Source organism: Panthera onca, chromosome X (assembly GCF_046562875.1).
Source record: "Panthera onca isolate mPanOnc1 chromosome X, mPanOnc1 haplotype 2, whole genome shotgun sequence".
Taxonomy (NCBI): Eukaryota; Metazoa; Chordata; class Mammalia; order Carnivora; family Felidae; genus Panthera; species Panthera onca.
Genome location: NC_138357.1, coordinates 40,227,372 through 41,368,804, shown reverse-complemented (window position 1 = coordinate 41,368,804; position 1,141,433 = coordinate 40,227,372). Strand labels below are relative to the sequence as shown.

General features: G+C 40.6%; 12 protein-coding genes, 1 non-coding gene and 2 pseudogenes across 29 annotated transcripts; 8 read left to right on the top strand and 7 right to left on the bottom strand.

The window, feature by feature from the left end:
- Positions 1-12,276: 12,276 nt before the first annotated feature.
- Positions 12,277-34,014, top strand: PRPS1 (phosphoribosyl pyrophosphate synthetase 1). The gene is made up of 7 exons (XM_081794002.1): positions 12,277-12,557; positions 22,216-22,399; positions 23,505-23,603; positions 25,228-25,352; positions 28,480-28,653; positions 31,597-31,756; positions 32,903-34,014. The coding sequence occupies exons 1-7, from the start codon at positions 12,436-12,438 to the stop codon at positions 32,993-32,995; spliced, it is 957 nt and encodes a 318-aa protein (XP_081650128.1). The 5' UTR covers positions 12,277-12,435; the 3' UTR covers positions 32,996-34,014.
- A 68,637-nt stretch (positions 34,015-102,651) lies between these two features.
- Positions 102,652-164,895, bottom strand: TSC22D3 (TSC22 domain family member 3). Of its 2 annotated transcripts, XM_081792456.1 has the most exons (4): positions 164,741-164,895; positions 164,041-164,466; positions 105,348-105,399; positions 102,652-104,229 (listed from the first exon to the last, which is right to left on the bottom strand). In XM_081792456.1, exons 2-4 carry the CDS (start codon positions 164,358-164,360, stop codon positions 103,999-104,001), a joined length of 603 nt encoding a protein of 200 aa, XP_081648582.1. In that variant the 5' UTR covers positions 164,361-164,466; positions 164,741-164,895; the 3' UTR covers positions 102,652-103,998. The 2 variants fall into 2 exon arrangements, with proteins under 2 accessions (XP_081648582.1, XP_081648581.1); XM_081792455.1 differs by lacking the exons at positions 164,041-164,466; positions 164,741-164,895 and adding an exon at positions 106,106-106,460.
- Positions 164,896-183,714: 18,819 nt separating this feature from the next.
- Positions 183,715-185,026, top strand: NCBP2L (nuclear cap binding protein subunit 2 like). Its single transcript, XM_081792983.1, has one exon. The coding sequence runs from the start codon at positions 184,150-184,152 to the stop codon at positions 184,666-184,668; it is 519 nt and encodes a 172-aa protein (XP_081649109.1). The 5' UTR covers positions 183,715-184,149; the 3' UTR covers positions 184,669-185,026.
- Positions 185,027-220,655: 35,629 nt separating this feature from the next.
- Positions 220,656-322,512, top strand: MID2 (midline 2). 5 transcript variants are annotated; one of them, XM_081792977.1, is made up of 10 exons: positions 220,656-220,736; positions 234,375-235,090; positions 249,039-249,134; positions 293,604-293,711; positions 295,355-295,503; positions 306,209-306,336; positions 307,442-307,675; positions 315,279-315,440; positions 316,858-317,065; positions 317,693-322,512. In XM_081792977.1, exons 2-10 carry the CDS (start codon positions 234,431-234,433, stop codon positions 318,093-318,095), a joined length of 2,148 nt encoding a protein of 715 aa, XP_081649103.1. In that variant the 5' UTR covers positions 220,656-220,736; positions 234,375-234,430; the 3' UTR covers positions 318,096-322,512. The 5 variants fall into 5 exon arrangements, with proteins under 5 accessions (XP_081649103.1, XP_081649102.1, XP_081649105.1 ...); XM_081792976.1 differs by lacking the exon at positions 220,656-220,736 and adding an exon at positions 221,033-221,370; XM_081792979.1 differs by lacking the exon at positions 220,656-220,736 and adding an exon at positions 221,034-221,370 and having other exon boundaries at positions 307,442-307,585.
- Positions 322,513-350,717: 28,205 nt separating this feature from the next.
- Positions 350,718-377,463, top strand: LOC145714320 (ribonuclease inhibitor-like). Of its 5 annotated transcripts, XM_081793740.1 has the most exons (11): positions 350,718-350,737; positions 351,571-355,610; positions 358,216-358,305; positions 366,146-366,305; positions 366,421-366,591; positions 368,772-368,940; positions 369,619-369,789; positions 369,887-370,057; positions 370,362-370,525; positions 370,646-370,816; positions 375,381-377,463. In XM_081793740.1, the coding sequence occupies exon 2, from the start codon at positions 354,121-354,123 to the stop codon at positions 355,171-355,173; it is 1,053 nt and encodes a 350-aa protein (XP_081649866.1). In that variant the 5' UTR covers positions 350,718-350,737; positions 351,571-354,120; the 3' UTR covers positions 355,174-355,610; positions 358,216-358,305; positions 366,146-366,305; positions 366,421-366,591; positions 368,772-368,940; positions 369,619-369,789; positions 369,887-370,057; positions 370,362-370,525; positions 370,646-370,816; positions 375,381-377,463. The 5 variants fall into 5 exon arrangements, with proteins under 5 accessions (XP_081649866.1, XP_081649868.1, XP_081649867.1 ...); XM_081793742.1 differs by lacking the exon at positions 366,146-366,305 and having other exon boundaries at positions 355,399-355,610; XM_081793741.1 differs by lacking the exon at positions 366,146-366,305.
- Positions 361,583-363,504, bottom strand: TEX13B (testis expressed 13B). The gene is made up of 3 exons (XM_081792438.1): positions 363,449-363,504; positions 362,410-362,897; positions 361,583-362,308 (listed from the first exon to the last, which is right to left on the bottom strand). The coding sequence occupies exons 2-3, from the start codon at positions 362,863-362,865 to the stop codon at positions 361,616-361,618; spliced, it is 1,149 nt and encodes a 382-aa protein (XP_081648564.1). The 5' UTR covers positions 362,866-362,897; positions 363,449-363,504; the 3' UTR covers positions 361,583-361,615.
- Positions 377,464-396,140: 18,677 nt separating the features above from the next.
- LOC145714812 (U4 spliceosomal RNA) lies at positions 396,141-396,265 on the bottom strand (annotated as a pseudogene).
- A 21,617-nt stretch (positions 396,266-417,882) lies between these two features.
- VSIG1 (V-set and immunoglobulin domain containing 1) lies at positions 417,883-457,029 on the top strand. 2 transcript variants are annotated; one of them, XM_081793439.1, is made up of 8 exons: positions 417,883-418,175; positions 433,561-433,724; positions 437,244-437,351; positions 444,393-444,591; positions 449,456-449,611; positions 450,239-450,358; positions 454,628-454,781; positions 455,596-457,029. In XM_081793439.1, exons 1-8 carry the CDS (start codon positions 418,127-418,129, stop codon positions 455,915-455,917), a joined length of 1,272 nt encoding a protein of 423 aa, XP_081649565.1. In that variant the 5' UTR covers positions 417,883-418,126; the 3' UTR covers positions 455,918-457,029. The 2 variants fall into 2 exon arrangements, with proteins under 2 accessions (XP_081649565.1, XP_081649566.1); XM_081793440.1 differs by lacking the exon at positions 437,244-437,351 and having other exon boundaries at positions 417,900-418,175.
- Positions 457,030-463,277: 6,248 nt separating this feature from the next.
- PSMD10 (proteasome 26S subunit, non-ATPase 10) lies at positions 463,278-471,221 on the bottom strand. 2 transcript variants are annotated; one of them, XM_081793441.1, is made up of 5 exons: positions 471,040-471,221; positions 468,293-468,391; positions 467,336-467,482; positions 467,075-467,241; positions 463,278-464,231 (listed from the first exon to the last, which is right to left on the bottom strand). In XM_081793441.1, exons 1-5 carry the CDS (start codon positions 471,151-471,153, stop codon positions 464,078-464,080), a joined length of 681 nt encoding a protein of 226 aa, XP_081649567.1. In that variant the 5' UTR covers positions 471,154-471,221; the 3' UTR covers positions 463,278-464,077. The 2 variants fall into 2 exon arrangements, with proteins under 2 accessions (XP_081649567.1, XP_081649568.1); XM_081793442.1 differs by having other exon boundaries at positions 464,114-464,231; positions 467,154-467,241.
- A 117-nt stretch (positions 471,222-471,338) lies between these two features.
- Positions 471,339-533,827, top strand: ATG4A (autophagy related 4A cysteine peptidase). Its single transcript, XM_081793127.1, has 13 exons — positions 471,339-471,464; positions 512,018-512,128; positions 514,639-514,710; positions 517,297-517,395; positions 520,080-520,181; positions 520,358-520,430; positions 523,500-523,579; positions 524,286-524,473; positions 524,595-524,673; positions 529,427-529,572; positions 530,669-530,725; positions 532,389-532,497; positions 533,286-533,827. The coding sequence occupies exons 1-13, from the start codon at positions 471,455-471,457 to the stop codon at positions 533,354-533,356; spliced, it is 1,197 nt and encodes a 398-aa protein (XP_081649253.1). The 5' UTR covers positions 471,339-471,454; the 3' UTR covers positions 533,357-533,827.
- A 1,334-nt stretch (positions 533,828-535,161) lies between these two features.
- On the bottom strand, positions 535,162-820,065 carry COL4A6 (collagen type IV alpha 6 chain). 5 transcript variants are annotated; one of them, XM_081793122.1, is made up of 46 exons: positions 819,809-820,065; positions 819,564-819,615; positions 693,573-693,656; positions 607,217-607,351; positions 606,035-606,079; positions 593,421-593,537; positions 589,922-589,990; positions 588,184-588,219; positions 585,048-585,110; positions 583,938-583,973; positions 583,717-583,758; positions 582,610-582,702; positions 581,254-581,307; positions 575,781-575,840; positions 574,697-574,741; positions 574,156-574,209; positions 572,840-572,909; positions 571,770-571,877; positions 570,478-570,618; positions 569,518-569,622; positions 567,589-567,749; positions 566,908-567,087; positions 566,166-566,349; positions 563,662-563,715; positions 560,837-560,908; positions 560,455-560,562; positions 558,649-558,870; positions 558,093-558,254; positions 556,274-556,444; positions 555,403-555,546; positions 554,594-554,719; positions 553,978-554,159; positions 551,813-551,876; positions 551,147-551,221; positions 550,540-550,647; positions 550,339-550,446; positions 549,691-549,762; positions 549,247-549,372; positions 545,103-545,219; positions 544,614-544,775; positions 544,323-544,421; positions 542,377-542,523; positions 541,550-541,666; positions 540,454-540,645; positions 539,061-539,347; positions 535,162-536,790 (listed from the first exon to the last, which is right to left on the bottom strand). In XM_081793122.1, exons 1-46 carry the CDS (start codon positions 819,817-819,819, stop codon positions 536,530-536,532), a joined length of 5,121 nt encoding a protein of 1,706 aa, XP_081649248.1. In that variant the 5' UTR covers positions 819,820-820,065; the 3' UTR covers positions 535,162-536,529. The 5 variants fall into 5 exon arrangements, with proteins under 5 accessions (XP_081649248.1, XP_081649252.1, XP_081649250.1 ...); XM_081793126.1 differs by lacking the exon at positions 545,103-545,219; XM_081793124.1 differs by lacking the exon at positions 563,662-563,715.
- A 1,446-nt stretch (positions 820,066-821,511) lies between these two features.
- COL4A5 (collagen type IV alpha 5 chain) lies at positions 821,512-1,064,995 on the top strand. 2 transcript variants are annotated; one of them, XM_081793057.1, is made up of 51 exons: positions 821,513-821,933; positions 920,995-921,054; positions 940,800-940,889; positions 948,139-948,183; positions 952,844-952,888; positions 952,977-953,039; positions 955,361-955,414; positions 955,752-955,778; positions 957,882-957,962; positions 960,324-960,386; positions 962,040-962,075; positions 962,165-962,206; positions 962,366-962,458; positions 963,639-963,692; positions 963,789-963,845; positions 964,109-964,153; positions 965,671-965,724; positions 967,855-967,896; positions 970,656-970,788; positions 975,733-975,906; positions 976,203-976,286; positions 982,117-982,209; positions 983,829-983,899; positions 984,199-984,390; positions 985,091-985,259; positions 987,987-988,079; positions 988,172-988,276; positions 989,286-989,383; positions 990,624-990,774; positions 1,002,491-1,002,604; positions 1,007,660-1,007,827; positions 1,008,769-1,008,858; positions 1,009,591-1,009,740; positions 1,011,519-1,011,617; positions 1,012,994-1,013,083; positions 1,013,505-1,013,644; positions 1,033,522-1,033,648; positions 1,036,650-1,036,730; positions 1,037,370-1,037,468; positions 1,038,276-1,038,326; positions 1,039,756-1,039,941; positions 1,049,453-1,049,586; positions 1,051,978-1,052,050; positions 1,052,186-1,052,257; positions 1,053,043-1,053,171; positions 1,054,228-1,054,326; positions 1,056,734-1,056,946; positions 1,060,159-1,060,336; positions 1,062,253-1,062,367; positions 1,062,752-1,062,924; positions 1,063,731-1,064,995. In XM_081793057.1, the coding sequence occupies exons 1-51, from the start codon at positions 821,853-821,855 to the stop codon at positions 1,063,810-1,063,812; spliced, it is 5,058 nt and encodes a 1,685-aa protein (XP_081649183.1). In that variant the 5' UTR covers positions 821,513-821,852; the 3' UTR covers positions 1,063,813-1,064,995. The 2 variants fall into 2 exon arrangements, with proteins under 2 accessions (XP_081649184.1, XP_081649183.1); XM_081793058.1 differs by lacking the exon at positions 1,056,734-1,056,946 and having other exon boundaries at positions 821,512-821,933.
- On the top strand, positions 864,275-864,642 carry LOC145713645 (protein BEX4-like; annotated as a pseudogene).
- An 18,757-nt stretch (positions 1,064,996-1,083,752) lies between the features above and the next one.
- On the bottom strand, positions 1,083,753-1,083,859 carry LOC145714721 (U6 spliceosomal RNA). The gene has a single exon (XR_014136939.1). It is a non-coding gene; the product is annotated as a U6 spliceosomal RNA (small nuclear RNA).
- Positions 1,083,860-1,093,797: 9,938 nt separating this feature from the next.
- On the bottom strand, positions 1,093,798-1,109,262 carry IRS4 (insulin receptor substrate 4). The gene is made up of 2 exons (XM_081792429.1): positions 1,105,506-1,109,262; positions 1,093,798-1,093,876 (listed from the first exon to the last, which is right to left on the bottom strand). The coding sequence occupies exon 1, from the start codon at positions 1,109,260-1,109,262 to the stop codon at positions 1,105,507-1,105,509; it is 3,756 nt and encodes a 1,251-aa protein (XP_081648555.1). The 3' UTR covers positions 1,093,798-1,093,876; position 1,105,506.
- Between the last annotated feature and the right edge of the window lie 32,171 nt (positions 1,109,263-1,141,433).

Here is a 1,141,433-nt window from a genome sequence, read left to right as displayed (position 1 = left end):
CTACCTGAGCCCCAGTGAGCGATGAGAGCTTAGGACCTTGCTTAGAAGCCTCCTGTCGGTGGTCACTGGAATTGAAATACTGTGTACTCGTTTCTCTTGACCCTGGCCATGACCTCAGAGATGAAGGAGGCAGGGGGTGGGGTTGGGGGGGGGGCGCAGAAACACAGTGCACTCTGTGCATAGTACACCTGGGAGTATGCCTGGGAGTTAAGGAACAGACAGAAGGGTTTCTGGCCAGCTCTCAGGGTGGAACTGGGAAATAGGGCCTCTTCCTCTGAAATGTGTCCAGTTGCCTCAGAGTATAGCTTGACCGCCTTATTATTGCTGTGAATCCCTTGTGATGCCCACTGGCAATTTATCATAGGGGTGGAGGTGTTTCAAAAGGATAGGAGCAACAGGACCCTAACCAGGGCTGGCCTCTCTGGCTTTTCAGAGGGTTACCTGATGGAGAGAAATGATTTTGCTTCTTCTGCTCTCTTACTTTCTTCTGGTAATCACAGGTCCCCACTAGCCTATGAGGCACGTTTGTGCCAACTAGATAAATGTTTGCCCTGCCATACACACCCCCATGTTGAATTAGAAAGAAAATCATCCTCTGGGTGATGCTAGCCCTGTGGGCACATGGCTTCATCATCTCAGCTCCATCCAGCCCCACTGGCCTTGTTGGCCGGGTACACAAATGATACAACTGTGTACTGCGGCCCTGAATAATCACTTCCAAAGACTAGACACAGGCCCTCTTCTCACGTCTGCACAGGTCATGGCCCAAGTGATTTGGGAGTGGAGCACAGAGGAAAAGCCAGAAAAAATGCAGCGAGAGCTCCCCTCTGCATTCAGGAGGCCCTAGGGGGGACAGGCCTAGCCCCGGTGACAGAGCTCCTCTGGGAGTTCCCCACCAGGGATAGTATCCCACAACCCCAAGGCCGGGACTCAGTGGAAGGCAGTGCCAATGTAAAGTGAGACTCACTACTACTTAAAATTACCTAACTTGACAGTCCAGAAATTTGGGGTCCCCCTCACCCTGCACCACACTGGTAGCTCCTTCTGGTTCTATACCCTGGGAACCCATCTACATAGTACCCTGCATGTAGGGCTTCAATAATGATTTGCAGAATGAGTGAGTGTTGCATGAGATGACCGTCACGAGAGAGACTTCCTGACCTCTGTACCTCGTGAAAAGGGCCCTCTGCCCCTGGAAATAGCTAATCCAGACCAGTGCAGCTGGATGAGGCTGGACAGCCTGGCCTCCTATCAAAGAAGACATCAGGTCAGTCATCCAGTGTCCCATTAATTCAGTGGACTTTCACAAACTACTTTCCGGAAGCTTTGGAAACTCTCCTGAGGTGACCAGTGGTCTCCTTTTCTGTGGACCCAGGACCTCTGTGCAGTATCCGGAAGCACTGGGGGAGGCCATCTTTCCACCAGGGTCTACTTGCCATCTTTGGTCTGAGCCAGAGCCTGATGCTGGTGCTCTTCAGCCACCCCCTACCAGACCTGAGTCCCCAGAGCCCAACTCCTGTTTTCTGGCTTCAGCCAGTTAAAGGAAAATGGGGGTGCCTGGGTGGCTCAGTCGGTTATGTGTCTGAATCTTGATTTTGCTCAGGTTACACATGATCTTAACAGTTCGTGGGATCAATCCCCGCATGAGGCTCTGTGCTGACAGCATGGAGCTTGCTTGGGATACTCTCTCTCCCTCTCCCTCTCTGCCCCTTCCCAGTTCATGCTCACACATGCACACTCTCTTTCTAAATAATTTTTTTTATAAAAAGGAAAATAGGTTCATGCTGTTGCCATGGACCCAGGATGCCCATGGTCTTGGCAGAGACACATTTTTTTCAAGCTGTTGTCAAAGCACTATGGATAATAGGCAGTTTCATCAGAAATGAATTGAAAGCTCTCTCTCTCTCTCTCTCTCAAAATAAATTTAAAAAGGTGGGGGGGGGGTGTTGTGCCTGGGTGGCTCAGTTAAGTTGAGCAACCAACTCTTGATTTTGGCTCAGGTCATGATCTCACAGTTCATGAGATCAAGCTCCACAATGGGCTCTGTACTGACAGTGTGGAGCCTGCTTGGGATTCTCTCTCTCTCCCTCTTTCTCTGCCTCTCCCTTGCTCACTCACTCACATGCTGTCTCTCGCTCTCTCTGTCAAAATCAATTTAAAAACTTAAAAACAAAAGAAATTAATTGAAAGGACCTGCCTCAACCAGAACTCCTTCTGCCAAAGGGGCATGGGGAGATCAGCCACCAGCGGTGGGAAAAAGCATCAGTGTATATCTTAGGCTCAAATTCCTGCAAACAGCAGCTAGGATGAGAGGAAGAATTACATCCCATTCCCCATCCTGTAGGCTGGACGCCAGACTGTGGGTGTGCATCTGGAGCAAGGAGGAGGTCCTCCATGGAGTCAGAGGAGGAAATAAACCACCAAGGGTTCAGTTCTGGGCCCTAGAAAAAAGGGTTGAATTCCAGGCAGGTCTCTTCCAACAACCTGACCTGCTGCAAGCCACTGTTAGGAGAATTATGGAGGCCAGTCTTCTCACCCATGTCATCAAGTCTTTGCGTGTTTCCCATACTCCCAATATTACGGGGGCATGCTCTGACATTTCCAGCTGTAGGTTCTGGACCCACCACGTAGGAAGGAGCTTAGTTTTAGCTCCCCAGCCCTCCTATCTGTGATGTCTGTCTTTCCCTCTGGGTGTTGACCCCTCATTCTTGTTTTCATGGCTTCAGCTAAAAGGAATAGGAGTCTGCACTATGTGGAGAGCCTTCTACAACACCGAAAAGATGATCCCTGCCCTTAAATATGCAAAAACAACTGTGTGATCACTTGCCATATGCCAGGCACTGTGCTAAGTACTTTACATGCATGATCTCATTTAATTTCCCTAGCAATCCTTTGAGAGAGGGACTATGAGGGGCAGCTGGCTGACTCAGTTGATGGAGCATGCGACTTTTGATCTCAGGGCCGTGAGTTCACCCCGAGGACAGTGTAGAGCTTACTTAAAAATATACATATATTTTTAAAAAGCTTAAAAGACAGAGACTATGATCATATTCATTTCTCAGAGGAGAAAGCCAAGGCCTACAGAGGTTAAATCACGAGCCCGAGGTCACAGAGCTGGTAAGTGGTGAGCCGGTCAGTGTTCAAACCTACTCAGGCTTTCAACTGCTACCCTATAGAACTCAGCTCAGCCCCATCTTTGGGGCAGTTCCCCTGAAAACAGAGGCACAGATGCAGCCGCACTCATCAAACGATGGCCTGTAAAAATGCTGTTCAGCACCCAGGCAGCATGTGGGTAACAAACAGGTCATTGGTAACTTTCAGGAGTGAGGTGTGGGGTACCACAAGCCCACCTGCTCCCCTCACCTCTCTTTGCCAGGCTTCCCTAGTGTCCCATGCCTCTCAGAACCTGAGGGTTGGAGTGGTATTTATGCATAGAAATTTGTGGGTAGAGCAGTGTGTCCAAAAAACTACCATCAAAATTATGGAACACCCCCCCCACCACCATTCTCCTCAAACTACAATCTGATTCTCCCAGGGATTTGGCCCATATTCCATATGCATGTGCATTTTTCTCAAAGATTCCAGAGGAAAATATCATTTGGAGCACCTGGGTGGCTCAGTCAGTTAAGCATCCAACTCTTGATCTGGGCTCAGGTCATGATCTCATGGTTGGTGAGATTGAGTCCTGTGCCAGACTCTGGTCTGACAGCGTGGAGCCTGCTTGGGATTCTCTCTCTCCCTCTCTCTGCCCTTCCCCTGTTAGTGCTTTATCTCTCTCCCTCTCTCAAAATAAATAAATAAACTTTAAAAAAAAATATGGAGAGGAATGCAAAAGTTGCATGCCTTGTAAAGAAAACATATTTCAGAGACACTGGAGACTTGTGTCTGAAACTTCTGGCTACATTCCCGTGCCTACCTACACAGTGTTCACTATCCTCTACCACTAGACATGCTTTGGTGGAAATGTTGGACACACTCAAGGCCCATCAGGTGAGCTAACTGCTGGCATGGGCCCTGAGGGTAGGACATCCAGGACTGGCCTCTGTGAATCTGGGCACACAGGTAGGGATCAGGCACTTTTTCAGGAATAGGAGACCTGGCATGACACGGTGCCAGGATGGGATGCCAGGACAAAGTGGGGTCAGCCTCCCTCCCTCCTAGCCCCTGCCTCCAATGTTGCCTGTTATACCCTTTAGCAGAGGGTCAGCCCCAAAAATAGACAGGGGAGCCAGATTGCCTACAAGCCTGAGATTTTGGCACCTGCAATGAGCAAGGAATTCAGGGAGGCTGTGTGGGCTAAGTGGAGTGGTTCCCCAGAATAAGGACTCAGTGCTATTTTCAGCACGGCCGCTGACTTGCCATATGATGGGGTCCAAGTCATTTTACCTCTTTGTGCCTCTTCTCTAAAATGAAGATGACTGAGTCTTCAGCCTCTCTCTACGGCTTGGAGGACTAATGAGGTGGTGCTGAAAAACCAGCTATAAAAATCCTGCATCCTAGCTGTATGAGCTTAATGAGAGCAAATGGAACTGCCCCCTTTGCAACTGATCCGGAAACTAAGCTTGCACCAAGAGCCTGGAACCAGAAGCCCGGTTGCCTGTTTCAAATCGTGGTTTTTCTTGGTCAAAGCCATCTGCTGGTCAGTCCCCATCAAAAGGGATATGCAGGAGCCCCATCTCCCTTGGACCTTTGTTTTGAAATTGGGAAGCCCACCTGCTACTTCAGTGCGGAAGCCCTGTCCTGCAGGGACACGGTCAGGTGGACCCAAGGCTGTTCTTGGCCTTTGGCCAATTCCCTGATTCATTTCTCTGACATCCTCCTATCCCGTCTTTGTTCTCCTCCTTGCTAGAAGCAGCTATAATTGAAGGAGGCTTGAACTTCTGATTTTTCTTCAACATTGAGGCTTAGCTCATAGGAAAGGGCTTTCAACTCCAAACTCTTAGCCAGCTACCCAGTGGCAGCTTGGAGTTCTATCTGCTGTGCCCAGTGTTTAGTTCCTGTGTGTCCCACTTCTGCCCTAGCTGTGTGCCAACCTATGGCATCATGCCGACAGCAACAAGAGAAATGAATTTCAAAGACTCCCAGGGGAGGGGGATGGTTCAGCTACCAGGATCATGGAAAAATGGCTTAGGAGGCAAAGTTGGCCTTACTTCTCACCCCTTGGTGGCCCTCCCTACCCCTTTCTCACCAGGACATCCTGGGTCCTCATGTGTTCCTCTGGCTTCTCAATGCTCTACTTGCTGACAACCCACTAGGCCTACCCTCCCTTCAAAATGACCTCTTCCCTCACTCCCTCTCCCCAAGCAAAAACCATTATTATGAGCGTATGTTAGGTTGTAAGCCATCTGATTAACAAATACAGCAATTTGTGTTATGCCTAAGGGTTTCCTGCAATGTTACATATAGTCATATCCAATAGGGATGCAATGAATCTGATCTTTTAGTTGGTATGCATGCTGTGTGACCTTGGTAACATGGCTGTTGGAAATCCCTTCTCTCAATTATGGGATTATGACAGTGGGGAGTGGCCAAGCCATTGAGGTAACACCGTTCTCTTTGCCTTCTCTAGAACCCAAATCACTCAATTCCTCAGCTTGCCCACTTGTAAACAAAGGAGGCCATCTGCCCCTCCCTGAGGATAAATCTGCAGTATGGGCTAGCTGGTTTGCAGTTTCTTAGGAGTGGCTATTAATTCCTGCTTTCTAGTATGATTTATAGGCAAAAAGAAATGTTCTATGACAGTTGCAGGACTCTTGGCCACCAAGGACAGAGGAATTGGTAGGAAAGTGAGAGCAAGGACCAACATTCTTGACCCTTTCTGAACCTGGCATGGCAGGAATGAATATTTGTACAATGACCCCAGGGACCTGAAAAAAATTCAAAGAACCAAGTAGAAAATTGACTGACGTTACCCCTGCTGAACACCAGAAACTAAGACTTTGATTTGACTTGCAGTTTTCACAGCCCCAAGCCCATGCTTCCTGGTCTGTCACAGAGCTGCAAGCAAGAGCCGTACACCAGGAGCCAGAAGACTTTGGTTCTACTGGAAGCTCTTCCAAGAACTAGCTGTGTGACCTTGGGCATTCACTTCCTCTGAGTATCAGGTTCCTGCTAAGTAAATCGAGTGGGTTGAACTAGAGGGCCCATTAGCTTTTCAAAAGCACATTTTTTCTACATTCTTTTATGTAAGCATTTCTTTTAAAAAACAAAGGCAAGTGTTTCTAGCATCACCCAAACATTTCCCAAATCAGTAATTAAACCGGGAGGACGTCGAAGCTCATAGCAGTTAAACACCAGGGCAAACCACGAGCCCACTTGCCCCTGCCTGTTTTTATCCAGTGCCATTCTGCCAAGGGATGGTTGCGGGGGGCGAGGGGTGCTAACGTCTCCCATCTCTTAAATCTGTAGATGATTCTAGCTTCCAGGGATGCTGACTTTGAACAATCAAGGCAGCATTAGCAGGAAACCTTTAAAGGTGACCTTTAAAGCCCTCTTCTGTGTTTATAAATGAGACACCCACCTGCCATGAGAACCCTAGCAGAAAATGCATTTAAAGGGTCCAACCAAATCCTACTTAAGGTGAAACAGCAGACTTTGCTTTATGAGATAAATCTTCTGAAACAGGACTAGTTTTAAGACAGACTTTTGTTGGGGCACCTAGGTGGCTCAGTGGGTTAAGCAGCTGACTCTTGATCTCGGCTCAAGTCATGATCTCACGGTTTGTGAGTTTGAGCCCCACATCAGGCTCACTGCTGTCAGCGCAGAGCCCACTTCAGATCTTCTGTCTCCTCTCCCCCCCCACCCCCATCTCTCTGCCCCTTCTCCACTTGCACTCTCTTTCTCTCAAAAATGAATAAAACTTAGGGGTGGCTGTGTGGCTCAATCAGTTAAGCGTCCCACTTTGGCTCAGGTCATGATCTTGCAGTTCGTGGGTTCAAGCCCTGTGTCAGGCTCTGTACTGACAGCTCAGAGCCTGGAGCCTGCTTCAAATTCTGTGTGTGTGTCTCTCTGCTCCTCCCCTGCTTGCTCTCTGCCTCTCTCTCTCTCTCAAAAATAAACATTAAAAAAATTTTTTTAATGAATAAATCTTAAAAACAGGTAGACTTTTGTAATAAAATCATGATTTACATATATATCCTTTCCTCATTCAAAGTACTCGTACATTAAATCCTTTTGAAAAGCCATGAATACTCACCTCCTAATTGATCTTCAGTGCCAATCCAGATCTTCAGTTCAAGTCCTTGAGTGTTTAAAATGCACCCACTCCAGGGCACCTGGGTGGATCAGCCGGTTAAGTGTCCGACTTCGACTCTGGTCATGATCTCACAGTTTGTGAGTTTGAGCCCCATATCGGGCTCTGTGCTGACAGCTCAGAGCCTGGAACCTGCTTCAGATTCTGTGTCTCCCTCTCTTTCTGCCCCTCTCCCACTTGCACTCTGTGTCTCTCTCTCAAAAATAAATAAACACTAAAAAATATCTCAAAAATAAATAAATAAAATAAAATGCATCCACTCCAAGGGTCTATGCTAGGGGCTATGGGATATACATGGTCTCTGCCCTCAAAGAGCTTACATGCTCACTGAAGACACAGAGAATGTGAGTCCAGGAGTTCAGGACCCAATGGAAGGGCCAACTGGTGAACTGAGTGGGGCTACAGCACACTGGGAATTCTCTACAGATGTGATGTGCTTTACAGTGGCCTTTAAAGCCCTCTGCTATGCTTATAAGTGAGACACCCACCTGCCATCACTTTGGCATTGAATGAGGAGTTGGCTGAAAAAGTGAAGGTGGGGTATGAACGATGAGGACGGGTCACACTAGCCTCCCAAGGGAAAACTCAGAACATAGGCCAGAGACAGAAAAGAGAAAAATCTTTTGAAAGAACTGCTAATGCCTAGCAACAGCAGGAAAGGTTGCTTGAAGAAGACAAGGAAGCTCGTCGAAACTGAGGCAGGAAATCCCACGTGCTGGGATTGAAGTGGCAGGCCCTGGAAAGGAAGGTTTTGTTGCCACTGTTTTCTTGAAGTCCTGCAGGGTTTGGGAGGAGGGAATGAAGTCTTCTTTCTCTGTCTGCTACTCAGGTAGTCATTTTTAAGTCTTTAAAACTCTATGAGGAGAAGTGCTGTGCTTTATTCATTTCTGTAATCCAAAGGCTGAGTGCTGTAGTTTGCCCATAGTTGCTGCACAAGAAAAATGCCTGTAGAAGAAATGACTGAGCAAACATATGGATGAATTTAGATTCTCCTATAATGGCTAGGGGTCTCAGAAGGAGGCAAAACCAGACCTGCCCTACAGGGTGGGAGAGGGAGGGGGCTCTTTCGGTGAGGAGGGTGTTTGAGCTTTAATCTAATGGGTCCAGAGTTATGGTCTTTTATCTGGAGAGAGGATCCCTAGTGTTCATAAAATTCTTGAAGGGGCCCGTGATCTCCAAAAGGTTGAGATTCACAACGTTTCTCCCAACCCTCTTGTTAAACCCTATAACTAGTGGCCCAATTGAGGACATTCCTAACTTACCCTCCCAACCTCCTTTGCCTGCCTCCAATCTCTTCCCTATTATTCATCCTATACAGATAAATTTACTTAAAGTACAATTATGATCATGTCATTCCCTTAATCCCGAAAGATAGCTCCCCCATCACTTGCAGAATAAAGTCTCAATATAGTACCTCAACAATAAAGTCTCAACAAGCAGGGGAGGGGCAGAGAGCGAAGGTGACAGGGAATCCCAAGCAGGCTCCACAGCCATCAGAGCAGCCTGATGTGGGGCTCAAACTCATGAACCATGAGATCATGACCTGAGCCAGAGTCGATGCTCAACCGACTGAGCCACCCACATGCCCCTACTTCCCTTTCCTTAAAACCTTTCTCTGCTTCCTCACTTGTGCTTCAAGCCTGGAGAGCCTCTTCCCAAAACCCTCCCCATTCCTCAGCCTAACTCATGTACTTCCACCATGCAGCAGTGATACCGTTTACCACTGAGTCCACGTATCACTTTGTTTGGATCTTATGGCTGATGTCTAGTTATACCTCCAAAATCCATTTTCCTCTTCTGCCTAGGTGCAAAGCCACCTAACAAGATATTTCCTAGTCTTTCTTGCAGTTAGGTGTGACTTGCAACTAAGCTCTTGCCATGTGACAAAGCTCTTGTCAAAAGGATATGACAGAAAGTGAAAAGGACAAATTCCAACTGACTTGCTTAAAAGGAAATCCCTTCCCTGGACCTCTTTATTCCTTCACATGAGCTGGAATGTGGATGTGCTTATGACCTTGCATGGAGCATAACTCTCCCACTGGCCTAGAGTGGCCAGCATGTGATGTAAGAGAGAAGTTATCCTTCTTATTTGAACCACTGCATTTTAGGCACCCCTTAAGTACCCCTAAGCCACAGCAGAGGCTTCTCTATGGTAGTGTATTAAATTGTACTGTGGCTTATAGTTATTTATATAAATGTCTCATTTTCTCTACTAAGAAACCAACCCCTTGTTGGTTTCCCTGCTTCCTATCTTTCTCCCTACACTCTATTCTCAGCTAAGGTGATTTATTGATTTATTTATTTATTTAAAGTTTTTATTCATTTATTTTTCAAAAGACAGAGGTAGCATGAGCAGGAGAGAGGCAGAGAGAAAGGGAGACAGAGAATCCCAAGCAGGCTCCATGCTGCCAGTACAGAGCCCAGTGCAGGGCTCGAACTCACGAAACCATGAGATCATGACCTGATCTGAAACCAAGGGTCAGATGTTTAACCATCTGAGCCACCCAGGCGCCCCTGGGGTGATCCTTTTAAAGGGGAAGTCAGATCATGTCAAAACACACATACACACACACACACACACACACACACACACAAAACAAAAACAAAAACACCTTACTCAGTAAATGCAGAAATCTTTAAAATGGCCTACAAGTTCCTACAAGGTCCATGATCAGCAGCCCCTCACTAATCGCCCTTATCTCACAGGCCTTATTTTCCATATTTTCTCTTACAGGTGTGCCCCACTCCCACCGACCCAACAGTCACCTTGCACCAGACACACCAACCATTTTACTATTCCACAAACAAGTTAGACACTCTCCTGCCTTGGGGTCCTTGCACCTGCTTTTCACTCAGCTTGTCCCAGATATCAACATGGCTCATTCCTTTATCCCCTTCAGGTTTTGCTTCAAATGTTATCTTCCCAGATAGGCCTTCTCTGACTATCCCACTTAAAATTATACTCTCCCTCTCCCTTACCACCATCCTGGCACATTATCCCACTTCCTTGCCTGATTTTCCTATACAGCACTTATCACCATTTGACATATTATGCATTGTCTTTATTTACACATTTATTGTTCAAGAACGTAAGCTCCATGAAAGCAGGATTTATTTAAAAAGTTTTTAATGTTTATTTATTTTTGAAAGAGAGTCAGAGGATGAGCAGGGGAGGAGCAGAGAGAGAAGGAGACACAGAATCCGAAGCAGGCTCCAGGTTCTGAGCTGTCATCACAGAGCTCGATGTGGGGCTCGAACCCATGAACCATGAGATCATGACCTGAGCTGAAGTCAGACACTTAACCAACTGAACCACCCAGGAACCCCAAGAGCAGGGATTTTTGATTGCTTACTGCCATATTCTCAGTGCCCAGGACAGTATTAAAAGTATTCAATTGGGGCACCTGGGTGGCTCAGTCGGTTCGGCATCTGACTTTGGCTCAAGACATGATATCAAGGTTCATGAGTTCGAGCCCTGTATTGGGTCCTGTCCCCCACTCTCTCTGCCTCTCCCCCACTCGCATGCATGCGCATACACCTTCAAAAATAAACATTAAATTTTTTTTAAGTATTCAATATGTATTGAATGGATGAATTCCTTGGGCCCTAATACCTTCTAGTCCCCTCAATGCCTAGCACAGTGCTTTGCATGCAATAAAGCACTCAGTAAATATTTGATGAATGAACTATGATGGAAGACTACTAATATTCTGCCTTGAAGTTTGCTTCCTTCTCCAAGTACCCCTATACACCTGGGCCTACATTAAATTCCTGAACTCTTAAAAGTATGACACAGGGTCAGTAGGAGAGGTCCTCCATGGACACTGCTGAAAATGGCAATAACAAAGCTAGGATGCTGCTTTGAGTATTTTCTGCCTTTGCCACTTGGACAAATCCCTTTGCATCTCTGGGTCTTAGTTTCACCATATGTAGGATGAAGCTAGGAGACTAGATGATTTCTGAAGTCCGTTCTATTTTTACAGCTTGTAGTTATGGTGCTCATAACTAAAATTGTATGATTCTAAAATTGTATGATTTTTCTCTTCCAACCTGTGATTGGAATATGCTTACTGAAAATGTGGTGTCAGAATAAAGGCTCTCTTTGGTCCAATTAGCAAGCATCATCATAAAAATAATAAAACGTGGTGTAAAAGGCCATATTAGCAACATGCAGACATGACAGTGAGGCTCCCATGAGGCAGATAAGACCAAAAACTAGGTTTTCTGATTCCTTCAGGGTTCTTTATCTCAAGTCCCATACATATATTTAATTTCCTCTCCTTTCCAAGGGTTAGATAAATCGGATCTTTATCAGCAAGATATTTTGGAAGATCCACACTCCTTTACTTGTTTGAACACACTTGGTCTCAGCATCCGAGACAAAACACAACTTTCTCTTGCCATGTCTCTGTATGATTGAGGTGACATGCCCTCAGTCACTTTCCCCTTGGGACTTGTCTTCCAGGCAAAGGCAACACAGTACAGTTGCAAAAGGTAAGCATGCCCTTGTAATGCACCTGTGGTACGGGTGTTTTTCTGTGATGTAAACGTGCTTTAATTCAGCCCTATCCTTATAAGGAGATAAAAATCACGTTCAGAAATATGCAAACTCTTGTTCAGAAACCTCCCCTTCATTCTGACAAACTGGCTGCCATCCTGATAAACAGATTTTCTTAAAAGGAACTGTAAACCAGAGCCAGACTTAATTTCTGGCACTGAAGGAAAAAAAAAAAAAAAAGCGTGTCTGATTTCCCGCTTGCGAGAAAGATCTGGCACTATGCGTCACCAGCATCCCTGCACTCCCCAATCAAACGTGGTTTGCTTTGGCGCTCCTGAGCCAGCTCTCACCCACTGCCTGGCTACAGGGGGCGGGGCTATACCTTAGCCTCACCCCTTTCGTGGCCTCCAGCCAATACCTGAGACAACTGGAGGCAGGCAAGAGCCACAGTGAGGACCCGCCCCTCGCTCCCGTTCAGCTAATCAGGGCGGGCGGGGTGTGGATTTCTTTGCTGACCCCGCCTTCCTGGCGCTGGGCAATTTAGAGCCGCACGCCCGGCGGGAATGTAAGATGGCGGAGTAGCAACGCGAAGCGGTTAGGACTTGAGTCTGTGGGCCGACTTCGGTTCCGGTCTCGGCAGCAACAGTGATCGCTGAGCAGAGAGTGCCTAGGGTGGTTGGCCAAGATGCCGAATATTAAAATCTTCAGCGGCAGTTCCCACCAAGACTTATCCCAGAAAATTGCTGACCGCCTGGGCCTGGAGCTAGGCAAGGTGGTGACTAAGAAATTCAGCAACCAAGAGACCTGGTAAGGGCGAAGTTGGGACCCCAACCCGGGGCGGCAGGGACCCCGCTTGGGTGGCAGAGGGTAGGGGGAATGGGGCCGCCGCGTGAGTTCTGAGGGACCGCGGGGAGGGGGGGAAGGGGAAGGTGCAGCTCTGTGGCAAGCGTGCCCCACGGGCTGTTTCCGTTATTTTACCTCTCGCGGGAGGGTCACGTTCATTCTCACCGTGAGGTGGGGTGGAGTCAAGATGGAGCATGAGGCGAAGCTGTCGGGTTTGAAGTCAAGGGCTGGAGGACCCAAGGCGGGGTAGTGGCTGCTGAAAGAGCTGCCTAGAGCGACGGGAAGGGAAAGACGCTTAGCCTCGGCCAAGGGGACACGTGGCTTTGTCGCTTCGCTGTTGAGCTATCCAGACTGGACTGGGTTCACTTTAACTCTTGGACCGGCTTGCTTGGGAGAACCTTAACTGCGTAATAAGCCCTCCTGGTGTTTCCTTTAGAGTCTAAGAAGCAGCTTTTCAATTCGAAATGGTGTCGGTCGGGTTTCGTTTTGAAGGAAATTGACATATGTACTGAGGGCGCCAAAATGATTACTAAGGACTTCCCTTGGATTGGCAAGCGTTGGCTTTTCACATCTTTAGAATCGGAGCCACACTTAAGTTAAATCTAGTTGATCAAATAAAGTGATGCATTAACTCTGCATCCTGATTGCCAGCATCTCAGCTTGAGCCATCCAAAAATTTTGGGGAACCTTAGTTCTGGAATCCTTGACCTTTCCCAGTGCGGATACTGGTACAGATGATACAGAAACGCATTTTTCAGTAGCAAAGTCTCTCCTGAACTCGTCCACTCCTCTTAGCGCTGTTGTGGGGATTTTAGGAAACAGTTTTCATCGCAGAGTGTTAAGATAATGGAGGAAAGATAATACAGTGGAAAACCGGAATTTCATAGTACATTGCAGCTGGAATTTTTTTCATTGCCTTGCTAATTAAACGTGCTCCCTCCCCCCACTCCCAACCTCCTCCTGCACCTTGGGGCCATCTTAAAAGATAACTTAGTTATTTCATCCTTTCAATGCGCCTTCCACCTAAACGTAGAATCTTCCGGTTCTGATAGGTATACTTTGTGTTTTGTGATCCTGTTGATCAAATCAGAGCTGTGCCCACAGTCTTACGGATGCAGTCAACTAGTAAGGGGAAAGTTTACACCAAGTCTAATGGTCAGTTTAATTAGTTAAGGTTACTTTCAACATTTTTTCCTAAATGCTTTTTTTCCCTTTTGTTTCTTTCTTTAAACTTACTATGGAAGTGTAACTCCCCTATCCTATTTAGATCTGCTTATAAAAGCATTCATCTGTAGTGGACAGCTTCCTTCTGGATACTTGATTGTTGTACCGCTGGTTGTGATGCAGATGATAGTGTAAACACTGACACCATCTGTAACTAGGCAATACCTTAGAAGAGGCTGGCCAAGCTGCTGTCTTTAGCTTTGACCACACCATTATGACACCCTAGTAATGAAACCATACAGGACCAGACTTTGCATGTGGCAATACAGGTGGGGACAAGAATGATTTTCATTTAGAGGGGTTTTTTGCCCCCCTTAGAGAACTATGGTTATTAAATCCTCTTCCTAGACTTCTAGGTAAAATCCAAAGACCTTATTTTTCTTTGTGTTAACCCTTCACCCTCTGTCATAATGCAATACTCTAGAACCTGAAACTATATTGGGAGAGGGGGAGGACGAGAACAATTCAGTGTTCTGACCGATCTGGATTCATCAGCAATCCCCATCTACTTCTGAAATCAGGCTGGTTTCATTTTTAAACAGCTGGACAGAGGCATGCTTGGAAACATTGGTTAAGATTAAGCCCAATGTGGAAAATGGCTGACTGGTTTGGTTTCCTCATTTCAGGCTTAATAGCTTTTTGGTTTCCTAGGTGTTCTGAAATCTTCATTGAACATAATTGAGTATGTTGCCTGTGGAGCTTCCCCCTTGCATCTCCCACCCCCACCTTTGGCTCTTCTGCACTGTAGAAATGGTAACTACTGCCCTGTGTGACTCTTGGGCTCTGAAGGCACAGACAGAGCAGCTCAGTGGGTACTCTGGGTCATCAGATGGAGAACTGCAGAGCCCATCCTCAAATGAGACAGTTTTGCTATTTGGCAGAATCACAGGGGTTGCTGCTCTCTCAAGCAGAGTGGCATTACTTGTCGACTCAGGAGCCTCCCTTGCTGTCCAGTTACACAGGAAACATACATATAGGTGGGTGTATTGCACACAAATAGATAAGAGAGATTAGAAGCTCAGGCTCTGGAATCAGAGAACCTGCATTTGAAATCTTAGCTTTTCTTTGCCTCACCTGTAAAGTAATAGCTACCCATAGAATTATTGTGCAGATTAAATGAGATAAATTAGAACATTGTCCAACCCAATAAATGCACAGTGGATGTTGGTAAGCAGTTGTGGTGATGGTATTGCAGAAACTACAGAAGAGGACAAAGGGGAAAAAAGACCTCCCAGCTAGTGCCACCACCACCCAAGATCAGCTCTTCACATTTTGATTATGACCTTCCAGATATTTTGTGTGTTTATGTACTTTTCCAAAAATGTAAGGTATCTATGGCTTTCATCACTTAGCAATATATTTTGAATAATTTATCCCCTTAATATTTAGTCTACATGGTTTTAAATAGCTGTTCTAGTCTTCTTACAGTTTTACCATAATTTTAGATAACTGAGTCCCTTCTAGTAGATATTTCCCGTTGTTGACTAATGCTTTTACATGAAAACCTTTGAACACAAATCTTTGTCCATTTCCTTAGGACAAATCCCTAGAAGGGGAGTTACCAAGTTAAGGGGTAGATGCCATTTTTCAGGCAACTGATAACAGTGTTACCAAATTGCCCTCTAGAAAAGTTGACCCAATTTCTGCTCTCATCAGCAATAATCAAATTAATAGTAATTAATGTATAATGAGTGCTTAAGAGGTGCTAGTTCCTATGCTAAGTACTTTATACATTTCTAATCCCCTCTACCCTGCTGAGAAGTTACTATCCCCATTTTATGGATGAAGGAACTAAGATTCAGAGGTTAAGTAACTTGCCCAATACTGGGTACTATTGCTTACTATTTTTGTTGACGGAATATCTCATCTGGCTTTTAAAACTTATGAATAAATTAAATTTTTTGATGTTTTTTTGATTCTCTTCAATATCAAGAAATAGCTTTGGTTTATTTGGTTACTGTGGATAGGCTCAGAGGGGGGAGGACTTTACTTTGATTGTCTAGGATTTTCTTAAGAACCACATCCTTTGGTTAGTTAATCCCTTGCATTTTGCACATGCCAACGTCTCCATCTAAATTCTTGAGATTTTCTTAAGAAGACTATCTGCCTTTTAGATTTCGCTCTATTTCCTATTGTGTTTCTTAGCGTTCCATGCTGGTTGGATGCACTGATGCTAAAGTAAAGATAAAGGAGAAGCTGTTTTTCTCATTGGATGGACATAGCCAGCCTGGCCTTGCCAGAAGATTGGGGGAATGATTGGCCCAAAGCCATTTGGAGAACACACCGTTAGTAGCTAGAGGGAGAGAACACCGAGTGTTACCCTTTAAATTGCTAAACTAGGTCTTTCCTAGTTTAGGATAAATTACATTACAAGCAAAGATAAATTATATTTAAAAGCAAGATTTTTTTAATTTAATTTAAAAGATACAAGATAAATTACATTAAAAGCAAACAGGTTTTAGTCACAGCTGTTCTACCATCAATCACTGCCTAATTTATCATTTCTTAGACTTAGAGGAAACCATAGAAATAATACTAAGATTTTTTGAGGACTCACTGAACTATTGATTGACCAAGCTGTATAATAGGAGTGTAGTTTGCAGGTATTTGAAGGCTTTCTGAAAGTCTGTACCTTATAATACTACTGGAGGGGCAAGATTGATCTTGATTAGTGAGATTAGAATACACAGTAAAATAAGGCAGTGTCCTAGTTTTACTTACACTGCTTTATTTTGCATATAGTTAAATAAATAAAATTTTCAAGTTGCTAGATACATGTCTGGTCATAACACCTTTCTATGCTTCAGGATTTAGTCCTAAATTTGGTTTTGGGAAATGGCTGAACTGTTGGTTGACTATAATTGGGTAATATGATAACACAAAAGTGTTACTAGCAATTGTGTTGGGTGGTGAGCTGGTCCTTTTATAAAAATTATTATTCAAACCTTATATGATGTTAGAGTATGATTTTTAAAGGCATACCTCTGCTAAATCTATGTATGTAACAAATGGTCTCTCATGTTTAACTTGGCAGTGATAACTTAATTTTATAATTAATACTTTAGCTGCTTTCAAGAAAGGATTTGAAGTGTGTTTCATGATAGTCACACGATTTGTTAAATAGATGCTTCAGAAGCTTTCCAGAACAAAGGCCTATCATAATTGTGCCAAGAATTTGGCACAAGGTAGTTACTGCAGTCTAGTGTTACTTTAACTGCATCCCTTGGCTTCCTGGTAGCCAAAGGGATAAAGCCACTTGCAGTGGATTATGTAGTTTTTCTTTTCTTTTTTTTTTTTTTTGAGAGAGAGACAGAACAGCATGAGCAGGGGAGGGGCAGAGGGAGTGGGAGACCGGGAATCTTAAGCAGGCTCCACACCCAGCAAGGGGCTGGATCTCACCGGTTGGATCTCACATGGTGAGATCGTGACCTGAGCCAAAATCAAGAGTCAGATGCTTAACCAACTGAGTATCATGAAACTCTTTAGATACCTCCAGGCACAAAATTCTGGGAATTTCATGGGTGGGATCCTTAAATAATGATATTGAGTAACATAAGGAACAATGTAAGCAATTATTATGGGTATTTTTAATATTACTTATGATAGTTTAGGCATTTGTAAAGAGAGGTAAGCCATCATGTGTTGTTTTCTGGTCTTACTTGAAAACAAAGCTTTGGAATAGATAATTAGCCCTTCTCTTAGCCTCTTGGATCTTTTGTTTAAATTCCTAATCAACACCACCTGGTTCTGGGTTGAGTGTATGTCTGGACCACAGATGATATTCTGTGTTCTTGACTGGAATAAGAGCCATAGGCCTTCCATATCACATGTAGAGGATAGAGGTGACTTTCCTGGAAATCAGTGTGCCTGACCTTTGTTCTCCCCCAGGGAAATGGAGATCTTCCTCAAGGAGGTGAGGTATGGGGCTCACCCCACACCTGTGGGCGGGATTAAATTTTTCTTGAGTTTTGAAGTTGCTCAGGTATTTGAAATACTTGGTCCAGACCCCGGAATTGTGCACCATAAAACATAGAAGGGACTCTTGTGGACTGGAACTTCTTAAAGGGTGGGCAGTGTTAGTGAAGGAGATCTGAGAAGTCCCTTAAACACCGCTGTCTCTTGTTTGGGCCTACCACAATGAGTAACCTGCAGAGCGCGTTCTCCTCCAGGAGGTGTGACTTAGCCTTGTCCATTGTGTTTTTTACATTTTTAGTATATTTTACTTATCCCAGTATATCCAAAAATATGATAATTTCAGCACATAAGCAACTTTGAAATTGAGATACGTTTTCCTTTTATTTCTCCCACCTTCACAATGAATAGAGTGTGTATTGTATGCTTGTAGCACATCTCCATTCGGTTCCTCTGTCACTAGTGACATTTTAGGCACTCCATAACCACACAAATCCAGTGACTCCCAGATTGGTCAGTGCCATTCTAGGACCTGCCCTTTGGAAAACATGGAATTTACTCTCACACAAAGTACTCCCTGGCTCCCTCCTGCTTGTCCATTTGAATTTTGAAGAATGTCTTCAGAATGTAATTTTGGCATTGGCGTAGTTAAGGTTGCCGACAGACTCCATTGTTTTTTTTTTTTTAATGTTTATTTATTTTTGAGAGAAGGAGAACACAAGCAGGGGAGGGGCAGAGAGAGAAGGAGACACAGAATCCCAAGCAGGCTCCAGACTCTGAGCCGTCGGCATGGAGCCCGACACGGGGCTCAAACTCATGAACCCTGAGGTTGTGACCTGAGCCAAAGTTTGGACGCTTAACTGACTAAGCCACCCAGGCTCCCCCAGAGTCCATTGTTTTTTAAGGCTGACCTTGGTGATTAACAGATGTCAACTTGGCTAAGCCGGGGTCCACAAAATTGCTATATCATTTATTCTGTTGCCTCGGTATCAGTATTTCAGGATCCTGCTGCAAAATTCTTCATAGCTGTTGTATTTTGGTGCTCCCAACAGGTTGTATGTAGTTCCACCCAAAATGAAATCTCTGCCAGCTGTGTATCTGTGAAGAGGGTATGAACAGATTTATCAAAATCTTTTAAAGAAACATGTTGGACCCATTGCCTCCAGTGTGAAGTGAGTTACTTTGTGAGGAACAATAGAAGTCCGTCTCCTAAATTTTCTCAATAGTAACACCTGCAGAAGGTTCACAGTATCTTGAGTGGATACCGAGAGGCATCCTAGTCCTGCCGGATATTCATTCATTCATCGTTTGTGCCCTAGAGGCACTGGCTGGCTGGGGATACAGAAGAGTGCAACAGATCTGGTCCCTGCCTTTGCGGAGCTTATGTTCTAGTGAAAGAGACAGGCAGTAAAACAAGTGTTTACAAAATAAAGTGATAACAAGTTATGATAGGTGTTTTTGAAGATAATAACTGAGGTGGTGAGGGAATGACTGGGGAGGGTCACTTTATTATGAAACATTTCAAACACGCAGAAGTAGAAGACTATAGTGGTTTCCCCCAAGGTACCCATCACCCAGTTCAGCAGTTCTCAATTCCTGGTTTAATCTTGTTTTCATCTGTTATTCCCCCTTCCATGCACACCCACAATTACTTTGAAACAAGCCTAGATAGTATATTGCCCTTGTGCATTTTAGTAACCACAGTCCCATTTTCTTGCCTCAAAATGTTAACAGCAATCTCTTAATATCAAATACACAGTGTTCACATTTCCCTGCCTCATAATTGTGGGTGCCTTTCTTCTCTGTTTGCTCGAATTGGTTTGCAGACAAGGTCCATATATATATTTTAATTGGTTGATTATTTTTAAGTCACTTTTGATCTTTTGCTTCTCAGAGAAGTCATTTTTTTTGGTAAGAGGGTCAGAGGAGATACTTTGATTGAAGTCCTGAGAAATAAACCAGCTAGTTGTAGGAAGAGCATCCCAGATAAGTGGGAAGAAGTGCAAGGCAATGATGTGAGCAGGGAATGTTAAGGAAGGCCATGTGACTGATACATAGTAAGCTATGGAGAAAATCTTTTGAGATGAGCTATCTCACAAATCAAAAAGCCCAGAGTTTTCCAGATTCCCTCACAGTATTACACAGTTTCTCAGAACATTATACAACTGGACTAGGTTCTTTGACTTAATGCAGAAATGCTTGTTTTTAGCTACATTTCTGTGACTTCAGCTTTCACTGAGGGCCACAGTTAATGCTTTATTTACTCAAGTATGCACAAAGCATGATAATGTGCTTCTGTGTTCAAATCAAATTTTGAGATAGTTGTAGATCCACAGGTAATTGTGAGATATGATGCCAAGACACTCTGTGTAACCCTTACCCAGTTTTCCCAAAGCTCCCAGCCATAGTCATTCCAAACTAGAGTTTTCTTGCAAAACTGTAGTGTGACACAAGAAGCAGGATATGGACATTGATGCAGTCAAAATACAAAACCATCCTGTCACCACAAGGCTCCATCCTGTCATAACCACATCCACCTCTCTTCTCCCTCTCTGTATTTTCCTTATGTTGCCTTTGTCTGGTTTTGGTGGCTCACTACTACTGGCCTTGTAAAATGCATTGGAAAGTATTCCCTCCTCATCTGCGTTCTAGAAAAGATGGTGCACAATTCGTGTGAATTCTTCAGATGTTTGGTAGAACTCTCCAGTGAAGCTGTTTTTGGTCAGTCTTAGAGACATCCATTTTTTTAATTTTTTTTAAAAAGTTTATTTATTTAAGCAATCTCTGCACCCAATGTGGGGCTCGAACTCAGGACCCTGAGATTAAGAGCCGCATGCTCATCTGACTGGGCTAGCCAGGTGCCCCAAGGCTTAACCAGTTTTTTAAATTCCCCTTCCCCCAAGAATCAGCTTTGTGTTTCATTGGTTTTTCTCTATTGTTTTTGGTTTCATTGATTTCTGCTGTTATGGTTAATTTTCTTCTGCTTACTTCAGGTTTATTTTGCCCATTTTCTACTTTATTGATATTAATTATTGAGCAAATCATGCACTTTTAACATAAGGATCCCCAGTATAAAATATGTCTTTAATTCAGTGCCTGAAGAAGGTTTATCTCCAGATATCCCAAACTAATGGGTTTTCTTCTTTGTTCTGGCTACCAGGAATCTCAGCTTCCCTGTTCTAATTGGTTTCTGGTTTGATTTTTACCATTTGCTTTTATTTGTCTTGCTTTACAATGTAAACTAACCCCATTCTTTTTATTTTTTATTTTTATTTTTTTAATGTTTATTTTTAAGAGAGAGAGACAGAGTGCAAGTGGGGGTGGGGCAGAGAGAGACAGAGACCTATTTTCTGAAGCAGGCTCCAGGCTTCCAGCTGTCATCACAGAGCCTGATGCAGGGCTCAAACTCACCGATGGGGAGATCATGACCTGAGCCAAAGTCGGATACTTAACCAACTGAGCCACCCATGCACCCAACCTCATTCTTTTTAAAATTAATTGTTACTTGAATTGGAAAAGAATAAATATAACTGTCTCCCTATATTAGCTGCTTCTGGCAATGGAATTCTCTCCTGTTGAAGTTTTTCTCTTGATCAGTAGGAGTTATCCACAATTCTAACCTACTCCTGGTTGATACACGCTACGTAACACACACACACACACACACACACACACACACGCACAAATACCCCCACCTCACCTACAGGATTAATTGGGGGAAATGGTGATGCTCTGAGGTGTCACGAAGGTTATGATTTTTTAATTATAAGTTATTCTTGGTAACAATCCAAGCATGGATATTAAAACTTTCATTTTATGGTAAAGTGTAGCCCTACTCCATAATTAACTTCCTGTGGAATATTTTTTAAACAAGACATACTAATTGGAAAGAATACAGTTCGCATAAAATGGAGGCAAGGACCACATCTGTTTTATTCTCCATGTGTCCCTGGCACTTAGCACAGTGACTGGCATATGAACATTTACTGTTTGTTGAGTGAAGTGCCAATATGGTAGATGTGGTACTGGCTTCCATAGAAGGCATCGTTATAGAACAGTAGCGTGATTCATTCCTCACATGATCTTTCTACTTTTGTTATACGTGGATTGTGACAGTCACAGGCTCTGTATCCAATTTGCATGCACATGTCCTATTCCTGTACGTAATGAGACACAGGCAGCTCGCTGAAATTATGGTCCGGTTACTTGTAAGTTCTTTAGCCAGTCTTTTTCATGCCATGTCTCATGTAACAGTAGGTAATATTTGTATAGTACACTGGCGTAAACTGAGGCAGTAAACTGCTTCTGGAACAGGGGCTCCTCCTGGGGATCTCCCAAAGTCTGAGGGGATCAGTGACCATGTGCAGCTAGAACTCATTAACAGCATACTAGCAGGGAAGTTATACTTTTTAGGCCGTACTGTCTGTAGAAGTGTAGTATGGTGCTTTAAAATCTGTTTTTTGTTTTCGTTCCTTTCTCGTTGTAGTGTGGAAATTGGCGAAAGTGTACGTGGAGAGGATGTCTACATTGTTCAGAGTGGTTGTGGTGAAATAAATGACAATCTAATGGAGCTTTTGATCATGATTAACGCCTGCAAGATCGCTTCAGCCAGCCGGGTTACTGCAGTCATCCCATGCTTTCCGTATGCCCGGCAGGACAAGAAGGATAAGGTGGGAGCAGAATCTACTTTATAAAAATTTTTTGTTTGTTTTAATCAGAAGAAGCACATGCCCAGAGTCACAAAAAAATTTCCTTAATTCTTAGATACATATTTAGAGGATATTGTTGTTTTTTTTAATCACATTCTCTTAGGTATTACCCAATGTTCAAAACAATTGACATGTGATTGGTTTATATAAATCAACATCTTTGTAGTCTGTATTTCTTCATCATACATCTGTGACTCTCAGCTCACTGTGACTTTTTAATTGTATCAAGAGGACTAAGCACCAGCTACCGTGGAGTAGAATATTTTTTAAACTGGTAGATCCTCTGGGACCCTCGTCATAAAACTTGAAGTCAGTTACATGAATACCTGGTCTCATTATACACATGCATATCTCCCCTTATTTATCTGGTATAGTAGAGGTTAAGGTACATGTATAAAACTTTGCAGGTCTGTTCTAACAGTCAGTGCCCAAATTTTACGTACAGTGTCTGGGAGAAGGCCAGACATTTTTATTCTGAAACTATAGTGCTCCTACAGAGTATAAAGGGCATGGGCTTTGCTAGTTTATCGTGCAGCAGGTGTGTTTATCTGTCATTTAAGGAGGTTGAAGTTGCTGGAATATTGACCTCAAGATGAGTAAGCAGGTGGTGTAATTTGCACAATAAACTAGAATTTCCATTCTGTGATCTGTCTTTTAAGTTTTGACATGTCAGATGCAATACAGGTTTGCGTATGTATGTGTCAAAAGAGATTTTAATAATTCTTGTGAAGAAGATTTTTTAAGTCAGCCTAGTTTGAATAATTGAGCATTAAAACCCTTAAATAGGCTGAAAATTTGTACATTAAGAAAACAAAAGGTAGGAAGGTATTTTTCTTCTCTGAAATATGTATCCTGATTTGGAAAAGTGATATTCCACTTAATATTTGTACTAGATTGCAATTTACTCATATAGTCAATGGCCATGGCACGTGCTATGAATTTCCTGGTAGCATGGTGCCGTAAACATAGTAGGTGCACAGTAAGCAAATGTTTCTTGAGCAAATGAATTGTTTCTCAAAATGGCTTTTTGGTTTTTTGTCCTTCTTCTTTCGTCCCCTCCATTTAGAGCCGGGCTCCAATCTCAGCCAAGCTTGTTGCAAACATGCTCTCTGTAGCAGGCGCAGATCATATTATCACCATGGACCTGCATGCCTCTCAGATTCAGGTATCTGGAAGCTAAATATTCAGCATTAGAAAGCAGGGGGTGTGGGGAGGAGAGAGCTTATAATGCTAAGAGTGCACAGAAGCAAAAACCTGCCCAAAGACAGCTCAAATAAACTAGACATCGACACCATTTTAAACATCCTCACCTTGGGGCGCCTGGGTGGCTCAGTCGGTTGAGCGTCCGACTTCGGCTCAGGTCACGATCTCGCGGTCCATGAGTTCGAGCCCCGCGTCAGGCTCTGGGCTGATGGCTCAGAGCCTGGAGCCTGCTTCCGATTCTGTGTCTCCCTCTCTCTCTGCCCCTCCCCCTTTCATGCTCTGTCTCTCTCTGTCTCAAAAATAAATAAATGTTAAAAAAAATAAATAAATAAACATCCTCACCTTAAGCATTGTTTACGATCTCAGTCATTTGGAGTGGTTGGATAAGGGAGGTGGTCTGGTATTCTGAGAAGAACATGGACTTTGGGTTCAGACCTAGTTTGAATATTGGCTGACACTTACCGGCTTTGTAACCTTGCACAGGTTATTTAACTACTCTGAACACACACTGCATTGTTATTGTGAGTATTAAATTTATGGTATAAATGCCTGGCCCAGGATAGGTGTTCAGTAATTGGGAACTGTTGTTGTCATCATTAAATTTAGAGCCACAGATATCAGAATCTACTTTCTAGCATAAACACAGAGTAAGGGGAACACAGCATTCCTTTTGTATTATATTATTTTGTATTATATATTAAATAATAATAATTTAAATTAAATACAAAATAAAAATATATATTTTGTATTATAGTATTTTGGACTATTTAAAGGGACTTTCAAATCATCATTGGAGGCTTATGGCAATCCAGTGAGGTACACAGGGTAGGTGGTTATGCCCATTTTTTAAACGTGTTTTTATTATTTATTTTTGAGAGAGAGAGAATGTGCGTGCACGTGAGTAGAGGGACAGAGGATCCAAAGCGGGGTCTGCACTGACTGCAGAGAGTCCAATGTAGGGGCTCAAACCCACGAACCGTGAGATCATGACCTGAGCCAAAGTCATACACTTAACTGACTGCGCCACCCAGGTGCCCCTGATTATATCCATTTTATCGAAGAGGAACAGATTTGTTGAGAAATGGAACTAATCTGTAGCAACTAGTATTAGAACAGAGATCTTTTACCAGTTAGTTACTCTCTGTGACCATTTATTATAAATACATTCCACTAAGTTTACGTATCAAAGCGTCTTCTAACTGGTTTAGCAGTTAGCTTTTGTTCCCTAACAGACCAGCCCAACATTTGATAGAATAAGGCAATAAGTATTACCTCATGGGTCTCCACATTGACTGGGCAGTTGCGGTATTGGCTGAACTTGGCCGTTCTTCCCAAGGGCTCTTTCATGGTCCTGCAGTCAATTGTGGGTTAACTGAAGTCAGGCCTTGCCCCTCTTGGCCGGGATTCTCTTGGCCAGCCCAGGTTTGAGAAGCCATTTTTAATCTGCTACACTGAGCATGCCTTCTAATCAGTTTGAATGTCACAGGAAGGTATTCTTTGGACCAGTTATTATCCTCTTTGTATTAGTCATTTATAAATCGAAGAGCACAAAAAGAGAGCAAAAGTGACTCAGCTTCTTTCTACAGGGCTTTTTTGATATCCCAGTGGACAATTTGTACGCGGAGCCAGCTGTCCTGAAATGGATCAGGGAAAACATCTCCGAGTGGAGGAACTGCACTATTGTCTCCCCCGATGCTGGTGGAGCTAAGAGGTACGACCAAAATGTGCATTGTTCTCACAGTACTGGGGATATCTTTCAGACAGCGATGTCAGAAAGTTGACATTTTTCTAGCAAGTGACAGTTTTTAAGTTCAGTTGACCCTTGAACAGCATGGGGATTAGGGGCATCGACCTCCCCACCCCCTGCCCCATGAACTCCAAAATCCGCATATAACTTTTGACCACCTCAGAACTTAACTACTAATAGCCAGCCGTTGACCAGAAGTGTCACCAAAAACATAAACAGTCAATTAACACAATTTGTATTTTACGTGTGTTATAGATAGTATTACAACAAAGCAAGCTAAAGAAAAGACACTGTTGTTGAGAGAATACATTTACAGCATGGTACTGCATCAAGAAAAATCTATTTATAAGTGGACCTGCACAGTTGAAACCCATGTTTTTCAAGGGTCATGTATACTTCAGAATGGGTGTATCAGTAGCTGGGACATGAGCTGGACATAGTTTTACTGGCCTGAGTCACTGCCAGAAAGTGACAGAAAGACAAGGCAGCCTAGAGGGGGTCCTTAAGTAGTTGCAGTATTGTAGGCTTGACTAAAACCCATTAGTAACTTGGCACCACAGAGCTAGCAAGCAACACCACTGTGAACCCATCCAGAAGGCTGGGAAATTGGGGTTTCCAGTGAATGGCACCAGCTATCGAACCACGTGCTATTATTGGACAAATAGGCTTTTACACCCCTCATGATGCTGTTCGTTTGACCCGTGTTAATCCTGGCATTGAGACATTAAGCAGGAGGGAAAATAAAATGTGGTAACTTTATATTTAAAACCAAGACCTTAACATTTTAAACAAACTGATTGCCAGGCATTGCCAGTTTCAGTGCTTCACAGCTCACATGGTGCCAACTAAGAGCTCTTGATTTCCTTAGTGGATCACTCATTAGTAATGCATTCAAAAGTCTGACACATGTTCTTCTTGTTGTGGAAATAGAATGAAGAGGCTACAAAACACAGATGATTGGGGAAAGCTAATTCCAGTCTTTCTAAAGGCCATTCAAATCTTCAATGACTGTTTCTCCACAACCTCTTTATTTCAGTAACTCCAACAGAACTGATAAGCTGAGCACTTGAGTTCCGTTATCCAGCCAGATGTGTGGCTCTGTGAGTCTCATGTAATCGCTCGTTATCATCTGTAAAAGCGACAGAGCCGAAAAAACATCCCCCTAATGGCAGTTGTCAAACTTGTCTTAACTTGTTGGGCATTATTTTCACATCTTGCCATGTGACTTAGAAAATAGTTGTGTTTGAAACAAATAAGCCAAGATCTTCTTTCCAAAGTTGGGTATAGGAAAACTGCCTTTAGTAGGTGACTTATTGCCACATGACCACTCTGTGTGTGTGTGTTTATAATTCTCTTTCCATAGTGGAGGATTTGCTGAGTGAGTAGCTATCAGTTTGGTCTTGGCAGGGTTTTGGGAGTAGGTAGAGGTCCTTGTGTGATTGTGGTTTGCACAGAGTTTTCCCCTCCATGGTGTAGGGAGTGACTTTTTCCAGCCCTTCCTGCTTTGTCAGTCACTGATTTTTTTTTAATGTTTATTTTTGAGAGAATGTGATAACGCGAGCAGGGGAGGGGCAGAGAAAGAGGGAGACACAAAATCCAAAGCAGGCTCTAGGCTCTGCCCTGTCAGCACAGAGCCTGATGCAGGGCTAGAACCCACGAACTGTGGGACCATGACCTGAGCCGAAGTCAGAAGCTTAACTGACTGAGCCACTCAGGTGTCCCCTGTCAGTCTTTGATTTTGTTGGCCATGGAGTATGGGCAGTCTGGGATGCTTGAGCTAATTGAGCATGCATTTGTCTTGGATGAGTAAACATTCCAAGGAGATTGGTTATTCTTTATGTTCTATGCCCACACAGTTCTAGTAATGGGGAACACAAGGTATGGTTTATTTAGATCAGGATACATAAGCTGTTCAGGTTGTGGTTTGGATCTTGCACGTTCTCTATTGTATGGTCACAGGCTCTCCCCTGTCCAGCACAAACTCCGTTATGTGACCATAGACACAATGGAAATCAGACATAATGCTCTGGTTGTATCTGTGCTGCATTAAAAAACAAGACCCAGGGCGCCTGGGTAGCTCAATCACTTGAGTGTCCGACTGTTGATTTTGGCTCAGATCATGATCCCAGGGTTGTAGGATCAAGCCCTGCGTGGGGCTCTGTACTGAGCCTGGAGCCTGCTTAAGATTCTCTCTCTCTCTGAAATGAAAAAATAAAAACAAGACCCAAAGCACAGGCTTCTTCACGCACGATGATGGCACAGAGGAGCATGGACCTACATGTTACTGGAACAGAGTGCTGTCATTTACATGGGATGGATTTCTGTCTGAGTGAATTCTGTGGTACTCTGTCACCAAAGATTTGTCTTCTGTGTCACTTTCTAGTTTGGTTTATGTTATTTTGTAATATAAAAATAAGACACTTTGATTTGTTGGCGATCCTTCAGGCTGTCCAAGCAAGATGTCCCATTTTCCTGATTAATTGGTACAATGTTCTTTCTAGCGCTCCTAAAAGGAACTTCCAAGCTCAGTGCGCATGTACAGTTGACACTGACAGTTGGTGGATCACTGGGGGTAAGCGCGGTGAGCTGAGCGCACAGGCACTGGAATGGGCTGGGGACTTACTCCTCTCCTGTCAGAGGCTCAGGTTCACTTCTCATCACATCTGTGCATCTAGTTGGGACAGTCTGTGCACCCCCGGCATTAGCTAAAGGAAGTCTTCTCTCTCTCCCCTTCTGCTGCCAGTCTATTAAATGAATGTGCCTTAGCATCCTGCTGCTTCCCAGGACTGGTGAGGCATCTGGCTCTCCCCTGCTATAAACCGGAATTAATTATAATTGAAGTCTGACTAATCCCAGGATACAGATGCATTAGTCTCTAAAACCTGCTTTGTGACGTTTGCCTTTGAGAAGCCAGTCAAGTAGAGTTGTTTTCTTCCAGCCCCAGGAACAGTTTGGTTTCAAAGAGCGGTCTCCCTGAAAAACAAACCCACTGTTTAGTCCCTGTGTTGGCATCTTTAGGAGACACACACACACACACACACACACACACACACACACACACACTGTTTGTGAATGCGCCGCTGTCTTGCAGAGTGACCTCCATCGCAGACCGGTTGAATGTGGACTTCGCTCTGATTCACAAAGAACGGAAGAAGGCCAATGAAGTAGACCGCATGGTGCTGGTGGGAGATGTGAAGGATCGGGTGGCCATCCTGGTAGATGACATGGCCGACACCTGTGGCACGATCTGCCATGCGGCTGACAAGTGAGTGCCGAGAGGTGGTGGGGCCAGTGGTTAGAAGTGAAAAGCTAACTGCTTGCTATCTGCAGGTGAATTGAGGGGGATGAGAACTATCTTTGGGAGTTTTTATTACCCTAGGCTTGAATTGCAATATGCATCATTGATGAATATTTTATTTTTCCCCAAGATTCACTTATTTTTTTCTTACTGTGCTCAACTATATAAAAGATAAATTTGCCACTTTGACCATTAAGTGTACAATTCAGTGGCGTTAGATACATTCGCAGTATGTGCAACTATCACCGCTGTATTCCCAAAATGTTCTTATCACTCTGAATACTCTACTTTTGATAGTTGTTTTTTAAAAATTTTTTAATGTTTTATTTATATTTGAGAGAGAGAGAGACAGAATCTGAAGCAAGCTCCAGGCTCTGAGCTATCAGCACAGAGCCCGACGCAGGGCTCAAACTCACGAACCGCGAGATCATGATGTGAGCCCAAGTCGGATGCTTAACTAACTGAGCCACCCAGGCACCCCCTTGATAGTTTTTTTTTTAATTTTTTTTAACGTTTATTTATTTTTGAGACAGAGACAGAGCATGAATGGGGGAGGGTCAGAGAGAGAGGGAGACACAGAATCTGAAACAGGCTCCAGGCTCTGAGCTGTTAGCACAGAGCCTGACTCAGGGCTCAAACTCACAGACCACAAGATCATGACCTGAGCCGAAGTCAGATGCTTAACCGACTGAGCCACCCAGGTGCCCCGATAGTTTTTTTTTTAAGAAACAAATTAAGGTAGAAATGTATAGGCCTGAACAGACAGGACTATACAGTTGGCCCTTGAACACAGATTTGAACTGTGTGAGTCCACTTATTGTGCTTTTTTTTTTTTTTTTTTTGATAAATACAGTAGAGGACTATAAATGTATTTTCTCTTCCTTATGATTTTCTTAATAACATTTTCTTTTCTCTAGCCTATTTTATTGTAAAAATACAGCATATGGGGCGCCTGTTGGGTAAGTGTCTGACTTTGGCTCAGGTCATGATCTCATGGTTCATGAGTCTAAGCCTTGCGTCAGGCTCTGTGCTGACTGTGTGGAGCTTGCTTGGGATTCTCTCTCCCTCTCTCTCTGCCCCTCCCCCACTTGTGCACTTGCTCTCTAAATAAATAAATAAATAAAACTAAATAAAATAAAAATAGAGTATATACTATAACATGCAGAATATGTCTGAATGGACTTTATGTTATCGATGAGGCTTCTGGTCAGCAGTAGGGTATTAGTTACGATTTGGGTGAGTCAAAAGTTGTGCTCAGATTTTCAACTGTGGGGGTGGGTGGTTGACACCCCTAACCCCCATGTTGTTCCAGGGTATACTGTATTTTCCTATTTATATTTTACCTAAGCCAGAAACCCTGGTCCTACCTCTTGACTGTCCATTTTAGTTGCTACCACCTTCATTCATATTATTTCTCCTCTCTTGCCTGCACTGTTCTAAACTGCCTTCACTCTGTTCTCTCTGCTGCTGGTAATCAATCTCTTACCTCCCCAGTCTGTCTTCTCTCACACTGCCTCCCCTCTTGCGAATCTGTCTAAAACTAAGGCTAGATACCATCACTCCTCTCCTTTAAAACCTTAAGTGGCTCCCCATTGTTTATAATCCACATTACTGTGGACAGCATAGTTTTTCATGATTTTTCCTTAACCTCTGGGTGTCTGTGCCAGGCACAGGCCCTGGCATATAATAGGGGCTAAGAAAATATTTGTGTGCTGAATGATTGCTGATTTGGATCCTGGACTATACATTTATAAAACTCATTTTGTCCTTGTATTATTAAGGTAATGCTAAATGCTGTAACAGATCAACTCCCTGAAATGTCAGTTGGTTAATGTGATAGTTCTTGTTTGTGGTTTAACTCCAGTGCAAGTATTCCTCTTTTGGTTTTGTAGTGCTGCATCTTTAACATAAGGCTTCCAAGATTACCTTGGAAGACATTTCCATTTTGGCCAGCCAGAAAGGGAGAAAAGAGCATGGAGAATCACCCGTGGAAGATTTTTTTAAAAATCTTTTTTTAATTCTTATTTATTTTTGAGAGAGAGAAAGAGCGCATGAGTGGGGGAGGGCCAGAGAGAGGGAGACACAGAATCTGAAGCAGGCTCCAGGCTCTGAGCTGTCAGCACAGGGCCCGATGTGGGGCTCGAACCATGAGATCATGACCTGAGCTGAAGTTGGATGCTTAACCGACTGAGCCACCCAGGCACCCCACCCATGGAAGATTTTTATAAGCCCAACCAGTCGTGTATGTTGTATCTGCCCACATACTGATAGCTAGAATTAAGACATATGGTCACTCCTAACTATGCAAGAGATGCTGGGAAAGGTAGTCCAGCCGTGTGCCCAGGAAAAAAAGGAGATGGATTTCCTTGAGCATAGCAGTCTGTGCCAGTCTCACTATGTTAATCCAAACCTATTCAGATCAGTTCTTAGTCCATATATTTGTCTTTGCTGTGAACCGAATTGTGTCCCTCCTAAAATTCATATGTTGAGGTTCTAGGCCCCCCCCAGTGCGATGATATTTGGAGATGGGGCCTTCGGGAGGTCACTAGGTTTAGATGAGGTCACGAGGGTGGGACCATCATGATGGGAATAGTGCCCTTGTGAGCAGAGACACCAGAGAGCTGATTACCCCATGCATATGTGCACACAGAGGTCACATGAGTGCACAGTGAGACAACGGCTGCCAACAAGCCACGGGGAGAGGCCTCAGGATGAAGGTCACCCTGTCACCATATTAATCTTAGGGTTCCCGGCCTCCAGGACTGTGAAATAAAGTTCTGTTTTTGAAGGCACACAGTCTGTGGTATTTTGCTATGGCAGCCCAAGCTGACTAATGCACTCCTCTCCATGAACTCAGGTCCTATGGTGACAGGTGAGATTAATCCAAAGCATCTCTGCTTCTTCCTCTAGACTTCTCTCAGCTGGAGCCACCAGAGTTTATGCGATCTTGACTCATGGAATCTTTTCTGGCCCTGCCATTTCCCGCATTAACAATGCATGCTTTGAAGCAGTAGTCGTCACCAATACCATACCTCAGGAGGATAAGATGAAGCATTGCTCCAAAATACAGGTAAGGATGCGATTCTTACAAAATACTCTGCTAAGTATTTATTTAGGAGGTGGTTCATACATTGAATTGGGTGTCTACGTTCTGAAGCCTCCCCGCTTTGCTCTTAAGGGCTCAGTCTGTCATCAGGATCTGTGGTCCAAAAGTAAGAAAACAAAATCAGGTTTAAAAGATTCAAGTTGCTAGATGCACCTCTGGAGGATGGAGCGCCAGGGATGCTACATTTCAACAGACTGTCTCAGTGATCGTGATATCCGCTCACATTTACAAGTCCTTGCTCTCCAGTATGTGTGTGTCGCTATTAACCATTGGCCCCTGCAGACATAACGTGAAACCTTTGAACCAGTGGTACACCCCTTAGGACGGCAGCGTTTCTCAAAGCATGCTCTGGAAACAAAGTTCATTACCTACGGTCCTTGTTAAAATGTGGATTCCTTTGCTCCATCTGAGATGTGCACAACCAAGAGGTTCTGGGACCACTGTTTTAATTCCCCAAGGAATTAGACACTAAAGTTCGAGTGCTGTTGTATCAAAAGAACAAGGCCTTGCTTAATTAAAGTGTACAGTAGTCCTTTCGCTTTCTGAAATTAATATGTAGAATTGGAGCATCCATGTCCTTAAGGATTTTTTTTTTTCAGCTTAAATGGGTTTTTTTTTTTCATTCATAAGAATTTGTAAATGTCAACCCACCGCCACCTTGGTGAGTCTGAGTGAGGGGTTTTCCTCCATTAGCACTTTGACTCTTTCCTAAGTGGTGATACTAAAAATACAACGCAGAGGAGCACCTGGGCAGCTGTCAGTTAAGCGTCTGACTCTTGATTTCAGCTCAGGTCATGATCTCATGGGTTTGTGAGTTTGAGCCCCGAGTCGGGCTCTCTGCTGTCAGCAGAGCCTGCTTCACGTCCTCTGTCTCCTTCTCTCTCTGCCCCTCCCTGACTCATGCTTGCTCTCCCTCTCTCTCTCAAAAAATAAACGTAAAAAAAAAAAAAAAAAAGGCTGCAGAATGGCTGGGTGTGGCTCCCGAAGGGAAATAGCACAGTGCAGCTGTTTTAAGGGGAAGGACCCTCACAGGTCTGCTCCTCAGTATCTACAAAAGGGTGGGTCCTCTGTCTGGGTGTTCCTAACCTGCCGATTTTCTCACTTTCCTAGGTGATTGACATCTCAATGATCCTCGCAGAAGCCATCAGGAGAACTCACAACGGGGAGTCCGTTTCCTACCTGTTCAGCCATGTCCCTTTATAATAGAATTACTGCTGAGGCTTTTTACAAATAAAGTGAACCCCGCCCCTTGTTCTCCCTTGGTATTTGATGAAAAATCCAGCAGAAAACCCAGCTTGCTCCAGTGTAGCTTTCCACACCCCACATCAGGTATATTAGCATTTCTCCTAAATTAGAGAAAGACGGATTGAGACTCACTGCTGGGATTTCCTGCCTCTGTTGTCTCATTCCAGCTTGGATTCTGTGAGCCTCGCAGCTTTGCAGCTTTAACCACAGCTGAACTGCTGCAAGATTGCAGGCTTGAGAGGGTGTTGTGTTGTAGGGGTGTTTGAGGTTGTAGAGGGAAGCTCAGACTACTTTGCATGTGAATACTTCAGGGTTTCCTTGGTTCCAAACCACTGGTGACAAAGCCAACCCAGTTCCCATCCCCCAACCCCCAACCTGTGAAAAGCTCTCAAAAGTCTATGCTAAATTACAGCAGGAACCCTAGGCAGCCCCAACCCAGCTCTGGTTGGTGAGTCCTGTAAAGCAGGAGCCAGCAGGCAGCTCTCTGGTGGTGGTGGGGGGTGGGGCCTGAGGGGTGGCAGCACACAGGGCAGTGAATGCTTCTTGGGAGGAAATAGCCTGATCCTTCACCCCCTGCTTGGGGACTGTGTCCCTTGGATTCTCCTTTGTACCTGTTCCTTTCCATTTGACTTGACCTTCAGCCATCTTGCCCTTTCCCTGGCCAGATAACCCTCTCAGGCCCAAATGTTCCTTGTACTACAGTCTTCTGGAAAGCAAACTTACCCCCTGCTACGTGATCTCTAACATTTACATGGGATTGTTTCTGCCGTAGCTTAATCTTCCTGAGCCCGCTACCACCCTGGTAGTAGGTTTTAGGTGGGGTCGTAGTGCCTTTTGATTAATTTAAATATCTCATTCTCATCTTCCTCCCATTGATTTGGCCTCTCCAGTGACCTGAGATTTCTGTTAAAAAGGTTGATGTTACTGTTTACTGTCTCTTGTAGAGGAAACTAATAAAGTGTCTTTGTGTGATTGTGGATCTGTATCATATCTGTACCGGTCTTTCTGCCAAAGGTTTGGTCTAGGTGTCTTACCGCCCAGTGATCATTCTTCTGTGCTTCCAGACTGTTAGTTGCATTGTTAAGCCAAAAGAAGACCTTGGCCGCAGTTTTATCCAACCTTCAGACCTTAAGATGTCTGGGGTGTGCTAAGAACTAGATACAATGTGATTCTGTGCATTGTATCTGAATTACAGCGCCTGTGAGGCCTGCTGGATCTCTTGTTCTTATTCCTGGGGAATAGGAATCCAAGTACTTTCTCAGAGGAAGAGCGTAGTCTCTATAATTTATTCATTTTGGAACCAATTTTGCTAAATGTAACATTTCCCTCCATCAGTAGTTGATACACGTGTGGCATTTAATTTCAGGCCTTGTAATTAAACACTGGGGAAGGTAAATGTGTACAATTGAATGAATGCTAACGCATTCCAGAAGGTGAAGGGATTTTTTTTGGTGCATCATCAAATCAGGATGCTCTTTAACTTCGGGAGAAGCCACATGCTTCTTGCTTTTGTTTGCTTTGGTTGTGCTTTATGTTGAATACTGGGATGTTGACTTTACCATGAGTGTTCTGAAAAAAAAAGTGATTCAAAAGGGGACTGAGATGAGCTATGGAGTGTGTACCTCCGGCCCAATAGCCTTCTTTCACTGCAAGTGCTCTGGGAGAAGCTGATGTGGAGAACCAAGTGCCCTATCCTGCCGGTCACACAACTTCCTGAAGCATTGGACCCATTGATCAGGGCTTGCTGCGCTATAACTTTTGGACTCTATTGCGGGCCCCTTCGGGTAATCCAGTTCCTAGAATGAGGTTTTAAGGTCATTCAAGAAAGGCCTTCAGTCCCCAACTGTGGCCCCTGTGCCTGGGGGAGGGTCAGTATTCAGTTCCCCGTGACACTCAGCAGAGTTCCATAAACACCTCCACTGCCATTCTTTTTGGGAGAAACCCAAGGGTCCTGAATGGTAAGTGACTCCCAACTGGGGAATAGCAGCAGGAACAGACCTGGTGGGGTGTTAAGGAGGAGATACCGGAGCTGAACAGAGTTGCAGCCCGATCACAGTTGGAGCTGTACCTGTAATAGGTGTAGGACCGCTTCAGAGCAAAAGGCATCACCAGGTTCTCTACATCCCTCACCTCCCACCCTCAGAACCAGAGGAAGGGAGGTTACTTGGAACAAGGCTAATCTCATTGAGTCCCCAAGCTAAAGATTCAGTTCATCTCAAACTGGGGACTGCTGGTCTCCTTGCCAGATTTGGAAATAGAAGCATTTTCTGCTAGAGTTCATCTTTTTTTAGGTTTTTGAAAATGTTTACTTTTGGGAGAGAGAGCGCAAGCACAAGCAGGGGGAGGGGCAGAGAAAGAGGGAGACACAGAATCTGAAGTGGGCTCAGAATCTGAAGACAGCTCCAGTGAGCTGTCAGCACAGAGCCCAATGCGGGGCTTGAACTCACGCAGCACGAGATCATGACCTGAGCCAAAGTCAGATGCTTAACTGACAGCCACCCAGGTCCCCCCCTGCTAGAGTTCATTTAATTTTTTTTAATGTTTATTTTTTGAGAGAGACACAGAATGTGAGTGGGGGAGGGGCAGAGAAAGAGGGAGACACGATCTGAAACAGGCTCCAGGCTCTGAGCTGTCAGCACAGAGCCCGATGTGGGACTCGAACATGGGAACGCGAGATCATGACCTGAGCCAAAGTTGGATACTTAACTGACTGAGCCACCCAGGCGCCCCTGCTAGAGTTTATTTAATTTGACTATTAATAACATGTAGCCCTTGACCTGAAGGTTATTAGGATCATACAAAAAGCCTGAAATTAAGAAAAACTGCCCCTCTTAGTGATCTTGCCTCCTGCCATCTCCCTCTTACTAGCTCTTGGTGGAGGAGTGGGGAGGGGAAAAGGCTTCTGGAAAGGAATCTGGTTATTGGTGGCACCTCCCCCACAAAGAACTCTAGAAGTGAGGGTGAAGGAAGAAAGTTCTGCACTGTTGGTGGGCCCACCACTCAAGACTAGGGACCACTGAAGGAGTAAAGGTCCTGTTTGTGAAAATAGCCATTACGTTTGGTGAGGAGATGGAGTCAGCCTCCTACCTTTCAGTCTGCACCCCTAGTCTCCAGCCAGATGCCTCTTCAGTTGAAGGGCTCCTGGAGCCCTGAGCCCCAGCTTCCTCTGCCTCTGGTCTCCTCTCGCCCTGCCTTTGCTGGGCATTTTGTCTTTGTTGCCCTTGATGATGCCTCTTGCCACCAGTGCATACACAATATGACCAAAAGAGGTTTGGCTGGAGGAGCACCATGCATCTTGGGAGCCCTCTAGGGATGCCAGAGCACCGCTCCCCCATCACATAACTGGGGTCGCCAGTCATACATTACTGCCCGCTCAATGGCTGCCAGTGGGAGAAGAGGATTAGAGTTAACACAACCATGGGGGCAGGAACATACTGGAAGTCAATTCACACCTCATTTTCAGGCCAAGGATTGACCTTGTGCCTGTTAGTCATTTGCTGCCTTTTGCCAACTGCTGGCTCCCCCAGAAGGCTGTTCTTACCAGCTCATCCTTTTACAAGTGATTATCCCAAAGAATACACCATGATATCTCTACCCTCCCGCACACACACACCAGTCATTGGCCCCTTGACACAGCTGCTCCGAACAGGTGGCTCCTGTCAGGTCATGGTTTAAAGGTAAGAATGCTACAGCTAGACTCCCCCACCCCTTGTGCTTTACTCCTGCCATGTTTCAAGGTCTGCTTCTCTCTTGAAGATCTTTTTTCTACTAGTCTGAGACTCCTTGTTGAAGAAGAAAGCAAATTCTGTCCCGAATCCTGATGGATAAAATTCGGTGCTCCATAAACTCTTCGATAAAACCGTTTCCTCTAAGTCCCATGTTTCACAGCATAGTTATTTATAACTGTAGGGGAGCTAAGAGAGTGACAGGCATATTCAGACCCGGACAGCCTGTGGTAATGATTGTCTAGTTCTCTCCATGGCCCTGAAGATCGCCAAGGGAAAGGGCTTGTGGGGCTGGACAGATTCCCCCCACCCTGCCCTTCTTGAGACCACTCTTCTAAGCACAAGGGGCTACGAGAAAGAAGACACTCCTTCCCAACCACCATCCCCTCGCTGCCTCTCTCTCCTTCCTGGGAAGGCCTGGATGCCCTTAGCCACCGATGTTACTTTTTTTTTTTCAAGTGAGCTATACACCCGATGTGGGGCTCAAACTCATGACCCCGAGACCAAGAGTCATACGCTCTACTGACTGAAGCAGCCAGGCACCTCAGCCTTTGATGTTGCTAAGTAGTCTTGCCATGAAGCTTCTTAGGCCTGCTGTTCTTTTGGAGGATGTTCCCTTGGTTTTTCATTCACAGAATGAAGGGGAAGAAGAGACAAAGGGGCAGGGTAGCTCTCTCCAGCCCAGCCCTTGCTCACCTCCCCAGCCCCAGAGACCCTGAAACCTGGCTGGCTCCTTGCTGCAGCTTCAGTCCATGTGGGTGTGATCCTCTTTGTTTCTGGCCTATTGTATGCCCCTTGGTGACAGCCTACTGTCCCTGCCCATGCCCTAAGCCACCAGAGTGAGACTCTTCTCCATCTTTCCCTTTCCTGAGCTCTTTTCCCCCAAGATAGGCCTCCAGTAGCTCAGCTACCAACTATAAAATTACAAAGAGGGGGAAGGGAAAGCTGATTTGAAAGCAAAATCAAACTGTGCAGTGTGGCAATAGGACTTAATCTCATTTCCCTCCACCTAGCTTTGTGTTTTCAACTGGCTCGCGTCTTTTATTTTCCAAGTCTCCACTGCCATACTCCGCGTGTCCGTTCACTGCTACAGCTGGCTCTAGTTGTTTCATCCATATAGTTGCCATGAACCCACTCACATCTTGTGGTTCTGATCCAGGCTTTGAATATAAGACAAAAGAGGACAGCCAGGCTTGACCAATCCATTTTGCCTGGGCAACACACGGAGCAGAGTTTTTCTGCCTCTGTCATGGAAATCAGCCTGGAGTCACACTACCCAAATTTACTCCTCACCTTCCAAGTTCTTGGGGTAGGGCCTCCGGTGACAAGGTGGATGAGACTCTGTGGTGCTGCAGGGGCTACAGCCAGGCAGGGGAGGAGCACCATGAGGAGAGGGCCACCCAGTAGAGGTTGAAGCCTGGCTCGAAGACACTGCCTTCTCTGGTCCCTTTCCTGCAGCTATCACCTGGCCCTCGGGCCCTGTCACAGTGACAAACTGCCACTAGGGGGAGCCAAGCAGAGGCTGGAGAGAACGGACACCTGGGAAAAATGGCTCAGGGCTTGAGACTCCTAAGCCCCTACTGGTCCTCCAGGTCCCCTCTTCCCCTTAATGTCCCCAGCAGCCAGGGGACAACACGGTGCCAAATTCATTCAGCACACAAGTTGCACAAAGTATAAGTACATAGCTCCGTGTCTTTTCATGAACCAAGCGCTGTGCCAGATGCTAGGAACACAGAATCTGACAAGGTCCCCCACCTGGAGGCACTATGGTCTAGGGAGGGAAACAGGGCATTGGTGTGATAAGGGCAACGATGAGGCAAGAGCAAGGTTCAATGGGAGCACAAGAGGTGAGCAACTCAGTCAGTGTTGGGAGTCAGGAAGACATCCTGGAGAAAATTATTTTGACTTTTGAAGCAGTTGATTAGAAATTGGCCAAAGGGGGAATGGGGAGAAGGATGTTTCAGGCAGACAGAATAGCATGTGCTTACCTGGGCACCCAAAAGAATGTGGCAGGTGTGTATGTGCGTGCACACGTGTGTGTTTGAGAGTAGGATGGGGAACTGTGACCAGGGATGGGGCTGGTGAGACCAGACCACAAAGGATCTTTTTTTTAAGTTTATTTATTTATTTTGAGAGAGAAAGAGACCATGTGAGCAGTGGAGGGGCAGAGAAAGAGAGAGAGAATCCCAGGCAGGCTCCATGCAGTCAGCACAGAGCCCGACATGGGGTGCCACCTCATGAACCATGAGTCAAGATCAAGAGTCAGATGATTAAACCACTGAGCCACCCAGGTGCTCCCAGGAAGGATCTTATAAGTAGCGCAACCACACACCTATGGTCCCGGTGTATTTATTGATAGCACCCTCTTTCACTCTCAAAAGTGCCCTGGTTTGGATAACAATGCAAGCCTATAATATGGTAACCCTACTTGTAAGACATGCTAAAGTGTTTGAACTTTATCCTGGGAGCAAAGAGGAGCCACCCAGGGGTTTCAGCAGGGTGCTGACTGGATCAGAGTCACTCAGTTAAAACAGAATGACAGTGAGGTGAAGAGTGGATAGGGGGTGGGTGGCAAGCGTGAAAGAGGAAGCACAGGTAGGAAGCCGTGCAGTTGTCCGAGGGGAGGATGAGGGCAGCCGAGGTGACAGAAGTGCTGGTGGAGAGAAGACCAATTTACAGTAGGTCCGGGAGGAAAGTGCCACAGAACTGGGTGACATTTTGTTTTAATGTCGTGATTGAGAGAGAAGGAGTCCAGTACAACTTCCATTCTTCTGGCTGAGTGCACGGTGGTCACTGGTACTGTGGACTATGGGGATGATGCTGAAGTCTGGTTGTGGAATTGCTCAGTTTAAGGTACCTGGGGCACCTCACCAGGAGGACTCAACGGGCAGCCATGGCAGCCAGCAGAGAAGTGGCCATCAATACATTTTTGCCCAGATGCCATCTCCAGACAGTCATGAAGCGGTGGGGCTGGAGACCAGCCTTGAGTACTCTGGGTGTGTGAATCCAAAGGACAAGGAGAAGTAGGGGAGGTTATGGAACCAAAAGAAAGGTGGGAGAACAATGGAGAAAGGTAAAAAGGGTTTTAAATGTACAAGATAAAAATCTGGGCTATAGGTTACTTAAAGGAGGAAAATAAATAGAAGCCAACAGAAGGTTCTAAAAGAAACTAGTGGAGGTCTGTTGAAAATTATAGACAGCCTAGGGCAGCATTACAGACAATTTGGGAAACATGCCTGTGAAAAGCCTTCACTCATAATATGTCACTTCATCACAATGGCAATTATTTCAGTATATTCAGGAGGCATGCAAAAGTGAAGCAAGAGCAGAAGTAGCAGATTAACTAAATATTAAGATCTACAGTAACCGTTTTAACAGGTCCAAGGCCAGTCTTGGCAGCCTACATCAGCAACCCAGATAGGGAATAGCAATCAGAGGCTCATCTAAAGGGGGACAAAGGCTTCAGAGCCCTGCATCCATGTGAACAGACTCCCTATGCTTTATTAAATATCAAAATATTTTGAGATAATTGTAGATCCACATGTAGTTATGAAAAATAATAGAGATACCACACGCCCTTCACCCAATTTGTCCTAATGTAGGTAACATCTTGCAGAACTGTAGTATAACATACAAACTGGAAGTGATTCACTGATACAAACAAGATATAAACAGCACGATTCATCACCACAAGGAGCCCTTCATTGCCTTGAAGAGCCACAGCCACTTCCCTTGAACACCAGCACCCTCATTAATCCCTGGCAATTAACTCATCTATGCTCCATTTCCAACATCTTATCATTTCAAGAATGTTGTATAAATAGAATCATACAACATGTAATCTTTTGGCTTTTTCTTTAAACTCAACCTGATTCTCTGGAGATTCACCCAAGTTGCATTTCAATAGTTTGTTCCTTTTTAGTGCCAAGTAGAATTCCATGGTATACATGTACCAGTTTGTTCAACCATTTATCCATTGAAGGGTATTTGTGTTTCCGAGTTTTGGCTATGGAGAATAAAACCATCATTGACACTCATGTACTGGTTTTGTGTGAGCCTAAGTTTTTAATTCTCTAGGATAAATGCCCAGAAATGCAGTGGCTGAGTCATATGGTAGTGGCACGTTAAGTTGTTTGTTTTTTTAAGACACTGCCAAACTGGTTTCCAGAGTGGTTGGACCATTTCACATTCCTGCCATCAATGTGTGAGTGGTCTGGCTTCGAAACCTCTATAGAAACGTAAAGATGAATGGAAATTAAGATGGATACACGAGCGCTTCAGCAAGGCTTGACATTGAACTGAACAAGTTTTTCTCCTCATTCTTGAAGCCTCTCCTCTCCTCTTCACTTGTTTTTCTGTAGAATCCTTTGTTTCAGGAGCTTGATATGGATATTGACATCTCCCTGACCTCAGTGTATACTTAGTAATGAGACTGGGATGGCCGGCACCTGCGCTAGTCTAGTCGTGAGACTACCTCGAAGACATGATGAACGTAGCTGGCAGCACAACAGCACGTATCAGATTCCTATGAAAACTGCCCAGATCCTGTATTTTCCTATAAAACCCCTCAGCCTCTTCCCCCACCCCAGGTGGGTCTACAGTTTTGAAGGCATCGGCCTTCTGCAGACTCATTGCCTGGCAAAGTAATAAAACTATTGTTCCTCTTTATCCCCAAACTCCGTCTTTGTGTTATATTATGTCTCCAGAGCACAAAGGTCAGTTTTCTGCAAGAAAACAAAAGTTTCTCTGCATCCTCACCAGCATTCAGTGTTGTCACTATTCTTTTTTTAAATTTTAGCTATTCTGATAGGTATATAGTGATGTCTCACTGTGGTTTTCGTTTTCATTTCCCTAGTGGCTCATGATGTTGAACATCTTTTCGTGTGCTTATTTGCTATCCTTATATCCTCTTTGCTGAAGTGTCTGATCCAACCTTTCAAAGCTCTCTGTTTTAGCTGGTTCCCTCTGACACTGCTCCAGCGCTGGAAGGGGGAATCGGCATCACCGTTGGGGTTTGAAGTACAGGTCCCACTCAGCCTCTGTTGATAAGACCAAGTAGGGACCCTCCAAGTTACTGCTGGATTGGGACTTCCGGCTTCCACTAGGTCTCTGCTGATACCTCCTGGCCAGGAAGGGTAGGAGTTCCTTGTAACTGCTTCCCCCACTCCCTATGACCTCTTGTGAACTCCTCCCCCCACTCCCCATGACCTCTCATGACACCACACGGTTGGAGGAATGTGGTCTCCTTACTGCTGGGTGATGGTGAAAATCTTAAACTCTCCACTTGATCTGACACTACCCAGCCAGGAAGGATAGTCATTATAGCCTAGTGGGAATGGAAGTCCGGGGGTCCCCACGTGGTCTCCACTGATACCGCAGGAAGAGGGAATCTCATTATCATTCAGCCAGATGAAAGTCCCACCTCTCTACTCAGCCTCCTCTGAACCCTCTTGACAGGGGGTGCAGGCAAGGGCTTGGGGTGCTCATTATAGCCTGAAGTCGAAGTCTCTGCTCTCCATGTGTCCCTTGTTGGCAAGGGTGGGGCCACAGTTTTTCCTGTGCTGTTTGGCTACAGTAGAGAGATCAAGATCTAAAATTTTCTGTTTTCTTAGGCTGCCTTTTTCATAAACAGAGATGACTTTTGCCGGGGTTCTTCTGCCTGCACCTATTGGTGTTTCCCAGTTATCAGCTTCTTCAGCTCCAAGTCTGGAACATATGAGGCAAAAAAGAAAACCCAGGAAACTCCCGATCATGTTGTTCCTTGAGTCAGAACCCCCTAGCTGCTCTGCCTTCTCTCCCTCTTTCAGAGTCTTCCATGGTTGTTTTATATATAATGTCCAGAGTTTTCAGCTCAGGTATTCAGAAGGAATAGGCAAAAGTAAGTCCACTTGATCTTTCTAGAAATTCATATGTCTTTGAAGAAACCAAAACTTGTTGTCATATAAACACATAGGGAAGGGCACAGCTCACTAAATTTTCACAAACTGAACATACCTAGCAACTGGATCAAAAACCAGAACATGACCAGCACCCCTTTCAGTCACTACTGTCCACACTACAGTAGCTACTACCTCTGTGGTTCTTACCTGGCTGGCCTGGCAGAAGGGCATCAACAGCTGGAGACTCACTCTGACTGGCTTAAAGGCTCTCCAGTGCGTGCATGCATGTTCATGCGTGCATGCGTGTTCATGTGTGCATGTGCACATGCCCTCTTGTGTATAAGCCCGTGGGTTTTGGCACCCAGCTTTTATCAATGTGACTTCCTTGCCAGACCCGTAGGTTTGAAAGTTCTTCACAGACAGGGGTTCAAATTTGAGTTCCATTATTAACCAGAAGTTCAGTGTACTAAGAGCATGGGCTTAGCACCTGAGTTCAAATCCTCTCTCTACCACTCCTCAGCTGTGTAGTGAAGAAAAGGGCAATAACAGTGCAGACCTTTTGGTGGTGGTGTGAGGATTAAATGCAACAACTTATGCTTAGAACAGTGCTTGACCCATAAGCCCATCCTCAACCACTGGCAAGTATTACCATTATTAGTATTAGGGCTGCGGTGAATATTGAGTGATCTAAGTTATGTCAAGTACCTGATAGAGTTGCTGGCATTCAGCAAGCAGGAATTCTCCTTCCTCCCTGCAGGGGATGATAAAGAGTCAAGTACCATCTGTAACTTTGTTCCCATGGGCTGGAGGGAGGGAAAAGCTTCAATGGGGAGAGTAGCCATGATGTGGCATCCTTCTCGGGGCCTCCTGAGAATATGCAACATGCTCCCTTTTGACAGACTTCCTTCCCTGCTCAACAACAAAGTCAACTCCCACTGCCTCCCTTCATGCCCCTACTCAGGGCTCCATCAGCAAAGGTCTGGATGGAGTAGAAAGCAATGCTGAAGGGAAAGCCAGCCTGTTTCTGTAGATTGAGGTCTGCCTGCCTCCTTAGCTCTAACACTATTTGACTTCCCTCTTAGTCTGGCAAAGGCCCTGGAAGTTTCCAGGCTACCACAACTCCATATCCCAGCCTAGCCTCTGTGAGTCTCTTCCTCTCTGTGGCAAACGGTGTGGGCTGCCATGCCCAGGCCTGCCTTGGTGAAGCCCCAAGATGGCTTCCAGTACCTCACTTTGTACATGAAGGGGAGAGTTTGTCACTAAATGTCCAAAATGCATTTTGACATAACCTCCATTTTTAAACTGTGTCACTACACATTTCTGTGAGGAGAGAAAGAGAGAGTATGTGGAAGTTAAACAGAGCTAAAGCATTCTAGCTCCCCAAAGTGTGGGGATCGGCTACGCTAATAATTGAATGTAATTTATGAACTCCCTACCCACCTTGTTCCACTGCAGAGAAATCTCTAGATTTATGGCATTGCCCTTCTCTCTGCAGACAGCAGAGGGCCTCATTAGCACAAACTCAATGTCACTGGCAAATATATGGGAAAGAAGTTTGCCAAGGTTCTAGAAGCACAGTAAAACTTTGGTTAACAGAAATGTGCAAGAAAATTGGCTGCTCAGCTGAATTCTCTCCTCTCTCTCTCTCTCTCAAAAAAAAAAGACTTTTATAAGTAAGGGTTGAGAAAACCTTATTGTTCCTCCCCTTGTGGTTGAAAATTCATTCAAAATTCTCACATCGTCTTGCCTCAACCAGTAATAGGGATCCTGGGTAGGGTCTCCAGATTTACAAAATAAAAATACAGGATGTCAAATACAGGACATTATGTACTTTAAAAAATAAGCCTCTGAAAGATGGAGAGAGGACGGCAGAGGAGCTAGGGTCCCAACAACCTGAGAAACAGCATAGTGGTAAGTTTCCTGGATTTTCTTGCCCTGTATATCCTAGACTGGGCACTGGAGCAACGGGCAATCCAGAAATGTCAATGGGCACGGACAAAAGAAGCCTTAACAAAATCCAGCTCTTTCTAGGCAAAGGAACAGGAATGAGACAGCCTAACAAGACAGAAAACTTACAGACATTCACTGTGCCAGGGCAACCAGAGACCACAGCTCTATCTGCCCCAGGCCAGCAAAGGTCCAGTGGGAAGCCAAGATTTCCACACTCACTAGGCTGTAAGGAGGTGTCCCCAAGGTCTCACAAGGGTGGTTTCAGAAAATGCCTACCATGGGCCTGGGGCTTTCGCTTTTGCCACCTGACCATAACAAGACCCCTCACCCCATAGTGCCAGTGGGGGCACTCCCGCCCCTCAAAGTGGGGGCCTACCAGGGATCCTGAACTCTCATTCCTGTTCAGCCTCTGGGTGTCACTGGAACCCCAATGGGAACCCTGGACTTCTAACTCTCCTGGCTTATCATGAGACCATGTCTTTCTTCCCTCACCAGCGTGGTGTCCGAGGAAGCTTGCTGAAATAGAAGCTTTAAATAAGACCCAGAGTCTCATTATACCCCAAATGTCCAAGTTGCAGTAACAAATGACTCGGATTTCCAAGAACCAGGAGGATCTCAGCCTCACTGAAGAAAGGCAATCAATAGGTGCCAACACCATGATGACAGAGATGTTAGAATTATCTGACAAAGATCTTAAAGCAGCCATCATAAAAATGCTTCAATGAACAAATATGAACATGCTTGAAACTACTAAAAATTAATAGGCTCAGCAAAGAAATAGAGATATAAAGGGACAACTGGAGATTTTAGAGTTGAAGAAAAAAAAAAAAAACAATGGCTAGACTCAACAGCACAACAGAGGGGCCAGAGGAAAGTGTCAGGGAGTGAACTCGAAGATACAACAACAGGCATGACTCATTCTGAACACCAGAGAGAAAATAGATTTGAAGGAAAAAGAAACAACAGAAACTTGGGGACTTTGTATGACTATAAAAAAAATCTAACAGGGGGGCCCGGGTGGCTCAGTTGGTTAAACGTCTGACTTTGAGTCGGGTCATGATCTCACAGCTCGTGAGTTCGAGCCCCACATCAGGCTCTGTGCTGACAGCTCAGAGCCTGGAACCTACTTCGGATTCTGTGTCTCCCTCTGTCTCTCTGTCCCTCCCCTGCGTGCGCTCTCTCTCTCTCTCTCTTTCTCAAAAATAAGTAAACATTAAAAAAACCTAACATTCATGACATCAGAGTTCGAGAAGGAGAGGAGAAAGAGGATGGGGCTACAAAGGTACAAGAAGAAATAATGGTTGAAAACTTCCTAAATTTGGCAAAAGACATAAACCAACAGATTGAACAAGCTGAGTGAGCCCCAAACAGGATAAAATCAAATATAATCCACACTGAAACACATCATGGTCACACTTCTAAAAACCAAAGACAAAAGGGGCGCCTGGTTGGCTCAGTTGGTTAAGTGTCCAACTTCAGCTCAGGTCGTGATCTCGCGATTTGTGGGTTTGAGCCCCACATCAGGCTCTCTGCTGTCAGCCCTCTGGATCCTCTGGATCCCACTCTGGATCCTCTGTCTCCCTCTCTCTGCCCCTCCTCTGTCTTGCACATGCTCTCTCTCTCTCTCTCAAAAATAAATAAATATTAAAAAAATTTAAAAACCAAAGACAAAGAAGAAAATCCCAAAAGTAGGGAAAGAGAAATGATACCTTACCTATAGGGAAATGGAAATTCAAATGATAGCAGATTTCTCATCAGAAACTTCCTTCTCATCAGAAGGAAGTGCTGACAGAAAACTGTCAACCCAGAATCTAATGAAAATACCCTTCAGGAACAAAGGGAAAGAATCAAGGCATTCTTAGATAAAGGAAAACGAAGGACAGTGTGTCATCAGCAGACCTACTCTGAATTGACAAAAGAAGGAATCGAATCTTGGAACATCATGAAAGAGGAAAGAACTCAGTAAGCCAAAATATGGGTAAATACCATAGAAATACTTCTCTTGAGTTTTCTAAATTATGTTTGATGGTTGAAGCAAAATTTACAATCCTGCCTGATGTGGTTCTCAATGTATGTAGAATATTTAAGACAATTATATGCTTGTCAATTATACTTCAATAGAGCTAGAAAAAAATTAAGGAATAGGGTAAAAGACAATTATGAATGGGAGAGGGTAAAGGGACATAAAAGGGAGATAAGGTTTCCAGGCTTCACTCAAAATGATAAAATGTCAACACCAGTAGGCTGTGATAAATTACGTATATTTTATTTTATTTTTTATTTTTATTTTTTGAGAAAAATTTTAATGTTTATTTTTGAGAGGCAGAGAGAGACAGAGTGTGAGTGGGGGAGGGGCAGAGAGAGAGGGAGACACAGAATCCGAAGCAGGCTCCAGGCTCTGAGCTGTCAGCACAGAGCCTGATGAGGAGCTTGAACCCATGGACTGCAAAATGATGACCTGAGCCAAAGTCAGACGCTCAACTGACTGAGCCACACAGGTACCTGATGTATATTTTATATAATGCCTAGAGCAATCACAAAAAAGTTATACAAAGACACGCACCCCAAAGCACTAAAGACACAGGCATACTTCATTTCATTGTGCTTTGCAGATATCGAAGGTTTGTGGAAACTCTACATGGAGCAAGTGTATTGGAGCCATTTTTCCAACAGCAATTTGGCCATTTCGTGTCTGTGTGGCATATTTTGGTAATTCTTGCAATATTTCAAACTTTTTCATTGTTATTATATGCTACGATGGTTTGTAATCAGTGATTATGACTCACTGAAAGCTCAGGTGATGGTTAGTATCTTTTAGCAATAAAATATTTTTAAATTAAGGTATGTGCTTTTTTTAGACATAATGCTATTTCACACTTAATAGACTACAATATATTGTAAACATAACTTTTATATGCACTGGGAAACCAAAAAATTCATTTGACTCGCTTTATTGTGATATTCGCTTAATTTGCAGTGGTCTGGAACTGAACACACAATATCTCTGACATATGCCTGTAATGAAAATAGAATCCTAAAAATGGTAAAGGCAGCACATGGGAAGTTAGGGAAAAGAAACAACAACAAAAACAGAACAAACAGGAAAAGAACAATAAAATGGTGGTCTTGCTCTCCAGCATATCTAGCAAATAATTACATTTGGTGTATAGTGTTGAAATACACCAATGAAAAGCCTTAGATTGGCATAGTGGATTTAAAAAACATGAAAATACTTTTACTTTAAAATATATTTACTTTAAAAAATCTAAAAATTCTTTTAAACATGGAAGAATATACCACATTGATATTAACTAGACTTACTCTGGTGACCATTTTTGCAGTACACAACATGTATTGAACCATTATGTTGTGCAACTGAAACTAGCAGAATGTTAGAGGTCAATTTTATGTCAATTTTGTAAAAGTTAAAAAAAAATTCTGGACGCCCAGCTCAGTTTGAATTTCAGATAAACAATGAATAATCTTACAGTGTAAGTGTGTCCTGTGCAACAGCTATCTTAAATTCCCCATAGCGCTGTTTTCTCCCCAGTTTTGTTTTGTTTTTCATCTCTCCTACAAATCAATAGCAGGAAGAAAAATAAGCAGTTTAACTCCTGTGTCCTCTCCAAGGAAACAGAGTTGATTGTCCATGAGGTAGATTTCTCACCCAGGATTATTGTGTGGATTAAATGAGCTAATGGAAATGAAAGCCCTGGGCACCCAGGAGTTGCTCAATAAACATTACTTTCCTTCTCTCCTGAAACATCAAGAACTTTCGGGCATCCTCAGCCTGGCTGTGGCTCTGAGATAAAATGCAGATGACCCTCTGCCTGCTGAATGTCATTTTTATTTTAGGAACTAAAATAGTAACTAAATTTTATTGAAAGGATAAGACATGGTTAACAAAAATCCGGACAGTACAAAATGGTATAGGACGAAAAGGAAATCTCTCCCCATCACAGTCCACAGTCCTCCACTTCCTCTCCCTAGAGGCAACCGCTGTTACCAGTTTATCCCTTCCAGAAGAGTTCTATGCATATGTATGCCTATATATAACCCTCTTTTTTCCCACCAGTGTGAACATACTAGATGTACTGTTCTGCACCTTTGCATGCTATTTTTAGCTTCTAATTGCCTGGCTGCAGTGGGATACAGGCAGTAGATCCTGAGGGTCCTTATGAAAAACAGCCCTTTGAAACTCGTTGCTACCGCTATTGTAAGGATGTTGTCAAGGATGTCGTTCATTGTATCCCACAGCATCCTGTCTGAGGACCCCCAAGAGGAATTCCTGTCTGATCTGGGTACTAAGAACAGCCGCCCTTCTGAGCAATGAGTTTGTTTTTATCTCCTGGACATTGTGAATTGTGCAACAACAAGGTTTCCCCTTTCCTGTTGGCTGCTAGAAAGCTTATAGCCAGCTTTTGGGCCCACCCCTCGTGGGAGCAGAGGCTTTTATGGTATATATTTCTACCCTTATTCTTGGCTCCGCTTTCTGCCCACCCTTGTTTTTCTATCTTTAATTTATGCTGCCCTGGCCTACCTTGTGTGTCCTTTCAAACCGACTGAAATCCTTTCTGAGGAAAGGTGAATTTGGAATAATTAATAACCTCCTGGCGTAGCTCACTCTCTCTAGTCGCCACCTACTCCCTCCCTTATCCCCCATCATATTCTTTCAGCAGCTTCCTAGCGCTCCTCTCCTGTCTCCTTAGCAATTCCTCTCCCCTCCAGCCTTATGTCCCAGCCAGCCTTCATTGCTCTTAGGCCTTGATGGGGGCTCTCTGGCTTGTCATTGCCCCCACCCCCACCTCTTGTGAGGGTCTTCACCTCTGTATGCATTGTGGGTAGCCTTTCTTTTTTTTTTTTTTAACGTTTATTTATTTTTGAGACAGAGAGAGACAGAGCATGAATGGGGGAGGGTCAGAGAGAGGGAGACACAGAATCCGAAACAGGCTCCAGGCTCTGAGCTGTCAGCACAGAGCCCGGCCCCGGGCCTGAACTCACCGACCGCGAGATCATGACCTGAGCCGAAGTCGGCGGCTTAACCGACTGAGCCACCCAGGCGCCCCTGTGAGTAGCCTTTCAATGCTTGATTTGATCATTCTAGAACTGAAGACTCTGGCACCCGGCCACACATTAGAATCATTCTCCATCCATCCAAGTTTCCAGCTGGCGTCCCTAGCAGCCAGGCCTGCCATTCGGTAATGTCAGTGGTGTGTGCTGTAAGAACAGGACCATCACAGGCTCGCATTACCTCTCTGGACCAAGGGGGGATTCCATGGAAGAGATGAATTGTTTTTGAAGGGAGCTGCATCCCAGCTAACCTTGTTTCCCAGGTTGGAAGGGCCAGGAAGGCAGAGTGATCTCTGGAAAAAAGCATGTAGACTGTACAGAAAAGTTGGGAACCCCTTGTTCTGTTCCCTGCCACTGAGTGGTCAATGTTAGACAAGTCCTGTCCCCTCCCGGGACCCTAGTTTTTGAATCCCTAAAGATAGAAAGATTAGAGAATCTTTCAGGGACCTGCCAACTTGGGCGGCTCTGTGAGCCAGTCAACAGATGTTGGCAGATAACCTGCTAGAGGATGCACTCATCCCTTCCGGCTGCAAGTCTGTCTGTGCTGGGCTCATTAATAAGACACTTCTAGTCCTCGGCCATAGAAGTGAGGTTCCTGCGATTACCAATCTTCTAAACTGGCAGAGATGCCCCTACAGGCTGTGGTAGTCTGAATTTAAATTTAATATACTAAGAAGTTCAAGAGAGGGGTGCCTGGGTGGCTCAATTGGTTAAGCATCCAACTTCAGCTCAGGTCATGATCTCTCGGTTCGTGAGTTCAAGCCCCGTGTGGGGTTCCGTGCTGACAGCTTGGAGCCTGGAGCCTGCTTTGCGTTCTCTCTCTCTGCCCTTCCCCTGCTCACACTCTGTCTCTCTCTCTCAAAAATAATTTACATTAAAAAAATTTAAAAAAAGAAGTTCAAGGGAAACCCAGCTAGAAGGTCTGATAGGTCCACTGCTTAGCTAGTTGATTTTCCCTTTTTTTTTTAAGTTTATTTACTTATTTTGAGAGACAGCAAAAGCAGGGGAGGGGCAGAGACAGGGAGAGAGGGAATCCCAAGCAGGCTACATAATCAGTGCAGAGCCAGACACGGAGCTTGAACTCATGAACTGTGAGATCATGACCTGAGCCAAAGGCAGACGCTTAACAGACCGAGCCACCCAGGTGCCCCAACAATAGCTGATTCTAATACTTTCTATTTGAGTGCAGTAAGGAATCAGTCCTATTCAAAATACCTTCCATGAATTAACTCATTCTTCATAAAAACCCAGTGAAGTTGGGACCATTACAATGAACACCTTATGCAGCCATGAGTCAGAGTTAATATTCATTTTTTGCCATTTTTACCTTCAATCCTTAAAAAAAAATTAAAACATTGCAGAAACAGCCAACACTTCCCATCCCATGCCTCTTCTGTCTTCCCCATTGGGAACCATTGTTCTAAAGTTGGCAGTTGGTGAGGGTGTGTCGTATTTATGTTTTTGTACTTTCACTACATAGTGTATATCCATAAACATTATGTAACATAGATGTCTGTTTTTAATTTTACATAAACGGTGTCAGAATGTAAATTTGCTTTTGAATAAATGGTGTCAGAATGTACATTTGCTTTCGAAATTGGAGTGGTTAATTCAGTACCTTGCTAGAGTGGATGGCCTTTGTTCATACCGTTTTCAGATGATAAAATGTCAACAATTAGTGCCCATTTAGACTTACTTTGACCATAGGATTCCTTGGTCTGTGAGGTCTTCAAGATGTCTTCCTATCCGTCTTCCATGTACCAGCTTTTTGTCTCTTAAAACAGAACCAAGCTAACTACCTATTAGGCCACCAGCCAGGAATTTCCTCAATTTCCGACCTGCTCCTGACCAAATTATTTGTAGCTTTATGCACCACCTTAACCCTCTTCCTTCCAGTTTCATCAGTCCCTCTAGCTTCAAAAATTACCTGTTGAATGCGTTGACAAACAAATCTGTAGCTACAGCCAGAATTTCCTCCTTATCTCCAGACCTGTACATCTTTGCCCTAACTGGACACCCTTTATCTGGATGCCTTAAAGGTACTTTGGATTCAACTTGCCTCAGACTGAACTCATTGCCACCTTCCTCTCCAAAACAAAACACAACTTAAAGAATTGTCTATACACACCATTTCAATGTCTCACTTCCCATGCACTCCTGTTTTTTGAATGTATGTTCATTCCTCAACTCATTCCCATCTACGTTCCATTCTCACCTCTTCACCAAAACTATTTTGTAACACTTTTTTTCAAAATTGAAGAATAATTGACATGCAACATTAGTTCCAGGTATACAACATGGTGATTCAATATTCATTTATTTATTTATTTATTTATTTATTTATTTATTTAAGTTTGTGTGTGTGTATATATGTATTTGTTTATTTATTTTTAATGTTTATTTGTTTTTTAGAGAGTGCAAGCAGAGGAGCAGCAGAGAGAGAGGAGGACAGAGGATCCAAAGCGGGCTCTACGCTGACAGTATCGAGTGGATGTGGGACTTGAACTCATGAACTGGAGATCATGACCTGAGCTGAAGTCAGAGCTCAACCAACTGAGTCACCCAGGTGCCCTTTATTTATTTATTTTTAATGTTTATTTATTTTTAAGAGAAAGAGAGAGTGTGTGAGCTGGGAAGGGGCAGAGAGAGACAGAGACAGGGAATCCAAAGCAGGTTCTACACTGATAGCGCAGAGCCTGATTGCGGGGCGGGGGGTTTGAGCTCGTGAACCGCGAGATCATGACCTGAGCCGAAGCCAGACACTTAACCAACTGAGCCACCCAGGCGCCTCTAGTGATTCAATATTTATATACATTATGCAATGGTCACCACAATAAGTCTGGTTCCATCTGTCACTATACAAAGTTGTTAAGATATCATTGACTACATTCCCCATGCTGTACATTACATCCCCACGTCTTATTTATTTTATAACTGGAAGACTGTACCTCTTAATCCTCTTCACCAATTTTGTCTCTCCTTCCACCCCCTTCTTCTCCGGCAATCACCAGTTTGTTCTCTGTATCTGTGATTGTGTTTCTGTTTTGTTCATTTGCTTTGTTTTTTATATTCCACATAGAAGGGAAACCATATGGTATTTGTCTTTCTCTGATTTATTTCACTTAGCATAATACCCACTAGGTCTTCTGTGTTGTCACAGACAGCAAGATTTTGCCTTTTATGGCTAATATTCCCTTCTGTATATTTACCACATCCTCTTTATCCTTCTATCTGTCAGTGGACATTTAGGTTGCTTCTGTATCTTGGCTATTGTAAAGAATGCTGTGCTGAACATAGGAATGCACATAATTTTTTCAAATTGGTGTCTTTCTTTTCTTTTTTTAATTTTTTTTAACGTTTAATTATTTTTTGACAGAGAGTGAGTGGGGGAGGGGCAGAGAGAGAGGGAGACACAGAATCAGAAGCAGGTTCCAGGCTCTGAGCTGTCACCACAGAGCCCGACGCGGGGCTCAAACTCACAAACTGCAAGTTCATGACCTGAGCTGAAGTCGGACGCTTAGACTGAGCCACCCAGGCACCCTGGTATCTTTGTTTTCTTGAGATAAATAATTAAAAATGGAATTGCTGAATCTTATTGGAAGAACCTTCATAGTATTTTCCAGAATAGCTGCACCAATTTACATTCCCATCAACACTGCATAAGGGTGCCTTTTTCTTCACATCCTCACCAGCACTTGTTTCTTGTCTTTTTGATCAATAGCCATTTCAGGGGCACCTGGGTGCCTCAGTCAGTTAAGTGTCCAACTTCGGCTCGGGTCATGATCTCATAGTCTGTAAGTTCAAGCCCTGCATCGGGCTCTGTGCTGACAACTCAGAGCCTGGAGCCTGCCTCAGATTCTGTGTCTCCCTCTCTCTCTGCCCCTCCCCCTCCCCCGCTCACGCTCTGTCTCTCTCCTTTTCAAAAATAAATAAACATTAAAAAGTTGTAAAAAATCATATGACTTCACTCATACGAGGGCTTTAAGAGACAAAACAGATGAACATAAGGGAAGGGAAACAAAAATAATATAAAAACAGGGAGGGGGACAAAACAGAAGAGACTCATAAATATGGAGAAAAAACTGAGGGTACTGGAGGGGTTGTGGGAGGGGGGATGGGATAAATGGGTAAGGGGCACTAAGGAATCTACTGAAATCATTGTTGCACTATATGCTAACTAATTTGGATGTAAATTTTTAAAAATGAAAAATAAAATTTAAAAAAATTTTTAAAAATAAAGATAATAGCCATTTCAATGTGTAAGGTGTTATCTCGTGATTTTGATTTGCATTTCCTTGATGATGAGTGATGTTGAGCTTTTTTTCATGTGTCTGTTGGCCATCTGGATGTCTTCTTTGGAAAACTATTAAAATCCTCTGTCCATTTTTTTAATTGGCTGTTTGTTTTTTTTGATATTGAGTTGGATGAGTTCTATATATAGTTTGGATGTTAACCCCTTATCAAATATATCATTTGCAAATATATTCTCTCATTCAGTACATTGCCTTTTCATTTTATTAATGGTTTCCTTCACTATGCAAAAGCTTTTTGATTTGATTTAGTCTCATTTTTTTATTTTTGCTTGTGTTGTCCTTGCCTGAGGAGACAAATCCAAAAAAATATATCACTGACACCAACATCAAAGAGCTTACTGCCTATGTTTTCTTCTAGGGTTTTTATGGTTTCAGGTCTCACATTTAGGTCTTTAGTCTATTTTGAGTTTATTTTTAGGTATGGTGTAAGAAAACAGTCCAATTTCATTCTTTTGGGTGTTGCTGTTCAGTTTTCCCAACACTATTTATTAAGGAGACTGTATTTTCTCCATTATATATTCTTGCCCCTTTTGTCATAGACTGGCCATGTAAGTGTGGATTTATTTCTGGGCTTTCTATTCTGTTCCATTGACCTATATGTCTGTTTTTGTGCCAGTACCATAATGTTTTGATTACTATAGCTTTGTAGTATAGTTTGAAATCTGACAGCACGATATGTCCAGCTTCGTTTTTCTTTCTCAAGATTGCTTTGGCTATTCAAGGTCTTTTGTGGTTTCATACAGAGTTTAGGATTATTTGTTCTAGTTCTGGAAAGAATGTCATTGGTATTTTGATAGGGATTGCTTTGAATCTGTAGATTGCTTTGAGTATGGGCATTTTAACAATATTAATTCTTCCAATCTATGAGCATGGGATATCTTCCCATTTATTCTGTTGTCTTCAATTTATTTCATCAATGTCATAGTTTTCAGAGTGTAGGTCTTTCACCTCCTTGGTTAAATTTATTCCTAGGAATTTTATTCTTTTTGATGCAATTGTAAATGGCAATTGTAATTTCTCTTTCTGCTACTTCATTATTAGTATATAAAAATGCATCAGGTTTCTGTGTATTGGTTTTGTATCTTGAAAATTTATTGTATTTATTTATTAATTCTAATAGCTTTTTTTGAGGCCTTAGGGTTTTCTATATATAGTATCATGTCATCTGCAAATAGTGGCAATTTTACTTATTACTTTCCAAATTGGACGCCTTTTATTTCTTTTCCTTGCTTTACTTGCCGTGGCCAGGACTTCCAATACTATGTTGAATAGAAATGGCAAGGCTGGGTATCCTTGTCTTGTTCCCAATTATAGAGGAAAAGCTTTGAGCTTTTCATCATTGAGTATGATGTTTGTTGTGGGTTTGTCATATAAGGTTTTTATTATGTTGAGGTATGTTCCCCGTATAACCATTTTGTTGAGGGTTGTTATCATGCATCAATGTTGGATTTTGTCAAATGCTTTTTCTGCATCTAGTGAGATGATCATGATGTTTATTCTTTGTTGCATCAATGTGGTGTATCATGTTGATTGATTTGTGGATATCAAGTCATCTTTGCATCCCTGGAATAAATCCCCCTTGATTGTTGTGAACAATCTTTTTAACGTATTGTTAGAATACAGCTTGCTAATATTTTGTTAAGATTTTTACATCTATGTTAATCACATATATTGGCCTATAATTTCCTTCCTTCCTTCCCTCTTTCCTTCCTTCCTCTCTCTCTCTCCTTCTTTCTTAATTTCTCTTCTTCCTTCCTTCCTTCCTTCCTTCCTTCATTCCTTCCTTCCTTCTTTCCTTTCGTCTCTTACAGTGTCTTTCTCTGGTTTCAGTATCAGAGTAATCCTGGCCTCATAGAATGAGTTTGGAAGCATGCCTTCCTCTTAAATTTTTTGCCATACTTTGACAAGGACAGGTATTAACTCTTCTTTAAATGTTTGGTAGAATATACTTGTGAAGCTGTCTGGTCCTGGACTTTTGTTTGTTGGGAGTTTTTTTTATTACTGATTCCATTTCATTGCTAGTAATCTATCTGTTCAGATTTTCCACTTCTTCCTGATTCAGTTTTGTAAGATTGTATGTTTCTAGGAATTTATCCATTTCTTCTAGGTTGTCCAATTTGTTGGCCTATAATTTTTTATCTCTTATGATCCTTTGAATTTCTGGGGTATTGGTTATAATTTTTCCTCTTTCATTTCTGATTAATTTATTTGGGCTCTCTCTCTTTTTCTCATGATGAGTCTGGCTAAAGGCTTATCAATTTCATTTATCTTTTCAAAAAACCAGCTCTTAGTTTTATTGGACTTTTCTATTTTTTCTCCATTTCACTTGTTTCCAATCTGGTCTTTATTATTTCCTTTCTACTATTGACTTTGGATTTCATTTTTAGTTTTTCAGTTCCTTTAGGTATAAGGTTAGGTTGTTTACTTGAGATTCTTCTTGTTTCTTGGGGTGAGCCTGTATTGCTATAAACTTCCTTCTGAGAACTGCTTTTGTTGTGTCTTAAAGATTTTAGGGGGTGCCTGGGTGGCTTAGTCAGTTAAGTGTCTGACTCAGCTCAGGTCATTATCTCATGGTTTGTGAGTTCAAGCACTGCATGGGGCTCTGTGCTGATAGCATGAAGCCTGCATAGAATCTGTCTCTCCCTCTCTCTGTTCCTTCCCTGTTCACTCTCTCTCTCTCTCAAAATAAATAAATAAATTAAAAAAAAAGATTTTAGAGTGTTGTGTTTATTTTCATTAGTTTCAAGGTATTTTATTTCCTCTTTAATTTCTTCATTGACCCTTTGGTCGTTTAAAAGCATGTTGTTGAGTCTCCACATTTTGTGTTTTTTCCAGTTTTTATTCTTGTAATTAATTTCTAGTTTCATAATGTTGTGGTCAGAAAAGATGCTTGATATGATTTCAGTCTTCTTAAATTTATTGAGACTTGTTTTGTTGCCTAACTTGTGATTTATCCTGGAGAATGTTCCATGTGCACTTGAGAAGAATGTGTATTCTGCCGTTTTTTAAAATTAACTATTTAAAAAATCTTATAGTTAACACACTGTTATATTAGTTTCAGGTATACAATATAGTGATTCAACAATTCTATACAATACTCAGTGCTCATCAGGATAAGTGTACTCTTAATCCCCTTCACCTGTTTCGCCCATCCCCCCCACCTACCTCTCCTCTGTCAACCATCGATTTGTTCTCTATAGTTAAGAGTCTGTTTCTTGGTTTGTCTCTTTTTTTCTTTGTTGGTTTGTTTTGTTTCTTAAATTCCACATATAAGTGAAATAATACATACTTTGCTGTTTTTAAAATTTTTTTTAACATTTATTCATTTCTGACAGAGAAAGAGCGCAAGCAAAGGTTGGGGCAGAGGAGAGGGAAACACAGAATCTGAAGCAGGCTCCAGGCTCTGAGCTGTCAGCACAGAGCCCGACACAGAGCTTGAACTCACAAATAGCGAGATCATGACCTGAGCTTAAGTCAGTTGCTTAACTGACTGAGCCACTCAGGTGCCCCAATACTCTGCTGTTTTTAAATGAAATGTTCTGTATATATCTATTAAGTCCATCTGGTCTAGTTTATTGTTTAAAGCCAATGTTTCCTTATTAATTTTCTGTCTGGATGATCTATCTATTGATGTAAGTGGGGTATTAAATTCTCCTACTGTTATTATATTACTGTCCATTTCTCCCTTTGTGTCTGTTAATATTTGTTTTCTATGTTTAGGTGCTCTTATGTTGGGTGCATTAATATTTACAAGTGTTATATCTTCTTGTTGGATTGATCCCTTTATTATTATGTAATGCCCTTCTTTTTGTCTAGGGGCACCTGGGTATTTCAGTTGGTTAAGTGTCCAACTTGATTTCAGCTCAGGTCATGATCTCACAGTGAGATCGAGTCCGCTCCAGAGTTGGGCCCTGTGCTGACAGTGGAGAGCCTGCTTGGGATTGTCTCTCTCCCTCTCTCTTTGCCCCACCCCTGCTCGTACTTTCTCTATCAAAATAAATACATATTTAAAAAATAAAAATACATATAATCATTTTGTCTGATGTAACTACTGCTACTTCAGCTTTCTTTTTGTGTCCATCTGCATGGATTGCTTTTTCCATCTCTTCACTTTCAGTCTATGTGTCTTAGATTTGAAATGAGCCTCTTGTAAGCAGCATATAGATGGATCTTTTTTTTTTAATCCATTCAGCCACCCTATGTCTTTTGATTGGAGCATTCAATCCATTTACAATTAAAATAATTATTGAGGTATGCAGGCACCTGGGTGGCTCAGTCAGTTGCACATCTGACTTTGGCTCAGTTTTGTGATCTCACAGGTTGTGGGTTTGAGCCCTGAGTCAGGCTCTGTGCTGACAGCCCAGAGCTTGGAGCTGTTTCATATTCTGTGTCTCCCTCTCTGTGCCCTTCCTCCATTCACAATCAGTCTCTCTCAAAAATAAACATTAAAAAAATTAAAATTAAATAAAATAATTATTGAGGTATGTAATTATTGGCGTTTTATTCATTGTTTTCTGGTTGTTTTTATAGTTCTTCTCTTGCTCTCTTCCCTTGCAATTTGATGACTTTCTTTAATGTTATCTTTGGATTCCTTTCTCTTTATTTTTTGTGTATCTATTATATATTTTTGGTTTGTGGTTCTTATGAAGTCCGTGTATAACAACCTATGTATATAACAGTCTGCTTAAAGTTGGTGGTCATTTAAGTTTGAACACATTCTAAAAGCACTACGCTTTTACTTCCCTTCCCCATGTTGTATGTTTTTGATGTCATATTTTACATCGTTTTGTATGTGTGCATCTCTTAACAGATTATTGTAGATATGGTTGATTTCGTGACTTTTGTCTTTTAACCTTCGTATTAGCTTTATAAGTGGTTGATATACTACCTTTACTATATGTCTGCCTCTACCAATGAGGTTTTTTTCTTTGATATATGTTCTTATTTCTGGTTATGGCCTTTTCTTTTGTCGTTAAAGAAGTCCCTTTAATATTTCTTATAAATCTGGCTTAGTGGTGATGACCTCCTTTAGATTTGTCTGTCTGGGAAACTCTTTATCTCCCCTTCAACTGTGACTGATAACCTTGCCAGGTAGAGTATTCTTTTTAAAAAAAAAAATTTTAATGTTTATTTACTTTTGAGAGAGAGAGAAAGAGAGAGCATGAATGGGGGAGTGACAGAGAGAGAGAAAGAGAGAGACAGACAGACAGAATCTGAAACAGGTTCCAGGCTCTGAATTGTCAGCACAGAGCCCAATGCGGGGCTCCAATCCATGAACTGTGAGATCATGACCTGAGCCCAAGTCGGATGCTTAACTGACTGAGCCACCCAGGCGCCCATGCCAGGTAGAGTATTCTTGATTGTAAGTTTTTTTCCTTTCAGCACTTTGAACATATCATGCCACTCCCTTCTGGCTTACAAAATTTCTGCTGAGAAATCTGCGAAAGTCTTATGGGGTTCCCTTATGTGTAACTAATTGCTTTTTCTTGCAGCTTTTAAGATTCTCTCTTTATCTTTAATTTTTGACATTTTAATTATAATATGTTTTTGTGTGGATCTCTTTGGGTTCTTCTTGTTCAGGACTTTCTGTGCTTCCTGGACCTGGATGTCTGTTTTTTTCTCCATGTTAGGGAAGTTTTCCAGAGTTATTTCTTCAAATAATTCTTCTGCCCCCTTTCTCTGTCTCTTCTCCTTTGGGACCCTTTTAATGTAAATGTTAATATGCTTGATGTCCCAGGAGTCCCTTAAACTATCCTCATTTTAAACATTTTTTTTGTTTGCTTTTCAGTTTGATTGATCTCTACTCCCCTGTCTTCCACATTGCAGATCCATTCTTCTGTATCATCTAATCTGCTATTTATTCACTCTAGTGTATTTTTTTTATTTCTGTTGTTGTATTCTTTAGCTCTCATCAGTGCTTTCTTGGTTAAAGTTTTCACTGTGTGTACCCATTCTCCTGAGCTCTCATCAACTTTACGACCATTACTTTGAACTTTTTTTTTTTAACTTTATTTATTTATATCTAGAGAGAGAGAGCACGAGCAGGGGAGGCTCAAGAGAAAGAATCTCAAGCAGGCCTAGCGTGGAGACTGGTATGGGGGGAGGGGCTCGAACCCACTAACTGTGACATCATGACCTGAGCCTAAATCTAGAGTCAGACACTTAACCGACTGAGCCACCCAGGTGTCCCATTACTTTGAACCCTTAATCAGGTAGATTGCTCATTTTGGTTTCATTTAGTTCTTTTTCTGAAGTTTTATTCTTTCTTTTGGAACATATTCATCTGTCTCTTCAACTTGCTTGACCCTCTGTGTTGTTTTTACATATTAAGTAGTTCAGCTAGATCTCCTACTCCTTTTTAAAAATGTTTAAATAATGTTTATTTATTTTTGAGAGAGAGACAGAGTGCAAGTGAGGGAGGGGCTGAGAAAGAGGGAGACACATAATCTGAACCAGGCTCCAGGCTCTGAGCTGTCAGCACAGAGCCCGACGGAGAGCTCAAGCTCACAGACTGTGATATCATGACCTGAGCCGAAGTTGGACGTTCAACTGACTGAGCCACCCACGTGCTCCTAGATCTCCTACTCTTGAAGGAGGGGCCTTAGGTAGGAGATGTTGTTTGGGGGCTCAGAAGCACAATACTCCCCTGGACATCACAGCCAGAGGCTCCAGGGTCATCCCCTCTGTGGGCTGCATCCAGTTTCCTTCTTGGGCAGGGCTGTGCTTGCTGTAAGTACACTGGGGGGAGGCACTGGCCTTTGGCCTGGCTGGCTGCAAGGCCCAGCCAAAACTGCTGCAAGTGTGCTTTTGAGCGAGGGTGGCCCCCAGGGGCCAGGCTGCAACTCACCAAACTTGTTCTTGTCAAGGTCCCCAGTTTCCTCCAAGTTACCAAGTCCAATGGCCAGTTGTCTGTTCTTAATGCACTAGGCCTGTCAGCACCAGTTGTTGCATTGATCACTCACTCCTTGAAACTCTTCACTTCTTTTTTGGGACCCCTCTACACTTGCTTGGTTCTTCCTACCGCACCAGTTGCTCCTTCTCAGCTTTGCAAGGTCCTTCTCATCTTTGTGATCTTTAAACAGTGGAGTGCTCAAGGCTTAGATATGTGATAAATCAAATATATATAGGAAACATGAAAAATATATAGGATGAATATATCAACTCCCTTATTCCAAATCTGTTGATATCTGCCCATTGCCCACAGCAGTTTTCAAACTTGTTTGTAGGTGGTCTTTTTTTTTTTTTAATGTTTGTTTATTTTTGAGAGAGAGAGAGTGAGCACATGAGCAGGGGAGGGCCAGAGAGGTGGCGGGGAACAGAGGATCCAAAGCAGGCTCTGTGCTGACAGCAGAGAGCCTGATGTAGGGTTTGAACTAAGGAACCATGACATCACGACCTGAACTGAAGTCAGATGCTTAACCGACTGAGCTACCCACACGCCCCTGTGGGTGATATTAAAACAAACAAACAAACAAACGAAACAGTGGCATTTTAAAAAAAGACACTTTGTGAGGGGCGCCTGGGTGGCTTTCGGTTGGGTGTCCGACTTTGGCACAGGTCATAATCTCGCAGTTGGTAGGTTTGAGCCCCAGGTTGGGCTCTGTGCTGGCAGCTCAGAGCTTGGAGGTTGCTTCAGATTCTGCATCTCCCTCTCTCTCTGGCCCTCCCCTGCTCACTCTCTGTCTCTTGCTCTCTCTCAAAAATAAATAAACACTAAAAAAATGCTTTTTGAAACAAACGAAGCTTTTTAACACAAGTAAATGTGGAGCTACTCTAGCTGGAGAGCCATGGAGATCCTATAGCACCATCCACCCAACATCCTCCTCATACCTGCCTCCTTTCTCACTGCTGGCAGCTACTGGAATAGCCCCTTGGAGGCCTCTCTGTGGAACCTTCATACTCCAGGAAACACAGTTGGAAACCCTGTAATATAAAGCCCAAACTCTTACAAAACAAAGAAAATGTCAACAATAAGAAAGTTGTTCTCCATGCTCTGGGCCCTGCTCCCTTGCCCATGTCCTGGCTTCCCACCCTATCTGCTCTTCACACTTTGGCCACAGCCAACCAGTGGCAGGTCCCTCAGTGAGTCTCAGCCCTCAGCAGCAGTTTTGGCCCTCAGTACACACATGTTACATACCCTTGGAGAATGCGCTATCCTCCCTGCCATGCCTCTCAGTCTGACAAACTTAGTTTTCAAGAGCCAAGACAAAATCTGTAAATTCTTGCCTGGCTCCTCCAGGAGGATTTAGGGAGTCCTTCTTCACAGTCCCTTGGAGAAGTCTGAGAGTTACGTTTTCTTGGTCTGGGTGCCTCAAAGGGCAGGGATCTTACTCTGCTTATCTCTGGATGCCGTAGCACCTGGTTTGTCACAGACGCTCAATGTTTGGAAAACGGCCCAGGAGACTACAGTGATGGTTTTGACTCTATTAATAGGCCCTATTGATATGTCGCTTTAACCAACAGGACTAACTAGAGAGGGCTATCTTTACTGATAAGCACGAAATCAACTGCGCCTGGTGGCTTAGTTTCTTCTCTCCCAGCCTGGAAGTCATAAACAATGTGTTCCCTCTGTCACAGGTTCCGGAGGGGGAAGAGAGGTTTCTTAGAGCCAGCTGAGGTTGGCAGCTTTCCTGAGCCATATCTGGCCTGAGCGGGAGCCCCACAGGACCTCCAGGTTATCAACCACACAATGGCTACAATGTGCTGGGCTGCAGGAGCGAAGAGAACAATTTCTATAGCCCCTATATTGTTTACATGAACTTCACAAAAGCATTTCACAACAGTGGAGGGGTGCCAGTCTTAGCTAACTATCAACACAGGGAAAGGGGTGGGGGATGGTGGAGAGGGAAGTCTATAAATTCAACACCAACTCACCCTGGAAAACACACTGAGGTGAGTCCCACTAGCTCCTTGAGTGTTTTGTTTTGATTAGTTTTTCAAAGAGGTAGTGAGGGGGATAAAGGGGACTTAATAGTAACAGCTCCTATTTATTTAGCATTTACTGGGTACCAGAGATTGTACTGATGATTCTGTGTATATGATTCATCATAATCTCTTGAGATGGATACTACTATTACTGTTCCCACTTTACAGATGGAGAAACTGAGGTATGGTGAGGCCAAGTAGCTTGCCTGAGGTTCACAGGAGCAAGCCAGGATTCAAACTCCTGCAGTCTTGTTTCAGAGCCCAAGCCTTTAACCAACTGCACTTCACTGTCCCCCATTGGTTGTACCAAGGCCACTGAAGCTGTGGTCCCACTCCTCGGAAAGCTGACGAAGATGGTAACCAAAGACTGACACGTCCTCAAGGAGAGAGAATATGGCCATAACTACACGGGGCAGAAATAAAAAATGAAGCCCAGAGAGGTTTGCCAGAGTTGCTGCTGAGGATTGTGGGCAACAGAGTGGGGGCAAGTGAGGAACTTTTCCCAAAGGTGCTGAAACAGATTCTTGTACACCCATATTCACAGCATTCAGCACTGTTCACAATACCAAAAGGTGGAAATCCAAATGTCTCTCAAAGGACAAGTGGATAAACAAAATGTGGTTTACACATACATTGAATTTCACTCAGCCTTAAAAAAAAAAAAGAATGAAATTCCTGGGCGCCTGTTTGGCTCGGTTGAGCGTCTGACTCTTGATTTCAGCTCAGGTCATGATCTCATGGTTCATGGGTTCAAGCCCTGCATCAGGCTCTGTACTGCCAGCGGAGCAGCACAGGGCCTGCTTGGGATTCTCTCTCTGTCTCCCCCTCTCTCTCTGCCCCTCCGAGGCTCACTCTCTCTCTCAAAATAAATAAATAAACTTTTTAAAAAACTTTTTTTAAATGAAATTCCAATCCATGCTACAACATGGATGAACTCTGATGACATTATGCTCAGTGAACGCAGCCAGACACAGAAGGACAAATACTGTCCATTTATATAAGGTCCCTAGAATAGTGAAATTCTAGAGACAGAAAGTAGTGTTGTGCTTACCAGGGGCTGAGGGGGGTCAAGAATGGGGAGTGACTGTTTACTGGGTACAGAGTCTCAGTTTGGCAGGATGGGAAAGTTCTAGAGATGGACAGTGGCAAGCAGTGGCTGTGGAACAACGTGAATGTTAGGTACTTCACGCCACTGTTGTACGCGTAAGAACGGTTAAAATGGAAACAAGATACAATAGAATGAAATAAAAACAGACTTAGCAGCAACCTGGCCCACGGAGCTTGCAGCCCATAGGGAATGGTGGTGGGTTTTGAGGTCCCCAAACAGAGGGTCAGATGGCAGAATTTGGTCACTCTGGGAGGAGCAGCAGTGAGCGTGTGTGGCCTGAAGAGGGTGCCAGAGAGCTCCGGAATGGTTTCTTCCAGTCACCTCCTCCCTCCCACCCCTCCCCCCGACGCTGACTCCCAAGTGCGTGAGAGCGCCTGCACACACACGCGCACACACACACACACACCTACCCCACTCCAGAGCTGACACCGCCAACACAAGCAGCAGCTGGGTGTGGCCTGACTCCCAGGGAGTCCTGGGGAATCCCTCCAACTGAGCAAAGGTCGAGTCTGCCTCTCCCAGCTTCTCCTGGAAACACTCCCTCCCGTTTGTGGCGGCGCGAGCTAGTGTATCCTCCAGTGAAAACATTTTTAAGAGGTGCTACCTGTCCAGGCCTCGGAATTGTCCTGGGGGGCGGGGCGGTAAGGAGGCAGGCCAGTCCAGTGGAACAGTCACGGACACTCAAGTGCCACAGACGTGGGTTCGAATCCCGATTGGACCCTTTGTCCCAGTATTTGACCTCTTTGTGCCTCAGTTCCCTTATCTGTTAAATGTAATCAAGAACAGCACAGGGACATACTTTACAGTTGTTGCCAGGATTAAATAAGATGTGTCAAGTGCTTGCAACACTGCCTGCATGTGGTGAGTGCGAAATAGGTTGTCAGCTACTATTATTCCCTCACAAAGTGGCTGTGATGAAAGCCTGCAAAGGGTGAAAGCACCCAATACCACATGGGCCTGTGAGTGGTGCTAGCTAATAATAGTAGCAGGAACAGTAGTAGTGGTGGTGGTAATAATAATAATACCAGAGACCCGGGGTCGTCGGCAGTCAGAGAAATGGCCAGAGGAATGTGGAGACGCAGAACAATGCTGGGGGAAGGAAAGCCACAGTGTGGGGGTCTCTGGGGAAGCCAGTGACAGCCAGTCCCCAGAGAGCACTGCCCTCAAGCAGCCATTCAATAAGGCATGGGGAGGGAAGGGAAGAACGGGCAGTAGAGAAGCAGGGACACTGCTGGCCTTCCACGAGTGGAACACCTTCAGGGAAGGGGGAAGGAGGCAGGCCTGCCTCCGAGTCTCCAGGGACCAGCTATACAGTACCAGCCTCTGTTTCAATTCCTCCCCTCTTGGTGTCTCAGCTTTGTTTTTGTAGCTGGAGAGGAAAGGCCTGGGCGGGGCTCTGCTGCACAGCACCAGGAACCACAGACCCAGCCGCCCCCGGATTGAGGGTACAGAATGTACCCAGACTGCAAACCACACCCTTGTAGCCCAGGGAGGCCCCTGGGGCGGCTGGGGGAACTGTCACACTACATTGTTTGAGAGCCCTGTGCCTAGCAACCAGCCTGGGGTTCCACAGCCCTCAGACTGTGGGATGAACGTGGGATGTCCCAACAGGTCAGGACTGAATTAAAGAACTTCTTGCCAAAGGGTCTCCCAGGACTGAGGGTCCCTCTGATCTGCAGAGAGGTCCACAGACCCCTCCTGTTGCTAGAGTAGGTCTGGAGCTGGCATAGGATAGAGCTTCCAGCCTAAGGCCACCATAAGGGGACACTCCCAGCCACAGCCAACTGCCCCCCCCCCACCCCCAACCAATTTAGGGGAATGGTGTCTGCCTCCCTCCACCTGTCTGCACCATCCTGCTACAATGCACCTAACTAGAATTTCCAGAGCAGTGAAGAGAGAGACAGATGGGACATTCGGGGAAGGTGGAGACAGTTTCCTGAAGCCTGAAGTGACTAGAAAATGAAAACAGATTGGGAGGGGGCCAAGCCCACAGCAGATGGGGGAAGGACTTCCAGGTGGGTAGGCTGGAGGAAGAAGGCCCTGTGAAACCGGGATGAAATTCAGCAAGGGGACAAGTGCAAGCGGTTTGTTAGCGACAAAATCTAACAACATAATTTAGCTCAACACAAACAAGAAAAACACCAAGAGAAGGAGGGAGTTGACCACAAGTTGAATATGAATCAGCCTCAAAATAGAGCATGGCTCACTTAACGTTGGCCACATTTTCCAAACCAAAGATCAGGGCGCATATTTGACAAGAATGAGTGTACTTACAGGGAAACAAGCCTGAGTGTTTGGAACTGAGGCTCTCCCCAACAAGCCTAGGTGGTAGGCTCACTGAGACCATGCCTCTGACAATCTAGTCTGTCATCAGAGGGCTGTGTCCAGAATCTGGGGGAAACGGAGAAGGTTCAGAAGAGAACAAAAGATATGAAAAATGTGGCAAATATTCATAAAGTAGAAGCCGTGTGAGGAGGTGGACAGGACTCAGGTACAAATGTCCAGCAGCTGGACCCTTGGGGGCTGTGCAACCTCAGGAAAGTTACTTAACCTCTCTGAGCTCCAGTCTCCTGGTCTTTAAAACTGGGATCATAATATCTGCCATAAAGACTGTTGTAAAGATTTAAGTGATAAAAAAAATGCAAAGCACCAAACATATAGTAGGTCCTTGATAAATGCATAGCTATGGGTTTGGAAAAGGGAAGGAAAACATGTGAGAAGATTTTATGAGGAGGGTACTAAGTAGATGTTCCCTCACATCCATGGAAACTGTAACAAGGAGAAAGGGACTATGGCCAGAGCAGGACTATGGGTGGGAGTGGGTAAGAACCTGGTGACCATTACAAGTCGCAAAGTGGCAGCTGACAGGCTGAATCCAGCCCTCAGGCGTGTTTGGTTTGGCCCCAACAGTGTTTTCCAAAGTTTTGAGTTAATCGCCAACCTTTTTAAAAGTGGACGATTTCATATAAAAGTCCAGAGTTCTGGATTTTCTTGAAAAAGCAGAAAATCTAGCAACTCTGGACCCGCATGTCTGCATGACAAGTGTGGGAGGGGAGCGAGGGCTGTTTCTTTTAGGTCTCACACTGGTGCTCCTCCGACTGTGACAGGCATAGGCATTCTGTTAAATGCAGATGCTAATATCCTGAATGGGCAAATCCATGGGGACAGAAGGGCAAATCCATGGGGACAGAACGTAGTGATTGCCGATGGCTGCAGGGAGGAGGGGGTGCAGACTCATATTGCTAACAGGTATGGGGTTTCTTCTGGGGATGATGGAAATGAAACCAGGTAGACAGAGGTGGTAGTTGCACAAAATGGTAAAAACCACTGAATCGTGCACCTTAAAAGAGAGTATTTTGTGGCATGTGAATCATATCTTAGTAAAGCTGTTACTTTAAAAATGCAGATTCTGGGAGCGCCTGGGTGGCTCAGTGGGTTAAGCATCGGACTAAGGCTTAGGTCATGATCTCAAGGTTGGTGAGGGCGGTTGGTGGGACTCTGTGCTGACAGCTCGGAGCCTGGAGCCTGCTTCCGATTCTGTGTCTCCCTCTCTCTCTGCCCCTCCCTCGCTTGTGCTCCGTCTCTCGCTCAAAAATAAGGAAATAAACATTAACAAAACAAGGCAGATGCTGATTCAGTAGGACTGAGGTGGGGGTGGAGACTCTGCCTTTCTAAGGAGCTCCCTGGCATGCTCCAGACTGCAGGTCCTTGGGACCAGCTCTGTGCAACTCTTGTAACCGCTGGTTTTTAGCTGCTACTGCACACTGGTACCACCTGGGGAGTTTTTAAAACTACTCAGGCCTGGATCCCACCCCCCCCCCCCAGGGATTCTCATAACATTAATCTGGGATGAGCACATTAATTTGGGATGAGGCCCTGGGCATCAGGATTTTTGGAAGCCCCCCACCGTGATTCTACTTTGCAGCCAAAATGGAGAACCACTGTCTCACATCCTGGCTAGGGTCCCCTTTCCCCTGCCCTGGTGTGCCCCAGGCATTTGACCCCAGGCTGGGCTCCAAACCCCGGAAGCTCAGCTTCCGGGCCTCTGCCAAGCCCGCCTGGCCCTGCCCACCGCCTTAATCCCACCCTAGTTGTTAAGTTTCTGAAGCCAAACATTGCCTCCCCGACCCGTGTCCAAGTCCCTTGCTGGTGGATACTGTTCTGTTTCCTTGGGCGAGTTTGGGCTAGGGCATTTGTCAGAGGCTTTGGGAAAGTCCGATCCTCCCCGGGTGCCTCCGGTAAGTAAGGCCGGGACTCCCCGGGAGCCCAGGCAGGGTAGCCCCGCCGCCGCCGCCCCGGCCACCCTCCCCGCCACGCCCTTGTCTGGCAGCCGCAGGGCAGCCCACACGCCCGCCCGCTTCCCAGCTTCCCGCTTCCCGGGGCGGCGGCGCGTGGGAAGACATGTGCTCACAGGGGAGGGTGAGGCGAGGCGAGTGCCGCCGATCTGCCCGGGCTTGGAAGTCGCCCGGGAGCCAACCGCCGCGACTCTTTCAGTGGGCAGAGGCCAGGGGGAGGGGAAGACAGTGGGCGGGTGCGGGGCGGAGACCTGCCCACGGGGCTCAGTGGGTAATTCATTATTGCGTGCAAGCCTCTCTCAGAGGCGAGGCCCCGAGCAAGGTCCAGACATGGGCAAGTCATTCCAAGTGAAAAGAGGTTATAACCACGAAAAGAACATTTCGTTCTAACTGAGTGGGAGGAAGACAGCTGGGCAAGGCCAATGGAAAGGCCCCCCAGCCAGCCTCGTAGTTAAGGGACTGATACCACTTCCCAGATGTTTGAAGCCGAACATCTCTATCCGCCCCCTCCCCCGACCCTGCCCTCTGACTACTTATTTTCTCCGTGCAGTTGGCTTGAATGTAGCTATTTGTGTCCTCTTTTTCTCAAGCGCTTGCTTGCCTTTATTTTTTCCTAGAGATTGGAAATAATTTAATGAGATTCTACCTAGAAGGTGCAGAAAAAGCTGGGGAAAAGCTGGTGTTAAGGGCTTGATTGCTGAGGCTATCCTAATAGATTCAGCACTGGGGACATTTTCACTCTTGCTTTTTATAATTCCTAGGAGGCCACAGGGTCACGGAAGCCTCTCTGGGGGCCTGTTGTAATTTGGAGAACAAACACAGGCCTCTGGTGGTGGTTGCTGCTTGGCTCTCCAGGTCCCCTTCTCTTTTCAGACTAGCTTTGTCCCCTTGGGTTTTTGGTGTGTGGTATGAATCGAGGCACAGGGGTGCCTGAAAGACAGCAATGGAAGATGATAGCAGGCAACCCCCTGCCCCCTGCAGGAAGGGCCCAGGAGGAGGTGAGCTTTTGAGCTCTTTGAGCTTCTCAGCTCCTTCCTTCCACCCAAGAGACCAGAGAAACTGCTAGAGAGGGGGCTGTGGCTCCAGGGCAGGCCCGCTTTGGACTGGAGCAGGGTTGGGCATTCTCAGAAAACTCAGTCCCTTGTTGTGGGCTGCCTCCCCACACTGAAAAAGCACTGACAACACAAATTCTCAGCATCTCCTCTGCCCCACCAGGCCTAGCCAGCCTGCTCTCTGCCCCTGCCCTTTGCCCTCTGTACCTGGCTCCTTCTCCAACAATGACACAAGAGATAAAAGGCAAAATGCTGAGGTATACAGGGCAAGTGGCTCTGAATTAGGATGAGAGGCCCTCAGAGAACCACCATCTGTGGAGCAAGGACTGAGTTCCTCAGAGAAGGATCTTGGGGGAGGGGGGGGTTCTGTCACCAGGCAATGGTGGCCTGAAGGGATGGTCCCTAGATGTGACCTTGGGGAAGAGAATCTGATGAGGGGTGAGGGAGAACAGAGAGGGCATAAGATTAAAGGAGCACAATTCTACTAGCTAACATGTATTAAATGGTTTCTAAGTGTCAGAACAAGGCTAAGTGCTTCACATGGATAATCTCATTTAGTCCTCTGAAGCGCCCTAATTACCACCATTTTGCACCTTGGTAGTGGAAATCTAGGCGTAGAGAATGTTGAGTAACTTGTCCAAGGTCCACAGCTATTAAGGGGAGAGTGAGGCTGAGAACTCAGCTCCATCTGAGTTTAGAGCTGCCGCCCTTAACTAGACAGCCTCCCCACTGATAGCATAAAGGCCTCAGAGGTTACCAAGGAGGGTTCTGGCCACTCCACCCCAGGCCCTGAGGGACAACTGCATCCTATAGATCCTGGGAAAGACAGCAGGGATCATAGGGAAATTCTCACCCCATCCTCTGTGCCCAACTTTGCAGCATGTGGAGAAGAGCCCTTCTCTGCTGTCAGCCTCTGGTCCCTGCCTGAGCCATGTGTGGATCCGTGTGCAGCCACGAGGCTCAGGGGATAGGGGTGGGACTTAATGTTGGCACAAGTGTCTGGGCCAGAGTGGAACAAATCAGCACGCAGAGAAGCAGGCTCTGCCTTCTTGGCTCTTGCATCCCCAAGGAGTGCTAGGCTTCAGCTAGGAAAGTGTTCTAGATGTCCCTCCCAGCCAGTAGGGCTAAGACGAGGCCATCTCTTTCATCAGCTGTGCTAAAAATCACCCCCAGAAAAGGCAGCACTGTTTAGACACCTGTTGTTTTCCCCAGTGGGAACCTTTCAGTAAGGGTTTGCACAGGGGGCCCTTTGAAATGTTCTTAGGGGTTGCCTGATCCTTGCCCCAGCAGGCAGGCCCTTCTAGCCAGGGACAGTGAATCACCCAGACCAGAATCCATGCATCTGTTTGGGAGAACACTGTGTGCTCTGGACTGGCGCTGGAACCCAAGGGGAAAGGGAAATGTGCAAAACTGACCCACCAAGGGAGAGACTGGGAGAGGTTTCTTCTATGGCATCTGGTCAAGCTCTTCCAGCTAAGCTCACCAGTGTGTGCCTCACTTTCCTCCTCTATGCTCACCGCCTCTGCCATGACTCAGGCCTTCCTTGGTCCTCTGTCCCCTGAATTGCTGTCACAGCCTCTAGCTGCCCCATCTCCCTCCCCCCATCCTCTCTCCTTGCCACAACCTGAGCCATCTTTCCAAAAGAAATATCTGATTATGTCAGTCCTCAAGTTAAAACCCTTCAGTGGCTCCTCATTACTCTCAGGGCAGAGAGGGTAAACCTTTTGGCATGACATTCAAGGCCTTTAGTGGTTTGGCTCAAACATGCTCTCTACCAGTGTAGGGATACCGGAGAAAATGTGGAGAGGCCCAGGTAAATGTAAATTTCAGATATCCAGCAAATAATATTTTAGTTTAAGTATGTCTCTTGCACTGGGTCCTATATTTTTATTTGCAAACTCAGGAAAACCCTACTCCAGTGGTGTATCCATCATTCCTGATAATAGCTGTACATGAGGTCCTTCTCATCTCCTGGAAGGAGTCACCAGCATCCAAACTGATTCCTTTGCCCCTGGGCCCTCCCTCTTCTAGAACATCCACCCCCTGCCCCAAGATGTTGCCTAGGTCATTCTCTCACTGCCATCCAATAATGCTATTTACATTTCTCACCCCTGTTCTAATCCCTCTCTTCTGGGGTCTTGTTGCATCCCACTGTCCCACCTAACATTTGGCTGTGTCATGTTTTGCATTACGACCTGCTGATCTGTGGAGAGCGTTTCTTGACTGGCCCCACAAGGCCTCGTCCTTTTCATTCCCTCCTTCCTCCTATCACTGGGTAGTGGGGCCTCGGTAAATGTAGGTTGACTGATCAATGGTTGATTTACTCCCTCACAAGACTGTGAGCTCCTAAAGGGCAGTTTCTGGACCAAACGTCACATAGTTCTGTTTGGTTGGCACCCATGCTGAGCCAGGATCTGTTTCCAATGTGAGGATCTAGAGATGAATAGCATAATGCTTCCGCCCTCACAGAACTCACAGTCTAGCCAGGGAGTTCCAGTGTGTATGGGTACTTACACAGGAACATGAGTTGTGCAGTGAACAAAGCACATACAGGGTGCAAAGTGCTTACAGAGGTGGAAGGGATGAACAGAATTTGGGAAATGGGATGTTGGATAAATTATAGCAGAGGTTATGTCTCCTTAGGGGAGGGTAAGGGCATTCCTGGCAGGGGAACCACAGGCACGCATGCAGGGAGGCAGGAAAGCCCATGGTGTGTGTTCAGGAACCATAGGAAGTTCAAAAGCAGGGTCAGGCATGAAGGACCTTGAACAGTAACATGAGATGTTTGGATGGTGGATGATGGGGAACTGTTCAAAAGGGTTGAAGAATAGGGGCTCCTGGGTGGCTCAGTCAGTTAAGCGGCCAACTTTGGTTCAGGTCATGATCTCGTGGGTTCAAGCCCCATGTTGGGCTCTGTGCTGAGAGATCAGAATGTGGAGCCTGCTTCAGGTTCTGTGTCTCCCTCTCTCTGCCCCTCCCCTGCTCATGCTCTCTCTCTCTCTCTCTCTCTCTCTCAAAAATAAACATTAAAAGGGGCGCCTGGGTGGCTCAGTCGGTTAAGCGTCCGACTTCGGCTCGGGTCATGATCTCGCGGTCCGTGGGTTCGAGCTCCGCATCGGGCTGTGATGACAGCTCAGAGCCTGGAGCCTGTTTCAGATTCTGTGTCTCCCTCTTTCTCTGAACCTCCCCTGTTCATGCTCTCTCTCTGTCTCAAAAATAAATAAATGTTAAAAAAATTAAAATAAAATAAAATAAATAAACATTAAAAACATTTTTAAAGGGTTGAAGTATAACCTTGACATATAACATTGTGTGCATTCAAGGTGTACAACGTGATGATTTGATATACATATATACTGTGGAATGATGACAATAGTAAGGTTAGTTAACACATCCATTGTCTAGTTAACATTTCATTCAAGTGCTTTAACTGAGCAGACTTCTGTACGCCTTCTGTTGAGAGGCGATCAAAGCCCAACACAAAAGACCATACATTGCATTATTCCATTTATATGAAATGCCCAGAAAAGGCAAATCCATAGAGACCAAAAGTAGATTAGTGGTTGTCTGAGGCTGTGAGGGTGGGAACAGGAAGTGACTGCTAATGGGCACGAGGGACATTTTCAGGGTGATGGAAAGGTTCTAAAATTGGATTGTGGTAATGGTTACACAACTCGGTGAATATTCAAAAATCATGGAGTTGCACACTGAAAACAGGTGAATTTTATGTTACGTAAACTATACCATGATGAAGCAGTTTAAAAATAAGAGACCATCAGTCTGGCCACACTGTGGGAAATGGATTGGAGTGAGGCAAGCCTAGGTGTGGCCAGAGCAGTGAAGAAACTTCTGCAAAGGTCTGGGCAAGAATTAGTGAGCTCTGGCGCTAAGGCAATGGCAGAGAGGCCTGGAGGGAGGGTTGGAGTCAACAGACATTTAGGAGGTCCAATCAATGAGGTTCGGTAAACAGATTGCCTGGAGGGGATAAGTAAGACAGAAGAGTCTAGGATGACACTCTGGTTTCTGGCTTTGACAGGTGGGCAGATGGCACCAGCAAACCTCACAGCGCTTAGTACAGGGCCTGACCCTTAGCACATGTTGGTGGAATGCATAAATGATTGAATGAATGAAGTGCCTTCATGTCATCTCCTCTCCTGTTGCTCCCTCTCACCCGTAGGCTAGTCCTCTGGCCCCCAGTGTGCTTATTTCCAGCACTGCCCACTCGGAGGCATGGAGCTGCCCAGGGATTCTGCTGTTCCTGGATTCACCTGCTAAGAAACACTCATCTGGTTTCTTCTCTGTGACCCAGAAACCGTCAGGGCACACAAGAGACCTCTGGTCTGGGGTGAGGAGGGGAGCAGTTGGGAATGGATGGCCACCAAAGCCCTGAGGACTCTTGTCATGGCCTCAGGACTCCTCTCTCATGCGGTTAACCCCCACCCTTACCTGGACTCTGCCACTCACCTACAACCCCCTCCCTATCAATCACTGCTGCATCCCGAGTCCTCAGGATGCCCTGCCGTCCTAGGCTTTCACTTAAGTTCCCACTTGCATCAGTCACCTGTCAGTCCATGGACCAGTGTCCATCTGAGTGTTCTCTTTGGAACGCCTGCCTCAGAATGACGTGGGGGGTGTTTAGTAAGACACAAATGGCCAGCCCGGCACCTGACCCACTCAATCAGAATCTACAGGGCTGCGTAGGAGGAAGGAAGTTCTGCCCTGTTTCAGAAGTTTCCTCCGGTGGCTGGGAGGCGCAAGAATGTGAGAGCCACTGTAGGGGAAAGCATGAACATGGATTAGGAGTGCTTGTAAGCCAGGGCACCTGGGTGGCTCAGTCCGTTAAGTATCTGTCTTCGGCTCAGGTCATGATCTTGCAGTTCGTGGGTTCAAGCCCCATGTTGGGCTCTGTGCTGACAGCTCAGAGCCTATATCCTGCTTTGGATTCTGTGTCTTCCTCTCTCTCTCTCAGCCCCTCCCCCACTTGTGCTCTGTCTGTCTCTCTCTCTCTCAAAAATAAATATTTACAAAAATTTTTAAAAAAAGGAGTGCTTGTAAGCCTGCCACACCGGCATGCAGCCCCTGGTGACCACTTAATGGACAGAGAGCCCTCCCCAAAAAGCTCCCCACAACATGGGCAGCCTTCCCTCACATTCATCCCTCCATCAGGAAAGGCACTCCAGCACGACCGCTAATCGGATTACCCTCTTGCACAATCTTCTCCCTCTCCTCTCTCCCCCACTAAATTTCCACAAGACAGTCAGTGCTCAATTGCTCTTTCCTCTGTCCTCCCAAGCACTTAGGACAGGCTGACATGCATGAGAATTGGTTGTTTACATGAGAGCTCTTGAAGAGCCCAGACCAAGTTTGGGAAGACGAATGCCTTTGGAGTAGCAACGTCTAGGACAGAGCCAGGCATACAGTAGGTGCCCAGTAGATACTTGAGGGTACTGAGTCACCAAAGAAAGGAGCAAGAGGCATGAATAACATAAATGAAAGTCGTGCATCTGGCTATACAGAGTGACCACATTCCGAGTGTACCAGAGACAGACTTGCCCTCCTGGCTTGCTTAACAGTGAGGTCAATAGGTCAACACCACTGTGTTAGAACCCTGGAGAGGGTGGGAACACAGTGACCAGGCTAAAGAGCTGCAAGGCTGGCAGGGACCTTTATTCATTCATTCATTCATTCATTCATTCTTCAACCAACCAATTTTTTTAAAGTAGCCTTGACACCCATCTTGGGCCCAAACTCACCACCCCAAGACCAAGACGGGAGGTGAGATCAGGAGCTGGATGCTTGACTGACTGAGCCACCCAGGAGCCCCTCCACCAACCAGTTTTTCATGAGCTCTTCCCATGTGCCAGGCACTGCACAGGTATCAAAAGTAAAATGGTGAACAGGACAGACAAGGCTTCTGCCCTCACAGAGCTTACAGTTTAGTGGGGGAAGACAGACATTAGATAATTATAGTTGTGAGAAGTGCTATGGAAGAAAAGAACAGTGTCCAGTGAAAGTGTATATAACAGCAGAACTTGAATTAGCAGGGCAGGAATGGGTGGGGGATGCTGTTTAAGGACGGTTTATACCCAAGGAAGTGACCTTGAGCCAAGACCACAAGCATGACCAGAAGTTAAACAGGCAAAACCTGAGGGAAAGCATCTCAGGCAGGAGGTACTGCTGTGTGGGGACCTGAGGCAGTCACAAGCTTGGCATGTTTGTGGAATATGCAAGAAAGCTGGTGTGGCAGGAGAGGGAGTGAGGGGTGGGGAGGCAGGAGCTGAGACTAGGCAACAGGTAGGGGCCTTTTGAATCACAATAAGAGGCTTGGATTTCATTTATTTATTTATTTATTTACTTGCTTATTTATTTTATTTTTTTAAGAGAAGAGTGTGCATGTGCATGCAAGCGGGGGAGGGGCAGAGGGAGAGAGAGAATCTTAAGCAGGCTCCTTGGTGCAGAGGGGAACACTGGGCTTGATCTCGTGACTGTGAGATCATGACCTGAGCTGAAATCACAAGTCAGATGTTTAACTGACTGAGCCACCCAGGTGCCCTTTGATTTTTATTTCGAGTAGGATGGGAGGGTTTCAGGCCAAGGAGTGGTGCAAGATCTGATTTGTGTTTTGGAGTCCCCTGGTTGCTGCGTTGGTAATGGATTGAAGGAAGACAGGAGTGGAAACAGAGGGACACATCAGGGAGTTATGATGGTGAGCTGGTCTAGGGTGGCAGCTGTGGAGACTGCAGCGGATGAGTTCGTTCAGCCCACACATTTTACAGATTAGGAAACTGAGGAAGGGGAAAGACTTTCCCAAGGTCACTTGGCTTCCTGGTCCTGTTTTCCCACAAAAGGTAGGTTAATTGAAAACCAAGCAGGGAAGGCTAAGTGGATCCTGGCTGGCTAAATTCACTGATGCCTCGTGGCACATCTGGGGTTCTGGAAGCCCATGCAGATGCTCAGAGTGGGATGGAAATGGAGGGACCCTGGTACCCATTAAGGCAGCACTCTGTAGTTCCACTGCCTGGGAGTGTAGCGAAGCCAGCATCAGCCTTCAGTTGCATATCTCAGCTCTGTTTAGTCTGGCCGTGGCTCAGCCAGGAGCTAAGTACTTACTGGCCAGTTCCTTCCTGCTTCCACAGTATAACGAAGTGCTGAGCTGGGCAGAACTCCCAGTGCGCGCCTCTCAGAGCAGGCAAGTAGCAACCTCATGCGGGGCCACGTGAGGTCGGGCGCTGGGGGGGGGGGGGGGGGGCAGCACGCCTGAGCTCGCATGGAATTGGCTGCTCTTGGACACACCACTTCCGCGGAAGGCCAATCACAAGAGCCACAGCACCCTTGCTCTTACCCCGCCCCACCCTCTGCACTTGTCCTTGTGAAAGCCACAGAACTTCCCGCCGCAAAGTGAGCTGGGGGAGAGAAGTTCTTTCCCTCCCCTGTCCCACACCCGGCCCAAAAAGCCCTGGGGAGAGGCGCCTGGCTCACCGTCCAAGGAAGATGAATGGGCTGCTTGCCAAAGAGAAACGTTTGCTTTTTGGAGAGAGCGTTGTTGAAGACCAATTAGGGAGAAATGACCCCAAAGGGATGGTCAACCAAGGCTTTGTTGAAATGGCCTTGGGTGTAGATAATCATGAAAATAATCATAGGCTGGAAAAAAATCTCACAAGTCCTACCTTGCTAGCCGGCATCGATGTCCACTTCCGTGGCAACACCCCAAGTGGCATTTGCCATCTTACACCAGGTCTCCCTCCAACCTACTCATGTGCTTTGGGAGTGCCATTCTTAGGGCAAGAGAGGCAACAGGTGAATTGAAAACGCTCAGGGAAACTTTTCTAGTCTTGGTTCTTTCATTAATGAGTTGGATAACCTCCCTCTAGGTCCGTTCCTTCACCTAGAAAATAAGGAGTCTGAGTAAATGCTCCTTAAAAGCACTTTTAGATGTGACATGTTGGGAGTCTAAGAGTTGTTATGCACCAGATACCAGGCTAAGCGTTTTACTTTCATCTCATTTAATCCGCACAACTCCTGTGAGGTAGATACTGTCATGTGTCTCTTCCACACTTGACAGGTAAGGAAAAGGAGGCTTGGAGATGTTAAGTGACTTACCCAAGGACACACAGCTAGCAAAGGGCAGAGCCACTACACTCCTGCTTCCTTAAACAGCAAGTTTACTGGCTGTACACTGTCCAAATTGTCCTTGAAGTCCTGACAAGCTAGGAATGCCTAGGAGAGAAAATGACTTTGCCTCCTCATTTTACATGTTGAATTCCAAACTGACATGTCGGTAGAAACAGGTGGACACTTTGCTGCTGGGAGCTGAGGAATCAAGAGAAGGTCTCTTTTGGGGTGCCTGGGTAGCTCACTTGTTTAAGTGACCGACTTCGGCTCAGGTCATGATCCCACGGTTTGTGAGTTTGAGCCCCACATCAGGCTGGCTGTTGTCAGCACAGAGCCTGGAGCCTGCTTCAGATTCTGTGTCTCCCTCTCTCTCGGCTCCTCCCCACTCGCACTCTGTTTCTCTCTCTCTCTCTCTCTCTGTTTCTCTCTCTCTCTGTTTCTCTCTCTCTCAAAAATAAATAAACATTAAAAAAGAGAGAGAAAAGGGCTCTTTCAATTTTTTCCTGGCAGCGGTGCCATGATGGGGGGTCCTGGGCACTCAGGGAGAAACAGGAGGGCACTGCCAGCTGGGAAAGTTGGCAGGAGAAATGCCTCATGAGGGCATCACCTGCTTTATAGAGTCGGATCCCTCCCTTGGGTTCTGGGATGTCTGACAAATACTGGACAGGTTTGCAGGTCTATACTCTAATGATATTAATGAGGGCAGGGGAGCCTAGTGAAAATTTAATAGACAAGTATAAAAAGTTTCACAGACTCTGTCTGCAGAAGTTCCTTTGAAGGTCTACACAAAGCCGCAAGGGCTGCTTGGAACTCTCTGTCCAAGGAAATTATTAACCTTCCTCATTTCTGGAGAACGATGCGATCTGTTTATTAAATGCCTAAATTAAAGGGAAAGGATACAGTGCAGTTGGGGGTTTTCCACCATAATTCATCTGAGGCTCTCAGTCAGGGAAATTCGAGCCCGGGGCTGACTAGGCTTCCTGACCACTTCCTACTCCCAGACTTCCTCCAACCCTATGCCTTTAATAAGTTCAGGTTGTTCAGAGTTCAGCTCTCATTAACCCTTTGAAGTCTGGGTGGATAAATGACAGTTAAAGTCCACAGACCACTTGATGTACATCAAAGATTGGCCAAGGAAACGATTGTTCCAGTGTGGAAGTTTCTATTGTAAGGATCAAATGAGATAATGTGTGTGTGTGAGTGTGTGCGCACGCATGCACCTGTGTGTGAAAGCACTTTCTGATCCTTAAAGCACAGTAAAATACTTTTATTATTATTTTTCTCAATAGGATGTCTTATTTTTTTGCAAGATGGATGCCTGTCCTCATTAAGTGCCTTTGGACCAACCCAGCTGGTACTTGTTGAGCCTGGGAAAGTACTACCTCTTGTGTTCCTCAAGCTGATTAATACTTGATTAAGAACCTTCTGATAGGCCTGTTGCTTTGTGCACTTGGAACCAATGTAATATGTGTATTGTTTCTCCTCAACAAAACTGTGAAAGGCAGAAGATGAAGAAGGAGCATTTCCAGCAATACGGGGGCTTGGGTTTGTCCATTGCTTCACCTAAGAAGGTCGGGGGGGGGGTGTCTCAGGAACACAAGGGATTCTCTTGTGTGCTGAGTAGCTGAGGTACCTTCATGCACATTGGAATGGATCAGTCACAAACACAGGTCAGCTGAGAAATGGAGCGCATGTCCTGAGAAAACTCTCTTCCAAAAATGCCTGCGGTGACTCTCACATTAATGGTGGAAAAGAAAATTGGTAAAGCCCTTTGGAAGGGAATTTGATAATATCTCACAAAATTATATATGTCTTTACCTTTTGACTCACCAATTGCCCTTTTGGGAATTTATCCCAAGGATATGCCTCTAACAATATGGAAATGCATATGCATGAGGTTATTCATTACAGCATTGTTTATAATTGCAAAATATTTGAAACTTACCTAAGTGTCCATAACTAAGAGAGTGGCTGAGTAGGCTTTTTGGTACAGCCACAGAGGCACCTGGGTGGCTCAATCGATTAAGTGTTCAACTTTGGCTCAGGTCATGATCTCATGGTTCATGAGTTCCAGCCCCACATTGGGCTCCCAGATGATGGTGTGGAGCCTGCTTGAGATTCTCTCTCTCCCTCTCTCTCTCTCTCTCTCTGCCCCTTCCATGCTCTCTCTCTCTCTCCATCAAAAATAAATAAATAAAATTTTTAAAAATGAGGATACTCTCTATGAACTGATATGGAGTGATTTCTAGGATATGTTGATGGAGGTGGAAAAAAGCAAAATGAAAAAAATGTATCTGTAGTATGCTTCCTTCTGAATAAGAAAAAGGGGAAGTAAGAAAATGCAGACACATCTGTTCACACATACAGAAAGAAACACAAGAAGAATAAATCAGAAGCTAATAGAATTTGTTACCTATGGGAGTGGGTGGGAACAGCATATAATAGGAGCTTCATAGGCCTTTTCTGACAATGACTTACAGGTGCTATGAAGGACACAGTGGAAGGAATGGTAGAGTCAATCTGGAGTACCAAGAAAGGTTTCTGTTGTCTTGAAGGATAAGTACGTGGTCACCAGGTTGGCTGCTGAGATTGGCTGGGAGATTGTCCCAGAGAGAGGGAACAGTTATGAGCAAAGGTGCAAAGATCCAGAAAGGGGAGACAGCCAGGTATATAAAGTGGTTGGGACATTGAGGGAGAGGGTGACAACCAGGAGAGAAGGCTGGAAAAGGCAGTCAGGAACCAGAACATGGACTTCCTTTTATGCAATGGTAGGGAGTTGGAATTTTATTCCAAGTGACAAGAAGCTGTTGGAATATTTTGAGCAGAGGAAATGATATGAGCCAGTTGATGCTGCAGCAATCTCTCTGGCTACAGTGTAGGGGGTGGGCTGATGGGGAGAGAGTGGAAGCAGGGAGGCCAGTAGTAATACTTATGGAAAGGACTGGTCCTGCTCTGGAGATATTTTGAAGGTACAGCGGGTGGGACAAATTGGTAGATTGGGAGTGGGGGAGGATGAAGGAAAAAGAGGAGTCTGGAATAATTCCCAGATTTCTGGCTTGAGTGATGGGGTGTCTGATGGAGCCGTTTAGCAAGATGAGGAATGCAGGAGAAGGAGCAAAACTTGTGGGAAAAGGTGGTAAGTTTTCTTGGATGTATCAAGTGTGGGGTGTCGGTGGGACACCTAGAAGTTGGATGTATGGGTGTGGGGCTCAAGGGAAAGGTCCTGGCCTGGACCATAGGTGCGGGACCATATACACAGAGATTGAAAGGATGAGGCCAAAGCGGGAGAGTGTATGTACTATAGTGAGAAGAGAAGAAGTTCAGGGACCGAGTTCCAGGGAACACTAACATGAAATAGTGGCATAAGATGAAGACCCAGTAGAGGGAAACTTTTAAAATGAGTGTTAATAGAAATAGGAGAACAATTCAGAAGAGCAGAGGGCCACAGAGACCCAGGGGAAGACATTTGCAAGAGGAATGCAATCAATGACTGCAAAGTGGCCATTGGGGTATTCACTTCTGATCTTTGAGCCTGATGGTTGGGGCTGGAGGAGCCAAACCTCAGGCACTAGGGAGTGTGGGGGAAGTGAGGAAGTGCAGTCAGGGAGGGGAACTCTTCTTCAAGACCTTTGACTGTGGAGGGAAAGAGTAAGGTTGGTTGGCAGCTGATGAAGGGTTGGAGGAGAACAGGCAAGTGAGACCATTTGAGCTACAAAGAGTTACTGGACACACAAGGCTGAAAACCCAGAAAAGAAAGGTATTAACCAGTGGAGTCAGGTAGGGTGGGAGGGTCGGGTGGGGGCCTACATGGCCCGGAGAGCCCCAGGAGAGGGGTTAGGGTTGATTAGGAGAAGGGAGACCTCTCCGTCTGAAGGGTGACTTCTCATGAAATCATTTTTAATACAAAGGAAGCAGCAAAGATCAAATTATCCACCCTTGAATTGGGGCTCTTTGCAGACTTGCAGAGTGTGGGCATAATCCTATGTTGGTTCAGATAGGGCCCTGGGGTTTGGTCACAGGCATCTGGAGAGGAGGGTGCAGACAGGGGCGCTGGTTGCGCGCTGTGAACTGCAGACAGTACACACTTGGGACGTGTTTGTACAGACTCAGACACAGTTTCATGTATGCATGGGAGCCATGATAAATCATTGAGGTAAAAATCTCCCTTATAACAAATTATGAGACTTTACAATGAATGCATGGGACCTAATTAATAGGTTTGCCGATTGTTCTTTCCTGCTCTGGACTTCCGCCAAAAGCTGGAGGGCTGAGAACAGGACAGGGAAAAGGGCCCCAGGCTCCCTTCCTGGTTCTCAGCTCTGAGGTCGCCCCTGGCCCTGAAGGCTCAGCAGAACTTGGGGCAGAAGCGAGACCTGGGTTTGGCAGCAGTGCTGATCTTTTACGAAGCAGAGGCTCATTGGTCATAGTTTGTGCCAAGGGCAAAGGATGCAGGGCTAAGACATTCTGTCCCTTTGCAGACAATAGAGCCTGTAAGCTGCTTCGGAAGAGCTCATGCAAGTCATTGTCTAACTGAAAAAACAATGTGCTGACCCTTGCGTGATATATATTGGACAGAGAAACAAAATATTTGGTTTTGGCCCAGGTTCTGGCTGCAAGCTTGCTGTGTGACTTTAGGCAAGTACCTTCTGCTCTCAGGGCTTCAGCTGTTCCATATGCCAAATAAGTGGAGTGAACAGATGATCTTGAAGGCAACTGCCACCCCAACATTCTATCTTTTTTTAATTAATAGACTTTCTTTTTTAGAGCACTTTTAGGCTTGTGGCAAAATTGAGCAGAAAGTACAGAGTGTTCCCATATATCCCCTTTCCCTCCACATGCACAACCCCCTCCCCTATGGACATCCTCCACCAGTGGGACATTTGTTATAATTGATGAAACTACACTGACACGTCATAATCACCCAAAGTCCACTGGGTGGTACATTTTATGGGTTTTGACAGTATATAATTATGTGTGTCCACCATCACAGTATGATACAGAATAGTTTCACTAGCCTAAAAATCCTCTTTGCTCCACTGACTCATCCCTCCCTCCCCTCAGATCCTAGCAACCACTGATCATTTTACTGTCTGCATAGTTTTGCCTTTTCCATAATATTGTATAATTGGAATCATACAGTATGTAGCCTTTTCACATTGGCTTCTTTCACTTACTAATATGCATTTAAGATTCCTCTATGTCTTTGTGTGGCTCGATAGCACCTTTCTTTTTAGTGCTGAATAATAAATATCCCATTGCCTGGATCTACCACAGTTTATTTTTCCACTCATCTGGTGAAGGACATCTTGGCTGCTTCCAACTTTTGGCGGTTATGAATAAAGCTGCTGTAAACATCTGGGTGCAAATTTTTATGTGGACATAAGTATTCATCTCATTTGGGGCAATACCATGAAGCGTGATTGCTGGATTGTATGCTAAGTGTATGTTTTGTTTTGTACGAAACTGCCAAACTATTTTCTGAAGTGGCTGTACCATCTTGCATTCCCACCAGCAATGAATGGGAGTTCCTCTTGCTCCACATCATCACCAGCATTTGGTGTTATCAGTGTTTTCAACGTTGGCCATTCTTTTTTTTTTTTTATTTTTTTTAACGTTTATTTATTTTTGAGAAGAAAGAGACAGAGCATGAGTGGGGGGTGGCAGAGAGAGAGGAAGACACAGAATCAGAAGTAGGCTCCAGGCTCTGAGCTGTCAGTCAGCACAGAGCCCGATGCAGGGCTGGAACTCACGGACCACGAGATCATGACCTGAGCTGAAGTTGGACACTTAACCGACTGAGCCACCCAGGCACCCCTCAACGTTGGCCATTCTAATAGATATGTAGAGGTATCTCACTGTTGTTTTAATTTGCATTTCCCTGATGACATACCTGATGTTGAACGTTTTTTTCATATGCTCACATACCAACTGTATGTTGTCTGTTCAGGTCTTTTGCCCATTTAAATTTTTTTTTCATGTTTATTTTTGAGAGAGAGAGAGAGAGAGAGAGGCAGAAAGAGAGGAGACAGAATCCCACGAACCCTGAGGTCATGACCTGGGCTGAAGCTGGTTGCTCAACCAACTGAGCCACCCGGACAACCCTTCTTTGCCCATTTTCAAATCGGGTTGTTCATTTTCTTATTGTTGAGTTTTAAGAGGGATTTGCAGATTTGGGATAACTATCCTTTATCAGATGTGTCTTTTGTAATTATCTTCTCTCAATTTGTGGCTTATCTTCTCATCTTGACAGTGTCTTTCATAGAAACTTTTTTTCAGAAATTTTAAATTTTAATGAAGTTCAGTTTATCAATTATTTCTTTCATGAACTGTGCCTTTGGTGTGGTATCTAAAAAAGTAATTGCCTAAGGTCATCTACATTTTCTCCTATGTTATCTTTTAGAACTCGATATTGTTGCTTTTAGGTTTTACATTTAGGTAAATGATCTGTTTTGGATTATTTTTTAAAAATTGTTTTATGTTCATTAATTTTTTAAGAGAGACAGAGCATGAATGGAGGAGGGGCAGAGAGAGAGGGAGACACAGAATCCAAAGCAGGCTCCAGGCTCCAAGCTTTCAGCACAGAGCCTGATGCGGGGCTCAAGCTCACGAACCATGAATCATGACCTGAGCCGAAGTCAGATGCTTAACTGACTAAGCCACCCAGGCGCCCTGTATTTTGAATTAATTTTTGTGTAGAGTGTATGGTCTATGCTTAGATTCATTATCTTTTGTACATGAGTGTCTAGTTGTCCCAGGACCATTTGTTGAAAAGGCTACGTTTGCTCTATTGTATTGCCTTTCCTTCTTTGTCAGATATCAGTTGAATATATTTATTTGTGTCAGTTTATGGGCTGTCTGTTATGTTCCATTGGTCTCTTTGTGCATTCTTTCACCAATACCATACTGTCTTCATTACTATAGCTTTATAGTAAGTCCTGTAGTCAGGTAGTGTGAGTCCTCCGACTTTATTCTTCCCCTTCAATATTGAGTTAGCAATTCAGAGTCATTTGCCTCTCCATATAAACTTTAGAATCAGTTTGCCGATATCCACAAGATAGTTTGCTGGCATTTTGTTTGTGAATATGTTGCATCTATGTATCTAGTTAGAAGGAACTACATCTTGACAATATTGAGTCTTCATATCCATGTACTATCTCCTTATTTATTTACTCCTTTTTTGATATCTTTCATCAGAGTTATATGGTTTTCCTCATATAGATCTTGTACATATATTGTTAGATTTATACTTACACATGTCATTTTGCGGGGTGCTAATGTAAATGATAATATGTTTTTAATTTCAAATACCACTTGTTCATCGCTGATATATTGAAAAGTTATGGACTTTTGTATATTAATTGTGTATCCTACAACCTTGCTATAATCAATAGTTTCAGGGTGGTTTTTTTTTGTCAATTCATTCAGATTTTCTACATAGACAATCATGTCCTCTATGAACAAAGATTGTATTGTTTCTTCCTTTCCAATCCGTGTGTCTTTTCTTTTATTGTCTTATTGCATTAGCTAGGACCTCCAGTATGATGTTGAAAGGGAGTGGTAAGAGGGGACATCTATACCTTGTTCCTGATCTTTGTATGAAAGCTTCTATTTTTTCACCATTAAGTATGCTCTTAGCTGTAGGTTTTTTGTTTTTGTTTTTGTTTTTTTTGATAGATATTCTTTATCAAGTTGGGGAAGTCTCCCTTTATTCCTAGTTTTCTGGGAGTTTTTTTTTTTTTTTTTTTTTTTTTTAATTTTTTTTTTTTTTCAACTTTTTTTAATTTATTTTTGGGACAGAGAGAGACAGAGCATGAACCGGGGAGGGGCAGAGAGAGAGGGAGACACAGAATCGGAAACAGGCTCCAGGCTCCGAGCCATCAGCCCAGAGCCCGACGCGGGGCTCGAACTCACGGACTGCGAGATCGTGACCTGGCTGAAGTCGGACGCTTAACCGACTGCGCCACCCAGGCGCCCAAGGGAGTTTTTATCATAAATGGATGTTGGATTTGCCAAATACTTTTTCTGTATCCATTAATATAATCATGTGATTTTCTTCTTCAGCTTATTGATGTGATAGCTTATGTTAATTGATTAAAAATTTTTTTTACATTTTTATTTTTGAGAGACAGAGACAGAGTGAGATGGGGGAGGGGCAGAGAGAGGAGACACAGAATCTGAAGTAGGCTCCAGGCGCAGAGCCAACTGTCAGCACAGAGGCCGATGTGGGGCTCAAACCCACAAACTGTGAGATCCTGACCTGAGCCGAAGTCGGACACTCAACCAACTGAGCCACCCAGGTGCCCCCATTAATTGATTTTTTTGAATGTTGAACCAGCCCTGCATACATAGGACAAATTCCACTTTGGTTATGGTGTGTAATTCTTTTTATACATGTTGGATTTAATTTGCTAATAGAGGATTTTTGCATCTGTGTTAATGAGAAATATTGGTCTGAAGTTTTCTCATTAAAGCCTTTGTCTGGTTTTGGTATTATGATACTATTGGCCTCAAAGAATTAGTTAGAAAGCATTTCCTTTACTTCTACCTTCTGGAAAAGATTGTAGAATATTGGTATAAGTTCTTAAATGTCCTATAGAATTCACCAGTGAGCCCATTTGGGCCTGGTGCTTTCTGATTTGGAAGGTTGTTAATTATTGATTCAATTTCTTTAATAGATATATACTTATTCAGATTGTCTATTTCATTTTGTGTGAATTTTGGAAGATTGTCTTTTAAGGAATTGGTCCATTTCTAGTTCATCAAATTTGGGGCACAAAATTGTTCATAACATCCCTATATTATCCTTGTAATGTCCATGGGATCTGTACTTGTGGTCCCTCTTTCATTTTTGATATTAGTAATTTATGTCTTCTTTTTTTCTTAGCCTGGTTAGAGACTTAGAAATTTTAATGATCTTTCCAAGAAACCAGCTTTTGGTTTTGTTGATTATCTTTGTTAATGTCCTGTTTTCAATGTCCTTAATTTCCCCTCTATTTTTTTATTTTTTTTAATTTAAATTTTAGTTAACATACAGTGCAATATTGGTTTCATGAATAGAATTCAGTGATTCATCACTTACATACAACACCCAGTGTTCATCACAAGTGCCCTCCTTAATATCCATCATCTATGTAGCTCTCAAACCAATTTCTTCCATCAGGTCTCAGTTTGTTCTCTTTCTTCTTCTTTTTTTTTTCTTAAAAGATTTATTTAGTTTTGAGAGAGGGAGAGAACACAAGGGAAGAAGGAGCAGAGAGAGAGGGGAACAGAAGATCCAAAGTGGGCTCTGTGCTGACAGCAGTGAGCCAGATGCGGGGCTCGAACCCATGCATTTTGAGATCATGACCTGAGTTGAAAAAGTTAGACGCTCAACCGACTGAGCCACCCAGGTGCCCCTGCTCTCTTTCTAAAGAGTCTCTTGTGGTTTGTTTCCCTCTCTTCTCTTCCCCCCCTTCTCATATGTTCATCTATTTTGTTTTTTATATTTCACATGAGTGAAATCATATGGTGTTGACTTATTTCACTTAGCATAATACATTCTAGCTCCATCCATGTTGTTGCAAATGGCAAGATTTCATTCTTTTTGATGGCTGGCTGAATAATACTCCATTGTATATATAGACCACATCTTCTTTATCCATTCATCAGTTAATGGACATTTGGGCTCTCTCCATAGTTTGGTTATTACTGATAATGTTGCTATAAACACTGGGGTGCATGTAACCCTTCAAATCTGTATTCTTATATCCTTTGGGTAAATATCTAATAGCACAATTGCTGGATGTTAAGGTAGTTCTGTTTTTAGTTTCTTGAGGAACCTCCATACTGTTCTCCGTACTGTTCTCCAGAGTGGCTACACCAGTTTATATTCCCACCAAGTGAAAGAGGGTTCCCTTTTCTTCACATCCTCACCAACACCTGTTTTTTGTTAATTTTAGCCATTCTGACAGGTATGATGTAGTCTCTTATCATGGTTTTGATTTGTATTTCCCTGATGATGACTGATGTTGAGCATCTTTTCACATGTCTGTTAGTCACCTGGATGTCTTTTTGGGAAAAGTGTCTATTCATGTCTTCTGCCCGTTTCTTAACTGGGTTATTTGCTTTTTGGGTGTTGAGTTCAGTAAGTTCTATATAGATTTTGGATACTAACCCTTTATCAGATATGTCATTTGCAAATATCTTCTCCAATTCTGTAGGCTGCCTTTTAGTTTTGTTGATTGTTTCCTTTGCTGTGCAAAAGCTTTTTATCTTGATGAAGTCCCAATAGTTCATGTTTGCTTTTATTTCCTTTGTCCTCAGTGATGTGTCTAGTAAGAAGTTGCTCCAGCCGAGGTCAGAGGGGTTGCTACCTGTTTTCTCCTGTCAGATTTTGATGGTTTCCTGTCTCATATTTAGGTCTTTAATCTATTTTAAATTTGTTGGGGCGCCTGGGTGGCGCAGTCGGTTAAGCGTCCGACTTCAGCCAGGTCACGATCTCGCGGTCCGTGAGTTCGAGCCCCGCGTCGGGCTCTGGGCTGATGGCTCGGAGCCTGGAGCCTGTTTCCGATTCTGTGTCTCCCTCTCTCTCTGCCCCTCCCCCGTTCATGCTCTGTCTCTCTCTGTCCCAAAAATAAATAAAATTTGTTAAAAAAAAAAATAAATAAATAAATAAATAAATAAATAAATTTGTTTTTGTGTATGGTGTAAGAAAGTGGTCCAGTTTCATTCTTCTGCATGTCTTCATCCAGTTTTCCCAGCACCATTTATTAAGAGACTGTCTTTTTTTCCATTGGATATTCTTTGCTGCTTTGTCAAAGATTAGTTGGCCATATAGCTGTGGGTCCATTTCTGGGTTTGTTCTGTTCTGTTCCATTGATCTGTGTGTCTGTTTTTGTACCAGTACCATACTGTCTTCATGACTACAGCTTTTAATATAGCTTGAAATCTGGAATCGTGATGCCTTTAGTTTTGTTTATCTTTTTCAGGATTGCTTTGGCTAATTGGGGTCTTTTGTGGTTCTGTACAAATTTTAGGAGTGTTTATTCTTGCTCTGTGAAAAATGCGGGTGGTATTTTGATAGGGATTGCATTAAATGTGTAAATTGCTTTGGGTAATATAGACATTTTAACAATGTTTGGTCTTCCAATCCATGAGCATGGAATACTTTTCCATTTCTTCGTGTCCTCTTCAATTTCTTTCATGAGTGTTCTATAGTTTTCAGAGTATAGAACTTTTACCTCTTTAGTTAGGTTTACTTAGGTATCATATTGTTTTTGGTGAGTTGCAAATGGAATCAATTCCTTGATTTCTTTTTCTGCTGTTTTGTTATTGCTGTATAGAAATGCAACAGATTTCTGCACGTTGATTTTGTATCTTGTGACTTTGCTGAATTTGTGTATTAGTTCTAGCACTTTTTTGGTGGAGTCTTTTGGGTTGTCTACATAAAGTATCATGTTGTCTGTAAATAGTGAAAGCTTGGCTTCTTCCTTTCCAATTTGTATGCTTTCATTTCTTTTTGTTGTCTGATTGCTGAGGCTAAGACTTTCAGTACTACGTTAAATAGTAATGGTGAGAGTGGACATCCTTGTCTTGTTCATGACCATTGGGAAAGGCTCTTGGTTTTTCCTCATTGAGGATGATGTTAGCTGTGGGTCTATCATATTTGGCCTTTATGATATTGAGGTATGTTCCATCTATCCCCACCTTGTTGAGGGTTATTATCAAGAATGGATGCTGTATTTTGTCAAATGCTTTTTCTGCATCTATTGATAGGAGCACATGGTTCTTATCCTTTCTTATATTAATGTGGTGTATCACGTTGATTGATTTGCAAATATTGCTATCTCCTTGTCAGTCTCTCCAATTTTGGAGTGAGAAGTTTGCCCTATGACCTCACTTCTCTCTCTTTTTTTTTTAGTATTTATTTATTTTGGGGAGAGTGCAAGTGGGGGAGGGGCAGAAAGAGGGAGCAGAAAGAGCTTGCACTGACAGGCTGACAGTAGTGAGCCTGATGTGGGGCCTGATCTCATGAACTGCGAGATCATGACCTAAGCCGAAGTCAGACGCTCAACCGACTAAGCCACCCAGATGCCCCTGACCCCCCTGACCTCACTTCTCTCATGGATCTAAGCTTTTTACTTGTTATTTGATGGAGCGGTGACTTCTAAGCTTTTTACATGCTGTAATGGAAACCAGAAATGTCTATGGTCTTTCTCTGTGTGTTTATGTTTTTTCTCCCTCTGGACAGGAACCTTGTCTGTCTTATTCATCTTATATCTTCAATGCCTAGCACTGTGCCTGGCACATGGTAGGTGCTCAGTGCTGAATGTATGATGAAAAAAACGAGGGACAAGGAGTCAGAAGACCCGGGCTGTGTGATCTTGGGCAAGTTCCTTCCTCTCTCCCAGTCTCAGCTTCCTCTGTGATGTTGTTGTTTGTTCCTTTACTGCCTCCCTCCCTCCCTCCTCCAGAATGTAGACTCCATGAGATCAGGAACTTTGTTTGTCAGAGAGCCCAGCACGCAACGTGTTCTTTTTTTTTTTTTAAGTTTATTTATTTATTTTGAGAGAGAGAGAGAGAACGCGAGCAGGGGAGGGGCAGAGAGAGAGAAAGAGAGAGAGGGAGAGAGAGAATCCCAAGCAAGCTCCACACTGTCAGCTCAGAACCTGATGTGGAACTCAAACTCACCAACTGTGAGACCATGACCTGAGCTGAAACCAAGGGTCAGTCACTTAACTGACTGAGCTACCCAGGAGCCCTGCAACAGGTTCTTTATTAATATTTGTTGAATGAGGGCACCTGGGTGGTTCAGTTGGTTAAACAACCAACTCTTGGTTTTGGCTCAGGTCATGATCTCACAGTTCGCGGGTTCAAGCCCCGCCTCGGGCTTTGTGCTGACAGCTCAGAGCCTGGAGCCTGCTTCAGAATCTGTGTCTCCCTCTCTCTCTCTGCCCCTTCCCCACTCTCTCTCCCTCTCTCTCAAAAATAAAAAAATAAATAAAATAAATATTTGTTGAATGAACAAATGGATGACTGAATGACTGAATCTACAAAAAAAGGGTTTTGCCCTGGTACTTTGATGGCAAGGATTTCTGGGAACTTTCCCCTTCCCATACCCTAATGGGGTGCCTGTCTGAGCTAGTTTTATGTGCTCCTAAGAGAGCTTGATTCTTCTCTAGGAGAGAAACGCAAATAGGTCACATGGGTTAAGATGGTCCAGAGTGTATGGAAAAACAAGTAGCCAAAGTTGGGACACAGTGGCTTCCCTTCGTGTCACCCAGGAGAACCCAGGCTGTGCTCCAATATGTGTGTCTGACTGCAGTTTGAAGCTTGAGGCTGAGCCCTTCAAAGCCACATAGACTTAAGTAATGTGACCCAGTTCTTTGGTTTTGCAAAGAAGGGAGCGTGCAACTGGGAGAAGAGAATGCAGTTATGTACCAGTTTCTTCCTAAGGGCAAAAAACAGAACGTTCAGCATTTGTGGGAGGGGCAGGAGTTGTGTTCCGCCTGAGGAATTCTTGCTCACTGGATGGGCAGGGTCAGGTGACACACTTCCATAGCTCGGCCTGGCACCAGAATGGGCCCTGCCCAGGGTCGGAAAAAAAATGTTTTAAGTCTTAGCTTCCCCAGCAGCTTTGCAGCAGGGCCCTGCTGTCCCATTTCACAGACGTGGTGGGGCATATTGAAGGATCTTCAAAGGAAACTCTTGTTGAAGAATTCAGTTGGGAGCCCCTCGGGCCAAAGTTCTAAAGGGCCCCTTGCCTTTTGCCAAGAGAAACCCATTCCTTGACCCTTTGCAAGGCCGAAGTTGCTGAGATGATATGGATGCCTTTGGAGTGAGAACAGGGGACTCACAGGGAGCAATCTATCTTTCGGGGACACTTAGTCGTCTATGTCTTTCTTCCTAAGGTGAGCAACTGCTCTTCAGCAAGTTTGAATCAGGCTGTTGAAACAGATCCTGTATTCCTAAGTTTGGAGAACTGAGCATTATTGGGCAATTTTTCCCCACAAAGGTCTTTCAGCTCTGCAAAAAACTCTGTTCCCATAGAAAATAATCCCCTCGAGTTAACATCTTCTCAACGCAGCCTGTATGTCTTGGGTGTGAGATGGAAGGGTGGAAGACAGTGGGGACTGGTGGGATGAGGCCGGACTGGATGGCTTGTAAAGCCTCTTGCAGCCCCAGGATTTGACAATTTACCGTCACCAAAATCTAACAGGGTCTTCTCTGAAATTTTGCCTTTGGGTATCAGAGCCCCAGATTTTGACCTGAGGCTGCTTATTTTAGGGATCACTCTCCTTTTTACCTCCATAAAGACATTTAAGAGGATAGGCCGGGCTCCCAGTTTCTGGAATCTGTCTGGTGAGAGGCCTCTTGGGTCACCTCCTGAGGCCTTCTTGGATGAGCAATTCTGGGAAAACAGTTCAGCAGCAGAGACCCCACCCCACCCCAATCAGGGGTCTATTCTGCTTGCTGTGTTCCCAAGGCATATGGCCACACCTGCCAGCCAGCTCTGGCCCCTGCAGTAAGCACATTCCCCTATGTGGAAGTCAGTAGTCACAGACCCTTTCTTTTCTGATGCATTTTTTGATGCTCTCTTCCCCTTTTCTTCTCCCTCCTTCTCAATCTCTCAATACATCCAAACTCCTAGAGAAGAGACTGCTGGACATGCATTCTTCTCTTCCCTAAAAACAGAAACTTAGGTTTGTTTGGGGATGGCAGTGAACCTAGGTAAAGAAAGCCTCCCTTAGGAGGAGTGACCAGGCCAAATTTTGGCCAAAGAGATGTAAGAAGTGCTGTGCAGTATTTCTCAGAAGCTTCCTCAAAAGGAAGGTGTGATTTTTCTTTTCCTTCCTCGTTTCTGTTGTGTGGACTGTGGGTACAATGCCTGGAGCTTGAGCAGCCATTATGGGCAATGAGGCAACATGCTGAATAAGGTGGAACAGGAGCTTGGAAGAAGTTTAGGTCTCTGGTGACTTTATCAAGTCACTGTCAATCCTGGACTGCCTGCCTTCAGGCTTCTCTTATGGGGGACACAGACTTCTATCTTTTTAAAGCAAATGTTATTATTTTTTCTATTATTGCAACTAGAGTTAATCCTACCTAACACCATACCCACTCCATAAAATGAGACTGTAACTTGATAAGTAGCTCCAGATAATGGGGTGGAGTTTGGGGGTTAAAATATGGACATGGAGAAAAGTGAGCATGATTGTGGGACTTTCCCTAGTCCAGAGGCAGAGAAACGCCACTGGGCTGAATGCAGTTTCCCTTCACAATAAGCCCTGTGAGAAGCCACATCACATCTCTCAGATTTGCCACAGTGCTTAGCTCAGTGCCTGACACATAGGACAGATTCAGTTAAAACATTATTACAAGAATAACCAATTCATTGCTTTCACAATTGATATACTCAACAGGGCATTTTCTTGTATGATTTCAAAGACATTGGGAGTGCTCCCCCCACTAGTCCCCCTCCAAAAATTTCTTCCCCAACTCACCATCCCCTGCCACAATATCTGAAACTCATATATATTTATTTATTAATCAGTTTGTGTCCGGTACTGTGTTTGACTCCAGGGTTGTAGCGGTGAGCCAAACAGGTATAGGTCCTGCCCTTGGGGAGCTTCCAGTGCAGTGGGGTAGAAGCAATAAATAAAAATATGTGAACTAGTCATTACAATCTGGGATAAATGCAGGGCACCTGGGTGGCTGAGTTGGTTAAGCCGCCGACTCTTGATTTCAGCTCAGGTCGTGATCTCATGCTTCACAGGTTCGAGCCCCACATCAGGTTCTCTGCTGACAGTGCAGAGCCTACTTGGGATTTTCTCTCTACCCCTCTCTCTCTGCTCCTCCCCTGCTCTTGCCATCTATCTCAAAATAAATAAATTTAACAAAACCAATCTCAGATAAATGCAATGAAAGGAACAGTACAGAGCGAAACTTCTTTAGACAGGCTTATAGGCAAAAGCCTCTCAGAGGAAGGGAGACGTCCGAAGGATAGGAACAAACAGTCATGCAAAGAGCGGGGTGGCTGGCCATGCTGGCAAGAGCATTCTGGACTGCAGGAACCCCATGCACAAAGGCTCTGAGGTGTGTTTAAAGAATGAAACGAGCTCAGTGGGTCCAGGGCATGGCAAGATCAGGGGAGTGACACTCGAAAAGGCTGGAGAGGTCAGCAGAGGCCAGATCATGCTGGCCATGGGAGGGAGTTTGGACTTTATCCTAAGTGCAATGATAAGCCTTTGATAAGCTTCAAGCAAGAAAACACCAAGATTTGATTTTGCATTAAGAAAGCCAGTCTGGCTGCTGTGTGGAATTGGACAAGGTCCAGTGGGCAAGCAGGGAGACCAGTGTAAGACTTTTGCCTCCCTGTGAGAGAAGAAAGTGGTTTGGACCAGGTAGTGGCAACGGGGCTAGAGAGAAGCAGACGGATTCGGGGTGCGTGTTGAAGGTCGAGTGGACCAAATGGGCAATGAACTGGATGTGGGAGCTGAGTGATCAAGGGTTCTGCTTTGAACAGTTGTGTAGATGGTGGGAGTTAGATGGTTTTGATCAGGTAGATATTGATAGACTTGTGAAACATACAAGTGGAGCTGGAGAAACATACAGATGGAGCTGTGGGGGGGGTGTGGTGAGGGGCAGTTGGATTTTAGAGGCTGGAGCCCATGGGAATGCTTAGGACTGGAGGTGTAAATTTGGGAGTCATTAGCGTGGCAATGTTTCTTAAGACCTTGGGAATGGATGGGACCCACCAGAGAGTCCTGAGGGGGCAGAGCTGAGCCCAGAAGCACTCCAACAGATAGAGGAGCAGAAGCAGGCAGAGGTGGTTGAGAAGGGGTGAGAGGATTATTTGTAGGCTGCCTGTCATCCCCAACAGAATGTTTTAGAGTTTGAGAAGGCTGGTAGATAGCACCTCTTCCCTTCTGCTTGAAGTCAGAATCAATCGAGAGAGACACACACGGAAGTCAGGAGAGAAGAATATCGCCTTTACTAAGCATAAAGTAGCCGTCTCCATACGGAAACATGAAATGATCTCTAGTGGGCACAGAGTCAATGTCTGACCTGGTCTGTGCCTAGCAGAGCACCTGGCACACAGTAGGTACCAATGTTTGTCGAATAAAGGATTCCAGATGGCAAGATTGAAACAACCTTCACAGGCCATCCGAGCATCACCTGGGGAGCTTTAAACTGCCCATGCACACGTTTTAATCCCAGATCAATTTTATCAACACTTCTGGGAATGCGGTTGAGGCATCAGGTCTCATGAAACTTGCCAGTTGACTCAGTGTGCAGCCAAGAGTAAGAACTGTTGCTCTGGTCCAATTCCTCATTTTACATATGGGAACACTGAGACTTGGAGCAAAAGGGTCATCTGTAACATTAGGGGACTCATTCTGGCCCTGGTGCTGACCTTGTGAGTAGCTGGGACAAGCCAGTTTCTCTCTATGGGCTTGTGGGCCCTCCTCTGGGAGTGAGGTTAGGACAGCCCCATCCAGCCCTAATGGCATATTAATCTATTCTCTTATCCCACGTGTGACAGAATTCACTGGGACATGGCTTGTGCCTTGAGATGCTTTGACATGATGATTAAGTTAGTGTCGTGCTTGAAAAGACTGGTTTCTGGATTGGGATATACAGCAAAGAAGAGATGTTGGGGACAGTTCAGGAGCCACAGAGCCAGTCTTTGGTAAAGAATTTGTTATGTTTCCTCTTAGGTGGTGGCAGAAGGAAGCTCACCAGTGGACCAAGAGCAAAATAGCAGAGGAACCCAGCTGAGGAAGGTCCGTCCAATGGGCGGGGGCCACCCTTTTTTTTTCACATTCCTCCTCTTCCAGTTCTTGTCTTCCTTTGCCCAACCCCCTCTGACTTATCTCTTTTTCATTCCCTTCCTGCTCTCTCCAGTTATCTGCATCAGACACAAATCTTTCCAAGGTGAACCTATTCTCTCTGCCTATCCATGCAACCCACCCACCTCTCTCCCAGTTCAGTTTGATGACTCAGAGCTTGTAAGTGTGTTGTTCATGAAACAAGAAAGACTAGGAAATAAGGCCGTAGGTGATTCCTGGCTTTACAAAATTACATGGGGGTGCTGTGGTGCTGAACCATGGATTGACTTTTATAAGTTTTTAAAAGTAGGCTCTATGCTCAACGTGGGGCTTGAACTCACAACCCTGAGATTAAGAGTTACATGCTTTACCAACTGAAGCAGCCCGGCACCATGCCATGCTTTTTAAAGGTGGATATTTCTTGGGGTGTCTGGGTGGCTCAGTTGGTTAAGTATCTGACTCGATTTCAGCTCATGTCATGATCTCGTGGTTCGTGAGATTGAACCCTGAGGTGGGCTCTGTGCTGACAGTGCAGAATCTTCTTGGGATTCTCTCTCTCCCTCTCTCTTTGTCTATTTCCCTCCACCCCTCCATCTCAAAATAAATAAATAATTAAAAAAAATAAAGGTGGATATTTCTTCAGCAACTTGATAAGGACTCAATATGAGTATGAATAGAATCTGGGGACTGGAAGAGAAACTGAGGCCTAGTGCAACGAGGCAATATATGAAAGTCTCATGGCTAGAGGGCCCTTCTTGGTCTGGGTACTTACTAAGCCCTGGGCTTAGAAATGATCCTGGATAATCATTTTGTTTTGAAAGTGGGAAAACAGGTCTGACAATGCCAATAACTTGCCCAATGTCACACAGTTTGTTAAACAAAGACTAGGATTATGCCCTAGGACTCCTGACTCTTCTTCTTAGAACACCTCAGCCACCTTGGTCTTCCCCAAAGAGACCTTTAGGGACTAGTTATATACACATATATACGTGTGTGTGTGTGTGTGTGTGTGTGTGTGTGTGTGTGTGTTTAAAAGTTTAATGGGGTGCCTGGGTGGCTCAGGTGGTTAAGCATCCAACTTCAGTTTAGGTCATGGTCTTACCATTCATGAGTTCAGGCCCCACGTTGGGCTCTATGCTGACAGCTCAGAGCCTGGAGCCTGCTTCGAATTCTGTGTCTCCCTCTCTCTCTGTCTCTCTCTGCTCATGCTCTGTCTCTCTCTCTCAAAAATAAATAAACTTTAAAAAATATTTTTTTAAAAAGTTTATTTATTTTTGAGAGAGAGAGCACACACAATAAGGGGCAGAGAGAGAGAGAGAGAGAGAGAGAATTCCAAGCAGGCTCTGTACCCTCTGTACCATCAGCACAGAGCCAGACGTGGGGCTCGAACCCACGAACCATGAGATCATGACCTGAGCTGAAAGCAAGAGCTGGAGGCTCAACCGACTGAACCACCCAGGTGCCCCTAGTTTATTTTTATAGATGGCGGGGCTGTGGTGAGGACTCTGAAGAGGAAATGTCAAAAAGAATAGACTAAAAGATAAAAGCAGAGAGATCACAAACCTCAGTGTTCCTTGGCGATTTTCCTTTCTGTCACACCTCCCCAGCTGGCCATTCCTCCTCCCTCACATGGCCTTTCTGTGGGCAGCCTCTAGAGTGTGGCTCTGGGCCTCTGGTTGGCCTCCTCTGCCCCCATCCTCCTGGGGCACATGTTTGCTCGCATCGCTTCAGCTCCCTAGACGCAGACAACACCCGCATCTGGTGCTCTAGCCTTGAACTTCACACTGCTTTCCACAGCTGGTTTTGGGATATTTCCACATGTAAATATGTTGAGCTCAGCTGGAAAGCAAATTTGGAATTCATCTTCCCTCTGAAAATCTGGGGCCTGTTCCTACACCCGTTTCCTTGGGCACGTCCATAGTCTCCCAGTCCTACGGACTCAAAGCTATCCTGTCACCAGAGGCTGTGAGGGGGGGAGGCGGAAGTGGGGGACTCATTGTTCAATGGGTCCAGAGTTTCAGTCCGGCATGATGAGAAAGTTCTGGAAATGGACAGCAGTGATGGTTGCACAACAATATGAACGTACTTAATGCTGCTGCACTGTGCATGTAAAAATGGTTGCAATGTTAAATTTTAGGTTATATGTATTTCACCACAATTAAAAACAACAGAAAAAAACAAAAATCTTTCTTCTAAAAATTTTTTTTTCAATTTTATTTGTTTATTTTGGGAGAGACAGAGAGAGTGAGAAGGGGAGGGGCAGAGAGAGAGGGAGAGAGAGAATCCCAAGCAGGCTCCACGCCCAGCAGAGATGTGGGGCTCAAACCCATGAACTGTGAGATTGTGACCTGAGCTGAAATCAAGAGTTGGACACTCAACCGACTGAGCCATCCAGGCGCCCCAAAACAAAAATCTTTTAAGCCCTTCTTGCTAATTTTTCACTCTGCGGAGGTTCTGCAAACTTTCATATCCTCCAGCATCAACAGGAGTGACCAATTCCCAAACCCCACTCCCTTCTTTAGTCTGGGAGTGGGGTCTGGAATCTGCCTTTAAACAAACTTCCCCACACAGCTCATGGGGATGGGCTGCAGACCGCACTCGGACAAACACTCCCTTGCAGTGTCTTTTGTCTCCTTTCCATGACCCCTGTCCCTGCCCCGGCTGGCCCTCATCACCTCACACCTGGATTACAGCAACAGCTGGCCTGCCTTTGGCTAGCCTTTCTCTGCTTCAGCCTCCCCAGCTGCCAGCACCCATCTTCTGCAAATATCTTTGGCATCACATCACTTCCCTGCTTAGAAGCCTACCATGGCTCCCTCAGCCTGATTAGATCCTATCTCAATTCATCTGACTGGGAGCCAGCCAAGTTGCCCTCCCATCCCCCCTCTTTCCTCCTTCCCTGTTCACTCCCATCCCTGCAAGCTCCTTGATCATTTTTAATCTAATGTGAGCCTCTTCTGCTAGTTTGGGGTGGTATCCTTTCTACCCACCCCGAAAACTTCTGCTTACACAAGAGGAATTAGAAAAGCTGTAGAGATTCGGGGCACCTGGGTGACTCAGTCCATTAAGCGTCTGGCTCTTAGTTTCAGCTCAGGTCATGATCTGAGAGTTCGTGAGTTTGAGCCCTGGATCGGGCTCTGTGCTGACAGTGCGGAGCCTACTTGGGATTCTCTCTCTTTCTCTCTTTCTGCCCCTCCCCTGCTTGTGCTCATTTTTTCTCTCTCTCTCTCTCAAAATAAATTTTTAAAAACTTAAAAAACGGCACCTGGGTGGCTCAGTCGGTTAAGGGTCTGACTTGGGCTCAGGTCATGATCTCATGGTTCGTATGTTCGAGCCCCATGTCGGGCTCTGTGTTGATAGGTTGGAGCCTGGAGCCTGCTTTGGATTCTGTGTCTCCCTCTCTCTCTGCCCTTCTCCCACTTGTGCTCTCTCTGTCTCTCAAAAATAAATAAACATAAAAAAAACTTAAATGCAAACTGGTGCAGCTGCTCTGGAAAACAGTGTGGAGGTTCCTCAAAAAATTAAAAATAGATCTACCTATGACCCAGAAATAGCACTGTTAGGAATTTACCCAAGGGATACAGGAGTGCTGATGCATAGGGGCACTTGTACCCCGATGTTTACAGCAGCACTTTCAACAATAAGCAAATTATGGAAAGAGCCCAAATGTCCATCTACTGACAAATGGATAAAGAAGATGTGATTTATATATACAATGGAATACTACTTGGCATGAGAAAGAATGAAATCATGCCATTTGCAGCAACGTGGATGGAACTGGAGGGTATTATGCTAAGTGAAATAAGTCAGTCAGAGACAGACAGATACCATATGTTTTCACTCATATGTGGATCTTGAGAAACTTAACAGAAGACCATGGGGGAAGGGAAGGGGAAAAAATAGTTACAAACAGAGAGGGAGGAAGGCAAACCATAACAGACTCTTAAATACTGAGAACAAACTGAGGGCTGATGGGGGGTGGGAGAGGGGGGAAAGTGGGTGATGGGCATTGAGGAGGGCATTTGTTGGGATGAGCACTGGCTGTTGTATGGAAACCAATTTGATAAATTATATTTTTAAAAAAACCTTAAACCTGTCTTGATCCTCTGTCCCGTTTCTCAGTGTGTCTGTCTCCCCTCCCCACCAGTGCTGGCCCTGCCATTCACTAGCTACGTGACACGTGGCAAGCCGTTTCACCTTTCCATGCCTTAACTTCATTTTCTCATCTGCAGAATGGGGATCTTAGCCCATTCTCATAGGTTTGTGGAAAGGATTAAAAGAGGTCATGGATGTAAAAGGGCTTACAGCAGTGTCTGGCACAAAGTAAATGCCATGTAAGTGTTAGCTATTATTACTAATTATTCTTATGATGACCCTTCCAGCCAGCTTCTCCCTGGAAACCACTTTTGCTTGGAAGAGCTAACTGAGAGAGTTCTCTGTCAAACCCTGCCCAATCTAGCAGAGGTGATCCGCAGAGCTTCTCTGCCTGAGACAACCTGAGGAACTGGGCTGTCTACCAAGCTCTAATTATGTTCATTAATTTCTAACCAACTAGGAGGAGAGGGAGTGAGATTTGAAAGCAAGAGTGTTCCAGAATATGTACGATGATGTTAGGACAACTTCAAAATACCCTAAAAGGACGGTGGGTTGGGTGCCTTCTTTCCGATGATCTTTCTAGAATCCTTCTGTCTATACTTCAGGTCCTTCCTGATCTGCTTGCTCCCTGGGTTCCTTCTGGGAGGCCAACTGGGAAAGCCTGTCTCAGTGGTAGTTCCCAGCCTGAGAGCTTTGCACCTTGTACCCCAGTAGTCCTTGTCTGTAAATAATCTACTGCCCACATTTCAGTTCTACTTTTCAAATCCCCCTCAGTGTTTTTGTGGTAAATACAATGAATTCCTTTAAAAGCACTACTGAATCCACAGTCACTATCATTAAGTGTTCTCTCTCTCTGTCTCTCAATGAATACTAAAAGTTCAACTACTATTGGGTTGAGGGGAGTCTGAGAATATTTCTGACATTTTATTTATTTAGTTTTAATTTGTTTTCAGTTTATTTATTTTTAGCAGGAGCGTGCACGCGCACAAGAGAGAGAGAGTGCGCGCGAGAGAGTGCACAACTGGGGGAGGGGCAGAGAGAGAGGGAGAGAGTTGAGAATCCCAAGCAGGCTCCACACCATCTGTGTAGAGCCTGAGCAGGGCCCAAACCCATGAACCATGAGATCATGACCTGAGCCAAAATCAAGAGTTGGTCGCTCAGCTGACTGAGCCACCCAGGCACCCCTGACATTTTAAAAGAGCCACTTCTTCTCACAAAGGCTGGGAACCACTGCCCCATGGGGTACGTGGAAGCCGTGGGGAGTAGCACCAAGCCCTCTGGCTGTCAGTTTTCCTGTCAAATGGAGGTAACTCATAACTACCCCTTTTTCTAAGATCAAGAAACAGAATGTTCTGCATTCATGAGGAGGGGCACAGAGCCGTGTACTTGTGATTCTCATCAACGTATGGGGAGGATCAGATGAGATAAGAGATAAGAGGGTTCTGGGAGAGGAGGCATGTTCAGGCAGGGGAGCATTAATGCTGCTGTTCCTCTTGTTCTTTTCCTTGTTCTGGGTCCAGCTGGACCAGCTGAGCCCAGAGCCCCAAAGCCCGTGAAGGTCTTTCCGGGACTAGTGTGTTCTTTTGTCCCTCCACACCCCTACTTGGTTTTCTGTGGAGCAACAACAAAGAACTCCTGTATGTGACTAACAGCCGCAAAGTTCCTCTTATCTAGTCTAGCAACCGATGTGGCCTCAGAAGTTGTAGTGTTTGTCTCTGTTTAGTTGGGGTTCCCTAGGAAACAAAGTTGTTCTCTCTTTCCCACTCTGTGACCGTGGGCCAGTTTTTTCCCCCCCTTTTCTTGTAGGGAAAGGCTGGATGACTGGGGAGGGCCGTGTGTTTGCTGAGCCATCTTCTGGGTTTCTCTTTTGCATCTGTGGGTTCTTGTTTGGCTGGAGAGTGGGTGTGGGAAGTCTACAGATGAACCGAAGAGTCAAAAAGTCCCTGAGGGCCTCTTGAAAGGGGGAGGGGCTTGGGACCTAGTGGGAGCTGGGAAGAGCAGTATTTGGGTCAGGGTGGATGCCTGGTCCAAAGTTTGTTCCTGCAGCTGTGTGAAGTGTGTGCGCTGTGATCAAATTGGCCGGTGTACACAACGAACTTGGCATTAGGAGCAGAGAGGTTAGGAGCAGGTGGGGAAATTGGGATTTGAGAGGCCAGCCAGGCAGAGGTTAAGTTCTGAAGAAGAGTTTTGGCAATTGGAAAAGAAGAGGCCAGCACATATGACTGCTACAGTGAAAGAAGCCTGGCATTTTGAATATATTTGGACAGTGATTGGCACAAGGGACAGGGGCCAAGACCTCTTGGTCCTTGAGGTTTGTGGTTCAGGAAAATCAGGGGGTTCTGTTAAATTTCAAGTGGCAAAGGGATAGGCATAGATGTTAGAGGAAGTTGAGAGTGAATGGGATCACTTCCCTGGGAATAAGGTGGGGCTTAGTACACAGCTCAGGGTCTATGGTGGCTCCAGAGTTGGGTGTGGCTAAGGAGACATGGAATAACTCGTGGACAGAATCAGAGAAATGGCAGGACTCTGGATGCCAGAGACCTGGGGTCAGGGAAAGAGTGATGGATGAGAATGGACCCCACAGAGAGCCAGAGGAAGGAAGCAGAGTCAGGATCCTTCGACCTGGCCATGCGTGCACAGCTGGTGGGTTTTGTGAGCCAACTTTCAGCGGCGACAAGTGCAAGGGCAGGGATCCTGAGCATCTTTCCTTGGGGGAGGGGGATCCTGTTTGGGCACCATATACATTCTGTGCCCTTTTCTCACGAGGGTCCTCTGAACTCCTTTGCCAAGGTCAAGGGTATCACGTGGATTGGTATTAAGGAGAATGCGCGAAGTGATACCAATGATGTTTTCAGAAGAGGGAAGAGGCCCACTCGCGTTTATTTTGTTCCCTCCCTTTTCTTTTGGGTCCTTTTCTTGGGGTATCCTTCCTCCCAATCAGCCCCTTAAGTTGAGGTTGTGTGTTAGCGGTCACTTAGCCACTTGCTCTGGAGCCGTCTTATGAAAGCAGGGAGCAGGCCAATGGGGTAGATGTGGGGTTGAGTCCCCCAATTTGCCATAATAGCTGTGTGACTTTCGGCAAGTCACTTGCAATGGCTGAGCCTCAGCCTCCTCACCCGTACAATGCGGGTGTTTTGAGAGTTCTGCAAGATCACGGATGTGGCACTGGCCTGCCACTTAGAGGGTGCTCATGAATATTCAGTGCATCAGAGAAACAGGGCCCCCAACTACACCAGGGGCCCCCCCTAATACCCACTCCATTTACACTCAGACACCAGGTTTATTTTTAGAAAAAAAAAGAGCAAAGTTTATTGAAATTTCAAGCTACATTTGAAAAATCAAAATCCAAATCCTGGAGACATACATCAGGATAAGGTGTCAGAAAGTGGAAAATGTTCACTGCCACAGAACCCCCTAGACACAAGCTCCCTGAGTACATCACCCAGGCACCGTCGGGTCAAAGCCATCCCCTCGTCCATCCCTTGTCCACAAGGGGACACCAGCAAGCCAATCATGCAGTTCACTTGCAAGTTTTCCACAAACACCAAAACAAAAGTTTCTCAATGACAATGTGAAGTCCCAGCTGCTCTTCTCTGAACCCCATTCTATGTAGTCAGCACCAGTGAATGGTGGGTTTGGCATTTGAATGAGGACCTCACGCATCTTTGGGCCGGGGCACACATGGGGCAAGGCTGCAGCAGCAAGGCATCTGTGGCCGCATTCAGAGGCTTGGCCCTCCTCCCTGCCTTTTCTCTTTAGTCTTACTTAACCTAAAGGACACACTGGATCAACTTGGTAAATGAACACAGTCAAAGAATTAGCCTTAAGAGATAAGGGACCAGTTGATACTCCCAAAGCCGGTTAGGCCCTTCAACACATAGGTGTGTGTGTGTGTGTGTGTGCATAGGTGTGTGTGTGTGTGTGTGTGTGTGTGTGTGTGTATACATTGCTACACTAAGATATAGATCTAGCCCTATGGGTATATATACGCATGTATGGCTATATAGAAAAACTATGCCAATACTAACCAAACAGAACTTTGTAAGCGGTCATCCCAAAGCCGTAATCCCACACTGGGCTGTGCGCAAAGCCATGCATTAGACCATATGAACCAACAGAAGACTGACTTGGCTCAATCTCTCCTATCTGTGGCCCTGCCTTGGTGAGACAGGGGAGAAGAGAGAGGTTGCCTCTGCTCAAAACATGAGTGGCTTCTTCATAGGAACAGTCGTTGTCAGGTGAAGCTGCTGAAGATGGCCATGGAAATGAAAAACAGACCCCTTATGCTTTCTGGAGTAAACTGGCATCACATCTCACACTACCTTTCTCCTTTGCCAGTTGCGGCCAAGTTGCTCAGACCCTGGGAGCCCCCAGGACACGGTGGCATTAGAGGCTCACTGGCTGGGGGTGATGTGGCCCCACGCAACTCAGCCTCCAGAGACCTGCTCTTTGTCAGGGGTCTGTCACTGGAGTGGACCCAAGTGGCCATGTCCTTAGGACATCTCTTGGCACCAGCTATGCTAGGTGTAAAGTTCTCCACGTGAGATGACGCTTGGGGAACCAAAAACAAACTGGAAAGAACTAGGTAGAACAAGTTTAGTGGCTCTGCCCACCCTGAGGACAGAGCCACTTACACCGCAGAACCACCGGGGGCCTCAGGTGCGTGTGGGGTTTCTGGAACTGGCTCTTCGGGGCTCAGGCGGGACTGGAACTTCTCCAGCTGCTCTGGGCTTGCCAGGGTCTTCAGGAGGGTGTTCTCACGCTCCAGCTGGGAGTTCTTCTCCACCAGCTCCCGGATCTGCTCCTTCAGGATCTCCACCTCCTCTCTGACTGCATACATCAGATGATTCTTCACCAGATCCTGCCACAGAGGGGAATCACAACAAAGCCATCCAGGAGCCATCACGGCCCCTCTGCAGCACCTTCACCCTGCCGTCGGGGCACCTGTGCTGTCCCTCGTGCCACTGGCCTTCCCCCCAACCTCCCCTATCAGCATCCTGGCCTTGCAGCCCTATTCCTCCCTTCTCCAAAGCACTTAGAACCACTCAAGAGAGCTGCCCGGCTGGACAATGCCTGAGCTGGGAGCCCAGCTTTGAACTACACAGGATGCCTTCTGCAAGTTTCTACTGACTTTCAGAGCTGGCCACTTAGGAGCCACTTCTGTTGGTTGCTGGTGGTCGGCTCTATACCCGTTTCTACATAAGGTCCTGTTGCTGGCTGACCACCTCTCAGGGAGGACCTGCTAAGCACCCCCATAAAGTTTGTCTGCTGTACACATCTTCCCCAGAACAAAATTGGCTCTTTTGGAGACTCCTCCTCTTCAAATGACCCAGCACACCGGTTGCATCTGTGGTGCAACCAGACAGGACACTGGTGGCCCTGGGGGAAGGTGCCGGGATTGCTGCATCCTCTCTGAACCTGATGATTGCACTGGGGGTAGGGAACTGTGTCACTGGGCACTGGGGGCACAGTGAAGTGGTTGCTGACTCTGGAGGCCCCAGCACCCTGCAGTCATTTTGACTGCTCCCTGGAGTATGACCTCTACCTAGTAAGGAGAGGGAGATGGGGAGGGGTGCTCTGCTTCTTGGTTCCTCCCAACTCCTGACCCTAGCCCAGGCTCTGCGGAGGCACTGCAGTGCAGTTGCATCCAATGAGCTCCCGCCCCTGCCAAATGCGGGGATGCAGACAAATTCAAGAGTCTGAGCTCCCTGCCCTGCAACCTCCCCAGGAGGGAGCTACAGGCTGCTGCAAAGAGAGGGAGGAGGAAAGGAGGGGGTCCAGCAAAGGCAGACTGCAAATGCCCTAAAAGGTGCTGCTCTGTTGGGATGCTACTTAGGGGCTCCAAGAGCATAGGAAGCAGGCCGTTGGCTTCCTCAGGCTCTTGCCTAATGGCTTTTGCACCCACCCCCTCAGTCCTGCCCGAGTTACATAAGCGGCAGCTAGGTCTGGGGACAGGAATGACGCAGTGATGCCACTCACCATGGCCTGCTCGATCTTGTTGTCTATGGCCACCACGCTGGCTCCAGAGGCACTGCCAAAACAAAAAGCAAAGCGACCGCGTTACCCACTTGGTTCCACTCTGAGTACCTGGCAGCTGCAGCCAAAGTCCTCCATCTGCCCCAGCTCTTCCTCTCTCCCGCCTCCCTGGCCCAGAGTCCCGGGCACTTTGTTCCCAGGCCCTGCAGGAAGCTGCACCTCCCCACCCGGGCCGGCTCCCCGCCGCGTGGAGCAACGCGCGGGTCCCGGGGCGCACCGGCTAGCGTGGTCTGCTCAGCCGGCCCGGGCGACAGGCAAACAATGGGGGCGCGCGGCCCGGGGAGTACCCCCGCCGCCAGCCCATTCCAGCGCCGGCCCAGAAGGTCCCGGGTGAACCTACCGCGCTCCGAAGCTAGCTAGGAATTCCTTCTCGGCTCGGAAGCTTCCGGCCTGCTCCCCAGCGACGCACGGCGCGTGGCCAGCCCTCTGCCCGGCCTGGCCCTGCCCGGCCCGGCCCCGCCGCCCCTCTGCCTCCCGCTGTCTCCACCTCGGGCTGCAGCAGTTCGTTATCACGGCGCATCGGCCGCAGGGACGCTCCGACGGCGGATCCCAGCGCGGCGGTGACCCCCCTCCCTGCGTCCCCTACCCCCGCCCCTTCCCAGGATGCTGCACCGCGGGGAACGGGGACCGGCGGTGCACGGCTAGCTTGGTGACCCAGCCCCCGCCGGCGCCTCGGCTCGGGAGCTGCGGCCAGTGGTTACCTGTTATCCAGCTTAACGGAAACCACATCCCCTCCAAGCAAGGAAGAGAAGAAGGAGATGTTGAAATTGTGCAGCTGATAGACCGCCACCTCCATGGGGGTCTGATACATTTCGGCGTTCATAGCTCGGGCTGCTTGGGCGGGCTGGGCTGCTGGCGGCTGCTGGAGCGCTGCACGGGGCTGGGCTCTGCGAGTCGGGCCCAGGGGCTAGGAGGGGGGCGAAGGCTGCCGATGGGACCCAAAGCCAGGCAGGCACTTCAGAGTTGAAGGGAAGTGACTCGAGGGGTGTCACCTAGTGTGTCACAAACTCCACAGCCTCCAGTCCAACCCAGACTCGGAGATATTTCGGCTCCTGCTTCTTTTTATAGGAGGAGCTGGCTGCGTCACATGGCGTCAGGGGCCATGCAAATGAGTCCTGTACCGGGCTTTGTGGTCCAGTTAAACCACATCCCCTCCCTGAACCTTAAGCTAGGACTGTAAACAGTTCAGCACTTTCTTGTGCCAACTGGCATCTGCAGAGAGGGCTCTGGAGATTGGTAAAAATCAAACTGGAGCTGATTCTTGAAGAAAGAAGTCCAAATGCCCTAACAAGAGCAGAAAGCATTCAGTAAAGGGTGGCGCTGGTTTTCAAAGCTCTTCTTAAGGTGTCAGCCGGCACACCCCCATGGCTTTGCAATGCCATCACACACCATGCTCCCTGGGTACCCACCCTCACCGTCAGGAGCCTCACCTTCTTCCTGCCGCCTGCCTTCTCAGCCGCTCTTCTGCACACACACTTTGTCATCTGTATGTCCCCTCACCCAGCCCGCTGGCCTGCACCCAGTCCCAGCCCCTGTACACTCACCTCCTCCTCCTTTGGATGTAGCCTCTGTGTACTGACACATGCACAGATCTGTGACATGCTCAGGATGCAGCTGAACTAATCTGCGCCTCAGTGTGCATGTAAGGAGAGGAGAGTGTCCAAGAACTCCAGTGAGCCGGGGGAACATGTACCATGGGGAGGCTGGGGGCCATGTGGGTGACAGAGGAGGTGGGGGAGGAGATGGTAGGGGAACGAGTGCTGGAGTGACCACAAGACAGGGCCCTTTTCCTTTGATCTCCATACCCTACTCTGCAGAGAAAATACCTTCCACATTATCCAGGATTTCATATCCCTATTTTTAAAAACAATATTTCCTTACTTTCCTATAAACAGCAAACTACAAACCAAGGCTATATATAAATTATCCTAGGAAAATACCTGCCCTGTGATTCGCCCAGCCACAGGTAAGAAAGGCTACTTCACTTCGGGAACAGATTCCAAGTTACAAGGAAAATGAGGTGGTTGTTGCCTACCAAGAGTTACATATGTTTCCATGAAAATTTGTTTTCATTCTTTTCAGTCTCAAGCTTAAACTAAATAAAAGTCTGCAGTGGCTAGAGGTCCTTTTCTCCTGCTGTTTCCTAAGCGAGGCCACCTGGTGGACAGAGGCGGAATTGCAGCCAGAAGGAGCAATCTAGACAGAACAAGGGACAGGTGATGACCCAACGGCAAGGATTATTGACATGGACTCAGGGCCGTGAGGAGAACATCGGGTTCCACCACATACACAATAGTTTGGATGAAGTTGGGGCCAGTACCCATGAAACAGTTTGTGATTCAGGCAGTGGTCCAAAGAAATACCCTAATGCAATCATGCTCCTGGAAAAGTACTGGGGCCTCTTATCAGCGAAGAAGGTAATTACTATTTGCCTGAGGCTATTTCTCCTAACCAGGTGCCTGGCACTGACACCCTGGCCAAGGCCCCAGTTAAGCCCAGTCTTAAGGCCTTGATTTTCTCCAGGCGGCAAGTGCTGTTGTGCCACCGAACAGCCAACATTTTTGCCACTACGAAATGGGGCTCCCACTGGATCCCACAAGTGGTAACACACGCACAAGGGGCCGTTCTACTTGCAAAGAGCTGACAATAGAACTGAGAGAACCTACTGTGCACAGGCCCAGGATAGTGTATGTCTTCACCCTAGTTTAGGTGGGAGATAATCCCAGTCTCTGGATATTATGTTACCTTTAGGGCATAAATTCTCCCAATTTTGCACTCAACTGTGTGTAGTTGGCAGAACAAAGCACAGACTATATTTGTAGGTCATCGAGAACACTAGCTGAGGAAAAAAAATACTTTTCTTAAATCAGAAGCTTAATTGATACTGGAATTCCCTGATAGAGTAATCTGCCCTCTGTGCCACAGGGAGCTTTCTTGGCCCCAGGAAAGAGTCGAGGAGGTTTCATTGGCTTGCAAATCTTTCCTAAGCTAACTATTGCTACCCACCCCCAAAATTCCAAGTGAAATGATGAAAAGAAAGAGGGAGAGATAAATAAGCTGGGTTGGCAGAGAAAAAACACCACCAGGGAGACGAGGCATAGGACAGAAGAAAAAATAGCTCCTTCCATGGGGACTCCCTTATATGGAGTCAGAGGCAAGGAAACCAAGGTGGTTCGGGAAGGGAAAGGAAGAGAAGCTTGCTAGCAAAGTTGCGTTTGAATTGTACATTAATTATGCTTTGATTAAAAATAAGCTGAGTTTGGGGCGCCTGGGTGGCTCAGTCTGTTGAATGTCTGACTTCGGCTCAGGTCATGATGTCGCGGTTCGTGGGTTCGGGGCCCCACATCAGGCTCACTGCTGTCAGCGAGGAGCAGGCTTCTGATCCTCTGTCTCCCCTCTCACTGCCCCTCCCCTGCTCATGCCCTCTGTCTCTAAAAAAGAATAAACATTCAAAAGAAAAGAAGACTGTCTTAAAAAAAACAACAACTGAGTTTGAGACCTACTGACCATAATGTCTACCATTAAGTGAGCACCAGCTATGGGCCAGACATTTGTGCCAGCTGCTCCACAAAACCTGTGGTGTAGGCACTGTCACCATCATTTCACAGATGAAGAAACCAACAGTCTGAGAGGCTACCTTGCCCAAGGTAGCACAGCTAGTAAATTACAGAGCTGGGACTCCAATCTAGGTCTTCCTGACCCAGAGACCAAGTTCGTTCCTACTGCATTTAGGAGTGGGGTAGGGGGTAGGTGTGTTGAATAAGTGAATCAATGCAGTTGGGGGGCTGGGTTGGAGGTGCCCAAAAAGCAGTAAGGAAGAAGAAAGGATGAGGGGCAGGACATATGCCTCTAGGATGCCAGCAGCAGTACTGTTAGAGAATGGACTTTGAGCTCCGTCAGCACAGCTGGCTTTTCTGACGCTCATGGCAGGGGACAGCAGCATCGGGGACCAGAAGAATATCCAAAGTGTCCGTGTGAAATTTATAGTGGGCTGGGCTCACCCACATCATTTCAAAAGGCAGCCACACAGTCCTCAAAGAAAGCTCACTCTGTCTAAGGAAATAGGAAATATTAATCCAGCCTGGTGGCTCCTGCAATGACAAATATGTAGTCGGGGTATACGATACCCCAAATAAAGTAACCAGTCTGAGAATAATCACAGTACAGGCAAACCTCCACTTCCTAGGGCCCCACTAACTAGCATCCTTAATTAACTTTTTGTTGTTGTTGTTTCATATTCCTGCTATGCTCAGCTTTTAGGAGAATGAAGCCAGGCACAAGAAAACAAGCTCCTACCAAGGATTTAGTTTTACAAAACAACTTCGAAAGGATGTCCCACGTTCAGCCCACTCAGCCCACGCTCAGCCAATCTCTCATCCCCTCTATACCTCTAGTTTTGCCCACTGCCAGCCAAGTGAGAAGTGATCACCTTGAGGCCTTAGGGTCCACCATTAGCAAACAATGAAACAATGGCTGGATCCCAGGATCTCAGAGTTCGCTAAGGCAAGACAATGGACATAAAGGTCCCTGTAGAGAGATTTTTTTCAAACAAAGGCAGGTAAGAGGGGGAGAAGAGAAGAAGCAGGAGGACTCCAGAAGGTTTTCTGCTTAACCCCTGGCACACTAGAAAATTCCTCTGCCCAGAATATCTGCAAGAAACCTCACAGTGAGTGGAGGCTTGTGCTGTATGAAGTATCTATGACCTTATCTAACTTTTCTGAGAAAGTGCTGATCCGAGGGGCTCTCTGCATCCCTATGTCCTACGGAGGTGGGCCCCAGGTAGGAAACCGTGGGCTAGGGATTCACTAGCCCAGCGACCTGTGTGCATATATCCAAATTCCCTTTCTTCTGACCTACACTTGACAGGCTGGGCTGGACCCAGAGCCAGCACAGCAACAGGGGCTGGCTGATGAGCCAGGTCCTTTGCTGACTCACAGTCTAGCCCCAGTGGCCACGGGATTCGGCAATTAAACAGACACAGCTGCCCCCTCCCTCTCTCAGGGGTGACTTGTAGATGCAGGGTGGCATACAGGAGGACAGAGCCAACTCCCTCCATTTTAGGAGGGCCTGGAAGCTGACTTGTTGAGCTGGAAGAAGTGTCTCAGCATTCCCACCGATATGTTCCACTTCAAAAGCCAGACTCTCTAGGACAAGAGAGCTTCCTACTTGGGGTTCCCACGGGACGGCGGGACAGAGACTGGGTAGTCTGGGCCACAGAAGGCGTGGGCCAGATTTCAGCACACTGATGAGGGGTGGGGAGCTGACTTGGGGTGGGTGTGGTAGGGTTGGGGGTGGCGATGAGGGGGAACATCTCACTTCCCTTTTTGTCACACTTGAAGCATTGTGTACCATGTAGCCCAAAGGAAACTATTTATAGGCAAGTCTTCCTTATTTTCTACAGGGAATGTTCCACCCAAAGATTCGGCAATGGTGCCAGCAAAACACAGGGTCCTGTGTCAGGAGAAGCGGAAAAAGACACGACGTGAGAGGTGCAGGACAAGCCACAAAGCAAACACAGGGTTAGGAGCTGGAAAAGGAAATCAAAAAGGATATTGAGCACTGGAGCATTAGCACAGTTAATGGGGCGGCTGCAAAACAGCCCTCCCCTCTTATTCCTCCACCCCGGCCCCCTTCCGGCTGAAGCTCTGGCTACTACTAATTACTTACTTGTCCCTTTTTCTGAAGAGGCTGGGGGAATAAGGAGGCTGAAATGCCATCGTTTAATTTGTCCTTGCTTCTGTCTTATCTTCTCTCTTCCCCTCTGCTTCCCCCTCCAGTGTGGAAGACCATAGACAGGAAGGCCACTGCAACTTACATCGTTACTTTGGCTTCATGGAAAATCCCCAAAGTCCAGAAGGAGGGAAGCAAGAAGGAAAGACAGGGACAGGGAGAGCGCCTTGTCCTCTGTGGGTCATGTGAACTGCCCTGCATGGCCAAGGCCCAGAACCCTGACTCTCGGGGGGGGGGGGGGCAGGAAAATGGTGGGGGAAGATGCGAACACAGATGCAGAAGGCGATGGTAGGAGGGACCCCAAGGAGAGTCCTGGTGGAGATGGATACTCTCTTGGAGAAGCAGTTCTAACCACTGATTTGGGCCAAGCCCTGACACCAAATGACGACAGAGGCAAATGAATCGTGCCTTTCAGCTCCCTCCGGGACAGGGTCCCATGTGAGCCTCACAAACAATCTCTGAGTGACACTAGGGATGACAGGCAGAACCAAACCCCATTCTGACAGGGTGGGCCTCCCCGCTCACCCTCATTCAGAGAAGTTCAAAAAGCGCTCTTGTCGAATCATCTTGGTCACCCCAACTTTGGTGGCTAACTCTGAGGGGAGGCAGTTCCTCCCAGTGTTTCGGCCAGACTGGAAGTATTGGCAACGTTAGCCAAGAACGCTGTTTAGCTCAGTGGATCTTAAATCTTATGAACCTTGTGTCAATATTTATGCCTGTCTCCTTTCCCCTTATGCCTTGCAGCTGGGAAAATTGACCTCCATCATTTTTCTGAGCCCTATTCTCATTTTCCACCCTCCCCATTACCCATCTCCTAGCATGAAATAGATGTTCCTGAAAAAGAGACGGCAAAATTAACCTCAGTCAATAGAATCTCCTCCCCCTCCTCCTCCTCCTCCTCCTTTTCCCTCTCCTTGTTGCCATTATCATTCAATTCAAGTCAGTTCAACTCAATTCAATTCTAAATTGACTGAATGCCTATTTAAAGCCTAAGGCCCTTTGTGGGGGGGGATTTAAACAACCAAACAAACAAATTTTTGACCAGTCAAAAATTGTGCTTCCTTCCAGAATATCCTGGGCCTGCAGCAAATTCGGGAGTCTCCCTACTTGGTGGTTATATCTTAGTGAAATGTCTGCTTCAGGAAAAAGCCCAGGACTTGAGGGTGTCTGGAAGGGTAGCTTGGGGTTCAGGAGGGCCACAACCACTGCCATCCCCAGGCATCACTTCATTCCTCAGAATTGGCTGTGCTTTTTTTTCTCCTCACCCTGACCGTTGGGCCATGCCCATCTAGACGGGGATAACACAGCTGCCGCAGAGCTTGGACTTTAGGACCTACGTAGCTGCTCTGACCTTGTAGCCTAAGTGCCAGTGCCTTTCACTCAGATTCTCTTCCTTAACCCTCAACATTTGTAAACTAAGGGGTTTGTAAACCTTGTTTGTAAACAAAGCATAGATATTTGCTCTCTGAGTTACCACTGCCTTCCTTCCAAGAAGGGTGTCCATGTTTAGTGTGGGGATCACCTCTACCTGTCCACTTCTCGGTCTTCCTTCTTTGGCCAGCTCCCCTTGGTCTTAACCTTGGTTAAGGTTAACCTTGGGAGGCTCACCCTCCCAAGCCTGCACCATCTTCAGGCAGGCGGAAGGCCTCCCCTCCCCCAGTCACAGCCCACCCTCTGGAAGTCCTAGCCCACTGCTCCCAGCCTGCTCAGGAGCTGGGAGAGAAAGCGGCAAGAACATGGCCGCCCTTCACGTTTGCACCAGCCCTCCACCAGCCAACCCGAGCCAGGGAGACCCTGGCAGGGCCTCTCCCTGTCCCTTCTGCTCTGTGGAGCAGCCCCAAGAGCTAAAATTCCAAGCCATTTTTTCTTGGAATGGGGTTGCCAGGGTTACTTTGAGTGGTGTGTGAAGGACTCAGGGCTACTGGTAATGCGTGGAAGACAAGAACCAGGAGGATCTCGCTGGGGATGTGGAGCCGGCCGACAAGAAGCTAATGAAGAGGCCAGGGCCTCCAAGGTGGAGCACCTGGCTCCATTGTGGGCCCTGCTATAGAATGGGTGACCTTTGAAGTGGTACAGGTTTCCTGGGGAACAAAACGCCAGTAATAATGCCAGCCTCTTTAGGTGCTTGGGCTCCTGGGCCACGATGGGCAAGCATTATGAGCCTCCCAAGGCTCTTGCGTTGTATGCCCCAGGCCCATGCTTACCTCATAGCAGAGCTATTCACCAAGGGCTCACTTGAGGTAGCTCCTTGATCCTCTGTGGTGGGATTCTCTGAGTTGTGAAGAGGGGCTCTGCAGATTGCAAAGGGCCTCCCCACTCTCCAGCTACCCCCAGAAGCCTCAGAGGTTCCTGGATGGAAAGGAGGCAGCCTAGCTTCGGTGAGGCCAGTGGCAGGAGGGGGCAGGGGACACGCTACTCGCACCAGAGAAAGGAAGGAGAGATACAAGGCAAAGCTCCTCCCTGGGCAGCCCCCACCCTGGCCATGGGAACAGTGCCCGGGAGCTCAAAAGAGTGTTTGTTGGGAGGGTTAAGGAAGGCCTCCCGGCTCGGTTTGAGAATTGCTGACAAGGAATATACATACCTTATCAGGAAGAAAGAGAAGCACAGAGGCACACACATCCATGCAAACATTTCTCTGAGCCTTTCACCAAGTCTAATTCACAGAGATAGGCAGGAGAAGGACATCATGCATATCTTCTGTCTCTGTCTCTGTCTCTCTCTTGGCTATTGCCAGCTTCCTCCTGACCCCAAATAAGTAGTAAGACAACAGGACATGGCAAGATGGCAAGGCAGGACACTCTAGACCAAGCCAGCGTATCAAAAGACACAGCCTTGGGGGCTCCTGGGTGGCTCAGTCAGTTGTGTCTGACTCTTGATTCTGGCTCAGGTCATGATTTCATGGTTTCTGAGTTCAATCCCCGCATCGGGCTCTTCACTGACAGTGCAGAGCCTGCTTTGGATTCTCTCTCTCTCACTCACTCTCTCTCTGGCCTTCCCCTGCACTCTCTCTCAAAAATAAATAAATAAACATTAAAAAAAAGACACAGCATTGGCTCTCCCTGACATCCAGGGCCGGCTGCATGCTGTGCAGAGTCATAGGTGATAGGGTTCTTGGGAGAAGCATGGAGAGGCAGTCAGATGGGTACAGGGGGAACCAGTTGAAGCCTCCCACTGTACACCAGGAACAGGAAGCCCTCGTGCTGCCAGGTGCACAGGTTTCAAAGATGTCGATCACACATTAAATTAAAAGAAAAATAAAAGCAAGCACTGCTTGCATGCAATCATATGAACACCAAAGAAAGGATCCTCACAGGCTCCTAGAAGAAGACCGTTCTAACTACAGCCGGTCCTGGCACAGATGCTATGTGACTGGTTACCTGAGAAATGTGATTTAAAGGGCACTGAGAAAAAATCCTCTCAGTACAAGATGTCTGCCTGACCTAGCTGCTGTACTGCCTAACGACATCACCATCTGAGTCATACTCTTGGGTTCTAATGATCATTCCTGGACTTCTTTATAATTTGAGGAATTAAGAAAGGTGTTTTTTTTTTTTTATCTTCATGAAAAAGCCCTGGGAAAGTGCCACATTCTGCCACGATCGGTTATGCATACTTAAGTATGAACTCATTTTTCATATTACTTTCAACAGAGTGGTCAGGGGCAGATCAGCACTGGAAGACAACTGGACACATAGCAGGTAAACCTTGCTTGGTGGGCTGCAGAGGGAAAGAAATGGATCCTTATGAGGTTTTTAATTTTTTTTTTAATTTTTTAGTGATTATTTATTTTTAAGAGAGAGAGAGACAGAGAAACAGAGAGACAGAGCACGAGCAGGGGAGGGGCAGAGAAAGAGAGGGACATAGAATCTGAAGCAGGTTCCAGACTCCTAGCTGACAACAGCAAGCCCGACGCGGGGCTCAAACTCACAAGCCGTGGGATCATGACCTGAGCCGAAGTCGGACACTTAACTGACTGAGCCACCCAGGTGCCCCAAGGTTCTTATTTTTGTGTTTATTTATTTTTGATAGAGGGAGACAGAGGATCCGAAGTGGGCTCTGCACTGACAGCAGTAAGCCGGACGTGGGGCTCAAACTCATGAGATCATGAGATTAAACCATGAGATCATGACTTGAGCCGAAGTTGGACGCTCAACTGACTGAGCCACCCAGGCACCCCCGCTTATGAGGTTCTTAATATCAGGATCAGCCTGGGGGGGAGCTTGTGAAGAATATGAATGTCCTGGGCTCCATCCAGCCCTAGAAAATCCGGTGGAATAGTGTGTGACTTGGGAAGGGTATTTTCAGATGGTTTGGATGCAGCTTTTCTGGTCCCAGTCCATGGAACTGCCTTTGGGAATCACTGGCCTAAAGGTGACAGCCAAGACAGGGTCTACTCAAAGAGTCCCCAGAGGGTCAGGGTCACCAAGACTTACTTTGTGTGATACACCATGATGGGGTTCAGAATATTCTGGGCCTAAGGTCTGTCTGCCCTTCACTCGCTTTCCCTTGCCTTGTCAACTCCTGAAAATTTGATCAGAACATGAATGAGCACTGCTAAAAGAAGGATAACCCAAACCTGCTCTAATTTATAAACCAGTCTCTGACAAATTTCACCTGTTATGAGGAACAGATTGCTTCTAAGACACTTCACAGCTGTCGGTGGGAACTCTGCCTGAGAGGCTGGGGACGCAGAGGGTGGGCATCACAGGGTGGGAAGGGAGAAGAACCCGGGGAGAGGGAGAGAACAGGGAAGAGCTGAGTTTTCTCCAACAGCACAGTTTGGTCAATTAACCAGCCCTGCCTCCCTTCTACAAAAGTCAGCTCTTCGCCAGCCCTGTGCCTGTCACCACCTGGTCAAATGTGGGTCTGTCAGAGGTAGGCTAGAGGGGTGTGACTCATTCCCTCCTCAGGAGCCTGCTGGGGCTGACTACAAAGAGTTACTAGGATCTCTGCAACCATGCTCATCTCCAAGGGAGGGCAGAAGGGGAATTAGATGCTCTCTCTCTGTGGTATGCATCCGGCCTGTGTTTTGGTATTTTATTTTATTTTTATGTTTAATTTATACTGCCTGCTAGGTTTGGGGCTTAAATAAACAAAGGCTATGCTTCCCCCAAGGCTTGAACTTCCTGGTTGCCTGTCAGCAACAGAGTGACCCTTTTATCCTCTTCTCTTGCTCCTTGAGACAGGCAGTGCAGGGGGTGGGATTGGAAGAGAAAAAGATATTTTGGATCCAAAGCCTGGAAATTCTTGGTGCCAGCTTAAAATACCATCCTCACCCCCGCCCTTCTCGACAACATGTATGTTAAGTTCCAAAGCCACCTTACCAAGCACAGACTTGTTTTAAAGGCCACAGCAGAACCCACAAAAATGGGAAATTCAAAGTATTTATTGATTTTTTAAAAAATCTACTTCCGGACAACTTTGTACCACCAAGCAAAGACAGAAGGGTCCCAGGTCTTTGTGGGCAGAGCAGGCTTAAAGGCCTATAGACTGAGTAGAGTACGGTGGGCCTGCCTACCTAAGGAAGGCTCCCTGCCAAAGCTCATACACCTTAAAAAATAAGATGAACACTGGCTCCTATGTCCTAGGATAGAACTCTAACAGCAAAGTAATGAATCCTGGTTTGACATCCTGTTATTTGCTAAAACTAATAATACCATGGAGTTTGTTGACAGACTTTCAGGAGAGCTAAAGTAAATATGGAAACTGAGGAATGGCCAAGTATAGACAGTTACTAGCTCAGCAGAGGAGAAGAAAGGAGTTTCACAGTTATTCCTTGGGCATCTTGGGGCACTGGGGCCTGAGCACAGTGGGGAGGTAATCTGGAGGCATCTGTCACATCACCGGATGATTTCTCTCCAACAATAGGCTGTTGCAATAATGGGCTTGGCCCACAGAGCTGGGTCCTGAGCCCTTAGAGAATAATGGTAAGAATCGAGAGGGACTGCCCTAATACACATGCCAAGGGAGGTGCTCCCTCAGAAACACAGCTTTCTACATGAACTTGGTCAAGTAGGAAGAGAATATGTCAAGAGGCCAGAGTTCTTTTTCCACTTTGGCCACTAGCCAGCTGGGGGACTGCTTGGAAGGTTCTAAACCCCCTGTACTGCCAGCTCCTCATTTATGAAATGGGAACGATGCTTCCCTCCCCAACATATACACCATACAAGGTGGATAGGTTTATAGACACCTCAAAGTCTGGAAACAGATAACATCATTGTATTATTTTTGCAGACTGACAATGTCTTGACAGTAATATATATACATATTTGCCCAGGTTTCCTGACTTGGTGGCTATCCTGTCAGTGACATAGCTGTATTCTTCGGAAAGTCAGAAGGGCCACATGATCACTCCATAAGTAAGGGTCCCGGGCCCCAAACACTGCTGGCAAAATGGCTCACTGGGTAAGCAGCCCTATCAATGCAATTTCAAAGCCTGGCATTGCTACCTTTGTGCCCAGTTTCAATTTTTGTTTCCAAGGTTTCATAAGTTATTGGTACTGCTTATGGGGAGGGGCTAGCATGAGGGACAAGAGGCTAACTCATTCGCTTGGAGGTCTTTGGCAATCTGTCCCTGTACACAGGACTTGTCACTTGCATAACATTTTGGCCTCGAGAGTCTCTTCGATGGCACAAGCAGTCAGTAGTCGGCAGGACCTCTTGTCTTTCAAACAGGACTAAAGGCACAGCCAGATAAGACCATGACCGGAAGTGGGCACTGTACCCTCAGAGTCTGGACAGTACCTGGCACACAGTCTCAATATGGTAAATATGTACTTAATAACTAACTAAAAGGTTTGAATAAGTGTTAGAACTTTGTTAATGGCTCCCGCAGGGAGGAACTATAGGCCAATTCATGAATTTGCTTTCTGTTAATGCTTTAATTTGGGGACAATCACTGTCTGAGAGCGATTCTGCAGTTAAAAACATGAAAGACTAGTGAAAATCAAACATACTTGGGAAACCCAACCCAAACACAATTTAATTGAGTAAGTGGCCACTAATGACCTGGAACCGAGGCCTGACCTCTTCAGTAAAAAGGGATAATTCACCCCCGTGTGTACTCCTGGTTCTCCACTAACGCTAGGACTCTGGTCAGTTTCCATCTTTAGCTGGAGGGGCTGGGTCAGTTGGGAACAGAGCACCCACAGGGAGCAGTGGAGGGTGATGAAGCCCAAGAGCAGGGCAGCCAAGTCTCAGCTGGCAGTAACATCAAAGAGGGATTTGGGGCAAGCAGGCCTCATTCTGAGCCAGTGACAGCCATTTAACTGGAAAGATGTGGGTGGGGTGGGTGGGGGCGAATGGGGGCAGACACACACACACACACACACACACACACACACACACACACACAAACCTGTCCTGATCAAAAATACCCTGATACCCGCCAAGATTAAGGAAATTCTCACTGTTAATGTCACCATTGGGTTTGAAGTCTTGAGGATCCCTGTTAAAATGAAAAGTCTTTCTCAGAAGGGGAAATGTTCAGTTTTTTTCAGGGAAGGAACATGACGGCCTGCCTGGTGTGGTTCTGAATAGTGGGGGGCTTCTGGGAGAACTGACTCAGGCTGGCTAAGTATAGACAGGTGGGGTGCTGCCTGGGAAGGGGCCTCACAATGGGTCCTGGCTGACTAGTGGCCTTGGGCTTTCAGGGGCCAGGCAGATGTACCCCCATATTCCTGGACTCACTGTCAAGAAACCAAACTGCTTGAGTGGGCAAACTCTAAGAGCAGTGGAGTTTATGACAAAGGAGATGGTTTTCTCCTGCACTCCTTGGGAAAACGGTTCTGAAGAATCTGTGAGGAGCAGGGATATGCCTGAGCCTTATTGGGGACATTTAACTTCCATGTTCCCTTTCCAGGGGATTTTGTTTGCTTGCTTGTCAAGGCATCCTCCCTGGACACACCCTCCTCAAGTTCGACTTACTCATTAATAAGCTGGCACGAGTGACAAACTGACCCCCAGGAAGGCTCCATTGGCTGATAAGGGGTTGATGGGTTCTCCCTCCCATGGGGTAATTTCTTTTTCCCAAGAGCCTCCTATTAACCCAAAGGAATGAAATCTAGTGGGGGAAATGCCAGGCAGAAAGGCAGGTTGCTGGGGGAGCTGTCTTTGGCCATTTTCTGCCACTCTCTGTTGGCAGTCGCCTTCTCTGCCTGTGCACCAGGCGGCCCTGGCAGCAGACACAACACTCACACCAGAGCTAGCCAGGCCAGCCCTTGCCCCTCCGCACCCCTCCTTCATACTCTTGTAAAAGCCTGGCAGAACCTCCTCCCTGAAACCCATTCTGGTCTGACCAGGTGATGGCCAACCGCCTAACACCAGGCAGAGCCAGGTCAATGGAGGGGGGCAGGGTGGGGGGACAGCCCCCCACTCCTCCCTGTGGCCCTGTTGTGAGGCGCTGGCAGCTGGGAGAGGACCTGAAACCAGTTAGCCTGGGGCTCCCAGCCAGCAGTGTATTTTCATCTTGTTTTGACTGGGACTGTCCTCCCCTGTGTAAACACATCCATGACAGGGGGAAGGCAATGTAGAACAGCTTAAAATCGGTGGGTGGAATACATCCCACCCATGAATCACCAGCACGGGGAATGCCCTGCAGGTGGGCCTTGCTTTAAGCAAACCTGACATATGAAAACCTTGATTCAATAAGCAGGTGGGGATGGACAGCTGTTAGGTCTTGACCTATCACTGGGAGCTCTCAAAGCCACATCTGGTCCAAATAATAATATCAGTGGCTCCTGTGTACTGCTAGCTTAGCAGGCACTGTGCTAGAGTAATTATATACATTAGCCTTTTGAACCTTATCAGCAGTTGGAGGATCGACAGTAGGGGGATGGGTATCATATTATCATTAGGCCCAATTGGTGGATGGGGAAACAGAGGCTCAGAAGGGTTAAGTGACTTGCCTAGGGTCCCCAGGCTAGTAAGTGGGGCTAGTAAGTGGCAGAGGCCAAATACGATCCCCTGGTGTGTGATTCTAAAGTTCCAGGCTGTCTCTGGCTAGGCGTTTTGCTTTGTTTTAAGGAGATTTCCAGGCATCTGAGGCACGAATGTCCCTTCCCACTGAACCCTCTGCATCACAACTGCAGGGGAACTGGGAACCTCTCAGGGTCAGGGTGGGGAAGCCCTTGGGGTCAGGGCTGGTTCTTTCCATTGATTAAAGGATTCCCATCTCAGTCCCCTGGATCGGGGCGGGGGGGGGGGGTGGGGGAGCTTAGCATGTCAGAATGGGATGGATCTGCATTTCAACTCAGGGACTGGCTGACTGTTTAATGGCAACTGCTTGACCAGACTCTGGGAAGGCCCCTCAAGTAACTGCAAATAAGTCCAAATTACTCACACACCAGGCCAGGGAAGGGACAAAAGACTCAGTATAATAATCTAGTATAAGGAAAGACCAAATGTAAACATGTATTTTGAAACAAAATGTCACCAATCATGCTGTTGGTGCAGGGCTGGCCCCCAGGGCTAAACTGTGAAGTAGGAGTCTGTCTTCAGAACCTTCCTGCTTCCTTTACAGGTACCTTCCTCCTGCCTGTTCCCTCAGGCGACCTGTGCCCTCCTGCTGCTGGGAGTTCCATGGGGCCCCTTACTACTATGTTGGGTGCCCTGCCCTCCCTAGCAGTGCCCACTTCAGGGGAGACTCTGTCTCCCTCCTCCAAATCAAACGTACCTGGTTTGAGGGCCAATCCTAAAGGACAAATTAGAGAAATGTATTTGTGTCAATGGCAGGTAATGACTTAACTTGTTTTGCTCCACCAGATCACAGGGGCTTTAACCCACAGATTTTGGTCAGTGGTATTTCAGGCATGGGTGGGGCATGGGATTGGGGAGGAAACAAGGTTGGGGGAGAGAACGACAGTGGGAGTGGGTAGGTTGTTTTTCAGTGATCTTCAAAACTGGCCAAGTAGGCCACATGCTACTCTGACTATAGGTAAGTCTGGATAGACAGAGAGGGATAAATACTGTGTCCTTATACTTGTGCTGTATTCTTTCCAGAACATGGTGGAAAGAGCACTGGAATAGTAATCAGGAGACCTGGGTTCTGGCCTGGTTTTGCCCCTGGCTACCAGAACAACCTTGGAAAAGTCCTGTAACCATTCTGGACCCCAGTTTTCCCCAAACATAAAACAAGAGAATCAGGGATGCAAATTTATATTTACTTGGGTGCTTATTTGATGAATGATTCCCCTATTTAGATGGGGAGCTCCATGAAGCCATATGCCAAGGGTCTAGAACAGTGTGTGGCACATAGCAGCACTCAACAAATGGAATACTAGAATGAATGAGTGAATGACCTGAATGAATGAATGGCAAGGCAACTTCTGACTGTGCTGCCCGTTCTAATAGTCTCAGCCTCGACCTCGTCAGATGCAGCTGTGCCTAGAGTGGAGGGACCCAGGCCAAGGGCTGGGTGAAGCCCTCAGGCCTTTGTGCTCAGGATCATCAGGTGCAGGGGCAGCCTCTAGGACCTTAGGTAGCAGGCAAGAGCTTCTGTGAGGCCCAGGATGCCTGCAGGATGCTGGATGGGAGGGCAGTTAAGGGCTGTAGGAAGGGCAGGGTCGGTCAGGAGGAGTCAGGAGAGTAACTTTTACACAGTTTTCTGTAAAACGGGAAGCCGAGATAACAGAGAAACTGATGAGTGTCTGGGCTGAGGTAGGAAAAGTGCCGAGTTGCGTGGTGACTCAAGGTCAGGAGCTGGAATGGGGCCCGGAGCTCTCAAGCCTCCACTCACCCCCTTGGGGCTGCCCCTGGCTCCAGGCCAGCTCCCTGAATAGCTCCCCCACCCAGCCTCCAGCCTGCTGCCCTCCCCCAAGGCCACAAGGAATCCTACTCCGCCCCCCACCCGCCTCCCTTCAAGGACTCCAGTGCAGTCACCCATCAGAGCTCTCAGAGGCCCACCTCTGGGCAAGCCTGCCCCCCTTCTCAGTGTCTGCCCTGCCCGCATTCACGCTCTGACGCAACTCCTCCCCTTCTTACGCAAAAGAGGGGAGGTTGGCCAGCACAGCCTCCCCTCCCCCTCCTAACACACCCCCTGCTTCCCCTCCTCCACTCCATGGCTAGGGCCCTCTCCTAGAAACGCTCTCAGGCATTATTCTGAGGCACTGAGATTTTCTCCCATGGCCCCACTCTTTTCTCCAGCACCCTTCCCATTTTAACACGGGCCACAGTTTCAGTCCAAAATGATGAACCTTTTAAGAGTGAAATTTCAGGTATTAGTGAGTGGAGTGAAAGATTATTTATGGGGCAGGGGCCCTTCCCAGAATTCTTGAGATAATGTTTGGGAGGTGGTTACCTCCATACTCTGCTCTGAGTGTTCATTAGGCCAATTCTGGCCTTTGCTGCCCCAGGAGTTGGGAGACCAAAGTTCTGGTTCCTGCACTGCCATTAAACTTGTCTGTGTGACTTTGAGCAGATCAGTTAATCCCTCTGAGTCTCAGTTTCTTCATCTGTCAAATGGGAGTAATTACCCCATGCCCCACCCACCCTGATGGAGCTGTTAAAAGTAAAGGAGTGTGTGTGAGTTTGTGAGTGTGTGTGTGTGTGTGTGTGTGTGTCTGAGAGCTTGAAAGCAAGAGCCAGTGTGTGTGAGAGTGTGAGTGTGAGTGTGAGTGTGAGTGTGTGTGTGTGTGTGTGTGTGTGTGTGTGTGTGTGTCTGAGAGAGTGCGAAAGCAAGAGCCAGAGAAAGAGAAAGAGCTTTCTAAATGGCAAGGTCCCGGACAAATACCAGGAATTATTATGTCTCCCTTCTGCTGTGCTTGAAGGACCTATTCAGGTTGCATGGCAGTGCCCTCCTTTTATGAAAAATGTCAGCGTGCCCCAGAACCTTTCCTCTTTCTCATTCTGTCTCTCCTCCAGGGTTTGGCCCTTAGCCAGATTTGGTCTCCTACGCACCTCTGCTTTGCTTTAAGAACATCTCTTGCTCTGCCCCTGTCCCCTTCACCACCCATCTTGTCACCCACAAGCTTTCCTTTACTATCCAAGGGCCTCCAGCCATTCTCTCTCCCTCTCTGGCCATGACCATGGCCATGGGTGTGCCCAATGCTCTTTCAGCCCTGAACTCAGCCCACCCCCACCAAATCTTTTAAGAGGAAGGATTTGGTCGGCGGGGGGGTCGGGGGGTGGTAATGATTGAACCTGACAATTTGCTATCGAGGCTGAACACAGTGCAGAACACCCAGCATGTGCTCAAGAAACATACCATTGTTTGGTTACAGATGTGTGTGTGTGTGGGGGGGGGCGGTAGATTTGGGAGTGGAGTCTGCTTTGGGGCCCCTGAAATCCTGCCAGATAGGTAATTGCCTGCTCCACCTCTAGATTCACCAGGCCCTGTACCAGCCTGCTCTTCCCACCCATCTTCCCCTTCACCTCTCAACCCTGAGAATGGGCTGGGCTCTTTCATCTGCAGGACCTGCATGTGATCTCGGGCCTCCCTGGCCTAGTGCCACAGTTTCTCTGGTGACCCCACCTTTGCCCCAGGGACGAAAGGCTGGGAGCAGTTTGGGGCACCCTCTGAATTTCCCAGCATAAGCAATCAGCTCCCTCTGAAGGACCGCACCCAAGAGTCTTTCTACCTGAGGAAACTTGGGTTTCCTCCCCAGAATCAGAGGCCCCTGAGCCTTTTCCCAGAGGCTGGAGAGTGATGCCTACCACAGTTCCACACAGATATTGTAGCTGTGCTCCTACATTAGGGGCCATGGCAGTCCCTTGGCCTGGCAAATACTGGAGAGAAAGTTTCTCCCAGATTGCGGGGGGGCGGGGGGGAGGCAAAGCCATCGCTTGCCTCTGAATGCTCCCTCAGGGCTTCATTTCAACCCTCTCCTCCCCAAAGGAGGAAATTAGAAGCAAAAGGTGACCTTGGCAGGCCTTGCCAGGGACCCGTGACGGGGCAGCAATGCATGGCCTCGTTTTGTTGGCCCCCGCCCACCTGCCTCCCTCCCTCTGCCTGCTGCTGGGCCCCCATGTTGGCAGGCAGGTCTGGGGGAGAGGTGAGACTCTGGAGGCCACTGAGAAAGCTGGTCCCATAACAGAGATGGTGAAGGCAGTCTCAGGGGCCCAAAGTTTAAGCAGTCGGAGGGAGCAGTGGTAGGACTCTGAGGTAAGTGAGGGAAGAAGGAAATCAATAGGACAGAGTCTAGGTCTTCGATGGAGGCTGGACATTGGTAAGAAAGATCACAAACTCTCATATTTGTTAAACCAGTAATGGAAAGAGTAATGATAATAATAATAGCTACTACTTATTGAGAGTTTATTATGTACCATTGTGTCCAGCGCTTTTCATGCATTATTTCATTTATTCCTCACAACAACCCTATGTAATTTTTTTTTTACACATGACACATGAGGAAATAGAAGCTCAGGGAGGTTGTGACCAGTCCAATGTCACAAGCCTAGAGCTGAGATTTGAGGACCTTGTTGACTCTGGAACCCATATTCTTCACCCCTAACCCAGCCCTCACTGCTCCTGTCCCAAGCATGGGCCCTGTGGCCAAAGGGCCCACCAGGTACCCTCCAGCATGGTTTTGGCTCCCAATTCCCTGAGAGCCTCAGTTACCTGGAATTGACTTTTCTTCATCCTGCTTTTTTCCCCTAAGAAGCCAACAATTGCAATCAAGGATTCGTTTAAGAGCATCCAGTGGATGGAACAGGGGTCACACAAGAGACACATGAATCAGGAAAGAGACCAACTTTTGTTCTTGGCTCTGCCATGAAATTATCATGTGACCCCAGGCAGGTTGAATCCTCTTTTAGGACCTCAGTTTCCACACCTTCCCAGACATTCTCTCTGGTCCCAGGCAGGGATCAGTAATGTATAAAATCTAAGAGTATCAAATTCCTAGTGATGGGCCACTGACCACCCTCTCCTCCATGGAAGAAGGCCTGCCAATTTGAAAGTGCTCCCACTCCCCACTCCGGGCTTACCCTTTGGTTAGTCTGCTATAACACTCACCACCACCCTCAGCATCTAGTCTGGGATCCACTCAAGACCTCTGGGCCAGGAGGTAGCTCCTTATCAACCAAGCCTTCTCTCCCTGAACATGCATCAATATGCCTTCCAGTCACTACTTTGAGATGACCTTGATTTGCCCTTTCCTCCCCTTCTTCCTCTCCTTTTCCCCTGTCCACTATTGCTCTGGGAACACCATTCTTCTTTTCTTCTGGCAAACATGTCTGACGCACACCAGCTGGCTTCCTCCTTGAACGCGCAATTCTCCCCTTTGGCCTACTTGGCATCTTCTGGCCTCTTTGGGTTGTGTTTTGTTTTCCCACATATTCAGAGACATGGAAGGAGCCTTGAGGATCAATTAGTTCAATTCCCTCCTTTTATGAGTGAGGAAAGAGAAATTTGGATAGAGTAAATGACTTGCCCAGGGTGATACTGCTAGGCAGGGGCTTCATCCAGGTCTGTCTGATTTGGGGGCTGCTGCAAGGCAGCAAGGCCTTAGTCCATCAGCCACCATTTCCCTCCCCTTCTCCAAATGCACCTCTTGTCCATGTCACCCCACTTGGCACGGATTCTATTCCCTGATTGCTTTCCATGTGTATATACCTAGGTTTCCCAACAAAAAAGTAGTCCCTAGGGGCAGGGAGCCAACTAATTCCTCCTACCTGAGGGAGGTAAAAAGCAGGGGAAATGACCTGCCTAAGGTCATACAGCTCATTAGTGAAAGAACTGGGAACAGGATATGGGCCTCCTAGTCTCCATTCGGGGCCACTTCTACTACATTGCGATGCAGGGCACCTCTGTTGCTCTCCCATTCCCCCCGTTCTGTACTCTACTGAAATGTTTCCTTCTTGCCCCTTCCTCCCTTTTTTATCTTCTCCTCCTTCCTAACTTCTGCCTTTTTCACAAACCTGCTGGATTTCAGAGCCAGAAGGGACCTCAGGGATCATTTGATTCTACCTATCACTTAACAGAAGAGAAAACTGAGACCAGGAGATGGGAAGTCATTGGCTTAAAATCAGCCAGCTAATTAGTGGCCCAGCTGGGACTCAAGGCCGGGTCCCCAACTCCCGTTGGGGGAGTGAACCCCAAGTTCCGTGCTCTTTCAACCACCCTCTTCCCATCTGAGCTTTATGTATAGAGTCCTTCTTACTTGAAAATCCCCCCTCACCTGCCATCCAGGTCCAGCAAGATCTGAGAGCGCTTGCGCCCAGGGTCATAAACGCCCCTGGGGAAAGGTAGAAGGAATAGAGAGGCTGGTAACCACTCACATCCTCCCACATCCCACCCCAGGAGGCCCCAGCCTGGCCTTGTCGAGAGTGGTGACTATCAAGTATGTGTTGAGATAAAGCCATAGCCTCTCGTATTCTCAGTTCATGGCCTAGACAGTGGCGTCAAAGCCTGAGCTGGCTGCAAAACGAGGTCAGTTCACTGTCCTTCCAATGGAAAAATCTTGTAAAATCAATAGCACTTATAATGTCAACAGACCCGGAGACCTTTCCTCTGTTTGTTTTTTCCTCCTGAGCTGCTCTTTCTCACCCACCCTACTGTGAAGGCATAGACAACACAGGAATCTGGCAAGTGAAGCCAGGAATCTGCAAAGGCCAGCCCCCAGGTCCCAGAGCCCCTGAATCTAAGGCAGAGAGGGGGCATGTTGAGGTATGAATGGCTCGTGAAGACCCCTGCCATGGCCCTCCTGCATCTCTCAGGCAAATGCTAATCAAATCCCTCCCTGGCAACTGGCTCCTGGTTGCAAATAACCAGAAGCTGCTCAGAGCTCCAGTAGAGATCCTGGAGGCTGAGCCCTACCCTAGCTTTACCTCACTGGGCCTTTGCTAAGGAAGAGAACAACTAGAAAGCCAATTAGAAGACACCATGGGGCCTTCCTGCACTGGGAAGCGTCTGAGGCCCTCAGACTGGAGTGGATGTTGGCCCTTTTCCCAGACATCCTTCCCCCACCTCCAGTGGGTGTGTCCTACCTTCTCTCCATGCACACAGAGGATGGCTGTTCCTATGCTGTTATTTGCATGGTCACAAACAGGCTTCTTCCTCCTGTCCCTAAACCGGTCGCACCACAGAGCCTGAAATTTCTACTATTAAATGCAGTTCTTTATATGAAAGTGTTGTCAATTTATTCTAGCCTGGATTCATTCAACAAATATTCATTGACCACCTACTCTGTGTCAGACACTGATAGCTTCTATCAACTGTATTTTATGCTATTTTCCAAGAGTAAGTGTGTGCCAGGGTGTGGGTCTCTGGACACTGGGGGCATCGAGGAATGGGGCATGAAGCAGGAGATGCCTTTTCCATACACACTCGTAGGACCAGGGACAAACATCACACCCCAGAGGAGTTGTCCTGGGTGACTGCAAGAGGCAGACATAAGGACAATCACAAGGCCTTCCATGGCTAAGGCACAACTGTGCCCTCTGCCCTCTCTCTCCATGGCAGGGTTCCTTGCCCATTGGCAAGGCAAAGGGCAAGACATTTGGGAAGAAGTGGTTCCCTCTTTTCTGATATGTCCTCTGGGCACTAAGTTTGGTTCCTTTGCTGGTCAGGATATATCCAAGGCACTGAAAGGCAACTAGGTAGCTCTTCAGTGGAAAATTTTCCTGATTAAACATCCTACCCCCAATGCCCAAATGCATGAACTGGATTTCACAGATCATCTTCTCCTAGGCAAGGCCTTGGCCCTGGGCATGTTCCCCCAACTCTGCCCCCTGGGCGATCTTGCTCAAGGATGCCAAAGGAGTTGGTGGCAGGGGCTGGGAGCAGAGCCCAGGTTTCCTGGATTCTGGCCTGGCACTTTTGCCACCAGACCCTGCTACCTCTCCCTCTCATCTCTTGCCCTTTGTGCTGCTCTTGTCTGTACCCTCTGGAGGCATGTGCTCCACACATGACTAACATTCACTGGGTGAGATGTCTCTGCCCAACACCACTCAGTGGTTCAGCCATATGGGGCATAGGGAATCTGGCGGTCTGCTGCCCATGGGGCCAGGCCTGGTGGGGAGGGGAGGGCAGGCCACTCTGCTGGTCTGAGATCTGCAGAGTTGGGTCCCTAAGCCTGTCATTTTGTTTTCATGGGGGACCCTAAGTGCAGTCCCTAAACTTGGCAACCCTAGAGCCAGGACTGGGTCCCATGGGACCCCCCACTCCCAGGCTTGTTGCTATGACACATGGTTCTACAAGTGCTGAGCGGCATTGTAGGGGCCGGATGCAAATGGCACGCAGCGGGGTCTAGCTGTGAGCCAGTTGGCCAGCTGACATTTCAGGGTCCAAAGAGCTTGTGTGTACTGGACAAGCTGTTTATTGTGGTCTTGGCACTGCCCGGCCCTTCAGACAGCAACAAATGCTCCCAAACTGGGAAAGGAGAGGAAATAAGGAATCAGCCGTAGCCAAAGAAGACCTGGAATCTCTTCCCTCACACCATTTGCTCCCTGCAGCTGACGTGCTGCTGCTGCCAACCATCGGAAGTGCCCCTATGAGGGAACTGGAGGGGGCAAGCCCCACAAGCCTCTATTCGTGAAGACCTAGATACCAAAATCATATACATGCCCACATCAGTATCCTTCTGCCTGCCTGGCTCCCAGAGGCTGCTGCCAAAGGAAGGTCAGGCAGTCAGTATTTGGACTAGGAATGAGAAATCTTGATACCACAAGGTCTAAATGTGCAGAGGAACTGGTATGCCAAGTCTGCAAGCTACACACACACACACACACACACACACACACACACACACACACTGCATCAGTTAACATTCACTGAGTGCCTACTTTGCACCATAGTTCAAATCACTTCATATACAGTATACAAGTATACATGTTATCTCAATTAACCCTCTCCAATCCCTAGAGGGTCGGTATCATTTGAATCATTCTCAATTTACAGAGGGGGAATCTGAGGCTCTGGCAGGTGAAACAACTTACTCAAAGTCCCACCAGGTAGAGTGAGTGGCTGCAGAAGATTCAATGCAAGGTCTCTCTGGCTCCAAAGCCTGTGCTCATTACACTACAGGGACCTTATGACTAAGCCTATTCATTCCTTTGTACAAAAAAAACCTTGGGGAAGGAAAGAAGGGAAGGGTAAGAGGGAAGATCCAAGAGCTTGGCCTTGGGAAAAGAACCACAATGATGGGAGGGATGGCAGATGAGGGTATGAAAGAGGGAGGATGGGCAGTGGAATGCCTACCAGACACCCCAGCTAAGATTATCTATGTCTGCAGCTTGTCTCTTGGTAACCCCCCTTACCCCCAGCGTGGTGCCTGTCATGACACTGGCACTCACTCAGTAAAACCGCTAAAGAACAAATAAGCCCAACATGGCGACCTTGGGGAATACACACAGACCAAGGTGTTGCCTCCCACTTGTTAAGACCCAAGCTTTAAAGTGGCTTCCCCAGAGACTGGGTCACCAGACATTACTTAATCCCCTACCCCTGGCACGTGGCAGGCATTGTGAATAAAGAGACAAACCCAATAGGGTCCCTAGCCTTGAGACGTGGCCAGATTGACAGGGGAGATGTTAGATTTGCCCTGAGCCACCCCAAGGGGTCAACTGAGGCAAGGGGTGCAGGCTGTGCTCAGTCAGGGAACAGAACTAAGCCCCTGGGCCTCCCCAGGGATGGGGCTGCTGCCTTTCAGCTCCACTCTTGGAGTTGGGCAGCCCCACTGGAACCATTCTTCATTCAGTTGCTTCTACAAACGCAGCTCAGAGCAGTCTCTTAGGATAGTGCTGGCCGCTTTAACTGGCAAAGCTAGAGCCTGAAATGGGTGAGGGCTAGGAGAAGAGGTGAGACCACAGGAGCTTACCCTTGCCTTCTCTCTCCTTAACATCTGCCAGTGGACCCTCCACCACCAGGAAGGGGAGAACACCCTTCTTCAGAGCTCTCCCCCACTGGCACATTGTCTCCTCCCTCCCCAGGAAGCCCAAGGCTTAGAGAAATGAATCCAAGTAATTAACTAATTAATGAATATGGATGGCAAAGTTGCTGAGGTTGCTGGAAAACACCCTGTTGCCACCAACACACACAGCCCAGCCAGGCACCCGCCTCCCTCTGTAGGCGAAGAGGAGGCTACAGAGGGACTACTTGACTGTGTCTCCCCAAGGCTCCAGCTGCAGCAGAAATGCCCGCCACCAATGCCAGGAGACCTATTTCTGGGCAGCACAGCCCTACTGCAAAGATGGCCCCTCCAGCTGGGGCTGCATTCTGTTCGGTTACTCAACATCAAGGGTACCCTGTGGTCCAAGGAAGTCCGTCTGTAGGCTCTCCCAATGCAAAGTGCAAGGCTGCGGGAGACGGATGGATGGAGATAGGAGAAGGGGAGAGAAAAGGAGAAGGGGAGAGAAAAGGAGAAGGAGAGACGGAGAGCCACACACAGCTGGCAGGAGCCCATCTCCAGCTGTTGGGCGGGCTGTTTCCTTTGATAAAGCACTTGGCAGTACTCCCAGTTCTGTAGTTTCTGGCCTGCGAAAGCACACCCGGAGCACGAGCCTGCCTGTGGGAGGACTTCAGCCTTACTTTGTTTTCTTTCTGTCTTTTTTTTAAGCTCTGGAAAATGCCCCTCCCCTTCCAAGGAACCTTGCTCCTCCCTGCACCCTGCCAAATTGAAGTTGTACCAACAGGTGATGTGGGCTGGGCCACCTGTGTGTCTTCACAGAAAGACAGAGTGGCAGAGGGCCTGAGACGGGTGTGCAGTGAGGCCTAGGCATGTGTGCGTGTGTGTGTGCGTGTGTGTGTGCGTGTGTGTGTGTGTGTGTGTGTGTGTGTAGACGGGGGTGGAGACTGTGTGTGTTTGTGTTTGTCTGAGAGGCTGTGCTTGTTTGTTGTGGCTGACGCTGCCTTCTGTGTGGCACATCATCACTATTCTCCCTGCCTAGGCTCCTTCCAGCTCACTAATGTTTCCCTGGAAAGGACTGGGAAATAGGGGAAGTCCCAGGGTCATGTGATCACACAGACCAGCAAGCCCTCCCTCCAATCCCTGGTCCTGTGGCTCCATGGAAGCCTGTCTCCTTCCTCCTTTGTGAAGTGAGGAACCGGGCTTGAAGGCCTCTGGGGCTCCCTCAGGAACCGGAGCGTGGAGTGTCACAGATCCCCCTGTCCCCTCCCATCCTCCAGGCTCATTTATGGCCTAATGACAAAATGCCCCCACTCCAACCAGCTCCCAGAGGGCCTCCACCAGTCCCCAGCTTCCCAGATTCCTGAGGGGAACTTGATCTGGCCCAGGGGCCCACACCGGCTCTTCACATCGTCCCTGGAAGTCCCTGCTCCTTGGGAGCCCCCAGCACAGAGCTCACTCCCATACCCAGCCAGCCCCACAGAGGCACAGGAGGCCGGGTTTCTGAGGGAACCTCTCAGGATCAGCTGCAAGGGTGCCGCACAGGTGAGGGGGCCCTGCCGAAGCCAGCAGGAGTGACAGAACTTCCTCCCCAGCCCAAGGGGGAGGTGGCCACTCCACCTGAAGCAGCTCAGGGTGACCATAAACCACTGACCGCTGCCCCACTGTGCCCATGGCCCAAACCAGAGTGGCCCTTGGCCCTTTGCAATGGGAGAAACGAAAACAAACACAGCTTGGGAACTTTGGACCAGCTTCCAAACTGAAGGTCCTCAAGTGTCCCTTGTCCCTCATCCCCCACAAAAAGCATTTGCCTCATGAAAAAAGGGAAGACATGTAGACTCTCAGGACATCAGAGCCAGTCGTCACTTTAGGAATCATCTAGTCAAACCATTTCATCTTACATATGGGGAAACTGAGGTCCAGACTGAGGCAGAGACTTCTGCTGGTTAGCAGAACAACTGGCATCAGAAGTCAGGGCACTATCCCAAAGACTTCTGGGTCCTGGCCATGGTTGAAAGAAGATACACCAACCTGAAGCCCAAGAAGGTGCTTTGGGACCCAGAAGCTATAGACCCAGCTCTAAGTGGGCAGTGTAGCCTGATGAGCTGAGGCCATGAGGGTGGTGTGGGGCTGTGAGCACTCTAGACCCCTTTCGCCTGCCAATAGTTATGTCTGCTGACACTGCTGGGCCAGGTGGGCATCATACCTGGGGCTCAATGTCAAGCCTGAATTGGGTTCAGAACCCCTGCTCTTCCCCACCTTCACCCTTTCTAGAATATTCTTTATACTGAGGTTTCAAGGTCTGTAATGGGGAGGAAGCCCAGCCCTAATTTTCCCCCTGGTGGGGTGGATGGGGGACAAACCCAGGTATTTGGCCCTTACCACTCCTTTGGGATTCAAAGCCCACCTGCTTCTTCCCAACTCAGACCTAATACCCCAGTTGTGAACACAGAGGATGTGGGTGGATGGGAGTGCAAACCAGCTCTGAGAAGGTGATAAGCCATGGACAGCTTTCCCAACTGGGAGCAAACTCTGGGGCCAGATTGTAGGCAGATGTCAAAGTCCACCAGGCTGACTGTGGCATACTTAGGCCAAAATTAAATTGATTGAGTCTGTGCTCAAGCCATGGTCTGGGGCTGAAGCTGAGTTGGCCCTTCCCTCTCTGACATGGCCAGCCCTGCAATACTAGAAGCTGCCAACCCTTTACTATGGCTGGTGTGGAAACAGCACATGCTGTTTTCTGAGACAGGGTGACCTGGATATCTGGGAGAAGCTCCATTAAAATAAAGAGCTCAGCATGGAAGATGATCATGCCCACTAAATCAGTTCATTTTGTTCTTGCTCAGGCCTGTGGTATACAAGCATCAGTTAGAACAAGGTCTTTCTTGACTTTCCACTCAAGGAGTTCTGCACCAAGATTCCAGACAGTTGCAATTGGCATTTACTTAATTCCACCCATGTTTTTATGGAGCCCACCATTTTATAAGACATTTTGGCATGTGCTCTTCTGCATATGTGGAGATATATTTTTATAATTGTTCTTGAGTGATTTCTCTGCATGTGTTCCACCCCCGAACTTGACCCAAAACTCCTGAAGGGTGAGAAGCATGCTTTTGGTGTTTTTTTTCTCCCTTCCTCCCTCCTCCTGTGGCATTCAGACAGTGATATGGCCAAGAGGACAGTCTCAATAGTGCTTGTTCAACTCAGTAGCAACAATTGAGGAGGCCAGTATAATTTCTGAATTCATCTGCAAGTGTATTCAGTGATGATGAAAATCTGCAGCTGGATGTATCTGTTGTGGCAAAGAAAGAGCTATTCTTGAAGGGAGGGCCACCCAAAGCCAACATGTCAGTTGATTTAACCACCCCTCCCCATCCCATCTTCATGATATAACAAATAAGCAGTTGGGAGAAGGGTGGGGTGCCTCACACCAAGCAGTCATTAAGCCCAGAAGCTGGACATTCCATTTCCCAGCATCCTCTACTCTGTTTTGTCCATCTCTTTGGCAACAAGGGTGTCAGGATGCTTTCTAGGTTCATTTTCAGAAGTGGCGGTCTTCCTGAATCTAGTTGCATGACTACATCGGATCCAGAGTGAGTTATTGATAGGAAACTGGTGAAATTAGAGAACATGTTTGCTCATTTGTGGGTATTAACATACACCTTGCTATGGGTTTGCCTAGGAGAAAATATGAGGGGACTGGTTTTAATGGTGGGAACACTTTTATAGATAGGAACCCTGGGTATTTAGGAACACTTTTCTTAAAATGCTCTTTCCAATCAGAACTGTCTCTTGGTTTTCCTTCTCTCCTATTACACAAGTGGCCTCACAGACTGAGGAGCTAGAAATCTCTCATGGCTAATAGGAAGAATACAAAGGTTGTCTAGTGACCTATGTTATAGCTAAGACTGAGAATTTAGCTAATATCCCTAAAGAGTGAACTACTTACTATTAACCAAGTTGTTAATTAGGGTCATGTTTGCACTTCAATTGTCAGCCCCAAACATCTGTTTCTTTAAACCATGTCACTTTAGTTTATTACAGTTATAGCCACTGGTGAGATAATCTGCTTAGATTTCACAAGTATGTGTGAATTGCCTACCTCAGCCCTTATTTTCACAGAATAAGAGTCCTCTTGAAGGCACAGGGTCAGACTAAAGATAATAAATGATTTTTCTTCTCAACAGAACTAAAAACAAGGCTTTAATTAATTCACCCAATTCTAGGATTGAATATCTATATTACATTTCTTAATGATGTTAATCTGTCCAAGGGTGACCCACAGGATTCCCATTGATCCAAGAACAACCTTTAGGCAGACATTTCATTGGCTCAGAGATTGTTTCCCCATCATTAAATGCTGCCCTTCTCAACTGTGGAGTCACCCCCATTTTGTTGGTAGAAACTGCAGGTGGCCAGGGAGAGGGGACAGCAAAGGGGGGCAGTGCTAGAGATCGTGAAGCAGAGAGGTGGGGGGATTCATGGTAGAAAATACCTTCCTAAGGAGGAAGAAGCAGAGGCAGAGAATTCCAGGAGGTCTGGGGTACAGAATGGGGAATAGAGGCCTAGATGGTTCTCCCAGGCAAGCCTAAGACTTGAGGATAGTCCAGACATATACACCCTCACAAACCCTCACACCACACACACACACACACACACACACACACACACACACACAAGCACACAGACCTCTTTTACATACACTTCCTCGCCATGACTCTCAAGTTCCAAATACAGGAATAGACTCAGATGGATTTACACACATATGTCATACACACGAGAACACCATCCCTCCCAGATGCTATCCTTCCAGCTGCCCCTTCACAAACACAGGTATCTCCCAACCCACATAAATGTAGTCACCGTACATTTTTTCATACATTTTTTTGCATATTTAAACCAGTTTTTTAAAATGTATATCCACATTACTACCCCAATCCCCTCCACACACTCAAGTCCCGACTCAGGTACACAGTGACACATAGACACACACTCACATACATTCTCCTTCCCAACAAAGGCAAAAGGAGTCCACACTCAGTAAAACCTAGTGCTCTGTTCCTTGGTGGAGGGGATCTGAAGGAGTGACTGGATAGTTAGGGGAACTTGCAAAGTACTTTTTCTAATGGCTCTTAGTATGGTGGAAAAGTCCATCAAGGACATTTGAAATCCCTCACAGAGTTCACTCCCTTGGCCTATAGACAAGACACCAGCAGTAACCTTTAGCGACTGCCAAAAGCTTCTAAGACTCTCTTAGTCCTGCTATGCTAGCTGACCTTTGCAAGGAATCCTGGGTATTTTGAACTAGGGACATTTAGTATAAGATATAAAACAAAACAAAACAAAAACAAAATCTTTCCCTGACATTTAAGAACAATACTAAAGCATCTGTCCAATTCACCTGGCAGGCCTGGCCTGTGGCAAGATGGTAAAGAAGGAAAAGTTCATTTTAAAGCCCACCTGCCCTGGGTCCTCATCTTGTCCTCTGCCAGGCTTACTCTGTTCTGGCCAACTAAGACTAGAACTTGGAAAAGGCTTTTGGATTTGACTAGAAGGAGGTCATGGGCAAACTTAGAGGGAGTCTATTAGGTCTGAGATCCAAGTGGTGGGCACTGTGATCTAAGCAGTGCCATCTGCATAGGAAATCTAGGGTCCAGTGAGTTTTGATCCAAGTCCTGCCAGTCTGCACATTAAAAAGTTCAAATGTGGCTCGGCTGAAAAGCAATCAGATCTGTTATTGACACTGTTTCATTCCGAATAGCACAGAGGACTAAAGGCTTTCTTTACTTAGTTCATTAGTTAGCTAACAAGCATTTTCCAAACACCTACTGTGCATGTAGCACTGTCCCAGACACTCAGCTCTTGCTGTCTCTGCTCCTGCTATTGAATTTCTGAATACAGGCTGTTGCCAGACATCCAATTTTCTGAGTGCTTGCTCTGACAGGGAACAATGACTAATGAACCAAACATCAGGGAGGGCCTTCTGATCTCCAGCACAGAACATGCCCATAAAGGCAGAGTCTAATTTGTTCAGCAAGCAGCTGCCAATTCTTTTGGGATTTTAATTACCTGGAGCAGTTTATATGGGTGAATCCCCTTGGGAGAGAAACCCTAAACCCTGTGTTTCTCACACCCTATCATACCCCAGGTCCCATAAATGGCTTTAACCCCCAGCCATTGCACATGGGTACAAAGTCCAGGCCACAGAAGTTCACCAGACAGGCATTCAGGCACTGCACACAGCCTTCCTTCACACCACACGCACGTGCACACACACACACACACACACACACACACACACACACGCACACATGCAGAGGCAGCCATGGGTGATGGAAAGCACTCTAGACCACAAGTCAGGAGATCTTAGTGTCAACCAATTCTGCCTCTGCTTTTTTGTGTGACCTTGGGCAACACTTTTTCTGTCTCTGGGCTTCTGCCTCCATGCTTATAAAATGAGGGTGGGACTAGTTCTCTATGGCCTTTCTGGTTCTGGGACTTGACATTCTGCTTCCTGAGCCCCAAAGGATCTGGGTGATCAGGTCAGGTTTGTAAAATGGGAATGAGACTAGGACAATGGCTGGCTCAGGAGCCTGAACAGTCACCATGACAGAGAAGGGGAAATATCTCTGCCTCCTGGGGTCAGCCCTTCCCAAAGTTCCATACTACTTCCCAAACTGTTCACAAACTGGGCTGGTGGGTTGAAGGCAGCGCAGGCTCTACTGTTCCCTTTTGCCTCATCTCCCTCTCCCGTCATTCCTTGTATAAACCACTGTTCCAACACTCGTTCATTTGAACCAGCCCTTTAGCTCAGACCGACTAGTTTCCTTTAGCAATGATTAAATGGTCTCGAGAGTCTCCCAAGTCTGTAAAATGTAAATAACAGCCCCTGCCCTGGCGGCCTTCACAGGCTTTCCAAAGGATCAAATAAGATAAAGTCTGTGAAAGTGCTTTAGAAATTGTCAAGTGCTATGCAAATTTGAGAGATTATTATTAACGATGGGTGGGAGGCAGTCACGTGATGCCAGAAGCTGAGTGCCAACTTGCCTGCTCTCCTTACCATCTTCCCTGGGTGAAGGCACTGGCATTGCCAGCCAGCCTGTGGCCAGCTAACATATCAGGAGGGATGGTTTTTTGATTAGCACTCCATTTTCCCTTAGCGGAGTGTAGGACCAGAGGAAAGAGGTCAAGGAAGGAGTAGGTCAATTTGGGCATGGTGAGAGAAACGTCTAGAGTAGTGATTTAAAATTTTTATCAAACAGAGTCTCAAGGGAAAACCCAATTTATAAAACAAAACAAAACAAAACAAGCATAGCTACCATAATAGTTAAGTAGTTGAGGCTGGGGTGAGGGGCATGAGGCCCCAGTGGATGGGCCCTCTGCTTGCCCTTAAGATCACTCTGATGGCTCTGTAGGGCTCCAAAGCAACACACTGGAAAACTGGCAGTGTAGAGCAGGAGCTCATGCCTGGCACCTAGTGCTCTAAGCATCCAGAGGACAGCCAGCCACAGCCTGGGCACTGTAGGGACAAGGGTATGGGGCACAGAGAACGGGGGGGAGAAAATGCTATAGAAAGGCAGACAGAGTTGGGTGCAACACTTTTTGCCTACTCAGCAGCCTTGTCTAGGGCCCCAGGCCTGCATTCTTGGATAACGCCAGAATGGGGTTGCAGCACTGGCAATCAGTGCTGGAAGGCCCATGCAAAACGTGGGTCCAGCAATGGGTGAAACCAAGGCCCAGGCTAGATGAATGTGAACAGTACTCTTGCTTTCTCATTTAGCTTAAGGGAGAAGGAGTTGCTCCCCAGGGCGAATCCACTGAAGTCCTTCTAACGTGTGGCCCCACCATGAATGAGCATCCCTGGCATGGTGAGGAGGAAAAGGCCAGAAGGAACTGGCTGGACATCCTCAGGTGAGGTCAGTGGCCAGGCAGACAGATACCTGCCACCAGCCCAGGAGCTGAGCAGAAGAGGAGCTTTGAAAGTGCTGGCGGGTACAACTGAGGACCCAGCAATCCAGGCAAAGCATATTGAGCCTGGTCAAGATTGGAGCCCAGAAGCGGAGTCAAAGAACAAGGAGAGAGAGCTGGGGAGCCAGGGGGTCTGGGAAAACTGAGAACAGTTCCCTGCTGGAGCCCTTGCTCCATTTTTCCCACTCTCCCCACCCAAACAGGCTCAGCAACAACGCACAGCTGACTAGGCAGAAACCAATCAGATACTGCAGGTACCAGATGAAGGATCCAGGCCGATAGGGGTTATATGTGCCCAGGACTTTCACACAGGCAGGCCATGGGTAGTTGCTGACTCCGAGGCTGATGGAACAGTGTCAGGGATTTCATAAAAGTTGCTGCAATGGGGAGGATATCGTAATAATAAAAAAATCACCTTAGAGTAAATGATGCTGGCATCCTAGAAATAGCCGGTGCTGGTATTTCTATATTATGCAGGCCCTTTGCGAAAAGCCCAGCATCTTTCTCTAGGAGATTCTTATTCCACATGTGTCTTCCCCTGATTCCTTCTCCACATGTGGTGGCCTAGAGCTCCTTCTCAAATTACCCTGAGGTAGCTGCTACAGAGACACGTTTGCTGTGCCAGGGCTGGGCAGGAAATGGGTAACCCAGAGCAGAGGATCAGCAGCAAAAGCCATTTGTGCTTGAAGGAAACGCGAACATTTGGAATTCCGGTGTGCTTGGGCGGAGGGGAAGAGGTCATTACATCGGTCCAGACGGTCTTTGTCCCTGCTCTTCTGGAAGGGAGCAGTGGGACCGTCTCGGAAAATGTGTTGGATGAGAGAATCACTTGGCTAGGGGTTACTTCCCCTGCATAAGCCTGTGTGAGTGCAGACACGGGGAAGGAGGTGGAGAGGGGGGCTCCTGAGGGGCCTGGAGAGGGACAGAACTCAAGAAGGAAAGAAGAGCAAATGAGCCAAAAATAGCTTTGCAACAGACCCCTCCTGAAGGACTATAACCCTTGCTCCATAAGTGGTTAGCACTCCTCCCTTCAAGCAAGAATGGTTTTGCTATTACAAGCAATTGCCTCACGCCTGCTTTCTGAGATATTTAAAAAGTCAAGTGATTCAGGTACACATGAGGGGGTTTTCCAGATTCTTCCCTGCATCTTCCAAAAGTGCGGGCCTGGCTGGGTTGGGGGAGGGCACAGAGGCTCAGGCCCAATTCAGCTCCCTGATCCTTAGGCTAAGCCGGAGCCTTCATCCTGATACTCAGTGCCTTGTGTCTGGGCTTCAGTGTGGGTGGAGTTGGGGCACAGCCAGGAGTCTTCCAGTTACCTCTGTGAAAGGTAACCACATCCCCAAGGGATGGCCTTATACATAGGTGGAGAAGGTGGCTGCCTGCTTTGTATGATTTGAGGGGCTAGAGGTCAGAACAAATTTTCCCAAAAAGGTCAGTTCCATCAGCCCACAGCTAAGCTTGCAGTTCTCACTTTGCTTACTCCATTGGAAGGTCCAGGTTTTTTTTTTTTCTATTTGAGAGAGAGAGAGAGAGGGAGGAAGGGAGGGAGAGAGAGAGAGAGAGAGCACAAACAGGGGAGAGGGGCAGAGGGGGAGGGAGAGAGAGAGAGAGAGAGAGAGAGAGAGAGAGAGAGAGAGAGGATCCTAAGCAGGCTCCACACTCAGTGTGGTGCCTGACACGGGGCTCAATCCCACGACCCTGGGATCATGACCTGAGCTGAAATCAAGATTTGGACGCTCAACCAACTAAGCCACCTAGGCGCTCTGTGGAAGATCCAGGTTTAAACAGAATCGTGACTTGGGAAGGGAAAGCACATTCAGCTACTACCAACTGTTTATACCTTAGCAGGATTCATTTCATCACATTAGCAGTAGCAGAAAGCAGGTCTCCCCTAGGGGGATAGATGGCTCAGAGGTCAGGAGGTTGGAAAGTTCTGACAGCCCTCAGCAGCTGAGGATAGTTTGAGGGAGCCTGTGCTAGAAGGGGGATTGGGGAAGACAAGACAGTGTCAAAGACCAATCCTACCCAGTTTGCTGTCTTCTGAAAGATGTGTCTGCTTCCTCTGTCCCAGTCGAAAATGTTTCTGATTTGACAACTAGGTTTACAACAAGGGAGACACAATCTCCTCTCCAGACTGAGGCCCTTCCCCAGAATTCATACCCATCTCTGCCCACTTAATGCAGGGACCATGTGCTGGTGAGGTCTGGAGCCAAGATGCCATTCACCTTCCCTACTGGGCTCCAAGGCCTGGCAGGACCCACCCCTTGCTTCCTGGGGAGCATGAAAACAGTCATTAGTTCTTTGTCTGTGGTGGGGTGGGAGTGGGAGGGGATATGTGCTCCCTTGGCCAAGCCCCAGCCCTGGAGACAAAGAATAAGGAAGGAATGCACAAAGCACTGCACCTGGAGGCCAGGAGTCTGTCTCCACTAGTGCCACAGACCTGAGTGGAATGGGTGCTCTGAAAGACAGCTGGGTTGGAATTTACTGTGGTCCCTTTGCACTGGAGAGGTTAGAAGCCATCTGGACAACTAGAGCTCTAAAGATGGAGTGCTGCCGCCCAGCTGAGATTCTCCAGAGACACACGGGAGCCTAATGAGGTTGCCAAGGGAGCCGTCTGGCAGCCTCACATCAGGGGAAGGGATATGGAGCAAAGACACAGAACCAGGCTCCAACAGAGGGCCCATAGCCAAGATAGGCATGGCAGGCAAAAATGCAAAGATCATTCACAAAGACAGCAAGTATGAAGTCTAGCTATAGCCCGACAGAGTGAGCCACTGTGCACCCCCTGCCTCTCGTGGGCGGTAGAGACTGGGGCAGCCGCATTCACCCAGATTGCCACAGGGCCAGCCATGGCAACATGGCTGTTGCGGCTGGTTCCAGGGTCTCAGCCTAACTGCCTTGCAAAAAGCAGCATGAGCCTCTCTGCCCTTCACCTACAGCTTGGCCCCTGGCAGGGTACACCTGGCCAGCTCTGATATTTTCTTAAGTGTGTGCTGAGCCAGAGAGGAGCAAGGGAGGGAGGAGGATGGACTCGAGGAAGGGAGGAAGGGCCAGGATGCCAGCCTCCTGAGGTAGATTCCGAATGAATACACTACTGACGGTGAAAGGTAGCAGCACAGCCTCTTCCAATTCTAGCACGTCTGGGAGTCATTTTTCAGCTCACACTTCCCTCCTGTGACAGATACATAAATCCTTGGCTGAAGAGGTTGCCGTGCCCCTTCCTGTCTCAGACACGATTTCCTCAGATGAATTGCACCACCTCCCTCAGACTTGCATGGGTCAGATGACCCGACCAGGCACAGTGACATAGCCATCAGGCTGCAATGAAGAGGGAGAAGGGAACTATGATTTCCTATCAGCAACCTGGCCCTGTCTCTCCCCGAGTCAAACCAGGTGCCAGTGGACAGGCCCCTTAGAACTTCCTGGACGAGTCCATGGCATAAACAACCATAAGACAGGTTCCAAAGACACCCAGAAATGACATCTGTGTGACTGAAAGCCAACTCCCAAGCATTTCTGGGTGTCTTTTTCCACTTTGTGAAATGTCCACGGCAGTGCTTGGTCTCAGCTCACCTTCTCCTTACACTCACATTCTCCTTCTAGTTCCTATATACCTACAGGGACACAAGCTCACTTTTATTTCAACCCAAATAATGAGGAAGGAAGAACTACTGGGGGAAAAAATTAGACCCATAGCACAGTTTCAAAGCTGGCTATACATGATTTAAAAAAAAAAAAGATTACCCTTTTTTTTGGATTATCCACTGCCATGTCCGAGGTTACCCCCGCCATGTGAAATTCAACCATGATTGTATTTGGAATACATTTACAAGCGGATAATTTATTTTTGCAAGAATCTTCCTTGTTTATGCTCAATTCAGACTGGTGTCAAAGAGACCCTGCATTCTTGAGTTCCCAGAGACTAGCTAGAAGGTGGAGGGCGGGCAATGTGGGATTCAGTGACTGCTGCGGATATTCCACAAAATGCATAATGAATATAGGAGTAAATCAAAATGTGACTCTACCCAGATCAAAGAATGTGGCTACGTGGGTATGGCAGCTAAAGACAGAGGTGGCAATGAATCGTTAGCACACAATTTAATATCATTAAGAAACAAGCATCCTGGATGCTCTAAATAGGAAAGAAACAGGTAGGAACTATGAGGTCATCTCCCTTTTCTACTCTATGGCCATCAGGCACTAATGAAACCCTACACTGCTCCAGTCTCCTGTTGGACAGCTAGCTCAAGGGGTTAGGGCAGGCAGTTGGGTCCTCTGTAGTCCAGTTAATTCTGCTCCTTTCCTATCTTGCCATCTTCCAAATGTGTGTCACTGGTCGGAGGAGAGATGGGGGGGGGTTGGCTAAAGGCAAAGGTGTGCCTGTTACATTCTCAACTGTTACAGAGGACAGAATGAAATCTAAGTGGAGAATTTGGAGATGGTCTAAAGGATAGAGAAATACAAGGTGGTTCAAAGTCTTTGAAAAAATAGATATCGCTAACTTGGAAAAGAGGGCTGACAAGGTGCAGAATAACTACCATTAAAGCATATTAAGTGGTGTATAAAAAAGCTGGAGGTCGGGGACGTCTGGGTGGCTCAGTTGGTTAAGCGTCCGACTCTTGATTTAGGCTCAGGTCATGATCTCAAGGTTCCTGAGATGGGTCCCGCATCAGGCTCTGCGCTTGACAGCACAGGGAACCTGCTTGAGATTCTCCCTCTTTCTCTGTCCCTCCCCACTCTTGCTCTCTCTGTCTCTCTCAAAATAAATAAATAAACTTAAAAAAAAAGAAAAGAAAGATGGAGGTCAGAATTTAGGAGGAACAGTCTCAGAAAGCAAAGGTTGTTTAACAGCAGATTTACCACCAAAGGATATTGATGGTATTTCCTCTCTTGGAGGTATTGGCTGCTCAGCTGTCTCTACTTGGCCCTTTTGCTAAAGACAGTTCCAGAGACCAAACAACACAGGAAAGAGATGTAAGGCTCCTGAGGTGCATCCTAGCTTGATGGCAGGAGACCACCTTTCTGCTTCTCTTCCAGGGCTCATCCCCATTATCTGCAAGGTGAGCCCTGGGAGGAAACAGGGCATGTTCCCTGTCTCAGGGCAAGGGAAGGAGGAAGTGGGCCAAACTTATTTACCCAGAGCCCATCACAAACTCCCAGCAGAAACAGGAACCCTCTTCTACAGTTTGATTTTATACAAATTTCCCACCAAATCTTGTCCGAATCTGTCCAGAAATCAGCACAAGTCCATGTCGCTTGCCACAGTCACTTATTTCCTGTCCTGCTGTGGCTTTGTGCATTCTGAGAAAGACTGTAACCTCCTTGACTTGCTTCCTGGAAATACCTCCTTACATTTGAGTTGAATTTGCCCGCGAACAATGCTGAGAAGAAATCGCTGGAAGGTGGTGAGGACAGCCCCACCAACTTTCCAGCGGCATTCTCCCCACCCTGTGTGTGGGGGTGTGGTAGAGACAGTGCCCTGGAGCAAGGCGAAGGCCTGCTGGTAATCTGGAGTGTTGAGTGTCATGGGGCAGCGCAGGACACTGGGGGTATAAAAATAGCAGGGTGTTCTTACACTTGGAATAGGGCTGTCACAGGAGGCCTTCAAGCTAGGTGTACATGGATGAGATGATCTCAAACCATACAGTATGGCTCTCATTATCCTCCTCCTCCTCTTTCCCGCCTCTGCTAACACAGTGTGGTAGTAGGGTCCCAAATGCAGTGATTTGCTTACCACTGTCAAGATATTAGCCACATGCGGGGCACCTGGGTGGCTCAGTCGGTTAAGTGTCTGACTTTGGCTCAGGTCACGATCTCACGGTCATGAGTTCGAGCCCCGTTATTGGGCTCTGTGCCGTCAGCGTGGAGCCCACTTCAGATCCTCTGTCTCCCTCTCTCTCTGCCCTTCCCTAGCTTGTTTTCTCCCTATTTCATAAACAAATAAACATTAAAAAAATATTAGCCACATCTGAGTACTGCTAGTATAGTCATTTATTTAATATTTTCTCTAAAATAAGCAGATTCACTTGTGAAAAATGCTTTCACCTCAGGAACATTTTTGAGATCAAACAGTGTATGTGTTAGACACATCCCCTCCCCCACAACATGTCAAATAAATAAATAGCTATACAAATAGAAAAACAAAGTAGTCCATGTAACACCTAAAATCATTTTGCTTACCACCAGCATACATTTACCATGCTTGGGGAAACAGTACTCTCTGTATAGTGCCCGCAGATGGTCCCCACCGCCAACAGGCAAGGCTTTATCCTCCTCCAATGTAAAGCAGGCAGGGCTTTAGAATTCCCGCCTGGCCCGGAATACCTTTCCTGAGCCTGCCTCCCTTGTGCCTTCCTCTTAGGGCTAGGGCCCAGGCCTTTTATTAGTTTTCCCCTTTCAGGGGCCAGCCCCAGCCAAGGTTCCAGTTTTCGAGTTTGCGAAAGAACACAGGGCCCTTATTCTCAATCAAGTGCTCCTTCCCTCGAGCTATTTCCCCTGCTGAGAATTCCACACTAGACCTCACTTACCTCGGACAGTGCCCTCCCTGGAGTGGACTTCTTCAGCCTTGGCCCCAGGGGCTGCATTGGCGGAGTGCCCCAAGCCCACATCAGTAGCCTGCCAGTGCGGCCTGGTGCTCACACATGCCCCAGCAACCTCTGGCTGGGAGCTGGGGACACGTGGTGCCCCTAGCTCGGAAGCCAGCCACCGGCCCTCTGCTCCTCGGGTGGTCGTTGGGAGATAGAAGGAGGCCTGGAGCAGGGACACGAAAGGAGGGGCCAAAGCCTGCTGCGGGCCAGAAAGATGTGCGCCCATATTGGCTAAACCCCAGGACTTTCTAAAAATCAGGGCTGAGATTCCTTCAAGCCCAGGCAGGGTGTCGACCCCTTGGGGATGCTTTACTAGAGATTCCTGTTTCTGCTGGAGTGTTACAACTTTTGTTGTTGTTATTAAACAGATAATAATCCCCCCCCCGCCCCGTCCCTCACCACCCCCTACCCCCAATCTAACCTGGACACTCTCAGGGTCTCTGGATACAAAGCCCTTAGAGCAGCAAAACTGCTCCTAGGCTGGAAGCCCCGCCCACTCGGCTCCTGGCTCCTGGCGGCTCCCGGGGCGCCCAGAGCCTCTTAACTTCCACCACCCAAGGGGAGACGCCTTCCAGTTCAGAGGAGCTGAGTTTGAAAACCCTGTGGTGAGGAAAAGCAAGCCAGGTGAGGACCCAAACCCTACAACTTGAAAGGATACCGGTAGATTCTTATTTGTGACCTTGTTTCTTTGGAGGGGTTAATTAACCTCTACTTGGTCTGGGGATGGCACAATCTACCTCCCCTCTTTCTTTCTGTCCTCTAAACTCTCTCCTCCTCCCCTTCCCTCCCTCAAATTCACCTTCTACCCTCTACCTGGCCTCTCCTCCTTTCTCCTCAGACCTCTCCTCCCTTTCTTCCTCTCTCCTTCCAGCAGCCCCTAAGGTACCAAGGAAGACCATAGAGCCTATACTGCAGCACTGTTTCTTGTAGGAATTCCAATATGCCTTCCGATCTCAGGGATCTATGACTGACTGAGTGGCAAGAAATGATTGTTGAAGGTACTGAGCCAAGAAGAATGAGGACTAATAGCAAGGGAGCAGGGCGTGTGCTGGTGAGGATGAGGGCACTAGGGCAGTGAGCAGGTGTCTGGACAGGTGTGTGTGTGGGGGTGTTTCTCTTCTACTCAATCTCCCCATTGCAGCTTCCCAGCAGTGGAGATGCTGGTGGGAACATGGTTGGCAGAGGACATCGGAGATGACCTGCCACATAGGGAGAGAGCCCTGTGCTCTCATGCCTGGCCTTGCTAGGAGCTCTCTGGTTAGTGAGATGTCACCTACTATGACTTATAGACTCTCACCACACAACCCGGGGAGGGATGACCAACTTTGAAAGACTCTGAATGCAGTGCAATGTACCAAACACTAATACTCACCAAGCAGATTGGTTTTATGGTAGCTCATCTGTGCATTAGTGGGGGGAGAGTAGCTATATATAATGTTTGTCAAATTCTCAAAGGGCCCTGCCTGAGTCATGCAGCTGTAGGTCTGGTGAAATTGGGGGATTTACCAAGAAAGCAGGTTTCTAAGACAAGGGGTCATTCTAGTCTCTCTTCTTAGGCTTTTTTTTAGATCTAGATGTGAACATCCAAGACCTGAAAATACCCCTGATTCAATTGAGAATCTTCACAAAGACACACACGAAGAACTAAAAAAATGCATTCTGGATTGAGTACCTGAGTTTTGGGGCTTAAGGGGCCACTGGGAGATATTTAGCAGAGAGGCTTGTTAGCAACAGTACATTGACCACACCCCCTAACATCCTAGTTCTCCTTACTAACTCATTCCAAGCCCATCATCCTTTGAGTTTTGAAAATCAACCCTAATGTTCTACTAATCTGGACTCCCTCTTAAGGTCATGACTCTTTACACACTTACCACCTTCTCCTTCCCTCTTCTTGTTCCCGTGAACTCCTTCTCCCCAACCACACCATTCTAACATTCAGGGGTCCAATGACTTAGTCAAGTGTCTGTATATCCCATCCATGCACATCAGGAGTTTAGAGGCGTTTTCCTGAATATCTGAGTGGAAGAGGCTCTCCCCTCCCCCATTTTGTCAGTAGGGAAAGTAGCAGCCCCCAGGAGGGCAGGGAGTTACTTACTCGAGCTCAAGCATCAGATTGGTGGCAAAGTCGGGACTGGAACCCAGATCTTCTGGATCTAAATCTGACCCACTTTCCACCACCTCGAGCTGTAGCTCCTCCAGGAACTGTGCCTCCTCCACGAGTTCAGGGTCCTCCCCAAGCTGGGGCTCCTCCACGAGCTGGGGCTCCTCTAGCCTTTCCCCTTTCATCTCACTGCTGCCCAGGAAAGCCTCGATTGCCTGGCAGGGGTTGGTTCCCTTTCTCTGTCTCTGTCTCTGTCTCTCTCCCCTTCCTCCCTCCCTTCCTTCCTCCCTCTCTCCCTTTCTCCTTCTGTGTCTCTCTCAATTGCTCTCTCCTTCTCTAGCTCCCTCTGTCACTGCTGGGCTAGGGTGGGAGCAACTGGAAGCTCTTTCCCAGCTCAAAAGAAAAGTGCTCTGGGAGCCTCAGGGCCAGCCTGAGCTGGCTGGGCTGTGGAGGCAGGAGGAAGTTCCTGGCCCTGAGTGCCTTGGGGGCTCCTAGGCTCTGAGGGAAGGCTGGAGCTCCTGGGGTGAGCCCTGCCCTCTGGATCTTCTGCGAAGGCCGAAGGCCGGGCCAGCTTCCTAAACTAACTCCCAGACTGAAGGGGAGGGCCGGATCCTCCGGGGGGAGCCCAGACGGCGGCTCTGCCAGCCAGCCCCTGTGGTTGGAACTTTGAAAAAGACCAATGTTTCAGCAACTGATTTCTTTTCCAACATGAACAGCAGGCCTTTCTGTCCCCCTTGCATGACTGTGGCTGTGGCAAGCAGCCCCAACCTGAGCAGAAGCAGGATTCCAGGGCTGGGGCTCCATAACACCCAAACCACTGGTCGATTCTATTAAATAAAATCAAATAAAAAAACACCTTTTTTGGCATCAGGTGGACCCAAAGCTGGTCTCCTGGCATGGAGATGTTGTGTACCTACTGGGATGGGATGTGCACGGCCGTCTAGAGACGAGAAGTCGGAAGACCATTGGGTCAGAGAATCAGGAGACATGGTTTCTCTTTTCAGCTGGTCACTAATTGGCTGTTTGTTTTGGGGCAGGTACGCAGCCTATTCTGGGCCTCAGTTTCCTCATCTGTAATGGGAGGGGATCAGACCAAATGGCTGCGAAAGCCCTACTAGTTTTGAGCCTCTGAGTCTGTGTCTAAGATGTATGTGGAGGCAGAAGGTGCTGGCCCCCAACTCTGGGAAGGGGGAGGCTCAAGGTCTTGAAGAGGTAGTCCATCCCCATCTTCACTGCCCTCTGAAACCCTTTTTCATTTGTTAGCAATGCCAGTAGAGTGTTCTCATGCTTCTGTGGGTTTTGATCTCTGGTAAAAATCTCAAAAGCTTGCCCTGCGTACTGCCACCCTCCCAGGAAGGAAGAAAGCCAAAAGCCTTCTCAGTCATTTATACCTGAGTGTGAATGAAGAAGGTTCAGAGAGCAAGCCTTGACAGGGAGAAAGCTTGCCAGACTGGGTTGCAGGTGTTACCTGGCTCTGGGCAGGAGAGGGTGTGTGATTGATGGAGTGAGGGGAGGGGTCAGTGAGTGGACTGGTGAGAGAGGAAGGCAAATCAGAGAAGGTTTTGTTCTGGTTCCACAGAAGATTTGCCTAATGTAATGAACTGAATGCTTCCTGGGAGCACCCTCTCACTTAACCTTTCCAACCACACTCCCCCATTCTTTAGATGAGGAAACTGAGGTCCAGGGAAGTCACTTGCCAAGGTTGCAGAATCTGCCAACGGTAGTTTATCAGATGTGAAGCCCCTGTGCTTCATGAGCACATGGTGGCTAATGTTCTCTGCTTCTTGGTGTCCCCTTCAGGGTCTTTCGAGGGTGGAGAAGCCCATCCCAGCTCCCCTACAATGGCCAGCACCTCCCACTCTTCTGGTAGAGGGACAGGGAAAAGCAGAGTAGGATCCTGATTCTCTAGGATCCTGACTCCCCAGGACTCAACAGCCCTGGGTACGCTTCGCAGCTACTACTAGAATATGATATAATATGTCTCCTACGTTTGAATAGGAGAGTAAAAACACAGCATTTTGGAGACATGGCCATTTCTGGGGGCCAATTTCAAGTATAATTTTCAGTGTGTTAATTCTTTATTTGTTTCACTGACCTTCATCCTGTTCATCTGGCAAGTGAGCTCTTCAAAGTCTTCCTGATCCTGATTTTCGGCTGATAGACTATTACAGCCTTTAGAGAATCACTCTGCCTAAATCAAGACTGCTTGATCTTGGCAATGAGAAAATGTCCTTGGGGTTTGCTTCTATATGAAGGCTTCAGTGAGCCAGAGGAACTTCAAAATCCATGTCTTAGGGCATCGTAGTGACTGGGTTCATTTTGCCTTTCCTCGCTAATGATTTGGGGCAAGAATTGCTCATAGAGGGGTACATGCAGTGCTCAAAGTTTTAACAAGGTGACTTCTTTTTTCAGACTTTCTAATCCTAGAGGAAGCCCCCTTAGCTTGTGTTCTTGTAGCTTCCTGCACCTTTCCTTCATTATGACCAATTGTATGATACATTTATTTGTGTAATTATTATTTAATGTCTGTCTCTACCACTAGATTGTAAGTTTCCTGCCACAAGGATTCTGCCTGGTTTGTTGGCTGCCACTGTGTCCCTTGTGTCTAATCTTCTTTGTGTGAGAGGAAGAAGAAATCCTCTTCTTCCACCTGGGGTGGGCAGTCTTATACCAATGCTCCCAGCACAGGGGTGCTCCCCAAAACTGTAAGATGGTGGAAAATGGGTGCCCCCCCCCACTGAAGCTAATTTGACTAAGAGATGAGAAGGAGGCATGGGGAAAGGTGCCCTAACCGCTCTTGAGTCCATACCCCCACGCCATTCCAGGCCTGGGAGGTATGTGCTAGGTTTAATGACTGGCCTCCAATGGAAATTTCATAGACATTTTTATTATGCAAGTATTTTCATGCAAACACTTTTTTTCATATGCCACACATGCACTTTGCTTTTCCTTCTGAGTACCTGCTTCTGACTCCTTTGCCTGTCTGTCCCCTTCTGTCCATGGTCCTTATAAACCAGCTCCTCTTACACCTTTACCCAGTTCTTTATTTCTACCGTCACCACCTTCCCCACATTTACAAAGTATTATAACATCCCATGGTACTTTCATTTAGCTTCTCTGAATGCTTGTAGTCAGGAAGTTCTTCCTATTATCTAATCTCAATTCTTCATGCTACAGTAGAGGCCTGTTTCCTCTTGTTCTGTTCCTAGTGTGGCTTGGAAGCAGCTAGTCACCATCTCTGAGTTGTGACTTTTCTTATATTTGAAGATCAACCACTCTTCTCTCTCTTCACCACCCTCCCCTCCACCCTCAAACTCCTCTTAGATCAATCATCATCTTAGTTCCTATAGCTCTGCCCCACCGCTCCTTGAAGTACCAAGTTTACCTCCCATTGGCTAAATAAGTCTCAGTGGCCTTATCTGGACCCTTCACAATTAGATTCCCTTGGATCGTGCCAAGCTCTTGACTGTTACCTGCCTTGCCATTATGGTGGGACCACCTCTCTCCAGTGAAAGCTCCTTGGAGCCCCTTGATCAATGTCTTTGCCCCTCTCCAAGGTGCAGCCCCCCTTCCCCTCTGTTTTCAAGTTGTTTTTCAGCCTGGACAAATATCTGACATTTGCAGCCCAGAAAATTTACACCTCAGGCTCCAGAAAGGAGTACAGCCTGAAGCTCTGTGCCCCACTGCCTCTGTACAATGAGGAGCATTCATAACTCAGAAGGAAGCCCACAAAGAGAAAAGAAAACCCAGATAACCCTCCCCTTTCTCTTTTCTTTATAGTAAATAATTTACAAAACCAAATTTTCCTCCCCACAGGCTATACTCACTTTATCACAGGTCCCCAGGGCCAGCCTTTACACATTTCCATACTGTCATGGACTATTTTTAGCAAAGGATGACATTAAGTACTAGTTGCCCCGTGTGCTTCAAACTCATCTCTTCCTCTTGTCAGAATATTAGTCCTCCTCTTTTGGACCTGCCAGCTACTCATGGCTTAGAGATATTTCCAAGGGTGTGAGCAGCTACCTAGTGGTATGACTTCAGTGGGTCTTTACTAAGTCCTCTGTTTTAAAATGTCTCATTTGGGGGCACCTGGGTGGCTCAGTCAGTTAAGCATCTGACTTCGGCTCAGGTAATGATCTCACAGTCTGTGAGTTTGAGCCCTCCGTTGGGCTCTGTGCTGACAGCTCAGAGCCTGGAGCCTGCTTCAGATTCTGTGTCTCCCTCTCTTTCTGCCCCTCCCCTGTTCATGATCCGTCTCTCTCTGTCTCAAAAATAAACATTAAAAAAATTTTAAAAATTAAAAAAAAAATAGGGGCGCCTGGGTGGCGCAGTCGGTTAAGCGTCCGACTTCAGCCAGGTCACGATCTCGCGGTCCGTGAGTTCGAGCCCCGCGTCAGGCTCTGGGCTGATGGCTCGGAGCCTGGAGCCTGTTTCCGATTCTGTGTCTCCCTCTCTCTCTCTGCCCCTCCCCCGTTCATGCTCTGTCTCTCTCTGTCCCAAAAATAAATAAAAAAAAAAAAAAATTAAAAAAAAATAAATAAAAATGTCTCATTTGGCCCGGATCTGCTCATTAGAATTAGACTGGGTCTGATGATTTCAGTATTAGAGATTCATTTCTTTAACTCAGTATCACTTCCTCAGGAAGCCTTGTCTGCTCCGTTGTTATATTCTCTGTCAAAAGCTCGTTCCTTTTCCCTCTTGGCACTTACTTAGTTTGTAAATACACATCCATTAATGTGACTGTTTGGTTGTTGTCTATCTCTCCTACTCTGCTGATTATTCTATGATGGCTGTGACCATGTCTCTTGTTGTGAGTTTCCCATTCTATTCCCAGTGCCTAACAGTGAGCCTGGCACATGGAAGGTGTACAGAAAATACTTGTTGCTGACCAAACATGCTCATAAATTTAAATGTGAGTTCTCCAGGGCACTGGTGGGAAAGGGTGTGAGCACGAGTGCCCAGCATACTAGTTGGGGGAGAGGGTCCCAGAAAGCAAGGGCAGAGTGCTGACCATAAGTAGCACTCTCCTTCCCCAGGTGACTTGAAGCTGGTTCCCTTTGCTATCCCTTTCCTATCAGCTTGAGGCTTCCCTCCTTTCTCAGCTTTACCCCAGGACCTTCTTTGGTAGGGCATCCGGGAAAGAAGGATTTGACCAAGGTGCATATAAGGCTAAAACTAGCAACTTTTTAAGGCTAGCAACTTTTTTCCAAAGACACTTGGGCAAACTGTGTATATATTCTCATGGCAGCACCTTGACATGTCCCTGGTTCTGTTACCCACCTCAGAAGGGGATTGGTGGAGATCAAGGCCAGGGGTGCTGAGATATGAAGCCGCACACCCCCCTGGGTCCTCTGGTGCTCACCTTCGACTGTACTCCCAAGCTCAACCCACCTGGTCCCAGTGAGCTTTCTTCAGGCCCTAGAGGCCCTAACCTACCAGGGCTAGCCCAGGTCCCTGAGGAGAGAGTGCTAGGGACCAGCTCACCTAGAGTCAAGAGGAGCAAGGAGAGGAGGGCCAGAGTTGGCCTTCCTCTAGTTCCTGAAGCTTGGAGACTCTGGGTTTCAGTGTAGGAAGAATGGAAAGTGTTCTTGGCTGCTGTCCCCACTCCAGGCCAGCCCCTTCCTACCCACGATCCCCACTGGACTGGCAAGGCTCCCCTCCCCTGTCCCAACCAGGGAGCACTGTAGCTGCTTCCCATCATGCCAAAGCCAAACCATTCTTAAGGCCCTGCTGGAAGCCACCACCATACAGAGACTCTCCCTTCCTAGTTTGCTTCGGCACCACCCAAGTTCCAGACCTGCAGAACCAGGGCGCAGCAAGTTTAAGGCCTTTCCGTCAAGGAGCAGGAGTCCCTGCTGGGCCTGAGTTGCTCTAGTGGAACTGCTTTGTTCCCCTGAAGGCCTTCGGGACAGCTACTCTACTCCTCTACTCTTAGCTCCCCAGGCCCCATCCTAGCCTCTTCCTCCTTCCAGCTCTTCTTCAGTGCTAGGCAGGGTAAGCACTCAATAAATCCACAGTGGGTGCTCGGTAAAAGTGGGCCCTTGGTCAGTAAATGATGAACTGATTGACTGAGATGCTTGGTCACTCAGTCCAAGGCCGAATGAGGTGCTGCCATCATTCATTTCTCTGTGTACCTGGGCCGGCCAAGTATGTTGCCTTAAAACAGAGCAGGGCTTTTCTTATTCTTTCCTTGTTGTTGTTTTCGTCTTTGTTATGTTTTGTTTTGTTTGGCTTTGTTTTTACTGCAATGGACTCTAAACTGGAAGGGCAGGGGGATAGGGACAAGCAAAGGGCTCAAAGCCTGGGAGGGCTCTCAAGAAAAAGAAATTCTGCACCTCAACCTCACACTCCCCAACATTGACTAGATTCTGGCCGTGATCTGGGAAACTTCAGGGAGCTCTCCTGAGCCCTGAGATGATGGTCTTGAGTTTGTCTGAGGATTCATGAATCTGAGCTTTGGATATAACATGTCTACTGGTAATTCCCACACCACTTTTCTTTTTACATTGTTTCTCCATTTCTTCCTCTTTTTCTCTAACCAGAGAGCAGTGTCCCCAACTACTCTCAGCCTGTGAGCCACTTACCGGCTGGCAGCACAGTGGGGCGGGCTCAGGCAAACACTGGGGAAGAGCAGAAGAGGAACTATTGGTTTAGTCACAAACTTTGAGCCAATGGAATTTTAGATTGATTGGGCTATTCTGTGTTGTAGATAGTCAAATGAGCTTATTAAAGAAATATGTCAGCGAATCTGGTAAGCCTGATTTCGCTGGGGGCTCAGTTGCAGCAAGCTGGTAATGTAATTTTCTGAATAGACCAGGAAGAAAGCTAAGAATCATTGTGAATTCAGGCCAGCCTGGGGACTCTAAGGCTTCATGAAGACTATACTGGGAATTGGCCTTCTTTTAAACAGCTCCTCCAGCTTATAGTAAACCCTTTTCTGCATGGGGTCCCAGAGCAGCCCCTGAACCAACAAGCAGATACAAAAGGAAGAGGGACTTCTAAGACCTGTTCTGGGGCCCCTCCAGATGCACCAGGCTGTCTCTTAAGCAGCATAGGATCAGGTAATAGAAGAAGTTGCCCTCCTTGCCCCCCTCCTGCCCCCACCGCCGAATGCCCCAAACCACACTAAGCCCACAGCAGCTCACCTGCCTGCTTACATTTGCTGCTGAGTGCGGGGACTCAGGCTGGATCACCTTTGCAACCTGGTTGCCTCTGAGAAGACTGCTTGCCTGACACTACAGGGAGAGTAGGCTTTTCCCCTGGAAATATGATTGAGCTCTGTAGACCCCCAGCAGGCTTCTGAATGCCTGGCCTCAGGGAAGCCTGCCACTGAGCAAGCAGAAGCTTGATGCCTCAGTAACCTGGTTCTGTTACATAAGGCACTATGGGAGATATGAGTCAGGGCCCTCAGGCTGGCCTAGGCCCAACTTAGTCTGGGAGTGAGGCTATGCGAGGTGAGGGAGGGTGGTCGAGGGGTGGTGTGTATATGTGGAGGAAGCCAGCAAGGAGCCATTGGAACCACTTCTCTTCTTATCACTTCTCACCCCCTTCTTCCTCAGGGATAGCAGGCATGGCCAATCAATGGCCTAGACAGCTCTGACAGAAATCCTGGCCAGACCCCTAAGCTGTGAGCAGCTGCTCTACATCTCCCCTGAAGAGAAGACAAGAGGAAGTGGGTTGAATACCCAAGCCTATTTTGTGACTAAATTCTTCCTTCGAGAAAGGATGAGGAAGGTCCCTGTGGGGCTTTGTCCACAGGCAGGGCCCTGATTTTAAGCTGGGCCTATCTGAGGAAAGCGGCTCCCAGGAGAGGAAGGCTGATAGCGTAGCCTGGGGCATCACTGATCAAGCCTGCTTCCAGCTCTTGTTTCTCCTTGGGCTAGTGTCTGCACCATGGGAAGCTTCCCATTCGGTCTCCTATACTGGCTGGCTAGGATCTCACACCTGTTCCCGAAAGGGCAATAGTTACTTTAAGGCAGGGATCTCCAGCTAGAAGGTACAAGTGAATTCGACTTGCCCACTGATAAGATTCCCTGCTGCCTGGATTAGCATTTGGAAAAGTCTGCTTTCTACTCTCACAGACCCCTGTCTTATGCCCACTCTGATTCCTTAGCCCAGATGAATTTCGGCACGGTCGATAGGGGCCTCCATAAGCCCCTGCCAAGACTCCTCATCAAACCTTTTTTTGAGGCTAAGATCTAGCCTTCTGGACTTCATGGGGCTTCCATTAGCCCACAGGGTTCTATGGAGGGCCTGCTCTGCCAAAAGCTGTGGTCTTGCAGCAAAGGCCTAATCCTTGTCCCATTATTGCAGGCACTGGGATGGCACAGCATGTCCCGGGCTGTTACTGTGGCTTCATCTAAAAGGGAAATTTTGTCTTTTTGACCCCTGTGGTCATGGAATGCCTTCCCTTGAGTGCACTGAGCACACAGAGTGCCCCACCAAATGTGCCCAAACTTTAGTCCCACTTGGCATGTTGGCTTCTCTGGAGCTCAAGAGTCTATTTTGCATGACACCGACCAATTTATTATGTAAACTCAACCACCCATGACAAATTTTGGCTTTGTAGTTATCTTGAGGGATGCCTTAAATAAGAGGAGAAAGTTCAGGTAGGAGCAGCATCGTGATGAGCAAACACAGTGCAACGGCCACCGCCAGGTGCAGACAAGGCTGGCCTCACTCCTCTCACCCGGCCCCACAAGGTCGGGGGCAAGTACTGGCCAGGCGCATCCATCTCCATTTATCCAGACTCCCTGGCCTTCAGGACCTGTTATGGAAAGGAGCCAACACTCTACCTGGAATCGAGAGCTTGTTAGTTTATCTGGATGTGCAAATATAAGCAGGAGTATTAACCTTCTCTTCAGGCAGGGAGGGAAAATAAGGTCACCCTGGAAGAGTTATTTTCTGAGGGGTGGGCTCACTCACATGGGTCCATTCCTGGCAAACTGGAGGCGTAGGTGAAATTTGTGCTCTGTTCTTACTATTTGTCTTTATGAGCACAAACCTTCCACCTTCACCTCTTCAGCTCTCATGCTACCCAGAGCCCTGGGCTGCAGCAAACCTTCTGTGGATTCCAGCCTTGTCTCCCTACCTCTCTTCTCCAAACTTGGCTTTCCCATGCTTCATTCCCATAGAGCCTTCCTTCCAGTCAGTTGCCTCCCTCAAAGAAGGTCTGGTAAATAAATCCACACAAAGAAGTCAATGATAATTAATGATGTCACATGTGACTCTTTTAAAAGGTATGGTAGACCCTGGACATTTATGAAAGGGACTCACTAATTCATGAGCATCCCAAGACCATATCATTTTCCCTATAAAGCTTCTATGTCCATCACTTCATTAAACTTTTTTTAAAGAATTTTTTTTATTTTTGTTAATATGGAAGAAATGTTAACAGTAAAACTGGTGAACCTAGGGTACATGTACTGAATTACTGGAGGCTTTTTTCATTTTATTTTCTTGCTAAATACACTTAAATTAAGCTTTACTGAGGGATAATAAAGTACAAGGGTTACTTTGAAGTGATTCTCTAACCCATTTTGTTTGCTAATGTATGTGGAAGTAGCTTAGTCGGCCCTGGTGCTATAATATAATACTATAGACTGGGTGGCCTCAACCATAGGCAGTGATTTCTCATAGTTAAAAGTTGGAGGTCCAAATTCAAGATACTAGCCAGCTGGATCCTGGTGAGAGCTCTCTTCTGCTGATAGCCACTTTTTCACTGTGTCTTCATCTAGTCAAGAGAGAACTGTGGAGTCTCTTCCTTTCCTTAGAAGGACCTTGATGCCATTGGGAGAGCCCCACTCTCATGAAGCCACTTTTAGCTAAACCTATCTTGCAGAGGCCACATCTCTAACCACTGTCACATTGGGAGTTAAATTTGGGAGGACACAATACAGGCCATAGCAGTCAGGTCTCAAATCGTTAGTCTTCTGTAATTCATTTTGTGCTTATAGGCTTGAATACAGAAAAAAGAAAAAACTTGAACTTTTCCATACTCCTTTCTTTAGAAACGATAAGAAGCTGCTGAAGCCTTGCCCACTCTTCTCTTTCTTTTTTTTCTTTTTTTTTTTCTGGATGTCCATTTGGTGACAGGATTTGGACATGAGTACGTATCGGCCAGAGGACCCATCAAGGTGGGAAATGGCTGTGTTTTTCTTTTTCTTTTTTACTTTTCTTTTTTTATTTCTTTAATTTAATTTTTTATTTTTTTTAAATTTACATCCAAATTAGTTAGCATATAGTGTAACAATGATTTCAGGAGTAGATTCCTTAGTGCCCCTTACCCATTTATCCCATACCCCCTCCCACAACCCCTTCCGTAACCCTCAGTTTGTTCTCCATATTTATGAGTCTCTTCTGTTTTGTCCCCCTCCCTGTTTTTATATTATTTTTGTTTCCCTTCCTTTATGTTCATCTGTTTTGTCTCTTAAAGTCCTCATATGAATGAAGTCATATGATTTTTGTCTTTCTCTGACTGACTAATTTCACTTAGCATAATACCCTCCAGTTCCATCCACATAGTTGCAAATGGCAAGATTTCATTCTTTTTGATTGCCGAGAAATACTCCATTGTGTGTATATATATATATATACACAATATACAATATATATGTATATATGATATATATTTGTGTGTGTGTATATATATATATATATATATATATATATATATATGATATATCCACATCTTCTTTATCCATTCATCCATCTATGGACATTTGGGCTCTTTCCATACTTTGGCTATTGTTGATAGTGCGCTATAAACATGGGGGTGCATGTGTCCCTTTGAAACAGCACACCTGTATCCCTTGGATAAATGCCTAGTAGTGCAATTGCTGGGTCACAGAGTAGTTCTATTTTTAGTTTTTTGAGCAACTTCCATACTGTTTTCCAGAGTGGCTGCACCAGGTTGCATTCCCAACTTCATTAAACTTTTTAGCTTTCTTTTCATGGTGTTCACTAGCAGCTGACTCAGGAAGGGGGTGTTGTCCTCAAAGAAACAGATGTTTCCTCATTTCATAGAATCACTACATTTGTCTGGACTCTGAGGAGAGGACCTGGGCAATCCCACTTCTATGTGTCTAGACCCCAAAGAATTGAAAAAAGGGACTCAAAAAGATACCCATAGGGGCACCTGGATGGGTCAGTCGGTTAAGCTTCTGACTCTTCATTTCGGCTCAGGTCATGATCTCACTGTCATGAGATCCAGTCCCATGTCAGGCTCTGTGCTGGGCGTGGAACTTGCTTAAGATTCTCTCTCTCCCTCTCTCTCTCTGCCCCTCCCCCATGTGTGTGTACTCTCTCTCTCTCTAAAAAAAAAAAAGAAAAAAAAAAGAAAAAAAGATACCTGCCTACCCATGTTACTAGCAGCATATTTCACCATAGCCAACAGGTGGAGACAATCCAAATGTCTGTGGACAGATGAATGGTTAAACGAAATGTAGTTTACCCACACAATGGAATATTATTCAGTCATTAAGAAGGAATGAAGTACTGTTACATGCCACCACATGGGTGAACCTTGAAAACATTATGCTAAGTGAAAGAAGCTGGACACAAAAAGCCACATGTTGTATGAGTCCACTTATGTAAAATATCTAGAGCAGGCAAATTCATAGAGACAGAAAGTAGAATAGAAGTGACCAGGGGCTGACGGGAGGAGAGAATGGGGAGTTATTGTTTAATAGGTATGGAGTTTCTGTTTGGGATGATCACAAAATTCAGGAAATGGATAGCAGTGATGGTTGCACAACATTGTGAATGCCTTTAATGCCACTGAATTGTATACTTAAAAATGGTTCTAATGTCACTGAATTGTATACTTAAAATGCTTAAAATGGCAAATGTTATGTTACATACATCTTACTGTAATATATGTATATACTACTTATATACTTTATATGCATACATAAAATACACACACATCATATATACATATGACATACGCATGTCATATACATATACCGGCGAAAGCCTCTTAGCACATGGAATTCACATCTGTGCTTCAAGAAAAAGACAATTACTTACATGTTGAGATTTTCATGAGGCATCCAAACCATAAATGTTAAGTTTGCAAATGCATTTGCATTTTTAACAGGGAATGTTCCTTAATCCAATAGTGCCTATTCTTTGTCAGACCACTAGGCACTCAGGAAATAGTTATTTTACTTTATTTTTTTTAACGTTTATTTATTTTTGAGACAGAGAGAGACGTAGCATGAATGGGGGAGGGTCAGAGAGAGGGAGACACAGAATCGGAAATAGGCTCCAGGCTCCCAGCTGTCAGCACAGAGCCCGACACGGGGCTCGAACTCATGGACCGCGAGATCATGACCTGAGCCGAAGTTGGCCGCTTAACCAACTGAGCCACCCAGGCGCCCCAAGAAATAGTTATTTTAAATAACCTTGGGCTAGGGAAGGACTTTCGAAGCTTGATACCAAAGGCAAAAAATCACAAAGGCAAAGAATGACAGGCTTAACCACAGGGAAACCCAAAACCTCTCCATAGCAAAAACAAAAAAACAAAACAAAACAAAACAAAAAAAACAAAAAAACCAAAAAAAACAAAAAAAAACAAAAAACCCACCAAAACCAAAAAACCTCCATCCTCAAAATCAAATGGCAAATTAGTTGACAAAGGTTGCAATCTCTAATTCAGGGTTTCTCACGGTGTGGTTCTGCATACCACTGGTGCCACGGGAGAGGGGTTCGGTTTTAGATGGTACACAGTCATAGAACTGAATTTTAGAGTATGAATTTGGACATGACAGCAGACAGGCAGGGGAGTCATTTTGCCCCTCAAATCACACCATGTAAGTGGCTACGCCCTCAGAAGTCAAATCCAGGAATATACACTTATGAAATCATTAGTACTAAGACCTACTTAGAGAAGCACAAATAATTTTTATGCAAATTTTTCTTGGAAACCTGCTCTCTGAATCTCCATCTTTCCCCTTACTGCTATATATCAACTCAATAGGGAAAGTGAAATAAATTAGCACACACAAAGCCATTCAACATTTTTGCTCTTTATTACTTTCTAAGCATCTGAGTGTGGGAACTAGTTGTTGCCAGCTAGAAGCTTAAAGGTAGACTCCTAGGACTTTTAGATCTGGAAGCAAACTCAGATTCAGAGTGTCTCAGACCACAATGGGCAAGTGTGCTTGGGGACCAAAGGCAGAACAGTCGATTAAGAAGTTTTGAATAAATTCTTAGAAATAAAATTTGAGGTTATAACAACAGCAATAATAGACTATGGCAAAAGCTCTCACACCAGCTTGCCACACCTTACCAATCAGTTAAGGCCCCTCGAATTTCAACTTTGCAAGGTTTTTTTCATAGGCTACATTTATTTTATTTTGTTTTATTTACAATTTTTTTAATGTTTATTTATTTTTGAGAGAGAGACACACACACAGAGTGTGAGCAGGGGAGGGGCAAAGAGAGAGGGAGACACAGAATCCTAAGCAGGTTCAGGCTCCAAACTGTCAGCACAGAGCCCAACTCAGGACTTGAACTCATGAACTGTGAGATCATGACCTGAGCCGAAGTCAGATGTTCAACTTACTGAGCCACCCAGGCGCCCCTATTTACATTTTTTTTTTTACTTACATTTTTTTTAAAGTAGGCTCCACGCCCCAACAACGTAAGGCTTGAACTCATGACCCTGAGATCAAGAGTCACCTCTACGGATTGAGCCAGCCAGGCATCCCTCATAGGCTATATTTAAATTGGAAATTTTAGCTGCTTATCCAGTATGTTCTATCTGCCTCCTTAGTTTTCCAGTCTTAGAAGTATATTCAAATGGTAAGGCAGAGTCCCTTAATAAAAGGGTGACCGACCATCCCAGTTTCCCTGGGACTATCCCAGTTTGAGCGTTGAAAGTCTTGTTTCCTCACATTGGAGGGTTTGTCACCCTACCTAGTAAGGACATTTTAACCACTTGATTAGTTTCTGGGCTAATATTTACCTCTGCTTAACAATTCTTTCTTTGCAGACAATTCTTTAGTGTCTGATTGATCTTAGGTGGAGTTTTGGCTTTGCTCTTTGTTGTGAGGCATCAGGCAAGTTTCTTAATTTTCCCAAGCCTCAATTTCCTTTATTAAAAATCAAAAAGGGTGATAACAGTACCCATTTCATTGGGTTGGTATAAGTATCAAATGAGATTAGTATATATTGTTGTAAATGCTCCATCAATGTTAGCTATTAATCTATTATAATTGTTAGTTACCTAACACAAGATTGAAGGGATGGTATTTAAAACACATCTTCCCTCACTCAATATTTTTTTCAAGTTTATTTATTTATCTTGAGAGAGACAGCACGAGTCAGGGAGGGGCAGAGAGAGAGGGAGACAGAGAATCCCAAGCAGGCTCTGCTCTGCCAGTACAGAGCCTGACCCGGCGCTCAAACTCATGAACCATGAGATCATGACCTGAGCTGAAATTCAGTCAGATACTTAACCAACTGAGCCATCCAGGCACCCCCCCCAATATTTTAGAGGCAACTTCACATACCAACAAGCTGCATGCCTGTTACCACTCATTCGTAGGTATATACACAGCACGGTCCACTGGAACTACCAGGCTATGAGAGTTAATGCATGTGGCTCAAATAACAACAGAAATCCCACTTAAATATTAGTAAGTATTTTTCCAAAGACTAGGTTAAAATTGTAAAATCTTTACATAAGACCACACCAATAATTAAGCAGTCATTTGACAAAAAAACAACAGCAACATAACAACACAATGGTTATGAGCACTGGCTATATAACAGGAAGCCAAGGGAAAACCAAGTGAGTGTAAAACGAATCCCTGCCCTCATATTGCTTACACCCTTGTGTTCCAAGGATACCAAGAGCTAAGCCCAGGAGCCAGGGACAGATCAAAGCAGACAAACCAGATAGAAATGAAGAATGTGCCCTGCCCTACCTCCCTAGAATATAGGGGCCCTTGCAGTAGGAGAGTAGGCTGCAGAAGAGGCAGGAGAGTCTCTCTCCCAGGAGAAGAGGCAGGCTTGAAAGTAGACAAATTAAAAGAAAAAAGACACCCAAGCAGGAATTTGAAATATCAAATAATTAAATGGAATAGAAGTAAAAATGATGGCACTTGAAACATCAAATCATTAAATGGAACAGAAGTAAAAAGTATGGCTGAGTTTTGAAGACAGAAACCCTGGAATAAATGAAGTAAGAAAAGACAAAATTTTCACTTTGGAGAAGGCTGGCCAGCTCAGATACAGGAGAAGTCCCACGACCGACAGTAATGGTCTCCTACTCTGCTAAGGAGCATGTCATTCTGGGCAAAAGCTAAACCAAACTCAGAATCTCCAATTTCTGAGGTCCCAGGAAAGGTCAAGGAAGATGAGATAATGCTTTGTCCTGCTGGAACTATAGGGCTATTACCATAGGACCAGGTCACTCCCCAGCCTCACCGAAGCCAGAGGGCTTGCTGGTTTGCTACTCAGCTGTTTGGGACACTGAGTTGCTCTGATTCCAGGAGGCAGGGTACTCAGGTACACCTTCTTAACAATTCGCCCTGCTCCCTCCACCCATACCCCCAACCCATAGTATTTCCAGGCTTTGCCAAGAACCAAGAGTCAACAGACAGGTGTCAATGGAGTAGGTGACAAAGGAGGTTTTTCCATTCAAGAAACCCAGGTAACCAGAAAGCATCCCAAGGTATGGCACAAGCCAACATTTTGATCTCAGGCTCTCAGCCTCATACCTCATGCACATAGGTCTGACCTCTTAGGCCCTGAACCTAGGAACAAGAGCTGAGGAAGCTTTCCCTCTTATACTTCAGCAATGCCATTTTGGGGCAGTTTCTCTCCCAGTTGAAATAGTACAAATGCTACAGGCCCTCTTTCCAGGTGTTTCTGCCACCCCTCCCCCACCACCAATTTCCTACAGAGCGGAGGGCTTTAGCTCGCAGGGATGCAGAGTCTGTCTGTGGTGTGAATACACTTGAAGTAATCTTTGGCCAGAAATGGAAGATTCCCTCGAAACCTGTTCCACATGTGGCCTGGTTTCTTCAAGACAATGAGATAAATTGATGCATAATGTGAAACAATAAATAAGAAAGTGAATTGAAGGCATGGAAAATGCCTGAGAAATACAACTTGTTATGATAATGCTTAGCGAAGTCAGCAGCCCTGCTTGTCCCCTCCTGGAATTTCTGGGCCGAAGAGGCAAACCTGGTCCTTAGCATCAAGTGAGGGCAGTTCCTACCAATCTTAATTGCTTATAAAATTTCCTATGTGTGCTTCATTGAAAAGCCGCCCAATGATTCAAATATTCTGTGGATGCTCAAAATTGCTTATTACCTGGCCTCAACATACCACCTGCCCATGACCTGGAATCTCAGAACTACAAGGAACCTTAAGAGGCCAGAGTGATCAGGGAACTTGCCCAGGTTCACACACTGAAGTAGAGCCACAATTTGTACCATAACCCAGGTCTATCTCAGCGGGGTTCTCTTTCTCTTAATATAACCTTTGTTGTTGAGAGAATAAGATCCACCCCTATACACACGCACTAACACACACACACACACACACACACACACACACACACACACTAGTGTCCCATCCCAATGGTTCTAAGAACACCAGGCCTAAGGCTGGGTTTCCTGCTTCCCCTGACTCAAAATTGCCTCAGTTGTCTCCCCGCTAAAGACTGACTCTTACCAGAGTGTCTCAGACTGGATGGAGGGCAGAAGCCACGTTATATCTTCCTATTATGTTTCTCCCCTCTCCCTCTTTCCTTGCCCTTCAGCAGGGTTTCTAGAAAGTATGACCCACACTCCTACACAGGCCTGGGAAGATATGGGTTCATCCACCCACCGGTCCTAGGATGCTCTCTGGGGCTGCTTTTGCCCATCATTGGAAATTGAAGTCTGTAATCCATGGAGGAGGTGGGGGTACCCCCATCCAGAGTCTCAAAAAATTCTCACACATCTCTAATTTTTCTTGTTCTCCACCCTCTCCCCACACCAGCAGAGGGCTTAATTTGTCTTGACATTTTGCTTACCCTCGCGGTCAGCCAGGGCCACTTGGTAATTTAAAAGCCCTTGCAATTTCAATCTGAGTTTGCATATTTTGAGAAGGGTAGAACTCAGATCCCAAGAGCATTCTGCGACAGAATCTCCAAAGTGGCAGTGGAAATGTATGCATTTGAGGATGGGTGCTGCCAGCTACCCCCAACCTATCTGGGGCTCTGTCCACCTTCTGGACTCCAGCATTTCCCTGGGAAAGTCTCCTGCGCGCACCTTTCAAGATCGGGCTCCCACCTGCAGGGCCTTCCCTCAGCCCCACGGGACTCCAGGTAGCATCAGCAACGAGTCTTATCGCCCCGCCCCTTGTGAACTTCCCGGTAGTGCCTTCTGTCAGAGGTGAGGGTCCGGCAGAGGCTGGCGCTGGCCCGGCCCGCGTGCCCATCTGTATGCCCAGTCACCCACCTGTGGAAGAAGAGCAGGATGGACAGCATGGTCTGGTCGATGTTGCGGTTGCAGATGCCCTCGTTGATCAGGTAGCAGGGGTCCCGCAGCACGGGCTCTAGCGAATCCTGCCGCATTATGCTGTTGAGCTTGTCGGTGTTGAGGTTCTCGAAGATCAGCTTCTCCTGCAGCTGCCGAAAGTTGTTCACGGTAGGGCTGCCCGGGTTGTTGTTCTCTCCGCTGCTGTCGCTCTGGAGCCCGCTCCTGTGGGCCAGGTCCAGGCAGCAGTTACAGCAGTCGAGACCGACAGGTGAGCGGCAGTCGGTCTTGGACTGGGCCATCTTCTCAGACTCAGGGGCCGCTTGGCCTGCGAGGTCAGGGTCGGCTGGCAGGTGCGCGCCCGCCGGGCTGGCCTGAGGGGACTCCAGGGTGTATGGAAAACACGAGCTGCGAGAAGAGTTGGAAATTAGCACCTAAAGCCAGCCACCCTCGGCTCGGCCACCTCCTGGCTGTGCTGCTCCGGGTGCGAAAAGAAACAGCTGGACAAACAGCTCTGAGCGGATCCTTGGGCTCACTTCCTCCTCTTCCTCCTCCTCCTCCTCCTCCTCCTCCTCCTCCTCCTCCTCCTCCTCTTCCCCTCCCCCTCTGCCCTCCCCCTAGGTGCCACCCGCGGCCCTAGCACAGTCCCAAGTTTCCCAAGTGTGAGCGGGGCTCGGCGGACCTGTGGCAGCAGGAAGGGCGGGCGGCAGGGCAGAGGGAGAGCTGGGGCGCGCCCTCGCTCCCTCCCTCCTTCGCTCCCTCCCTCCCCGGCTCGCTGGCTCTCCCGCTCACGGGCTCCCCTGGGCTGTGCCGGCTGAGCGGTGGCAGGAGCCGAGAGCGAGTGACCCAGTGAGCCGGTGAGCCTCATGCCCAGGAGTCAGCACGGGGCTGTGATAGCATGTAAATTACCCCGCGGGGCGGGGGGTTGGGGGGCGGTGGAAAACGCTCGGCCGCCGCGGCCGGCTGGCTTCTGCCCCCAATCCCCCGCCCCCCCCCCCCCCGCACCCTAGGGCCCTCGCACCCTCGCACTCACACGGCCGCCCGCACCCTCGCCCGCGCTGCCGGGAGCCGGGTCCGGCTCTCCCCACCCCGTCCGCGCGCCCGGTGCCTGGGCTCGAGCTCTCTCGCCGCTCAGGGCGCATCCTCCGTTAATAAATCTACTAGCGATCTCTGGTCTCGAGAGCTCCGCGGGAGGGCAGACGTTCCGCGTCCCACCGAGGACGGGTCCCCCTGCAGGAGAGACGCCGCCGCTCCCCGCGAGCCTGCCTCGTGGCCGCCTTCAACCGCCGCCCCCCACAAGCCTGTTTCTGGCGGGGGTGGGTGGGGGCTGCAAAGAGAGCGATTGCCCCCACAGAGTCCGAAGTGCCAGGCACGCTCTACCGAGTGCCCAGTGAAAGCCTTGAACGAAACTCACAGAAGCGCGCTCAAACTCGCCTCGGTTTCTGTCCCCTTCTTCTCACTTCTCTTCCCCTCTTTCCCCCACTGGCTCTCTCCTCTTTTCCCTGAACCCCATTTGAGGCGATCTCTGCCCGGGCTTCCGGGAATACCCGGCTCCCCGGCAGGCTTCCCGCTGCCTTGCCCCCTCACCCTCTCTGGGCTCGCGTCTCAATTTGCCTTTCCGTCTCTCAGCGCTTTTTCTCCACTCTCTTCACTTTCTCTCATTTTTTTTCTTTTCCGTTTTTCTTTCTTTACCCATTTCCGCCCCCTCTTCCTTCTCTTTCTTGCCCCCTTTCTTTCCTTATTTTTCTCCGTTTCTGTATTTCCTCATTCCCCCCCTCTTCTCCCCCATTCCTTTTTCTCTCCTCATTTTTTCTTCCCCCTTCATTTCCCCCGTTGTGTTTTCTCCGCGCGTCCTTCGCCTCGGCACCCCCCCTTTCTCCTCCGTTCTGTTCTTTTCTCCTCACTTCAGTATCTTCCCATACTTTTCCAAGCTTACTCCCCGCACCCTTTTTTGATCTCCACCTGCCACTTTAGTTTCGTCTCTGCCCTCACCCTTTCAAGAGCTGCGGTGAGGGAAAGCTCACCGGCACTGGGGCCGTGTCGAATGAAACTGCGGGCTGTGGCATTCTCAGTTCTGAGGAGAATGTGATTCTGGGGCCACGGAAAGGTTAAAGGTCAAATCCGTGGAGAGCAAGGCAGGCTGGTTCCTTGGGTCATACCCCAGGCTTGCGGGATGTAGGGATGTGATGGGTGGGCAAGTGGTAGACTTTCAGGGTGTCTCAGGATTGGAGAATTGGAATACGTCGAATGTGGAGGATTCCCTAATTATTGGCTCACGAAAAAAATTCAAAATATTCATGATCAGTTTTCACACAGAACTCCAATAGATTTCAGTTTCAGTCAGCACTTCCCACCCCCCTTCCGCTCGCTTTTTTTCACAAGCCCGCGGCCCTGGCCATACAGCAGTATATACCGCCATCTTGTGTTTAAGACGTGGAACAACATTCGGTGCCTCGCGGTCAGAGTTCAATCTTTAGGAGCCGGCAGGGATGCCTCCTAGTGGAATCCACAGGGCATTACTTCTGAGAACAGGAGGGAAAACTAGGCGGAGCCTTTACACTAAAAGCCCGCCCCTCCACCCCCCATGACCTAGCTGTACCCGCGGACGCCAGTCTGGGCCAGAGCCACCCTGTCTCTGGTGGAGCTTCGCTTGCCTCAGTCCCTGTAGACCGGGCTTCCATACACTTGAAATTCTCTCTAGGTGCTACAAGCATCAGCCCTGTGATTAGCAGCAAAGGGAGGCCAAATAACTCCTGTTCCCAATGCCCTCTGGGTCTTTTTTTTTTAATTAATTTTTTAAAAGTTTGTTTATCCTGAGAGAGAAACAGCGCGAGTGGGGGAGGGGCAGAGAGAGCGGGAGGGAGAGGGAGAATCCCAAGCAGGGTCCAGTCTGTGGGCCCAGAGCCCCAGGTAGGACTCAAACTCTCGTGAGAAATCGTGAGATCGTGACCTGGCCGAAAACCAACAGTGTGAGACTCAGCCTACTGAGCGTCCTGGGCGCCCCGGCCCTATAGGTCTTATATGGGGCCCCACATCTTTAGGAAATGGAGGGAGGGAAGTACTCTCTGCTGTAGGGGCCAGAAAACCAGAAATGACCTGTATCCATAGCTCCCGACAAGGTCCCAAGATCAGAGATGAAAGAGGCATTTGGAGGTCAGTGAGCAGACCTGCAGAACTGAGAGCATGGTCCCTATGCTCTCACAGACTGCTGAGGATTCAGTTTGGGAAAGGCAATCCTTTAGATGCAATAGTTTCCCTTTTTCTTCTTCTTCCTGGTCTTTTTTTTTTTTTAATGTACTTGGGTAAAAGCCAGAGGAGGTAGTAGAATATGAAATTTCATATGGTTGTGCAGACTTATAGCCTACTGAATTGTTTTTTAATTACAGTGGTTATGATTTTCCCTCTTGTTTATAATTATTTTATAGTAAACATTATAACAAACTGTATTAGCTACATAAATGTTTACTTAAGTTGTGTTTTGAGAACTGCTGGGGCCTTTTGCTTCTATACATGCCTGAGTCCTCTTATCTTTGTGCATAACCTTGGGACAAGGCCCTGGTGGAAGTATTTCCTTCTTGGCATTTGGCACCATTAAACCCAAGATTTTGTCCCCTTGACATTTCCCTTGTACTCCTTGCTCTCATCAGTGTTGTTAATAATTCAGTGCAGCTTTGCATACTATATCCAGGCTGATCAGGAGCAAATATAACCTAGGTATAGAAAAATCTAGATAGTTCAGTGATAGAGTTCAGAAAGCTGCTGTGTGTCTGCATACAAGTCCAGCTTGTATTGATATATAGTATACCTCCATAGGGAAGGCTGACTGGGCAGGGCCCCCTTGGCTTCTCTCTGTGAAGCCTTGCTTTGCCTACATATATTGTGTTGGGTGGAGACGCTACAAGCAGCAAAATGCTCTTGCATAAGCCCAGTGAGCAGAAGGGGGCCCCACTTCAAGACAGAGCTGGTGGCTCTCCGGGTGGAGCAGAAAGCGAGTATAAGGGGCATCTCCTTCTCAGATGGGGTCATTCAAGGGTCACTTATTCTGCACTTGCCCTGTGCCAAGTATGGTGTTAGTGGAGATTCAGAGGTAAATGAGACACAGCTCAGGCCCTCAAAGAAGGTATGGTCTAGCCAACAAACCAGATACATCAAGAGACAAAAACAGTACAAATGAGCGGTGATGAGGGAGGCCTGGTGTGTGGTGGGAGCAGGTGCTGTGGAGTGTGGAGAAGATGTCAGCTCTGGAAGGAAGAAGGGCAATCTAGGTGGAGAGAGTAGAGAACAGAGACCTGGTGGTGAGGACAAAGTGTATGCTGGGGCCCGGGTGGGGGGGATTACAAAGCAGGTCGGTGTTGTGGGAGAACAAGATGAGAGATGGAATAGTGTGAGTCGAGGCTGGAAAAGGATGAGGGACCAGGTCTTAGAGGGGCTTGTGTGAAACATGAAGGGGATCTCGACACACAAGGCTGCTGTGCATTTGGAAACTGTTAAGAAAAAGGATAGGGGCTCCTGGGTGACTCAGTTGGTTGAGCATCCAGCTCTCAATTTCAGCTCGTCATGATCCCAGAGGTTGTGGGGTCAAGCCCCAAGTTGGGCTCCGTGCTGAGCAGATTCTCTGTCTCTCTCCCTCCCTCCCTCTGCCCCTCCCCACTCCTCTCATGCTCTCTCTCTAAAATAAAATAAAATAAAATAAAATAAAATAAAATAAAATAAAATAAAATAAAGAAAAAGGATAGATACCATTTATTAAGTCCCTGCTATGTGCCAAGCACTTTACATATATTATCGCATATAATCCTCACAACAACCCTGTGAAATAGGTATTGTAGTTCCAGTGATGAAATGGGTTTAGGGAAGTTAAAGAAGCTCTCAGGTTACATAAGTAGTAAGTTAGGCATTTGAATTTGAACACAGAGCTTTCAGACCTGGAAGCTTGTGCCTTTAACAATTAGGTGACTTTTTGTAAAGTTTATTTATTCATTTTGATCGAGAGAGAGAAAGAGTGGGGGAGGGACAGAGAGAGAGAGAGAGAGAGAGAGAGAGAGAGAGAATCCCAAGCAGGCTCCGTGCTGTCAGCGCAGAGCCTGATGCAGACGGGGCTCGAACTCACAAACCTGAGCTGAGCTGAAATCCATAGTTGGACACTTAACCGACTGAGCCACCCAGGCACCCCAACAATTAGGTGACTTTTTAATGATGGGTTTATCAAACATTTATAAAGCATAACGGCTGTTTAAAGAAGATCACATACTCAAAATAAAAAGGTGCAATCAACGATTTACTAATATATTAAAAGATTTTTATTTGTAAGGAAATTGGCAAATCTGGTATAATAATTAATACTAGAATATCTGAGTTTTGGATCACCTACCATGTGTCAGGCACCGTTCTAAGTGCTTGACATGGCATCATCCAGTTTAATTTATCACCACAATCCTGCGAATTAGCTCCTACCATCACCCTCACTTAAGAGATGGGAAAACTGAGGCACAGAGAGATTATCTGGCCTATCTAAAGAATAGGTAGCTGCCCTCTAAGCCCTTACAATCCAGCTATGTTCAAGTAAGGCACACAAACAGTGATCTTCAGGCAATCCCTTTTCCCTACCATTGAAATTCAATTTTGTTAACATTTCTTAACTGGGGAAAGCAGATTATACTTCCGGAAACTTTTCTCAATTGTCCATCACAGATTTATAGATTGTTATAGCCTGGCAAGGATTTAAAATCTGGATCAGGGGATCTTATTTGTGCCAAGGACCCCTTTGAAAGTATAGTGAAGTTTAGAACAATGTTTTCAGATACATAAAATCAAATATGTAGAATTACAAAGGAAATCAACTATATTGTTATGCTGTTATCAAAAGATTAAAAATAGAAGGTTGTGATATAGGTATATAAGTGCTTGTTATTAATGTAGTAAATGACAAGATCTAGAAGCAGCTATGATAACTTCAAAGTAATGATGAGTGTAAAAGTATTTAAAGACACCTGTAATAACAGTAATGTGACAAAATACTGATTTCCACCAGTGATGAAGTCACGGGTACTGCTAATCCTACTGTGATCTGTTCTTTCTATTTGTAATGGAAGGAAATCTAAATTTCAGTTAGAGGTTGGGGAAAATAAAGACATTTTTCCATTGAAATTTATTTATCCTCTGAATTTTTAAGAATCTTTGTTCTAGACCCACCATTTATAATATTAAAATAATAGTTAACATGAATGAGCCTTTACTACATGCAAGCTACTGTTCTGGATCTTTACAACAATTTTTCATTTATCCCTCATAGTAAGCTTATGAGGTAGCCTTGTTTTATGGCTCTGAAAGAGATGGAATTAATTTTCCAAGGTTACACAGCTGGCAAGTGGAAGAGAATGACAAATGTATTTTCTCACAGTTCTGGAGGCTAGAAGTCTGAGATCAAGGTGTTGTAAGGGTTGGTTTTCACTGAGGCCTCTCTCCTTGCCTTCTACATGGCCATCTTCTCCCTGTGTCTTCGCATGGTCTTTCCTCTGTATACGTCTGTGTCCACATTTCCTTGTCTTATAAGGACATCTGTCATATTGGATTAGGATTCACCTTAATGACCTCATTAACCCTTTTAACTTAATTACCTTTTTAAAGACCCCCATCTCCAAATACAGTCACATTCTGAGGTACTGGGGGTTAGGATTTCAACATACTGGATTGGGGGGCGGGAGGTGAACAATATAGCCCATTACAGACCCCAGCCACAAAGATTCAGATTCAGTAGGTTTGGGGTAGGGAACAGAGATTTATCATTTTAATAGGTCCCTAGGTGATTCTTATAGGCAGGCAGGTTTGGGAACTATTATGTTCCCAACTACAAACTTTCTTAGCACAGTGCTTGGTCATGGTTGGTGCTCAATAAATATTTGTTGTTTGACCAAGAAGAAATAGAATATGGAGATGAGCACGTGGGGGACATTTTCAAGAGTCCTTAAGGATCATCAGGTAGAAGTTAAATAGTTAGGTCTCAAATAGACACCTCTGCAGATAGGGAGCTGGACCCGATGAATTCAATGTCCCATCCTTCTTCCTTTTAGTTTTTTTATACGCAAAAAGAAGAAGGTGCAAATTTATAAGCAAGTGTTAAGAGAACATGAACTAAGAACTGATTTGAAAGGGATAGCATTAATAAGGAAACAAAAATAAGATCCTATATATGTAGGATATTTGTGTCTGTGATTGTGTATTTACTTCTATGTGGAGCTTTGCCTGTGGATATTGGATGTGTGTGGGCGATGTTGGAATATGGAGATATACGAGCAAAGAGGATTTGTATAGAGGGGTGTGTGAATGGGCACTTGTGTCAGGTGTCTTGATCTCATTTGAGGGCCATTTTACATAGAGCTCAAGAAATGGTTACCATTTTAATAATTAAATTTTTTTAACAGTTTTATTTATTGTTGAGAGAAAGAGAGACAGACAGTGAGTGGGGGAGGGGCAGAGAGAGAGGGAGACACAGAATCCGAAGCAGGCTCAAGCCCCGCTTGAACCCACGAACCTCAAGATCATGACCTGAGCCGAAATCGGATGCTTAACCGACTGAACCACTCAGGTGCCCCTTAATAATTTTTTAAAAATAGTAGTAGTTGTTGTAGTAATATAAGGCTGTGGTACTCAAAGAATCTGTAGTTTTTTTAGATATTCTTTAAACACTGGTTTGTTTTACTATAGTTTGGTTTTCTATCCCTCTATTACAACTGGGATTTGCTTTACTCAGATTTGACATATTTTTCTCTTGGTGAAATTAAAATATATCCCCCCTATAGAAGAATTTTAGATGGAGTACTGACAGTGGTTACTTCTAACGAAGGGGTGGGGTTAGGGAGGGTGAAAGGAGTAAAGGCAAGGGACTTTCTAGTTTTATGTGCCAAAAAATTAGTATGTTTTACTATATAAATTAAATAATTTTATTACTAAAGTAACACAAGATTATTTTTTGTAATTTAAAATCTTTTTTTAAAGTTTATTCATTTTGGGAGAGAGAGAGAGAGAGAGAGAGAGAGAGAGAAAGCATGCACAAGCAGGGGAGGGGCAGAGAGAAAGGGAGAGAGAGAGAGAGAGAGAGAGAGAGAGAGAGAGAGAGAGAGAATCCCAAGCAGGCTCCCCACTGTCAGCACAGCCCTGATGCGGGGCTCAAACTCACAAACCATGAGATCATGACCTGAGCCAAAATCAAGAGTTGACATCAGTGCCTGGTTAAGCATCTGACTTTGGCTCAGGTCATGATCTCACGGTTCATGAGCTGGAATCTGCATCAGGCTCTCTGCTTGAATGCAGAGCTCACTTCTGGATCCTCTGTCTCCCTCTCTCTCTGCTCCTCCCCTGCTTGTGCTCGCTCTCTCTCTCTTTCTCTCTCTCTCTCTCAAAAATAGATAAATAAAAAGAGTCAGACACTTAACCAACTGAGCCACCCAGGTGCCCCAATACAAGGTTATTTTAGAAAACAGCTGGTGTGGGATGGTGTGAAGAAGCCTCCAAATTCACTCACAATTCTGCCAGCCAAGAGCAACTTTTATCTTACTTAGCCTCCCTCTTTACAGAACTGTGTCATGGAGGTCATATGTTATCACATCCTAATATCCACAGCGCATTGTCTTCTGGAGCTCAAGGTCTCGTGAGAGAAAGAGAAAGAGAGAGAGAGAGAGAGAGAGGAAGAGTGGCTTCCCAGAAGAGGTGATGTCTGGATTGAGCCTTAAAGATGACTTGCGAAGGCTGAGCCCATTTTCTAGTGCCTAGTAAGCATTTGCATAATGCGATGGTGGATATAAAACACTTAGTGGCTAGCACATAGTAAGAGCTAGACCTTATTATTACCTGACCCTTTCAAACAGATTTGAATGGCAACTTGTGTTCGCTATGAGGAGTAATTGAGATAATGCATGTAAAGTACTAAAGATAGTGCCTGGCATCTAATATGTACACGGTACATGGCAGCAGTTTATAGCGTTGTTTGTTGGTAGTGGTTTTATTATTTTGGGATTCTACTGGATTGAGATGGAATCTTCTGTCTCTGATCTTCTGTTGTTTGACTCTGGAGTTTGTCCTGTTACATTATTTTCTTTATTTTTTGATTTAAAAATTTAAAAATATTTTGTTTTTGAGAGAGAGACAGACAGAGCTCGAGTGGAGGAGGGGCAGAGGGAGAGCAAGACACAGAATCTGAAGCAGGCTCCAGGCTCTGAGCTGTCAGCACAGAGCCCGACGTGGGGCCTGAACCCAGGAACCACTGTGGGATCATAACCTGAGCTGAAATTGGATGCTTAACCGACTGAGCCACCCAGGTGCCCCTGTTCTGTTACATTAAGATATGATGTCTCCAAGTATGCTTATGTTCGGAGCTCTTTTCCTCACAACAACCACTGGCTAACCACCATTGCCACTATCACCAGCCACGTGGTGTGCTCCTGTTGTAATCTCCAAAAGCATACAGAACCTATTGGAGCTTGATGGTAGAAGTGGAGCAGACCCCTGGTTTGCCTTAGAAAATATTTTTTGTATACTAAAGAGATGGTTTCTGGGTTTCTGATTAGTACAGCTCCTGTATTGCTGAAGACAGCTGGTAGAAGTGAATCAAAAGCTTTCCCCATCTTTTGGGGCACTTTCATTATTCTGGACCAGAGGGTAGAGCGTACATAGGCTGCAAGTGTGCTCCTCAGTCCAACCACATCTCCCCACAAAAGCCAAGAGCAACTCCTTCCTCACCAGCAGCTGGTGGTCACTTTTTCCCAGGGTCCCTAGTTAGTGCAACTCTTAGGGTTTTTGCAGAGCTTTGCGGGTATTCTAATGGGAATTTGTAATGTTTATTTATTTATTTTGAGACGGAGAGAGGGAGAGAGAGAGAGAGAGAGAGAACAAGTGAAGGAGGAGCAGAGAGAGAAGGAGAGAGCGAGAATCCCAAGCAGGCTGTGCTCCACCAGTGCAGAGACTGATGCGGGGCTTGAACCTACAAACGATGAGATCATGACCTGAGCTGAAACCAAGAGTCAGACTCTTAACCAACTGAGCCACACAGTTGCCCCTCTAATGGGCATTTGTAAATGGTGGGTATCAGAGATTGCTAGAGATTGCCACCCTATTAACCCAGAGTGCCCTGAATATAATCAATCTTCTTACTAAAGACTTCAGTAAGAAGGCACAGAAGACCTTTGTTTTTTCCATGGTCCTTTGTGAACTAGCTTTCCACACCTCCATCCTGATGATCCTGTTTTCGGGAGTCATCTCCTTTCACCCAATACAGGAGTCCTCTGCCTTTTTGTAAGGAAAAACTGTGCTGAACTTTCCTGAAGCTTTGATCTCCTCTGGCAAGAGGGAGGTTAAGGGTAGAAGGAAGCTGAATGAACCTAGGGGCTGTCCGTCAGGGTGTGGGAGTGAGGAGGGTTGTGGGGTAGGGACACTGTTTTCTGTCTTCCCCTCTGAGCTGCTAACCCAGGCACATTACAGAGAGCAGGGAAGGAGGAAGGTGACTACCTTGAAGAGGTAACTTGTAAGGCTTCCACGTTGCTTGTAGATCCCAAGCTACTGATTAGGGACCCCTGACCTAATATAGCAGAAAAATGGTTTGTGTTGTTGTTGCTGCTGGTTTTTAATATCCTTCCCAATGTGTATGTCCCTTCCTGTATTAGCTTTCTGAATCTTGATACTGTGCACTCAGATTGATCTCTTAGCCCTACTTTCCACTCCTTGGGCCATTTTCATTTACGTTTCAGCCACCTCTGGAATTCTGGACCTGGTTTATCTAGTCCTTTGTCACCACTCCATATGTGGACATAAAGGCAGCCTCCAACTCATACATAGGCTAAGATCTCAAAGTTCATTCTGAAGTCGGTTGTTTGGAAGGAGACATGCATTTTTCTATAGAAGAAAAAAAGAAAAAATGTTATAAATATTAGTTACAGTTTCAGACCAGCCCACTATATATATATATATACATATATATATATATACATTAGCCCACTATATATATTAGAAGTGTGTATAATATATATATTATAGTATATTATATATATAGTATATATATATAGTATATATAGTATATATATATATATATATATATAGTATAATATATTATAGTGTGTGTATAGAAGTGTGTATAGTATAATATAATATTATATATATATATATATATATATATATATATATATATATATATATACATTAGCCCACTATATATATTAGAAGTGTGGGCCTGGGGTGCCTGGGTTGTTCAGTCGGTTAAGTGTCCGACTTTGGCTCAGGTCACGATCTCACAGTTCATGGGTTCGAGCCCCACATCAGGCTCTGTGCTGACAGCACAGAGCCTGGAGCCTGCTTCAGATCCTCTGTCTCCCTCTCTCTTTCCCCCTCCCCCGCTCACACTCTGTCTGTCTGTCTGCCTCTCTCTCAAAAGTAAATTAAAAAAATTAAAATTAAAAAAAAATGTGGGCCATTTTCAAGGAAAAGTTAGAAAATCTTGGTCATCCAGCTAAAACAGGAAGAGAATCCAAGGGAATAAGAAATGCTTTAGCCTTATTGCTGGCTGGAGCTGGAGCCAAGGAAGTTGAATTGGATGAGGTAGATGAAGCTTTCATGGAGGCTCTCTATGGGACTTTTGACGACTTTGCAAGGTTGCAGAGGGTCACAACACTAGTTCTTTATTATTTCTAATTTCACTTCAAAACTGATGGCTTTCAGGGTGCCTGGATGAGTCAGTCTTGGTTTTGGCTCAGGTCTCACAGTTCATGAGTTCAAGCCCCACATGGTGGCACAGAGCCTGCTTGGGATTCTCTCTCTCTCTCTCTCTCTCTCTCTCTTTCTCTCTGTCCTTCCCTCACTTGTGTGCTCTCTCTCTCAAAATAAATAAATAAACATTTTTAAAAAACTGATGGCTTTCAGGTGTGGCTGGCTGGCTCAGTTGGGGGAGCACTCAACCCTTGATCTCACGATCCTGAGTTCGAGCCCCATGTTGGAGGTGGAGCCTATTAAAAAAAACAAAACTGATGGCTTTCAGTAATCATAACCACCAAATACTGGGCTCCTACTGTGTGACAATTCACATACCTGCTCCTCATTTGATCCTCACAGTAGCACTCTAAGGTAAGTACTATAATGACCTTTATTTTACAGACCAGGAGACTGGGTTTCAGAAAGGTCAGTGAGCTTGATGAAGGTTATTAGGTACAATTGAAAAGAAAGCCAGTGGTCTCCCATTCCCCAACCCCATGCTTTTACGGTGTGTACCCAGCCACCCTTTTCTTTCCCTTGTCAGGAGGTACGTTATGAGCATTACTCCTAAGTTTATCAGCCATGATTAGAGTTGTTTGTTAGCTCATAAAGGAAACGAAGAACGAAGAAGTCAAGAGAGGTGAAGGGAGGGAGGAAAGGATGGAGGAAGGGAAAGGTTTTAGCTAGGGAGAAGCTCAATGAAGAACCCCAGATACAGAAGTGCTTCTCAAACTGTACTGTGCATATAAATCACCTGATGCCAGCAGTGCAGATTATTCTTCAGCAGGTCTGGGGAGGGGCCTGAGATTCCTGCTTTCCTAACAGGCTCTGGGGTGCCCCTGCTCCTGTTGGTCCAGGGCAACACTTTGAATAGCAAGGCTGTATAGTGTAAATGATAAACAAAAAAAATCAGACATCATTAACATCCCTTTCTTAATTTTTTTTCAGTGTTTATTTATTTTTGAGGGGGGTGGAGAGAGAGAGAGAGAGAGAGAGAGAGAGAGAGAGAGAGAATCTGAAGCAGGCTCCAGGCTCTGAGCTGTCAGCACGGAGCTGGACATGGGGCTCGAACTCACAAAACATGAGAGCATGACCTGAGCCGAAGTCCGTCACTTCACTGACTGAGCCAGCCAGGTGCCCCATTACCCCGTTCTTAATTTAATCAGGATCAGCTTGTACACTGAACAGTCACTTTGTTATTCTCTTTTCTCCTGTAGGCTGTCCCAGGCCACTGTCTCTGCTTCGGGTCTGCCTGTCTGTTTCAGCTTATGCCCACCTGCTCTTTTAAATCCAGGTGTTAAAGACATATAAGCATCTTCTGCCACTCTGAGCTCTAAGCAGCCTTAATCAGGCATTAGTTTCTCTTGGCACTGGCTAGATCTCTGGCCATGGGGTTCCAGGTCTCAACAGCTGCTCCCAGCTATCTTTCTACCACTAGGAACAGGCTTTATAAAGGTAAAGCGTGTAACACTACTGTTCCAGCTCTTTCTAATTTCCTTTCTCAGAGCTGCTGCCTTCATCTGCAGCCAGAAACAACCTGGCTTATTTCTTTGGCAGAGTTGAAATAATACCACGCATTAGTCTAAGGCAGCCATTGGAAAGGCTCTTCACAGAGTCTTCCCGCCAATTCCAAAAGGCCAGTAAAATTTTTTTCCTGGAAGCTTATTTGCCTTACCTTGCCACTGTCTCTCTTCCCTCCCCCCAGGATTTTGATCGTGATCCTTTTAAGCCATTCTTCAAATTTTTCTTCTATTTTTAGAGTCTCTGACTCATTCTTCCCCCATAGCAAAAGTCAGGGAGGGCCTTCTGTTCTAGCCAAGCTCTCCTTTTTAAAGTTGGAAATAGTCTTTCACAGTGTCTACAAATCAATTTGATGATTGGTGGTGCACAATGACTGGATTGCTTTTCCATCTTCTCTCTCTCTGTGTCCTTTCTAATTCCCCTCGTAGGTAGTGTTTGTCCAGCCTCCACTTGAGTACACTAGATAAGTTCACATTTCATGATTGGATAAATGAAAAGCCGTACTGAAAAGGACTTGCAATCTTTCCTTTGTAACTTCTATCCATTAATCTTACTTTTACCATATGGAGCAGAAAGAATCCTTCAAATGTTTCATGACGGCTGTCATATTTTCTTTTAACCATCTCTTAGCCCAGTTCCTAATCAGTCCTCAGTAGTTTCTTGACCCTTATCTAGATACACTTTAAAATAAGGCACCTAGAAATGGATATACCGCTCCATACTCATTGGTGCTGAGTACATTTGAACCGTTCCTTCCTGTGACCTTCTAATACAATTTTACGATTATGTTGGCTTAAAAAAAAGTCATCTTGGGGCACCTGGGTGGCTCAGTGCATTAAGCGTCTGACTTCAGCTCAGGTCATGACCTTGCAATTCATGAGTTGGAGCCCCACATCAGGCTCTGTGCTGACAGTTTGGAGCCTGGAGCCTGCTTCAGATTCTGTGTCTCCTCTCTCTCTGCCACTTCCTGCACTCGCACTCTGCCTCTCTCTCTCTCAAAAATAAATAAACATTTAAAAAAAAAGTCATCTCTTCACATATATTGAGCATCTACCTTGGGTCAGATACAGTACCTAACATCTACTAAGCAACCTCTCCAAAGGTTCAGTGGTAGAGGGTCTCTGTTCTCTCTTACCCCATCGGGCCAGGAGACGGCATATAGCTAACCTCTTCCAATACTTCTTCCTGTTGTCTACCACCCTCCAGGTCTCTCACTTATTGACGACCTCAGCACCTCACTTATCATCTCCCCAACTCTGGTTACCATCCTGAGTGACTTTAATGACTCATCTAAAGCTTCATCCTTTCTTCCTTTTTTGTTTTTTAAAGTTTACTTATTTAAGCAATCTCTACACCCAATGTGGGGCTCGAACCCACAATCCCAAGATCAAGAGCTGCATGCTCTACGGACTGAGCCAGCCAGGTGCCCTCAAGCTTCATCCTTTCAATCATTTTCACCTCCAATCCACTTCACCAACCAATTCCCATGATCTACTTTATTTTCAGCAGAGGACCTCACCACTTATTTCATTATGCAAATCAAAGCCATCAGATGCTCACTTTTATTTTCCTGCCCTGACCCCACCCTGCCATATAGTTGCCTCTCTACACATCCTAATCTCCTTCTCTTTTTTCTTTCTTTTCTTTCTAATTTTTTATTTTTCCTTTTTTATTTTATTTATTTATTTATTTATTTATTTATTTATTTATTTTTGCCTTGCAGGAATAGGCCTAGCTTGTCCAGTTCAAGGCTAAGCCATGTATTTATGCTTCAGAGCCCGTTCTTTCCCATCTCCTTGGAGACTTTTCTCCATTGGCTATCCCTTTTCTCATCTGTATCCTCAACCACTCTTTCTCTTTTTACTGGCTGCTTCCCATTGGCATTTAGATATGCTTGACTTTCTCACATTCAAAGGAAAAAAAAAAAACAAGCAAAATTCTTCTTCAACTCTGTTCCCAACTGGTGCTCACCCTATTTCTTTCCTTCCGTGATCACGGAAGCTTTTCAAACATAGCAGTCTACACTTGGTGTCTCCATTTCCTCACCTTCCATTCCAAACTCAGCCCTGCCTTTTCCCCCAAAGTCTGGCTTTTCTGACCCCAGAACACCACTCTTACTGCTCTTGTTGAGGAAACCAATGACATCCCGATTGCCAAACCCAGCAAACAATTTTAAGTCTTTATTTTCCTGGAGCTCTCTCTGCTGCATTTAACATAAATGATTGCTCTCACTCCACTTCCGTCCTCATGCCTCTCTTGAAAGTGCCTACACTTTGACTCTGGTCATGCTGTTCCTCTCCTGATTCTCCTCGTTCCTCTTGGTTATTCCTTCCTGTTTTCCTTTCTGGACTCTTCCTCTGCCACCCCTTCAATGCTGCTCTTTCCCAGGATTCTTCTCATTCTATACCTTTCCTTGGGTCATCTTATCCATCCCCATGGTTTTACCTACTTTGCTGTTCACTCCCTGATCTATATTTATAGCCTCAGATCTCTCTCATGAGCTCCAAACCTGAATATTCAATTGTGACTAAACATATAGGACATGGTATGTTCCACAGGTACCTCAAAACTAAGCTCAGTATGTCACAAATTCATCTTCCTTACTCACATCTGCCCCCCCCCCATCCATCCCACTACCACCATTTTGGTGATGCAGACTCTTATCCACACAGTTGTCCTGACCTGAAACTTAGGAGTCACCCAAGACTCTTCATTCAACCAGTTGCCAAGAGTTGTTAAAGTCTATCTTCTTTTCTTTTCTTTTTGTTACTACAAAAAGTGTGTCTTTTCTTTATGTTACTACAAGCATACTAGTCCAGACTTTCCATCACCTTTCTTTAAACTATTTAAATAGCTTCTCAACTGGTCTCCTGCCTCTTGACCTACTCCCCTTTATTTTTTAAACATTTTTAATGTTTATTTATTTATTTTGAGAGAGAGAGAAAACACAAGTGGGGGAGGGGCAAAGAGGAGAGACAGAATCGCAAGCGGCTCTGCACCATCAGCACAGAGCCTGATGTGGGGCTCAAACTCACGAACCATGAGATCATGACCTGAGCTGAGATCAAGAGTCAGAGGCTTAACAAACTGAGCCACCCAGGCTCCCTGGCCTATTCCCCATCTAATCTGCTCTCCATATTGGTGCTAGAATTAGTTTTCTGTAATGCAAATCAGATCACATCACTCCTCTGCTTCAGGCCTTAGAAAGACTCCCCACTATTTACTGGTAGTGTCCAAGCTGCTCTATATGCCTTTACAAGGCCTTTCATAACCTGGCCCTGCCTACCCTTCCAGTCTTATCTCCTATAATATTTTCCTTGTCCTCCTACCCAAATAATACCAAACTGAACACCCCATTTAGCTTTCATGCCTTTGTACACATGGTTCTGCCGAGAATGACCCCTTGTCTTCCAGCCAAACTTATTCAAGTTTCAAAATTGAGCTTGGAGTATGTCAAGATAGTTACACAAGAAACTAACAGTAATTTGCCTCTGCAGAGAAGTGGGTGGCTGGGGCAAAGGGGTAGGAGACCAACTTCAGACTCCCTCCCGTTTCTCATTCTTTTCTACATTTCCTATTTTGCACCAGAAATGTGAATTGCCTACTTGAAACATAAATACAATGTGATCCTTTTTTTAAGGAGACTTAGGGATCCTATCTTCTAGAAAGTGGTCTCCCTCTCATCCTTTCCCTTCTGTGATTTTACCTCCTTTCTTTGTGTTACTTCTGGGTCTAGTACATGATCATGTAAGTGAACTAATCACATTTGTTGTAATTGATCTTTTACATCATCTGTCTCTCCAGACTGTGAGCTCCTTGAGGGCAGAAGCTGTCTGTGGTTATTTCCCAAGAATCTGGCATGGTGCTCCATAAATGTTTATTAAGCCAAAGAAGAAATGAAGAAATGAAATACGGGATGCCCCAATTGTAAAACAGGGCTCCCAAGCCTGTGTCTTTCCAAATCTCCCTCACTTTGTTCTTTTGCCTTGTGTTGAATCTAAAAGTAATAATTTACATATATTAAGTATTATCCATCACCTTGTCAGTTTGGATTTAGCATCATCCAAGGCTGCCCAGATCCATTCAAAATCCCTCCTACCTTGAATCATTGGAAGATTTGATCGGTATTTATATGTCTTATTCTGGGTTACTGAATTACAGAATGGAATACTTTGTCCAACACATGCTGTTTATTGAACACCTACAATGTGTTAAGCATTGTGCCAGGTGCTTTTTACACTTGACACTGTCACAGCATTTGCTGAGAGGTAGATATTTTGATCCCCGGTTTACAGATGTGGAAATTGACATTAGTATGGTTAAGCACTTTGCCCAAGGTTACATTTCTAGCAAGTGGTGAAGCTGGGATTTTAACTGAGGTCTTTTGACTTCAAAATTTTGACTTCAAAAATCAATTTGACTTCAAAATTGATTCATAACACTACACTGACAGAAAGGGGCCTCCCCACTGCCTGACCATTCTGCAAGGGGTTCTTCAACGTTGGCTTGAAGCTCTTGGTGCCTAGTGCTCACTGCTCACCAAGGCAGTCCCTTCCATCTCAGGCAGTTTTGACCATTTTAAAAGTTCTTGTTTGTAGAAAGCCAAAATTATAAATGAGCTGAAAAAGACACAGCCAAGAATAGAGCCTTTTGGCTCCCTGCTAGAACTTCCCTTTTGGTCTGACACCAAGCCATTAGTTTACTCAACTAGTTACAGACTCATCCCAACAAACAGCTGGAGCACCCAGCCTACATTTTGCCATCTCGTCTACAAGAAAATTATGGGAAACTTTGTCCAATGCCTGGATAAAATGCAACCCACTATAGCTATCACATTCTCTGATCTGCCAATCTAGTAACCAGATTAAAAAAAAAAAAAAGGAAGAAATGAAGCCTGGGAGGGATATTTGTTTTTAACAGCGCAATTTGTCAATGACTCAAAGTAATGAGTTTCTAGCTGCAGACTTTCAGACATCATTGAGAGGCTGTCAGGAAGATGGTTTTTGGGCAGTGGGCTTCCCACTGCTCTTCAAATGACATCTAAATAGGCAGGGCCCGCCATTTTCATTGCTTTGAATTGTACAGCACTGTCGTTTGCACCTGGTTTTTATTTAGGCTTCTATTTAAGTTTTCGATTTTATTTTTCTTTGACTGTGTTCTGCCCTTGCACATGTTTTCTCTGTCTGGTTCATTCCCGAAATTTCTACATCCTCCTTCCAAACACATACACATACACACACACACACACACACACACACACTCACTCACTCACCCTCCTTGTCTGTTGAGAGTCAGTGCATATGCAGCTCCCCCCCTCTGGAAGCCTTCTCTGATGCCCCCACGCTGGGTAACTGCTTCTCCTCTGTGACGTAGTAGAAAGTGCACAAGGTGACCATCACAGAGCAGATCCCCAGGAAATGTTAGTTCACTTCTCCCTTTCGCCTTTATATATTTCTACAACAGTGTTGATCACACCGTATTGTATTTTCTTGTTTACTTGTCTGGTTTCATCCCTCAATTTTGAACTTACAAGTTCGTTCATTTGACAGATATTTATTGCATGTCTACTGTGTGTGCAGATCGTTGCTCATGCTTAGTGCTGGGGGTACAATAATTTCTGAAAATCATAAGTTCACCATGTCTTTTTCATTGTTGTATTCATAGCACCTAGCATAGTACATGGCAAATAAAGAGTGTTCATTAAGTGTTTAAGAGAAAGCATTTCCTCAGCAGAGTTCCTCCAAGTGTGGTCCTTGCACTACTTGCGTCTGGAGGGGTGCAGTTTAGATGTTAAATGTCAGTTCCTGGATCTTGCTCTGGATCTACTGAGTCAGAGCTTTGTGGCAGTATCAGTATCATAGCCAATGAAATTTATCTGAGGCGTGATTATTGATAATAGATCTACCAAGTCAGAATCTCTGAAGGTTGGGCTGCAAGAATCTACATTTCCATCTAGTACTGTGGGTGTTTCTTGCGCATTAAAATTTGGGAACTGTTGCAAAATAGAGGGGTGTGGAGCTAACGGCTATTTTTGGAAAGTGTAGCTAAAACCGATTGAATCATTCTTAATGCCTCTGACTGCGGTAGGAAAATTTAGTAAAGGGGGAAAAGGGCATTAGTTAAAATTCTCTGGGGAGGTTTTTTAAATAGATGGACTAGTCTAAGATGAAAAGTAGAATTATTGCTAATAAAATCTAATCTTAATTTAAGTCAAATTTATGATGCCAGAATGTTTTCATTTTTATAGAGCTACATGTATACTTGATAGTGTATATAGATAGATAGATAGATAGATAGATAGACTTTTGTCTAACTTAAAAATACCATATATTGATTTCCATATTATAGACTTGAATCATAAATTTGTTATTTTAAACTATGACAGGGTATATTACAATTGTATTTGTGCTTTGGCCCTAATTGTATATATGATTTACCTGATGCCTAGTCCTTGATCAGGAATGATAGTAGTGCTCATTCTCCATGAAACTTTGATCCGTTTTACTGTTTTGTGCCATATTTTTCCATAGCATTCTGTTATTAAATTGTTCTTTGGTAATAGATTAGGTATGTAAGATCTGAGTTAATCAAAGGCACCATAACATCCCTTTCAAGAAGACTTGCAAAGTTGCATTTTATGACCTTGCTCCTGGGGCCTGGAACTTTCTATTTTAAGTTTGCCTTGACATGAGCCTCATAGTCAAGAGCTGAGGTGTCTATGCGTCAGGGCACAAACCTCTTAAATATACCAGGTTTGTGTTTCTGCTTCCTTCCTTGTAACTTTACTTTTTTAACAATTTAATTTAGGGTTTTGTTAGCGGTGTCACTGCTGCCAAGATGGACCACAAGCCCCTGCCCTCAGGGCGCCCATTAGGCACCATGTCCAATGACCTGAGACTTCTGCGCAGCGATCCCTCCTTGGAGCTGAGCGAGTACCGGGACCAGCAGTTCGGTGGCAATAATGATGAGCAGGAGAAATTACCGAAAGAAAGCTTCACACTTTATGTGGGGAATCTTTCCTTTTATACTACGGAAGAGCAAATATATGAGCTCTTTAGTAGATGTGGTGATGTCAAGAATATGTTTATGGGCCTGGATAAAATTAAGAAAATGGCATGTGGTTTCTGTTTTGTAGAATACCATAATAGATTTGAGGCCGAAAATGCCATGTGGTGCCTAAACGGGACCCGCCTAGATGATCGTATTATCCACACAGATTGGGATCTAGGCTTTAGACAGGGCAGACAGTATGGCCGTCCCCGACGTGGGGGCCAGGTAAGAGATGAGTTTCATGAAGATTTTAATGCTGGTAGAGGAGGCTTTAGAGAAGCCTGTGATAGGAGAGAAATCCACTAATGACAAACCTGCAGCTCTGGCCCCTAGAAAAGTCTATTAAGGAGCACCACCAGGTCAGCACATAACCCATTTTGTAACAAGTTTAAATTACTTGCTGAGCAGAGACCCTTTTGATGCATTTTTTTCTCTCTGAAATGTTATTAAATGGCACAAACCAAAACATTCTCTTGTTCTTGTCTTAATTTTGAAGCTGGCTGTCAGATTACCAATTTGTCCATCTGGTGGTCAAAAGTGAAGTGTTCTTTAGGAATAAATGAGGTATGTAAGATCTGAGTCAACCAAACTTCCATTTCAGGAAGACTTCAGTTGGATTTTATAGTCATGTTTCCAGGGCCTGAAATGATTTTTTAAAGATATTTGACAAGTAAAGTCAAATAAATGGAAAATTAACAAATATATATCAAAGGAATAAAAGCACATTACTTTAAAACATAAGAAAAAGGCAAGAACTGTGTCTAGTTTATTTCTGTATACCCAGCACTTTGCACAGTAGAGCCACTCAGTAAATGTTGAATAAATGGGGTGCCTGGATGGCTCAGTCGGTTGAGTGTCTGACTTCAGCTCAGGTCATGATCTCATGGTTTGTAGGTTCAAGCCCTGCATCGGGCTCTGCGCTGACAGTTCAGAGCCTAGACCCTCCTTCGGATTCTGTGTCTCCTTCTCTCTCTGCCCCTCTCCTGCTAGTGATCTGTCTCTCAAGAATAAATAAATGTTAAAAAAATTTTAGAAAAATATGGAAGAGTTTATAATGAAACAAAAATCCTCTTTCTCCACCTATTCCTATCCCAGGCATATTCCCTGGGCAATAACTTTTAATTTTTTTTTTAAAGATTTTGTTTTTAAGTAACCTCTGCACCCAATGTGGGGCTCGAACTCACAACTATGGGATCAAGAGTCGCATGCTCTACCAACTGAGCCAGCCAGGAGACCTTAATTTTTTTTAGCAAGTTTTTTGGTTGTTGTCATTTCTTTCCTGGTAGTTTCTTCCATATTTCTAAAACACCATGACTATATATACTATTTATTTTCATTTTAAACATCATCTATTGACTTCTTGCTTTCATAGATGAGTGTTTAGTTCACTTACACTCACATTTGAACTTTTCTCCATCTTCTTAATATAGTTTACACTTTATTTACTTTTTTTTTAATTTTTTAAATGTTTATTTATTTATGAGAGAGAGACAGACAGAGTGTGAGTGGGGGAGGGGCAGAGAGAGAGGGAGACACAGAATCTGAAACAGGCTCCAGGCTCGGAGCTGTCAGCACAGAGCCCGATGCGGGGCTTGAACTCATGAACCGTGAGATCATGACCTGAGCTGAAGTCAGACGCTTAACCGACTGAGCCACCCAGGCACCCCAACACTTTATTTACTTTTTCTATTGTTACATGACATAGGTCAGGTTATACTGCAGTAACAAGTAATCTAAAAAACCTTAGTGGCTTAAAATCACTAAAGTTTGTTCCTCACACTACATTTCCATTGCCAGTTGCCTGGAGGTTCTGCTCCACACTGCAGTGATCATCCTCCTTCTGGGGCCCAGAAGGCCTAGACACTGTCATTAGTATGAATTAGTTGTCGCAATTCCTTCCCTCTTGCTGGTGATTGGTTTAGGAATCCCGGCTTAAGCCGACCAGAGGTTGACAAACCCTGTGATGATCATTATTTATAAATTCAGGAATGGACGATGATCAATGGGGACCCCAGTAAAAGTGAAATGAAGCATTTTTAGTTTATGCATGAAGGAGAGATTGTCTCTGTCATTCCCACTGGATGTGAATAAGTATGTATAGAAGGATTGCTACAAGCAGCCTTATAATCACAGCAGAAACTAGCCCCAGGAAGAACTGGACACTTTAAATGGTAAAAGGAGGGACCGAAGAAACTGCATCCTTCACGAAATTATTCAGCTTCTGAAATCAACTAATCTTGCAGCGCGCACTGTGTCTCAATGTCCTATTGTGTGAGATAAGACATTATTTTATTGTGTAAGCCAGCTTGTTAACAGGCAGCTGAAAGCACTCTGGTACCAAATACTTTTTCTTGATTCTATTCTTGTGTAAATGATTTAAGTTTCTCCCTTGAGAGCTCAAGCATCTATCTCCTGGGTTCATGACCTTACATCTGGAAAGTTAGTAAAAATCAGTTTCTTACTCCTGATTCCTTCACCCTGTGACCTGAGGTACTCCTCTCTGGTCAACAAAATTCTTGCCTGAATAAAAGAGGAAAGGGAATGTCAATTCTTTATAGAATGACTATTATGCACTGGGCGCTTTGGGTGAGGCTTTAAAACACAGTCCCATTTATTCACAACAACCCTGTGCCTGTTACATAAGTGAGGAAACTGAAGATTGGAGAAGTAAGGTCACCAACTAGCAGGCGGCAGAGCTGGGGTTCAAGGCAAGCGATTCTATGTCAAAGCTGGTGCCCTTCATCAGGGTACTCCATTGTCTCCTGCCCTTGCTTACCTTCAGTCAGGCCATTAGGTCTAAACCTCTCTTTGACGTTCCTTTTTCTCTGGAAATTATCCCACTGACTACATCGTATCTGAGCTCTCTCTCCTCCAAGCAAGCACCTTGAATGTGTTGTCCTTTCTGCCTTGATATCCAGTATCACTCAGGCTCAACACGAATACCATCCAGCCATATTTATCTTGACTTCATGGGAGAAAAAGGAGCATCTGACATGGATTTCTGGCCAACATAATTTACTCTGCATACAGTAATGGAGTTTACCAAAATTTTATGATCTCCCTTTTACAACTTCCTTGAAATGGAAAAAGAGATTTTGAAAGTCATGGGATCCAAAATTTGTTTTTAATTACATAATGTTTCTAGAGGAATATCTTGGCGTATCTCTCAACCCCTCCTCCTAGTGGCCCCACTTGTATTGCTCCCAAGATGTCTTTTCCTAGGCTCAGAGAAAGCATTTAGCAATGTCTTGTGAAGCATACTTTTGGTTAAGTAAAGGAATGTTCATACTGTATGGCTAGAAGACTCCTCCAGTAGTTTTTACAATACACCAAGTTCTTCAAAATCATGCTGAATACATCAATAGAATAAAGGATAAAAGTCACATGATCATCTCAATAGGCACAGAAAAAGCTTTTGAAAAAATTCAATACCCTTTTCATGATAAAAATGCTCAAAAACTAAGAATAGAACAGAGCTTCCTCACTCTGATCAAGGGCATCTATAGGGGCTTCTGGGTGGCTCAGTCGGTTAAGCATCCAACTTCAGCTCAGGTCATGATCGTATTACGGTTGGTGGGTTTGAGCCTTGCATAGGGCTCTGTGCTGACAGTTCAGAGCCTGGAGTCTGCTTCATATTCTATGTCTCCTTCTCTCTCTGCCCCTCCCCCGCTCACACTCTGTCTCTGTCTCTCTCAAAAATAAACATTAAAAAAATGTAAAAAGGGCACCTATGAAAACCCCACAGCTAACATACTCAGTGTTGAAAGACTGAAAGCTTTACCCCTAAGATCAGGAACAAGACACTTTTATTCAATATTGTACTAGAGGTTTTAAGCTAGGACAATTAGGCAAGAAAATAAAATCAAGGACACCTACATTGGAGAAGAATATGTGTAAATATTCTTATTTTCAGGTGACATGATCTTATATAAAGAAACTCAGGGGGCACCTGAGTGGCTTAGTTGGTTAAGCGTATGACTTCGGCTCAGGTCATGATCTCGCGGTTCGTGGGCTCCCACATTGGGCTCTGTGCTGACAGCTCAGAGCCTGGAGCCTGCTTCAGATTCTGTCTCCCTCACTCTTTGCCCCTCCCGTGCTCACGCTCTCTCTCTGTCTCTATCTCTCAAAAATAAATAAACATTAAAAATTTTTTTAAAAAAGAAAAAGAAAAAAAAGAAAAGAAACCCAGGAGTCCACAAAAAATAACTATTAGAGCTAATAGTTTAGCAAAGTTGCAGGATACAAAATCAATATACAAAAATCAATTGCACTTCTATGAACTATCAATAAAAAATCCAAAATGAAATTAAAAAAGCAATTTCATGTATAAGAAAATAAAAAATAATAAAATATTTAGGGAAAAATATAACAAAAAATGCTAAATGTATACTTTGAAAACTACAAAATATTGTTGAAAGAAATTAAAGAAATAATTGAAATTAATGGAAATAAATTGAAAAATATCCTATGGTTCATGGATTGGAAGACTTTTTAATATTGCTAACAGACAATAACTCCTAAAGTGATCTATAGATTCAATGCAATTCCTATCAAAATCCCAGCTGATTTTGTAGAAATCAATGAGCTGACCCCCAAATTCATATGGAAATGTAATAGAATGACCAAAACAATCATAAAGAGAAGAAGTTGGAAAACTCACACTTCATGATTTCAAAACTTACTACAAAGCTATGTAGTAAACAAGACTGTTGTACTGGCATAAGGATAGACATACATCAATGGAATAGAATTGAGAGTACAGAAGTAGATTTACAGTCAAATTATTTTTGACAAGGAACTACAACAATTCAATGGGGGAAAGAATAGCATTTTATTTTTTTTATAAGTTTTTATTTAGGGGCACCTGGGCGGCTTAGTCGGTTAAACGTCCAACTTCAGCTCAGGTCATGATCTGGCAGTTCTTGAGCTCGAGCCTCGCATCAGGCTCTGTGCTGATAGCTCAGAGCCTGGAGCCTGCTTAGGTTTCTGTGTGTGTGTCTCTCTCTCACTCTGCCCCTCCCCGACTCATGCTCTGTCTCTCTCTCTCTCTCTCTCTCAAAAATAAAGAAACATTAAAAATTTTTTAAAAAATACAAGTTTTTATTTAAATTCCAGTTAGTTAACATAACAGTGTAATATTAGTTTCAGGTGTACAATATAGTGATTCAACATTTCCATGCAATACCTTATGCTCATCACAAGTGCCCTCCTTAATCCCTATCACTTATTTCACCTATCCCCCACCCACTTCCCCTCAGGTAACCATCCGTTTGTTTCACTACTAGATATTTACCCAAAGAATACAAAAATAAAAATTCAAAGGGATACATGCACGCCAATGTTTATAGCAGCATTATCTACAATAGTCAAATTATGGAAACAGCCCAAGTGTCCATCGACTGATGAATAGATAAAGAAGCTGTGGTATATATGTACAATGGGATATTACTCAACCATAAAAATGAATGAAATCTTGCCATTTGCAAAGACGTGGATGGAGCTACAGAGTATTACACTAAGTGAAATAAGTCAGAGAAAGACCAATGCCATGTGATTTCACTCATATGTGGAATTTAAGAAACAAAAAGAATGAGCAAAGGGGAAAAAAAGAGAAGCAAACCAAGAAACAGACTCTTAACTATACAGAACAAACTGTTGGTTACCAGGGGGGAGGTGGGTGGGGGGAAGAAGACATCCAGATGGCCAGCAGACACATGAAAAGATGCTCAACATCACTGACCATCAGAGAAATACAAGTCAAAACTACAATAAAATATCATTCACACCTGTCAGAATGGCTAAAATCAATACAAGAAACAACAGGTGCTGGCAAGGATGTGGAGCTAGGGGAGCCCTCTTGCACTGTTGGTGGGAATGCAAACTGGTGCAGCCACTGTGGAAAACACTATGAAGTTTCCTCAGAAAGTGAAAAATAGAACTACCCTACGATCCAGCCATTGCACCAGTAGGTATTTACCCAAAGAATAGCCTTTTAAACAAATGGTGCTGGGACAACTGGATATCCATATGCAAAAGAATAAAGTTGGACCCTACCACACACCATGTACAAAAATCAACTCCAAATGGATCAAAGACTTAAAAAGCTAAAGCTATAAACATGTTAGAAGAAAACATAGACATAAATCTTCAAGACCTTGGGTTAGGCAATAGCTTCTTAGATATGATGCCAAAAGCACAAATAGCCAAAGGGAAAATAGATAATTTGGATATTATCAAAATTAAAGACTTTTGTGTTTCAAAGGACACCAACAAGGAAGTAGAAAGACAATCCAAATAATAGGAGAAAGATTTTGCTACTTACGTATCTAATAAGGGACTTGTATCTAGAATATATAAAAAAGTCTTATAATTAACAATAAAAAACAAATAACTCAACTTACAAATGGACAAAGGATGTAAATATATATTTCTCCAAAGAAGAAATACACATAGTCAATAAGCATATGAAAATATGCTCAGCATCAGTAGCCATCAGGGAAATGCTCTCAAAACCACAATGGGATGCTAGCTTGCAAACACTAGGACAGCTATAACCAAAAAGTCCAATAATAACAAGCGTTGGTAAGAATGTAGAGAAATTGAAACCTTTGTATGTTGCTGATAGGAATATAAAGTTGTGTGGCTGCTTTGAAAATAGTCTGCGAGTTCCTTGAAATGTTAACATAAAATTGCCATATGACCCAGCAATTCTACTCTTGAGTGTATACCTAAAAGAAATGAAAACATGTCCACACAAAAACTTGTACATGAGAGCTCATAGTACCATAAATTATAATAACCAAAACGTGGAAACAACCCATAGTCCATCTACGGATGAATGGACAAATGTGATATATCCATATGAAGGAATATTATTTGGCTGTAAAAAGGAATGAAGAACTGATACATGCTTCAATATGAACGAACTTTGAAAACATTATGCTAAAGTGAAAGAAAACCAGTCAAAAAGGATCACAGATTATATGATTTCACTTATATAAAATGTTCACAGTAGGCCAATCCATAAAAGACAGAAAGTAGATGAATGCCAGGATTTGGGGGAAAGTGGAAAACGTGATTGCTAATGCATATGAAGTTGCATTTTGGGGTGGTGAAAATGTTTTAAAATTGATTGTAGTAATGGTTGCACAGGTCTGTGAATATACCAAAAGCTTTAAATGGATGAATTGTATGATATGTGACATAGCTCAATAAAAGCTGTTACAAAATCATGCTGGGGGTGCCTGAGTGGCTTAGTCAGTTAGGTGTCTGACTTCAGCTCCAGTCATGATCCCATGGTTCATCAGTTCTAGCCTCACATCGGGCTCTCTGCTGTCAGTGTGGAGCCTGCTTTGGATCCTCTGCTCCCCCCTCTCAATGCAACTTCCCTGCTTGCACGCTCTCTCATAAATAAATAAATAAACATTAAAAAAATAAAACAAAATAAAAAAAATCATGCTGAATAGGGGTGCTTGTGTGGCTCAGCCTGTTAAGTGTCTGACTCTTGATTTTGACTCAGGTCACGATCTCATGTTTTGTGAGTCGGGCTCTGTGCTGACAGAGCAGAATCTGCTTGGGATTCTCTCTCTGCCCCTCTCCCATTTGCATGCATACCCTCTCTCTCAAAATAAATAAACATTAAAAGATCATGATGAATAAAAAGCTTGTTGGAGGTGGACAGAGAAAGGGGGGCAGGCTATTTTATCTGTGTCTCTTCTAGTAATATCGAAGGCTTTGCTCGATTAAACACTTCTTACCTAAGACTTGCCTTCCCTACAACCCTTTCAACTTCAGCCCATTTTCTTTTGATTTGTGTTCCTTGATGGGTTTTTCTATGGTGCTAGTGCCACAAACACCTTCCTTTGTGGGGTGAGGGGATGTATATTAAGTCCGATATTTGGATTCTTTGCTGTATTCTGTCCTAGAGGAACTATCTGCTTGTCTGGGTAAGGATAGAACACTGGAACAATTTCTGATCTAAATCCAGGGATAGCTGGAATGGATATATAATGCAACATTTAAATCATCTCCTCTCTGAAAGATAGTTTTGCTAACCACTTGATGCTTTTGGATTTCTTTGTGTATCTGGCCAATGAAATCTTCATCTTTACCGATTTTCCAGATTAAAAAACCAGTTCCCTTGGAACTTTAACTGGCTATCCCCAGAGAGGCAGAGAGAGAGGGAGAGAGACAATCCCAAGCAGGCTCCATGCTATCAGCACAGAGTTTGATGCAGGGCTCAAACCCACAAACCACGAGATCATGACCTGAGTGGAAATCAAGAGTCAGACACTCAATGGACTGAACCACTCAGTCGCCCCTGATTTTTACTATTTTAAAACTCATATTCATTAAATAAATAATTATTGAGTCCCTACTATGTGCCAGCCACTCTATAGGTTTTGAGAATACAGCAATGAGCAAAATGGACAAAGATTCCTGCCTTCATGGAACTTGTGTTTTTGAAGGAGAGGGCAGAAAAGAAATAAGTAAAATAAGTAGGTTGGATGGTGATAAGCTCTGAAGTGTTCAAATAAATCAAAGAAGAGATATAAGGACTACACATGGTTGGACTGCAATGGAATATAGAATGCTCAGTAGGTCTCACTTGAGCAAAAATCTTTAAGAGGTGAAGGAGTAAGCCATTTGGATACTGAGTGTGATAGATTTTGTGACTGTAATAATTCCTCTCATCCAGTATGTTCTTTTTGTAATGTGACTTTGCTACACTTCCAATCAAGAGGTAGAGTTGCCCCCTCTCTTTTCCAATCTGGGCTGGTCTTGTCATTTGCTTTAACTAACAGAATGGGATAAGAATTATTTGTAAAACCATCAATGCTAGGGCTTAAGAGATTTCACAGCTTTTGTTTTAGCAGTTAACCTCTTAGTACATGGTTGCTATTTAGAGAAGTCTAAATTCTCCAGCTGGAAAAAAAGACCATGAGGAAAAGAATTAAGGTGTCCCATTCAGCAGCCAGTGCCAAGGCTCCAGTCATGTGAGTGGTGCCATCTTGGATACTCCAGATCCAGTCAAGCTGCCCAATCTGACACCATGTGGAGCAGAGATGAGCCTTCCCTACTGAATTCTGCCCAAAGGACACAGACAAAAAAAGTAAATCTATAGAATAATTATAAATCATGTTAGATTCTACAAAGGAAGCAAACAAGAGGATAAGAAGAGTAACATAGGGGACCTACTTTAGAGGCACTAGCCTGGGATGTCATCTCTAAGGGGTTGACATTTGAGTTCACACTTAAAAGACACAAAGGAATGGTGGTAAGAGTGTACAAGGCAGAAGAAACATCAAGTTCAAAGACTTTGACTCAAAGAGGGAACTTAAGTGTGTTCCAAACACTTAAAGAAAACCAAGGAAGCTAAAACAAGGAAGATGAGGCCAGAGAGGCAGAGACTAGATTGCACAAGGTCTAGCCAGGTGGTCAAGAATTTTTATTTCTTTTTCCCCAGGTGCACCGAAGGTTTTTAAACAATGTAGTGGTGTGACCTTTCATTTTGAAAGGGTCACTTTTGCTGTTGTGGGAGAAAGGATTAGAGGGGGAGAAATGAAAGTGGAGAAATTCAGTCATATTGCAATCTAGGCTAGCCGTGAAAGTAGCCAGGTTACAGTGGTGACAACGAAGATGGAGAAGTGTGGCTAACTTTCAGATACGTTTTGAAGAAACAGCCTGCCGATGAGTGAGACATGAAGCACAGGATAAGAGAAAAGGAAGAATCAAAGATGACATAGATTTCTGGTTTAGGCAAAGGAGTGATGGTGGTGCTCTTTGCTGAATGTAAGGAAATGATTAGGAGAATCCAGTCTTCTGTTTTGGATATGTAAAATGTGGTATATTTGCATGATATCTGTATATAGGCATCAAGTGGACAACAGGAACCCATAGGAGAACTCCTAACTGGGAGATTTATTTGGGGGTTGCCAGGAAAAAGGGCACTTAGATTTAGGGGAATGGCTGAGATTACCCAGTGAAAGAACATAGCATGAAATGGGAAGAAGGTATAAGACAGATCACCGAAGAATATCAATATTTAAAAATTAACTAAAGGAAGAGCAGATAGCAAAACATAGTGAATGGTGGCCAAGAAGTTAGGAGGAAAACCACAAGACTGTGGTGTCGAGAAAGGCAAGAGAGAAATGTATTTCAAGTGGAAGGAGTGGCCAACAGTGCTAAATGTTGCTGACAGCATGAGTAAAATGAGGACAGGTAAGTGCCTATTATATTTGGCAATATCTAGGTCATTGGTGACAAGAGCTGTTTTGGTAGAATGGTAGAGGTGGAGGTCTGATTGCAATGGATTGAGGATTGAATGGGAAGGCAAGAAGTGGAGACAGCATATGTAGAGAGCTGTATATATGAAAAGTTGGCTCTCAACAGGAATAGATAAACGGGGTGGGAGTTGGATATATGGACAAGGGAGAATGTATATTCTTAAGATCAGCAGTATTAGAGCACACTTGATCTTTGATGGAAATGATCCTAAGGAGAGGTAAGGATTGATGTTGCAGAAGAGGAAGGAGATAACTGAAGAAGATTCCTTGAGGTAAAGAAAAGGGACAGGATTCAGAGCACAATGGATGGACTTGAGTGCCCTTTCAAAGTTTAAGTCTGCAAACTTAAAGCAAAACTGATCAACTTAGTCATGTGATACCCCCCTGCACTATTCAGCTGCCTGCTTGGGTGAAGTCTCCAAGAAGGCAAATCACAGAGGTCATTCGGGATTGGAGTTTGGCCAGAAAGAGAGTTTCAACAGAGGGAGAGATGACCAAGGGAATTGACTGTATTTGCAAGGATGAAACATGGATTCAGGACTGGCTAAGGAATGAAATAAAGTCAGAATGGAGGCTGATGGATATTGTGAAGAGTGATGGCCAACAGATAGGAGGTCTTGGAGAGGGTGTGTGTGTGTGTGTGTGTGTGTGTGTGTGTGTGTGTATTGGTGGTAAGGATGGTTGGCAGAGGAGTGTGACATTTCAAATAAAAATGGCAGAGGTGGTAGGATGTTGGTGATGATAATGTCCAGGGGTAGCTATAGGAATAGGTGGCTGAGTTGGAGTGAAGGAAAAAAAAAGCATGGGAGATGGCTAGGTCAAGAAACTGAGAATCTGGTGGTTCATCCATGTGAATGCTGAAGCACTAACTTTGTGGAGTAGGAGGACAACATCATCTACAGAGTGTGAGTCAATCAGTGTGTTTGCTCTTTTCCAAAGAAGCTGGTTTTTGTGTTTGGACTCTAACTGCTCTGAACCTCAGCTGGACCCTCTGCGATACTGGGTAATTCACCATTTCCCTAATTAGCTCCCTCTCTCATTCCTCAGAACAGTTATTTTGGCTATATACTACTTTCTGAAGTAAGTACCTCTCTCCTCACGCTTTATGCATGACTTTGCTTCCTACCATCAAAGACCATCGGCTATCAGGAGGGCAATCTCTCACACCAGCTCCCTACATACAAACTTACTTATATATGCACAATACCACCGTTTCTTCCTTAAGTGGGATCTAATCTGTTCTCCTAAGACTAATGCACCATCAATGTGGAGCTCCACAAATGTGCCCCATGCCGGCAACATCCCCTCTCTTCTGTATCTTTACCCTATTTCTACTCAATGTTTCCCCTGAGGCTCTGAACTGGCACACATCTGTCCCATCTGTATAACAGCAGTGACTGCAACCATTACCACCACTGTCCTTCATCTGGGCTTGTCCACACGGGCAAACTCATTGAAAGTAAAGTAAAACTAGTGGAGAAGGCATTGCTGTCTCCACTTCTTCATCTCAGAATCACTTCTTTATTTCTCTTTTAATTCTTTATCATCTTGATATAATTTCAAACTTACAGAAAACTTGCAATGAGACTTAAAGAAAAACTCATTTTGCCTTTTACCCAGATTCCCCAAGTGTTAACATCTTACCACATTTCTTCATCCTTTTCTCTCACCCCCAGCTCCTCCTCCTTCATTCCCCCCTCCCTCCCCCCTCTGTTTCTCTCTCTGTCTCTCTCTTTCACACACACACACACACACACACACACACACACACACACACACTCTTTTATTCTGAACCACTTGAGAGTAAGTTGCAGGCATGATGCTATTTACCTTTGATACTTCAGAATATATTTTCTAATAATAAGGACATTGTCTTACACAACCGAGGCATGATGATCAAAATCAGGAATTTACTAAGCTACAGACCTAATTCCTAAATCAGTTTTCGCTGAATGTGTTGACTCAGTGATGTCCTCTATAGCAAGAAATTTCGGTTCATGAGTAGCACTCAGCTTTCATGTCTCTTTTAATCTGAAATAGTTCTACAGTCCTGTGTTTCCTGACATTGTCCATTTTGCAGAGTATGCACCAGCTATTTTATGGAGTGTCCTTCCATGTGAGAGTATCTGCATTTTCCTCATGATTAGATTCAGATTATGCACTTGTGGAAGGAACGTCACAGAAGTGCTATCTCCTCAGGATGTTGATTTGTCCTGTTGCTGGTCACGTTAACTTTGATCACTTGGTTAAGATCCCATTTGCTGGGTTTCTCCATTATAAAGTTACTATATTTTTTCCTATTCTACTAATAGATATCTAGTAGGGAGACACTTCAAAACTATATATAAATATCTTTACTCCTCAAACTTTCTTCTGCTAGTTTTGGAATACACTGATGACTCCAAACAAGTGGTGGCCAAATGCTCTCCGCCCCCCCCTAATTTTTACCAGTTCTCCTACATTTTTTGAAAAATGTTTTTATTTATTTTTGAGACTGAGCATGAGCAGGGGAGGGGCAGAAAGAGAGGGAGACACAGAATCTGAAGCAGGCTCCAGGCTCTGAGCTGTCAGTACAGAGCCTGGCACGGGGCTCGAACCCACAAACTGTGAGATCATGACCTGAGCTGAAGTCAGACGCTTAACCGACTGAGCCACCCGGGGGGCCCCTCCTACATTTATTATTATTGTAAAGATGACCTTTCTCTTCTCTTCCATTTGTTTATTTCTATCTGTGTGAACTTAAAGATTCCTATATTTTGCAAAGGCTTATCATCTTTTATTATGATACTTTATTTTAATGCTCAAATTTTTCCAGATTTGACCAGCAGAAGTCTCTTCATGCTGGCTATAGTATCAATTTGACATGCTCCTATCACTCCTTGAGTAGTTTGTTACTTTTTTTCACAAACCAGATAGTCCCAGCTCATTTTACTCCTTATCCTAGTTCTGAAATTAGTCACATTTCCAAGGAATCTTGTTCCTTTTGGTGAAGAATGTCATTTAGGAATGAAGATCTGGGTGTTTATTGTGCTCATTGCCTGTAGAGCATCACAGAACTATAATAGATGTATGTATATATACCTACACACATATGTATATGCATATAATGTGCATAAATGAATACCTGCATTGCAGCTAGATCTATTTCTGTATCTATCTATATTAAAAACCATAAAAACACACTGCTGGTTCAATTCCAATTCAATACCACAGAATTCATTCTGTCCTTCTCCTTTTCCATATTTTAATTTTCTTCACCAACAGTAAGATAATCTGACTCCCATTATCCACAATATATTATAATCACTTCTTTCGTACTATACTTTGGCTTTGGTTCTACCAATTTGCCAAAATTATTCTTGCCAAGGACACAAATTTTTGTAATTGCTAAATCCAAAGCTTACTCTGGTCCTGATCTTCCTTGATCTCTCCTGTGTGTCTGACTGTGTTGAAACTGTTCCTTTTTTTTTTTTTTTCTGGGCTGTGCAATTTGATTTCTTCTATTTTTTGATAGAATATATATCTAGAACATATAAGTGTAGATTCTTATCCCTTCTTCCATAGAGCCAATGTACATATTCTTAAATATTAGACAGCCTGCAGAATTGGGGAAAGGTTACGAACCACTCGAATTTGCTAGTAATTCTGATAATCCTGAGTATGAAGTCAGTCTCCAGTATTTGGAAGTATAGAAAACCCCAAGATAGTAGTTGTGTTTATAGTATTGGTTTAAGAAGGTACATATTGGGGTAAATATTCCAGAACCCCAGGAGCCCATAGTCCATGTTGTGGGAATCTCAGCTCATGGGCATCCCCTTACCTTCGAGTCTCAAGGCTTCAGGGTTATGTCAGGACTAGGCCAGAACTCAGGAGACTTTTGTGGTTTGAAGTGTTGCTGAGTCTCCTCTCAGTTTTAAGCTAGAAGTTTCCTGGAGGAAGTTGGTTGGCATGGGGCCTGTTTGCTTGAGAGTTGTCATCCTATGTGGGCCCGAGTGTCTGCTGAGCTGGCGAGTGTGTTGAATCATCAAAACCAAAGCCCTTAATGATAAGTGATGATGAGCATCTTTTCATGTGTCTGTGGACCATCTGTTTGTCTTCTTTGCAGAAATGTCTGTTCATGTCTTCTGCCCATTTTTAATTGGATTATTTGTTTTTTGAGTGTTGAGTAAAAAGTTAAAAATAGAACTATCTTATGATCCAGCAATCACACTACTGGATATTTCCCCAAAGAATATAAGAAAACTAATTCAAAGGGATACATGCACCCCTATGTTACAGCAGCATTATTTACTCTCTCTCATATATATATATATATATACATACACACACACACACACACACACACACACACATCACACCATCACACCATCACACCATCACACCATCACACCATCACACCATGGAATATTATCCAGCCATAAAAAGGAATGAAATCTTGCCATTTGCAATGACATGGATGGAGCTATAACAGAATGCTAAGCAAGATAAGTCAGTTAGAGAAAGACAAATACCACATAATTTCACTCATATGTGGAATTTAAGAAATAAAAAAAAACAAGCAAAGGGAAAAAATAAGAGTGAGACAAAGCAAGAAAAAGACTCTTTTTTAAATTTAATTAATTTATTTTTAAGAGAGAGAGAGAGAGTGAGAGGGAGCAGGGGAGGGGCAGAGAGAGGGAAAGACAGAATCCCAAACAGGCTATGTGCTGTCAGCATAAAGCCTGATGCGGGGCTCAAACTCACAAACTGTGAGATCATGTCCTGAGCCAAAATCAAGAGTCGGACACTCAACCAACTGAGCCACCCAGGTGCCCCAAGAAACAGACTCTTAACTATAGAGAACAAACTGATGGTTACCAAAGGGGAGGTGGGTGGGAGGATGGGTTAAACAGGTGATGGGGATTAAGGAGTGCAATTGTAGGAATGAACATAGGGTGTTATATGAAAGTGTTGAACACTATATTGTACACCTGGAACTAATACAACACTCTGAGCTCAAACAAACAAACAAACAAACAAACAAAAAAACCAAAACCAAAGTCCTCAAGTTACTGTACTTCCCACAGGGGCATAATATCTGACAAGACTCCTCAGTATTTTCACTCTGGCCCTGATCTTCCTTGACCTCTCCTCTGTGTATGACTCTGCTGAAACTCCTCCTTGAAAGTCACCACTTCCTTAGTGCAGTAGGTAAAATAATGCCCCCCACAAAGATGTTCAAGTTCTAATTCCTAGAAATTACGAATATATTGCCTAATATGGAAAAAAGGACTTTGCAGATATGATTGAGTTAAGGATCTTGAGATGGGGAGGTTATCCTAGATTGTTTGGATAGACCCAATGTAATCAGAAAGTTCTTTATAAGAAAGAAGAAGGAGAGCAGTCAGAAAAGATGATGTGATGACAGAGGCAGAGATAGTGAAGGAGACAATACTATGCTGCTCGCTTTGAAGATGGAGGAAGTGATCATGAGCCAAGGAATGTAGGTGGTCTCTCAAAGCTGGCAAAGGCAAGCAAATGGATTGTTCCCTAGAGCCTCTAGAAAGAACCGGCCCCATTAACATCTTAGCTTTAGCCTAGTGGAATTGATTTTATTTTTTTAATTTTTTAAAAATGATTTATTTTTGAGAGCGAGAGTGTGCATGAGTGGGGGAGGGGCAGAGAGAGAGGGAGACACAGAATCTTGAGCAGGCTCTGGGCCTTAGCACCAAGCCTTATGATGCGGGACTTGATCCCACAAACTGAGTTCATGACCTAAGCCAAAATCAAGAGTCGGAGGTTTAACCAACTGAGCCACCCAGGCACCCCAAGACTGATTTGAGATTTCTGACCTCCAGGGATATAAGGTAATAAATGTGTTGTTTGAAGGCACTGAGTTTGTGGCAGTTTGATAACTAACAGAATAAAAATGGAAATCCCCTCCTTATGTGCAGGGGATATATTCAAAGAGCCCCAGTGGATGCCTAAAGCCACAGATAGTACTAAATCTTACATATACTGATTTTGCCTATACCTACATACCTAGGATAAAGTTTAATTTATAAATGAAGTACAGTGAGAGTAACAACAGTAACTATTAAGAAAACAGAACAATTACAGCAACATACTATAATAAAAGTTATGTGAATGTGGTCTCTCTCTCAAAATATTTTATTGTTCTGTACTCACCCTTCTTCCTGTGATGATGTGAGATGATAACATGCCTATGTGATGAGATGGAGTGAGGTGAATGAAGTAGGCTTTGTGACATAGCATTAAGCAACTATTGACTTTCTTTCTGACTGTATGTCAGAAGAGGGAACATATGCTTCTGGACTGTGGTTGAAATAGCAGAAAGCAAAACCACAGATTGGGGGGGCTACTATACAATACAATAACAATAGAAAATGAATACACTTAGCTCCATGACACTACACTATCCTTTTTTTTTACCACTCAGGCTGCTCCTCTTCCCTCCTTCCTGGGCTCCTTCCCTGGCACCTCTTCCTCTGCCATTCCTTAAATGTTGATGTTCCTCAGGGCTCTGTCTCCAGCCCATCTCTTCCTGGGTGGACTTATCTGCTCCCATAATTTCAACGTTCATGCTCATGATTTCCACACCCATGTCTTCAATCCTTATCTGAGCTCCTCATCTGCCCAGCCATTTGTCTACTCAATTATTCTGCCTTGTTATTCCACAGACTCCTCCAACTCAGCATGTCCCAAACTGATCTTATTATTCTCCCCCAACATTTCCCCATCTACATTTTTCCCCAAAGTCTGATCCTCTTTCTGTATTCCCTCCCCAGATAGTGACACCACCATCCCCCAGGTACCCAGTCAGACTGACCTGACTCGCCCTTCTTCTTTATTTATTTTGTCACAAAGTTCTACTCAAAGTTCTAAATCTCTTTTATATCTGTGTTCTTTTTATCCTCTTTATCTTTCCTTTTTTTAAGTTTGTTTGTTTATTTATTTTGAGAGAGAGTGAGCAGGGGAAGACCAGAGAGAGAGAGAGAGGGAGAGAGAGAATCCCAAGCAGCCTCCACACTATTAGCACAGAGCCTGATGCGGGGCTTGAATTCATGAACTCTGAATTCATAACCTGAGCCAAGATCAAGAGCGGACGCTCAACCAACTGAGCCACCCAGGCACCCCTCCTCTTTATTTTTCTTAATACATTTTAGTTGTTTCCAACAGCTGTTCTGCTTCAGTCTCAACCCCTTTGGGTCCACCCCTCTCATAGCTACCTGAGTAACTTTTCTAAAATGCAAATTTCATCGTGGTGGTCCCCTATCAAAAACCATTCAGAGGTTGCCCACAGCTTCTGGGTAATGTCCATATATTCCTTGGAATGTTGCATAGAGTCCTTTGTGATCTACTTTCAGACTATCTCATCAGCCTCTTCTCTTTATTCTACTCTACACCCAACCTATCTGCCTACGATATTATCCATTCATTGCAGTTACCATATTCTCTTTGCCATCTTTCTGAAATGCCCTTTTTCCACTGAATAATGTCTACACTGCTTTCAAGACTCATCTTCCCTTGACTGCCCTCCTCTCACTTCCACTGCCTATTAGGAACCCATCCTACATGCTTTATAGCAGCTTGTAGTTCTCATATTTCAGTACTTTGTCACACGTTATTGTAATTGTCTGTTCACTTGTATTTCCCCTACTAGACTGTGGACTCTTTGAGGACAAGGACTCAGTATACATCAAAAAACAAAAACAAAAACAAAAACAAACTCTCATCCATAAAAGAAATGAAATTCTGCCATTTGGAACAACATGGATGGACCTAGAGGGCATTATGCTAAGTGAAGTAAATCAGAGAGAAAAAGGCAAATATCACATGATTTCACTTACATATGGAATCTAAAAAAACAAGACAAATGAACAAACCAACAAACCAAACAGACCCTGAAATACAGAGAACAAACTGGTGGTTGCCAGAGGGGAAGTAGGTAGGGGGATGGTGGAAATAGATGAAGGGGATTAAGAAGTAAAACCTTCCAGTTATAACATAAATAAGTCATGGAGATTAAAGGTACAGCATAGGGAAAGAGTCAATAATATTGTAGCAATGTTGCATGGTGACAGGTGGTGACTACGCTTACCATGGTGACCACCAAGTAATATATAGAATTAACACATTGTAATTAATACAATGTAATTAATACATTGTATGCTTGAAAGTAACATAACATTGCATGTCAATAATATTTCAAAAATAAAGAAAAAGAAAAAACATAGACTCTGGTATAATGAATATGATTTACATATGACAGTAGTGAAAAACAATTAAATTGGTTTAATTGTTTTTGTGACCTTTGTAGTCACAGGTATGTATCTTATTTTATTGTGTGTGTCTATATATACACACAATGACAATTCCTTGAAATAAAATGTAAGATTTATATATCAACCATCCATGTATTTTTATATATTTGCTAATCCTCTCATTCTGTCCATGTGGACTTCATTTTCATTCCTCAAAGATTCTATTTCCTCAGAAGAAAACTTACAGTCCCTTCTATTTTTTTAAGTTTATTTATTTATTTGGAGAGAGAGAGAGACAGAGACAGAGACAGAGACAGAGACAGAGAACAAGCAGGTGAGGGGCAGAGAGAAGGAGAGACAGAATCCAAAGCAGGCTCCACACCATCAATGCAGAGCCTGATGTGGGGCTTGAACCCACAAACTGTGAGATCACAGCCTGAGCTGAGATCAAGAGTCAGACACCCAACTGACTGCTCCACCCAGGCACCCCTTAAAGTCCCTTCTAAATGACTATCTTCAATGAACAGGCAAGTAATTTTCCACAGATGCACATACCTGAGTTCTTCATCCTCTCCTTTGAACTTATCAGGAATTAGAGAATCTGAGAGTTGAAAAAGATTTTTATAGGTTTCATTTTCCAGTACTTCCCATCTCTAGTAGCTCATCCAAGGGAGCCTGTACATATACAGACTTGCAGGTCCACCCTAGAGGTACAATGCAGTATAATCGGAGATCAGTTTAGAAACTTTGATGGGGTCTAGTCATCCTGCCAGTGCCTAAATACCCTGGATGGCAGTATAGGATATACAATTCTTCTTAAACTTTAATGTAGAATTTTACTCAGTCTGGGTAGGGGTCCTGAAGTTCTGCATTTCTAGGAAACTCTCCTATAATACTATGCTGCTGGTCCTCGGCCCACACTTTGAACATCAAGGGCCTTAAAAGGACAGAGCAGTGGAGGGGCTCCTGGGTGTCTCAGTGTGTTAAGGACCTCATTGGGCTGTGGTGGAGATTTTTTTAGGTATACAAATTGACACAGATAGATTCTTTTGAAAATTCGAGCAATCCAAACAAATTGAACTTTCTCCTCATCTTGATTTTGAAGACTAATTCAAAGAGAACATCTTTTAACAGTACTGTGCCTTCTCATACAAGAATATGTCACTTTTTATTTGTCTTTTTTTATGTGTTATGAGACATTAAATGAGATAATGCTTTAAAAGCACTTAGCATGGTTCCTGGATGTTGTAGTCCTCAGTACTTAGTAGCTGGTAGCTTCTCTCTCTCTCTCTCTCTCTCTCTCTCTCTCTCTTAAAGATTTGCTTATGGAGGGGTGCCTGGGTGGCTCAATCAGTTAAGCATCTGACTCTTGATTTTGGCTCAGGTCATGATCTCACCGTTCTTGAGTTCGAGGCCCACGTCAGGATCTGCCCTGACAGAGTGGAGTATGCTTGGGATTCTCTCTCTTTCTCTCTCTGCTCCTCCCCTGCTTGCTCTCTTTCTCAAAACAAACAAACAAACAAACATAAAAAGATTTGCTTATGGAAAATTTCAAACACATACAAAGTAGAGAGGATAGTATAAGTGAACCTCCATGTATCCATCTCCCAGTTCCAACAATTATCAACAAATGGCCAATCATGTTCCATGTGTACACCAACTCATTTCTCCCTCCTCTGGATTATTTTATTTTATATAAAATTTTTTTAAATGTTTATCTTTCAGAGAGAAAGAGAGAGAGAGAGAGAAAGCAAGCAAGGGAGAGGCAGACAGAAAGGGAGACACAGAATCCGAAGCAGGCACCAGGCTCTGCGACATCAGCACAGAGCCTGACACGAGGCTCGAACTCACAAACCATGATATCATTACCTTAGCTGAAGTCAGATGCTTAACTGACTGAGCCACTCAGGCACCCCGTGGGTTATTTTAAAGGAAATACTAAACACCCATATCATTTCCTCCATAAATACTTCAGTGTGTATTACTAAAAGATAAGACCTCTCTCTCTCATTGTGACCATTATGCCATTATTCTCACCTAAAACTTTAACACAAAATCTTTAATATAATCAAATGCCCAATCATCATTCAAATATCTCCAGTGATCTCATAAGCATCTTTTTGGTTTTTTTTAAATTTTTAAAAATGTTTATTTATTTTTGAGAGAGAAAGATAATGTGAGCAGTGGAGAGACAGACAGAGAGAGAGGGAGAGAGAATCTGAAGCAGGCTCAAGGCTCTAGCTGTCAGCACAGAGCCTGATGCAGGGCTTGAACCCACGAACTGTGAGATCATGACCTGAGTTGAAGTCAGATGCTCAATCAACTGAGCCACCCAGGTGCCCCACATAAACATCTTTTTGAAGTTGGCTTGTTAAAATCAGGATATGAATGGAAGTTGTATTATTAATAGTATTATTACTATTATTATTTCTGTCTCACAAATATCAAGGCTGGACCTTCAGTGACGGGGAGCTTATCAGCTCCCACAGCAGCTCATTTTACCTTTGGATAGCACGACTACATAAAAAAGTACTTCTGTCTCTCTGTTCTTTCCACTGGGTCTTTACACAGGACAAATCTACTCCCTCTGCTCCATGACAGCCTGTATTAGTGTCCTGTGGCTGCTGTGACAAAGTACCACAAACCAGGTAGCTTTAAACAACAGAAACTTATATCTCAGTTCTGGAGACTAGACATCTGAAATCAAGGTCCTTGCAGGGCTGTTTTCTTTGAAGGCTCTAGGGTAGAATTCCTCCTTGTCTCTTCCAGATTCTGGGGGCTCCTGTTCTTTGGCTTGTGGAAGTGCAACTCCAATCTTGAGCTCTGTCTGCACACGGCTGTCTTTCCTCTGTGTCTGGGGCCAGATTTCCCTCTTCTTATAAGGACATTGGTCATATTGGATTAAGCAGCCCCCTCATGCTAATATGACCTCATCTGAACTAGTTGCATCTGCAAAGACTCCATTAAAAACTAAGGCCATGGGCGCCTGGGTGGCTCAGTTGGCTGAGCATCCAACTGCGTCTCAGGTCATGATCTTGCAGTTCATGGGTTTGAGCCCTATGTTGGGCTCTCTGCTGTCAGCACGGAGCCTGCTTTGGATCCTCTATCCGGCACCCCCCCCCCCCCCGCAACTCTCTCTGCACCTCCCCCTACTCATGCTCTCTGTCTCTAAAAAATAAAACAAAACAAAACAAAACAAAAAAAACTAAGGCCACATTCTGACATTCCAGGGGTTAGGACTTCAACATATGTTTTGGGGGGACACAATTCAACCCATGACAGACCGCTTCAAATATTTGAAGTAAACCATCAAATCCCTTATAGTCTTCCTTTATCTGGGTTAAATCTTCCCTGTTCTTTCAGTCATTCCTGAGGTTCAGCTTTATTCTTTCCAAACTGCTGGCATTTATTGAATAATACGATTTGACTCACTGATTGAAATGTTGTTTGAGCAGTTTGACCGTGCAGAATAGACCCACACTATTTCCTCCCTGGTTCCACATACTTGATTTCTATTCCTGTAGCCTAGGTTTGAATTAGTACATTCCCTCCCCTCCCCTCCCCGCCTCATCTCAGGCCATGTTATGTGTTCCCCTTCTGTTCTTTTGGTTTACCTCTACCATTGCACTTACCACACTATGTGACAATTATTTGTGTGAGAAAGTGTTAAGGGTGTTGTAAGTCAACTCAATGAGCTAACAGCATGTTATGGCCATAAAATAGCTGACTCATCAAACATTCATTGAAATTTTACTATGGGCCAGGCACAGTAATGGTGCAGTGGATACAATTTTGAATAAAGCAGAACCTTTGCCCTCAGGAAGCTCGCAGTCTAAGGAGGGATACAAGCTATGAACAGACAAGAAAGACATGGCAGGATAAGTGTTGCGAGAGAGGCAAGTTCAGGATGCTTTGGAAGCATAGAGGAGAGATATCTAATCCAGCCCAGGATAGGGCATGTTAGGGGAATGCTTCCTTGAGGACATAATGCCCTGGGCCAAGTCTGAGAGGATGACAAGAAATGTGCCAAGCAAAGGAAGAGTGAGCAACAGAGGAAATGAGCATCAAAGGAGAGGCTGCCTTGTGGGCAAAGACATAGAAATGTTTTGGGAACTTCAAGGTTGCAAGCTGTTTGGTATTGCTGAAACGTTAGCTATGCATGAGACATGGTGGGGGATAGAGCTGGCAGGTTCCAGGAGATTCACCTGATCCTGAGGTAGCTCGGAATCTATCTTGTAGGCAATGGGGTATTACATGATCATATTTGCATTTTAAGAAGCTAATTCTGGTGGCTGTGTGGATAATTGGATACAGTTAAAACCTGAGGCAGGGAGACTAGCTACTTACTAGGTGTGTGATGAGTTGAGAAATATTTGAGAAATTCAACTCTCAAGATTGGGTCAGGGTTTCGCTTTCAGGGTAGTGAGAGAGAATGAGGAGACAGAAATGACTTTCAGTTTTCTGGTATGGCAGTGATGGGGTGATGCCATCATTTGAGACAGGGAATATAAAACATTGAATAGGGAGGTGCCTAGGTGGCTTAGTCGGTTGAACATTCGACTCTTACTTTCGACTTGGGTCATGGACTCAAGTTAGTGGGTCCAAGTCATGCATTGGGCTCTGTGTTGATGGCCTGGAGCCTGCTTGGGAGTCTATCTCTCCTTCTCTCTGCCCCTCATCTGCTTGTTCTCTCTCTCTCTCTCTCTCTCTCTCTCTCTCTCTCTCAAAATAAATAAATATCCTTTAAAAAATGAAAAGAAAACATTGAATAGGTTTGAGGAGGAGATACTGAGTTTGGTTTTGAACATGTAAAACTTGAGGTACCTGTGGAATTTTTCAAGACTTGGGGTAAAGTTCTGGCCTGGAAATATAGATTTGGGTGTTATCAGAATGAAGGTAAAATGGAAACAATGGGAATGGATGGGGCCATCATGGAGAATTTGGAAAGTGGGGAGAACCAAGGACCGAGGATGAGATACTGGTCAACACCTACATGTTGGTGGAGGAGGAGGATCATGCGAAGGACAAAGCAAGAATAGTTATAGAGGTGTGAAGGGAACTAGGAAAGTGTGGTGTCATGGAAACCAAAAAAAGAAAGAAAAGAGTAGCAGTGTTAAATGACACCAGAAGATCTAGTAAAATAAGGGTTCCAGGAAAGACCTTGTTTAATGCTTTTCTAAAAGCCAAAGAAATTCAAAATTCTCTTCCCATTTCCCTTTTCTCTGTACTGATTAGCCTCAACGAAGAAGAAAATCAGGTTCAATTGACTATTTGTAATGAAAACTACCTCCCTTTAATAATCTGAGAATTCCAGAACTTTTATTAAGCAAATATTTATCGAGCACTTACTGTACACCAGGCATTATTCTAGACTTTGTTCTAGGTTTATCATTAGTAAACCAGACAGACAAAAATCCCTGCTCTCATGGAGCTTATAACTGAGATGCACTATAGCTATGATTCTGAGTCCAATTCCAACGTGTGGCAGGATATTTTCCCCCACACCACCAAGCGATTCTTGGTACACCATCAGCTGAGTATCCTATAATTCAACTCAATTCTGACACTATCTACCTAGATGTAGTGTTAGAATCCACTGGTTAGGGGCTCAGTCCTACAAGACTGCCCCCCGCCACCCATTTCAGATGCCAATCACAAGGCCAGATTCTCCCATGTGCTTCAGATCCACCGGCTATAGATGGAGGTTCCAATAACCCTCTTCTTCGGTTCAATTAATTTGCTCAGAACTCAGAGAAACATTTTACTTACTAGATTACCAGTTTATTATAAAAAGATATAATTTAGGAACAGCTAGATGGAAGTGATGCCTAGGGCAAAGTATGTGGAAAGGGGTGCAGAAATTCTGTGCCCTCTCCCATATCCCAATCTCCCAGCATCTACATGTGATCACCAACCTGGAAGCTCTCCAAACCCAGTCCTTTTGGCTTCATTACATAGCCATGATCCATTAAATCACTGGCCATTGGCAATTGATTCAACCTCCAGCCCTTCCCCTCCCTGGACATCAGGGGTGTGGGGGAAGAGAAACTGAAAGTTACAACCCTCTAATCATGTGGTTCTTTCTCCTGGCAAGCAGTCCTTATCCTTAGGTGTGGTCCAAAAGTCACCTCATTAACATAACAAAAGACATATTTTTCTGCTTTCATCACTTAGGAAATTCCAAAGAGTTTTATGAACTTCGTGCCAGAAATAGGGACAAAGATCAAATTCATATTACTTTTTAAAAAATGTTTATTTATTTTTGAGAGAGAGAGAGAGAGAGAGAGAGCACAAGCAGGGGAGAGGCAGAGAGAGAGAGGGAGACACAGAATCCAAAGCAAGCTCCAGGCTCTGAGCTGTCAGTGCAGAGCCCCACTCAGGACTTGAATCCACAAACCATGAGATCATGATCTGAGCCCAAGTCGGTTTCTTAACCCACTGAGCATCCCAGGTGCCTCCCCGCCACTTTTTTTTTTTTTTAAAGAAAAACAATAGCTACTTTTATTTTATTATTATTATTTACTTATTTTTGAGAGAGAGAGAGAGAAAGAAAGAGAGGAAGACACAGAAACCAAAGCAAGCTCCAAGCCTTGATCTGTCAGTGCAGAGCCTGATGTGGGGCTCGAACTCAAGAACTGTGAGATCATGACCTCAGCCAAAGTCAGACACTTAACCAACTGAGCCACCCAGGTGGCCCCCAAATATGTATATCTTATAAATCACAATATCACAATAACATAATGCTTATGAGCTGGGTCTAAATCATGGAATCACTCTCTGCTAACTATGTGACCACATGGATATACTACTTAATCTCACCCTTAGTTTCTTTATCTATAAAATAGGGAGATGAAGAATTATTGCCTGGAGGTTATTATTAAGATTAAAAGAACTAATGCCTGTAAAATGCTTTGAACAGTGTCAGGCAGATAATAAGAGCTCAAAAAATGTTAGTTATTATTCTGGTGTGGAGGGGGCATGGAGACAAGTCAATACACAACAAAATACAAGTTAGTGGTAAGTGCAATGGAAAGAAAGAAAATCAGAAGATTTTGTAACTTGTAGTTACTTTAGTTTGAAAGGTTTACTGTGAGAATATGATGTTTGAGCTAAATTCTGAACAAAAAGAAATTAGCTATGTAACAATCCTGGCAAAGTGCACTCCAGGTTGACCAATTATAGTCCTTGGGCCAAATCCGGTCCACAGCCTGTTTTTGTAAATAAAGCTTTACTGTTTATGCACTGTCTATGGCTGCCTTTGCTGGGAGCTGAGTAGTTGTGTCAGAGACCATATGGCTCACAAAGCCTAAAACATTTACTGTTGGCTCGATACAGAAAAAGTTTGCCCACCCCTGCAGATACAAAGGCCCTATGCTGGGCTGAGCTTGAAGAGTTCAAGGAACAGAAAAAAGTACTGATATAGGTAGTAGGAGTAGTATTAATCTTGCCTCCAATCAATATTAAGCCCACTGGTCTGTAGTTTGAAAAATCCACCTTCTTTCCCTGTTTGAAACAGTTCATCTCTAGTCCTGGAGGATCTGATACCGGTGCTTCTCCCAGGTGTATGATTTCTCAATGACAGTAGTTCATCAATCTTATCTGCGCGTTTTATTTGCACATTCTAAGTAGCCTAGGGAGTGATTAATTCAGGCCTTATTTAATTTTTTTAATGTTTTTATTTATTTTTGAAGGAGAGAGAGAGAGAGAGACAGAGCATGAGCGGGTTTGGAGCAGAGAGAGAGTGAGACACAGAATTCGAAGCAGGCTCCAGGTTCTAAGCTGTCAGCACAGAGCCCGATGCGGGGCTTGAACTCACCAACTGTGAGATCATGACCCGAGCCGAAGTCTGAGGCTTAACTGACTGAGCCACCCAGGTGCCCCAGGCCTTATTTAAAATTTGAATCTCGACCTCATTTCACTGATACCTTTGAATTGGAATTTATTGTCTTGGATATTAAGTTAATTCTTGTTAAAGTCTCTTAAAATTTTTTTTGAGGTTTATTTATTTTTGAGAGAGAGAGAGAGAGAGAGAGAGAGAGACAAAGCACGAACGGGGGAGGGGCAGAGAGAGAGGGAGACACAGAATCTGAAGCAGGCTCCAGGCTCTGAGCTGTCAGCACAGAGCCCGACGTGGGGCTCGAACTCACGGACTGCGAGATCATGACCTGGGACGCTTAACCAACTGAGCCACCCAGGCACCCCTGTTAATCTCTTATACAGGTATCACTGCTTTTTGGAAGTTCACATTACACCATTTTGTATTCACAAAAGACTTCTGTTAGTATCTGTTTTCACTAATGAAAAAAAGAAAATCTGAAGAGGATTCTCTTTTTTACAAAAAGAGATGAAAATCGAAAACAGCGTTTAGTGTTTTCAAGTGAGCTCTTATAGAGGCAGGAAGCATCCTGAGCAGCAAGAGAGACGCTGCCTAACTAGCTCCTTCCCCTGGAACCACACTCAGTATCTCAGCATCAAGTTGCCATAGCTTTGAACTGGGTTTGTGAGTTTCTGTGCTTCATCTTGACTTATTTTTAAAAAATTTTTTTTTTTTTTTTGAGAGAGAGAGCCAGTGGGGAGGGGCAGAGAGATGGTGGGACAGAAGATCTGAAGCAGCCTCCACGCTGACAGCAGAGAGTCCAATGTTGGGCTTGAACTCAAGCCAAAGTCGGACAATTGACTGAGCCACCCAGGCACCCCTATTGTGACTTATTTTGTGCATCTGTTAGCAAGATCCGTTATCTTTTCTAAGGTATCAGAAAAGCCTAAGAGAGGTTATTTTGGGGGTCTCAAAAAATTTCCCTATAATTTAGTGCTAATTGCTTCTTTGCTACTGCCATTTGTTTGAAATTGTCATTTCAGCTTAAGAGAGGTTTCACAGGAACATTGTACCTTCAGATAGCAGGGGAGCCCTGTATATATATAACAACCTACATATCTATATCTATATATCTACATCAACACCATTTTCAACGTTTTTTTTTTTTTTTTTTTTTTTTTTGGGACAGAGAGAGACAGAGCATGAACGGGGGAGGGGCAGAGAGAGAGGGAGACACAGAATCGGAAACAGGCTCCAGGCTCCAAGCCATCAGCCCAGAGCCTGACGCGGGGCTCGAACTCACGGACCGCGAGATCGTGACCTGGCTGAAGTCGGACGCTTAACCGACTGTGCCACCCAGGCGCCCCTCAACACCATTTTCAAAACTGTATTTTGAGAGATGCTAGTGTCCTATGACATATTAGTAAGTGAGAAGAATATAAAAGTTCCATGGTCAAACATATTTGGGAAATGTGAAATAAAGCTAAAATAGGTTTTATGTCTGGTAGGACTTCTTATTGATATGCTAATGTGTGCTGTGCCTCTGAAAAGGAGATTCAGGGCACAGCATTTCCTAAATTTATTTGATCACATTCTTTTTTTTCTCAGAACACCAGTTAATATCTTGAGGGGCTCTAGTGTTTCTTGAGTCAGTTTGAAAATTGCTGGCATGTAGGCAGTCGAGGCCCTGAGTAATGTGTCTGGCCTCCTGGCATGAATCTGCTACAAATGTCCTAGTTTCTGCCAAGAGTTTCTTTCCATGTGTGATATTTTCATTTCAGACTGAAGATTGGGGTAATTCTGTGATTCTGTAACAAAGATCATCTCTGGAGCACACTCTTTCCTGCTTATTGCCATTCATTCAGGAAATATTAGCACCTGCCATGAACTGGGTAGTGTTCTAAGCGTTGGAGATATGCCAGTGATGGAGATAGACAAGGTTCTTGCTCTTGTGGAATGTATATGCTAGTGTGTATGAATATGGAGGAAGGCATATAATAAACACATATGGTAATTTTAGCTAGTGATAAGTAACCTGAAGGAAATAAATAGGGTGTTGTATTAGAGAATAATGTGAAGGGGTTACTTTAGATAAGGTAGTCAGGGAGGGCTTCCCTGAGTAGGTGATATGTAACTTAAGAGAAGGAATTAGACAACCATGTGTTGAGTAGAAGGAAGAGTATCCAGCTGAGGGAAGAGAACATGCAAAGCTCCTGCGGTAGCCAAGAGCTTGTGGTTCAAGGCATGTCAGAGTGCCAGTGTGTTTGGACTACAGTAAGAACGAGAGTGGAATAGGATAAGGTTGGAGAGGTAGGCAGGGGTCAGCTAATGCCAAGTTTGATAGATCACAGTAAGCAATTTGAATTTTACTCTAATGGCAGTGAGGGGAGGGAGTAAAATATTGGATTTCCATTTTAAAAAGATCACTCTAAGGGCACCTGGGTGGCTCAGTCGGTTAAGAGTCAGACTTTTGGTTTCGGCTCAGGTCATGATTTTGCAGCTTTGTGGGTTCGAGCCCCTCATCAGGCTCTGCATTGGCAGCTCAGAGCCTGCTTGAGATTCTCTCTCTCCCCTCTCTCTCTGCTCCTGCCCCACTCAAGCTGTCTCTGTCTTTCTCAAAATAAATAAATAAACTTAAAAAAGAAGATCATTCTCGGGGTGCCTGGGTGGCTCAGTTGGTTAAGTTTCAGACTTTGGCTCAGGTCAGGATCTCATGGTTCATGGGTTTGAGCCCCTTGTCGGGCTCTGTGCTGACCGCTCAGAGCCTGGGGCCTGCTTTGAATTCTGTGTCTCCCACTCTCTCTCTGCCCCTCCCCTGCTCACATTCTGTCTCTCTGTTTCTCAAAAATGAATAAACGTTAAAAAAAAAAAAACAAAACAAGATCATTCTGGCCACAGTATTGATTGCAAGGAGTCAAAAGTGGAAGTGGGGAGACCAAAACAAGACTTGATGGATTGAATGCTGGGTGTTGGGGAGAGGAGAGGGTGGCAAGGGTAACATCCCAGGGTCTGGTGTTAAACAGCTGAGTGATGCCATTTACTGAAATGGGGAGGAGTAGAAACCAAGAGTTCTCCTTCAGTTACATTCAGTTACGAAGCATCCACATGGAGATGTAAAATAGCCAGGTGGCTAAGCAAGTCTGGACTCAAGGGAGAGGTATGAGCTAGAGAGATAAAATGGGGATTGTACTGAAAACCATGGGATTAGGGGGGAGGTCACCAAGGGGGTGAGTGCAGAGTAAGAATAGGACCAAGGACGGAGCCTTGGGACAAACCAACCTTTGGAGACAGAAGACCAGGAGGAGGAGGAAACGACAGAGCTTGAGGAACAGGCAGCAAGATGGGGGAAAAACCAGGAGACTGTGGTGTCAGAAGTCAGACTCTAAGTGACCTGGTGTGGTGGTTAGGAAGGCATGGTCAGTGAGAACGTTTGGGCTAGGGCATGAAGACCCAGGAAAGACTCCAGGAAAATACTTGGTGATGTAATGTGTATATCAAAGATGTGCGTTTCTTGTAACAAACATCAATTTGGAGGAATTACAAAATTAAGAAAAAACAATACCAAATTATAGATCAAAGGAGTAAGAAGTATCAGGAACATGCCATTTCTGCATGCTGGAAACCTAGTTATTTTTTTTTAATTTTTTTTTAATGTTTATTTATTTTTGAGACAGAGAGAGACAGAGCATGAACGGGGGAGGGTCAGAGAGAGAGGGAGACACAGAATCTGAAGCAGGCTCCAGGCTCTGCGCTGTCAGCACAGAGCCCGATGTGGGGCTCGAACCCATGAACCGTGAGATCATGACCTGAGCCGAAGTCGGACGCCCAACCGACTGAGCCACCCAGGCCCCCCCCTAGTTATTTTTAATCACTGTTTCTTAAGCCATGAAATGCCCGGTTCACAACTAGTTTTAGAACAATGTCCTATTGATGGGCCTTTGCCAAAGTACCTTTCTTCTCACCATCCTGTTAAGAGCTCCCTAGTTAGAAAAGCCTTTGGTAAACCTCTGGATTTCAGACAACTAGCTGCTTCTTTTGAGAGCAGTATGAAGGTTCCCTTCTGCAGAAGCAACAATTCTCTGGTGCAACAAAATCTCCGTTCTCTGTTTTTTTCCTTCTGAAACAGACCGGGCTCTGTGCTTCTCTCTGTAGAAAGTATCTGGAGCCATTCTGCCTCTCCCCCTCGCCAATTCTTAGCTGAAAAAAAAAGAGCCCATGAACTGTCCCTTTCATACTCTAGGACTGTGGTGTGGTGAGTCAGCTTCAGATTGATTCAATTAAACACCTCAAGCTGAATCTGTCAAACGTCTTTCCCCCCCCCCCATGGGCCTGATTTATTTTGGTAATAGGATCAATGCATGTTATATACAAAGGTAACCATTAAATAATTATAAACAAATAATTTCATCACATACTCACAGCCCATTTTGCATCTCCTGCCAGATACAAAACATGTACTTTAATACATTTACAGTGATAATTTGCATAAAACCACTGAACGTGGGGATATTTCCAAAGCAGCTGCTTATGTGATGTGATTAGCAAAATCTCCCCCACCCCCTCATACCCACCCACACACACTATTAGTCATTCCTTTGAGTTAATACATTGAAGGCCTCTGTTAAAATTAAAACATTATCTAGTCATAGAGAGACAAACGAAGCTATTAACATTTAGCTCAAATTAGTCGATTGAAATCCTTAATCAGTAAGATCTTTGGTGAAAGGGACCCAGAAGCTGTTTTCAGTTTTGACTAGGGAAAGGAAAGGTCCCGAATATGGGCCGCTGTCTGGGGAGGGAAGATAGGGTTCCAGCACTCTGTATAGAGCTCTGGTCAGTCAGAGGGACTAGCTTGAAAGCACTGGATACTCAGGTGGAGGGGAGACTGGTAAAAAGTGAAGGAGACAGCAGCCTCTGAAGAATGGTAAAGGTCTTTATTGAAAGCAATTGTTCTCTTGGGGTGCCTGGGTGGCTCAGTCGGTTAAATGTCTGACTTTGGCTCAGGTCATGATCCTGTGGTTCATGTGCTCGAGTCCTGAGTCGGGCTCTGTGCTGATAGCTCAGAGCCTAGAACCTAGAGCATGCTTCAGATTCTGTGTGTGTCTCTCTCTCCTCTCTCTGCCCCTCCCCAACTCACCCTCTCTCTCAAAAATAAATTAAAGATTAAAAAAATAAAAAAAAAAATAAAAGCAAATGTCCTCTTTAAAGCTATTTATTTATTTTGATAGAGACAGAACGAATGGGGGAGGAGCAGAGAGAGAGGGAGAGAGAGAATCCCAAGCAGGCTCCGTGCTGTCAGCACAGAGCCTAATGCAGGGCTTGAACTCATGAACCCTGAGATCATGACCTGAGCCAAAACCAAGAGTCAGATGCTTAACCGACTGAGCCACCCAGGTGCCCCAAAAGCAAATGTCCTCTTAATGACAGTCCTGGCAAGAGCTAGCTGGTTTGGTTCTGGGGTCTGCGACAAAGTAGTCACTTTGTGTTTTAGAAAATTCTCTAGCTCTCTGCAGAGATCATCCAGTGAGGTTAAAGAATTCTAAGGGATTGATTGACTTCTGACTCAACCTGGGGTTTTTGTGAGACATAACCTAAAAAAAATTTTCACTACACGGGCGCCTGGGTAGCTCAGTTGGTTAAGCGTCCAGCTTTGGCTCAGGTCATGATCTCACAGTTTGTGAGTTCAAGCCCTGCCCCAGGCTCTGTGCTGATAGCTCAGAGCCTGGAGCATGCTTCGTATTCTGTGTCTCCCTCTCTCTCTGTCCCTCCCCCACTCGTGCTCTCTCTCTCTCTCAAAAATAAACATTAAAAAAATTAAAAAATTCTTTCACTATAAAAGAAATGCTCATTGTAGGATATTTAAGCAATTAAAACATACATAGAATCAAACCTGAAAAATCCTCTCAATACCCCCTATAATTCCAGGCTTATGCTATTTGTAGCATGCTCTCAAGTTCTCTTCTACGCATTTACCCAGAATGTACATAGGTTGGCCCTTGGACAACATAGAAGTTAGAAGCACAGAGTCCTGTGCAGTTGTAGATCCGTGTATAATTTTGACTCCCCCGAAATTTAACTAATAGTCTACTGTCAACTGGAAGCCTTACTGATAACATAAACCACCGATTAATGTATATTTTGTATGTTATTAGCGTTATATACTGTATTCTTTTTTTGTTCAACATTTTTTTTATTAAGTTTTTCTTTTAATTCCAGTATAGTTAACATACAGTGTTATATGAGTTTCGGGTGTACAATATAGCTGTATTCTTTTTTTTTTTTTTTTTTTTTTGAGAGAGAGAGACAGACAGTGTGCATGTGTGGGGGAGGGGCAGAGGGAAAGAGAGAATCCTAAGCAGACTCCATGCCCAGTGCCAAGCCCAAGTCAGGGCTCCATCTCATGAACAGTGAGATCATGACCTGAATGGAAATCAAGAGTCAGACACTTAACCAACTGAGCCAACCAGGTGCCCCAGCTGTATTCTTAAAATAAAGTAAACTAAAGAAAAGAAAATATAATTAAGAAAATAGTAAGGAAAATACATTAAAGTACTATACTGTAAAGAAATCTGTGTATAAGTGGACCCATGTAGTTCAAGGTCAACTGTATATTTTCTTACACAAATACAACCATCTCTACCTGTTCTATATACCTCCTTGTTCTTCTAATTCAAAAAATTGTTTACTGTGGTAACATGTATAACATAAAAGTTGCCATTTTAGCCATTTTTGGGTGTACAGTTCAGTGGCAGTTAGTACATTCACAATGCTGTATAAGCCCCGCCACTATCTAGTTCCAGCACTTTCTCCTTATTCCAAATAGAAACTGTGTAACCATTAAACAGTAACTCCCTATTCTCCCTTTCCTTCAGTCCCTGGTAACCTCTATTCTCTATTCTGTCTCTATGCAACTTGTTCCTTTAAAGTTGTTTCCAAAAAGGTAATACATGGACATTATTAAAAAAAAATTCAAACACTACAAAAGGGCATATACAATGTTAAGTACTTCCTCCTATGCTTGACCCCCAGGAAATCAGTGTAATCAATTTTTTAGGTATCTTTCTGCAGAGTCTATGCATATATAAGCATGCTTAGACATATACCCTCCCACTTTTTTTACACAGGAATAGCAAACCATACATCACTTGCTTTTTTCATTTAACAATATTTGAGAGAGATAAATATATGAGATATACATTCTTGGGCACCTGGATGGCTCAATTGGTTGAGTGTCTGTTGATTTCGGCTCAGGTCATGATCTCATGGTTCATGGGTTTGAGCCCCACATTGGGCTCTGCGCTGGCACCGCAGAGCCTGCTAGGGATTCTCTCTCTTCTCTCTCTGCCTCTCCACTGCTCACTTGTGCATGCTCTCTCTCTCAAAATAAATAAGCTGTAAGAATAAAAAAAAAATTCTTATTTATTCCCTCCTCCATTAGGCTAGGATCAGTTTACTTCTGACTCAGCTTTTGAAAAAATAAATGTTTCATTGTGGCAAAAAACACAGAACATAGAATTCACCCTCTCAACAATTTCTTAGGGTACAGTACAATATTGTCAACCACGTGCACATTGTTGTGCAACAGATTCCCCAGAACCCTCCGGAACCCCGAATCCTGCATGATTGAAACTCTACATCCATAGAACAACAACCTCCTCACCGCACCCACTGTGCTACTTTCAGTTTCTATGAGTTTATTTTAGATACCTCCTATAAGAGGAATCATGCAGTTTTTGTCCTTCTGTGACTGACTTGTTTCACTTAGCACATTATCCTCAAGATTCATCCATGTCTCAGCATGTGATGGGATTTCCTTCTTTTTTCAGGCTGACTTGTATATGCCATATTCTTTTTTTTATTTAAAAAATGTTTAAAATTTATTTATTTATTTTTGAGGGATAGAAAGACAGATAGAGTGTGTGTGTATGCATGTGGGGGAGGGGCAGAGAGAGAGAGAGGATCCCAAGCAGGCTCCACATGATCAGTGCAGAGCCAGATGCAGGGCTCAAACTCAGGAACTGTGAGATCATGACCTGAGCTGAAATCAAAGTCAGATGTTTAACCGACTGAGCCACCCAGGAGCCCTTACATACCACATTCTACTGTACATATATGCCACATTTTCTTTATCCTTTAATCTGTCCATGGACATTTAGGTTGCTTCTATCTCTTGTTTACTGTTAATAGTGCTGCAATGAATGTGAGGGTGCAAATACCTCTTTGAGATTTTGCTTTCAAGTCTTTTGGATATATTTCCAGAGATGGGATTGCTAATGCATATGGTAGCTCTTTTTAATTTTTTGAGGAACTCCTATACTGTTTTCCATAGTGGCTGCGCCATTTTACATTCCCACCAACAGTGTACAAAGGTTCCAATTTCTCCAGATCCTCAGCAACACTTATTATTTTCTGTTCAGTTGCTTATTTTTAAATAACAACCATACTATCCAGTGTGAGGTGATACTTCATTGCATTTGCATTTTTTCTGATGATTACTGATATTAAGTATCTTTTCATATGCTTGGTCATTTGTCTATCTTCTTTGAAGAAATGCCTATTCAAGTGCTTTGCCCGTTTTAAAAATTTTTTGTGTTTATTATTTATTTTTTGAGAGAGAGACAGAGTGTGAGTGGGGGAGGAGCAGAGAGAGAGGGAGACACAGAAACCAAAGCAAGTTCCAGGCTCTGAGCTGTCAGCACAGAGCCCGACCTGGGGCTCGGGCTCACGAACTGCGAGATCAAGACCAGAGCCTAAGTCAGCCACTCAACTGACTGAGCTACCCAGGCACCCCTGCCAATTTTTTAGTTGGGTTATTTGTTTTGTTATTGGGTTGTGGGAGTTCTTCGTATATTTTGGATACTAACCCCTTATCAGATGTATGGTTTGCCAAATTTGCTCTCCATTTGTGTTCTTTTGCTGTGCAGAACTTTTTAAGTCTGATGTAGTCCCACCTGTCTCTTTTTGCTTTCGTTGCTTGTGCTTTCGGTGTGACTCATTAACTTTTATTTCTCTTAGGGTCAGACTTTCATCAGGATAGCCTGGTTGTGATTTTTGCCTTTGTTTCCACCTCAGTGATCTCTAGCACATTGTTTAACAGGGGTGTTGGCTAATTGCTATTGGTTCCCTGATGGGATACACCCAGAACTACCTTAATTTTTCTGGACTCCTTTCCGTGCGCCTTAATGGGAGGCCTATGTGAGAGGGGGGTGTTTCCTCCCATTTTCTGTCTTCTTGCCCCTTAATCTCCTCTTTTACCTCATGCTAGGTACAGAATCTTCTCTAGGGCCTCCTCCTTCTTCACTCTCCCATCCTCCTTTTGCGTGGGGTGGTGGTCTCCCAGCCAATGACAGGTCAGCCAACACACTGGCTCCAGACTAATGAGGCTTCCGGTTCCAGATGAACCCATTAGCTTATTAGCGACATTGTACCTGGGTAGCTGGCATCTGTCCCATTGTCCTCTTTAATGACTCTCTGGTTTTGCCCATCAAAGATTTGAATGTGCAAATGAAACCGTACTTTCTTTTGTTTTGCTTTGTTTTGTTTTTAAATTTTTGTGGCTTTAATCCATCCCCACAACTTCTGCCCAGGGCCAATAAAACCTAGCCATTCTCCCTTTGTAAAAAGAAAGAGGGGTTGGGTTTCCTTCAATTGTCTGCCTTTTTCTGTCTCCTCCACTATTTTTGTTTTACTCTGTAGTTAACTTTGCATCCAGCAGCTTCATCTGAGGACCTGTGCGGTGGACCTAGGCACTCTCTTCTTGCGGTTGCAGCAGCCTTTTCGATGCTCTAACCCGGTGGTTTGTGGGACCAGGGGTTTGGCGGGTGGGAGAAGAGTTTGGCCATAGTCTTCCAATCCTGCATTTCACACACATTCTGCGCTCGCTCGCTCTCGCCCTCTCTCTCTCTCTCTCTCTCTCTCTCGCACACACACACGCCCGCCCGGGCCCGTCTCCGTGTGTCTTCCTTCAAGATGACAGGGCGCTGGAGAAAAGGCTGCTGGAATCAGCTGGTAGGTACAGTAGTAACCCGAACCCCACCCACTCGCTGTCTTTGCTTGCTCAGGTTTCTCCGGTCACTCCTGCCAGGGGAGAAAACATGTAGATGCGCCTCCACAGGAGGGGCTGGGGGAGCTGGGAGCGGCGGGGGCGGCGGAAGGTGAGCCGGAGAAGGTGGCCGAGCACCCCTGCTGCCGGGGCCCTTCCCAGTGCTCCCTCAGGGCGTCAGCCCCAGCCCTGTAACCCTGTTTGCCCCCCACCCCCCTTTTCGTAGGGATTGCCTTTTTTTTTTTTTTTTTTTCCCTCTGCGGCGGCGGAAATGACAGTGTGGTGCCGCCGTGGTGTCATGGTGCTGCCCCTGGACTGAGGGGCGAAAACTCTTAAGTTTGGCTCGGGAGAGCCAGCCACGGTAGCGTCGCGGCCGCCGCGCTGTCCCTGGCGGGCCGCGCGGGCGGGCGGATCCAGGCTGCTGCGCGGCGGCGGCGGCGGCGGCGGCAGCGAAGGCGGGCGGCGGCCTAGAGCGGCGGCGGCGGCGGCGGCGGTCGGGGAGCTCGCGCCGGAGCCCGAGCCAGCTCCCAGCGGAGGCAGGCGAGAGCCCGGCGCCCTCGGGCGCGCCAAGGAGATGGCTGGCACCCGGGAACGCTATGGGTAAAACGCGCCCACTCACCGCGGCCCCGGGAGCCGAGCGCCACCGCCCGCGTTGGGCTCGGCCCGGGCTCCGGCTCCCGCTCCGGCCGCCTCTCAGGTGCCGCTGGGGCCCGGCGCGGGCCGAGGACTCTGGGGCTCGGCGGGGCGGGGTGACGGGGCCCGCGGGGCTGGAGGTGGCGGCGGCCGCGACGGCGGCGGCCCCCGGCCTGGCCGGGGCGCCCGTCGCTGCCCTCTTGGGAAGGAGTTTGCACTCCGGGGTGCGGGGCCGGGGCTGCCCGAGGCCTCCAGCGCACCGGCCGGCCCGGCGCGGGCGGTCGAGCGGCTCCCCGGCGCCTGGGCGCGAGTCTGGGAAAGGGCACCGCCGCCTTCCCACGCTCCCGCGGCCCGCAGCCTCCTCGGCCCGGGCGGCGCCCCTCGGCCGGCCATCCGCCCGGCGGTGGCTGCCGCAGCAGCCCGAGATGCTGCGGACACCCTGCCGGCGGGGAGGCCCCGTGAAACTTAATCCCTTTTCTGCCAGGGCAGCGATCCTCCGGTCTCCGTCTGGGTGGTTCCTTATTTCTGGCCTAGCTGCGAAACCGGCTCAGTGGGAGAGGGAAAACTTAACATTTGTCCAGAGGACAGACTGCCACCGAACCGGGGAGAGGTGGGGTTTTTCCATTCCTGGCTCGTAAGAATTAAGTAAATAACGGCGGAGTCGATTTTCAGAAACATTTTTGGTGATGATAAGGTTTAGGTTACTTAGTACTGTGTGTATAGCACATTATTTCTTGGAGGGCTCGCCCCCCACCCCCCAACCCCGCAGAGAAGGACATTGGGATCCTGGGGTCTTTGGTTTCTCCACTTTCTCTCTTCCACACTTCCCTACCCACCTTCACGTTCAATTGCCTTCTTCCTGCCTCCTCACACATCTACCTGCCCACCCAAATCTCCCACCAGAACCCACCCATTCCCCAGAGTGCCCCCCATCAACCCGTGTGCTCTGCCTCCCAGCTCTGCAGCCTCTTGCTTCTCAACCAGTTTGCCTTTTTGAGGATTTCTGAGTGTGGGGTGAGTGGATAGTGATGATTGTGTGTTTGTGAGCAGGAGCCCTTATGCAGGAATATAGTGGAGACTGTGTAAATAGACATGTAATGTGTGTGGGTTGATTCCTTGGATTCTCAAGTTGGGCCATAAGGGCTGCCTTTAACCCTATTCTGTTCCCTCCCAGTATTCTCTCTCATCACTTCTCTGGCAATGTTCCAATAGAAGGGGAATGCTGAATGGGGAGATTCCCTCCCCTCTGTCTGGCTTAACCCCAGCTGATTACCCCAACCCTCACATCCCGCTTTTCACCCCTCTCCACTCATCACTGCCCCCAGGGGGAAACAGTCTTTGCTATTTATATATATTCCTGCCCAATCAATTAACATAATACAGATACATGATGTGAATTATATTTTTCCTGATTGTTCCTCATGACTTGATTTGTGTGGTGGAAGTACAGGTCTAGGAGTCAGGAAGATCAGAGAGTTTACCCCAAATCTGATGTTACTTTGGCTTTTTGGCCTTAGGACATTCCTATGACCTTTCTTTCATAGTTGATGCACTTGTGTAAAAGGCATAATATTGTGTGCTGGGTATTGTGAGTCTCGGCTTGGTCCTTTGAAGATGAAAGGGTTCTATAAACACTCAGCATTATACTTTTCAAATAAAGTACTTCATTTACCTTTTATTGGGATAATGGATTTGACTGGGTGTAAGTAGGAACCCCAGTTTACTAGAAACCTTCATTTGCCATTATTAGCCCCCCTGGGAGCCAAATCTATCAGCATACTTAGGTCCCATGTCTCTTTTGTTTTGTTTTGTTTTTGTTCCTAATGCATCTACGACTGAATGAAAACATGCATAACACTAGGCATACAGAGTAAGAGTGATTATTTTAAGTCAAGGCTTAAATCATATCTAATGTACTCCAACCCAACAATCTGAGTCAGACTCCCTTTGAAAACATAACCTCACCCATTTTTAGCCTGTATGGGGGCAGTTAATTTCTACTGAAAAGTGGCAGAAATCATTTCAGGCATGGCAATATAAGCATGATTAGCATCTACCAGCGGTGAGTCAACTGTATTTATTAAGCACCTACAATGTGAAGAGTCCTCTGCTGGCTGGGCTGAGGCCCCAGTCTTGGCCTGGTATTTTGTCCTGCTTATTTGAGGCCTGCCTCCATACTTGCAGCTCCAGGAGCAGGACAGGGAGGAGTGAGGCAGGGGTAGAGGCTTAGGGACATGAAGGGGGTAATTTTCCCCCTCCCTCTCTCATGACTGCTAGACTTCTCCTTGAGCATGTTGTACCTTGCAGGGCCACCCCTGGGAAGCCCTGCCACAAATCAGAGTGACTTGGTTGCTTCATGAACAGTATCATCTGAACAGTGCAAATTGATTTAGCTGAAATTGGTTTAGTTAATCCCTCCTCTAAGAGCAGGGCAACTTGCTCCAACTTGCAGATCCTAAAGCAGTGCCAGTGGAGTCTCATAATTGCATCCAAAAATTGCTCTGGGTAGTGAGCCCGTCCATTCCCTCATCCCTCCTCCCATAAAATCTGCTGGCACCATGACAGTTGAGAAGGAAACAGCAGAAGGAGTATGTCTTTGCTACTCAGCAAACCCCACTGGCGTGGTGAAGAGGGGGAGAATGCCCTCTTTTCTGTCTGTCTCTTAGCACTCAGGTTCTCTCTTTCCCACCAGGGACACAGAGCCCCCCAAAAGAGGCAAAGGCAGGGCTGAGGCATGAGTGTGTCTCGAATGGGTGTTCCCAGAGGTACCTGATTGGCCTCTTGTGTGTCTGTCATTCAATCTTTAGGGATCTTGGTAACTCCCTAGCTGTGGGGCCATGTGATTTAGCTGCTAGTGGAGGCCAGGGGGTGCTCCATTTCTGTTTCGCATTTTTCATCTTCTTTTGCGTGCAAAGGGGAAGACAGGGCACTGTGTTTGAGAAACGCCTCCTCACTTGAGCTGGGGGTCTTGACTTAGGGCATGGCATTGTCAGATTATGACGTGTAACATGTTGTTGCTGGATACACAGCAGTTCAAAAGGGTCTCCCGTGGTTCACTTTTTGAGGAATGTAGTGTTGGTACCCAGATGGTATTGCGGGAATCTCTGTATTTCGGGTCTCTTGAAAAATGTTGTGTTCATCACTGAGCAGTGTAGGGAAGAGACTAGAGAAGTTTCTCAACCAGCATATTGGATCATGCTAATGAATGGGAAGACCAGATCAGTGGTGTTGGGACCAGAAACTCCAACTCCCAATTAGCCCCCTGTGCAAACTACTAGCCCCCTCTTTATTTCCCCTCTCTTCCAAGGATCAGTATGTTTTCCTATTTTCCATCAATGAAAGCTCTCCTAAAAGTCTTCCACAGGCACTAGAGGTCTGTGGCTCCTCCTACTATTTCTCCTTTTCCATCTTCCCCTTCTCCATTGACCATAGATGGACATAATTTTTTCAGTAATCGATCGCCCAGTTCCTGCATTTCCCTTAGAAATCCTATGAGCTTCTAACACTGCTAGATGGTTAAAGTATGAGTGGTGGAGGGGTTTGGAGCAATGTACCAACATCCCACCACTCCCTGCTCCATGTAGGGCTCACCTGAGTGCACACAAGGGTGTGGGTTCGGTTTAAGTGGGTTAGCAAAATATCCTTAGTAAGACTTAGCCTACTTGGGTTCTTGTCTCCTTGCAGAGCTATGACTGCTTGACCTTGGGCTTTGTCTCATACTCTTTCCTGCAGGTCAGACTCCACTGGTTGATGAACAGCATCCCCAGGCTTTGGATCTTTTCTCTTACAGAGACCAAATGATCTGATAACAAACCCATTATACAAACGAAAATCCTCCTGAAAAGGAAAATTTCAGCATTTACAGTTTTTCCAGTTAGGAACATAATGTCCAGGCATGGTAGACAACACTAATGTAAGACAGTGACGTGTCTGAATGTATACGGCCCAGAGATAGCAAAATGGTTTACGGTCCGAATCCTCAATTGCTTTGTCTATAGCCCTTTGTTCAGTGTTGCTAGGATCCATGTGATTCCCCAGGGAGTAGAAGCTTGATTTCAAATAGGCTTCTGTTCTCTGTCCCTTGTTTCTGACCTGAACTTGGGGTGCTCTCAGCCTAACATTCAACAGTATGCCCTACATACATATATTGCCAATTTTATCCTGTAGAAGTAGAGAGGACTTCCCATCCAGGTGTGTCGCTGAGCATTTAAAGATTTGCAAATATTTCACTGGGTTAGATAGGTTGGGAAAAGCAGTCCTAGATGGAAACCTGTACTCGTAGCAGAAGGTAGATTAAGTTTGTTCTCCAACCTTGCAACTGCCAGTGTATTTCGCATTAAGATAAAGGTGTTATGAACTATACTTAGGATTCCTGTCAATTATCATGTGTCACCTTGGCAAATCCTTTCCTTGGTTCCCTACATTAATCTCCCGCATTTGTAGTAAATTTAGGACTTTTTTGTTCTGCTATTGTGATATTCATTTTTTTATTAAAAATGTTTTTAATGTCTATTTATTTTTGAGAGAGAGAGAGAGCCAAGGAGGTACAGAGAGCCAGGGAGAAACACAAACCAAAGCAGGTTCCAGGCTCTGAGCTGTCAGCACAGAGCCCAATGCAGGGCTCGAACCCATGAACCACAAATTCATGACCTGAGCCGAAGTCAGATGCTTAACTGACAGAGCCACCCAGGCGCCCCTTGTGATATTCATTTTAATGTTTATGATGACCATATTATATGAAATGGCCAATGGTTGGATTTAGGAGCTAATCATTGTAAAGAAAACATCATTAAATCCACATGCTATAAAATATTAATTAGGCTTTAATCTTTTAGACAGGAACTGACTCTGGTGCTGTCAGTCGGTAATCAACCTCTAGTCCTGAGCATGATAAAAGCTGAAAGGAAGGAGAGAAACAGTTCTTCCCTTGTTGGGGGGGGGGGAGCTCCATTCTAACAGGGGAGACATATGAACATAAGAAATACCATAATCAGACACATGGTCCTCCAGAAAACTCGCGGGGGAGTGTGACTGTTCTCCATCATGCCAACCATGTGTTTGGACGATTTTCCAAACATTTGCTGCTTTCCTCAATAACTTGTTTTGTATCTGTCATCTGTGAACGTATGATGAGAATATCTGTATTTGTAAAGCCAGTTAATAATTTTATTTTATCCACATGTGATCTTCATAAGAGCCTGTGAGCTGGGTAGGGCAGGTAGTTTTCAATCCACAGATGAGGAGGCTGTGGCCCAGATAGTTTAAATGTCTCACCTAGGATCACTCAGCTAATTCAGTTTAGAGCCAGGACTCTAAGGAGGCTCTATTATGAGGATCAAATGAGATAATGGCTTTGGAACCATTTTGAAAGTATAAAATGGTATGCAAATGTGAGATGGCTGTTATTATTAGTTATGCTTACTGACCACCTAGCCTCTTTTTTTCTGGGTTTCTGTTTGCAGTCTGTGCCCCTTTAGGGTGAGAATTCTATGCCTTGGTTGCCTTTTAGGTTCCCAAATGATCTTTTCAGCTTCAAGGGGTCCTTTCCTACTAATTGCATTCCGGGATAAGGTTGTCTTCCTTTTCAGTTTCAAAAGGTGTTCTCATTGGTTTGTCCTCCCATGGGACTCCTCTCCCCTTTCCTTGTCCTCTAGGAGCACCCATTATATCTTCCTTGAGGTGTATACACCAGGCAAATCTAGCCACTGTCATTCAGCATCTTGCCTTAGCCAAAGTAATGCATTTTGTTCCTTTCATGATGATGCCCTTCACTGGTCAGCCTTTCTAGTCACACTAATAAATAAGATTTGTGTTTTGAGGAGCTAGTTTTCAATAAGCCATGGTGTCTTTCCTATGTGGGAACAGATAGCAAGAGCTCTGTAATAATAGGATGTCAGAGCTGGAAAGCATCTTAAAGAGATCGTCCGGTGATTCTAGTCCAACTTGAACGACACTTTATAGTTAAGGAAACATCAGACTAAAGCCGGGACTCATTCTCTCCTCCCCTAAGGCAGGGTTTGTAGTGTTTTAAAGGAAAAGCTCATGGGACATTCACGCTAATATCCTGGAGAATGTTTATTTTACATTAATTTCTTTTTTAAACAAGTCCTACAGCTCAGCTCAATCCTCATTCTACAGCCCAGAGGTCAGGCTTGGTTTCACACTCACAGTTTCTCTGTGAAGAAGGGGGGACCATGGCTTCTCAGGGAGGTAATGAGAGCCCTGGGCCATGCTCTGCAGACCTAGAAGATGAAAACTGGATGGAATATAACTGCTGAAATAAGGGGACATTTAATTATGTTCAAATCACATTTGAAGTAATAGAATTCTGCCAAGTGCAGATCATGCTGAAATCAATCTTTCATTTCATAAGCATAGAATGCATTATTTTTATCTTAATCACCTGTACCAAAGCTCCTCTTTTTGTATTTCTACTTACTCACACAACCTTATGATACCTTCTTACTTTTTTTTTTTTTCTCATAGACTTCTGTTTTTCAGGGCTCTCAGCCTGAAGGAGGTTCAGGGTGAAGAAAGAGCAGACAGAAACAGTTTTATAATAGAGCAAGGGCAAATACGTAAATGTACATATTTGACTACATGGCAGTAACTAAATGAACAAATCAGTGTATGTACATGTGGGCATTTGTTTCTTAACATGGCACTTGGTAGACCAGCCTGCCCAGCCATTTCATCAGTGCATTTTTATGACAAACTCTTGTGTTTCCTGGCTAAAGCTTCATGATTACCTGTTATCAGTTCACACTCTATCAGGTTCACATCCTGTCTTTATCTTTTAGTGCACTCTCTAATTCTGCATAGATTAGTGATTCACAGACTTTTTGAAGTTGCAATACTTTGCCGTTGTTTCATTTCTGCCATACTGTTTCCCCCTGTCCTTTCTGAAAGTATTTTGTGATGTAGGAGTCAAGTATTTTTGTTAGGAGTCTTGTATTATGTAAACGAATAAAAGTTGGGAGCTGAGAGCTTTCTGACATCCACTGATCATTAGAGGTGTTCCAGGGGATTGCCAAACCCTGACCTAGAAAAACAATTGGCAGGAGTAAGCAATCCAGTAGGATTTAGAATGACTACATAGTTGCATAGATGGCAGTGTAGTACAGTGGTGAACTGTTCATACTCCAGGGTCAGACCTGGGTTTGAATCTTTTTTGTTTGTTTGTTTTAAATTCAGATGTAATTCATGTGTCATAATATCTTCACTGTTTGACAGCATACAATCTGGTGGATTTAACTATATTCACAAAGTCATGCAACCATCACCACTAATTCCTGAACGTTATCATCATCCCCCAAAGAGACTCTGTACCCATTAGCAGTCACACACACCCCCCATCCTTTTCTCTCCCCAGCCCTTGGCATCCACTAATCTACCTTCGTTCTTATGGATTTGCCTATTCTGGCATCGCATATAAAAAGAATCATATGATTTTTAGCATAATGCTTTTAAAGCTCATCTATGTTGTAGTATGTGTCAGTACTTTATTACTTGTTCTTGATGAATAATATTCCATTGTATGGACATACCACATTTGTTTATCCGTTCATCAGTTGATGGACATTTGGACTATTTCTACCACTTGGCTATTATGAATGATGCTGCTATGAACATTTGTGTGCAAGTTTTTGAGTGATCACATCTTCAGTTCTTCTAGCTTATATGCTAACTCTACATTTAACCATTGGAAGAATTGCCAGACTATTTCCTAAAGCAGCTGCACCATCTTACATTTCCACCAGCAATGTATGAAGGTTGCAGTATTTCCAAATCCTGGCTGACAGCTGCTGTTTTTTAAAATTATAGTCATCCTGGTGGGTATGAAGTAGTAATATAGGCATCCCAATGAGTATGAAGTGGTGTTTCAGTGTGGTTTTTATTTGCATATCCCTGATGGCTTATGATGTTGAGTATCTTTTCATATGCTTACTAATCATTTATTTGTAAATCATCTTTGGAGAAATATCAATTCAGATCCTTTGCCCACTTTCTTGGTCTTTTTATTGTTGCGTTTTAAGAGTTCTGTATATTTCTAGATACTAGACCTGTGTCACATCTATGACCTGCAAGTATTTTTTCCCATTCTGTGAGCTGTCTTTTCACCTTCTTGATGGTTTGCAACACAGAAGTTTTAAATTTTGATGAAGTCAGATTTATCTATTTTTTTCTTTGGTTGCTTGTACATTTGGTATCATGTAAGAAACCCTTGCTTAATTTAATTTCACAAAGATTTACACCTATGTTTCCTTCCAAGAGTTTTATAGCTTCTACACTTTCATTTAGGTTGTTGATTTGTTTTTAGTTAATTTTTTTATATGGTGTGAGGTAGGGCTCTAACTTCATCATCTTGCATGTGGATATGGAGTTGCCCCAATACCATTTGTTGAAAAGATTATTCTTTCCTCACTGAGTGGACTTGGAATCCTCATCAAAAGTCACTTGCCTGTAAATATAGGAATATATCAGGTTATTTCTGGATTCTCAGTTTTATTCTAGGTTTGAATCTTAGTTCTGCTACTTGCAAATAAGTGTGGTCTGGGAGAAGTTACTTTTTTTGATAATAATACTACCTACCTTTTAGAGGATTGTTGTGAAAATTAAATGAGATAAGGCATATAAAGGGTATTATTTAGTGTCTGGCACATAGTAAATGCCAGATAAATTTTACGGGGAAATGTGGTTAGATAATCAGGAAGGTAGTGAAAATGGGCATAGTTGAAAGGATGCTGAAATATTAGGAGTGACCAGAACAAGGTGGCCTCATGAATGAGAGATGAGATGAACAGATGTTTGAAGAAGTTGAGAAAAAAATTCAGTTCCACAGTCTCAGCTGAAGCAATTGTGACTTGAAGATAAAACAGAATAGAAGCAGTATAGAAAAATTCCTTACCATAAGCAACAAATTGTAACCATCCTCTATTATTCTTTGTAGAGCTGAAAATCATTAAGGTGGGTTATTTTAGAGCACTAGTGTTTGACTTTCTCTGTCAATTACTCTTTTTTCTTGCTTTTTAAAAATGTTTTTTCCATTTTTTATTTGAGAGAGAGCATGAGTGGGGGAGAGGGGAAGAGGGAGAGGGAGGGAGAGAGAGAATCCCAAGCAGGCTCCACACTCAGCATGGAGCCCAATGTAGGACTTCATCCAACGACCCTGGGATCATGACCTGAGCTGAAATAAGAGTCAGATGCTCAACTGATGCCCCTTTTCTTGCTTTTTAAAAATGCTTATTTATTTATTTAGAGAGAAAGGGAGAGAGTGAGTGCAAGTGGGAGAAAGGCAGAGAGAGAGAGAGGGAGAAAGCGAATCCCAAGTAGGCTCCTCACTGTCAGCACAGAGCCTGATGCTGCTCGAACCCATGAACTGTGAGATCATGACCAGAGCTCAAATCAAGGGTTGGTCACGAAACCAACTGAACCACCCAAGCGCCCCTGTCAAGGAATCTTTTGAGAACATTTTGAATGCTGTGGACAACCCTCTCCCCATGAGAATGCAGATATGACAAACACACAACATTCTTTAAACTGTTCTAGGAAGTTCAGAAATCCCTGGTTAAAAATCCTATTTTGACCTTATTCAAGGCAATGCTGACCCATAGCATACTTTCCCAAGCTTAATTTCATAGTGAGGTTCAAGTGTCACACTTACTCAGGAGCAGTATTTATGGTTTCAGGGAAATTCGAAGAGCTTTTTGGCTTGTAGAGAAGGGTTTGTATGGCACCCTCCTAAGTAAGACTTAGAGGAGTACCACAAGTACTCTAATTGTTTTTGTATAGCTTTGAATGAATAGACATCTTTAGCAATGCTTCTGACCAACTGTCAATTTTTAAAAAAAAAAATTTAATGTTTATTTTTGAGAGAGAGAGAGAGAGAGAGAGAGAGAGAGAGAGCGCTTGAGTGGGAGAGGGACAGAGAGAGAGGGAGATACAGAATCCGAACCATGGTCCAGGCTCTGAGCTGTCAGCACAGAGCTTGATGCGGGGCTCGAACTCATGAACCGTGAGATCATGACCTAAGCCAAAGTCGGACTTAACCAAATGAGCCACCCAGATGCCCCTGACCAACTGTCATTTTGGAGGGAGGCTTACTCAATTCTCCCAGGTAGCTTTCAATGCAGATGTTAAAGAATGCAGACATCCAGTTCTGGAAGAGGTAGTAATAGAAATGCAGTGTGAAGTGGCATTGGGCCTAGAAGAAAAAGATATGATTCTGGAGGGGACTTGGAATGAGAGGAAGAATCAGAGAAACTGGGAGGGACACAGAGAGACAAAAATAGAAGTGGAAACATGCTGTTTAGAAACACTCTTGTAAATAGTCAAGATAAACTTCAGTGAGGGAGGTGGGATGATTGAAATAAAGGTGTAGGGGAAAGAGCACAGGCGCTGGCATTAGACTGACCCAATGCTGTGGGTATGTATAATTCCTGGTTGATTTACTTAACAATGCTGAGCCCCAATTTCCTAACTATAATAGGGGCATGGTAGTACCTTCCTTACAGGATTCTCTCTCTCTCTTTTTTTAAAGTTTTATTTATTTATTTTGAGAGAGAGAGAGCGAGCGAGCAGGGGAGGAGCAAAGGGAGGGAGGGAGAGAGAGAGAACCCCGAGCATGCACTGCATTCAGTGGGGAGCCAGATGTGGGGCTCGATCTCACAAACCATGAGATCATGACCTGAGCTGAAATCCAGAGTCAGACGCTTAACCAACTGAGCCACCTAAATGCCCCTCCTCACAGGCTTCTTGATAGAATTTAATGAAATAATGTGTGTAAAGTGCTTAACAGTACTCAGAATACAAGAGGTGCTCAATAAATGCTAGGTCCTTTCTTCCAACTTGTACTTTAAGGGATCTTTCATTTAACAATTATTGAATACCTAGCATGTATGAGGCACCATGCTATGAATAAAAATATGAAATAGTCGATGCCCTCAAGGAGCAGAGAGAGTTAGCTGGAGACAGATATGTAAATGAAATAAAACAGAATGTTCTGGAAGCCACCAGTGGTTGTGGTGATAACCATGTCATTATCATTTACATGATAACCATGTAAATGAAAAGACCCCTAGGTTTCCAGGCTTGGATAGTGATATTCATCCCATAGGGAAAATTGGAAGAAGAGCAGGTGTTTTGGGTTTTTTTTTGGGGGGGGGGTTGGGGGAGAATAAAAAATTCACTTATGGACATGTTGAATTTGATCAGTGGGGCTATCAAAGGCAGTATTCCTGCCTGGAACAAAAGTTGGAATCCATCATCTCTAACTAAAGTCTCTTCCAATTTTAAGGTTCTGTGATATATGCACATTGTAATTGGTTTACTTTTTCATCTCTATAGGTGAAAGCTGATAGATAATATAAGCTACATATTGCCAGCCAACAATTTGAAGCACCTGTGAATTATAAAATAAGAATATCACATGTCTCACGGTTTAAGAAAGCGGTTATCCAAACATCTGAACATTCCAGACCAACTGAGAATGGCTATTTTACAAAAAGACTCTACTTCTACAGCCCAGTTTCCTTTAGATTTCCCTTAAATAGCTAGTTATCTTCATGCACGTAAAAGGTTTGATTTAGAAACAGCTTTTAGGGATGCATCTACTGTACTTATTCACAAGGTATAATTGTACTCAGTGTTTAAGTATCCTGTGAGAAGGCTAGGCAGAGGTCACTGATTGACAAAATCTGAACAAATATCAGTGGCAGAATCAAAATTTTCAAGCCCTGGTGAGGGTATCCAGTGCTAGTAAGATGATGACAAAAGTTATTCAAAAGCAAATGATGTTTTTCTTTTTCTATAAATAGGATTAACATTTTTTGTCAGATAGTTTTGTCCTTAGTTAAGGCTAGGTTAGAACATTTCTCTGTGTTGGTTTTATTTAACAGAAGACCCGTGGCAGTATCTGTATGTTCAGCTCAGAAATATCTGTGGCAGAAGAGATAGGTTGGCCAAGAGATTAGTTTCATGTTAATTGGATGACTTCTTTTACTCTCCAAAACATGTACCAGAATGAAGACTACCAGGTCTGAAAATTTCTGGCTCCTCACCTTGCTAATTTATATCTGGATGTTGATTTGCATCTTGTTACATTTTAAGACACATGGGGAGGTGAGTTCCATAGTAGGTTTGTGCTAATTCAGTGGGTGTCTTATAATAAAATCCAGCTGAAACCACAAGGTGATATGTTGTCAGTATTGATCAGCAACTATTGCTGAGTAAGTTGAATGGTTGAAATCATTTCTCATGGAGCTTGATGAGATGAGGGGTTTTCTGGAGGTGGGGGAAGGAAGTGGATACTAGCATCATTTGTTTCTAGTAACTCAGTTTACTAGAAATGGGATAGAACAGGAATTTCCATGAGTGGTAACAGGAAGTAATTAAAGTTCACACTCTGAAGAACTTATTATTCTGCACCGAGAAGTTACATTCTTCTGCAGCTCACTCTTGTTTTTTACACAGGCTCTCAGAATGGAATCACTTCAAAAGCCAGAGAGTTAGCTTGAAATATGGCCTGATTTTCCTTCCACTAGAGGTGAAATAGGTGCAGCCCCTATATTTTACCTTGAAGTAAAATACAGACCAATATTGGAGAATGGAGATTGAGAATTTTGCACAGCCTCAGGCTCATCATAGTCCAGGACAAGAGATTTCAGTGGATAATATGTGACTGGCATGGGCCAGTATTATGAGCTGGAATAGTAATGTCGACCAGTAAACCAGGACTCCGAGGTGGTCACTTGGTTCTCCTTATTAGTGCAGGAAAATAAACTCAAGCATTTGTCAACCACAAGGTGTGAAGGGGAGAAAGGCTTTTTGATTAATGCCCAGATCGCATTGCTATTGCTCCAGCATCGCTGAGGAATCTAGCATGTAAAGCCTCCATTGGTTAGTGTATAATTATGCTGCAACCACTTTTCCTTTGGAAATGCTTAGTGACTCTTGCTTTGTATTCCTTGCAGGTGAAAGCCCAGCCTCTGCGGTTCTTAATGCCTCAGCAGGATTATTTTCACTAAAGATGGAAACACTGGAGTCTGAATTGACCTGTCCAATCTGCCTAGAGTTGTTTGAAGACCCCCTTCTTCTCCCTTGTGCTCATAGCCTCTGCTTCAGCTGTGCGCATCGAATCTTGGTCTCGAGCTGTGGCTCTGGTGAATCCATTGAACCCATTACCGCTTTTCAGTGTCCAACGTGCAGGTATGTTATCTCACTGAACCACCGGGGCCTGGACGGCCTCAAGAGGAATGTGACTCTGCAGAACATTATCGATCGCTTTCAGAAGGCTTCCGTCAGTGGGCCCAATTCCCCAAGTGAGAGCCGCCGGGAGAGGACTTACAGGCCCAGCACTGCCATGTCTAGTGAGCGAATTGCTTGCCAATTCTGTGAGCAGGACCCGCCAAGGGATGCAGTGAAAACATGCATCACCTGTGAGGTCTCCTACTGTGACCGTTGCCTGCGGGCCACACACCCTAACAAGAAACCTTTTACCAGCCACCGCCTGGTGGAACCAGTGCCAGACACACATCTTCGAGGGATCACCTGCCTGGACCATGAAAATGAGAAAGTGAACATGTATTGTGTATCTGATGACCAATTGATCTGTGCCTTATGCAAACTGGTGGGACGTCACCGAGACCATCAGGTCGCGTCCCTGAATGACCGATTTGAGAAACTCAAGGTAAGGGATCTGGGACATATCCCTTACCCAACTTGGTCTCTTTACACACAGTTGTACAGTTAGCAAGCTCCCTAATAAAGCTAGGTCCATTTTTCCTATATGACAAATAAGTTCACTCCAAGTTGTTCTCATGAGGTATAGCCTCTGCTCACTTGCAAGCTCTCACTGGAACCTGTTTCGTCTGTTGTGTAAACCTCCTTGCATTTATTCACCTCTGGCCAGTTCTGGAAGGGTTAGCCCCTGGCCTGCCACACCAGTAGTCTGTCCAGAGACACAATGCCCTCTCTCCTCTGTCAGTGACATATTGCACACTACATATCTTTGTCATGATCTTTCCACCTCTTCTTTTAAGTATGTGAGTACCTATGTAGGTGTGCTGTAATTAGCATACGTGCCGATATGCATGTGTATGGGTCTAGCAGCGGGAAGGTTGGGTGTGTGTCTGTGGAGGTGTGGGTGGAGGTGTCTGAGTGTATTTATATGGAGGCGAGAGATTTTTGTGGATGACAGCTGTGTATGTGTTTGCACGCTCAGTACAGTAAAGCAACAAATGTTTGGCATCGGCCGCTTGCAACAAATTGCCATCAAGCCCTTAACAGGGGGCTAATTCTAAGCCTGCCTTAAAAAAATCCAAAACAAAACACACAAACGGACAAAAAGGAACCTCAGTTTACCACGAAATCAGGAGGGATAATCAAGTATCGGACCTAAAAATTTAAGCCGAAGGCAATAAATATTTAACCCAGTACCAGATTTTGTGCCAATGTTCATTTTTGTGGGTTGCAGACTGAAGCACTTGGTTGCATTCCCCGCCTTGGAAGTTCCTAGTCTTTCATTTGCATTCAGTGGACAGAGTTTTCCGAAGTGGTTGTGCCACATGATATTTATGTGCAGGTCTCAGTGCCTATTTTGTAAAACCTTACTACTTCACATTGATGTTAACAAATGTCAGCTCTGGCCAATTGTCTTTTTAAAAAATTTTTTAATGTTTATTTATTTTTGAGAGAGAGCAAGTGGGAGAGGGGCAGAGAGAGAGGGAGATACAGAATCTGAAGCAGGCTCCAGGCTCTGAACTGTCAGCACAGAGTCCCACATGGGGCTCAAACTCATGAACCATGAGGTCATTACCTGAGCTGAAGTCGGACACTTAACCAACTGAGCGACCCAGGTGCACCACCCCCCCAACCCCGGCCAATTGTCTTATTCCCATTACCTGCCTGCTGTGTGGTTTAACTTCTCTTAAGAAGGGAGCTATTTAGCAGAAATTCCAGAAAAGCAAAATGTTTAAATGACTGATAAAATTACTACCCCAAAATAGAGACTGGATATATAAGCCAGTTTGGAAGGAAGACCCAGATAGGATGGAAGGAGGGCAAGAAGGAAGCAGAGATTTTCCTCTTGTGATGCTCTGAAAAAGTCAGGGTAACTTGACTTCATAAAAACTTCATAAAAAGTTTATGAAGGGGGGCACCTGAGTGGCTCAGTTGGTTAAGAGTCCGACTCTTGATTTCACCTCAGGTCATGGTCTCTGGTTCATGAGTTCGAGCCCTGCTGTCAGCACAGAGCCCACTTGGGATTCTGTCTCTGCCCCACCCTCTCACTCTCTTTCTCTTTCTCAAAATAAATAAATAAACTTAAAAAAATTGGTACAAATTTTATGAAGTTGGTGAAAGTAGCAATACTCAGAACAGGATATCTTTTCCCTTCTGTAATTTGTTGCAGGTAATATCGAGAGTAGTCACTTTGACAATGGTTTGTGCCTTTTTTGATTTTTATTTATATCTAATATTTACAAATTTGTACAAAGCTCAATGTTTGTCTGTTGATTTCACTCAATGAGAATGATATTCTCATTCCTATCAAAGCTGCAGAGAGGAATAATCTCATTGATTTCAGTTCTTAGAGTCCTAAGATGCTAGGCCTTGCTCTTGGTCTAGCTGAAGCCTTCCACTTTAATGTGGTGTAAACTAAGACTTTGATAGACTAAGTGATTTGGTCAAAGTCACAGAATTGGAACTGGAACTCAGCTTCTAGACTCTGACCTAAGTATCCTTTCTACTGTGGCATGCTGCCTTTGTTTTGGACCTAAGTTTTGCCCATGAAATGTGATTTGAAACTTACCTTTATGCTCTGGCAATTGCACACTTCATGGGTCACAGATAAATGATTAACAGCATTGGGGGACGGGGAGGGACATACTGTATAAGCTTACAGCCTCATAATGGTAAGAGATGGGGGTGGGGTTGCAGGAAGAGTGGAGGATATGGATGGAACAGTCTCTGCCAAATATTTGCAGGTGTTGGAACTATAATAAGGCATTGGCCTTGAGAAATACTCCAAACAGAAAAATCTGTATCCATATGTACGGTTGAGATAACAAAAGACTGGAGAGAATAAGCCTGTATCTGCAGAACCCCAGCTTTTTGAAAACATCCGAAAACATGAAAACATTGGCTGACTGATTAGATACTTGGCACCATGCAGCTACGGCGCTAAGTCTCCAGGCTGGGATGGAGCACAAAAGTATTTTACCAAAAAGATACTTTAGTCTGTAACTAATCGGAAAGTTTTGGAGAAAGAATGGCCAGATTTTGAATTGTTCCCCTTTAATTTTTTTAGGAAATGTGCAGAAAATTCTGATTATAAATTAAGTGGAAACTTCTTTTGCTCATGTTTGGACCGAGAGTGGAAACATATGAATCATTCCCAACCGTGTGGTTTGTTATGTTGTCTGGAACATCTTGGACTTTGGGGTGGGAGAGGTGGTATGTGCGTGTGTGCGTGTGTGTGTGCACGCGCGCGCGCGCATGTGTGTGTGTGTGTGTGTGTGTGTGTGTGTGTGTTGGATGTGTGGGGATCACTCTGGTTTGGTGTCCAAGTATAAAAGGCTATTAGTTCCCCACATTAAGCAGAGAGGAAGCCTGACTTTTAGTGTCACACATACTCACTTCATTAGGTTCATTTTAAGTTAGAAAAGCATTTAGGATTATCCCCTTAATCTGCTGGATTCTTCCCCAAGGAGAAAGGAGAAAGCTGGTTGTCAGAAGCTATGGGGGAGATGGGCTTGGGCATACTCTGCTGACCCTGAGGGGAGCACGAGAGTCCTACAGGAGAAGTAGAAGGATGATAGTATATATATCTAGGGGATTTACGTTCTGGCCAGTAAGTGAATTGCTATTTATTTGTTTTTTTCTTTAACGTTTATTCATTTTTGAGAGACAGAGAAAGACAGAGCACAAGTGGGGGATGGGCAGAGAGAGAGGGAGACACAGATTCCGCAGCAGGTTCCAGGCTCTGAGATGTCAGCACAGAGCCTGACGCAGGGCTTGAGCTCAAGAACTGCCAGATCATGACCTGAGCCAAAGTCAGATGCTTAACTGACTGAGCCACCCAGGCACCCATAATTGCTCTTTATTTGTACTTTTTGGTTCTGGAGCTTCATTTTTGGCCTTTATAACCACCGTTTTTTGTACTAACCTCCCCGAGTTGGATTAGTGGTCTCTAGTGTTTATTTGTTTGATAAAGAATAAACAAACTGTTATGTTATAAGATGAAAGGTCAGAATAGCCAGAGGCCAGCCTGTCTTCTTAACATGTACTCAAAATGAATTAGAGGGTTTGGGATACTTACTCTGGTTTATTATCCATATTTAGTTGTCCATTCTAACTATGTATCCTTCAGAAGGCTACTTACTAGTGGTTCAATTAAATTCTTCAATTTCAAAGAATAATTTTGTTTGTGGCAGTTATTACAATAGTAAGGGCTATCAGAGTAATTATTTTCTCCATTACTTCTTTTCATTTACTATAAAAATGCTTCACGTATTAGAGTTTTCATTGTCACGAGTTTCTCCCCTTAGAAAAGATCAATGTTATTGCATTAGTAAGTGTTGGCTTTCTAAAAAGAGGTCAGGTTTTAGTGGCTCTGTATTGATGACAGATCTCAATTGCTTATTCGAAGTCTTGTACCACTCGGTTCCTGTGCTGCCCATCTATCTTTCCCTGCTACCACTCTCAGACATGCTACATTTTTCTGCCCAGACTAGCCTCCTAACAGTCTGTTAGACATACCACTCATTCTCTTTTCTAACTCTTAACTTTGACTCATGCTCTTCTCTTGACCTGCTGAGGAATCCTACCTACTCTGTAGTTCTCAACTGAACCCCTACAAGGCCACTCCAATACACCCCAACAATACCATATGTTCTTTGAGGCCAGACATAATGTCTTTTACTTCTTCAGTATTCTTGCTGTCTTGCACACATAGTAAGTATATGCTCAAGAAATCCAAATGAATTAAATCTTTAAAATGGATCCACAGGAAGTATACCAGCGACTCTAGCTTGCTTTAGATCTCATCTTGTAAGATGGAAATCTGTCTTGCCATTATGACTACTTTGGAAGTCTGAAAAGAATCGCCTGTGCACTACTGATAATATTCAAAGCCAGAGTGTTAGTAAAAGTATGGCATGTCCTTAATTTTAAGTTCCTATTCATTTGAATTGCTGGATTTTCCAACTGCCTAACCCTATGGTGACATCTGTATAAATCAGATGTGATTATTCTAATTCTCTTTGAGAGTGATGTCTTCACATTTCCATGCCAACAGCCTGCCAAAAATATAGCTGATGAAAACCAGGGGGGAATAGAGGAATTTCCTGAAAGGAATAAACAAGCACATTTTCTTTTTCTCATTACATTTCCACAAATTCATTACTACAAATAATTCTTAAATGCAGTTACATTTACATATCAGGGATCTTGTTATAAAATATGACCTGGCACTAGAGTAAGCTTTTTGTCATGGGAAAGTAAAACACACACACACACACACACACACACACACACACACACGAAAAGAGAGGCTGAGACAGAGAGAACTAAAGATTGCTAGACAAAGAGAAGGGAGATATGAGACTTGGGGAGTGTTCAAAGGAAACCCACAACGAGAGTTAAAAAGTTGGTAAATATGATATTCTAGAATCTTATCAGAGTTGATTACTTGCTCTTCTTCCTACTCCATCGTTCTGTCATCCACCCACCCATTCTCACTCAGCCACCGCCTTTTCCCAGTCATTTTTCTGCTCACCCACTTGACACCCACTTCTGTCTGCCAAGACAGATGCCCTCTCAACTTATCTACCAATGGACATTTGACAGTTTCAGAACCAGCATGCTGATTCATATAAGAGAAAGAAAGAAATATCTTTATGAAAGCCTGGGTTGAGAGAGGGTGTATTTGCATACATATGTATGTGTCACCATACAGGAATGTATGTATTTCTGCATGGTTGAGTGGCTGAGAATGACTGTGTTTGTATTTCTATGTATATCTATAAATGTGTTGTCTCTGTGTGTGAGGCGGAGAGAGCGTCTGTGTTAATCTTCTGTGGGCATATCTGTGGATAAGTTGGGTATAAGGGAGCCATAAGTGTAAGGTCATGAGTATGTTCCCCCTAAGAAGGGGTATGGCCTCAGTAGAACCTATCCTGAGACTAAGGATCTCCCTGATAAATAAGCCATATCATAAGTCCTCATGATTAGAAAAATCTTCAGTGAGGCCAGATTGGGTTACCATAGGTGAGGGAAAAAGTTTTTCCTCAATTTCACTCACTTAGGTACTGAGCCACTGTAGTGAAATATAATATGAGCAAAGCATTTGAGTCCAGATTCACACTCTCTTAACATATGGTGGTGGACATGTATGTATGGGGGTAAGGGTAATATCTGTCATGGGGTTTCTAAACCAGCTAAACTAGCTTTCAACTGACAATCATAAAATCATTCTTGCTTATAGATCTGGCTTCTCTGTGGTCTCTTAATTGTCCAAGACTTGCTCCCCATTACTATACTATATACAAATCTCTCTCTGTGTGTTTTGTGTGTGGCAGGGGGATAAAAATGCATTTATTCCATCTCTACTCAAACTGTGTGCTAACACACTCATCTGAATTCCTGTTCTTTTCCCTCCAATAGTTATATTGATTACCTGGCTCTGTTCTCATAGAACATTTCTGTGTTGGAAGATGTTTTCTGTTGTTTTTCTATGGGTTTGAGAGCAAGCTTAGCAAGTGGATACTCCTATTATCTGTGCTGTTATCTCTCTGTTTTTGTTGTTTCTTTTGTCCCAAGTCTTCTCCTACCCAACATCTGCAAGGAGCTAACAACAATCATTAGTCTGAGCACAATTTACAAGATGTTGACTCAGAGACCAATTCCTGGGCAGATGAAAATCCTGTCTATTCTTATTGGGCAAAGGAACATATTACAGAAATATAAAATAGGTGAGGAAAGAATTATTAAACCCAAAGAAGTGAGTTTGAAAGGGGAAAATGTGATACTGACATACAAGTTCTTGAAGGTTGATATAATGAGGTAATGTCTTGTTCTTTATCTCCCCCGAAGACAGACCAGATAATAACTTAAACTGTAGCACCAGTGATCGAGGCCAGGGATTCATTCATTCATTTAACAAACAATCCATGAACACTCATTTTGTTTACTGAACACTTACAGTGTTCAAGTCATTGTGGTCAGAGCTGGGGACACAGGAAATGAGGCACAGTCCCTGCCCTGGGGAGCTCTGAACTTAGTAAGAGAGACAAAGAAGTACATCAGAAATTCCAAGGCAGGGGCGCCTGGGTGGCGCAGTCGGTTGAGCGTCCGACTTCAGCCAGGTCACGATCTCGCGGTCCGTGAGTTCGAGCCCCGCGTCAGGCTCTGGGCTGATGGCTCGGAGCCTGGAGCCTGTTTCCGATTCTGTGTCTCCCTCTCTCTCTGCCCCTCCCCCGTTCATGCTCTGTCTCTCTCTGTCCCAAAAATAAATTAAAAAAAACGTTGAAAAAAAAAATTAAAAAAAAAAGAAATTCCAAGGCAGCCTGATAAGTGCCATGACAGAGGTTTGCACAGGATGCTCTGAAGCAAAGAGGAAGAATCAGGGAAAGGAAGTCACTGAGCTCAAAACGGGGAACCAGGAATGAGTTTGTCAGAAAAGAGGGTCAGAATGGAGAGAGACTGAAGAACGAATTGACGGGACTTGGCCAATGACTGTGGTTACAGACGATGGAGAGAAAGAAGTAAAAAATGATTTTGGAGTAGGAGATGTCTTGAAGAACAGTGGGTCGGGGATAGAAATGGGGAAATTAGGGAGGGGCTGGCAGTTTGGGTGGGATGATTTGGCTTCAGATTTGAGTTTGATACGATCGTGGGTCATCCAACATGCATTCACTCATCCAACATTTCCTGAACACCTATTACATGCCAAGTACCAGAAGGGATGTTGGGGTTATAGTGATAAAGAAAGAACATTCCCAGCCCTGGTGGAGCTTTCAGCTTACTGTGGTGAGACAGATAGTTAAGGACACAGTTACAAGACAGTGTGGTGAGTTCTGTGACAGTGGAAGCACAAGGGATTGAGAGAGAGCACAGGAGGGACATCAAAAGAGACTTTGGGTAGATTTTTGGATGCCCAGTTGGGGGACAGGGATGGAGTAAGGAGCCTCTGCTCCAGCAGAGAGAAAATAACTTGCTCAATATCTGGAGGAGAGAAATCACGGGATACTCTCAGAACCAAAAGGGCAAGTGTTGTAGAAGGAGTTGAAATTCAGGCCTTTGTGGTGGTGGAACGATCAGGGCTAGAGACATTAGATTGAATGCTTTTAGCATGGAGGTAGAGGCATGCAGTAGTGAGCTGAGTGAAGGCCCAGGACTGTGCCTTGAAGCACACTCAAGGTCTAGAAGGTAGACCTGAAAGAAGAGCAGGTGAAGGAGAAAGAGGAAGATGTACATGACAGGCAGGAACTGAAGAGGAACTGCTCAAGTGGAATGCAATATTGAGGATTCCAGGAAAGCAGAGTTGGCTCTGGCTCACTATTCTGTTGCCAAAGTAAACACTGGATTTAGTGTTTCCTTTTAGAAGGACCAAATAACAATATACGCTTTAACGCTAGAGATTTAACCATGCTGTGCACCTGAAAAGAGGGGGAAGAAACAAAATGCAGAATGGTCCATGTAACATTCCTGATAAGGGCTCTATGGGAGACATGGGTCTTTAATGAATGACTTCAGAACATTCTGGAAAAAAGAGGGATGGCTACCTGGTTCACCTGGCTTGAGGACCAGTCTGGTCATTCTCTAACAAACCTCAAGTAGTAGACCTTGTACATCCAGTATATCACCTGGATCCCATTCTGGGACATAGCCCCATGCCTGTATAACAGCAAATACATGTTTGGGGATGGAAGACACTCCAGCATAAGGGTGTGGGCTTCAGTTGGTGGACCAGATGGTGTGTTCTGCTGTTGAAAGGCCATATGTAATTGATACATAAAGTGACAGACTGAAGCGAAAGCAAAGTAAGTATTTTAAGACAAGCAGTTAAAAAAAGAAAGCAGAATGTGACCCCAAAAATGTGCTAAGATTTTTGGCTACTGGCTTTTGGAATATCTGGGAACATCAGTGAGCAGACAGGATGTCAGAAAAAGAGCATGTCGATAAATAGTAATGGGGTCACTGGCTCAGATCATCTTTTTTTTTTTTAATCACAGCAGGATTCTTTTATTTTTTTTTTAACGTTTATTTATTATTGAAAGACAGAGAGAGTCAGAGCGTGAGCAGAGGAGGGGCAGAGGGAGAGGGAGACACAGAACCTGAAGCAGGCTCCAGGCTCTGAGCTGTCAGCACAGAGCCCGACGCGGGGCTCGAACTCACTGACCACGAGATCATGACCTGAGCCGAAGTCGGCCACCCAACCTACTGAGCCACCCAGGTGCCCCATCAGATCATTTTTAAAGATGACGTTGTCTTTTGCGGATTGGGGAAGGCTCCAGTTTGGGGTACATTGGCCTTTATTCCTTTCCCTCCTCCCCCTGCCTCTCCCAAAGTTCAATTCCCACATCAAAACTGTTGGGATCTTACATAGACTTTAAATAATGTTCACCTGGTACCTTTTAGAAAGCCAAAGACTCTACAGGCATTTGGTGGCAATACTATATGTTTAAATAGAACACACAGAAAGCCTCACCCCCTTTTTAAGCTTTGAGACTTGCTGTGGCAGGTAGGTGTGTGTAAGTGTGCTCATGTATGTGTGAGCACGTATGCCTTCACAGAGCATGACAGGTGGTGATCGTGGTCGAGAGTGTGTGCCACCAGGGGAATCTCTGGCTTTCATGAAGAGGCAGTGTTTTGCCTCTTGGTTTCTTGAGGGAGCCAATGGGAAAGTTAATCTGAAACAACCTGTGTCTCAAGAAATGAAAAAAAAATCCCAGCAATTATCCCATTTCTTTTTATGGGATGCTGTCTGCAAGAATAGCCTGAGTCTGGTTTCTCAGAATCGGGAAACATTTTCCTCTTTGTGAAGGGTATAACAGAACACAAAGAGGTCAAGTGTATATGATACAAATGAAGTGAAAACTGGATAAAAATGGAATCGGTGTTGACCGCCAGTTTAGCTAACTCGGGCCTTTTAAAACCTCAATTATGCAAATCAGCCAAATATTCCCCTCACGTTGCGCCATTGAGACGCATGTACAGTTTTGTGAAAGCTGTAATGATGGAGTCATCCGGAGGTGAAGAGGATCTCAGTTTCATAGTGCAAATGGCTTCTCTAACTCTCACACAGGGGAAGCATGGAAGGACCCAGAGGTAACCTCCTGCAGCAGGAAATGGGAGCTTCATCCTGCTCCCCTGCCAACCTCCCATCCCCATTTCCTCCCAGCAGATATCTCCATTCCAACCTCCCCTGCCACTTTGGCTCTCTCTTTTGTCATGGTTCAACTGTTCTAGAAAGCCACACTAAACTAGGCCTAGACACAGGGAGCCCAGCCCAGTGATTAACTGGACGACACAAGAGAAGAGCAAAACAAACCAATTTTTAAAAGCCAAACACAACACAACCACAAAGAGTCATGTTTAGTTTTACATATAGAGACTATATAATCTCACACACACACACACACACACACACACACACACACACACATGCACGCACACACACGCACACACACACACAGAGGCACATGCATGCCCACACAAACACATACATACGTGTACTCTCTTGGTCTGCCCCACCAGAGGATAGGCAAGATAATTACTTGGCTAAATCAATGAACTGACTCAAGCCTAAAGTGGCCCAGAATTTCTAGTTCTAAGTGATTTGTCAGTGCTAGGCATGATAAGGAAGGGTGAGGAAATAGACTGCATAATTGTATCAATTCTCTGCTTCCCTTTGCATATGTTCATTATTGAGAATCAATTTCAGTTTGAGAGGAGGCTTTAATTCCTTGTAAATGAATAGGAAGTGAGTAAATAAATGTTCAGGGTTTTCCTCAAATTATGTCTTGTAATGTAAGAAAACAGTGGCAAAAAGCCATCAACAGATGGTGTTTTCATTAGCCAGAGATTTATTTTTTCAAAGCATTTTCATATTAATGAAGTAAGGTTGAAATTAGAGTCATCTTGTCAGTTCTAGTTCTGCGTTGTTAAAATGTGCTGGTGTTCTACAAATTGCTAGGAGGCCAGATCAAAATAACCATTTGCCACAATTTTGTGACAGTAACCCAAGGTTCATAGTCTAACCAGACCCCAAATTATGCTTTCAGCCCTAATTTTTATTTTCAGTGGCTTCACAGAAACTGTGAGTCTCCATTCTGGGCCATAAATGAGGAACACACGGATCTTAGTCCTGCTCTGTACTATGAATTATTTATAGGATGTTTGTTTCATGACAAGTGTTGCAACAGGTTGCATGTACTTGTTAGAAAACATTTTCCCCATGGAATCCTAAGTTTGAATGGAAACACAATACAGTTTGAAACATGACTTTCTAATACTGTGTCTGCTCCGACTTCATCAATCTACATTACATTTACCTAATATGTCAATCTAGTCGATGGTGATACATGGGTTTTCCATTGATCTAGGAATCGGGACCACTGTGCTAGTGGAAGTCATAAACTGATCGAGCCCATTACCAATGCCCACTCTCTAACCTAAGCTGGACCCTTTCATCAGACCGTAGCTCTATCTTATTCACACTCAGCCAAATTTTTGAAGAGGAGTCCAGACTGGTAGCCTCCACATCGTCACTGCTGACGTACTCCCTAACTCTGCGTTTTGGCATTTGCTTCCAACACTCTACTGAAACTCCTTTTTCAGAGGTCACCTGTGGCTTCTAATTACCATATCCAACTGCCTTTTACTAGTCCTCATATTTCTTGCACTCTCTGCATGTTTGACAGTGACAGATCCCTTCTTGAAACATGTTTCTCTCGATTATCCTCTCAGCTTGGCCCAGACTTGCATTACCAACTGCCTTGAATATTGCAGCATCCTCTTAACCAGCGTCCCTGGCCTTAGTTTCAGTCTGCCCCACATATTGCTGATATGTTGATCTCATAAACACGGCCCAGATTATGTCATTGTCTTACTCAAAAGCCTTTGGGAAGTCCCCACTGCTAAAAAATAAAAGGAGGTACAAATTCCTTACCTAGGCATTCAAGACCTTCAAAACAGGACCTCCACCTCCATTTCTGACCTTGTCCCCCACTACTCTCTTGTACCCTCTCTTCTAGCCCAAGTCAACTTCTCTTCCCTGAACATGTCCTTATACTTTATTCTCTTTTACTCATGTTATTCCTTGTGCCTGGAACACCCTGTCCCCCTCCATCTCTGTTTGTTAGAATCCTACTTATCCTTCAAGACCCACCTTAATGTCACCTTCTCTTTCTCTTTGAATTTACTGCACCTTCAACAGAGTAGGTACTCATTACTTTTTGTTGTATTAAATCTCTGAACTACTGCCATTTCTTTTTTTTTCTTGTGATATCTACTTATCTTAGAGATCATGCCCAAACCAACAATTGCTGCCCTTCTTTTTCCCTTCTCCATTCTCTTTGCCCTTGCTAAGGAGAAGGCCACGGATTGAGATGGTTGTGGAGTTAAAGAGGGCCAGGGGAGAAACCATGCACAAGCCAAGAACAATGGAATAAATGGGGAAAAATCACTTCCATGGGAATAAAGCCAAAGAAACTAATAGAAATCTGGCAAGAGGGAAGCGAAGATTAAGCTGGTTCTCATAATCCGGTCTGAGAACAACTGAGATCAGACTGCCCATCATAGAAATACATATATCCATGGGAATACATTCTCTGGGATGGACTCCTGGGACAGTGCCAAGAATACTAAGGAGCCACAGCTACTTAGACAAGAAAGGGGCCAAGTACATGAGTCCTCTCCCCCTTCCCCCACTTCCCTTTGCTTCTCCCTCCATTCCCTTGTATCGAAAACATGAACTTTGAACAATTACAAACCAAAGGAGCCATGGAGACCATGATGAAGCAATGTACACAACCAAGGGAAGGAATGTTAGCAGAGGAAGGGCCAAGAAGTTGGGGTATTTGGAACAGACTTTGTGGGGGTGTTGGGATGGTGAGTGAGAGAGGAGTGGATTTTGGGACTAGTCCTAGAGGAGAAGCAGCCACCAAAGCTGAAGACTTGGGAATAGGAAGGAATATAAAAGCCCATTATCAACCAAGAGTAAAGAACATTCTGTTTTTTTCACATAAGGAATGGGAGGGAGCAGCCTGCTCAACTGAAAATGTGCTAAGAGTTCTGAGTGCTGTTGTAATTTTGTTATATTCAACAGATTTGCACAGTGGTTCTAATGCACACCTAAGAAGATCTATATACCAGTAAGCAATGATAAGCAATGGATGTCCTATCTTGATATGGCCAGGAGTTGTCACTTTGAAGTCTACTGTCTCCATGGGCTAGTCCTTAGGGCCAAAGAAGAGGAGCTATGAGATACAATGCTTGATTTTTTTTAATTAAAAAAATATGTAAAATGTTTATTTTTGAGAGAGTGAGAGAGAGAGAGAGAACATGGGCAAATGATAGGGCAGAGAGAGAGGGAGACACAGAATCCCAAGCAGGCTCCAGGCTTTGAACTGTCAGCACAGAGCCCGGCGTGGGACTCAAACTCACAAACCGTGAGATCATGACCTGAGCTGAAGTCAGATGCTTAACTGACTGAGTCACCCAGGCACCCCTAAATTTTTTTAATGTTTATTTATTTTTGAGAGAGAGAGAGAGAATGGGGGAGTGACAGAGACAGAGGGAGACACAAAATCTGAAGCAGGCTCCAGGCTCTGAGCTGTAAGCACAGAGCCCAGTGCGAGGCTCGAACTGAGCCTAAGTCGGAAGCTTAACCGACTGAGCCACCAAGGTGCCCCATACAATGCTTGATCTTGATGAATCTCACACTTAATTAAAGTACAGTCTTTTTTTCCCCTGAAGGAACCTACTGATAAATCTAAAATGGTTTCAATAAAAAGACAAAAAAAATCACAAATACTTGGAAAAAGCTGTGGCTGAGGCAAGAGACCTGGGTTCTAGTCCCAGTTTTGTCACATACTAATTATAGAACTATGAAAAATGTAAAATGCTGACATCTGTAAAATGCTGATATATCCTACCTCATGGATTGTTATGGTTATTAAATGGTATATATGAAATCGCCTAGCATAATGTCTGGCAAGTACTGATTGTTCAATAAATTATAGTTCCCTTTGTCTACTCATCTGTAAAAGAGAGAATAATACCTAGTCTTATTGCACACTGTTACTATGAAGGCAAATTCTATGAATACTTTAAAAAGTTAAAAATATTATAGAAAACATAAAGTTGCCTTAATATCATGAAATTCTACATCCATGAAGTCATGAATGTCATCTTTTTTCCAATAATGAGACCCTGGAGCAAAAAAGGTACAGTGTAGTTAATTAGCACCTAGAACAATGCTTGGCCCATAGCAAGTGCTCAGTGAATCTTTGAATGTTTGTCAATTGACCAAATGACCTCCACATAATGTTGGTTCTCCAGCTCATTGAACATTTCTTATTTTTTCCCCTCTTCCCTGTTTCCCTCTGGCTTCATACTCTCTGCGATGACAGCAAACTCTGGAGATGAACCTCACCAACCTGGTTAAGCGCAACAGTGAACTAGAAAATCAAATGGCCAAACTAATACAGATCTGCCAGCAAGTGGAGGTACGTAACAGAAACATTTGCATTTCCTTCAGAGGACCTGGATCAGGTGGTCAGTTGGGGGGCACTTGAGTTCTGTCAGAGTGTAGCTCAGCCATTTGGAGTGAAAGACTGAATGGCAGTTCTGGGGAAGTCTCATTCTTTTAGGATGCTTCTTCCAAGAAAAGGGGCAGATAGATATTATTTACACAAAAATAGATACTTGGTGGTGATGGATTGGGGAGACAGAACTTCTTTCCAAGTGGCAGGCAATAGGAGAATCCAACATGAGGTGTGTTTCTTCTTTCATCAATTCTGGACATCTTAGCCCCCTAAAGAGATCTCTGGGGTGTCACAGGGGATCTGGGAATCCTGGGTCCTCAGTATAGGGTGAGGTTTGTTCTGTGCAATATCGTGTCTGCGACAGTATTATCAAGACTGCTCCTCCTCTTCCTAGCCTCTCCTCCCTTTGTCCCCACACACCTCATTTGGTCCTCACTCATCGCCTTGCCACTTACTCTTGTCATCAACAAATAAGATCTATGTTCAAGTTTTCTGTGAATTATAAAGTGTCATACAAGTATAAGGTTTTCAAAACTTGTTACCTACGTGATACCTACATCAATAGAGCAGAGCTTACAAGAGGAGTCTTTTCATAAGTGGATGTAATAAAAGAAAGATGTTATTTCTCCCTCTTTCTCAAGAGCATGGAACTTCAGCTGTAGCATTTGGTTTTGTGTTGATTTTGTTAAAGAGGCAATGGTAGGGCTTAAAGTCTAAACAGGGTTGGGTAAAATGTTATAGGACCCCTTCTGGGCAGTGACAAGATAAAAATATTTCTAATTCTATTTACAACCTGATAGTCTAGTTCTAATCTTACTCATGTGACAGATAAATGTAATGGTTTAAGTTAAATCCCACCTAGGGATTTATATTTAAGAGAGTATGAGACTCTTGTTGCAAGAAGAATCTTATATGAGTAACCACTCTTGATTGTTTGGATTTCTTAAAGTATTGCATTTCTTAAAAAAACTTTTTTTAATATTGGGGCACCTGGGTGGCTCAGTCGGTTGAGCCTCTGACTCTTGACTTTGGCTCAGGTCATGATCTCACAGTTCATGGGTTCCAGCCCCATGTCAGGCTCTGCACTGACAGCGTGGAGCCTGCTTGGGTTTCTGTCTCCCTCTTTCTTTTCCTCTTCCCTGCTTGCTATCTCTCTCTCAAAAAATAAATAAAAATACAAAAAAAAATTAAAAACAGTTTTTTAACGTTTATTTTTGAGAGACAGAGCATGAGCAGGGGAGGGGCAGAGAGAGAGGGAGACACAGAATCCGAAGCAGATTGCAGGCTCTGAGCTGTCAGCACAGAGCCTGATGTGGGACTCAAACTCACAAACTGTGAGATCATGACCCAAGCTGAAGTCGGACACTTAACCAACTGAGCCACCCAGGCACCCCTAAAGGACTGCATTTCTTAAAGTGGGGTGTATTTGGATGATGAGCATACCATGGCAATTTAATCCCTGCTGGGCACTCCCATTTGTGGAAGAGAGTGGTGCTATGTGGAGGGTACATAGGATACCAGGTGCGAGATTGTGGAATATTGTGGGAAATTTAGGGAGAAGCCCAAGGAATGGAAAGAAAGAATCGAACGTAAGTTGCAAAGCTGGCTTCTAGACTTGACTCTGCCGTTAACTGATAGTATGAATTTGAGTAAATCATTTAGCTTCTCAGCTTCAGTGTTCTTACCTGCAAAATAAGAGCTTGAACTGACTACATGACCTTTGATGTGTCTTCCAGACTTCACAGGTCATGATTCTGTGAATGGTTACTTTCTTTATACTCTTCTTTTGCTCTTTGATTTCATCCTTTACAAGTGGGGAGAAACAAAACAGAAGGCATTTCAGAGTGCTTTTCAGCTAGTCAGAATCCCTCTGTGTTCCACTCAATCAAAGCTCCTGATTATGCTGCTAGATTACAGTATGAGAAACCCACACTGGTGGAGAGACAAGGAATCATTGTAAGCAGGAGACAAGATAAGGAATCCCTTGGCTTAGAATTTTCAATGATTGAGGGCAGGGTAATGGCTAATAGTGAATAAAATGTGGTTAGAAATTATAATTATCACCTTCCCCATTCTCATCAAAAAGACTATTAAGTATAGTGTCTGAGTTGTAGTCAAATTAGGCAGGTAAGCAGTTTATTCTCATTGCTTATTCATCCTAAGACCTCTCTAACATCTTATCATCCCACCCCTGGGAAGTATATCACTCTGACCAGCCTCACCCAAACATAGTCCTGTTGTGGCCTTTCCCAGCCCACTTCATCCATCAAACCTCTGTATGCAGGGCCCCACTCTTTTCAAGTAGCAAGGAGCTAGTCTCATAAAACAACGCATCATTGTGTTAATAGAGAACTACTCATTCTGGCCCCTCTAGGTAAAAGTGATGTTTTAACAGTGCCTTGTTTGAGCCTTCAGGAGATGACACGAGAGCTGCCAAATGGGAGGGAAGAGCAGCCCCATGATGAAACAGCAGAGGAGGTGATTAAGAAGCTCCCTTAGGGATGCTTGTTAAATCCATTGTATAGGCCTCTGTCTGTTCTGGCACACGAAAGGTCACCTTTTACTAATATGTATTTATGCACAGCATTGTGCTGGGTACAAAGAAAAGAGCACAGGCACAGTGTCTGCCCTCGGAAGGCTTACACGCTGCACACATCCACCCTGATACAGATATACATGTGCAGGAAATATAGATAATGGAATAAAAGGTCAACTGACAGTTGGCAAAGAACCATGACATACTGCATTGTATGTCGAGGGTGAGAGTGTATGTCGGGACTTGACTCCATTGGCTCTCCAGTTTTAGGATTCTGTCTTTGACAGGAACCATTCAGGATGGTTTATGGAAGAGTGCGGCTGGGCTCTGACATCATCCCTTCTGAAAGGTTAGGGATGTGCCCTAAACTTGCTCCTAATAATAGGGTGAATCCAGGGTACTCATTATACTCATTCAGCACAGAGCCTGTGTGTCCAGGAGGCTTTGGAACAAGGCCTGGGATTAGAAATGCAGTTAAAGAAGGGACTTGAGACTCCATAAATGCTTGTAAATAGTTTCCAAAATGAAATAAATAGTAGGATACCGTCTGCCATGAGAACTGGACACTAAAGGGTGATTTGAGTTTTTTGCATCTTATCTAATACAGATTTATCTATAGGGAATGACTATATTCACAGAGCAAAGCAGACCTTTCACTTAGGGTGGGGATGGACGATACCAGCTAAGGCACTTCTGAGAAAACTGGAAGAGGCTATTTTCCTGCCAAACCTGTTCCTCTTCCTTATTGTCTGCAAATATTTTTGTCACAGACTGACTTTTCATAAAGGGGCCATAAATACTGCCTCTCTCTCTCAGTTCTCTCTCCTTGTTCACTATTCTCCTCAAAAGTAAACAAAGCTGCACTCTTCCTATTATTACAGAAACAGAGATTAGGATCACCGCAGATTTGTTCGCTGAATTCTTCAGCAATTCAGCTTGTTCCCGTCACAGCCCAGCCTTCAGAATTCAGGGGATAGGCAGTTGGAAAATATTTTTTATTTTGGTTGGGACTGGAGAGCCCCGGAAGGAGTAGAAGCAGAAAGAAGACTCCTTTAATCTGGTTAAGGGAGGGCATGCTTCGACTTTGTTCCTCTGGCCACTTGATCTCTATATATAGTTCTTTGTCCTGTCTCATCAAGCATCCTTTGTTGACATTGCCAAAGGAAATCTCTGTTTAATGCATAGCCAAGGGAAAATGTATACCAACAGATGAATATTTCCTCTTGGCTTCCAAGACTGCACCGTTTTGTGAATAACAAGCATTCCTGAAAACATCGAGGGGAAGAAAAATAGTTAAATACTTAGTAATCAATCAGTCAACAACAAAGTGTTTCTGCAGCAGATACTGTGTACTCAGTGTGGTGGGCAATTTGGGAACTATAAAAGAAACATATGCTGTTGATGGCCTTCAGGAACTTTGGAGTCCAGCTAGGGAAAACACTGTGTCTCTCAAGCAAGCGACATGTGTATGGGGAGTACAAATGAATGCAATGTAGGCTTTCCAATTTTACTTATTTAGTCTTGTTGGTAACTTCTGGGCACTGAGCATATGAAAGCACTTTCCTGGAGATTTTGTGTGCGCCCTGTTTTCCTTCCCTCTGGAACTGCTGCAGCACAACGGGTTAGTACATCCCAGGAGCTCCATGGGCAGATTGATTTCTTTCTGGCCCTTCCCAAGCCTTTTCAAGGAGCTGGGGGACTTTCCTTAGTTGAGGGGAATTTCAGCTTTCTGTCTTGCCCCCAGCTCTTAGCTTCAGTACCTTTCAGAAGACTTACTGTGGGTGGCTTGGGTGGCTTGGTTACTTGGGTGGCTTACTGTTTGTACTGTGCACTGGAAGGACATTTGGTTTGGGAAGGGCAAGAATAAATGCCTGACTGCTTTTCCAAGCATAAAAACAGGTGTTTTTTTTTCCCCCAGGAATTGATTTTTAAGAACCCCACTTCTATGGATTTCAGTAGATGGTCCTTTAGTGTTTTAGAGTGGTCGAGCTAGAAGAGAGAATCAAATCTAAATCATTAAAGCACAAATCTGTTGTTGGAAGACTCTTCTCCAAGCCCCAAGGCCATGACAAAATTAAGCAGTGAGTAGAGTGAACTAAGTGTAATCAGGGGAAATTTCATAGAGAAAATGCATTTTAGCCGAAGATTTAAGGAGGGAAAATAAAGTACTCCCTCTGCTGAGACAGTGTTTCATATGGGCAAAATGGTCTGCTATGCTCTGAGTGTATGCTGGGTAGATAGAGATAAATAGGAAATGGTCCCTGCCCTCAACTCAGGGAACTGACCTGGCAGGTCAATTGTCAAATATAGTGTCAAGTGATAATTATTGTAATGAAAGCAAAGTGCAAGATGACAAGCTAGCCTAGAGAAAGAAACACCTAAGTCTGCCCGAGGGACTTAGGAAAGAAAATAGGGTGAAATAAAAATGGAGTTCTCTTGAAATAGGAGGAGAATTTTCCCAACAAAAATGAGGTGAGGTAGTGAAGGGGACCACGGGCAAGAACACAGAAGGGTAAAGAGCACAGAGATGTGCAGGGCACCATTACAAGTTTGCTTCAGCCAGAATGTGTGATGTGAGAACCATCACAAGAGATGAGTGTGGAGAAGTAGCTAGGGCCTAGATAATGAAGGACCTTGTAGGCCATGCATAGGTATTTGGACTTTATCCTGAAGACTCTGGGGAGCCATGTAAGGATTTAAAGCAGATGAATAACTGGATAAGGCCAGCACTTCAGGATTTCTCTGACTGTAGTATGGTGGATAGAGCAAGGGTCAAGGGTCAAAAGTGAAGGCAAAGAGACCAACCAGTTAGGTGGCTTTTACTGATACAGGGAGAGACAAAGACCCAACCTAAGGCAGTGGTAGTAGGGTTAGGGAGGAGGGGATACATTCAAAACATTTGTGGGAGGTAGAATCAATATTACTTGGTGATCAGTTAGATGCAATGGGTGAAGGGGTGAGAAAATAGTAGGATGATCCCCACATTTCTGGCTTGGGTCACTGAATGGGTGTGTCGCCTTTTAACTAAGTTATGGAGTACAGATGGAGTTAATTTTCTTTTTCTTTAAAATTTTTTTTAACATTTATTTATTTTTGAGAGACACAGAGAGACAGACTATGAGTAGGGGAGGGGCAGAGAAGAGAGGAACACATAGAATCCAAAGCAGGTTCCAGGCTCTGAGCTGTCAGCACGGAGCCCAACATGGGGCTCGAACTCACAGACCTTGAGATCATGACCTGAGCTGAAGTTGGACGCTTAACCTGAGCCACCCAGGTGCCCCTCTTTTAATTTTTTTAAGGTTTTATTTTAAAGTAATCTCCATACCCAACGTGGGGCTCAAACTCACAACGCCAAAATCAAGAGTCTCACACTCTACCAACTGAGCCAGCCAGGCACCCCGAGATGGAGTTCTTTTTAGACATGAGAGGTTTATTGCGCTGTGGGTCAGACAGGCAGGTAAGTAAGTGGGCAGCTGGCTTGCTGGATCTGGAGGTCAGGAGAGAGGTCTGGGAAAGTGATAAAGACCTAGGACTCGTGAGCACCGAAGTGGCACATAAAGCCATGCAGAATGTGTAGAACGAGAAGACCCAGGACAGATCAGCCCGATTGTCACTCAGAATACAACAACAGACTCATTTTCCCAAAATAAATGGAAAGAGCACAGACCTTTTTATGAGATTACAGAGGGATGGTATGCCTTTAAAAATTTAAATATCAGCAGTAAACAATTCATTTGTGGCAATGATCAACATTTTACAATATGCCTTCATAAAGACTATAATAAGTGAACACTTAATGAAGATTTCCTAAATTCTGAGTATTTTATATATGTTAACTCATTCCATACTTTAAAAACGTTTTTTAATGTTTGTTTATTTTTGAGAGAGAGAGAGAGAGAGAGAAAGAGAACAGTGGAGGGGCAGAGAGAGAGGGAGACCAAATCCCAGGCAGGCTCCAGGCGCTGAGCTGTCAGCACAGAGCCTGACTTGGGGCTTGAACTCAGGAGCCGTGAGATCATGACCTGAACTGCAGTCAGATGCCTAACCAACTGAGCCACCCAGGTGCCCCTGTTAACTCATTTCATCCTTACAACTCAATGAGGTAAACACTATTATTCCTCCTGCTTTACGGATAAAACATTGAGGTGTGGGGGGATTGAAGTGATTTACCAAGGTTGTGCTGCTAGTCGGTAACAGAGGCCAGGTACTTCAGCCCCAGAGCCTGTGCTCCTAACCACCCCATCATGCTTCCTATGTCAAAGCCAAGGTACACACCCTTTGGATGTCTCTTGTCCATCACCAGTGGTTCCTGTCCCATTGTGAGGATGATTTGGAGTGAGTAAGGGGTATGACAGAGGGACATGAGTGCTGGGGGAGAGGAAAAGAGAAGCAAAAAACGGGAGGGAGGAGAAACACTGGCAAAGCAGAGGATCAAAATCGCAAAGGACCAGAGGCCTTCAAGGTGTGGAAGGTTTGATAGAGTCCACTGGAGTAGCCCCATCATACAGGAAGATCTCATTAGTGACCTTTGAGAGCGAAGGTTCAGTGGAAAGGTGAAGATGGAAGACAGATTCAGAGAGGTCAAGGAGAAAGTTAAGATGTAAGGAAATGCAGACTGCTAAGACATTTGATGGTGAAGGTGAATGGAGAAATAGAGTGGTAGTTATTCACCTTTTGAAGTGCAGAACGATCAGACTCACAAACACACACAAAGAAACTCTAGCTGTTTTTATTCTGTTACTGGGTGGCTAGTAATAGGAGTCAGTAGGTCCATTCGTTCCCTTCCTCACATGGCTTCCAGCCACCTTTCCAACCCAGGGCCCGCTTGCCAGCTCCAAAGCCTCCGTGTCTACAATTTCATCCTCCTAGAAATGGTACGCAGGCTCTGGGATGCAGTGTGCTCTGGTAGGTTTGGAGCTGGGAAGACAGGAATCATGCTAGCTTTTGTAACCTTGGACACAGAACAGCTCTAAGCCTCGGTTTCATCATCTGTAAAGCTCAGACTAATCATACCTTGAAGGGAAAGGTAGTATACACAAAGCACTTGCTACTGTACCTGGGATAGTCAAGGCCCAATGAGTGGCCCAATGAGTCAAGGCCCAATGGTTGTTGTTGTAGTGATAGGAGTAGGAGTAATAGTGGAAGCAATTGTTAGTAGTAGTAGTACTTAGTAATATTTCTGGGCACCACACCTTTGTCAGAGATGCCTATCCCTGACCTCAGGACTTCTAGAGGTATTTATCTTTATTTCCAAGGGCGAGGAGGAAAGTGGTTCCCAAACGTTTACAATCAATTTCAAATGTAACACGTGAACTAGAACTTTCGTTATGGCACTGAAAATGTTGGGAATCTCAGCCATATGACCCCATTCAATAACCCGTCAACAACTCTGCGAAGGTGGTACACTAAAAAGGGTTCTTGTGCTCAATAAGCTGCTGGTTTTCAGTTCCTGAATTAAATTTTCTCTCGTGGGGAAAAAGCTCACTGCCCTTCTGCAAGAATATCTAAGGGAGTCTTTAAGTTGATACCTCCATAAACTTGCCTGTTATCCTGCCCAAATTCCTCTTGATTACTGCCTCTAAGCAAAGGCAAAAAAAAAAAAAAAAGTTTTAGGGAGGGACACATACTTTCATTTCTAGTGGTTTTAAAAAGAGAGAGTTCTTTGGGATTGTTTGAATGTGTATTAGTCAAAATGTTCTGTATTTTTGTGAGAGACGAAAGAACAAGGGGAGTAGACTTAATAGCTCCTGAGGAAGATTTGGGCTGCTAGCACCTGGTGAGAATAAAATAGCTATTTTGAAACCAATGTGGAATTATAGGTGGAGAAAATAGTTTTCATGAACAATGGGAAAGAGGTGCATAGTGACGTAATTGGTCTTTTCATTTACACCATTGAAATGATTAATTCAAAGTATTACATTCAATCCTATTAAGTATATAGCAATTGACATTTAATATAGATGAAAAACATAAATTAACTGTGGAATCTGAAGCGTGGGCAGAGCCCATTTTGATACTAGGAAAGCAAATGCTTTATCATTTTTCAGTCATCTAACATGCTCGGTTCTTTCTCAAACACACTTTTTGGCAATTCTTGCTATATTCCAGTGAAATAAGAAATTGGAAGGCATGAATTACTGCATTTGAAACATTCGAAGGGTATGGACACATGGCAGGGTTGTAAAGGATGAAATGAGTTAGGGTTAATATTGGTTTTCCTCTCCTCCTCCCCCACATCTGTAGCACATACAAGTTTTCTGGTAGTCATGTTTTCATAGTCAAAACAGTTTGGATTGGCACCCGGCACTCTCTCTCGTTCTATGTCTGCACTTTCTTTGGCACAATGAAGCTCATATTATAGCCCTGTTTTCCCATCTGCTGCCTTCCTCCTCCAGTTCCCGTTCCTCAGTGTCCAAATTCCAGGTTACTCACCAAATGACCAGAACACCCGCCTAATTTTGGACCCCCTCCTTGCTCTGCAATTTGCACAACCCACCCAGGTTCCCCATTTCCAACTTGGAAAGTTGGTGGAATCTAGTAATTCAAGCTAAAGTCCTATTAAGCCTACTCCAATCTCTCTTGCTTCAATCCAACCTAAAAACCCAAACCAAACCAAAGACCGAAAGAAAGCCCCCGGAAAACTAAAACAACCACCAGCACTCTAACAGACACACACACAGCCATTGTAATGCCCTTTCTGCCCCTGCCTGTCTAGAGAAGTCCAGCAGTGTGATATGGTGAGCAGGGATGGGGAGTGTGAAAGAATCCTATTTGAATCCCATGGTGCTGGGCACTGTGCTAGAGGCATTCTTGTTCCTAATCCCACTTAGTGTTTGTGACAACCCCATGAGACCCTTGGTGGTATTCACATTTTACAAATGACAAGCCCGAGAATGAGAGAAGTTAGATGTTTTCTTTTCCCTTCATTAAACAGCCCTGGAGGAACAGGTAGTCTGTTTGCAGGCTTGGCGCTCTCAGCTCCATGGCAAGCCTCGTGATTACCTATCTTTGAGAGCCCAGAGCAGCTCCGTCCTAACAGCCCTTCATGGGGTAGGGAGCAGAAGGAGGATTATCGCCAGGGTTGGCAGAGGGAAGCCGTAGTGCCCACTATGAAGGCATTTGTACTTGCTCGATTATTTTTGTGCCATGAGACCCAAGTGAGGGGTGAAAAGAGAGTATGCAGCTCAGGTTACCAAACCCCAGTCACACAGTCGATTTACTGTGGGACCTGCACTTCCTTCCTGAGACTGCTTTGTGGGGTGCTCCTTCTAGGGCTGTTGTCAGGGAGAAGTAGTATCCATGCCACATGCATTTCTCTTGATTGTTACAAAAGAGACAGTAAAGATTTACTCTCAAAAGTGTACTTAATGTTATCACATTTAAACAGATTATCAGGGGCGCCTGGGTGGCTCAGTCCATTAAGCATCCAACTCTGGGTTTCAGCTCAGGTCATGATCTCATGGTTTGTGAGTTCGAGCCCTGTGTTGGGCTCTGAGCTGACAGCTCGGAGCTGCTTAGGATTCTGTGTCTCCCTCTCTCTCGGCCCCTCCCCTGCTCTCTCTCTCTCTCTCTCTCTCTCTCTCTCTCTCAAAATAAATAAACTTAAAAAGTAACAGACTGTGAATAAATACCATGTACCAATGACTGCAAATACCTAGATTTCCTCAGGGAGAGTGGGTACATTGTTAATATTAATGGTGGACCCGTGTCCTTTGGTGGGGATTACTGAGAAGTGTGTGTATGCCCAGGGAATCTCTTTACTCCATCAGGACAGAAAGAGAATTTCACACCTCAGCCCATGACCACTACTTCTCTCACCTATATTGTATCCTCAGTCCAAGCTTACCCCTTCTCAGGCAGTTCTAGAAACTCTCATTACTGCCAAGAGCTTTGTGTGCGTTAGCTCATTTAATCCTCACAACTTTAGGGGGTAAGTACTATTATTATTCTCATTTTATAGATGGGGAAATGGGGGCACAGAGCAGGTAACTAATTTGTACAAAGTCACAAATAAGTGGCAGAGTGAGACTTTGCTCTTAACCACATGCTGTATTAAAAGTGAAGGGCAGGGACACCTGGGTGGCTCAGTCGGTTAAGCGTCCGACTTTGTCTTGGGTCATATTCTCACGGTAAGTGAGTTCGAACCCTGCGTTGGGCTCTGTGCTGACAGCTCAGAGCCTGGAGCCTGCTTGGGATTCTGTGTCTCCCTCTCTCTCTGCCCCTCCCCCGCTTGCACTCTGTTTCTCTCTTTCAAAAATAAGTAAACATAAAAAAAAGTGAAGGGCAAAGCTGACAAGATTCATCAATCGATGGCTTTATGTACTGTGTTTTGCAAGTTGCATATTATTGTTGCCTGTGGTCTGGGTGAGGACAGATGTCCATCTATGTTGTGCAAGTGTGTGTCCATGTGGGAATGGCATGGTGTGTATCTAGAATGGTATTTGCACATGCCTTTCTTTGTGGTGATAAGCTTTCCATAGAGCACACACATGCTCTTACGTGCCTTTGCACATGCTATGTATTGGTCTGTTTCATAGGTGGCTGCCTGGGTGTTCATCTCGTGTGTGTGTATGCGTGTGTGTGTGTCTGTGTGTGTGTGTGTGTGTGTGTGTGTGTGTGTGTAGAGGAGATATTGTGAAGAGGGTATATGTGGAAAGAAGAATGTATGTCTAGAGAGAGAACTGGTGTTTAAAGTGGGTCGTGAGGACATCTTTGACCTCTGTATGTGCCCTCAGAGGGTTCTTTTCGAGCCTGTGGTATTTTCTCCATACAGGAGAAACCGGGATGTAACTGGAGGAGATTGCCCCGTTTCCAATCAGAAGTGTTGTCTCTTGTGTTTAGAGCAGGTTTCCCCTGTCTTCTCCTCTATTTCCCAGGCCTGTTCTGGCTTCTCCTTAGCAACATCAAAGGCACAAGCCAATCACTGGCTTTGGAATAATTTCTAAATTAATCAAACATTAGCTACAAAAAAATTGCATTTTATCAATGGGAGTCCATGTCGTATAAGAGCACAAAATTGCACCTTTAGCTCCTCCACTCCCCCACTGCATCTGAGTAATTGTGCTCCTGCACAAATCAGCAGGCGCCTGGAGTGCACAAAGATGTCTTCTTAGAAACATGTCAGATGGAGGGGCAATCACAGGGCATGAGGAGGATTGGAGAAGGTGAGAGGACAAGGCAGGAAAGGAGTCCAATGGTAGATGGTGAGAGGGTATGTGAAAAAGAAAGGGAAAACAATCCCAATGTGCCAGTTTACTCTTGAAGTGCACACACAACAGAGTTCTTGCCAAATTTGTGGGGGTGTTCTAGCATCTGAAGAGCTCTGAATTTTCTGGCCTCCTGGGGCTATTCTGGGGTTCTGATTGCCACCCAGTCATCAGCCCAGAAACCTGAACTATTTCAGGATTCCATTGGCTTTCGAATGAAATGGAATTTATGTTCTATTGGTAGTGCAGAAAGAACATTTACATTGAAGGAGTAAAACACAAAAATCTGATCTCACACATGAGTAGGCAAATTATATATTGTCTGCATGCCAGGGAGTAGAATTAAACATCTTCATGCTTTCACACTCCATTTCTGTCAAAAACAGGTTATTGGCAGCAAACCGTCTGAAGAAAACCACTGACCTACAGTGAGCACTGCCGAGTCCCATGCTTAATGCTAACCTACCGTACAGCTGCAAATGCAGTGACACACCATTAGTCCAGTAGGCAAAAGCAAATGGTATTCCCAGGTTTTGCTGTTCATTATTTATGTTTTTTTTTAATGTTTATTTATATTTGAGAGAGAGACATAGCATGAGTGGGGGAGGGGCAGAGAGATGGAGACAGAATCTGAAGCAGGCTCCAGGCTCCAAGCTGTCAGCATAAAGCCCAACTCAGGGCTCGAACCCACAGGCAGTGAAATCATGACCTGAGCCGAATTTGGATGCTTAACCCACTGAGCCACCCAGGCGCCCCCTTTTTAAAATTTTTTTAATGTTTATTAATTTTTGAGAGACAGAGCATGAGCAGGGGAGGGGCAGAGAGAGAAGGAGACACAGAATCCAAAGCAGGCTCCAGGCTCCGAACTGTCAGCACAGAGCCCGACACGGGGCTCAAACTCATGAGTCATGAGATCATGACCTGAGCCGAAGTCAGATGCTTAACTGACTGAACCACCTAGGCACCCCATCCCCTTTTATTTATGGTCATTTGAACAATAGAGAGTCAGTAAAACCTATGTCCCTTTTTCCTTTGTGAACCTTTATCAGAAAGTATTTATTAAACTCCACTGTGTGCTTAGCATTGTTTGAAGTGCTCCAGGAACTAGAGGAGGTATGTATGTCACTATCTTTGTCTTCAAGGACATTGTAGTCTAGGTGGAAAGCATAACTAACAGTATGAAGCAGCAGTAAGCAATACAAAAGAAAATGGTTGAGTGCCAAATTGTGTGAGACCAACTTGAAGTGCTGTAAGAGTTCAGAGGAGCAGGAGGTTGAAGAAAGCTAACGTTGTCATCACTGTCCTCGATAGCTGACATTTACTGACACTTCATATGTGCTAGCCATTGTGCTATGCACTTCACATGCATTATCTCATTTAATCCTCTCAGCTACCTCTGAGATAGGCACTGTTGTTATCCATGTTTTTTTTCAGATGAGGAAATTCAGATAACTAAGTGACTTATCCAAGGGATGTGATGAGACCCGAGATTTAGAGAGGCAAGGAGGGACCTGATCCCTAAAGACCTGAAGAGTCACGTTAAGAAGTTTGGAATTCATCCCCAGGTCAGAGGGTAGCCAATTAAAAGTCAGCATGAAGCCATTTTTAAGTATGGGAATAGTGTGTTTTTAAAGAGATTTTGCTGTCTGGCTGCTGAATTAAGAACACACTCAGAAGATTTAAGACCAAAGAGACAGGGACCAGTTAGGTGACTATTGTAGCACAGTGGCTGGTATACAGTAGGCACTCAATGCACATTTGTTGGGTGGATGGATAGTTAGATGGGTGGATGGGTGGATTTTTAAGGAACAAATTCTGGTGGACAGAACTAGTGAAGTAATAATAAAGGATAGAAAGGGATAGATTTGAGTTATAGTTAGGAAGTTATAGTTATAGTTAGGAAATAAAATGTATGGGATTTGATGATTAATTGGATATAGGGGATGAGAAAGAGAAGTTAGAATGATGCCCAGGATTTCTGAGGGGCCAGTGGTGCCATTCATTCATTCAGGGAACACCAGAGAAGAATCAGGTCTAAAGGAAAAGGATATGGGAAGGAGATGTGTTCGGTTTTGGAAACACTGAGTTCATGGTGCCTGTGGTTATGCAAATGAAGATGTCACTGAGCAGTTAGATATGTGGGTCTAAATTTCAGGATAGGGGTTTGGGATGGAAGTAAGGATAAGCAAGGCAAATGAAGATCTTTTTGGGGTGATGGAATTATTCTAAAGTTGGATTGTGGTAATGATTACACAGTTTCATAATTTACCAATAATCATTGAATCATCCCCTTAAAACAGATGCACTTTATGGTATGTTAATTATATCTCAACAAGCATTTTAAAAATTAAAAAAAAAGATAAGCAAGGCACTGCCATATAGGTGGTATTGGGACCTTAGAAATGGATGAGATCACCTGAGAAAGTTCACGTGTTAGAACTCTCTAAATATACTGGCATTTAAGGCAAAAATGTTGGAGTGATCAGAAGGATAACCAGAAGAATTTGTGTCATGGAACCCGAGGGAAGAGAGTGTAGTATTTACAGAAGATTTAAATGGATGATCTCTTTCATTTTAATGATAGGAGAGACATAAATATCTTTACTTGCCAACAGGAAGGAGCCATTTGACAGGGAGAAGTTGAATGAAGGAAAGAGAGGGGAAGATGAATCAAGCGAGGACCCCAAGAGAATGGGACACAGTGCACAGGTAGAGGGATGAACTTTCTAGAGGAAGAGAGATATCATTCATTTCCTTGTAACAGGAGGGAAAGATGGTTGGTTGAGGATACAGGTATGTTTGTTTACTGGTTTGTTGTGAGAATTTGAGGGAATTCTGTAGGGTGAATTCTATTTTCTTTGTGAAGAAGGAAGCAAAATCATTTGCCATGTTTTTCCTATGAGTGAGAGAGGAGGTGATGAGGTTGGAACTTGGAGGACTGTAAGATTTGAATTCACTGCGTAGATGTGGAGAGAGTTAAGAGAAATATAGGATCGGTAGGAAACATTGGGAACCCACTTGAAGCTGGACACTACGAATTTAAAGGGGAGTCAGTCTATGCTTATGTGATCAGCATATAAGTCACACCTAAAACCATGAGAATGAAAACACACAGGGAGAGTATGTTGGCTAGGTAAGAGGAGGGATGGAGATTGTCTATCTATCCATCATCTATTTATCTAATGTATTGTTATATTAGTTATCTAAACATTTTATCTGTCACATGTGTTGTATTTTTTTTTTGTTTCAGTTTGCCATTTATCTTTATTTTCTTATGGCTTTTGGTTTTTTCTGGATTGTGGAGGAAGGTCTCCACTCCTTAAACTTTCTTTTCATATTTTTAGTGACTTTCTTTTTTTGTATCTTAAGTCTTTAATAGACCTGCAATTTATTTTAGGATATGAGGCTTTACAGCTTATTTTAGGATATGAAGTTTTGTTTTCTTCCAGATGAATAGCTACAATGCCAAGACCATTTATTCTCACAAGAGTCCTTTTCCCATTGAATGGATCTGTCACCATTGGCATATATTGGGTTTCCATATGCACTTGGACCTATTCCAGACTACTCTGTTCCACTGATTTAATTTTCTGTTCATATGCCAATACCTGACTATTTTTGTTCTAGTGGATTTATGGTAACTTTTAATATCTGGCAATATCTATTATTTCTTTGTCATAATTTTCTTGCTATTCTTGGATATTTTATTGTCACTCTCTACATGAACCTTAAAATAATTTTATCCCATTACAAAATATACTCAATTTGGATTGTGATTATCATTGCATTAGAGTTATATATTAATTTTAGGGAGAAATGATGATAAATTTTCCTAGAGTTATAGTATTATCTCTGCATTTTTTAAGTTTTATTTTTGGGACCTCCTCTTTAATATTTTATTGTTTTCTTCAAATAGGTATAGTAGCTTTCTTGCTAAATTGATCCTTAGGTATTTTATGGTCTTGTCCCTGTTGTGAATGGGTTGCTTTTCTATTTCGATTTAAAACAGCATACGTAGAAAAGCTCTTGGTTTTATATATTTTCTTGTATATAATAGTCTTACCAAATTAAGTCTCTTAACTAAAAAAAAAGCTAGAGTCTCTTAGGTTTATCTGAAGTACCTCTGTTTCTTTTAAACCAATATTTATACCATTTATTTAATTTTCTCATTTTCTTTTGCCTCAGCTAAAACATTAAAAATACTGCTGAATGGGGCACCTGGGTGGCTCAGTCAGTTAAGCATCTGACTTTGGCTCAGGTCATGATCTCACGGTTTGTGGGTTCGAGCCCCGCATTGGGCTCTGGGCTAACAGCTCAGAGCCTGGAGCCTGTTTCAGATTCTGTGTTTCCCTCTCTCTCTCTCAGCCCCTCACCAGCTTATGCTCTCTCTCTCAAAAATAAACATTAAAAAAATTTAAAAACACTGCTGAATAATGGTGGTAATACCAGACATCCTTGCCTTGTTCATGATCTGGGAAACACTTCAGCATTTTCACCACTTTGTGTGATGTTTGTTATTTGTTTTTTAGTGTATTTAAAAATTATCATTTACTTAGAGTTTATATCTGGATTGACTGCTGAGTTTTTTTTAAAAACCTTTTAGAGGGGCACCTGGGTGGCTCAATCTATTAAGCATCCAACTTCGGCTCAGGTCATGATCTCACGGTTTGTGGGTTCGGGCCCCACATTGAGCTTGGTGCTGATGGCTCTGAGCCTGGAGCCTGCTTCAGATCCTGTGTCCCCCTCTCTCTCTTCCCCTTCTCCCCCCCTCTCAAAAATAAACATTAAAAAATAAATAAAATAAATAAAAAATAAAAACCTTTTGGAATGTATTAATATAACCCTATATGTTGATATATTTTCTAATGTTGAATCATTCTTTTATTTCTGGAATAAACCCTGTTTGCTTATAGTATTTTATTCTTTCATTGCCCTTTTGGATTTCATTTTCTATTTTATTGAGAATTTTTCTGTGTATATTCAGAAGTGAAATCAATGTGTAGTCTTACTATTTCCAGTATCTTTTTTAGGTTTCTTGTATTGTGGTTATACTAGATTGACCAAATGGATTTGGGAACTTTTTATCTTCCTCTGTGGTCTTTAGTAGCTTAAACAGCATGGGAACAATCTGTTCTCTGAAACATTTATGGAACTTAGCCTCAAAACCATTGGAACATGGGGTCTTTAAAAAAACTACACATCTTTTTTTTTTTTTTTTTTTTTTTTTTTTACAAAGCAAAACAAAACAACACAATACTAACAATGGAAAGGGGATATACTCATAGACAATGGTGTGCTGGTAAACATTTAATAATTGGCCCTCAAAAAAGCCATTTTTAAAAATGAAATCCTCTGTTATGATTTATCTCTCTCTTTTAGTTAGTTAGTTTATTTATTAATTTAGAGGGAGGTGGCAGAAAGAGAGAGAGAATCTTAAGCAGGCTCCATGCTCAGCTTGGAACCTGATGTGGGGAGCAGTCACGGGAGCCTAGGATCACGGCCCTAGCCAAAAATCAAGGGTCGATGTTCAGCTGAGTCACCCAGGCATCCCCCTTTTATTTTATTTTATTGTCCTTTTCAAGTTTCTCTTAAGTTGAAAAGTTAATTCATTTATTTTCAATGTTTATACATTTTCCCGAGTAGATCTTTAACTGTATCCTATAGTTTTTAAATTGTGTTTTTCCATTTTTTTTCTATAAAATGAAGAATTTTAGTTTTGATTTCCTCTTTGATTCTAAAATTAGGGGTGTGTGTCTTAATTTCAGTGATTGAGGATTTAGGGGTTTATATTTTTGTTATTCTTATTTTACAGGTTTATGATAAGGGAAGGTAGACTATAAAATCTCTACTTTTTCAAATATATCTGTATTCTATTCTTTGTGGCTAAGTACATGATCAATAGTCAATGTTCCATGAATAGAAGAGAATAAGGTGCATTTTCTGTAGAGTACAAAGTTCTATACATAGCTATTACATTGTTTTACTGATAGATTAAAGTAAATCCTCTATATCCTTGCTTATTTTTTTAGAGTGAAACCTTACTTCAGCTGTCAGTTTCACATATATCTTTTTGTCTTATCAATTTATCTATTTTTAAATGTTTATTTCTTTAGAGAGAGAGCGTGTGCTTGTGGGTGTGCGAGTGGGGGAGGGACAAAGACAGAGGGAGAGAGAGAATCTTAAGCAGGCTCTGAGCTGTCAGCACAGAGCCCAACTCTGGGCTTGATTCCACAAACCGTGAGATCATTACCTGAGCTGAAATCAAGAGATGGAGGCTTAATGGACTGAGCCACCCAGGTGCCCCTCTCCATCTATTTTTAAGAGTATTTGTTTCCTAGAAGTACAACTGATAGTTTAAAGCAAACGCACATTTTTAAAGTTATTAATACATATTGTCATCAATCTCTGTTCACCAAAGCAATTTATACTCCCACCAGAAATGTACAAGAAAGCAGATGGGGCTTTCCTAAGTTTTCCTCTACCACGCTGTTTTGGAATGCTATTGAGTTCAGTCACTTACATTTGCCTTTTTTTGGTCTTTAAAAGAAAAATTCTTGGATGCCAGGCAGTAGTCAAAAACAGGAGCTCCCACTGGTTTGGGCTTAGGGTCATCAAAACGGACAGATGTCATCTAGTAGGACTAGTATTCCCACTGCAGATAAAACCATTGAGTCTTTAGGGTTTGGGTTGCCTCAGTACAGAGAGAGGTCAGAGAGATCAAGTGATTTTGATTAAGCAATTAAATATCCCCAGGTTGGCTCTTAAATAGCTCTCTCTACAATTCCTGCTGCCCCCATGCCTGAATCCCCAAGACTCTCACTGTCTTTGTTCTGTCCAATAATTGACTTTTTCTTCTCTCTAATATGTCTGTCAGTTTCTTGAAATTCATGAATGAAGGAAAACTGCTATACAGAGATCTGAATTTTCATAAAGGACATCCATTTCTGAAGATATAATTTTAAGGGTCAATAATTAGAGTGGAGGCAGTGCATAGTACTGATAGCATCTTCTTTTTTTCCCCTACCATATAACAGTAGTATTTAAGGATTCATTAGAAATACACATGCCCTTTGAAAACCCAGTATTAAATTCCTCTTCACAAAGTAATCTGAGTCAAAAAAGTCAACTATAAAAGTACATTTTTAAATAGAATTCAGAAAATGAATATGAAGCAATCATTAGATGAATGTTATTAAGGAATTATTTGTTCACTGTGATTATGCAACAAAATATCCTTTTATTTCTGAGATGTGATCTGAAATATTTAGGGTGAAATGGTGCAGTCTTTTGGATTTGTTTTAAAACACTCCAGGGGCGCCTGGGTGGCTCAGTTGGTTAAGCAGCCAATTTCGGCTCATATCATGATCTCTCAATTCATGAGTTCGAGCCCCGCATCAGGCTCCGTGCTGACAGCTCGGAACCTGGAACCTGCTTCGGATTCTGTGTTTCCGACTCTCTCTGCCCCTCCCCTGCTCACGCATTCTCTCTCTCTCTGTCAAAAATATAAAAAAAAAAAACATTTAAAAAATTTAAAAAAACCATTCCAGCAAAAGGGAGGGAAATAGATCAAACAAGTATAGCAAACTGTTGATAGCTATTAAAGCGGGGGGCGGGGGGGGGGTACAAGGCATTTCATCATATTGTCAAGTTTTAAATATGCTTAGAACATTTCGTAATAAAAATGTTTAAAATGATAACAATTACATAATTGCAACCAGTAAAACCATGCTAAAATGTATAAAGAAAACATTTTAAACTTTTTCCTACCCCTCTCTCCATCGAAATCTTCTACAGCCTGGCTTATTTTTTGCCTACCAACTCCTTTTCCCTTAAAGTCACATTGTTTGAAGCTCCTCCGTGAGGAAAATGTGATGACAGGGAAAGATCCAGGTGTGAGAACTAAACCACACTACTGTCCAAAGACAGTGCACAGGAAATTGGCTGCTAGTCAATGCATCCTTCCTTAGAAAATGCATTTGGAAGCTGGTGCTGGCAATGTGAGATCTGAACTCCAAGAGATCATAAACCTGAGTTCCTGCAGTATGATCATATTCAGAACAAGGTCAATGAAATCAGCCCACTATTCAAATGAGGCCAACACAGCCCTTTCTTTAGGTTCCAGATGAGATTAACAAGAATGATTTATAGAATATAAATACCTTTTGAGCAATAACTTAAGCCTTTCCATGATTTATTTAAAAAAAATTTTTTTAATGTTTATTTATTTTTGAGAGAGAGGCACAGACTGTGAGTGGGGGAGGGGCAGAGAGAGAGGGAGACACAGAATCCGAAGCAGGCTCCAGGCTCCGTGCTGTCAGCACAGAGTTTGACATGGGGCTCAAACTCACAAACTGTGAGATCATGACCCGAGCCAAAGTCACACACTCAATTGACTGAGACACCCAGGCACCCCAAGCCTTTACATGATTTAGAAACACATTTGTGTGTGCACACATACACACTTACAAGTCATAAGTACCCAGACTATCTCAATTAACCAATGAAAAATTATGGAAATTTCAGCTGATAAATCATCAAGAGTTGAAATGTCAGCCAACTGATTTTATGCTAAGACAAGTAAGTGTCCACATAAATCAAAGCCTGACTTTCAGTTTTCTGGGAAAGAGGTACTGCATATTTCCAGACTAGCCTAGCAACTGGAGGTGGTGGAGGAGTGGGTAAGGGCATTTGTATTATTTAACTACTACTATATTCCAGGTTCTGTGCTAAGACCTTTATTTCTATTTTCTCGTTTGATTCTTCCAGCAACCTGTGAGATAGGGTGATGTTGTTTCTGTTTTACTCATCAGAAAGATGGGCTCAGAGGTGTTGATTGACTTGTTTGAGTTCACTCAGCCTGTAAGTGTCAAAGCTGGAATTCAGACTCAGGCCTGCTTGACTTCAAATCCAGAGCTCTTTCCACTCTACTTTGTTGCCTCCTGGGAGGAAAAGGTGCTGAGAAGAAATGAAAACTTAGCACACAAAAGTCCTCAAAAAGAAAAAAAAAAGGAATGCGGGGTTTTTTTGCTCAAAAAGAAAAAAAGTTATAGCTACAAAGAGAGTGATCAAAGGGCAGGATAACTTTTATGGTTAAAGTGAAACAGGGAATCTGAAGGAGCCCTGGCCTTGGGATTAGAAAGCTTAGTTTGGGTTGTAACTTCATCACTTGCTAGCTTATATGACTTTGATAATTCACTTTTACCTCGCTAGAGATTGGTTTCCTCATTCATAAAATTCAATAATGCCTGTCCTATCTATTTCATGAGGTTGTTATAGAGATCAAATATAGAGACCAAATCTATCTGAAAGCTCTCTCTAGTCTACACCACAACAACTATAGAGCTATAACAGCTACACGACTGTAGTTAATGATTTCTTTGATTAACAGTAGCAGTGTGTTAAGATGATCACCCCTTTGGAATTTCCCAGAAAATTGAGATTCCTTGTCCTTTATTTTATATTTTCTCTAGAAGCTACTGTATCTCCCAAAGTGAGGAATGGAGCCCTGAGCCCTAGGCAGAAAGCAAAGACCCAAAGTAAATTGCACTCTGTGCCCCCTCATATCCTCACTGATTGTATATAGGTGAATCGTATTAAGAGGGACATCAAAGGCAGACCTGTAAGGGAAAAGAAGCTCCAAAAAGGTAGCCTTTTGTCTGAGCAAGTGTGATGATGGACACACAAGACCCACCTGCTTTTTCCTGGAGGCGGTGAAGAGAGATTATGGCTTACAGGCATTATGTACCTGGAAACATACACGAACACACACTCACATGTATGTGAACCTCGGGACTTCTCACCTTAAGGCAGCATCCATCAGGATAGGGTCCCTGGATGAACCAGTGTAACCTAGAGCCATCTCTGGTTCCAGTAATACTTTCATAATACCACACTCTGTTCATATTTTTGACAGCTGCCTCTCATCCTTCCTCATCAATACCACAGGCAGGCTGACTGGTAGATTCCCAGCTCTGTAGCACAGGGATTGAATGTGGGAGGGTGCAGACTCATCAATGCATTAACAAGTATTTTAATGAGCCTCCAAAGTATAGAGCTCTACTCTGCTTGGAGCTGAGAGTGCAGGACAGATGGGTTCCTCTCCCTCAGGGAGCACTGCAGAGGAAGCTAAAATGGAATGTAATTACGGTACTATATTCTAATACATGAGGGAATGTGCTAGGTAGCTTTCTTGATCACATACCTGTTTCTTCGAGACTCAACCTAATATTTTGGGGGCTCTGAGTCTGGGGGATTGTGTGGATTATGGGGGAACCCAGAGCAGAAAAACAGAGAGTAACAAGCTGGGGCCAGCCGAATTTCTTCCCAGCCAAGGATGTGAAATGTAATTGGCGTTTTTAGCAGAAATCAGCAGCTGACCTCCCTCTTGGCATCAGCTTCCTGCTCTGAATGGAGGGAGTAGGTGATAGTTGGCTCCAGGTAGGAAGAGAGGCCATCTTACCTGCAGAGACAGGGCAAACCCTTTTCAGTAGTATGGAGGTAACTGCATTTGGGAATGAGGTCTAGGTACTTAAGGTGTGAGGAGAAGAAGAGTAAGAAAAAGAGACATGGCAATCTCTGAGACAAGCAAATAGTGACCCAGTATTTCCAGAAAGGGAAAGCAGATAGAGGAATGGAATAAAAATAAAGCAGATGGTGGAACAGTGCTCACTTGTTTGTTCTGCAGAAAAACCCAGAAGATATAGTGGTTACAATAGTAGTAATCATGGTCACTGTCATCACGATAGTAGTTGTAGTAAAGACAAAACAAAACAGAAACAACTATTCGACTACCTATCATGATTCAGAAAATGTATTGGGTGCTTTATTTCTGTTATTTAATTTAGTAAGCATGTGCAAAACCCTTTGAGGCCAGATGTCAGTATTATCCTCATTTACAGAAAAGGAAACTTACTTAGTCCAGTCACCCAAGACCAAACAGGTGGTTGGGAAGCAGCAGAACCAAGAGGCTAATGTGAGGCTGTCTGACTTCAAAGCCCATTATTTTAATGAGTTCCATTTTTAATTTTGGTTTTTGGTTCAGTAATGGGGAACCCCTACCCCAGGATTCCCAGGGACCCTTCCCAGAGAGCCCCTGCACACCTCCTCTCTCCTTCTCATTGTCTTTCTCTCTCTCCCCATCCCCACCAAGATAACCTGACTAAGGGCTCTCCTTGGAACCCACTAGCCCCCTTAGGCTTTTCACTGTACAAAACCCTTAGCTCTAGTCTCTGTCCTCACTCATGAGGTACTTGGGGCTGCTGGAAATATGTTCTCAAAACATCTTTGTTACTTAGTCATGGAGTTGAGTATTGTTCAGAAGCCTCCCTGCTCACTGATGTGCTCATATAGAATTCTTCAAGCCCTTGTCCTGGGGCTCTTTCCTGGAATTCTCCATCTTCTTTCCCTATCCCCCACTCTTCTACCCCACTCCACCCTTTCAGCTTGGAAGCAATATAGGCCTTTCTTAAGCTATTTTTTTTTAACATTTATTTATTTTTGAGAGAGAGAGAGAGAGAGAGAGAGCGAGCGAGCATGAGGGAGGGAGGAGAAGAATCCAAAAGCAGAATCCAAAGCAGTTTCCAGGCTCTGAGCTGTCAGCACAGAGCCTGACACGGGGCTTGAACTCACACACCGTGAAATCATGACCCGAGCCAAAGTCGGATGCTTAATCCACTGAGCCACCCAGGCGCCCCTTCTTCAGCTATTTTTACACTTCCACTGGGCCCTTGCTTCTTCTAGCGACCATCTGCCTTTTCTGAACATGGAACCAGGTTTCTTTTTTCTCTGTTGTCATCCAAAGTCCCCTGTCTCAGAAAGAATGACTTCTTTCTCAGAATATGCCCGCTTTGACCTTAGCTAGAATGTCCCTGGCCCTCCCAGTAGTGATTCTTGGCTCTGTGTATATATAGGGAATATCAGGGTACTGAAGCCATCTCTCAGAAACAAAGGTCTTGGGAAGGGATGCTTATGACAGACTTGAGTACAAAGAGGGGCTAAATGCTCCCCCACAGTCTAGTCGGTGACTAGAGAAGGCATAATCTTTCAGTGGCCTGCCCTGCTCTCCTTCCCTTCCATAATTCTATGGTCGTGAAAGGCAGTGAAAAGGACGGCTTGGGGAAAAGCCCTGGACTAGAAATCAGGAAACCTGAGTTCTGATACTGACTCTGCCATCCAGTAGCTGCATGAACTTGGGCCAAAGAGCCTGTACATACCTCTGTCACACTGCCTGCTCTGCTGGATTAGAACTACCTGATTACATCTTGTTTCCTTTGTTGGACTATCCGCTTCTTAAAGGCAATGGCCATGACCATGCCACATTCATCTCAGAAACTGCAGGTCCTAACTAGTCTCTCTGACTCATTCTCTACCCCTCAAATCCATTTTCCACATTGCTGTGGGAATGAGCCTTTTAAACTGCAAAGCCCGCATGTCACTCCTCTAGCACAAACCCTTCCATTGTTCCTCATCACCATTAAGGTAAAGGTTTATAAGACCCACAATGATCTAGATCCTGCCTGTATCTCTAGCATGCCCTTTTACTACTTGCACTTTATACTGTGCTCATTCCACAAATATGTAAGCATGTTTCTGCCTTGGTCCAGGCATTGGGAATGCAATGTGAACATGGCATCTGCCTTCACAGGACTTAGATTCCTCTTTTCTGCTGACTGACTGCTGCTTGTCCTTTAAGACTCAACTCGGGCACCATCTCCTTCAGGGACATCACCCATGCTCTATACCTTTCTCCCCATCTTCCTAGTCTGGTTCCCCATGTGTATATGGAGTGCCCTATGCATACTTCCATCATAGCACTTCTGTGTACCAATTTGTCTCCCCACCAGGCTGTAATCTCTGAGAGTGGGAACTGTGTCCTATCCACTTTTTTATACCCAGCACATGACTTGGTACACAATAGATATCGAGGAAGGATAATTGAATAAACAGTACCCTCTGGTGGCTAGCTCTTGTAAGTACAATCTTTTATGCATTGTAGAAGGGAGGAAAGCGTAGGCAATTACCCAGGAGAGGTAAAATTTTCTTTCTTTTAATATTGGGTAAGGAACCATTTCAGAATGTGTGGTCTCCTAGAAGCTATGTCGTTGTCCCAACAAGTCTTTCATAATGCAGCAAATAATATGTAAATGACAGAACAGAATTACCATTTTGAGTAATTGTGTAAAAAGAAAACCTAAGGGAAATTCATCCCATGCAACAAGGAAATGTAACCTACTATACAATTTTTTATTATACCTTTATTTCAGGGCCAACACACTCATATTCACTTATTCATTCAACAAATATTTGTTGAATACCTGTAGTGTGCCAGGCACTACTCTAGGTGTTGGGGATAAAGTAGTGAATGAAATAAAATCTTTAACATTAAGTTTACATTCTAGTTGGGGGAGATATACAGTAAACAAATGTATTTTTATTAAGGGTTTAAGTGCTATGGATAAAAAAAAAATTAGGGGAGAGTGACGTCACCAAGATGGCAACCTAGGTTGCTCCTGACTTTGTTTCCCCTCACAAGAAGAACAACTAACATCAAATCAAGAACGAGACACAGCTGAGAGGATCCTAGTATATGGGGGTGAGGCTGAAGTACCCTTCTGCTCCACAGAGACCCAGACAGACTGCATTAGGAGGGTGAGAAGTGGCTATGCATTGCTCCTGCTTCAGTCTAGTGCAGCACTATGCAGAGAGGTCTCCCGTGAGCCTTCAGTTCCTCCCATGGGGAAAGAGAACCCACTGGGGACAATTATCACCCCCCCTACATTGGGGCTCACTTTGTGAGAATCCCTACTCTGATCTCACACCACGGGGATTTCAGGGGAATCTGTGGGGCTCAACCACTGGGAATCTGACTATGGTGGAGGAGGGGGAATGGATTGAAACATCTAGTGTAGGGATCTTGGCCCAAAGGGTAATCCCAATGGCAGCTTTGCTTACCCACAGAATCAAGTTGGGGGAACACTTTAACTAAAGTACTTTGTGGAGTGCAGACCTAGATGTGGATCCTCAAACAAGGACGTTTGCCAACCCTTGAGCCTAGTTTGCCCAGGCCCAAGCAAGGAGCTGCATCACAGTCCCACCCACTTTGGGGAGTGTCTTCCAGCCCTATCTGACCAGAAGGGCTGGTGACAACTTCCAGAAGCAGTGCAGCCCAGTGGCACTTGAGCAGAGAGACCAGCAGGCAGAGCTGATCACCCCTAGGGCAAAGCCAGTTGTGGTGAAGCCTTCTGTATATAAAGGCAGGGAGATTGATTTCTAGCTAAGGCTGAGGGTAGCTCCTGTCTCATCCAAACCAGAGAGACCAAGAAATTGACAGTGGCCTAGAGCAGTCTCTCCCCATCCCACCCAGGCAAGGGAGCTAAGACATAGCCCCACCCACTGTGAAGACTGTCTTCTGGCCCCATCTAACTGGAAGGTCTGGAAACAACTCCTGAAAGCTGTGCAGTCCAGCGGCACTCAAGCCGAAAGGCAAGTGGGCAGAACTGAGAGTTTTCAGAATAAAGCCAGCGGCCCTGTTCGGTCAGGGAACTTGGGGTGTGGGTTGGCTTGAGTTAAGACAACAAAGAGCTTTACTGGCTTTAGAGCTGCTTCTCCTGCTGTGCCCAGTCAGGAAATCTGATTCATAGCCCTGCTCATCACTGAATAAAATCTTCAGATTGTCTAACCAGGGAACCTAACCAGAGGATATGGGAAGCTGCATAGTCCATTCAACAGCCCTGTGTATAGTGGCACTTAAATAGAGAGCACAGCCTGTGGGTCCCCCCTTCTGAAGAGCAAAACTGGTGGCCTCACCTGGCAAGTGAATTAAGTGCACACTCAGGCCTGATTCTGGCCCCCAAACAACAAGCTGTATGGACTCTGGGCCCTGGCTGGCTTCCTTGGCAGGGCAGGGAAACCAATTCATAGCCCCATCCACTAGTGAATAATGTAGTATCCAGTTCCAACCATCTACTAGTTATGATCAGAGAATCCAGGCAACAGTGGAGCCCATCCTGCAGCCTCACTTGGGTAGGGAACCAAGCCAGCAGTCCTAGCCAACTGTTCTCAGCCAGTAGCACACCCCCCATTCCTGTCTTCAGAGTTCAAACTATTGCCTCATCCAAAAATAGATCATAATACCAGTCATCTCTGCCCAAGGACATTACCAGCAGATGCCCAGAAAACCCAAACTGAGCTGACTGGTGAAGAGTTGTTTCTGCCAAAGCAAATCTGTAAAGTTTGGAAGAGGTGCTCAATTACTTAAATGCATGGATACAAATGTAAGAAATCAAGGATCCTGAAAAAGCAGGTAAATATGACACCATCAAAGGAAATTGATAAAACCATGATTACTGACCCTAAAAAAATGGGGATCTATAATTGTCAGTGCATTTGGAATAATCCTATTAAGGAAGTTTAGTGAACTACAAGAAAACACAGACAGCTAAATGAAATTAGGAAAACAATGCATGACCAAAATGAGAATTTTGATGAGGAAATAGCAACCATCAATAAAACACAAACAGATGGGATGCCTGGGTGGTTCAGTCGGTTAAGTGTCCGACTTCAGCTCAGGTCATGATCTCACAGCTCATGAGTTCGAGCACTGCATCAGACTCTGTGCTGACAGCTCAGAGCCTGGAGCCCACTTCAGATTCTGTGTCTCCCTATCTCTCTCTCCCTCCTCTGCTCATGCTCTATCTCCTTCTCTCTCTCTTAAAAATAAATAAACATTAAAAAAAATTTAAAAAAAGCACAAACAGGGGCACCTGGGTGGCTCAGTTGGTTAAGCATCTGACTTCAGCTCAGATCACGATCTCATGGTTTGTGAGTTCAAGCCCTTCATCGGACTCTCTGCTGTTAGTGTGGAGCCTGCTTCAGATCCTCTGTCTCCCCCTCTCTCTGCTCCTCCCCTACTTGGGCTCACATTCTCTCTCTCTCTCTCTCTCTCTCTCTCTCTCTTTCTCTCTCTCTCTCTCTCTCTCTCTCTCTCTCTCTCTCTCTCTCTCTCAACAATAAGCATTAAAAAACACAAACAAACAGAAATTTTAAAATTGAAAAATACCATAACTGAACTGAAGAATACAATAGAGAGTTTCAAAAGTAGGCTTGACCATGTAGAAGAAAGAATCAGGTGACCTGGAGGATAGGACATTGCAAATTACCCAGTCAGAGGAGAAAAGAAAGAAGAATGAAAAAGTGAGGAAAGCCTGTGGGAATTATGGGACAAAATGAAAAGAAAATATTCACATTATGGGAATTCCAGAAGGAGAAAAGAAAGAGAAAAGTATATTTAAAGCAATAATGAAAATGTCCCAAACCTGGGGAGATAAATGGACATCCCCTATGAGGCCCAAAGGATCCCAAACAGGTTGAATCCAAGACATATAATTAAATTGTCAAAAGTCGAAAGAAAGAATTTTAAAAGCAGCAAGAGAAAAGAGAGATGCTACATACAAGGGAACCCCCAAAAGATTGGTGGATTTCTCAACAGAAATTTTCAGGCTAGGAGAGAATGGGATGACATATTTAAAATATTGGAAAAAATAACTCAACCACAAATTCTATACCCAGCAAAGCTGTTCTTCAGAAACAAAGAAGGGATAAAGACTTTCTCAAACAAACAAAAGCTGAGGGAGTTCATTACCACCAGACCTGCCTTACATGAAATGCTAACAGGAATTCTTTGACTGGAAGTAAAACTATGATAATTAATATCATAAAAACATAAAAAGGTAGTATAAATCTCACTGGTAATGGTAGATATATAGTCATAGATTCTGCAATATGGTACTAGTAGTGTATAATATACTTACAACTCTAGTTTAGAAGTTAGAAGAAAGAACATAGGAAAAATAACCATAAATACATTAATCTGTTATTAGTTACATGATCTCAAAAACATGTAAATTGTGGGGCACCTGGGTGGCTCAGTCGGTTGAGTGTGTGACTCTTTATTTTGGCTCAGGTGATGATCTCACAGTTTCGTGAGTTTGAGTCCCCTGTCGGGCTCTGCACTGACAGAGTGGAGCCTGCTTGAGATTCTCCCTCTCTCTGCCCCTCCCCTGCTAACCCTCTCTCTGTCTCTCTCAAAAAAAGTAAATAAACTTAAAAAAATACACGTAAATGCTAACAGCAGTAACCTAAAATGTGAGGGGGAGGAGAAGGAAAAGTGTAAAGTTTATGAATTTTATTGAAGTTAAATTTTTATCATTTTAATATAAGGAATTACAAATTTAAGGTATTTTATGTAAACCTCATGTTAACCACAAGGGAAAATCTCATAGTAATTACACAAGAGAACACTGTAAAGAGGCCAGAGAATGCTGATATTAAAATACACCAAATACAACAACAAAAAAGTGCAGGATAAGAAACAAAGAAAAAGAGATCTGTGAAACAACCAGAAAACAATTTTTAAAATGGCAATAATAAGTCCTTATCTATCTATACTTATTTGAAATGTAAATGGATTATTCAGTTAAAAGACAAAAAATGGCTGAATGGATTTAAAAAAAACATTGAAAACTATGCTGACTACAAGAGACTCACTTTAGCCTTAAAGACACACATAGACTGAGAGTGAAGGGATGGAAAAAGACATTTCAAAAAAAAAAAAAGCAAGAGTAGCTATAATTATATCAGACAAAATAGACTTTAAACTAAAAATGGTAAAAAGAGACAAAGAAGGTCATTATGTAATGATAAAGGGATCCATACATCAAGAAGACATAACACTTATAAATATTTGTCTGTCCAACACTAGAGCCCATAAATATATAAACCAAAACTAACAGAGCTAAAAGAAGAAATTAACAGAAATACAATAATAGTTGGGGACTCTAATACCCCACTTTCAACAATGGATACATCATTCAGAGAATCAATAAGGAAACTGCAGATTTGAACAACACTATAGACCAAATGGACCTAATAGACATATACAGAACATTCTATTCAACAACAGCAGAATACATATTCTTCTCAAGTGCACATGGAACATTTTTTGGATAGACCATATATATGTTAGGCCACAAAACAATTCTTAGAAAATTCAAGAACATTGAAATACCGGATATCTTCCCTAACCATGATGGCATGAAACTAGAAATCAATAAAAAGAAGAAAACTGGAAAATTCATGAACACATGAAAATTAAACAACACTCTCCTGAACAACCAATGGGTCAAAGAAGAAATTAAAGGGGAAATAAAAAATTTCTTGAGACAAACAAAAATGGAAATAAAACATACCAAAACTTATAGGATGTAGTAAAAACAGTTCTAAGAGGGATGTTCATAGCAATAAATGCCTACATTTAAAAAGCGAGAACAATCCCAAATAATGAACCTGACTCTACACCTTGAAGAACTAGAAAATGAAGAACAAACTGAGCACAAAGTTAGCAGAAGAAAGGAAATAATAAAGATAAAAGCATAAGTCAATGAAATAGAGAACAGACCAACAATAGAAAAGGTTAACCAAACTAAGAGTTTGTTCTTGGAAAAGAGATACAAAATCAACAAATCTTTAGCTAGACTAACCAAGGAAAAAAGAGAAAGGACCCAAATCATCAAGATTATAAATGAAAAAAAGAGACATTACCTAACTGACACTACAGAAATTCAAAGGATCCTAAGAGCCTAGTATGAACAATTATATGCCAACAAATTGGATAACTTAGAAGAGATGAAGAAAATTTTAGAAACAATTCACCAAGACTGAATCAGGAAGAAATGGAAAATCTGATAGACCAATTACTAGTAATGAGATTGAAACAATAATTTAAAATCTAACAAAGGACCAGATGACTTCACTGGTGAATTTTACCAAATACTTAAAGGATTAATACCTATTTTCAAATTCTTCCAAAAGTTTCAAGAGGAGAGAACACTCCCAAACTCTTTATGAGGCCAGCATTATACCAAAACCAGAAAAGGGCACTACCAGAAAAGAAAACTACAAGCAAATATCCCTGATTAATATAGATGCAAAATTCTTTTTTTAAATTTTTTTTTAGCATTTATTTATTTTTTGAGAGAGAGTGAGTGGGGAAGGGGCAGAGAGAGGGAGTCACAGAATCCAAAGCAGGCTCCAGGCTCTGAGCTGTCAGCACAGAGCCCAATGCAGGGCTTGAACTCACAAACCGCAAGATCATGTCCTGAGCTGAAGTCAGATGCTTAACTGACTGAGCCACCCAGGTGCCCCTAGATGCAAAATTCTTGATAAAATACTATCAAACCAAATTCAGCAGCACATGAAAGGGGTCATACACCATGATCAAGTGGTATTTACCCGTGAGATGTAAGGATAGTTCAACATTTGCAAAGTAATCAATGTGATGCATCACATTAATAGAATGAAAGAAAGGAATTTCATGATCATCTCAATAGATGCAGAAAAAGCATTTGACAGAATTGAACTTCCATTCATTATAAAAACTCTTAACAAATTAGGCATAGAAGGAACATATCTCAGCCTAATAAAGGCTATATATAACAAGACCACAGCTAACATCATACCCAGTGATGAAAGTTTGAAAGCTTTTCCTTTAAGATCAGGACCAAGACAAGGGTGCCCACTCTCAGCACTCTTATGCAACATAGTACTAGAACTCCTAGATGGAGCAATCAGGCAAGAAAAAGAAAAGATATAAGAATTGGAAAAGAAGTAAAATTGAAATAACATGAGTTTATATATAGAAAATCCTAAAGTCTTAACCAAAAAACTGTTAGATCTAATCAATGAATTCGGTAAAGTTGCAGGATACAAAATTAACATAAATACCAGTGGCATTTCTATACATTAACAATGAATTTTCTAAAAAAGAAATAAATTGATGCCTTTTACAATAGCATCAAGAACAAGAAAATGCTTAGGAACAAATTTAAGGAAGAAGATCTCTACTCGGAAAACTACAAGACAGTAATGAAAGAAATGGAAGAAAACAAATGAATTAAAAAGTATCCCATGTTTGTGGATTAGAAGAATTAATATTGTTAAATTGTCAATACTACCAAAAGCCATGTATATATTCAATGCAATTTCTATCAAGATTCCAATGGCATTTTTTTTACCAAAGTAGGAAAAACACAAGAGACCCTGAATAGCCAAAGAAATTCCGAGAAAGAAAAAGAAAATAGGAGGCATCACACATTCTGATTTGAAGCTATACTATAAAGTCATAGTCATCAAAACAGTATGGTACTAGCATAAAAACACGCAATGGAACAGAATTGAGAGCCCAGATATAAATCCAAGTATATACAGTTAACTAATATGTGACAAAAGAACCAAGAATACCCAATGGAAAAAAAGACTGTGTTTTCAACAAACGGTGCTGAGATAATTGGCTATTCACATGTAAAAGAATGGAACTGGACCCTATCTTATACCACTCACAAAAATTAACTCCAAATAGATTAAAGACTTAAATGTAAATCCTGAAAGCATGAAACTCCTAGAAGAAAACATAGGAATAAAGTTCCTTGATAGGTGTATTTATGACTTGTTTTGGGATATGACACCTAAAGCACAAGCAACAAAATAAAAAATAAACAAGTGGGACTGCATCAAACTAAAAAGGTCTACACAGCAAAACAAACCATCAACAAAGTGAAAAAACAGCCTACAGAATGAAAAAAAAAATATTTGCAAACCATGTATCTTATGAGGCGTTAACATCCAAAATACATAAAGAACTCCTATAACCCCATAGCAGAACTCCTATAACCCCAAATAGCCCAATTAGAAAATGGGCAAAGGACCTGAATAGACATTCCTCCAAAGAAGATATATAAAAGGTCAGCAGGTACGTGAAAAGATGCTCAGCATCATTAGTAATTAGGGAAATATACATTAAGACCACAGTGAGATATCACTTCATGACTATTAGAAAAACCACCATCAAAAAGGTAACAAATGCTGGCATGGATGTGGAGTAGAGGGGAGCCTTTGTGTATAGCCCTTGTGTATAATCCCAATAGGTGGGATTATAAATTGGTGCAGCCACTATGCAAAACAGTATGGAGGATCCTCAAAAAATTAAAAGTAGAACTACCATATGATCCAGATGTATTCGGGAAATAGGGGAATGAAAACCCTAACTCAAAAAGATAATCTGCACCCCTATGTTCATAGCAGCATTATTTCCAATAGCCAAGACATGGAAACAACCTAAGTGCCCATCAATGTATGAATGGATAAAGAAGTTGTGGTATATAATACAATAGAATATTATTCAGCCATAAAAACCAAGGAAATCCTGCCATTTGTGACAACACAGATGGACCTTGAAGGCATTATGCTAGTGAAATAAGTCAGAGAAAAACAAACACTATATAATCTCACAAATGGAATCTAAAAAAAAACCCAAAATGGAGCATCTGGGTGGCTCAGTCAATTAAGCCTCCTACTTCAGCTCAGGTCATGATCTCACGGTTTGTGGGTTCGAGCCCTGTGTTGGGCTCTGTGCTGACAGTTTGGAGACTGCTTGGGATTCTCTCCCTCTCCCTTAGCCCCTCCCCCATTAGTGTTTTCTTTCTCTCTAAAAATAAATAAACTTAAAATAAAACCCCAAACTTACAGAAAAAGAGATCAGAATTGTGGTTACCAGAGACAGGGGGTGAGGGCAGTGGAAATTGGAGGAAGGTGGTCAAAATGTACACGCTTCCAGTTATAAATAAGTACTAAGAATGTGATGTACAACATGATGACTAGAGCTAACACTGCTGTATGATGTATAGGAAAGTAAAGAGAGTAAATCCTATGAGTTTTCATTACAAGAAGACAATTTTTTTCCTTTTCTTGTTATTCTATCTAAATGAAAACATGGATGTTAGCTGAACCTATTGGGATAATTACATATATTTTACAATATATGTAAATCAAAACATCGTGCTGGTATGCCTTAAACTTCTACAGTGATGTATGTCAATTATTTATTAATAAAATTGGAAAAAGTAGACTAGGGTATAGAGTGGGGTGTGAAATGAGATGCCACTTGAGCATCTGGATACATATTAGTTATAACTCCGAAAAATACATAGATGTTGGTTCATCAGGCCTGCTTAAAACATAGTTATAACTTCAGAAAACCATATAAATGTTGGTTCATCAGATCTGTCTAAAACATTATGGGACTTCTAGAGTTTTCTTTCTTTCTTTTATTTTAAATTTTGAAATAAGTTTTAACTTCACATAGAAGTTGCTAAAATAATATGGAGAGTTCCCACAAAGGATTCACCTACTCTTTCCCATTGTTAACATTTACATAATCGCATAACTACCATAACCAGGAAAGGATCACTGGTGTAATATTCTACCAAGCAAACTACAGACCTCATTCAAATTTCACCTGGGTTTACATGCCCTCAACCTTGTGGCGGCAGGGGAGGGCTCATAATGCTGTGAACTTTATCACATGTATAGATTTGTGTAATCACCATCATACTTAGACCAACAGTTTCATCACCCCCAAGAAACTAATTGTGCTACCTTTTTATAGTCACATTTGCCCCCGTGGAAACCCCTGATCTGTTCTTCTTCACTATAATTTCTGGAATGTTATGTACATGGAAACATGAAGTGTATAACATACTATGATCCGCTTATGTCCCTAATCAAAATGCCCCTGAGATCCATTCAAGTTGTTGTGTGTATCAATAGTTTTTCAATTTTTTTTTATTGCCAGTGTTCTACAATTTGTTTATACATGCTCCCACTGAAGAGCATTTCAGCTTTTTCCAGTTTTTGGCTCATACTTATAAAGGTGTTATTGGGATACCTGGGTGGCTCATTTGGTTAAGCATCTGACTCTATCTCAGCCCAGGTCTTGATCTCAGGGTCGTGAGTTCAAGCCCGCACTGGGTTCCATGCTGGGTGTGAAGCTTACTTAAAAACTAAAAACAAATAATAATAAAATAAGGTGTTAATGAACTTTCATGTACTTTTTTCTGTAGACATAAATGTTCATATTTCTATGGTGGAATCTAGAGTTTTAGGTCTTCAGAGTAGTTTAGAAGCAAGTGCTGTGCTTCACAGAGTGAAAAGAACATGAAAGATATGGCTTCAGCCTTGCTCTGTCATTGATCGGTAGAATGATATTAGGTAAGCCCTTCTTTCTAGGACTCAAATTTCTATATGTAGAGTGAGGGGCTAGGAACCTATGATTTCTTCAGTCTTTTCCATATCTAACAATTCTGTGGTTCTGAAGAGATAAAAAGGAGGTTTCTACCTTATTTCATAGAGGACTTCTAGCTTCTAGCTGTACAAGTAGCATACCAGCTACAAGCCTAGATTATTCCTCTCTCACTTGTTTCCTTGCATGTTCTAAACAGTTCCCTTGTGTGGAAAGAGAATATGGGTTTGAAAGTAACTAATCTTAGAAGTTATTTTAATATTTATTTTTGATAGAGAGAGAGTGTGTGTGAGTGGGGTAGAGGCAGAGCAAGAGAGAGCAAGAGAGAGTGAGAGTGAGTGAGAGAGAGAGAGAGAGAAACAGAATCTGAAGCAGTCTCCAGGTTCCAAGCTGTCAGCACAGAGCCTGACGTGGCGCTCTAACTCAAGAACCGTGAGATCATGACCTGAGCTGAAGTCAGATGCTTAACCGACTGAGCCACCCAGGTGCTGCAGAAAGTAACTAATCTTAATGCTACAAAGGCTTGGAGGTCTGATACCTGAGGAGAAAGGCCTTTAAAACTAACACAGAATTGCCACATGGCACAGGGTCCTTCCTATGTCATGTATATGGAACGAACTCCTTCTGTTGCTAGTATTGTTGTTAGTTACACTCAGAGTAAAATAAACACGGAATTTGTGCGTGTGTGTCCATATGTATGTGTGTGCATGATGCATATTTTCTAAATGTTTCATTGTATACATTTTTATCCTATATATTTTTTCAAAAGTCAGGAAGTAATTCTACAAAATATTTACAATGCTTACGTCTAAGGAATGCGATTATCTTGGGAGCCAATTCTGAGATGAAAAGAACTATGTGAGCATAGTCTCTCTGTCTCTGCCTCTCTCTCTCTCTCTCTCTCTCTCTCTCTCATATACATATGGACACACACACACACACACACACACACACAATGGTTAGATCGTGGACAAGAGCCAGACTGCCTGGGTGTAAATCCTGGCTCTGCCATGTGCTAGTTATATGATCTTGGGCAAGTCACATAACCTCTACATCTCGCACTTTCTTCTGTAGAATGGCAATGATAATAATGCCAACTTCAGAGGGTTAATAGGATACATAAATGAGTTAAAATATATGAAACAATTTGAAAAGTGCTTGTTGCATTGCAGGAAATGTGTCTGCCAGTCACTGTCTGTCTGTCAAGAGGCCTCCCACAGCATGGATCCCTGAGTGCAACATATTAGGACTCTTACACTTCTGGAAATGGCCTGGCTGCCACCTCCCCACAATGTACACTCCGTTTCTAACTTCAATAGTCCCACCCCCCACCCACCTTTACCGCTATAAACCCCTCACCCACTCCTCTGCCAAAAAAATTAACTTGGGCACTGAGGCAGAAGTTTGCTTAACTCTGCCTCAGTAATTTTTTTTCCTCCTAAGCTGTAGCTACTCCAGCAAGGGGGCCTAAAAATCCTATTAATAATTTTGCATATCCACCAGAACTTTAAGTGATCACCCTCCCCCCAAACCTAAAGAAACAGATAAAATCCATTTGAAAAACAGACCTATTTCATTTACCTATTTTTATGTAAAGCTGTCAGGACCATCTTTGAAATACTGTGTTGTTTTGCTTTAGAAAACAAGAAAAGATGGTCTTGTCTTCTTTTTCCTTTTATACTTTTGAACCTTCCTGATACAAGGGCTCTGGGGTGGTGGTGGTGGTGGTTGTGTGTGTGTGTGTGTGTGTGTGTGTGTGTGTGTGCATGCGCGTGTGTGAGTGTGTGTGATATTGACCTAGTGTGATCTGGATTAATAGCTTAGGGTGCCTGGGTAGCTCAGTCTGTTAAGCGTCCAACTCTTGGTTTTGGTGCAGGTCATGATCTCAGTTTCATGAGTTAAAGCCCTATGTCTGACTCTGAGCTGGCAGTGTGGAGCCTGCTTGGGATTCTCTCTCTCTCTCTCTCTCTCTCTCTCTCTCTCTCTCTCCCTCTCTCCCTCTCTCTCTGCCCCATTCCCACTTATGCTGTCTCTGTCTCTCTCAAAAGTAAATAAATCAATTTTAAAAGGCACCTTAGCTTAGATGCTGCCATCGTAGGTGCCATATCTGCTTCATAAACATTGTGGCCTCTTATTTTTTCCCATGTTTATTGAGATGTAATTGACATATAATATTGCGAAAATTTAAGGTGTATGATGTGATGATTTGATATACATGTAGATTACAAAATGATTACCACAATAAAGTTAGTTAACACATTCACCACCTCTCACAGTTGTCTTTTAGTCTGTGTGGTGAGAGCATTAAGGATCTATTCTCTTAGCAGTTTTCAAGCATGCAATACAGTCTTGTTAACTATAATCAGGGAATCTAATAAACCTGAACTCCTAGAAACAGAGAACATTGCATTTTCTTGAATGCATCATTTTAAGAGAGTAATGAATTCTTTGCAGCACAGTAAGGTGACAAAGCTGTTCATAACAACTCCTTGATAATCCATTAGACGGCCAATGTACCTCTCACTCTTCCTTCTCATTTCCTTTGCACAGAACGTGACTTTGCAGACTGAAGGCAGCCCACCTCAGCCACTTTTCTCTGATGTTGTGGAGTCTGAGAAGGTGGGGTTGGTGGTCACCTGACCTGCCCTGGGCGATAATGGGGAGTGAGAAATTTGCTGTGCCTTCCCACTTCCTTGAGTACTGTGCCTGCCTTTCCTCTCCACCTTGTTCTCAATTAGTGTGTTAGCTAACGATGGTTAAGATGTTGCTACAGTCTTAAGATCCTGAAATTTTATCCAGGTACACCTGAAGGCTCAGAATGACAGCGCAGCTCTCCATAATATATCTGCAACCTCCGTTTCTAGCCTTATTTCCCTCCCTTGCACCTGTCAGGATGATCTGCTTTATCCAAACATCCTCTACGTTCCCGCCTATGCTTTTGTTCATGCTATTCATATCCTTCTCTTGGCCTAGAATTCTCTCTTTAAACCTCATTTCTGTGCGTCCAAGTCTTGCTCATCCTTCAGGACCAGCTCAGCTACATGAAACCTCTAATCCCCTGATTGTCCTTTGCCATAGGCAAACTTTGTTTTCTCTTTTCTGTGCCCTTGAAGAGCTTTGTTTGTATTCTGCTATATTGCTTGTTCTGCTCTTCCTTGAATTGTAATTAGTTTGATTCGCACTCATCTTCTCCACTAGACTGTAAGTACCTTGAAGGCAGAAGCTGAAGTCTTTTGCATCATTCTGTCCCACACGGGAACCCACATAGTGCCTTGTACACAGTGTGGGCCCTCAATAAATGTTTGCTGATAAAAACTTCCCCCAACGATCTTATTGCTGGCATTTCAAAATCTTCTTGTGGGGAGATCTATTTGGGCAGAAGATTTCAGGGAATGAACTAGGATGGCATTGACTGTAGAGTGGAGGACCCTGAGATGAAGATGCCAACCTGGTGTGCTATTACCACATAAATGAATTTCACCTGAGTCTGGGTATAGGGCTCATCCACTACTTCATACATGCTGTTCCACCTGAACAGGAAATCCCAGCTCCTTCTGAACTCTTGTGCAGTCGTCCGCATGACTGATGGATGTGACTGAGCTGAGGAGAGTGTGTGAGTGAGGAAGTTTCTCATGGGGATGGGTGGAGGGAAGGCTGATGCACTTTGAACCCAAGAATAAAAGACCTATAGAACAAGCGTGTGGGAGTTGGCCCAAGAAAACTATCAAATAAGCTCGCTGAAAGAAGCTCAGGGTAAAAAGGTTTAGTCCATTTACATTTCAATACAGAATAGAAACAATTGCCAAAATAACTTTTTGTGCCCTCTTTTAAGCCTTTGCAACGTGTGGCTTTTGTGAACTCCCATATACTTATTTCCTTGTAGTGACCAGCATTAGAGTCCTTCTAATGGGATGTGTGTGTTTGTGTCAGGGAAGGGTGGGGATTAGGGAAGACTAGGTCTGACTGTGGGTTTAATCTGTTGGCTGGGAAGTAGGAAGGAACTTTGGGAAACAGTAGATGGGCAGTTGGATAAAAACGTGCAAGTCAAATTCTTGCTGCCTTTTGGAAGAAAGAAAAGAGCACAGAGCAGGAAGCGGACCTGGTGACCTAATAGGGAGGCCTGTGTTCCCTAGGGCTTGGGCCTTAGAAGACTCCTGCTGAGAGTCAGTCTTAAACATCAAAAATTCCTCCATGTCCCCGCAAAAATTGCCCTTTTTGGGGGGTGGAGAGATTTATACAAGCAGGTTACCAAGATTACTCTAATGGTGTTTTCAGGGAGGATAGATTTTTCCACAGATGAAAAGCCTGTCAAACCCACTAACCCAAACCAAAGAGCAAAGGCCAAATAAAGATGTGGAATCTCCCACCAGCAGACCAACCTGCCTGTCCACCAACCAACCAAAAGTGCTTATTAAGATAAGCCTGGTTGTTTTCAACTAAGGGTTAATAAACAAGTGAAATATGTCAGTGCATTTTCAAGGAAAACTGCAGACAGGGAAAATACCAGGGCTTTCAAGTACCTTCCAAGCAATTTGAGATGTTTTATTCACATCATGAAGACAGTTTTACCCTGGAGTATTTCCTGTTCGGAAAACATTCAAGGAAACTACTCTTTTGGGCTGCTTCTTGACATGGAAAAATTTTAATATCACTGCTTTACCTTTCATTTGGGATTTTGCCTCTTCAGCCAAATTTCTGCTACCTGTGCCTGGCTGTTTTATTTTGCCCACTGCAACTGTCCAAACCGCACCCTAGCTCCCTCACTTCAATCTACATTTTCTGTACAAAATGTGTTTACCATAGTACATTTTCTAATGTTTGTCATTCTTATTCTGATTTTTCATTTACTAAGTCAATCAGTAAATGTTGTGTGTAAGGCATTGTGCCTGTTACAGCAGGAGAAACAAAGTGACATAAAAACTTTCCTCAAGGAACTTGCTGTCTAATTGAAGTTTTGCAAGCGAGGGAGTGCTTCTCATATTTGACCTTTCCTTTTGATTCCTGTTACCCTCTTTGGCTAGACCCTGTTCACATCAAAATCATTTCCTAAATTGCTTCCCCAGCTTACCATTACCCCCAATCAAATCAATCCCAGGTCATCTTTTTTAAGAAAAAGTTAACTTGATGGTTGCCAGAGGAGGGGATGGGGGGTATAGACAAAATGGGTGAAAGGGAGTGCCGGGGGGGTACAGGCTTCCAGTTATGGAATGGATAAGTCACAGAGGATGAAAGGTACAGCATAGGGAATATAGTCAATGATATCGTAATAGTGTTGAATGGTGATGGACAGTAGCAACACTTATGGTGAGCACAGCATGACATATAGAGTTGTTGCATCACTGTGTTGTACACCTGAAACTAATGTAACATTGTGTGCCCACTATACTTCAATTTAAAAATGTGTATTTTTTTATTTTTATTTTTTTAAGTTTATTTTGAGAGGGAGAGAGGGAGAGAGTTTGTGTACATGCATGTGGGAGAGGGGCAAAGAGAGAGGGAGAGAGAATCCCAAGCAGGCTCTGCACTGTCAACACAGTGCCTGATGCAGGGCTCAATCCCATGAACCAGGAGATCATGACCTGAGCTGAAATCAAGTGTCAGACACTTAACCCACTGAGCCACCCAGGCACTCCCCCCAAAATATACGTATTTTAAAAAGTCATTCTCTCACCATCCTACCCTCCTCCCCCAAAAAATATTTTTCAAAGATACCATGTTGTCTAATGAATAAGGTTCAATTTTGTTATCTTGGCTCAAGATTTCTCTCCTTTTTACCTTTAAAATCTAAGTCCTATCCATCTTTAAGTCTCAAGTCCCACTGCATTCAGGCATCTTTTCTACACTTCCCCCCTGAGAGCAATCTCTCCCTTCAATTTCTGTAGATTATATTCTACATCACTCATTGGTACGCTACCTTGACTTGTTTGTTTTATATGCATGCGGCTTTTCCCTGTTCAGATTGCAAATTTATTGGGCCACCTGGGTGGCTCAATCAGTTGAATGTCCAATTTCAGCTCATGGCCTTAATCTCACAGTTTGTGAGTTCAAGCCCTGCATCAGGCTTGCTGCTGTCACCCTGTCAGTGCACAGCCCGCTTCATATCCTCTGTCTCCCTCTCTCTCTGCCCCTTCCCCACTTGCACTCTCTCTCTCAGAAAAAAAAACAACAACATTAAATATTACAAGTTTATTGAACGCAGGGCCTGAATGTAATGTATTACACACAAAAGATGCTTCATACATGTTTGATGATGAAGATGGTGATGATTTTTCCTGATTTCAGGGTATGTATAGGATGGGTTATGAGGGTGGGTGGCAAAGGAAAGATCCTGAAGGTGGGGAATGAATTAATAAAGCTTTTACAGTAACAGTCCAAAAGGGTGATAAGGGCTTCAGCTTATTGATTCCTTGGCTCAGAGCCTCATTGTATTGCCAGAATAAATTCAGTGAGTTTGAAAAGAAAAGAAAGAGTAGGACTTTGGTACTGTTGTGAATTTATGTGGGGGCTGAGAGAGAAGTAGAAGTCAGAAGTAAGCCAACCTGAGTAACTCCAGTAATGATAATAGCATTAGCAAAAATGAAAGAAAGAAAAAGAAAGAGAAAGAAAGAAAGAAAGAAAGAAAGAAAGAAAGAAAGAAAGAAAGAAAAAAATAAATCAGAGGTGGAAGCCAGATGTAGAGGGAAGATGATGAGTTTGTTTTTAGACATACTGAATTTAAGGTAACTTAAGTAACCAAGTAGACATGTCTAGCAAGCAGTGAGCTACTCCCTACCCCCATTTGATTCAATACAACAAATATTTACTGGACATCTACTGTATGCTGTCACTATGTTAGAGATGCAGTCAAATAAGACACTATCCCTGGCCTCCAGAACTTATGTTTGAGTGGGGACGACAGACTAACAAATTCCTACAGTATAAGGTAGTAAATGGTATAATTGAATTATATATACAGTGCTATGATAGCATAAATAGGGGATGCATTTGGTCCAAGCAGATGAGAAAAAGTTACAGAAGTGATGATTTTGGAGCAAGGCCTGGAAATATCGGTGGATGTTTGTTCAATAAACTAATAGGGAAATGAATTTCCAAGTGAATGAAGTCTCAAGGAAAGGCACAGGGTGTGTGGCACCCCAGGGGAACAACAAGTGACCTGGAGTGACTAAAGAGAATGGGATAACAGAATAAAGATGGGGGCACCTGCGTGGCTCAGTTGGTTAAGCGTCCGACTTTAGCACAGGTCATGATCTCGTAGCTTGTGGGTTCGAGCCCCTCATCAGGCTCTGTGTGGACAGCTCAGAGCCGGGAGCCTGCTTCAGATTCTGTGTCTCCCTCTCTCTCTGCCCTTCCCCTGCTCTCTCTCTCTCTCTCTGTCTCTCTGTCTCTCTCTGTCTCTCAAAAACAAATAAACTTTAAAATATTTTTTTTAAAGATGGATGGAGCAAAAGAGGTGATGGTTGTCAGAAACTGGACAGGAATTTTGTTACATTAGCCTGGGGAGGCAGTCTAGTGTGATGGTTTGAAAGGTATGGACTATAGTGTCAGACTGCCTGGGTCCAAATCCCATCTCCACCACTTACTAGGTGTGTGGCCTGGAGTGAGTCACTGAGTATCTCTGTTCTCAGTTTTCCCATCTATGAAATGTGGCTGCTGGTACCTGCCTCAGAGGATTGTTTTGATGATTGAGAGAGCAAGTGTATGTAAACTGATTGAGGTAGTGCCTAGCATATATTGAGTGTTATGTTGGCCCAAGGGCTAAATTATAAAGAAACAAGGCACTACACCATTGTGTCCTACATCATCAGCAGGTTCAAAAGGAAATTATAAATGGGAACTAAAGTTGACAGATACTCTAAGCACGGATCCAGGGCGCACTAGATGAATCTCCTGTTCTCACATGAGTGGGAGTTTCTTGCAAGGGTGACATATCTGCCTTGGAAATGTAGATCCAATTTAGGGAAGGGGTGAGGAGTCTGAGAAAAAAAAATTACATTGGCCGGAGTGGGACTGTTTATTCCCAATACATGGAAGCTCTCATTATGGCATTCCCTCTGGAAAGTGGAAATAAACTGAAATAAGGTTGAAATACCACCAGCGTATTTTATTTCAGTTAAATAAGCAACCAAAAATTGGCCAGCGGGGACCTTCGAGGGCAAGAGAGGAGGCAGCAGGGTCCAGTGACAGGCATTTTGCCAGGTTTGGAGTAGGTAAAGGATCCTTGAGTAGACTCTTGGAATGATTGTGTTTCCCTGTGTGACTGCTCTGTGTGCTGCTCACATGGAACTGAGCCTCGTCCACCCACCCAGCCAGGCCAGGGGTTTCACTTGACAGAACTCAGTCTGAATTCTGGTGTTACCAATGACTAGCAAGTTACTCACGTTGTCCAAGCTTCAGTTTCTCCATCTGTGGAATGGGAATAAAGGTGGCTCCTATATTATAAAGTGCTTATGATAATTACACGAAATAATGCATCTATAAAGCATTGGAACATTAAGTGCTTAAATGACATAAGTCAGTTCCCCTTCCTTTGCTTTTCCACTTGGGCAACCCAGAGATGCCCACTCTCAGTTCAGTCCTGCTGGGCACTTCCTATCATCTAATGTCAATAGTAGTAGAGATGGGAGAAAGGAGAAATCAGGATACAGAAAGACAATGAAAAACGGTGGCTTTTCTTTTTTACAACCCCACTCTGACTTTGCAGTGGAGATATTTTGATGTAGCCAGTATTCCAAAATAGAAGAGGTATTCAGATACTGGACAGCCTAAGGTGAGAGGTATCTACTAACGCATGATGGCAAAAATGTGAAAATATAGCTACACATGCATTTCTCTAATGTGAAGTTATAGCTGCACGTTCATATGTTTTAAATTTTTTTCTTTTTAATGTTTATTTATTTTTGAAGGAGAGACAGAGCAAGAGCAGAGGAGGGGCAGAGAGAGAGGGAGACACAGAACCTGAAGCATGCTCCTGGCTCTGAGTTGTCAGCATAGAGCTTGATGCAGGGCTCGAACCCACGAACCGTGAGATCGTGACCTGAACCAAAGCTGAACACTTAACCGACTGAGCCACCCAGGCATCCCTCGTTCATACATTTTAGAATTAGAAGGGAACAAGGAAAATCGAAACCATTGTTTTAGGATGGTAGAAATCAATTGTTGGCGATGTTATCTCAATATTACTGTGCCTGTGGAGAGGGATCCTCTTTTCCTAACATACTTAAATCTCCTTACCGTCTTTTCAAAAGAACAGCAGGAGAACAGGGTGCTGGGGTAAAGGGAGTTGCACAGTGGGAATAACATGCCCCCATCTCATCTGTCCTTCTGCCCAGCCTTCCATTAACCATCATGATCTACCAGAGGCCGGAGAGTTTCCTATCTGTGGTGCTTCAATGCCCTTGCATCATTAATATCATCATCTCTACCCTTCTTCTAGGAGTGGATCTTATGAGGGAGGTATGGAAGAAGTTGTGCATGCTTAGCTGTCAATCCGAACCTTTGAGAGGCAGCAGGGGACAAAGGCAGCAATCACTGTGTAATATTCTGGACTTTCTTGGCAGGTGAATACTGCTATGCATGAGGCAAAACTTATGGAAGAATGTGACGAGTTGGTAGAGATCATCCAGCAGAGGAAGCAAATGATTGCTGTCAAAATCAAAGAGACCAAGGTAATTCACAGCCGCTTCAGTGAGACCAAGGCAGAGTTGACTTTACAAATGTCAGAGTTTCCTCCTGATGATTCCAGGGTGAACATGGATCGTGAAAATAAGAAGAAAGGAGGTGGTAGGGAGGGAGGCAAAGAAGAAGCAATGTTTGACCTTGTGCGATGAATCCAGTAAAAATGATGGCAGTTCTGGGGTGTTGGAAATGTTCTATATCTTGGCCAGGTTGGTGGTTACATGGGTGTTTGTATATACAAAAAAAAAATCATTGAGTTTTACACTTCAGAGGTGGGTGCTTTACTGAATGTGTTATAAGTCAACCTGAAAAGAAAAAAGAAAAAAAGTAATGGTGGAAATGAGGGTCAGAATTATGGAAGGACCAGGTATGCTAATATTAAGGACTTTGGGCTTAATCTAAAAGGCATTGGGAAACCATTTTAGTTTCTTAGGAAGGGAGAAGACTGATCAATATGGCAGAGGTATGCAGGATAGATCAGAACAGGATGATACTGAAGTAAGAGAAGCAAGTTAAGAGGCTTATGGAGTGTTTCTTTTTTAACTTCTTAATGTTTATTTGTTTTTGAGACAGAGTGTGAGTGGGGGAGGGGCAGAGAGAGAGGGAGACACAGAATCCGAAGCAGGCTCCTGGCTCTGAGCTGTCAGTGCAGAGCCTGACATGGGGCTTGAACTCATAGACTGTGAGATCATGACCTGAGCTGCAGTCAGATGCTTAACCAACTGAGCCACCCAGGCACCCCATGGAATGGTTTTTGGTATGAGTTGATGAAGACCTAAACCAGGGAAGCACCAGCACAAATGGAAAGGAAGAACATAACAGGCACTACTAGAAAGGAAATGATGAGAATCATTAACTGATTAGCTACAAAGATGAAGGGGAAAGAGAAGACGTTCAGGTTTTTAGCTTGGGAATTGAAGAAGCACAGTCAAGGTCAGGTGTGAGCCTCCGTGCGTCTCTATGGTTTTAGGCTTATTGGTCTGCCGGTCAGTGTAGTGATTATAATAAGTTCATGTTGTGTATACAATGTGAGGAGTTATGAGAGTCTGGAGTGATAATCAATACTTTGTGCCATGCTGGATGGTTGGGTCCAGCTAACACAGGAGTTGAAATTTCTGTGACCCCAGGCCTGTGAACACACAGGTATGCATACAGATACATAGATAAATATATACACAGAAATGTAGCTACTCATAAAGAACAAAGAGTTACTTTTTATTAAACTTGTATGTGAAAAGCTATTGACAATAAAATGTAAACAGTGGTGATCTCTGGGTGCTGGGGTTTCTTTTTATACTTTTATTATTTTCAAAATATTCTATGGTGATATTCTATGCATTGCTTTTATAATCAGAAAAATTAATGTTACCAATAAAAAGGAGGAGGCCAATGATCTACAGTATATGACTGGGTGTATATGCAATGTGGGTAAGTGGGCTGGAGGTGGGAGGAGGGGCTGGCAAGACAGATGTAGAGGGTAGGGTGAGGAGGTGAGTGGTAAGTATGGGGACCTTGGGACATCAATAGGCCTTATTTTTAGAATCACTGCAGCAAATCTCCTTCATGTTGTTTTATAGTTTTTAATTAAGCCCTGGATATTTAATCTCATTTTTCTTTGGCTCATTCCTTGAAGGTAATGAAGCTGAGAAAGTTGGCACAGCAGGTTGCTAATTGCCGCCAGTGTCTTGAACGGTCAACAGTCCTCATCAACCAAGCTGAACATATCCTGAAAGAAAATGACCAGGCACGGTTTCTTCAGTCTGCAAAAAATATCGCTGAGAGGTGAGTTCCGTCTCTTTTTATGCGCCTGCTCTTATGAACAGGGGGCAGCTTGAAGTCCCTTAATTCCGTTCAGGCATGTATGTATGTAGCAGCCACCACCAGATAGGTACGAAGCCTCAGTGGTTCATTGCCCTGTGGATTTCTGGCACCCTTTTCTCTGTGTAGCTCATCTGTTCCTCTAGTGTCCAGCCAGTCATGGCCCCTAGCTGTGCCCTAGCTCTTCGTGGCCCACTCCGTGCTAGAGCTTTCTATGTTGATGTTAGCGTAGGGCCAGAGAAATATTTGGCCACAGAGATAGGTGTGTGCTCTTCCTAAATCTTTGTGCGATTCTCATTGCTTTCATTTAGTTATCCATCACACAGATCCTTTAGAGCAGTAATTCTTAGGCTTTTATTTTAATCAATGGCTCCTTCGACAGAGTGATGAATGTCATGAGCCCTCTACCTGAGGAAAAAAATGCATAGTAGATATATACACACAGAATCTTGCATACAATTTCAGAAAACTCATGAATACTTAGCAGGCCATCTATACACCATTTGCAAAGAATCTGAAGATGAAAGTGAAACATTGCTCAGTACAATCACCAAGGCTTCGAGGGGCTGCAGGGGCTCATTAGGCAAATCTGACTTCCTCCTATCTCTCTCTCTCATTTACTGGAGACTTTGGCTCTGGGTTCACAGTATTCCTTTCTGTTGCTTCTGCCATTGTTCTGGGTGCCATTGGCGGCATCCACATCTAATGCCAGCTGACATTGGCAGCTGACCACATCTAATACTCTAGCCATCTAATCTCCTGGCTCCTTGCCATCCCATCCTCCAGTGACCCTCACCTCTGCTCCCCTTCATCCACCTACTTCCATGGCTCACATGCTGAACCTCACCATCACTCAGAATAAACTAAAAGATCCCACCTTCTAACTATAACCTCTGTACTTACGGTTGTTTGTTTTTCTTCCAGTACATCCATTCTTCAACTTCATTGGGACCTCTAAGGCCTGACTCCTATCTACCAGCTACCTATTGTCTTCACTTCTTTCTTTGGCCTATTTAGGGTATATGATTTCTCATTTCAGCTATTTACTCTCTTTTCTGTGTACCCAGTTCCCTTGCCCCACTGTCTTTTTATCCCACCAACCTGGTAAGACCCCCAACCATGAAGCAGCCCAGCTCTTCTCACCTTTTCCATGCCTATGTTTGAGTTGCAGAACCCTGGGGGAGAAAACTCAATAATCAAAGAGGTTGGTACTGCTGCATCGCAAATTTATGGCTTCTAATCTCCCCTGGGCCCTCGGTACTGACCTGAAATCCTTCTGTGTTGCTTTGGTCAGCTTTCTTTCTGCTTTGTCTCCATAATGGCCATTTCAAATTTTCTGTGTTCAACTCAAAGTTCCGACCCTGCCACCTTCCTGCTCATGCTCAGCAGATGACTTTACATCCTATTTTTATAGAGAGAGCGGTAGGTAAGAAATGACAAATTCCTCAGCTTCTCAAGCCAAGCTGGGGGGCATATCTACATCCACATCCATGAGTTCCCCCTCCCTTTTGATTATAATAGAAGACATGTGCTTTGTGCCACATGCTTCCTTTTTACCATAGTTTCAATTTCTACCTTTCTCTAGTTGACTTCACATGGACTTTTAAAAATCCATTCATGTCTCTCCTATCTAAAACATTCCTCTACCTCCTACCTACTCTAGCCGTTGCCATATCTCTCTCTTTCCCTCATGGCAAACTCCTTTTTTAATGTTTATTTTTGAGAGAAAGCGGGAGAGAGAGAGAGAGACAGAGAGAGAGAGAGAGAGAGAGAGAGAGAGAGAGAGAGGGAGGGAGAGAGACATCAGGTACACAAGACAGGGAGGGGCAGAGAGAGGGAAGGACAGAGGATATGAAGTGGGCTCTGCATTGATATCAATGAGCCTGATGTGGGGCTCAAACTCACAAACTGTGAGATCATGACCTGAGCCAAGGTTGGACACTCAACCGACTGAGCCACCCAGGTGCCCCCTTTATGGAAAAATTCTTGAAGGTCTTTCCATTTCCTCACCTCTGATTTATGCTTCTTAAACATTTATTTATGTACTTATTTACTTTTTAATGTTTATTTATTTTTAGGAGAGAGAGAGAGTGTGATCAGGGAAGGGGAAGATAGACAGGGAGACACAGAATCCGAAGCAGACTCCAGGCTCCGATCTGTCAGCACAGAGCCCAACGCAGGGCTCAAACCCATGAGCCGCGAGATCATGACCTGAGCCAAAGTTGGACGCTTAACCAACTGAGCCATCCAGGCATCCCTCTTCTTAAACATTTAAAAGTTATTTATATTCAAGTAATACTTGCACATAGTTAAAAAGTCAAATATTATTAACATTCATATTGCAAAAAAATAACAATCTTCTCCTCACTCCCAATTTCTGCTCTCCAATAATAACAATATTTAACATTTACTTTGTGTTGGGCATTATTCTAAGGCCTTATAAGTATTAACTCATCTAATCCTTATAAAAACCTCATGAGATAAACACTATTATTATACACATTTTAGGAGTGAGAGAATGAGGCTCAGAGAGGTTATGTGACTTGCCTAAAATCACCCAGCTATTAAGGGATAGAGGCAGGATTAAAACCCAGGAAGTCTACACTTCTCCAACAAAGGCAAGCAATTTCAACTCTATTAGGTATTTCTTTTTTTTTAAAGTTTATTTATTTTGAGAGAAAGAGAGAGAGAGCAAGCAGGGGAGGAGCAGAGAGTGAGGGAGAAAGAGAATCCCAAGCAGCCTTGGTGCTGCTAGGTCAGAGCTCGATGTGGGGCTCGATCTCATGAATGATGAGATCATGACGTGAGCCAAAATCAAGAGTCAGATGCTTAACCAACTGAGCCACCTAGGCACCCTTCCATTAGGTATTTCTGTTGGCATTACCTTTACATTTCTGAATAGCATCGTTATATTGCTATTTTCTTCAAATTTAGACATTAACAATTGAGTTCTACAAATCTGGAAATTTTTCAGCCATCATTTCTTCAAGTATTTTTTTATGTTGCCTTCTTCTCTTATGCAGATTCCAATTACATGTATATTAGGCTGCTTGAAGTAGTTATCAGCTCACTGATGTGTTGTTCATATTTTAGCCATTTTTTTTCTCTGTGTATTTCATTTATTTCTAATGATATGTCTTAGAATTCACTAACCTTTTCTTCTGTAATGCCTAATCTGCCATTTATCTCTCTAGTGTATTTTTCATCTCAGATATTATTGTTTTCATCTGCAGAAGTTCGGTTTGGGTCTTTGTTTATCATCCATATCTCTACTTAACATATTCAGCCTTTCCTCTAGCTTTTGAACATATGGAACAACACTAATTCAAAAAGATATATGCACCCCTATGTTTATTGCATTATTTACAATAGCCAAGCTATAGAAGCAACCTGACTGTCCATTGATAGATGAACGGATGAAGATGTGGTATACACACACACACACACACACACACACACACACACACACACACACACACACGATAGAATATTACACAGCCATAGAAAGGATGAGATCTTGCCATTTGTGACAACATGGATGGACCTCGAGGGTTTAATGCTAAGTGAAATAATTCAGACTGAGAAAGACAAATACCATGTGATTTCACTCATATATGGAATCTAAAAAAACAAAACAAATGAATAAACAAACAAAAAGCAGAATGAAACCTATAAATATGGAGAACAAACTGATGGTTGCCAAGGGAAAGTGGGTGGGAGATGGACAAAATGAGTGAGGGGAAATAGGAGATACAGGCTTCCAGTTATGGAATGAATGATTCATAAGAATAAAAGGCACAGTATAGGGCATATAAGTCAAAGATATTGTAATAGGGTTGAATGGTGACAGATGGTAGCGACACTTGTGGTGAGCACAGCATAACGTATAGACTTGTCAAATCACTATGTTGTATACCTCAGACTAATGTAATGTTTTGTATCAGCTGTACTCAAAATCACCAAATCAAAATCATTAAAATCAAAACATGGACAAAACATGGAATACAGTTATCATAACCGTTACAATATCTAGTTCTAACATCTGTGTCAGGTCTAGGTCAGTTTCAATTGATTGCTTTGTCTCCTCATTATGGGTTGTATTTTCTTCCTTCTTTTCCTATCTGATAATTTTTGACTGGATGTCAGACATTATGAATTTTATTAGGTGCCATATATTATACTTCTATAAATATTCTTTTTTAATTTTTAAAAATCTTTTAATGTTTATTTATTTTTGAGAGAGACAGAGACAGAGAGTGAGCAGGGGAGGGGCAGAGACAGGGAGACACAGAATCCAAAGGAGGCTCCAGGCTCTGAAATGTCAGCACAGAGCCCAATGCGGGGCTCAAACCTACGAACTGTGAGATCATGACCTGAGCCAAAGTCGGATGCTTTACCGACCGAGCCACCCAGGCGCCCCTCTATAAATGTTCTTAAGCTTTGTTCTAGGACACAGTTAAGTCACTTGAAAATATCTTGATCCCTTGGGTCTTGCTTTTAAGATTTGTTCATTGGAATCAGAGCAGTGTTTAGTCTAAGGGGAATTTTTCCACACTAGTGAGGCAAGATGTTTCTGAGTACTCTGACGAGTGCACCATGCATCATGAGATTTTCCAGCCTGGCTGTTGGGAACAGACACCATTCCTGGCCTGTTGTAAGCACCAGGGATTGTTCCCTTTCATCTTTTTTTTTTTTTTTTTTTTTTTTTGGTGCTGTTTCCTTGGCCTTGGGCAGTTTCCTCATGTGCATGTGTCAATTAGTATTTTGTTGAATACTTAAAGGGGAACCTTCAGAAGGTCTCCAGAATTCTCTCTGTGCAGTATTTTCCTCTCTGGTACTCTGCCCTTTAAACTCCAGCTAACTTAGTCTCCCGAACTCCCTGTGTTCTTTTTTTTTTTTTTTTTTTAATTTTTTTAACATTTATTTTCAAGAGAGAGAGACAGAGAAAGAGAGAGACAGAGAGGCACACACACAATCCAAAGCAGGCTGTAGGCTCTGAGCTGTCAGCAGAGAGCCCAACACGGGGCTTGAACCAGTGAACCATGAGATCATGACCTAAGCCAAAGTTGGACACTTAACCGGCAGAGCCACACAGGCACCCCTCAGTGTTCTTAACTAGGGATTCCATTAAGCTCTTCTGGATTTCCCCTTCATGTACCATTTTACCCTCTTAATATTGTTGGAACAATTTTTTTCCCATAGTTTTCTAAGAAAGAGTACATGGGATGTAAATTTTTGAGAACTTTTTGTTTCAAAAATATTTAAAATTTATTATCACACTTTATAGGCTGGAAATAAGTTTCCCTTATAATTTTGAAGCCATAGCTCTGTTGTATCCTAATTTCCAGTGTTGGGTTGAGAAGTTCACTGCTATTTTGATTCCTGACCTTTAAATATGATTTATATTTTAAAATCTGAAGCTTTTAAGGTCTTATCTTTAACCCAGTTTTTCTGAAATTTCTCCAGGATATGCCTTGGTGTTGGTCTTTTATCCATCACTTTTGTTGGACATGAAGTACTCTTTCCAATCTGAAGACTAGTGACTTTTCATTCTGGGAGATTTTCTTATATTACTCACTAATAATTTCCTCCCATTTATTTTCTCTCTTCTCTGTTTCTGGGACTCTAATTAGTCAGGTGTTGGACACCCTAGATTTTCTGTTTTAAAATCTTTTCTATTTTTAAAAAATGTTAATTTATTTATTTGAGAGAGAGAGCGAGAGAGAGAGCGAGAGAGAGCACACATGCATAAGTTGGGGAGGGGCAGAGAGAGTGGGAGACACAGAATTTGAAGCAGGCTCCAGGCTCCGGGCTCCAAGCTATCAGCGCAGAGCCTGATGTGGGGCTTGAGTGCATAAACTGTGAGACCTTGACCTGAGCCAAAGTCAGACACTTAACCGACTGTGCCACCCAGGTGCCCCTTTTCTTTACTATTTTTTACAACATTGTCTTCTTGTTCTATTATCTAAGATGTTTCCTTAATTTTTCATCCAATTCTTCTGTTAAAATTTTAATTTCAGGGGTGCCTGGGTGGCTCAGTAGGTTAAGCATCCGACTTTGGCTCAGGTCATGATCTTGAGGTTGCTGTTTGAGCCCCACGTTGGGCTCTGTGTAGACAGCTCAGAGCCTGGAGCTTGGTTTGGATTCTGTGTCTCTGTCTCTGCCTTTCCCCTGCTCATGCTTTGTCTCTCTCTCTCTCTGTCTCTCTCTCTCCCAAAAATAAACATAAAAAAAATAAAATTTTAATTTCAGCCTTCCTATTTTCATTTATAAGTGCTCTTTCTTCATCTTGTTTCCTTTTCTTTTCTTTCTTTTCTTTTTTCTTTTCTTTTTTTTTTTTTTTTTTTGCATTCTGTCCTTGCTTTGTGTTGCAAGTTTCTTGTTTATCTTCCTGGAGATATGAGTGAACATTTAAAAAGCTTCTTCTAAATTCTGCATTGTTTTGGGTCCTCCAAGTGCCTTTTCTCTATTAGTTTGTTTCACTTTCTGACTTTCCCTAAATGTCTGATAATCTTTTGCCTTCCTGTTTGAATTTAAGCACTAGAAGATGACTAGAAGATCCGAGGGGATGGGAACAGTCTGTTGCTTGGTGAATTTCACTCTAGAATAATAAGGTGGCATGCCAGATTTTGACTGAGGGGACCCAAGTGTTAGGTCTGTAGGTGTTTTGTCTTCAGTGGGTCAGTTTTCCCTGGAAGTAATCCACCAATCTCCTGCTTCTGGTGGGAGATGAGGGAGGGGCCTAACTAAGCCTGGCTGCTACCATTCTAGGAGCCAAGCAGGGAAAGGTTGCTAGGGGTTTTAAGACTGCTTTTAGTACAGCGGAAAGTAAACCTCACATTTCCTGCCAGGATGAGGGAGGAGTAGTCTCTGATTCAGTGGATCCAGGGTCTAGCTGCTCTTCATACAAACTTCCAACTGTCTGTGGCACAACATCAGCTTGCTGTTGTTGGCTTCCTGACCCAGCTTTCTCTGGTCTGTTGTTGGGTACCACTCACCCATCCCTTTCTAGCTTCCCAACATTTGTTGACAGTCTTTTACTTGCTGGCATGTCTTTTTCCATTCTTATTGTTTTTGTGGGTTTATGACATTTTATTCTTTGACTGTCATCTCAGTGGTATTTCATGAGAGCCGAGATGAACATAAATTTAAACCACTGTATTTAATCATCCTTGCTCACCCTTCAATTCTCCGAAATATCTTCTGCCATTACCACACTATTGTAAGTGTTCTTTTCCAGGTCACCAAATGAATACCTTGCTGCTAAATATAATAGACATTCCTTTGTCTTCCCATACTGTTTCATCTTACTTAATCACGCAGTAGCACTTGTCCCTACTGACGATTTTTACTTAAATTTCTCTGCCCTTAGCTTCCATAAACACTCCTGGTTTCCTCCCTACCTATGTGGTTTCTTTTGCCTTTGTGAGCAGATCTCCTTTGACCTATTCCTTTAATGCTAGTGTTCTTTATGATTCTTGTTTTAGGCCATTCTCTTCTCTCTTGAGAATTATCTGCCCAGCCTAAATATCTTCATCGATGGTTTCTCATAGGGTCTGAAATTCTTCCTCACCAATAATAATTGTAATATATTAAGGACCAAGATTTCAGTTAAAGTCAAATTTTAGCTGGGAGAGTATTCCTTCTCCCTTACAAATGACACTTATTATATTGTCCTTAATGGAGGTCAGAGCCTTGAGAGACAGGTAACGTTGTTTTGCTTAAAGTATTAAACATAGAAACACAAACAGACACACACTTACATATACCCCAATGCCATTTTTACTCACCCTTCCAGCCACTGTTAATATTTGGGAGTATAGTATCCCAATATTTATCTTTAATATGTATTTCACAAACATAAGGTCATGTTGTATATACTTCATTATACCCTACATTTGAAACTTAACAATATATCATGAACTTGTCCCTGTCATTGGATTGATTTATTTACTTATTTATTTATTTATTCATTTATTTTGAGAGAGAGCATGCAAGTGAGGGAAAGGGCAGAGAGAGAGGGAGAGAGAGAATCCCAAGCAGGCTCTGCACCATCAGCGTGAAGCCCGATGCCAGGCTCAAACTCACGAACTGTGAGATCGTGACCTGAGCCGAAGTCAGACGCTCAACTGAGGCAGCCAGGTGTCCCCTTGTCATTGGATAGTATCATATAACCTGATTTTCAGTGACCTCATAGTATTTCATCTTTTGATGTGTAACACATTACTTAGTTCAGTCCCCATGGTTAGACAATTAGGTTACATATAGTGTATTGCGTGCCCTTAAACAGTTGTATCTTTGCATACACCTCAATTATTTCCTTAGTAAAAACTTTATGAAGTAAAACTGGTGTCAGAGAATATTTGCATTTTAAACTATTTGGGTATTTAATGCTAAATTGATCTTCAAAATTTGTTGTCAATTTCAGTCCTGGTAAAATATGGAGGCATTACCTAATATAGGCATAAAAAGCTCCTATATTGTCATTAGTTATAATCTTAAATGCTATCTCATTTTATCTTACATTTATTTGATTCCTCAAGTAGTTGGGCTTTTAAATATATTTGTTGGCTACTTATTTTCATGTTGTATGAATTGATTTTCTGTTTTATTTGTCTACACTCTTGTCACTACTTTCCTTTCTGATCACCTTAAAATCTGCTCTGCCTCCAATTTTGACCCCTTCCAGTCCATTACTGCAGCCAGAGTACTCTACCTGAAACATACATTTGAGCATCACTCTGCCTAAAAAGGCTTCAGTGGCCCACATTGCTCTCCGGGTAAAGTGTAAAGTTTGTAACATGACCTACAAGGCTCTGCGTGACTTTGCTAATTCTCCAGCCTTCGGGCAAGAGAGAACACACACACACATCCATGTAGTCTTGCTTACCTAACTCCTACTCATCGTGTAGGTCATTGCTTACCATAAACTTCCTCTGGGGAGAGTTCCCTTAGTGCCCAAGTCCTTGTCAGGTGGATCTTGTGTATGTTACACTCCCTTTGTAGCAGCACTTCTATTGCCTATTTAATGTCTTTCTCCTCCATGAACTATGAACTTTGTGAAGGCAAGGACCACAGCTGTGTATCTCCAGTGCCTAACACAGTGCCTGGAACATTAGTTGTGCTCAGTAAGTATTGCATGGATGGATGGATGGATGGATGGATGGATGGATGGAAGAAAGAAGATTGGGGAGGTCAGGAATAAATTTCATGAGCCAATTTTCTACCTTAACTCTTGCCCTAAAGAGGTTGTTTTCTTCTTACTCATCAAATCCTGGAAGAATAGCCTAAAGAGTGAGACTTTAAGATTATACTGGGTTAGCCTTTCATTTGTTTATGCTGGCCTGCAGTTTATTCCTAAAACATCTATTTCACAAACAACCAAGAGCTATTGTTGGCAGAAGTATAGCAAGGTACACATGCATGAGGATATATATTTGTTTAACTCCTCAACCCCTTACAACTAATTCATCATAAAAGTTTCCTCTCTGGTCTTTTTACATCCAGTGCCTCTTCCCTTCATTCTACCTGCGTATTGTTGCCAAGTTCATGTTTCTTTCCATTGTGTCATTTGCGTGCTCAAGAATCTTCATTGGCTCCAATTCAGAAGGTCTGTCACAGAGCCTCAACATGTATGTTTTGGTCAAAACTCCCCCAAGATAATTCTGATGTGTAATCATGGTTAAGAATTGCTGAAGCACATAAAAATTTACCTTAATTTAAAAAAAACGGTCTAAATTGGTTCAGGGTATAGAGTTTAGAATCTGATGAACATGGATTAAGTTATATTTCTTTTTTCCTGACTTTTCCTGGTTGTGTGACCTTGGGCAAGTTACTTAACCTTTCTATGTGTCATTTCTTACTTAAACTACATGTCCTTTTCATGTACAAAATGGAAATAACATTTACTACACAGGATTATAGTAAGAAGTAAATTAACCAATGTATGTAAAGTACATGCATGGTCTCTTCTACCTACTAAATGCTCAATAAATGTTAGAAGCTGTGTTGCTGTTAGTCATTCCACTATTCGCTCAACAATTATTTATTTGCTATGTGTCCAATACTCTGTTATAAACTGTGGAAGATATAAGAGGTACAAAATACCTGCTCTTGAGATGCATCAAACTAGCTGGGGAGTTAAAGCTAGCATAGCATTATATAATAATAATAAATAATAATAAAATTAAACATAGATGTTATAAAAGATCAAATAATGTACAGTATTTAAGTGAAAGCTGTAATTCAGCCCCAGCATGCTGGCTTGTTGATTAGCATAAAAAAATAAAAAAATAGAGGGGGAGGAAAAAAAAAATCTCTCAAACTGCTCTTACCAAGCCTTCAGAGGTCTAGTTTTGATGCTGCCTGCCAGATGGAAAATGATGCAGAGGGGGAAAAATCCTGTATTTACTTCTCAAAATTAAGACAGGATGGGGGAGTGTGTTTGAGGGGTGAACATATGTGAATAAATATGGTATAACCCTTAATTGGTTCCTGATGATTAAAATGTAAATGGTTCCCACTGGAAAAGCATAGATACGATATTTTTCACTTAATGAATCAAGCCCTACTAGTCCTTTATTTTCTTCTTGTTCAACCAGAAATCAAACATTGGATAAGGGTTGCACACCTATTTTGATGTATATTGATGTACTTTTCTCTTTTCCAGGGTCGCTATGGCAACAGCATCTTCTCAAGTTCTGATTCCAGACATCAATTTTAACGATGCCTTTGAAAACTTTGCTTTAGATTTTTCCAGAGAAAAGAAACTGCTGGAGGGGCTAGATTATTTAACAGGTGTGAAAATACTGTGGTTTCGTTCCTGTTTAAATGCTTTTCTTTTGGTGTTCTCTTACTTTAAGATAATCGGAAAAGAGCAATATTTATAATGACAATGCTTTTATAAACTTTAGGGCAATTCATGTATCTTTTTAGACAGAATAAACTTTAGTTCACGTAACAGAAAAGGAGATGATGTGTGAAATATTTCTGGGGACAGATGGGTATACCATTATACTTAGAGGTAAAGAAAAAACAAGACGTTGCTGATGGATTTCTCCTTACGAGCCTATCAGTAATATATTGTTGCTTGTTATTGAGGGAGTTAGAACTCAAGTGGCAATTATGGAATATTAAAGAATCTCCTGCATAGCGATAGGTACCATTCAAATGGTTTTAAGGAAATTTAGAAACTAGCAGATTAGGAAGAAAAATGTAAGAAATATCTGGCTTGCACACAATTCTAGGAAATGAGGGGTGCATCCAGCCTATGAAAAATGTTGGATACCTTCAGGATTAACGAATGACCATTTCATGAGAAAAATATACACATAAAATAGCCTTGCATTTGTCATTATTTTGGCTAATATATTAAAGTAACTGTCATTTACTGAACATCTCCTTTACGCCAGACACTGTATATTAATTTTATATTATAAATACGTACAACCAATCTATGAGGTAATTATCATCCCTTATTTTACAGATGAAGCAACTAATATTAATTTGCACTTGGCTATACTGCCAACAGTCTATAATAAAACTTATTTGAAAATAAAAAGCAATAGGCCAAAGGTCATGCAGTAAGAAAACCATTTGACCACTTTGCTCTAATATCTACATATGTGTTGGTACAGGCAGAGTAGACATCCGGGCAATCAGTTCAATACCTTAGGCTTATATCTTTGCCTAAAATGTCTCTGTCACTGAAGCAAAAGCGGTTTGGGGAAATTTGAAGTCTTAGCACTTGGCTTCAGGTTGTTCAGGATATGCTATCTAAAGCTTCTTATTAAGACAGCCTCTTCTCTATGAGGTGTAGAGTTGGGCAGCGAGGGTAACAATTGTTAAACTTGTAGAACGGAGAGTGTGCTTTCCTTTACCTTTTTTCCACCTTTCCTTACAGCCCCAAACCCACCATCTATCCGAGAGGAACTCTGTACTGCCTCCCATGACACCATTACAGTCCACTGGATCTCGGATGATGAGTTCAGCATCAGCTCCTATGAGCTTCAGTACACCATATTCACTGGCCAGGCTAACTTCATCAGTAAGTCATGGTGTAGTTGGGGCCTGTGGCCAGAGATAAGGAAATGTAAGGAAGCAGTAAGCTGCTCAAGATTGGCCGGGGCGCCACGAGGCAAGTGTTTGTAAGACATGTTAGGTTGTTTAGCACAGTGTTTCGTAGACAGTGCAAACTCCCCCAGTGCATTGCAAAGACCTTATTGATGGGTGACAAGCAAGTTGTGTATTTCCTTGCTGGGCAGTCACTGGGGCCACTCCCATTTGTTTATGTAATCCTTAAGCCTTTCCTCAGTTACTCCATGTCACTCCACTCTCCCCGAGTCAGAACACAGCTCAGAATTCATTCCTGGGTAGCTAAACCACCATCATTGCTGATCCTCTGTGTGTGAACATCTCTCTCCTTGACTCTTCTTCCACTTCATTATCATGGTAAAATATGCTATGTTCAAAGACTACTACTTCCTTTAACGCACCTATTTGTATCGGCGACTGTAGCGACAAGCCTCCTGCCTCTGTCACTGTACCCCTTGTCCCTTTCCTTCAAGAATTACACCAAATACAAAAATGTGTCAGCAGGCCGCAAGATGAAAGATGGTCAAAAAGCAGTCATTGGGCTCCCATTCTATGGTTTCTCCTCCTGATGAATTGGAGCAAGACGCGGCAGAGTAGAAACCTGACGCATCGATTGCCAGACTGGAGGGGGCCAGCTGCAAGTTCCTCTCCATGTGCTGGGGAGAACTGGAAAGCAGAATTAAAACTGGATTCCAGGCTGGAACGGATTCCCACCCTAAGGTTGCATCCACACAGCTGCAAATTAGTATTTCCTTTGACCTCTGTGCTTGTGCTTCTGTGTCTGACTTCACAGGGAGAGGAGTTTTTCCAATGAAACCCTCCCAATAGGTTTCCCTTTTTGGTTGTGTGACAGTTCTGGGCCACATGCTGGGGTGGGGAGATGAGAACACATTGGGGGTCAAATTTCTAAAAACACTTGCCTCGTGCAGCTCCAACCTAAGCCACTTGGCCTGGGTAGCTGTATTCCTAGGTATTTTTTCCAGGTGGTGGAGACACAAACTCTAAGGCCTCCCTGACATGCTTTTCTGCACTTGTCTCTGCTGCTCTGGAATGGCTTACAGACAGCAACTGTGCTCCTCCTTCCTGAGATGGGGAGACTGGTGGTCTCCTGGGAGTTGAGAAATAAGTCTAAGAAGTGACAAAGATCCAAAGGCTGTCCTCCCTATTTTCAAAGATATATCGTCCTCCATGAAGAAGAGCTTAACGGACAATTCTTAATAACAATAGGATCATAGCACCTTAGAATTGGAAGGAAACTTAGATGTCATTTAAGCTAATCTTCCATTTTACCAGTCACCCAGTAGATGATTGTCCTGTCTCTACTCGAACATTTCCGGTGATGAGTAGCTCACTTCTAACAAAATAACTCATTCAGTTGTTGTGCAGCTATGAATAATTGTCAGTGCATCCCTAGAAAACCCAACTCTCCCACCTAGTAACTAATAATGACAATGATAATGTGTACATGCATTATGCTTTGTCATTTACAAACACTCCCACTTAGTCCTCATGAGTTCTTCCTTAGCCATATGAAAGAGTTGATATTAATTCTGTTTTGTAGATGAAGAAGCTGAGGTTCAAGATAAATGAGTTGCCCAAGGTCACAGAGCTACAAACTGATGGAGTCAAGATTTGAACCCAAGCCTGTCAGACTTTAATCTTAATGTTTTCTTGAATTAAACCCACAGCTACCAATTTGTCCTAGTCTTGCCCTTTTATGCCTCACTAGTAAACCTAATCCATCTCTCACATGACAGTTCTTCAGATCATTTTACATAGCTCTCATATATGTCCCTTCTAAATTTTCTCTTTTCCAGGCTTAAATATCCTCAGGTCTTTGAATCGCTCCTCATGTGACCTGGTTTCAGACCCTTTACCATCATGGTATCCTTTTTAGGAATACATCCATGTTTGTCAGAGTGTTTTATACAACATGCTGTCAAAAAAGTGAAAACAGTACTCCAGAAGTGGTCTGACCACCACGGAGGATAGCTGGATTATTTGTCTTATACATTAGCTGATGACCCCCACCCCAAACCTTTTTATTCCAGTAGTCACATTGCCTGTGTTGACTCCTGAGCATGTAGTCAGCTGAAATCTCTAGGTATTTCAAAATCTTGTTCCTATATAGTTGATTGTCTAAACTGAAATACAAGACCTTGAGTACATCCCTATTACGTTTTGTCTGGTTAGCTGTGACTCCACATTCAAACCTGCCAAAATCCTTTTAAATCCAGTTTCTGCCTTCCCAGCCTGCCTTCTATGTCTTCTTCCAATCATAAATAGAAAAATGGGATAGGGCAGGGACAAGTGCAGAGCCCTGAGCAAAATTTTGTCTGGCAATGGGCAGATAAGATGAAACAATTTTACTGGGAATACATATTCAGGAAGATTCAAGGTCTCGGTCCTATCTGTTGGTCTGGCCTGCCCCTGTTCTGCTGCTGTTGATTGAACTTGGACTCTGAGAGATGCTTTCCCCTTGAGGTTTTTCCACATTTTCTCTTTTCTTAGACCACTTTATTTACATGTAGTCAACATACAAAAAAGTTGTCCATCAACAGATCAATGGATAAAGAAAATGTGATATATCCATACAATAAAATGTAATTCAGCCTTAAAAAAGAAGGAGATTCTGCCATGTGTGACAACATGCATGAACCCGGAGGGCATTGTGCTAAGTGAAATAAGCCAGACACAGAAGGACAAATACTACATGATACCATTTATATGAGGAATCTTAAAATAGTCCAACTCCACATTTTCTTTAACCAGAAATGTCTTCCTTGTTGGTTAGTATTTTGTCTGGAGAAATAGTCCCCTTATTTTTTTTTTCAGCTTTCTCCCTTCATTTCTAACTATCTCCCCACCTCATCTAAGATTTGGGATGGTCACAAGCCAATGATGTTTCAGATGATGCTGTTAGCTGAATTCAAACAGATGTTTAGCTGACTGTATTCCCCATTACTGTATATCTTTTCTCCTTTTCAGTTTCGTGATTTGCATTATGAAAGCACTGGCTATACTCTGTCTGGCCAGGCAGTCTGTAACAAACTGCCACAAAGATAAAACTTCTATTTCCTCTCCTTTTCATTTCCATGCAAATGTTCTCCACTACACATTTACACTTGGCTTCATGGATTTCCATATTGTGGTCTTTCCCTTTGGAACAAGGTGTATATTTCCATTACCATAATTCAGTCATAAACCCTATCTCACCAAGTCTCGGTAATACCCAGAGAATCCTATATTTACCTTTTTAAAATGTAGAACTGGTTTTGAAATTACAGAAAAGTTGTAAGAGTAGCACAAAGAATGCCTGTAAACTCTTTACCCAGATTCATCCACTTGTCAACGTCTACTTGTCAACATGTTATTTCATTTCCTTTATCATTTGCTAGCATTCCCTATCTCTCTCTATTTATTTCTGAACCATTTGAGAGTAAATTGCATACATCATGACCTTTTACCCCTAAATTCTTCAGTGTAGGTTTTGTAAGAATAGGGAAACTCTTACCTAACCACAGTACAGTTATCAACTTTAAGAGATTTGATACAGTACTTTTCCTGATCCACTATTCATATTCCAATTTTGACAGTTGACCCAATAATATCCTTTATAATGTGAAGGACCCAATATTGTCCTTTAGAGTCAAGGATCAGGTATTGCATTTAATGTCATATCTGTAGCCTCCTTTATTTTTTTTAATTTTATTAAAATTTTTTTAAAGTTTATTTTTGAGAGAGAGACAGAACATGATTTGGGGAGGGGCAGAGAGAGAGGGAGACACAGGATCTGAAGCAGGCTCCAGGCTCTGAGCTGTCAGCACGGAGCCTGATGCAGGATTCTAACTCACAAACCATGAGACTATGACCTGAGCCGAAGTCAGACATTTAACTGACTGAGCCACCCAGGCTCCCCTAAATTTTATTTTTAAGTAATCTGTACACCCAACGTGGGGCTCAAACTCACAACCCTGAGACTTAGTCACACACTCCACCATTTGAGCCAGCCAGGCACCCCTCTGTAGCCTCCTTTAATCTGGAACACTTAGTTTGTCAGTCTTTCTCTGTCTTTAACGACATTGACAGATTTTTTTTAAATGTCCTTTTATTTCTTTATTATACTATCCCTTATTTTGGGTTTCTCTGAAGTTTCCTCATGATTTATATTCAGACTATGAATTCATTGCTGGAATACCACATGGGACGGGTGTCCTCCTTAGGACATCACATCTCGAGGCACATCATGTCCACTCACCCTTCGTTGGTGATGCTAATTTTGTTCAGCAAGTCAAAGGTGTTGCCTGATTTCTTCATCCTGTAGTTACTGCTTTTCCTTTTGCAACTAATGAGCAATCTGTGTGGTGATAACTTTGAATCAAGGAAACTGTCTTGCTTCCTCATCAAACCTATCTCACCCCCACTCCTGTTTTAGCACCAATCAAAACTCCTTGCCTGGTCCAGTCTTTGCTCTGATGATTACAAAATTATAATTTTCCAAAGGAGGATCCCCTCCCAGTTTTACAAGTTGGCCTTCTACATTCTACTGTAAGCCAAAGCCCCACCCTCTGTCTTTTTATCTACTTATCAGTATGGCCTCATGAATTCTCTTTTCAATGGTTTATAATTCTTCACTTCCCTTGCTTATTTGGATGCTCAGGTTGTCCAGGTTTAGCCAGTAAGACTTTGAAGCTTACTCCTGGGTTCTTATATTCTGCCATAATTTTCTTGAATACTTCTTTACTTTCTAGCATAACAAAAGATTCTAAGGTCGTATTCACCTTATCCTGCCCCAGCCTTGAAATCAGCCATTTCTCTAAGGAACCTTGGTTCCTTTTAATTGGAGAATGTTATTATAGAATAAGATCTGGATAATAGAAATACATACATATGCCCATGCACATATGCATGTGCACACACATAATGTACATACGCATGTACTTAACATATGTGCACATATGGATGCCCATATACACGCACATATATAGAAATCATGAGTTCATACCAATGCCTCCAATTCCAGTCCATGTCCACACATTCTTTGTTGCCTTCCCCCATTTGATATTTGTATATTCCTACTTCCACAATGAGAACCTTGGCTCCCAACAACATCAACACATGTACTCATTTGCTTAATCCCATAATAGATCTAACAGTTCCAGAAGTGCTTTGTCCACACCACTACAAAAACAAACAATAGTTCAGGATTTGTTTTCAGTTCTCCTCCTGCCCCCATCCTTTTGGTGTGGTTATTTTTCATTTGAAATGCATTTGGGTTCATTTGCTTCAGTTTGCCTTCAGTTTTGGTCCCTGCTCTTCCCATTCATATTGATTTAATTTTAATTTTCTGAATTTGTGAAACAGCAGTGTGTTTCCAAAAGGGAAACTGATACAAGAAAAAAGTGAATTCAAAGGAGTGTCATTCTCGGGTCACCTGGGTGGCTCAGTCGGTTAAGCATCTGACTTCGGTTCAGGGCATGATCTCACAGTCTCATGTTTCGTGAGTTCAAACCCTGTGTCGGGCTCTGTGCTGACAGCTTGGAGCCTGAAACCTGCTTTGAGTTCTGTGTCTCCCTCTCTTTCTGCCCCTCCCCTGCTTGCACTCTGTCTCTCTCTCTCTCACAAAAATAAACATTAAAAAAAAAAGTGTCATTTTCACCCCTATCTTTTTAATCCCCTGCCCTCCCCCCATCCCTTGTAGCTAGCCAACTACAATATTTTCTGGGTTTTCCTTCCTATTGTTATTGGTGTTTTGTAAACAAGCAGATATATGTATGCTCCCTTATTTGCCCTTCTTCCTTGGAAAAAAAGTGTTGTACTATGCATGCATGCTCTTTTGCAATTTGCTTTTTTCAGTTAACAGTAAACCATGGAAATCACTCCATATCAGTTAAAAGAGTTCTTCTTCACTCTTTTTTTAAGCTTATTTAATTAATTAATTTATTTATTCATTTAGATCAGGGGAGGGGCAGAGAGAGAGAGGGAGAGAAAGAATCCCAAGCAGGCCCCATGCTGTCATCATGGAGCCCGATGTGAGGCTCGTTCTTACAAACCATGAGATCATGACATGAGCTGAAATTGAGTCGGAAGCTTAACTGACTGAGCCACCCAGGCACCCCACTCTTCAGTCTTTTTTCATAGCTACATAATACTTAATTGTGGCATTTGTTTTTTGTTTTGTATTGTTAGAAGTATATCTGGAAGACCATTTATTTCCCTTTTTGTATTAAAGTCTAGTGTGCAGTTTATGATTCATATTGTGAATTGGTACATAGCTAACCAGGCCCTCAAACATGATTCCTGGCCCTTATCCTTATTGTCTTTTCCTGAGCATAACTGAGCATCTTCACCAGTTATTCTTTTTCTAACATATGTGTTTTCCCTCCTTCATGCTTCTTTTTCAGTTTTATTTTAGACTTTTTCAACCATCCACCAAATTAATTATAAAACCCTCATGATCATATCTCTTTCAAACCACTCATGATTACTTTTCATTTTCAACCTCACTAAATCCTTCACTAGGGCTGCATAGAAGTGACTACATTCGCTGTTCATTTTCCTTGCCCATTCCTGTCCATGCTTTGTTAGAATTGTGGTTAAAAAGCAATAAACTGATTGAAAGACAGGTAACAGAAGAGAGAAGCCTAGATAATTCACAAACCAGAACGTCAACCCCTCTTCTACTAACAGTTAGCCAAATACATGTTTTTAATTATGTGCATTTTTCTTGGTTTAAGTCAATGTTTATGGTCTAAAGAGTTTCGAAAGCAGAAACCTAGATCTCTGAGCTTGGGAGGGAAGAAGGTTCCAGGCAACAATGTGTTCCTGGACCACCCAACTTCGAATGAATATTGGAACCAGGAAGGAGCAAAAGATGGGTAGTGCCAAGTGGGGAGATGGCAATTTTGCTTTGGTTATCATGCCATCTCCTTGGCTTCCCTATGATACCTCAGAGTCTGGTTAGATTGGGAAGTGAGGGTGAGGATGGGGAAGGTGAGATGAGCCATAAGCCCTGAAAGCTTCACTACCTTGCAGAGACCAAGGAACATTGCTGTCTACCCCATGAGTTGTGACGTAGCCGAGAGAACACTGGCCTAGGGTTAAAGAAACCAGCGTTACACTCTCAGCACCATCACCATCTTTCTGTGGCCTTGGGCAAGTCACCTTCTCTCAATCTTAGCTTCCCATTTGTAAAAGGACAGAAACATGGCATGTAGGTGTCCTTTTGGCTCTGAGATTCCATGTTCCTGTGCTGTGCACAGGACTGCTCCACCCATATGAGGCTAGACTCAGCTCTCAGGGGATTGGACCTTTGGCGTAAAGATCCAGAGACTCCATAAAAGTGGTGATTCAGTGATTTTTTTTTTTTTTTGTATAGTGGCCTTTCCTATATTATTGGGCAGAAAATTGAAGCAACCTAAACTTCACTAGTGGTGACATTCAATTGCCTGGCATAAGCCTAGCTCCATGGGAGAAACGAAACAGAAGATATTTATCTCACTCTGTATCCTAGGACTCAAAAGAAAACAAAGTGAAATTGACCTTTCTTTGGTGGTGGGGGGAGGCTTTTGATGAATTTGCAGTGTGCTTCTCATCCTATCTCTACTACCTGCTGGTTAATGTCCTTGTCTTTCCCCACCTTACAGGCCTGTATAATTCAGTGGATAGCTGGATGATTGTGCCCAACATTAAACAGAACCACTACACAGTGCATGGACTTCAGAGCGGGACGCGCTACATCTTCATCGTTAAAGCCATAAACCAAGCAGGCAGCCGGAACAGTGAACCTACCCGACTAAAAACAAATAGTATGTTATGGTGTTCCCAAAAGGAGAGATCCATTTTCCCCTCCGTGCCAGGGAGTACATTTAGCCTGAGTAGGCACCCACAGCAGTGCGAGAGAGCAGAGGCACTGGGTAGAGGAGTTTACCATTTTAGTTGATGCTTTGGGCACGGGCTCCATTGGTGCCCCTGGGGGATACGTGAGTACAAAGATATACACAAAGTATATGTAGTAGTAGCTGGTGTTTGGGGAGGATGTTAGTCAAGACTTTTTCTCTGCACCCCATCCCATGCGTGGGGAACAGTTGTGTCAAACGGTACTAATTTGCAATGATCTGGTAGAACCCTTCTGCAGAGAAGCCATACCTCTTAGGAATGCTTCTGGATGCAGGTGACTGAAAATCCAACTAACTTAGCTTAACACATAGTATTTTTTTTCTCTTTCTCACATAGCAAGAAGTTGGAACGTAGGCAGTTCAGGACTAGTGTGGCAGCTCGTTCTGTGATGTCGTGAAAGATCCAAACTCCTCCCTTTGTGTACTGGCTTATTGTCACATGATCACAGTATGGCCATTTCAGCCTCCAGATGTCTTATTTCCTTTTAAGAGAGGAAGAGGGGGAAGGGGTTGGTACACATGATGGCTATCCCTTTTACTGGGAAAACGGGCACATTGCAGAAGTGTCTCCAAGCTTGTCTGACTTCTGTTTCCCTCTGCTTCCACCTTGTTAGCCACCCCTAGCAGCAAGAGAGGCTAGGAGCTTGAATATTTAGCTTTTTTGGCCTCTATAGTGAAAGTGGGTCACAGAGAAAAAGTAGGGAATGGGTGTTGTGTTCGCCAGCAGTGTCAGCCGCAGACCCATGTTGTATAATACAGCTCTTGCCATATCCAGCAATTGGCTCCTAGTAACTTGTTTTGTCATATGGTTATAAGGAATCCTCTGTTGCGAGTGATCCTACATGACAAATGTTTTCTCTGATTGTTGATGATGATGCAACACTCTGACAAAGTTACCTAATCATATGTTATTTACATCCCAATTGTAAGAGGGTAAAAAGATTGTCATTACTGAGTTGTTTTTGTTTTTTTGTTCTGCCAGCAGCCACCTCATCAGTTCCCCTCACTTTGCCTCACCTCAAATGCTCCTTCTCCTAAAAACCACTCAAATCCCAAATCACCCACTGAAATAAAGCAGAGTAAAAAACACATTTGAGAACATGAGACCCTTTTAATTTGATAACATACGAAGTGGGGGGCAGCTTATTCTTATTTTATTGAAAAGGGTGGCTTCAGGCCTACTTCCTTAACATAATCCAAATAGCACCAACTTGCACTGGCCCACGAATGGGCATGATATCAAGAATCTCCTGGTAGTGATAGCCCTGAAGGACGAAGATGGAATTCTTAAGTATTTTCTTATGCATTTTTTTTCTACTTTTTTCAGGCCAACCCTTTAAACTAGATCCCAAAATGACTCACAAGAAGTTGAAGATCTCCAATGATGGATTGCAGATGGAGAAGGATGAAAGCTCTCTGAAGAAGAGCCATACCCCAGAGAGGTTTAGTGGCACAGGGTGCTATGGGGCAGCAGGAAATATATTCATTGACAGTGGCTGCCACTACTGGGAGGTGGTCATGGGTTCCTCAACATGGTGAGTGGATCCCACTTGTAGTTTTTTTCTTCTCCTTTCTCCTGCTGTCAGGTTCCTAGGAGATTCAGTTCCACAGCACAAACGTAGTACCAGTATGTCAAGGTTAAAAAGCATGTGATGAAAACCACTCCTAGAAAAATTGGCCAGCTTTAAACAAAAAAATCATGGGAAATATACTGGGATCACAGTTGGAAATTACTACAGCATTCTAATTGCTGACTTTGTAAAGCTCTAGTGCTATCAACATTATGGATCTAAATGTAAACTATTTAGTAAAGGAAGAAGTTAAGGATATCTGCTTCTATGGGATATTCTTATATATCCCATATGGTGTCTAGCATAACTCAGATCATTTAAAAAATTTTTTTTAGTGTTTATTTATTTTTGAGAGAGAGAGAGACAGAGCGTGAGCAGGGGAGGAGCAGAGAGAGAGGGAGACACAGAATCCAAAGCAGGGTCCAGGCCCTGAGCTGCCACCACAGAGCCCGACGCAGGGCTCGAACCCACAAACTGTGAGATCATGACCTGAGCCAAAGTCGGACGCTTAACCGACTGAGCCACCCAGGCGCCCCTAACTCAGATCAAATAATGAATGTTTATTTCTTTCTCCTTTCCACTGTCTCACAGGTATGCAATTGGCATTGCCTACAAATCTGCTCCCAAGAATGAATGGATTGGCAAGAATGCCTCCTCATGGGTCTTCTCTCGATGCAATAGTAACTTTGTAGTGAGACATAACAACAAAGAAATGCTGGTGGATGTGCCCCCACAGTTGAAGCGTCTGGGTGTCCTTCTGGATTATGACAACAACATGCTGTCTTTCTATGACCCAGCTAACTCTCTCCATCTTCATACTTTTGATGTGACCTTCATTCTTCCAGTTTGTCCAACATTTACAATCTGGAACAAATCCCTAATGATCTTGTCTGGCTTGCCTGCCCCAGATTTTATTGATTACCCTGAGCGGCAGGAATGCAACTGTAGGCCTCAAGAATCCCCTTATGTTTCTGGGATGAAAGCTTGCCATTAAGTTTCAGGAGAGCATAGAATTCACTGGGTCTACAGTTCAGCAGTTCTTCCCCTCCTAAACCTCAGTTAGTGTCCAATATACAAGATAAAAAATAAAGTTCATCTGAAGCATCCAAAATAACTAGGTATTATAGATTTAATATTTCTGCACTAAAGCTTGTATCTGAATTAATGTATTGAGTTTCTCTGAGCAAATTTTCCAAGTAGTCTGGGGTCAAGCCATTGGAGGAGAAATCTAGAGAATACTTCTCATCAGTGGAGAATTCAAAATTCCTGGTGATTTAGGAGTGTAAATGATACTGGAAGGAATTAGGATAATTCTAAGTAAATAATGTAGAAAGATGCTCTGAACGAGGGGCTAGCCAGCAGGAAAGGCGTGTGTGGGGTGTCAGCCTCTCTAGTACTGGTCAATTTGGCCAAGTAGAATTTTGAAGGATCGGCTGATCACATATGTAGTTTTTGATAAAAACCTACCATCAAGGATTTATTGTAAAGTAAAAACACAAATGTGTATATATAATATACATAAAATGAATAAATATGTATTATATATTCATTTTATAATTATATATACATAATTTTTTTATTTGCTCATTTGAGTGAGAAATATACTGGAAGGGAAAAGAAATTATATCGTCCATTTTTGTCCCCTAAAGGGAACATCGAAATCAGGCAACAATTCCTCCCTCCCTCCGTTCATCCCTCCCATTCTCCTTCGTGTCACACACACATGCAATGACATAGATGGTGGGAAGAGCTCTAAACTGGAGTAGGAAAGATTGGGGGACAAGATTGCACAATAGCCACTAGCGCTGGGTAGAAAATTGATCCAATACAAGCATTATGTGTAGTGCAGTTTCACTGAGGCTGCCTAATGGAAGAGGGTCATCTGAATTGTTAAAAGTTCTTCACAGAATATCTCAAAGAAATATAGCTTTATTACTCTCAAGTACATACAGTTACTAGAATTAGGCTAAAAAAAGAGTTGCATAATAATGGATGTTCTTTAGGAACTTTATTTACTTAATCTGTGAGAATGGAGTGTTCTAGCTGCAACAACTATTTGCATATAAAGGCACTTGTATTTTCGGATAAAACACTTCCGAAGTGCTTCAGAATGCCTGCGAACAGTCTGTTTTCTTAAACAGGTTAAATAATCATTCCTCTTGCAATCTTGTTTACACTATCCATCTGCTTAGCCAACCCTTCATGGCAAATGCAGTTTGTCATCACTATTGTTGAGGGGCATCAAGTTTATGGTCTGTGCTTTTGTCACTTCCACTGCGGGGATTGGGGATGTCAGAACCAGAGCTTTCTCCTTCCCAGGAGAAGAGTCTCCAGGCTTCAAGGAGTCTACTTCTTCGGAGCTGTGAAAAGACTACTTTTGTACAAAATGGTAGCTGTAACAAGCCACCAGATTGGAGCCTTGAAACAATGCCAAAACTCCCTTCTTCCTTTCCACTATCTTGGTGGATGTTCATTCATTAATTCATTCAACAAACTACCACATGCTGGGTACCGCTCTGCTGCTGATATATTGATAAAACACAGTCCCTTGCTGTCAAATGCCTTACTATTCTGTAGGAGAGACAAATAATCTATATAACCCCCCTAAATAACAGCTTTGTATTGTTTTTTTCACCTAACATGGAAAGCAACACTGATGCAGGTACAGATGGCAGGCTCAAACATAGGCATCTGGTAGCAAAGTCCGCTTTTTTTGTTTTAAAAAACTGTATGTAATTTCTGCTGATCAGGATATGAGCAACCTCAGTAAGATCCAGCAGTGCTGGGAAATAGCACTTTGGACTAAAATAATCCTAGTTCTTCTGCCATTTACTAGCGGTGGGACTAGGGTAAATTACTTCGCTTCTCTGAGCCTCTGTTTCCTCTTCCGTAAAATAATACCTACCTCACAAGGCTGTTGCAAAGATTTAAAAAGATAGCACATGTAAACTGCCTAGCACAGCACCTGGCATTTAGTGAAGTGCACAAGGAATATTAACCTCCTCTTCCCAGCCCCAGCCCCATTACACTGTAGTGGTGCTTTACAATGTATGCCTTTCATCTCTAAGTTACTCTGGTCTCTCCTCTAGGGCTTATCCCCCAGTTTTTAAACACAAGTTATTCCCCACACCCCTTCCTAAAACCTCTCACTGGCTCCCATAGCATTCAGTAGAAGGTCCCATTTACATGGGGTTTGGCTTTTCAGGTCCCTGTTGGCTTTCCTAGCTTCACCTTTTGCCATTTCCCTCCTTACAGTCGTTACTCTGGACAAGGTCAATTACTCACATGGGTTGTTCTCTGGGCCTGGAATGGAGACATTATTGACAGTTTTGATGCCCAGAGTAAACAGGAATTGTTCTTAAATTAAGGGAATAGTGTGAAGATGCTATAAATGCAGAGCACTCCACCTCCGCCTGGACCAATTTCCTCTACCTGATCCTCAGCTCTCCCAAGCTATTCATTTGGTTTTTTTGTGCCCTTTAGGTTTTGGTGGCCTGGGACAAAGCTTCAACTTCCCCCACCTTATTTTTGACCTTAGCCTAGACTACTTTTCCCCACCCTGACCCCTCTCAACCAAATTAACTCCTGACACCCTTGCCTGGGGCATGTTCTCTTCTGAGCTTCCGTGGCACCTTTGAGTGTTCCTCCCTTCTCAGCAATAATCACACTGTATAGCAGTGTTTTTCAGTTTGGTCCTCAGACCACCTGTTAGAGCCACTTTTGGTGTTTGTTAAAACAGTTGATTCCTAGACCCCACTCCTGATCTACTTAATTAGACTATCTGGGCACATAAGTGGAATTTGACATTTTTAACAAGTTCCCAGGTGATTCTGATGCACACAAAAGTCTAATGTATAATGATCATCTTCCCTACTAGCCTGTGAATACCTTGAGGGCAGGGACTGTGTCTTTTGTTGTTGTATTTTTAATACTTGGCATGGTGTGTGGAACAGAGTAGCTGCCTAATGTTTATTGAATGAATGTATGAATGAACGAATGAATTATCAAAAGTTTCCCTGTTGTAGTCTGATATCCATACTGGTGTTTGTTATTTCCTGGGCAGAAAAGCTTGGTTACTTTTCCATTTGGGCTATATTGATATTATTTTGCAAAAGCCCCGGGACTTAGGCATATAAATGAGTGTTGTCTGCCTCAAAAGCCCTTTGGAAGTTAACTTGGGGAAATGTCTAGAGCATGTGGCACCATTCTTTGCAAAAACTTTTTAGTCTTTTTGAACTTCATTCTTTGAAGATGGATTTAAGTTTTGGTTATAGCCCCAAATCACTCAGAGGTTAGCCTACTGAATAATGTAGGAAATTAAACTGGGCTTGAGGTAAGCAATGAAGTTTCTGAGACAAATAATGGAAAGTGCTTTTCAAGAAACAACATGGTGGCATTCAGTGGGGGTGTGGTGAGTCCCAGATACTTCAAGGCTTTCCTAGATAATGGCAATGCTAGGGACCATAAGAGAAGTCATTGACTACCTCTAGCTGAACCCAGTCGGACAAAGGGAATAGGACCTGTATTTAACATCTTCAAGGAAGGTGACTTCTTCAGTTTTCATTGTTGTTGCCCTACTCAACCTATTCTCCTACAATCCTTTCTGCTAGCAAATTATTCTTTCTGTCTGCAACTTATGCTTATTTCCACTTTTTATATTGTCTTACTGAAGAAAGCACAAAAATAATCAAAATAAAGTTAAACCTGTTTTGAGAATATGAAAGAAATTTTAATGCCACATTGGAGTTGTGACTACTTGTAAGTAAGGATTCCTGCATCTGTATGTGTTTTTATCATGTAATCACATTGTGTAACTTTGGATGCAGTGAAATTCAGATTTCAACAAAACCACTTATATGTTCTTTTCAGCTAAAAATACACTAGGTGAATTTTCTAAGCTTCCATGGTTTACATATTTATATATGACTAACTGGATGGAGCAATCCATGGATGGACTTTTTGATAAGCTCAAATATTTGATACCCTTTCCTCTACAGAATGGAGAATGTGAGGCTGACAGATAAGAACCACTCCCATGCTTATTTCAATTCCTGAAGCCAATTGCAGCCTCAGAGACATTGGCTGTATTTGGCCGTGTTATTACAGGTTGGCCAGTTGACTGCCATCAGGTCAGGTAAAACTGCCTTTTATGGTCTGGTCGGCCATCTCCAGACATATTCTCTGTTGTTGTTGTTGTTGGCTAGAATATTTATTAGACTAATGTCGGACTATTTTTTATCAAATATTTTAACCCAGGCTTGTTTGTACTGGGAGCTCTGGACCAATAGCGTCTCTTCTAGTGACAGAAATCTGAGCATCTGCAGATTATTACACAGCCTCATCCCTCTAAAATATCCCAGCCCATCCAAAATGCTATATTATGAATTAAATAAATATATATGTATTCATGAGTTCTTGATTGTCTCTCACTGGAGTTTAAATTGGGGGGAACATTGAAATGAAGATGGCCATGGGCTACTGGAATTATCTAAATGACTTGGGGGAAATCAATTATCATATACTAGGTAGAGATTTGGGCAGAGAAGACCCAGGGTGGGGGGGTCTAGAAATTGAGATCCAGTCATGCAGACTGGTTTGAAGAGCAGACAACAGTCAGGAAGACTAAATAAATGAAGGTCTAAGGCCCAAGGAGACATGCACATTAAGTTTCAGGGATTGAAGCAGAAAGTGGGAATTTAGGGAGAATAAAGAAAATCCCAGTGCTGGAACTTATTGGTTAAGGTCAGAGTAGGGTCAGAAGTGACTTGAAACAGTTTGTCAGACCATGGACCTATAGAAACTATGGCCCCAAAGCAAGATTAAAATATAAAAGAGGCAAGAATTTGGAGTACCAGGGGCTTAGTGGTCTTACTGGAGAGCAGTCTAGGCGAAGGGCAAATATGGGGCTATTACCCACAGCTAGGATTGCATATGTTTTTTGGGGATGTAAAGTTTGGAAGTCTGTTTTATACGTTAGGCCAGAGAAGATAGGGAGCCCTTTATGTTCGCCTACCTAGGAATAGGGTTGGTCCTGGAGTCCCAGTGAAACTGAGCCTGCAGTTGGAGGTGAGGTGGTATATTATAAAGATTAGGAGTAACAGAGGACAAGTAGGTTGTTACATGGACGTTGGAAATGTATATAGCATAACAGTTGATGAGAATGACTCTCCTCCACTGTGAATTTCCAGGGGTGGAGGATCAAGGTGGCCTTCCTATAACTGTTGGGCACGATATACAAATTCCAATTGTGACTGGCCTGGACTGGTCATTCAAGAGGCATTCACTCTGTTCCCAGTATTCTTCTCATTTCTATGGGGGCATACTAAGATGAAAGAGTATTCCTAACATTTATAATCTAGTGGGGTACCCAATTCAATTGGTCTTCCCAAATAGTTTTTAACCTATAAATGCAAATTGCTCATGGTATCTGAGAAAGGAAGGCATTGGAAGACACGGGTGAGAGTGGCAGCTCTTACCAGACTTGTACATGGGACATACATAGTAAATGCTGACTGAATAGAAGTAGAACCTGATGAGCAGAACGACAAGCAGGCCACCTTGTACACTGTGAAGTTTGTCTTAAGTGAACTTTACACCACCCTCTCAGGCACATAGCTCTGGTCCAGCATTCCCACAACTGCCTCTTTGTAACAGGCAATTTGTTCTATAAGGCCAGTCTTCAAAGAGAACAATTAGGAGAATTAATAAATTAGCCATCAGTAATGGGCTAGTGGAGGAGTATGGGGAAAATTCATATCCCTTCCAGCTTCTCACTCTACCTCTTCCTTCCTTCTCAGAAAACAAGAAAATGTTAACAAGAACCTTCTGGAGACAATGCTCTTGTTGTCCAACCTGGGGGTGACAAGGTGGGGAGGGTTTGAAAAGGTCAGCCAGCCATGTTCTGGTAGCCTTGCAGGGGACATATTTGGGGCCAAGAGGCATCTTTCAAATAATGGAATATAGATGCCAACTCTACTTCCTGTCGGCTTAGCCTCGTACACAGAACACAGGGGATCTGCTACTCCTCCAGCCAGACTGAAGTCCCAGAACATGGTATTTGGGCTGGTGTTCTCTTTGATGCACAGTGGCAGGAAAAAGGCATTATGATCTACATATCTTTTTGTCCAGCTTAACTCCCCTGGTGATAATGGAGGGTATTGTGATATGCCAGAAATGGGAAATTCACAGCAAGCAGCTGTCAATCACACAAGTCCAAGGCCCGCCTGATTCAGCAGGTAAAGTACAACGAATCATTTTTAGATTCAGTTTATTATTTATACAATGAAAGAAACAGCAGTCAAAGGTTCCTGCTCCTAGTGAAAGGAAGACACCGTAAAAGGGGCCAGAGGACTGCAACAGTAGTCATTGGACATCCCCTTGCTAAGAAGCCAATTTTAGACTTCAGCTAAGTGGCTTTATAGTATGTAGCTCTATTCTGAGAGGGATGAGTCAGGAAGACTCTTATCTCATCAGATCCCAGGAGGTGGGAAGGGATGAAAAATTCTCTTGACAGCCCTCCAGGGGAGTGGGGGGGATAAGGAGGCAGTGGGAAGTAAGTAGCAGTGGCCTTGAAGCACTTCCTTGCAGACCTCCCATCCTCTAGCGTTCTGGGAATATAACAGGTGTTCTGCCAAGACTCAGATTAGCTATGGTTTAAGCCTTTACCTGCGGGACCTATGTGGAGAGTGTGAGGCTGCCATGGTGGAGCTGTTCCTCTCTAGCAGCTAGCTGAACACCCAGGTACCTTCCTTGGTGGGAAGCAAAAGGAATCAAAGTCAGAGTCTGTTGAGGAACTCTCTCCCTCCCTTCTCCTGACCTTCCATTCATGTCCTTTCATTCTCCTCTGTGTCTTTGGGGTTGGGATAGGGTATGGGTAAAAAATTAAAGGAATAACGGGACACACAACGAATTCAGACCCTGCAGAATTCAGTACCAAGGCCAGAGAATCCCCAAACCCAAGTCCTTTGCTATCTCTGGCTCTTTGTTTTTCAACCACAAATTGAAATGTATGAGTAATTTCTACAGTCGCTTTTAGTTCTAACACTATGCATTTCCACAAACGCAAATTTACTGAATGTAGTGGTAGGAACCTAATCTGCATACCTACCCCAAGAATGTTGGGACATCAGGGCAGATCATCAGGAACCCTATGACTAGAACAGAAAGGTGGATAACATTACAGTTACTTTGGGACCGCCAACAGACTCTTTTGAGAGGACTATACTCCTCTTTACACACTTCTGTTCACTCAGAGATCCCATGCCAATCTCCCCCACTTACATTTGCCACCATTATTTTTTAATTTTCCACTTCAGCCCTCTTCTCTTGATTTGTTCACTAACTGTACAAAATACAGATACTGCTCTAGCTAGTCAGGTCTCAGTTTCAAATTTCAGGTCAGCTGCCTGATAGATTTCCATATGTCCAGGTAGGAAGTTGCCAAAGACATTACATTTTCCAAGGGCAGAATAGTTCATTTGATACATAAACCAACAGGGGTCCTATGTGTCACCAATCACAGCCTTTCTTCCTCAAACTTCCACAAATACACTCCTTACATGGAAGAGAGAGGGTCTTGGCATTTATCATGCAATTACTCATTTATTCATTCATTCGACAAATAATTTACTGATAGACTCTTTGTCAGGTGTTGGAGTTCAGTGATGACTGTAACACATAGTCTGTGCCCTCATAAAACTCATTATCTAGAGGGGTGACAGACCACCGATGAATGAATCTTGTAATAGGAGCTATCACTGACTGCTTACAGTGTCCTTGACACTATTCTAAGCACTTGAAATGTAGTAACTAATTTAATCCTTCCAGCAATCCTAAGAGGTAAAGACTATTATTGGCTCCATAGAACATGAAGAGTTAATCCCTGTGCCCTTGCCCAGACCCATAGATTCGGTGGTGCCTCGTGAGCTGCTAGCACGGGTCTTGGCCTTAGCTACCTTGGGCACGGGGTAAAACGAGTTTAATGCCCAGCACCTCAGAAATGATCCCGCCCAGTGGCTCCAGGATTTGGGGTTGACCAGGAAGTAGTCCCAGGACTATGCCACGGTTTTCCCTTTCTTTTTTCATCCCCTTTCCCTCCCGCCCCCTGGTGCCCCCCCCAATCCCCATTTCCAGGACAGCCCCTCCCTCTGAGCCGCCTCTTCTCTGACTCATTTCCCCTTCCCCGCCCCAAAGACCTTGGCTTTCTCTCCGTGTCCCTTCCCTCTGGCAGGAAATAGAGGAAGGGCTAACTGGCTTTGGGAACCAGGTGAGCGCTTTTCCCAGGGGATGAGAAACGCTCCCTCCCCTCCCCCTACTTTCAGAGGGACAGGAAATCTAGGAGGTTCCTGCAGCCTGAGCGGCCGGCTTTCCAGTCATCTGAAGGCCCCGGTGGCCCAGCGTGGGAGGTGCCACACCCCGCACAGTGTCTCCTGGGATGTGAGGAGGGAAGTGGCGGCCCAGACAAGCTGGCAGGGCTATCGCGGGCTGAGTGGAGCTCCCGGGTGGGGAACTCGCTGCGTGCTGCCCTAGATGCTGAGCGGGGTGGCCCACGTGTGGCGGTGTGTGCGGGGGTGCATCTGTGGGGAGGCGCCTGCGTGCGGCCGTGAGTGGGTGGGGAGGGGCGTGGGAGACGCGCGCGTTTGGCGACCTGCAAGGGTGTGTGTGAGGTGTGCCTGGAGAAGGGCAGCGCGTACGCGGGGCGCGTGCGTATGGGGGTACGTGCGTGTGAGGTGCTTGCGTGTAGGCGTGCGTCAGGGGGCGGGGTGAACGGAAAGGACAGCTGACTGACGACTGGGGTGGGACGGACACTGCGTGCGTGCGGGACCGAGGTAAAGATGTCGGAGAAGCTCGGGCTCACGGAGCCGAAAGTCCTGACTCTTAACTTTTATTTTTTTGAGGCGGGGAGGGAGGGAGACATGACCTCTTTGAAAATCCGTGAAAACTATTGACCATCTCGAAAGAAAGAAGGAAGGAGGGAGGGGGAGGGGGAGGGGGAGGGGGAGGGGAAGGGGAAGGGGAAGACACGGTTTGCATGTAGGCATAGAGGGCTCCTGGGCCCACGGATGGCCATCCGTGGCCCCCAGATTATGGCTTCAAGCGGGGAGAAACCCCAGAATGGCCACTTAGGGATTGGCCATCGGGTCTTCGGATTGTGTGAGAGGAGGAAGGGAACAGGTGACGGAGCTGTTGCCTGCTCTCCCTTCGGGACCGCCCCGGGCTCCGTGTAGCTTAGAGGCCGGGTTTGCTGTGCCTCTGGGACCCGGTGGCCCTCAGAGACAGGCGACGGGGCGGGGTCACCCCTCTCTTCATGAACGACTGCAGGAGGGGATCTCGTGTCTGTCCCCTGAAGCCCGGGCGCGCGGGGCGATCTCAGTAGCCTCACACCTGTTGGCCTGTGCTTTGCTAAAGTTGCCACGCAGGGATTAGGATCGCACCCTTGCTTGATTCCCACCCAAGGGTCTCTCCACAGCCAGTGTGGAGTGTGGGAGGGTGACCCCCAAGTTGGCGCTTTTGGGGGAAAATGACTAGAAGGAGAGCAGTGGGCTTGGGTTCTGATACCATTTTTGTCATGAACTAACCTTGGGACCTGAAGCAATTGTCCTCATCTTCCTGGGTGTCACTTTCCTCACTTACAAAACGGGATAGTAGCTCACGGGGTTGTTGCAAGTGTAATTAAGATTACAGTAAATTCCCAGCACACGGAAGCATTTAGTAAACGGCAGCATAAGTAGAAATATATATATGTTAAAGTAAACATTAAAGTAAACATTTTATTCTAGAAGAGTGTATTAAACTGATGATTTCTTTTTGGTCTCTTCTAGGCACACCTAGTTGTGCCATCTTCATACAAAGCCCACCAAGCACCATCCTATAAAGTCACACGCCTGAAGTAAGTGGGACTTTAATTTGAATTCTTTGCAACATTGAAGTAGATCATGATTACCCACCATCAACTCTCACCTGGATTGTTGCATTGGTCTTCAACCCTTGACACTTGCCCTCTTCCCTCATATGGTTTATTCTCCATGTCTTTCCCTCTGAGTGACAAAATAACCTACTGGTTCAGAGCATTGGCCTCGAGGTTTGACAGATCTTGTTCACATTCCAGCTCCACCCTACTCCACCACTTTCTGGTCGTGTGACCTTGGACAAGTTCTTTCCCCTCTTTAAGAATCCTTCCACCACGCCAAAAAAAAAAAAAATCCTTTTCCTTATCAGTAAGAGTGGAAAATGATAGTCTTTACCTCATACATAGGAGTTGCGACAAGTTACAGAGATAATGCATGCGGAGTGGGCCATAGTAACTTTTCAGTAAATGGTAGCTTAAAAATGGTAAGGACAGTGAGGCTGCTAACAAGAGAGTGGTTGCAGTGGTGTACCATAGCGTCTAGACTGGCTACAGAGTAAAGCAATGAGGTGGTAATGAGCTGGAGAATGGAAGAAGTCAAAGAATGGGAGATCTTGATGAGAATGAGGAGTAGGTACTCTTCTGAGAACCAAGAAGTAATAAGGGTGGGAGGTTGTAGCCAGAGACTGACAGAGTGGAGCCCAGGAATTCTCAAGTGGAACAGTCGCATGTTTAGCAGGTAGTCTGGAACTCTAATGGCTAGAAATTGCATGTGAAATGATGTGATCAGAGATTGTAGAAAAAGAGATCAAGGGGCAGTGAGGCTGAAGCTTTGGGTGAGTCATCCATAGTCATGATGAATGGCATGGGTTGGAATGAAGAGGAAAATGGAGCTAGTGCCAAAGCCAAGGTCTACCCTGATTAACAGGGGACTATCATCTATTTTACAGATATTTACTGAACCCTTGTTAGATGCCAGGATATAACAAGACAGACAAAAATCCTGCTGTCATGGAGCTTCCAGTCTAGTAGGAGTGGTAATTGGCATTAATAATTCCACCCTATAAATAGACGAAGGCAAACTGTGAGAAAAGCTATGAAGGAAAAAGAAGGGTTCTCTAAGGACTTATAGCAGGAGGACCTGACCAAAAGATTGGGGAAGGCTTCTCTGAAGAGGTGATGAGAACTGAAGGATCAATTGGGGTAGATGGAGGTGGATGAGGGGTGCATGGAGGAAGTGTCCCAGGTAGAGGAAATAAATAGTATGTGCGGAGATCTGAAGCTAGAACATGTATAAGGGACTTGAAGAACTGGAAAGCATCTCCTATGACTAGAGCATATTAAGGAAGGGAGAGAGTATTGTGAGCTGAGGCTGAATGGCATTCCTACTTAATTATTTTAGGCTTTATTCTAGGAGCAAAGTGAATACTTTATTAAAGGGTGTTGATTAGGTGAATGACATAATCAGATTTCTCTGTATTTGTATGTTAATTCTCCCTGCCCCAGTTTTATTGAGATATGATTGATATATAACATTGGGGAAATTTAAGGTGTATAACATAATAATTTGATATATGTTTATATTGCAAAATTATTATAGCATTTCTTAAGTAATGCATAACTATATGCTCGTTGATTATAAAAAATAAACACGGAAGTATGTAAATTGTGAAAGTCTAGTTTGTATTTTTGTGTGTGTACATTAGAATTTATGTATGTATATACACACATATGTATACATTATTGTAGTACATATAGTATAATACTACAGTATATATAGTATATATAATATATAGTATACTATATATAATATATAATATATAACTATATTATATATAAATACACACACATATATATTATATCTTTCTTTTTTTCTTTCTTTCTTTCTTTCTTTCATTTTTAATGATTTTTTAAGTTTATTTATTTATTTTGAAAGAGACAGACAGCAAGAGTGGGGGAGGGACAGAGAGGGAGGGAGACACAGAATCTAAAGCAGGCTCCAGGCTGTCAGCCCTCAGCACAGAACCTGACGCAGGGCTCGAACTAACGAGCTGTGAGATCATGACCTGAGCTGAAGTCAGATGCCTAACCGACCAAGCCACCCAGATGCCCCTCCATGTGTTTATTTTTTAATTCCTCAATAATATATATTTTCATGGTAAAAGATCAGAACAATATACAGGTATATAGAAAGTAAATCTTGAAACTTGCCTTTCCTGTTCCCTCTCTACTTGCCATCCCATTAAAAAACAAAACCAAACCAAACCATCAACAGTTTGGTAAGTATCCTTACAGTATCTTTTCCATGCATTTATATTAAAAAATAAGTACTTATACACATACAGAATTTTTCACATAACTGGACTCATTCATATTGTTATGCAGCTTTTAAATTTTTTATTTAGTGACTTAACTTATTGACTTAATTCACATATGACACATGAATTCATATATTTTTCTTTTTTAAGTTTATTTATTTATTTTGAGAGAGACAGAGCATGAACAGGAGAGGGGCAGAGAGAGAGGGAGAGAGAGATTCCCAAACAGGCTCCGTTTGGAGCCCGATGCGGGGCTTGATCCCATGAACCATGAAATCATGACCTGAGCCAAAATTAAGAGTCAACTGACTAAGCCACCCAGGTGCCCCTATTGTTTTTCTTTCAAAGGATTAGAATGTTACGGGGAAGGCTAAAAAACCTTCTGTCATAATTGATTTCCTCCCTGCCTCTCCCCTTCCCTACTCACTATTTGACTTAATTTCTCATAGACCTTTTTCTATTCATTTCTATTCATTCTCTCTCCCTCTCCCCCACACCCCCACACAGAATATATAGTATTATTTAGTGTTATTAAAAAATATAAATTATATCATGCTTATATGTATTGCTCTGCTATTTGCTACTTTCACCCAACATATGTCTGAGAATTTTTCATATTAGTACATATAAATCCAACTTGTTCTTTTTCACTATTGAATAGTGTTCTACAGAATAGATAGGCTGTGAGTTGTGTAGCAATTTCCCTATTGATACGGTTATTTCCAACTTATTACTCATACAAAGTGTGCTGCAATGTATCCTTATGCATGCCTCTCTCCTTTCTCTGCTGACTTCTTTTTTTTTATTTTTTTTAATGTTTATTTCTGAGACACAGAAAGACAGAGCATGAGTGGGGGAGGGGCAGAGAGAGAGGGAGACACAGAATCAGAAGCAGGCTCCAGGCTCTGAACTGTCAGTACAGAGCCTGATGTGGGGCTTGAACCCACAATCCGTGAGGTCATGACCTGAGCTGAAGTCAGTCGCTCAACTGACTGAGCCACCCAGGCGCCCCTCTTTGCTGACTTCTAAATGTTGTCTTTAATCAATACCAGATTTTTATGCATATTTAGGTTTATTTCAGGATTCTCTATTGGGTTCTACAGATCCATTTATTTATGCCTGCATTCACACCACATTTTTAATTTCTATAGTTTTATAATGTTTGATATCTGGCTTTTTTCTTCACATTTTTTATTCTTGCATATTTACTGTTATATGGATATTAGAATGAGATCATCATAAGCATATAGAATCTTATTGGCATTTTTGTTGATATTGCATTGAGTTTACAGATTTTACAGGGAGAAGTTACATCTTTACCTTGAGTCTTCCTTTATATGAATAAACATAGTGTGGCTCTCCATTTATTCAAATTTTTATGTTCTTTAGTAACGTTTTATAATTTTCTCCATAAATATCTTGAACATATCTCAAGGGTCATTTCTTTTTTTTTTTCTTTTTATCTTTCACAAAAGGAATTTATTATGCAATTTCCAAAAGCATAAAACTTGAACTCGTTTGGGTCATTTCTAGATACTTTATCGTTTTTGTTGCTGCTGTTAATAGGATTTTTTTTCTTTAATTTTATAATTATTATGGGTGTATAAGAAAACTATTTGCTTTTGTATTAAATCATGTTTGTGTCCAACAACTTTACTGAATTTTATTTTATTTCTAAAAATTTTTTTTAATATGAAATTTATTGTTAAACTGGTTTCCATACAACACCCAGTGCTCATCCCAAGAGGTGTCCTCCTCAGTACCCATCACCCACCCACTCCCCCTCCCGCCCCTCTATAAACCCTCAGTTTGTTCTCAGTTTTTAAGAGTCTCTTATGTTTTGGCTCTCTCCCTCTCTAACCATTTTTTTTCCTTCCCCTCCCCCATGGTCTTCTGTTAAATTTCTCAGGATCCACATAGTAGTGAAAACATATGGAATATGTCCTTCTCTGTATGGCTTATTTCACTTAGCATCACACTCTCCAGTTCCATCCACGTTGCTACAAAAGGCCATATTTCATTCTTTCTCATTGCCACGTAGTACTCCATTGTGTATATAAACCAAAATTTCTTTATCCATTTGTCAGTTGATGGACATTTAGGCTCTTTGCGTAATTTGGCTGTTGTTGAGAGTGCTGCTATAAACATTGGGGTACAAGTGCCCCTATGCATCAGTAATCCTGTATCCCTTGGGTAAATTCCTAGCAGTGCTATTGTTGGGTCATAGGGTAGGTCTATTTTTAATTTTTTTGAGGAACCTCCACACTGTTTTCCAGACGGGCTGCACCAGTTTGCATTCTCACCAACAGTGCAAGAGGGTTCCCGTTTTTCCACATCCTCGCCAGCATCTATAGTCTCCTGATTTGTTCATTTTAGCCACTCTGACTGGTGTGAGGTGATATCTGAGTGTGGTTTTGATTTGTATTTCCCTGATGAGGAGCAACGTTGAGCATCTTTTCATGTGCCTGTTGGCCATCTGGATGTCTTCTTTAGAGAAGTGCCTATTCATGTTTTCTGCTCATTTCTTCACTGGATTATCTGTTTTCTGGGTGTGAAGTTTGGTGAGCTCTTTATAGATTTTGGATAATAGCCCTTTGTCCGATATGTCATTTGCAAATATCTTTTCCCATTCTGTTGGCTGCCTTTTAGTTTTGTTGGTTGTTACCTTTGCTGTGCAGAAGCTTTTAATCTTCATGAGGTCCCAATAGTTCATTTTTGCTTTTAATTCCCTTGCCTTTGGAGATGTGTCAAGTAAGAAATTGCTGTGGCTGAGGTCAGAGAGGTCTTTTCCTGCTTTCTCCTCTAGGGTTTTGATGGTTTCCTGTCTCACATTCAGGTCCTTTATCCATTTTGAGTTTGCTTTTGTGAATGGTGTGAGAAAGTGGTCTAGTTTCAATCTTCTGCATGTTGCTGTCCAGTTCTCCCAGAACCATTTGTTAAAGAGACTGTTTTTTTTCCATTGGATATTCTTTCCTGCTTTGTCAAAGATAAGTTGGCCATACTTTTGTGGGTGTAGTTCTGGGGTTTCTATTCTATTCCATTGGTCTATGTGTCTGTTTTTGTGCCAATACCATGCTGTCTTGATGATGACAGCTTTATAGTAGAGGCTAAAGTCTGGGATTGTGGTGCCTCCTGCTTTGGTCTTCTTCTTCAAAATTACTTTGGCTATTCGGGGCCTTTTGTGGTTCCATACAAATTTTAGGGTTGCTTGTTCTAGCTTCGAGAAGAATGCTGGTGCAATTTTGATTGGGATTGTATTGAATGTGTAGATAGCTTTGGGTACTATTGACATTTTAACAATATTTATTCTTCCAGTCCATGAGCACAGAATGTTTTTCCATTTCTTTATATCTTCTTCAATTTCCTTCATAAGCTTTCTATAGTTTTCAGCATACAGATCTTTTACATCTTTGCTTAGATTTATTCCTAGGTATTTTATGCTTCTTGGTACAGTTGCGAATGGGATCAGTTTCTTTATTTGTCTTTCTGTTGCTTCATTATTAGTATATAAGAATGCAACTGCTTTCTGTACATTGATTTTGTATCCTGCAACTTTGCTGAATGCATGTATCAGTTCTAGCAGACTTTTGGTGGAGTCTATCGGATTTTCCATGTATAACATCATGTCATCTGCAAAAAGTGAAAGCTTAACTTCATCTTTGCCAATTTTGATGACTTAGGTTTCCTTTTGTTGTCTGATTGCTGATGCTAGAACTTCCAACACTATGTTAAACAACGGTGAGAGTGGACATCCCTGTCTTTTTCCTGATCAGGGAGAAAGCTCTGTTTTTCCCCATTAAGGATGATATTAGCTGTGGGCTTTTCATAAATGGCTTTTATGATGTTTAAGTATGTTCCTTCTATCCTGACGTTCTCGAGGGTTTTTATTACAAAAGGGTGCTGAATTTTGTCAAATGCTTTTTCTGCATCGATTGACAGGATCATATGGTTCTTATCTTTTCTTTTATTAATGTGATGTATCACATTGTTTGCTTTGCGAGTGTTGAACCAGCCCTGCATCCCAGGAATGAATCCCAGTTGATCATGGTGAACAATTCTTTTTATATGCTGTTGAATTTGATTTGGCAGTATCTTATTGAGATTTTTGCATCCATATTCATCAGGGATATTGGCCTGTAGTTCTCTTTTTTTACTGGGTCTCTGTCTGGTTTAGGAATCAAAGAAATGCTGGCTTCATAGAATGAGTCTGGAAGTTTTCCTTCCCTTTCAATTTTTTGGAATAGCTTGAGAAGGATAGGTATTATCTCTGCTTTAAATGTCTGGTAGAACTCCCCTGGGAAGCCATCTGGTCCTGGACTCTTATTTGTTGGGAGATTTTTGATGACTGATTCAATTTCTTCGCTGGTTATGGGTCTGTTCAAGCTTTCTATTTCTTCCTGTTTGAGTTTTGGAAGCATGTGGGTGTTTAGGAATTTGTCCATTTCTTCCAGGTTGTGCAGTTTGTTGGCGTATAATTTTTCATAGTATTCCCTGATAATTGCTTGTATTTCTGAGGGATTGGTTGTCATAATTCCATTTTCATTCATGATGTTATCTATTTGGGTCATCTCCCTTTTCTTTTTGAGAAGCCTGGCTAGAGGTTTGTCAATTTTGTTTGTTTTTTTCAAAAAACCAACTCTTGGTTTCATTGATCTGCTCTACAGTTTTTTTAGATTCTATATTGTTTATTTCTGCTCTGATCTTTATTTTTCTCTTCTTCTGCTGGGTTTGGGGTGGCTTTGCTGTTCTGCTTCTATTTCCTTTAGGTGTGCTGTTAGATTTTGTATTTGGGATTTTTCTTGTTTCTTGAGATAGGCCTGGATTGCAATGTGTTTTCCTCTCAGGACTGCCTTCTCTGCATCCCAAAGTGTTTGGATTGTTGTATTTTCATTTTCGTTTGTTTCCATATATTTTTTAAATTTCTTCTCTAATTGCCTGGTTGACCCATTCATTCTTTAGTAGGGTGTTCTTTAACCTCCATGCTTTTGGAGGTTTTCCAGACTTTTTCTTGTGGTTGATTTCAAGCTTCATAGCATTGTGGTCTGAAAGTATGCATGGTATGATCTCAATTCTTGTATACTTATGAAGGGCTGTTTTGTGACCCAGTATGTGATCTATCTTGGAGAAGGTTCCATGTCCACTCGAGATGAAAGTATATTCTGTTGCTTTGGGATGCAGAGTTCTAAATATGCAGAGTTCTAAATATATCTGTCAAGTCCATCTGATCCAGTGTATCATTCAGGGCCCTTGTTTGTTTATTGACCATGTGTCTAGATGATCTGTCCATTGTTGTAAGTGGAGTATTAAAGTCCCCTGCAATTACCACATTCTTATCAATAAGGTTTCTTAGTTTGTGAGTAATTATTTTATATATTTGGGGGCTCCCGTATTTGGCGCATAGACATTTATAATTGTTAGCTCTTCCTGATGGATAGACACTGTAATTATTATATAATGCCCTTCTTCATCTCTTGTTACAGCCTTTAATAAAGTCTAGTTTGTCTGATATAAGTATGGCTACTCCAGCTTGCTTTTGACTTCCAGTAGCATGATAGATAGTTCTCCATCCCCTCACTTCAATCTGATGGTGTCCTCAGGTCTAAAATGAGTCTCTTGTAGACAGCAAATAGATGGGTCTTGTTTTTTTATCCATTCTGATACCCTATGTCTATTGGTTGGAGCATTTAGACCATTTACATTCAGTGTTATTATTGAAAGATACGGGTTTAGAGTCATTGTGATGTCTGTATGTTTTATGCTTGTAGTGATGTCTCTGGTACTTTGTCTCACAGGATTCCCCTTAGGATCTCTTGTAGGGCTGGTTTAGTGGTGAGGAATTCCTTCAGTTTTTGTTTGTTTGGGAAGACCTTTATTTCTCCTTCTATTCTAAATGACAGACTTGCTGGATAAAGGATTCTCGGCTGCATTTTTTTCCTGTTCATCACACTGAAGATTTCCTGCCATTCCTTTCTGGCCTGCCAAGTTTCAGTAGACACATCCGTCATGAGTCTTATTGGTCTCCCTTTATATGTTAGAGCATGTTTATCCCTAGCTGCTTTCAGAATTCTCTCTTTATCCTTGTATTTTGCCAGTTTGACTATGATATGTCGTGCAGAAGATCAATTCAAGTTAGTTGAGTTCTGAAGGGAGTTCTCTGTGCCTCTTGGATTTCAATGCATTTTTCCTTCCCCAGTTCAGGGAAGTCATCATCTATTATTTCTTCAAGTATACCTTCAGCACCTTTCCCTCTCTCTTCCTCCTCTGGAATACCAATTATGCATATATTATTTTGTTTAATTATGTCACTTAGTTCTCTAAGGCTCCCCTAATACTCCTGGATTTTTTTATCTCTCTTTTTCTCAGCTTCCTCTTTTTCCATAATTTTATCTTCTAATTCACCTATTCCCTCCTCGGCCTCTTCAATCTGAGCTGTGGTCGCCTCCATTTTATTTTGCAGCTCATTTATAGCATTTTTAAGCTCCTCCTGACTGTTTCTTAGTCCCTTGATCTCTGTAGTAATAGATTCTCTGCTGTCCTCTATACTTTTTTCAAGCCCAGCAATTAATTTTATGACTATTATTTTAAATTCATTTTCTGCTATATTGCTTAAATCGTTTTTGATCAGTTCGTTAGCTGTCACTTCTTCCTGGAGTTTCTGTTGAGGAAAATTCTTCCATTTCATCATTTTGGATAGTCCCTGGAGTGGCACGGAACTGCAGGGCTCTTCCCCTGTGCTGTCTGGAGTAACTTGTGTTGGTGGGCGGGGCTGCAGTTCAACCTATTGTCTGCCCCCAGCCCACCGCTGGGGCCACAGCCAGACTGGTGTGTACCTTCTCTTCCCCTCTCCCAGGGGCAGGTCTCAGTATGGAGTGGTGTGGCCCCTGTCTGGGCTACTTGCACACTGCCAGGCTTGTGGTGCTGATTCAATGGGATCTGGCACAGTAGCCAGGGTGGATCCGTAAAGTGCATAGGGTCGGGAGGGGTAGGCTCAGCCCCCTTTGCCTTAGGTGGTCTGCTTTGGGAGGGGCCCTGCAACACCGGGACGGAGGCAGACCCATCAGAGGTATGGATCCACAGAAGCCCAGCGTTGGGTGTTTGCACAGTGCAAGGAAGTTCGTGATGGGAACTGGTTCCCTTTGGGATTTTGGCTGGGGGATGAGCGAGGGAGATGGTGCTTCCTAGCACCTTTGTTCCCCGCCAAGCTGAGCTCTGTCCTCCGGGGCTCAACAACTCTCCCTCCCATTGTGCTTTAGCCCTCCCATTCTCTGAGCAGAGCTGTTGACTTATAACATTCCAGATGTTAAGTCCTGCTGGCTGTCAGAACACATTCCATCTGGCCCCTTGGCTTTTGCAAGCCAGACTCAGGGGCTCTGCCTTGCGGGGTGGGCTGGCTGCCCTTGCACTGCCCTGGCTCCCTCCCGCCAGTCCGTGTAGTGCACACTGCCTCTCCGCCCTTCCTACCCTCTTCCGTGGGCCTCTTGTCTGTGCTTTTAACTCCGGAGAGTCCGTTCTGCTAGTCTTCTGGCGGTTTTCTGGGTAAATTAGGCAGATGTTGGTGGAATCTAAGTGATCAGCAGGATGCGGTGAGCCCAGCGTCCTCCTACACCGCCATCTTCCTCAGGACCTCCTTACGAAAAAAAAAATTTTTTTAACATTTATTTATTTTTGAGAGACAGAGTGTGAGTGGGGGAGGGGCAGAGAAAGGGAGATACAGAATCCAAAGCAGGCTCCAGGCTCTGAGCTATCAGCACAGAGCCCGAAGCGGGGCTCAAAGCCACCAGTTGTGAGATCATGACTGGAACCAACGTCAGATGCTCAACCGACTGAGCCACGCAAGCACCCCTATTTTATTTGTAATAGTTTGTTCATTGATTCTATTGGATTTTCTAGGTACGCAAACAGATTATGTGCAAATATTGATAGTTTTGTTTCTTTGTCTTCAACCTGTATTCTGTGTGCATTTTTTGTACACCCATGCATTGGCTAGGACACCCATTTAAGATTGAATAGTGTCAATGATATCAGACATCCTTATTTTATCACTCCCTTTAGTAGGAATGCTTCTAAAATTTCACCAAGTATGATGCTCACTATGGGTCTCTGGCAGTTGCTTTTTATTAAATTAAGTAGGCTTTCATTAATGTTTACTTTTTTGAGGCTTACCTTTTAAAGCAAGAATAGGTATGAAATTTTATCATTTGCTTTTTTACCTATAAGTTGGACATATAGGTCTGTCTCCTTTAAATGGTTAATGCATTGAACTGCATTGGTAGTGTTTTAAAAACTTCCTGTTTTGGAATTTTCCAAACAAAATGACAGTAGAGAATAAAATAAACCCCATGTACCCATTATTCAATTTCAGTAGCCATAAACATTTGCCATACTTGGATCAGCTATCCCCCTCCCCTCTTTTGTGCTAGGATGTTTTAGGTTAATCATGAATGTCATATGACTTCACTCCTAAATATTTCAGTATGCATCACAAAAAATTATGGCACAAAGGACATCTTCTCATATAATCATAATGCCATTATCACACTAATACCCAATACATATGCAGATTTTTCCAGTTGTCTAAAAATATTTTTAACCATTAGGTTTTTTCCAGTCAAGATTGAACCAAGGTTAACTTGTTGTATTAGATTATATCTCTTAAGTTTCTTTCAAGTTTTGAAAAGCCAAAATAGGGCAATACCTCCTCTTTTTTATTTGCGTGCCATTGGTTTGTTGAAGACACCTGACATTTGTCCTGTAGACTCTCCCACAATATGGATTTGGCTGATTACTTCCTTGAGGTACTATTTTACTTATTTTTGTATTGCCTACCTGTATTTCCTATGGACTGGAAGTTAGATCTAAACATTTTATTAGATTCAGGTTCTTTATTTTTGGTGAGACTATTTCATGGTTGACACTATATACTTCCATTTGCATAGTCTGCTAATCTTACTTTTAATAGTACTGAAAAAGAATTGAGATGGTGATAGTCTTATCCCTTTGCTGTAATGTTCTCCATCATCTTTTCATCTAATGGCTTTACCATCCATTTGATAACTGTTATCTGAATCAATAATTTCATTAAGGGTTTCATAGTAATGATTCTAATTCCATAATTCTTTCATCATTTATTAGCTAGCATACCACTCTTTAAGAACTATCCCTCCTCGATTCTTGAGGAAGATGGCGGCGTAGGAGGACGCTGGGCTCACTGCGTCCTGCTGGTCACTTAGATTTCACCGACACCTGCCTAAATAACCCAGAAAACTGCCAGAAGACTAGCAGAATGGACTCTCCGGAGCCAAGCGCAGACGAGAGGCCCACGGAAGAGGGTAGGAAGGGCGGCGAGGCGGTGCACGCTCCACGGACTGGCGGGAGGGAGCCGGGGCAGAAGGGCAGCCTGCCGGCCAAGCAGAGACCCCGAGTCTGGCTTGCAAAAGCGGAGGGGCTGGACGGAGTGTGTTCTGACAGCAAGCGCAACTTAGCATCTGGGAGGTCATAAGTTAACAGCTCTGCTCAGAAAGCGGGAAGGCTGGAGGACAACGGGAGGGAGAGTTGCTGAGCCTCGGGAAGACAGAGCTCAGTTTGGTGGGGAACAAAGGCGCTCGCCAGCGCCATCTCCCTCGCCAATCCCGCAGCCAAAATCCCAAAGGGAACCAGTTCCTGCCAGGGAACTTGCTTGCTCCGCGCAAACACCCAACGTTGTGCTTCTGCGGAGCCAAACCTCCGGCAGCGGGTCTGACTCCCTCCCGCTGCCACAGGGCCCCTCCTGAAGTGGATCACCGAAGGAGAAGCGAGCTGAGCCTGCCCCTCCTGCCCCTGTGCACCTTGCCTACCCACCCCAGCTAATACGCCAGATCCCCAGCACCACGAGCCTGGCAGTGTGCAAGTAGCCCAGATGGGCCACGCCACCCCACAGTGAATCCCGCCCCTAGGAGAGGGGAAGAGAAGGTACACACCAGTCTGACTGTGGCCCCAGGGTGGGCTGGGGGCAGACATCAGGTCTGACTGTGGCCCCGCCCACCAACTCCAGTTATTCAAGACAGCACAGGAGAAGTGCCCTGCAGGTCTGCATCACTCTAGGGACTATCCAAAATGAACAAACAGAAGAATTCCCCTCAAAAGAATCTCCAGGAAATAACAACAGCTAACAAACTGATCAAAAATGATTTAAAGAATATAACAGAAAGTGAATTTAGAATAATAGTGATAAAATTAATCGCTGGGCTTGAAAACAGTATAGAGGACAGCAGAGAATCTATTGCTACAGAGATCAAGGGACTAAGGCATAGTCAGAAGGAGCTAAAAAATTCTATAAACGAGCTGCAAAATAAAATGGAAACGACCATGGCTTGGATTGAAGAGGCAAAGGAGAGAATAGGTGAATTAGAAGATAAAATTATGGAAAAAGAGGAAGCTGAGAAAAAGATAAAAAAATCCAGGAGTATGAGGGGAAAATTAAGAACTAAGTGATGCACTAAAGAGAAATAATATATGCATAATTGGTATTCCAGAGGAGGAAGAGAGAGGGAAAGGTGCTGAAAGTGTACTTGAAGAAATAATAGCTGAGAACTTCCCGGATCTGGGGAAGGAAAAAGCATTGAAATCCAAGAGGCACAGAGAACTCCCTTCAGACATAACTTGAATCGATCTTCTGCACAACATATCATAGTGAAACTGGCAAAATACAAGGACAAAGAGAAAATTTTGAAAGCAGCAAGGGATAAACGTGCCCTAACATATAAAGGGAGACCTATAAGTCTCGTGACTGATCTCTCTTCTGAAACTTGGCAGGCCAGAAAGGAATGGCAGGAGATCTTCAATGTGATGAACAGAAAAAATATGCAGCCAAGAATCCTTTATCCAGCAAGTCTGTCATTTAGAATAGAAGGAGAAATAAAGGTCTTCCCAAACAAACAAAAACTGAAGGAATTCGTCACCACTAAACCAGCCCTACAAGAGATCCTAAGGGGAATCCCGTGAGACAAAGTACCAGAGATATCGCTACCAGCATAAAACATACAGACATCACAATGACGCTAAACCCATATCTTTCTATAATAACACTGAATGTAAGTGGTCTAAATGCACCAACCAAAATACATAGGGTATCAGAATGGATAAAAAAACAAGACCCATCTATTTGCTGTCTACAAAGACTCATTTTAGACCTGAGGACACCTTCAGATTGAGAGTGAGGGGATGGAGAACTATTTATCATGCTACTGGAAGTCAAAAAAAAGCTGGAGTAGCCATACTTATATCAGACAAACTAGACTTTAAATTAAAGGCTGGAACAAGAGATGAAGAAAGGCATTATATAATACTTACAGTGTCTATCCATCAGGAAGAGCTAACAATTATAAATGTCTATGCGCCGAATACCGGAGCATCCAAATATATAAAACAATTACTCATAAACATAAGCAACCTTATTGATAAGAATGTGGTAATTGCACGGGACTTTAACACTCCACTTACAGAAATGGATAGATCATCTAGACACATGGTCAATAAAGAAACAAGGGCCCTGAATGATACATTGGATCAGATGGACTTGACAGATATATTTAGAACTCTGCATCCCAAAGCAACAGAATATACTTTCATCTCGAGTGCACATGGAACCTTCTCCAAGATAGATCACATACTAGGTCACAAAACAGCCCTTCATAAGTATACAAGAATTGAAATCATACCATGCATACTTTCAGACCACAATGCTATGAAGCTTGAAATCAACCACAGGAAAAAGTCTGGAAAACCTCCAAAAGCATGGAGGTTAAAGAACACCCTACTAAAGAATGAGTGGGTCACCCAGGCAATTAGAGAAGAAATTTAAAACTATGTGGAAACAAGCGAAAATGAAAATAGAACAATCCAAACGCTTTGGGATGCAGTGAAGGCAGTCCTGAGAGGAAAATACATTGCAATCCAGTCCTATCTCGAGAAACAAAAAAATCCCAAATACAAAATGTGACAGCACACATAAAGGAAATAGAAGCAGAACAGCAAAGACCCCCAAACCCAGCAGAAGAAGAGAAATAAGAAAGATCAGAGCATAAATAAACAATGTAGAATCTAAAAAAAACTGTAGAGCAGATCAATGAAACCAAGAGTTGGTTTTTTGAAAAAATAAACAAAATTGACAAACCTCTTGCCAGGCTTCTCAAAAAGAAAAGGGAGATGACCCAAATAGATAACATCATGAATGAAAATGGAATTATGACAACCAATCACTCAGAGATACAAGCAATTATCAGGGAATACTATGAAAAATTATATGCCAACAAACTGCACAACCTGGAAGAAATGGACAAATTCCTAAACACCCACATGCTTCCAAAACTCAAACAGGAAGAAATAGAAAGCTTGAACAGACCCATAACCAGTGAAGAAATTGAATCAGTCATCAAAAATCTCCCAACAAATAAGAGTCCAGGACCAGATGGCTTCCCAGGGGAGTTCTACCAGACATTTAAAGCAGAGATAATACCTATCCTTCTCAAGCTATTCCAAAAAATTGAAAGGGAAAGAAAACTTCCAGACTCATTCTATGAAGCCAGCATTTCTTTGATTCCTAAACCAGACAGAGACCCAGTAAAAAAAGAGAACTACAGGCCAATATCCCTGATGAATATGGATGCAGAAATTCTCAGTAAGATACTAGCAAATCGAATTCAACAGCATATAAAAAGAATTATTCACCATGATCAAGTGGGATTCATTCCTGGGATGCAGGGCTGGTTCAACATTCGCAAATCAATCAATGTGATACATCACATTAATAAAAGAAAAGATAAGAACCATATGATTCTGTCAATCGATGCTGAAAAGGCCTTTGACAAAATTCAGCACCCTTTTGTAATAAAAACCCTTGAGAAAGTCGGGATAGAAGGAACATACTTAAACATCATAAAAGCCATTTATGAAAAACCCACAGCTAACATCATCCTCAATGGGGAAAAACTGAGAGATTTTTCCCTGAGATCAGGAACACGACAGGGATGCCCACTCTCACCGCTGTTGTTTAACATAGTGTTGGAAGTTCTAGCATCAGCAATCAGACAACAAAAGGAAATCTAAGGCATCAAAATTGGCAAAGATGAAGTCAAGCTTTCACTTTTTGCAGATGACATGATATTATACATGGAAAATCCGATAGACTCCACCAAAAGTCTGCTAGAACTGATACATGCATTCAGCAAAGTTGCAGGATACAAAATCAATGTACAGAAAGCAGTTGCATTCTTATACACTAATAATGAAGCAACAGAAAGACAAATAAAGAAACTGATCCCATTCACAACTGCACCAAGAAGCATAAAATACCTAGAGATAAATCTAACCAAAGACGTAAAAGATCTGTATGCTGAAAACTGTAGAAAGCTTATGAAGGAAATTGAAGAAGATATAAAGAAATGGAAAAACATTCCGTGCTCATGGATTGGAAGAATAAATATTGTCAAAATGTCAATAGTACCCAAAGCTATCTATACATTCAATGCAATCCCAATCAAAATTGCACCAGCATTCTTCTCGAAACTAGAACAAGCCATCCTAAAATTCATATGGAACCACAAAAGGCCCTGAATAGCCAAAGTAATTTTGAAGAAGAAGACCAAAGCAGGAGGCATCGCAATCCCAGACTTTAGCCTCTGCTACAAAGCTGTAATCATCAAGACAGCATGGTATTGGCACAAAAACAGACACATAGACCAATGGAGTAGAATAGAAACCCCAGAACTACACCCACAAACGTATGGCCAACTAATCTTTGACAAAGCAGGAAAGAATATCCAATGGAAAAAAGACAGTCTCTTTAACAAATGGTTCTGGGAGAACTGGACAGCAACATGCAGAAGATTGAAACTAGACCACTTTCTCACACCATTCACAAAAGCAAACTCAAAATGGATAAAGGACCTGAATGTGAGACAGGAAACTATCAAAACCCTAGAGGAGAAAGCAGGAAAAGACCTCTCTGACCTCAGCCGTAGCAATCTCTTACTTGACACATCCCCAAAGGCAAGGGAATTAAAAGCAAAAATGAACTACTGGGACCTCATGAAGATTAAAAGCTTCTGCACAGCAAAGGAAACAACCAACAAAACTAAAAGGCAACCAACGGAATGGGAAAAGATATTTGCAAATGACATATCGGACAAAAGGCTAGTATCCAAAATCTATAAAGAGCTCACCAAACTCCACACCCAAAAAACAAATAACCCAGTGAAGAAATGGGCAGAAAACATGAATAGACAATTCTCTAAAGAAGACATCCGGTTGGGGCGCCTGGGTGGCGCAGTCGGTTAAGCGTCCGACTTAAGCCAGGTCACGATCTCGCGGTCCGTGAGTTCGAGCCCCGCGTCAGGCTCTGGGCTGATGGCTCGGAGCCTGGAGCCTGTTTCCGATTCTGTGTCTCCCTCTCTCTCTGCCCCTCCCCTGTTCATGCTCTGTCTCTCTCTGTCCCAAAAATAAATAAAAAACGTTGGAAAAAAAATTAAAAAAAAAAAAAAAAAAGAAGACATCCAGACGGCCAACAGACACATGAAAGATGCTCAACGTCACTCCTCATCAGGGAAATACAAATCAAAACCACCCTCAGATATAGTGGCCAAAATGAACAAATCAGGAGACTATAGATGCTGGCGAGGATGTGGAGAAACGGGAACACTCTTGCACTGTTGGTGGGAGTGCAAATTGGTGCAGCCCGTCTGGAAAACAGTGTGGAGGTTCCTCAAAAAATTAAAAATAGACGTACCCTATGACCCAGCAATAGCACTGCTAGGAATTTACCCAAGGGATACAGGAGTACTGATGCATAGGGGCACTTGTACCCCAATGTTTATAGAAGCACTCTCAACAGTAGCCAAATTATGGAAAGAGCGTAAATGTCCATCAACTGATGAATGGATAAAGAAATTGTGGTTTATATACACAATGGAGTACTATGTGACAATGAGAAAGAATTTTTAAGTATACAGTTCAGTGGCATTAAGTACATTCACATTGTTATGCAACCATCATTACTATCCATCTCTACGACTTTTTCATCTTCCCAAACTGAAGCCCTATATTCATTAAGCAATTCCCTATTGCCCTTTCCTCTCAGCCCCTGGTAACCACAATTCTACTTTGTGACTCTATAAATTTGACTGTTGTCAAATTTAAGTGGAATCATACAAGATTTGTTCTTTTGTGTCAGGCTTATTTCACTTAGCATAGGATCTTCAAGGTTCATCCATGTAGCATGTTTCAGACTTTTCCTTTTAAAGGCTAAATAATATTTCATAGTATGTGTATCACATTTTATTTATCCATTTATCCATTGATGGATATTTGGGTTGTTTCTACTTTCCTATTTTCTTTTATAGTTGTATTTTATATTAATTTTTTTCTACTTTTACAATTGATTATTTTTGTTAATTAAGATAAAATTGACATAACATTGTATTAGTTTTAGGTGTACAACATAATGATTTGATATATGTATATATTGCAAAATGATTGCCACAATAAGTTTGGTTTATTGATTTTATTTAATTGATATTGATTTTATTTACATACTATAAAATCCACCCTTTTAAAGTGTATAATTTAGTGATTTCTAGTATATTTACAATGCTGTGTAACCATCACCACTATCTAATTCGAGAATATTTCCAACACCCCAAATAGAAGTCCTGTAACCATTAGGGGTTACTACCAATTCCTCCTTTCTCCCAATTCCTAACGACCACTAAATGTACTTTCTGTGTCTATGAATTTGCCTTTCATTTCATATAAATGGAATCATGTAATATGTGCCTTTTGTGTCTGGCTTCTTTCACTTAGCATAATGTTTTCAAGGTTCATCCATGTTGTAGCATATATCAATATTTTGTTCCTTTTTATGGCTGAATACTATTTCATCGTAAGTATATATCATATTTTGTTTATTGGTTCATCAGTTGATGGATACTGGGGTTGTTTCAACCTTTCTGTTATTGTATATAGTGCTGCTATGAATATCCGTGTGCAAATTTTTTTTAAATACCTGTTTTCAATTCTTCTGGATATATACCTGGGAGTGGAATTGCTGGATCATATGGTAGTTCTATGTGTAACTTATTGAGGTACTGCCAAATTTTTCCACAGTGGCTGTACTATTTTATATTCCAATGAGCAATATATGAGGGTTACAATTTCTCCACATCTTTACCATTTTCCATTTTAAAAACTATAGCCATCCTAGTGAATGTGGATTATTATATGGATGAACCTTGAAAACATTATGCTAAGTTGAAGAAGCCAGACACAAGAGACCATTGTTGTATGATTCTATTTATATGAAATATCCAGAATAGGCAAATCCTTAGAGACAGAAAGTAGAATTGTGGTTGCTAGGGGATGTGGGGTGGGGAGAATGGGGAGTATTTGTTTAATGGGCACAGCATTTCTTTTTGGGGTGATGAAAATGTTCCAGAATTAGATAGTCATGGTTGCAAAACTTTGTGAAGATACTACAAAATCATTATATTGTGCATTTTAAAAGGGTGAGTTTTATGATATGTGAATTATATCTCAGCAAAAAAAAAAAATCACAGAGTCTCATTTTAGGCCTGCAGGTAAGATTTGATGTTTAAATCTGTAGCATTTCTCTCTTATTTTTGGCAGCATGCATACCATGTAGAGTCACCATGAAAAGTTGTGTAGTTTGTTGACTGAAAAGGCACACAGCCAAGGGTCTGAATGGGGGCTGAAATTAGCCCATATCCTGCTCTCTAACTTGTGTCCCCAAGCTTGGTGCTGCCCCAGCCCAGGGAAGGAATCACCATTTTACCATTTTGTAATTCAGGGGCCCAGAGGAGACATCTTACTTTGATTTGTCTTCTTGGAGAGGGCATAATTTACTACACTGCATAAAGATTGAATATGTTCTAGTGGAGATCCTAGTATGATGGATACTGCTTTCCTGTCCTGGAATTTGAACCATCTCACAGCCTTTTACTCAGTCTAATAACCAGTTATAAAATACCCCTATAATTTTTCTAAAGGTCTGTTGACTGTAACTTACTCTCTGGTATAATTTCTATGTCAGGGTTTTTTAGCTGCAGGCAACAGAACTTGGTTCTGAGTAACTTAAGCAAAAATAGGGATTTTTGGAAGACTACTGGAGTTGATCAAAATCAAAGGAAGTGCTGAAAAACAAGGCCTCAAGGAGGTCAGGAACTAAGGAAGCTTGGAGCGTTTGGGTAGCAGAACCTCAGTGCTTGTAGTCTCCACTCAGGCTTTTAAATTCAGTCACAGAAAATTTGATTATTCCACTAAGACGGATAGTGTTTCTTATCAGAACACAGATCAGGAAAGAATGCTGGACAAACCAAATAAAAGCTACCAACGGAGGTAAGAAAAAGATGGATGCCAACATCCAAGTGGAGATGTTGAGTAAGCCTTTAGATGTATAAATGTAGGTCTCAGAGTAGAGGGCTAGACTGGGATAAACAATAAGAGGTTGTAAGGATGATCAAAACAATGGGCATGTTTGAAATTTCCCAGGAAGAGAGTAGGTGGCCATACATCTCTCCAGCATCATTACCTGAGGGCAGGAACTCTTACTGTAACTGGAGAATTGTTTCTATGTTTTGGAGGACATGATATCCCTACTAACTGGGAAAAGTGTCCAGGGCATGGGAATATAACACTGTGCTGGGAACATTCCATCTCCTAAGAATGAGGTTGTTATGTGGAGATTTTAATGGAATGTAACTTCTTTCTGTCAGTTATAAGAAATGCCAGCTTATTTTTCCTCTCATAATTATTTATATTGCATTTTGTCCTGTGCTAAATGTTTTATGTATGTTGTCTTATTTAATCCTCACAACAAATTAGTAAAATCATTATTATCACCGTAATTTACAGATGGGTTACTGTAGTCTCAGAGTTTAAGCAATTTCCTCAAGGTCATATTGCTAGACAGCAGTGGAAATGGAATTTAAGTAAGGTCTATGTGAGTTCAAAGACATTTCTACCCCATATCAAATGATAAAGCAATGCCAATATTAGCTATAGTTTAGGATTATTGAGCCTTTGCTGTGTACCATGTAGTGTACTGAATACTTTATATGCATTATTTCATTTAATCTTCATAATAACCTTATAAGGAAAGTACTGTTGTTATCTCTACTTAACAGTTGAGGAATCTGAGGCTTAGAGATGTTAATTCAATCGTTGTCACAGCATAAGTGGTAGAGTCAGGGCTTGAACCCTTCTGTTTGATTTTAAAGTCTGTGTGCTTCACCAATATACTCTCCCCTATCAAAAATAACTAAATGTTAGAATCATGGCACTCTTCTCTGGCTGTATATTAGAATCAATCACCTGGGGAACCTAAAAAAATCGATGCCAAACCTATCATCAAAGATTCTGATTTTTAAAAAAAAGATTCTGATTTAATTTATCAGGAATGTAGACCAGGCCTGGGATTTTTTTTTGCAAAAAGCTTTTATTCATTCATTCAATTTATTTAATAAACATTTAATGTCTTTTGTATGCCAAATACTTTCTAGGCATTTACTTCCTAAGCAAGATATATCAGTTAGCTGTCACCACAATGATGCATAACAATGACTATAAAATCTTGGTGGCATGAAAAACTAAGAACTGATTAAGTGCTTATTCTCACACTTCTGGAGGCCAGCTGGGATTCAGCTGATTAGTCAGGGCTTTTTTGGACAACTCTGATTTAGGTTAGAGTGACTACTTGCTTCAGGACTATGAGTAAACTCATGTGGCTCTGCTTCATGCATTTCTCCCCAAACCATTGGACTAGCTGGCACTTGTGTCTCTCATGGCTCATCTCACACCAGTGGTAGAATCACAAGAAGGGACGTGTCCAACTATGCAAGTATATTTCAAACTCCTAATTGAGTAACATCTGTGTACACTTCATTAGCCAAAGCAAGTGTCAAGGCTGAGCTCAAAGACAAGAGGTGGAAAAATAAGCCCCATTTCTGTTGTGTGGACTTGCAAAGTTCATGGCATAGGCTGAGAATTGGGACCAGTAAATAAACTTAAGTGGGAAAGAATGAAACTGAACACTGAGCATTATACATAAGAAAACTTTCAAATGTATTAGAAAGTGGTAAGTAATATTGCAAACAAAATTCTGGAGGGTGGTATGAAGGTGATTTTAATGTGCAGCTAGGGCTGAGAACCACTGATCTTACAGTGTTCAACCTGGAAAGAAACCTGTGCTAACAGTCCCTCAACCATTTTGAAAATAATAAGACAGACCCAGAAAGTAGAAGAATCTTACTCAAGGTCCATAGGTCGATAGTTACAGAAATGGAACTAGGGCTTCCATGTTTCCTAACGCTGTGGACTGTTTCTCTCGTACCACAGTATTCCGATCTATGGTCTTAGAATTCTTCCTTTATTAGTGGCACCAAAAATATGTTGTGGAAAGACACACTCATTCTTTTTTTATCTTGACCCTAGACATTAGAGCTTGTACTCTCTAAATCCTGTGCTCCCTTAGTAACCCAATTCAGGGCCCAATTTCACATTTCTTATATTTGTACTGTCCAAAAGTTTACAGACATTCTATCCTCTTTTAGTTTTTTTGCCTCTTCAAGTTGAAGACTGTTGGTTTTGATCTATCTTTGTGTGATCCCATAGTCCCACCCTAACAACCTACTTGGTTTATTGGGCCTTCTCTCTTCCCCAACTCTGTAATGCCTTAAGTAGTGTTCCTTGAGTTCCTTTTTACTCTGGGCTTCCACTAGGCCTTTCAGTCATCATTTCTGTTTTGGATTACAGTCTTCTTGATTTGCCAGGATGAACAGTCAAAAGAAAAGAAAAGATATGGAACCTGCTCGTACTTGGAGTTTATTGTCTGAACAGAAAGGTGAGTAACTGAATGAGGTTAGAAGAGGGTACAATCTAGGTAATCCTGTTCATTCTCTTTCTCCTACTTCTCCTCATGGACTTTGGGATTTTTTTTTTCCGAATCTTTAACGTTGTGTTGCCCGTGTATAGGTGTGTGTATATTGAGATATTACATGGATACAGTATTTGCCTATTAATAATCTCTTTAATATGTCTCCATATTTTTTATGTTTTCCAAAATGAGGAAAAAGAAAGAAAAGAGAAGAGGCAACTGTGGTTTCTACTGTTTTCCATGATTCCAAAAGCATTTATAATCCTAAAAGACTCTTAAGTCTCTCCCTTTACTGTAACCACAGATTTTCACAGGAGACAGCACAAAAGAGCAAAGAGTGAAGATTGCTGGAGTCCTTCCCCTTGTGGCTGATTCCTGAGCTCCAAGGAATATTTAGTTATGGGGAATAGAAACTGATTATCTTCAACAGACTACTCACTTGCCTGCCCATTTCTGTGACATTCTAATATCTGCCTCTCCAGACTCTGCTTCCTCCCATCCATCTAGTCATACCTTCTCCCAAGTATAAGTCTCACTCTTGCTTTTAAAAGGTGTGCGAGTACTAAAAACCTATAGGAATGTGGAGGCTGTGTGTGTATGTGTATGTGCGTGTGCATGTGCACACATTCACATGTGCCTTCATTTGTGTATTTCTACCTATAAACCTATATATGTAAGTGTTTGGAATGAATGTATGTGTATATGTATTCAAATTGTAGATCATTGTATGTATCTGTCACACTAACATCAGCAATGCCTTATTCTTTCTCATTAACAAGTTAAGTTCTTTTTTTTTAATTTTTTTTAACGTTTATTTATTTTTGAGACAGAGAGAGACAGAGCATGAATGGGGGAGGGTCAGAGAGAGGGAGACACAGAATCTGAAACAGGCTCCAGGCTCTGGGCTGTCAGCACAGAGCCCGACGCGGGGCTCGAACTCATGGACCGTGAGATCATGACCTGAGCCGAAGTCCGCCGCTTAACCGACTGAGCCACCCAGGCGCCCCACAAGTTAAGTTCAACAGAAGCTCCAACAGAGGCAATAGGCTAATGTTCAACGGAAAGCAAAATACCTAAAACAGTCACTTCAGATAATGTATGAGCCTTTAAGTTAATGCCTAAATTTTCCTTACAGAGCATATAAATGTAAATGTTTATACCCTCAATATATATCTGAGAAGGTCTTACATTTTACTTTACATTGGACATTAGTTATAACTTTGTGGGTGAGTTAGAATAGATGTGAGATGATTTTCTTCCTTGTATTTCTGTCTGGGGAACAGCATGAATAGCTGTAGCAGTGTGGGTAAATTTTTGTATATTTCGTGTTTTGATGTGAAGGTGTATTTGTGCTTCTGTTAATCTCAACTCTTTCCTCCCACAGCTGCTTCAAATTCTCAGGCTTCATTGTCATGGAAGGAGCTCATAGGTAGATGTCTTCTCTCTTTCACTCTTTTTGTTTTGTGAAAAGTGCCTCCTATGAACCGGGCTTCTCATCCCTATTCCACTCCTATTCTTGCCCTATATTCATTGGGCAGCAGCCATTTTTTTTTTTTTTTTTGGTAGTATCTATGAAGCTCCAAACTGTTATAACAAATAGGAATTTTGTATCAGATAGAATAGGTAATGGAATACCAGGAGGACCTCTGATGGTGGTCAGGCACCAGATGTACAGAATTTTAGATGTACAGGCTAGAATAGACCTATCCAATTCTGGAGTGATCTAAATTGAGGCCATTACGATAGTGGGCCAAATCAAGCCAGGGGCCTGATTTATAAATAAAGTTTTAGTAGAACCAGCCATGCCCATTCATTTACATATTATCTATGGCTACCTTCAAGCTAAGATGACAGAATTGAGTAGCTGAAACAGAGACCCAAAAGCCTAAACTATTTACGGATTTTACAGAAGAAATTTGCTAACAGTTATCTAGATCAGCATTCCCCAAAGCAGTTCTACAGAGCACTATTGTCCAGGAGATAATAATTTTGCTTTTGGGAAAGGGTTATATAGTCATTTGAGACCAGAAAATGCTGGATTAAACCAAGTTAAACAGCTTTTTTTTTTCTTTTTTTACTATAGGTCATTTCAGATCCTTTCACATGCTACATGCATTGAGAAACTCTAAAAGGAGATAGAGGGTGTATTCCCTTTAACTTATTTGACCACTGGACTTCTTTTCCACAGCTCTCTTACTAATACCTTGCAAAATCGTGTTCAAAGGAACACTTATTGAGAAATGCTAACTTAGACATTCACTTGACAGAAGTTTGAACTTGATAACTGACTCCTTGGATTATTTTTTCTAGTTGCATAAAGTGAAAAACTATGTAATATAGTATTTAAGCATATGGACTATGACTTTAGACAAACCTTAATCTTAAGTAAGTCTCTATCACTTACTAGCTGTTGAACTTTGGACAAATTATCTAATGTGATAAGCAGGACTGACTACATAATTGATGGGCTATGCTACAAAATGAAAACACAGGACCCTTTGTTCAAAAAATATTAAATCCAAGATAGTGACAGCAGAGCATTATACCAATGGGCCCTTCTGAGCACAAGACCTGTGTGCAGATTGTATACCCATGAATTTATAACCCTGGTAACAAATTTCAGTTTCCTCAACTATAAAATGTGGATAATACCTACTTCATGGGATTATTGCAAGAATTCAATCAGAAATATATATAAAGAGCCTAGTAAAATATCTGGCACAGAATAGGCAGTAATAAATGACTTGTTTTTAATTCAAAAGTATTTATTGCCATATTCAATAACCTATTTATTGAGTGTCTACTATGTGCCAGGCACCACACTAGGTACTTAGGATATTATGGTGAAGAATACAAATAAGGTCCCTGTCTTCATGTAGATTATTGTTTAGTGGGAAAGACAGATAAATAAACAACTGTTAATTATGATAAGAGCTATAAAGTGAAAACAAGGTGCTGGGAAAGGAAATAATAGAGAGGATCTGCTTTAAATTGGGTGGTCAAGCAAGTCCTCTTCTAGGAAGTAATGTTTAAGTTGAGATCTGAAGGATAAAAAAAAAAACAACTCTCCATGGAAAGAGCAGAAAGGGTGTTCCAGGCAGAGAGAAAAGCTAATGGAAAGGCCCTGAGGTGGGAAAGAACATGGCATTTGTGAGAAACTAAAAGTAAGCTAGTGTGTCTTCAGGGACTGAGAAGGAGAGTGATTTGTGACACACCTTGTATGGTAAGGTTTTGGATTTTATACGAAGTGCAATGAAAAGCTTTTGAAAGGTTTCAGGTATGGTAGTCACATGATGAAATTGATATTTTTAGAAGATCATGTTGGCTGCTGTGTGGAGAGGAGCCATAGATAAGCTAGAGTAGATGAATAGTAGGAGTCTATTTCTTTCTTTCTCCAGGAAAGAGTTAGTAGTACCTTGTATTTGGTTGGTATTTGAGAATGTAGTGATAAATAAGTGGATTGAAAGCTTATGATAGGCCTTGTTAATTGATTGGATGTGGAGGATTCAAGGGGAAAAAAGAAATAAAGAATGGCTCCTAATATTTTTCTGGGCAACTGGGTGACATCATTTAATTGAGATGACATGCCTGCGGAGGGTTTTTTTTTGGGGGGGGGGGGAGGGCACCCACACAGAAATCCAGAGCTCAGGTTTAGACATGTAAAATAAGATGTCCAAGTGGAGATGGTGATATTAGTTATAGCTGTTGTTTTGTATTGTTGTCTAGGATTCCGTGATTACTAACTCTTGGTGTCACCTCATTAGATTCCTGGGAAATATTTAGAAAACATCTGAAAGAAAAATACCTAAACATAGGAGTCCATAAATGTTATCATCATGGCAATCATATAGAGTCACGGCTGCTTCTTATAAAAGAACATGGTATATCAGAAAAGACACCGTGTGGGATTCCTCAACAAGATAATTTTATTGATATGGGACATGTATTTGATCCTGACGAAGAGGGCTGCAGCTCATCCCAAACTGTAGTGCTTCAGGGATGTGCTGGGATTGAGAAAACAGCTGTGGTGCACAAGTTCATGTTTGACTGGGCAGCAGGAATGTTTACTCCAGGAAGGTTTGACTATCTCATCTATGTAAACTGCAGAGAAATAAGCCATATTGCTAACCTTAGTGCTGCTGACTTGATCACTAACACTTTTCAAGATATAGATGGACCAATTCTGGACATTATTCTTGTGTATCCAGAGAAGCTTCTTTTCATACTTGATGGATTTCCTGAGCTCCAGCATCCTGTAGGTAACCTGGAAGAGGATCTTAGTGCTAACCCCCAGGAGCAGAAACCAGTAGAGACCCTCTTACGTAGTTTTGTGAGGAAAAAACTGTTCCCTGAATCCTCCCTGCTGATAACTGCCCGGCCTGCAACCATGAAGAAGCTCTACTCTCTGTTAAAACAACCTATCCAGGCCAAGATCATTTGGTTTACAAATGCTGAAAAGAGAGCATATTTCTTGAGTCAGTTTTCAGGTGCTAATGCAGCAATGAGAGTCTTTTATGAGCTGCGACAAAATCAAAGCCTTGACATTATGTCCTCTCTTTCCATCATCTCCTGGATGATCTGCAGTGTCCTGCAGTCACAGGAAGATGGTGACAGGAGTCTTATGAGGTCACTTCAGACCATGACTGATGTGTATCTGTTTTACTTTTCCAAGTGCCTCAAAACCATTACAGTTATCTCAGTGTGGAAGGGACAAAGTTGTCTGTGGGGCCTTTGCTCTTTGGCTGCAGAGGGACTACAGAACCAACAGGTCCTATTTGAAGTCCATGACCTTAGGAGACATGGGATAGGGGTATATGATATCAATTGCACTTTTCTAAATTACTTTTTGAAAAAATCTGAAGGAAGTGTCAATGTCTACACTTTCCTTCACTTCAGTTTCCAAGAGTTCTTGACTGCTGTGTTCTATGCCCTAAAGAATGACGGCAGCTGGATGTTTTTTGATCAAGTGGGGAAAACATGGCAATAAATATTCCAACAATATGGGAAAGGGTTTTCATCATTAACGATACAGTTCTTGTTTGGCCTCTTACGTAAAGGAAAGGGAAAGGCTGTGGAAACTACTTTTGGAAGAAAAGTCTCCCCAGGACTTCGAGAGGAATTATTGAAATGGACTGAGAAAGAAATAAAGGATAAATATTCTATGTTACAGATTGAGCCAATGGACTTATTTCATTGTTTGTATGAGATTCAGGAAGAAGAATATGCAGAAAAGATAATTGGTGATTTACAATCAATTATATTGCTTCAACCTACCTACACAAAAATGGACATTCTGGCTATGTCATTCTGTGTAAAAAGCAGTCACAGTCATCTGTCAGTGTCTCTGAAGTGTCAGCACCTAATTGGATTTGAGGAGGAAGAGCAAGTCTCTGCATTCATGACACCAGTCTTTACACTTAATCAGTGAGTATATTAATGTATTTTCTCCAATGTTTTGGCCTTCAGAAATCATGGGCTTTCTTGTTTATTTCAAGTATTCAGGCACATGATCATTTCTGGTATTGTCAATAAATAAAATGAATCATCTCCACTTTCCATATTTTATGTCAATCAACCCAGTAAGGATTTATTCAATATATATCACATATTGGACACTAGACTAGGTAGACACTAAGGGAAGGTTAACAATTCTGAGCACTTATTATGTATTAGGCACTGTGCTAGCCACTGTGTGTGTGTATGTGTGTGTATATATATATTAGTCTTCACTGTTACCTTGTGAATGTACTTTATAATTATAAAAGTGTTATGAGCATGTAAGTCATCAAGATTATCATTGAGGATTCTACTATTTTGGTGTTGATGACTGCTATTCTGGAAAAGGTGGTAAACTTAACATTGAATTGGTTATCACTCTCCTCTACATATACTTCATCACTGAGGCCTCAGAGAGCCTCAGGTTAGTAAGGGGAAGAATTGTACTCCTGCATATATTGCTGTGAATCCTGGGCTTTTTCTACCAGGCTTCCACCTTCACAAAGGGTTCAAAGAGGCTTAGGTAAACCTAAGCCTTATTTCATACAGATTCTATATATTGCAAAATACAGTTCTATTGACTTATTGACCTGTGTTATCTAGAAAATGCCACTGGTCATAAGTCCGTTCTCAATACTTGGGTTAAGATGGGCATTGCCACTCCTTTAGCTGTACGACCAGCTGAGAGGTAGGGGACCTTGAGAAGAAGAGAGTGGGCAGAAGGCTCTACTTAGGAAGTGTTAACCCGAGTCTTTTCTCTGATAGTTATATTTCCTCAGTGGGAGTAGCATAGAGGTAGAAATGAGTATGGGGTAGGTGTGTTTGAGGGGAAGTGGGGAGGGGAAGGGAAGTGCAGCAAGGGTGTTTGGGACTAGAGTGGAAGGAGTAGGAGAGGTTACATGGACTTGGAATTACCAAGGACCTTGGCTACAATGTCTTGATAAATTCAAGACCACTTCAACTGTATATTATAAAGTAAAATGATGGATAAATGCATTGAGAACTTTTAAACACTGATGGAAACAAAAAGAGGCTTCTGGTTCATTCTAGATTTCCAGAAAATCAGCCTTAAATGGAGTCCCTACCCCAGCCCTATTGCCTTTATCAGGGGGCTTAAACTTTCACAAGCATGTTGACAGAGAGTTCACTATTGTACTGTTTTAGGTTTATTTTGTTGTTCAAGTGTAATTAACATACAGTGTTGTATTAATTTCAGGTGTACTATATAGTGATTCAGTGATACTGTACATTTCTCAGTGCTTGTCAAGATAAGTGTGCTCTTCATCCCCTGTATTTATTTCACACATCTCCACCCACCTCCCCTCTGGCAACCACCAATTTGTTCTCTGTATTTAAGAGTCTGTTTATTTTTTGTCTCTCTTTTTTTTGTTCATTTGTTTTGTTTCTTTTTTTTTCTTTTTTTTTTAAATCTTTTTTTAACGTTTATTTATTTTTGAGGCAGAGAGACAGAGCATGAACAGGGGAGGGGCAGAGAGAGAGGGAGACACAGAATCTGAAACAGGCTCCAGGCTCGGAGCTGTCAGCACAGAGCCCCACGCGGGGCTCGAACTCACGGACCGTGAGATCATGACCTGAGCTGAAGTCGGACACTTAACTGACCGAGCCACCCAGGCGCCCCTGTTTTGTTTCTTAAATTCCACATATGAGTGAAATCATGTGATATTTGTCTTTCTTGGACTAATTTCTTTCACTTAGCATTATACCTTCTAGATCCATCTATGTTGTTGCAAAAGGCAAGATTTTATTCTTTTTTTATGATGGAGTAATATTCCATTGTGTATGTATGTATATATATACATACATATATATATGTATTGTTTGTGTATATATAAATACACATACACACACATACATACACACACACACCACATCTTTATCCATTCATCTATTGATCTACACTTGAGTTGCTTTCATAATATGTCCATTGTAAATAATGCTGCAATAACCATAGGGGTGCATATATATTACCAAATTAGTGTTTTTGTTTTCTTTGGGTATTCCTCAAAAAATTAAACATAGAATTATGTTTAACATATGAACATTTGAACTTTTCTAGTTCAAAACATATGAACTTTTCTAGTTTTTAATGATTAATTATTCTATTAGTACTGACAACCAAAATATAGTTATAGTGTAGATAGCTTGGGCAACTCACTTGACTTCTCTGAGCCATCTGCAAAACGATGATTATGATATCCATCATTGTGTTAGGGACCAGATAAGATAATTTTATATGTAAAGTGCTTACCTTGGTGCCTGGCACACAGTAACATGGCTTGGGCTTTGAAGTCAGACAGATCTGAGTGCTGACCTCCATTCTATTCCTACCTATGTGACCTGAGGCAAATATCTTAACTTTTTTGTGCCTTAACTTCCTTATCTGCAAAATGGGACTTTGGAAGAAGTAAATGAATACTAGTATGGTAATCAGAAGCCAAAGTAAGCCTTTTACTTAAAATTTTGTTCTTCACTGTCTTGTTTTAAATTATTTTTGCTTTCTTATCTTTTTTAGGTCCTTCAAGCTATGCAATTTGCCAGTGTCTCGGCTACACTTGCTCTGCCAAGCACTACGTAATCCATGCTGTAAAATCAAAGACCTGAAGTAAGTTGAACTTTGCTTTAAACACTTAGGTATTTGTAAGGTAGAAACTGGATTGCTAGAAATTGTACCCCCAGCTGATGGGACCTGCAAACAAAATATAACTAGTGCTCAGCTTCTCCATAGCAGAACAGCAAATGATAAGATATGCTACAAACCTAGAAGGGGTAGAGAGTCAGGCACAGATCCCCGTCAGCCCCTCCAGCCTCTGTCCCTTTTGTATATGCTATTTTTGCTGCAGGGAGTGGATGGAAGTCTATAACATCTAAGAGATCTGTGTCTGTGCCCCTCCTGGACCTACCCTCTTCTCCTTCCAGATCCAGCTGTCCTCTTCCTTGGTTTTCTTTCAGTTGGGTCCTGTCCCACTCCATGCAGCTCAGTGATCTTTTTCTCTCCCTCCATGCCTCACCTCCATCCCCTGCTGTTATTCCCCAAAGTGCCATTGCTCAGAAACTCCCCACCCACCACGCTGACTTCCATTCCGTGCTCACTCTCAGGTATCTTGTCTCCTTTAGTCCACATCTCAAGCACACAGGCACGAGCTCCCTTGTTTCTAAACCCCTCACCACACAGATCAGTGTCTGTTTTCCTTCCTTCCCTCCTGTCCTAGAGGAAGAGGTGGCCTTTCCAAACCTCCCCAAGCAAGTAAATTCACTTTTTAATTTTTAATTTTTAAGCATTTAATTATTTCACTTTACACAACACAGAAGTATATAAAGATATAAAAGCCCTCCCCCCCTACTGTCCCATACCCCACCCCACCTTATACCCCAACATCCCCACTCCTGCTTACCATGCCCTGACCATACCTCCCTAGGTAACACCTTGTTTGCTAAATATCTTTCCAGACCTTTTTTCTATGCCTTTTCAAACATCAATGTGTAACATAAGGCACAAATAAACCTATAATATATATATATCCTGCACATGCAGTTACAGAGCTTGGAGGGTTTTGTTTCACACACACAAAAAAAACTGGCCGTCATATTTTATTTTTTATTGAATAGTACAATGAACATGCCTCCCAATGTGGTAAGCAGGGTCTCTCTCTTGTGTGTTGTATGTTTTCAAGCTTTCTTCAGTTGTCTCCTTCCCCGTGGTTCAAGTTTCTCCCATATTAAAAGGAACCCTCTCTCAACCATGTACCCCACTCCTTCCCTTTACTGCTAGGAGTTCTTGAAGAGCCCCCCTTCCTCAATTCCCATTTACTCCTCAGTCCTTGTGGTTTGGGTTCTACCCCTCCCTGGCCCAGATCTGTTCAAAGATCGAAATAATACCAAATCCAATGAATACTTTTCAGTTCCTACTTTAGGGCATCCCCTGCAGCCCTGGGCACGCTGAGAATGCCCTCCTTGCATCTCTCTTCCCACTGTCATGACTACTCCTAAGGACCTTGTCGCCTCTATGGTTCCCAGCCAGTGGCAGTTTCACCCTCCAGTGGATGTGTGGCAATACCTGGAGACATTTTTGCTTGTCACAACTTGGGGAGTGGGTGCTACTGACCTCTAATGTGTAGAGGCCAGGGATTCTGTCAAACATCCCGCAGTGTACTAGACAGCCCCCTGCAACAAATAATTATTCAACCTCAAGTGTGAGGAGTGCTGAGGCTGGAAAACTCTGTCCTAGAAGAATATAAACAAGCCCAAAGATATTCCTGAAAATGCAGGTTAGGGATGTTGCCCCCAATCCTGATGGTTGTCCACACCTGCCCCAATAGGAGACAGCCCAAAGTCCTATCCAGGAGCTATGGTGATGAACCAGGGCCATTATAGCTTCAGGCTCTATGTCTGTAGTCCCTGGGTGATGTCCAGGGCTCCTCCAGTTTTCTTACTCTGGTCCAGGTGTGACACCTCACGATCCTTCTACCTGTGGGCTAATCCATACATTTAGTCTCCCTCAACACCACTTAGAATCAGAATCATGAGAAAGGAAACACAAACCATCCTCTCCCCTTCTCTTTTCCCAGCTTACCCCCTCCCTCTAGACATTGATTTCCCATTGGGATATGTTTTATTTCATTTATGAATTCACTGAGACCTTTGTAACCAGATCCCCCCTCCCACTATTATTCTGGCAGTGGGTTTGGGGAGAGAATTGCTCAGGATAGCACCACACTTTGGTCCATAAACTAGACCAGCAAACCCTCTGGGCACTATCATTTGCTGACTCACCTCCTTAGAAGTGGTAGGGGTTCCCTGTTCAGATCTGTCTGTCCCCAGTTCTGCCACTGAGGACTGGGGAAGATTCTCATGTTTCGGGGCTATACAGCCATAGCAGTTGTCTGCATCTGGTGCTGGTGTCCTCTGTATGCAGTCCTGAGGGATTTCATCTTAGGGGTGGCAAATCTCTGCTGTGTTGTAAGCCCAGGGTTAACCCCAGGCCTTTTTTGATGGTTTCTCATGATATAACTTGATCAGAACATGAACAAGCTTCCTGTCCAGTTCATTCCGGGAGACTCTTGGGATATAGGAATCCTCACTACCTGTAGCTCTCTGATACTCCTCCCCAGCCAGTGTTGACATTTTTCTTGGATGATCTGTGGCTTGTGACTGCTCTTCTTGGTGCCAATTTCTGACTTGGAAATAATCTGGTTACCCAGATCAGGAACCCACTCAACTTAACTTAAAGAAAAGGGTATCTGTGTGGATTGGATTTTCATGCAGCATAACTGTAGAAAGATCACCACTGTCTCCATCTCTAGGGTTACAGGATCAACTCCTGTGCTTTCTCTATGCCTTATCTGCTCCCTGGGACCTCATTCTAGTATCCTCTAAGACACTTGGCTTCTATAAAGCACACAGTTCTTCTGACAGCCGGGGCCAGTCCTTGGCTGTGGCCTCGGCATTCATGACTCTGACCTTGGCCCCGACTCCAAATAACCCACTGCTTCCTTGCCCAACACCACTCTATGAAATCTGCCTCTCTGTTCGAGAACCTGTTTGGCTAAGGATGGGTCAGATGTCCACTCCTCCCATCATATACAGCCTAGGTGGGGAGATGGGTGGATTGTCATATACATGGCTGCTCATGTCCACTAGATACTAGGGCTTAGGAGGAAGAACAAAAGCTACGGTGCTTCTGGGGTATGGAACACTAATGCTCTGGAACACAAAGGGGGTCATCAAAACATGTCTCTCCCTGTCAATCTACACCTTCTCCACTTCCCACCCCACCTCCCTCCCATTCCCTTAGCCCCATTCTCCCACTTATCCCCTTCCCCACTCCACTGAGTCCCCTCCCTCACCTTTCCCCCATCCCTCAAAAATTGATTTTCCACTGGTATAGGTTTCTGTTCTATTTGACATTTCTTAATTTACTGAGGGCTTTGCAGCCAGATTCCCCTCCCACAGCGGAAGCAAATTTCCCTCCTTGAAAAATTCACAGCTTTACACCAAGGGCAGTCCCAATCCCCAGGTCTGCGAAATATGGGAGGTCTTCTATGATGATAGGGATCAGAGTCTCTCCTGTCTCTTTGGGATTCTTGAGGGTCTTTTCCCTGGGACCCCACATTAGACCTCACACTAACCTCAGAGGGCCTCCAGTGGGGAGATGTCTGAACTGGAGTTCCTACGGTGAATGGTGTTGCTGGTGGGACTGGTGTGGGCGCAGGTGGGAAGGGGGAAAAGGGACAGGCGTAAGAGTATGTGAATGAGGCAGGGAGCTGGACAGGAAGGGGTGATGGTGTGACTGTGGCCCTAGGCTTGATGGTCCCAGAGAAATAAAACATGGCTGTTTCCACTGACTTAATATCTCCCTTCCTCTGCCCACTGGTGGTGTAATTTTTCCGCTCCACAGCTCCAAGCAGGTGCATGAGGCCTCCACCTGGCTCCTTTGCAGCTTCTGCCCCTTCTGCATTCTTCTGTCCTCTTCTTCCTCTTCCTGCAGTGCCAGTAGAAGCAGTAGAAGTGGCAGCAACTCCCGCCTCCTCTACCTTACCTGCTCCTTCTGTCCTAGTGGCCAGGCCTGGCTCCTCTGAGACCTGGACCTGCTTCTGCAGAGACTGCAGCTGTTGGAGAAAAGTAGGCAGTGTTGAGACCCATTCTGGGGCTGGTGAGGGGATGGGGCAGGGAGATAGGGCAGGGATCAAGCAGAGATAATCTTTAAGACCTGGAGGAGCTTCCACTTCAGGAAATCCCGTTCTGTCTGCACCTCTTCCAGGTTGGCCTGGGCCATCTGTAGCTGGAAGGCTGCCTCTTTGTGTTCCATCTCCTCCTGTGTAGTGAACTCCTTTAGGTCTGAGGCCAAGGTCTGTGCAGCGGTCTTATGCAGTTTGGCGAAGTCATGCAGCCAGTGTACCCTGTGCTTGTGTAACTGGCCCTGCCTGCGGGCAAAGCGCACACCTAGGGCCAGGCTGCTCCAGGCACAGGCCTCTTTGGCCTCACTGGACACTGTGCTGTCTTCCAGGATGGCCCTGAGTTTGTCCTCCACCTCCTCCCAGGGCAAGGATGTATTCTCCAGGTAGAACTCCGGGCCTTTTGTGTGCCCAGCCATCTTCTCATTGATGAAGGTTACCACTTTGCTGTGCTGGAACCCACCACTGGGGTCGTCGGGTTTCAAGGCCATGATGACTGAGAACCTTAGGGGTTTGGCTGGCCCTGCAGAAACGAGCAAACCAGTTGTCCCGTAGACCCCCCTTGCCCCTCTCCCCTTGTCCCCCTTCCCCTCCCTCTTTATCCCCCTTCCTCTCCTCCCGTCTGGCCTTGCCCCCCTCCTCCCCCCGTCCTGCCCTCTTGCCCCCCCCCGCCCCTACACCCCCCCCCCCCGCCTCCTCTGTCCCACCCCCTCATCCTACCCGCTCCCCTGACCCGCCACCTCGTCCCTACCCCACCCCACTTCCCCATCCCGCCGCCCCCCCCCCGTCCTGCCCCCTTATCCCCCCTGCCCCTGTCCCACCCCCTCCCCTATCCTGCCACATTGTCCCCACACACCCACTGCACCTCCGCCTCCCTCGTCTGGTCCCCTTGTCCCCCTTTCTCCAGTCCTGCCCTCTTGTCCCCTCCCCCACCCAGCGTTTCCAACCATCTGTTTGCCCTGCCCCTCCTCCCTCAGACCCTCTGAAAGGTCCACTGACTGGTTTGCCCCACCCTAGTACACCTCCAGCCGGGGCCAGATGGGGTGCAGACTAACCATACCTAACCATACCTACCTAATAAGCCCAAGCAAGAGGGTACTTTTCCCTCCAAGGGCTTGAGAAAAAGGAAGTCTTAGGGCCAATTCTGGAATCTTTTACTCTGGGACTGTTCCATCTTCCAGTGATAGTGGGGGTGGGAGGGAATGTGAGAGGAAGGTTCTGTCCCAACTCCAGGACATAAGAGGACCTGCTATATTGTTGAAAGTCCTTGAAAGCCGGAAATAGCAGGAGTGGTCAGAAAAGACTTAGAATCAAGAACATAAAGGACTTGTAATCAAATACAAGAAGTTATGCGCACCCCACCATAATGCTTTGTCCCACACCAGGGGGCCCGTCCCTCCTAGAGATGGAATTTTCTAGAACAAGAGGCAGCCCCAATCCCCCATGGGCCTCCTGAATGCCTTGGAGGAAGAAGGTGGAGCTAGTGAACAGCTTCATTGCCCATTGGCCCAGCACTGAATATTGTAGTGACCCTAAATGGACATAAATCTTGGCCACTTCACCCCCAAACCATGTCTTGAATCTGTCCACCTTTGCTGCCCCCACCATCCTAGGTCAGCTACCCCTACCCTATTTCTTCCCTGGACTGCAGCCCTCTGATATCTGGTCTGTCTCCTGCTTTCTGGCATTAGAGGGATATGACCATCTCACTTTAAATCTCCACTGACTTTCCGAAGCCTTCTGGATAAATCAGACAGACTTCAGGTTTAGTCCTACTTTGCCACTTACTATACGACTTTCTGCTGTAAATGAATCTTAATTTCTATCAATGGGCCTACTGCAAGGACAAATGACAGAGTACATTGTAAACTTGATGTAATTTCTTCTATGATCACATTTTTGTAAAATAAAATCTGTGTGTGTGTCTGTATGTTTCTATGATCTTGGAGAAAGGAGTGAGAGGGTATATACCAGACTCTTAACATTGGTTATCTCTGGGAGGTGGAATTGGAGAGGAGGTTTGGAAAAAGTTTTTATCTTCTTAAAAAAATTTTTTTAACGTTTATTCATTTTTGAGAGAAAGGCAGTGTGAGCAGAGGAGGGGCCAAGAGAGAGGGAGACACAGAATCAAAGCAGGCTCCAGGCTCTGAGCTGTCAGCACAGAGCCTGATGTGGGGCTTGGACCCATGAACCGGGAGATCATGACCTGAGCCAAAGTCGGATGCTTAACTGACTGAGCCACCCAGGTGCCCCAAAAAAGTTTTTATCTTTTTAAAATACATCTTCCTATGATTTCACTTGTTACAAAGAACATATGTATGCATACATTAAAAATCTGGAAATTCGTGTGCCAAAATTTTAACAGTGGTTATTTTGGGGTGATAGTAATATAGTACTTAAAAAAACTTTATTCTTTACGTTTTTCTCTATTATAGAAATTGTTTATAGTAAGCATATATTATGTTTTTAAATTTTTAACTACTCTTTGATAACTTATGATCATTGTAAATACATTTTAAATACCTATAAAGTAAATGTCTCCCTGTAATCTCACCCTTTCCCAACCTAGAAGATAACCACTGTTAATAATTTGATATATATGTGTGTGTGCATATATATATATATATATATATATATATATATATACATACATATATGTCCTTCTAGTCTTTTATTTTTCTAATGTTTATTTACTTTTGAGAGAGAGACAGAGTGTGAGTGGGGGAGGAGCAGAGAGAGAGGGAGACACAGAATCTGAAGCAGGCTCTAGGCTCTGAGCTGTCAGCACAGAGCCCGATACGGGGCTTGAACCCACCAACTGTGAGATCATGACCTGAGCTGAAATTGGACACTTACCGACTGAGCCACCCAGGCGCCCCTGTCCTTCTAGTCTTTTAAAATAGGCCATAGCAAATACAATTGACCCTTGAACAACAGGGAGTTTGAACTGTGGAGGTCCACTTATATGTGGATTTTTTTAAAAAATAAATTCAGAGCGGTACTATAAATGTATTTTCTCTTATGATTTTCTTAGTAACATTTTATTTTATCTAGTTTACTTTATTGTAAGAATATAGTATGTAATATACATAACATACAAATACATGTTAATTGATTATTGTTAAGGTTTCTGGTCAATAGTAGGCTATTAGTAGTTAAGTTTTGGGGGAGTCAAAAGTTGTAGGTGGATTTTCAACTCTGTGGAGGTTGAAGCCCCTAATCCCCTGAGTTGCTCAAGGGTCAGCTGTAATTGGAAGTTTCTCAAACAAAACATCCTCTGTCTTGTCTCTGGCCTTTCCATCTCTTGGCCTTTGCACTGGCTGCTCCATGAGTGAATTGTCCCTCAGCTCCTCCACTTCCTCCTGCTTCCATTCTCTTCATCCAGCTGTTCAATTTCTCTTCCCCTTTCACAACAGCACTCAAGTATTTATTTTTTTATAAATATTTCTTGATCCTCCAAGCCCCACCCCAAGCTAGGTTGAATTGTACTACCTTTCTGTGTCCCCATGATACCTTACACATACCACTTGAAGTACTTTTCACACTGTATCCATGATTTTCTAATTTTTTTTTCCCCATTAACTGGACATCCTTGAAGGCCAAGTTGGGGTCTTAATTATTTTTGTGCTTTTAGCATTTGGCACAGTGGTAAGCACCCAATAAATTGTTGAGTGGATTGAAAAAATTCATTACATCAGTAAGGTACAAACAGGTACCTTTAAGGGGAGTCCTATTTTCTTTCTTCTCTGAAATGTCTTTTTCTCCACACAGACTGATTTTCTGCCACCTCACAGCTTCTTGTGATAGGGACCTCTCTTTAGTATTTGAAACTAACCAGTATTTGACAGATTTGGAATTTGTAAAAAATACCCTGGAAGATTCAGGAATGTGAATGATTAAAGCAGCCAAACTGTGTCTTACAGACATTGAGGTAACTGACAGCAGGAGATTTTGTTTTCTCTGTTCATGTCATTTTTTGTCAATTTCTGTTTGCATGTGGGGAGAGCATGAACAAGATGATGAGGTCATTCTTCTTTTCTCTGAAGGTTGTACGGATGCCTTATATCTCCTGCTTCTTGTGGGGCACTAGCAGCTGTTCTCAGCACCAGTCAGTGGCTCACTGATCTGGAATTTAGGGAAACAAAACTGGAAGCTTCAGCTCTGAAATTGCTCTGTGAAGGCTTAAAAGATCCAAATTGCAAATTACAGAAGCTCAAGTAAGTTGTAACTGTTAGTTTCCTTACTGCAAGAAAAAAAATTTAAATATGCAACTCAAAATGGACATTTTGTGATCAAAACATTTCAAAGAGCCATGGAGAGGAAGAATAAAAAGTGACAGTCCCTAAAATTGTTTCTATGCAACAAGTTTAGGAAGAGAATTTTCATTGTAAGTAACAATAACATCAATGACTATAATAATAACCCACACTTATTAAACAGTTACTTTGTGCTAACCATTGGGCTGAGTGCTTTGTATCCATTATTTCCTTTAATTATTATCCCCATTTTAGCAGATGAGGAACTGGAGACCTAAGATCATAAGACTAAATAACATGGTAAAGGCACAATTCAAAACCGACATGTGTTTGACTTCAAAGTCCATGGTAATGATTTTAATATATAATTTATCATATACATGTTAGGGTTCTCTAGAGAAACAGAACAAATAAGATATATACAAAATATGCAGTTGACTCTTGAACAATATGGAGGTTTGGGGGGCCACTCCTACCCCCGCCAGTTGAAAATCCACATAGAACTTTTGACCTTCCAAAAACTTAACTACAAATAGCCTACGGTTGACTGGAAGCCTTATTGATAACATGAACAGCCAACTAACACATTCTGTATATATTTATTATATGCTGTATTAAAATAAAGTAAGCTAGAGGAGAGAAAATGTTAAGAAAATCATAAGAGAAAAATACGTTTACAGTACTATACTGTATTTATCAAAAAGTCATGTTTAAGTGAACTTGTGCAGTTCAAACCTGTGTTGTTCAAGGGTCAACTGTATAGAGAGATTTATTCTAAGGAATTGGCTCATGTGGATTATGGTGGCTGTCAAGTTCAATATCTGCAAAGTAGGTCAGTAGGCTAGAGATACAAGGAAGAGCCAATGTTGCAGCTTAAGTCTGAAGGCATTCTCCTGGGAGAATTCTGTCTTCTTCTCAAGGAGGTCAGTCTTTTTCTAGAAAACCTTTCAACTGATTAGATGAGGCCCATCCAAATTATGGAGGGTAAATTACTTTACTCAAAGTATACTGATTTCAATATTAATCTCATATAAAAAGGACCTTTCCAAATACATCTAGAATAATGTTTGACCAAATGTCTGGACATATGACCCAGCCAACTTGAGGCATAAAATTAACTATCATAATATATATGTGGGTTTTTTAAGGCAAAACCTCTTTAGCATTGAAGCTTTAAAAAATCCACTTTAAAGCTTTTTTTTTTTTTCTGGCAGAATTCCTCTATTTAAAATTTCTAAATTGGGGAGATACAGACATGTGTACTTATAAGCCCTCCTTCAAAGCTAAGGTTGGAGCCTGGTAACTCAAGAGAAAATTGAGGACTCAAAAATTGTAGTGCATATCATAGAAATTTTTTTAATTGATGGAAGAAAAAGTTGATGGGAAATAGTTCAAGAAATTGAACTACTTAATATGGAGAAACAAAGATTTAGAAGACAGGAAGGTTGGTAAAAACCACTCTTCATCCCAAACAAGGAATATCATGTAGAGGATGATGGGCTGGGTCTCTGTAAGGATGGAAAATTAATTAATAATGGATTTAAAATTTTTTTATGTTTCTTTATTTTTGAGAGAGAGAGAGAGACAGAATGTGAGCAGGGGAGAGGCAAAGAGAGAAGGAGACACAGAATCCAAAGCAGGCTCCAGGGCCCCAGCTGTCAGCACAGAGCCTGACACAGGACTTGAACCCACGAGCCATGAAATCATGACCTGAGCCAATGTTGGATGCTTAACTGACTGAGCCACTCGGGCACCCCGATAATGGACTTTTAGATAAGAGGGAAGATCTTTTGACTATGAAGCTTATTAAGGATATTATAGTACTTCCCCCTGGGATTTGAGAGAAACTATAAGATAGAATTATAAATTCATGCAGGGAGTTAAAATAAGATTAGGTTGCCTTGATATTTCCTCCCAATACTTTTTTTGAGGGGCAGTCAACACTTACTGAATTCCTACTGGGGACACAGTATTGTGGGAGCAATGTATAACTCTTTCCTCTGGAGGTTGTGACATACTCAAGGTTGGCAGTCTTGTATGGGTGGGCGTTTATTTTCTCTGCTCATGAGGTATTGTGGCAGGGGGTGAGTAGGATGGTAAAGCAGCCAATTTTATCTCTGTTCATCTTTCTTTCTCTCAAGGTTGTGTGCTAGCTTTCTCCCTGAAAGCTCAGAGGTTGTTTGCAACTATCTTGCCTCTGTTCTCATTTGCAATCCAAACCTCACTGAGTGAAAATCCCCTGGGGGATACAGGGGTGAAGTATCTTTGTGAAGGTCTCAGACATTCCAACTGTAAAGTGGAGAAACTAGAGTAAATTTCTTAGAACTGTCTGGTAGCATCTTATGACTATTGAATTTGTCAAGTGCCTGCTGTGTGCCAAGATCTATGCTTGGTGCTTGGCAGAAGTTATTTCATCTAATTCACTCTTTCCAATAACCTTAAAAAATGGATTTTTATCTCCATTGTACAGATGAGGAAATTGAAGATCACAGGGAAAAGTGACTTGTCCAAAGTCACAGCACTCGAAAGTGGTATAGTCAGGATGTGACTCCAAAATCTGTCTCCAAATCTCATGCTCTTTCCATTATATTACCATCTTGCATGCTTACAGGAATGCCACTACTTAAATATTAATTCTATAAAGAACACCTACTATGCACCCAACACTGGACTAGATGTAGGTAGTTTTGTCAGAAGGACAAGTGACAAGGCTGCCCTTAAGGGCACACAGATATGAAACAATTGGAGAACAACACAGTTCATTCAATATGTAATGAAGTGCCCAACACTGTGGAATCATTTAGAAATGCTAGATGAGCCCACGGAAAGGTAGGAGGTCCCTATGAGCTGGAGACTTCAGGAGGAGTCTTTGTGAAGGAGCTGCACTAGGAGCTGGAACTTGAAGGATGGCTAGAACTTAGTTAAATGGGGAGGCTAGGAAAAGCTAAATGCAGCAGTGGCTGATTTTTCTTCTTTTTCTCTTGGTAGCTTGAGCACATGTTACCTAACAGATGCTAGCTGTATGGAGCTCTCTTCTTTCTTGCAAGTGAGTCAGACTTTAAAAGAGTTGTTTGTGTTCGCCAATACCCTAGGGGACATAGGAGTACAGCATCTCTGTGAAGGTCTGCAGCATGCACAGGGTATAATCGAGAGTCTTGTGTAAGTGTCTACTTATCCTTGTTCTCATGGGCCTTGGCATTTGAAGTTCAGTGGGACTCTATGGTTAACAGCCACCTTGGTATCCCCATTCCTCCAGGCTTTCCCAGTGTTCCCTTTCTGCGGCTTGTTGTGAGTCCCTCGCCCAAGTCCTGAGCTCCATCCGGAGCCTGACAAGGCTGCTTCTAATTAATAACAAAATTGAAGATTTGGGACTGAAATGGCTGTGCGAAGGATTAAAACAGCCTGACTGTCAGTTAAAGGATCTGGCGTAAGTATCATGGACTATAGCCACAGGCTGAGTTTCCTGATGTTTCAGCAACTCTTAAAATTAAGTGAGTATTTTTTGGCCTGGTGATTGAATCTCCAAGGAAGCAATAATTGAAGATCCAAATAATTCAGGGGGAATAAATGTTCCTCTACTCCACAATCTCTGCTTGGACCTGGCCCAGGGGATTTTTTTTTACAAGACACTCTGAGTTTCTAATGTGTTTTTCCAGTGGGCAAATAGAATTTCTAAAGTGACTCAGTGCAGATGAAATGATGCCAGCCTTCTCTACCTTACTTCCCGGCAGACTGTGGACCTGCCACCTGACTGGAGAGTGTTGTCAGGATTTGTGCAATGCACTCTACACCAATGAGTACCTGAGAGACCTTGACCTCAGTGATAATGCCTTAGGGGATGAGGGTATGCAGGTGCTGTGCTGAAACACCCCTCCTGTAAACTACAGACCTTGTGGTAAGTGCACAGGGACCCTTTATTCACCAGGCTCTTGTTCCAGGCTATATATGAAATGGAGGGTCTTTTTGGAACTTGGGGTAAAACTGATTTCTTCCTCGAATCCCTAATCCTCCTTAGGCTAGCAGAATGTCATCTCACAGATGCGTGCTGTGGAGCCCTTGCCTCTGTCCTCAACAGAAATGAGAACCTAACACTGCTAGACCTAAGTGGAAATGACCTCAAGGATTTTGGAGTGCAAATGCTGTGTGATGCACTGATTTAGCCATTATGTAAACTACAGACATTCTAGTAAGTTAATGTGGTGGGAGAAGTGGGAGGGAGGGGGTCAAGGCAGACATGTTCGGTTTGATCATAGGCTACTGCAGTGGGGAAAGAAGAACTGAGAGCAAGCCATGCCGAGGCAAAATATCAAAGGAAGTGAAATTACCAGTAGGCCTCCTCCTTGGACACGGGGCCAAAGAGAGAGGCAGAGAACAGGCAGCACTGGATCTCACTGCTAAGAAAAGCAGCATGGTGTAGGAAAAAGAGTATCAGATCTAGATTCTTTTAGGTCTGGCTTAAATACTAGGTTTAGCATCTACTAGCATACCCATGGTTACTTAACCTCCCTGCACTTAAGTATCCTTGTCTGTAAAATGGAGCTAGTACTAGTACTTGACTATCTGGTGTTGACATGGGGATTGAATGAAGTGAAACATTAATTATAAATGGACCCAGTACAACCTTTGGCACATAGATGGTGCTCCATAAATGTTAGATTCTTTCCCTTTTCTCTTCTAATACTTGCTAGAGGTCTTAATGTTTACATTTGAGAGTCTTCAAGACTCAAGGAAATGAAGCTATAATGATGCAATGATAGGAAGTAGAGGTCTTGACCCTTTCTGGTCAGTGTCCATCTGCCAGCTCATCAGGCTGGCATTGACACACAAAGTCATTCTTAATTAGGATACAGCTATGCTGTGTTGGCAGCTAACCAGTTACCAAACGGCCATTCATTTCTGGAATTCAGAACTGGAACACATAATGGAAAATAAAGGCCGAGTGCAAAAATTCCACATTCAAGGCCAATTTGATGGATTGAAGTATAAATGCAAACAACATAAAGGCCTGATTACAAGTATGGCTGAAACAGAAGCTGGTTCTCTACTAGCAAAGTGAAGTATGTTAGTTTCAAAGGCTTGAAAGTGTGGTGATTACTGCCCAGAAAGGGGGAGCTACTCACAACATGATAAGCATCAGGGATTTAGGGACCTTCATGGTGTCTTTCTCAAAAGAAATAACTGTAGCCTATATTGTTAGCAGGTTGGAATAAGCTTAATGACCAATCCTAATGTTTCTTTAAATATTGAGTAATTTAATGTGGTAGCATTCTATATTGTGTATGCTTCAGCAATGATCCTAAGTGACAGCAAGGAGAATTTTTTTTTGTTGTGATGGCATGCTATTATTTGCTTTTTTATTGTAAATTGTTATGCTGTTTCCTGTATCTCTTGCTCTTTGCCTTTTAACCAATGTGCTTCCATTGTGTTTTCAGGCCAGGCTTCAAACCTTTATAACTTGTCAATCAAGAAGTTGATAACAGTGTGCAATAATAGCTCAGAATACAAAACAAAGGACACACACACACACACACACACAGAATAGACACCATTCACTGACCTCAAATCAGTTTTGAATGTTAGAGTATATATAAAACAAACAACACTGAAATTAATAGAAATATATAGTTATCCACGTAAGGTGAGAGGAAACTATGGATGATTTAATGCTGTGGTAGGATAGAGATGGAGTAAATCCAGGAGAGCCTTCTAAAAGGGGGAAATTCCGCTGGAAATTGCAAAGGCTGGAGGAAAAAGGTTATTTTCTAAGAGCTGCTTGAGTGTGAGGCTGAATCTTATTCCTCATTGTATTCTCCCCCTGCCCCAATAAAAAGTTGCTGGCTCATTGCTTTGCATATAGTAAATACATACAGAAGATCAATTAGTAATTTAGAGCACCTAGAGGCAAAGAGACAGTTAATGATATATCCAATAAAGACTATGTGTCTAGACATTCAAAAGGTCAAGGAATAAAAGAGATTGTGGCCTCAGAGGACAGAGCTCACCTTCATTCATTCTACCAGTACTTGCTGAATATGTGCCATGTACTAGGCAAGTGTGCCAGGTGCTAGGAGACAAGAGTGAATAAGACAGGAGACATGATCTGTGCTCTTCAGGGGCCAGTGGGCTTAGTGGTAGAGACAGGCACATAAACTGAATAATGCAATAAGGGGATCGTAAGGTCTTGAGGGAGTCATGGCAGGAGACAACCCACCCAGTCCAAGACGGGCAGGGAAAACTTCTTGGAGGAAGGACCACCTGAGTTAAGTTTCAGGACTATTGCCAAGAGAAATAGTGGTAAGGATGGAGAAGGGTAGTCCAAGCTCAGGAGATGCATGAGCAAGGTAGCCAGACAATAAACAGTACAGTTTATGGTACTTGATAGGGAAATGGGTGGGAAATATCCAAGGAGTTTGCTATTTCTGGAGCATAAAGTACAAAGCAGAATGTGTCAAGAAGTGAGACTGAGGGGGTAGGTAAGGCCTGTATGCCATATGTGATTAGTAAGACCTGTTAGCAGAATTCTGGGTACAAATTCAGCCCTTGCTCTCTCTCTCTCTCTCTCTCTCTCTCTCTCTCTCCCTATCTCTGATACTCTAGCAGTGGTACATTTTGAGGCCTCTCCTCATGTTTCCAAAATTGGTCCCCAAAGTAGAGCTAGTTTTGCTTCCAAAGTTGGTTGAAGAATCAGTCCACTGCTGCTGCTGTTTCTCACTGCCACAGGGGGCTGATCCTAAGAACTGAATCTAACCAGTCCCATAGAAGTTTGGTTACTAGACTGTGATGCCCTGGCTGGTCTGGATCCCTGCTAGCCATGCAGTGCCATTATACTTGGGCTTTAAGGCTACAGATATATTAGTTCACACCCAAACATACAGCCATTGTTCTCTAAAGTACTGTATATGTCAGGGTGGTTGGGTCTAGAGGAGCTCCTGGAATCAGCCACAGATACAGATATATATATATAGATATAGATAGATATGGATAGATATAGATATAGATATAGATATATAGATATATATAGATATAGATATAGATATAGATATAGATATAGATATAGATAGATATATATATACACACACACACATACATTATATATATATATATATATATATATATATATATATATATATATGAAACCTGCCCTTGCCCCACAAAGACATAGGCCCCTGAGTTGAGTCAGGGGACCCACTTAAACCTTCTTTCTTCAAGATAATCTTATTTTATGGGCTGTGGTGCCTTTCACTGGCACTGGGTCTTGGATAAAGGCCCCTAGCTCACCCTGGTATGTGTTCCTAATTCTAAATTTGGAAAGAAGGGGTAGATAATAACTGGTCTCTTAACTCCCAGAAGACCTCTGGGCTTCCTAAGCATATTGGCCTACCTCTTGCCCAACAGTGAGCTCTATACATCAAGAGGTAAGGCAACTTTTGCTAAGTCAGTAAAAAAAAAAATTCGGAAGGTCTTGTTACACTTCTGTGGCATTAAATATCTACTTACTATACAATCTCATAATTAGCATGGTTACTCATTTCACTTTGCTAAAGATTAGCTTCTATCCATTAAAACTGAAATCTTTACCTCACTACACACTTGAAAGAGCTGTGCCTTCTTTTGTAGTCAATGGGTTTTAATCAGGGACACACATATGGAGTTTGCACTGTGGGAAGTTTTCTAGTAGGTAGGCAGTTGGATATAGGAGTGTGCCTTGGAGATGATAGATGAAGCCATGGCAATGGATGAGATCCTCTGGGGAGAGTGAGAAGAGAAGAACCTCTGAGGAACACCTCTGGGGAATTAGCCCTGGGAAATACCAACTTTTTAAGAAGTGGGTATGGGAAAGAAAACCCATGGAGTAAACCAGGAGAGAAATGGTGTCCTGGAAGCTATGGGAAAAGTGAATTTCAAGGAAGAAGTGCTCAACAGTATCAAATGCATCAGAGAGGTTCAAGAGGACGAGTACTGAAACATATATCCATTGGATTTAGTAATTTGGAGGCCAGAGGCGACTTTCTCAAGGGCTGGTTTAGTGGCATGGTGGGGCCAGAAACCAGACTGCAGTGACTTGAGGATAGGAAGTAAGGAGGGGAGAAGGAGCAGAGACTAATCTTTCAAGAAGTTTGTGAAAAGGAGGGGCACCTGGGTGGCTTAGTTAAGTGTCCAACTTTGGCTCACGTCATGATCTCACAGTCTGTGGGTTCAAGCCCTGTGTTGGACTCTGTGCTGATAGCTTGAAGCCTGGAGCCTGCTTCGGATTCTGTGTCTCCCTCTCTCTCTGCCCCTCCCCGAACTTGTGCTCTCTCTCTCTCAAAAAAATAAACATTAAAAAATTTTTTAAAAAGTTTGTGAAAAGGAGAAGAGATGTAGGGCTATAGCTGGGAGGACTGGTGGAACTGCAGGGAGGAGGGAGAGAGTTGGCCTTTTCCTTTTCTGGCTCGTTGAGGATAGGCAATTCTGTAGTCTGAGTGAAAGGAGCCCATAGAGAGGGAGAGGTTCCATATACAGGAGCAGGAACTAATGGACTCATGCAATGGGGCCTTGGACAAAGTCAGAGAGGGACAAGAGTGAGGGTCCAAGAGGAAGTTTTCTCAAGGAAAGGAGATAAGGCTAAGGGAAGCAGTTGGTGTGGGTGAAGTAACTCAGTGGTGGTGCTATGGAACAAGTGGAATGGGAATCTTACCTTTGCGGATAGGAAAGCTACTGAAGGCATCTGCTGGCTTGACTTGACACAAGATTCTTTTCATTTTTCATAGCGTTGACATGGATCATTTACATGAAGAAACGTTCAGAAAGATGGAAGCTTTAAAAATGAGCAAGCCTGGAATCACCTGGTAGTTTCCAAGGAAAGCCCCTGAATCAGCTGCATATAGACTCCCTTGATCTGCCACCATCTTTAACAGTTGTGCAATATTCTTGTTCTAAACCTGTTAACCATTGCCAAGGACCCGAATGTGAAACAAACAGCAGTGATTTCTATTTCTTACACAGAATCATCCACGAAGTAGGTGTGAAAGGCAGAGGCACTTTAGTTCAAATGTCTTCAGCAATAATACCTTACATTCATATGTTGTATTATAATGTTTACTATGTTCTCACAGAAACCCTCAAAAGTGGGAAGATGAGGCTCAGATAGGCTGTGACTAGCTCTAGGTCACACAGCTCATTAGTGAGAGAATTGGGACTGGAATCTAGCCAGGTTTTACAATACCCAGACCAGACAGAGAAACAATAGAAAAAGAATGTGAAGGAGTCAACTTAAAGAAACAAGATACTTGAAATGATTAAAGAGCAAGAGAGTATACAAACATATATCTTATGGTGCTGATTTTAAGTAAAACTAATTCACAAAGGAAAGAGAGGAATGAGTTCCATTAATAGGGAAAGGCTTCATGGAGATGCAACTTGATGTGGGCCTTGAGAATGAGCAGGATTGAGATGGGGGGCAGATACATAGGCCAGTGGCTGTAAGACTGCAGGCAACAGGGCTGTGTTTGTGAGCTGCTCGCCAAAAGCGCCTAGGGAGAAAAAAATGTTTGCATTAGAGTTTCCTGAGCTGTGGCAGTATCTACATTCTAGCTGAGGGTGTTCTCTAGTTTCCAGGCTCAACTCCTCTTCTGAACTTCTAATACCCCATGTGTTTGTTCTTATTCATGGACTCCTATGGCTGACTCACTCCTCATCCGTGACAACAAATTGCATGGCCTAGCATGGGTCCTACACAACCCCATGTTTCTCTCTGCCTAGCTTCTACAAAACACCAGATGAGACAAGTGGAGGAAGGGAATGCCAGGCAAAGAAAATAGCACAAAGTCCATGATATAGGAGTTAATGTGGTATGGGATGAGCAGAAAAGTAGGCTGACCCAATTAAGATACACAGGTGTCTCTGGAAGCTACTTGACTAGCTGTGTGACCCTGAACAAGTCAACTTGGATTCTAACAGTTTCTAGTTTCTCATCTGTAAAATGGGGATAACTTCACATTAACCTTATATGGCTGTTGTTCCTGACATGGTGCTGACCCACAGTAGGTACTATAATGGTAGCTATTTGTATGAGTGTGTAAATGTGATGATACAACTCAGCTTGTAGTCTTTGAGCTCCCAGATTTTCCTGCTGTGTAGTCAGTGTTAACTGTGCATTTGAACTAAATGTGTGTGCTGGAGACAGTAAATCTAGTGGGGGAAGAGACACATAGTGGGAAGTTACTGCCCGCTAGAGGTCTAGCTGCTCCATGTCCTCGTCCATCATCATATATTGTTCCTTGCTGCCCTGGGAGATGGTAACTTTCGGTCTGGAGACCACATCTGGCCTAAGATGGTCAAAACAGCACTTTGTTTCCAGTTTTCTTAAGTTCTTTCCTTTTAGTTATTTAAGACTTATTTATTGACAATTATTATGTGCCAGGTTTTGTGCTAAGTATTGGCTTTATAGAGATGAATATGCCTTTCCCTGTGCACATCCCCCTCCATCTTCTCTGACTTCCCTGGTCCCTCTGTCAGTCTGGTAAAAATCTGATAAAACTCAGTCACAGTAAGAACTCAGAGATATAATGTTGAATGAAAGATTGCAGAACTCTGTGTGTGGGTCTTTGTGTGTGTGTCCCATTTGTGTATAAAAGGATAAATACACATGTGTGTGTATGTGTCCAGAATATGTGTGGAAGAATATATACAGGAAATTGCCAATAGGAGTTATCTCTGTTAAGAGGAATTTGGCAAAGAGGGGCCATTTTTATCTATAGCCCTTTGTTCTACTTGATGTTTTTACCATGTGCATGTATTAATTTTATAATTAATAAACTTGATGTTAAAAATAAAACTCATTTATACTGAGGAGTTATTTTTCTTCTTTTAAACATGACAGTTGAGAAGAAAATATAGGGCAGACATTTATAAGCATGATAAAAACCTAAAGGAAAAGAATGAAAGATTTGATAAAATTGAAATTAAAAATACTTTTATGAGAAAAATACATAAATAAAAGACCAGTGATAAACTGCAAGAACCTATTTGGCATATTATAAAGACAAGGCTAATGTCCATAATATAAATAACAAATCAGCATGAAAAACAAAATGTGAAGGACTCCTACTTCCAGCAATGCTGAAGTAACAATGAATGGACTCATCTTCCCACATTAACAACTCAAAAAATGGGCAAAATATATGAAATAGCAGTTTTCAAACATTGGTGGAGTTGAGAAAAATAAAAAACAAATAACTAGGTGGTAGTTTTAAACAGAACCATATCAATAAATACATTAATGGTCTCACAGCAACCCAATTAAAAGACTGAGATTGGTAGAATAGAAAATTAGAAAAAAACCTCAACTATATGTTGCCTATAGGAAACCCACTTTAAGTATAAAAACACAAGTAGGTTAAACATAAAAGACAGGAAAATACACCATGTTAACATTGATTTTAAAAAAGCTGGCGTGAGTATATTATTAGAGAAAGCAGATTGCAAAACAACGAATATTACCAGAAATTCAGAGGGCTATTTTATAATAATAACGTAGTTAATTCATCATAAGGGCATAACAGTCCTAAAAATACTTGCACCTAAACAACACATTCAAAATACATGAAACAAAAACTGAGCAAGGAGAAATAGACAAATCCACAATTTTAGTCAGAGACTTCAACATCCTTCTCAATAACTGATAAACCAAGGAGATAGAAAATAAGCAAGAATATATAGATGATTTGAACAACACAAATAATAAATATGACCTAGTTGACACCTAAGCAACACTCAACCCAACAACAGAAAATGTGTTCTTTACAAATGCACATTGACTATTTACCAAGATAGACCAGATCTCGGTCATACAACAAGTCTCAATAAAGTTAAAGGATTCAAGACATACAAAATATGTTCTCTGACCACAATGGAGGTAAATTAAAAATCAGTAAAAGAAAGATATATAGAAAATTCTCTGAATGTTTGGAAAATAAATAACGCACTTCTCAATAATCTATGGCTCAAGAGTAAGTCTCAAGGAAAATTAAGTATTTTAAACAGTGAAATGAAAACAGGAGACAAATTTGTGGGAAATAGCACAGTGCTTAGAGGGACATTTATAGCACTAAACAGCTATATTAGAAAAGAAAGATCTTAAATCAATGACCTCAGCTTTCACAGTAAGAAACTAGAAAAAGATCAAGTTTAATTCAAAGCAAGCAGAATAAAGGAAAACAGATACTTACTGTATTATCCCATTTTAATAAAATTCTAGAAAATTCAAAGTATTCTATAATAGCAGATTAGTAGTTACCTAGCAACGATTTGGAGAGAGGAAGGGATGCATTATAAAGGGGCACAAAAATATTTGGGGGTGATGGATATGCTCATTATCTTGTTTGTGGTGGTGATTTTAATCAAAATTCATCAAATTATACTTTTTAAATATGTCTAGCTCATTGTATGTGAATTCTACCTGGCTATAACTGTAAACACACGTGTACACACACACACACATGTACACAGACACACACACAAGCATATCTGAAAGATTCATTTAAGAACACCTGTTGTCTAACCTCCTTATTGTACAGGTAAGGAACCAAGAGTCCAAACAGGTCAAGATCACACAGCCAATTCATAAGACTGGGATTAGAATTTAAGTATCCTTATTCCTAGCCTGGCTCTTCTTAGTATATCAAAGAGCTCAGATTAAGGGAATAAATTAAATGGTGGGTTTTCAGTGTTTTGTGGCATACCAGTGGGAAAGAGACATGTGCATGAAAAGGAGTGACTTTCCCAGGATTCTTTCAGTGATGTGCTAGAACTACCCAGTAGTGGCATTACTTGATAGTATGGTATTTCTATTTCTAATATTTTGAGCAACCTCCATACTGTTTCCAAAGTGGCTACACCAATTTACATTCCCCAACAGGGCACGAGGGTTCCTTTTTATCCACATCCTTCCCAACACTTGTTATTTCTTTTTTTGATCCTAGCCATTCTGACAGGTGTAAGTTGGTATCTTGTGATTTTGATTTGCATTGCCCTGATGATGAGTGATTTTGAGCATATATTCATGTGTCTGTTGGCCATCTGCATGTCTTCTTTGGAAAAATGTCTATTAAGGTTCTCTGCCCATTTTTAATCAGATAATTTGTTTTTTTGTGTGTTCAGTTGTATAAGTTCTTTATATATTTTGGACATTAACTCCTTAACAGATATATCATTTGCAAATATCTTCTCCCATACAGTAGGTTGCCATTTAGTTTGGTGATACTTTCCTTCACTGTGCAATGCTTTTTATTTCAGTGTAGTCCAATAGTTTATTTTTTGCTTTTGTTTCCCTTGCTTGAGATATATCTAGAAAAATGTTGCTAAGGCTGATGTCAAATAGATTACTATCTATGTTTTCTTCTATGATTTTTATGGTTTCATGTCTCAACATTTAGGTCCTTAATCTATTTTGAGTTTATTTAGGTCCTTAATCTATTTTGAGTTTATTTTTGTGTATGGTGTGAGACAATGGTCCAGTTTCATTCTTTTGCATATAACTGCCCAGTTTTCCCAACACCATTTATTGAAGAGACTTTTTTTCCATTGTATATTTTTGACTCCTTTATCATAGATTAATTGACACATATAGGCATGAGCTTATTTCTGGCCTATTTTGTTCCATTGATCTACATGTCTATTTTTGTGCCAGTACCATACTGTTTTGATTACTACAGCTTTTTATTATAGTTTGATATCTGGGATTGTGATGCTTCCAGCTTTATTCTTCTTCCTCATGATTGCTTTGGATATTTAGAGTCTTTTGCGGTTTCATACAAATTTTAATATTATTTGTTTCAGTTCTGTGGAAAATACTGGTGGTATTTTAATAAGGATTGCCTTGAATCTGTAGATTACTTTGGGTAGTGTGGACATTTTAACAATATTAATTCTTCCAATCCATGAGCATGGTATGTTTTTCCATTTGTGTTGTCTCCAATTTCTTTCATCAATGTTTAGAGATTCAGAGTACATGTCTTTAACCTTCTTGGTTAAGTTTATTCCTGGGTAGTTTATTATTTTTGGTGCAATTATAGATTGAATTATTTTCTTAATTACTCCTACTACTTTGATATTAGTATGGAAATGCAACAGATTTCTATATATTAAGTTTGTATCCTACAACTTTACTGAATTCATTTGTTACTTCTAGTAGTTTTCTAGTGGAATATTTAGGGTTTTTTATGTATTATATTTTCTTGTTTAATTCTATGAAGTAGATTTTTTTTTCATGTTATATGTGAGATACAGAATGTGAAGTAATCTGCCAAAGTTCCCATAGGTAGTAAGTGGCAGAGCCAAAATTCAAACCTGTCTGCCCCAAAATCTGTGTTGTTAACAATCATACTCTGTCTAGGGTTGGACAAAGAAGGAAGCAGATGTGAAAGAATAATTATTATTTCATTCAACAAATGTATATGCACTTCCTGTTATTTGCTGGACCAATGGGGTATAAAAAATGAATATGTACAGTCCTTGCTCTTAACATGATTATAATTGAACAGAGAGGACACATCCACTGTTCTAATAGATCTAATAGAAGGCATAGTTGAATCTGGATGATAATATAATGATAATAGCTATTGATTATTGAGAGCATACTATATGTCAGGGACTATGCTAATACATTCTTTTTTTTTTCAATATATGAAGATTATTGTCAAATTGGTTTCCATACAACACCCAGTGCTCATCCCAAAAGGTGCCCTCCTCAATACCCATCACCCACCCTCCCCTCCCTCCCACCCCCCATCAACCCTCAGTTTGTTCCAGTTTTTAACAGTCTCTTATGCTTTGGCTCTCTCCCACTCTAACCTCTTTTTTTTTTCCCTTCCCCTCCCCCATGGGTTTCTGTTAAGTTTCTCAGGATCCACATAAGAGTGAAACCATATGGTATCTGTCTTTCTCTGTATGGCTTATTTCACTTAGCATCACACTCTCCAGTTCCATCCACGTTACTACAAAAGGCCATATTTCATTCTTTCTCATTGCCACGTAGTATTCCATTGTGTATATAAACCACAATTTCTTTATCCATTCATCAGTTGATGGACATTTAGGCTCTTTCCATAATTTGGCTATTGTTGAGAGTGCTGCTATAAACATTGGAGTACAAGTGCCCCTATGCATCAGTACTCCTGTATCCCTTGGGTAAATTCCTAGCAGTGCTATTGCTGGGTCATAGGCTAGGTCTATTTTTAATTTTCTGAGGAACCTCCACACTGCTTTCCAGAGCGGCTGCACCAATTTGCATTCCCACCAACAGTGCAAGAGGGTTCCCGTTTCTCCACATCCTCTCCAGCATCTATAGTCTCCTGATTTGTTCATTTTGGCCACTCTGACTGGCGTGAGGTGATATCTGAGTGTGGTTTTGATTTGTATTTCCCTGATAAGGAGCGACGTTGAGCATCTTTTCATGTGCCTGTTGCCCATCCGGATGTCTTCTTTAGAGGAGTGTCTATTCATGTTTTCTGCCCATTTCTTCACTGGGTTATTTGTTTTTCGGGTGTGGAGTTTGGTGAGTTCTTTATAGATTTTGGATACTAGCCCTTTGTCCGATATGTCATTTGCAAATATCTTTTCCCATTCCGTTGGTTGCCTTTTAGTTTTGTTGGTTGTTTCCTTTGCTGTGCAGAAGCTTTTTATCTTCATAAGGTCCCAGTAATTCACTTTTGCTTTTAATTCCCTTGCCTTTGGGGATGTGTCGAGTAAGAGATTGCTACGGCTGAGGTCAGAGAGGTCTTTTCCTGCTTTCTCCTCTAAGGTTTTGATGGTTTCCTGTCTCACATTCAGGTCCTTTATCCATTTTGAGTTTATTTTTGTGAATGGTGTGAGAAAGTGGTCTAGTTTCAACCTTCTGCATGTTGCTGTCCAGTTCTCCCAGCACCATTTGTTAAAGAGACTCTTTTTTCCATTGGATGTCCTTTCCTGCTTTGTCAAAGATGAGTTGGCCATACGTTTGTGGGTCTAGTTCTGCGGTTTCTATTCTATTCCATTGGTCTCTGTGTCTGTTTTTGTGCCAATACCATGCTGTCTTGAGGATTACAGCTTTGTAGTAGAGGCTAAAGTCTGGGATTGTGATGCCTCCTGCTTTGGTCTTCTTCTTCAAAATGACTTTGGCTATTCGGGGCCTTTTGTGGTTCCATATGAATTTTAGGATGGCTTGTTCTAGTTTCGAGAAGAATGCTGGTGCAATTTTGATTGGGATTGCATTGAATGTGTAGATAGCTTTGGGTAGTATTGACATTTTGACAATATTTATTCTTCCAATCCATGAGCAGGGAATGTCTTTCCATTTCTTTATATCTTCTTCAATTACCTTCATAAGCTTTCTATAGTTTTCAGCGTACAGGTCTTTTACATCTTTGGTTAGATTTATTCCTAGGTATTTTATGCTTCTTGGTGCAATTGTGAATGGGATCAGTTTCTTTATTTGTCTTTCTGTTGCTTCATTGTTAGTGTATAGGAATGCAACTGATTTCTGTACATTGATTTTGTATCCTGCAACTTTGCTGAATTCATGTATCGGTTCTAGCAGACTTTTGGTGGAGTCTATCGGATTTTCCATGTATAATATCATGTCATCTGCAAAAAGTGAAAGCTTGACTTCCTCTTTGCCAATTTTGATGCCTTTGATTTCCTTTTGTTGTCTGATTGCTGATGCTAGAACTTCCAGCACTATATTAAACAACAGCGGTGAGAGTGGGCATCCCTGTCGTGTTCCTGATCTCAGGGAAAAAGCTCTCAGTTTTTCCCCATTGAGGATGATGTTAGCTGTGGGCTTTTCATAAATGGCTTTTATGATCTTTAAGTATGTTCCTTCTATCCAGGATTTCTCAAGGGTTTTTATTAAGAAAGGGTGCTGAATTTTGTCAAAGGCCTTTTCTGCATCGATTGACAGGATCATATGGTTCTTCTCTTTTTTTTTTATTAATGTGATGTATCACGTTGATTGATTTGCAAATGTTGAACCAGCCCTGCATCCCAGGAATGAATCCCACTTGATCATGGTGAATAATTCTTTTTATATGCTGTTGAATTCGATTTGCTAGTATCTTATTGAGAATTTTTGCATCCATATTCATCAGGGATATTGGCCTGTAGTTCTCTTTTTTTACTGGGTCTCTGTCTGGTTTAGGAACCAAAGTAATACTGGCTTCCTAGAATGAGTCTGGAAGTTTTCCTTCCCATTCTATTTCTTGGAATAGCTTGAGAAGGATAGGTATTATCTCTGCTTTGAACGTCTGGTAGAACTCCCCTGGGAAGCCATCTGGTCCTGGACTCTTATTTGTTGGGAGATTTTTGATAACCGATTCAATTTCTTCGCTGGTTATGGGTCTGTTCAAGCTTTCTATTTCCTCCTGATTGAGTTTTGGAAGAGTGTGGGTGTTTAGGAATTTGTCCATTTCTTCCAGGTTGTCCAATTTGTTGGCATATAATTTTTCATAGTATTCCCTGATAATTGTTTGTATCTCTGAGGGATTGGTTGTAATAATCCCATTTTCATTTATGATTTTATCTATTTGGGTCATCTCCCTTTTCTTTTTGAGAAGCCTGGCTAGAGGTTTGTCAATTTTGTTTATTTTTCCAAAAAACCAACTCTTGGTTTCGTTGATCTGCTCTACAGTTTTTTAAGATTCTATATTGTTTATTTCTGCTCTGATCTTTATTATTTATCTTCTTCTGCTGGGTTTAGGCTGCCTTTGCTGTTCTGCTTCTATCTCCTTTAGGTGTGCTGTTAGATTTTGTATTTGGGATTTTTCTTGTTTCTTGAGATAGGCCTGGATTGCAATGTATTTTCCTCTCAGGACTGCCTTCGCTGCGTCCCAAAGCATTTGGATTGTTGTATTTTCATTTTCGTTTGTTTCCATATATTTTTTTAATTTCTTCTCTAATTGCCGGGTTGACCCACTCATTCTTTAGTAGGGTGTTCTTTAACCTCCACGCTTTGGGAGGTTTTCCAGACTTTTTCCTGTGGTTGATTTCAAGCTTCATAGCATTGTGGTCTGAAAGTATGCATGGTATAATTTCAATTCTTGTAAACTTATGAAGGGCTGTTTTGTGACCCAGTATATGATCTATCTTGGAGAATGTTCCATGTGCACTCGAGATGAAAGTATATTCTGTTGCTTTGGGATGCAGAGTTCTAAATATATCTGTCAAGTCCATCTGATCCAATGTATCATTCAGGGCCCTTGTTTCTTTATTGACCGTGTGTCTAGATGATCTATCCGTTTCTGTAAGTGGGGTGTTAAAGTCCCCTGCAATTACCACATTCTTATCAATAAGGTTGCTTATGTTTATGAGTAATTGTTTTATATATTTGGATGCTCCCGTATTCGGCGCATAGACATTTATAATTGTTAGCTCTTCCTGATGGATAGACCCTGTAATTATTATATAATGCCCTTCTTCATCTCTTGTTCCAGCCTTTAATTTAAAGTCTAGTTTGTCTGATATAACTATGGCTACTCCAGCTTTCTTTTGGCTTCCAGTAGCATGATAAATAGTTCTCCATCCCCTCACTCTCAATCTGAAGGTGTCCTCAGGTCTAAAATGAGTCTCTTGTAGACAGCAAGTAGATGGGTCTCGTTTTTTTTATCCATTCTGATAGCCCATGTCTTTTGGTTGGCGCATTTAATCCATTTACATTCAGTGTTATTATAGAAATATACGGGTTTAGAGTCATTGTGATGTCTGTATGTTTTATGCTTGTAGTGATGTCTGTGGTACTTTGTCTCACAGGATTCCCCTTAGGATCTCTTGTAGGGCTGGTTTCGTGGTGACAAATTCCTTCAGTTTTTGTTTGTTTGGGAAGACCTTTATCTCTCCTTCTATTCTAAATGACAGACTTGCTGGATAAAGGATTCTCGGCTGCATATTTTTTTCTGTTTAGCACACTGAAGATCTCGTGCCAATCCTTTCTGGCCTGCCAAGTTTCAAAAGAGAGATCAGTCACGAGTCTTATAGGTCTCCCTTTATATGTTAGGGCACATTTATCCCTTGCTGCTTTCAGAATTTTCTCTTTATCCTTGTATTTTGCCAGTTTCACTATGATATGTCGTGCAGAAGATCGATTCAAGTGACGTCTGAAGGGAGTTCTCTGTGCCTCTTGGATTTCAATGCCTTTTTCCTTCCCCAGTTCAGGGAAGTTCTCAGCTATTATTTCTTCAAGTACCCCTTCAGCACCTTTCCTTCTCTCTTCCTCCTCTGGGATACCAATTATGCGTATATTATTTCTTTTCAGTGTATCACTTAGTTCTCTAATTTTCCCCTCATACTCCTGAATTTTTTTATCTCTCTCTCAGCTTCCTATTTTTCCATAACTTTATCTTCTAGTTCACCTATTCTCTCCTCTGCCTCTTCAATCCGAGCCGTCGTCGTTTCCATTTTGTTCTGCATTTCGTTTAAAGCGCTTTTCAGCTCCTCGTGACTGTTCCTTAGTCCCTTGATCTCTGTGGCAAGAGATTCTCTGCTGTCCTCTATACTGTTTTCAAGCCCAGCGATTAATTTTATGACTATTATTCTAAATTCACTTTCTGTTATATTATTTAAATCCTTTTTGATCAGTTCATTAGCTGTTGTTATTTCCTGGAGATTCTTCTGAGGGGAATTCTTCCGTTTGGTCATTTTGGATAGTCCCTGGAGTGGTGAGGACCTGCAGGGCACTTCCCCTGTGCTGTGGTGTATAACTGGAGTTGATGGGCGGGGCCTCAGTCAGTCCTGATGTCTGCCCCCATCCCACAGCTGGGGCACAGTCAGACTGGTGTGTGCCTTCTCTTCCCCTGTCCTAGGGGCGGGATTCACTGTGGGCTGCACTAGCCACATTTTGACTGCTCCAAAGCCACATATGTGCAGTGGCTACTATAGTAGATAATGCAGATAGAAAAAAATTTTGTCATTGGAGAAAGTTCTATTAGAAAGCATAGATCATAACATTGTTCTCAACCAGAGCTGCTCCACCCCCAAAATATTAAAAAATGTGTTGTGTATCTGTAATTTGCTAGGCTCTGTTCAAGGAGCTGAGGATACAATGGTGAACAAAACAGGCATCATTTGTTAAGGTTTACTACAAAGCTATAATAATGAAGACAGTGTGGCATTGGAAGAGGGATAGACACATAGATCATTAAAACAGAATAGAGAACTTAGAAATAAACCCACACAAATATGCCCGACTTTTTTTTTCGTTTGTTTTACATAGCAGTTCAATGGAGGAAGGATAGCCTCTACAACAAATAGTGTCGGAGCAATTTGATATTCACAGGCACACACACACAAGAAAATATGAGGCTCAGCGTAAACTTCACACCTTACACAAAAATTAAAATGAATTGCAGATGTAAAAATAAAGTATAAAAGTATAGAACTTTAGAAAACATAGGAGAAAATCTTCTGGATCTAGGGCTACATAAAACTTAAAAATGAATTAAAAACATTTTCTCTGCAGAAGACTCTGTTAAGAGGATGAAAAGACAAGCTACAAACCAGGAGAAAATGTTTACAAACCACATGGCCAACAAAGAACTCATTTTCCACAGTGGTACAGCCACTGTGGAAAACAGGTTGTCAGTTTCTTATGAAACTAAACATACAACTACTGTATGACCCAGTAATTATACTCCTGGACATTTGTCGCAGAGAAATAAAAATTTATGTTCACAAAAAAACCTACACATGAAAGTTCATCGGCATTTTATTCATAATAGCTCCAAACTGGAAACAACCCAAATGTCCTTCAAGAGATAAACAGAGAACAGGTAAATGGGTTAAAAAAATATGAACATCCATACCCTGGAATACTACTCAGCAATAAAAAGAAATATTGATTGATACATGTGATGACCTGGATGAATCTTCAGAGGATTATGCTGAGTGAAAAAAGGCCAATCTCAAAAGACTACATACTTTAGGATACCATTTATATAACATTCTTGAAATGATAAAATTTAGAAATGGAGGACATATTAGTTTTAAAGGGCAGGAATGAGGGGAGAGCAAGGATCTGGGAGCCCTTAGAAGGGTCTGGGTAAGGGTCTAGTGGATTTAGCCTCAGATATCTTGTAGGAGAGTGAAAACCAAGCCTAATGGCTAGAGTTCCCTGGGCCTAGCATCTATAATCTCTGCCTATTTGGACTAACATGGTGGTAAACCCAGAGGTTATAGTTTCTGTGTTGGCATGACCTGGAGTGGAACTGGTCCCAGAAGATGTGGCTTTGGTCTCAATCCTTGTGCCCTGGAGTTGTGGCATCCCTGGTGGCTAAAATTCCACTTTTCTGACCAGCACCTTCTATCTCTCTAGTCTTTATGTTTTTATTGTCACTAAAGTTACTCTTCTAACTCATTTAGCCTTTTAGTCCTTTGGACCTTTCATTATTTCCCAAGCAATCTATCAGCTCTCTCTTCTTTGTTTCTGTCCCTGACAACTATCTCACTAATATTTTCAAACTGCCTTGCCACTGGTCCACCCACTGTACTTTTATAATAGCAGAACCCTGAACCTAGGTCAAACCAAAATGTCTACCTCCTATGCATGGGGACTGGCTTCAGTCTCAGATGGGCTTTCCTCACTGCCATGGATCCTTTGTATGCCCTTCATCAGCATTCTCTCCCATTCACCTAAGAAGCCAGTTCAGCTCTTCCTCAGTTTTCTTAAGTCCCCTTCCTCCTGTCTCTCAGCAGATAACCCATACTCCCACTTTATCATAAATGCAGAGGCCAAAAATAACCTCAACTTCCTGCCACCCAACCTGATACGAACCTCACAGACTTTCAGGCATCTGTCTATGGTTAAGTATGACATCTAGGTTCTGTATCCTCCTTCCTTCTTAGGAACTTTGATCCATTGTTTGAAAACCCTCCCTTCCAGTCTCTCAGGTGTATCTTCAACCTCTCCTTCTCTACTATCTTGTCTTTGTCACACACACACACCATACGCACATACACTGCTGGGTATAAACAGCTCAAGTATCATTAATCTTAAAAAAAAATCTCTTGTCAAAAAGGTATTTCTTTGATATTTTATTCAAAATTAAATCTATTTTGACTGAATTGATTACATTTCTGCTACACAAAAGTTTGTGTGGAGGGTGGTGGAAGGGAAGAGAATAGAAGGAAAAGGAAAGGAAGGGAAGTGATGGGAAGGGAAGACAAGACAAGAAAACACAAGAGGAGACAAGAGAGAAGAGAAGAGAAGAGAAGAGAAGAGAAGAGAAGAGAAGAGAAGAGAAGAGGAGAGGAGAGGAGAGGAGAGGAGAGGAGAAGAGAGAGAAGGACGTTGACAGTGTAAGATATGTTTCAATATAGCCTGTAGGAATATCAAGCAGCTCCTGGAATGATTCTTACACAGCGCATTTATTCCCATGGCAAAGTGTTTACAATGTATTTTAGTTTAAAAGCAAGTTACAGAACAATACGAATGGTTTGATAATGTTTTTGTAAAAATGTAGGTGTCTGTATTTTGTATAGGACACTGATGGGCCAGGGAGATAATTGCCAAAATGCTACCCATAATTTTTTCTGGTTTGTGGTATACCTTTGATTCACCAATATTTTCTAAATCTATATTAAACATGTAATTTTTGTAATAAGTGCCTCCCTAGACACTACGTCATTCCCTCCCTGTAGCTACGCCTTATCTATGCTCTTTTCTTCAAATCTAAACTTTTTGAATTGTCTCCACTCACTGTTTCCATTTCTTTTGTCCAGTCTCTCAATTGTTTGCAATATGGCCTGGGTTCCCACAGCCTACTGAAATCATCCTCACCAAGGTCACCCATGACATCCTTGTTGTTAATCTACTGGATGATTTCTGTACTTATCTGGCCTTCCCAAGTTGCTGGACTGGTTGATACTATGTTATGGGTTACTCTGTTCTTTCTTTTACTCCTTTATCTCTTGGGTCCCAGGACCAAACTGTTTCAGGCTTCCTGGCAGCAAGAGTGTGAACTGAAAAGGCAGCCAAATCTGGGTTTAAATCCTGGCTCTGCCACTGACTTAGTAGCATAAACTTGGACATAAGGTCGCTGAGCCTCAGTTTCCTTCTAGGGGAATGATAACACCTACTACATAAAGTTTTGTTCTGGATTAAATGAGCTAATGCTGGTGAAACACTTAGCAGTCAGTGGCACATGGAAAGTGGTAGTAAATGACAGTCATAGCATTAGTAGAACTATTGTTATTCTTCTCTGAATTTTCTTCTTAGGTTCCCCTTTAAATGTCAGTGCTCTCTAAGGTTCTGTCCTGGGTCTTGTTCTGATGACATACCCTGGTCTTGGGTGATCTCATCCATGCCCATGGCTTCAACTACCACCATATGCTGATAAATTGTCAAATCTGTACCCTCATCCAGACTTTTCTCTTGAGTTCTAGACCCTGCTAACCATCTGCCTAAGGTTCACCACTTGAATGTCTCCTACCAGAATTTCAGATATGAGAAGATTGTGTAGATCAGTGGTTATCAACTGAAGACCATTGTGTCTGGAGTCATTTTTGGTGGTCATGGCTGGTGGCCTTGTTGGGGGAAGGGGGGCTGTGTCCTGTTGAAATCAAGTGGGTAGAGGCCAAGGATGCTACTAAACATCTTACAATACATGGGACAGCCCCTCACAAAAATTAATTTTCTGGCCCCAAATGTCAATAGCGTCAAGGTTAAGATTCCCTGGCATAAACAGTCTTGGAGTGCCTGGGTGGCTCAGTCAGTTAAGCCTCCAACTTCAGCTCAGGTCATGATCTCATGGATTGTGGGTTCAAGCCCTGCATCAGGCTCTGTGCTGACAGCTCAGAGCCTGGAACCTGTTTCAGATTCTGTGTCTCCCTCCCTCTCTGTCCCTCCCTGTTTGCACTTTGTCTCTCTCTCAAAAATAAATAAAACATTAAAAAAAATTTTTAAAAATAGTCTCTAAAGGCTCAGCTCCAACACTCAGTTGGGAACAGTCAAGTGATGATGAACAGGGACTAGAGAAGGAGGTGGAATGATTAAGATCACAGGGGGGTTTAGTGACAGAGCGGCCGTTGATCCCATTCTCCTCACTACTTGTTTGCCTTCTACTCCTCTTGCTGATCTTCCTCTGCTTCCTTTGGAAATTCTCCTTCCTGTATCTATTCCTTAAACAGCTGTCCCTTCAGTCTTCTGTCCTCATCTCTGCCCCTCTCAACATCTCTCACTAGTTCCATGATCTCATCTAATACCATGGCTTCAGCTTCAACCTGTACACCGATGACTTCCAGGTCTATGTTTCCAGGCCAGACTTTGATTTCTCAAGGTCCGGATTCATAGAGCTACATAGCTACCTACTTACTATTATTCAGAAAACCTTCTGAACATAATAATTTCTATTCCCATATCCAAGGCTTGAGGATTTTGAAGGACTATATACATGCTATGATATTCCCTGTGCCCTCTGCTTTATTCACTTAACTGAGTAGTCTCATGTTCCAGACCAATTTTTCACTTTTCTATCAAAATTTACCCTTCTAGCATCCCATTCCCTGGAATCCTGGCAGGTGGCAAATGCTAGTCTTATGTATTAATTCATACTTGTATTTACCAAATGACTTAGTATGTTTGAGACATAGGACTGTTTTGGGGGAATTAATATAAGGCTATTTTAGAAGACATAAATGATTAAAAAAAAAAAAAAGAAGACATAAATGATTAAGCTTTATCCTGGTTCTGTAATTAACTGACTATGTAGCTTTGGGTATTTTAGTTTTATTTTATTGGCCTCAGTTTCCCCATCTGCAAGTTGAGATGGTTAGATGAGAACAGTTTCCATAATATGCCTGATTATAACAATTACCAGAACTACTTGTTAAAAATAAAAATTTCCAGGTACTTCTCCCAAGTAGGATTCAGTATAGGTTATTATGTCATGGATTTCACCAGGTAAAATCCCCTGTATCAACCTTACCTACAACAGACAAACTCAAGTGCAAAAATCTCCATCTGTAAAACTCAAGATTCTCCCTCCAGTCCAGTTCTGTCCCATTACAGAGGACCCAACACACTTCTGCAATCCCAGCATTAATGTCTCCCCATTTCCCCCCACCACTCCATAACTGAAGGAGAGACCAAAGGACAGTGTTGGTATCTCTATAGCCTGATTGTAGGAACATCCAGAACTCTCTCACTATCATTTTTTTTTTCACAGTCTGATTCTTTAACTGAAATTTGCTCAAGGTTTCATAGAAGTAATCTGGAATAATCAGATAATCTTTAATTTGCTGAGCCAATTGAGCTTGGGTAAGAGTACCCTGTTTAGCATACTGGTCAGTAAAGGCATTTCTTTTTGCTTCATGGGTTTGTTCCTTAGTTTCAACTTTAATTACAGCCACTTCCATGGAGTGTAGCAAGGCATCTAGTAAAGCTTGAACATGCTCACACTGCTTATTGGAAGTATCAGCAGCTGTTAGAAAACCCTGTTGTTTGTATAGCATGCCAAAATAACAAACCACACCAAAGGCATATCTGCTTTCTGTGTATATGTTAGCCCTTTGATTCCTTGCTATTGGTAGGCTAGAGTCAAGTTAACTTGACTTCAGGAAGGGAGTTATATTCAACAAACTGGTAGGAAGACCGCATACCCAACTTGAGAATATTAGGTTAGTCTCAAGATATGACTCATCTACAAAGAATTCTTAGCCTTATTTTTAAGTAGAGATTGTTCAAGGAAACAAGATGGAGACAGGCAAAATTCTTAGGTTAAATTTAAACAATCATGAGGTTTTCCCTTCTTTGGAAGATGAAGTAAAAAGCTGAATTAAGATATAATTTCAAAATATACAAATGTCTAATAAACACATGAAGACACTCAACAACATCAGTCATCAGGGAAATTCAAATCAAAGCCACACTGAGATACTACTTCACACCCACAAAGATGGCAATAATAAAAAAACACAAATGTTCTGAGGATATGGAAATGGAAACCCTACACATTGCTGGTAGGAATGTAAAATGGGCATTGTCACTGTGGAATAGTTTGGTAGTTTCTTAAAAGGTTAAATGTAGAGTTATCATCTGATCTAGCAATTCCAATCCTAAGGATATACCCAGGAGAATTAAAAACATATGTCTACACCAAAACCTGTGCATGAATGTTTATAGTAACCATATTCATAGTAGCCAAGAAGTGGAAACAACCTAAACCTCCATCAACTTATGAATGGCTAAACAAAATGTGGTATATGCATACAATGGTATATTATTTAGCAAGAAAAAGTAATGAAGTACTGATGCATGCTACAACATGAATGACCCTTAAAGCATAGCAGGTGAAAAAAGTAAGACACAAAAGCCCATATTGCTTGATTCTATTGACATGAAATGTCCAGGATATACAAATCCATAGATATAGAAGGTACAATAATGGTTTCCCATGGTTGGGAGGAAAAGGGACTGAGAAGTGACTGCTAGTGGGTATGGCTTTGCTTTTGGGGATGATGAAAATCTTTGGGAATTAGATAGTGGTGACGGTTGCACAACTTTGTGAATATGCTAAAACCCACTGAATTGTACACTGAAAAAGGATACATTTTATGATATGAAAATTGTATCTCAAATTTTAAAAAGAGTATGACTCCTATAGATGGTAATATACACTGAGGGTGGAAGCAGCATTAACAGGAAGTGAATCTGAAAGCAGAGAAATGTTGAGTGCTTTGGTAAAAAGAGTTTGGATTGCTTGAGGTACCATTAGGTGGACAGGTGACCTCAAGATTAAATGTAGTTGTTGCTACTGCCCTCAGACAAAGGAGATTATGTTTAACTACTGGGTAGAGAGAAAGGTTGTAATACCCAATGAATCACTGATTTTCATTGTATTTCTGAGATAAAACTGTAAGAACATAACCATTTCTTTTATGTATAAACAGAAAAATAATACTTAGTATAATTTTGGGGTGACTCAGAATGGCAGGGCTGTGGATAGTAACTTTGAGTTGGTCAAAGGCTAACTCTGCAGTGACTTCTGAAGGCAGAGGTTCAGGGATGTCAATTTTAGTCATGTCATAGAAAGCGGCAGTTAATTCAGAAAATTTGGGAATCTACCAACTGCCCTATTCTCTAAATCTTCCAAATCCACTAAGTTGTCTTTTGGAATAGGATGAGGGCAGTTTTGAATGGCTATGCTTCTATCTACTCAGAGGTATTTGCCTTCCTAGGATATATCAGGGCTTAGATGGTGAATCTGGGTCCAACAAAATTGTAATTTATCTTTACAATCTGTATATTCTTTTATAGCCAAAGTTTCTGGGAGATAAAGAGAGCCCTGTTGAGAAAAGTTTAGATCATGTGGATATAAGAGCAACTCACCTGCATGTTGGATTAAGGTAGAGGAGCAGAGAAATTGTAAGTCTTGGAGATTGTGATTGAGAACCTAAGATAAGTATGAAGGGGCTTCAACTGAGGTATTGTGGCATCAGAGTCCAGGTGTATTGCTGTTTTTCCCATGTTAAGGTGAAAAGGTATTGGAAATTAGGATGTAAGGGAACACTAAAGAAGGCTGAGCAGACATCTACTACTCTGAAGTGTGTTGAATTTGGAAGTATAGAAAACAGGATAGTGTTTGGGTTGGGGACTATAGGGAAATGTGGGCAATACTATATGATTCATAGCCCTTATGTCTTGTACAAAGTAGTGCCTATGTCCATCAGTCTGGTTTTACTGGAAGGACAGGAGTTTTGCAGCCACTAGTACAAAGAATGATTAAACCTTTATCTATGAAATCTGCCACAATTGGTCATACTCCCTCTAGTGATTTCAGGTTTTAGGGGATACTGGCCAATTTAGGCAGAGGCGTTGTGGGCTCAATACAGACTTATAAAGGTTCTATGTCCTTCATTTTTCCCTTGTCTGTAGATGGAGCCCAAAGGACATTGGGTACTGAAGAAATTAATTCAGAAAACTGAAGTAATTTTAAGGGGACTCAGGAGTAATCTATAGGTGGTACTCAAGTAGTTGAGGGAAGTTATCAGTAAGATGGCATACTGGGTTATCAGAGTCTAGGAGATCAAGAAACAGCCTTTGAGTACATACCTTATAGTAGCTCTCCATTTTGCTCAAAGGTCCATTCTGAATAGGTTAGGGAGTGTGGAAGGACTGCAGTTAAAGGCATATTGAGAAGTTAAGGGTCCCTAAGAGATAGGCATATGGTTAAAAGAGAAGGAGAAAATGTGTTCAATTGGTAGGTCCCACCTGAGATGTTTTATTAACCTGACAGAGAGTGGTAGGAAACTAGAAGCAATTAAAAGTATTGAGTGTGACTCTAATGTCTACTAAGAATGAGATTGAACAATCATTTATGAATACATATAGCTATTTCTCCTTGCTGATCCAAAGGCAGTTGGGAAAACTGGAGGATTCCTTTCTTTGGAGAGGAGAATCACTTTGTTTCTTTTTAAAAGAATTAAAATTTTTTTATGTTTATTTATTTTTGAGAACAAGAAAGAGCACAAGCGGGGGAGGGACAGAGAGAGGGAGACACAGAATCGGAAGCAGGCTCCAGGCTCTGAGCTGTCAGCACAGAGCCCAACACGGGGCTTGAAGCCACAGACCACGAGATCATGACCTGAGCTGAAGTTGCACGCTTAACCGACCGAGCCACCCAGGCGCCCCTCTTTTTAAAAATGTTTAATTTTGATTTTACTTTAATTACACTATAGCTAACATACAATGTTTAATTAGTTTCAGGTGTACAATATAGTGATTCAACAATTCCATTTATTACTCAGTGCTCATCAAGATAAGTGTATTCTTAATCCCCTTCACTTATTTCACGCATCTCACCTGCCACCTACCCTCTGCTAACCAGCAGTTTGTTCTCTATAGTTAAGAGTCTCTCCTTTGGTTTGTTTCTTTTTTCCCCTTGTTCATTTGTATTGCTTCTTAAATAGCACATATGAGTGAAATCATATCGTATTTGTCTTTCTCTGACTTATGTCACTTAGCATTGAAGTCTCTAGATCCATCCATGTTGTTGCAAGTGGCAAGATTTCATTCTTTTTTGTGGCTGAATAATGTGTATGCATGCGCGCGCATGTGTGTGTGTGTGTGTGTGTGTGTGTGTGTGTTTGTGTGTGTTTGCGTGTGTATCACTTTTTTATCTATCCATCTACCAATGGACACTTAAGCTGCTTGCATAATTTGGCTATTGTAAATAATGCTACGTAGTGGTGCATATATCCTTTCAAGTTAGTGTTTACATATTCTTTGGGTAAATACTGAGTAGTGCGATTACTGGATCATATGATAATTCTATTTTTAGTTTTTTTGAAGAACCTCCATACTATTTTCCACAGTGACTGCATCAGTTTGCATTTCCACCAGCAATGCATGAGGATTCCTTTTTTCCCACATTCTTGCCAACACTTGTCATTTCTTGAGTTTTTTGTTTTATCCATTCTGACAGGTGTGAGGTGACATCTCATTGTGGTTTCGACTTGCATTTCCCTGATGATGAGTGATGTTGAGCACCTTTTCATGGGTCTGTTGGTCATCTGTATGTCTTTGGATATATGTATATTCATGTCTTCTGCCCATTTGGGAAAAGTTTTCAATTAGCAATAATCGCGCCTTGGATAAACCTCATTGGCTACGATACTGCCGCTGTGAAAAGCTTCTTCTGCCCATTTTTAAATTGGATTATTTGTAGGGTTTTTTTTTTTCGGTGTTGAGTTTTATAAGTTCTTTATATATTTTGGATAGCTTTATCAGATATGTCAATTGCAAATATCTTCTCCCCTTCAGTAGGTTGCCTTTTAGTTGTGTTTATTGTTTCCTTTGCTGTGCAGAAGCTTTTTATTTTGATGTACTCCCAATAGTTTATTTTTGCTTTTGTTTCCTTTGCCTTAGGAAACATATTTAGAAAAATCTTGTTAGAACTGATGTCAGGGAAAATACTGCTTGTGCTCTCTTCTAGGATTTTTATGGTTTCAGGTCTCACATTTAGGTCCTTAATCCATTTTAAAAAATTTAATTTCAGTGTAGATAACATACAATGTTATATTAGTTTCAGGTGTACAATACAGTGGTTCAACAATTTCATACATCACCCAGTGCTCATCATGACAAGATTTCTTAATCCATTTTGAATTTATTTCAGTGTATGGTGTAAGAAAAAATCCAGTGTCCTTCTTTTTTATGTAGCTTTCCACTTTTCCCAACACCATTTGTTGAATAGACTTTTTCCCATTGTGTATTCTTGCCTCCTTTACTGAAGATGAATTGACCATATATAATCATGGGTTTATTTCTGGGCTCTCTATTCTGTTATATTGATCTATGTGTCCACGTTTGTGCAAGTACCATACTGTTTTGAATACTAGAGCTTTGTAATACAACTTTAAGTCTACAATTGTGACATGCCCAGCTTTGTTTTTCTTTTTCAAGATTGCTTTGGCTACTCAAGTTCTTTTGTGGTTCCATACAAATTTGGGGATTGTTTGTTTTAGTTATGTGAAAAATGCTTTTGGTATTTTGATGGGAATTGCATTAAATCTGTGGATTGCTTTGGGTTGTATGGACATTTTAACAATATTTGTTCTTCCAATCCATGAGCATGGAATGTCTTTCCAATTGTTTGTGTCATCAATGAATTCTATTTTTCAGGGTACAGGCCTTCTCACCTCTTTAGTTAAGTTTATTTCTAGGTATTTTATTATTTTTGATGCAACTGTAAATGGGATTATTGGCTTAATATTTATTTATTCTGCTTCATTATTGATGTATAAAAATGCAACAGATTTATGTGCATTGATTTTGTATCCTACAACTTTACTGAACTCATTTATCAGTTCTAGTAGTTTTTTTGGTGGGGTATTTAGTGTTTTCTATATATAATATCATGTCGTCTGCAAATAGTGAAAGTTTTAAATTTCCCTTATCAGTTTGAAGGCCCTTTATTCCTTTTAGTTGTCGGATTGCTACGGTTAGGATTTCCAGAACTATGTTGAATAAAAGTGGTGAGAGTGGACATCCTTGTCTTGTTCCTGTTTTTAGGTTGCAAGCTCTCAGTTTTTCCCCATTGAGTATAATGGTAGTTTTGGGTTTTTCATATATGGCCTGCATTATGTTGAGGTAGTTCCCTTTAAGCCTACTTTGCTGAGAGTTTTTATCATGAATGCATGTTGTACTTTGTCAAATGCTTTTTCTGCATCTGCTGAAATGATCGTATAGTTTTTATCCTTTCTTTAATTGATGTGATGTGTCACATTGATTTGTGAACACTGAATCACCCTTGCATCTCAGGAATGAATCCCATTTATCTGTTGTGAACGGTTTTTTAAATGTATTGTTGGATTCAGTTTGGTAATATTTTGTTGAGAATTTTGCATCATGTTCATCAGAGATATTGGCCTGTAGTTCTCTTTTTGTAGTATCTTTATCTGGTTTTGTTATCAGGGTAATTATGGCCTCATCAAATGAATTTGGAAGTTTTCCTTCTTCAATTTCTTGGAATAATAGTTTGAGAAAACTAGGTATTAACTCTTCTTTAAATGTTCAGTAGAAATCACCTGTGAAGCTGTTTCATCCTCGACGTTTTTTTGTTGGAAGTTTTTTGATTATTGATTCAACTTCATTCCTGGTAATAGGTCTGTTCAAATTTTCTTCCTGGTAATAGGTCTGTTCAAGTTTTCTATTTCTTTCTGATTCAGTTTTGGGAGGTTATATGTTTCTAGGAATTTATCCATTTCTTGTAGGTTGTCCAACTTGTTGGCATATAATTTTTCATAGTATTCTCTTATAATCTTTGGTATTTCTGTGGTGTTGGTTTTTCTTTCTTCTCTTTCACTTCTAAGTTTGTTTGAGTCCTCTCTCTCTCTCTCTCTGTCTCTCAATGAGACTGGATAAAGGTTTACCATTTTTTTTTTCTTGATCCTTTCACAGAATCAGCTCCTGGTTTCATTGTTCTATTGTTTTTTTGTTCTTGTTTCTATTTCATTTATTTCTGCTCTAATCTTTGTTATTTCTTTCCTTCTACTGGTTTTGTTTTGTTTTTTTCTAGTTCCATGTATTGCTCTAAACTTACCACTTAGAATAGCTTTTGCTGCATCCCAAAGATTTTGGACTGTTCTGTTTTATTTTTATTTGTCTCCATGTATATTTTGATTTCCTCTTTGATTCCTTGGTTGACACATTCATTGTTTACTAGCATGTTATTTAACCTCCATGTATTTGTGCTTTCCAGATTTTTTTCTTTTGGTTGATATCTAGCTTCATAGAACCGAAGTCAGAAACGGTGCATGGCTCAACTTTGATCTTTTTGGATTTGTTGAAACTTGTTTTGTGGCTAATATGTGATCTATTCTGGAGAATGTTCCATGTGCACTTGAAAAGAATGTGTATTCTGCTGTTTTAGGATGGAATGTTCTGAATATATCCGTTAAATCCATCTGGTCCAATGTGTCTTTCACAGCCAGCGTTTCCTTGTTAATTTTCTGTTTGGATGATTTGTCCATTGATATAAGTGGAGTGTTAAATTCCCTGCTATTATTGTATTACTATCAATAAATTCCCTTATGTTTGTTATTAACTGTTTTATGTATTTTGGTACTCTCATGTTGGGTGCATAAATATTTACAATTGTTATATCTTCTTGCTGGATTGTTCCCTTTTTGATTAGAGTGTCCTTCTCTGTGTCTTCTAACAGTCTTTGTTTTCAAGTATGTTTCATAGGATGTAAGTATTGCTACCCCAGCTTTTTTTTCAAATCCATTTGCATGATAAATACTTCTCCATCCTTTCACTTTCAATCTGCATATTTCTTTAGGTCTGAAATAAGTCTCTTGTATGCGGCATATAGATGGGTCTTTTTCTTTTTAAAAATTTTTTAATGTTTATTTATGTTTGAGAGACAGAGCACGAGTGGGGGTGGGGGTGGGGAGAAAGACAGGAAGATACAGAATCCAAAGCAGGCTCCAGGCTCTGAGCTGTCAGCATAGAGCCTGATGTGAGGCTTGAACCCATGGACCGTGAGATCATTAACTGAGCAAAAGTTGGATGCTTAACCGACTGAGCCACCCAGGCACCCCTAGATGGGTCTTTTTCTTAAAATCCATTCCATCACCCTATGTATTTTGATTTGAGCATTTAGTGCATTTACAAAGTAATTATTGATAGGTATGTATTTATTGCCATTTTGTTACTTGTTTTATGGTTGTTTTGTATTTCTTCTCTGTTCCTTCCTTCCCTTGCTCTCTTCTCTTAGGACTAGTTGGCTTTCTTTAGTGATATACTTGGATTCCTTCCTCTTTAGTTTTTGCATATCTATTATTCATTTTTGATTTGTGGTTGCTGTTCAAGTTATAATGACATAAATTTGTGGTGTGTGGATTTTTTCTTTGCTTATTATGCTCCCTGCAAAATGCTGAACTAAAAAGCACTGGATTCAAAGTGTTATAACTCATGAATGGGCGTGGTCTGCCAGACAATTTAAGCTTCTGAATGCCATCTGATATTTCAGGCTCAAGGCAATTAACAAAAAATATGCAGATTGCTGTTGGGGTGTTAGCTTTGATGCTTTAAATTTGGTTTGTAATGGGTCCCTAAAATTAGAGACAGATTGATCACACCCTTATTGATAGGTTTGGATTATTCCTCAGTCAGTGAAAGAGGGACAACCTTCAGGGATTGTGTAGAAAGTTTTTCCCTCTGTCTCTGCTCAGGCAGATCCTGTCCCATTTTTCAAAGCCTAGCTCAGATACCACCTCCTCCATGCAGCCTTCTATCTCTATGGCTTTTGCATGTCTAGAGAGTTCTGAAGGTGGGGATTTAGAAGTTAGAGGGAGCTGAGAAAGAGAAAAAGGAGGAGAAAGAGGTCAGAGCAAAGGACAGAGAACGGAGAGGTAGAAATCCAGGAGGGGTTTGGGTTATCAGGGGAAGACACAGAGTTAGAAAGAAGGAATTCTTTAGGGAGGGAGAAGGCTGAGGTTGTTTTAAACAAAGAATCAAGAGATTGGAATCTTTCTGATCTTATTCTTTTCTCAGCATCACCTTACCAGTTAAAGAAAGCTGCTTGTTGTTAGCCATTTTATTTATTTGTTTGTTTGTTTGTTTATGTGTTTGTTTTTTGTTCTAAGGCAGAAGTCTTTATGTGTCCCAAGAATCCCAAATGAACCCTTGCCATTCAAAATTGTCTTCCTCAAAGTTATTCCACTTAGGTCATAATAAAAGTTCCATCATAGAAGAAGAAAGAAAGGCATTCTACCTTAGGATCATCACCTCATTCTCTGATCCCAGAGAACATAGACGGCCAGAGAACTCACAGAGACAAAAAAAAAAAAAAAATAGAGACAGTGACTTCATTCAGACAATAGGTTAACTCTCTCAAAGAATCAAAGCCTGCAACTTTCATGCTACAAAGAACTAGAGCACATGAGTGGGAACAGGACATCACATGTGACCCGATAGGGGCCTCTAAGAATGGAGGGAGAGATGCCTTGACTTGTGTTCTTGCCTGAAATCTTAGTAGGTTCAAGGGCTTATCCAGACCCAACTGGAGTCATTGCACCAGACTGTCACATACAAAATAGTTAAAGTGATTGAAATAGAGGTTACAGGCTTTATTCAGTTCAGGCACATCTGGGAATGCCTGACATCAGATAACTCCCTGAGCCAAAGTAGTGTTGGGGTTTTCATAGGATGAGAAAAGAGGAGTATAGAACTGTGGTCTTGCACCAGGATGCAGTATTGTTCTAGCTAGGATGCTAGAATCTAGGATACTAGATTGTTCTAGCTCTCGGGATTGTTGGTGCAATCTCATTTTGGCTGCTGTCAGAGCAGCTCTTCTGAAAGTGATCTTTGTTAGCCTGTGGGTTGTCTATTAACAGTCTAATGCCAGTTGAGGTACAGAAACAGAGAGCTAGAAAAGAAAGAGAACAAGAAGAAGAAATAAAAAGAAAGGTGACAACATTCCAAGCAAGGAAAAACTGGGGTTTGTTTTAATTCTTTTTTTTTTTACTTTTTTTTAACTTTATTTTTTATGTTTTAAAATTTACATCCAAATTAGTTAGCATATCGTGCAACAATGATTTCAGGAGTAGATTCCTTAATGCCCCTTACCCATTTAGCCCATCCCCCCTCCCACTACCCCTCCAGTAACCCTCAGTTTGTTCTCCATATTTATGAGTCTCTTCTGTTTTGTCTTCCTCCCTGTTTTTATATTATTTTTGTTTCCCTTCCCTTATGTTCATCTGTTTTGTCTCTTAAAGTTCTCATATGAGTGGTCATATGATTTTTGTCTTTCTCTGACTGACTAATTTCACTTAGCATAATACCCTCCAGTTCCATCCACGTAGTTGCAAATGGCACGATTTCATTGTTTCTGATTGCCAAGTAATACTCCATTGTGTGTGTGTGTGTGTATGTGTATATATATATATATATATACACAGGCTTTGAAAAATGGGACAGGATCTGCCTGAGCAGAGACAGAGGGAAAAACTTTCTACACAATCCCTGAAGGTTGTCCCTCTTTCACTGACTGAGGAATAATCCAAACTATGTGCTGCTATAAACATGGGGTCCACGTGTCCCTTCGAAACAGCACACCTGTATCCCTTGGATAAATGCTTAGTAGTGCAATTGCTGGGTCGTAGGGTAGTTCTATTTTTAGTTTTTTGAGGAACCTCCATACTGTTTTCCAGAGTGGCTGCACCAGCTTGCATTCCCACCAACAATGCAAAAGAGATCCTCTTTCTCCACATCCTCGCCAATAACTGTTGTTGCCTGAGTTGTTAATGTTAGCTATTCTGACAGGTGTAAGGTGGTATCTTATTGTGGTTTTGATTTGTATTTCCCTGATGATGAGTGATGTTGAGCATTTTTTCATGTGTCGGTTGGCCATCTGGATGTCTTCTTTGGAGAAGTGTCTATTCATGTCTTTTGTCCATTTCTTCACTAGATTATTTGTTTTTTGGGTGTTGAGTTTGATAAGTTCTTTGTAGATTTTGGATACTAACCCTTTATCTGATATGTCATTTGCAAATATCTTCTCCCATTCTGTCGGTTGCCTTTTAGTTTTGCTGATTGTTTCCTTCGCTGTGCAGAAGCTTTTTATTTTGATGAGGTCCCAGTAGTTCTTTTACAGTTGCCTCAGCTTTCACCAATTCTATGCACCCTTCACTCAGGTACACCAATTCTCAAGTTCAAACCTCAAATTTCCCCCTCCCCCTGCGGCTTAGTTCTATACATTCCACTGCTCCCCCTAATACTCCCCTGCACTCCAGTTTTGTTGCCTTTGTATCCTCTGCCCCATAGTTACAGGAAAGGTCACATCTTGTTGGGTGTGGAGACTGAAATCAGGGAGAAGAATCATGGAGAAGGCTGTATCTGAGTTAGGCCTTGAGACGGGACAAGATCTGCCTGGGTAGAGGCAGAGGGAAAGAACTTCCAGAAGCATACAATGGTATGAGTTTGTTAATTCTTCAAATAGAATATTATGGAGGACTTTCTTTGTGTCAGGCATTAATTGTGTTCTGGGTAAGAGTGTGGGTTTTGAGGACAAAGACTCAAACCCCAAGGCTTGCCACTTCCTGGCCATACGAGGGGTTGTGATCAGCCATAACATAATCAATGAAGCAGGCTGGGTGGAGGTTGACAAATTAGAGAGCAAAAGTCCTGTTTAACAAGGACAACTCCTGCTCAGATGCTGGCAGTCATAGCCATGTGGTCTAGTTGGGTGTGAAATTCTGATAGTTCAAGAAAACTGAAATTCTGGATTTTTATGTGAAATATTTTTATTTTTAAAATACTGGTCATTAAATTTAAAAAGATAAATTTACAAGTTAAACTGCACATATCTGTAGGCTGGTTCTCTTCATGGATGGCAAGTTGGCCCACTCTGACTTAAACGCTTAACTCTTGGGGGTGCCTGGGTGGCTCAGTTGGTTAAGCGGTTGACTTCAGCTCAGGTCATGATCTCACAGCTTGTGAGTTTGAGCCCCTCATCAGGCCTTGTGGTGACAGCTCAGAGCCTGAAGCCTGCTTCAGATTCTGTCTCCCTCTCTCTCTGCCTTTTCCCCACTTATTCTCTGTCTCTCTCTCTCTCTCTCTCTCTCAAAAATAAATAAACATTTAAAAAATTAAAGGCTTAACTCTGTACTTAGTAGAACAAACAAGGCCCTCCAATAAGCACTTCTGCTTCATTTCCAGCCTTGTTTTCCCCTACATCTCTCCTTCTCTGCCACTCTGTGGCCCCACATAGTAAAATTCTTGCCCAGATGAGCCTCTGTGTTCACGTAGAGGTCATTGAAGAGCTTTTCTCCATCTGCCCACTTCAATTTTCTTCTCTGGACTAACATCTCCTATTCTTCAAGAGCCATCTCCTTTCAGAAGCCTTCACTAACTCCTTCCCCATGCTTCCAAAACCCATGGACACTATTAGCTGCATCCTATGGCCATTCCTTGTCTACTTGCCTTTCTTTTCCACGAGTTTAAGTATATTATGTATGGGACATAAGAGCATGCAGTAGATATGTGTTTGGTAAAAGAATGAATGGAATAAATGTATGTTTCCAATGTCACTTACTATATGTAAATATGCACCAAGAAGAATATATAAGTACCTTTCTGTATCCACTCATCCATTTTTCCAGCAAATACTTATTGAACACTTATTTTATGCCAGGGACTGTTCTAAGTGATGGAGATACAAGAATGAACATGCCAGACAAAGTCCCTGCCTTCACATATCTCATATTTTAGTGTGGGAAGACACTAAAGAAAATATTTAATCTAATGGAAGATGGGGATAAATGCTATGAGAAGAAAATAAAGGCAGAGAAAGGGCTTAGAGGGTGACAGGTATACTTTCTGACAGGGATCTCTGGGAAGGTGACATTTGAGAAAAGGCTTGTGGGAAGGGCAGGAGCAAACCATACAAATAGACAGAAAAGAACATGCAGGCAGAAGGAACAGTAAGTACAAAGACCCTGGGGTAGGACCATGATTAGCATATTTGAGGAATAGCAAGGAGGCCAGAGTGGCTACAGAGGAGTGAGCAAGGGGGAGAGTGGTGAGAGTTGAGGTCAGAGAGGCAATGGAGGGCTAGACTGTCTTATCATCACACCTCTCAGTCATTCATTGAACACAAACCTTGCTGAATAATGGAGTAAGGAATATGAGTCTTGGTGGAATGTGTGGTGGCAGTGCCAGGGAGATATGCATAGGTCAAAAACAGTTCTCCTCACAGATACATGCTTTGCGTAGCGCCTTCTCTACCCAAAGTCTTTACCACATGGCTCTCAGATGCAGGTCCCACCTGAGACCAGGCACTGTTTGCCTTGGGAGGGTCATGAAATGGTGGAGATTGGCCAAAGTTATTTCCTGCTAGTTGGGGTTGGGACCAGGCTGTGCACCTCCACCCAGTTGGAAAGGGCTCTAGAGTCGTTATTCATCAGATACGTTACTGTTTAGAAAAAGTCCCGAGTTTCCCACTTCTACACCTTTTCCTCTCCCAGAAAGCCATACCAAAAGAGAAGACCTATGTTCTACTTCCTGCTTGACCTCCACAATGGGTTGTGAGAGCCAGGACAGGTCTGGTGCTCTGTGCAATGAAGGATCAAGACTTGATGGTCTAATGCTATATGTCACATCTGTGCCTTGACCCTTTCTGCCTGATGGGCCACTTGATTTCTAACTTTGGAAGTGGGCCTTCTATAGCTATCTTCTGGTAGCTGCACCCAGGTGGGAATATAGCTATACTACCTATTCAAAAGCAGTGGTAGTGGTGAGGTTGGACTGAAGCCTCAAGGTCCTTGCCTTTCCTGCATGCCCTGACATTCTTACCATTAATCCTTCTTCACAAGCAAAGGTGCGAGGCCATCTCCAGGGATGACACCTGGGTGCCAGAAGGCTTGTAAACCCACCCTGCCCAAGTGGGACTCCATCATCTTCCTGGGGTGCAGAATGAAAGAGCATCTCCTCTGAGGGAGAGACACAAGGTTCCATCCAGGACTGTCAGAAAACCACTAGGAAAGGCTCAGGCCAGGCTTCCTGCTGAGTGGCCCTGAGCAGATCCACAATATGAGGAATAAGGGACCACAGGAATGTCAGTGTCTGGGAATGCTGTAATGGATGGTAGTTCTGAAGAAAGACTTGGTCATCCTTGTAGCTTGGTCTGGGGCTACTTGCTGCATAAATTCTTCCTGAGCTGTGGCATTTTCATACTTTGAGGCACAGTTTAACCCCCTAAATGAGCGCAAGGAGGAGGACACAATTTGTCAAGGGCTGGTAACTCAGAGGAAGCTTGCCCATTCCAGCTTTGCTGATTTCAGCTCTGTGCTTCCCCCAGAGTTGCTGTTGCAAAGGATTGTGGGAACCCTAAGTCTTCCTACTCATCAGAAGTACAGAACTGTCTAGTACTTCTAGTACAGGAAGGCTTGAAGCAATAGAGGAGGCTATGAGGATAGGGGAGCTGCTGTACCCCAGTGGCCCAACCCCCCGGGAAGAGGGAGGGACCCCAGCTAGGGAAGGAGGACAGATACTTCCCTTAGACTCTAAAGGTTAGAGCATGCTGTGAGCTCAGACAGGCCTGGATTCCTGGCCCAAACTGTTTCTTTTATGAGCTCTCCTTGTAAATTTAGGGGCATATTAGGAACCTGGACATCCCTTCACTTTAAACTAGGAGCCACAAGGGGCGCCTGGATGGCTCAGTCGGTTGAGCCTCTGACTGAGGCTCAGGTCATGATCTCACCGTTTGTGAGTTCGAGGCCCGAGTTGTGTTCAGTGCTGACAGCTCAGAGCCTGGAGCCTGCTTCAGATTCTGTGTCTCCCTCTCTCTGCCCCTCCCCAGCTCATTCTCTCTCTCTCTCTCTCTCTCTCTCTCTCTTTCTCAAAAATAAATAAACATTAAATAAATAAATAAACAAGATCACATGAAGTGAGCCAGGTACAAGCAGTTGGTGGTGGGGACTGAGTGAGCCCCATCTGAAGGCAGCAGCCACTCCTGAGGTCCTCTCAGTTGCCATGCTGAAATCTGCCTGGATGGCTCTCCCTACCAGTTGTTTTAAGTTTATTTTTATTTATTTTGAGCAAGAGAGAAAGAGGGAGAAAACAAGCGGGGAGGGGCAGCGAGAGAGGGAGACAGAATCCCAAGCAGGCTCCACACTGCCGGTGCAGAGCCTGATGTGGGGCTCAAACTCATGAACCGTGAGATCATGATCTGAGCCAAAACCAAGAGTCAGATACCCAACTGACTGAGCCACCCAGGTGGCCCTCTACCAGTTGTTTCCAAGAAAAAGAGCTTCACACAATGATTTTAGAAACTGCCCACATGTTTCAATGTTGATAAGGAATTGCATTCGTATTTATACAGCAAGCACATCTAATACTGCTTACTATATGCAGACACTGTTCTAAGCATGCGGCAAATAATAACTCAGACAATTCTTAGGACAATAACAACCTCATGAGGTAGATCTTCCTTTACCTCATTTATTGATGAGAAAAATGAGGCACAAAAAATTAAGTAATTTGCTCCCAGTCCTTCCTCAGCTGGTAAGTGGCAGAGCCGGGCTTAAAGCCAAGCAGCCTGACTGTAGTCCATGCTCTCTGACGCTATGTTCTGCTGCCTCATTAAAACTAGCAAATGAGCAAACACAAAACAGCAAAAACAAAACACCGTGCAGGACAAAAAGCAAGCAGACGAGCAGATGCAAAAACAAGCCCTTCATTTGCCTCCTCTGCTTGAAACCTGATCCGGCACAATTGGACACCTTTGCTGTTTTCCTCTGCTTTTGTCATCCGTCTTCTTTGTCAGTTTCTTCATGCCCAACCCCCATCTTAACAACACTCTTTCTTAGATATTCCCAACGCTGATTTGTTTTCAGCCCTTTCATAAAGCAACCTGGCCTCTCGGCCTTGTCATGTTTGCTCTCTGAAATGCTACCTCTCACTTTTCATGGTTCATTCTCGATCTTTCCCTTCAAAAATTCTACTCAAATCCTCCCAGAATCCCTGTCTCCTGCCAGGCGGATGCCCAGGGACTTATTTTGCAATGAGTATTTGGGGGCTCACAGCCACCCCTTGTAATGGCCCACATTTCTCTTTCTATACTGGTATTATTTGCTGTGTCGCAAAATGCAGTCTTTATAGACATGTACTTCTTAGTATCAATCCCTGTTTTGTGTGTATTTGTCTTATCTTTCCAGCAAGAGTGGAAGCCAGGAAAGCAGGGGCTGTTTTGTATTCTACTGTCCCTTTTGCAGTGCCAGGAAGTCACATCACATAATCGGCAAAGGCATGAGCTTTGGAGAAGTAGCACTTGGACCCAAGCCTTGACTTTGCCACTTACAAACTCTGTGACCAATGAAAACTCACTTGACCTCTCTGAATCTCCTTCATAGGATTATTTTGAGACATAATGCATACAGAATGCTTAACTTGGGGCCTGACTATCATCTGGGAAGCCTTAGCACTTGACAACTCTTATTACCATGTCCCAGGTACCTTGAATCAGCTTGGGCAGCGGCAGAAGGCTTCAATCACTGGGCTCTAAACAGATCTCTAGTCCGTAGGGTTAACTTCACTCAGGTATATGGCATTTTTAGGAAATGTTGAATAGGACTGGCTGGGGAAAAAAAAAAAAAACACAACAACCCAAGGCTCTACAATTATACGATTAGAATGTAATTTTTTTTTGGTTCAAGTCAAGTTTGACCTCTGCTAATTGGAAGGAATTGGAAGGAAATGAGAAGATCTAACATCTCTTTGGGTTGAATAGGTGGGTACATGTGTGTGCACACGTGTGCAAGCTTGCTCCTGCACATACATGTGATTTTTCTCAAAGCAGAGCCTACGACATGTGTTTGTACAGTGTGTCAACACAAATTGCCTAGGAGTAGGCTTCCCCAGATACTTTAATGTACACAGCAGGTTGAGTCACACTATCAGGTAACACAGAGTTCCTGGTACTAACCCCTTCCAGACTCCCTACTATCGCTAGGTAAGCAATCCTAGGCTACTCAACACAAGCTGACTCATACTTACTGTTAAAACATGACTTGCCAAAGGAGAACTTTCTGCATGATTCTTCCATCCAGGAAAGGAAACAAAGATTTCCCAAATCTAAGAGTAGAGAACTTCCATGATCCTACCTACATACACTCCTGTTTCACAGTCTTATTGGAGGTCACTTTTGGAAGTTCTCTGGAGGACTTCCAGGAAGGTGTCCAGAGAGCACATTTAGGGACTGTGTATTCACACCAGGTTGTTTGTTGAGAGAAATTCCAGTCCTTACACACAGGGATGGAAAGGAGAAGAGAAACTCACTGCTTAACACCATCACAGAATTCACATGAGAACCCATAGTCTGGGACTCCCAGCCTCCTGGTTTGGAGAATTGTAAAATTATGTGCCACCTCTTCTTTTTACTGTTTTCAAGACAAGTAGGTGTTAACCTGGAATAAGGAAGTTGTTGTTAATGAGAATGATGTTATTCTAGGTTTGTTTTTCAACAAATACACCAGGATCATGCACATCCAAGTGAGTGATACCCTTTCAAATAGTCACTTTGACATATCACAAACTTGGAAAAGTGAATTCACCAAACATAACTATGCCCAATCCTTCAAGTCACAGTATACCATAAGTTCTGAGCACATATTCTGGAGTCAGCTGACTTGAGGTGAGGTCCTGACTCTGGCGTTTATCTGATCTTCAAAAAAAATTCTCTCTGAGCCTCATTTTTATCGATAAGATGGTTACCAGGGGCTGAAGCTTTGGCCAGCAACAGCCCTATCTGTGAGGAGGATGACTGGCAGCCATTTCACAACAGCAGACTGGTAAAGGAAGGTTAAAATAGCTGCTCACTAGATGTGTGTCCTAAAGGATGGGGAGGGGGAGCAGGAGCCAAAAGGTACCGCCCAGCAAAGAGAACACAAAACTACCCAATACATGTGTAATAAGATGTGGGTTATATAACAGGAATAGTTGAGGTCAGTTGAGAGAGGTGAGAATATGAGTCCTGAGTCTATTTGTTGCTGTACATGAGATTTATGTAAATTGCTTCATTTCCCTAAACTTCTATTTCTTCACCTTTAAAATGGGGATAATAATCCTACTTACCTCATAAGACTGTGAAGAAGATTAAGTGAGATATTGCATATAAAGCACTTAGCACAATGCCTGGCCAATGTGTGCATGCATGTGTGTGTGCGTGTGTGTGTGTGTGTAAAATCACCTAAACATGGTCCTTATCCTCATTGGGAGCTTGCATTCTTAGAGGTATGAAGAGGACCAGTACATGAATAGTTGTGATATCCACTAAGTGCTGTGCAAAAGGTATTAATTAATGCTATAACAGTGAGATCACATCATGTGGGAATCAGGAGACAATCTATGGAGGAGTTAACATTTGTGATGAGGCTCACAGGATGAGTAGATTTCTGATAATTCAACTTGGCGAGGTGGCAGATCAGGAAGGAAGGAATAGGCTTGCAGAGGCACAGGGATGGAAAAGTAAGGCATGTGTTCAGGGAAAAGAAAGTATTCAGTTTTGTTTGGAGACCACTTGTAAGGTCTTGGCCAGCCCTGACATTCTTTGGTGCTACAAATTGCAGAACATAGTCAGGAGGGGTAGGTTGGACACCTATTAAACGCTGGATAATGTTTATGCCTTGGAAAAAAGGTTATGGGGAGTCATGGAAGATTTTTGAGTATGAGAATGACCCGTTTAGATTGAACTTTAGGAAAACCTATCTGGCAAGATTATATAGGATGGATTTGAGACAGAGGAAAATTGGAGGCCAGGAGACGGGCCAGGAGGTAACCACAATTATCTAAATGAGAGCTAACAAGGACCAAACTAGAGGATGACAGGACTCATATTCTCACCTCTCTCAATCGACCTCAACGATTCCTGTTATGTATTTCACAGGTAGTTTTGTGTTCTCTTCACTGGGCAGTACCTATTGGCTCCTGCTCCCCCTCCCCATCCTTTAGGACACACATCTAGTGAGCAGCCATTTTAACCTTCCTTTACCAGTTCACTGTTTTGAAATGGCTGCTAGTCATCCTCCTCACAGATAAGGCTGTTGTTGGTCAAAGCCTCAGGAGATGGAAAAGAGAAGATAGGCTGAAGAGCTCTCAGTAGGATTTGGTACTCCTGGAATGGCAAAATGATTAAAGTAGGAGTCAAATAAGAGTTAATGGGGTGCCAGCCACAGCGGCTGGGAAGTAGCACATGTTTGGAGACCAGAGGATGATCTGTGTGAAGTAAATGTTGAAGTGTCAGTGGGCCATGTAAGTGGAGTTGCCTAGCAGGGAGTTAGAAAAAGCAATGAAGACTCAATAGTGCTGTGATTACACAAGGAATTTTTGAAACACTCACTTCGGAACCATTCCAACAGGAATGAATTAAAGCCTTTAAGCACTGACCAGATTCTGCCCTTCTAGATGGCATTTAGAATTAAAAGAATCCTACAAAACTATAAAAATATGTAGAAGGAAGTCCAATAAATTTTAGTTTTCCTGTGATGACTACTTCAAGGATCAAAAAATATGTATGAAAATCTTTACTCCTAAATCTGTCTCTCTGTTTCTATCTCATGCTGGTGCCATAAGTAAGAATGGCTTCAGTCTGTCTTTTGGGAACCCAAGACAGCCTTCTGAGCCTGTTCCCAAGCCACACAAGTACAACAGGCTTATTACTTTATTATTATGTCCTGTTTTGTGAGCACAAAACAGCATCACTGAACTTGATCATCTACCTTATTTGTTAAAATTAATCTCAAATGACAAAGCTATTTCCAAAGACCAAATTCTTTCAAAAGGCAATGATTTGCTTTGATTTAGGACATTAGGACATCTAAAAAAAAAAAAAACAAAACCATTTCTCCCTATCTCACACAATACACAAAGATCGATTCCAAATGGATTAAATACAGATTCCCAAATCCATTCATTTAACAAATACTGATTGAGTACCTACTATGGGCAAGGTGCTCTGTTCTAGACGCTTGGAATAAATAGTAAATGAAACAGAGAGAAATCCCTGCCCTCTTGAAACTTACATTTTAGCTGGGTGGAAAAGTTAACAATAAGTAAACTGCATAGTGTGTTAGAAGGTAATGACTGCTACCTAAAAAGGAAAAAGCAGTGAGGAATTGGGAGGGCTGCAGTGGAAAAATCTGCAGTTTTACGTTGTGGGAGCAAGGGAGGTGTGGTTGAAAACTGAAATTTGGGTGAAGACCTAAAGAAGATGAGAGAGTTGGCCCTGCTTATACCTGGGGTTAAAGGGTCACAAACAGAGGAAACTGCCAGGGCAAATGCCCAGAAAAATGGGAACATGCCTGGCTTCTTCAAGGGTCAACAAGAACAGTGTGACTGGAGCAGGGTGAGCAGGGAGGAATGCTAGGAGCTGAGGTGGAGGGGGTGAGGTGGATCATTTTATATCATCTTCTCAGCTACTTTAAAGACTTCAGCTTGTACTCAGAGAAATCGGGAACTATAGGAGGATCTTGAGCAAAAGTGAGATGTGATCTGACTTACATGTGAAAGGATCATTCTGGCTGCTGTGATGAAAATAGAATGTAAGGAGACAAGGAAGAAGCAAGGAGATCAGTTAGGACGCCATTGCAGTGAGCCAGGCAATTGATGCTGGTGGCTCACACCAGGGTGGTAGCAGTGAAGTTGGGCAAAGTCATCAGAGTCCGGGTATATTTTGAGCATGGATTCAAAAGGATTTGTAAACAATTTGATGTGGTACATGAGGGAAGAGAAGCAAAGATGATGCAAAGGCTTTGGCCTGAGCAACTGAGAGGATAGAGCTGCCATAACTGAAAGGCGGAACAAAATTATAGAAGCATTAAGAGAAAATATATATTAATATTGTATAATAATACATAATAAAATTTCTATAGTCTTGGATTGGGGAAGGCTTTCTTTTTTTAATGTTTATTTTTGAGAAAGAGAGAGAGCAAGAAAGGGAGGGGCAAAGAGAGAGACACACAGAATCTGAAGCAGATTCCAGGCTCCAAGCTGTCAGCACAGAGCCTGACATGGGGCTTGAACTCATGAACCATAAGATCATGACCTGAGCTAAAATCAGATGCTTAAGCGACTAAGGCACCCAGGTGCCCTTAATTAGGGAAGGCTTTCTTAAGGAAGACATGAAACTCACAAGCTGTGAAGAAAAAAATTCCCAGATTAACTACAACAGAAGACATGAAATTTTAAAAAAAGACAAAATGCAAACCTTCTTTATGGGAGAAGATGTGAAATTAAAAAAAAAAGTGACAGACTGGAAGAAAATATTGATAATATATATACCAAACTTAATTCCTCTTAAATTAGTTATTAATTATCAATCAATTAATTAATCTTTAATTAAAGGATATGAATTAAGATTCCTAAGGTATAAAGAACACTTCTATGATATTAAAAGACAGATAATTCAATGGAAAGTGTCCTAAGGTCATAAACAGGCAATTCACAGGGAAAGGAATACCAACTAGGCCAGTAAACCTATGAAAAAAGGCTCAGCCTCATTACAGAAATAAATATTAAAACAGCAACGTAATACCAGCTTTCGCCCACGTTACCAGTAAAATATATGACCAATAATTTTCATTGTTGACAAGGCTGTGGGAAACAGGCACTCTCTTTTTTTTCTTTACAAATTTTTTATTCAAATTCTGGTTAGTTGGGGCACCTGGGTGGCTCAGTCTGTTGAGCATCCATCTCTTGATTTGGCTCAGGTCATGATCTCACAGTGAGATCGAGCCTCGTGTCTGGCTCTGCACTGGACATTGAGCCTGCTTAAGATTCTCTCTTGCTCTGCCCCTCCTCTGTGCTCTCTCTCTCTCTCTCTCTCTCTGAAATAAATGAACAAATAAATTCTAGTGCAAATACTGGTTTTAGTAGAATTCAGTGATTCATCACTTACATACAACACCCAGTGCTCATCACAAGTGCCCTCCTTAATACCCATCACCCTTCTAGCCCATCCCCCACCCACCTCCCTCCATTAACCCTCAGTTTGTTCTTGATTGTTAAGAGTCTTTCATGGTTTGTTTCCCTCTCCCCCGCCTTCATCTGCTTTGTTTCTTAAATTCCACATATGCACTCTTAGTGAAGGTGTAGATTTGTAAAGAATTTCTGGTGGATAATATTGCAACATCTACCAAAATTTAAAGCGTTCATATCCTTTGGCCCAGTAGTTCAATTTCTAGGTACCTAATCTACAGAAATAATCACACAAGCAGGCGGAGATGTAGGCAAAGGGATGTACATTTCACCATTGTTAATAATAGTGAAAAAATATTAGGCATAAGAATTGGCCAACAAGAGAATGGCTAAGTAAGTTGTGGTACATCCGTACTGTGAAATATCATCCAGCCTTCAGACATATAAGGCAGCTGTATAGATGTAGTTGGACATGCTGACCTAAAGAGACAATAAAAATGCTTTTTCAAGGGAGGAAACAAACTATAGAACAGTATGCGTAGTATGATGACCTTTGTGATTTAAAAAATAGCCACCATGCATGTGTGTGTGTGTGTGTGTGTGTGTGTAAATTCATAGACGCTCTGAGAAAAATGTGAAAATCCTATTGAGTGTGAGCGTGGCATGGGCTTACACATGTGGGTGAGAGAATAGAGACTTTCTTCTTATTCTCTGTATACTCCTTTGTTCTTTGAAACCCCTTTACAATCAAAATGTGTTATTTTTGTAATTTTTAAGTTAAAAAAATGAGAAATATGTCAGATACTGCAGATTTCTGAAAGTTCCCAAAGAAGAATCCTGGAAGCGGTAACATGTTTGTTACGTTAAATTCACATTGTGCCACTGTGACAGGAAGAACAGCATCTAATGCGTGCTATGTGGCCTTGGGAAGGACACAATGTTTCTGAGCCTCTGTTTTTTGTTTTTTTTTTTTTATGGAGAATGTAGATAATACCTGCGCTGTGTGTTTTCATCAGTTGCAAAGATAAAATGGAAAAGCCATTGAAAAATTATAAAGCCTTGTAAAAATATGAAACATACTTAATAATACTTCATGTGCTAGTTCTTTGTCAATAACATCAAAATTTAATACCAAGAAGAGAATTTAGATGATCTCTTTGAATTGGTTTTAACAGAATTCTTCCTGTCCTGATTAGGTCTTACCTATACAAGCAATGTAGGCATTGTACGTCAATGTTCTAGAGAGTTATGTGTATGAGACGTTCTGGTGCAGATGGGTTTGGGCAATAGCCTTACGTCATACTCTTCATGCCAACCATTTCAGGGCCAGCTAGCTTGGTCATAGTGAATTAATTAGAAAGCTTTTACTTAGCACCGGCTTTGTGCTTAACATTCCACTGTAAGCAGGTAGCCAGATATCCAAGTTTGCCTGGGACTGTTAGGTTTTACACTGTCCCATTCCGTAATGGCTAATAGCAGCCTATTCACTCTCAAAAGTGTCCTGTCAACTATGGGGCATGGAAGAAAACACAGGAAGCCCCTGGCTTCAAACACCAGTCTTAGAAATTTCTTTCCCATTCCCAGCTTTTCACCACTGGAAAATCCAGTATTACTTTCATGGATCTTTTGGAGACTTAATGGACTCAGAACCAAGGCTGAGAAGAGCTGCTGTGGACCTCCAGAGGGCTGCCCCACAAGTTGCCCTCCTCTGCAAAACCTCCTCCCTCAGACCATTTCTCTTTATTGCATTGCCTCATACTCCTGGCCAGAGATTTATTTGGGGTGGGAGGGGGGAGCAAGCATTCCATTTTCGATAGTGTAAACAGGTTGGGGAACGTTTATGGCAATTGATTTTTTCCCCTCCTAACATGGAGCTGATTGATGGTCTGCTTCTATGGAGGAAGGGGACTGGAGGAATAAGGTTAGAAAGGAAAAGGTAATCTTGGAGCATGAGTTATGGCTGGTGAATTAGACCCTCCCTCAGGGCAACCAAGGAAATCAAGAGGCCAGGGGGCCATGAAAGTTGGGAGCAGAAAGGAAGGTGGGTGTCAAAAATACGCAATAGTTATTTGGGGAAAAATGTTGTTTTGTGCTCAGCCCATGTCTTAAGAAGGGAAAGGAATGTTCTTACTTGGCCACCTACTGCTCCTTCTCCTCTTCCCCTGCTCTATATGGCCCAGCACCCAGAATTCACACCAATGGCAGACTATGTGCCACATGAGTCTGGGAATGAGACTTCCATTTAAAGCATCCTGCTTTGACAGGAATGTGTTCTTGGATTCAGTCAATGGGCTTACCAATACATTTTTGTATATGCCCTTTCTTTCCTTTTTTATCTTTTTAAGTTTATTTATTTATTTTCAGAGAGAGAGAGAGAGAAAGAGAGCGCAAGTGGGGAAGGGGGGAGAAAGAGAGAGAGAGAGAGAGACAGAGACAGAGACAGAGAGACAGAGAGAATTCCAAGCAGGCTCCACACTGTCAGTGTGGAGCTCAATGCAGGGCTCAAACTCATGAACCGTGAGAACATGACCTGAGCTGAAGTTGGATCCTTAACCAACTGAGCCACCCAGGCGCCCTAGTATATGCCCTTTCTTAATTTGGGACCTGCCTGTATAAGACCTTGTCTCTGCCCTTGAGTGGCTCAGCTATTAGATTTAGGGGAGACCCAGTTAATAAATAGGAAACTACTGGAGAGCAATCAAGTGCCAACCATAGGGTATTGGCTCTAAGTACAGTGCAAATCTTTCCAAGGTGGGGCCCAGACAGGGGTTGTATGCACGTTCATCAAAATTTTCACATAAGACGTCATTACTGATCTGCCCTAAGAATATGCATAGACAGCAAGAGGATGGAGGAGAAAATTCTAAGTAATGCCGGAATTCACCTGGAGCCAAGGTTTGGCACCAGCCATGAGCATGGACAAGAAAGGCTGTGGGAAGGAATCAGGCCTGATGGAAGCAGTGGGAAATTGGCCTGGCTCTGCTGAGTTGGGCTCAAACATTCCCTGTAAATTAAAGTTCACAGAACATATCAGTGCAGTGCATACATGTTTCAGAGTGAGTGAGGCAATAAATCGTGGCAGCGTGTTTCAGGTGGGTGATTTAACATGACTAAAGTTCAGAGGAGGTGAGGGTCAGATCTTGGAAAGTTAGGGAATCCAGATGAAGGACTTTGGTCTTGTTGGAAGGCATCCATAATGGTGTTAATTGAAGATGCTTAGTCAGGGTTGGAACATCAGGATGTGGCTGGTACACAGGATGAAGGAGGAGGGAGTCAGGGAGACCATTTAGGAAGTTGCCACAGTAGGCCAGGGGTAAAGAGCTAAGTGCCTGGCCCAGGGTGGAAGCAGCAAATTTGTGAAAGGACAAATCTGAGAGCCATTGCACAGGTAAAAACAAAAGGACTTAGTATTGTGAAAGAAGAGCCAGAGGAGGCCTTCCTGCATCTGAATTTAAACACAAGAGGAACACTGTTATGAAGGCTTCTCACCTATGCAGCCTGTCATGCCCTCCTAGGGAACCCCCTTTCCCAAGAAACCCTATTGCACCTACACAGTAACCTAATTCTGCAAAAATTCAGATTTATCCGATGAAGGTCTTTATTATTTTTATTATTATTTAAGTCTATTTATTTATTTTTGAGAGAGAGTGAGCATGAGTGGGGGAGGGGCAGAGAGAGAGAGAGATTGGGAATGAGAGAATCCCAAGCAGGCTCTACACATTCAGCACAGAGCCAGGTGTGGGGTTTGAACTCTTGAACCATGAGATCATGTGGGGCTTGAACTCTTGAACTGTGAGGTTGTGACCTGAGCTGAAATCTAGAGTTGGATGCTTAACCCACCAAGCAACCCAGGAGCCCCTCCAATGGAAGTCTTGAAGCGTTTATTCACTCACCTTTTACAAAGTTAGGTGGGTTGATAAATGCTACAGGGTTTCTGACCAGGGAGGCCAAAGCATACTATTCATTCCACTGCCGAGGTAGTGAGAACCACCAGGTCTTCAAAAAAAAGTGTGATGTGTCCACAGTTGGTTCACACAAGAAATGAATACTTTTTGCTTCATAACCTCTGTGTCCTTCCTGTGAACCCTGTCTCCTGAGAAAATCTCAGAGCACGAATTTACTAACTTAATTTGTAAAAGGAGGTTAGTGGATCCATACTGTAAGACTTTTATGGAAATATTTGAAATTAATTAGCCTTGTCAGCTTTTATTTGCATAGGTTCACTTCCAACTGTATAGTCCCCCCCAAATTTAACTTTTTAATAAGTATGATTTTAAACAATAAAACTTAGAGAATCTGTATACAAAGAGCTTGAAGAATTTAAATACATGGGTTTATTATTAACACAGTAGCAAATATATCAAGAAACACGCCCCATGAAAAGTGTTTCAAAGAAACACACATCTGCTGTGAGAAAGGAGTATACCCAATAAGTAAGCCCGAAGAAGCTGTTTGCTTCGTGATACCGGCAGATAAGCCTGGCAAACCTCGGTGTGATTGAAGAAGCCAGTTTGACACTCAGCCTAGCCCAGGCAAGCTACCGGGCCTCGCCTGAGCTCAAGGAACCTCGACACAATGGTGTTCGCATTTTGGAAGGTCTGTCTGATCCTAAGCTGCTTTGCAGGTAAGGGAAGTGTCTCCAAACCATCAAAGATGATTGGGAACGGTTTTCTTTTAAACTCAAATCATGAATTTTTACATGTGTTCTTCTCTTGCACTTCAAGGGAATTATGATTCGTTTGCAGAATAAAATAAATGTTAGAACTCTAGCTTAGCAAATATAGGCCATGTTGTAAATGTAATTGTTTTATGTAGCATCTGAATTAAAAAAAATTTCTCTGAAAAATCACAGTAGCTTTCCTTTTCTTGATTGGGAAGGTGAACAGCTTAATTTACTCAGAAGCTGAAGTTTGCACTACGGATAGTTGTGTTTTTTTCTGTTTCAGTTTAGTGTTTCCTTTAAGGGAACTCACTGTGATCAACTTGCGTTGTTACAACAGGCAGAGCTGGGCTTGGAGGGCCTACTATGCTTCACTCTCTAACATTTCTTTAGGTGTTGCTGTTTTCCAAGCCTAAGACTGTATTTTGGAAAATCCGTGAGTGATTTATTGTACATGGCATGGGTGTTTTTAGGGATCTGAGCAAAACAAAATAATTTTTAAATTATTTTGATGTTGGTTAAATTATTTGATGTTGGTTAGACCCAGGAGAGATCACTAATTCAGAAAATCTCTTGGCTCATTTTCTCAAGTACCAGATACATTTGAATCTGTTTTTATGATGTTAGCTAGGTACAATAATATTGTTTACAGTCATGCTGATATTGTTAAGCCATTGGCAGTATTAGGCAGTCATTAGGATGAGGTTTACTAAGCATATTTAATGACATAAGAAAATGTCCAGGATAAAATATTAAGTGAAAGAGCAGATCCACACATTTGACTAGAATAAATTGCTAGAAGGTTATATACCAAAGTGCTCATGGTGATTACCTCTGGCTGATGGGACTATAGATGATTTTCATGTATTCCCCAGCATTTCCATATTTTCCGGGGGTTTCTACAAAGAATATTATACTAGTTGTATAATTAAAAGTGCTACTTTTCGAAACTATATGGTAGTTAGTAATAGTTCTCTAGATGTTCTTTACTAAATGTTTAAACACATGTGTTCTATGGATCACCAGAAGGCAATATTGCATTTATCCTGTGATCTAACCAGGACTCAGAGCTGGAACAGCTAGAACACCTTTCTCAGCTTCTGTGCTAATGGGACTATGTCATGTCACAATTTTCCCTTCCCCCAGGAATATTCATTTTAAACCTTAACTTTAGACAGTGAAAGTCTTTGTTCCTTCTTAAAGAGCTTCCAGTCATTAGCTAATTTGGTTATCCCTGGGTCTTCTGCACCAGGCCCCTAAAATCACACATGTAGTCAATAGCTATTTCCTTGTGCGAGGCCTTATGCAGGCCTACACTAGACAGCAGTTTTGGAATAGTTACAAGAATGGTTTTTACTGTAACTAACTAACTAATAGTAGTTAATTAGTTAGCTAGTTTATATATGTAATATATATATTATATATATAATTTAATAGTATATATATATATATATATATATATATATAAAATTTACTGATTACAAGTGTAGTGTATGGTCATTGTGGAAAGGTTGAAACTATGAAAACATATAAATAAGAAAATAAAAATCACCAACAATTCTACCACTCAAAGATTTGGTTGAATTTCTTATATATATATATTTCCTTTGCAAGTATATATATCACATTACAAAATTGGGTTTATACCTTGTATACAATTTCCCATTGTTTAAAAAATAACTTGGATGATATTAAGGTTTTATTTGATTGTGACTTTTAGAACAAGGCCCAAACAGAGTGACCAATAAATACTTCAGAGCCTTTGTTCTTAAATGACTACATAACTGGTTTTGCTGGCATATAGTGTATACTGCATATCTGTACACAGATAATCTAGCTGGCCCATAGCAAAATATGATGGTGTCAGTCTAGCAGATGGAATGGAAATATGGTATAATATATTGCTTCCTGTGCTTACATACGTATAGAAGTCTGAGAGAGGGAGATTTCAGTAATCTGTACTTGTCATTGGTAGCGTCCCTGAGTTGATCCAGATGTGGCTGTGAAATGATTGATACTGTTTTTATCAATGTGAAATTTGATGTGCTATCTGGACTTATTTCTTGGGCAGAAAGAATGTCCCATTTTTTGGTGTCAAGCCTGGTGCCTGGCACATAGTGGGCTCATAGTAAACGTTTGTTGGAAGAATGAATCATCTGAAATGCCGCCATTTGGAACAACATGGATGGACCTTGAGAGCATTCTGCTAAGTGAAATAAGTCAGACAAAGACAAATACTGCAGAGTATCACTTATAAGTGGAATCTACAAAATCCAAACTCATAGAAACAGAGTAGAATGATGGCTACCAGGAGCTGGGGGGTGTTTGTCAAAGGTTACAAATTTCCAGTTAGAAGATGAATAAGTTCTGGGGGATCTAATGTACAGCGTGGTGACTCAAGTTAATAATACTGGATATATACTTGAGACTTGCTAAGAGAACAGATCTTAAATGTTCTCACCACAAAAAAAGAAATGGTAATTATGTGATGTGATGGAGGTGTTAGGTAACACTATGCTGGTAATCATTTCACAATATAGAAGTGTATCAAATCAACACATTGTACACCTTACACTTACACATTATTATATGTCAATTATATATCAGTAAAGCTGGAAAAATAAAAGAATGAATTAACTTCTCAAACCTCAAGCATTCAGAAATAATTTTCACATACATATTTAAAATCAGTTTTCTGTAAAACTAAGCAAGACAGATTTTAATCAGAATCTTTCTGTATAATGTTATATGTCAATTACACTCCATTAAAATTTGATTTAATCAAAAATCTTTCTTATGACTTCTTAGGAAGTCTTAGGTTAAATTCCATTGCAGGAAAATCATTTTCATAAAAAACGTCTTCTGAAAAAAGTTCACCCATATCATTTTAGATACTTGTAATATATATTAGTCACCTTTTAAGAAGATATGTTAATGTTTTCATTTTCTGGAGGTATGTGCTATGCGTTTTACAGCAGTAATATAATTTAACTTCGGTTTCACAGTCAAATCCAAAAAGTAAGTGATCATTTGGTTATATTATAAGTCAAAAATGAAGAAATTATATGTGAAGTTGTTGGAAATTAAATCACTGCAAATGCCTCATGTTGAATATGGTTATTTAAAAGAATATTTTTGCTGTGGTATATTAAAAGAATAATTCCCTATAAGCAAAGTGCCTGCCATGTTGTAAGGCATTAAGTACTGGAGTGAAAAACCACGACAAAACATGAGGCACTAAAAAAATCTCTTAAAAACATTGGTTAATTTAAGTAAAAAGCATACACTTTGGATTAGCTTTTTTTAATAATAAGCACTGATTTTTAACAGCCATTACACATATTTCAACCACATATGTGTTTCTTGTTTTGATTTTTATTTATTTATTAAAAATGTTTATTCATTTTGAGAGAGAGAGAACCCCAAGAAGGCTCTGTGCTGTCAGTGTAGGGCCTGACGTGGGACTTGAACTCACCAACCGTGAGATCACGACCTGAGCCGAAATCAAGAGTTGGCGTCCCTTGTTTTGCTTTTTAATCCAACCAGGGTAGTGAGGGGAATTGCAGTTCTGAGTTTTGTTTAAATCAGGTACTAATCTTCATGTTGCTATTTATTCACAGTCTTGTTAATATAGAGATTTTTTCCCCGACTTTTTCAGTTTTAAAATAATTTCCAAAGTAGAGTAAATTTATCCAAAGGAAGGGAACTTTTATTTTTATCTGCTTCTTACAGAATCACTTTCAGTTTACAGGAAATTCTATTGAATGGGCTAGAGAATGATCTCAAAGGTTTAAGTAATGTATGGTAATGGAAACATGTGACATATCTTGTACATATATATTTTTTAATTTTTTTGAAAGAGAGAGAGAGAGAAAACATGAGTAGGGGAGGGGCAGAGGGAGAGAGAGAAAATCTTGAGCAAGCTCCATGGAGCATGACTTGGGGCTCCAAGACCCTGGGATCGTGACCTGAGCTGAAATCAAGAGTGGGACACTCAACCGACTGAACCACGCAGACTCATGGCACATGTTTTTTTAAGTTCATCTGTAAATATGTAGCTTTTGGCTCTGAAGTGTATTGTTGCTGTATTAGGGATGGACAATTTTTGAGCACCATCTTTTCTTTACAATTTAAGGATTGATTATGGTGCTGAGTATTGGGAATCTGGGCAATAAAATGGTCTGGAAGTATTGTCTTGACAACTGTTACTTATTTACAGGACACTGTGTGGTAGTCCTAGAAAATACTGTCTCACACTAGATTTGGAGGTTGCCATTCTTATTCTAAGGTGATATTGTTGAGCTTCTACAGATCTCAACTTCTTTGGGCATTTATATGTCTCCTATTTTAGAAAATGTTGAAAATGTTTAAATCACGTTTATAGTTCCCCAATGCTTGATTTTCATTTGTCCTCATTCTGGTCTGTGCTCAAAATGACTTCCCACTGTGTTGATAGGGAAGGCAGAGATTGTGTCTGTCTTGTTCATTATTGCTTCCCCAGTGGTTAGCACTATATGTGGCACAAAATAGGCTCTATTTGTGTATTTGTTGGTAGGCACCATGGCCTCTTCCATGGCTTGCCTTGTGTGAGAATTAATGCTTACTCTGCCTTCAAGCACTTATACTGAGAGCAGCCTTTAAAAGGTTTGGGGCGGGGGTGGGGGGGAGGGGGCGGGAGCAGCGTGCTTACGTTGTCATAAGCTCCCACCATGAGCCCATCCCATAACAGATATTGAGACCCAAACTAGAAGACAAAAATGATGGCCAAAATGATGGCCAAATAAAACCTGAAAAATCTCTGTTTGGGGGGAAAAGTTTCTGGGAACTTTAACAGCCACCAAATCCCCATGTTGTCCTTTTTATTTTGAACACTTTAAAGACATTTGGAAGTCATCATTTAAGCATAGCCAGAGATGTGTCTAACTTCCAGGAGAAATGAAATGGGGTCTTTGAGGGCAGGAGAGAGCCACTTAGCCTTCCCCAATAAAGTTTCCATTGGAAAGAGTAGCTTTTTTGTATGCAAATTTTAATTTTTGGAAAAGCATGACCAGAACCCGGAGAGCATGGATATACAGCACTGGGAAGAAGGAAACTGCATTGAGTTAGAAGGTGCTGCATTGTGTCTATCCTAAATCACGTATCTCAATTTATCACGGTATCAATTGCCCTCTCTAAACAGCCAACCTCTGGCACAGAAGCAGCTGGACCAGGTGGCCTGGCTGTGACAGAGAACTTGGCTATTGAGTACAGAAAACCAGGGGTCTCAGGACAATGGTGTGCTTTTTCTTCTAATTTTTCAAAATGTTTGTCAATTCCCTGATTCCTTTTGCCTGTCATTAAGTATGAAAAATAAAATGAAAGAAGTATTTGGGTGTGCAGAATTAGGAAGGGGGCCAGGATTTGGCTTTCTGTACTATTTCTTCTGATCTTCCCATGATCTCTGTATTTTCATTCTACTCCTACTCCTTGTCTGTAACCCTGCAAGCAGCTAGAACTCTCACTCTAGTTCCCCTGCAGCATGAAGAACATCTCTTAAACTTGACCTTTTCTTCTAATACTTATCTGACAGTCTTCTGTTCCATCCTGGAGAACATCTATACTCTCTGACTTTGCAATGGGTAATAACCAGTTAATCGAGTGAGTCAATGCCTCTATAGTATTCCCCAAAGTATTGTCCCTTATCATAGACCTTTGGAAGATGCTTGTATAGTACCAAGAATTTCAAGTACGGTGGTGGGCTGGGTTTTTGGGTAGGGGGATCTTGCATGGTCCTCCAAATAATAGGGGCATCTCACTGTTTTGGAAGGCCAACCGTTTTCAAACTTTGTGGTATGAGGACCTTTTTACACTCTTAAAACTTGAGGGACCCCCAAAACGAAGACTGTATATTAGCCAATTTGACAATAAATTATATTTTTAAAAAAACTTGAGGGAAATTTCTGGTCTGGATAAAAGGGCATAGATCATGCTTCTCCTTGCTTCTTTCTGCTAAACACAAGTGTAAACCCTCCCTGGAAATAATGTAAGAGAAAACCAAGGGAGAACTCTGAAAGACAGTAAGAAGAAAGCAAAATGATGTGGAGCCCTGGAAATAACACAGTGGCAAGGTGTTTTATGTCTTTCTACCCAACAGAAGAAGGGTAGCCAGTTCTGGCATTTCCAGATCCCAACCTAGCCACAGAGGGCAGCCCAGGGAGGATTATTCTTCCACCAGATCTAATGAAAGTCCCTTTGACATCATGTGAGCCCAACACCACTGAGTGAGTCATCAGAAGCCACACTAACAATCGTAGACAAAGGAAGCATTTTCTTTCCTCACTGGCCTGAGAACTCACTTTCATCTAGGGATATTGAGGTGGGAGAGTAGAACAGACAAAAGGAATGAAGTCACAGCAAATGTTCAGTTCTGGAAAGCTCTTTGTGTGTGTCTGAGACTCCCCCTGCCCCCAGAGACACAAGAGCAGTCACGGGTACCAGTAGGAGTGTCCTACCATATCAATCCCCCACTGAGAGACACCCAGCAGCCTGACCTAGAGAAACACTTCCACCCTCTCAGGCAATAGGATGAGGGACAAACAGAAGCCCTAGTGACAGCAGATAAACCAAAGAGACCAAAACAACACTGCAGAGATTCTAAAAATTAAACTAGCATTAGAACCACAGCTCACAAAAGTAGGCTGAGACCTGTGTGTAAAACATAAATAAAACAAAATAAAAGAGACTGTCTGCTAAAATGACAGATTTAAATAGGAGTTCCCTAATAAAATAGACAAAATTTCTATGGGTTTGGACAAATGTATAATGGCATGTATGTGCTATTATATTATCACATAGAGTATATTCACTGCCCTAAAAATCCTCTGTGCTCCACCTATTTATGCTTTCCTCACTACTCACCCCTTGAATCCAATGATCTTTATATTGTTTCCATAGTTTTGCCTTTTCCAGAATATGAAAATTGAAATCATATAGGATATAGACTTTGCAGATTGGTTTTTTCATCTAGTAATAAACATTTAATGTCCCTCCATATCTCTTCATTGCTTAATAGCTCTTCTTTTTAGCACTGAATAATATTCCATTGTTTGTATATACCACAGTTTATTGATCCATTCACCTACTGAAGGGTATCTTGATTGCTTCAAAGTTTGGGCAATTATAAATAAGGTTGCTATAAAAAATTCACATGCAGATTTTTGCATGGGTATAAATTTTAAACTTTTGGGGGGTAAATACCAAGAAGCATAATTGCTGGATAATGTGGTGGGATTGTGTTTAGTTTTGTAAAAAAAAACACCAAACTTGTCTTCCAAAGTGCCTGTAATATTTTGCATTCCCACCATTAATGAATGAGAGTTCCTGTTGCTCCACATCTTCACCAGCATTTGGTGTTGTCAGTGCTCTGGATTTTGGCCATTCCGATATGTGTGAGGTAGTATCTCATTGTTTTAACTTGCATCCCCCTGATGACATATGATGTGAAGCATCTTTTCATATGCTTATTTGCCATCTATATATCATCTTTGGTGAGATGTCTGTTAAGGTCTTTAATCCGGATATATTTTTTAATGTTTTTATTTATTTTTGAGAGAGAGCAAGACAGAGCTCAAGCAGGGGAGGGGCAGAGAGAGAGGGAGACCCAGAATATGAAGCAGGCTCCAGGCTCTGGGCTGTCAGCACAAAGCCCGATGCGGGGCTTGAACTCACAAACTGTGAGATCATGACCTGAGCCAAAGTTGGACAGTTAACTGACTGAGCCACCCAGGCACCCCTAATGCAGATATTTTTTATCGAGTTGTTTGTTTTATTATTGAGTTTTAAGAGTTCTTTGTATATTTTAGATAGCAGACCATTATCAGACATGTCTTTTGCAAATGGTTTCTTTTAGTCTGTAGCTTGTTTTCTCATTCTCTTGACAGTGTCTTTTGCAGAGCAGAATATTTTAGTTTTAATAAAGTCTAGATTATCAATTATTTCTTTCATGGATTGTGCCTTTGGTGTTGTATCTAAAAAATTCATTACTATACTTAAGGTCATCTAGAGTTTCTCATATTATGTTTTAGAATTTTTATATTTTGCTTTTTTCATTTCTATCTATGATCCATTTTGAGATTATTTTTGTGAAGGGTATAAAATCTGAGTCTCGATTCATTTTTTTGTACGTAGGCAGCCAGTTATTCCAGCACCATTTGTTGAAAAGATCATCTTTGCTCCACTGTACTGCCTTTGCTCCTTTGTCAAAGATCAGTTGGGGGCACCTGGGTGGCTCAGTAGGTTAAATGTCTGACTCTTGGTTTCTGCTCAGGTCATGATCTCATGGTTCATGAGTTCGAGCCCTGCGTCCTGCTCCGTGCTGGCAGTGGAGAGCCTGCTTGGGATCTCTATCTCTCCCTCTCTCTGCCTTTCTCTCTCGTTGCCTGTCTCTCTCAAAATAAATAAATAAATTTTAAAAAAAAGATCAGTTGACTCTTTTATATGCAGGTGGGTCTATTTCAGGGCTCTCTATTCTGTTCCATTGATCTATTTGTCTATTTGTTTTCACCAATACTATACAGTCTTGATTACTATGGCTTTATAGGAAGTCTTGAAATTTGTTTTTCCAAATTTGGAAGTCAGTCTTTCAAATTTGTTCTTCTCCCTCAGTATTGTGTTGGCTATTCCGGGTCTTTTGCTTTTCCATACAAACTTTAGAATAACTTTGTCAATATCCACAAAATAACTTGCTGGGATTTAGAAAAAAATTTTTTAATGTTTATTTATTTTTGGGAGAGAGAGACAGAGAAAAAGTGCGAGGAGGGGGAGGGGCCGAAAGAGAGGGAGACACAGAATCTGAAGCAGGCTCCAGGCTGTCAGCACAGAGCCCGACACAAGGCTGGAACCCACGAACCACAAGATCATGACCTGAGCCGAAGTCGGGCACCTAACCAACTGAGCCAGGCACACCTAACTTGCTGGGATTTTGAATGGAATAACACTGACTCTATAGATCGAGTTGAGAGGAACTGACATCTTGAAATTATTGAGCCTTCCTATTCTATTGAGACATAGAATATCTCTCCATTTATTTTTTTTTTATTTTTCATCAGAGTTTTCTAGTTTTCCTCCTACAGCTCTTGTACAGATTTTGTTACATTTATACTCAAAGTATTTCATTGGGGGGGGGTTGCTAATATAAATGGTATTGTGTTTTTAATTTCAAATTCCACTTGTTCATTGTTGGTATGTAGGAAAGCAACGTACTTTTGTGCATTAACCTTGCATCCTGAAACCTTGCTTTAATCCCTGTTAGTTCCAGGTTTTTTTGTTGATTCTTTTGGATTTTCTACATAGGCAATCATGTCATTTGTCATTTCCTTCACAATCTGTATACTTTTTGTTTCCTTTTTGTATATTATTGCATTAGCTATAACTTCCAGAATAAGGTTGAAAAGGAGTAATGACAGGGAACATCCTTGTCTTGCTCCTGATCTTAGTAGGAAAGCATCTAGTTTCTCATCATTAAGGATGATGTTAGCTGCAGGTTTTTTGTAGATGTTCTTTATCAAGTTGAGGAAGTTCCCCTATATTCCTGGAGTTTTTTTTTTTTTTTATCACAAATGGACGTTGGACTTTGTCTACTTCTTCTGCATATGCTGATATGGTCATGTGATTTTAAGAAACCTGTTGATGTGATAGATTGCATTAATTCATTTTCAAATTTTGAGCCAGTTTTGCATACCTGAGATAAATTCCACTTGGCCATGGTGTGGAATTCTTTTTATACATTGTTGGAGTTGATTTACTAGCATTTTGTTGGGATTTTTGCATCTATTTTCATGAGAAATATTGGTCTATAGTTTTTTTTTTCTTGTAATGTCTTTGTCTGATTTTAATATTGGGGTGATGTTGACATCATAGGATGAGTTAGGAAATATTCTCTCTGTTCTATCTTCTGAAAGAGATTGTAGAGAATTGGTAAAATTTCTTCCTTAAATGTTTGGTAGAATTTACCAGTGAACTCATCTAGGCCTGGTGCTTTCTGTCTTGGAAGGTTTTTAAATATTGATTCAATTTCTTTAGTAGATATATAGTAGATATAGGGTTGCCAAAATTGTCTACTTCTTCTTGTGTGAGTTTTAGCAGATTGTGTCTTTCTAGGAATTGGTCCATTTTATCCAGGTTATCAACTTTGTGGGCAGAGAGTTATTCCTAATATTTTTTATTATCCTTTTGATGTCCATGGTATCTATAGTCATGACCCTCTTTCTTTTCTGATACTAGTAATTTGTGTTCTTTTTATTTTGTTCTTAATTAGATAAATTAGAGTCTTACCAATTTTATCGATCTTTTCCAATAGCCAGTTTTGATTTCATTGGTTTTCTGTATTGAATTCCTGTTTCCAATTCCATTGATTTCTGCTCTAATTTTCCTTTTCTTCTCCTTACTTTGGATTTAATTTGTTATTCTTTTTCTAGTTTCCTAAGGTGCAAGCTTACATGATTGATTTTAAATCTTTTCTTGTTTTCTAATATATGCATTCAATGCTGCAAATTTCCCTCTAAGCACTGCTTCTGTTGCATACCACAAATTTTTACAAGTTGTTTTCATTTCCATTAGTTAAAATATTTTAAAATTTCTCTTGAGCTTTCCTCTTTGACCCATGTGTTATTTAAAAGTGTGTTGTTTAGGGGCACCTGGGTGGCTCAGTTGTTTGAGCATTCTACTTTGGCTCAGGTCATGATCTCATGGTCCGTGGTTTCAAGCCCCGCGTCAGGTTCTGTGCTGACAGCTCAGAGCCTGGAGCCTGCTTTGATTTTGTGTCTCCATCTCTCTCTGCCCGTCCCCCACTCACACTCTGTCTTTCTCTGTCAAAAATAAATAAACATTAAAAAAATTAAACGTGTGTTGTTTAAAAAAATAAAAAATGTATTGTTTAATCTCCATGTATTTTGGGACTTTCCAATAATCTTTTTGTTAATTTATTTCTACTTTAATTCCATTGTTGTCTGGGAGCATACATTGTGTGATTTCTCTTCTTCTAAATATGTTAAGATGTGTTTTAAGGCTCATAATACAGTCTACCTTAGTGAGTATTTATAGTGTTTTAAAGTATGTCTCTTTGTATATAACACCACCCAACAATAGCAGAATGCACTTGTTTCCCCCCAGGCACCTGAAGAATATTACCAAGATAGAATATATGCTTGGCCATAAAACAAATCTCCACAAATGTAAAAGAATTGAAATCATGCAGAGCCTGTTCTCTGAGCACAATGGAATCAAACTAGAAATCAAGAACAGGAAGACAAGAACGTCTCTAAATACTTGAGAATTATACAACACACTTCTAAATGATCTATGGACCAAAAAGGAAATCTCAAAGGAAATTTACAGGCTATAGATAGAACTGAATTAAAATGAAATATAACATATGGAAATATGTAACATGCAACTAAAGCAGTGCTGAGAGAGAAAATTTTAACACTAAATGCTTCCATTTGAAATTAAGAAAAGTGTCAAGTCAATAACTGGAGTTTCCACATCAAGGAACTAGAAGAAGAAGAGTAAAATAAGCCCAGAGCAAATAGAAGAAAGGAAATAATAAAGAGCTGAGTAAATGAAATTGAAATAGGAAAATTGTTAAATGAAATAAAAATCTGGTTCTTTGAAAAAAACTGATAAATAATATTTACAAACCTCTATCAAGACTGGTAAAAATAAAAAAGAGATAAGACATAAATCACCAATGTCATAAATGAAATATGGGATATCACCACATATCCTGTAGTAATTAAAAATGTAATAATGAGATACAATGAACAAATTTACCTTCATGTATTTGACAACTTAGAAGAAATGAACCAATTCCCTCAAAACAGCAGACTACCAAAACTCACCCAATATAAAATGGATAATCTGAATATCCCTATAACCCTTAAAGAAATTGAATTCATAAGTTAAAAAGGTGCTGAAAAAGAAATATCCAAGCCTAGATACTTTTACTGGATAGTTCTACTAAACATTTAAAAGATAATTAACAACAATTTTACACAATCTCTTCCAAAACATAGAAAAGGAGGGAGCACTTCAAACTCATTTTGAGGCTAATATTACCCTGATACCAAAACCAGACAAAGATAGTACATAGACTATCATACATAGAAACCATAGACCAAATTCTTTCATGAACTTAGACTCAAAATTCTCAACCAGATACTAGGAGATTGAATCCTACTATGTTCAAGAAGAATTCTACACCATGGCCAAGTGGGATTTATTTCAGGTATGCAAGGCTAGTCCAACACCCAGAGTCATTCAGTGTAATCTATCATATCAACAGGCTAAAGAAAAAAAGCAAATGATCATATCAATTGATACAGAAATAGCATCTGACAAAATTCAGTACTCATTCATGATAAAGACTCTTAGCAAGTTAAACAATAAAAGATGCATTTGTTTCCAAGAGCTCCTGTAGCAAACTGCCAGAAACTGGGTGGCTTAAAATGAAATTTAGAAGGGTCTGGGTGGCTCAGTTGGCTAAGCATCCAACTTCAGCTCAGGTCATGATCTCACAGTTCATGGGTTTAGCCCAGCGTTGGGCTCTGTGTTGTCAGCTTGGAGCCTGGAGCCTCCTTTGGATTCTGTGTCTCCCTCTCTCTCTGCCCCTCCCCCACTCTCTCTCTTTCTCTCTGCCTCTCAAAAATAAATAAACATTTAAAAAAACAAACAACGAGAAATTTATTCTTTCAGAGTTCTGGAGGTCGAAAGTCTGAAAATAAAGCTTTGGCAATATTGGTTCTCTCTAGAAGCTCTGAAGGAGAATCAGTGCCATGCCATTCTGCTACCTGGCTGGTAGAAGTTCTTGGTGTTCCTTTGTTTGTATATACAATTCTTTATTTTTTTTAATTTTTAACATTTATTTATTTTTGAGAGAAAGAGACAGAGCATGAGCAGGAGAGAGGCAGAGAGAATGGGAGACACACAATCGGAAGCATGCTCCAGGCTCTGATCTGTCAGCACAGAGCCCGATGAGGGGCTTGAACTCACAAACTGTGAGATCATGACCTGAGCTGAAGTTGGAAACCCAACCGACTGAGCCACCCAGGCACTGCTACAATGCTCCTATTTCTGATTTTATCTTCATATGGCCTTTCTTTTTGTGTATTGGTGACAAATCTCCCTCTTTTTTCTCATGGGGACAACAGTCATTGGATTTAAGGCCCACCCTAAATCCAGAATCACCTCATCCCAAGATCCTTAACTACAGTGCAAAGACCCTATTTCCAAATAAGGTCACATTCACAAAAACCTGGAATTAAAACTTGTACATATCTTTTGGTGGGACACAATTCAACCCACGACAAAGGAGAATTACCTCAACTTAATAAAAAGCATCTACAAATAACCTAGAAAAAACATATTTTGTATTATGTTATGTACAAGTTGTACATGTAAAGTACCGGAAGTTATGGTGATTGCAATAAGGTCATAAAAATAAATTAAAAGCCTATACGTTGGAAAGGAAGAAATAAAACTGTCTCGACTAGAATCTAGATTATATGGAGAACTCTCAAAATTCAACAGTTGAAAATTAAACAGTACAATTAGAAAATGGGCTAGAGATGTGAATAGACCTTTCACATACCATTTGATATGCAAATGGTAAATTATCACAAGAAATTGTTTAGCATCATTAATTTGCATTAAGGAAATGGAAATTCAAATTACAGTGATATATTACTACACACTTATACAATGGCTGAAGTAGAAAATAGTGACAACACCAAAGGCTGAGGAGGATGTGGAGAAACTGGATCACTCATATGTTATTGGGGGGGAATGTATATTGGGATAGCCACTCTGGAAAACAGTGTGGCCGATTTTCGTTTTTGTTTTTAATAAAACTAAACACGTAACTATCATCTGACCCAGAAATTGCACTCTTCGGAATTTAGCCCAGGGAAATGGAAATTTATATTCACACAAAAATCTGTACATGAATGTTCATTGGCATTTTATTCAATAGCCCAAACTTGGAAACAACCCAAATGTTCCTAAATGGGTGAATTGTTCAACAAATTGAATGCTGCTAATCAAAGGCAATGAATTACAGATACATACAACAACTTGGGTTCACTGCTAGGTAATTATGATGAATGAAAAAAAGCCCATCCCAAGAGGTTACCATGCTTCCATCTATATAACATGTGCAAAACAACAAAATTTTAGAAATCGAAGACAGATTGATTAGTGGTTACCAATGCTTAGAATCAGGGATGGGGTGCAGGAGGGAAGTGAGGGTGATTATAAAAGGGCAATATCAGGGATCAGTGTACTGTTCAGTATCCTCATTGCGATGGTAGATACATAAAGCCACCCATGTGATAAAATTGTATAACACTAAATGCATACACACACACACGAGTACAAGTAGAACTGGAGAAATACAATACAGTCAGTGGATTGTCTCAATGCCAGTGTCCTAATTGTGATATTATAGTACAGTTTTATAAAATTCTACCATTGTGGGGGGCTGGGTAAATTGTACATGGAATATCTGTGTGATTTCTTAGAACTGTATGTGAATGAATCTACCATTATCTCAATAAAATTTTCAATTAAAAATTATTGAGGACTTCCAAAGAGTTTTTGCTATGTCAGTTATTGCCATCTATATTCACTGAATCAAAAATTAAAACTAAAAATTATTTGAACAAAAATCCACAAGCACACATTTCATTAGGTGCCAAAGCAATGATGTCACCTGCCATGTAGCTAGTGGAACACTCCACTGTACATTCATGAGAGGATGAGAGTGAAAAAGAAAAATAACATCTTGGCATTATTATGAATATCATTTTGATCTTGAAGCCTCTCAAAATTGTCTTAGGGGTAGGGTGACCAACTTATCCTGGTTTTCCTGGGATTTTCCTGGTTTAAGCACTGAAAGCCCTAGCAAAACCAGTATGGTTTGCCTGAGACTTACCTGATTTTAAAACTGAAAAGTTCCACATCCAAGGAATATGTTAGTCCTGGGCAAACTGGATGGGTTGTTCTCCATACTTATGGACCTTTTTGTGTCCCTGGACAACATTTTAAGAACCTCTGTGTAAGGCCATTCTTATACAGAAGCAATTCACAGTTTGGTGTTATTATCTCATAGTATTTGAGTATTGTCACATTGTAATTTGTTAGATGCTCCCCTACCCCCATGCCCATTGCTTGCTCAGTTTTGCCATACAGCCCATTGTACCTTCTCCTCCTTGCCTTGGATTCCTCAAATAAGATGTCATTGAAAGTGCTTTGTAATGAAAGAGTGTCATCAGAATGTGAGTATGTACCATTTTCTTTTTGATGATTATCTTTTCAGATCAAGGTAGTATGGTGCAGGTGACCATCCCAGACAGCGTCATGAACGTGACTGTTGGATCTGATGTCACGCTTGTCTGTACCTACACCAGCACTGTGGTCTCCCGGGACAAGCTTTCCATCCAGTGGTCATTCTTTCATAAGAAGGACTTACCACCAACTTCCGTAAGGACGTTTTTCCTCAACTATTCCCCTTTGGTAGTTCTGACATAAACTGTTGGGGTCGGTATGTGAAGGAGTGGTAAGCCAGTGACAACAGTGGCAGAACCTCAGATAGAAAGAGCTTAAAGACAACTGTTTAGGGAAGACCATCATCTATGTGACTTGGCCTTTGTCCTCTCTTCATATTCAGTTATAGCCTATTATCTCAAATCTGAGTAGGTCAACATTGAATATATTGTGTTTTCTAGAGTAGACAGGAATGGTCCTTCTTATGGGTAAAATGAGCAGTAGTTCTGAAAGGTTCTCATTCCCCTCAGATAATCTCTCTATTATTTCTAGAAGACCCCAGTTCAAGTACATGTCCTACCTGATCTGCAGATCTCTGGCAGATGTAGTATCTGGGATCTGCCTGTCAAGTGAGCTAAGTCATTGTGCCTGACTGAGTCCTGATGGAATGAGACTCCCAGATGGGTAGACAAGGGCCAAAGTAGTGATGAACCATGGGTAATCAAGGGCACCAGGAAGCTAGAGGATACAGGATAGGGAAAGTAGGCTAAGGTCTGGGCTAAGAGGTTGCTAGAAGAGGGTGCATGAAAGTCAAAGGAGAGTCATTCTACCTGTAAGCTGCCTAGTCTCAGGTTTTCTTCATCTGGCCTTAAAGATAATTCCTTTTTAAATTATCCCAAGGACTAAAATTGTATATTCAAAAGTGTGTGTGTACGTGTGTGTGTGTGTGTGTGTGTGTGAGAGAGAGAGAGAGAGAGAGAGGAGAGAAAGAGAGAGCATATGTAACAATCTGCATGAGTGTGCAACATGTCTGCCAATACATAACTCTTGAGAGAAAAGGCCTATAGCTTTCATCAGATTTTCAAAAAGGATGTATGGTCCAAAACAAGGATTTCACAGAAGAAACTAATCAGTATAGTTTGGAATAGTCGGATGTAGTTGAATTGGGCCTTGAAAAAAAGGAAGGGTTTTGATTAGTAGAAAAATGGAGGGCGAGTTGAGTGGGCTAGAGGAGTTTTAAGGGCAGAGGTAGAGAAGAAGGAGGGTGCTAGCTGGGAGGAGCCACACCTTGGCCCTTGTCACTTCAGCCATATCTGGTCCTTTGGAGGTGCTAAGTTCTCTCTTCAACAGAGGGCCTGGACTTTTGTAGCAGGAGACACAGTTCAACATGTGATTTCATTAATGCCACTTTCCAATCAACTTTCAACATTTTTGCCCAGTACTGGTTACCTCAGACAAGTGTCTGAATCACTCTGTGCCTCTCTTCAAAATGTGGTGGAGCACTAACTTCTGCAATTTCATGGGGAATCTGCTAACATAATGCATGTGAAAATGCTTGGAAAAAATATAAAGTCCTGTAAGTTTTCTCCCTTGTAAACAGCTTTATCTCCTTAATTAGCAGTAGCAGCAACAACAGTAATTTTACCACTTTTTGTCACCCAAATGCCCTGACCCAAGACCTCATATATTGCAATCAACTGAGAAAACATCCCTTTCCTTTGCAGGTTGCTCTCTCAGATTGTGGATGGTAATAATAATGTGAAATTTCTTCCTTTTGAAAATTCAGTTTCCTAAATAGTCTTTTCAATACATTCTTTATCTGCAGGCTTGAAGGCTTTCCCATTTTGCCAGTAGAGGCCGAATTTAGGGAGGCCTTGCCACTATATTTTGAGTTTTTTTTTTTTTTAATGCTTGGTACTCAAATCCAGATGTCCTCAACTGCCTGGAAGTGAGGCCAGGGCCAATCTGAGGTCAAAAATACAAATCGTTCTTTACGCCTCTTCTGACACTGGAATTTACAAGGCCGCCTCTTGGTTGAACTATGTAGTTATGTGTTGGGAGCCGCAGGCAGGAGGATCTTGTGACCAGCAGTGAGTTTTTTGTAGGCCTGGAGATACACAAAAGGTGCAGGTGATTGAACTGAACATGGCTTGAACTCAGGGCATCTCTTCGGGGCACTTTGGAAAGAAACTATTAAAACATTATTTGTTGAGTGGATTATTTCCTTGCCATTTGCCTCCTTCTTCAAAATGACAAGTACAGGCAAGGCAAGGAATTTAAGGTATCTAGTGTTTTTGGATGTCCAAATCAAAGGAGGTCCTCTGAGCTGAGCCACTGATTCAGTGAGAATATGTTTCTTGATCTTAAAACATTAAAAAAAATGTTTTAATGTTTATGTTTGAAGAGAGAGAAAGAAAGAGAGAGAGACTGTGGGCAGGGAAGGGGCAGAGAGAGGGGGAGACACAGAATCCAAAGCAGGCTTCAGGTTCTGAGCCATCAGCACAGAGCCTGATGAGGGGTACGGATTCGTGGACTGGAAGATCATGACCTGAACCAAAGTCAGATGCTCAACCAACTGAGCCACCCAGGTGCCCCATTGATCTTAAAACATTTTAGATGCTTCTCCAAGTGCATGAGACCTGTGCTATGCCTGTGCCTCAGCTGCATAGAAGACAGGGTAGAGTAGGTCTAACACTTGGCTTAGAGACAGTGAAAAACACCTCTATAAAGTCAAGGTTTCACTTCTTTCTCTTTTTCCATCTTGCTTCAGCTTATTCCAGTGATATCCACATTTCAACCATCCTTGGGGGTCGACTTCCAGAGAACTGGAGTCCCTCCCCTCTTTTCCCATCCTGGCAAGCATGTGCTTCTCTCTGCTTTTCCACATGAGTAATTTTGGAGCACCAGTGGAAACCTCCTGATGGATATTGGTTCTACTCCTTGCTTTGCTCTACTACTTGCTGGCTGGGTGACCTTAGGCAATTCAGTTGACCCTTCAGAGGGTCAGTTTTCCCATCTGTGTAATGGTGCTACTTACCTACCTCATAGGTTTACTGTGAAGATTAAATGAGATGATGCTTGTAAAGCACTGAGAAGCCTTCCATGTAGTAGCCGTTCAATGAATGTGTAGTAATTGAATGTGTAATTCAATGAATTCAATTCAAAGTGTATCATTACTTACAAAATGGTGATTTTGCAAAATCCCCATCCCATCAATACCCTCTGAATCATGGGCACTAGGGAATACAGCCCTACAAGAGACATTTAGTATAGCTTAACAGCTGGGGCAAAGCTCTTGGGGGAATCCTGGCCCAGGATTAGTTTCCTGTTCCATTGACTGCCAGGTCCCTGTGTCTAAAGACAAGGGTCAGGCTTCTCTGCCTGCTCCTATTGCTGAACAGAAAGTCTGCTCAACAATGAAGTTGTAGACCTCTTCAGGTGAGATGGAATTTTTCAAAATGGGATTTGGCCTCTATTTCAAATTCATTTCTTCTGTGAGTACGTCCATGCATCCAGAATTCAGTAAAGCATGTTGTATGTTAATCTAGGAAGGGCTGGTGAACATTTGGGGGATGATAAAAAGAGACAGCTGTGCCATTAGACAATTCTATGATTTATGGGCGTAAGATGTTGCCAGACTGATTACTGAGTGATTCAATTCAACTCCTGGGTTGATGTGGCAGTTTACCATGTAGCATTCGGCTCTCAGATCCACCCATTTCTGCTCAAACACAGCACAGCCCGTGCCTCAATACTGAGGGTATGGAGGAAAAGGCAGTCAGTCAGTGTCTAAATATGGCGCATGCAAGAGACGCTCGGGGAAGATGTAGCTGGACCTCTCAGGTAAGAACACCTATTGGTGTACTACTGGACCCCTTCATCGTTTGGAATATCTAGGGCAATGACACCAGCCTTTAGGAGTGGGATGGTATGGTCCAAATTTGATAATGGTCCAAATCAGCACAAGCTCTTGGCAAAACTGGGATAGTCTTGAGTTTGTCTTCTCGTGCCCATGTCTGGAATTCTTTTTAGTCTTCTCCAAAAGGCTCAGGGATATACTGCTGCCTTGAACACGGAAGTGGCCAACTCTTGCCATAGGCTCATATTCTTCTCCTACCCCAACATCATTGTGTTAAAGAATCAGTTGACTCCAAGATATAGTGTTTCTCAGCACCCAGGGGAGGGTGTTATCTCTTACTGACTATCCCCTCCAAGGGGTTCCTTTGGTGAATGGGGACTGCAAAGGTATCCCATAAGTCTTCCGACCAGGAGGGCCAGGATATTTATTAGCAAGTCCCTCCTTTTAGAGAAGCCTTCCTCTTGGAAGACATGGACAGTTTTAGATGATCAATCCTTCATCAAGGACACTTAGTTGAAGACTCTAGGCCCTGGAACAGGCAAGCTAGCATGGAAATCTGGGGTGGTTTTGTGCCGCTCTGATCACACCAATTTCCTCCTCTTCCACCCAGACACTAACTGGTAAAACTAAAGAGATCTCACCTGCCCATGAACAGAACAGGCATTGATCCTACTTAGCATAGGTCTCACAGACAGTACTAACTCTTCTATAACATCCATACTGGATGGAACCCTTTGCCATTTTCATCTCCCCAGCATACATTTAATGTGGACCACTTCCTTCCAGAACCTAATGTCATCATATTCTGTGGATGTTCAGATTCTCCCCACCTGGCCTCTCCTTTACAAATACCATTATATCAAATACTTTTTAAATGTTGGCAGGGTGGGGGTGTATCATTTCCTCACATGCACTTGAAAATGAGGGCGGTGTTGGTTTAATTGTTATAAATGAGATTTATAACTGGCAGTTAGTAGGTGGTGGCTAGAGATATTGACTATCTTGCTGTATGTAGGATAAACCCACGTGAGAAAGAATTGTCTGCCCAAAATACCAGTGTAACTCCCATTGAGAAACACTCCAAGTTCTTCCCTTCCCACCACCCCTCCAATCAAAGTTTATCTATTCTATATCTCATTGTCTCGTTGTATATTCTTCCTAAATCTGATCAATTAACCTAATGCTAAGGTGTTAGGGACTGGTGATATTTTATTAGTTTATTATTTTTTATTTAAAAAATTGTTAGTATTTATTTATTTTTGAGAGACAGAGACAGAGCATGAGTGGCAGAGGGGGAGAGAGAGAGGGAGACACAAAATTCATAGCAGGCTCCAGGCTCTGAACTGTCAGCACAGAGCCCGACGTGGAGCTCAAACCCATGTACTATGAGATCATGACCTGAGCTGAAGTTAGATGCTTAGCCACTGAGCCAAGCACCCCTACTGATATTTAATTTTGTTCTCTTCCAAAGAAAATCGTGTAAGCATAGACTTTCTGCGCCTTCACCCAGAGGAAGCCATTCAAATGGTGGGATATAGGGCAACTGGCAGGCTGGGCAAGTAGTAGTTTGAATACAGGGATATCTTTCTATTGGTGTTCTTTCCCTCCCCTGTGCAACCTGTCCACAAGGACAGTCCAGAAAAAGTGCTGGGCTTGAGGCCATTGCCACTCCACACTCCTCCCTTCCCAAGGCTAGCCCCTTTATGAGTCATGCAGGAAAGCAAGAAGCTGAAGGGAAAGAAAGGGTTGCTTGCTGTGGACTTCCACACCCTCCACATTTCCAAAAGGAACCCACAAAAGCAGCTCTGGAGGCTAAATGCATTTATGAATTCCAACTCAGCCTCAAACAGAAAGCAGACTGAATTCTTTCAACCCTTCTTGTTTATACTCTAGCCTCTAGTTAGAGAACAATATCACAAAGCTGAGGGAAAAAAAAATCTTTTTGGACAAATCTGGCTCCCAGCTGCATGGTGTCATGTGAATAGGAACTTGGCACAGTAGGAGGGGAAAGGCTGTTATTGCAGCTGGCAGATGTCTAAGGCATCAGGTGGCGAGACCGCTCAGCATGGGAAGCATCGTGCCAGTGAATAGCAGCAATTGGCAGGAAAAGGGTCGGGCTGGAGTAAGGGATGGAATGTCCCCAAAAGGGAAAGATTACCTAAGAATCATCTTCCTCGCCTAAGGCAGGACTATGAGTGCCATTTTCACGTATTCAGGGAGAGTCAGGAGGTCCAGATTCCAGATCTGCTTATAAATTGGGTGATCTTGGAAAAATCACTTTCTCTTTTGGAGCCTCCAGTGTCCTTTTCTGTTATAGAAGAAGATGAATCAGAGGTTGCAAATTGGAGGCCTCTGGGCCCAATTTGGCCAGTGGATGCATGTTCTTGACCGGCCCGGGATTGTGTGTGTTTGTTTCCACGGTTTGAAAGCCTTGTGTGCATTGGCTCCCCAGTTCACCACATTCCCCACTCTCCTCTATGATCTTACCAGTAGCCACCATCCCCTCTCAGCTGTTTCCCATAACCCCATAACCCCAATATCCATCTGGCTCCTGAAGGGTCATCAACCTTAGAAACCATAAACGAAGTGATCTCTAAAGGGGTCTTATAACTAATGTGTCTCCATATCAGCCTCGAACATCACAAGGAGCAGAGAGGACCTTGGGAGAAAAGCAGGGCATCCATGAAGCACAAGTAGGCCAAAAACTAACAAGTACCACTTAAGGGAACACTTGGGTAGGTGTGATTTTCTTTAAGCAGATTTTCTCTCCCCTACCTCCCAAAGGATATGGCCTGTTGAACATCCATGGCTTTTCCTGCACCTCAGTTGCTTTGATCTCTAAACTGACAATATACTTTCTTTGAAAAGGTACAAGCTTCACAGGATCATGGGCTGGGTCTTGGCCATTGTTCAGCTTTGATTTTTTTTTTTATTTTTTAATATATGAAATTTACTGTCAAATTGGTTTCCATACAACACCCAGTGCTCATCCCAAAAGGTGCCCTCCTCAATACCCATCACCCACCCTGCCCTCCCTCCCACCCCCCATCAACCCTCAGTTTGTTCTCAGTTTTTAACAGTCTCTTATGCTTTGGCTCTCTCCCACTCTAACCTCTTTTTTTTTTTTTTTTTTTTTTTTTTTTCCCTTCCCCTCCCCCATGGGTTTCTGTTATGTTTCTCAGGATCCACATAAGAGTGAAACCATATGGTATCTGTCTTTCTCTGTATGGCTTATTTCACTTAGCATCACACTCTCCAGTTCCATCCATGTTGCTACAAAAGGCCATATTTCATTTTTTCTCATTGCCACGTAGTATTCCATTGTGTATATAAACCACAATTTCTTTATCCATTCATCAGTTGATGGACATTTAGGCTCTTTCCATAATTTGGCTATTGTTGAGAGTGCCGCTATAAACATTGGGGTACAGGTGCCCCTATGCATCAGTACTCCTGTATCCCTTGGATAAATTCCTAGCAGTGCTATTGCTGGGTCATAGGCTAGGTCTATTTTTAATTTTCTGAGGAACCTCCACACTGCTTTCCAGAGCGGCTGCACCAATTTGCATTCCCACCAACAGTGCAAGAGGGTTCCTGTTGCTCCACATCCTCTCCAGCATCTATAGTCTCCTGATTTGTTCATTTTGGCCACTCTGACTGGCGTGAGGTGGTATCTGAGTGTGGTTTTGATTTGTATTTCCCTGATAAGGAGCGACGTTGAACATCTTTTCATGTGCCTGTTGGCCATCCGGATGTCTTCTTTAGAGAAGTGTCTATTCATGTTTTCTGCCCATTTCTTCACTGGGTTATTTGTTTTTCGGGTGTGGAGTTTGATGAGCTCTTTATAGATTTTGGATACTAGCCCTTTGTCCGATGTGTCATTTGCAAATATCTTTTCCCATTCCGTTGGTTGCCTTTTAGTTTTGTTGGTTGTTTCCTTTTCAGCTTTGATTTTTAAAAGAGTTATTCTTTTGTGGCAAATGGAACCACGTTTCAGTACTTCCTGTGTGATTAGATAAGCAGTTTCAGGAAAACATTCCTTTTTTTTTTTCTTTACAAGGACAGTGTGACAGCATGGACTTACCCTAACAGAAAAGCCCCTCCATCTCTGTGTCTGGCCACTGGCTAGCCCTGGGGACTTTCCTTCTCAGGCCAAGGCCTTTCCCTTTTAGGTGCCCATTGTTATCCCTCCTCACCTCCGTTCCTATCCCTGACACCTTTTAGTATTATTTGTGAAAGGGCAAGATATATATATGAGGTTACAGTGTGAGGAGCTTGGGTAAAAGCGTTGGTGAAGGTCCTTTTTTAAAAAAAAAATGTTTAACGTTTTATTTTATTATTGAGAGACAGAGGGAGACAGAGCACGAGCATGGGAGGGGCAGAGAGAGGAGGAGACACAGAATCTGAAGCAGGCTCCAGTCTCTGAGCCATCAGCACAAAGCCCAACGCGGGGCCTGAACTCACAAACTGCAAGATCATGACCTGAGCAGAAGTTGGACATCTAACCGACTGAGCCACCAGGCGCTCCAGTGAAGGTCCTTTTTACAGGGAAGTTACAAGTCCAGGGCCTCATGACTTACCTGCTCATTTCACCTTGCTTCATAACCAACACTGTGACTTTTACAGTGGCTTCTTTGAATGTTCTAGTCCTGGCTTAAAACATGCTTTCTTGGGTCCCTGCTCTCTGCAGAAACCAGATATTTTCTCCTTACCCTCTGGCACTGGCTGAGGGCTGCAGGCAGGACTGATGTATCTTGTTGTGATGTCGCCAGGCCACAGCATAAGACAGGCTGACTCACCCCTCCCCCAGTCTTCCCAGGAGCAGGGGTAGCAGCCAGATGTCTAAGGTGTAGAAGGGCTTCCTTGATGGACCGCAGGATGTGTTCCAGGTAAAAGTCCACAGGACCTCAAATTGTTGACTAGAAAGTAAATAAGCCCAATGCTGGCTAGTGAAATGGAAAGTCGGATAGCTTGGGTGTTAACCCAGATTAAGGTAATAGACCTTTGATGAGCTGAACCTCCTCCTGGACCACTGGGATACCTTGTGTTAATGTTGACTTTCCAGTTTTAAGTCCAACAAGACTCCTTTGGGACAAAAGTTTGTGATTTCAGTAGGTGTGAGTGGACAAATTGAATTATAAATGGCTCATTTGTAGCAGGAAAAAAAGCTAGTTGATATTAGAGAACTCGGGGAGAGAGACAGGTTTTTTTCTCCTTCAATATGCTCTTTGAATTTTCCCTCAGAATCTACCTTTCTGCTTTAGTTTAAAAATATATTGGCTTTCTATTTGAAGGGGAATATATCTGAATTTATCTTGATAATATTTTTTGGTTTGCGGATTGCCTTCCCTCCCTCATCCTATTAAGGTAAATAGCACTGGACAAGGAATTAGAAGAACTGGGTGCTAGACCTTTCCCCGCTGTTAACTTTGTGTGTGTCTTTTTTTTTCCCCCTCTCTGGGCTTCAGTTTCTTCTAAAAGGTTAGAAGAATGAATTCAATGAATAAGGCTTTTTAAGTACATTTTATGAAAACATTAATTAGTTCCACTGGACTAGCGCAATACCAGTTTATTAAATAATAAACAATCACTTAAACACACATTTATATAAAACTAACAAAGTGTGTGCATAGACTGTGTACAATGAAGAAATCTTAGGGATCACCTAGTCCCGTGATACCCAAGCTTCAACCCCTTATGTCTTTATGATTTTTGTCATAATTGTGCGCCCCCAGCAGTATTATTTAATGTCATTTTCTATATTGACTTGGTTTCTTCAAATTTTAAAAATATCTTAGTGTCACCCTAAGCAATAATATCCATGAAGTCACAGACTTGATGTGCTAGATATGTATCCTTGTAATAAGTTTTCATTTATGTGCCACCTAAAATCAACTTATGTGCCTAGACTTGGGGAATACATCTCATAATTTGGACGATCTTGCTTGGGCTCCTCGTTCAGATGTGGAAACTCAAGGTTGGAAAGATGATTAAATAACAGAGTTTCTTATCACAAAGTTTCTTATCACAGGTTGCCATGGAGGCATAACCAGAGGCCACCTTCCCTGACTATGTCACAGTCAGAGGCAGAGCTGTGGCTAAAGCCCAGACCATCTGATTTCTAGATCAGGCCTCTTTCCACCTCACCATCTGCTCCCATGGTTGCCATTATGATCTAACTATTCATATCTCTACTAGAGATGAGACTAGAATCCAGGTCTTCCTTGACTGTGGTAAATTATAATAATAATAAATGAATCCTGTGACTTCGGGGGAGCCATTTAATCTTTCTGGATTTGAGTGCCCTTATTTGTCTAAATGAAAGAATAACTCCAGTTCTGCCTCCTTCCACGTGAGGAGAATGGTACTAGCTGCCATTGACGAAGCACTTCCTGGCCACTATAAGGGGATGGGACCAGATGATTTCTCAGGGGCCTCTTCCTCTATGAAATGTTTTTCTTCTAACGAACAGGATAAACCCAAGTTTGCTTCTCCAAAAGAGTATGTGTGTATGAAAGGAGTATGAATACTCTAACTTTAGGAAAACCAGATATTCCTGCAGTCCCACTGAGTAAAGTAAACTCAAATCAAACAAAGTCTATAAAGTCGGGGGCGGGGGGAAATGATGGTTTTGGTTTCCCATCAGGCATTTGTGTTTTAGGCAATGAGTTTCCTCCAGGTAGGGTCATCAGGTGAGCATCTTGATCTAGCCAAAGCGTAGGAGTTGAATCCTGTCAGCTCCAGCTGTTTATCATCTGTCAGATGGGCACGCATCACTGCTCTGATGACATCACAGAACTGCTTTGTGCACAAGTGAGGAGGTGGCTGTGCACACCTGTGAGAAAGCTAAAGCACCCCACTGGCTTGGGCAACTTTTGCCGTGGGATCTGTTCCCTGTGGGAGAGGATGGGTGGGGATGTTGCCTCTTACCAACAAAGGTGACATCAGATAGAGGGTGCTTCTGGGTAGCTTACCTTAGCCTTGGCCACTCTCCAATTCTCATTTCTGTCATTTTTATGTCCTAGATTTACTATTCTGAAGGTGGACAAGCTACAGCCATCGGGCAATTTAAAGGTCGGATTGTAGGGTCCAACGACCCAGATAACGCATCTATCACTATTTCACATATGCAACCAACAGATAGTGGTGTCTACGTCTGTGATGTTAACAACCCCCCTGACTTTGTTGGAAAAAATCAAGGCATCCTCAAAGTCAATGTGTTAGGTATGGGCAATTTTTTTTTTCTGTTTGTTTTTTTCTCTTCTTGGAACAACTAAGACCTTAAATGAGCAGTGAGTTATGGTGCTAATTAAGTCCCAGGGGGTAAATATCCTCCCGGCTCCTTTTATTAGCAGGGAAAGAGAAACACACCACCATCCCAACCTTCACAATAACACTGAGAAATCACTCACAAAACATGTTGAAACCGTGTTGCCAAAATGGCAGAAAGCAGAAGATAATCCAACCTCCGGGATCCGTATCTCTGATGGGTAGAATGGGAACAGAGGGACAATGCATAGTCGCCACTAAATGATCACTAGCGGCTCCTCCAGAGGGAACCTCCAATTGGAGCCAGTCCTACCTGGGGGAGAGAACTGTCATTTTATTATCTCTCCTAAGCCAGGCACAATTCCCACCATTAAACCATTCTTTTGAATAAAGGTGGGAGGGTCCCTTTTAAAATGGGGGGCGGGGGAGAGGGGAAAATGGGTGATGGGCATTGAGGAGGGCACTTGTTGGGACGAGCACTGGGTGTTGTATGTAAGCAGTGAATCATGGGATTCCACTCTCGAAACCAAGAGCACAATGTATATACACTGTATGTTAGCTAACTTGACACTAAATTATATTAAAAAAAAAAAAAGCACTATTTGGAGAAAGGACCACATGTTAAGCCATAGTGAGAATTTATTTATATACAGATATTCATTATGTGGCATTCAGCAAGTCATATCTGCTTTTCAAATGCATTTGGAGTGGTTCATTTATACAGTATTTATTGAGTGCCCATTTTGTGCCAGGACCCATGAGGTTTACAGTGATGGAGGCATAGTTTCTGCTCTTGGAGAGTTCACAATTTTTGGTGGTTTCTAGCACTCCTTCCAGTCTCTAAAAGGACAATGAGAGTTTTGCTCCTGTCTGAGGGCCTGTGGAAGTACTGAAGGGAAAAACGAAAGGGCTGTCAAACCTCACCAATCAACCATTTGAGCTAAGGGATCTCCCATTTCTAAGTAATCCTAAATGGAGCTGATCCAGTCATTGTTCCTCTTGAGCTGTGTACATCCATCACAGGAAAGAAGGAACTAGATCCAACCAGTGACTTGATAATTGACTAGCTTGGAAAAGCAGTAGTTGGTAACAAGGTGCACATCCAGGAGAACCATCCAGAATCATCTGAGCTTGCCTCCCAGGTGATGCCCAAAATGAATTGTGAGGTTTGCCCACATCTACCCAACTGGAAAAGAGGGAAAGGTCATCAGGAGCTGATTTTTAAGAGTGGGGTAGCTCAGTCATGCTTTTATTTTGCTGAGCACCATGTTAGGCATTGGGGTACAGGGGGAAAACAAGAGAATTACAAGCCCTTTCCTGGGAGAGTTGATGCTCCAGTTTGGAAGACTAGTCATGTACATGGGAACTAAACAGTGTGGTATATATGCTGGGGGTCAGAAGGCTTAGGTTCTGGCTCATACTCCACTACTCAGTAGCCTCAGGCAAGTCAGTCCACTTTTCTCTGGCCATTTGGAGATGGGGTTGTAATCTCTGCCCTGTATTTACAGGTTTGAGGATCAAATGATATACTGGAGATTCAACTTTCAAAGAATTTGGGGGAATTAGCCCTCTAAAGGTTTTCTGCTGCTCCCTGGCTCTGGGTTGTCCTTCTGACCAGAAACAACCTAAAGAAGCCAAGCCTCTGTCTGAGGAGTTGGGCATGGTGGGGGCCGTGGGGAGTAAGGAGGCCAACTGTGGGGAGAGGTGTTGATATTTCCTTAGAGATCACTCTTCCTAGCAATGAATTTCCCAGAGACATTCCATTACCCAGTGATGGACGTAGATCCCATGCTTTTGCTCATTCATGCATAAATTCATTCAACAAATCCTGAACACGTGTTCAGTTACTGTGTTACACAATGGTGATGCAAAGATAGAAAAGACAGGGTTTCAGCCCTCCAAAAGTTTAGAAAATAGGGGCTGGGGTGGCAGGACACAGTTTAGGTAAAGGAAACAGCAGTGAGCAAAGGCGCAGGTGGTTTGGACTACCATTCATTTGAGAGATATCCATTAGGTATGACAGCCTTGGAAAATGAAGCTTTGAAAAATACCCAGATAGAAGTTTGAATAATTATTTTGTATACATTTGGAATAAGCACCCTATTCCTTCTGTGATTTGGCACATAAAAAGAAAACGATGAATTTAGAGAAGGCTTGAGAACACAATGAAGCATTTTCATTTACTTTGTGAGGTAAGCCTCTTCCTCCCAACCCGGTTCTGTTGAAAGCAATAATGCTAAATGGTAGATCAATGGCTATGCCAGTAAAACATCCAAGTTCTACTGGGGATGTTAACTGGTTGAAATGGCAATCCCATCCTGATTCAGTAGTTTTAGAAAATATATAGGTTTGGGATGTGGTTCAAAGTGATTCACTAAGTGTTTTGCTAATAAAAAAAATAAAATGAGAGAAATGTGTCCAGCGGGGGGAAAAAAAGCCTATCTGGGTTTGATTCTGGGCTCTAGAAACACTCCCCATTTAATTTTATGCTCATAATGCTCTATTCTGCTGTAAAGGCGATCCGATCAAATCATCATGGTGATAATCAGACAGTTGCCATCAGACAATCAGACGGTTGCCATGGGGTAAGGAAAAGAGAATAAAGAGCTAAGTGGAAGAAAAATACTTTAATTTAAAAAACACCTGTTTAAACAATGGGGCTAGTGAAGGGTGTCAAAGAGCTACAGCTGCATCCGTCTTCTCACTCATGTGTAGAGTGGGTTAGAGCCCGAGACTGGAAGCTTAACTTCAGTAGCAGGCCACAAAATGTAGGAGCCCATGCCCAACAGCAAGTCCATGTGCAAGGCATTATAGGCATTACTTTACTTACATAAATTCAATATATTTGGATTAGTCGGAGATAAAGTCAATATATTAGGATATATAGTATCCAATATGTTTGGATGGTTTGGATTACAGATGAGTCAGCTGAGGGGTGGTTATGTTAGGTTACTTGCCTAAACACCGTCTAGAGTAAAACTGCAGAGCGAGCAGTCTATGCAGATCCAGAACTGTGCTCTTAACTGCTGCCTCCAAACTGATAGCTGGAGAGCCGGGGGAGTCCAGAGCATTCAAGGTATAACTGGCCTGAGCTAGAGAAGCTGTGTCTTTGGAGGGTTTCAGGCCTAGGTGAAGAGAAGGAAGGTGAGTTGGTAAGTATTGGAATTTAGATTATTATCTACATGTAACACGAGGCTTCGAATAAGCTGTGAGCAGCAAGATGAATGAGGAAATTCAGATTCTCACTTTCCCATGGGACTTCTCCACGGAGACGTTTTCATAAACAGCTAGAACTCAGTATGTCCCAAACTGACCTTATTGTCACCCCTTCCTCCTCTGCCCTCCTTCCCTGAAAACCTGCTCCTTTTGTATTCTTTATCTCAGGATGACAAACTCATGTACCCAGCTGTCCAAATCAGAAACCTAGGAATCATCATTGCCTACACTTTCTTCTTCATGCCCCCTATTCGTCTGGTCACCATGTCCTGTCGATTCTACTTCCTTGATACCTTGTGACGATTTTCCCTCCTCACACCCCCAGAGAGCAAGCAAACCATCTAAAGCATTAAAAATGACCATTGTCCTTCCCCTATTTAAATTCCTTCCATGATGGGGCGCCTGGGTAGCTCAGTTGGTTGAGCTTCCGACTCCGGCTCAGGTCATGATCTCACAGTCTATGAGTTCAAGCCCTGCGTCGGGCTCTGTGCTGTCAGCTCAGAGCCTGGAGCCTGCTTCAGATTCTGTGTCTCCCTCTCTGATCCTCCCCCATTCATGCTCTGTCTCTCTCTGTCTCAGAAATAAACATTAAAAAAATTAAAAAATAATCCTTCCATGATGCTCCTGCTCTCTGTATAAAACACATGAGGGGCACCTGGGTGGCTCAGTCGGTTAAGTGTCCGACTTTGGCTCAGGTCATGATCTCATGGTTCGTGGGTTGGAGCCCTGTGTCGGGCTCTACGCTGACAGTGTGGACCCTACTTGGGATTCTCTCCCTGCCCCTCCCCCACTTGTGCTTTCTCTCTCTCAAAATAAATAAATAAACTTAAGACAAATACACGAAATGCAAAGCTCTCCAAGCTATGGCCTCTGCTGCTCTCTGGCCTCATCTCTCACTACTCCCCCCACCCCACTTCAGAAGTGTTTCAGGGTTACTCTTGAATTTTTGGTGCCTTGTCCAGTGTCAGGCACATAGAAGGCAAACAAGTAAATGCACGTGGAGTGAAAGATAAAGATCTCAGCTTCACGTAACACATCCTCTCAAAATGGGCTTCCCCTACCGATGAGGGATACAGGCAAATTCAAACCCTCCAATAGTTTTGTGTCACCCATCCCCAGAGAAATTAATGTCAAAAAAGACTTATAAAGGAAAGGAAAAATATAGCATTAGTAAAACAAATTTTGTAAAAAGAATAAATAACAACTTATTGCAACGTATTTAAGGGTCCTATTTTCCTTTAAAACTGTGCTTCAAAAGTGTAAACTCTGTCCTTAGTCATTTAGTGTTTGCTTACATTTGGCAGTTTTAATAAAGGCATATTTTAAGACAATGCGGATATGCATGGTTATGAATCTGGGGAGGAGGCTGACAGAAGAGATGCTGTTAGAATCTTAATGGCCTGGTGACTGGAAGGCCCTTGAACCTGAAGTGCTCTACCCCCACCTGGTGGTACAATCAGAAAACTGTCAAACTAACGTTTCAAAGCTTTAAAAATGAAATGGAGCGCGCACATTCTACAAAATGACAGTGAGGAGGTGACTGCAGTTGTTACAGAGTGCAATTCCCTCCTCAGGATGTTTACTCTTTGTCGTTGCCTTACAGTCAAACCTTCTAAGCCCCTTTGCAGCATCCAAGGATTACCGGAAACTGGCCATCCTATATCTCTTTCTTGCCTCTCGGTCCTTGGGACACCTTCCCCTGTGTACTACTGGTATAAAGTTGAAGGAGGAGACATCGTCCCAGTGAAAGAAAACTTCAGTAAGTACAGCCCTCTGTGGACCCTGGGTGGCTTAGTCAGTTAAGCTTCTGACTCTTGGTTTCAGCTCAGGTCATGATGTCACAGTTTCATGAGTTTGAGTCCCGGGTCAGGCTCTGTGCTGGCAGCACGGAGCCTGATTGGAATTCTCTGTCTCCCTCCCTCTCTGCCCCTCCCTCACTCACGCTGTCTCTTTCTCTCTCTCAGGATAAATAAATAAACTTTAAAAAAAAGTACCGTCTTCCACAGCCCCTGGCAAGGTGTGGTGTGTGTGGTTGGCTGACAGTATGTGTGTGGGGCTGGTTGCTCATCTTTAGAACTCAGTCTTCAATTTTTCTGGAAATGGGATGTCAAAAGATCTCCTAACAAGATGACTATGGTCTGGTCTTATCCCCAGCCTGTAGAAGTCAAGCCTGTTTTTGGCTCGGAGGTGGTGGGTATGGAGAGAATAGGGATGGTTCCAGATGGGCTACCTTTGGAATAGTCCCACGGGGTCTAGTTGGACCCAGAACATCTCCGGGAAGGGAGGCCAATGTGGGGATGTGGGTGGAAATTGGGCAATTCTGCTACATTGTTATGATCTGTAGCCACATAAGAGATTTCAAAAGTCTGTTTCCTGTTTCTGACAGACCCAGCCACCGGGATTTTGGTTATTGGAAATCTGACCAATTTTGAACAAGGTTATTACCTGTGCACTGCTATCAACAACCTTGGCAATAGTTCCTGCGAAATTGATCTAACTTCTTCACGTGAGTTAATCATCCAGCTTCAATAGTTTCTCCTTAGGTCAAGTATCCTGGGCCTGCCAACCCAGTAAATGAATTAGGATCCCTGGTTAGTCCTTTCTGCCTTTCTGGAGATTTTGGTGGTTTATTTATAGGTTGATATGATGAATTACTATCCTAAAATCTAATAACTTAATATGTGCTGTAATCTGCCCTAAGTCATTTACAAAAATTTTGTTTAGCCCTCATAACATTTCTAGAAAGTAGGTATTACTATTTAGTAAATAAAACAACAGCCCCATTGATATTACCAGACCGAATTTTCTTTGTGATGCTGTTGGTGAATCCTGGTGAAACTAGCAATCTGTGTCACATACGGAGCTCACAAACTTTCCAGTTCATCAGTAATTTGTTAAGATCTGTCTCTAATAATAATAGCAATAATAGCACTTGTACCTACAGCTAATATTTGTGGAGCACAAATGGTGTGCCAGATACATGGCCGGGTGTGGTGAGCGTTATCTCACTCAATCCTCCAACCACCCTGCTGAGGAGGCACAATGTACTGTTAGCCTCATTTTACTGAAAAGGAGATTGAAACTCAAGGAGGTAAGTGACTTGCCCAAGGTCATCCAGTTAGTGACTGGCACAGCCAGGATGCCTTTAAACCACAACCTTTCAGGGGCGCCTGGGTGGCTCAGTCTGTTCAGCTTCCGACTCCTGATTTTGGCTCAGGTTATGACCTCACAGTCGTGAGATCCAGCCCTCCACTGGGCTCTGTCCTGGTCGTGGAACCTGCTTGGGATTCTCAATCTCTCTCTGTCTCTCTCTCTCTCTCTCTCTCTCTCTCTCTGCCCCTCCCCCGCTTATAGGTGCACGTCCACATGCTCTCTTTCTATCAAAACAAAACAAAACACCCAAAACAAACACAACCTTCCAGTTCAAAGGTGCTTAGTTACTAAGCAGAGTTGAGGGCCCGGAGTTGTAAAATTGGGCCAATCGGGGGCAAGCTGTCACAAGGGCTATCTTGCCACACCTTTGAATGGTCACTTAATAACACTTAGGATCATGTCACCTATTCATTATTTCTAACTCACTTTGAATCTGTGACTTAAGCATATACCGTATCCAGGTGGCCAGTTCCCTTGGACCATTGCTCTCCTGTGAAGCTAAGGTTTCTTCCTTCCACGTGTCCTGAATCAAACACTTTCTCTCTGCCCCTCCCCCCACTCTCTCTCAAAATAAATAAATAAACTTGAAAACAAAGAGGTGAGAGTTTTACAAGGGTGTCTGGGGGGCCGAGTCCCTTAAGCATCTGACTCTTAATTTCGGTTCAGGTCATGATCTCACGGTTCTTGAGTTTGAGCCCTGTGTTGGGCTCTGCGCTGACAGTGCAGAGCCTACTTGGGATTCTCTCTCTCTCTCTCTCTCTCTCTCTTTCTCTATTCCTTCCTTGCCTGTGCTCTCTCTCTCTAAAAATAAATAAATAAACTTAAAAAAAACAAAAACATTTTGCAATTCCAGGTTGCTTCTTCATTCAGCTAATTTCTATTCAAAGGTGAAGGGACATCTTTTTGGTCTTTGTCTGTGTTCTCATTCTACCACAGTCCCTTGATCATGTCTTATGTGTGTCTCTATATCTTTCCCAATCCTGTTTTGCTTTTCCAAGGGTACAGTTATACTGCACATGTAGAGACTCAGCAGTTGTACTTGAACTTGCTTCCACTCAAATACTTTTTTAAATGATTTTGGCATTTGACTGCCTGCTCACTTCCCCTTCCCTTCCCTTCCCTTCCCTTCCCTTCCCTTCCCTTCCCTTCCCTTCCCATTTTACTGCCTTTCTGGAGATTTCCTTTCCTTCCCTTCCCTTCCCTTCCCTTCCCTTCCCTTCCCTTCTCTTCCCTCCCTGCTTCCCTATCTTCCTCCCTCAAACATTAATTGGATATCTACTATTTGCCAGGAACTATCATAGGTGATAGAGATACAGAGGTTAGTAAGATACATGTCTTACACTCAAGAACTCACAGCAGTTGTACTTGAACCTTGCTTCCACTCAAATACTTTTTTAAATGATTTTGGCATTTGACTGCCTGCTCACTTCCCCTTCCCTTCCCTTCCCTTCCCTTCCCTTCCCTTCCCTTCCCTTTCCTTCCCTTCCCTTCTCTTCCCTCCCTGCTTCCCTATCTTCCTCCCTCAAACATTAATTGGATATCTACTATTTGCCAGGAACTATCATAGGTGATAGAGATACAGAGGTTAGTAAGATACATGTCTTACACTCAAGAACTCACGGTTTAGCTAGAAGGACACAGTAAAATGTCTTAAATGCTATAATAGTGGTCTGTACAGGGTCTCTAGGACACCAAAGAAGGAACAATTAATTATGCTTATAGAACCCAGGTGACTCTACCAAAAAAAAGTGCTACTTGAGCTGGATCTTGAAAGAACTTGCAAAACCTGTTTCTTTATCTAGAAAATAGGGATGAAGGTGAAAGGCAGGGGAGGGATGACAGTACAGCAGCAGGCTTAGGAGAGCGAACAGTCCATGCTGGGGAGGAGGATGGAGGGCTCCAGAAGGGACGTCTCCAAGGGGGAAAAAACATAAGAAACCAATAAAGGCCACCTGGGTGGCTCAGTTAGTTAAGCATCTGACTTTGACTCAGGTCATGATCTCATGCTTCGTGAGTTCAAGCCCCGCTTCAGGTAAACATGAGCCCTGCTTCGGGTGAGCCCCGCTTCTCTCTCTTTCTGCAACCCCCCCCCCACAACAAAAAAGAAACCGATAGATTATCTGACCTGTTTAAATCTAAGGAAAGGACTTTTAATAGTTTTGGTGGAAATTTGGGGGGTTAGTAGTAATACATTAAAAAAAAATCCCCAAATGAGGTAATAATGAACTTCAATGAAAAATTGTAAATGTACCAGAATCATAGTATATATATATATATATATATATATATATATATATATATACTAAGTTCCACAGCTGTGAACATTTGCATACTGCAAACTTTGATATAACAACAACTTTTGCTATAGCTATTATCAGGAGAATGTGGGTGGGGGGTGGGTATAAGAATACAATCTTCACCTTCCAGGGTAGGAAGTCATCAAAAAAGGACAAAAATTGGAGAATTAGAACAAGCATAATAGAAACATGGGGGCAAATATCAAGATGATTTAAAAAAGAGAGAGAGAGAGATGAGTGGTTGCCTCTAGTGAATGGGACACAGAGATGGGGAGAGGAGAAGGAAGGGACTGCTGTTTCTTTGCTAGAAGTCTAGTTGAATCATTTCACTTTGCAATTTACACGCATGGATTCCTTTAATCATAAAAAGTCGAAATAATGATCAACGAACTCAACTAGCCTCTTATCTCAAAGTATAAGATGTTCAGTCTTGTTTGAAGGGAGGCAGATGGGGACGGGCCCCCTGGAGCTCAGACAGGGTCCCCCAGGGACAGAACTTTAGTGCTGGAAGGTCTGGTGCTCAGCTGGGTCATCTCACATTTGTTGGGTTGTTCCATAGACTGATCTAATAAACCAGATGCCTGTTCATGGAAAGGGGCACATCTTTTTCCAGTGGTCGGAATGCACGAGGCTCCTTGGTGAGCATGGAATCTGTGGGAGAGGTTTTTAGGGAACTACTTCACCTATGCTCTGAATAAGCCTGGTGAAACGTCCCTGCCTGTAACAGAGGTCATTTCTCTGGTTACCAGATTGTAGCTCCACAGGTTTTCATTGGTCAAGAAGATGCCCATTGATGGGGTGCCTGGGTGGTTCAGTTGGTTGAGTGTCTGACTCTTGGTTTTGGCTCAGGTCATGATCCCAGGGTTGGGGGATCAAGTCCCACATTGGTCTCCATGCTGAGTGTGGAACCTGCTTGGGATTCTCTCTTTCTGTCTCTCTCTGCCCCTCCCCTGTGTGTGTGTGTGCATGTGCATGCGCATGTGCCCATGCACGCTCTCTCTCTAAATAAACATTTTAAAAAAGCAAAAACAAGAGAAGATGCCCATTGAAAACCCACTTCTCTAAGCCCCATTTTGAAAGTGACCCTCCCCCCCACCGTAGGCATGTCTTCTTATGTGTATCAATGGGAATGGGTAAGCAACATAGTCAAGCCAGTCATCTTTCTTCTCCCCCTATGAGTCTGGCCGAGTTCTTGGGGTTTCTGGGTTCTACAAGTCATTTTCCCACTGTATGAATGCTCTAGATATTCTGCACTGGTCACAAATGCACATGTAAAAGGCAGACAGTACATTCCACTTTACCAACCAGCAGCTTATATCTTCCAGATCCAGAAGTTGGAATCATTTTGGGGGCATTGGTGGGCACCGTAGTAGGTGCCACCATTATCATCTCTGTTGTGTGCTTCGCAAAGAGCAAGGCAAAGGTGAAGGCAAAGGGGAAAGGAAGGAAGAGAAATTCGAAAACCACCACAGAACTTGAGTAAGATCTTATTTTGTTGCCTTTACTTGACAGCCAGCTCTTCCTAAGTGCTCTTTTTAGCTTAACATGTCGGGGGTATCTTTCTGCTCATTCTCACTGCTTCTATGGAAGAACGATGATGGCCACCATTTCTTGAGATCTGTGTGCCAGACTCTGTTCTAAGCGCTTTATGTGTATCAACTCATTGAACCACCGCAACAACCCTTTTAGGTCTAAGAAAATGTGTTAATATATCATGCTGATATACTCGTCTTTCTACCAACACGGTCATAAAAAAATAATTTTTCATATTTTTCCTGGAACAAGAGGACCATGAAGGCAAGAGTGCCTGTGGCCCATGGAAATCGGCATGCGGCTCTGCCCACAGCCCACTCTCTTGACCACTCTGCTATTTCTTCTTGAATGTGTATCACACTCGTTCCTTTGTTTCTGTCTCCATTTCTATGCTTCCACAACTATGTATTGTATTGTGCACAACTATGTATGTATTGTGCTAGATAGAGTGAGAGCTAGCAGTGGCTCAGAGCCATGGATTTGGCCCTCAAACACATTATTTAGACCCTTTCGTCCTGACATTAGTTTTCCTACCTTTTGAATACTGGCTTTTCTCTCTTGAACTCTCTTTATATTGTTGAGATCTATCCTTTCTGGTCAGGAGACAAAATGAACTCATGGTCTGACAATGAGTCAGAATATCAGAAATCACAGAGGTCTTGAACAGATTGGAACCCATGGTCACTGAAGCGACACAACCTGTGGTTCCATGTGAAATGGCATACCCTAACTCCTTCTTCCTTGGGCCTTCTTCCTGCAGACCAATGACAAAGATAAAACAAAGTACAGAGTGCGAGGTCATACCAGCTGAAGACGTTACCCACCTAGAAGCGCGTCTGCCACCTTCCATCCATGAAAATGAACCTGATACCATCCTGGGACCAGATTGTGAGCCTAACCCCAAGCCTGAGCCTGTCCAGGAGCCTGCCCCACAGCCTGCCTCAGGTCCTGAGCCTGTTCTGGTGCCGGAGGTTGAGATAGAGCAGGAGCAGGAGCTGGAGCCTGAGCCTGAGCCTGAGCCTGAGCCCGGGATTGGCATCCAGCCCTTGAGTGGCAAGGAAAAGGGAGTGAATAAGCCATAGGCCAGTAGCCTAAGTAGTGTTCATCACTAAGGAACCCATAATTGGCATTTGGAATTCAGCTGACATAACCAATCTCCCACCACCTCCCTCCATTCTAACCAACCCTCTTCTAACAAGGTGCTCCCACCATCAATCCTAAATAAACAGGTCAAGATAACTACTAAATAAGCACAAGGGTTCCTGCATTATTACCATTTTACTAACATGTAAGCGTAACTAAGGATAAGGCATGTGATTTCTAATTCAGTTGTAAGTGTTTTGCAGCAACACCTACGTTGTATTTCAGAAAACCATATTTCTCTATTTTTAGCTACACTTTGTTACATTCCACATGCACACATGACAAGGTGGCATTAACTGGGGTCCATATTATTTCTATGATCAGCCGTCCAGGCTTCCCTATTCATTTTCACATTTCACATTGGCCCCAAAGACAAGAGTTTACCAGCATTCTGTCATAGATTAGAAAAAACAATCCTCAAAAATTCTGGAGGAGAATAAGTAAAGGGTAAATCTTAATTGGTACATAGCATTTAAAACTAGGTCTTGAAATCAGTGTTTCATTTATCACATTAGATTTCCCAAGGACCCACCCTGCTATACAGTATCTTGAGCATAGCAACATTTTTAAATAACCTAAATTTTAAATTGAAAATAATGTACAGGTAGTACATTCCAGGTAGTAGACAATTCCAAATAGTATTTTCCTTTGGTGAATACACATCATAGGGGATGTACAATTTCACTTTTAATGAGATATTACGTTACTACTGTGTCCGATGCTATCTACTTTGGAAGGGCCAGAAATGGGAAACTGTTGTAAATGAACACCTAAGATCTATTTTAGATAATCTGAACTAATTATTTGATCTTTTTCACTGTTGGGATATTCCACGTGAATAGATACTATTCTCGTATAAATGCTAAATATTAACTAAAGTGCATTGATGTCACCTCTTCTCCACCTGTTAAAATATCTTTTCCATTGATCATATTTTACCCACGTCCTACCTTGAAGAAATTTATAGGTAGACTTTTTCATCTGTAATCAGAGTTTCTATCTTATTTTGAAGTTCAATAAATAATACTAATAAAATCTTACTTTAATGATCTTCAGGTGAATGTTTTATTAACATTATTGACATATACTTTACATACAATAAACCACACCTATTTCCAGTGTATAATTTGATGAGTTTTGACAGATGTAGATACACCCATGAAACCACAATTTAAATAGGGAATTTCCAGGGGCATCTGGGTGGCTTAGTTGGTTAGGTGTCCGACTTCAGCTCAGGTCATGATCTCACCTTTTGTGAGTTCGGGCCCCACATCAGGCTCTGTGCTGACAGCTCGGAGCCTGGAGCCTGCTTCAGATTCTGTGTCTCCCTCTCTCTGCCCCTCCCCTGCTCACAACACTCTCTCTTTCAAAAATAAACAAAAATAATAATAAATAGTACATTTCCATCAATCCAAAATGTTTCCTATACCATTTTGTGCAATCCCCCCATCACACTGGACCTAGGCAACCACTGATTTGCTTTTGATCATTAGAGATTAGCTTTGCCTTTTCTTGACCTTTGTATAAATTGGATCATACAGTATGTACTTTTTTTGTATCTGACTTCTTTCCAAGGTGAATCGTTTTTAAATGAAGTAATGAATCTCTAACTTACCACATCCAGATTTTCATGTAGAGAATTTTCTTAAGCTGTGAAGCCCTTTACTTACTTAAAAAAATTTTTCTTTAATGTTTATTTATTTTTGAGAAAGAGAGAGAGCATGAGTGGGGAAGGGGCTAATAGAGAGGGGGACACGGAATCTGAAACAGTCTCCAGGCCCTGAGCTGTCAGCATGGAGCTCGACACAGGGCTTGAACCCAGGAACCGTGAGATCATGACCTGAGCCAAATTTGGAGGCTTAACCAACTGAGCCACCCAGGCGCCCCTGTCAAGCCCTTTATGTAGAGATCATACTTGTATGTTAATTCATGTAGAGTCTTGTTTTAAGGTAGGTTGAACTTAAAATTAACATTACACATGTCCAGAGCCATGGAGAGAAATAACAGCTTTTACTTAGGTGTTTTCTTTAATGTGTCAATTTTCAGCTATCCCCACTCGCATGTGCACTCTTGCTCTCTCAAAAATAAATAACATTCAAAAAAATTTTTTAAAAGGGGTGCCTGTGTGGCTCAGTCAGTTAAGCATCTGACTTCAGCTCAGGTCATGACCTCACAGTCAGTGGGTTTGAGTCCCACATCAGGCTCTGTGCTGACAGCGCGGAGCCTGCCTGGGATTCTCTCTCTTTTCCTCTCTCTCTGCCCCTTCTGTGTGCTCTCTTTCAAAACAAATTAAAATAAACTTAAAAATATATATATAATTCCATTTGTATTAAATATAATATTATGATATACAGTGTCTGATGGGTCCAGGAAGCAAAATAATGAAGGTTTTAAGAATGATCTAATATTTAAAGATTAAAAACTAAAACACCAGCTGTGTGTAAAAATCTCAATGACCAGAACACCAAGGTAGCTGTAATTCACCTATCTCTTCCACTTTTATAATAGAGGCAAATCAGAAGAAAAAAGACTAATACATAATAGTTAATTACTACACCCCCAAATTCCTGATGGATCAGTGCTGAGCAGGAAAGAAGTCACTCTTGGTGGTCTTTTAGAGCTCTTTCCTTAATAACACTGTTCTGTTCAAAATACTGATGAATAGTTCGATCAGTGGTTTTCAACTTTTTTTGAGGTCACGGATCACCTCAACAATCTGCTGAAAATTCTGGACCCCTCTCCATAGAAAAACATTTATATACACAAAGTGTCATGTACAGTTTTAGATGAATTAAGACTCCCTGGATCCAAGATTAAGAGCTAGTAACTTAGGTAAAAACACAAAAGGCACACTTAATAAATCTGTGGATGCCTTCCTCCTGTGGGGGAATGGTTATGATGCTGTGTGACTCAAAATGATCTCCATAGCCTGGAAGCTGAGTTGAAATCAACAAGAATGCAGGGGAAAGACTGGATTTGAAAATATAGAGTACAGGGGTGCCTGGGTAGCTCAGTTAAGCTTCTGACTCTTGATTTGGGCTCAGGTCATGATCTCATGGTTTGTGAGTTTGAGCCTCACGTCTCGCCCTGCGCTGATGGTGCGAAGCCTGCTTGGGTTTCTCTCTCTCTCTCTGCCCTTCCCCTGCTCATGTCCTCTCTCTCTCTCTCTCTCTCTCTCTCTCTCAAAATAAATAAACTTTAAAAAAATATAGAGACTGCATGTTGTCCATGCAGAAACCTTAGCTGGGCAAAGTTGGGATGTAGGTGAGGTTAATTTGAAGTGGTATCTTTGGATCTCTCCTTTCAGTACCCTTCCTAGCCATCTGGTGTCTTATTTTCCAAACGCCCAGGACTCTCATGCAACTACTAGCTCAGTGACCCACTCAGTTTTGCATCCCTCAGGCAGAATTAATTGCTCAGGACCTACCTCTACCCTTGATACCATTTTAAAAAAAAGCAGCTGTTTGTTCTGTGACCTGTTCTTGTCTAGTGAACATGATCTTTTATCACCCAGTGATGTCACTTGGAATGATAATGAGTTAGCTCTCTTTTGAGTATTTACCTTTTAGAAGGAGATTCTTGAATACAGATAATTACTTAATCCAAAGAGTCTAAATGGTGGGGCCCTTGGGTGGCTCAGTCGGTTGAGTGTTGGACTCTTGGTTTCAGCTCAGGTCATGATCTCGCGGTTTCATGGGTTTGAGCCCCACATCAGGCTCTGCACTGGTAGCGTGGAGCCTGCTTGGGATTCTCTCTCTCCCCCTCTCTCTCTGCCCCTCCCCACTGCTCTGTCTCTGTGTCTCTCAAAATAAATAAATAAGCTTAAAAAAAGAGTCTAAATGGTGGGAAAAGAGTCTAAATGGTGGAATTTCACGCACTGGAACAATCCAGAGGGGAGAGACTTCCGGGAAAAGGACCCTTCTCAGCTCTTCTCACATTAAACCATATGGGTTAACCATCTACACTACCTATGCACAAGGCCACTCTGGATAAGTGCAACTTTCATTTCAGTGTCCTTAATCTCCTATTACCATTTCCATAACACACCATGTATTTGTTTGTGATCAGTCCTGAGACCCTATAAAATATTAAATCACAACAAAATTTTCACTAAATTTTACTTGGGCAGGAAAATGGGCTCATGTTGAAGAGCTTTCCAATAAGGGAAAAGAACAAAAGTGAATCAGAAAATAAGTAATGGAATAGATCATTACCCAAACATTCTGATTACATGTCAGCCTAATTCTCAGAGAGGGTACTACCAGATTTATTTTGCTGTAGGTTGTTAAAATTTAAGTGGGTGGTCCCAATCAAATCCCAAAGCAGCCTTGGGTTTCATAATCATTCACTTTGCACTACCCAAAAAGACTTCCGGGGTCTTCTCTCCTCTGTTTCTGTATTTAGCAACTAGGATACGCTCAAGTAAACAGAAAAGCTTTTTGGTTATAGGCCCTTATTCTCCTCGAATTCATGTTTATTCAGTCATCTACTGGATATTTATTGAATGACTACTATGAACCAGATATGGTGATGGGTGATACAACGGTGAGCAGAAGCAGAGCAAGCTCTTGTCCCCGAGGAATTACAGCTTGGCTAACTATGACAAATCCTGCATATGATCAACAGTAGTGTGCTGACTGCAGGCGAGGAAGCCTGGGCTTTGGTGTTGCACTGGGGAGGGCCTCCAAATCACAGTGGTCTATGAAAAAGGGACTAAAACATAGTAATTCTTGCCCAAATGGCTAAGGAATCATGTATGGATATCTTCAATGTCCTTCAGAGTACCAGGTGAAATTTACCTCCAATATTGTATGCTGAGAAGTTAATATTTGCAGCTCTTTTTAAAAAATTTTTAAATGTTTATTTATTTTGAGAGAGAGCAAGCAGGGGAGGGGCAGAGAGAGAGGGAGACACAGAATCTGAAGCAGGCTCCAGGCTCTGCGACATCAGCACAGAGCCCGACCCGGGGCTCCAATTCATGAACCACGAGATCATGACCTGAGCTGAAGTCAGACATTTAACCTAACGAGCCACCAAGGCGCCCCGATATTTGCAGCTCTTACACTGGCCACTGTGTAACTCAAGTTTGATGAACTTTCAGTAAGGAAAGGTGGAAGAGCTAGAAGGGAGCTTTGAGGTAATAGCACTTGACCTTTTTCAACTGCAGCACCTCTGAGGGTAATAACACACACCATGTGTGTTATTGTGATGGCCTATTATGGGGTAGAGGTGGGAGATAATACAGAATTACCTTCTTAGTTGGGGAGGCAGGAAGGGGTAAATGTAGTTTTAAAAAGCTGGATCATTCTGGGACGCCTGGGTGGCTCAGTCGGTTAAGCCTCCGACTTCTCACGGTTCGTGAGATCATGACCTGAGCGGAAGTCGGACGCCTATATGACTGAGCCACCCAGGCGTCCCCAAACCGTAAGTTTTAGTAATGAAAAGATCATTTTACAATGTCTATGTGCGGGAAAACAAGTTAGAGGGTCTTATGAAAGGTTTAAATCAATCAATAGTCAATAATCTTGTCTTTGGAATTTTGGTTTCAAAACAAGGCAAAACAAAGAATTAGAGATGTTAATGTTAGGGTTCCAGGAAACCAAAAACAAACCACCAACATAACTAAAAGCAAAGCACGGGGGCGGGGGAGCAGGGGGGAGGTGTTACAACTAACAGGTTATCAAAATGTCATAGTACTTTCCATTTGGTCCATTTTTTGAATAGAGGTCAAAAGAAAATGGACCAGGATCGAGGAAAGCTAGATTCCTCTAGCTCTGGGTATCTTCTCAACTATACAGTGGAGATGATTTTTGCTTTCTTAAAGGCTGCAGTGGAGAAGGGATTATAAATATTTATAAACTATATAGTGTGGTAGAACTATACTGTTGTAGAAACCACCTCCCCTGATAACTGACCCAATATTTTTTTTTCTCTTGACTGGGTACTCTTAACCTTTTGTCACAGATCCCTTCGAGGATCTGATGAAAGCTACAGAGCCCTTTTTGCAGAGAAATGCACATACAAATTTTTGCAGAACTGTGAGCCTGGAGCCATAGAACCCAAAACAAGGAGCCCCCATTCTGTATCAGATTTGCTCACAGATTGACCTGGGGGCTCTATAGTGTTAATAGGACACAGAAACAGAAAGCAGCAGGCACAGCCATGTAATGAATTCATTGCAGTCGGTATAGTTAAGAAACTGGGAAATCAAAACACAGGGGTCATACATTTACATTGCTGTGTCTAAAATTATGAAGTAAAATGCTGATTTACCCTGAATATCATAAAACTCAAATTGCAGGTTCCGTCCAAGATACTTAGAATTTTTTCCACTGTTCCTATTTACTCACATCTTTCAACTTCTTTCCAGTTAAGCTTTGCAATTAAAATTCTTTTTCTTCAGTTCATTTGGAAGTGACTATAAAACCTGCTGACATTAAATCAGCTTCATCTCTATTGGGTTTCCTTTATGAACAGATAACAATCTGATCAATATCCAGTGCCCCTAACAACCTTAGTTTATACAAATCAGTGATTTATTGTTAACAAACCACTTCACTGAAAATGCCAATAGCCCACAACTTAACTGAGGCTTGGTTCCATCTGTTTCTTATTAAAGAACGAAGATCAGTTTTTTTTCACACCCACAAAGCCTATTACCTCAGACTAATAAAGTCAGCATTTACGAAGAGTAAACGCCTTCAGACCGGACAGGCCCAATTAGACACAACTCTCTGATCACGCTAAAAAGGATTGGAAAGAAATGATTTCCCCTGTCATCATTTTTAACCCTGGCATTCAATAAACAGAAGTTTAATTCCTTAAGAAGATGCCTCCCTGATTAATATTTGTAAAGATCAGCGCTCACAATATTTATGTGAGTTTTGCCTATCAACGACATGGTTCACGTTTACAAAACTCATTTTAGCTACTGGGTTGTTAAGTCTCTGACCCCAAATTAATCCAAGTTTGTGGGCTCACCTGGATCACTTACTTTAAGCAATATTTGCAGCATAAGATTTAAATTAAAAAAATAATTTGAAGAGCCACTTGGGAGTCCATTAGAGTTTACGACTGGTAACCATTTGAGTTGTTTCCCTAAATTGAACTCAAGGTTCCACTTACTTTCTTTTGCTCCACATTTAATTAGCAATTCAGAAGATGAGTACTTTTAAAGATTTTAGTGGCAGTTCAAGCTTCATGAATTTTATGGACTTTGGAGTCGGCAAAAGTGAGAAATGTCTTTATGAAGGATTTTAAGGCTTGCATGAGTTTCTAACAGATTTGAAAGAAAAACTGGAAGATTCTAACAACATTTTATTTTTGGTTTTTGAAATACAAATCAGAACTCATTTTTGTTACATGTAACAAGCTTGACATTTCTTTGCAGTACAGGACGGTGACTTAATATAGGTACTTTGAAACTCCCTTTTTAAAAACAACACATTTTATTTTGGAAGAAAAGGGCTTATTAAAAAGATGCATGGGTACACAGGCTGTTATTTTTCATTATATTTTAGTGTTTATGAATTCCGAACTTGGGTAGCATGCCCTCCAACGGAAAATTTGGTCCTTTAAAATATATACGTATTCCTCCTGTAACAAAAATAAAGTTGCAGTGTACTGTTGAGAAAAACAAATATTTGGTATAGGCTTCTGAGTGAGCTTGAGAGACAAGTCAGGATGTGTTTTGACCAGACAGAGGGAACATTCGAAAACCTCCCTAGGAACTCGTGGTGGGACAAATGGCCTGGTGCTACTGGGGTTGTTCTGCCTCACAGGGGACTTGAGGGTACGCGGGAGGGTGCCAAAGACTCACAACAGCCACAGAATTGCTTACTCAAAATTAACCAAGATTCAGTACATAATCATATGCAACAAGAGTAAAACAATCTCAACAATTAATCTATGCCTGGAAAGCAAGTTGCAAGCTTGGACCAAACACCTCAGCAGGAACGATACTCGACAGATTTATAGGACACTGAAGATGAGAGAAGACCTCCATCATCTGCAGATGGTGCCTTGGGCACGAGTACATTAGCTTCCAGGGCACTGGGGACAAGCACAAGACGCACACAGGAAGAATGAATCTGAGCTGCTTAACTTTCCACCATCCTCTTGAGTATTAAACCCAGGCCACCTTTGGCCACTTGCAGTGGTGTCTTTTCTTCTTTATTCTCAATGTAAATACTTGCTCCTTGGGACACCAGCAGTTTTGCTTCTTCCACTCTCTCTTCATCACAGGCTAAGTGTCTGGAATTGAAGACCACAAAGACTGATTACTCCCTACCAACTCCATGTAACGATGAGGATTTCCTGATACATGGTCTGAACTGCACATTATTAGGGAGTATAGTACCAGGGTATTTAATCAGGAAAGGAAAATCAATTTGCCTGGGAAGGACCGCTCGTAAATTAAAATTCAGTGGAATGGCCTTGTAATACCTGATCATAAATCATAATTCTGGACACATTACAGGACAAGAAGGGATTGAAATGCCAGCCTAAGAGCAACTTCCATGTTTTATGGAGATTAGGGTGTTTTTTAATTTTCTAATCTTTGAATTTTTATTTATTTTTTTCATGTTTTAAAAGTTTTATTCATTTTTCAGAGACAGAGAGCGAGCACAAGCGGGGGAGGTACCGAGACAGAGGGAGACACAGAATCCGAAGCAGGCTCCAAGCTGTCAGCACAGAGCCCCATGTGGGGCTCAAACCCACAGACTCATGAGATTATGACCTGAGCCGAAGTCAGACGCTTAACTGACTGAGCCACACAGGCGCCCCTGAGATTAGGGTGGTTTACACTGAATGCACACAATAATTCAGGGCTAGAATTTAGAAAAGCCCCAATCTGTATAACAGGCTAATAGCAAGTTGTGTAGTTTAAATTTTTCAAAGAACCATTTAAAAGATTTTACCTCATTTGATCCTTATATCCACCTTGTAAGTCAGCACAGTACTATTATCACCATTTTACAGTTGAAACTGTGACAGAAGTTAGAGTCCTTGCCTGTGATGACACAGCTGAGCAGTAACTGAGGGAGAAACTTTGGCAGGCACTTACAGTTTATCAGGCAGGGTGTTAGGCACATCTCATGTTATTTTATTTAAGCCTCAAAACAATGTAGTGGGGAAGGAATTATTCTTCTCATATTACAGATGAGGAAAGTAAGACTCAGGAAGGTTAATTTACTTCTCCAAGTTACCTAATGTAAGTATTTGATATAGTTGGTTAGGTGGCTAAGCTTGAATTGAGTAAACAGTCTCCAGCTATCCCTCAATCCTAGCCTCTTCCCAGGACCCTTTCCTGCCTGACTCTTCGGGTTCCTCCTTGTTATGGAGAAAAGAGCTAGAAATTGCAAGTCTTTCTAAACAGAGTCACTCAGGACTAAAGAAAAGATTTTTATTTATGTATTTATTTTTTTAATGTTATTTATTTTGAGAGAGAGAGATAGAGATGAAGACCGAATCCCAAGCAGGCTCTGCACCATCAGCACAGAGCCCCATGTGGGGCTCGAACCCATGAATCGTGAGATCATGACCTGAGTTGAAAGCAAGAATCGGACACTTAACTGACTGAGCCACCCAGGTGCCCTGAGAAAAGACTTTTAAAACTGAGAGTGCAGTGGTGCCTGGGTGGCTCAGATGGTTGAACATCTGATTTTGGCTCAGGTCATAATTTCACCGTTCATGAGTTCGAGCCCAGCATCGGGCTGTGTGCTGTCAGCAAGGAGCCTGCTTCAGATCTTCTGTGTTCCCCCCCACCCTGCCCCTCCCCTGCTCTCTCAAAAATAAACAAACATTTAAAAAACTTAAAAAAAACTAAGAGTTAAGAAAACGGTACTTAAAAAAACTGAATCTCACTTTAGACTAAAAAGGAGATTCATAGAATTTCTGGTTCAAAAAAGTCACCACCCAATAAGGAAGAAAAGTAGCTAAGTAATGCAGAAAAAAATACCAAGGCAGAGGACGGCCTCAGGTCACACATGTAAAGCAATTCCAGATGGATTTGACAGTAACAGTAACTGTCAACCAAAACCAATGCAATGTTAAAAAATAAAAGCCTATAATAAAATATAGTTAAGTATTTAACTAACTTCAGGGTGAGAAAGGAATTTCTATTCCTGAGGGAAGATGACTAGGTTTGACTGCTTAGAAGTTGAAAAACTTCTGTTCTTTAAAACAATAATGAACATGGACAAACTGGGAAAAAAACAGTTTCAAGTAACACAGCAGGTTAACATTTTTAGTATGTCAATCGAGGGAGCTTAAAAAAATCACTAAAAATAATTTAATTCCCCAAAAGCAAACAGATAAAGGAACCCAAAAAGGTACAAGTTAGAGAAGAAATCTAATTAGTTGAAGGCATTAAAAAACGTTTAACCTCCCTGAAAATGAAAAAATATAAATGATAACTACGAGGCACCATGTCTGATAGAACAAAAGGATAGTTCTAGTGTTGGTGAGGGGGCAACAGGCACCCTCAAACTGTTGCTGGGAGGGTATAATGATACAATTCCTCTGGAAGCAACCTGGCAATACCTAGCAATACTCTTAAAATGTGTGTATTTGTTGACTCAGCAATCCTACTTCTAAGAGTCTATTCTAAGGTAATTATAAGCAAGAGGGCCAGAGATTTTTGTATGAACTTGGTCAATGTGGCATTATTTATACTCGTGGAAAACCCAAAAAAGCTTAAATGTGCAGGAAGAGGAGTGATTAAATTTTGGCACATCCATAAAATGGAACTGCATACGGCCATTCAAAAACATTTTAAAAATAGCAACATTGGAAATGCTCATGATATACTAGGTTAAAAAAACAAGATATAATTACGTACATAGCATTATCCCAATTTTGCAAACAAATTTTTTTAAATATACACATTTGTGTACAAAAGAATGGGAGGAAATATATAAAAATGACATAGGGAATTTTAATTTTCATCTTCACACATCTGTGTACTTTACCTTTTTTTTTGGTCATACACATGTATTACATTTCCAAGCAGAATAAAAAAAGAAAACGATGTGTAATTAGTGCAAGAGGGCTAATGTCAAGGAGAATACAAATGACTGCTACTTGTCACTTACAGAGGAGTGTTACCCTCAGTGTCTTGGATATTTGTGGATGCTTTGTAGTACAGAAGGATATGAATCATCTTCAAGTTACCCTTGGCTGCCGCCCGGTGCATTGCTGTAGCCTCGTAATGGTCCTTCGCATCTGGATTAGCCCCGCCTTCCAGTAACATGACAGCAATCTGGACCGATGGAGGAGAAAACAACGCAGGTATCAGTTTGTGGCCATCGACAGCTTTAAAACTCAAAAACGGCAGCCAAGGAATGGAACCCTACCTCATGTCTGTTTTTGGAAGCTGCATAATGTAGGGGAGTACAGCCATTTTGGTTGACTGCATTCACCTGGGCACCTTTACCCAGAAGAGCTTTTACGATCTCATCCCGGCCAGCAGACGCAGCAATATGAAGTGGAGACCAACCTGCCTGTGAAAGAGGTAGGCAGCACAAAAACGGGGGGGCGGGGGAGGGTGGTAGAGGAAAGGCACAGGGATTAATACTAGCATGCAGGTAAGGTTTACACAAAGCTGTGTATATATATATACACACACACACACACACACACACACAATGTGTTCTCAAATTGGGATGGCAGGATATAAAGTTCTGTGAGTTTGCATTTCCCACAATGTCCACTTATCGTTTTGTTGTTATTCTTTGGATTTTTATGTTTATTGCTTGCATATTACTTTATTGTAGAGATATTCATACTGTATTCAACCATTCCTGCATTAAATTGTTTTTATTTCTTGGCTATTATAAGTATTATTTCAGTGAGTATCCTTGAAGAGGAATCTTTGCCTACAAAAAATTCCATCCTTATTCTTCACAAGTTTTATCTTAATAGAGCCAATATCATTACAATAAATCTCTCTATAACAACAAAAGGATATCCAAGCCCTAAGTATTCAGGTCGTATTCACCAAAAACAAAACAAAACAAAAACAAAAAACAACAACAACCCCCCCCCCAACTTCCCAACATAATAAAAAGGATTTGTAGTATTATAGCCTTAATCTGCGTGTTAACCTTAACCTCCAGGGTATGAATGGCAGAATGAACATTCTAAAATAAGGCAACCTCTAGTCCTGTGCCTGGTCACCAGGGCCCCTTGCTGTGACTGCCTAGTCATAAAGGTTTCAATTTTGTTTGTGAGCTTAATACTCAGTTTTCAGTGAACACTAGACTAGAGGCTACAGATAACTTGGGCATTTATCAACTCTGCCTGGTCCTCACATCGTCTTTATCGTTCACAGGCACTCCAAGCTGCAGCAAGAATTCAACAATTTCGGTATGTCCGGCTGAGCAGGCCCAATGCAATGCGGTTCTGCTGTCCTGCACGGGAAACAGAGAAGTGAGAAGATCAACATTCTTGAGATGAAATAGAAGGTAAGAAAGCATAAAAAATTAATATTGAGGCCAGCAAACCTACAGTTTGGAAACAAGAAGTAGAGAGCCCTGGACCCTCAGGTCCTTAAACTATATTACTTATTGCTGTAAGAGACACCAAGGTTTTAGTAACATGGAGGAGAATCCACTGACAGGTGTAATTCTGTGCAGAATACAGCCATGAAAATGGCAGAGCAAGAAACTGATTTCAAGGCTTGGCAGAAATAGAGCTTTGGCTATTTACTGTTATATTATTTATGTTCTTTTAAAATTTTTTTTAACGTTTTTTTAATTTATTTTTGAGACAGAGAGAGACAGAGCATGAACGGGGGAGGGGCAGAGAGAGAGGGAGACACAGAATCGGAAGCAGGCTCCAGGCTCTGAGCCATCAGCCCAGAGCCCAACGCGGGGCTCGAACTCACAGACCGTGAGATCGTGACCTGAGCTGAAGTCGGACGCTTAACCGACTGAGCCACCCAGGCGCCCCTATTTATGTTCTTTTATACCAGGCACTGCACTAGGAGTTTTGCAAGCATCATGTCATTTAATCTCCATGTTCCTGTACAGTGGACATGAGCCCCATTTTACAGATGAGGAAACTAAGAATCCTCAGGGTAAGCAATTCGTCCAAGGTCACATAGCTATTAAATGGTGAAGTTGGGACACAAACCCCTGTCTGACACAAAATTTCTAGATACTCTGGTAAAAAAAAAAAACAAATCTTAAAAAAAATTTTTTTAATGTTTATTTATTTTTTTGAGAGAGAGAGAGCACAAGAGCAGGGGAGGGGCATTGAGAGAGGGAGACACAAAATCTGAAGCAGGCTCTAGGCTCTGAGCTGTCAGCACAGAACCCGATGCAGGGGTGGAACTCGCAAGCTGTGAGATCATGACCTGAGCTGAACTCAGACGCTTAACCAACTGAGCCATTCAGGCCGCCCAAGAACAAATGAATCTTATGGGAAAGAAATGTCTATACAACTAGTTGAGATTATCCACATAATCATTTAAAAATCATGCTACCCACAAAATTAGACAGCAACGTTGCTTTTAAAAAATAATAAGCTAGGAGTTAGTCATTTCTCTCAAAGGGAATTTCCTTTTTGCAGTGACAGCTGTATTTCTTAGCTCTATGGAAAAGAATGTGGTATTTCAAACTTTATTACAAAATAATTTCAAACACATAAAAATAGAGGGAATATAATAAAACCCATATGCTTATCACCTAGATTTAGTATTTTGTCATATTTGCCTCACTTAGTTTCCTCCATGACATTTAAAAAAAACAAATCCTAAATATTATGACTTTTCATCCCTAAACATTTCAGTATCTAAAGAAGGATGCTGTCTAAAATAGCTATGAGACCATTATTACACCTATCAAAATTAACACTAACTCCTTTATAACATCCAAAGCTCAGTCTGTATTCAGATTTCCCCAGTAGTCCCCCAAATGTTTTTTTAACAGTTGCTTTGTTTCCATGAGGCTCCTTACAAGGCCCATAATTTGCATAGGATTGTTGGTTCTTAAGTCTCTTGATCTTAAATAGCTTCCCTCTTTTTTATGCCACTGACTTGATGAATAGATTAAAACTTCATTTGACATTATTAAGTTAAATTAAAAGTATTAAAAACGATCAGACCATAATGAAAGTAAACTAAATAAAGATAAGGCCATTTTCAGGTTAAGCAATAAAGGAAAGTTCCAGAGTAAAGTCTCCTGACTTCTACTCTTCTCAAAGACACAAAATGGGGATTCACAAGTATGTGACGCTGTCTGGCTAGTGCTTAGCAGGGTGCCTGTCATGTAGAATGCAATCTATAAATATTTGTTGGCTTGTTGAGGTCACAGTGAATCTCTCTAGAAACGCAGGGTGAAAAGCATGGGGGTCCCTTGAGCCGAAGAGCAGATTTCCCAAAGTCCATTCACTTTTGTTCGGCCTCCGCCTAAGAATGCCCCTTCACCCTCTAAGAAAATCTCACTCACCCTTCAAGGTTTAACCAACCTTCTCTCCTTTGCAAAACCTTTCCAAGTCTCAGGGAGACTGAATCAGGTCCTGCCATTCTATGTTCTGAAAGCCCCATGTAAACTTCTCTCCTGAGTATTCGTAGGACAATGCTACTGGACGCATGATCCAGGGTTACTTTAACAACGTCTGCTTCTTCCACTCGACTTATCCCCAGCTCCTACTAAACTGCCCGCCAGAGAATTGGCTTTCGGTTACATATGTTTCATTGTATACATTTACTAGAAAAAGTAAACAAACACATTAAAAAAAAAAAAAAAAAGCCTTCCATCTCCTCCTCACGGGTATCTCAAAGAGTAGGCATTTCTGAGAAACGCGGTAAACGTTCTAGAAATATCCAAAATTTAGCGTGCTTAGTATGGGCCTCCTCTTCCCCCAAATATTTGAGGTTTACGGGGCTAGCTCCTACCGCCCGATCCCGAGTCCTGAGGTGACCCCGGGGAAGGATAGGGCGGCGGGGGCGGGGATCTGGCCCTCACGGAACCGGCCTCCGTCTGGGCCAGGCCAGGCGGCCACGTTGGGCCTTGTCGACACGGCAGCCTGCGGAGAGGCCCCAGCACTCCTTTACCTGGTCCGTTCTAGTAGCCAGGGATTTATCAGCCAGGATCCTCTCCTTCAACTCCTCCAGCTTCCCGCTGTAGGCCAGGTTGCAGACCATTAGGTTAGATACACACCCCTCCATTTCGCCTTTCCAGGATCTCCGTGCAACACCGGACCAACGACCGCCTCACGTCTCCAGCCTTGACTGCCAATCAAAAGAGCCGACAGAGTTCCACCAATCACTGATCTTTCTCGTGCCTTTGCCCCTTTCCCACCGCGGGGCGCCTCTGGGAGTTGTAGTTCGAGAGCAATTCCGGGAGGGGAGGCTCCTTTGAGGCGGTCGCCGGCTCTGCCCCTAGCAGCGCGGAACTACAAGTCCCAGGGTCCTTGCGGCCGCCGTAGTCAAGTGGCCGGTGGAATTGGCCCAGGATGACAGCTGGAGAATGGAGTCAGGTACGGGGAGCGGCTTCGTGTGGAACCGGGGTGGGTGGTCACTGTTGGGCCATTGAGTCGGCCACGAGAAACGGGTACAGGGTCCTGGCAAGAGAGTTATGGGAGCCTGAAGGTCCTGTCCCACGGGGGCCCTGTGACTTGCAGTGGCAGGCGGAAGGGACAACAGTAGGAGCTGAGGACTACCTCCTGAGCTTGTGTGGATGGCTGTGGCTACCCTCCCCCTCTCTGCCGCCGCCAAAGGAGTGGAAAGAAGTAGGGGTTAATTATTCTGACATATTGGCGGAGCGGCATCAGGGCAGAATTCTGTAACAGCAGTGATAGCATATGCCTCCATAGTAAGGTGATGTGCCAGGGTGATGCCAAAGGCAGGGTGTGAGGCCGTAAGAGCCACTTGATATCTAATTGACCTCGGTGAGTCCATGGCCTGGTGACATCACAACTCGACGAGAGTCTTGATATTGTGGTATGGTGTTGGCCCTTTAGTGTCATGATAACAACGATGGCCTGGAGGCTTTGCTAGAAATATTAAGCTAATAGTGTTTCTATTTATGGAAATCCCAAATAGTGCCATAGCAGAAGAGATGCAAGGCTTATCCTTTATAGGCATATTCAGGAGGGCGTTATGCCAAAACTAGGTAATGATAAGAATACACTCAAGAAAGAGACTGATAATGTTTGTATGTATCCTGTTATAGTGTAGAGCAGGGCTTGGCAAACTTTATGTGAAGGACCAGATAGTAAATATTTTAGGTGTTGCAGGCCAAAAAGCAAAATTGAGGATAATTTGTAGGCACGTATATAAAAAGACAGAAAACAAATTTCAACAAATGTTTATTGATGGAATCCAAAAATAAAATAATAGTTGAGTACTTGTTTTGTAATACAGGACTACTAATAAGAATAATGGAATTCTTTTTTTGGGGGATAACATTTGGTTTAATTGGGGATTACAGTCAGTGTTCCCCATCGTAAGAATCATGTCAAATGTTCATCTGTTAATGCTGATCCGTAATGAGATTTTTTATTTCATCTTTGTAAATGTCTCTTCGCATTGATAGGTACTGCCAAATACTGATATCAACCGACAAACATACCCTTGTTAACTTTTATTTGACTTTTTAAATTTCAGCATAGCTTTAGTTTTATAGAAAAGTTGCAAAGATAGAGCAGAATTCCTGTGTACCCTTCACCCAGTTTCCCTTACTGTTGCTTTCCTATTTTTAACAGCTTTATTGAAATATTTTTTTACATTGAATAAAATTCACTCACTTCAAGTGTACAATCAAATGATTTTTAGTAACTTTACTTAGTAGTGCAGCCATCCCCATAATCTGTTTTAGAACATTTTCGCTCTCCCAATAAGATTGCCCTCATGCTTATTTATAGTTAATTCTTATTCCCACTCCCAGCCCCAGGTAACCACTGATCTACTTTCTGTCTCTATAAATTTGCCCTTTTTTGAGATTTAATTTAAATAAAATCATACAATATGTGGTCTTTCATGCCTGGCTTCTTTCACTGAGCATAATATTATTAAGGTTCATCCATATTGTAGAATGTATCGATACTTCATTGCTTTTTATTGCCAAACAGTATTCTACTTTATAGCTATGACACATTTTGTCTGTCTACTTACTAGTTAATAGTTTGTTTCCAGTTGTTGGCTATTATGACTAATGCTGCTAAGAACATTTGTGTGCAGGTCTCCCTGTAGACATATGTTTTCATTTCTTATTGGTAGATACCTAAGGGTGGAATTACTATAACATATGGCAAATTTACGTGTAACTTTTTAAGAAGCTGCAAAACTGTTTTCCAAAGCAGCAGCACTATTTTGTTTTTCCCCCAGCAATGGATGAGGGTTTTTGTTTCTCCAGATCCTCACCAACATTTGTTATTGTCTGTCTTTTTACTATAGCCATTCTAAATGGATATGAAATGATAACTCATCTGGTTATAATTTGTATTTCCTTAACGACTAATGATGATGAACATAATTTTATGTGCTTATGAGTCAGTTGTGTATCTTCTTTGGTGAAGTGTCTGTTCATATATTTTTTCCACTTTTGAATTGAGTTATGATCTTTATTACCTTTTTATTGTTGAGTTGTAAGAATTGTTGATGTATTCTAAATACAAGTCCCTGCCAGATGGATGATACGTGGATATTTTCTTCTTGTCTATTGCTTGTCTTTTCATTTTCTTAATGGTGTCTTTTGAAGTGCAAAAGTTTTGAATTTTGGTGAGGTCCAATTTATAATTTTTTCTTTTGTAGGCCATGCTTTTGATGTTATGCATTTTTAAAAAATGTACAATTTGATTATTATTAATGTAATTTAGAGTTGTGTTACCCTCACTGCAGTCTTAGTTAAAAGATTTCCATCCCCCCAGAAGGAAACTTCGTGCTCATTTTCAGTCACTCCCCATTTCTACCTCCTGCCTTAGGCAACCAATACTTTCTTTTTCTACAGATTTTCTTTTTCTGGGTTTTCACATGAACAGAATGACACAATATGTGGTCTTTTGTGTCGGCCTTCTTTCACATAGCATGTTTTTGACATTTATCCAAATTTTAGTATTTATCAGTAACTTTGTTCCTTTTTGTGGCTGAATAATATTCCATTGTATGGTTTTACGACATTTTATTTATCGGTTCATCAGTTGATGAGAATTTGGGTGGTTTCTACCTTTTGTTTATTATGAATAATGCTTCCCTATGAACATTCGTGTGCAAGTTTCTGTGCAGACATGTTTTCATTTCTCTTGATACATAACTACTTGTAGAATTGCTGGGCCACAAGGCAACTCTATTTAACTTTGTGAGGAACTGCCAAACTGTTTTCTACCACCTCGGCACCATTTTACATTCCCACCAGCAATGCATGAGGCTTTCAGTTTCTCTGTATCTTTACCAACGCTTGTTAATGTCTACCTTTTTTATTATAGCCATTCTAGTGGGAGTGAAGTGGTATCTCACTGTGACTTTGTTGTTTTGACTTGTGAGAGCATGGGAAGTGGATAAAGCATGTGGACATTGCTTTTGACTCAAACAATGTTAGTTGTTGAAATGACTTTCCTGCAGTGTAACTTTCACAAAGAAGGCTGTTTGCCTTGTTATTTTAGATTGGATTGATTAAGGAACATTATCAAGTCTTCAGCAAAAGCTAATTTCCAGAGCCATTCAGTGTTTGATAATAGTGGTTGAGGGCAGTTTTCCCAGCAGTTAAAAAATGTAAAAATCATTACTACCTTGTTTACCATAGAAAAAAACACAAGTGGACTTCATTTGGCCTGCCAGATGCTAGTTTGCTGATGGGCTGATGTAGAGTAAAAGTGTCCTGTATGTAGTAGGTGTTCAGTAAATGTTTATCTTGTTGATTACAGAGATACAGCAGGCTTGTTGTATGGTATTCACACAGGAGTGAATATAGTAACATTTTACCTTAATAATACATCAAGGAATTGGATTTGATTGCTAAAAACAGCTGGAAAAACAACTCGAAGTACCTCTCCTACTCAGTGACTTGTTTGGGTAATCTTCTTTTATAGATGATGTGCTGTACTTTTATTTTATTTATTTTTATTTATTTTTTTTATTTTGATACAACATGGCAGTTAACTTTCAATTCTGAGTCCCTTAAGGCTAAGGGTAAGGTACCCCTTGGCTTTTTGAAAGCTGAAAGATAAACAGATGTATAAGGGAGAAGGTCCCTTTTGTCTCTGGCCCCAAGTTATGAAGGAACAATGTGGTTACTGTTTATCTATCAAGAGTCAAAGAGGCCCCTGTTGGGACTGACTCCCTTGCTGCTCTTATGATTGAATGTTTCCTATTGGCTTTTCTACTGGTCACCTAGACTGTAGGTCCTAAAACATGCCAAGTTCATCTTCTGGACTTAATAATGTTAAGGATAACTAACATTTATAGATCACCTGTGTCAGTTATTGGTCTTATCTCATTTAATCCTTCACAACAACCTTATGAGGTAGGTACTATTGTCCCTCCAGTCCCTGCCTATTTAAAACTGAGAATGCTGGTTCAGAGAATTGAGGTAATCTAACATGCCTAAGGCCACACAATTTAGTAAAAGTTGGAGCTAAAGTTGAAATCCAGGACTATTCTACTCCAAAGCCCTAGCACTTAACCACTACAACATACTGCTCAGTATTGCTAAAGATGAAATTATGTATTAATGAAAACCTCAGATGATGCAATACTAATTCCTGTAGCTCTTTGGGCTGTAACTCTACCTCTGTAGGGAAATGACATGTTTTTCACACTCTAGAGCAACGCTGTTGTATAGAACTGTTTGTGATGATGGAAAAGTTCTGTATCTATGCTTTTCTAGTTTGGTAGTGTTAACTTTAAAAGTGGCAGTGATTTTATTTTTATTTTTTTTTTTTTAATTTATTTTTGGGACAGAGAGAGACAGAGCATGAACGGGGGAGGGGCAGAGAGAGAGGGAGACACAGAATCGGAAACAGGCTCCAGGCTCCAAGCCATCAGCCCAGAGCCTGACGTGGGGCTCGAACTCACGGACCGCGAGATCGTGACCTGGCTGAAGTCGGACGCTTAACCGACTGCGCCACCCAGGCGCCCCAAAAGTGGCAGTGATTTTAACAGCAAAAATAGGTTTATTAAGGAATAGCAGAGAATCAAAATTCAAGACATGTAAGCTACCGCAAAACCATAGGCAAGTCTGGAGAACAAAGGAGAGGAAGGCTCTTTTTGAAAAGGGGGGAGTTGGTAGGAGCTGTTCTAAGCAAAAAGTCCATTGGGGTAACCTGGGAGTTTGAAGTGTAGTGGCTTTTTACTGGTTGAATTGTGAGTCTCTCATTGGCTGGTCTGGTTCCACCCAAGGAGAAAATCGTTCTTCCTCCTGCTGGGATGGTAGCGTATAGGCTTCTTTCTGATGGGAATACAAGATAGGTCTCTTCCTGTTGGGGGTCTGTGATTGACAAACCTCCCTTTCTAGCCTCTTGATTCCATTTTATTGATGTTTCCATTTATTAATTTTCACAATCGCCACTATTCACATTGAACACTTGAAATGTGTCTAGGAACTAAAATTTAAACTTTATTTAATTTTAATTATTTTAAATTTAAACAGCTTCATGTGGCTAGTGGTTATCATTTTGGACAGTGCAGAGAGAGCTAATTTCCCCCCAGGTGCTCCTTTCTAATTAGAAAGGTGATAAGTATCACAAAATATTTTACTCAGTGCAAATATTCTTTTCATAGCATAACTGGAAATGAAAATATTCTATAGTGAAGCAAACCTGAGGATACCTTACACAGGGTGAATGTGAATCAATTAACCATATAATAGTCTCAGGGATATATTCTGGGTTAACCAGAATGAAACTCCTCCATCCCTACCACTTACTGGATAAAGTTTGAACAACTGGCATGAAGGTACTTTGCAATTCATTTTTCATTGTTTAAAGATGTAATCCGTTTATGTGGCTTATTGCAAACATAATTGACAGTTGCCTGATTTAAGAGGAGACGTTTTAATCTGTGGCTCTAATATTAAAAAAAAATAATGTTTATTTTTAAGAGATAAAGAGAGAGTGTGAGTGGGGCAGGGGCAGAGAGAGAGGGAGACACAGAATCCGAAGCAGGCTCCAGGCTCTGAGCTGACAGCACAGAGCCTGATGTGGGGCTCGAACCCACAGACTAGCAAAGTCATGACCTAGGCTGAAGTAGGACGTTTAACTGACTGAGCCACCCAGGTACCCCTAATATTTTTTAAACACATGTTTTGATCTTACAGATAAATGTCTTTGGTGTTGCATGTCGCTGGCCTATATAAACCTTCCCCATTTAAAATCTATCCCTTCATAAAACTGGCTGTTATAATAAAACATTTTATTTATTTGTTCCTTGGGTTTCAGCTTCCACTTTCTTCTTTCTGAGTGATTTGCCTTCTAAGTGGTTTCTTTAAACTTTTTATTATCAATAACAAAAGACTCACAAGTTGTAAAAATAGTACAAAAAGTCTCCATATATTCTTCCTCCAGTTTACCCCAGACATTTTATATAATCATAATACAATATGAAAAGCAGGAAATTGACACTGGAATGATGTGTGTGCACAGTCTTGTGTTACTTTATCACATGAGTGGATTTGCGTAACCATCACAGCAATCAAGATACAGAACTATTCCATCACTAGAAAGCTGCCCTTTTATGGTCACACCTACCACTAACTGCCATTGTCTGTACCCCTGACAAATATTAATTTGTTCTCCTTCTCTATAATTTTGTCATTTTGTGAATTTTATACAAATGAAATCATAAAATATGTAACTTTTCCAATTTTTTTTTACTTCATAAAAATGACCTTCAGATCCACCCAAGTTGATAGGTGTATCTATAGTTTGTTTTTTTATTGTTGAGAAGTACTCCATGCTTTGGATATACCAAAATTAGGGTTAGGTTGAACCCTTCTACTATTGAGGGACATTTTGGTTTCCAGTTTGGGGCTACTGTAAATAAAATTGTTATGAACACTTGAGTATAGGATTTTTTTTGGACCTAAATTTTCATTTCTGTGATATAAATGCCCAGCAGAGCAATTGCTGGGTCATATGGTAAGTATATGTTTAGTTTTTAAAGAAACTGACAGACTTTTTCCAGAGTGGCTATACCATTTTGCATTCCTATCAGTAGCGTATGAGAGTTCCAGTTTCTCTGTATCCTTGCCAGTACTGGTATTGTCATTGTTTTATTTGAGCCATTCTGATAGGTGCATAGTGCTTGATACCTTATGATTTTATTTGAATGTTTCTAATGGCTAATGATAGTGAACATTTTTTGTGTGTTTATTTGCCATCCCTGTATCTTCTTCCATGAAATGTTTCTTCATGTACTTTGCCCATTTTCTAAAATGCATTGTTTGTTTTTTTTAACTGTTGAGTTTTGAGAGTTCTTTATATAGTTTAGATACAAGTGCTTGGTCATATGTGTAATTTGCAAGTAGCAGTCTGTGGCTTGTCTTTTCATCTTATGAATAGGATTTTTCACAGAGCAAGAACGTAATTGTGGTGAAGTCCAATTCATCGATTTTTTTTCTTTTATGGATTATGCTTTTGTTGTTGTGTATAACTCTTAATTAAGCCCTGGATCTCAAAGATTTTCTCCTAGATTTTTTCTAAAAGATTTATGGTTACATTTTACATTTGAAGTCCATGATCCATTTTTTTGTAATTTTTGTATATAGTGTGAGGTTTGAGTTGAGATTAAATTTTTTTTAATGTTTATTTTTGAGAGAGAGAGCACGCACACGCGAGCAAGGGAGGGCAGAGAAAGACGGAGACCAAGGATTTAAAGTGGGCTCTGTGCTGACAGCAGAGAGCCCAATGTGGGGCTTGAGCTCACAACCACAAGATCATGACTTGAATTGAAGTTGGATACTTAACCGACTGGGCCACCCAGGTGCCCCGAGATTAATATTTTAAACTATGGCTATCCGATTGTTTCAGTTTCACTGAATCGCTTTTGTACCATGGTAAAAAAAAAAAATGAGTATGCTGAATTCGAATAGGCCTATTTCTGGGTTTTCTGTTCTGATTCATGTGTCTGTCTACGTGTCTGTCACTCTGCCGTACCCCAAAGTCTTCATTACTATAGCTCTATAATAAATTTAAAAGTAGGGTAGAGTGATTCCTCCTCCTTTATTATTTTTTCAATATTGTTTGTTTCTTTTCCTGTTCCTATACATTTTGGAATAATCTCGCCTATATCTAAAAAATATTTTTGCTAGGATGTTGACAGGAATTATATTCGACCTGTATATCAGTTTGGGGAGAATTGACATCTTTACTATGTTGACCCTTCCAATCCGTGAATGGTGAATATCTCTCCATTTATTTATATTTTCTTTCATTTCTTTTATCAGCATTGTATCATTTTTAGCATTGTGTAGTTTTCAGCATACAAGTCCTGTACATAGTTTTTGAGAATTATTACTATTTCATTTATTTGAGTGACTCCTAATGGTATTGTATTTTTAATTTTGGTTTCCATGTGTCCATTGCTAGTAATGCAAATGATTTTTGTATGACGAGCTTGTACCCTGCATTGTTGCTGAATTTCCTGACTACATTCTAGGAGGTTGTTTTTATTTATTTATTTGTTTTGGTAGATTTCTTAGGATTTTCTTTGTAGACTATCTTGTCATCTGCAAATAGGGACAATGATGTTTCTTCCGTTTTACTCTATAGGCGTTTTATTTATTTATTTTTTTTCCCATATTGTTCTGTCTAGGACTTCCAGTATTGTGTTGAATAGCAGTGGTGAGCGCTTGCCTTGTTTCCAGTCTTAAGGAAGGAGTGGTTAGTCTCTCAGCATTAAGTATGATGTTAGCCGTAGGGTTTTTGTTTTTGTTTTTGTTTTTTTGGCAGATATTCTTTTTAAAGTTGAGGCAATTCCTTTTCAGTTACTAGTTTTCTGAGGATTTTTATCATGAATGAGTGTTGAATTTTGTTAAACAGCCTCTTCTGTATCAGTTGATATGACCATATTATTTTTCTTATTTAGTCTTAATATGGTGGATTACACGGATTGATTTTCAAATACTGAACGAGCTTTGTATCCCTAGAATAAACCCACGTGGTCATATAGTGTATAAATTTGTTTATATAGTGCTGAATTCTATTTGCCAATACTTTGTTAAGGATTTGTGTGTATGTATTCATGAATGATATTGGCTTGTTATTTAATTTTTTGTGCTGTCTTTGTCTGATTTTAGTACCAATGAAATGTTGGCCTTATAAGAGTTGGGAAGCATTCACTCTTCTATTTTCTGGAAGAGATTGTGTAATATCAGTATTAATTCTCCTCTAAGTGGTTGGTGGAATTCTTCAGTGTAACCATTTGGACCCAGAGATTTCTTTTCTTGGAGTTTTAAAAGTGCAGATTCAATTTCCGTAATAGTTATAGGGCTACTCAAATGATCTATTTCATATTGGGTGAGTATGTGTTTACACTTTTCAAGAAATTGGTCCCGTCTACCTAAATTGTAAAATTTATATGTGTGAATTTGTTTGTAGTATTCCCTTATTATCTTTTTGGAGTTTGCAGAGTCTCCAGTGATATCCCCTGTCTCATTCTGATATGAATTTGTGTCTTCTTTCTTTTTTAATTTATCACTCTTGCTAGGAGTTTATTTTATTGATCTTTTCAAAGAATCAGCTCTTTTATTTCATTGATTTTCTGTACTGATTTCTAAATTTTTTTAACATTTATTTATTTTTGAGAGACAGAGACAGAGCATGAGCGGGGGAGGGGCAGAGAGAGAGAAGGAGACACAGAATCTGAAGCAGGCTGCAGGCTCAGAGCAAGCTGTCCGCACAGAGCCTGATGCGGGGCTCGAACCCACAAACTGTGAGATCATGACTTGAGCTGAAGTCAGATGCTCAACCGACTAAGCCACCCAGGCGCCCCTGTACTGATTTCTAGTTTTAAATCTTATCGATTTCTGCTTTTATCTATTATTTCCTTTTACTTCCGTTGGGTTTATTTTGCACTTCTTTTTGAGGTAGGAAATTATATTTTTTAATTTGAGGCTTTTCCTCCTTTCTAAGGCAAACATTTAGTGCTATAAATTTCCCACTCAGCAGTGGTTTTAGCTGCACGTCACATATTTTTATTGTGGTAAAAAATACATAATATGAGATCCACCCTCTTAACAAATTTTTAAGTGTACATTACAATATTGTTAACTATAGGCATGATGTTGTATGGAAGATCTTTAGAACTTTTTAATCTTGCATGACTGAAACTCTATACCCATTGAACAGCACCCCCCCCCCCTCACCGTTTCCCCCTTTGCCCAACCCCTGGAAACCACTGTTCTAACTTTCTGTTTCTTTGAGTTTGACTACTTTAGGTACCGTATGTAAATGGAATGAGGCAGTGTTTGATGATCTTCTGTGACTGGTTTATTTTACTTAGCATATTATCCTCAAGGTTCATCCAAGTTGTAGCATGTGACAGGATTTCTGTTTATATAGTAGACTAATATTCTCTTGTATGTATATACCACATTTAAAAAAAAATCCATTCATCCGTTGAAGGACATTTAGGTTATTTCTACCTCTTGGCTATTGTGGATAATGCTTCAATGAACATGGCAGTGCAAATGTCTTTTCAAGATTCTGATCTTAGTTCTTTTGGATAAATACCCGGAAATGGGATTGCTGGATCATATGGTAGTTCCATTTTTAATTTTTTGAGGAACTGCCATAGGGCTTTACATAATGGCCATTCCATTTGTTCATTCCCACCAACAGTGCACAAGGCTTCCAGTTTCTCCACATTTTCACCACTACTAGTTATTTTTTATTTTTTTTATAATAGTCATCCTAATAAGTATGAGGTGATTTTGCATTGTAGTTTTGATTTGCATTTCCCTGACAATTAGCAATGTGGTTTTGATTTGCATTTTGCTGACAATTAGCAATGTAGAGTATCTTTTCATATGCCTGTTAGCTATTTGTATGTCTTCTATGGAAAAAAGTCTATCCAAATCCTTTGCTTAATGTTAAATAAAGTTATTTGGGTGTTTTTGTTTTTGCTATTGAGTTGTAGCCGTTCCTTACATATTTTGGATATTAACCACTTATCAGATACATGGTTTGAATATATTTTCTCCTATCCCATAGATTGCCTTTTCATTCTGCTGATTTTTTTTTCTGAATAGAAGCTTTTAAGTTTGGTGTAGTCCCACCCGTCTGTTTTTGTGTTGGTTAACTGTGCCTTTTTTTTTTTTTTAGTGTCATATTCAAGAAGTTATTGCCAAGACTAATGCCATGAAGCTTTTGCCCTACTTTCTTTGAGGCATTTTATAGTTTTAGACCTTATGTTGAAGTCTTTAATTTTGAGTTGATTTTTGTGTATGGTGTAAGATAAGGGCCTGATTTTTCTTTTGCATATGAATGTTGTTTTCCCAACATTGTTTGTTGAAGAGACTATCCTTTCTTCATTGTGTACTCTTGGCATGCTTGTCAAAGAACATTTGGCCATATATGTGTGAGTTTATTTCCGGGCACTATGTTCTATTTCATTGGTCTATGTGTCTATCTTTATGCTGGTACGATACTGTTTTGATTGCTGTAAACTTTAACTTTAAATTAGGAAATGTGTGGCCTGTAGCTTTGTTTTTCTTTCTCAAGTGTCTTTTGTCTATTGAGGTCCTTTGTGGTTTCAAATGAATTTTAGCATTATTTTTTCTATTTCTGTAAAAATGCCACCGGGATTTTGATAGGGATCACATTCAATGTGTAGATTGATTTGGATAGTGTGGACATTTGCACAGTATTGTCTTCTAATCCATGAACATGGGATGTCTTGCAATTTACTTGTGTCTTTAAATTCCTTTCAGCAGTGTTTTGTCATTTACAGTGTACATGTCTGTCACCTCCTTGGTTAAATATATTCCTAAGTATTTTATTATTTTTGATGCTATGTTAATGGAAACATTTTCTAAATTTTTTTCCAGATAGTTCATTATTATTATATGGAAATGTAACTGATTTTGTGTATGTTCATTTTGTATCCTGAAAAAAACCTAAATTTAGAGTATATGCTAAATTCACTTATTAGTTCTAACAATTTTTGTGGAGTCTTTAGGATTTTTACATGTAAGGTTATGTCATGTACAAGCAAAGCTAATTTTATTTCTTCCTTTCTGATTTAAATGTCTTTTTATTTATTTATTTATTTGTCTAATTGCTCTGGCCAGGACTTCTAGTACCAGAGTGAGTAAAAGTGGTGACAGTGGGAATCCTTATTTTGTTCCTGATCTTAGGAGAAAAACTTTCAGTTTTTCACCATTGGTATGATGTTATCTATGGACTTTCTATATATGACCTTTATTATTTTGAGGTAATGGCCTTTTATCCTTAGTTTTTTAAATTTAGAATACTCAACGTTTCACCATGAAAGGGTATTGAATTTTGTCAAATGCTTTTTCTGAATCTGTTGAGATAATCATGTGATCTCCCCCTTCATTCTGTGGATGCGGTGTATCACACTGATTGATTTGCATATGTTGAGTCATCCTTGCATCCCAGGACAAATCCTACTTGGTTGTGGTGTATGATTTTTTTATGTTTTTTTTTTTTATTTTATTTTTGAGAGAGAGAGAGACAAAGTATGAGCAGGGGAGGGGCAGGGGGAGAGGGTGGGACACAGAATCCGAAGCATGCTCCAGGCTCTGAGTTGTCAACACAGAGCCCAACGCAGGGCTCAAACTCACATACTGTGAGATCATGACCTGAACTGAAGTTGGACGCTTAACTGACTGAGCCACCCAGGCACCCCGGTGTATGATTTTTTTAATATGCTGTTGAATTTAGTTTGCTCATATTTTTGAAGTTTTTGCATCTATATTCATTAGGGATGTTGGCCTGCAATTTTCATTTCTTCTAGTGTCTTTTTCTGGTTTTGGCATCAGGGTAGGGCCAGCCTCACAAAATGAGTTTGGAAGTATTCCCTCCTTTTCAGTCTTTTGGAAGAGTTTAAGAAAAATTGGCTTCTGAAATTACTTTTAAAAAGAATAAAGTTAATTAAAAGAATGAACTTAAAGTTAATTCTTTAAAAGAAGTTAATTCTTTTTAAAATGTTTGATAGAATTCACCAGTGATTCCATCTGGACCTAGACTTTTTTGTTGTTGTTGGGAGTTTTTTTTTTTTTTTTTTTTTTTGATTACTGATTCAATCTCCTTACTAGTTATACTTCTGTTCAGATTTTCTGTTTCTTCACGATTCACTATTGATAAGTCATATGTATTGAGGAATTTAACCATTTCTTCTAGTTTGTCCATTTTGTTGGCTTATAATTGTTCATAGTAGTTTCTTATAGACCTTTTAATTTCTGTGCCATTGGTTGTGATATCTCCTCTTTCATATCTGATTTTATTTAGCTGGGTATTCTCTTTTCTTACCTATTGTAGCTAAAGATATGTCAATTTTGTTGGTCTTTTTATTTTATTTATTTCTTTTTAAAATTTTATTCATTTATTTTGAGAGACAGCAGCATGAGTGGGGGAGGGCTAGAGAGAGGGAGAAAGAGAATCCCAAGCAGGTTTGGTGATGTCAGCATATGGAGCCTGATGTGGGCCTCAGATCTCACGAACTGTGAGATAATGACCTGAGCCAAAATCAAAAGTCAGATGCTTAACCGAGCCACCCAGGTGCCCCTTGTTGATCTTTTTTAAAAAACCACCTATTAGTAATTAATAAACATCTAGCCAGACTCACCAAAAAATAAAAAATAAATAAAATAAGGGAGGGAGGGAGGGAGGGAGGGGGAGAGAGAGAGAGAGAGAGAGAGAGAGAGAGAGAGAGAGAAAGGACTCAAACAAAATCACAAACCAAAGAGGAGAAATAGCAACCAACACCACAGAAACACAAACAATATTAAGAGAATGTTATGAAAAACAATATGCCAACAATTTAGGCAGCCTAGAAAAATGGATGAATTCCTAGAAACATGTAACCTAAAAAAACTGAAGCAGGAAGAAATAGAAAATTTGAACAGATTGATTACCAGCAAGGAGATTGAATCAGGAATCAAAAAACTCCCAACAAACAGAAGTCTAGGTCCAGACAGCTTCACAGGCAAATTCTACCAAACATTTAAAGAAGAGTTAATACCTATACTTCTCAAACTATTCTAAAAAATAAAAGAAGAAGGAAAACTTCCAAATTCATTCTATGAGGACAGTATCACTCTGATACCAAAACCAGATAAAAATACCACACACACACGAAAAGAGAGAACTATAGGCCAATATCTCTGATGAACATAGATGCAAAAATCCTCAACAAGATACTAGCAAACTGAATCCAACAATACATTAAAAAAAATCATTCACTATGATCAAGTGGGATTTATTCCTGGGATAGAAGTGCAGTTCAGTATTCACAAATCAATCGACGGGATACATCACATGAATAAGAGAAAGGATAAAAACCATATGATTATTTCAGTAGATGCAGAAAAAGCATTGCACAAAGTACAATGTATACTCATGTCTAAAAGCCAAAACAAGCTTGAAAAAGAAAAGCAAAGCTGGAGGCATCACAATTCTGGACTTCAAGTTATATTACACAAAGCTGTATCCATCAAGACAGTATGGAATTGGCACAAAATAGACACATAGATCAATGGAACAGAATTAAAAAAAACAGAAATAAACCCACAATTATATGATCAATTAATCTTTGACAAAGCAGGAAAGAACATCCAATGGGAAAAAGATACTTTCTTCAATAAATGGTATTGGGAAACCTGGTCTGCTACATGCAAAAGAATGAAAATAGATCACTTTCTTACAACATACACAAAAATAAACTCAAAATGGATTGAAGACCTAAATTTGAGACCTGAAACCACAAAAGTCATAGAAGAGAGCACAGGCAGTAATGTCTCTGACATCAGCCATAATAACATTTTTCTAGATATGTCTCCTGAGGCAAGGGAAATAAAAGTAAAAATAAATTTTGGGGACTACATCAGAATAAAATGCTTCTGCACAGCAAAAGAAACAATAAACAAAACTAGAAGGCAACCTACTGAATGGGAGAAGATTATTTGCAAATGACACATCCAATAAAGGGTTAGTATACAAAAAAATTAAGAACTTATACGACTCAACACTCCCCAAATAATCCAATTAAAAAAGAGAAGACACGAACAGAAATTTCTCCAAATAAGATCTACAGATGGCCAACAGACACATGAAAAATGTTCAGCATTGCTTGTCATCAGGGAAATGCAGATCGAAACCATGATGAGGGGTGTCTGGGTGGCTCAGTCGGTTAAGTGTCTGACTTCAGCTCAGGTCATGATCTCACAGCCTGGGGATTCTAGCCCCGCGTTGGACTCTGTGCTGACAGCTCAGAGCCTGACTCCTGATTCAGATTCTGTCTCTCTCTCTCCCTCTCTCTCTCTCTCTCTGCCCTTCATCTGGTCACACTCTGTCTCTCCCTCAAAAATAAATGAAGATTAAAAGTTAAAAAAAGAAAACATAATGAGATATCACCTCACACCTGTCAGAATGGTTAAAATCAAAAGCACAAGAAACAACAAGTGTTGGTGAGGATGCAAAGAAAGGGGAACCCTTGTGCACTGTCGGTGGGAATGCAAACTGGTGCAGCCACTCTGGAAAGAGTATGCAGTTTCCTCAAAAAGTTAAAAATAGAACTACCCTATGATCCAGTAATTAACTACTGTGTATTTACCCAAAAAATACAAAAACACTAATTCAAAGAGATATACGCACCCTTCTGTGTCTAGCAACATTATTTATAATAGCCAAGATATCGAAGCAGCCCAAGCGTCCATCAGTAGATGAATGGATAAAGAAGTGATGCGCACGCACACACACACACACACACACACACACACACACACACACACACACTGGAATATTCAGCCATAAAAAAGAATGAAATCTTGCCATTTGCAGCATCATGGATGGAGCTAGAGAGTATAATGTGAAATAAGTCAAAAAGACAAATACTATATGATTTCATTCATATGTGGAATTTAAGAAACAAAGCAAAGGAGCAATGGGAGAAAAAAAGAGAGAGAGACACAAACCAAAAAATAGACTCTTAACTCTAGAGAACACACTGATGGTTACCAGAGAGGAAGTGGGTGGGTGGATAGGTGAAACAGGTAATGGGAATCAAAGAGGGCACTTGTGATGAGTACTGGATGATGTATGGAATTGTTGAATCACTATATTGTACAATTGAAACTAATAAACTAATATAACACTATGTGTTAACTGTACTGGAATTAAAATAAAAACTTAATAAAATTTTTTTTCTTGGGTGATTTAATTAAATGTATTATCTCACTGTTGGTTTCTGTTGATGGTCTTTTCTCACTCAAGTTGAGATGTTCCTGACTTTTTGTATGATGAGTGATTTTCTGTTGTATACTGGACATTTCAAGTATTATGTTATGAGACTCTGGATCTTATTTCAATCTTCTGTTTTAGGAGGTCTCTTCTGAGACTGCTCTGATGAGGGAATGGGGGCATGACTTCATTATTGCCAGATGGGAGTGGGAGTCAAAGTTTCCCACTTACCATTCATTGATACTGGGGTAGGAATAGGGGCATCTCATTATTACTGGGCAGGGGTAGAATTTCAGGCTCTCCCTAGGCTTCTGCTGACAGAACCCTGGCTTGGAGAGAGAAGAACATCTTGCTATTGCTTATGGGCTCTTTTACCGTCATGTTCTGGGGGCTTCGTTACTGGCTGGCAGGGATGAAAGTTCCAGATACCCACTAAGCCTTTTCTGAAACCACCTCAGAGAGAGGGGGAGGAGGGTGTGTGACTCTTTACTGCCAGATGAAGGTGGGAGTCTAGGCTCTGCACTTGGTCTTTGCTGATAGGTGTGGAGTAGGGCCACGGTTTTTCCTGTGGCATTTGGCTAAAGTACAGAAGTTACTGTCTAAAAGATTTCTGTCTTGCTAGGCTACCACTTTCTGTTCCTTTGGCTAGAGCTTTTCTGGGGTCTATTTTTGTCTGCAGCCATTGGTATTTCTGGGTTGCTGGCTTCTCCATCACTGGGTCCAGGATGTATTACTCAAAAACAAAACCCAGGGAACTTACTTAGGTCTTGAGGTCCCTAGCCAGACTGTCTTCTCTCTACCTTTCAGAGTTATATAATATACAAAACATTATATGATATAAATACATGTATATCTATAATAATGTCCACTGTTTTTGTATATTATATATACACATATATAAAACGTGCAGTGTTTTTTTTTCCAGCCATATTTATTGGAAAAAGTAAAAAAAAGTATGTTTATTCTATCTTTTTTGGAATCAGAAGATGTATAAGTGGTTACTTAAAGAAACCATGAATACTGTTAGTGATAGCCTTTTTCCCTGTAAAAATCTAGTTAAGAATGGATAAAATTTCTCTGACTCCTACCCCCATGGTATACTACTTTTTAATTTTAGCTATTTTTACACTATGGTAAAGAGCACATGACACAAATATTACTATCTTGACTAATTTTAAGTGTATAGTTTAGAAGTGTTAAATATACTCACATTATCATGAAATAGACCTCTAGAACTTTTTCATGTTGAAAATCTGAAGCTCTATACCTACTAAACAGCAACTTCCTTTTTTTTTCTAGTCCCTGGAAATCACCATTCTACTTTCTGTTTCTATAAATTTGACTAGTTTAGATATCTTATATAAACTGGAATGATACAGTATCATTGTATCATTTGTCCTTCTTTGACTGGCTCTGAACATTCATCCACAACATGAATGAATTTTACTCGTCCTCAACATTCATCCATTTTGTAGCATATGTCATATTTCCTTCCTTTTTAAGGCAGAATAACATTTTATTGTGTGTGTGTGTGTGTGTGTGTGTGTGCACGCGTGTGTGTGTGCGCGCGTGTGTGTGTGTTTATTTCTTCATCCTCTGATGGACATTTGGATTGCTTCTACCTTTTGGCTACTGAGAATAATGCCGCTATGGAAATGGGTGTTCAAATGTCTCTTCAAGACCCTGATTTCAATTCTTTTAAATATATATTCAGAAATGGAATTTCTGGATCATAAGGCAGTTCTATTTTTAATTTTTTGAGGAACCTTCAATATTGCTTTCCAATGTGGTTGCACCATTTTACAATCCTACCAACAATGTACAAGGCTTCCAGTTTTTCTATATCCTTGATAACACTTGTTATTTTCTGTAGCCATCCTAATGGGTATGAGGTGATAGCTCATTGAAGTTTTGCTTTACACTTCTCTGATGATTAGCGATGTTGAACATTTTTGATATGCTTGTTGGTCATTTATGTATCATCTGTCTATTCAAGTCCTTTGTCCATTTAAAAAAAATAAGATCATTTGATTTTTGTCTTTGAATTGTAAGAGTTCGTGATATGTTCTAGATATGAATCCCTTAACGGATGTATTATTTGCAAATATTTTCTCTCATTCCATAGGTTGCCTTTTCAATGTGATGTACTTTTAATGCACAAAAGTTTTGAAGTTTGCTGCAGTCGCGTTCATCTATTTTTGCTTTTCTTACTTGTCCTTTTGGTGTCATATCCAAGAAATCATTGCCACGTCCAATGTCATGAACCTTTTCCTCTATGGTTTCTTCTAGGCATTTTATACTTTTAGATCTTGTGTTTAGGTTTTTAATTCATTTTAAATTAATTTCTGTATATGGTGTACGATAAGGGTCCAACTTCATTCTTTTGCATGTGGATGCCCAGTTTTCCCAATACCATTTGTTGAAGAGACTGTCTTTTTCTCATTGAGTTGTCTTGTCACCCTTGTCCAAGACCATTTGACCATATATATACACAACGGTTTATTTCCCAGCTCTCTAGTCTATTCTGTTAGTCTATTTGTTTGTCTTGATGCCAGTATCATACTGTTTTGATTACTGTAGCTTTGAAATATATTTTGAAAGTGTGAGTCTTCCAACTTTGTTTTCTTAAAAAATTGTTTTGGCTATTTAGACTTCCTTGAGATTCCTTATGAATTTATCTAGTTCTGAAAAAAAATCCATTGGGATTTTGAGGGATTGTGTTGACTCTGTAAATTGTTTTGGGTAGTATGGATATCTTAACAACATTAAGTCTTTCCATCCGAGAATGCAGGTGTCTTTCCATTTATTTGTGCCATCTTTAATTTCTTTCAGTAATGTTTTGTAGTTTCCCATTGGCACACTCTGTTTACTAAATAAAAGTAGGCTATCAAGTAAAATACTTTGATAAACCCTGCTTTTCCAGTAATTTCAAAGTGCAGAACTATGGATGGGGTGCCATCCATTGTTCCCACAAATTATTTGCTGCTTGGCAGAATTGCTGCCTATACCGGGAACTCTGCTTATTCAGACATGGAAGCCTTAGTTTGTATGTACCTATGGTGCAATAGAAAGGGGGACAGGATCTGCATCCCATCTTTGTCTTTATTCACTATCATTATATTTCCCTTTAAACTAGTCCTGTTTAGTGACTCTAAACTGGAGGCCCTGGCACAATTGCTTAAGGGTGGCAATAGAGAAAGCTAGAACCAGGCTTTGGATGGAGAGAGACTTCAAAGCAAACCCAACCCTGAGCCCTGCCTCCTCCATGAAGCCTTGTTTAATTATGCTATCGCATGCTTATCTCCTTTCTCTGACGTCCCAATAACACTTGTGTCTATTACACAACCAGCCTTCATCCCATCTTACTGAGTAGAGTAAGACCTCAGTTACCTAACTCTTTCTGGGGAAAAGGCATTTTTAGTAACCTGTTTTCAAAAATGGCTCATGATTTCCTCTGTTTGAGCACCATAAGCTTTTAACATTCTGTCATGAATAGAATTCTCCAAAAAGAAAAAAAAAACCCAACCTAGAGACAATTTAGTCCTCTGATTTCTTATACAGCATTTATAGGCATAATTTAATTAATTAAGGATCATTGTTATGACTATCAGTTATTGCTTGCTATAATACAGTGGTATTCTAAGGCCTATTGAAATGTGATTTAATGTTTGTTCCCCACATTTAATGGTCCAAGGCCATTTAGTCTGTGTGTGTGTGTGTTAATCTGTATTAGTTTTTTATTATATTCTGTCTGTGTTCTTGTCAGTTGGCCCTTCTTGTTGCTGTCAATCTACTTTTGTAAAATCAGGTTTTATTCCCTAGCTCAGAAGGCTCAAGAAAAATTTCTTAACTGGGACTTGATGCCTGAAGGGAGTGCTTTTCAAGGATCTTGAAAGTTTCCAGATTTACCTTCTATAGTCTGTTTTGTTTGTTTATTGGTAGGTTTGTTCTAGTTTGGAGAACTTAACTGTGGGACTAAGAACAAAATCTCCAGGAACAGGAACCACTGGGGTCCTTGAAACCAAAATCACCCTAATTTTTCCTTCTGTCAAGCCTCTCTCGCTCACACTGCATGACTCTCCAGACATTTCCTGCTGGATCAGCTGGAAAGAATAGTTGGTGACAGGAAGCATTTTGAGGAAACTCTGGCCTATATCACTTCCTGTCATCAGAGAAACAAACTTCAAAAGGTGACACTTAAGAAAAGGCACTTTCTATTTGGGGGTCTGTGACAAGGAGTACTCCAAGTTCTGACAAAGAATTCAGAGTGGGGAATATTTATTTTAATTTTTTTAATGTTTATTTATTTTTGAGAGACAGGGAGAAAGCGTGAGCAGGCGAGGAACAGAGAGAGAGGTTGACACAGAATCCAAAGCAGACTCCAGGCTTTGAGCTGTCAGCACAGAGTCCCACACGGGGCTTGAACTCGTGAACCGTGAGATCATGACCTGAGCAGAAGTCAGATGTTCAACCGACTGAACCACCCAGGCGCCCCTAGAGTAGGGAGTGTTTTTTAAGTTTTGCTACCATAGTCTCAGTAGATGGAAGAAAGTAGAAATGGGAACCGCCTTTAGGGGAAGTTATTGTGAAGTTCATGATGGAGAGGGGGAGCTATGGCATGGGTGTTGTAGAATCAGTTCAAAGTTCTAGAAGTGTGAACTGAATATAATGGATATTACATAGCTAGAAATACACCAAAAAGTCATAGTTGGGAAAAGCAAGGCAGACAGTTATTCACTGTACTTCCTTGTACACATCTATTTTCAGTATTCATTATTGTGGAATTGTTTCAACTTTTCAGAGATGTTAGAATGTGAGTGCAGTTGCTGATCCTAATTCTCTGGTGAAATGTAAGACAGGTGAGACTGAGGTTACAAGCTTTGAAATTTAAGTAAATTTTCTATTAGCCACAACCAGGCACAAGTTCTAATGAAACACTTAGCTTTGGGATATTGACACTTATTTAAAGTGTACAAAGCACTTTGACAGTCATTCTCTCATTTGATCCTCACCATAGCCCAGGGGGGTGGGGTGGGGTGGGGTGGGAAGGTATTATCTACATTTTATGGATAAGGAAAGGGAATCTTAGTTTAAAAGAATAGCCCAAGGTGACTTGCATAGTAAAAGGCAGAGCAGAAATAGAACCTAGCTCTTCTAATTCATAGGCCAGTGTTTTCTTAAGTCTACAATGCTTTCTTTCACTAAGATTTGGGGGGAAATTCAATATATATTTCTCTTATGAAGACAAGCTAATGCTATAGTAGAAAAGAATAATTAATAAATTTTTGAATTTCTAATCAAAGTGGACCTGAAAAGTAGATAGCATTTTGGAATGTTGTAAGTTGAAAAATCCAGTAAGTTAGCCTTACATCTAAATAATATCTGAAGCCCCAAACTGCTTTCACTGGGATTCGATGTGTGTGTGTTCAGAGACGTGCGACAAATTTAGAACTCTATCTCTACTCCTGATAACAGAAGAATATTTTGTTATTAGCATAATATTGATCTAATCGCCAATAATCTATACCAGAAATAAATCCAGTATGGAGACTTAACTTTTTCTTTTTGCTTGAATTGAAGTATTCTTTACACACAGTTAAGTGCACAAATCTTAAGTGTACAGCTCAGTTAAATGTTATATATGTGCACCCTCCACCCAGATTAAGATCAAGAGCATTTCTTCCTTCCACCCCACCCCGAAGTTTCCCTCTTGCCTCCCAGCCAACATCACCTCCCAAAGGTAACAACAGAATCCAAAGCAGCCTCCAGGCTCTTAAGCTGTCAGCACAGAGCCTGATGTGGGGCTCAAATTCACGAATGCCAGATCATGACCTGAGCCGAAGTTGGATGCTAATTGACTGAGCCACCCAGGTACCCTTGTAACAACTCTTCTGACCATTATTATCATAGATTAGTTTTGCCTGATTTCAGACTTTATATAAACAGAATAATATTCTAGGTATTATTTTGTGCCTGGCTTCCTTTGCTTTAACATGTCCATGTGATTCATCTATGTTTTATACATAATATTAGTTCTTTTTTGTTGCTATATACCATTCCCATGTATGATCCACCACAATTTATCCATTTCCCACGTCTTAGTCTATTCAGGCTGCTGTAACAAAATTTCGTACACCAGATGGCTTAAACAACAAACATTTATTTCTCACAGTTCTGGAGGCTGGGAAATCCAAGTTCATGGCACCAGCAGGTTTGATATCTGGTGAGGTCTCTTTTTCTGGCTTGCAGATGGCCACCTTGTTGTGTCCTCACATGATGGAGAAAGATCATCTCTCTGGTGTCTCTTCTTACTAGGGGACTAATCCCACTCATTGGGATTCTATCCTCATGACCTAATTACCACCCAAAGGCACACCTCCAAATACCATCACATTGGGGATTAGGGCTTCAACATAGGAATTTTGGGAGAACACGAACACTGTGTTGGTAGCGCCACATTGATGGACATTTGGATTGTTTCTAAGTTTTGGATATTATGAATAAAGCTTCTATGAACATTTTTGGCCATATCTGTTGGTGGACAAAAGCAATCATTTTTCTTGGGTATAAACCTAGGAGTGGAGTCACTAGGGTAGGTGCAATAAAAGACATTTTTAACTTAGAATAAGGTAATTTAGTATTAATGAAAGAACTGATGGCTGAGCATTTTATAAGAAAACCCACTTCATTAAGAGCCACTTTCAGAGTTAAAAAATGGATCTGTGTTTTGTTTAGCAGATCAAGATTCTCTGCTTGTCCAATATTAGAGAGTATTTTTTGCTGTGGTTGGTGGGTTGGGTCTTTCATGCTCTTGGGTAGATAGGTATGTATTTTCCTGGTATCTGGAACATAGAGTGCACGTCAGGGATGAGGAACCATTTTATTGCAAGCTGTATCTTTTTTAGATGGGGTAAAATTTGTCTTTTTTGGGGCAACATGGCTCAAATAATTATAAAATAATGTTGGAAAATCAAGTTCACTTTACAGAAATTTGCTTTAGGATTAACTTGGAATACATCTTTTGTTCTGAAAGTGAAGGTACATGTATAATTTTATGTAATCCCAAAACTTAACTCTGGCAGTATAATTTTACATTACATCAAAGGTAAAGAATTTTTAAACATCATATGTCTGCTGGCAACATTTACTAATGAAGTGTAATGTTGAAAGGGTATGGGGAAAATTCCCGTGGTCTGGGAAGCGAGTGAGGTGATGGTAAACAGAGGAGAAAACTGGGAAAGTACTCTAAATGAAGAGTCCTGTTCCTGGAAAGGACTCAAGAGCCTCTCCCATTGTGCTGTACCACTAAGCATGTCACAAGACAGAGACCAGACCCACCTTAACCCCTTCCTTGACAAAGATGGTCACTTCAGGTTTTGGTGTGTGTGTGTGTGTGTGTGTGTGTGTGTGTGTGTGTGTGTGTGTGTGTGTGTTTTAACAATTTAATTTGATAATGAATGTTAAAAAAAAACATCAACTAGGATTTGCATTTCAGGTGATTACTTGTTGCACTGTTTCTATTCTGCTAATGTATGAGATACCCAGAGTTCCTCCTCGGTGTATTTGAATGTGTTCAGGGGCTCCATGAAGCCTAGGTTGAGTCCAGAACCCTTACTAAGGCTTCCAAGGCCAACATCTCCTAGGCTTGTTTGCCTCTCCAGCTTCAACCCCTGACAGTTTCCATATGGAATCGCTGTTCCACAGTCTCTCAGTCTTTGGTGTTTTGGTCCAAGCTTCTCCTCTGCCTGGAATATCCTTCTCTTGCCATATTTGCTTAACTCTCATCATTTAAGGCTAAGCCCTGTCATCACCTCTCTTCCCAAAGCCTTCTCTGTACTCTAGGCTGGCTTAGATGATCCTCTGCTGTGCTTCCTTAGCCCCCTGTACAGACACAGACCGTATCATATAAAAATGAATTCTCTTTCTATCTTCCCATTAGACTTGGAATTGCTTAACATGTGTTACTCTCCCCAGGGCCTAGCACAATGCCAGTCATATGGTAGGTACTCTGCAAAGGATTATTAAATTGCATTTGCATAAACATATAAACCAGCATTTGGACTTTTATCACTGTGTTCATTCATTCAGTAAACATTTGAGAGACCTTGGGGGACAACTTATTGCAAGGCACTATGATTGGAGCTTTAGGGGATATGGAGATAAACACAGTGTGTCCTAGGATGAGAGTTCATTCCAATGGCAGAGAGCTGACAAGCCTGCGAATAACACTAACCTAGAGAGCAAAGTGCCCAGTGCCATAAAAGAAGTTAAAATAAGGGACTTTAGAAGCTTAGAAGAAGGAAAAAGTATTTCTTGGTGGCAAAATTGAGGAAGAAGGGTTCACAGAGAAAGTAGCATTTGAGGTAGGACTTAAGTGTTTAACTAGGACATGAATGAGCCAGGAGCCTCCAATGTATCATGTGGTTTATTTTTGGCTAAAAAGAGTACATATCTTGAAGGAGTAATGAGCAGTGGGGAACAAATACAAATAAATGTAGGAGGTGGTCATATTGGAGAGGGCCTTAAATGCCAGGCTGATGAGTTTGTATTTGATTCCTATCAGTTGGAGCAATCTTGGAAGCCCATGGAAGTTTCTGAGCAGCTCAGTGACACAACTGAAGAGATCCTTTATGATTAGTCTGGTAATGGCGTCTTTTAGTATTTCCTTAGTAAATATTAACTAATTAATTACCAATAATTACTTTTACTAAATAGTGTGGAAAAACTTCAAGGCCTGTAGCTCCTTGACCTTTTTGCATGAGTCCTTTCTCATTGGAAATCTAGATGAGGTAAGAAGTCATATGACCAATTAGTTCTGAGAAATGAACACTGAAATTGACAGAGGAAGGAAACACTTGCAAGACAGAAATGGCTCATAAAAATGCATAGACGTATAAAGAGTTGTTTGCTTAGGAACTGTGTCCAAAACATTGCCTTCAGCCATCTGGAAAAATCCGAACACACTATATGAATTATATTGTTAATATTTATTCCTTTGGGGTAGTTTAGATCATTTCCAGTTAAAAATAATTATAGTGTTCTAACCTCAGACTGGCTACTCTTACTCTCTCTTATAAACAGTGGGTACTGCATTGTCAGTTTGTTGTATAGTATGTTATATAACCAGAACATCTGATTTGTTGCCACCTTAGGCCAGGCCTTTAACACTTGATGCCTGGATTATTACAACAACTTTCGCGTTGGTGTCCCATCTCCAATGCCTCGGATCCAGCTTTTATCCTAACAGCAAGCTACTCTCCATCCAGTATAGTGGGAAGTATAGTGGGGAGTATACTGGATCAAGAGTTAGATTAACTTGAATCCTTGTTCTACTTCGCACTAGCTATATGACTCTGAACAAGTTTTATCACTTCTCGGAGTCTCAGTTCTTTCAACTCCAAACTGTAAGTAATGATCTCTGCCCTATCTCAAGGGCTGTCTCAAGGATCATGTGAAAGAACTCTGAAAACTGTCAATGGCTTTACTCTACTGGCTGGCTTTCCACCCTCTACAATCCAGTCCCAAGCCACCTCTCTAATCTCATTGCTCTCTATTCTCCAGAATTTACCCTGTCTCTAATACATACATATTTAATAGTACTCCTCTGATCTGGAATATTCTCCTATCTTATCTCTGCTCATCCTAATGGAAGCAATAATTTAAGGACCAGTTAAAATGCTATACCCTCTTTGAAATCTTGATGGCTCCAATGCTCATTTGATTTCCCCCTTTTCTGAATTTTTATAGAATTCAGTTATTATCAATACTTGCTTATGTATTGCCTTTTATTATTAGATCTTTCATTTACATAAGGCTCATATCTTTAGATATTATGCTTTTCTGATGCCTTAGGTTGCTCATTTATTTATTTATTTATTTTAATATATGAAATTTATTGTCAAATTGGTTTCCATACAACACCCAGTGCTCATCCCAAAAGGTGCCCTCCTCAATACCCATCACCCACCCTCCCCTCCCTCCCACCCCCCATCAACCCTCAGTTTGTTCTCAGTTTTTAACAGTCTCTCATGCTTTGGATCTCTCCCACTCTAACCTCTTTTTTTTTTTTTTCCTTCCCCTCCCCCATGGGTTTCTGTTAAGTTTCTCAGGATCCACATAAGAGTGAAACCATATGGTATCTGTCTTTCTCTGTATGGCTTATTTCACTTAGCATCACACTCTCCAGTTCCATCCACGTTGCTACCAAAGGCCATATTTCATCCTTTCTCATTGCCACGTAGTATTCCATTGTGTATATAAACCACAATTTCTTTATCCATTCATCAGTTGATGGACATTTAGGCTCTTTCCATAATTTGGCTATTGTTGAGAATGCTGCTATAAACATTGGGGTACAAGTGCCCCTATGCATCAGTACTCCTGTATCCCTTGGATAAATTCCTAGCAGTGCTATTGCTGGGTCATAGGCTAGGTCTATTTTTAATTTTCTGAGGAACCTCCACACTGCTTTCCAGAGCGGCTGCACCAATTTGCATTCCCACCAACAGTGCAAGAGGGTTCCCGTTTCTCCACATCCTCTCCAGCATCTATAGTCTCCTGATTTGTTCATTTTGGCCACTCTGACTGGCGTGAGGTGATATCTGAATGTGGTTTTGATTTGTATTTCCCTGATAAGGAGCGACGTTGAACATCTTTTCATGTGCCTGTTGGCCATCCGGATGTCTTCTTTAGAGAAGTGTCTATTCATGTTTTCTGCCCATTTCTTCACTGGGTTATTTGTTTTTCAGGTGTGGAGTTTGGTGAGCTTTTTATAGATTTTGGATACTAGCCCTTTGTCCGATATGTCATTTGCAAATATCTTTTCCCATTCCACTGGTTGCCTTTTAGTTTTGTTGGTTGTTTCCTTTGCTGTGCAGAAGCTTTTTATCTTCATAAGGTCCCAGTAATTCACTTATGCTTTTAATTCCCTTGCCTTTGGGGATGTGTCGAGTAAGAGATTGCTACGGCTGAGGTCAGAGAGGTCTTTTCCTGCTTTCTCCTCTAAGGTTTTGATGGTTTCCTGTCTCACATTCAGGTCCTTTATCCATTTTGAGTTTGTTTTTGTGAATGGTGTGAGAAAGTGGTCTAGTTTCAACCTTCTGCATGTTGCTGTCCAGTTCTCCCAGCACCATTTGTTAAAGAGACTCTTTTTTCCATTGGATGTCCTTTCCTGCTTTGTCAAAGATGAGTTGGCCATACGTTTGTGGGTCTAGTTCTGGGGTTTCTATTCTATTCCATTGGTCTATGTGTCTGTTTTTGTGCCGATACCATGCTGTCTTGATGATGACAGCTTTGTAGTAGAGGCTAAAGTCTGGGATTGCGATGCCTCCTGCTTTGGTCTTCTTCTTCAAAACTACTTTGGCTATTCAGGGCCTTTTGTGGTTCCATATGAATTTTGGGATTGCTTGTTCTAGCTTCGAGAAGAATGCTGGTGTAATTTTGATTGGGATTGCATTGAATGTGTAGATAGCTTTGGGTAGTATTGACATTTTGACAATATTTATTCTTCTAATCCATGAGCGGGGAATGTCTTTCCATTTCGTTAAATCTTCTTCAATTACCTTCATAAGCTTTCTATAGTTTTCAGCATACAGATCTTGTACATCTTTGGTTAGATTTATCCCTAGGTATTTTATGCTTCTTGGTGCAATTGTGAATGGGATCAGTTTCTTTATTTGTCTTTCTGTTGCTTCATTGTTAGTGTATAAGAATGCAACTGATTTCTGTACATTGATTTTGTATCCTGCAACTTTGCTGAATGCATGTATCAGTTCTAGCAGACTTTTGGTGGAGTCTATCGGATTTTTCATGTATAATATCATGTCACCTGCAAAAAGCGAAAGATTGACTTCATCTCTGCCAATTTTGATGCCTTTGATTTCCTTTTGTTGTCTGATTGCTGATGCTAGAACTTCCAGCACTATGTTAAACAACAGCGGTGAAAGTGGGCATCCCTGTCGTGTTCCTGATCTCAAGGAAAAAGCTCTCAGTTTTTCCCCGTTGAGGATGATGTTAGCTGTGGGCTTTTCATAAATGGCTTTTATGATCTTTAAGTATGTTCCTTCTATCCCGACTTTCTCAAGGGTTTTTATTAAGAAAGGGTGCTGGATTTTGTCAAAGGCCTTTTCTGCATCGATTGACAGGATCATATGGTTCTTCTCTTTTTTTTTGTTAATGTGATGTATCACGTTGATTGATTTGCAAATGTTGAACCAGCCCTGCATCCCAGGAATGAATCCCACTTGATCATGGTGAATAATTCTTTTTATATGCCATTGAATTCGATTTGCTAGTATCTTATTGAGAATTTTTGCATCCATATTCATCAGGGATATTGGCCTGTAGTTCTCTTTTTTTACTGGGTCTCTGTCTGGTTTAGGAATCAAAGTAATACTGGCTTCCTAGAATGAGTCTGGAAGTTTTTCTTCCCTTTCTATTTCTTGGAATAGCTTGAGAAGGATAGGTATTATCTCTGCTTTGAACGTCTGGTAGAACTCCCCTGGGAAGCCATCTGGTCCTGGACTCTTATTTGTTGGGAGATTTTTGATAACCGATTCAATTTCTTCGCTGGTTAGGGGTCTGTTCAAGCTTTCCATTTCCTCCTGATTGAGTTTTGGAAGAGCGTGGGTGTTTAGGAATTTGTCCATTTCTTCCAGGTTGTCCAATTTGTTGGCATATAATTTTTCATAGTATTCCCTGATAATTGTTTGTATCTCTGAGGGATTGGTTGTAATCATTCCATTTTCATTCATGATTTTATCTATTTGGGTCATCTCCCTTTTCTTTTTGAGAAGCCTGGCTAGAGGTTTGTCAATTTTGTTTATTTTTTCAAAAAACCAACTCTTGGTTTCGTTGATCTGCTCTACAGTTTTTTTAGATTCAATATTGTTTATTTCTGCTCTGATCTTTATTATTTATCTTCTTCTGCTGGGTTTAGGCTGCCTTTGCTGTTCTGCTTCTATCTCCTTTAGGTGTGCTGTTAGATTTTGTATTTGGGATTTTTCTTGTATCTTGAGATAGGCCTGGATTGCAATGTATTTTCCTCTCAGGACTGCCTTCGCTGCATCCCAAAGCGTTTGGATTGTTGTATTTTCATTTTCTTTTGTTTCCATATATTTTTTAATTTCTTCTCTAATTGCCTGGTTGACCCACTCATTCTTTAGTAGGGTGTTCTTTAACCTCCACGCTTTGGGAGGTTTTCCAGACTTTTTCCTGTGGTTGATTTCAAGCTTCATAGCATTGTGGTCTGAAAGTATGCATGGTATAATTTCAATTCTTGTAAACTTATGAAGGGCTGTTTTGTGACCCAGTATATGATCTATCTCGGAGAATGTTCCATGTGCACTCGAGATGAAAGTATATTCTGTTGCTTTGGGATGCAGAGTTCTAAATAGATCTGTCAAGTCCATCTGATCCAATGTATCATTCAGGGCCCTTGTTTCTTTATTGACCGTGTGTCTAGATGATCTATCCATTTCTGTAAGTGGGGTGTTAAAGTCCCCTGCAATTACCACATTCTTATCAATAAGGTTGCTTATGTTTATGAGTAATTGTTTTATATATTTGGGGGCTCCGGTATTCGGCGCATAGACATTTATAATTGTTAGCTGTTCCTGATGGATAGACCCTGTAATTATTATATAATGCCCTTGTTCATCTCTTGTTCCAGCCTTTAATTTAAAGTCTAGTTTGTCTGATATAAGTATGGCTACTACAGCTTTCTTTTGGCTTCCAGTTGCATGATAAATAGTTCTCCATCCCCTCACTCTCAATCTAAAGGTGTCCTCAGGTCTAAAATGAGTCTCTTGTAGACAGCAAATAGATGGGTCTTGTTTTTTTATCCATTCTGATAGCCTATGTCTTTTGGTTGGCGCATTTAATCCATTTACATTCAGTGTTATTATAGAAAGATACAGGTTTAGAGTCATTGTGATGTCTGTATGTTTTATGCTTGTAGTGATGTCTCTGGTACTTTGTCTCACAGGATCCCCCTTAGGATCTCTTGTAGGGCTGGTTTAGTGGTGACAAATTCCTTCAGTTTTTGTTTGTTTGGGAAGACCTTTATCTCTCCTTCTATTCTAAATGACAGACTTGCTGGATAAAGGATTCTCGGCTGCATATTTTTTCTGTTTAGCACACTGAAGATATCGTGCCAATCCTTTCTGGCCTGCCAAGTTTCAAAAGAGAGATCAGTCACGAGTCTTATAGGTCTCCCTTTATATGGGAGGGCACATTTATCCCTTGCTGCTTTTAGAATTTTCTCTTTATCCTTGTATTTTGCCAGTTTCACTATGATATGTCGTGCAGAAGATCGATTCAAGTTACGTCTGAAGGGAGTTCTCTGTGCCTCTTGGATTTCAATGCCTTTTTCCTTCCCCAGTTCAGGGAAGTTCTCAGCTATAGTTTCTTCAAGTACCCCTTCAGCACCTTTCCCTCTCTCTTCCTCCTCTGGGATACCAATTATGCGTATATTATTTCTTTTTAGTGTATCACTTAGTTCTCTAATTTTCCCCTCATACTCCTGGATTTTTTTATCTCTCTCTCAACTTCCTCTTTTTCCATAACTTTATCTTCTAGTTCACCTATTCTCTCCTCTGCCTCTTCAATCCGAGCCGTCGTCGTTTCCATTTTGTTCTGCATTTCGTTTAAAGCGCTTTTCAGCTCCTCGTGACTGTTCCTTAGTCCCTTGATCTCTGTGGCAAGAGATTCTCTGCTGTCCTCTATACTGTTTTCAAGCCCAGCGATTAATTTTATGACTATTATTCTAAATTCACTTTCTGTTATATTATTTAAATCCTTTTTGATCAGTTCATTAGCTGTTGTTATTTCCTGGAGATTCTTCTGAGGGGAATTCTTCCGTTTGGTCATTTTGGATAGTCCCTGGCGTGGTGAGGACCTGCAGGGCACTTCCCCTGTGCTGTGGTGTATAACTGGAGTTGGTGGGCGGGCCGCAGTCCGACCTGATGTCTGCCCCCAGCCCACTGCTGGGGCCACAGTCAGACTGGTGTGTGCCTTCTCTTCCCCTGTCCTAGGGGCGGGATTCACTGTGGGGTGGCGTGGCCCGTCTGGGCTACTTGCACACTGCCAGGCTTGTGGTGCTGGGGATCTGGCGTATTAGCTGGGGTGGGTAGGCAAGGTGCACGGGGGCAGGAGGGGCAGGCTTAGCTCGCTTCTCCTTAGGTGATCCACTTCAGGAGGGGCCCTGTGGCAACGGGAGGGAGTCAGATCCGCTGCCGGAGGTTTGGCTCCGCAGAAGCACAGAGTTGGGTGTTTGCGCTAAGCGAGCAAGTTCCCTGGAAGGAACTGGTTCCCTTTGGGATTTTGGCTGGGGGATGGGCGAGGGAGATGGCGCTGGCAAGCGCTTTTGTTCCCCACCAAACTGAGCTCTGTTGTCCGGGGGCTCAGCAGCTCTCCCTCCTTCTGTCCTCCAGCCTTCCCGCTTTCTGAGCAGAGCTGTTAACTTATGACCTCCCAGACGCTAAGTCGCGCTTGCTGTCGGAACACACTCCGTCCGGCCCCTCCGCTTTTGCCAGCCAGACTCAGGGGCTCTGCTTGGCCGGCGAGCCGCCCCTCCGCCCCGGCTCCCTCCTGCCAGTCCGTGGAGCGCACACCGCCTCGCCGCCCTTCCTACCCTCTTCCGTGGGCCTCTCGTCTGGGCTTGGCTCCGGAGACTCCGTTCTGCTAATCCTCTAGCGGTTTTCTGGGTTATTTAGGCAGGTGTAGGTGGAATCTAAGTGATCAGCAGGACGCGCGGTGAGCCCAGCGTCCTCCTACGCCGCCATCTTCCCTCTCTCTCCCTTAGGTTGCTCATTTAACATATAGTGAATATTTATGAGGATATTTCCTCTGTATCCATCACAGAACCAAGTACAGAACTTAAATAAATAATTGTTGGCTCATTTATTTAGAAATTCACATACAGACTCTCTTGACAAGTGAATCCATCTTCTCTTCCCAGAGCTTAAAGTACTCCTCCTAACAACCCACCCTACCTCTACCTCCTACAGAACCATAAATAGGTTGTTAAGATAGGTCTGCCCAATAGAACTTGCTGTGATGATCCTATAGCTGTGCTGTCCAGTATGGTAGCCAGTAGCCACATGTGGCTGTTGAGTGCTTGAAATGTGGCTAGTGCAACTGAGTAACTTAAATTTTAGTTGTATGTAATTTGAATACATTTAAATGTAAACAGATGCATGTAGCTAGTGGCTACTGTATGGACAATATAGGTTAGACCACTGGCTTTCAAGCTTTTTTGATCCAACAATACAATGGGAAATACATTTTATATTTCAACCTAATTTATATACACACAAGTTTTGTGAAATGATATTAATCCTTATTATGTATGATATATTGTAATATTTTCTATTCTATTTAATTTCATTTTTTAAAGCTTATTTATTTATTTTGAGAGAATGAGCAGGGGAGGGGCAGGGAGAGAGGGAGAGAGAGAGAGAGAAAGAGAGAGAATCCCAAGCAGGCAACTTGCTGACAGCACAGAGCCCGATGCAGGGCTTGAACTCACAAGCTGTGAGATAATGACTTGAGCTGAAACCAAGAATCGGATGTTTAACTGAATGAGCCACCCAAATGCCCCTATTTAAAATTTCTTTAAATGTTTATTTAGTTTTGAGTGAGAGAGAGACTGAGTGTGAGTGGGGGAGGGGCAGAGAGAGAGGGAGACACAGAATTCGAAGCAGGCTCCAGGCTCTGAGCTATCAGTACAGAGCCCGATGTGGGGTTCGAACTCAAGAACTGCCAGCTCATGACCTGAGCCAAAGTCGAACGCTCAACCGACTGAGCCACCCAGGCACCCCTCAAGTGCCCCTATTTGATTTCATTTTTTAAATATGCTGATTTCAACCCACTATATAGATTTCAAAGCCCACTGATAAGTTATGATGTGCTGTTTGAAAAACACACTGCTCATTTTATAGATGGAGAATCTAAGGCCCAAAGAAGTGCAGTAAGTTCTCAAAGGTCCCATAGCTAGTTAGTGGCAGGATAGGATTAGAAACTACATTTTAGGTTTCCTAGGCTAGGGCTGTTTTTAAGAGGGGTGAAGAGTGATCCCTCCTTCTCTTCATCTGCCAAAAAACCCCCACATTTTTTATGTCGAGCAAAATTATTTGATACACTCTTCATTTTGGCTAAATACTGTCATGATATCATGCTCCCTACATGAATCATGAGCTCTATATTTGAGTATTCCTTCTCTTTTAGCTTGGGTACTATCCAAAATCAAAGATACAATGCCACAGGGGCTTTTTTGGGCCCACTGTATGATGTGGCAGTGGCACTAATGTGCATCTGTACTCCTGGTGAATACAACCACACTTCCCACTTAACAGTTTGATTCTTAACAACAAAACCTGTTGATAAATAATCAAGGTGATTCTTACCTCAGCTTGTGGGATAGTTACCACAAGTCTTGAATTATAAAACCAGTAAAATGTTTTTATCCATCCATCCATCCATCCATCCATCCATCCATCCATCCATCCAATGTCCTACCTTCTTTGTATGTCTTATAAACAAAGATAAGCTTTATAAAAGTGACATCTTGGGGCACCTGGGTGGCTCAGTCAGTTGAGTGTCCAACTTCGGCTCCGGTCATGATCTTGCAGTCTGTGAGTTTGAGCCCCGCATCGGGCTCTGTGCTGACAGCTCCGAGCCTGGAGCCTGCTTTGGATTCTGTGTCTCCCTTGCTCTGTGCCCCTCCCCCGCTCATGCTCTCTCTCTCTCTCTCTCTCTGTCAAAAATAAATAAACATTAAAAAAAAATTTTTTTTTTAAAGTGACATCCTTTTCTTCTGAAAAAATGCATCTCTCCAAAAAGAGCAGAGTTACCTTATCAAAAGCAAAATGAGGCAGCAATTTAGAGGTGATGTATGTGTAAGGTAGATCCTGCCTTCCTCACCAGTTTGTGCATGGGATCCCATTTCTTCATGGATATCTCTTTTTTTTAAGTTTATTTATTTATTTTAAGAGAGATAAGGAGAGCTGTGAAGGGGAAGAGAGAGGGAGAGAGAGAGAGAGAGAGAGAGAATCCCAAGCAGGCTCTGCACTCAAACCCACAAACCATGAGATCATGACCTGAACTGAAACCAAGAGCTGGGCGCTTAACCCACTGAGCCACCCAGGTGCCCCTCCTCATGGATATTTCTGAATGCATTTCAGTCAGCAGATAGCAGACAATAATTTATCCTTAAGTGAGAACAACAACAAAAATATACTTAAAAGGGCAATAAGTTTTTCAAAAGAATCACTTTAAAGGAAAACCAAAGAGTCCAATTTTGCCTTATGTTTGATTCTTGCCATCATTGTGTCAGTAAGATGAAGTGACTGAATTCTGTAAGATATGTTGTGTTTTGTGGGGCCAAGCTATCAATGGCCTGGTTGATTTTTCTAGCTGAAAAGTAAGGAGTACTTTCATTTAACACTCATTTACCAATAGTCCCTTGCCAAACAGACTGGTTATCCCTTTGCTGACTTGCCCTACAGTGGGTCAGGTGCAGCCTCCTATGCTACACCACCACCAGTACTAGTCAGTTAAATAGAATCTTAGAAAGTCATAAAGTCTAGCTGAATGATAACCCTTCGGCTAAGAATCTATATGGTAAGTCTAAAATGATAAAGGGCATCAAATTTTTTACTGGTCTGTAGAGAAAGGATGCATGTCTTTCACATTATTTGACCACCCAGCATTGCTAGAATTTGACTTGCTGAATACATTCAAGAAAACTTTCAGTTTGGGACATGAAAATCCCCCATGGAAATAATGAGAAATGATGTCCAGTTCTCTATTTTTAAAGCTCTTCATTGTCAGAAAAGCAGGGCACTGGGAGGAAGAGAAATGAAGATGGGGTGGGGTCCATGCATGGGTGGGCAGAGGCTGGAAAGGCAAGAACACTAAGTGGACCCAGGAGGAAGGAGGTGAAGGCACATTTTAGGCTGAGCTTTGTTGTTCTGAATTCCTCCTGCCTTCCTAGGTTCTGCTTATCTACCTGCCATCTACCATGCCCCTCTTCACTTTTTTTTTTAAACCCTTCCTTTGTCAACCAAACCCATGAGACCAAACTTTATCTCCCTATCTCCTTTATCTCTCTCTGTCAAAAATAAATAAACATTAAAAAAAATTTTTTTTAAAAAAGTGACATCCTTTTCTTCTGAAAAAGATGAAGAAGAAATGTTGTGGCTAGACCAAACTTTATCTCCCTACACTGCACCATGTTTTTCTGCTACCATTTATTTCATCACTCACACTTACAAACTGGAAGGTATTTTTAACTCTGACTCTCTCTCTCTCCCCCCAGCCCCACCCCACACTCAGTTGCTTGCCAAATCCTTTTAGTGAATTTCTCCCTTCCCCCTTTCCACTTATATCTTATTTCTATCAAGGCTCAGCTCTGATACCACCTTTTCTAGGTTGTGCAAGGCCCATTCACCCCCAGTTGGAATTAATCGTTTCTTGCCTTCCACATTGCTTTCTTTAAAATTTTTTTTTAATCTTTATTTATTTTTGAGAGACAGAGAGAGACAGGATGTGAGTGGGGGAGGAACAGAGATAGAGGGAGACAGAGAATATGAAGCAGGCTCCAGGCTCTGAGCTATCAGTACAGAGTATGTCGCAGGGCTCAAACTCACGAACTGCAAGTTCATGACCTGAGCCAAAGTTGGATACTTAACCAACTGAGCCACTCAGGTGCCCCTCACATCGCTTTCTTTTTAAAACTGAACTAGAATTGACATACAATAATATATTAGTTTCAGGTATACAACATAGTATTTTGACATTTTTATATGTTATGAAATAATCACCTTTGTAGGGCTAGTTACCATCTGTCATTATACAAAATTATTACAGTATTATTGACAACATTCCCTATGTTGTACAACTGCTTTCCCTTATTATAATACTTATTGCTATTAGTTGTTTTCAGACCTGTCCTCTCCACTAGATTAAAAGCTTTTGGAGGATGGATGCTACGTCTCAGTGATGTTTTATCCATTGTGTGCATAGTAGGTACTCAGTAAAAGTTTATGGGATGAATATGTTAATGAATATTCGACCCTTACCATACCTGTTTTCCATGGATATTTTCTTGTTTTTGAAGCTGTTACTTGATACTATGTTAAATGTGCATGTATTGCTGAGAAGGCTGTTCTGGAATCAGCAGTATCCTGGCATGCCTTTAGAATCAGGTGGCCTACAAGGAAGACATGCTGTGGTATCTCAGGCCCCTTCTAGCCCTGAGATTCTGTGACAGATTTCACTTAAGAGAATTTGTGTTGTTTGTGGGACACAAGCCTCACAGAATCTGGGAACCTTCAGGTACAAGTGTCTCTGTTAAGCCCCATCAGAAAATGTGTTGTTCAAAGCCATTTTTTCATTTGCTTGCAATTTTATAAAAACCAACCTTTAAAAATACAGTCAATGACTGGAAAAAAATATTAAAGTAAGATATCGCAGAAATGGCAGAGTGAGAACCTCTGAAAATTCTATTTATAAGAGCAATGAAAAACACTGGCAGAAATGGTCATAGTCAACCTTTTCAGAACCGTGGAAGTTAGCCACAGAAAGCCTTTCCCCGGAGGCTTTTATGGAAAACTGTTAGAGGTGCAGCCACTAGGAAAAACAGTATGAAGGTTCCTCACAAAATTAAAAATAGAAATATCATATGATCCAGTAATACCACTTCTGGGTATTTACCTGAAGAAAACACAGTGTTTAGAAAGATATATGCACCCCTATGTTTATTATAGCACTATTTACAGTAGCCAAGATATGGAAGCAACCTAGCTGACCATCAATAGATGAAAAGGTAAAGAAGATGTGAGATACACTCTCTCTCTCTCTCTCTCTCTCTCTCTCTCTCTCTCTCTCTCTCACACACACACATACACACACACACACACACACACACACACACACTGGAATATTACTCAGCCATAAAAATGAATAAAATCTTACCACTTGTGACAACATGGAGGGATCTAGAGGGTATTATTTTTTTAATGTTTATTTTTGAGAGAGAGAGAGAGAGACAGACAGACAGAGCATGAGCAGGGGAGGGGCAGAGAGAGAGGGAGACACAGAATTCGAAGCAGGTTCCAGGCTCTGAGCTGTCAGCACAGAGCCCAGTGCAGGGCTCGAACTCATGGACTGCGAGATCAATGACCTCAGCTGAAGTCAGATGATCAACTGATTGAGCCACCCAGGCACCCCTAGAAGGTATTATGTTAAGTGAAGTAAGTCATCCAGAAAAAGACAGATACCATATGATTTCACTTATATGTGGAGTCTAAAAAACAAAACAAGTGAACAAATCAGAAACAGACTTAAAAATACAGAGAACAAACTGGTGGTTGCCAGAGGGGAAAAGGGTGAGGGATGGGCAAAATAGGTGAAGGGGATTAAGAAGGTACAAACTTCCACCTATAAAATAAATAAGTCATGGGGACTGAAAGTACAGCATAGGGAATGTAGTTAATAATATTGTAATAATTTTATATGGTGCCAGATGGTGACTACGCTGATTGTAGTGACCATTGAGTAACATATAAGTTGTCAAATCGCTATGTTGTACACCTAGAACTAAGATAATATTGTATGTCAGCTATACTTCAATTAAAAATAAAAAAATTTAAAAAAAGAAAACCATTAGAGGCAACTAACTTCATAGATGCCTGATGCAGTAGATCAGGCCTGATCATAGATGCCTGATGCAGAAAGCTTAAAAGAAAAACCTAGTGAGTAACATGTCCATTGGAGCTTGAAAAGTTCGGGCATATCCCTGGGAATCTAGAAGACTATATGCATGCTCAGGACTGTGTGCATTCCCAGTGTTGTGTGCATGCTCAGGAAAGAGCTGACAGGGTTCTAAGCTTTTGCTCTGGCTGATCTCAAGCTCTGCACAAGGGAAGACTAAGGCAGAGTTATCAGCCACCTGGCTGAGTGTTGAAGGCATGTCCCAACATGTACACATAACCTCTTGGCCAAGACTGGGAGACTTGCTGGTTCCAAGAGTTTAAGGAAGTCTTTGTTCAGTTATTAGCTGACCACTAAGCCAACCTAGCAGAGACTTCAGTGCAATAATTATTATTAAAGTAAAATGGAACAGAGTGAAGCCTGTTGTTCATCAGACCTTGTAGAAGCTAATTCTTGGTCTGCCCAGCTGTGGTCTTTGTAGCTCTGCCTGTATAGCTCCTATCTCTTTAAACAGGATGAAAGGGGCAGTAAACTCATATGGGGCTGATGTTTGTTCATTTTAAGGCAAGATAAAAGTAGTTTATGAATTTTTTTAAAGGATTGTGTTAGTCAGAAGTGATTCTGTTGGAAATGCGATTTCACTTTTGCACCTTAATGATGCCCCAGTTTGCTTCTTCATGACTCTGAGTTCTCCTTGTGGAAGACCTTATTCCTCTTTCCTCCCTGGATCCTCTTGTATACACTCTCCCCATGTTATTGCTCTTCACGTCTGTTCTGGCTTCATTTGTTTCATCCATGTAGCTTCAACTGGGGCTGGCTGTAGCCCTGCATTCTTGAAGTCCATTTTCTAAGAGGAGAATTGGGAAGAACAGAGACCATCTTGACCTTCTTGCTGGCCTGAGAAGGGCTGAAGAGCAAGAGGAAAATTCTTTGGCTACCATTTTGGTCAGGGCCATCCCAAATGAAGCAGTGGAGTTCTCACAGGCTTTAAGGGGCTGTACTAATTTGACCAGCTGGCCAGGGTTGGCGATAGAGAAATGGTTTTTCTTGGCCAGTACTAAAAAAAAGACCCAAAGCTTATATGCATACATGCTGTACATTCACCCAATGCACCCTTCCTCACCCCTATCAGGGGAATGCCAGACAGGCTGCCCCTTTCCCACGCCCCTCTCAAGCCCCTCATTTTCTGACTCTGTTTCTAGGCTCCACTGGATGTTCATTTTAACCTGATTTCTTCTGCGTGTGAGGGGTAGAGAGTAGGGTGGGAAGGTACACAGTGTGATTTACACCACCTCAGTCCACCACCTCCTGGGGATGGCCTGACCTGGGTGGTCATTTTTAGCCTGGTATTTCCTGGGCTTAGGCCAGGGGCTGAGGCCAGTGACAGAGAAGCTAAGAGGGCACAGGTTCTCTGGCAGATCTAGCAGTGATGAGCTTTCACCGGGGAACAAAATGGCTGTCTCATTTCTAACCTCTTTAGGTTTGAAAGACTGCCGAGTCTATAACCTTAATGATTAAAACATTCTGAGGAGAAAAGCTACTTAAATCCCTGAAATATTGGACTTCTGTAATACATCTCAAGAAATGCAGTATTTCTTGAACTACTGGGTAGCTCTGTTTCTAAAATTATAACTTCACACAAATTATAACTTCAGTTTATACAAATGATACACGGCATAATGTCAACCTCCAACCAAGCAGTGAGAGCAGGTTAACCTGTTTTCATGATCAAAGAGGACTCATTTATATTTAGGAACATTTATTTCTATGAAAACAGCATGCTCTTGCCTTAGAAAACAAAGCCAAAAGAAAACAATTTGTCCTTTCAAGTGAGTTAAACATATCTCACAATGCCATTTTTACAGGAAAATCATTCCCTTAGGGCTTTCAGGCACTGCTGTGGGAGAGTCCCTGCAGGTGCTTGTACTTACTCTCTCTGAGCTCCCTTCCCCATAGGGGCTGGGGAGCCTCCAAGAGCTCAGGTGAGAAGGCATGTGTTGGATGTGTTAGCTTTGAACTTGAAGTGTGTTTTCTCATAGACACAGCACCATATACACGATGAAATATACCATCAATTTTATTTCCTGGTTGCAGGTTAAAATAGGTTTTTGTGGGAAACTTGTTTACCACTTATGATATTATTTCTCTCAGGAAGGCACTTAAAGAGAACTTTTGAGATTAGGACCCTCTCATAAGTCAGTCTTAACTCTTTGAGCAGACTCTTTCCCCACAAGTGGTACAAAAGTGAATTTTACCTCATCTCACATTACATGGTTCTAAGTTCTGAGAGTCTGGCCTGTGAACTTACAAGGTTTAATTATATGTTATTCAGTTACTTTATCTTGAGAGATAAGCATGGTCATTTGTGAATCCCAAGAACAAGTTATAGTTATCGTCAGCTTCAAGATTCTTCTTTGCAGAAGTCATATGTGAATAAGATGGCAAACAAAAGTACTGTTAAAACCGCTGGTCTTCCAGCTAAAATACTACATTTTCACAGTTTTGTAATCTTTGGAGTTTGTCACAGCCCATTCCAATGCCTCCAGCCACTAGAAACCTCATAATATTCCCTGTAATGTGGGCATGAGTTGGATATGCAAGTATTAGGTATTATTGTATCACCTTGATCCACTTTTGCTTGGAGAAGCTAGATAAGTGGCTGTTTACAAAGAATACCCCATGATGAAAAGGTTTTGAAATGACCCTGAACTAAATATTTGGAGATGGTGCCAAATGGGACCATGAGAAAAGGAAGGTGAAAATAGGTGGTCAAAAGTAAATCCCTCTACTAAAGGATTTGAGGCTTTGTGAGTATCTTTGTTCCTCCAAGACAAGGATTTGCCTCCATTCGATTCAAGCCAATGATCTTTCACCTTCAGGACAAAGGTAATAACCAGTAAAACCACAGAAGCAAATCCCCTCTGTTACATTTTGCTTAAGTTTCTTTCCTTTTCTTTCAGTTTTATCCAAATATGAAAACCAGATTACTATTTTTGCTGACTACCTAGAAGAATTTCCAGATACGGATGAGCTGGTATGGATCTTGGGGAAACAGCATCTCCTTAAAACGGGTAAGGTTTGGTAGCATTTGTCTGTGAGAACCTAAATGAGGTGGGTGCCTGAGGTTAAGGTCCTATCCATTTTTCCTTGTGGGGTTGGTGGAGTGTGACTTTGGTAACTGTTCATGCCACTTGTAAACGGACATACCTTGCAGCCAGAGGAGGTCAAGCCACAGACTCCTTGCTTGCACAGGTCCCTTCCGAGGCCCTGAGAGTCCTTAGCAGCATGTTCACATGATCATAGGTGTTTGTGCAATTTGAAAGGGTCATATATATATTTATTCTTTTCTTTAAAGGAGCACCCCTGAATTCCATAAGCCTTGACTTTCAAAAACCATGGACCCACTCGTGGTATCACTAACCAGTTTTAGACTGTAATGCCTGGGCTACATACTTCTCATTCCCCTTGTGTCCTTTTCTATCTAGATGAAAGACGCTGCCACCCAGGGGACCTCTAATCAGCCCAGGGCTGTCAGAAACCACGTCAGACACTAAGAAGTTTTGTAGGTGTAGATCTTTTGCTGACTGTAGCACCTTCTCAGTTTATTCTGATTTTGTATAGAACTTTTAGCCACAGCAGCTAGATGGAAAAGAGGCTTGAATATTTCTTCCTTACCCTTATATACTTACAGATTGGGGAAGACCTTTTATTTTTTATTTAAAAAGTTTTTTAATGTTTATTTATTTTTGAGAGAGAGACAGAACATGAGTGGAAGAGGGGCAGAGAGAGAGGGAGGAACAGAATCCAAAGTAGGCTCCAGGCTCTGAGCTGCCAGCACAGATCCTGACACGAGGCTCGAACTCAAGAACCACAAGATCATGACCTGAGGTGAAGTCGGACGCTCAATCGACTGAGCCACCCAGACACCCCAGGGAAGATCTTTTAACCTAAAACTGCCAACAGCCCAGCACCCTGATAAAGCCTGAGCTTGGAGAGAGTCAGCTGTCTGTCTGTCTGTCTGAGGAGAGATGCTCTTTGAAGGCCCTAGCATAGAGGAAGAAATAGGAAGGAGCTGATCACAAGGCAGGAGGGGAAGTTAGCATCTTCTGGCTCCACCCTGTGTCTGGTTTCATCCTCTGGATTGGAGAATCCTGAAGAGTGGAGAGAGTTGAGGGTTAACAGTTCGGAGACCTTTTGTATACAGACTCTTCCCCTACCTTAGATAAGTCACTTTCTCTTTCTGGATCTTAACTTCCTTCACAGGTACTTAAAATGAGGAATACTGGAAGGGATCTCTTCTAGTTCTGTATTCCATGATAACAGGAATCCCCAGCTTGTCAAATATGGCCATATCCAAATGTTAAGTTGGGAAATACCTTTCAAAGTGCACTTATGGTTAAAGTGTCCATACAACTACCCCCAGCCTTTCTAGCATAGAGGAAAGCTGAAAGGCCTAGAGAATATCAGAAGAAGGAGTGAGTGGTGTGAACATTTGAGAGGGGAAGTATATAAAAACAGCTAACATGTATCACAGGCTTACCGCATACTGTACCATCTAAACACTTTCCATGCATTATCTTGCAGAATATTCACAACTCTATGATGTAGGTGCTCTTATTCTCCCTATTTTAAGGATAAGAAAACTGAAGCTCAGAGAGATTATGTGACAAGGCCACACAGTTGGCAAGGAACAGAGTCAGGGCTCCAACCCAGGCAGAATATGACTCCAGAAGTTTTACTCTTAACCAGTGTACATCTGCTGCCCATAATGTGGTAGGCACTGGGGACGTGAAGGGCAGGGAGAATTCAGACCACTCAACTTTCTGGTTTGTTCAAAGGAAAGGCAGGAGAGAAAACAGAAATTATTGGCTAAAATCAAATTTTCTTTTCTTCTCTTAAAGTGCAATGGCTCTAACTTCTATACAGATGGACCCGTGAAAGCCGCCGTATATGTGGTCATTGAAGTAAATTTATGTCATAAAATGCACAAAATGCTTTGAATAAAGACACCAAAGTGTTTGTGTCTAATTTATCCATTAGATTACAAATGCCAGCTGCACTGGGTGGTGTTGTATATTTTTACACACTTAATTTACTTATTGTGGATCTTCCTTTTTAGTTAAACATACATGCATGTACACGTGTACACCCCCCCACACACACCCCCACACATACACACCCCTAGTTTTAGATAATGGACACTGGGTACTGATGAGAGATCCAACCAACTATCATCGTTTCAGGCAGGGGCTGGTTGCCTTGTTAGTGGGTTATCCTTGCTTTTCTTATCCCTTGTCTTTTGGCCACTGACCCCAGTGTTAGTACCTGTCAGGGCCATGGAGCTCAGTGAGTAGGAGACAGGAACCACCTGGCCAGTAGTACTGGTCAAAACATAGGTGAAAGGGAATGCTGAAATTACTTGGCTAAGGTGATATTGGGTTTCCTATGAACTTCCCTAGCCCCATAACAATGGAATTGACTGGTTTATTTGAAAATGAGTTTCCTGCTGGCTCAGAAATCAAAGGCAGATATCTTTAGATGGGATGTGGTGATTTAATTTTAATTTCACATTTAATTTCAGAAAAATCTAAGCTGTTGTCTGATATAAGTGCTCGTCTGTGGTTTACATACAGAAGGAAATTTTCACCAATTGGTAGGTATATCATTTGTTGTACTTTGCTTTCTTCCTTGTTGATAGCTTGCCTGAGGTGATCAGTGACATCCAAGAAACCTCAGAATTAACAGCTCACTGTGGTGAAGAATTTGCTTTAGGGGAATACTTAAATCATATACTTTATTCAAAAGTTTCATTGCCCAAGTACTGCATCATGTATGGTTCCTTGGTGTGAATATGTAATTGCCAGGATATTTATGAGTCCACCTCCAAGTGTTCAGGCACCAGGTAGTATTAGTTGTTTTCCAGGAGCAAGGAGAAAGTCAAACTTCTAGTCTGGGTAATATTTATTAACTCATAATCCACTGCTTTGTGGAGTTACTTGATTATTAAAGACAGTTATGCCTTGAATGAAAGAAAATAATTCCTATGATTTCCACCCCCTATGATATTAAAGCACCATACCACTGGAAGATGAACTATGATAGATTTCCTTGGAACTAATTATCAGCTGTTAGGTTACCACCTGCTGTCTAGGAAAAAAAAAGGTCAATAAGCTAAGTGAATTGTCTCCCTTTAGAGAAAATCTGTAAAATGTTTGCAAGTAAGGTGGCCTATTCCTAGTATCATGGCCCTGTAGGAAAAAGAATGTCAAATCCAAGTGGTGGAAGCTATTCTCCTAAGAGAAAACCTGTCTGATTGATTTTGATGCAGGACTGGACATAATAACTGGAATGAAATCCTACTTTCTGATCAGTGCCCAAAACAAAGTCCACATGGACATTTTTTGCTTTCCACAGGAAGTACCCAAGCAGTAAAATGCCCAAAGGAAAAATCTTTAGTACCCAGTGATTTTATTTATTTATTTATTTAAGTAATTAATTATATTTTAGAGAGAGAGTACATGCACCAGCTGGGAAGAGGAGGAGGAGGAGAGAGAGAGAGAGAGAGAGAGAGAGAGAGAGAGAGAGAGAAACTTAAGCAGGCTCCACACTCAGCACAGAGCCCGACACAGGGCTTGATCCCATGACCCTGGGATTATGACCTGAGCCGAAATCAAGAGTTGGATGCCCAATGGACTGAGCCACCCAGGCACCCCTAGTACCCAGTGATTTTAAACTGTTAACTTTCTCTAGGTGAAGAGATCTTTACAAGGCTTAAAAACATTTGCAATTCAACTCTGACAGTTTTTTTTTTTTTTAAGTTTTAAGTAGGCTAAATGCCCAATGGGGGGCTTGAACTCATGACCTTAAGATCAAGAGTTGCATGTTCTACTGACTGAGCCGGCCATGCACCCCAATTCTGACAATGTTTTGGCAATAGATGATCTCTTCTTTATCTAGTCTTCATTGCATCTCTCCTGTACTAAGCCGGCCATGCACCCCAATTCTGACAATGTTTTGGCAATAGATGATCTCTTCTTTATCTAGTCTTCATTGCATCTCTCCTGTACTAATGTGTCCTATAATTCTACCATTAGCAAGAGCCAAAGGACTCTCCTTCCAGTTTATGAGTTGGCTCAACCGTCCCCATCTTTCTGTAGCAACTCTCCTTCAGTCCCCACAACCAAAGGAAAAGGGTGGCCACTGTGGCCCATTTGTCTTACATGGCTGATGACCCTCCTTAGAGTTAGTCTTGTGAGATCATGCTTATAAGCATAGTTTTCCACTCCCATGTTGAGGACAGAGAGCAATGAAAGCAGAATGTCTCCTCTGCCATCCAAGTTATCTGATTTCACTGGTACCTTGAAAAAGGATATTGAGCTCACCCTGGCCACATACGTGGGATTTTCGTTACATCAAGTGTTCTTAAAGTGGAACCTGTTGTCTTCTTTCATTTATTAACTGGTTTTATGCCTTTTAAAGATGTAGCACATTTCTAATTTATTAGTAGCATTTTCAATTATGGCCATGCTCATAACACCAGATATTTACATCATCCTGAGTGAGTTTGTAGAACACTTGCACAGATATTTTTTCATCTAGTTCTTATAATATCCACTAACAGGCAGGGTGCGTGCTGTTGTTCCCAGTCTATAGTTGAGTCTTGGATCAGGTAACTAGAGACCATTCTTCTGATGCCTAATCTGGGACTCTTTCCTCTATTTTACATTGTCCTTCTTGCTGTTGAGATCTTCATAATGTATATTTAGAACAGTCAAGAGCCTCCCAGATCTCTTTGACCATGTTGATGATTGCCTTTGGTAGCATTTATTCCTTAACTAAGGTAAGACTGGCTTCCCTGAGAAGTGAGCTGTGCAAAAAGCCAGGTTTGGTTAGGCAGATAATGACATGGCATGGGCCCAGTGTTGGTAGTCATACCTGGAAGTCATCTACAAAAAAAAAAATTGCATGCATACCTAGAAGTCCCCAAGGAGAAAACCTAAGGGGCAGGTTTTGTTCATTTGCTTGTTTTGTCTTTGGTCATAGAAACTGTTTTGGCTAACTCAGTGTTATCTCTGCAAGTTCCATCCTATAACAAGCCCTGTTTGATATTCAGCTGTATCTCTTGTCTCTTTTCAGAGTCTGTGTTTCTGTCTGTCTTGTATGATTCCCACATTTGCCAATGTTTCAGGAAAGGGCAATCCAAGGAACACATAGTCATTCCCATCCATTTTGCCAACAGGGGGAACTGGCCCTTCATCAGATGCCGGCTGGGGATGCATGCTCCGCTGTGGACAGATGATGCTGGCTCAAGCTCTTATCTGCAGACACTTGGGCAGGGGTGAGTTAAATTCGTTCTGCCTCAGAGACCTCTGCAGTAGCACTTCCTGCTGGTACTTTAGCATTGGTGCCGAGCTTCAGGAGCATTCAGTAACAGAGCCGAAGGTCCTAAAGTGCTATCTGCCAGCTCAAGTGATGGGGCCGAAAAGTCAATAAAGCCTCCCAGGAGAAGGAAACAGCTGGCATTTCCTTGTGATTCACGAAGCCAGAGAGTTATTTTCCTGGGACAGAACTGAACATTGAGGCAGGTGTGTCATTAGAGTTTCCATCTTCGCTATTATTCGAGTGAGTCCTTAAACAGGTCAGATAACAAAGGGAGCAGGAAGAAGGGTGTGGTGGTAAATCTGTTTCTTGACCTCATTGAAAAAGTCTGCCTGGTGAGGATGTAAGTGACCTAAAGGAAGTGCCTAATGAGGGAGCTGGTGCTATTTTGGTTTGGGTTCACTGAGAATATCCACTTGACAATGAAGGAATCCTTAATTTAGCTTTCTTAGGAAGCCAATTCATTAAGAAACTTCTGGTATGCTTGGAACCCTTGAGTCTCCTGCTTTCTTAAGGTATGTGCGTGCTTCCCTGTGGGCATCTGTAGGATGACCTTGGCTGGATGCCAGTTCAGGCACTTGGGTGAAGGCCTGGTTTAACATGGAGATGAGGGAGGGAAAGGACACCTTGGATGAGATTGGCCTGCTGAATTCATTGGCTGCACGAATTCATTGGCTGAATTCATTGTTGCTTCTTGAGATTCAGAGGTATGAAAACATCACTCCTTTCCCCCTGTTCTGGCAGCCTCACACACCCTGCTGCAGTTACCAGAGAGGATTGCAGAAAGGCCTGGGGAGGTTTTAGGGCTTAATGCCTTATTTTCAGAGTTTAGAGGAGCCTAAACCCACTTTTCCTAGGTAGTATCATAATTCCAGTTTTACAGATGAGGAAATTGAGGCTCAGGAAGTACGAGGACTTACCCAGAGTCAAACAGCAAGAAAGCATGGATTTGGGAATAGAAGAAGGCAGGTCTTCTGACTCATTGTCCAGTGATTTCTCTACGGTACACATACTTCTTGGAGCAGATCCATTCTATTTAATTTCTCATTTATAAAACACAGCAAGATGATCTTCCTGGAAGTGAATTCTGTGGGAAGCAAACGAGGAAAACATAAAATCCCAAAGTCAGTAGCCTCAGTCGTTTTAATATAAAAGCAAATAGCAGGAAGAATTTGAAATAGCTCTTGTAGCTAAGATATATTCAAAGATGTAATTTTGGTATTTTTTTAATGTTTATTTTTATTTTTAGAGAGAGAGAGAGAGAGAGAGAGAGAGAGCGGGGGGGAGCAGAGAGAAAGGGAGACACAGAATCCAAAGCAGGCTCCAGGCTCTGAGCTGTCAGCAGAGAGTCCGATGCAGAGCTCAAACCCATGGACTACAAGATGATGACCTGAGCCAAAGTCGGACGTTCAACCGACTGAACCTCCCAGGCGCCCCTTGAAGATGTAGTTTCGTAAAGAAGTATTTTGGAGTGCTTCCTATTCAGTTACTCTATAATTAAGTATTCACCTACTCATCGCTATCATCAGTCAACATTTAGCGGTACTTAGCAGCCAGCTACTCAGGATTTCCCCAGACTTGGACAATTCAGTAGCAAATGAAAAAAAAAAAATCAACCTGGATGTGGTTCACCCTCTGAAGACTATGCTGGCCACAAAGTTTAAAAGTTTGATTTCAGATCCACTGGAAGCAAAGAGAACAGAAGACTCTGGAGGTAATGGCCTTTGGCTTCAAGTATACTTCAGCTGTGAGGTTAAAATCTCTCTCGAACTTTTGGGAGAGAAATTTGTGTCTTGGAAGCAAACGGAGCCCCGGAGGTCTGTCCCGTTACACAGAGTTCCTAAAGCTGAGGGAAGGGGAGAAGCGCATCCCCTCCACAGTGGCGATTATGGAGAATTTTTATGGGTGTCCTTTGGGAGGGATAAATAGCCCCTGCAGCATTTGGGGGCGCCATGCCTAAGGTACAGATAGGATTCTTAGAGATGTCGTTATTTTGGCTTTGGTCATAAAGAAACCTTGAACGCTTGATAGCAAAGGTATGTGTTTTTCCAAAGGTCAGTGTGGACGTTTTCAAGGTTGTGTAAAAATGGCAGCATGCAATTGTTTTTTAAACCCCTTAGTTGTAAGTTGTGTATATTCCCCTGTGCACTGTCATGTGTGAGAAGAGCAGTACCCCCCACTCTTTTGGCAGTTGAGACTCTTTTGGCAATGTGGCCAAAATATAGGGACCAAAGCTGTTGCTGTCTGTGTAGAGATGAGACACTGTGGCATCAGAGTGATCTAAGGGTATACTGCTGGGTTTTCGGTGAGCTCCTTCTCGCTGAGTAGCTGACCAGAAAGGCCTTTCCTGACATTGTTGTCATGTAATATTTATCTATCTCAAGCCCTTGGGCTAAGTCAATTCCTTGGTTAAAGTCTTGTTTTGCTTTTACTTTACACCCACTGAGACTTTGAAAGTAATGTCTCCAGATGCCGTTGTTGTCAATATTGGAGTTCCTTAGGAATGTTCTAACTTGATCATTCCTGCCTTCCAGATGCAACTCGTGTGTTTTCCCTCTAACCCCATGGTTACAGTAAGAGTGCAGAGAGGTAAATAAACAGTTATTTTAAATGATTTTAACTCATTTTTTTTTTCTTAAAAAGACTGGAACTGGGAGAAACAAAAAGAACAACCCAAAGAATACCAACGGATCCTACAGTGCTTCTTAGATAGAAAGGATTGTTGCTACTCTATCCATCAAATGGGTAAGGTTACATCAGTAGTTTTATGGCAATGTCTGTACCTACTGCTTTCACCCCCTGCCTTATATGTGGCTCTGCTAAGTTGTCCATCTGCTTAATTATTTATGAAAAAAAAATAGGAGTTTGTGGTATGCTAGAAGAACTTTTGCTAACATCTTTTTTTTTCCACATAAAAACAGCACAAATGGGTGTAGGAGAAGGGAAATCAATTGGCGAATGGTTTGGACCAAATACAGTTGCACAGGTGTTAAAGTAAGTAAAAGAGTCTGGCATCTGCCTTATCGTACTCTCTCCTATGCCTCCTTCTTCTGCCAACTCAGTGTCCCATCAATCTAACTATTCCTGCCATCCCACTAAGCCACCAGACATCTGCACTATTTTGCCCAGACAGTTCTTTGAAGTGTGCCGGATCTTCACTCAGATGAAGACATCTGTGTTCATATTTCAGAGTCGTAGTCACTGGTGCCGGTATAGAGGGAGGCATCTCAGGACTCATTCAGTATCTGTTCCCTCTGCAGGTTGGTGTTCACCTTCCAGGGAACCATCAGCCTGAGGGTCACTTTGAAGCCAAAAGGCTAAATAGTAAGTGGCGGAGGCTGAGCTAGCTTAGGAAAGACAAGGACTCCCACTCTGTATAGTATAAAAAAACCTCATTCATTCATTCATTCATTCAAGATGTAAAATTTTTTAATGTTTATTTACTTTTGAGACAGAGACAGAGACAGAGAGACAGAGCACAAGCGGGAGAGGGGCAGAGAGAGGGGGAGACACAGAGTCAGAAGCAGTCTCCAGGCCCTGAGCTGTCTGCACAGAGCCTGATGCAGGGCTTGAACCCACAAACCGTGAGATCACGACCTGAGCCAAAGTCAGATGCTAAACCAACTGAGCCAGCCAGGCGCCCCATCCATTCAACATTTACTGAGTGGCTGTGCTGTGCAAAGTGCTGGGTATACAGAAATAAACTAGACACAGTTCTTGCCTCAAGGAACTCAACACCTGTGGGAGGAGACAAACCCCAAGGGAGTCTTGGGATCAGTTTGTCGTGTCTTGGCAGACTCCAGGTACCCCAGCATGGTACTTGTGCAGTTGCTCTGTTAAATCGCAGAATTTACTGCCGATACCAAGAGGCAAGGTGGAGAATCTAAGATGAACATTTTAGAAGTGAATGGGATGGGTGGCATCAGCACCTATACATGTAGGCCACCTCACCTGTTGTCACTCTCCTTCCTGACAGCCTGTCACTGAATGAAAACTCCGCAAGGGCAGAGATTACATTTGTCTTGTTCACTACAGTAACACCAGCACATAAAACTGCCTGGCACACATAAGTGCTCAGTAGATACTTGACGGGTGAATGGAGATGCCATCCAGAATCTGAAGCTGGATTTAGGCATCAGAAGATTGAAACCATCTGGAATCCTTTGGCGTAGCTTGCTTCTTCAATTCCCAGGCTCTCTGGAGGATGATGGCAGGACCTGCTCCATGAAAAGTACAGAGGGGGCACTGTTTCAATTATTAGCCAGTCTTCGTGAACCAGAATGCTCTGGAAATGTGCTCACGCGGGGAGTAGTCTGGATTTCCTGGGGACCCAAGCAAAATCTGTATTTTGGCGTTATTCCTTGCTAATGCTGCAAACCCCCTGTGACCACTTCCTTGCCTTAGTCCATAGTCCCTTTGCGGGGCATCATTGATTCTGCTGAGTGAAGATCTGGCAGTATTTCAGGAAGCACCGTAGGAACCCAGGGTCGAAGGTGTAGAAGATGGATGAGAATGGCTGTGCCGAGCCCCAAACCCAGCCTGAAATGTTTAGTTTTTACATGATGTCCTTCAGAATCTGCTTCTTTCTTCTAAATTTTGAAGTTCTCAACAATAAGCAAATGGAAACATACCTTTTATAAAGAATTTAAGTGGCTTGTTTTTGGTGGGGGAGGGGCAGAGAGAGAGAGGGAGGGAGGGAGGGAGGGAGGGAGGGAGGGAGGAAGAGAATCTTAAGCAGGATGCATGCTTAGTGCGGAGTCTGACACAGGGCTTGATCCCACGACCCAGGGATCATTATGTGCGCTGAAATCAAGAGTCAGACGCTCAATCGACTAAGCCACCCAGGCACCCCTAAGTGGGTTTTGAGTCACTGTGATTGTTATCATTAATAACAGAGTATTAGTGTATCAGGGAAAGGTAATACATTACAAGGAATGAAATTAAAGTGTAATGGTAATTAACCTCTTCCTGGGAGCTACTTTGGTTAGGAAAATCATATATATATATTTTGTTTTATCCAGTGAGGCTGTGATTTACTCAAGAATTCCAGAAGTAGCCAGGTTAAATACACCTTCTTTCAGACTGGTAAGAGGGAAACATAAGAGAGAAATGGCCATGGTGCTTTATTTTTTATTTTTTTTAATCTTTTTTTTACTTTTTCTTTTTTTTTTTAAATGTTTTTATTTATTTTTGAGAAAGAGTGTGTGAGTAAGGGAAGGGCAGAGACAGAGGGAGAGAGACACAGAATCTGAAGCAGGTTCCAGGCTGTGAGCTGTCAGCACAGAGCCCAACACAGGGTTTGAACTCATGAATGGTGAGATCATGACCTGAGCCAAAGTCGGATGCTTAACCAACTGAGCCACCCAGGTGCCCCGGCAATGGTGCTTTACTCAGACCTCAGATAATCCTTGTGTTGAAGGGGTTTTCTTTCTAACCTCCTCCAAAGTTATACAATTCAGCATGCTCTCTCTCTGTTCAGCTGTTGACCAGAGAGGCCCCACACCAAGGCCATATGCAGCCCACGTCTCTTGAACAGCATTTGCACTGCACATGGGGAGGGGTGTAAGAGATATTTCTCTCTCTCTCTCTCTCTGCATTTTCCTTAGCCTTATCCTCAACATTATCTGTGCTCCCAAACATATGTATGTATTTATATTTTATATTTTATATTTATATTTATAACTTCATGACAGTTACCTTTTTTTGAAAAAAGCAGTAAGTCAGAATGTGTTTTGTTTAAGAAAACAAAATCTCTGGGAGCAGATACGTTGACATCTTTTCTCTTTTGCCTGACAGGAGTCACTTTGTGAGGTAGACTTTTCCATTTTGTAAAGCAGGACTTTTTTTTCGGCGTTCTAAAACAGTGACTCTGTGGCATTCTCAAGGTCCCTGGACATGGAATGTTCCAGAGCTCTCGGTCAGGGGAGCCAGAGCTGACCTGAACCCTAACTTCTCTGTGGCTCAGCATTTGGTGACTTTAGGAACAGTGGGCATATATTGTACTGCTTCCTGCTATTGTTGCCATCTTCCCCCATTTTTACTTCATTGTGTGTTACTTTGCAGAAAACTTGCTTTATTTGACGAATGGAATTCCTTGGCTGTTTATGTTTCAATGGATAACACAGTGGTCATTGAAGATATCAGTGAGTCCCTAGCCTGTCTACCTTCCCAGGTGGTGGGTGGTTGAGGTCCTTCCTCAACATTCAGAAAGTGTGGGGGTGGGTGGGGGAGAGGGAGAGAGAGGGACAACAGACAGACAGACTGACAGACAGGCACTGACTCTCTGGCCTGCTCCACTAAAGCAGGGAAGCTTGCGGGGAGGGCACAGGACTCTGGTTAATCATTCGCTATGCCTTTTCTTCTCTTTCCTTTCAGCTTTCTGAAAGGAAGAAAACAATGAGGGTCTTTTCTGACCCTAAGTGAGCTATCAGACCCTTTCCCTGCAGGATACTCAAAGTATAGATAATCAGTTAAACCCAACAGCTCTTCTGTGGAGGTCCCCATTTGCCCCAGCCCTGTGCTTTCTGCCATGGGGTTAGAGAAACCAAAGATACAGTCCCTGTCTCAAAGGCAGAAAAACTAGTCTAGAAATCAGATTTTTTTTTCAATGAGCCCCTAATATCTGGCAGGAGGTAAGTGAGTGCCTGGTTGCCAGAAGGAAGAGGAGTAAGGTCTGGAGAAGTGGTCTGGGCTTCCTGTGGGGCAAGGCAGGGCAAGCTGGGCCTCAGTGGCAGATGGGAGGGCTTCCCAGGCAGATGTCATGTGAGGTTGCCCTTAGTTTTGCCCTTGGTGTATCTCATATGACCGGATACCCCTTACTCACCCAGCTCTCTTGTCTTCCGCTTCCAGAAAAAATGTGCTGCGTCCTTCCCTCAAGTGCTGACACAGTTGGTGAGAGCCCCCCTGGCACTCTGAATGCTTCGAATCAGAGTAGGGGCACCTTTGCCTGCTGCCCAGCCTGGAAACCCCTGCTGCTTATTGTGCCCCTTCGCCTGGGCATAAACCAAATCAATCCTGTCTATGTCGATGCGTTCAAAGTAAGTCACCCCGTTTCCCAGGCCCAGTGCCGCCCGCCCATCACACCGCCATGTAAGCACAGAGATCCGTGAGCAGCAGTCCACAAGTGAGTTGAGAATCTTGCACTCTCTTTCCCTCTAGGAGTGTTTTAAGATGCCCCAGTCTTTAGGGGCCTTAGGAGGAAAACCAAATAACGCCTATTATTTCATAGGATTCTTAGGTAAGAAAAGAGGAATCACAAGTAAGTCGTTATGGGCCAGGGGAGGGTGGGCAGAATGTTTGCACGTGAGACCAGGCAATTCCAGTTAGGGGGCCCTCTTCTAGCCCAGACATGCTGTGGCCTCTGGCCAGCTCATTCTGTCTCTGGCCTGATCTGTGGAGAGTAACACTTCTCTGTGTCTGCTGGAGAGTGGATCCCCTCCTTCAGTGTCCCACTTCCTTGCCTCTTGATAAGATGGTTCTATAGCTGCTTTCCCACTGGACCACCCCAAGGTCACAGCATTATCTCAGCATCTCTGTCTCCTTTCTATGGGGTCCAGGGTGGCAGGGTTTCACTCCCCTGGCATTGTCGATCCCCCTCTTTTAGGGACTTGGGCATTCGTGCTAGGAGCCACCTTCTGACTTCCTTGCAGCTGGGCCTGCTGCCTCCTTGTTCAGAGCCATGACTGGGTAGACGTGAGAGGAGGCAAAGACAGAGCTATCCTGTTTCTGATAACAGGGGCTAAGCCTTAAAACCACTAACTTCCTAATGCAGATGCTAGCAAGCAGCCCAGGATCCCCTGCCTAGGTCGATGCCTCTGGAAATCTAGCTGCCTTACTCACTAGCTGTGGTCAGAGTCATTTAAGGCCCATGGCACACAAGGTGAGCTAGCCCAGTTCTTCTCAAACTTTAATGTGCATGCAAATCACCCTGAGAGCCTATTTAAATTTTTTTAATGTTTATTTATTTTAGAGAGAGAGAGAGACAGAGCATGAACGGGGGAGCGTCAGAGAGAGAGGGAAACACAGAATCTGAAGCAGGCTCCAGGCTCTGAGCTGTCAGCATAGAGCCTGATGCAGGGCTCGAACTCACGGACCGTGAGATCATGACCTGAGCCGAAGTCAGACACTTAACCGAATGAGCCACCCAGGCGCCCCCTGAGAGCCTATTTAAAATGCACGTTCAGCAGGTCCAGGGTGGGCCCTGAGAGTCTACATTTCTAACTAGGTGGTCCTGTGGCTGCTGGTGTACACACTGCACGTTGAGTACCAAGGGCCTAGACCCCTGGTTAGTGCTGAAGGGCACAGGGAAGGGGGCGATGTGGCATGAAACTGGGCTTCGAGGAACATGAGCTTAGATTACAAGGGAGAGCCTTAGTTAGGCAAGAGCGAGCCAGAGCAGACCTGGGGAAAGGCACAAGGGATGTGCAGAGGAGAGGGTGAAATGGGCTTGGCCACCCTCCCCCCCCAACTCCTTGGAGATTCAGGGAGGTGAGGAGGGGGTGGAAACAGACATACCTGGCCTCATATGCAGTCTCCCAGTTATCAGCTGTGTGACAGCAGGAAACAAATATCGACTCTTCAGTCTCAGTTTCCTCTAATGGAAAATAAGGCTGGGGCCCCTGGCTGGCTCAGTCGGTAGAGCATGTGACTCTTGATCTCAGGGTTGTGAGTTCGAGCCCCATGTTGGGCGTAGAACTTACTTTAAAAAACAAAAAAGAGGGGTGCCTGGGTGGCTTAGTCGGTTGAGCATCCGACTTCAGCTCAGGTCATGATCTCACAAGTCATGAGTTCGAGTCCTGAGTCGGGCTCTGTGCTGACAGCTCAGAGCCTAGAGCCTGCTTTGGATTCTGTGTCTCCCTCTCTCTCTCTCTCTGTCCCTCCTCCACTCGCACTTAGTCTCTCTGTCTCTCATAAATAAAACAGCAAAAAAAAAATTTTTTTAAGAAAAACAAAAAAGAAAATAGGCCTACTCCTTAACTCTCCGTGTTGTCACTTCACAGGGGAGCACTCAGCAAATAGCCAAGCATGCAGTATGCACTCAGTAAAAGATAGCCCCACCCTTCCTGACCCCCAACTGGTCTGGTCTTTGCTTACTCTTTCTTCTCTTTGAGGCTGTCTACACAGTTGCCTGAGCTCTCTATTGCTGCCATCTATTGGTTGAGCCCCAAAACTACAGCTTGATGGAAAATTTGCAAACCATGGAGGCATTTCATTTCTTTCTCCAAGTACAAAATCCAGTATTTGGAGTTATATAAATTTAGACAGCCTCTGCTTCTAAATTTTTGGGATCCTGTCAAATACAATGTTGTAAAAAAGTCAATTTCCTGTATTTTGGTACTTGAGCACAAGGCTGAAACAGATGCGAAATAATTTTGGAGGGGGCTCAATGGAGAGTGTATGGGATTCCCAGGTACCCTGGCCTCGCTTTCCTCAAGTTACCCAGAGAGAATTTGCCAAGCTGGCATATCCCTTTTGTTTCATAAGCCCACTGGGTCAGGGTGACTTGTGAGGGTTGACTACTCGTGAAAGGGGTGACGGCAATCTTTAGTTCCCCAGAGAGAGGTTTACATAGTACCCATTTGCCCATTGGCTTTCATAAACTCTTTGCTTCACCTTCATTGGAGGCTCCAAAGTCCCCCTAAATCCCCTTTTCTGCCTTATCCCCTTACTGTATTCGGTTGGGGTTCCAGATTGTAAAATGCCTGAAAGGAGGGAACAGATGAGACCTGCCATTTTCTAAACAGCTGTCTTGTGTCAGAGACCCCGCCAAGTACCACTCCCCATGTAGGTAGGAAGGTAGGTAGGTAGGTAGGTAGGTAGATAGGTAGGTAGGTAGATAGATAGAGAACATATACATATATAGTCCTATATAGAGATGTATAGATATAGATAGTCCTATATAGAGATGTATAGATATAGATAGCATAATACCCCTGTGAGTTAGAGCTTGTTATTATAGTGAGACTAAGAGTCAGAGGGATTGTTTCCTCAAGGCCACCCAGCTAGAAAGTAGCAAAGCCAGGATATAATCCCGATTTGGCCATCCCTGTTTACCATGCCACATTGCTTCCTGAGGGCCCTCTTTCTTGGTGGGAAGCTGGGGAAAGCTCTCAATGTGGACACTAAGGCCAGGATGAGACTCTGGCTTTCCAATTTTGCCTGCTTAGACAGGAGATGTTTGTCCCCTGTACTTGGGTAAAGAAAGGTTGTCACCTGAGATGCATAGTGTGAGCCCTGTGTCTGCAGATGGTTGACCAGACTGCCTCTTACACTTGAGCCTCTTTAGAGACCTTGATTTAGTCCCCACATCACTTCTAGGGCTTCTTAGATATTCTCCTGTATCTCTTTTAAGCACTCTAAGGAACAGTGCAGCCTGCCAAGCTCCATCACACACACACACACACACACACACACACGCACACACACAAGGCCAGAATCAGAGAGGATGCTCTTATTATTCCCAGCATCTTAACTTGAAACGCCCTGGTAGGATGCTTGATTCTAACCATGCTCTGGATCTCTATTTTATTGTGCAGAACTTCCTTTTCTTCTTACTTTTCTGTTGTCATAAGTAGGCTTCCTTCTAAACATTCTGGTTGTTGCTTTTCTTTGTGACTTCATGCTTTTTTGATATAACTAATCCCACCCACCTGTGGTCTAGGGGGCATATGTATGTACCTTGACTTTCATAAAACAAGTCATATGGGGGCATTGATTTTCATGTACTCTTAAACATGTATTTGCAGGGAAATACTTTTGAGTCAAAGCGAGATACTTCAGTGGCCACCTTGTATTTGTATTGTGTTTTAAGCATTTCACAGAAAAGAAACCTTCTGGTTCTTATAATGCCCTGTGAGGTAACTGGAACAGGCCTAGTAACCCCAGTTTAAAAACAAGAGAATTTAAGACCAATTGAATTGAATGGTTTGCCCTTGGTCTGTGACACAGACAAGTTAAGCTACTCATCAGACATCAGAAACACATTCTTTGCCAACAGAAGTACTTAGATGGGGCCCAACACAGCCCTGGGTGCCATTCCAGGGAGATTCTTTGGGGCATCTCTCCCTACCATGCCCTCCAGCCTCAGGTAGATCTCTCTCTGGTTGCCTAACCCAGTCTATTACACAGAAGCCCACATGGCCCTGAGGCCTGGACAGTGAGGTTGGGGTTCCACCTTAGGAACTTTTGGCAGCTCAGCCTGCCTCTGATGAGCATTAGAGGGACTCTCAGCCCCTTGAATATCAAAGTAGAGCTTTTATTATCTCAGACTCCTCCAGGGTCATCATTGGACTAGGCCTTTTCAATTTGACAAAATGTAGCTTTCCTCTCATTTGTAAAGATTGAACATGTTGAAGTGAATTCTCCCAGGGAGGCGTATGTGTACTGATGTTAAGGAGCCCAAGGCAGTACTTTCCAACAGGAATTACTAACTTGCTAACGTTGACTAATTTGCTAGCTAAATCAAGACCAGAAGTCAGAGCCCTGGTATCCTATCCATTGCAGAGTCCGCATTCCCATTTCTTTTGAAGGCCAAGGCCTTTTTTCTTACCAGATGGGCTCTCTGACTGGAGGTCTGAGCACTGATGGTGTGGAGTGAGATGCTTTTCCATGTTGAAAGAGGCAGGAAGCTCCCCCTAATGGCACCTGGGCTCATGCCCTGGTGATCCTACCTACTGCCTCTTTGCTACTGCTGCTCACAGAGCCTGCCATGTCATCTGTGGTCTCTCATTCCTCAAACCATTTCTCAAACCTGTCACTCTCCATTTCCAGTCTTTGACCTTAAGGAGATACAAATGCTAGGGCAAGTCTTCTCATCAAATGATTGGACTTGGCTTCCTTCAAGCATGATCACCCACGTTCGGGCTTTCTGTCACCTCATTCTCATTGTCACCAAGGGACGGGTTTAGAAAACCAGAGTGCCTCTCCCAAGGGCAGCAGTGAGGCCAGGGCCAGTGGTTCTTTCTAGATTAAGCATATCTCATTCTAAACAGGTGATGAGCTCATTTTCTTGGACCCTCACACAACCCAGACTTTTGTTAACACCGAGGAAAATGGAACAGTTGATGACCAGACTTTCCATTGCCTGCAATCCCCTCAGCGAATGAACATCTTGAACTTGGATCCTTCCGTAGCATTGGTGGGTATATGAAGGTTAGGCGGGCCAAGAGATACAACAGCACCCTATTACAGATTGGTTCCTTGAGGGTCATCCATGTTGCTAGGTAGGGTGGCAAGAGTGTGTTCAGTCACCAACCCCTACAAGGGGTAGCATAGTATTGTGGGGAGGGGGTGGACCTTGAAGACAACTACTCGAGTTGGAATCCAGGCCCTGCCACTTACTAGCTATGGACTTAGTGGGAGTCCCTTAACTTTTCTAAGCCTCAGTCTTCTCATCCCTAAAATGAGCAAAACAATAGTTCCTTCACCATAGGGTCGTATGACGTATACTGTGCATTAGGCACTCAGTGCAGTGGCGGGCACATTGTAAGCATTCTGTAAATAGTTATTATTAGTGTTACAGTCATTCCCCTTTTACTTCTTGCCGTCTAATTATTGCCACACAGGCACAGGGAATAAGGTAGGACATACAGAGGGAGGGAGGGATAAGAGGGCACCCAGGGGCACTTCTGGGTGCCTAGTGCTGATTTCTCTGGACACACAATCCAGGAAGTTGCAGGGTTTCCCCCCTGGAAGGATGGCTCTGAGGATGGGGAAGGAGATTCATGGTCCCCTTTGTTCTAATAGATAATTTCCTTAAGGTGAAAGCCATCTTATTAAGTACTGCCTCTAGCTAAAAGTACTCTTTGGCTTATCTGTTGGTTTAGTTGACTGTTCTTTATGGATGTGTCTGTGCACTGAATGTGATGGAATTAACCCCATGCTCTGGAGATTGGCCTTCAAGTTACTGTGTCTCATAGTATGAGGGGAGATGGATGGGGAAGGCCAAGGACAGGGAAAGAGGGAGAGGGAGGGAGAGAGTGAGGGAGGGAGAGAAAGAGATAAAGATGGAGAGGGAGAGATGGAATGAACAAGTCAATGTGTGTGTCCAGGTGAGGCAATGACCTAGGAGAGAGAGAAATTCTGCCAGTATTTTTCATTATTGCCAGAAGACACATCTATAGAGAGTGGCCCATATCACAGCTTTGGGCCAGTGGCTCCATCTTGCAGTGCATAGGGCCTGACTTAGTGCACCTGCCCAGTTCTAAGTTGTGTTCTCTTGCTTTCCCCCCAAGGGATTTTTCTGCAAAGAAGAAAAAGACTTTGATAACTGGTGTAGCCTTGTTCAGAAGGTATGTATGTTTTTCTTAGTGTTAAAAACAAAATTGTTCAATAGGATTCCTTTTCAAGACCGTTTCTCATAGTAACCTAAATCTAGCCTGCTAGGACTTTATTTCAAGAGAGAAACTGAGATGTGGGGGGTTATGCAGAACCTTGGGGGAACCAAAGAAAAACTTTGGGTTGAAATATGCTTAGTATGTCAAGTGAGTGATATTTTTAGCTAAGTAATGTTTCATCTCATTATGCCTACGAGTTATATGAAATAGTCATGAAATAGTCCATGAATATTCTACCAGTTTAACTTAAAAATGCTGATTTCATAGAGTTCAGCCTAAATTCTTCCTTATTCCATTCATAAGGCTGAAATGGTTGAAGGAACTAAACTAAAGTTTTTTATTTGTTTAGTGGTCTGTTTACAGTTTCATATAGTCAATTATGGTTTAGGAAGCTTGTCTTTCAACTGTCTCATTTCTATAAAATACAGGCATGCTGCCATTAAAGGAAACACAATTTTCAGAAATATGTAAATACCAAAGCAAGATATTCTTTCTTCTTGGTATTTTGTGTAAAAGGGTATTGATCGTGTTTTGCTAGCTCACCAATCGTTCTATCTGCCCACCTCATCCTCACTTCTAACACATGCCAAATATGTGGGTGACATTGATAAATGCGTATGGAAAGAATGGAGATCACAGGGAGAAGTTTAAAATGCCCTGGATGGGGTGGCAGGAGACATGATGTTCTCCTATTTGGAAAAAAAAAAGTTGACAAGATGGGAGTCCAGAGCCTCTTGCAAGTGTAAGAGCAGATTTATCTTCGCAAGAGAACAAATAATTTACACTAATGTCCCGAGCTGAATCTCAAACCCCAGTTAATAATTGGCTGAAACATAATGGAAAATCATTTTCTAAAGGCAATGCTTAACATTTCAGAATGCAGAAAAACTGTATTTATACCACATTTAAAGTTCAAATGAAGGGCGCCTGGGTGGCTCAGTCAGTTAAGCGTCCAACTTTACTCAGGTCATGATCTCTCATGGTTCGTGGGTTGGAGCCCCACATCGGGCTCTGTGCTGACAAACAGCTCAGAGCCTGGAGTCTGCTTTGGATTCTATGTCTCCCTCTTTCTCTGTTTCTCCTTCCCCACTCATGCTGTGTCTCTCAAAAATAAAATAAATGTTAAAAAACATTTTTTAAAAAAGTTCAAATAAAAGTCTCTTGTGAGACTATGCCATCTAAATTAGGATGTACACCATAAGTGTTGGGCTAAAACCAAACCAAACTAAACCAAAACCATGTATTCTCTTGGGGCAGATTTAATGTAATTAACACACATTTCTTTGGAGCCAACACTTCAGGAACTTGTCAGCCCCATATTGAGTTAGGCCCGTGCAACTGGCATATGACCTGAACCTCCTGATGGACTGTGGGCAGTGAGTACTGACCTTCCATCAGATACTCCCTCCATGGTCCTTCCTTCCTGGCCAACAGTATCTAGAGTTGAAGAGGGCTGGGTCTTCGGATGGGTCAAGTAGAGGATGGGTATGCTGGCTACAGCTTTGTTTTCACCTTTCAACAACCAGGTCCCTCTCATAGGGTTTGGGATCACAAATGGACAATTGGGCAGAAATGTAGTAAGTCTGAAGTGTTTACAACTGTTGCTGTGTTTCCTCAGGAAATTCTAAAGGAAAATTTAAGGATGTTTGAATTAGTTCAGAAACACCCATCGCACTGGCCTCCCTTTGTTCCTCCAGCCAAGCCAGAAGTGACAACTTCTGGGGCAGGTAAGCCATTGGTCCGGGGCTCTTGGGCCAGCAGACCTAGGCGTAGCAGTTGTTTTATGAGACAGAAGCAATGGTGGCCCATGTTTCCATGGAATGTACAATTTCCACTCAGCTGGTCTGATCAAGGAATGATGATTTTAATCTACTGAGGAACTGATACTTATCAATTTCCAAGAGGGGCAGTGGAAGAAAATGAGCTCGATGCAAAAGTTCCTTGCAAAGTGAAAATGCCTAGAACTTTCATGGTCTGTTCAAAAAACAAACCAGAGGCCATGGGTGATTCGAAAGGTACCTCAAAGATTACAGAGTCTCATCCTCATCACTGTGAATAAGACTAGGTAACAAGTTCCATTATTTAGCTTCTTTAGAAAGAATTTCTAGCACTCGTCAGTGGCCCCACCTGTGGGTCTCCTCTACGCATGCTTTTCTGCAGCAAAATTATTAAAACGTGCACAGTCTTGGGGCATCTGGGGGGGCTCAGTTGGTTGAGCATCCAACTTTGGTTCAGGTCATGATCTCACAGTTTGTGAGTTTGAGCCCCACATCAGGCTTTGTGCTGATAGTACAAAGCCTGCTTGGAATTCTCTCTGTCTCTCTCCCTCTGTCCCTCCCCGACTTGTGTTTGTTCTCTCTCTCTCTCTCTCTGTCTCTCTCTGTCTCTCTTAAAATAAATAAATAAATAACTTAAAAAAAATTAAAACATGCCCAGTCTTAACTACTGAGTACCATATGGACCACTCCAACCTAAGTGTCAAGCTTTCTTCTTTTTCATTTCCATATCCTGATAGAATTCATCGACTCTACTGAGCAACTAGAGGAGTCTGACCTGGAGGAAGATTTCGAAATTCTGAGTGTATAGAATAATGGAACCTCATCTTGGTGATCTGTCTTCCACCTGGCACCAGAAGAACACGAAGCCCTTACATAACACTTTTCTAGTCAGCAAGTGCCTGATATGCCAACAGCATACAAACTTGATAGCAATCATGACTGAGCCAATCACCATTTCTCAGAAAACAAACAACAGCAACCCTTCCCCAGAATGAACTAGAACAATCATGGAATGTAGGAGCAGAAAGAATTAGGAGCTGTCCCTTGCTTCCCAGCTTGTCTTACCTGGCCACCGCAAGTCTTCAGCTACTGAAACGAGAAGGTGGAGGTCAGACAGCAGCTCCCATCTTGCTTCCAGCACCAGCAGAGGAGAGATGGTTACCCTGTGCTTCTTCACCCTTTCAGGTGTGACCTCTTTGGAGCTAAATACTAAGAAGCAATCTATTCTCTTTCTCTAATAATAAAGTGATTGCATCAGGGAGAGAAAGTTCTTGTTAAATTATTTGAATATGTATTTTAAATAATTATAATTTACATCAAAAATGTGTCAAAGAAACTATATCAAATGTGCACTCATTGGCCTCCTTCCTATTTGAGGGAACCTCACCATTTGATGGGTTACTGTCACCGTCCTTACTGATGTTTTTGTCAGATGTCACCCTATCCTTAAATCAAATCATGATCGCTTAAATCAGGGGTTGGCAAACTTTCTGTGAAGGGCCAAATAGTAAACATTTTGGGCTTTGCAGGCCACGTGGCCTCTGTCACAGCTACTCAGCTCTGCTGTTGAGGTGCAAAAGTAGCCATAGACAGCGTGCACACAAATGAACCTGGCTGTAAGCCAATAAAACTTTATTTACAAAAACAGGTGGCGAGCTGGATTTGGCCTGCAAGCTGTATAGTTTGCCAGTCACTGACTTAAATGTTGATTTGGGGGAAATAAAAAATTGTGTCTGAATTAGACTCCACTTTGGTTGGCAGTCATAATTAGAAAAAAATTATTCATGTGGTGACATTTAATCTTAAGTACATCAGATGCCATTCCAAACCACTTCAGGATGAGCAACAGAGTAAATCTTAAAATCTTTTCGTCAAATTGGCTTTGCTAAACACTCTTTTGTGTGGATATACCTCAAGTCCAAGTGGTGTCTTCCCATTTTCCTCTCCTTACCTGTTAACTTGTGTGCATTTCACCTCCCTCCTCCACCAAGTCCCCAAGGAAGGCCAGCAACACAGCTTGAAAGCTCGCACAAAACCCAAGTTTGCTTTGTTTTGCTTGTATATTTAGGAACATTAGAACATTTGTCTCCTTAAATTCCATTTTATTCTTTTTTTTCCCAGTAGGCAGTATATTACAGTGGTTCAAAATTCAAAAGGTGCAAAATGGTTTGCAGTGAAATGTCTGTGTCTCCCACAGGTTGGTTCCCTTCCTGAATGCTCCCAGTGTCGTTACTTTCTTGTTTATTGGTCCAGAATATCTATATTCTGCATATACAAATATATGCATATATGTCTTATATTTGGTTTCAACAATCTTGTTTCTCTACTTTTGATTTGTCTATAAAGGATCCTGTAGACCCAGAGTATAAAAACCCATTTCTTGAACTCTAGCCTGGATAGGGCTAAAAACAGTTATAGGCATATTTTGAAACAAGTTGTAGATTGGTTGCCTTCTGCCATTTGACTTTAATTGTATTTTTCCTGCCTCAGTGTTTTCTTGTAAAGCTCAGCTTGCATTAATAGGCTCAGGGCGGTGCGGGGGTGGGGTTCACAAATTGTAGTGAGACGGACTTTAGAAAAGTTTTCATCAAAGAATGTCAAAAGAGTCAAATGTTGATATTTAATTCCTTTTATTTGCAATGTACAAGGCTGGCACCATGCTTATTACTGAGATAGGAGGTGAAAGTAACAATAACACAGATTATACTGATTATGCTTGGTCTGTGTTGGCACAGTTTACATAATATTTAAGGAAACAGAATCAGCTGGAAGGAATCACCTCATGTCAACATAGCTAAGTATTCTGGGAAAGTGATAGAGGAAATGGTGAAAACACATCCCCTGAATAGAATACAATACACTTTATAGTCAACTCAGGTTTTCTTCAGGTCTGCCAACTGCTAAAGAGAGGAGTGTGCTAGATTTTTATGAGGTTTAAAACCGTATTAAAATTGTTTAACAGGCTACCTGTGAAAGAGCAGTTGGATGGACATTTTAATGGAAAGTCTCTAACAACAGCCTCAAAGCGCAAAGGACCCAACACACCGGATCTTCGATCTGCCACATTGCACACATCTGGATGGCATTTGAAATAAACAGGGACTTCTGAGCAATTGGGCCAAGGGATTTGCCTTTTTGTTCCTGGAGTCAAAAGCAAAATTCACACCTCCTTACCCATCTACCTCTCTAACCCCAGCCTGGGAGAAAGGGCTGTGGTTCTCATTTCCCTTGATGGGCCTGGCTGCATTTGGGGCATCCTCTGCTCTACTCTGGACCAGGCCAAGTCCTAGGTCTCTGGCCAGGGAGGGAGCCAGCAAGGAGGAAGTGATTTGTCTAGGACCCTATGAAGTTAATGAGCTCCCCTTCTAAGCATTGTGGGGCCCAGTTGTGCTCACTCTCCAAGGAGGCAAAGCTCACCCCAGGCTACTGGCTGGCACCCCATTCCAGGTCTGCTGCCTGCCTAGACACAGTGCATGTCCTTGAAGAGTGAGAGCTTGCCCCATGCAGGCTTGAGCCATCCATGAACATTCAGCCAGAGGATTCTTGTTTTTAATGTGGAAACACTGTGTTCTGGTTTAAGCCAAATAATGCATGGTGCTCTCTGGACATAAAGAAATGACTTACCAGCTATTACAAAGACCTTTCTGATCAAGGCAGTGAGGAAAGCCAGTGGTCTAAGGAAGCAGTAGCCCAGTGGGTCTTTCTGAGGTAGCCATGAATAATCACACAAACATCGGAATCAAACGGTAGCACCAGGTTGACTGAAATGGGACAGCAGATCTCAGTAGGGTGAGCTCACCCATTGGGCCTGAGGGTTGGGGCGACCAGTGTCCAGTACAGCCCAAAAGAGACTCCAACGTACAACTTGACAGTGGGCAATAGGGCTTGGGCCTTCCTTCTTCAGATCGTTGGGGTTTGTGAGGTGACCGTTGTGTGGGGGAGGGGAGGGCAAGGGGCAGGGTTGCAGGTGCCCCCCCCCCCTTACAGGCTTTTCATACACACCTGGCAGCGGCTGACCCTTGTATGGAGCTGCCCAGCCTTCAGTGTTTCAGATACAGGTTCCTCCCTAAACTGCTGCCTCTCTTCCACTGTTGTCAGCCAGAAACTGTACTTGTTGGCAAAGTAGTGGCAGGTGCCCCGGGCCCCACTGCATTCGATGAAAGGAGTGGCACGAAAATCCTCCAGGCAGGAGCCGGGTGAGACCAGGGACTGGCCCCCGCCCTCGGCGCCAGCAGCAGTGTGCTGAAACAGACAGGGTCAAGTGTGTGAGCTGCACCTGCCATGGGAGGTGTGGGCCCTTCTGAAACGCTGGGCTCTTGGCTCGGCCCCAGCATCAGGAAAGCTGTGTTATAGTACCAGTGTCCGCTTATCCCTCCTTTGTAGCTCCTCAGAGCCAGGAGCGGCCCCTAGTGCCCTTCTAACCCACTGCATTTGGGCACTGGGTACATCTCAGCCAGCGTCTCCCAAACTGCCGCCGTCCCACTGAGTTTCAAGGTGTGTTCGCTGCCTCTCCGCAAATCTCCACAGACAAGTCTGAGAAAGGCTGGATTAAGGAAGATGCAATAGATTTTGGAAAGCAGGTCTTCTCAGGGCCCTTGTCAACTCCCAGCCCTTGGTGGTGTACTCCAAGAGAGAGAGCGCACAATGCTCCACAAAGTGGTAAAACCACACGCCCCTCCCCTAGCCTATCAATAGTGCTTACTCTGAGGTTACCTTTGTTAGAACTTCTTATGTTTTCAGTCTGCACCACCCCTTTCAGGGCAACATGCAGTGTGTTTTGCTTGCTGAGTACTAGTGGGCATCGCATTTGGCCTAACGTCCTGGCCCTCACTTCAGGGCTCCCTCCGCATACAAGGTCAGGATTTCCCCATTAGTGCCACTCAGCCGATAGTCTCCAGTCACTGTACCCACAGACAGCAGTCCCTGTGTCTCCACTCCCCATCCCCCCTCCTCCCTTCATGTCAGCTGGATTATTATCTGGACCACAAGAGGTGAGGAAGAGGCTTCATACACAGCCGGGTCAGCAAACAGCCAATGGGACAGATGGCCAAATAGGACGCTCAGAGATGGCATACTTTACAACTCTTTGGGACAGTTGGTCTCCATCTAAGTGACCTTTCCTGATAAATGCAGCATCAGAGTTTTCCTCGCTTTGATCCTCAGAAAACTTTCTAAAACAAACAACATGCTTCCCTGCCTTACTAAATGGCAGACACTGTGTATTTTACATTTTGTACATGACACAGGCTTATTGCCGTGAATGTTGGTTTTTGTGTTGGGCAATTGTGGAGGGGCCCCACACCAAGGGACACAGCTTGTGAAGTCCTTAGGCCACCTCTGAATCCTTTTCTCCCTCATTTCTTGTCTTTAGTAGGCATGTCTTATTGCTTCAAGATGCCATACTAGGCAGTCCAAATTCGCACCCTTATAGGTCTTCAGGAAAATATAGATATTCTAGTATGATAGAATTATGTGTAAAGTAAAAGCAAAGAGATTCTGAATAAGATCTTAAGAGTGCTCCCATAAGCAAAACAGGTAAGATATTGTAAAGTTTTTGTAGCATTCCTTGTGGAAGTTCAGGGGCCTTTCCAACGTATTTCCCGGTCTGGGTGGTGGATAGGACAGAATGATAGGTGAGGTGATTCTATATTCCTTTGGGATAAGCTGCCCAATTCACATAGAGCAAAATGACAAAGGGCCTCATCTCAGGTACGTGCACCAATGTGAGGAAGCCTAAGGCTTTGGTGACTCTTCAAAGACACTTTCTCATCATGTCACCCCTGGCAATTTAGTAAAGAAGTTCTGGTGAGGCAGAGTACTTTGGTGGGTGCCACACTGGTTTTACCTGTGAGTTATTCTGGCCCTAAACCTGACCTTTTGCTCATTTAATGTCCCCCGATATTCACGGAATGTCGTGGGAGGGACCTGATGCCTCCTTGGGCTTACAGACATTCTCAGCTCTTAGGAACACAACAGCCTTCCCACTGAGATGGAGAAGCAGCAAAAATCCCACCAAGGAGGTACAAACACAGCGTGCCCTCATCTGAGTCTTTCATTAGGAGATGACAGTGGCCAGAGGGGCCTAGGAGAGGGGGCAGAAGAGGAGAAATGTCCGTGCCCAGCCTGAGCAATGAGAGTGTATCCCAGCCTTCAGTGGGGACAGCCTCTCCCTCACTGTCCACCGGGATCGGGAGTTTCCTCCTTCCCTTGCTTGTGGCATAACTGAAGCAGGCATAGAGATGTTAGGGCCTTTGCTGGTGATTCATAGAAATTCTCATCCCTGGACCACTGAGTGCAAACTGCTCGATTCTATTCATAGAATTACCCATCATTTGTGCAGAGCTGAGCCTGCTTGGTCTTTAGTCAAGGCCAGACCAAGCATGTTCCTTCTTTTCAAATTCTGTGGTTTCTATCTCATGCCACTTGAGCCTGAGGACCAGCTTGAGGCACCCTCCCAGGGCTCCCTGCGGTCCATCTCTACACTGGGGAAAGAGGGCAGTGCAGGGCCTTACCATGAGGAAGGAGTACCCAATCCAGAGGCTGCGCCAGCCCAGGGGGCACTGCGGGATGGTGATGTCCTGGCTGTGCACAGCAATGGCTTGTGAGGGTGCCTCACACACAGAACAGCGGCTGATGTACTGGGGAATCTGGGTCTGGCCGACGGGCATCATGGGAATGGGGGCGGTGGTGGACAGCCAGTAGGATTTATCATTGCGCCCAGCATAGTGGCACACTTCGTTGATGTTGCAATAGATGAAAGGCATGGTACTGAAGCGGGGCAGGCAGGAGCCAGCAAATCCTGGGAGGAGAGAAGGTGGGCAGGGGCAGGTAAGGTCTGGCTGAGATTATCCCCAGAGCCATTAGGACTGGACTAAATGGGTTTACGTGAAACTGCCTGGACTGGAGCAGGGGTGCCTCTCCTTACAATCCTGGCACACTGTACATACACTCAAGTCTGTGGGTCAAATCCTATTCTCAATGCACCAGGGAAGTTTGATAATGAAAAGAATCTTTTTTTTAAGTTTGTTTATTTTAAGAGAGAGAGAGACAGACAGACACAAGCAGGCTCTGCACTGTCAGAGAGGATGGAGCTTGAAGCCAGGCTTGAACTCATGAACCATGAAATCATGACCTGAGACTAAATCAGATGCGTAACTGACTGAGCCACTCAGGCACCCTGAAAAGAATGCTTTTATAAGCCACGTAACGACTCCCTAATTAACCTGCTTTGTAGAACTAGCATTTAATAGACTGAGTCTGCTGTTCACAGTCTGCACACCTGTAGACAACACAATTAATTCTTGGGTAATCACTGTTGCCCCACAGGTCATCTCATTATTACTACTACTAATCGCTAATGTTTAATGGATACCTAATATGCCAAACATTGTTCTAAGCAGTTTACATTGGGTGATTCATGCAACTCTTACACCACCCTATGAGATAGGCTCTAGAACTAGCTTGGTTTCCACTAAGGGGGAAGTGGAAGCTCAGAGAGGTTGAATAACTTGTCCAGGGTACCCAGCTAGTAAGTGGTAGAGTCAGGGTTTAAAAACATTTCTTAAATGTTTTTATTTATTTTTCAGAGAGAGCACACACAAGTGAGCAGGGGAGGGGCAAAGAAAGAGAATCCCAAGCAGGCTCTGCACTGCCTGACATGGGGCTCAAACCCATGAACTTTGAGATCACAGCCTGAGCCAAGATCAAGAGTCAGACGCTAAACCCACTGAGCCACCCAGGCACCCCAGAGCCAGGGTTTAAACCTAGGTGTGCCTGATGCAACAGCTGGTGCTTGTTACCCACCACCAAACAGTGGGCCCACCTAGGGCTGGGAGGACTGAAAAGGGTGGCTCTAGGTCCTTGTGGGGATGGATGGCCATGGCTGGTGTCAGAGCCGGTACTTACCCAGGTCCTGGTTGTGGGCTTTCTCCTGCCCCTCCACGAACAGCAAGCTGTAACCCACCCACAGCTGGCTCATCCCGACGGGACACAGGGGCACCTGTTCCGACTGGCTGTGCTTCACCAACGTGTAACCCACTCTCGAGCTCTGCCCAGGCATTCCAGCCGTCCCGAAGGGACCCTTCTTCCCTGGAGCTCCTGAGAGGGAGAGAGCAGAAAAGGGGCGAGCCAGTCATAACAGCAGCTACTGACGTTGTGCTGAGCATTGAGCAGGGCACATTGTATACACACACGTGTTAGCTCACCGGATACCCTTATCACTCCAGTTTGTAGATAAGGAAACAGGCTCAGAAGTCCCACAGCTGGTAAGCGGTAGAGCTGGAATGCCAACTCAGAGGAATCCAGCTACGGAGTCCCCTGTTTGAAAAAGCATGCTATCCAGCTTCCCTCCCATGGTCACCTGGCCTTGGGTCCTCTACAAGGGGCTGAGGGGGCTGAGAGGGCTACTTCTTGGACCCTGCAGGCTCTCACAGGACATAACTAAGTATACCTGCTGAATCTGAGGCAGCAATAGCAGAATTAGGGTTGGCAGGACAAAATCACACCCTCTCTCCCGCCCATGCAACGTGGCTAGTTAATCACACCATTTTCCCACTGAGCCTCGGAACTGTTCTCTACTCAGGACAACTGGTTTGCCATCTCCGATATAAACTGGGAGCTAAGTAGTGGCCATACGTTATCTCAAATTTTCTCGTCCCTTGAATCATCCCCTGCCCATCCATGTCAGGATCTGTGGGCAGAATATGGGCAGTGAGAGGCAGGGGTGAGGCATACTAGAGTACAGTCACAGCTCTCAAGAGCTGGAAGAGAACCCAGAAAAGGATTTGAAAGAGTCCTTTGCCTTACAGAATGTAGGGCTCTAATCCTTCACAGGCTCAGAGGTGGGTGGGAGCGAATGGAATACAGTTCGGTTTTCCAGCCTCCTCGTAGTGCCAAACTTTACTGCCAGGTTTCCTGTTTCTCAGCTGTGAGATTCTGGCTCACCCCAAGGCCTCATACCCTCACAGAAACCCTCTGCTCCCTAGTGCTGACATCACCAGACCTTCGAGTCCTGGAGGGCCTTGCAGTCCAGGGAGACCAGGATCACCAAGAGGCCCAGGTGGGCCAATGAGTCCGTTGAGACCATCTTTTCCAGGGATGCCAGGTAATCCTTTGGAGCCTGCAAGGAGAGAAGGCCCACAGCAGCGTACTCAATGGGGGAGATCCAGAAGAGCCACCCCAGAGGAAAAGGACTCAGGTGTCATGCCCATGACTCACCAGGAGAGGGCGCACTGGCCATCATCTTAGAGCCCTCAGAGCTGAGCCTTCCGGGGCTAGTCCTTAGTTCTAGTCTGGACATCTGTCCTGGGACCACCACTCTGAATTTAGCCTTTCTGAGCCGCCTCACACCTATTTCTTCCTTCTTTCCTCTCCTCCTCCCAGCGACGCATACAATGCACAGAACCTGCCAGCGTCCCTTGTCAGAAACGAGGACCCCTAGGCCCAGAGAGACTACTAACTTACCTCAGTTGGTGCAAAGCTGGGATTGGAAGCTGGGTTTCCTGTCCCCCCAGCCCTGGGCTTTCTCCATTGCTCTTTATCCCCCACCACACTCTCACCTTCCCTCAGCAGCACATGAGAGAGGGACAAGCCAGCTGGAGTAGTTGCTATGCTCTGCCCACACATTCTCTAAAGCCAAGTAGAACTGCTGACCCAGCTGGCCCCCCTTCCTGGCAAGAAGCTTGGGAGCTTTGTGAAGGACCAGAGGAGATGCTTGATGCGGGTGCCCCCTTGGGGCTGGAGTTCCCAGCCAGTAGCTTCAGCTTCTCAGCCAAGGCTATCTTAGCTCCCTGAGAAGTCCCCTTTCTCTGGTGCTGGTGCCCTCCTTACCTTGTAGGCCTACAGGGCCTTGAACCCCAGGGTCTCCTGTGAGGCCAGGGATGCCATCCATGCCCGGTTGACCCATGGGTCCAGGAGGAACCTGAACAGCTTCTGCAATTGGTGTTTGTCCAGGAGCACCCCGGGGTCCGGAAAAGCCTGCGGGCAAGCAGGGGACATGGAAATAGCAGGTAGAGGCAGAGGAGGCATGGGTCCCCAGAAGCCTTCCTTTCCACCTCACAATCACCAGCTTTCCACTTTTCCTGTCCCCCCTGCCCCGCCCCACAGTGCCCATTGGATACCTCTGGGGTGACTGCCACCACGCTTTACACAATGTCCCCCTTGCGGATCTATCTCCCCAGTGAACTGGGAGATTCTTGAAGGCAGGGAATGGGTTATATTCATCTTGTTTCCTCAGGACCCAGCACAGAGACTGGTACATGGTAGGCAATTCAGGAAATGTTTGTTGCAAATAAGGTGGGCTGAGCTTTGGCTCGGGGCTGGGATGGTTGGTTTATTCACTTACTGGTCAGAGAACAGGGCCAAGGAGGCCAAGGGGATGCATCCAACCTCAGAGATTCAGTTGGCATCACAGCCTAGGACCCTGAGCCTTAGCCTGTTGGTTTACTAAGAGAAGCCAAACAAGCCAATTCGCTTACTAATTCATTGAACAAATATCTCAAGTGCCTACTATGTGCCACACCCTGGTAGATTAAGGGATGGAGGAGTGAATAAGACAGACCCGTTATGGGGATTATGGTCTGGTGATAAAGATGAAAAATGCATAACCTGACAAATGCCATTAGTCTTACTGCAAGTTGTGAGAAGTGCTACAAAGGAAATGAACAGTGCAGTGACAGCGACAGGGAGCAGAGGGCGCTATGGGGCAGAGAACCTGCTTTAGAAAGAGTGACAAGTGGCCCCTTACAAGCAGTGACATTTAAGCTGAGGCCATTAAGGAATAGAAGGAGTGGGGCGCCTGGGTGGCTCAGTCGGTTAAGCATAGGACTTTGGCTCAGGTCATGATCTCACAGTTCATGATTTCAAGCCCCACATCGGGCTCTGTGCTGACAGCTCAGAGCCTGCAGCCTGCTTCAGATTCTGTGTCTCCCTCTCTGTCCCTTTCCTGCTCGCTCTCTGTCTCTCTCAAAAACAAACATTAAAAAATTAAAAAAAAAAGAAGGACCTGGGGGGCAGAGGGGCAAGAGTATTCCAGGAAATAGAACTAGCATGTGCAAAGGCCCTGCAGTCAGCCCTGCAGAAAGAGGCTTGTGTGGCAAGAACAGGAACACAAAAGAGGAAGGGCTGATGATGAGGATGAAGAGGGAGGTATCACATAGGACTTTGTGAGCCATAGTTTATTCCTATGCTGTGGGAGGCCAGGGGGTGATTTATGTTTTATAAGATCCCTCTGACCACTTCGTGAAGAAATAATTGTTGGGGGAGATGCACAACAGAAGAGGAAACAGAGAGATCAGGTAGTAAGTCACTGCAGTGATTCTCATGTGAAATGTCAGTGCCTTGGACCTGGGTGGCAGCAATGGAGGTGCTGAGAGGTGAGCAGATGCAAGGCACAATTAGGAGACGTGACCCTCAGGGCTTGCTAATGGATTGGGTGCAAGCGAGGGGGGTGGTGGTAAAGGATGGAGAGTGTCGTTCTTCCTTTCTGGATTGAGGAAATGGGTGAGTGGTGATGAGTGCAAACCCAATGCTTGCCGATGCAGAAAGAATGTAGAGGGGAGATCAGTGGGCTGGACCCATGGTGGCAATGGTCTTCAGTCCTGGGAGCTGATGGAGGCAGAGATATCCTCAAGGTGGAGAAATAGCCTCCAGGGAGGAGCTTCATCCAGCTGCCCCAGACATCCAGGCTTTCTTAGCGTGAGTCCTATAGGACAATTACCCTCAGACCCATCCCTCGAGGGAGCTCGGGATCAGCTGGGTACATGTTCTTAACTCACCTCTTGGCCCTGCCTTCCCCTTCATCCCGGGAAGTCCTGGGTCTCCAGGTGGCCCAACCTTGCCTGGAATCCCCATGAAGCCAGGCTCACCTCTCATGCCTGGTAAAGTCCAAAGGAAAGCAAGTCAGGGCCTGGCATGGTGGTGCTGGTGGGGGTTGGAGGGGTTGAGATTAGACAGATTTGAGGGAAAGAAGAGCATTCTTAGCTGGCCTATCTTCACAGGGCTGCAGGACGGAGCTGTCTCTAACTGCAGACTGGGTAAGGGCCCAACAGCCAGCCAAGCAGCCATACCTTTCAGTCCTAGCTCTCCAGGAAGGCCAGAGAAACCTGGAATTCCTTGGTCTCCCTTGAGCCCTTGACGGCCAGGAATTCCAGGGAAGCCAGGGTCTCCAGGGTCACCTTGATCAGAGGATGGCCCAGGGGGCCCTGGGGGCCCTGGAGGGCCTGGGCGGCCTAGAGATAAGATCAGAGAGGAATGAAGGCAGGTGAGAAGGAGGTGGCCACCACTGAAGGCCTCGGGGCTAATATCAAGCCAAAGCCTGTTCCCAGGGCAGAGAACATTCCTTTGCTGCATCTGGGGTCCCAGTGCCTGGACCTTCCCAAACCCTTTTTGCAAATACAGCCCTTTGCAGTCCCCCGTGTCCCTGTTGGGGGAGGGACATGAGGCCATGCAGGCCCATGCACATCCAGCAGTAGGAATGGGGCTGGACTGTATTAGGATCTCCCCAAACTGCGGACAGAAGGCAAAGGCCAAACCTCTTTTGGGTTTCCTGTCTTTACCTCGCTCTCCATCTAGGCCTGGTCGCCCGGGGTCGCCAGGCTGTCCTCCTATGACTGAAGGCAAGGAGAGGCCTGCGGCACCGGGCAGACCAGCAGGTCCCTGGAAGCCTGGGAAACCTGCAAATAATAAATAAAAGGGGCTGCATGGGCTTCGTGTGGCCAAGCTCTCAGAGAAAATGGAAATTCAAGCGGAAAAAGTGGAAGCGGCTAGATAGGGGGCCAGACCGGCGAACACCAGCAGAGGGCGCTCTCCCTTCAGTCTCCCTTTGCAGCCGGTAGAGGAACACGGGTCTCGCACACGCTGACACACAGGGTCTCAGCGACTCCGGGTTTCCCGTGCCCCGTCCCCCGCGGACAGCAGGCGCCGTAGTTTATGGGGATGGAGCTTTGGAAAGTTCTAGCTCCCAGCGTCGCTGGAAATGGAAATATTTTAGACAGATTTCCCTCAAACCGGGAAGAAAAGAAAGCATGACTGCAGCACCTGGAACTGAAGTCGTACATTTTCATTAAATTAGCCAGTTATGTCTGATGGTGCCCAGAGAAGGTTACAAACTGAGGTGAGGCACTGGCTCCAGCGAGTCCGAACAGACACCTGCTGGGTCAGAAATGGAGGTTGCAAGGACGCTGTGACTCCCAGTGTCTTCTAGGGCTAATTTCTGGGTCTTCTAGGCAAACTCAAAAATGCTTTTATAGGTAATTCATGATACCAGCTGAGTGCTTGCTTAATTGCCAATAGAACAAATTTGTCTACACTAAATCCCTTCCCCCTTTTTGGTCAAAGAAAAAAGCCATTTATTAGAGTAGATACAAGAATACTTGTTTGCTCACGTTTTAATACTGCGTGTTTTATGTTTGTGGAGCGATGTCTACTATAATGTTCAAAACCAAAAAATTTCAACTGCTTAGGGAAGATTTATTTCACATTCACACGTCAACTACATACATGGAAACTATATGGGAAAACACATCGAAGCCATAGATACAAATGTAGAAGTCCATATTATACTTCTAGTATGAAAGAGATGTATTTATTAGTTTGGTATCTTCTAGAAGAAATTCAAATGAAGAGAAATAGATTCACACTGGTTGATAAAGTATTCTGGGGGTTGAGATGATTTTTGTTTGTGTGTTTGTAACAATAAAATCCAAAAAGATTAGTGTGGAGTTATATTTTTCCAACAAGGAAAGCCAAAAATATTAATGTTGAGTTTCTCATATTTAAGTAAAGAAATGGCAAATCCATAAAAACGTGTAAAGAAAGATGGCAGATTGGTTAATTCAGGTGTTTTTTTTTTACAGCTCACTTGTTAACTGAAAGTTGAGGAAATATAAAGAATAAAAAAAGAAATTTCAAGAAAAGTCTCCAATTATTATAGATCTGGAAAAGAAACAAAAGGAAAACAAAAAGAAAAACTAGCTTCAAAGTCACATGGTGCTACTTTTAGTATGGTCAGTTATGTCTCGATGAACCTTTGAAGTATTTTTCTTTTTCACAAGGGTAAAAATCTGAAAAGAAAGACATATTGGTTTTTTTTCCTGAAAATATACCTTTATATATAATACATATCTATGCTGAAATTAAGTGAAAACCAATAAACAAGACATCATATAGTAGTGTGGGCAGCACACAGATTGTTAGAAGCTCCCATAGCAGTTTTTGGAGCTGCCTTCTCTTTTTACCTGTTTCTTGATTTTAGAATTACACCAATATATCATTAAACCTGAAACAGAGGTACTTCTGATCTCAAGTAGTAAAAAAAAAAAAAAAAAAAAAAAAAAAGAAATAGAAAGAAAGAAAGAAAGAAAGAAAAGAAAAGAGAAAAAAAAAGCTCGCATATTTAAGATGAGACACTTTAAATGAGCACATGAAAATGCACAATGGCATGTTTTTCAAACTCATTTCAGTGTCAGAGACTTAAAATAATCCCTAGGGGCACTTGGGTGGCTCAGTTGGTTAAGTGTCCAACTTCGGCTCAGGTCATGATCTCATGGTTTGTGAGATGGAACCCCGCATCGGGCTCTGCTCTGACAGCTCGGGGCCTGGAGCCTGCTTCCGATTTTGTGTCTCCCTCTCTCTCTGCCCCTTCTCCTCTAATACTGTCTCTCAAAAATAAACATTTAAAAATTCATAAAAAGACAGAAAACCCTAAATACACAAATGCAGCTTCTAAATATTTAGTGCAAATATGAAAATGAATGGCATAATTCAGAATTATTTAGATAAAGGTATTACAGGGACAAGGATTGCTTTTGGAAGTTTGCTTAGGGGTAAATCTTCATTTTACACTGATTTCTATGATCATGTCAGAGATAGGTTCCTATGGGGGGGGGTATGATATTTGCTGTATACTTTTAAAACATTGTTTTAATTAGATACCGAGAAGAGCAGAAGAATATTTATAAATCATAAGTAAAAAATAACCCAGATACAATGAATACCTCTGTTCCAATGACCCAATTTAAGAAAAAGAAGATAACATTACCTTTGAATTTCTTTGCATGCCCTTTACAGATCCTACCCTCTTCCTTGACTCTCGGGGGCAACCACTCCTGAATTTTGTGTTCAGCACCCCCACGCTTTGCCCATGTATATCTGTATCCCTAAACAATATATTGGTTGTTCGCATTTATTTATAAACTTTTAACAGTGGGATCATACCCAACGTATTTCTCTGTGACTTGCTTTTTTTTTTTAATCAACATTATGTTCCTAAAACGTATCCATCTTGACATGTGCTATTTACTGAATTTGTAATTGTGATTTTTATTACCTCAGACAGCGAAAGGAAATGGATAATTTAAAGGCCAGGCATTCATAGTCAGGATTTGAAAACATCTGGGTTTTGCTTCTATCTGAGTCCCCTCTTTGCTACCTCCTGTGAAAGAAGCCACACGATTTCCCTACAGGCTCAGGCCATGTTTGAGCTTTCCCTCTGGAGAAGCTGCTGGCTTTCAGAAAAGAACAGGTTGGTCCAGACCAAAGGAAAGAGTAAATGCAGAGAGAGCAGATGCACCAATATAAAATTCAGCAGAAAATGAATTAATGTAGGAATTAGTTCCTGGAAAACATACACACATTATACAACCATGCACATAAACAAATAAAATGTGGTAGGACCTCAAGCCCTAGAACTATAACAGAGAAACAGCATTTTTCAAACATGATTTCCCCAGGTACCACGTAATGATATACTGGGCAACATTTCTTGAGTACTTACAACGTGCCAGGTGCTGCGCTAAGTGCTTTTATACATATTACCTCACTCCTCATTGATTCTCCACCAAACCTGTGCAGTAGATTCCCTTATTATGCCCATTTTACAGAAAAGGAACATTAAGAGTTCACTGGGAATTGAGGGACAAGTAACTTCCTTGTTCAAGGTCATACAGCTAGTGAGACGTAGAGCTGGAATTTGAATCCAATGGTCTGATTTCAGAGCCCATACTCCTAGCTGTGATGCTACATTGAATTCATTTCCTGTTTTACATTGAGTGCAATGTATATGGGTCTTCAGAACATTCCTGAGGAGAGTTAAAGAATCAGAATTAATTCTATTTGTGAGGTGGGCAGAGGGAGGCTCAGAAAGAGACTTCAGAGGATATGATGAGTCAGGGGCCAAAATTAGGGCAAAACCTGTTTGCTAGTAACCTATGAATCCTAATTGAGTGCTTGTGTGTGCCTGTCCCAGGGAGGCATTTATCCTCTTAGTCTTGGGCTCCTTCTAGCAGCCGCACTGTCTTCTCAGGGCCTTGGGAGGGCCATCCACGCTGGACATTGAGGAACTTCTGGCAAATCTCTTGCTAAGAGGACAAGCCCTGTCCCTTGGGGCCATTAATCTCAGGCTTTGGCCAAGTGGGCAAGACAGACCCTGAGGTTGATAAGGGAGAGCAGGAGGGAACTCACTAGACTATTCCTTGACACTCCTTCCAGGAAAGCCCTAGCATTGTAGCATGGCCTCCCTTCTCTTTCTCAGAAGTCAGTTCCACTGGGTTCTGAGATCCCCAGAAGTGTGAAGACATGCACAATCCCCAGTGAACTCTTAACTCTCAACCCTGTAAGCCACATGGTCCTGATGAGCCCCAGCCTTGGCTCCCTAGCCAGGCCTTACTCAACTTCTATAAGGCCTGACTTGGGCCCACTTACCTCGGCCACCTCTCTGTCCTTTCACTCCTGGCTTCCCTGGGGCTCCGATGCCAATTCCTGGAGAACCTTTTTCCCCTTTGGGACCAGGCAGGCCAGCTGGCCCAGGAACACCGGTTATACTGGGTCCTAGGAGGAGAAGCAGAAAGAGGAGGAGAGAACTCAATGCAGGTGAGGCCTTCATGCCTCGCTCACTTGCTGGAGGCCTGCCTGACATACACGAGAAGCTGAATACTGACAAAACAGGAAGGAGAGCTCATTCTGGATAGAAGGACAGACTCTTTCTTCCTTTCTCCACAAATCAAGGCACCTCGAATTGGGGGCTGGCAAGGAGATCCATGAGTTTAAGTATATAGGATACACCACAGTTGAGAACTCATGGCCAGTCCTTGCCAGCCTTCTGGAAGAACTGGCACTCTCCCGCTTGCCCTTTAGGATCTTCCTAACCTGGAGTTCCATGGGTTCCCTTGGTTCCTGGAAGCCCATTCAGTCCATGTAAACCAGGAAGTCCAGGGAAACCTGAGGGGAGAGAAGATCAGAAATGGCTCCAGCAACTCTGAATCAGGAAGGGTCCGCAAAACGTCTTGCCCCCAAGGGCACTGCAAAGATTGCGGTCTTCCTGGAGGCATAACTTAAGGCCCTCAGGGAGACCGAACCACCCCTAACCTCCACTCTCCACCTTTGCTTTTCCTGACTCTCAGTAGAAACCAATACAGCTTTAAGAGCAGGGTGGTAGATAATTACATATCTTCAAGAATGCCAAGTGGCAATGCCAAGGTCTTGAGTTGCCAGCTCCCAGAGCCTCACTGCCCAATCTTGAAGTCAGGGAAAGGCTATATATACCAGGACAACAACTTTCCTCGCTAACTCTTCTCTCCATGGATTCCATGTTCTCCTCTTCCCATTCTTGCTTGCCCTCCATTCCTCCTCCTCCTCCTTCCCCCTTCCCATTATCTATCACATGGCCCCATCAATGACTCCCCTGGATGTGGCTTGCCCCAGATAGTGTCTCGCAATATAAAGTAGTTGCTGCTCTTTTTTTTTGGTGGGGGGGAGCAGAAACCCTCTCCCCACTTCCTCCTCTAAAATACATACCTTTGGTTCCTATTAGGCCGGGGGCTCCCAGGGGCCCAGAGGCCCCTGGATGGCCTGCAGAACCCGGTAGCCCTGGATTTCCTCTCATGCCTGCAATCCCAGGGAGTCCTGAAAATGAAAGCAAGGTAGCGGGTCAGAAAGGGTCATGGCTTAAAGCTAACCCTTACTTTATCAGAGTAAAGTCGTCCTGTTGCACAATACCTGGGGAGCCAGGAAGGCCAACATCTCCAGAAATACCAACTTTGCCATCTTCACCTTTGCTTCCTGGGAAACCCACATCACCAGCTAGTCCATCTTTTCCTTTCACACCTACAAAATCAAGAAAGATGCTGAGTGATTAGGCCACATTTTGGGCAATGTATTTCTCCAAGGGAGGGAGGGAGTGAGCAGGAAGGTGAAGCCATTTGACCTGCCAAGAGAGCTAGGTCCAGTGAAACGACTCTGAAAATGATGGGGGCAGCTGTAACTTCCCATTTGAAAGGTGCTGCCCGCTAAGGATAGTAAACTTGTTCTCGAGTGCCCCCAGAAGTAGGAGCAATGGGTAGAAATGTTCAAGAAACTGTTTAGATAACAATAAACTAAGGAGGTGGATGCCATCATCTCAAAGGTCTTATTAGACTTATCTCCATGGGTCTTGAAGGAGGAGCAGGCTAGTTTGCTTGGGGAAGCTGTGGACTGCCAGTCAGGTAGGAATTTTTCTGCATTGGATAGAACTTGCAGAACTTGGGGTTGACCTCCCAAGTTCCTCCTGATCCTCAGTGTGGAGGAATCTGTGAAACACATGAGGTCAAAAGTACAGTGGCCTTACCTTTAAACCCAGATTCCCCAGGTTGTCCCTTGAGTCCCAGGCTACCGGAAATTCCAAGGGTCTGGCCTTGATCTCCTGGGGATATAAAGATATTGTTGAAGTGGTCAGGAGAAGCTATAGCTCATTTTGTAGCAGAGATCTTTTGATGGCAAAACCTTTTCAGATTCCATGTAGACAGAGGAGATCTTTGACAAAAGTATGCAGTGGGTAGAAGGTAACCAATCGCCAAAAAAAAGGTGGGATGCTCTCAGCCTACTGGCAAGAAATGCTGCTACAGGAAGCATATCTCCACTGGGAAGACATTGCTAGTTTCAGTATGGGCAGGGAAGATGATAGAAGGAGGGGCACCAGAACATCACCAGAATGGAACAATGATGGCAGCAAGGATGGGAATTTTTCCTGCCCAGTGGGCTGGGTTCAACAGGGGAAAAGACCGTCTAGAGCCGAGGTTCTCCTCTGCTGCTGAGTCTGGAAGGCACGTGGGTCAAACCACTGTTTGTCACATGTCTATGAGGAGCAGAGACTGCAAAGGGGGTTTGGCCAAAGGGGAAATGTAAATCAATTCACTTTCCTTTAAACACAGAGCTTCCTTCCAGAAGAGCCCTGCACCTGCTAGAAATTCACCTTGCTCTGGAAAAACATATTAAAAGAGAAAATGCTTCTCACCTTTTGAACCTGGGAGACCAGATGCTCCTGGGAGTCCGGGAGCTCCATTGAGACCCTGTGAACCCTTTGAAGCAATATGTAAATCATTATTTCTGCCCACTGTTCAGGGCCTCCCATGCTCTCACCCTCCCCTCTCCCTGAACTGCTGCCTGTATGCTGTGGCAGGGGTGAAGTGGGTTGCCGGGGGGGGGGGGGACATCCTCCAGAAGGGAAGGTGATGAGCAAAGGGTAGAAATGCATACTCAGATGTTTTAGGGGAGGGATTCTTTCTGCAGATGAATCCTGGTCTCATCATTCATCACTTCCCAATGCCTATCCAAATTGGAATCTTGGGAAATCAGGTGTGGCTGTTCTGGCAAGTCTCTTAGAAAACACAGGATGTGACAGTCAGGCCGGATACTGCAGGTGCATTCTGCAGATAGTTGGCTAGAGCCAGAACTCTGGAGCCATTATGCACAAGAAGAAGTATTGCTTCACCATGCAGAGCTACAGCCCTCAGCCACAGATTCTGTAAGCTGCGGCTTCCTGCAAGGAACCAATTAGCAGGCTGTATGTGCGTATACTGGAATCTGAATTTGGGCTAATGTTACCATTTTCACAGGATAAACTGACTTTATGACTAATGTCCAACACACTATCGGAGTCTGGGAAGTGGGCATGTCAGCTGTTATCAGTATAACTATTCCTCTGCTATCTGGTATAGTTTTGATTTGTTGTGATGTCCCTACTAAAGACATACGCTACCTAGTGCCTTGGGTGGGAGTCTAAGCTCTGGACCAGGTCACTGTGCTCACTGACCCACTACCTAGGATACCTCCTACATCTGCCTTACTTTTTCTGCACATTGGGATATCTGCTAATTCTGAGCCTTTGCTCATGTTGGGACCCCTCCCACTTTGACTCCATTCCTCTTAGTGCATGAGTAGCAAGGACCATCCAGCTGAGAATGATTTCTTTTGCAGTTGCTTCAGGGGTGTGTGTTTGTGTGTGTGTGCTCTCTCCATCAGATGGACTGACACTTTTAAAGGACAGGGACTTTGGGGCACCTTGGAGGCTCAGTTGGTTAAGCATCTGACTCTTGATTTCAGCTCAGGTCATGATCACATGGTTTGTGAATTCAAGCCCCACATCGGGCTCTGCACTGACAGTGTGGAGCCTGCTTGGGATTCTCTCTCTTCTTCTCTGCCCTCCCCAGCTTGTGCATGCTCTATCTCTCAAAATAAATAAATAAACTTAAAAAGATAAATAAAGGACAAGGACTTTGCCTGTAAGGAGCACAGGTGTTCTGTGACCTAGTCCATTCAGTCCCTTCAATACTGCTACAAGTATTGCTACTACTTATTTAGAGCCCACTATTTGCCAGATACTGTGCTAATTGCTTTACACATATCATCTCCTTTAATCCTCACTGCTGTCTGAAGGAAGTTTGAATATTGTTCCCATTTTGTGCATATGAGGAAAGTGAGGCTCAGGCAAGTTAAGCCATATGCAAAGAATCATAGAGCTAATGAGCCATGGAGCTGAGACTCAAACCCAAATGCATCTCATTGCTACCCCTACTCTACCATCCTGCCTTTTAAGAACCCAGACAAGCTGGTTTGATTATTTGCCAATCGTTGCCTTGCACAGAAGCAGCAATGACCTTCCTGAAATCAAAAAAATATCCAGAGGCCTGTACCAAATCCTTATGATGTGCCAGGCTCAATGAGTGATACTGACAGAGAGGTGCAAACAAAAGAGTAGGTAAGGCAGTTCTTGTTCTCAAGTCCTAATGACCTCATTGAGGAAATCAGACCCATGCAGAACTGACTGGGATTCATATAAGCAGTGAGAAATGCAGCATGCCAGCAGGGAGGAAGCTCAGGGACTCCTGGAGGAATGGGTGCCTGGGCTGGGGCCCAGAGCATGGGTAGGCATTGGGCAGTTAGCTGCAGAGTAGCAGACTCTGGCACACAGGAGAGACAACATGAACAAAGGCCCAGAGGCAGGGACATTCAGGAGAGAGTGGGAAGACCTGTCAGGCTCAATGAGAGGACTCTGTCCAGGATGAGCTGGGGGAGGGGTCTGGGAAGTGGGCTGGGGCCAGAAAGATGGGCAATAGGGGCATGTCCCCCTGCTATGGAGGCCCTTCCCTGGTGGAGAGACAAAGATCTGGGCACACTTACACTTGCTCCTGGTATTCCTGGGAAACCTGTGATTCCAGGGGACCCTTTAAGGCCGGGTAAGCCCCGTAATCCAATGGAGCCAGGGGGGCCTGGTTTCCCATTAAGTCCCTTGATGATACTGGGGAGGCCGGGAACTCCAGGCAAGCCTGGTAGCCCTGGGGGGCCAGTCTCTCCTTTGTCACCTGGGAAAGACACAAAGAAGCTTAGAAAAAGGACTCTGGGCAAGAAAAAACCTGCTCCCCCAAGGTGCAGGTACCCTGGATCACAGCTAACCTTGGGGACGGTTAGCTCGGGGGTGAAGGTGTGGGTGGGGGAGGTGCCTTCAGCCTTAGGGGGCACCAGTCAAGGCCACCCCAGCTCTAGCACTGCTAGTGCCCATGCCCCATCATCCACCAGGCTCCTCCAGGGGTACGACAGCCTCTGGCTCAAAACCTCAGTTTCCTGCAGTGGCAGTGAAAACTGGCAGCCTCAAAGTCCAGCACCCTTCAGGCCCAGAGAAGGCAGACTCCTTGGAACCCTGGTTGCCACCCATACTGCCAGTCTAGGGGGTCTTGCCCTTTCTCAGGAGGGAGGTTAAATTTGAGCATTTCTCTTGCCCCATTGCCTGCCCCAGCACCTCTGGGCCCAGGAAATCCGTCAGATCCAGCTGAGCCTCTAGAGCCTTTGTCTCCTTTCAGCTGCAGGTTCAGGATTGGAGGTCGTGGACTGGGGATTCCAGCTGGCCCCGGGTCACCTCTGTCTCCTGCAGGGGTGGAGATTGCGAGACCCTCGTGAAAGGAAGCTTACACACGGAGTCAAGCATGAGCTGACCTTTCATCTCAGCTCTTCCCCTCTCTGTCCCCCCTCCCACCCCAGGCTTCCTTTCTGGGCCCTTTCTTGGCCCTGTTTCCCCAACTTTGCATCAGTGTGCATGCCCTCTCCTTTGACAAGCCCAAGGTCCATCAGCAACTTTGGCCCCACTCAAAAGACTCCTCCACTGAGTATCTGGGAATGTATGATGGGGCCTCTAATATGCAGTGATAACTCAGAAGTGATTAGATCTCTTGGTTTAAAAGGACTTCATTCAGGGGGGCACCTGGGTGGCTCAGTCAGTTAAGTGTCTGACTCTTGGTTTCAGCTCAGGTCATGATCTCACGGTTCCTGAGTTCAAGCTTCACGCCCAGCTCTGTGCTGACCTTGCAGAGCCTGCTTGGGATTCTCTCTTTCCCTCTCTCTCTGCCCCTCCTCTGCTCATGCACTTGCATTCTCTCTCTCACACACAATAAATAAAAACTCTAAAAAAAATAAAAAAGACCTCATTCAGAAGCCCCAAATCTTATTATCTAACACAAGACTGTTATAAGCCACACCAGCAACAAACTTGACACACAAAATGTACATTGGGAAGCATGGCCAGCAAGTTCAGAATTCAGTGCTCCAGCTTACCTTTTTTACCAGCACTACCAGCCCGTCCAGATGGTCCCACCTTTCCGGCTGACCCAGAAATGCCCTTTAATCCACTTGCACCAGGAATACCAGGGAGACCTGGTATCCCTGGAAAACCTACCAGCCCAGCAGATCCCTTCTCACCTGTTGAGAAAAAAGAACTTCGATTATGATCCCTCTTTTACATACAGGGAAATGGAAGCACAGAGAGGCTTACCCCAAATGGAAGTACTTACCCCAAATCACACAGCTAGGAAGTTGTAGAGAAGGGATTCAAACCCAGGTTTCTCTAACTCCAAAGCCCAAGCTGTCAGTCCTTACACATTATACTACTTCCCTGAACAGGGGCATGACACTAAGCAACAGAAGGGAGAGAAGAGGTGGGCACCTCTCTTATGGTTTGCCAAGTTAGAGCTCATGAGTGGCACAGAGCAAAAAAAAAAAAAAAGCCTAGGACCAGTTGTGTGACCTTGGACCAGTCATCTACCCCTGTAGAAAATGGAGATGCCTCCCATCCAACCTCTGGTGTCTAGCAGGACAATCACAGAAACTGAGAGCAATCGGGCTCCATGGTAGGGGGATCATGCAAATGAATAAACCCAGTGTGACAGTTACTGTCCTGTGCTTTATTGACAATGCTATTCAGCCCAGCGTTCCACCTGGCCAGCAGTGAGGGTGATTCACCGTGGCTGGAGTCTTCCCTTAGTGCTAGCTTTGTCCAGCCATCTTACCACAAAAAGTCCCACCCACCTCCCTCCCTCCCCCCCTCTCAGCCCCATTCCCCCTTCCGAGGCAGAGAAGGGGGGCAAGCTGGGCAGCATGGATGATCCTTTGAGGCACCCACTAGTGCCTTTCTGAGCACTTCACTTACCCTTCGGACCCGGCAGGCCTGGCAACCCAGTGCTCCCTGGCAAGCCTGAGTTCCCCAAGAAGCCAATCAGCCCTGGAGATCCTGGAAGGCCTTTCAACCCAGGCAGGCCTCTCTTTCCAGCTGATGCAGGGGGACCTGTCTCGCCTCTTAAACCTTTCTTTCCAGGATGTCCTGAATCAGCACAGGAGAGAACATGGGACAGCCGTCAAGCAAGGCTGTGTCCAGATCTGGGCCACTGCCCATTCCCATGGCTTCTGGCTGGCTGGCTGGCTGGGTTTTGGAAATGGTCCTGTAACCATGGCCTCTGCAGGCTGCTAACTGGCAGAATTCTCTGTTAGCTGAAGCATTAGCTCTTACCACCCAGAGCACCACGCCAGCAGCTGTTACTCTCAGCATGGCAGGGCCAGCAAACCCCCTTCTGATTAGAACTTCTTCCTCCTTTATGAATGTGGTGACACATTTTAGCCTCTGAATGGAGCTCTGGGAAGCCAAGGTGGCATCTGGACTCCAGTTTCCTGGTACTTCCAGTCTGAATTGCACTACAATGGCTGTTTCCTGAGCCAATCGGTGAAGTAGAGGTTAAAGCTGAGCCATTGTTTCAGCCTCCCAGGGAGCCATGGATACAGGGCTGCCCTTTTAATCCCTCATGCAAGCAGTTAAGTCAGCCAGTTCCTTGGCATTAAGGTTGAAAGGCCCCCTAGTGCCAAGTACTGTAGAAATCCCCAAGGCCCATTTGGTCTCCTAGGTTGTCTGAGACTTCTTTCACCAGGCTTTAAGTTGGTCAATGGGATTAACCTCCTGAGCTGCTGCCAGAGTGGAATGTTCAGGTACAAAGCAAGGAAATTAAAAAACCAAAGGATTAAATCATTGACGACAGAGGTATTTGGGCCCCCAAGGACCTAATTGAATGGCTGACTTGGCTTTCTATGAATTGAAAAGCATCAAGCAGCTGCAAGCCCCAGGATTCTAATGGGGGGCTGTGAAGGGGACTCCACAACAAGGGAAGGAAATTCAATGGGGGCCAGCTCCACAGCATGGGCTTGGGGACCCCTGGCCTTGCCAAGGTTAGAGTGTATAGTCAGATAATTCCCTGAGCAGGAAAGCCGGCGGGGGAGTCAGTCTGTGGGCTTGTGTGCTGTTTTCTCACCTGGACGGCCTATGGGAAGACCCCAGAAACACATAAGGATAAAAGGGATTAAAAAGGATTTTAGTGGCTCTGCAAAAACTCAATATCAGTCACGTGGCCTGCAGTAAGGGGGGTTGATGTAGTCACTGAGGCAGGGGAGAGGAGGGCGGTGCAAGAAAAAGGCAAGCTTCAAACACTAGGCCAGATGCAGGGGGTGTCAGCCCCGAGGCCCAGTGAAGGCCACTTTGGCCACAGGCCCTCAGAGGCAGGCTCATCAGAGAGGCAGGCCACCGCATAGTCATCCTCCTCTCGAGCTTCTCCCCCCAAGACCAAGCAGGCTCCCCTCGGTCCCAGCCAAAGTGGTGGACATGGCTAGACCCACCTCCACAACCAGGGCAGCTTCTCTAACTGGGAAAGGCAGGGGGGAGGCTGAAGCACATAGTTGAGGGGGAGTGAGGCCGTGGGGGAGGGGTGGGGAATGATCTGTGGTAACATTTTGGAAGCCAAACTACAGAAATCCATTCTGCTCAGCACTGCAAGGGTCACTTGAGATTGGAAACATGAGGGGTCGGGAATGTCAAATGTCCTTCTAAACCCTGCGCAGGTCTCAGGGCTGCTATGGCTCTCAGGGCACCAGGGCCCAGGGCCCAGCTTAAGTCTGTCAAGCTGGGACCCCTCCTCCAAAGGACCTACCTGAAGGGCCTGGAAAGCCTGGTGCTCCTGGGAGCCCGGGTTTGCCCTTGATGTCGAATCGGCCATCAGGCCCTGGGGACCCTGGCTGTCCCACATGGCCTGGTGTTCCAGGCCTGCCCCGTTCACCTTTGGGGCCCAGCAAGCCTGACTTCCCAGGCAGACCTAATGAAAGCAAGGGGCAGATGGTCACAGTCTGGATCAATAGCAGGGACTGGTCACCACACCAACTTGCAGTGCAGAAGCCTGGTCCAGGGTACACCCCAGATGCCATTGTCTTCTCGGCGCCAGCCTTGCTGCTGTTCCCAGCAGCAAAATCACAGGCTTTACGAGAAATATGACTATTCCTTGTGGTCACTTCTGGATTTAGTAAGAAAGGAGAATAGACTCAGGTGATTTAAGAAAAAGTTCCCAACAGGGAGAGACAGAACAAAATGACTTTTATTTTTAACCCGCTAGTTAATTCACCAGCCCAGGCTCATGCATATATTCATGCAAGTGTACCCGCCACGGGAAGACTTTCTGTAGATTGTTAAATATGTGAGTCAAAAAGAGTCACCCTTGGGTCCTGGAAGGCCAGGGTCTCCAGGAAATCCTCGGTCCCCTGGCAATCCCTGTAGGCCTTGCTCCCCCGGAGCACCATTTTCAGCACCATAGATGTCACCAGAGGCTCCCTTGGAACCTGGTAAACCTGGACTGCCAATTTTCCCAGGCAAGCCATCTTTTCCAGGGAGCCCAGGAAACCCAGGCAAGCCCTTCTCCCCACGAGGTCCAGGAAATCCTAAATGTAAAGAGGCAAAAATAAAAGACCATGGAGGTTTAGAAGTAACAGGTCTGGGTAGAGATCTCTGACACAGATTTTCTTTATCTATTATAAAAGCTAACTAGGGGCACCTGAGTAGCTCAGTCAGTTAAACATCTGACTTTGGCTCAGGTCATGATCTCATGGTTTGTGGGTTCGAGCCCCATGTCGGGCTCTGTGCTGACAGCTCAGAGCCTGGAGCCTGCTTTGGATTCTGTGTCTCCCTCTCTCTCTGCCCCTTCCTTGCTGGAGTGCTCTCTCTCTCTCTCTCTCTCTCTCTCTCAGAAATAAACATTTTTTAAAAAGCTAACTAACATATTAATAATGTGTGTCACTTCTCTTGAAAGTCAGGAGCGTCCTGGTCCTGGGAGAACTTGCCAGAAGAAAGGACTGTGCCATGTGAACCGGAGAAGGTTCTAGCTCAGTGAGGCCAGGCCTTCAGCTGAGCTTAGCAACCCACTCTTGGGGCTGATCCACTGGCCAAAGTGCATAGATTACATCCAGGACTTCCTGTTAAAGGCCCAATTCTTCTGAAGTCATCTAACGCCTGCTGTCTTGCCTCCTTCTTCCTCGGGGGTGGAGGAAATTGAAGCACCAAGAAACCATAGATTGTCTGGCCCAAGATGAGCCCTGTATTGTAGAGCAGGGTTGTTCTCAAATTGAGTGTGGGTCAGAACCACCTGGAGGAGAGGGTGCTTGGTAAAATCCAGATTGCTGGGCACCGCCCCCCTAGAGCTTCTGATTAGTAACTCTGCCAAGGGGCTCCAAATCTGCCTTGTTAACAAATTCCCAGATGATGCTGGTGCTGCAGGGAACACAGTTTGAGAACCACTGGTGCAGCATAGAACAAGGTTGCAAGAGGGTGTGAGCAAAGGGATAGATATGAACCACTTCTTTCTGACTCATCTGGATCTCTTTCTCTGAGCTAGAGGGAGTTGATCCAAGAAATTGCCAGAGGTACTCGGCAGTCAGATAACCTGGTAGAGTACTAGTTCTGTCACTAGTGGTTTTGTGACCTCAAGCAAGTCACTTTCCATCTGAGCCTCAATTTCCTCATCTGAATGTGAAGGGTTGTTCCAGCTGATGGCCCTTATTGCTCTGATATACTGTCACTCTCTATCTTGAAGCTCTGCCTTGCCTGAGTATGAAGTCAAAGCCATCCCACTCAGGGATGCCTGGGTGGCTCAGTCAGTTAAGCCTCTGGCTTAGGCTCATGTCATGATCTCGAGGTTCATGAGTTCAAGCCTCACATCAGGCTCTGTGCTAACAGTTCAAAGCCTGGAGCCTGCTTCAGATTCTGCATTTCCCTCTCTCTCTGCCCTTCCCCTACTTGTACTCTCCCTCTCTCTCAAAAATAAATACAACATTAAAAAAAAACCCATCCCCCCTCCCCTACTTGTACTCTCTCTCTCAAAAATAAGTAAAAAAAAAAATTAAAAAAAAATCCATCCCACCCACACCAGAGTGAGAACCTAACTTCCTATAATCAGTGGATGGCTACCACAATATAAACTCACACTCACACAAAAGGAGAAGCAGGCAAGGAAAAGCTTCTTTCCTTACCTGGCAGTTCAGGAAGGTGAACTAATCCTGGACTTCCAGCCTTTCCTTTATTTCCACGCAATCCAGGCTGGCCTGCAATCCCAGGGAGGCCACGGGCCCCTTTAGGACCTGCAAACCCAAACATGAATCAAGAGGGGAAAGGAAAGTCAGTGTGGCTGGTTTCATTTGTAATGTCCACTCAAGAATCCTAGTCTCTTGGAGGGCCTCTTACTCTTACCTCCCCACACAGACCTCTCCAGGAGCCATTCTATTGCCTCAATCCTCAAGGCTGCCCTCTCAGGAAGAATGTGGATCCCCAAATGCTACCAGGCTATGCCCTGCTTCCTTCAGCCCACAGCCCTTACAAGTGTGTTCAATGGCTTTCTCTGGCCTCATTCCATACCTGGGAATCCGGGAGCTCCTGGAAAGCCTGATGGACCGTATGATCCGGGAATTATACACGGCAAGGTGACCCCTGTAAATGGTAACATGTAAGCATCTTGTGAGCCCACTAAGTTGGGTGGGCTCTCCTAGCATGCTCCTTTCCTCCAGTTTTGTTGGATGAGCCAACCAAGCTCTTCCTACCCAGCAGCTGGGAGCCCATGCAGAAGAATTGTGGCATCAGAAGCTCTCGGGAGTTACCCCCTAGTGCAACTGCTTACAGATAAGAGTACTCCTAGTGTCCAAGTGCCAGAATGTCACCTCCTACACCATCAATATCCAGTGGGCAGGCATCTACCTATGCATCTACCTATGCAGTAGATGTTACCTAACAAGATTTCCTAGAGGTAGCCTATGTAGGAGCAGCAGCAAATGGCAATGACCTCCTCACCCTACCCTCATATGAAGCCTCTCCCTAGGATAGGTGCTTGGGGATAGGCCTGAGTATCCATTATGGCCATGTGACTAGACTGGAGGGTTTGAAGTCAAGACCCCTCAAGTTCACATGTCTGCCCTTTTCTTGGAATGAAAACAAACTATTGGGTTCTTTTCCTAAACCATCGGGTTCTTTTGACCCACATCACTTGGGATCTACAGAAGTCTATTAATGATTACTGTGGGTGAGAGGTAGCTGTATTTCTGTACCAGACAAACACTGAAGGCCACTCTCTTGGCCATGGCAGACAAACAATGACCATTCCCTCAGCTCTTCCTTTGAAAATGTCAACTCTGGTACTCAGGGAGATGCAGTAGTCAATTTCAGTGTTCAAGACTTTGAAATTGCATGCATAGCCTTCCTCTAGCAAATTCTTCCTTGCTCATTCATAATGCAAATAAAAAGAGTCTACACAAGATCACAGAGGGGAGGTTTAATAAAATACCGATGAAAAAATTTGTGTAGGCTCCCTCAAGTGCCATTTACAAATAATTGCTATGCTAATTAAAATTAGTCTTGCCTATTCATTAAAACAATCCCCCAAGGCCTGCTTTAAGCCACAAAGCCAACAGTTCTAGTAAACTGCTATAGTTTTTGCCTGTACCTAAAATAAATCACAAATTGCCTTTCTTAAAGATATGTTTACAACCTATGATTTAGACTGCTTACTCAACCAGATGGCATACCTTCTGCACTTGCTCTATTCACAAAGAAACATGGGGAATTGAATATAGTGTATTGGTTAAGAGGTGGGGGCTCTTAACCAATACACTATAGACACCGAGCCAGACAGACCTGAGCTTGTATAATAGTTCTGCTATTAACCAGCTGTTTGGACAAGATACTTAACCTCTCTGAGCCTCAAGTATAAAACTGGAGCTACTTTTCTCATGTGGCGCTTGTGAGGATTATATGAAATAATGCTAACGGCATTCTGCACAGTGTCTGGCAACTTGGCAGTTGCTCAGCAAACAGTAGTTTTTTATTATCTTATTTAAGGAGGAGCATTCAGAAGAGCTCCTCCAAGACCAGCCCCTGGTTTCTACCTTAGTCAGGTTAGTGATGCTACTTTGTAGCCTGGGCAGCAACTTTCTGCCTTGTAGACCTCAGGTTCCCATAGCCACACTTCTACAGGTGGAGATAGCCATAGGCCTGATCTTGCCCCATTAGTGGTCACACCCATCTCCATCCTGCCAGACATTGAAATGATGGCGCTATTTTTCAGGGCTATTTCCCTACTGTGGAACTATAACCTATGGACAAGCACCTTATGATGAGATGCCTCACTGGGAGAGGACTGCCAGTCCTGTGTTCAGCTTGGGCCTCAGTCCCTTGGACTAGGCTGAAGAACTGCCTCCCTAGATGGTATCACGAAAGGGATCCCGCAGAAGATTCTCCTGCCCCAAATATTTCAATAGCCCATTGACTCCAATGTATCAAACACTGCAGTTCCATTGCTTTCAACCTTACAACAAACAGTAAAACACAAATATCTCTGCACTGGTCCAAACATGAACCATCCATCCTCACTAAATCATCAGATAAGTTTCATAAATTCTCTTTGCCTGTGACAGCCAGATTAAAAACAAACGTTTAGAGCATGGGGCCAAGGTCAGGCATCAGAAATGTTCCAGGACAGGACAAATAATGACAAAAGGGAAGATGGAAATCAAGGGCATGTTTCCCTTTTGCCTCAGACCAGGCCTGTACACCACAGCACCCTTGTGTATGTAGGTGGAGGGTCAAAATGCTGAGAAGGTAAGACCTTCAAGTCATCCTGGTATCTGGCTCTTTCACATTACATCTCTGTCTTCTACTTCTTATCTGTGAATTCAGAGCCTTCTCTTCAACAAAGCAGAAATCAGCTCTATCCATGTTCTGTTCTATAACACACAATCTAATTAGTCAGGATTTCCTCCATAAATGCCCAAATTCATCGTCAAAATAAAAAGCACCTCTGTTTATCAAGATTCTATCATTTCAGTTTACTCTGGGTCCAGTGAATAAACATCAGACATGTGTTCATCTTCCAGCTACCTCCCAAGGCAAGTTATGACCCCAGCTAAGTTCATAAAATGAAGGTGCTCAAGGCAGACATCAGCAAAGCCATCAACATGCATGGTGAAGGAAATCAGTCCCTGTCAGAGACTGCATGCCCATTTACTCCTGTATCCCCTCCCAAAAATCAGGAGTGACAGTGTCAGTGTCAGCCTTCATGCACCCCTCCCCAGCCAAAGGCTCTAGCATGGTGCTCAGGCCATCATGAGTGTTTGAGAGAAAGGTGAACAAAAAGGAAGGGACATTTTGGCAACATCAGTGTTTGAGAACCTCGAGACTGAGCCAGCTCTCACCTCCCTCTGTGTCTAAGCCTCCTTTACCAATGCTCTCCCTGCAACAACAGTCACCTAGACCAATCCAGTAAAGAAGAAAATTAAACCCAGAGAGAAGTTCCTTGAGGCCCAAGGGAAGTCTTGTCTGCAGCCTGGGTATGCCCACTAATCAAATTCCCTATCCAGATCGAATGGAGAGAGCTGGCACCCACACAGGATCAAGGACACAGATGCTGTTTCAATAATAACCAGGGTGATTGATTACTGTGACCATCTGGATCAGAGCCTCTTTGGAAACAGCCAGTTGTCTGCTCGTCCAAGGTTTGTAATGACTCACACCACTAGGTTGAAAAGCTTCTAGTGACTACATCCCTATCCATGCAGCTGCTCTAGCCTGGGCCACCACTGGTTGGAGTGAACACATTTAAAGAACAGCATCCTTTGATTTTCATGGCAACAATAATGGCCATGATGCAAATGTCAGGGGCTCCCAAGTTATGTCTTTTTAAAATTGTGTGGAAAAAAAAGATAGGTTTGAGGAGTTATATGTGGTTGCCACGGAAAGAAAAAGAAAGCTAATGCTCTTATTGGAAGTAATTTTTTGGAAAGTCTTGGTACTGCAACAAGAACATTTTCTGCATGGGGTATCTCTCAGGCTAGAGCTTACTATATCACTATATTCCTAAGAACTTTTTGTGTCTGGGGCCTAGTGAAGTTTAGGATACAAATGGTCCCTTGGGCCTCCTTCTGTTGACTCAGCCTGTTTTCAAGCAGTCAGAATGTTGATAATAGCCAGATTTGAGTGTAAGTATATAGGTAACTCAGTTTATAACTCAGTTTAAAACCCAGTTGCCTACAGAAATGGTTGGCCTAGAATAAAGACCCAATTGGCACAGGGGTAGTGGAATGACCATGAATAATATCTCCGGGAACAGAGATGGAGGCAAAGCTAGGACTTCCAAAGGTACAATGCTTTAGTTTGATAAAATTCCTCACAGCCTTCACAGGGTTTTGTAAACTGAAATACAACTTGGTTTTAAGAATCTTGAATCATCAATTTTTAACATATACCATCATCCTTGGTATGCCAACACATACAAGTAGATTTTAAAGTCAATAGACATGACAAGACCTGGTTTCTATCTTCTTTTTTGGTAATTCTTCAAGGTGACAAGGTAGAATGAGAAGAAATAGGTCTAAGAAATAGCCCCTTGGTTATTGAGAAGCCCCTTTCTTCTGTGAGTGTATATTAGTCTCTTATGGAGCATTACACTATACTAGGCAAATTGAGAAATGCTAAAAAGAATTGCCTTCTTTAGTATCCAGACACTTACAAAGCAATTGGGAAAACTAAAAGCATTAATGGAAGAAAATGTGTAATTTAAGAGGCAATGGCATATGTTGTGGAGGTCAAGAGAAGGTTTAGTGGAGAAGTAGGTGTGTACCCTGAAAGACAGATAAAATCTGACTGCACAGAAAAAAAGAGGAAGAGCATTCCAGAAAAAGGCAACCGCTTGTGGCTTTGGACTAGGGGCAAGACGTGACAATATCAGTGCTTTACAAATAGTGAATTGGCAGTAGTGTTCATAGCAGAACTGAGTGGGGAAAGTCTGGAGGTAGGAGATGAGAAACTGTTTGGAAGCTGTTTGTCATTCACTCACTCATCCATCCATCCATCCATCCACTCATCCTTCCTTCCAACTGTCCGTCCATTTATTCTGAAAAGCATGTAGGTATTTGATAAGCTTAGGTGTGAGACAATGAGAACTTAGTAGCAAGAAGAGGAGGGAAAGAATATAAGAAGCACTGCAAATGAAGAATAAGAAATGAATTTCAAGTTTTCAAACTTCAGATAACAATAAGGATGGTACTGCTAATGGAAACAGAAGTTGGGATGGAGGGCTATTCCGGCTGTATGCAAGAAGGTGAGTTATTAACATAGCATCGTCACAATCTACAAGCAGGACTGTCACTCCCTACAATTCCTGAAATGCTGATAGAAAAAGAAGATATACAAATGCGAGGGGTTTAAGGTATGAAATAAAGATTAGACTAGATACAAGTAGAGTCTCTTCTCAATCTGAGATCTCATGAATTAAGGAAAGGTTCCTCTCTGGTGATGATAGTACCATATAACTTAAGAGGACACCTATCCAATCTCTCACTCATTACTTCGATGATACTTGTAGCAAATGGCCATCCAGCATCTGCTTGAAATTTCCAGGGATTATGAGCTCACAACCTCCCAAGACAGCTGTTACATTTTCAGACTGCTGTTAGGAAGTCTTTTTTGTTTTGTTTTGTTTTTACTAAGTAGAACTGAAGTCTAGATTTCTCTGTATAAGTGTACCACAATTATGTACAATTATGATCTTTTTTCCTCATGAAAAACCTTAAAAAATTGCAAGAAGTGATTATAACCAGCCAAGACTCTTCTTATGACACATTTCATGTACCTGGGTCATATCTATACTCTACAAGGGGTCAGTTTTTCAAGTCCATGGCCATCTGATTCCATGACTCACCTGGAAGCCCAGGGAGGCCTTGCTTCCCTGGTAATCCATTTATTCCTTGATCTCCAGGAAGCCCACGAGGTCCGGGAGATCCCGGCAGTCCATTTCCTGGGGGACCAGCTGGACCACTGCGGCCCTTTTCACCAGGAAGTCCTGGTAACCCCTTCTCACCTGGGAAGCCCTGTCCACCATCACCCTAGAGAACACATAAGAAAGAATGCAATCCCAACTTAAAGATTTATCCTGACTCGTTTGACCATAGGAAAGAGGTAGCCAGTGTGACCGATGTTTGGTTTTTTGTTAAAATTCTCCGTCACTCTAGTTTATCAATCAGTTCCTCTGATTTAGTTCATTTGGTTCATGGAAATGAAGTTTGTCAATTCTTGATGATCTGATAATACAAAATATTCTGGATCAGTGGTGGGGAGGGGGCAGGAAACTGGAGCAGGGTAACAGTCCCTGGCAGGGGTTGGGTCACAGAAAGCAGCTGGATTACCTGCAAGGGAAAGCTACTGAGAAGCTAAAGCATTTTCAGTGATATGGTCAATGGGTACTAGCATTTCTCAAATAAGGCAATGACCCATTTTGAGAAAAAGATTTCCATTTTACAGAAAAGAAAAGCACAGAGCAGAGAGTGTCAGCAGAGGTGGGAGGAGATGTTCTACCCTGTCTCATGGTCTAGTGGCCATCAGGACCCCCACTAAGTCAGATGTGAGGATTTATAGAGCTTATCACTCAGGAACTATCAACTTACTGGGAGGCCTGGCAGACCTGGTAAACCTGGTACTCCATCCTTCCCTGGGGTTCCTGTTTTACCAGGGAGCCCCTGGGGGCCAGGATCACCCCGCTCCCCTGGCATCCTTGATCTTGAACTGAGACTTGGCTCCCCTTTCTCTCCTTTGTGGCCTGCAGGACCCCGAGGTCCAAATAAACCCTGCAAAAGAGACAAAAGGGAACAATCAGGAGATGTATACATTATAGGACTCTGGCACCTAGCATAGGTCTGACTTAAAGCAGAACCTTGGGCACATTTTGGCACTGTTCAGGGCACTTGATAATGTCCTCATCTGGGATTACGACTGCCCATTTATTTTCTTATCCTTTCTAAATTTTTGAAATTTTTGAGGACGGTAACACTGTCTTAATTCAATTTCATCTTCAGGGCCCAGCGCAGTGTTAGGCAAATACAAATAATTTTGTGGAAGGAAGAGAGGGATTAAGGAAGGGGGGGAAGGGAGGGAACATAGGTAGGTCAAAGCAGAAAGGGACTTCGGAGATCAGCTAGTCTGACTTTTTCATATTACAGATCAAAACCCTGAAGCTTTGTTTTATTCCCATCTGTCTTTCCTGTGTTTTAGGAACATGACTGGGGAGGAGTACGGGGCACTGGAAAGCTCCTATTGTTCCCTCAGGGCCAAAGTTTGGTGAGACTTACTGGAGTCCCTGATGGGCCCTGTGTACCCCCAGAGCCTGGATCTCCTCTGGTTCCTTTAAGGCCTGGAAGGCCAATGAGACCTTGTGACCCAGGCAGGCCTGGCTCCCCAGGTGGTCCAATGTTAGGGACACCGCCATCACAAGCACAAAACCCTGAGTCCCCTGGAGGAGAAAAAGACAACATTAAACAAAATAGACCATCTTTCTAAGAAAAAGGATGATACAATAGCAGTAATTTGTGACTTGAACAACCCCATGGAGGGAATCAGAATGTCCACAGAGAACAAACTCACATGAACTAGGTTTATGAACCAAATCTACTCTCTATCAAAGTACATCTGTACCAGTGATTTGATTTCATTAGTCTCAGGGGAGACAACCCAGTGATCAGTGAGTCTAATTAATGTACAGCCAGAGTTAAGAACCACTGCCCTATGCTAACCACTTGGATCTGGAATCTAAGCCACTCAAAAATTCTCTTCATCATAATGTCTTTTCCCTTGTGTTCTGTAAACAGAGACAAATGTCCAATAAATGTATGACAGGGATTTCGGCAAAGCACCTTTGAAGTGGTATCAAGGAATCACTAACACTATAGCTCAGCCACCTATACCTTCCATGCTTATGGTGTGGAAAATGAGAATTTAGGCCAATGTAGGTGACTCTGAACATCCTGAAGGGCCTCTTTTTACTTTCAGAAAATTGATAATCCCTGAAACTCGGAAAGAACAGTCTGTAGAATTTCTCAAGTGTGATCAATGGATCACAGTCAGTTATGTTGCCTGTTCATAAGGCAGCTTGCTGGGCCTCACCCCAATTCTAATAAAGCAGACTCTCAGGAGGCCAGAACCAAGAATCTAATTTTGAGTAATCTCCCTTAGGTGATTCTCATGTACAATGAAGCTTGAGAATCACCATCACTATTCCAGACTTAGGGAAAACCTTCTGGTCCCATGGGAATATAGAATAGGGAGCATTAGAGTTATGTCTTTTCAGGAGTGAGAATGGTATCCGGAAGTACACTAGCTCTGTAGTGAGTCACACAAAGGCAAAGGTTAACATCCTAAGTCAAAACTTGCAATTCCATCTCCTTTCTCTCCAAATAGTCCTCCTTGCATCTGAACAACAGAGATGGAACTTTTAAAAACTTCTCAACTAGCTCCTATATTTAAGTAGTGACATTTTATGATTCAGTAATAAGAAAGGGGAAGAGTAAGTTAGGACCTCTCTGCTTGAGGCTGAGAAGAGCTGTTAACTCTGCGAGAGAAGGGAAAAGATCTCAGATAACTTGAACCCCCTAGGCCATCCCCAAACCTCTCTGGAGCCCAGAGTTTCACCTCTTCCTCCACTTAGGCCTGGACTGCAACTAAAATGAATTGATTTATTTGAGCTTTAAGCATCTGCATCTCTAGAGTATGAAACAGAGGAATGACCCAAAGACAGCAAGAAGATGGACAGAGCAGTGTGGCCAAAGGCTGGGGTAATCAGTTAGCCCTTCAACATCGGGGGGTGGGGAGGGAGATGCAGTTATTTTTCTGGAGCCAGTTGGCTGTTTCAGAGTGCCAACTCTTGACCTGTTCAGAGTCCTATCCTTCAGACTGAAGGTAATGATAAGTGGCATCCAGCCTTGGCCTTGCAAGCTGATGTTGCCGCATGTACTGGTTAACAACCAGGGTTAATGGCAACAGCTTCTGCAGGTGGACACAATAGGACGAGCAGCCTGCAAGCCACTTTGTTCTATGTGACCTCAACTTCCAGCCTCAGTCTCAGAGCCCTAAACATAGCCCTTCCAACAATCTTAAAATCAAATCCCCGATCAAGATCGCAAATTGCTTTTGTTCACATTCCCAAGGCCGTTAGTTTGCTCATTCCCCGGAAAGCTTTCTGCAAGGAGTGTGGGGAACAAAGAAACCCAAGGGGACAAAATTACCTTTTATTCCTTTGAGGCCTGGGTTTCCTTTTGGACCTCGTTCTCCTCGGAGACCAGGGAACCCTGGCTCTGTGTTCTGTAGTGTTCCAGTCTCAAATGTTCGACCTTCAGGACAAAGGAAGCATGAAGGATTGGCATCTCACACGAGCCTAGACTTACATGACTCAGCACAGCAGCTCAGTCACTAAGGACTAAGTATCCTTGAGGCTAAACAACCAAAGCAGACACAGGGACCCAAAGTCTACAGCAAGTCTTATCCCTTATTGACTCTATTCATTCTACTACTGCTTACAGAAGGTCTACTATGGTCCAGGCACTGGACTAGACACTGAGGGTACAGGAATGACCCAGATAGCTTCAGTAAGCTAACAGGCCCAATGTCTACCCCAGAAAGTTTGAGGGAATGGGTGCAAGCTGCAGAAGTCATGGGGTTTAGATTACAAACAAGCATGCTGGGCATATCTCTAGCCTTTCTCTTAGAATCTAGAATTCCATACTCAGGTAGGAGATTTAGGGAAAATAAGCCTTGTAGAGGCTTTTAGCAACCATCTTGAGGATCCAGGCTTGGCTTTCCATTTCTCAGGCTCTCAGCCCACCCCACTGGAGCTTGAAGGAGCCAATATTGCTTCATCATGAGCTGCAAGACCAGAGGCCAAGGGGCTGAGAACAGTGGAGGGTGGAATGAAATGAGTACAGAAATTGGAAGGAATTAGTGTTTGGTTATTGAGATGGCCTTAGCTTGCTTTTTCCTTGATGAGCACTCTGAGTGATGTGGTTGTTTACCTGTAGAAGAAGGCTCTGACTCAGAGAGGACAAGGCCTTTGTCACTGCCCCTCTGCCAGTCATCGTGTATCCTGGCTATTTCTCCTGTGAAATGCTCTCTCCCTCAAAAATCATGAGTGTTCTGCTATCTGGGTCACACCTGAGTCTCAACACCAAAGAGAAAAATGAATGACTTACCGGGTGGGCCTGCTAGGCCTGGTAAGCCTGGCAAACCGCCTCTGCCAGGGGGGCCAGCTGCCCCAACTGTGGTGCGGCCTGGGTTTCCTTTGTCCCCCTTGAGACCTGGAACTCCTTGGTGCCCTAGGGCACCTGGGACACCTGGAAGAATAAGCCCACACAATAATGCTGCTCATGTCACCCTACTCTTCAGGAGCATTGCAATCAGTGGCATACATTGGAAACTAACTCCAAGGGAAGAATTTGGAAAAGCATTTGCCCTTCTCTTGCATCAGAGTTAGAGGGGTCATTAGGAATCATCTAGCCTAACTCCTCAGTAAGTTGAGACCCAAAGTCATGAGGAAACATGGTCAAGGGTGCAAAGCTTTTTAGTGGCAAACCTGAGAGGGAAACCTGGTCTCCAGCCTCGTACTTTGTGATTGTTCAACCTTGGTAGTGGGATCATCTGTACTTCCTCCAGTGGCTGCTTTAAAAGCACAGGTATCCTGGGGCGCCTGGGTGGCTCAGTCGGTTAAGCGTCTGACTTCGGCTCAGGTCATGATCTCACAGTCCGTGAGTTCGAGCCCCGCATTGGGCTCTGTGCTGACAGCTCAGAGCCTGGAGCCTGCTTCAGATTCTGTGTCTCCCTCTCTCTCTGACCCTCCCCCGTTCATGCTCTGTCTCTCTCTGTCTCAAAAATAAACATTAAAAAAAAATTAAAAAAATAAAAAATAAAAATAAAAGCACAGGTATCCTTACAGATGCCCATCTCCAAGGAACTTAGAAACTGATGCCTTTAAAAGCAATGTCTGAAGCTTTGTATTTGGGTCACCATGGCCTCTCAGAATCTGGCATGCCCTTTCTCTATTTACTACTATAGAATGATAGACAGGTATGCTCCTCCAATTGTTTCAAGGGGGTCATCCATAGGATCCTGGGCCATTTAGTGCCTCAGTTAAGCACAGAGTGAGGATCTGGGTACAAACTCTCCTCTGGGCTTTTGTTGGCCCTTTCTGGCAAGCATCAGCTGGGATGGCACATCCACAGAAGGGTGACAGGGTTCTAGCAGGCCAACACTGGCCCCCTCTGGTTACCACAAACCTCAGTAGAGTTGCCTGTTTAGCAATGCTACATTATTCAGGCCAAAGGAAAGCTGCTCACCCAGGTCCTATCTTCATATACATTAGCTTTGGGACAGTGGTAGGGAGCTTAGTGACTACCATTTACCTTTCCTTTGACTTTGGCTAGGTACATACCCAGACCAGAATGGATAGAGGACAGATCTGTGCAGGGGGTGGATTAGTTTGCTTCACCTGGTAAAGCTGGCAAGCCAGGGAGGCCGGAAGGGCCAGGCAGGCCCTGAATGCCTTCATCTCCTTTAAGTCCTGGGAGGCCTGGCACACCGGGGTCTCCAGGGTAACCTGGCATTGTGATGAAAGAAAAAAGCCATAAGCAAACCCAGAGAAGGCCCACTAATGCCACAAAATGTCTAAGAGGAGTTGCAAGGAGATGTCCTCATGGGGGACATGCCTTTCTTGTACTTCATAGATCTCTCAGATGCTAATGGCCTCACGTGATAATGGGCCCACTTGAGCTAAGGCTCCATTAATGTCCAGAACCAGTCTGGCCAGGGTTTACCTTCCATGGTAAGATCTGGTAAGTACTAGGAACGTTTTTCTACTACTACCAACCTGCTGTCATGCATCAAATGTCTACTATTTGTGTTACGGTGTTGAAGTCTACCATTCATATTATACACATAGGTTCCCTGGAAGTGGAACATAAGAAGCCACTGTTGATCATTAACACCTTGGCTTCAATGAATTTACTGGTTAGGGCATGGGCCAGAGAGGATGAGAGAGGAGAAATAATTTAGGACACTCAGGTAGAAGAGGTACAATAGTAGAAGCCTTTGCTCAAGCAAGGAGTAGTTAGAGATACTGGGCATATGGATGTTTGGAGAAGGCAATGGAGACAGTTGGATACTTCACCTCCTATGAAATCGTCAAACCCAAGCATGAATGGGATCATGTAGATGAGACACCAAGTGTCTCATGGTATGAGGCTGGTCAGCCTGGCTGCGGAGGATACCAATCCTTCCCTAAGCATCTTTACGAGAACAATTTTCAGCAAGTTCAGGCCCAGTCTGACCCAAATCCTAGTCTTAGTGGACCCAACACCAACATGAAGCATAGGGCTTGGCTTCTTTGCCCAAAGACATTGGAGTTCAATTTTCTAAGTACAGGACTCATGAGGGGCCCTTGAGGGTGTTGGGTTTAGCAGCAATCCAGTGGCTGACAAAGTACCCTTTTCACAATCGCAGGGAATATAGAATTTAAGTCCTGGTCCTTTCTTTTTCACTCAAATCAATGAAAAGTTGCACCTGAGATCACAGCACCATCCGTATCGATGTAAGCATCTGGGCCTGGCAAGCCAATGCCACCCTTTTCGCCCTGTAAAGATTCAATGCGTTAAATGCAAATATTTCTGTGACCTCATCACTCAAGATCTATGTGCCCTCAAAACCACTCTTCAGGAAAATTAAAGGTTTCTCCTACTGCAACCCCTGATTCCCAGGGCCAACTAGTCCATAGGTTAATTCCAGAGCTCAATAAATTTCAGATGAAGGCAACATAAGGCAGGTCAGAGGTCTTACACTCAATTGCAAACCTGTCAAAAACAAGGGATCTCAATTTTATTTTGCAACCTGACTCAAGGATAATCTGCTTCTGGACCCGAGGAACATGTCACAAGAATAGACAACATTGCTGCACCAAAGAGGTGCAAAGGAAGGAGCAGTTGCAAAATTTTCCCCACACTTAGCAGGCCTAGGACTCTGCTACCATCACTGGCCTTGTTAGTGGATGATATCAGGCAGAGGAAGTCAAAGGACTTTCCAAAAGGGTGACTCAGTCCCCAAAAGGGGGACTCGGGTATCAGAATCAGATACAATGGCATATCCAGGTATGGTGGTGGGAGCTGCCTGTCCTAGGTACAGGCATTGAGGGGATGCATGGTCTGTAGAGAATTTAATAACAATACCCTCCCCCCCAAATTTGGCAATTCTAAACCATGTCAGTAGTAGAATATTCTTCCTTGTAGAGATGGATTTGCTTTCACAGCCTCCGGCCTTTTAGTCTGCCATTGATCAAGTGGAATCTAAGGAATGCTCAATGGCTTTGTGTGTTAAAAGTAGTTCACGCACTGAAGTGCATATGAAAAGAGTAACCTTTAAAATGTTAAAAAATACTTCATCTCATCTGTAGGCATTTGTTAAGGTCCAAGAGTTTGTGTCCCCCTTCCCCCTGCCCCGCCCTCAATTCATTTTGAAAACTTAATGCCCAAGGTGATGGTATTAGGATGTGGCATCTTTGGGAAGTGATCAGGCCATAAGGGTGGAGCTAATGCCCTTAAGAGGACTAATGCCCTTATAAGAAAAGGCCAAGAAAGCTAGCTTGCCCCTTCCACCAAGTGAGGACACAGTGAGAAGTCAGTGACATGGAAGAGGACCCTCACCCAACTGTTCTGGCACCATGATCTCAGGCTTCTCAAAACTGTGAGAAATAATTTTCTGTTGTTTATAAGTCACCCAGTCTGTGATATTTTCTTATAGCAGCCAAATGGACTAAACAGCATTTATGGAAATTTTTCACTCTTCCACCTCCCCAATCCAGGATTTTCACTTTCCAACAACATTACCTTAATTCCTGGAAATCCGTTAAACCCAGGGAAACCTGAAGACCCTTTCTTGCCCTGCGACAGAAACATAGTTACAACTAAGTCAAATGTCTAAGAGCATACGGGGGACTGGTCTTTGGACGAGGCCAGGGAAAATGGCACAGGGACGTTGGCTGGCATGCCAGAGTATTCCAGGAGTCTACCTGACTCTGGAGGGTGTAAAAGGTTCCAGAAGGCAATATGGACAAGGTAGCCACCTTGCATCTTAGGAGGTATAAGGGCCACCGGCTAGAGATGAATACAAGCAGGCTGGCCTTGCTAGACCCTGATAACGTAATAAATAAGTATGACCATGGCACAGCACTGGATTGGTAACACTGGAGACTCCGCTTCTTGGGTCAAGATAAAAGAAGAAAGTGGCTGAGATTATACTAATCAAAGAGAGGTAGATACTTTGTATTATAAGCAGTGATTCCCTTTGGACTGATGGCCACATTAAGTAAAGCAAGAGGGCCTTTTAATTATGACTTTACATGTGGGCTTTTAATATTAACCAAAATACCTGACTCCCTGGGGGCCCTCGGAGTCCTTCTAAACCCATGGGACCCTGTAAAGAGAATGGAGGCACCTTAGAAAGATTAATAGCCCACCCTAGAAAAAGCCAATAGACTTACATGACAAAGCTATCCAACTGAGTTCAGGATTTAGCCTATCCTAAAATCAGGTAAGAGAATGTTCCTAGACCTGGCTTAATGACTTTTCTTCTAAGCACTAATCCATCAGGCTGAATAACCACAGAGAGCATTTTTAAAGACCTAAACAAATGGAAACAGTTTAAGTACTAGGTGGAATTTGGTAGAAGGGATGGGTGGTATTATACTTAGTGTGCATTAGTTCCAAGTCATGAGACTTTTTAAATAGATTGTGGGAGGGCCTCTTGTCTCTCACCCCAAATGCATTCTTGGTTGGTGATTATGTGTTTTTCAAGACAAGAGAGTAAAGTAGAGGAAGAAATGGTGGGATAATGGGTGAACATTGCTGAATACTCAAAATACTCTTAACAAGTTTTATGATCACACTAAAATCATAATTTTCTAAAATGTGACTTCTTTAGGGCTAAATGTTGGCCAATTGCTTACAGCCCAACATCTAAGTGACTGAAACACTTAAAATCACTGAGGCTAACAATTATTTCTTCACTTGAATTGAGCTTATTATCAGAAATTGTTGATTGCAAACATCACTATGTTCTAGAACATCCCAGGCTTGTTTCTGTCCTATAAAGACTGTACTTGGCCCTCTTTCTTCCATTCCTGCAACACCCACACTCTTGCCCACATTCCCTCAGGATAAAATGTAATTAAAACAAGACAACACTCACACCATTTTTAGCCCAGAAGATAATTATGTACGACAACAAAGAGAGTAAGTAGGCTGAGGAGCCATTCCTTATTCAAAGGAGCCACTAAGTCAAGGAAATGGGGCAAAGTGAAAAGGAGGAGATCATAGAGACAGAGGGCTAAGGAAGAGAAACAAGAGAAGCTTTGGTGGCCATCAGGTTACATAACATAAAGATGCAAACAGGACAAAAAAATATGGACTGGGTGACATGACAGACTTAGGCAAGCAACATTCCAGGTTCATACCCTAGGTCCTGGCAAACCAGGGATTCCCTTTTCACCCTTTTCTCCAGCAGTTCCAAATCCCTAAAGGAAAAAAGAAACCACAAGTTATAACATCCATTTCTTCATAGGTCTCCTGTCTCCATCCAAAGCAGGGAAGTAACTTTAAATCAGTGCCACTGACCTACTGGGGAGGCTCACCATGATGAGTCTCTTGTCACTGCCTGAGAAACACATGGGTCCTGAATATAATTTGGACCACTGATTCAAGTTTCCCTCTTGGTTTTAGAAGTAATATCAAGTTCCCCTGAACACTAGTATTTATAGCATGTATTTATAGAAACATGGACTGACAGCATAGAAATGATTAAATATCTAACCTCATTGGTTTTACAGATGGTAATACTAACATTGAGAAGGGTTAAGCATATCATATGGGTTACAGAATCAATGAGATGGCCAGGTCTTCAAATTTCCATTCCAGGGCCCTTTCCATGAGAATAGGCTATCTTCCATCACCTAGGAACTCATTTCTTTGACCCACAGATGGAGAATTTTGCTAATTGTTGGGGGTCGATACTAGAGGGAAGAGCTTTTGCCCTCTGGAAACATGATGACTGTGTCATTCTCTTCAGTGGGAAGGATTATTTCTTTCTAGGTGTGGTCTAGAACCCTGCAGACCCTAGCAGTACTCTAAAGGGCACTATGAGATGGTCTTCAATCCCTCTTGCCCTGCTCAAAGACTGTGAAGACTTTCAGTCATAGACCTGACTTGGGGACAAGCAGAAATCCAAAGAGCAGACTGAGTGAGAAAAGCTTCCTTCCCTCTGGGTCCAAGGCAAGCATATTCTGGGCCCTTGAGATACAGAAAAGTTCATTATTAAAGTGGATAGAGTCTTTCACGGCAAACCTCATCAAGGCCATTTTGTTGTTACTGTTTAAAATTGGACTTTCTGGAGCATAGATTTTGGCAAACAACATTCATGCCTATTGTAAGAGTAAAGGAAGCAGTGATTCTTTCTCAAATGTAAGCTTGTAAAAGATGGTAAATGTTGTGGCATGTCTCCTGTTGTCCTCTTGATGTGACCTGGCTCAGCTGGTTATGCAGGCTCTGCTCTAATCCCACTTAGAGTTTTTCCTTCCTCTTACATACTCAGAGCACTCCCATCGGTACTGAAATCTGGCTGAATAAACCTTAGCTTTGTAGGCCCAAGTTGTGTTTGTTTTGTTTTTTAATGTGTTTTGTGTGTGTGTGTGTGTGTGTGTGTGTGTGTGTGTGTGTCTTTTTTATTGTGGGGTCGAGTGTGCATCTGTGAAGGGTCTAGTTCAAAGCAAGCTTTGGTTCCTTCTTGCCTTTCTTTTTTCTACATCAATAGTTGTGTGTCAAATGGCTCAGACCTCATGCTGAATAGGATTTCTATTTGAAAGGCCTATGTGTCAAATGAACTCAAACTTACTTGAAATCTGTTCTGCATCTCAAATGGGAAACCAAGGCATGCTGCCACCTGGTGGAATCTGTCTATGGGTCTCTGAAGCCAAACATCATGCAGCTTTCCCTGGTCTGGCCATGGAAGCTATAGCAGCCCACACTGCCCCAGACTCTTACAGCACTGAGATGACTTAAATGTATGAAAGTTTGTAAGCAGGAGGTCTATATCACACTCACTTCCATCTCCTCCAAGACATGTTACTCTGCAGGCTGAACACATACAAGGTGGTTACATACACACTTGTTGAATTAAGAAGAATGACCCGGAGACCAAAACTGTGGCAAAAAGTGAAGCATGTCCTAGAACTGTCCAGGAACTGTCTCACATTCTCCACCTATCTTGCCTGTAGTTGGAAAGACAATGGGACTTTGTCCTCCTTCTTCAGAAAGCAGAAAGTGTATCAGGACTCTTGCTTTCTCAGAGAGCTTGTGCTACCATGTGAACAAAAATAAATACCCAAAAAGTTTAAAAAGGACAAAATCAAAGAAACTTACTTGTGTGTGTGTGTGTGTGTGTGTGTGTGTGTGTGTGTGTGTGGCGGGGGTGGTGGTGGTTAAAGCCAATAAAACATACATGACTTGGCAAGATATTGGGATGTAGGCTCAGCTTGTCTCCCAGTACAGGAGGTACCATACAGAGCCCTGCTGAACAAGCTGTTCTAGAAAGATGTCCTGGGCCCCAACCCTGTCATAGTCAGTCCTTGTCATAAGCTGTCCTGCATCCACTGCTCCCATACCTCTTCTTACCCATGTCCAGGAAAACCTCACTAGAGCACTGGCTTAGCTGTTCATTTTTGGTTCAAGGTTGTTAGTGGCTCTGCAAAAACTCAATATCAGTCACGTGGCCTGCAGTAAGGGGGGTTGATGTAGTCACTGAGGCAGGGGAGAGGAGGGCGGTGCAAGAAAAAGGCAAGCTTCAAACACTAGGCCAGATGCAGGGGGTGTCAGCCCCGAGGCCCAGTGAAGGCCATTTTGGCCACAGGCCCTCAGAGGCAGGCTCATCAGAGAGGCAGGCCACCGCATAGTCATCCTCCTCTCGAGCTTCTCCCCCCAAGACCAAGCAGGCTCCCCTCGGTCCCAGCCAAAGTGGTGGACATGGCTAGACCCACCTCCACAACCAGGGCAGCTTCTCTAACTGGGAAAGGCAGGGGGGAGGCTGAAGCACATAGTTGAGGGGGAGTGAGGCCGTGGGGGAGGGGTGGGGAATGATCTGTGGTAACATTTTGGAAGCCAAACTACAGAAATCCATTCTGCTCAGCACTGCAAGGGTCACTTGAGATTGGAAACATGAGGGGTCGGGAATGTCAAATGTCCTTCTAAACCCTGCGCAGGTCTCAGGGCTGCTATGGCTCTCAGGGCACCAGGGCCCAGGGCCCAGCTTAGGTCTGTCAAGCTGGGACCCCTCCTCCAAAGGACCTACCTGAAGGGCCTGGAAAGCCTGGTGCTCAGTTGAAGGAGCACCCCACGTGCACAATAGTTGCCTCAGATCTACTCAATAGGTTCCTCAGGATTTGACAGTTTCCTCTTTTCTTCCCCTCCACCCCCCGCTTATCTCTTCCATTCTGCCTTACCCTGTGTTTGCTGGTCCCCTGGACACAGGGCACACAGATATAAGATTCTCTCTGATGCTCTCCATGAGAGTACCTGTGCCCACAACTGCTGGGGACAACATGGTAAAATGTGTGAAGATGGGGCCGAGCCAGAAAATCAGGGATGTTTGATCCTGCCAGAGGGGACAAGACAAAGAAGGTGACACATACATTTGTCAGGTTGGCCATTTGTCAGCAGCTCTTGCAAAGATTTGGGTTTGGATGGAAAGGAAACAAATGCTTAAAGAAAACATTTTTGAATTCCCTAGAGATTTGCATCCTCAGTGCTGCCATGTTTCTCAGTGACTGTAGATAATTGAAAGCTGATGTGCAGGCTTTGGGTTTGAGAAGTGTGTTTCCTCTGGAAAGCCTAGAGCATCTCAAACATGTTACCATCTTTCTTCTTACAACCATTCTGTCAGAAGGCACATAAGGTGCCTGTGAATGTTCCCATTAGGCAGACAGAGATATTAGGAGAAGAAAGAATGATTTGCCCAGGGTCTTACATCAAATCCATGCCAAAGTGGGCTGAGAACTCTGGGTTCTTGACTTCCACTCTCTGAAAATATTCTGTGCCACATGAAGGGAGGTATTTTCCAGCTTGGATGTCTTTACAGTCAACTGGGGTTTCTATTTTGCAGTCTACACAGTGAAACCCCAGAAATGCTGAGATTGAAATGGTATTGCAGTTTATCACTGTGCATTCTTGTCAGTCAGTCTCCCTTTCTTTTACGGAACAAAAGGGAATGAGGTGAAACTGTAGTAGAGGCAGTCCTCTGAGGCACAACAGGAATGGGAGGGAATTGGAGGGAGGGAGCATGAGCCAGAGAACCCAATAACACCAGATATCATAAAATCCACCACCACCATGAGAAATACGAACTAGACTGTAGGGAGCAGTATGATAAAGGCAGTATGAATTGGCTAGCTTTTGAGAAACTTGGATTCCAGTCTTAACTCTGCTAATGACTTGCTGTGTGACTCTGGACATGCGTCTTCATCCATTCAAGCCATGGTTTCCTTTTCATTACAGGGAGATAAGCCCATCTCACCTTGCTTACCTCTTGGGGATGATGTGAGGTGATTAGAGTCTATGTACAATGCTCACAAAGGAAAGTACAAACCTTGTTTCCCAACCCACTTGCAAAGTATTTTGTATTTGTGCTATCCAATAGAAATATGTGAGCTACTGGGGCACCTGGGTGGCTCAGTCAGTTAACCGTCCAACTTTGGCTCAGGTCATGATCTCGCGGTCCGTGAGTTCGAGCCCCACGTCAGGCTCTGTGCTGACCGCTCAGGGCCTGGAGCCTGTTTCGGATTCTGTGTCTCCCTCTCTCTCTGCCCCTCCCCTGTTCATACTCTGTCTCTCTCTGTCTCAAAAATAAATAAACATTGAAAAAAAAATTTTAAATGTAAGTCAGAGCCTTCTGATGGCTTCCTATTACATTTAACACAAAAGCCACATTCAACCTACAAAGGGTCTGGCTCTTGCCTATCTCCCTGGTTCTTGCCTTTGCTGACTCTGTTCCACATACTCACTTTCTTGCTGTTCCTCACAAGCAGTAAAGTTTTGCCAACCTCAGGGTCTTGGCACTTACCAAAAACACTCTTGCTGATCTTCATGTGACTCACTTCTCCATAATGTTCACTTCCTCAGAAAGGCCCTTTGTGACCACTCTGCCCAAAGTAGCCCACTCCTTTCTCAATCCACATTCTATCACTTTACCCTTTTTTATTTTCTATGTATCACTTGCTACTATATGAACTTGTCCTTAATACATTTGTTTACTTGTTTAGTGTCTGTATCCTCCCTCACTCCCCCATTAGAATGTACTCTCCTCAAGGACAAGGATTTTTACTTATTTGACTGTTATTTACTGTTGTCTAGCAGAATGCCTGGAACATAGGGCCTCTCAAAAGGTATAAGTTGAGTGAAAGACTCTAAGGTACAAGGCAGATAGTGGAGTGAAGATAGGGCTACTAAGATTAACTACCATTTACTGAACAATTGATATATGCCAGGCAGGTACTAAGTCCTTTTCTCACATAATCCTTATAACCACACCATTATCATCCCCCCCCCCCCTGTTTTTTGAGGGAAACTAGAACTCAGATAAGTTAAGAAAATTGTCCAAGTTCACAAAGGTAGAAATTAGTGAGACCATAAGTCAAGCCTAGGTCTGTTTTAATTCTAGAGCTTAGGCTAATAACCGTTAAGATCTATGGCTTCATGAAGAACCATGCTAATGTCTCCATAGTTTTGAGAAACAAGAATATTTCCTTAAATGCCTTCTAATAATGAAGATGATAGAATTGTCTACAATAACCACAGGAAGAGGTCTTCCTGTTAGCCTTCTATTGCTATAGTTCTTGTCCAATCAGGTCCTTAAATGCATGTTGACCAAACAGGGAGACTTACCGGGAGACCTGGAGGGCCACTTATTCCTGGTAAACCCGGAAGCCCTGGTTCACCCTGAAAAATCAACCAAAGATTAGTGAGTAACAGCAGGAAACAGTGAACGCAAAGGACATGGCTCCCTTGAGCTGCATGGGCTGAGCAGTGGGGAACCAATGGGGTATCAGGTGGTGTAAATTCCCCAGGATTCCTAACTAATAACTGCGGCAGGATATCAGCTTAGGGAGCCCTTGTGGTGTGGGAAGGACCAAGGCCTACGGCAGGGAATGGAAACTGTCTAAAACAGAATCTCAAATGTTGAGGCTAATTGGGAGACAGAAGACAGTCATCTGTGATCTTCCTAGTGGAAGAGCTGTTCAGTGTGATTTCCTGTTACAAATTATAGGTTGCAAAGAAATCAATGGTTTGGAGAAAAAAGTAACAACTACAGTTTGGATAGGGACCCATAACACTCTAATATGTCTTTCCCTGATGTGCTAGTTTACTTATTTGTGCCATGAAAGGGCTCCCTAAGGTTTGGGAATGATCAAGGAGGCAGGTGATCTTTCATATATTCCCAAAGTGTTCCCAAATTAATTATTACTTTCTGTAAACCTGAAGAGGGCCTGGAGCTGTTGCTTTCTCAAAGACAAAATTAAAGACATGGAAGTAAGCACCTTCCCCTCACTGGGCCCCTTGACCACAGGAACAGAGTCACAAAACTTAAGGGAACCCCAGGAAGGAAGGAAGGAAGGAAATGCAGGTTACTGAAAGATACCTGCATACCTTAACAGCATATAGGCATTCAAATACACACCCACTCACATCGAAATAGAGATTATAACATATCTCAGCTAAACAGGTCTAACAGCTTTAGCCTTGGTAGTTCAGATCAGGTGAATTAAGGCATCTACTGCCTCTTGGTGACAGTATATTCTATTTGTAAGGTCAGGTTTTGAGGGCAAATAACTTCTTTAAAAAGATAACTTAAAAGCAACCATTTATACCCTATGTGTTCTGTCATAGTGCTTTGGGGACAACATAAGTATTGAGAGGGTTGGGAGTTAGGACAAAAAAACCCAATTATTTAATGTTTGTTTTAAGTTATTCAGCATCTTGATAATTGAATTTGAAAAAGCGAAACATAGAAAATAGGACTTAAATACTCAGGAGCCCAGGCCCACTCATAGCCACACACCAACACACAGACATTTTACAGAGCTTTTTGTAAGGGACAAAACAAAGAAGGCTTTACCCTCACTTCCAAACAAAAAAGCATTACCCAGAATATCTTTCCAATATAGTCTCGTTACTAGAGTTGAACTTTGGTATTAATAGGAAAAGGATTATTAACATTTCCTGGGCCTAAATATTCACTACCTTGGATCCTTTCTTCCCTTTGGGAAATCCCATAAATTCCAGTTCTCCAGTAGATGGTGGGGGTCCCGCAGGGCCTGGGAGGCCAACATCCCCCTGTAAGATCAAAGGGGATGTTAAGCAAAGCAGAAACCACACAAACCACTTCAGAGGCTAGGTTTGTCCTCTGGTTGTAATTCACAAATAAACTCTCCATTACTTTGGCCTCTTTACCCTCAGCCTTGCATCAGTGAGGCAACAAAACTATCAGTGCCAAGGGGTGGGAAGAAGTATAAGCCTGAACAAATGCATTTTGTACCAGCACTGCAGAGGGAAGAAGCAAGATGAATGAAAGGAAACCACAAGTTCATGGTTGCCATGGTCATGCATCAAAGGGTGTTTAGAAGAGAGCAAGAAAGGGTTTTGAGCCAGGTGAATGGCCACCTCTCGGCAATGGTGATTGGACTATAACTGGTCTAGTCCTTGCCAACAGCACAAGCAGAGGCAGTCTGTGTTGGAACACTGGAGGCTGGATTTGCTCCTTGAAGGCAGTGCAATCTACAAGAGGCAGCCATGAAGGGTGGAGAGGACAAGCTCCCAGTCTCCCTTGAGGCTCCCAAATCACTGTCCAGTTTGTGCAGAAGGAAACAGGAGAATAAGGGAAGGGGGATAGAAGAGAGTGGTGAAAGAGAGGTTAAGGAGGAGAGACAGAGGGGATAGAAAGGCAGACAGGAGGAGAAGGAAGAGGAAGAGGAAGGATGGAGGGAAGAGGGGAAGCAAAGGAAAGGAAAGAGAAGGTGAGACAATATACAAAATACCAGGGAAATACCCAGGTGGAAGGAAGATGGAATCTATTTCAAGAGAGTATGTTTGTAAGATATACACACTTCACAAGTAGGAAGCAGGAAGACTACAATATTTTGAAGGAAAAAGACCACAGGAACCTATGTGTGTCATGTGCACATGCAGCCCTCCACAGATCCCACCAGAGGATCCACGTGGAGTGGGAAATGCTCATTTCCCAAGGCAAAGGTCCAAATCCCCTTAAAACACAAGCAGGCACATGTGTGCAGCCAGAGATGTTTCTTGGAGCATATGGAATGCACATTGTATTTTCCAAAATCTATTTACCTTGACTCCTTTCTCTCCTTGGAAACCTAACCCCATATTCCCCTGGGGCACAGGGTTGCAGGGAGGAAAAACAAAATCAATTACTAAACAAGCTCTAGGAACTTAAATTGGAATGCATTCTTTTTTACCAGAAAGTGTGTTTAACCAAACCAGAATATCTCTGGGGAAACTAGAGTACTTAGTGGTAGGAGGCCAAATGCCCCAAGACAAAGTATACTTACATCAGGACCAGGGAAACCGGGAGGGCCTGGAGGACCCTATATTAAAAAATGGAAGGAAAGAGCACTTGTTAGTTTCAGGCAAAAAGAGTGTGAGCATGTTGAGAGTCACTAGAGATGAGGCCCCCACAGTATATTCTTTTTTTTTTATGTTTATTTATATTAGAGAGAGAGAAAGAGAATGTGCAACCAGGGGTGGTGCAGACAGAGGTGGAAACAGAATTTGAAGGAGGGTCCGGGCTCTAAGCTGTCAGCACAGAGCCTGGTGCAGGGCTTGAACTCACAAGCTGCGAGATCATGGCCTGAGCCGAAGTTGGAGGCTTAACCGACTGAGCCACCCAGGTGCCCCTGCTCCTCACAGTATATTCTGGCTTTAGTGTAGCAGATTCTAGCTCCTTCTCCCATGGTTCTTTCGTTTTTTAATCTCCTTTGAAATCTCCCAAATTGGCCTGATAATCACATTTATGCTAAGGTGGTAAAGACTCATGCATCATTCTTCCCAAATGGCCAGAAATTTAAAAATAATGGCTTTTGGTGAAGCTAAACCAAAGTAATCAGTGGTGAGATTTCATGCACCGGGGAGAAAGAACAATCTGGGGATGGGCCTTTCCCAGAACCACATGGATAACTGGCTATATGCTTTTTCTATACCAGTGAGGGCAAACAGGTTTGGTATCAGAAAGACAGGTAAGTAGGTAGCACTGTCCAAGCTGCAGTGTGGAGAAGGATTTTGAAGCTTCTTTTGTGACCAGGGTGAGTGATGGTGGTGATCATGTGATTAATTGGCAAGGTCTGTCATGAGTGAGGGGAGTGGAAACGGGCAACAGATGTGCCAGTTACGCCCCTGGGCCGTACTTCAGGTTCAGCTAGAGTAGGAGGCTTTGGAAGCACACAGTGGATAGGCAGAAAGACCCTGATAGAGACAACAAATAGCTCCTTACAGAAGCATGCTTCACATTAATCCTCCAAGAATGGAAGGAGGAGGAGAGCCTATATAGGCTGGAGAATTTCCACTAGGAGAGCCTATATAGGCTTCTATTTAATCCATGGCCTTGGCGGGGAAGCATCCCTGTGAATACTGTGATCACATGGGTAGATTTAGGTTGGTCTTACTTGCAATCCTGGTGGTCCCATGGGTCCTACAGCTCCTGGAGATCCGGGTGCTCCTTGTGGGCCCTGAAGACACAAGTTTTTACCCCAAGGTCAAAAAGAGGACAGTTTCTCGAGAAAATTGGAAATATGTGTCCACAAGAATTGCACAAGAATGTTCACGGGAACTTTATTCATAGTAAAAAAAAAAATTGGAAATGTCCCAGGTGTCCATTGATACAAGGACTGATAAATAACTGTGATGCATCTATACAGTGGAATAAATATTCACCATAAAAAGCAATAACCTACTGATATATGATACAATGTGGATAAATATCAAAAGCATTGTGCTAAGTGAAAGAAGCCCAGACTCCCAAAGCCTATATATTATATCATTCCCTTTATATAAAGTTCTAGAATGGGAAAAACTGAACTATGATGGAGAGAAATCAAAACAGTGGTTTCCTTTGGGTGGAGGCAGGAATTGACTGGGAAGGAGCAGAAGGAAACTTTCTGAGGTGATGACAATGTTTTATACCTTAAGATGGCTTTGGGTTACATAGGAGTATATATTTGTCAGAACTCAGCAAGTATACATTTAAGATTTGTGTATTTCATTGTATGTAACTTTTACATAAAAAGAAAAGATGCAAACACATTTTGAAGCCTAGGTAATGATAGGCATGCTGTAGCATTTAGGGGTAAGAGTACTATTGTCTGCAATTTACTTTGAAATGCATCGACAATAAGATGGATTGATGGATGGATAAGGATGGATAGATGGATTGACGTGGGATAAAGCAAGTATAGTAAAATATTAATGGTATGGGTGTTCACTGCAAAATTCATTCAGCTTTGCTCAATATTTGTCAATTTTTATATTAAAGTGATGTAAAAAAACTTAGAAAGAACATGAAAACAGTTATGTTAATATAAAATAAAGTAGACTTCGGGACAAAGAATATTACCAGAGGTAAAGAGGGGGCATTTTGCAATGGTAAACTAGGTCAACTGATCAAGAACACATAATAATCTTAGATGTATATGCATCTAATAGCACAGCTTCAAAAGGCATGTAGCAAAATCTGACAGAACTGCATGGAGAAATAAACAAATCTGCAAAGAGCTGGAGGATTTTAACATCCCTTCCTCAGTAATAAACAGAACTAGAGACCAAACCAAACCAACCAAACAAACAAACAAACAAACAAAAAAATCCAATAAGGACCCAGTAGATTGAAATAGCGTTGTCAGCTACCTTGACCTAATGGACATTTTTTAGATTGCTAAACCCCAAAACAGCTTGAACACATACTCTAAGTGCATATGGCACATTCACCAAGATTGTTTCATATGCTGAGCCATGAAACAAATGTCAACAGATTTAAAAGTATTGAAATCATATGAAGTGTTCACTCTAAGTGCAATGACACCAAACTAGAAATCAGCCATGTAAAGATAGCTGGGAAGTTGCCAAATACTGAGAAATTAAACAACGCACATTTCCGTGGGTCAAAGAAAAAAACAGAAGAGAAACAAGAAAATACGTGGAACTGAATTGATAACAACAATATTACAAGCCAGACAACAAAATCTGAAGAGAAAGATGGCATGGGGCAAAGTATGGCTCAATTAAAGCTGGGGATGGTAATAAGGTGATATGTAAGGGATGGAGGGGCTAAGTGAAGTCAAGAGAAAGTAGGGGTTCAGAGGTTCCCCAGGAAATAGAACATCGCCTCGACAAAATTAATAATCTGTGGTCTCCTTACTGACCACAAATCTCTTATTCAGCCACCAAACCATCCTCCCCAAATCTAAGTGGATGTATTTATCATGCCTGTGTATGTAAGCGAACACTTTACCTTTGTGGGCAGAGAAATGAATTCCTAAGAAGACCTATGCAGCTACCACAGTGGATGTGATTGTACAAATGTAGTTAACACACCATCTAAGCCAGTGCTGTTTGGCACTAGGGGATCTGTGTGTGCTTGATCTTTACTTCACCTCTGTTTTGCATGTGTGCTTGCACTGCATTTCGTTTCCTGCCTACCTACCTCTTCTCACACTGCTCTCTCTGTTTACGAAGCTTCCTCCCATTGCCAGCCAGCCTAAACATTACCCACACTTCTATGAGGCTACCTTCTTTGTCTTAGATATGAAGATATGAAGTCTCCCATGATGTATCTTTAGGTGGACAGCATCTCTTTCTCAAAGCTGTTGTGGAATTCTTATGCCCCAGTCCTACTAGTTTTTCACATCTGGGTGTGTGGGGGGTGGGGTGGGTTGGGCATGGGCAAAGATCATGTCTACACTGTCTCAGGGATCACTCCTAGCACTTTGCTGCTAGTGGGAGCTCAATACCTGTTCTCGAATGAAAAGAAGAAAGGAAGGAACCCTCATATAGGAAAGAAGGAAGAAAGATGTGGCTTTTCTTAAGCCACTTCAAAGGAAAGCAATGACAATGTGGCAATTCAAGGAAGTAGAAAGCTCTTATTAATACAACTCATGGCTCCTCATGGACTCCCTATTTTATTAAAAGTCCCTGAAAGGAATTTCTATATGGAATAGCTTCTAAATTTTTTAAAATGTTTATTTAGTTTGGAGAGAGAGAGAGAGAGCATGAGTAGGGTGGGGGGACAGAGAGAAAGGGAGACACAGAATCTGAAGCAGCCTCCAGGCTCTAGGCTGTCAGCATGGAGCCTGATGCGGGACTCAAACTCGTGAACCCCAAGAACATGACCTGAGCCGAAGTCAGATGCTTAACTGACTGAGCCACCCAGGCACCCCTATATGGAATAGCTTCTAAAGAAGAGTGTTCTATTTGTTTTGTTTTACCCACAACAATTGACACACACAGAAAACAGTAAACAGTTGCTGAATGAAAGGCAAATTCTTTCCTAATACATCTCAGGGAGTTTGCAGGTCCCTGGCCTAAAGGGTTGAAAGCTTGCCTGTCATGTTAACTTGAGGGGGATGGTCTACTCTCTCAGAATGTTCTCACCTGGAAAATGTCAACAGTGTGATCCGCTCTACCTCAACTGTCTGGATTTTCCTTGAGAATGTCTCCAAAGACCTTTGAATACCATAAAGAATGCAAAGGGACCAGCAGTAGCTATTGACTCAACATTGAGAGCTCCACACATATATAACAACTTACAGTGATTCCATCCAGTCCAGGCAGTCCAGGCTCCCCCTGAAAAACAGACAAAGGCAGGACACTGAAGAGATCCATTAAAGCTGTGGTATTATTTCATAGATACTAACCCACACTTCATGGGCAGAAACACAACACTGCTGATGCTTGGGCCTCCTCTGTCAAGGTCTTGTGTTTTAAATAATGCATGAATTGGGCATATTCAGCCACTTACTTTTTTTTTCCTAAGAAAAATCCAGACTCTAGATTTGTCTAGAAGACAAATATTATAGCCTTGGTTGAACAGGGTTTAATATTTTACTTGGATTAATTAATTTTCACCTTTGCTAGGAACTTATCAATTAGAAACGGCTTCTGTGGGCTGGTGATTTTCCTGCTCTTTCTGGAAGAAAGCAAAACTACCTTCCTGTGTGCCTTCATCCCCAGAGAATCTGTGCCCATATGTATACAATGCAAATCAGACATTTCAAGGGAGAATCAACAGAGCATACAGTCTCTGATTACATTTTAATTACTTTGAAGCATCTTAAGTCACTGTATGAATCTGTAATATAACCATCTTGTGGAAATTGCTGTATTCCACTGGGTCCAGGGTCTCTTTGATTTTTGGCAAAACCATTTAATCAGTGCTTGCTATGACAATGGCCATATTTTGACACCTGCTAGTCTTACCCCATTTGGCGTACAGTCAAAAATCAGCTCTCTGCAACACAGAAAGAGCACTGCCTGGGTTTTAGCTCTTCGGTAAACTAGCTATGTGAGTCTGAGGAAGTCACACAGCCTCAGTGTACCTCAGTTTTTCTATCTGTAAAATGATCAACATGAATCCAACAATCATGAGGTCCTTTACAAGTCTACCATTCTATCTTCTGCTGTGGAACCTAAACCAAGAGCCCAAACCCTGTGCCTTCTCCAGTTCTCGGCCACCCACCCCAATCACTGCCTTCCAAAATGATGTCTAATGTTCCTGGTTCTGTGCATGGATGGAAGACAGGAAGGTGCCATCCTCAGCTGAATGAACATGTGTGCATCTTCCCTTCATATGTTGGGCACATAGATACCCATCTGCTACCAGGGAAATGATGAGCTCACCTCCTACTCTGCAAGGGAATAGGGTCAATCATTTGGCACCAGAGTTTACTGAGGGGCCCACAGGATACCAGGTAGCATACATCAAGAGTACAGTCACAAGAATACAGAAGGTTCTTGTCAATTCTAGGAAGAGATGAAAATTTTCCAGCCAGCTGAAGAGTTGATGGGCAATTTTTGCAGACAGCCAGGGGCCCAGCTAGGGCAATGGGTTGGTGTGCAGGTACAGAAAAGGGCGGGGCCAGGATCCTGGGCTGGTGGGCATGCTGAGATGGGCAGAGATATGCATGGCTTCATACCAAGGCATGCAGACATCAAGGATTGTAGAGTAGACAAAAAGTATCTGTCTCCAGGAAATGTCTTGGCTTGTCAAAGAAAATGATACCCATGCAAACCGTTTGTTTGCTGATCTATCTCCTATTTTTGGTCTAGATCTTACAAAGCAAATCTCTTTGACGGTATGGTTGCAAACATTTCTGTCAGTGTTTCCACCACAAAAAGCTCCGGATCCCTTTTAAATCTAGCTTGGTCTGCTCCTTAAATAGAGACACAGATGCTAGTTTTGGAAATGTTTTTATTGGAGGTGGGGCCCAATCCCAGGAAGCTCAGCTTATAGCCAGCCTAGTTAGCTGTCTGCCTTAGAGGCTCTTACCTTTATTCCTTTGAAACTACCTTGGGCAAGGACAGGTTCACCTTTAGAGCCTTTCTGGCCAGGAAGCCCCTGAGTAAAATAAGAAAAACTTGTGAGGAAATGCACACACACACAGCTTTGTTAACGATATGACCTGATCACCTAGGGGATGCAACGGCAACAGTGTAAAATTATGTCGTTTATTCTATGGCTGTGCTAAGGAACAAAAAGTGCATCCCCCAAACAGGTGTTGTGTCTCAAAGCTGTATACCTGCTTCCCCAAATCCTGAGTCCAAAGTCTATAAAGGGATTAGAAAGTAAGACACTTTGACTCTATTCAGAACACTGATCTGAAAGTCCACATATAATGCGCATGTCATTCATAAGCTTATAGCTCATCTGCTCCACCCCTCACAGATATGTCTCTGACAGGGCCTTTGTCTAGGACAGGGGTTGAAGAACTTCTGTAAAGAGCCAGAGAGTAAGTAATTTGGACTGTGTGGGCTGTATCTGGGCTCTGCCTTATATGCTTCTTCTCTTTTTTCTGCACACACTTTTAAAACTGTAAAACCAAGCCACAGGCCAAGGGTCACATGGGCCAGTTTGCAGCCCTCTGGTTTAAGAAATATCTACAAAATCATCTCTATCCTGTGCTTCTACCATAAGACCTCAGCTTCAACACCCATCTAAGAGTCTGGTGTGCCTCACTATTAACATGGAAAACAGTTCAAAGTATACCCAACTTGTCTGTCAACCAGGCTTTTTACAGTCTCACTGGCAGATGCTGGCTAATGTCTGCTAAATGTTGCCCTCCTGGGGAAAATCAATATCCCTATAGCTAAGGGGAAGTCATGGGATTTCCCAGTTAGTATTGGGAGTAGGACTAAGCTCTGGGGACTGAAGAATTGCCTGAATTATGGATCCCTTGAGCTCAAGGATCATAGGTATGTTAGAAAAACAAATGGTCTCAGAAAAACAAACCAGCTTCCTTCCTAACATTTCCTGTTCCCTTTATTCTTATGGAAACTACTTTTATCAAAGAAACTTGAAAGAATAGCCACTGGAGTTTCAGCATGGTTATTAATGTTCAGCTTAGTAAAATATAAGCCCAAATTCCTATTTAGGCTTAAGGGGAAGCTTAGGGACAGGATTAGGTTTTAACCTTGTCCTTTTGGCTGTCAGGGGATGTTTATTATCTAAATATTTCTTTTCTCCCTCTTGGGGGCAGCATTTACTTACTTTGCTGGATTTCCATTCTCTTAACATAGATGTGATTTGTTCTCTTCTGTTGCCATGGCAGTGTTTGGAGGCCTTTGTGACTCAAACAGCTGGTACTATGTTGGTAATACATCTTTCTCCATTCCCCACCCGCACTGCATATTGGTTTGGTCTTTAGATGTCAAGGTCCTTTATGCCAATCTGAGGCTTGTGCTTTGTCTATCTCACTTTCTTACATGTATACCCACACCAACAACTTGGTCACTGAAGGCAATGGTGCTGCTTTTCCAATAAAATGCTAGTTACACAAAGCTTCAATGAACATTGGGTGCATATACCTTTTTGAATTAGTGTTTTTCTTTTCTTGGTATAAATACCCAGGTATGGAAATAACCTAAGTGTCCAACAATGGATGAAGGGATAAAGAAGATGTGATACACACACACACACACACACACACACACACACACACTGGAATACTATTCAGCCATAAAAGAATGAAATTTTGCCATTTGCAACAACATGGATTGACCTTGAGGATATTATGCTAAGTGAAATAAGTCAGACAGAGAAAGACAAATACCATATGATTTCACTTATTTGTAGACTCAAAAACAAAAACAAAACAAACAAAACAAAACAAATCTCAGATACAAAGAATAGATTGGTGGTTGCAGAGGGGCGATTGGTAAGGGGATAGGCAAAATGGGTGAAGGGTATCAATAGACACAAACTTCCAGTTACAAAATAAGTAAGTCACGGGGATGTCATGTACAGCATGGTGACTATAGTAAATAATTTTTTAAAACATTTTATTTTATTATCATTATTATTATTTTAAAAGTATATTTATTTATTTTGAGAAAGAGAGTATGTGCACAAGTGGGGAATGGGCAGAGAGAGAGGGAGAGAGACAATTCCAAGCAGGCTCTGAACTCTCAGCACAGAGCCCAATGCAGGGCTCAATCTCGTGAATGATGAGATCATGACCTGAGCCAAAATCAAGAGTTGGATGCTTAACCAACTGAGTCAGCCAGGTGCCCCTAAAGATTTTATTTTTAAGTAATCTCTACATCCAATGTGAGGCTTGAACTTACAACCCCAAGATCAAGAGTCTCATGTTGCACTTACTAAGCCAGCCAGGTGCTCCTATAATAAATAATATTTTACTGCATACCTGAAAGTTGCTGAGAGAGTAGACCTTGAAGGTTCTCATCATAAGAAAAAAAAATTTGTCACTCTGTATGGTGACAGCTGGTAACTAGACTTACTGTAGTGATCATTTTGTAATGTGTACAAATATCATGTCATTATGTTGTACAACTGAAACTAATATGATATTATACATCAATTATACTTTAATAACAAAAAAGTACATGAGATAGCATTGGAATAAGACATACTGAAAAAAAATGCCAATTAATTCATGTAGCTATGGAATCTGTTTAATAGCATGATTTCTAGCTAGATATATCACATCAGTACCCTTGGTTGCTTAGATTATTTCAAGTAAGGTTGATGATGGGCTTGAATGTGTTATTTTTCTCTTTCCAGTCACTTATAAAAGTAGCTTTACAAGGGCATGGCACCTATTAGAGATCATTTAGATCCAAAAACTGGGCTCTATCTTATGAATAAAATTAAATAAAAGTGGTGACCTCAGGGTGTAATAAATACCATATCAATCCCAGAACGAAGGGTTATGAGAGTGTGGGGGGAGGGGGAAAACTGTGCCAGTGTAGAGTAGAATTTCTCAATTATTTCTCACTATTGACTGTGACAGACGATTCCTTGATGTTAGGAGTAGCTTCCCTGTGCTAGTAGAATACTCCCAGTTGTGACAACCAAAAATGCCAATAATAACTGGAAAATGCCCCTTGGTGTGGGGAATCACCCCTGGTTAAGAATCACTGGTCTAGACCAAGCTTGCCAAACCCTTTGGGTCATTATTAGAGCTTCCATGATCCCATGTAAGCCCTCCAAGTATGTGATGTGGGAACATGTCAAATAGCCCAAGTGTGTACTTTCCTCTGAAATTTACTAGTCTTTTAGCAATCTTGCCAACTCTAAAAGGATAGTTAAAAAAAAAAACTCTAAGTAGTGGAGCATGTGTACACCCCCTGCAACTGATATTCTTCTTTACACTTTTTAATGTGCTGCCAGCATAGACTCCTGCATTGAACAAGGGGTTGCAGTGGTTGCCCTACAGATGCTTAATGACATCTCTGTAAAAGCAGAAAAGGGGCACACTTGGAGGCAAAGAAAGCCATTTGAAATAAAGTTCAAAGATCTGACAACGTACGGGTGGTCCGAGAAGCCCAGGATAGCCATCAGGGCCTGGATATCCAACATCTCCTTGAGTTCCATTACAGCCATCCAGGCCAGGTGGGCCTCTGGGCCCTGGCTGTCCTGGGTGGCCCTGTTCAAAGAGAAAAGAATGAATCAAGTCAGCCATAGGACTCTTAGCTACTCTGACAAGCTCCACAGTAAGAGAAACCAAGTATGCTGCCAAAACTCTGGATCCTTGTCCACTCCCTTATCTCTGTGAGAGCTACACTCTTACAGCTTTCCTTTATACTCAGGTATATGTAGCTAAGTGTTACCCCTTCCCAAAGGATCGATGCTCTAATGGGACCCATGCTGAAACCAAAGAAGTCAAGCCTGAAGAGATGAGATACTCAGGATGCTACAACTTCATCTTTCCTGGGTACAAAGATTTACTAAGATAGGGCTCAGCTGGCTGGCAGCTGAAGTGCTACCATCAGGGAATCATGCCAGGCCTTGGGACTCCTCAAAACAGACTGGAGCCTGGGAAGCTTGGCATGGCTTTCTGTATTGGAAAAGCCTGGGGCTTTTATATGTCTCTGCCTAGGAAATGATGCTGGCTTTTGGTCAACAGAGTAGAAGCAGTTTCCATGGCACCATCTCTCTTAAAAGCTATTTGATCAAAAATAAGCAAGTCTCAGAGGCTTCTGGGAAGACGGCGGCATAGGAGGATGCTGGGCTCACCGCGTCCTGAGGGTCACTTAGATTCCACCCACAGCTGCCTAAATAACCCAGAAAAATGCCAGAAGGCTAGCAGAACGGATTCTCCAGAGCCAAGCGTAGATGAGAGGCCCATGGAAGAGGGTAGGAATGGCGGAGAGGCAGTGCGTGCTACACGGACTGGCGGGAGGGAGCCAGGGCGGAGGCGCGGCCCGCTGGCCAAGCAGAGGCCCTGAGTCTGGCTTGCAAAAGCGGAGGGGCTGGACAGAATGTGTTTGGACAGCAAGCAGGACTTAACATCTGGAAAGTTATAAGTTAACAGATCTGCTCGGAGAGCGGGAGGGCTGGAGAACAACGGGAGGGAGAGTTGCTGAGCCCCAGACGACAGAGCTCAGCTTGGTGGGGAACAAAGGCGCTCGCCAGCGCCATCTCCCTTGACCATCCCCCAGCCAAAATCCCAAAGGGAACCAGTTCCCATCATGGAACTTGCTTGCACCACGCAAACACCCAACGCTGTGCTTCTGTGGATCCATCCCTCCGGCAGTTCTGACTCACTCCAGGTGCTGCAGGGCCCCTCCCGAAGCGGATCTCCGAAGGAAAAACCAGCTGAGCCTACCCCTCCTGCCCCTGTGCACCTTGCCGATCCACCCCAGCTAATACACCAGATCCCTAGCACCATAAGCCTGGCAGTGTGCAAGTAGCCCAGACGGGCCACGCCACCCCACAGCGAATCCCACCCCTAGTAGAGGGAAAGAGAAGGCAAACACCAGTTTGACTGTGGCCCCAGCGGTGGGCTGGAGGCAGACATCAGGTCTGACTGCAGCCCCGCCCACCAATGCAAGTTATTCAAGACAGCACAGGGGAAGTGCCCCGCAGTTCCACAACACTCCAGGGACTATCCAAAATGATGAAACGGAAGAATTCCCCTCAAAAAAACCTCCAGGAAATAATGACAGCTAACAAACTGATCAAAAATGATTTAAACAATATAACAGGAAGTGAATTTAGAATAATAGTCATAAAGTTAATCACTGGGCTTGAAAACAGTATAGAGGACAGCACAGAATCTCTTGCTACAGAGATCAAGGGACTCAGGAACGGCCAGGAGGAGTTAAAAAATGCTATTAATGAGCTGCAAAATAAAATGGAAATGACCACAGCTTGGCAGAGGAGAGAATAGGTGAACTAGAAGATAAAATTATGGAAAAAGAAGAAGCTGAGAGAAAGAGAGATAAAAAAATCCAGGAGTATGAGGGGAAAATTAGAGAACTAAGTGATGCACTAAAGAGAAATAATCTACGTATAACTGGTATTGCAGAGGAGGAAGAGAGAGGGAAAGGTGCTGAAGGTGTGCTTGAAGAAATAATAGCTGAGAACTTCCCAGATCTGGGGAAGGAAAAAGGCATTGAAATCCAAGAGGCACAAAGAACTCCCTTCAGATGTAACTTGAATCGATCTTCTGCATGACATATCATAGTGAAACTGGCAAAATACAAGGATAAAGAGAAAATTCTGAAAGCAGCTAGGGATCAACGTGCTCTAACATATAAAGGGAGACCGATAAGACTCGTGACAGATCTGTCTACTGAAACTTGGCAGGCCAGAAAGGAATGGCAGGAGATCTTCAATGTAACGACCAGAAAAAAATATGCAGCCGAGAATCCTCTATCCAGCAAATCTGTCATTTAGAATAGAAGGATAGATAAAGGTCTTCCCAAACAAACAAAAACTGAAGGAATTCATCACCACTAAACCAGCCCTACAAGAGGTCCTAAGGGGGATCCTGTGAGACAAAGTACCAGAGACATCGCTACAAGCATGAAACCTACAGACATCACAATGATGCTAAACCCATATCTTTCTATAATAACACTGAATGTAAATGGTCTAAATGCTCCAACCAAAAGACATAGGGTATCAGAATGGATAAAAAAACAAGACCCATCTATTTGTTGTCTACAGGAGACTCATTTTAGACCTGAGGACATTTTCAGATTGAGAGTGAGGGGATGGAGAACTATTTATCATGCTACTGGAAGCCAAAAGAAAGCTGGAGTAGCCATACTTATATCAGACAAACTAGACTTTAAATTAAAGGCTGGAACAAGAGATGAAGAAGGGCATTATATAACAATTACAGGGTCTATCCATCAGGAAGAGCTAACAATTATAAATGTCTATGTGCCGAATACAGGAGCCCCCAAATATATAAAACAATTACTCACAAACATAAGCAACCTTATTGACAAGAATGTGGTAATTGCAGGGGACTTTAATACTCCACTTACAACAACGGATAGATCATCTAGACACATGGTCAATAAAGAAACAAGGGCCCTGAAGGATACATTGGATCAGATGGACTTGACAGATATATTTAGAACTCTGCATCCCAAAGCAACAGAATATACTTTCTTCTCGAGTGCACATGGAACATTCTCCAAGATGGATCACATACTGGGTCACAAAACAGCCCTTCATAAGTATACAAGAATTGAGATCATACCATGCATACTTTTGGACCACAATACGATGAAGCTTGAAATCAAACACAGGAAAAAGTCTGGAAAACCTCCAAAAGCATGGAGGTTAAAGAACACCCTACTAAAGAATGAATAGGTCAACCAGGCAATTAGAGAAGAAATTTAAAAATATATGGAAACAAACGAAAATGAAAATAAAACAATCCAAACTCTTTGGGATGCAGCTAAGGCAGTCCTTAGAGGAAAATACATTGCAATCCAGGCCTATCTCAAGAAACAAGAAAAATCCCAAATACAAAATCTAACAGCACACCTAAAGGAAATAGAAGCGGAACAGCAAAGACAGCCTAAACCCAGCAGAAGAAGAGAAATAAGAAAGATCAGAGCAGAAATAAACAATATTGAATCTAAAAAAACTGTAGAGCAGATCAACGAAACCAAGAGTTGGTTTTTTGAAAAAATAAACAAAATTGATACACCTCTAGCCAGGCTTCTCAAAAAGAAAAGGGAGATGACCCAAATAGATAAAATCATGAATGAAAATGGAATGATTACAACCAATCCCTCAGAGATACAAGCAATTATCAGGGAATACTATGAAAAATTATATGCCAACAAACTGGACAACCTGGAAGAAATGGACAAATGCCTAAACACACACACACTTCCAAAACTCAAACAGGAGGAAATAGAAAGCTTGAACAGACCCACAACCAGCGAAGAAATTGAATCAGTTATCAAAAATCTCCCAACAAATAAGAGTCCAGGACCAGATGGCTTCCCTGGGGAATTCTACCAGACATTTAAAGCAGAGATAATACCTATCCTTCTCAAGCTATTCCAAAAAATAGAAAGGGAAGGAAAACTTCCAGACTCATTCTATGAAGCCAGTATTACTTTGATTCCTAAACCAGACAGAGACCCAATAAAAAAAGAGAACTACAGGCCAATATCCCTGTTGAATATGGATGCAAAAATTCTCAATAAGTTACTAGCAAATCGAATTCAACAGCTTATAAAAAGAATTATTCACCATGATCAAGTGGGATTCATTCCTGGGATGCAGGGCTGGTTCAACATTTGCAAATCAATCAACGTGATACATCACATTAATAAAAGAAAAGATAAGAACCATATGATCCTGTCAATCGATGCAGAAAAATCATTTGACAAAATTCAGCATCCTTTCTTAATAAAAACCCTCGAGAAAGTTGGGATAGAAGGAACATACTTAAACATCATAAAAGCCATTTATGAAAAGCCCATAGCTAATATCATCCTCAATGGGGAAAAACTGAGAGCTTTCCCCCTGAGATCAGGAACAAGACAGGGATGTCCACTCTCACCGCTGTTGTTTAACATAATGTTGGAAGTTCTAGCATCAGCAATCAGACAACAAAAGGAAATCAAAGGCATCAAAATTGGCAAAGATGAAGTCAAGCTTTCACTTTTTGCAGATGACATGATACTATACATGGAGAACCCGATAGACTCCACCAAAAGTCTGCTAGAACTGATACATGCATTCAGCAAAGTCGCAGGATACAAAATCAATGTACAGAAATCAGTTGCATTCTTATACACTAACAATGAAGCAACAGAAAGACAAATAAAGAAACTGATCCCATTCACAATTGCACCAAGAAGCATAAAATACCTAGGGATAAATCTAACCAAAGATGTACAAGATCTGTATGCTGAAAACTATAGAAAGCTTATGAAGGAAATTGAAGAAGATATAAAGAAATGGAAAAACATTCCATGCTCATGGGTTGGAAGAATAAATATTGTTAAAATGTCAATACTGCCCAAAGCTATCTACACATTCAATGCAATCCCAATCAAAATTGCACCAGCATTCTTCTCGAAGCTAGAACAAGCAATCCTAAAATTCATATGGAACCACAAAAGGCCCCGAATAGCCAAAGTAATTTTGAAGAAGAAGACCAAAGCAGGAGGCATCACAATCCCAGACTTTAGCCTCTACTACAAAGCTGTCATCATCAAGACAGCATGGGATTGGCACAAAAACAGACACATAGACCAATGGAATAGAATAGAAACCCCAGAACTAGACCCACAAACGTATGGCCAACTCATCTTTGACAAAGCAGGAAAGAATATCCAATGGAAAAAAGACAGTCTCTTTAAAAATGGTGCTGGGAGAGCTGGACAGTAACATGCAGAAGAATGACCACTTTCTTACACCATTCACAAAAATAAACTCAAAATGGATAAAGGACCTGAATGTGAGACAGGAAACCATCCAAACCCTAGAGGAGAAAGCAGGAAAAGACCTCTCTGACCTCAGGCACAGCAATTTCTTACTTGACACATCCCCAAAGGCAAGGGAATTAAAAGCAAAAATGAACTATTGGGACCTCATGAAGATAAAAAGCTTCTGCACAGCAAAGGAAACAATCAACAAAACTAAAAGGCAACCAACAGAATGGGAAAAGATATTTGCAAATGACATATCGGGCAAAGGGCTAGTATCCAAAATCTGTAACGAGCTCACCAAACTCCACACCCAAAAAAGAAATAACCCAGTGAAGAAATGGGCAGAAAACATGAATAGACACTTCTCTAAAGAAGACATCCAGATGGCCAACAGGCACATGAAAAAATGCTCAACGCCACTCCTCATCAGGAAAATACAACTCAAAACCACACTCAGATATCACCTCACACCAGTCAGAGTGGCTAAAATGAACAAATCAGGAGACTATAGATGCTGGAGAGGATGTGGAGAAACGGGAACCCTCTTGCACTGTTGGTGAGAATGCAAACTGGTACAGCCACTCTGGAAAACAGTGTGGAGGTTCCTCAAAAAATTAAAAATAGACCTACGCTATGACACAGCAGTAGCACGGCTAGGAATTTACCCAAGGGATACAGGAGTACTGATGAATAGGGGCACTTGTACTCCAATGTTTATAGCAGCACTCTCAACAATAGCCAAATTATGGAAAGAGCCTAAATGTCCATCAACTGATGAATGGATAAAGAAATTGTGGTTTATATACACAATGGAGTACTACGTGGCAATGAGAAAGAATGAAATATGGCCCTTTGTAGCAACGTGGATGGAAATGGAGAGTATGATGCTAAGTGAAATAAGCCATACAGAGAAAGACAGATACCATATGTCTTCACTCTTATGTGGATCCTGAGGAACTTAACAGAAACCCATGGGGGAAGGGAAGGAAAAAAAATGAGGTTAGAGTGGGAGAGAGGCAAAGCATAAGAGACTCTTAAAAACTGAGAACAAACTGAAGGTTGATGGGGGGGTGGGAGGGAGGGAAGGGTAAGTGATGGGCATTGAAGAGGGCATCTTTTGGGATGAGCGCTGGGTGTTGTATGGAAACCAATTTGACAATAAATTTCTTATATTAAAAAAATAAAGAAAGAAATATATTCTATATAGTTGCTAAAAAAAATAAGCAAGTCTCTGAAGAACTACACTTCCAATCTTATTTTGTCATTATCATACGTCAGGCTATTGCTCCAGTTAGGGAACTGTATGTATCTTCTCCTCTTCTCCATGCTTGCTACTGAGGCTGTTGTTTTGTTGGGGAATTAGCAATCACATAATTGATCAGAATTCAATAATTTTCTACAGTGGAGCTTACAAGGTGCATAGAGTCTGCTTTTGTAGAGAATCTATCTTTTTGAATCTATCAAAAGTGGAATGTTTGCTGGGTATGGAGCAAAGAGATGACATGAAACAACAGAAATCTAGATGGGTCAATAAAAGGTAGACTCCTACCCTCCCACATGCAGTTTTTAACGCCAAGTATGTATATTTAATAATTTGACGAAAACATGCCATGTATTCAAAAATCAACTTTTCAAATTATTAGAGGAAATGAGCTTTTGTCAAATTCTTATTGAGAAAATATCCCACAGAATTTTGATGCATTTTCATTGTTATTATAGTTGTCAGAGATAGACCATCTGTTGATACAAAAAGTATGAGTCTAGACTTCTGGATTTATAGGATGCTAAGAACAGAAGAATGGGCAATAAATTTATCTTTGCAATAAACTTGCTGTTATCTGTGCCTGCCCAGACTCAGGTGATGCTTTTTAGCTGCACTGGGTGAGACAGCTTACTAAGTCATCAACATTTTATTACCAAATGAAATGGATATTCTTATTTGCCCTGAAGATCTACACTCCACCTTCCCCAGATCTGTGCCTTGGGAAGCTGACCTTTATGAACAGTACCACCTAGACTCCCTTGCCCTCTGCCTCCCAGTTGTATTTATTTGGCCACTGGGAGACACAAGCAGAAGGTCAAAGAACAGGAAGAGAAAGAGCACAGGTCATTTATTTCCCCCATGCCCTCCCTGGCCATATTTTTGGAAATGGCCACATTTCTCTACAAGTCTTAGCTCTTGTTGAGAAGCCACTATTCCATGGGTCTTGAGAGGGTTCTTAGTATTACCATTCTTTCTTTCCCCCTTGGGCCAAGGGGTGGCAAAAGTGATATTAGTTACTTTACAATCCATTGTTGTTCCCCTGAATCAAGTCTACATCCCTTCATGCAACTCTCTTCAATTAATCCTGTCAGGTGGATTGTCTATTTCTTCCTGCAATCCTGATCACCACTTTAAAATGTCCCAGCCAGAATGCAAACTTGTGCAGCCACTCTGGAGAACAGTATGGAGGTTCCTCAAAAAGTTAAAAATAGAACTACGCTACGATTCAGCAATTGCACTACTAGGTATTTATCTAAAGGATAAAGATAATACAGATTCAAAGGGGTACATGTACCCCTTTGCATTATCAACAGCAGCCAAACTATGGAAAGAACCCAAATGTCCATCGACTGATCACTGGATAAAGAATATGGGGTATATAATGGAATATTACTCAGCCATCAAAAAGAATGAAATCTTGCCATTTGCAACAATGTGGATGGAACTAGAATGTATTATGCTAAGGGAAATAAGTCAGTCAGAGAAGGATAAATAACATATATTTCACTCATATGTGAAATTTAAGGAGCAAAACAAATGTGGGAAGGAGGGAAAAAAAAGGGAAATAAACCGTAAGAGACTCTGTATGATAGAGAACAAACTGAGAGTTGATGGAGGGAGGCTCAGGGGGGAGGGACTAAATGAGTGATGGATATTAAGGAGGGCACTTGTCATGTTGAGCATTGGGTGCTATAGGTAAATGATGAATCACTAAATTCTACTCCCCAAAACAATATTACACTATATGTTAACTAAGAACAAATTAAATAAAAATTTGAAGAAAAAAAAATGTCCCAGCCCAACTTGCTAGAGGTTATCTCTCAGCTGGGTAACAGGGATGAGTTAAGGCAAGACAACAGGCTGGCTCAGTATTGGGGACCATTTTTACTCCTGGGGCCTTGGTTCTGTTTGACACCAAAACCTTTGCCTGGCTTCTTATCCCTTGGTATCCACAGTATTTTTACTGGGGCCCCAATATTCCTGTAGTTTTCTTGCCTGAATTCTTAGTATCTTCCACCTGTAGGATTCCAGGGGTACTTGCTCACTCTTTCCTACCTTAGCTGAATTCTCTGGAATTCACCTCTGACATTTGACTTTGACCTGTCAGCCCCTTCCTGTCCAGGTGATACCATGAAATGATAGCTAAAGAATGTTTTGAGTCAGTTTTGAATTTTGAGTTTGTGTTCCAATCCCAGCTTTGCCACTGCCCAACTTGAGTCTCAGTTTCACAATCTGTGAAATGGAGATGAATAATACTACCTCATAGGGTTGTTGCCAACATTAAAATGAAATACACGGTTACTTTTCAATTCTCAGTAGAACCACAGCATTTCTGGCACTTTGCCTTTTCTAGTGTTAGCTAATGCTTTTATATACATGTGTGCCAGCTTTCTAAGAGAATGTAGCTCTTTGAGGGAGGAAACCATGTTTCTATATAAACGCAAGGGACTGAATGCACAGAATAAGAAGATGCACTGTAATCCAGAAAAACCATGTTCCTCAGAACCCAGACTTTAAAGGGAAAATTTCCATTTGTTGAGTAGTATGTGTTCACTTTGAGGGTATAAATCTGATGTGTTCATTTACTAGTCTTTAGGAAGGAAAATGTTTGAGATTAACTTCATGAGAAAAGCTAAACATAAATTGCAAAGGACAACTTGAAAATTTCTGCTCCAGACTTATTTGAAATGAAAACATTTGATGTTTATTTATTTATTTTTGAGAGACAGAGAGAGAGTGAGCAGGAGAGGGGCAGGGAGAGAGGGAGAGAGAGAATCCCAATCAGGCTCCATGCTGTTAGCACAGAGCCCGATGTGGGGCTTGAACCCATGAACCACAAGATCATGACCTGAGCCAAAATCAAGAGTTGGAGGCTTAATCAACGGAGCCACAGAGGTGCCCAAAGAACTGAAAACATTTGATAAACATACATTTCTTGTGGGTGGCAACAGCCCCAACTCACATCTGTGATATCATAAAAAACCACCCCTGGTCTATGTTGCACTAATGTTGAATATATTTAATTTTTTTTAATGTTTATTTATTTTTGAGACAGAGAGAGACAAAGCATGAACGGGGGAGGGTCAAAGAGAGGGAGACACAGAATCTGAAACAGGCTCCAGGCTCTGAGCTGTCAGCACAGAGTCCAACGCGGGGCTCGAACTCACAGACTGCGAGATCATGACCTGAGCCAAAGTCGGATGCTTAACTGACTGAGCCACCCAGGCACCCCATGATTGTTCATTCCCCCGACTGATTGCTGTGGCCCTTGGTGCACAGACTTGGATGATCATACTTGCTCACTTATGTTGAAACTATCTACATGATGCAAAAACAGAGTTTGGGGACTAAAACCAGTGGCACGTATGTTACAGGGGAATCAGATTTGTGCAGTAATCCAGTTTACTAAGATGTGTTGGGTAAGCTGTTGGTTTCAGCTGCCGAAAGTAGAGCAAAATAATTAGTCTGACTAGGCCAAGGGTGTCTGTTTTCCTGTGTCTGATGGAGTCCTGCCAGTCCGAGAACTGTTGCTTTTGTAGGCACTAGAGGTTGGAATCAGTCCCCTAAGTATTTCTTTTTTTAATGTTTTTAATGTTTATTTATTTTTGAGAGAGAGAAAGAGAGATACACACACACACTCACACACACACACACACACACACACACAGAGAGAGAGAGAGAGAGAGAGAGAGAGAGAGCAAGCAGGGGAGGAGCAGAAAGAGAGACGGAGACACGAATCTGAAGCAGGCTCCAGGCTCTGAGCTGTCAGCCAGACACTTAACTGACTGAGCCACCCAACCACACCTCTGGTGTTCCTAGTGTTCTTAGTACATGGTAAATTCAGCCCTGGGGTCTCTGAGGCTTCTGAGTGGAGCAGAAGACCTATTCTGTGCTTTCAAGAAAGCTAGATAAGACCATTACACAAGACAAATAATAAATACTGTGGGCCATATGTAATAAGGAGCTAGGTGTATGGAACAGACACCAAGGACTCCTAAGACACTAGAGATGGAAGGGAGAGGTAGGCAGTGGACAGAAGGTGCTCAGTAAATACATCTCGAATAGATGGAAGAGAGGGAAGGAACAAGGAAAAAAATCATTTCATGGAGTAAGAGAGGCTTGGAGCCTGAGAGTAATGCAGTCATTAGTCAAAAGAAAACACATAGAGCCTTTGGTCAAGGGAAGGGCCGAGTGAGTGGGGACTTCTATTGGGAGTGGCACATTAATTTGGAGGTATCTGGACACCTGTAACTCATTCTCCCAAGCAATGAATCCCCAACGAGAAATGATCAATCCCTGCAAAGTCTACGGCTCTCTTGGACACAAGTTGGAGGCAGAAGTGGCCAGCTGGATCCTAGGGTATGTTCTAGTCCAGAATTGGAATCAGCCTCTGCGTCACAGGATTCACTTCCTTCCAGCCCCCATTAGAAAAAGACTACAGGAGGAAGGGCATAGTACTGCTGCAAGCTTCAAATCCCCCACTCATCTCCAGTGGAAGCCAGCTCCGCAGGAGGAATGCAAGAGGTGATCTCCAGCTTTCTAGTTTTCCTCACCCAGTGGCTCCCAGAAGATACACAGTCTGAGTGGAGGCTCTGGATAAAGTGCAGGTGGGAACACAGCCAGGAGAAAATGCCAGAGGATGTTATAAAAGGACAGCCAACCCCATCCTCTTATTTGCCCGCTGGCCCATTTCTGAGCATTTTTCAGAGTCTGCAGTTGAATAAAATGCAGAATTCTGATGGCTTATTTGTTGATACATACAACAAATACAAGGAAGCAAGACTTCTGTCCTCCAACTCCAAATGTATGCTAGATCTTGGAAGAAAATGGATCAAATGATAATGTCTTTGAGTGTAGATCCATAAGTTTTTTCTGTATCCCCATAGTAGAGTCATAGCACCTAGCCGGCACCCAAGAAATACCTAGAGATTGTCACAAAGAGATTTAAGCCCCCTTCCTTGATACTAGATGGTTATGCAGTATCACACAAAAAGCTATTAAGTCTAGGATTTGCCAAACTGTGCTTAGATATGGCTCAGAAGAACCCCTTCGAGGCTGAAAGGATAAAAGCAGGCTCTAACATGTCCCTGAAATGAAGAAGCTCTATTTCTTCCTGATCTGTACTCTGAGCTTCCATACAACATTTGTGTCTTCTCTTAAGATTGAAGAGCTCTGCTATAGAAAAACACAGCTCAGGACAAAGATGTAGTATATAGAGATGTGCCAAAAGATATAACTAAAAATTGATAGAAGCCAAGTTGCAAATACTGTATTTTCAAGGCTGGCGAAATGTTATCATGGATTTTCCAGTGGTGAGATAAGTCGGGATACAGCGTGAAAATCGAGAACCTAAGGGGTTGGACTGGATGTAATGAGAAAAGGAGATATCTGTGAGCTCCAGATTCCTCACTCATCTCCAGCAAAACCAGGTTTCAGGATAAAGGAAAGGGGCTGCCTGCAAGTGATCTTTGGAATGGTTGCTTTGTAAAAACTAAAGGGAAATTCACTCTGCAATGAGGTAAGGTGGAAGAGAACAAATTACTGAAACGAAATGTATCAAGATATCTCTAAATATTTTTCTATCTAATATCACATGTCTTCATAATTTTATTATAATGAGTACGTATGTACTCTGAATGTGGCACTGTCTCCACACTTCAGAACCAGTCCCTCATCCCTAATTAAAGCTCCCCTCAGCTCATGAGACCTAACGCATTTTGGCTAAGGTATTGATGGTTTCTTATGCCTGCATCTGTCCCAACCATCTGATTTAGTGCTACCTGTAACTAAATCCCAGGGAAAGTGTGTGTGACCACCTCTCTTCAAACCTTATCACGTGCATCTCAACACTTGACCCAGAGAATGCTTGCATGCCACAGGATGTTGCTAAGGCTAAGATATTTGACCTCTGAAGCACAACCTAGAAGTGGTAATAAAAAAAAATACCTCTGTGGACACACTCACCGGAATCCCATTGATGCCAAGAAAGCCAGGAACTCCCATGGGACCCTAGAATAAAAGGAGTAGGAAGAGGAATGTAACAGACAATCCAACTGATGTCCATTAGATTTGGTGAGTTTGTTCATGTGATTCATGACCTAAGTTGTTAGAAGTGTTTTATACCTCACTCTCCACATTGTGTCACCTTGCCTCTACCTAAGGTCTTAAACATGTCTGTGTTCTGAGACCAGTTTTTATCTTAAGCAATGTGGTGCAAAACCTAAAATGATGGCTCAGTGTGACATGCTGCTTTGAAACTGGGAAAACTGGGGTGGAGGGCCTCAAAAGGCCTAACCACAAGTTCCCCATAACTCTGCTCCCCTAGATGAGGTCTCCTAGGCAAATGGCCCTCCTTATCAAACAGAGCAGATACAGTTCCCGCTTATCCCTGAATCTGGTTTCAGTTCCCTGATGACCCACTGTATTATTCAAACAAGCCTCCCTCAGGAGCCAAGGGGCACCTCACCCTTTTGCCACCTCAAAATCTGCCTCCCCTGTGTGGCCCTGTGTGGTGTGTGGTGTCCTTTCACCCTGCACTGTGAGTATATGTGAGTAATAAACCTGCTGTCAATGTTTTCTGTCCAGTATCAGGTGTCATGTCTTCTGCCATCCTCAGAACCCTAGGCTGGGAATCCCTCCCTTACCAATGGGGCAAAGAGGAGGTGATTAAAATCTGAAGGGAACATAAACTAAGCTGCTAAACTCAGCCAGCTAGCACGACATGATCAATCTCCTTTCTTGCATCTCTTTCCCTACATTTGTGGCCCAGATTGCTTCCAAGCATTCCGACATCTTGCTTCCCAGTCTCCTTGCTTGGATTCCTGACCTCTATTGCCCATCTGATTGAACTTCTGACCCATTCCCACTCTAAACCCACATGAATTCCCACCCCAGCAAGCTCACGTGTCTAGCAAGTAGCCAATACATGCACTTTGTGGCTTGCTTGCCATAGGAGTCTCTCTGGAAATAGGTTGATCTATTAGCAGCATATCACACAGCCTGTCTCTTATTAAAGTCTATAGCCTGGCACCAAGGTACTCAGGATTAGTATTATTTCCATAAACGAACAGAACTGAGATTTAGAACTTTTCACCTTCATACCTATGGTTCATCTGTCAAAGAAAAATCAAACTCTGGTGTTTTTACCTTATCTCCTTTTGGTCCATATGGTCCCAGGGGACCTGGGGAGCCCCGTTCTCCTTTCAACCCTGATAAACCGCTAGGGCCAGCAAATCCTTGAGGACCTGTTGGACCTTGAATTCCAATTGGTCCTGGTCGCCCCTAAGATGGAGAGAAGGAGTGCACTTAGTCAATAGAGGACTTAACGTCAACGCTTCCCATTTTCCCATACACAGAGAATACTGTCATCACTTCACTAAACAATTTTGGCTTAGAGATCTGTGAAGCATGCCAAAGTTCCAGACACGGATCAGAAAAGGCTATTTTAGGGGCCGCTAAGCTTATTTGGATAGAACATATTTTATAAGCACATTTAATAAGATTCATGTGCACCAAGATCCTTTAACTTTGTACTTCTTAGGAGATTAGTTATTCAGGCGGGATAATATTGTCCTCTTCCTAGTTAATGCCAGGGCATCCATCAGATTGTCAAAATAGTGAAAGAACAGAATGCTGGAGAACATCGTGACATTTTATAACTCCCATTCAAATGGCCAACCACATACTCGCAGTGAAATCCAGAAATGGCAATGTCTAAAGAACACTGCCTCGGGGGTCCAGAGAGGGGAGAACCCAGAAACCCATGGGCTGACCAACCTGTCAAAGCCCATCTTTATTGGCAGATCCCAGGACCCCATCACTGCAACTGGAAACAGATGCTTACAGGAAACACACACACACAAACACACACACACACACACACACACACACACACATTATTTATTTGTTCCCTTTCTATATATCTCTTTCCCTTCAACCCACTATCTGTAGACTGTTGAATGTGTAAAATTCAAGAAGCCTGAAAATATCCATTAAGTATTAATTATAATAGCAAGAGGGAGAAGCTTGAATATTTTGAATGCTTTAGTTATAAAGTGTCTGTAACAATTAAGTCTGAAAGTTCAGGCTGACATTTCAAAGCTGACCGAAACAGAGAATTAACCCCAGTGGGTGCAGCACAGGCGGGCTAGTCTATCATTTAGAACAAATCCCAGTAGGGACTGAATTTTCTTGGCAGAAAGACTACAACCATTAGTAACATGCATTACCTCTCAGAGAACGCAACACCATACCAGATAGAAAGCTTATTTTCATGAACGCTTCCCATCTCTACCTCTTGGCCCTTTTACTGACTGTCTGCAATTTTCTACAGACCTGTGAAAAACTCAGAAAAGCCCATTAAACATGCCCTTTAATATTCACCTTCAACGGTTACTTTTTAAAAGGCTGGAAACAGGACAGATGCTTTCTGGAGTGGCTACAGTCACGTACTGGAGATGCAAGTGGTCACCAGCTGTGTGGGGCCTTTGGAGTAAAATTTCCAGTGTCAATCAGGCCCACAAAGACCAAGGACTCTTGAAAAGAAGTACAAAAATGCTTTTCCTAAAGAGATGCAATTTTCTGGGGGCACCACCCACCACTTAACCTTCTCTAGCACCCAACATATAGCCTCTACTGGGTGCTGGGCTCTAGACTACTTAAGGAACTTGTTTATGGGAATGATGGAGCAGGGCATGAACTTTCACTCTTTAGGCCCTTACCTCCCATAGTTGGAATTTTGTTTACAATGATTGTTTATTTGTTACCCTTGTAAACTTTACTATGTATGTATATATGAAACTAAAAAGAAAAATAAATTATCTATCTATATCTATGTCTATCTATCTATCTATATCTAAAAATAAAAAGACCAATACTTTAAAAAATAGTGCTGTGGTGTTGAGGATTAACAAAGAAGTCTAAAATGGGGACCTCGCTTTCAAGACTAATGTACCCAAAAGCATAGCAAACAGTACAAATCCAGAACAGAGCCTAAGTAGTGCAGGAACACAAAGAAAGGGTTGGCTGTGGAGGGTTTGTGAAATGCTTACATTCTGTTCATGGCTGGGGGGAATCACGGCCCACGCTGGAAAGGCTGAGTGGGCCCCAATTGAGGTGGGCCTGAAAAGCAAGGAAGGAAGTTGAAGACTTGATATAGTAGCAAATAGGGAACCCTCAGAGGTTTGGGGATGGGAAGGGTAGGATGGGAAGAAGGCAGCATTTCAGGGCTGAAACTCATCAATGAGCATTCAGGAGAACATGTGTGTGTCAGCATGAGGCCAGGGCAGCGTGCCTGAGGCTGGAACAAGGGAGACAGATAAGAACCAGCTGTTGGGGGAGGAGGAGACCAGTTGGTGGGAGGATAGGGGCAGGATGGACTTGCTGAGGCCATGTTATTACTAGCAGAGAGGATGCGGTCAAGGCACTGAATGCTTGACCCAAATCTGAGCCCTGCCCAAAGCTTTCCCACATCAAGGGATGGGAGATGGAGAGCACAATAAACCATTGAACTGAGAAAGCAGACTGTGGTGTGGCCCAATTTCCATCTTGCTCACATCACTAGAGCCTGAGCAGTGCCTGGCATAGGCACATGGGCTGGCACGTTCCAGCTCTGGCCTCTTGCCTTTGTAGAGCACATGCTCAGCAAAAGTAACTAAAGAGACTTAGGAGTGAGACAATTCTAGGTCTGGACTTAACAGGAAATCTGATTCCATCCATAAAAGGCAGGATTCCATGGCCTGCTTCCTTTCTCTTGGCTGGGTGGCCATGCTGAATTTGCCACAGTTGTAGAGCCAATTCTTCCGTTCCAGCCGGAGAGCTTAAAGTGACTCTCTGAAAGAACTCATGGAGGGAGGTAAACCATAAGAGACTCTTAAGGACTGAGAATAAACTGAAGGTTGATGGCGGGTGGGAGGGAGGGGAAAGTGGATGATAGGCATTGAGGAGGGCACCTGTTGGGATGAGCACTGGGTGTTGTATGGAAACCAATTTGACAATAGATTTCATATTAAAAAAAAAAAAAAAGAACTCATGGATTCTTTGATTTTGAATTCTTTTTTCAAAGGGGTTTTTGAAAGGCACCCCTCAGGGGAATGTATACCTCTGAGGTACAGTGTCTGGGCTGGTCCCAGCTAGAAACCTCTCAGACTGATGATCTAGGGGCCAGAAGCAGGGCCTGTGAGATGTCTCAAGGCTTTGAGGTACTACTGGCCCAGAACTGCCTCCTCAGTGGGGTTCCAGGCCCTTCTGGAGCCTGCAGTCATAGGATATGAGACAAAGAATCTTCCTACCCACTGAGGTCCTTTTGTACAGTGGCACAGAGCACCATGAACAAATGAAGATGGCCAAAAAAAAAGCCGGGGTGGGGGGGGAGACACGTTTCTTTTGTGCGTTGTTTTGTCAGCCATCTCTAGATATGCTTACAGCTATGTGTTCTTTTTTGCTCATCTCCAGTACACAGGGTTTCTGTCGCAGTGCCCAGCATATTGTTGAAGCTTAATACTAAATCAATGATGAACTGCTTTTTTTTTTCCTCCCAAGAAGCTATCGGTGGCACTTCTCAAAATGGCCAGCAGAGGCCAGTGTGAGAACATTGTAGCTACAGATAAGCAGGTGGGTGGGTGGGCCTCTCTCACTACAAATAAAATCAAACCAGTGTCAGAGAAGTCACAGAATGTTCGAGCAGAAAGGGTCCTTGGAGACCATTTCATCTAGGTTCTATTTTATATGAGGGGTGGGGGGCAGGCCTGGAGAAGGGGAAGGACTTGTTCACGTCACATAGCTGGTGAGGAAAACAGCATGGGACTCAAACCAGACTGCCTGCTGCCAGTGTGTGGCTCTTTCCCTGTTTGCCAGTGGCAGATGTCCTAGGGGGTCCTCGAAGCTGCTCCCCCCTTACCCACGCCCACCCCTGGGACTGTCCCCATCAGTAGGCTGCAGCAACCAGATGCTCACACATCATTTCTCTCTTCCTAACTTTGATCATTTCACAGAACCAATCTGAAACACCATCACTGTTTGGACCACTAGCAGAATTTCAATGGGCTTGGACCAATGCCCTGCCCTGATACATGTCATTTATTTTGGCAAACAGACCGAGACAGGGCAGAAGGGACTCCTCCAAGTCTTTCCAACAAGCTCTCCTGCCTCCATCTGCTCGGGATTTTAAATATGCACAGCAGGGTCTAATTCTCAAGAGAATGAACTGGGACTCAAGAGAATGCCTGAGGCCAGGAACTGCAATTCCTGACTGAAGCCCAGCCTGGCTTCCTCCTGCTGACCACAGAATATTGGGGTTAGTATGCAGCTAAAGGTCACCTTAGATCAGACCACACCCACATCCCCAACCCCAGATAACCAGGGTGACAGACTCAGCAATGGGTCTGCATATAAAGAACAGTAGTCCCTTATTTACGGATATATATTCCAAGACCCCCCAATGGATTCCTGAAATCGCAGGTAGTACCAAATCCCATATATATACTGTCTTTTTTCCTATAAATACATACCTAGGATAAAGTTTAATTTGTAAACTAGGCACAGTAAAATATTTACAATAATAAAATTGAGCAATTATAGCAATATACTGTAAGAAAAGGTATGTGAATGTGGTTTCTCTCAAGATATCTTTACTGTTCTGTACTCACCCTTCTTGTGATGATGTGAGATGATAAAATGCCTATATGATGAGATGAAGTGAGGTCAATGATGTACTCACTGTGATGTAGGGTTAGGCTACTATTGACCTTCTGACCTATGGTCAGGAGATCATCTGCTTTTGGACCATGGTTGACTGTGGAAAGTGAAACCATGGATAAAGGGAGACTATTTAGTACACATATACAGAAATAGTATCTACAAATCTTAAAAGCACATACCTCAGACTAGGTAGGATTGTGAAACAGAGACAGCCGACTTTTCATTGCTAGGCCCTTTCTCTCTTCTTATCCCTCCTTGAAGTTTCCACTGTCCTTCTCCCATAAAATTAAAATTTATGCCTACGGAAGAATCTGAAACTCATTCCCACTGAGGCATAAATGACTGACAACAACTTAGAGCTTTACTTCTCCCTAAGGGGATTTGTATTTTAATGGAGAGCAAAGCATTAAGCTAGGGGATGCAAATGATATCTGTGAAGCAGAAGGGAAGAGGGGGTGTGCCCAGGCTTTCCTAAGGACCCAGCTATACAGCAGAGATGGTTCGGTGCTGTTACCTGGTGTCATGGTGCTGGATCTGGAATCAGACAGATCTGAAGTCAAATCTCATTACTGCCATTTAATAGCTATGTGACCTTGGGCAAGTGACTTTAGGGCTCTGAGGAATAATAGCTCTGGTGTAGATTATTGTAAGCATTTAAGTGAGTTAATGAAAACACCTGGCATGAAAGTATCAGTTCTCTTTCTTCTTTAGGTATCATTCATGGTAAGATGGAGAAGTTATGATTGGGTACCTGATGTTCCTTCTCTTAAGTTTAAGTGGGTGATGCACACATATCATGGAGAAACTCTCTTTGGGGCAGAGATGTGTGCCCAGGAATGAAAGAGCATGTATGCCAGCATCCCACATCTGTGGAGAGCATTTCCCCCCTTACTCAGTGTTGGTGTCCTTGCTCTCTTGGGCTCGTTCTCTTAAAAGAATTTCCTCTACATGCTAATGACTCCCTAGTCTGAACCTCCAGCCCCAATTTCTCTTCTCAGTGTGCCAGGTTCTTATAGCTAATGGCTTACCAGGCCTCTCCACTTGGATATTCCATCACAAACTCAACATGACCAAAGCTGAACTCATCATCTTCTCCTTAAACCTATTCCCTAAACCAGCTCCTTCCTCTTGAGTTAATGGAACTAACTCAGAAAATGACAGTCTATCCATAAAGTTGACTAAACCAGAGGCCCAAGGATTCCCCATGACTTCTCTCTTTCCCTCATCTTCCACATCCAATTCACCGGCAAGGACTGTCAATTCCACCTCCAAAATACAACGCAAACCTGCCCATTTCTCTCTATCTTCATGGTCTTCTTTCAGGTCTTCCTCATGTCTCCCCTACAGTGTTGCCACAGCCTCCTAGTTGGTTTGGCAACCTCCAATCTTGATTTACTTTCTCTTAGCATCCATCCTGCCCCAGGGCCTTTGTACATGTCTCTGCTCTCTTGGTTAGCTCCTATTTATCATTCAAACTCCAATAAAGTTATCAGCTCCTCCAGGGAGCCTTCCATGATTGCCCCCACCCCACAGTATGTGCTAGGTTGCCTGTTTGTGCCTATACCCCCAACAGATTGAGCTCCTTGGGGGCAAGTCCTGTGTCTTTTTCTTCACTGAATCACTTGTACTAAGTACAGTGCCTAGTACACAATGGGACCTCAGTAAATGCTGAATGAATGGAGAAATGAATGAATGAATATACACACTGAGAAGCCAGTGGCCAGGTACAGCAATACCTTCATTGGAAGCCTAGATAGCCGTACCAGAGTGCAATCAAGAACCATCTGATCACAGAGCCACAGAAAAGAGAGCTGCACAAGACTTAGGAAATCATCTAGCTCAGGGTAGAGAAGCTGAAGCCCAGAAAGGGAAAGGAACTTATCAAAGTCCATGTAATATCAACTCTGCACATATAGGAAGCGAGTGGATAAGGCATCAAGGCCAGAGACGCAGAACCCAGTGAGGAGGCTGTCACCTCCAGGAGAGAAATAACGGTGACTTGGACTACGTTCATGGCAGGAAAAGACAGGGAGAAGATAGATTTGAGAGATAGTTTAGAGGGTAAAAAGAATAAAACTTAGTGCTAGAATCAAATTTGTGGGTAAGACAGAGAGGGTTATGAAGGATGACTCCCAGGTTTCTTGCTTGGGCAACTGAGTGGATCTCTTCACTGACCTGAGGAAACCTAGGGGAAGAAGAGTCTTGGATGGAAGTTGAGGAGTAGGAGTCCACGTTTGGAGAAGTGGGGATTAAGATACCTGGGACCATTTAAGGGGATATTCTGTACCTGCTGTTCTCACTAGACCATAGGTCTGAGAGGGTAGGGAGCTCAGTTGACACTTTTACCACAGTATCTCCAGAGATGCTGTGTCTGGTATACGGTAGGCACTCAAAATATAATTGTAGAGAAAAAGGTGTAATTGTGGAGTGCAAGAAAATGCAGAGTTAAATGTGCACTTGGGAATCTTCAAGAAGGCCACGTCCAAAGTCTCATTAGCTAGGGGAAAAATTAGATTAAAAAGACTTTGTTGCTATCCTGAAAAACCCCTGTGTGGCCTTTGGGGAAAATGAAGCAGAGATTGCTGACCCCCTGACCTCCAGCCTAAGAACTAGGCGGCTTGAATTCTATACTTTGCCCTTAAAGCATCCAACTGGAATTCCCATTTTAGTAATGGGGCTGGGTAGAGGAAATGCAAGAACTTATCAGACTCTGGCCTAAGTAGCTGGGGTCTCTCTCTTAGCCATGAAATATGTGGTAAGAAGAAAATTAATGATAACACCCCCAAGGGCAGAATATTTAAGACACTTCAGAATACTTTTTCTTTTGCCCTTCCTTTGGAGGATCACAACACATCTGTGTGGTAGGCTGAGGACACCAAGCTGCAAAGCAGTTAGCCAATGGGGATTGCCCGTGTCATATAGTTGGTCAGTGGCAGAGCTGGTGTCAGGGCCTCCCAATCAACTCTGTGCTCCTTCTGTTACAACATATGGAGACAGCCATCCATATAGCCTCACACTCCACTCTCTTAGTCATAGCACTAATGGGCTAATATTGTCCATAGAAGTAAATAAGGCAGAAAGAATACCAGTAGGTGAAGAATAAGTCTAGTGTATGACAAAGACTCATATCATACAGATAAACAGACCCATTTTGTGGCCCAGAAAACCCTGGTTCAGTTTGATAACAATAGCATCATCTACAATTTTCCAGCAAGGGCAGTGACCTTACCCACCTACCTACATACATACGTACATACATACATACATATGTATGTAAAAGGTGATTGGTGTCTAGCAAAGTGAACCCCCCAAATTGTTAGTGTCTGCCACAGCTAAGAAGCAGTATCAGAGGCTTGCCCTCAACACCCAAATGAAAACACATTTATTTTCTGGTTCTTAAGCTATAATCAGTGTTTGCAGCAGCCAGCTGAGGCATGAAGACATGCATCTACATGTTTTGTTTGCAAAGACACACACACCTATTCCATTGGCTATTGTCAGCATGTTGAAATTTTCAGCAAGACACCTCCCAGAGGGATAAAGTTAACTCTTGCTAGTCAACACTCTGTATCCCTCCTTTCTGCCTGTTCATTCACATTTCTCTTCTAAAACACAATAATGACCTTCTTACTACCAAGCACTTACTAAGTACCATCTCCTTGAATCCATCTCGTTAAATCCTATAACAGCCCTAATAAGTGGATATTAGACTCATTTTACAGATGAGGACACTGAAATCCAAATTCATAGAGGGTAAGAAACTGGCCTGAGGTCATACATCAAGCAATTAGTGAAGCTAATTTTGGTGATACAAAAGTCTGTTTCTTCCACCAAGCTACATTACCTCTCTGCGTTGAATAATGCTCTGAAGGTAGAAACCCAAACCCACTTGAAAAGGGATAGTAAGAGCTACTCTGGGCAGGAAACATTGCCATTTTCATTAACAGCAGATCAACTGATCTCAATTTACCCAATCTTTTCACTGGAACAAGTAATATTTAATAGAAATTCATTTAATGGAATTGATAAATTAAGTCATAACAGGCATTTGAAGGAATGATACTCCCCAGAACTTAAAAAGATGGGAGATTTCTTTTTGTTGAATTTCCTCCCTCTTCCTCCCCCTCTTCCTTCTTCTCTTCCTTCTCCTTCTCCCATTTCTACAGTTAAAATGGCTTCTTTAATTGGTCTGTGGGCAATGGACAGTTTTCTAGGCTCTTGTAGACAAATTCTGATGTGCTATGAGTCCCTAATGCTAGCATATTAAGGACAGAAAACAGATTACAGGAACAGTATACTAATTTGATGATCATTGTGCTGAGCAGAAATTGGAGAGTTTTGTTTTTAAACATAATTTCCCTTGCCCCTGGGGAACACCAATAATTGTTAAAATAGGATGAAGCAGAGGTATCTGCTATATAGAAGCAGATAAGGTGAAGAATTTTCAGGTCTCCCTGTTGTCTACAACATATTCATAAAACTACATCCAAAACCAGACCAAACTTTCCTTTTGTGTCAATATTGTAATTGGGAAGTATAAGAACCAAAAATCAAATAACACTATAAATATGACCATTGACCATAAAAATAAAAAAACAGAAAACCACTTATGTAATAATTACAGATAGTTGAATGAGCCACCACACCCCTTTGAATGGGCATGCAGTCTATACAAAGAACCCCACTGTACTACAAAGCATGCACTGAGTTTCTGGACTGCATGAGAAAATAAATACAGCTCTACCTGGGATGAATTTAATCCAAAACTGATATAAGAGTTGGGAAAACTGAAATACTGAATTTGCCATAATATTGTTTTCCTTCTTAGAATTTAGAAGACAACTTGTGTATGATTTGATGGCACAGGCCTGTTATAAAAGCCTTCTGGTAGGGGTGCCTGGGTAGCTCAGTCAGATGAGCATCTGACTCTTGATTTCAGCTCAGATCATGATCTCATGATTGTGAGATAAAGCCCCATGTCAAGCCCCACATCGAGCCCTGAGTTGAGCCCTGCATCAGGCTCTGCACTGGGTGTGGAGGAGCCTGCCTAAGATTCTCTCTCTCTCTGTCTCTCTTTGCTGGCCCCCTCAAAAAATAAAAATAAAAAAATAAGAAATAAAATAAAAGAAAGCCTTCTGGTAAACTTGGATTGATATTGCCATTGCCTGGTTACAGCAGAACCTTAAGATTTATGTTCTATTCCCTGTTCTAACTTTCTAACTGCATGATCTTGAGAAAGACAATTTACTCCTATACCTTAGTTTTCTCATCAGCAAAATGGGGATATTACATGCCCCACCTGTTTCCTGGGTTGCCTTGGGCATCAGTTAAGACAATGTATGTGAAAGGGGCTGAGAGTTCATTCTACTGACAAAGCTCTGCTTTGGGGGAAATATATGCTAATAACCAAACTTCCAATTTTCAACCCCCTTCCCATTTGCTAGGTATATAAGGCAGTAACCTATGAAATAATAAAAGCCATGAGGAGGAGGTTTCAGTAGGAAAAAAAATTTTGAATGATATGAGAATTTAAAGCTGATAAAGGTGGGGGCAGATTGACTGTCTTGCACAGGATTCTAATCACAGTTTAAAAATGATTGGACCTGCACTGTCACCTTATTATTGTAGTTTTTAAAATGTGGTTTATTTTAAAGTACATGGTTTAATTACAGCCCAAAGCCAAACTTTTTCTTTTAGTTTTTCCAGTAAAACATAGCCATGGTTTTATAATAAAAATCAAAGTGAAAGAGGATTTGCCAGAAATTCACTTGCCAGCAATTTTTGCTGCAGTGTATCTATTCCATTAGACAAGGAATACATGTGGCATTTTTCTCCAACATAATAAATTACCCATCATTGATATTCTGCACAACCTTTGCTCCAATACTGAGCTGGTGTGAGCTGATTGCTTCTGGATCGATGTTGGCTTCCCCAAGTCTTTGACGAGAAGCCATCAAGTTTTGGGAGTAGGAGGGAATGTGGAGTAACCAACTACTGCTCCTTAAACAAAAGGAGAATAAAAGAAGGGTAGGATCAAAGAAATTCCCTGTCAGGACCCATGCCAAAGAGTTCAGGGAGCTCTGAAAGGGGAGGGAGGGGCATCGAAGGGAGAGGAACAACTTACATACTCTCAGTGCAGTTCCCTCAAAGACCCACACCCCATATTCATAGCCACACCCATGCAGATAAAGAGATACACATTCCAACCCAAATATACAGGCCCACAGGCGCAGGAGTCTGTGAAAATGGTAGGGCCTGTTGGTATTCCAGCATAGTCCACCATATAGCTCTCAGTCAGCCTTGGATTTGAATTTCAGAAGATGGGATGATGATATACATCTTCCCCACCAACTGTATGCAGTAGTACCCATGGACAAGTGAAGTCATCCACACAGATACATACAGGCCAAAAAGGAGATGGCAAGGGGGTGTTGAAAGTGGGGGCTCCCCAATTCTGATATCTTTCCCTTTTACATGATGGACAGTTAGAAGCTGAGATAAAATCTAGCTTCTGTTGCCACAGGAAAGATGGGTTGTAGGGGTGATGGTGGCTGTGGTGTAGAAGAAAAGTAGAAGCTCCAGGGTCATAGTGATATCAAGAATAAGAGTTACCAGCTTGCATTGGAGAGGGGGTTCAGATTTCAAAGTGTTTTCACATCCACAACTTCATTTAATGTTTGTAATAACCTCATCCTCAATGTACTAGAGAAAGTAATTGAGGCCCAGAGGTTAATTAACTTGTCCATGGCCACACAGCTTATGAGCGGCACAGCCAGACCTTCTTATTCCCACTCTAGTGCTCTTTCCACTACTCCCTTTATAAAGTGACAGGTCAATTTTACATAAAATATTCCCACCACGACGCTATATAACTCCATGAAAAACCCTGGTTCTGGAACTTATTGAGCCCTCTTGATTTTTCCCTTCATTTTTCTTGCTGCCTGGTGGCACCCTCATTAACCCATTAAGTATCTGCACAAAGTGCAAAGAACTCAAGTCATTCTAATTAGTCCCTTCACAACTCATCAATTTAGTAAACATTTGTTGAGCACTTCCTATATGTCAGCCACAATACTACATGTTGGGAACATAGAAAGAAATGTAATATGGACCTTGCCCTTGAGGGCTCACTCTGAGTCAGAAGGATGAGTTATGAAGGCGCCTGGGTGGCTCGGTCAGTTAAGTGTCTGATTCTTGATTTTGGCTCAGGCCATGATCTCATGGGTCATGGGTTCGAGCCCCACATTGGGCTCTGCACTGTTGGCGCAGAGCCTGCTTGGAATTCTCTCTCTCTCTCTCTCTCTCTCTCTCTCTGCCCCTCCCCTACTCATGCTCTCTCCCTCTCTCTCAAAATAAACTTTAAAAAATTTAAAAAAAGAAAGATTGAGTTATGTACACACACGAGTATTATCATAAGGCGGAGGAAGGCAGGAGGGATATGATTCTGAACTCAACCGAAGAATGTTGATAAGTTTGTCTTAGAAATAGAGGGGGGCCTTTTAGTCCTCCAAAGTAGAGAGTGGAGAAGGATGCAAATGAACAAACAAACAAACAAAAACTAATAAAAACAAACCCAAAAAACTAAACAAACCCAAGACAAGATTTGCTAAGCAAGAGGGAAGTGGAGAAAGTCCATTTCAAATTGAACTCCATTTTCCCAGTAAACATAGGAAACGAGGTTATATAAGAATGAAGGTAGTTGAGGCTGAGGATGACTGGAACAGCCCAGGAAGAGATGCTATGGGTAGGAAGTCAGCTGTTAGAAAAGTTTGAAGGGCTGCCAAGCAGCCCCAAGAACTGTGCTGACACTAGAGAATGTTTTTGTCAGGGAGGCCTCCTCAAACAATACTTGGCAGTCCAAGAGTAGGAGCCGGCAAAGCAGGCAGTGGGGTTTTCCAGGGTTTGGCTCTGATACATACATCAGAAGTAATGGGGGTGAAGATGGGGGCGAGGGGGATGGATAGGTCCAATTGGACGACATGAGAGCCTTGTTGACATAGCTGATCTTGGGGTCCTGGCTGGAGAGTGCTCCAGAAGGGAGCTAGCAATTCCTGATAAACAGATGATTTATTGGGAAGTTGGCTTTGCTCAAAGTGAGAAGTCTGAACTAGCTATAAGATATGAATGATGGATAGCATTTAGTACTTGAGTCAGTGCTGTCAACACAAAATCTTGGGCCAGAGAGCACAACCTGGAGAGGCACAGGTGGAGAAAAGCCACTGTTGGCAATGCCATGCCACATGCACCATGGACTGAAGACCTTGTAGTTGGGTCTAGTATCTAGCTCAAAGGGTGGTGGTTTCAGCTGATGCAGTCAACGGCATGTTATATAAGGAGGGAGGCAGGTAGCTTACATGTACACAGCTCACTGTACCTTCCCCACTTCCATAGTGTCATTTACATTTTTGTCATATTGCACAACTATTCCCTTAGTGATAGTAGCAATGAAAGCACTTTAAATGACTTAAAGCATTGATCTGCTTCCCAGGGAAAGCAGAGCTAGGGATAAATCAGGAAACTATTCTGAGAAGTAATCTGGATGGGAAATTGGGGAGGGAGGAAGTGGCAACTGGAAAAGAAAGCAAAACTAGCCAAACCCTAGGACCTGGGGTAGAAAAAAAGGGTAGAAAAAAGGGGTAGAAAAAAGATTAAAAAGCTGTTGGCCAGTCCAGGGGCCTGATCTGGGGAGGTTAACAGGGAAAGAGGCCCCATGCCCCCCTTACCCCACCATCCATCACTGCTTTTTTTTTTCCATTCTCTAGTTTTGTGAGGATTTGAAAAGTTTCTAGATCTGGTGCTGGCAATGTTTCAGAAAAATTTAACAGAGGATTTGATAAAGTCCCCAGTGCAGCCTGTCATAGCTGAGAGTAACAACTATTGTCCCCTAAAGCTGAGTGGTAAACAAACCTTCAAGTACTTTCTTTCCCCTTCAAGGCTTTGAGTGTTTCAGGTCCTTCAGCTTGAGAACCCAGAAGCTAATTGCTTCACTTGACTTGCTGACTGACAAAGAGAGGTTTGTTTAGTCCAGTTGCAACCATTCTCTGGAACCCAGGAGAAGAAAAGAAAGTGAGGGGGTAAAATGGGAGGGGAGATCTAGTAAGGCCATATGGGAGAGGGAAGACCCCTCAAAGGCAAGGTGAAGGGGCATGATTAGGGGAAACATGTAAATCAAGGTATATAGCAAGGCTGGCTTTCAATGAGCATTGCCAGGGCTGCTCCAAGGCTCACAGGGGCCCTCCTATCCCTTGGGATCTTATTCTAGTAACTACCCTTCCTCCCTCTTATATCTTCTGGACTGGTTGCTTTCTTATAGTCTTTAAAACACGCTCTGATCTACCTGACACTCAAAAATAAAACAAAAGTCTTTCTTCCCACCCTTGCCCAGGGACCTCTCCACCACTGTGTCCTCCCAGAACAAACTTCTTGATACACCAGACAAAACTCACTGCCTCCACTCCCTCTCTTACCACCCTTCCCAACCCCTGGCAATCTGGGCCTATCAGCAACTCCCTCTTGAAAGTACTCTCCGGAAAGTAACCAGTGACCTCTGCTAAATTCTGATCCCATAGACCTTCATTGCAGTGTTAGTCCTTGCTGAACACTCTTTTCCATTCTGGGACCATCTCTTTGGCTTTCATTGCATGGTACTGTGGGTCCTTCAGTCTTTCATCATGTCAGTCCTCTTCACTGGTCTCTTCCATTCTGCCCAAAGGTGCTTGCTCCTCTCTTGGTGATTTTATCCACCTCCTAAAGCTTCTACTACCTCCTCTATAAAGATGAGACATCACTCTTATTTCTCAGGTCCTGTCAATTTCTCAAGTTCATGTCTACACCCCTCTTATTAAGCCTAGCTCTCACCTGGATAATGACAATAATCTCTGGAGTTCTCTCTGCATCCAAACATTGCTGCCATCTACCACTCTGGACAGTAATCTTCCTAGATCTGACCCTATTGCTCTTCTGCTTGAAAACTGTAAATCACTCCCTATTACTTTCAAAATAAAACCTATACTCCTTAACCAGACATTGAAAACTTTTTCACCATTCAGATCCCAACTGCCTTTGCATGCTTTCCACTAAATACTCCTGCCCGGACTAGACTCCAGGCATAAGTCTCCTTGCTGATACTTAGATCCATCCTGTACTCTCTCACCACCTGGCTTCAACCAAGTGGTTTCCTTGCCAAATATACCCCTCTCTTCCAGAACTCTCTACCAAGGCTCTATCTACCATTCAAAGCTCAGCTCAAATCTGACCTCTTTTAAAAAGACTTCTCTGATTTCCCTGGTTGAGGTTATTGTCTCCCTTCTCCTAACACTTGAACATATTTTTGTTGTTGTTGTTGTTGTTGTTGTTGTTGTTGTTGTTATTGTTGTTTGGAACTCAGGTATAGAGAGATGAGTTAATCATACCCCTCAATTCATGATGAAATATTATCATTAGTCCATATAAAGTCCCTCCTTTTATTTTATTACTTTCCTTCACCCAAATCTCCATTCTCATTCTTATACCCCCACAGGAACCTTCTATAATGTATCTGATGTAAGTCCAGGAGATAGGTAGATAGATAGATAGATAGATAGATAGATAGATATACAGATATACAGATATATACAGATACACAGATACATAAATACATAGATACAATAGGTAGATAGTTGGTGTGTGTGTAGATAGATAGATAGATAGATCGACATAGATACATAGATACATTGACACAATTAGACAGTTTTTGGTGTGTGTGTGTGTGTGTAAGTTGATGTAAATATTACTGGGCTATTCTTCTATTATTTTTTTCACAAGAATGTTTTCAAGATCTCTTTGGTATATGCACAACTATTTTATGGCTTCTAATCCTTGTTAGTATGCATTCACTACACTTTACATGTGTATTTCCCCACTGATGGACACCTAGTTTGCCTCCAATCCCTTACACAAATGAATTCTGTGATAAACAAATGATTCTGTGATAAATATCTTTATAAGCATCCCATTTTAGAACCACAGAGAGGTTTCCCAGGACACAAACTCAGGAGTGAGGTGCTGGGTTGTAGGAATGTATACATTGTTATTATCAATAACTGCCATGTTATTGCTCTTCAAAAAGCTATACCATCTTACACTCCCATCAGCGATGCTGAGGATCTTTTCCCCCCACATGCTCATGCACACTTGGTGTTATCTTTTGAATTTTTGTCATTTGGATGAGCATAACTTGGTATCTCGTGGTTATTTTAATTTGTATTTCTGTGAATACAAGCAGGATCTAGCCTCTCTTCATATGCTTGTTAGCCAATCCAGGTTCTTTTTCAGCGAGTTGTCCATTCTATGAATATGCTTTGCCCTTTTTTTTTCTGTGCTTCTCTTTGTTAATTTACCAAAGTTTCTTAGTCATCGTAGACATCAATGCCTTGTCAGTTTTAGATATTGCAAATATCTTCTCTTAGTCTAGCATCTGTCTGTTAACTTTGTAGTGTCATTCATTGAATTGAAAGTCTCAAATTTGATGGAGTAAAATTCATGACTTCTTTACATTATGTTCTGTACTTCAGGGTTTTATTTATGAAGTCCTATACCATCTCAAATTATTAAGAAATTCTTGGGGTGCCTGGGTGGCTCAGTCGGTTGAGCATCCAACTTCAGCTCACGTCATGAACTCACAGATTGTGAGTTCGAGCCCCACGTCGGGCTCTGTGCTGATAGCTCAGAGCCTGGAGCCTGCTTTGGATCCTGTGTCTCCCTCTCTCTCTGTTGCTCCCCTGCTTTCTCTCTCTTTCTCAAAAATAAATAAAGATTAAAAACAAAATTAAAAAAAAATTCTCCTTCATTTATAGTTTTACCTTTCACATTTAGGTTTTTAATCTACCTGGAAGTCACTTTTGTATAATAAAATATTTAAATTCTACTAATAGATATAAAATATCTGAATAAATGTTGATAGACACCATACTGATGAATGGGATGACTTATTATTATAAAGATGTCAATTTTTCCTAAATCCACCACTTCAATGCCATTCCAATCAAAATGCCAGCAGGATACTTTAAGGAATTAATAAAAACTTATTCTAAAATGCATTTAGAAAAATAAATTTCTATGCCTATCTAAGTTTATTTTAAAAAGGAATAGAGGCTTGTCCTTCTACACTTTGAGACACACTACAAAAATATAATAATAATAATAATAATAATAATAATAATAAAAAGTTACTGTAGGGCAATAAAAGGCAAATAAACTAATGGAATAGAATATAGAGCTCAGAAGCATGATAATATCAATGCAATTTCACAGCAAGGGAAGGTTGGATTGTTTGGTGTTAGAAAGAGTAGATCACTGTGTGACAGAACTTCTCAACCAGTGTGTCACACTGAAAGCCACACATGGATTAGAGGAGTATAGAGCTATTATTGATCCCCTTTGACCCTTAGGATGGCCAGTCAAGACCTAAAGTGTCAGAGCTCCCAAGCTGATAGCTTCCATCTCTGGCCATGAGCAGCCCCATTAGTTTCCCACATTATGCCAACCATATGCTATTATATTCTCTCTGTGCCATGACATTGAAAAAGACTGAGAAGCACTGCTGTATGGAGAGAAATAAAGTTGGGTTGCTACCCCTGTGTAAAATACAAAAGTGACTTCCAGAGCACATGGGTGGCTCAGTCAGTTTAGCATCTGACTTCAGCTCAGATCATGATCTCACAGTTCATGACTGCGAGCCCTGCAACAGGCTTTTTACTGTCAGTGTGGAGCCCACTTCAGATCCTCTGTCTCCCTCTCTCTTTGTCCCTGCCCTATTAATTCTCACTTTTTCTCAAAAATAAACATTTAAAAATATTAAAAATTCTTATTTATAAAATGTCCAATATATCTTTTTTGTTAAACAAATCACTAACAAAAAAAGATACATTATAGGGGCACCTAGGTGGCTCAGTTGGTTAAGTGTCCGACTTTGGCTCAGGTCATGATCTCATGGCTCGTGAGTTCAAGCCCCATGTCAGGCTATCGTGGTTCACGAGTTCAAGCTCTGCATTTGTCTCTGTGCTGACAGCTAAGAGCCTGGAGCCTGCTTCAGATTATTTGTCTCCCTCTCTCTCTGCCCCTCCCCTGTTTGTACTCTGCCTCTCTCTCTCTATCTCTCTCTCTCTCTTTCTCTCTCAAAAAGAAATAAAACATTAAACATTTTTTAAACAGATTTTCTTTTTTGTTGTTATTGTGAATGCTAATTTACATACAGAATTTTGTATGTCTGTTATTATATGCAGAGTGTGCACTGAACTAGAAGTATGTGTCCAAGGCCTGTTTTCCCTAATTGAACTTGAAGCATCTAAAGATAGGCCTTTGGTTCACCTTTCTTTCCACTACTGTGCTTTGTTATAGTAGGTGCTCACTTAATATTATTAGTTAAACTGAATAGAGAGGACTGCAAAGTACTTCAGAATGCTCTGGAAATTATCATCCATGTAATTTTTCTGACAAAACTGCTGTGTGATTCTCATTTAAAAATAAATGCCATGTGGGGCACCTGGGTGGCTCAGTCAGTTAAGCGTCCGACTTCAGCTCAGGTCACAATCTCACAGTCTGTGGGTTTGAGCCCCACATCGGGCTCTGTCCTGACAGCTTAGAGCCCGGAGCCTGCTTCGAATTCTGTCTCCCTCTCTCTCTGTTCCTCCCCCGCTCATGCTCTGTCTCTCTCTCTCTCTCCTTCAAAAATAAATAAAAAACATTTAAAAAATTAAAAAAATAAAATAAAGTAAATGCCGTGTTACTTTAAATTGGGTGCTGGAGGAAAGAGAGGGAAGGAGGAAAAATAGATTACTACTAATGTATAATTTTGACTTTTGAACCATGTTTATGTTTTATATGTCCCTCCCAAATTAAATTAAACCATGGAATATGGAGGGTGAAGGATCTTTGAAACTGAATAGAAACTAAAACAAATGAGTGGCACCTGGGTGGCTCAACTGAGCCTCAGACTTCGGCTCAGGTCATGATCTCACGGTTCATGAATTTGAGGCTCGCATCCAGCTCTGCGCTGACCGCTCAGAGCCTGGAGCCTGCTTCAGATTCTCTGTCTCCCTCTCTCTCTGCCCCTCTCCCCTGTTGCAATCTCTCTCTCAAAAATAAATAATAAAATAAAACATTAAAAAAATAAAAATAAACAAATGGAATTCATTGTAGTGGGTAAGACTGAGAGGGGGTCATAAGAGAGGCTTTTGTGGTGATGATAATGCTCTGTATTTTGATCTGGTTGTTGCTTACATGGGTGTGTTAACTTTGTAAAAATGTATTGTTCTGTACACTTATAATTTGGGCACATTGTATATATAATTCAAAGGTAAAAAATTTAGGGGCACCTAGGTGTCTTACTCGGTTGAGTGTCTGTCTTCAGCTCAGGTCATGATCTTATGGTGCGTGAGTTCAAGCCCCACATTCGGCTCACTGCTGTCAGCGTGGAGCCTACTTTGGACCCTTTGTCCTTCCCCCTTCTCTCTCTCTGCCCCGTCCCTGCATTCGCTCTCTCTCTCAAAAAAAAACAAAAAACAAAAAAAAAAACATTTTTTAAATTAAAAAATTAAAAAAAAATGAGACTTATAGGAGGATCATATATATTTATATGAGGATCATTTATATACATGTAAATGTATATAGAACACTTAATATAGCCCCTGCACATAATAACATCTAGTATTTACTGTATGTCATGCTTGTGCTAAGCACCTCATAAGGACAGTCTCAATGCTCAGAAATTCTTATGAGGTACTATTGTCATCCACACTTTATATATAAGGGAAATGAGACAAAGAGAGGTTAAATTACTACTTGCAACTGTACAGTTGGGAAGTGGAGGAAGTACTATTCAAACCCAGGTTTCCTCACTCTTAACGCGCATGCTGAAGTGACATTTGATAGTGTGATTATGATGTTTTATATATTTAAAAAATATAAACCAAATAAAATACAACCAAATATATATATATGTACAAATATATAAATATATAATAAACAAATGCATATATGAATATGTATGTTTGTTACAGCTTAGAGCTCTGAAAGAGAAGTGTCCTCTGAAGAAGAAAAGGGTTCTGGGGCACCTGGGTGGCTCAGTCGGTTAAGCATCCAACTTCAGCTCAGGTCATGATCTCATGGTTTGTGGGAGCCTGGAACCTGTTTCAAATTCTGTGTCTCCCTCTCTCTCTGCCCCTCCCTTGCTCACACTCTGTCTCTCTCTCTCTCTCAAAAATGAATAAACATTAAAACAATTTAAAAACAAAAAAAATTAAAAAAAAAGAGAGGAAACATTACAGTATACTTGAATGTGGATGGCAATGCTCCATTGCAGGGAAGGGGTTAATAATGCAGGACCAATAGGGGACACTTGCTCAGGCAAAGTCCTTGAATGCTTGTGAAACTGAATAAAGGAAACCTTATTTAAAATGGAATGGGGGGTGGTGTCTGGATGGTTCAGTCAGTGAAATGTCTGAATTTGGCTTAGGTCAAGATCTCATGGTTCATGAGTTCAAGCCCCACATTGGGCTCTATGCTGACAGCTCAGAGCCTGGAGCCTGCTTCAGATTCTGTGTCTTCCTCTCCCTCTGCCCCTACCTGGCTCGCACTCTGTCTCTCTGTCTCTCTCTCTCAAAAATAAATAAACTTTAAAAAATTTAAAAAAAAGAAAAGCTTTCTAGCTCTTGCTGATTTCCATCAGACTATTTCTACTGATCATTTCTATCTCCTTTTCAAAATGATGGCTCATAATAGAAGCAATTTTGTCTTTTTTAAATAAACTTTTTACTTTGGAACAATCTCAGAGATAGAAAAATTACACAGGTAGCAGAGTTCCTGTTTACTCCACATTCCCATCACCTGGTTTCTCCTGATGTTAGTATGTAACATAACTATTGTACATTTATCAAAACTAAACCATTAACATTGGTATGAGTATCAAGAAAACTCCATACTTTATTCAGATTTCATCAGTTTTCATACCAATTCCATTTTTCTGTTCCAGGAGTCAAACCAGGATACATCATCACATTTAGTAAAATGCATAAATTTTCAAAATTGTGGTAAAAATATATAACATAAAATTTACCATTTTAACCAATTTTAAGTGTATAACCCATACAACCATGCAATTAACAACTATCTTGTAACAAGACCAAAGAGGTTGATTTACATGGAAACCATGGAAATAGCTAAGTATAAGCAGTACATATAGGAAGCGTCTAGATTGGGTTAGTGGCAAACCCTCTTAATACACAAAATCTTGGCAATAAAAAGCTAAGCAACCCATCTGAGTGAACAAGACGCTTCAAATGGCTTTGCGAGAAGACAACTCCATGAAACTAATCCAAAAGCAAATCAATCACCAGGAAGAGAAAGGGGACTGTAGCCCTGTTGGGAAGAGAACCTAAAACCAGTCACTTCACTCATTGACTGGCGGTTACCCAACAATGTGCATGGCACCTGAGTAAGTGATCAAACCCCAGCATACCACCTCATGTACTCTGTATCGTCAAGCAATTGTCAGAAGACTGCACAAACAACTGGAATTGGAGATAATCCTATAGTATGCAGAGAACTCACATAGTTATTGTTGCAAGTGTTTGAGTACAATAGGAAGATTCTCTAGAGTAGAAACCTGCTAGATGCTCTCAATCACCTGGGGATCTTATTTAAATGCAGGTTCTGATCCAGTATGTCAGAAGTGAGGCCCAAAATTCTACTTTATTTATTTGTTTGTTTGTTTATTTGAGAGAGAGATAGAGGGGGGAGGAGCAGAGGGAGAGAGAGAGAGACAGAGAGACAGAGACAGAGAGAGAATCTCAAGCAGGCTCCATGTTCAGGATAGAGCTGACATAGGTCTCAATCCTATGATCTTAGGATCATGACCTGAGCCAAAGTCAAGAGTCTGATGCTCAACTGACTGAGCCACCCAGGTGCCCCTCTGCACTTTTCATGAGTTTCCAGGTGATGTTGCTGCTACTCTGCTGCTACTCTTCAGTTTGAATAGCAAGGGTCTGAATAGCAAAGTTCTCAACTTTGCAACATATAATCACTTGAGGAGCTCTAAAAACTACGGATGTCTGGGTCTCATTCCCAGACAGTCTGATTTAATTAATTAGGGTATCCAATGGACTGAATTATGTTCCCCTAAAATTTGTGTATTGAAGCTCTCACCACTACCATGTAACCATACTGGGAAAAGGGTCTTTAAGGAGGTGATTAAGGTTACATGAGGTCATAAGTGTAGCATTTCAAATGGAGAGAATGGGTGCCCTTCTAAGAAGAGGACTAGACATCAAAGTTATCTCCACCATGTGACGACACAGCAAGAAATTGGCCATCTGCAAGCCAGGAAGAGAGCTCTCACCAGAACTCAACCATCCTGGTGCCCTGATTTTGGAATTCCAGCCTCAAGAATGGTTAGAAGGGACGCCTGGGTGGCTCAGTCAGTTAAGCGTCTGACTCTTGGTTTCTGCTCAGGTCATGATCTTGTGGTTTCATGGGATCGAGCCCCATATTGGGCTCCAAGCTGACAGAGTGGAGCCTGCTTGGGATTCTCTGTCTCCCTCTCTCTCTGCCCCTCCCCGACTTGTACCATTTCTGTCTCTCTCAAAAATAAATAAATAAACTTAAAAAAAAAAAGAATTGTAAGAAAATAAATTTCTGTTGTGCAAGCCACTCAGTCTCTGATACTTTGTTATGTATCAGCCCAAGCTGATACAGGGTGTGGCCTGGGCAGTGGGAGTTTAAAAAGCTCCCCAGGTGATATTAATATGCAGCCAAGGCTGGAAACCTCTGCTCTAAATTGTAGTTGAAGTGAATGCATGTCAAAATTGCATCATCCTTGCACCTGTGTGAACACAAAGGCTCCTGCGTATGCTTGGAGAAATACCAACCCACACCAGTGATTCATTAGAGGACAGACATGAGTCCCCATCCTGTTCAAACAGCTTAGTCATATCCGTCAAAGACATGAGTGCCCTGCGTAACAGTTGGGGCAGCTTATGTGACATTTAATAAAATGACAACTGTCATATTTTCTCTTAGTCCTGTTCAGGAGAAAGGTGGAAGACAATGTTATGATTTGTATTTTCTGTTTGTGGCCACAACCAAGACATATGATTTTCTTACCTGAGTGGGCATATGGAAAGTCCCTGTGAATGAGTTCTTTCAGATAACTTCATCAACATTTTTTTTTTTTTTTTGCTTCTTTCACAGGGGAATGAAAGGAGAGCTATCAAACACTCTTTTTTGATTAAACCAAGCAAGGCTGCACTGCTGCAATGTAATGTGTAGTGTTCACCTTTAAGCAACATTTTCTGAATTAGAATGGTCAGAATCGGCATGGAGTTTGGTCAGAAAAGAATAGATTTAATTTGAAAGACTTATGGCAAAATCAAAGAACTGAGGGTTCCAACTCTCCTGTTAATCACCTACTGTGCACTGGTGGTCACCAATCAAAAAAACCATGCAACTGTGAGCTCAGTTTTGCTTAGGCTCTGCTTCTCTTTGGGCTGACCAGTCATGCCAGTTTCCCAAGTCCCAGGACCAGGGCATGGAAATACACACCTATGCACTTGACCTGCCAAATGGCATGGCTGTTGACCAACTGATCTACAGGGCAGCCTCTAATCATGGAACTTGCACTGGATTGTTTGGAGGGTTAAATGAAAATCTTGAATGGGAAAATACTCTGCAAAAGGATTCAGTACCAGGTGAATATGATCCCAGCACGGTGATTAGGTCATTTGAATGTTTGATCGTGCTGAAACCATTGGGATGAGTAAATTGTAGGCTGGTTCAACTGTCCTAACCACTGCTCCTTTCCCACATGGAGATAATTGAGAAATAATAATGAACACTCCCAATGGCTTCCCTGAGTTCACTCTTGCTAGTTAGCTCCAGGCGTTCATCCAAAAAAAGAGCCAGCCTGGACAGCCACAGAGCTGGGTTTGATCCACAGCAAAGAGATGTCTGTTTCCTGCCACCATTCAGGTGTTTCCTGGCCACATTAGCAGAGAGTAAAATGAAGATATTCTTGGGGGATGTGCTACAAAACACAGGGCCCTCACAAATTCTCTCCCAACCAACAACTTGGCAGACATAAGGTTTTCTTCTTTAGCTGTCACTGAAGTTTGGGGATAAAAATCACAGAGGAAAATACTCCATCAGTACATGTGACAAGACAGTAAAGAAACTCACTTGCAAATTTTCCCAACTAGCTTTTAAAAAGTAGGTTATTTTAACAGAATTCATGCAAACGTGCACACACAGGAACAGGTCAGACCAACAACACTACAAATGCCCTGGTCCAAGAAGCCTCTTTCACCAGTGTGCGTGTTGATCCTACCTCCGACTCTTCCAACAGAAGGCTCACTGTTGTGAGATGTTTACTTGTCATTAATTAGCTCAGTTAAATGGTGCACTGAGCAGAGGGAACACCATATTATTGTAAGCATTCACAGCAGTCCTACTGAAGGAACTCCAGGCCCAGTGGGTAAGACTGAGAAGTTGTAAATGCCCAAAACTTCTCCCACCCACTCCTGAAAACCTGTGGCTTTTTGGTGGTTGTCTTCTGTGTTTAGCAAAACAACAGCTCCAGACCGCTGAGCTCAGTGTGAAAGTGATCATCCGCCCTAGCCACATGGAGAGGACAGAGGGTTGCTAATGAAATAAGCTTTTGTGGTCTTCTGCCTATGAGCCACCTCAAAAAATAGTGCAGACCACATATTTCCATATGCAGGTGAAATTAGGAAGCAAGCTTTACATGTTCTCAAGAGGCACACATCTTAACAGAGGAAACAATGCGGTACTTTGGTTACTGTCACCTGGATCCCACATAGGTCCCAATGACCTAAAGAGGGAATTCAAACCCCACAGTCTTACCAGACTGTGTTCTGGGCTGCAACTCAAATGTATTCTAGATTTCTCAGCAAGCAAAAGGCTGGCGGAGGATCCAGGAATTGGGAGGTCAGTGTAACCTTTTGATAGAGGCTCAAACCAGTATTTTAATAGACTGCATAGAAGCAGCCAAGAGGGAGATAAACACATTAAACCCAAGCTGCTGCGTACCTCTCTGTTTCCATGGTAGTGATCACTTTGGTGCCTCTGAACAACTGGGGGAAATAATTTCCTCTCTTTTGTTATCTCAGAAGAGGTTCTGAGACCACTAAGTGCTGCATCTCCATTTTCTTCATCTCTTTTGTGTGTGATAGTCAGATAGGTCTGGGTTGGAATTTCAGCTGTGTCATGCACTAGCATTTACTGTCTGTGTGACCCTGGGCAGACTCTGTCCCTGTGTGTCGGTTTGCATATCTTCGATGTCAGGTTGGCAGTAGCACCTACTTATCTGGGCTGCAGTAAGGATTAGATGCAATAAGTCATCTAATTTGTATTAAAGTTCTTGGCTATAAAAGACAAGAAACCAACCCTCCATATATTCAGCATATTTTTGGCTGTCTATAGCTGCCCACCAAGCCTGAAATATTTACTACTTGGCCCTTCACAGAAAATGATTGCCCACCCCTGCTCTCCATCCATCCAGTAAATCCCTATTTTGCTTCATTTGTATCTTTCCAATCTGTGATATAGAGAGCTCCAGAATAGACAGAAGGGTGGAGGAGACTTTGAAGCCTAGGTAGCAGGAGCAGTCTGGTCAGGGTGCCACAGACACAGGCGCGAACTACGACCATGGTTGAATTTCTTCTCATCATCTTAGCCTACAGTTGCTACAGATTGCAAGTCACTGGGAAAGTGTCCTGTTGGTGCAGTAGAGGTCCTATGCCCTCACCCTTGCTCCCCAGGAACAGGTAAATGGAATATCTGACCTCCTTTGTCTTCTACAGTGAGAGGTGGGGCCCTGGCCCACAACGGACTCCTACAATGAGAGATCCTTTCCAACTAGAAAAGGCTCTTGGGTGCTGAAGTGATTTAAAAATGACATGTATTCACTTTGTCCCATAAAGTGCTTGCTGGTTTCAACTATGCTGTTGCTGCTGCTTATTATTATTATTATTATTATCACAATGCTTGATCCAAGGCGGGTACTCAGAAGGTACCAGTCCTTTCCTCAGCTCCTCCTCTTCCCCTCTGCCTCGTGGACTTTCCTATAACTCACTTCCCACCTTTCTCTCTTGAGAAGCAGCATGACATAGTGCTCAGGGGCACTGCTTGCGTTTGAATCCTTACTCTGATACTTCTTAGCTGTGTGACCTTGGGGTAGTTTCCCACTTGTAAAATATTTCAGTTTCCCATCCATAAAATGGAATGATCATATTGGCACTTCACAGAGGTTGTCGGAAGGATTCATCAAATCAACTTACATAAAGTGCTTAGAACCGTGCCTGGTACGTAAATGTTTACTATTGTTATTATTTCTTCTCATAGCTGCCTCCGCTCCCATTGTTCCAATGCCCCAGTCTGTGTCTTCTGTCCGATTGCTCCTCCCAGCTTCACTCCCATGTTTCTCACTGCCCTCAGACCATTTCTGTTGAGATGCTGGGCTGTCATTCAAACTAGTGTATGATTTCCAGTAGCCATTGCCCTTCCCTGACCACCCCAAACATGAAGCCTCAGGACTGCCATTGATTCCCCTCCCTTCACTTTGTCTTTTATTTTTTTTTAATGTTTATTTTTGAGAGAGAGAGAGAGGGAGAGAGAGAGACTGAGTGCGAGTGGGGGAAGGGCAGAGAGAGAGGGAGACACAGAATCTAAAGCAGGCTCCAGGCTCTGAGCTGTCAGCACAGAGCCCGATGTGCTGAACTTGATGTGCGAGGCTTGAACTTGTGAACCCGAGATCATGACCTGAGCTAAAGTCGGACGTTTAACTGGCTGAGCCACCTAGCCACCCCTAACTTCATTTTCTATTGATCACTGAGACCTGTCCAGTGCTTCCTTTGAAATGTCACCTGCAACTGCTATCTCTCTTCTATTGTCATTACATTTGCATTTCAGGCCTGAGGTTTTGAAATGGCCTATCAACTTGTGTCCCTGCTTCTACCATCTGCCCCCACCCCACCCTACCCTGGCTACAGCCAATTCATCTTCTGCACATTGAGCAGATTCAACTTCCTAAAAGGTTAAAGTCTATAGGCCATGAAGCTACTCAAAAGTCTTCAGTGTTTTTCTGTACCTAGACAAGGGGTTCTTGAACTGGGGTCCATGAGTAAGCTTCAGAGGGTTCATTCCTTGCCCCACCCTCCTTGAAATTAAGTGTATGAAAAAGTTTAAAAAAAAGCATCTGTGCATGGATTTCTGGGGAGGGGAGAGGATGTGTAGCTTTCATCAGATTCTTCAAGGGCTCTGTGGCCCCAAAATGTTTAGCTGATTTTCTAGGACAGTGGTATTGAGGGTAGGGGCACAGGCACCCCAGGGGAAGCACAAGATGATTCTTTGGCATGTGAGAAGGAAATATTAGAACTTTTAAAATTTCATTACATCATCCTTTATGACTTTTTGGTATGCTTTATTATGTATGAGTGCATTAGTATAAGTATAAAGTTTATAAATAAATATACACATATTGGGGGTATGCTAGTGTATTTTTCTGATAGGAGTGTATGATCAAGACAGTTTTGAAGATATTGATTTAAAGAATCAAATCAAAATTCTTCTTCTCTTCACTCTATGGTCTAAAGCTGTTTTTTTTCAGCCCTTGTGTCTTTCATGTGACCCCCTGCATATGCATTATAGGCTAATTCCCACCCCTGGACCTTGGTTCATGTACTTCTCTTTGCACAGACTGCCCTCGTCCTTCTCTGCATGTTAAAATTACATCCATGTTTTTCAAGGCTCCAGGAAAAGTCCCACCTTACTTCAAGAAGCCTATCCTGACTAATCCATCTGGAACACTCATGTCACTTCAGCAGATGGTTCTTAAATGTGTATTTTGTAGCTTTTATCAACTTATTTCCAACAGAGAACAAGCTCATTAAAGAAAGATTATGGAAATGTTTCCCATATCCTCAATAGGACCTAGCACAGTACTAGAACCAGTGCTTAACAGAGACTTGATGAATGGAGACAAAGCAACAAACTGCTTGGGACACAGTGGGATGTAGAGTCCTCTGGTGGTCTTAATGATGATAAGGATATTGGGTGGCAGATAATTGAACTCGCTTGAAGCAGGAAGTCTACTTGCAGATAATCTAGAAACCAGGTGTCAAAGGGTAAAAAGACTAAGCAAACAAAATCCTGTCCAGTCCATTTCTCCAGGGGTCACTATTTTCTGTTGAGACTGATTGGATAAATGTATATGAGGGGCAATGTATTAATGACTGATAATGTAGTTAATGCCTGACCCCCATCTCAGATAATGGTTGCATTGAGAGACCTTTAGTGGAGTGATGAATGATTGTCAGCTGTGGGTACTAAGAGGCTTGTTGGGGGTGATCTGGGCTTGGGGCTTCCTCATATCCTTCACCTTACACTGCAAAAATGAATAGGAGGGAAAAGGGAAAATGGAGGCATCAGGATTTTTCACAGTACAATGAGGTGAAGTGCCTCTCCAAGGTCAGAGTAAGCACTGGAGCCCTGTTTTCTGCATCCCTCTGCAGCACTATCTGCCTTCCATGACAATCTGCCTCCTCAATTTCTGGAGCCTGCAGCATATATATAACATATAATTTGTGATTAAAATGCCCTCCATTGCACAGTACAATGTAGGTTGCAGTGACATGAAAGACATGGAGCTTGAAATACTTTCAAAATCCAAAATAACTCTAAATTTGAGGCTACATTTATTGCCATAGGCCAGTCTCCCCCAGGCCGTGGAACTGTGCAAATGAAACTCCATGAACACAGAATGGCATCCCATTCCCATCTCTGTTCAGCAGGAAGTCCAGAGGATTAGAGAGGCAACCAGCTGGCCAAGCCAGGAAACCATAAATTTTCAAACAATTTCCAATTAGCTGTAAAGTACCAGCTCTCTATAGAGCACTGCCTTTTACTTCAAGTGTTTTGGGTGGTGGTAAAGGAGCTCTGACAGCTGGAGGCAAAACTTAAGACCCCCCCCCCCAACAACTCCCTGAGAAGGGAATAAGTGAAAAAATGGCTCTTGGTGTTTAAAACTTCCCTCCACTACAAAGTTGCGGATGTGCATCAGGCAAACATCCTGAGATGAACTCTTTATTTCAATTCCCCTTGGCTAAAGTCTATGAAATAATTAATTCCAGCCCCCTTGTCATCACTTGCATGATCTAGAGAAGTTCACGGGCATTGATGACAAGGCTGTCAACCTCTCCCTAAAGCGCCATTCCTTTGTGTGCATAGGCTCCCCTTCCAGTCTGCTCAATCTCTGGAGGACAGAGGGCTTTGTCTCTAAAATCCCTCCCTCCACAATACAATCAGGGTTTAAGTGACTCCCCGGGCCTGTAGAACCAGTCACAATGCCCCACGCTTCCTGCCCTGAGAGCCCAGAATTCATGACCGTGCAGATAAATGAATTATACACTTGGCCAGAGATTAAGCCTGGTCCTTTGTACAGCAACCTCTGAGGTCTGGGGGAAGATTTGACCTGTCAGGATCTGTGTTCATTTTGCCTTGATGAGAGGCAGAGCAAAGCGGTTCTGGCTGTACAATCCCACACCCTGGGGTGTGATAATCAGCAAATTGCAGACAAGGAATTGACTATTGCCAGATTCTCATTGTCTGGGGCCCAGGCTGAACTGTTCAGTGGATGGCAGGCTGTTTTTCTGATTCCAGATGGCAGACCCATCTCTTGCCAGGCAAGCCAAGGAAGAAAAGCATCCTGAACGGTGGTGCCAGCTACAAAGGGCTCACAGAGGAGTTTCAAGAGGCTGAATGCACAGAGCTAAGTCTATCCAGAATTCCACACAGGGACTGAGGCAGGAGGGAAACTTGGGTCTGGACTCTGCTTCCTTGGCTTTAAACCCAAAGACTGAGGTAGAGCTGGGACACTCTGAGAATCTTTTAAATAAGAAAAACCCCAAATTGCCACTTCAAACCAGTTCCTTAACATGTCAACCGAGTAGCCTGTGAATGTGAGTCACTTAAAAGCCAGACATCTTCAGATTTCCAGGGGCTTTTGTATGCCAAATGTGAGCTGTCTGTTGTCTGGAAGGTAACACTGTTGTCTTTGCTCTAACTCCTCAGGTCTCTGCTCAAGTGTCTCTTTCTCAGAGAGACCTATCCTGATGCCCCAATCTACATCTGATCCCCTTGTTATAATCTGCAACCACACATGTTAATTTTCTTTCATGGAACGTATCATAATTTTTAATTATCTATATTTACTTGACTCATTGGTTCAACAAATATTTATTACACATTTACTGGCTCAGTTCTAGGCTCCGTAGACACAACAGTGAATGAAACAGAAAAAAATTCCCTTGCCTTCATGTAGCTTATATTATTATGGAGGAGATAAATATACAAAAGTAATATTACATTACATAGTCAATAAAGGCCCAAATGTGAATTCTCATGCCATGAAACATTTGTAAGAAGTTTTATGCTGGTCAGTGTATATCCCTATTAATGTACAGTAATGAACAAATTATGTTTCTTTTCATTTTCTCATTCAGATAGATCTGATCTTAACCCATAATAAAAAAGTGGTTATCAGCAAAGGAAAGCATCATCCTTATATAGCTATTTCCACACTGTTAACTAACAAAAAGTGCTTACTTTGCATTATGTTTATACTTCTATAATAATATCTGTCTGTCTGAATTGTGATTGTTAATCTCTTGGTGTCTTCCTATCACTGAGTAGTGAGGTACTTAAGGGCAGGGACTATGTCTTACTACTATTTGTATCCCTAGAATTCATCCACATGGTCAAAAGTATTTGTTGAAATGAGAATCCCAGACCTTGTCATAAGTACTGAGACCACTGAATGATTTGCATGGAAAATCCCAAGAACCAAGTTAGACCAGAGGATGCATCTAGCCCCATGGAGTCCAGACCAGGCTGGAGCAAAACTAGAACACCCTTTCCTTTCCCAAGCTGGAGAAGGCACTGTCTGATTCACAAGCCCTTCCTCGGCCCTTGAGAATTTTATTCTACAATCTGTGATCTGTAGGCTCCTGGGTGTCCTATCTTTCAAAGAACTAATTAATTTATTAAATCATTTGTTAGAGATTACAGTAAATCTTTTATGTAATGGGGATTCTTGGAGTATGGACTGTGAAAGTTTACAGAATTATATGGTTCATTGAGGCCTAAAGGGAAAACCTTTATTGATGCAAATCTTTCTAAATTGTCAGAGGCAACATTCCTGCCTCACAAGATAGAGTCACAGGGAGATGATGGAAAATCTTCCTTTGCTGTTTGAGGACTAGGTGGGCTCTGAGTTATCTTCCAGTACATCATTTTCCATTATCCATCCATTTCCATTAGGTGTTAGAGATGTAGGACATGGACTAAATAAGTAAGGAGCCCAGGATGCTACCTGGAGGATCCTTTATTTTTCTGGGCTATATCCCTCACTTCTTCTCAGATCATTTTCCTATCATATATGATTTTTCCTAAAGAAGAATTCCACAAATATCCCGGATAGCAGAAGTTCTGGCTTATCAAGATTTTACTGAGCATTTCACCGAGATATCTGTAATCCTACAGGCACACTTACTTTAAGAAAAATGACTTTCACTCTATAATCTTCTTTCCTAAGTTGGCTGAAATAGGGTTTCAACAAAAGCACTCCTGGACAGTTGAAGCTGATATCAGGAGACTATTGTAGTTTGGTTTGGATAAACACTCCAAGTGCCAAAGAATATGACACATTGGTTTGCTAATATGCAAGGGGAATAATTAGTTCCTCTCTAGGGAAGAAAAAAGATGAAATCAACCAATTGTGCATGTTAAATGCACACTGATTTGAGGCTGAAATGTCCATTTTGTACAGCTAACACACTCCTCTAAATTTTGTATCAAAAGATATGGTAATGTGGGTGGGCACTCTGAATATTATTGCCTATCTTGAGGGATTGTGCAGAATGGAAAAGGGGTCAGAGGTAGGTATATACCAGGATCATAGGGTCTGTAGTGGAAGGATGGGAGCAGATGGAGAGAGGGTAAGTTGAGCTTGAAGAAACCACCGGGGGGTAAAGCATTTTTTTCACCTTACCTTATCCAGGCAACTCCTAAACTTCTTAACTCCAGCGATATAAAAGCAACAATGGAAAATGGTGCCTCAGAGAAAAAGCAAACCCTGACCAAGTTTTGTATAAACTCTTCCCTAGACCTGCCAGGGAAACCTTCCAAAAGTTGGAAGCCTTAAGAAGGCTCTGTCTTTCTTGAAAGTACACTTACAAAGAACCCCCAGTGTTGGTTTTGCTGATTGCTCAAGCCACTCTGACCCTCACAGAGAAAAAGAAAAACAAAGGGCACCCCAAAATGGATGGGGGTGTTACCTCCTAAAGAGAGCTGTCTGATGGCCAAGCTGTTTGACCTGGACCAAGGAGAGGGTCTATGTAATCGGGTCTATGTTATCTAGAAGAATCTGTGTTAGCGATACACACTTTAGTAACTCTAAAATGTAGAGCAGCATGTCTCAAAGTGAGGGCTAGGATGTCCTTGGGTATTGAAGAACCTTGAGAAAGGGCTGATGGTTCAATAAAGAGACTGGGTAGCAAAATCTACTTTTCCCTTGCCTGCCCAGGGCCTCCTACAAACAATATCACATTCAGAAGCTCTCTTCTCTTCCCTGCTCTGGTCCCCTCTTTCCCCTAATTTTGTTAAAGTCCAATTTCTGTGTGAATCCTGAATCTGTTTTTCAGTTCTCTCTTGTCACACTGGCCTGCCAACCTCACCCTGTTAACAAACCTTGACTCCTTTTTCTCGCCCACATTCATTTTTCACACTTCCTCCTAATTATCTAGCAGCCAGTACATTCAGCCTCTCTTCCAACTCTAAGCCCTTAGGACAACACTTATCCATGGCCAAAACCCCTATGACATAACAACAGATGCCATCACAAAACTTTTAAAATTAGGTTAAATGGAGAAGCCTTAATAGAAAATGAAATCTCTTCAATAATAGAGATACAGTTGCTAGAAAGTCATCAGAAGGCAAGAGGAAGGAGTAGTGGGGCATTTCTTTCAAGAGGCAGTAAAGAAAGTATGCTAGCCAGGGAGTTAGGAGACTTGCTCTCAGCTCTACTATCAACGTTCTGTGCTCTTAAGTGACTACTTCCTTTTCTTTGGATCTCAGTTTCCTTATTTGAAAAGGAGGGCTTATAAGTGAAATCAGTCCTCTTTCTAAGAGGGTTACCCAAACCATTGGTGGCTTGAGGTGATACATAGATAAGTCTTTTGTATTGTGGTAGTTATATATATATATATATATATATATATATATATATATACTCTATTTTACATTTGGAAGACACTGGTTTTTCACTTACAGGTTCATTTTTAAATAAATTTAGCCAGGTAAAACCATGAACCAACTTAAAGAAAAGCATTTAGTAAAGTTTTAAGTGCTGCACATAGCAAGAGTAAAGGCATCACACAAATTTTGACTTGGATTTGATGAAGGCTGAGCTAAGTGATTCCTACTGGCTCTAGAACTCTGGGCCACTTAAACAAGTAACTAACACTTTTCAGTATTTATCATGTGCCAGGCATGTCCCAGTATCCTAAGAATTATATATATTAAATCATATAATGTTCACAACAACCTTATGAAGTAGGCACTATTATTATATCTGTTTTACAGATTAGGAAACAGGTATAGAGGGACTAAGAACTTGTTTAATGTGACACAATAAGAGTCAGAGCCAGGATTTGAACTCATGAAGACTGGATCCAGAAGCCACACTCTTTAACTGCTATATCAGTGCTTCTGAAAGTGTGGCCCTTGGATCAACAGCATCAACATTACTTGGAAGCTTGTTAGAAACTCAAATTATCAGGTCTCCACCCCAGACCTACTGAATCAGAAACTCAGAGTCCAATAGTCTGTATTTTAACAAGCCCTACAGGTGGTATTCTCTCTCTCTCTCTCTCTCTCTCTCTCTCTCTCTCTCACACACACACACACACACACACACACACACTTGAGCAGGTACTATGCTGTAATGAACCAATGGCAGCAAGTATAGAATGATGGGAGAGTGATTTGGATGACAAATGGAGATAGAGTGAAGGTAAATGCAATGTTGAAGAGACCTGGACATGTCTGATAGCAAAAGGGAAAGAGCCAGATTATGGAAACTGAGAAGAGGAAGAAAGCAGAGTAGCTTGGGGTCACAAAGGACAGTGAGGATGCCTATCTTTCAGGGGATTGGAAAAAACAAAGATGGACTCAAGGAAGAAGAACCTGATGCTTTGGATTTTTTGCCTGTATGACAAAAAGTAAATTAATTAACAGATTTTAGTGATGGTGGAGGAGAAGTGATAAGGTTTTAAGGAAAAATATGACTGATTCAAGCAAAGTGCTGTGAGCCACAACATTGACATGGGTGAAATAATATGTACTTACAGTGCTTAGGTCAGAGTAACAGCTGGAGATGATTTTCCAATGAACTAAATCCAGTGATTATTAGGTTTTTTGGCTTTTTTTTTTTTTTGCAGCCATGAAAATGTGCCACTTAGATCTCTTGCTTTGGGGGCATAGTTGACAGATGGCCTTACTGTTGGTCCTCTGGATCCATCACTACATTTAAGCTGAGGATATGCTTCCAACAAGGCAGTTTCCAGCCAATGACTGTACATGGCAAGAATAACAAGGTAGGCCCATTCCTGTGACACAGGGACTCCTCTGATGAGTGACTTTGGCTTGAGAATTCCTTATTGGCTAGGCTGAAACTTTCTTAGAATAGTGCATCAGTCTGAACCTCAATTTGTCCAATCCTCTTTCTTTCCCGCTCTCCTTCACAAGAGTTGGACCTGCACTGTCTTCTGATAGCCCTGAATTCCTTCGGACCCCTTTCCTTTGTGCCTCACATGAGCCTAACTCAATAAATCTCTTGTATGTCTAAATTCCGTCTTGGATTCTGCTTTATAGAGGTCCAAAAACCAGTAAAGGGTTCTTTATCATCAGCCATGATTTGCTGGATGAGTGAAGAGGTGGACTCTGGGAGTGTCTTGAGGTTGGATGGTTTGACGTTAAGAGTAACAATACATGTAAGGAGGTAAAAAGGAGCAGGAGTAAAAATTCTGATAGCCTTAACCCTGGAGCTTTACAACAGGGGACCTGCTTCATTCAGATTCTTCAGTAACATAGAGACAAATGTCAGGCATTTAGAAATTAGCATTTGTAAAGCTCACTTTTATACTAGTTTTATTCTGTATGAGGATTCCACAGGAAAAGCTGACAAGGCCTTGAGCCTAGTAGTTTGAAAGGAGCTGATGATGTGGGGGGATCATAATGTGGGATGAGATACTTTTATCCTTGAATGATTGGAAGGTATCTGATTCCATGTGAAAATGATGATGGTGGTGACAGCGCATTTGAGAAAGAAGAATGATTTTTCAGAAGTTGAAGAAGCTGATGTTGGCAGTCAGACTTCTTCCTGTTTCAAAAGTGTACACTTCTACCATATAAACTCTTTGGAAGGGGTCTCTCCCTGGCTAAATATCCTGGGAGAAGTAACATACTAGGATCTAACACCCTAGAGGAGATAATCTGTGAAACAGTTGCAATGCACTCATTAGGGATGAGCTGTGGTGTCTCATTGAAAAATGAGCTGAGATATTATGGTGGAAAAAAACACCAAACATTTACAACTCTATCTTTGCTGGTTTTGCACTGGTGGGAAGGACACTCATGCCGTCTTCTCTGTAAAAGATCCCTGGATGACCAGATCACTTCTTCAAGACCCCAGAGTATGGCAAGAACCAAGTCAGTCTTGTAAATGAAATTACAAGTAGAAGTTATTAGCTGAAGGGTGAGTTTTCCTGAGGAAACTGAGGGATGAGGCCCCTCTTACTCATGTCTTCAGAAGAGCTGAGAAGCTTCAAACACACCAAAATTTAGTTTACTTAGAGGATTATAAGGAACCAATTGCAACAACAAAGAATGGGATCTTTAAGACACAACAAAGAGTTTTTTTTTTTTAAAAAAGAAAGGGGGGTAAAGTACTCTAATACAACTTGCTGCATAGTGGCAATATTCAGCTGCAAAGGAAACGTTAGGACATAAACACATTTTATAAACAGAGGCACTGAATGTTTGTTCGGAATCAGATGCATCTGGCAGTCACACAGAAATTCCATTAACCAGAATTATACCTTTCCCCTGATTGTTCATTTATGGTAATTATACTATTGAATATAAAGTAAACATGATTCACATTTGCAAACCATTTAACATTTCCAACCTAAAGGATTATTTAGATCATAAAGACAATCTAAAGGACTGAAAACCAAGACTTCCAGGTTCCTGCTCTTGCCTCTTATTAGAATAGCAGGTTTTTCTCTATTGAAACTGTGAGGGCTCAACTCTTAGATATGGCTTGACAATGATATCAATGCTGTTAGACGTAATAAGCAATTTTTGCATAGGAGCAACCCCTATTGAGAACACAAGCCATAAGTAAGAGGAACAAATTATTAGGTGGAGAGCAACACATTAAAGAAGGCAAACATCTGGGAGTTTGCTAATGATAACAATAAAGATCATATTTGTTAATCAGTACTACACATTCCAGCAGGTCCTGCTAAGCAAGAGTGGTCGTTTCAATTAATGGGCTGCTATTTCTTCCTTCTAGTCAGGTGGCACTGGACACAGATGTCTGGAAAACACATAAGTCTAACTCATTGGAAAATATATCAAATAACCTGTTTGGATGGACCAAGAGATTAACCCTGTTTAATAGGGCTATCCAGCCTCATTTGTCCAGGCAAGTAGACATCATTTCCAGTAAACTCAAGAGCAATTATAATCTTACACCAAACATCCAAGGTACAATGATCACATGTTGAGTTGGAGATGGTGTCTTGCCAAGTCTGAGTCAGGGGGCTGGGACGTGGTCCCATTTTTGCCACCAACTGACTTTTTGACCTTGTATAACTCTCTTCTCCTTCAGCCTCAATCTTCTCATCTATAAGGTGCGTAAACCAAGTGCTCTTTTGGGTTCCTATCAGCTCTAGCGCTGAATGTGCTTTTGTTTTTGTTTCTTATAAATTGATCACATCCCCATGGCAAAAATTAGAGAGGGAAGAAAAGTTTCATCTTAAATGTTGCCAGATGCTTGCCTTAATGGTTTTGATCCTGGTTGTCCAGAAACTGTGTTGAGAAGAATTCTGAGGCCAGGTCCAAGCTTAGCAGAAAAGAAAGCAAAAGACAAAGGAATGGGTGGGGAATGACAGCTTTCATGCCATGGATTTACCACCCCAAACACAGATAATGCCACTTGGGCAACTGGATCATATTAGTTAGAAGCCTCCATTCTAACCAGTTTATGGAACTGGAGTTTAGTATATTTTCAAATACTGTTAGACTAATCATGAGTGCTATATGCTCTCTAAAAGCTATAATAAAAAGTTTTGACTAATAAATGCTTATTAGTATTTAGGTATGTGACTACTAGTAATATAACAATAATAATACTTAATATTATTTACTGTATCAAGACAAATGTACATTTTGAAGCGGGAAAGGCAAATCTAGGAACAGTCATAGCTGATTTTCAACCCAATGAGTTGTATAATGAAGACCTGCCACTGTTTTTTAATTCAGACAGATTAATAACTCTCTGCAGTCAATGCTATGGGATATAGATCAATAAACTACTAAATGGCGAAGAACATTCTGCAAATTAAGTAAACAAGCTCTTTTTTTGTATGAAAAATGTTTAATTAATGTGGAATGATGGAAGCTGATTCTGTGCTATCTGCTGTGTATATCTTAGAATGCCCTACAGTGGTACTGTTTTCCCAGATTAACATAGTGCAGCTAAAAGCATATTAACATTTCAGACAGATAAAAAGAAGAAATTAGTTCAATGGCTTGCCACCCTCTTCCACTTTTTAGTGGAACTAATAAGAACTCAGGAGTCGTGCATTTGGAAAACTTCAACACATCTAGAATATTTGATTTTATCCCACCTTCCACATCAGAGAAAGAGCATTCCCACTGAACAGTGTTTACCAACTACTTCTTTAATCTTCCCCAGATTAGGAGCCATCATTAACACAGATAATGGCCTTCTGTAAGGAGCTAGCCAATACTATTGCTAATCATCTAGCATTATACTGCCCTATATGGCAGCTACTAATCACGTGTCTATTATATTTAAATTAATAAAAAAAATTAAAATTCAGTTCCTCAGCCACATTTCAAGTGCTCATTTCCAGCACATTTCAATAGCTATTTGTGGCTAGAGGCTATTTTATTGGACATCACAGATATAGAACATTTCCATCGCTGCAGAAAGTTCTATTGAATGGTAGTGCTCCAGAGAGCCTAAGTATATTACACCTCGATGGGGTAGGAGTTTCAAAATGGGTTAGAGAATGCTTCCGGGAAGATTCAGAGCTGGAAAGAGTTTTAAAAATTCAAATTAATCTCCTTTTATTTATAGATTAGGAAACTGTGAGCCAGAGAAGGTCACACAGCTGATTTGTAGCAGAGCTGAGACGAGAATCCAGACTTTCTGGATTCTGAGGCCCCTGCTCATTACATTATCCCGTTAATATACCTAGAGTAGTTTTCTGGTTATTCTATCTCAGGGTCAACTCCCATCAATATCACTAGCTCGACTCCAGTAGCCAGATGTTCCCTTCATCTCCCCCTGCCCCATCCACTTATATTTTAGAGAGAAAACAGAACAGTAAATGGGGTTGGAGGTTGGGAAGGAGTATGCAATTATGCAAGTAAATACCTAGCTCCAGAATTAAGAGTAAACATTCCAACTGATCTATAAATATTTAACCAAAGTCATACATCTGGGCCCCAAAGACGGGAGTTTGTTCTTGGCATTTACAATTAAAATGGATTAATTTCCTGACACAATGTTAATACTAACCTTTCTTGAGTATAAACATGTCCTGGGATACTCTGCACTGAGTGTAAATGTATAGGAACAGATTATTCACTTGATACCAGCTCTTGGCAAAAACACAATGGTCTATTCTCAGAGCACATGCATGGGGCAGTGTATCAGTGAGGGGTTTGTTGGGTCCTGTTTTCCACAGGTGGGGGGAAAGGAAATGGTCTTGTTTACAAGGATAATTAGGCTGTCCTCCAGAGGTTTGGCTGTTGGGATGCAATCAGATGGGTCCAAGACTGAATCCAAAACCTCCCATGACAGTTTTAGGATGGTACATTTCACTGGCTGCCATTTCCTCAACTACCCAAACTGGTGCTGGGGCTACAGAGATGGTTAGACCCCAATTCACTACTTCTTAAAGGACTCACATTGCCTTTCAAAGCAGGTTACCTCTGCAAGGAAGTCATGAAATGGCAAGTGTGAGGAAAAACTAACCTGTATTAACAAGAGGAGTTAGTCCTCTAAGCCTTTTTACCTCTCTCCTTTAGTGTAATTTCTCCACCTGACAGTATTGGAGGTACTAGGTATTGGAGGTATTAAGGACTTAATGTGTTGGTTTTGTTTATATTTTAAAACAAGGATCCAAAGAAGGCATGTTTAAATCAAATACATTAATCACTAATGATGGAAATTCAAGCATAAGTGAGAAAATGGAGTAATTTTTTAAAATTAATGTTTATTTATTTTTGAGAGACAGAGCATGAACAGGGAGGCTCAGAGAGAGAGACAGACAGACAGACAGACAGAATCCAAAGCAGGCTCCAGGATCTGGGCTGTCAGCACAGAGCCCGACATGGGGCTCGAACCCACAAACCATGAGATCATGACCTGAGCCAAAATCAGATGCCCGGGCACCCCAAAATGGAGTAATTTTTTAAAACATATTTTGAGGAAGAAGGAGAGTCCTGCTCTACCATTCAAACCTCTGATGTGACCATCCCTGTAAGGCTGACTGTCTGTTGTCACCTGGCTGTCTCATACAACTAATGTGAAACAGATAAACATAATGGCAAAGCTTCTAAAGGAAAGGAATCACATCCCTTCCTTTTGCTTCCAAAGGCACTAGCAGGGTGACAGGGTTGAGGACATGCTACTCCAAAATATGGCACCTTGGCATATTGAATATTTTAAGCTTGAGGAGAAAACAGCAGAAGCAGGAAGTTAACTTTGACCTTCCCTCCACCCTTCTCCCCTGAAACAGGTCATAAAACCCTCATGTGAAAGGCTCCCTCCCCATACCCAGAGGTCTTGTTAAGTTTCGATCAGTTTACTACACTCCCCTCATACTCCTTAACCTATGATATTTCTACACAACTGTCCACTCTTCATCAAACCTAGCATAAAAATACACAAGCCTAACAATTTATTTGGGTCATTTCCTTGTGAAGTCCCCCATGTCATGTAAAACTTATGTTAAAGACATTTGTGTGCTTTTCCCCTGCTCATCCGTCACTGTCAGTTTAATTTTCAGACCCAGCCAAGGACCCTAAGAGGGATGAGGAAAAAATTTTCCTCCCTTACAAGAGCCAATCATGGATTGTAGTTAAGCTGTCTATTTGCATGCCTCTAGTTTTAAATGTTTAAATACAACTTTGTCTTTACAAAGACTCTGCCTCTTAAAAGCATCAGTTGCTCTATTTTTTATATGATGATCTAAAAAAATTTTAAATAAACCGTCATCAAAAACCTTTGTTTACAGAGGTAAAAGATACTGGAATCTACATTTTATAAACACTGATGCATTCAGTATCTATTTGTTTAAAAAAAATGAGTGGCTGCAGCCAATGTTTACTAAGTCCAGGAAGACCCAGAAGACCACCACAACCATCATAAATGATAGATTCTAGTGGGTAAACAAGGTTTAGGAAACAGAAGCAGTTCTACCACCTAACGCCATGCCAGAGCACTAGACTAAGTCAGTAACTAAATCCATAAGAAAAGGGAAATGAAATGCACCTGATTATGTTCTCAAAGGAGATACCTGCATCTCACTTCTCTAAAGCAGAGATTCTCAGTTTTTAGCAGCACGTTAGACTCATCCAGATTCCACCCTAGAAAGTCTCGTTTAATTGATCTGGGGTTGGACCCAGGTACTGGTGTCTTCGAAAAGTTTCCTAGGAGATTCTGGTGTGTACTCAGGGTTGATGAACACTGTCTTAGAGCAATAGGGTTCTGCTCAAAGTTTTTATTTATCTGAGGCATTAAGAATAGCTTAGAGCAGTAGTTCTCAAACCTGACTGCACATCAGGATCCTTCTTGAGTTTTTAAAAAATAAATTCTTGGGGCGCCTGGGTGGCTCAGTCGGTTAAGCGGCTGACTTCAGCTCAGGTCATGATCTCACGGTCCGTGAGTTCGAGCCCCGCGTCGGGCTCTGTGCTGACAGCTCAGAGCCTGGAGCCTGTTTCAGATTCTGTGTCTCCCTCTCTCTGACCCTCCCCCGTTCATGCTCTGTCTCTCTCTGTCTCAAAAATAAATAAACGTTAAAAAAAAATAAAAAATAAAAAATAAAAAAAATAAATAAATTCTTGCATCACCTGGGTGGTTCAGTCAGTTAAGTATCCGACTCTTATTTCAGCTCAGGTCATGATCTCATGGATTTGTGAGATGGAGCCCTGTGTTGGGCTCTGTGCTGGTAGTGTAGAGCTTGCTTGGGATTCTCTCCCTCTTTCTCTCTGCCCCTTCTCTGCTTGCGCTCTCTCTCTGTCTCTGTCTCTCTCTGTCTCTCTCTCTCTCTCTCTCTCTCTCTCTGTCTCTCAAAATAAATAAGTGAACATTTAAAAAAATGAGGATGGAGGGGCAGAGAGAGGGAGACACAGAATCCAAAGCAGGCTCCAGGCTCTGAGGTGTCGGCACAGAGCCCCATGTGGGGTTTGAACTCACGGACCATGAGACCATGACCTGAGCTGAAGTCGGATGCCCAACCAACTGAGCCACCCAGCTGCCCCCCAAAGTAGAAAGTTTTTTTTTTTTAAATTTTCTTTTCAACGTTTTTTATTTATTTTTTTTTTTGGGACAGAGAGAGACAGAGCATGAACAGGGGAGGGGCAGAGAGAGAGGGAGACACAGAATCGGAAACAGGCTCCAGGCTCCGAGCCATCAGCCCAGAGCCCGACGCGGGGCTCGAACTCACAGACCGCGAGATCGTGACCTGGCTGAAGTCGGACGCTTAACCGACTGCGCCACCCAGGCGCCCCCCCCAAAGTAGAAAGTTTTTAAAGTTTATTTATTTTGAGACAGAGACAGCATGAGTGGGAGGGGCAGAGAGAGAGGTAGAGAGAATCCCAAGCAAGCTCTGTCAGCACAGAGTCACACATGGGGCTGGAATTCATGAACCATGAAATCATGACCTGAGCTGAAACCAAGAGTCAGATGCTTGACTGAGCCATCCAGGTGCCCCCCAAATTAGAAATTTTAAGAGTTGGTTCCATGAACCCATAATCTTACAAGCTCCTCAGACCACCTGCTGTTCCTTGTTGAAGGAAGTACATTTCAGAACTACTAAGTTAAGTCATCTGTATATCTGTGTTGGTGCAGAGCAGTGGCTCTCAATCCTGGACGCTCAGATGCTTGAATCTTATCTCCAGAGAATCTAATTGGTCTGAGGTGGACCCCAGGTACCAGCGGTTTTTTAAAAAGCTCCCAGCAGTTTGTGTATAATCAGGTTAAGAAACCTTGGGGCAAGAGTGGCAAAAAAAAAAAAAAAAGTAGCCAATTTATTGGTCCTCTGTATTTTCATGTCCGTGGAAGACATCACTAATCAATTCTGGCACTCTTTCCTGCCCATATATGGCCTCATAATTCTTCTCAGTACGTTGTCCATAAAGTGAGCATGGAACTACAGTTTGCCATCTTTATTTTAGATCTTGCCTGGCAGAAATCTAATAACCTCTGGAAATCCCTTCCTGGTTTTTGTTTCTAGGTATAGTGCTTAAGTGTCCAGATTGTTCTGGAGCAGGAGAAGGTGGCTGCAATAAAGAGAGCCACCATCTAGCCACCTCTACTAACCAGCGAAGCACTTTCAGCTTCATCTTCTGCTGCAAGTAGAAAAACGTATGCAGAGTAATTTATTCACATTGAGTTAATGAAAGGTCTCTGTATGACATTCTAGTATCAAGTGTACAGGAAAGGCCAAATGTAAAGGGAAGTCACTCAATATTTACCTCAAATCTCTGATGAGAGTTCTTGTTTGTAGATACCAATCTACTTTCCCTAAACATTCCACCTATTGGTGGTTGTCTTATACCCAGCATGCTGAACCTTTGTCCCAGATTACTGTATGTGGGAGAGCACTTGAGCTTCAGAATGAAACTCTTCTCTTGCTGTGCTGCTTCCTGCTTTGAAGAAGAAGGGCCCAGTGGGCCAGAAGTTTCGGCAGTTTCGCCTGTAGCTGATAATTAATGTGGTATGTGAGGAGGGCAGAAAGAACATATTTATTTCTTCTAAAGAAGGGCCTCTTTCCCTGGGGCCAGTTGTTTCAACAAATGCAAAACAAGGAACTGCAGGAATACAGGGCTTCTTCCCTTAGTAACCTGCAATAAAGCACCTTTAAAGGCAACAGATCATAATTCTGATTAGGACTGGAGAAGTAAGTGCACACTGAGCATGCCAAGGATCTAGAAGTCTGCCAATGAGGAAACCTCTGTGGGAGGCAAGTAGCCTGGAATTAAGGGGAAGAGGAGGCAGTTTGGAGTGAGAATATGTCAAATATCTCTACCACTTAGTGTCTGTGTGACTTTGGGCAAATTACTTGACCTCTCTTAGCCTCAGTTATCTTACCTACAAAATGGAGGATTATAATAATACCTTCCTTTAGGCTAATGGAAAAGATTAAGTTAGATAGTGATAGCCTCTTAGAGTAGATCAGTGCCCAGCAAACACTAACACTCAATGAATGGTGGCTAATATTATCTGATCAGGTCACTACACTGCTTGGATACCCAATTTCAAATTCATACTAGCCTTTCTCAAGGGATTAGTCCTGGACAATCAACATCAGAATGACCTGGGAGAGCTTGTTAAAATGCAGATTCCTAGGCAACATTCTGGATTTAAAGAATCAGAATTGGGCTTGGGTTTAGGAATAAGCTATTCTAGCAAATACTCTGGTGATTCTGCTTCATGTTTAAGTGTAAGAACCACTGATCTATATAACAGGGCTGATTATTTCTGGCTTGTTTGTCCCACAAAAATACAATTAACTCATATGGGAAAATTGTGTACAAGTATTTGAGGCAAACAACATTACACACTTTCTAGGTGGTATTAAGTAACATCATTTAGATGACAGGAAAGGAAATGGAGAGAATTTCAGGATTCCAGGTTCAGAGGGAATCCCAAAACATAGGAAGCTTTCTCTGCCTTCATTGCTTTTCTCTTTAAGTGGCATAAGAATTAACAAAGATATGTTTTGACTGAATTCTACAAAAGTGCCAAAATCATTTTTTAATGTCTATTTATTTTTGAGAGAGTCAGAGTGTGATTGGGGGAGGGGGAGGGGGAGGGGCAGAGAGAGAGGGAAACACAGAATCTGAAGCAAACTCCAGGCTCTGAGCTGTCAGCTCACAGCCTGATGCGGGGCTTGAACCCATGAACCGTGAGATCATGACCTGAGCTGAAGTTGGATGCTTAACCGACTGAGCCACCCAGGCACCCCCGAAATCATTTTTAACTAGCATTTTTTTTGGTATATACTATAAGCCACAGCAGCAGTCAATAAGATAGAGGAGGTTCCTGGCTTTGCTAAGCTTACATTCTACTTGAAGGAGACAGATAGTAAACCATTTTAAAAGTTGAGACTAAAGAATCAATCATTCATTAGTTTATTCACCCATTCACTCTCTTTTTCAAAAAATATGGTGCTTATATCTAGAGGAAGGCAATAAAAATCCAAGTAATTACAAGTCAATAAGTGTTGCAAGGAAATGCATGGGACTACAAAGAAATGTATGGTGTTAAGGGATTATGCGCTTAAGGGAGGATACTATCAAGGGATCCCTAATACAGGGGTGATTTTTATAGAAAGTGACATTTGAGTTGTCAACTGGAGGATGAGTAAAGCAGGTGAAGAGGGTGGGGGTAGGAGTGAAAGAAGAAATATTTGATGATAAGAATTTCAGAAAGATGCAGCACGTTGAAGGCCCAAAAGTTGAAGAGAACATGGTGCATTTGAAGATATTGGAAAGACCACCAAGAATAGTGCTATAGACTAAATGTCTGTGTCCCTGCCAAATTACTATGTTGAAACCTACTCCCCCAGTGTGCTGGTGTTTGGAGGTGGGGCCTTTGGGAGGTGATGTGTTCATAAGGGTGGAGGCTTCATGAATGGGATTAGTGCAGAAGCCCCAGAGAGCAACCTCACCCTTTCCACCATGTGAGGACACAGAAAGATGGCCTTCTATGAACCAGGAAGCGGGCTCTCTTCAGACACCAGGTCTGTCAGCACCTCTATCTTGGACTTCCCAGCTTCTAGAACTGTGAGTAATAAATTTCTGTTGTTTATATGTGACCAAGTCTATGGTATTTTTGTTATGGCAGCCCAAATGAGCTAAAGCAGGTGGAGGGGTGGAAAGAATGACACTAGAATGGAGAGGAACACAGAGCCACCAGATCATAATGGCCCATACTGCTATGATGAAGAGTTTGGACTTTATTCTGGGTGCAGTGGGAAACTATTACAGGGGTTTCTAATCAAGGAAGTAATAAAACACAGATGCCACAAGTAATAGAGAATGAAATTACATAAATAATACAGGGCATGAAGGCATGGCCCAGAAATAACTATATGTACTATAGAGGCAAAGATGAACCACTCTGGTTACAGAGAGCATTATTAAAGGCAGATATGACCTGGACCTGATAAATGGGAGAGACTGGAATTTGATGAGGTGGTTCATTTTGGATGGAGGAAAACACCTGAGTGGAGTGGAAAACTTAAAATAAACATGGGGGCGCCTGGGTGACTCAGTCAGTTGAGCATCTGACTTCAGATCAGGTCATGATCTTGCGTTCATGGGTTTGAGCCCCACGTCGTGCTCTGTGCTGGCAGCTCAGAGCCTGGAGCCTGCTTCAGATTCTGTGTCCGCCCCCCCCCATTCAAAAATAAACAAACATTAAAAAAATAAATATAATAAACTTGGCCATGTGGGAAGATGAAGCATAAGAGAACCACCCTTATTTTATTCTTGGTGGAAATATCTATTTTGTGGCTGGCATTTTGATGTTGGAAGATGGTAATGACAGAATTCTGGAAGATCACTTTGTGGGATGGGTGAATGAATGAAAATGGTGATACCAGAGTCACAAATCAAAGGCAATCTGAGGAAAATGGTTAGAGGAAGAAGAGTGTTTGTAATGGCTTAAATAGCCTATTTTACAACTGAGCAAGAAACAAGGTGTTCCTCAGTCCAGAAACAGGAAGATGTTGAGAATCCCTTCCACACAAAGTACAGATTTTGAAATGGGAGGATAATGAAAACAGCTTGAGAGCTTAATGAAGAAAGACTATATCTATGCTGTTCACCAGTGTGGCCTTAGCATTCAGTATACTGCCTGGCAAATGGTAAAGCCTGAGTAAATATAGTACTTCTAAGTCCAGACTCAAATATTAAGTGTGTGAATCTTGTATCTAGGGTCCTGAAAGTATGAAAAGCCTAGGTTTCCCACACGCACAGTTGTGGGGGTGGGGGCGTTTAAGGGGTAGGCTTTGTTTGTCATCAACTTGGCTAAACCTCTACATTAGTTTACTATTCCTGCTGTGACAAATGACCATCGAACTAGTAGCTTAACAACACAGATTTATTGTCTTACTCTCCTGTAGGTCACAAGTCTGAAATGGGTCTTACGGAGCTAAAATAAAAATATTGGCAGAATGATATTCCTTTCTGAAGGTTCCAGGAGATAATCCATGTCTTTGTCTTTCCAGTTTCTAAAAACTGCCCACATTCCTTGGTTGATAGCTCCTTCCTCCATCTTCAAAACCAGCAACATTGGCCAAGTCCTTCTCACTTCATATCACTCTGACACTCTCTCTTCAGCCTTCCTCTTTCACTTTTAAGGACCTGTGTGATTACACAGAACCAACTTGGAAAATCCAGAATCATCTTTCCATTTACAGGTCAATTGATTAACAACATTACTTCCATCTGCAACCTTAATTCCTCCCTGCCATATGATATAGCATGTTCCCATGTTCCAGGGATTAGGTTGTGGATGTCTTTGGGATGTGGAGGCATTATTCTGCCTATTGCAAGCTTCCATCCATAAAACTGGCAAATATACTCTACTGGACAATGCTCCCTTCTTTCAAGCCCATAGCATACAAAGCACTTAAACACAGTACATTGTACAGTAGAAGCTCTTTTGTATAACACTATTAGAATAAGTAACTGACTGATTAACGTGAAGAATCACATAAAAGAATACATACAGTCCTTAAGCATTTTAATTCAACTTAAAACATACAAATGTACATTCATTCACCAATCTGGTGATGTGATGTGAGACCAAGGCCCTTTTCTGGAGTGTGAGCCCTCTTACTGGAATTGCACAGACTCTTTCTTACATAGGTTACCTCCCTAATGCATTTCATTTGATTTCCAGGTCTGGTTGTTGTTTTTTTCTAACAATAGAACATCTTTTATTTATTTTTTTTTAATTTTTTTTAACGTTTATTTATTCTTGGGACAGAGAGAGACAGAGCATGAACTGGGGAGGGGCAGAGAGAGAGGGAGACACAGAATTGGAAGCAGGCTCCAGGCTCTGAGCCATCAGCCCAGAGCCTGATGCAGGGCTCGAACTCACGGACCACGAGATCGTGACCTGAGCTGAAGTCGGACGCTCAACCGACTGAGCCACCCAGGCGCCCCTAGAACATCTTTTAAAAGTAACATTTATTTATCAAATCTTTCCAGAGCATTGAAGTATGTTTTCATGGAAACAATAGCTTCCTTTTTATGCTCACATCTCATAAACTTACATTAAGTTACCTAATCTTATTAGCAAGTACAACTGGCATACATGGGTTTGGCAAGAAAACAACTAGTGCTTGGTAAGTATCAATTCGACACAGTGGGGCAGAAGTGTGAGGGTTAATCAGAGGGTAACTTACTAACCATGAGCTTTCCTTGTACCCTGAGCATCAGTCAATATGTATTTCAGTAGGAAGGAAAAGTATCAACTTAGTCCACCAAGTCAGCTAAATGGAGGTAAATGAGGAGAGCTTTTACTATATTTAAGAGTTTACTAAAAAAAGAAAAAATCAGTAGATACCACATAGTCTCAATATACTCTTCCTGTAAGTCCCTGAAAGGTGTATCAGTTAATATTAACGATGGTTAATATTTACTGTGTGCTTATTATATACCCAGCATTGTGCCAAACACTTTATAAACATTATTTTATTTAATCCTCACAACAACCATATGAAGTAAGATCCATTAAGCCCATTTTGTAGATGAGATAACTAAAACTTAGAAAAGAAACTTACCAGAGCACCTGGGTGGCTCAGTTCGTTAAGCATCTGACTTCATCTCAAGTCATGATCTCACAGTTCATGAATTCGAGACCCACATCAGGCTCTCTGCTGTTAGCTCAGAGCCTGCTTCAGATCCTTTGTCCCCCTCTCTCTGCCTCTCCCTTCTCTCTCTCTCTTTCTGCCTCTCCCCGCTCTCTATCTAAAAATAAATAAACATTAAAAGAATTAAGAAACTTGCCAAATGTCCCATATCAAAAGATATTCAAGCCCGGGAAGTCTACCTGTAGTGCCCACACATATTACTACTGTACTATACCAACTACCAGACAAGCATATCAGAAATCATAGTATGTGGTGCCACACTGCCAGCTGCCCCTTTGCTTCCTTTCTCCTCATAGTCCAGTGATGGATCATTCCAAACCAGAAGGCAAAATATCTATGGTAATTGTCCTAACTACACTTCTTTGTTTCCTTATCTTCTCTGACATGGTAGCTGCACAGCTCTCTCTCCCTAGCAATGAGCCAGAAAGATAATCAATGACCAAAAGCAGACACTGCTTGAATTTATTGAGGTTCTTTATCAGCAGCAGCTATTTTTTTCGGCAGCATTTTTTAAAACACATTTGTCCTTATTTACTTTCCTTCTGGATTTAGTTATCATCTCTGAAAGCTCAAGGACAACCATCATTTTCTCTTGGTTCCACCACTATAAAGGTCACTCACTTACCTTTTGCCTTCAGAAATTACTGCAAGTAATCTGTCTTCCAGTCTTCCATGCAAGTATGAAGAAAGATCAGAACTTAGCCTCCTTGCTATGGCTATGCCACATAAGTTAGCCCTTGGAATCAAGAGATTAGGCAAAGCCTCCCTGGATGGTAGAGCCAGCAGCCATATCAACTAGCTGCTGGAAGTTATGCTACAGAAACAAAAATCAGGGAGAAAAAAAAAACTATGCCAAGGAAAAGAGAAGGGCTTTCAGAGACTGGGGCCATGGAGACCTCTGTCTAGAAACACACTGAGGTGTGCTTGCATCATGTGAATGTTGGCCAGAGATCCAGAAGATGAGAAGTTAAGGTCAGATGGCACCTTCCTACCTTAGGATGCTAGAAGCCAGATCTAGGAGTACAAGTATATTGAAAGACAGAAACACAAGGTTGCCATGGAGACTCACACCTGAAAAAATCGTACAGGCTGTATCAGAGATACTAGCTCATATTTCTTCAGGTGAGGTTTGAGCAGCTTGGACTAAAATTCTACCCAGCCCAGACTAGGCAGGAAGGGGCAGATTCATAATTTGAGTGCCACTAAAAGAACTCTCTACAAAGGCAGTCAGAGAAGGGCTGAAAGAAAACTATCCTGGACCTATTAGCATCTAAGCAAAGCTCAGAGTCAGTAATAAGCATGTTGACAGAATACAGGTGGGTTTGAGGTCATTCTGTTCCAACTATCATGTGCTGTTTGGGTTTTTGTTTTAAAGGTCTATTTTTATTAAAAATGGAGAGGTTGCTAGAGAGGTGTTGGGCTGGGGGATGGGCTAAATGGATGATGGGCATTAAGGAGGGCACTTGTTGGGATGAGCACTGGGTGTTGTATGTAAGTGATGAATCACTGGGTTCTACTCCTGAAATCATTGTTACACTATATGCTAACTAACTTGGATTTAGATAAAGTTAAAACAATTAAAAAATGGAAAGGTTCCTACATCTGTTTCAGGGACAGGAGAATTTGTGCCTATGTGCTTCAGTTGCGGTGGGGGGGGATTTTCATCTATCCTGCAACTCCAAGTAGGTCCAAATGGAAAAGTAGATGGTGATGACTCTGAAGAAGGCACATGGGCCAAATCCCAGGAACATAAGGGAGAACAAAAAAGGACCAGGCCATAATAATTCATTCCCAAAAAGAAAGGAGTCATGCACCTTTAACTAGTTGATGGGACATATGTTATGGAATCATAGAATTCAGTGTGGCAAAAAGCTGAGAGGATTAGAAGTCATGAGAGTTGGGTTTGCATTCCAGAAGTGTCCAAATTTTCTGTATAACCTGGGGCAAATCATTTCAGCTTTCTGGGTCTCAGATTTCTTACCTGTAAAATGAGAATAGTCATATTTGCCCTACCTACCTGTGGAAGATTGCATTATTGACCCCAATTCGTTGTCCTTCCTCTATCTCTGCCACTTGACTCATTTCTTCTATAAAATGTGTGGAATATATGTCCTATTCATTGACTCTGGGTTCAATCATGTAACTGGCTTTAGCAAACTGGATGATGTGGAAGTAACAATGAGTCAGTTATGAGCCAAGGCCTTAAGAGGCATTATTGTTTCTTCCCACTCTTGCATCTCTGTGTTAACCATGGAAATAGCAGGCTCAGGCCATCCCATGGTTCTGGGAAGAGTGTGAGAAATATGTGAAGCACAGCCACTCCCAGCCTAGACCAGCTAACCCCTAGCTTGTTCTAGACTCATGACTCAGCCCAACTTGGATTGGCCAATGTCCAGCAAACCTAAAGACCAGCGAGAAATAATAAATGTTGTTTTAAGCCACTGAGTTTTGGGGTGGTTTGTTATAGAGCAACTATTGATACACAAACTTATAGAAGTGATAGGAGTCTCAACTGTGATAATATATGAGTACCTTTTTCAAAATTTTCAAGGTTTATACAAATGTAATGGACTACTGTAGGAGCAGCTAAGTAGCTTGAAGGGCCGGATGGTAGGGTAAAGTGGAATTTGGTCATGTTCTGTTACTGCAAGTTTGAATGGAAAGGGTCCCCTTTGCCACAAGAAAACTAGGGAAGGGAAGTCCCAAGGTGCCACTCTGGTGACCTCATCCTGAAACCATAGTTGACCTCGAATCTCTGTTCAGGCACTTGAGGAAGGACAATAAAGCCTAGAGTAAAATGAGATAGAAAAAAGAATGGCTTAATGAGAAGCCTCAAAGACTTCTTCAAACAGCAGGACAGGATGCCAACAGCTCTTCACTCTGCCTTCTCAAATACTTGTGCTGTCCATTGACTCTGCCATAAAATTCATCAGTGTTGGTGGAGTCTTGTGGTCTGGGGCCAGCAGGCTTGCTGGGCAATAATTCTGTCAGCTCTCTATTCCAAGGAACTGTCTCCAAGAGTTCCAAAAGCTAAACACAGGAAAACCACACCAGCCACAGGCCTCATTAACCAATAAACCCTTGATGAAAAGCAGGATCTCACACAGTTGTTTCTGGTACAAAATTCCCCCAAGGGAGGGGGACAATTGTACTTAAAAGTCCCATTGGGCTAAGATGCTCCTACCTGTCACAATTTATTTCAGAGTTTGAGTCTGGCCAGCATTTCTACCAATAAAATAAAGATCAGAAGGGATGGTTAGAAGGCCTTGGCAAGAAAGTATAAGTAAATATAAAAGCACAGGCAGGGGTATTTGGAGAAATAATATTAACTGGGCTCAGTGGAATAGAGAGTAAATTATTTACACTCTTAAGGATCCAGGGCAGACTCAGCCATTTAAGGGAGGGAGGAATGGACCATCTGCTGCTCCAGCTACAAGTGACCAGCTTATATGTCGCATGCCAAGGCTTGAACCACAGCCAAAGATAGGAGTCACAACCAGATACCCCAGCAAGTTCTACCTTGGGGGTCTATAAAGAGAAAAAAAAAACTGTGCACTCTATTGGCAGCTGGGATTGCTAGTACTCAATTTATGCAACCGTCCAGAGGGAGTTCTCCCCTTTACAGAGAGTCAGAAGAAGACAAACTACTTTAAACCACTTTCTTTCTACCATGTTTCCCTTGTGAAATCTATCCTTCATCCACCCACCTTGAGCAAGGGTGAGTCTACAGTGGATGAATTCCCTTGTTATCCAGGGACACACAAGAACACCTGAATCCTAATTAACCAATTTACCCTTTCTCTAACTACAAGGTCAAAATAGATACCTTTTGATCAGATGCGTTACTACCAGCCTACCATGCCAAAAGTTTGCAACCCTTCCTTCCTGTCCTTTACTCCCACATCTAGTAGGTCCTTCAAATTTGTCTTTTCTTCAGGTTCATCTCTTGGTTTGTCCTGTTCCTCTCTTCTTCCATTGCTTTGCCATATAGTAAGATTTGTTCTCTCAAGCTTTGATTATTGTAGCAGCCTGTAAGCTCCCTGGCTTCTAGGTCTTCTGTAACTTTTCTTCATGTTAAACTTGGGTCATCTTCCTGACCTACCATTTTGAAAAATCAGTTTATTCCCCTTCTTTTCAAGAACGAGAATGACTCCTAGTTTCTTACAGCATCAAAGCCTCTGTGTGGCAGCACCATTACTCTACTGTGTTTAGGCCAGTACCTGGAACACTAATGCCTACCTTTGAGACTTTGCTCAAATCATTTCCTTTGCTTGGAATGCTCCTTGAGATCTCTTCAACAGTCCTACCATTGCATGTATGCGTAAGTAGCCTCAAGTTTCTATCTCTCCATGAAAATTCTCCTAATAACACTAATGAGATGAGTAGAAAACTAATTAAAAACAACCAAACCAAACAACAACAAAAGCAAGATGGGCAGGAGGATTCCCAGTCTTCTTACTGCTGGGCTATTGGTGGCTTCTTCAGCAATGCCTTTTTTACCCATCCCTCCTTTCCTATTTCAATAAAGCCATTTACATTCAAGATGGTACTCTCTACCCTATCTGTTTGTGGTTCTCTATTTTGGCTGTGTACTAGAATCACCTGCAGAGCTTTTAAAACACTGGATACCCAGATTGCACCCTAAATCAAAATCTCTGGGGGTGGTGAGTCCCTACCAGTATTTTAAAAATTTATCTAGGTGAGACCAAGGTTGAGAACCACCAATCCAGATGACTGCTATAATCTACTTCCATGTTTTTCCCCCTCTTGCTTCTCTCAACTGTCCCACAATTTCACTGCTGTTTAAATTCTCAGCCCCACGTGTTTCATTCCCTTACTAAAAATTTTTTAATGGCGTGTGTATATATATCTCATATTAAATGAAAAAACCTACATTAGAGAAGAATACAGAATGTTTAATTATCATTTTTATACATGTACTAGTATTCTATTGCTGCATAACAAATTTCCACAAACTTTGCAACTTAAAGCAACACAAATTCATTAAGTCTCAGTTTCCATGAGCCAGGAATCTAAGCAATGGTCTAACTAGGCCCTCTGCTAAGGGTCTCTCACTGTTTTAAAATGTAGGTTTTATTACCAATCAGGTACAGTGAAGCCAACAGATCAGAGAATGACTGCCATTGAAAAGATAGTTTGTTATGACAGGTCCCAAAAGGAGGGCACAGCATGTCACACAGGGCCACAGGGGAAAGCACCAGGGTTGGTCAGGAGGTAGAAGGAGTGAGGGGAGAACATGGGCAAGAGACTTTACTGTAGCTTTCATGAAAAAAGGCAAGGCAGGGTAAGCAGGCTTAGGATTGGCTTGTTTGAATAATTTCTGAGGGCTCTCAGGTATAGGATCTGTCATTAGTTGTCTGGTACCTGGCTCTGGGATGGTTAGGGCAGAGGAATATTCCCTCCTAGAGTATAAGAGCCAGATAGAGGAGGTGGTTCAGATATGGGGTCTGGATTGCCTGGTTTGCATATGAAATGTAGCCTCCTGGGAAAGTCATTTGCTATCTCTAAGAATTGGCTAGCCCTGAGAGAGACAATCTCTCCCAGACAGTAGGCCCCAGATGCCAGAGCAACAAGAATGCAAAAAATACGAAAATATAGCTAATAAACTCACCAGGTTGAAATTGCAGTATCATTGAGGGCTGTGGACCCAAGCTCACAGTTTATTGGCAGAATTCAGTTCCTTGTAGTTTTAGGACTGGAGTCCCTGATATCTTGCTGGCTGACTCATGGGGGTCACTCCCAGCTCATAAGTCCTAGCAAAATGGCTCTCTCACAACATGAAGTTTCTTCTTTAAAGCCAAGGAGAAAATTCTTATATAATTCAATGTAATTACAAGTGTGGCTATCTTGTCACCTTTGCCATATAGCATAACTTAACCGAGGGAGTGATACCACATCATATTCACATGTCTGCCCACTCTCAAAGAGGAGCAGATCATACAGGGCATATAGGAAAGTAGCAGGAATCTTAGAATTATGCCTTCCAAGATATGGAATTATTTATATGTATGTATTTGCATAGGAGAAAAGTCTGGAAGATGTTAATATCTCTGTTGAGGGGCTTTCTTGTGGTATTCATTTTTTAGATTAATTTTTATTCTGTAAAGCATATATTTATCTAGGAGTCAAGGTAAGAAAATAGGAAGGAAGGAAAAAGGGGAGAAAGAAGAAACCTTCAGCTGCTTATGGAACTAAGTATAAATCCATCCTGTCTAAACGGGTTCTCCATAACATAATCCCAACTCTGTTCAAGGAGTCATCTTGCAATACCCCCTTCAAATGATCCCATATTCAAGCCAAACTAAGTACCCTGGTCCACAATTTACCCTATGCTTTTCTACCTATATGGCAGGCACACGCATATTACTCTACTGCTTTATTTCTGTCAAAATCCTATCCATTACTTCAAGGCCCACTGCTATCTCCTCTGCAAACTAATTCTTGATACCACCAGTCATGAGTGCTTCCTCTTGCTTTTGAAATCGCTGAGCAATAGAGGATAGGGGTTAAGCTCTGAAACTCTAAGGTTGTATTAAGTTCTACTCCTGGCTCTTGCTACTTTCTTGCTAAGCGATCTGGGGTAAATTGCTTCACTTTTAGTAAGTCAGGACCACCACTTAGATGAGATAAAGCAATTGGGAGGAGATATTTTATTTTGTAATCCAAGTGGAACTAAAAGTGGGAACCCTGGAATTGAAATATCTAAGTCAGAAAACCCAAGGAGACCACTATGCCTTTAGAAGAAAATCAACTGTGTAGGACTGAGACAGGATGGGGGTACAAATGAGTGGTGCTTTGAAGTTCAAGCCCAAAACATAACCTTTGCCTTGGAAAATTCCCCAGCCAAAGTCACAGATACTAAATAGGAAGCAAATGCTCCATGAAACCAGGCAATGTCATCAATGATGCCTCTCAGGTCATTTCTCCAAATGACAGAATTCTTCCTATTTGTAGTGATGCATGAGTATGTTAATTCCAAGTGAGGAAATTGCGTGTGTGATTTTTTTCAGAAATTGAATTTATCCAAGAGAAACAACCATCCTGACAATTTTCTCCTCCATTTATGCCAGATTATTTATTTATTATTATGTATTTTCCAGATCTGTGCTTAAAAGAAATCGAGTGCTACATCATCTGTCTAGCTCTCTGAACTGGCACAGTGGGGCACATTAGGATTGCCACACTCTGCCAGGCTCCCTGGGAAGTGAGGACTGTGCCTTGACTCCACCAAATTATATATGAAATTGGTATTTATCTGATATACCAGGTTAACTCACTGTGGACCTGGATTCTGATTTATAAATCCTCATTTTCTTTGCCTATATAATAATTGGGAGACACATCAATGAAAGATACCACTTTATGTTACAAAGAAATAGCTGTATTATTAAGATTTACCATTTGTTTAGCATCTACCATGCGCCAGATACTTTGTATCCATGACTTCAATGAACCCTCATATTCTCTTGTGACGGATAAGAACCCATTTGGGGGCAGAAAAATGGGAGTCTGAATAATATCCCTCACTGATGTCTCTTTTCTCTGGCCTCCTGGAGTAACTCAGGATCTAAGCACTTGGCTCAGAATACAGCGAAGCAACTTCCTCTGGTTCCCGTGTCAAGTGGCTCTTCCTGAAAGAAGGCCACTCTGATATTTAGAAATGCGTGTTGCTAGGGTGATGGATGGCATGGGGAAGTGAATCAGCGGAATCAGAAAATTGAGGGTTGCAGCTTGTAATGGGCTACGGACCCTCAACCAAATTCTTTTCCCTTTCTGGGCTCTATTTCCTTATCTATAACACGAGAGGGTTGGACTTGATTTATGGTTTAAAAAATTTTGAAGGGGCACCTGGGTGGCTCAGTTGGTTAAGCGTCCGACTTTGGCTCAGGTCATGATCTCACAGTTCGTAAGTTTGAGCCCCATGTCGGACTCCATGCTGACAGTTCAGGGTGTGGAGCCTGCTTCGGATTCTGTGTCTCCCTCTCTCTGCCCCTCCCCCACTCACACTTTGTCTCTCTCTCTCTCTCTCTCTCTCTCAAAAATAGAAAAACATTAAAATTTTTTTTTTAAATTTCGAAAGCCATGGAACCTTTGTTACAGAAACACAATCTTATAGAAATCCAAAGCAGTGTGACTGGTTGAAAGGGGTGGAGGCAAGAAGGGCAGAGAGGTAGATTTTAAAGCACTCTGCTGAATCTTAGGGCTTGAGAGTCCATGGTTTTAAGACACAATTGTACTAGGTGCAAGCTAAAGGTCATGATGGTTCATAAGCTGGACAGTTTACTTTTAGATTTTGCAATGTATTTTTCCCTTCCTCAAGCTGAAAATAGAATATCATCCAGGATGAAGACCATGCTATGCCTGTCATATTTCTACTCTGGTACCTAGCTCAATGCTGTACACTTCATAAGTGTTCTGTAAATATTTGCTATGTACCTATTGGTTAAAAGAGAATATTTGCCCTGGGGTGTCTGTACCTAGAGATGAACATCCTCTTTTGGCCATAGGATGGCCCTCTAAAATTTTGAGAGGGAAGCCAGTCTCAGAGACTGTCATTCTGTTCTCTTCAGTACTTACAGCTGACTGTTGTGGGATCTGATATCCTTGATTACAGGAAATGGCGGGACACAGTGCTTTATCACTGAGACACTTTATTTTTTTTTTTTATTTTTTTTATTTTTTAATATATGAAATTTACTGTCAAATTGGTTTCCATACAACACCCAGTGCTCATCCCAAAAGGTGCCCTCCTCAATACCCATCACCCACCCTGCCCTCCCTCCCACCCCCCATCAACCCTCAGTTTGTTCTCAGTTTTTAACAGTCTCTAATGCTTTGGCTCTCTCCCACTCTAACCTCTTTTTTTTTTTTTTTTTTTTCCTTCCCCTCCCCCATGGGTTTCTGTTATGTTTCTCAGGATCCACATAAGAGTGAAACCATATGGTATCTGTCTTTCTCTGTATGGCTTATTTCACTTAGCATCACACTCTCCAGTTCCATCCATGTTGCTACAAAAGGCCATATTTCATTTTTTCTCATTGCCACGTAGTATTCCATTGTGTATATAAACCACAATTTCTTTATCCATTCATCAGTTGATGGACATTTAGGCTCTTTCCATAATTTGGCTATTGTTGAGAGTGCCGCTATAAACATTGGGGTACAGGTGCCCCTATGCATCAGTACTCCTGTATCCCTTGGATAAATTCCTAGCAGTGCTATTGCTGGGTCATAGGGTAGGTCTATTTTTAATTTTCTGAGGAACCTCCACACTGCTTTCCAGAGCGGCTGCACCAATTTGCATTCCCACCAACAGTGCAAGAGGGTTCCTGTTTCTATCACTGAGACACTTTAAAAATGCCTTCAAAATACCATGCCAATGGCATACAAAGTGACAAGAATGTATCAGACATGAGCTCCCAAGAAAAAAGAGGGCCTGGGGGAAGGTAGAACCTCTTTAATAGAGGGACCAGGGTGAGGGAAGATTGTTAGATACCAATTTGCTGTTTGAAAATATGTTCTGGTGATACAAGACAACATCTGAAGAAGGGCCACACTTGAGAAATGTAAGTGAGATGAAGAAACCCCAAATACAGAGGCAGAAAGAATTGTAATACATTCAGGAGGTTTAGTGTTCTATTTCTTGATTCATTAACACTACACTGTTGCCCTGCCTGACTAGTAGAGGACAGGCAGCTCTTATGCTTTATTTAGGTGTCATCCACTGAAAAAAAAAAAAAAAAAAAGATAAGGTCCTAAAGCTGAATTGTCCATTTGTATTATTGGGTGAAACTCTCAACAACTTTTTTTTTAAGACCACACACACACACACACACCTCTTTGATTTGCCTCGTTTGGGGCAATTCGCTATTTGGATCCAAACACTTCACAGATCTGGAGCCAACCAGTTCAAAGAATGTTGTTTTCCAAATCAATAAAAAAGAGAGGTTGGAAAGATAGGAACTCAAATAGCAAATGTTTGCAATTTACAGTGTTAATAGTCATTGACAGTTCAAGTGTTCACCTCAATCTTTTGATAGTCTTGGTCAATGAGGGGTTAGTTAAAATAAATGGAACAAAGTTCCAGTTTTTGGAGCTCATAAAGCATCAAGCTTCAAGCATGCTTCCATGCCTAACAAAGGTTTCCTCTTTACCTTCACCTGGAAAACAACTTAACCTCTTAATATCCATTTCTTTATTGAGTAAAAACCCCTACCCTATCCCATGAGTTATTTTCCATTTACATCAACTCTCCACTCTTATCCTTAATTTTATCCAAACAGAAAGGTATTACTAAAAACAAAACTGTACCTGACAAACAGCATTTTTGTCAGGTCAAAAACCATCTTCTCTTTTCCCAAGTGGCCAAGACAGTATATTCTGGGTCTACTGGATGCCAGATGAGAAATCAAACCGGATAGGGCACAGAAGGTCAGTGAGTATGTTTACTGAACCTACTCCATTGTGACCTTGGTGTACAGGTACACAGTAGGAGAATCCAAGGGAAAAGTGTCTTCCCTTGAGGTCACAGTTTGGGGTCCAAATTAGCACTGGAAGTTCCATCCCAACCTCTTCTGCCAAGCCATTTCATTAGGTTGTTAGTTTGCTATATGAAAACCCTATCAATATTCTATCTCAGAAATCACTATTATTTAGTGTAAAGAATAATGGTGATGGTGATGCTAATAATCAGCATCACAACCATTATTCTTAATAGTAAGAAAAGCAGTGGGATTACAGGAGAAGAGGGCTTATATGGGGTGGGGCAAGTAAAATATGTCACACTGCAAGGTTGTTAATGCAATCAAAGCCAATAGCAAATGGAAAGTATCCAGGACTGACTTTCTACAGATTTTCTGATCTGGGTTGCTCAAGACAGCACACAAAGCTAGTGCAAAATATTTTGTAGGATCACTCAGTGAGCCAGCCATATACTTGGTTTGTATGGCACCTTTGAAAGAACTGTCATTTTCCAGCAATGCTTTCTTTCCTGAAAAAAACAGATCAATTGCATGCCTGCTTACCATCTCTTGAAAAGAATGGCATCCACTTTGGCATTATGAGAGCAATAACACCCCCAGAAATACTGAAAGGCTGTTCAAAATGGTTAATTACTTGTAATGACAAGTGATTTGAGATTTAGGAATGTTGTATGGCCAACCAAAAGAAAGTCTGGGTATTATATGGTTAGTAGAAAAGATTATATCTATCATATACCAAAATTTCTCCATCAGGAAGAAGGCACTTGGGTTCCAGGGCATGCGATGTGGATGCCCCTGTGGAAGTTGGTTTCAGCTGCAGGTGTTAGTGACTTTATTAGGAAAGAAAAGAAACTGAGCTGTTTCAGGACTAGGGCATAAACACACTGAATGACCCTGGTTTCTTGGCCAGGATAAACATAGGCATAAGTCAAACAAAATGTTAAACTCGATCTCTGGCTTGGTGTCACTGATTGGGAAAATGGAGCAACTCTGTCAGTTTGTTTGAGATAATGTCAAAAGTATATGGAGGTATGGGGGCTGGAAGTCAAACAACTCCAAAACGAATTAATCAGATTTTTATTTTTTAAAAAAAATTTTAAATGTTTATTTTTTGAAAGGGGGGGGCAAAGCACAAGTGGGGAAAAGGCAGAGAGAGAGAGGGAGACACAGAATCCAAAGTAGGCTCCAGGCTCTGAGCTGTCAGCACAGAGCCTCACATGGGGCTTGAACCCACGAGCTGTGAGATCATGACCTAAGCCAAAGTCAGATGCTTAACCAACTGAACCACCAAGGAGCCCTTCAGATTTTTAATTTTTGATTATCAAAAACACTGAGGTGCAGTCTCATTCAGATTATTTTTAATCCAGGAGTCATGATTTTATTCAAACTGGATCAGGACCTCTCTTGCCCTGATAAGGTTCTGAACTGGAAAAGTGATGGTTAGCTATCCCCCAATTTCAGTTCTCCCATTCTTCACTAAGTGGTAGAACTTTGATATTGTAGCTGGGCACAAAGTCACCCCGAATAAAGACTATAGTTCTTGATTTCACTTTCAGATGAGTATGACCATGGGAATAAGTTCTGGCCAATGGGATGCAAGGGAAAGTGACATCATGTGATTTTTAAGTGTCTTTAAATTGTTGGGGGCACATACTTTTGCCCTAGTCTCCCATCCTGCTGTTTGGAATGCAGATTATGATGGTTGGATCTAGAACAGCCATTTTGGAGCATAAAATGGAAGCCATATACCAAGAATGGTGGAGAAACAAGACAGGTTCCTGGGTCCCTGGTGATCATGGAGCTGCCATACTAGCCCTCAATTACCTATACAGACTTTTCCACTATCTCAGACACTAAGTTTTTCATCTCTAGAAGTTCTATTTGGGTCTTTTTAATGTCTTCCATGTTTTTACTTAACATGCTCAATCTTTTCTCTAGCCTCTTGAACATATAGAAAAGAGTTATAATAACTGTTTAAAAATCTTTGTCTACCAATCTTATCGTCTGTTATTTCTGGGTCAGTTTTGACTGATTTTTCTTATTATTATGGGTTGTATTTTCCTTTTTCTTTTGAATGTCTGGTAGTTTTTAACTGGTTGTCATGTCAGTTTTATCTTGTTGGATGTTGGATACTTTATACTTCTATAAATAGCCCTGTGCCTTGTTCTGGAACACATTTAAGTTACTTGGAAACAGTCTGATCCTCTCAACTCTTGTTTTTAAACTTCATTAGGCAGGTCCAGAGCAGCCTTGAGTTTAGGGCTAATTTGGCACCACGACTGGCCAGACCCTTTTGAGTTCTCTGATGTTCTGTGAATTGAGATTTTCCACTCTGGCTAGTGGGGACAGGCACTATTCCTGGTTCTGTGTGATCTCTAAGGATTATTCCTCCTGCTCCTTTTGGGTGGTTTTTACCTGGCCTTTTATGTGTGTGTTCATCAGCATTCAGCAGAAGATTCAGGGGGACCTCTTCTCAGATCTCCAGAGTTCTCTTTCTACATAGCTCTCTCTCTCCCTCTCTTTCTCTCTCTCTCTCTCCTCCAGTACTACAGTATCCTGAAAATTCTAGCTGCCTTGGTTTTCCTGACTCCCAGCTCTGTCTCCTCATCCACGTGGCCCTGCATGGCTTCCCTCTCCCTCCATCACTGCCTGGAAACTCTCTCCAGGCAGTAAGCTGGGGCAGTCATAGGGCTCACCTTGTTTGTTTCCTGTCTCTCAGAGATCACTGTTCTTTGTTGCCTGGTGTCCAATGTCTAAAGACTATTGTTTTCATTTTGTCTGGTTTTCCACTTGTTTCAGGCAGGAGGTAAATCCGGTCCCTGTTACTCCATCTTGGCCAGAACTAGGGACTTTTACATCAGAGAGAAATAAATGGCTGTATTGTTTAACCCACTGTTATTTTGTGTTTTCTGTCATTTGCAGCCAAGTCTAATCCTAACAAATACAGGGCTGATCCTTGATTTATTTAGAACAGTTTGTGACTTTAATATAGAGAAGCTAAGATTTTTAGAATAACCAGAGACTTGAATAACGCCTAAGTAAGGTCAAATACCTGGATGAAAACTGAAAGCTCTGTCATTTCCCATGAGAAGAGTAGTGCTTAAGCAGCCAAATCAACTCCAGCTGGTGCCAGTTGAGAAAATAAAGTACATTTTTTTTGCTTAGTGTGATTAATTTCTCATTCATGGAGACAGTACAACTGGGGAGGAATTTATTCAATAAGGGTTTCCTGAACATCTACTGTAGCCTAGGCACTAGGCTAAGTTGTAGGGATATATGTACAGACTGGGGCGTGAGCCTCCACCAGCAATTCACAATTTCGATAAGGAAACCTCATTTAGATAAGATCCCTTGTCATGTGAATAGCTCATGAATTTGCCTAAGAGGCTTAGTGCCAGTTTTTTTTTTTTTTAAATAAATCTCATCTTCTACTTTTTTTCTTTTAATTAGGGAAAATGCCTTTTCAACCCATGGTTCTGCAATGAACCATGTAATTTGTATTTTCAGTAATAAAGTAACTTGTACTTTCAGCATAAAGAAGCTTCTCCTGGAACAGGACAGTCACACAAAGTCCAAGCTTTACTACTTCTGCAGTGGAGAAATACATTGGACATGAACCTAACCAAATGATTAAGCTTCACATTACCAGTAATGGGGAAAATGACACCATGTTCCTCTTGTTGTGAGGCACTGAGGATATAACATCACAGAAAAAAGGTTTAACCACAATGTATTCACGAGAAAAAATCAGACAAATCCAACTGACAGACATTCTACAAGGCAACTGGCCTCGACTCTTCAAAATTGTCAATGTCATAAAAATAAACAAACAAGGGGCGCCTGGGTGGCTCAGTCGGTTAAGCGGCCGACTTCAGCTCAGGTCACGATCTCGCGGTCCGTGAGTTCGAGCCCCGCGTCGGGCTCTGGCTGATGGCTCAGAGTCTGGAGCCTGCTTCCGATTCTGTGTCTCCCTCTCTCTCTGCCCCTCCCCCGTTCATGCTCTGTCTCTCTCTGTCTCAAAAATAAATAAAACGTTAAAAAAAATTAAAAAAAACAAACAAACAAACAAAAAAGAAAAATCAAGATGGGGTATGGCGTTCTAGATTAGAGAGGACCCAAGAGAACAACAACTAAATGCAATGCATAATATTTTATTAGATTCTGTATCAAAAAGACAAAGCTATAAGGAAACTATTTAGGCAACTGGGGAATTTTGAACACAGATGTTATTCTTGTAATATTGGGTCAGCGTTGTATATACTTCCTGAATGTGATGACTATTCTGTAATTATATGGGATAGTGCTCTTGTTCTTAGGATATTCTTACTCAAGTATTTAAGGGTGAAGAGTCAAGATTTCTACAACTGACTCTTAAATAGTTCATAAAAATAAATAGTGAAAAAGCAAATGTAGAAAAATATTAAGGGGCACCTGGGGGGCTCAGTTGGTTGAGCGTCTGACCTCAGCTCAGGTCATGATCTCGCGGTTTGTGAGTTCAAGCCCCACATTGGGCTCACTGCTGTCAGCCTGTCAGTGCAGAGCCTGCTTTGGATCCTCTGTCTTTTCCCTCTCTCTCCATCCCCTGCTTATGCTCTCCCAAAAATAAATACATATTAAAAAAAAGAAAAATATTAAGAATTTGGTAAATCTAAGTGAAGCATATATATATATATATATATATATATATATATACACACACACACATATATATGTCTGTGTGTATATACATATATACACATATATGTATATGTGTGTGTGTGTTCATTGTTCCACTGTGACTTTTCTTAAGGTTTGAAAATGTTCAAAATAGAAAGTTGGTGGGAAAACAAAAAGCTTGTGACAAGTAAGGGAAAAAAAGTTTCTCTAATCCCTATTATAGTTGTTAGCTTTGGCTTTACTGAGAGGTTTCATGAGAGGCCAGACTTGAACTTGTCACCAGACCTGGACAGTAACCAGAAACTCCTCTGTTCTTCTGGGTCTTCCCTCAAATCGTCCCATCATCTGGAGTGTGCTAACACGTTGTGTTCCCTTTGCCTACCTTTTTCACATATGAAAACCAAGTTCCTTGAATAATGCCCATACTTTAATTCTCACTGAACTTATATAAACTCAAGAAATTTATATAAACTCAAAGTTAATATTCTGCTTCTAGTGGCATGCTGGAACTGGCCTGCACTGGCTTATACTGGTTACTACCATTTCACAGAAGCCACTCATATTGGCAATTTGAAATCAGCCATAGTGGGAATATTTATGACATGGATATCTGCACATGCTACAAATCAGGGTCCCTCTACCTCCTCCCCCAGAACTAGTGGTAAAACATTTACCCCGTGAGAGGTGTCCTGCAGACCTTCTAATTGTTTCACAGCCTTTCTAAAGGATCCTGAAATTCTCTGTGGATTGGTAACAAAATACCCCACAGAATTGTGGCCTCTATTTAGTGAAGTGGAAAAGAGTGCTGGACTGGGAGACAAAAGGCCCTGTCACTTACTGATGTATAAACTTAGGAAAGGGAATTAACCTCTCTAAGCCACAATTTTCCCATCTGTAAAACAGGAGCATTAATGGAAGTACCTGTCTCACAGAGCTGCTATTAGGTGGCATGGGATCCCCATAATCTATTTTCAAATTGAGACATATAGTCAACCACACATAATCATCAGAGCTAATGTTTATTTATTTATGTATTTATGTATATATGTATTCATGTGTTATTTATATATTTATGTATTTTGCTGAGCAAATGTTTAATAAGTGTTGATTAGAAGACAAAATTTGTTCCCATGTACTTAAACATATACTGTTGCTGAGACTTCACCACAATTCTGCAAATTTGGAATTATTAATACTTTCCTGATCTTAGAACTGTGCCCAAAGCAATGTCATATGTGCCTAGTCCATGTTTCTGGTTACTGATAATCCCTTGTATTTGTGAATAATTGAATTTGGTCTGCATAACAACATGGTGAACAAGCATAAGTGTTTATAGCTTCAGCTAAGCCTCAATTTAAATATCTTGCTAATAGGCAACAGAGCAGGGAGTCTAATTAAGCCTTTTGAATGCCCACTCTGGTGTTCTGCTTCCTGCATGACTTTGGTCATGACACTATCCATCTCCCAGGCTATTTTCTTCGATCTGGGCTGACCAATTCATCTCAGTATGCACAGGAATTTCCCAGTTTTAACACTTAAAGTCCCATGTCTTGGAAAACTCCTTTGTTCTCGGTACTCTAGGATGATCAGTCCCCGTGCTTGAGTCTTCCCTCTCATTCACAGAATAGACGCAGGCCTTTTGCCAAGAAACCCTACTTGGCTGTCACCTCGTTCCTTCGGCTCTCATTAACACCTTATTTCTGTATACTTCCTCAGTCTTTTTTGAGGGCTCCTCCCCATTGCCTGTCCAATGTTTCCCCCATAATATTAATGTTCTTTTAATCTTTTGAAAAAGTTGGGTATGTATTATAATTATTCTTGTTAAAAACTCGTGATAACACTGTATAAATACTTGTTTCCCATAATTCTTAACAATATATAATGAGCATTTTTCCAAGTCATTCTTCAAAGAAACATCAGGTTAATGAGTATATGATATTCCACTGTAAGGGATATACCTTACTTCTTTACTTAACTATTTCCATATTGTATGCCATTGAGTTCTTTTCCATGGTTTCACTGTTATAAACAGGGCTCTGATGAATATTTTCATTCATAAATCTTTCTGCACTGCTTTGCTTATTTTCTTCAGTTAAATTTATAAGAGTGAAATTACTGGGTCAGAGGCTGTGAACATTTTCAAGACTATTGATACATATTGCCAAAATTCAGAGAAAATAGATTAGGAAGGGAAATTGCTGGTATTAATTTTTGAGACACATTTGGAAGTGGTTTGAACAATATCTGGGTGATTGTGGAGTTTCATTTTATAAATGGCTCTGTGGGGAAAATTTACTTTGGAAAACGCTTTAAAGTTACACTCTAAGAAGGTGAAAAAATGTTTATAAAACGTTTAGTCAATGTGTATTTTATTGTTTATTTTAAGTGGCACTTTATATTTCGGTGAAAAAGATGATACAGCAGAGGCCACTCTTATAATCATTATGTACAGTGTATCTATGCCCTTAAAAGGCATATGCCTTAATTTTATTATTTAGAATTATTATAGTCCTACTGTAATTGTATCTTTGCTAATATGACATATTGTTGGTCATATTTTTTAATTTATTTGATAAGGTGTCCTTGATCTGAAATATAGCTCCAATTATAATATTGTTGTTAAGGAAGCAATCTTCTTTGGATTCCAGGATTGCATCTACAGTAAACAGTGGGGACCTCATATACCATCATTCTTTCCTCCTCCCACTGACTACTAGAGGGAAGAAAACATTCAGAGGTAGCTCACAGCATTATCTCCATCCTCCAAAAGGACCAAGGTGGTTTCCAATAGAGGCCACCTACTTGACACTGTCACACTCTTCAGCAATTTCCTGCTGAGGCTATTTCTGTAGCTCCCAGACTCCAAGAATTGTCATTTAATTTACCAGAAGTTTACAGAGCTCTTTAAGGAAGAAAACCATCTCCTCTTGCTTGTACTTTCTTTATAGGTCAAGGGAAGCAGATAATAAATTTAAAGAACTATCATTCCATTTGTGATCACTGAAAATGAGAATACATGAGGCACTAAAGACAAAATTTCCAGGACATATCTATAGGACAAAGTGAACTTGTATACAGCAGCAAAAAAATAAAATCCTGAAAAATCCCTGCAGTAGCCTGCCTCAATCCAACCCAGAATCTCTCTTAGCTCCTCCCTGATAGCCTCAGCCACACCTCAGACTCTTGGCCAACTCCTGTCACCACACAGTAGAAAAATACCATGAGCCTCCCTTCAATAATTCTCTGGCTAAACAGCAAGTCAGCTTTATTGCTGGGATCATTTAATCCTTGTGCCTAAATCTCCAATTGTGTGGCCTGTGGTTACCAAAAGCACTCTAGTCTTCTGGGAGGCATTAATATAGTATAGTGTTTGAGGGCATGTATGTTGGAATCAGCTGGATCTGGCATCTATTCCCAGCCTCACCACTCTCTAGCTCTGCAATCCTTGGTTTCCTTCACTTTTAAAATGGGGAGGATAATACTATTTACCTTTATAAGATTATAAAAATATTTCTAAGGTCATTTAATTTTGAGAGAGAGAGAGAGACAGAGCATAAGCAGGGGAGGGGCAGAAAGAGATGGAGACACAGAATCTGAAGCAGGCTCCAGGCTCTGAGCTCTCAGCACAGACCCCAACGCAGGGCTCGAACCCGCAAACCATGAGATCATGACCTGAACTGAAGTTGGATATTTAACTCATTGAGCCACCCAGGCGCCCCTACCTTTATAAGATTATCATAATTAAATGAGATAATTAATGCAGAGTAAAGCCTTTAGCAAAGTGTCTGGAATATGGTAAATTATTAATGGCAGCTATTATTATTAGTCAAGTTCAGGTCTCCGGTATTTGCTCTTAGATTGCATAGGGACATCCTGCTGTTTGAAACTCTGCTGATTGCTCATCCTGTCCATGTTTGGATAGGATTTCAGAATCAAATTAAGCTCTAAATTGATAACCTGGCTTGAAATCTATATTCCAAATTTTCATCTCAACCTGCTAACTATATGTGGGCCTTTTGCCTTTCTACAACCACACAGGTCTGGCAGGACTATTTGATCTCAGGCAGGTCAGATCCATCCTGACATTGGGCAACTTCTGAACATGCTCAATATCCTACAGGTCAAGTGAAATTTTGCTCCTTGATGACAATGGTGAATCACTGTAGTTTCTTAAAGAGAGAAATGCTGTGATTGCTGTGAGGAAAGCAGTCAGAGATTTAGTGCCAAAAGTGATCTTTATGCTTTTAGTTGATTAAACTGGCAAGAGTTTGCAAGAGGTATTCAACTTGATTGGTATACTACCTGGCATACTATCATTCACTTCTTCATGTAATAAATGCTTTTTTTTTTTTTTAATCAAAGCTTGCCTTGTGGGCAGGCAGCCTAGGGAGATTCTAAGCCATACAACTTGATGGGTTCTCTATAATTCCCCATTCTACTCTTTCACAGATGTCACCAAAGTAACTATTCCCATTTATTGAACATGTGCTCTGTTTCAAGCATTGTATTATACATTTAGCATGTATGTTCAGTTTAGCCCTCATAAACGTCCTTTGATGTATGTAGCATTGCTGAGTCCATCTTACAGCTAAGAAAACTGAGGATAATAAAGGTTTGCTGTCCAGAGTAACACATTTAGCATGGGGAAACCAGACCGGAACTTAAAGTCCAAGCTTACTGCCAAAGTGTTGTTCATATCACTATGCTAAATAATGGTTTATTATTAAACAAAAGTAGTCCTAAGATAGTATAACAAATTAAGAAGTTATAAGTCTTTTAGACCTTCAATGCAAATTACTATCAGGAGCTGAGAGCAGATTTTGACAGGGGAACTGTGTGCTGTATGTTAGTATGTGTATGAAGGAGGTGTGGGCAGGAAGAGGGTGGTTGCTAGGGACAGCAAAGACATCAATCCCTTAAGGGACAAAAGAGCAGAGAGCAGGATGTAGAAGAGAGAAATGAGAAAGTTACAGTTTTCTGTTTTCCCTATTAGGGAAAATGTTAATGGAGCATGGTACATATTAAAGACCATCAGGGATGTAGAAAGAGATGCATGGGTTTGGGGATTAGGAAGGGGGCCTCGGACTCTCAGCTCTACCACTTACATGCTGTGGGAAACTGGCAAATCACTTAACCTCTCTAAATCTTTGTTTCCTCAAGTGTAACATGGTGAACTTTGTGGTATGACTTTTATATATCATTAAAAACATTAAATGGTACAACACATATAAGATAGCTGGCACAAAGCCTGCACAGAGTAAATGCTTTATAAATGGTAAAACTATTATTATCTCATTATTATGTATTATCTTTATCACTTTTTATGATGGTGAAAAAGATGACAATCATGATCTCTGATAGTTCTGAAGGCAACCCTTATTATCTTAGGAAAAAATACATCTCTGTGAGCACATTAGTCAAGAGAAGGAGATGAGTGGGTAGGTTCTGGATACATTTAGATCACAGATGGGATTACGAGGCTAGGAACTCATTTGGCATCTACAGGAAGCCCAGGGGACTCAGACAGCTGGGTTACCTTTCCAGAATGAATTACAACTTCCCCCTTGGGCTCTGTCAACACTTCTTTCAGGAGACTTGGCTATCTGTGGGCCAGATGGATACTGGAGAATCTTTGACAAATAATAATAGAACTTCCAAAAGCCACCAACAGCCCAGCCAGTTGGAAAATCATGGTGGCCTTTATGTGACTTGTGTATTTATTAAGCACCTAACCTACTGGAAGGCTTAAAAATAAAACTGTTGTTAAAATTAAAAAGTTTAGAAAATTTAGAAACTAAGTTAATTTTTGGAAGAACTTTGAGTTGATGGCAAGTTCAAACTCAAAGAAAATAAATGCTAATTTAAAAATAAAGTTGTATTAACATAATTCCCTTTGAAGTCAATGATTTGGGTTCTGTAAATTAAAACAATTTTTTGGAGTTTTATGTAAGCTAGATAGGCTGACCCATCTGCAAAGCAGGTTGGTTACTGCATATGGGCTGTAATTCAAGTGAGCAGGAGTGTAGGTTTTGGATGGTCAGGGACCAGATACACATGGGTGTTATTTACTAGCCTTTCTCAGGTTCTAAGGTACAGACATTGTGCTGGAAGTAGGTGGTAAAAGAGAGAAAGGAAAGGCTAGCCATCATTTACTGCCACAGCTGGCAGTAGTCAATGGCATGGATATTATAAAAAACTAGACATTCTACTTTTAATGGAAAAAAAAAATCTTGGTTCAAATAGCCTATTTGATTATTACCTCATTTTCACTCCAAATGCTGCCAAATTATGTTATTAGAATGATCAGCAATACCTAATGGATGTTTTGAATGTTCACGAGTTTCCTAATAAGATTTGGGTTGTGTGTTTTCCAGTGGCTATCCTTAAGGGACCAAGTTCTCAGGCTAATTATAAGTGCCACTTGTCAATCCTTGCAGATGGTGGTAGGAGCTGATTAGTGTACAAAATTGTTCCAAGTTCAAGATGGATGAAAATGAATTTTAACCAGTCCTGTGAGTAAAGTGGATTTATGTTGTTTACTCTGTCAAACCCAACAGATACGTCCTGTTCATGCTAACATTTGGCCACAGTCCCACTTCTCCCCCATACTTGGGAGAGGAGGAATTGGGATGATTAATGGGTGAGAACTGCTACTCCCTTCTTTTTATGGCCCCATCATTTATGAAGGGGAGAGTAAAAGTGGCTAGGGTGTGACTCCCTTCGGGATGCTCTGGATTCCCATGAGCCTCTAGTCACCCATCCCCCACCCCGGTCAAGCTCTTCCAAATCTGTTTCTCCTTTAAGGTCCTGTTCCAGTCTCATGCCCTCATTAACTGCTCCTGTACCTAGTAAACTGTTTTCTGGATATATATCCAGGCTTGAATATATACTCTTCCATTGAATAAAGTTCTATACAAGGGAAGACCAAGACAAACTAAACATTGATCCCATGCTCAAGGGACTCAAAGCAGTAGGGGAGAATAGCAATAATAATAATAATAATAATAAATAATAGCAATAACATCAGTGATAACAGTTGTAGTGGTGGTGATGATGACCATTTATTAACTGCTTAATGTGTGCTAAGCTCTTTACATGTGTTATCTTATTTAATCCTCACAATAAATGTTATTCATTCCTTCACTCAACAAAACAAAACAAATCAGACCAAGTCCCTCTCCACTTGCAGCAAAGGAGACAGAAGCTTTTTCCATCGAGGCAGGAGGATAATCAAAGGAGTGGGATCTTGGAAGTCAAGCAAAGAAAGTTTTTCAAGAAAGAGAGAGTGAAAAGCCATTTCAAATTCTGGTGGTAGGCCAAGCAAGAAACCTGAGAGATGATCATTGGAATTAACAACGTAGATGTCACCGGTGACCTTTATGAGAAAAGAGTGGTGGCAATGATTAGAGTAGATTTTAGAGAGCATGGGAAAAGAAGATTTTCAGCATAAACAGCTACTTCTTTGTTTTCATTATTTATTTTTAGGAGATCACAAGTGGGGGAGGGGCAGAGAGAGGTGGACAAAGGATCCAGAGCAGGGTAAATAAACAGCTATTTCAAGGGGTTATGGTGGAAGAGAAGCAGAGAAATGGGATGGTAACTATAGGAGAACATAAAGTTAAGGGAGGCTCTAATCATACTAATAGCTAATAATTAATGGAGCACTAACTTGGTGTCAGGAGCTATCCCAATTGCTTTATGTGTATTAATATCATGCCTATACAGTGATCATAACAACCCTGTGAGACAGTTACTATTACTCCAGTTCACAGATGAAGAAACTGAAGCTCAGAATAGTTAAGCCCTTTGCTTGATGTAGAGTTTTTCAACCTTGACATCTTGACATGTTGGGCCAGATAATTCCATGTTGTGGGAAAGTGTCCTGTGCATTGTAGGATGTTTCACAGCATCCTTGTCCTCTACCCACTAGATGCCAGTAGCACCCCACCAATTATAGCAATCAAAAATGTTTCCAGACCTGGCCAAATATTCCCTGGGGGACAAGAGTACACAGGGTAATGATCACACATCTAGTAAATGATACAGCCGGGTCTTAAATGATTGGTTTATTTGGCTCCAAAACCTGTGTTCTCAGCCACTGGGCTTATTTGTATTACAAAGATGACAAATTTCCCCTACCCTCTTCTGGGTCTCTGTGGATTTCTGGAAAGTACAAAGAGTATCTGGCCACTGGGGCAAGTAAGTGCATTCCTGCTTACAAGTTCTGTGGTTTGGGCTTGCATATAGTCTCTGAAATCAATATTTCTCTTTCTCTCTCTCTCTCTCCTCCCATTCTTCCCCCCCCCACACACACACCTGACCTTCATAAAAAAAGAAAAGGAGTTAAAAAAAAAAAAAACTCTTAGAGTTTTTCCCCAGTCTGGACTCCCATACGTAAGATGAAATGGTTTGACTAGATTCCTAAAGTGACGACTGGCTCTGATGTCCTGAGAGTCTACATGTCTTCCCTTTTTTCATGAGGCAAATGCTTTTTGTGGGGGATGAGGGACAAGGGACACTTGAGGACCTTCAGTTTGGAAGCTGGTCCAAAGTTCCCAAGCTGTGTTTGTTTTCGTTTCTCCCATTGCAAAGGGCCAAGGGCCACTCTGGTTTGGGCCATGGGCACAGTGGGGCAGCGGTCAGTGGTTTATGGTCACCCTGAGCTGCTTCAGGTGGAGTGGCCACCTCCCCCTTGGGCTGGGGAGGAAGTTCTGTCACTCCTGCTGGCTTCGGCAGGGCCCCCTCACCTGTGCGGCACCCTTGCAGCTGATCCTGAGAGATTCCCTCAGAGACCCGGCCTCCTGTGCCTCTGTGGGGCTGGCTGGGTATGGGAGTGAGCTCTGTGCTGGGGGCTCCCAAGGAGCAGGGACTTCCAGGGACGATGTGAAGAGCCGGTGCGGGCCCCTGGGCCAGATCAAGTTCCCCTCAGGAATCTGGGAAGCTGGGGACTGGTGGAGGCCCTCTGGGAGCTGGTTGGAGTGGGGGCATTTTGTCATTAGGCCATAAATGAGCCTGGAGGATGGGAGGGGACAGGGGGATCTGTGACACTCCACACTCCGGTTCCTGAGGGAGCCCCAGAGGCCTTCAAGCCCGGTTCCTCACTTCACAAGGGAGGAAGGAGACAGGCTTCCATCTTGCTCTCAGAGCTCTAGCTAGGTTTTGATTTGATTTGGAAGGTAAAACTCAGAGAGAAGTTTGCCTTACTGTGGTGTCAGTCACTGGAGCCATGGGTCATGCTTCCAATATGGATTTTATGAGGTCACTAAACTTCCCATCACATGTCTTAAACACCAGCCTATGTTAGGCATCATGAGGCTCAGGGTGTCTTTGCCCTGCTGAATCTCTGAGTCTCTATGTTTCTATCTGCGTAGGGTCAGCACTTTTCAGGTTTGTAGGGATCAATATCGATGTGGACATGCAGGCTTAGATACATTTCTGAGTTCATGGAGTGTCTGAATGGGTTTTAAGAAAAATAAATGTTGCTGTATATGAACATGTGTGGCTTTTCTCTCTGTGTGTGCTCAGTTAACAATTCTTAGGTGAATTGCAAAGGCTATGTTTAACCCCTGGCTCCCTTCCCTCCCTGAGCTTTGTGAAGTTTAAGGCTCTGTTCTTACAGCAAAGGGGCCCTGTCTGGGGAGCCTGTTTAGACCTGTCTCTTCCTTTTGTTTGCTTTCTTTTTGTCTCTCTCTGGGGAAACCTGGCTCCTGAACCCTGGTTACCCCTCATTCCATTCTGGGCCCCACAGCATGTTTCTCCCTAGCTCCCTCCTTTGCTCCTAGCCTTGCTGGCATTCCCCCAGCAACATGCGAAGAGGGCAGCAATCAGTGACTGGTGTCAGCTCCAAGAGGGAACCCAACTAAAACAGTGGAATGCCAAGTCACTACAATTACTTGAACTAGCAAAGACATGCACAGGGACAGAGATCATGGTTTCTTTGATATGGACAATAACCAAACATATACAGTAATCTCCCTGAGGCCCAAAGGAATGAGCATTTTTTTTCCCTTTGGGTTTTCCAAAATTAAAGACGAAAACTAAGCTTGTAAAACTGAGGATGAAAACATGTAAAAGCTGTCATAGCAAAGCCGAGTGCTTAGTTAATGTCCACAGAATGAGCCTGCTATGGTCACAGCTGGTGATTCAGCCTAAGGACACAATTCTGAGGTACACTGCAGATACTGCCGCTGACCAAGCTTCAGAATTTGTCTCACGGGAAAGAATGACTTCCTTCTTCCATGATTCCCAAACCCTACCTTTCACTCATAACTTCTGTAACAAAATGTGTCAAGTTAGGCAACAGAAGCTCTTTCAGAAGCCATAGGGGTGGCCTTTTCTCACTGGGTATGGCAATCTTCTCTGTAATCAAGACAAGGCTCACTTCAGTGCTGCCTACTTCACTGGGTTTGGGGATGAATTTTCCTCATTTGGGATTAGTAGAGACTAATTCATGGAGATACTCATTTCCAAGGAGTGAGAGAAATGTGAGGAAAGGAAGCTAGCACTCTCTTCCAGCTGATTAAAAACAATGAAAAGGTTATACACTCATCTAACGTGAAGACAAGCCCTCATTATCAAATCACTATTTTAGGTGAAGGTACATGTGTGTCTATATGTGTGTTTGTGATTGGAGAGAATCATTCAAAGACAGATACAACCTGAGCAGCAGAAAATGATGCAAAGTTTCCATTCTGGTTTTCTAGGGGATTTTGGATATGCCACTTAACCTTTAAAAATAGGGACCCTCTGGATTTCAGCTCAGGTCATGATCTTACGGTTCATGAGTTCGAGCCCTATGTCAGGCTCTCACGCTGACATCACGGAGCCTGCCTGGGATTCTCTGTCTTTCCCTCTCTTTCTGCCCCTCCCATACTCACACACTCTCTTTCTTTCAAAATAAATAAATAAAATTCAAAAAAATAAAAATAGGGAGCATTCTACTTACCTATTATGTCTGGCACTCCAATCCACCCTGCACAATCCCCACCAAATGAATCTTCATAAAGAAACATTTTTGTTATAATATTAAAAAAATAGTTTGGTCAAGAAACCTGGGTGGCTCAGTCAGTTAAGCGTCTGACTCTGGCTCCGGTCATGATCTCACAGTTCATGAGTTCGAGCCTTACATTGGGCTCTGTGCTGGCAGTGCAGGGCCTGCTTGGGATTCTCTCTCTCTTTCCTCTCTCTTTGCCCCTTCCACAGTTGTACACATGGGCTCTCTCTCTCTCTCTCTCAGATAAATAAATAAACTTAAAAAAATACTTTGCTTAATCACTCCAGTCCATACCAATATCTCCTTTTGAGGACTTGTGCTCTGCCTTTCAGATTTCCAATCAGATGTAGTGCTGTGTAGTGAAGCACTGTTGTGTGTATGTGTGTGTGTAGTCTCCCTAAATGAGGTCTGGCACTTGTAATATGTTTGCATTCCCCACAGTGCCCGCACCAATATTTAGCCCCCAGAGTGCTTTCTCAAATCTTGTCTAATGGGCTTGAGCCTCACACAACACAATGAGGAAAACAAAATACAGAACATAGTCTAGGACTTCTACCTCTATAAATAAAGGTAGTCATTAAATAAATGGCTATGTGCCCCATTTGTTAAAATAAAAGCTCTTTTGAAGAGATGACAGTGAAGCAAATTTCTGCAAAGCAGTGCACATTTTTTCCCATCCACTTCTGCTATAGCTTAAGAGAGATGCCATGCAATTAATTTTCTCAAACATTCTTGCAAGACTTACATTAAGACAAGGCTTCTCAGAATAGACACCAAATTACTTCCCTGATATATTCTTGGTAATTTCATCTACACACATTTCTAACTCCATTGCAGTGAATTTCCATATAATGAGTGGCCTACATAGAGGGAGGGACCTACACCAGAACTATAAAGACTGACATGACTCCTGGCAAAACGTGTAGTCACAGGTGAAACCCAGGCTGTCCTTATGCGTGCGTTTTATTTCTTTAACTTTTATTTTATTTTTTTAAATTATTTTATTAAACACATTTTTTAATGTTTATTTATTTTTGAGAGAGAGACAGAGAGAGAGAGAGAGAGAGAGAGAGAGAGAGAGAAGAAGAAGGAGGAGGAGGAGGAGAGGGAAGGGCAGAGAGAGAGGGAAACACAGAATCTAAAGCAGGCTCTGGTCTCCAGGCTCCAAGCTATCAGCACAGAGCCCAATGCCGGGCTTGAACTCACGAACCGTGAGATCATGACTTGAGCCAAAGTCGGACGCTCAACCGACCGAGCCACACAGGCACCCCATATTTCTTTAACTTTTAAAAGACAGGAGTATTAGGAAAACATTTTAAAACCCACACAAGTATAAACAAATGTTATCCACACAGGAGTTATTTCTCACTGGGCGTGGGGAAGGACTACTCATTTACTGATATCTGGTCTATGTCTTAGCAGATTTTCTCCACTACAAGTGTCTCTCCATTTACAACCATCCAGCCAAAATGGGCTCATCTGATTATGGCCATGGGATTAAAAGGACATTTGGCATGACGGAAAGAACACTGAGCAGGAGAATGGAATATTTCTTTCGAATCTCAGCTATGCCCCTTACAAAGGACCTTGGGAAAGTCTCTTAACCTCTCTGAAACTTTTTCTTCTAAAAGTCTTCATATTTAGAGTGAGGGTAAGGGATTTCACAAGCATGCTGAGAAAGCCTTTTATAAGCTATGATATGTCACTTGGGGCTTGGATCCAACCTTCTAGGCTTGAAATTTTATGATTTTAAAATTTCTTTACTGCCTCATGTTTCCCAGCTCCTGATATCCCTATTGCTTTATTTTATATAAAGTTGCCAAGGTAGAGCTCTAAAGTTGGTGGCATGGCCATTCTACAGGGAAAGAGCAAAAGACAACAAGATAGTTATTTTTCTCTTACTTAAAGTTCTTTTGCCTCTGCTTGTGGGTCCCCACCTATTGTAAATATGGTCTAGGTCAATGGCCTCCAAAAATTTCTGATTGCATACTTTTCTCAGGTTAAAAAATTTGAGCATGCTTCTTCTCTTTATCTTTGTCTCTCTGTATAATATATATATATATATATATAATATATATATAAATATAATATATATTTATATATTACACACAATGTTATTAATAATTATTTAAATCATATACATGTCCTACTCTACATATATATTATGAAACACATAATAAATAGAAAATTTAAGAAGATGAAATAAATAGCATGTCAAATGTCTTGTCAGGATGGCTTCATTATATTTTTAGCTAACTTTTCAAGATTCTATATACACTTAGGACAAGAATTTTCATTATTGAGAATGGGTATAAATCCATATTTTATATAGTCTTCTTGATTATTCTTGCATTACTTTTTTGCCAGCTTCTTGTCTGATATAATTAGCTTTAACCTTTTAATGAGGCTGATGGAAAAACTCGGTCTAGGAGAAGTGTGATCACTGCCATCTTCACATGCTTACGTTGTTAGTATTATCTTCGATACATGGTTTATTTGCAGGAGTCTTCTTAAACTATCCATTTTGTGAGGGTTAATGGAGTTAGACAATATAATCCATAAATTCACTTAACTGGGCCCCAGGAAATAGCAATATCTCTGGTATACATATAGGGAAAAAATGTGAGGGCCCAGGGTCACCCCTTCCATCTTGTGGGCTCCCACTCTTCCCTTGGAATTACCTATGGAGCATATGCAACTGGAAAGGTGAAGACAGGCCCCCACCTGGTGAGGGTGCCTGAGTATTACATATTTGAAAGGCTTAAAATAGCAGTAATAATAGCTAACACGAACACTAGTGCTTAGTGTGCCACACACTGTTTTTTTTTATTTAAAAAAATTTTTTTAATGTTTATTTATTTTTGAAGAGACAGAGACAGGATGTGAGTGGGTTATGGGCAGAGAGAGAGGGAGACACAGAATCTGAAGCAGGCTCCAGGCTCCGAGCTGTCAGCACAGAGTCTGATGCAGGGCTCAAACTCACAAGCTGTGAGATTATGACCTGAGTCGAAGTCAGACACTCAACCAACTGAGCCCCCAGGCGCCCCTGCCACATACTGTTTTAAACACTTTACATAAATTAAATAACTTAATCCAAATCTTAATTGCTTTCAAGACTTTCTCAACTTAAGTTGGAAGTTGTAATATTTACACCCCTATGGACTGACTTCCATGCACTGCACTCCTCCCGCCTCCAATTTTGAAGACCACTCATCCAGGCTCTGAGGTTTAGAATCTCCAGATAAGTGGGTATACATCTATAAAGTACATCACAGCAACTCTTCCTTTATTTTTAAGTTTTATTTATTTATTTATTTAGAGAGAGAGTTCACGAGTGGGGAAGGAGTAGAGAGAGAGAGGGAGAAAGAATCCCAAGCAGGCTCTGTACTGTCAGTGCAGAGCCTGACACAGGGCTCAAACTCACAAACCATGAGATCATGACCTGACCTGAAACCAAGAGTTGGATACCTAACTGACTGAGCCACCCAGGCACCCCCATAGCAACTCTTTCTGATGTCCTGCTGCTGTAGTTCTTATGCCTTTTGATAGATGACAAAAAGGACTGGTACCACAAGAAATGATCCCAGGGAACTAAAGGCAGAGGGGAGGAACTGAGAAGGCCACAGTGGAGCAAATGGTAAGGAGGGATGGACAGCTAGAAATGCTGAAGCAAGAGGTGAGGAAGCATGGATGGAGAAAGGAGGAAGTTCAGAAAGGGGTAAACAGCTGGCAAGGGAAGATGAGGACAGACTCCGTGAGGAGAGAATATGTCACACACTGGCATGCAAGAAGCTCACCCAAGGCTTGATATCCAATGTCTCTGACATATTGGTTAGCAACGCAGGCCAAGGAAAACTAAGTGGTCTCAAAAGGTTTGTGCACACAACTCCTCACCAGGTGCACAGTGTGCACCTGCCTCCTCTCGTCAGAATAATAGTCTATGTAACTTATTCAAGCAATGCAAGGGTAGAGCAACACTTAACCTAAAGAGTGGGTCTATGAAGCCAGAACTGTAAGAAGAGTGATTCCCAGGCAAGGCAGGGAAGATATTTTGGGGGTGTGGATGGTGAGGAGATAGCCCTGTGATACTTTTCAAGTCACACCACTCAGATGACCAAGGAGGGGGAGGACTGCACATTCCTGCAGGAGTGCAACTTCACCTGTTCGGAGCTTCCAGCACCAGCAGTAAAAAGCCACAGCAAGTGATTTACATTGGAGGCAGCTGCCAAGACATCACTCCAAATGGTAGAACACTGTCAAACATTGCCTTCCAAATCTCACGGCAACACTAGAGAGCACGATAAGACACTTTAGGGGCAAGGAACTGTCACGGTACAGTACAGTAACAGTGTCTGACTTAGATGATCCGAGCTGGTGGGTATCTTGAGGTTACTCAGCATAAGCCCTTCATTTTACTGATAGGTAAACAGAGACCCTGAGAGGGGGAAGCATCAGCCCAAAGTCATCTAGTTAGCAATGCTCAGGCATGGCACTTCGGTCTCTGGATATCTAGAGTGGTGCTCTTGACTCCACAGCTGTGTATTATCTTCTCCTCCAGCTCCTTGGCTCCTTTCTAACAGAAGCCTCCCTCACTAGTATGGATAATATATTCCACAAATCCCACACTACCCCAAAATGATCAAAGAAGGGATTAAGATAACCACAAACATCTGCTGGGCTATGAATGCATCTTGATTCAGCTCAGAGACACTACACTTTAACATTATCATCAATTATCCTCGATCTAAATAACTACAGTATGTTTAAATACACAGAGACTTTTAATTTTTTTTTACCTCTCCCCTACTACTACCCAATGGCTACTTCCCTGCACAAAGGCTATTCCTCTCCTCCCACAAGGGAGCGAAACAAGGGAAACTGAAGACCATCAACTTTGCATAAAGCTAAGAGGCTTTAAGCAAAAGGTTTGGTGGAGAGGAGAATGCAATCAATGTCAAAAAGAAAGCCTGTGATTATCTTTGACTCACAATTATTCAAGAATATCTGATATCACCTTGGAGGAAGGACCAATTGCTGGTAGCAAAATAAAAGAATTCTGCCAAGTCCCTTGCCTTGGCAGGCACAGATTAAAAAGGAATCAGACAAAAGAAGAGGTCAGGGTCAAAAATTCTGAGGAGTTAGGTAGAACAGAATCCCAAAGCAAGCTATAGGAACCAGAGTGTGGGAAAGAGCTGGGGCCCTTATGGCTAACGGGATCTAAAAATGATATGGAAATGACTGCCCTGGCTCCTTGCCTTCTTTTAGCAGGAGGAATTCCTCCCTAGACAGCGCACTCTCATCTGCTTCATGGCAACTTCATGGCCAACCCAGGATGTGGAGAGTAGGGCTAGACCCATACTCACCAAATTGGTCGGACAGTTGGCCAGTCATTCATGAAACTGTTTGTAGTGCCTACTGCCCCTTCGGAGTCTAAAATAACCCAGTCTCTGTCCTTTAGGAATTCATAATATAGGGGAGGGCAGACAAGTCAATATAGATTGCTGTGTTCAGCATGAAGGGAATGAAGAGAACGTAGATAACCTCAGCCTTGCATATGGTGGAAAGCTTCATGAGGAGGTTCTAAAGCCTGTGTAAGGTTTTAAAGAATGGGTAATAGAAGCAAGTCAGCAGAAAGAGGGTAGAGCTAGTGGAAGGAGAGTACATGGAATTGGAATAGCAGGTAGAAAACCTAGATCCTATTAAATAACAGCAGGTTCTGTGAACTGTAAAGAGTTCAGCTCATGTGTATGTCCTGGCTTTGTTTTCCGAAGGAGGAGGCTCCAACGAGAGATAATGTTGGAGAGGCAGTGAAGTGCCAAGCCACAGAGGACTTTGTAAGCCCTACTAGAGCTAAGATTTTATTGTGAGATCTATGGGGAGCCACTGAAGGATTTTGAGCAAGAGTTTCATGATCATATTTATGTTTTGGAAAGATTATGATAGCAGAGTGGCAAATGAATGGAAAAGAGTGAGACTGGTGATTCGGAGACCAGTCTGGAGGCTATTATGGTAATTCAGACAAGACATTATACAGGTCTGGAGTGGACAGACAGGTATGGAGAAGAGCGGATGAATTTGGGCTTTGTTTAGGAGGATGTGGGCAGAATGTGAAGATGAATTGGAGGTGGTAGTGAAGAAAAGAAAGAACAATTCCCAGGTTTCTGGCTTGATCAAATAAAGTGCTTGGTGGTGCCATTTGCTGAGATAGAGAAGACATAGCTAAGACTTAGAAAGGGACACGTCTGGTGGGGATTGATAGTTGAATTCTATATGAGATATGGTTGTGGTGCAAGTAGAAATCCAAGCAGAAATTGACTGTGCTGACCTGAAGCTAAGGAAAAAGGTCTGAGCAAAAGATACAGATTTAATATTTATCATTGTATTGGTGGGAGTGGAAATCCCTGGCATATATGAAACCACTTTGGGAGAGGCCTACAGCAAGAAGAGAAATAGGATGAGGACAAAACCCTGGGGAGTCCCAAATTGTAGGGAAAAAACGAGGAGAGAACATTATGAAATCCAAGGGAATAGAGAGTTTCAGGAAAGAAGAAGGTATCTCGTGCAGCAGAGAAGTGAAAGAAGAGTTTTTTTAAAAATGAAAAATGTTCTTTGGGTTTGGCAGCAAGCAGGTTACTGGTGACCAGTGTTTGCAGCGAGGCCAGCCCGTGGAGGGCTGAAGAGTGGGTGGGGCAATGAAGGCACTTGAGTGCAGGCAGCTGGAGCAAGGCCTGGCCACCCAAGGAGGTCATGTGCAATATGAGCTCTGACTCTGGAGGAGTTAGAGGATAAGGACATTGGTGTGTGTGGCAGTGGTTGGTCTGCACAGGGGTATGTGTGGGGGGGTGGGTACATAGGGAGAAGGGAAAGATGCACATAAACATTGCCTAAATCAGGAGCCAATGGAGAGGCCTCTTGGTAGCCATGGAACCAGGCAGCTGACACAGGGAATGCCAGCTGTTTGCAGGAGGAGAGTAAAAACAAAAACAAAAACAAAAACAAAACAAAACAAAACAAAAACTTAGTGGTTAATGCATCTGGTCCTGGAATTCATGGGAAACACGCAGTTTCTGACAGAGAAGCAGCAGGATGCAGGCATGAGATGAGGATTTAAGAAATCTGTGCTGTTTCACGCTTAACTCTCTAGCTAGGACATAGCCGAACAACAGGGGCACACAGCACTTATCGGGGTTGGGAGGAACCCAAATATTCCCTGTGGCTTGGGATAATCTATGATAATGTTCCTTTAGATGGCATGGATAATTAGGAGCTCAGTGTGATATATAAATGTCAGAACACTGTTAAAACAGGGAAAATTCTGAAATAATATTAAATTTTTTTAATGTTTATTTTTCAGAGAGAGAGAAAGAGAGAGACAGAGCACAAGCGGGACAGGGTCAGAGAGAGAGGGAGACACAGAACCTGAAGCAGGCTCCAGGTTCTGAGCTGTCAGCACAGAGCCCTATGCAGGGCTCGAACCCACGGACCTTGAGATCACGACCTGAGACAAAGTCAGAAGCTTAACCAACTGAGCCACCCAGGTGCCCCTGCAATAGTATTAAGGAATAACAGGCTCAGAACAGAACAAACAGTCCACCTGTTCCCGATTCAGACAAACACGCCGATGGAAAACAATGCAGAGGTAGCTTGCAAATCCAGTAGAGAAAACTTGGGAAGAGATGAAAATGGAAAACTGATATATTTTGTTCAATTTAATGTAAAAAAAAAATAATACTAGGGAAGATAAAAAGTCCAAAGAACAGTTCTCCCATAAAATAAAACATATCCCTGAGAAAGGAAACTGAAAGTCAAACAGTAAGTCCAAATTGCAATGTCTGGGGGGAAAATATCCTTTCTTATTGTTTTAATGTTTATTTATTTTTGAGAGAAAGCAAGACAGAGCGGGAGTGGGGGAGGGGCAGAGAAAGAGGGAGACACAGAATCCAAAGCAGACTACAGACTCTGAGCTGTCAGCACAGAGCCCAACGCAGGGCTCCAACCCAGGAACCTTGAGATCCTGACCTGAGCTCTGACACTTAACTGACTGAGCCACCCAGGTGCCCCTCCCTTTGTTTAACATTAGCAGGGGTGCCATTTTATAAAGTCGCCGTTCTCCTAATGTAGGCTAAATAAAGTTTAGCCACTAACAGGCTAGGGAGCTTGGGCAAAATCACTTATCAGTTTCTTTACTTGTTGCATGGAGCTCATACGGACCCTGGGAGAAGATCTTTGAAAACGTACAGAGCAGTGCAGCAATGCTAGGCAGAGGCTGTTACCAGGCAGGGCATACTTTCGAGAAGGCAGTTTGAGAGAGCATAAGCCAGAAACGGGTTGGATTGCAGTTGTGTGCAGGAGTGCTAGGTGTTGTGTAAATGTCCTAGTCATTTCAAGAGGCCTCTGGCAAAGGAAAAGTACACACTGCCTGGCAAGCTATGTGCTTGATGTTTCCCCAAGGCAGGAGACGGGCCAGCCAAGGGCTGCAGCATATCTCAGGGGTGACCCAACGTTCTGTTCCCCTCCCAGCTCACCGAGCTCAAGAGGAACAGCTTGAAATCCGAATGGGGCCCGCTGCTCGGCTAAGGAAAACAGTTTCAAATCTTTCTGACATCTGCACAAAAGGGGTACCAAGAGGCTGCCCTGCAGGGTCAACAGTGCTGGGGCCAGTTTAAACAATCCTGCTTGGCCCTGGGAACGCAGGAGGGTAGGGGGGAAAGACTAAAAGGGACCTGGTGGCCCAGGCGGCTTCAAGCATCCGTGTTCACAGGGTCTGCCCCACGTGCACCGGCCTCCTGATCTATCTGGGAAATAGGACATCCCTGGTCTTGACTCATGAAATACAGCTTGGTCTGGCTCAATAGCCTTGACAAACGTTCCCAGCAACTTCAGACTTCACAAATAAACTTTAGGACCATGTTTAACTGTGCAGACTCTGAATCTTTTAAATATTGAAAAAAAATCCTTGTGGTGATATTTTATTTTCCTCAGTCCCACATCCCTTCAACCACTCATGTTTTCAAAGGAGAAGACAGACTAGGGCTCCAGATGTTTGGAACCCAAATGAGAGCTCCATACTGAGGAAGTCCACTGCCTTCCATCTTCAAAGATCAAAATCTCAGCCAGAGGTTAAACAATGAGGTCACCTTAGTCATGTCTATCTGGTGTAGGACTAACCTCTGTTCAGATATATAAGAAGATTTTCTACTTTTGGGGTGCCTGGGTGGCTCAGTCAGTTAAGGTCTGACTTCAGCTCAGGTCACGATCTCACGGTTCGTGGGTTCAAGCTCCACATCGGGCTCTGTGCTGACAGCTCAGAGCCTGGAGCCTGCTTTGGATTCTGTGTCTCCCCCTCTCTCTCTACCCCTCCCCTGCTCATGCTCTGTCTCTCTCTGTCTCTCAAAAATGAATAAATGTTAAAAAAATATTTTCTACTTTTAAAGGCTCTGCAACCCGACAAACAGCCTGGATCTGCTTCTCAGTTCCCTGGTTGTGGGGTCTGACCAACCACCTCCTATATCCCCTATAACCTGCCAGGAAATGCCCTTTTGTGTCAAACTTCAAATCTCATCAGTTTCACCTGGGCCATTTTTATTTATTATACCTTCGCAGAGGTAAAGTAAGTCAATAAGAATCACCCATGATGAAAGTAGGTAGAGGATATATCCAAGATATTTGCAGAAGAAATACAAAATTTGTTCAATGAGTATGTCAAATAACACTTAACATCACATGCAGTCTGGGAATTGGGATGATTTTACCCATATCAGCAAAAATATCAAGTATTGGCAAGGGTATAGAAACATGGGAGCTCTTGTACAATGCTGATGGGAGTGTAAATTGAAATGTTTTACAGGGTAAGTGAGCACTAGCTTTGAAAATTAAAAATATCTATTATCTTGTATCTGGAAATTCTGATCCTTAGTATCTATGCTAGACATAAGCACAAGATCTGTTCAAGGATTTCCACTGTATCACTGCCATTTTTTTTTAATGGCAAACATTTGGGAAAAAACCTAAATGTTCACCAAAAGGGGAATGAATGGCTGGGTTAAACTAAGGGATAGGGAAAAAGATCTTAAGAACATATCAAATGGCAGGGTGCCTGGGTGGCTCTGTCGGTTAAGTGGTTGACTCTTGATTTCAGCTTAGGTCATGATCTCATAGTTCGTTAGTTCGAGCCCTGTGTCAGGCTCCATGCTGACAGCATGGAACCTTCTTGGGATTCTTTCTCCCTCTCTCTATGCCCCTTTCACACACGCGCTCTATTTCTCTCTCAAAATAAATAAAATAAACCTTAAAAAATGTGTTTTTCTAAAAATAAAACATATTAAAGGGCTAAAAAATCCAAAAACTAAACAAGGCACAGAATATATACTTAGGATGGGGTTTTGGGAAAAAAAAATACAGAAAATGAAACTAGTTTTATTCATATTTCTACATATCTCTGATTGTGTACAGGGAAAGACCAGGAAGACAATAGAGGGACTAGAGTCTCAAAGGAGACTTCTGCTTTGCCTATATCGCTTGCATGCTGCTTGAGAACGTATTCATATACTTATTATAGAATTATCTGTTTTCTGAAGTGTATCCTGATTGTAGATCAGAGGCAAAGGCACGGGCTCTGGTGACTACGGTGAACATGACTTCTCTGGAAGGCACCAGTGGGTAAAAGTAAATAGGCAAGAAATCAAAGGACCCAAGTAATAGTATGAATCTGTCATCAATTTGCTGTGTGACCCCAGGAAGTCATTTTCCTTCTCAGACTCTGCTTCCTCTGTACAATCGGTGGATAAGATGAGAAGCTCACTAAGATACTTTCTCTTTCTGATATTTTAGGATTCTCTAAGTCAGTGCCTTTAACGTATAATGGGTCTGGTCCCTTTTGATGAGAAGACAGCTTTTTCTCTTCCTTCAAATTCTGGCATAGTTTGATATTTCACTTTACTCTAAATGGAAGATAATGAAAGAGAAGGTGGAGTGGTCACTCTGTTCCCTGTTTGGCTATGTTTTGAGGGTTTGGTTGACCTATTTATGCTACCTCTCTTTGACAGCGGAAGCTCTTAGGCTTGAGTGTGATGAGATTACAGACGCAATGCAGTAAGTCAGAAGATATGAATTCTAAACAGTGGCCATAAATCCCAGAAGCATAGATTCTATTTTATTTTTTCAAGATTGAACCCCCTCAAATGCTTTTTTTATGAGTCACGCTAAAGATGTAGGTTTGTTCTGTGAGAAGTAGAGGTACAAATTATCTGGAGTAATGCTTCCCGTATGCATATACAGGGACTGATGGAAATGCTGTGCAAATGCACTGTGTTCACTGCAATCTGCACTGTTTGAACTGTGCATTGCTAATAAGGAACAAGACACTGAATACATCACATCATGCTTCTAAACAAATCCTAAGTTTTAATGTAATATCAACAAATCATTCTTTGTGTGCAATAGTCATCCATATTTTTGGCTACGCTGTAAACCCTTGATTTTTGATGAGTCACATCCATAGTCTGTAGATAACAATTGGACCACTTGTTTCCCAGAGAGAAGAACCAAGTTGATACAAATGAGCTATGAGGAGTGCCTGGGTGGCTCAGTGGGTTGAGTGTCTGACTCTTGATTTCGGCTCAGGTCATGATCTCACAGTTATGAGATCATGAGATCAATCCCCGTGTTGGGCTCCATGCTGAGCGTGGAGCCTGCTTGAGATTCTCTCCCTCTCTCCCTCTGCCTCTCTCTCCCACTTGCACTCTCTCTCTCTAAAATAAAAAATGATACAAAAGATTTTTAATGAGCTATGAAAATTTATGTATATCTACAAACATAATCTGGTTCTTCACCACCAAATTGGCTTTTGGAAGTACTCCAGATGAAACCTTGAGGAAACCTTGGCATTAAGTCAATGAAGGAAACCTCCTCCTGGCCCCTCAGGGACTTTGACCAATCTAGTTCTGCCTCTCAGTTGGCTAGCAAAGCTCCTTCCAGCTGGTCCTCATCACTTTTCTTGTTTGATGAAGTCATAAGAGTAAATTCTAAGCAGCCTAATTCTAAAGAAAACACACACACTTCAGGTCACAACTCCTCTGAGTATGTGTCTTTCAGCAATGGAAGAAGCAACTTACTCTCGCTCCTTTCTCAGGAAAGCATTTACAGCCTCCACTGCAGTCTTGGCCTCCACATGGCTTTCCATAGGACTTCTTCTCTCCCTATTTAAAAAAAAAAAAAAAGAGAGAGAGAAAAGTTAGTAAACTATGTGAACCAAGAAGCAATGTAGCCCCAGGGAACCTAACCCTTAGCCACACTCCTCCTAACCAAGTAAATTTAGAGTGGCTTAATCGTCTCATTTGATGGTAATGTTGAGTCATAGTGGACTTGTGTATTTGTGTTCAGTGAGAAAGCAGTAGCTGTAGCAGAGAACTGGAGAGAAATTCAAGGGCTAGAAATGTAATGATAGGTAAAAATGGCCACCCTGTACTCTGCTCTTGGAATTTTTCTCCTCAGGCTCTATTTGCAACACATCATTCAGACCTTACATTAACAGTCCTGTGCCCAGTGAGATCCAAATTCCTCAGTTGGTACCATACAGTATACCCCAAAGTGTTCAATTTCCTTCTTTCTTATCTGCCTTACTATGATGATGATTATTATTACTAGCTGAATTTCTGCAAAGCCTCTGCATGACCTGACATGTACTGACCCTGTCTAACCTCACCTTTTCACTCTTTCCCTGGCTCACTCTTCTTCAATCACACTGGTATTCGTTCTATAAAAGCTTAAGCCTGTTCCTGCCTCAGGGCCTTTGCCCTTGCTGTTACTTCTGCCTGGAATGCTCTTCTAGATGTTTTTTATTGCTGGCCTCTTTTCATCATCCAGGTCTTAGTTCAATTGTCTATTCTCAGAGAGACTTTTCCTGACTACTCAACCTAAGGCAGCCCCATTACTTCCATCATATTACTATGCTATCCTTTCAGCATTAAACATCCCCTCTCCCCCGACTAGAATGTAAGCTGCATTTAAGTAATAGCCTTATCTATATTGTCTGATATTATATCCCCAGTGTCTACAAGAGTGTATGGCACATAAGAAGTTTTGATGACCATATGAATGGATCTGAGATTTGAACCCGTATCTGACTAACTCAAAAATTTTGACCTTAACCTTTATGTCTTAGAGTTTTCTAAGTCCTCTGTCTACCAGAGCCTCAATGCAAGGGCTCAAAAATGAGAAAAGTGCCATTCTGACCCTATCCACCTTGGGAAAAAAGAGCAAAACATAAATTCTAACTATTATCTATAACAAGAACTTTATCTCTAGGATGGATTTAGTATCATCCAACTTTTTTGTTTAATGTTGGCTGGTTTTTTTTTTTTTCAAAAGAGAAGGGCATATTTATGAGCCAGTCTCATACTGAATCATTCTTGCCTCTTTGTACTGTGAGTATTTTCCTAATCCCCAGGGAGCACTGTGAATTTCGCAGATGGTCTCTTATCTCTTTAGACATTCCCACAACACTTTATCACCACAACACCTCGGTAATAAGGTAGTGATGGCAGAGCTATGACAAAATATTGCTATTTTAGATTCCAAACACCTTCTTGATATGAGATATTTTATCTCTCTTATATGCCTTTGACATGGTAAGTGCTATTGTACACTTTCCAGTTTGCCCTCCATTTTATGGTATATAGGACAGGCAAGTATTCATAAGGGTGAGATCAAGAGGTGCTGTGGGAGGAGGAAGCAGGGGGCTGGCATAGGATAGAGAATAGAGAGACAGACCAGCTCTGAATTTAACCTTCACCCATGCTGTCACCTTTGCCTAATGTTGAGTACTATATTTCTTGGGATAGTGGATAATTTGCATTTGCTTCTACATATACTTCTGTATTTTACAAGCAGTCTTCAATGAGCACATATAATTAGGAAGAAGAAAAGCAATTATATTACTAAATGATAAAAGTCATCCTCTTTAAGGGAGAGGACTCAACAGGCATTGCCAAAGTTGAAGTAGTATCCATTTGGAGCTGTGGCCTACTTCCAAACAATGCCTTTTTGGTGTCCCATAAAATTTGCCTATCATGGACCAAAACTTTCAAGATTACTAGCATAGAGCAAGGAGGCCTGAAGCAACAGAGCTGGAGAATATAGAGGATAAAATCCTATTAACAGGCACTGAATAAAAATGTAAGGAACAGAAGCTAAGGTTTCTTGGGAACTTGGCAGAACAAGGAGGCAAAGACATCCAGCTAACAGACAGGAAGCCATCACTGCCCTCTGTCACTGAGGAAAGTAACTAGAGAAGACCCACTGACCACACGGCAATTTCCTGTAATTCTGGCCCTGGCAGATCCCCCAGGAGTCTTCAATTACAGTCAGGGGGAGGAATGAAAGAAGTTGTTTCCAGGGAACATGACAAGTCCAGGCTCTGAGGAAGTTTCTTCCCTATCCTGGCTTGTCTGGGGATACTCCAACTCCTTCTCAACCAGATCACATCACTAGTGTCATTCCCATCCTGGAATTCTCTCTGGATTCCTCTCAAAACCCAACCCCTCCCTACATCCGCAGAAAATTAGAACTGGAAAGGCCCTGAGAGATCATATGGTACAGCCATTCTTAATTCTATCAGACTGGCACACCATTTTTTTAATTGTGAATGTATATTATTCTTTCTTGGCATCTTGAAAAAAAATTCATAGGAATAAGTTATAATAAAGATGTAAGCAATACTTTAAAAAGCACATATTATGCCATAATTGTATTGCAAAGCAAAAACAAAAGCCATTTATAATGAAACAATATATATTCCAATATGTAAATGCTCATACATCACTATATTAGAAGATGGAATGAAGTTGTCAGAGGCTAGCAACTCAGTGCAGAATCACTATGAATGGGACAGCCTGCTGAAGCAGAATGACACTGGGATGTGGTATTGGTGACTCAAGTACGATGAATAGTGTTGCTATTACTATGGTAATTCTCTGAAATGGTGAATAACTCCTGGTAAAGTTCTGGGGGAAAAAAGTTCAATATTTCCTTTATTTACTGTGAAGGTTTTTTTAATCTAAAAAATTTTTTTATGTTTATATATTTTTGAGAGAGGGAGAGACAGAGACAGAGCATAAGTAGGGGACGGGCAGAGAGAGAGGGAGACACAGAATCCAAAACGGGCTCCAGGCCCTGAGCTGTCAGCACAGAGCCTGATGTGGGGCTTGAACCCACAATCCGTGAGATCATGATCTGAGCCGAAGTCAGACACTTAATCTACTGAGCCACCCAGATGCCCCTATTTACTGTGTAGTTTTAATCAGTAATAATAAAACCAGGAAACAACTCATGGCCATATGTAGCATGTGGTTATGTTCTAGGCTCAGAAAATTATAAACAGTTTTCACTTCCCTGAATGTCTAGAAGTCTTCTAAATGGAGGGAAAGATACAAGACAATTCTTTGTAGTGTGTAGAACACCTATCATTCCTGGCTCCTAAAAGAGCCACACCCCCTAATCATTTTAACAATGAAAAGTGCCCTCACAATTTCCAAAATACCTCCTAGGGGTAGGGTATTTCTGCTAAGAACTATAGTCTAAGCCACACCACTCATTTTACAGATAAGAACTCTGAAGGAAATAACTTTGGTCCATGTCACACTGTTAGCAATTGTTATCCTAATTCCATATTCTTCCCACTATTCAAAACCCCTCAAGGCCAAGTTCAGGTTCCATTTCTTCCATGAGTACTCCAGCTCAGTAAAAAGACACAGCAGGCCCTGAGTATTCTGCCTATTGAACAAGTGTCACATGTTGCTGTGGGACAGCCCTTGCAATGTTTCTTAGGTTGCATGATCGAGAGTCTTGTTTCCTCAACCAAACAATAATGTTGATAAGAGAAAGATCAACATATTTTACCTCTTTGTATATTCCCACAGTATTAGAAGGGCATCCTAGGATCTAGTCATTACATGAGGCAGTATACCTTAGTTAAGTGTATAAGCTCTGGAGTCAATCTGTATAGGCTTAAATCCCAGCCTAGATGGGATTGACCTTAGACAAGTGACCTAAAGTATGAAATGGAAATGGCAACAATATCTACTGTATAGGGGTTGGCTGGAGGATTCAAGAAGATAAAGCACGAAAAGCACAGTGCCTGGCTCACAGTAAGCACTTTGTGTCAGCTATTAATATTACATTAATATTAGCTGGGCCACACTGTTTGGCATTCCTGTAACACTCCGGCTGCTCTCTGGAGCTGAGGGTCAAGTGATATGCAATGATATGTCTATGCCAGTTTATCTATGGCTGATATCCACTCAGCTTGGTGAGGACATATTTGGATTGTTGATGTCTGTATATAATTGATTGTTAAATATTTTAAGATCACCAGTATCTATCTATCACCAGTATCACATCTATCTGTTTGCTGATGCTGGTTCCTTTGTCTAAAATGCTTTCCTTATCCTTTTTCCCCATTCATCACAAACCAAACTTCTACACATTCTTCAAAACCCAGCCCAAACATCATCTTCTTGGTGAAGACCCCACCCCACCACCACCATCACCAATTTTTGCCTTTCAGTGATTTCAGGCAGAAGTTTTTACTTGCTCCTCTTTGCTATATTTGACGCAACACATTTGGTTCTGCCATCAGACTGGAAACAGAACTCTGTTTTATTCTTCTCTTTAGCCCTTGCAGAAGCAGGTACTTGGTAAGGGGCTGTGAAATAATTGATCTCACAACAATGGAGTTACAAGTGTTAGACTGGCTCTGTGTGGTATTCTCCTTCTCCCTTTGGTTTCCTGAAATAGACATTTACATCACAGTGTCCCTTCCAGAAGTCAGTACGTTTTTCCAGGCATCACCAGTGCTTTCTGTCAGGAGTGGTGGCAGGGATGACAATGACACAAAAGGTAGCCAGGAAGCAAGAGATGTGATGTGAGAATATAAGAGCAGCTTAGTTTAGCTGGAGTGGCTGAATGGTTGGCCAAAGTGATTTACTCTTGTGAGAAGTTCCTCCAGAAGCGTAGGTCACAGGAAGCTGGCTGTGCAACACTTTATCTTGACCATTCATTCAACAAATGTTTATTAAGCATCTACCATGTGCTAGGTACTGCACTAAACATGGCAGCTAGAGGCTGTATCACACAGCCACAGGTGAAACCAAATCCCCGCTGTCATGGTGTTTGCAATCCAGAGGGGAAGACAAACAGTAAACAAATAAATGCTACATCCATATTTGTCTGATCATATGTGTCACAGAAGAAAATAAAGGTAGGGCAAGAAGGACATGAAATGTTGTAGTCAGCTTGTTACTGTATATAGGAAAGTCAGGGAAGGCTTTGCTCATAAGGTAACTTCTGAGCAGAGAACAGTGTTTCTTCAAGCATAGTCCTTGGGCCAGTGTCATTAGCCCTGGACACTTATTAGAAATGTGAATTATTGCCCCCTTCCAGACCTAATCAATCATAAACTTCAGAGTGGGACCCAGAAATCTGTGTTTTAACAAGCACTTCGGGTGTTTCTACTGCATGGTAAAGTCTGAGAATCTCTGCTATAGAAAATGAGGGAGAGAGCTAGGTAGTAATCTTGGGTAAGAGTGTTCCAGGCAAAGGGAAGAGCAAGAGCAAAGGCAATAGATGAGAGAACATGCTTGATGTTTGGCTGAGCAGCAAGGAGGCCAGAGTGCTGGAATGGAATAAAGGGAATAGAAATGATGAGGAAGTCAGAGATGTAGCAGGAGCCAGATCATCAAAGATTTTAGAGACCGCTCTAAGAACTTTGCCTTTGGAAACAAACGAGCAAAGAAAAAAGAGAGAGAGACAAACCATGAAACATACTCTTAACTCTAGAGAACAAACTGATAGGACAGGGGGGATGGGAGAAATAGGTGATGAGGATTCAGGAGTGTTCTTGTCGTGATGAGCACCTGGTGATGTATGGAAGTGCTGAATTACTCTATTGTACACCTGAAACTAATATAACACTATATTAATCAACTGGAATTTATTTATTTTTTGCTTATATTTATTTTTTTAATTGCTGGGACAAAGATGGAATTTTATTTTATTTCTTTAAAATTAGTTATTTATTTATTTTCAGGGGCACCTAGGTGCCTCAGTTGGTTGAATGCATGACTTCAGCTCAGGTCATAGGCTCTATGCTGACAGCTTGGAGCCTGCTTGGGATTCTGTGTCTCCCACTCTATCTGCCCCTCCCTTGCTTGTGCTCGACAGAGAGAGAGAGAGAGAAAGAGACAGAGAGACAGAGATATAGAGAGAGACAGAGAGACAGAGACAGACACACACACACAGAATATGACAGAGAGGGCAGAGAGGGGAGAGAGAGAATCCCAAGCAGGCTCTGCGCTGTCAGCATGGAGCCCGATGCCAGGCTTGAACTTACGAACTGTGAGATCATGACCTGAGCCAAAGTCAAGAGTCAGATGCTTAACAAACTGAACCACCCAGGTGCCCCAGCTAACTGAAATTTAAATAAAAACTTTTTTAAAAGAATGGTTTTGAGCACAGGAGTGACATCTCCTGTTGGAGGAGGTGGCCTTCATGGGCATCAAGAATTTTGGTTTTGAGATATCTATTAGACATCTAAATGGAGAAATCAGCTAGCTAGCTGGCTATGGAATCTGGAGTCCCAGGGAGCATGGCTAACTTAGACATGTACATATGGTACTTTAGTCAGTAACAACTCCACTATTTTGTAGTAAAAAACCCCAAATCTCAGTGGTTTAATGCAACTGAGGTTTATTTTTTGTTCATGTCATGATTCAATGAGGGATAGGCAGGTCTCTTTAGTGGTTTCTTTCCAAACGTGATTTGAATTTCCAAGATGCTTATGTCCAGCAACTCTACTACCTCAGATGCTAATAGTTTCTCCCCACTGTGCTCATATTCCCCATTGAAAGAACTAGACAGAGTGGATGACCTAACAGCATGGAAATTAGGAGAGAACAGGGATTATTTGGTGAGCACCATTTCTGTCACTACTGGTATGTATATACAAGACTAGATGATAGTACCAAGGGAGCAAATGTAGAGGAAGAATGACAAACTGTAGTACAGGGCCCACTTGAGGTTAGTGGTCATGAACTTAAAGGAACATCAGCTATCAACACCATGATGTTTTCTTTAGCCTTGTTCAGCCAGGTGGGTACAGATGCACATTGGCAGAAGAATCAGATATAATCAAAGTTGGTTTCTGCTAGGGGAGCGTGATAAAGGAAAAGAACGGCAAGGTATTCAAAGGTATATGGTAAAGATATGTGGTTAAAAGGATCTAGACTTCCTAAGGAGGGAAGTGAGTACAGGCAGGCGGTGGGTAACAGGCAGTGAAGAAGGTAGTAGAATCAATGGATGATTGATGCTGATGAAGTTGAAGCAATGTGTGGATTTTAGAATTGTGACCAGATTTTGGAAGATAGAAGAGGTGGTGTTGTAAAGAGGCTGGGGCCTGTTAATACTCTACATAGTGCAAACTCAGATGCACCTTGGAATATAATAAATACTCCCTGAAGTAGCTCAGTAAATGGTTGAAATGGTTGCTCAATCCTGGGTTCATACAACATAACAGAACTCTTCTCTTTTGATGACTTCAGGTTTCTTCAAAACACCTTTCACACCAAATCTCATTTGATTTCCTACCACAAGTCTGAAATGGGTATTTTGGATGTACAGATATGTGTAGAAACATAAACCCATATACAATATTACAATGATTTCTTAAAATTTTTAATGTTTTTAAAAAAAAAATTTATTTATTTTTGAGAGAGAGAGGGACAGAGCACGAGCAGGGCAGGAGAGACGGAGACACAGAATCTGAAACAGGCTCCAGGCTCTGAGCTGTCAGCATAGAGCCTGATACAGGCCTCGAACCCACAAACCATGAAATCATGACCTGAGCTGAAATCGGACGTTTAACCGATTGAGCCACCAGATGCCCCTGAATTTTAAAAATTTTTTAAAAATTTACTTTTGAGAGAGAGAAAGAGACAAACAGAGAGAGAATCAGAGTGTGAGGGGGAGGGTCAGAAAGAGGGAGACACAGAATCTGAAGCAGGCTCCAGGCTCCAAGCTGCCAGCACAGAGCATGACGTGGGGCTCCAACCCACGAACTGTGAGATCATGAACTGAGGTGACGTTGGACACTTAACCGACTGAGCCATGCAAGTGCCCTACAATGATTTCTTTTTATCTACAACTACCCTCCTAGACAGTAAGTTCTCCTGAGATTGAAGACTGGTTTATTCACCATAAGGCAAATCAATTTAAACCAACCCTTTAAGCCTCAATTTCGTCAATTCTAAAACAGGGGTAATATTTTACTTCATAGGATTTCATGAAGTTAGAGATAATGCCCCTAACAAAATGCTTGCCAGATATAGTATGCTCAATATATGTTAGCTGGTATTATTTATAGTTACAGTATCTAGTACTGTGCCTGCTGTACCTAACAGGTGTCCACTCAATGACTGATTTGCATTTTCTTTTTTTTTTTTTTACTTTTAAGTGTATTTATTTTGAGAGAGAGAGACAGAGAGAGAGAGAGAGAGAGAGAGGAGCAGAGGGGGGAGAGAGAGAATCCCAAGCAGGCTCTGCACTGTTGCACAAAGCCCGATGTGGGGCTCGAGCTCATGCACCATGAGATCATGACCTGAGCCGAAACCAAGAGTCGGATGCTTAACTGACTGAGCCACCCAGGCGCCCCTGTTTTCCATTTTCAAGATGAAGAAATGACAACTTAGCTGTTAATGACTTCCTCAGTATTGGAAGTTCAGTGTCAGGGTTGGCATAAGAACCCAGGTATCCTCACTCTCTGCCTCTTGTTTTTTTCCATCAGACCCACTGCCACTAGTTCCAAGAATTACCCTGAAATTGAGGAGTCAGGGAAAGAAAAATAAGGGTCAAGAGAGGTGCCCTTTTTCTTCTTTTGCATTTTTTACCAACATTAGTTTACTGATCTTACAATATTACTTGTACCATTTCTACACTTTCTAAACAACCTTCATATATGATTCTCATAGATACTTTTGAAACATACAAAAGAAGAATTTTTATATGTCCATTTTTCAGATTAAAAAAATAAAACAAAACAAACCTAAATCTCAGAGAGTTGGTGTCACTTGCTAGTTAAATTACAAAGTGAAGACTCAAGGCCAGGGCTTCATATCTCAGTGCACAGCTAAACTTCTAAAAGGGGAAAAGTGATATAAGATGCTGAGGTGCCATTTTATCAGTTGTGGGTCATCTCAGGGCCCAGAAACCCAGCGAGGCCTCTTTGGCTGGATCAGACTTATTCCTGGGGCCACATTCATGATCGCGGCTAGTATTCATCCACCAAACCAGACCCCTTAAGCACCTGCCTAGGTTTCTGAACTTTATGCTAATAATACAGAAAGTCTGGCTTTACTTTGAGCAATTTTAAAACACAACCTGTTCATTGAAATCTAAACATATACACACACTAAACCAAGCTGAATCTTTTTTTAAGCTTATTTATTTAGTTTACACAGAGAGAGAGCATGGGGGAGGGGCAGAGAGAAAGGGAGAGAAAGCGAATCTGAAGCAGGCTCCACATTGACAGCACAGAGTCCAGTGTGGGGTTCGAACTCATGAACCATGAGATCATGACCTGAGCTGGAATTGAGAGTCAGATACTCAACCGACTGAGCCACCCAGGTGCCCCTAAACCAACCTGAATCTTGTCCCATGTTTAATGTGCATTTGCCTTTTAAGAACAACTCCCTCTGACTTTATGAATGAAAGGCTCTGGGGAAAGAAGGAAGTGATCTGTGGGAGCTGGCTCCCTATCAGGTGGAACTTGTCACCCACACTTTAAGGATGAAGCTGACACCAGACATTACTGAGTAGTTCAGGAAGGCAGTTCCCTCCAACATGTGTCTGTGTTCACACACATTCACAAACACAACTGATGGGGACGGGGTTGGGGTAGGGGTAGGGAGGAAAATGGTCATGCTGGATTTCACTTGAAAAACCGGAGCCAGCCAGAATGAACCAGGGCCTGAGGGGATGCACTGCTCAGTTAGACTTTCAAATGAATTTGCCAAGCAAACGCTTAACACACAAATAGACAAACTAAATGTTGCCCATAATGTTCTTAAAATAGATGCCTCCCTTTCCCTTGCCAGTAACTACTGACTGAGCGGCTATGAAAGAACAGCATTTCCTAGGGCCAGTCACTGGGAGCAGGTGAGGCATCTTTGAGCATTAAGGCTGGAAAGGGCCTAAGGACACAAGGCTCCACAGTTCACACATAGTTAGGGTGACCAGATTTAGCAAATAAAAATGCAGGATGCGGAGTTAAATTTGAATTTCAGAAAAAAAAGGAAAAACTTTTTATTATAAGTGTGTCCTAAATTAGCATAAATGTGTTCCATGCAATATTTGGGACACACTTATACTAAAAACCTGTTTGTTGTTTATTGGGAAATTTAAATATAACTGTGCATCCTCTATTTTATTGGGAAATACTATGAGTGCCACATGATATCACACACTTGTGCAACAAGTTTGGTTGTGAGGTGTGTTGAAGTAATTGTTAGTACAAACTCTGCAAGTTACTTTTCAGAAAATTGAGATGGTATTCAAGTTTCTGTAATCAAGTCACTCTTACTTCCATTCTAATATCCAAAGCAGGAAGGAAAGTAGAATTATAACTAACATTGTGCCAGGCACTATGCTAGGTGTTGGGGATATGATGATAAAAACATTGAATACAACTTGTATAGGAATCGTCCTTAGAGCTTTATTCATAATAACCCCAAGGTGGAAATAGTTCCATCAATGGGTGAATGAATAAACAAATTGTGGTATACTGTTCAAGAATTTAAAAATGAACAAACTATTGATTCGTGTAACTGCATGGATGAATCTTACAGACATTATAGAAGCCAGACACATAAAAACACATTTGGTATGAATCTACTTATACAAAGCTCTAGAACAGGCAAAGGGAGTACATGATCATAGAAGCCATTATAGTGGTTATCTCTGCAGGGGTGGGAAGGTGATGTTGACTGGTAGGTAAAAGGGTACTTTCTGGGATGGCAGACATGTTCTATATTTTGTTTGGAGTGATGTTTATGAGTGTACACATTTGTCAAAACTCATGAAAATACACATTTATGATCAGTACATTTCATTTGTGTAAGCTACAACCCTGTTAAAAAATAGAGTCCCTGCCATCACGGAGCTTACATTCTCATATGGGATACAGATAAATACTTAAACAAATATTTAAAGAATAATAATTGTGAAAAGTGTGACAGAGAGAAACAGGGTGCTATGAAAATTTACGATGTTTAAGTCATTAAGACATAAGCATTATTTTTTCATTTAACAAAGACTTACTGAGTGCCTACTCTGTGCTAGCTACTGGATTATACCCTGGGAGTATAACATTAAATAAAACAGACTTGCTTCTTTGCTGTATATCCTTGTAGAGGAGACAGACATTGGGAGAGTAAATGATAATCTTTTAATTATAATTGTGCTATATGATACAAAGGACACCAACAGAAGGATATGAGGACATATAACAGGGGCACTTGGCCTCCATGGTGTGATCAGTGAAGGTTTATCTAAGAAAGTTTAGTTCAACTGAGGTCTGAAGAATGAAGTGGCATAAACTAAGTCAAGGGATGGGAGTGAGCAGAGGATCTTCCAGGCAGAGAAAACAATATAGGCACATGCCCTGTGGTGAAAGAAAGCATGGCACATAGGAGGAACTTAAAGAAAGCCACAGTGACTGAAACAAGAAAGTAAAGGGGAGAGTAACATGAGATGATACTGTACAGGCAGGGAAATACCTGCTCATGCAGAGTCTTGTAGGACATGTTAGATGCAGAGTCTTGTAGGACATGTTAGGTACAGAGTCTTGTAGGACATGTTGGGAAGGTTGATTTTTATCCTCAGAGCAACAAGAAGTCACTGAGTAATTTTAAATAGGGAATAACTTGATCAGATTGATATTTTAGAAAAAAATGTTCTAGTGGCAGTAAGGATAATGGACAGGAGGGGGTGGTAGTGAGGTGGGAAACCAATTAAGAGACTGTTGCAATGAGAGAAGTTGGTGGTCTGAACAAGGGTTATGGAGGTTGGATGCGGAGAAGTGAATGGATCTAAGGCACAGTTAAATAGAGGGGGCATGGCCAACAAGGGACAAGACTAGAACCAAGGCTATCTTACATCTAATCCACTGATTTGAGAACAACCGTCAATGCACATCTGCTGTGTATAAAGGCACTATGCTGGCCACTATGGAAAAAGACAAATATTTAGAAAACATTTATTTCACACAAGGAACTTAAAACCTAATGAGATAACTATAATCAAAAGAAGAAAGAGAAAGTATCATTGGAAAAAGTAAAGAGATACCTTTCTATAATTGAGATGGTATGCTATGTTCTGTCTTCTCTCAAAAACCTTTGATTACTCCTTCTTACCTGTAAAGTTGCAAAGTTCAACATCTAAATATGACATTTAAGGGCCCTTCTAAATCAGGGTCAACCTACCATTGCAGACCCACCTATCAGCTCTAATATTCTACTCGTAGACATCTATTTATCAGAGATTCCATTTTCTTCGAATGCTTCTTGTATTCCATCCATTTCTCTGTGAATTCTAGTCACATGTTTTTCTTTTTTGTAACAATTTTATTGTGATATATTCATATATTATACATTCATACATCCTTTCTTAAATGTCACATTCTCTCTTTTCCAAAAATGGTACTATTTGTGTTGAATTATGGTATTCACTGTCCACTCTAACAGTCTTCCCTTTTGACTACTTCAGATAAATTTGGATGATAGTTTTCTAATAAAAATATACAAGATTATTTTGAGTGGTTAGGCTGGCCTCAGTTTCCTCAGCTGTGCATGTATGGTGGGGCTGCATGTCCTTCTGCTTTTTGTGAGCCTACTCTTGCTATTAGTCTTGGTATACAGTGCCATGGAGTTTAGTGGCTTAGCCCAGAGCCGTATCGCTCATTTATAATATGAGGTCTTTAGGAAAATCATTCCAAAAATTTGCAAACAAAATCCTTTGAGCTTTCTAGTTGGGAGCCTAAGTTAGGATGGAAGACTCGATAAACAGTCTAAGAGTTGAACCTATAGAAATGGGAAGGATTGGGCCTTCCAGGACAAAAGCTGCATTTTGCTGGAAATATCCTGACAGAATAACTCATCTGTTATTGAGTCCAAATGATTAAGGACACTGATATTTCTGTATTTTATACTAGGGAAAGAGAGTCTAACAAATGCCCAGCAGAGGTGGATGGTAAGCCCATGTGGAGTTCACCAGCTGTAGCAACTACAAGAAGGAGACAGAATGGAAGACAAATACAGGTTGTTTCCATAAAAATAATATTTATCTATTATTATCTACATCAGTGGGCCTTAGAGGCATAAGGCCTATGTCTCTAAGGACCACCAGTGTTTCTAAGGCCTACTGATGTAGATGAGGCTAAAGATGTTTTGCCTTGCTCAGAGATGAGGAAAGATGACATGGAGAGGAGGATCTGAACCAGGGAAATAGAATGGCTCATAGCAAATCCATCCCTTATGACTAGAAGAAAAATGAGAGGGAGACCCCCTCCCCCCAAATCCAGTAAAGAGTAGACCAGGATCTCTGTCTTCATTTGCCAAGAACAGCATGTTACTTTTACCTAATTTTATGGCTGCAATTTTAAGCTGTAAATCCTTTCAGAAGCTAATTTTAAGTTTGCTTGCAGGGTGAACAAGACAAACCAACTTGTCACGTATGCCTGCATTTCTAAAATTAGGAGAAACAGCCCTAATCCCTTCTCATATGCAGAAAATAGAAACTAGTCAAGTAGTCTACTTGGTTGGTGGGAACAGACTTTAAAAAGAATCATGCTAAAATAAATACAGCACTATATATCACAAGTGAAGTTCAAACTCCAGTTCAAACTTTTTGGCCTTATACAAAGCCCATAAGCAAAGGAGTGGTCCAGTATTTTTGTCTCTGATTCTATGTTTCATGGCTGTGAAACTCATCTACTTTTCCTTTTGTTTCTAGGCAAAGTGAAATGAAAAACTGATTTCAGATCTGTGGCAAGGCTTCAACTACATTTTTGGTAATTCCTTTGAAATATACAAACTAGCAAAGCTCACTGAAGAAGAAATAGATAATCTGAATAGTCCTACATTGACTTATAAAATTGAATTTGTAGTTAAAATCTCCTCAAAAAGAAAACTCCTAAGCCAGATACTCTTCCTGGTGATTTCTACCAAATATTTAAGGAATAAATAATACCAATCCTACCCAAACTCTTTCAGAAAATTGAAGGTGAGGGATTACCCACTAATACATTTTATGAGTCAAGCATTACCATTATAGAATAACATCTTTGAGGAGTATAGACAGAAAATTTCTTACAAAAATTTAGGAAAATTGAATACAACAATATATAAAAATTATGGTACATTATGACCAAGTGCAATTAACCCCAGTAATGTTAGGTTAGTTTAACATTCAAAAATCAATCAGTGTAATTCACTATCTCAGCAGACCAAAAAAGAAAAAGAAACGTATGATTATCACAATAGGAAAATGATTTGACAAAATTTGGCATCTATTCCTGATGAAAATTCAAAGCAAACTAGAAAAAAAAAAAAACTTCTTCAATCAGCTAAAGAGTATCTTTGAAAAATCTTACAGGCAATATTATGTCTTATGGCTAAAGCCTGAATGCTTTCTCCACTAAGATTAGGAGCAGGGCAAAGATACCCACATTTACACTTATATTCAACATGGTACTGCAGGTTCTAACCAGTCTGGCAAAGAATGGTGAGGAAGGGACCCCTGGGTGGCTCAGTAGGTTGAGCCTCTAACTCTTGATTTCGGCTCAGGTTATGGCAGTTATGAGATCGAGCCCATGTCACATTCCTCACTGACAGTGTGGCACCTGCTTGGGATTCTCTCTCTCTCTCTCTCTCTCTCTCTTTCAAAATAAATGAACTTTAAAAAAAAGAATGATGAGGAAAAGATGTCCAATGTGAAAGGAAGAAGTAAAACTGTCTTTTATTCACAGATGACAATGTAAAAAATAATATGACATCTACAAAAAAGCTACTGGAACTAATAAGTATAGTAATGTTTGATGATACAAGATCAATATACAAAATAAATTATACTTCTATATATTTACAACAATTGGAAATTGAAATTAAAAATATGATGATGATAGCATCAAATGTAGGAAACATTGATCATCATACACGCAATATAATTTACAATGCATATGAAAATTCAAAGGACCTAGAATAGCCAAAATAATTTCGAAATGGAAAAACAAAGCTTTAAGACTTATAGGACTTGACCTGAAAGACTTATTATGACAATGTGTTATTCGTATAAAGATAGATGCATATATCAATGGAACAGAATAGAGAGCCCCCAAATAGGCCCATACAAATATGGTCAATTGATTTTCGACAAAGTTGCAAAGGCAACTCATCAGAGAAAGGATAGTCTTCAACAAATAATACTGGAACAATTGGACATCCATATGCAGAGAGAGAGAGGGAATGAACTTTGATTTATACCTCACACCATATACAAAAGATAATTGAAAATGGATTGTCAACCTAAATGTAAGCCTAAAACGTTAAAATTTTCACTAGAAAAATTAGTTGAAACCTTTTGTGCCCTTAGATTAGGCAAATATTTCTTAGATACAACACCAAAAACTTGATGAAGGAAAGAAAAAAATTGAGAAATTGGACTTGATCCAAATTAAAAACTTCTACTTTTTGAAAGATATTTTTAAAAGAATGTAAAGACAAGTCTGAGACTGGGAGAAAATATTTGTAAATCACATATCTCATAAGGGACTATTAAAACACGCAATATCATGAATGAATACCAAAATAATAGTGTTAAGAAAGAGAAGCCGGTAAAAAAAGCATATATATTCTATATTTCCATTTACATAGCACTCTGAAAAATGAAATTTAATCTCCAGTGACAGAAAGCAGATTTGTCATTACCCAAGGATGGGGAGTGGTGAAGTGTGAGGGGAAAGAATACAAAAGGGCATAAGGAAACATTTGCTACTGAATGATATGTTCATTATCTTGATTGTGATGAAGGTTTCATGGTTGTATACATATGTCTAAATTGATCAAATTGTATAGTTTAAATATGTGCAAAGTACTGTATGTCAATTATACCTCAGCAAAGCTGTTACAAATACTAATAGGGTACTCAAGGATTTTATAGTCAATATGAACAGGCTTTCAATGGTCAAATGACTGGTGATTTGATAGTCAATAATGATAACTGCAAAAATAAAATTCTTAAAATATTTAAAACTCCATGAGTTTGTAACAGTAACTCTCCCTTTCCTATCCCACCTCCAACAAAAACCCTTCACTAGCCACCTTTGGAGGATGCTAGGGGAATAACTAATTACAGTAAAACCTTGGATTGCATGTAACTTGTTCTGCGAGTGTTGCGCAAAATGAGCAAACATTTCTAATAAATTTTAACTTGATAAATGAGCGCTGTCTTGCAATATGCGTAGTACATGATGCTGAACCTCACATGACCACAACTGAGCCAATCGTTCTTGAAATTCACTTTGATATATGAGCGCTTTGGATTACAAGCATGTTTCTGGAATGAATTATGCTTGCAAGCCAAGTTTTTACTGTATTTTAAAAATTGGCTTAAAAAAGGGAAGTGGTGGCAGACTCAAGCATTTATCCTACCTATCCCAAATGAATTCAGGATAACCATAAAAATCAATCAGGGGATGTTTCTCATGGAGGAAAAAGGACAGAATTAGAGAATCAACAGATTCTATGAAATAACAGATTGAGACAATGAATATTAACGGTTGCTAACAACACCACAAAAAGAGAAACAATCAGACATTGCAGATATTTTGCGTCTCATAATGAAAGCATAAAGCCACCTGAACAAATAGTCTTTGAGAGAGAGAAACGGAATTTGATCAAGTCTCTAGAGCTAACTACCAATACTTTACAATAATGTTACAGTAAATGTAGGGGAATGCCAACCAATAATCAAAACCATGGGAAAATCTTACAGCATAAATGATGCAGTTTTTTGTTTCAGAAAAAGATTTCAGGGAGAAAAAGACAAGAGTAAGGGGGTCACTATACATTAAAGTGATTTAAGAGACTTATCCAATTGCAATGTAGGGATTTTATTTAACTATTCAAATGTAAGAGAGCAAAACAATTTATAAAACAATGAGGGGCACCTGGGTGGCTCAGTCAGTTGAGCTTCTGAGTCTTGATTTTGGCTTAGGTCATGATCTCAGGGATTGAGCCCCACCCCATGTCAGTTGGCAGGCTTCAGGCTGAGCGTGAAGCTTGCTTGGGATTCTCTCTCCTTCTGCCCTGCTCCCATGTTCATGCTCTGTCTCTCTCTCTCTCTCTCTCATAAAAATTAATAAAGAAAACAATGAGGAAACATGAACCCCGGTTGGATATTTAATAATTGTTAATTTTGGTTTTGGTGTTCTAATGGGATTTTGGATATGTTTGTAACTTATTTTGAAGACATACATAATGAAATATGAAATGAAATAATCTCTGGGGTTATTTTCAAAATAATTGAAAGTGGACAGAAGTGGGGATAGATGAACTATGATTTTCTATAAACTGGTAAATTTGAAGCTGAGCAATTGGTACATGAGAGGAGTTTCACTGCACTATTCTATTCTGAAGTTTTCTATAAAACATCATTTTAGAAAAGGAATTCAGGTTTGAGTTGGTGAATGGGTAGATGAAGGTGAATGAGCAGATGTGGTAGGTGAAGGAGAAAGGAGTCAACAGGGAGTGACAGGGAGAATGGTAGTGCTATTTGCTGAGCTGGGGGAGCATAGACTAGGACCAATTTGTGTGCGTGTGTGTGTGTGCGTGTGTGCGTGTGTGTGTGTGTGTGTGTGTGTGTGTGTGTGTGTGTAGAGAATGAAGTACTGAGTTTGAAGTACTGTGAATAGCCAGGGAGACATGTCTCAGCAGTTAGATATGTGTGGCCTTGGAGTTTGGAAGAGAGATTTGGGCTGAAGCATAGAATTGTGACTTGATGGCACTGTGCAGAGAGAGGAGAGATCCTGGTACAGAGGCCTGAGGAACACCCACATTTAAGATGTGAGCAGAGGAAGTGGGCCCAAAATTGTATGGGTACAAAGCAGAATGAGACAAAGACTCTGCCTTTGTGGAGCTCACACATTAGCCAGGGAGAAACATTCAGATAAGTTCCGTAGGCCTGCTAGCAGCCCAAATACTGTGGAGAAGACAAATTTTTGAAAATATTCATAGGCTGCCTTGCTTGGTTCTCCAAGTATTCTATGGGCATTAACTAGTCTTCTCTCCCACAAGATTGTAGATGACTCCAGTGCAGGGAGTGACAGAAAAGCTTGTGTTTAGGGGAATAAATGGAATTCACGTTTTAAGGGCATAAGCCTTCTCTAAAATACCCAGGGTCAGACTTTTTGATGAATGGTTCATGCAAAATAGACACTGGTAAGGCTGAAAACTCAGGAGGCAGTCTTGGAAACCAGGAGGTATGAGGCTGGGGACAGGTTACTACCCCAGCTCATAGGTACATTATCTAATTTGGTCCAAATCAAGTTGTCAGAGAGACAAGTGGGCTTCCATGTGCCCAATTTTCACTCCACAGCTACATCAAGCAACTTCTCCATCCCTAGCCTGGGTACCAGAAATTAGGCCAAGATTAAGAAGGGGCCTTAGTAACTCTGAGGCTCCTCAGACCATTACCACGTTGTTGTCACACACCATGCACAAAGCCACGATTGAAGAAATGTTTACTGAATTAATAAATTCAATGAATAGATCAGGATAGTCTAAGAGGAGGAGAATCTATTTTTGCTTACTGTCAAAGTTTCTCTTTCAGAATTAAATAAGTTGTCCACTTACAAATAAAATCTGAGTATCATTAGTATCATTAGCAAGTGTAAAGAGCATCAGGAAATACACCTCAATGCTTTCCTTGTGGCTCTGTTTCCCACCTTGTCCTACTTCGGCAATGTGCTTTGTCATTTTTTGCCACATTGTACAAATCTCTATACAGAGATGTCTATATTCGCAGAACCTCATACTGTGCCTGGTATATTAGTAGGTGGTTGTCTTAGTCAGGGCTCTCTTGACTAATTCACAAACGGAACTAAGAGGATGTGTGTGTGTGCGTGTGTGTGCGTGTGTGTGTGCATGCTTATTTGGTTGATTGATTGATTGATTGATTGGAAATAGTGCACACAATGTGGGGGCTGGCAAGTCCAAAATCTGCAGGACAAGCTCAAGTCCAAAGGCAGTCTGGAGGCAGAATTTCTTCTTCCTCAGAGGACCTCAGTCTTTTTCTCTTAAGGCCTTCAACTGACTGGATGACGCCTACCCACACTGTAGAAGGTTATCTGCTTAACTCAAAGTCTACTGATTTAAATGTCAATCATATGTAAAAAAGTACTTTGGGGCATCTGGGTGGCTCAGTCAGTTAAGTGTCTGACTTCAGCTTAGGTCATGATCTCACAGTTCGTGGGTTCGGGCCCCATGGCAGGCTCTGTGCTGACAGCGTGGAGCTTGGAGCCTGCTTCTAGTTCTGTGTCTCCCTCTCTCCCTCTGCCCCTCCCCGGCTAATTGTGTCTCTGTCTCTCTTTCTCTCTCAAAAATAAATAAATATTAAAAAAATAAAAATATCTTCACAGCAACATCTAAACTGATATATGACCAAACATCTGGGCACCCAGAGCCTAGACAAGTTGACACATAAAATTAACCATCACAGTAGTTAACATCTGTTTAGAAAATGAACTGCAGTCAAAAGCAGAATGCCTGCATTTACATACTGCTTCTGAATATCAAACACCAAATGCAGTGGACACACAAGCATTCAGGGAATACCAGGGCACTGGTTCATTTCTGACTAGAAAAAAGTTTTTCAATAAAGCCTGTGGAACATAAAATGGAAGTAATTAAGGTACAGATGGAATCTATTTCCAGATTCGTTCCAATCTTTTAATCATTTTTTAACTGATGAACCACTACATTATTCATCAATTAAGAGGCAATAAAATAACATGAGCTGGCATTCTTGGAACTGGTTTCTAGCCCGGCTTCATCATTAACTGGCTAAGTGACCTTGGGCAACTCATTTTACCTTTCTTGGCTTCTGCTTCCCCAACAGCAAAACAAGATCCCAGAGAGTCTTTAAACCAAATGTGGTATAATAAATTGAAGGCTTTCAAAAAATCTGGGTTCAAATCTTGGTTCCAACAGTTACTAGTTTTTCATGAGTTACTTTTGAGCACATTTCTGAAGCTGCAAGATGCGAATACAGATACTTACAACAGGGTTGTTACAAAGATCAAAAAAGACAAATTGGGTGCACTGTGCACAATAGATGTTAATTCCTTTCACTGCCTCTTCCTCTTTCAGCTCAAATACTATATGATTCTTTTCTGTGAAGGTGGAAAGTTAATCCATCTTAGAAAAATACAACCTCCAACAGAGAGACTAATCAGAAGCAGGAAACTCAAAAGATGCATTTGAGATTATAGAGTCTTGAGCTGCTTTTGTTATGGTGGAATTTCATGTCATTTGGAAAGAATATTTATGGACATTTGGTATTCTTTCAGGTCTGGCTAAAGTTCCTTTGCTGTTTAACTCCCATGGGCCACTTTGATGGCTTGTAGGGGTTCTGGAAAGAAAGGAAGGTCAAAGTTATGGGCATCCCTGCAATAACTGAAGGTTGAGTGCTTGCTACACATCTTACACTATGCTTGCATTATCTCACTTAATATTCACAATAAGTCAACAAGGGTAGATACTATTATTAATATTCCATGTTTATGAGTAAACAGAGGCTCAGCAGGATGATGTAACTTGCTTAAGATTACATAGCTAGTAAACACGGAAGTGGAATTTACTCTCATGTCTGATTTGATTCAGAACATAGGCTCTTAACTACTACACTGAGTTGTTTCTTCTTGGATAGGATCTGTTTTATAAAACACACACACACACACACACACACACACACACACACACACAGGCTTTTGACATTTTGAAAAAAGTTTTTCACTAGAATAATTAGTAGTGTGTACATAGGCTCCCACATATACAAACAATTTAAATAATTAGAAATTAAGGAGTTAAATGGGATACAGGTGTGTTGTTTCAAAGGGACACGTGCACCCCCATGTTTATAGCAGTACTATCAACAATAGCTAAAGTATGGAAAGAGCCCAAATGTCCCTCAATGGATGAATGGGTAAAGAAAATGTGGTATATATATATATACAATGGAGTATTACTCAGCAATCAAAAAGAATGAAATCTTGCCATTTGCAACTACATGGATGGAACTAGAGGGTATTATGCTAAGTGAAATTAGTCAGTCAGAGAAAGACAAAAATCATATGACTTCACTCATATGAGGACTTTAAGAGACAAAACAGATGAACATAAGGGAAGGGAAACAAAAATAGTATAAAAACAGGGAGGGGGACAAAACAGAAGAGACTCATAAATATGGAGAACTGACGGTTACGGGAGGGGTCGTGGGAGGGGGGATGGGCTAAATGGGTAAGGGGCATTAAGGAATCTACTCCGGAAATCATTGCTTCACTATATGCTAAGTAATTTGGATGTTCATTTTAAAAAATAAAAAATAAAATAAAAAAAATTGAGGGGTTAAGAAACCAGGGTTGCTCACTTTTCTCAAAATTCAGATCATTTTCTGAGTTCTACAAGGTGGGGTGGGGGTAGTTAGCAAAGTCAGTAAGAGGGCTACACCTCTATCTGTGATGTTGACGACATCACATTTTACATGAGACTAATATAGGGTATTCCTTAGTAGCTACCATGTATCCAGTGCTTTCTATGTGCCAGACACTGTGTTGAGTGCTTTATGTATTATGCCATGTAATCCCCCAAACAACTTTATTTAGCAGATGAGAAAACTGAAGCTCAATGATTATATCATACTTCTCATTGCTCGAAGTCATACAACTAGTAAGTCACACAGCCAGGATTCAACTCAAATGTCAAAGCCCTTCCTTTAACCACTATGCCAGCTTTCTGTGAAAAGCATTATTTTACCTCCATAAATTAAACATAGAACTAGCATATGATCCAGCAATTCCACTGCTAGTTATATGCCAAAAGTATCGAAAATAAGTGTTCACACCAAAACTTATACACCAATGTTCATAGAGGCTCTAATCACAATAGCCAGAGGGTGGAAACAACCCAAATATCTATAAACAGATGAGTGAATAAACAAGATGTGGTGTATTCACACGACAAAATTTGATTCAGCCATAAAAAGGAATGAAATTCTGATACATACTACAACATGGATGAATTTTTAAAATATATACTAAGTGAAAGAAGCCAGACACAAAAGACCATGTCTTGTATGATTCCATTTATATGAAATATTCAGAATAGGCAAATCCACAGAGATAAAAAGAGTGGAGTCGTTGCCAGGGTCTAGGGAGAGGTGGGAATGGGGAGTAACCACCTAATGGGTACAGGGTTCCCAATGGTGTGGTGAAAAAATTCTGAAACTGGGTAGTGGCGATGGTTGCACAGCATTGTGATCGTGCTTAATGTCACTGAATTGTACACTTTAAAATGGTTAAAATGATAAATTTTAGGTTATGTGTATTTGGCCACAATAAAAATCAATCAATCAACAATTAATCAGTGCATTGGTCCCTGATTTTCCTTATGCCTAACTTTGTGGGGTTTGCTCCTTAAAGCATTTATAAGGATATCCTTTCTGCTGGCCCATAAACACTCTAGGCTCATTTCCCCGTCTCTGCCATACTGTTAATATCCCTTCCCTCTTCCTTGGACTTGGATTCTCCTTCTTCCTGCCTATCGCCTCAAATTTTAACCATCCTTCATAGTTCATCTCATCCATGAGGACTTCTTGATTATTTCTTCTCTTCTGCTTCTAATCAAAAAACCCAGAATAACTCAAGTAGCCCCACTTTATTTTTAAATTAACATTAAAATTAACCATTACACAACTATTTCTTAAAACAACACCTTTTGGTTCTCAGGCCAGTGTCCCTTCTATTAACACCTCACTGTTTCCCACAACACTTAGAATTTTCACATGAGTTGGCATATTATTTAATATGCATATATAAATATGTTTGGGAGGGGTTTCTGTGGGTTAGCATTATTTCTCTGGTAAGACACTCACTTCTTGATGGTAATACCTGTCTCTCACACATCTTTGAGTCACCCAGCATGTGCTGGCACATAATAGATGCCCAATCAAATACTTTTGATGAGTGATCTACATAGTTTCACAACCTGTCTCAAATCCATTGCTGACATGTAAAATAGGACAGTATAACCCATCACTTCATCAGAAAGGAAACATGTGTTTATTCTACTGTATTCCAGTTTCTAACAAATTAGGATCAGATGAGCTCTTACTAGTGAAGCAAAGAGCAGACGGACACTTTCCAAGAAGGCAAAATGATGTAGTATTTAAGAGCATTTGTTCTGAACCAAAACAGATATGGCAGTAAACTCCAATTCTGTGTTTACTATCTGTGTAATTTGGGCAAGGTATGTTACCTCTTTGTTTCTTCAGCTGTAAACACAGGACATTGACAATAGTATCTGCCTTTTTGTGGTTATTGTAAATATTCAATGAGATAATGCAAGCATAGTGCCAGACACATAGCAAGCACTCAACATATGTTAGTATTTATGATTATCAGTTGCTTTCCTAAACCTCCCTCCTAAGGAAACAGTTTATTCATCAACCTAGGGCTCAGGGAAGCATTCAGCCTAGACGTCTATAGTATGGTAGGTTCAACCACAAGGTCCTAACTGATGGCATCAGGACCCAAAGATATATATTAGGAAGGTTCAGTAATCAAATCCAGGAAAATGTGGATTGATGCTGTGATACTGTAATTATGACCCAATAAGTCCAATTAACTGTGCCAGCCAGATTCCTTTTGGAATAACTGCAGCATTCCTAAGCCTGAGAACAAAAGTGCGACTAGAAAGAAGGGCTAGTTTGCATCCTGGCAGATGAACAAGAGATCTGCTTGTGGCTTACCAGCTGATAATAGAGAAATCAGTGGACGGGAATGAGATGGCATTCCCAGTGTTTAACCACAAGAATAAGCCTTTTAGTTCCCTAAGCCCTATGGATCTCTTGGACAAATGGTTATTCATCAATTTTCTTCAAACATCTGATTGCCCATGCATGCCAAGACAGTTGCCCACATTTCAGTAGACTGGCTCATGCCTGGGCACAGGAATTTGAGGCTGAAGAGTGAAGTGACATGAGTTGGAAAGAAGCAGGGGAGTCAGAACAAGAAATGGCCTTGGGAATTAAAGGGCTGTAATCTTTGTAAAGAATTAGCAATGCACACACACAGCTCTTTCAGACTGGCCTTGCTTAGGAATCCAAACGTCAGTCAGTATCACTAGAGGGTATAGAAAGCCATTGGCAAAGATTTCTGGGATTGCAAACCCACTGTTGGTAGATAATTGGCTACTCTCATAATGCACAATGTCCAGTTGAACAATTACTTTCCTAAGGTTGGATAGGTTTGTTTGCCTGTTTGAGTGAACTATCTCTAGCCTTTCTGCCATATGCCACAGTTCTCAAAAGCCATGGTTAGAAAAGAGTCTGCACTATTGTAAGCAAGCAGTTAAACAGCTTTGTTTGGTCTGGTCCTGCAGTTAGTTTTATTTCTTTTGAAGATAGGCACAAATCTGATTATTGAGTTTTAAAAATGGCAACTAGAATCTTAACTGAGTTTGGACTATCTATAGCATGTAAAAGATGAGAGGTGGGCCAGGAGAGAGAGAATTTTTATTGTCAAGCTAAGCTTCACAAGATATCAGAGAATGACATAGGATATCTTTCTTGACTCATGCACTTTACAATGAATTTCTCTAATTTTCCACTCATCCCCAACTTTCCCTGTGGCCACACACCTGTCCCCTCCCTGCCAAAAATGAACCAACAGTTTAAAATCACTACCTCTGACTTATGGAAATTATTGGAGTAGGGAAGGTGGGAGTGGGGATGTTGTGGGGGAGAGCTTTCAGGAAAACCAGGAATGGACTACAGGGCAGCTCCAGAGCTGGACAAAAGCCTGGGGCTAAAACTGTACTTTCAGACTAAATCAGACCCATGGTTTCTGAATCTCACACCACATTCCTGCTGGGTGTTTTTTTAAAAAATTTATTTATTGAAAAAACTCTACAATTAATTGAAAACCAATATTAAGACATGTATAATGTTCTCTCTCATTGCATTTTGTCTTCATCCGACCCTTGACCCCTTCATCCCCTTTTCCTTTTTGATCTGTTCTTTTACTACACTTGTTCCCTCCCTCCCTTGTCTCTTGCTCTACCCAGAGTCATTAGTCTCTCAGAAATGTGGCTCTCAATAGCCTAGTCCAGGCCTAACCCTCACCCTTCCAAGTGTTCACAGCTACTTGTTGTGGGAGCCAAATCCTAATCTTAGTCCACATTCTTACAGATAACCTTCTCCTAACCACAGCCTCCACTGAAAGTAGACAGGCCCTCCACTCCTGTGAGTGATGGCAATCTACTTGGGAAATGAACAGATTTTGATCTTAAAGCAAGGAGCACAGGCTTCAGAGCCAGTGTCCTGAACTGCTCTCTCTGACCTGCCTTGACTCCACCTCTTGGCTTCCCTTTAATCTTTTTTGGCTTCTGACCTCATGACTCATTTTCCCCACTCACAGTCTTGCCTTGGATCTGATTCTTGCTACATTCTCTCTGTGTTGGGGCTTATCTGATTTCCTCTACCATGATGATTCCAACTCCTTTCCTTGTTATGTTGCACTTGACCACCCTGGACAAACACCTTACTCAATTCTCCAAACTCATGCACAGGACCCTGAAGCTCTGATCAAATCCCACCCCCTCTAAACTTGGTTAGCTAGTATTCCTGGAACCCATTTAACACTTAACATATACAGCCTCATTATGTAATATTTTTACATCCATTCAGTCCACAGATAACAAATGTTTTTTGCATTCACAGTATACTGCGAATATGCAAATAACATCAGTCTCTGAGGCACAACTAGAGAGTTCAATAGAACTTTCTGTAATGATGGAAATACTCTGTATCTGTGCTATTCATTTCAGCATAGATAGTGCTGTGGACAGTTCAACTGAGGGACTAATATTTAAATTTTCCTTAATTTTAATTAATTAAAATTTAAACAACCACATGTGGTAAATATATACAGTAGATCTTAGTGTATATATCTAGGAAAGGACTTGCTTGGGTAGAAGAACATGTACATTTCAACTTTACTAGATGTTGCCAAATGTTTTTCCAGAATGGTTGCCTATGTTGCCCCAAAAATGAAAAAATAACTTAAATGCCCAATAAGAGACACAAAGATAAACAAACTGGGATTATAGGTATACTATGGAATAGTATATAACAGTTAAAATGAAATAAAGAGGACTTTAACATAGATGAATTTTAAAACATAATATTGAATGAAAACAGCAAGCTGGGAGTGTCTCGGTGGCTCAATTGGCTAGGTGTTTGACTTTGGCTCAGGTCATGATGTGACAGCTCATGAATTCAAGCCCCGCATCAGGCTCTGTGCTGACAGTTCAGAGCCTGGAGCCTGCTTCGGATTCTGTGTCTGCTTCTCCCACTGCCCCTCCCCCGTTCATGCTCTGTCTCTCTGTCTCTCAAAAATAAATAAACATTAAAAAAAAGAAAGAAAACAGCAAACTGGAGAGTGCTGTGCCTTATATCATTCATGGAAAATTTAAACATGTAAAGCAATATTCTACATTTTTGAGGAATGTACTAAAAGTATAAAGACGTGCATAGGAATGACAAATATCTGAAATGGTTTATTAAAATATAAAGTTCTTTCTCTTTCTGGAACTTACAGTCTACTAGTAGGGGGGATGGATAGGACGGCAAGTCAAATTTGTATATTTACACAAATAACTATATTTCATATAGGCCATGAGAAGAGAAAAACGTTTAGAAACTTTTAGGGGAAGGACTCTCATACTTGTTGTTGCTTACTTAGGATAGATTTTGACAGTTCAAGTCTCAAGGCTTGGTTGGTGTGCAGTGTGTTTCAGGCAAAACAATCAACAGTTGCTATGTCACAGGGTTTATAAGGCTGATTGAGAGCCATGGGACAGAAGATGTACCTAAGCTCTCTGCCATTGGACTTATCTAAGCTCCCAGTGGGCTGTTTTATTTACCCTAATACATAACAGTGCCTTACAGGTATGCAATAACATTTATACATTTATATATATTACATATAACATATAGCATTGATATAAGTTGTTCTCTCTACCTCAAAATTACCATGTTCTCCACCTCACCCTCAAAGCTTCTAATTTGAGATTCAGCTCTGACATCACCTCTTCTGGAAAGCTTTTCTTAACTGCCCAAGACAAAATTAATTACTCCTACCACTTAATAATCTTTCTTCTGCCTGAAAAAAATGGCAGTGTGTCCTGGGTCAGATTGCATTTTGCTCTCCCAATGGAGAATCCACAGAGCACTCACCAAATTCTAAGAATTTGATGAACAAAATTAAAGCATGTTAGATAAAACAAGTGAGATGCAAAGTCACCTTAAAAGAAATAGCAGAGGTTCTAGGCTGAGTACCAGTCCAGACAATAACACAATCAATGTTATTATCATATTTAAAGAAAGAGAGTCTATTGGGAGGAAGAAGGTCAGTTGGAAATGTTGAAAATGGGCATTTTCAAAAGGAAATCCTTGGCAATGGGCACTGCCAAAGCTAGGAAGAACCTCTGGCTCAAGAAATCTACTTTCCATTTACTGAGGTCAGCACATCCTAATCCTGAAAATGGATGGATCAGCCCATTACAGTTGGCTGGCAACAAATATTGGGATTATACATCCAACTCCCCTTGAACACACCAAGCAGGCTTCCTGTTATCTGTTGGATTCCCACATGGGTTTTCCTACAGGCTGAAAACCTGCTCATGTGGCTATTTGGTTGTTCTTAATAGTTATTTTTTCTTATGCTAACTCAATACATTTAGTATTCTAGTTTAGGTATCTACCTCTTGTGAACGTGGCTAGTGTGGGTATGCCCTAAGAAAAATATATACTCCCTCTGGGTTGACAAAATTAATTTCCCAAGTAGGCAATGCTTAGAGCCAGATTCAGAAATGTGAGGAACTAAGTAAGTTGCCACCCAAAGGGCCATTTAAATTTCTCCTGAGAACGCTCCTATGCTATCACCTTTTTTGAAAAAAATTTTAATGTTTACTTATTTTGAGAGAGACACACACACATAGAGTATGAGTGGGGGAGGGGCAGAGAGAGAGGGAGACATAGAATCCGAAGCAGGCTCCAGGCTATGAACTGTCAGCACAGGGCCCGACATGGGGCTTGAACCCATGAACTGTGAGATCATTACCTGTGCCAAAGTCAGACGCTTAACTGACTGAGCCACCCAGGTGCCCTGCTATCACCCTTTTTGAACAACAAATACACTGTTTTCACTGAGTGGGAAAAGCAATGGCACATTCTATGGATAATTTTAGGCAGAAATCTTGCTGGATAGGTGTGCCTTGCATTTTTATTTAAACATAAGTTTTTCAAGGGCAGGCATGCTTTGCTAAATTATTTGGGCTTGCAATAGGGCAGAGCACTGGGCTTGACTAGGTAAGCACTCAATGGATATTTAATAAATGAAACTGACTCTACATGGTATAATTATAGAACTGTATGGGGTTGGTTTAAGGAGAAGAAAAGGGACTTTGTTAATTTATTAAAAAATTTTTTAACAGTGCCTGATATGTGTTAGACACTATATTATATACTGAAGATATACTGAAAACAAGACAGACATGGCTCTCACCCTCATGGAACCTACATGACTTACAGAGTTGTTCCAAACATATAGAAAAGTACTAAGCAGCAGTTTTGTATGTCTGTAGATATGCAGTTTCTACCCATCTATAAATTTAGAAATTGTAATAAACACTTGGAGAAAAAGAACAAAGGCTATGAGGAGGATTAATGAGAAAGCTTAAATTAGATGAGTACTCAGGGATGATAAGCCCCTCTGACTAATGTCAGTTAAGCTAATACTTGAGGTAGTAGTTAGTCATAGAAACAAATTGGGGGGGCACCGGTTAAGGGTTAGGGTCAGTTGGTCAAGGGTTTGATTCTTGATTTCGGTTTAGGTCATGATCTCACGGTTCATGAGTTCGAACCCTGTGTCGAGCTCTGCAGTGACAGCATGGAGCCTGCTTGGGATTCTCTCTCTCTCTCTCTCTCTCTCTCTCTCATTCTCTCTCTCTCAGAAATAAATAAATAAATATTAAAAATAGAGTTAAAAAAAAGAAACAAATGGGAGAAAAAGCATTCCAGATAGTGGAAATAAATAATGAGCAGGTCCTGAGTTAGGAGATTATTTGGTATAGTCGGGGAAATTATTTGGTATAGTTGAGGAAATGAAAGTATAGTTAGAATGTAATAAGTGAGGGAGAAGATGGGCTGAGTTGAGCCTGGAGATGGAAGCAAAACCAGACCACCCAGAATCTTGTGGGCCATCCTGAGGATTGTGGGAAACAAATGAAAAGTTTTAATCAATGACACTGACTTGAGCAGATCTGCATTTTGAAAAGATAATTTAACTGCCCTGTAGAGGGGTCCTTGGGTGGCTCAGTCAGTTAAGTGTCGGACTTTGGCTGAGGTCATGATCTTGCAGTTTGTGGGTTTGAGCCCTGCATAGGGCTCTGTGCTGACAGCTCGGAGCCTGGAGCCTGCTTGGGATTCTGTGTCTCCTTCTCTGTCTCTGCCCCCCCCCCCACTTGCACTCTGTCTCTCAAAAATGAATAAACGTTAAAAAGAAATTAAAAAACAATCACTAACTGCCCTGTAGGAAATACATGAGAAGAGGACAGTGGCTAAGGAAGACCACTAGAAGGCTGCTGCAGTAATTCAAGCTAAAGATGATGGTGGTCTGAAAAATGAGTAAAGACAAAGAGACAAGGACAGATTAGAGAAATGTAATGTGAGATACAAATCAACAGGATTTGGTGAAGAACTGGTTTGGGGATGTGGGAGACAGGAAGGAATCAAGGATTATAAGTAGGTTTCTCCTTGAGCAACTAGGTGGATGGTAGAACCATTCACTACGATAAAGCACAATGAGGAGGGCCAGAAAGGGTTTTTGTGGGGATGGGGAGGCGGATATCTTTTGTTGGGTTTGAGATACCTTTGAGATATCCAAGAAGAGCTATCAAGTAGACAATTCGATTGCAGTAATCTCCTAACTGGTCTTCCTCCATCTGTTCTTGCCCCTTCATAGCAGCCAGTCACCCTTCTATTTATTTTTTTTATATAATTTATTGTCAAATTGGTTTCCACACAACACCCAGTGCTCATCCCAACAAGTGCACCCAGCGCTCATCCCAACAAGTGCTCTCCTCAATGCCCATCACCCAGTTTCCCCTCTCCCCCACCCCCCATCAACCCTCAGTTTGTTCTCTGTATTGAAGAGTCTCTTACGGTTTGCCTCCCTCTCTGTTTGAAACTATTTTTTCCCCTTCCCCTCCCCCATGGTTTTCTGTTAAGTTTCTCAAGATCCACATATGAGTGAAAACATATGGTATCTGTCTTTCTCTGGCCAGTCAACCTTTTAAAACAGAAGTGGATAATGTCTTCCCTCAACCCCCATTTCTCCAAAGGCTTCTCATTTTTCTCAAAGTATAGCAAAAAAAACCCTTACAATGGCCTACAAGATTGTGTATGATCTACATACTCTCTTTAAAGTTTTGTTAACATTTATTCATTTTTGAGAGACAGAGCACAAGTGGTGGTGGGGCAGAGAGACAGGAAGACACAGAATCTGAAGCAGGCTGCAGGCTCTGAGCTGTGAGAACAGAGCTTGACATGGGGCTCAAACTCATGAACCTTGAGATCATGACCTGAGCCGAAGTTGAATACTTAACAGACTGAGCCACCCAGGCACCCTTACATACTCTCTTTTTAAACCCTGTAACCTGATCTGCAGCTCTACCTCCCATTCACTTCACTCTACCCACACTGGCTTCCTTGCCAAATTCCCACTGTGGGGGCCTTTGCACTAACTGGCTCTTCCTTCTGCTTGGGACACTGTCTCTCTAGATATCCACAGAGCCAATTTTCACATTTCCTTCAAGTGTTGGCTCACATCTCACCTTCTCAATGAAGCCTATCCTGACCACCCTATTAAAATTGCTACTTCCTTCCCAACACTTTCAACCTCCTGCTCTAGCTTTCCTTTTTTTATTTTATTTTAGAGAGAGAGACAGAGAGCATGAGCAGAGGCGAGGGGCAGAGGGAGAGAGAATCTTAGGCAGGCTCCACATGGAGCCCGATGCAGGGCTCAAGCCAAAATCAAGAGCTAGAGGCTCATCCGACTGAGCCACTCAGGTGCCTCTTTCCATTTTACCATAGCACCTATGACCTTCTGGCATACAACTAACTTAATATATGCACTGTCTGTTTTCTCCCTCAATGTAAGTGAAATGAAAGCTGTTGTCTGTTTTATTTAATGATGAAACCAAAGTGCCTAGAACAGTGCCTGGCACATAGCAGGCACTTGATAAATATTTCCTAAATTGAATGAATGAATGAATGAATACAAAAGTGGGTGTGGAACTTGGAACACAGTTCTGGACCAGAGGTATAACTTTGGAAGTCATCAGCATCTAAGAGATCACTAATGCCATGGAAATCCTTAAGATTGACTAGGATACAAAGAAAAGGGAAGGCTTAGTGCCAAGCCCTGGGGGATTATAACATTTAGAGGTCAGAGGAAACTAAGCCACTAAAGTAGAATAGGAAAGAACTTCCAGAGAGGAAAGAAGAGAATAGGCAACTTTGTTGAGTACTGATGAGGGGCCCAATAATAAAAAAGACAGGGGCACCTGGCTGGCTCAGTCAGTAAAGCATGACTCTTGATCTCAGGGTCATGATTTCGAGCCCCACATTGGGGTAAGAGATTACATAAAATTTTTTTTTTAAATAAACTCTTTAAAAAAATAAGAGGGACAGAATTTACCATTGGAGTTGGGAGTAATTTATTCACTGATAGTGCAGACTCCTTATTTCTTACCTAGATCTTTGCAGTTGCTTGGTGATAACACCCTGCCCTTGGACTCCCGTATTTTCCTTTATATACAAAATACCAAAACCAGATTAATATTCCTACAAACAAATTGTTCATTATTTACTGAGATATAATGTGGAAAGAACAAAATAATTATAATCAGAAGAATTACCAACTAATAACAGTATGTTCCTGGGCAAGCCAATTACCCTCCTTGTTACCCCACTTATCCATCTAGAAGATGGGGAGAAGTATAACTGTTCTGGTTCACAGTATTAGCATGAAGATCAAATTAAATGATGCATGTGTCTGGGCCTTGCATCCATGCAATTTGACATTACTTTCATGGAATATGGTCAGATTGGTCTAGTCCTGCCTTCCTTTCTCAGCATTCCTGGGGATGTCTGAAATACAAACACTTGTTTTTTCCACAAAGTTGCACTAAGAAGCATAATTAACACAATTATTATATAGTGCAAACAAACGTTAGGTGAGGGAACTGCATCAGAACCATGAGAATTCCCAAGCAGTATTATTTTTTGTTGTTTATTCATTTATTTTTGAGAGAGAGAGAGAGAGAGAGCGAGCATGAGTGGGAAAGAAGCAAAGAGAGAGGAGAGAGAGAATACCAAGCAAACTCTGAACTGTGAGTGTAGAGCACAACATGGGGTTCGAACTCATGAACCATGAGATCATGACCTGAGCCAAAGTTGGACACTCGAGCAACTGAACCACTCAGGCACCCCAAACAGTATTATTCTTTACAGCGCACCATTCCCACCATCTCCTTACCATGTACTGACTACATGTGCTGGCCTATAAGACTCTGAGGATGTGGTAACTTCTCTACTAGCAGCTTCTGAGCCTACCTAGTTGGAACTGACCTGAAAGAGCTGACTGGTTTCTTCTAAGACCCCTAAATGGGGCTGAAGTCTATTCCTTCCCCAGCTCCCCGTGTAGCACCCACCAAATCTTAGAAGCAGGCAGGAAATATTTGTTTCCTTTCCATAGCCACTGGCAAAGTTGCAGGGGGTGGAGGAAGAGTGAGGTTCTAGATAGGGTGAAGTTATGGGCACTCAGGCTGACAGATCAGACCCTCTCTGCTTCTACAGATCACACAGTGATTGGCGGCTCCCCCTAGCCTTGCACAGGCCTGTTAACATATTCTCAAGCTAAGACTTACAAGTTGCTAACCCTTTACTGGTTTTGCCAGAAGGAGAGGTGCTCATTATCTTTCCCTGGAAGTTGTCCCTTTTCTTCCTTCCCTCATTTAGAGTGTTGCAGCCTCTTCTGAAGACCACCTTTTTCCAACTCCTGACATCTCCTATAAATCTTGGTCTTGGGTTTTCAGTTTATGTTAACACTCGAGTTAACATACATGATAACACTTTGGTAAATATAAAGCCCAATTTAAAGGCATTATTATTATTGGGTGCATGGCACTGTGCTAGTTGCTGTCTTAGGTGGCCAAGATTCACTGACCCACAAAAAGTGTGTATGTCAGGGGAGCAAAGATTATACATGTTCATTCAACAACTATTTATTTAACACCTACTGCATATCAAGCATTGTTCTTGGCCATGGGGATATTACCAAAGAACAAAACAGACCCAGATCCCTGCCCTCATGGAGTTTGTGTTCAGTTGAGAATACAATTAGCTATAATACGCATATGAGAATACAGAATAAGCATGTTAATAATACACATTAATTGCCATAAGTAAGGTCAAAGACAATTCTGTATGTTAAGTGTTAGCAGTAACTGGAGAAATAGCAGCACAGTGCAAGGGGACAAGCACAAGTTTTAAGGTTGTCCTGGGTCTAAGTTCCCCTTATGCTACTTTATTGCCTGCTGTGCCTTGGATAAGTGACTTCACTTTGCTGCGCCTAATCTCTAAATTGAAGATCAATGATACATATCTTACAGGGTTCTGGTGAGAATATGTGATAAATCACGCAGAACGAGCCTAGAACATTAAGTTCTTTTCTCACTGTAAACAACTCTAGCCATATCTAGCCTTTAGGATCTTCAGATTTTTTAACTAAAGTTCTAAAAAAATAAGCACAATATTTCCTATCTCCGAATCTCAGTTTCTTTATTTATAAACTGGGGATTAGAATAATTATGCCCTGGGGTTATTTGAGAGTTAAATGAAATACATAAAAAGCCTGTAGCATAGTGCCTGGCTCACAGCAAGTGGTCAATAAATGCTCATTGGCTTCTTTTATTCTTCTTTTTGCCTTGTCAAGGTCGCCTACATAGACTCGTATCCAGTGTCCAAAAGTGACTTACAAAACTCAACTATCAGGTATTTGTTGATAAAATCTATTTGGCAGGGACAATGTGAGGATTAAAGAAGGCAACTCATATGCTTGGCCCAATATCCACACATGAAAAAAGCTCATATTCCCTGTCCCCAAGAAATCTACCTGAAAAAAATATCCAAGCCCAGGACCCCACAATGGATGACTGAGAAGCATCAGTTATATTCCTCCAAAAACCACATGAGTCTCTCTTTTCTGAGGTAGCAAAAGAACAGAGTAGAAGAAGAAAATAAAGGTAGAAGCTGGGAACTTTGGCAAATAGTTAAGAAATCTAACTTTTAAAATATATGGTTGTTCAGGCACATGAAAAGATGTTCAACGTCGCTCCTTATCAGGGAAATACAAATCAAAACCACACTCAGATACCACCTCACGCCGGTCAGAGTGGCCAAAATGAACAAATCAGGAGACTATAGATGCTGGAGAGGATGTGGAGAAACAGGAACCCTCTTGCACTGTTGGTGGGAATGCAAATTGGTGCAGCCGCTCTGGAAAGCAGTGTGGAGGTTCCTCAGAAAATTAAAAATAGACCTACCCTATGACCCAGCAATAGCACTGCTAGGAATTTATCCAAGGGATACAGGAGTACTGATGCATAGGGGCACCTGTACCCCAATGTTTATAGCGGCACTCTCAACAATAGCCAAATTATGGAAAGAGCCTAAATGTCCATCAACTGATGAATGGATAAAGAAATTGTGGTTTATATACACAATGGAATACTACGTGGCAATGAGAAAAAATGAAATATGGCCTTTTGTAGCAACATGGATGGAACTGGAGAGTGTGATGCTAAGTGAAATAAGCCATACAGAGAAAGACAGATACCATATGGTTTCACTCTTATGTGGATCCTGAGAAACATAACAGAAACCCATGGGGGAGGGGAAGGAAAAAAAAAAAAAAAAAAAAGAGGTTAGAGTGGGAGAGAGCCAAAGCATTAGAGACTGTTAAAAACTGAGAACAAACTGAGGGTTGATGGGGGGTGGGAGGGAGGGCAGGGTGGGTGATGGGTATTGAGGAGGGCACCTTTTGGGATGAGCACTGGGTGTTGTATGGAAACCAATTAGACAGTAAATTTCATATATTAAAAAATAAAATAAAAAAATAAAATAAAATAAAATAAAATATATGGTTGTTAAAAATAATAAAATAAAATGAAATGAAATTTATGACTTAATTTTTGCAGTTGTGATAATACTACTGTAGTTATATAAAACGACTATCTTTTAGAGATACATACTGAAATATTTACAGGTGAAAAATTTTAAAGTTATTATATATTTTGATCTAAATTACACTATACTTTTAAATTGAGGAATATGAATATTTCAGCAGTAGTCTGGTTTTCTGGTAAAGCGTGTATGTCCCAAACGACAGATCATAAACACATATGCTTATTTACAAGTTATATTCTAACCAAAGGAATTCTTTAATTCCTACCCTATTCCAGTTCCAACACACAGAATTAATTCAATTTACCAAGGCTTATTGAGCACCTGGTATATATGTGCAAAGTCTGGGGCCTGACAATGAACTCATAAAATATAAGATAGACTAAATTCAATTTAACAAACATCTGCTATGTGTAAGCCACCAAAATATGGCTCCTGTCTTCATGCCATATAAATGAGGGGGACAGTAGTGTGGCAGGATTTGGGATATACAGATAACAGGTTCATTTTTGGTTGGATGGGATATCTAATTACACACTGAAAACTACTGCTTATCAAACAGCTCCTCTCTTTCAAGAAAAAAAAAATAACAAAACAAATGTTACCTAACAAGAATAAACATTCCTTGCCATAGTGCCATATAGGTTTGGGATCAGAGATGAACAGGATTTGGAGATTGGAAAGGACCTTAAATTTGCAATTTGACTTCACTGATTAATTCTTAGTTGAACCAGAAAACCAAGCATTCATTATCCATACACTCAATAAATGTTCAGAATGACTGGATGCCAGAAGTGGCTCAGGCACCAAAAGGATTGCAGTAAAACTTTGGCTTTATCCTTTCATTCCAAATTAGGATGAAATGAACATAATTTACCAGTTATTTTTGTCTGCAAAGGCAAAAAGCCAAAAAAAGGCGGAGGGGGAGTTGGGGAGAAAGGACCGGGGAGAGTTAAGTTGCCTGCCATTTAAACATATCTAGCCATTAAGCAAAGGTGGCCCTATCAGGCAGCATGGAAGAGCATCAACAGTGAAATTGATTAGACAACCTATAACTGCCTATGACCAAGTGGTAGGGATGAAATACAATAGTTTGATTTTTGTTTTCTTTTTCATGACTGTTCTGTCTGTAAAGATCCACTTTAGCGGTTGTGCTAGTAAGTACTGTATCCATTTTTTATGATGCTCCAAGAATAAAAGCAACCCCATTCCAAAAAGTAATGTTTCCTGAAGGCTCAGATCTGCATTAAAATTTCCAAGGCGGGACTCCATGACTAAAGTCAAACACCCAAAAACACCCAAAACAGGAGTTTCCACTTAGAATCCACTTAGAGGCAAAAAGTTGCCTCTGCCTTTTACTTTAAGGCAGGATACTAAAGATCTCAAAACCCTTCGTTTGGTAGAATAGTGATCCCAGCCAAAGAATAAAGCAACTTAGGTCCTCTCTCCTGGCCACCAAGAATAAACAAGAAAAAGGGAACAGCTTTACAAACAAAACAAAACAAAACTAACTATCCTCCCCTTCTGCTTTCTTCATCCTACTTGGCAGAATCTCAGAGTTTGGGGAAAATTTCGGAATACAACAGATCTGTGCTTCAGATAAAACTTGAATTTTGCTGAGGCTCAGCACTAAGGCCTTTCCAGAAGGCATTTGTTTTAAACATTTCAAAAAGATACTTTTAACTTTTCTTCAGCAATTGAAGTCACACATTAAAAACCATAGTATCGGGGCGCCTGGGTGGCGCAGTCGGTTAAGCGTCCGACTTCAGCCAGGTCATGATCTTGCGGTCCGTGAGTTCGAGCCCCGCGTCAGGCTCTGGGCTGATGGCTCGGAGCCTGGAGCCTGTTTCCGATTCTGTGTCTCCCTCTCTCTCTGCCCCTCCTCCGTTCATGCTCTGTCTCTCTCTGTCCCAAAAATAAATTAATAAACGTTGAAAAAAAAAATTAAAAAAAAAAAATAAATAAAAACCATAGTATCAAAAAAACCCCATATTATCAGTAACTCATTTCCAGTGAATGTTTATGAGAAAAGAATGATTTAAATTAATACAGTACTGTATGGTCAACCATCTTTTGTTTCTGATCCAAGATTCTTTGATTTCAAGTTGACAAATCTGTTTGCAACTGGATTTTTTGGGGTTCAGGCAGTTGCTTAGTAAATCATGTCCCTGTGTAAAAACCATATCCATTTTCCTCCATTAAGAGCAATGAGACTTTTACAGGAAAGAATCCAGGCACAGATGCAAGTATTTGAGTGGTTATAATTTATATTTCTATTTTACAGAGAAATTAACTGTAAAGCGAGCCTGTTACCCAGATGAATACTAGCCATGGGGGGTAGGGGGGAGAATAATTGTGCCTATGTTACTAATAGGCCCCACCCTGGATTAAGTGTCTACACTAAGGTAGAATACATCATAGATGTATAGGGTGGGGACCTGTTCCTAACTGCTGTCCTCCCAAGGCAGGTTTTTGTTGCCTGGATTTGAGCCCTCCAAGCAAACAAAAGTTGTCCTACTTGTTTTTAATCCATACTTAACTAAAACCTCAAGTACTATGTTCCCTCGCCTATATCTCCCATCCCATAAGACTTCATTAACCAAACAAATCTGTTTTCAGATGATTTTTAGTATGTAATAATGAAGAGTGTATTTTACCACTTATCCACAAATGGGCCAAAGTTACCAAAACAGTTGAAAGTCGGCATAATTACAGTTTATCTAAATAAAACACATGTAGTCATCTTCTGGAACCGACAGAAGGGTATGAGTTATAGCACCATCTGGAATTGTGGACAAGGCAGATACATGTTGAAGCCTAAATTAATAAAAACTGAGCAATAGCTAACAGCCCAAGCATAAGAGCTCAGCATTAATGAGATTAACTCTTAGACTACCATTGTATGGTTACTCAACTTAATTAAAAGGCCAGGTGTGAGCTTTTTATCCCCCCTCATGCAAATTGGATACATTAAATGGGGAGGGGTACAGTATGCCTAGAGGTGACATCTGGTAAACACAGGTGGGGCCAATGCAAATTTTGCGGATTGGTGATTATTGACCTGGGTCAAGAGATTTGGGAAAGATCCATGATCAAGGCTGTAGTGGCAGTGGTGGCACGCAGCTGCCTTCAATGGCATGATATTAATTTTCATCATCTTTATCACAGATGTGCAGCATCTGCCTAAAATCAAATGGTTCTCAACTTTTGATGTGCATTAGAATCACTTGGGGAGTTTTGCAAACTCCCATTGCCTGGGCCCCACCACAAATGAAGTAAGGAGGCAGGGCCCTATTCTGGAGGTAGGGCCCAGGCATCTGTGTTTTTTTTAAAGCTCCTTGGGTAATTCCATTGTGCAGCTACGGTTAAGAACCACACGTCTAAATGCTGTGATTCGCAAGGATTCAAAGCAACACGATAGGGGAAAACTAGGGACACGCATCCGATGGCATTAATACTTAACTCCCTGCCTTGGGACTAGTACCTTACAGGTGGGGACTGGGGACACTGCCTACCCCTTAAAGAAAATAGCCAACCTTTAATGGGCCTTTACTTTGTGCCAGGCAGGCACTGTGTGTGAAGAACTTCACATACACTGTCTCATTTAATTCTCATGACATCTCTATGAGGGATATATTACCTTTACTGTCTTTTTACTGAGGAAGAAACTAAGGCACAGACAGGTGAAGTGATTTTCCCAAGGTCACACAGCTACTTTTAACTCTTCTGGAACTAGAAACATGCTTTATCTTTCACAAACCATTCACAGGCCTGGGTTCTCTTTCATCATGTTTTCCCAGCTAAAAAGGTTTCTTCTCTCTGGAGCAAGCCTGGCAGTCCACCTTCACCAATAATGAGGCACTATAACAAAAAATGTCAGCATAAATCCACCAAATATCACCCATTTATATTTATGCAATTTACCACAACTTCAAGCAGCTCCTAATTAAGAGTTACATCTCCCAAAGCATTTTGTGGTTAGCTGTCTTTCAACTTGGGCCTTCAAGTAAGCAGTCGGACTCAGGAAACATGGCAGAAAAGAATCGGTCAAGAAAATCTACACCTGAGACTAAGAGCCAAAGGAGCCAAAGGCAAAGATTCCAGACAGGTCAGTCCCTTTACCTTTACCTGTTGGCAACTCCTGTTGGCTATTGTCCCCCCAACCTAATAATGAGCATCTATTTCAGAAAAAAACATTAATTTCCCAGAGTCACTGATCTGGCATTGTTATCATGACTGTTAACTTTTTCTAGGGTATTGTTTCACTAAAATCAAGACTGGGTAGAGGGAATGAACAAATTCCATTTCTAACAGTGCCCTGCTGGGCTGGACATGTGTGAAGGATGGATGACCCCAGGATACCAGATCAGACTGTTGTATGGCGAGCTGCAGTGAGGCAACCCCAAGCAGGGAAGGCAGAAGAAAACCCATTAAAGCAGCTCAGAGGCCCCACTTCAAACAATTGGGCGGAGCTGCAGGCAGCAGGAAACCAGCAGCAGGCAGGCCGGGCTGGCTACACCAATAAGGGAGTACAAGAGGGTGTTGTTTTCTGAGCTCCAGGATGACCTCAGGCCTCAGAGACAGAGTTCCAATCAACCACCGTATCAGCACAGCTGCAATTGTAACTCAAAAACAGTCTTTGTGTGAATAGTGGTCTACCGACTGGAAAGGGCTGAGACTGTCACCCTGGTCTTTTTAGCCCCATCTGTCCTCACAGATAACAATCCCCATTAGTAGTATTATCTTCAGATGCGTGTAGAACATCAGCATAAATATAGCTAACATACCATTTCCGTGAATACAAATAGACTGGCAGGACCTGTATGAGGAGGATAATAATCTGTGATATCTTTTCATTTGTAAATGGATTTCCTTTACAGTAGAGCCATTTAAAAAAACTTTTTTTATCTGCATAAAGGAAGAGAAAAATATTAGAAGTATCCACACTAAAATGTTCACATTTATCTCTGGATCTTAGAATAACAGATTTTTTTAACCTATTTTCTTTTGTTTGCTTGTAGTTTCTAAATTTCCTCAAATAAATACATATTCCTTAGGTTATTTTATACGTTTTGAGAAGGTTTTTGGTTGTTGTAGAGTTGTTTTAAATAAAATCAAACAAACAACTTCTTATGAGTGTTTAATCTATCCTGAATCTCAAAGATCCCATCTGAGAAAAGGGATTTGCATTTCTAAAGATAGAGCATGACACACTATATGTATGCACCCATCGGGAAAATAAAGATTCTATAAATAAATCACAAGAGGCCCTTGGCAGGGGCTCAATATCAGTAAGAGAGCCAGTCCTAAACCCTAAAAGAAGAATTGGCCAGAATACCAATTCTACTGAATTTCAGAATCCTGGCATATGTAAGAAACACTCTTTTCTCTTCTTGACTGGTGGAATCTTACCTTGGAACAACACGCAGGGTTTGGTTTGTCATTCTCTACAAAGATGGAGGCCGAGGTATGTTAGAGCCAGCTCCCATCCACTTAAGACTTTAGATTGTGTACATCTCTTGCAAAACTCTGCATTCAGTGACATCACACTGGTAGCTTGATATCAGCCTTGGGGAGTATTTATACCATGGACATTGGTAAATGCTACAAATCAGAGCTTTCCCCTCCTCCCACAGAGAGCTGGCTGTTAAACATGGGAATATCTAACTTCCTCTCTGAATTCAACAGAGGTATTGCTTGTCCAATGCTTGAATTGGGGAGTGAAACTTTTATTTGTACCAAAGCAAAATGACACTGCTGTAAAAATCACAGAGGTGGGACTGAACCCAAGTTTAGCTCTTGGCCCTGTGATTAGTCAGCGGGGGCATCTTGCCACCCCCACCCCCTGCCCCTGATCGTGGGCCTCAGTTCTTTCATCTCCACAATGGGAGGGCTAGACAATGATGTCTAAGGTCCCTTCCAGACAATGACCACTTATGATTCCAAGCTGAAGAGGTAGTAGCTAGAAGTTCAGACTTTGGAGAGAAGACAGCCCTTGGTTTGAATCTTGGCTCTTCATTTCCTAGCATCCTAGTGAGTTACCTTAACTTCTCTGAGCCTCCATTTTCTCATCAGTAAGATAATGATAATAATAGTAATAATACCCTCATTATACAGCTGTTGTTATGTTTAGATGAGATCATTCTTAGCAGTCATAGTAGTGAGCGCCAATACATGCTAACTATTATCATTGAACCTGTTCTTGCTTGTTCCTGACACAAAAATGCCTTAAAACTATAGAGAAAACTTGATTTGCTATGATAATTTTAAGACGTTGTCCAAGCTCCATTAGATATTTATAACTTATTACAGATTAATCAGCACTGGAAATCATGATAGAGAATCACTTGCAACATAAATATAGACAATAAAACAGGGATGGGGCCTAACATTCCTTGTCCCCTGTGCTAGACTTTTAATACATTCTTTATCTTGTCTAATGCTCACACTTCCTGGGTAAGCCAGGTGTCTTTCTGCTTATTTTGGGTTTTGCCCTTTTTACAGACGTGGAGACTGAAGTTCAGAGGTGTTAAGTCATCTGCTCAAGGGTCTACAGCTAATAATTGGCAGAGCCAGAAATCCTCTCCAAATGAGACCAGCCTACATATCACCTGAAGGTACTGGAAGACTATATTTTTTTCAGAAACACAAATGTTGAAACAATTCTGTTGATTACAAAGTACAGAGGTAGATTAAGAGGAGTCCTGGAACAAAAGTGCTATTATCGATCTAAAAAATAAAATCTGCAACAGGTATGGAGTGGTGGAGTAGTGGTGGCTAAATCCAGTAATTTTTTTTTATAAAACTAGCCTAAATTGAGAATAATATTTTCGAAATTTTATACGATTTCATCTTCTTCCTAAAATATTTTGGGATAGAACCATTCCTGTACATTCTTGTAGGGCAGGGGTTCTCCAAAACTGGTCCTGAAACCAGCAAAATCAGCATCACCTTGGAACTTGTGGGAATACAAATTCTCAGCCCCCCACTCCAAACCTACTAAGTTAGAAAGTTGGGAGCAACCCTACTGCTTCTCCCAGGCCGTACGGGTGCTTTTGAGGCATGCTACAGTTTGAGAACCAGAGTTGTTTGGGTAGGTGGAAAAAAAAAGTGAGGGAAAAAATGAATTCAATTCAGGTGTCTAAAGAAATCTTTATATATAAATACATTGCCCTGAATGGTTATAGAAGGTGATGATATAAGTGAATATTTAATGTGCTACAGCTTTAAGAAAGACTGAAATCATTCATCTTTCTATAGGTAACAACTAAATCTTATAGAACATGTAGTTCATGTCTTTTTGCCATACATCCAAACACTCCCAAAAAGTGCCTCTAATAGAGTTTTTTGAAAAAGTGGTTACTGAAAAATAAATGATGTTCAAAGGACTTACTTTGGTACTTAGTGTTGACTTTGTTGACTTTGTTTCTGGTTTGGGGGCACAGGACTGTCAAAATCTAACCCTTCTCTTCTCAAGAGCCCGAACTCAAGGTTTTAGCCAGCAATGAGCAGGGAAAGTTTTGCTTACACTACAGAGCCTCAGCAAGGACAGTCAATCCCTCAGAAATGGCTTATGTTCTAGCACTTAATTCTGTTTTATCCGCGATGAATTCCACTGGAGCCAAGGTTAGCCTCAGGGGTTGCAATCAGCTCTCAGGTGCACATCCAAGCACCCTGACTTTGGTTCCTTGCAAGTTACATTACTGTCATCCCCAAAAGAACTGTGCCCTATTGACAACTTACTTTTCATTACTAAAGTGAAATTAAATGAATTTATGTTCTGGAAAGATATAATAGCCACTGTTATAAATGTTAACAGTGGCTATTTCAGGAGGGGGGGGAAGGGTGGGGTGGCCTTTTTTCCTTTATATTTATCAGTAGTTTTTTTATTTAAAAGTAAATTACTTGGCAATGAGTATGATTTAACTTTTAAAATTTAAGTTTTAAACATAAAAAAATAAGCAGTATTTCTAAAACACCAATGACTGTGTGTGTGTGTGTGTGTGTGTGTGTGTGTGTGTGTGTTCGAAGGGTGGCTTGGGAGAATCTCACAGCCACACCTTGAGCCTGGTTATGATCTGCTGGTATACAGAGGCTACATGGCCTCTGTGACAGATCCCAGATGGTAATACTCTTACAAGACTGTACCTTGATCTTAAAGTCAGATGTTTCAAGATACAAAAGGATTCTTTGCTTGCAAAGGGACAGGAAGAAAAGCAAGAACAACAAAATAAAGTTCTTTCCAACTGGGATAAATAGAGATGTTATGTGCAAGGCGAAACCACTGAAGCTATATTTTTTTTCAGGCAGCAAAAAACCACACAAACTACACACACACACACACACACACACACACACACACACACAGAGGCAAGATAGTAAAACAACCTGTCTATATATTCATTGCAGGCTTGTAATCAGAGATCATTTCTGCCAGAGAGCCCTACTGGCAGATAAAATATCCTCTGCAAATAGCCTGGATAATTGCCATGCTATTATAAAACCTCTTCTTCCCCCATCAATGTAGCAAGGTCTTCGGTACACAGGAATCTTGGTCAGAACGTTCTGGCCTGCAGTCCTCGCTTTGGCGTTAAATATAGGCATTAGGAGGAGTTTTGGTGAGACTATCATGAAGAGTGTGTGTGTGTGTGTGTGTGTGTGTGTGTGTGTGTGTGTGAGTGTACCTTCATGCACATGCGCACACACGAATGCGTGCTCCCCATCTGGCTATTGCCTCTGCTTTCCTTCCTCTGTCTCCAGATAGAAAGGAAGAAGGGGTGCCTGGGTGGCTCAGTTGGTTAAGTGTCCGGCTTCAGCTCAGGTCATGATCTCACAGTTTGTGAATTCAAGCCCCACATCAGGCTCTGTGCTGACAGCTCAGAGTCTGGAGCCTCCTTTGGATTCTGTGTCTGCCTCTCTATCTGTCCCTCCTCTACTCACACTCTGTCTCTCTCTCTCTCTCAAAAATAAACAAACATTTTTTAAAAAATTTTAAAAAAGAAAGGAAGAAACACACCTGACCCATAAGAAGCAAATTCAAAAAAACATGTTTAAAGTGAATACAACCCAACATTTTACTCAGCAAGGTGTGAATAGCAAAGCACTCCCCTCCAAAGTGGACTTTTGCTTTGTCAGGAAGCAAGGAGTTGATGTGCTTTGCATACATGCTCCACAGAATCCTTGTAACAAACCTTTGAGGAAGATATGAATGTGTTAATGGACCAAAAACTGTATTCTGAGAGGAATCGACCACAGGCAAGTCTCACGCGTGGAGTACTTACTCTGTGTTTGGCACTGAGCTACAAGCTTTCTATGCATTTACCTCATTTAATCTTCACTGCATCAGAGTTGACAATGCTCTTGTGATATTCAGTTCTGTGCCAGGTAGTCCTTGGAAAGCCACAGCATAAACCTAGCACACACCTTTGGAGTGTCAACTTCAACTTAAAACATTTTAAATACTCGGGGCGCCTGGGTGGCTCAGTCGGTTGAGCATCTGACTTCGGCTCAGGTCACGATCTCGCGGTCCTTGAGTTCCAGCCCCGCGTCAGGCTCTGGGCTGACAGCTCAGAGCCTGGAGCCTGCTTCAAATTCTGTGTCTCTCTCTCTCTCTGCCCCTCCCCCGTTCATGCTCTGTCTCTCTCTGTCTCAAAAATAAATAAACGTTAAAAAAAAATTAAAAAAAAACGTTTTAAATACTCAAACAAACACAACTGTATGATGGAGGAGACTACAAAATTGGTTTTGATTTTTAAGACAAAGCATCGGAATGAAATTTCTGGTAGGTGGTTTGGAGCACCATGCCAAGGTCCCTAAGGGGTATGTCTTTACACCCTCTGTCACTGGCATTACATTATACTATACTGGTTCTAAATAATCATCCATCATATTATGAGATTTTCTAGAACTTAGGGTTCCTTGTGAGAATGTCTTAAGGGGATACATACTGCTTTTCTTTACTCTTATCAATCCCCTCCCTGTGAAATCCCATCACCTAAGTTTCTTTGGCATCAGGGTGATAGGCCACTGGTTGGAGAGGTGATGGTAAAGGCACTGAGTTTTCTGATAGGGTGGCTGAGCTACGCAGGTAATGGTGGCAAGAAATAAAGGCTAGATAAGGCCACAGTCCTCAGGGTTTCCAGGTCCCAATGTTCTTCCCCCCTAAGGTCTGTGTTCCACTCCTCAATGCAGTGACAAGCCAGGTCTCCTTGGAAAATCCTTCCCAGCTGTAGTCAAGTGAGCCTATTTCTCTTTGCTTGATTATCACTTCCCAAACAGTCTCCAAGTTCATCTTCTCTTGTTATCATGGGAAGTAATGAGAAAACAGGCTTCAGTACACACTATGTGTCTTGGCCAGCCTTGCTAGACAGCCACCATTTCTGCCTCTATGGCTTTGGGATATATGTGCATCAGCCTACAGTTCATTTACGATTCTACAAATATTCAAATACCTGTATGGGGGCTTTGTGTTAAGCCTTCGAAGGAGGAAAAGGAGATTAGGAGAAAAGGCTAGAGGAATGCAAACCACCAAAAGATCACTTCCCACTGAGGTGGCATTTAAATGAGCTTTAAAGGATGGGAAGAATTTCATTAGCTAGAGATTATAGGGTGAGGGAGAGGCATTCCAGAGGGAAGGAACAGCATAAGCAAACATATTCTGGGGGAAGGGGTGATGGGAAAGACTGAATCAAAAAAGCACAGGGCATATCCAGGAAATGCAAGGTAAGTACTCCAGGATGTCTGAGATTAGAGTATATTATGGAAGTGGTGAGAAGTAAACTGGAAAGACAGATCTTGAAAGGGTTTTAGTGTCAGACTCAAGGGTTTGGCTTTACTCAACTGGCAGGGCAGGGCCATTAAATGTTTTGATAGAAAGTGATGCTATCAGACAAGTGATTTAGAAAGATTATACCAGGGAGTTGGAAAAGGAGAGAAAACCTTGCAGATGAAACAAAATAAGGTGCTATGCAGGATGCAAAAGGAATGTTAAGGTATTGTCTTTCCTCAAGAAGCACAAATTCAGATAAACTTAAACCAACAAACACTGTAAAATGATTCTATACTGCTGAGCACAGTCCTATAAGTGCTTTATTATAGGACACTGACTAGAGAAACTTATGAACACACATTTTCCCCCACAAATGTTATTTTCTGTGGCGACAACTATGACTGGCACATTGCAGCCCTGAATTTTGAACCCTGTGACCTAGAACCCTTCCTTCTTTCCTCATGTTAATACTTCCTCATTCACCAGAAGGAGAAAGAAGGGCTTTCCAACAATAGCCTTTTTCTTACGATGGTCTTTAGAGTTTCTTTCCTCACTTCATTTAGCACACTAGGCCGTTATAGGGTAGCCAGGCCTCAAAACTGCCATAGCCACCCCCTCCCCACTCCCAAATCACCTGTACTAATTTGCTGAACAGACTTCTGAGATTACAAGCAAATATCATTTAGGAAGAAAAACATGCCATCTCTATGGCAACCTGAAAGTCTGAGAGGGAGCCCACCTTGAAATCACCAAACAATGGTCTCTTTGAGAAGTCTCTAGGGCCTGGGTTAGACAATCTCTTATTAAGGGGTTGGCTGTTTTAGTGTATCCACTTCTTAAACCACAACTAGAAGCCCTGACTATTGAAATTCCTATGCAAGTGGTCTCTTTTCTTTCCACACCGCACTGCCATGTACAGTTGCAATGCTGAAGAAAAAGTGAATGTTTGTAAACATAGTTGTCACTTATTGAGCTCCTGCTATGTGCAAATCATGTGCTAAATACTCTCGGGATACCACAATAAAAATGGCAAGGACACCCATTGAGATGGATGTCAAGATCTATCCAGGGAGACCCATAGGAACAGAAAAAGGAATGAACAACATCATAAGGTACTCATTTTGCAATGATCACTATAGGGGACACTAGCATTGCAGAGATCACAGGCTTGGATTTTCTAAGGCAGTGCTAATGATGTTCTCTGTCCTATCACCACCTAAACCATCAAAAACATGCCAGAAATTTCAATGTTTTAGGATCTAAAGTATATATTCCAACTGTTTTGTATACCTTTGAACATACGAAGGTTCTCTGATAAAAGAGGAACTCTGGTTTTGGGTTCAGAAAGTGTAATCACTGTATTTGCTTACTCATTCAACATGTATGAATTGAACACTGCCAGATGCTATGCACTACTATACGGGTACAGTGGGAAACAGGGCAGACAAGGTCCCTGGTCTCATGGAGCTTGTGTTTTGGCAAGGGTACTCAGACGAAACCAGATAATTTCAGAGACAAACAATGGTTGGATACAGAAGGAAACCACAGGCTGATGTGATAGAGCATGGTAAGGAGAGATCTACTTTAGATGGCCAGAGAAGGCCTGACAGGATGACATTTGGGTGGACATCTGCATGATGGTAAAGAGTCAGCTATCCATATCTCTTTGGGAACAAAGTTATGGAGAGAGGGAACATCAAATACAAAGTTTCAATGGCAAATAATAATATTAACCATGTGATAGGCACTGTTCAAATGCTTTGCATATCAAAATCATTTAATTATCACCATAACCACAAAGTAGTACATACTATTAATAACCCCAGGTTTTTGTGGAGGAAACTGAGGCAAAGAGAGGTTGCAAGACTAACCCAAAGTTAATAGCTGATGAATGGCAGATCTGGGATTGAAACCTAGATAAATCTTGCTCCAAAGTCCGTATCTCAACCATAATGGGGGGAGGTGTTCAAGCAATACAAGGATCTATCCTTAAGGGTTGTAATTTGCATAACACGGAAAAGTCTTACACACGGAAAAGTCTTACAAAGCAACCTAGGAAGCTATGGAGCTCACCCAGTAACAGGGCGCCTAGGAGGCAGGTAGATTGGAGCAGTAAAAGAACATATTGCAATATTAAATCAGATTTGAAACACGGAATGTTGATGTATGGAACTGTGCTTGAGTACCCAGACTTCAACTTTTCTAAAACATTCAGAAGCGTCAGGAAAAAAAAGGCAGGAAATACCAGAGTGTAGGAATATTAACCCTCTTCATAAACAGCAACCATAAATCTAAGTTTCCATCACCTACCTAAAGGACTGTCCAAGAAAAACAGCCTGATTAAATTAGATAAGTGTGAAGAAGCTGGCAACATGTCATCAATAGAGACAGTGGGTTCATGGGTGTAATCGTTATTCTTCATTTCCCTGGAAATTTTCATCTGCAATATTTTATCTATTAAAATAATAAGAGCAGAAGTAATACCTTTCACCTGAAAAAAATGAAAAATGCCTGCAAACATTGACACATTGTCCTCATGATATAACAACAAAGTGCAGAAAAGTCTTTTCAATTCCTTTTAAAGGGAAAAAGAGAAGGATTTTGAACTCTAAATACTTTTCATCCACACTGCTCATTCTAGACTGTCCTTTATTCCTTTTAAGCTGTCTCATGGTTGTTAGTATTATCTTCTTGACATACATACATATATACAGAGACAAGTATAGATACTTCATTCGGTAAATGCTTACAATGATGGACAGAGAGCTTGCAAATACATAGGGCTTGGACAAGAACAAAAGGAATGTTAGAACTGGAAGACATATGGCAGAGTTTTATCATTATACACATTGGAGATGAGACCATACAAGATCCAAAAACCTGCAACAGATAGGCGAGGCCTCCCCTATTTGCTATTTTTCAGTCGACAGCCAAGAGCTGAGTGACTTCTCAGTCAAGACACTAGAAAATGATTTGACTCCATACCAGGTTTGGCCCTCATTCCACTCTGGAATTTCGTAAAAATTCCACTTGTACCCCTTGCCTCAGTTTTCCTCCTCAATAACCACTGAGAAGAGACAATGGCAACACAGTAATGGTCCCTATTATGCCAAACTGCTTCTGTGGTTTTTCATTAGAGGATGAAGTCCAGTTTCCTTCCATGGCATACAAAGCCCTCTATGTCTGCTTCTCCCACCTAATCTTGTCACTTCCACCAACCTCCTTTTATACTAAAAATCCCATCTTTCATCCCATTCCTTCTGCATACACTGTTACTCTCCCGGCAATGTGTCCCTTCTTCCTCTCCCTACTTCTCCCTTTCCCCCTTCTCCTGATAACTCCAACTTGCCAACTTGTCTCTGGGAACTTTGAGAAGAGCAACTCTGGCAGTGAAGTACAGATGGTCCAGAACAGGGTTAGCTAGGCACTAGGAAGGTCCCTGGTTAGAAAGGCATTTTATATAATTTTAACTTTCATAACACATCAATCTGCTAAAATCAGTTGTAGGCTATATCCAAATAATTTTTACCAAGAATTGATAAAGTCCCAAAGTTTGCAAATGATTGAAAGCATATTCTAGGTTATTCCTATATAATATCACTACTGTTCAGGTTCCACAAGAAGTCATGCCTGACATCTCCCATAAAATTTAGGTTGTCCTAGACTCCCACAGCACCCCTATATACAGCACTTTGCACTCTGCTTTAAAACTGTCAGTTTTCTTTTCTGTCTCCTTTACTAGACTATGAGTTCCTCATGAGCAAATCAATATATTATTCACTTCTGTATTTCCAGTGTCAGGCACAGCACATGGTACAGAGTGGGCATGTGCTGAATGAGGGCATAAACATTAACAGATAAAGTAACTTAGAAAACAGTAAGAATTCCTTTGAGGACCAATATGGCTCCATCTTATTTTACCTGTCACATCTAAGCAGACCTAAGTTCCATGGATGATTATTCTCAAGAAATTGTCTCATCTTCTCATTCCATCAGTTTTCATAGAACTTAATCAATACTCTTTTTGATGTGGGAGACTGCAAACGTAATAGACCAGAAGGTTTGCCTTAGTAACACTTTCTTTTGAATTCTATGAGCTGACAACATAGCATAAGGTAAGATATGGGTAGAACAAAGTAGCTAAAATGGAAAGTTGGGACTCCAGATCCTTTTGAGAGGGTGGTGTTTCTAGATCAGGCATGAGGAGAGGGCATAAATTGCAAAGAGCTTCAGAATCCTAGAGATTGGATCCACACTAGAGATATATAGTGTGATGTGGTTTAAGACAGAACAGAACCCCAAACCATTTTGGAAGCAGATCTATCCACTGCAATCAAAAGATATTATCTCCTACCATATGGTTTCACTATTATGTGGATCCTGAAAAACATAACAGAAACCCATGGGGGAGGGGAAGGGAAAAAAAAAAAAAAAAAAGAGGTTAGAGTGGGAGAGAGCCAAAGCATAAGAGACTGTTAAAAACTGAGAACAAACTGAGGGTTGATGGGGGGTGGGAGGGAGGGCAGGGAGGGCAGGGTGGGTGATGGGTATTGAGGAGGGAACCTTTTGGGATGAGCACTGGGTGTTGTATGGAAACCAATTTGACAGTAAATTTCATATATTAAAAAATAAAAAAAATATATATAATTTTCAAAAAAAAAAAAAAAAAGATATTATCTCCAAGTTCTTGCCCATCAGGGATTCCCTCCCTTTCCTGTGCCATCAACCTCTCATTCTCTACTGGCTCTTTCCCCACCTCCTAAAAAAATGGGCACATCTCCTGCATCATTTCATTTGATTCTCCAACCAACCCCATGAAGTAGGCATTATCACTATCCTCATTTAATAAATGAGAAAATTGAGGGGTACCTTGATGGCTCAGTCGGTTAAGCATCCGACTTCAGCTCAGGTCATGATCTCACGGTTCGTGAGTTTGAGCCCCACATCGGGTTCTGTGCTGACAGCTCGGAGCCTGGAGCCTGCTTGGAATTCTGTGTCTCCCTCTCTCTCTGCTCCCACCCCCATCCCATACTCTGACTCTCTTTCAAAACTAAAAAAAAAAAAAAAAACATTAAAAAAAAAGAATTGAGAAAATTGAGGGCCAGAGAATGAAGTAAATTACCCAAGGCCACAAAGCTAGTAAGTGACCAGATCCGGGTCTCTAACCCAGAGCTGTCTGATAACCAAAGTCCTTGCTTTTAACCAACTCTGCTAATGTTTGTCTTCTTATCTAACTCAAGAAAGTTCCTGTTGCAGGTTTGTTCCTATTATCCTGTCCTCCAAGGTAATGGAGGACAACTACCTATACTATCTATGTAATACTGTACCTTGTACTAGGAGATTCATGATCAAGTCTATCTCTAGTCATTTCTTCTTAAAATTAAACACAGATGGTTTAGCCTTTAGACTCTATTTAGCAGATCATTAATTAAATCAGCCAAACTTGGAAAAATTTATTAACTGCCTACTAGGTGCCCATTCTGTGTTTCAGAACTTGATACAAGTTCTTGGCTTGGAGTGGGAGAAAAGTATAGATATGGAATGCAAGGTAGTGGGGAGTAAGGATGAGTGAGAAAATATATGATATTTATTTTAAACGTTCATATCTTCAGGGAAGTTAAAAGACAAAGGCTGTCATCATTTGGCTTTGGGGAGTATGGGTTTCAGGAAAATAACACCGGCATAATGTATTTGTAGTTAAGAAAATAAAAAAGAAGCCCCATATATATATCTTATTTGTGTAGAGTCAACAGATAAAATCCAGAGCTGCTATATTCAGAGCAGCTGCTAGAAGACTGGCCACAGCTGGACAAAAGTCATTAACTTCAAGAGTGAAGTATTTCTAAGCACCCCAACAGCTGTGTCAATCATATTTGGCGGCAACCAGATGTTTTGGTCTGTGTCATGGCTCCAGCAAATGCCTGTACCCAGCTGCTAAATAAACCCAAACTCCAGAGAGCTATCATTTTCTTTCATTTCAATTGCTATGGTCCCCACATCCTTTCATTCATGGCAGTATCCAACCATGAATGTCGCTTTTCCATTCTGTCCAACCAGGATTCTCTTTAACATGAAGTTATTAGCCTATTAATCTAGTGTCTACTATCCACATGCTGCTGTTGGGAACACAAGGACATATCATAAGAGGCAGCAATGGGCTCTGTCTCTCAGGAACTTATAAACTACTAATATTTGGGAGACAAGAATGACCTGTGAGAAAATTACTAGAATTTGCTACCCTAAACTGATGTGCCAAATGAGAATGCAGACAGGTTTATCGGATTTCAGAAGAGGGGGCAGAGAGATGGATATTTGGGGGTAAGCATAGTCAGGATAGCTTCATGAAGGAATTGTCACCTGAATTCTTGAAGGACCTGAATTCACCTGAATTCTTGAAGTCACCCGAAGTCATCCGAAGTCACCTGAATTCTTGAATGTTGTGATTTAAGAAATGGGGGAAGGAACTTTGTGAGCAATGAGGGATGGGAATGATTCATTGGAGAGAGAAGGAATGGATGAGTGTGGAAAACTAGTCTGAGGCCAGATCGGGGAGGTTTTGTGTTCCCAGTAAACAGTCTGACTGTCATCCTATAGGAACCTGAAAGCCAGAGTTATCATGATGATAGTCTAGAGGATATTGCAAACATTGATTTACCATTTTTAATTTTGTAGAAGCTGGTCCCTACGACCTCTCTGTGCCATATTTAATTATTTTTCTGCTATCACTTTTAATTCTGTTTTCAAGGATCTTTTTTCCCCTCTGGCTGATTAAAATAATATATTTATTATGTGAACCCCCCTCCAGCTTCAGTGCCTTTCTTTGTTCCTTAGCAGTCACAACCTGAAAAGTCGCTAACACCTATCACACTGCACTCAGCTTAATTAACTGCACAAATAGATTGTTTCTCTAACCTAAAAATTATCTGGGGAGAGAAATAAAAGGATAGGGAAGGAAGCTATGAGAAGCAGAAGCCAGAAGACAAATTTATCTCACTCAAGAAGCCATACTGGTTATCATAACAATAACAAATATTTATAGAGTGCTTTCATCCTGAGGAATCCCAGAGCCTCAGAGCAATGAAACCTTGTGGTAAATAGATTAAAGGAGCTATTCAGCCATCCAAGAGAGGAAGCCCTCTCTCCCAGGCTCAGTGCACTAAGTCATTCCTGGGACAGCGTTTGATTTTAGCCGAGGGATTTTAAAAGAAACTGGATGGAACCTCCAAGTCATAAAACCTGGACAGCATGCATAAAGAACATCCCAGAATCTTTTCACAGGAGAGAGCCTGGGAGCAACAGGTGTGTTCATAGTCACCTTATGTCTCATGCATTAAGATCACAGCAGCTTCAGAGGCTAGCTTTAGCCTCACTGATTTGAGATAAAAGAAATCTGAAATGCCATCAGATATTGTTTCATATCTTGAAACCATAGATTTACCTTACTAACATATATTTCCAGATAAATTAATTCAATAAATATTTAGTAGGAGTACATTTCAGGAGAAGGGCTTAAAATGTCTTCAAAGATTCAAGCCATACTATTAATAAAGAGCATGTTGTTCTGATTTCATTTCTGGATGTTAACGTTAAGTAGCTGTATGATCTTGGACCAGTCATTTGGCATTTCTGGATCTCAATTTTATCAAACTGTGTGTGTGTGTGTGTGTGTGTGTGTGTGTGTGTGTGAGAGAGAGAGAGAGAGAGAGAGAGAGAGAGAGAGGAGGAGAAGGAGGTGTGGGCAGAGACAGAATGTACCACATAACTTTAATAACTTTAGTAACTCTTTTACCTATCTGTGTGGAGTGGTCACAGGTCATTTGGCTCAAGGCCTCATTTGGAGACATGAGAAATACAATCTACTAGATGGCACAGAGCTAGTTAGAGCTACTTAGAGCAAGTACTTGCTACTTAGAGCAAGTTTAAGAAAACATTAAAAAAATAGGAACAGATTGTGAAGAGGGTACAACTTGGACAAATGGGTCAAATCTCCAGGTATACTGATGTATGATCAGGGATAAACTAGTTGTAAAGTCACTTAAACCAGTGGTTTTCAAATGACTCCATGGAACAACAAGGTTCCTTGAGGGCATGTCAAGGTCTACCAAGGGTTGCTCAATTCAATGACGAAATGTCCTCTACAACATCCCTTCTATTTCTGAAATTCAGCCAATGTTGGAATAATTGCCCTGACTGGCAAGTCCTTCCCTCCCAAGGTGGCCTATCATGCCTTTAGAGAGTCAGATGGTTAGATGGCTTTTCTTAATATTGAGCTGAAATTTATTTCCTGTAGCTTCAACCTATTGACCCTAGCCCCAGTCCTGTGGCAACACAGAAAAAGGTTAATCCCTTTCCCCATGACAGCTTACCAAATATTTAAAGACAGCTTACGTGTTCCAGAAGTCTCCTCTCCTCCAGTCTCAATAGCCCCAGTTCCTTCACCTGTACCTTTACGTCCCAAGTTGCTTTACATATGTGTTCAACCTCACGTCCCAGAACTGTCCTCAAACTTTGCAGAAGAATGCAGGGCAATCAAGCCTCTTGGTCTAGAGGCTATTCCATGTTTATTTCTACCTATGCAATGTGATATTACAGTAGCTCAAAACAAGGATGAACCTCCTCAAACTCAGAGTGGCCAAAGAGAATTACTGTAGCACAGGACAGAGTGAACTGTAGCTGGAGGTGATGTGGGCCTATTGGAAGAGTGTAAACTCAAAATGAGATTATCACTTGGTAGAGGGGGTTTGGTGGGCTAAGCAATACTTTCCCCATTCCCTTTGAGCCTTGAAAGTCTGATTCCATGAATCAACTGACATCCTGCAATCTCTCACAAATCTCTGTGCCTGGGATTATCAGAATCTCTTCAGAGGTTCCTCAAAAGTCAAGTCAATAAAGCAAGTTCCTGCAAGGAAAGTAGTTGTCAGTTAGTAGTGTAACACCACAGCTGTCCCGGTGGTTTTACACAGGAAGATCTTTCCCAAATAGGGAAGAAGGTGATAAAAACAGAAAGTAGTGGGGCCTACTTTCAGCCCCCAAACACAGACACACCACTAGTAAGTCAAAGAGGAAGGCTTGGAAGCTGGGCATAAAGACTCCAAACCTCCCATCTTTATCTTCACAGCTGCGAGCTTATGTCAACACCAAGCTCATGTACTTGCACCTTCACTTTCCAGACACCTTGTATGCCTGCTACCTGTAAAGGAGGCCTTGAAGGGTTCTTCACTCACATCAGACATTCTGTCTGGGTTTCAATAACCCGCCTTTTATTCAGATCAATTTGCTCTGAGCCTTTAGAGCTGTGCTTTGACTTTGCCATCCTGATAGGGAAGTCTCTTCAGTCAGGCTCATTTTCTTCTACCACCATGGCAGCCTCTTGCCAATCCTAATCAAGATTGCAAAATCCAGAGCAAAGTAAGGGACATTTTGCCTATACTCCTGAAGAGACTCTTTTCTCTCCTTACACAATCAATTCAAGGAAGTTTTATTGAGCACTTGTTATGAGATAACATCTGAAAATCACTAAGAAATCCTCATTGTATAATGAAAGAAAAAAACCCTCGGGGCGCCTGGGTGGCGCAGTCGGTTAAGCATCCGACTTCAGCCAGGTCACGATCTCGCGGTCCGTGAGTTCGAGCCCCGGTCAGGCTCTGGGCTGATGGCTCGGAGCCTGGAGCCTGTTTCCGATTCTGTGTCTCCCTCTCTCTCTGCCCCTCCCCTGTTCATGCTCTGTCTCTCTCTGTCCCAAAAAAAATAAATAAAAAACGTTGAAAAAAAAATTAAAAAAAAAAAAAAAAAAACCCTTAAGTTCCTCAGTGCGATACATGTTATATATATGACCTTTTGTATTGTGACTTCCAGCCTAATTTTGAGCCTTATTTCCAGCCATCTTGACTTCTCTGCCCCCTACCCCAGCACACACATATATTCTGATGTTGCCACAACTGACTACTTGCTATTCCCTAAAACACACCGTGTATTTGTGTGTGTGTGCGCACACGTGTGTGGTGCATGCACCCATGCTATTCCTTGTATAGAAGACCCCTATCTCCCTGGGGGCTCAAACTCAACTTCCAAATTTAACCCTAATTTCTTTCTGTAGCCTTTCCTACCTCCTCAAATCCCAAATTAATCACACAACTATATTCTTCAGGTAGAACATTAACAAACAATTATTAAAATTACTTGTTTATGTATACGTATTTCCACTAGGCTCAAAAGCAGAGGCTTTGTCTTGGCTATTTCATATTCCTAACAACTAATGCAGTGTCTGAGTGAGTGATGTTTGGGAAATTTTGAGGAATCAAACAAAGGAAAGAAGGAAGAAAGGTAGGGATGGAGAGAGGAAGGAAGGAAGGAAGGGAAAGAGGAAAGGAAGGAATTTCTTCCTTTACTGGACCTTGAGCTCCTTCGGGGTAGGTACTACCTCCTACTTATTTTTGTACCCACAGTGGCTTATATGAGGCAAACACACAATTACTTCCGTGGAATTGAAAGCAGGTAAAAAAATGATTTCTATATAGAAAATCATTAAATATATAGCTGTCCCCCAAGTACTTACAGTGTCAAAGTTGAATAGTTTAACTGGAGAGAAATTCAATATCAAGGCAGACAACTCTAAGTGCTCTAGAAGTTCAGAGAAGGGAGAAGTCGAGTGTAGGCTGGAGTTGTGTAAGACAGCACTTCTCAAACTGTAATGTGCAGTGAGGAATTTGTTAAAATGCAGAAGCTGATTCAGTAGGTCTGGGAGAGGCCTGCAAATCTGCATTTCTAACAGGCTCCTCGGTGATGCCTATCCTGTTGGTGTGATTACCATACTTTGAGTAGTAGTGAGGATGTAGAAAGCTTTCCTGAAGGAGGCCTTTCTTTTTTTTTTTTTTAAGTTCATTTTTATTTACTTTGAGGAAGAGATAGAGAGCCAGCAGGGGAGGGGCAGAGAGAGAGGGAGACAGAATACCAAGCAGGCTTCACACTGTCAGCGCAGAGCCTGATGCTGGGCTTGAACCTGTGAACCATGAGATGATGACCTGAGCTGAAATCAGGAGTCAGAACGCTTAGCCGACTGAGCCACCCAGGCACCCCAAAGAAGAGGCACTTCTTAAGCTAGGTGCATTTTCTATCTGTTTAAAAAAAAAAAAAAAGGAGGGGAGGCAAGAACAACCGCGAAAGTAAAGTAACAGAAGTAAGAGAACATTTTATTTGCAGGACGGACAATAGAACCATATAAATAGAGTGGAGAGGTCCTGTAAGGGCATAATTAGTGATAAATCCAGAGAGATTAGGTAGGGCCAGATTATGAGCTATACTAAAGACTCTTCTGAGGAGTTTGAACTTTTCAGTGTAAATTCTTAAGCAAGAACTCAACGTATCATCCTCACACTGTATATTGTTGTAGAAATGTTAAGTTTATGAAACACATTTTCTTAAGGGTTATTGCCATCTGATCCTCACAACACCCTCATGCAACAGTGTTGGGTCAGGTGTCTTGTTTTCATTCCCACATCACAAGATGAGGAGACTGAGGCTCACTGAAGTGACTTTCCCACAGTTATGCAAACATGGATGAGTGACAGTATCCAAACTGAGTTTTTAGGACTCCCAGTCCAAAGTAATTTTTCATCACATCATGCTGCAGATTGCCACTTTAAACAAGAGGGTCCTAAAAAGGGGCATTTGTGAAATTATCTTCACATTATTCCAATCTTCTCTTTAACTGCAGTTCATTATCTGGCTAAGGGAAATCTGCCTTCAGAATTATAATTCTCTGACCCAGAAGGCTATTAATTTCCTTCTATTTAGTCACTGAAGGATTTCTCCCTGCCTATTCTTATTGTATGTTAAAGAAGAATGAAATTATTCACGTAAGAATATGGGGAGGCACTTGCTAATCTATTTTGTTTAAGAAATTTAAAAGAAACCAGTTTGAGCCTATTAATGACATCAGGATCTCCTCCCAGAGGCCTTGCTATTGTAGTTTCATTTGCCGTGCATCTTTTGTTTGTATTTCCCAGCCTGGAGATGCGATCACTCTGTTATTCCCTATTATGATCCTACAGGAATCTACTGTTTCCCAAATTCCCCTTCTTTAGAGATTATGTTTCGGAGACTTTCAGGGCAAGGGGATTGATAGTGTGACATCAGTGTCCTACTTTCTGATGCTTTTTTTTTCACTTGCAGGGAACTGAGTTTTGCCACACTGGAATTAAGTGGGTCCAAACTCCATCCAAGCAGCCCAGGAGTTAGGAAACACTTTTTCTAGAAAGGAGAAGACAGAGAGACAAACTCAGTTGAAAGGTCTACAGAACTTGTATTATCAAACAGGGTCCTCAATCAGTGTTTCAGATTTGATTAATTTCTAACATGTCCGTTGAATGTTCAGACTACCAAATTGAATTTATTTGTGTTTGTCTAGTTACTAATTATTAATGCAAAAAAGAATTTAGTGGGCTAGTCCCTTAACCCCTCTGAACCTCAAATATCATTATCTCAAAAGGGGATAATGAATTATACTTCTTGTGGGATTGCTGTGAGGATTAAACGTGTATAATGTACACAAAGCATGTTGCACCCTGTCTGGCACCAGAGTAGGTGCTCAGGAAATGATGGCTGGTGTTCTCCCATTCACTCATGTGTTCTCTGAAAAGAACATGAAAGGAAACTTAGAAAGACCTGAAGAACATACCCCTCTGTCTTTAAAGATAGGAAACTGGAGAACAGAGCTGTTATCTGATAAATTGTAATTATACAGTCGGCCATTGAACAACATGGGGGTTAGGGGTGCCTACCCTTGTGCAGTCAAAAATATGCATATAACTTTTGACTCCCTCAAAACTTAAGTATTAACAGTCTACTGTTAACAGGAAGCCTTAACCAATAACATAAACAGTCGACTAATACATATTTTGTATGTTATATATATTATATACTGTATTCTTACAATAAAGTAAGCTAGAGAAAAGAAAATGTTATTAAGAAAATCATAAGGACATTTAGGCTCTTTCCATAATTTGGCTAAGAGCCTAAATGTCCATCAACTGACGAATGTATAAAGAAGATGTGGTTTATATATACATACAATGGAATACTACTTGGCAATGAGAAAGAATGAAATCTGGCCATTTGTAGCAATGTGAATGGAACTGGAGGGTTATTATGCTAAGTGAAATAAGTCGGCAGAGAAAGACAGATACCATATGTTTTCACTCATTTGTGGATGCTGAGAAACTTAACAGAAGACCATGGGGGAGGGGAAGGGGGAAAAATAGTTACAGAAAGGGAGAGAGGCAAACCATAAGAGACTTAAATACTGAGAACAAACTGAGGGTTGATGGGGGGTGAGGGAGAGAGGAAAGTGGGTGATGGGCATTGAGGAGGGCACCTGTTGGGATGAGCACTGGGTGTTGTATGGAAACCAATTTGAAAATAAATTATATTTAATATAAAAAAAAATAAGGTTGACATTGTAAAGCAAAAAAAAAAAAAAGAAAATCATAAGAAAAATACATTTACAGTACTGGACAGTAAGAAAATTTGTATATACATGGATGCACACAATTCATTTGGGCTAGATGCTGAAATATACTAATGATGGATGAAATTCCTGTTCAGATGGACTTTACATCTTATTGGGGGAGATATATATTAATCCAAAAATAACACAAATAAATAGATAATTCTTAACCGTAATAACTGCTCTGAAGAAAAGGAACATGATCATACAGCACCATATAACAAAGGAGCATCATCTGGACTGGAGAGATCAGAAAATGATTTTGGAGGAAGCATTTCAGCTAAAATTTGAAGGATGAATCGGACTACTAACCTAGATAGTACTAGTGAGAACCGTTTCTTTTCTTGATTGAAGGATACATGTTGTCTAAGGGTTAAACCGTATAGAGGCAAGGCAGGTCATTTGGATCAGTTATTCTCACTTTCTGGATTGAGATTCACAATAAGAGAGGCATTTTACATAGTTGCACAAAATAATCATTTCCAGTAATGCAATTGGGAATTTTCATTCTATTCTATTGTACTCTTCTCCTGTCTTGTTCATTCCATTCTATTGTACTGGGAAACAAATGCTGGTCAGGATCCATACAATTGATTTTTAAAAATTAGAATGGGTTTCGTTCAACCTGTAGTTGGAAAAATACTGATTTAGATGCCTCTAAACTCCATTTCTATCAAAAAAAGAAACAGTTCTCACTAGTACTATCTAGATTATTGGTCCGATTCATCCTTCAAATTTTAGCTGAAATGCTTCCCCAGAAATCGTTTTCTGATCTCTCCAATCTAGAGGATGTTCCTTTGTTATATGCTGCTGTATGATCATGTTCCTTTCCTTCAGAGCAGTTATTACAGTTAATAATTATCTATTTGTGATATATTTGGACTAATATATATCTCCCCCAATATGATGTAAAGTCCATTTGAACAGGAATTTCATCCATCATTAGTATATTTCAGCATCTAGACCAGCCCAGCATGTGGCATGTAGTAATAATTTCATAAATATATGTTGAATGAATAAATGTGCAAACTAACAAATGAATGAATAAAGGTGTTCATAAACCAATAGGTAAGCCTGGTTAGTCATCAACCTACTGTGAAATAATTAGTTGACTTTGCTTTCCAAAGTGAAAGATGTGATGAGGTTCTATTAATAATTGTCTCCTTCAGCAGACTGTAAGTTCCATGAATGACAGGATCATGTCTGGTTTCATTCCCCATTTCACCCCAGAACCAGCATGGTCCATAGCAAACAGCAAATGGTCTGATAAGTTTTGTTGCATTAATAATAAATGTATAGATGGAATCTCTGAAACATTTCCAGGTTTCATGAAAGGCTTCCAAGGTAAACCTAATGATTACAGATGGTCTCATGTATCAAGCCTTTAGCAGGACAGATAATCACAGAATGTCAAAGGTGGAAGAGACCTTACATATCAGTCAGCAATAAGCAAACTTTTTCTGCGAAGAGCCAAATAGTAAATGCTTTCAGCTTTGTATGCCATACAATCTCTGTCACAACTATTCAACTCTGTTGTTGTAGTGCAAAACCGACCACAAACAATATTTACACAAATAGGCAAAGTTGTGTCCCAATAAAACTTTATTTACAAAAATGGGTGGCAGACTGGATTTGACTGCAGTTTGCTGACCTTACCTACCTAATCCAACCCTAACTCAACTCCCATATTTTATAGGTGAGAACAGAGGGCTGTTTACCTAGAGGGGAAATGGTATGTTCAAGATCACACCGTTAATAAAGGACCAAACAGGAACTTTCAACCTCCAACTTCAATTTCCAGAACACCATAGCAGCCATGTTTGACAGTCGGCCTGCTTCAGTCCTGGTGTTGGTACTACACTGCCTTGGTTATTGATGCTAAGGGACTTTACCTTAGATTTGATTTGTGTTGGTGTTTTTTTACTTTTCCTTTTTATTCTGTCATCCATATAGTCTAAGAGCCTTGGGAGTAATCAGCTTCACAGAGAGATTTTACAAATCCTTCAATTTAGTTCAGGTTCCTAGAGGTCTGCCTCCTTACATATTCAGAGAGAGTATATACTAGGTGCTTTTTGGCAAAATGTTTTGACTTCTATGGTATCAAGGGCTGGATGTGGGGGAATAGGAAGTGAGAGCTCTGTTATATCTTTCCCTGCCACACACCTTACCCAGCTCTCTCACATATCATTCTGTTGCAGGGGTCACCGAGTTCCAACTGTATATGTACAACACTAAGCTAGCTGTAGGAGGGAAGGAATGATAAGGATGAGAATATTAATAGCAGCTAACTTTCATGGGTTCCGACTATACATCAAGCACATTATATTACAACTTCCCTAAATGCTCATCACAACCCTTTAAGGAAGAATCAGATGGACTAAATTTCTTGGACTGGAACCCAATTTGATCTATGTTGCAACCCTGTGCTATTTTTTACCACTACTTCTGTTCTCAAGGCTATTGATTCCTAAACACTCTTCTAAGGATTGGAGGTGAAAGGCTGAAAGCACTTAGTCTAGTGTCTAGCATCTAGACACTGCATTAATGCAGTGAATCATGCATTCATCTGTTTTTGTTACTCACCACTCTCCTGCATATGCTCAAACACAGACACACACTCTGACCATACAGAACCTCTCAACACTTCCAGTACAAGCAATGCCCTTCCACACCACTTTGCCTTTACATGAGCTGCCTGTTCTTCCTGGAATGCTTCCCACCACATATCTCTGCTCTACTAAGCCTCCGCTCAAATGTCACCTCTTTTATGATACTTCCCTGATGCCTCTGGAGACAATCCAGACACTGTAAAAGTCACACAGTTTCTAGTCTAGGCTCCCCCCTTTCAGCACTTTGTTCAAATCTCTATTATTGGACCTAGTAAAGCATCTGTTCTCTGGTTTATCACACTATGAGCTCTACTGAGACAGGGGCCATCTTATTGGTTTCCTTTTTAAAATAACATCTATTGTGTGTTTTTAATACAGATAAGTATAGAAAGGGAAAAAAGGACCGTAATTCATCTCCAAGAAACCTCTTTTAGTCTTTAAGAAAATAAAGCAATATATGAACACGGTAAGAAAATTCAAACTGTACAAAAAGGTACAAAATGAAAAGTAAAAGTCTCCCACTAGCCAACCCTCACCCAAGAAGAAATTTTTGATAACAGTTGTTTACATATCCTACCATAAAAACATTTGTACATATATGTCAGAACTTGTATATATACCGGATCTTATTAAAATAGGTTTTTACACAAAAGATTTTTCTCAACACAATATTATGTACCTTATTTTTTTTTACTTAATTATATATCTCAGACATTTTTTTCTTATCACAGATAGATCAATTTTACTCTTTTATGTAACTCCATAGGATATTATTTGGGATGAATGTAAGTTATTTAAACAGTCTCCTATCTATGGACATTTATGCTTTTCTCAATATTACTGTTACAAGTGACACTGCAATGAAAATCCATATAGTAAAAAAAAATTTGTATAGTAACATTTTGTGAATATGGGAAAGTACCATATTGAATAAAAAATGCACTCCAATTTCAGAGATATTAAAATGTGCATAGAATGCACATCTATAAAATAAATGTGCACCTTAGAATTGATGAAATATGGTATATTTGTGAAATAGTCTCAGTGGAATTGATGGGTCAAAGAGTACGTGAGTTTAAATTTTTGACATGTGTTGCCAAATTGCTGAACGAAAAGGCTACATCAACTTCTACTCCCAGCGGCAAGGTAGGAGAGTGACCATTTTCCCACACTCTTAACAACAGCTGGCAATAGCCAACATTTTAATTGCCAAAGAAAGAGATTGTACCTAACTTCATGAAGTACAGTTTGAAAATCATTGCACGAAATGCTCTCTCAAACCTTCAACCTTGAGATACTCTGATATCCTGTGAAATTTCAACAATGGACCCCACCAAATCGGAAGTTTTCAAGTGCAAGTCCATTCAAAGAGAAAGTTTTCCGTTCAGAGCAGTATCTCTGAGCCAAAGCACAGCAAGACAGAGAAATAAGGCCAGATGCAGAACTGGAGATTTATATAAGAAAAACACTCTCTCCTTTCACAGGAGAAGCTGAAATCACTCAGATTTGAAGCAAGAGCTCAGCTTTCTCTGAGCTTCTCCTAACCTTGCTTAACTGATTGCCTTCTTAGGTTTCTGGACCATTGTTTCAGCCAGCCCCCAAATCTGTCCTGAATCATCCATCCTCCGGGAAGAGATCTATCTTCTCTAGGAAAATGTTGTCTCATTTTATCAATTGATCTTGACATCTAGATGACAGAAACCTGCACTTGAGAGCAAGGCACTTTTAGGTGGCTTAATACCTTTGAATTGTCATTTTCATTTTTGGTTCTGAGGTGGGTGCAGTTTCTTACTTGGAAGAAGTGAGCTCATTAAAATCATCAACAGTGTATCCATTTAATAAATGTCCCAGAGAAGAACAAACAGACAAAACCTACTTAATTTATTCAACAAATATGTATTGAGCAGCTATCAAATGTCAGGTACATCCTAAGTGATAATGGTACTGGCACAGCAGAGACCATCCAAACCCTCTGCCTCTGTGCAGTCTTTGTTGAGTGTGTATATGGGGTGGGGAGACTGGAAAGAACACAAACAATAAACTAAATAAAATATATTCTATGGCAGATGGTGACTAGTGTTATGAAGAAAAATAAAGCAGGGAAAGGGGGTCAAGTGGGGGTTGGTTTAGCTATCATTGGCTGAGTACCTCCTATATGCCAGGCTCAGTGCCAAGCATGTTCCTTCTGTGATGAAATGAGAGGGAGGAGAACAAGAACAGGATGGGGGAAGAAGAGAACAACTCCACTTAGCTTAAGCTTGTCTTTAGAACCAGTTTGGGGGCTGGGGTGACTGGGTGCCTCAGTTGGTTAACCGTCCAGCTCTTGATTTTGGCTCAGGTCATGATCCCAGGGTCATGGGATTGAGCCTCACGTTGGTCTCAACATGGAGCCTACTTATAATTCTCTCTCTCTCCCTCTGCCCCTCTACCCTGTTCATGTGCTTCTCTCTCTCTCTCTCTCTCTCTCTCTCTCTCTCTCAAAAAAGAATCAGTTGGAGGGCTGACACTGTCCAGCTTCACTGAGTAAAGGACAAAGAAGGGAGAAGGCAAAGTGAGTCACTTCTCAGGTTTTCATGCTTTTAGATCTTATAATATGTCTTCTGAATTTATTTAGGTGGCTGTTTCAAGATCAGACGCACTGCTATTCTGATATTAAGCACAGTACAGCACTCAAAGGCAAATCTATATACTCTTTTGGATGATCTATATAATTTCTCTTCTAATCATCCAAGTAACTAAGTGTATGGAGAGGAAGGTTTTGAGTGCAAGGAGTGTGTACAGTGATAGGAGTTGTATTTGTCAAAAAAAATGGGTGAGTGCTATGGAGAGGAAGGTTTTGAGTGCAAGGAGTGTGTACAGTGATAGGAGTTGTATTTGTCAAAAAAAATGGGTGAGTGCTATGGAGAGGTATGGGTTAGATCAATGTAGACCATGACAGAGGAGCTACTTGGGAAAAAAAAAAAGAGGCCAGCATGGGAGACAGGAAAGATGGAAAGAAGAGAAAGAACAAAAGCAGGAGAAAAAATGTCAGTCAAGCTGCCATTGAGATCATGGGAAACAAGTAAAAAAACCAAAATCTCCACTTTGTTTCCCCTACACAGACTTGGACTCCCACCCTCAGACAAGCATTATCCAAGCTAAGGAGTTGGTCAAAGTGCTTTTCAAGTGCTTTGCCAAATCAAGGAAACTAATAGTCATTTTTTTCTGTTGGGGAAGGCTGGGCCTCTCAACATCAAAGAATGGCCTCTCTTTTCAAAGAGGCAGCTTCCCACAGCAGTACCTGGCTCCCTTAATCTCAGTAACGACAATAAATGCACAAGCTCCCTTTTGTGTGGAACTCCTATCTAATCAAAACTAATCACCAAACAGATCTTTGCCTGACATATCTGAGTAACAGAGCCGAAGTCTTTACCCTAGCGGAGGCCCCCAGTAAGCCCCTGTAAATGAGAGAAAGGGTGGTCGAGCTGTCTGGCTGTGGGAAAGGGCTTCCTCAGGATTCTGTGAAAAACTCTTTATGTTGATAGGAATTACATCAGATACACCCACAGGCATTTGGAGAACAAGGATACAGTCCAACCCTCTATATCTAGATTGGGACCAGGCAGATCCAGATACCGACAAACTGAAAACAGCAGAGATGCCTCAAAACTTGTTTTCTGGGAGGGGAGCTGAGGAAGTCTAATTGTGTTGGGGGAGGGGGCTGTTGTGTAAGCTGACACGGAGGCCCTCAATTTAAAGATGATAAAAGGTCTAAGGAAGGAGCTAAGGAGGAGCTAAAGAGGTCCCTTTGTGTAATCTAACTTGTCTAGCAAAGCAGTCAAGACAAAGCAGGGCTCCACTAATTGGGAGCTATAAATGGCTGCCATTTATTGAGTGTTTATGGTAAGCCAGGTGAGTGCAACATGTTTTGCTCAGATTAACTAATTTAGTTTTCAAAACAACCCTATTAAGTATATAGTATTATTATTCCAATTTAATATTTAGAAAATTCTGGCTTAGAGAGGTTAAGGAACTTGCCAGAAATCCCAACTAAGTGGATAAAATGGGATTCAAACCTTGGCCACATGTATTCAACTCCAAAGATTGTGTTCTTTAGGCTTGTGTTCTTTCTACTATATACTACTTCCCAAGGAATCTATTAAATGTATTTGATACAGAATTTTCTCTCACATGTTTTTTGTTTGTTTGTTTTGTCCATGGTTAGATTTTCCTTATTCTGGTCCTGGGTTTTAATGGAGGAGCCATCAGAAGGTTCATTTCTTTACCTTGGAATCTTGTTTCTCTTCAGCCATGAGACCTATTGAGAACTCAAGAACCTGACTGGATTTAAAATTGAAAACTCCCTTCTTTCGAGGAAGCTATCCAATCCTTAAATACCCTGGTTGCAAGTCCCTTTGCAGTTCCAACCTCTGTATTGCGGAGGGGATGACCTAAAGTTCTGGGAGGGGAAAGGACAAGCCAAAGGTCAAAGAGCTACAGAATGGTGAAGTTTGCATCAGGGCTAAACTCTGGTCTCCTGAATCCCAGTCCAGCACTTCTTCCCCCCTCCCTCCGCCCCCCAGGCCTCCCTCTCCCTGCTTCCCTACCCTCTTTGATTAAGCTCTTCTTCCCTGATTAAGCCCATTATATCTCCCCCACCAATTTCATCCTATGCACTTCATCTTGTTCATTACTATCCAAAGCAAGGCCTCTACATCAGTCAAGCCTGTCACCTTAAGCCCACTTCAATGCTCATTTACTGGAGAGTCCCTTCACACATATGCATAATGTTTGTAGCTTACAGTTTTGTTTTGTTTTGTTTTGTTTTTTTTGTAGCTAGCTTAACCTTCTCAAATCCATCAGCTCCTTTAATTTTTTTTTCTTTTATATTCTTTTGTATCCACTATGGGCCTTAAAGGTGTTTTGTAAACATTAGTTAAATTAACAAATATTGTCTCTTGAAAAAAACAAATGTTTGCCAAAATAATATATCCTCCCCAAGAGAAAATAAAACTGAGTAGGAAGATGCCTTATCAGTTCTCATTAGAATTTGACAAAGTATACACTAGTTAATTAGCCCTTTGAAAAGGCTTAGATAAGAGCCTGTGGATGCTAATTAACCCCAGGCCCCACACAGACTAAAGGCAGAGAAGTAGGAAAATATTTTGAGCAAATTTTGTTTTCAAGAAAGTATGGTTATATGAAAACCAAACATGGCATATTTACAAATGTTTAACTGCTGTAGCAACTGAACCAGACTAGAAGCAAAGGGATCACAAAAACATGATAGCTCATCTTCAAAGCACCTCACTAACTGCTTAATTCTCAAAACACCTCTCTGAGGTAGAAAGTCTTATCACACTTAAACAATGGGGAAACTGAGACAACCAGGCTAAGTGACTTGTAGGGGCCTAAAGTTGTCCAAGGTATATATACCTGAAATGAACGTTCTACACATTTGTTTGCTGCTTATAAACCACGGATAGTCCCTAAACACAGGTGTGCCTCACATTTTAGTCTTCAAAGGTAATTTTTAAAGGGGTATAAATCAAATCCTATTTTCAACATGGAGAGAATGTTCTCAACGTCAAGTGAATTCTTTAGTAAACAACCCCCTCATTTATCCATTTGGTAAATAACCTCCTGCCTTTTTAATCACAAAGCCCCTGGATGAGCAGCTGGACCAGAGAAAAAAGCTAGAATCTACCAATATAATTCACAAGAGAACAGCAATTTTGGGTATTTTTTGAGAGGTTAATAAGTACTTCATTCATTATACTGATTAGAACTTCACACTCACTCTAAGGGTGGGAGTAAGGGTTGACCATCCATGACACAGAAGGATTGTTATCATCAGCACTTGGCAGAATTTCACTCAGCTATTTGAAATCAGGAGAGAGCTCTCTGATCCATTTTAAAAAGGCTTGCAGCCTCTTTAATAAAATTCACAAAAGTATTTCCAAAGCGTGAAGTAAGTAGACGGGAAAGGAAGTGCAATGAAGTTGTCTTTTCTGAGTTTTCTGTCCCCTGGAAACCATTACCATCCATCTAAGTTAGCTCAAGGACTTAGTATCATTTTAAGTAATCAAGGGGAAGGCTCCAGGCTTTCTAATCTAATTGCTATCTCCAAGGAAGTGCCTTCTTTACTCAGCTAGGTTGTAGGGGAAGAGCATCTCTAGGGATTAAGAATTGAATGATTTGGACTGTAGCTTTTTCAATCATTTTGATGGTGTTTGTCTCAGGAATGAAGTTTTTTTTTTTTTTTTTTCGTTTTTGGTATTTAGTGAAAGATGCTGGTCTGTGTGGGTATGCATCACAATATACCTCTTTGGTGAACACCACTAATCTGACATGCCTGGTATGCTTTCTCCTTAACATTTCAAGGACTACAAATTGCTGATCTCAAGAATCTGGATTAACCTGACTGGAAGATGAAAGAAAATAGTATTATCCTAAAAGATTTTTTTTTTCTGAGCTACCTGAAGAAGAGACATTTTACAATCAGAATCAGTGAGAGTTTAGAAATTTAATGTGATTGTTTGAGATTCTTGGAAAATGATACCAACACCTTGCTGTTAACACCCTTCTTCATATGCTGGTATAGAATAGATTCTATTACCTACTCCATCTCTGCCTTTTCTTCAGATATCTTAATATACCAGTCAGGCTTTTACCTGCTTTCCAGCCTTCTCAGTCCTCACTTTTGGGGCCATTTGCTTCTCACCTGAAGCCTCAACTATGCTCTAACCCCTAGGATAAATCTAAATAATAGTTGAGAGGGGGAGCATTTAAAGAGCTCTAACTCAACTCTCTAATCTACACATAATGCAACATCACTGTCATTGCTGATCTGGCCCCAACTCTGTATTCCTGTCCTCATAATTTGATGGCTCTTCTATTCAGTTCACTTTAGCAGGCTTTAATTAGCATCTGTTATGTGCCAGGTACTTTAGTTAGGCCTTGGAGACAGCTTACTAAGGTTTCAGACACATAATATTATCAACATGTGTTCAGAGCTAGACTTAATGCCCAGGGTGCTATGAAAGTCCAGGAGAGACCTTGTCACCACTTTGTATGCTTGTTAATGATGGAAACTGGGCCCCTCCATCCCTCCCTGAACTGTCATGTTGCCTGAGTTTCGTAGTATGCTTAACTTAGTACCCTAGTATTTGTATATTTGGAATCATGCATGCCCCAGGGTGTATATATACATAGATAAAATATATAGGGGCACCTTCCTGGCTCAGTCGGTAGAGCATGCGACTCTTCATCTTGGGGTCATTGAGTTCAAGCCCCATGTCGGGGGTAGAGATTACTTAAAAACATAAAATATATGTAGAGTTTCCTACCCTTCCCACAGGCACATTCCAGTCACCTTCCTCAGAACTAGCCACTGTTAAAAATTTCTATGGGTCAGGGCACCTGGATGGCTCAGTTGGTTGAGCATCTGACTCATGGTTTCAGCTCAGCTCATGATCTTAGCATCGTTGGATCGAGCCCTGTGTCGGGCTCTGCACTGAGCTTGGAGCCTGCTTGAAGATTCTCTCTCTCTCTCTCTCTCTCTCTCTCCCTCTGCCCCTCTCCCCAGCTTGCATGCTCTCTCTCTTTCTTAAAAAAAAATTTCTACAGGTCATGCATGTGAATTTTCATTGGATGTCATGGCTTATGAAAAAAAAATATTGAGAAGAGTGCTAAACCCAACTAAGCATCAGAGTCACTTGAGTTTCTTTTCAACCAATAAAAATTCCTGTTGTCTTATAGTTTCTGTGGGTTAGGAATTTGGGAGCAGGTTATCTTGGTGGTTCAGGCCCTGGATCTCACATTAGTCTGCAGTCAAGATGCCAGCTGGGGCTGCAGTCATTTAAAGGTTTGCCTAGGACTGGAGGATCCCCTTTCAAAGTGGCTCACTCACATGAGTGACCTCTTGATGATGGTTGTTGGCAGGAGACCTTAGTTCTCCCACAAATCGGCCTCTCTGCAGGACTGCTTGAGTGGCCTCGTGACATGGCACCTGGATTCCCACAGAGTGAGTGATTCAAGAGGTCAAAGTGGAAGCTGTAATGTCTTTTATAACCTAGCCTTGAAAATCACATATTGTCACCTCTGCCATATTCTGTTGGTCACACAGATTCTGAGTCAATGTGAGAGGTGACCACACAAGGGTGTGAATAGCAGGAGCTGAGATTCACTGTGGGTCATCTTGGACACTGCCTACCATAGGCACAGAACAGAACAGAGAATGTTGAAGAATGAGCTGGATGGAGTGGGGAGGTGGTGAAAATCAAAAAACAACCAGCACCCTTCAATGACCACCCCACTTAAAATATTATATGCATTCTTGCCATTTTATACCACATTACTCTTTTAGTTTTTTTCATGGGACTTAATACGAACTGACACATTATATATTTATTTGTTAACTATTTTATTTGCTAATTCGCCCCCCACACACACACACTAGAATACAAACTCCACGAAATAAGGAATTTAGTCTATTTTGTCCACTGTTGGTACTCAATAACCTTTAATTAAATGTTTGTGTATTTGAAAGTGTAATAATTGTGTTTTTTAAAGTTCCAGAGTCCCTGATTTCATCATTAGAAATGTGGATTTTGGAAACCTGGAAATCTACACTCTTCTAAAAGCTCCCCAGGTGATTTTTTAATCATCCCGGTTTGTGAATCACTGCTCTGAACAACAGGGAAGTTTTCTTTGATACCCTAAATGGCCTGTCTTAACTGGGGGGTGTCTGGAACTAGAATTGACTATTGGATATAAGGAGAGGGGAAAAAACCATGGTTTTACCTGGCTCTGTGTACGAAGAGGAAATCTAGTCTATCAGGCAGTACAAGATTTTATTTATGCAACATTTACTGAACATCTACTATATGTCAAGCAATGTTATAGGCATTGAAGATACCAAAGGGATAGATGAAACAGACAAAAGTCTTTGGAATCATATAATTTATATTCCAGTGGGAGAGCTGAATGTAAATGTGGCATGAAGGACAGCATGCCAGAGGCATGAAGCAGAGCACAGCAATAGGCATACAAGTACAACACATAGAAACTGAAGTAAGCAGGTAATTGATACAGACTGTAGGGAAGGATTAAGAGGAAGGGTACTTTTATTTTTTAACTATGCATGTACTGGCTTTACAATTAATTTTTTTAAGTTTTCGTGCATAAAGAATTCCCACGAGCATATCTGGGATTGCAAATAATTCCCCCAGCACTACCTGTAACTCTACTCTCTTCATCTTCCATTCAGAATGCAAGTGAGCACCAGTGACTTCATTATAAAGCAGATCTTGCCAAAGTTTTTAAAATTTTATACACTACAGGGCTTTTCACAGCCTTTGATATATTAATATGCATTATAAATCCCAAATAAGGGGAGGCTTTAGTAAATATATTTCCCAATCTTTTAAAAGATTTTTTAATGTGTATTTATTTTTGAGAGAGACAGAGACAGAGACAGACAGAGAGAGAGACAGAGAGACAGAGTGCAAGTGGGGGGTGGGGCAGAGAGAGAGGGAGACACAGAATCTGAAATAGGTTCCAGGCTCTGAGCTTTCAGCACAGAGCCCAACATGGGGCTGGAACCCACGAACCACGAGATCATAACCTGAGCTGATGTCAGAAATTTAACCGACTCTTCCACCCATGCTGGTGCCCCATATTTCCCAATCTTATAAGGCCTCAGACTCATTTTCTTTTCCTAAGAAAGTCTCTGGTATATGTGTTGCATGTACGGAATACCCTTTGAGAAATATTGGTTTAGAGCAAAGTTTGAAGTAGTAAGTGGTAGAGATTGGCTACATGTTTATCAAAGATTTTCCTTTTCTTTCCAGACACATAGTTAGCTTACATTCCCCAGCCTTACTTGAAGTTAGGTGCAGCCACATGACTGAGTTCTAGCCAATGGAATGTGGGTAGAATTCTTATATGCCACTTATGGGTGTGATCCATAAAAATATCTCATGCAATCTTCCACAAGCTCTCCTCTTACTTGCCCTCAGATACAGAGGATTCCAAGGAAGACTTTGGTGGCAAAGGTTGGCAACCTATATGGTCCATGGGTAAAATCCAACCACTGCCTATTTTTGTGAATAAAATTTTTCTTGGAATGCAGCCACACTTGTTCATTTAAGCTTTGTCTATGGCTTCTTTCATGTTACAATAGCAGAGCTGGGTAGTTATGAGAGAGAATGTATGGCCTACAAAGCCTGAAGTATTTACTACCTGGTCCCTTACAGAACAGATTGCTGCCCTCTGCTTTAGGCCATGACACAAACTTGATGGAAGGCGCTTGGGTCCCTGAATGACTACGTGGAACAGAGGCACCTGTTTCTTCCATGGACTCACATTGGACCTTTATTATGTTAAGCCCCTGAAATTTGGTTTGTTTTGTTTTGTTACTGCAATTGATCTAACATATTGTTAAGGGCTGTGTTGCATATTCTGCTTGCCTCTCCAGATCTACCTTTTTCTATTCTGTTTTGTGCCTAGGGAAAAATTAATTCTCTTTAATTAGTCTTTTGAGTATGCCATCTGCTTTCTACTGAGATCCTGACCGATGCATGGAATAAACTTGAGTCTGGTTTATTTATATCAGAAAATCACAAATTTTAGTGTGTTATTACTACTGTGTTATTTAAAGTACACCTCACAACTGATGGAGACACACTAGTAGCATTAGAGCATTACATGTGAAAAAATACAAGAGTTGTCCCCATATGACATTTAAAATAAATTAATATTTTTAAAAAGCTCTCAAGGCTGGATGGTACAGAAAAAAACACATCCCACCAGGAGTTGGAGACTCATAGTTGTCTATTTGCTCTACAAATTTTCTTTTTGACCTCTCTCTTCATTATTGCCAACAACCAGAGTCCTTCAGAGTTCTTCAAGAGGCTGAACCCAGTGGTCTGTCCTACAAATCCCACTGTCACCAATATTTGATAATGATCCCAAGAATCCACTAACTGACCCACCACACTAAGGATTCAGCATGGAATCTCCTGGGTTTATGCATTATTGAGACTTTTTAGCAGACGAGTTTCTGCTTTACACTCAGTTAACTAGGTAATGCCATCAATCCATTTCCATAACACAATCTAATCTTAATATATCTAATTAACATAGGTTAAATTTAAGAAGGCTATTTTTCACTTCTGTGAATCAAGACTGTTGATATTCTTTCCTATATAAATTGCTCACTACAGCTTAAGGAGATTATCTCAGTAAACTAGTGCATAAATAGCTGAATTGCTATTTAAGAAAAAATGTTAAACTGACTTTTTGGAAACTGGATTTCTTCAGAGCTAGAGGCATAGATCATCCACTGGCCAGAGTGAATAGTGAGGTATCCATTGGCCCACAGGTTATTTACTGAGCTTTATAATGGACAGGGGAGTGGATACACATTGGGCCTAGGAGCTTTTCCACAAAGCAATAACTATCATTTTCAATCCAGAACAATCTGTGGTATTGATTAACTTTTGGGATCTCTTTCACCACCACTGATCTCTCTCATCTTTTATTCAACTGTTCCCTTGAAAGAAATTTAGAGACAACTCTGGAACACCTGAGGCAAATCTACTTGTAAATTCATTGCACCATTTTACCTCCTCAGTTTACAACCTGTCCTTATAGAATGGGGAAACTGTCTAGAATTTCAACTCTTTCTGAAATTATACTATGAAGGACATTGAACGGTAAGTCGGCAGCTCAGGGTTCTTGAGTCACTAAGTTACTGTGTGTCCTTGAACAAATCGCCAAACTGGTATGGGCCTCGGTTTACTCATCTATAAAAAAGGGATAATAATCATCTATTTCATAGGGTTGTTGAAAGGATTCAAAGAGATACATGCATATAAAGCACTTATTACAATGACTGGGACATGGTGAGCACTATTATTAGAATATTATTTCCATAAAGTACGTAAACACCACTTATAACTTTACTTTTCACCTACTCTTCGATTGTAAGACATCTGCAATTAAAATGCCTACTTCATCACTATCCCTTTAAAATGCTGTATTTTCAATCATGGGTGTATTATTAAACTATAAGTTGTATTTTTAATTTTTGTTTTATCCATGTTTGTCTACTTCTAAAATTCCGTGAGAACTGTAGGTTATGTCTTACGCCTTAAGGTTCCTGACTGATATTCCCAGAGAAACAGTCAAGTAACATAAATGAGTGAAGCAGGCTGGGTGGGCATTGAGGTCTATGAGAGCCTATGCCTCCTCTAAAGGGGAAGCTCATTGAGCCCGGCTGAACATTGCCATGTGGGAAAGCAAGCCAAGTGGGAAAGCAAGCCAAGTGTAGCTACATTCTAGCATATTTTTAAAAAACAAGCTGAACCATCTATCTGTACCTTTAAAAAATGTGAATTGTCTTTATGTTTACATGTTAAAAACAAACTAACTTAAAATATTGTGCAGACCAAATAAAAGATAGCTACACCTTCAGGCTAGATTTGGCCGCACTCTTTCCTAGCTTGTGTGACTTTAGGCAGTTACTTAACCTCCTTGTACCCCAGCTTCCACAACTGCAAAATGAGAATTATGTACCTAACTCTTAAACTGTTACGGAGATTCAAGGAGGTAATGTATGTAAAGAAAACCATTAGAACACTACATAGCACATTGTAGCACTTAGTAAATGTTGATTACTATCATATTCATTAAAAAGTTATTGGTAACAAGAGTATCATTAACAACAACAACGTTATTAATGTCAACAGCATTAGTACATAGTCTAACATATATATGTCTATGCAATTGATCATACTACAATGAATAATTGATATTATTATTCTTCCTCAGTTTAGCACAGTACTAGGCACAAAGTAAGAACTTTTCATTCTCAATTTTACTCTTTTTTCTCACTCCTTATGACTAATGCAATATCAGGTCATGTTAATTCTTTTTTCTAAAGTCATAGTTTCTCTCTTTTTTTAATGTTTATTTTTGAGAGAAAGAGAGCACACTTGCACATGCAAGAGCAGGGGAGGGGCAGAGAGAGAGAGAGGGAGACAGAGAATTCCAAGCAGGCTCCAGGCTGTCAGCACAGAGCCCAATGCAGGGCTTGAACTCATGAACTGTGAGATCATGACCTGAGCCAAAATCAAGAGTCAGATGCTTAACCAACTGAGCCCTTCAGGTGCCAGGTGCCCCACAGGTCATATTAATTCCAGTGCATACATTCATTTCTCTTTTTCTCTAGAATGTGAATTTTCCTTTCCACCTCCACTATTACTAATTTTATGCCCTCATCATTTCTCACCTAGGTTATAACAGTGGTGTCTTCACTGGTTTCTCAGCCCTAGGTTTCATCTCCTCCAATCAACTTCCAATTCAGCACCCAGAGCTGAAATACAAGTCTGCTCACATCTCACCTCTGCTGAGAAATCTTCAAATGCACCTCAACAATAATATGTAACTTCTCTTTTATCTCCACTATTTCTAGCAGAGTTTCAACCCTGGAACCTCCTCTTGCTTGCTATGGGAACTTTGAAAGGTTACCAAGCCTTGGTTTTCTCATATATCCTCCATTAGGTGGTTGTCAGGTTTAAATGATTTAATTTAAAGTGCATAAAGGAGTTAGCACAGTGCCTGGCACACAATAAGTGCTTGATAAATGGAAATATTATCATCAGTCCAGTCTGATTAATGGTTATGTTAACCTCTACTTTAGTATTTGAGATCCAGGTACAAAGAAAATCTTGATTATTCCATATTTTTCTACCCATGAACATGTGTATTGTGATGAACTGTAATTCCCAGCGCAAGCACTGTGGAAACCTCCCCCTTAAAAACTACAATAACCAAGAGCCATATATAAAAAGAAAATATTGTGAGGAGATAAAATGGAACACAAAACAAAATTTAAAAACATCTGTGATTAATTCAGAAGCATACAGGAATGGAAAAACAAAGGAACAAAGAACAGGGGGAGAGCAAATAGAAAACAAATAGCAAGTAACCAGACTTAAACCCAACCATAACAATTATTACATTCAAAGAAAATGGACTAAACACTGCAATTTAAAGGCATAGATTGTCAGAATAGATAAAAAGCAAGATCCATTTGACTCAACTATAGAATCATAATTTTAGTATAAAAAACCATACTTTAAATAAAGAGAAAATCAGATAAAATTGACTTTAAAATGGTGTTACTAGAGATAAGAGGGGCATTTAATAATGTTAAAATCATTTAGGAAGATATAACAATTATAAACATATATGCATTTTAACAGAACACCAAAATACATAAAGTAAAATCAACAGAAATGAAGGGAGAAAACAATTCATTAAAAGTAGTTGGAGACTTTAATTCCTCACTTTCAATAATGGATACAAGTAGGCAGAAGATCAATAAGAAAACAGCAGACTTGAACAACACTATAAGCCTAACAGACATCTATAGATTATTCCTTTGAACAACAGCAAAATATACATTCCTCTTTATTGCACATGGAATATTTTCCAGGACATACCATATGCTAGTACATGAAACAAACCTCAATACATTTAAAAGGATAGAAATAATACAAAGCATGTTCTGCAACTACAATGTAATGAAATTAGAAGCAATAGCTGGAAAATACTTGGGAAAATCACAAGTATGTGGAATTGAACCATTCTCTTAAATAACCAGTGGATCAAAGAAGAAATAAAAAGCAAAATCATAAAATACTCTGAGATAAATAAAAATAAAGGCAAACTTACCAAAAATTATGAGATGCAGCTCAAACAGTGCTTAAAGAGAAATTTATAGCTATAAATGCTTATATTAAGACAGAAGAAAGATCTCAAATCAATAATCTAAAATTACACTTTAAGGAATTAGAAAAGGAAGAGCAAACAAAACTGAAAATAAATTAATGTAATATACTGTATAACATGATCATCTCAATAGACCCAGAAAAGGCATTTGACAAAACCCAACATGCTTTGATGATAAAAACATTCAATGAACTGGAAATAGAAAATTTCCTCAATTTGATAAAGGACATCTACTATAAGCCTAAAGTTAATATCAAACTTAACGGTAAAAGACTGAAGGTTTTCCTCCTAAGATTAGGAGCAAGACAAGGATGTTCGTTCTCACCACTTTTATTCAGTAGTGTACTGTGAAAATTGTATCCAGAGCAATTAGACAAGAAAATGAAATCAAAGTCATACATATTATAAAAGAGCAAAACTATTGACAAATGACATAATAATGTATATAAAAAATCTAAGAAATCCATTAAAACTAGTAAAAGAGAAACTACTAGAACTAGTAAAGAGTCCAGCAACATTGCAGGATACAAGATCAGTACACAAAAATCAATTATATTTTTTGTATTTTATGTACGTATTAAGTATGTATGTATGTATGTATGTATTTTAGAGAGAGTGCACGAGTGAAGGGGAGGGGCAGAGGGGGAGAGAGAGAATCTTAAGCAGGGTCCTCACTGAGCATGGAGACCAACATGAGGCTTGATCCTATGACCCTGGGATCATGACCTGAGCCAAAATCAAGAGTTGTACACTCAACTGACTGAGCCATCCAGGTGCCCCCAATTATATTTCTATACATTGAAAATGAATAATTGGAAAGTGAAATTAAGATAACAATTCAGGGGCCTGGGTGGCTCAGTCAGTTAAGTGTCTGATTCTTGATTTCAGCTGAGGTCATGATTTCACAGATCATGGGATCTAGCCCTGTGTCCAGCTCCACACTGACAGTGTGGAGCTGCTTGGGATTCTCTGTCTCTGTCTCTCTCTCTCTCTGCCCCTCCCATGCTTGCACATGTGTGGTATCTCCAAAATAAATAAATAAGCATTAAAAAGAAAGCAATTCCATTTATAATAGCACCAAAAGAATAAAATACATAGGAATTAATTCAATAAAAATGTATAAAATCTATACTCTGAAATCAGTAAAACATATTTGAAAAAAAATTTAAACCTAAATAAGTGGAAATAGGGGTGCCTGGGTGACTCAGTCGGTTAAGTGTCTGACTCTTGATTTTGGCTCAGGTCATGATCTCACAGTTCATGGGTTGGAGCCCTGCATCAGGCTCTGTGCTGCCAGGTGGAGCCTGCTTGGGTTCTGTCTTCCCCTCTCTCTGCCCCTGCCCTGCTTGCTCTCTCTCTCTCTCTAAATAAATAAATAAAAATAAACTTTATAAATAAATAAATAAATAAATAAATAAATAAATAAAATCCATGTTCAATGATCATTAGACAATATTTTAAAATGGTGAGACTCCCCTGTTGATCTATAAATTCAATTCAATTCCCACCAGAATCCCAGCCGGCTTCTTTGTAGAAAATTTCAAGCTGCTTCTAAAATCCATATGGAATTGCAAGGATCTCAGAATAGCCAAATCGGTTTTGAAAAATAAGATCAAAGTTGTAGGATTCACACTTCCTGATTTCAAAACTTAACACAAAACAACAGTAATCCGGACAGTGTAGTATTGGTGTAAGGGTAGACATATAGATCAATGGAATAGAATTGAGACTACAGAAATAAACCCATTCATCTGAGTCAATTTATTTTTGACAGGATTTCAGGATCACCAATGTGGAAGGAAGCCTTTTCAACAAATGATGCTGTGACAACTGGGTATCCACATGCAAAAGAATGAAGTTGGCTCCTTACTTCACACCATATACAAAATTTACCTGTAAATGGATCAAAGTCCTAAACGTAAGAGCTAACACTGTAAGGCTCTTAGAAGAAAGCAGAAATAAATCTTCAGATCTGGCAATGGATCTTTAAATATGACTCCAAAAGAATGAGCAATAAGGGGAAAAATATAGTGGACTTTGTTAAAATTAAAAACTTTAGTGCCTCAAAGGACATCATCAAGAAATTGAAAAGACAGCCCAGGTAATGGGAGAAAATATTTGCAAATCATATATCAAAGGTCCTTATATTTAGCACACGTAAAGTACTCTTACAACTTAGTAATAGGAAAACAACCCAATTAAAAATGGACAAATGAGGGGCACCTAGGTGACTTAGTTGGTTGAGTATCTGACTCTTGATTTCGACTCAGGTCATGATCTTGTGGTGTGTGGACTGGTGTCCTGCATTGGGCTCCACCCTGACAGTGTGGAGCCCACTTGGGATTCTCTCTTTCCTTCTCTCTCTGCCCCTTCTCTGCTCTCTCTCTCTCTCTCTCTCTCTCACACACACACACTCTCTCTCTCTCTCTTTTTCTCAAAATAAATAAACTTTAAAAATGGACAAATGAGCTGAATAGGCATTTCTCCAGAGGAAATGTATAAATGGCCAATAAGCACATGGAAAGATGCTAAACATCATTAGCTGTTAGGGAAATGTAAATCAAAACCACAATGAGATACTACCTCATACCCGCTAGAACGGCTATAATCGAAACGCCAATAACAAGTGCTGACAAGGATGTGAGAACTGAAACCTTCATACACTGCTGGTGGTAATATAAAATGGTGTAGCCGTTTTGGAAAACAGTCTAAATGGTTCCTTAAAAAGTTAATATAGATATCATTCGACCCATCAATTCCACTCCTATGTATATCCTCAAGACATAGGTAAACATATGTGAATGTCCATAGCAACATTGTTCATAATAGCCAAAAAGTGGAAAAAATCCAAATGTCTTTAAACTGATGAATGGATGAATAATATGTGGTTTATTCACATGATGAAATGTTATTCAACCATAGAAAAGAATGAAGTACTAATTCATGTACAAATTAATGAACCTTGAAAATATTTATGCTAAAGAACCCAGTTAAAAACACCACATACTGTATGATTCCATTTATATGAAATGTCAAGAATAGGCAAATTTCTTTTTTTTTTTTTAATTTTTTAAATGTTTATTTATTTTTGAGACAGAGAGAGAGCATGAACAGGGGAGGGTCAGAGAAAGAGGGAGACGCAGAACCCGAAACAGGCTCCAGGCTCTGAGCTGTCAGCACAGAGCCCGACCCAGGGCTCGAACCCACAGACTGTGAGACCATGACCTGGGCCGAAGTCGGACGCTCAACTGACTGAGCCACCCAGGCGCCCCAAGAATAGGCAAATTTCTAGAGACAGAATGTAAATTAGGAGTTGCTTAGGATCTGGGCAGATGAGGTTATGGGGGGGGGGGGGTCATTCCTAATGGGTATAGGATTTCTTTTTGAGACAGTGAAATTGGTTCAAACTTGACCATGGTGATGGTTGTATGTATTTGTAAATATACGAAATATCATTGAATTGTACACTTTAAATAAGTGAATAGAATGCTGTTAGATGAATTAAGCCTCAATAAAGCTGTTACTAAGTAACTATAAAGACATAGGTACGTTGAAAGTAAAAGGATGGAAAAAGTCTCCCTTGCAAATAGTAATTGCAAGGAAGCCAGTGTGGCTATATCATCATTTTTTTTTAATTTTTTTTAACGTTTATTTATTTTTGAGACAGAGAGAGACAGAGCATGAACGGGGAGGGTCAGAGAGAGAGGGAGACAGAATCTGAAACAGGCTCCAGGCTCTGAGCGGTCAGCACAGAGCCAACGCGGGGCCCGAACTCACGGACCGCGAGATCGTGACCTGAGCTGAAGTCGGACGCTTAACCGACTGAGCCACCCAGGCGCCCCTATATCATCATTTTTAACCTGTCCATCTTACCTACTAAAACTGTGAGCTCCTTGAAGGCAGGGGCCACATACATCTGGGTTATGGATTTCTAGCACCTAGCACAATGCCTGGAGCATATAAGGTATTCATTATCTACTTGTAAAATCACTGAATTATTCACTGGTTGATTTCCATTAAAATTAGTAGTAAATTCTACTTGCAACAATATGAATAAATCTCACAGACCTGATGAGACAAAAAAGCTAGACTATGATTCCATTTTTATAAAGTTTAAGAACAGTCAAAAATAATTTATGGTAATAGATGTTAAATAGAAATGAGTCTTGTGCAATTCTAGAAATGTTCTGTATCTTCATCTAGGTGGTTGTTTTTCTATATTGAACTGAACAGTTAAGGTTTGTTTTGTTTTTTTTTTTTTTAATTTTTTTTAACATTTTCATTTATTTTTGAGACAGGGAGAGACAGAGCATGAACAGGGGAGGGTCAGAGAGAGGGAGACACAGAATCCGAAACAGGCTCCAGGCTCTGAGCCGTCAGCACAGAGCCCGACGCGGGGCTCGAACTCACAGACCGTGAGATCATGACCTGAGCCGAAGTCGGCTGCTCAACCGACTGAGCCACCCAGGCGCCCCTGAACAGTTAAGGTTTTTATACATTATTGAATGTGTATTACTCCTCAATAAAAAATTGACACTAAAAATGATCCATATATGAATACAGGTTCTGGAGTTCTATGTTGCTAGACACCACCTTCTTTAGAAAACTATATTTATGCAGGGGGCCTGGGCGGCTCAGTTGGTTAAGCAACCGACTTCGGCTCAGGTCATGATCTCATGGTCTGTGATTTCAAGCCCCACATCCGGCTCTGTGCTGACAGCTCGGAGCCTGGAGCCTGCTTCGGATTCTGTGTCTCCCTCTCTCTCTGCTCCCCCCTGCCCCCCGCTCACGCTCTGTCTCTCTCTGGCTCTCAAAAATAAATGTTTAAAAATATTTAAAAAAGAAAACTATATTTATGTATATTATTGAATGAAGTTCGTTTTTATATTATCACCATCCCACCCCAACAGAATCCAATTTACCATTGTTTGTCTTTGCCTCTTCATGTATTACAGAAAACAATAAGGACAAGAATACCCTTTACTAGTGAAGTTTATAAACAGCTCTTTCATCAAATGCTAACCACATGTTACTACTTTATGGCCTTCCACATGCTACTTCTGGAACATCAGATTTTGACTCACAGTTTAAAATGGGAAAAGGGGCACCTGGGTGGCTCAATCAGTTGAGCATCTGACTCTTGATTTCGGCTCAGGTCATGATCCCAGGGTTATGGGATTGAGCCCCACATCGGGCTCTGCACGAAGTGTGGAGCTTGCTTAGGATTCTCTCTCTCTCTCTCTCTCTCTCTCTCTCTGCCCCCTCCCCCACTCTTGCTCTCTCTCTCTCTCTCTAAAAATAAAGTAAAGTAAAATAAAATAAATAAAACAAAGTAAAACAAAACAAAAAAAACAAAAATAAAATAAAAAATAAAATAAAATAAAATAAAATAAAATAAAATAAAATAAGAACATCTATTTGGGGGTTGAGGGAGACTATTCTCCATGATGGCAGATCCTGTCTGCAGTATGAAATGTGCTCCCTCAGCTAAAAGAATCAATCTTAAGGTGAGGAGCAGAAGCCCCCCTGATAGTATTCATTCACAAAGAAAAATACTGTGGGAGGAAAAATCACAATCAGCAGATACTACAACTATAGGTATCTCATATTTTTCTTTAACCTGATATCTAGAAAGCATTATATCTGATAGAAGTGACTTGACTTCTTTGGTTTATCCTGTCAGTCTGCTTAAGCACTTTGTGCATTTAATTTACCTTTTTATGTGCCTTGAACTCTATTTTACATTTACCCTTACAGTTTGCATGGCAATTTGAACAAATGTACTATGCTTATGCCAGCAGACACTTCACATTTTCTGAACCCAACTCCTGGCCCAAGAGTCACTCACTAAAACAGTTCAAAATATATCAATCTAGCTTTTTTCAAAGGATTTCATAATAAGAGAGGCTGACCTCATTTTACATCCCTGTTAACCATCTTGTAGTTTTATGATAAATCAGAACAAACACTAGTTGTGTTCCTTATATTCCCCCTTTAAAACATGACTGATCCAAGACTGCTTTAACTCGCATTAAACCATTCACATTGTCATTCTAGACATAACTGTTTTAAAATGTTATTTCTCTGTCCTCCCTTTTCATAGCACCCCTCTCTCATTCTCCAAACTCTGGGGGAAACACAGCAAATGATATTAATTCTTGAGAGCAAACTGTCAACTGTTTATGGAGTAATGGGAGTTGGATAAAAACTGCTTTCCCCAGGTATGTGAAAGCACTAGCCTGTACCTGTGCTCTCACTGTTCACACATTCCTCTGATGTGGAATTCAGGTCAGAAACTCTGTATCCCCCACCTCTACTCCTCTTCCTACTCTCTCCACCCTCCCTTCTCAAGGCCTCCCAAGAATGAATTCACAACCTTGGAATGAAGAAGGTGAACAGAGCTTTTCTTTACTCATCTTAACGTCTGTGCCCTGGCTTGGGTTTTCCCAAATTGAGTGAATTCATCAAATGTGTCGGGACAGAGATGCTCCCTCTTATTAAGTGCACTCCAGCACGAAGGCATTTCTCTTATCTAAAGTCTGTGGCCCAGTGCCTGAACTCCTAGCAGTGAGATATCTATAGGAGTGTCCTGTTAACTCTTTCAGGACAGAAAGGTATGATCCAGAACTACCTCCCAAGGCTAAATAATCATTCAACAGGCTGGTTGGGGGAAATAAAGCTTATCATTCAAAAACAATTCAAGGCACTATTTGCTTAAGATCTTTAAAATGATGTCTTGCAGAAGATGAGTCACAGGAAGAGTGTTCAATGCTGACTGAGAAGTCAGAGACTAGACAATCAACATAATTCAGCCTGGGCTCCATCTTCGTTCTGCCTATCCAATTTCCATGTCTATTTCAAGGCCTACCTCATGTTCCACTGGATCCAGGAAGACTTCCTTGACCACCAAGGCAAATGTTGAATGCTTTCTCTTCTGATCACTTATTGTCTGAACTTGGCATTTATTTTAAAATGCTTTCCATCTGTAATGACTTTCTATGTATGTATATCATACCTCTTACATACAACTTTCTTGAAAATAGAAACCTTGTCTTCCACATTACATTTTCCACAAAGGCAGTTATACACACAGCAGATTCTGAATCCTCAACCCAAGAAGAGCCTCTCTCCTTCACTAAGCCAGACCCCATCTATTCTTCAAGGACTACCACAAATAAACACATAATCCACATAAGAATAATGTGTTTGGTAATGTAAATGCAGCTTCAAGACAAGCCCTTCAGCCCTCCCTTCTAATCAGATTGCTACCACCTGAGCCTCTCCTATACAGAAGGTCTGAATCAGCCACAGTGGTGATGATCTCTTCTTTGAGGTCTTGCAACCACCCCAATAGATGTTAATCACTAAACATTCAGTAATTTTGTCATTTATTGTTGTTATTTGAATATAGTCAGCCTTATACTTTTCTTTAGCTCTTTTGTTATTATATCTTGTTTCTCAAACTAGTTATTAAATTACGGGATGATTGGGGTCAGCATACTCTATTTGCTTCATCAGCCACAGCCTCTAAATGCAGTTCTGTGTGAATACTAAACACTCCAAAAATGATATTGACTATGTGGAAGATATTCAAGATAAGAAAAATGCTAGGCAAAAAGAACATGCAGATAGGAGCCATCTAACTCCCTACGCAAAATACATGGATAGGCATAGTGATGTATTTATGTTCCAAAGACATTGCAGGGAACTGATGCTCGTTTGCAGCTTTTCTTGAACAAGTAAATTAGTCTCTGCTTGTACTCAGAGGTCCATGTAGTGTTCGTCCTCAGTGCAAACCTATTTCCCTACAATTGACACCAAGCAAACAAATTCTATTCCAGTTTGTTTTTAACAAAACCCTGCAAATTAGACAAGTTTACCTTTTTGAAAGGTTTAATTCACTGATATTTTGTTTCAAGATGGCCACCTGAAGCACAAAATGAATAATCAGATATTTATTGAGCTCTTTATGCATTGCAAGACCCTGTGCTAGGTGAAATATCCACAACATCTACAAAATGGGTGACTTCTGAAAATTATTTTGAAAGAGAAAAACACACAAAGCCGCAAGCAATCTATGATAAAATAGTTAAATAAAGCTCATCTTTGCTCAGTCAAAAAGTACTCTCCCCACCCTGCCCTCGCAGCAAGAACTGACTTAACAATGAATCAATCTTTTCAAACCTTAGGCACTGCCCATCTATTTTAGGCATTATCAGATTCTGAGTTACTTTGCTTTTGCAATTAGTTCTGTAAATTTTCCCTCATTTTATGTAAAGATCAGACTCTTAGAAATCCTAGAGCTAGGAAGGTCTAAGAAATTGTCCAGGGGTTCTTGTAATTGTGGTGTGTGTGTGTGTGTGTGTGTGTGTGTGTGTGTGTTGCATGTGCACATGTGTGCACACAACACAGACTCTTTTTGCAGTCTGGCAAAGGTTTTGGATACCTTCTCAGAATTATGTTTTTAAGTGCCTAAACTAAGATTAACAGCAATTCCTATCATTTAAACTTCAAAAACAGGCAAAATTGATCTATGGTGTCAAAAATCAGGATAAGTGTTACCCTTGGGGGGGTACCTATTGGAAGGAAGCATGAGGGGCCCTTCTGGAGTGCAGGCAAGACTTTTGTTTCTTCTGGATGCTAATTATACAGTTATGTTCACCTTGTAAAAATTTACTGAGCTGTACATTTGTGGTTTGTGTGTTTTTTTATGGATGTTATGTTCGACTTCAATGAAAAAGTTAAAAAATAAATAAGATGTACCATTACAAAGACATCTATCACACTGAAATATAGTTCTATCCACAGGCCCTTAGTGGGGTCCCCTCCCTAGGTTAAGAACCCAGAAAAAAGAGGTAGGATATATAAAAAGAATTGAGATAGGAGTCCTCATATCTAAGAGTTAATAATCTGGCAGAGGGGAAAAAAACCTGGAAAACCTGAAATTTGAAGAAACCAATAAGTATCCACAATAAGAGTCAAATGAGAGGGAAAGGCAAAAGAAAAAAGTGGGAATAAGTACTTTGGAACTAGAGTATCAGGGCAGAATAAGTAGAGGATGTGGAATCCATGCTGTAAATGGAAGGATGTAAAGTGTTTGGGCAAGTTGTAGTATGGCCAGTCAAGGGCTTGAAAGACTTTGTACCCATTTGGCCAAGGCAAAGGAGGCCAGTAGGTAGTATGAAATAAAGCTGGTGACTACAGCTAGGTTTGGAATGGGAAGACGATTTTGAACTTGGATTTCTTATTAATAGGAAACAACTGAAGAGTTTTTAGCAAGACACTAAGAGAAAATACTGTTTTACTAATTTATTAAGTTTGATACAGCAAACGTTTACTAAATGCCTACTTGGTTCAATGTACTATGCTAGATTCTGCCTTGGTTGACGGTTTTAAATAGTATCTAAGATGCTCTGTTTTGTGCCTTTCAGAAGTACCAGACCTGTCTAATTTGTAAATTGCTGAATTACATTTACATTCTAGGTTGGTAAAAATTAGACTGGAATTTATTCAAAATTCCAACTCTTTGGATATTACAAATCAAGCAAAACTGGGGCAAAAAGACAACAGGATATGTTCCTATTTGGGTCAGGAACATGCCTCAAAGTTTTTAGTTGGCTTGTTTCCAAGCATACTGTTTGTCCAAGTGTTTCCCCTTCAGGCAATGTTCTTTTCAACACACAAAATGCTAGGGCTGGATAGAAGATGAGACACCCAGGGGAGGCAGAAGATTTTAATAATCATTGAATAGCCCAATGATTCACCCTAGCATCTTTCATTATTAACCATCTTGAAAGTTTGATAATGAAAAAGGATTGTGGAAGAGTCCATCCAAGTACATAAACCCAGACAATAGAGAAGCTTCGAGACTTCCCAGCCCACTCTGTTTTCCTACTTGTCAAACAGAGAGGTCACAGTGAGTTGGAAGGTATGGATAGTCAGTTTTACATTGAAGAAGATAATGGAGATGGCTAATTTCAGGGAGTTTATTTTCAGTGCCTGAAAGCTATTCTGTCTTTGTCATCATTACTACCAGTCAAGACATGCTTTAAGATTTCTATAAGACATTCTATCCAGACTACATGGCTGCCAATAAAACATTTCTTTTCTGAAGACCAACACTAAGCCTCCTTTATTATGAGGTGAAGGTTAGTAGAGATTAGTATGTGCTAGGAAAACATGTTTAAGACATTTTTGTAAGAAATGGTTTCTATATTTTGCTGTTACTATTGCTAGGAAAAAGGCTCTAGGTTTGTAGTTTAGTTCAGCTTGCTTCTTCTCTTCTCTTTGCTCTCTTCTCTTCTCTTCTCTTCTCTTCTCTTCTCTTCTCTTCTCTTCCCTCCTCTTCTCTTCTCTTCTCTTCCCTCTCCTTTCTCCTTCAGAGTGCCTTAAAATATAAGACTTCTCTTTTACAGTGTATAAAGACTTTGGCCATACAAATTATATACAGGTGGTACTGTCTCATTGCTCATCTTAGCTTGGAATAGATTATCAGCATTTAAATAGTCACTCCCAGATTTTCATGGCTCACTTATATTTGCCCTTAGCTCAAGACTGGAGCAATGAAGAAGCAATGATGAAAGGAATATGCCTTCTATCTGGGCTTCAAGTATAGCAGGGTGAAATGCCTATGCCTCACTTCACCAGAACGTCAGAGTAAAAAAACCTTTTGTAATTTTCATTTTGGTCTCAAAAAATCTCTTTTCCAGCTCCCAAGAAAGATCTGACTTCTCTTTATTGAAAAAGACACAAGCAAGTATGTGTGTGTATGTTTATATTTATACACACACACACATACATACATGCACTTACATATAAACAATAGGTAGTCTTTAACTCATTACGTAGTGATAAATTAAGCTTTTCTTGTGCACATGTAAATGTTTTCTGGTACGTGGCATTTGTCTACTAACTTTTTCATGATATATTTTTGACACAAAAAGTTTAGAAAGTGTTCAAATGTATCAATATTTTCCTTTATGCTTTCAGATCTTTATAACAGTATTTACCCCCTACTTTTTATACTTATGAGAATATTTCTCTACATTCTCTTTTAGGATTTTGGCAGTGTTTCTCTCTTCCATTTAAAACTTTACTATACCTGGCACATATATATTCTGGTGCATTGTATGCAATACAGATTAGACTTTTTCAAACTTATTAGTCAACTGTCTCCCAAACCTGACTTGAGATGTTACCTTCATGTACATACTTGGATATGTGTCTGAAATTGGTAATTTCTTGAGCTTTTAGAAATGTGCATATCCTTTGACTTAGCAATTTTACTTGCAGTTATGTATCCTAGGGAAAATTATAGATAAGTATAAAGCCTCAGCTATAAAGAACGTTAATCAGAGCAACCATAAGAATTTATATTGGAAACAACCTAAAATGTATACACATAGGAGAGTACATGAATACATTATGGTATAACCATTTGATATAAGATAGCCATTACAAGACTATATATAAAGTCATTAGGGATATGATATGAAAAATATTCATAATTTTGGTAAATGAAAATAAGAAGTTACAACAAAGTAGTATGTACAGTAAGATCACATACATGTAAGTTACAAATGCACACACATACACAAAAACTATTGGAAGGATATATGCTAAAATGGTGGGGATTGTGGAATTATGAGTGATCACATTTTTCTTGTTCATGCTTTTCAGTATTTTCCTACTTTCTTTAATAAAGATATATTATTTTGTAATCTGGAAATTTTAAGTTTTATTTTCAAATAAGATAAAATTAGTAATATTTACATGCTAACAGAGAGTAACCAAACAGAAATTTGAGAAATAAAGTTTATTCCTTGTTGCTTTAAAAACGTTTCAAATTTGGGGCACCTGGGTGGTGCAGTTGGTTGAGCATTTTACTCTTGATCTTGGCTCAGGTCATGATCTCACAGTGTGGCATTCTGTCTCTCCTTCTCTTTGGCCTTCCCCAGCTTGTGCTCTCTCTCTCTCTCTCTCTCTCTCTCTAAATAAATAAATAAATAAACTTAAAAAACTTTAAAATATAAAAATGTTTATAAAAATATAAACTAAAAATATAAAAACTTCTATGGAGGTCAAATGAATTGTCAGGGAGTTATCCACATACTATTGTACAAAAATCTCTCTACTGAGGGCAGCAGATATTTTTTTCTTCTCCTTTAATTTATTATTATGGTAAATTACATTTATATATGTCCTAATGTCAGGAATACTATTGCATTCCTGGAATCAGTTGAAAATGTCATGAGATTTTTCTTTTTTTATATCCTGATGGGTTTAATTTCCTGATATTTTGTTTAGGATCTTTACATCTATGTTCATGAAAGAAACTATCCAGTAATTTTCCTCTCTCATTGCCATTATCTTTTTTTTTTTTCTCTCCTAAAGGTTATCCTGATCTCATAGAATGAGTTGGGTAGGGGGATACGGTAAGTTTCTCTATTCTCTGAAAGGATTTGTAGACAGATTGGGATAATCTGTTTCATGAAAATTTGGTAACATTTTAACTACAGAATTCATTTTTAAAATAATTAGTCTTCTAGGAATTTGACCATTTTATTTGGATCAATATTTATTGGCATAAAGTTGCTTATAACATCCTATTATTGTATTTTTAATATCTAGTGTATCTGTAGTTATATCCTCTTTTTACTCATATTGATTATTTGTGACCTTTTCTTCTTGCCAGAGGCTTTTCAGTTTTATTATTCTTTTCAAAGAACCAACTTTTGATTTTAATGATGCTCTCCACTGACTGTTTATGTTGTATTTCATTAATTTCTGATCCTACTTTTATTTTCTTCAAACTTTTGCATTTATTCTATTTTTCTTTTTCTAACTTCTTAAGGTGAATGCCTATATGATTAATGTTCAGTCTCTCATTTTTTATTATGAGCATTGAATACTATAGAATTTCTTCTATGTATATCTTTCACTACATCTCACAGTTTTGATGTATAGAATTCTCATTATCATTTACTTCTAATGTTTACATTATGATTTCTTTTTTTAATGTGTTTTTAATGTCTGTATGAGGATTACAAAATTATTTTTTTGTTATTGGCTTCTAACTAAATTTCACTCTGGCTAGAGAACATGTTCTGTGGATATGAATTTCTTTGAATTCTGTTATAATTTGCTTTAGGGCACAATATATGGTCAGTTTTTACATATGTTCCATGTATGCCTGAGAAGAATGTGTGTTCTCTACTTGCTGGGTACAATGTTCCATAAATATTCATTGTATCAAGCTTGTTAATTAGGTTATTCAAATGTTCTATAGCTTTGTAATTTTTTATCTGCTTTAAGGATCCATAATTTGGGGAGGTGTTTTGAAATCTTCTAAAATGTTAAATTTGTGAATTTCTTCCTACATTACCATTAAATTTTGCATTCCATTGTGATTAATAAGTAGCCTGTTATCAGTCTAACTTAGCTACTTTGTAAATGATATGCCTTTTTGCTTTTAAGATTTTTTTTATTGTTGATAGTGTTCTAAAGTTTCACTACATGTGTGTAGGCTAGGATTCTTTCTCCCTATCTCTATCTTTCAGTCTATTTCTTTATCTCTCTACCTGTCTCATCCTGTTTGGTATATATTGTGCTTCCTGAATTTGAAGATTTGTGTACTTCATCAGTTCTGGAAACTTCTCAGTGACTACATCTATAAATAGCACCTCTCCTCAATTGCCTCTATTCTCGTCTTCTGGGGCTCTAATCAGATATAAGTGTTCTCATTCTGTACTCCATATCTCTTATTTTTTATATTCCAACTCCTTGTATTTCAGTCTCCATTGTAGATAATTCTTCTTGATTTTTCTTCTAGTTCAGCAATTTTCTCTTCACCTGTGTTCTGAGATGTTTTTAACAATTCACTGTATTTCTTATTTCAACAAATATATTGCTCATTTTTTAAACTTCCATATAATTATTTTTCAAAATTTCCTGGTAACTCTTAATAGTCTCTTACTGCTTGTTCATCTTTGTGATATATACTTAATTTTTAAAAACACTTCGTACATAGGTATTCTGAATATCTGAAGTCCTTGGGAATATAAATCTGTGTGTTATTGTTGCTGCTGACTCTTGCTTATGGTATCTTGTTTTGTCAAGTGCTTGATGATCTTTGATTACTGTGAACTCATACATGCTTGTCTATAACATGTATAATTGCAGGGCTAAATTGTTGTTGTTGTTGTTGTTTTTCCAAAGGGTATTCTTGTCTGCTTTTCCTGGGGAAGAATGATGCTACTAATCTGGGACCACCTTGGTCTCTTCAAGTGCCCTGCTTTAATGTCGGCTTCAGATCCCCACTTTCTGTGTCCCCAATATTACTGCTATTCCAAGTCTTAGTGAACTGAAAGCAGAACTACTATAGGTATTTTCACACAGAGCAATTTCCATATGTCTGGCTTTCTTCTGGCTCTCACTCCCAGCTCTTGATTTATTTTTATTTACTTATTTTAAGTTTATTTATTTATTTTTGAGAAAGAGAGAACCAGCGGGGAAGGGGTAGAGAGACAGGGAGACAGAGGATATGAAGCAGGCTCTGTGCTGACAGCAGAGAGCCTGATGCAGGGCTTGAACGCACAAACCGTGAAATCATGACCTGAGCCGAAGTCAGACACTTAACTGACTGAACCACCCAGGCAACCCAATACCAGCTCTTGTTTTAGTTGGTGGTTTATTTCTTTCAATTTGGGGATCTGAGATGGTTCTTTGAACCTGCCTTTACTTTCTGTGATCCAAGAAATGCATAAAACTATATTTTATCCAGGGTCTTATTGTTTCTAGGTTACAGAATACTCCCAGTATGTCGATTACATCATATGGCTGGGAGCAGCAATGTCTAGGCAATGTACATTTTTATGCCCAAACACTATATTAAATGCCTTGATTCTTGGGCTCAGATAGACTACTACAAACGACTATATTCTGGGCCACTAATAGTCTTCTAAAATTCATAACTTGTCTTCCCTTAGCCTAGTGTGAATTATTAAACTTAAAGAATTGACAAATCAGCAACAAATGTTGTATGCCTTACCTGGATATTTGACTTGGCAGAGATTCATATAAAAGTTATTTGTTCTAACCTTATCAAATTCAAGCAAGTAAAAGTTGTCTCCCTTTTCAGCTGCTGGAAGCAGATTTTCCTCCCACCCTAGTCCTCATGGCCCCCTTCAAGTTCTCCCTCTACACCTGCTGCAATGTCTGATCTATGAAATTTTGTTTCACAACCAAGTTGACTAGAATACAGGTTTTGCACAAATGGAGGGAAACCTAGAAGCTTTCATGATAATAATAATAATAATGAATAAGCACATTTATTTTATTTTTCAAGGGACCAATTATAACTTATTTTAATACACAAAAGTAAAAACTTGTCAATAACTACTTCATCTTTCACTTTCGATGTATGAAAACTTTATTAATGCGTTCTTATCAAAGAACTATAAAGCTAAAAGACAATGTATGGAATGAGAGAAGATATTTGCAAATGACAGATCCAATAAAGGGTTAGGATCCAAAACATATAAGGAACTTACACAACTCAGCACCAAAAAAAACCCCAAATAATCCAATTTAAAAATGGGCAAAAGACATGAACAGACATTTCTCCAAAGAAGACATCCAGATGGTTAACAGACACATGAAAATATGTTCAACATCACTCATCATCAGGGAAATACAAATCAAAACTACAATGAGATTTTACCTTATACCTATCAGAATGGTTAAAATTAAAAACACTGATTAAGTGTTCAATTTCCAGGGATTTATTTCCTCTACTGATAAATTGTAAACCTGATATACATCTTATTGGTTAATTACTGGAGTGGGATGGAGAGGAGACAGAAGCTATCAGCTGCACATGCAGTTTATCCTTTACTCAGGTTTTCAATAGAAACATTGACTAACATTCCAGAAGAAGTTTTAATTTCTGGAAATTTCATCATTGAGGAATGGTAACTGTCAATTTACCTCATGTGTCATATGTGATGAGTGAAAAGGTTAAACCGATCGTTGTAAAACAGACATAAGGCAGAAGCCCACTGGAGAACAATGGCTTCTAATTGTTCATCTGATCATATCCAAATTCAATAGTGTAATATTTAAGAATCAACATTATTTGGCCCCGTCTCATGTACCCAATACCTCATCTGGCAGGCATGTCCTAACAAATATGCCTTCCACCTTCCCATATATTATTTCATACTTAGCAATATGTGATGATTTAATGATGCTGAAGTGAATGAAATAGAACTGAACAGCAGCCATGAATCATCTATCTTTTAACATTGATAACATCCCTTCCTTTCCATCAAAAGTAGCATTTGAACCATATATTCATTTCACATATTTTGGGTTTTGATTACATTTAAATCAGTTCTTTACAGAGGTGATTGCCAACTTTCTTTTTTAACAGTAGGGTTCTCTTCACCCACCACCACCCAAGCCAACCTAACATTGAGAAAAAAATACACACACACGTGTACACACACATACATAGAGAAGTTGAACATGTTTCTAGGGAAGCATGTTCTAGTATGAGTGAGAGGGCTGCTCTGCCTTTTCCTTGCCCCATGCAGTAGCCTGCAGGGATGGTAGCTCCACAGAATCTTGATACTTTGAGGAACAGTTTGAAATTCAGTATCATTTTTTAAAATTTATTTATTTATTTTGAGGGAGAGAGAGAGAGAGAGAGAGAATGGGAGGGGCAGACAGAGAGGGAAAGAGAGAGAATCCCAAGCAGGCTCTGCACTGTCAGCATGTGGAGACTGATGCAAGGGCTCGAACTCATGAACCCATGAGATCATGACCTGAGCCAAAACCAAGAATCTGACGCTTAACTGACTGAGCCACCCAGGCACCCTTGGTTTCATCTTTAACTGGGTTGTTAAGTGCTTGAGGTCAAGGCACTTTATATTTAGCATAGACATTCCTCCCATATTTAGCATAGATACTCAAGAAATATTTGTTAAATAGTGGTGTTGTACCCGGCTTCTATTCTTAGATTTCTGTTCTTTTTATTCCACATGTTCCCCTTAATTAAATTCATCTATTACCATAGTTTCAACCATTATCAAAAATATCCATCATTCCTATATCTATATCTAGCCTAATCCTCTACCAAGTATTTCCTGTATCTATATCTAGCCCAATCCTCTACTAGTATTTCCAACTGTTTTATGGTTATCTACACTTGCATAGACCAAGGGAGGTTGGTCATCTCAAATTTCTAAACTGATGGCCAAGTTGAGTTCCTCCTGTCTTCTTCTTACCATGTTGTCCATATCAGTCATCATCGTCACTAAGCTTGATACCAGGACAGGAGTTTTCCATAATAATTCCCCCTTTTCTGAACCCATGTGCACTAAATCCCCAAATCCTGCCAATTTTATCTCTTAAGTATCTCTTGAATCTGTTTTCCCCCTCCATTGCTATAATCCTCACCCTATTTCCTGCCCTTATCACCTCTTATTCACTGGACTATTTGGAAAAATCATCATCAAACCATTCTATGGGTCTCCCAGTGTCCACCCTTATACTAGAATCTTCTAGTAGATCACTATCATTTACATGATACTTTTCAGGCTTATGTTATCCAAGGTCCTTCTTGTTCTTGTGCCTGCTTATTCTGGCTTTGGTTTGCATTGATTTCTACCTGGTACATTATGTTTCTCTAACATCAAACTGCTTGACGTTTTCCAAACACACCATGATGGTTCTTGCCCTGGTTTCATACGCAGGGCAGCAACCTCTGCCTTAAGTAGTCTTTCTTTTTGTCTTCACCCCTGTCCCTGGGAAAGTGCTCTCTATCTTTCAGGATGTCCTATCAAGGCTGCTTTAGATACTTCCCTCCTTTGTGCTTTTACAATATCCTTTCATATCTCAATTAGAATGTCATGCAATAACTGTAAAGTAAATCTGTTTGTGTATCTGTCTCTCCTACTAGACTCTTAACTCCTAGAGTGAGGACTGATGGTCATAGTAGTGGTGCGGTTATACAATGTTTGTGGAAGGGAGGAAGGAAGGGAGGCAGAAAGGCAGGACTTCTCTAACTCTAAGCATGTCAATCTAAATTTGCCTGCTGGATCATAAGAATAGGTTGTATTAATACACAACTTTCAAGGCTTTATGGCATTTGTGATTTTACCACAAGACACTTAAATTCTGGGAGCAAATTATATGTAATTAATGGCTTTGCTATGACTGCTAGAAGAAACTTTTGTAACTAGAAACTGTCAAGTCTAAAATAAAATGTTTTTGCCTCTCCCGTGAGAGATTAATGCTGAATTAATCTCAGGTGGGCCCCAAACAGTGATTTGAGAAGGTGGGCCAGTGACCTTTTAGTGACTGTTGAATAGTAGTACCTTGCTTTCCTTATTTAGAGGATTTTACGCCTTCAAAATCTGGAGCTTCTAGCTGAGAAACTGGGGAACTCTTTACCTACAAAAAGGTTGAGACCTTCAATTCAGGAGACAGGAAAAAAAATTTACAGCAATGTTGGAAAAACAGTGAGGGTGGTGAGAAGAAATTCTACTTTTACATGGAAAGGTGGTTAGAGACGATGGAAAATTTCTTTAAAATCTAGAGAACTTGGATATAATCCATGAAATAGTTTTTGAACATTTGTTGTCCCAGACACTGCAAAGAATATACAAATAAATAAAATATAGACCTGTCAAAGAGCTCATAATCTGCCAGGCAAGGACTTTGCAGAAACTGAGGCAGACATCTATATCAGTGGTTTCCAAATTGTGTACTTCAGGACCTAATGTTAGTACCTGACAGAGATGAGCATTTAAGACTAAGCATTTTACTAAGCATTTTACAACTAACGTTATAAGATTCATTTGAAAAAGTGATTCCCACCCAACAGCGATGAGCTAAGGAATCTACTGACTAATTCTATTGCTGTGTGGTTTAAGGAATTCGAACAGATGTTGTTGCCTCTGCTGGTGGTGATGGTAGTGATCATGATAGTGCAAGTTAGTATTTCTTCATTGCTTATCATGTGCCAGGCATTGTGAAAAGCCTACAAAATCCTGCAAAAACTTTATATACAACGTCTTATTTAACCCACATCACCCTTTGAGATAGGTACTATTATACAAATAAGGAAACCAAGGCTCAGGGAAGATAAGTAGCTTATACAAGGCCACACAAATCTTTTCTATTAATATTCTTTTAAGCTTCTGGATCAATTACTAAAACAAACAAAACCTGCAGCCATTTGCAATTACTACATCTCTGTGAACTTTATGTTTTAAATACTACTGCACAGAAAACAAAATGCAAAAACAAACTGTATTATAGACACTGATAAAAGACTATAATTGTCATTCTTAGCAACAGTTTCATTTTGTGCACTGAAAATAATATACAGTTGATCCTTAAACAAGACAGTTTTCAACTGCATGGGTCCACTTATGCACATATATTTTTATAAATATAGTACAGTACCGCAAATGTATTTTCTCTTCCTTATGATTTTCTTAATAACTTTTTTTTCTAGTTTCTTCTATTGTAAGAATATAGTATAAAGTACATACAACACACAAAATCTGTGTCAATCACCATTTATGTTATCAGTAAGGCTTCCAGTCAACAGTAGGCTATTAGTGGTTAGTTTTTTGATGAGTCAAAAGTTACACATGGCTTTTCACTGTGCAGGGAATCGGCTCCCCTAACCTCCATGTTGTTCAAGGGTTAACTGTACAAATACCATAAATATGAACCTATGAAAAATTCCATATGAATAGAATGCTATATTTGTATCTTTTATATATTATGATTCTTTGTATGATTTCAGTTGGGGAAAGATGGAGGAAGTTTTTGTTAAAAAGTTTTGAAAACCACTGGTCTAGACCATTTAAGGACTGGACTTTGGGAATTAAGAAGAGATGCAGCCTAACTGAAATGTTCAGGATGTTTGGTCTCCATAGCTGGGAACCTTGTGGTTGCAATGCCCACCTTTTAAGCAGTCTGTACTCACAGAAGGCATAATTTACCTTGGGTAGAAGCAACTTGGCCAGAGTGTGTGAGGAGAGGAATCTAGCAGCTGTTCTTAAGCTGTGGCTAACAGAGCTTCCCAGAGACCCTCCATAACCACAAAGATAGGAAGTTATTATATATTATAATAATAATGATAATGAAATTATGACATTGGGAACAACTACCAGCAGTAATCAAGTGATTACTATGCTAAGTGATTTCATGCATTATCTCATCTATTCTTAAAAACAATCCTAGTACATGGGTACTATTATTATCTCTATTTTACCAGTGCAAAGATGCAGGCTTGGGTAAGCTTGAAGGGGCTAAATCACTGGTGTAAGGTCACACTGCTAGGAAGAGGAAGAGCTGGAGTGGAACTCAGGTCTGTCCAGCACTACTACCTCGTCTGCTTTTAACCGGTATGGCAAACAGCTGCTGCCCCCCAGCCAGCTATATAAAAACTCCATTATGCTGCTTTCTTCAACTTAAGCCCCTCAAAAGTAGTAGGAAAAGTTGGCAAGGCATCAGGCAGAAAATGGGTTGAATACCAAATTTCTTGCTGAAAGCTATGCCCCTCTTAAGGATAATAGTGGCACTATATGATCCAGGGTGGAGAATGATCTTCATTCTTTCACTGAATGGCTAATGAGATTTCCCCCAACAATGTTTTCCCTGACTTGGGCATGATCAACTTTTCTGCGTATCTCAAGCAGCTTATTCCAGACTTGTCCCTTGAAGTCTTCTCCAGGATCCTCCTTTGATCATCCAGAAGAGAGATCCTTGGAGAAGGTGAGAAATTAAAAATAAGGACAGAGTTTCCCAAGTGGCTGCCAAGCAGTATGTCTGAGGGCGTTTCGGAAGTGATCAGCATGTTCTCTGAAGGTTCTGAATACGTGCATAATTAATATAATTGATCAATAAGTATTTCTTCAACAACTGATTATCACCATTTTATGGTGAACAAAGGCTTGCTTTGGACCCTCCGCAGCAAGACTCTGGCCATCAATATCACTTTTCCACCCTGTATTTCCATTTCTCAAGTGACATTTGCACCAAAAACTCAATTTCCATCTTGTATGAATGACAACTGAGATGTGCTTTTTTAAAGCTTAAACAGAGAATGTTTTCTCCTAAACAAACCATATGCCAGCCCACCTAGGACAACAATCATTTCCCAAATTTTTCATAACTGTTATCTGTCTAGACATCAACTCATACTAAAAAGTGGGGGGGACTGTCAGAGGGTAAAACAATCAACACCTGCCAAGATGAAGCATTTGGGCAGAGCAAAGGTAGATGAAAAATAAAGAAACTGCGCTTCAATATGGTGATTAATGCACAAGAAAGATAAGCCCAAGGGTGGGCCAAGGCAGGCACTAGTAAATATATTCTCTTAAAAAATCTTGCCAGTAAATCATAATTACATACCAGGATCATAAAGTCTTTCGGAGGAGGTACCTTTCACTTGGCAAGTGGACAGAGCCTTAAAAATATAATAAAGCTACAGAAAAGATTGATGATTATAATAAGTCTACCCTTTAATTTCTTCTAGCTGCCAGTTGATAGGAAATGGTAGGCAATTTCATCTCCTCCGAGATAGGGATGGGAGGTGTCTGAAATAATATCACTTTAAAGTTCTGTGGAGCCTTGCATACACATCCATTATATGTGAGAACTTGTGTACAACTTTGTGAAGTGTGGGGGCAGATACTGTTATCACCATTTTGCAAAGGAAGCAACTCCGGAAGAGATGAAGTGAATCAACTGAGGCCATAAGCAGCAAGGCCAAAAGTCTTCCAATTGGTACCCAATGAGTATCCATTGCCCCTATTTCCTTGAAACAAAGGGTTAGATAATGGTACTAGGCCATTTATGGATTTCATTTATCCAGGATACTCTCACTGAACAGCAGGAAAAACAGAGTGAAATGTATTTCAACTGCTTTCCTACTGTAAGTATCTGAGACTTGTACCTCTAGGGCACCTGCACATGCCAAGGTAGATGCTTAGAGTATTTTTATTTAATTTAATTTTATTTTTTATAATTTTTTAATGTGTATTTATTTATTTATTTATTTATTTTTTAACGTTTTTTATTTATTTTTGGGACAGAGAGAGACAGAGCATGAACGGGGGAGGGGCAGAGAGAGAGGGAGACACAGAATCGGAAACAGGCTCCAGGCTCCGAGCCATCAGCCCAGAGCCTGACGCGGGGCTCGAACTCACGGACCGCGAGATCGTGACCTGGCTGAAGTCGGACGCTTAACCGACTACGCCACCCAGGCGCCCCAATGTGTATTTATTTTTAAGAGAGAGAGAGACAGAGCGCAAGCAGGGGAGGGGCAGAGAGAGAGGGAGACACAGAATCTCAAGCAGGCTTCAGGCTCTGAGGTATCAGCACAGAACCTGATGCAGGGCTTGAACTCAAAAGCCGTGAGATCATGACCTGAGCTGAAGATGGACGCTTAACCAACTGAGTCACCCAGGTGGGGCCCCTAGAGCATTTTTATTTTAAAAGCTATGGACATTTCAAGTGCACCTCTTTAGTTTCATGTTTTCCCTTCTACTGCTGTTTGAAGGGAGGAGATACTCAATGTTGACAATAGTGGTGGAGGGAATCAGAGGAAAGGAAGAGAGACTTCTGGAGCCCATGCAAGGGAGGCAATAGGAGTGCCTGCTGGGCTGGAGGGCTGCATTTCACATGCTAAAATAGGCATTTTCACAAAAGCATACCTAGATCTTAATGAAGAGGAGCAGGAGATAAGCCTTATCAGGGAAAAAGAAAAGACTCACAGGAATAACATTAGTGTTTGTTTTAATAGAAAAGCAGGAAATGTGTTCTGGGGCCTATCCAAAATGCCTGCCCAGTAAAAGGAGTGAGAGATGCTGTCGATCAGTGGATTTGTAGGCTTATCTCATTTTCCCAAACAACTATTGTATGTAAATACTGGTTTATTACTGCTGATTCTAATTATATTAGATGATCTGGCACAACATAAGGTAAAACAAAGATTTATATTCTCTCGGAAATATCAGATGCAGTACAGCACATGGGCCAGAGTTTCTCTGTCTCTCTCCCTGGAAATTTGAAAACAGAGATAACGTTCTCACTGCTTAACATGTCTTAAGCCTATTGTGTGAAGGAGCACTCTACTAAATCTAGGACTGCCATAAATTCAGAAGGAAGGAGGAAGCAGAGGTGAGAGGTCAGGCATCATCATCATCATGTGCCATTTGAGGGGCCGGTTTGGGGTGGGGGGGAATCACTCCACCCCACCCTTATCCTCACTAATTTGACAAAAGTGCTAAATACCTTTGCCTTTCCTGTGACCTTCTGGCACCCAACCACCTCAGGGACCAACTCCACCAAATGAAAAGGGAGCCCAGTTGACTTAGGAAAGTTCTGGGTTTCTGACAGGCAGCACATAATGGTTCAAGTGGTTACACACCTGTTAGTCAAACCACCGCTGCATAACAGAGGCAGTTCCCTGATGCAGGAAATGGCACATTGAATTTCGTGTTACAGCTAATTCAACACAATTCTGGCACAGTCAAAAAGTCCATCCAGCCTGGAGTCCTGTGAAATTGATTTGGGGTATGCATGCCAAATAATCAAAGCTAAGAAAGTGACTTTCTTTTGAAAGGTCTTGTTTATCATTGCTGGGCAGTCTCTTATTTGACTCATTTGTTCTCATTTGGGGATAGCTGAAGGTTGGTAACACCTTACTGTGGAATTTACAAGAGTAGATTATACACTTGGAATGTTTAGTAGCCTTAATGGCACATAGGAAGATTGCTGCATCCATTAAGGTAATACAAGGTAAAAGGATTTATTTGGGGATCATCATGTTAGAGAGTCAGCACCACAATCCCACACAAAATTAATCTCCAAATGAAAGTATTCATGTTAAAATTCAGGTGCAAAAAGATGATAGATTTCATTTTAACACATTTTAAAAGAAAAAAAATTATCTATTTGAGGGAAATGAGTCACTGGATTGCCTGCCTTACAAAGTTAATCATAACACCAGAAGCTAGGGTCAATCTGGTCCATCTGAGCTGATTTAGCATGGTCTGCAGGATCCCAAAAGGGAAGAGATAACCTGACCTGCCATGCTGCTAGCAACATTTAGGCAGTTTCCACGGTTTTTCTAGAAATAGGACGCACTGACTTTTCCTGGTTTCTGTATAGTCCAGTCAGAACTGGTTTTCCAGCCTAGGTCCATTGTACTCTAGAGGTTCACAAAGACTAAAGGCAACATAGGAGTTAACATCTATTACTACTGGTTTTCAGGAACAGTTTGGGTAGTATCTAGTGGTTCTCATCTGTGCAAAGCTGTTCAGAACCATCACATTCTTAAGAGACACTAATTAAAGGTTTCATGCTCTCCCCATCTCATTTGCTACAAAACACATGGGTTGAGGGTTAAGTCTATGGCGATCGTACAGAGCAAAGGGAAATTCATAGAGACATGGAAAATGCAGTGTATGATGTTTTTTAATAGAACTCTCTAATCAAAACTCTCAGAGTTATGCTCAGTAGTCAGTGACTAATAGGTTGAGGAGGGAAAGATTATATTCAATCTGCCTGTTAACTACAAGACTTTAATCAATTTCAGTGGAAAATGCTCTGAGGCAGAAAGAAATATAATAGGACAGTGATCTAATCTCTCAGAAAGCTTGGTGCCACTTTCTATTTTCTCTCCAGTTGGGAAGACACTAATGCTGAGACCATTCCCAAATGTATTCTACATCCATGCTGAAGAAGAAGAGGGTTATCTTGCTCAATGAACCACACGTGTCCTTAGCTATGAACTGCTGACATCTGAATATCCCACTATAGTTGCATTTCATCATACCAGAGCATCTGGAGGGCCTTATTGGATAGGGAGGGTGTTATGAAAAGCCTGTAGTCTCAAAAGTATGCCCTTCTCTCCAAGAAAGCAAATAAAATCCTACAAGTAGCATACAGCAGTGCTGGTGAAAATAAGACATGTCTTTGAACCAGATTTGAACCATGGCTCACCAGTTTGTAATCTTTTGTCTAGACTACAGTTATTAGAGAATTTCTGAGAAAAGAAAGATTAATGGAGGTCAGAATGGTTATAGTATGCTTTGAAGAAGCAGTGCAATTTGATGGATCTTTGCACATGAGTAGGATTTCTCCTCTCTCCAACTACTTCATTTCATGTAAACCTATTTAAAAAAATTTTTAATGTTTATTTATTTTTGAGAGAGAGAGAGACAGAGCAGGAGAGGGGAGCATAGGGAGAGAGCGACACACAGAATCCAAAGCAGGCTCTAGGCTCTCAGTTGTTAGCACAGAGCCCAACGCGGGGCTCAAACTCAAGAGCCACCATGAGATCATGACCTGAGCTGAAGTCGGACACTTAACCAACCTAGCCACTCAGGCGCCCCATGTAAACCTACTTTTGAAAGGTCTACAAACATTACCCCCAACACACTCAACACATTCACTGTTCCCTATCAGCGCATACCTATACCCCATCCATTTAGAATCAGGGAAACATTTCTTTCCCACCTACAGGATTTATCAAAGAAGGAAGTAACTTGATAAACCATGCTACAACTCAAATTTCCTTTCATCCAAGGAAACTTTCCTGATTACCTTTGTCCCATATGAGCTCTCCCCTCAGCCACTCCAACTGACTACTCTAGGACTGTACCATTTATTTTGTTCACAGAGGGGTTTGCAATAAAATAGATCTTTTTGTGAAATGGGATGTATCAGGTCATGGGATGGGCAGAAAAGCAAACAATGTGGGATTGTTGGAAGACCACTGGATTTGGGTTGTGGCTCTGTAAATGGATTTTCTGCCTATCACCCAGATGACCACTTAAAATCAATAAGCCTCAGTCCCTTTTAGCTATAAAATGGGTGTAATAATCTCTACCTATGTCATATAACTGGTGAATAGCTCAAATCAGATAACATATGCAAGCCCTTATCAGAAGTGTAAAGGTAATGCCATCATTATTAGTCATCATTCCAGTCTGTGAGAATGGGTTGCTTCAAGTTCACTCTGAAAGAAGGATCAACCTGTCAATTTACTAGTTGCAAAAAGCAACTTTCGTTACATATTATTATTCATTGCTCCTGGTAGCCCTGCATGATGAGAATTTATAAGTAACACATTTTGAGCTGCACATTGGAGTTAAGACTTCTACAAAGGAGATCTGACTATATTGTTCAGGATCCACTTGAGAAACAACTGTGAAGACCAAAGAGGGTAACCAAATAATCACAAATAAAGGCAAAGTAGCCAGTAATGCTGAAGGAAAGGAAGGTGATTACCTACAGGAATCTAGGCCAAAATACCTGCTACAGGACTTAAGTCCACAGATTTGCAGTCTCCATTGTGACTTTAGTAAATATTTGGCTTGGGTATCTTCCTAGCAACCATTTATATATCCTTTTCCATTCTTCTTCTCTGCCTTTCTTTATTCCCACTGATTAGGTAGTGCAGAGTAATGATTACGAATGGCAGATTTGTAATCTTAGTTTAAGATTCCCAGTTCTTTTAAATCCCAGTTTAAATCCCAGTTCTTCCACTTGCTAGCATTATGACCCTTAGCAAGTTATTCAACTTTTCTGAATCTCAGTATCTCATTTGTAAAATGAGATAATAATAGTAATTAAGGCACAGAGTCTGGCACACAGTTTATTCTAAACAAGTATTGGTTATTGTTGTCATACTAAATAATAAACAATCCTAATACACTTCTCACAGCTCTCCCCAGTAGTGATCCTTGCTCCAAAATGGTCTTTCAAAACTACTCTAGCCAAATCCTCAGCGAAGATTAAAAAAAAATTTTTTTGTACTAATATGTAAATGACTTATACTTTCTAGATATATATTAAGATAATGTTTAGGAGTATCAGTGGCCAAAGGGATGAATCTATAACTGTCTGATTTTAGACAGAGTATAATAAATGTCAGGTAAAATATTTGGAACCCTTGTGTAGTAGGTAGTTCCTAGGAATATTTAGAGATTATTCAGCTTAATAAGCAGCCACATACTAATAGCAAGCCTTACCTAAAATTTATTTTATTCTCCTATCCCTTCCTCCATTTAAATATAAAATCTAACAAGTCAAGTCAACAGGCATTTATTAAGTGCCTGTTGTATGCCTGACATCATGCTGTGAAGGATATAGTAAATGAAGGTTAGTTTCTTTCTCCTTCTTATATATATGTATATATATATATATATATATATATATATATATGAATATACTTTTAACAGTTTGAAAGGAGTTGAAGGTCAAATTGAATATATATATATATATATATATATATATATATATATATGAATATACTTTTAACAGTTTGAAAGGAGTTGAAGGTCAAATTGAATATATATATATATATATATATATATATATATATATATATATAACAGTAGCAGAAGGTAATGTGACCAAGACTTAAACTTGAGCAAATTACACAGACCTGAGCCTCCATTTTTTCATCTGAAATGAATGTAACACTCTCCAAAATTTTCCTTTCCTATTTCATAGTGTTCTTGCCAAGATCAAATGAGGTAGCACACATAAAAGAGATTTGGTTAACTGCATATGAATATTAGATGCTGATGAAGGGCTCATGTTGTGATATGGGAATGAGAATTATAGTGGTGGCACACCCACACTGGAAGATGAGTAAGGAGAAACTGCCCGTATGAAACACAAACACATGAGCTCTAGGGCCTTCCATTAGTGTACGTTACCTGATGTCAACAGTACCTCAAGCAAAGAAGGAGAATCCTACCACCCTACTGCCTTTGGGTTGTTGTAAGGATGAAATAAAATTGGAAATAAGGTTATTAGTACAATGACTGGCATATGCTATTATCATCTTCATTTTGCCATTGTTACCATATTATAAGTAGTAGTAGGCATTTGCATACAATACCTTACGCTATGTTCTTGTTTTTAAGAGTTCTGTAGTGAGAAATGAAAGCACTAGTAAGTTTCCATCCTGAAGCCTGCTTAGAATCCTCTGACTGCCTCTAACTAACCTGTGTGTCAGGGGCGCCTGGGTGGCTCAGTTGGTTGGTTGTCCATCTTCAGTTCGGGTCATGATCTCACGGTCCGTGGGTTCAAGCCCTGCGTCAGGCTCTGTGCTGACAGCTCAGAGTCTGGACCCTGCATCGGATTCTGTGTCTCCCTCTTTCTCTCTGCTCTTCCCCCTCTCACACTCTGTCTCTCTCTCACTCTCAAAAATAAATAAACATTAAAAAAAATTAAATAACCTGTGTGTCAGCAGAGGGGAGTCCTCCATCCAGCAGATTATTGCTCCATGTAAGATAGGTATAAAATTAAAATAATGTTCAGTTCTGGATGACAAAAAAGGACTAAAGCCTTCATTGTTGTCAATTTCTTTTCTTTTAATTTTTAAACATTTATTTGGAGGGAGAGAGACAGAGCATGAGCAGGGAAGGGACAGAGAGAGAGGGAGACACAGAATCCGAGGTAGGTTTCAGGCTCTGGGCTGTCAGCACAGAGCCCGATGCCAGGGTTTGAACTCAAGAGCCATGAGATCATGACTTGAGCTGACGTGAGACGCCCAACTGACTGAGCCACCCAGGCACCCCCATTGTTGCCAGTTTCAATGATTATTCATGGAGACAAAATAAAGAGAATACTATCTTACTTACACAATATTAAAACCCAGTACAGAATCCTACCTAGATTTTGAAGCAGGCTTCCACACTGCACATAGAGTAGCAAATGACTTCCAAAATATTCTCCTACCAAACATACCAAGTCTATAGAATCCACATTTATAACATTCCTAATCTCATATGAAATAGTATCACATTGATGGAAAATATAAAAGTGAAAACTCTTCAACCTTAAGGAAAAGTGTTACGTTTTGATTCAAATAATCCAGTACCAATATACCTTTCGAATCTTATTTTCCACCACTAACTTTTCAACCTCATGTTCTTTGGAAAGTTTTTTGCTCCACCAGAAGGTCCACATTCTGTTCACTAAGGGCACAGCTAGCATAAACCTCAGGGCCTATGCATTTGTTTCCATGGCAACTTGTTTGCTAAAACTCTCAAATTTTCCTATGTCCTTCCCTTAGAGTGGTATTTCTCATTCTTCAGAATGCCCAGGAACTCTAGAATGGATTCATGGATCTATTTGAGAAACACTTACATAATAAAGTTAAATCTTATTTGATTAAAAAAAAAACCTTCTGATAATGCATTGCCATTTTAAAAGGCAAGTGCTGGTAAATGAATTCAGCACGACTATCAGAGTGAACATGCAGAAGGATTACTACCATTTTGATATTAGAAGAATGTTTCTTAAATGTAAGAATTTCTAGATCCCCAAGAATACATTTGCTGACACCCAAAGGTTAATAGACCACAATATGCAAAGCAACAGTACTTTTTTAGCTTTCAAGTAATTTGATATAATGGATAGATCCTAATAGAAAGATGTTAGGTCTAAGAATTTCTTTCTTTGGTAAGTTCAAGTATAGTTAACATACAGTGTTATATTAGTTTCAGGTATACAATATAATGATTCAACAATTCTATACATTACTCAGTGCTCATCAAGATAAGTATACACTTCATCCCCTTTATACATTTCATCCGCCTGCCAACCTACTCTCTGGCAACCACCAGCTTGTTCTCTGTACTTAAGAAAGTCTAGTTATTTTTTTATCTCTTTTTTAATTTGTTCATTTTTATTCTTTCTTAAACTCCACATATGAGTGAAATCATAAGATGTTTGTCTTTCTCTGACTGACTTATTTCACTCAGCACTATACCCTCTAGATCTATTCATGCTGTTGCAAAGGGCAAGATTTCATCCTTTTTTGTGGCTAAATAATATTCCATAGTATGTATATATGTGTATACACACACACACACACACACATACACACACACACACACACACCACATCTTCTTTACCCATTCATTCAACATAGTACTGGAAGTCTTAACCACAACAATCAAAAAAGAAAAAGAAGTAAAAGCATCTAAGTTGGTAAGGAAGAAGTCAAACTTTCACTATTTGCAGATGACATGATACTATATATAGAAAACAGTAAAGACCAAAAAGCTACTAGAACTGATAAATGAATTCAGTAAAGTTGCAGGACACAAAATTAACACAAAGAAATTTGTTCCATTGCTATACGTTAATAATGAAGTTGTGGTAAGAGAGATCTAAAAGTTTCTTAGGAAACTGGTTGATAATATCTGTGGTTGAGCTATTCTGGTGACATAAATATTTTGCATATCATTTTCTAGCGGTGTGAATAAATTTCCTTTATGTAAATACCTTTTATACTTACAGTTGCCATAAAAAGTGAAAAGCATTTAAAAACAGTTCATAGCCATGATATGCAAATGGTTATGGTAATCCTCATAATGGTCTCATAGTATATTTGCATAGGTTGATAACTGTTGAAGGTGGGTGATAAGAACACGGAGTCATATTATATATACTGTTTTCTCTGCTGTGTTCATGTATGAAATTTCCCACAAGGAAAATGGACCTGTTAGCTAAATGACTACAACAAAACACTGTAAAGAAATATTAAGGAAGATAGTCTATAACCACGATATCCCATAAATGAAATTGGCTTTAAGTTTGCACTACTGGCCACTGTCCTCCAATATCTAGCCTTATGCTTCTATATGTGACAATCATCTCGGGTTTTAGTGTCAGAAGAGTAATCAAGAACACCTGATGCCAGAAGACAAAGTATTGGAACTATTCAGAACATCATTCTAATGGGTTCTGTGTGGCATTCTTTAAAAAGGTTCTTTCTTTGTAACCTACAATGTATACTATTGAATCTCTATAAAGACTTAATGGTGTATTAAGTAATGGGGCCTATACTAAGCCCAGGTAGAGGTTTGTGGTACCTGCGTATACTCCAGGCTACCCATGTAATATTTGGTTGATATCTTCACGAGACCTCTGTGCCTGTGTATTAAGATTTGTCTTTATATTAGAGATGTCTCCTTTATTATCTATGATTTTTAGGGATAGTCCCATTGGCTAGGACCTTTTCTTAAGCCATTAGCAATAGCAAATTTCGTTAAGACATGAAGCATCACTGAAGAGCTTTAGAGCAAACTCTGTATGAGAAGAGACCACAGCAGTTCACACAAAAATGAATTACAAATTGAGACAGGCTGATACAGCATATGCAGTAATGTTCTCACTAGACTTTTGATGCAATTTGTAGTTTTAATCCTTGAACGTTGTCTCCCATTCTGAATACTTGTAAGAAACCAACTTGTAATAACACAATATATACAATGGCTTATTCTACATTGGGATGCAGCAGGGGTGGTGAAAGTCCTTATATGTTTGAATCTTGCAGATAGTGGGGATCATGTCATTGATTTATTCAGGGCCAGTTATTTGTTTGCTTCAAGAAAGAATACACATTCATTGGCATAGGAATCCCAGGAATCTGATTTTATGACATGGAATTCATCAAAATACTCAAAAGGAGACATTTAAATGGAAAATTCCTTTTGTTCAAGATTAAAGGCCAGATTCTGTTGTTACCAGTCATCTTTGGGAGTAAATTACACAGCAGCCAGTTATACAACTTTCTTTATAATAGGACCTGGTGTAATAAAAAGAAAACAGACTCTGAGTCAGAAAACGTGAGTTCTAGTTCAGGCTCCTCTAATACCAACTAACTACATACCCTTGGGCAAGTCATTTAACCTCATCTTTATGGTCAGAGGAGCACAAAATTATAGCTGTTCTTTGACTATAAAAGTAAACAGCAGGAGGTGAAGAAGAGTCCAAAAGAGCATTTTATTGAAACAACCATTCTAGGTCAACAACTTTGTATATCACTGCAGCACAAACTATAGGAACACCAAAAAGGCTGAAGGAATTCAAATCAAGGTTGGGGGGAGAAACACCTTGCATTAAACAACACAGCCTACAGTATGGACAATAATTATCAAGTAGCTTGGTTTCTACAGAAGCAAGAAAACAAGAATGACTGAAGTTGAAAGAAAGCAACTTAGCAAGATGATCCCAGGAAAAAAGGACAGGGCTTGAGAGACCAGTGATGTATTTCGACAGGGCACATTAAATAATGGGGTGACTGAGTATTTCCAGTTCTCCACCTTCAGGGCACATGGTAGGATTGCACTTTCTGGCCTCCAATTGATCCTTTATCAAAGCTGACCAATGATATATGAAAACAGTGACATGTGTCAGATGTAGAAATAAGATTTAATTCCGACTGGAGAGTGAGACTTTCAGGGCTCTCTTTCCCTCTGCCGCAACCATCAGCAGTGTTCCAGATGGTGGCTGCTCCATCTGGGTCCTAGGTTGAAGACTACATAATGTCCCTCATGTGACCCATGATGGACATGCAGTGTAAACAAAAACTAACCCTTTGCTATTTTAAGCCACTGAGATGTTGGGAGTCATTTGCTATAGCAACATAGCCCATCCTATCCTGACTGAAGGGATGGCAGTCATGAAGTCAAACTCTACCTAACAGAGGGAAAAAAATAGCTTGGCTGCTTTTCTTTCAGCAGATGAGCCTCAGTTAAGGGGACTTGGTGCTTCTTGGAGGCTTGTGTCCTCAAATATTGCAAGGTTCTATTATGGATATGAACAGAACCATGTCACTGTTACTGGCAGCTAATGGTGGCCGTGAAAAATAAAGAGGACAACTCAGGACAGGGCAGGCTCAAGGGACTGGCAACTTAATATAAATCCTTCCTCTCATTCTGTTCCAAGTAAATAGTGACTGAAAGTCATATGGCTCTTCAATGGCCTGTCCAGAATAACTGGCTCTAGGCCAGTTTGAAGCCAGCAGGTGTCCTTCATAATAGAGTTGGCACCTTCATTTGTCAGTGTATTCAGTAGCAGAGTGGGCAAAAAGCTGAACAAACAAGGAAGAAAGAACTACCTTTTCACCATTTGAGGCCCTTAAAGGTGACCAGGCTGAGAAGAACATTATGAAATTTGGAGAATGAAATTAAAAATATATCCTATGTAATGTAAGGCTAACTAGTCCCCATCTAAATTATTTTCTCCTGGAGACTCTAAGGCTCACTGATCCTGCCCTAACCAGGACTATTAATAGGTATAGGGGCTATGACTAGGCTAGTGAACAGCACTGCAGGAAGCCAAGGTGGTAATTACAGGCTGTCTACTTGAAATGACCTCTGTCCATTACTGACACCTTACATGGGGGTGCTGGGAGATGATGAGCTGTGCCACAGTAACTGCCAATAATAGCTATCATTTGTTGAAGCACATACAACAACCAGCTACTTCCTGCACATTATAGTCAATACTCCCAACCACATGAGGTAGGTATTACAATTTTCAAATGTAATTTTTGAATGAGACTTTGAATGTTATTTTTCAAAGGAGACAGAAGAATGTCAAGGAAGATGCAGAAGGAGAGAGCCTAGAAGGATATGTGAACCAAGAGTAAGATGCTACTGGTAGTTCAATGAAGAGAAGCAATTCAATTTTGGTGACTAAGAAGTGACTCTTAAGAAGTTAATTTCAGTGAGTTGGTTGGGAAGAAACCCAGAAGACAAAGGGCTAAACAATAAATGAGTGGCAGAAAAGGATGTACACTAACTGTAGACCATTCTTTCATGAAATACAGCACTTTGCATACAGTTTACCTTTATCCCTGTAGATCTCATCAAAGCTATAGACTTTTTCGCCCCAGAAAAATGTACATACATATCTAATTTACATACAACTTTGGGGCACTCATAGACCCACCTGAAACCCACAGAGAAATTCCAGGTTACGAATGAATGATATATAACAAGATGATGGACACGGACCTGTGGGAGTAATACACAGGTGGTTTCAATTGCACTGGTAATATTTTATTTCTTAAGCTGAGTGATGCTCATATATTCATTATATTATGTTCATTACATGATTATGAATGTTCATTATATTATTTTATGTAATATTTTATATAAAGCATTTTTTGTTTTGTTATTAACTTTTTAAATAGAAAAATGTCATATAGGAGAATATTTTTTTAATGTTTATTCATTTTTGAGAGACAGAGAGATAGAGCATGTGCAGGGGAGGGGAACAGAGCAGGGGACAAAGGATCCAAAGCAGGCTCTTCGCTGACAGCAAGGAGCCCTATACAGGACTCAAACTCAAGAACCGTGAGATCATGACCTGAGCTGAAGTCAGATGTTTAACTGATTGAGCCACCCAGGTGCTCCAAGAATATCTTTGTTGGAAGGAAATGTACACTGAAGTATTAAGGAATTATGTGGCATCACATGGGCACATTACCCTCAAAATGTTAAAGGACAATTTTTTTGTACCATTCTTGAAACTTTTCTGTAATGCTGAGATTGTTTCAAAAATGTTTTTTAAAACAGTAATGGACACTTAACAATAAAAAGAAAAAAAACCTGACAAACAAAAAAACCTTAATTAAAGACATACTCTCACAGGTATACAGGAAGGCATAACCAAACTTACAGAGAAATGGACTTGTAGAAATGCATTGAGTGATCCTTCAAAATAGACAAAGGAACTGCTGTTAATTTAGCTCTAAAGAACAATGTTTTATGGCAGAACTCTCTTTTCCCCACTGACTAATACTCTGACTGGGAGGGGATAAACTGGGAGTCATTGGACAAAGAAGCAGCAATCTCTGTCAGCACCTTTTGCTCTCATGGCCATTAGGGAGAGAGAGTGGGAGCTTCAAGCTTCTCTCATGGCTTCAAGACAGGAGAGCTCAGGCTGAACACTCCAAACAGGTACCGGGCATCAAACCAGAAAAAGCTATGGGTTTCTTCCAACTTGACCACTGTGCCTTCAATTCTTCTGGCAGTCCAGTAGGGAGAGATTGGGGAAGTTGGGGGAGAAACAGGAAATTTTAATCGACTAGGTGTCTAGGTGATGTTACAACTTCTTGAGCAGGTGAAAGATAAAAGAGGTGATTTAGGAGCATCGTATATAGAGGAAAAAACTAAAGGCAAAAACTGGTTAAGGATAGTATTTGTCTTTATAATGAAAATGTAAATAAAAAAGAAGACTCTTGGTATGTGCATTTACATTTGACACATAGGATATAGGGAGTTATTTGTATAGGCAACTGTCTGGCCCAAGAAGAATGGGCAAAAGATCCACTGATCGCAGCATTCAATACAGTGCTTTGTAGCCAAATTCTTCTCTTTGCCTGGCTTTTAAGGCCTCCATGGCCTGACTCTGCTCCAATTACCTGTAGTCATTTCCCTCTACTGCTGTGTTTTAGCCAGGTAGCTCTTCTCACTGTCCCCTACTTAACCATATTCATTCCTGCTAGGGCTATAGTGTATGATTGTTCATAGGGTCCACTGCCAAAGGAAACTTGATTGAGGGTGCAAGTGGGAACTGAAATCCAGACTGCTCACTGCTCAGCAAGGAGTAAGACATGGCAGGGAGCTATGATTGCCTGGAGGAAAGGACCTATTCCTAGTTTCCCCAAAGATGTTGTAAACTGATACCTCCTCCATATTTTTGCTCATGCTCTGATCAGTTTGTTTCTCTGATGACTTAACAAGGCTACATTTTTAAATCAAAGATGAGGGGCACCTAGGTGGCTTAGTCATTTAAGGGTCCGACTTTGGCTCAGGTCATGATCTCACAGCTCGTGGATTCGAGCCCCGCATCAGGCTCTGTGCTGACAGCTCAGAGCCTGGAAGCTGCTTCAGATTCTGTGTCTCCCTCTCTCTGTGCCCCTCCCCTGCTTACACTCTGTCTCTCTCCCTCCCAAAGTAAATAAACATTAAAAAAATTTTAAATCAAAGATGGATCATCTTTCCTGGCAAATACATTTATAACGGCTTAGAGAAGGTAAATGGAAATCAAGGATGTCCTAGAACATAGAGTATTCACATTTACCGCTCATTTTTTACTAGTCCCTTCAGTCCTGGAACAAATCCTACTTCTGTGAAGCCTTCCCCAACTACAACCCATACCGACCTTTCTTCTCTCACCTTCTATAGCACCTCATTCTGTCCTATGAAGTTTAATTCCCAATTATTATATAATTCGGTGTTTTAAAACTGTGCAGATATCACAACAGTTCCGCAATATCTAATTTTAATTTCATTTAAGATATATATTTTTAAGCTATTTTAAAACTGCAATAAAACACAGCATGAAGCATCCAAATGGGTTACATACCAAGCATTAACTCATCAGAAACCACTGATTGTGTTAATGTGTGTTGCCAAGTTAACAAGGTAACAATGCGTATTTATGTGTATGCCTGAGAGAGAGAGAGAGAGAGAGAAGAGAGAAGGTAGTGTCTGTAGATCTGGAAATATAGATTCTCTTGCCACATCTGTTTAAAGTGTATCCTGATAATGGCAAGACCAGGTGTTAAATGAAAGAGTCCTCACCCTATGATGTCTACTATTTATTTGGGTACATCAAAATTTTCTTCATATTCTATAACCAAAATAAAACAAAACCTGGACACCAAGACTGCTAATAGCTTTCAATTTCAGATTTTTATGTTTTTTTCTCAATATCTTCCTTCTTACTGACTTTACAAATAAATGAATGTTAAAAACATTTACTTACTGGCAAAACAGCTATATAGTTTTTTTTTCAAAAATTTTTAAATATTTATTTGTTTTTGAGAGAGAGACACACACACAGAGCATGAGCGGGGGAAGAGCAGAAAGAGAAGGAGACACAGAATCTGAAGCAGGCTCCGGGCTCTGAGCTGTCAGCTCAGAGACGGACGCGGGGCTTGAACTCATGAACCGTGAGATCATGATCTGAGCCGAAGTCGGACGCTTAACTGACTGAGCCACCCAGGTGCCCTGCAAAACAGCTATTTTGGTTTGGATTTTATATTGGGCATCATATGAAAAAATTTGGATATTATATTGGGGGTCATAGGGAGTCATTGGGGGTCATTTGCCTATACAAATAACTCCCTATATCCTATGTGTCAAAAAAGTTTGGGGAGAAAAGGGTCTACTGTAAATTTTGAAAAATGCTTTAGTTATTCTTTTTCTTCATCATTATCAACATCAACATGAACATTATTATCTTTGAGCATGCTCTGGATATCTAGTTGCAGGCTAGGTGCTGGTAAGTATTTATGCAACTTAATCTTATCTCTAAGGCAAGGTCACATAAATCTTGTAAGTCTAAAATTAATCCTCATCTTTAAGGTATCTGCGACACTTACAAACAGAATTTAGAGATTCTAGGCATTTTCAATTGTCTCTGCCAACCCTCTTCCCTCTGGGTAAGAAAAAAAATGGTCATTCAAAGCTTTAGAGAGCAAGGAGAAATACCACTTAACTTTTATTCCCTCCTCAACACAGAATCTGCCTCCCAAAGGACCAATTCAGCCTCTTGGCCAGCAGTCCCAGACATTTCTGGGAAAGCCTGGTCTCTCTGAGGTAAATGCTGTAGAGCTTTAAGGCCAGGGAAATTTCCACTGAAGAGCACCAACTGCCCCCCCCCCCCCCCCCAGTCAGTACAAGTAAACCAGATTGAAAGATAATGGCAAACCAGCCCTATTGTTGTTAGACAAAGGGGAACTAGGACTTCAAAGATGCCAGAGGAGCTCCCTTCAAATGTAATCTTTACTTGGGACCTTGGTCTCCACAGGGGGTCACAAAAGTAGGGCCACAGAGGCAGAGGACTTTGGAGAAACTGGACCCAGTGTAACAATTCTACCCCCTCTTCTCCCCTAGGAAGCTTGAGAAAGGAATTCAACAAATAATTAAGCAATTTTCTCTAAAATGTCCCCTCAAATGTGTTCACTACTCATTCCTAGCACACAGGAAGTCACAGTGAGTGATCAGAGAAGAATAACAATAGTAATAATTTTACAGCTGCTAATATATTTAGTGAATTGTCCTCAGGCCATAGTTTGTTCTGGAGTCTATATTTGAGCCCAGGAACATCTGGCTCCAGATTTGGAGTTCTCTATTTTTTGACCACACTATAATCCATAAAGGAAAAAAAATTAGGAAGTAGACCTCCAGACTTAGTCATGTAACACAAAAAGAGCTTGAGAGAAGACACATACCTCACGGCTTCTCAAAATTTCCAGATGCCTATGATCCTCCATCTAAGGAAATACACCTTACTACAGGTATTAGGTAAATGCTCTGAGGAGTCAGGGAGCCAACAAGAGTGCAGGTCATGTCTAGCTCTTTCCTATTCCTCCAGCCTCCTCTTACACCATCTTTGCCGACCTCCCTCCACTTCTCCAACCCCCACACTCCAGCCACCCTGGCTTAGTACTTGCCACGGCCCTTCAAACGACAGGGATGACTACAGTGTTTGGCACATAGTAGGCACTAAATAAATACCATTTTGAAGGAAGGAAAGAAGGAAAAACAGAAGGAGAGACAGAAGGATAAAAAGGAGTCGTTTCAGAAAAATATTCACTGAAGTGGGCCTTAAGGGAAGAATAATATGTCCATCTGCAGAGACAGGAGGAAAGCAGGGGATGAGAAAAGAAGGGTGTATCAAACAGAAGGAAAAGCAGGAGGAGTGACTATGCATGGCATGTTGAGCCAACATCAAAAGTATAACTGTGATCTAAACATCAGTTCTAGAACAATAACAGCAGATGGAATCAAATGGGTAGGCAGGGCCAGATGATGATGGGTATAGGGAGCTTTCACAAATGTTGGAGTGGTACGATCATATTTGTGTTTTAGAATAAGGCCTTTGCTTGCAGAGAGGATGGATATCAGGAAAGAAGGTAGGAGGCAGCAGAAGACTTAAACCAGAACATTCAGGTCTGTTGTAGGAGTCCAGATAAGAGACGATAAAATGCCTGAATTAGAGAGACAGCACTGTATGGTGGGTTTTAACCCAAACCATTCGCTGGATGTGTGATCTTGGATAAATCAGTTAATCCCTCTGGGCTAAGAATATTTGCCCTGTATATTTCACGGGGTCACTGTAAGCAGCTAATAAAATAATATTGAGAGAATACTTTGTAAACTTAAAGCACTAGAAATTATATGTCACTTTTAATGTGGTAGAAGAGGGAAAAAGAGATAAGGGGGACAACTGAGAAACATAGCCAATCTTCCAGACATACAGTCTGTGGTTGAGAGAGTCTACTTTGACATCTCCCTTTTTCTCACCTTGTCATATATCAGTTGTCAAAATTGGGGAATCCTTTTTTAGTTTTCCCTCAAGAATAAAAGAAATCAAGAATGCCTACAGGGGGGACAGAAGGGGAATTCAGCACATATGTTGTGAATGGTAATCTCACATATGTTATTTCTTCTAATCACACAGCACTCTCAAGAGGAAGATGTCATTATGCAACTTTTACTGATGACAAAACTGAGTCTGAGAAAGGTAAATTGAGTTGCCCTAAGTCCCACAGCTAGTAACTGTTAGAGGGCAGATGCAGAATTCAAACACAAGTCTGATTCCAGAGTCTTTTCTCTTCAATGTTACACCATTGAAAAAGATTGCTATTTTGCCATCAAAGCAATTGTTATTAGAGTTAACACTAGTAACTGTTAAGGTAGACAAGGAAAAGACAGTTGTTGCAGGCCATTAGAAATAAATCTGCTTACTCATTTGAAAGTCATTTGTTGATCACCTACTATATGGTTGGCGGTATCCTCGACATTGTATATACAAGGCTGAACAGGGCAACACAGACAAGTAAGCACAGGACTTTCATAACTACATGGCAGGGGCTACAAGGAGGCCCAAAGAACCTTGGAATCCGGGGGGAAGGAAGAACACTTTCTTTCTGAAGAGGTCTGGGATGGTTTCATAGAAGAAATAACATTTTATCTGAGTATTAAAGATTGAGCAGGAGTTCCCTAGGTAGAGGAGAAAGTGTAAATAATGGAGCAAGGCATTTCAAGTAAGGAGGACAACATATGTAAAAGCAAAGAGATAGGAAAGAACCTAAGGTAGTTTGGAAATAGAGAGTTCAGTCTGAATGAAGTGTAATGTACACTATGAACTAGAGAAGGAGGGTTGGCAAGAAAAAAACCACACAGACATGAGGCTAGAATGGTAGTTGGGGCCAGATAATGAAGGCCCTTAAATGTGCTAAGCTAGGGAGTATGTATTTTAATACTGGAAGAAACGAGAAACCAACAAAGGTTTGAAATGAGATAATGTAATTGGATTTGCTGTTAGTAAAATAACTCTGGTGGCAGTGCAGAGATTAGAATGGAGTCAGGAGGTAGAAAAACTAGTTAAGACGCTATTGATACATGATGATGAGATTTGGGACCAATAGAATATGAGTGGAATAGCTAGATTCTACAGATTTTTGGTAAAACTAATGGAGCTTGGTGAGAAGGATGGAGATAATGGGAGTTAGTGGCTGATTCTATAGTTTCTTGCTTGAAACTGGGTAAATAGTGATATTTCACAAAGATAAAAAAGAGAGAAAACAGCAGGTTGGAGTGTCATGGAAAGGATTGGAAAACAGTTTCATTTTTGGATACATTGTACTAGGGGCAATAGAAAATAACAATAGCTGGCATTGGTTGAGTGCTCTAGGCACTGTTTTAAGTGCTTTGTGTGTATCAACGAATTGATATCCAAGTACAAGGGCTTACTAGATAATTGGAAATATAGGTTTGGAACTCAAAAAACATGTCTAAGTTGGAAATATAAATTGATAGTCATCAATGTGTAGGAGTCATAGTTAAAACTGTTGATGCAAGAAGAAGGCAAAGGATAAAATGCTGAGGAAAAAAAAAGCACCATTGTAGGACCAGAGAGTAATGAAGATTATAAGCTCTATGACAGCAAAGATCAGATCAGACTTATTCATCACTGTGTCATCAGAGCCTGACATACTATTTAGAATATAGTGCTTGCTCAGTAAAAAATGTTGAATGAATCAAATAAAAATATCTGAGAAGTACAAGGATAAATAATGAGACATAGTGTCTTGAAAGTTAAAAAAGTAAAGGTAGTTTCAGAATGATTGGAAAATGCCCAACACTACAGTAGAGAGATCAGACTTGTGGTTGCCAGAGGCAGAGGATGGGGGGAAGGAGAATTGGAGGAAGGTGTTCAAAAGGTATAAACTTCCAGTTATAAGGTAAATAAGTACTAGGGATGTAATGTACACATGATGACTACAGCTAAAATTGCTGTATGGTAAATAAGAAAGATGTTAAGAGAGTAAATCCTGAGAGTTTTCATCACAAGGAGAAAAACTTTTTCCCCTTTTTTCTTTTTATTGTATCTATATGGGAAGATGTATGTTTGCTAAACCTATTGTGATAATCCTTTCACAATACATATAATTCAAACCATCATGCTGTATGACTTAAATTTATACAGTGATATATGCCAGTTATTTCTCAATAAAACTGGAGGAAAACCCAATAGATAAGTCAGATAGAATGGGGACTGAAAAGAATCCACTGGGCTCGGTAGTTAGGCAGCTATTAGTAACTTGAAAGACAGCAATTTTGGTGGAATAGCCTCAGTCTAGACTGTAATAGGCTTAGAGGTAAATGGTTGTGGAAGAACAGTAGACAATAACAAGAAGTTTGGTGGTAATATGACTGAGAAGGTTAGAGTGATGGAGAAAAATAAAGCTATGTTTTTTATTATCTTTTTTATAATGGAGGAGACATTATAGTAGAACAGAAAAGAAATCCTAGGAGAGGGAATAATTAAAGATGGTAAGAGAGTGGAAAATTGCTCTTAGCTAATTTTCCCATCACCGTTTTCCTTTGAGCATGTTTATCAGATCTTTTATGTACATTTAATTATATTTTAAAACAAGTTAGAGCCCTATGATCTACCTCACTGGGACATATAGTCAGCTTAAAAGGACTTGATAGTTTAATACAACATGGCACTTTCCTAATATGTTCTTTCTATATGTGTATGTTCTGTCATCCATACAGAATAGGACAAGTCTATACTCCAAGCATGGTGGTGAAATTATGGAACTATTCACATAATTGAGGCAAGTAAAAACTAATACATATTGACAATTGATATCGATCTATTTCATTCTTTAAAAATTTTTATTCAATTTATGAAACTAAAAAAAAAAAACAGTTCACCCATTTCTCCCATCCCCTACTCCCTGCGTCTTGCAATCACCAATCTGTTCTCTATATCTATGAGCTTGGTTTTTCTTTTTTTAGATTTCACATATAAGATTGATTATATGGTATTTGTCTCTCTCTGTGTGACTTATTTCACTTAGCATAATGTCCTTGAGGTCCATCCATGTTTTGGCAAATGGCAAAATTTCATTCTTTTTTGGGTTAATAATATTCCACTGTGTGTGGGTGTGTAGCAAATTCTTTATCCATTCATCTATCAATGAATAATTAAGTTGTTTGCATGTCTTGGCTATTGTAAATAATGCTGCAATGAATATGGGGGTGTGCATATCTCTTCAAATTGTTTTTTGTTTGTTTGTTTGTTTTTTGAATAAACACCCAGAAGTAGAATTGTTGGATCACATGGTAGCTCTATTTTTAATTTTTTGAGGAACTTCCATACTGTTTTCCATAGTGGTCCCAGCAATTTACATTCCTACTAACAGTGCATAAGGTTTTCTTTTCCCCACACCTTCACCAACACCTGTTATCACTGTCTTTTTGATGCTAGCTATTCCAGCATGTGTGAAGTGATATCTCACTGTGGTTTTGATATGCATTTCTCTGAAGATTAATAATATTGAACACATTTTAATGTACTTGTTGGCTATCTGTATGTCTTTTATGGAAAAATGTCTATTTAGATCCTCTGCTCATTTTTAATAGGACTGCTTTTTTTCTTGCTATTGAGTTGTATGAATTCTTTGTATATTTTAGATATTAGTCTGTTACAAGATATATGATTTGTAATTATTTTCTCCCTTTCAGTAGATTGCCTCTTCATTTTGTTGATGGCTTCTTTTTCTGTGCAGAAGCTTTTTTGTTTGATGTAGTGCCACTTATTTATTTTTGGTATCCAATTCAATCATCTCTAAGACCTATGTAAAAGAGCTTATTGCCTATGTTTTCTTCTAGGAGTTAAATGGTTTGGGGTCCTATATTTAAGTGTTTAATGCATGTTGAATTAATTTTTGTTTATGGTCTAAGATAGTGATCCAGTTTCATTGTTTTGCATGTGGCTGTCCAATTTTTCCAACACTATTTATTGAAAAGACTGTCCTTTCCCCATTGTATATTCTTGGCTCCTTTGTCACAAATTAATTGACCATATATACATGAGTTTATTTCTGGGCTCTCTGTTTTCTTCCATTGTTCTATGTGTTTTTATGCCAATACCATACTGTTTTAATTACTATAGCTCTGCAATATAGTTTGAAGTCAGGGAGTGTGATGCCTCCATCTTTCTTCTTCTTTCTCAAGATTGCTTTGACTATTCAAGATCTTTCGTGGTTCTATACAAATTTTAGAATTGTTTGCTCTATTTCTGTGAAAGATACCACAGGAATTTTGATAGGGATTGCACTGAATCTGTGTGTGTTGCTTGAGTAGTATGTACATTTAAACAATATTAATTTTTGTCTATCCATGAACGCAGAATATGTTTTCATTTATTTGTGTCTCCTTCAATTTCTTTCATTAATGTCTTACACTTTTCACTGTACAGTGTTTCACCTTCTTGGTAAACTCATTCGCTGGTATTTTATTATTTTTGATACACTTGTACATGGCATTGTTTTCTTATTTTCTCTTTCTGATAGTTCTTTAATAGCGTAAAGAAATACAACAGATTTTTTAGTGTATTAACTTTGTATCCTGCAACTTTACTAAATTTATTAGTTCTAACATTTTTTTGATGGAATCTTTAGGGGTTTCAATAACAATATCATGTCATCTACAAAAAGTGACAATTTCTTCCTCTCCAGTTTAGATGCCTTTATTTCTTTTTTGCTTAATTGCTCTGGCTAGGACTCACAATATGATGTTGAATTATTTCATTCTTATATTAAGGAAGTAACAAGGGAAACAGCATATTTTGCTCCTGTGATCTGGCTGGATTATAAGATTCTAGTATATAAGGGCATATTTACTGGGGACTCCATGGTATGCCTAAAATCTAACAGATTATTTGTATTCATAGTCAATACAAATGCCCTCATGCCTGAACAAGCCTTAGAAAGTGACAATTTGTTTATTCTAAAATCCAATTGCATAACCAGGATTTCTTTTTTTAATGTCATAGATTATTTTGGCAGTCTAGTGAAGCCTATGGACTCCTTTTCAGAATAATATTTGTAAATGTATTTGGGGTGCCTGGGTGGCTCAGTCGGTTAAGCATCCGACTTCAGCTCAGGTCATGATCTCACTCACGGTTTGTGGGTTCAAGTCCTGCGTGGGGCTCTGTGCTGGCAGCTCAGTGCCTGGAGCCTGCTTCAGATTCTGTGTCTCCCTCTCTCCCTGTCCCTCCTCAACTCATGCTCTGTCTCTCTCGCTCTCAAAAATGAATAAGCATTAAAAAAATTTAAATATATTCAATAAAGCACATTGGATTACAGTGGAAACCAATTATATTGAAATACAATCATCAATAAATATAATAAAACAAATTTGTGATATGTAATTATATATGTTTCTTTAGTAACAAATTAAATACTAGTATCTAATTCCCCTCCTCTCTTGTCTTGAAATGTTTGTTTTTGATCTGTCAATATAGCCACATTATCAATTATGTGTTATCCATTCATGTAGTCATTTGAAGATTCTCTTTTTTTTTTTTTTTAATTTTTTTTTCAACGTTTTTATTTATTTTTGGGACAGAAAGAGACAGAGCATGAACGGGGGAGGGGCAGAGAGAGAGGGAGACACAGAATCGGAAACAGGCTCCAGGCTCCGAGCCATCAGCCCAGAGCCCGATGCGGGGCTCGAACTCACAGACCGCGAGATCGTGACCTGGCTGAAGTCGGACGCTTAACCGACTGCGCCACCCAGGCGCCCCGAAGATTCTCTTGATGATGTACTCATACATATGTATCAGTATCCCCAGTCATCCCAAGAGATATATTCTAGGTGTACACACACAAATACATGTTATATATTGTGATTATTCATAACGATCTGATATAGGTTATTTGCTAGCAAGTATAGCAAAAGACTACTTTAAATTTTCATGCTGAGAAAATTAAAAGACCAACCATCATCCACAGATTGGGAGAAAATATTTGCAAATTATATGTATGGCAAAGGACATGTATCCAGAATATACAAAGGACCCTTACAACTTAATAATAAGAAGACAACCCAATTTGAAAATGGACAAATATTTAAATAAACATAAATATAAATTTTTCATATGACCCAGCAAATCTATTCCTACATACCTATTCAAGAAAAGTAAATTGTATGTCCACACAAAGATTTGCATGTTAATATTCATAACAGCATTATTCATAATAGCCCAAAACTGGAAAGAGCCCAATGTCTATTAACTGGTGAATGCATAAGCAAAATGGGGTATATCCATAATGGAATAGCAATATTAAATGCCAATACCAATAGAGTAAAATACTGATACATGCTACAACATGAATGAGCTTCAAAAACACTATGCTAAGTGAAAGATGCCAAACAAAAGATTACATAGTATATGATTCTGTTTATATGAAAATACCCAGAAAAGAAAAATATATAGAGTTAAAAAAGTAGATTCATGCTTGCTTGGGGTTAGGGGTGGGAATGGGGATATGACTGGATATGAAGAATCTTACCAAGGTGATGAAAATGTTCTAAAACTGGATATGGTGATAGTTGCACAACTTGGCAAATTTACTAAAAATCATTGAATTGTATACATAAAATGGGTGAATTTATGGTCACAACTTTAAGGAACGAAGTTTGTATTTCAATCAGACCTTGATTTGAATGTGGCTAAAGGCATTTGCCTATGCTCTTTGCAGAAGGGAACAGCCAGACGTATATTTCCCCCCCCTTTGCATCTTCTCCACCCAAATGAGTCTCATCAGGCTTTGACTTCAAATATACTTGCTTGTATTAGAGCTACCCATGAAAGCAGATGTGGGGTAAGTGGGACGAAAAAATAAGGACCCTGACTACTTTGGGCGCATATTTTAACTGCTGGTCATGTTGGCCTATTATGGCGAGACATGAATCTTTCTAGTCTTTTCTTTAACACAATGCAGGCACATGCAGATAATAATTTATCATTAGGTATCTTATCTTTTAAGGAATGTAATGACCACCATTGTCTGAGAAAGTAAAATCCTAGAAAGTTAGAGACTATGTTTAAATAAATCTTTGTGTGCTGTGCCTCAGGCACTTAATAACCAAAACTGATTATGGATATTCTGAAACCCTAGGCTCTATCTCATTCAGATAAATTGTGCAAATATTTCACCTCAATGAAGATCATCATTCTTTTAAAAGAAGTTTACAGAAACTCATTCTTTAATCCCAGGTTTTAACATTTAGCTTTCCATCCCTTTAAATAGCACTGCTTTATAAACAAAGAGAACTCAAAAGCACCTAAAAGACCCTATCTCAAATGCTCACCAATATTCTGTTATTGGCAACTTAACTCTCACAGTGAACAAATTTTCTTATAGAGAACCACAACTTAGTTCCTTGTCAGTCTATTTGTAAGTTATTTTTCATTAATGTTAGTCAAACAAGGTACAGAGAATGCAAAGATCTAAGACCACTTGAAAGGTGAAACATCGCAAACCCAGAGGATAAACTGGACTTGAGATGAGGAGATGAGAACCATCCAATATAGATGAGAATCCGGTACAAAGAGTAAAAACAAATAAGAAATTTGCCTTCAGAAAAGTCACCTTTTGAGAACTTATCTTGAGACTCTCCTCTTCTTCTTTGCCATTTTCCACAAAATGAAAACAAAATAGCTTTACACTTCGAAAGATATTATGCAGGAGTAAACAGCAGTGAAGGAAGCAGCTCTGGACATAAGTAAGGTTAAAAAAAATATTGTCAGTGTATCTCAAGGTTTATTTTAGTCTTACCAGGGTCACTCACACTGACATAGCAGGTGACACTGTAAAACAATGAGACAGAATCTAAAATCCACAGACCAAAGCAGTGCTTGATTTTGGAGACATGCTTAAATACTTCTAAGAATTAAGGCATAATCCTTCAGTGACTTTTAAGGAGATCAAGTGATAAGATGCAGTGTTTGGGAAGTCTCCAGCTATCTAGAATGATTTGTTAATGCCTTTTCTCCCAAAGTACACTGAATACAATCAGCTAGAGTCTGAAAATAAAGGTTTTGCTGGAGGGAATGCTGCCCAAGCATAACATTTTTACAAGTGGCAAGATTCCCAGACAAATTGTTAACTAATCAAAACGTGGCATTTTCAATAAATGTAGTATTGAGCCTCAAGGTAACACATAACTAAACTTGTGTACTGGAGGAATCAGATGGAGAAGTAGGCAGAACCCTAGATCAATACTTCTGTTTACAAAGTTTAGAATTTACTTACATAGGAGATGATGTTCTGAGTTGGGGGTGGGGGGGGGTCACAAGATGTTAAAAGTCAAGTATTCTGGCATCATTCTCTTTTCATAAGAGAAATCATTTCACTTCATTTTAATATTTTCTTAAAGATATATGCCGGGACAAAGTAATCCTTTTTCCTCCCATAAACTATTAGCCAATTTTATTGGGTTGCATTAAGTATGGCTCTATAAATAGTATTTAAAAACATTTTAAGTATTAAAAATACAGCCAATCATTTTAAATTGTCAAAACCCACAAAGTAAATATTTGGAATATATATTAATCTGTCATCTATATAGTGCGTAACTTTGGCTATTAACAGTTTATTAAGTAGAGCAGTGATATAGTAGTCAATAGTTGAACAACTTCATATTTGAACTTAACAGCTAACTTTATTTCTGCCAGCATAAACAGCTAGTGAGGCTGGAAAACAGCAGCATCTCTGATTATTTGGGTCATTCTACCTTTGGTAAATTATCCTAGTAATTACATTTGAGGTCTCTCCACTTTCTGGGATCCATTAAACTTTTCTTGACCAGATGTCTACAGAAATTCCTCTGCCTGCAGTTCCTAGCTGATTTGATGGATGATATCTAAACAGCCTATAAAATGTTAACTTTTAGATTTTTTTTTCTATTCTAAACACTAACTTTTAACTTTCTGATGACACAGAAAACCAGTGGAAGGAAACATCAGACAGAAATTGAACATCATTAGTGGTATTAGTTAAGTTCAGGTAGTTAAAGATCCAGATGTTGTCATCTGGTACTGTCAAAGGACTCACAAGCAAATACTTAAGCTTAACTTCCATAATTTTCAGGACGCTTTCAATTCCCACTCCTTGTGCTCTCCTCCCACTCTCAAACCTGTGTGCCAATTCATGTTCTTGTAGAGCAGGGAAAATTACATTTCTTCCGCCTTGGAGATAGATGCAGAGAAAGGCATCAGATGTCAGTCCTCTTAAGCCGTCTGGGAACACGCTGGGAAATGTGTGCCTCTTGTGTCTTCTACTTTTATTTTCTCAACCCGCTACGAAGATTTTGGGACAGAAAGACGCCTGAGTCCCAAAGGCATACGTGTGACACTGCGCTATTCCTCTCTAAGAACCCCATTAACTCCCACTAGAAACGAGAGTGATGTAAACTCTGCTTCGCAGTGCAACCTTCTGTAACCCCCTAACACAAACACAAGTGGAATGGAGAGGGGGTCAAGGGAGGAGGAGGGAAAGGGATCAGGAGAAGAGACTCACCGCTCCTGCCAGTTCTTCGGTCAGGCACAACGTAACCAGGAGCAGCCACAACCTGAAACAGGAGGGACGGTGAGTAACATGGGTTCTCTAGGCTCCGGGGTCCTACGTCTGTCCATAGCCCCCGACCCTTTCTTGCTGCCTGCCCCCACTTTCTCTGCAATGACATAAGTACAACTACAGTCCTGGCCCGGCAAAGTAGCTCAAAGTGGGAAAGAGGGAGGGGAGCTCGGGCAGCAACAGCTCACCCAGGGTGCATGCTTGCGGCTCCTCCGGAGCTGGGTCCTGGGAGACTGCTAAGCGGCTCCACAGCCCAGGCTCATCAGGGCTCCGCTGATGCTCGGCGGCTGCTTCCTTATTCGGGAGGACGGGCTTGGGGGGCGAACTGGCTCACTTCGGAAGAAACTAAATTCAGCTTCTAGATAAGACGTGCCCCAAAGGGAAACAGTCAGCGGTGCCCGCTACAACTTGCCGCACTCAAAAGATAGTTCCATACACCAGGAGAGGAAGGAATGGAGGGGAAAGGGGCGGGGCTGTCTGTTGTCAATCATCCCCCCTACCTTGGGCAGCCGGGCGTCTTTCTCACTTTCAGGCACCTCTGCACATAACATTCGCACGCATCTCCATAGTTTTCATGCACAGACCCATAGAGATCTATAAGACTAAGATCTAAGCAACTATGCAGCATACACTTCCATAAACCACTGTTAACTATTACACATAAATAGATTTAGGGCACAGGACTGACTTCTACAAATGGGCCCCAAACTACACTTGCACACTTGGCCCAAATGCATACAACACTCATTCTAATTGATTGTATACTAAGCTCTTGGGAGTGGCGGTGGTGGTTGTTTCTGGAATTGGAAATCTAGCCAAAGTGGAGTAGAACCTAAGGATGAGTAGGCCCCCATGAATAGGTCCAAAGCCTTGAAAGACTCCCTAGTGACAGATTCTAGGGTCTGAGATAACAGAAATGTTCTGAAGAATTCTTGGGCAAATCTCTGAAAGATCTTCCCAGGAGTCCACACAAAATATTTTCTGGGCCTGTTGGTACTTTAACCAATCTGTAGATCAGGATTACCAAAGTAATGTTCAAGTCTACTTTATTCGGGAAACATCAATGCAAATGCCATTAACTCTATATAAACGTTTCCAATTGGTGTTTGTGTTACTTTTAAAGGCAACTGCAAGAAAGTTATTTAATTCCCTGTACTAAATCCTTCTGAAACACAATCGCAATGAGAATCAATACCTTTTACGTTGGTTCAATATAAAAGGTAAAAATTATGGCATTTAGCGATGCAGTTAAATAAAAATATATGACTATATTACAATAACATCCAACCATATGATAATTACTAATATCTACTGAATGCGCCTCAATCTTAGATGTATATAACACGCATAAAGTCTTCACATACATGCATGTTCATTTTCTTAATTCTTCTGTTATAAGAATATATTTAATTATATAGATATACTTATATAGTTCTAATATTTTCACATATTCTGTTGTATGTAGAAACTGTCTTGCGAGCAGGTGTAAGGTAAAGAGCACCAGCAGCCCTGGGAGCGGCGACCAAAATTTCTTTCTAACCCTTAACAATAAAAAGCACACTTCCTCCAAGATTCATCCGCGAAAAAAAAATAGTCCCAGCTAAGGTCTACTTGTAATTGGCTTTGGGGATCTCACCAATGAGAGTGGGACTGGGCAGGGAAGAGTAATGCCAAAGGAAGGTGCAAGTGAACAAATAGAAAAGCTTCCCGGTTGGACTTTCGGTGCTCGGCCAACTGGCCTGGAAGTTTCCCTCCCCCAAATAACTGAGCGTCACTCCCTCGCAGGTTGCTGGTGCAGGCTAAAACTGGGGCGGAGTGATCCTCAAATTCCCCAGGGCTGGTGGGGAGGGGGCGGTGCGGGAGGAGAGAGGGAGGAAAGTAGAGCTGTGGGACCTGCGTGAAGAAAAAGTTTGCAAGTCCGGACAGAAGGGAAAAGTGCTCCCGAGAGATCGGCTTTGGGGAGGGGAGGGGGGAGGGAAGAAGAGCTTCTCCTTTCCCCCCCCCCAATTTAAAAAAATATTTATTATTATTTATTATTATTATTTTTTTTACCCCCGCTCAACTCTTAAAAAGCTTTCGTCTCACCTAAGCCCACGGGCACAATTGGGACACCCTTGCTGTCCCTCTCCGACTCCAGCTCTCTCCCCATAAACCCTCAAGATTATGTCAGTCGGTCCGAGCTAGCCAGGGATCTCGTGCGGGTGCTGAAGGAGCTGCGGGAGCCGGAGAAGAATGCAACTGCGTGGAATCAGCCTGGCTGCCGGCTTGTTCTTACTGGCCCTCAGTCTTTGGGGGCAGCCTGCAGAGGCTGCGGTAAGTCCTTCGATCTACCTCCCCCCCTCCATGCACTCCCCCCTCCCCCGTCACCTCACTCTCCCGCAGAAATTACTTTTTTGTCCCTTTACCTTCCTTTCTCCTCGGCCTTGGCTAGGGAATTCCAGTCTGCCCTCACTTGTTTAGGAAAACAAAAAACAAACATTATTTACAACGCTGGTAACTCCAGCCTTCTTCAGCCCAGGGGGAGAGGTTTACGTTTAAAAATGGGGCTGCTTGCTTTCCTGCAGCTAGCCGCTCGGGGGTCGGAGCGGGGCCGGGGTTGGGGGACGCCGGTGAACAGATCGCCAGGCTCTGGAGGGTATTTGAAACTTTTCCTCCCCACCCTACGCCCTCGGGGGTTTCCCTGTCTGCCGGCTAACCTTTACACTAGTTGTGCCCAACCCACGCACTCTTTAAACTTGGGCTGTAGTATTAATATTTAGGCTTTTCCGAATCCAGCTGCCATCAAAGTGCTGAGCGCGCCCAGGAAGTGCTTCCCTTTTGCCCCTTCCTTAAGCAGCACGAATCTGCCTTCTCTGGCCGGGAAAGCCTCCGTAGAGACCTCGTTCCCCTTTTGACATTCTTACTGTAAAAGCTCAGGTAACACACCAGAGAAGGAGATCCAGACGGATGGCCTTAGGCTTCAGGTCTTTTTTCGTCTTTTTTTTTTTTTTTTTTTTTTAATTTTAAGTTTTGGGTTTCTGTTTGTTGTTTACTTAAAAAAAAAAAAAAAAACTAAGGCACCTAAACAAATGGAGAATTTGCCCATCACCTGTTTAAAGGAAAGGAATTCTCTTTTTCCCCCCGAGAATAAGTGTTCTGGTTTAAAGGACAGTGAAGGAGGATGCTCATGTGAAATGACAGAGAGAAAAGTTCCACTTAGTTTTTAGGAATGGAGAATTAAAACCCCAATATATCTCCTAGAAGGATCTCTGGGTAGTCCCACCCACTCTCTTTCTGGGGAAGAGGCAGATGTGTAGGAATGAATGGCCTTGTTAAAGAAGTGTTCTCCAGCCTGAAGCCATCATCCTTCATTTCACTTAACCTCTAAAGAATTAAGTACGTGAAAGATTATTTAAAAGTTATATTTGAGTGATCATTAATGTGAGAGAATGGCTTAGGCCTTCACGTGGTTGAGTGACTTGGCACTTTTTTATATATGCAGCTGCTATGTTAGGGCTTACCTGGGTCCACTTTTAAGTTAGCTGTCTGGTTTCTCTATACACTCAGCATACCTTACATTACATTGTCCTTCTTTTATCCTCCAGAAAATGTGTACTCAAGGTATGAAAACTAACTTTCATATTACTCTAAGCACAGCATAATTATGATAGCAAATCTGCTGAAAAACCATGAATATCAAGTATTTGTAACTACATTTGTAATTTTGCCTCCAAAACAATTATATGATTTAAAATTGCTTTTTGGATGCAGAGCATCTCAATGGGGTAAGGTTTTGCCACTCGATAGTGCTTATAGACGTTTAGATAAAACAATTGTGTTGAAAATAGTTACCTTTAAAAACATGGTGCTTACTGCTTATGGCATTTGGCCAGGGGCAAAGATTTTGTGGATGTTTGATTAAATATTTCGAATTTTTTATGTGACATTGCTATTAGTAAATGTGTACCAGATACCAGTTGTACAGGTATGTATAACAATACTATACATCAATTTGTATTAGATCAATTTATATTAAAAGTGAGATCTCTTTTTATGGTTGACAAAACTTGGGAGCAAGCTTGTTTTCTTGGACTCTTTAATGGTTGAGTGTTCATGAAGTAGTTACAGAAGATACCGTGCAGTTTTTTCCTTTTTCTTTCTATGTAATTTTAAAAGAGCATTTTTGTATCCCATTTCTCTGTCATTAGGACACCGTGCCTGTAATAAAGCCAGGGGTTTGGTTTTTCTGCTTCACACATCAATATCCTAGTTAGATGAAATGTTTTAATCATCTCAAAGATCTGAATGGTATCTTCTCTCCATATTAGTGCAGGGATATTGGTGACCTTCTCCAGAGTAAACTGGATGGTACTGGGGCTGACTGATTATTGGCTTCAGTAGTCTAGTATTGGGACTTTTATATCAGGAAGACCATTGATAACCTAAATTGCTTTCATTTTTCATAGTTAAGTGATTTATCTCTGAAGTCATGCCAAATTGGGATATCACAAGTATGTGGAAGATTTTTTTTAAGTAGAGTGTTTATTAGGTGGAATAGAGTAACTTTTATGTTACTTACCTAGCAGTAAGAGAAAAAGGCAGGTTTAGATTGCAATGGTCATTTGTAGTGGTGAAAATAACATATTTTTATGCAAAGGTAATTATACCTGTATTTATTCACTGTCAGTAGGATACGCACTTAGATTTATGGATAGTGAGTTTTTTGTGCAGTAGAGTGGATAGGTTTCTCTAATTTAAACGGACCATCTCTCTTGTGACCAGTGGCAACAACTCATTAAGGGTGGTATTGTGGTTTGTGACCAGGAACAGTTTTTCCTGTGAAGTATGCAATGAATTAACTGCTCCATAGGAAGAATTTATTGACACTGTTTCCGTAGTGTACATTTTTGAGTGTTTACTATGTGCCAAGCACTGTGCTAATATGGTAATGTACATTATCATATTTAATCTTCACAACAGACCTATGAGGTGTATATCATTGTTATCCCCACTTTACAGATCAAGAATCTATGGATCATAGAGGTTAAGTATCTTGCAAAAAGTCACAGAGTTATTAAGTTGGGGAGCTGGAAATGTGAATTGAGACACCTTGACTCCAAATCCTTTACCCTCAATCACTGTACTATATTGCCTCTTTTGTATGTGGTGTGTAGAGATTTATTTGCTCTTCAGAGTGTTTGGATCTCTGCTACTTTTTTTCTTTTTTTTTGGTGGTGGAGACACAAGAGTTGAAATGGAAATGATAATGGGGATTACATCTCTTCCTGCTGATGTTGGGAGAAGTAGCATGGCATAATGGAAAGAGCTTTGGAGGTAGAATAAAAGATCATAATAGAGATCAGTTTGATCTCCATATGTATGTCTACATATAGAGAGAGAATTTAAAAGCAATATAGAAGCAATTGCTTGATGCAGGTTGTATGATTTTATACAATCACATTTTTATATTAACTAACTTAAGTTAGATTTCTAAAACAACTATAATTTGTGGTGGATGATTATTTTGAGGAAAGATTTGCTTTATCCTTCTTTTAATTAGTTTTCCATAATTTTAAATATACTGAACTTTTCAGGAGCATGTCTATTGTGATAAAACAGGGTATGTGTATATGGTGGCACTCTGCTTAATATGCCCAATTCACATATGTTGTTTTTACCAATTTACTTACCCATCATATCCAATTGTATTTACTCAACTATCTATACAACTTTAGTCTTGTGTATATATTTATATATGTACCTGTCCTTTGTGTAAGAGTGTGTACATTTTTTTTCTGTTTTTATTTGGCTTTTGATGTTTGTATATACAACACATAAGACTCTTGAGTTAACCTTTTTTTTAACTTTTTGATGTTGTTGATACAGTATTTATTTATTTAATATAATTTATTGTCAAATTGGCTTCCATACAAAACCCAGTGCTCATCTCAACAAGTGCCCTCCTCAGTGCCCATCACCCACTTTCCCCTCTCCCTCACCCCCCATCAACCCCTCAGTTTGTTCTCTGTATTTAAGAGTCTCTTATGGTTTGCCTCCCTTCCTCTCTGTAACTTTTTTTCCCCTTCCCCTCCCCCCATGGTCTTCTGTTAAGTTTCTCAAGATCCAACCTTGATAACTTGATTCATGTTATGTCTGCCAGGTTTATATGCCATAAAGTCACTATTTTGTCCTTTTCGTAATTACAGAGTAAGCAGATCTTGTGAGACTGTTTGGGGTGATACTATGAAACAATGTAAATATCCTGTTTCTCATCATACTTTTGCCTGCTAATTTTAGCATCTATTGAGGATTCTAGCCTGAATAATTATTACTCTGACATTTGCCAAATGGTGATTTTCAGGTTTTAACATTTTCTGCATTTAATAATTGAATTCTAATGTAACAGAACTTTATGTTCTCTGCTATTTATTTATTATCTATTTATTCAGTTATTTAAGGTAGTATGGAATTATGGATATTTGTTTATTCTATGAGTTATAATGAATTTTGCTAATTTTTTTGGCTGAAATTACCCCATTTTTGGCTAACAGGAGCCTCTTCTAGTTGGCTCCTGTGTCCTTTCAGTGTGTCCCTATCGTTTTTTGAGCATTGCCTTACATTCTGGTACCATAAGATGTTCCAGCCTCATTTTTCTACTTTCTCTGCCCCAGCCTTGGAATCAGCTGTTTCTCCAAGGAGCTTTGATTCTTTTATTGGATAATGGTATTTAGAGATCAATGTCTGGGTGCTTGGTGTGCTCATTGCTATTGAGGTGTCATTGCATCTATGTCTTCTCAGCAGACAAAACATAGATACATACCCACGTCTATATCTTATTTTTTTACAACCTATCTTTGTATATATATGATTAAACAACATGAATTTGTACTTACATCACTGATTCCAGTCCAAGACCACAGAATAAAAACACATCTTTGATGTTTTGGAATCTCACTGCTTTCTGGTATCTTTCCTCAGACATGTTTGATGGGCTTTGGAGAGGTCTTGTACAGTCTTTAAAAGCTTGGCCTCTGGAGTCAAATTCCTTTATTGGCAAAAGGGTGTGAGTGGTACCTATGTCACAGATTGTTTTGAGGATAGAATGAGAAGAGGTATGTAAAGTATTTAGAATAATACTTGGCAAATAATGAATAAATTAAAGATTTCATTATTGTCATTACAAACTATTGACTTGCCATTTCTTATTGCATTAACTCTCAAATTTTCTGCCTGATTTTCAGGATCTAACATTATCTTTCTCCCCATCCAACCTTATTTTTCATTACATTTTATAATATATGTTCTCCATTGTAGCCTAGGTCAGCTTTTCTATAATCCCTTGATTACTACATACATATTTTGCCTCTCCATTTTGATTAGAGTCCTATCGATCTAAATCTTTACTCAGTTTCAGTGTGATGTTTATATTCATCCAGCAGATATTTATTCAGCAACTTACAAGTATTTAACAATTGTATTTATGTTGTTTTATTTCCACACTCTTGGATATGTACTGTTCACAAAATCAGTTTGTGCTAGACACTGTGGATAAAACTAAAGAAGATAGACAAGTTTCTGGCCTTCATGGAGTTTACATGCTAGTGAGAATAAATAGTCTTTCTCTTAAACTTTCCCTTACTATTATATACCAATGACTGATTTTACACTTCTTTGAACACTTGCAGTATTTATGCTCTTCCTGTCTAGTATCCAAATGTATTTGGTCTTACAAGTATTTTGGTTCATGGGATTTTATCTGTTCTCCCTATTAAATCATAAGCAAGAACTGTATATCTGTTCATTTGTTCAACCAGTTTCCATGTTGGTTCTGTCTTATAGCAAAAGTAATACATGTTCAGTATGGGAAACTTGAAAAATACAGAAAATTATAAACAAAATAAAAACATGTCCACAATTCTACCAATAGCATAGAAATAACCTCTATTGTTGTTTTGATGATTTTCCTTATGTATCTAATCTTTTCTTAAAAGAGTATATTGGTTAAAATTTTTAAAAGCTGGAATTACTTTATATATAGTTTTATAACTTAATGCTTTTTTCACTTATCAAGCATTTCCCCATGTTATTAAAATTCTTCCTTTAAAGATATTAGTTTTAAATGGCTGTATACAATTTATATGTATACACACCACAATTAATTTACCTATTCACTTTTATAGAATATATATGTATATTTTTAAGTTTATTTATTTATTTTGAGAGAGAGAGAGTGCAAGCAGGGGAGGGGCAGAAGGAAAGGGAGAGAGAGAATCCCAAGCAGGCTCCCTGCCCTCCGGCACAGAGCCCAACATACGGCTTTATCCCATGAACTGTGCGGTCATGACCTGAGCCAAAATCAAGAGTCTCATGCTTAACTGACTGAGCCACCCGTGTACCCCTATATAATACTTTCTAAATACTTATGTATTTATTTTGAGACAGAGGGGGAGAGTGGCTGTGTATGCACGCATGCGGGAGGGGGGCTGAGATAAAGAGTCCCAAGCAGCCTAGTGCTATCAGCACAGAGCCGGACTCTTTGGGGTATGATCTCAACAACCATGAGATCATGATCTGAGCCAAAATCAAGAGTTGGAAGCTTAACCGACTGAGCCACCCAGGCACCCCAGAATATTTTTTAAAGATTTTTTAAAAGTAATCTTGCCATTTGGAACTATGTGGATGGAACTAGAGGGTATTATGCTAAGCAAAATTAGTCAGACAAAGACAAATATCATATGACTTCACTCATATGAGGAATTTAAGATACAAAACAGATGAACATAAGGGAAGGGAAGCAAAAATAATATAAAAACAGGGAGGGGGACAAAACATAAGAGACTCTTAAATACAGAGAACAAACAGGGTTGCTGGAGGGATTGTGGGAGGGGGGATAGGCTAAATGGGTAAGGGGCATTAAGGAATCTACTCCTGAAATCATTGTTGCACTATATGCTAACTAACCTGTAAATTAAAAGGAAAAAAAAATCTCTACACCCAATGTGGGGCTCAAACTCACAACCCTGAAGATCAAGAATCGCATGTTCTACTGACTGAGCCAGACAGGTACCCGTATAGAATATATCTTTAAATATCAAGTTTTTAAAGCCATTGTAAGAAAAACTGCAGTGAACAATTCTTATTCCATATTTTGTATTATTTTTTTAGTATTTCCTCCTTTATGGGGAGTTAGTGGGTTAGAGGCCATAAGTATTTTCAGAGTCTTTGGTATATATAGTAGACTCTGACATTTAGAAAGATGACATTAACAGATAAATTATGATAGCTAACTTTTTTTTAGTAGTTCCTGTGTTATACCCTATTAGATAGGTAATACTCTTTCCATTTTTATGTACAAGGAATCTGAGGCCCACAAGGTAGTTAAATAACTTGTCTAAGGTCATGCAGTTGGTAAGTGATTGGGCCAAGATTTGAACTGGAATGGTCTGGCTCTAGAACCTGCTCATGAGATTTTCCTCAGTTCCTATTTAATACATTATAGATAATACAGAAAAGTAAAGTCATGTTGAAAAGTTGAATAATTCCCACTGCCTTGCCCATAGTCCTGTCCTGCGGTTGGTCACTTAACTTGATTTTAAAGATACACTCACCACTGACCCATCCTTTGATAACTCTTTACTATAATTGCCTAGGCCATCCATCTTCAAGGGCCTAAATTTTAATTTTGTGAACCATACATTCCTCTACATCTCTCCCCTGGACAGAAGGTGGAGCCTGCCCTCCATGAATAAATCCCCTACTGACTTCTTCCTAGCCATAGCAAGGGTATAACATACCTCAAACCCATTGATATCCCTCCTTCCCTAAGAGAATTTTGGAATGAGACTGAAATGGAAGCCCCTTCTGCTCTCCCTCCCCACCCTCTTCACCAGCCCTGACCCGTAGCTGCCAATGATGTGTGCACTTAAATGGCCGTGTCTTTGTCTAGTTCTGTCCCTTGCTTTCATCTTTCCCTTAGTGTTACTCCAGGACCTTTTCCCCCATTAATTGCTAATCTATTTTTCCCACTTTGGGTTGATGCTATTCCAGCCCCCATCTCCTCTTTTAGAAACAAACTTGTAAGTATATATGAGATCAGAGGTCCCCCATCCATTTTGTACCACTCCCACTTTACCTTCTTGTGTTTCCTCACTAGCTAAGAGACTTTATTGCCTTTATGCCAGCCTTGTAGCTTGTGCAATTCAAATGTATTCCTCTGTAAAATCACAAACTGTTATGCATTATGGCTTTTCCAGGTGGCATTTGAATAGCTAAACTTTAAGCTTCCGAATGATAGAGATCTGCTCTTGCCAAATTACTTTCCAGAATGGTTTTACCAATTATACTCCTATCAGTAGTGTGTAAGAGTGCCTATGAGACAACCTTAATCATTTTTTTTCTATCTAGTAGAGTGACTATGGAATTGATGCTCAATTGATTGCCAGTTGGTTGGTTGATTTTGTCCTATCCTCTAATGATTTTCTTTTTAAAGTGTAATGATTCCATTATCTCATCCCCTTCTGACAATAGCAACTATGGAACAGAAGTAATTTTTGAAAATATATTCTCTCTAATTAACATTATAAATGAACCACCCAGCCACTTAACTAAATCTTGATTACAAAGATTTGTTTTTAATAGCAGTATTTCTTGAGGATTTTGGAGCGGTATCTTTAGTGTGATCTCTGATACATAGGCTCCTTTAATTTTAACAAACCAGATTCTCATTTTATGCATCAATGCTTGAGTTTATTTACCTTCATAATCTATCCAGGTCCAACTGCCCTTTGTTCCTTTAGCAGCTTCTGCTGGCCTTTAACCAAAAGTGTAGTCTGCAATGGTACTTGCTGCCCTGTTGAAACGAGAATCTTAAATCCCTTGCTATTTGCTAACCAAAGCCAACCAAAGGCAAATGTTATAAAGGAAACAAGCTTTCGCTAAATTTAATTTTTAACTTACTTTTTAATTTTACTGAATCCGATGTAAACATTACATTTACTTATTAACTTGGTGACTTAAGCACCATTTATGAGCAAGTGCTAGTCAGGTTAATGGAATTGGTTTTATGACAGTGAGTACTAAAATAGGACTGTAAGAAATTCTGTTGGCATTTATATCATCTTATAATTCAGTCAAATAACACTCTTCCTATATGTTATGAGAAATGGCTTATTTGCATCCAGAATTTCTTATAGTATATATGACATTAATGGGATAGGGAAGGAGATTTTGGAACTTTGGGAGGGAAACGGTACTAAGAATCGGACACTAGTGAGATTGTTTAGTGTATTCTGCATTTTGAGCTCTCTAGGACTTTGCTAAAGGAAGAGAGGTCCTTCTTGGTCCATAATCTCATCTTTTAATTGATGTTGTAAAACATTTCTGTATATGAAGGATAGACATAATAGTGTCTGTTTATATCAGATAAGGGTTTTTCTGTTCCAAGTGGTAGAAAACACCAGTTCAATGGTCTCAACAATAAAGACAAATTTTAGCTCACTTAACAAGAAGTTTTGAAGTAGAATATCTCCGAGGTTAATTAATTCAGCCAAATAATGACCTAGGTTCTTTCCATTTTCTGTTTTGCCATACTCTGCCTATCAGCTTACTCAATTCAGATTAGTGCCCTTCATACTAGCAGGATGGCTGCTGCAGTTCCAGAGATCACATGCAGACACCACAATGGCCAGTAAAGAAGAGTATGAACTGTTTGTTCATTTGTGTCCTTTTTTTCAGTACTGAAAACTTTCTCAAGAGTCCCATACCTCCACTCTGAAAACACCTCTTATATCTCATTGGTTAGAATTGTTTTATATGTATATATTTATACCAGTACATTGGCAAATGAAGGACCATAAAAGTAGAGTTAGACCAGTGACTTAACCACCCCCCTCCCCAAAAGCACATTGGTGCCTGGAAAAGTTGGAGAGTGGGGAAATCTGAATGAAATCAAGGTTAGTTTAGGAAGGAAGAAATAGGTCGTGTTCCATGACCTCATGAGCATGTCCTCATGAGCATGACCTCATGAGCATGTCCTTACAAATAGCAGATTTGTAAGAAATTGATTTATTTGTTAAATGTAAGATGTATCACTTAATAGAGAAACTAATGTTTTGTAGAGTTGTACAAATGGAAGATGGTGACTATTTACATAATTATAGACATTTTAGAGCTAGAGGTACATTTAAAGATCTTTCAGGTCAGTGGTTTCAAAGTGTGCCTTTTTCACTGTGTTGGCATTTGCGCTGATGGTGGGTAAAACTGCTAGTGCAGTGTACCAAATTGTCCTAGTAGTTGTATTCTTCATATTATCAGGGGATAAAAAGCCAATTTTACTTAAGAATCGTCTCAGTGTAGCATTAATTTTATTAAGTCTTGACCCTTAGGTGCACATGTTTTTAACATACTGTATGACAAAATGGGAAGTACACACAACACTTCTGTATGTTGAAGTAAGGTTGTTGTTTTTAGGGAAAGCACGTGTGCAGTTGATTCAGTTGTGGCTCAAACTAGCTGATCTTTGCATGGAACACATTTTTATTGAAAGAACAACTGAGACTAACTGTTGTTATTCAGACTTGGGTATTTGGCAGGCATTTTCTCGAAAATGAGCAAAGTGACTCTATCACTTAAAGGAAAATTACTGTCAGTATTTGCTGCCAATAAACAAATTTGAACTTTTCAAGTAAGAATTGGAATTTTGGAAAACTTGAATCTGCCACTATGAGCTTGACAGCTTTCAAAATCTTAGCCTTTTCTAATGAGATTAGTAACTATATTAATGTATATGATTTTTTTTGATATTGTATAATGAAATGTGTTAACATTCGTAAGTTGTGTAAATCTCAGTGGACCAGTATTTTCCAAATGACTAATGCATGATGTTACCATATCATGCATGGATAAAAGATCCATTCAGAGGCAAGATAGATCAATGAGTTTTAGTGTAACTGAGTACAAATAGTTAATTGATAAGGATTCAGATTCTGTGTTGCAACTAACCTTAGACTCTACCACTTACAGAGCTTTGGCATTGTATCAAAGAATATCCACGATTATCTTAAAAGGCTATTAAAATACTCAAATGTATAACTTTATGAAGCCAGATTTTCTTCATATATTTCAACCAAAACAACATATTGCAATGGAATGAATGTAGAAACAGATATGGAGATCCCAACTATTTCAACCAAAACAACATATTGAGTGAGACAGAGTGAATGCAGAAGCAGATATGAGGAAGCTGGCTTCTATCAAGGCAGACATTAAAGAGATTTGCCAAAAATATGTAAAACAATCTAAACAATCCTTCTTCATACTTTTTTTTTGTACTTTTGGAAAATGTAATTCATTTTCATAAAAATGTATAACATGTTAACATGTAATCGGTTCATTATTGTTCATTTTAAATGAATGAATAAATAATTATTTTAAATATTTCTCAGTTTTATTTAATTTTTAGTTTTTACTCAGTTTTTTTATATGGTACATATTGTTAGATATAACCCACCTAAACAAAAGCTCTTGGGGTTCTCAATGATTTTTAAGGGAGTAAGAGGGTCTTCAGACCAAAAAGTTTGAAAACCACTACAGAGACCAACTCCATCATTTTTACAGGAAAGCGAAATATTGATGAGGGATGTGGCTAGTTGCAGAAGCAGAGCAGGAATCTTATTCTCATCCTCTTTCCAGGATACCACTTTGGTTTAGGGATTGGTGAGCTGATAATATGACTTTGTAATTTTATTTATCCTAGTAGACACAATAAATCTAGCAAATACAAAATGATGATACTAGATTGGACTTGTGTCTTTCCTACCATCTTCAGTCCAATTGTCAAGTCAGAAATTTTCTCACTATATGAACCGAAGCAGAGGAGACTGATGAAGAAAGATAATCAGAGTTATTTTTAGATACTAAATTGGAAAATCCATGAAACCAGGGTCTTTGTCTTATATATCTTTGTATTCACCACAGTATATAGACTGTATTCACACAGTATATAGACAGTATATAGACTGGTTCTTTGTATATAGTTGGTTCTCAGTAGTTAGTTGTTGAATGAATTTTGAATTTGAGGGGGGTAGATTTAGATAGCACCAGAGACCAGACAAGACTGAGAATCAATGGATTAAATTACAGGAACTCTTGATACCAATAATTTTCTAACAATTAAGCTATTTAATAATGGAAATGTCCTATTACTAAAATTGCTCAAATAGGGAATGTATGCTACCTTGTCAGCAATACCTATGAAGTTTCTTTTAATTCTAAAAATCTATTTTTCTGGTTGTAAGAAGGAAAAGCTCTTTTATTGAGCTCAAATCTGCCTCTCTGTAGTTTTGAAGCAACTTTGAGGTATAACTGACATACAGTAAAGTGCACATATTTAAAGTATACAATTTCAGGAGTTGTGACCTATGTAATGCCTGTGAAATTGGCACATTAAAAATAAGGAACATATATATCACCCCAAAAGATTTCCATGCCTTCCTGTGGTCCCTTCCTCCCTTCCCAAATCCATCTTCCACCACCAAGTAACCACTGATCTGCTTTCTTACATTTGTTTCATTTTCTAGAGTTTATTTAAATGGAGTCATATGGTATGTATACTTTGTTCTATCTTCTTTCTCTCAGCATTTGAGAGTCATCCATGTTGTGATGTGTCTCCATAGCTCATTATTTTCTTGCTATGTAGTTAGTATTCCATCGTATGGAGATGCCATATTTTGTTTTTCCATTTACCTGTTAATGGACATTTGGTTTGTTTCCAGTTTGTGGCTATTACAGGTAAAGCTACTGTGAACATTTTAATATTTGCACTTCAACTGTTACTTTATTGAAGTGTAATTTACAAAAAGTGATATTCACCCATCTTAGGTGAACAGCTCCATTGTTTTTTAACAGTTGTATACACAGTAACCACAATCAGGTCAAGATGTAGAACTGTTCCATTACCCCAAGCTCACTCATGCCCCTTTCCTTTCAGTACCTTTTGTGTCTTCTCTAAGAAATCTTAAAACTCCAAGGTTGCAATAATATTATATGTTTTCTTCTAGAATCTTTATAGTTTCAGATTTTTAGATTGATATTTTTATCCTAAGATACTACTAATTTTTTCCTTTTTTCTAGGGTTTGAGGTACATATTATAAAATTCACCTATTTTATGAGTGCATTCTGTGCGTTTTGATAGATCCATACAACAGTGTAAGTGTAATCTACGATATAGAACAGCATCGTTAAATTTATTCTTTAGTTCTAGTAGTTACTTTGTATTTTCCATGTACATGATTATACTATCTGCAAAGAAAGAGAGTTCCACTTTTTCCTTTTCAATTCCTATGCCTTTTTGTGCTGGCTGCTTTATTTGAACTGGCTAGAACCTCCAGTACAAGTTTAATAGAAGTGGTAACAGAAGACATCCATTTTGGTACTGTGTCTTTTGGGGAAGATATTCAGTATTTCGCCCTTATGTTAGCTTTAAGTTTTTCATAGTTACAGATTGAGGAGGCCCTTTTCCATTCCTATTTCCTTAGACTAAAAATATAGTGTTAAATTTCATCAAGAAATAACTGGCACCTATTTAAATGATCATATTGTCAGGAGCTCGGCTGAGCTCCTAAATCTGAGTAGCCAACTAAAACAAGCCAAAATGAAAGTAACAGTCAAGTCTTTAATTGCTTACTATGATTGTATAAGCAAGAGACTAAACCAAGGAAAGGGCTGACTCCCCGTCCCTCCTATTTACATTTTTCTCAACACAGTGATTCCAGGTCCTTTGGATAAGCACAGACTTGGGGTAGGTCATCTCACTGATGAAGAAGCCCCAAACAAAAAGCTCCCAGGGTTTTATGGACCTAGGGGCCCAGAGGCAGAAGAAGAGAAAGACTAGGAGTGGAAAAGTACCAAGTACTGAGTCAGAATGGAGAAAAGTGTCTTCAGTTTCCCCCCACTTCCTCTGCTATGAACGTTGCAACAAATCTTTGTGTGGACATGTGCTTTTGTTTTCTTGGACAAATATCAAGTAATGGAATTGCTGGGTTATCATGACTCTATTTTTAACTTTACAAGAAACTTATAAATTGTTTTCCAAAGTGGTTGTACCATTGTACATTCCACCAGTATATGAAAGTTCTAGTTATTCCTCATCCTTGCCTGTATTTGCTATTATTATAGTAACCCTTTTTTTAATGTTTATTTTTGAGAGAGAGACAATGTGTGAACAAGGTAGGGGCAGAGAGAGAAAGGGAGACAGAGGATCTGAAGTGGGCTCCATGCTGAGAATGGAGAGCAGAGAGCCCCATGTAAGGCTGGAGCTCAAACTCATGGAACTGTGAGATCATGACCTGAGCCACCTAGGTGCCCCAGTTACTCTTTAATTGTAACCATTTTGATATCTGAGTTTTGTAATCACGTAGTAGTTTTCTTATAGTTGTCTTTTTATTTATATTTAGTAAAATTTACTATCTTTGGTGTACTATTCTATGAGTTTTGATAGAAGCATATGATCTTGTAACCACTGCCGTAATCAAGATTCAGAACAGTTTCATCATTTCAAAATATGAAATGCTTCCCTTTTATAATTAGCCCCCTCCCCCCAGCCTACCAACAGTTCCTGGCAATTACTCATCTATTTTGTCTTTGTATAATTTTACCTTTTCATAATGTCATAGATTGAATCATTCAGTATGTAACCTTTTGAGTCTAGCTTTTTTTTTCTCTTTAACATAATACATTTGTGATTCATCCATGTAATGTGCTTCAGTAGGCCATTTCTTTTTTGTTTTCTCATAGCTGAGTATTAAGAGCTTTATATATTCTGGATTCAACATTTTGTCTAATCTAATACATACATGTTTTGTAGATATGTTCTCCCTTTTGGTTGCTTGCCTTTTCAATTTTGTAACTGGTTGGGCGCCTGGGTGGCTCAGTCGGTTAAGCGTCTGACTTCGGCTCAGATGACTATCTCGTGGTCCGTGACTCCAAGCCCTGCGTCGGGCTCTGTGCTGACTGCTCAGAGCCTGGAGCCTGTTTCAGATTCTGTGTCTCCCTCTCTCTCTGACCCTCCCCCGTTCATGCTCTGTCTCTCTCTGTCTCAAAAATAAATAAACATTAAAAAAAATTAAAAAAAAATTTTGTAACTGGTATTTTCAGAGAGGAAATGTTAAATTTTGATACAGTCCAGTTTATCACCTTTTTATGGTTATGACTTTCTGTGTCCTTTATAAAAAATCTTTGACTACCCTAAGGGCATAAAGATTTTCTTCCATGTTTACTTCTAAAAGTTTCTTTTATAGTTTTACCTTCTTACTCATTTAGTTATTTTGTGTATGGTATTTGGTAAGAATACTGGTGCAGTTTTTTTCCCCATTATGTTTAGTTCTAGCACCATTTATTGAAAAGATGATCTCTTCCTCCATTGAATTAACTAGGTGCCTTTGTTGAAAATCAATTAACCTTATATGTGTGGGTCTATTTTTGGACTCTAATCTGTTCGGTCAACCTATATGTATGTTTTTAAGCTAATACCACATTGTCTTCATTACTGTAGTTTTATAATAAGGATTTAAATCAGGTGGTGCAAATCTCCACATTTGTTCTTTTTCGGATTTTTGGTTTTTCTCCTCATCTTCCTCTCCCTTCTCCTCTCATCCTTTTCCTCCTTATCTTTTGCATTTCTATATAACTTTTATAATTAGCTTTTCAACTCATACAAATAAAACTCATGGAATTTTGAATGAGACTGTTTAATCTGAAGATCATTTGGGAGAAAATTGATATATTAATAGCATTCAATATTCTGATAAATGAACATGATATATATTTCTGTTTATTAAGGTCTTCTTTAATTTCTGTCAGTAATGTTTCCTACTGTTTAGTGTGTAGGTGTTATACATACTTTCTAAATGTATCCCTAAGTATTCATTTGTTTGAATAGTATTATTAATGGTATTGTATTTTATTTTCTGTTTTCAGTTATTGTCATATATAGAAACACAGTTGATTTTTTATTGACCTATATTCTGTGATTTTGCTAAACTGTTTTTACTATTTCTGGAAGTCTTTTGTGGATTACTTAGAATTATCTGCAAATGTCATGTCTTTTGTGAATTGAGATAGGTTTACCTCTTTTATTCTACTATGCACACTCTTTTTTTTTCCTCTTTATCTTATTGTTAGGTCATTCAAGAGAACATTTAATATAAGTGTTGAGACTACTGTCTTTTCTAACTTTTCCCAATGTCTAAAAATATTGGTTTCACATATTTTGCAGTTTTCTGAGAGTTTATGGAAGACAGCAAGTCCAATAACAATTGATCCAACATAGCCTGCTTTCATTTTTTTGATAACACTGCAGTCAACATTTTTGAATAAAATTATTTGTATTTCAGATTATTTCCTTTGAGAAGACTTTTAAAACTACATATTTTCATCTATATACCTATATCTCTACCTGTGTATCTGTCTACCTTATCTATCCATCCATCTATCCATCTGTCTAAACCAACAGTATAGAAGTTACCTCAAGAGCAGTGATCATTTTCTACTTCTATACTTCACGTCATCTAGCAGAAAGCCTTTCACATAATTAACAGAAACTAAAGTTTTTATGATTAATTAATTTTCTCATACTCGGAATCTTTCTTTAATCTTAAGATAAAGATATTTCTGATCTTGCCTGTGAAGTTTGAGGGAAGAGAAGCTAGGATTGTATGATAGTTTTTATTTTCTATTTATTTAGGGGTTTTATTTCTCTTTGATAATGTTTAGGAAACAGAATTTAACTATAATAGGTCAGATTTGGTCATAGATAAAAATATTTTAGAAAATATTTTAGAAAAAAATGTACTTCAGTTTATTTTGAAATAAGGAAGACTCTTTTTCTATCCTCCTTCATTTTGACTTTGTAGGAAAAATGCTTCAACAATGACCCTGTAGGAAATGGCCTTACCCATTTTGAGTTAATTTAGTTTCAGGAAGCCTTTTGAAATGTGAAGCATTTATTAAGCTTCAGTATCCCTTCCCTAGTAGTTTTCCTAGCTGGCTTTTAATGAGCCAATTTGCCCTACCTTTAAGGTCATGTTAATTTTCATTGTTTTGTTTCAAAATGAAGGAGTCAGTTCTTATTACATTGTGATTTGTAAAATAAACTATACATTTTCTTCAGATGTGAGTATGTTGAAAGTTTCCACTGTCTGGCAGAATTTATCTCCATAGGTTTTGGATTTCCTCATCTCCCATTCCCCTTACTCCCTGGAAATACTGGATACATTTTGGAAGAAAGAAAATAATAGCTTTTTTTCTAGTTCTTATGGTCAGTTGAGTTTCTGGGTTTTTAATTTTTAAAGATGATTTTCCTTCAGAATGAGTATACTCAGTTCATAGTAATTTGGTTAATAGTGGGTAAATTCATTTTTTGCTATCACCTCTCTTGATTCTGTTTGCTCGCTTATCTTTTACAGCCTATTTGGGCATTTCATTTTTCTCCACAGTCGCAGTAAAGACTTCTTTTTGTTATGTCACAAGCTTATTAGACCTTATCACTGCCTTCATGCCTTCATTTGTGTATACTGTATAATGGAAAAAAACCACAGAATAATGTTGTAAAATAACAAATGAGACTAAACTGAAAAAGGTCACCTTTTTTAGAGGCTGAAAAAGGGGTTCATCTCCAGGGGCTTGAATTTGTTTTCCTGACTAATTTGACCGACACATTTGAGTTTGCAGATTGACAACCCTTATATTAAAAACATGGGCTTATAAACGTATCTGTTTCCTAATAGATTTTCACAGCTATAGTCTCATTTTTTTTAATCCACACCATGATACACATATAGGGAAAGGGAAATATTTTTTTTTTGTTCAGATGGTTAAAATCATTATAATTTGAATTTGTCAATATGGTAAAAAACAAGGATGAGTTCAAAATCAAGTCTTTCTGATTTTCAAGAGGCATTGTGAACATTATTTACCCAGGCTTTGTTTTTATTTGAGTATAGTTGACACATGATGTTATGTTAGTTTCAGGTATACAACATAGTGGTTCAACAACTCTTATGGTTATGTTTTGCTCACCAGGAGTGTAGCCACCATCAGTTACGATGCAACGACATCACCACACTATTTACTATATTCCCTATGCTGTACCTTTTATTCCTGTGACCCATTAATTCCATAACTGGAAGCCTGTACCTCTCCAGTCCCTTTCACCCATTTTGCCCACCTCCCCTTCTCCTTTAGTAACCATCAGTTTCATCTGTATTTATAGTCTGGCTCTGCTTTTTGTTTATTAATTTGTTTTGTTTTATAGATAATACTTATAAGTGAAATTATATGGTATTTGTCTTTGACTTACTTCACTTAGCATGCCCAGGCTTCCTTTTAAAATCAAGTCTTGATTTAATCTGAAAAAACGAAAAATATTCAAGAGGCCAAAGGGATTAAATTATTTCAGATTATAATCTTTTTCTTAGTTTTGTTTACATGTTTACTTTTTCATCTGTATTTTTACCTCATGGTATTTAAAAATTCTGTAAAGATTTTTTTATTGGGTTTAAACATTAATAGAATTGTAAATTGATATAGAAAGCAAGCATATAGACATAGATACTCTTTAAATCATAGTTAATGGAAATATGTATTTATAGGAACATTAACTTGGTTCATTTGGGTAGAATACTCTAGGGCCTAAAGTTTCATCTCCTTGATAAATGTTTATTCAAAATTAATTGGAAAAAAAAGACTTAGAGGATGATAGTGAAATTATAGGGTTTTTTTCTTATCTGTATTTCCTCAGTTATTTATAGTAAATGCTTATTACTTTTGCAATAAAAAATATTAAGTAATATTGAGTATTAGTTTATGGCTGTAGATTTCAACATTTTTTGGATTTAAACAGTTTAACAACATATTTTACAGTTAACTATTTTATGCCATCATTATTTAAGGACAAGAATGCTAGATGAACTAATGAAATAACTAAAACAGGATTTTATTTTTTTAATAAACAGGTCAACTTTTGAGTTTTCTCCTATCTGCTTTTCTAAAATAGAACTTCATTGCTTTTCAGCCTTTTGGCTAAGATCAAGTGTAGTAAAATAGAACTTCAATGTTTGTTGTTGTTGTTTGTTTTGTTTTGTTTTGTTTTGTTTTAAGTAAAAAATTCCAGGGGGTGCCTGGATGGCTTAGTTGGTTAAGTGTCCAACTTCACTCAGGTCATGATCTCAGAGTTCATGAGTTTGAGCCCCACCTCGGGCTCTGTGCTGACAGCCCAGAGCCTGGAGCCTGCTTGGGATTCTGTGTTTCCCTCTCTCTCTGCCCCTCTCCCTATGTACACACACTCTCTCTCTCTCTCTCTCTCAAAAATAAACATTTAAAAAAATTTAAAAAATTCCAGAGGCGGGGCGCCTGGGTGGCTCAGTTGGTTGAACATCCAACTTCAGCTCAGGTCATGATCTTACAGTTCATGGGTTCGAGCTCCGCATTGGGCTCTGTGCTGACAGCTCAGAGCCTGGAGCCTACTTCGGATTCTGTGTCTCCCTCTCTCTCTGCTCCTTTCCCATTCATGGTCTGTCTCTCTCTGTCTCTCAAAAATAAATAAAGGTTAAAAAGTCTTGAAAAAAATTCCAGAGGCTGCCAGAATAACCTAATGCCAGTAATAATTTTGTCATTGAACACAATGAAGAGGAGTCATTTTTAATTTGTACTCTTTCATGTAAAACATAACACATATTCTCCTTATGTTCCCCCCTGCCCCCCACTGAGTAACACACACCTTTCCACTTTTACTTTGCCAACACTTAAAAAGTGATTTTGAATGCTGGATCCAACTTTTTCACTTATATTTGGAGCAAAATATGTAATGTATGTATGAAATCTATTTTATTTTAGGTTCTTGTGAATGTATCTATAATCTTTAGATAAATTGACATAAAAGTTGCTACAAAATACAAATTCCTTCCTGGTTAAAAAAGTAATTTCAAACCTTTATGTTTTATTTGAGTGTTTTCTGGGGCACCTGGGTGGCTCAGTCCATTGAGCGTCCAACTTCAGCTCAGGTCATGATCTCGCAGTTCAAGAGTTTAAGCCCCACATTGGGCTTGCTGCTGTCAGCACAGAGCCTGCTTTGGATCCTCTGTCCCCTTCTCTCTGCCCCTGCCCTGGCTGTGCTCTCTCTGTCTCTCAAAAATAAATTAACGTGTGTTTTCTAGTTGAATTAGAAATATTCAGGATTTGTAAGATATGTCATCACTCTTTAATACTTCGAAAAGGTATCTTAGTTTTTAATTACTTGTAATTTCTATAATTTATTCCAAAGCCTTAATTAAATAACTTTTAATTAGTTTATGCTTTTTTCCCAATATTGATTGGAAATTTTGAATCATATTTCCTGTTTCTTCCCCAATACCCAACCCCAAGTTATAATTTTCCTGACGAAGAAAATTGTGTCAAACTCAGTGATTGAGATTTGGCCCTGTCTCCCAGCTGGAGCAAAGGGTGTTGTGGAAGGGAGATAACACTTTTAGGGTTTGTATTCCTGAAAGGATGTAGACTTTCTGATTTTGTCTAGAGGATGGTATAGGTGAATGCAGCTAGGTAAAGTGAGAGTGGCATGCTATTAGGCTGTTATATCCATCCTCTTGGAAGATTCTGCACATTTCTTAGCCATTCCTTTGTCAGGAATGACAAATTATTGGAATTTGGCAAACTTTTGGAAGAGTAGGATTTGGAAGTTAGGTTACACTTCAGAACTGAGGTAGAGAGAATGCTGAAATACTGTATCCTGGACACCAAAGGGCCTAGGATTAGAATGATGGACTGTTTTAGAATTTTGGTGTTTGCACTAGGTAGGACAAATTCTTCTCTTTTTATGGCAGTATGAAGTCCCTGCAATAGAAAGACAAATATCATGTGATTTCACTCATATGTGGAATTTAAGATACAAAACAGATGGACATAAGGGACGGGAAGTAAAAATAATATAGAAACAGAGAGGGAGACAAACCATAAGAGGCTCTTAAATACAGAAAATAAACTGAGGGTTGCTGGTGGAGTGTTGGGTGGGGGAAAGAGCTAAAAGGGGTGATGGGCATTAAGGGAGGCACTTGTTGGGATGAGCACTGGGTGTTGTATGTAACTGATGAATCACTAAATTCTATTCCTGAAATTATTATTACACTATATGTTAAGTAACTTGGGTTTACATTAAAAATAAACAGATTTTTTTAAAAAATAAAAATAAATAAATAGTTGGTTTTAAAGTTTCTATAGTAGAATTGAGTAATGGTTGGTTTTAGAGCATGGATGTTGACGTCAGGCTTAATTTAAGTCATGACTCTTCCACGTACTCATTAGGTCAATAATATTAGCCTGAAGTATCTTAATATGCATTACATAGTATGTGTTAAATAAATAATAACTGTGATTTTCCATGGGATCTGTAGTATCGTTTAGTATAATTCAGTGAAATCTAGTTGCCTTTCCTTAGGCATACTAATTTGTTTTTTCCTTTTTTGAGTATCTTTCTTCAGCTTTAGTCTTTACCATCAAGTGGAAAGATGACTTAAAAGAACTTTTTTGGTTTATTTCTAAAGGTATTGGTATTTCTAAAGGTATTAATACCATATTCTCTGGTATATGCCAGTTAAATATGAATATACCAATATTTGATACATTAAAAAAAACAGATACAATTCCTTAAATAGTGTTATCTGATTAGAAATTAAATGAACCAAAAGAGAGACAGGAAAATGGGGGGGAGGGATGGAAGTAGTTGTAAAGAGAAAATTAAAACTAATTTGTAAACAGGAAAACAGGTTTATCTGTAGCCATAGGAAGAAACTGTTACGACTACTTTGAGCACTTTGATTTCCTAGGAAAATCCTAAGGATTTTGATTCCTAAGGTTTTTGATTATTAATTATTTATTGAGTTGAAATTAAATATTTAGATACAGTATAGGTACATATATTGTTATGCATATATGTCACATATATGCAAGTTTATTATTCCTAAACTAATTTAGGGGGTTCTTTTCCACTCAAAGGAAATTTAAATAAATACTTTGAATATTTCAGGAAATACAGCATACCGTTTAGTAAATTTAAGGGAACAAGTGAATAACTTAGCTATTCCAACAATGTTTTGCCTCCGCATTCCTTGGCTCAAACAGGGACCTCAATGAAGCGTCCCTCTTGGGAGTTGCCTGTGGAAATCTTACTGAAGATATCCAAGTCCCAATTTAGGCTTCCCTCTCTTCTATTTTTTTAAATCAACTTTCTTTGAAGTATAGTTTACATATAATAAACTACATCCATTTTAAGTGTACAGTTACTAAATTTGACAAATGTATACACCCTCAATAATTAAGATATTGAATAGTTTCATTACCCCCCAAAATTCACGTATATCCCTTTCCAGTGAAATCCTGCCCTGTCTCTGTTCCCTGGGAGCCACTGATCTATCTTTCACGATGAACGTTTGTGTACAAGTCATTTTGTACACATAATTTTCATTTCTTTTGGGTAGATACAAAGAAATGGAGTGTATAAAGTATTTAACAAGAAACTGCCGAAATATTTGTCAAACGGATGATACTATTTTACATTTCTACCAGCAGTGTATAGGATCTTTGTAATTATAGACATCCTAGTGGATATGAGAGGGTATCTTGTTTTATTTGGATTTTCCTAATGCTGAACATGGGTTCATGTAGTTATTGACTATTCAGATATCTTTTTTTATTAATTGTATTTAAATCCAAGTTAGTTAGGAGGGCACTTGTTGGCATGAGCACTGGATGTTTTATGGAAACCAATTTGACAATAAATTATATTTAATAAGAAAAAGAAAAAAAATCCAAGTTACTTAACATATAGTGTAATAATGGTTTCAGGAACAGAACCCAGTGATTAATCACTTACATATAACACCCAGTGCTCATCCCAACTGCCCTCCTTAATGCCCATCACCCATCCAGCCTGTCTCTCCACCTCCCCTCTAGCAACCCTCAATTTGTTCTCTGTATTTAAGAGTCTCTTATAGTTTGCCTCCCTCTCTGTTTTTATATTATTTTTCCTTCCCTTTGCCTATGTTCATCTGTTTTGTTTCTTAAATTCCGCATGAGTTAAATCATATGATATTTATCTTTATCTGACTTATTTATTTCAAATATTTTTTGTGATCTGTATTCTATAATCTTTGCCCATTTTTTAAAAGTTTTATTGCTTATCTTCTTAAATTGAAAATTTTTGTATTCTGAGTACAAATTCTTTGTCATATGTACACTCTCACACACAGTATTTTTTCCATTCTGTGGGTTGTATTTTCTTTCCCTTAACAAATAAGTTTAGTTTATCAATTATTTTCTTTTATCATTATTGCTTTTTGTGTCATGTGCAAGAAGCCTTTACATTAAAGTTTTTAATTTTTCTTCTATTTATTTGATACTTAGAGCTTTTGAACCATTTAGAGTTATTTTGTGTACAGTATGTAAGGATCCTAGTTCAATTCTTTAAAAAATGTATTGATTTGGGGCGCCTGGGTGGCTTGGTTGGTTAAGCGTCCAACTTCGGCTCAGGTCATGATCTCACGGTCCGTGGGTTCGAGCCCCGCGTCGGGCTCTGTGCTGACAGCTCAGAGCCTGGAGCCTGTTTCAGATTCTGTGTCTCTCTCTCTCTCTCTCTCTCTGCCCCTCCCCTGTTCATGCTCTGTCTCTCTCTGTCTCAAAAGTAAATAAACGTTAAAAAAAATAAAAAAAAATGTATTGATTTAAATGTATTAATATAAAATTAATCATTTGACATGAATAATTCAGTGACATTTAGTGCATTCACCATGTTGTGCTGCCACCACCTCTGTTTAGTTCCAAACATTTTTATTGCTCCAAAATAAAACCTCATACTTAAGCAGTTTCTCTCTATTTCCATCCTCCCCTCAGCCCTTAGAAACGACCAATCTGCAGTTTGTCTCTGTGGATTTAACCTCTTTTGGATATTTCATACATTATGTGACCATTTGTGTCTGGCCTCTTTCACTTGGAATATTTTTGAGGTTGATCCTCATCATATCATCTAACAGTACTTCATTCATTCTTATGGTTGGGTAATATTGCATTATATGAATATATTACATTTTGTTTATCTATACATCCATTGATGGACATTTGGATTGCTTACCTTTAAGCAATTGTGAATAACACTGCTATGAACACATATGTGTGTGTGTGTGTGTATGTGTGTGTGTATGTGTGTATACACACACACATACACACACACACATTTGTTTGAGCACCTGATTTCAGTACTTTGGGGTATATAACTAAGAATAAAATTACTGGGCCATATGGTAATTCTGTCTTTTTGAGGGGCCACCAAACTGTTTTCCACAGGGTTGAACCATTTTATATTCCTACTAGCAATGCACGAGCACAATTTCTCCACCTCTTTCAAATAGTTTTTATTTTGTTTTCTTGTTATTACTATTATTATTATGGCCATCTTAGTTTGTTAATGAAATAATTCTTCATCGTGGTTTTGATTTGCATTTTTTTAATGACTAATGATTTTGAGCATCTTTTCATGTGTATGTTCACTATTTGTGTATCCATTCTTTGGAAAAATGTCTATTCAAGGCTTTTGCCTATTTTTTAATTGGACTGTTTGTCCTTTTGTTGTTGAGTTATAAGACTTCTGTATATATTCTGGGTACTAAACTGATACACGATTTGCAAATATTTTCTCCCATTCGGTAGGTCATTTTTCATATTCTTAGTAATATCCTTTTATGCACAAAAGTTTTTAGTTTTCATGGTGTCCAATTTATTTTTTTGTTGTTGCTCATACTCTTGGTGTCATATCTAATATTCCATTGCCAAATCCAGCGTCATGAAGATTTACTCTTATGGCTTCTTTTAAGATTTTTATGGTTTTAGATTTTTTTTTTAATTTTTTTAACCTTTATTTATCTTTTTGGCACAGACAATGGACGGGAGAGAGTCAGACAGAGCGGCAGGCACAGAATCCGAAACAGGCTCCGAGCAATGGGCACGGAGCCTGACGTGGGGCTCGAACTCGCAGACCGCGAGACTTCGACCTGAGATGCAGTCAGACGCCTAACCAACTGAGCCACCCAGGCGCCCCTGGTTTTAGATTTTATATTTAGTTCTTTGATACATTTTGAATTAGTTTTTGTAAATGACATGAGGTAGAAATCTTTTGCATGTGGATATACAGTTATCCCAGCACTATTGTTGAAGAAACTATTCTTTCCACATTGGATGGTCTAGGCACCCTTGTCAAAAATCAATTCACCATAGATGTATGGGTTTATTTCTGGACTTTTAATTCTATTCCACTGGCTATTTGTTCATCCTTATGCCAGTACCAACATTAGCTTTATAGTAAGTTTTGAAATTGGGATGTGTGGGTCCTCTACCTTTCTTTTCCTTTTTTACATTATTTTGGGTATTTGGGGACCCTTGTAATTCCACATGAATTTGAGGATCAGCTTTTCCATTTTTGCTCAAAAGGCTGGTGGAATTTTGATAAAGATTTCACTGAATCTGTTGATTGTTTTGGGTGGTATTGCCATCTTGATATTGTTGAGTCTTCCAATTCAGGAACACAAGATGTCTTTCTACTTATTTACATCTTCACTCCCCACTTTTTTAAAAAAAAAATAAGCTTTGCCCCCAAAGTGGGACTTGAACTCATGACCCTGAGATCAAGAGTTGTATGCTCTACCAACTGAGCCAGCTAGGCACCCCTATTCAGGTCTTTTTAAATTTCTTTCATCAATGTTTTCTAGTTTTCTATGTACATGTCTTTCATTTACTTGGTTAAATTTATTCCTAGATATTTTATTCTTTTGGATGGTATTGTAAATTGAATTATTTAGTTAATTTCCTTTATAGATTGCTCATTAGGATTGTATAGAGACAAAATTGATTTTTGTATTCATCTTGTACCCTAAGACTTTGTTGAACTCATTTATTGGCTTTAATATTTTATTTGTAGATTCTTTAGGACTTTCTATGTATAGAGGATAATCTCTTCTAAATAGATACAGTTTTACTTCTTCCTTTCAAATTTAGATGTCTTTTATTTCTTTTCCTTACATAATTACTTTGGCAAAGTCTTCTAGTACCATGTTGAGTAGAATTGATAAAAGCAAGCGTTCTTGTCTTACTCCTGATCTTGGAGGAAAAGCTTTCAATCTTTTGCAGTTGAGTATTGAGTTAGCTGTGAGTTTTCCATAAATAATTTTTGTCATGTTAAGAAGGTTCCCATCTACGGGCACCTGGTTGAGTGTCTGACTCTTTATTTTAGCTCAGGTCATGATCTCATGGTTCTTGGGTTTGAGCCCCGTGTTGGACTCCATGCTGATGACACAGAAAGCCTGCTTGGGATTCTCTCTCTCTCTCTCTCTCTCTCTCTCAAAAATAAATAATTAAAATTTTTAAAAAGGAAAGTTTCTATCTATTCCTAATTTCTGAGTACATTTATCATAAAAGGGTGTTGGATTTTGTCATATGTGTTTTCTGTATCAATTAAGATGATCACATGATTTTTTTTCTCCTTGTTCTATTAATGTGTCCTATTATATCAATAATTTTCTTATATTGAACCACCCTTGCAATCATGGGATAAATTTCACTAGGTCATGGTATATAATCCTTTTCGTATATTATTGGAGTTAGTTTGCTAGTATTTTGTTGAGATTTTTTAAATTTGTTTTTTATAGAGGGTGTTGGTCTCTAATTTTCTTTAGTATCTTTGTCTGGTTTTGGTATCAGGATAATATTGGCTTCACAGAATGAGTTAGGTTGTATTACCTCCTCTTCTATTTTTGGAAGAGTTTGAGAAGAACTGATGTTAAATTTTTTTTTAAATATTTGGTAGAATTCATGAGTGAAGTTATCTGTGGACTATACTTTGTTGTGAGGTTTTTCATTACTGATTCAATGACTTTACTTGTTATAAGCTTTCTTAGATTCTATGTTTCTTTTTTCTCAGATTCTCTATTTCATTTTTCTTATTTTAATTATTGAAATATAATTCACACATGATGTTATCTTTGTTTCAGGTGTACAACATAGTGATTTGACAATTCTATACATCACTCAACGCTTACCGCTATAAGTGTAGTCACTGTCACCATATATTATTACAATATTATTGACTATATTCTTTATGCTTATTTTCATTTATGAGACTTATGTATGTTATAACTGTGAGTTTTGTACGTCTATATCCCCTTTATCTATTTTGCCTGTCCCCACACCCACATCCCTTTGGCAACTGCCAGTTGTTCTCTGTATTTAAGTGTCTTTTTCTGCTTTATTTGATCACTTGTTTTTTTTCTTAGATTCCACATGTATGTGATATCATATGGTATTTGTCTGTCTCTGACTTAGCATAACATCCTCTAGGTCCATACATGTTGGCACAAATGGCAAGATCTCATTCTTTTTTTTTATGACTGAGTAATATTTACTTCTCTCTATATGCCACTTCTTTTTTATCCATTCATCTGCTTTTTTAAGTTTTTATTTACATTCCAGTTAGTTAACATAAAGTTTCATATTAGTTTTGGCTGTACAATAGAGCGGTTCAACACTTCCATACAATACCCAATACTCAACACAACAAGTGTACTCCTTAATCCCCATCACCTATTTCACCCATCCTTCCCCCCGCCTCCCCTCTGATAACCAGAAGTTTATTCTCTATAGTTAAGAGTCTGTTTCTTGGTTTGCCTCTCTTTTTCCCTATGCTTTTTTGTTTTGTTTCTTAAATTCCACATATAAGTGAAATCATGATATTTGTATTTCTTTGACTAATTTATTTTACGTAGCATAATACATTCTAGCTCCATGTCTATTTTCTTCTTGATTTAGTTTTGATAATTTGCATGTTTGGGAGAATTTGTTCATATCATCTAAGTTGTCTAATTTTTTTGGTGTGTAAGTATTTATAGTATTCTGTTATAATCCTTTTTATTTCTGTAAAATTAGTAGTAATGTTCCATAATCTTTCATTATTTGTTTCAGTTATTTACATCTTCTCTGTTTTTCAGTCTAGGTAAAGGTTGGTTGATTTTGCTGATCTTTTCCAAAGAACCAATTTTTGGTTTAATTGACTTTTCTCTATTGTTTTTCTATTCTCTATATAACTTATCTCCACTCTAATTTTTATAATTTACTTCCTTATGCTTGCTTTGCATTTAGTTGGCTTTTATATTTCTAGTTTTTCTGAGGTACAAAAGTAGGTTACTGATTTGAAATCTTTCCTCTTTTTTAATGTAGGCATTTACTGCTATAAATTTCCCTGGCACTACTCCCTTTACCGCATCCCATAAGTTGTGGTATGTTGTGTTTTCATTTTCATTCTTCTCAAAGTGTTTTCTAATTTTCTTTGTGATTTTTTTCTTTGACCTTTGGTTCTTTAAGAGTGTATTAATTTTCACATTTTTGTGATTTTCCCGGTTTTTCCCCTTTTATTGATTTCTAAATTCATTTCTTAGTGGTTGGAGAATATACTTTATAGGACTTCAGTGTTTTTATATTTATTGAGGCTGGTTTTGCGGCCTGTATAGGTTCTGTCTTGAAGAATATTCCATGCACATTTGAGAAGACTGTATATTCTGCTGTAGAGTGAAGTGTCCTATATTTGTGTTTTAGGACTGGGTTTAAGGTGTTGTGCAAGACATCTATTTTCTTATTATTCTTCTGTCTAGATGTTTTTATCCATTTTTGAAACTTGATTATTGAAGTCTCCAACTTCAATTATTATAAAACTGTTTAATTCTGTCTTCAAGTTTATCAATATTTGCTTCATATACTGGGGCTCTACTGTTTGGTGTGTATTCTTGTAATTATTATAAATTACGGATGCATTTACTTTTTAAAAATATATGTAACTTCCTTCTTTGTTTCTTGTAACAGGTTTTGGCTTAAAATATAGTTTGATATTATAGCCAGCTACTCTAGCTCTCTTTTGGTCATTATTTGCATGGAATATCTTTTTTCTTTCTTTAACTTTCAATCCATTCTGCCAGTCTCTGTCTTTTGATAGGAAAGTTTAATGCATTTACATATTAAATGATTACTTATAAAAAGGATTTACCATTGCTATTTTGCTATATTCTGTATGTCTTATAACTTTTTTGCCTTCATTTTCTCTATTCGTTTCTTCTTTTGTGTATAATTTATTATTTGTATGGTACCATTTTCATTCTCTTTTCATTTCCTTTTATGTATTTCTTTTACATAGTAGTACTACATTTTTCTTAGTAGTTACCCTAGGGATTAAAATTAATATCCTAAATTTATAACAGTCTGATTTGAATTCATATCATATTGTTGTTCTCATAAGTTACAGCTTTATATATTGTGTGCCTTGTAAAATATAACTATCTCTTTGTGTGTTTGGTTTTTAAATTATATAGGAAATAAAAAGACTTACAAATTGAAACTATAATATACTGGCTTTTATATTTACTTATATAGTTACCTTTACTAGAGATCTTTATTTCTTCATAAGGCTGTGAGTTATTATCTTGTGTCTTTTCATTTCAGCCTGAAAAAATTCTTTTAGCATTTCTTGTAAGGCAGGTCTACTGGCAATGAACGCTCTTGGGTTTTATTTATCTAAACGTGTCTTAATTTTACCTCCCATTTTTGGAGGATGGTTTTTGCTAGATAGGGAATTCTTGATTTTCAGCATTCTTTTACTGTCAGTACTTTAAATATGTCGTTCCACTGCCTTTTGGCTTCCATGGTTTCTGATGAGAAATCAGCTGCTAATTTATTGAAAATCTCTTTGTGTTGAGTTGCTTCTCTCTTGCAGCTTTACAGATTCTCTCTTTGTCTTTGTCTTTGGCAGTGTTTTTTTAATGTTTTATTTATTTTTGAGAGAGAGAGAGAGAGCATGAGCGGAGGAGGGGCAGAGAAAGGGGGACACAGGATCCAAAGTGGGGTCTGCCCTGACAATAGAGAGCCTGATGTGGGGCTCAAACTCACAAACTGTGAGATCATGAGGTCAGACTCCCAATTGACTCAGTCACCCAAGTGCCCCTGTCTTTGACGGTTTGATTAGAATATTTCTTGGATATCTTTGAGGTTATCGTACCTGGAGTTCATTGAACTTCTTGAATATGTAGATTCATGTATAATTAAACTTGGGAAGGTTTCATCTGCTATTTCTTAAAATACTCTTAAAAGAATATTTAAATATTATTTTCTATTTTCTTTTGGTGCTTCTAAAATGCATACGTTGTTCAGCTTGGTGTCCCATGGGTTTCCTGGCTCTACTCATTTGTCTTCATTCTTCCACTCAGAATGGATAATTTCAATAGTTGTATCTTCAAGTTTATTGATTTTTTCTCTTCTGCCTGTGATAGCTGATGTTAAACACCTCTGTTGAAGTTCTCATTTCAAATACTGTGCTTTTTAGCTCTAGAATTTCTGTTTGGTTCCTTTTTGTACTTTCTATGTCTTTGTTGGTATTTTCCTTTTGTTCACATATTGTTTTTCTGGTTTCCGTTAGTTCTTGGTCCGTGGTTTTCTCTAGCTCTTTGAGTATGTTTAAGACAGTTGTTTTAACGTCTTTGTCTAGCTTTTTTGCAATGGGTTTTTTGCCAAAACACAGGTGTCATGAAAACCACCACTAAACCTAAACCAAAATGGGAAAGGAAAAGACTTATATCCACATCGTTGTCATTGGACACAGATTTGGGCAAATGTAATACTACTGGTCATCTGATCTGTAAATGTAGTGGGATCAACAAAAGAACTATCAAAAAATGTGAGAAGGAGGCTGCTGAGATGGGAAAAGACTTCTTTAAGTATGCCTGGGTCATGGATAAACTGAAAGCTGAAAATAAATGTGATATCACCAGTGATATCTCTCTGTGTAAATTTGAGACCAGCAAGTATTATGTGACCATCATTGATGCCCCAGGACACAGAGACTTTATCAAAAACATGATTACAGGCATATCTCAGGCCGACTGTGCTGTCCTGATTGTTAGTGCTGGTGCTGGTGAATTTGAAGCAGGTATCTCCAAGAATGGGCAGACCCATGAGCTGCCCTTCTGGTTTACACACTGGGTGTAAAACAACTAATTGTTGGTGTTAACAAAATGGATTCCACTGGGTCACTCTACAGCCAGAAGAGATATGAAGAAATCATTAAGGAAGTCAGCACTTACATTAAGAAAATTGGCTACAACCCTGACACAGGTGGCATTTGTGCCAGTTTCTGATTGGAATGGTGACAACATCCTGTAGCCAAGTGCTAACATGCCTTGGTTCAAGAGATAGAAAATCACCCATAAAGTTGGCAATGCCAGTGGAATCACACTGCTTGAAGCTCTGGATTGCATTATGCCATCTCATTCAACTGACAAGCCCTTGATTCTGCACCTCCAGGATATCTACAAATTTGGTGGTATTGGTACTTTCCCTGTGGGCCAAGTAGAGACTGGTGTTCTTAAACCTGGTATAATGCTCACCTTTGCTCCAGTCAAGTCTGTTGAAGTGCATCATGAAGCTTTGAGTGAGGCTCTTCCTGGGGACACTGCGGGTCTCAATGTCAAGAACATATCTGTAAAAAATGTTCATTGTGGTGATGTGACTGGTGACAGCAAAAATGATCCTCCAATGGAAGCAGTTGGCTTCATGGCTCAGGTGATTATCCTGAACCATCCAGGCCAAATCATTGCTGGATATGCACCTGTGCTACATTGTCCCAATCTCACATTGCACGTTTTCTGAGCCAAAGGAGAAGATTGATCATCATTCTGGAAAGAAGCTGGAAGATGGTTCCAAGTTCTTGAAATCTGGTGATGCTGCCATTGTTAATAAATGGTTCTTGGCAAGCCTATGTGTGTTGAGAGGTTCTGTGACTATCCTCCTCTGGGGTGTTTTACTGTTCATGACATGTGACAGCTGGTTGTGACAGGTGGTTGCTGTGGGTGTCATTAAAGTGGTGGACAAGAAGACAGCTGGTGCTGGCAAGGTCACCAAGTCTGCCCAGAAAACTCAGAAGGCAAAATTAATATTAACCCTGACACCTGCCACCCCAGTCTTTAAACAGTGGTGGAAGAATGGTTTCAGAACTGGTTCTGTCAATTGGCCATGTAAGTTTAATAGTAAAAGACAAGTTAATGATAATAATGCATTGTAAAACCTTCAGAAGGAAAGAATAATGTTCTGTAGACCATTTGTTGTGTGTGTGTGTGTGTGTGTGTGTGTGTGTGAGAGAGAGAGAGAGAGAGAGACAGTTTTGTTATTAGTTTTTAAAATTAGTAATTTTTAATGGAAATAACTTGACCAAAAATCTGTCACAGAATTTTGAGACCCATTAAAACTAAAGTTTAATGAGAAAATAAATTAAAAAGGTAAAGTCCTTGTCTAATAAGGCCAGCATTTGGACTTCCTCAGTGATAATTTCTGTCAATTATGTTTTCTTAAACATGCTACACTTTCCTTTTACTTTGTAATATTTGGTTGAAAACAGAATTTGATTATTTTAAATGTGGTAACTGGAAATCAGATTTTTCCCTTTACTAGAGTTTCCTCTTTTTTATTGTTGAGGGAAGTAGCTATCTATTTGTTTAGTGACATTTGCAACTTATTTACGTAGAGACCATATACCTTGTCACGTGTGGTACTGAAATCTGTGTTGCTTTAACTATTGCTCAGATAGCTTTTTAAAAAAAAATTAATGTTTATTTTTGAGAGAGAGAGACAGACTGCAAGTGGGGCAGGGGCAGAGAGAGAGGGAGACACAGAATCCACAGCAAGCTCCAGGCTCTGAGCTGTCAGCACAGAGCCTGACACAAGGCTCGAACTCACGAACTGCAAGATTATGACCTGAGCTGAAGTCAGATGCTTAACTGGCTGAGCCACGCAGGCACCCATGAGATAACGTTTTGATGGATATTTCTTTGAATGCCAGGAACCAATAAAAGAGAGAGAGAGAAAAGGAGAACAAAAGAGAAAAAAAAAGAGGAGGAAGAAGAAAAATCTCCCGTCTTTGTGCATTTGCTCTTTGTTGTAGCACTCCTTCAACACTTGGCCAGGACATTTGCAACTCTGCCTTAGCTTTCACTTCCTGCTTATACTGTGCTTGGAGATCAGCCATTGTGAAAGCATAAGTTTTTCTCAGGTCTTTGCTGAGCATGGGTCCTCCCCGGACATATACCTGGCTTTTTAAATTCCTCAGTAAACATGGACATTTTTCAATGCCCTTTTTTTTTCCCCCCAAAACTTCACTGCTTTCCTCACAGGCTTTTGGGAGTTTATCCATATGACTTACCTTCAGTCTTTTGCCCCAGGCAACTGTGAATTATCCATTCACCTTACAGTGTTTTTCACAATGACTACTGCTCTGCTGTCCTGAGTCTTTTCTAAGTTAGGTGAAACAAAGACAAATACCCTGCATCAGGTGGCCCCCAGACAGGTTAGTGCAGACAAACAATACTTTGTGAACAAAATCTTCTCTGCTGCCTCTGGTACCAAGGACAAGGGTCCCACAGTGTGAAGGTGGCTGCTCTCTTGGAAGGTGCCACCGAGCCAGGGAGGCAGCTGGGTAAGGACAAACAAAAGCACCACAGACATTTTCTACCACTTTTCATTTGTATTTTTCTTGATTCAACATTTGCTTGGTTGTTGTAAAGTTTGGATCATTTTCCAGAGTTCTGAAAAATTTAATTTTGACAGTTCCTCCTTGATTTTTTGATGTTTCTGTGGAGGGACAGGTGCTCAGAGTTTCCTACTCAACCATTTCACTGATGTCCAAAATTTTTCTAATATGAAAATCCAGTTGTTCTTTCACTATTTTTTGAAAGACAATCCTTTCCCTATTGAGTTACTTTTCACTTTTGTTGGAAGTCAGTTGCCCATATTATGTATGAATCTATTTCTGGACCATATACTCTGTTTTGTTGATCTGCTTGCCTATCTTTATACTAATATCACACTGTCTTGGTTATTCTAGCTTTATGATAAGGCTTGAAATCAGGCAGTTCAAGTTTATTTGGATTGTGTTTTTATTTATAGCCTAATTGACATTAATGATATTAAATCTCCCTTTGTATGTCTATGTTATATTTATTCTTTAGGTATTCTTTAATTTTTCTTGGCAGTGCCTTATACATTCCAGTGTACCAGTTTTATTATTTTTAGTAGTACCTTTTTGTAGATCCTTGAGGATTTTCTATATGTACAATTATGTCATTTTTGAAAAGTTTTACTTTTCCCCTTCCATTCTGTCTGCCTATTAGTTGTGTATCTTGCCTTGCTGTCTTGGGATAGGACCACCACTAAAATATTCAGTAGAGGCTGTGAGAGCAAAGTGGTGAGATTAGTCATTTCTGCCTTGTTCCAATTACTAGGGGGATATCATTCAGTCTGTTACCATTAAATGTGATGTTAGTTCAATGGTTCTCAATGGGTTCATAAACTTTGCCCTCAGAGAACCGTTGGAAATGTCTAGAGTCATTCTTGGTCGTCATGAGTGGGAGCTGTTGTTGGTGTCTAGTGGGTACAGGCCAGAGATGCTGCTCACTATCCTCCAAAACACAGTACCTATACCCATCTAGTCTGCATGACAAGGAATCATCCAGGCCAAAATGTCAATAGTTCTACTGTTGAGAAACTCTGTGTTAGCTGTGTGCCTTATGGGCTGCCTTTTATCAGATTATAGAAGTTACCTTTTATTCCTAGTTTGGTGAAAGTTTTAATCAGAAATGGCTACTATAATTCTGCATGTACAGAGATGATTATATAGTATTTTTTCCTTTATTGTACTTACAGAATGCATTACTGTCTTAGTCCATTCAGGTTGCTATAACGAAGTATCATAGTTGGGGTGAGAAATTTATTTCTTAGTTTTGGAGGCAGAAAAATCCAAGATCAGAGTGCTGGCAGAGTCAGTGTCCGGTGAAGGCACCCCTCTTGGTTCATAGACAACTGGAACAAAATCTGGATCTAGGAATGCACTTGATTTATTTGGGATTTGTGTGATTAAACTGACTCCCAGAGCCTCACATTGGGAGATGTGGAAGACAATTTTTACCCCTTTGTTGATTATCTCATTACAATCAAGCTGGAAAATACTAGGATGTTTTTAGAACCAAGATAATGCTGTTAACATTAGTTAACTATTTCATTTTACTTGGCAATGAACATATAATATTCCATGGATACCAAGGGCTGCCCTAACAAAGTACCACAAAATGGGTGGTTTAAGATAACAAAAAAATATCGCCTCACACAATTCTGAAAGCTAGAAGTCTGAAACCAAGTGTCAGAAGGGCCATTCTCATTCGGAGGGCTCTAGGAGAGGATCATTCCTTTCCTCTTCTTAGCTTTTGGTGGTTCATTTCAGTCCTTGGCTTATACATACATCATTCCAATCTCTACCTTCATCATCACATGATGTTTTCCCTCTGTGTGTGTCTCTGTATCCAAATCTCCCCTGTCTTGTAAAGACACCAAGTCATTGGATTAGGACCCACCCTAATCCAATTTGACTGCATTTTAACTTGATTACATCTGCAAAGACCCTATTTCCAAATAAGGTCACATTCTGAGGGGCTGGGTGGGCATGAATTTTGGGAGGACTATTCAAACTAGTACACTATGCATAAGAAAATTTTTTATTTATGCTTTCAAATGATACCTTGAAAAATATTTTTATTTAAAAAAAATTTTAACGTTTATTCATTGCTGAGAGACAGAGAGAGACAGAGCTTGAGTGGGGAAGGGGCAGAGAGAGGGAGACACAGAATCTGAAGCGGGCTCCAGGCTCCGAGCTGTCAGCACAGAGCCCCACGCGGGGCTCTAACCCACGAACCGCGAGATCATGACCTGAGCTGAAGTCGGACGTTCAACTGACTGAGCCACCCAGGCGCCTCGAAAAATATTTTTATTTTAATGTCCTTTGGTTTAAATGCCAAATATAAATAGTCCTATATGCAAATGTTCAGATAGACTGTCTAAAATTAATATAGAATTTCTCAAAGTTTACAAAACAAGAAACATGTGGAAGGATATGATATTGTTATTTTTTTCTGATTTAAATTTATCAGAATAGTGTCAAATGGGTGGCTTAGTTGGCTGAGTGTTGGACTCTTGATTTCGACTCAGGTCATGATCCCAGGGTTGTGTGATCAAGCTCCGCATCTGGCTGGCTCCACACTGAATGTGGAGTTCACTGCAGATTCTCTCTGTCTCTGTCTCTCTCTCTCTTTCTCTCTCTTCCTCTGCCCATCCACCCTCACTCACGCATGCCCCCACTCTCTCTCTCTAAAAAAAAATTATCATGATTTCAGCTTAGGTCATGATCTTGCAGTTCTCGGTTAGTGAGTTCAAACCCTGGGTCAGGCTCTGTGCTAACAGTGCAGAGCCTGCTTGAGAGACTCTCTCTCTCCCTCTCTCTCTGCCCCTCCCCTGCTCTCTCTTTCTCTCAAAAATAAACTTAAAAAATAAAAATAAAAAATAAATTATTGGAATAAAGTAAATGATCATTACATTAGAAAGTGTTTGGAGGAGGAGGTTTGTGAGACAGTCATCAAACTTTTGCATTCCGGTACATGTGCCAGGTTGACTAATACATAATCTCCTCACGCTCAAAAAACCTACAGTTCTGTTGAGAGGCAGATTACAATATAGCATGATGAGTGCAATAGTAGAATTGTACATAGGGCTGAGGACGAAATGATCTATATTGAGTTCTAAAACTGTGTGTGTGTGTGTGTGTGTGTGTGTGTGTGTGTGTGTGTGTGTAAGACAGAGGCAGAGAATAAGGGATGGAGGGATGGTGAAAGTGAGAGAGAGAAAAAAGAGAGTTAACTAATAGTTTTCAAAGGAAAAATAAGTAAATAAAAGTTGTTTATTCCATATACACTAATTTGAAAGTAATGATGCTCACAATGTTGTAACATAGTTCCACTCTATGTGCAAAATATTGATTTATTCCAAAATGTGGATTCTCTGACCAAGTATTTTCTTTTGGATCTCGAGGATCTACTAAAGGTAAAGCTCTCCTGTAGCTAATTGGGAAAATTCAGTGGGGTTGTCCCTACAATACTTATAATACTTAGCAATACTTATAATACATATAATAACTTGAAAAATTACAATGCCATGAAACAAACATCAGCCTGTTTAACTGCTGACTCTGTGACTGAAATAAATTGGTTCCCTTGGTTCTTCCCCTGCCCCAAGGTGTTTTTTTAAACCGAAATTAGCTGTAATTATTTGCTCTGGAAGATGTGCTGTGCTGCTTTGCATTGTTTTTCTTTTTCTCCCCACCATCCCACAGTTTACACTTATTTTTGATTAGGTGATACACTCAGGTGGTTCAAATTTTGATAGTTATTAGAATCTATACAACTAAAAGTCTTTCATTTTTTGTGCCCAGCCACATAGTTCTTCCTAGAGGCATCCTGTGTTAACTAACTTCTCTTGTTTTTACTTTTAGAACTATTTCATGCATATATAACCATGGGCACTTGCAAACATGCACACACTTACTTATGTTTCCCATTTTTATACATTTTCTGTACTTTGCTTAAGATCATTCCATGTTAGTACATAAAGAGCTCTGGCTACGTAGTATTATTCAATTGTATGGATGTTAATTTATTTAACCAATCCTCTGCTGAGAAATATGTAGCTTGTTTCCTGACTTTTGCTATTACCTTTCTGCAACAAATAACCTTGTAATAGGTCATTTCAGATGTGTACTATCTGTAGGATAATTTTCTAGAAATGGAATTGCTGGGTTGGATGGTATGTGCCTTTGTCATTTTGATGGATATTGCCAAATTATCCTTCATAGAGTTTGCACCAATTTATACTTATACTAGTAATAGATAAAAGTGCTTGTTTCCCCAACCCTCACCAACACATTGTGCTATCAAACACTATATCTTTGCTAATATGATACGTGAAAAATGATATCTCATTGTGGTTTTAATTTGCATTTATGTTCTGAGTAAGGTTGAGCATCTTTTCATATATTTAAGACCCTGTGATATTTATAAAAATAATTCCCTTTTTATGATGGTTGGGATGCTACTGGACTGATGGCATAATATCTTTTCTCCTTAACTTATACCAATGAACATTTTTTTTTTTTACACAAGAGAACAAGGGTAATTCCAAAGAGCACATTAAACTCTAAGTCAGAACATTTTATGTGAATTAAACCCATGGGGGAGGGGAAGGGAAAAAATAAAAAAAATAAAAAAAAAAAAAAGAGGCTAGAGTGGGAGAGAGCCAAAGCATAAGAGACTGTTAAAAACTGAGAACAAACTGAGGGTTGATGGGGGGTGGGAGGGAGGGCAGGGTGGGTGATGGGTATTGAGGAGGGCACCTTTTGGGATGAGCACTGGGTGTTGTATGGAAACCAATTTGACAGTAAATTTCATATATTAAAAAATAAAAAAATAAAAAAAAAAATTCACTAGCTTTTTACAGTTAACTCATTATACAGCTAACATATCATAGTTGATAAACAACTGAACCAGTATCCCCTAGTAATTTTAAATGATTTAAATTACTTATAAGAAATTTAAATCAATATTTTGTTAGTTTTTAGTATATATCATACTTAAAATGTTTCTATCTTAAGAAAAAAGAATTATTCTTTACTAAGAAACTTATCCATGTTTTAGAATTTACACAGAATTATTTAAAATTATATGTTCTCATTTAAAATATGCATTTGCAATTTTCTTTCTCAATGCCTAAGACACATTATAGGAAGGTTAGAAGTTCAGTGTATATTTAAATGTGCTGGCTGATTCATAAATGGCTCTGGACTCCTTTGCATCATACAACAAATTGTTCTCAGAGCTTTGTCTATGGCATTGTATATCACTTCTATTATAGCACTTATTAATGTCTGCCATGTATCATCATTAGTTATTTATGTGTCTGCCTTTCTCACTAGATTGTGAACTTCTAGAGGATATAATTTGCATTCCCCTTTAGCACTAGCATAGACTCCATATTCATAAAATGTTTGTTGAATTGAATTGAAGCACATTTACATTGGGGTTCTGAGGTTGCATTTTTAAAAACACTTTTCCACCTAGTTTTTATTTCATTTTTGCATAATGTCTTATTCTAATGCTGCTCGACTTTGCTTTCTGCTGATATTATTGACTTCGTATTGAAAATAAATACTCAAAATTCTCCTCTAATAATAGCATTGAAGAGGTAGATTTTTTTTAATTGTACATATATTTCCTTACTGTTCTTCATTTTCTTCCATCAAAGTCCTACTTTACTTTTAACCAGAGGCAGTTCCAAACATTTACTGGGCAATGGTGGGTAGATTGGGCGCTGTGGTAAGGTATATTAATTGTTTCATGTCATTATGTTCCCAATTTATGCAGGCAATTTGAAATGTGCAATTAAAGTTCTGGTCATTGCTAATATTAAGTAATTTAGAAGGTTCTATAACAGAGTGAACAGCTTTTCAAATGACCTTTTTTTAATTTAAAATTTTATTGAAATAATTGTGGATTCACATGCAGTTCTAAGAAATAATACAGAGAGTTCTTTTGTATACTTTACCTGTTTCCTCCAAATGGTGACACCTTGCAAAACTATTGCATAATATCACAACCAGGATATTAATGTTAACACAATCTATCAGTCTATTCAAATTTCACCATATTTACTTGTGTTCATTTGTGTGTGTGGGTTTTAGTTCTGTACAATTTTATCACATATGTAGATTTATGTATCCATCACCACAGCTAAAATACTGAACAGTTTCAACACCACAGGATATTTTATTGTGCTTTTTTTTAAAAAAACAATTTTTTTAACGTTTATTTATTTTTGAGACAGAGAGAGACAGAGCATGAACGGGGGAGGGTCAGAGAGAGGGAGACACAGAATCTGAAACAGGCTCCAGGCTCTGAGCTGTCAGCACAGAGCCCGACGCGGGGCTCGAACTCACGGACCACGAGATCATGACCTGAGCTGAAGTCGGCCGCTTAACCGACTGAGCCACCCAGGCGCCCCTATTGTGCTTTTATAACCATACACACCTCCCGTTTTCTCCCCTCCCCCCCATCATCCTAATTCATGGCAACCCATAATCTGTTATTTATTTCCAAAATTTTGTCCTTCAAAAATGTTGCATAAATAGAATAATACAGTATGAAATTTTATGTAATTAGCATTTTTAATTTTTAATTAAATAATTTTTTGATGTTTATTTATTTTTGAGAGAAAGAGAGCATGAGCAGGAGAGGGGCACAGAGAGACAGAGACACAGAATCTGAAGCAGGCTCCAGGCTCTGAGCTATCAGCATAGAGCCAAACATGGGGTTCGAACTCATGAGCCATGGATCATGACCTGAGCTGAAGTCGGACACTCAACTGACTGAGCCACCCAGGCGCCCCTTATGTGATTAGCATTTTGATCAGTGTAATTCCCTGGAGATACATCCAAGTTTTTCTGATTATCAATAGTTTATTCCTTTTTATTACTGAGTAATATTCTATGTTATGTATGTACCACAGTTTGCTAAATCAGTCACATATTGAAGGAAATCTGGAATGATTCCACTTTTGGGCTATTACAAATAAACCTGCTATGAATATTACTGCACAGGTTTTTGTGTAAGCACAAATTTTCATTTCTTGGGCTAAATGACCAGGGTAAAATTGCGGGGTCATATGGTAGTTACATGTTTACTTTTATAAGATACTGTCAACTGTTTTACAGAGTAGCATTCTTACCCTAAATGAGTGATCCAGTGTTTTCCTCACCCTCACCAGTGTATACCGTTGACACTATTTTTCATTTTAGCTATTCTTATAGGTTTGTCGTAATAGCGCAGTGTGGTTTCAGTTTGTGGTTCTCTAATGGCTAATGATGTTGAACATCTTTTGGTGTGTTTGTTTGCCATCTTTGTATCCTCTTCAGTGAAATGGCTCTTCATTGTCTTTTGCCCATTTTCTAATTGGACTGTTTGTTTTGTGTTTTTACTATTGAGCTTTTGAGTTCTTTATATATTCTAGATTTAGTTCTTTTTTGGATATGTAGTTTGTAAGTATTTTTTCCCAATCTGTAGCTTGTCTTTTCATCCTTTTAATAGGATCTTTTGCAGAGCAAATGATTTAACATTTAATGAAGTCCAATGATTCAATAATCTCTTCTTATGAGTTGTGCTTTTGGTGTCATCTAACAATACTTCACCTATCCCTGGATACTGAAGATTTTCTAAAAGTTTTATACTTTCATTTTAATCATTTAAGTCTGTGATCCATTTTTAATTTCTGGCTGTCTTTTCTTCTTTTCTCTATTGAAGTGCTCTTATAGTTTTGAAAACAAAAATCACCTGGGTTTGTTTGTGTGTATCTATTCCTGGGCTCTTTACTCTGTTCCACTGATATGGGTGTCTCTTTTTTCATTAATAACATACTGTCTTGATTACTGTAGCTATATGGTAAGCCTTAATATTAAGTAGACAGATTCGTCTTCCCACTTTATTCTTTTTTCTCAAGGTAGTTTTAGGTATTCTAGTGCTCATTTTATATACATTTTATAATTAGTTTGTGTCAACAAGTCCTTGATGGAATTTTGATTGGAATTAATCAAACCTACAGATCAATTTGGGAGAATTGACATATTTCCTATGTAGAGTCTTCCAATGCATGAGCATGGTATGGCACTCCATTATTTAGGTTTTTCTACCCAAAATAGTCTCTTTTGTGTTTTCCTTGTTTTGGTGTCAGATGAGACTACATACAATAATCTGAATTTCAAAGTTTAGGCTTGCTGAGAATGATTAAATTCATTACTGTTCATTCACTATTTATTTACTTATTCATTCATTCATTCATTCATTCATTCACAATGCAGATATATTTATCTTGCTCCATTGCAATTGATAGATACTATTTTATTTGCAGCATTAATATTGATTTTAAAGGTTATAACCCTATAAACAAATGAGAAACTGTACTAAGGAAAGGACATTAATGTTGTACACTAAGGAATTTTTGTAATGATATTTACTGTAAAGATTTCTGTCTTTAGTACTAAATAAATATGATGGGATGAGGGAGGGATTCCTGACTAAAGGAATAGGATTTAGCAGAGGGAGGGTATAATCTTTGAAAATTTTCTTATTTGGCAATTTTAACCCCAGTATCAAGAGAAAGAGAGGGTATTAAGAGAGTCAACTTAGGAGGTAGGACTAAGTAATTACATATTTAGGAAAGAGTAGAAATATAAGGGCTGTACTGGAGAGATCCCATTAATGGAGTAATGCAAACCTTTAGGTAAGTTTGTAACTCTTCCTTGAAATAGGAATATCAATTTTTCTTGAATTTTTTTGAGTCATTTATTCATTTAACAAGTATTTATGGAGCCCCTACAGTTTTCCCTGTATTTTGCTGGGGTCTGGCAACATATAGCTGTTAAAAGTCAGGATCCCAAGACCCAGCAGTTGCTCGCTCCCTTGCTCCCTTTGTGTGGTACCTGCTTCCAGTGGCCCTGAAGGTTTGTGGGCCAGGGGTGGCCCCAAATATTAGGAAGTGAAGGGGGAGCAGGTGTTCAGGTCTAACTGCTTGGCGGCACACTTGCAGTGAGCCTTGGAATGAGGAGGAAACTGCAAGGATAGACCCAGGAGCAATGGCATCCAAAGAGAAACAAGCGGTGAAAAATCTCAACATGGAAAATGCCCAGCAGGAAAATGAAAGAGAACAGGGCCCTGTGCAGAATGGAGAGGAATCACTCAATTTGAGAGGGAGTGAAAGCCAGAAGCCTGGAGGAAATGTCAGGCTGGGGCCAATGAGATGACTTGTCCCTAATTTTCAGTGGAACATACCTAACAGGCATATTGATCACAATCAAGAGGGAGATGATGTAGGAAAGTTCATAGAGCAGATGATGGAAATCTAGAGAAAGACTAAGGAGCAGCAAATGAGGCATCATAAGTGCTTCCAAACTCCTGAACCTGATAATCATTATGACTTTTGCCTTATACCTTGAATCCTAAGTTTTTCACTGAGGTTAATAATGTGGCCTCTGCTCTACAAGCTTGTAGTCTTGTGATTTCATTTTTTTGTAAACCTTTTGATGTTTCTACTTACCAATTTATAATTAAATATTGTTTTGTCTCAGTATAAAACTTTCTGTCCAGTAGGGCAATTTCACTTAATTTTAGGAAAAACTATCCTTTTCACAATATTAAATTAATAAAGCGGTTTAAAAGCAAAAAAAAAAAGTATCCCTGAGTTCATGGAATTTAAAATGTGATATGACAAGTAATATAGCAATAATAGCATCTATATAGATTTATTTCAGCAAGTAAATGGCATGATAAATTTATTATTTGAATAGGCCTATTTATGGTATTAGTAGTAAGTACAAAATGGAATACCAACCTTGTATATCAGTTTTTAAGTTACAAGGATATTTCTGGTTTTACTATTTTTTTAAGGTTTTGGATTTCTGCATATTTGAATTTATTGATTTGATTGTCAAATGAATTAATTATGACTTATATAGGTGTTTTCTGAGCCATCAATACACAGCATTTTAAGTATATTTAGTGAATTGGTAATATATGTCAAAAGGAAAGACATATACAACCTTTGATATGAGAAATCGACATTAATAAATGGCTGATAATGTTAAAAATATGAGTTGCATTGTATTTTCCTCTTTATTCAAAAAAGATCAGGGAGTCTGTAGAAACCTTTGAAATGTTCATATTTAAATAGATATCCTGGAAAGCAAAACAAGTACGCTTCCTGACATGTTACAGTTGAAACCCACTTTATCTTTTTAAAAAATTTTTAAAATGTTTATTTATTTTTGAGAGACAGGTGGGGAGGGGGAGACACAGAATCTGAAGCAGGCTCCAGGTTCTGAGCTGTTGGTTGGCACAGAGCCCTATGCAGGGCTTGAACTAGTGAACTGTGAGATCATGACCTGAGTTGAAGTCAGACGATCAACCGAGCTACCCAGGTGTTCCGAAGCCCACTTTAAAATATGTTTTAGGGGTACCTGGGTGGCTCAGTTGGTTAGGCGTCTGACTTCAGCTCAGGTCATGATCTCATGGTTCATGGGTTCAAACCCCTCATTGTCTCTCTGCTGAGAGCTCGGAGCCTGGAGCCTGCTTCAGATTCTGCCCCTTCTTTGTTTGCACTCTCTTTCTCAAAAATAAAGTTTTTAAAAATTTAAAAAAAGAAAAAATATGTTTTAAATTGACATGTTTATAGGAATATTGGGAATGAGTATATATTTCAAACTGCTGATTCCTTTGTATATTTCATTTGTTAGAGCACAACCATTTATTTTTACTTTTAAAAATTCCTTTTGAATATTTTGAATTGTTGAACTTCCTCTTCCTTTTAAAACCGTTTTTTAATGTTTATTTACTTTTGAAGGGAAGAGAGACAGCATGAACGGGGGAGGGGCAGAGAGAGAAGGAGACACAGAATCCGAAGTGGGCTCCAGGCTCTCAGCTGTTAGTACAGAGCTTGACACGGAGCTTGAACTCACCATGAGGTCATGACCTAAGCTGAAGTCAGAGGCTTAACCGACTGAACCACCCAGGCGCCCCTGAATTTCCTATTCTTAATGAATTCCTTATTTATGTATTTCTTTTTGAGATATTAGTGATTTTCACTTTTTGCTTTCTCTACTATTCTCAGTAAACACATTTCTGGAAAATTTCCCATAAATTACTAAGGAAGATTAAAGGGATATCTAGTTTTGTAAGGAATGATATTCCCAGGGTTTTCTGTGAAGATCTGAATTTTCATGAAATAGAATTGCATAAAACACGGTATCTCATGTAGCTGCCTTTTATAAAAAGCCATATCTATTAAAATATTTATAATTTCAATCAAATTAATCAATACAATGTGATTTGTTTGAATTTTGACTAGAGAAACAGTCTTTTATTTTGGGAACTGGTAGGTATAATCTGGGTTATGAGAACTAGATATCCAGTCTAGCCCAAGATATGGGTGGAGTGGTTATTGTAGAATGGAACTGTAGAGCATTCCAAAAGTGAGGCAGCGAAAAGAAGATAAATTGTTTTTGAGCTTCAAGATTCCATATTGTCTATATGTATTTATTTTGTTCTTTTTTTCTCTACCTCATAGTTTTTATTCACTCTTATTACAGGCTTGTACCTGGCCAACATAGCCTTTGAGGCTATTCTGTATCATGACCTCTTGGCTTTGTTCCCATTGCTACCTACATTAATCTCTTGTTTCCTAGTTCAAATTCATGGGAGGAAATCTGCTCAATCTGTTTTTTTATTTTTCATGCTGGCCACCTCCTCCTAGTCTACTGGCCAGTCAATGGATTGGTTATTTTTGAGTTACATTGCTCCTTCCTGGTCTATAATTACCCATAGTCATGCATGGGAATTCTGGGTCATATAGTATAAAACATGACTGTCTGTGGCTGACTTTGTTTAGGAACAGTGGGCAGGACCATCTCACTTAGCAAGGACTTTAGTTGTCACTGTGATTAATAATAGTAAAGGGTAATTTATGAAAATATGCTACCTTCAAGTAGGCTTATTTAGGCCTAAAAGCCAGTTTTTAGAAAGAATACCTACGCTGTGTTATACTTATCTGGGGTGTCATGTTGATTCAGAGTTGTCTTAGTTCTTGGTTTTAGAAAGTTTGGGGTGCCTGGGTGGCTCAGTCTGTTAGGTGTCTGACTTCGGCTCAGGTCATGATCTCACAGTTTGTGGGTTCGAGCCTTGCGACGGACTCTGTGCTGACAGCTCAGAGCCTGAAGCCTGCTAAGATTCTGTGTCTCCCTCTCTCTCTGCCCTTTGCCTGCTCACACTCTGTCTCTCTCTCTCTCAAAAATAAATAAACATTAAAAAAAATTTAAAAAGAAGAAGGTTGCTGGTACCCTAAAGTGTGCATTGCACATATTACTCTTGGGAAAATGGACAAATTTCAGGTCTTCATTTTACAATATTTATATGTATTGCATTAATATAATAAAGTGTAAATCGTTTGGATACTATCTACTGGTAGTTCATTATCCAGTTTGAACCTCTTTGACTTTACAGAGATAACATTGGTTTGGTTTATCTATTCAGGCCTGTGTCAGTCTTTCTGTAGACTGAGCCAAGAATACAAATGCAACTGTGCATACCATACATGTAAAACTTAAAAACATTTTAAACCAAGTTTACAAACTATTAACTAGAATAATGTATTCTCATGTTTTGACATATGCCTTTATAATGAACTGGAAGGTTAGGTTCAAGTTTAGAATTCTCAGACTCCTCACAGGTTAACACTAGAATATGATTGCACTGGGAAATCTGACTTCTAATGCTTGGCTGGCCTTCTCTTTAGATACCTGACTTTGTCTTGCATGAGGGGCCTTACTCTAATGTAGGTTTCACTCCAGCCTATCTATATAAGCTCTGTCCATGGTTCCGACTTGCTTTTACACCCCCTTGGAGCCAATAGTAGGCATATAGATAGCAAGATCCCCCCTCCGGAACAGCACTTCAAAATGGGTTCCAAGAGAGAATTAAGCCATAATACCCTAAGGCATTCATTAGATAAAAATAATAAAATTGCACCATATTTGGGAGAATGGGTAAAATGGTTACACGAATAATTTTCTTTAGGGCTTAAGAAAAGCTAGTGAGCTGAGAAAAGCTGGTGGAGAGAAGACCTGAAGAAGAGGTCCGTGTGGGCTCATGCTCATGAAAGTGGCTTAGGGATATTTGGCCAACATACAGTGTATACAGTGTGCTCCTGGTGGGGGATATTTTGGCAGGAAATTTGGGGATCTTTGGTACTCAAGTTATGATCTAGAAGGGGGAGGCACAGGCTTCTGATGGTTCTTTCCCTTCGGCCCCATAGATTCCTCTCCTAGAACTAGGAGCAGCTTAGGAATGGCTAGAGTGAGGTCTGCTAAATTATGGGGCCCCTCTTGCCCATAGCAAAGTGTGGCACTTCATCCATTAATTGTTTTTCACTTTTTAACTTTTTGATGCTATGCTGATTTTTTGTGTGTTTTTTTAAAAATATAATTTATTGGGGGCACCTGGGTGGCTCAGTCGGTTAAGCCTCCGACTTCGGCTCAGGTCATGATCTCGCGGTCCGTGTGTCCGATTTTGGCTCAGGTCATGATCTCACGGTTCGTGGGTTCGAGCCCCGCGTCGGGCTCTGTGCTGACAGCTCAGAGCCTGGAGCCTGTTTCGGATTCTGTGTCTCCCTCTCTCTCAGACCCTCCCCCGTTCAGGCTCTGTCTCTCTCTGTCTCAAAAATAAAATAAACGTTAAAAAAATTAAAAAAAAAATAAAAATATAATTTATTGTCAAATTGGCTTCCATACAACACCCAGTGCTCATCCCAACAAGTGCCCTTCTCAATGCCCATCACCCATTTTCACTCTCCCCTAACCCCATCAACCCTCAGTTTGTTCTCCGTATTGAAGAATCTCTTATGGTTTGCCTCCGTCCCTTTCTGTTAGTAACTTTTCTTTTCACCTTCCCTTCCTCCATGGTCTTCTGTTAAGTTTCTCAAGGTCCACATATGAGTGAAAACATATGATATCTGTCTTTCTCTGACTGTCTTATTTCACTTAGCATAATACCCTCCAGTTCCATCCACGTTGCTGCAAATGGCATGATTTCATTCTTTCTCATTGCCGAGTAGTATTCCATTGTATATATAAACCACATCTTCTTTATCCATTGATCAGTTGATGGACATTTAGGCTCTTTCCATAATTTGGCTATTTTGAATGTGCTGCTATAAACATTGGGGTACATGTGCCCCTATGCATCAGCACTCTTGTATTCCTTGGGTAAATTCCTATTGCTGGGTCATAGGGTAGTTCTATTTTTAGTTTTTTAAGGAACCTATGCGTCAGCACTCCTGTATCCCTTGGGTAAATTCCTAGCAGTGCTATTGCTGGGTCATAGGGTAGTTCTATTTTTAGTTTTTTGAGGAACCTCCACACTATTTTCCAGAGCGGTTGCACCAGTTTGCATTTCCACCAACAGTGCAAGAGGGTTCCTGTTTCTCCACCTCCTCGCCAGCATCTGTAGTTTCCTGATTTGTTCATTTTAGCCCCTCTGACCAGTGTGAGGTGGTTTCTCAGTGTGGCTTTGATTTGTATTTCCCTGGGGGAAAACTGAGAACTTTCCCCCTGAGATTAGGAACATGACAGGGATGTCCACTCTCACCACTGTTGTTTAACATAGTGTTGGAAGTCCTAGCATCAGCAATCAGACAACAAAATGAAATAAAGTGCATCAAAATTGACAAAGAAGAATTCAGACTTGCACTTTCCTCGGATGATGTGATACTCTACATGGAAAACCCGAAAGACTCCACCAAAAGCCTGCTAGAACTGATACATGAATTCAGCGAAGTCGCAGGGTAATTTTTTGGCTTGAAAGAATGTTTAGATGTAATCAGACTTGATTCTGATGCCATTGAACATGGCAGAGTAGGGAACCCCCAGAATTTATCTTTCTACACAAATAGCAAATTAGCAAATATTCTCAGAATCAACTTTATTGGCAATCTGGAAACTAACAAAAAAAAATATAGCAACTAGGCAAATGCTTAATCAAGGAAGAAGCAGTTGAATTCCAGTTAAAGAGCTTGGTGGTGTTTTAACTTACCTAGTCTCCATTCCCTGCTCTCTAGTTTGGCAGAAGCTTTGAAGACAACAGTCCACATTCCTTGTACACGTTTCTAGAATTGGAGGGAGTAAAGGTGGCCTCATTCTTAAGGAACTGTGGTGGTTTATTTTGACCAGTTTGGTGGCTCCCTGAAGGACTAGCTCAAATGACTTGCCCTTATTTTGCCTAACTCAGAACTCTCCCAAGGCTGAGGCAGCTACTTGGGAGGCACTTGTGGAAAACACTTAAAGGCAAATATATTAACCACCACCTCCCATGGCAAGGAATAACAGACAAACAAGATCAACTGAAAATAATATCTGGGTGTACAAATATCTCTTTGAGACCCTGCTTTTAATTCTTCTGTGTACTCAGAAGTGAAATTGCCGGATCATATGGCAATTCTATTTTTAATTTTTTGAGGAACTGCCATACCGTTTTCCGTAGCAGCTATACCATTTTGCATTTCCACTAACAGTGTTCAAGGACTCCGATTTCTCCACATTCCTACCAACCCAAATTATTTTTTTTATAAAAGTCATCCTAATTTTTGGAGGTGCTATCTCATTGTGGTTTTTGATTTGCATTTGCCTAATGATGTTGAGAATCTTTTCATGTACTTGGCCACTTCTATATCCTCTTTGGAGAAATACCTATTCAAATCTTTTGTCTTTTTTTTTTTTTTTTTACCACGTTGTTTGTTTTTGAGTTGTAAAAGTTCTTTATATATTCTGGATATTAATCTCTTTTCAGATATGAATTGAACATGTTTCCCATCCCATAGGTTGCCTTTTCACTTTGTTGATTGTGTCCTTTAATGCACAGAAACTTTTGCATTTGATATAGTCCAGTTTATTTTTTTTACTTTTGTTGCCTGTGCTTTTGGTGTCATGTCCAAGAAATCATTGCTAAATCCAGTATGATTCATGAAGCTTTTCTTATATGTTTTTTTTCTAAGAGTTTTAGGGTTTTAACTCCTTATGTGTAGGTTTCAGCCCATTTTGAGGTTGTTTTTATTTTTTATTTTATTTTTAAATGTTTATTTATTTTATTTTTTTTTTAGAGAGAAAGAGAGAGAGAGCCATGAAGGGGCAGAGAGAGAGGGAGAGGGAAATCCCAAGCAGGCTCCACACTGTCAGCACAGAGCCCAATGTGGGGCTCCAGCTCACAAACTGTGAGATCGTGACCTGAGCCAAAACCAAAAGTCAGATGTTTAACCAACTGTGAGCCAACCAGGCACCCCTATTTTTATTTTTTTATTATTTTATTTTGTTTATGTTTATTTTTGAGAGAGAGAGAGATACAGAGTGTGCGCAGGGGAGGGGCAGAGAGAGAGGGAGACACAGAATCTGAAGCAGGCTCCAGGCTCTGAGCTGTCAGCACAGAGCCTGATCTGGGGCTTGAACTCACGAACCATGAGATCATGACCTTAGCTAAAGTCGGATGCTTAACCAACTGAACCACCCAGGTGCCCTCCCTGTTTTTATTTTTCAAATGTAACATTCATCATTAAAGATGAAAAGAAAGGATGGAAATGGTAGAGTGAGAGAGATTTAACTTGCTGTATATAGCTAATTGGACAAGTAAAATGGACAAGTAAAATATTTAACACAACTGTAGGGATTCCTGCTTATTAGTAAAATTTTATTCTATAGAGATTGAAAGCTATTCCAAAAATGTCTGGCCATTTCTATTGCACTATAACCTATAATTTAAATTTTGACTATTGTTCTTTTATTATGATATGTAGAAGCTAACCCATCTCTTGTGAGCAGATGGGTTGATGAGTTTTGCACAGGTATGGAAAATCATTGAGTCTTTTATAGGATTTGTAATTCTTTGACTCTAGATAAGATAGTATATATAAACTCCTAAATAGTACCTGGTTCTGCTATATTTCTCTTTCTTCCAAGCCCAGCTCTTAAATCCTTACTGTGTCACTTGCACCTTCTGATGGGCATTTTTATTATGTTAAATATGGGTGGTTATCATTTTCATCTTTATAGAGAAAGCATTGTAAAATGGATTTTAAATGGGTTATTTTGTAGCTATTGAGTTATTGAGTAGCTATTGAGACTTTGCAAAGAGATGGAGAATTTTTTAAAAGATATGTTTTTTTAAATTTTTTTATGTTTCATTTATTTTTGAAAGCCAGAGAGACAGAGCACGAGTGGGGGGAGAGGCAGAGAGAGAGAGGGAGACAGAATCTGAAACTGGCTCCAGGTTCCGAGCTGTCAGCACAGAATCTGATGCGGGGCTTGAGCTCACAGACTGCAAGATCATGACCTGAGCCGAAGTTGCACGCTTAACTGACTGAACCACCCAGGTGCCCCTAAAAAGATAGCAATGGTAGATGGGGCTCAGTAAGTGAGTCTCGAATTGTCCATTTATTTTAGGGATCTTATTCGTTAAAAAATAGAGAACACTAGGGGAAAAGACTCACGATTTTATTAACTAAATGCACTTCATGCATATAAAGCAATTTGAGCAGAATGAATTCAGAGGGAAAATGAAAGAGGAAAGTAACAATTTCACTTCATAAGTTACTAACTAAAGTAGTGAGTATTTAAGAAGTGTACTGGGACAGCCTGTAGACAAGTTAAAGTTTTTTCTTAATTAGGACTTCTTTGAAGAGTTGAATTTAGTGACTGGGCTGTTTTTATGTAGTGTTTTTTTTATGTTGGTTTTTATTTACATACTTCATGTTAGTGAGTCACATCATCAGTAGAAATCATATGGCAACAGATATGCTGTTGTTTAACTCCAGTTCTGATTTTCTTAAAAAAGAAATGTATGTACAGTGTAGTTTCTCTGTTATCCAGGGATTACGGGTCTATATAGCCATCAAATAAAGTACCATATATCACTAGAATAAGCTCTCCAATTGCATGGGGGATTAACCAGCATTTATAAGGTATGTCTTGTATCTCCAACATAAAAGAACTGATGTAAAGAATGGTATCATATAAATGTTCTTTGAAATTTTAACCAATTTTCAGTTTTAATTGTATTGTAAATTAGCGTTTTGCCAGCAATAGGGTAAAGATGTAACTGAAGTACCTTATAATACAGTGTTGAGTTGTGACTATGCTTTGTTTACATTGTGGTTTATTTTGATAATTGCCTGATGCTGAGAAAATAATTTTAAAAATCTCAATAAGAAAACAGATCACAACTATTTAAGGCTACATTACTTCTTTCTTGTTTTTATAAACTAATTTTGGGGGCACCTGAGTGGCTCACTTGGTTAAACATCCGATTCTTGATTTCAGCTCAGGTCATGACCCCAGGGTCCTGGGATCCAGCCCCACATTGGGCTCCATGCTGAGAGTGGAGCCTGCTTAAGATTCTCGTTCTCTCTCTCTCTCTCTCTCCCTCACCCTTCCTCCGTTCTGCCCCTCTCCCCCAGTCATGCTCTCTCTCTCTAAAAAAAATTATAAACTAATTTTTAAGCACAAGGCTACATTTAAGGCTGTTTTTGACTAAAACAATTTTAATACTGAGCTCTGTGTGTAGTTTTGCAGAATTTCTCTGCAAATCCAAACAGATGTAGCATTATGGAGACTACATAAAAGAAGCTGCTTCAAGGTATAACAAGACCTATCATTGAATTGCTTGAAATGATTATTCTAGAAAAATGATTCACTCTAACACATGCATTTTCTCATGGGTCAGCGTTTTATATAAGGGATTCTTATGGCAAATGGGTGATAGGAAGGGCAAAAAAGGAGGAAAGACCCATAAATAAAGATATAATCAGCTGCAGTTAGTACAAGGGGCAGGAGGTAAGAGAACATCTAGTTCTTCTATTTTGACATGCTAAATCTTTTATAGACAAGAACATATTTCTAGTTTCAATGCGTTTATGCTATTTTCTTAATTTGTATTTCAGCATTCAATAAGCATGTACTTCCAGAAGGACTTTGGTCTGTCATTATAAATTAAACATGTTTTTTTGCAGATGTGTTGTTCAGTGCATTTATAGGATAAAGTAGAGAGAGATTTATGTGGAAATAATTGTTTTTATACATACTCATCTGAGTCACCCACATGTTCTCAAAATGACTTATACGTATTAAGATATATGAGTGGCAGATTATATGCTGCAGAAATAACACTGATTTTGTAACAATTAACATAAAATTAAGCTTTTCCACTCTCTCATTTTATCAATTCCCATGACTGAAGTACTTAGATGATGAGTACTTAGACACTGAATACTTTTTTTTTTTTTTTAACATTTATTTATTTATTTTTGAGACAGAGAGAGACAGAGCATGAACGGGGGAGGGGCAGAGAGAGAGGGAGACACAGAATCGGAAGCAGGCTCCAGGCTCTGAGCCATCAGCCCAGAGCCTGACGCGGGGCTCGAACTCACTGACCGCGAGATCGTGACCTGAGCCGAAGTCGGACGCTCAACCGACTGAGCCACCCAGGCGCCCCCTGAATACTTATTTAGATGTACAGTTGATGTGTTCAGACTCTGGGTTAGAGCAGGATGCTTAAAAACTCAGTTGTGAATATTTAAAAAGAAGGACAAAGGTGGAGGAATCACACTACCTGATATTAAGGCCTGCTACCTAGCTACAGTTAGTCAACATAGCTGTGGTAAAGGTAGAGGGGTGGACACATGGATTAATGAAGCAGAATAGAGAATCAGGAAATAGATCTACATAAATATTTCCATCTAATTCATGACAAAGAAATAAAAGCAGTTCAATTGAGGAAGGTAGCTTTTTCAATAAATGATGCTGAAGCAGTTGGACATCCATAGACATAAAGATGAACCTTGACCTAAACTTCACATTTTTAAAACAATTAACTCAAATGGATCATGGACGTAAATGTAGAAATAAAAGTTTAAAACTTTTAGAAAAAAAAATAAGAAAATTCTCAGTACTTAGTGCTAAGTGAAGAGTTCTTACACTTGATGCCAAAATCCCAATTCATGTGAGGAAATAGTAATACATTATACTTCATCCAATTTAAAAACATTTGTTCTGTGAAAGTCTTTGTTAAGAGTGAAAATACAAGCTATAGACTGGGAATAACTATTTGTAAAACACATATGCAACAAAGGATTAGTATCTAAAATATATAAAAAGCTCAAAGCTCATCATTAGAAGAATCTTGTTAGAAAAGGGGTAAAATATATGAATATACATTTCATATAAAAGGATACACAGATGACACTTTAGCACATGAAATTATGTTTAACATCATGAGCCATTAGGGAAATGGAAATTAAAATCACAATGAGATACTACATACCTATAAGAATGTTTAAAATGAAAAATACTGACAGCACCAAATGCTGACAAGCATGTAGAGAAACTGAATTATTCATATATTTCCTTTGTAGTGATATTTCATCATGGTTTTAGATCTCCTTTTCTTATGGTTCATGACATTGAACATGTTTTCATATGCTTATATATATACCTTATTTTGTTGTTTTGTGAAGTATCTGTTTAAGTCCTTTGCCCATTTTTAAATTGGGATGTTTATTTACTAACTTCAGATTTCTTTATATGCTTGGGATACAAGTCTGTTGTTTACTATGTGATTTAAAATGTTTTATCCCAGTCTATAGTTTTTCTTTTCATTCACTTAACAGTGTTTTTGAAAACTTAAAAGTTAAACATTTTAAATTTTGATGAAGTCCAATTAATCATTTTTTTCTTCTATTGAATGTGCCTTCTTTGTCATGTCTCTAAGAATTTGTGTGTGTGTGTGTGTGTGTTGGACAAATTTTATTGTCTAAGAATTTTTTGCCTAAGGAAGATTTTCTCCTATATTTTCTTACAAAAGCTTTATAGTTTTAAAGTTTAAATTTAGATGTGTCTTCCATTTTGTGTTAAATTTGTATAAATTTGGAATTCCATTTAAGAACCATGCTTCTGTGATTTTCCAGTTTGAATACCATTTGTTTATGACCATTCTTTCTCCATTGAATTGTTTTTGTACCTTCATTAAAAATCACTTGACCGTTTTTGCATGATTTTATTCCCTGATTGTTCTTTTACACTGATCTATGTGTACATCCCTTCATCACTACAACTCTGTGTTGATTATGTAGCTTTGTCATCAAGTCTTGAAATCCTTTAATGGGTTTCTTCTTCTTACTTTGTTTTTCTTTTTTTTTAAACTTTTTTCACCTTTATTTATTTTGAGAGAGACGGGGTGGGGGGAGGGACAGAGAGAGAGAATCCCAAGCAGGCTTCACACTGTCAATGCAGAGCCCAATGCAGGGCTCGAACTTACCCAACTGCGAGATCACGACCTGAGCCAAAACCAAGAGGCAGACACTTAACCGACTGAGCCACCCAGGCACCCCTCTACCTTACTTTGTTTTTCTAGATAAATTTTTATACTAGCCTTTCTATGTCTGCAAAAACTCCTGCTATGATTGTGATTGGAATTATACCAAATGTATATATCATTTTGGGTAGAATTGATATCTTTACTATATTGCACGTTTCAACCAACAAACACAATATGCATCTCCGTTTATATTGTCCATCAACTGATGAATGGATAAAGAAATTGTGGTTTATATACACAATGGAGTACTACATGGCAATGAGAAAGAATGAAATATGGCCCTTTGTAGCAACGTGGATGGACTGGAGAGTGTGATGCTAAGTGAAATAAGCCATACAGAGAAAGACAGATACCATATGTTTTCACTCTTATGTGGATCCTGAGAAACTTAACAGAAACCCATGGGGGAGGGGAAGGAAAAAAAAAGAGGTTAGAGGGGGAGAGAGCCAAAGCATGAGAGACTCTTAAAAACTGAGAACAAACTGAGGGTTGATGGGGGGTGGGAGGGAGGGGAGGGTAGGTGATGGGCATTGAAGAGGGCATCTTTTGGGATGAGCACTAGGTGTTGTATGGAAACCAATTTGACAATAAATTTCATATATTAAAAAATATATATATATATATATATTGTCTTTAATTTCTCTTATAAGCATTTAATTTTTTTTCAATATATGAAGTTTATTGTCAAATTGGTTTCCATACAACACCCAGTGCTCATCCCAAAAGGTGCCCTCCTCAATACCCATCACCTGCCCTCTTAATTTTTTTTCAAAGATGAATGATATTTTAATGTATTTAACAAAATAAATATTAGGGGCACCTGGGTGGCTCAGTCAGTTAAGTGTCTGAATCTTGATTTCGGCTCAGGTCATGATCCCAGGGTCGTGGGTTCGAGCCCCACATCAGGCTCTGTACTGAGTGTGGAGCCTGCTCAAGCTTCTCTCTCTCTCCCTTTGCCCTTCTCCTTCGCTAGTGCTGTCTCTCTCTCTCTCTCTCTCTCTCTCTCTATGTTTTTTTTCAATTTAATTTTTTAATTTAAATCCAAGTTAGTTAACATATAGTGTAATAATGATTTCAGGGGTAGAATTTAGTGATCTATCACTACATACAACGCCCAGTGGTCATCCTAAGTGCCCTCCTTAATGCCCATCACCCATTTAGCCCATCCCCTGCCCTTATGAGCATTTTATTTTAAAAATGCTAAAAAATTATATAAAACTGCTTATATTTTGTTAGGATTATACTAAAATATTTTATTTGTTGGCATTGGTAATGATGTTTCCATTTTAGTTTCAGTTTTCAATTGCACATTGCTAGCATATAGAAATACAATTGATTTAAATTGATTTTTGCATGTTATTTTTATGTGTTACAACTTGATAAATTCACTTATTATCATTTTAGGAGGTGTTTTTAAGAGTCATGGGATTTTTACATAGAAAGTCATGTAATCTGTGAATTGAGACATTTTTATTTCTTCTTTTCCAATATATATGGTTTATATTTCTCTTTCTTGTCTCACTACTCTGGCCAGGACTTTCAGCCTAATTTGGGGTGAGAGAGATGCTTCTTTCCAAAACCATTCAGTCTTTCACCACTACATATGTATTTTTTATAGGTGCTTTTAATATAGGTTGAATAATTTCCCTTATATTTTTTGCTCAATGTTTTTATTATGAATGAGTATTGAATTTTGTTATATGCTTTTACTGCATGATGTTTTTATTCTTCTGACTGTTAATTTGTAGGACTACATTGACTTTCAAATATTGACCTAGCCATGAATTCCTGAGACATACCCCATTTAGTTCTGATATATTATTCTTTATGTATATTGTTGATTTCAGTATGTGGATATTTTATTAAGGATTTTTGCATTTATGTTCATGAAGGATATGTTTATGTTGTTTTCCTTTTTTGGAATGTCTTAGTGTGGTTTTGGATTTAGCATAATATTGCCCTCATAAAATGAGTTGGGAAATGTTCCATCTCCTTCCATTTCCCAGAAGAGATTATATGGAATTTGTATTATTACTTCTTCAAATGTTTATGGAATTTACTAATGAAATTATTTGGGCTTAGCAATTGTTTTCAGGAGGCTTAAATAATGAATTCAGTTTCTTTAATAACTACAGGACAATTCAAGTTTTTTGTTTCATTTGGGGTGACTTTTAGGAATTGGTTCCATTTCATCTACATTGTCAAATTTATGAGCAGAGAGTTGTTGATTGTATTCCCTTATTATGTTAAGGTCTCTTGGATTAGTAATCATGTCTCCTCTTTCATTTCTGATACTGATAATTTAGGTGTGTTTCTTCTTTTAGTCACCCTGGCTAGAGGTTTATCAATTATATTGATGTTTTCAAAGAACGAGCTTTTGTTTTCACTGAGTTTCTCTATTGTTTTTCTGTTTTCAGTTTCACTGATTTCTACTCTAGTCTTTTCTTTCTGCTTCTTTTTTTTAATTTTAATTTATTTTGAGAGAGAGAAACAGCACAAGTGGGGGAGGGGCAGAGAGCGAGGGAGAGAGAGAATCCCAAACAGGCTCCATGCTTTCAGCCCAAGCTACAGGCGGGGCTTGATCTCATGAACTGTGAGATCATGACCTGAGCTGAAATCATGAGTCAAATGCTTAACCAACTGAGCCACTCAGGTGCCCCTCTCCCTGCTTTCTTTGGTTTTATTTTATATTTTCCTTTTAATTTCTTAAGTGATAGATAACCTTACATTTTTTTATTGATTTGAGACCTTTTTTTTTTTCTTTTCTTTTTAAATTTTATTTATTTAAGTAACCACTATAACCAACATGGGGCTCGAACTCACCACCCCAAGGTTAGGAGTTGGCTTGCTCTTCCGACTGAACTAGTCAGGTGACCTGAGATCTTTTTTCTAATACATGCATTTAAATGCTACAGATTTCCCTCTAAGAAGTATTTTAGCTGTATGCCACCCATTTTTGACAAGTTGTGATTTTATTTTCATTTATTCAGAATATTTGTTTTTTTTCAAGAATTCTACTTTGACCTATTTATAAGTGTTTTGTTTTATTCCAAACATTTGGAGAGTTTAACAATATCTTTCTGTTTCTGATTTCTGTTTAATTGTGTCATGGTCAGATAACTTTTTATGATTGTTATTCTTTTAAATTTATAATTTTTAATGGTTCAGAATTGGTTTTATTTTGGTGAGTGTACTGTGTACACTGGAGAAGAATGTGTATCCTGCTGCTGTTGGATGAAATATTTTACAAATATCAAGTTTATAAATATCCTTACTGATTTCTTCATGTTTGTTTTGTCAATTACTGAGAGAGGACTAATGAAGTCTCAAAACAAAATTGTGGATTTGCCCATTTATCCTTTCAGTTCTATCAAGTTTTGCCTCATGTGTTTTGAACATCTGTTGCTAGTTGTATACACACTCAGATATTGTTATGTTCTCTTGAATAATTAATCCCCTTATTATTATACAATTCTCTTTTTTATTTATGATAATATCTCTTATTCTGGAGACTATGATGTCAAAACTTAATATTTTGGGGTGCCTGGCTGGCTCAGCCAGTTAAGTGTCTGACTCTTGATTTTGGCTCAGGTCATGATCTTACAGTGTGAGATTGAGCCCCGTGTCAGGATCTGTGGTGACAGTGTAGAGCCTGCTTGAGACTCTCTCTCTGCCTTTCTCTCTCTGTATCAGAGTAAATAAACATTAAAAATTAAAAAAAATTAATATTGCTATTGCAACTTTATTTTTTTGATATAGTCACATTTTTATTTTTTTATTTTTTTTTATTTTTAAAGAGAGAGAGAGAGAGTGCATGCACAAGTGGGGGAGAGGGGCAGAAGGAGATAGAGAATCCCAATGAGGCTTCATGCTCAGCACAGAGCCCAGTACAGGGCTCGATCCCAAGACCCTGGGATCATGATGTGAGCTGAAATCAGGAGTCCAACACTCAACCAACTGAGCCACCCAGACAGCCCCAGTTATTCTTTTTTTAAAATAAAAAACTTTATTGAGGTGTAATTCACTTATTTAAAACAATGCAAATCAATGTTTTTTAGTGTATTCACATATTGTTGTACAGTTATGTCTGCAGTCTAATTTTGGAACATTTTCATTGCCTCATAAAGAAGCCCCGTATCAGTTAGCACTAAATCCTGTATCAGTTAGCAGTAACTCTATTCTCCCCTCATCCTCCACATGTAGGCAACCATTAAGCTACTTCTGTGTCAATACATTTGCCCATTCTGGATATTTCATATAAATGGAATCATACAATATGTGGTCTTTTGTGGCTGGATTTGTTCACTTAGCAGAATGTTTACATGGTTCCGCCATGTTGTAACATAAATCACTATTTCATTCCTTTTCATCACTGAATCATATTACATTATAAGGCTACACCTCATTTTGCTTATCAGTTCATCAGTTGATGGACATTTTGGTTATTTTCTCATTTTGGCTATTATAGATAATGCTGACATGACCATTTGTATAAAACTTTTTATGTAGTTGTATGTTTTCATTTATTTTTGACATATACCTAGAAGTAGAATTTGAGTGATATGGTAACTCTATGTTTAACTATTTAGAGGACTATCATTCTGTTTTCTAAAGTGACTACATCATTTTACATTCCCACTCATGTCTGGTGGGGTTTCTGGAGAAGGCTGTTACAGAGTGTGAGCTCCTCTAATTTGTTACCTCCCAGAGTTTTCATACTCTGTCTAGTCTATGCTTGGCCTTTAGCATTTAGTTAAAATTTCTAATTTAATCCTCCTATCTGCTTATATGGCATTCAGTATTGTCTTCCCCAGGTTAGCAAATGCTTTAAAATTGTTTCTTTCTAGAGGTTTGGGCATGTTGTTTGTCCTGTGGTCTCTGTTCTTGGTGATAGTTCCAAGAAAAGCTGTTAATCTACAAGTTGTTTAGCTTTTCTTTTCTTGCAAGTTGAGGAGTAAATGTCTTTCTAGTTTTCTATATCTCCAAGCTAAAAATGCCATTTAATGTTGAATTTCAGCTGTTCTTTATATATTGTGGATACCAGTCCTTTATTATGTATATGTTTTGCAAAAGTTTTCTTTTACTCTGCTGCTTGCCTACTCATTTTCTTAATGGTGTTTTTTGATTAACACAAGTTTTCAGTTTTGATGAAATCTAACTTATTATTTGTTCTTTTATTGTTTGTACTTTCTGTATCTTGTCTAACAAATATTTTCCTATGCTGAAGTCACAAAGATATTTATAATATTTTTCTAGAAGCTCTAAGTAACATATATTTAAGGGCATTATTGATCTTGAACTTTTCTGGTACCATTTTTGGAAATCATTTTATTTTATTTGTGTGTGTATCTAATTTTGGATACTCTATTTTGTTCCATTGATCTATCCTCTTACTAACACCACACTGTCTTGGCTACTCTAGCATTATAGTGAGTGAGTCTAAAAATTAGGTAAGGTAAGTTTTACATTTTTCTTCCTCTTTTCAATATTATTTTGGATCATTTATGTCCTTTGCATTTCCATATAAGTTTTAGAATTAGTTTGTCTATTTCTACAACAATGACTCATAGGATTTTGAGGGGGGTTAAGTTGAATCTATGGATTAATTTTGGGAAAATTGATAACAATATTTAGATTCCAATACATGAACCTAGCATATATTTCCCTTTATTTAAGGACCCTTAATTTTTCTCAGCAATATTTTATTATTTTCATTGTACGGGTCTTGTACATGTTTCATTAACTTTATCTCTAAGTAATTATGACTTTGGATTCCATTGTAAATGATATTATCTAAAAATTTTTCATTTTATAATGATTAATTGATTTAGTGTTAATTTGATGTTTGTATAAATACTTTTTATACTGTGATGTTACAAAATTCATTTGTTTAGATTTCATTGTTTTAGAATTTTCTACATTTAAAAAATCATAGTATCTTCAAATAAACACCATTTTGTTTTTTCCTTTTGTATGACTTTGCTTTTTTATTGCTTTTTATTTTTTATTACAAAGGCTAAGCTCAATAGCACAATGTTGAATAGAAGTGATGAGAGGGGACATTTGTATCTGTCCCCAGTCATAGGAAGAAAAATCTCCTATATTTCCTTATTAACTATACTGTTAGATATGTATTTTTTACATGCATATCATCAGGTTGAGGACGTTCCCATTTATTTTTAGTTTGGAACCATTTTTATTATGAATGGTGTTGAATTTTGTCCCATAACCATATGATTTTACTCCTTTAGTCTGTTAATGAATAGGATTGTATTTATTGATTTTTGATTGCTAAGTCAATCTTGCATTTTGGGAATCAAACCCTATTTGAAAAAGATGTAATATCTTTTTATATACTACTGTATTTGATTTGGTACTATTTTATTAAATAGTTTTGCATCTGTGTTCTTGAGGAATATTTGTCTTTAATTATATTTTTTTGTAATTCATTTGTCTAGTTTTTGTATGAAGGTAATAGAGTCTTCTAAATGAGTATTTTCTCTTACTGTATTTTCTGGAATTGTTTGTAGCATCAGTATTTCTTTTTCTTAAATGTTTGATCAGATTTACTAATGAAGCTATCTGGGCCTAGATTTTTCTTTGTGTTATAACACAGTTTTATATTGTGGTTATTTAAGTAACGTTATATCATGAGAACTTTCCTTTTTCAGTAAATATTTTTCAAAAGCAAGATATTTTTTAGCATTTATTTGAATAAATATACTGTAATGTATGTAACTAGTCCCCTACATTTGGGTATTGTTGTTAAATATATTCCCCTCATTGATCTCTTATTACCAAACAATAAAACAATCAAATTATGATGCTTTTTTCTCTAAAACATACATGTATGTGTATGAATATTTATATATAACATATATATTACATTATATGTTATATAAAGGTATATAGTAGAGTATATTATATACATTGTGTATGTATATAATAAATAAATGTGTATTATGAAAATACATATACACACACATGCATGTACATACATATGTTGAGTGACAGGCAGATTGATAGACTCTGGTATTAGATACATCAGTGCATTAATACAGTCCAATTTTAATTTTTTAATGTTTATTTATTTTTGAGAGAGAGAGAGAGACAGAGTACAAGCGGTGGAGGGCAGAGAGAGGGAGACACAGAATCTGAAATAGGTTCCAGGCTCTGAGCTGTCCGCATAGAGCCTGATGTGGGACTTGAACCCATGAACCATGAGCTCATGACCTCAGCTGAAGTCGGGCACTCAACCTACTGAGTCATCCAGGCACTCCAGTACAGTCCAACTTTAGATGTTGGGAGTTCAGGAATTTTTTTGTGCTCTTTTCATAATTTTCAGTATTTCTATATTTTTTTTTCCAGACTGAGAATGTCACTTTATAATTAGACAGGAAAGAAAAGACCTAGACGGTTTTTATTCTTGGGAATTAAAAAATAAGAGATTTTTAAAGCTATTACAGGCAGGTTGAGAAGTTACTAAAATACTATATGGTAATTAAAATTCTGGAAATATTCACATTTGAGATTTTCCCCCCAAAAGCAAAACATTAAATGATGTCTGAGTCGGTGTAGTATTTTAGGCTACCGTGGGAATTGCCAAATGATTAAGAGGGCACTTATGCTCTTTGGGAATAGGTCCAGCTTTTAGTTTTTCTTCTTCAAAGTCTTAAAGAAATGAAAATCTTCATAGCAAAAAGCCTTTTTTGTTGTTGTTACTCTGTTTGCTTTACAACATGGAAGGCCAGCCAATATCAGGAGACACCAGAAGAATTTGGCTCGAAACTTTAAAGTTGTTTGAGAAGGGGAAGGGAGATGATAGGAATTACTTTGAAGAATTACCCAACCAAATGGGGCTAATGTGACCAATGATAGGATAAAATAAAAGTTTTAAAATATGTAATCCATTCTGATTGCTATAGTTTTTCAGGACAATTAAGAAATAAACTTTAGGGACCCCTGGGTGGCTCAGTCAGTTGGGCGTCCAACTTCGGCTCAGGTCATGATCTCACAGTCCGTGAGTTCGAGCCCTGCATCGGGCTCTTTGCTGACAGCTCAGAGCCTGGAGACTGTTTCAGATTCTGTCTCTTGCTTTCTCTCTGACCCTCCCCTGTTCATGCTCTGTCTCTCTCGGTCTCAAAAATAAATAAACGTTAAAAAATTTAAAAAAAGAAATAAACTTTATTGCTCAGTCTTAAGAAATATTGGAAAAATACATGGTTACTTCATCAAGTGACTGTAGAATGATTAAGTGGGTGAAGCTTAGAGGTGATACCTAAATGCTTTAACTTCTTATTTGGCCTTGTACAAAGGTATGTGACAGCTTACTAGTTTTAGAAGAAACGTTGAGAGAAGGGCTTTTTAAAAGGTACATGTATATAGGCAGAGATCAAGTATTAACTTTCCCTTTCAACAAAATTGGGGAAAAGAAGGTAAAATCATTAGAACTCTAAGATTACTTAGACTGTTTCAGAGCAACATTGAGGGATAGGGATAAGTATAGTAGGAGGAATGGAACCAGAGGGCCAAGGAAGGATGCGAGTTAGTCGAGGGTTTGAGAGAAAAACTGCAAACAAAATAATTGGAAAAAAATCCAAAATGTATTGGGCATATGGTGAGGAAGTTTTTTTCTTTTTTTAATTACCAAATTTGGATGACTTCTAGATGCTCTGATCAATATCTATACCTAACATCTGTTATTTTTACATCAGTCTAGGTTTAAATGATGCTAGAAACAATTAGACCTTCAAGAAGATGAAGAAAGAATGAAGGATAGGAGTAAAATCTTATTTGCCCTAATTCTCTATTTCAGTATTTCATAATGTATAGTCAGCAAACTACTCACAGCTGCATCCCCTGGGATGCTTGCTAAATAGAATCTGATTGTGTCTTGAGCCCAACTTCAAGCATAAGGAGTTTCTGAGGGCTTGAACCTGGGATCAGCATTTTTAACAAGCTTCACAGATGACTCATAGCAGAGGAAAGTTTGAGAAGCACTGTTGTCTAGTGTATAAGGCTGACTTGTTCCCATTGTGTCCTAATCTGTAACTCTCCTCTTTTTCAACCCCATTGCCCCTCCCCCTTAAACACACATGTGAATTGTTTCCTTCATCTGGAATAGGGGTCACTTCAAAATTGTTTGGTCTTATCACTCCTTTTTTCAGTACTGACTAAAATACATTGCTTATAGCTGTTTGCTGTTTTGCCGAGGTACCAAATTGAGTAATGCACCTTCAACCAGTACAGGGCATGTCACTTGAGTTGTGAGTGAGTCTAGGCAACTGCCTGCTAGACAGCTATCTCTCTTTGTGGCCTATTTCTTCTGCTCATTATTAGGTGCACTTTAATTGTTGTGAAGTTATAAATAGTACATATGTATGTACGTATGTATATAGGTATCATTTATTTATTTTTAGTCACAATGAGCCTAACCAGAAAGCTACCTGCTAATGATTGTGGTAGAAGTGAAGTAGTGTGAGAAAGTTACCTTTAGCCCTGAAATAGTTGTGTAAATGACCCTCCAGTTACCTACTACTATAATTTGTTTGGAACATTACATACCTTAGTGCTCTTTGTAATTTGAGGGTTTTGTAGTTTGAAAATTTATGGACAGCATTTGAAAACTTATGGGAAGCATTCTACCTGTCTTCTTTTTTTTCCCACTAGGCCGTTATCAAAGTCCTGTTGGGTTATTTGTATTTCCATATTTCCCTTTGATTATTCGAAAGGGAGGAAACCATAGGAGAAGGACTTGGAGATCCTGTGGTGGGAAAAATTGAAGTATCACCTTTGATTTTTTTGCAGCCAGATGTATGTTGAACATGGACGGGGCACAGAGAGTATAGACCAGAACCAGTATATGTGGCAGGTTTCAGCAGTAGGCAGTTAGTCCAGTTATCTGTATAGACAGCCTGGATGAATGTGGTAGGTAATGTTTACAGCTGAGTTGAATACAAGAGCCAGGGGAGCTTGTAGGAGGCGATGTGCAAAGATCCAAATCAACATGATAGGTATGGCAGTAGGATTGGAGTAAAGTTGAAAGAGTTTTACGGTGACCACTCATGTAGCCACTATCTAGATTTTACCATTGAATTTTGGTACAGTTGTTCTGTCTCTGTGTCAATTTATATTCATTTTATTATCTATCCATTAATCCATATGAATTACTTGACTCATTTAACAGTAAATTGTGGAAATACATCCTATGATTATGCATCTGAAAAATTAATATCGTTAAGATGGCAATACTCCCCCAAATTGATGTAAAGATTCAGTGCAGTCTCCATAAAAATTGCTGCTGGCTTCTTTACAGAATCAAGAAGCTGACCTAAAATTCATAAGCAGGGGTGCCTGGGTGGCTCCATCAGTTAAGCGACTGACTTCGGCTCAGGTCATGATCTCAGTTTGTGGGTTTGAGCCCTGCTTCGGGCTCTGTGCTGACAGCTCATAGCCTGGAGCCTGCTTCAGACTCTGCGTCTCCCTCTCTCTCTGTACCTCCCCCACTTATGCTCTGTCTCTCAAAAAAATGTAAAAAAAAATTCAAAATTCATAGGAAATACAAGAGACCCAGAATAACCAGAACAATCTTGAAAAAGAACACATTTGGAGGACTCACACTTCCCAATGTCAAAACTTACTGATTTACAGTAATCAAGACTATATTATATTGGCATAAGGAAAGACATACAGATCAATGGAATAGAATTGAGAGTCCAGAAATAAACCCTAAGTTTTTCAATTGATTTTTGACAGGGGTAGGAAAAGATAGGCTTTTCAATAAATCATGTTGGGTCTGCATGCAAGATAGTGAAGTTGGACCCCTACCTCCACCATACACAAAATTTAATTCAAAATGGGTCTTTTATATGAAATATACAGAATAGACAAATTTTCACAGGCATAAAGTAGATTAGTGGTTGCCTAGGGCTGGGAGGGTGTTGGAGAAAATCGGGAATGACTAATGGGTACATGATTTCTTTTTGGGATGATGAAAATATTCTAAAATCAATTATGCTGATGTTTGCAAAACTCTATGAATATACTAAAAAACATTGAATTGTACAGAAACTATGGCTTAATAAGCTATTAGAGAAAAAACAAGTAAATTGCAGAAATAAGTACATTTCCTTCTAAATATTTCAACATATATTGTTAATATATATTCAATATTTGTTTATAGATTTTTGTATATAATTATATAAAGTAAATGCATAAATCTCGAGTGTGCATTCACTGAATTTTGACAGATGCATACACCTGTGTAACCGAGTCCCCTATCATGTTACAGAATATTAACATCACCTCCAGAAAGTTCTCTCTTGTCATCTTCCCAGTCAGTTTTCTCTTATGCCCTACAAGAGGCATTCTTTGTTCTTTGTTCTGATTTTTTTCTACCACAGAATCATTTTGCCTGTTTCACTATTTTATATATATATGGCATAATATAGGTACCACTTTTTGTAAGACTTTCACTCAGTGTGCTATTTTTGTGATTGATCCATGTTGCATTCCTTTAATGGCTGAGTCGTATTACATTGTATGAATTAATCAAAGATTGTTTATTCATTATCATAATGACACATACCTAACCTCTTTCCAGTGTCTGGATATTATGAATAAAGTTGCAAGAAACATTTTATTACAAGTTTTTTTTGTGGACCTATGTTTTTATTATTTCTCTTGGATAAATACCTAGGAGAGGAGTTGTTGGGTCATAGGGAAGATATATGCTTACCTTCATAAAATGCTGCCAATTTTTCCAAAATGCTTATGCCATTTTAAATTACCATCAATTATGTATGAGAGTTCTACTTATTTCACAACTCCTCTAGTATTTGATGTTGTCAATCTTTTTATTTTTAGCCATTGTGCTGATTGTATAGTGGTATCTCATTGTGCTCTAATTTCCATTTCACTGATAACTTGATGCTGATCACTTTTTCATATCCTTATTGGCCGTTTGTATATCTTCTTTTTTAAAATTTCTGGTCAGATCTTGTGCCTGTGTTTCCATTAGGTTGTTGTGTATTTTTATTGTTTCAATGTAGGAGTTCCTTTTATATTCTAGATATCAGTTTTGTTAAATATATGTAATATCTTCTTCCATTCTCTGGCTTGTTTATTCATACTGATAATGTTGTCTTTTGATGAGTAGACATTTTCACTTTTGATGAAATCTTATTTATCAGTTTTTTCTTTTGTGGTTATTCTTTTCTTTTCCTGTCTAAAAAAAAAATGTTTGCCTAACCTAACATAATGATATGTTCCTCTAACAACAGTAGGTTTTTAGCTTTTATGTTTTTGTCTGTGATCCATTTCAAATAATTTTTGTATTTGTTATGAGGTAGGGATTGAGGCTTATTTTTTCCCATAGAGATTCTCAATTATCCCACCACCATTGTTTGAATGTTTTCCCAAATCAGATTGTTTTGACACTGTTATTGAAAATCAAATATACGGGAGCCTGGGTGGCTCAGTCAGTCGAGCATCTGACTCTTGATTTTGGCTCAGGTCATGATCTCGTGGTTTGCAGGATCAAGCCCCACATTGGGCTCTGCGCTGACAGAGTGGAGCCTACTTGGGATTCTCTTTCTCCCTCTCTTTGTCCCTTCCCAGTTTGTGTGTGTGCTCTCTTGCTTTCAAAATAAATAAATAAACTTAAAAAAAGAAAATCAAATATACTGTATTCTGTTTAATTGATTTATTTTCCAATTATTATGATGATACCACACTGTCTTAATTACTGTACATATATAGTAGGTCTTGAAGTCAAGTTTGTGAACACCCCTATCAAGTTTAAGCAAAAGATCTAATAAAGAAAAGCAAGATTTTAACTAAGTTATGATAAATGCCTTCATCTTTCTAATACAAATAATGATTCACTTTGAGTATTTTCAACTAGGTTAAATAAGCCATTATAATTTTCAGAAAATCACTACTTTTTACTAGGGAAACTAATTATATGTATAATTTGGGGCATAATCTTTGGGAAAATTTGAACCTAGCATTAGTACCCTTTCCTGAAACTCCTGGTGGGACTCAGACATCCAGGACCACTGCTCTAGTTTTACATTGTTCACCTCCAGGGGGTGCCATTCACACTGGCAATGTTGGTAGAAAAGTAAATAAAAGCAAGAAAGATTAGAAGAACAGAGAGGAAAGATGAGGAAAAAAGGTAAGAGAAATATATATGGTGTACATGGTAGGTCATAAGGTGTTTATCCTTTAGACAGACTAGAAGTTTCAGTTTCAATCATTTATTTTAAAAGTCTCAAAGAAATAAAGCAGATCAAAGTGTAGCTTCTCTAGCTAAAGGATATGTGTATAAGATCACCAGAGCTCATTCCATTCGCACCTCTTCTACCCGCCACCCCCCGAACAGTCCCTAAAGTCAAAATCAGCATATAAAGATGTTATGTTGCTTTTTGCAGTTAGGACTTTGAGAATTTATCGTGGTAAAAAAGTATTGTGCTATGTACCAAAGTGGAAACTATATGTTTATAAATCTTTGAGCTGTTTTTGATAATTAAAAAATGCTAAAAAAGTTTACATCCATGCGATCACCTCAGTCAGAAACTATGACTTTCTCCTAACAGGTTAGAAGTTTAAAAGTGTCATTTGTTCCTATTATGTAAGTGGGAGAAAGTAGAGCAATTTGCTTATTTTCATTACTGTTGTTACCTATTTTTCTCTTCATGGGTGTTCTGGCAGGTCAACTGTACCCACGGATGTTTACTGCAAATGTGTTATTCAGTGATAGCATTGCTGATGATAACATCATGCTGGTTTTCAGTACAACAGTAATGGTTTGGTTGCTTACATTGAATACCAATGAAAACGAAGAGTTCACACTCTTTGATAGTAATTATCTTGATGATACATTAAATAATGGATCTGGTATTAGAGTAAATATAAACATAATTTAAAGGAACCAGCCATCTTACTAACTTTGTTTTCAAGAAACTAGACTGAATTAAGTGGATCAATAGCACATTAGTGAAAAAGTATTTAACTCACATATACTTAGGTTTATTTATTTTCTCTAAATCATGAAAGTCTCTTTGAAATGGTAATTCACATTTTTTATGGTTTTCATTACAGTTTTTATCTGGCAGTCTTTTATAATTTTGTTTTAAAAGTCGTCATTTTTTTCTGAGCATGTTAGAACCTTCAGTAGGCAAGTCGGTTTTAGTAACTTGGCTAGTTCAAAGAGGTATCATAAACTACAAAGAAGCAATAATAGGCAGGGAGCAACTTCAGATTGCATTGAAGGTCTGACATCTGTGAAAGGACAGGGGGAAGAAAGGACTGAGTACGAAGCATGACGGACTGTATAGTACAGTTATAACAAATTTTAGCTCGGCAATGGAGAGTCCTTGAGCCAAAGTCACCTGTCAGTGGAGTCCCTTGTCCTACAGGAAAGGATTTGTGCTAGTATTCCGGCTATGCTCATTGTCTGAGAATAGCCTGGGTGAAGCATGGCCTTGTTCTTCGATGTTCTTGGGCTGTATAAAAACCATGACCTCCACATTTCCATGTGATGCACACATCCACTTCATGCAGATTTGTGGAGCAGTTTGTCAGTGCATGGTGCCTGTGGTCCTGTATTCCCAATGGGAAACTTAGAAGACAGAGGTTAGTTGGATAAACCATGGTCTCCCCCCACCACGCACACACACACGTACATACATGGACCACATAATAATAAGTATTATGAAGAAAAATAAGAAATAGAGAATTATGGTTTTGCTTTTTTAGATAGAATTATCAGAGCAGAACTCTCTGAGGAGATAATATTTGAGCTGAAACCTGAATGAGTGAGTGAGTGAGTGAGTGAGCCAGGCATGTGAATATATGGAATTTAGGACATTCCAGCCAGAGGCAGCAGCAAGAGCAAAAGCCCCAAAGCATGAACATGAACACTTTTTGAGATGTTTGAGGCAGAACGTGAGGTTAAACAATAGGACAGTGGAAGAAGTAAGGTTGGAAAGGTTGGAGGGGAATTAAGTATTGTGGCCTATGGAAAGGGCTTTAGGGAATCCATGTGACAAAATTCAGATTTCATTGTATCACATTTTGCCATTTTGTCTGTTAAGTATATTATGTTAAATGCCTTGCTGAAATTAAAATCACTATTCTATTCCATTTCCTTTATCTAAAAACTATTCTCTTACCCGTTTATGTCATATTAACTTTTCCATAGTTCCTGTAACTCTTCTCTTTTTAACAATACTGAGTCATCTAAACATCTGTACTACTTTCCATACATTTAATATTTTTCCTAACAGTGGTAATGAGAAAGCTTTCAATAGCTTAATGTATACTTTATTTGAACCTGAAAGATGAATATATGCAGCAGTTATGATGTTGCCTGCCCTTAAATAGGGTCTCAACTCCTGTTCTTTTTAGTTTGAAGACTACCTTTCTTGTTGGAGATGAAGAAAACCAAACGTTTCCCCAAAACTAGACTAACCACTTGTCTGCTACTTTTGTTTTTCTAAGCCATTTTTTCCCCATTAGCTTTGGTTTCTTCTAGGTTTTTAGTTTTCTTGTGATTGGTCTTACATGTTTACATTATTCAGTCGTGCCTGTCTTTATTTTGTTTCCCCCCTTTTTCATGTATCACATGTTTTAAAAGTCTGATTTACTTGTTCCCTTGTGTCCTACCTCTGGTTTATTCACACGTCTTTTTTCTTTCTCATTGAATTCTCATGCTTGTTTGATACAATTTTACTTTTCAAAATTGCCCATAATCACTATCCTATTAGAATCTTTGGTCATGAAATCACAGTTATAATTTTGAACTTCAAAATTGACTTTTTTAGTTTACAGGGTATGTGGTCGACTGTACTCAGCTTTCTCTTCCCTTAGTATTAACAACCCTAATTTGACATCACAGTTTTTCATCCTTAGGTTCCTTTTACTGCCAAATGTCAATCAATTCAACTCTGCTCCTCAGGCTTAAAGTACAGAGTGCTTTTGTAGGAAATAATCTGATTTCAACCATCTTCTCTCAAGGCTATCAGTCTTCCCAATTTTTTAAACACATTGGTTCTGAGCCCTAGGTGCACATTAGACTTAATTGGTCTGGATTGGGGACAAGGCAGTCAGATTTAGGACTACTGTTGTAATGGAAAAGGAAGATTACAGACCTTTTTCTATTACCCAAGTGATGAGAAGATTTATTTTTGTTTATTCATTACCATCTTCTTAATATTTCCTCCCATCATAAGATAGTTTTTTCCACCCATTCTTCATTCTTTTTTTTTCCTTGGCTCTCTATCTTGTCTAAGAATGTCTTATTCTATAGAATGATAACTCTTTGCCCTTATATCTTGCAAGTAACCATTACAATTGTCATTATTTTTCCTTTCAAGATCAGCTTTATTCAATGGAAATGTCACAGTATGTCATGTATATTATTTTATATTTTCTGGAAGTAACATTAAGAAAGGAGTAAAAACAGGTGAGATGGGGGCGCCCGGGTGGCTCAGTCGGTTGAGCGTCCAACTTCGGCCCAGGTCATGATCTCACAGTTTGTGAGTTTGAGGCCCACATCGGGCTCTGTGCTGACAGGTAAGAGCCTGGAGCCTGCTTCAGATTCTGTGTCTCCCTCTCTCTGCCCCATCCCCACTCATGCCTTATCTCTCTCTGTATTAAAAATAAATAAAACATTAAAAAATTATTTTTAAAAACAGGTGAAATGAACTTTAGTTATGTGTTATTTAATACACTGTATCTAAAATGTTATCACTTCAACATGCTGTGTATAATAAATACATAATTTATTAATGGAATATTTATATTCTTTGAAAGCCGGTATTTTACATTTGTAGAAAATCTCAATTTGGACTAGCCACGTTTCAATTGTTCAATACGCACATGTGGCTAGTGGCTAGTGTATTGGGCAGAGCAGGTCCAAATGCAAAATTGTTCATATTATTTTCCTTTAACATCTGCCTTTTGGTTGTTCTTTTGTCACAATTTCTTCTTAATTTGAATTAATCCTTTATTTTTATAGCACTTTATTTATACTTCTCTCATAGTATTTTTATTTCCTATTGTTTTTATTATATTATAATAATTGTCTTGCTTTGTGTGTTTCTCCAACTAAATTGCCGGGTCTCTGAAGGCAGATTCTCTGTACCATATACATCTTTGTGCCATCTTTTCCCATCCCCAGCAGTTCTCATTGCTTTTTGAGACACTAAAGCATGCAACAAATGTTTATGGAATTGAGTTTCATACAGCCCATCTCTTGATGTGCCAACACACTGAAGAGGGTTAGTAACTAGGAATGTGGTCAGTATTCCCTCAAAAATAAAAAGGCATTCGATTTTTCGAAAGTCTAGCCACAAATCAAAATGGCATACATTCTGTTTTGATTTTGTTTAATCACATATCTGTAGCTCTTGTTCTACCAGATGTGCCTTTGGAAGGTACTTTATGCAATATTTATTTCATTCTTTTTGTTTCAAATTCACTGTTGCCTTGAATTATGTTTGCAGATGACTAGCCTCATAGACTTTGATTTTTAAAATTGTTTTTGTGGGGTACCTGGGTGGCTCAGTTGGTTAAGTGTACAACTCTTGATTTCAGCTCAGGTCATGGTCTCATGGTTTGTGGGATTGAGCCCTGCGTCAGGCTCTGCACTGAAGGCATGGAGCCTGTTTAGGATTCTCTCTCTCCCTGTCTCTCTGCCTCTGTCTCACTTGCACTCTCTCTAAATTAATAAATAAACATTTAAAAAATAAATTGTTTTTGCTAGTTTATGTATGGTTCTTAAAGCTTTTCACCCAGCAATCTAGTATTCATTCACTGGAAATGAGCTGGTGATAGAAATCAGGTGCAAATCCATGTTAACAAATTTTATTAAATAGCACATTGCCAGGTTGTTGCTATTTTTTAAGATAAAAGCTCACTGATTGACTCTGTGTTTGTAAGGTATATTGTGGACACTTTCTGCCTGTAGAGGATTTTCTGTTTTCATCTCTTGTTAAATCATGTCTTTGTCAACTATGGTCTCCCTAAGATGAGGCTAATAAGTAAAGGACAGATTTTTGTTATGACAAGGGCATAAAGTAACAATAGATTTTGAGTAGTATATAAGTTGAAGCTGCTTTGGATATAATTGCTCTATTTGAGTGAAAAAGTGCTGCCAGCTTTAATATTAGAGGAAGTTGTTAGTTTTCTAAATATTGATGAGACTATTGCATGGAGCTGGAGCTCTTGTGATTTGGGAGGGGCCGTGGTGGTGATAGTTTACTATTTCCCACTTTTGATAAGGGATTTTATGTAATCAGTGTTCCATAATCAAGAACACTTTTAATAAGACATTGTTTTTTCTCCTAGTGATTATAAGCGAAACCACCAGAACTGAAGCATTCCTGCTTTTTGTGATTGAACTAAACTAGGGTTTTCCAGATTTCTGCCCATGTTGGAAAATACCATGGAGGCGTTCATGCAGAACACTTGCTTTACTGAAAGTGGTAGCAGGGTTTCCTGCTTTGCTGCCTGTGAAATGAAGATCATATTAGCTGATCTGCCATGAATACCAGCAGCTGAGATGATTAGCCGGTAATTCTGTTAGAAATGCACAGGAAATGTTGGTCTACTCAGTGTATGGGCAAAACACAATTTCTTCTTCTTCCCTTCCTGCCAGCAGGCAACAGGCAAGCCTGGGGCATGTTAGTACAGTTTTACACTGGCATAGAGCCCTGGAGTTGGACTCACTGAGTCTTAAATGCACTTAGAACACAGGTTTTGACTGCTTTATAGGAGACATTCCAGACATATTTATGCTCAGCACAACTCTGAAGTTTTTATTCTTATTATCATGGTACTGTGGTCTTTTTGTTTCTTTTATCTGTGATGTTAGTACTTTTCCAAGGCCAAGTTAAAACAAATAACTACAGATAAGTTCGACTTGTGCTAATCTCTTTATATTTATGGAACTCCTTTACTGCTGAAAACTCAGGATACGTCTGTACAGGCCTGGTAGAATGGAGAGCTGCAGTGCTGTCAGTAGACAGTCCATAAAGACCTTCTTGCCACAAAATGAAGGTTTATCTTACTCTTCAGTTTTCTCTGTGAAGCCATAGCTGTGGTTAACTCATTTATCTGAAAATAAACCATTTTAAATGGTGTTGGAAGTTTTCATTATATCCAAAATTAAATTATAACTTAAAATCCAGTGACTTTATTGTGTTACTTGTGTTTATCATCCCATCATTCTGGACCACTAATTCTTAGTTGGAAGTTTGGATACTTTTCTTCTGGAGTTAGTAGAAGAAATGGCACTTAGAGACAATAGACAAAAATCTGAGCTCAAGGGTTAGCTTACTATGTGGTCCTAGATAAGCTTGTTTAAGCTCTCTAAACCTCAATTTCTGCATTTAAAACCATAAACATACCTGCATACATCACAGCATTATTACTGAGAGGACCAAATATGATATATGTGATATAATTTGTGAATTGTAAAGAGCTACATTTTTATTGTTTTGTAGCCCTTTCACCCCCGAATCATTAACACATTTATGCCATGCATGTAATCCCTTAGTTGCAGGTTAGATAAGAAATATATATCACCAGATTTTCTTGCCAAAAGTTCATATTAAAAATTAATAATCATTATGGCAGAAAACATTTATGTATAAGTCCTGCCCACCTCCCTATTCTCCCAAAGTAAAATAACTGCTTTCAGTTTAAATACAGAAATTAAATGTTTCTTCTGCTGGTTATATCATATCTTTTAAGAAGCAATATTAAGTGATTTGTTGGGTTGACCTCATTTTAAGATGATTTTAATCTATTACTCGCTTAAGTTCCCATTGTTGAATTTTCTTTGTAAAGGACTTAAGCAGGTTAAATCATACTGCAAAAGTGTCTTAAGCCTCAGCACCGTGGGCTGCCTTTTGAGTTCATCATCATTAGAGGTGTAAACTAGATGAGACTGGACGGTTAGAAATGTTTTAAGTGGATATCATAGATCATGTAGAGCTGAGGACTGGAAAGCTAATTCTGCCATGTTGTGATCCTCACTTGTGTTTATTTTCAAATTTAGATAATTAACATGTGCATATATACTTATTTTCTTCACATAGTGTTCTGCTTAAAAACTTTGGGAATTCTTGCTAGGGAAAAACCTACTAGAGTAGCATGTGAAAAAGTACATTTTATGTTTGTTACCAGTTTTCTAAACATTTTTTCTCTTTTGAATACTTAATGTTCATCTTATGTCACTTATCTCATTCTGTTTACTAAGTACTATTTGCTTATTTCTCTAATACTCCTTTTTAGGTTATAAAATTTTCTGGGGAGATAATATATTTAAGAATCTCCATATATCCCATATTAATTTGTACAGAGCCAGACTCAATAAAAACTCCTTAAATTTAATTTTTGGTTATTGGCACCTAAAATTGGGGGAAAAATTGCTTTTGATTAGAGTAGCTTATAATTGGTTTCTTTCTTATCTGCTAATCATAGAATCTACTCTTAACAAATGCCATTCTGATTTAGGATAACTTTCTAATGTAAAAATCACATTTACACAAATGCCATTAAAAGCATCTAGTAACCTAATTATTTAAAAAGCTCTCCATTTGACATATTTTCAAATGGTATCCAAAAGTACATGGAAATAAATTATTTACCCAAAATAGGTATTGCTTCCTTATCCTAAGTGTAAAATCCCTAGGGCTATGGACTTTTAAGGTTAAAGTACTTCTGATAATGACATGTTTGCTAGTTTTTCCAGATAAGATACCACTGTCTGTTAACTGATGCCTTTAAATCTTCCTGCTAACTTTGATCAATGTTAGTTTATGAGTATAAACTTATAGTCTAGAACACATCTGCTTGGTAACCTTTTATTTAGGCCTCTCACCCCCTTTCCCCAACCTTCTTCCGTTCCCATTGGAAAAAAAATAGTTTCTTGAAAACTAAATGAGTGTATCTTTATTCTTTGTTTTCTTCAAAACATTTTGCAAAATGTTTTTATTTATTTTTGAGAGAGAGAGAGAGAGAGAGAGAGCGTGCAAGTGGGGGAGGGGAAGAGAGAGGAGACACAGAATCTGAAGCAGGCTCCAGTCTCTGACATGTTAGCACAGAGCCGGATGCAGGAGGCTCAAACCCACAAACCCCAGGATCATGACCTAAGACACCCAGGTGCCCCTATTCTTTAGTTTTCTTTAAAACTATTATGTTAAATTTTTTTTTTAATGTGTATTTGTTTTTGAGAGAGACAGAGACACAGAGTGCAAGCAGGGAGGGGGCAGAGAGACTGAAGCAGGATCCAGGCTCTGAGCTGTCAGCTCTGAACTGTTAGCACACAGCCTGACATGGAGCTCGAACTCGTGAACTGAGAGATCATGACCTGAGCCGAAGTCAGATGCTTAACCGACTACACCACCCAGATGCCCCCAAATTATTATGTTTTTGATCAGAGAAAATCATTAACTGTTAGTGTTGGTGAATAACATGTTGTAGTCATCATATTTTAATGAGTCTCCTCTTATTTTCAGTTCTGGGTTTGTAGAAAGTGGCAGCTTTGGTTATAGGACTTTCAAATTGATTAATATGTTTGTCTACAATTTGATTTTTTAAGAAATACTTTTATGGCAGTGAGAAGAAAATGTTTCCTCTTCATACAAAATCTGGCAAAATATCTTGACTTTTGCTCAGATTTGGGAATTGAATGGGAATCAGTGTAAAGTATTGGAAAAGTCAAGAAACTCATTCTAGCTCTGGCTCTGTCATTGACTGACCCTTCATTTCTTGTATAAAACCAGGGGAATAGATTAGATAGTCTCTAAGACCTCTTTCAACTCTGCTACCATTCTTTTATTGATAGCATTTATAAGGAAGAAACAGCAAGATCTGTTTATGGACTGTGATGAGATACCAAATAAAGGATGTAAAGAAAGATATGTAAAATTTTTAGCCTTGGACTATACATACTCTCTAAAACAGAGGTTCTGTGTTAAGAGTCGCCAGGTTAAAGATGACTTCTGTTTTGAAATGTTAAATTTAAATTAATATCTTCTAAGAGTTTATGAGACTCATGAGAGTAACCATTGTATAGTAATATGACACAATATTATATTGCATGGATATGGCTTAGAAAGTACAAATTATACTGAAAAAACATGTTCCTTTCCTCATCCATTTTGACTTCCTGGATCAGTTCCTTAAGAACAAAAACTTGCAAATAATTTTTTTCTTTATTAACACATTATCTACTTGCTTTGTGTTAGGACAGATGAAGTGCTCTTTCTGCTACCACCCTTATCTCTTCTAACTCCTCCCAATAAAAGATGCTGTTTTCAGCTAAATCAGTAAGCGATGTTTGTAGTATTTTGAAGATGTGAATATTATGAATATGTTGTTTATTGTAGAGCCAGATAAAAGCTCTATGATTACATTTACATTTCACCTATTCTTAACAGGCGTTTCTCATACACTTTTTGTCAAATGCTCATCATATTTGGTTCCTTTACTTTTTTTTTTCCTGGGAGACTGCACTAGGGACACCATTGTAAGTTGTGTCTTTTTTTATTGTATTTTATTTTATTTTATTTTATTTTGTTTTCTGATAGTATATAAAAATATAGTTCACTTTAATATATTAGGGTTATACCCAGAAACTTTGCTAAACTTTATTATTTCTAATTTCTATCTATATTCTTTTAAATTTTCTTCCTATGCAATCATATTATCTGTGAATGACATTTTTGTTTCTTTTTCAAACTTTTTCTTTCCTTTCAATAATAGCTAGGGCCTAGGTTAAATCCACCTCTGTCACATTTTATTTAGAATTTTTACACCTATGTTCATTGGTAAGATTGACCTCTGATTTTCTATTTACACTCAGTCTTATTTAGGTTTGATATCATGGTTATGTTAGCTTTATTCCTCCCTTTCTGTTCTCTGGAAGAGTTTGGTTAGATTTAAACTATTTGTTCTAACTTAATTGCATTATGGTCAGAGATCATGTTCCGCATAAACTCTATCCTTTAAGATTGGCTTAGATTAACCTTGAAGACTAGTGTATGTATGGTCAATTTTTATAAATATCCAGGGTGTGCCTGATCTAAATGTGTGTGCTTCATTTGATGAGTACACTATTTTATGTATGTTCACTAGAACAAGTTTGTAATCATGTTTAAATCTTTCCACATCTTCATAGATTATTTTGTCTCCATGTGCTATCAGTAATCAGAGATCTGTTTAAAATTTGCAACTATGATTGTGGACTTGTCTGTTTCTCCTTGTAGATCTGGTACTTTCAACTGTGTATATTTTAGGATGTTACTAGTGCATACAACTTTTCTGTATTTTTAAAGTGTATTTCTTGTGAACAGAATCTTTTATCATTTTGAAGTGACCCTATTTTATCTTTTGTAATGAAGTCTTTTTTATGTAATGAATATCTTTTTGCCTTGAAATCTATTTTATCTGAAATTAGTATAGTGATATCAGGTTTCTTTATTATTTGTACGATACAACTTTTTTCATCTTTTATTTGAACCTTTCCATGGAAACTTATGTTTTGATGTCTCTGGGAAATAACATACGTGTCGCAATTTGTCCTTTTGTTTTTGTTTTTTTTTCTTTTGCAGTTTGAGGATGCTTGCCTCTTAACACTTTTATTAGTTACTTACCTACCTAACTTTTTAGTAACAATATTTTCAAAAATTGAAAGAACATGCCATGAAAAGCACTGTATTGTCCCTGTAGATTCAATACTTGTTAGCATTTTGCCATATTTATATTTTTGTCTCTTGTTCCCCAATATCTGTGTCTGTGCAAGTTTAATGATTATATAAGTAATTTGTGTGTATATAAAGTGTGTATAAAGTGTGTAAAAAACTTTATACACAAGTATACACAAGAAGTAAAAAAAACACTTATTTTTGGTAAGCCATTTAAAAGTAATTTGCACACATCATGTACATTATATACCTAAATACCCCAGCAAGCATCATGTCTCACCAAAGGAAAAAGACATTATACTACATAAACATTATCATTATCACACTTGAAAAAATTAACACTGATTTTAAAGTATAATTTAATATTCATATGTCCCTAGTGGTCCTAAAAAGTCTTTTATAGCTGTTCATGTCCTACATTTGTTTTACTTTCTTAAATTTTTTAAAAGATGGAATATGTTGGAAGAAAATTTACTATAGCTCTCTCATGTCTCTGTGTATCTTGAGAGGAGTGGAGCAGGCTCTTTGTTCCGGATTATCTTTTCAAAGGTATTTGTGTAGTGAGCAACTTGGAAAATAGAAATAGTATTTCTATTTGGAGGAAAAACCAGGTTTGTTTACTGTCTAGTATAATAAAGATAACATCTCAGAGCAAAAGTCAAACAAGCTTACTGTCCTTTATAAAATATGTGGGTTTTCTAAACATTCAGTTTCTCTACTAAACAATAATATGTATGTGAAGGCATTACCTTGTCCTTTTCATATCACCCTGTGGGAACTGTGGTTCAGGGAAGCTAGGGCCACTGCTGTGAATAATAAATTATTGTCCCTGGTTAAAGTGTCTTGTATTTTCTGCCAGTACCCATGAAACTATGGCAGGCTAACAGGTTAGCTTCCAACTAGGGAAAAATCTCAGAACCTTGATTATTCTTGATAGAATGGACTTCTCACATGACACTGATTTTTTTAACAGCTTCATTGAGATATAATTTACATATAATTCACCCACTTAATGTTCACAGTTCAATACTTTTTAGAATTTTACCAATATCCATTTTTGAACAGTTTAATCAACCCCAAAAGAAACCCTTAGCTGTCACTCGCTATGGTCCCCCAACTACTGAGCCCTAGGCAACCACAAATCTAGTTGCTGTCTTTGTAATTTTGACTTTTCCTGAAAATTTCATGTACATGGAATCATTCAACACATGGTACTTTGTCTGGTTTTTTTATACTTAGCATAATGTTTTTAAAGTTCATCCATGTTATAGAGTGAACCAGTACTACATTTCTTTTTATTGGTGAATAATATTCAGTTGCATGCAAATACTACATTTTGGTTGTCAGTCCACCAATTGATGGACAGGTGGGTTGTTTTATACTTTTTAGGCCATTCTGGATAATGATACTATGAATATGCATGTATATATTTTTGTGTGGATATATGTTTCTATTTTGCTTATGTATATACCTAGGTGTGGAATTGTAGAATTGCTGTGGGTCATATGTTTGTTTGAGAAACTACCAGATTGTTTTCTAAAGCAATTGCATCATTTTACATCCCACCTGCAATATATGACGGTTCTAATTGTTTTGGAATCATTGTTAACACTTGATATTATATATTTTTTATTATAACAATCCTACTGTGTGTGAAGTTCTATCTCATTGTAATTTTGATCTACATTTCCCTGATTCCTAATGATCTTGATCATCTTTTTATGTATTTAATGAACATTTATATTATCTTTTTTGGAGAAATGTCTATTCGTATTCCTTTTCCCATTTTTATTTTATTTTATTTTTTTATGGAAAAAAGGCTTCCTATATTACTCTCCTGCATCCTTCTCCTGCCAGTTTCTCCCAGTTGTGTCATTATTTTGCTATCAGAGTTTATAACTTGTACATGCTGTTCTATCATAATAATTAATTCTCCTAGGATTTGCCTTCAGAGTTAATGTAAAATTTGATAAAAAATGGACAGCAATATAATTATGTAAATATCAGTTATACTTAGAACTTCATATTATGATTGGATTCAGAGACAAAAAAATATAATTTTAAGCCACAAAATCTATGCAGCTCAAGCTAGAGTCTTGAATTATAGTCAAATGTAGTCTTACAAATTCACTTGGTTTCTGTCCTATTTGGACCATGACTTTCTTTTATAGATCTTTTTTCTGAAGACTTTGCCTTTATTTTTCTTTTTATCATTAAAAAATACCTCCTTCCTCTCATCACTATTTTATTTTATTATGATTTTTTTAATGTTTATTTATTTTTGAGAGAGAGAGAGAAAGAGAGAGAGTGAGAGCAGGGGACAGGCAGAGAGAGAGGGAGACACAGAATCTGAAGCAGGCTCCAGGCTCTGAGGCGACAACACAGAGCCCAACGCGGGGCTCGAACCCATGAACCACGAGATCATGACCTGAGATGAAGTTGGATGCTTAAGTGACTGAACCACCCAGGTGGCCTTCATCACTAATTTTTAACCCAGTGTCTTAACTAACTTCCTCATTGAATGTAAGTATTAAAATATTTCCAAATTTACACATAGAGATATACAAAGTCATTTTCCTAAGACTAGCATGTGACATTGCTTTTTCTTTCCTACCTTACCACTAGGTATTTTTCTATCTTTGCCATTCTTCATATATATATATATATATATATATATATATATATATATATATATATATATAAAATACTTCAAAATTGAGTTGATTTAATTACCAATAATTATAAATATTTATTTTTTCTCTTTTTCTGTTCTGTCTTGCTTATGTATTTATTTATTTAGAAGTATAACATATTTCTAACATACAGTGTTGTGTTGAGATGTACAACATAATGATAATTCTGTACATTATGCAGTGCTCACTGCATTAAGTATAATTATACCAAACAATATTTTAAAAATATTATTGACTATATTCCCTATGCTGTACTTTTCATTGCTGTGACATATTTATTTTGTAACTTTATCTGTTTTACCCAGCCCCCAACTCACCTCCCCTCTGGGCAGCCACCTGTTTGTTTTCTGTATTTAAGAGTCTGGGATTTTTTGGTCTGTTTTTTTCTTTGTTCATTTGTTTTGTTTCTTGAATTCCACATATAGTGAAATCATATAGTATTTGTCTTTCTCTGACTTATTTCACTTAGCATTATACCTATCCATCCATGTCATTGCAAATGACAAGATCTCATTCTTTTTCATGGCTGAGTAATACTCTATTGTGTATCTATCACATCTTCTTTTTCTATTCATCTGTTGATGGACATTTTGCTTCCTTTGCCCATTTTTAAATTTGGTTATTTGCCAGTAAGTTAATAAGAGTTATTTATATATTCTGGATACACACTCCTTATCATGTACATCATTTACAAATGTTTTCCCACTTTACGGGTTGTCTTTTCACTATCTTGATAGTGTTCTTTGAAGCACAAATTTTTGTAACTTGATGGAAATAAAAAAAATAAATTTTTATGAAATTTAAAAATTAACTTTTTTCTTTTGTCATTTGTGCTTTTGATAATATATCTAAAAAGGCTTTGACTAACCAAAGGTACTCTTACATTTTCTTTTAAGAGTTTTATAGTTTTAGGGGCATCTGGGTGTCAGTTGGTTAAGGGTCCAACTCTTGATCTTGGCTCAGGTTATGATCTCACAGTTCATGAGATTCGGCCACATTTTGGGCTCTGTGCTGACAGCGTGGAGCCTGCTTGGGATTATCTCTCTCCCTCTCTCTCTGCCCCTCTCTAACTTGTGCTTGCACTCTCTCTTACAAAATAAATAAATTTTAAAAAATAAGAAAAATATTTTTATAGTTTTAGCTCTTGCATTTAATCTATGATCCGTTTTGTTTTAATTTTTATGTATGGTATGAGGAAGAGGTCCAAGTTCATTCATTTGCATACGGATATCCAGTTGTCTCAGCACTATTTGCTGAAAAAAAAACTATTCTTTAGTAAATGTTCTTGACTCCCTTATAAAAAACAAATTCATCATATTTTCATGAGTTTATTTTTGGACTCTCATGTCTATTCTGTTGATTTATGTCTGTCCTGATGCTGGCACCGCACTGGTTCGATTACTGTAGATTTGTAGTAAGTTTAGAAAATGGGAGATGTGAATTCTACATTGTTCTTTTTCAAAATTGTTTTGACTTTTGAGGTACCTTGCAATTTCATATAAATTCCATATCAATTTTAGAGTCAGCTTGTCCATTTCTGCAAAAAAAAGGTAGTTGAACTTTGATAAAGATTGCTTTGAGTCTGAAAAAAGTCAGAAGCATTATTATTTTTGCAATATTATATCTTCTGATCCGTGAACATAGGTTATTTTCCATTTGTTTAGATCTTATTTAAATTCTTTCAATAATGATTTAGTTTTCATAGTAAAAGTTTTATATATCTTTAGTTAAGTTTCCCTAGTATTTTATTCTTCTTCACACTGTTGTAAATGGTTTTTACTTAATTTTGTGCTAGTGTATAGAAATACAATTGATTCTTTTGTATACTGATTTTATACCTTGTAATCTTGTGAACTTATTTATTAGCTTTAATGGAATTTTATATGTACAAGACTATGTTATATGTGAATAGAAATAGCTTTACTTCTTCCTTTTTAATATGGATGGCCCATTTTCTTATCTAATTACCCTGGTTAGAACCTCTAGAATGGTGTTTGAAAGAAGTAACAGAGTAGACATCCTTGTCTTGTTCTTGATCTTGTAGGGAAAGGATTCAATCTTTCACCAGTAAGTATAATGTTAGCCTGAGAAAGTTCCCTGTTCTTACTACTCATGTTGGTAACAATGTTCCCTCTTTCATTCATGATTTTAATAATTTGAGTCTTTCTTTCTTTCTTTCTTTCTTTCTTTCTTTCTTTCTTCTTTTTATTTTTTAATAATTTGAGTCTTTCAATTAAAAAACCCATTAACTTGAGTCTCCCTCTTTCTTTGTGCCTTGTCAATTTTGTCAATCTTTTCTAAGAACCAACTTTTGGTTTCTTTGCTTTTCTCTATTTCTCTATTTTTCTATTCTCCATTTAATTAATTTCACATATTTATTATTTTCTTCCTTGCACTTGCTTCAGGTAGTTTCCCTCTTTTCTTTAAAAAAATTTTTTTTAATATTTATTCACCTTTGAGAGACAGAGAGAGCACAAGCAGGGGCGGGTTAGAGAGAGAGGGAGACACAGGATCCAAAGCAGTCTCTGGGCTCTGAGCTGTCAGCACAGAGCCCAACTTGGGGCTTGAACCCACGAACCATGAGATCATGACCTGAGCCAAAATCAGCCACTTAACCGGATGAGCCACCCAGGCGCCCCTTTCCTCTTTTTTCTAATATCTAAAGGTAAAAGATTAGTTTATTGACCTGACATCTTTTTTAAACCTAGGCATTTACTAATATAAATTTCCTCTAAGCAATGTTTTAAATGCATCCCATATGTTTTGGTATTTTGTGGGTTTAGTTTCATTTTTTTCAAAGAATTTCTAATAATACCTTGTGATTTCTCCTTTGACCCAAAGGTTAATTAGGAATAAATTGCTTATTTTCTGCATGCTTATGAATATTCTAGGTTTCTTCCTGCTAGTGATTTTTTTAAAAATTTTTTAATGTTTATTTATTTTTGAAAGAAAGAGAGAGTGCATGTGGGAGAGAGGCAGAGACAGAGGGAGACACAGAATCTGAAGCAGGCTCCAGGCTCTGAGCTGTCAGCACAGAGCCCAATGTGGGGCTTGAACCCATGAACTGTGAGATCATGTCCTGAATCAAAGTCAGACGCTTAACCAACTAAGCCATCCAGGCTTCCCATCTTCCTGTTAGTGATTTCTAATTTCATTCCATTATCATAGGAAAACATACTTTGTATGATTTTAATCCTTCTTAAGTTTATTAAGATTTATTTTATGGCCCAACATATGATCTATCCTGCATAATGTCCTATACAATTTTGGGAAGAATGTATATTATACTGCTTTTGGGTAGAGTGTTGAATAGATGTCTTTTAGGTCTAGTTAGTTTATACTGTTGTTCAAGTCCTCTATTTCCTTATTGATCTTCTGCCTTGTTGTTCTGCTCATTATTGAAATTTGGGTATTAAAGTCACCAACTATTGTTGTTGAACTATTTCTCAATTCAATTCAGTCATTTTTTGTTTCATGTGTTTTGGGGCTCTCTTGTTAGGTGCATTCATGTTTATACTTGTTATGTCTTCTTGGTGATTTGACTCTGTTATCATTATAAAATGTCCTTCTTTATGTCCAGTAATAATTTTATATCTATTTTTTCTGTTATGAGTATATCCACTCCAACTTTCTTATGGTTGCTATCTTCATGCTGCTATCACAAAATGCCACATATTTGGTACTTTATATACAATAGAAATGTATTTCTCACAATTCTGGAGGCTGAAATTCTAATATCAGGCTGCCAGCATGGTCAGTTCTGGTGGGAGCCCTCTTTTGGCTTGCAGGCTGCTGATTTCTTAGATCTTCACATGCCAGAAAGAGGGCTAGGTAACTCTTTGGCCTTTTCTCATAAGCGCACTAATCCTACTCCGAGGACAGTGCCATCGTGATCTCATTACCTCCCAAAGTCTTCTCCTTCAAATACCATAACATTGGGATTAAGATTTCAACATATGAATTTGGCAGTATTGGAGAAGTATTGGGGATAAACAGATATTTTGTCTATTGCTGATGCTCTTTGCCTGATTGTATTTCTATTTTATTTTCAGGCTTTTTGTATATTTTAATCTAATGTATTCTCCTATAGCCATCATTTGATCCTGCTTTTAAATATGGTCTGACAATCTCTGAATTTTGATTGGCTTGTTTAATACAGTCACATTCAGTGTTATTATTGATATAATTAGATTTTTCTCTGCCTTTTTTGTTTTTGATATTTTTCATGCTTTTTTTTTGTTCTTCTGTACCTCCTTTATAGCCTTCTTTTTTAGGAAGTGAATATCTTCTAGTTAAATATTATAATTCCTTTAATGATTTTATTCACTATATTTTTGAGTTATTTTCTTACTGGTTGCTGTAGTGCTTACCATGGGCATCATAGCCTGTCAGAATCTACTTAAGATTTACATTAACTTAATTTCAGTAAGATATAGAAATATTACTCCTCTGAAACTCTATTCCCTTTTTCTCCTTTTTATGCTATTATTGTTATACATATTATGTCTATATAAGTTACAAACTCAAAAATACATTGTTATAATTAGAATGTCCCAAGTAAACTCAAGTTTCTTAGAGAGAGCTTCAGAGGTCTCTGGTTTTATGATTCCCCCACCCCAGCCCCACCACCACCCAGGTAAAACCTCCATGATAGTGTTCCAGTGTGGGGTGCAGGAACAGTGACCTGCTTCTCTCGAAGTGACACTCTGCTTTATGAGCAGGGGCACAGGGAAGGACAGTAGCATCTGGTCTTCTCAACTTGCTTCTGCTAGTATCCACCCTGTGCTCTGTGAGTGAACTGTGGTTAGGGCAGTTGAGTACAGTACTCTCAGTTGGCCATACCTGGGGTAGAATTTTTGTCTTGTGAGTTGAGGCTATGTGGAACACAAAAGCCTTAGAATTCTCAGCTATTTCAAGTTGGAATAGAGCTTTTACAACTTCAAACTGGTCAAGGGGGAGAATGAGAAATGCTGATGGCCTGTTCTAGTGAGACACTGTAGTACTCAACTCAGAGCTGGAGGGAGGGAGAAGGAGCTCCACGTTCATGTCTGCTTCCACCTTGTGTGGAGCTTTTGTCAAGCTGAATAGAGAAAGGGGAGAGGAAGGGGGTGGGTCATGGCTAAAATGCCATAGATTCTTATTCTTCATAACTAAGATGTAGTAAATTTTGTTGAATGGTGTTTCTTCATTTGCTGTAGGTTCTTAGGGTAATATCCAGAGACATAAATTTTGTTTTTCCTAAATGTCACCAGCTCTTTTCGTTTGCTAGTGAGACGATCCACAGAGCTCTTCAAGCTGTCATTCACAAAGCCAAGGCATGGCATTGACTTTTTGAAGAGTCCATGGTAGTTGTCCTTCATATGTACCACATTCCAAATTTGTCTGATTATTTCCTTGTATCATGTCATTTTACAATTAATTATACTTGATGTAATTACTGATACATTTCTTTTATTTTTCCTGTTTTTTCTAAGATAGCACTTTCTCTCTTTTGCTTTTTTTTGGATTTATTAAATATTGTCCCCTCCACTCCTTTAGAATTAACACCTCACTTACCTTCTTTTAAGGTTTACCCTAGGAATTAGAATACCTAAATTGTATGCTTACCTTATCAAAGTCTAAAGTAGTCAATACCTATGCCTGTTTTCTACACAATTACAATAACCTTAGAATATTTTAACTTCAGTCATCCTCTCCTGATTTATAATGTGTTATCACTGTGTTTTTCTTTTAGGTCTGTATTTTTGAACCCTGTGGCTCTCTTTATAATTGTGGTTTATAGTTACTACTTATTTGCATTTACCCATGAATATAACACTTTTTTTCTCCATTACTTTTGGTATTTTAGACCTCCCATTTCAATTGCATTTCCTGTCATATGAAGGGAGAAGATATTAAAAGGTTTTGAATTTCATTTTGTGTAGTCCTGCTAAGTACCTACTTTCTCAGTTTTTATTTGTCTAAAAATGTCTGTATTTTCACCTTCTTCTTGAAAGATATCTTTACTGGGTAAAAAATATAAGTTGACAGTTTTCTCTCAGCATATAAAGATGACATTCTAGTCTTCTGGCTTCCATTGTACTTCTGAGAATTAATCTATAAATAATTGTCACTCCTTTGAAGGCAGTCTCCCTTGTCTTTCTTGATATTTTTAAAGCCTTGTCTTTGGTTTTATGTTCTGAAGTTACACTAATTTGTATCTAGTGTACAAATTTTTGATTTTTCTTCCATTGGATCTTTTGGACTTATTGAATTACAGATATTTTTAATTATTTCTTGAAAACCCTGCCATTATCTCTAATTCTTGTCCCTGCTCCATTCCTTCTTTCACCTCTTCTTCTGTAAACCTGATTACCTATATGCTCTCCTTCCTCACTTTGCTTCCATGCTTAACTATCATTTCACATTTTCCCTGTTTTATCTCTATAAATACATTATATATATAATACATTATAGATAATTTCTTAACTTTGTCATGTTTTAAATTGTCTCTCAGCTATATGCAGTCTGCTGTGAAGCCCATCCACTGAGTTTTAAATTACATGGTTTTTAAATTCTAAAATTTATATTTTATTTCAATTCAGCTATGTTACCTTTCTTTTTTTACAATTTCTTGGTTCATTTATTATTTTCAAGTTTTAAAATATCTATAATAATTATAAAAATAGTTATATATTTTGTGTTTAATAATTCTAATACCCGAAATTTTGCTGAGCAGCTTCTGCTGTCAGATGTTTCTCTAGGTTTTTGCTTATGGTATTTTGTTTCCTTGTGTGCTTAGTGATTTTTGAATAGGATATCTTATTTTCCTTTCAAGAAAATTTTTTGGGGGGGGGCACCTTCAACTCAGGTCATGATCTCACAGCTCTGGGTTCGAGCCCCATATTGGGCTCTATGCTGACAGCTCAAAGTCTGGAGCCTGCTTCAGATTCTGTGTCTCCCTCTCTCTCTCTCTCTGCCCCTCCCCTTCTCACACTCTGTCTCTTGCTCTCTCTCTCTCTCTCTCTCTCTCTCTCTCTGTCTCTCTCTCACACAAATAAATAAACATTAAAAATATAAAAAAAATTTTTGAATTCTTTGAAGTTTACTATGAAGATATATTCTTCTACATAAGATTTGTATGTATTTCTGCCCAGCCTCTGGGAGATCAAAGCAATAGGAGTCTACTCTAAGCAAATTTGTAATTCGAGATTACTGGGTCACCCAGCCAAATGCTAATTTGGATTGCAGATATTTATGAGGGCCAGTTTGTGGTTATACTTTCTCAAAGATGTTTTCCCCCTGTACTTCTCTGCTGAGTGCTAAGGTATCTTTCTTAAAATTCCCTGGGGATGAAATCCATCGGGTACTTATATAATACCTTTACACTGAAGAAGTTGTGAAACAAGAATCTCAAATTCTCCAGTTTTGCTAAATGCCCTCAGGGCAAAAGTAGTTTCATTGGTCAGTTTACTGTTGTTTTTTTCTGTCTAGATTTTGGCCTGATACCTCCTTTTGTGCTTCTTTTTGATGCTTTAAGACCTATTTACATTTTAAAAGCATTTTTAGTTTCTTTCTTTTTTTTTTTTTTTTTTTTTTTTTTTTAGATGCAGACTTTAATGTCACACAGGGTATCCTTTATTGATAGTTACTACTCTTGGAGAAGTTTTTGAGGGAATCCAATAAGCCACGTTGCAGTCTCTCTAATTGGCCATAATAATATATTTCTTTAACAGACACCTAACCTTTTTTTTTTTTTTAATTTTTTTTTTTAATTTTTTTTTTTATTTTTTAATATATGAAATTTACTGTCAAATTGGTTTCCATACAACACCCAGTGCTCATCCCAAAAGGTGCCCTCCTCAATACCCATCACCCACCCTGCCCTCCCTCCCACCCCCCATCAACCCTCAGTTTGTTCTCAGTTTTTAACAGTCTCTTATGCTTTGGCTCTCTCCCACTCTAACCTCTTTTTTTTTTTTTTTTTCTTTTTTCCTTCCCCTCCCCCATGGGTTTCTGTTATGTTTCTCAGGATCCACATAAGAGTGAAACCATATGGTATCTGTCTTTCTCTGTATGGCTTATTTCACTTAGCATCACACTCTCCAGTTCCATCCATGTTGCTACAAAAGGCCATATTTCATTTTTTCTCATTGCCACGTAGTATTCCATTGTGTATATAAACCACAATTTCTTTATCCATTCATCAGTTGATGGACATTTAGGCTCTTTCCATAATTTGGCTATTGTTGAGAGTGCCGCTATAAACATTGGGGTACAGGTGCCCCTATGCATCAGTACTCCTGTATCCCTTGGATAAATTCCTAGCAGTGCTATTGCTGGGTCATAGGCTAGGTCTATTTTTAATTTTCTGAGGAACTTCCACACTGCTTTCCAGAGCGGCTGCACCAGTTTGCATTCCCACCAACAGTGCAAGAGGGTTCCCGTTTCTCCACATCCTCTCCAGCATCTATAGTCTCCTGATTTCTTCATTTTGGCCACTCTGACTGGCGTGAGGTGGTATCTGAGTGTGGTTTTGATTTGTATTTCCCTGATAAGGAGCGACGTTGAACATCTTTTCATGTGCCTGTTGGCCATCCGGATGTCTTCTTTAGAGAAGTGTCTATTCATGTTTTCTGCCCATTTCTTCACTGGGTTATTTGTTTTTCGGGTGTGGAGTTTGATGAGCTCTTTATAGATTTTGGATACTAGCCCTTTGTCCGATGTGTCATTTGCAAATATCTTTTCCCATTCCGTTGGTTGCCTTTTAGTTTTGTTGGTTGTTTCCTTTGCTGTGCAGAAGCTTTTTATCTTCATAAGGTCCCAGTAATTCACTTTTGCTTTTAATTCCCTTGCCTTTGGGGATGTGCCGAGTAAGAGATTGCTACGGCTGAGGTCAGAGAGGTCTTTTCCTGCTTTCTCCTCTAAGGTTTTGATGGTTTCCTGTCTCACATTCAGGTCCTTTATCCATTTTGAGTTTATTTTTGTGAATGGTGTGAGAAAGTGGTCTAGTTTCAACCTTCTGCATGTTGCTGTCCAGTTCTCCCAGCACCATTTGTTAAAGAGACTGTCTTTTTTCCATTGGATGTTCTTTCCTGCTTTGTCAAAGATGAGTTGGCCATACGTTTGTGGGTCTAGTTCTGGGGTTGCTATTCTATTCCATTGGTCTATGTGTCTGTTTTTATGCCAATACCATGCTGTCTTGATGATGACAGCTTTGTAGTAGAGGCTAAAGTCTGGGATTGTGATGCCTCCTGCTTTGGTCTTCTTCTTCAAAATTACTTTGGCTATTCGGGGCCTTTTGTGGTTCCATATGAATTTTAGGATTGCTTGTTCTAGTTTCTAGAAGAATGCTGGTGCAATTTTGATTGGGATTGCATTGAACGTGTAGATAGCTTTGGGTAGTATTGACATTTTGACAATATTTATTCTTCCAATCCATGAGCAGGGAATGTCTTTCCATTTCTTTTTATCTTCTTCAATTACCTGCAAAAGCTTTCTATAGTTTTCAGCATACAGATCTTTTACATCTTTGGTTAGATTTATTCCTAGGTATTTTATGCTTCTTGGTGCAATTGTGAATGGGATCAGTTTCTTCATTTGTCTTTCTGTTGCTTCATTGTTAGTGTATAAGAATGCAACTGATTTCTGCACATTGATTTTGTATCCTGCAACTTTGCTGAATTCATGTATCAGTTCTAGCAGACTTTTGGTGGAGTCTATCGGATTTTCCATGTATAATATCATGTCATCTGCAAAAAGCGAAAGCTTGACTTCATCTTTGCCAATTTTGATGCCTTTGATTTCCTTTTGTTGTCTGATTGCTGATGCTAGAACTTCCAGCACTATATTAAACAACAGCGGTGAGAGTGGGCATCCCTGTCGTGTTCCTGATCTCAGGGAAAAAGCTCTCAGTTTTTCCCCGTTGAGGATGATGTTAGCTGTGGGCTTTTCATAAATGGCCTTTATGATCTTTAAGTATGTTCCTTCTATCCCGACTTTCTCAAGGGTTTTTATTAAGAAAGGGTGCTGGATCTTGTCAAAGGCCTTTTCTGCATCGATTGACAGGATCATATGGTTCTTCTCTTTTTTTTTGTTAATGTGATGTATCACGTTGATTGATTTGCGAATGTTGAACCAGCCCTGCATCCCAGGAATGAATCCCACTTGATCATGGTGAATAATTCTTTTTATATGCTGTTGAATTCGATTTGCTAGTATCTTATTAAGAATTTTTGCATCCATATTCATCAGGGATATTGGCCTGTAGTTCTCTTTTTTTACTGGGTCTCTGTCTGGTTTAGGAATCAAAGTAATACTGGCTTCATAGAATGAGTCTGGAAGTTTTCCTTCCCTTTCTATTTCTTGGAATAGCTTGAGAAGGATAGGTATTATCTCTGCTTTAAATGTCTGGTAGAACTCCCCTGGGAAGCCATCTGGTCCTGGACTCTTATTTGTTGGGAGATTTTTGATAACCGATTCAATTTCTTGGCTGGTTATGGGTCTGTTCAAGCTTTCTATTTCCTCCTGATTGAGTTTTGGAAGAGTGTGGGTGTTTAGAAATTTGTCCATTTCTTCCAGGTTGTCCAATTTGCTGGCATATAATTTTTCATAGTATTCCCTGATAATTGTTTGTATCTCTGAGGGATTGGTTGTAATCATTCCATTTTCATTCATGATTTTATCTATTTGGGTCATCTCCCTTTTCTTTTTGAGAAGCCTGGCTAGCGGTTTGTCAATTTTGTTTATTTTTTCAAAAAACCAACTCTTGGTTTCGTTGATCTGCTCTACAGTTTTTTTAGATTCTATATTGTTTATTTCTGCTCTGATCTTTATTATTTCTCTTCTTCTGCTGGGTTTAGGCTGCCTTTGCTGTTCTGCTTCTATTTCCTTTAGGTGTGCTGTTAGATTTTGTATTTGGGATTTTTCTTGTTTCTTGAGATAGGCCTGGATTGCAATGTATTTTCCTCTCAGGACTGCCTTCGCTGCATCCCAAAGCGTTTGGATTGTTGTATTTTCATTTTCGTTTGTTTCCATATATATTTTAATTTCTTCTCTAATTGCCTGGTTGACCCACTCATTCGTTAGTAGGGTGTTCTTTAACCTCCATGCTTTTGGAGGTTTTCCAGACTTTTTCCTGTGGTTGATTTCAAGCTTCATAGCATTGTGGTCTGAAAGTATGCATGGTATAATTTCAATTCTTGTAAACTTATGAAGGGCTGTTTTGTGACCCAGTATATGATCTATCTTGGAGAATGTTCCATGTGCACTCGAGAAGAAAGTATATTCTGTTGCTTTGGGATGCAGAGTTCTAAATATATCTGTCAAGTCCATCTGATCCAATGTATCATTCAGGGCCCTTGTTTCTTTATTGACTGTGTGTCTAGATGATCTATCCATTTCTGTAAGTGGGGTGTTAAAGTCCCCTGCAATGACCACATTCTTATCAATAAGGTTGCTTATGTTTATGAGTAATTGTTTTATATATCTGGGGGCTCGGGTATTTGGCGCATAGACATTTATAATAGTTAGCTCTTCCTGGTGGATAGACCCTGTGATTATTATATAATGCCCTTCTTCATCTCTTGTTACAGCCTTTAATTTAAAGTCTAGTTTGTCTGATAGAAGTATGGCTACTCCAGCTTTCTTTTGGCTTCCAGGAGCATGATAAATAGTTCTCCATCCCCTCACTCTCAATCTAAAGGTGTCCTCAGATCTAAAATGAGTCTCTTGTAGACAGCAAATAGATGGGTCTTGTTTTTTTATCCATTCTGATACCCTATGTCTTTTAGTTGGCGCATTTAATCCATTTACATTCAGTGTTATTATAGAAAGATATGGGTTTAGAGTCATTGTGATGTCTGTATGTTTTATGCTTGTAGCGATGTCTCTGGTACTTTGTCTCACAGGATCCCCCTTAGGATCTCTTGTAGGGCTGGTTTCGTGGTGACAAATTCCTTCAGTTTTTGTTTGTTTGGGAAGACCTTTATCTCTCCTTCTATTCTAAATGACAGACTTGCTGGATAAAGGATTCTCGGCTGCATATTTTTTCTGTTTAGCACACTGTAGATATCGTGCCAAGCCTTTCTGGCCTGCCAAGTTTCAAAGGAGAGATCAGTCACGAGTCTTATAGGTCTCCCTTTATATGTGAGGGCACGTTTATCCCTTGCTGCTTTCAGAATTTTCTCTTTATCCTTGTATTTTGCCAGTTTCACTATGATATGTCGTGCAGAAGATCGATTCAAGTGACGTCTGAAGGGAGTTCTCTGTGCCTCTTGGATTTCAATGCCTTTTTCCTTCCCCAGTTCAGGGAAGTTCTCAGCTATAATTTGTTCAAGTACCCCTTCAGCACCTTTCCCTCTCTCTTCCTCCTCTGGGATACCAATTATGCGTATATTATTTTTTTTTAGTGTATCACTTAGTTCTCTAATTTTCCCCTCATACTCCTGGATTTTTTTATCTCTCTTTCTTTCAGCTTCCTCTTTCTCCATAACTTTATCTTCTAGTTCACCTATTCTCTCCTCTGCCTCTTCAAGCCGAGCCATCGTGGTTTCCATTTTGTTTTGCCTTTCGTTTAAAGCGTTTTTCAGCTCCTCGTGACTGTTCCTTAGTCCCTGGATCTTTGTGGCAAGAGATTCTCTGCTGTCCTGTATACTGTTTTCAAGCCCAGCGATTAATTTTATGACTATTATTCTAAATTCACTTTCTGTTATATTATTTAAATCCTTTTTGATCAGTTCATTAGCTGTTGTTATTTCCTGGAGATTCTTCTGAGGGGAATTCTTCCGTTTGGTCATTTTGGAGAGTCCCTGGCGTGGTGAGGACCTGCAGGGCACTTCCCCTGTGCTGTGGTGTATAACTGGAGTTAGTGGGCGGGGCCGCAGTCCGACCCGATGTCTGCCCCCAGCCCACTGCTGGGGCCACAGTCAGACTGGTGTGTGCCTTCTCTTCCCCTCTCCTAGGGGCGGGATTCACTGTGGGGTGGCATGTCCCGTCTGGGCTACTTGCACACTGCCAGGCTTGTGTTGCTGGGGATCTGGCGTATTAGCTGGGGTGGGTAGGCAAGGTGCAGGGGGGCTGGAGGGGCAGGCTTAGCTCGCTTCTCCTTAGGTGATCCACTTCAGGAGGAGCCCTGTGGCAGCGGGAGGGAGTCAGATCCGCTGCCGGAGGTTTGGCTCCGCAGAAGCACAGAGTTGGGTGTTTGCGCGGAGCAAGCAAGTTCCCTGGCAGGAACTGGTTCCCTTTGGGATTTTGGCTGGGTGATGGGCGGGGGAGATGGCGCTGGCGCCTTTGTTCCCCGCCAAGCTGAGCTCTGCCTTCCGGGGGCTCAGCAGCTCTCCCTCCCTTTGTCCTCCAGCCTTCCCGCTTTCCGAGCAGAGCTGTTAACTTATGACCTCCCAGACGCTAAGTCGCGCTTGCTGTCGGAACACAGTCCGTCAGGCCCCTCCGCTTTTTGCCAGCCAGACTCGGGGGCTCTGCTTGGCCGGCAAGCCGCCCCTCCACCCCGGCTCCCTCCCGCCAGTCCGTGGAGCACGCACCGCCTCGCCGCCCTTCCTACCCTCTTCCGTGGGCCTCTAGTCTGCGCTTGACTCCGGAGACTCCCTTCTGCTAATCCTCTGTCGGTTTTCTGGGTTCTTTAGGCAGGTGTAGGTGGAATCTAAGTGATCGGCAGGACGCGCTGTGAGCCCCGCGTCCTCCTACGCCGCCATCTTCCGGAACCGAGCTAGTTTCTTTCTTAAGCAGGCATATCAGTCAGGATACTTAACTAGCCACATTATTGGACTATTTCTTATTTTTCTATGCCATTATTTTGTAGTGTATATAGCTTGAATCACTGAATCAGAATTACCTGGAGATGTTTATTAAAAGTTTGGATTCTGGTAGCCAATTTCAAGCTTATTGAAATAGCATTTGTAAGATGGGATCCTAATACCTGAATTTTTATGAGTTTCTTTAAGAGATCTTAATACATACAGAAGTTTGCTTTCATTTACACTTTTAATTCTCGTATCTGTTTCTTTTTCTTTTTTTTTTTTTTAACCGTGGGGGCCTGAGATCTCAATTCATTGTTTTCTATACTTGTCCTAGCACCCTCTGTTGAACAATCCATTATTTTCACATTTATTGGACAAAAGCCAATTTTTATCATATTATGTGTGTGTGTTTCTGGTCTTTTTGTTACAGTTCATTGAGTTGCCTGTTCTTTGAACAACACCATACTGTTTTAATTATTGTAGCTTCATGATGTGTTTTACTATGTGATAATAAGAAATCTTCCATACTTTTTATTATTTTCTCCCTAAAAGTTTTAAAACATTACTATAGTTGCATCATTTTCTTGCTTTAACAGTGTTCAGTGACTTTGCAGAATTAGTTTTTCCAGTTTTTGAAAAGATTTTCTTTCTTTGGCCTTATTTCCTACTATACTTTTTCATATGGATTTAAGAAGTCCTTAGACTGAGGTACTTAATACTTAATCTGGCTCTTTGCCCACAAAAATTTTGTGTTTTGATTTTAGTACTTAGCATGGACATTTTCCCTCTAGATATCTTTCTGTCCATTCTTCAAAATTGAAGTTGATTTATTTACCTTCTCTACAGAGCTGTTAGTGAACACTCCACACTCAAGGGAGTCCTCTTTGTTAACTTTGATAGCAATTATTGACTATACCATTCATTTTTACTTGGTAAATCCTACTGAATCACATACTGTAAGATCTGGAAGCTTCCTAAAGAGGTTATATCATCCATCTGTCATTTTACCAAAGAGAAAATTGAGGTCTAGGATATGGGAATGACTTGTTTATAGATTCCTTTTTTTAAATATTCTTTTTTTAGAGTTTCCTAATGATTCAATTGCTGAAGTAAACTCAGAATGTATTTCTTGTATTTTAGAGCTCATTCTGTTACCATTGTCTCCTATGTCATTATTTCATTGTATTTAAATTTTATTTTTATTTATTTAGGCATAGGGTTTTTTGGTTTTTTTTTTTTAACTAGATTGGAAGTTTCTTAAAGACAGCACTCGTGTCTACACATTTTATGGTACAACTCATAGCCCTAAAACTGTGCTTTGTGCTTATTGGGCACCTAATTAGTATTAATGGCTGTTTGTAAAAAATATGTTGCTGCATTAACCGAATGTCAAATTGGGGCTATTTCCATGTGGGCTTCACTGTTATAACTGTATGAAAAGTGGCATCTAGTGGTCGGTGTGTGTATTACAATTGGCTTTAAAAACAACAAAAAAAGCCAGAGTACCAGTGTCATTGTAACGTAGGTGGAATAAATAGAATATAAATTAAATTTTAAAACTGAATTCAAACAAATATCAAATGTTTTAAGTAGCGACCTCTCTAAAGTATAGCTACATTTGAAGTAATAAGTACAAAAAGGTGAAATTACTAATTTTTAAGAAAAATTATATATAAAATTACCTTTGAATTGACATGCACACTTATTCAAAGTTATATTGTTTGTTTACAAATTATATTAGAAGTTGGAGGATATTGTTTGATACTTAGAAGTCAAAAATATTATAAGTAAAATTCATGTAGTATCTTCTCCGTATTAACAAACCCTTTCTGTCTATTGTTTTGCATTATTCTCAGGAGCTTAATTTATGTTTTAAAAAGAAGGATTTCTTAATGAAAGATGAAAATGGAAAGTTATACTATCTTTTAGTTGTAACACCAGAAGACTATGCACCAATATTTACATTTAAAGTGTAGACAGGAGCTCCTGGGTGGCTCAGTCGGTTAAGGATCCGACTTCAGCTCTGGTCATGATCTCTTGGTCCATGGGTTCGAGCCCCGCATCGGGCTGCGTGCTGACAGCTCAGAACCTGGAGCCTGCTTCGGATTCTGTGTCTCCCTCTCTCTATGCTCCTACCCCACTCATTCTCTGTCTCTCTCCATCTCTAAAAAATGAAGAAACGTTAAAAAAATTTAAAAAATAAAGTATAGACATACATTTCAAAGTCAAATGTTAATTATTTTTAAATGTATAGCCATTTTGTACACTATCCTTTATCCTCCATTAATGCTTGTAACTGATTATTGATAATATGCACAATCTAATTCAGTGAATATGACCATTGACAGTTCTCGTCTTGTGAATTGGTATCTTCTAAAATTTGTAAGTTTATATTTTGGAATCTGCAATTCATGTTTGCACAAAAAAGTTATACATCTTAAATTAGCCTCTGTTCCTGACATACTGTAATGTAATTTTTCTGTATGGAATTATCCTTTCCATTAGAGAGCAGTGATGTACGGTCTTTGCATCTCTACCTACACCTAATGTGACATAGTGGCTGGCATATAACAGGTGATCAATAAGTATTTGTTGAATTAGTTTTATATGTTGGAAAGAGCTGTGTCTTATTCGTGTTTATTGCTTAACAAGTTTTCTGGCCTCTAATAATGCTCAATTCATGTTTGATTAGTAAGTCTGTATAAGTCCATTTCACTTGTAACGTAGTTGATGTATGATACTGAAACCTAATATCAACTATGTATGATGAATAATAGCTGCATAACAGCCTTTCGATTAGAAATGTCAGGAGCATCTGTTTCAGGAACAACAACTTGCAGTGTGAGTGAGAGATTACCCCCGACATCAAACCATTGTTGTTTGCTCTTAATCAGGAAAAGGAGTTCCAGCATCTGGCTAGCTTCTAGTTGCAGCTGAGTAGATTAGGAGTTATGACTAGAAGGATGAGGTCAGTAATTGATAAGGATTAGGGAAAGTATTCTGGTAGTGGTTGGAGTAAAGGAACACAGGGAATGTTGGAAAGGACACTTAGGTACTTTTTAAGTCACAGTTTTCCAAGGCTGAGCATTGGTACACATTATTTGGTATTTACATCACATAAAAGTTTCTCTTATTTAATGAAAAGTATACCTTGGGATGAGCACTGGGTGTTGTATGGAAACCAATTTGACAATAAATTTCATATATTGAAAAAATAAATAAATAAAAATAAAAAATATCCCCAAATCAAAAAGTAAATAAATAAATAAAAGAAGAAAAGTATACCACCTTATTGTCCATAAATGGTGAGCTATCTACATAGGTTAAACTAACTACTATTTGTTTTTCTAAGGAGTTCAGCTTTATGTCAGAGTATAGGGTAGATCTGGATGGCAGAAGTCATCTATTATCTTCTTCTCTTATGGGTTCTTATTTTATTTTTTAAGATTTTTATTTTTTTTAACTAATCTCTGCACCCAATGTGGAGCTCAAACTCACAACCTCGAGATCAAGGCTCCACTGACTGCTCCACTGACTGAGCTAGCCAAGTGCCTCTCTTATGGGTCCTTATTTTGGAGGAGGATATTTTTCTGGCTTCAAGACCTCAATTCTTAATATGAGTAAAAGAATTTATTAGTAGTGGCTTTTTAGAGGATCTAGGCTGTGGGAACAACATTTGTGGTAAAACTTGTTGGAGTCATTATAGACTGAACTACTAGCAAGAGAGAATGGGAGCAAAGAAAAAAAAGTTGGTAGAAGATAGCATTACATATTTTATGCTCCATGATTGCTCACGAGTGCAGGGAGTCAAGCAACTTCGGCTGTCAGACATCTTTAGCTAGTCACCAAGGTCATTGCTAATATAGATTGAAAGGTCATTTCTTGAATGTGACGTTAGGAGGAAGAAAAGTTCCTAAGAGCTTGGACAAATGGCAAATAATATTACAGGGAAATTGTTTGAATTGCTTTTTAATTTTTAGTATCTTTTTAAAAGGATATTTTTCACTTTAAAATTATGAAAGTTACATCTGCTCATTATGAAAAGATCAAATGGAAATGTGTACCATAAAAGGTGAAAGCTTCCCCAGAGGCAACCATTGTTTGCAATTTGGTATATATCTGTTCAGATATTTTTCTGGTATTAGTTTTACAAATTTGGATTGTTGAGTTTAGTTGAGGGGTAAGTCAGAGACTGATTTTCAGGTTCATATTTAATAATCTTTTTCCCTCTTTTTCTTCCTTATAGGCTTGCTATGGGTGTTCTCCAGGATCAAAATGTGACTGTAGTGGTGTAAAAGGAGAAAAGGTGAGATTTGAGATGAGCCTTTGAAACTTAGTAAAACCAGTAAAATAGTGTTTTAATATTTTTTTTAAAATCAGGGCTTCTACCTCAGCATCTAAGTAAATAAAAAGAATTCTACCATACTGCTTATTTTAGATAATTATAAGGGATAATTATAAGGATTAGACTATATCTCAGGAGTTAGCAAACATTTTCTGTAAGAGACCATACAGTAAATATTTTAGGTTTTGTGGGCCACATAATATCCCTATCACACAATTTTTAACATTTTTTAAAAAAAGTCCTTTAAGAGTATAAAAAAATGTCTTAGCTCTTGGACTGTACAAAACAGACTTCTTACTGCATTTGGTCTGAGAGCTGTAGTCTGCCAACCTATCTATGATCAATCTTGTTAAAACCACTAACTTAATAGGCAAAAGAAGAGAAAAACACTAAGAAAGAAACTAACATTTATCAGGCTACTCATCTGTGTTGAGTATCATACTAGCCAATTTCATGTATTTTTATCTAGTCCACGTAAGTTAACGATTAGTGAACCTCTATTTTTATCTCACTTTTCCAATAGCAGCACCCCTATTGTATACATACGATAATTACAAAGTAAGTATTGATGGGGCACCTGGGTGTCTCAGTCGATTAAGCATCTGACTTCGGCTCAGGTTATGATCTCAAGGTTCATGAGTTCGAGCCACATGTCGGGTTCTGTGCTGACAGCTCAGAGCCTGGAGCCTGCTTCAGATTCTGTGTCTCCCTCTCTCTCTGCTTCTCCCCTGCTCATGCTCTCTCTTTGTCTCTCAAAAATAAATAAACGTTAAAAATTTTTTTTTAAAAACAAAACAAAAAAAACTAAGTATTGGTGAGGATTAAGTAGCATAAACCTAGCCACTCTGAATCAATGACTGACAGTGAAATTAGAAGATTAAAACATGATAGCGTATTGTGCTAGGAGAAATGGGTTTATACTCTAGTCTTCACTGTCTAGGGCTTAATAAATATTTTTGAATGAATCAGTGAATATTACTAATTATATATGAAAAATTTTAGGATATTATCTCAAGAGCATATTCCATTTAGGGATATAGGATGTCTACTAGCACATTAAAGATGTTTAAAAGTCTTGATATAAAGAAACGTATTTGTTTTGCAATGCTATATTTCCAAGTTCCATTTGACCCACTTCTTTCTAACAGAACACTTATTAATAATAATTGAATTGTGTTATCTAGAACACCTATTTTTAAAATTTTTTTAAATGTTTATTTATTATTTTTTGAGAGCCAGAGAGCGTGACCAGGGGAGGGGCAGAGAGAGAGGGAGACACAGAATCCGAAGCAGGCTCCAGGCTCTGAGCTGTCAGCACAGAGCTCGATGTGGGGCTCAAACTCACAGACTGTGACATTATGACCTGAGCTGAAGTCAGACGCTTAACCGACTAAGCCTCCCAGGCACTCCTAGAACACCTATTTAAGTGACATTAGTTTGAGGGAAGTAGTTTTATTTATTTTTTTATTTTTTAAAAGTGTTTATTTATTTTTGAGAGAGACAGAGTGCGAGCAGTGGAAGGACAGAGAGAGGGAGACACAGAATCCGAAGCAGGCTCCAGGCTCCTAGCTATCAGCACAGAGCCCGATGCAGGGCTCAAACTCATGAGCTGTGAGATCATGACCTGAGCCAAAGTTAGACGCTCAACCGACTGAGCCACCCAGGCACCCCGGGAGTAGTTTTATAGTAAGGGTGCTTTCTGTAGTGATAAAAAGACCAAAAGAGATTCATTTCTGATATTGGCACAGTGATTTTTTTATCAGACTAACTCTTCTTAAAATAAGAAGTAAATACTCTGGACAAAAATAACACCTACTTAATGGTCATATAGTGACCAAAAGTAGGAAAAAGTTAGAGAGGATTCTACTCTTGAAAGAAAGGGAGTACACTGAGCAAGTTTGCACTTAGGTGGCTTTTCTCCTGAGAGCACCCTTCAGTCTGCTTGGCAAAGGATGGCTAGAATCCAGACTAAAAGCCACAGTCTTCTTGGCTTGAGAAGTTGAGGAAAGAGTTGAGGATTCCAGAATGACTGGAAAGTGATAGGAGATATGCTGCAATAGAGGGAGCCACAGAGAACGGAGCCCAAAAATTTCCTTATAAACTCCACCCAAATTCTTGATTGAGTCCTGAACTTTATATGTATAGGGGAGGATTCACACAATCCACCAAAAGGAATAGCTGGAAGGCCGCGATAACTGAACATAGATTTAACTGCTGTCCACTGAAGGGAAAATATAATTTTTAAGTTTTAGTTCACCTGAGTTTACTGTTTTCTAAAGCAAAAGTTCAATACTCTTCCAAGGAAGAAAAAAGAACCTAGGATGTCTACAATATACAATGTCTAATGTGCTATTAAAACTTATAGGCATGAGAAGTAACAGGTAATAGTGATCCATAGTCAAGAAGAAGACTCATGAATGAAAACTAACTCTGAAATGACACATATTAAAATTTGTAGATAAAGATTTAAAGCAGATAGGATAAATATATTTGTTGATTTAAAGGGAAATGTGCTCCTAGGAATGAATAAATAGAGCATCACAAAAGAGCACTGGAAACTAAAAATAATGAAGAAAATCTAGATTTGAAAAGCAAAATATCAGAGAGAACAATTTACCAGATTGGCTTATAACAGCAGAATGATGACAGTGGAATAGAGGGTCAGTGAACTTAGAGATGAATCAGAGGAAAAATGCAACCTGAAGAACAAAGGGAAAGAATAGGGCCTCAGTGACCTCTGGGACAATAAAAATGGTTTAATGTAAATGTAAATGTGGTCCCCTAACAATGGGAGTGATCAAACAGGGGAGAAAAAGGAATAAAAATTAATAGGACAGTGGTAATGGCAAGAATTTTTCACATTTGGTGAGAAATATAATTTTTTTAATATGAAATTTATTGTCAAATTGGTTTCCATACAACACCCAGTGCTCATCCCAACAGGTGCCCTCCTCAATGCCCATCACCCACCCTACCCTCCCTCCCACCCCCCATCAACCCTCAGTTTATTCTCAGTTTTTAAGAGTCTCTTATGGTTTGGCTTTCTCCCTAACTTTTTTTTTTCCTTCCCCTCCCCCATGGTCTTCTGTTAAGTTTCTCAGGATCCACATAAGAGTGAAAACATATGGTATCTGTCTTTCTCTGTATGACTTTATTTCACTTAGCATAACACTTTCCAGCCTCTACTACAAAGCTGTAATCATCAAGACAGCATGGTATTGGCCCAAAAACAGACACATAGACCAATGGAATAGAATAGAGACTCCAGAATTGGACCCACAAAAGTATGGCCAACTAATCTTTGACAAAGCAGGAAAGAATATCCGATGGAAAAAAGACAGTCTTTTTAATAAATGGTGCGGGGAGAACTGGACAGCAACATGCAGAAGAATGAAGAAATATAAATTTATAGATATAAGAAATTCAGCACATCACAAGCAGAATAACAACAAAGAAAACTATACTTAGACACATCATAATGAATCTATTGAAAAATCAGATTAAAAGAAAATATTGAAGGAAGCTAGAGAGAAAAATACACATTACATAAAGAGGCACAATGATATGAATGATGACGGGCTTCTCATCAGAGAGAATGGATACTGTACAACAATGTAAAAACATCACTAGAGAATTTAAAAAATCTGCAAACACAATTGTTATATACAATTAAAATATACATAAAAATAAAGGCAAACTAAGAAACAAAAACTGGACTCTTAAATACAGAGAATGAAGTGGTGGTTGCCAGAGGGGAGAATGAGGGAGGGATGGGTTAAATAGGTGGAAGGGCTTAAGATGTACAAATTTCCACTTATAAAATAAACAAGTCATGTAGATGAAAAGTGCAGCATAGGGAGTATAGTCGACAATATTGCAATAACGTTGTATGGTGACAGGTGGAGACTACACTTAGGGTGAACCTTGAGTAATGCTGAGAATTGTGGGATGGAGTTAAAGCAGGGCTTAGTGGGAAAGAATTTTAAATACCTATGTTAAAAAAGAAGAAAGATTGACAATCAATGATCTAAGTTTTCCACTTAAGAAGCTAGAAAAGGACAAGTAAATCAAATTAAAAAATTTTAATATAATAAACACAGATGTATCAATCATATTACTTTATTTAAAAATTTTTTTAATGTTTATTTATTTTTGAGAAGACAGAGCACGAGTGGGGGAGGGGCAGAGAGAGAAGGAGACACAGAATCTGAAGCAGGCTCCAGGCTCTGAGCTGTCAGCACAGAGTCGGACGCGGGGCTTGAACTCACAAATCGAACCATGAAATCATGACCTGAGCCACAATCGGACACTTAACCAACTGAGCCACCCAGGCACCCCTCAATCATTTTACTTTAATAAGTAGCAAATCATGGCCAGTTCTATTTCACTTCTACCCCATCCCCTTTGCCAAAACACGTATTAGATTATTTTGAAAGGAATCCTAGATTTCATCCATAAGTATCTCATTGTATATCTTTAATATATAAGGAGTTTTAAAACCATAACCAAAAATACCATTATTATACTGGAAGAATTAACATTTCCTTAATATTACCAAATTTATAGTCACTACTAAAATTTCCTTGACGGGGGTGCCTGGCTGCCTCAGTTGGTAGAGGCTGCAACTCTTAATCTTGGGCTTATGAGTTCAAGCCCATGTTTGCTCAATTGAATTTCATCAAAATTAAGAACTTAGTTTTTCTGAAGACATTGTTGAGGGAATGAAAACACAATCTACAGTCTAGGAAAAAATATTTGCAAATCACATATCTCCTAAAAAGCCTTCTATGCAAAATACGTAAAGACATTTCAGAAGTCAATAATAAAACAAGTATCCCAAAATAAAATTAAATTAGAAACAAACCAGCAAAAGATTTTAAGGTACTTCACAAAATAAGATATGTATATGGCAAATAAACACATTAAAAGTTACTCAAAATTGTTAATTAAGGAAATGCATAATAAAACCATAATAAGATACCACCATAAACCTACTAGAATGTCTAAATATTAAAATACATCCATACTAAGTATAGGTGAGGATGTGAAGCAACTGGAACTATTATAGATTGCTTTTTTTTTTCTTTAAATTCAAGTTAGTTAACATACAGTGTTGTCCTGGCTTCAGGATTAGAACCCAGTGATTCATTTCTTACATATGACACCCAGTGCTCAACCCGAAAAGTGCCCTCCATAACGCCCATCACCCATTTAACCCATCCCTCCACCCACCTCCCAATCAGCAACCCTCAGTTTGTTCTCTGTATTTAAGAGTCTTTTATGGTTTGCCCTCCCTTTTGGATTTTATCTTATTTTTTCTTCCTTCCCCTATGTTCATCTGTTGTGTTTCTCAAATTCCACATCTGAGTGAAATCATATGATATTTGTCTTTCTCTGACTGACTTATTTTGCTTAGCATAATACACTCTAGTTCCATCCACGTTGTTGCAAATAGCAAGATTGCTGATGCAAATACAAAATGATGCGAACACAGGAAAAAAGTTTGACAGTTTCTTTAAAAGTAAGCATAAACCTATCAGACGACTGTCCTTTCCTAGGCATTTACTGATGAGAAGTGAAAGCATATGTCCATACAAAACTTGTACATGAGTTCATGGTAGCTTTATTTGTAATAACCAGAAACAGGAAACTCAATTGCTATTAACAGGCATGATGGGGTGACTGGGTGGCTCAGTTGGTTAAGCGTCCGACTTCAGCTCAGGTCATGATCTCATGGTTGGTTGGTTCGAGCCCCATGTCAGGCTCTGTGCTGACAGTTCAGAGCCTGGAGCCTGCTTCAGATTCTGTGTCTCCCTCTCTCTCTGACCCTCCCCCATTCATGCTCTGTCTGTCTCTGTCTCAAAAATAAATAAAACATTAAAAAAATTTAACAGGTGGATGAACCAACAAATTGTCATATTTTCATACAGTGGAATACTACTCAGCAATAAAAAGGAATGAACTATTGACATAAACCACAACATGTCTAAATATCAAAATAATTATGCTGAATGGAAAACTAGACAAAAGAGTACATTCTGTATAATTCCATGTATATAAAATTCTAGAAAATGAAAATTAATTTATAATGACTGAAAAGAAATCAGTCATCACCTGGGGTGGGGGATGAGTAGAGGCATGAGGAAAATATAAAAGAGAACATGGAAAATTTTTTTATATTTATGATGTTCACTTCAATATTTTTTTTTATTTAAAAAAATTTTTTTTAGTTTATTTATTTTGAGAGAGACTGAAAGAAAGAGAGAGGGAGAGAGAGACGGAGACAGAGACAGAGAGAGAGCAAGCAGGGGAGGGGCAGGGAGAGAAAGGGAGAGAGAGAATTCCAAGTAGGCTCTGAGCTGTCAGCACAGAGCCTGATGCGGGGCTCAAACCCCCGAACCCGTGAGATCATGATGTGAGCCGAAATCAAGAGTCAGAAGCTTAACTGACTGAGCCACCCAGGCGCCCCAACTTCAATATTGGTTTTAATTAAAGACTTGCTTTTTTAAGAGCAGTTTTAGGTTCACAGTAAAATTGAAAGAAAGATACAGAGATTTCGCCTATACCTCTGGCTCACACATGCATACATGCATAGTTTCCCTAATGAGAGTGGTACGTTTGTTACAATTGATGAACCTACATTTGATATATCATTACCACCCCAAAGTTCAAGTTTACCTTAGAGTTCATTCTTGGTGTTGTACATTCTGTGGATTTGGGCAAGTGTATAATGACATGTATCCATCATTTTATTATCATATGAATATTTTCACTGCCTTAAAAATCGTTTGTGCTCCACCTATTCAACTTTACCATTCCCACCCCTGGAAACCACTGATCTCTTTACTGTCTCCATAATTGTATTTTCCAGAATATCATATAGTTAGAATCATACAGTGTGCAGCCTTTTCAGATTGGCCTTTTTCACTTAGTAATCTGCATTTAAAGTTCCTCCATGTCTTTTCATAGCCAAATAGTTCATTTCTTTTTAGTGCTAAATGATAGTACATTGTCTGCATGTGGCAGTTTCTTTATCTGTTCATCTGCTGAAGGACATCTTGGTTACTTCCAAGTTTTGGCAATGATGAATAAAATTGCTCTTAAGCATACATGTGCAGTTTTGTGTGTGTGGATGTAAGTTTTAAACTCCTTTGGATAAATACCAAGAAACATCATTGCTAGATCATATGAGTATGTTTAGTTTTGTAAGTCACTGCCAAACTGTCTTGCAAAGTAGCTGTATCATTTTGCCTTCCCACCAGCAATGAATGAGAGTTCCTGTTGCTCCACATCTTTGCCAGCCTTTGGTGTTGTCAGGGTTTTAGATTGTAGCCATTTTATTGGGTGTGTGGTTGTATGTAGGTGTTTTAGTTTGCATTTCCCTGATGCCATATTGTGTGGAGCATCTTTTCATATGCTTATTTTCCATCTGTATATCTTCTTTGATGAGATATCTGTTAAAGTCTTTGGCCCATTTTAAAATCAGGTTTTTTGCTTTCTTATTGTTGACTTGTAAGAGTTGTTTGTATATTTCAGATAATTTTTCTTTATCAGATGTGTCTTTTGCAAATATTTTCTCCCAGTCTGTCTTACCTTCTCATTCTCTTAACACTATCTTTCACAGGGCAGAAGCTTTTAATGTTAATGCAGTTCAGCTTATCAGTTATTTCTTTCATGGATTATGCCTTTTTGTATCTAAAAAGTTATTACCACACCCAAGGTCACCTAGATTTTCTCTCCTGTGTTATCTTTTAGGAGTTTTATAGTTTTCTATTTGATCCGTTTTGAGTTAATTTTTATTAAGTGTGAGGTCTCTGTCTAGATTTTTTTTTTTACATATGGATGTCTAGTTGTTTGAGCAACATTTGTTGAAAAGACAAGGAAATTTTTGTGAGTGATAGATATGTTCATTATTTTGATTGTCACCTATGTGAAAAAAATTTCAAATTGTATACTTTAAATATGTGCAATTTATTGTATATTAATTGTAGCTCAGTAAATCTGCTTTTAAAAAGTAAGATTAATACAGAAATAATAAAATATGTCAATTCTGGCAAAGAAATGTGTCCAAGTACACACTGCTAAAACCAAAACTTGCTAGACTCCTGATGACAACAAGAAATTACCAGCTGACAACCTAAAATTCATGTCATGTAGATTGTAACTGTGTTTATCGTGGTGAACATAGATTAATGTATAGAATTGTCAAATCACTATGTTGTACACCTGAAACTGGTATAACATTGTATGTCAACTATACTTAAATAAAAATTATAAAGTAAAATAAAAATTCATGTCACACTGACACATTATCTTAACAAGGTGTTCCCCTCTACCAGTGGCATCAGTACTTACTGGGAGCTTGTTAGAAATGCAAGTTCCTAGGTTCCATAGCAGACCTACTCAGTGTAACTCTGGGGGTAAGACCAGGCAATCTGTGTTTTAACAAGTTGTCTAAGTGGTTTTGATACAAGCTACAATTTAATCTGACCTACATTATCTCCATTTGGCAGTTGTCAAAGATCTATATTCTTGTTCTCCTAATTATATTACATCAAATATTTCTTTGTACTATATAATTATAAAAACACAATAGTAATTACTCAAAAAGAAGAGAAAATTGCCTATAACTTCATTTTTTTAAGTTAATCATTGTTTTCATTTGTTCATTAACGACATTGCCTTTCCCATGTTTATATAGTTTTTAGATTTTTGCAATATTATAATCCAAAAATAATGTAAACCTTAATGCTCATTATAGCAGTTTTCCCCACTTTTTATTTTTTCTATCCTCATAAAGCCAGTACTTTTCCTGTTAATTTTGTATCTGTCTTGAGAAAGTATTCTTAAAATATGTTTTTCATTCCCATGATCATGTAACTTTCTTATTGTGATTATAAAGTGCCCTTCCTATAAAATTGTAACATTTTAATGGGCACCTCTGACTCACAAAGCACGTTCTCCTTCTAAGTAAATCAGTCTGTTATTCTTTTTAATGCTGTCTTGTGTATATAAAAGTGCTTTATCACAAAAAGTTATCCTTTATATAATTTTTCCTAACCCTAACATTTTTTTTCTGAATTTGGGCAAAAGTATGTGCCATAAGTGTTATATAATCCATTAAGGAAGTTCATTCACTGAATGAATATTTACTATTTGTCCTGTTGGGCACTAAGAATGGGATGATGGACATAGCATGATTAATTAGATGAAGGTGTAATGGAGAGTGGAGTCAAGATTATTACACATTTCTGGTCTAAGTTGTCCTATTTCCTAGAATAGAGAAGAGGGTAGAAAGGTAACGAACTCAATTTTTTATATGAAGTTTGCTCTGGGGAAAATTACACAATTTCTCTTTGCTCTAATTCTTCATCTGTAAAATGGAAATAATAGTAGTATTTACCCCATATTGTCATTGTCATTGGGAGAATCAAATAAGGTAAAACATGGAAAGAGTTAGAATAGTTCGATAGTTTGTTATTATTATTATTGTTGAGTTTTAGGTTCCTCTGTGATATTCAAGTGGAGATATTTAAGACAGTTAGCCCTATGAGCCTAGATTTTAAAAACAGTGTTGATATTTGAGATATCCCAGAGAAAGACAGAGAAGGGTCAAAAAGGGAATCCAGAGTAAAACAGTATTTAAGGGACAGGCAGAGAGAGAAAATAAGAGTAATTTTTTATCCAAATATGGACAGGCAGCATCAACCAGGTTTTTTTTTTTTTTAAAGTTTGACCTTCACAAATAGATACAATTATGCCATTTTCTATGTTCGTGAGTGTTAGCAAATTACAGTAAATTTTAGGTTAGTTTTAAGGATGAAATGATTGCCTTACCACTGGTAGCAAAAGGTAGGCAAACGAGATGTCAACCCTCCCTACCATACGTAGGAATTAGGTAGAAAAACCTCCCTCACCCGTCTCATGGCAGGCTTCTATAGTTTCTACTGCAGGAAACTTTCTACCTTTAAAGGCTGGAGATGGTTGTTACAATTTTTTTTTTTGCCACTGTCCAGTAGGTGCTCTTCTATCTTCCTTGGTATAATATTGCTCAGTCAGCTAGATAGGGCCACAACATCATTTGACTATTATGAGGAGATTTCAGGATATGTAATTTATAGGTATATGGTTTTATTAATACAAACACAATTAAACTTTTTAGCCCTCTCTTTCAATTTCTGGTTTATTCCTCTCTTATCTAAATAGCAGTTTTGCTTCTGAGAAAATTTGCTTTCTTCAAATATTATCCTCAAGTCTTGGCAGAAAGATGCTGTAAATACCAGTGGAGATCCCAAAATGTAGCTATGTTTTCCACTTACGGAAATCTACTTAAACTAGTTTTTTTTTTCCTTCCAGCTTCCTTTTTGAGTTGCACTTGCAGTCAGATTTCTACTACCAGCTCTGCCAGAAATGAGCTATGTAATGATTTGAGACAATCCAGCTCTAAAAGTTTGAACCTTTTATTTACCCTCTTTCTCTGTTTCCTTGAAAATAATTGATGAGTTTGATTAATACTAAATTATTATAATTATATCACTAATTAAAATAACAAAGAGGAGTGCCTAGGTATCAGAGTTGCTTAATCATCCGACTCCTGATTTCAGCTCAGTCATGAGCTCACAGTTGACGAGATTGAACCCCACATTGGGCTCTTAGACCTACCATTATTTGACTGACATTTGCTTTATTGGCTTTGAAGTAATGAGTGGAAACTGGCCAGAAGTAGCTTTTTTTTTCAAAGTACTTATTTTTATTATAAAATGATTCAACATAACAATTATTTAATACAAAATTGTCTAAGCTACCTAGACTAAACTTAGTACTTACCACATACACATTCTCTCTCTCTGTCTCTCTGTCTCTCTCACATACACATATACACGCACACTGGGGGTGTGTAGTAAAATTCTACTGTACCTTAACCTCTAGGGGTATGTGCCTGCAATGGCCCACTAGTCAGTTGCTTTATAGATATGGATGCTTTCTCTTTCTAGGTGCTACCTAGGCTGTCACTGTGGATAGGATCTGGTGTGAAAGGGTTCCCAGAATGAGGTCCAGAGCCTCTGGCCAGAGATTCAGCCTTCAAGCCTTAGAAAAGTAGAGGAACTCCTTGTGACCCTGCTGTTGGGAGCACATGTCATGGAGCTATGAGCCCTCACAGTTCTTAAACTTGATAGTGGTGGATTTGCTTTCTGTTATTGGATCGCCTAGGGTTGTCGGGATTCATACTCTTTCTATAATTGGCTATATGCAAGTCAACTAACCCTTAATGTGTTGATATGATGGTATATTAGTATAGATGGTGACTCTGCAACCCCCAGTTATCTATCTGTGCAGATATGCATATTGGGCAACCTTAGTGTATAGATGCTGATAAGATGTAGTGAATCCTCACTGGTGGGTTGGCAGCCCTCCTGTGTTGGTGTTGATTAAGTGCTGTGCTCAGAATTGGACTTGAGTCACAGTTCAAATAGTAACTCTGAGTAGAGGAATTACTGATGGGTTTTTCTTTTTTTCTTTTAATTTTTGGGTAGCATTTTATTATGATATAATTTAAGGTTACAAAATAATTGCAAAAGTAATACAAGGAACTCTTCTACATCCTTTACCACTTTTGCTCTGTCAAAGACACTTAATATTTAAATTTTGAAATAACCTAGTGCAATTATTGAAATCAGGAAATTAACATTGATATAATGCTACTATCTAATCCACAGTCCATATCTGAATTTTGTCAGTTTTCCCTTTGATTGTTCAAAGTATGTGTATGCACGTGTGTGTGTGTGTGTGTGTGTGTGTGTGTGTGTGTGTGTGTATTTTACCCCTCATAGTCTAGGGTCATACATTTATCTGCCACATCTCATTAGTCTCCTTTAATCTAGAACAGTCCCTCAGGTATTCTTTGTCATTTTTGAAGAATATAAGCCAGTTAATTTTAGAATGCCCTCTTTTTTTTTTTTTAGTGATTCCTCATTATACGTATGTACGTACGTATGTATGTATTTCCCCTTTTTAAATTTAAATCCTAGTTAACATATAGTACAATATTGATTTTATGAGAATTCAGTGATTCATCACTTACATACTTGTGCTCATCACAAGTGCCCTCCTTAGTACCTACCACCCATCTATCTCCTACCCACCTCCCTTCATCAACCATCAGTTTGTTCTCTATCATTAAGAGGCTCTTGTGGTTTGTTTCCCTTTCTTCTCTCCCCCACCCCGCCCACTTCCTATATGTTTATCTGTTTTGTTTCTTAAATTCCACATATGAGTGAAATCATATGGCATTTATCTTCCTCTGATTGACTTATTTCTCTTAGCATAATACATTCTAGCTCCATCCAGGTCGTTGCAAATGGCAAGATTTCATTCTTTTTGATGGCTGAGCAATATTCCATCGTATATATGTACTACCTCTTCTTTATCCATTCATCAGTCAATGGACATTTGGGCTCTCTCCATAGTTTGGCTATTGTTGATAATTCTGCTATAAACATTGGGGTGCATGTACCCCTTCGAATCTGTGTTTGTATTCTTTGGGTAAATATCTAATAGTGCAATTGCTGCATCATAGGGTAGTTCTATTTTTAGTTTCTTGAGGAACCTCCAAGAGTGGTCTCCAGACCACTATTGGTCTCCAGAGTGGCTGCAATAGTTTGATTTCCCACCAACACTACAAGAGGATTCCCCTTTCTCTGCATCCTCGCCAACACCTGTTGTATCTTGTGTTGTTGATTTTAGCCATTCTGACAGGTGTGAGGTGGTATCTTATCGTGGTTTTGACTTACATTTCCCTGACAATGAGTGATGTTGAGCATCTTCTCATGTGTTTGTTAGCCATTTGGATGTCTTCTTTGAAAAAGTGTCTATTCATGTCTTGTGCCCGTTTCTTGACTGGGTTATTTGTTTTTTGGGTATTGAATTTGTTAAGTTCTTTATAGATTTTGGATACTAACCCTTTATCAGATATGTCACTTGCAAATATCTTCTCCCACTTCATAGGCTGCCTTTCAGTTTTGTTGATCGTTTCTTTCACTGTGCAGAAGCTTTTTATCTTGATGAAGTCCCAATAGTTCATGTTTGCTTTTGTTTCCCTTGCCTTTGGTGACATGTCTAGTAAAAAGTTGGTCCAGCGTAGGTCAAAGAGGTTGCTGCCTGTGTTCTCCTCTAGGATTTTTATAGTTTCCTGCCTGACTTTTAGGTCTTTCATCCATTTGAATTTGTTTTGTGTATGGAGAAAGAAAGTGGTCTAGTTTCATTCTTTTGCATGTAGCTGTCCAGTTTTCCCAACACCATTTGTTGAAAAGACAGTCCTTTTTCCACTGGATATTCTTTCCTGCTTTGTAGAAGATTAGTTGACCATATAGTTGTGGGTCCACTTCTGAGTTTTCTGTTTTGTTCCATTGATCTATGTGTCTGTTTTTGTGCCAGTACCATACTGTCTTGATGACTACAGCTTTGTAATATAGCTTGAAATCTGGAATCGTGGGGCCCCTGGGTGGCTCAGTCGGTTAAGCATCTGACTTTGGCTCAGGTCATGATCTCGCGGTCCGTGAGTTCGAGCCCCGCGTTGGGCTCTGTGCTGACAGCTCAGAGCCTGGAGCCTGCCTCAGATTCTGTGTTTCCCTCTCTCTCTGACCCTCCCCCATTCATGCTCTGTCTCTCTCTGTCTCAAAAATAAATAAACGTTAAAAAAAATTAAAAAAAAAAAAAAGAAATCTGGAATCGTAATGCCTCCAGTTTTGTTTTTCTTTTTCAGGATTGCTTTGGACATTTGGGGTCTTTTGTGATTCCATACAAATTTTAGGATTGTTTGTTATAGTTCTGTGAAAAATGCTGGTGGTATTTTGGTAGGGATTGCATTAAATGTGTAGATTGCTTTGAATATTAGAAACATTTTAGTAATATTTGTTCTTCCAATCCATGAGCATGTAATGCTTTTCCATTTTTTTGTGTCCTCTTCAATATCTTTCATAAGTCTTCTATAGTTTTCAGAGTACAGACCTTTTACCTCTTTAATTAGGTTTATTCCTATGAATCTTATTGTTCTTGGTGCAATTATAAATGGGACTGATTCCTTGATTTTTTTTTCTGCTGCTTCATTATTGGTGTATAGGAATGCAATAGATTTCTGCACGTTGATTTTATATCCTGCAACTTAGTTCTAGCAATTTTTTTGTTGGAGTCATTTGGGGTTTCTACATAGAATCTCATATCATCTCCAAATAGTGAAAGTTTGATTTTTTCCTTATTGATTTGGATGTCTTTTATTTCTTTTTGTTGTCTAATTGCTGAGGCAAAAGCTTCCAGTACTATGTTAAATAGTACTGATGCCAGTGGACATCCTTGTCTTGTTACTGACCATAGGGGAAAGGCTCTCAGTTTTTCCCCATTGAGGATGATGTTAGCTGTGGGTGTATTGTATGTGGACTTTTTGATGTTGAGGTATGTTCCAGCTATCCCTACTTTGTTGAAAATTTTTATCAAGAATGGATAAATGCTGTATTTTGTCAAATGCTTTTTCTGCATTTATTGATAGGATCATATGGTTCTTATCCTTTCTTTTATTAATGTGGTGTATCACTTTGATTGATTTGCAAATATTGAACCAGCCCCACAGCCCAGGAATAAATCCCACTTGATCATGGAGAATAATTATTTTAATGTACTGTTAAATACTGTTGAATCTTGTTGAGAAGTTTTGCATCCGTGTTCATCAGGGATATTGGCCTGGATATTATTTTTACTCGGGTCTTTGGTTTTGGAATCAAGGTAATGCCTGCTTCATAGAATGAGTTTGGGAGTTTTCCTTCCATTTCTATTTTTTGGAACAGTTTGAGAAGAATAGGTGTTAACTCTTCTTTAAATGTCTGATAGAATTCCACTGGGAAGCCATCTAGCCCAGGACTCTTGTTTGTTGGGTGATTTTCAATTACTGATTCAATTTTTTTGTTTTTTGTGGGTCTGTTCAAAATTTCTATTTCTTTCTGTTTGAGTTTGGGTAGTATGCAATTTTGTAGAATTTGTCCATTTCTTCCAGATTTCCCAGTTTGCTGGCATATAATTTTTCACGGTATTCTGTTGTAATTGTATTTCTGTGGTGTTGGTTGTGATCTCTCTTCTTTCATATGTGATTTTATGTATTTGGGTCCTTTCTTTCCTTTTTGTTAAGTCTGGCTAGGGGTTTATCAATTTCGTTAATTCTTTCAAAGAACCAGGTCTTAGTTTTGTTGATCTGTTCTACTCTTTGTTTTTTGTTTATTTGTTTTTATATCATTTATTTCTGCTTTAATCTTTATTATTTCCATTCTTCTGCTGGCTTCAGGCTTTATTTGCTGTTCCTTTTGTAGCTCCTTTAGGTGTAAGGTAAGGTTGTGTATTTGGGACCTTTTTTGTTTCCTGAGCTAGGTCTGAATTTCAATATACTTCCCTCTTAGGAGTGCCTTTGCTGCATCCCAAAGGTTTTGGACTGTCATGTTTTCATTTCCATTTGCTTCCATGTATTTTTTTATTTCTTCTTTAATTTCCTGGTTAACCCATTCATTCTTTAGTAGGATATTCCTTAACCTCCATGTATTTGAAAGCTTTCCAATTTTTTTCTTTTTCTTTTATTTTTAAAGTTTATTTATTTATTTTGAGAGCAAGAGAGAGAGAGAGAGAGTGGAGAAAGAAGGGGCAGAGAGAGAGGGAAAGAGAGAGAATCTCAAGCAAGCTCCATGCTGTCAACACAAAGCCCGATGTGGGGCTTTCACTCATAAACCATGAAATCATGACCTAAGCCAAAATCAAGAGTTGGACGCTTAAGCAACAGCCTCCCAGGCACCCATTTCCAAATTTGGTCTTATGGTTGACTTCAAGTTTCATAGCGTCGTGATCTGAAAATATGCATGGTGTGATCTTGATCTTTCTGTACTTGTTGGGGGCTGATTTGTGACCCAGTATGTGATCTATTCTGGAGAATGTTCCATGTGCACTCAAAAAGAATGTGTATTCTTCCGTTTTAGGATGAAATGCTCTGAATATATCTGCTAAGTCCATCTGGTCCAGTGTGTCATTCAAAGCCATTATTTCATGGTTTATTTTCTGCTTAGGTGATCTTTCCATTGTTGTAAGAGGGATGTTAAAGTCCCTTATTATTATTGTATTATTATCAGTGAGTTTCCTTTCGTTATTGATTGATTTATATGTTTGGCTGCTTTCAAGTTGGAGGCGTAATATTTACAATTGTTAGATCTTCTTGATGGATAGACCCCTTAATTATGGTACAATTCCCTTCTTCATCTCTTGTTACAGTCTTTGTTTTAAAATCTAGTTTGTCTGATATAAGTATGGCTACTCTGGGTTTATTTTGGCAGCCATTAGCATGATAGATGGTTCTCTATCTCACTTTCGACATGCAGGTGTGTTTAGGTCTAAAATAGGTCTTTTGTAGGCAGCATATAGATGGATCTTGTTTTTTTTTTTTTTTCCTCCATTCTGATACCCTATGTCTTTTGATTGGAGCATTTAGTCCATTTACATTCAGAGTGATTATTTAAAGGTATGAATTTAGTGCCATTATATTACCTGTAGATTTGGGTTTCTGGTGATGCTTTCTGGTTCTTTCTAGCCTTTGTTGCTTTTCATCTTTTTTTTACCCCCCCCCCCCTTAATATTTCATGTAGGGTTGGTTTAGTGGTCACAAACTCCTTTAGTTTTTGTTTGGGAAACTCTTGATCTCTCCTTCTATTTTGAATGACAACCTTGTTGGAGAGTATTCTTGGCTGCATATTTTTTCCATTCAACATATTGAATATATCTTGTCTCCTTTCTCACTTGCCAAGTTTCTTTGGACAGATCTGCTGTGAACCTGATCTGTCTTCCCTTATAAGTTTAAGGACTTTCTTTCCACTTTCTGCTTTCAGGATTCTTCCCTTGTCTGTGTATTTTGTGAATTTGACTATGATATGTCTGGGTAATGTCCAGCTTTTGTTGAATTTAATGGGAGTTCTCTGTGCTTCTTGGATTTTGATGTCTGTGTCCTCCCCCAGATTAGGGAAGTTTTCAGCTGTAATTTGCTCACATAAACCTCTGCCTCTCCTTCTCCCTCTTCATCTTCTGGGACTCCTATGATATTAATGTTTTTATGTCTTAATAAAATCACTGAATTCCAAGTCTGCCTTCATGACCCCTGACATTTGTTTCCCTCTTTTCAGCTTTATTATATTTCATAATTTTGTCTTCTATATCGCTAATTCGCTCCTCTGCCTCATCCATCCTCGTTTTTATGGCCTCCATATGGGTTTGCATTTTGGTTATAGCATTTTTAATTTTGGCCTGACTAGATTTCAGTTCTTTTATCTTTGCAGAAAGGGATTCTCTTGTGTCTTCTATGCTTTTTTCAAGCCCAGCTAGTATCCTTATAATTGTTGTTTTAAATTCTGGTTCAGACATCTTACTTATATCTGCATTGACTAAATCCCTGGCTGTCATTTCTTCCTGTTCTTTCTTTTGAGGTGAATTCCTCTATCTTGTCACTTTTAAGGAAGAAAAACACAATAAAAATAATAATGAAATGAAATAAAAATTTAAAAATAAAAAAAATCAGATAAAGAAAGTTAGATGCTAAGCATGTTTTGCTCTGCTTTGATCTGTTTAAGAGAAGCTTGGTAGAAAAAAGAGAAGAGAGAAAAAAGATTTAAAATTTTAAAAGTAAAAAAAATAAAATAAATTAAAGATCAAATAAAATAAAAAATGTTGCTTGTTCTGTATCCAAAAACAAAAGAAAAGAAAAACAACAACAACAACAAAAAAAAACAGAAGCAACAACAAAACAAATGAACAAGCAAACAAAAAAACCCACATGAAGGTAGATCCAGTTTCCCCTAGAGTCGAAACTTTGCAGCAGTCTATGGTCAGTAGAGTAAGTCCTTGGAAAGGATTTGTGCTGGTCTTATGGGGGGGAGGGACCTGCTGTTCTGATTCTCAGGCCCACTTGCCCTAGTGGAGATGTGCCTGTAGTGTGCAGGTGGTCAGGGCTTTGGTATGTTGTCTCTGTTCTCCACTTGGTGGCGCTGTTTAGCTCACTGAGGTCGATCAGTGTTGGTGGGCTAATGGTGAAAATTGTTTCACCCCTCTCTCAAGTCTCCGGAATGGGAATTTCGTGCCCTTGTAGGCACACTATCAGTCACCCCTGACAGCTCCTGTGTCCCTGGCTTCCATCAGCTCCCCACCTCCCTCTTATCTGTGTCCAAGCTGTCTGCCTACCAGGCGGTGCCCCTCTCCAGAGTTTTATCTCAGGTGTGGCTGTGTTTCAAAATCCCACACCTCACAGATCCCCGCTGTTCCAACCCACGGTCTCTGCACACTGTGGCCAGTGCACACTGTGGCCAGCTTGTCCCAGAAATGGTCGTGCTACCACACAGTGGCAGCAGCTCAGAATTTATGATAAATTGCAACACACAACCGGCTCCAGGGTTTGCTGCCCTCAGCTGGCGTCTTTGTTCCTATAGAGGTGAACATGGCATGGCAGCTTGATGACATGCCCGCTGGGTCTTTTGCCAGAGGAGAGGCCGTATCACCTCTATCAAATGCAGTCCAAGCAGGTGAACCGCTTCTCTCTGTGTCACCCAGGGGATCCTCAGACCAAGCTGTCCGCTGCCGGTGCTCTGCCCTCCTTCCTCGCTAGAGCACCACTAGGGGCTGGGCTCTGAAACTTCAGACTTTTTGCTCCACTGTTTACAAAAAACTGGCAGTATTGAAACCCTCTCCCTTTTCCCCTGTCAATGGTTTTAGGGAACTGTTTTCTTATGCGGTCTCCTGTGTGTGTCTTCACTCTTTCTCTCTAGCTGCTTTCAGGGGCAGTGCTTTCTTGTGCAAACCTGATGCCCTGCTCAATCTCCCCCTCTCTCTTTCTCCTTTCCGTGAAAACGGCTCCCTCCTCTGTGGCACCGGCCTCTTCTCTCCCCCAATTCACCTCTCCGCACCATGTACCTGCTGCATTCTCTCCCTCAAATTATGGATTGTTCTGCTAATCCCCAGATCGATTTCCTAGGTGTTCAAAATGGTTTGATGTTGCTCTAGGTATGTTCCAGGGACGAGACAAGCCCAGGGTCCCCTTACTACTCTGCCATCTTAACTCTTCCTCCTGGTTTTTTTTTTCTTTTATGTTTTTTTGTGCTTCTACAATAACCATGCATTCCTTTTTGTATTAATCTTACAATAAGAAAAATATAAACTTTTTGGTGTTCTAGAGCCCTTTTCTGACTAATTTATCTCCAGTCAGTAATGAATTTCCCTTCTGGGTAATTCTGCAACTCTTCCACTTTGCAACAAATCTGAAAACTTCTCAGATGGTTTCGTTTTGCACTTCTTTATCCCTGCACCATATTTATTTTATGTAACCCCTACAGACCTGGTTTCCTGGATTTACTGCCATCTTCTGTGGTAAACTCTTGATGTCAGTATGTTTAAACCTCGTTTCATCTCTGATATGCTTTTTACCTTTACAGGAAAGCAATTGATTGCATTACCATATATGACAAATTCAGAATGGTTTGTGGTTTTCCACTCACATCTTACAGGTTTTCTCCTGTTTGTGGGTACTGTGAATTTAGTATCATTAAATTAAGTTAGTTTTCTCTAGATAATTTTTTGATCTTTTTGAATCTCAACCATGCGTTCGCTTGAAAATTCACTCACATTTCATTCTTGTTCAATTGCAGGGGGAGAGAGGGTTTCCAGGTTTGGAAGGCCATCCAGGTTTGCCTGGATTTCCAGGTCCAGAAGGGCCTCCAGGGCCTCGGGGACAAAAGGTATGTACCAGGTTGCCATCCAGTAATACTAGAGGCATTAAGTCATCTTAAATGTGGGACTAGGTATCAAGTCAACTAAAAATATATCTAAATAAAATAATAGGATAGCTGAGAGTCTATATTCTGTTGTTGGTTTAAAAAACTGAATATTACTGTCATATTCAAATGGTTTTGGAAGATGTTGCTAATTGTATGTAGTTATTGATATCCTTAACAAAAACTGAATTTTGTCAGGAGCTCAGCTGAGCTGGAGAGAGCTAAACTGCCAGGTGTCAGAGTAGCTGATTAAGGCAACAAGCCAAAATGAAAGGAATAGTCAAACCTTTTACTGTGACAGTGTAATAAACAAAATGTTTAACTAGAAAAAGCACCAACTTTCCCACTGTCCTATTTTTCCCCATGGAACTGTACCAGTAAGGATCTTGCCTTGGATGGCCAAGAGGAAGTTGAGGGCTGTGTTGAGGCTAGTCTGTTCTGCTTCCAAAACTGAAGTAGTGTCATTGATGAGTTAAATAATGGTCAAAGAGAGGTTGTACATAACTTGCTGTAATTGAATGACCCTGAGTGGGAAAAGTTGCCTGGAGCATACGCATGAATAGAATCAATACCACCACGTGACAGTTCTCCTCAGTAACCAGAACACCTGGTTTTGGAATTCCCCTCTTACTCTGTTTAGTTTGATATGCTCAATAGGAGAGACTGTCTTGAATATTTGGTAGTCTGTTATCAATGCCCTGTAGGTACGTGTTACATTGGTAGGAATGTTGAAGGCCAGGCTTTTACCAAATAATAATACCCCAAGGGAGACACACACAGTGCTGGTAGTATAAAAGCCATTGATTGCCGTGGGGATCAGCCAGCCCAAAGTTCCTTCTGGTGGGTAGGGTACTTAAGTGGAATTGGAAAATTTGTGTCAGGTGGGCACAGGTATAGGGGAGGAGGAAACCACCACTATAGAGGTCAAAATAGCCCTAGTGGCAGATCTCATTTCCCTTTTCCCAGATGCTTCAGTTAATCCCATCTCAGACAGAAGAAATTTGACACGTGAGGAGGCATTTTGTTTCTGTAGTGTCAGAGTCCAACTGTGGCAACACATCAGGTCCACTGTGATACGGTTGGGGTATCTGAGGTACTAAAATGTTTCATGTTTAGAGACATGTCTATTTGTTGTATTCAGTGGCACAGCAGTAGGGTGTTTACCTATAGGGTTGGACAGTGGGTGACATATTCAGCAGTTTGTCAAATTCAGAGTCGTGGCAACTACCTGGGATAGGTATATCAGTGACTTTGGTGAGGTAGATGTCACATAGGCTGTTCTGTGGGAGAGAAAGATGAGAGGATAGGTTCATACACCCTTTCTTTCCTATGTGCAGGCTCATGGATCCAAAGGTACTGTTTTCCTATCAGTTGGGAAGACTTTTCCCCGTTGACTGCTGCGTAGGCAATCTCTCCTATACCATAAGCAAGGATATCACCCCATGTGCATGTTATGATAGGGAATCAAAGAGATAATAGTGAATGCTAAGATTGGGAGAAGTTTCTGGGTTTTCTAAAAATAGTTCTTTTGGTTGATTGCCCTTTACCATCTATATTAGGTAGACTGGTGAACTGACCATGAAAGGGGCCAGTTCTGTTTTTTGCCTGGAAATGAAAAGTAGTTTAAAAACCTTTTTTTCCCCCTAATTTTATTTCATGTAATAGTGGTACATTATGTCATTAGAGTATTAAGGATATCAAATGGATACTCATCAAGTAGTCTTTCCAATAAAGGAGGAAATTAATTTAAATACATAAATACTCATAAACACTTAACTGTATCAGAGCATAGATTGTGGGGGTGTGCTTGGGCATGATCTCTGAGGAAGTGACAGTATATCAAGGTAGTCTTGTTAGATTCAAGAGCAGAAGGGACCTGCACTAAATTTTCTGAGTAGAACTTTACACTAAGGAAAAAGCAAGACTCTAAATGACTGCCTAGAAGTTAAGTAGATGGGGCACTTAACAGAATTTCTTATGTCTAATGAAGTGCAAAAACAGCAGATTATTTCTTGTGCACCCAGAAGTGGCACAGAAGTAGCAGCTGGATCTGAAAGAGTCAAGTGGATGGAACTGAGCACTAACTCAGCAGTAATCCATGCGTCCTACTGGCGTGGGACATCTCAATGAATTCTAGCTTGGACTGGACTAACTCACCCCTCAACATCTCGGAACTCCTTAAGCTCTCCATAATTTAGACACAGCCTTATAAAAATGAGATGGGGATTTCAAGCAACTGAGATTAAATTTCAGTCATGTTAGTGAAGTGTTCAGTCATGTTAGCTTCGAAATAGAAATTACTTTGAACCATAATAAAATAAAGATACATTTCTTGCACCTGAGTTTACCCAGGTGAATTATGGGCTGAATTTCTTGTGCACCATACTTGCTGAAAGGTGGCACTTTTAATAAAGATTTGCAGCAGATTAAAAAAAGTTAACTACCTTAGAATCCCTTTGAAATAATATAGCATTAACTAGAACTATTGTACAATAGTATGACAGCTTTTAATGGTGTGATTGTATGCATTTTAGATTTAGAAATTAGTCCAGTCTTTTGCTGTGGTTCCATTTCAGTATCTGTACAATGAAAAGGTTGGACTGCTTTCTAAACTTTTGGGATTCTAAATTTGAAGAGCCTTGTACCTCTATTTCCAGTCTGATTTCGTGCTTCCCAATGTAGCTGAATTTATACTTCATAATTTTTATGTGATTGGGTGTTCTAGTACATGCATATATGTTGACATATATGCTCAGTCAAAAATTTGGTAGGATTGTTTTTTAATATGTATATTCTTTTTTAAATTTTTTAACGTTTATTAATTTTTGAGAGAAAGAGAGACAGCCCAAGTGGAAGAGGGGCAGAGAAAGAGGGAGACACAGAATCTGAAGCAGGCTTCAGGCTCTGAGCTGTCAGCACAGAGCCTGACGTGGGTGTTGAACCCACAAACTGTGAGATCATGACCTGAGCCAAAGTCAGACACTTAACCAAATGAGCCACCAAGGCTTCCCAATATATATTCTTATATATGAAAGTAAAGATATATAAAACAAATACATGTATAGATTGTATATATAAAAATTTACAAAGGATTTCTTTATTCTTAAAAATAAAATTAAATTAATTTTTGATAATATATTCATTTACACAAAATAATAAACATAGGAAAGTATATTGTGAAAAAGATTTCCTTTCCACCTGTATCCATTAGCACTGAATTCTACATATCCCTAACAGATACTAATTTCTAGTACTTTCTTGTGAATATGCTCAATAATTTTTATGGATATGCGCACAGATACAAATATATACATGCACATACATGCTTATATACACACAGACGCACTTTTACCTACGTTTGTTTATAAAGTGGTAACATATTCAACATGTTTGGCCTTTGTTTTTCACTTAATATATATTGTAGACATCTCATGTCAGTACACACAGAACTTCCTCATTATCTTTTATAACTTGATTGTATTCCACTGCATGTATAAACCATAATTTATTAAGCCAGTCCCCTATTGATGATTAGTTAAATAATTTTCAGTTTTTTGCCACTACAAACAGTGCTGCTAAGATGTATAATTTTAATAGACTTCCTTTCCCCAATAGGGGATTATCTCTGTAAGATTACCATAAGGAGGGTACATGTTTTTATGTGTTTTTATGGATATTGCCAAATTGCCCCCCAAGAAGTTATATGACTTATCCTTGGTTTGGCAATATACAGGAAGATCAATTTCCCTAGTTTCACCAACCCTATTATGAGACTTGACTTTTTGTCAATCTGATAGATGAAAATGGTCTCTCAATGCTTTTAGATTGCATTTCTCTTATTAAGAGTGAGATTAAGGATCTTTTCATAGGTATAAGAATCATTTGTGTTTTCTGTGAATTGTCTTCATATCATTTGCCCATTTTTCTACTGTATTATTGGTAATTTTATATGTTAATGAGCTATTTATACATTAGGGAGATTACCCTTGGTCTGTGTTGTGAGTTGCAGTTATTTCCCCTAGGTGGTCATGTCTTTGCTGAGTATGTGCGTGTGTGTATATATATTTTTGTATATCTGTGTTTTTCAGGGGTCCTTTATGGCTTTTGAATTTTGAGTAGGAAATGCCTTCCCCACTGTAAGATTATAAAATAATTTTCCCATGTTTTATCCAAGTATATTGTTTCATTTCATGTAAATATCTATTTCTAATTCATCCTGGTGTGCGGTTTGTGATGTAAGTTCCATGTTTATTTTTTTACAAATGTCCTCACAAGTATGTCCCAGTATAAATTTCCCCATTGATTTGCAGTGCCACTTTCATTATAAACCAAATTCATGTGAATATACGCACTTGTTTTAGACCTTCCATACTCTTCCAATGATATGTTTATTCAAATGTCAGAACCAAACTATTTTAATTATTGATGTATTATGCTGTATTTTTGTATCTGACAGGGCTAGTGTCCCCTTACTGCTCTTTTTTTCCCCAGAATTTTCCTCAATGTTCTTGATTATTTATTTTTCCATATGAACGTTAGAGTCACCTTATCCAGTTGCCTTTTCAAAACTCATGTTATTTCTGTTTATTGTGTCAAATTTTAACTAAATTTATTGGGAATTGATCATTTTTTATGTTGACTCCTATTATGCAAGAACATGGAATGCCTTTCCATTTGTTCTTATTTCCCATTTTGAACTTCAGAAACGTTTTAACCTTTTCTTCTTATGAATCTTGCACATCTCTTAAGTTTATCCCAAAATATTTTATCCTACTTTTGCTACTGTAAACTGTATATTTTATTCCATTATGTTTTCTAACTGGTAGTTGGTATATAAGAAAGCTATTTATTTTCTCATATTAATTTTGTGTACAGTTATCTTCCTGAGTTACCTTATTGATTATAGTAGCTTTCATGTAATTTTCTTGGGTTTCCACTCATACAATCATTTATTTGCTTTTAGTGGTAGTTTTGCCTCATCCTTTCCAATTTTGGTACCTCTATTATCTGTCTCTTATTTAACCATGTTGGTTAGTACAACCAGTACAACATTAATGAATCTTTGTCTTATACCTGCCTTTTGTGGAAAGACCCAAAAAGATGCATTAAGCAGTCTTCACCTTGTTTTAAAATAGAATTGGGTTGAGGAGGGCACCTGTTGGGATGATCACTGGGTGTTGTATGGAAACCAATTTCACAATAAATTTAACATTTAAAAAAATAAATAAATAAAATAAAATACACTTGGATTTACTTTAATCTCCTTAGAGATGAGTCTGTTGTGGAAATAGATTATTAAACTTTTTAAGAAGTTAAGGATAGTAGACAGAATACTGCCCATCCCCTAATTGATGTCCATGACCTAATCCTCAGGATTTGTGAATATGTTAGTTTATATAGACAAGCAAAATTAAGATTGCAGATGGAATTAAATTTGCTTATTAGCTGGTCTTCAACCACAGAGATTATTCTGGATTATCTAGGTGGGCCCAGTATAATCACAAGAGTCATTTAAATGGGGAAGAGGGAGGCAGAAGAATCAGTGTAGGAGTGTTGCAGTGTTAGAAAGATTCATTCAACCATAGCTGGCTTTGAAGATTGAAGAGCTGAGGAAGGCTGGCTGTTCTAGAAGCTGGAAGAAAGGAAATGGATTTATCCTCCTAGAACCTCCAGAAAGCAACAGTGTTCTGCCACTGAGACCACTGTCATACTTCTGACTTCCAGAACAGTAAGGTTGTGTTGGTTTAAGCCACTAAGTTTGTAGTAATTTATAAAAACAGCATAAGAAACTAATATACCAGGTAACCCTTTTCCCAAATGAAGCTTTTCCTGGAAGCCCCACATAAAACATAAAAACAAAGCTGCGCTGATTGAAAGAGGGTAGTGACATAGGCATCAAGGAACCCCCAGTGGAGCCTCTAAGGTTGTGAGTTGTGTGATTTAGAAACCACTTGTGTAAAGCAAGATGTCTTAGTTTAATAAAATCTGTCTAAACGCTTCAGGTGGTGGCCTACTAGCTTATATGTTCCACTGAAATTCCTATCTTTTGGAGCAGAATTGGGTTTTCTTTATTCTATTTAAAAAAACTAGTTAATAAAAACTTAGTGAGACAAAACCTCAAATTCTCAACAATGCAATTGTAACTAGAAATGGGTAAATTAACACACATGTGGTCAGCCTCTTTTGTTTACAGTCAACAGAAGAAGGTAGAAAGGAGTGTCTGGTTTGTTCTTGTTCTTTCCTAAGCTCTTCCTGTAGAAAGTGCCTTATAAAACAAAGCAAAGGTTTAGAACAGCAAACTCAAGAGCAGCACATACTTAGGCTCAGATTATGCCATTTATTACCAGCATGGCAGCAGATTGACATAATAAAGAAACTGCCTGGGGCACCTGGGTGGCTCAGTTGGTTGAGTGGTTGAGCATCTGACTTTGGCTCAGTTCATGATCTCAGGGTTCATGCGTTGGAACCCTGCATCAGGCTCTCCGCCAGCAGCACAGAGCCCACTTGGGATCCTCTGTCCTCCTCTCTCTCTCTGCCCCTTCCCCGCTTGCACTCTCTCTCTTCCAAATATAAAACATTAAAAGAAGATATAATAAAATTTAAAAAATAATGTTTAAAAAATATATAGAAAATGCCCAGATTTTCAGCTTGTATTTTCCTTATGCATAAATGATTTGAGGAGTATCACTACCACTACATTTTTGTTTTGTATGATTTTCATAATTAATTTTACAGGTCAGGTACAAAGTTTCTACTACATATCAGCAGTTTTCTTCTCAGTAAATAAAGACCTTTCTTACTTTTTTATAGATTTTTTAATGTTTTATTTTTATTTTTGAGAGAGAGACAGAATGCAAATAGGGGAGGGTCAGAAAGAGAGGAAGACACAGAATCCAAAGCAGGCTCCAGGCTCCAAGCTGTCAGCACAGAGCCCAACGCAAGGCTTGAACTCACAAGCTGTGAGATCATGACCCCAGCCGAAGTCAGAAGCACAACCAACTGATCCACCCAGACACCCCAAGACCTTTCTTATTTTCTATATGATAAAAAATAAGGTGCTTTCAGTCTCAATAATAAATGCTTCTTCCTTGGGTAAGTTTCTCACTTTCACAAAGATTCACAAAAATTTAAGTCTCTTATTGTCATAATCTAGAATTAGTTATTTGAGGGCTATTTTTGGAGGAACAAGAACTAAATCTGTTGTATCTTTCAGGGTGATGATGGAATTCCAGGGCCACCAGGACCAAAAGGGATCAGAGTAAGTGATATTTGCTGTATATCAAATGTTTTGTTGGTCAAGACAGAGAAAAAGCAAACGAAGTGTTATGAGACAACTGGAAAAGATTCCTATTAAAATGAAAAAATAAATAGTTTTTAAAAAGTTAAGGGTAAGAATTGGCATATGCCTACAATTAGCCTTTCTTTATTATTTTGGCAGTTATCTATATATCCAGGTGTCTATTTAAACTAATGTACCAAAATTTTAAATTACTTTATGTGGACAAGAAATACAAAAGTGCTAAATCCTAGCAATTTGTCAATTTATTAAAAATATGTATATCTTACAACTGACTTAAACATAACTTCCCAACCTCGTGATCATCTCAGTCCTCTGGGTTCAGAGGGCCAATCACTGCAGGTTGTATATCCTTCCCAGTGTACCATGTACAAATATTATAACTTTCTTTGTGTATCTTGAAGACCGTCAGTTTGGGAAGCACTAATTTAAACCACTGTGTTAAAAAAATAACTACTTTGGGGGCACCTGGGTGGCTTGGTCAATTAAGTGTTGAACTCTTGGTTTTGGCTCAGGTCGTGATCTCACAGTTTGTGAGTTTGAGCCCCGTGTTGAGCTCTGTGCTAAGAGTGTGGAGCCTCAATATTCTCTCTCCCTCTCTCTGCCCTTCCCCTGCTTGTTTTCTCTGTCTCTCTGAAAATAAATCAATAAGCTTAAAAGAAAACTACTTTGGAAGTATACAATGTTTTCTCAATTCTAAGATGTATACTTTTTCATTTTAATGTTCTGAAAATCAGGATGTGTCTCAAAATGGAAGTACACATTTAGTGTAATTTTTCTGAAAAGCTTCTAGGTAGAAATATATCTTTCAGTGTGTTTTAGAGCTGGGAGGAAACTATAGTTCAAAAATAGTCCTGGCTTTTGGAAAATCATACTTAACTTTTCTGAGCCTCAGTTTCTCATTTGTTAAATTAGAGAGTCAAAGGTGCCTTTTAGCTCTAAAATTCTGTGTTCATAGATTGATGAGTATACTTATACAAGTATAAAGTACATGGGTGATGACATAGTATGTCTGTTTATGTGACAAAGACAGTTAAAACATTCTGATCCCTTGATCTCCAGAAATTTAGTGGATGTACAAATTTTATGTAAACATTAAAACATCCTATTTGCTTTATACTTCTTAACAATATGTAGCTTACCTTATGTGCTACTCATGCCTGGTGTTTGTAAGGACCTGGAAAAGCAGGGAAGAAACTCAAAACCCTTGGTTTTATTAGCAGATGTGTTTCTGTGTTATTGTGTAATAAGTGGATATCAATAGACTATTGAAGCTCTTCCTAAGAATCATAATATATCTCATAATAACTACAGCTACCATTAACTATGTCATAAGCCCTTCTGAGACTCAAAAAAAAACTTGTCCATTCTCTCAATTCCCATTTGCAAGTGTCTAGGAGTGCCTGAGTAGTCCATGTCCCTCAACTAGAACTTCAGAAGTGCTTAGGAATAGGTAGCCTGATAGTTCCTGCATCCTTATGTCTCAGCTCAGAGGCAACTCTTGACATGAAAATTTTAAAAGTTTTATTATTATGGAAATTTTTAAGCATACCCAAATGTACAGAGATTATAATACAATGAACCTCTATGTACCCATCACTCAGCTTCAAAAGCTAGCAACAGTTTGACATCTATCCCACACACACACACTATTTTTTTGGAATATTTTTAGGTAAATCCCTCATATCAGCCATTCCACCAATGAATACATATTTCAATATGTTACTCCAACTGATAACTACATAACCGCTATACTATTATTACACCTCAAAAGATTAGCAATAATTTTCAAATATACTTGAAAACTCAGTCCTTATTCAGATTTCCTCAGTTGTCTCAAAGATGGATATCTTTTTACAATTGGTTTGTTCAAGTTTCACATATTGCATTTGGTTTCTATGTTTCTTAAAACTCTTTTATTATGCTATTAGAGAAACTGGGTCATTTGTATTCTACTGCATTCTACATTCTTTTTTAATGTTTATTTATTATTTATCCTGTTTGAGAGGGAGAGACACAGAGTGGGAGCAGGGGAAGGGCAGAGAGAAAGAGGGCAACACAGAATCTGAAGCAGGCTTCAGACCACAAGCTATCAGTGCAGGGCCCAACGTGGGACTTGAACCCATGAACTGTGAGATCGTGACCTGAGCCAAAGTTGGACGCTTAACCAGCTGAGCCACCCAGGCACCTACATTCTACATTCTTGATCTGACTGTTTCTTCATGATGTCATTTAAATTGTTCCTCTGTCCCCAATATTTCCTACAGACTGGAGGTTGCCTTGCAAGAGGCACCAACTAGAGAACTTTCTGGGGATATAGAAACAGCTGTGCATTTAAGATTTGTGTGTTATACTATACATAAATTATACTGCAAAAAATTAAAGAAAACAAAAAAGAATACTTTGTATATAGTGCTGTGTACTTACTATTGAATTACATCTTCTCTCACAAATATCTGTTATCCCACTTTTTTTTTTATTAAGTTTGATCAGTGGTTCAGTATATGAGCCTGATTTTGCCACCAAAATTTCCCCATCAACTTTGATCCAGTGGTTTAGTAGTCATTGATGATCTTTGCCTAGATCCATTTTTTTGTTCAGAGGTGCAAAAAGATGATTTTAAAAATTCCTATGAACCATTTATCAGCTAGAATTCTAATTTATCAACTGGAATTGTAATGGGGCAATGAGTTATTCTAATAGGGTAATGAATTAGTACACCAGCAATTTTGAGTGATGGTCAGGAAGGTTTACAGAATTTGTTATCATTATAAACATGTGGAATTTATGTGGTTAAATCAATTTTACTCATTATTATTTTTGAAGCCAAAATCTCCGATCTTTGGCCTGTGGGAGCCCCTTTAAGTTGGCTGGCCCCTTTCCTGTGTCCTGTTGACAAACTCTATTGACCTTTGATAATTTCCTTGCTCTCTGACACAAGATTCTTCAGGCTTATGTTGTACATTTACTCTCCAAATCTGAAAGTGACCATATATCTGATACTAGGTTCTTCTTTAGTGAAAGATGTGATTTAGATGCTACTGTCTGGTGTTAGGGGTTTTCATGGTTACTGATGGTCAGTTGATTTGATGTCTTTTCAGTTGACAAAATTAGGAAATATGTATTTTTTAAAGAGAAAAAATATCATGAGCTTATATTATTACTTCCAATTGAAATTTAAAATGAAAAGAGATTTGTATACTTACTCTCCCTCACTTCACCACCTTTCCCTCCCTGTGATGAAAAGCTTGGTTCCTAATAGCATTAATATAATTTGTTATTTTCTTTATCCTACAATATACCTATGATAGCTTCAAAATAGCAATTTGCAAGTGAACAAAATAGCAATTTCAATTTTAATAGTAATAATAGGATTTTTAAATGCCATTAATTATTTCTTTGCTGTTCTTTTTTCCTCTTTGAATGGACTAATTTCACTAAGAAAGTGTAGTCAAAATATGTTTTTAGAGGCACTTAAAGTAATTTTTTCTTTGTATGGTTTATGTCAACAACTTGGTTTATATTAGGTTCACCGGTTTCAGTTTGTTTTCAATTTTTAATAATATTTCTACCTCTTCTAAATTTTTACCTTTAATTATTTAAAATATTTACATTGCTGTTTAACAGTGGTATAATCAGAGATGCTTCCCACCCATTCTTGCCATCCCCTTTTTCCTCTTTCCCCCACAGGTAATCATTTTTACTATTTTTGGTATATCTTTTCATTGTTTTGTGCCACCATCCTTCTCATAAAAATGTAGCATATTCTATACACTACTTATACTTCGTTTCTCTTATTTAATATTATGTCCTGGAGATAACTACACATTTCAGTGTACATAGATTTTTCTCATTCTTTTTAAAAGCTGCATTGGTTAACATGTGGACGTACCATAATTTATTTGGTTATGTCCCTATCGTTTCTAGTGTTTAGCTATAATTATGGTTATATGGTCATTTCCGAACTTCAGTTATAACAGTGTTGCAGTCAATAACCTTTCAATTCTGATTTTTTTTCCTAATTTCTAGTGTACCTTTGGATAGGTTCTTAGAAATGGGTTGCTTCAAAGGGTAAAAATGTGTAATTTTGCTAGATACTTCAAATTTCTCTCCGTGGTGTTTGAATCCCATTAGCTGTGTATAAGAGTACCTTTTCCCAGAGCCTCACCTACAGAGAATATTGTCAAACTTGTATTTTTGCCAATTCTGTCAGGTAAATTTGATTGAAGAATTTTTGGAGTGATCACATTGATACTCTCAGGAGCAGATATATTTGCCACTTACCCATCCCCTGCTAAATTCAGTATTCATCACCAACCTGGCAGAACTGCTTTATCTTTTAGAAAAGACATTTATTCCACTAATTTGTCTGCTCCTGCTAAGTGCAATGAAGACAATGCTCCCTCAAATAGGAGTTACTTCTATAGTTTCCTATAAAAGAGACTTTTAAACACGTGTAGGAGTTGACCTTTTTTTCTATAGCAAGAGTGAATGTTAATTATCAATGAGACACATTTGTCCATTGCTATTCTAAATGTAATTTTTATAATTCCTTTGGGTAGAATATAATTTTACTCTTACTGATTGTTGTTTGGTTCAAGGAATTTATTTCTAATTATAGGGTCCTCCTGGACTTCCTGGATTTCCAGGGACACCAGGTCTTCCTGTAAGTAGAATTTGGCTTCTTAATTGAAGATTCCTTAAAAAGTAATCTAAAAGAAATATTATACATGTGTTTATATCTCTTTTCAAAGGGAATGCCAGGCCATGATGGAGCCCCAGGACCTCAAGGTATCCCAGGATGCAATGGAACCAAGGTGAGATTTCTTCAACTTAATCTTAGGCAATATGCTTTATAAAAATAGATTTTAAAATTTGAAGAAATCAATGTGAAGAATGTTGGTGATATAGTAGCTACAGGTCTAGAACATACATACATAGGATATGTTCTGAGTTAACATTTTCAATATATTACAACATCAGTAATTCTTTAAACACGTGTATTCAGCTGTGATATTGCATTGGATTGAAAGTTATTTTATTGAATCCTGTTTTGACTTTAGTGTAAAGTAGGGTGAGAGTTAAAAAGGAATTAGGATATATATGTTTCAAATATTATATCAGTTGTTAAGAGTAATACTTGTGAATGTCATTCATTAGCTTTGCCTTTTTTAAAAACTAGGTACAATGTAAGTTCTCAAAAATTCATGTTTAAAACATTTTTTTGACCTTGCCTAATAACATCCCTAAGAAAAATCCTAAAAATCTACCTATAATACAGCACATCAGTTTTTACTATAAACTATTAGTATGAAAACAGAAATTCTTCCCTGTCGGCAAAAATGATGAATTTAACAATTTAAAAAGAAAAATAAAACTTTACATATGATAAAACATTTTTTCATGACCCATTTTTCTTGTGTTTCATCAGCTGTTTGGGTTTATCATAAAGTGATAGCAAGGAAAAACAATGAGGAAAATTTGCTTTTTTTGATAGTTTACATCTTATTCGCTCACTTTTTTCCTTTTCCTATATATTAATGCAATATGTTATTATTTTCTGTATATCCTTTCAGCATTTTCCATTCTGCACATGATACTTTATGGAACTGTTCATGAAATATCCTAGATTTTGTAGCTAATGGCATGTGTTAGATTTTATATAGGGTACATATTTAAAATAACTTGAACAAACTATTTTGTATCATGAAGGCTATATTTTGTGATAATTATTGTAGTATATACTTGAAGGCAATAAAGTTATTTTTACCTCCAACTTTTCTTCAGATCATGTGACCCTTACCAACACTACCACCAACAATTAACAACAATAACAATAATAATAGCCAATAATAATAATAATAACAACAACAATAAATTTTTTATTTTGGATTTGTGAGGCTTACTTGTGTTCTTCATTTCAGCTGGGACAAACTTACCTGCATGGAGCTAGTTTGCATGGAACATTGCTGTTAAAATGGGCTGCATTCTTGTGTCTATTATGGTTATTTGTTTGTTTGCTTGCCAGCCTGCCTTGAGCAACAAACCACTAGCCAAAGTTGTAAATTTGAAGACCAGTGTGTCAACAATGTATATAGTATGCTATGTGATTAAAGGGATCTTTTTCTTTTTTTTGTAAAGCAGCACCTTAGCAGATCTCATGATTACTTTGTGTTTGAGGCCCCCAATTATGTGAGCAAAAAATGTTCTAGATGGATTCATTATGTATACTTTAAGATTAAATGGTTTTTTTTTAATATTCTTTACTATGTAACTAATAGAATGAGCTCTAGAGATGGAATCAGAATATATGGGTTCTTTGGTTTTCTGTCTTCTAAACTTGATAGGCAGGCCACTTCCTTTCTCTCTGGGCCGATTTTTTCCATATGTAAAAAGTGATGGAGAGAGGAGTACTGGACAATAACTCAAAGGCACAGAGCTGTAATAATTTTGCTCTTTTAAGCCTCTGACAAAGATGTCTCTAGGATTACCATGGCATGTAGGTATTAGAAAGGAGGTTGCATTGGGGTTCTTCTACAGCAATTTTAGCTTTTGTTTTCTAAACCAAATGTGTATATTAGTACTTTACAATAGCGAGTGAGAAAAATTGGATGCCTAGAAAACATAATGACCTGCAATTGCTAGAACTATTGCTATTATTGTCCTCTTGGTGATATTAATGGCATTCTCTCTTACCATCTTTTCCTCTTTACAAAAATAATTTGAAATAGTTTACAATAAAAGAATAATGCAATGGGGCAGTTAAAATAAAGATCTATATAATACATGGGCAGGAAATTGAGATAAATCATTAACTATTAAATGTGATGATGACCAGGAATCTGTGGTGTGATTGTCTCAAAATGGATTTGTCAGAAGAAAATGACTAGGGTAGAAGATCTTTTTCTTTATTTCTGATTGGGATTGATGAGTAGGGATAAAAGTATCTTAGAAGGTTGAATTGATATGGGCAGTTGATACTGAAGTAATTGGAAAGGGAAGGCTAATGAATTTTTGGCAATCTGGCATGTTTCAAAATGCCTTTTAACCGAAATCTTTTTAGTAAGACATTGTTTGTTGGTATAGTTATGTTTTGTTTCTTGTTCCTCCATTACTCTTTCTTTTTAACTCCTTCTAGGGAGAACGTGGATTTCCAGGCAGTCCCGGTTTTCCTGGTTTACAGGGTCCTCCAGTAAGTTATAAAATTTAGGATTATAATGAACACAGGAATTGACAGAAGAATCAGAAGGGTAGAAAGTGAGCTCAGTGTGTTCATGTGGAGCAAAGTTAGTACATTTTAAACTAGTAAACTATAAGAAGATTTTTAGGAAAAAAAAGTTGGTAGTATAGCTCTGTGCTGGGTAAATGTAAGGATTCCATTGTATTTCATATAAATGTCATCTCTAAGATACTTTGTACTTAGAATGACCCTACAGTAATCTACTCAACTGACTATTTGGAAAGTAGTATGTTCTTTTGCTCTATCCCCTCTCATATGTATAAAACAGTCCTTTTCTTTTTAATAATAGGGACCTCCTGGGATCCCAGGTATGAAGGTAAGCATTCCATGCTAGGAAAGTAAACATTTTGAATAAAATATATGAAAAGCCTACAACTTCAATCAGATAATGTCTCTGACTTCTGTCTTAAAATGGATGTTTCTAGAAGTTGTGCAGGTACACACAAGCTACCCTTAAGTAATCTCCTTTGTTCCCATGGCTTTAAGTATTTTCTGTGTGCTGTTATACTTGTAAACGTGTATATAAGACTCAGATTTCTTTTCTGATCTTTCAATTCCCATTACCTTTTGATACAGTTGACCATTTGCTCCCTTTAGAAATGCTCTTTTCCCCTGACTTCTGTGACACTACCTTTTTGTGATTTTGCTTCTGTGTCTCTCTGGTCATCACACAGTCTTCTATAAAAGCTCATTTTATTCTATGCAGCAGGTATCAGGACACAATTCTGACACGTTCGTCTATGCCTAGCAATATTCTTAATGTTCATGGTATTATTTACTACCCAGCTACTGGATAGTAAGTCTAAAATAGACTTTTCTTCGGAGTTGGATGCATGTATTAAACTGCATCCCTGACTTCTACTCAGATATCCCCGAGACATTCAAATTAACACATTCAATATAGACCTAGACCCCCCCAAAACCTGAGAGTTAATATTTACGTCTCATACAACTTCACACACCTCCTCATTCCATTCTATCACTAAATATTGTTAATGTGGCCTATAAAATATATCTTGGGGTGCCTGAGTGGCTCAGTCGGTTTAGCATCCAACTTTTGATTTCAGCTCAGGTCATGATCTCATGGATCTCATGGTTGTGAGATTGAGCCCCACGTTGGGCTCCACACTGGGCATGGGGCCTGCCTAAGATTCTCTCCCTCCCTCTCCCTCTCCCTCTCCCTCTCCCTCTGTCTCTTCCTTGCTTGAGCGCTCTCTCCCTCCCTCTCTCTTTCTTTCTCAATAAATAAATAAATAAATGAATGAATGAATAAATAAATAAATAAATAACATATATCTTAAATTCATCCACTTTTCTCCATCCTCACTGCCACCAGACTAACCATAATGTCTCATCTGGACTCTTGCAATAGCTTCTTCTTAATTAGTCTTTTTTTTTTTTTTTTCGCTACTATCCCGTCACCTCCCAGCCTGACTTATTCTATATATAGTAGTCAAGAATGATCTTTTAAAAACATAAATCAATAGTTTAATCTCACAGGGCTTCCCACTGTCTCTGAGATAAAGTCCACATTCCTCTCCATGGCCTGTAAGACCTGCGTATTCTGGTCCCTGCCTACATATCCAGACTTCTCTTTAAACCACTTTTCCCTGGGCTCGCTCATCACACGGGTCTGCATTAAGTTATTTGAATGTAGCAAACTCTTCACGTTTGGGGTCCTTTACACATGCTTCTTAAACTACCTAGTACTCTTACCCATTTTCACCTGGCTGACTCGTTATCCTTTACATCTCTGCCTGTATGTTGCCTTCACAGATTGCCCTTGTTTTGACTACCCAAATTGATTTCCATCACTGTTTCTTTTTTTAATTGAAATATATTTGACACATAACACTGTATACATTTAAGGTATACAACATGTTAATGTGATACCTTTATATATCATGATTGCCATTGTAACAATAATTAGCACCTCTATCAGGTCACATAATTAGCAATTCATTTTAGTCCTCCACTATTTCTTTATCATGTACCATGTTTTTTCTTCATAGCCTATAACAGAACATTTTGTCATCTTATTTGTTTACATGTTATGGTCTGCATTTCTCCAGTATATTGTTAGCAACATGAGGACAGAGGTCTTGTTTGTCTCCTTCTCTACTGAGTATCCAGAGCCTAACACAATTCTTGGCAAATGTTAATATTTAATAAACGTTTTTGTAATGAATGAGTAACTGAAGGTATCACAGGCTCTTAATAAATCGATTGTACTTCAGTGTATTTTGGCCACTTTCCCATTTGTCTTTAAAAGGTAAATTTATTCATGTTAATTACTGAGATCACCTAATCCTCAGGACATTTATGTGACAGATTTAATTCTCAGATCGTTTTTTGTGCTTTTGCCAGTTTTCATGTGTTGTAACTGTTACTTATAACTTCCATTGATAATTTCTTTCAGGGAGAACCAGGTAGTATAATTATGTCATCGCTGCCAGGACCAAAGGGTAATCCAGGATATCCAGGTCCTCCTGGAATACAAGTAAGCATCCAGTGATTTTCTTCTTTACTGATTAAATACAATCACAGCATCAGTTTTTCCTCTTCAGCCTTTAGTACCCTCTGTTTTAGTTACAGAAATCATCATCTGAAGTTTGATAGACATCGCATATACCTCATACCTGAAAATGAAAGCAATCTAGACCAGGGAGAGTTTTATAAAGGACTGTTTCGTTATTTTATCTTTCTATCCGGTTTCCATGGAAATTTTTGTTTTTGGGTTTGGCAGCGGAAATAGGCTTCTGTATTCTTATTCTTGTGCTGTGAGGATCAGTAAGTAGTAGGGGTAGTCCTGATAATTGTAAATGGCCTGATTGAAAATACAAATCATAGGTCTCCCATTTGCGATATTAAAAGACATCATTTGTAACACTATTAGTTATGCATAACACATGAACATGTTTTGAAGCCTGAAGGAATAAAATTTATGCATAGTGAACATCAAGCATAATTTTAAGAAAATAAGTTATTTTAGCCTATAGATAACACGCATAGAAATAACAATATTTTTCAAGTATTTAGAGATCAGGTAGTCAATTTCTTGAGGTTTGTATTTCACAAGGATTGATCCCTTTGCCAAAATAATCAGTATTTTCTAATATTTGATTACTAAGATGTAATGTTGGGCACTTTTTTCAGTAACTGCCATCTCATTCCATGCTTGACATCACCCATCCATGTGCTGTTAAGAACTCTCAGTGTTGCCCTTTATTTCTTATAATTTTTTGTTATGTAATATTTGAAAACGCAGCAGAATACATGCAAAATATATGTATGTTATGAACCATAACTACCAAATGAACACCTATGATCCCAAAATAGCATTTGAGAGCTAGAACATTTCAAATAATTGTGAATCAGCCTGTGGTTCCCTTGGGACTCACATCCTTCTGCATTCTATTAAGACATAAGTACCATTTTGAGTTTTCTATTACTTCTTAAAGATAGTTTTATTTTATATATGTATATCTCTAAGCAAGAGTGTTTAATTTTGCTTGAAAATAATATAAAATTTATGTAGTTTTCTCCAACTTTTTCTATTTGATATGTTAAGATACATCCATATTACTGTTTGTGACTATAGTTCATTCAGTTTTGCTTCCCTATAACATTCCATTGTGTGAATATACTACAGTTTGTTTCTCCAGCCTCCTATTGTTGAATATTTGGTTGTTTTGGGATTTTTTTAAATTACAGAATAATCCAGGATTTACACCTAGATATAGAATTGCTGGAGTTCACTGAAGTCAAATTTTCAGCTTTGCAAGATGCCAAATTGTGTTCCACAATAGTTACATCATTCCCTTATCTGTTGTTCCAGTTATTCTGCCTTCCTTTCTTGTATTCAATCTTATTTATTTTTAATTTAATTTAATTTTTTGCATCTTTTAAAAATCTTTAATTTTTTTTAAATTTATTATTATAAATATTTATTAACATACAGTGTTATATTAGTTCCAGCTGTACAATATAATGATTCAACTGTACATTACTCAGTACTTATCACAATCAATAAGTGTTCTCTTAATCCCCTTCACTTATTTCGCCCATCACCCCATGTACCTCCCCTCTGGCACCACCAGTTCTCTTTATTTAAGACTCTGCCTTTTTGTTTATCTCTTTTCTTTGTTTTGTTCCTTAAATTCCACATATGACTGAAATCCTATGGTATTTATCTTTCTCTGACTGACTTATTTACTTAGCATTATACCCTGTAGATCTATCAGTGTTGTTGCAAATGGCAAGATTTCATTCCTTTTATGACTGAGGAGTATTCCTCTGTGTGTGTGTGTGTGTGTGTGTGTGTGTGTGTGTACCACATCTTCTTTATCCATTCATCTATAGATGGACAGGGGTTATTTCCATATATTGGCTATTATAAATAATGCTTCAGTAAACACGGGGGTGCATATACCTTTTCAAATTAGTGTTTTCATTTTCTTTGGGTAAATACATAGTTATTTTTTCCTTTAAAATAGAGAAGCTACCTTGAAACTGGTAGCCCTTCCTTTCCCATTTCTAGCATAAAAACCCCAGTAAATGCCCATCTTTATCACTTTATTTTGTAAAACTTCCTTACAGTGTATTTGTCCTATATTTGTTATCTACCACTGTAAAACAATTTTTCTAAAAGTTGCATCCATTCTGTTTAGTTGAATTTCTTTGTAGTTAATCCTTTTATTCTTATACATTTTAAAATTCTGCTTATAATACTGCAGAATTGTAGAATTGTATAAGCAATTTGTGGCAGTTCTTTAAGTATAAATCTCATTTAGTGTAGTTCTTTGTGTGATATAATGAGAGGTTTTTTTTTTCATCCTTTTCTTCACTTCCTTTATAACAGGGCCCAGCTGGTCCCACTGGTTTACCAGGGCCAATTGGTCCCCCAGGACCACCAGGTTTGATGGTAAGTTTGCTTCTGGAATTTCATTTCTCCTACTTTAAAAAAACTTCTTATAGGAATACTAATATTGTTTCTGTTACTTGAAAGTACAATGCATTGTCAATGCTTATAATATATATATATATTTTATTTACAGGTTATTTTACAATGTTATGGTGAACAATATATGTGCTAAGTAATAGTTCCATTTTCTAGATGGAGAAAAATGAGGTACACAAAAGGAAAGATATAAAATAAAATATCTTGTTGGTTACCTCTTGATGTGTCAGTGCTGAAGCTGATTCTGGCCATTTCATTAAGTCTTCTCAGGCAATTCTCTAGTCACTTGATGAAACATGTTTCTTCCATCTGCAGTTTTCAGTTTAAGAGGAACAAAAAACAGGTATTCCCCCCCAAAAAATATTGGCTCTTGTTTCTAAGGGGCCTGGGACTAAACAGGATTGGTGAGGATAGTGGATCATTTTGCAGTGGGATAAGGATTTGTGCACCTCAGGAAAGAAGCAACAACTTGTAAAGACCTTGAGTATGCAACCAGTTCTCTTACTTTACTACCTCAATGGTCACTCATGTTTTTTCCTGTAATTAAATTCTGAGTATTTTTGCCCCTGCAATACTTAGATTTCATTCGAGTCAGGCTTTGGACTTAGAGCTTTGCTACTGCCCTCTTAAAAGGGCAAGAAAATTGTACTTCAGTCAAAGTTATTTCTCATGTGCCACTCTATCTCTCATGTCCCATATATTTAAGTGACAGTTTTCATTATCTCTTTATAGATTGTACAATTTTGCTTGTGACAATTGGTCCTCTATTCTTGAATGAAGGAAATAGTATTTGGTAAATACTAAGAGAATCTGCCAGAAAAGATTGTGATTTCTGCTTTGCTGGAAATATATTGGGGAGAATTAGTAAACCCTTTTGTTTAGTTTATTTTAGTTGTAGACACCCTGCAATGCATGAGACCCTGGACTATGGCACTTTTTCCTGACTCCATTGTTACAACATCAGTAAACCCTACGAGTATTATTACATCTTGAGTTTCCCCAACTCTTGTGGCTATGTAACTGATGCACTCTGCACTCCTGAATGTTCCTTCAGTTAACCCTGATTCAACAGGTGAAGCAAAGTCTTAGAAATGCCACCAGGGTCCAATATGTAAATAAATGGATCCATTGAGATCAAGAGGTGATATACTTGGGCAAACAAATGCTTATCTAACTTTTCAAGCCTTGAAACATTCTCAGATATACAAAGTCAGGTCACATAAAAATGAGACAGAACTAAAAAAGGGAAACACATGCTTTTTAGAACTAGAGAGTTAATTGCCTTGTAACACCTACATTTACCTATAATTCTGATATGAGAAATTTGATATGTTTGTTGAGATTAATTTTTGTATTGATTTTTGGCACTGGTGTTGCCCCTCTGCCTCTACTCATCCTTGCATTTCTTCCTCTGCCTACTTGTATACTGGTACAGGAAGTCTCCACATTCATCTAGATTGGTAAAATCAATTTAAATGTGAGAATAAAACAAGAAGATACTATTTTGAAGGGCATTTTAAGTCCTCACTTTTTATGAAAACAAATAATTTTTTGAAGCCAAATAATTTTTAATAAATGTATATCCTGTTTCTCTTTTTCTGTGTCTACTATTCTTAGGGCCCTCCTGGCCCACCAGGACTTCCAGGACCAAAGGTAATTTTCTTTTTCTTTACATTTTTTATTTGGTATGAATTCTTTTTGTTATTGTCAATGAGATTTTAAACTAAAATGTCTCTCTTCAGGGGAATATGGGCTTAAATTTCCAAGGACCCAAGGGTGAAAAGGTGAGTAAAGGAAAAAGTTGATTATTCAGCCCTCAGTTTTCTCCTTTCCTCATCATTTGAACTTGTCTTTTTTCTTCTTGCCACTGACTTAGCTTACGTTTTGTATTATTGTCTGTGTAAATTATGAAATATTACTTTCTTATTAAATCTTGCAAACAGGGTGAGCAAGGCCTTCAGGGCCCCCCTGGGCCACCTGGACAGATCAGTGAACAGAAAAGACCAATTGATGTAGAGTTTCAGAAAGGAGATCAGGTGAGTATGTAGACAGGAAACCAATGAACATTTTGCTATAAAAGTGGCTTTCCATTAAAATGCATTATAAGCTGGAATATAGTTATATATGTGAAGGTATTTTAAAAATAAGAATTTGAGATAATTAAAATTTTTAAAGAGCTTCATTGAGATATAATTTACATACCACACAATTCACCTATTTAAAGTGTACCGTTACATTTTTTTTTGTATATTCACAGGGTAGTGAAACTGTCACTACAATATAATCCTAGAACATTCTCCTCAACCACCCCCTACAAGACCCCATTCCTATTTATTGTCACTCTTCATTTCCCCCCAAACTCTCAGCCCTAGGCAACTGCTAATCTGCTTTTTGGCTCTGTAGATTTACCTATTCTGATCACTTCACATACATGGAATCATACAATACATGATCTTGTGTCTGGCTTCTACTTTGTTTGAGGGTTCATTCTTATTGTAGCATATATCAGTACTTCATTTCTTTTTGTGACTCAATAATATTCCCTTGTGTGAATATTCCACATTTTGTTTATGCATCATCAGTTGATGGACATTTGGATCATTTGCATTTTTGGCTATTATGGGTAATGCATTTGTGTATGAAATTAGGTCATGTTAAGGTAGACCATCATTGTCTTAGATGACAAATATAGTGTTACTGTATAAACCCTTGTTGTGTTTAGAAATAATTATCTGATACCTTGTACCTACTAGTGTAGATGGGATCATACAAATCATTTATAGTATAGTGGCCAACCCTTGAACAAAGTGTGTACATTGTTGTTTCACTTAAATGCTAATAAAGAACAGATTCACTGAAACTCTGCCATCAGTATGGATCGGGTCATTTAATTCTCTGCCAAAATGGATGTGTGTTATATAGCTCCTATATTGACTGGTTATGGGTATTCTTGCTTTTTATAAAATGTACCATTAATAATTTCATTTTAAGTGTTGTCTTTTTATTTACCTAAAAGCTTGGCTTGTGCACACATTAGAAATTAACTGAGGTAAGCAAAGATGGCTCAGGTTCTTTTGCCTAGAAAATTTCAACTTTGAATTAGAAACATCCTGTTATCTTTGGTTATACTACATGAGTCCATTGTTCAGCTTGTTAAAAGTGTTTTTAGCTAGCTCTAGTATTAATGTTATTTTCCTTTCCCCTATTACTGCATAGGGACTTCCTGGTGACCGAGGGCCTCCTGGACCTCCAGGGATACGTGGTCCTCCAGTAAGTAGCCTAAAATTCTTTAGAGTCATTTAATGTAAATTGGTATTGCTACATAGCACTCCACGAACCTGTGTAAAACTACTTTTCTGTGTACAGGGTCCTCCAGGTGGTGTGAAAGGTGAGAAGGGTGAGCAAGGAGAGCCTGGCAAACGAGTAAGTGTTACGACTATTAATACTCTTTACAAAAGATTTTAAATGTGTGTTTGTGCGTGTGTAATTTTATTCTTTCCTCGTAAATCCTACTTTCTTTGTCTCAAAATGTCACAACTGACATAGTCATTTATTTATCATAGTATTGAAATCTGAAGAGTCTACTTAATATATAGTCCAAGGCAGAAAGAAAACTTATTATGTTCTTTAATCTCATACTTCCTAAATAACAAATTTATATTATTGCATGTCTTTGACTCTTATAGGGTAAACCGGGCAAAGATGGAGAGAATGGGCAGCCAGGAATTCCAGTGAGTAGATAAAGGTCCATCCTCCCACCTGACCCCCTAAAATGGCAACATTTGTATGTGGTGGTAGAGAAGCAGGATGGCAAACAGGCTTGAGTTTGGAAATAGCAGAAATTGAGATTATACTTTCTCTTTTGAATATGAATTTAAAATTCCTTTTTTAAAAAAGGAATTTTTGTTCATATTTTAATTGAGCTATAACTTGTATACAGTAAAATGAACCATTTTCAGTGTATAGTTCTGTGTGTTTTGACAAACACATATAATTGTATAACCAGCTTTATAATAAAAAAAAACAGTTACATCACCCTCAAAAGTTCCCCCAATGTTCTTTTGTAGTCTTCTCCCATACCTACCACCAAAAGCCCCTGGCAGCAATTGATCTGTTCTCCATCCCTGTGATATTCCTTATTCCAGAATTTCATTTAAATGCAGTCATACTGTATACAGCTTTTTGAATCAGGTTTCTTTCACATAGCATTATACATGGTACTGTATATTGACAGTTCATTCCCTTTATTGCTGAGTAGTATTTCAATGTAGGGATGTATCAAGGTTTGGTTGTTTACTCACTGGAGTTTGGTTGTTTACTCACTGGAGGATATTTTGGTTGTTTCTGGTATGGGCCATTATGAATGAAGCTGCTTAAAACATTCACATACGATATTTTGTGTGAACAGAAGTTTTTTCAATAAAACTTTTTACATATCATTCTAATTACTATAAATTAAAGAGGAAAATAAAAATGTGCAAGTCCAGGAACATTATTTCAAGCGACCTCAGTATCAAGAGTATCTACAGTAATGTTAAAAGAGGTTTTCAAGGACAAAATTTGATAAAATTTTGGAGACCATTCTGAAAGAAAGGGATACTTCTTAACAAGACTGGAAGTTGGAAGTAATAAAATCAGATAAATCAGTGTCCAGATGATTCTGCTAAACAGGCAGTCCTCAATTTATAAACTCTAGATTCACAAATTAACATAAAATGGTTTAATGGGAGGTAAATTCGGGGTCTTAGTTCCTAGCTTTTGGGAACAGTTGTGGTCTTTGTTTCATGTTTTAGGCAGCCATGATTAGTAATTACCTCTGATTGATTTTCACAGATATCTTCAGGGAAAAGATGTTCTCTGTTTTCCCTGGGAGAACTCAAATCAGGTCAAATAAAGACAATCACCAGACAGGTCAAATAATGACAGTTCTTTGTCAGTGGGTCTTTGAAAGTGCTCCAACCAGTTCTGTCCCTTCCATTTGCTGCTAGGGTGCTGGTATTCACCTTGATTGTGAGCTGTTGGTTTTTAAGGCTGTGTGGAGCTGAAGAAGGGTGATGGGAATAGAGCAGGTTCAAATACCAGAAAGCTCTGTACTCTTACCAGCCTTTGGCTAATTTCTAGACTTCTAAAAAAGTTGACTCTGACCATTTTTGCCTGTGTTCTTTGTTGCTTTTATGGAGGAGAGCATGTTTGGACATCCTTACTTCACCATTTTTGCTGATGTCATTCTGTCCTCTATGTTTTAAAGGGTTTACCTGGTGATCCTGGTTCCCCTGGTGAACCAGGAAGGGATGGAGAAAAGGTAAGAATTTTAATACTTTGAAGTGACTGGTTTTATTCCACTTAACATAATCCTGTTCTCTGCCAAGGTTGAGTTCATTTATTTATTTGTTTGTTTGTTTTTAATTTATGTTTTAATTTACATCCAAGTTAGTTAGCATGTAGTGCTATAATGATTGCAGGAGTAGATTCCAGTGATTCATCCCCTATGTATAACCCCTAGTGCTCATCCCAGCAGGTGTCCTCCGTAATGCCCCTTACCCATTTAGCCCATCTCCCCACCCACAACCCCTCCAGCAACCCTCAGTTTGTTCTCTGTATTTAAGAGTCTCTTATGTTTTGTCCGCCTCCTTGTTTTTTGTTACCTTCCCTTATGTTCATCTGTTTTGTATCTTAAATTCCTCATGTTTGTGAAGTCATATGATACTTGTCTTTCTCTGACTGGCTAATTTCACTTAGCATAATACCCTCTAGTTCCATCCATATTGTTGCAAATGGCAACATTTCATTCTTTTTGATTGCCAAGTAATACTCCATTGTGTATATATATAAGCCAAGGTTGAGTTCTAAATGAAAAAGTTATAAATAACTAGCTTTTGTATTCAAAACATACCTTCCTTATTCATCTTTTGGTATCGCTCCTTTTTCTTTTGTACCATTTCCTCTAAATTTTTGTTCATTGCCACAAATCACAATTCATGTCGTGGAAATACATGAAGAATTGTTCAACTTTAGCATTTACATTGTGAAAAGTTGGTGCCTTTATTTTGAGCATGTATCAGCAAAACTTTTGTTCTCCAGAAAGTGGATCCAGCACTATTTTAGTGAGGTCCTCATACTAAAAAGGCTTGTAGCTGTGAATTTAGAATGTCTACACTAAACATTTCAGTTCTCTGTGCAATTATTGTCTGAAAGTCTGTGGCTAATTCTTTGTCATTTTTTCCCATTTGGCTATACAGCCTGACTGAAGTCATTTATTTAGTTATTTATTTTAAAAGTGACTTTGGAAAAAAAGTGACCTTGAAAGAATATATGAAGCACACATTTCCCTTGTTTATAGCAGATCACAAAATATCCGGTTTTCCAGTCTCTCTGGTCTCTAATTGCTTTATATGAAAACTAGTGCTGAAAAGCTTTGTTCTGCAGGCAAGGAGGAAAAAGTGTTACAAACTTGAATGTACCCAGAGGGTGCATATTTTAATGTTGGTTTATCTCTAAACTAGATCCAACTTGAAGCTTGGACTGAGAACCACAGCTAGAATAAAGGAAGATAATAAATACTCAGAGAACAAAAGTTTTTTTTTTCAAGTAGTAAATAAAGTGATAGGAAAAAGTAACTCTTTAAACTAAAAGGAGCTTTTAGATAGATGAAAAGTTCCTATGAACAAGTCTAGAACAAGAAGAGAGGTGTGAGAGAGACATCTATCCTTGGGTTTTGGCCAGTAGAATAACAATTATATACTGTGTTTTTCATGCTGTAGTAGCTACTGGTTAAGAGTAACAGTTTTGCTTCTGAATTTGTCTTTCATTAGTTTCTAAGAGCAAACTCACAAAAGCAGTTATAATTTATTAGCTGTTCCTGATAATAGCTAAGTCCATCAGCTCTAAAATATCTGTGACTAATGGAAATGACATCTAGTTTATGCCTTCAACAAGTTTTATGAAAAGAAACAAGGCTAGATGTAAAAAAATATAATGCTTTTAACTGATTCTAGTGGTACCAATTTCTTTATTCAGTATCTTCTTTCTAAAGTATTTATAGTTGCTAGAAAATAGTAATCTTAAAATCAAAGGATGTTGCATCTAGAAAAACCTTAGAAGGCTGGTCTGTATATGTGTCAGTTAAGTTACTTGATTTGGTCAAAATTGTATAACTAGTAAATCTGAAACAACATCACGGGTCTGACTAGGCTTATTTCAGTTAAGTTAATTGATTTGGTCAAAATTGTATAGCTAGTATATCTGAAACAACATCACGGGTCTGACTAGGCTTATTTCAGTATTGTCTCATTACCTCAAGTAGTAGTTCTCTTAGAGATATTTTATTATGGATTCCTGGGTCTTCATGAAACCTAGATATCTGTTACATTTTTAAGGAAATCAGTGTTTTCATATGACTTTTACTAACCTACTTTACACTTGTATTGAACAGGGCCAAAAAGGTGACATTGGCCCAACTGGGCCTCCTGGACTTGTAAGTTTCTTTTAAGTCTTCATTTATCAAACTTCTTAATGCATTTTCATTTTTGTGCCTTAATGTACTCTGTACCTTTTCCTCATAGAACAAAATTCTAAGTCATTATCAACTTTTACTGGCTTAAAAGTCTACATATAAAAACTTCAGTGCTGTTGACCTGAAAGTCTTTGTATTGCTCTGCCTGTATATTACTTCTCCATGGTAAAGATCCAAAATTATGGCATTGTGTTGTTTTGCCTCATGATTGCCAAAGTATTTATCAAGTAACCAGCAGGTGGTGCAAGTATGGCTTACAAAGTTTCAATAAAAGAAATTTGGGGAACTAGGGATCGGCCCTTTCCCTTACAGAGCCCTGGAAAGATGGATTTGGTCTTAATAGGTTTTCTCAATTATACAATTGCCTGATTGATACCTCTTTCTTCCCTGAGTATGTGCCTTCTAGGGGCTCTTAATCAAATGTAGGTAACTGCTCTATGAAAATACACACAGGGGGTTTATGGATTTTCTGTAATGTTTGCATTCGCTATGAAATTTAAGTCAAATACGTTTCCAATCTTACTAAGAATAAAATATCACTGATGCAATTTAATATATTGGCTTTTGTTTGTGTTGAAATTTGGTAAGACTCTTGCTTTTATATTGCATTAAATCTGCAAAGGTGCAAGTGCCATAAAGCCTGTATGTTCAGGACATTTGAGTAATATTAATTTAATTATTTCTGTCCAGAGTTAGTCTCAGATATTGATAGTTAGTACTTCACAGATCTAACAAGGATATACATAAAGAAGATCGTAGACAATTTTTTTAAAGTTTACTTATTTTGAGAGAAAGAGGGAGGGAGTAGAGAGTGAGTGTGAGTGGAGGAGGGGCAGAGAGAGGGAGGGAGAGAGAGAGAATCCCAAGCAGGTTCCATGCTGTCAGCACAGAGCCTGATGCAGTGCTCGATCCCATGAACCGCAAGATCATGACCTGAGCCAAAATCAAGAGTCAGATGCTTAACTAACTGAGCCACTCAGACGCCCTGATCTTAGACAATTTTTATTAATTTTCATTGTAAAATCAGAACTTTTGTTGTCTAAGAAATAATTTCTTTATGAAATGAGATAATAACATTTTGATAAAAACCAGAAGAAATGGAAATTTGGGGACTGCAGTCCTATCCAGCAGCTCACTTTCCTTTTTGAACTGCTATCTCCATTCTAAGTCCCACAACTTTCAGTCTCCTTTTGTCTGAATATTTCTTCTATCCAACAGAGCCAGGATGAAATACCATACTTTGCCAGTGGGTGTTGATTTGTACCTCAGTCCAATCTTAAAACTAAAGCTTATTTATCATTACAGCTCTATGAGATTAATTTCTTTATATTTAGATTATTTAATATGAAATTGTTTCAACACTGGGATTCTACAAAGACCAAGAGAAAAGGAATAATCAGTTAGTTGATTCAAATCAATAAAGCCCTCCCAAAAGAGAGGAGTTTGTTTTGTTTTGTTTTGTTTTGTTTTACAGGAAGAAAAAAATGTGGGTTGATAAAGGGAAGGATTGGGAGATGGCATTACAGATGTTTGAAATGGCATATTCAGGGCGCCTGGGTAAGCGCAGTTGGTTAAGTGTCCGACTTCGGCCCAGGTCACGATCTCACAGTTCGTGAGTACGAGCCCCACTTCAGATCCTGTGTCTCCCTCTCTCTCTGCCCCTCCCCCACTTGCACTCTCTCTCTCTCTCTCTCTCTCTCTCTCTTGAAAATAAATAAACATTAAACAAATGAGGAGTCCAAGCACCCTTTGTTGAATGGTAGCATCACTGAAATAAATATATGTGGTGCTACTTTAAAAAGACAATATTAGTGTGGCTAGGTAGCTCAGTCAGTTAAGCATCTGACTTCAGCTTAGGTCATGATCTCACAGGTCGTGAGTTCAAGCCCCACGACAGGCTCTGTGTGGACAGCTCAGAGCCTGGAGCCTGCTTCAGATTCTGTGTCTCCCTCTCTCTCTGCAACTCCCATGGTCACCCTCTGTTGCTCGCTCACTTGCTCTCAAAAATAAACATTAAAAAAAAAAGAAATGGCATATTCAGAGGGAAAGACAAGAATGTGCAAGATGCCTGAAGTGGTTATAATGAGATAGTCCTCACTGTCCTAAAACTTTACTGCTAAAAATAACAGGAGATGTAATAGAGGAGAGAGGTACTGAAAGTGAGAAGAGACTTGACAGAGTCCAGGGTGAAAAGTGGCATCAGACATAGTAAGAAGTAGTGAATTTTGAGGCCTTACACCGCATATCTAACACAGAAAAACTGGTTTTTGAGAAAGTATCTGTTGGCAGTAGATTTGGATTTAAGGGGAGAAGTTCAGAGGTGCTTCTGTTCGTCCAAGTGTGAGATGGGGATAGTAGCTGTGGCAACAGGAAAGAAGGGGACAAATCAGAGAGACATTTTCAGTAAATAATTATCAAGCTTAGGTAATTGGAATGAATTGAATGTGATTAGAGACATAAAAAATAATTCTAGCTCTGTAATCTTGGGCTGGGTTCAGGAGGGTGGCAATATTATTACTGGTATTAAACAGTTTCTAATCAGTTGAAGGAAAGGAGTGATGACGAATGTGACCCATAATCTGTGTGGTAGTCTTAATAGTTTTGCATCCAAGAGCTCTGTGAAATGATGGGATTGTAATCATATATAGCTTCTAGGTTATTTTTAGGAGAACAAGTCTCTTCCTCTTTGAATTCCTTTATTTTTTTCTTTCATAATAAAGGTAATCCCTAGGCCTGGGACTGGCGTAACTGTGGGAGAAAAAGGAAGCATTGGGTTACCTGGCTTGCCTGGAGAAAAAGGAGAGCGAGGATTTCCTGGAATACAGGGTCCACCTGGCCTCCCTGGACCTCCAGGTAAAAGAGACTGTACTTAATGCTCTTGTGTTTACAGCACCCTTACTAATCCCCATGTCCAGTATTATCATATTAGTTCCAAGGTGAGCATGGCAGTAAAAGACATGAGTATTTTCTAATTGACAGAAACTTCTCAACTCTTACTATAACCTGTCTCACCAAATTTCTCACTTGTACTTAAAAAAGAAAAAAAACCAAGTCAGATGGATAGTTCCCTTTTACCCTAAAAATACCATTTCCACTTTTTATTATTAATAAATTACACCCAATGATTCTGTGATCCAAAAATTATTCGTTGCATTTTTTTATGCTGCTATGGAAGGGAATGCTATTCTAATAATGCCTAGTTTTATAAGATTTCCTGCATAAAAATAGTAAACTATCCACTTAGAAGGCCAGAAATATCTGCTTAGAAATCCCCATGGTGATTTGGTGTGAAATAAAATTTGGGGGCTCAATACTAACTGTTATATCATTCCCTTGTTGAAGATAAACAACATAGTACAGCATTTCTAAATTGGCCAGCCTGAGCACCACCCTTGCCTAGCATGTTTATTTGGATGTTCTCTGAAATGAAGTGATAGTATGGATTTATGTAAAATTTGAGGAAGCATCTGGTATAGTACCTGACACACATGTATGTTTAATAAATTATTATTCCCCACCCTTCAAAAATTTGGCTAATGAAATATTAACATAATGAGATGAGTGACAATCCATGATCCTCCCAAGGAAAAAGAATAAATGTGGGTCTCATTTAATTCTAAGTATACACTTTGGATTTCCAATTTCAAGATAGTGGACTAAACACATACTGTGTCTAGAAAATTCAGATAAGGAATTCTCCCAGGATGCAGCAAAAACGTTATAGAATTAGATCATATGAAAGAAAAATTAAGAGACATAGGTATAAATTTAGAAGTTCTAGAATTTACATGCAGTTGAAAGGGGAGAGAATGGGACAAGGGGTAATATTTGAAAAATTAATGACTGAGAACTTCTACTTATTTGAAAGAAAACATGAGTCTCTTTGAAACAGCTTATGAATTACCAAGCAAGAGTGAAATAAGAATAATACAAAAATACATAATGACACATTGTTTGGACACTTTAGAATTTAAGGATAAAAAGAAATCCTTAACAACTATATGAGGGAAAAGCAGATGACCAACAAAGCAATAAGAGTCAGAGGAAGATAATGGAGTCAAAGGAAGATAATTTTCAATGTTATAAAGAAAATAACTATGAGTTTGGAATTCTGTATTATATCAAACTATCATCCTAATGTGAACATGTGATACTTAGAAAGTTTACCACCTCCAGAACTTCTCTAAAATGGATATTGGACAGTTTAGTCTAAGAAGGAAGAAATTAATTCAGGATGAAGTTGGGGGTGGGGATGGGTAAGATGCAAGAACCAGTGGTTAGGAAAGATACTGGTAAAATATATGAGGTCTAAGTAAGTATTGATCAAAAAAATAATAGAGGTATTTTAAGTAACAAAATGGAACGATAACTATATACATTATTAACATAGGATGTAAGGGTGCAGAGAGAGTAAGAGGAAATCAATCATAAGGTTTTTTTGTCTTATTAGAGAAAGAGAATACTAATATTATTAACTCTGTAAGGTTTTAGAAAAATATAAGTTTAAATACATAGGCTAAAATTTTAGTAACCACTAGAGAAAATGTAAATAAAATGCATGGCTTACACATCCTTTGAGGAAAGAAAATAACCAAAAAACTTGATCTACATAATACAAGTTAGAATTGGAACAAAACAGACATGAACTGTGGTAAATAGAAAATAAAATATAAGATGACAAGAAGAAGTTAAAAATAAATCAGTAACTCCAATAAATGTGAAAGGACTAAGCATTGATTAAAAGACAAAAACTAAAATAAAATTGAAATAAAAATATATACTGTGCATAACAAGCCTATATAAATTAAAAGGACATAAAAAATTTTAAATACAGCAGTTGAAAGATATTAGGCAAGTGATATCAAAAAGAAAGGTGGTTTAACAATTCTAATATAGTATGAAATAGAATTCAAGAAATACATTAAAAAGACATTTCATATGGATAGATAGACAAATTAAACCACAATGATGTAAAAGTCATGAAACCATGCATCTGAAAATACAGCTTTGAATATATAAAGTGAAAACTGAAAAACTACAAGTGATAAGTTGGTAAATCCCTAACATACCAAGGATGTGTAAAATAAATCAGGGTATAAATGATTTGAGTAAGACAATTAAACTGTGTATGTGGGAAAGAGAAAAGCTGTGTGCAGCAGAGAATATACATTATTTTCAAACTTACATGAAACATTTATAGAAATTTATTCAATCAGAAAAAAATCTTTTAAAATTATACACAAGCCATGCTCCGTGACCACAGTGAAATGAAGTTAGAAATTAACAACAGAAAGCACCAAATTTCTTTACATTTGTATATTAAAATGCACATTTGTAAATAACTCGAGAGGTAAAGAGGAAACAGAAATGGAAATGACAGTCTACTGAATGCTAAACTAACTTATATCAAAACTTATTAAACATAGCCAAAATGGTATCCTTAATTTATCACAAAATTAAAGATACTAAAAATAAATGAGCTACTTTGAAAAAATTATAAGAAATAACATAAACATAAAAAAATTAGGAAAAATTTGATAAAGATAAAAATAAGAATAAACTGTGATCAAGAGAAAAGCAAGTGAAGGCACAAATAAAATCAGTAAAGAAAATATTATTACCATAAATACAATTATTTTTTTTAATTATAAGAAAACTGTAAAACTATATCAATATATTGGAAATTCTAAATGAAATACGCATTCCTCAGGAAACAAAAAACATAAATGGCTAAAGTTTTCCTGAGAAAGTAAAAAAACTAAGTAGATTAATTACCATGGAAAATTTGGAAATGTTAAAATTTCCACAAAAAGGCACTGGTTTTATGAGTGGTTATACAGCTTTGTGAATGAATTCTACTAAATTGTTGGGTGGGAAATTCTGATATTTTACAAACTTTTTCAGAACATATTTTTTAAAAAAGACCTTTAATTTAAAAGCATTGATGCCAAGTGACCAGGGAGATAACACTAGTAATAAATATAATTCAGTTTCATTTATGAACATAGAAGCAACAATACTAAATAAAATATTAGAAGATCAATTCAGAAGTATATTAAGATTGCAAGGATGGCTTAACATTTCTATTATTGCCTACACTGACAGATTAAAAGAGAATAGGCAATATTTGCAAAGAAAGCAGTCAATAAAATTCAGTATCCATTCATTTTTAAAGGGTAAAGAAGTTATTGAACTAAGTTTAAAAGGGAACTTGATGAAGCTATCTGCTTCATACAGGAAGTACAGGACTGTACAGGAAATGTCATATTTTTGTGGTGAAACATCAGGAACATTCTCACTCAAGTCAAAAATAAGATACACATACTCAGAGTCGCCTATACTGTTTATCCTTATACTGGAGTGCCCAGCCAATTCACTACAAGTCTGGTGTAAGGATGGAACAAAACCCACAATTTTAGTTATTTACAAACCCTATTATAATCTACCCAGAAAGCCTAAAAGAATCAAATGACAAATTACCAGAATTTAGAATGTTTGCAAGGTGGGCAGATATGCTAGTTGCATACTTAAATAATTTGTCTTCCTCTTCACCAATGAAAAGTTGAAAATGTAAGAGAAAAAAATCCAGTTAACAATAGTAATAGCAATAAAATTCACAGTACTAATCAAATTAACCCATGAATAAACTCAAGAGAAGATGCGTATGCCTTTTTTTCAGAATTCTGTAAAATTTCTTAATATAAGAACTCAATATTATAAACAGTTGATTCTCCAAAATTTAGTCTTTAAATTCAAATAATCTCATTCAAACTTCCGCTGTTTTTTTAAAAAATGAAACTGACAAGTTGATTCTAAAATGCATTTAGAAGATAAATTTATAAGTCTAATAAAGATTTTTTTTTTAATGTTTATTTTTCAGAGAGAGACAGAGGCTCGAGTAGGGGAGGAGCAGAGAGAGAGTTAGTTCATTTAAACAGTTAAACAGTGGGGCACCTGGGTGGCTCAGCCAGTTAAGTCTCTGACTTCAGCTCAGGTCATGATCTCATGGTCCGTGGGCTCGAGACCCAAGTCAGGCTCCCTTTCTCTGTCGAAAGTCTGACACTTACCCGACAGAGCCACCCGAGTGTTCCAGGATGGTTTTTAAAAAGGACAAAGATGGGCATATTTTTCTTACCCGTTTTGAAAACAGTTTTCAAATTATTTATAATTATAATAATTACTTTCATTATTATAAAAATATGTTTGTGGTTCAGGAATAGACATTGCAACAGAAGAATGTCCAGAAATAGAGCCATGTATACATGAGAACTTTGAGATGCCTCTTTTTCTCTTGCTAATGGTTTTCTAGTATTTCTTAGATTAAAAGATCATAGCATCAAAGAGTGGGTAGAGGGTTATTAGTACATTTCCAAAAGTAGTAAAGCTACACTAAATTATTCTTTCTTACTTTCAAACTGGTACTTACATTATTTAAAACTTTTCATGTGGGGTGCCTGGGTGGCTCAGTCGGTTAAGCATCTGACTCTTTGTTTCGGCTCAGGTCGTGCTCTCATGGTTTGTGGGTTCAACCCCAACATTGGGCTCTACACTGACAGTGCAGAGCCTGCTTGGGATTCTGTCTCCCTCCCTCTCTGCCTCTCTCTATCTCAAAAATAAATAAATAAACATTAAAAAAATCTTTTCATGCTTTCTTCAGATATTGATTCTCATAGAAAAAACAACATAACTGCATTATACATTAAAGGAAGATCTTTTCATTACTTATGTCTCATTGAGAACTAAAGTAATATCTCCAAAATAAGATCATTTTATCACTTTAATTGTTTTTTATCTTAGGGACTGCAGTTATGGGTCCTCCTGGCCCCCCTGGCTTTCCTGGAGAAAGGGGCCAGAAAGGTGATGAAGGTCCACCTGGACTTTCTATTCCTGGATCTCCTGGACTTGATGGACAGCCTGGGGCTCCTGGACTTCCAGGGCCTCCTGGCCCTCCTGGCCCTCAAATCCCTCCTAGTAAGATATACTTTTCTCCTAAATTCTTTTGTTTTTGTTTTGTTTTCATTTGTAAGTGAATCCAGCTGAAGGTTGGCATTATTCTACTGCTGCCTCTACTTTTGATTTTTGGTGATTCTTTGATGTTTAAATTTTCACTTCAAATCATCACCAGTATTATATCTTCCTTTTGCTTATAGGTCCTTGCATTACCACGGAGAAGTAACTGAAAATATTTTTTTACCCTATCAGGATTTCTTTTTGTTTAGCCTTCTGAATATTTCACAAGTAGCTTGTTATCCTTCATCTTATCTCAGGTGATGAGATATGTGAAGCAGGCCCTCCAGGCCCTCCAGGATCTCCAGGTGATAGAGGACTCCAAGGAGAACAAGGAGTGAAAGGTTTGATCCCAATAGTCATTCCTTCATTCTTTCAGATCATCAGCAAAATCCCCTGTATCCTCCACTCTACCTCAGCTACTCATTCCCAGGGTCTTACCCCAAGACCATCTCCTTACCAATAGTGCACACCTCTGTAATCTTGATCTCATGAGTCCCATTTCCTGACCACTATCTCCTGGCTAGCTCACTACCTGTAATAACCTGACTCCAATATCACTTCAGCCACACTGATACCTTCCAACTTTGACTATCCCTCAACCTTTTCATGTCCTTTCTTCCCTCTTCACCTAGGTAAAATTACATGATCCATCATTGTAAACAATCCCATGCATAAACCTTGGCCTCCATTGCCCTCCTCTCACTTCATTGTACTAACTTGGAACAAAAACCTAGTTTTGGTAATTCCAAATTACCACGTCTTCCGAGCCTACACCTTCTCTTCTCTCTTCAAATTTTTAACACTTTCTCTTCCATTCTCATTTTAGTGTTCTGACCTTGCTTCCTTTTTCATTGACCAATTGAAGCAGTAAGAGAATTCTCACAGATTACTACTACCACATTTACCCACCACATTACTTGCATCTGTGCACGTATATTCTTCCTTCCTGCCTATTACTGTTACTGCTCCTATCTAAAGCCAGTTCTTCTATTTGTACAATAGATTCCATTCCCTCTTGTTTTCCCAAGGATTTCATTCCAGAAATTCCTGCCTCTCCCACATCATCAATTTTTCCCTTTTACTGGATCATTCTCAGCAGCACACAAATACACCTTTCTTTTCACTTATCTAAAAAATAACTTATCATAATCCTACTTCCCCTGCCAGATACTGCTCTATTCCTCTGCTCCCATTTGCAACAAAACTCCTTCAGAATTTTCTATTCGCTGTCTGTGGATACTTTTCTCTCATTTTCTTTTAAGCATACTTCAGTCAAGATTTTGCTCCCCTAATCCACTACTCCATAGATGCTGTTTTTGTCAAAGTCACCAGCAGTCTGTACCCTGTTAACCCAGATACCAAATCTCAGTCTTTTTTCCCCACCATTTTTAAATACTTTCCTCACTTGGTTTTCAGTATATTACATGTCCTGAGTTTCTTCATTCTTCATACCTCCTTGGAATATTAATAATATATATTAGATGTAGAGATAGAGAGAGAAAAAAAAAATATATATATATATCTTTCTGTAAATGTATCTATATAATCTCCCATATAACTACCATCTAAGTCAAAAGATAGGGGTGCCTGGGTGGCTTGGTCGATTAAGCGTCCAACTTCGGCTCAGGTCATTATCTCACGGTCCATGAGTTCAAGCCCCACATCAGGCTGTGTGCTGACAGCTCAGAGCCTGGAGCCTGTCTCAGATTCTGTGTCTCCTTCTCTCTCTGACCCTCCCCCATTCATGCTCTGTCTCTCGCTGTCTCAAAAATAAATAAACGTTAAAAAAAATTTTTTTAATCAAAATATAGAACTTTTCCAGGACTCTTGTGCCCCCTAGTCAACACTCCCAAAGGTAACCACTCTTTTTTTTTTAATTTAATTTAATTTTATTTTTTTTTCAATATATGAAATTTATTGTCAAATTGGTTTCCATACAACACCCAGTGCTCATCCCAAAAGGTGCCCTCCTCAATACCCATCACCCACCCTCCCCTCCCTCCCACCCCCCATCAACCCTCAGTTTGTTCTCAGTTTTTAACAGTCTCTTATGCTTTGGCTCTCTCCCACTCTAACCTCTTTTTTTTTTTTCCTTCCCCTCCCCCATGGGTTTCTGTTAAGTTTCTCAGGATCCACATAAGAGTGAAACCATATGGTATCTGTCTTTCTCTGTATGGCTTATTTCACTTAGCATCACACTCTCCAGTTCCATCCACGTTGCTACAAAAGGCCATATTTCATTCTTTCTCATTGCCACGTAGTATTCCATTGTGTATATAAACCACAATTTCTTTATCCATTCATCAGTTGATGGACATTTAGGCTCTTTCCATAATTTGGCTATTGTTGAGAGTGCTGCTATAAACATAGGGGTACAAGTGCCCCTATGCATCAGTACTCCTGTATCCCTTGGGTAAATTCCTAGCAGTGCTATTGCTGGGTCATAGGGTAGGTCTATTTTTAATTTTCTGAGGAACCTCCACACTGCTTTCCAGAGCGGCTGCACCAATTTGCATTCCCACCAACAGTGCAAGAGGGTTCCCGTTTCTCCACATCCTTGCCAGCATCTATAGTCTCCTGATTTGTTCATTTTGGCCACTCTGACTGGTGTGAGGTGATATCTGAGTGTGGTTTTGATTTGTATTTCCCTGATGAGGAGCGACGTTGAACATCTTTTCATGTGCCTGTTGGCCATCCGGATGTCTTCTTTAGAGAAGTGTCTATTCATGTTTTCTGCCCATTTCTTCACTGGGTTATTTGTTTTTCGGGTGTGGAGTTTGGTCAGCTCTTTATAGATTTTGGATACGAGCCCTTTGTCCGATATGTCATTTGCAAATATCTTTTCCCATTCTGTTGGTTGCCTTTTAGTTTTGTTGGTTGTTTCCTTTGCTGTGCAGAAGCTTTTTATCTTCATAAGGTCCCAGTAATTCACTTTTGCTTTTAATTCCCTTGCCTTTGGGGATGTGTCGAGTAAGAGATTGGTACGGCTGAGGTCAGAGAGGTCTTTTCCTGCTTTCTCCTCTAGGGTTTTGATGGTTTCCTGTCTCACATTCAGGTCCTTTATCCATTTTGAATTTATTTTTGTGAATGGTGTGAGAAAGTGGTCTAGTTTCAATCTTCTGCATGTTGCTGTCCAGTTCTCCCAGCACCATTTGTTAAAGAGACTGTCTTTTTTCCATTGGATGTTCTTTCCTGCTTTGTCAAAGATGAGTTGGCCATACGTTTGTGGGTCTAGTTCTGGGGTTTCTATTCTATTCCATTGGTCTATGTGTCTGTTTTTGTGCCAATACCATGCTGTCTTGATGATGACAGCTTTGTAGTAGAGGCTAAAGTCTGGGATTGTGATGCCTCCTGCTTTGGTCTTCTTCAAAATTACTTTGGCTATTCGGGGCCTTTTGTGGTTCCATATGAATTTTAGGATTGCTTGTTCTAGCTTCGAGAAGAATGCTGGTGCAATTTTGATTGGGATTGCATTGAATGTGTAGATAGCTTTGGGTAGTATTGACATTTTGACAATATTTATTCTTCCAATCCATGAGCAGGGAATGTCTTTCCATTTCTTTATATCTTCTTCAATTACTTTCATAAGCTTTCTATAGTTTTCAGCATACAGATCTTGTACATCTTTGGTTCGATTTATTCCTAGGTATTTTATGCTGCTTGGTGCAATTGTGAATGGGATCAGTTTCTTTATTTGTCTTTCTGTTGCTTCATTATTAGTGTATAAGAATGCAACTGATTTCTGTACATTGATTTTGTATCCTACCACTCTTTTATCCTATATCACACATCAGTTTGCCTAATCTTGAACTTTGTATAAATGGAATCATATAGCATGGGCTCTTTTGTGTCTGGTTCTTTTGCTCAATATTCTATCTGTAGGATATGCCTATATTTTTGTTTGTAGCAATATTTTTTTACTGCTCTTTGGTATTCACTGTATGAAAATATCTAAATATTTATTCTACTGTTAATGAACATTTGGTCTAGGGCTATCACGAATAAAGCTGCTATGAACATTCTTATATATGTATTTTGTAGGACATAAGCATCCACTTGTGTTGCGTACTACCTGGGAGTGGAATTGCTGGTTTTAGGGTAGGTGCAGGGTTTTTTTCCCATAAATGTCACCAAACCATTTTTCCAGAGTGGTTTTAGTTTCCAGTTCCCTGATGGCTTACTGATGCTGAGCCTCTTTTCTTATAGTTTGTATATTCTTTCTATAAAATGCCTGTCTTTTCCTATTTTTAATTGGGTTGTTGAATGTATGTATCACAACTATCTTCCCCCATGTTGTGACTTGCTTTTTTACTCGTTGTTTTTTTTTTAGTAGAAGTTATTAAAAAAAAGAAATCCAATCAGTAGTATCCTCTTTTTTGGTTAGTGTTGTTTATGTTGTTTTAGAAATCTTTGCTTATCCTAAGGACCTGATGATATTTGGTCTAGGGCTATCAGGAATAAAGCTGCTATGAACATTCTTATACATATATTTTGTAGGACATAAGCATCCACTTCTGTTGTGTGTTTTTTTCCTAGAAGCTTTATCATTTTGACTTTTATATTTTGATCTTCGACCTGTCTTCAAGTAATTTTTGTGTATAGTTTGAAGCTGGCATCAGAGTTTTTTCCCCATATAGATATCCAATTGATTCAGTACTGTAATACAAAAGACCATCATTTTCTCCACTCAAATGCATTAGCACTTGTGTTGTAAATTTTATGACAGTATACGTCATAAAATGAGTCTGTTTGTGACCTCTCTATTTGGTTCACTGTTCTATTTGTTTCTCTTTGCACCAGTGCTAGCTTAAATTATTGTAGTTTTATGGTAAGTCTTGGCTTACTTTGCATTTCCATACGTATTTTAAATTTATATACCCAACTTTTAATTTTGGAATTCCCCCAGTATTTTAGTCCTTCTTCCTCTTCTGTATTTGAACTCAGTCTCATGATTTTAAATACCACCTATTTGCCAGTGGCTTTCAGATTTGTCTCCTGTCCAGATATAAGTCTTTTCCTCTAGATTAGTATATGCAACTGTTTATTCAACATTTTGAACCAGATATCTTGATCAAGGTAAAGTCCTCATCTCTGCTAACTCCTCCCCCATAATTTTAGCACTCATATCTTCCCTTTTTTAAGTGCAGGCCACATCTTTTGCTTGGGCTAAAACCCTTGGAGTCATCTCTGATTCTCTTCTTTTTTGTATTCCATATATGTTCCATGAGAAAATCTAATTGGCTCTACTTTCAGATATACCCAGAATCTAGCCAATTCTCATCATCTTCATTGCTATCACTCTAGGATGAGCTGTCATGTCTCCTAGATCATTGCAGCAGTAGCCACTTAAATGGTTACCCTATTTTCATCATTGCACTTTGTTTCTATTCTTAATATAGCAGCCAGAGACAGACATCATTTTAAAACTTGAGTCATACCATCTTGTTTTTCTGTTTAAATTTTTCTACTAGACTTTTATTTCACTCACAGTAAAAGCCAGTCTTTATGGGGGCCTATGTGACATTTTATAATATCCACTCATTATAATCTGTAAATTGTCTGACCTGCTTCCCCTTCTTCACTGTACTCCAGCATTCTGGTCTTCTGAGTATTTCTTTTATATGCCAAACATGGCTATTCTTTCTCCCTGGAGTGCTCTGCATTCATTAGGCACATGCCAGATCCTTTAAGCTTTTTATTATATATCATCTTCTTGTTTGACCACCCAATTAAAATTGCAACCTGCCACCCATCCCTACCATGTCCAATCGCATTTACCCAGGTGTATTTTTTTCTATAAACATAACATGTTTTGATATATATGTATATGTGTTAATAATTTATTACCTTCATTGTTTATTATCCCTTTCTACTGGTAGAATGTGAGCACCATGAAGGCATGAATTTTTGTCTGTTTTTTTTTGTTTGTTTTGCCTGTTTTGTTCTGTCTGTTTTGTTTACCAGTATACCACAGACACCTAGAGCAGTACTCAGCAAATAATAGGTACTCAGCAAATATTTACCAAATGAATTGATTCTAGATATAGGCTTCTCTAAACTACACTGTTGGGTAGGAATGTTGTCCCTTGGTACAAACTTCTTTAGAACCTATCAAAGAAGGTAGATGTATCCCTTTGAGTAAAATTTGTTTTTCATTATGCTTCTCTCTAGGTGACAAAGGTGATACCTGCTTCAACTGTATTGGAACTGGTATTTCAGGGCCTCCAGGTCAACCTGGTCTGCCAGGTCTTCCAGGTCCTCCAGGTAAACATTCTGCCTCAGGACAACCTTTTAAAAATATTACTTGGCTAGATTTTAGTGAGCTCATAGTTTTATAATGATGCCAGTTTCTCAGTTGATAGCAACTCACTCATATCCACAAATAATTGAATATGAAATGCCTCTATCTGCTATGAAGTAGATTATTCTCTTGTTTCTAATATCTGAAGCTACCAATATCTTTTATTAAAGCATTTTGACAATATTATTCCAAGAAAAATATCTTCCCTGTTTTCCATATGGTGAGGAAAATAACTCATACAGAGTCAGACTTCTCTCTTCCAAAAAGCTGGGGAAAAAGTTCATAATGCCTGGCCCCTGAGTATAGTTTCCAGTGGCATAGCTTCTAGTCTTCGCGGATGGATCACATGTTGTCATTAAGGGATGGGGCTTCTGCGGTAGTTTGGCAACCAACTGCCAATATTCCTCTTTCTATATATAACTCTTCCTTCCCTGTTTCCAATCAAAATTATATTTGATATCCATCAGACCAACAACTCTCACTCAACTGCCTCTTGGGATATCCCAATACTATACTTTCTTGAAATTACACATTATGTTTGTGTAAGGGCTGAGAGTAGATGCCAGATCTCTTACCTTTCTGTCTAGTATGTCTGCCAAAGAAACCAATTTATTTAGCACTTGGAAATAGATTTTGAGCAGGTCTTATAGCTGCCACTGGAAGTTAATAATCTAGGCTTGTACCTCTAGTCTAGTGTTTTTCAAACCTGGGAGGACATCAGAATCACCTGGAGGGCTTGTTAAAACCAGATTGCTGGGTCCCACACCCAAAGTTTCTGATTCAGTGGATCTGGGGTGGTGGCCCAAGAATTAGCATTTCTAAACAGTACCTAAGGGATCCTGATACAGCTGATCTAGGGACCCATTTTGGGACCACTGCTTTAGTAGTATTTCCTCTAGTCTTTGAGCACCAAATGTTTCTCTTAATCCAAATTTATGAAGTGATGAAGCAAATGAAGAACTCGAAAGGAACTGGGGAAATTGTTTAGATCAGAACAAAGAAAGATATGCAGACTGTGTCCTTATCTCTTTCTCCCCTTAGCAATAAGATGGTTACAGGGGCCTTAGCATCTCTGTGCATTAGAAATTGGTAGCTGTGAGTTCTGAGAAGCTTTGTAGTTGGAAATACCTAAGGATACAATATCGTATGTAACATGAAAGATCAGATTCATGTAAAAGAAAGGATGATTTGCTCATTTTTTAATATTTATTTATTTTTGAGAGAGAAAGAGAGCGTGCATACAAATGGGGGAGGGGCACAGAGAGAGGGAGACAGAGAATCCGAAGCACGCTTCACCTTGTCAGTGCAAAGCCAGATATGGGGCTCGAACCCACAAACCATGAGATATGACCTGAGCCGAAGTCAGAAGCTCAACTGACTGAGCCAACCAGGTGCCCCTGATTTGCCCATTTTAAGAGGATAGCATAAGAAAATTAAACTGTGACTTGTTAAATGCAATTGAATGGGGTTCTTATTTTAAAATTTGATTTGCTGATTTTTATATGAGCTTTGTCAGGGGCTCAGGGTCAAATTTCACATTATTATGTGTGTGTGTGTGTGTGTGTGTGTGTGTGTGTATTAGGATCTCTTGGTTTCCCTGGACAGAAGGGAGAAAAAGGACATGCTGGTCCAACCGGTCCCAAAGGATTAACAGTAAGTTTTGAGTATATTATGGCACAACAACAAAAAAAGTGGAAGAAATCCAGTTACACTTTGTTTTTCACTTTTGGATATATATAATAAAAGAAATTTAGTGTTTCTATTAATTTGTGTTGTTTTTTATTCCTTGAGTCTCCCTGACTCACATGCCTCACTTTGTTCATAGCTTTGTATATACTAAATGTTACTGGGTGGGTTGATGTGATGAACTGGAGACAGAAAAGTATTAGAAAAAAAAGAAACTGATTTTTTTCTCTTCTTCTTTTCTCTTTCTTTCTTTTTTCTTCCCTCAGGGCATACCAGGAGCTCCAGGTCCTCCAGGCTTTCCTGGATCTAAAGGTGAACCTGGTGACATCCTCACTTTTCCAGGAATGAAGGGTGACAAAGGAGAGATGGGTTCCCCTGGAGTCCCTGGGCTTCCTGGTTTACCCGGTACCCCTGGACAGGATGGACTACCAGGGCTTCCTGGCCCCAAAGGAGAACCTGTGAGTTGGTTTGATAGTCTTGGTTCTGTGATGCCAAAATGTTATTTAGGGTTGTTTCCTAGGATGGTCCTGGTGCTAAGATGAACACCGAGTTAGTGCTTAAAAGAATGTGACTATATATAGTAATGGTACATTGTTATTGACTATGTAGTGTTTCTTTACCACTCTTTTCTCTCAGTTGTTTTATAAATTCCTGCTTCTTAACCCATTACTATATTGAGTAATATTGGCTACGAATAGGTGGGCAGGAGGTTAGGATGCCTGTGGGTCAATGGGAGGTTCCCCTTCTCTTATACTACAAATCTTTGTCTAGGTTTATTTGGATCTGAGAACAGAAGTCGAATTTGGTTTTATATATAGTAAGCTTAGAGATTACTGTGAGTAGATGGCCATGTGTTAGCTAGACTATAAACTTCTTGACTTATTACTAGACTGTAAGCTTTATGAAGGCAAAGATTTTTGTCTATTTTTGTTCTTTGCTGTATCACCAGCCCCTGATACATAGTATGAGTTAAAAAAAAAATTTGTTGAAGGAATTAATGACTAAGTGGAATGATCACACATACCATCCCATAATAACACACACTTTTACAACTTTTAAGAACTATTTATGGCTGTATCATTTCTCCAGTTGTATTCAGTAATACCAGCATACCAACCTATATCTGTATGTTTCTTTATTAAATTTTTCCCTTTTCAGGGTGGAATTGCTTTTAAAGGTGAAAGAGGCCCCCCTGGGAATCCAGGCTTGCCAGGTCTCCCAGGGAATAGGGGGCCTATGGGCCCTGTGGGTTTTGGCCCTCCAGGCCCAGTAGGTGAAAAAGGCAATCAAGGTGTGGCAGGAAATCCAGGCCAGCCAGGAATACCAGGTGAGTTTACTATTGTTGTTTCATTTTTAATTTGGTGCTTAAAAGCAGAAATGTATTGGGGTGCCTGGGTGGCTCAGTCAATTAAGTGTCCAACTTTAGCTCAGGTCCTCCTCTCTCAGTTTGTGGGTTCGAGCTCTGTGTCAGGCTCTGTGCTGACAGCTAAGAGCCTGGAGCCTGCTTCAGATTCTGTGTATCCCTCTCTCTCTCTGCCCCTCCCCTGCTCATGCTCTGTCTCTCTCTCTGTCACTCAAAATAAATAAACATTTAAAAAAAATTTTAAAGCAGAAATGTATTATCTTTTGGCCACTCTTGGCTTCCTTTCATGAGAGATGTGTTTCCCTGGCCATTTATATTTGGGTTTTTCAGAGCTCCTTAGCAAGGGAGCACATTGTGTGTGTTTTTTCTAAAGAGGAGGAGGTTTCCTCTTTAAAGTTCTTCTGACAGTCTTCATTGTTGTTGTTGTTTGTTGTTTTTAAATACATGGTACATAAAGTTTAACAAATAATTATAATGGAATTACATGTGTACCTACCACACATGTCAAAAAACAGAACATTGCCATCATCCTAGAAATGTCCATCCTTCTCTCTCTGTCCTTTCCTGATCATAATCCCCTTGCATTTCTCCTAAGGTAACCAGTGTCCTGACTTTTGCACAGTTTCCTTCCATTTGCCCCCTAGTTTTATCACCTAGATATGGATCCCTAAACAAAGTACTTTAATTATGCTTCTTTTTGAACTTCTTAATAATGGAATCCTAGGGTAAGTATTCTTTATATTAACTTTGTGTATAGCTGTAATACATTCATTTTCATTGCTGTATAGTATCCCATTGTGTGTGTGTGTGTGTGTGTGTGTGTGTGTGTGTGTGTGTCTCAGTTGATTTATCCATTCTGTTGTTGATGGACATTTGGATTATTTATACTTCTGGCCTACAATGAATAATGCTTCTGTGTACATCCTTGTGTGTGTGTGTGTGTGTGTGTGTGTGTGTGTGTGTGTATACATATACATATGTATATATATACATATACATATGTATATATACATGTACATATATATATATTCATTCTGGTAAATATGTGCATGTACTTCTATGAGGCTAGAGTCAGTAAACTACAGCACATGGTTCAAATCTGGCCCATTGCTTGTCATTAATGAGACTTTTAGTTGAGCACATCTGCACACATTCACTATTATCTGTGGTTGCTTTTGTATTACTACCATAGACTCAACATTTTGCAGAGTTGAATAGTTGCTACTGAGATCATATGGCCCACTAGCTGGCCCTTACCAGAAAAATTTTGCCAATCCCTGGGTTAGGGTATATCTTTAAGATGAGCATTCTCAAGGCATAGAATAAATCCATCTTCAGCTCTACTAGATAATTCTAAACTATGTCCAAAGCAATTGTACCAATTTCACCAGCAGTATTGGAGATTTCTTACTGTTCTACATTCTCATAAATATGTTCTATTGTCAGACTTTTTGCATGTTTTCAGTCTGCTGAGTTTGATATATCTCATGACAGTTTCATTTTACATTTCTCTGTTTACATTAAAGTTTAGCACCTTTTCATATGCTTATTGACTGTTTCAATATCCATTTGTGAAATTCCTATTCAAGTAGTTTTTTTCTTTTACCATTTTTTTCTACTGGATTGTTTCTCTTTCTTACTGATTTAGCTTTTTTTTTTATGTTTTTTTTAATTTTGAAAGAGAAAGAGCACGAGCTGGAGTGGGGGCGGTAGAGAGGTAGACACAGAATCTGTAGCAGGCTCCAGGCTGTGAGCTGTCAGCACAGAGCCCGACATGGGGCTCGAACTCACCAGCCGTAAGATCAGGACCTGAACCAAAGTTGGACGCTTAACCAGTTGAGCTACCCAGGTGCCCCTAGGGTTTTTCAAATATATGTATTCTGTGTGTTAGTTGTTTGTTATCTGTTCTGCAAAATTTTTGCTCTCTGTGGCTTGCCATTTTCACTCTCTGTATGGTGTCCTTAATCAACAGAAGTAAATTTGAATGTAGTCAAATGTATCAATTTTTTCTCTCCTGGTTAGTGCTTTTTATGTCATGTTGTAGAGATCCATCGTTGTCCTGAGACTATTTCAAGTCATTATTTTAATTAATGAGAAGTAGGTGTATTTGGACTTTGCACACATAAAACCTTAATGTACCATTAATTAGCCAAAAAGCATATTTCTTGTTTACTGCAGTTCAAATTTGTTAGGCTCTTTCAACCTACATTTAAAAATATTTTTATAGATGCTGTCTTCAATCCTGGAAACTCTTAAAGCTGTCATCTACTTTTTCTTTTAGAAATTTTATACTTCTGTTTGGTATATTCCTTGAATATATGATATGTGGTTATTTTTCTTGTGGGTTTTTGTTACTGTGCATTTAAAAAAGATTATAGATACTTCTCTTTTTTGTTTTTAAATTTTTTTTAACGTTTATTTATTTTTGAGACAGAGAGAGACAGAGCACGAGCAGGGGAGGGGCAGAGAGAGAGGGAGACACAGAATCTGAAACAGGCTCCAGGCTCTGAGCTGTCAGCACAGAGCCCGACGTGGGGCTCGAACTCACGGACCATGAGATCATGACCTGAGCCGAAGTCGGATGCTCAACCGACCGAGCCACCCAGGCGCCCCTCTTTTTTGTTTTTAATGAAAGGAGACCTTTAGTCAAGTGAACACTTCTCATTCACATTGATTCCCTCTTGTTCTTAGGTCCTAAAGGTGATCCAGGTCAGACCATAACCCAACCCGGGAAGCCTGGTCTGCCTGGTAACCCAGGAAGAGATGGTGAAGTAGGTCTTCCAGGTATGTGAGGAATTTATTTGGTCATGTCTTTAACACTTACTGGCTTCTTTCTCTGAAAGTATCCCTTGCAAAAAACTGCTATTTATCCATAGGTGATCCTGGACTTCCCGGCCAGCCAGGCTTGCCAGGAATACCTGGTAGCAAAGGAGAACCAGGTATCCCTGGAACTGGGCTTCCTGGACCACCTGGTCCCAAAGGTATGTAGGACTGGGCAGCAGGCAGGCTATTTCAACTGGTCAGTATTACATTATTCTTTGATATAATTCCCTCAACAAGTAAAATATATTAATTGTACCTCTTTTCTATGTACCATAAGTAATGTAAATGAAAAGTCACAGCATGTATGCACTATAATTTTATTGTCTTTATCTAAAACAGTCTAGACAAGAAAATATCTAAATCATATATATACAAAAATTATATATAAGCTTTAAAAATTACAGAATTATTGTCTTTTTTTGTTCACCATTGTATTTTCAGGGCTAGAAAAGTTTCTGGAACATAGTAAGCACTCAGTAGATAATTGGTTGAATGAATGGGTTGTATTAAACGGAAAACATATTTATTACACATATGTATCCAAGTAATGTTTTATCTTAATCATGTTTTCTTGATTTACTGAAATTTTTTAGGGCTGTTGTTTCAGTTCTGCCTTATTCCTCACAGAATTTATTCTCATGAATGACAAGCATGCACATTGGTGTGAGAACGGTCTTTAAACATGTCCTTACTCATTTATTCTAAGTGACTTTGAAAGAGATTTGGCTTTATGTGTATATATTTGTGTAATATTTGTAATTGTTTTTAAATCGTTTCCAGAATAATATGGTAGGCCTTTTAGCATACTATATCCAGATATAAGCAGAATAAAAGTTTTTCTGCATTTTTGTGTGGTAGTCATTCCTTACGTTTAGTTCTATCTCATTAGTAATACCTCTCATTTTACTTTAGAAGAATGTATCTTCCACACAAATTAGCTCTGTATGAAAATGGTAGGACCATAAGGTGATTGAGAGGGAATATCCGATATTTGTAAGGCTTGATTCTGAGTAGTCATGTAGAATGTCATTGTAGTTTTAACATTTCACTGTAGTCACTAAACATGATTAGACAGGGTAAAAGTGTGGGTTTGGGAGTTTGGATATCTTTCTTAAAGTGTCTTCTCTTTGGAGATTAAAAATTAAAAAATGACTCATCATTTCACAGGTTTTCCTGGAATTCCAGGACCTCCAGGAGCACCTGGGACACCTGGAAGAATTGGTCTAGAAGGCCCTTCTGGGCCACCAGGCTTTCCAGGACCAAAGGTCTGGGACATTTAATTTATTCTTTCTCCTTTTCCTATTTCTCCTGTTAGCCTTAGCTCTCTATTTTGATATAGACATTATTATCCCAAGTCTTCACTATATAAAGTTAGCTGATTATATTTTAATTTAAAAATATTTAACCCAAAACAGTCTTTAATAGTCCAGGAGGTCATATTTAAAGCAAACAAAAAGTTTCTGTTTTAGAGTGACAGGTTATTTGATGAGATGAGATTAGATGAGAGAATACAATCATCAGCTCCCTCTGTACCTCTCTATAGTATGACCATACCATTTCATCTCTATCCATGCCTATGTGATGATTGGCTGAATATCATGTCAGGAACTTCCCATACTGTTTCCCAGTCCCAATTCCATCCCACAGAGATAATGCAAGCCACTGCTATTAGCGTAGTAATATAACAACAACAACAACAACAACAACAACAACAACAACAACAACTGTTTGAGTTATTTTCCATTCTTTTTATTACTATTTCTTAGCTAATCTAAAATTTTCCTTAGTCAGCCTTCAGCAAACTACTATGGTATATAATTACCCTGACTGTTCCTGAATTTTCTTTTATTTAATTAATTTAAACTTTTTGTGTTTTCATCATTACTATTTTTTTCCATGGGAAGAACAATTGACCATAACCCCAGCTCTAATGAGAAACCTCTTCTCTATTGTTTAATTGTTCTTATTTTATTACGTACCTCTCAAATGAACACAAAAGTAAAAAGAGTGATACAATGAACATTCATATATCCACTTCTCAGTTTCCAAATTATCAGGATTTTATCATATTTACTTCATCTATTCTTTTTTTTTGACAAAGTATTTTAACTCCTCTCAAAATCGTGTTGTTTCACCTATAAATACTTCAGTATTCTTCTCTAAGTAAATGGACATTTCAAAAAAAAAAACACAATGTCATTATCATACTTAGTCAAATTTAAAATAATTATCTAATAGTCTGTAATCCCATTTCTTCACTTGAGTTCTTTAATCTCATTCTCTCTTTATCTTTCTTGTCCTGAAACCAAATCATTTTATTTCTCATCCTTCTAGATGGTCTCTCCAATACACCAATTATTTTTCATTTAATTGTCCTCCTCCCTCCCCCCCATAGGGAAAAATGGTATTACCTTGTATTTTCTGCTTTAAATTCTCCATGGTAAACAATAAACACCAAGAAAATCATGGGAGTTTTTGTTGTGTTTTCTCATGTGTGTGCTTAAGGGAGAACCAGGACTTGGGCTACCTGGGCCACCTGGGCCCCCAGGACTCCCAGGTTTCAAAGGAACACTTGGTCCAAAAGGGGATCGTGGTTTCCCAGGACCTCCAGGTCCTCCAGGGCATGCTGGCTTGGATGGGCTTCCTGGACCAAAAGGTATAGAAGTTATTATTACTTCTCAATTTGCGTTTAACTTTTATAGAAATTGAAACTTTTGGAAAAGTTTATGGGTGATAAATCCAATTAGCTGAAAGCCTATGCTACCACTCTGTCACTGCTCTTTTTCATCTACCATTGGTGTTTTGGCGTTTTATTTCATTGAATAGGTGATACAATCATATATGCATAAAAGTGGCACTGAGAAGTCTTCCTTTTACCCCATCTCCATCCACTCTGTTTTACCCATTTTGAGTTATTTATCCTTCTAGTGTTCCTTCATACAAATACAAGCCAGTAAAAATATATATTTTTCTACCTTTCTCAAAAAGTAGAGTATATCTTTTGACTTTTTGCACGTTACTTATTTTACTTAATTTTATATCCTAGAGATCGCTTCATGTCATTGCATCGAGATCTTGATTTTTAAGAAACAGCTACCTAGTATTAAATTGCTTGGATATACCATAATTTATTCTACCAGTTGCTAGTCACTAGATTGGGTTTTTGGCAATCTTTTCTTATTAGAAATAATATCACAGTGAATTGTCTTGCATACATGTTATTTTATTATATATGTACAGGTGTAATAGTAGAACAGACTAATGAAAATAGATTTTCCGAATTAAAGGCTAAATGCATCTCTAGATATTGTCAGATTCTTCTCCATGTGCGCCGTATCAGCAGTGTATGAGTGTAGTTGTTTCTCCACAGCCTTGGTAAGTTAGTATATTGACAAACTCTTTAATTTTTGCAAATTTGATAGAAGTAGTTATCAGTATAGTTTTCTAAACGTTTTATTGGTGAAAATTTTCAAACACACAGGAAATTAAAACAATGGTTCAGTGAAAACTCCTATATCCACCATCGAGATTCTACAATTAACATTTTATCTCTGCCAACATTATATGTTTTTAAAATTTCATATAAACAGCAAAGTAGGAAAAATTTTTTAGTGACTACTATATATGCATTATTGATATTCTATCATCAACGTTTTACTATACATGATTTGTCACATATTAATCCATCCCTTTATCCATTAACTTATTTTTTGATGCATTTCAAAGTCAATTTTACAATTTAGGGAGTGCACTTCTCCCTAAATAGTTTAGCATGTGTATTATAATTACAGTTCTATGGTTGCTAATCTTTTTGACATACAATTCAATGAGATGCACATATCTTAAGGAGATATTTGCTGGATTTTGACAAATGCATATACCTGAGTAACCAAACCCCTATCAAAATATAATCCCAGAAATTTCCCTTTTGCCCCTTTCCTCAGTCTCTACACCAGTATCCACAGTGACAACTATACTGTAATGGTTTTTCTTCATTGTAAATTAATTCTACCTGTTGTAGAACTCCATATGGAATAGCACAGTGGGTATCTTCTTTGTAAGGCTTCTTTCACTCTGAATATTGTTTTTGAGATCTATTTATGTTGTGTTTGGTGAGAGTTTTTATTCTTATTTTTTTATTATTAAGCATTTAATTGTACAAATATACCAAAGTTTGTTTATCCATTCTGTGTTGATGGACACCTGGACTGTGTCAAGTTTTTGACTATTATGAGTGGATCTGTTAAGAACATTCTTTTATAAGTCTTTTTTGTGGATTTGTGCTTTAATTTTTCTTTGGGAGAATACCTAAGAGTAAAATTGTTGGGTCATAAGGTAAGTATATGTTAGTTGTATGAGAAGCTACTAGACCTTTTTCCAAAACAGTTGTACCATTTTAAACTCACATCAATATGGTATGAAAGTTTTAATTTTTCCACATTCTCTCCAACATTTGGTGTTATCAGTCTTTTTAATTTTGAGTTTTGGTAAGTGTGTTGGTAACATATTTTGGTTTTAGTTTGCATCTCCCTGATGACTAATGAGGTTGAACTCTTTTACATGTAATGGTGGATTATTTACACATTCATATATTTTCCCCATTTTAAAATATGGATTGTTTCTATTTATATGTTAAATTGGAAGTGATCTTTATATATTCTGCATACTGTTCCTTTGTTCAATATATGTTTATGAGTATTTTATCCTGATCTGGTTTGCCTATCCTTTTTTTATAAGTGTATTTTAATGAATAAAAGTTTTAGTTTTATTGATGTTCCATTTATCTATTTTTATATAATTATTTTCTGTGTTTTGTCTAAGAAACCTTTCCTTTCCCAAAGTTTCAAAGATATTCTGTTTTATTTTATAAATTTTATAATTTTAGCTTTTATGTTTAAGACTGTCATTCATTCCAGATAATTTTATTCAACATCATTTGTTCAAAATATCTCCCTTCCCGTTTGATTACTTTGACATCTGTGTCAAAAATCAGATGGCTATATATGTGTAGGTCTGTTTTGTGCTGTTAATTCTACTTATCTATTTTACTATCCTTAAGTCATTACCAACTGTTTCTATTACAGTAGCTTTATAATAGACTTGATGTCAGGTAATGTAATCCTCCAATTTTGTTTTTTTTTAAATTTTTCTTTGAATATACTAGATCCTTTGCCTTTACTCTCAGGGTAGTTTAAATTTGTATGTCCATTATTATGAATAAAATTGAACATCTTTTCATATGCTTAAGGGTCATACATACTTTTCCTGTGAACTGGTCATGTACTTTGCTTATTTCTCCATTGATTTCCTCTACCCACTTGATTCTGATTCCCCTAATTATATACAGAAATAGAATTAGCCTACATGGTTTGGCAATTGCTTTTTCCTTACTGGTTTGCAAGGAATGGGGCTCTCCTGGTCAATATTTTGGCTTCCAGAGAATAATCTGAGCAACTCTATACTCCCGAAACATGTTGGATTATTTCCCATTAAAGCAATATGACAGCACAGCCCAATTTATCCAGCCTATATTCTACCAGCAAAAGCCCCAAACTAGCCCAATACTAATTCTTCTTAGATAAAGCTCTTTTAAAAATACCTATCTGTGTTCATGTAAACAGTTCTGGCCACCTGTAAACTGTAACACTCAAAGTTACACATAGTGTTCCCCACCAATTATCTACCCTAGCTGAGACATGTGACTCCAAAAATTGCAGATAGAGACATTCCAAATGATAAGCTATGTGGCAGTCTCCATATGGGATTTACTCACTCATGATACTTTTGTTTATTAAAATATCCTTGAGACGGGTTAGGAAGAAATGGGTTGAAGACTATTTTAAGCATCAGTGTCTTAACAGGCATTTATTTTCCTAATCTTTGAAAGTAAATATAGGATCCCCATATCCTAATAAGAATCATTCTGAAATATTAAAACTCCAGTACAGTTCCTATGTCGCTAGAAGAAAAAGAAGTTGGGATTTTCTGCCATATAATTCTTTCATTCCTCAAACATTATGTTTTTATTCTGTGCCAGATACTATTTGAGTCACTAGAAACACAAAAGCATAGAGTCTCCTCTGTGACTACTATAAGAAAATCTACATGGTTTCACTGTGATAGTGGTTATTTTATCTGGAACCTTTATGAATATGTATTGCTAATGTTTTGGGTCAGTAAACCACTGTCAGAACTCAATAAGCAAATCATAATAAAAGTTCACCTATCAGATACGCTTATTCCAGTAGTTGGGTATTAGAACCTAGTAATCTCTTCTAATAGGAGATTTGCACTTTCAAAGCAAAATGGTAACCAATAATAAATTAATTAGGCTAATACCCATCAGGAAAGAACTATATGAGGATGAAAATGTGCTTAAGACTCAACATTAGAAAAAGAAAGACTCAGCATTAGAATCATCTTAAAAAGGTAAAAAAAGATGACTTTGGAAACATTCAGTTTGGCTCATATGTTACTTTTGTTCAGGGCCTCATCCAAGATGCCTTGGGAGGCTTCATAAGGGAGGTGACACTTGAGCTGTATCCTTAGGAAAGGATGTTCCAGGTAGCAGGAATAACATCCAAAAGTATTGTAACAAATAGAATGGTATAGAAATGGAAATATTGAAATAAATACAAATAAAATGTAATTTGCAAAAAATATATATCATATCTAGAAATTAATAAAATAAAGTATGCCTAATGTATTTGTGGAAGAAATTAAAACTATTATTAACAAACTTGAAAAAAGGTAAAATTAACTGGTTGATAAATCATATGTGTGCATCGGAAGGCTCAGTAATGTCAACTCTTTCCAAATTTGTCTAAATATAATGCATTTTCAATGAGAATTCAAATAGGACTTTTTTGGAAGCACTTGACATAACTAATTCTGAAACTTAACATTTACCAAACATTTACTAAAATATATTACAATATAATTGTAATTATACCATTGTGAACCAGTGCTGGAACAGACCAGTAGACCAATATGATAGAAAGAGTTTAGAAACATGTATATACGGAACACATACATACACACATACTTATGTATATATAGCAACTTGATATATCACAGAAATATCCTCAGTCAGTAGGGAAAGAATAAATTCTTTAAAGTTGGTATTGAGTAAGTGGTCTCAACTAAAGAAATTTCTGATACACAGTATGTTAAAAAAAAGAATGAAATAATAATTATGAAAAGTACAATTTTCAAAGGATGAGAAATGTGGAAGACAGAAAAAGATAGATTTCTGTGGCACCTTAAGATCATACAATTTTGGCAGCTCTTTTTAATAAAGAGAATACAAAATTACAAATAGAAAATTGGGATACTGTAATGCCCAACATCAGGTGGTCTTCAGTCCAGCTAGGCTTGTCATACTCATTCAACTACCATAGGCCATACTTTGCATCAGCTTCATGTAGAATACAAGGATAGGATGTACAGTGTTCTAAGCAGAGCAGTGTTAGGAGTTTCCCTTGTGCATAACTCCTCAACATTAACATTTATAGAATATTCCACCCCACAAGAGCACGAAACAGATTCTTTTAAAGTGCACATGGTGGGCACCGGGGTGGCTCAGTTGGTTAAATGTCTTACTCTGGTTTTGGCTCAGGTCATGATCTCAATGGTTCGTGGGTTTGAGCCCCATGTCGGGCTTCATGCCGACAGTGCAGAGCCTCCTTGGGATTATCTCTCTCCTCTCTCTGCCCCTCTTTTGCTCGCATGCTCTCTCTCTCTCTCTCTCTCTCTCTGTCTGTCTCTCAAATTAAATAGATAAATGTAAAAAAATAAAGTACACATGGAAAATTCATCATGATCAATGATAATCTAGGCCTTAAAACAAACTTTGGAAAATTCAAAATATTGAAATTATGTAGTATAGTCTTTTAGCATACTGTGTTTAACAAGAAATCAGTAATAGAAAGCTATCTGGGTAAATCTTGACATGTTTGGAAAATAACCAAAGCACTTTTAAATAACTCATAAATCAAAAGGGAAATCACTGTGAAAACTAGAAAGTATTTTAATTTAATAAAAATGAAAGTAAAACATATCAAATTCAGAGAATTCAGATAAAGAAGTAATTAAAAGAAAATTTATGTGTGAAAAGCTTTTATTAGATAAAAAGAACAACTTTTCACCTTAAGAAATTAGACAAGGAAAGTAAAATAAAAAGACAATCAGAAGATAGAGCAAAATAACAGTAAGAGCAGGTATCAGTGAAATTGAACACTGAAAAACAATAGAAAAATTCTGTGATACCAAATGGCTTTCTTTGAAAAGATTAATAAAATGGATATACCTCTAGCCAGGCCAGCCAAGAAAAGAAACAAGAAGAGACACGTGTTACCACTATTAGTAATGAAAGAGGGGGCATCGTTGTAGACCCTACAGACATTAAAAGAATAACAGGGGCATATGACAGACAACTGTATGCTCATAAATTTGACAGCTTAGATGAAAAGGTTTAGTTTCTTAAAAGATACAAACCACTGAAGCTCACTGAAGAAGAAGTGGATAATACAATATTTATTAAAGAAATTTAGTTTGTAATTAAAATCCTACCAACAAACTACAGATCCAGATGGCATCGTTGGTAAATTCAAACAAACATTTAAAGAAACAGTAACACTAGTTCCACACAATCTCTCTCCAAAAATAGAAGTGGATAGATTGTTTCCCAACAATTGTATGAGGCCAGCATTACACTGAAATCAAAAACCGTCAAAGACATCATAAGAAAAGAAAGTTGTAGACCAATATCCCTCTGGAACATATTTATATATATATAAAGTCTCAGGAAAATATTAGCAGATCTAATCCAACAGTATATAAAAAAGATTATATTCTACAACCAAGTAAGATTTATCCTCAGAATACAAGGCTGATTAGAAAATCAGTGTAATTTGGGGTGCCTGGATGGCTCATTCAGTGAAGCATCTGACTTAGCTCAGGTCATGATCTCACAGTTCATGAGTTCGAGCCCCACGTCGGGCTCTGTGCTGATAGCTCGGAGCCTGGAGCCTGCTTTGGATCTGTGTCTCCCTGTCTCTCTGCCCCTCCTCTGCTTGCACTCTGTCTCTCATTCAAAAATAAGTAAATATTAAAAAATTTAAAAAATCAGGGTAATTTGCTTCATCAGCAGTCTAAAGAAAAAACACAATATTATCATCTTAATAGATGCTGAAAATTATTTGGCAGAATTCAACATTCATTCTGCAAAGGTTGCTCTCACAAAATTAGAAATAAAAGAGAGATTCCTTAGCATGATAAAGAACATTTACAAGAAACTTGATCCATTATATTTAGTGGTGAAAGACTGATTTTACCTGAAGATATGGAACAGCATGAAGATGTCCTTTCATACCACTCCTTTTCATTATCATACTGTAAGTCCTATAAAGCAATGAAATGCTATCAGGCAAGAAATACAAATAATATGGTGACATATGATAGCTACACTTGTGGTGAACATAGCATAATATATATACTTGTTGAATCACTGTGTTGTACACCTGAAACTAATGTAACGTTGTGTGTCAACTATGCTCAAGTAAAATAAAATCTCATCATTTGAAAGACCTAAATGTGAGACAAGAAACCATAAAAATCCTAGAGGAGAACACAAGCAGCAACCTCTTTGACCTAAGCTGGACCAACTTTTTATTAGACATGTCGCCAAAGGCAAGGGAAACAAAAGCAAACATGAACTATTGGGACTTCATCAAGATAAAAAGCTTCTGCACAGTGAAGGAAACAATCAACAAAACTAGAAGGCAGCCTACGGAATGGGAGAAGGTATTAGCAAATGACATATCTGATATCTGATAAAAGGTTAGTACCCCAAATCTGTAAAGAACTTAGAAAACTCAACACCCAAAAACAAACAACCCAGTTAAGAAATGGGCAGAAGGCACAAATAGACACATTTCCAAAGAAGACATCCAGATGGCTAACAGACACATGAAAAGATGCTCAACATCACTCATCATCAGGGAAATACAATCAAAACAAAGATGAGATACCACCTCACACTATCAGAATGACTAATATTAACAACACAAGAAACAGCAGGTGTTGGTGAGGATGTGGAGAAAGGGAAACCTTCTTGCACTGCTGGTGGAAATACAAATTGGTGCAGCCACTTTGGAGAACAGTATGGAGTTTACTCAGAAAACTAAAAACAGAACTATCCTGTCATCCAGCAATTGCACTAATAGGTATTTACCCAAAGGATATAAAAATACAGATTCAAATAGGTACATGTACCCCAATATTTATTGCAGCATTATCAATAATAGCCAAACTATGGAGAGAGCCCAAATGTCCATTGACTGATAAATGGATAAAGAAGATGTTGTGTGTACACACACGCACACACACAGTGGAATATTTCTCAACCATCAAACTGAATGAAGTCTTGCCATTTGCAGTGACATGGATGGAACTAGAATGTATTATGCTAAGCGAAATAAGTCAAAGACAAATACCATATGATTTCACACATACCTGGAATTTGAGAAACAAAACAGATGAACATATAAAAAGGGGGGAGCAGAGAAGAGAGGGAAACACACAAGATCCTCTTAATGATAGAGAGCAAACTGATGGTTGATGGAGAGAGATGGGTGGGAAATGGTCTAGATGTGTAATGAGTACTAAAGAGGGCACTTGTTATGATGAATCACTAAATTCTACTCCTGAAACTAATATTGCAATGTATTTTAACTAAGAAAATTTAAATTAAAAAAAAAACTCATCACTAAATAACCCCCCCAAAATAGAAATAAAAGACATACAGATTGGAAAGGCAGAAAAAAAAAACTTTCTTTATAGGTGACTTGATTTTCTATATGGAAAATCAAAAATCTACAAAAAAAACTCCTTGAACTAAGAATTGATGGGATACAAGGCAAATATACAAAAGTAAATTGTATTTCTACATGCTATTATGAGCAACTAGAAATGAAAATTACACAGAACAGCATTATTTGAAATAGAATAAAATAACATGAAATACTTAGGTATAGTTCTAAAAAATGTGTGCAAGGTCTGTATGTGGAAAACTAGAAAACACTTATGACAGAAATCAAACTCCAAACAAATAGAAAGATCGTTTGTGTTTATAAATTGGAAGGCTCAATATTGTTAACATAACAGTTTTCTCCAAGTTTATTCATAGATTTAACATGTTTCCTAGCAAAATTCGCGGTAGTTTCTTATTCAAAATTTTTTTTGGAAAGGGAAAGGACCTAGAATAGCCAAAATAATTTCACAAAGAAGTATAGAGTTGGAGGATTCATAGTATTTAATTTCCAAACTTAATGTAAAGCCACAGTGATTAAGATAGTGTGATATATGTGAAATGAGAGACACATACAGATCAATGGAAGGCCATAGGGAGTCCAAGAATAGACTTATAGAATTTGATTTTTGACAAATGGAAAAGGCAATTTCAATAGAAGAATAAGTTTTTTCAACAAATGGTGCTAAGTCAATTGGTCATCCATGTGTAAAACAAAACAAAAAAGATGAACCTCAACCCACGCTTCACACCGTATACAGAAATTAACTCAGAATGGATCATAGACTTAAGTATATAACCTAAAATGATAAAAAAAAATTTTGGAACAGAGGCAAACATTTTCTATAAAGGGCCCAATAATAAATATTTTAGTTTTTATGGGCCACCTATGGGTTTTGTCATATAATATTTTTTTCCTTTTTAACAACTTTAAATAATGTAGAAACCATTCTTAGCTCACAGGCAGTTCAAAATGAAACCTACAGGCCAAATTTAGCCCATGGGCAGTACTTTATTATCCTTTATTTTAGACGAAAGCATAGGAGAAACTCTTTATGATTGTAGGTTGAGCAGAGTTGTTAGATAAAATACCAAAAGAACAGTACATTTAAAAATTGATAAATTGGACTTAATTAAAACAAAATGTACTTTCATACCATGTATCTGACAAAAAGGACTTTTTGCCAGAATATATAAAGAATTCTTCAAGGTCAGTAATTAGGAAACAACCAAATTTGAATTTGGAAATACAGGCAAATGATTTGAACGGATACTTTACCAAAGAAGGTATCTGAATAGTAAGCACATCTAAAGATTTTCAATATAATCAGTCATCTAGGACATGCAATTCAAAACTACAATGAGATACCATTTCTTATCCTGTCAGAATAGGCTTCAAAAAAGAAGGAAAACTGGCAATACCAAGTGCTGCCAAAAATGTGGGGTAACTAGAACTGATACATTACTAGTTAGAATTCAAAATGTTATAGCCACTTTGAAAAACAGTTTGGGAGAAGATATTTGCAAATGACATATCTGACAAAGGTTTAGTATCCAATATCTGTACAGAACTTAGCAAACTCAACACCCAAAAATGAATAATCCAATTAAAATGGGCAAAAGATATGAATAGGCATTTTTCCAAAGAATACATACAGATGGTCAACAGACACATGAAAAGATATTCAACATCACTCATTATCAGGGAAATACAAATCAAAACCACGGTGAGATATCACCTCACACTTGTGAGAATGGCTAAAATCAACAACACAGGAAACAACAGGTGTTGGCAAGGATGTGGAAAAGGGGAACTCTTGCACTGTTTTTGGGAATTCAAACTTGTGCAGCCACTCTGGAAAACAGTATGGAGGTTCCTCAAAAAACTAAAAATAGACCTACCCTACAATCCAGCAATTGCACTACTAGATATTTACCCAAAGAATACAAAAATACTAATTAAAAGGGACACATGCGCCCCGATGTTTATGGAAGCATTATCTACAATAGCCCAATTATGGAAACAACCAAAGTGTCCATCGACTAATGAATGAATAAAGAAAAGGTGGTACATATATAATGGAATATTACTAAACCATAAAAACAATGAAACCTTGCCATTTGCAAAGACATAGATGCAGTTAGAGAGTATTATACTAAGCGAAATAAGTCAAAGAAAAACCAATACCATATGATTTCACTCACGTGGAATTTAAGAAACAAAACAAATGAACATGGGTGGGGGGAAAGGAAAGGCAAACCAAGAAACAGACTCGTAATCATAGAGAACAAACTGATGGTTACCAGAGGGGAGGGGGCATGTGGGGATGGGGGAAATAGGTGATGGAGATTAAGGAGTGCACTTTTGATGAACACTGGATGTTGTATGGAAGTGATGAATCACTAAATTCTATACCTGAAACTAATACTACACTGTCTGTTAACCAACTGGAATTTAAAGAAAAACTTAAAAAAAGAAAAACATTTTGACAATTTCTTATAAACATACCCTTACCACATGACCCAGCAATCCCACTCCTAGTTATTTTTCCAAGAAAAAATGTGACACTTCACACAAAAATCTCTAGGTCAGTGTTCATAGCAGCTTTGTTCATAATTGCCAAGAATTGGAAATAGCCCAGTTTCCTTCAGCTGGTGAATAGATGAACGAATTGTGGCATGTTTGCATAATGGAATACTATTCATCAATAAAAGGTAACAAGCTACTGATTTGTACAGCAACTTGGATGCATCATGCATTATGTTAAGGGAGAGGAGACATACTCAAAAGGCTACATACTATATGATTGCATTTATATGCTATACTGGAAAAGGAAAAACTATAAGACGTAAAACAGATCAAGCAGTTGCCAGGGAATTAGAGTGTAGAGAGGAGTTGACTACAACCAGGTACAGGAAGCCTTTTGGTTTGATGGCACTATATATGTATCTTATATATCTTGATGTTGGTGGTGATTATATGACAGTATACATTTGTCAAAACCCATCAGAGTACATTAGAGAGTTTTAGTATATGTAAAAAAAATTTTTTTAAACTAAGAGAGACAGAAGATAGAGGGACAGTGAAGTTTCTATGGTCAAAGTATTTTACTGATGATGGGACAGGCTTTAGCTTGTTTATGGGACATGGACCCAAGTTAACAAATAAGAAGATGTTAAAGGTTACCTACCTTAAAAAAGCAACTTGAAAATATATTTTATACTTATAGATACTTACCCAAACTTATAGATACTTATAGATGAGTTGCAGGCAAAAGAAATGTGTGGTTTGTAATCTTATGTACTATTTTGTGAATTTGATTTTAGGTATTGAGGTTGAGTGCTCAGCATAGGTTAAATTATAAGTCTGTAACTTTTAATTCATTTCCTATTATCTTCTGTGAGTACTTCTGCATACTTTTCTTGCTCTATGATTGGTTAGCTTTTCAAGATCCCTGCTTACTATGATGTGCCTTTTCACATGGGTGTTGTGGTTCCTAATGACTAGTGACTCAGCTATTGTTGCTGTTTTTAATATTTAAACTATATTTATTTCTTAAAGGTGATATTGGGCCAAATGGACAACCTGGGCCAATGGGACCTCCTGGGCTTCCAGGGATAGGTGTTCAGGGACCACCAGGGCCACCAGGGATTCCTGGACCAGTAGGCCAACCTGGTAAGATTGGAGTAAATAAATGTGCATTTTGTAGCACTCATTATTAGAGGTTGGTTAGCTCATCAGTAAAGTACAACCTATGTAACAGTTTTCCAGAAAACAGATTTGAATAACATGTCTACTTGTATAATATTGTAAAACTGAAAAAGTATAGATCACAGCATAAGAGCTACTTTAATCCCATATTTTCCCTTCGTGTTCATTTAAAATTGATCTATTGACAATAATACAGTTTCACATTGCAGTATGTTGCCACAGCATACGGTCATTAAGCTAGTGGCAGTCTTGGAATCACAGTCTAGTGCTGATTATTTCAGATCTGAGTAGCTGTACAGAATTAATAGACCTTTGTGGAATCTTTTAACATTTCTTTGCACATTTAACATTCTGTTAAAAATATTTTTTAGGCATTCTCATTTCTTTTTCTTTTTTAAATTAAACAAGTGCGTTGAATTTTTCCCCCTTTGCCCCTAAATCAGCAGTTGCTTTGCAACTCATAAGCTCGGTAAACTTTTTTTAAATTGTTTTTTTTTTTTAAGTTTTTTACTGTTTGTTTATTTTTGAGAGACAGAGCGCAAGTGGGGAAGGGAAAGAGAGAGGGAGACACAGAATCTGAAGCACGCTCCAGGCTCCGAGCTATCAGCATAGAGCCTGGCATGGGGCTCAAACTCACAAACCATGAGATCAGGACCTGAGCTGAAGTCTGACACTTAACTGACTGAGCCACTCAGGCGCCCCTAAGCTTTTTTTATATACATAGGCAAAACAAGTTTTGTCAGCTGGTAACCTGATAGAGAATCATATTGTTCCTCTACGTTTGTGTGAGAGTTTACTTGAGTTTTGTGGATTCTGAGCCATCTGGTTATGCACAGTAAGGGCCACTCTTGAGCCGGTATGTTACTGTAAAGCAATGTAATAATTCCTGAAGTTAAAACAAATATGAAAAACTTAATCATTCCTTAACTTACATGAATATGTCAGATGACTTACATGTAGACTTACAGTAGAAATATATTTTCTGCCCTTAAATAACAATAGATATTTTGTTAATTATTATGCTAAAATCTAGAAACACCAATTAACAATATAAAAAGTCTGGAAGTAAAGGTTATTTTAGCTTATTTCCTGTTTAAATATTTTATTTTATGGCACATTGTACCTTTTTTTAATGGCCCCTAACATGTCACTACTACTGACTTAAAAATAAGAAAACTTACAGTGTTGCTTTGAACCAGGTTGTTCAAACCAGGTTGTTGTAGCTGCTTCAACACTTATGAAAAAACCATTCTGTTCAAGTAACGCAGCGAAAGGATCTTGAGAAAAAACAATTTTTAGGTTTGGTCATTATAGTCTTGGCCTGCTTTTCCACAAAGATGGCTAAAATGAATTTATCATTTCTGTTGTGTTTTGTCATTTCTTTTATTTCCCAAAATTGCATGAGGTTTTGTAAGCATTCTGAATTCTTAAATCACAGCTAAACAAGAGTGGAAATACTACTGTTAATAACAAGCTGAACAAAATAAGAATACATCTATTTGTGGTTTATGCTTTCTCAAATTTAGCTAATACTCTAAATATTTCATTCTTCCAATGTTCTCTGCTTTTTAACTTATGTATATATAGGTATATTAATTTATAAAGTCTAGATAGGACAGGCAGGGGAAAAATAATGTTGCTGATTTAATCTCATCTCTTTCTTCTGTAAATATATGCTTTGCCATAGAAGTCAAGCTCTTAACTAATATGGTTCAACAAATGAAGTTAATAGCAACTGTCATGAAAATGTATTCAATGCACTCTTATTAATATAGATATGTTATCAAATCACAGATTTTTTTTACTATAGGATAGACCACATTTTATATTTAATACTAGCCACATATACTCACTTTTTATATAAATTTTTTTATATCACCAAAGCAGAAAATTATCTTAGCCCATTTCAAAAACATTGTAATTTCTGTCCATACATCTAAATGAAAGGGTGATCAGGAAGGCTGTTACTTATATTTTGATACACCTGACTTAGACTGCATGGCTAAAATTCTAGCTACTAATGTTTTCTAATAAGCTTATTTAATATACTTGCTGTGTTTCATTTTGCAGTAGAAAACGTAATGCAAAATATTCTATATTGTCATCTGCCCAGTATAAAATGTTTGCATTATGCTTTTCAAGCATTTTTGACTCCAGCGTTCTGCTGTAATTTAATTAAACTTTACTATTTGTCATTCTCCTTTCCAAGGCAGGATACACAGTTTAATGCATGTTTATAAATTAAGGAACTGTTGAATTATCAATTCCTCATTTGACAGCAGGGAAATTAAAGAAAAAAATGCCAAAGGATAAGCAAAATGCTTTTCATTCCATGCCCTACTCATCGGGGCAGAAATGGAAATTATTGATTCTTATTATTTGATCTGGCTATTAGCTAGGAGATCGCTGCTTTAGTGAATCTTTTAGAGGTCAGTTAGATATACTCAATTCCATGTTCACATATCATACCCTAACCTGAGCCAAATATATTATAATGCTTGCCTGGCCTCAGGAAAAAGTACATAACTGAATCAGTTCAACCTCATTGCTACTAACGTGAAACAAAGAAACAAGGAATTAGTCATGTCATTTCATAGATGAAGTTTCCTAACATATTTTCATCTACGAAGTTTTCTAACTTTTTTTCAGCTATCAAACCCTCAGTTAGCGTGTGTGTGTTTGTGTGTGTGTGTGTGTGTGTGTGTGTGTGTGTGTGTAAAGTTCTCCCAGATAATATGTGTTTTTGAATTATTCCCCTTTTTTCAGTAACTGGTTCCATTTAGCTGCCAATAAATTAAGCACATCTGTATACCCCTCATGCACTTACCCTTTATAGATATAGCCATATAATTCCTATTATTATATAAGGATGAATTTATCATTTCTGTTGTGTTTTGTCATTTCTTTTATTTCATCATCTTAATTCTTGATCTTACTAGGATGCCTATTTCTGACAATATTCATGGAAAATATCTATGCTATGAAAAGTACAGCATAATATCTGTTACTACTACAAATAACAATAAAAAAAATCTTTGCTAGTACATGCGGGTTTGTTTAATCACAGTCATCCACTAATTATTATTGAATTCTCTGTACCTAAGCTGTTATAGTATAACATCAAATTCAGTTTTAAATTCTAACTTATCTTTAGGAGCTTAAGTTCCAAAAGGGTTATTCAAAGTAATATAAGGATCAGAGATAAAAATGTAAAGCTGATTTTCATCAAAGAGGATGTAAATTTAAAAAAATAAAAAATAAATAAAACAAGTAATAAAAATAAAAATAAATAAAATGATACCTTAAAAAAGACAGCATTACTTTTTGTGAATGTAAATATTTTAGTGTGTCTCTGTTGGCAAATACATCTCATTTATAGAATATGGTATATGAACACCTTAATGAATGCCTACAGTAAGTTTCTTTACTCATTACTGATATATGACAGTCATGAATCAGTATCTAATAACTTCTACTTGTAGACGTTTTTGTTCTCATCTTAACATGCTTAGTTTTGTCTCCTAACCTAATCAATCTTTTGGCAACTTGCTTCTGCCTGGGTAGTTCATCTTGCTACTAAACTGTAACTCCTGCCTCTTGAACTTCAGGCCTACCAGGTACTGTAGTTCTTTCCCAAAAGCTGGATCTTAAAGTAAAGCTTTAAACATGAAAAACAAACAAGATTTCTCCAGACTTAAGTCTTTGGTTTCTTTTCATTCTTTTGTGGAGCATATTTCAAAGGACAAATTATTTATCTCAAAACCTCAGCTGTCAAAAACTAGTTGGAATATAACAATAGGCAGCAATCCATATAGAGCTATAATAGTGCTCATTTTTAGGTATCATACTTCACAAATACAATAATATAAAATCTCTCTCCCCTTTTTATAGTATTTTTTTATGAAATGACAGCATTGGAACCATCACCACTGTGCCAACTAAACGGAATTCTCTAATCTTCGAAGTGAATTTTATTGGTTTAAGGACATGCTGGTATATGACACCAAACAGATCTTAAAATCCTAGCATCTTGCTCTATTATAAAAATAATTGTCTATGAAGCTTCAACAATAAAATTAGGTCTTATTGTTGAAGGGACCCTTGGAATGGTCACCTGGCTCAGCCTCTAGCTTCCAGTCAGTTGTATCCCCAGATGTAGATCAACAATATTAAGTGACTCACTAAGTCACATAGCTGATAGGTATTGGAGCGGGAACTTGCTCTGTGTTTGTAGAGTAATTCTTTTCCCTATATTCTAACCATCTTGTGTCTTGGAGTAGTTCAGTCTTACAAAACTTACTAAGGTTAAGCATTTTTTCAATGTCATATTTTTTCTGTAAAATCCTGGTTGGAATACTGGGAAACAAAATTTAACAACAAAAACTTATGGTAATGTATTATTAAAACAACCTGTAAAATGAGGTTAAAATAAAGTCAAAAAGGTCCATGCAATGGGCTTATTCAGTAATTAATCATTCTTATGGATTATGGAAATATAGCCCAATAATCCATAGTACCTTAGAGCAATGCAAATCCAAATGCAGTCAACGGACCAATGTCAAATCACAAACTACTTGTTACCAGTCTGCATTGGAATTAAAAGAAACTGAGAGTAAGCATTTAGAAACTTTTATAGCAATTTGACAGTGTAATTGTAGTTGTTGAATTTAATAGCCGAAGGTAGACATGTATTATGTATGTCTCTGGTTTTTTTATTTTAGTTCTTTTAGTCATTTTACTATATTTTATGAAAAATATTAGTCCAGGATTGACCAAGAATTAAGAAAAGATTCGTCCTTCACCAGAAATAATTTGAGAAGCACTTTCATAGAGAAATGTACCTGAAAATCCTGAAGTTTGATGGTTAGGTCATTTTATGTGCATGATACCAAAAGAATCTCTGACTCACTGTTAGGTTTGTTATAGAAAGGAGTCTGTCACTTGTTTGCTAGAAAAATGATCAGACACATCTCTTAAAACTACTTCAAAACTGGTTAATATTGGTGTTGTATTAACTAGGCTTACATGGAATACCAGGAGAGAAGGGAGATCCAGGACCTCCTGGGTTTGATGTTCCAGGACCCCCTGGTGAGAGAGGCAGTCCAGGAATTCCTGGAGCACCCGGTCCTATGGGACCCCCAGGATCACCAGGGATTCCAGGAAAAGCAGGTGCCTCTGGATTTCCAGGTAATTTATTTAAAGTTTTCTCAGGTTTTGGATTCAGTAAGTTAAAACTCTTATGATTCCATTATATTATTCCTTTGTCGTACTTTTCTGGATTGACCTAGTCCTTAAGGAAAAGTGTTAAATGTCTTTTCAAGAGACTCACTTTGTTATTTACATTATACTTTTTCTCTGGGAGATTTCTTGTTACATATTGCTGTATAGAAAATTACCCCAGAATTTAATGGTTTAAATCAACCTTTTTTATTTTGTTCAAGATTTTGTGGGTCAGGAATTAAGGCATGATTTGAATGGGGTCATTTATCTCTGATCCAGATGGCATCAACTGGAGCGGTTGGGATGAAGGATCTACTTCCAGAATGGCATTTCTCTGACACCTGAGTGTACCTTGGCCTCTTCACATGTCTCTGATTATCCATAATGTTTCTTCACATGGCTTAGGATTGTTATATTATGATAAAGTCAGGGTAGTTGCTCTCCTTCTAAAGGCAGCTGGCTTCCAAACAAGAGAATCCCCCAAACCAAAACCGAGTGTTCCAAGAACCTCAGGTGAAAGCCACAAGACTTCTTATGATCTAGCTTTGGGAGTCACAGCGTCACTTAGTCAAGGACAAGGCACAGAGTCAGCCCAAATTCAAGGGGAGAAGGCTACACAAGGGTGTGTATACTGGTAAGTGTGGTGCATTGTGAGGTCATCTTTGGAGATAAGCAACCACAGTGAGTCTTCATATTCATAGGTATTGGCAATAGTGGTCACTATGGTTACAACAGTTGAAAAGGGGTAAGACTTAGTGCCTTCCCTCCCACCCTCAGGTCTTCCAATTGCCATCTTAAAACTTACCTTCCCTCCAACCCTCAGGTCTTCCAACTGCCATCTTAAAACTTACCTTTTATCTTTCCAAGGTCAAGGAAAGGTAAAAGTTAATTATTTATATTCTTCAAAGGTGCCAAAGGTGAAATGGGTATGATGGGACCTCCAGGCCCACCAGGACCTTTGGGAATTCCTGGCAGGAGTGGTGTTCCTGGTCTCAAAGGTAATATTCAGAGTTGGCGGCAGATGCATGTAAGAGAGAAAATTTAACATCTTTTATGTCAATACAAAACATTTTTATTTGACTGCTTTAAAATGAGCAATGCTTGCTTGTATATTCTTTTTTAAGTTTTTAAATGTTTATTTCTTTATTTATTTTGAGAGAGAGCGTGGGTGCATGCAAGTGAGAGAGGGGCAGAGAGGGAGAGAGAGAGAGAGAGAGAGAGAGAGAGAGAGAGAGAATCTCAAGCAGGCTCAATGCTATCATTGCAGAGCCCAATGCAGGGCTTGATCCCATGAGAACCATGAAATCATGACCTGAGCCAAAATCGAGTCAGATGCTCAACCAGCTGAGCCACCCAGGTGCCCTACTTGTGTTTGTTTGTATGTGACATGGCATTTAAATAGGTTCTGTTTTCAATGTGGTGGCATGTATTATTTGAATACCATGAAATGTGGTAAATGCTCAGCTCAAAATAACAAAATATAGGTATTAAATTTTGATTTTTTTTACAATTCCTATAATTGTCAAAGAACCCCAGAAAATATATGAAGTGTTATTTGAGTATAAAAATGTGTGTGAATTCAAGTTATTCATAGACAATAACCATGGCGCATAAGTGTTTTGGATGGTCAGTGACCTACCAAACTGTGGAACATATGAATAATGTTTATATGCATTAATCTTGGAAGGATGAATCTGATCTGTTGTCCTCCACACACATGTCGGTTTTAGGTGATAATGGTTTTCAGGGTCAGCCAGGACCTCCTGGCCCTGTAGGAGAAAAAGGTGGTAAAGGAGAGCCTGGCCTTCCAGGCCCTCCTGGACCAATGGATCCAGATCTGCTGGGCTCAAAAGGAGAGAAGGGGGACCCTGGATTACCAGGTGAGTGAATGTATTTATTCGTGAATGTGTTTACTGGTATATCTGAAGTTTAATTTTTAATATCATGAAAAGTTGACTTGTAGCATAGGAGTCACCAACAAAAGGCACTTAGATGTATCAATTTTTGGTAATGAAAATTTTCACCTGATTTGTACTATTTCAGTGATCAACTTTTATTTAAGTATTTTCTTTGTAGTTTAATCTATCACAAACTATGAAGTCTTAAAATAGACTTAAGGCAGTCATTTTCAGGCTTTCCAGAAAGTAGTACAGGATGTGGTTGAGAGAAATGGATATATGGCCAGAATCACTTGGAAAACAGATTTCAGTGCTTAGGAAATTTGCTGGTCCTTTAATTTTTTTCCCATGAAACCAGATGGGAATGAGTGGTATATTGTTGCCCTGCAGTGTTTTGATATCCATATCATACTTGGCTCTAAATGCAGTTCATTGTTATTCTGCCATGGAAGAATAACAAGTATTAGACTACGAAGAGCCAATCTCAGCCCTGGGGGAAGTTGCTGAAAGTAGGTTTAGGGAACAACTGTGTTACTATTGTTATTTTACTAGAAACAAATAAGAAGTATAACATTGATTTTTTTTTTATTTTTATTTTTTTTTAATGTTTATTCATTTTTGAGAAACAGAATGTGAGTTGGGGAGGGGCAGGGAGAGAGAGGGAGACACAGAATCTGAAACAGGCTCCAGGCTCTGAGCTGACAACACGGAGCCCGACGTGGGGCTCAAACTCACAGACAGCAAGATCATGACCTGAGCTGAAGTTGTATGCTTAACCAACTGAGCCACCCAGGCACCCCAACATTGATTTTTTAAATACAAAATTCTTTTTTCGTTTTACAAAACTGTAACATATAACAAGGCATCAGAACATGTAGATAAGCATGAATCAAATAAAGTACTTACAATCTAATCTATATAGAATAGCCTTTCAAAAAAAAACATGGAACTTTAAAACTAGCTGTGTTTATTTGCAGCTTATAGTAAAGTTTGTGGCTCTTTTTGGTTTGTAAACGTTAATATTGTTCGTGTGTGTGTGTGTGTGTGTGTGTGTGTGTACACAGATGTTATGTTTCCCTATGAGCAGGACTTGGTGGGATTTTTTTTCTCAAAAGAGTTTAAGACATTACTATAGTTTTGTATGTTGTCAGAAAAGAGGCAGGGTTGCCCCATTTTTTGTATTGCTAAAATGAGATATCTTTCTTGAATGACTCCTTATAAGACTTCTCTTTCAATTATGCCTTCTGTAAAATAAGAAGCAGTAAACTCTATTATAATATAATACAGCTATTAAAGATAGTTGTAGAATCTAAGAGATAGTCTAAAGATAATCTGCTCCAGTTCCTTCATTTTACAGTGTAAGAAACTGAGGCCCAAAGAGGAAAGTGACTTCAGTAATGAGTGCGTTGAATTTCTTAATGATAGCTCAATAAAAAGTGGAGGAGTTTAGTATGTGTCCAGTGCTATTTGGTTCATGCTATATCAGAATATCATGGGTTCCTGTATTTCATTCATAGTTCAGAATTTGGGTTGCTTGCCTTGTCAAATTATTTTTTTATGGTTAAGATTTTTTAAAATTTTATTATAGTTAAATTCTAGTTAGTTAACATATAGTGTAATATTGATTTCAGGAGTAGACTTTATTGATTCATCACTTACATATAACACCCGGTGCTCATCCTAACAGGTGCCTTCCTTAATACCCATCACCCATTTAGCCCATAAACCTAACTTGTCTTCCCTCTACTCATCCTTGGAAGGTATTCCTGGAGTTTCGGGTCCAAAAGGTTACCAGGGTTTGCCTGGAGACCCAGGGCAACCTGGACTAAGTGGACAACCTGGATTACCAGGACCATCAGGTAAGTATGATAGACCACCTGTAGCAATATAATGACTGATCTCAAACCCTAGAAAAATTATTATGTATTTATCATATGTGATGATGTTTTGGATCTTTTCATGACAAGATGCTTGGGTAACTACTGAGATTTGGAGCTCTTTTTTTGGCAAAAATGTTGCCATTTGGCCCAAGCGTCAACTGACAAGATTTGTAGAATATTTTTTTGCTCAATTTCTTCTTTTTGACGCAGTGAGGGTGTATACAGAATCAGAAGTATATCCAAATAAGGTGCTGTGTTTTATTTACGTACGTTGAAACATATGTAAATGAGACAGTTATCTGATAGGCGCTGAGAAATTTACCTTTTTTTAGTTTTTGCCTTCAGACAAGTCAATCATTAAACCACGTAAAGGTGGCTGCTGATTCTATTTTTTAAAGTTTCTAGGGATGAAAATTTTACAACCTACCTTGGTAGTCTGTTTCAGCATGAATCACCCTCAGAGGCCGCATGGATTTTTTCCTTATTTCTAATAAAACTCTTTCTTGCTGCTTCTTAAGCCACTTTATTTAGTTAGGCTCCTAAGGAATTAAGAGAAGCTAGTCTCCATCCTCATAAGCGTCCTTCAGGTCAGTTATTCTGCTCTAGACTCTACTACGTTGCCTTAATATAGTTGGAAAGAGAAATTCTCTTCCTTTTTATCCTTCATATCTTCTGTATTCTCTTCCCTGAGTTGGAAGCCAGTGTGGAAGAAAAAAAAAGAAAAAATGTTTAAGGCAACATTGTGGTCCTTAGAAAATACCTAGGTAACACCGCACAGCTTAGGCACTTAAGCTCTAGGAAGAATGTCTGAACACAGCAGCCAGGACTGTTGGAGGTGACAGTATAGTACTTCTCCATCAATCTTCATCTATCCCTGGCCTCATGAACTGGGAATATATCATAACAGGATACCACTTTCCATTTGCCAGTTTCATAATATCAGACTTACATGGGAAAGCCATTTATGAATCTTTTAAAGCAGACTCATTACATTGGATTTATCTGTGATAAATACAGTAAGGGTAGTTACACACATACAACAAATAGAACCTTGTTTCCAACTGGAAATGTTTTAGGGCAAGACACCAGATGTCCTGGTAAAATTTTTGCATTTTTAAAACTAATTTGAATTAGGAGACCTCTATCACCATGATTATATTGTAATATGTTCCCAAGGAGATTTCCTAGGTATCTCTTGCCTGTTTTATGCTGAGTTAGATCTGTGGAACTTAATCAGGTATTAAGATTTGATCCATCCAATCCCATGCTTGCATTATAATTACAGCCCACTCCAAGAAACCAGGCAACTTCAATATTGCTGACTTATCTTAATTTAACCAATTTGACTTTTCTAGGTCCCAAAGGTAACCCTGGTCTCCCTGGGAAGCCAGGACTTACAGGACCTCCTGGACTTAAAGGAAGCATTGGTGATATGGGTTTTCCAGGTGAGTGATGGCAGTCTCCCAAATATTTAATCCCACCAATGGAAGATGGCTTTGGAAAATTTGTTATCAAAATAGAGGCTGGTTGTGGATAAAATCAAACTGATGCAATTACTAAGGTAATCCGTGGATAGAGCTCTCCCATTACACAAATATTTGAAGTGGGAATTAATGGACAGAGTTTTAGAAACATTAAGAGTAAGAATCAACAAACATGTATCTTTTCTCTAGCTGTACCCCTTTCACCTAAACTTCCTTGAAAAGTAGGCTTTTAAATAATCCTAGTTATAAAGGATTATTTTTAACTCAGAATTTGCAGAGTTCTTTTTTAAAAAATCTTTTCCCTTGGTCATATGCATCATAGATGTGCCATAAATAAAGAATATTTTGTAAAAAAAAAATGCATGTTACATGTGTTCAACAGGCCCTCAGGGTGTGAAAGGGTCTCCTGGATCTCCTGGAGTTCCTGGACAACCTGGCTCCCCAGGATTACCTGGACAGAAAGGAGAAAAAGGTGATCCTGGTATTTCAGGCATTGGTCTTCCAGGTCTTCCTGGCCCAAAGGTAATTCTACTCCATGCATATGCCTGAGCAGATGTGATTTTTTTAAAATACTGTGCTCATTCCTAATTCTTCATTAAACAAACTATAGAATGACATGGTATATTCTAGAAATTCATTCCTTCTGTTTTCTCTTATTTTGTAAGGAGATACTTGTAGGGTTTGTAGCCAATCCAAAAAGAGGGGGGAGACATTCTGATTTCTTTGTTTTCCCTCTATCTTAATCTCTGAGTATATTTCAGTAAACCAAAGGCGTATTTTTCCTTTTTAGTGACAGAATTGTTGATCTGTATCCTAATATTATTATAAACGAATATGAAGAGACTTATATAAACAAAGTAACTTACGCAATTAATGAAAGTGCTGTAGTATTCCTAACTGCATATCGGAGGTAGTTCTCTTAAAACAGTTTTACATGCCCCTCTATGCCCCTAGTCAGTGTGAAAACTTTGGTAGTGTTTCTCCACCAATCAAATTTAGGATGTATTTTGGAATCATTAGACTCAGCAAATATTTGATACCTTCTTAATTCCATGTAAAAAGGTGATAGGTCCTACTGATTTGGGGAAGTACTTTTTAGCCAGGAGAGATGCATACATTGTCTATTATATATGTTACAGATGTTTTCTCCTAGTCAATTGTTTGTCTTATAATATTGTTTAATCATTCAGTCAGACTACAAAGCTAGGAAGTATTAGAAAAAGAATAGTGTTACTAAACTTGCATGGAAGTAATGAAAATTCCCACTGAGATATGAATTTACTGAATAATGTTTTATTTCCTTTTAAGCTGTCCTTTTTATTTTTTAATTTTTAAAAAAAAATTATTATTTTTAATTTTAATTCCAGTATGATTACATACAATGTTATATTGGTTTCAGGTGTACAGTGTAGTGATTCAACACTTCCATACAACACCCCATGCTCATCACAAATGCCCTCCTTAATCCCTGTCATCTATTTAACCCATCCCCCCACCCACATCCTTTATGGTAAACATCTGGTTGTTGTCTATATTTAAAAGTCTGTTTCTTGCTTTTTTTTGTTGTTGTTGTTCAATGATTTTACTCATGTGGAATTTGATCATTTCTTTTTAACAGTATACAAAAAGCTTTTAGTTTGATTGTGTAGTCAATCAACTTATTGTAAGAGATAATCAAGAGAAATCTCTGCATATTAACTATAGATTACCAGTGTAAAGTCTATTGAAAGGATTCTGAATTTTTCTGTTCTATTTAAATTTTACCAGCAATACATGACATTAAAAAAATAATAATAATACAGACATGTCAAGGGTAAAAGTGAAAATTTCCTTCATAACGTATTTTCTTTATTCCATTCCCTTCCCTATAGAAATCCACTGATAATAATTAGTGTGTAAATTTGAATCCCTTACTATACATTTTTATGTATATATACAAAATTTTGTTTTGTTTTTTCTACATATATTGTATGTGTGTAGAATTATAGAATACATGCTATCCTATATTTGCTTTATCATTTATATCTTTTAATCTTTCTTTTTTAATATATATTAGACAATTTTTGTTGTCACTGTACATTATTTTTAATATTTGCATGATATTCTGTTGTTGCAAATAATATCATAATGAATATTCTTAGACATATCTGTGGACACATGTATAATTAGTTATACTGTATAGATTCCTGAAAGTGTCTAGGTCAAAACATAAGTACATCTAGATTTTTGTCTTATAAAGTTTTATATTAATAGTAATCAATAAACTTGATTTTAAAAATCAAGCAGTATGAAACAATGTGAAACAAAAAGTCCTTTTTCCACACATATACATACCTCAAATTCATAGTTCTTATTATTTTTAATAGTTGTTCACAAAAGACTTTTTTAAATTCTTTTTAATGTCTATTTACTCTTGAGAGAGAGAGAGAGAGAGAGAGGCAGAGAGTGAGCAGGGGAGGGCCAGAGAGAGGGGGAGGCACAGAATCTGAAGCAGGCTCCAGCCTCTGAGCTGTCAGCACAGAGCCCAACATGCGGCTTTAACTCACTAACTGCAAGATCATGACCTGAGCCAAAGTCGGAGACTCAACCGACTGAGCCACCCAGGTGCCCCCAGAAAAGACATTTTATGCACATGTAAGCATGTATGTATGATAAGTATTTCATCAATTTTATTTTTTTTTTAATATTTTTAATGTTTATTTATTTTGGGAAGAGAGAGAGACAGACAGTGTGAGTGGGGGAGGGGCAGAGAGAGCAGGAGACACAGAATCCGAAGCAGGCTCCAGGCTCCAAGCTGTGAGCACAGAGCCTGATGCAGGCTCAAACTCACGGACTGTGAGATCATGACCTGAGCCCAAGTTGGATGCTCAACTGACTGAGCAACCCAGGCGCCCCAGTATTTTATCAGTTTAAGACTCAATTTTTTATATTCAAAATCTCTGATATTGAGGTGCATCTTACAATGGAAAGCATCTTACAATTATAATTGGAAGCATTTTTCCTCAGTTACTGATTCATGAAATGATGCTGCATCTTCCAAATACAGGTATCTTATAGTTTTATTTACACCAAAAAAAATTCATACTATATATCTGCTCCGGACCTAGCTATCATAACTTGGGTATAGGAATTGCTGAGAATTGCTACATTTTGAAATAGAGTAGTGAGGGAAAGCTGCTCTAATAACAGTTGATCAAGTGACATGCAGTGAGGGAATGAGTCATTCGAAGACCCTGAGGTGGGAGCGTATCTGACATGTCTGAGGTACATAAACGTGACTAGGGTGGATTAAGCAGAGTGAGTGAGGTGAAACTAAGTAGGTGATGAGATCAGGTGGGTAATGGGAGATAGATTAGAGCCCTTGTGGATCATAGTAAGGGATTTTACTACTGAATGAAATGGGGAGTGACTGGAAGGAGTAACATGATTGTACTTAAATTTAAAAATATATCATAGCTCCTATTTTGGAACCAGATCACAGAGGAATAAGGATGAAAACAGACCAGTTATAACACTATTTAAATAATACAGACCTGATATCTTGATGGTTTGGATCCAGGGCAAGCCAGAAAGATTTGCTTATGGAATATGGGAGGAGAGATATCATGGATAACTCTAAAGTTTTTTTCCTAAGGTACTGGAACAATGGAGTTGCTAGATACTGAGACAGGAGAGATGTGGGGAAAGAGATTTAGTGGGAAAGATCAGAAGCATAATCTTCTAATGGTTACAAAAACTCCTATATCCTAATATTATAAAAATAGACTATGTCTTTCTTCTATACTGCATGATTTTGTTCTTTATATTTATATCTTTAATCCATTGGCTTTTTCCATATGTTGTATGAGGTGAGAAGTAGCTTCATTTTTTTCCAAATTAGATATCCAGATAACCCAACTCCATTTGTTTGGAGTAAAGTCTCCATTCTTTACTCATTGATTTGAAATTCCATTTAAATTTTTTTCTAAATGTTTTCCTATATATTTTTTGCTGGGCTGAGCAAATGTTAACATTTATATAATTAAATCAAATTACCATAACTTGTCTCTGAAATTATAATGAATATCAGCAGAAAAACATCTTTCAGTTGGCAAATGTCCATAGTATATTCAACTCTTCAAGCAAGAGGCTAACTTTTAGTTTCTTTCTCTATGCAGCCTTCAAGCAAATTCTAAACTAAATTTGGATACTTGCAGAGCTGATAAAACAAATAAATCATGTATTTGAAGTAGCCTGTTGTTATTTTATCATATAATGGTGACACACTGAAAAATAAGATTTGATACCTCATTTCTAATAGATGCAGGCAGTCCTTCGCACAGTTCTGATATGCACAAATTTGTTGCCACAATTTATTTAAATGACATGAGTCCACAACAGCATGGTTCAAACTCAAGCTACCATGGTATGTTAGCTTTTCAATCCATCAATCTATAAATCACTATATAAATAACAGTTGTGTATCATGATCAGTGAACAATTATTTCAGTTCTTTCAAATTGAATCAGTCATTAATCACTGTGAATCTGACATTCCCTTAATGCCCTGGTAGCAAAGCATGTAGTTGTGTTGCCTCTTTGCCTCTCATTGATAAACCAATGTGAAATTTTATTTTTTTTAATATATGAAATTTATTGTCAAATTGGTTTCCATACAACACCCAGTACTCATCCCAAAAGGTGCCCTCCTCAATACCCATCACCCACCCTCCCCTCCCTCCCTCCCCCCATCAACCCTCAGTTTGTTCTCAGTTTTTAACAGTCTCTTATGCTTTGGCTCTCTCCCACTCTAACCTCTTTTTATTTTTTCCTTCCCCTCCCCCATGGGTTTCTGTTAAGTTTCTCAGGATCCACATAAGAGTGAAACCATATGGTATCTGTCTTTCTCTGTATGGCTTATTTCACTTAGCATCACACTCTCCAGTTCCATCCACGTTGCTACAAAAGGCCATATTTCATTCTTTCTCATTGCCTCATAGTATTCCATTGTGTATATAAACCACAATTTCTTTATCCATTCATCAGTTGATGGACATTTAGGCTCTTTCCATAATTTGGCTATTGTTGAGAGTGCTGCTATAAACATTGGGGTACAAGTGCACCTATGCATCAGTACTCCTGTATCCCTTGGGTAAATTCCTAGCAGTGCTATTGCTGGGTCATAGGGTAGGTCTATTTTTAATTTTCTGAGGAACCTCCACACTGCTTTCCAGAGCGGCTGCACCAATTTGCATTCCCACCAACAGTGCAAGAGGGTTCCCGTTTCTCCACATCCTCTCCAGCATCTATAGTCTCCTGATTTCTTCATTTTGGCCACTCTGACTGGCGTGAGGTGATATCTGAGTGTGGTTTTGATTTGTATTTCCCTGATAAGGAGCGACGTTGAACATCTTTTCATGTGCCTGTTGGCCATCCGGATGTCTTCTTTAGAGAAGTGTCTATTCATGTTTTCTGCCCATTTCTTCACTGGGTTATTTGATTTTCGGGTGTGGAGTTTGGTGAGCTCTTTATAGATTTTGGATACGAGCCCTTTGTCCGATATGTCATTTGCAAATATCTTTTCCCATTCTGTTGGTTGCCTTTTAGTTTTGTTGGTTGTTTCCTTTGCTGTGCAGAAGCTTTTTATCTTCATAAGGTCCCAGTAATTCACTTTTGCTTTTAATTGCCTTGCCTTTGGGGATGTGTCGAGTAAGACATTGCTACAGCTGAGGTCAGAGAGGTCTTTTCCTGCTTTCTCCTCTAAGGTTTTGATGGTTTCCTGTCTCACATTCAGGTCCTTTATCCATTTTTAGTTTATGTTTGTGAATGGTGTGAGAAAGTAGTCTAGTTTCAACCTTCTGCATGTTGCTGTCCAGTTCTCCCAGCACCATTTGTTAAAGAGATTGTCTTTTTTCCATTGGATGTTCTTTCCTGCTTTGTCAAAGATGAGTTGGCCATACGTTTGTGGGTCTAGTTCTGGGGTTTCTATTCTATTCCATTGGTCTATGTGTCTGTTTTTGTGCCAATACCATGCTGTCTTGATGATGACAGCTTTGTAGTAGAGGCTAAAGTCTGGGATTGTGATGCCTCCTGCTTTGGTCTTCTTCTTCAAAATTACTTTGGCTATTCGGGGCCTTTTGTGGTTCCATATGAATTTTAGGATTGCTTGTTCTAGCTTCGAGAAGAATGCTGGTGCAATTTTGATTGGGATTGCATTGAATGTGTAGATAGCTTTGGGTAGTATTGACATTTTGACAATATTTATTCTTCCAATCCATGAGCAGGGAATGTCTTTCTATTTCTTTATATCTTCTTCAATTACCTTCATAAGCTTTCTATAGTTTTCACCATACAGATCTTGTACATCTTTGGTTCGATTTATTCCTAGGTATTTTATGCTTCTTGGTGCAATTGTGAATGGGATCAGTTTCTTTATTTGTCTTTCTATTGCTTCATTGTTAGTGTATAAGAATGCAACTGATTTCTGTACATTGATTTTGTATCCTGCAACTTTGCTGAATTCATGTATCAGTTCGAGCAGACTTTTGGTGGAGTCTGTCGGGTTTTCCAAGTATAATATCATGTCATCTGCAAAAAGCGAAAGCTTGACTTCATCTTTGCCAATTTTGATGCCTTTGATTTCCTTTTGTTGTCTGATTGCTGATGCTAGAACTTCCAGCACTATGTTAAACAACAGCGGTGAGAGTGGACATCCCTGTCGTGTTCCTGATCTCAGGGAAAAAGCTCTCAGTTTTTCCCCCTTGAGGATGATGTTAGCTATGGGCTTTTCATAAATTGCTTTTATGATCTTTAGGTATGTTCTTTCTATCCCGACTTTCTCAAGGGTTTTTATTAAGAAAGGGTGCTGGGGGGCGCCTGGGTGGCGCAGTCGGTTAAGCGTCCGACTTCAGCCAGGTCACGATCTCACGGTCCGTGAGTTCGAGCCCCGCGTCAGGCTCTGGGCTGATGGATCAGAGCCTGGAGCCGTTTTCCGATTCTGTGTCTCCTTCTCTCTCTGTCCCTCCCCCGTTCATGCTCTGTCTCTCTCTGTCCCACAAATAAATAAACGTTGGAAAAAAAAAAAAAAAAAAGAAAGGGTGCTGGATTTTGTCAAAGGCCTTTTCTGCATCGATTGACAGGATCATATGGTTCTTCTCTTTTTTTTTGTTAATGTGATGTATCACGTTGATTGATTTGCGAATGTTGAACCAGCCCTGCATCCCAGGAATGAATCCCACTTGATCATGGTGAATAATTCTTTTTATATGCCGTTGAATTCCATTTGCTAGTATCTTATTGAGAATTTTTGCATCCATATTCATCAGGGATATTGGCCTGTAGTTCTCTTTTTTTACTGGGTCTCTGTCTGGTTTAGGAATCAAAGTAATACTGGCTTCATAGAATGAGTCTGGAAGTTTTCCTTCCCTTTCTATTTCTTGGAATAGCTTGAGAAGGATAGGTATTATCTCTGCTTTAAACGTCTGGTAGAACACCCCTGGGAAGCCACCTGGTCCTGGACTCTTATTTGTTGGGAGATTTTTGATAACCGATTCAATTTCTTCGCTGGTTAGGGGTCTGTTCAAGCTTTCTATTTCCTCCTGATTGAGTTTTGGAAGAGTGTGGGTGTTTAGGAATTTGTCCATTTCTTCCAGGTTGTCCAATTTGTTGGCATATAATTTTTCATAGTGTTCCCTGATAATTGTTTGTATCTCTGAGGGATTGGTTGTAATAATCCCATTTTCATTCATGATTTTATCTATTTGGGTCATCTCCCTTTTCTTTTTGAGAAGCCTGGCTAGAGGTTTGTCAATTTTGTTTATTTTTTCAAAAAACCAACTCTTGGTTTCGTTGATCTGCTCTACCATTTTTTTAGATTCTATATTGTTTATTTCTGCTCTGATCTTTATGATTTCTCTTCTTCTGCTGGGTTTAGGCTGCCTTTGCTGTTCTGCTTCTATTTCCTTTAGGTGTGCTGTTAGATTTTGTATTTGGGATTTTTCTTGTTTCTTGAGATAGGCCTGGCTTGCAATGTATTTTCCTCTCAGGACTGCCTTCGCTGCATCCCAAAGCGTTTGGATTGTTCTATTTTCATTTTCATTTGTTTCCATATATTTTTTAATTTCTTCTCTAATTGCCTGGTTGACCCACTCATTCTTTAGTAGGGTGTTCTTTAACCTCCATGCTTTTGGAGGTTTTCCAGACTTTTTCCTGTGGTCGATTTCAAGCTTCATAGCATTGTGGTCTGAAAGTATGCATGGTATAATTTCAATTCTTGTAAACTTATGAAGGGCTGTTTGTGACCCAGTATATGATCTATCTTGGAGAATGTTCCATGTGCACTCGAGAAGAAAGTATATTCTGTTGCTTTGGGATGCAGAGTTCTAAATATATCTGTCAAGTCCATCTGATCCAATGTATCATTCAGGGCCCTTGTTTCTTTATTGACCATGTGTCTAGATGATCTATCCATTTCTGTAAGTGGGGTGTTAAAGTCCCCTGCAATGACCACATTCCTATCAATAAGGTTGCTTATGTTTATGAGTAATTGTTTTATATATTTGGGGGCTCCTGTATTCGGCGCATAGACATTTATAATTGTTAGCTCTTCCTGATGGATAGACCCTGTGATTATTATATAATGCCCTTGTTCATCTCTTGTTCCAGCCTTTAATTTAAAGTCTAGTTTGTCTGATATAAGTATGGCTACTCCAGCTTTCTTTTGGCTTCCAGTAGCATGATAAATAGTTCTCCATCCCCTCACTCTCAATCTAAAAGTGTCCTCAGATCTCAAATGAGTCTCTTGTAGACAGCAAATAGATGGGTCTTGTTTTTTTATCCATTCTGATACCCTATGTCTTTTGGTTGGCGCATTTAATCCATATACATTCAGTGTTATTATAGAAAGATACGGGTTTAGAGTCATTGTGATGTCTGTATGTTTTATGCTTGTAGCAATGTCTCTGGTACTTTGTCTCACAGGATCCCCCTTAGGATCTCTTGTAGGGCTGGTTTAGTGGTGACAAATTCCTTCAGTTTTTGTTTGTTTGGGAAGACCTTTATCTCTCCTTCTATTCTAAATGACAGACTTGCTGGATAAAGGATTCTCGGCTGCATATTTTTTTCTGTTTAGCACACTGAAGATCTCGTGCCAATCCTTTCTGGCCTGCCAAGTTTCAAAAGAGAGATCAGTCACGAGTCTTATAGGTCTCCCTTTATATGTGAGGGCACGTTTATCCCTTGCTGCTTTCAGAATTTTCTCTTTATCCTTGTATTTTGCCAGTTTCACTATGATATGTCGTGCAGAAGATCGATTCAAGTGACGTCTGAAGGGAGTTCTCTGTGCCTCTTGGATTTCAATGCCTTTTTCCTTCCCCAGTTCAGGGAAGTTCTCAGCTATAATTTCTTCAAGTACCCCTTCAGCACCTTTCCCTCTCTCTTCCTCCTCTGGGATACTAATTATGCGTATATTATTTCTTTTTAGTGTATCACTTAGTTCTCTAATTTTCCCCTCATACTCCTGGATTTTTTTGTCTCTCTTTCTCTCAGCTTCCTCTTTTTCCATAACTTTATCTTCTAGTTCACCTATTCTCTCCTCTGCCTCTTCAAGCCGAGCTGTCGTCGTTTCCATTTTGTTTTGCATTTCGTTTAAAGCGCTTTTCAGCTCCTCGTGACTGTTCCTTAGTCCCTTGATCTCTGTAGCAAGAGATTCTCTGCTGTCCTCTATACTGTTTTCAAGCCCAGCGATTAATTTTATGACTATTATTCTAAATTCACTTTCTGTTATATTATTTAAATCCTTTTTGATCAGTTCATTAGCTGTTGTTATTTCCTGGAGATTCTTCTGAGGGGAATTCTTCCGTTTGGTCATTTTGGATAGTCCCTGGCGTGGTGAGGACCTGCAGGGCACTTCCCCTGTGCTGTGGTGTATAACTGGAGTTGGTGGGCGGGGCCGCAGTCCGACCTGATGTCTGTCCCCAGCCCACTGCTGGGGCCACAGTCAGACTGGTGTGTGCCTTCTCTTCCCCTCTCCTAGGGGCAGGATTCACTGTGGGGTGGCGTGGCCCGTCTGGGCTACTTGCACACTGCCAGGCTTGTGGTGCTGGGGATCTGGCGTATTAGCTTCGGTGGGTAGGCAAGGTTTACGGGGGCTGGAGGGGCAGGCTTAGCTCACTTCTCCTTAGGTGATCCACTTCAGGAGGGGCCCTGTGGCCGCGGGAGGGAGTCAGATCCGCTGCCGGAGGTTTGGCTCCACAGAAGCACAGAGTTGGATGTTTGCGCAGAGCAAGCAAGTTCCCTGGCAGGAACTGGTTCCCTTTGGGATTTTGGCTGGGTGATGGGCGGGGGAGATGGCGCTGGCGAGCGCCTTTGTTCCCCACCAAACTGAGCTCTGTCGTCCGGGGGCTCAGCAGCTCTCCCTCCCTTTGTCCTCCAGCCTTCCCGCTTTCTGAGCAGAGCTGTTAACTTATGACCTCCCAGACGCGAAGTCGCGCTTGCTGTCGGAACACAGTCCGTCAGGCCCCTCCGCTTTTGCCTGCCAGACTCGGGGGCTCTGCTTGGTCGGCGAGCCGCCCCTCTGCCCCGGCTCCTTCCCGCCAGTCCGTGGAGCGCGCACCGCCTCGCCGCCCTTCCTACCCTCTTCCATGGGCCTCTCGTCTGAGCTTGGCTCCGGAGACTCCGTTCTGCTAATTCTCTGGTGGTTTTCTGGGTTATTTAGGCAGGTGTAGGTGGAATCTAAGTGATCAGCAGGACGGGCGGTGAGCCCAGCATCCTCCTATGCTGCCATCTTCCAACTTCCATCACCAATGTGAAATTTTAAAAAGACGGTTACTCAAAGGAGAAAATTAACCAACAGAAATGAAAGTGTAGCAAAAAAAAAAAAATGGAAAACGGCAACACTGGAATGTTGACACTGACACCATTGACAGATTTTAGACTTTAGAGGTGAGAGACTTTAGAGGTGTAGACAAGGAAGTTTGTGAAAGAAAACTTAGCAATATATGACTTTTCTCTTTACATATATAACTTACATGAAGAGAGATTTTAAAGTTGTGAGAAAAGTTTTTAAAGGTCATGGAGCAATCATATTTTTCTCATTAATTATGAAGACCTCTTTAGCATGGTTTCAGCTTGCATCTTCATTTTTGTTGTTCCATACTATTGTGCAAAGTGAGTAGTGCCTATGTTATAAAGAAAGAGTAGAATTAACATTTTAGGAGACATAATAGTATTATTGGGGGATGGCAAGCATAAGAAAGAATTCTATAATTCGTGAGTTGCTAAGAAACAAGGATAGTGGTAGGGCAGTAGAAGATGTAGGCATAAGAAGATCCTGAACATACCTCTTCTCATGGACAAAACAAATCTATAGCTACATAGAGAACACTTAATTCCCTCTGAAAAAGACCTGAAAACTAACTGAACAGCTTTTTTCACAACAAATAGTAAAAGGGCCACATAGTGGTTAGCAGAGGCAGAGATACTGACTCATCCAAAACCCTACCCCTGCCATGATGACCCACAATCAGAAGGGATCTCACAAATCTGGAGCTATTCCCTGAGGAGTGAGGGATTCATGCCCCACATCAAGCATGCTAACCCCTGTGGCCTGTAACAGGGAGACAATCCTGCAAAACATCTGGCTTTGAAGACCAAAGGAGCTTACATCCAAAGGGCTGTCGGGAACTGAAACACCTTTCTTAAAGAACTTGCATGCAAACTCACTCACCTTAGGAACCAGTGAAAAGACAACAGTTTGAAAAATGTCTACACTATATGTGAAGGAGATTCATTTGCTAGTATTAAAACATCTGCCAGAGCACGTTGGACCTCTCTCCAGGGTTGGAAGTGCTGGAAGCCACCATTTTTGTACTCTCCCTCTACGTTGATAGTGCTGGCAAGTGTGACCTAGCCTTGCACTCTCCCATTACCCCACTAAAGATGGCTGGCAAGCACCAGCCCTAGATTCTCCTTCATTCCTGCAAAAGTCGAGAGTGACATGCCAGTTCTGTGCTCTTCAGTGGCCCCCACAAAAACCTGCAGGTGCACGCAGTCCATACTGGGGTCACTCCGTAGTCATCTGGCTCTGGTGGCCAGGGGGCTTGAATTCCTGAATCCCACAAAACTAATAATCAGACAGACAGTTCTTGGCATGCTACCATCACCAGGGGACTACACAGACAGCAGACTAAACCAAACCCCCAGTCTGTCTGTGAAAAGGGACATGCCTTGGAGTTTCAGCCTGAGGGGCAGACTTAAAGTTTGCCATACACGTGGGGGCACCTGGGTGGCTCAGTCAGTTAGGTGTCTGACTTCAGCTCAGGTCATGATCTCGCAGTTCGTGAGTTCGAGTCCCACGTCGGGCTCTGTGCTGACAGCTCAGAGCCTGGAGCCTGCTTCAGATTCTGTGTCTCCCTCTCTTTCTGCCCTCCTCTGCCCCCCCCCCAAAATAAAATAAATGTTAAAAAAAAAAGTTTGTCATACGTCTGGAGGCTACAAGGGTGCTCTCAGGGAATGTAGGCTGGAAGATACCATCTTTGCATTCTTCCTCAGCCTTGCTACAGTTTGCTGGTACCTCCCAGAAAGGAACTGATACATTTGCCTGAAGCCCTGATTTTTGCAACACCTCCAGTTCCATCTGGTCTGCAGGCCAGCAGGGTTTACTATTGTGATATCACAGGACTATATATATTTGCGTACTTTTAAAGCTTCTGCCTGAGGATATGGTTTCCAATCAGCCTGAAACTAGGTGCTGACTTGAGATTCCTCCCTTTAGAACACTGAGAGGTCTTGGCACACCATCAGCAGCCAGTACATGTCAAGAGTAAATTTGGCTGCTTAGACAGTTACAAAGGTTTGAGAGACAACAAAGAACAAGGGCTAAGGTTGACCAATAAATTGGATCTTTTACACAAGGCTATTCCTTCAAGACCAGGAGAAGTAGCTGTTTTGCTGAAGAATACAATAACAGAATTGAAAAATATACATACAGGAGGGGTGGAAGAGCAGACTACATGAAGCACAATAAAGTGATCTAGAAGACAGGGCAATGGAACTCACCCAAACAGAACTTCAAAAGAGGAAAAAAAAAATATACTGAAAAGTAAAGATGGCTTAAGGGAATTATGAGACAACACAAATCTCAATAACATTTGCATTATAGGGGTCCTAGAAGAAGAGAGAGATAAAGGAGAAGGAAATTTGTTTAAAGAAATAATAGCTGAAAACCTCCCTAATCTGAGGAAGGGAACATTCAGATCAAGAAAACCCACAGAGGCCCAAATAAGATCAACCCAAAAAGATCAACACTAAGACACATTATAATAAAATTGTCAAAAGTTAAAGAGAGAGTCTTAAAAGCAGCAAAAGGAAGACCCCTGCTATGTACAAGGGAACCCCAATAAGACTATAAGCAGATTTTTCAGCAGAAGTTTTGTAGGAAAGAAGAGAATGGAACAATTCAAAATCCTGAAAAGAGGAAACTTCCAAACAAGAATACCCTCCCCAGCCAAGTTATCATTCAGAGTTGAGGGGGAGATAAAGACTTTTCCAGACAATCAAAAGCTAAAAGAGTTCATTACCACTAAACTGACTTATAAGAGATATTAAAAAGGTACATCTTTAAGCTGAAAAGAAAGTGCATTAATTAGTGACAAGAAAACATGTGACTGTATAAATCTCAAAGGTGAAAATAAATACATAGTAAAGGTAGTGGATTAATTACTTACATATCTAGTATGAAAGTTAAAAGACAAAAGTAGTAAAAATAACTGTACAATAATCAGTTAAGGGATGCACAAAATTAGAAGATGTAAAATGTGATATCAAAAACATAAAATCAGGGGGGAGTAAAAATGTAGTTTTGAATTGTGTTCAAACTGAAGTTGCTGTCAACTTAAAATAGATTTTAGTATATCTAGGTTGTTACAAGTGCACCTCATGGTAACCACAAAGCAAAAACCTATAATAGAAAAACAAAAGATAATTAGAAAGCAATATAATCATAACACTAAAGAAAGTCATCAAACCACAACAGAAGAGAGCAAAAGAAGGAACAGAGAGGAACTACAAAACAGCCAGAAAACAGTTAACAAAATGTCAATAGCTGCATACCTATCAATAATTACTTTAAGTGTAAATCGACTAAATTCTTCAATCAAAAGACACTGTGTGATGATTTTTAAAAAGACCTAGTTATGGCTCCTGAGTGGCTCAGTCGATTAGGTGTCTGATTCTTGATTTCAGCTGAGGTCATGATCTTGTGGTTCATAAGATCGAGCCCCATGTCGGTCTCTGTGCTAACAGTGCAGAGCCTGCTTAGGATTCTTAATCACCTCTCTCTACCTCTCCCCCACTTGTGCTCACTCTTGCTCTCTCTCTCAAATAATAAATAAATAAACTTTTATAAATAAATAAACAAACCCAGTTATATGCTGCCTACAGGAAATTCACTTCATGTGTAAGGACACACAGAGACGGAAAGTAAAGGATTGGAAAAAAGATACCCCACATAAATGGAAACCAAAAGAAAGCCAGGGTAGCTATACTTATATCACAGAAAATAGACTTTAAAAGAAAGTATTAAAAGACAGGGGCATTACATAATGATAAAGCAACCACTCTAACAAGAGGATATAATATTTGTAAATATTTATGCACCCAACATAGTGGCACCTAAATAAATAAAGCAAATATTCACAAGCCTAAAGGGAGAAATTGACAGCAATATAATAATAGTATGGGAATTCAATATACCACTTGCATCAGTAGATAGTTTATCCAGACAGAAAATCAATAAGGAAACATCTACCTTAAATTACACCAAATGAACTTAATATATATAAAACTTTCCATCCCAAAGCAGCAGAATACACATTCTTTTCAAATGCACATGGAACATTATCCAAGGTAGTTCATATGTTGGGCTATGAAACAAGTCTCAGTAAGTTTAAGAAGATTCAAATCGTATCAAGCATCTTTTCTGAATGCCACATACTGGCATGAAACTGAAATCAATTACAACAAAAAATGAAAAAAACCCCAAATAAGTGGAGATTAAACAACATGCTACTGAACAACCAGTGGGCCAATGAAGAAATCAAAGGAAAAATTAAAAAATACCTTGAGAAAAATGAAAATGGAAATACAGCCTACCAGAATATATGATGTGAAGGAAAAGCTGTTCTAAACGGAAGGTTCATAGTGATACAGGCCTACCTCAAGAAACAAGAAAAATATCAAACTAAATTTACACCTAAAGGAACTAGAAGAAGAAAAACAAACACAGCTCAAAGTTAGAAGGAAGGAAATTAAAAAGGTCAAAGTACAAATAAATAAAATAGAGACTAAAAAGACATAAAAAAAGATCAGTGAAACTAAGAGCTGGTTCTTTGAAAAGATAAGCAAAATTGACAAACCTTTAGCTAGACTCGCCAAGAGAGGGCTCAAATAAGTAAACTAAATAAATAAAATCAGAAATGAAAGAGAAGGATTTACAACTGATACCACAGAAATACAAAAGATCATAAAAAACTATTATGAACAATTATATGTCAACACATTGGAGAGCCTAGAAGCGATGAATAAATTCCTAGAAATATACAGCCTTCCCAGACTGAATCAAGAAGGATTAGAAAATCTGAATAAACCAATTACTAGTAAAGAGATTGAATCAGTAATCAAAAAAGAAGGAAAAAAAGAAGAAAACCTCCCAGTAAAGTCCAGAGCTAGACATTTTCACGGGTGAATTCTACCAAACACTTAAAGAAGATTTAATACATATCCTTCTCAAAATTTTCCAAAAAATTGAAGAAGAGAGAACACTTTTGAAGTCATTTTATGAGCATTACACTGATACCTAAACCAGATAAGGACACCACAAAAAAAAGCAAAAATTTACAGGCCTGTATACCTAATAAAAAGATGCAAAAGTCCTCAACAAAATATTAACAAAGTAAATGAAACAATACAACAGCAATTAAAAGGATCATATACCATGCTCAAGTGAAACTTATTCCAGAGATGCATGAATGGTTTACATCTACAAATCAATCAATATGATACATCACATTAACAAAATAAAGGATGAAAATCATATGATCATCTCAATAGATGTAGGAAAGATATTTGACAAAATTTAACATCCATTTATGATAAAAAACTCAACAAAGTGGGTACAGAGGAATTTACCTCAACATAATATGGGTCATATATTAGAAGCCCACAGCTACCATCATTCTCAATGGTGAAAAGTTGAAAGTTTCTCCTCTAAGATTAGAAACAAAACAAGGATGCTCACTTTTGCCACTTTCATTTAAGATAGCATTGGAAATCCTAGCTAGAGCAAGAAAGCAAGAAAAAGCAATGAAAGATATCCACATTGGAAAAGAAGGAGTAAAAGCTGTCACTATTTGCAGACAAATATATGTATACATATGTATGTATATTTATACTTTATACTTATATTTATAAAAGACCCTAAAGTCTCCAACAAAAAATGTTAGAGCTAATAAAAAAATTCAGGAAAGTCACTGAGTACATAATCAGCATTCAAAAATCTGTTGCATTTCTATATACTAACAACAAACTATCAGAAAGAGAAATTAAGGAAACACTCCCTTTACAATTGCATTAAAAAGAATAAAATACTTAGGAGTAAATTTAACCAAGGAGATGAAAAACCTACACTGTGAAAATGATGACATTGACGAACGATTGAAGACACAAATGTGAAGATATTCTATGCTCATGGATTGGAATAATTAATATTGTTAAAATTTTCATATTACCCAAAGCAATATATAGATTCATTGCAATCCTTTTCAAAATCCCAATGGTATTTTCAAAGAAATAAACAATCTTAAAATTTGTATAGAACCACAAAAGATTTTGAATAGCCAAAGCAATCTTGACAAAGAACAAAGCTGGAAGTATCACACTCTCTGATTTCAAACTATATTACAAAGCTGTAGTAATCCAAACAATATGGTATTGGCATAAAAACAAACACAGGTCAGTGGAATAGAATAGAGAACCCAGAAATAAACCCACACAAATATAGTCAATTAATTTATGACAAAGCAAGAATATACAATGCGGAAAACAGTCATTTTAATAAATGGTGTTGGGAAAACCTACAGCCACAGGCAAAAGAATGAAACTAGACTACTACCTTATACCATATACAAAAACTAACTGAAAATGGGTTAGATTTAAATGTAAAACCTGAAACCATAAAACTAGAAGAAAACAGGCAAGTTCCTTGACCTTCATCTTGGTGATGTTTTTCTTGCATTTTGAAAAGCAAAGGCAACAAAAGCATAATAAACAGGTGGGACTACATCAAACTGATCTGCACAGCAAAGGAAATCATCAAGTGAAAAGGCAACCTACTGAATGGGAGAAAATATTTGCAAGTCATATATCGATAAGGAGTTAATATCCAAACTGTGCAAAGAACTCATACGATCAATACTAAAAATGAAACAAAGAATACAACTAAAAATTACCAGAGCAACTGAATAAACATTTTTCCAAAGAAAGCATACTAATGACCAACAGGTACATGAAAAGGTACTTAAATCACTAATCATCAGGGAAATGCAAATCAAAACCACCATGAGGGCACCTGGGTGGCTTAGTCTGTTAAGCATCCAGCTCTTGATTTCAACTGAGGCCATGATCTCACAATTAGGTTCTTAAGATCCAGCACTGGACTGGGTCAGGCTGGTGCTGACAGCACAGAGCCTGTTTGGGATTCTCTCTCCTCTCTCTCTGCCCTTCTCTCTCTCTCTCTCTCTCTCTCTCTCTCTCTCTCTCTCTCTTTCTCTCAAAATAAATAAATAAAACAAGGGAGATATCACTTCACACCTGTTAAAATGGCTACTATCAAAAAGACATATTTCAGCAAGTTTTGGCAAGATGGGGAGAAAAGGGAATCCTTGTGCACTGTTGGTGAGAATGTAAATTGGTGCATCCACTATGAAAAACAGTATGGAGGTTCCTCAAAAAAATAAAAATAGAAGTACCATGGGTATTTATCTAAGAAAATGAAAACACTAACTTGAAAAGGTATATGCATCCCTCTGTTCGTGGCAGCATTATTTACAATAGCCAAGATGTGGAAGCAAACCAATTGTCCATTGGTATATGAATGGATAAAAAAAATATGGGATTAAATGAATAAAGAAAATATGGGATATATATACAATGGGATATTATTGAACCATATAAAAGAATGAAGTCTTGCCATTTGTGACAACATGGATGGACCTTGAGGCCATTATGCTAAGTGAAATAAGTTAGAGAAAGGCAAATACCCTGATTTAACTTGTATGTGGAATCTAAAAATAGACAATTTTTTTTTCAAAATGAGCTAATAAATACAGAGAACAAAGTTGTGGTTGCCAGAGATGGGGATGGAGCATTGGAGAGTGGGTAAAATGTATGATGGAGGTTAAAAAGTACAAACTTATAACGTACAACACAGTGACTATAGTTAATAGTGTGTCATATATTGAAAGTTGTTAAGAGAGTAAGCCTTAAAAATTTTTATCACAAGAACAAAAAACTTTGTAACTATGGTGATGGATGTTAACTAGACTTATTATGGTGATCATTTCACAATATATACAAATATCAAATTGTGTTGTACACCTGAAACTAATATAAGGTTATATGTCAATTTTGTCTAAATGAAAAAGAACTATATCAAGTAATTACATTTGAAGAAATGTAGGTATTTGTGGTTTAAGTCTATTCGAGTCATGTCTTGCTTCTGTTTTGTAATAAAATCTTCTCTTCTCAGAGTGATTTACAGGATTTTGTCCAGTATGTTTTTGAATACAAAAACAGTTTTTGAAGCTCATTGTTTTCTCTGCAAGTTTGTGAATAATAAAAATTTAGATAAAACTTAAACTAGCAACTCTTAGTCCTTTTCAAAAGCCCTGGTAAAACATTTACTTTCCTTTTAGAATTTAAAGTAGGGTCATAGAGTGGTGAAAAGAATTGTAGGGGGGATCCAAGTGCTGGTTGAAATTATAGATTGTAGAATTTCACATACTTTATCATAAATCATCAAGTGCTCATGTACTGCCTTTCAGGTTTGCCATTAGCAGATGATTGGAATATTCTTCTTGCTTTTTATTTTGATATAAAATGTCACTGGTTCATGAATAGCAAGAAGAATTATGGTAGTTTATTCAAAGTTTTTCTGTGTAAATACCTAAGATGGAACCAGTTCAATCCAAAATTTAATTGTATACTATTATGTGTGCAAAAATGTGATAGATGTTTGATTTATAAAAGTTCAGACCAAAATATATATATTTCCAGCCCAGTGGGGTTGTAAGGAGAAAAGGAATTAGTTGAAAAAGCTTTTACCATAATGCAGAATCATTTGAGTCACAAATAGATGATCTTCGTCACCTAGACAAGCATAGGCACTAAATGGAGAAGGAGGTATTCAGTAGATGATGTTGAACACTGACACTTTGTTGGAGAGGTCATGATATTCATGAGCAGAGCAGTGGACACTGGTAGACTTAGTTATAGCATGTTCTCATTGTTATTGGGAAAAACTTGTTTTAATTGTGAAAGTGGATATGAATTCTTAGATTCTATTAGAAGGAAACAGTGCAAAAGTTCACTAACCAAAAATGGTTACATATGAGTTGTCTTTAACCACAGAGAAATGTTCAGTGTTGTTGAAGAGTCAAGACATGCATATGTGAAGCCATTATTGATTTGACAGAATAAGAACATGCCATACATTCTTAGCATGAGCTTTCTTTGTTCTGGAAAGCTTCATGGAATATATGAGATTTCAGATGTTCACTGAAGAATTGATAGACGTATGTATGTGTGGACTAAGTTTACTTTTTTCAGTAGAACCTACTTGTAACCACTGTTTGACATGCTTATTGTAAGCAGTGAATTCCATTTTAGCATACTAGGGATAATGATCAAAGGTTCAAATGAGACTGTCTGGATCCAAATGCAGATTCCACAACTTATTAGTTGCAACTCTGTAAAATGGGATAATAATAGTGTATTTCTTAGGATTGTTAGGGATTAATGAGAAAATACATCTACATATTGTGGAAATAGCATGATCTCTGGAGTCTAACAGACCTTGGCTCAAATTCTAATTCTGCTACTTGCTAGAGACGTTAGGCACTTGAGTTCTCCAGGATTCAGTTTTCTCATTTATAAATGGAGATGATAAAGCCTAACTCAAAGATCTGTTGTGATGATTAAACAAAGCATTTTCAAGTTAAATTTCTACAAGTGATTAAAGAAAGCACTTTCTGTAAACCACTTAGCAGAGTGACTGACATATAATAAAAGCTCTATAAATAATGTTATGTTGTTATACAATCTAAGTCATGTAGAGACTCAGTTTTATCTTCTTATTCATGGCTTTAGGGTGAACCTGGTCTGCCTGGATACCCAGGAAACCCGGGAATCAAAGGTTCTATGGGAGATACTGGTTTGCCTGGATTACCAGGGACCCCTGGAGCAAAAGGACATCCAGGCCTTCCTGGATTCCCTGGTAATATACCTTTTCTTGAATGCTTCCTTATGTCCTTCCTTATCTAGTCTAACCTGTGTTGCAGAGCAACTTCTTATTTGGCAGATTTCTATTTCCCAATCAGACACTGACTAGCAACATAATCTTGAACTAGCTCTTTATCTTCTCTTTGCCCAAATTTCTTTCTGTATAAAATGAGAATGAGTATTACCAACTCAGCAGGACAATATCCTGTGAGCAGAGAGACTGTTTGGTAGAGCATTTTTCAACCTTTGACTGTTAGCCACAAGTCAATTAAGAAGCCTGACTATTTTTGTAGGTGATAATGTACACTACCAAACCTTAGCCTGCTGCTGATTCTCTTAGAAAGTTGTACTCGGGCACACAGTTGGGTGGCTGTTGGTAGAACAGTTGTTCAGTTCATTTATATGACAACGACTGAGTCATGTAAGCAAAGGGACTTAGCACTATAGTCAAGTAGGTAGCCTAAACTAGATTGTTATACTATCTGCTCTGTTTATGCTTGTATTTAATTTGTTCACTTGTTTGTCTTTTGGATTTCACAGTGGCATGGATGGAGTGGGCCTTTGGCTATCTTTTCCTTAACCTTCTATTGAAGTATAATGTAGAGTAAAATATACAAGACTATATGCAAGACTATAGATGAGTTTTCACCGGTGTGTGTGTGTGTGTGTGTGTGTGTGTGTGTGTGTGTGTGTATGTGTGTGTGTATACACCCACCATATCAAGATATAAAATAGTTCCCTCACCCCATAAAGTTTACCCATGCCTCTTTACAGTGAAACCACCCCTGCCAAGGTAACCACTGCTATGATTTCTATCACCATCAATTAATCTTGCCTGTTTTGGGAATTCATATAAATGGAATCATACAGTATATATCTTTGTGTCTGGCTTCTTTCACTTATGTCTGTAAGATTCATTTTTCTTGTTGCATGTGTCAGTAGTTTGTTTTTTTATAATTGCTCTGTAACCTTCCATTGAAGAAATACATAATAATCAATTACCCATTCTTCTGTTGAAGGACTTTCAGGCTGTTTCCAGTTTGGGACTATTAAAAAAAGATGCTATTAACATTCTTTGATGTGTCCTTTCATGGACATATATACTCATTTCTCTTAGTAACTTAGTAGTAGAATTACTGAATCATAGAATAGGTAGACATTTAGCTTTAATAGTTTTCCTACTACTAGGAAGGAAGTTTTAGCTTTTAGCCAGTTGTCCAAAGTGGTTTTATAAATTATAGCCCAACCTGCAACATCTGAAATGTTCCTGGGTGGCTTCTAGTGGCTTGTCGTGCTTATATTGTGGTTAGTACTTTGTGTTGTGAAATATCCAGTTGTCCATGTCCTCACCTCATTTGGTATTGTCAGTCTTTTAATTTTAGCTATTCTGGTGAGTACATAGGGGGTCTTTTTTTCAACATTAGATGTTCAAATTTATTTATTTATTTTAATATAATTTATCGTCAAGTTAGCTAACATACAAAAAGAAGCGTCTCATTGAAATTTTCATTTACAGTTTTTAAATGAATGACAGTGTTAAACACCTTTCCATATACTTATTGACCATTTGGGTAGCATCTTTTTGAAATGCTGCTCCATATTTCTTGATCACATTTATTGGGTTGTTTGCCCTTTTCTTCTAATTGATTCACAGCCCTTCTTTATATATTCTGGATCTGAGTCTTTGTCAGATACATGTATTACAAGTATGTTCTTTCTGTCTCAAATTTGCCTTTCATTCTCAATGCTGTTGTGTGATGAACAAAAGTTGTTAATTTTAATAAAGTCCAGTTTATTAATTTTCTTTCATAGTTAGTGCTTTTTGTATCCTGAATTATTGAACAAATATTTTCCTATTCGGGTTTATGGAAATATCCTTTTATTTTTTTGTAACATTTAATGTTTAAGCTTTTATATTTAGGTTTGGTTTGTCTCAAATAAAAATATTTTTATGGTATGAAGTAGGGGTCAAGGTTCATTTTTTTCCATACAGATATTCAATTGCTCCACACGTTTTTTTTTTCTTTTAAAGAATCTGAGATCTTCTGTTCTGCTCATCAAAAGATATCATTAAGGAAATGAATAGGGAAGCCACAGACTAGGAGAAAATACTTGCAAAACATGTATCTGACAAATGACTGATATCTGGGATATATAAAGAACCTCTACAATTCAATAATAGCAAGATAAACAGTCCACTTTTTTTAAATGGGGAAAACTTTGAAAAGATGTTTCACAAAAGAAGATATGTTGATGGCCAATAAACACATGAAAAGGTGATCAGTATTATCAGCTATTAGAGAAATGCAAACTAAAACCACAATGAAGTAGCAGTTTATTCCTATCAGCATGGTTATTATTAAAACAACTGATATCACCATATGTTGTACAAGGATCTGGAGCAACTAGAATTCCCAAACATTGTTGTGAGCGTCAAATGGTTTGGCAGGTTGTGTTTTTGTTTGTTTGTTTTTTGTTTTTTTTATAAGACACACCATACACTTACTCTGACTCAGCAGTTCCATTTCTATCTAGGTATTTACCCAAGATATATTAAGACATGTCCACAAAAATACTGGTCCAGAAATATTCATAGCAGTGTTAACTTCATAATAGCTAAAAACTGGAAGTAGACCAGGTTTCCATAAAGATAGATATTCGTAATACATAAAACTTGACAAATGTCTGACAAATACCCAAATGTCTGACAGTAGATGAATGGATTAAAAAATTGGTATATCCATACAATAGAATCCTATCAATTCTACTACTGTAATGTTGTGGTAATTATTTTTATTATGAATATATAATAATGCCATGCTTGGATAAATAAGTTTAAAACTTAAAATTATTCTTAAAAATATTACAAACATCAGCATCTTTCTTTTTTTTCCTATTCACTATTTTTTTTGCTAATACTATAAATAGTGAGTTTGAGTTGTAATTCTTAACACAATGCAGATTTCCTTTTATTATTAAATTGAACTCTACTTTAGGAACCCCAGGACTTCCTGGACCAAAAGGTATTAGTGGTCCTCCTGGGAACCCTGGCCTTCCAGGAGAACCTGGTCCTGTAGGTAAGCATGAAACCTAAGGATTTGTTGTTCTGTAAAACTAAGGCTCATATTCATTTTGAGAAAGTCAGATCATTTCTGGGAGTTGTGAACATTTTTAAGACAAGGAAACATGGTGATCATTCATTTATTTAGTACCATTCGTTAGGCACAAACTGAACAACTCTTAATAAAAGTTACTTAAAATTAGTACTTTGGAACCTTATTTGGGGGGCTCTTTCCAGGGAGAGTTATTTCAAGTATCCTACAATAGTAGAAGCTCTCGTATTTTTTAGAATGGCAAGGTGTAGCACTGTTGTTTGTTTGCTGCATTCTAAAGCAAATTACTCCTCATGGCCCCATCTGAGGCCTATAATGCACCCTGTTCCACTCCCACACCTTGCTCTCCTTGATATTCTACAGCTAGATTAAAATGAGAAACTGAAAATTTTGGGTACTGAATGCATGATAAGGCTCTTATTCTCATTAGCTTTTATTCTTTTAATGCCTCTTTTTCACAAGATTTTGTGGTTTAAAGGGGTGTCTCAGAGGTACTTTGTGGTCATTTGGATAGAACTGTTTGAAGCTGGTATGAAAAGAATGGGGAATATGGAAGGAAATGGAATTGGGAAGATAGGTGAAACCTGCTGTACTCTGTTTTAGGTGGTGGCGGTCGTCCTGGGCCACCAGGGCCTCCAGGTGAAAAAGGCAATCCGGGTCAAGATGGTATCCCTGGCCCAGCTGGACAGAAGGGTGAACCAGGTGCCATATTTATTCATTGTTCCTAATTTTCTAATTTCTTCTTTGTCTTCTTTAATTTTTGCCCTTTTTTCTCCACAATCAACTTATATCTTCTTTCTTAACCTCTAAGCTACTACACACTTTTCTCTTCCTAATTACCTTCTTGCACTCTGTACTGAGAATATTACTTCACATTTATCCATCAGGTTGCCTCCTTCTTATGAAAAACTCCATATAATTTCTTTCCAAGTTTTTCATGTGAAGAAGTTACCCAGCTTTTTTCAACTTCTCTGGATGACCTCGTTTCACTATGCAATCTATTTTCCATTTATATATATTATATGTATAATATGTAAAGATGTATTTAACACTTATCACAAGTAGAATATATTTTATACAGTTTTCTCATGTTAGAATTGTGATTGCATGTTGGAAATAAATCTTCTGCATGGTTCATATATGTAGTAACACTTAGGAAAAACCTGATAAGTTTCTCAGGACCCATGGGGGAGGGGAAGGAAAAAAAAAAAAAAGAGGTTAGAGTGGGAGAGAGCCAAAGCATAAGAGGCTGTTAAAAACTGAGAACAAACTGAGGGTTGATGGGGGGTGGGAGGGAGGGGAGGGTGGGTGATGGGTATTGAGGAGGGCACCTTTTGGGATGAGCACTGGGTGTTGTATGGAAACCAATTTGACAATAAATTTCATATATTGAAAAATAAATAAATAAATAAATAAATAAAAAATAAAAACCTGAATGGTCCTTAAAAAAATTGTCCTTGTTTCATTTATTATTATCTATTTGAGAGTTTTTGGTTTATTCTCTGACAGGTCAACCAGGCTTTGGAATCCCAGGACCCCCTGGACTTCCAGGACTTTCTGGTAAACTTTAATAAAACATGCTAAATCAGTCCAAATAAAGAGAATATGCTCCAGCACACTTAATTTTCCATCTTCACCATTTGCTGTTATAAAATTCACATACAATCCCAGAAAACTCAAAGCTCAAGTTCTATCTTAAAGCAGTTCTTAATTAAGAATTTAGTATAAAGAATCGTGCTATATAAAAATGCATTCTTAAAGAAATTAACATATAGACATCTCTTCATTACTTTCATCAATAACTGCTGAGGAAATGATATAAAGCACATTTGTAGGAAGAAGTAGATTTCACTAAATGTTTTCAAAATCTTTCAGCCAGGGAACACCTGGGTGGCTCAGTTGGTTAAACATCCGACTCTTGACTTTGGTTCGGGTCATGATCTCATGGTTCAGATCAAGCCCCACGTTGGACTCTGTGCAGATAGCCTGACAGCGAGGAGCCTGCTTGGGATTCTCTCTCACTTTCCCTCTCTCTCTCTCTCTCTCTCTTGCAAAATAAATAAATAAATAAAATTTTAAAAAAGGTCTTTCAGTTGGAAAAAAAAAACTACCACTCTTTTATCCCCATGGAAATAAAACCAAGGTAATATAAGGAAACTTTGTAGGAATATGTACCAATAATAAAAATTGAAAACTCCATATTAATATACATCTTGCATTTTGAGTGAGTATGTGCACATACACATCTACTTTCTTGCATTTGTTCTTACTTTCATTGTAAGCACCAGATAGTTAAATGAATGACTGAATGTGTGTACAGGTATGCCTGTTCATTTTCTGAAAGGACCATTGGCTATTCTATGGGGGCTTTTTTCAAACCACAGACATACCTCATAGAAATTCCTATATCCTTCCCATGATCCCAATGTGAAAATTATTACTTTAATGTGCCACTGTTATATCACTTTCAGGCATGTTGGTGGTGTATACAAAATGTTGAGAACAGTTTGTCTAGATTGGGATTCTAAATCTTGGATAGAATGGTCTTCAGAGACACACAGCAGCTGCTGAAGATCTATGTCTTCATTGGTCTCAAAATTAGTCTCAAAATATTTGTTTAAGGAATTTCCTCCAGCCATCTCTAACTTATTCATGCCAATGCTTTAAACTGTTCTAGTTTTTTTTTTTTTCTCACAGCTACTAATCATGTGATCATTGCTTTGTGCCCTAATACAAAGGGTATCTTTCAGGATCCAAGGTGTAATTGTTTTTATATTTCTATACATACTCTAATAAATATTTCTTATAACAAATTAATATGTTTAATAAAAAGAATGTTTTTAATGGGTTAGGGATTTGGCAGGAGATAGAAATGACCCTAGCACATTCTATTACTTGTTCTAATAGGAATGAATAGATTTAGCCTTACAGGCAAGCCTAATACTCAATATCATTTAATGTGTTCCCTAATGTCACTTTGCTTTCATAGGTCAAAAGGGTGATGGAGGATTACCTGGCATTCCAGGAAATCCTGGACTTCCTGGTCCAAAGGGAGAACCAGGCTTTCAGGGTTTTCCTGGTGTGCAGGGTCCCCCAGGCCCTCCTGGTTCTCCAGGTCCAGCTCTGGAAGGCCCTAAAGGCAACCCTGGGCCCCAAGGTCCTCCTGGGAGACCAGGTATGTACATGAGTGGTGGGGGAATGGTCTATTTTATTAGTTAATTTATTTCATTTTGCTGGCAGGTTATTCAGTCTTTGGGACTTTAGACTCTATAATCTAAGAACTTCTTACAAGTAAATAGCTTGGTTTATACCTAGCTCCATCTGTTTCTCTGGCATCTAATCCTTCTTTTCATTAATGCCTTTCATCATTTACATAAAGTTGAACTAAAACAAATCAACATGGAAGAAAAAAGAAAATTGTGGATTTATTAGTCTTTTTATTAAACGTAAAGCTATACTGATAACCTGGCAGCAAAATGCCTCTGCATTTTTAATGTGAGCTTCTCAGCATGTCATCACAGAAATCATTTTAGTGGTCACCCCATAGATGCTTGTGGTTCATACCAAAAGTGTTGCTATGGTTCTGTCACATGATCAGCCAATGTCACCAAGCACAATAAAAAAATGTGATCTTCTCTAGGAACTAGGCAATCAAATTTATCCTCAACATCACAGCATGATTAAATTGAATAGCGATCTCTTCATACCAACTTCATGTCTATACCTCATTTGTCTTATGTTAACTGCTCTAGTAGCCTCAATTTTGCATCCAAAGTTCACTTTTCATTTTGTGTATGTGCTGTGTCACTTCATTTTGCTAAGTTTGGAATGCTTGTTCTCATATGGGGTTAATGTCGCTGAGCCCAATCACTGGTGATAGATTATTAACAGATTTTTGGGACTTGATATTCAATTTTTATATTTCAGGTAATTAAAAATTTGGTCTTCGTGATTTAAAATAATAAGAGAAATCTAAGGTTAAAGAAACAAAACAGTTGTCCTTTTATCCTTTGAAAGTCTGGCTCATTTTTTAATGTACTTAAAAATGAAAATTTCCATTTAAATTATGATAAACTCTGAAGTGATTGGAGTTAATTTTAATAAGATATGCTCTGAAAACATGAATCAAATGGGATCACCCACTTTGTTCAGAAGGTCATTTTCAAAACCAGATTTTATCTGATCTGACTTGATTATTTATACAAGGTGTTTAGAGTTTTACCTTGTTTTCACTATTGAAGAAAACCAGTGAAATTCTCCTCAGCCATGTTAACTCTTACATGTAAAGAATTAACACAAATATCTTGCTTGGCATGCACGCAATAATTATAAAATAAACCAAACTATTATCTTTTTTTTATATTTTAATCAGCACTCTGGTTATTTGTTCTTTACTAGTAATGAAGGTCACTCTTGAACATTACTGTCAACATAAAGACATTAGTCACAAAGGTGCTTAAAAAATTACTGTTTCTAAAGAAATAATAACAAAAATAGTAGGAAGAAGAACACCTACCTGATGAGTAGTTTGTGACTTCTCATTTGTTCATAAACTACAAATTAAAATGGAGTTTTAAACCTAATTGATCATAGAATTGGTTGTTTTTGTCTGAACTCATTGGTAATGGTTATTATAAAAATGACTTTTTTGCCTTTCAAAATATGTCACATATGCTGTTTTTATTTTAGTGCTGATGCTGACTGGTAATAATTTGGTTTGTATACAGATGCATGAATATGAACTTTCATAGTATTCTTTTATTGAATTAAAGTTTAACTTGAAAGAAGTTAGTGTGATGCTTTAGTTTCTTGATATTGCTAACAATTTTGATATTTTTCCTTTTTGTTAATGATGACATTGGGCCTTGGTGAACTTTGATCCCTATCCAGGTCCTACAGGTTAGCTCTTTAACTCCAAAGTAGTAACTGCATGAACTTTGAAACTTTTCTTATATTTTTATATATATTTATATGTATGTGTGTATATATAGTTATACATATATACATGTATGTATATATATGTATATGTGTGTATATATAATTCTCTCTCCCTCTCTATATATAGGTACAGATATATATGTGTACACACACACACACACACACACACACATATATATATATATACACACATATAATACACATATATATCTGTACCTAATGCTTTCAAGTGTTTGGATGTATTTTAAGAGCATATATGCCAATTCAGTTCTTACATGTTGGCCTATCTCTGAAACTTGAAAGGAACTTGTAGACTCCAATGTTTCTGTCTATTGGAGTAACCCAAAATTACCTAGTTAGGAACATTAATTTAACATTTTAAATTCATAAGTTTTTGTCATTTTTAGCCAAAAATTTATAGTACCCAAAAGTGTATTTTGTATGATATTTTACTTTTACCTTCAGAGTAGAGTGTATTTCTTATTTTTGTTTTATATCTGTTAATGTAAATGAAATCAAGCCATCCTTCAAAAAGGTATTCTTTTTTTAAAGTTTTAATTTAAATTCCCATTAGTTAACATACAGTGTAATATCAGCTTCAAATACAATTTAGTGATTCAACACTTACAAACAGCACCCAGTGCTCATCACATCCAAGTACATTCCTTAATCCCCATGACCTATTTCACCCATCCACCCCACCTCCCCTCTGGTAACCATCTAATTATTTTCTATAGTTAAGAGTCTGTTTCTTGGTTTACCTCTCTCTCTTTTTTTTTCTCTTTGCTTGTCTGTTTTGTTTCTTAAATTTCACATAGGAGTGAAATCATATGTTATTTGTCTTTCTTTGACTGACTTATTTTGCTTAGCATTATACTCTCTAGCTCCGTCCACATCATTGCAAATGGCAAGATTTCATTCTTTTTGATTACTGAGTAATATTCCATATTTTATACACACACACACACACACACACACACACACACACACATACACATATGCACCACATCTTTACCCACTCATCAGTCGATAGACATTTGGGCTGTTTCCCTAATCTAGCTGTTATAGATAATGCTGCTATAAACATCAGGGTGTATGGATCCCTTTGAATTAGTATTTTTATATTTTTTAGGTAAATACTTAGTAGTTCAATTGCTGGATCATAGGGTAGTTCTATTTTTAACATTTTGAGGAACCTCCATACTGTTTTTCAGAGTGGATGCACCAATTTGCATTCCCACCAACAGTGCAGGAGGATTCCCCTTTCTCCACATCCTTGAAAAGGCATTCTTTTTTAAACAATAATATGTGTTATCAGATCCTGCAAATTCGCAGTTCTTGACTTGCCACAACTCTTGTAATTTTTCAAATCATCTCATCTTCACATTTTGGGTTGTCACAAAGTTCTAAATTCTACTGCTATGAAAATGGACTAATAGGTATGGAGTAAAAAAAATTTCCTTACAACCAGCACAGAATAGAAGCCTCTTAATCTTATTTTAACCATACATATAAAAACAGTACACACCAAAGAACAGTTAATTGCCAGAAGTTGTCCAATGGAAAATTGCTGATTCATAGTGAAAGATGTTACCCTAATAGGAGTAAAAAGAACCACAAATAACTGAATGTGTTTGTTATTTCAAGATAAATAGGCCTTTTCAAATTTCTAAGGAGGAACTACAAGGGGGAAAGTATATTCCTGAGTTCTGACTACTGGGAATGGCTAGGAGTTTAAAATTCATGATTTTCAAGTTTCTTTTTAGGAAGCCATCTATCTCTATCTGAACTGATTCCCCAGTAACTTACTCCTACATGCTACTTAATTCCTTCCGCAGACCCATAATTTCATACAGCCAGAGTATCTGATGTAGAAGAGACCTAAGTTTTACACTTTTCAAAGAGATATTATTCACCAGGCACTTGTTAAAGATAGCAATACAAGTTTTACTTAAAGACAGTTGCAGTAGGGCACCGACAGTTGCATTAGGGGAGACAGACTGAGCTCAATTCTGAATACAACAAAGAAAAATGAGGATTTATGGTCAACCAGCAGAGTGAGAGTAAGTGAATGAAAAATTACTAGAAAGAAACATCAAGGGAAGGTAGATTCTTGCTAAACTTGCCTTATAGAATCCTTACTAAAGTCAGGCCAAAGACTTAGACATCAAGGTTGGGGGATGGGGGACTTGATCAGATATCAACAGTGGGGTGACTCTCCCTAAACTGACTTAGCAGGATTCTTGCTAAAACTAGACTCAGCATACCAAGAACAGGGCCCTGGCATGAGGCCAGGTTGAGAAGAAGGCTCAGAGGAGCCTGTCTAAAGTTTAGTCAAAGAGAGAATCTTTGTCACATTTGAGAAAACAGAGGCCCAAAGATGTCAAGAAGCTTGCTCAAGGTCATATGGTTAATCGCTGGCATAGCTGGGAATCTGACTGAGAGCTTCCCAGTGCTCTTGTGTTAAGTGTCTGCTTTACTAGTAACACACATAATCCTTCTACAAAGGCAGTTATATGGCTCAATGCTTATGATCTGACTTTTTATTCTAGTTATAATAAGTGACGAAGCAAAATGGACGCCAGGGTGGCTCAGTCGGTTTAGTGTCTGACTCTTGATTTCGGCTCAGGTCATGATCTCATGGTTCATGGGGTTGAGCCCCACATCAGACTCCATACTGATTGTGCAGAACCTGCTTGGGATTCTCTCTGCTTCTCTCTCTCTCTCCCAAAATAAGTAAATAAACTTCAAAAAATATAAGTGATGAAGCAAAGCTGCTTCTGCCATCTTAGGAGACTCTTAGTTATAGGAAACTGGAGCCTGCCTCCACTCTCTTGTTTTTGTTACCTCATAAATTCCATCAATCCCTATTAACTGCCTCGTGTGTTTTTACAAAATGGATGTCATCAAAAAGATTAAGACAAGTGCATAAGATTTAACTATCACCATGATAAAGAGAAAACTTAAAGCATACTTCGAAGTAGTTTTGAGTACGCCCCTGTCTGACTTGCATAGACGTCTGCTGCCTTGATCACTTCCAGATTTTAGTGTTGGCTAGAAGATTGCTTTCTTCTGAGGCACCAGAATATATTCAAAGAAGAAAAAGGGAAGTAGCCAAATTACTTTAAAAGCAATTTGACATCTTATTTACCAGATGTACTGTAAATTACATAGTTATTGGAACCTAGTGTCTACAGTGTTCTCTTTGCAATAGTGAAAGACTACAACCTTAAATGGAAACTGGATTTAAAATTTACTAATCAATTCATCAGCTTATCTTTAGTTATTACCACTTATGTCCAAGACTTTAAATTTTCTACTTTATTTTTTCAGTTACTTTGTTAGGTCATTTGAGAAATAATGCTTTGAGAGCTCCATGTACAAAATTGACTTGGCATATAACTCATTAAAATTTTACCTCTTGGAAATTAAGATCTTAGAAGTTTTGCTATGATACAATCTGAAGTTTTCCTTGTTACCTACTAAGACCAAAATATATATTTCAGTGACATTTTTCTAAGCATTCTTGTATTGGTCCTACTATAGCATGCAGCATGCACATAGATAAAATGTCTTTACTCAAACTCTGAATTATCTTAGGTAGGAATTCTATTTAACTAATTGTGTGGCCAGACTCTTCCCAAACTGTTGTCATAAATCAGTTTGCCTTCTGAATTCCAAATTGCCAAATGCTTTAAAAGTTTATTACCTGGCAGTAATAATAATAATGTTTTATATTTATGTGACATGCCACCATTTACATCATATAATGTACTTTTATTATAAGCTCATTAAAGACAGAGTTTGGGTCTAGCTAACCTTTGTGTTCCCTGTAGCACCTTGTACATGGAGATATCAGGTCCATATTTTCAAAATTCAATTTGATCTTTAAAACAACACTGTTCGCATTATGTGGGTGAGAAAACAAGCTCAGAGAAATTGAATTGTCCACAATCCCATCGATATAAATAGTAGAACCAAGAATAGATCCTAAGTTTTCTAATTCCTAGGATTCAGTTCTCTAGCACAATTTATTCTCTCTGCTAACCTCAGTGTTTATAAATCATAGCAAGACTTGTAAGGAAAGGAAATTGTGTTTACAGTTAATTAACATTAACCAAGAGTGGTCTTATTTGTAGGCTTTTTATCTTTTTATTTAATGATCCTTCTTTTAATAGTTAATAGACTGATTTAATATGTGCATTGAATAATAATAAAGTTAATTTGGTATTTTCTGTGGTTTGGGGTAGGATATTGCATGTGAAAATATTTTAAAGTACCCTTTCACCGATGGCCTTCACATTTTTGGAAAGTTTTGCTCTTTATATTTTAAAGTTCAGTGATGAACAAATATATATATTGGTTTTTCTCTGAATAACTTGTTACAAATAATAATGCAGAAAAGAAAGTTTCTTGATGAATTATGAAAAAAATCAGAAGGTGGCTACATGGAATGATTTTCAAAGAAGGCAAATAGAAGTACAGTTGGTAATGGCCATTGTGTACCTGTATTTTAATTTCTCTATTTAGTCACCTGTGATCTTTGTATTTTTGTCTAATGGGCCTTTTAAAGTTAACTGTACCTCTTTGAGGCAATCTGAACATATCAAGAAGTTTGCACCATGAATTTTTCCTAAGAGAAGCCAGAGGCCAAGATAAACTTAAACATTTATACAAAATTAACCCTTCGTGAAGGGAATGGAAGGCTATCAGCGAAATGGTACTGTCTTTCCAACTTTAATGTTTGAGATGCTAACTTTTGGAAAGCCATGGTAGTAGTGTTAACATGATATCTTTAGTAGAGTTTTCCATTTTTTGAATTAATGAAAACTAGCAGCTTATTTCCTATAATAAGCTCTATTTGAAAATGTTTGGCTCTCTATACTTCTGTATGGTTCTGTTTGCCTACTGATTATGCTGTAGGTATGAGATATGCTGGCAAAGAGGATTATTGTTTAACTTGTGCTATAATGTGAACCACTTCTAACTCATAATCTTATTTTGTACTGTGTGATGTCTGATACTGCTAACATCGATCTTTGAGCTTTGGTGAACTCTGATCTTCCCAGGTTTTCAAGGTTAGACTCTTCACTGGTCAATTCTTTATTTTTTTTTAAATGTTTTGCATGTGTGATAAGAGAAATGCAGTTTTTTGTTTTTGTTTTGTTTTGTTTTGTTTTGTTTTGTTTTGTTTTGTTTTTGCTATAACTCAGAAGTCATTGAAGGGGGCTGTTATTCTCAAATACTACCTGCTCTGGTATTTAACATATTGGTGAAGGTAATGTTAGTTGTTTATAATCAAGTTTGAAATGACATTAGGTTTTTGTGGCTTCAATTGTTTATAATAGGTAATTCTTACATGAAGACATGTTGAATTTTAAATGGATATACACATATTGTTATCTTTAAGACTGCGTTAAGATTTTTAGTCAGGTATCTGGTCCATTTGTAATTTCTGCATATTGATATTATTTTCTTGAAGTTTTGTTGCTTGACATTGCTCTGATTTGTGTTTATGTGGCTATTTTCAAAAATGGAAGAGCATAGCTGTTGAGGACTTTAAAAATAAAATCTATATGTCCCTTATATCATTAGCAAATCATTAATTTAAATTTGAAGGACTCCAGAATGGCAGGTATGAATTAATAACATGTAAATTTCCCAATATCTTATTTTAATTGCAGAAAGAACAATGCCCATAACATGCCTACTTTTTTTTTCAAATATTCTGATAACTTTTCAGCCTGGGGAAAAGAATCATAAAAGATTCCCCTTTTCCCCCGATCTTACTCTTACTTTGTCATTGTTGGGCTGATTAACAGTTTATTTTTTTTCCTAATAAGATGATTTGCTACCTGATTTCTAGTCCAAATTATACATTATGGATGAAAGCAAATAATTTTGCTTAGAAAACCCTATCTAAGGGGTTTGAACTCAACAATTGCTTTTCTTTGTTTATTTTAGTGTTAAGTATTCCAGCCCTTTCTTTATGATCAGGAAGGGAATTTCTAAGTGTGTCTTTCTGGTTGCTGGATTTGGGTGACTATATAATTTAAACTGCTTAAAGATAAAACAATTGTGCTGTTGTGGACCTGCTTCCTCTTTCTTATGTGCCAGATAGAATAGTGTTATCATATGAAATAACATAGAAATAGCTGAAATATTTAAAATGGGCTCATATTTCAAAGACAGGTTCTTTCAGTTTTACTAAGAATGAAGGTAATAATAGTGCTAATAATTTTTAAAAGTCTCTTTCATAATTCTTACTAAGTGCAGGCACTGTGTTAAATAAAGTATACATATTATCTTACTTAATCCTTGGTACAACCTGATAAAGTAGGTACTATTCTTATTTCCATTTTAAAAAGGAGGAAATTGAGGCCAAAGAGATTAACAAACTTGCTAAAGCCTAGCAGCTAATGATTATTGGAGCTGGGATTCCAACCTAGCATTCTAGCTCCAGAGCCCAGCGTTCTTAATCTGTAGGCCATGCTGCCTTGTTAGAATGTAGTCATTGATTCTGGGTCTTAGGAGTATTGGAAGAGAACTAAAGTCTGAATTTTATCTCAGATCAAAAAGATGACCCTTTGTCCATAGGTAAGCATGAATTCAGGTATTCTAAATTCATTTGCCTATGATATTTCCTTCCAAAGTAATCACTATATATTTTCCTTTTTTATTGAAACCAATGAAACACTAAGATAACCAGAGGAGAAAATGTGTAAGTGCTAACTTTTGCCTGTTCATTTCTTAGTGCTTCATAACTAGTTTCTTAAGGCAGAACTAGATAGTCCTAGCTTCAATCACTGTGTAGCAAGTAAGTAACAGTTATTTCCCACCTAGTGACAAAACATGTGGCCATTCACAAGATCCCCTTGGTTGCTTCATAGACCTAATATCTTTATTTAGAATGAAAAGTTAAAAATATAGTATAAGGAAAAGAGCTTAGCAAAAATCCTATTTTAAATAATTTTATTTATTCACAAGACATACGCAAAATTTTTCTTCAGAAATAATTTAAATGAATTTCTGACACTAAAATATTACCGTATATTAATAAGCATGGCACTAAAATGAAATCAAACAGTTTGCTCAAGTAACTATCTTAATTGCATAGTAATAAAAGCCGAATGAAACCACTTACAAATACTACTTACAAAATAACTACTTATAAAGCAATTTGATATTAATCGCAATGAGACAAATTGCTTGAATCCCTGATTGTCCTAAGTACCAATTCTTAAAGTGTGGTCTGAAACCAGCAGCTTTAGTTACAGGGCACTTGTTAGAATGCAGATTCCTGGACCCCTCCCCAGCCTTACTGAATCCAAAACTTTGGGGGTAAGCTCAAGAATATGTTTTATCAGAGTGTCCTGGGGATTCTGATATATGCTCCAATTTGAGAACAGTGTCCTATAGTGTTTGTTTACTTTCACTTAAGTTAAACACTTGGGGTTACAGAAGCAATCTTTATTATAATGTCCTGAGTCCTTTCTTTAACTGTGATCTTATTAGATTTAACATACAATAAAATGCAAACTAAAATGGTCTGCAAATAAGAGTTAATAACAAAAAGAACCCAGCCTAATTTATATTAGAAAGGGTTATCATAGGTCTATATATTTTAATGTAGTCTGGATTTTATTCTGCAAACTAATAGGATTTAGGTGACTGATAATTTAAAAGCCAGACTTTTATACTACTCTTATGCTATACTGAAATTTGGCCATTTGTTGTGCATTATCAAGGTCTACCAGGTCCAGAAGGTCCCCGGGGTCTCCCTGGAAAAGGAGGTATTAAAGGAGAGAGAGGAAACCCAGGCCAACCTGGGCAACCTGGTTTGCCTGGTTTGAAAGGAGATCAAGGACCACCAGGACTCCAGGTAGGAAATGGGGGTAGATATTTGATGAGAAAGGGGTGTGGGTGTTTGCATTCAAAATGAGAATTCTAAGCTGCATTATTTTTATTAGTATTTACTGGTCAAGGCTGTATATATGGCTCCCTGGTGAATTACAAAGAAAAAAAAGGCAAGTTTCCTATTTTTTCCAACTAAAGGAACTTTGTTACTGTATAGTTAAGGAGTTCCTCAGAAGATATTTTACCTGGAGTCATTGCTATGTATATTGTTTAGGTTTGAGAAACCTTCTTTTCAGTGAAAGCAAATTCATAAAAGGAGACACACATATCAGAGCATTGAATGTGGATGAGACTTTTCACAGGGAAGTAATTAGAGTTGAGTGGGGATATTTTAGACTTTGAAATTAGAATTAGGTTCAAATTTCAGCTCCACTTCACACTTCTGCTTTGTGTCTATGAGTAAAAAAAAAAAGTCCTGTAAAAAAGGAATAATAACATATCCCTACATCTGTACTCCTGTACTTTTGCACATTGGTTTGAGTGACCCAGAAAGTCACATGCTTCTTTATGGATCATTAATGTTTCTTACATTCATTCAGGAGGATTGTTAGATTGCGACCAACACAGTTTGGGCTCAGTCTTTTAACTCTGGTGGCTGCTTTATAGCAGAAAAAAGAAAAAGGATCTAAAAAAGTAGTCCTTAAAGCTTTCCAGCAACTAACCTCTTTTCCTCATGTCACCACTATTCTTCTAGACACATGCTAGAATTAAATTTTAGTCTTCTCTTTATTCATTCTCTACTTACTCCCTCCTCACTCATTTCCCTCATTCTTCCAGTTCACATGTCTCTATACTTGATTCAAGACTACTACTGCCTGATACCAAGATTTCATGAATCTAGTATTATCAAGTTCTGTTCATTTTCTTTTGTGTAAATTAGTTCTTATATTTGCATGTTTTTTAATTCTTTTATTGGAAATAATGTTAAACTTACAGAAAAACTCCAAGAATGGTAAAAAAAAAACTTCATGTATCACTTATTCAGATGGACTGGTTGTTAATGTTTTACCCTGTATGTTGTATGTGTGTGTATATATATAAACATTTGAGAATAAGTTGCAACTGTCATGCTTTTTTAGTACTAAATACCTGAGTGCATACTGATTTTAATATATTCTATTTTTAAAAATAGAATGTTCCTTCTTTTGTCTGCTCTTTCTTCACTCTAGTTATGCATCCCAAGCTGGAATACTACATGAGTGATGTTGTGTCCTCCATCAGATATTTAGGCCCAAAATGGTCATCTGCCCTTCATTGGTGATTTTAATTTTGATCATTCCAACAAATTGTTATCTGATTTCTCCACTGTATGGTTACTATTCTTCTCCTTGTAACTAATAAGCAAAACTATAGGAATGCACATTAAGACCATGCAAATATATTGCTCATCAGAATTTCCCCATATAGTTAAATCTATTTATGATTTTTGTCTCAACCAACCAATACTAGAATAGTGGCAAATTGATAATTTTTTAACTCTAGCACTACCTCTACATATACCAGTCAGCCCTTTGGTAAGCAAGAGCCTCCCTTCTCTTCCATGTATTGTTTATTTATTATTAGTATGGACACATAAATTCTCTTTTTTAATCATTTTTAAGTTTTTTAAACTGTAATTACCTATTTTCATGCTCAAATTATCCTGGATTTGGAAACTTCTTCAAGCTGGATCCTATGTCTTTCTAACATGCCCTGTTTTTTTAAGCTGTTTCTTACATGTTGGACTAATATGTACCATGTTTGCCCCTCTTTTATTCCTAATAATGAGAGTTTCATTTTAACACACTTACTCTTCCTTTAGGTACATTCTAGACTTCCTCTCAACTCTTCTTCTTCCCATAGTTTTCCTGTCCCTCAAACCCAATTAAGTAACAGGTCCTGCTATATTTTTTGCTAAGTCTTGCAGACTATCATTTCTGCACTTGCACTTGTGATTCTAACCGAAGCACTTATCACCTCAGTGCTACACTAAAAAAAAAAAAAACAAAAACAAAAACAAAAACAAAAAAAAACCTCTTTCTTAATGATGATAAAATAATAGCTGCCATTTCTTAAGTACACACTATATGGCAATCAGTTTTATAAGTACTTAATATGAGCTATCTCATTTAATCCTCACAAAACCTCCATGAAGTTAATACTATTATTTTCTCTATGTTAGAGGTGAGAAAACTGTGAATCAAAGGGGTTAAATAATCAACTCAAGGTCACACGGACTAGTAAGAGGCAAAATTGGGATTTGGATCTTGGAAGTTTGACTCTAGAGCCAGTGCTATAAATGAATATGAATACTATATAACCTCACTCTCTCCCCCTCCAATTTTCTTTTCTAAAATTAACAATTTTGTTTATTCAGGGTAATCCTGGTCGGCCAGGTCTCAATGGAATGAAAGGAGATCCTGGTCTCCCAGGTGTTCCAGGATTTCCAGGTATTTGAAGGGATATTTTGAAGTTCCCTTTTTATTTTAAACTCCTTTGGGATAAGATACCCATTTTCTGATTTGACTGGGTAAATGCTAGGCCCCTGTTGCTTTTCTGTGCCATTATATGTACCTTCTTTGCAGGCATGAAGGGACCCAGTGGAATACCTGGTTCAACTGGCCCTGAAGGGGATCCAGGACTTGTTGGCCCCCCAGGTAAGACTTACTCCAAGAGCTAGTTATACCTAATTTTTAAACACATTGAGGAATTTGAATGTTTGCATTCTGTCTTTCAACTAAAATTTTAGAGTCTCAGTCCCCAACAACTGAGGGATTGTTCCCTTTATTTACTCATCTCTCAACCTCTCTAATTACTAATGTAATATTGATACCAGATCTTTTAAGTTTAAGATGGATACAGGGCTAACAATAATGCTTCACTAAGATTTTTATTGGCTTTTATACTAACCTTCCCGTATTCAGTTGAACAAATCACAAGAGCAAGTCATTTTTAGTTGGAAGTATTTTTAATATGAGAATAGTTCTTTTTGCTGGAGACTTATAGAGGTTTCCTGTAAATTGAAATAGGACAAGTGCTAAATTCCATCACTAGTTCAGTGGGACACTTGACAAGCACAATAAACAAGAAGCGCAAATGATGTTAGAATCAGAATGGACTTGTCCGGAAATAGAATTGTCTTCTCCTGACACAGATTTGTAATGGATTAGACTTTCTAGTAACCAAGTCATGCTTCAAGTCTTGAAAATAGGGACAGTAGGCCTAATTTTTCCATTGACCCTAAGGAAATTATTTATTTTTTCAGTCTTCTGGGTGAGATGATAGTTTTCCCAGACACATTTCTTTTGGACATGGCAGTATTTCAACACCTATAACTTGTGTCTTTCATACCAATTTTTATTCTGACCTTAGGACACTTTGGCATCCATTCCTTCTGGCCTTTCTTTTTCCTACCTTCAAAATTGAATATTTTACCTCTTAGGTCCCCCTGGATTACCTGGTCCTTCAGGACAGAGTATTATAATCAAAGGAGATGTTGGTCCACCAGGGATCCCAGGCCAGCCTGGATTAAAAGGTCTACCAGGACTACCAGGACCTCAAGGCTTACCAGGTACCTTTGCAGATCATCTTTCTAAGCCTTATCTATTTGAGAACATTTCCCTAGTTCTCCTGTTACTTGCCAGAGTTCATTTCTGAGGAGTCTCAACAGCTCGTAGAATAGCAGACTGCCACAGGTCCCATCTCCCGTTTTCTTGAAAATGTTCATTTCTCATGCCCTAATCTTATCCTTTACGCCAAGTCTGACCTCTCCTAGCCAGTTCCTCTGGCTATTCTAATTTGAATGATTGTGTTAATGTTGTTACAAATTTTGTGAAGAAATGAAAATGCATTCAAGATCTGGTGCTTTCTCTGTTCCAACCACCAGAAGGATACAAAGCTAAGTTGGTGGACTCACTTCCCCACTGTGAGACCTCATGATTTTTAAACTAAATCCTGTCTAGTTGGCCATTTGACTCTATGCTTGCAGCCAACTCTGATTATAAAACAAAGCTAGAAACTAACTTCAGTCTTTCTCACTTATTAAGTGATTGGTTGTCAATCTTTCCATAATCTAAATGAACCAGGCAGTAACAACTCCCACCTGTGGTGGGACAGATAACAAAGTCAGGCCTTGTACTCCTATTTTGTTCTGAGGCAAAGACACAACTGCCATATTATGGGAATCTCTACAGAGAAAAATTGATCATTTAAAACTAAAGCTAGGGGCGCCTGGGTGGCTCAGTCGGTTAAGCGTCCGACTTCGGCTCAGGTCATGATCTCGCGGTCCATGAGTTCGAGCCCCGCATCGGGCTCTGTGCTGACAGCCCAGAGCCTGGAGCCTGTTTCAGATTCTGTGTCTCCCTCTCTCTGCCCTCCCCCGTTCATGCTCTGTCTCTCTCTGTCTCAAAAATAAATAAACGTTAAAAAAAATTAAAAAAAAAAATAAAACTAAAGCTAAATCCTTGTCTGCTTCGTTTGCCCCAGGCTTGAGCTATTCCTTCATGTATCTGGATTGAAGACAAGACCAAATTATGAATTTAGTGACACTGAAGGACCTTAAGTTTCCTGTATCTGTCTGGATATGGAATTACACCCATATTTGAAGACCTGTTTTCTTCCCCTATAGGTCCAATTGGCCCTCCAGGAGATCCTGGACGCAACGGACTCCCGGGCTTTGATGGTGCAGGAGGGCGCAAAGGAGACCCAGGTCTGCCAGGCCAGCCAGGTGAGACAAGTAGAATAATGCTGCCAATAGCATTCTCAAGTCTGAGACACTTGTACATGTATGGTGTCAAATTGGAGCTGTGAGAGTTTTCTCTTGAGAGAATGTACCTACCTGCTGACTCTGTTGCTGGGGGAAAAGAGGATAGCACATACAAGGAAATTTCCCAGTATAAGAAAAGCATAGAAAGCTTATGTGTTTGTGTGTGTGTGTGTGTGTGTGTGTGTGTGTGTGTGTGTGTTTAGAGCACTGGAAAACCCAGCTCTTCCTCAAAAGTTTTTCCAGGCACTCCCTGTACTTAACCTGTTCTGATCTTTTTCAGTGTATTGATTTAAATCCCATGACCATCTTGACACTATTGTGAATCCTTCCATGTTTGAAAATATGACAATACAATTTAATTTCCCCCATAAAATTCAGTAAATGTAGTTGTAGAGTTTGTAAAGTTTAAACTGATCCCCATAGAACTTTGAGAGTCATAGTGGTATACTGAGATGACAAATTAATACTCAGATTTTTTCGTTCATTGATGAATAGGTGCTCCTGATAATATTGATTCTGGTATCCACTAGATTTCCAATATGTTCTCCAGCTACTTCCTAGAAGAATTTGAATCACCTTGCAATAAAAAATCCAGGCAGAGGAACTGAATAGACACTTTTCCAAACTAGATATATAGATGGCCAACAGACACATGAAAAGATGCTCAATATCACTACTCATCAGGGAAATGCAAATCAGAATGACAATGATATATCATCTTATACTCATCCCATCAAAAGAAAGGAAATAACGAGTGTTGACAATGACATGGATAAAAAGGAACCCTCATGCACGGTTTGTGGTAATGCAAATTGGTGCAGCCATTGTGGAAAACAGTATAGAGGTTCCTCAAAAAATTAAAAATAGAATTACCACAATGATCCAGTAAATCTACTACTGGGTATTTCTGCAAAAAAAACAAAAACACTAATTCCAAAAGATATACCCACCCCTCTTTATTGTGGCATTATTTACAATAGCCAAGATATGGAAGCAGCCCAGCTGTCCACTAATAGATGAACAGATAAAGATGTGATACACACACACACACACACACACACACACACACAAAGGAATATTACTCAGCCATAAGAAAGAATGAGATCTTGTCATTTACAACAACATGGATGGACCTAGAGTATATAATACTAAATGAAATATCTCAAAGAAAGAGAAATACCATGAGTTCACTCATATGTGGAATTCAATAAACAAATGAACAAACAGGAAAAAAAAGAGACAAACAAAAAACTAGACTCTTGAATACAGAGAACAAACTGGTGATTGTTAAAGGGGAGGTGGATTGGGGGTGGGTGAAATAGATAGAGGGGATTGAAAGTACTCACTTATCATGATGAACAATGATTAATGTATTGAATTGTTGGATTACTGTATTGTACACCTGAAACTAATATACTGTTTGTTAACTCTACTTCAATAAAAAAATTAAAATTAAAAAAACACACTCGGAAGATTGCTAAAACAGAAATAAATGATAATAAACTCAAGAGATTTTTAATATGTGTTAGCAACTCTAGACAATATAAATATAACTCTGAATAATATAAACATAAAGAATATTTATTGGCAAAAAATATCAGTGGCAGCAAAACAGAGTGGTAATACCTATCGTCTTCCTGGAACCAATACCCTGCCATTTCATTAACTGCATACAGGAAAGAAACAATTTAGTATCATCACATGTGGGCATTGCTGTGAAGGTTCCCCAAAGTGAAAATGTGTATACACAGTGGCAAAATGCCTGTGTATAAAGAGAAATTTAAAATAAGCTCAAATCAAGAGGCTAACTAGAGAAAGGGAATCAGTGGCAAATTGAAAATAGACATTTTGAAACGACTGCTTTAGAGTGCCCTGCCTATTCTCTAAACAAAAAGGTATGCTGGAGAATAATTCCCCAGATTCAAAGGAAAATGTTTTTCAGCACTGAAACTGGCAGACTGATGGCAACCACACCCTTCCTTTCTCATTGATGAACAAAACAGCAAACTGAAATTTCGTCCTGGAGTTTGGACTCCTGTAGTAGAGCGAGAGACTAGATAACACACAGGCTTCCTGAATAATCATCACTTCTTCCCATCTGATGTTCTGTCGCCCAGTACTCATTTAATGCCTAATGTTGTCAACCAATTCCATTAGGAAAAAAAATATATATGTTTAAATCTCTTTAAGAGCAGGGACCATATTTTATTTATCTCCAAATACATGATATCTAACAATGCCCTTATAGACACTCTATAAATAGTAACTAAAATAATGAATCAAATGAGGTCATAGTGTTTTGTCAATAGCCATAATAGTGGATCAGAGCTTACTTAAATTTTGTATACTGATGATTCCATGGAAATAGGTACCCGTGGTTTGGATGGTCCCCCTGGACCAGATGGATTGCAGGGTCCCCCAGGCCCCCCAGGAACCTCCTCTATTGCCCATGGATTCCTCATCACACGTCACAGCCAGACAACAGATGCACCACAATGCCCACATGGAACTGTCCAGATTTATGAAGGATTTTCTCTCCTGTATGTTCAAGGAAATAAAAGAGCTCATGGTCAAGACTTGGGTGAGATCATTGGCATTTTAATTTTTTACTGTGCGTTGTGTTTTGTTTTGAAAATCCTGTTGGGTTCTAGAGTAGCTTTGGATAAAATGTATCTCTCTATTCTCTTGGGGCTTCCGAATTGAAGACCATGTCAAGGGCAGCTGAATATATTCACTGTAAGTTTTAAATAAGTAATATTTTACTTTAAAAGCATTAGTTAGCTAGTGTAAGGTACAATTCTTGGCCTAAAGCAGCATATTTGGGGAAGGGCCACATGTACTTTTAGCTTAGTTATTAAGGACATAGATTCTCTGGGCTCTATGCAGTCTAGCAGCTACTTGAGAGGGCAGTGTTCACAACTCAGAGGAGATAGTTTCTTTTTCTCTGACACTGGTCTTCATCAAATTGAAAGATAAATTCTGAAGAGAATCTTGGTTTTAAAATCAAAGAAAATAAGGTCATTTCTTGATGCTAGTTTATAGTTCCTAAAATAAGTGCTTTAGCTTTGTAAAGTATTACCAGAGTTGACTAAAACTACACAAAGCACCATATTTGTATATAAAATCCACTTCATTTCGTGGGTTCCTGTGCATCTTCTCAATACTGTAATAGGCAGTTTGGTTGATGAAATGAGGCTGGACTGGATGGATGACTCTCAAGACCTTTTTAAATCCTTAATTTTGTGGAATTTTGACTTTGCATTTTGAGGCTCCATTGTTTGACCTGCAGCTACCAATTTTAGAGATCATTATCCCCTTTGCCTCCAAAGGACATCTAAGAAGATAGTCTGGGCTCCAAGTTTCTGGGGTCTCATGTTAGGAAGCCTCCTGAGGTCTCTAGCTAGACTATTCTGTGAAAACAGTTCTGTAGCAATAGAGACCTCTATTCACTCTGTTCCTAGGGCATGTGGCCACACCTGCCAGGCAGTGCTGGCCCACCAGAGCAAGCATATCCACTTACATGGAAACCAAGGTCATTTTATGAAGGTTATTTTATGAAGCCAAATAAAGTAGGAGTTTGCCCACCAACTTTATTCTCCTACTTCTACTTTTCTTGGTCTCCTTTTCATCTTTTCTCTTTTATTTGCCTTTCCTTTTTATACTTTTTTATGTAACATCTTCTTTTTCTAATTTCATAATTGAAAAATCTTCATTGTGAAAATATCCTTACCTTTTACATAAATTTCTCTAGTCTTCCTACCTTTTACATAAATTTCTCTAGTCTTCCTCCCATAAAATTCTTCTCCTTTTAGTCCATCTTTTCTTCACTATCAGCATCTTAACTTATACCCATAATTAAGCCTGTAAAGTTCACATTGCTCTCCTTTCAAGTCGAGGATACATTAGAAGGCTTTGAGAACCATGACATTCAAAAATATAATCCAAACTGAAAATGGAATCTGATATCCAGCATGTCATTGTAACTTTTCAAAATGCATGTATTTGGTCAAGCAAGGGCTGTCATAATATGCATTCAGACTTGGAGACTACAGACTGGCCCTGGCTCAGGTACAGTTTAGCCCTCAGATGTGGGAAGGCCATGATATAAGGCCCAAGATGCTAAGGGTGATCCCATATTGCAGAGTCTCTTCCATGGCTCGCACAAGGATCAAACTGAAGAAAGCTTGATCCAAAGAGTGGAGGCAGCTGTAGGTTTGATTTAAAGAAACAATCACATGATCACATAAATACAGTCTATGTTGGATTAGTGAAGGGATTATGGTGTGTAAAAATAGATGGTGGAGGTAACAGATTGAATACTAAAACTGTTCTGTATGGAAGCAAACAAATACTAAGAACCATTAGTGTATTAAAGCCTTATAATTGTAAGAATATGGAGGCATTGAGAATTCATGAGATTTTTCTTCAAAATTTTCTTTGAAAATTTGGAAACTACACAGAATTCTGCATCATTTTGGGCAGCCTAAAGCACAAATGCAACCGAATATCCCTGTCTCATCATTGTGGGCCTTCCTTTTATGTACCTCTTCCTTTTCATTTCTTTCTAAGACCAGGGATATTTCCAGTTCTGTCCTCAATTAAGCAGTAATATGAGTTTTATTTTTTAAATACTTTATAAATAAAAAGCACTTGAATTTCCATTCTTCAATTTGATTTTCACAATTATGATCAAGAAAGATATAGGACAAGTATCATTTTCTTCTATTTTATATGCAAAAATAGAGTATCATATGGAAGAGATGAGTCACTGGGTTCTACTCCTGAAGCCAACACTACATTGTATGTTAATTAACTTGGATTTAAATAATAAAAAATAATAAAGCATATTTAATTGGGAAAAAAGTTTATATACTTTAAAAAATGGTTGTTGTTTGGTTTCAAAACATTATATTGGATACAGTTAAAAGCATGATAAGAAGTCTGTTTTTAAATATAAATATTCACAAAACACTATACATGACAGCTGGTAACATTTGAAATATGGTTTGCAAAGTCCCAGACTCCAGATCATAAAGTAGAGTATAAAAAAGTGGTTTTGGAGCCAAGAGACAATAACCAATATCTTAATAACTAGCATAGTATCAATTTAAAATTCTTATAAAAAAATTTATATTTAAACTTAAAAATGCATGAGGGGATACATAGTTTTTCATCATTCTTTGGTGAATAAAAGAAAAATGGTCTAATCACTGGTAGAAGTAACCTCTATTGCCCTTACCAGTTCTGAAATTTTTTCCCGCTCACATCCTTCCTTTCTCTTTTATTTTTTTTCCTTTTTATTATTCACCTCCAAACCTGTTCATGGTTCATATAGGTCAGCACTACAGTTGTCCCTAGGATGAGAGAGATTGCAAAAACAAACAAGATAACATACTGGGGATGTCTTGGAGGGAGAGAGGGTGTCCTGGAGAGGAAGTACTAATAAGATATTATAGGAAATCAGTGTGTTCTTCATTTGTTTGCAATAGATTAGTCAATATTCTCCATGAGACATCATTGTTATAAATGTATCTCCAGCATAAAAATGGCGTTGGGGAATATATAATGAATTGCAACAATAAATACCTATATAAGTTATAAGATATCTCCTGATTTTAGAAATGTTACAAATGTAAGTAAGTGTGCATCCTATAATTGAAGAACTAAAGTATATTTATTATCTAAGAAGTGTGAGCAAGTTTCTCTTTGAAAGGTTGCTTGTTTGGGTTTCAAAAGAAACTAAAGTATCATCATAATATAGTCCTTCATCCTTTTCTCCCCAATTCTTCCTAGGGACGGCTGGCAGCTGCCTTCGTCGCTTTAGTACCATGCCTTTCATGTTCTGCAACATCAATAATGTTTGCAACTTTGCTTCAAGAAATGACTATTCTTACTGGCTGTCCACCCCAGAGCCCATGCCAATGAGCATGGAACCCCTGAAGGGCCAGAGAATCCAGCCATTCATTAGTCGGTGAGATACTGGTATAGCTTTGACTTTTACCAATCCCCAGTTAATGTAACTAGTCAGAAATGAATCTAAAGCTAAGAATTTCATCATATTCTTCCCAAGTTAGGTAAGACAAAGTGCCTTTATAATATTCAATTTGGTATTTAGTTTAAGCCATAGTAATTGGGGGTTCACTTTTGACCAAACCCTATGATAGAAATAGTGTAATATACAATGAAATCAGACTAATCATTAGTCAAATATATGTAAATTAATTTAATATATACCAGGCTTGGCTAAGTGCTACAGTAGATCTAATAAAATGTTATGAAAGCATAAGGAAAAGAATGTTTAATTTTAACTGAATAAATCTAGGATGACTATATGGAAGAAATGTATTTTAACCTGGTTAGTACTTGAAGAAGGATGGGAAGGACTTGAGACACAGGTAGTTATAAGAGGGAGGGGCATACTAGGCAGAGAACATGGGAATGGGTAGTAGATTGATGTATCTAGAATATAGTTTGTAAAGGCTGCATAGGAAGAAGAGATTGGAAAGTTAGCGTGGACCCAGATTGCAGAAGACTTTCATGAAACATCTGATTTTATTTTGGACTTTATCTGGTATATAATGGGGAGCCTAAAAGCTTTTGAGGTACATTTCACGGAAAATTACAGAGCCATTGGAAATGTAACATGGATTACAAAGGGGATAGTCCTAAAACAGACCAGTTAGATTGAAGGTATTGCTATAGTCCTGGTAGGAATGGAGTGGAACTGTCAGTGGGGAATATGTATCACTTTAATAGAATAGATAGGTTTTGGCAGTTGATTAGTTATGGGAGGGAGGAAGTGATAGGTGAGGTTTAGAGCATGAATAACTAACAGGAGAGTGGTACCATTAATAGAAATTTTTCTAGAGTTTTGCCACAACAGAACTCTAGTTTAACTCGATCTTCTAGGCTTATGAGATATTGCCATTTTTTATTCTGATCATGACCCAACTGACTTAGGTGTCCACTAACCATCATTAGTGCACATGACTAGTCTAGTTTCTAGAATGAATCCTTGCAAAGTATAGTTTCTTTGACATTGAATATAAAGGTTAAACCTAGTTCAGCTTCTCTTAGTAGCAAATTCACAGTGCTCTTTTTAATACAGTTGCCCAGATTTGCAGAGGAATTTATTCTTTGTGATTTTTGTCAGCCCCAACTCTTGGGAGTAAAAAGTCCTTTAAAGGTGTACCCTATTTTGTAGATAAACTTCACCAAATTGGTTCAGTCATATGTCAGAAGGTCCCTTCATGCTTTTTATTAAAGATTTGGTAGACTCAGCTATATTTACTTTGTTGCTGCTTTACTTGATTTTATAGATTTTAAGCCATGTTTCCACGTGCCTGGGTAGCTGCCCAGCATTCTGGAAATGCTGTTTTTCTCTCAATATTGCCAAATGGTTAATAAATATCTTTTGGAACAAGAATAATGGGTGGGGATTGAGAAAGTGTCTGTTTCTTGTCTTTTCCAGCTCACCAGGCATTGTTCTTACCACAGTTTCAGCATTACTAAATGTCTACCCTCAGTTGGGCACTTTGACAGCAAGTAGTGTGTGCAGTACACTAAGCCAAAGTCTTACAGCAATTACGGCATTGAGTGTAGCAAGTATGAATACAAATTTAGGGCAGAATGGAAAATGAAAGTGCTCTAACAGGGGTTGTGTAGTTTCTTGAAAAAAGCTTACAGTTTTCGTTTATAACTTTATTGTGTACATTTGGAGACAGAGCATATGCAAAAGCAGTTCTCAAAGTGCATTTTAATCCTGCTTTTGTGAGCACTGAAGACACCTTAATGGGTTTCTGTACCAGGAAGGCTTCCAAAGAAGAGGGACTGCGGTTTCCCACGTACTCACTATTTAGATGTGTTCCCCTCCCTTTCCCTTACCAGATGTGCAGTATGTGAAGCTCCCGCCATGGTGATTGCAGTTCACAGTCAGACCATCCAGATTCCCCACTGTCCTCAGGGATGGGATTCTCTCTGGATTGGCTATTCCTTCATGATGGTATGAAATACTCTTTCTTGTCTTTGTCATCACAGCTGACTGTCCATCATATCTGTGTATCTTACCAATATGAGGAATCCCTGCCGTTTTCATAGTAAGCTTGAGCCTCAAATAGCTTCTGTCCAAGTATTGTGTTCCCCTTCACATATTTTCTGGAACATATTTTCATAATCCGCCTGTTACTTTTGTTGAATACCCTTAGTGTGGGTGCCATTCTCTTGCCTCTTGCCCAGTGCTCGCTTTAGCAGCACATATACTCTTACCTCTTGCCCTAATTCCTTCACTGGATTTGAATGTTTGGCCAAATTCAGCACATGTCTTTGGGTATGCACTCAGGTATTATAGCACATGGGTATTGTGGGACATTTTCCCTTATCTTTCTAGCACACAAGCGCAGGAGCAGAGGGCTCAGGTCAAGCCCTGGCCTCCCCTGGTTCCTGCTTAGAAGAGTTTCGTTCAGCTCCTTTCATTGAATGTCACGGCCGGGGTACCTGCAATTACTATGCCAACTCCTACAGCTTTTGGCTAGCAACTGTAGATGTGTCAGACATGTTCAGGTAAGTTACTTATGGCTTTAGTTTAGTTTAGGTCCTAAGCTTCCTTCAGAGATACTGGGGAAGAGAGAAGCAATTCATGGATGGTTTATACCCAACAAATGTTAAGGATTTAGTGGACTGTGTTTTTTATTTTCACTTGTTCTTTTCATACACCTGACTCAGGTCAGAAAAACAAACGTGGCTAATATTCAGTATGTGCGGTTTCAGATGGCTTGGTATTAATCCTTCAGTAACAAAATAGACAAAGCAAGGAAAGGTCATGTGACCTGCTCAATAACTGAGCTGCTCAAACTCTACTGAGGCCACCCCAGGAATTGAAGCTGTAATATGATCCTTGCCCCAGTCCAGTGATCTCTTTTCCCAGGATGTTTTCAAGGCTGTCATCTCAGTGTTTGAATAAGACCACATATGGTATATTTGCTTCAGGATAGTTCAATCTATTAGATTTTTTTCAGTTTAAATTAATTTTTATATATTACTTCTTTTGAGTTATCATTACTTGATATTTTTGTTACAATTATCATTATGCATTTCATATGTATTATTGTTTTATCATTTATTTACCACCAGTTGCCCAGATCTGCCTCATTCTAGGGCTATTAGAGAAATGTATAAGAGAAGAAGAGGCTGAGACAAATAAAGATAATAGTGGTAGAGAGAAGAGTCACATTGCTCAGAATTTAATCATTGAGTCAGAAGGAGAGCTACTTAAGCACAAATAGAATGTCTGAGTGTGAATTTGAACCAGTAATAGAAGTGAAATATCTGGAAAGGCTAATTAGATTGTCTTGCTTCTTGTTTTCCAGCAAACCTCAGTCAGAAACACTGAAAGCAGGAGACTTGAGGACACGAATTAGCCGATGTCAAGTGTGCATGAAGAGGACATAACATTTTGCAGAATTCCTTGTGTGTTTTTAAATGTGATATATATACATATATATATATAAAAAATTCCCAGGATGCAACGTCTCACTCTTCCCAACTTTACCAGTGCTGCCACCAATGGTGCTACTATATATATGACCAAGAGGACATGCTGACTAGTAACCATGAAGATTCAGATGTACCTCAACAATTTGCCAGAGCAAGGTCTCTATTATCTTTATATGAATGAAATAAGGAAATGAATTTACTTTTTGGGTCCAGAATGACTTTTCCCAAGGATTGTAAGATGAAGATTATATATTTTGCCCAGTAACTAAAACAGCATATTAAAAATTCAATTAAGAGAAGAATCACACTGAGTAAAATAAAAGACTGCAGTTTGGGGGAAGAATTATTTTTCATGGTGCTACTAATCCTACTGTATCCCAGGTGTTTAATATAAAAGTGTTAAGCTTATTTTGCTCTGTAAGTAAAGAATGTGTATATTGTGTAAACAGCCTTTTAGCTCAAAATGTCGAGTCATGTAGATGTGGCCTGACACGAAGCACTCTTTCCAGACAATCTAGGAAAACCTACAATATAGACAAAGGTTTGTATCCATGTTTATCAAAGTGAGAGGACTTATATTCTTGCATCAAGTTACTACCAAGAGTAAATTTATTTTGATTTCTATTCCCTAAGTCCGTATTTGACTTTTTGAAAAAAAAATAGTTCATTTTCATCACTTTAATCAGAATTTTAAATGTTCATGTTACATGCCAAAGTATAATATCTAATAGAGCAATTTCTCTTTTGCTGTATTCTTTAAGACTCTTAATACCGGATGCCCCCCACTTTTTAATGTTTCTTGCATCTTGTTTTTGCTCATCCCTTACTAGGCAAAGTTCTCCCAAATTATTTTCAGAAACAAAAATATGCAAAAAAAATGATGATTTGTTCCCTGTGCTTCTTCTGTAAGAATTATTCTCCTGTGGTCTCTGCTTGTACGAGAACTGGGAAGACCATACTTGGTTAGTCTCTCTTTAATTACGAAGCCAATTGATGTTCCTTCCTCTTTTTTATTTTAAACATTTTATTATAAATAGTCATAGAGTACCTTATTTCCCTAGCTGTCCTCTTTTCACTTCATGTTTTTTAACTTACCAATATCAACTTAATTAAAGATATCATATGTCATAAGAATGCATTGTTGTGTATCTCTTCAGGCTATGTGTAAAAACTTGTGCATTTCCAGATAGACTACATATCTGCACATCAGCAAGCAGTCTTTTCTCAAAGAATCACTTTGAGCAGCTCCCATAGAAGTTTCTGCAGACTTTGATTACTCTCATGGCTGATAGAAAACGTAGAGGAATGTAAACTTTTTTTCTAATAAACAAAGCAACCCATTGGAAAGTATTTTCGAGATAATACATTTATTAACAATATTGTGTTGCTGGCTGAGAAAGGAAGCAGAACTACTTTCTATTTAGGGGAGAATTCATTAATAATGTTTAAAGCAGATTAGTGAGTTAATATTCCTGATGATTAAAAATGAACACATGTAGCTCTCCAGTTGAGAACTTGCTAAAAGTAAGAGGCATTGAAAGCCTCTATAAGAAAATTTTTAGTTCAATTAAAATATGAAGCAACCAAAACAATTTTCAGAAGTATAGACCCTAATATGAACCCATGCAAAAGCTACAGCTCAGAGTCTATTGTTGTAGAAGGTAGATTCTAAACAATGATACCTACTTAATAATACTGTTGATGGCAAGCTAGCCAAGTGCAAATTCAAGCCTTATTTTTCCATGTAGCCACATGAGTGAAAACACTAATGGGTAATTGTAAATGAAAACACCACATTACATCATGTAGATTTTTCTCCATGCAGTGCACATGAAGGTTACTCCTTGAGTTATCGTCCAGAGATCTTGCTCTTTGCAGCTTTCTGTCTCATTTGTATATGGTTGAAAACCTTGCCTCCAAAAGAACCTAACATTTTAATAGTTGCATGTGCAGCTAGTCTATGTGTTTCTTAACCACCACCTCACACCCAGCTCTCGCCAGTCCTGCTTCGTTGTTTAAAGTACATGAATTCAATCCACTGCAGGACCTTGATGTTGTTGACCCCCCCCCCCTTACCATTGAACATTCAGAGATTATTCTGATGTAACTGCTCTAATTGTTACCTATAGTGAGTTTTGTAGTCATACATGTTTAATGGTTTTCCCATGGGAGCAAGCAATGAATGAGCTGTTCTTGCTTAATCAGATACAAGTAGTTTCTACGTCTACAAACCAAGTAATATATATATATATATATTTTGTTGGTGTCACTCTTCACTTCCGAGCTTCTAAAAGAAGTTCTGCTGGACACTCTGTGATTGTACAGTGTATTTTCCCATTTGGCCAAATTTGAAGAACCCTTTCTATTTCTTGTGTCAGTGAAGTTCTTTGCCTCAATTGGCATGGTTAATTGAAAACTCCCTGGTTATACCAAGCCATCAGAAGTGTATTCATACGTTAATCACAAGAGGGCACTATTGCATCTAAAAATAAACAAGCGTGTGTAATAATTTGTTGAGCTCATCTTTGATGGTGGTGGTGAAGTTGTCTGAAGCTCTGCCTCCAGATTCCCTGTTTTAAGCTTCATGCATTCTTTCTTCCTCATAAAGATCGACAGCAAGTATTTTAAGAGGTGGCCCAGTTTCCCAATGTCTGCATCCAAAATAAAGGACAGCTTTGCTGTCAAAGATTTTCTTAAGAGCCTGATTAGGAATTGGCTGTGATAGTACTTCCCATGCCTCTCAACACAGAAGCAAAGAGCAATTATGTTCATTTGGTCAACACTTCAGTAGGCTTCTTTAGCAGAGCAGCTCTTGTTTTCATGCTGGACTATACAAACACCTTGATCCCTAGGCAGCTCCAAAATAAATTGAATAATATTTATAAGTCATACATCATTTATTTTAAAGCAGTGGTTTCTAGAGTATATTCAGGATGTTTGGAAGGCTTCTGTACTGAAAGTACTCATAAATTGGGACACTGAAAGAATAAATCCAGACAATCCTGTCTCCCAAGTTCCACAACGACAAACATTCATTAGATGTTCACTAGCTGTAGAGCACCATGACAGATAACAATCCAAAACCAACTCAACCAGAAAGATACGTAGTCACTATAATATATACTTCTATGAAGAGGTATGCTTTTCTATCTTGACTACCAAATCTTACTAATTCTAGGTTAGACTAGGATATATCATGAAGCTTTTTGCAGCATTAGCTGTCCAGAAGAAGCTGGCTTACCAAACTGTTCCCTAAAACATGGAAAGCTAAAATCACATTTATGTAACCTTGACTCTCTTTCTCGATGAGTGCATAGCATGCCCAACACATGGCCTAACAGGATGACAGATTGCTGACATGATACCATTTTATGTCAGATCTCTTTTTTGTTTTCCTCTTCCAGATTCTCATGGCATTCTTTGCCCTCTTCTCTGCCCCAGCGGGACCCTGTGCCCTCTGGCCTCTGGTTGAGTTCAACCAATGGGATACCCTCAGCAGGATAGAAGAGTGAAAGGCAAGACTGACGTTAGGGTAATTTATTTTCATGGGGGCACATGTAGTGAACTCGGGTTGGCTTATGCGCCTCCATTGAATGTTCCTGCTCCCCTCAAGATGATCTGTTCTTTTAACTTATTTACCATATTTAAGTAACCCGTTTCTTCTCATCTCTCCAAATCTATATTTATGGTGACAAGTCTGCTGCTGCCATGCTGCTAGCCCTGATTTTCTGCATTACCTTTTGTGGTTCCCCTACACAGCACCTATATCTTTCTAATTAAACCCTCCTCAGATGATCATAATTTAGTGTCTTGTCTTTTTGCTATTGACACCCTGACAAATGCACAACTGCTTCTAGTTTCCAAGATCTAGCGGAGGTGCTTTATCCTACATGTGGAAAAATGAGGGTGAATTGATAAGATGGACAGGCATAATTAGCATCTTCCACTTTGAACTGAGGGATAGACCAGCAGAAATGTGCATGAACATTACTTCATCTAAGACCTAGCTTACCATGCTTTATGGGAAGCTGTATTCTAAGGCTCTTAGGGTGAAATGAGGCAAAATATGTTCATCATGGTCCTAAATTATTCTACTTTTTCCAAATCTTGTCCCACTGGATCTCTAAAAGAAAATACATTTTGACTTACCCCTGTGTGGTCATTTGCCTTGCCCCATCCTACTCCAAATGGAGAATCTCAGTTGCCTCAATGACAGACTAGATCCTAAGCACTGATAATCTTTGAAAGCTCCAGAAAGAAAATTCCTGGTAGTTCTACTTCCACCAGAGAAACTTGCCAAGTCAGTTGTACATGCCTGCAGTCAATAAAAAAAAAAATGCCCCAACGTGTTACTAGGCCAAGAAATAAACAATTTAAATGTCCTAAAATAAGCGGTTTTCTAGCCTCAAGAGCCTCCGTGAAAGGTGAGCCTGCAGAAGCACTTCAGACCTATTTCCCTTCTGTTTATCAGGGGTGAAAGAGTGAATACTTAACACTAGAGATTGCAGAAAATGGGACAGGCTCTAAAGCTAAAGGCAGTCTGAGACTACTTGCTGATTTCCAACCAGGGTCACATGGAACCTACCAACAGGTGACTTTAAAGGTGATACTTTCTTTTGAAGTAAAACAGTTTTCTGGTTGATTTCTTCGGGGCCAGTAAAGTGCTTGCAATTGCAAGTCTATCACAAGCCACAACAGTAAGCCAGATGTCCGATCCTTGTCTTTCTCCGACATAATAATTTGACCCTTGCTTAAACTCTAAGAAAGACTATTCCTGATGCCTCAGTAACAACAAAAAGTAACACCTTACATTTATATAATTGTCATTAAAATGTCATTCATCACACGTTATTTCGTCTGAGCCTCAACACCCCTGATGTATTCAAACAGTGCAAGGATTGGTCTCTGTTTACAGATGCCGAAAGTGAGCCTTACAAAAGTTAAGTAACTATCCCAAGGTCGCAGAACAAGTTACTAAGGTCTTTCACACTCAAAATCTAATCATCACCTTTTAGTCATGAATATGCCTGTAAAAAAAAAAATCAGAAATCTGTGTGGTGGAGATCCTCGGCACTACAGAGATCTCTGTCGCATGAGAAGTAATGAGCTGCATGTTTTGGAAACCTCAGTTCCCAGTTAGGGATGAGTGCTTCTCACAGCACCTGAGGCCCTTTAGAATTAGCCCTTGGACACAGGGGACTTACAGTGAGTTCACTGCACTTCAGGATACTCTCGTCTGTCTGGTCTAAACCTCTGTAGCTAAAGAAAACCTTGTGAGGCTGGCCTGGCACCCACCTCAGTTGAGTGTCTTCAGGGCTCTTGAATCCAGACAAGCTCCTGGAATTTGCATGCCCTAGTCTACACACTCTCCAGTGCTACTGCTATTCAGGTAAGGACCAGAGTGTCTTGATTGTTATGTAAATCTGAGACTATGCAGATGCCATCTATCATCTGTTCTAGAAGCTGCAGTACGTACTCTGCGGAGGGGAAGATTTCTTTAGTTCCAACAGGAAAGTTGGTTATATTTTATTTACATTAATACACATAAACACACAGAAACAACTCGAGTTCACTAACTGTAAACTCCATTGGTCATGTTTCACATGTAGTAGCTTTCTTTATTTGGCTCCCTTCAGCGGAAATTTAGGCTGGGAATCAGATGAACAAACATCAAGCCAACTGGGCCAAGCAGTATGTGGTTATTTATCAGATTAGAGAGGCAGGAAAAGTTAAAGACAAGTTGGAAAACATCTAGGCTAAAATAGGGCCCTACTTAGTTTATAGTAATCAGTATAGCAGAAAGCCAGGCTTTGAGATTACTGGGTTTAAATATGTTCTTAAGTTGACTATGTACTTTTCGATGTGCAGCTGTTGCCTACCTTAAGGCCAGCAGCACAGAAAATTCCCCCTATGGAGTGGAAAGAGATAACAGCCTAAAGCCATTTGCACAAACACATCCTTCTGGTCTGAGAAACCAGTATATTTTTTTCTGACTTCTCCGAGCAAGCAGAAGCAGCCATGGGCACAAGACAACGTGCTAAGAACTTTTTCCTAGCTACTATCAGTTTTTGCTACATCTGTTTCGAAGATCTGTTATTAGGTGCATAAATATTTATGATCGTTATGCCCTTTTGATGAAATGATCCTTTTATCCTTATGGTAATGATAATATGGTAAAGAAAACATTAGTGCTCCTTGCTCTGAAATCTACAATGATAGCAATATAGCCATCCAGCTTTCTTTGTGTTAGTGTTAGCATGTATATTTTTCCCAACCACTTTACTTTTTAAAAATATATATTTTATTTTTCTAATTTTCTTTAAACTTTTAAGACAATGTTCATTTCTTTATTTTTGAGAGAGAGAGAGAGACAGGGAGAGAGAGAGGGTGCATGTACGCACACGTGCACACACAAGCTTGGAAGGGGCAGAGAGAGAGGGAGACACAGAATCTGAAGCAGGCTTCAGGCTCCGAGCTGTCAGCATAGAACCCGACGTGGGGCTCAAACTCACAAACCATGAAATCATGACCTGAGCTGAAGTTGGACGCTTAACCAACTGAGCCACCCAGGCACCCCCCAATCACTTTACTTTTAATCTTTTTCTGTCTGTATATTTGAAGTACACTTCTTCTAGGCAGCAAATATATAGTTGGATCTTGCTTTTTTATGCAATCTAAAAATCGTTGCCCTTTAGTAGATCACATGTAATGTTATTGATATGGTTAGGTTTAAATCTATCATCTTGCTATTTCTTTTCTATTTGTATCATTTTGTATTTTGCTCACTTTTTAATGCGTTATTTTGGACAAATGGAGTGTTTTTTTCTGATTCCATTTTATCTTCTTTCTGGTATAGTAACTATGGCATTCTGTTTGATTAATTTAGTGACTGCCTTAAGGTTGATCACAATCTACATTCAAGTTTTATAATACCACCTCACATATGCATTAAGAATGTTACAATAGTATTCTTGGCAATTTCTCCCCTCCTGAGCTTTGTGCTACTATTTTCATACACTGTAGTTTTAATATGTTATAAACCCCATACTACATCCATGTTATTTTTGTTTAAACAGTTCATCCTCTTTTATATTTGATATAACTTACCTACCATGAAATTTACCCTCTTAAAGTACACAATTAAATGGTTTTTAGTATATTCACAAAGCTGTGCAATCATCACTAATTCCAGAACATTTTCATCATCCCAAGAAAAAAAAACCCATACCCCATACCCGTTAGTAGTGACTCCTTATTCTCCCCAACCACCCTCACCCCTCCCCACTACCACCACCCCCGCCACTCCATTGATCCCTCCCTCTCCATCCCCAGGCAACCACTAATCTACTCTCTAAAGATTTGCCTACTCTGAACAAACTAATGGTTGCCAGAGGGGAGGTGGGTGGGAGATGGGCAAAATTGGTGGAAGGGAATGGGAAGTACAGGCTTCCAATTTTGGAATGATTAAGTCATGGGAATAAAAGGCACAACACAGGAAATATAGTCAATGATATTGTTATAGCATCGTGTGGTGACAGACGGCAGCCACACTTGTGGTAAGCACAGCACAATGTAGAGTTATTGAATCACCATGTTGTACACCTGACACTAATATAATATTGTGTTTCAACTATACTTCAATGAAAATAGAACAAAATAAAGATTTACCTACTCTGGACATTTCATATAAATAGAATCACATAATATATGGGCCTTTTGTGCCTGTTTTTGTCTTCACTTGGCATAATGTTTTCAAGGCTCATTCATGTAACGTATCAATCTTTCATTCCTTTATTTTTTTTAGTTGCGGTGAAATTCACGTAACATTAAGCTAACAATTTTAAAGCAAACAATTCAAGTGGCATTTAGTATATTCATGATGTGTGCAATGACTGCCTCTATCTGGTTCCACAACATTTTCATTATCCCAAAAGAAAGCATTCGCTTCCCACTCCCCAAAGACCCTGGCAGTCACACATCTACTTTCTGTCTCTGTGAATTTACTTATTCTGGATGTCTCATATAAATGGAATCACACAATATGTGGCCTTTTAAGTCTTGTTTCTTTCATTTAGCAGTGTGTTTTCAAGATTCATCCACATTATACCACGTATGAGTACTTCAGTCTTTTTTATATTTAATAATAATTTATTGCATGGATATACCACATTTTGTTTATCGATTTGTCCATTGACATTTGGTTGCTTCCATCTTTTGGTGATTGTGAATCATGCTGTTATGAACAGTCATATACGAGTATTTGTTTCAATACCTGTTTTAAATTCCTTGAGTATATACCAGGGAATATATTTGCTTGGTCATATAGTAAGTTTATGGTTAATTTCTTGAAGGATTTGTCGGACTGTTTTCCAACAGCAGATGCACCATTTACATTCCCACCAGAAATGCATAGAGGTTCTAATTTTTCCACATCCCTTCCAAAACTTATTTTTCCATTTTTAAACTACAACCATCCCAGTGCGTATGAAGTAATATTTCATTGTGGTCTTGATTTTCATTTCCCTAATGGTTAATGATGCTGAATATCTTTGTGTGTTTGCTGGCCACTTGCATATCTTCCTTAGAGAAATGTCTATTCACATACTTGGCCAATTTTTAAATTGGGTTATTTTTTGTTTTATTGTTGAACTACAAGTGTACTTTTATATATTCTGAATATTAGTCCCTTATTAGATATTGATTTCTAAATATGTTTTCCCATTCTGAGAGTTGTCTTACAAATTTCTTGTTGGTGTGTTTTAAAGTACAAAAAGACTTTAATTTTGATGGAATTTCACTTATCTGTTTTTCCTTTTGTTGTTCTTGCTGTTGTTGTGATAGCTAAGAAACCATTGCCTAAACCAAGGTCATGAAGATCTGCCCCTGTTTTTTTCTAAGAGCTGTATAGTTGTAGCTCTTACATTCAATTCTTTAATTCACTCAAATTAATTTTTATACATGGTGTGAGGTAAGGCCCCAACTTCATTCTTTTGTTTGTGGCTATCCAGATTTTTCAGAACCATTTGTTGGAAAGACTATTCTTTTCTCCCATTGCATTGTCTTGGCATTCTTTGAAAAATCAACTGACTATAGATGTCTAGACCTATTTTTGGACTCTCAATCCCATTGTATTGATCTATATGTCTGTCTTTATGACAGTACCACAAAATCTTGATTACTGTAAGTTTTTAGTAAGTTTTGAAATCATCAAGAGTGAGTCTTCCAGCTTTCTTCTTTTTCATGATTGAAAAAGGGTCCCTATTGTGATTCCATATGAATTTTAGGATCAGCTTGTCACTTCAAGAAAAATGTCAGCTGGGACTTTGATAGATTGCATTGAATCTGTGCATTACCAGGGTGATGTTCTATTTTATCAATATTAAACCTTCAAACCCATAAACACTGGCTGTCTTTCCACTTATATAGGTCTTTAATTTTTTTCAATGATGTATTATAGCTTTCAGTGTACAAGTCTTGTATTTCTTTTGTTTAATTTATTCCTAAGCATTTTTATTCTTTTTAATGCTACTGAAATAAAATTATTACCTTAATTCTCTTTTCAAATTGTTCATTGCTGGACAGAGGAAGAAGATGGCGGCGTAGGAGGACGCTGGGCTCACCGCGCGTCCTGCTGATCACTTAGATTCCACCTACACCTGCCTAAATAACCCAGAAAACCGCTAGAGGATTAGCAGAACGGAGTCTCCCGAGCCAAGCGCAGACGAGAGGCCCACGGAAGAGGGTAGGAAGGGCGGCGAGGCGGTGCGTGCTCCACGGACTAGCGGGAGGGAGCCGGGGCGGAGGGGCGGCTCGCCGGCCAAGCAGAGCCCCCGAGTCTGGCTGGCAAAAGCGGAGGGGCCGGACAGACTGTGTTCCGACAGCAAGCGCGACTTAGCGTCTGGGAGGTCATAAGTTAACAGCTCTGCTCAGAAAGCGGGAAGGCTGGAGGACAAAGGGAGGGAGAGCTGCTGAGCCCCCGGACAACAGAGCTCAGTTTGGTGGGGAACAAAGGCGCTCGCCAGCGCCATCTCCCCCACCCATCACCCAGCCAAAATCCCAAAGGGAACCAGTTCCTGCCAGGGAACTTGCTCGCTCTGTGCAAACACCCAACTCTGTGCTTCTGCGGAGCCAAACCTCCGGCAGCGGATCTGACTCCCTCCCGCTGCCACAGGGCTCCTCCTGAAGTGGATCACCTAAGGAGAAGTGAGGTAAGCCTGCCCCTCCTGCCCCCGTGCACCTTGCCTACCCACCGAAGCTAATACGCCAGATCCCCAGCACCACAAGCCTGGCAGTGTGCAAGTAGCCCAGACGGGTCACGCCACCCCACAGTGAATCCTGCCCCTAGGAGAGGGGAAGAGAAGGCACACACCAGTCTGACTGTGGCCCCAGCAGTGGGCTGGGGACAGACATCAGGTCGGACTGCGGTCCCGCCCACCAACTCCAGTTATACACCACAGCACAGGGGAAGTGCCCTGCAGGTCCTCACCACGCCAGGGACTATCCAAAATGACCAAACGGAAGAATTCCCCTCAGAAGAATCTCCAGGAAATAACAACAGCTAATGAACTGATCAAAAAGGATTTAAATAATATAACAGAAAGTGAATTTAGAATAATAGTCATAAAATTAATCGCTGGGCTTGAAAACAGTATAGAGGACAGCAGAGAATCTCTTGCTACAGAGATCAAGGGACTAAGGAACAGTCACGAGGAGCTGAAAAGCGCTTTAAACGAAATGCAAAACAAAATGGAAACGACGACAGCTCGGCTTGAAGAGGCAGAGGAGAGAATAGGTGAACTAGAAGATAAAGTTATGGAAAAAGAGGAAGCTGAGAGAAAGAGAGACAAAAAAATCCAGGAGTATGAGGGGAAAATTAGAGAACTAAGTGATACACTAAAAAGAAATAATATACGCATAATTAGTATCCCAGAGGAGGAAGAGAGAGGGAAAGGTGCTGAAGGGGTACTTGAAGAAATTATAGCTGAGAACTTCCCTGAACTGGGGAAGGAAAAAGGCATTGAAATCCAAGAGGCACAGAGAACTCCCTTCAGACGTCACTTGAATCGATCTTCTGCACGACATATCATAGTGAAACTGGCAAAATACAAGGATAAGGAGAAAATTCTGAAAGCAGCAAGGGATAAACGTGCCCTCCCATATAAAGGGAGACCTATAAGACTCGTGACTGATCTCTCTTTTGAAACTTGGCAGGCCAGAAAGGATTGGCACGAGATCTTCAGTGTGCTAAACAGAAAAAAATATGCAGCCGAGAATCCTTTATCCAGCAAGTCTGTCATTTAGAATAGAAGGAGAGATAAAGGTCTTCCCAAACAAACAAAAACTGAAGGAATTTGTCACCACGAAACCAGCCCTACAAGAGATCCTAAGGGGGATCCTGTGAGACAAAGTACCAGAGACATCGCTACAAGCATAAAACATACAGACATCACAATGACTCTAAACTCGTATCTTTCCATAATAACACTGAATGTATATGGATTAAATGCGCCAACCAAAAGACATAGGGTATCAGAATGGATAAAAAAACAAGACCCATCTATTTGCTGTCTACAAGAGACTCATTTGAGATCTGAGGACACCTTTAGATTGGGAGTGAGGGGATGGAGAACTATTTATCATGCTACTGGAAGCCAAAAGAAAGCTGGAGTAACCATACTTATATCAGACAAACTAGACTTTAAATTAAAGGCTGGAACAAGAGATGAACAAGGGCATTATATAATAATTACAGGGTCTATCCATCAGGAAGAGCTAACAATTATAAATGTGTATGTGCCAAATACCAGAGCCCCCAAATATATAAAACAATTACTCATAAACATAAGCAACCTTATTGATAAGAATGTGGTAATTGCAGGGGACTTTAGCACCCCACTTACAGAAATGGATAGATCATCTAGACACATGGTCAATAAAGAAACAAGGGCCCTGAATGATACATTGGATCAGATGGACTTGACAGATATATTTAGAACTCTGCATCCCAAAGCAACAGAATATACTTTCTTCTCGAGTGCACATGGAACATTCTCCAAGATAGATCATATACTGGGTCACAAACAGCCCTTCATAAGTTTACAAGAATTGAAATTATACCATGCATACTTTCAGACCACAATGCTATGAAGCTTGAAATCGACCACTGGAAAAAGTCTGGAAAACCTCCAAAAGCATGGAGGTTAAAGAACACCCTACTAAAGAATGAGTGGGTCAACCAGGCAATTAGAGAAGAAATTAAAAAATATATGGAAACAAATGAAAATGAAAATAGAACAATCCAAACGCTTTGGGATGCAGCGAAGGCAGTCCTGAGAGGAAAATACATTGCAAGCCAGGCCTATCTCAAGAAACAAGAAAAATCCCAAATACAAAATCTAACAGCACACCTAAAGGAAATAGAAGCAGAATAGCAAAGGCAGCCTAAACCCAGCAGAAGAAGAGAAATAATAAAGATCAGAGCAGAAAGAAACAATATAGAATCTAAAAAAACTGTAGAGCAGATCAATGAAACCAAGAGTTGGTTTTTTGAAAAAATAAACAAAATTGACAAACCTCTAGCCAGGCTTCTCAAAAAGAAAAGGGAGATGACCCAAATAGATAAAATCATGAATGAAAATGGAATTATTAAAAAAATCATTATTCACAAACAATACAGTTGCGCACATTAAAACATACAATCTACAGATGAATTATAGAATTTGCATAAATAAGATTGCCAGATACAAAGTAAATATACAAAAATCAATGATTTTTATATATATTAATTACAAGCAGTATATGAATTTTTTTTTAAGACACTATTTGCAATAATACCAAAAAATGTGCCTAGGAATCAATTTAACAAAAGATAAAATAAGACCTATAAACAAAAAAACTAAATTATATTGGGATAAATTAAAGAAACTCCAAGTAAATTGACTAATATACTATGTTCAAAATCAATATTGTTAGAATGTCATTTCTCCCAAAATTCATCCACAGGTTCAGTAAAACCCCATTCAAAATCCTAACACTTTATTTTGTGGAAAATGATAAGTTGATTTTAAAATCATATGGAAATAAAAATGGCCAATGTAACCAAAAAAAAACTCTTGACATGGGAAAACTTAGTCTACCAGATGGCATATATAACTTATTGTAAAGCTATACTAATTAAGACAGGGTAGAATTGGTACAAGTATAGACATATATAGAACAGAATAGAACAGGATACAATAGAAAAAGGAATACAAAGTAGAATACTAAAATAGATCCATATATCTGTGGACACTTGAATGATACCAAATGGAATATTTATAGCAGTGGGTAAAATGACTAACTTTTCAAGAAAAATTATGCAAGATCAACTGACTATACATAGAGGAAAAAATGCAATTTGACCCCTTTGTCACACTTCACAGAAAAAAAAATTCTGTATTGGGTGGACTGAAGATCTAAATGTGAAAATAAAGAATAAAACTATGAAAAAAAAATTGTTCATTGCTAATGTATAGCAATATAACTTTTTATGTTGATCTTATATCCTACAACTATGCTGAATGCATTTGTTAGTTTTAATAGTTTTTAGTGGATTTTTTAAGGATTTTCTATATGTAAAGTCATGTCATCTACAAATAGAAATAGTTTTACTTCTTTCTTTTCAATCTTCATGCTCTTTATCGCTTTTATTTGCCTAATTTGTCAGGATAGATATCCCAGCTCAATATTTAATAGAGATGATGAGAGTGGACATCTTTTTCTTGTTTCTAATCCAAGGGGAAAGTTCCAGGCGTTCACCCTTAAGTATGATGTTAGCTATGATTTTTTTCATAGATGCCCTTTATCAGGTTGAGGAATTTTCCTTCTATTCCTAGTTGTTGAGTGTTTTTATCATGAAGGGTTGTTTGATATTGCCAAATGATTTTTATGCATCAAAATAATCATGTGGTTGGAACGCCTGGGTGGCTTAGTCAGTTGAGTGTCTGACTTCGGCTCAGGTCATGATTTCACAGCTCGTGAGTATGAGCCCCATGTCAGGCTCTGTGCTGACAGCTCGGAGCCTGGAGCCTGCTTCCAATTCTGTGTCTCCCTATCTCTCTGCCCCTAACCCACTCGTGTTCTGTCTCTGTCTCTCTCAAAAATAAGCATTAAAAATTTTTTTAAATTAAAAAAAATCATGTGTTTTTTTTTTCTTCATTCTATTAATTAAATGTATTACACTGATTTTAACATGTTGAATGAACCTCACATTCTGGTATAAATACCACTTAATTGTGGTGTATAATCCTTTTAATGTACTTTTGAATTTGTTTTGCTAGTATTTTGCTAAGGATTTTTTGCATTGATACTCATATAAGATATGGATCTGTAGTTTTCTCATGGTGTCTTTGGCTTTAGTATCAGCATATTACTGGCCTCATAGAATGACTTGAGAAGTGTTCCTTCATCTTCAATTGTTTGGAAGAGTTTGAGCAGGATTGGTGTTCATTCAATAAATGTTTGGTAGAATTCACCAGTGATGTTATCTGGTCCTGTGCTTTTTTTATTTTTTATTTTTTTTAAATTTACATCCCAGTTAGTTAGCATATTGTGCAACAATGATTTCAGGAGTAGATTCCTTAGTGCCCCTTACCCATTTAGCCCATCCCCCCTCCCACAACCCCTCCCGTAACCGTCAGTTCTCCATATTTATGAGTATCTTCTGTTTTGTCCCCCTCCCTGTTTTTATACTATTTTTGTTTCCCTTCCCTTATGTTCATCTGTTTTGTCTCTTAAAGTCCTCATATGAGTGAAGTCATATGATCTTTGTCTTTCTCTGACTGACTAATTTCACTTAGCATAATACCTTCCAGTTCCATCCGCATAGTTGCAAATGGCAAGATTTCATTCTTTTTGATTGCCGAGTAATACTCCATTGTGTGTGTGTGTGTGTGTGTGTGTGTGTGTGTGTGTGTGTATATATGTATATACCACATCTTCTTTATACATTCATCCATCAATGGACATTTGGGCTCTTTCCATACTTTGGTTATTGTTGATAGTGCTACTATAAACATGGGGATGCATGTGTCCCTTCAAAACAGCACACCTGTATCCCGTGCCTAGTAGTGCACACCTGTATCCCATGCCTAGTAGTGCAATTGCTGGGGCATAGGGTAGTTCTATTTTTAGTTTTTTGAGGAACCTCCATACTGTTATCCAGAGTGGCTGCACCAACTTGCATTCCCACCAACAATGCAAAAGAGATCCTCTTTCTCCACATCCTCGCCAACATCTGTTGTTGCCTGAGTTGTTCATGTTAGCCATTCTGACACATGTAAGGTAGTATCTCATTGTGGTTTCGATTTGTATTTCCCTGATGATGAGTGATGTTGAACATTTTTTCATGTGTCGGTTGGCCATCTGGATGTCTTCTTTGGAGAAGTGTCTATTCATGTCTTTGGCCCATTTCTTCACTGGATTATTTGTTCTTTAGGTGTTGAGTTTGGTAAGTTCTTTATAGATTTTGGATACTAACCCTTTATCTGATATGTCATTTGCAAATATCTTCTCCCATTCTGTCGGTTGCCTTTTAGTTTTGCTGATTGTTTCCTTCTCTGTGCAGAAGCTTTTTATTTTGATGAGATCCCATTAATTCATTTTTGCCCTTGTTTCCCTTGTCTCCGGAGACGTGTTGAGTAAGAAGTTGCTGCAGCCAAGATCAAAGAGGTTTTTGCCTGCTTTCTCCTCGAGGATTTTGATGGCTTCCTGTCTTACATGTAGGTCTTTCACCCATTTTGAGTTTATTTTTGTGTATGGTGTAAGAAAGTGGTCCAGGTTCATTCTTCTGCATGTCGCTGTCCAGTTTTCCCAGCACCACTTGCTGAAGAGACTGTCTTTATTCCACTGGGTATTTTTTCCTGCCTTGTCAAAGATTAGTTGGCCATACATTTGTGGGTCCATTTCTGGGTTCTCTACTCTGTTCCATTGATCTGAGCGTCTGTTCTTGTGACAGTACCATACTGTCTTGATGATTACAGCTTTGTAGTATAGCTTGAAGTCTGGGATTGTGATGCCTCCTGCTTTGGTTTTCTTTTTCAAGATCGCTTTGGCTATTCGGGGTCTTTTCTGGTTCCATACAAATTTTAGGATTATTTGTTCTAACTCTGTGAAGAATGTTGGTGTTACTTTGATAGGGATTGCATTGAATATGTAGATTGCTTTGGGTAGTATCAACATTTTAACAATATTTGTTCTTCCTATCCAGGAGCATGGAATCTTTTTCCATTGTTTTGTGTCTTCTTCAATTTCTTTCATAAGCTTTCTATAGTTTTCAGTGTATAGATTTTTCACCTCTTTGGTTAGATTTATTCCTAGGTATTTTATGTTTTTTGGTGCAACTGTAAATGGGATCAATTCCTTGATTTCTCTTTCTGTTGTTTCATGGTTGGTATGGTCCTGTGCTTTTATATGTTGCTTAATTGGATTTGCTAGTGGTTCATTGTTGAGTTTTAAAGATTTTGCATCTATATTCATAAGTAATATTGGTCTGTAGTTTCCTTTTCTTGTGATGTCTGGCTTTGGTATCAAGGTTTTGGTATCTATGAAGTATTAGCCTCATTGAATAAGTTGGGATGTTTTGCCTCCTCTTCCATTTTTGGGAAAATTTTGTACATGATCGCATCAGTTCTTCTCTGAACACTTGCTAGAATTCATCAGTTATTTGGTCCTAGGCTTTTATTTGTGGGAAAATTTTAAATGATTATTCAATCTCTTAATTTGTTATATCTATTCAATTTTTCAATTTCTTCTTGTCAGTTTTGGTGGTTTGTGTCCTTCTAGAGATCTGTCTATTCCATCCAGTATGTCTAATTTATCTATAAACAGTTGTTGATAGTATTCTTTTATAGTTATTTTCATTTCTGTAACATCAATAGTAATGTTCCTTGTTTTATACCAATCTTAATAATTTGAGTCTTCTCTCTCTCTTTTTGTCTTGGTCTGTCTAGCTAAAAGTTTGTCAATTCTGTTAATTTTTTTTCAAAGAACCAACTTTTGATTTTGTTATTTTTTCTATTGTTTTTCTGTTCTCAACTTGATTGGTTTACTCTCTAATCTTTATTATTTCCTTCCTTCTGCTTGCTTTTGATTCAGTTTGTTCTTTGTGTAGTCTTTTTTTTTTTAAATTAATGTCTACACCCAGTGTGAGGCTTGAACTCATGACCCAGAGATCAAGAGTCACATGCTTCACCAACTGAGCCAGCCAGGTGCCCTTTGTGTAGTATAGTAGGTTAGGTATTGATTTGAGATCTTTTGGGTTTTTAAACTGTAGACATTTATAGCAATAAATATTTCTCTAAACACTGCTTTAGCCATACCACATAAGTTATGAAGTGTTTTGGTTTTGTTTTCATTCATTTTAAAGTATTTTCCAATTTACTTTGTTATGTCTTCACTTACCATTGGTTATTTAAGGATGTATTATTTAATTCCATACATTTATGAATTTCCCAAATTTCCTGCTGCTAACTTCATTCTGATGTGATCAGATAACAGACTTTGTATGACTTCAGTCCTTTAAAATTTATTAAGACTTTTTTATAGGTTAACATATGGTCTATCCTGGATAATGTTCCATGTGCTCTTTAGAACAATGTGTATTATGCTGGGTGGAGTATTCTATAGAAGTTTATGAGATGTAGTTGATTTATAGTGTAGTGCAAGTCTTCTATTTTCTTGTTGATCTTCTGCCTAGTTGTCCTATCATTATTGAAATTAGGGTATTCAAATATCCAGATATTATTGTTGGATTGTCTATTAATCAATTCTGTCAGATTTTGCTTCATATATTTTGGGACTCTGATGGGATATGTATATATCCTTATATATATAGATCCTTTTATTCTTATAAAATGTCTTTGTCTCTAGTAAAAAGTTTTGTCTTACATGTCTATTTTGTTTGATATTATTATAGCCAGTCCATCTCTCTTTTTCTTACTCTTTACATGGTGTATTTTTTTGTACCCATTGACATTCAATCTATTTGTGTCTTTGAATCTAAAGTGTATCTCTTGTGGACAGCACATAGATAGACTATAATTTTTATATCTATTCTGCCAATCTCTTCCTTTTGGTTGTATTGTTTAATGCCTTCATATTTAATGTAATTACTGATAACGTAGGATTTGTGACTGCTATGTTGCTCCTTGTTTTTTATATCCTATGTCTTTTTTGTTCCTATATTTCTTCATAACTCCCTTCTTTTGTGTTAAATACCATTTTCATTCGCTTGACATTTTTAAAATTCTATTTATTTGGAGTTATTATTGCTTGCTTGTGGATTACAATTAACATCTTAATTTATAATGATGTAGTTAAGATAGTGGCAACTCAATTTCAAGAGTATATGGAAGTTTGCTCTTATATAACTCCATTATCTGTCCCTCTTTATGTTTTTATTATAATACAAATTACATCTTTACATATTGCATGTCCATCAACACAGATTTATAATTATTGCTTTATGCAACTGTCCTTTAAATTAGATGAAAGAAGAGTTACAAACAAATGTATATATATACATATATGTATATATGTATATATGTATATATACGTACATATATGTATATGCATATATATACATATATGTATATATGTATGTATGTATATGTATATGTATATATGTATATATGTATATATGTGTATATATACATATATACTTCTATGTATATATATGTATATATGTACATATATATGTATATATATATACACATATATATGTATATATATATATACATATATACACATATATATATATACATACACTGTTTCTTTTATTCACCCATATAATTACCTGTACTATTATTCTTTAGTTTTTCATGCGGATTTGAGTTACTGTCTACTGTCCTTTCATTGCAACCAAAAGTACTCCTTTTAGTATTTCCTATATGACAGTCTGCTAATGATGAATTCTTTCAGTGATTGTGGATCTGGTGATGTCTTACTTTCTCATTCACTTTTGAAGGATAGTTAGGGTACCTGGGTGGCTCAGTCAGTTAAGTGTCCAACTCCTGATTTCAGCTCAGGTGATGATCTCACTGTTCATGGGTTCAAGCCCCACATTGGGCTATGCACTGATAGTACAGAGCCTGCTTGGGATTTTCTCTCTCTCTCTCTCTCTGCCCCTCTCCTGCTCATGCTCTCTCTCTCTCTTTCTCTCTCTCAAAATAAATAAAGTTTAAAAAAAGATATCTTCATTTTCGAAGGGTAGTTCTACCAGAATAGGATACTTTGTTGATAGGGTTATTTTCTTTTAGCACTTAGAATATATTATCCCAATAATTCTAGCCTCCTTGGTTTCTGATGAGAAATTGGCTAGTAATATTATAAAGGATCCCTTGTACATGACAAGTTGCTTCTGCCTTGCTGCTTTGAAGATTCTCTCTGTTTTTGACTTTTGACAGTTTGATTCTAACGTATGTTGGTGAGATTCTTATTGAGTTATTTCTATTTGGAGTTCGTTGAATTCTTTGCATGTGCAGATTAATCTATCACATCAAATTTTGGTAGCTTTTGGTTATCATTTCTTCAAATGTTCTTTCTGCCCTTTTGTCTCCCTCTTTTCCTTCTGGGATTCCTGTTATCATGTATGTTGGTTCACTTGACCATTCTCCATAGGTCTCAGATGGTTCTGTTCAGTTTTCTTCCTTCATTTTTCTTTCTCTTCTTCATACTGGATCATCTCATTTGACCAACTGTCACATATGCTGATTCTTCAGATATATTGTTGAGCCCCACTAATGAATTTTTCATACCAGTCTTTCTACATTTTAACTCCAGAATTTCTTATTGTTTTTTTTTTTGGAAAGTGTTTACTTTTTTCTTCTTCTTTTTCTAGTTTTTATTTAAATTCTGACTAAAAATATGGAAGCTTCATGAATTTGCGTGTCAGCCTTGCACAGGGGCCATGCTAACCTTCTCTGTACCCTTCCAATCTTATTACATGTGCTGCCAAAGTGAACACTCTTATCGGTTGTTTTAAAATAATTTCTATCTTTGGATTAACATTTACTATTTAGTGGGACATAATTTTTGTATTTTCATGATTTCCTTTACTTTTAAGAAAACTGAAATTGCTGATTTAAAGTGATTGTCTAGTTAAGTCCAAAGTCAAGACTTCCTCAGGCTCTGTTTCTGTTGACTACTTTTCCTATACATGGGCCATATTGTCTTGCTTCTTTGAATGTCTCATAAATTTTACTTGAAATTTAGGGGCACCTGGGGGGCTCAGTCAGTTAAATATCTGACTCTTGATTCTGGCTTAAGTCATGATCTCACAGTCATTAGATCCAGCCCCATGTTGAGCTCCACACTGATTCTAGAGCCTGCCTGGGATTCTCTCTCTCCCTCTGCCCCTCTCCTGCTTGCACATGTGTGCCCTCTCTCTCTCTCTGTGTCTCAAAATAAACATTTGAAAAAAGAAAATTGTAAATTTAAAATAATAATGTGAGGACTCTGTATATCAAATGTCCCCCAATAAATGATTTGTTGTTGTTGCTTGTTTGTTTAATGATATTTCTGTACTAATTCTGTAAAAATTTGTATTCTTTGTCATGTGTGGCCACTAAAGTTTCTGCCCACTTACATTAGTGTCCAGATAATTACTTTACAGAGATTTATTTAAATGCCTGGAGCCATTAAATCTCCCAGTCATTGCTGAGTGGCTCTATGAGCTCGCTGGGGTACATCTTCAACATTCAGCCAGGCAGCTTACAACCGTCTTTTATCCTTTTCCTCCTGCTTGTATAGAATCCTACAGGTTAGGCAGTGGTGAGAACTTTTGAGTCTTCTCAGATCTCACATGAGCATGTGCACAACCCTGGGCATCCCCTCATCACTACACCTGTTCTTTTCCCTCTAGAAAAACATTTCAGAGTTTCTCAGAGCCTCCTATGGACATCATATCTTCTGGATTTTCTTCTTAAAATTTTTAGTAAGCTTATTATTTATCTCAACTGTTCTCCACAGCATTGCAATATTAAACAACTAATAGTGATTGGTTTTACCAAATGCTCCCGGGGAAAAGTTTGTTGTCACTGGCACACCTCTGTGTTAGGTTTAACACAGACAAGTTTTTGTGAGTATTTTCATCCTGGGAACCACCAAACAGGTCAATGGTGGCAGTCATTTGGGAATGAGTTTTTGAAGGAGCTCCTACCCTTTTCTGCCCATTCCAATAGCTGGTTGGTTTTCACAATGATTGAGGGCTATTAGTATTCCAGGCTACCACATAGCTGGGTATGAGGAGATGGCAATAGGGCAAGTCAAAACACTGCAAAGGTCATTGTTCTTACCAAGATTCAACTGGTTTTTGTTTGTTTGTTCCTGAGGAAACCATTCCTGCATTGCTGCAAGTCTTTGGTTAATTTCCAGAGTTCTAAAAAAGTTGATTCTGACCATTTTTGTCAGTCTGCTGCCTTGGGGAGAAAGAATTTTCATAGGTCCTTATATTCCCACTGATGTCCTCAAGTATCCTTTAAAGACATTTAAGTAATAAGACAAATAGTTCACAAATTTACCCATATAGTTTCCATTTTCAGTCACCTCATTCTTTTGTGTAGATCTATATTTCCATCTTGTTTAAGTTTCCATGCATAAGAAACTCCCTTTCTTAAAAGAGCAGGCTGCTGCTGACAAATTCCTTTAGCTGTTCTATATCTGAAAAAAAATATTTATTTCACTACTGATTTTGAAAGCTCTTTTCATTGGATATAGAAATCTAGTAGACTTTTTTTTTTAAAAAAATCCTACTGGAACTTTAAAGATATTGATGTAATGTCTTCTCAATTGCACAATTTCTTTTTTTTTTATTTTAATGTTTATTTATTTTTGAGGGAGAGACAGATAATGAATGGAGGAGGGGCAGATAGAGGGGCAGACACAGAATCTGAAGCAAGCTCCAGGCTCTGAGCTGTCAGCACAGAGCCTGATGTGGGGCTCAAGCCCATGAACCATGAGATCATGACCTGAGCTGAAGTCGGACGCTTCACCAACTGAGCTACCCAGGCTCCCCTAACTTGCACAATTTCTAATGAGAAAGCTTCTGTGATCTTTATCTTTGTTCCTCTGCCCATAATGTGATCACGATGTGTTTTGGTGTAGTTTCTTCATGTTCTTGTGTTTTGTATTTATAAAGCCTCTTGGGCCTGTGGATTTATAGTTTTCATCAAATTTGGAAAATTTTTGTCCCTTATTACTTAAAATATTTTTTTCTGATATTCCACCTCTCCTGCACAGACTTCGCTCACATATACTAGCACACTTGAAATTGTCCCACAGTTCACTATTCACTATTGCCCTGTTGTTTTTTTTAAGTTTATTTATTTATTTGAGAGAGAGAGAGACAGAGTGAGAGAGAGAGAGAGAGAGAGCAGGGTAGGGGCAGAGAGAGAGAGAGAGAGAATCCCAAGTAGGCTTTGCGCTGTCAGTGCAGAGCCTGATGCGGGGCTCAATCTCACAAACCATGAGATCATGACCTGAGCCAAAATCAAGAGTTGGACACTCAATTGAGCCACCCAGATGTTCCTACCCTGTTAATTTTTTGTTGCTTCTCTTTTCTATTTGTTTTATGTTGAATTGACTTTATTGCTATGACTTCAAGTTGAACAATCTTTTCTTCTACAATATCTTATTTGCCATTCATGCCATCTAGTACATTTTTTCATCTCCAAAATTGTAGTTTTCATGTCTAGCTCTTCAATTTATGTCACTTATACATCCTTCCTTGTTATAATTAATATTTGTTATTTTTATATATTTTTATATAATGTTTTAATGTATGTTATAATAACTGTTTAATGGTCATGTATACTAATTCTATCATCTGTGTTATTTTTTGGATAGGTTTCCATTGATTTTACTCTTCATTATGGGTCATATTTCTCTGTTGTTATTGTTGTTTTTTGCATGCCTACTAATTTTTTATTTGGTGCCAGAAATTGTGATTTTATCTTGTTGAATGTTGGATATTTTGTAATTTTATTCTTTATTGGATATTTTGTAATTTTATTCTTTAAGGTTTTCTTTTTTTTTCTTGGAAAACACTTAAATTATTTGAAAGCTGTTCCTTTCAAATTTGTTTGTAAGATTTCTTAGGTAAGTCTGGAGCACTGCTCAGTATAAGACTAACTTTCCCCGATACTGAGGCAAGATCCTTCTGAGTATTCTATCCAATATCCCATATCCAATTCTTGAGTTTTTTCCATTCTGGCTGATAGGACACATGTCCTACTTCTGAACCTGTGTGAGAACCAAGCACTGTTACCTCTAATCCTTTCAGGTGGTTCTTTCTATGGGCTCAGATAATTTCCTCTCATGTCTGGTGTGATCAGTATACTGTTGACTACTCAAGGACAACCATCTACAGGTCTCTGGAGTTCTCTGTGAAGCTCCTTCCTCTAGGGGACTGTATGTCATGAATTGTAGCCATCTTGACTTCCTTGTTCTTAAAGGTCTATCTCATTAATTCAAGGTGTTGGTTTGGGTTTCCCAACCATACACCATTGCCTGAAACTGCTCTCAAGGTAGTAAGACAAGGCAATTGTAGGGCTTACCAAGTTTGTTCTCACCTTATAGGGATTACTGCCTTTTGTTAGTTGATACTTGGTGGCTTGAAAACCCTTGTTTCATATTTCGAAGCGTTTTTATTTTGTGTTTGTTCAGGTGGGAAAGTAAATCTGGTTTATCTTGAGCAGAAGTGGAGGTCTTATCTCTCATTACTTACAGTAATTTGGTGCCAGAATAGGGTAATTATTCATTACAAGAGTACATCAAAATCATCCTAGAGGATTTTGTTTACTATGTGGTACATAGGGATTCTAGTGTAGGGTCATCGGGTGTGTCTTTTGTAATATGACTATTTCTATAAGGAGAGGCTGGTCTTTTGTCTCAGTTGTGATTTAGCAATTAGAATTTTGGGTAATATTTTTTCTCACTAATTCTGGCAAGATAAAGTTTTACTTTATAATAACTGGGGGAAGTAGGAAATGGGTTTAAGTTTCTGAATCCACAAAGTGAAATGTTATGATCACTATTGGTGTAGTGAGCATTTCTTGGCGGAGGTGGGCAAGGAGGCAGAAGAAAATATCCCCTTGTCAAGTCCTATGTGGCGAACTCTCACTTTCCATGGAGTATCAAGGGTCATAAACTCTAGACTAGGAAGAATTATTTCTAATCATTTTATCCTGTCCTCCTACCAGACTTCCTATCAGGACTTTAGTCGCTAGGAAAGGTGATTAAAATAATTTCTCCATGGGAAAGAACTGGGTGAATGGAGAAATGGTTGGAAGGGTGATAAAGCTTGGTCTACACCATGCCTAAGATCCCTTGTAGTTCTAAACCCAATTCCAGAATGACAACTATAGTTTTCTAAGGTGTTAAGGAACCAGATGAGAACCCTTGACAACTCCAGTGTTCACCAAGTGTCACTGTCACACTCCCACAAAAAGACACAGTAGTCTTGCAAAAGAGGTTTTTTGCAGTATTGTTATCTTACATGGGTTATATCTACTGTGTAATGAATGTGATATATTTAACTATAATTCTAAAGCACCACCACCAATACTGCCTGTCTTCCTAGAATGAGCATTATCCTAATATAAAGAAGAAAAAAAAAGAATAAAAAAGTAAGGTCAGACAGATTGTTCCTAAACTCCTTCTGAGAAAGTGAAAAGAAACAATAACAAAAATATGAGCATGAGTATAGGCCTACATGTATTCAATTCCTTGAAAATGAGGCAGAAAGTGCAAAAAATTTTGAAAAGCTTCTTGGACTTACAGAAGGAACTATAAGTTTCACATTTTTTTTCTCTGTAGACATTTAAAAATCTGCTTTCCATTCCAGTATTTTTTTGCTCCTTTTGTTATTGAAATGCTAATTCAGATCACTGCCAGTGAAATAGACAACACTGTGATGGATATTCTGAGATTGAAAAATCAAGGAGGGGATTGCTTCTAGTTCAGTTCTATGGCCCTAAATGTTTAATATTAAGTTAGACCAGTAGTCTCCTCTTAGGTTCTTAGGACTTCATTCTAAATAAGTTTCCTCCATTTATATAGCACAGCACTGATGTTCCTGACAAATTTCAATGTAACATGCAACAGTGGTTCCTAATTGCTTTAGCATTTATCATGCACAAGAGACAGGAGGAAAGTTGTCTCATTTTGTACAGCTCAGTTGCATTTCTTATCTCTGAAGTACACTTAAGCAGCAAACTGGGACTTAAGGTAGCTGCCTGAAAACCAGCATCCATTAACATGCATGTCTTGGAGAGGAAATGAATTGGTTTTTCTAAAACAGAATACAGTTCAACTTCATTCTGTGCATTAATTTTGCATATTTCTCTTTTGCACATTTTATAAATTAGGGGTTCTGATCTCTGGCTTACCCACACAAATTCCCATGCTCACATTTTCCAGGTTCTGCCTTTGGGCAGTTTTGTTTTCAAAATATTAAAAAAAAATTAGGTGCATTTCCAAGATGCCTTTTGGGTTCAATTAGCACCTAGTAATATTTTTCTAAGTCACTGGAGGTGCTTAACTAGTGTGTACTTAGGCATGTTTAACCTGATAAGTCTTCCGAATAGGTTTTATGCTTTAAAGAAACAGTACCATTTCACATTCTCTAGTGAGCATGTGGTTAAGATGTAGGAGAACAGGGAAGTGGAGCAGCAGAGTTCTGCTCAGACACTCCACAATGTAGATCTTTCTAGGTAGTGAGTTCTGCTGATGGTTGAAGAAGCCTCACTGACTCTGTCCACTGTTCCAGGAGTTCAAGTCTCATTAAGATGTGAATCACCAAATGAATATACAGAGATCACATAGTCTTGGTAAGCACAGATGTGCCCATGTCTTTGAGGGGCTGTGTTAAGATGAACAAACTATATTTGGGCTGTGTTCTGACAAATACAGATTGCCTCTCTTACAGTGAGGACTAGGGCTAGAGTTCATATATAATCTATGATGTTGAATGAATATATATATGTATACCCCTTGATTATTAGTTTCAAATGATGAAGGCAGTCTAATTATACCTTCCCATTGTGATGTTCTTTATACACAACTCAGGTACATAAGTAAGGTCAAGTTGCACAATGAACTCAATTGTCTGCAAATATACAATATAGCTTGTGGATTATGCACATAATGTGAGAACTGACTCCCTACCCTGTTCCCCATCTGACTCCACAGATCCGTCCCCACTGCCCATTGATCCTTGGTCAAGCATTGGTCCCAAAGTCTTACTTTCACTGCCCTTCTGTGTGACAAGGGTGATTTGGTAGAGAAAAGAATCAGGGAGGCGATTATTTTTCTAGTGTTCCTTTAAATCTTTGGTTTCTGATAAGGCTGACAATATGATTTACTAATATATTCTTGATATTCAACCCATCCATCCTTCTATCTGCCGTCAATGCAAAAATGTTTTCTGTCTGTTCATTGGTGTTTTTTTTAATATATTCATAGTTGCCTTCCCAGTGGTTAAAAATAAGTACATTTGACCCTTGAACAACAAAGGTTTGAATTGTGCACGTCTGCTTATACATGGATTCTTTTTAAATGTAAATACACTACAGTACCATAATGTATTTTCTCTTCTTCACAATTAAAAAAAAAACTTTTTAATGTTTATTTTTTGAGAGAGAGACAGAGCATGAGTGACAGAGGGGCAGAGAGAGACAGAGACAGAATCGGAAGCAGGCTCAAAGCTCTGAGCTGTCAGCACAGGCCCCACATGGGGCTTGAACTCAAAATCGGTGAGATCATGACCTGAGCCGAAGTCAGATGCTTAACTGACTGACCCACCCAGGCGCCCCTCTTCTTTATTATTTTCTTAATATTTTCTTTTCTCTAGCTTTCTTTATTGTAAGAATACAGTATATAATACATATACAAAATGCGTACTAGTGGACTGTTTATGTTATCAGCAAGGCTTTCAGTCAATAGTAGGCTATTAATCGTTTAGCTTTCGGGAAGTCAAAGTCGGATGTGAATTTTAGACTGTGCAGGGGTCGGTGCCCCTAAGCCCTGTGTTGTTCAAGGGTTAACTGTAAATGAAAAGGGAGTCAATTAAAAGGCAAGAGTAAGTGGCAAAGGAAGGAGACAAATGAAGACTGTAAATGATTACCTTAACCTCAGTGAGTAGTCAATTCAATATATATTTCACACATCACAGTTGACATGAAAACTCAGGTGTTCTCCACATTTGGAGAATCAAGAGTTCGTGTGCTGACACCGCTGAAAAGCCTCACGTTTCTAAGCATAGTAACTTCTCTCCAAACCCTAAATTATCCCAACAGCTTTTTCTGAAAAAATGCAGTCAGCGCTTCCATGGAGCAGAAAAACCTATTTATAACAGAGTAGAGACAAGACTATTAAGAGAAATGAGTCTCCGTACACGCAACTTCCATGAACACATTTATTGCGAGTAGCTCTATGGAAAGGCAAGTCAGATATATATATAAACACTATACAAAGTTGCAAGGTTGTCTCCCAAAACGGCAAATGAGATGTTTACAAAGAAAGGAGAGTATAAGAGTATTTACAGAGGAAGACAAAGCCAGAGCAACTGAAAGTAGATCTGTGAAGCAGAAATAGCAAATGTGTTAGTTGTTACTGACCAAATGAGTACGTCTGATACCAAATTAAATGCAGAGGTCACACACACACACCACACAAACACACACAGAAGACACACACACATACAGAAGACACACACACACACACACACACACACACACACACACACAAATCGTTCCATCATTGGTTTTTCTTAACAGCAGCATAAACTGGTAGCTGGAAGGTAAGTGATATGTTGGTACGCATATTCTACAAGGATCCTCCCAGCACAATACTGAATAAATTAGTTGTGTCTGTAAACTAAGAAGTAGTGTCAAGAAGATTGCATATTTGTTATGCTGTACCTGTGACTATTTGTACCTGTTACTATTTGGATGTACTGTTGTGTATGAGGTCTCCTGTTCATTTATTCAGCAAAGTGTTAACATCCGTGCTGTACCCTGTCTGCTGGCAGCCCCAGAACCTAATATCCAAATAAAGCAATATAGCCTTTTCCCCCTCAAAGCATTTTTTCTTTCCACGATTCTGAACGATTGTGACTGGAAACTTACTTGAAAATAAAGTGGTGACAGAAGGCGTGAAGAAAGGCTGCCTGAAGAGTGCACTGTTACCAGGATGAACAAAAGCCACACTGCACTATTTGATTAGGTGGGGAAAAGAGAAGAGTCTGAAGGAACTGAAGGAGGGGTTGGGACTGCGGTCACATCCTCACCTCAGCACCATTCACAAGGGAAAAACAGAGCCCCCCCCATCCCTCTGGTTGGTAGGCAAGGAAAAAACACAAGTCAACTCGGTTCTTCAGCAAAGTTAGTATAGCAACATGTACTGGAAGCCTGCTTGAAAATAGAAGTACACGCTCAAAGACATCAAAACCGAGCGGCAAAAAACTTGAGGTGAATGTTACACTACTTCAAAGTTGCACATTAACTGCGAAGCAATTTTTTTTTTAAACAGTTACGCACAACAGGTACATCTACAATCACATGTACACAGGTACACGAAGGTGTGCGTATACATGTGCACACACACACTAGCACTCACACAGTTAGACAGACACTCACACCCATCTGTGATATGATGAGGTTTGCCAGTGATGGCACAAGTCACGGCTGGTGTGCCACCACGTAACAAAGCTCTAAGCAAGCTTCAAGACCTTTGTACCTATCCTCTGTGATCACCACCTGTTAGTGTCATGTTCTCAAAGGTCCAGGTTCCTAAAATCTTAATTCAGTTTCCATCAGAGGCAAGCAAAAACAGGAGGAGGAAGCTTGCTCTGATTTTTTAAAATTTGATACATCTTACCTAGGTTCGTCATCCAAAGGAAAACAAGACCTTGTAAGAGGTTCCTTTTGGCTTGAGTTTTAGTTCGAATACTGATTGATACGTACACACTAGTTTCTTAAATATGGGAAACTGATATCTTTATAGGAGCCCTGGGCATAGGAGGGAGAGTGTGTGTCCCGGAGAGAGCCAGAAAGAGAGGAACAGTGCGAAGGGGGGTGGTGAAGGGGGCAGGAGAGGCCTAGAGAGGCAGAGAGGGGCTTTGTGAGGAGGCTCTAGGTAACTTTGCTTCTTCGAGGGGAAAGATGTAGGTTTCAAAATTTTTTAAAAGCAGTTTTGGAAACTCTCAATTGATTTGTGAGCAGAACATCACAGTGCTGTATGAACAAATAATCTGTTTCTCAGTTCTGCCTTTAAAAATGTTGGAAATGTTCATTCAAGACAGAAGTTTAGTTGACGTTGAATGTGGACAGAATGCTGCAGTTTTGTTACTGAGCAAAAACTGACATGATCTGTCCTTTGGTCCTGCCTTTAAAATATTAGAAATGTCTCATCAGGATTATCAGTTCAGTTAATGTGTAACTCCTTGATCAAGAAATGATTTATGTATGTAATACTCAGAAGAAAAAGATTCCAGATCATACCTACCTTCTCATTAACGTAACTTTTTTTTTCTGCTCTTGTTTGAAGGATTTTCAACTTCAAAACTAAATCTAAGTATTATACATCGGTAAAATTGGTGTTGGCCACATTTACACATCTGTAAATAACATTTTTTTAAAGAGGGAAAGGAAAGAGTTACAAGAGAGGCTTGCTTTTATAGTACTTGTTTCTTTTCAAAGAGATAGATTAGGGGTGGGGAGGGAAACCAGAAGACAAAAACAAAGTACAGTGTGAATTTCTTAATTCAAAATTACTTGATCCATAAGGCAGCACTACGAATGACCTGTATTAGGATCATTCACCTGCCTGTATCCACTTGTCGGCTTTTATAGAAATTCAAGCTGCTTTCTATTCAGAAGCCTCTGAATTCTCTTTCTTTTAGGGAGATCTGGAGTAGACAAAGATGAAACTCCATAAGCATCACTTTTCTTCTAGAATGTGTTTTTGTGGCAATGTAATCACTCTAGAAAAACAAGACGACAAAACAGTTACTTTCAAAATTAAAACATGAAGTGCTTTCACCCCCACCCTGTTCTAAAGTAAACCAAAATCGAACTAGTAGTTTTTGTGAGCCACGCTGAGGAGATTTCCTTGGCATAGGCATGGCAAACTATTGCCGCCTGTGACAAACACTAGTGCAAGCCTGGCAAAAATGCAAGGGCAGTTCTTCCTTTTGCCCCCAGGCTGTCCCTCTGACATTTCTGGTGGAAGGCAACTTTGTATTTGCGTGCACTGTTCTACCTCTTCCCAGTGGGGCTGTCAAGTGAGCCAGGCATTGGGCAAAGAGAAATTTTTTCTTCTCCTACATGCTTGATTATGCCCTCAACAGATGACGTGGCACAAGTCAATGGATTTAAGCACAGGAGTGCCTGGGTGGCTCAGTTGGTTAAGCGTCTGACTTCGGCTCAGGTCATGATCTCACGGTTCATGAGTTTGAGCCTGGCATTGGGCTCTGTGATGTCAGCCCAGAGCCTGCTTTGTTCCCCTCTCTCTGCCCCTCCACTGCTTGCGTTCTCTCTGTCTCTCTCAAAATAAATACATGAACTTAAAAAAAAAAAAAACACTGAAAAAAAAAAAAAGGATTTAAGTACAGCCTTCGTGACAGTCTCCAGACTTGGTCACTGACATTTTTCCTAAAAGAGCAAAATGATACCTGTAAAGGAGATTTGGCTACAATCCTCATCTGTCTAATAAAAAGAAGCTCTGGTATTACTGTCTTGGACTTTTCCTTTTGAGAGGATGGGTGACCAGGAGTGGGACAAGAGGAAGGAGGTCTGGTACATTGAAGAACATACTAGACTGGAGGGGGATGGATGGGGATAAATGGTTAGGAAATTGATTATGGCATGCTAGTGTTCCTTTAAGATCAGGTCATTGCAAAGTACCACACATTCTGTTTCATTATAACCAATCTAAAGGAATACATGGTAAGCATCCCTCAAAGGAGGTTTCAAAGTATAACATCTTTTTTCTAATTTAATTTTTTTAAATAATTTTTTTAACATTTATTCATTTTTGAGAGACAGAGACAGAACATGAGTGGGAAAGGGGCAGAGGGAGGGAGACACAGAATCTGAAGCAGGCTCCAGGCTCTGAGCTGTCAGCACAGAGCCCGACGTGGGGCTCGAACTCACAGACCACGAGATCATGACCTGAGCCAAAGTCAGAGGCTCAACGGACTGAGCCACCCAGGCTCCCGTCAAAGTATAACATCTTGTATTAAACCAGCAGTCAGTACACATTATAACTACTTGTTCTTTCCGCAGAGATTTTAAAAATGTAACCAACTTGCAGGTGGATGAAGCATCAAAGGTCTCCATGCCCCACGTCCACCCATTTGTGGCTATTAGTCCTAACTCATTATATAGGGCTGTTCCTCCACATTAAAAGGTTTATTTAAAAAAAAAATACAACCCCAGTTAGTAAAGACATTAAGTTTTTGTGTCAGCAGTGCGCTTAGGAAATTTTAAGTTCTATTGATCTATCAGGTTTACACCAAGGATGGAAGGTGTCTGTGAGAGTTATCCGTGCGAGTGCATACGAGCAGCTCAATTATCTGCTGCAAAATGAGCATCATTGAATTTTGCACCAACCATCAGCTAGATATTTTTAACAGAAATGTAAGGTTAGAAAGGCATCTCACCTAATTTACGTTGCTGCTTTGTTCTTTTTTTTTTAATTCAAGTTAATTAACATATAGTATAGTATTGGTTTCAGGAGAAGAATTTAGTGATTAATCCCTTACATATATATCCAGTGCTCATCCTGACAAGTGCCCTCCTTAATGCCCCTCCCCCATGTAGCCCATCCCTTCCACCTCCTATATTATGCTAAGGAAATAAGTCAGTCAGAGAAAAGACAAGTATCATGTGATTTCACTCATATGTGAAATTTAAGAAACAAAATAGATGAACATATGGGAAGGGAAGGAAAAATAAGATAAAAACCGAGAGGGAGGCAAACCATAAGACACTCTTAAATACAGAGAAGAAACTAAGGATTGCTGCTTTGTTTTAATATGAAAACCAAACATGTTCATATATAGCACACTGCATGTACTTTAAAAATGATTTCTTACTAACCTAAGTAATACACCACATTCCACATCTTTTCTAAAAACATACAAATTAAGCCTCATATGACTACTGCCTCAACATTATACTATATCTGAAATTAGGAGCATTTGTTACTATTTGAGCTGCTTTACTTTCTTCTTCACTTGTGTTTAAATGAGACTCTACTAAAAATTGGATTCTTATTTCTTTTTTTAAATGCTTATTTATTTTTGAGAGAGAGACAGAGTGCGAGCAGGGGACGGGCAGAGAGAGAGGGAGACACAGAATCCAAAGCAGACTTCAGGCTCTGAGCTGTCAGCACAAGCCTGATGCAGGACTTGAATTCACAAGCTGTGAGATCATGACCTGAGCTGAAGTCGGATGCTTAAATGAGCCATACAGGTGCCCCTTGGATTCATATTTCAATTGCTTCCCTATAACAATTATACCTGCATGAAATGAATGCTTGATAACCTACTAAACCCTAGAATATGATGGTGGGATTCCAAGTTTACATTACAAAATATATTTGTCAACTCAATGCTAGGAGAAATGAATACCACCATCCCAAACAAGATAATCCAAAAATCATTTAATATACTTTTGAAATGCATTGTGAGAATTCGAACCACATATTTACCTTTATAATCCTGTTTTACTTAGGCCAATATTAAAATGAGTTTACATTTTCTGAGCACATTCCAAAGGACAGGAGAAGGAAGTAACTCAGGAGCTTGCTAGGTGGCAAAGGAAAGCAATTCAGGATTAAAACTCCACAACAATGCTCTGCTCTGCACTCTGCTCTGTGCAATGAGTATCAAAGGGCTGATAATCACATCTTAGTTCTGTGTCTTGTTTATTTATTTTTTGTCCCTTGTTCATTTTGATGTCATTCCACCACCAGAAGCGTAAATGGTGATTTTTAAAAATGTGGCGAGTTTTTGACATGTTATTGCCACTCGATACTGACAGGTTATAAATGACTGCGTTATTGGATATTCTTACTTTCTAATTAATCAAAGATCTTTTGAGTGATGAGTTAATTCCACCCATTTAAGTGGGAGGTATACTCTTCAAGTTCTTTTTTCTCTAAAAAAACTCATTGGACTCTGATGGATCAAAACATTTTCCTACTCCTCCTGCCCCCCCCCCAAAAAAAACCTGGCAAGTATTATTTTCTTCTCAAAACAAATGAAGTAAACTTTTCTGTTTCAATTTGTATAATGCTATAAGCCTGAACATTAATCTTTAATATACTAATAAAGCACACATGACTTCAATATCCCTGGAAATTTGTACGGCGAGCCAAGAAAGCAGTTCCTCCAGGGCGTTCCAGACCTCTTTATACCAATCATAAACATGCCTCTATTGCAGTTTGAAGTCCAAAGCAGCAATAGTTCCCTTGCCCAGCGAAAGCCAAAGCTATAACAAGATATCCAGTTATTCTCTCTTTCTCTTTCCATTCGTCCCAATCTCAATGCCTTAGTTATCTTTCAACTCCAATTTTCCTATAACTCAAAAAGAAAAAAGTTTTTCAAGTTCTTCTGAAAATTCCTCATTCCACTTATTAGTCAGTACACTACCCCTGCAATCAACTGGTGATCAGACTGGAGCAACCAAGACAAGTGTTGAAGCCAAACAGATGCAAGGAAACGAAGAGAAATAGAAGCATATACCACAACGATGAATGCACAGTAACACAATTATATTATTCAGCTTAGTGGTGCCTCTGGCTTATATATAGCTCTTTTTTTTTTTTTTTCAATAAGAACAGACCATCACACCTCACTGTACCCTGTGAACATAACAGGAGGGTGATTCTCTAGGAACTGGTAAAAATCTAAGTGCTGTCCCTCAAGGGTGAAAACTAGCTATAATTTATGCTAGTCTTTACAACACCAATCGTACCCCACTATTGTCTCCTTCCTAGATCAGAAGAGCAAACACTTCTCCCGATGGTGGCAATGGTTTGGGTACAGAAGTGTCGAAAGAATCCCTAAGGGAAATTGATGACACTTGTAAACCTCCATCTCCTCAAAGGTCAGCTCAATTGTTGCACACCTGCCCTTCGCCAGCGGGCCCCAGACGACTTATGTATGTTCATTCCAGCCTTGATTATCTGGATACAAAATATTCAGGGATCAGCTACAAGATTCTTACCCCAGGTTAGCTTTTCCCTACTTCCCAACACACACTTGGGCCACTTCGCTCTGCTGCCTAGTTACTGCAGACTTAAAGAATCCAAGTTACTAGAATTCTAATACAGGCAGTCTCTGATTTACAAAAGAGACATATTTCAAGGCTCATTGTCTAGTTGAAACTCTGAATAAATTATCCCCAGAGAAGCAATGTTGTAAATAAATGGTGGGTAGGTTCGGAGGTCCATCTACATGAGCCTATATTAATCTATGCAGTTCTTAACCTAATAGAGGAACTGCTTTGACTCTACCCAACCGTCACTTAAAATTACGACCTCATTTCTATCGGAAGATGTACTTGAGGCTTTGATTTAAGACTCCAGGGAGGTAGCTCTTTTAACCAAGGCAATGGGAAGAGTGTCCCCTCTAAACTCAAATGGCTGGAATAACTGGGGTGGTGTGGCAGTAGAAAGGAAACTATGGTAAGAGCTTCAGCCACAATAGGGTGTCCTTCATGGGGTGGGAGCGGGTGGGCTCTGGGGGTGAGGACTGTGTTGGTATGCCTCTGAAGCTGTAGGTACAACTGATGAAAAAGCAGGAGTGAAAAGTCACATTTATTGGTCAGACTTTCAAGGATACCATTGGTGCACATGGGAATAACTTTCTTTTTTTTTCATTTTTTTTAATGTTTATTTATTTTTGAGAGATAGAGAGAGAGACAGAGTGCTAGCAGGGGTGGGGCAGAGAGAGAGGGAGACAGAGAATCCAAAGCAGACTCCAGGCTCTGAGCTGTCAGCACAGAGCCCAACACGGGGCTTGAACTCGTGAACCGCAAGATCATGATCTGAGCCGAAGCTGGACGCTCAACTGCCTGAGCCACCCAGGCGCACTGGGAATAACTTCCGAGATGAATGTAGAGATAGACTTCATTGATACTCTAAGGTTCAAGTCTACAAGTAGAAAATGAGTAACTGTAGAAAGGCAAATTATATAAATTGTGAAAACTAGCTAAAATGACTACAGTTTATGGGGAATCGGATATTCAGTAAACCAAGAAGGTCTGGCTAGCATCAGATGTACTGTGGCCAATCCAACCATGAAAATAGCTTTAAACACTGGCAAAGCCACCTCTGTGGCAACAAGTGATAGGACAGCGGGCAGTGCAGCCTTGGGCCTGCAGAGCAAGGAGCCCTTTGAGAAGGGCCCTTCCTGCAAGCTAAGCCCAAACTACTGTGAAACAGGAGCAAGCAACACCTGGGGAATGACTCCTCCCGGAGCTCCCGAAGGACTCCCAGAGTACTCCTCATCTTTTCAGCCAGAGAGATACCAGGAAAGGACATGGTTTCCTAAACTTAGGGACACAAATTTGGCAAAAGGCACATGAGGCTAAGACTCTCATAACCCAACCAATGCACCCCTAAACCATGTGAACGGGGTGTCAGGAAGCGAGGGGGAAAAATAGTAACTTTTTCATTTCACTAAAAAACATATAAGTACATGTTTTCCATTAATTCCACAAGGAATTAAGCTCTCAAGCAGAAATTACAAAGTACCTTCTAAAAGAACGCAAATCTATAATAGAATGTACATCTACATTTGAAAAAATCTTGAAAAATTCCTGTTTCTCAAGTGTTCAGCATACCTTCCCAAAAGAAGATGGAAATGTAAGACCTATAGCTGCACAACCAGTAATCAAGGCAGAATGGCTAGAGGACACATCTTAAGTTCAGAGAGCCAAGCACATTATCTTGGCAATTTTATCAACAGCTTTTAAATTAGCAAACTGGTAGGTGTGGTGAAAATGGAATGTGTTGTCATGTATTCATTTTATTGTTATAAAAAGGTACCCTTTTTCATCTCTCAGTCCTCAGTCAGGACTAAGTGATATTTTCCAGTGAATGATCCTAACCATCTAAGAGCCTGGCCACACCTCTTAGACAAAACATACTGCAGGCTTTAATTAAGCATTTCACAAAAGCTATTTTCCAATACTGCCAATAAAATGCCTGGGATATTTTTATATAGTCTTAAAGCATTTAAAAAAAAGGTGCTAAAGAAAATGAATTTAATTTTAAACAAGGATTTTTATGTCCCAAGGAGAGGATTTGATTTTCAAGACTTCTAAAATCTACTTGCCTGACTGCCAAAACAAAGTTCGTTTTTTAAACAAATGAAGAGCATCTATTTCTACCACCCCTTTTCTTCCACCTGTCTCGCTTTTTCCTATTTTCTCACTGTGACAGTTGAGATTCGAATATCAGATTTGATACACACGGAAAAATGAAATTAAAAGGGCTTTTTGCTGTAACTGGCAAATGCCGATGGATTATTGGGAAAACCAAAGATGTCTAACCTCTGGTAAGGAAATGACCATTAATGGAAGTTTACTGAATGTACTCTCATCTCGCTTCCATTCCTTTCAGTGTGTCCCCGGCATCCAACTAGATACACCATTTGTGTGGAGGAGGCAAAGATTAGCAAACGCCTACCCAAACCAGATTTAAAGATGCAATTCCAGTACAGGTCAAAGTCTTTTATTCTAAGAGCCATGACAAACAGTTCAACGTAATGAAAATTACCCAAGCTCTGGCAGATGGTTCACAGCTGTAACACTCTAAATGAATTACTTCCCCCCAAATTCCTACTATCAAATTCAAGAAAACTTGTATTTTTTTTCAATCCTTGCCTATATAATAATCTGGGTTTTTTTTTCTCATTTTTCTTGATATTTAATCTTTCAAATTGGTCCAAGGAAGGAAAACATGTTCACAAGGTTGTATGTTACATTATTAATCCAGAAATACAGTTTCTCCGATGTCTTATTTATTCTATAACCAGTCTAGTGTATCTGTATAATGATCTTTCATCAATAGGAAAAGAACAGATTGGGCATATGATGAAAGGGACTTGAAATCAGATGCATGGGTTTGGTTTTCAGCTCTGTCACTTACCTCTTTGACCATGAGAAAATTCTTAACAGCAGCTTCAGTTCCAGTACCTACTGTCCCCCAGTAAAATAATGAATGTGAATGAGTTTTGCAAATTATAAGGCCATATGCAACTGTTAAACATTCCCTCAGCCAGCAAGTTGACAGTTTAATAACAGCCCTTTTTAACTCACATGCAGTATTTATTTCTCCTTTATACTGGTCACTCTTATCTAATCCAATGTGAAGATTTTTGTGTCATTCTAAGGAAGCCCGAGTTTGATCCCCAAACAGCTGCCTGCCAATGACTCTGAAGTATCTTAGTTCATGTTTGGTGATCTGGGAGAGGAAAGGGAAGCAAGAGGTCTTGTTTGTGTTTTTAGGCACGTGTGATATTATGTGGTGCTCAATTAAAGTCCTAGTCCTTGTTTAAAGATGTTTTGCTAGTGGCCGAAATTTTTACCCTGGGAGCATCACTGTTAGAATGAATGTAAATGCGTAATGACTGCCAACAACTTTAGTGAACTTTAATTGAATGAGGTCCTCTTTAATTGTTATAGGTCAAATACCTCTACTCCAAACAACTGTCCAATTTTTTTTTTTCAGGGGATGGGGGTAGATGTTGTCTAAAATAAGTGACCTGCCAATGGTGACTGAAAATCTCCGCTATCCTGAAGATTTTATTCTAGTAATTTATAATAAATAACTCCAATACAACAAAAGGAATTTGCTTTCAGCACCTATAGTTTAGAGCAAGAGGATTTGGCAGTAGTACACTGAAAAGAAGCTTACCCTTCCTTCATGCTAATAACAGTGTATAACATTTCAAAAGGTAGTTACTACAGATTTTTTCTTTCTTTTTGCTTTCTAATAACAAGTGGTATCATAACATTACTAATTTGGCTGATCAATTCTATTGCCCCTTCTAGAGCTGTCCTTATTCCTCCTATCTCTGGAATGGAAAAATCTGAGTTTTTCACCTTAAGTCATTTCAAACTATGGATTCTACCTCAGATACAGGAGAAGAGGCAAAAATGCATATATGAGTCAAGAGTCAGACTAAGCCAAATAAGAAACTACATTCTCGTCCCAAATGCTAATGCTGATAGCCCATGTGTTTAAAATGTGAAGACTCTCTGCCCTTTAAAAATTATTTAATTGATAAAAAAAGTCAAACCCAGGTTATTTTTCTGCGTGTTTCTAATTGTCTTGAATGGATAGCTTTAACACACTTACTTATATGCAATGTAACTATGGGTAAATGAGATTATCTATTAATTTTGTGTTACATGAACAAAGGTGTCACACGGCTTTATAGTCTCACTTCATTTTGTTATAAACAGACCCAAACTGTAAGGATCCCAGCCCTGAACAACCATGTAAACCATTTTAAATGAAAGTAAAGACTAACTGAAAATTGGGATTTGAGGACAGAGAACTTTAATTTAGCTTTGTGCCTCTAAAGGTAATAATAACAGTGTAACAGCAATGACAACAATGATATTAGTTATCTAATAATTCATGTACAACACTTACTATGTGCCAGGCACTGCTCTAAGCACTTGCCATAAATTAAAATTACCCTTTGAGATACATAACTCCTAGTAAAGACTATGACTTTGTTCCTTTGTGAAAGAAGATTTTTTCTCTTCTAACATGATGCATATATATGATACATATACACACATATATTTAATGTAGATACAACGGTGGAGAGAGATAAAAAATGGGTGAAAATTGGGGCACCTGGGTGGCTCAGTCGGTTAAGCGTCCGACTTCGGCTCAGGTCATGATCTCACGGTCCGTGAGTTCGAGCCCCGCGTCAGGCTCTGTGCTGACAGCTCAGAGCCTGGAGCCTGTTTCGGATTCTGTGTCTCCCTCTCTCTCTGACCCTCCCCCATTCATGCTCTGTCTCTCTCTCTCTCAAAAATAAATAAAACGTTAAAAAAAATTTTAAAAAAATGGGTGAAAATTATTCTATAGGTTTATAGTAAAAAAAAAAACAAACCTATCAGAATTATCCACAGTTCTTACCACTTCACAGACAACATTCTACCATATCAATTTACATTAAAATGGTAACAAAAGTTGTTTCCTGCAATACTTTCTCTCTATATGTCTTTCCATATATATATATATATATATATATATATATATATATATGGGAGATATCTATACCTATATCTGTATCTATATCTATATCTATATCTATATCTATATCTATATCTATATCCCAGCAACTTATGTGCCTGATTCACTCTCAGGACCAATTTACTTTTGCAAGAATCTAAATCAGCAGTTTAAACAGCTGAAACTTCAGTGTTAATCCAATCACAAAATAAAACTATATTTGTAAACTGCTTTAAAGTCCCCAATGCTTCCACATTCATTCTCTTTTTTTAACCTAAGCACCCTCCTCCCTGCAAGATGCAGCCTCCTCTCTGTAGTCACTCAATAAAGTCAGGAATGTCCTCAATGGACAACACATTTAGAGAATAGCAAATCTCCAAAACAGCCATAAAGTCATTTGAAGCTATTTATAAATCAATAACTTAACCTAAAATGATGACAATTGGATGTAGATAATCCTTGGGAAGTCAGGGTTTATTTCAGGAACAAGTTTTCACTAATTGTGACCTTTGTTTAAACAGAGTATTGAAAAGTATAGACAAACCTCTATGAAAAGTTGTCCAGCCAAAGAACCACAGGGAAACAGGCAGCTAGGCACACCTACATTAACATCACAAACGGTAACTTCAGCAGCGAGGTTAAAGCCATAGCTTGAGACCAATTTCCGGATATATTTTACAGAATAAAATAGACCTGTTCCTGAAAAGCTGGTTATGGATTAAATTCTTGGAAATAGAATTCTCTATTTTAAATGAGTGGGTCTGGTAGTAGCGGGTACCGTGTGTGTGTGTGTGTGTGTGTGTGTGTGTGTGTGTGTGTGTGTATTGGGAGGTGGGGGTCACAATTTAAAGGAGATCTGAACTGAATCCTCTGGGAAGCCAAAGCATCCTTTTGTCGTTTTAATGATTGCTGTTTAATATGTCCATGCCACAAATGTGAGTTTTTGAACGGCAAGTTTTCCAAAGCAGGGGAAGAAAGGGGAGGGGTTACACCTGCACTAAACAGGGAGCTTGTTAGGTGACTGTTGTGATCAGTCCCCAACTTGTTCTGCCTGATCAAGCACAGTGGGCAGAGATCCAATAACAAAAGAATTCCACAAAGCAAGCAAAGCAAAAATCTTCACTAAACTGACTACTGGAATGGAAACTGCTGGGGTGCATCTCTTCCCTTCACTGGAAGAGAAGCACATTCTACTGAAGAGGGAAGGCACATGCTATGGAGACATCATCTTCCGAAATCATTTCTTGAGCGTGTGTCTAAACACGCTGATAACAACATTGCATAATGTACACGAGATTACTCAAGGTCTGCTTCTCAAATGTGACAGCTCCTACTCTTCCTTATTTCTTCCTTTGGAAAAGTAACCCTTTAAAAAACTTCCACTGTTCCAGGGTAGACTGCCCCTGGGGTCAGGTCTTCCTCCAGCCTTATTATCTTGCTTTACTGGATTTCCCAGAAGACATACCAATTAGATGTTTTCCGTGCTTTTTAAACCTTTCAAACAATATTCATACCCATTATCAAGTTGTCACAAATCCCTCTTTTGGGGGAGTTATATGAAGAAAATGAGGCACAGCGAAGGTGGCTTGCCTGTCACTACGAGTGACAGGAAAGGAACACTCAAGGTTGTTGGCAATGTATCCTGTGTAAAAACAAAACAAATCAACACAAAAACACATTCCAGAGCCAAATACTGTCTTCTTTTAATCACCTGTTTCAGATTATTTCTGTTTTGTTCCCTCCAGACATTTATGCTAACAGTGGAGATTTAACCTTCTTGGTAAATCACAGCAAACTAGCTTAGTAACAATGACCGCTTTTAAAAAGTAACAATGACTGATTTTTTTAAAGTGACTTTCAAAGGAGGTCTCCCTCCCCCAAATGTCACAGTTGATCATCACTGCTGAATATTCTTGGTCTTATTAAACTTGTAATCAAATACGGGCATTTGTAGAAAAGTAGCTTTTACTTGTTGATTTGAAAATGAGTTGATGGGATCCAATTTATGGTATCCTGTTTGCAAAAAATCATTGTTAGGGAAGGATTTTGAAAGCATCCTCATGCTATATATATCCTTAAGCTTTTAATTACTCCTAAAAGGATGGAACCCATGTTTAAATGACAATCGGTTCTTTTCCAAATAAATGTATGATTGGATTAAAACTTAAAAGTTTTTGCAAAGATCACAAGGCACTGCACGAATACTGAAAACTACATTCTACTTCTCCTGCTAAGTAGGCACCAGTTAATGAAATATTAACTCCCTTTTTCCTAACACCAGAGACATCGATTCATTAGGCAATAACCATTAACGTGGGGAAATGAATTCTAAAGTTACCAACCTCAGTGGGGAGAGTCGAACTTCTTGTTGTCAGGTCTGGCAAAGTCCATTCTCACGTATGTGTCGTCGTCGTCGTCGACGGAATCCTCTCGCTCCCGGGGAATCGGCACCCGGCGGCGGGGTGGTGGCGGTGGGGGGGCGGCCGCTGCAGCCCCGTTCTCACCTTGGGCCAGGTCTGCATCTGGGTTTGGGGCCCTCGGGTTCGAGCCACGGGCAACGCCTGGGGCCCCCCTTACCGCTTCGGCGGCAGCAGCGCTAGCAACAGGTTGGAACCGGCGGACTGAGGCGGAGTCAAGTCCAGCGGAGGCCTCCAAGCCTCTGGCGGCCGCCCCGATGCCCGGGGCCGCGGCGAGGGCGGAGGCGGCGGCCAAAGCCCGGCCCACGGCTAAGGCTGGCGCAGCTACGGAGGCTAAGGAGGCGGAGAGGTCTCTCTCAAGGCTGTCGGTGGGGAAAGCCGAGACAGCGGCTCTAGCGGAGGCAAAGAAACTTTGCGAACGGCTCTGCGGGCGTCTGCGCTCCAGCCCGTCTTCCTGCAGCAGCCTAGCCACAGGTGGTGGTTCAGAGCAGCGGCTGGGGGAAAGAGAAATGTCCATACAGAACTCAGAAAATGGGTCGACCACATAGATTCGACCTGTTTCAGCATCATAGCGAATGGCACTGTCAGCAAAAGGCACGGCTGGTGTCATTGCTGGATTGAAAATCACTTCGATGTAGTCACCCTCTTCCTCATTAGCATTGCCACCTGTAGCACTGGGAGGAAGAGGCACAAATGGCCACCTAGCACCTTCCAGAAAGAGGGGGTTGGCACCTGGAAAAGCTCTTAATAGATTCGAGAGGCTGTGTGCTGGGTTCGGAAATGGCACTCTGAACTCAACATTCACATAATTAGAAAAGGCTGACGGTCTGGGGCCAGCAATGATACTCCACGAACCTGGCAGTCCTTGAATAAAGGGGGCTGGCATATTAGTATCTCTCTTAGTGAAGTCAATGTTGACGTAGTCACCAGAACTGTCAGCTTCTCTCTGCTCACGTGTGGGTTTTTGTGATTTGGGCTTGATTTTATTTCCTTTTCTAATAAAAGAAAGGCGGTTAGGTCTCTTAGCCTTGTTCTTGGGGGGGCCGTTATCTCCAGGCTTTGAGAACGACCCCTCAACTGAAGGCTTTGAAACTGCGTCTTTGGGGCCCCTGTTAGATGCAGATTCTTTGTCTAGGCCCTTCCCCAGGAATTTTCCAGGTAACATTGGTACATACTCACTGTGGTCACTCTGTCCCAATGGGGAGCCCTGAAAGGGATTTGGCAGAGAAAAGTAAGAGCTCCAACTTTTAGAGGAAGAACCACCCTGAGGGTTTGGGGGATTTTTTGGAATTGCGCCGGCTCCGGGAGCCATAAACATATAGTCACTGTCACTGTCATTGTCCCTTGCCTCGTCGTCCTTATCAGGATCAGGCTCTTTTGGAGAACTTGGGGCAGGTGGTGGGCTCACTCTGGGAAACATCATCATGTACCCTCTTGAATCTTCAAAAGGTGATCGAGAGTGGCGTTTTGAAGCAGAGAAGTTTTGAGGAGCCATCAGCATATAATCGCTGGAGCTTGCCAGAGGGGCGGCCACCCCTGGCCTCATTGGCACATATGGGTCATCTTCATCTTCATCAAAAGCTCTGGCTCTGTGGGGCCCCCGAGCTGCACCTTCTGGGGTATCTGCCTCTTTGACTTCTTTGGCTTCTTTGCGTTCTTTTGTGGCTCCTCTGTCGGCACAAAAGTAGAGTCGGAACCTTCCCCCAGACTTCCCTTTACCACCAGTTGCTCCAGGTGGAGGGGGTGGAGGTGGAGGAGGTGGAGGTGGTGGCATTTGCTGCTGCTTGCTTTGAGTTAATTTGCCAAAGTAGGATCTTTTCTTCAGAGATTTTCCACGTTCACCACTGCCATCGGGGGTCTTCCCACCTCCTGGGCCTTTGCCCCCTCCAGAGTTCTTGCCACCACCTGAGCCATGACCATCTCCAGATCCCTGCCCACTGCCTGAGCCGTGTCCACCACCGGCTCCCTGGCCACTGCCTGAACCGTGCCCACCCGCAGTGCCCTGGCCATCTCCTGCACGCTGGTTTCCTCCTGCCCCCTGGCCCCCTGAGCCTTGGCCACCGCTTGAGCCCTGGCCACCACTTGAACCCTGGCCACCTCCGGAGCCCTGCCCTCCGCCTGAGCACTGACTTCCTCCTGAACTCTGGCTACTGGAGCCTTGGCCACTTGAGCCCTGGCCACCTCCGGAACCCCGGCCATTTCCTGAGCCCCAGTTGTTCATGGGCATGTAGTCACCTTCGTTTCCTTCCTGATCCTCTTTGCCCTGAGGACTGTCTTCTTCCCCAGAGTTGCCAGGGCGAGATGCTTCAGAGGACAGGCAAGATCCGTGGTTGGGGGCTTCTACAGGATGCGGGACACGCACCGGACTGGGTGTTAAGCGGCGAAAAAAGCTGGCTGGCACTGAAATCGCTCTCTTGGACCTGCGCGCTCTGGGTAGGTGCAGTCTTCCTCGCCTGGAGGGGAGCACGGGCTCGCTGGGTGTTAGGTAGCGCCTGGTGAGGAGCATCTCGTCTTCCCCGTCACCGATGGCCCTGAGGTGGCAAAACTGCTCAAAGCGGGACCTTCTCAGCCAGCCACCGGGCTCCAGTGGGAGCGTGTCCAGGTGCCTCCTAGCGGACAGCAGGGTTAACAGGTGGGCGCCGATGCTGATGCTGTAGCTGCGGCAGCGGGCTCTGTATTCGTCTGCACACAGGGCTCTCATCTTCTCCAGAAACAGCTCGTGCATGTTTTGGGCCACCACGCAGTCATCGACCTGCATCCAGAGTTCCCCCGGACCGATGACGGTGGACCTACCGACTTCCAAGAAGAAATACTGCTCTGAGTGCCCGCAGCGACGGATGCTCAGGAGCTGGACTACCACGCTGGCCACTTCGGTGTTCAACCTCACAAAGACAACCTCCTCGTCGGTAAGACAGAGCCGGAACACGCCGCTCAGCTCTTTTCTGTGCCCCAGCCCCCTGGGTTTGACTATTACCTGCCACACATCTTTATAGAAGGGTGGCTCCGCCGCCGCTGCAGCCGCCAGCGCGGCCGGCACTCCATCCGGCTGCGCGCCGGGCGTGCCGCAGCGGCGGCGCTTGCTCTCGAGGATGAGGCGGCTGAGCAGCAAGTACCAGCTCTCTTGCTCCGACTCGTTCTCGGCCACCATCGCGAAGTACTCGTCCTGGGTAAAGAGGGCGATGAGGTGTCGGTACCTTGCGTCGGCCCGCTGGCTCACCGAGAAGCACTGGTACAGGGTGATCACGCGCCGCGGTGGGATGAGCGCGGGGACCGTGGCGCCGGAGGCGGCCGCCGCCGCTGCAGCCGCCGCGGCGCGCACACTGTGCCGGAACTTCCTGGCATTTTCGTAGTATTCCAGCCGAGCTGGGGCGTCCGCGGTCTCGAGTTTGAGCACGAAGTAGCGCCTATGCCCATGCTTCTGCTTCCGCAGGTAGCCGCGTTTGCAGACTTCGTCCCCGACGGGGAGGTCCTCCTCATCGGACTCGGAGTCTGACCGGGAGCCAGTGGCCGTGGAGAGCCACATGGCTCCCGGACAAGACGACCCGGTCCCAATGAGTGCGGTCGGGGTGCCCGAGGAAGGAAGCGGGGTGGTCGCCACCGCAGCTAGCGCTGCAGCTGTTGCCGCTGCTGCAGCTCTCAGCCTCCTTGTCGCCCGGTCGCGAGCGAAGGAGCAACTCGCCATGGTGATGCACGATGGTTTTAAGGTGAGCGCGGGGGAGGGGGACTCCGGGAAGGGAGGGTTGGGGGAAGAGGCCGTCTAGCCCAACCGCCCGCCCCAGCCCCCTCCCGCTTCGGCCCCGCCCCCGCCCACACCACTCAAAGCGCGCGGCGGCGGGCAAACAACACGTGACCACCGCCTCACGCGGCGGCCGCTGCGGCTCCAGCTACCGGCGCAGCGGAGGGGCGCGAGCTGCGCCAGCAAAGGTGTACAGGGGAGGGGGCGCCGGGCCCGAGAGGCGGGGCCACCTCCTCCCCGGCCTAGATGCTTGGTGAATCTCCGGGCCTGTGGGCCTCGGGAGGACCGACGGGAGGAGGCGGGGCTCTCCGGCCACGCTGGTCCTAACCAGGAGTCCACGAAGGCACGAGGGGGCGGGAGAAGGCGGGAGGGGCGGAGGAGAGAGCGGCCCGCGGCCGGGGCCGGGCGGGGGCGCCACAGCCCGGGCTCGATTGGCTGGAGGGGGCGAGAGGAGGTGGCGGAGGCGGAGCACAGCCGTCTGGGGCCGCTCAGCGGAGGAGAGCTGGCCCGGCGGCAGGACGGTTTGTTTGTTTATTTGGGAAGCGGGAGCCAGGTGAAACTGTTGCAAGGTTCTCATTGGACGGGATAGGAGCCAATGGGAGTGTCCGGCAGGCAGGCGACTTTGAATTAATTAGTTTGGGGAGCAGAAGGGGAACTGAGGGGTGAGGGGGGCGGGGCTTGAATCCCAGAGTGGGCCCCGCAGTCTGGTTGTCGCGCACGCAAGCGGTAAACAACCCTCCGCGAGTAGCTGCTAATGGCAGTGATCAAACTCGTGCAAATCCCTGAGCCCCCGAGACCCGGGGACCGAGCCAGGCTCCCTCCGTTTCTTCTCCCGGCCCTCACAGAAATTCTCTATTCCTGTCACAGTCGGGTGTACTCGCTGCTGCCGCGCGCCGGGAGCTGAGCGTCTCGGGAGAAAGTGTGGGCACCCCCTGGAAACGTGTTAAAGACCAGGGCCCTCAGACCTGCTTCCCACCGCGCTTGCAGGCGCTCCGAGCCGGCCTCAGCCTTGACAAAAGCCCGCGACTCTAAGGCACCCAGTAACTGCTACGCCTTTAAAACGAACACGATCTTTAATCAGAGCGCATTTCTAGTCCACGAAACGCAGGTTGGCTAAAGATGCGGTTTCTGGCATTTTGATTAGTGAGCGATGTCCGTGAAAGCACGAATTTGGGGGCCTGTAAAGTATACAGCCATGTTGAAACAAAAAACAAAACAAAACAAAAAACTCGGACTCGATTCTCACTGAAATAAGCCAGCGTTGAGCTGTCATGATATTTTCCCGTGAGAGATGGATCGAAAGGCGCCTCTAAGGGAATTTCAGAATAATATTGTTTCCCTTTCCTTGAGCGAGACTGAAAAACTTTAGAAAAAGAAAAGCTTGTACCTAGAACAAAGGATCACACCGAATACATATCCTAGAATATAGTTCACATCCCTCGCGTCAAGAAAAGATTTTTGCTGAATTTAAGTCTACAATTTGAGGCTACAAAGATAAGAACTACTGCCTCCCTTGTTTCTGGAGAAACTGCTGGAGTGTAAGTTCAACCTCTTCAAGTCTCTCTCTTTCCTCTGGCCCTGTCCTCCCCCACCTCCTCTCTCTCAGTTTGTCTTTTACTAGTATTGCAGCTAAGTGTAGAGATGAGTCAATATTACATTAAAATGTCAAAGGAGTGACCGCAGTTGCAAAGAGGGATTTGGGAGCAAAAATAGGGGAGACCTATGGTATTTCTATCTGAAAGAATGGAATGTGGGTTCACCTTTGCCTTAGGGTGGATGCTGCAAAAGGGTATTAATTTATAAAATCTAACAGTAAACCAGGCAATGTATACATCATAAAAATAAGCCACATCTCTGCCCTCTTAAGAATTTGTTCTCTGTTAGAAGCATAATAAACATATTTGGATGAAGGGCTACTTTTCGATGCTCCCACTTGGGGAAAAAATAAATTGGTTTTGGCTGTCTCCAAAATATTAGAAACCTTAACCTTCCCTCCGCTGCCGCCGGTTTATAAGCACAGCATATTCACAGGTGCTCGGAACATCCGTGGTTTCTGAAACAGGCTCTCAGAGACAGAATGAGTGTGGATGATCAGAGTCCTGACTCTGGAGCTGCTCCCTATATGTTTCAGCTGCCTGCTCAGACATGTAGACAGTTCCCCACACTTACAACCAAAATGACGATGAATAAAATGATTTGAGATTTTTATGGTAGGTATTATGATGTTTCATAAGTTTTCCAAGCATAAGGTTTTGCTTTTGATAGAAGTGTTCTGAAAATAAGGCAGTGCATTTGAAAGTACTGTGAGTAAAAACATGGCACTTTAAAAATGTATTGAAACACATGAAATGACATCCTGAATCAAATTTGGAGAATAGTGGAAATACTAGATTTTTAAATCCTCATGTCCTTATAGACTCTTGTCACAGAGTAGTAGGCTTATAATGTATATAATTTTGTATCTTGTTCTTTTCCCTTAACATTGGATACTAACAGTTTCCTGTATTGTTATGGATCAGCCTAAACATCATTTAAAATGCTGCAGAGTATTCTAGGGAGCTGTGTATTAATGTACTTAATAATCTCTCTGCTTTGAGCCATTTAGATTGTTTCTATTTTGTAATATTATAAATAATGCTGCAACGAACATGTTGTTCCTGCAGCTTTTTTTTTAATGTTTGCAATTAGTCCCCTGGGGTGGAAACCAAGGAGTAGAATTACTGGGTGAAATGTATGAACACACTATGCATTATTTTTCAGAAATAATATATCAGTTTACCATGTCACCATACAGTTTGGCACAATTGGACATTCTTATTTTTAAAAAAATCACTGATAAGATGGGTGAAATGGTATTCGACTGTTCTTTTAATTTGCATTTTTGTTTACTAGTAAGATAAAAAAAACTTTTATATATCTTTGCTGACAATAGATTATCTTCTGTAAAGTGCCCTTTGCTTTATCTCTTGGATTCTCAGTATTTTTTCCTTATTGTGTGCAACTTGCTTATATAATAAAGATATTAAAACTTTATCATATTTGTTGCAAGTTTTTCCCCCAGTCTATTAGTGAAAAACAGTGCATTCAAACTTGATTATATTCTATTTTGAGAGGTGTGTGAACTTGTACAGTGAGGTTTCTAGTGCAGTTTAGAAGGGAGCGATTGACACACACAAATATCACCATGATCATTTCTTCTTTTAAAAGATCTTCTGTATCTAAGCTTATATGGTCTTTTAAAGAGACAACTAAGTTTGTTCTTATACCAACAGACTATAAGAGAGCATCTAAACTTGTTACATTTTATGTAGTACTCTTAAATGATACTTTGTAATGCATTAATCTCCACTCTGGGGAAAACCCCTAGGACTAAGAATCAATGTATCAAGAAAAAAGTATGAAAAGAATGTTTAAACAATTACAGTGAAAAGATGAACAATTCTAATCATTTGTATCCAAAGTGTATTATTGGCTGCATCAAAATGGAGTTACAGATATCATAAGATATTTCAGAGAGGGATTTTACTTTGTAAGTTTCCTACAGTGAGAGAAGATGGGGCACATAATTGTGCTTGTGAACAGGGAGAAAGTGTGGCTAGAAGAACATTATTTTCTTTACACAGGTCAACTAGATATCCTCACTTCTAAAAGTTGTTCCAACACTGAAGCTCTCTAGAGGAGACCGTCATTACTGAATTGTACCAGATGCTGCAGCTTGTCTGACATGTATTTAAACTTTCATCTTCCTGGACAACTTAATGATATAGGATAGTTGTTTAGTTTAGGTCAGGTTTCCATAGGCAAAATAAAGCAGAGGAGTGGTACAGACATCTAGATGGTTAACGCAAAAAGTAGAGACTTTGTATTTGGTTTGAACTCACCAGATGGTCACTTTAATGCTCTGCTTTTCTTTGGTTCTAGATTCCTGCCTCTTATATATTTTTTCTTTTTCTTTTTACATTTATGACAAGTTACCCCAGAAAGAAATTGTTTTCCATTTCCAGGTATGATTTCTGTGAAGGCTGGACTCTGAACCAAGAGTCTCAAATACAGATATTTAAAACAACAGAATAAGATGTAATAAAACCTCCAGTAGTTCTTGTTTGCCAGTTTAGCTGAGGAGGGGGAAACACAAGCATTCAGCTGGTATTTTACACCTAGATGCTAAGGTAAATGGATAAACACAGCCACAGTGCCTTTAAAACAGTTTCTGACTAATGAAGAAATATGCCTTTAATGGGCTTTGCCTTTAGAAGAAATTTCCTGTGAATCCTGTTTTAAGAAAGCAGTCGTTTGACTGAATTGAGCAGTCACTGGTAATAAAAACTCATCAGGCTTTTCCCTCACATAAATGATCATCACTATTCTAAACTCTACTTGTGCTAAAATCAAAATGGATAATAGAAATGTGGATTTACTTAGCTTAAAAATTAAACTTTTGCCTTAAATGTGGGCATCGTTCAAGAGAATGAAGCCTAAGAGGCAAAAGTAAAAAAGCATTATAAAAGCACTATTATTTTTGCCCATGTATAAATTTTTAAGTATTAACTCTATAGTCTTTGTGAGCTAATATGTATGTTGATAAAAATGTGCTGCTCTTGCTATTAAAAATGGGTGCTAGTGATGATGATTGCTGTCTCTGTGTTTGGACATAAATGAAATTATGCACAATGAATGATGCTTTCTACACTATGCAGGGATAAGGGCTGCCCTGTGATTTGTGGCTTCGGCCACCGCTTGCAGATGATGGCTTTGGTCTCAGCTTCTTTACTTCTGTGCTACTCAGAACCTCTGCCGGAGCAAACAACCATCAAACGCCTGACTGCTGCACACAGAACAGGTCTGTTTGCTGCCTTTGTTTCCTCATACTCTGCAGCTAGAGTAATTAGAGCAAATACATGGTTTAATTAGGCTCCTAAAGCCTGCCTGTTATCTTAGGAGTCAACTGAAAATTAACTCCGTTAAAAATCAAGCATTTCTCCCCACCTTTGAAACATAAAACTCATTTGGAAATGACTTGGAGTAAGTAAACTAAACATCAGAACAATGAAATCTAGCATATTTCACGTGAATTTCAAGGATTTTACACCACATACTTTTGTAATGTAAACATAAGTGACCAATATAAATTTTTGCTTAATGCTGTTCCTCGTTGGTATTGTACAGCAACCTCGTTCTTAGTGTCAAAAAGACTATTGGTTTCTATTGCCTTGACTTCAAAAGTTAGAATCTTTATTTTGTAAATTAAAGAGCATCATGACATGACTGAATTTGCTGTTTTAAAAGGCTTATTATTAGAGACATTTTCCTTTGGATGTTTCTACATCCCATTTTATCTTATAACATGTGATTTGTATTACACTTATCACGGATTCTCCTTTCTCTAGTCCTCACACGGGCCTGCAGTTTCTATCAGATTGAACCCTTCCTTTTGTTTTCATAGCTACGGTTCTGGTCCAGGCCCTAGTCAACTCTACCAGTATTGCTGAAGTAGCCTCTTCAACTGGATTTACCCTTCAGTATCCCTATGGTCAACAGAATATTTTCTGTCCTATGTCCCTTTCATCATACCATTCATTGCTTAATGAAGTACAGAACACCCCCCTTGTTTCTTCTGCTGTGTCAGAACTAAACTCCTAGCTCTAACATATAAATTCCCCTTTTCCCAATTGACACCACAGCCAACCCCCTTTCTCATCCCCTTGCTGCACACAACCCATGCTTCCAAAGTCAGTCCTCATCTAATACAATACATTCTCCCTGCCCACACCAACAGTTAGATTGATCTCTTTATGGCATTGCGTATATTTATCCATTTCCACTATTAGGATATCTCTCATGTCTAAATGTCTTACCCTTTCTAATTGCCAATTTATGCCAACCACCTTCCTCAAGACTAAGCTCAAGACTCACTCAGGAAAGCTTCCCTCACTCACATAATCACATAATCTTACTGCAGTCACTCCTAACTTTTCATAAGCATTGGATGTTAAGTAGAGCTAAGGATTTAGTATTGTTGGTCAATAGCTACTACCCTGGGACTACCTTCCCTTCCCAAGTGCTCTTACCCACCCAATTGTCCTGGCTGCTTCAGCCCTTCCTTCAGGACCTCCAACCTCTCCAATATCTAGCCACTACAAAGTCAACTGGAGGCACAGTGGTAGATTCCCAAGACCCTACTCTAGAGCTTTGAACTGGCATACGTTCTGATTGGTATGCTTGTGATACCAATCAGGCTCTTAAATAGTTAAAAGTACTACCCCCAGATATAACTAATCCCTAAGTTAGGAACGCTGTTCTAGACTATAAACTCCTTGAGGAACAGGACAGGGACTGTGTCATATTCATCTTTGTATCCTTAATGCTTAGTATGGTGCCAGCAAGCCTCCAATACATGTTTGCCTCAAGGAAAGAATGAAGGCAGGAAAAGGGAGGAAGAAAAGGGACGAAGGAAGGAAGGACAGAGAGGGGAGAGGAAGCATGGTGGAAGGGAAGGTGGAAAGGGAGGGAAAGAAGAAAAGAAATATCTAGGATAGGTTTAAGTGGCCCATGTAGGGGTGCCTGTGTGGCTCTGTCGGTTAAACCTCCTTAAACCTTCCACTCTTGATTTCGGGTCAGGTCATGATCTCACCGTGAGATTAAGCCCTGAGTTGTGTTGTGCACTGACAGCAAGGAGCCTGCTGAGGATGCTCTCTCTCCCTCTCGCTTTCTCTCTCTCTGCCTCTCTCCCCCACCCTTAAAAATAAATAAATAAATAAACATTTAAAAAATGGCCAATGCAGACTACTTCCTCTTCCAGAATACTTTTTATTTTTAGTTTGACACATTATGTTACATTAGTTTCAGGTGTACAAAATAGCAATTCAAAAACTCTATACATTATACTATGTTCACTACCATGGCAGCTACCATCTGTCACCATGCTACATTCTTACAGTTCCATTGACTATATTCCCTATACTGGACTTTTTATTCCCATGACTTATTCATTCCATAACTAGAAGCCTGTACCTCCCACTTTGCTTCACTCATTTTGACCTTTCCCCACCCTGTAGCAACCATCAGTTTGTTCTCTGTATTTATAAGTCTGATTCTGCTTTTTTTTCTGTTGATTCATTTGTTTTTAAGATCCCACATATAAATGAAATAATACAGCTTTTGTCTTTCTCTGGATGGCTTATTTTACTTAGCATTATACCCTTGAGGTCTGTTCACATTCTCACAAATGGCAAGATCTCATCCCTTTTTATCGCTACATAATATTCCTCTGTGTGTGTGTGTGTGTGTGTGTGTGTGTGTGTGTGTGTGAGTGTGACACATCTCATTAATCCATTCATCTATTGATGGACACTTAGGCTGCTTCCATAACTTTGCTATTGTAAATCATGCTGCAATAAACATAGAGGTACACACGTCTTTTTGAATTGATGTTTTAGTTTTCTTTGGGTAAATACCCAGTAGTGGAATTATTGGATCATATGGTAGTTCCATTTTTAACTTTTTGAGGAACCTTCATACTGTTCCCAGAGTGGCTGCACCAATGTACCTTCCCACCAACAGTTCACAAGGGTTCTGTGTTCTCCACAACATCGCCAACACTTGTTATGCCCTGTCTTTTTAACAGTGCCTAAGCTCTCCATGAGTGAGAGAAAGTCTTGGTGACTTCTGCCCCATGTAACATCTCTTCCCCCTCAAAGGAATGATGCTCATTTTTCCCTCTCATTCATCGTAGCTGAGGTAATTTTTGCTCACACATATCCCTTTCACATCTTACAGTTGTTCTCAGAAACCTCAGAAAATGTACCCTATATTTTCACCTCTGTTTTTTAGTTCTATTGGGGAACAAAGGGAAATTCCAACCCCAATCATGTAGGGCGATACATATAAAGTTCATACTGGGCATAAACATGGAGACATGGTAATCATAAATCTCTACCAAGGAAAAGTACTTATCCCTTCTTGACACCATTGTGTTTCTCCATCCCACCCCCCGCGCTACAATGTCAGCTCCGTGTGTTGCTGTGTGTTCTCTGTGTATTCCCTGTGCCTAGAGCAGTGCCTGACACATAACAAAGATCCTCAATAAATATTTTTTTTTACATTTATTTATTTTGAGAGAGACAGAAACAGCATATGTGGGGGAGGGGCAAAGAAAGAGGGAGACAGAGAATCTCAACCAGGCTCCGCACTGTCAGCACAGGGTCCAAATGTGGGGCTCGGACTCACAAAACTGTGAGATCATGACCTGAGCTGAAACCAAGAGTCGGCCACTTAAGCAACTGAGCCATCCAGGCACCCCCTTAAAAATATTGAATGAGTGAATGAAAATGAAAAATAGATGTTTTGAAGTTAAAATAGACATACCTCACGGACCACATGTGCTCTTGATAGGGATCCCTTTCAGAATCTCAAGAAGTCTTCATCTACCTGCTTTAATTAAACATGCTTTTTCTGAAGCATTATCATTCAAAATATGCCCTGATATATTTTATAAGGGTATTTCATAATTATTTTTATCTAATGGTTTAATATTACAACACATTTGCTTTGTACTATATTTCCATAGCAAATAGGTATACAGACAGAATTTCCGTGTATTGTGAATTAAAGGAGTTTCTTTGGGCAAACCTATAAATCCAGGCAACATTTATTCATAATGCTCCTGTGGGTAAAATGTGTTCAAAGTTCAAAACAACTGCCTTACAAACCACTTTTGAAATGTAACCATTTTTAGTTTCATGAGTTTTTGCATTCAGTCTGTGCTTTACTGTCTGTCAGACAATTGTTTATGGATTGTAAGTACTTTCTAGTTGCCTCATTAGTGGATGCTTTATCTTCCGCAGTGTTTTGTAGGCCTCCCCTGAAGGCAGGGATTATGTTTTTCTACTTTTGTTCATCCCTTCATGGTGCCTAGTACTGCATTGTACTCAGGAACGACTTGTTGAATGAAGGATTTTACCTAAATGCAAAATACTACATAAGATGATAAACCCAGAAGACAATGTATTACTTTTTGAAAAAGATGAAACATCAGTCATTCAATGCAATCTTCAGTATTTAGAGCCTCTCACTTGAGAGTCCTGTTAGAGACCACATTGTGTTTAGGCTTAGCAATCATTCCTTCTCACCAAACTTTTTCACACGGAGTTTAGTAAAAATAGCAACAATCCAGGAAAGTACATCATAATTATAAAAGAAGCAGCATAGGTTTAAAATATTTCATTCTTAATTAATTACATGTTCCCTCTTCCCCTGAAATACGTCATCAGGGAGAATTATGAACTATTATGTAAATTATTTAATTTGAGTTCAGGAGTTGGGAAGGAAGATGTTTCTGATTATTTATTTCAGGATCTTTTTCCAAATTTGAGACTAAGGAGGGAAAACGTGCATTTCTGATCAAAGAACAACAAGAAAATTTAGACTCAGACTCATAGTAAACTCCCTTCCTTCTGTGAAAATGCATTGAAAACACCTGGGATCTTATTTCTTACCCTGAGTGATGGTTACATGGGTGCAGTTATTATTTAAACTGCACATTTGTATTTTTATACGCTCTTCTGTATATATATATTTTACAATCAAAGATACCTTGAAGACAAATGTGGTCCACAAGCGAAACATCAATATTTCACCTTGATTCAAAATCAAGAACCAAATAAGTATAAATCATTCTTTCCTTTTGTTAATTAGCAGTCAGAAAGGAAAAATGTTAACATTTGAATAGAGTGTTTAAGAAATAGTTACATTTGCATCTGAAAAGAGGGGTCCCTTGGAAAATAAAATTGGTGCTTTCAGAATTAAAACCAAACCAAACCAAACAAAATAAGATAAAGTGTTTTGCCTACCCCAAAATATCTCTTTAAAGATTGCTTCCAGGTTCACCTGAAGACTTTTTGTCACATGGTTCAGTACTTCTGTGGAATCTTTGAGGTGTTAGAGAATCAAAGCTAAGTGCACTCCAAAAAGTGAGCTGTGTAAGCTGAGAAACCCTATTTGCAGTACCTAATAGTACAAACTGATTTACAGGGAAGACTCAACTTTTAAAGTTTGTTTTCTACGATTTTACCTTCTGTGTGTATGTGTGTACAATGTCAGTGTGGTTTTTAATGTAAACTTGTTTCTCATCAACCAGGTTGTAAATTTCTTGAGGACAAGGGATAATCTATTGTTTTTCATGTTCCCTGCATGACCTCCCTGTGTGTCAGTCACCTAATACTTTCGCTTGATTTGCAAATGCATACAAGTCACATTCTGATAGCTTGTGACTCCTTTGTCTCATCTGTTTTATAACCAAAAGAATGTGCTGGAGAATATAAAGCTAACAGCCGCCTCTCTTGTAATGAGGATGATCTGGAGACAGTGTAGTGGCAATTCTAACCACTGATTGTCTTAAGGTGTTTGGTGTTTTAAGGTGTCTTAAGGTGTTTGCACAATTAAAATGATTGAAATATAAATGTGAAAGCATGATGTGATCTGAAAATCTTTTAAGATATTATTCTGCAAGTCAATTTTGAAAGTTTTCAGGCATCAGGTTAAGTTGACTTTTTGGTATTGTGACCCTAAGTTTAAATAATAAAAGAAAAAAAGATCTATCAACTTACTAGAACTCTGTTATGCCTGAAACAAAAACATGGCCCAACAGTTGAGAAATATTTCTTTAAACTGCTATTATTTGACGTTGAAACTGATTTGCTATATACAATCTTTTTGTGAATTGAAAGTCTAATATGTTAAAATTTAATCATCATCTGTGACATTTTGCAATGTTACCAATTACTTTTAGCAATTGTATTGCAATACATCTCTAACTTCTATATGTCATGATTCCGCTTTGGCTGAGTGTTAGTATTTCGTGAGGCTTGTACATGTGTGGTTTATATTTGTTTTACAATTTCAAATACTCCCCCATAGCAAACCACATAGTCTTAAGTCAAACTTCTTTCTTCAGTTCATCAGTTCTCCTTACTAATTAGTATTGCCTTTTAAGTTTGGTATGCCATTATAGAACCAGTATTTGATAATGACCAAAATGTTGATTTTTAGTAATAGGACAAGTGTGGAAAGAACACTCTACTGGAGCTCCAGAGAGGTGGGTTCTAGCCCCATTTCTGCCACTTAGGATGATCATTTAATCCTATTTATCTTTGTTTACCCTTTTAAAAAATGAGAGGTTACAGGCAAGGGTTTTCTAATGTTTTGGAAACAGAGAGAAAGGACAAACACATACCTTCCAGGTTCTGTATATGCAGATTGTTCCTCATTTTGAATCATACACAGAGAGAAAGCTTTATTGTGCTCTCAGAACAAAAATCTTAGCAGTTGAACTTGAACATCTCCTTAAATTATTAAACACAAATTTGTTTTCATCTCTTTTAAAAAAATTATTTGTTTATTTATTTATTTATTTATTTATTTATTTATTTAAGCTCTACACCCAGCGGTGGGAGTGGGGGAGGGGTTGGAGCTTGAACTCAGGACCCTGAGATGAAAGTCACATGCTCTTCTGATTTAGCTAGCCAGGTGTCCCTCCATTCCCTTTTTAAATCACATATTTAAAAATTTTATCACAAATCAGATATGTTCCAGATAGTGTTTTAGGTATTGCAGATATGACAGTGAATAAGACACACAATGTCTTTCATAGAGTTTACACTCTAGTAGGGAGTAGCCAAATAAGGGCAGAAGAAAATATCAGCTAATGGAACGTCTGGTTTTAAAAATGAAATTGCATGATATAGAGAATATAAGTGTGTTGGGTGGTCTGAGAAGGTCTGTCTCAAAGGAGAGGACATTTTTGCTGAGATGCAAATGCCAAGAAGGCACTAGCCATGCAAAGGTCAAAGGAAGAATGCCATGTAGAGGAACAGAAAGTATAAGGCATAAAAGCAGGCATGAGCGGGGACTGTTGGAGGAACAGAAAGAAGGCAGTATACTGGAGCACAGTGAGGTCAGAGGTCAGGAGCCACATCAAGGAAGGGTTTGTAGGTCAAGGTAAGGAGTGTGGAGATTATTCTAGATGCAATGGGCAGCCATTGGAGAAGTTTAAGCTGGAGAGTGTCATGATCTGATTTACATTTTAAAGAGGATGCTCCAGCTGTCACTTGGATTGATGGTGACCCAAAGTAGAAGCTGAAAGACTGGCTAGGAGAATACCTTAGTGCTCCAGATAAAGGTGGCTTAGACAACAGTGACAGTAGTGTAATTAGAGATATGAGGACAAAGTTGGAGTATGTTTTGGAAGTAAAGCCTACAGAAGCTGCAGAAGGATTGAATTTAGGGTGTGAAGGACAGGAGTGATTCAAAGATAACTCCTAGGTGGCTGGCATGGGCAGGTTTAGTGGAGTTATGATGAAGTTAAACATTTTTACGGAAATAGAACCCATTTCTCAGGTCGTGATCTCACAGTTTATGAGATTTAGCCCCACATCAGGCTTTGTGCTGACAGTGCAGAGCCTGCTTGAGATTCCCTCTGTCTCTCTTTCTCTCAAAAAAAATAAATAAACAGTTTTAAAAAATAAAATATAACTCATTAACATTAAACTATATGTGACTTAATTTTTTTATCCATCTTTTAGTATAAGCTTATATGATTTTGTATAACTATAATTAGTGAAGCAGAATGTTTGAACTGTTTGATGTTATTTTTTTGTTAATTTTTTTAATGTTTATATATTTTTGAGAGACAGAGACACAGTATGAGTGGGGGAGGGGCAGAGAGATGGAGACACAGAATCTGAAGCAGGCTCCAGGCTCTGAGCTGTCAGCACAGAGCCCGATGCAGGGCTTGAACCCACGTTACCTTGGGATCTTGACCTAAGCCAAAGTCGGATGCTTAACCGACTGAGCCACCCAGGCACCCTGTTTGATGTTATCTTTAAGTTAACATTATTTCAAGCAAATGAATCTATATATCAACATAATCTGCAATCTTTGTCATTTTCAGCAAGACTATATCATTCTAATACATGCCCTTGTTATTATTCCTGTTATTACCCAAATATTAACATTTATTTAAAAAAAAACAAACACTGTCGCCTTAATTTGGGGGCAAATACTACATTGCTTTCCCCTATATTTCATCTTTATCAAATATTTATTAAGCACCTTTACCTACCAGGTAACTAACCACATCATTTAATTTTAAAATGTTTTATTTTTTAACCATGTGCCACTCTGGAGGCAAGGTTGCCAGATGTTAGCTGCACGGAGCACCTGAGAGCATTGAGGAAGTTTTGTTCTATTTAGTTTCAAATGTGGTATTAAGTCACTTTAGGACTAATGCTGTCATACATGATATGAATTAACTGTAGCCGTCCTCATGTCTGGCTAGTACTAGAAGGCTCTGTTGCACAAAACCAGTACGCATAAGAAGATCCTTGACAGCTTTATGATGACCATTTTTGTTTTTTGGATTATAGTGGTGTTATCCTGGAACCAGTCATTCAATCTCTGATAGCTACATAAACCAAACTGATGTGCCTTCTGCCGCTGTTATTTCTCAGCTGAACAGAGAATGTTACATTGTTTGCAGCTTTTTTTTTATTATTCAGAATGCCCTTGCAGTGCTTCTTCTGTTCTCCTTATTTCCTCTCTGAAGATCACTATGCCTGCTTTCATCCATCTTTCTCATTTACTTTGCCAAGATTCTATCTTGCCATTTAAAGTTAAGTGGGACTCCTGGAAGACACTAATGAGAATGCCCAAAAGGCTATCAGGCTCTCCATAGTAGTCTGTGATTGATAGCTATGAGAAAGATGGTGTGCCAAATTCTAGCACTTCTGTTTAATCTGGAATTAGGTGGGGAATCCTGGCAGAGTTGTGTGTACGTTCTTCTTATCATTGCACATGGTTTAAAAAATTAAATATGCCCACAAAGCTTGTAAACACAGTCATGATCTCGCGGTTCGTGAGTTCAAGCCCCACGTCGGGCTCTGTGCTGACAGCTCAGAACCTGGGGCCTGTTTCGGATTCTGTGTCTCCCTCTCTCTCTCTGACCCTCCCCCGTTCATGCTCTGTCTCTCCCTGTCTCAAAAATAAATAAATGTTAAAAAAATTTAAAAAAAAAAGAAAAGCAGAAGCAACAAAAGCAAAAAAAAATTAATAAGTGTGACTACATCAAACTAAAAGCTTCTAAACAACAAAAAAATGGTTAACAAAATGAAAAGGCAATTTACAGAATGGGAGAAAATATGGAGTTTTGCAAACCACGTATCTGCTAAGGGGTTAATAAACAAAGTACATAAGAAACTCCTAGAACTCAATAAGAAAAAACCAAATGATCTGATTTTTTAAATGGGCAGAAGAGTTGAGTAGCCAGTTTTTCCAAGAAAACATCCAAATGGACACCAGACACATGAAACAAATCCTTGACACCACTAATCATCAGGTTAATGCAAATTAAAACCACAATGACAAGATTATACCCCTCTGAGGAGCAATATCAGAGGCTTAATACTGCATAGAGGCAAATAAAATAGACTTCACTAATATATTTCAACTGATCACTAAGCAAATAAGCAAGCAAGAAACAGAAATTGGTCCAGAAAGGGTGGGGGATGGGAGCCAGGGTAGTACTTCGAGCAGATACATTATACGATCTACAATGTTTAGTTTCTAGCAAAATGTTACAAGAAAAGTAAAACCAGGAAGATGTGACCCCCCCATGCTAAATGAAGAAATGAAAACAGGCAAAATAAACTGGGAATAAAAGCAACCAATATCAGATTTGACAAATATTTCAGTGTAGACAATTTAGATATTTTTTATTTTTATTTTTTTTTTAATTTTTTTTTTAATGTTTATTTATTTTTGAGACAGAGAGAGACAGAGCATGAACGGGGGAGGGTCACAGAGAGAAGGAGACACAGAATCTGAAACAGGCTCCAGGCTCTGAGCTGTCAGCACAGAGCCCGACGCGGGGCTCGAACCCACGAACCGTGAGATCATGACCTGAGCCGAAGTCGGACGCTTAACCGACTGAGCCACCCAGGCGCCCCTTAGATATTTTTTAAACCAGAAGAAATTATGATCAAATCAGTGAGGATGACAATATCACATCAAATAGAGAATACTAATACAAATATAGAAATTATTTTATTATTTTTTGGTCAATTCAACTTATTTTTTTATTTAATTTAATTCAATTTAATTCAATTTTATTTTATTTTATTTTATTTTATTTATTTCATTTTCTCCTTGCCAGAGACAGCCATATTTAACCTTTATATCTTTAATTTTTGTTTTAGAGAATAAGTTTTTTTTAAATTTTTTTAAGTTTACTTATTTTTGAGAGAGAGACAGAGATAGTGTGCAGGGGAGGGGCAGAGAGAGAGGGAAAGAGAGAATCCCAAGCAGGCTCTGCATTGTCAGCGCAGAGCTGGATGTGGGGCTTGAACTCATCAACTGTGAGATCATGACCTGAGCTGAAACCAATAGTCGGATGGCTTAACTGCATGAGCTACCCAGGTACCCCTATATCTTTATCATTTGATACTTACCTGTTATTTCTGAACTAAATGTCTCTGTTGCTATGTCTTGATTTTTCAGTTTTTGACATCTGTCAACCTGTCACCGTGGCATATGAGGATTTTGCTTTTCTTCACATACACAGTCGTACCTGTAGCATACACATGTGATTTGCCCACTCCTTCATTTTCCCATTAGAAGTACACTGTGTTGTGGCTCCTGGGTGGCTCAGTCAGTTAAACTTCAGACTTTGGCTCAGGTCACCATCTCATGGTTGGTGAGTTTGAGCCCCACATCGGGCTTTCTGCTTCCAGTCTGGAACCCCTTTGGATCCTCTATCTACCTCTCTCTCTGCCTCTTCCTATCTTGTACTCTTTGTCTCCTTCTCTCTCTCAAAAATAAACGTTAAAAAAATAAGTATACTGTGTTTAGTGTTTTGATGATGTAAAAGCAATTAACAGATGAGCCAGCTAGTACATTAGAATACTTTCAATTACCTCTACAACTTGATATTTTCCTTGGAATTAGTAATTATTTTTGTTGTTGAATTCTCTATGTTATTAGCAGTCTGTGTTAGTGGCATCATATCTCCCATTGCCTTTTTCTTTTCAGTTGGTTTCTGCTGGATATAATGTAGTCCCAGTGATGAGTTTCTGAATAAATTCTATGAGCTAAAAAACAAACAAACAAAAAAACAAAAAACTCACTCATCTATTTTCTACCTATTTTCCAAATATGTTTTTAATTCATCTGGATGCAGGAAATCCTTGCATTTTCTATGCTGTCCCACTTTCCATATATTTTTAATTTATTATTTATTTTTATTATTTATTTATTATTTATTTTTAATATAATTTATTGTCAAATTGGCTCACATACAGTGTGTAAAGTGTGGTCTTGGTTTTTGGGGTAGATTCCCGTGGTTCATCGTTTACATACAACACCCAGTGCTCATCCCTATTTTCCATTTTTTTTACTCTTTGTCATTATTGGGTTTTCCATTTTTCATTTCATTTCAAAAACATCTTCCAGGAGCTGTCTTTTCATTCTTGAAAGTTCATTTTAAAATACCATCCTGCTACATTTACCATGGTGAGCATTTCATAATGAATAGAGTTGTTGAAACAATATGTTGCACACCTGAAACTAATATAATATTATATGTCAACTGTACTATAATTAAAAATAACATTTGGGGGCGCCTGAGTGGCTCAGTTGGTTAAACATCTGACTTCGGCTCAGGTCTGTGAGTTCGAGCCCTGAGTCAGGCTCTGTGCTGACAGCTTAGAGCTTGAAGCCTGCTTTGGATTCTGTGTCTCCCTCTCTCTCTGCCCTCCCCTGCTCATGCTCTGTCTCTCTCTGTCTCAAAAATAAATAATAATATTAAAAAAAATAAAAAAAAAGAAAGGGTCAAGCCAAAAAAACAGAGGCCAATAAATAAAATACCAAAGACAGGATTAAAAACTAAGTCTAGAAAGGCTCTCTGTATGAGTCTATGCCTTGTGGGACTGACCGGAAATAATGAGACTAGAAGACTGTCAGTTTTCTTTGTTGATTCTTATTTGTTTTCCAGCTTTATTGCAATATAGTTGGTATATAACATTGTGTACGCATAAGGTGTGTGATGTGTTTATTTGATACATTTACATATTACAGTATGATTACCACCATGGTGTTACCTAGAACCTCCATTACATTGACATAATTCCATTTCTTTTTCATGGTGAGAACACTTAAGATCTCTCCTACCAACTTTTAAGTATCTAATATAATATTGTTAAGTATATTCATCATGCTGTATATTAGATTCCAGAACTTATTCATCTCCTAACTGGAAGTTTGTATCCTTTAACTAACACCCCCTCCCCAACTCTCTATGACTTTGGATTTTGTATATTTCACGTATAAGTGATATCATACAATATTTGTCTTTCTCTACCTGACTTATTTCACTTAGCACAGTGCCCTCAAGGTCCATCCATGTTGTCTCAAATGACAGAATTTCCTTCTTTCTCATAGCTGAATAATACTCCAGTGTGTGTGTGTGTGTGTGTGTGTGTGTGTGTATCACATTTTCTGTGTCCACTCATCTGCTGATGGATACTTATGTTGTTTCCATATGTTAGCTATTTTGGTGCTTCAGTGAACATGGGAGTGTAGATATCTTTTCAATATCCTGTCTTCGTTTCCTTTGGGTATATACCCAGAAGTGGGATTGCTGGGATCATATGGTAGTTCTATTTTTAATTTTTTGAGGAACTTCCAGACTATTTTCCACGGTATCTGCACCAGTTTACATTCTCACCAACAGTGCACAAGGGTTCCCTTTTCTCTATAACCTCACCAACACTCACCTCTTGTCTTTTTGATGCTAGCCATTCTAACAGGTGTGAGGTGATAGTTAATTGTGGTTTTATTATTTTTTTAATTTTTAAAAAATTTTGAGCTCCCTCGTTAAACATTTCTTTTTACTTGTCCAATTTCACTCCAGAATTTCCCATTAGTTCTTTTTAAAATAGGGTGTCATATGTAAGAGATGAATTGCTGGGTTCTACTCCTGAAAGCCAAGACTACACTGTATGTTAACTAACTGGAGAAGAAAAAAATAATAAAATGAAATAAATAAAATAAAATAAAATAAAATAAAATAAAATTGAATTAAATTGAATTAAATTAAATAAAAAAATAAGTTGAATTGACCAAAAAATAATAAAATAATTTCTATATTTGTATTAGTATTCTCTATTTGATGTGATATTGTCATCCTCACTGATTTGATCATAATTTCTTCTGGTTTAAAAAATATCTAAGGGGCGCCTGGGTGGCTCAGTCGGTTAAGCGTCCGACTTCGGCTCAGGTCATGATCTCACGGTTCGTGGGTTCGAGCCCCGCGTCGGGCTCTGTGCTGACAGCTCAGAGCCTGGAGCCTGTTTCAGATTCTGTGTCTCCTTCTCTCTGTGACCCTCCCCCGTTCATGCTCTGTCTCTCTCTGTCTCAAAAATAAATAAACATTAAAAAAAAAATTAAAAAAAAAATAAAAATAAAAAATATCTAAATTGTCTACACTGAAATATTTGTCAAATCTGATATTGGTTGCTTTTATTCCCAGTTTATTTTGCCTGTTTTCATTTCTTCATTTAGCATGGGGGGGTCACATCTTCCTGGTTTTACTTTTCTTGTAACATTTTGCTAGAAACTAAACATTGTAGATCGTATAATGTATCTGCTCGAAGTACTACCCTGGCTCCCATCCCCCACCCTTTCTGGACCAATTTCTGTTTCTTGCTTGCTTATTTGCTTAGTGATCAGTTGAAATATATTAGTGAAGTCTATTTTATTTGCCTCTATGCAGTATTAAGCCTCTGATATTGCTCCTCAGAGGGGTATAATCTTGTCATTGTGGTTTTAATTTGCATTAACCTGATGATTAGTGGTGTCAAGGATTTGTTTCATGTGTCTGGTGTCCATTTGGATGTTTTCTTGGAAAAACTGGCTACTCAACTCTTCTGCCCATTTAAAAAATCAGATCATTTGGTTTTTTCTTATTGAGTTCTAGGAGTTTCTTATGTACTTTGTTTATTAACCCCTTAGCAGATACGTGGTTTGCAAAACTCCATATTTTCTCCCATTCTGTAAATTGCCTTTTCATTTTGTTAACCATTTTTTTGTTGTTTAGAAGCTTTTAGTTTGATGTAGTCACACTTATTAATTTTTTTTTGCTTTTGTTGCTTCTGCTTTTCTTTTTTTTTTAAATTTTTTTAACATTTATTTATTTTTGAGACAGGGAGAGACAGAGCATGAACGGGGGAGGGTCAGAGAGAGAGAGGGAGACACAGAATCCGAAACAGGCCCCAGGTTCTGAGCTGTCAGCACAGAGCCCGACGTGGGGCTTGAACTCACGAACCGCGAGATCATGACCTGAGCCGAAGTCGGATGCTTAACCGACTGAGCCACCCAGGCGCCCCACTTCTGCTTTTCATGTCACATCGAAGATCAGTGTCACAGAACATTATTTCCCTATGTTTTCTCTAAGAGTTTTATGTTTTTAGGTCTTATATTTAAAACTGTAATCCATTTCTAGTCAATTTTTATGAGTCATGTAAGATGGGAATCCAATTTCATTTTTTTTGCTTGTGTTTATCCAGGTTTCCCCAAACCATTTATTGAAAAAACTATCCTTTCCCCATTGTGTATTCTTGAGTCCCTTGTGAAATATTAGTTGATTGTATATGTGGGAGTTTATTTGTGTAGAAGCCTGTAAGGTTTTTTTTAAATGTTTATTTATTTTTGAAAGAGAGACAGAGTGTGAGCAGGGCAGGGGCAGAGAGAGAGGGAGACACAGAATTAGAGCAGGCTCTAGGCTCTGAGCTGTCAGCACAGAGCCTGATGCAGGACTCGAACCCACAAAAAAAAATGTGATCATGACCTGAGCCAAAGTTGGATGCTTAACCCACTGAGCCACCCAGGCGCCCCAGAAGCCTGTAAGTTTTTGAGGGCAATGAATTGCCAAAGAAACCACAAACCAAGGTTTCGAAAGCATGTGATACAAAAAATCCCCATGAAATACTATTTATAAATCTAATAAAATATGCACAGAATCTGTATATTAGAAACTACAAAAGGAGGCACCTGGGTGGCTCAGTTGCTTGAGCAACCAACTTCAGCTCAGGTCATGATCTCATGGTTTGTGGGTTCGAGCCCCACATCGGACTCACTGCTGTCAGTTTGTCAGCACAGAGCCCGGTTCAGATCCTCTGTTCCCCTCTCTTTGCCTCTCCCCTGCTTGCACTCTCCCCCACCTCAAAATAAATATTTTTTAAAGACTACAAAAGACTGCTAAAATAAAGACCTAAAGAAATGGAGAAATATGCTATGTTCATGGATTGGAAGACTCAATATTCTTAATGTCAGTAGTCCCTAAATTAACTCTTAGATTCAGTGCAATCCCAATCAAAATTCAAGCAGGATCTTTTGCACATATCAATAAGCCAATTCTAGAATTTACATGGGAAGCAAAAGAATTAGAATAGCCAAAAAAGTTTGAAAAAATAAAGTAGGAGTACTCACAAATCCTGAATTCAGAATTTACTATAAAGGTACAGAAATCAAGGCAGTGTGGTTTTTCTGAAAAGATAGACTATAGGTTAGCGGAACCAAAGACAGAATCCGGAAACAAAGTTGCAAAGGAGAAAGAGTGATCATTTCAACAAATGGTACTGGAAATATTGGACATCCATATGCAAAAAAAAAAAAAAAAAAAGGAAAAAGAAAAAACAAAGCTTTGACCTTGACCCATACCTTGCACACTATACTATACTATACAAAATTAATTTAAAATGGACCATAGATCTAAATGTAAAACTGAAGACTGTAATATTCCTAGAAGAAAACAGAAGAAAATCTCTGTTAACTTTGTTTGGCAAAAATTTCTTGGATATGGTACCACATACTCATTAGTGAAGGAAAGAGCTGGTAAATCTGAATTCAATAAAAAGACAAGACACCAAGTGGGAGAAAATTTGTGCAAAGCATATGCTTGATCAAGCACCCGTATCCAGAATATGTAAAGGATTCTCAAAACTCAATAAAAAACAATTCAAATATAAAAGGGGTAAAAGAAATTGGACAGATACTTCACCAAAGAAGATAAACAAATGCAAAGCAACACATGAAAAACTGCTCAGCATCTTAGTCATTAGTGAAATGCAATTTTAAACCAGAATGAGATACACCCTTATCATATTGGCTAAAATAAAATAAAAATACTGGCACACAATGTGCTGGTAAAGATGAAGAGCAACTGGAAAACTCATGCTATTGCTGGTAAAATGCAAAATTGTACATTGGAAACAGCTTGTTTAGTTTCTTATAAAGTTAAGCATACACTTAAGTATACAACTCAACAATCCCACTCATAGATATTTGTTTTAAGTTTTCATTTAAATTCCAGTTAACATACAGTGTAATATTTATTTCAGGTGTACAATATAGTTCAACACTTTCATACAACACCCCGTTGTTGTTCATGGATTGTTCCATGAACATGTTCATGATCCCATCATCACAAGTACACTCCTTAATTCCCATCACCTTTAACCCATCCCCCCCATCCACCCACCTCCCCTCTGGTAACCATCAGTTTGTTCAGTATAGTTAAGAGTCTGTTTCATGGCTTGTTTCTCTCTTTTTTTCCCTTTATTTGTTTTGTTTCTTGATTTCCATATATGAGTTCAGTCATGCAATATTTGTCTTCTCTGACTGACTTCTGTAGCCCCATCTATATGTCATTGCAAACAGCAAGATTTCGTACTTTTTATGGCTGGGTGATATCCTATTATATATATATATATATATATATATATATATATATATATATATATATATACACACACACACACACACACACACACACATATACATATATACACATACATATATACATAAACATGTATATATGTATACATATGTATGCATATATGTATGTATACATATATACGTATGTATGTATATATGTGTGTGTATATGTGTGTGTGTATATATATATACACACACACATATACACACACATACCACATCTTCCTTTTTCCCCGTCAGATCTAGGGTTAGGGTTCGTGTTAGGGCCAGGGATAGGGTTAGGGTTAGGGACAGGGTGAGGGTTATGTTTAAGGCCAGGGTGTGGCTATGAGTCTGATATCCTGCAGTTCAGAGACCTCTTCAGAGTGTTAAATTTACAGTTAGCATTAAGGTAAGTGTTAGGGATTAGACTTTAGGTGCTATGGGTTACAGTTATGTTTAGTATTAGGGTTAGGTTTGGGATTATGGTATGTGCCTGTTATTATGCGTTTCAGAGACTTCTCCAAAGAATAAAATTGTAGACTTCTGCTGGGATGAGAATAGACATGGCAGCCATCTACTGAGCTGAGCAAGGAGGAAGTTTTGGCCTCTAAATACTCTTTATTTATTTATTTATTTATTTATTTATTTATTATTTTTTTAACATTTATTTATTTTTGAGAGAGAGACAGAGCGTGAGCAGGGGAGGGGCAGAATGAGAGGGACACACACAACTTGAAGCAAGCTCCAGGCTTCATGTTGTCAGCACAGAGCCTGACAGTTTTCAAACCCATGAAGTGATCATGACCTGAGACAAAGTCGGACGTTTAACCTACTGAGCCACCCAGGTGCCCCCCCTAAATGCTCTTTAAATAGATGTTGAATTGTTCCTTCTGGATTCTTTTTTTGTCTAAACTCTAATTGTACTTTTATTTTTTACCCAATTTTCTATTTAACTTTCAGTTACTTAACATACAGTGTAATAATTAGTTTCAGATATAAAATTGAATGATTCATCACTTACCTACAGTATCTGGTGCTCATCACAAATGCCCTCTTAGTAACTATCACCTATTTAAGTCACTCTCCGCCCACTTCTCCTCCGGTAACCATCAGTTTGTTCTCTGTAGTTAAGAGTCTACTTCTTGGTTTCCTTCTCATTTTTTGCCCCTATGTTCATTTGTTTTGTTTCTTAAATTCCACACAAGAGTGAAATTATATGGTATTTGTCTTTCTCTGACTGATTTTACTTAGCATAATACTCTCTAGGTCCATCCAGACATTGCAAATGGCAAGATTCCATTCTTTTTGATAGCTGAGTAATATTCCATCATGTATATGACGTCTTCTTTATCCATTCATCAGTCAATAGGCATTTGGGCTCTTTCCATAATTTAGCTATTGTAGATAATGCTGCTATAAACACTGGGGTGTATTAATCCTTTGAATTACTATTTTTGCATCCTTTGAGTAAATATCTAGTAGTGCAATTGCTGGATCATAGGATAGTTTTATTTTAACTTTTTGAGGAACCTCCATACTGTTTTCTACATGGCTGCAGCAGTTTAGTGTGCATCCCACCAATAGTGTAAAGAGTGCCCCTTTCTCCACATTCTTGCCAACACCTGTTGTTTCCTTTTTTGTTACTTTTAGCCATTCTGACTGGTGTGAAATGATATACCATTGTAGTTTTAATTTGTATTTTCTTGATAGTGGCTGATGTTGAGCATCTTTTAATGTGTCCATTCGCCATCTGGATGTCTTCTTTGGAAACATGTCTGTTCATGTCTTCTGACCATTTTTTAACTGGATTATTTGTTTTTTGGATATTGAGTTATATAAGTTCTTTACATATTTTGGATACTAACCCTTTATCAGGTATGTCATTTGCAAATATTTTCTCCCATTCTGTAGGTTGCCTTTTTTGATTTGTTGATTGTTTTCTCTGCTGTGTAGAAGCTTCTTATTTTGATGCAGTCCAAATAGTTTATTTTTGCTTTTGTTTCCTTTGCCTAAGGAGACTTATCTAGAAAGAAGTTGCTACGGCTGATGCTAGAGAGGTTGCCACCTGTATTCTTCTGTAGGATTTTACTGGTTTCCTATCTCACATTTAGGGCTTTCATCCATTTTAATTTATTTTTTGTATATGGTGTAAGAAAGTGGTCCAGTTTCATTTTTTGCATGTAGCTGTCCAGTTTTCCCAACACCATTTGTTGAAGAGAGTGTCTTTTTTTCTATTGGATATTCTTTCCTGCCTTGCCAAAGATTAATTGACCATATAGTTGTGGGTCCATTTCTGTATTTTCTATTCTGTTCCATTGATCTATGTGTCTGTTTTTGTGCCAGTAACATACTGTCTTGATGATTATAGCTTTGTAATATAACTTGAAGTCTAGAATTGTGATGCCTCCCACTTTGCTTTTCTTTTTCAGGATTGCTTTGGCTATTCAGGGATCTTTTGAGGTTCCATACAAATTTTAAGATTACTTGTTCTACCTCTGTGAAAAATGCTGGTGGTATTTTGATAGGGATTGTATTAAATGTGTAGATTGTTTTGGGTAATGTAGACATTTAAATTTTTTTAACGTTTATTCATTTTTTGAGAGACAGAGAAAGACAGAGCATGTGGGGGGGAGGGGTAGAAAGAGAGGGAGACACAGAATCCGAAGGAAGTTCCAGGCTCCAAACTGACAGCACAGAGCCTGATTCAGAGCTCAAATTCACAAACCATGAGATCATGACCTGAGCCAAAGTCAGACACTTAATTGACTGAGCCAGCCAGGCACCCCGGGTAGTGTAGACATTTTAGCAATATTTGTTCTTCCAATCCATGAAAATGGAATGTTTTTCCATTTCTGTGTGTCATCTTTAATTACTTTCATCAATGTTTTATCGTTTTCAGAGTATAAGTCTTTTATCTCTTTGGTTAGGTTTATTCCTAGGTATCTTATGGTTTCTGGTGCAATTGTAAATGGGATCGATTCCTTTATTTCTCTTTCTGCTGTTTCATTATTAGTGTATCAAAATGCAACCAATTTCTGTCCACTCCTAGGTATTTAGCCACATGAATGAAAACTTATGTTCACACAAAAACTTGCATGTGAATGTTCATAGCAGTTTATTTTTCATGATTGCCCCAAACTGGAAACAATCCAAATGTCCTTAATTTGGTGAGTAAAGAGGAAAAAAAAACCTTTGGTTATATATACAATGGAATACATGTCAGCAGTAAAAGAGAAGTAACTACTGATGTAAACAACAGCATGAATATACTTTGCTAAGCGAACAAAGCTAGACTCAAAGTCTACATATCATATGAATCCTAGAAAGGGCAAAACATCAGGGTCAGATAGCAAATCAGTAGTTTTCAGGGGCTGGGGTTGGAGAGAGGGGTTGACTACAAAGGAGCATCATAAGGCTAGATTGTGGTGGTGGTTACACAGATGTATGCTTTTTTAAAGCCATATATGAGTGTTCAACAAAAGGAGTAAATTTTACTATTTGTAGACTATTCTGCAATGAAAAAGTAGGGAAGAAATGGAACTAAATATAGCCTGTGTGTATTTAACTCCTTAGCCTCACTCCTGCACTCCCAAGTTTTCACCCACAGAAAGCAGGCTGTAAAGTTCTCCAGCCCCCAAAGAAGAGCATTCTAAGAGCCACCTGCTATATGCCCATCGAAGAAAATAGGCAAGGAGGAACCATAAAAAGACACACATGGGGAATATGAAGTAACTATATAAGAGGATTGTCATGATGGAGCAGAAGTAGAGACTTCCAAAGGGTAAACTCCTTCACGTCTAAGGTAGGGAATGAATCATTTCCATCATGCTTAGCAAGATTTGATAAATGCTACAGAGCAGTGATTACATGTTCTCATTCTCTTCTGGAATGAAGTTTTTATTGTATTTTGCCTTGTATTTTACTCCATCATTTTATTGCTGTGTGGGTGGCGTGGGGAGAGGAAGTTAACATGTCATTTACATGAACTTGAATCTATAGCCTATCTAATACACTGCATAATCTGTTTATTCCAAGTTGATCTCTTCTATTTCTTTTGGTTGCTGACTTCATAAAAGAACGTTACCAGGTTATTATTGGTTGTCTGCTCATTTAAAAAATCGTGGGACTAAAACGATGAGTGGGGACTTCTGGTAATTACAGATTTGGTAAATTGGACTAACCCTCCCACTGAGGACAACCACACACTCACACAAAACATATCTCTTAAAATAATCAGTGGACTAGACAATAAACAAGACAGTGAAGAAGCTCTGGAAGTGCCTGAGTGGCTCAGTGGGTTGAACATCCAACTTTGGCTCAGGTCATGACCTCGCAGTTCACAGTTCGTGAGTTTAAGCCCCATGTCAGGCTCACTGCTGTCAGCACAGAGCCCACTTCAGATCCTCTGTCCCCCTCTCTCTGCCCCTCCCCCACTTGCAGTCTCTCAAAAATAAAATAAACATTTAAAGAAAATAGTGAAGATGGGGCTTCTGGGTGGCTCAGTTGGTTAAGCGTCCAACTTTGGCTCAGGTCATGATCTCACAGTTTGTGGGTTTGAGCCCCACGTTGGGCTCTGTGCTGACAGCTCGGAGCCTGGAGTATGCTTTGCATTCTGTGTCTCCCTCTCTCTCTCTGCCCTTCCCCCGACTCGGTCTCTGTCTCTGTCTCTGTCTCTCTTTCTCAAAAATAAATAAACATTTAAAAAATTAAAAAATAATAGTGAAGAAGCTCTAGAAATGGATCAAAGAAGATGGAAATCCAGAAATATGGGCTGCCCTTTTGGGGTTGCTCTTCCTCTTGGATGTTGCCAATTCTACAAGACATGGCAGAGATACAAAGTTTGGAGGAGCAAAAGAATCCAAAATCTGCTAAGAGGCAGAAAGCATAGGTAATCCCGTATGTTTTGGGTTGGGGCCCTGAGGGCTCCACCATAGAAGTAAGAGTGACCTTAAATTGGAATAACTTTTGCAGGAATTATAGCCTGTCTTCAAATCATATCAATCCCTGAAATTATAATATAGTGATTCCATATTGTTATTTGCCACACATATTGGTAAAAGCTAGTATAAATTTTCTCTGGAGTATAACATTATTCTAAGTTTAAAATGAATTCTATAAATAAATTATAATTAAAATATTTAATATGCAATAAAATCACAGCAGAAGACAAAATAATGTGAATATTGCAATGTGAATTATTTACAATAGTCAAGATATGGAAGCAACCAAAGTGTCCATCAATAGATGAATGGATAAAGAAGATATAGGATATATACAGTGGAATATTAACCATAAAAAAGAACAGGATCTTGCCATTTGTAACAACATGGATAGACCTAGAGGATGTTATACTAAGTGAAATAAGTGAGACAGAGAAAAATAAATGCCATATGATTTCACTTATATGTGGAATCTAGAAACCAAAACAAATGAATAAAGCAGCAAAAAACAGAAGCAGACTCACAAACAGGGTAAACTGGTGGTTGCCATTTTGGGAGAGGGGTGGAGAAATGGATGAAATAGGTAAAGGGAATTAAGAGGTACAGACTTGAGTTATGAAATAAATAAGTCATGGAGATGAAAGTATAGCGTAAGGAATATAGTCAATAATATTGTAATAACATTGTATGGTAATTACACTTATTGTGGTGAACATTGCACAATACATAAATTGCCAAATCACTATGTTGTGCACCTGAAACCAATATAACATGGTATGCCAACTATACTTCGATAATGTAAATAAAAAATATTTTTAGAATCATAAAAAATCTGACATGAACAAGAACTAGTGGGGAAAAAATAGACAATAGCAACATACCCACAGGAGACCGAGAAATACGAAGAATCACACACGAATTTTAAAATAACTATGCTTACCATGCTCAAGTCAATATAAGACAAGACTGAGAATTTTGGTAGAAGACTAAAAACTATTTTTAAAAAGATGTGCGAAATTTGAAATATTATACGATGGGCATTTTAGAATTGAAAAACTGTGATAACTGAAATTAAGAATTTGGTGGGTGTGTCTTGACATCAGGTTAAACCTTACTGGAGAGTAATTTGGTTAACTGAAAGATCAGAAGAAAATAGCCAGAATGAGGCATGAACAAAAGGTAAAAATCAGGGGTGCCTGGATGGCTCAGTCGGTTAAGCATCTGACTCTTGATTTCAGCTCAGGTCATGATCTGACAGTTGTGGAATTGGGCCCCGCTTGGGGCTCCACACTGAACCTGGAGCCTGTTTGGGATTCTCTTTCTCTCTCTCTCTCTGCCCACCCATCTCTCTCTCTCTCTCTCTCTCTCTCTCTCTCTCTCTCAAAATAAACACTTTTTTTTTAAAAAAGGTAAAAATCAATGAGAATGGAACCATAGAGAATACATTGAGATCTATCATAAATGTAACTGCAATTTCAGAATGAGAGAGAGAATGGGACAGAGGTAGTATTTGTAAAGATGAGGGCTTTTATTTCAATAAATAGTTCAGGAACAGTTAGCAATTTAGAAAGAAAAAATGAATTTTTATTCTTTATACCATACATAAAAAGTTCATTCTACCAGGGGTATAGGTCTACATATGAAAGGCAAAATAATATAGCATCTAGAAGATAATATAAGAGAATAATTTATGAGCTTTGAGCAGGGAAATATTTCTTTAACATGATGAAAAGTAATAAAAGGAAAAAAATGTGATAATATAAAATTCAGTACATCTTTTCAGCAAAGGGAATAGTGAAGCCATGGAACGTATTTGCAAAGTATCTATTTGACAAAGAGCTCATAGCCAAAATGCCTACAAATCTATAGAAAAATGAGCAGGAACATACACTTCCATAAAGAGGACATCCAAATGGCCAATAAGCATATGAAAACTTCCTCATACTCTTTAGTTATGTGGAAAAAGTAAATCATAACCACAATGTGATAATACAATTGATCCAATAAAATGGCTTATACCAAGTGTTGAGAAAGATGTGGGTTAACCAAACTCTCAGTACTAAGGGGAGTATATATTGGTACAACTACTTTGCAAAACTATTTGGTTTTATCTACTAATTTAAAAATATCCTTGGGGCACCTGGCTGGTTCAGTCAGTTGAGCACTGACTCTTGACTTCAGCTCAGGTTATGATCTGAGTGTCATGGGATCAAGACCTGTCTTGGGGTCTGTGCTGATCTCTCTCTCTCTCCCTCTGCCTCTCCCCTGCTTGCACTCTATCTTCTCTCTCTAAAAATAAAAGTAAATAAAATAAATAAAAAGAGATAAAAATATCCTTACCTGCAACCTAGCAAAAGTATATTCCTAGTAGATATGTGTGCGTATGTGCATGAAGTCACATGTACAAGACTACTTAATAGCAGTATTATCTAAATAGTTCCAAGTTGGAAACAATCCAAATGTCTATTAACAGTACAATGGATAAATAAATCATAACATATTCATATAAGGGAATATTATATAGTAGTGATTCTTTTTTAAAAGTTTTATTTATTTATTTTGAGAGAGAGAGTACAAGAAGGGTAGAGAGAGAGGGAGAGAGAGAATCCCAAGCAGGCCCCACACTGTTAGCACAGAGCCGGATGTGGAGCTCAAACTCATGAACCATGAGATCATGACCTGAGCCAAAACCAACAGTGGCTACTTAACCAACTGAGCCTCCCTGGTGCCCCTCTAGTAGTGATTCTAAAAATGTGTCTCTGGACCAGCAGCCTCAACATCAGCTAGAAAGCAATTAGAAATTCAAATTATTTTTTTAATGTTTACTTATTTATTTTGAGAGAGAGAGAGAGGCAGAGAGAGGGGGGGAGAGAGAGAACCCCAAGCAGGCTCTGCACTCTGAGCACAGAGCCTGATGTGGGGCTCAATCTCAGGGACTGTGAGATCATGACCTGAACTGAAGTCAAGAGTCAGGCACTTAACCCACTGAGCCCCAGGTGCCCCAGAAATTCAAATTCTTGAACCTCATCTTAGACCTACCAAATCAGAAATTCTGGGGATATGGGCCTATAAATCTGTGTTTTAGCAAGCCTTCTGGATGATTCTAATATACTCTCAAGTTTGAGAATTACTGTTCTACAGTAAAAAAAATAAATGAAGCATAACAATATGCAGCAACATGGATGAGCCTCACAAATATAATTTTGAGTATAAGAAACTATATACAATATATACTATATGATTTTATTTATATGAAATCCAAAAAATCAGGCAAAACTAAATAATAATGTTTAGGGATGGATGATCAGGTAGTAAAACTAGAAAATCAAGGAAGTTCTTACCATCAAAATAGTGTTTACTTCTGGGCGATGAATGGGCGGTTGGCTATTAGAAGGGATTCTGAATCGTATTCTGGGGCTGGTGGCAAATTTGCTTCATCTGAACAAATCTTTAAATTTCTTGTCTGGGAGGCCTGGAGCTGGTTTCCAATGTCCCGAGGACTGAGTTAGGAGAAAGGTCTTTCTTCACAGCTGTCAGTTACCACTTGTCCGTCTGTTTACCTGAAATGTTGATTTTATCTCCCCTTCCAACATTTTTTGGGGGGTCTTTGTCGGTTTTTGCAATTTACACAATTCACCTTACTTGATTTAGTGGGGTTTCAGGAGGGAGAAAAATAACTTCCCACTTTTGCTTGGAAGACCTCTATCATTAGGACGTTAGTTTGCAGGCTGGAAGACTTTATAAGGAAATGCTCTTTTTCTATGCTCATCACTTCATATTATTATATGGGTAATACATTCCCATTGAAACCCACCTAAATATAACTAATAAATTCAAATTTTTTTTCACATTTTTAAGAACACATTGTAACTATAATTCTGTTTTTTAACATTTATTTTTGAGAGAGAGAGAGAGAGCGAACGCTGGTGGGAGAGGGAGACAGACGATCTGAAGCAAGCTCTGTGCTGATAGCAGAGAGCCCCATGTGGGGCTCAGACTCACAAACTGTGAGATCATGACCTGATCTGCCCTCAGGCGCTTAACTGACTGAGCCACCCAGGCACCCCCACTTCTGCTTTTTATTTAACTTTGTATCAATTTAGTATTTCCTCATGTTATTTAAACTATAAGAAAGTGAGAGGAAAAAGGCAGAATAGGAGGTTACCCACTCTTTACACCCTTAGCAACAATTATTTGGTGGCCATCCAGAGACAAAAGTTCCTTTGTGGGAGATTTGGAATCCAGGGAGTAGACTGTGAAACCCTAGTGGAGACTAGACTGAGGAGGACCATTTTGAGAAGCCAAGCCCATGCCCAGATGGCAGACTCACCCACTGTGGTCCTGGCTATAGACTGGGCAACAACCCAGGCTCCTGTGGACTCTGGCGTAGCCCCATTTAGCCTTGTTCTATCACTAAGTAGTACCATCTGCCAAGGGACCTTGAAAGAGTAACACCTGCCCATGCCACTGGTAACAGGCTCACTAACCTTGGTCCTAGTTGTGGACCCTGGAGTTGCCAGTGACCTGATTCCACGGATCCACTGGATGGTATGCCCATCTGTGTTCCCAGAGATAGGGTTGCAGTCCTTGATCCAACTGCAGATATTGAAGCAGTACTGTAAGCAAGTTCCAGCCCCTCGCAGCCACAATCCTGCCTGGCCAGAGACCTACCAGGGGACACACTTGTCAGTGGTCACAAAGGCAGGCCCACCAACCTCAGTGCGAATGCATATCTGGAAGCAGCCCATGAACTGGCTCCAGCCTTGCTTAGCTGAACTGCAGAAGAATCCCTGTCTATCCAACGTCCCATTGGGTCCCCTTCTGCCATGTGAGGACACAAGAAGTCAGTTGTATGCAACCCAGAAGAAGGCTTTTGCCAGAACCTCACTACGTTAGCATCCTGATATCCAAAAGACAGAAATAAATTTCTGTTGTGTATAAGCTACCTACTCTGTAGTATTTTGTTACAGCAACGTGAACTAAGGCAGATTCTGTACAGCCTATGAAACAATCAACAAAACAAAAAGGCAAGCTAGAAAATAAGAATATTTGCAAACTATACACTGATAAGAGATTGAGATCCAAAATATGTAAATAACTCATACAACTCAATAGCAAAAAGCAAATAATCTGATTAAAATGGGCAGAGAACCTGAATAGAGATTTTTCCAAATCAGACATAAAAATGGCCAGGAGATATATGAAAAGATGCTCAACCTCACTAACCAATGGGAAAATGCAAATGAAAAACACGATGAGATATCATCACCTCACACATGTTAGAATGACTATTATTAAAAAGACAAGAAATAACAAGTGTTGGCAAAGAGGTAGAGAAAAGGGAACCCTTGTGCACTGTTGGTGGGAACACAA

Excerpts from the sequence above, each read along its gene's own strand:
- PRPS1 (XM_081794002.1), top strand. The coding sequence starts at position 12,436 with ATGCCGAATATTAAAATCTTCAGCGGCAGTTCCCACCAAGACTTATCC. Across the intron at positions 22,400-23,504 it reads GGCAGGACAAGAAGGATAAG|AGCCGGGCTCCAATCTCAGC; the intron begins GTGGGAGCAGAA and ends CCCTCCATTTAG. Across the intron at positions 28,654-31,596 it reads ATCTGCCATGCGGCTGACAA|ACTTCTCTCAGCTGGAGCCA; the intron begins GTGAGTGCCGAG and ends TTCTTCCTCTAG.
- TSC22D3 (XM_081792456.1), bottom strand. The coding sequence starts at position 164,360 with ATGGCCCAGTCCAAGACCGACTGCCGCTCACCTGTCGGTCTCGACTGC. Across the intron at positions 105,400-164,040 it reads ATCCTGCTCTTCTTCCACAG|TGCCTCTGGAGCCAGCGTGG; the intron begins GTGGGTGACTGG and ends TTGTTTTGGCAG. Across the intron at positions 104,230-105,347 it reads ACAAGATCGAGCAGGCCATG|GATCTGGTGAAGAATCATCT; the intron begins GTGAGTGGCATC and ends CCTCTGTGGCAG.
- NCBP2L (XM_081792983.1), top strand. The coding sequence starts at position 184,150 with ATGGACCACAAGCCCCTGCCCTCAGGGCGCCCATTAGGCACCATGTCC.
- MID2 (XM_081792976.1), top strand. Across the intron at positions 249,135-293,603 it reads AGATCTGCCAGCAAGTGGAG|GTGAATACTGCTATGCATGA; the intron begins GTACGTAACAGA and ends CTTTCTTGGCAG. Across the intron at positions 293,712-295,354 it reads TCAAAATCAAAGAGACCAAG|GTAATGAAGCTGAGAAAGTT; the intron begins GTAATTCACAGC and ends CATTCCTTGAAG.
- LOC145714320 (XM_081793741.1), top strand. The coding sequence starts at position 354,121 with ATGGGACATGTATTTGATCCTGACGAAGAGGGCTGCAGCTCATCCCAA.
- TEX13B (XM_081792438.1), bottom strand. The coding sequence starts at position 362,865 with ATGGCCTTGAAACCCGACGACCCCAGTGGTGGGTTCCAGCACAGCAAA. Across the intron at positions 362,309-362,409 it reads TGAAGTGGAAGCTCCTCCAG|CTGCAGTCTCTGCAGAAGCA; the intron begins GTCTTAAAGATT and ends TTTCTCCAACAG.
- VSIG1 (XM_081793439.1), top strand. The coding sequence starts at position 418,127 with ATGGTGTTCGCATTTTGGAAGGTCTGTCTGATCCTAAGCTGCTTTGCA. Across the intron at positions 449,612-450,238 it reads CCCAGTGAAAGAAAACTTCA|ACCCAGCCACCGGGATTTTG; the intron begins GTAAGTACAGCC and ends TGTTTCTGACAG. Across the intron at positions 450,359-454,627 it reads AATTGATCTAACTTCTTCAC|ATCCAGAAGTTGGAATCATT; the intron begins GTGAGTTAATCA and ends TATATCTTCCAG.
- PSMD10 (XM_081793441.1), bottom strand. The coding sequence starts at position 471,153 with ATGGAGGGGTGTGTATCTAACCTAATGGTCTGCAACCTGGCCTACAGC. Across the intron at positions 468,392-471,039 it reads TGGCTACTAGAACGGACCAG|GACAGCAGAACCGCATTGCA; the intron begins GTAAAGGAGTGC and ends TTTCCCGTGCAG. Across the intron at positions 467,242-467,335 it reads CTTCCAAAAACAGACATGAG|ATTGCTGTCATGTTACTGGA; the intron begins GTAGGGTTCCAT and ends CCATCGGTCCAG.
- ATG4A (XM_081793127.1), top strand. Across the intron at positions 529,573-530,668 it reads TGGATCCTTCCGTAGCATTG|GGATTTTTCTGCAAAGAAGA; the intron begins GTGGGTATATGA and ends TTTCCCCCCAAG. Across the intron at positions 530,726-532,388 it reads GGTGTAGCCTTGTTCAGAAG|GAAATTCTAAAGGAAAATTT; the intron begins GTATGTATGTTT and ends GTGTTTCCTCAG.
- COL4A6 (XM_081793122.1), bottom strand. Across the intron at positions 607,352-693,572 it reads TTCCTGAGAAAGGAGCGAGA|GGGCGACCAGGACCAATTGG; the intron begins GTAAGTTGCTTC and ends TCTCCATCTTAG. Across the intron at positions 606,080-607,216 it reads ATGGACCAAAAGGAGATAAG|GGTCCCATGGGAGTTCCTGG; the intron begins GTAAAAACACCA and ends CTTTTATTCTAG.
- COL4A5 (XM_081793057.1), top strand. The coding sequence starts at position 821,853 with ATGCAACTGCGTGGAATCAGCCTGGCTGCCGGCTTGTTCTTACTGGCC. Across the intron at positions 955,415-955,751 it reads CTGGTTTACAGGGTCCTCCA|GGACCTCCTGGGATCCCAGG; the intron begins GTAAGTTATAAA and ends TTTTAATAATAG. Across the intron at positions 1,013,084-1,013,504 it reads TGGTGATATGGGTTTTCCAG|GCCCTCAGGGTGTGAAAGGG; the intron begins GTGAGTGATGGC and ends TGTGTTCAACAG.
- IRS4 (XM_081792429.1), bottom strand. The coding sequence starts at position 1,109,262 with ATGGCGAGTTGCTCCTTCGCTCGCGACCGGGCGACAAGGAGGCTGAGA.